A 1,100,335-nucleotide genomic window follows, 5' to 3' on the forward strand; every position below is an offset into this window, starting at 1 on the left:
ATCCCTCTCCACATTATCTCTCTCATCTCATCTCTCCAACGCTTGATAATTTTAAGGTACTCAGTCGAATACTTGCAAAATAATATGTAGGCAGAAGGAAAAACCACAAAAGACTAAATTAAATTTAGATTTTGAAAATACAGTGGCACATAGTAACCGAACATTTCCCTGAAAATATCAGAGAGGTTAGTATTTAATTATTGTAACAAAAACAAGCTATAATTTCACTTACAGTATACTGAAACAGAGTTCAGTAGGACACTATATAGCTTTTTAATTAATTGGATTAGTATCGTCCTTGCATGCAAGACTCATGGTCCCCTAAAGATCAAATACCAGTTTGGAATGCTAGAATGAAACAGCTGATGTAGTAAAATAATAGACAGAAGGTCAAAAGGTGATTCCAACACTTATGGTATTGAGACTGTCTTTAACACCAATATGAATGCATCAAAGCATGCATCGTTTATTGACTCCAAATCCAAGAGACAAAACAAATGATAAAAGCTTTTCTTATCTTGACAAAGTAAGTTACATACAGTAGCTAATGGACAGTTAATGGCCTTAGAATGATTAAGAGAAGGTTATGTTCTCTGCCTTTCCTCAACTACAGTCACCCGGAAGATACCAGTACAACATCAGTTTTAAAATCAACCTGTAAAGCTGGGTACACACTGACAGATATTTTGGCTGATACAGTAGCAAATGCAGGATTTCTAGAGGGGGGTTTCCAAATGCTTGATTTTAGAGCGAGTGTGACCAGACCATGAAGAGGGTATAATTATCACTTAACCAGCTTTAATATGCATCATACAAAGTGTATTGTGTGTCATAATTCCAGCATATATAGAGAACCAGTGATCACAATATGCCATTAAATGCAGCAGTAAGACCATACTGCCTGAGATTAATGTTTTTATTTCAGATGTGGGCAGCATTTCAGAGCATTGGAGCTAGTCTGGGCAGAAGAACCTATCACTGTCCTGGACATATATGTACATATTGGTCTCATCATGCACTAGATAGTGTATTATTATATGGTATTAATAATTAACTCTGTTGATGGTCTATAGCAGTGCTCACCTAACTGTGCATGTTTTCCATATCTCCTAGTTTGTGCACAGGTGTATTTTTACTGGCAGACACAAGAAATGCACAGGTGGTGCTAATTATTTCATTTGTGATACTAAGAAGCACATGATGTGGCCTGGGGAGGGGGGTTTCCAGGACACCGGAACTCCCCCTCCCACCCCTGCATTTGCCTATGGGCCAATGTATGTGCTGCCCGTCGGGCAGTGTGTACCCGCGATATGTCGGTGAACGTCAGCGTTCACCAACATATCGCATTGGCTGCGCTGCACAGCCGATGGACAGATATTTTTGCAGACATATCTGTCCAACGGCATGTGTGTACAGGCAGTTGGCAGACCGCCCGTACACACACAGCAGCAGCCGCGAGGAGGGGAGTGGGACATGCCCCCCGCCCGCTGGGACACGCCCCCTGGTTGCCGGGACCTGCGGGCAGGCACAGATGATGGTTGTTCTCTGTGTACAAACAACCATCATCTGCAGATATATATGTATAGTGTGTACCCACCTTTAGAAAGAAACTCACTAAGCATATTGAGCCATTTACAGGTGACATCGGTATCATCCCAAAAGGAAGAAACACTTTTGCAGAAGAAAACACCATCATCGAATTGCACTAGCTGATTTACAAAGAACAGTGGACACCACCAAGCAGTAGCACAGCAGCATAATTGAAAAAATAATAATAAAAAATTATATTATATATATATATATATATATATATACACACACATATACAGCATTAAATCTCTCTGACAGCCAGGTGATGAAATGTGCTAGCTGCTTGAAAGATTGAAAGAGAGATGCCAGGACCAGTGAGTATTGAGCATTGGGACCCCAGGAAGGAAGAAATACTTTCTCACATTTACTGGTGATTAAGTTAGTCAAATGCTTCAAAACAAGAATTATTTACCTAAGAAACTGAAGAAATATCATGCTTAACAGAACAAAGGTTTGGCAGAATGCCAAGGATATGGTGCCTGAATATACATTCACACACATGCTAGCTTTATAAAGAATGGAATTATGGAGCTCATTCAGACCCATTCGCAAGCGGGCACTTGCTCGTACGCGGCCGATGGTAAGCGACCATGCAAGCGCAAGCTTCGTTCTGTGCGTGCATGAACTACTCAGAGCGACCACAATCCGCTCTCTCACCCAGCAAAGACAGCCCAGTGTAATGAGTGACAGGAGAGGCCGATTGTGGGTGGTAACAGGGGCAGGACACTAATAACAGGAGAATGGAGGAGCGAGTGTTTAAATGCCGTTTTAGAGGCGTGCATAATTAACAGCCAGCATCATAGTACATGTCACCTGCCTGTTTTTTACACAGAAGTCCTCGCAGTGCAATCCCTTCCAATGGTCCTCAATGTACCAATGTTTTAATACATTTCCTGGAGATGATGTGCGCTAGTGGGCATCTCTACATACACTAATGGGCATCTATAGACACAAAGTTATCGCTCGCCAAGACAAAGTGGGCATGCTTATGCCTTTCCAAGTGAGCGCCTGCCATGCCATCACTTAGCCAAATTTGCATACGCTTGGGGCAAGCGATTGCATCTAGTGAGCAGCTCTGAATGAGCTCCTATGTTCCAAGTCACAATACAGTATAAATATGCACAGAAATCTATATCAAAGAGAATGAAGCACACTACAGTATCTGTGGGAATGGTCGGAGCCTTCCTGCTCCCACAGTGGGTGTAGGGAAAGACGTCACAACGTCTCTCTCCCATAGTGCCGAGTGCAAGAAGCTGTCGGTAGACAGCTGGTCCAGGAGCGGGGATTCCGGTAAGTACAGCGTTGTGTATGTGTCTGTGTGTCTTTATGTGTAAGGGGCACTACTACTGTGGGCATTGTATAGAGGGCACTACTACTGTGGACATTGTATAGAGGGCACTACTACTGTGAGAATTGTATAGGGGCACTACTACTGTAGGCATTGTATAAGGGGCACTACTACTGTGGGCATTTTATAGGGGGCACTACTACTGTGGACATTGTATAGGGGCACTAGTACTGTGGACATTGTTTAGGGGCACTACTACTTTGGGCATTGCAGCACTACTACTGTTGTCATTGTGTAAAAGGCACTACTACTCTAGGCATTATGTGTAAGGAGCACTACTACAGTGGGCATTATGTGTAAGGGGAACTACTACTATGCGCAATTATGTGTAAGGGGCACTACTACTTTGGGCATTGCATGTAAGGGGCACTACTACTGTGGACATTGAGTGTAATGGCCACTACTACCGTGGGTAATGCATTATGTGTATGAGGGGCACTACTGTGTGTCGTAAACTGAATAAGGGACATTACTATGTGGATGCAATGTGCTACTGTGTGGCATAATTTGAATTGAGGGTAGAATCGTGTGGCCATGCCCCTTTCTTGTGAGACCATGCCCCTTTTTTGGTATGCACCTTTGTTTGTAAAAATGGGCAGGAGGATGCAAATTTATAGTGTGCACCCTAGCACCAGCCCTGGCCTAACAGTAAGCTTTCTGGTCAGATACAGAGAGCCAAAAAGAATACAGAATTTTAAACCAAGACACCATCAATGTAATAGCTAGCAGAAGCCTTGGGCATGACTGGTCATGTAGTAACAGGAAGCTTGGTTTGCTATAAGTTTTTTGATTGACTTTCTGCACTTTATAATGAAAGTAGCGCTTGTCATGAATCTGGGTCTTAGCATTTCTGATAAGCTCAGACACTCCTTCATTGCTGTATCCAGGCCTATGCAAAAACATTCATTGGCAATTACCTGATGCACCTGAGCAGCTCAGCTGTGTGCTCACCTGGTCAGCTAGACCAATGGCTATTCACTGCCTACTAAATGGCTATAAACCAGTTCCTGTTAGCAATCCATTACCTGAACAACGTGTTCCTTCCCAGGATAGTTTTAGACTCCAGGTTTACTTCTTGTATACTGTGATTGTGTTCTCTGTGACTCTGGGTCTGATTCAGAGCCGGACGCTCTGACAGCTATGCGAGCGGCCAGGAGGCCATTCTAAAAGAAAAACAGACCGGCCCTGATTCAGAGCGAGTGCTCTGTCAGAGCGATTGGCTTTGAATCAGGGCCTCTATTCCCACCTCTGAATCAGGCCCTGAGTTCCTATCTACCAGTATTATATTGTTGGCCTTCACAGGTCACTAGATGAGGGGTCACCCAGTGGACCTAGGGCCTGATTCAGCAAAGATCGCAGTTGCAAAGACGCACACAATCGGTCAATTAATTCACATTGCACATGCGTATGCATTGCAGTGCGCCAACTAGCAATTGCGATGGGAAATGCATTTGCAGAGGCTACGCAGACCCCGAGAACAGTGATTGACAGGGAGTCCTGTTTGTTGGTGGTGACGCCTGGGTGGTCGGGTGAATGCAGGAGTGCCAGTGCGTTGGGACGGCGTTGCAGGGGCGTGCATAAATTAACCACTGCAATACCATACGCAGCCTAAGGCCTCATAGCGTGACCTGAAGTTAGCAATTCCTGAGTGAAGTCTGACCTATGTGCATTTGGGTCCAATGTTACTCGATGTTACAGATTATTTTGCTATGTTGCCCAAGTATACGGATGTGTGTAAGGGGAGGTGGGCATCCATATGGTAAGCGGTGATCGCAATGTGATTGCAAAAATTTGCATTTCACAGCTAATAATAGTAACTGCAGTGCGTGTGTTCTAGCAGAATAGCGATCCTTGCTGAATCACGCCCCTAGTCTGTTCACTCTAGTTCCAGTTCAATATCCATGCATATCACAAGTCTGTGGTTCCTACACTGTCACTAGTGTACTTGTACTCCTGGTTATACTCATGAGCAAGAGTTACATTAAGCCTCCTCATTTCATCAGCACCTTCGTTCAGTCCAAAGGTCCCGAACAGGATCTACAGAATACTCCAACCAAGACAGCGCCATGCTGCTGTGTCTGTTTTAGGTATAGCAATGCTGTGTCTGTTGTAATCCTGCTGTGTGTTCAGACTGATTTTGGTTATGAGCTGTACAATTGGGTCCTGGCTACTCTCTGGATTGTTGCATGCCCACTCCCCTGGCTCTGTCTATCCAATGGAACCTGCCTACTATAAACCATTGCTTTAACACAGTGTATAATTGGAAACTATCTTTTCAGACTACAGCATGCGAAAGGGACTATTCTATATTTTTTGTCCTATTCAAGTACCTGCAATCCTGTTCTCTTTTCAATATCAGTGATTGTCTTCACACAATATGTTGAGTGTTAGACTCTGTTCCAGAATATTCCTAAGTGCCTAATACCTGAGGTCAACCAAGTATTGGTGAGCAACTTCAGCTGTAAGGGAAAAGGAGGCTGTTTCAGGCAAAGAGAGATTCTAGAGGTTCAGCCATAGAATTTGGCATCTAGCATTGGTTAGTGGATCTCAGAGAGTTTAACCAACAGTTTTATACAAAGGCAACCAAGCTCGCAAATAGTGAGATGGTGAATGCCACGAAATACACATGTCAGAAACAAATACCAATGTGATTTAGAGGAATGTGATGTGATTTGCGATTTTGTTTGTATACCGTGAGACTGAAATGATTATAGCTGATGCTTTGACAAAGTCACTACCAAGATTGAAAAACTCCAAACAGGTATAGTTAAGTTATTAATAATTTTTTTTTTTTTTTTTTTTAAACATACAAAAGACAGGAAACTAGAAATTATGATGTTTGTTCCTGTAAGATTGTAAGTTTTGCTACTGGATATTGTCCTGAATTATCTGATGCGAACAGAAAAAATAAAGAAATATAGAACTGAGGACCTCATTCCGACCCGCTTGCTAGGATGTGATCGCTCGTAGCTGGCCGATAGTTGCAATCTGCACACTGAAGTGATCGCAGTGCTTGCAGCAGGGTATAGGCAACCTCAAGCGCTGCGATCGCATCCGATGGTGATCGATGTACCAACATTTTCATGCACTTCCAGGAGATGATGTGCGCAAGTGGGCGTCTTATGATTGACTGGTGGGCATCTGCATACACTACGTGATCGCATGCCAAGACATAGTGGGCGTTCTGGTGCCTTGCCGTGCGATCGCCTGCCTTGTTGGGCGTGCACTGGATTTGCATACGCAAACAGATCTAACGAGCGGGTCTGAATGAGCTCCTGAGTGTCTACTTTGTTCAAACATTTGAATTCTAAGTGTGGTGCAATGGATTTGCATTATATGCTAATTCTTCCTCCTGAACAAATATCCAAAAATACATAGTAGATGTCACAATGTACATGATGTTATTCATTTAATAAACTAGCTCTGTTAAGCTTTACAATACTCTACTGAAATACAGGAATCCTGTTTGAACATGTGCTGATATGAATAATAAGTATGATATTTAATCCAAATGTCCTGTATATGAATGACAGCTGTGAGACCATTAACTTTGGTCTATGTAAAAAACATGCTGTACCCATCTTAGTTCTACGTAATTGGACAACATTTATGAAAACTGGTAGACAGGAATAAAATGCTAAAACCAATATCAACCAATGTTTAATAGTTATTTTTGTTGCAGTTTAAAATTTTCATTAGTTACAGCAACATTTCCCGATGCAGCTGCTTTCATATACAGGTGTGCTGGGCCGCCATCAGGGGGGGACTGTCGGGACTAGAGTCCCATAGTCGGAAACTCGGGGGGCCCGCCCTCTCCTGCTACAAGCCCAGGGACACCCTCCCGCTCCACCACCTAACAAAGCCTGCGCCTAGTACCGCCGGTCACCCGCTACAATTATCTTGTTTGTGAATGACAGGCCCGACCCGGGGACCCACTCCTACCTGCACGATGCCCACTACTACCCCCGCTGCTGTACCGCACAATAGAAGTGACTCTTGAGTAGCTTCTCACCCAGCCACTCTCCCGCTCTGCCCATCCAGTACAAAAAAGATTTTCTTGTTAGCCAGTGTGACATGACATCATAACATCATACCACGCCACTGAATGAAAGAGGAGCCGCGATGTTTGCGGACTGAGGAGCAGCCAGAACAGGAGAAGACTGAGGAAACTAAGGTAAGTGTCTGGTGTTGTGGGGGGGCAGGGCTGTGGGGGGCCCTGCCTATTTTGGCAGTCCCGGACCCCATAATTTCTGTTGGCAGCCCTGCAGGTATGTCCCACAGTGATTGATTTATATTGGGGTTGTATTTGGGCATATTGAGGTCATAGGTAAATTCTGGACATACTGGGCAGGTCTGAGCATTATAAACCATTTATGTTTTCAACCTGGAATGATGGACAGCGTGCATTTGGACTCAATAGCATAGAAATAATAGGCATTTTATTATTACTATTTTAATAATGATACCACAAGGGTTACATAGTGCTGTACATAGTTTTGAAACATGCAACAATTTCCATGAGTACAGTCTAGTACAGACAAGCATGTAATATTACAAATATGCATAATTACCTAATGACAGTGCTTATATAATTCAGAAGACAAAACAAAAGAGAGGATTTTGCTCATGAGAGAACAGATTGGAAAGAAGCGAGGTGGGAGTAGGGGAGACCAGTAAGGAGAAGGTTGTAGTAGTCGTCAAGACTAGAAATTATCAGTGAATGGACAATAGTTTTAGTAGCATCCTGGTAGAGGAAGGGTCTGATGTTGCACTGCTGGATCTGACAGGATTGGGAAAGAGTTTGAATGTGGGGGGCAAAGGAGAGGGAGGGATCAAGAATGACTCCCAGGCAGCAGAGTTGGGGAACAAGGTATATAGTGATGATGTTGACAGTGATAGAGAAATTGGGAGGGTAGGAGACTCTAGGAGGAGGGCAAGCAAAGAGTGTGGTTTTAGCCATATTGAGTTTGAGAAAGCCCATGGACATCCAGCAGGAAATGGTGGAGAGGAAGCTGAAAACCAGAGATGAGAGGGGGGTTGAGAGGTCAGGATAGAAGAGGCAGAGTTTGGTGTTGTGGGCATAGAGGTGATATTTAAGGGCTCACTGATGAGTTCACCTAGGTAGGTGGTGTACAGGGAGAATAGCAGAGGACCAAGGACAGATCCCTGCAGGATTCCCACAGGAAGGATGGATTGAGGAATGTGAAACCAAAGGGTGAGACAGAGAAAGAGTGGTTGGTAAGGTAGAACGGGAACCAGGAGTGGATGATATCAGTGAGGCCAATTATCTGAAAGTTGCACAGTAGGAGAGAGTGGTCCATGGTGTTGATGACCACATAGATGTCCAGGTGGATGAAGAGTGGGAAATAGTCTCTGGATTTGGAAGTAAATTATTGGTGACTTTGGCAAGGGAAGTTTTGGTGGTATGGTGGGGGTGGAAGTCAGATTGGAGAGATTAAGTATAGAGTTGTCTGAAATGTAGGAGTTGATATGGTTGTATATAAGCCACTTAAGTATTTTGGAGGCAAACAGAGGAAGAAAAATTTTAAAGATCTTAAGAAATCACACTAAAATTAAGGATTTTAAACTGAGTATAAAATTACTCCAAAGTGTAATAAATACAAAAGGACACACATATTAAAATACACAAATAGTTTCAAGAAATAAGAAAGAGTAACACAGATTCTCTAACTTATGAAAGATGGGTTAGGTCTCTGCAGTGAAAGGAAGGTGGGCTTCCTGCTACTTTCTGTGAGGATAAAAATTAGGTCTCACACTCTTTCTCTTATCAGAAGGTCAAATTTCATATTGTAATTACACATAAAGTTTTGATAATCACAATATCTTTTGGTTGCTGCTGGGCAAAACCATGACAGTGAGGGAGAGGGCAGAACTGTTGGAAAAGAGGGTGAATTTGAAGTGGAGGAAAACCACCAAGATGTGAGAATTCCTCCAGTGGCGTTCGGTAGCACGTGAGAATTTTTGAAGGAACCAGGTAAGTTTGGAGTGCCATGGTTGGGGTTTAGAATAGCTCCGGAATACAAAACATTCTGAAGTTTGCCTCTTGCAGCTATAGCCAACTAGAGAACTCCCCCAGCAATGGCCGCTGTACATGCATGGTCAGTAGACTGACTGCTTATGCAGTCACTTCACTCTGAGAACATTGCAGTGCAATGTAATACATTCTGGCACTGATTGCATACTGCAATTATATCATGGGAGCTAATATCATGCCCAGATTGCTTTATGCGAATGATGATAAATGGGCCCAAGTTCAAAAGAGTGGCCAAGACAGTGGGTGGGGGAAGAGCTCCATTGAGAAAGACCAAAAGTGGAGGAGAGGGCAAGAAGTTTGATGGATGCTGGGTCAGTGGGGATGTCAATGGAGATGTTAAAGTCACCTAGGATGATGGAAGGGAGGTCAGAGGAGAGGTAGAGGGGAATTCAGGCAGCAAATATATTAAGGAATTGGGAAGTGGGGCAAGGGAGGATGGTAGATGACTGAGAATGGAGATGGATGGGCTAGAAGAAACAGGTAGAGTGGACTTCAAAAGAAAAGAAAGAAAGGGAGGGCTCTGAGGGATTACTTGAAATATACAATTGGGGGAAAGGAGGAAAACCAACCTTCTTCCTGTGCAGTCACCAAAGTGGGTAAAGGAGAGGCCCCCATAGGAGTGAGCAGCAGAGAAAGCAGTGACAGGGGAGGAAAGCCAAATTTTAGTAATTGCATGATGGCGAAGAGAGATTGAGACAAATAGGTCAAGTGGACAGAGGGCAGTTTGTTGCGAATGGATCTGGATTTCCAGAGGGCATAGAAGGAAGGAAAAGAGGAAATAAGGGAAATATAGATGAGATTGGCTGAGTTGCGAGTGTGAGGGGGTGGGCTGGATATGAGATGGAGATGAGGACAGGGGTTGCAGATGGAGGCAGGGAGACATGGTGGCTAACTAAAAGTGCGTATCCACTACATGAGAGTGGAACGGCTGTATGATTACAGTGGGTAATGTGCCCACACTGAACGATTTGTTGTTCAATGCAGGCACCCTCCCTCATCCCCTAACATGCACAACCTAACGATCTCATCAGGTTGGCCTGCATGTTCAGGCGATGACAAATGGTGACAACGCACATTGCTGGTCATTGCCAGCATAATTACTACACGATTAATGAACGATATCGATGATGTAATCTAATTTTTCTCAGGTAGTGTATAAGAGCCTTATGGGTGTAGAGGGTGGATGGATAGAAGGTGAGGGAGAGGCTTGGGTGTACCAGAATGGGATCAGGGGGGGGGGAGAAGTAAAGTATGAGTTCACAGATGGTAATACATTGTACAGTTAGTAGTGTGAAATAAAAAGTCAATAAATAATGGTAAGTCAGTAAATAATGCAGCAAAGAATGTTAAATAAATATAGTAGGTAATAGGATATGGCAGCACATAAAGCATTAAAAAGTGTTAAATATGGTGATAATTAGTGTTCAGCAGACAATGCAAATCAGGCACAGTCAGAAACTAGTAGATAACAGGGTTTTAGGTATGCGCTCACTCACACAGCAGGAGCAGTAGAGGAACCTTCTCTCTTTTTAAACAATGAATATATGAGGGGAGTTCCTGTGCTCAACCACGGTTTGGTGTTTAGGGAAAGTATGGGATGTTGATAGCATAAATGTAAATAAAATTGCAGCAAAAATATGTCACAACTAAGTTTACTTGCAAATTTAAAAAAACTTGAATGTACATTCAAATTACATTGTGAACCTGGGTGCGTGGCCAGAGCTCTAACAAGACTTCTTGGTGCCCTGTGCCAGAGAGAGCATTGGAGCCCCATCCATTTTTTACATAGGGACATAAGATAGTGCACCTGAAAAAGGGACATGGCTTAATGGGGAAAGGCCAAGGAAGGGATAGGGGAAGCCAGGAGATGCTGGGGATAAAAGAAGGAGAAGCTACAAGTGAGAATGATGATAAACAGGAAAATTGACAGGCCCAAACAGCGCCCCCTGCCCTGCGGTGTCCTGTGCCATGGCACAGGTCGCACCATCCTAGTTACGGCCCTGTGCGGGGCCATGATGATGTGAATCACATCATTGGCCCCCCGCTTCAGTTGTGTATGTGTAGGGGTGCGGGATATGCTGACCCCTCCTGGCTGTTCCAAGAGAGTAAGTATGATGCACACACATGGACACAGGCACAAACATCATCTCTGTAGTGTGATCAAATAAAACATGCAGAGCATTAACTATGATTTTCAACTAAATTCTCTGATAATTACAGAAATTAAAAATTATTATGACAGCAGGACAGCAGACTGATCTAAGTGAACCACATGCCTAAAAGCAAGGGGGTATTCAGCTGAATGTATCATTTAATTACTGTATACAGCTATCACTGCCAATGCTTTTAGACTGAATTGTGACTACAGATTTCTAAACACCAGTGACAGACTTACTGTTATTTAGTATCAGATCAAATTATCATTACAATGAAATGAGGGTCAGTATCGAGGTGACTTCTAAAATGTCTTGTCTGCTTAACTCCTTGACTGCCAAGTAGCTTGCTCTATAACAACCCAAGTGTCTCTGGCAATGAAGTGACATATTACTGAGGAACACATAACAAATAATCATTTCATATAATAAAACTCCCACCTCACATTCCTGCAGTCGGTCTGCAAAATCAAATTGACTTCTGATTGAAAAACGACATCAGAGCAGGCACTTGAATAGGTCATTATGACAGGCATCTAGATTTAAATCTCATGCATTTATTTAGAATGTCAGATGATAAAAATCAGCCGCCATTCAGCTCCACCAGTATCTACACCTTCCCTCCAGAAAACTCAGGCTGCTGTTTGCACGATATGAGTATATTATGTTTTTGCATGGTTTATGTTTAACTGTATATATAATGGAAAAAAAAAGGTTGTTATTTGTTTCGGTTTTGTTTGTAAGGCCACTTTTGTCGGATAGCAATTAACCCTGAAATGACCTTTGGTAAAATGGTTTGCATGAAAATTGAAAAGTACTCTTTACAATATATCATCCAGTCACCACTAGAGGGCAGTCTGTTGACTAGTGAACACAGACTGTTGAGTATAACAGCAGCAAGCAAGGTCCAGTGAAAATCTCAAAAGTACAGTATAGCACAGATACAACTTCTAATCTACCTAATTTATAATTATATCATTACATATCGCTGGACAGTGCTGGCTTAAAATATATGACTGTCTATTGAAGTAAATGGCAACACATCTGTGTAAACAGATTGAGCAGGGCTCAATAGCAATAGCATTGACCAATAATATAGTTATTGCAATATCTAAGGGTCGCCCTTTCATTCTCAGGATCGTGGACCTTTCTGCTGCTTTCAATAATGTTGATCACCCTCTTCTCTAGCATTGTCTGTTGGGGTCCAACTAGGCTCTGTTCTCTGTCCTCTTTTCTCACAGCACACTTTTTCATTTGGCAAACAAATTTGCTCACTCATTCAGATGCCAGTAGCATCTGTAGGCTAGCAACACCCAAATGTACCTTACCTCCACTGACCTCTCATCTTCTGTACTATCTTGTGCAACCAAATGTCTCTCTGCTATCTCATCCATATTGATGCCCCAACAATACCTAAAACTCAACATGTCTACAACTGATATTATCTTCTTCCCTCTTCTCACTGTCAATTGTTTTCTCATCCCACAATTGATCACTGTCACTGTGATCGGGTGACTGGACAGGCCAATTCTGAAAGCTAATTTCACTACAGTATCATATTACAATTGCATAAGTTTATGACCCTTGGGTCATGTAGCATTATATTGCTAGAACAGCCCATTTGCAGATGGATACACTGCTTTAATAAAGAGATGCACTAGATCAAGAATGATGTTCAGTTTTCCTGTGGAAATGAAATGTTGCTGTCCTTGTATCATGGGACACAACAGGGTTCGGAAGCATTTGTGCAATAACTATGTTCATGGATATACATGCCCATTAAAAAGCACTTTTGCATGTGCTCCGGTAGTAACAAGTCTGCATACTTACGTCAAACAATTGTGTACTGTAGTGAAATAGTCGAAATTTGCCATTACAAAGTTAGAAGTAAATTAGGTTTCCACTTGACTATAAAATGTTATTTTCCCAACAAATAATAGTTTCTTGGTAGGTCTTATTGAATGGGAAAATTACATGTTCCATATAAAATGTATTACATTTTGAAATATTAAAAATAAATAATAAAAAAACACAAATATAAGTAAAATATACACGATTTTGTTATTTTCCCCTTTGATAATCAAATGTGAATTTTCTTTCCTTCAGTAGTCCAGATCAGTGGAGGCTCCAGAATTGGGGATGCAGCACTGTCCAATATTCAAATAGGGGAGCCACACCAATTGCCTCCCCAAATTCTACCAAACATCACTGGCAGTTGGTGTGGCTCTCCTACTTGAATATTGGACTGTGCTGTAGCCTCACCTCTGGAGCCACCTGTCACATTTAGCATCATGGAGTTCCCTAATGAGGGGCTGGAAGTTGTGGTCCCGGGTCAATGAAGGAGTAAGGAGCGAGGGACCAGGATGTTCAGTCTCCTCATCCGCAAGCATTGGATGTTGGCGAGACCTGACCTAAGGTGCAGAGTCTAACCTGCCATGAGGTGTTCACCAGTGACCCCTCCAAGCTGGATATGGGTTACAGTTGCAACTGGCAAGCAGGTCACGGTCCCCAGGTCAGGGATCCGATGTGAATGGGAATAGTGAAAGACACACCACTTTGGCTCACTGGATATATAATCTCTGTACCACTAGTACAGAGTAAGCACAATAGAGATGTTTCCTGAAGAGGTGCTGTGGCAGACCAGAGAAGGAAATCCACTGAATTGAATGTTCTGCAGCTGACACTGGAGAATAAGGATATGCTGCTGACTCAAGGAGAAGGAGGATCTGTACTTGTACACCACTGTGCATGCCGAGTACACAGGAAAAGTTATTCTGGTGCACTGATGCACCAAAAGGTGGCACTTGGAGTTGTACAAAGACAAGGATATGACACTTGTAAATATTACTCAGGCATAGATGTTCTATCACACTGCTGCACAAGGATATGGCACTTTGCAAATAGCAAACAGGCAAAGATGTTTTATCACACTGCTGCACAAGGATATGGCACTTTGTAAATAGCAAACAAACACTGCTGCACAAAGATATGGCACTTTGTAAATAGCGAACAGGCAAAGATGTTCTATCACACTGCTGCACAAGGATATGGCACTTTGTAAATAGCAAACAGGCAAAAGATATTCTACTGCTGCACAAGAATATTGCAATTTGTAAATAGCAAACAAGCAAAGATGTTCTATCACACTGCTGCACAAAAGATATGGCACTTTGTAAATAGCAAACAGGCAAAGATGTTCTATCACACTGCTGCACAAGGATATGGCACTTTGTAAATAATCACTAGGCTCAGTACATAGGAGATGTACAGAGCATATACTGGAAATACCACTGGGAAGAATCTATGGAAGATTGCATGTGAAGCCTGGACGAAGCAAACACAAACAGCAACCATCTGGGAATAACAAAGTTGATCAGGCAATTTCCTGTTCACCTAGAGTCCTGTTTATACCCCCTGGCAGCTGTCTATTGGATGAGCAAGTCAGTTGAGAACTGACACAGCTACCACTGGATAAGGATACATCAGGTGATTCAGCCAAGATGGCTGCGCCCATGACCATCCCCACAGGAACTCTGATATGGAGGATTGTGTGACAGTCACCTGGGCCCCGGGGAGACTACTCAGCAAGATACCTACTGCTGCACCTGATGTCTCACTGCTCTCGCTAATGAGTGGAAGCCGCTGCTGCCGCTGCAGTAAGTAACAGCCAATCCCAGGCAGAATCCTGACACCACCTCTGGTCCAGTTGGAAATGTCAAGTAATGCCACATCCTGATATAATATATTCAAGACTCTTATTTAAGTACAGTAACTATTAGTTGGAGAGGTCAATACACAAATGGCCAACAAGAAGGGACTAGCTGTCCATCCTGATAATCATCATCATTATGTATTGTTGTACCTGTCCTTCTGCAATCACAAAAGACACGCTTTTTAACAGGTATATCTGAGTCTGTGTCCAGGCCAACTTGAGTCATGATTTTGTGAATATGCTCTCACAGTGCTATGACTGTACTCAGCCTTCGCTTGCTCTACCCATGTTGCCTTTCCAATTGTGTGTCAAAATTTGCCAAAAAATGTGTGCATACATATGTAAGGTTTGATATCATTTCCTAATAAGCATGGAGACCAGTGCATGGCATGGCATGGAGAACAATGTGTTGCCTATTAGACAAGTTGGCAATCTAAAAGTATGCCTGTGATGTCAGCAAACTAATTTGGGAGATCCTCCAGAGTCAACTGGTTCTTCTTTTTATTTTTTATTCAAATGGAAATTGTTGCCTCAAAAAAAATAAAAAAAGATTGTAGGTAAGTTTTTATTTTGCCCACTGCACTACAAAACATTGGAGGTTATCAATTGGGTTTTTAATGATGACACAATTATTTCTTATATAGCGATCATGAAGATAATGTCATTGCACTGGGCTGTTTCAGAAAGAGAGGAAGGTTTATTATATGAGGTGTTAATTTTCTAGTTTCTGGTTTGACTTTATTAAATTGGCTATTTGAAAACTGTTGCAGTTGCAGAAATACCAGCAGTTTCATTTGACTAAACAGCACTTTAGTAACCGCACATACAATTTTTAGAAACTCATGAAAACCTCTTGCGAATGTAAAGCTGTATGAAAAGTATACAGTCTATATAAGCATACATTGTGGATAGTTTGAAAACCAATATTAATGATGCAGTTGCTCATCTCTAGGGAATTGTTTCGAGTACTCTTCTAGCTCTGACAAAAGGTACCAGTACTAATATATACTGGCACTCAGTAAAAAGACACCAGTACTCACCTAAAGTAACAAGTTGATACAAGAATTACAGTAGCTTCCATATTCTGGACAGATGTCAGTACTAAGCATCATTGAGAACCATCAGAAAGATAGCATTGGTGTTATCGAACCCATAGTATTTAACCTAAAATAGCAGCACCTCAACATTTTTGTGGGGATTCCACTTCTTTGCAAGGATTTGTAACCCAGTGTTCCTTGTATTTAACTGTGCGCTTCACAAAGTTTAGCACTGCCCAGGCTAAGATTTCATAGATGATCTCATCGCTTTTAGGAAAGGATTTAGAGTGGGAGATTGTTATGAAGGAGACCTGGCAACATTTGCTCACAGTTTCAAGATTTTTGCACACCATTGAATTACTTTTTTGTGCAAGCCAGTGAAAGAGACTGAGGTTTGACAACTACTGTACTAGTCACATCAAAGCAAAGCTTTTGTAGCTAATTATGATATTAATTTTAGGGTTCTGCAAATAGAATATTAATGCAATGAAAAGGCCTTAATTGCAACAATATGAATACAGTATATGATAAACAGAACAATGAACAGTCTTGTAAAGACATTCATGCAGATTTAGGGTCTACCAATCATTTGTTTCTATTGATTGGCTGCTTAAGAAATGATTTATGGAAAACTGCTGCTAATTGGCTTCCTATCTATAAAATAGGCAGGCTTACCAACTGTAATCTCATATGTGTTGGGATGCTTTAGCGAGGGATCCATTGCATTGATAAAGTTTTAATTTTTTTTCTTCATCCGATTTGAATACATTGGGTCAAGGAAGAAGATCAATAAAGAACATCAAGAAGGTAAGTTTAGCTCCCACTATGCTACAGAAGATCTTGTGTACCTAATTTTTTTTAATTATTATTATTATTATTATTATACAGGAATATTAATCTAAACTATTACATAGGCAATATGATATTTTGGCTGCAATATTATTATTATTAGTTTAAGCGTATACATGGGTACATGGAACCACATTTATTTGTAACCCTGCTACCTACCAACTAGTGCTACCAGGATGGGACCAATGCTATTTACACCCTAGAGGTCCAGGACCAATGCTAAGTAGCACAGATCATACCGGAATGGGATGACTACAGTACATACGTACGTACGTACGTACGTACATACATACATACATACACATATATATAGGACTTTTTCAAAGGGTAATGCACCATTACCCTTTGAAAAACTCCTGTTTAGGATGAAATGCATCAAGGCATCCATCCACTGTTACCCAGGAGTACCTGCTGCTATGTATTCATGTCCCACCTTGCAGCAGGATGAGGAACCACCTACTTACCAACTTACCTGGCTTCCGGAATCATTGTATGAGATATGCATTGTTATCAAGTTTTTATTTTGTCAATTACAGAATATGTACGTGACTGATAATAACATATGGTGAAATGACAATGTCCAATTCACATAAACATACTTATTTCTATGTTTTGGAATGAGGCTTTATATCACATTACTTTATATTGAGCACTAAGGTGTCTGTTTAAATAACATTGCACTAGGGACACATCTTGTCACATCATGCCAGGAGACAAAACGCATTTGGGCATTGAAGTAGTGACATTGTAGAGTCTAGAAATGAGGCTTGGAATGCAGTGCAGACACCAGTGGTGCCAGATCTCATGGTAGGGAAAGAGAGTCCTTTGTTACTAGAGCACTGTTTGTGATATTTTATATATTACATGTTTTTTATATGAGTGTCCCATTTTTTAATAGTAAAGATGTGCTTTTTATGACATACTTCACCATTGTGCACCTCCATTTTTTCTACATTTATGGTAACATCTGTCTTGTGAAAAAGGCCAGGAAGAAGAGCTGCAAATATTTCTGGATGCCTCTCGGACTCTTCCTTCTTGTACATACTAAAAATCTGCACAATTTGGGACAACAATGTTTGTATATATATATATATATATATATATATATATCTGGAAAAAAGTTTAAGATTTGTCACGTCTTTGCATGCAATAGCCGATATGTAATTTATTTTATATGTTGCCCTTGTGGCGAATATTATGTTGGCCAGACAACTCTTTAAAAGAAGCGCATGGCCTTGCACAGATATGCTATTAGACTGGTCCTAGTTGAACAGATCTACCCATGGCAAAGCACTTTAAGGACAAGAAACACAGCTTATCGACATTGAAATATAAGACGATTGACTGTGTGCAGGAAGATAAGAGTGGAGGTGATAGAGCCAAGTTGCTGCTACAAAAAGGAAACCTGGTGGATTTATGATATGGATATGGTTAGCCCTAATGGGTTAAATGAACAACTATATTTCAATAGTTTTTTCTAAGAAGTATTTTTCTACTATATTTTTTCTAAATATCTGGTGTATATATTGCCTTATCATTCACGTTTACGTAATTATTTTGTGTACTGCAGTTACTGACAATTTGTAGATAAATATGTTTTTAACAACATTTTTATATTTTGATTCTCATAGATTGGGTGATGGGTTCTTTTTTTGAGCACTCCGTGTCCGTCAATTATTACCAGGCAACCAATGTCACTATTATTATTATTATTATTATTAACATTAACATTTATTTATATGGTGCCACAAGTGTTCCGCAGCATCTTACAAAGTACATAAACAAATTATTGACCAGTGACTTACAGAACAGTACAATACAGGACCAGGACATGAATAATATACATTGCTACATAAGCAACCATAACACCCAGATAAGCAACAGAGCATAAGCAACCAAGTATTAGGTGCCCTAGTGGTGAGTAAGAAGTAGATGAAACTAAAGTAGGGAGAAGCACAAGTGGGTAGAGGGACCTGCTCATAAGAGCTTACATTCTAAAAGGCAGGGGCAGACAAACAGGTTTGACACAGATGGGGTAGTCAGGGAGGAAGGAGCATGTAGCAGCAAGTTAGGATAAAAGCTGGAAGGCTTTGATGAAGTAGTGGGTTTTGAGAGCCCGTTTGAAGGATTGCAAAGAGGTGGAGAGTCTGATGGGGGAGTGGGTGAGAGTTCCAAAGGTGGGGAGCAGTGCCGGCAAAATCTTGGAGGTGGGAGTGGGAGGAAGTAATTAGTTGGCATTAAAGGTCGCATGCATTAGTTGAATGAAGAGAGCGTACAGGAGAGTGAAGGGAGATGAGATCAGAGATGTAAATGGGAGAAGATTGGGTGAGGGCTTTGTAAGCGAGCGTGAGAACCTTAAATTGGGTTCTGAAAGGGAAGGGGAGACAGTGGAGGGCTTGTAGGAGAGGGGAGGCAGATGTAGAGCATTTGGAGAGGAAGATAAGCCATGTAGCAGCATTAAGGACAGACTGGAGAGGAGAGAGATGTGATTTGGGGAAGCCAGATAGGAAGAGGTTACAATAGTCCAATCTTAAGATGACCAGTGAGTGTATGAGGGTTTTAGTAGCATCCTGGATGAGATAGGGTCTGAATATTTTTGAGATGGAAATGACAGGACTGCAAAAGGTTCTGGATATGTGGTTTGAAGGAGAGGGATGAGTCCAGGATAACTCCAAGACAGCACACTTTGGGGATTGATGAGATAGTTATGCCATCTATTGATAAAGAAATAGTGGTAAGTGAGGTTATGTGGGAGGGTGGGAAGATGATCAGCACTGTCTTAGATATATTAAGTTTAAGAAATCACTGGGACATCCAGGAAGAGATAGCAGCGAGACAGTTGGAGATACGAGTCAGAAGAGAGGGAGAGAGATCAGGGGAGGAAAGATAGATTTGACTATCATCAGCATAGAGATGATAATGGAGGTCAAAAGAGCTGATGAGTTCACCTAGAGAGGAAGTATAGAGGGAAAATAGGAGAGGTCCAAGAACAGAACCTTGGGGAACACCTACTGTAAGAGGCCATGGGGGAGAAGAGGAGTCATGAGAGGAAACCAAGAAAGATCAGTCAGAGAGGTAGGAGGACAGCCAAGAGAGGGCAGTGTCACGTAGACCAAGGGAGTGAAGGATATGATACTAGGGGTGCGATCAGACGCACTTGTGATGTATGAGGAAGCCGGGACCGGGAGATGGCATGGTCCTGTCGGAGCACTAGGTGAAGGTATGTAAGGTAAGACACTTTGTATATTCAGTTGTCCTGATAAAAATTTCCGTTGATAAATTGAAACGTTGACTGCATTGCCGGTGTTTACTAGTATTTTCTTATGAGAGATTGAAAAGCCTGAGAGTGTTGCCACCTGCTGATGTATACTATGTGATTTCCATTGGAGGGCACCCATGGTGTTGCATTGAATAGTTATTGAGAGTGCCGAGCAACTACATTATGGGTATATATATATATGTTAGAGATGAGTGGAATCCAAACCACTCCAAACATGGGAGATCCGAGTCCATGCAAGTTCGGGTGTTGCCGCTGACTCTGATCCCCCAGCAAGTCCGAACGTCATGTGAATGATATCGGATTCTCGCAAGACTTTTTTTCTATACAAGGTGCCGAGGCCCGTTCGCGGTGCCTTGTATAGAAAAATCATAGTAAGCACATGCACGCACACTGCACAGCCCTCTACTGATAGGCTAAGGGGGCATGCTGCACTATACTCTGCTGATGGTGGCTATGTGTAGGGGCACTGACAACACACTGTGCTATACTTTGCTGATGGTGGCTATGTACTGTATAGGGGCACTGACAGCACGCTGCACTATACTCTGCTGATGGTGGCTATGTATAGGGGCACTGTGACAGCATGCTGCACTATACTCTGCTGATGGTGGCTATGTATAGGGGCACTGTGACAGCATGCTGCACTATACTCTGCTGATGGTGGCTATGTATAGGGGCACTGACAGCATGCTGTGCTGTACTCTGCTGATGGCTATGTATAGGGGCACTGTGACAACATGCTGCGCTATACTCTGCTGATGGTGGCTATGTATAGGGGCACTGACAGCATGCTGTGCTGTACTCTGCTGGTAGTGGCTATGTATAGGGGCACTGAGCATGTTGATGTATGCTGCGCTATACTCTGCTGATTAAGTGGCTGTGTAAGGGGGCAATGACCGCACGCTGATGTATGCTGCGCTGTGCTCTGCTGATTAAAGTGGTTGTGTCCAAAGACTCCAGACTTACAAGTGGCTGTGTGTACAAAAAATTTTTTTAAATAAAAAGTCAAAAATGTAAAAAAAAAAACCTTCAAGAAAGTTAAAAGTTTAAAAAGTAAAAAAACAAAACAAAACTTTTTTTTTGGTGCTGTACCCCACGTGTATACAAGCACAATGACTCCTTTGGCCATACCCCACTGTGTATACAAGCACTGTGACTGCTTGGGCATAAGACCACTGTATATACAAGCACCAAGACTGCTAGGGCATAAGTCTACTGTGTACTGTGGTATACTGTGCATACAAGCACCGTAACCATCTTATGCTACCTTTCATTTCTGCCACTGCTGTGTGGCAATGTTTCATAGATGTGCTTTAAAAAACTGTGGTGTCTGTACGCTGCTCTGTCGCTTAGTATCCAGCCAGTGCACTTTGGCCAATAATGGTGAAAACAATATTGTGAGCTGTGAGGTGGTCTAAAATGACTGGAAATTACTGGAAATTAATGTTATTAAGGTTAATAAAACTCTAGGAACAAAAAAAATGCCAAATTTATGTGAATTTAGCTTTTTTGTACATTTTTGTAAAAAATCTAAATCCAAATCCAAAGCCAGTCACTGCAGTTTGGCAAATAAAAATCCAAATCCAAAGGCGGACGATGAATTAGAACCAAATCCGGCAAAAATAAGACCGGTGCACATCCCTAATATATGTATATATATATGCGCCACCTAGAGATGCTTTCTCACACAGCTATTTACAGTGTATTACCTTATGTTACATGTATTTATTTTCCCCTTTTTTAGATATATATTTAATTCAAGTCAAGATCATGATGATGACTGGATTTTCTAGTAGGCAACCTCATTAGGAAAAGCTTTAAACAAATAATTTATACACTTAGGGTTATTCTGAGTTTGCAGCAAAGCTAAAAAAAAAGCAAGTAACTTTGCACCTTGGAAAATGTAGTTGCGGTGCAGGTGCGGGAGATTTTAAATGCACTTCAAAAAAAAAAAAAAAAAAGCTGTCCAGCATTTGTGGGCGCTGTGCATAAACAGGCAGTATTTACCCTGCATGCAGAATAAGAAATGTATTTGTACCTCTTGCAAAGCGGTTTGTCCAAGTGCAAAGTTGCTTGCTTATTTTGCTTTGCCCCCAACTCAGCTTCTTTAAGGGTATCTTTATACTAAAGTGATGCGTGCTAACACATTATGCTGTGATTCACATATAGTAAATTAAACAGTATGTGCAACTCAATATACCTATGTAAATGTGCAATTTCAATTGCACACTTTGTACATTTACATATTCTTAAAATATATTATTGCATTGGCTATGCACTTTAATTACCAGTTTAAAAAAAAACATGCTGAAAGGGAGATAGCCGTTAGCTCAAGTCATTTAGCTAAAACAATCCAACGTCCTGTTTTCACAGCCAATTTAACAAGAAGATTCCAAAGAAAGAGCCTATGTAGTTCTTGCGGACTAGACTTAAAAAAGCTATAAGAGTCCAACCTGTACATGTTCTGGGTTTTCCATGCTTGGTTTAAGGCTGCCATAATATTCAGAGAAATATACAGATTTTATAAACCTTGTTTAAAACCCTCTCTGGGCTTGGTTCTCTAGGAGACCAGTTACATAACACTGCAAGTATGACTGTTTTTCCAGAGCAAATTTCATTACCGTTCAAGTTGCTGTTATGCCCTGTAATCTTGCTATCCTTGACTTCTACCGCACATTCACATTATGTCATTGTCAGAAAGTACGTTTCAAGCTTACTGCTTTTTCATGAGGAATTTCTCTTGAACTTTCAGGCCATACAACAAAACAAAATACAGTTCTACATTCTGGACCATCAAGCTTGCCTTAGGGTTATTTTTTGAAGCACTGCAATGCGTCAAGTTGGTCTTCATACCCAAGGATTAGTTAAAAGTACACATCATTTAAGTTATTTTTGACAGGAGCAAATGAGGGCACAATCCAATGTGGACTGATTCATTAACTGTATATTGGAATACAGAACTGGGGCAGCTGTATCATAACCGCTTGTTGGACACCTGCTGATCCAGAAGTAAAGAATCATATCATCTATTAATTAACTTTTGCCAGGCATCACGGGATCTGTGAAAGCTAATCCAGGGGGACTTTTATTCCATATCTATTTTACCACCTAATTCGATTCAGGTACACTAATACTGTATGTAACTTAATATTCTTTTAAGCTTTATTATATGTTTTACCTTATTTACTTACTTGCGGTATACAAAATCGGTTCTTATACATCCCACTGCACTTGAGTAATTTTCATTGTAAGTGTCTTACATTTTATAATACTGTATAATCCATTTTGTTTATGGTGCAATAAAATCTATGTAACATTCATGCTGATTTAGGTTTTTTAATTTTAATTTTTAAATATACTTTGTCTAAGTATTATTTAGCATACAACCAATGAATTCACAGAAGCCACATTGTATTGTGTAAAGTCCAAGTAGAACAACACAGATCTAGATGACATCAAACAATGAAGAAGTAATAAAAATACACTTTAAAAACTGTCTAATTACAGGTAAAGAGGGTTACAGTTAGGGTAACAGTAACCAACTATTGACAGTCAGAATGGAAGGTTGCCATTGGGCAGAGATGCCAAACTATACCAAGAGTTAAGTGGATGGAAGCTTTAAGAGCAGATTTGGATTGATTAGAGTATGGACATATGGAAGCCAGATTGAAGAGAAAAAGTGAACTCTACCCTTTTTGTCTATGGGCATTTCTGTCCAGTCCATGTAAAAGAGGAATGACAACCTGGACACCATTAGTGAGATACTAGGTACATCCAAGGAGACCCACTGTGGAAGAATAGTTTTCTTTGCTGATGCCGCTACATGTGCAAAAATGAGTTTAGTCCCATAAGGTAAACTACATTGGGAAGAAGAAGGATAAAAATTACACAGTGCCCATTGAGCTGTCAATTTAATCTAAACTCCCAGGTCTCATTGTATGTAATCATGAACAATTAGCCAAAATTGTTGCACTTTGGAGGACGACCATATACAGTGTATGAGGTCAGCCTTTGATTGTGGACATTTAAAACAATTGGAATCGGAGGAAGCACCAATAAGGAATCTCAATTTGGTAGTCAAGTAAGAACAGTGTAGGAGTTTATAGTGCATTTCTGTATAAAATGCAGAGACCAATAGGTAGTTTAATCTGACAATAGACGTCAATATATCTTGCAGGGACACATTCCGGATTATAGTATTCCATTTTGACATACCGCTTGTGAGGGTGTCTAAATTCAATTGGCGCAGTGTATGCTTAAAGTTATAAGTAAGGATGTGCGCAGTTCAACTTCCAACATGGCACATAAGAAAACATATGTTTTCATTAATCAAGAGGCCTGAGGAAGATGGAGTATATATGTAGTTGAAGGCAGGGAGAGGAAGGGTTGATTGGTAGTAAATTAAATTTTATTTTTGAAGCAAATTATGAAGGAGGAGGAGAGAGCATGGGTGAACAATATCTCCCATGTTTTGCCACAAAATCAACTTGGTAGTTCAGAATATTTTTAAAAATTAAGGGGCATGCAGGAGATGCTGTCTGTGGCCACAAACATTTCTGGACATTTTTGGCATTCAGCAACTGCATGTCAAAGATTGCAGCAGCTGTGACAGCTCATCTTCCAACATGGCACATCAGGAAACAAATGTTTTCATTATTCAAGAGACTGGAGTGAGTTGGAGTACATATGTAGTTGAAGGCAGGGAAAGGAAGATTTGATTAGTAGTAAATTTATTTAAGTTTTAGATTCTGAAGCAAATTTATGAGGGAGGAGGGGAGGCATTTACAAGAAATATTTATATCATTCAAATCAGTCTTTGCCCCAGAAGAATCCTTGAGAGCTATGCCTGCTGCTGCTGGGAGTGGATTTCCATCCCAGTAGGGGACCAGGAAGACTACTAGTAGTACTTTAAAAAACAATTGACTGTTAACAATCCTTTGCAAGGGGGAGCAAGTATGACAGCAGTCATCCAGTTGCACAGCGGATCACTGATGCCATAACATCTATTCTGGTATTATAAGTGCATCCAATATCCACCAATAATGCAGTGGGTTTTAGACAGTTAATTGAGGTCCTTTGTCCCCGCTAGCGAATCCCATCTAGATTCCACTTCACTAGAAAAGCAATTCCAAACCTGTACAGGGACATTAAAAAAACTTAATTAGTGGCCTCCAAAATGCTGTTGTATCCACTGTCCACTTAACCACAGATATGTGGACAAGTGGAACAGAGCAAATGCAAGATTTCATGACTGTAACAGCCCGATGGGTGGGTGTATTGCCTTCAGTGGCACCAACAGCAGCAGCAGAATCTAAGAAAAAGCAGCTCATTCAGAGGCAGGCTACTCTGTCTATAACTGTTTTCATTAAGAGGCATACCACTGACAACCTTTTAGAAAAACTCAGGGAAGTCTTTGCAAAATGGCTTACCCTGTTTGGACACTCCTTGGGATTTGTGATTTCTGACAACGCCACCAATATTGTGAGAGCATTACAGCTGGGTGAATTCCAACACGTCCCCTGTTTTGCTCACGCAATCAACTTTGTGGTACAAGTTTTTTTAAAAAATGACAGGGACGTGCAGGAGATGCTCTCTGTGGCACGAAAAATTTCTGGACATTTTCGCCATTCAGCATGTGCATGTCCTTTAGATGCTCCAGACTGGCAGCCTGTACAGTTGATTGGATAGTCCACAGGATGCTTCAGTCAGCACTACACTTACTAGTCCTCCAGGCCCCGCCTCCCTGCGTGATATAATGATGTCATGCACGCAATGTTAGGACATTTGATGTCAGGGGGAGGTTGAACCAGGTTACGGCACTGGATGTGAGGGAAAAATAATCTTGAATATTTCAAGGAGGAAGTAGACTCTAGGAAAGTAAAATAACTTAAACTTTCAGTCCGTGTCTCCCTGAAATATGTCAGTACTTCACTTTTTTGTAGTATTAACTAAAAAGCCTGAGGGCCTGATTCATTAAAAATTGCAACTGCAACAGTGCTCACAGTTGGCGGATTTTTGCGTGCTGCGCATGTGTATGCATCACAGGAATGGCACCACTGCATTCACACTGTGGTCAGAGACCATGCAGAGCCATCGCAGAGTGACTGACAGGCAGTGAGCATTTTTTGGGTGGTTGAAGAAACGCAGGCATGTCTGTCCGCTTGAACGCCTTTGTAAGGGCGTGCATAAATTAGACAGTGTGATTGCATACGCAGCTTGAGTACTTACTGTGTGCTATGAGGTTAGCAATTTCTAAGTAAGTTCAGGGCTGCTGTAATTCTGCATGAGGGACCGTTGGTACTCGATGTTACTTATGTTTGTGAAGGTTTGCAAAGGTATTATGGATGTGAGATAGCGGTAGTGGGAGGCAGTGGGCGTCTCTATGCTGGCTGTGCGACGGCATTGCGATTGCAATCATTAGCATATTTTCGCAGCAGACCTGCGTGCAATTACAGAGCTGCGATCGCAATAGCGATCCATGATGAATCAGGCCCTGAGATCAAATGAAAGTCTCTTAAAATTTGGAGTGGATGGTCTCACGAGGAGGTTTTTTATTTACATTTTAATACAGCTTAATTTGAAGAGATTACATATAGTTAATTATTGTTAATTAACAGTTTTCCATCAATATCCTGCAAGTGCCTATTCTCCTCCTTTATATTATCTTTCCTCCCAGGGGAAGACTGATTCCAAGATTTGCGCTAATGCAATCTCTTACGGATCACAGTTGCTAAAATATGCTAATGCCTTCCAAAGCTTAACCAAAGCTGCTGCCTTCTCATATCCGTCCGATGATGTACAACTGTGTAAACATCACTAACATCAATGCAAATAGTGCAGCCACGCAGCTTGTAAGTCAAGTCTGTCCTGCCTCAAACACTGCAGCTCTCCTGACACGCAGAGAGCTCTCATGCTGCGAAGTAGATCGCAATGGCTAATTTATGCACACCATGAAAAATGGAGTTTAAACAGTCCCAATACACCTGCATTTGTCTAACAACACCCCGTTATGTCCCAAACGCTGACTACCTGTCTCTCACTTTGCGTTTGAATCCTCTATGCGAGAGTGATTGTAATACAATGACTGCTTGTGCACAGTGTGGCATTCACAATCACTCGTTCTGCGTAAATATTGGCATTGCTAAGTCTCGGAATCAGGTCCTCTATTCATTCTACTTACAGGCGAAAAAGCCACTTGAAGAAGCCATCCAAGAAAATATTTCTTAATCTTTCATCTGCTCTTACACTACACTAGCTGTTGTAGAAATACTTTTTTTTTCTAAAGACTTGTATTGATTATAAATAGGCTGAACAAACTAGCAGTTAGAAAACACATCTACCAATCATATCTTAACATTTCAAACTGGTCAGCAATATCTCCAACATTTCAACAATTGACATATGTGTAGTTCACAACTCAGGGGTATATTTATCATTAGTGGCAATGCGCCCCGGAAATTATTTCAGTGCCAGTTTATCAAAATCATCTTGCCTGGGAAGTGGCTCCAATAAGAGCTTGTCATGGCAAGGAGTGAAAAGCAAAGTTATAGCTTACACTAGGTACTGGGCTCAGCACCAGACTTTTTCTCTTTGCTGGGTGCTCATTCTTGATGGGACTAGGCTCCCCTTCTGTGCTGGCGACTCTTGCTATCGGTGCTTCTCCAAGATGGAGGAGGTGCGTGGCTCTTGCTGAAATCTGAAGAGACAGCCATATAATTCCTAATATCTCTCTGGTGCCAATTTTTAATTAGAAACCCTATTTAAAACCCATCATGTGCACCTTCTGGTGCATAATGTTCTGCTTTACTACTCCATGTTCTAGACTTTGCTTGTTTTACTATTTATGAACCTCAGCATGTTATCCTGATTTATGCCTTCTTAACCATTTATGTATCTGAGTCTGAGCAGGTAGCGGCCGGTGACCTTGCAGGATTCAGCCCTGTGTGGAGGCACCGGCCGCACCACCCTCCTTATGGCTCTGGCCGTTCTGCACATGTGCAGAATGGGTCATGCACCTGCGCAGATTCCCGAACATTGGGAATCTGTTCAGCAGTGCACTAGCGTGCACTGCTGAATCAGCCCCTCTGACTGCTAATTATTTACAAATCTTCCTCCCATTCTGCCTGCAGTGTGAAAGCATACTGTAGTCCAAAAGTAATGGATTCTGCTGGGAACCCCCTAACAAAAGGTTCTACTCTAACATTTGATTTGTGTGGAAAAGTAGAAAAAAAAAAAAAAAGAAACTTAACTGGTACCAAAATCAGAATAGTGGATTTTCTACAGCTTTTTCACCTGCACAGATTTTGAAAAACTTCAGTGTCGAAAAAGATTTTGGACCCAAATTGTGTTGTGGTGACTACCATGATTCTGGGCAATTCTACACCTCCATCTGATAAAACTTTTGTGTCTCCTAATCTTCACTCAAACTCTTATTCTAGGCTCAAAACTACTGTTTTTCTAAGCATACAGGTGTTGATTAGACTTTTGAGAGAACATCCAGAATGTCACATTCCGGCCCTTAAACCCACTTTCTTACCTTTCCGGTGTCTGTGCTCACGCTGCACATCGCTCTCACCTGATGCTGAGGCCTGTCTGTGCTGCTCCTACCCCGTCCGCTCAGTGTCCTAGCACTGTGCATGGAGATGGCTCTCTGCAGCCCCTTGCTCACAGCGTGTCTTCCCAGCATGATGGCCACAAGTTGCATGCCAGAGTTCCCTCCTAAAATCAGTATGTGTGCAGCCATGTTGGACTCTGTCACCTGACTGTCTTCCTTCACTCAGAACACTGCTCCAAACCGAATTCATTATCAATGGTTCTAAACCGACCCACTACTGTAATTCATCATCATCGGTCCCAAAACTGATTCAGTACTGCAATTCATCATCATCTGTACCAAACTGACTCAGTACTGCAATTTATCATCAGTTCAAAACCAATCCAGTACTGCAATTCATCATTATTGGTCCTAAAACTACTGCAATTCATCATCATCATTCCCAGCCCAATCCAGTACTGCAATATATCAACATCAGTCTCAAATTGATCAAGTTCTTCAATTCATCAACATTGGTCTCAAACCGATTCACTTCTACAATTCATCAATATTGATCTCAATCGATCCATCTCTCAATCCAGCATCATTGGTCCCAATCCTATTCTGCCCATCTCAGTATTATATAACCAGTTCCCATTCCAACCTGCTGTTCAATTTACTTTACTTTACTGTCCCTGCCTTCGGGTCAATCATCCTCTACAGTTCATATTACTCCTCTTCAGCCTCCCACGTCTGTTCTGACCAACTCCTAAACTCAGACGTAACAGTGACATTTCTGGTGGCCTACATTATCTTATGATGTCAAAGACTGTTTCAGCCTGTGCTACCTATATCCAGCACATGACCCATCTATAGAAGCTTTTCTTTACAGCTACTTCCAATTCCAGACAAACCATGAAAATATGTACCCGTAGATTTCATTACTGATCTTCCTCTCTCCATTGGACAAACTTAAATTTAAGTTGTTTCTCCAAAATAGCACACTTAATACCCATCAAAGGATTGCCTACTGCCTCTACCTTAGCCTATGTCAACTGATGCCCACAAAAAAATTATTGTGGCTCTCAATTCACTTCTAAATTCTGAAGACCCATATACAAGAACATTGGGATTCAACCGCTTACAATCCTCAGTCCAATGCACAGTCTGAGAGGGTCAACCAATGGAAAAAGATCCATAGAATGTACATCTCTTTCAAACATGAACATTTTGTAAATTTACTTGATTGTTACAGAAATTGCCCATAAAACGACTATCATGAGTCTTCTACCATGATGTGTCCTTCATTGTATAAGAACTTCATGCACGGTTACCTGTTGAGTCTCTTACATAGGGGGAGATGTATCAAACTTCAGGGAGAGATAAAGTGGAGAGAGAAAACAAATAAGCTCCTAAGTGTCACTATACAGGCTGTGTTTGAAAAATTACAGTTAGGACGTGACTGGTTGGTTCTTTATTCATCGTCACTTTATCTCTCTCCATGCTTTGATAAATCTCACTCATAAAGAGTTCCAAAACTAAATCTTGGTTACAGAGGGGCTGATTATGAATCGGATGTTTATGCGGCCGCTATTCACTATGACCACAGCAATGAATGTATTTGCATATGCTAATGCAACAATCAGCCAAAGTAAAATCTGTGCTTATGAAAGTGATATCCTATCCCGCCCACTGTTCTAGCATCTGAAGATGCAACCATTGTCATCAGTATCAACACTTGCATCACCCCTATGGTGCAAGAGATCCATCTGAAACAGGCATCCCTTATCCATACACATGACTCAGAATTATATGGAGGTTTACATACACGCCCATGACACTCCCATGATACTCCCATCAGAGACAGTAAATGTGCGTATTGATACTCACTGACCAGTCGCCTATCAGAAATAAATACCAATTTTATAAACTCTCACCCTATTACATGTAGCCCACCATGTTTTATGATTCAGACACATGCGCAGTTGGCTCTAAATCAGGAGATGTGTCCATTTTCACAGATAAGTCTGTCTCAGAATCACTCCCAGAGTCTGGCTGTCATTGGGTCACTTCTGGTTGAAAGTACCAAGCATAAAATTGTACCCCCAGTTTATTGGATGCTTAATTGACCTTAATTATACTTAACAAGGTCAGAAGTGGTTTTCATCTCCTAATTGAAACCAGTAGTAATCAGTCTATTTTGTACCAGGACAAACACATTTTGTGCTAGAGAGGAGGTTCTAAAATGCTCAATACTATTTAGAGTTGTGATGGGTGCATAGCCAAGCTCAAATCTGAAATACAGTGTAAAGCTGTTCAGTTTGTGTGTACTTAACACCCCTTGCAGCAAAATATGGTTTACTTGGCTGCAATTCTGTGTACAACTATATGCAGGTAAGTGCCAAAACAGGAATCCTGATATCGGAGTCACAACAATAGCGCATACTTCCCTACGCTCCCAGAACCTGCTGGAGACTCCCCTCATCCCCGGAAGAGAAGACACTTCTCCCATATCCTGCCTACTTCCTAGTGAATGGTGAGAATCTTACAGGCAATCCAAGGCCCCGCCTGTAGGGGGTGGGGCCTAACAATGCTATTCTATCATAATAGTGCCATTTGGCCCCACCCCCTATTCAAATATGCGCTCCCTGTGGAAATTGTTTGGGAAATACTGGGCTAGACTAACATGCCTGGTCATCCCTTATAAGTTAATAAATATAAAAATGACCAATAAAATTGAATATTCAGTATATATGGAACACTCCCTCATATAGAAAAAGTCCATATGTTTCAAATTGCTATTAGTATTCAATGTTTTTCTGAAGTGCATACAAGTTTTGCACTGTAAAGAGAGCATACTTGCCTACTTTCAAAAAGAATTTCAGGGAGATTGTGAAATCAATACCTATGAGCGTGGTGGTAAAGTGGGCATGTACTGCTACATTTGGGGGGCGTGTCAGAATACTGACTTACATCCAAATGTAAACGAGCCCAAAAGCAGCTAGTAAGATCTATTTGGTGATGAAAACACACTGATACTTTTCAGATAATGCATGTAGCTATAGGGATAATTGTACCTTATAACCAATGCAGGGAAATTATACTAATGAGATAATTTGAATGTATATATCTCTGTTTTTTTTATATAACAGCTTCATTATGGGGGTATGGTACAATCAGGGAGACTGTTAGACTCTTCATGGAGACAGGGAGATTGCTACTATGTCAGGGAGTCTCCCTGACAATGAGGGAGAGTTGGCAAGTATGAAAGACAGTTTTCAAGGTACATTTTTGGTTCTACATAATGGGAACCCCATAATGGGATTTGAACCAGGATCTCTTACAAATCTCTGTAGTGCCTGTAATGTCTTAACCACAGAACTACACTTGTAGTACTCTGGTCTTTTTTCAACTCACAGTCACTATAAAATGTATTTTACGCTATTCTTTCCCAGCTTATTCCCCCTGGGGTGGGTTACTTTATTTTGCAATGAATCAGCACATTTTACACCATAGTTAATAGAATGTGACTGAAATTTGCATAGTGAGCAAAAGTCAAAGCACTGCCCTAAATTTATGTTTATGCTTCCGTTAGGCAGATATGTTTATGCTCATACAGTTATATCTGAAGGAATTGTTCAAACTAAAATTGAAGACAGATGATAAACCAAAGGAAACCAAGTCCCAGCTGCAACATCCCCTTACTGTAATGTCATGACATCGCATCACATGTTTGGGATCCGAGATTGGCACAGGGTGAATTATCGCCCTGCTACAGCCCTGTTTATAGGATATGGGTGAAGTAATTAGTCCTTGCATGTTGCTGTGCTGGGCTGTGGAGGGTCCAGTTTATTTTTATATTCCTTTATTTATTTATTTTGAATTATTTATATATGTTGATTTTATTTTTCCAGTTAATTTACAATGCATATACAGTATGCGCCGTATTTTCTAAAAATTGTTTTTAGGTTTGTTTCTTTTGTTATCTTTCCTAGGAGACTACCTAGGGTTTGCGGCAGTATTCTCATTATATGCGTGTATATTTTATGATGTTGGTTTATTATTACTGAACTATTTTTTACATTTTTTAAGTATTGGGAACACAACACACAGAGACTGGCCCTAGGCAGTACCTAGCACTTGTGTTCTGATCCACCACTGAGCAGGAAGGACAGGAGGGGGTAGATGGATCATAGGAGGGACATTTATTGCTTATATTTACCCTTTTTACCCTTAATCCCTATGCTGATATCAATCCAGGATCACATATTTAGATCCCAGGCACCCGTGATTACAGAATGATTTTGGGATTGTTTTCCCGGGTCCCACATATAATTTATAATATCTTACCAATGATTTAGTCTGAGCAACCTAATTTATTAGATATCTAGATATCATGGTAACTATCTGATTTCAATGATAACTTTCTAGTACTGGCAATTGGAAGTTATCCTTAACTAAAATAATCACTTGAATATCTTGCAGGCGCACTTTATATGAGAAATAACATTCCTAGGTCAGAGCCAGATTCAGAGGGGGGGGGGGGGGGGAAGACACCGAGGTTATATGCCCATGGTTTATTCTCTCTCGGGTACCCCAGATCGGGTGTTTTCATTGCTGTCAGCAGGGGCATAGCACCTAGCTCTGGGGCTGTCATTTATAAAGACATTAGCTGTGTATAAGGGCGGGCTGGGTTGAATATGAGACATGTGCTGGTGCCCCTGGCTGTCTTATAAGGTCTTAATGCGCCTCCCAAACCACTACTGGTGTCACTGACTGTCCTCTTGGTTCAATCTGGCTACTAGGGGTCAGGAATGTGCAGAACACCTGCATACCCACCAGGCCATACTACTGCTTCCTCTGTTATTCTGCAGTGCCACCAGGATGCAGGAAATAACATTGTGAAAGTACAGAACATAACATGTGGCAGCTACTGATGCAGACATGATGTGCCAGGCACAATTAGGCAGATAACCGGTGTTACGTACCCTCCTCCCCCTGCGCCCTCTTCCTCCATATTCTATGCTGGGTGCCTTCCTCCTCCACCCTATACTGTGCCATCCTCCTCCCTATGCTGTGCCCTCCAACCTTGCTACATATACATAATATGTATATATTTCTATTAAACTTGGGGGTAAATTTACTAAGAATCATGTTTGGCGACATTAAACTCAAACAGGTTCACACAAACATGCACAAGTTTTCCCAACAGAATTCGTTAATTTACTAAGAAGCGAGTTTACTCAAATCGTGTTTTCCGATGGTGTAATCGAGTTTTGTCGTGAAACTTTGGTACAAACTCGCACGAGTCCAATCTCGTGCGCAAATGTCCATTGTTTTTTTGATCACGTGCGAGGCGAAATACATATAATAACAGAATTGAGTTTTAAAAACATGCGTGAGAATGCATGCATTTTACTAGTAAAGTACTGTGATTGGTTGAATCAGTCACTTGTCATATACACACTGGCCAAGCATATGAAAACGCACCAAACAAACATATCTTTGAGGGTTTTGTTGGTAGGAGTTTGCAGAGGGACAGTGAGTAGCGTGTTTAGTGGTGTAGGAGAGTTTGGTGCTAGTGACTTCGATTGGTGTGTGGTAGTTTAGTGCTTAGTTGTTGTTTTGTCAGTTATCTGTTTGTCTTCATTGTGTGGTTATTTTGGTCATGTCAGTGTTTTGTGTGTGGTGTGTGTGTGTGTGGGTAGTAGGTGAGGAGGTTTTTGTTTGTTATTTCCTTTTCTGTGTTTTGTGTGTCTGTAGGGAGGTGATTAGGATTATGCCAGCCCTGGAGGAGAGGCAGGGAGAGAGTGAGGTGGATGAGGTTGCTGCTCAAGCAGCCCCATTGAGCAGTTCAGGCAGCAGTGATGAGGTGCTCAGGCAGAGGGGCAAGACAAAGATAGGGCGCAATGTCAAGTTCACTTGGGAGGAAACCATGGCCCTTGTTTAGGAAGTCATGAAATACCACCACCTACTGTTTGGACATAAGGCTGTAAGCACATTGGCACATCACAAGAATGCCATCTGGGTGTCGATTGTGAGTGCAATCAACGCTGAGGGGACCACTTGCCACATTCTGGATAATATTAAAAAGCACATCTCAGACATCAAACTTTGTGTGAAAGACAAGATGGCGACTGAGGCCCAAGCAGAAAGAGAAACTGGCAGAGGCTCACCCTACCAGGCAGACTACCTTGACTACGAGGAAGTAGTCAAGCCCATGATACAACCGGTCAGACCTCTCAATGTCCGGTATACAGATGCCCCAGGCGCACTGGTAAGTGGACACGTGATTCGTTCATATAATGTTTTATTTGTGGTCCCGATTTGTAGTTATGTCTACATTATTTTAAGTCAAAGTACTTTAAAGTGTTTGTTTTGCTGGTTCTGGGTAGGCTTTCACTGCATTTTTTTGGGGTGCACTATTTACTTTGCAATGTAATGCAGGTGTTTTATTTTTGTTTTTTCATGTCTCAATCTTTGCCATTTTTATTGTGGAACTACATATACCAGCATGGCAGTTACAGTATTTGAATGCCCTCATAGTAAAACTGTCCAGCTGATGTGGAACTACACATCCCAGCATGGTCTGTGTAGTTCCACATCAGCTGGAGTGGACCTTATTGGCCACCCCTGGATTTTCTTTGTTTATCTTCATTAAATGTAATTTTATGGAGTTTTCTAATAATGTATTATTTATTTATTTATTTATTTTGGGGGGGGGGGGTGTTTGGTTTTTGCTTATTTAAAAAAGGGGGGGTGTTAAACCTTTTACATACAGTATTTATCACTCATTATTTATATCCCCTGTTTTGCACGTCTGTAATTTCCTTAGTCAAACACATTAACTTAGGCTTTAAAAGCATATCACACTCCACTTGCTTTGTCCCTACACATCCCACTATGCCTTTATATAGTCTTGTAGTGAAAGCAATATTAAATTTGGTTCACTCATGTAGCGATATGTTGTTGGACAGCTGAAGGTACAATTATTAGACATATCTCCTTTTTGGATGTTTTGTGACTTACAGTATGTGAAGCTTGTGTGCTTGTGGTGTGCTTGCTATTGGTTAAGTTAGGCATTTCATGTATGCTTTAGAAATGGCTGAAAACATACATTCATGTGTTCTAATTTCCTATTTTAGCCACAGTCAAGTATACTAATGTACCTTTTTTCAAAGGCAATAATTTTTAAATGACGATTATTAAACCAAATGCGTATTTATTATAAAATGTTTTGTCATAAAGCAATAATATCAACCGTCAATTCCAAATTACAAACACACACTTAATAATGTAAATTTTGCATAAATCTTTCAACAGGCAAAAAACTGGCACAAAAAAAGAGAAAGCTCAGGCAACAGGAGGATTCGGATTTAGAAGAGGCCATTAAATAATTGCACAAAGTCTTTGCCCTTGCAGACAACAGTAAGAAGTCACATTGTAAAAGAGGTAATGTTTTGCTTTAAGGTCCATCCAGGCAACAGCAACCAGCATCAGGAAGAAGGCTACGTAGCCAAATGCAGGCCTCTAAGTATGATGCTGCAGGTAATTAATGCCTAACATTGTTGGCTGTGCATACCACAGTAAGAAGTACCAATGTTAAAAATGTCATGTTTTTCTTTAAGGTCCATCCACACCACAGCAGCCAGCACTGAATGTAAGCTAGTCCAGATGAGTGGAAGTTACAGATTTGGATGATGAAGGTAATTAAATTCAACCAATAGTCTTCTCCCTGCGTACAAGAAGAAACAGTACAACATATTTTTAATTAAAGTTTTGCTTTTTAGGCCCCTCCTTGGCTCAAGCACAAATGCAACCCACAACACACCTAGACCAAGGCACAGGTCAAACAATGTCTTCACTGAATCTGTCTGCTTGTCCAGAATCTCCACTTCTAGAAGTTGAGTTGGTAAAATCAGTTCACACACATTAGCATTACACACTACTACATTTAGTGAAGTATAAAAAAAAATGGATCATAGGACCATACTTTAAAAATTATATTTAATGGGTTGTACTGGAGTGTGGCCAGGACAACATCTTATGAAGCCATATTTATTTGAATGATTTTTATGTTTCCACATCAGACACAAATATAATGTTTGAAAATGAAGATAGACCCAGCTGTACCCAAAATAAATTAATGACAGGTAACATTTATTTATGTTATGGACTAAAAAAAAGCATTAAAGAAAAGAATGCTCATTTATGTACATATGGCTTTGTGACATTAGCATGTAACCTACTCTTGGTAAGCACATTTGTAAGTGATAGGATGACTTCATGAGGAGGTACTGTAGAAAATTTAAAATAGCCTCACAGCAACAGCAAACAAGCCAAAATACATGTACTGTTTTGACTTATTAGGACAATTTCACAAAGACCAGCAAAATCATCCATCTTTGGACATGGCCTCATACACAAAGTGGTTTATTTACTAAAGTGTGGGTTTATAGAAGTGAAGATGTTGTTCTTAGCTTAGATTCATATTCTAGCTGTTAGCGTGTAGAAGGTGCTAGATCAAACTATAATAGAATATGATTGTTTGTTAAGGTCAAAATCTCCTCTTTTAAAGTCCCGTCACTTTTGTACATAAACCCCAAAGTGTGGTTAAATCTTGGTGCTTGTGATTTTATAATGTCTGTGTTGTTCCACTTAATGCACACCCCTTGCCTCTAGATTTAGGTTTGAATTTTACAGAAAAGCAAGGCTAAAAAAGAACATTGTCAGCACAGTGATGCTTTAATTAAGATGAAACATTAAATTATGATTTGCAGTGCAAAATTTTGTCTAAAAGCATTGTGTATTATTCTTAATAATGTGTGATGCAAACAATACTTACCCAAATCTCTTTGTTAGGCTTGCATGACACACCTGCGTATCTGGTGGAAGACAGCAGCAATTTGGAACCTGCAGAGGCAGATGATGATGTGGTTACTCTGACAATGGTATCTGTGACTCCATCCATGCAAACTCAGCAAACAGAACATCATTCAACACCACGACTACAGACAACCCCTACTCCACCTCATCCTCCTCCTGGTCAGCCCGACCTGTCCTATTACCAAGCTATGTTAGAGTATCAGAAGCAGCAGCTCAAACTGCTGACCACGCTAGTTAGCCAAACATTCACACAGGCGTAATAGGTCCGTGTCTGGACAAACAGTACAACACACGAGTAGCCAACTGCCTTGAGCAAATTAGAGAGGGGAATAGTAGGTTCCAAACAACCCTTTTAATGATGCAGGAAAACAAAGAAAGATATCAGGTAGCTAACAACCATTTTCATGCAACTTTCTTGTATTTGCTGGAGAACCAGAACACTGCTCTACATGACATATATGCCACAATGATTAATTTTGGTACACAAATCTTAGGCCGCTTACCTGACCCAAACGTGAGCACTTCAGGAGTCAGCACATCCCAGACAAATACACCTTCAAGTACACCGCCAAGATGGACACCACACACTAGAGGTGGAATGCAAGTGGCTCAGGGTGGTGAAGTTCCACCTAGGGGTAGGTTTAAAAAAAACAGTTAGGCACAAACCAAATACATTATTTTATTGTGTGTAAGTTGGCCTTGTTGCTTCTAAAATTTTTTGGGCCCTAACCATGTAAATCACAAATTATGCAAAATACATCTGCTGTGCACAGCTTCAGACACTTTTAAGCAAGAATATAGCAAAAGGCCACCCAATTTATAAAGACATCGGAACCAAGACTTGAGCAGGCCAAATGTACGCTCTATCACAGATTGAGTGGACTTATGTGCACGATTATAATTATGTTCAGTAGGAGAATCCAGAAGTGACAATGGAGTCAGAAGCCAACCAAGACACTCATACCCAGCATCACCTGAAAAAAAACACAGTAAAAAATAAATAAAATATATATAAGCATGCAGATAATCAGTAAAGTGTCACTGACAAAAGGTACTGAACCAGCAACCATCCCTCAGGCATTTGTACGGCCTCAAATCAATCATGAAGGGATGATTGCCTGCAGATGAAGGCATCATGACATGAGCCAGGGGAGCCGAACTACAACACTCATGATTTTCATTTTTGCATCACAAACGACCTGCACATTTGTGGAATGGGAATGATGAATATTGAGGTAAATGTGCGTCCTGCCTCTAGGTGGTCTCAATTCAATGTGTGTGCAGTCAATGGCCCCCAAGACATTTGGCATGCCTGCCATGCTATAAAAAGCTACCCTGGCTGCATGCCACTGTGTCCATGGCTAGGGAAGCAGATGCAGGAATCCATTAGTGGTTGAAATGCCGCCAGTACCTGTGTAAGGTATCGTGAGAATGTGGACTGAGATATTCCTAGAACTCTAACAGTCACAGACTGAAAATTCCCAGTAGCCAGAAAGTGCAGCACAGCCAGAAGCTTATGCAGGCCTGAGGCAGAGTGGGAACATGGTGTGTCAGGGCCTAGGTCCAGTTTGACTTGGTCATACATATGTAATATGTTGGTACGGTTCAGCCAAAACATCTGTATGACCTCGCCATAGGCCAATGCGTTCAGGTTCAAATGCCTGCTCAGTTTCTTGCTCCTGGTTGTTTTCAGCCTGCTGGTTGAACCTCTGAAATTCCAGCCACATGAAGTTGCCAGCAGTGGAACAAAACTCAGCCATTTTAGCAGCACACAAAGCAATGCAGAAACTTTGGTACCTTTTTTATGCATCATCATTGTGTTCCCAGTAATTGCAAGTAGAAACACATGTGAACACTTGCAAACACATCCAAACTCACACAAGCACTCACCTCAGGAGGTCATCTATTGAAAAAGTCTATTTTGGGGTGAGTTTGGTCATTTCCCGTGCGAGTTTCAAAACTCGATTCTTGGTAAATTTGCGTGTTGTATTTCTTTCTATCAAAAGTGCTTGCGAGTTTGGGTGATTGTGTATTTGGTCGGGTTTTGTAAACTCATGCGAGTTTTGATGTCTGTTTCCTGCGAGTTCACATGTGTTTGCCCTTAGCAAATTTGCGAGTTGGAAAAACAGGCAAAACTCGTGTGAGATTGCAATCTCACCCAAACATGATTCTTAGTAAATTTACCCCTTGGAGTTATAGATCCAGCATCTGCACCTTAATGTACACGACACGCATAATGATAACCAGCACATGTGTCATGCACATTAGGTTCGGTTTTGGTACTAAATTTTTGTCATGTTTTGGTGTTTGTGTTGGCAAAACCACCTACAAATGCTTTAGTTTTTGATCTGGATTTCTTTAAAAATTTATGAAAACAGCTAAAATCATGTAATATGGAACAGTTTTTGTTCCTATAGTATTAACATTAATTTCCAGTCAATTTGACCACATCACAGCTCACAATATTGCTTTCACCACTATAGGCCAAAGGCTACAGTGAACTAAGGGCCTGATTCAGAGCCGTTCGCTATTTGCGGTCGTTCGTTTAAAAACAAGGGGTGGCTATTCAAATGATCCGTACGCACATTGCAGTCTGTTCACACCTCTAAGTCTGAACGAACGAGCAAAACATACGCTCGTTTATTTGTTAAAAACGCCCCCTGGCCGCACGCATCCTACGTCATGTCCGCTATTTATTAGATTAATCGAGTACATCGACCAGCGTATGAACTGCTCGCTATTCTTGTGGTTGGTGTTTGCTACCACAAATTTGCGTGCAGTTCTGGCTATAAAATAACCCAGTGACGTGGTCAATGACGCTGCTGTTTTAAATATACACACCCATAAAACGCCCGTTTTGACCTTTAAGCACGCCTGCGTTCGGATCTCCACTCCCCATTTTCAAGCACCTTCCCCTGTTACCACCCACATACGCCTCATTCTGTCACTCAAAATAGCAGGCACTCGCTATATAGCGTACAAACGATTTTCGGCCGCACTGACTGGTTCGCGCATGCGTACTAAAAAGCGTACGCATGCGCAGATGTGCAAACATCGCTCGGAACGAGCGTACTGCCGCTAACGAGCGGCTCTGAATGAGGGCCTAAGTGACAAACACATAACAGTTTAAAATGAATGTAGCACATCTAGGAGACATAGTGGCACTGCAGTGGCAGTCAGGATGGCAGTTTAATAAACGATACAAATTTATAGAATCCCTCTGGGGTACCATCTATATGACCCAATAGAGCACTTCCACGCTCTCAGCCAATTAGTGTTTCCCTATTCATGTCAATAGCAGTGACTGGTCATTTCAGGTTAGGCACTGTACAGAGAGTGCTGATCGTGTCTGTGGGGATCGGTGGTTAGGCTCACATTACAGACACATTTACATGCCACTCCTGCCCATAGTGTAAGCCATTTATTTTTTATCTAATAGGCTTTGATTAAACTTCAAATTTATCTTTAATAATGCGGAAACAACTCCCTATCTGTTGTATGCAAAAATAAATAATACATTTATTCAAATAGGCTCATTAAAGTGTTATCTATTCCTAAGCTGCAAAATACTACTTACTCTGCATTAGCCTCTGTGGCTGATTCTGAGTCGGACACAAAGTGATTAGCTACCTTATGCTAAGCAAGTTTTCATAGGGCTAATGCAATCCATGCAGCTTCATGTAGGAGGCCACTCCGCCCACTGATTTTCCATATATAGCCACATCATTAGTGTCAGCACTTGCACCAGCCTCATGCTAGGTGTAAGAGATCCCTCAGTAACAGGCCTCCCTTCTCTGTACCTCAGAATAGCATGAATCTTTATTGACACGCCCCTGAACACTCCCATGACAGTCTCACAAGACAAAACAGCTCTGAACGATTGCATCCCTCCACCCCTAAATGCCCATTTCATGGAAAGACGGATCTGGCAAAGATCCGGCTGACCCAGAATAGGACAAAGAAGATATGCACAAATGCTTACATTTGCATCTGGCATTCGCTGTATGCTAAATCTCGCTATTTGCATCTATGCATAGATTCATCCGACTAAAGGGTTGAAAGTTTTTAGAAGAGGAGATGTTGCCCATAGCAACCAATCAGATTCTACTTAACATTTAACTAGCACCCTCTAGAAGATAACTAGAATCTGATTGTTTGCTATGGGCTGTATTGGGAACTAAAAGTGGCCCTGGAAAAATTTGTGGAAGTGGTCTCACATGAGCGGCATTAAATCAACTGTAGGTGGAGCCAACACCAAAGTGTCACTATCCACACACCTTAAAAAGAGAGTGGCAGAGCACATACTACTCTGACCTCCTCACGAGTCTCCAGATGTAACTCAAACCACCCCACCTGATTCCAAATAACACACTTAACCCTCTGACCATCTCAACTGCTTCCACATACCATAACATGCCACTCTGACCACCCCACATGCTATAAAAAATGCCAGTCTGAGCTCAAATGCAGGAGCCCCCAATGCATCTTGAGATACACGTCTATCTGCAGTGCTGCACCTCTTAGTGCTTTCGGATGTTGACAGTCAAAATGTCGACAATGCAATTTTATCCAAACCTTTACCTAAAATGCACCCTAATGCCCACCCTAATTGCATTGTAACCCTAAATGAAGACTAACCCTAACTGCAGTCAAACCTAACAGCAGCCTAACCTTAAACTCAGCCTAATGCTAACATTAGCCCTACCCTAACTACAACCTAACCCAATCCTCACTACAGTCTAACCCTTACCATAGCCTAATCCTACCCTAACTGCAACCTAATCATAACCCTACCCCCACTATAGCCTAACTCTAACCACAGCCTAATCTTAACCCTACCTACAGCCTCACCTTAACTGCAGCCTTACTCTAACCGCAGCCTAATCCTAACCCTACCCTTACTAGAGCCTTACCCTAACCATAGCCTAAACCTAACCTAACTAAAGTATAACCCTAACTGCAGCCTAACCCTAACCGCAGCCTTACTCTAACCCTACCCCAACTACAGAATAACCTTAACTGCAGCGCAACACTAACCTCAGCAAAATCCTAACCCCACTCTAACTAAAGGATAACCCTAACTGCAGGCTAACCCTAACCGCAGACTAATCCTAACCATAATGTAACTGCAGCCTTGTTCTAATGACAGCCTAACCCTAACCTCAGCCTAATCTTAACCCTAAATTCATGTGTCGACATTCTGGCTGTCAACATTCACAATGATGACAATATATCAACGTTGACATTGTGAATGATGACATTATGAACATGTTGATATCCTGAACAGTATGGTGTTATCAACATGATGACTACATAACCTCCAGTATTCATTTTATTATAAAGGACCTCATTTATCAATGATTAATATTCTTGTTATCACTCATTACTAATCTTAAATGGTGGTCCAACCAATCAGCTCTTGTCATTTTTCAAAAACATGAGTTAGGAGCTGATTGGTTGGAGCACAATTTAAGATTAGTAATGAATGCTAAAAAGAATATCCCTTTTTGATAGATATGGCCCATTGTTACACTTATAATTTATTAATTATATGTTGTAACATGTACAGTATGTGACTTACCTTCAAGGTGGAGGAACAGGATTCACTGGTATGTTTCCCACCCAAGACGAGGCTGTGTCGGTGCCTATAAGGGGAGAGAGAGCAGAAGAAGGAAACTTGTGTGGGAGAAGGAGGGGCCAAGGAGTCTGCCGTGGATGGAAGGAGGTTGGAGCTGCAAGGGGAGTTAGAGCAGAAGAGGGCAACCTGTGTGGGGGAGGGGGGCCTGGATGGGGGAGGGGTTAGGTCTATGAAGGGAGAGAGAACAGAAGAAGGAAACCTGTGTGTGTGGGAGGGTTGGATCTGTGAGGACAGAGAGAGCAGAGCTGTGAGGGAAGAGAGAGCATAAGAATAGAACCTGTGTGGCGGAGGAGGGGTATTGGGGGTGCAGCGGATGGGGGAGGGGGTTGATGCTACAGCTGGCCATTTTGGGGCGGAGTCAATACGGCAAGCCCTGCCCCATATCCCCATGAATCGTGTCATTAATCACGTGGGGTGGAGCCTAACCAATTGAGGAGGTGCTGACCGGGTCCTTTTGCAACCTGCTGCTGATTAAGTGTAAGTGTACTGTTTTAGTGAGAGTGTGTGTGTGTGTGTGATATTGTGCATATGTGTTGGTGTGCATACTGTGTATGTATGTGTTATTGTGTATATATGTAATAGTGTGTGAGTGGTGTCTGTGTGGGGTTTTTGAAGGGGGGGTTAGGCTCAGCTCTGTGTGGCTTGAAGGCAGCCCCCACAGCTAAATTGCCCTGGGGTCCCCACAAGCCTTAATCCGGCCCTGATTGTACTAATTAATCACTTACCTGGCACAGTCAGATCAGATACGACCATACCAGACTGGACTTTCCCTGACATGGTCGTATCTTTCAGCAGCTGCCCATCTCAGAGGGACCTCCCGGTCCCTCTGCTCCCTTGATCCTACACCTGCGCCGATCACTGCTGGAAAAAGTGCTCATGCAGCCCGTGCCAGCGACCCCCTCACCCGGCGGCTGTAGAGGAGATGGAGCAGCCTCCGGGCAAAATCAGACTGACAGCCCCCGGTGCTCCAGGATGGAGCAGCAGCTGGGCAAAGCCTTACCCCTCAACCTTACCTCACTGTGGCTAGAGATAGCCCGGCTGCTGCATAGTGGACGGAGCATCACCGGGTAAACCCTCCTCCCCCGCCACTGTAGATATAGGCCCAGCAGCTGAAGAGACAGCACAGCTGCTGGGCAAATCCTCCTTTGTGGCACCCACTCTCTAGCCTCTCCCCAGCAGCACCCATACCCGACGGCTGCAGAGGGAAAGGAGCAGCCACTGGGCAAATCTACCTCTCCTGCTACAATATAGATAGCGGCAGCGTGGCATCTGAAGAGACAACGCGGCTGCCAGGCAAATCTTTCCCCCCCCCGTGGCAACCAAACTCTGGCAGCTGGAGAGGGAACGGAGCAGCCGCTGGGCAACTCCTCCTCTCCTGCTGCCATATAGATAGTGGCAGCCCAGCAGCTGAAGAGACAGCACAGTTTGTACTTGCTCTTTACAGCTGACTTTAAGACGGACCATCTTCATCTCTTTACCTTCACGGTCAGTTTCCCACTGAGCGTGGGTCTGCAGCATCTGGCGATACTTCTATTTTACTTCACAGAACTCTTCAGCCAGGGAAGTTTTCTCCAATTCACAATCTTTAAGTTTTACTTGTGTGGACACATTTTAAAAAGTCTTTTCCTTTTAACACCAGAGCCAGATCCACCACTTTCACGTGTGACCGCTCTGCATCACTCTGATATCTCTGGACACCTTCTTTCAACTCTTCCACTTCCTGCTGAAGTACCACACACTTTTGCTGCAATTCAACAATATCTTGCTGTAATATGTAATTTTTTGCTAGCAGCACATCATTCTCATCCTTTGTAATACATTGGAACATTTTAGCATCCTCAAGGCATTCAGACATCACTGCCAATTTGAGGTCTGTCTCTTTAAGAACTTCACATTTTTTTGTTTCTTCCTGCTCAAATGCCATTTTCAAAGAGTCCAATTCACTCCGTAATTTCTTTACAGTTTGTTCATGAACATTTCTCTCATCAGCTAATTGTTCCATTAAGTCATCAACCTCCCCAGCAAAATAAGCATTACCTTCATTCAAAGCTTTACGCATTCTGTCTAATTCTTCCAGGCTGATATAGCCCTCATTGGACGGACCTTGCACCATACACTGACCAGACACCGACATCTTTATTCTACTTTGAAAATGTCTCTTTCAACGGAATAACACTGTTTACCACATCAATTTGAAAGGATTCACCACAGAGGATTTCAAACAGCTTTAAATCTCTTCCATGTAACTGACTTTCTTCACCTTCAGACTGTAAACCCCAGCTCAGGTTTTCCATCTCTCTAGCTTGAGACAAACTTTGTAGCAGGCATTCTGCTTTTAAAATATTTTTTATTTCCCATAATTCTTGACACAAAATACACAGGAATAACTTGGTTTGGTTTTACTATATCACACTGTCTTCCAAAGCATTTTCAACACAGCAAAACATTTCTCTTCATGTGGCACTACAATTACCAGCATATATCCAGCAGTCTCAATAGCCTTTCAATAGAAATTTCTGATCCACACCACACTTGATTAGCCACACCTGACTTAACAAGCTTGTGGATTTCAACAGAACTTTAAACCACACAATTTCTTTTAACCGTTCCAATGCCAAGGAAGTGTACATTTCTCTTCACAGACAATATACTGTATTTGCACTTTTCACTTTTGCAAAACACTTGAATACTTTGTTTCTGGCAACTTTGCATCTCATAAGCAAAACAATTCTCCAGCAGCTTGTGTAACACTTATTTCTCTTCCTTTCCAAGGAAAAGATATACACTGCAGCATTAGTGCACATTTGCAGACAATTTATTTGTTTTACTCACCACCTTGATGCGCATTGCACTGTTGAGTCCACTATGCAGGTGCAGTAAACATCCATATTTCCATTTACTTACGTAGAATCTTGGTGCATAGAATCTCTAGCACCCGCATTCTCCACCATTATGTGATGTCTTGGGGTTTATTAGCTCGGCAGAGGGCAAATGGGTACAGTGTTTAGGTGCTTAATGAGAGTCCACACACAGCTTTCAGGTGAAATAAAAAGGTGATGCTTTACTGCCAGCATATGAAATCAGGAAACCAAAAATAACAAACAAACCTAGCCCCTGTTTGGGGTGACTAACTCACTTCTTCAACCCTCTCTATAAGGGAGCAGCTAGTCTGCAAACAAAAGTCCCAAGACAGCTTAGCCCTGCTTCCTGCAGCTTAACACAGGCTCCGGCCTGGTCTTTAGTTGGCTTACACAACTACACACACCTAGTCTGTCTCTATGCCTTCCCTGAATCCTCCAGGTTAGGCCTTGGCTTCCTCAGCCTGCAGCTCCACTGCCTTCTTGTCACAGTCTGAGAGTTTGTGGTCCCCCCCTTTCCTCCTGCAAGATTCAGACACCGGCCTCCTGGCCTCCCAATGGCTCGCTCAGCTTTACTGGGCTCTCTGACTGGTCTACCTCATCAGCCCACACCTGAGCTCTCTCCACCAGACAGCCCTTACACAACTTCCCAGACTCCTTTTCTTCTCTGTGTGGGCGGATCTCTCCTGCCCCACACAGAATCTGCTGCTCACCAGTGCCACCTCTGGTGATACTGCCACATGCCACAGTATATATATATATATATATATATATATTATTTTTTTTTTTAACAATGTCCTCTTTTCTTTTTTTTATATTGGCATTGAAGGCAATTTTGTTTTGATTACAGTGGCCCTGTATCGATCAAGACTCGATACAGGGTCTCCAATTAGGGATGGTATACTAGGGATGGCTTCTGACCATCGATGGTTTGCAAACTATTGATGGCCTATGACTGATCACAAGTTGCTGATGGCCATTGCTGATGGTCACCGATACTATACCATCAATGGAAACCCCAACCGATGTTAAGGAAACATCGGTGTCTGCAATCTAAAACAAGTGATGATTTTTATCAATGGTTGTCCCATCGATAAATAATCATCGATTGTTTGAACACGCAGTCACCAATGTTTCCTTAACATCGGTTGGGGATATCATCACTGGTGCAGCTGTCAATAACCATCACTACAGTATACCCTAAATTTTGCTATTTTTATGGTATACTGTGTTTAAAAAAATAAATAAATACAAAATAATAAAATCGTGTTGGATAAGTTTTAAAAAGATGTTCTTGACCTAATTCAATAATAAAAAAACCAGACAATTTTGGGGCGGTTTTTGGAAACAAAATTTGTCAGTTAAATGGTTAAGGATTTTAATTTAACCTGCCAGATCATAAAGAATATGCAAACTTGAAAAATTGTATTATCTTGTCTGCAGCTGATTAAAATTTTGTTGTATATCTTTAAGCAATCCATCTGGACATACATATCTTACTTTTTTTTTTTTTTTACTTCAAGTCTGTTCTAATTGAATGTCTTGACTTAATCATAATAATCTCCCATAGCATTTGCCTTGGCAATCTATCTAGGACCATTGATTTACTGCTATTGATCTGTGCAGCTGTTTCTGACCACTAATACTTCTTTGCAAAGTGACAGTAAGGCCATTATGTACATTATATAAGACTATTCTAGCAATCAACTGTTGTTAGCGACCCTTCATCTGTGACGAAACATATCAAAGACCCATTCAACATTCTTCTATTTCTTGTTTTTTGTGCTTTTGTTTCCCTTTAAATTACAAGACCTTTTATTTTGCTTTTAACTAAACGGTTTTCCATGTTATAGCTGTGAATATTTCAAATACTGTATAAATTTTGTGCCCTCACGCTTGTCTATGAAAGAAATTAACCTATTCTAATAGATATTCTAATTCACTCTGACTACAATACAAAATTGCCCACATAGAAATACTCTATTTATTGAAAAGAAGATTTTCATTAGGAATCATCTTTGCTTAAAATGTAGGATTTGACATTACAGTTACCTACAGTATTAGCCTGAAGTTGAACTAATACAATGCTGGCAGGAAAATGAGTGTTAATTCTTACCTCCTTACAGCAATTCTTATTTAGCAGCTTGTAAATAAATAAATATAAATATTCAAGAGTTATAGACAATCTCCTTATTTTTTGGAAGGGAGAGGAAAGGGAATTTCATGAATTGATAGTCTCATAATCAGAGTAATGTACCTATTAAATGTATGTTTAATATGGATAAAAAAAAAAATTCTTAGATGTCAAACTTACCGTTAATAATATTAATACCTCTTTATTCTCTAGGCCAACTGATAGAAATACGCTCTTGCATGCTCAAAGCTGTCATCAAAAGAGTCTAGTTAGGGGCCTCCCATTTTCACAAATGATTAGAGTGAAACGTATCGATAACGATATAGAGAAAGCTACCCAACAAATAGATGGATTGATTGAGCACTTCTCCTCTAGAGTATATAACCGGAGATTTTTGAAGGAAACTAAACTTGAAGTACTAGCAATGGATCGTAATAAACTTTTCTCTAAAAAGGAAGTAAGTACGTCGGTTAAACCCAAGTTCCCTTGGGTTAACAGGTACAATGCAGCTTCCCCACTAATTAATAAAATTGCAAAACAACTTTGGCCACTAATTGAGTCAGATGCAAATTTAAACCTATTGAATAATCAACTGATGCCATGCTATTCTTGAGGGCATAATCTGTGAGACATATTAGTAAAAACAGATGTCTCTAAAATGAGACAAATACGAATGGGTTCCAGTTTTATACCTAGGAAGTTGAGGTGTCTGAAATGCTGTTGTGTAACCTGACAATTTCTAATTCCAGGGGATTCCATTTCTCATCCGCATAGTGGCAAATTGCTTCATATAAAATTTAAATTAAATTGTAACTCATCCTTTGTAGTATATTAAATAATTTGCCCTTGTGGCTTGACCTATATAGGTAAAACTGAAAGAAAATTCAAAGAGCGAATGACAGCTCACAGATCCGCCATTCACAATCCTCTAACTACCGGCACGAGTGAACAGCTGGTGGCACGACCTTTTGCTGGGAAGACCATCCACTGACTAGTATACACTATAGGATGATTGACCACATCCCCCTGCTGATAAGAGGAGGGGATTGGACTAGAAAACTGCTCCAGTGTGAAACATGCTGGATAGCACGCCTTAATGTATTACATCCAAAGGGTTTAAACTAGAGATGTGTGTCAACCCCCATGTTTTGGTTTTGGATCTGGATTGTTTTTTGCCAAAACCTCAACTCCATGTTTTGTTTTCGTGGTTTGGTTTTGGATCTGGATTTTTGCTTAAAATATAACAAAAAAAACAGCTAAAATCACATAAAATTATTTTTTTTTGTTCCTACATTATTAATAACCTCAATAACATTTATTTTCACTCATTTTCAGTCAATTTTGACCACCTTACAGCTCACAATATTGATTTTTTCCATCTAGTTATAGAGCCAAAAGATTGCATCCAGCTTGCTGGCTCAAAACTGTGCAAAGATGATGGTTGGGATACCCTTGAAGATTGAAGAATTGATAGTTGATAGTTGGTGCAGCCCCTGGCTGTAAAATGTATAAATTAATTAAAAAACAATTCATTGGTGCAGCCCTGGGCTGAATAGTTAATAATAATTTAATTAAAAAAGTAAAATACAATTCATTGGGTGCAGCCCCTGGCTGAATAATTAATAAAAATAAATTCATTTGTGCAGCCCCTGGCTATAAAGATGATAATAAATTATTAAAAAACAATTCATTGGGTGCAGCCCCTGGCTGAATAATTAATAAAAAGAAATTCATTGGTGCAGCCCCTGGCTGTTGAATTGATAATAAATTAATATAAAACAATTCATTGGGTGTAGCCCCTTGCTGTAAAATTGATAATAAATTAAATAAAAAACAATTCATTGGGTGCAGCCCATGGCTGTAAAATTGATAATAAATTAATTAAAAAACAATTCAATGGGTGCAGCCCCTAGCTGAATAATTAATAAAAAGAAATTCATTGGTACAGCCCCTGGCTGTAAAATTGATAATAAATTAATTTAAAATTAAATCATTGATTCCTAAACCAACCATAACATTAATTTAAAATGTCAGGCAGCAATGCCCCAATCAGCACATAATGGAATGGAAAAAGGTGCAAGATGGAATAGCCCTTGGGCCCTCCCACCCACCCCTATGTTGTATACGAAACAGGACAGTTTAGCAAACCAATAATTTCAGTGACAAGGACTGCCAATTGTGGCTGAAATGATTGGTTTGTTTGGACCCCCATAAAACAAGCTGCCAATGTGCATTGGACGTGGAAATGAAAATTATCCCATACACAAACTGGCTTTACTTTGCAAGTTGTCATCATCCTTGTCCTTGTCATCCCCATCAGTGTGTACATACTCTCCTTCATACAATATTAATTTGTCCCCGCTGGAATCCATCATAGGCGCCTCTGTAATTTTTTTATGTAATTGTTGGAAGAGGTCTTCCTCGTGGAATTTGTAAATCATTTTGATGAACATAATTTTTTCCACATTTTGAGGAAGTAACCTCCAACGCCAATCACTGACAAGGTTGCCATCTGCACTGAAAACTCTTTTGGAGTACACACTGGAGGGTGGGCAACTTAAGTAATGCAAAGCCAGTTTGTGTATGGGACTTCAAATTTCCTCTTTTTCCAGCCAGTACTGAAAGGGACTGTCTGACATGCCTATTAGGATGTTATCTCTGAAATAAGTCCTCCACCATTCTGTGAATGGAGACCGTATCACACTTAGTCACAGTAGAAGACATGTCACTAGTAGGCAATTCTCTCAGGCCTGACCAGATGTCATTTTTTGGTGAACGATCTGCATGACCAGCAGGCATTCTGTAAGGAAAATTGAGTTTTTTCCTGGCAGCTGCAGAAACTGAAGGAGGAGATGATGACATTTCACGTGCGGCTGCAGCTGACAATTATTTTTACCAACAGCTCTTTGCACAGTTTTAGATTTGGGTCTGTTGGAAAAAACTCACAAGGTAGTACTATTATCCAGAATGGTCGCCAAAATATATTTTTCAGATTTCATTAGATTGATGACTCTTGGATCCTGGTGAAGTGAATCAAGGGCTTGATCCACCAGTCCAACATACTTTGCGCAATCGCTCTGTTTCACCTCCTCCTTCAGTTTCTCCAGCTGTTTTTGCAAAAGTCTGATGAGGGGAATGACCTGACTCAAGCTGGCAGTGTCTGAACTAACTTCACGTGTGGCAAGTTCAGAGGGTTTGAGAACCTTGCACAACATGGAAATTATTCTCCAATGACCTTGAGTAAGGTGCTTTCCCCCCCATGGCCTATGTTATTGGCCATTGTATAGCCCTGGATGGCCTTTTGCTGTTCCTCCATCTGCTGAAGCATATAGAGGGTAGAATTCCACTGAGTTACTACATCTTGCTTCAGTTGATGGAAGGGCAAATAAACTGTACCTGCTGGTCATGCAATCTTTGGCAAGCGGTTGCCGAATGTCTAAAATGTCCAGATATTTTGTGGGCCACCAAGAGCATCTCCTGCATGACCGTGTCAGTTTTAAAAAAACATTGCACCACCAAAATAATTGTGTGAGCAAAACATGGGATGTGTTGGAATTCACCCACATGTAATACTTTCACAATATTGGTGGTATTGTCCGAAATCACAAATCCCGAGGACAGTCCAAGTGGGGTAAGCCATTTAGAAATGATTTCCCTGAGTTTTTCTAAGAGGTTCTCAGCAGTATGCCTCTTAGTGAAACCAGTTATACAAAGAGTAGCCTGCCTCTGTATCAGCTGTCTTTTGGTATATGTTGCTGCTGCTGTTGCTGTTGTAGGCAATACACCTACCCAGTGGGCTATCACAGTCATGTAATCCTTAGTTTGCCCTGTCCCACTTGTCCACATATCAGTGGTCAAGTGGACAGTGGGTCCAACAGCATTTCTGAGGACATTAATAAGGATTTTTTTAATGTCCTTGTACAGACTTGGAATTACTGTTCTAGCGAAGTGGAATCTAGAAGGGATTTGGTAGCGAGGACACAGGACTTTAATTAACTGTTGAAAACCCACTGCAGTAATGGTGGATACTGGACGCGCATCTAATACCAGCATAGCTGTTATGGCATCAGTAATCTGCTGTGCAAATGGATGATTGCTGTCATACTTGTTTGCCCTTGCAAATGATTGTTTAACAGTTAATTGTTTACTGAGGATAAGCTACAAGTAGTCTTCCTCCTGGTCCCCTTCTGGGATGAAGATCCACTCACAGCAACAGCAGCAGCAACAGGCATAATCATCAAGGATCCTTCTGAGGAATCACGGATAGGAGAGGAGTCAATCATGCTTTGAATACCAACATTGGATGCAGCAGGACTACTCCCTATGATGAATGAGGATGTTGATGATGCAGGTGTTGGTGTTGGAGATTGAAGGCACTTGGATCTCACAGAGAGGGAGCAGGTAGGTGACGCTGGACTTGTTACGTTTTGAGTTTTGGAACTTGGCAACGTACACTTTGATATTTGATGAATGCGCTCCAAGTGATGTAACAAGGAGGAGGTTCCTAGGTGGTTTAGGTCCCTCCCTCTACTCACTCTTGCATGGCTTATCAACTGTTGTCCGGATCGGGGTGGAAATAATTCCACACGTGAGAAGTAGATTTTTTTGTCTTCTGTCCCGGCATGACAACAATGGGCTTTGGCTTTTTCAATCCATGGGCAACAGCTGTTGCCTTACTTATACAAAGGACATCCTTGGCATCAACATCCTCATCACCAATATCTTCATCATCAACATCCCCATCATCCTTAGCGCCTTCAACTACCAAAATATCCTCCACCTCCATGTGCAGTTCCACAGAAGCATCCTCAATGACTACGTCTGCAAGATGTTGACTGCCCTTCCCCACAATTACAGAGGGCACACAAATGTTCGAACTTGGAGGATCCTTCCGTACACTAGTATTTAGGTCTGGCTCACACATGGCAACCGCGGACACACTTGCACTCTCCTCGGGGATTTGTGATTTTGATTTCTCAGGGCACACAGTTGTTTTTCCAGAGGGCTATCAGAATTAGCAATCTTCCTAAAGAAAGGCCAAGGCCTTATCCTTTCCTTGCTACTTCATGTAGTGAAGGGTATATTGCCAATTTTTTGTTTATCTAAAGGTAAATTTTCTTAAATTTTTTTTTCTTAACTTCAGCACAAGTAGCTTTACCATATGGATGGTGTGACTTAAACCCTGGGGCATGGGCCTTCATTGAGGTCGAGAAAGTTGATGGCCTTGCACTGCTGGCAGCAGGCCAACATGTGGTTCTTGGCCTTGCTCTCCAGTCATGTGACTGCCTCCATATTTTCTGCGGTCTTGAAGCAGTATCAGAAGCACCAATAGTGTAGCCAAGGTGTGGTTACAAAATTCACACACATGCAGTCGTGCACACACACAAAATTATTAGACAAAAAAAAGACAATTGATTTTTATTTTTTTTCAGCTCCAGAACTTGAGCCCAGAGCACTGATTGATCATGACTGGAGACGGGCAGCATTAGGTTGTTACTTGCATTGCTGGCTGGATCTTGTACAGTTAAGCCTAACAAGCACACACACACACAGACAGTAAAAGATCACAAAAAAGACAAGTGATTTATATTTTTTTTTCAGCTCCAGAACTTGAGCCCAGAGCACCAATTGATCACGACTGGAGTCGGGCAGCACTACAGTAGGTTGCAACTTGCGTTGCTGGCTGGACCTTGTGTGGTTAAGCCTAACACGCACTCACACACACAGACAGTTAAAGATAAAAAAAAGACAATTGATTTTTATTTTTTTCAGCTCCAGAACTTGAGCCCAGAGCACAAATTGATCATGACTGGAGTCGGGCAGCACTAGGTTGTAACTTGCGTTGCTGGCTGGATCTTGTACAGTTAAGCCTAACAAGCACACAAACACACAGACAGTAAAAGATCACAAAAAAGACAAGTGATTTATATATTTTTTCAGCTCCAGAACTTGAGCCCAGAGCACCGATTGATCACGACTGGAGTCGGGCAGCACTACAGTAGGTTGCAACTTGCATTGCTGGCTGGATCTTGTGTGGTTAAGCCTAACACACACACAGACAGTAATAGATAAAAAAAGACAATTGATTTATATTTTTTTTCAGCTCCAGAACTTGAGCCCAGAGCACCGATTGATCACGACTGGAGTCGGGCAGCACTAGGTTGCAACTTGCATTGTTGGCTGGATCTTGTGCAGTTAAGCCTAACACACACACAAACAGTAAAAGATAAAAAAAGACAATTGATTTATATTTTTTTTCAGCTCCAGAACTTGAGCCCAGAGCACCGATTGATCACAAGAGGAGTCGGGCAGCACTACAGTAGGTTGCAACTTGCGTTGCTGGCTGGATCTTGTGTGGTTAAGCCTAACATGCCCTCACACACACAGACAGTTAAAGATAAAATAAAGACAATTGATTTTTATATTTTTTCAGCTCCAGAACTTGAGCCCAGAGCACCGATTGATCATGACTGGAGTTGGGCAGCACTAGGTTGCAACATGCATTGTTGGCTGGATCTTGTGCGGTTAAGCCTAACACACACACACAGACAGTAAAAGATAAAAAAAGACAATTGATTTTTATTTTTTTTCAGCTCCAGAACTTGAGCCCAGAGCACCTATTGATCACGACTGGAGTCAGACAGCACTAGGTTGCAACTTGCATTGTTGGCTGGATCTTGTGCAGTTAAGCCTAACACACACACAGACAGTAAAAGATTAAAAGAAAGACAATTGACTTATTTTTTTCAGCTCCAGAACTTGAGCCCAGAGCACCGATTGATCATGACTGGAGTCGGGAAGCACTAGTTTGCAACTTGCGTTGCTGGCTGGATCTTGTGCATTTAAGCCAAACACACACGCACACACACAGACAGTAAAAGATTTTAAAAAAGACAATTGATTTTAATTTTTTTTCAGTTCCAGAACTTGAGCCCACAGCACCGATTGATCACTACTGGAGTCGGACAGCACTAGGTTGCAACTTGCATTGTTGGCTGGATCTTGTGCGGTTAAGCCTAACACACACACACAGACAGTAAAAGATTTAAAAAAATACAATTGACTTTATTTTTTTTCAGCTCCAGAACTTGAGCCCAGAGCACTGATTGATCACGACTGGAGTCAGGCAGCACTAGTTTGCAACTTACGTTGCTGGCTGGATCTTGTGCGATTAAGCCAAACTCGCACGCAAACATACAGACAGTAAAAGATTTTAAAAAAGACAATTGATTTTTATTTTTTTTCAGCTCCAGAACTTGAGCCCAGAGCACCGATTGATCATGACTGGGGTCGTGCAGCACTAGGTTGCAACTTGCGTTGCTGGCTGGATCTTGTGCAATTAAGCCAAACACACACACACACACACAGACAGTAAAAGATTTTAAAAAAGACAATTGATTTTTATTTTTTTTCTGCTCCAGAACTTGAGCCCAGAGCACCGATTGATCATGACTGGAGTCGGGCAGCACTAGGTTGCAACTTGCGTTGCTGGCTGGATCTTGTGCGGTTAAGCCTAACACGCATGCACACACAGACAGTAAAAGGTAAAAAAAAAAACTATTGATATTTATTTTTTTCAGCTCCAGAACTTGAGCCCAGAGCACTGATTGATCATCATGTGAGTTGGGCAGCACTAGGTTGCAACTCGTGTTGCTGGCTGGATCTTATGCAGTTAAGCCTAACACACATGCTCACACAGACAGTAAAAGGTCAAAAAAAGACAATTGATTTTATTATTTTCCAGTCCAGAACTTGAGCCAAGAGCACCGATTGATCATGACTGGAGTCAGGCAGCACTAGGTTGCAACTTGCATTGCTGGCTGGATCTTGTACAGTTAAGCCAAACATGCACGCACACACACAGACAGTAAAAGATTAAAAAAAAGACAATTGATTTTTATTTTTTTTCAGTTCCAGAACTTGAGCCCAGAGCACCGATTGATCATGACTGGAGTCGGGAAGCACTAGTTTGCAACTTGCGTTGCTGGCTGGATCTTGTGCGATTAAGCCAAACACACATGCACACACACAGACAGTAAAAGATTTTAAAAAAGACAATTGATTTTTTTTTTTTTTCAGCTCCAGAACTTGATCCCAGAGCACTGATTGATCATCATTTGAGTCGGGCAGCACTAGGTTGCAACTTGTGTTGCTGGCTGGATCTCATGCAGTTAAGCATAACATGCACACACACACACACACACTCACACAGACAATAAAAGTTCAAAAAAAGACAATTGGTTTTATTATTTTCCAGTCCGGAACTTGAGCCAAGAGCACCGATTGATCATGACTGGAATCAGGCAGCACTAGGTTGCAACTTGCATTGTTGGCTGGATCCTGTGCAGTTAAGACTAACACACACACACAGACAGTAGAAGATAAAAAACAGACAATTGATTTTTATTTTTTTCAGCTCCAGAACTTGAGCCCACAGCATCGATTGATCACTACTGGAGTCGGACAGCACTAGGTTGCAACTTGCATTGTTGGCTGGATCTTGTGCGGTTAAGCCTAACACACACACAGATAGTAAAAGATTTAAAAAAATACAATTGACTTTTATTTTTTTCAGCTCCAGAACTTGAGCCCAAAGCACTGATTGATCACGACTGGAGTCAGGTACCACTAGTTTGCAACTTGCGTTACTGGCTGGATCTTGTGCGATTAAGCCAAACACGCACATAAACATACAGACAGTAAAAGATTTTAAAAAAGACAATTGATTTTTATTTTTTTTCAGCTCCAGAACCTGAGCCCAGAGCACCGATTGATCACGACTGGAGTCGGGCAGCACTAGGTTGCAACTTGCGTTGCTGGCTGGATCTTGTGCGGTTAAGCCTAACACGCACGCACACACACAGACAGTAAAAGATAAAAAAAGACAATTGTTTTTTAATTTTTTTTCAGCTCCAGAACTTGAGCCCAGAGCACCGATTGATCACAACTGGAGTTGGGCAGCACTAGGTTGCAACTTGCTTTGCTGGCTGGATCTTGTGCGGTTAAGCCTAACACGCACGCACACACACAGACAGTAAAAGGTCAAAAAAAGACAATTGATTTTTATTTTTTTTCAGCTCCAGAACTTGAGCCCAGAGCACTGATTGATCATCATTTGAGTCGGGCAGCACTAGGTTGCAACTTGTGTTGCTGGCTGGATCTCATGCAGTTAAGCCTAACATGCACACACACACACACACAGACAATAAAAGTTCAAAAAAAGACAATTGATTTTATTATTTTCCAGTCCAGAACTTGAGCCAAGAGCACCGATTGATCATGACTGGAATCAGGCAGAACTAGGTTGCAACTTGCATTGTTGGCTGGATCCTGTGCGGTTAAGCCTAACACACACACACAGACAGTAAAATATAAAAAAAGACAATTAATTTTTATTTTTTTCAGCTCCAGAACTTGAGCCCACAGCACCGATTGATCACTACTGGAGTCGGACAGCACTAGGTTGCAACTTGCATTGTTGGCTGGATCTTGTGCGGTTAAGCCTAACACACACACACAGACAGTAAAAGATTAAAAAAAATACAATTGACTTATTTTTTTTCAGCTCCAGAACTTGAGCCCAAAGCACTGATTGATCATGACTGGAGTCAGGCACCACTAGTTTGCAACTTGCGTTGCTGGCTGGATCTTGTGCGATTAAGCCAAACACGCACGCAAACATACAGACAGTAAAAGATTTTAAAAAAGACAATTGATTTTTATTTTTTTTCAGCTCCAGAACTTGAGCCCAGAGCACCGATTGATCATGACTGGAATCGTGCAGCACTAGGTTGCAACTTGCGTTGCTGGCTGGATCTTGTGCGGTTAAGCCTAACACGCAAGGACACACACAGACAGTAAAAGATCAAAAAAGACAATTGTTTTTTAATTTTTTTTCAGCTCCAGAACTTGAGCCCAGAGCACCGATTGATCACAACTGGAGTTGGGCAGCACTAGGTTGCAACTTGCTTTGCTGGCTGGATCTTGTGCGGTTAAGCCTAACACGCATGCACACACAGAAAAATATTACTCAAAAAGACACTTTTATTGTTTGGTTTTTTTAACTATTTTTTTTTAGTCCAGAACTTGGGCCCAGATGGACGCAGCAGAGCCCAGATGTATTCTGCACCAGCCAAGATGGACACAGCAGACAGCACAGCCCAGAATGGATCAGCAACACTAGCACAGGACACAGCAGAAAGCACAGCACCACCATCCAAGGACACAGCATACAGCACCAGCCCAGAATGGATCAGCAGCACAGCCGAGGACACAGCAGACATCACAGCACCACCAGCCCAGGACACAGGAAACAGCACCAACCCAGAATGGATCAGCAGTGCACCAGCCCAGGACACAGCAGACAGCACAACACCAAACAACACCAGCAACTCTCCCAACCCTACACTACCCACCCTCCCTGTTCAGTCTCCACAGCCAGAGTGAAATTGCATCCTCCATATATACTACACTGATCATAGAGACTTAAGCTCGCGAACCGCGAGACTTCTGACTCTATGGTTTTGCCTCGGTTTTGAGATCCGAGTCAGGCGGGAAACCCCAAGCCTGCTTGGATCTGACTCAGATCTGCTAAATTAGGGTGTGTTCGGATCTCTGAAATCCGAACTCGCTCATCTCTAGTTTAAATGAGTGCATTTCATTTGCTAGCTTCCTAGAATTACATTTGGTTTATTAACATCCCATTTTATGAATACCTCTTTAGTTGCTATAGCCTTAAATTAGTACCGCTAATCACGTAATTGTGTAAGTGTTAATTGACTTCTCTGAAAAGTGAGTGCCCCTTTTTTCAAGCTTAGGGGCTCCATATAAACTAGAGGGTATCAGAGTACAGTATATTGTTGGTGCTATATGTGTTTTTTTAGATCATTGGTGCAATGTATCTTGTAACTATGGTGATGGGGATGCATGATGGAGATACCCAGGACACATGTTGATCATGATGACATCATCCATAATCGCCGCTGGGCGGGTGTGCAGTTCCGTTCTCCCGGAAGACGGCTTCACGTGGTGTAGCTTATAAAAGGTATGTGTTTTTATTATTTATTGTATATCCTGATGATAGTTATCATTACTGAAACGTTGATAAGCAAAGCTTGCCTCTGATCAACTTATTACAATTGCCGTGAGTGCTGCACCTTCGCTGTTGTATACAACCCATGTTGTGAGGGCACTGGCAGCAGTTATTTAAAAATGACTGGAGTGCCAAACCTGGGAAAATTGTATAAATATATGATGCATTAAATTATATATATATATATATATATATATATTGTGACACAGTTGGGATAGGGGTCCCTCTCCGGGGGTAGATGGACTCCCTCTTTACACACAGCAGCCGTAGAAACAGGAGACAAGTCTGGGAATCTCATACAAACTGGTCGGCGACAGTTTTTATTGTGCCACACACAAAAGTATAAACAAAATATAAACATAGAAGAATATGAAGAGTGATATCTGCCAATAATTGCACTAAGAAAGCTGCTAAAGTATTAATCTCTGTCAGGGTTCAGCCTAGGATCGGCTATCTCTTACCTCCATGCCGGCTTCCCCTGACTTCCTGGTGGTCAGACACCTGGTGCAGTGAGGGGTGAGATGCTGAGTATTCTACCTTAGGTGCTTTTGCAGACTTCCATGGTCGGCTGTGTGTTTTGGGGATTGGAGTTCCCATCATGGGAGCCGCCATGACAGTTCCTCTCATGTGACAGTCCTCCTAACCAATGGTAGCATGGTCTCAGTCAGCTGATGCTGTGGTCCAATAATCTGCTACCCCTGGGTATAAATCCATCCCCAGAACTTCAGGAAGATGCTGTTCAACTTTGTTACTCCAAGTGCCTGTGTTACTTCCACTGTTGCTCTGTGCTAAATCCTTCAGCGTGTTGCTTCAGCCTGTTCACAGTTTTCCAGTTTCCTGTATTAGCTTCCATGCTAACCCTTACTCTGAGACTTTAGCTTTCTCACAGTACTTCAGTGTTTCATGTCCCTTCCCTGTGTGTCTTTGTATATGTGCTGCTAATTCTATTGCAGCTTTCCTGTGGCTATTACCCTGTGTCACTGAGGTGTCAGATTACCTGCTAGTACTAATTAGCTCACAGCTGGACCTCCAGCACTCTCCTAGTAATTGCCTTTGTCCAGTACCAGCAGTACTAGCTTCCTCAGTTTATTCCTGCCTTCCCTCTGTGTTTTACTATGTTTATCAGCTCCATAATCTGTTGCATTTCCTTTTACATTTTCCTGTGTTTCCAAGCTAGCCTGTGACTAGGATTACTACATGTGCCTGTGTCCACTTCTCTCTGTGTCTTGTTTGTGCAGTCAACACCTACATTTATAGCTTTCCAGTGCATGTTGGTGTTCTTTGCTCTGTGTCTTGTCTCTGCAAATCAGCTCTAAACATATGTAGCAATTCCCAATATATGCCTCTGTTTTTCTGTGCAATCAGCACTTGGATTTCTTAGTGATTCTCAGTACACTTTCCAGTATTCCTATGCTAGCCTGTGATTAGGATCCCTAAACAGCGTTTCAATATCTAAGCATCCAGTTTACCTCCTGTGCTCTAGCATTTGCTTCATTAAATATAGTTTCTGGTCTTCTGCCATTCCCAGGTACCTGTCCAGAGTGCCTCGACCTGCTCACTTGGTGCAGCGGAAAACCAAATCCCAATTGGAGGGGTCACTGGAGAAAACCACCAAGTGAGTTAGACTCCGCGCCTCTGGGCAGGTCGAGCCAAACCCTTGTTCGGCCACAACTAGGAGACCTAGTCCAGTCACTTCCCAGGTCACCCGAACCCCCCGGCTTACCGTCCTCCACAGAGGAACATTTGCATTGATCGTGACAATCTCCTTGATGTTATCCTCACCAAAAGTACATTAGTGCAAACAAATATTTGGAGAATACCACTCTGTGCTCACTTTAAAATATATTAATAATTACTTATCTTAATTGTGATGTCCTGATTTTTTGAACCTCAATTCCTTTTATAGTGGATGCTTTATATAGTAGATGTGAAGTATATACTCCAATGCTGATGAATATGTGGGGACATAAAGCATAAAACACAATCTAGTGCAGATGTATAAAAATCCACTCAAATATACCATAATTCAAAAAAGTTGATATACAGTATAAGGGTATATACAACGTAACCCAATTTTAAAATGTATGATCCATTCAGATATGTACTGTCTATATATATATATGGTGCACCATATCCCACTGGGTATAAATACCCATGGGGAGAGTTATAAGCATTCAAGCCTTGAGGAAGATCAGAGTACTGATTGAAACGTGTTGGCGGCATTGGTGTTAAGTGGTTATTCTGACCAGACCAGAGGAGGATGGTGCCAATTCCATCTGAAAGATTGGTGTATTACTGCGGGCAGTGAGACTACTCTTATATGCACTAAAAACCACTGGATTCTGGTAGGAAGCCACCTTCTCTTTTTCTGGAAGTATCAGCTGTGAAAAATTGCTACATTTATTTTAAAATTGTTGGGATTTTATTATCTGGACATATCTTTTTAAATGTTCCTGGTTTTGGAAAATTATCTCTTCTGTTTTAAGCGTGATTGTTTTTTCCATCTATTATGGATATATGGACAGTACATATCTGAATGGATCATACATACTAAAATTGTTACATTGTATATACCCTTATATATCACCTTTTTTGAATTATTGTATATTTGAGTGGATTTTTATACGTCTGCACTAGATTGTGTTTTATGCTTTATGTCCCCACATATTCACCAACATTGGAGTATATACTTCACATCTACTATATAAAGCATCCACTATAAAAGGAATTGAGGTTCAAAAAATGTGGACATCACAATTAAGATAAGTAATTATTATATTTCCTTTAGTGAAGTGAACACTGTGGCCTCTCTGTTCTAGGACACCGATGGGGATATGATTTGTTCTCATTTCTGGTACATAAAGCACATCTTGGATCTATATGACTTTTGTACTTTTCCCAGTTTTTAAGTGAGTTTTAATTGTCCCTACTTTAGTAGCTGTAAGGAATTGTTTGCAAATTCCTTTGATAGTGATAGAGTCACATCTGGTTAACTTGGTGAACCATTCCTCATTGCAGCTGAAATACCTTGTTGTAAATGAATTGCTATACCGTACCAACAATTTTTCCTGCAGCTATCTATAACACACAGTGCAGACTCATCTTTGTTGTTGCAGTTCTTGCTTTTTATAGGATTCACATTCTTTTGTCTGCCCTTAATTGCTTTGTGACCTATATTATGATAATCATAAGCTTTAAATTTAAATTTTCTGAATGTTTTAATCTTTTTATCTAATGCAGTTGTCTCAGCACTTAAATAAAGGACACACCTTCTTGAACCTGGAATATATTTACTCTGAAGGTGTCTGTTGTTAACTTTGCTGTGTTTGTCTTCAATTCCATAACCAGTAAGTCAAACTCAGGCATCAAGTTCTGCGGCATTGATGTAGCAATCTCCTCATCATCCACTTGCACTCCAACAGATGTTAGCTGCTGAGAGACATACATCATTTTGTCTATGTCACAACTCATACTCCTGGATTAATTAAATTTAGTGTTATACAATACACGTCTTAAATGTACAGTATCCTCCTCATAAGACCCTCTTCTTGATATGCTGCTTGCATGTCTTTTGCTGACTTTTTACCATGTATTATAGATCACACATGTTGTCTACACTTAAGCATATGGTCACATGGCTCTCTCTATATCATCTGGGCTTGAATCTGCATCTGGTTCTTCAGTGACCTTCCACAACCTATCACACTTTAATTGCATCTCCATTGCAAATTTCTACTTGTAGCTTGATAAACTCCATTATGGGTGTTGTTTCTTAATTTATGCTTCTTACAGACATAACTCTACAACTTCTGTACTTTAATCAGCATCACTGCTACTATACTGCTCTGGAAATACTCTTTACTGTCTTCACTCTGTGTTCCTATGCAGCTTCTGTGCACTGACTGGCGTCTTTGCTGACACACTGCACTGGAAACACTCTGTGCTATCCTCACTCTGTGTTCTTATGCAGACTACACAACACATGTGCCTAAAAATTAAAGACCTAGCTCTGTGGTGTGACGGTCATAGAGTGATTCACTCACTGAAATTGTCATCTCCTTGAACGACATCTGACATTAGGATGTACCTTGGACTTTATGAATGCACACCCATGTGTGTGTATGTACTATATACCATATACATATATATTCAACTGCAGCAAAGATGTACAGTATGAGAACGCATCTCTACATCTCTGGCTGGTGCTCTGTTCGGCTCCATCCAAAGTGTGTTACTGTGAATTAGGGATGTGCACCGACCCCCGTGTTTTGGTTTTGGATCTGTATCTCCTTGTGTTTCGGATATGGATTTGCTAAAACCGCCCCTTACACGCTTTTGTTTTGGTTTTGAATCAGTTTTTTTTCTAAAAAAAATCAAAACAGCTAAAATCACATAATTAGGGCCAATTTTTGTTCCTACAGTATTATTAACATCAATAACATTTATTTATAGTCATTTCCAGTCAATTTTGTCCACCTCAAAGCTCACAATATTAATCTTTTTCATCTAGTTTAGGGCCAAAAGTTTGCATCCAGCTAGCTGGCTGACTAAGCTAAGTGACAGCAGTGGGTTGCACTAACATGTGGCAGTTCAGTGTCCAACATGGCACAGAGTGGCATTGCAGTGGTAGATAGGATGACAGTTTAATAAACTGTACGACCCCGAGGAATTTTAAAAACCAAGATTGTTTTCCTTAACTAGGTCAGAGGCCTGACGGAATTGGAATATGTTTATGGACTGAAGACAGGGAAAAGATGGGGGGATTAATTAGCTTTTTATTTATTTATATTAATGTTTTGATTCTTAAAAAAAATTATGAGGGAAGATCAATCTAGGATCAAGTTCTTCAGTTCCTAAAAGACATCTTTGATCTGGAGTAGCTTTTTTAATTTTTTATACATCTAATAGAAATGAGGTGGCCTTGCTTGTGGAGATGCTGCTAGAACATACTGTAAACAGACATTTAGGCCCTCATTCAGAGCCGTACGCTCTGAGCAGAGCGCACGCTCTGAATGAGGGCCGGGCTCCATTTTAATGGAGCGTCCTCCTGGACGCTCGTATAGCTGTGGGTCACCACCCACAGGCTATACGAGCGTGCTTTGTGATGGGCGCGATGGTCGAGACCATCGCGACCATCGAAATTGCGAGCCGGAGCCTGCGGTTGAGGTTTTCAACCGCAAGCTCCGGAGTGATTTTGGCTCTATCAGAGCCAAAATCACTCCCACTGACATCACTAGTGATGTCAGTGGGCCGGCTTCTGACGGGAGGCGTTCCCGTGGGAACGCCCCCGTCAGGGAGGCACGCCCCCGGCACGCCCACCAAAGGGGGCGTGCTGTCAATCAACATTGACAGCATGCCCCCTTTGATCAGACACAACGAGCGAAGGACTTTCCTTCGCTCGTCGCGTCTGGCACATGCGCACGACGGAGCTCCCTCCGTCGTGCGCATGCTCAGTGCATAACATCGACCCACTTGCGAGCGGACAGCCGCTCGCGAGTGGGTCTGAATCAGGCCCTTAATTTGTACTCAGGGAGGTTGTTAGGGATAATGGGACCAAGACTTGCTGTTTACATCAGACGAAAACAGCCTGTAGTTCTCCAGCTGAACTAGAACTCCCAGCATCTGTGATGTTTGCTGGGCCTGCTGTAAGTTATTTGTCAACAACAGGTGGCATGCTTCAGGTTACCTCAGCCTGCTGTACGCACTGTATGTACCATGTAAATATATATGTATGTGACCGATACACAGAACTAATTTTTGGATTAAACGTATTTGCACTTTATTGCACACATCCTGGCAGGAAGATGCTCTGTGCTGCTGTTCATATTTGCCCACCCCATCAACTTGGTGGTTTAAAATTTTGTTTTAAAAATGAAAGGGGCATACAGGAGATACCGTCTGTGGCAATACAATTTCTGGACGTTCATAAACCATAAAATTAAAAATGTCAGGCAGCAATGCTCCAAACAGCACATAATGCAAAGAAAAGAGGTGCAAAATTTAATTGTTCTTGTCTGACCCCCACACTCTGAAATTACCGTTCTGTCTCCCAGCTCCCATGCCCCTCCAAGCTACTTGAGAGACTTGTCTACACCCGCCTCACACACTTTCTTAACTCGCACAACTTATTGGACCCACTTTAGTCCATCTTTCGTTCCCAACACTCCACAGAGACAGCACTGACTAAGGTAGTAAATGATCTGGTCACTGCCAAGGCTAAAGGCCATTACTCAATCCTAATTCTTATAGATCTCTCTGCTGCTTTTGATACTGTTGACCACTCTCTTCTCATACAAACTCTACAATCCCTAGGTCTTAAGGACACGGCTCTTTCTTGTTTCTCTTCCTACCTATCTGATCGCTCTTCTACTGTTTATTTTTCTGATTCTGCCTCCTCTTCGCTACCTCTATCAGTTGGAGTACCACAAGACTCTGTCTTAGGTCCTCTGTTATTCTCAATCTATACCTCCTCTCTTGGCAAACTAATCCACTCTTTTGGATTTCAGTGCCATCTGTATGCGGATGATACTCAAATCTAACTATCTTCCCCAGATTTATCACCATCTATATTGGTTCGTGTCACTGAATGTGTTTCTGCAATTTCATCTTGGATGTCATCTCGCCACCTGAAACTTAATATTTCTAAAACAGAATTAATTATATTTCCACCAGCCAATAACAGTTACCAACCTGATCTCTCTATCACTGTTGATAACTCGACAATCCACCCCGCCCCACAAGCTTGCTGCCTTGGTGTCATCCCTGACTCTGACCTGTCCTTTGTTCCTCACATTCAATCTGTCTGAAAATCATGTTCGATACATCTAAAAAACATGTCCAAAATTCGACCATATCTCACACAAGATGCTGCAAAAACTCTAATCCATGCACTTTTTATTTCCCGCATTGACTATTGCAATAGCCTCCTTACTGGTCTTCCCAAAAACAGGCTATTGCCATTGCAATCCATTAAGAATGCAGCTGCAAGGCTTATCTTCCTTGCCAAATGTTCATGGTCTGCTGCCCTGCTCTGTCAGTCCCTCCATTGGTTGCCGGTTTTCTACCGTATTCAATACAAAATACTTTTACTTACACATAAGGCTATTAACCAAACCACACCAACATACATCTCTTCACTCATCTCAAAATATCTCCCTACCCAACCTCTCCGCTCAGCACAAGATCTGCATCTCTCATCCCCATGCATTACTTGCTCCCATTCACGGTTACAGGATTTTCTTTGGGCTGCACCCACTCTATGGAATGCCTTACCATGCACAATAAGACTTTCCTCTAGTCTCCAATCCTTCAAGCGTTCCCTGAAAACTCACCTCTTCAGGCAAGCTTATCAGATTCCAGAACTGCCCTCATAACCTTCATAGCTTCCATATCTAATTACATCCCCTTTCACAGTCCACACACAACCTCATACATTGTCTTTCTCTCACATCCTCATGACATTTGGCTGACATTCTGGTGTGACTGGATCATGCAGCCCACGAAGAAACTGTGCATTCTGGCTGGACCAAAATGCAATATATAGCACCTATCCTTGTGTATCAATACATATTTCTCTATAGATTGTAAGCTTGCAAGTAGGGCCTTCCTACCTATATATCTGTCTGTTATTACCCAGTTTTGTTCGATTAATGTTTACAATTGTAAAGCGCAACGGAATATGCTGCACTATATAAGAAACTGTTAATAAATAAATAAATATTGCTGGCATTGTCAGAAATCACAAATCCAGAGGAGAGTCCAAGTGGGGAAAGCCATTTTGCAATGATTTCCCTGAGTTCTCACCGGTATGCCTCTTAGTGAAACCGGTGATACACTGAGTACCTGCCGTTGAATGAGATGGCATTTGTTAGATGCTGCTGTTGCTGTTTGCACTGTTGGAGGCAATACACATACCCAGTGGGCTTTCACAGTCATGTAATCTTTAGTTTGCCCTTTCCTGCTTGTCCACATATCTATGGTTAAGTGGACAGTTAGTACAACGGCATTTCGGAGGACACTAATAAGGGCCCTCATTCAGTGCCGTACGCTCTGAGCAGAGCGCACGCTCTGCATGAGGGCCGGGCTCCATTTTCATGGAGCGTCCTCCTGGACGCTCGTATAGCTGTGGGTCACCACCCACAGGCTATACGAGCATGCATTTTGATGGCCGCGATGGTCGTGACCATCGCGACCATCGAATTTGTGAGCCGGAGCCTGCGGTTGAGGTTTTCAACCGCAAGCTCCGGAGTGATTTTGGCTCTATCAGAGCCAAAATCACTCCCACTGACATCACTAGTGATGTCAGTGGGCCGGCTTCTGACGGGAGGCGTTCCCGTGGGAACGCCCCCGTCAGGGAGGCACGCCCCCGGCACGCCCACCAAAGGGGGCGTGCTGTCAATCAACATTGACAGCACGCCCCCTTTGATCGGACACAACGAGCGAAGGAAAGTCCTTCGCTCGTCGTGTCTGGCGCATGCGCACGACGGAGCTCCCTCCGTCGTGCGCATGCTCAGTGCAGACCATCGACCCACTTGCGAGCGGACAGCCGCTCGCGAGTGGGTCTGAATCAGGCCCAAGGTTTTTTTAATGTCTTTTTACAGACTGGGAATTGATGTTCTAGTGAATTGGAATCTAGAAGGGACATTGTAGGAGGACACAGGATCTCAATTAATTATCTAAAACCCACTGCATTAATGGCAGATACTGGATGCACATCTAATTCCAGCATAGCAGTTATGATGTCAGTAATTCGCTGTGCAACTGGGTGACTGCTGTCATGAACTATTATCCCCAACATTAAACGGGGTTGAATTTATTTGTATGATCTGGATTCCTAATTATGACATATGCAAGTTAGATGTCCTAACAAAGAACATCTTCAGTTATTGTTTTTTCATTTTTTTCTGTGCTTTTCCACATATATACATTTTTAATTTTTTCTGGTCATCACATATATGACAATACGTTCAAAATCTAGGCTGCTATCTGTATAGTTAATAAATGCCTTTAAGAATGAAGTGTATAAGAAGGATGACTGTTTAGTCTTAGGTAGATGTGTATTTTTAGCTTGCTATATATATATATATATATATATATATATATATATATATTATAATGGATAGTGTGTACTAATTGTGCGTTAGCCATATGTATGGTGATATTTTTACAGTTTTTATGAATTGTTTTTTCTGTTCATTTATTTATATATATATATATTTTTTTTTTTTCTCTGTTTTTCCTGTTTATTTTGATGTACTTCAATACATTTTTATATTGACTAGCGCCTGTTATATATATTCTTTGGTTGTGTGATATTAATTTAATTTAACTTTTATTTTTTTAACACTGGGAAAGAGCACCCCTGAATGATGCAGCCCCTTGATGAACAACACACACAGCACATCTTCTTTATGGACAACAAAGCACCCCTGCCGAGTGTGGACAGACCACCTGCAGAGTCACAAATACGTGGACAATAAACTACAGCTTTGTCACCAAACAATAATAGCGCAGCTAAGATGCTAACGCAAACACACAAAAAAAACAAAACAGAGAAAAAATACTTTTATTTTTTTTTACACTGGGGAAGATCACCTCTAATTGACAGAGCACCCCCGCTGGACAACACAGCACCCCTTTATGGGCTGCAGCCTTAGCCTGATGGACAGGACAACAACACAGCAGCAGCAACAGTTAATTGACAGGACAAGTGACACTGCAGCTGCAGCACCCACTGAAGGAAGCCCCCCTTTATATACTGCAGGCTAAGCCACTTTATGGACAACACAGCAGCAGCCTTCAGCCCAAGACCCCGACTAGACACACACACTGAGTGACTGACAGTGGCTGACTACACGTCTGCTAGCTTCTCTCTCCACAGCTGGAGTGAAAATGGCACAGATCGTGAGGACCTTTATATAATCCAAAACCTGCGAGAATCCAACAGTGGGAGGATGATACGTTTTGCCTTGTTTTCGGATCCGAGTCAGGCGGGAAAACCCGAGCCGGACTCGGATCTCGCTTCGGAAAACGAAGTTCGGGTAGGTCCGGTTCTTGGAGAACCAGACCCGCTCATCTCTACTGTGAATACGTCTGTACCAGTAACTACTACTACACTTCAATAACCCTGACACCTGGTTAAGCACCTGGACTGTTTAATGTATCTGGAAATCTGCTGCTATTGCTATTTGAAGTTGGGTACACACCACTGAGATCCTGGGCTGATCGGTATAAACTCTCCGGTAGGCCAAGCAGTTTGCATCCAGCTTGAGCCCCTGTGAGCCCCGTACCCACTGAGCTAGAAATAGCTCAATATCTACAGGCTTCTATGGGATCAGGAGGTCAGGCAGATAAATATTAATCAGCACATAAGATGCGACCTCCTGATCCAGACCATTGCAGGAGCATTTTAAGGCATTTATCGGCTAACACTCCTGCATACACACCTATACAATCATCGGCCCGATCACGCAATATAGAGGTGTGCATAACTGCATACCCAGTTTAACTCTTGCATACCATCACCAAATAGCATACACATATTAACAATGTACTGTATTTCCCTGCATTAACTAGACATAATCAATGATAGGTGTTTGCAATTAGCAAAAAGTAACTAGCAGTAAGTATTTTGTTTTGCAAACAACAAGAAATCTGTTGACTTTTAAACATTTTTGTATATTCAGTCTCTAATTACTTTTGTCTGTAGCAAATTGACCTCAGTTTACTGAACTGCTTATTATAGTACTGGACAGAAGAACATAATCATTTGTATACAATACAATACAATGCCCTCCTCCGCTGTTTGGGAAGGATTCTTGCCAGGTGAGCACAATTGGTAAAGTACCAGTTATTAAATATATTTTTCTATTTTTTTTAACTCATTTTTTTATCCAAAGGCCTGTATTCAATTTGGAGCGAAAAGCCGGAATCAGCTAAAAAGATGACGTAATTTCGCCAGGCGGAAAAGTATCGCCGTATTCAATTTGAAAGACTTTCCGCCTAGGCGGAAAGTCAATGCAATGTAATAGGTGAAAAAGTTTTGCCTATGAATAGCAGGCGGAAAGAAGTGCAGAATTGGGGTTTTGGGGTGCAACATTGCAGGAACCCCCGTGCAGCCTTCAGACAATCTTCCAAAGGTAAACTGCGTCAAAAATGTAAAAAAAACACTTAAGAACACCCGAATAAAATCACTTTCAATTTGGAGGCAAGAATAAAAATGTTGGGGGACAAAGTAAAAAATTAGCGAACTAGACTCTAGGGGGGTCCCCAAGTATGCCCCAAGTGTTTTTTTCATTACAGGTGCTTGCGGCAGGTGGATTTTTCATGATTTTTTAAACTTAACGTTAGCAACTTTAAAATATGCTGACCCCCATTTTCAAGTAGCCCAAATTTGCTGGGATTAGTTATTTTCTGCAAAAAAAACCTCCGGAATACTATTCTTCACCACTTATACAAAAACGCTATTTAGCAGCTATTGAGCCCGTTTAAAAACACCAAATACCTTCAGCAAGCCAAATCGGGGGTAACCATAGGGAACCCCCATGTCCGCTTGTTTCAGTTTCGCCGGGTCCCGTTTTCGCCTACTTTCAAAATGAATACTGGGATACGCGGGCACGCGCGCGATACTTTTCCGCATGCAAAACAGGTGAAGTAGACGGAAAGTCCGGGAGTCGAAAAAGTATCGTGGGTGCAAATCAAATTGAATACGGCTCTAAGTGTATTAATTATGGTTTAAGGTGTTTATTCAAAACCCAGTATGTCAATATATATATATATATATATATATATATATATATTTTTTTTTTTTTTTTTGTAGAAGGTGTATAGACCTGCACACTGGTTAAAGTCTTAGAAACGTATTGCACTGTTTGTGCAATAAATGTGTTTCAATGCAAAGTAAAGTCCATATAGTGCTAACACGTGTGACACTTTGATCCCTCTGGTGGAGGTGGCAGCAGTCTTCCCGGGTTCCTGAACGGCAATCAGGATAAATAGGATCTGGAGGTGGAATTGGGAAAAGGCATGCGCCTAATAGTGTAGTATTTAAAATACAATGTACGTGCTCAAAATATATTGTGCGTACCAAATAATAAATCTTTAAAGCTTATCTGTGATTCTTTCACTGGGATTCCATATGGTGGGGTAGGTATGGTCCTCCAAAATATCAGGAAAACCTTAATAGGAGAGGCTCCAACAGAGCCAGATAGAACACAAATATAGTGTAGTATTTCCTACCCTCCAACATGACCTGTACCATTAGGTACAAAGTGCTCTGTTCCTGGACTTCCCACCTAATGTATGATGGCAGTCACCTGTGTTGAGCTAGGTAATTGATGAGACAGGTGTTTCAACATAGGTGGCTGCAATCATAAATTAAGAGGAAGTCCAGGAGCAGAGCAATTTGTACCTAATGGAATGGGTCATGTTGGAGGGTCTGGTATTTTGTTTACAGTGTAGTATATATAAAATTGTAACAATGCTGTATTAAGATACAGAAAATGTTTTATTATCATGTGAATGCACTTCAATATAATATAAATCTTTTATTTTTATTATCGTCTGAATGCTGTACAAGTTATTTTCTGCATTCAGGCTTCTTTCCCTATAAGCCAAACAGCATGCATGTCATTATCCCAGCACTGATTGCAAGAATCCCATTGACCACAAGCAGCCTGTCTGCCTGTCTTGATGCTGTGATTAGTATATAATCAATCTTTAATCCAATCAGGGAACTCACTGGCTGCTACTGATAAAGGTCTCAGCAGGGAACTGATGAGGCCATGACCTATGAGTCTCAAGGGAGTACCTACAGAAGTAAGGTGCAGTTAGCCAACAGACAGATATAAGAGAAAGCAATTAAGAGTTTTTGAATAGAATTCTGATAAAAACAAGAGTTTCAAAGGTAAGAAATGCCTGATTTTTTTACAGACATTTTAGTGTTTTTGGACTGAAGCTTGGACAACAGTTGTTCAAGTGTATTTCCTCTTAATATCCAAACAATTGTACTACAAAAACGACCTACGGTAGGTGTATATTTAATAGTGTGGGTTTTTAGAATTGGAGATGATGCCCATAGCAACCAATCAGATTCTACTTAACATTAATATACAGTAGCACCTTCTAGAAGATAATAGCTAGAATCTGGTTGCTATGGGCAACATCTCCACTTCTAAAAACCCGCACTTCAGTAAATATACCCCTTAGGGCCTGAAGCAGAGAGAGAACTATGGGCCTGATTCAGAGCCGCTCGTAAGTGGCCGCTCATTCGTTCCGAGCGATGTTTGCCCAACTGCACATGCGTACGGATTTTAATACGCATGCGCGAACCAGTCAGTGCGGCCGAAAATTGTTTGTTCGCTAAATAACGAATGCCTGCTATTTTGAGTGACAGAAGGAGGCGTATGTGGGTGGTAACAGAGGAAGGTGCTTGAAAACGGGGAGTGGAGATCCGAACGCAGGCGTGCTTAAAGGTCAAAACGGGCGTTTTATGGGTGTGCATAATTAATACAGCATCGTCTTTGACCACGTCACTGGGTTATTTTATAGTCAGAACTGCTCGCAAGATTGTGGTAGGAAAAACCAACCACAAGAATAGCGAGCAGTTCATACGCTGGTCGATGTACTCGATTAATCTAATAAATAGCGGACATGATGTAGGATGCGAGCGGCCAGGGGGCGTAGTTATCCAAAAAACGACCGCAAGTTTTGTTCGCTCATTCAGACATGGAGGCGTCAACAGACCGCAAAGAGCGAACGGTTCATTTGAATAGCCACCCCTTTTCCTAATCGACCGTCCGCAAATAGCGTCCGGCTCTGAATCAGGCCCTATGATTGTTAATGAAACACATTTTGTGTGTTTTTACACTGCACATGCCCATAAAGAGACTCCACACAAATGCATGATTGCAGACCCACTGCATCTAGCACATAGAAATCCTTATGACCGAAACATAAAGGAACGTCTTCACCTAGACCAAATACAGTAAGAGGGGTATTCAATATGAAACGTTAACTTCACTGTCAAAGTTAACGTTTCATATCGGAGTTTTTACCTGCTTGAAAGTATCGGGCGCGCTCCCGTTTATACCCGTATTTAATATAAAATTAACGAAAACGGGAAACTCCGAAGTTGGATTTGCGTAAAGTTAAGAATTTTTCCTTAAAAAAATTGTAAGACCCCCCTAAAGTAGTAAAAACATGGGGGAACACTATGGGTACCCCCGTTTTAGCCTTTAATTGAAAGTCGGGGATTTAAATAGCGGCAGCAGGTGTTTTTTTCCAACATTAAGAAGTGATGCAGAAGAGCATTTAGGTTATTTTTTTCATTTTTTTAAGTGGTCCCATCAAATTTGGGGTACATGAACATGGGTACTAGCATATTTTGATGTCCCTAAAGTAAGTTTTTAAAAATTCTGCATTTGTGGTCCTGCCGCTATAATTCTATTCTAGAAAACACCTGCCGCATACTTGCAGAATAGCCCTGAACCTATTTCCCTATTGTTAAACAATTTTTTCCCATTTTTTTTTTCACCCCAATTTTTTAATTCATTTTTTGGGATGTCCCTATTTTTTTAAAAAACTTTTTTTGACACAGTTAATTTTTAAATGTCATTCCCAGGGGTTCAGGCTATTTTTTTTAACCCTGCACCCCTAAACCCCAATTCTGCACTTTTTTTCGACACCTATTCAATGGTGAAAAGTTATCCCCGTTTTTTGTCAAAGACTTTTCAAAACTGCGATAAGTCTTTGAAATTGAATACGGTGTAAAAGTCAAACCTGCGATAATGACGTCAAAAGTGCGATATTAACGCAAAAATGATGTTATCGCTCCCATATTGAATACTCCTGTAAGTGTTGCAATGTTCATGCAAATGCTGCTCATGTGGCCAATTACCAGATACATAAATATAAGGGGTTGAGGAATTTTCATCAGCTTCAGACTGGCGCAAATACATGATGATGATGACTAATAACATGACTCCCATCGATTCGCATTGGTTGTTTGCCAAATCACAGGCACAGCTGACAACACTGCTTTCATCAACCTTAACTATATGAGCTGATTATCCGATTACTTGTTTCTTGCAGATTTGGTAGCAACAGAGTGTTCTGGACAAATGTGGCCATTTGTATTCGCCAAAGGCGTCATCGCTCGCAAATGCAAAAACATCTCCAGGCAAAGCTCTGCCAAAGATATGAAAGTGTAAATTAGCATGTTATTTTATTTGTTCTTTTTAAAATATGAAAATTAAGACATCCTAGAGTAGTCAGGGACGTAGCAATTGGTGTGATGTGTGGTTTGACAGCAGACACCACTAGGAGCTGACTGGAAACTTTAAGCCTGGGAGGCAAAATCAAGTAGGGAAACGGATGTGATAAAAAAATGAGCTGGCATGGTTTACCTAAGGCAGTGGTTCTCAAACTCGGTCCTCAGGACCCCACACAGGTCACGTTTTGCAGGTCTCCTGGCAGGTCTACAGGTGTATTCATTACTCACTGGCACATTTTAAGAGATCCACAGGTGGAGTTAATTATTTCACTTGTGATTCTGTGAGGAGACCTGGAAAACATGCACTGTTTGGGGTCCTGAGGACCGAGTTTGAGAACCTGTGGCCTAAGGTATATGTGGTTTATACATCTTATGAACTGCATGAAAAACTGTTCTGTAAAAGAGCTATACGCAAATATACCTGTCGGGCCCATCTGACAAAGCAGAGACTATTCTAGTGACCTCTATTCAAATACAGCATTATAGTAACTGATATACAAAACAGAGAGCATTCTAATCAATGATATACAATACAGACAGCATTCTAATCAATGCTATTTAATACAGGCAGCATTCTAGTGACCAATATACAAAAGAGATTATTACAGTGATTTCTATACGCTGCTCCAACCTCTTGTATCACAACAGAGGCAAGGTGACTTTCAATGTTAATCAGACATCTTGGCAGGGGTGTGAAATTAAGTTAACAAGTTTTAGTAAACTGACGAGAGTCACATACAAAATATTTGGTATTCACAATATCTAATAAAAACATTATCACAGCCATTTATGTATTTGGCACACAAATTTACAACACTGCTGTAAAAATGACTACGATTTTAGCAGATATCATTTAAACAAATAACTCTGACTGTGCAGCATTTCTGAATTTTGTGGCACTTTACAAATAAACAATGATGATGAATTCTGTGATCAACTAGTAATATTGAATTAAACACTTGTCTATTGATTTTTTTTCTGGTTAAGAAAAACACATATTTATTTATAAGGGTAAACTTTCCACTCACATGCCAGAAAGGTAAAAAAAAGAAATGACAAATATTGTTTGTGCTTTTAAAATAGGGCTACAAACCTTTTTCAGTTAAGAATACTTCAGTTAATATAAATTTTAATAAAATGCCCTCTCACATTGCAGATTTGACTTAGCACTGAAGAAAGCACTTAAATGTTTCCCCCCAATATCACAAATGGCTGAATGTTATATTGGGGTAAAGACAGAGGCATATGAAGAGAGGATTATGTTACCTCTTTGTTACTGATATTCCTTCTCCCAGTTTTGTTTGGTTTTTGTTGTGTGGGAGTGTCAAATCAATACCATCTACCCGGGTGGGTCCAATGCGTACAGTTAGGAGAATTAAACACCATTGAGTGGGTTTGTGATGTGCATAAGTTTGTTTTGTTTCCCTGCCTGTTCTATATTCTGCCATAATATATATGTACTTGATTACTATTCATACTAAATTTTAATAAAATGTGACCAAAATAAATGACACATAATTTTTTTACATTATTTATTATACACTGTTTTTAAAGTTTTAAAATTCTACCTGATGCATGGAGTTCATGGGATGATCAGCCATTAGGGAGTTTATAAATGACACAATATCTAAATGTACAAATGTATTGAAGATTGGAGCTGTGTGGAATGACAAAGTAAATCCTGACAATTCTATTGCTGGAACCTGTCAGAGGTTGATTAATTTGTATTTACGACCTGGTGTCTGGGTCTGGTATTGCTGATGAAGCTATGTGCAGAAATCTTGGAGGTTTGACATAATTCCTGCACATGAACAGGTATGAAGAATGAACTAGGTAGGAGGAGAAGAAGAGCCTTGAATAGCTGCTAATAAACAAGATTACAAGAGGGCAATCAGATCGAAACTGGAACCAACTTTACTGGAGTCAGTACTGATAACTGGAAGGTGTTAGCTGTACTCCGTGCTGATACTGGAGGAACACTGACTGGACTCCAGGCTGGTACCAGAGAGATATTGGCTAGACTCCGGGCTGGTATAGGAGAGATGTTAACTGGACACCAGGCAGGTACTGGAGAGATACTGACTGACAGAATGCAGGTGCTGGAGCAGACAGAGGGAACAGCCTGCCACTGCCAGAATCGCATAAGATGGAGCTCCTGCAGCAGACGCAGCAAGACCCATGACTATCCTCAGATGGGAACCAGAGGCATCCCTCAGAAGTCCCAACAGCACCTGGAAAGGTAAGCAGCAAGGTCCTATTCTGGGGTCTCTAAAATGGGTTTGACAGTACCTTCCTCCTTTTATGAGGGGCCACCAGACACTTTTTTAAGTTTGTGAGGATATTTGCATGAAAGACTTGAATTAGACAAGGAGCATGAATGTCAATTGAATTAATCCAGACTATTTCTTCTGGGCCATACCCCTTCCAATCAATAAGGTACTGAAGATGTCTGTATCGACAGCGGGAGTCCAATATCTTCTCTACTTCAAATTCCACACCTTGTTGGATTTGTACACTAGTAGCTTTCGGAAGAACTGTCTGGAATTTGTTTAAGATCAATGGCTACAGGAGAGAAATATGAAAAGAATTAGGTATTAGAAGGAAGGTTTGTAGCTTAAACTTATAGGCCACTGGATTTAAAAAAAATTCTATTTGGAAAGGACCAATGAAACGTGGGGCAAACTTAATCGATGGCACTCTGAGTCTCATATTTCGAGTAGAAATCCATACCCAATCTCCAGGCCTGAAACTAGGAACTTTTCATCTCTTTTCATCCGCGGATCTCTTGTAACGTGCAGAAGATTTGATCAAGTAGGAGTGTACTATCTTCCAGATATTAGTGAAATGTTGTAGAGAAGCTTTGGCTATGAGTATATCAAATACTGGTAGCAATGGGAATTTCAGAATCTGAGGATGTTTACCATAGACTGTCAGAAAGGGAATGGAGCTTGTGGAGGTATGATAATGGTTGTTGTGAGCGAATTCCACAAAAAGCAAAAGTTCTATCCAGTCATCCTGAGAAGATGAAATGGACAAGCATAGGAAATTCTCTAGATCATGGTTAACCCTTTCTGTTTGACCATTGGTCTAGGGATGATATGCAGAAGAAAAGTTCAGTTTTACCTAAAGGGCTGAACAAAGGGTTCTCCAGAATTTTTACACAAATTGCACTCCTCTGTCTAAGATGATTTCAACAGGTAACCCATTCAGTCTATAAACCTCCTGGATAAAGAGGTGAGCAAGCCGAGCCATGGAGTATAGTCCAACTAGAGGGACAAAATGACCCATTTTTGAAAATTGGTCTACGATGACCCAAATGGTATTATGGCCCCGGGATGAAGGAAGGTCAGCAATGAAGTCCATAGATATGTGTCCAAGGATGCTGAGGAATAGCTAGAAGTTGAAGCTGCCTGAAAGATGCCTGTCAAAGACTTTGTGCTGGGCGCACTTAACACAAGAATAGACAAAGGCTTGAACATCTGATTTCATCGTGGACCATCAGTAAGACCATTCAATGAATTTGAGAGTCTTCCCAACTTCAGTAGGGCCAGAAAAGTAAGAGGCATGAGCTTACTGCAGCAGTTTCCTGCAGAGTTTGGGGGCTACAAATGTCTTCCCAGGATGGGGGTCTGATGATAATTTGATTTAGGCAAAAGATGTTGGATTCAGGATTGAGTGTGACTGAGCATTAGCAGGACCTAGATCTGAGTTCATAGAATGAGAGATCATGCCGGCTATACAATTCTGCAAGCCTGGGTGATAGGCAAGTTTAAAGTCAAATCTTGAAAAGAACATTGCCCATCAAGTTTTTGGATTAAGGCACTGGGTGGTTTTCAAATATAACAGGTTTTTATGATCTGCGTAGATGGTTATTGAATACTGAGCTCCCTCCAGTAAATAACACCACTCTTTCAAGGTAAGCTTTTTACGGCAAGTAATTCTTGGTCTCCTATGGAGTAATTTCCTTCAGCTGGAAGACGTTTTTGAGAAAAATAGCCACAGGGATGTAGTTTTCCATCATCAAATCATTGTGAAAGCAGTGCTTCAACATCTTCTGTTGAAGTGTCGACTTCTAGGATGAAAGGATGAGCTACATCCGGCTGCTTTAAACCTGGAGCAGAAATGAAGGCTTGTTTTAGGAGTTGGAAGGCGGAAGTGGCTTCTGTGGGCCAATGGGTAGGGTCTACACCCTTGCGAGTAATAGTTGTAATGAGTGCTTTCAAGGTGGAGAAGCCTGTAATGAACTTGCGATAATAGTTTGAGAATCCAAGGAATAATTGAATCGTCAACATGGTGATAGGAACTGATCAATCAAGAATGGCTTGTAATTTTCCTGGATCTATTTAAAGGCCTGGTTCCTGAAATAATATAACCAAGGAAAGGAATGTATGGAACCTCGAAGACACATTTCTCAAGTTTACAGTACAATTGATTGGACCACGGTCTGAATAGTACTTCTTTTACTTGTGAGCATTGACTCTCCAGATCTTGTGGAAAGTTTAAAATATTGTCCAATAGACAACAACACTTCTGTAAAGGAGGTCTTGAAATATCTCATTGACGAATTGTTTGAATATGTCCAGGGCATTGCAAAGACCAAAGGGTATAACTAAATACTCCTAGTGCCCATCCCTGGTGTTAAAAGCAGTCTTCCATTTGTCCCTGGCTCATATTCAAATTTAGTTGTATGCTCCTCTTAAGTTGAGTTTGATGAAAATAGAAGCACCTTTGACTCGGTCGAACAATTCTGTAATCAGAGGGAGAGGATAACTATTTCTAACTGTAATATCATTGAGTCCCTGATAGTCTATATATGGAAGAAGTTTACCATCTTTTTCTTCAAAAAGAAAAATCTGTCTCCAGCCAGAGACGTGGCAGGATGGATGAAACCCTTCTCCAAATTCTCCTTAATATATTCTGACATCACTTGAGTTTCAGACAGAGACAAGGGTTATGTGTGACCTCTAGGAGGAGTTTTCCCCAGAATTAAGTCAATGGGGCAATCCCATTCTCGATGAGGTGGTAAGGTATCAGCACCTGGTTTGCTGAAAATACCCTTGAACTGTTGGTAGGCTTCAGGCAGACCTAAGAGTGGGACGACACCTGAAGAGTGAAGAGGTACTACATGTTGTATTCAGTTCTTGAAACAAATTGGACTCCAGGATGTGATTTGTAAAGTCACCCAATCCACTTGGGAACTATGTTTGTGTAACCAAGGCAATCCGAGAATTACAATATAAAAGGCTTTGGGAATCACCAAGAATGATAAATCTTCAGAGTGGAGGGTACCGAGCATAAGTTTAAGTGTTATAGTGCGATATGTAACCACATATACAGAAAACAAGTGCTATCTATTGACAGTATATATAAAATTTATTACAACCAGTCATATAAAATATTAGCATAGAAAAGTGCATTAACATCCACAGAGAGATGCCAGACAAGGGACTTAAGATAGGCATCTGTATTTTGATGCCTATCTTAATTCAGATGCTGGAATCAGAAGGACAACAACCCAAAAGAGGTAAATCCGGGGTGACCCTAGCTTTCAGCCATGGGGGGGAGGGTTAAGTTTAGGTAGTGTAGCGGGGTTAGCATTAGGCTTTGGGAGGCAGGTTAGGGTTAGGTGCCCCTAAAGGGGAGGGTTTGGGTTAGGCACCACTGGGGGCGTAAGGGTTTGGCACTAAGGGGGGAGGGTTAGGTTTAGGCATGAAGGGGGGAGACTTAGTGCCTAAACCTAATGGCAGTGGCGGACTGGGCCAGGGAGCAGGGTGCCATATGCCCCCCGGGCTGGTACAATGCTAGTATTCCACAGCCGCCTGGCTGTGGGAGTACTGTAAGGCAGTCGCAGATGGGTCTTCAGCTCCGACGGGTAGCTGGCCAGCTACGCTTCTAGATAGAGCTGACTAGTTGCAGAGGCTAATCAAAAATGGCTGCCCCCATAGTAAGCTACAAAGAAATGCCACTGTCGACCAATGGGGAGCCAGGTCTCCTTTCCCAGGAACCCTGGTGGCTGAAAAGTGGAAAAAGGGGGCGGGGCTTACCGGAGAGTCTGTCAGTGAAGAGGAGCTAAATAAGAAGTTTGATGGCACCCAGGGAGGAGAGAGACAGAGAGGGCAGAGGTGAGGAGTGATCCAGAGTACAGGAGATCCTGTGCTACCTGTCTTTCCTACCCTTTTAGAAACCAGGTAATTGGAGGGTGGAGTTTATATACAGTGTATGTGTCTCTCAATCTCTCTCAACTATCCTATCTATTTATCTATCTGTCCATCTATCTCATATCTATCTCTCTATCTCATATCTATCTTATCTATCTATCTTATATCTATCTCATATCTGTCTCTCTATCTCATTATCTATCTAATATCTATCTATATCTAAGCTTGTATACAAATTATATCAGTGTGGCATAAACTTTACAAGGTAGGTTTTCATTCTTTATAATATTCATTGTCGGAATTCAAACAAGCGCGATGCTGAATAGCCCTGGGATTGAGCTCCTGGAGCTAGTCAATTCAGCACCCTGTTAAGTCAGAGAAAGCCTGTTCTCACAACTTAACCTGGGTGTTTAGTCATGAGAACTGGCATTCACCGACTAAAGTGTCGGCCGCGTGGCTGTTAGCATCGTGCTAAGCTGGCAAACAGCCGTGCGGCTGGCAGTTTTATTGGATTTCTCCTTGCATCCCCAGGGGGTGCGAAAAGAAATCCTTTTGCCCGACCAAACATCGTGTTGAATTGAATAGCTTCAGGGGCTCCCTCCCGGGGCTATTCAACATCGCTTTGAATTGAATTTCCCTGTGTGTGTGTGGACTCAATGTGTCTGTATGTATATTAGTGTTCAAACTAGGTACTTTTAGCAGGGCACTATGCCGTGCCCATTTTGTTAACTATGAAATGCACCCTGCCCGTTTTGTGATTGATGAGTTGTGCCCCGCTTTCTCTGGGTCAGATAAACACACTGTGGGATGGAGCTTTAGGGGAAGGCGTGACAAAGGGCCGGGCGCAGTTGCTCAACCCAGTCCCCAGGAGACGCACACAATAGATAGCATTTATTTATAACTCTTTGTCATAACAATTTTACCATCATATACTTAATTGGCTATTTAAACCACACACACATTACGGAAACCATTGTTGTCAAACCCATTTTTACATTGCATTCGCTAGTAGAAAAACTGGGCCACTTGCTTGCGTCTGCCCCCCAGGCTGAAAGTTGCCAGCCAGCCCCTGACTAACGGGGAGGGTTAGGTGTGAGGTGGGGAGAGGTTAGGCTAACAACCTACTTGCTAATGAGCACAAATAACAGCTATACAATTATTTTATTGTGTATATGCAATGCATATTGTTTTGTATTTTTATAAAAAAAACTATTTTTATAGCCATCAGATCCATTGTGAAGCTTTTATCTTGTAGAATGGATATGATTGAGTAGATGTTGTTTGATATCTATGAATGTTAATTTACTTTTCTATGCTAATATTTTATATGACTGGTTGTAATAAATTTTATATACACTGTGAATAGACAGTATGTCTTTTCTTTATATGTGGTAGAACATTCTTGACGAGGGTTAGCTCTTCATTTCTTATATAGCTGCAGTCCATTACAGACTGTAAACACATTGGATGTTAAAGAGTACTGGTGATACTAGTGCTCATTCTGTGAACATTCCGATGTGTAACCACTCCTTCGAATACCATCAACTGCCGTTAGAGTCACAGTACGAGTCAGGGCTTCAGTGGCTACTTGACACCTCTTTGAAAAAGTCTGCAGTAATGAAATGTCCTGCTGCTTCGGAGTCTAAGGGGTATATTTACTAAGATTCGAGATGGTCACAATTTTCAAAGTGATTTATCTCGCTGGTACTCACCAAAACTCAGGTGAGTCAATCACTTTTTTTACCAAATTTACCAACAGGCGATTTGAGGCTAAACGAGTTGGCGGATGGTGAAGCAGAATGAGATATCTCTCCCGAGTATCTCGTTTGGAAGCAGGAGATTACTCACCCGAGATTGCAGTGTTTTCTCTCTGAAAATCTCTCCCATGCTAGCAGCCTGCACATACCAGTGAGATATGTGTTAGCTGCTTATGTGTTAAGACTTGTTAAAAAGGGTTAAATTTTTTTTCTTTTTAAATGACGCAAGGTCCCCCCCAAAAGAATAGCCAGCCCTGGGCTTGCCAGCCTGTCCTGGTTCTTAAATTTACAAGGGAAAAAATGTGAAGGGTTCCACTGTAAATTTACGAACCAGCAACAGGCAGCAGAGACAGAGCTGGTTTTAAATATACTGAGAAAAAAAATGGTGTGAGGTTGGCTGGTTTTAAATATACAGTGAACCTCACGCCATTTTTTTTCTCCATATATTTAAAACCAGCTCTGCCCTGCTGCCTGTTGCTGGGTCGTAATTTACAGTGGAACTCTACACATTTCTTTCCCTGTAAATTAAGAACCAGGACAGGCTGGCAAGCCCGGGGCTGGTTAGTCTTTTGGGGGGGACCTCACGTAATTTTTTTTATTACATTAACCCTATTTTAACCATTTACAGAAATAAACATACACAAATCACAATGATTTGTGAATGTTTCTGACCATCTCACAGCTCAGGGGGTTGAGAGTTTGAAAAGTGATTTTGACAGAGTGTTTGCTCCTATCTCACCCGAGCTTGTCATCCTGATTCTTGGTAAATTTGAGAGATGTATGTTTTAGGTGAAAAGTACTTCCGATTTGGCCCAATGGTGATTTGATTCGAGATTGCTATCTCACCCGAGTTTTACGAGTGAGATGAGAGAAATCCCTCTCTAACTTACCCGACTTTGCCTTTAGTAAATTTGCAAGCAGGAAAAAAAATGAATAAATCACCCGAGATGGTCATCTCGACCTATCTCGATTCTTAGTAAATTTACCCTTAAGAGTGTAGCTGTGTAGCTATGTGCTTGTAGCTAAGAATGTGTTCTAAAAGGACAGTGATGGTGGATTCTGACTTTTAAGATTATTCAATTCCGACTCCTAACTTAACCTCTCTCATAAGCTAGAAGCAGGCGTTTCCTGGATGAAGAGGGCAAGACTTAACTAAATGTTTGGAGGATCCACAGTACATGGATTGATTTTTGCATAGGTTCTTCACCAGTTGGAGAAGAATTTAAACAAAAAGCTGTACGTGGCTTAACTTGATTGTACTTGCTTCTCTCTAAAGTGCATTCTCTATGCTGTAGATCTACCTTGTTACAAAGTAAGATCAAGTCATCCAATCTGATTGGCAAATCTCCGGGAGCTATTTTATCCTTGAATCTCTCTGAGAGTCTGCTCCAAAATGATGTTATTAGGGCATCTTCATTCCAGTTTAATTCAGATGCCAAAGTATGGAATTTTATAACATATTGACCAACTGTCTTGCTGCCTTGATGGAGATGTAGAAATTTCCTGAGGCTGATGTCATCCTTCCGGGCTCGTCAAAGATTCTCCGGAAGATAGAAATAAACTCAAGATAGTCTGAAAGAATTGGATCCTATTTTTACCAGAGAGGAGAGGCCCAATCAAAAGCTTGCCCAGTTAGGAGGGAGATGATATATGCCACTTGGTTCCTCGCTGTAGGGAAATTGGCAGCTTGGAATTTGAAGTGGATCTAGTATTGGTTCAAAAGCTTCAAAATTGCTTAGGGTTACCATTGAATTTAATGGGTGGTGAAAGCTGGAGTCGAGAAACTGGAGGCAACATGATGGAGAGTCAGGCATAGCAGAAGAAGATCCTGGCTGAGGATTAGATGGACCAGTTACCAATAGCATAGCTTGAATACTGTCCAGGTGCGCAGACATGTCATGGATTAACTGCATTTGCTATATTTGCCAGGACTCCTATCTTTCCAGAAGACTCAATATGTCCTGAGTGGAGCCAGCACCAGAACCCTGTCTACTTGCCAGGTCCATGTGGTCAGTGCAAACTGTCAGAGGTTGATTCATTTGTATTCACGACCTGGTGTCCGGGTGTGGTATTTCTGATGCAGCTATGTGCAGAAAACTTGGAGGTTTGATATAATTCATGTGTATGAACATGTATGGTTAAAAAATTAGGTAGGAGAAGAAGAGCCTCAAAAATCTGCTGGTAAGCAGGATTACAAGAGGGCAATCAGATCAGAACTACTGTAGGACCAGGTTTACTGGAGTCAGTACTGATAGCTGGAAGTCATTAGCTGAACTCTGCACTGATACCAGAGATATTCTGACTGGACTCCGGGCTGGTACTGGATAGATATTGGCTAGACTCCAGGCTGGTACCAGAGAGACATTGACTGAACCCCAAACTTGTACTGGAGAGATACTGACTGGACACTAGGCTGATACTGGAGAGGCGTTGACTAGACTCTGGGCCGGTGCTGGAAAGATGTTGATTAGAATCTGGGCTGGTATCGTAGAGATACTGACTGGACTCCATACTGGTACCCAAGAGACAGTAGCTGGCAATATTAGCTGAAAGACTTGTATTGGCGACAGGAACAGAGATTACACAAGGTTCACTCTGAGGAGCACAGAAACAGATCTCATGCAAACGGTTATGATTCTTGTTGCATTGGCAGCTTGTCTGTTTTGCTGGGAACACTCTTATAGGAGCTGCCCGCTGCTGATTGGCTAAAGTTCCAGGAAGAATCTGCCCAGTGGCTCTGCTGCTGTCAGCTGATGCAGCCAAACATGGCTGTGCCTATACTCCCAGCGCAGCGGGAGTCTGTACACGTGGGACACCAGACCTGCTAGCTGCAACAGAATGCATGTGCTGGTGCAGAGAGAGGGAACAGCCTGCCCTTAACTATCCTCCGACGGGAACCAGAAGCACCACAGAGAAGACCCAACAGCACCCAAACAGGTAAGCAGCAGGGGTCTGATTCTGGGGCCTCTAGCAGGGATTGTGACAGAACCCTGCACTGCTGTGGAATCACCTGTCCTGTCCACATACCACATACATGATGTGGGTGAAGACTTGTGAACGTATACAGTATATTATCTCTACAAACAATACAATTTGAAAAACTGTAGCGCACGTACCATTAACACCTTACTTTAAGCTCAGAAATGAAATATACAGAGCTGCTGCGAGATAAATGACAATGGTGGCAGATAGAAAATTGCCCCCTAGAGCACACTCGCTTTAGCAGATGAGAGCTTGAACTGACAGTGCAGCATTATACTGTCACTATATATTACTCATACAGTATGTGACAGTTTATAGACTTACTGGTCACAGTCAGCGGTGCAGTAGATTTCCTTACAAGAAGTAAGAGGTGTAGTATGGAGTCATGGTGTCCAAAGCAAGTGTATGCTAGGGTGCCCCCCTACTCCCCCTTCCATTTTTGGACCCTTGGTGGTACCATCTTTTATCTAATATTTTTCAGCATTCCCCCCTGCACACATTCCACCACTACACCAACAGGCACCCCTATGCACACCAACACATACTTGCCTATTTTTGAAAAAAGATTTCAGGGAGATTGTGAAAGCTAATGCGGGGATACACAGCTCTTTCTAAGAGGCGTGTTCTAAAATTGACTACGTCCAACTATAAATGAGCCCCAAAGCATTTAAAGTATGTAGTTCAGCACATTTAAACTAGAGATGTGAGCAGACCCCCATGTTTTGGTTTTGTTCTAAATCGTCATCGGATTTTGGTTTTGACAAAGCCACCTTCAAGTATTTTGCATTCAGTTTTGCTTTAAAAATGGATAAAACCAACTAAAATCCATTTAACTTGGGCCTGTTTTTGTCCCTGTAGTATTATTAACATCAATAACTTTAATTTTAGGTATTTGCAGTCAAGTTTCACCACCTCACAGCATCTGAAATCTCGTGGGAGAGACTTAAATGTAATCCAAAATATGTGAGATGCCATTTTTACATCCGAGTTATGAACTTGATGAGAAGACCCGAGTCAGGATTCGGTTCAACTCGGACTCCAAGTTCAGGTGTGTTCGGTTTTCAGCAACACTGAACTGCTCATTTCTAATATAATCACACATGCCCTGTAATGGAGCACACATCTCCATTAAATCAACACAATTCCTTGGGCACAGATTACCTGTAATTTATCACACAGCCACTTATATAGCGATCAGTGTGCTGGAGAGTGGTGCCCATTTTCTGTAACACACATCTTACTTATTCTCTCCGTTGTTTACTTCATGTTGGCTAGAGAATGACACCAAGCCTGGCCTCTGGGAGATTGCAAGACTCGTCAGGGAGATCACCACTATTTCAAAGTGTTTTGCTGATATTCAGGGAGATTTGGCAAGTATGCATAACAATATGAGTCTGACCTCTTCCTGCACAACAACATGAGCCTCACCACCCCCTGTACATAACAACAAAATGTCCCTGCTGCATAGCACACATGCCCATCTTCTGCACTTAAACATGTCACCCTTCTGCACAAGACACATGCCCCCCTCCTACACAACAACGCCCCCCTCATGCACACCACATGCCCTCCTTTTGCACAATAAAAAAATGCCCCCTCATGCACACAACACATTAACCCCTCCAGCACAACATGTCCCTCTCCTGCACACAAACATGCACCCTTTTACACACCAACATGTTCCTTATTGCACATCAACATGTCCCTCTTCTGCATACCAACATTCCCCCTCCTGCACACCGACATGCCCTCCTTCTGCACACCAAATATGCCCCCGCTACACACCATATTAGTCCCGACATTAAACTTTTTTACTTACCTGATTTTCCTGGCTGAAACACCAGCATCCCTCAGTGACATGACAAACATATATGCAGGAAGTCTTCTGATTGATTCTACATTAGTTTTCTTCCCCAGTGTTCTATTAAAAACTAGGGAGGGTCAAAATATGCATCCAGATGGCAACCTCAACTAGCTCTGGTGCCCACATCTCCACCTGCTCCCCCCCACACTAAGCCCCTGCTTGTAACCACTAAAGAGTAAAACTCAAGGTTAGGAAAGAGTGAGGAGGCTACATGGGAGTTAATACTGTATATACTTATTGGTCTTAAATGGACTAGCAAGGAATAATTTTGAGCACTTGCATGATTTGCTCGGTTTAATACAGTATGTTTAGTAAACATAATAAATGTACAATAAATGGATACAAACTTGTGTAATGAGAAGGTGCTATTGAGTCTATCATGACAAATTAAATTTTTTTGATACATTGATACCACCTTAATATTGATAACTTTGTCTTATTCCATGCTAGAATCAAATATCTAAGAACATAGAAAGAAAGAGTAGTCTATAAAATTATTTAATTTCTTGTATCCTTATATGTGCAGAAAATGTCACCACATTGGAGCCTCATGTATCTGAAATTTATGTTTATAATGCTATTACCAGACATACTGTAACCACAATTCATTCATGGTATTAAGACACATAAATCATTCACAATGTATATAAAGTAATTCCCCAAACCTCAACTTTACATCGCTGCCATTAATGTCTTATGTGTTCTGTGCTTTTATCTCTGTCTTAAAAATACCACACCAAAAATATAGACTTTTATGTTAATATGAGCAACTGGGGTTTTTCTGTAAGAAGTACTACAGTACATAATAGTTTTCTCCTTTGTGTTTGTGTTTCTGTTACTGTGTTCAGTATAAGGATTTTTTTTCAATTCCCTTTTGAGAGCTTTAAATTGATAACATTTGACAACACATATGGGGACAAGACCTGATACCATTGTTCAGGTGTAAAAAGAGATTATTCCAGTAATAGCATCTTTTTAAAGGTGTGAAGTCTATGCAAGAAAATTTTCTATGACATATTAGTAATTATTAATGTGCAAAATGTTGACATAATTAGGTGAGTAGGCTATAAGGTACATTTATCAAAGGTAATTTTTTCAGGCGGGCCTGTGATCACTTCATATTGTAGTTAGAGATGTGCGCGGACCATGGTGTTTTGGTTTTGGATCTGTATCTCCCCTGGTTTTGGATCTGGATTTGTTTTGGCAAAACCTCTCTTCCATGCTTTGTGTTTTGGTTTTGGATCTGGATTTTTTCTTAAAACTTCATAATAACAGCTAAAATCACATAAAATGGGCCTGTTTTTGTTCCTACAGTATTTTTAACCTTAATAACATTTATTTCTCCTTGTTGCCAGACAATTTTGATCACCTCATAGCTCACTATATTGTTTTCATCCAGTTTAAGCCCAAAGTTTGCACCAAGGTAGCTGGGTGACTAAGCTAAGCAGCAGCAGTGGGCAGCACAAACACGTGGTAGTTAAACTTCCAACATGGCACATCAGGAAGCAAATGTTTTTTATTATTCAAGAGAGGCCTGAGGGAGTTGGAGTATGTATGTAGTTGAAGGCAAAGACAGGAAGGGTTGATAGGTAGTAAATTTAATTTCATTTTTTGATTCCAAAGTAAATTTATGAGGGAGAAGGGGAGGGGAGGCATTTACAAAAAAATATTTTACTCATTCACATCAGTTCCTGCCCCAGAAATATCCTTGAGCGCCTTGCCTGCTGCTGCTGCTGGGAGTGGATTTTCTCATCACAAAAGGGGACCAGGAAGACTTCTAGTAGTGCTTTCCAAAACAATTGACTGTTAAATAATCCTTTGCAAAGCTTCCACATAAAAAAGCATTTCCCAATCTGTGCAGGGACATTAAAAAAACATAGTTAGTGGCCTACAAACTGCCACTTAACCAGCACAGATATGTGGACAAATGCAAGATTTAAGATTAAGCTGGGGTAAATTTAATTTACTAAAGTTAGAGTTTTTACAAGTGAGTTTTAGAAATGATGTTGCCCATAGCAACCAATCCAATTCTACTTAATATTGACATAGCACTTTCAAGAAGATCTTAGCTTGAATCTAATTGGTTGCTATGGGCAAGCAACATCACTTCTAAAACTCACTTCTACAAGCACTCACTTTAGTAAATGAAATTTACCCCTTAAGGTCTTACATTGTGTATTTCTTGAGAATCTTGCACCTGCTTCTGCTGCTAGGAGTGGATTTTCATCCCAGAAGGGGACCAGGAAAAGTGCTACTGTTTTCCAAAACAGTTGACTGTTAAAAAATCCTTTGCAAAGCCTCGACGTGAAAATCATTTCCCAACCTGTACAGGGACATTAAAAAAAACATAGTTATTTATTTATTATTTATTACCAGTTATTTATAAAGCGCACACATATTCTGCAGCACTTTATTTATCCATTCACATCACTCCCTGCTCCAGTGGAGTTTACAATCTATATTCCCTACCACATGCTCACATTTAATGGCCTAGTATAAATTACAGCTGTGCTCCCTGTTAGATTGGGGATTCATTGTTCACTTTAGTGGATGTGAGCTCCATTTTAGTCCATATCACCCCACCCCCTACACATCTTCTGACCTGGGCTACAGGAGGAGCAGCTGCGCTCTGGAATACAATTGCATGCAGTTGCCCCTTGACTCACTGAAATTCAGGTAAAGGGGCCATGGGTAGAGAGTAGGTACACTATAATCAGAGAATGCAGTTTAGCTGCTTTATTCCAAATTTTAAACCATATCCTCTATTTTCACCTTTTGAAAATGTTTATGCAGATCTCAGCTGAGGCATTTGTGATGTCATGGCTAATGCGCACACACACAGAAAAAAAAAACACCTTGATTGATTAGATTAATTGTTTTTGGCACTTTTGGCACTTGTTCAGGAGAGCACCCTGAATGAAGCAGCAGCCCCTTCATAAACAACACAGGCAGCAGCACTCCTGCACAGCTATGTTGCTGATAAGTGTGGCTAACGTGCACACACACACAGAAAAAAAAACAATTTTTTTTTTTCACATTGAGGATGAAGAGCACCCCTGATGGACAGAGCACCCCCTGGACAACACAGCAGCACCCTTATGGACTGCAGAGACACAGTAGCCACTGAAGTCCCCTCTTCTGTCTGCAGCACAGCTCCTAGTATATAGAGTAACACAGCCCTTATGGATAACAAGCACAGCACAGCAGCCAGTCCTAGTATGGATGGAGTGGACAACAGCCAGCCAGTCCCTATGCAGTATGAATGGACATTAAGCAGCCCGCCCCTGACAAGTGACAACAGTAGCCAGCCCCTTAAACACACAGCAACAGCACAGCTCCCTCCTTCCACCTCAGTCTCCACAGTCAGAATGAAAATGGTGGCGATCGTGGGACCTTTTATACAATCAAAAACCTGCAAGAATCCGACATGGGATGTTGACATTTGCCTCATTTTGGGATCTGAGTCAAGCAGGAAAACCCAAGCCGACTCGGATCTCGGCTCGGATTGCTAAATTCGGGTGGGTTTGGATCTCTGAGATCCGAACCCGCTCATCTCTAATTGCAGTACATTGCCGGTGATTTGGCGATATGCTGTAATGTAAAACCCCTAAATTGCATGCAGTTTACAGAAAACCTTCCATCACTTTTGATATTCCGAGGCCAGTTCTTAGGGATGCCTGGACCAATGTTTGTTAAGCAGCATTGGCCACCAAAATAATTTGCCCCATTAGTTTAGCCACTTAACTAGCATGGTCAGAAGGACTTTCTCTGTTATGGTCGCTTCCACGGTCGCATCTGATCCTCCATCCCCTAGGGATATAAATGGAAATCGTAACTAATTTCCTGCTCTTGTCTGGATCCCAGCAATGATGTTGTTAGTCTTTGACTACCGACATCACATGCTGGTTTTGTGCCCCAGAAAACACACAGGATGAAGTTTAATGCCACTGGTGGAAGAAGAAAGCTTCAAAAAAGACCTTTGGACACCAGGGGGAAGGGGGGTAGAATGTTGGGTTGAGGAACAATGTCACTAGGAGATCTCAGGAGGCAGTGCTGTAGCCATGGGGGGAGCAGGGAGAGTGACAGCTCCCCTTGCTGAAAAATTGGTTAAAGCAGCGCCTATGTAGTGCTGGGCACCACCGATTGGATCACTGCTCCCAAGCTTGGCTCCTCATCATTACCTGTACCCAGCTACCAGCAGCATCGCACACGTGATAATGACGCAGCCTGTCAGTGAGACAAACTGAGAAGAGAGAAAATAACAAAAAGGAAGCCAGAGGTAAGTTAATTAAAGTGGAGGGGAAACACAATACAGGATGTAAAGAGGACTGTGGAAATGTGCAGGGCAGTAATCAATATAGTGATGGGGGTGTGCAGGACATTATGGAAGACAGAGGTAGGGGTGTTCAGGACAGTATGGCACAAAGCAGTGGAGTGTAGGGGGCACCATTGAATATGGAGATTTTAGTGTGCAGGACAGTATGGAACATAGAGATGGGGTTTTGGGGGCAATATGGTGAGTGAAGGGTAATTCCGTGCTTGTGGTATGGGGCCTGTAGCACCTATCTTTCCATCTTTGCTCCCCTTCCTGCCAAAGCTGAATATGCCACTGACTGGAGGGTGTTGGTTAAAGCCATGGGGAGCAGATTTATTGCCACTTGGGGTTCTACTGTCCCAAGTGGGTTTGTGGCTAATGTTACAATTTGAACATGTGGACACTGGGTGGGGAGACACTAAACTTCCAAGATATATTTTTCACTAAATTATTTAAATATGTTTTTAATAAGATGTTCTTGACTTAACTAAATAAAAAATTAAATAAAAATGTTATATGTTGTTTTTGAAAATAGGTGGCTAACAAGTCCAAACTCTGCTCCATGTAGTTTAATAAATATTACATGTGCTTACTTTATTTTAATATTTATAATGAGTCCTCTGTATTTAAATACTTATAATATGTGCCCCATTTATTTTAAGATGTAGAATATGCTCCCCCTTTATTTTTATAACTATTTGCATCTTTATTATTATAAATAGTGTTTGAGATTTTAATTTTTATATATAGTATCAAAAAGCAAAATATATAAATAAATATGTAGCAATATCTTGCAAAATGTTGGGCTATTTATGTAAATAAAGTAAAATATATAATATCATATAGCTTATAATTGATAGTAGTTATCAAATGTCTATTAAATTGCCAGGAAAAAAAATATTAATTATACAGTATTTACATAAAAATCCCAGCTCTAAAAAATAAATAAAAATAAAACAATATATGATTCCACAGCCCCACCACTGAGAAGTATGGCTAACTGACAAAAAAAAAAAAACAGAGTTCTATGGCAAGAGTTTTGGCCGCACTCTACATAGAGACACCAAATGGGGGCATTTATCTGGTATATGTACTGGATTACTCAAAATTAAATATAGATATCCTGGGAAACAATATGAAGTTAACTAGAAAAGCGAGAAATAGCTGTTTGCTATTTTTTTATTTTTTATTTCAGCTAATTAAACTGAAGTTCATGCAGAGTTTACTCAAATCACAACTTCTGTGTGAATAACATGCACGCAATTCAAGTGCTATAAAACATTGCAGACCAGAGCAAGGCAACGTGTAGCTTCCAGCTGTTTCGGTGCTACAACAGGCCAGGAGGGCATAAGTGGGCTTGTAGAATAACAGCAACTGGAGAGACACATATCACCTTTATCTGTTATAGGCAATTATGAGGCCCAACTAATGTGAAACAACAGGAAAAAAAGATTAACCTGTCTTTACTGGAAAATAAAAACTGCTGTCTTTAATGGAAATGGCATGTCTTATTGTGTCCTTCTGACAAACCCATTCACTCACATTACCAAATGGTTCATTGGTCATTTTGCAGCAGATTACAGTTCTTCTAAACTCTCACGACAACCTAGACTTCATTTTATACAAAATCAATGAGATCTGTAAATGTGCATTGTTTCTCTGAGGAGGCTTCCTACTGGAAGCAAGCCAGTAAATAGGTTTCATTATACTTAGCAGAGTAGGGCAATCATTATTTGATTTTCTGCAAATTGTGTCTGTGGATTTCCTGTTTTTGTTCAGACACCAATAGATGCATTTTAAAACGTGTCGTTACTTAAACTTCAGAAAGTAAATCGTTCTAGTTGTTCTCTTCACTCTGTGCAAAACACCTAATTTTGATGTATTATAGTTAGAACTGCTTTACAATGATTAGTCAGATTAATATGTCTAGCTTACTTCTCTTAGTCTAACTTCAATGTCTCGTTAATTTTTTGTTGTGTTTAGTGTTTTACTGTCATTAAGTATTTTATGCTGTACATTATACCACTATATGTCAGCTAACATTTCCTTGGTGCTTAATACTAGATACATTCACAATGACAACAGTTACAGTATGTCTATGTTGAAATGTCCACATTGAACTTTTAGGCATCTGCAGAATGTCAACATGTTCACAATGTCGATATGTGAAATGTCAACATTTCTGCTTGGACAGGAGGGTTAGGGTTAGGCTGCGATGAAGGAGGGCTATGGTTAGGTTATGTAAGGGGGAGGGTTAGGCACTAGGAGTATGGTTAGGGTTATGCTATTTGAGGGGGGGTTAGGCACTATGGGGAGGGTTAGAGGTTAGTGATACTCATCGCTGGAAATGACGCAGGATCCGCTGAAAGTTATCATGACATCACTGCCGGATCTGGAAGACACCGCTGGAGCCGCTGCACCTGCTATATCAGGTAAGTTACAGCTAGACCTCCAGTAGCCTTTGTCAACATTCTGTTCATTTCAACATGTCATCAGTGTTGACATGATGAATGTCAACATGGTCAATGACAACAAACCCAAGCATGTCGACATTACAACCCTTCAAATTATCATGTTGACATGATGAATGTCAACATAATATACCACACCCCATAGTACAGACTCAAAATAGTAATACAGTTTTAGATGTGTCATTGACAATAGCAGTAAGGACAATGGACCTGATTCAGCAAGGAGAGAACGCACAGGAGAGAACGCACGCACTCAGCTGATGTTTTAGCTCTGCGCATGCGTATGCACCGCAGTGCGCGTGTGCAAACTAGCAATTGCGATGCGTAGTGCATGTGCAGAGGCAACACAGACCCAGAGAAAGTGAATGACAGGAAATGCCGTTTTGTGGGGGTGGACAGGTAAATGCAGGCGTGTCTCTGCGTTTGGATGGCGTTTTAGGGGCGTGCATAATTATTTATTTATTATTTCTTACCAGTTATTTATATAGCGCACACATATTCCGCAGCGCTTTACAGAGAATATTTGGCCAGGAACTTCAGTCCCTGCCCCAGTGGAGCTTACAATCTATATTCCCTATCACATGCACACACACATACACACTAGGGGTAATTTGTGTTGGGAGCTAATTAACCTACCAGTATATTTTTGGAGTGTGGGAGGAAACTGGAGTACCCAGAGAAAACCCACGCATGCACAGGGAGAATATACAAACTCCGCACAGGTAGGGCCGTGGTGAGAATCAAACCCATGACCTCAGTGCTGTGAGGCAGTAATGCTAACCATTACACCGTCTGTGCTGCCCTTGCAGCGACTGCCGTAGCCTTAGGTCTAGTTGCATGCAGGAAGCGGCACACATCCTGTGTGGAGTCAGGTCAACCAGTAATATGCTAATATGTTCAATGGTTCTCAATGTTACTGATGTTTCCTCTGTCTTGTGTGGTATAACAGAACGCACTTTTAAGGGAAGTGGGTGGTATAGTGTTTTGCTAGGTGTCTGCTTATTCTGTGTGCATATGCATTTATTAGCATACACTCTACATGTGTGTGCGTCTGCATCCGTGTGTTCCTTGCTGAATCAGGCCCAGTGTGCTCTCCAGATAATATGCCATTATCTGTACTAAAGAAAGTCACCTTTTTTGTGCTATAGAAACACACCTAGCTGACATATATCAAATGACCCATTTTTAATCTATGCAAACATGTCATCATTAAAGGCAAAATAGAATAGGAAGTCTCCACCATTCGCACCCTCTATTACTGAGGAGCCGTGTAAGTGTGTCCTCGCGTGGGGTGTGTTTCGGTGACAAGCTGGGGAGGGAGAAATTACAGCTGGCTACGTGCACCCTGCTGTTGCTGGCCGGACTAATCATAAGCTGTCATCCCTGCACAGTGCTGGAGCAGCAGGGAGATGGCCACTACTGTCCCCGAACAGAGGGAGGGAGGGGGGAGCAGGGAGATGACCGCTTTTTCCCCGAACAGAGGGAGGGGGAGCAGGGAGATGACCGCTTTTGCCCCCTGATGGAGGGGAACAGGGAGATGGCCGCTTCTGTCCTCGGACAGAGGTAGAGAGGGGGAGCAGGGAGATGGCCTTCTGCCCCCGGACACAGGTTCTAAAACTTTGTGTATTCACTATTCACACATAGCGAATGCGTAAGCATATATAAATTATAATAATCAATAATTTAATAGCCCCTCCCTAAAAGAACAGTCTAGATCTGCCCCTGCCAAGGAGGGGGTAATTGTACTGATTACTGGGGTCTTTTCTAAGAGTGCCCAGTTGCAATGCATATATAGTGAAACCTTGATTAGTATTGGGCCCATCCAGACTTAGAAGGAAGGGCATTGTTGCTGTAATGGTTAGAATTACTGTCTTACAGCACTGAGGTCCTGGGCTTGATTCACACAGCTATAACATTGTAGAATTTGTATATTCTCCCCATGCTCACGTGGGTTAGGAATTGATGTAAGTGGACAAAATATTCTCTAGAAAGTGCTGTGAAATACTGTATGTGTGCGCTCTATATATATATATATATATATATATATATATATATATATATATATATATAAATCTGATATTAAAAACATAATAAATTAGAGCGGAACACATATTCAAGAGCCTTCAGGCTGCTTTTACCAGGAAGATAAATTTAGCAAAGAGATCCAATGATGTTGTCTTCCACCCCTGCAAAAAATGCACCGTTGGCATAGGGCCTAGTGATGCAATCACAACTGCACTCACTCACTGATCGCAGTTGCTAAAATATGTTACAGCCAAGCATAGTGATGCCCACTTCTGCCTTCTCATATCCATCCGATCATGTACAACAGCATAAACATTGGTAATATCAATGCACAGCAGGCAGTCACGCAGCATTTAAGATAAGTCTGACCAGCCGAAGACACTGCAGCTATGCTGCACTAGAGAATGCAATGGCTAATTTTTATGCATGCCCACAAAACATTATTCAAACAGTCAGAAAGCCCTGCATTATTCTAACCACCCAACACCCATTATCTCCCCCAAACTCTGATTACCTGTCAGTCACTTTGCGAGTGGTTCCTGAATCAAGCCCATAGTCACTAAAACCTATGTCAATGATTTGCAGCTACAGTAGAAATCCCTTTTACAAGGAAATGCCTCCCATGTACATCACTAAATGTATTATCATACACTGATCTTCAATGTATGTGCATAAATAAAAAACAAATAATTGTATCATATTGTCACGTATAAAAATGTAAAATAATTACTTTTTTTCCAGTTCATACACCCCTAGAAAGTCTACCTAAAATTGTATATGTTTTTTCTTTTAGGATTAAGATACAAAATATATGTAGCGAAAGAATGAATGATTAGTTGAATTGTGTATTTTTTAAATATATATATTTTTTATAGAACTTGGTGTCCCAGTTACATTACATTTTAAACAAAAGCAAATGTTTTTAAAGACAATTTTGCTTCAAATTATTTGAGTAAGACTTTTGCCCAGTGATTTTCAAACTATGCACAATTATTTAGTTTAATTTTTTTTCTTTACTTTTTCATTTATATAATTATCTTACTTAAGGAAATCATAAAGAGTCAAAAATGTAATTTCTAATTCAAGGCATGAACACTTGTCTTAAAAATATTAATGGTGTTTTTCAATTACTGTACAGAGCTTACATTTTTATAATGTGTACTGCTTGTAGTTTATCTAAAATATTAAAATGTTATTAAAAAAAATGTTTATTTAAACAGTTTACTTATTTAAAATTATTCACAAATGTGAGTTGGAATGGAATACAAGTATTACTTTTTTAATAAAGTACTGCAAAAAAAAGTTTAAAGAGCTCGGGAAAGCAGTTTCAGACTTTTATTTTACTCTTTTATAAGTAATTGTACACCCAATCATATTATCTTTGTTTTATTACTTCAATTTCTTTTACAAAAAGACGTGAATTTCTCTCTCCCTGAATTTCTCTGATAAGGAATATATGAAAATGAATACAATGAGCCCATTGTTGCAAATTACTGTGCCGATAATGTTGTATGACATTAAGTTCAATGGTGTTATTTCCAAGAGAGAAGTTAGTTAAATTTAAATAAAAGATTGTTCATATAAGAGAGACCTTAAGTTACTACAGAATGAAAAAGGTTGAATTTATAAATATGTTAACAGAATCTCCTTTCATAATAAATTAGTTTGTCTTGCCTTGGAATAAGTAGAAAATATGTATGTTTAATTATAGTTAAAGTAACTCTATTAAAAAAATCTGAAAATTCATGGAGTCATTAAATATTGAATTATGAAAATATGAAACAAGCAATGTGATTTCTTATACACATAAATATATAATAATGCTGTACATACTGTATTTGTTCGTGTGTATATATTTAGATATAAAGATAATAATTAGAAAATAAATAGTGGTGAATAGCAATAAAAATAAAACATATAAAAATAGGTGAGACACCAGTTAGTATGTTGGGTATAAGGAATCAAACAGAACTGTACTTCCATTAAGAAGCACATGTTATTGTCTGTTCATGTCTTAATAAATGTACTGTATTCTATTTATGGATTTATTTAGTGTGCATACACACAAAAAATTCTTCCTCTCTCTATGTATTTTTTTTTACATTTTGTACTTATGACCCTAAGGCTTAGTGATTGGAGGCTGAGTACTATATGGGCATGGTAAATCAACTTTAGTATATAGTTATAACTGTCCAGAGAATGTCTTACATATATTTATTAATTCAAATACTACATTGTGTACTGTAACTAATTAGATTACTACTAACATCAACCTGACGCACATGCTACTGTTTTCTCCTGGTGTAAAAGAGACACATATGCTATCCATAATATTCACCACCTCTGCAAGCTGTGCTACATTGATCTTTTTTCAGTCCCATCTTGCATCTGCATTTTTTTTTATGGAAAATGGGCTCAACTGTACATAAAGTCCTAGGTATGTAACTTATTTTTATGGGTTTTTTTTATATTGTTATTCCTTATGTGATTGATGTGTTCCTGTACTGTATTTTGTTTCATGAGCCTAACTTGTTTTTGACTAGTCAAAGTTGATTTATAGTTGTCTACTGTATTTTGTTTGCACTATTATTAAAAAACTGTATAAATGTGTTCAAGTAACAACAAAAAAGCTTAAGTCAGTGGTTCCCAAACTGTGTGCCGTGGCACCCTGGGGTTGGTGGTCCAGCACCTCATCAAATTATTTATGGTCAAAGTAATGTAATTATGTGGACAAACAGAAGCTCAAACCTGTCCATCACCACATAACTGAACCTAAGTAAGACAGGTAAGCACAATTTACTTCACTTTACTATTTCACTTTACTTCACATTACTACTTTACTTAATTTTCTTCTGTTTTTCTCACAAACGAACTTAAACTTAGGGGTGTCATGAAAACAATGCTGATACTTTAGGGCACTGTGATTCAAAAAAGTTTGGGAACCACTGGCTTAAGTATGTATATACCGTTGGGAATGTATGTGCAGCCTATATGGTGAGCAGAGTACCTTTTTATCACTTTCAAATTATTTTTCTACTAATACTATTCTTTTTAGCATTTTAATTACACTTTTCACCTGTGTATCACCATTTAACACGTAGTAAGTGTTAATAAGAATAAAGCAAAAGCTAACACCTTAGCCTCTCACTGGGGTGGCTGGCCTTCACTGGCTTTTGGTGTTCCACACCAAGACTTTCACTAAGTATCAGGGACCTACAGAGATGTCATGAAGTGGACTGGAGGCTTAGCCATATTTTTGCAAATATATGCAACTGAGATCTCTGAATTATCTACCACCATGTAGTTTTTAAAATCTTATTGCTGATTTCATTATGATTGCTGGGAAATACCTTTAGCTGTTACTTGTATAGAATAACCCCTCCCTTTCATGCACCTGAGTGATATTACTGAAGTGATTGGGCAGCTACCAACATGTCTGAGCAGAGTACTGTACATACACACCAGCAGGTAAATTGTAGGCAATAACCACTCAGGTAGCTTAACCAGGCTTTGTAGTTTATTCTGAAGTAGTGGATGTACAGCTGTACTTACTGTTACAGATATCTGGTTCTGGATGGAGCGTACCCTATAGTGGCACAGGGGTGCTGACCGATCACCAGCCAGTTACTGTCCTCTCAGTATGGGTAAATGTGTAGGGTTCTAGAACAATGGGTCAAGGGATTAATGTCATGGGTCTCTGGAGCTAATATAAAAATGTTTGTCCTCTAACATGTCGCTCATGCACAACAGTGGCAACATGGTGCCACACATGCGCAGATACACTATCTGTGGACATATTGGAAATGGAGTGAAATATCCCCTGAGGAGTCATTTTGTTGGAGACTGCACAGTAGCTCACTCCACTACTAACATTCCCTCTCACTACAAACTTCTCCGTGTTACAAAACCTTGAAAATAAGCTTCCATTTTGGGAGGCTTGCCGATATTTGATCTAGCAGATGACATTTGTTGTGGTTAAACTCCCACACTGGTAGTTTCAAGTTCAGAGTTGTCTCCAGCTGCTGGCATGTCCAATGACACATACTTGCTCTGCACATCAAAAACTGGCTTTTCAGCACTTGTATTGTCTCTTTAAATACATTCCTTGGCTTGATAAACTTTGCTGGCGTTGGATTCCACAATCTGTAGCCTTTAATCTCATGACAATATCTGAGCATTATGCACTTTAATGACTTTACATCCAGCTTCTTTCCTTTGGTATATGGACATAAGCAGTGCTTCCAAATGTTCTCAGATTCATAAAACTTGGCTATACCACGAATCAATTGGTGTTATGTCTTTCAGGGCAACTGTTGTTCAACAGTTCTTTAAGTAGAATGCTGTGGACACAACTTCTGCCTAAAACTATTTATCTAAGTTTGCAGCCTTCAGCATACACCTTGCTTTCTCGACTAGTGTAAGGTTCGCTCGTTCACAAACTCCATTTTGCTTAGGACTATAAGCAATGGTCAACTGATGCTTTATTCCATATTTGAATTGTTCCACTTCTCTATGGAGTTGCTCTCCTCCATTATCAGATCTCAGAATTTTGAGTCTGTGACCTGTTTGGCTCTCTATGTGTCTCTTGTAATCTGCAATTTTCTGATTTTTCCTTTATGAAGTACAGTACATCCTTGTGAAGTCCTCAATAAATGTCAAGCATATCTATATCCATGAATAGACTTTACTTCCATTGGTCCACACACATTTGAATGTACTATTTCACTTATCTTAGTGAACCATTCCTCATTGCTGATGAAATGTCTTGCTGTACCTAAATCAAAATGCCATGAATCTTTCTGTGGTTATCTGTTACACTCAGAGCTGACTGATTTTTGTCATCATATTTCTGGCTCTGCACTGCATCTACTTTTCTCTGGTGGTAATAAATTGCCTTGTGACCTATCTATGCTTTGATATACAGGCAGGTAATTATCCATCATGCAATACTATCAGGGAGGCATCTGATTGGCTTCAAATTTGTTATGCAGCAGGACCACGACCCCAAACATACAGCCAATGTCATTAAAAGCTATCTTCAGCGTAAAGAAGAACAAGGAGTCCTGGAAGTGATGATATGGCCCCCACAGAGCCCTGATCTCAACATCGAGTCTGTCTGGGATAACATGAAAAGTCAGAAGGATTTGAGCAAGCCTACATCCACAGAAGATCTATGGTTAGTATTCCAAGATGTTTGGAACAACCTCCCTGCCAAGTTCCTTCAAAACCTGTGTGTAAGTGTACCTAGAAGAATTGATGCTGTTTTGAAGGCAAAGGGCAAAATTTACAATGCAGCGGGTTCTAAACCCCGGCAGTTTGGTGGTGGTTTGACAGCATTTTCTAAATAACAGCCCTGTTCTATTCTATTGTAAAATTTGTTTTGAAGGTGGTTTTACAGTGGTTTTGGCATTAGTAATCTGCGGATAGCAAAACTGCCACCAAACTGCCAGGGTTTAGAACCCGCCATTTAGTAAATTTTGCCCTAAGGGTGGTTACACCAAATATTTATTTGATTTAGATTTCTCTTCTGTTCGTTCACTTTGCATTCTGTTAATAGATAAAAAGAAACTATCAATACTTCTATTTTTTAAAGCATTCCTACTTTGCAGCATTTTTTCCACACCTACCTAAAACTTTTGCACAATACTGTGTGTGTGTGTGTGTATGTATGTGTGTGTATATATATATATATATATATATATATATATATATATATATTCATGAGAAATTACCTGATTAGTAACTGCTGTCAGTAAACTCCATCAGACACCGCCAGAGACACGTGCTGACAGCATCTAGCTACAGAGCCACCAGTGACATCACTCGGAAGCACCTGAACAGCCTCCCAATCAGATAGTACAACAGTATCCATGGTAACCCAGCATAAACAAATAAACTGCAGGGAAATCATGAATAAAAACAATAATTAAAAACATGCAAGAAATTATAGTCATGTTATGATACAATGGGTTATAATGACCTGAACACTTAATGAAGTAGTGGATTATGGTATCTTATTATCCTTATAAAAAGCACTGCAGACCTAGGTTTTCATTAAAACCCTTAGCTGCCAACATGTTTAATGAAAAATCCATCTACTCTCTAATTGGAGGAGCTTCTTATTCCTACTGCCACCTCTTAGATTGGCAGATACATAGTTTATTATTTTTGATTGAATGCTATCAACACTACTGTATGTTTGGCTAGAGCACAGTGGCGTGCTACCGGTTGGTCACTAAAGCCTGTAAATATAGCTATACGTATGGCCAATCGATGATTTGCGGTCCAGAGCTTTAGCTGACGTTGGGGTTCCAGGTCTGGAGGGTATGATCGGGTCACAGTCTTTAAGCATCAAGGTGTTCAGTACTGTGTGTGCCTGAAGTGTCTCTCTATCCTGAGTTCCCCTTTTAGATTATGGTCCAGGTCTTGCATCAGAGCTGTACCAGGGATATAGTTTCATTAGTTCTTCCATGGTTACATAAGACTCCGATTCCTGGCTTGGTTCCAAGGTCCAGACTGTCAGTACTATACTGTTTTGAGTTCAGGTTCTTCTGGTCACTGGAGTAGCTCTCTGGCCTGATTAGGTTAGAAGTTGCCCGGTGGCTTGGGTTTCTGTTCCAATTCTAGTATCCTTGCATTGCAGAAGTTAGCAGTTCCCATTACTTTCACTGCTGTGGATGGTAGTCATATTCCTGGAGGCTATACTATGTTCCAAACCAAACTTGTGACCTTTTGTGTGGAAGTATTGCACTCTGAAGTAATTTCCATCCTAGTGATTCCATAGTCTATGAGCCCAATTTGTCTTGGATATCCATGGTTACAATACCACAACCCACATCAACTGATCTTCACCCCATATTTATGCCTGGAGCCCCACAACGGAAGAGGTGGCATCAGAATTGCCTATTCCTTATAGACAATTTGGATATGTGTTCAGCAAACAGGCTGCAAAGACTTTACCATTACATCGACCTTGGGATTGTCCAATTGATTTAATTAAGGTAAAATTCCTCCTCGTGGAAGAGTCTATCCGTTCCTGAGACCCAAGCCATGGCGGATTATATTATAGCAAGCTTGGAACGTGGCTTTATTCGGCCCTCTTCATCTCCAGCCAGGGCAGGGTTCCTTTTTGTTAAAAATAAAGATGGCGGATTAAGATCTTGCATCGCTTATCGGTGCCTAAACCATATGATTATTAAGAACCGATATCCATTGCCGCTCATTACCGAATTATTCAATCATGTCAAGGGAGCCCCTCACAAAATTAGATCTTTGTGGGGCATATAACCTGATACGGATAAGAAAGGGTGATGAGTGGAAGACCACATTTAATGAATAATCTATGAACTTTTGTACAAGGCTCTTGTTGTGTATCTAGATGATATGCTTATTTGTTCTACAGATATTCAAACTCACCATTCCCACATGAAGGAGATTCTTAAGTGACCGACAAAATCAGTTGTATTGCAAGAGAGAAAAATGCACCTTTTGGGGTAATCAATTCCCTTCCTTGGCTACATCATATCTGGCAATGGACTCACCGTGAACCCCGAGAAAGTGCAGACCACCTTAAGGGACATTCAGCATTTCCTGGGATTCACCAATTATTACTAGAAATTAATTTGAGGTTATTCCACTGCAGTTGCACCCATCAAAATATTAACTCATAAAGGTGCCAAGCCAGCCAAATGGCCAATAGAGGCACAGCTATCCTTCCAACAAGTCAAACAAACTTTTATTTTAGCTCCTATTCTGAGACAACCTGAGATTGACAGCCGGTTCCTACTGGAAGTTGATGCCTCCTCTGTCGAAGTTGGAGCAGTTCTATCACAAAAGTATGATGATGATCGATGGCAGTGCTGCGGTGCAGGCAGTGTCCTCAGTGCAGGGTACCGTAGATGTCAGCAGTGCCAGCGGTGTCTTTAGTGCAGGTTTGCTGGCAGGGGTTGCTGATGGTGTCTTCAGTACGTGGAATGGCAGTGCTGTGGTGCTGGCAGTGTGCTCAGTGAAGGGTACCGGTGATGTCGGCAGTGCGGGGGTGCCAACTGTGTCTTTAGTGCAGGTTTGCTGGCTGTGTCGGCAGTGCAGGGGTTGCTGATGGTGTCCTCAGTACGTGGAATGGCAGTGCTGTGGTACTGACAGTGTCCTCAGTGAAGGGTACCGGCGATGTTGGCGGTGTGGGGATGCCAGTGGTGTCCTCAGTGCAGGTTTGCTGACTGTGTTGGCAGTGCAGGGGTCTTCTCAATGCAGGGTGTCGGTATTGTCAGCAGAGTGGGGATGCCAGTGGTGTCCTCAGTGCAGGTTTGCTGACTGTGTCTGCAGTGCAGGGGTGTTCTCAATGCAAGCTGCTGGTGATGTCGGCAGAGCAGGGGTGCCAGAGTGTGTCCTCAGTGCATGTGTGCTGACAGTGTCGGCAGTGCACCGGTGCTGGTGGTGTCCTCAGTGTGAGAGTGTTGGCAGTGTGGGAGTCACTGACGGTGTCCTCAGTACGTGGGGCAGCAGTGCAGGGGTGCCAGCAGTGTTGGCAGCGGTGGTGTCAGCAGCAGGGGATGCTGCCAGTGGGGGTGCCAGTGGTGTCAGGCAGCGGTGGGATGGTGGGTGCCATTTTCTTTTGCTTCCTGTGTGCATAATAAATGGACTTAATGCTGATTGGCTGAGAGTCATGACAGACAGCCCTCTCAGCCAATCAGCATTAAGCCTGCTCAAAACAAAACCTCGCAACCCGGGATCACAAGGTTTTACCTCGGGTGAGGGATCCGAGGCAGGCAGGGAGATCCAAGCTTGGCTCGGAACGCCCAGATCCCCGAAATTCAGGTGGGGTTGGTTCTTACATTTTGTAGAGCAAATAACTGGATAATTAAAAGCATATCTCTTTCCTGAATGAGGGTGATTAAAAGAATCACCCACCAACATGGGACTACAGGTCAAACACTCCAAACATCGGTAACATCCTGATCTCTGTGTTAAGAAATTTTGTTTTACTATTTTCTTTTTTAATGGGGGTATATCATATTTGACCAGTTGGTCCTTCAGATTAGATTCCCTCTTATAGCTTGGCATGATTTTAGAATTTAACAACAGTGGTAGATCTGTATCAGTATTGATTAGAGGCCAATATTGTTTAGCTTTCTTTACTACTAATCCCTACCTGGTGGTGAAAGTATTAACCCAAGGTATAGTAAGGGAAGGCAAATTTTTATTTTCATGTGGAACAAGAGTATCTTCACAGGGGGTTAGTAAGACATTTTGTTTGATAACATCTAACAATTTCTTGTTATATCCCCTAGTAACAATTTTGTTAACCATCTGTTCTAAATCTCTCTGTTTGTTGTTCATTACTAGTAATGCATATTACGCATAAAAATTTGGAATATGATAAACCCTTACGCAGTGGTAGTGGAATAAAACTATAATTTATAAGGATAGGATTTCTATTCATCGGTTTCACATAAATGGATGTCACCAAACCTCCTTCAATTAGACTTATATTAACATCTAAAAAAAATGAATAGTAAATCGTCTGATCTCATACAATAATTGTGCTGCATGCCCAGAGCTATTATGATTATCCAATATAGATTTTAAATCTGTTTAATTTTCCATCTAAATTATGAGCAGGTCATGTGTAAATTGCAAATATAATTTAAGATGATTTTGGATGAGGGGCACTGGAGCAAACAATTTTTGTTCTACCATATACATATAGGCATCGGTGAAGAATGGGGCCACATTGGACCCCATCGCTACACCAGCCTTCTTTAAGTAAAAATGGTTATCATACAGGAAGTAGTTTCTGGTTAGTACCAGTTCCAACAATAAAACAACTGATACTTGGTCCCTTATAAGCTACATTATCTGTAATCAAAGATTCAACTGCCAGCATACCATCTCTATGGGGGATACATGTGTACAAGCTGTTTATATGTATCTGTACTACACAACTACACAACGTGTTAGTAGTAAGATAACACAAAGATTACAATTTCAGAATTAGATTGGTAGTGTTCTTCAAGAAAGAAGGAATCATTTGTACACAAGGGTTAATGTAACTATCTAAATATATGGCTATTCTTTGAAACAATGACCCCTGGGCCGATACTATAGGGAGCAAGGGTGGATGGTCAAATTTTTATGCACTTTTGGCACCATATAAAAAATTGGTACAACCAAACATTCTACCATTAAGGCAGTTTGAACTTCTGAGGAAATGGTCCCCTCCAGGACTGCCTCAGTAAGTACTGCATCAAGTTCTGTTTTAAATATGGCAATGGGATCTTTGGACAATAATTCATAAACATTATAATCATAAAGTTGTTGCAAACATTCAGAATCATAAGCTGTAATGTCCTGAACAACCACTGCACCCTCCATGTTTGTGCTGCGTACAATAATAATCGTTCTACTTTTCAAAGATCTTAATGCCTTAGGCTGCATAAACTCTTATAGATATATCTGTCCAATCTTTCTGGTGGGAAGGAACATCTGGTAATCTATGGGAGCAAATAACAATAGAAATTTGCTCCCAAACACTGGAAAATGGACCAGATCTTCCTTCAGATTGGACAGATATAGCTATAGGTGTGTACGCAGCCTTACGTTCATCCTGGGATAAATTCTTACCAAATTTAGGAATGACGGCCTATTTTTTACCCTTTCTGCTCAATTGTGCATGTGAAAGTTTTAATGGAGGAATGAACTGTAGAAGGATCAAATTTAGACCATGGAAATAGTTTATATAGTTGTTCAGAAATAACCTCTCCCATTGGCTAAGATATCTTAGGCTGTATTTTGCCAATATATTCCTTTAAACATAAAGTCCGATCTAATTTAAAAGCATAAATTTTCCATTGAAAGGGATCATGTTGTTTTGTCGGAACATAAGAAAGACCATTGTATCATAGCATGACTATCATTTCTTGCATGGTTTTAGCTTTGTTTTTATTATATTCATGACTTCCAAGCAGTTTATTTGTTTATGCTGGGTTACTATGGATACTGTTGTACTATCTGATTGGAAGGCTGTTTGGGTGCTTCCAGATGATGTAATTGGATGCTCCGTAGATGGATGTTTGCACGTGTCTCCCTAGTGGCGTCTGATGGAGGTTACCGACAGTGCTTACTAATCGGGTAATTTCTCATTGTGTATAATCTGTGTTAATTCACTTGCTCTGTTTCCCTGGTGACGGGCTTACTCCCAAAACATAGGAAAATAAAGGCATTCTTTTAATATACAATATAAGTCTCTCAGTGCCACCAATATGTCACTAATTGGGTTACTGACCCTTCGAAGGCACGGTAGCATCAACAGCTACTCCACAGAAGTATTTTGTCCAGGAATGATGATGTTCGTCCATGCAAGATGACGTTTTGCCTCTTTCTGAGTTCCGTTTTTTTGGAGGGAAAAATCCGAACTCAACGTGCAAACTCGAACCTATCCGAGCCTGCGCATCCCTAATATATATATATATATATATATATATATATATTACAAAAAGATAAAAAACTGCGGCACTCCAAGTTTTTTAAAGGGTTTCAAATTGTGTTGGCATATACTGATGACGTTTCAGGGCCCTCACAGCCCTTTTCTCAAGGCAGCAAAATACAGCAAATATAAAGTACAATGGGGTATATTTACTAAAGTGAGAGTTTTTAGAAATGGAGATGTTGCCCATGGCAACCAATCAGATTCTACTTAACATTTAACTAGCACCTTCTAGAAGATAATAGCTAGAATCTGATTGGTTGCTATGGGCAACATCTCCACTTCTAAAAACTCTCACTTTAGTAAATATGCCCCAATATCTTTTTGTGTATACCTCTATACTGAAGGCACCCTGCATTTGACTGTTTTTTGCTAGTACCAGTCCACCCATACAATATTATATACTGTATATATGCTGTAGTCATATATAATATGATGTATAAACACTGTATACGTGTGTGTGTGTTTGTGTGTGTGTGTGTGTATATATATATATATACAATGTATTTTTTTTTTTATGTTTAAGACCAGCCTGCAACAAGGAAATCTGTTAGGACTCCCCAGCTAGGACAGCCCAAAAATATTTCCAGAGACAGAGACACTGAGGTAAATAAATCGCACTTTAGCACAGGTAATATCCAACATTTCAGAGCTTGACTTTATTGCTCCATCTTCTGGGTATAAATGGACATAACAGAGTACTTACATATATCACCTCCAGCATCACCATGTGAAACCGCGGCACCCGGCATCCGGAATAAGTGGCGTCCAAATCTGACGTCATCACCATGTTCCCGTCATATGGGTTACCACTACAAGCACATAAATATTTAAACATATCAGCACATAATACACAGCTACAAAAAATATATTAAACATATGTCAATCCAAATAAGATTAATAGCAGTATAATAACTGCAACACGATAATCTATTCTAAGACATGTCAAATGGACAATCTATAGCATATCATTCAAAGATGATCACATACATTTCGTAACTGAGCAGCATATTATAATGATCAAACAACGACCACCCACACATGTATACAGGCCAAGATACATAGTAAATGAATACATGAGTGTCAATCAATATACAGTCAGGTCCATAAATATTGGGACATTGACAGATTCTCATATTTTGGCCTCTATTCACCACCACAATGACTTTGAAATGAAACAAACAAGATGTGCTTTAACTGCAGACTTTCAGATTTAATTTGAGGGTAATTACATCCAAATTGGGTGAACGGTGTAGGAATTACAACGGTTTCAATATGTGCCTCCCACTTTTTAAGAGGCCAAAAGTAATGGGACTATCAACTCAAAAGCTATTTTATGGACAGGTGTGGGCTATTCCCTCATTATTTCATTATCAATTAAGCAGGTAAAAGGTCTGGAGTTGATTCTAGGTGTGACATTTGCATTTGGAATCAGTTGCTGTCGACTCTCAATATGAGATCAAAAGAGCTGTCACCACTATCAGTGAAGCAAGCCATCATTAGGCTGAAAAATCAAAACAAACCCATCAGAGAGATAGCAAAAACATTAGGTGTGGCCAAATAAACTGTTTGGAACATTCTTAAAAAGAAAGAACGCATCGGAGAGCTCAGCAACACCAAAAGACCCAGTAGACCATGGAAAACAACTGTGGTGGATGACAGAAGAATTATTTCCCTGGTGAAGAAAAACCCCTTCACAACAGTTGGCCAAATCAAGAACACTCTCCAGGAGTTAGGTGTATATGTGTCAAAGTCAACAATCAAGAAAAGACTTCACAAGAGTGAATATAGAGGGTTCACCACAAGATGCAAACCATTGGTGAGCCACAAAAACTGGAAGACCAGATTAGAGCTTGCCAAACAACATCTAAAAAAGCCATTACAGTTCTGGAACAACATCCCATGGACAGATGAGACAAAGATCAATTTGTACCAGAGTGATGGGAAGAGAATAGAAGGAAAGGAACTGCTCATGATCCAAAACATACCACCTCATCAGTGAAGCATGGTGGTGGTAGTGTTATGGCGTGGGCATGTATGGCGGCCAATGGAACTGGTTCCTTGTATTTATTGATGATGTGTCTGCTGACAAAAGCAGCAGAATGAATTCTGAAGTGTTTCGGGCAATATTATATGCTCATATTCAGTCAAATGCTTCAGAACTCATTGGACGGTGCTTCACAGTGGAATGTTATGCAATGACCAAGTCAATCCCCTGACCTGAATCCGATTGAGCATGCAATTCACTTGATGAAAACAAAACTGAAAGGAAAATGCCCCAAGAACAAGCAGGAACTGAAGACATTTGCAGTAGAGGCCTGGCAGAGCATCACCAGGGATGAAACCAAGCGTCTGGTGATGTCTATGCATTCCAGACTTCAGGCTGTAATTGCCTACAAAGGATTTGCAACAAAGTATTAAAAAGTGAAAGTTAGATTTAGGATTGTTTAGTTTGTCCCATCACTTTTGGCCCCTTAAAAAGTGTGAGGCACATATAGAAACCGTTGTAATTCCTACACCATTCACCTGATTTGGATGTAATTACCCTCAAATTAAATCTGAAAGTCTGCAGTTAAATCACATCTTGTTTGTTTAATTTCAAAGCCATTGTGGTGGTGAATAGAGGCCAAAATATGAAAATTCTGTCAATGTCCCAATATTTATGGACCTGACTGTATATATAGCACCTGCAAACATATGTGCCTAGCTACGAGGTATTTACATCACTCCAGCACTTTCAGTACACAAACATAAACCCATGTGTATACATCTTAGCCAAAACAATACAGCCCCATGGTCTCGTTTAACCCCGGGGTGCCATAGTATCAAGCCTGAAAATCCAGCATGATTCACATTGAAGGAGCTTCAACGATCTATTGCCTCTTCTATTGGATTTGGGGATGTGATCTATTATAATATATTTCATGGCTGAGATATTATGCCCAGCTTGAAGGAAATGGCGTGCTATCGGCTGGTCGCTGCTCCCACTACCGAGAGCGGCCCTAATAGCCTATCCTATGTAGGGCCATACGTTCTCTCAAAGTTCTATCGGTTTTACCAACATAAGCCAGTCCACATGGGCAAGTCATAATGTATAGGATAAAATATGTAGTACACGATACCCTGTGATGTAACTTTTCCATATGTCAAAAAATTTACCAACTCTACTTGTTCTCTTTTTATGTGTGATTTCCATTTTGTACAATTTAGGGTCTATTTACTAAGCCTTGGATGGATATAAAGTGAACAAAGATAACAAACCAGCCAACCAGCTCCTAACTGTCATATTTTAAACACAGCCTGTGACATGGCAGTTAGGAGTTGATTCTCTGGTACTTTATCTCTGTTCACTTTATCTCCATCCAAGGTTTACTAAATAGACCCCTTAGCATTCTGTCTGTAGAGATTTTTGGTATTAAATATAAATGAAGATGGCGATGGTTATGACCTGCCCATTTGCTAATTATAAAAATAATTAATATAATAATACTTTAATCTCAATGTGCCCATACATTTAAATCAAATTATTATGGAATTTATGGAAACAACATCAAAATGAATGGGCAAATGAGCTTGTACGTTCATCTCACTGATTTGAATTAATCTTGAGTGTTTGGAACCATTGAAAACATTTTGGTGATTTTTTTTTCAAAATGTAATTATAAAAAAGATTTTTCATAGTTTCATCTGTTCTATTCTTTGGCAGTGACTGATTCTTTTTGGGGAAATGTAGAACTAGAAAACTGATGCTCCATACATTGTTTTCTCTTTATTAGGTTGTTGATTAGAAACTCAACCTGTAAATCGCTTAAAAAAAAATAGTAATTTTCACTTTTTCTTAAAATATATTTTTTTACCTCAACACAGAAGCATTTATTTTTAAATTAACTTACTGTTGCATTGTATTACTCTAAAAATAACCACAATCTCTGCAGAAGCTTTAGACACTATAGGGAATGATTCAGGGTTGGGAGCAAAGCAAAAAAAAGCAAATAACTGTGCACCTTAGCAAATCCATATTGCATGGCAGGTGGGTCATATTTAAAGGGGTTGACAGAGTCTGACGCAAAGTGGCTGTGTTTACATGAAGCCACTGAACCCAGATTTACTACTTCCGCGTGCGAGGATATGTGTGGCTTGAAGCGGGAGGCCCCTCCTCCTGGGTTTCCATCCGCATCTCCAGGCATCATCATCAATATCGGTACTTGCACCAGCCCCATGTTAGGTGCATGAGATCCATCTGATACAGACTTCCCTTCTCCATACGCATGATTTATAATCACACGGAGCTCAAGCCACATGCTCATGACACTCCACCAAGTCAGAACAGTTTAGTGCGATCACATTTTTGCTGCCCAATTCTCGCCCGAATCGGTCATTTCACAGAAAGACAGATCCTGCCAGGAGACGTCTGATTCAGATTGGGACAGAGAAACACAAAAAAAACAATTTAAATGTATTTGCACCCCTTGCATGGTTTGTCCAGAAGTAAAGTTACTGGGTGTTTTTCTTTGCTCATAAATCAGAATCAGCCCCTATTCTAAGTTTTCTAAGTCCATGAAAGGCTCCAAGTCCATGAAGGGCTTGGTATAATTGACTCTGACTTAATTACATTCTATTAAGGACACCTCCATATTCCTGAAATACATTTCATTCCTCTACAATACAAAAAAGAAAACTTCATGGTCCTCGTTTTTTCTCCTCTTTCAGATGGAGCAACAGTGTTAATCATTTCATATTATGGTTCCTTCTGCCCTTTAAGTGAGAGATGAGCAGATCGATTTTGCTGAAAACCAAACACACCCAAACTTTGGAGTCCTAGTTCGGATCATTTTGGAGTTCTGAGTCGAACCATGTCCAAACTTGTGTCTTCTCAACAAATGCAGAACTCAGATCTAAAAAGTAGATCTTTTGTGTTTTGGATTGCATGTAAGTCCCGTCCTCATGATTTCAGGTGCTGTGAGGTGGTCAAAATTGACTGGAAATTAGTCTTATTGATCTTATTAGTACTACGGGAACAAAAACAGGTCCAAGTTACAGTACATGATTGTAGCTGTTTTTATCAATATTTAAAGAAATCAAATATCAAAACCAAAACACTTGAGGGTGGTTTTGTCAAGACCAAAACACAGCAATTATTTAGAACCAGAACCAAAACATGGGGGGGTCTGTGCACATCTCTACTTTAACATTGAATTAACGTTTTTCATAAATATAGAATCCAAATTCACCTAATAATTCAGTTTATGGAATTATTTACTATATTGACCCAATAGTGTAATTTTTCCCTCACTTGATTTGCAAATCATATTCCTGATAAAACAGAATATGTAGTTTTGGAAAGATGTCTTAAGAATATAAATCATTGGTTCTAAAAAAAAAATTTCACTTTTCTCCTTTTTTTGCTGAATCAATAAAACAGATATCGTTATTACAACTCTTTGAGAATTGTGGTACATGTAAATTGGATTTAAAGCTTCTGCTAAAGGAATATATTTTCCTCATATTCTAAGTGAGGTCTACAGTATCTATGCTATACAGAAGTGTCTTATGGTGGGTGCACACTAGAACGATCGTCAATCTTGCCCCGGACCATGCAAGATTGCCAGTACACACTAGGAAGATTTAACAAACATTAGAGCGGTCACTTGTTCCATTCTGCAGTAACTACACAGCCCCACATGTGATATTGTTTGATTGCCTATGCTGGACAACCAATCACACTATCACACATGTGACAAGTGCTCAAACACACTGTAGAATATGCCCGATTTTGTCTTTCTTATTTACCAAAATCGGGCAAATTGGGTCCACTATACTGCAAGTGTGTACCCAGCATTATGCTTTAAAGACTAATAGGGGTATTCAATATGGGAGCGAAAACATTGTTTTTGCGTTAATATCGTACCTATGACGTCATTATCGTAGGTTTTACTTTTACACCGTATTCAATTTCAAAGACTTATCGCAGGTTCGAAAAGTCTTTGATAAAAAACAGGGATAACTTTTCACCATTGAATAGGTGTCAAAAAAAAGTACAGAAATGGGGTTTAGGGGTGCAGGCTTAAAAAAAATAGCCTGCACCCAAGGGAATGACATTTAAAAAAGAACTGTGTCAAAAAAAAAAATAGGGACACCCCAAAAAATTTATTTAAAAAATGGGGTGAAAAAAAAAATGGGAAAAAATTGTTTAACAATAGGGAAATAGGTTCAGGGCTATTCTGCAAGTATGCGGCAGGTGTTTTCTAGAATAGATTTATAGCGGCAGGTGCACAATTGCAGAATTTTTAAAAACTTACTTTAGGGACTTAAAAATATACTAGTATCCATTTTCATGTACCCCAAATTTGATGGGACCACTTAAAAAAACAAAAAAAATAACCTAAGTGCTCTTCTGCAACACTTCTTCAATGTCGGGAAAAAAACACCTGCTACGGCTATTTAAATCCCCGACTTTCATTTAAAGGCTAAAACGGGGGTACCCATAGTGATCCCCCATGTTTTTACAACTTTAGGGGGGTCCTACAATTTTTTTAAGGAAAAATTCATAACTTTACGCAAATCCAACTTCGCAGGCTCCTGTTTTCGTTAATTTCATATTGAATACGGGGATAAGCGGGCGCGCGCCCAATACTTTAACGCAGGTAAAAGCACCGGTATGAAACATAAACTTCGACAGCGAAGTTTACGTTTCATATTGAATTCCCCTCTAAGTACATGGACTGGCCTATAATTAACTTAGGCAAATAGGTGAGCAAGACAGACTTTCTCAAGTACAGTACAGGTGTCATCTACACTTCCAAAGTTTACTACTGTAAATGAATTGATGGCTGACAACTTCTTTTTCACTCCAAATGTCTGGAATATCAGATATGCTTGTTTTGCTGAAAAATAAGTTCTCTTTTTAACCTGCCAGTTTTAGTTGAACCTGAAGCATTGCGAAATGTGATTTATAGCTAGAGTAATATAATAACAGACAAAAATATTTTAATTTATTAATGAAGTCTACTCTTCTAGAAAAAAAGATTGAATAGTCAATTGAACAACAGTTCACTAAAATACATTAACATCAGGTCAACTACTTTGCATTTCAAACAATATGTGCACATTTCCATGGAGGGTAATATAAAACTGTATTTTTTCAGAGCAGCCAGTGCATCTTTATCTTAAAATTCCAAATGGTTCAACAATGGAAAATTGTTAAGAACTAGACAATTATTTTTCAGCATCAATTGATTAATGACTTAGTCATGACACAGAGAAAGTATAGAACAAAGGAATCCATTATAATAATGCATAGGCATAAACCATCTTCATTAATTGGGTCTTTTAGCATTAGTTTCCCCATAAAAGAAAATATGCTATGAAGAAGACGGACAGATATTAACTTTAACTGCATCTTAAGATTTGTATAATGAAAGTGAAGGCTAAATATAGAGTCTGCACTCAATTTAAAATTTTTTTTGCATGCCTGGGTGGCAGCGCCAGTTCTATGGGATGCTGACAAATAAATTGTCAACTTTACTTAAAAATATGGCATATTTTATGTAGTAATTAAGAGACAGGGATAATTCAGCTATAACCCCACAATGATAAAGGTCCTTCATTCTTCTGTGGATTAACATATATTTATAGAGCAACTGAAAAATATCTCTGCTTTCAAAATTAGCCTGAAGTATTAAATAATTGTTCTGTGTGTTAATCTTTAGTTAATCAGACAATTTATGAAGTTTTGACTCAATTCTATAGCTATAGGTGATATGAAACATTGCAGTCGCAAATTATTAAGAGATAACACTTAGAAGGAGATCTAGGAAAGGTCAAAATTTTAAATCGCCCAACATTGCCCCAAAAAATGTAATTGATTCATCACCTAAACTATACAAGCTATTAAAATGTATATACTTTCAAATCAGTTGATTTTGAGAGATTTAACTCTGCTTAAGTAAAACCAATTGGCAATACTTCCCTGTTACACATGTTCTAGTTGTAGTTGCACAAGTTCCACATTTACATAAAGTCAGTGACTGCAAAGGCTTTGTGGGGCTTAAAGTTCCACAATGGTATATAGTCTTTTCTTTTTTTTTACTTACAAAAATTAATTATTTATTTATTTACTTAACTGGGAATTTTCAAGAAATTAAATAAATGAAAAATTTTAATTATAGTATTGTTTGTTTTTCCTTTTTTTAAAATAACTTTGATAATCTAAAATCAGTGAAATTATTATGGGAGATTTCCATGACAATTTCCCTTCAATAGATTTCCCCTGTTCTAAAAATGTACAAAATAATGACTTCTGTGACTGTGAGATCATAGCCTGATTCTGAGTTGCATGCAATGTTATTTGCGCAAATGGGCGATGTCTTCCAGCTGCGCATGCATCTAAGTCACTAGAAAATCACACAGCATGCATCCAGGTGTGTGTATGTCCAGAGGTTAGGTAGTGATTGGGACATGCGGTCTCAAATATATTTGGGTGTTCCTGAGCAGTGACTGGGAGGTGGCTATTCAGATGCACTGAGATCCACTGTCTGATGGGTGTATTCTGGGAATGTCAGGGGCATAACACATAACTTCTTGTAAACTCAGATGCTTAATTGCTTACATTTGAACCCATACTCTGATGGAGATTCTGCACGGGCAGGTGCTAGTTTTTACAGTGTGTCCATTTGTACCACTGAAAGATGCACCAAGCCGGATTGTTGTTTCTCTAAGATGTACAATGTGGTCATCTTAGTCCTTACATAAGCAGATGCATGCTTGTACACCAGGTTAAGGGCGACTATGGTAAAAGACGCTAAAGTGGTTGCCACAGCATGCAACCCATGAAATGGGATGTAGTCGGCATCCCGGCGCACACAATGCCGGTGGTCAACAGCAGTCAGAATCCCAGCTCCAGAATCCTGAAGGCTGCGATCCTGACAGTAAGTATTTTGGTTAGGGTTAGGCACTAGAGGGAGGGTTAGAGTTAGGTTGCGGGAGGGAGGATTAGGGTCAGGCTGCATGGTGGCGATTAGGCTCAGGCTGCAAGAGGGGAGGGTTAGGGTTAGGCTGCAAGAGGGGAGGGTTAGGCTGCGGGAAAGGTGAGTTAGAGTTAGGTTTATTACCAGCATGTGTCAGGATTTCCACCGTCGGGATTACGCTGCTGAGATTCTGACCACCGGCATTGTGTGCGCCGGGTTTGCGTACCCCATGTACCGTATGTTGTATTTTATTTTATTTTTTTTGGGCAGGCGTTTAATAAACTTGAGATTTACATGGCAAATTGTCATTAATAGATTAGGTGAATTTCAATTTTCCCTGAACATCAATAAATATTAGGAGTCATTTTATTGCATAGTACTGCAAACATTGTAGATCTCATAGTAATCTACTGTATATAACACTATTTTCAGAACTCTCCTTGTAAAATGAGCAATGTGCCGCGTTTAGTTGTACAACCACTTGTTATATTGAGCCTTTACTCCAGGATGACACTTACTGTACCACAATTCTTGACAAAGCATTTGTATGGTACATATCTAAGTTTGTGCACCAAGTGAGACTGTATGCAGCAGAAAATTAGCAGTTTCTGTTTTTATTGCTGTTACTCCAATATTAAAATGGACAATCTATTCTTTATAGTAAAATAATAATAATTCTTTCAGTAAAATAATAATAATAATAATAATAATAATGTATGCTATTTATTCCAGAAATGCTTACTATTAGTTACATTGTGCCCTTTGTTTTATAGGTCTTCAATCCATGCTAATTTGGCAGTCTTAGTGTAGGTTGGCATTATGTGAAAAGCAGTCAGACAGCAAAGCTATGGACGATATTATAGGAAACATTCACTGTAGGAGCTCAGTTTAGATTGGTCCGTAGAAATATCTTTTGCGTCACCACAAAGTAAGTACAGTAGATTGGGCTAATGAAACCTGCTAATTAACAACTGACAGGCAGGGTTGTCATTTTATATTATGTTTCACAGACATGAGAATACATTAGTCTGGTCCACGGTGCTGCCAAGCAGAAATTCTTCTGGATGCCATTCTAAATACAACTGCACATTTTCCAAGAAATATATGACCTTTGGCTGAGTGATCAGTTAGGAGCTGATGCTGATACAAAGTTTTGCAATGGATCTTGGGATTAGTAGTGCTGCGCGTGTTCTGTGGGTGTGAATGGGGGGTGTGGTATAAAAAGTTGACATTCAGAATGTGGACTTTCAGAATGTCGACACCAGAATATTGACAGTCAGAATGACGACATGGACTTTATGTCGACAACCAATAGTTGACATTCAAAAATGTCAACATGGTTAAAATGTTGACATGTTCATAATGTCATAATTTAACATGTTGACAACATAATGTCAAAATACAGTTTCTTTCTTATTTTAGCCTAACCCTAAACCTCACCCTAAACTTAACCCTAACTCCAACCCCAACCCTAAATCGAACCATAAGACTAACCCTAAACCTAACTCCAATCCCAACCATAAGACTAACCCTAACTGCAACCCCAACCCTTAATCTAATCGCAACAGTAACCCTAACCTTAAAAATAGCAAATAAATTATATATCGAAATTCTGGTGTTGACAAGTTATATGTTGACATTATGAATATTTTAAAATGTCAACATACTGGCGGTCAACTTAAAGTTATTTAGACATTCTGAATGTTGACATTCTGACTGGATCCCATAAATGGGACATCACACAAAGACTAAGGGCCATATTCAATTAGATGCAAAAAGTCACGTTTGGCGAAAAGCATTTGTATGTGCAAACTTTTTGCGCATAAGTGCATATCGCATTATCCAATTACCAGAGTGTTTGCTCGTGCATAAACTCCATAGACAGTAACCAGCAAAAAGTTTTCCATTTCAGAGCTAAAATGTGCAAAATCCCTATTTTTGGTTAAAAATGTGGGAACTTGGTTCAGAACCCTTTGGACACCCCCGCAATGACTAATTAGGCAAATATCATTTTTAAATTATTGTAGCTTAACTACCCCCAATAATGACATGTCATTTTTGGAAAGAAAAAGTAAAAAGTGTTGGAAAATGGGTTTAAAGTACCGGGTCAGGTATTTGGGGGGCTGTATGACTGGGACAGGTGTTTGTAGGATTGCAGGTGGCTGCAGCAGGTGTATTTTTAACATCTTTTAAAACTGCACTTTATAGATACAAAAATATACTAGCACACATTTTAAAGTATCCCCAAATTAACTACAGCAATTATTTTTTCCCAAAAAAATTGCTTTTTAAAATTTGTCTACACTTTTGCAAATATGCATATAACACCCATTTAACTCACTTTAAGAACTCAAAATACTTTTATTAGGGCTTTTAATGCACTTCTAAATTGATTTCCAGTGTCAATTAGGCTTTTTATGGGGTACAGACTGATTTCCCCAAAATGTGCTGTACTTTTTGCTAGTTTTGCCATGCACGATTATTGCACATATGCATTTGTGCGTGTTTTGTAATTGGATAGCATGAAAAGCAGGAGCGCACATTGCGAAAAAATGCGAAAAGATCGCATCAAAAGTGGCGAATAGGGCGAAAACTTCGTCGACGATAAGTTTTGGTTTTATCGCGACTAATTGAATACTGCCCTATGGTGATTAGAGGTGTGTATGCAGAATTGTGCAGATTGTACCACAATCCCTATATTCATAGATATGAAGCAAGTTCTTATTGTCACACTAAAATTGTAGCTATGTGTGTGCGTGTGGGTGGGCATTACTAATAAAGACACTTCAGTGACAAACAGCGAGTAACCTAAATATTTTACATGCTCTCTTTTTCTATTTCCAAGATTCAGTAAATTACATTTTAATTTCCTTGAATAAGATTCACTTTTCTATTATTTCTAGTTGTTAGCACTTCAGGAAAACCTCATGGGTAAGTAAAATTGTGGTCAGCTAATCACTAATGATTTCGGCTTACTGCCTAAAATAGAGGTTGACAAGTAGGACTTTGGGGAATGCTATCAATTAGAGGTGACTATTGAAAGGGAAACCTTTGCTGGTATCTTGTGGTCATTTAAAGGACGAGACTCCAGTCAGTGTTCCAACTGAAAAAAAAATTGCAGACTCATTTTAAAAGTATTCAATGATGGAATATACCACTGTCACATGAGGAAAAGCATAACTGAATATGAAGGTCACCATTACAGTTATGTGGAAAATATATAGGACTACGAAATGTTTAAAATTTGCTTATTTGTCAAAGGCAAATCCAGACACAGGCAGAAATATAAAAACATATGGAGTATCTTTGTACATAAGTGGTTCTCTTTTGTGAGCTCTTTTTAATGTAGGGTAGTTTACAACTATCTATAGTAAAAGAAGAACTCTCTCTCCTCCTTCATTTGGAATCTGACGTTAAGGGGTAGATTTACTAAAGTGGTTTGTTAAAGTTGTCAATCAGTGGTTTTGAGCAATAGTTTTAAAACGGCAGTAAGATTAAATGCAGAGGCGTCACTAGTGTTGGTGTCACCCGGTGCTATAACTCATGGTGACACCCCCCTCCACCAAAAAAATAAAATAAAATTGATGCGCAGCTCCTCAACCTCTCCCCAAATACCAGTCCAGCAGACACATTTACACAATGCCCCCAGTAGTGGTGTCCCATATGTAGTGCCCACAGTAGTGGTGCCCCTTATGCAGTGCCCCTATGCAATGTCCACAGTGGTAATGCCCCCTAATAGTGCCCCCAGCGGTAGTGGTAATGCCCCTTATAGTAGTGCCCTCTATAGTATTAGTGCCCCCTATAGTAGTGACCCCAGTATTAATGCCCTTAGTAGAAATGCCCCTAGTAGTAATGCCCCCATTAGTAGTGCCCCTAGTAGTAATGCCTTCAGTAGTAATGCCCCCTGTAGTAGTGCCATCATAAGTAATGCTCCCTGTAGTAGTGCCCCCATTAGTAATGCCCCCTAATAGTGCCCACAATGGAAGTGGTAATGCCCCCTATAATATTACCCCCAGAAGTAATGACCCCTATTGTATTGCATAGAGTGTAACAGTGACTGCCAGATAATGCAGAGAGCGTCATGGTAACCGCCAGATAATGCAGAGAGCGTCATGGTAACCGCCGGATAATGCAGAGAGCATCGTAGTAACCGCCAAATAATACAGAGAGCATAGTAGTAACCGCCAGATAATACAGAGGGCATCATAGTAACCGCCAGATAATGCAGAGAGCGTCATGGTAACCGCCAGATAATACAGAGAGCATTGTAGTAACCGCCAGATAATACAGAGCATTGTAGTAACCGCCAAATAATTCAGAGAGCATCGTAGTAACCGCCAGATAATACAGAGAGCATCGTAGTAACCGCCAGATAATACAGAGAGCATCGTAGTAACCGCCAGATAATACAGAGAGCATCGTAGTAACCGCCAGATAATACAGAGAGCATCGTAGTAACCGCCAGATAATACAGAGGGCATCGTAGTAACCGCCAGATAATGCAGAGAGCGTCATGGTAACCGCCAGATAATGCATAGAGCGTCATGGTAACCGCCGGATAATGCAGAGAGCATCGTAGTAACCGCCAAATAATACAGAGAGCATTGCAGTAACCGCCAGATAATACAGAGAGCATCGTAGTAACTGCCAGATAATACAGAGGGCATCGTAGTAACCGCCAGATAATGCAGAGAGCGTCATGGTAACCGCCAGATAATGCATAGAGCGTCATGGTAACCGCCAGATAATGCAGAGAGCATCGTAGTAACCGCCAAATAATACAGAGAGCATTGTAGTAACCGCCAGATAATACAGAGAGCATTGTAGTAACCGCCAGATAATACAGAGAGCATCGTAGTAACCGCCAGATAATGCATCGTTGTAACCGCCAGATAATACAGAGGGCATCGTAGTAACCGCCAGATAATGCAGAGAGCGTCATGGTAACCGCCAGATAATACAGAGAGCATAGTAGTAACCGCCAGATAATACAGAGAGCATCGTAGTAACCGCCAGATAATACAGAGAGCATCGTAGTAACCGCCAGATAATACAGAGAGCATCGCAGTAACCGCCAGATAATACAGAGAGCATCGTAGTAACCGCCAGATAATACAGAGAGCATCGTAGTAACCGCCAGATAATACAGAGAGCATCGTAGTAACCGCCAGATAATACAGAGAGCATCGTAGTAACCGCCAGATAATGCAGAGAGCGTCATGGTAACCGCCAGATAATGCATAGAGCGTCATGGTAACCGCCGGATAATGCAGAGAGCATTGTAGTAACCGCCAAATAATACAGAGAGCATTGTAGTAACCGCCAGATAATACAGAGAGCATTGTAGTAACCGCCAGATAATACAGAGAGCATCGTAGTAACCGCCAGATAATGCATCGTAGTAACCGCCAGATAATACAGAGGGCATCGTAGTAACCGCCAGATAATGCAGAGAGCGTCATGGTAACCGCCAGATAATACAGTGAGCATTGTAGTAACCGCCAGATAATACAGAGAGCATCGTAGTAACCGCCAGATAATACAGAGAGCATCGCAGTAACCGCCAGATAATACAGAGAGCATCGCAGTAACCGCCAGATAATACAGAGAGCATCGCAGTAACCGCCAGATAATACAGAGAGCATCGCAGTAACCGCCAGATAATACAGAGAGCATCGTAGTAACCGCCAGATAATACAGAGAGCATCGTAGTAACCGCCAGATAATACAGAGACCATCATTGACCCACATATAACCCATAACATGAATACACCCCTTATACACACAGAAACACAGTGAGTATACCCATGCACATACATTAATACACCATCCCCAGCATAGACACTCTCTCCTCACTGAATTAGTTACTTCCCATTACACCTACTGTATACATTAGACCATAGTCACTGTGCTGGCTGCTGCTGCACTGCATGCTGTCTCCCAGCTCCTTCTCATCCTCTCTGACTGGGAGGTCAGAGGGTCACGCTGGGAAGAAGCAGGGACAGTGTACAAACTACTTGTCAGTATTCAAGTTTAATCAACAGTATTTTAATACACTTGTAAACTGGCAAATGTTTTGTAGACTGTCCCTGCCTGCTCCCAGTGTGATGATCTGTAAGGCAGGGAGCTGATTCACTGAAGAGAGGAGGAGCTGGAGCTCAGCTGCCATCCACCCCAGCGGCGGCTTCAGTCAGGCTGATCGTCTTTACACTGACAGCAGGTAATCAGCCCCCTGCCTCTAGCGCTCCCCCCCCCCCCACATGTAGGGGACTGTATGAAGAGCACAGCCGCACTTGCCACTTACTGTATAGTAGGCTGCCGCTGGCTGTCTCAGTGTGACAGGCGCAGCGGTAGCCGGCAGAATTAAAAGCTGTCTCAGCAGCTGCTGCAGGGAGAGCGCCTCTCCAGCCTGGCGTCTCCCTGCAGTGCAGGCTCTGCTGAGCGGGGGGCGGGGATGAGTCAGATTTTGGTGTCACCCCCTTGGAGGGTGACACTCGGTGCGGCCCGCACCCACCGCACCCCCCTTGTGACGCCACTGATTAAATGTCATACCAGGCTTGTGAAGTATTTCTTCCTATTGTCATTTTAAAACTAGTGGTCAAAGTTGCCAATGATTATGCTGTAATTGAATCTAAAATAAAAATAATGTGTGAGTAATAAGGGGCTGGTGCAGAGTTGGCAGAAAATGCTCTGTAAAATGTAGGTGCAATATGCATTCCCTAAAACAGCTGTAACTGAGGGGCCTATTCATCAGCACTAAAATAACAGTTTTAAGGACATTTTCCTTAATTACCATTATTTTTTAACACAGGAGATATCAGTGATATCTCCTGTGTTAAGTCCGTCTGCGTTCATTTTCACACTTCCAATACATTAGTATGGGGATGTAGAAATTAGGCTATTTGTCAAATTTCAAAAATTATGAATTTTCGGAATTTGATAGTGTTACTATACGCCACTCTCAGGTGGCGTATAGCATCTGTTACTCACCTGCTTTCAGCTGGGCAGGACCTCCTTGGCTCCCTCCGACACTCCCTTGTCCCTCCTCCGGCTCCGGCTGCTGCTCCGACTGTGTTCTCCTGGCAGAACACAGTAAAGTTTTTTTTTTTTTAAATATAATAAATAAATAAAAGGCCCTGATGATGATGTATTAAAGTATCGAAATGTTGGTGTTATCTACCTGTCATAAGGTGTTTTTTTTTGTTCGAGTGCCGCTGAGTACAGTATTGCTGTTACATTTGGGGCTCCAGATTGGGGCAACCTACAGAAGGCACCGACAATTGTGTTTGTTGCAATGTATATATATATATATATATATATATTTGTGATAGGAACACTGGTAAAGTGGTCAGTGGTAGATACATTTGTCCTAGGTTTTTGACCTATGTGTTCTAAAAAAAACCCAGGAGAAAAGTCTGCAGTGAAGCAGATTTGAGTGTCGGCTTTTTGATGAGCCGGTTTGGGTCTTGGGGGTGTGGATGTGAGGAGAGGGAGGGCTTCATCCACAGGCCACTCCAGGTTTTGGCCTTTTTGGCCTGTTAGCAGGCTCATTAGGGTCTGCACCTGGAACTGGCTGATATAGGCTGTGTGTGATTGTAAGCTAGTGTCTCATACCTGGGAGAGCAAGGAGACTGGCTGGCTCAGAGACACTTGGTGAAAACTACCTGTAAGTCTTGTGCATACGCTTGCGTTGATGGTGGAGGCAGTAGGCCCCACTATTTCTTTAGAGAGGGAACCTCTTGTCTAGTTAGCGCCCAGACGGGCTAGAGTTTACTTTTATGTTTTGTTTTCCTTTTATGTTGCACAATAAAGACTGGTACCGACCAGCTAGTATGAGACACCAGACTGGTTTACTATTTTTCCGGCTGCTGTGTGTGTGAAGAGGGAGTCCATCTACCTCAGGAGAGGGACCCCGTGTTACAATATATATATATATATATTTTTTTAACTTTACTGTTTTCTCCTCTTCAGATGGGAGGTCGGGGTCCATGGAAGAAGTGGCCAGGTAGGTTGGGGACAGGGAGGTGAGCGGAGGGATGTGTTGGGGGTAAAACAGAATTACCACAGCTGTAGGCAGTGCTCTGGTAATTAGGTAAAACTTCATGAGAGTTGCAAACCTAATTACCTCCATCGATTTTTTTTAGTTATGATAAATAGTCCCCTGAGTGTGTATGCAATACTGCAGCTATAGCAAGATATGGGCAACACAGCAATAGTAGCATATGTGCCCAGCTTACACCATGAATGCATCATACACACGTATGCTCGGTATGCAGTCAGGAAGCCGATGGTCGAAATGCTGACCGCCAGCTTCCCAACTGTGCAATCCTGACAGGGGTCTAATGATAGGCATCACATTCCTAATGCCTATCATTATCCCTATGCTTGGAGTCTGACATCCTGCATACTGAAGGAGGTAAGCCGGGCGGCGGGCACAGAGAGCCGCGGGCAGGAGAGGGTTAGGTTAGGGGTTCCTGGGGGGACTTAAGGTTAGGCACCTCCCCGGATGGGTTAGGGTTAGGCTAGGGGAAGGGGGGTTAGTATTAGGCACCCCCAGGGGGAGGTTAGGGTTAGGCACCCCTCGTGATCCACCTTTGCAGATGAAATCTGCATACCCACTTTCTGGGTATGTGCTGAGAACTGCTGACTTATCTCCATATACATGTAGCATATTCTTATACAGATGCTGTCATGCCTGAGGGTTGGGTTTGGTCAGAACAGGCATGGGAGGCTGAAGAGGAGACTTGGGAGGCTTGAATAAATCTGGGCGGCTTGAGCCTGGACTTCCTCATGTACTAATGTGAGGAGGTAGAGGAACTGCAGTGGATGATTGGCCTGAAGGAGAGGGCAGGAATGGAATGTCTTTATTATACAGCAGGTTGGAATGAGGATTGAAGATGATGATATCAGACTGGGACCGATGATGCGAACTGATGATGAGCTAAATAGAATAGAATTGGAGTTGATGATACTGAATAGATGAGTATCGGCTTGGGACAGATGATACTGGATTGATGAGAAGGATCGGTTTGAGGTATCGGATGGGACCTATGTTTGGAGATATTGGATGGGGCCGATGTTTGGAGATATTGGTTGGGACCGATGTTGGTTGGTAAGAACAAGTCTCAGTGGAATAACCAGACTGAAGTACAGATGGAATTGTAGACTTGAGTAACCTGACTTGGAATTGGAATCACACAGACTGGTACAGAGAACCTGGGAGTTCAGCACAGAGCTGTAACTTCAGCAGAAGCGACGTTGTACTGGCAATGGAAGCCAGTCAGGAAATGGAATTTATAGGGGTGGATCCTCAGGGATTGGATTCTGCAATCAGCTGGTCTGGAATCAGCGTTCTGAATGGAGGGAGAGTGTCAGGTGACTGAGTCCAATATGGCTGCGCCCATAATGTGGTTTTGGAGGGAACTCTAGCATGCAGCTTGTGTACTATCATGCTGAGGAGACACGCTGTGAGCAAGGAGCTGCTGGGAGCCATCTCCATGCTCAGAGACAGAACACCAAGCGGACTGGGCAGAAACAGCACAGAGAGACCTCAGTACCACCCGGGAGAGATGTGCAGCGTGAGCGGACTTCTGTGCTATTCGGGAGGGATGTACAGCATGAGCAGACCTCAGCGCTAAGCGGGACAGACACCGGAGAGGTAAAAGATAGTTTTTCAAGTCCACAGCATTATAGATGCTCCTCAGTTACCAACCTAGCTATTTAACAACCACTCAGACTTACAACCAACGCTTCGACCAGCTAGAATCCATAGTACAATGACTAAAATGTTAATCTGAATGTCTTGTTTTATAACTTTAGTTGTACTGTACAGTATGTAAGAGTTATGCAAAGCAAAACAAAGTTACAGCATGAAGTTTGAGTTACCTTTTAGACCTTTTCTTTATTCAGAATAAATACAATGATTTCCTGTATTAAGTATATTAGCAACCAATTAATTTTGCGACCTACAGTAGTTGTAGATATGGAACTCGGGGCCTGATTCAGAGCCGGACACTATTTGCGCTCGCTCGTTCAGAAAAAGGGGGCGGATATTTTAATAGAGCTCGCTCTTTGCGGTCTGTTGACGCCTCTATGTCTGAGCGAGCGAACGAAATATGCGCTCGCTATTTTGAAAGACGCCCCCTGGCCGTTCGCATCATACGTCATCTCTGCTATTTATTAGATTAATCGAGTACATCGAAAGGTGTCTGAACTGCTCGCAGTGCTTGTGGTAGGATTTTCCTACCGCAATCATGCGAAAAAGTTCAGGCTAAGAAACAACCAAGTGACGTGGCCGATGACGCTGCTTTGTTAATTATGCACACCCTTAAAACGCCCGTTTTGACTGTTTGGCACGCCTGCGTTCGGATCTCCACTCCCCGTTTTCAAGCACCTTCCCCTGTTACCACCCACAAACGCCTCATCCTGTCACTCAAATTAGCAGGCACTCGCTATTTTGCGAACACAAGATTTCCGACCGCACTGACTGGTTGGCACATGCGCATTACGACCCATACGCATGCGCAGATGTGTGAACCTCGCTTGGAGCGAATGAGCGGCGGCTTCCGGGCGGCTCTGAATCAGGCCCTCGGTCGTTAAGTGAGGAGCATATGTATTCATGGTATAATTGGTGCTACTTTTGTGAAGTGGATTACTACTAGGGACATGTCAAAGACAAACAGAGATTGATCTAAATATTTTGCTTGATATCTTTCTCCATTACTAAAATATGGTAAATGGACTTTGTTTATTTTTTTAAGGATTCTCATTCTCCTGTTATGTGTAGTATCTGGCATTATAGGAAATGTTTCCAATTATCTGCAATTATTGAAAGGAAACTCTTTTCTGGCCCTGAAATTGCTATAAATATTGAGTAACAAATAAAAGCTGCTTAATGCTTTCTGAAAGTAAGAATTTCCAATAGTTATGTATTGATGTACTCATTGTGTGAGTATATTAAGTGGTCTATTCATCATCACTTGATTTCTACAAAAGTAGGTGAAAAGTAAGATTTTAACCTATTTTTGTAGAAATTAGGGGGTAAATTTGCTAAGAATCAAGTCTGATTGAGTTTATTGTTTAAACTTTATTTGCATCACCAAAATTCGGGTGATTTGATGCTTCTGAAACTCTCAAATTTACTAAGAAGCATTAGCTGAGATCAAGCTGACCGATGGTGAAGCAGATCGAGATCTCTAACCCGAGTTGCAAGTTTAAAACAAGAGTACTCACCCGAGTTTGCAGTGTCTTCTCTCAGCCAAACTCTCCCGAACAAGAGGCCTGTACATATCAGTGAGATATGTGAAGGCTGCTTGTGTGTTATACCTGTCAAAAAAGGGTTAAATGTAAAAATAAAATGACGTAGAGTCCCCCCCATATGCATAACCAGCCCCGGACTGCTCAACCAGTCCTGGTTCCTAAAAGTAAGGGGATAAAAACAAGTAGGGTTCCCACGTATTTAAGGAACCAACACTGCACTGCTGAGCCTTTCCTGGTTTTAAAAATAGGGGGAAAAAATGTGTAGGGGTCCCCCTATTTTTAAAAACCGCACCGGATTCAAATTTGGCCGGGGTGTAATGCCACAGCCAGGGAACCCTTTCACTGAGTCTCCCTGGCCAAAGCATTATCACCCCAAGCCAGTCAGCCCAAGCCGGAGATCTTAGTGGAGGTAGGGACCCCTCAATAAAGGGGTACCCCCTCTCCCGAGCACCCCAGGCTTAGGCTGAAGCCCGGATCTCTTCCCCGCACCCTTGGGCTGTGGGTACGTGGGTAATAGTAGTGAAAATAGATATAAACTATTGATTTTTACTGTGGAACTAAAGGTGCCAGCGTGCCTGACCTTTGGCACTAGTGGAACTACAAGTGCCAGCAGGTGGCCGACACCCGTTCCCCAGCTGTAAAAAAAATAGTGAAAAGACCACAAAACACAAACCGTAGTAAGTACAATATTATTACATACACCTACCTACAACACTCACATTTAATTATCTGCTGCCAGAGGTTCTGTTCACTTCTCCAAGTAGTAATCCAATGGGTGTACCTATAAAAAAATCCTATACTCCCCTAAGTCCTTGCGCTAGTCTCCGTAGCATCCCCGGGTCTTGGCAAGACAAAAAAACAAGTGTACCCATGCCATGTTTGCATGTATAGGTATATGTACACGCGGAATGCCAGAACACGAGAGTCTTGTGAAATTCACATGCCCCACCAGCCAATCAGCGGCCGCTCTACATGTTGCGGCTGCTGATTTGCTGTGTCCGACGTGCTGTAGACTGACTGGTATGTGTGAATGTGTTTTTGTCACAATTTTTTTATAGTGGGGGTACGGGTGCTGTCCGTCTGCAGGTACTTATAGTTCCACAAGTGCCAAAAGGCAGGCATGCTGGCACCTGTAGTTCCACAGTAAAAAACAATAGTTTATATCTATTTTCACTACCATTACACCCGTACCCACAGTGCACAGGGAGCAGGGAAGAGAACCGGGCTTCAACCTAAGCCTGGGATGCTCAGGAGAGGGGGGACCCCTTTATTCACTGATATCTCCAGCTTGGGCTGACCAGCTTGGGGTGATAATGCTTTGGACGGGGAGACATGGTGAAAGGGTTTCCTGGCTGTGGCATTACACCTCGGCCGGATTTGAGTCCGGTACTGGTTATAAAAATAGGTGGACCCCTATCCATTTTTCCCCCTATTTTTAAAACCAAGACAGACTCAGCAGCCCAGTGCTGGTTCCTAAACTACAGGGGAATCCTACTAGTTTATTTCCCTGTATTTTTAGGAACCAGGACTGGCAGAGCAGTCCGGGGCTGGTTATGCTTTTTTTGGGGGGGACCATATATCATTTTTTTTTAATAAATCTTTAGATAAGGTTTACATGCAAAAACCTACACTGATCTGTGAATGTTTTTGCCAAACTCGCAGTTTAGGTGGTGGTCTATTTGAAACTTCAATTTAGCTGCGAGTTTGCTACAGTTACTCCTGAGATTGTAATCTCGAATCTAAAATTTTTACTTCAGTAAATTTGTCAGTTGAAAAAAATGCCTAAACTCACCCGATATTGCAATCTCGACCAAACTCGAATCTTAGTAAATTTATCCCTAAGTGTCAGGGAATTTCATCATTCATGTAACGCAGGAGATATCACTGATATCTTCTGGTTACAATTGTGCTCCGATATTTCCACAGTCCCCATACTTTAGTATGGTGATGTGGGGATTATGTAATTCATAAGTTACGAAAAAGCATTTTTTTGGGAACTTGACAGTGATACTCTACACCATCCTGAGATGGCGTACAGCACCTGGTACAGCAAAGGGATCTGAAAAAATATTCCCCTGCTCTGTCCTTTTACTTTAATAAAGCTCTCTCCCTGCTCCACGGGCAGTCCTACTGTGAGCCAAGTCCAAGGGAGAGGGCACAGCAGTGGCGGTGGGGGACTGACGGTGTGGAGCTACACAGTGTCAGCGGGGATCACAGATTCCTGCGGCAGCTGCTGCACTGCAGCAGCAGGCAGGCAGGGAATAGGCAGTGGGGTTGGGTGGGGGCAAGCAGGGGGAGCAAGCATGCGAGCAGGCAGAGGGGAGGAGTGCTGGACTCCTCCATCTTCTCTCCTGCTGCTTCACTGTCTCTTCGCAACCTGTCTTCAAGCTGCACATGTGCTGCTGCCTCTCTGCAGATCTCAGGGGCACACCAGCCTGTGATCAGGAATTACTCTCTGCTGGAGACAGCTCTGATTAGGCCCTGCTTCTCTTAAATTACAGCCAGCCTTGCACTCTGTGCCCTTATACTGTCTAAACATCAGTACACAGACTGTTTCCCAGCTTCCAAGCTGCACCAGTGCACAGATTGTCTCCTGGCTTCCAAGCCACACCAGTGCACAGACTGTTTCTCGGCTCCCAAGCCACTATATCGGCCTCCGGCCACCACAGGCACTCCGACCTCATGCTCGGCACCTTGTCGCACCAACAGCTCCTAAGCCACATCATCGGCTCCCAAGCCTCAACATCGGCCTCCGGCCACTCTACTGGCTCACCAGCCACACCGCACCAATAGCTCTTAAGCTGCATCATCGGCTCCCAAACCACAACATTGGGCCCCAGCAACTTCACTGGCTCTCCAGCCACACCATCGGCACCTTGCTGCACCAATGGCTCTTAAGCAGCATCATAGCCTCCCAAGCTGCAACATCGGTCTCCAGCCACTCTACTGGCTCTCCAGCCACATCATCGGCACCTTGCCACACCATCGGCTCCTTAGCTGGACCATCAACTCCTTTGCCGCACCATCAGCTTCCTAGCTGTATCATCGGCGTTCAGCCGCACCATTAGTGTTCAGCCGCACCGTTTGTACTTTGGACTATTCTTTTATATGTTCTTGCATTTTTTTGTGACAGTAAAGTCACTTACTTTGATTTAACCCTACGTCTCCTGGTTGTCTCTCTCCTTAAGGTATTCTGGTCGTCTGGACCCCCAGACAACTGTAACATTATAACTGGCCACATGGGAGAGGTCAATAGTCACTGTATCATGGAGAAGGCGCAGAACCCAGCGCAGGTCCTGGCTGTGCAGATCCAAATCCTGACCCAAAAGGTCCAAGAATTATTCCTCTGAGTAGAAAATGCCCACACCTCGGCCGCCTCTTCTAACATCAGAGAGCCTAAGGTTAATCTGCCAGACCGATTTCGGGTGATCAGAATCAATTTCTGAATTTCAAAGAGAGCTGCAAGTTATACTTTAGGCTCCGGCCGCTCTCCTCGGAGTCAGAGACACAACGGGTCAGGATCATAATCTCCCTGCTCCAGGGCGACCCTCAGACCTGAGCCTTCAATCTGCAGCCTTGCCATGTGGCATTACAGATGGTCGGGGCCTTCTTTCAAGCACTCGGCCTCTTATATAATGACCCGGATAAGGCTGCACTGGCCGAGTCCAAGCTGCACCTCCATATGCCAAGGCCAACGGGCGGTGGAAGATTATTCATCTGAGTTAGCAGGGACCTAGCATTTGACTGCACCAGGCAACAGGCATAATCTAAAGTAAATCCTATTTATATTGTTAGTGCAGTTTATTTGGGGTGAGCGTTTGGGCATGGGGCCCCCTAAGCTGTTCTGGCTGGACCTCTTCAGGGCATCACCATTTAATACACATAGACACTTGGTATATCACCTTTATGTTTGTTTATTATTCATGTATTTTTCACACATATTTTACATTTATTATTATTTTAACACTTATTAGCTACTTTTACACACCTGATACTTTAACACTTCACTGTCACCTCATGTGATGCCCTGGGGAGGTCTTTGGCTGAGATGTCTTTTGGGGTGCCCTGCATCCCAGATGTAAATCCCAGAGTGTTAGGGACCAACTCAATGAGGTGACCTTGACACTGGTGGGCAGGCCCGTATCATTGGCCATTGATATGCTAACTACCTTTGAAATTATATTTAATAAATATAAATGTGAACAGTAATGATCGCATAGTGCATCTGCAACTTTTTTTTGTATGTTACTTTAAAATATCAGCATGATGCGACTTTTCATTACTATTAGGGTGTGCAGTCTAGAGCCCCTCCCTATACTCTATATTATGTATATTTATACACACATCTGAAGTTTGAGATTGCTCCAGGCTAGATTTGCACCCCAACCCCTCATACAGTATATGTTTTTAAGCAGGGACCTAGCATTTGACTGCACCAGGCAACAGGCATAATCTAAAGTAAGTCCTATTTATATTGTTACTGTGTCAGTTTATTTGGGGTGAGCGTTTGGGAGTGCGGCCTCCTGAGCTGTTCTGGCTGGACCTCTTCAGAGCATCACCATTTAATACACATAGACACTTGGTATATCACCTTTATGTTTGTTTATTATTCATGTATTTTTTCACACATATTTTACCTTTATTATTATTTTAACACTTATTAGCTACTTTTACACATCTGATATTTTAACACTTCACTGTCACCCTTTTTTTTGTGTGATGCTCTGGGGAGGTGTTTGGCTGAGCTGTCTTTTGGGGTGCCCTGCGCCCCAGATGTGAACCCCAGAGTGTTAGGGACCTGCTCAATGAGGTGACCTTGACGCTGGTGGGCAGGCCCGTGTCATTGGCCATTGATATGCTAACTACCTCTTAAATTATATATAATAAAATTAAAAGCAAGATCATACAAATCTGTCTGTGTGAATTAACCCCCCCTCCATTCCCTGGAAAAGCCAGTCCAACTAGCAGTACTCAGGCTTGAGGATGCGGGAATGCAGTGTGCATATGGCCCAGATGACCCCACCCCTGGTACCAGAAGGCAAATACTTCTGTTGACTTTGGGAGTTCTGGCATACATATCTTGATTTTAAAGGGCTGCTTTTTCCAACTTGCCAACCTATTTCATACACCTCCACCAGGATTTTTTATGGGTCAGCTAAGAATGGTAAATTCTAAGCTATTCTGACCATTTAAAGACATTCGGGACCATTGTATTCTCCCATATGGTCCAACTGTATACAGCACTCATGGTCGTAAAAGCCATCAATTTTCCCAAGCACAAAGACTTACAGTCCAATTATTATGTTGTCTTACAGCTATATTTGCGCATTTGTGATACTTCCCAATGACTTTATAGTACACTATGGGCCAAATGTAATAGGGCGCGAGTTTGTAGAAAATGCAAGTTTAGCTCTAAACTCAAATTTTTTACTCGCTTGCAAATGTAATAGGGTGCGACTTTAGTAAAACTCGCATTTTCCGGCCTCTACTATAACTCGTAAAAAAGCATCTCGCATCCAGATGTTTTCCCATTCACAAGATAGAACTCGGGCAATGTAATTGAGTGCGAGTGCTTCACTCGCACATTTTACTGCCTGTGGAATCACAAAAACAATAGACCAGCTTCAGGATAGCGAGTTTATCCTGAGCAGGTCAGAGTAACACGGAAGCATGCACATATCCATTAGATAATTGCACGTTACTGTGTGTACATATAAAAAAACATTTGTAATAAAAAAAATTACGCGCACACCCTTCCCCCCCCCCAAGCATAACCAGCCCCTGGCTCTGCATGGCCTGTGCTGGCATTTAAGATGCAGGGGACAAATTGCGTAGGGGGTCACGTGTATTTTAAGTACCAGCACAAGGGCTTTTCTGAGCCGGTCCTGGTTGTGGAAATACGGGGGACAAATTGAGTAGGGGTCCCCTGTATTTTCCATAACTAGCACTGGACACTTTCTAGCGGGGGAGTAATGCCACTGCCAAGGGAACCCTTTCACGGGGTCCTTCGCCCAAAGCATTACCCCTAACCGCTAGTCAGCCCAGGCCAGGAATCTCTGGGGAGATGGGGACCCCCCCCAATAAAGGGGTCCCCCTCTCCAGGGCACCCCAGGCCTGGGCTGATAGCCTGGGGCTATCCCCGGCACCCCTGGGTGTCGGATTGATAGTTGATAGTGTGATAGAGTTTACATATATTATATATTCGCACACATTCGCATAATGTAGTCTCCTCGAGCTCAAAAGTTTGCAGGCTATTACATTTGTGAGTCCTGGCACCAACTCGCACCTTCAAAAAATGTGAGAAGGTACAGTACAGGTTGGATTTTAACTAAAATTAGCAACCTATTACATTTGGCCCTATATATTATACTTACTGTGTTGATGTAAGTATAGAGACTCCTTGTTACACATTTTATTATGTCTTTTGAAGTGGTATGTTAATGCATCTCATATGATCCACATCCTGATTCTTATCAGAGTTTATTCGAATTTGAATAATATTTGCTATATCAGGAGCTATTTTAGAGTGATTGTCTACCTTTTTTTTTACTTAATTTCACGTCAGGATTTTCTCATGTAAACTTGTAAGATAATATGGTGCAATGCCATAGGTAATAACATATGTGTATCCTACTTATTTGTTCTAGAAATGTTTGTTTTTATTCACTTACTGTTTTTTACTGACTTGATCTTTCTAAAGTCACTGGATCAAGAGAATCAATCACAAGGACAAGACAGATTAAGCAGAGTTCTAATCTAAAATAAATATTACTTCAACCATCAAAGTTTTGAGGAAAGAATTGAAAAGGTTTTTTTGTTTTTTTGTTTCACTTCAACAAATCGAGACTAGTGTCTGGATGACAGGTTCACTGTAATATATAGTATGTTTGCTGGTAATTTATGAGACACAAACAGTTTTGACCCAGCTGTGTGCCACAATTTCCAGCTAGTTTGTGCAGCTAGATTTACCTTGAAGTGCATGGGTTTAAAAACAAAATGGAGGCATGTACCTAAATGTAAAATGAGGAATGTTCTTTGCAAGTTTTGAGGAGTAGGAGCACTACTGTTTCTGCTTTTGTGGAGCATTGCAATAACAAGACTTCACTGTCCAGAGTGAGAAAGTGAACACCCCCATGGGGGTGATGCGGTTGGGGGAGACATGTAGGGGATGCCAACTCCAAGAGCTGACCGGTGTCTTTCCCCACCTTATGTGCCCGACCCAAACTCCCCTCCATTGTTTCTTTCATCTCTGACTGTCCTTTTCCCTTCCCTTGTTTCTCTTTTAGCTCTGTCCCCACCCCTAATTTAATTTAGCTCCCCCTCACCCTACTTTTTATTTAATCCTCTGTCTCTTATCTCTCTTTTATTCGTGTCCTCCTCCTCCCCATCTCTTTTATCTCTGCTCCCCTACTCCCATGGGTAGGGGGATCATAGGTGAAATGGCCAACAGTAGAAAGGCAGTGGGTGGCAGGTGAGAATGAGTTGGAGGGAGTGCCAGCAATGGCTGTGGCTAGCAGGAAGCCATTGAGAGTTGTGGGGAGAGTGGGGGATGGGTGTAGGGCCTTCCTTCAGCTCTGTTATAAACAGCTGCCAGACACACACCTTTCAATATATAGAATATATATATATATATATATATTACATTACAGTACAGTTGACATTTCAGTCAAGGACTGACATTCCGCAGGACAGATCCAACACCAAAGGGAAGGATAACAAAAACGTACACTCTAGTGTGACTCCTAATATACCAGTATCAATCAATCAAATAAACCACATGTGATACCACCATGACATCATCATCCATGTTATCACCTGATCCATTCTGCTAAACTTAACATCTGTAGTTGTGTAACAATGGGCCAGGTATCGTGTAAAACACAAAAAACGAATTTACTAGTAATTCCTACCCCGAATTAGATTATCTAATCTCACGGCTGCCGCAGAGGGGATCCACTTCCGATTTGTGGTCCACCATGAAAGTGCGCACTAATCGGTGCTGGGGCTGGCAATTAATAACAAGTCAAACTATTAACAATATTGAGGGCTAATTACATTCTTTATTAAGGGCTGGCAGCTTTTTTTTACCCTCAATAAAGAAGGATGTTAATAGTTTATGGCCGTGAGATTAGACATTCTAATTCAGGGGTAGGAATGGTATGCAGTCGGGAAGCCGGCGGACCTAATCCCGACAGATGGCTTTCCGACTTCTTAATCCCGGTTAGGGTTAAAAGACAGGCATCTAAATCTAGACGCCTGTCATTTTACCGATGACGGGAGACCGGCACCCAGCATCCTGATCGATGGGACGCCAGGCGCCAAGCGTGGATAGCTGCGGGGGTAGAGGGTTAGGTTTAGGGTTCCCGGGGGGGGGACTTAGGGTTAGGCAGCCCCCCAGGAGGTTAGGTTTATGCTAGGGAAAGGGGAGGTTAGCTTTAGGTACCCCCGGGGGGGGACTTAAGGTTAGGCACCCCCCCGGGGGACTTAGGTGTATGCGGCGGGGAAGGGGGGGGGTTAGGTTTAGGCACTTAGAAGGGGGATTAGGGTTAGGCACTTAGGGGGGAAGTTAGGGTTAGACACCCCTAAGGGAAGGTTAGGGTTAGGGGGTAGAATAGGTTAGTGAATACTTACCTGAGGACAATCGTGATTTTCATCCTTGTCGGGCTGCAGCTGTCGGGATTTCAACCGCCGGGCATGGGTCCGGCGGTAAATCATACCGATTCCATAGGAATCCCTAGTATGTTTGTATACTGTGTCTTTTCTGATTTTTCCAGTAATTTGACCAGTACCTTCTGAGAGCAGAGAATAGGTAAGTCCCTAGTAGTGATGTAGGTGCCGGGATGTAGTTATGAGACCGGCGTCCACAAGGCCGCCGGTCTCAATACCGACATCGCCTATCTTAATCCTGAAGTCGTAACGCCGAAGGACTCTAGCCCAAACAAGGTAAGTCTGGGGCGCCCTTTGCGTTAGCCACAGGGGGGGAGGGTTAGGTTTAGGGAGCGTAGTGGGGTTAGGTTTTTGGGGGGAGGTTAGGGTTAGGCACCCCTAGGGGGGTGAGTTAGGGTTAGGCACCCCTGGGGGGGTTTGGGTTAGGCACTAAGGGGGGAGGGTTAGGTTTAGGCATGAAGGGGTGAAACTTAGGTTTAGGCACTAATGGGGAGGGTTAGGGTGCGGGGTGGGGAGCAGTGGTGTATCTATAATGGGTGCAGTGTGTGCGGGGCACACGGGCCCCCGGGTCCAGGGGGGCCCCGCACCGCACACACTGCACCCATATTTTTTTTAAACTGACCTGTCCGAGGTCCCGAGTCGGGTGTCACTGCTGCTCAGAACATCAGAAAAATGGCCGCCGCCGCCATTTTCCGGTGTTCTGCACATGCGCAGTAGACTCCGGGCACACTCTAGTGCCCGGAGTCTACTAATGCTCCAGTGGCTGGCCAGCCGCGTCAGTTGGCTGCCAACCACCAGGGAGAGAGGAGGGGGCCCCGCATGAGGAGTGCACACGGGCCCCCTCCTCTCTTAAAACACCCCTGGTAGGGAGGATTGGGGTTAGGCTACAAAAAGGGAAAGTTAGGGTTTAGGGGGGAAGGGGGGAGGGTAAGTCTACTTACCCGACCCCTGTCGGGATACCACTCATTGGGATGCCGCTGTAGGTATTCTGACAGGAGGCATCCCGACAGCCAGCATTACATACCCATTCTGTAGGTACCTAAGGTGTGCCAGTTCCAAGGTATTTTGTGGCATGTACTTCATAAATGATCTGTCCTGAGAGCTGTAACGAAAAACTCTTGGATCAGCTATTTCAATGTCATAAAAAGCAAAACAATGAGAAAAGTGGACAGAATTTTTTTTTTTTTAGAAAATATTTTTTTTATGAATGTTCTGTTCTTATTTTAATGAACTGCAGTTTCAACAATGCTCCTGACAAGCCCCTTTCATGGATAATAAATGGTGTCAAGAAGAAAATGCAGAGTATGACATTAAAGCAAATTATACTTTATTGATTTCATGTAAGATTGATGGCAGAATATGCGTCTAATACAGTATGTACCTAATGAAAATACTCCATCCCTTCCTTTTTTTTTTTATTTCAAAATAGTCATTTGAAAGTGAAAAGTAAAAGCATTAAAAGGGTGCGTGTTGTAGATAATTATACATTGGTTTGCAACAACTTTAAACCAATATTTATTATTTTTCAGTTACTATAATACAGTGACAGATATTACAATGGATGGATAAAGTGGTAGTGTGGAGACAAAATACTGTAGCTTTCCAAGAATAAACAGGCCTGTTTTTACCGGATTGGTGGTAGACATAAGGGAACATTCTGTACATAGAGAATCTGACTTCACAAGAAATTCGCAGAAATTGCAGGAAAAAATATAACATTTCAGGATCACATTCCCTTTGTCAGATAGACAATGTAAACACAACCAAATACTCTTTTTATACAGACCTTCTTGCAATCGTGTATATAACGGGTCTGAGATGAACTGGGCTGTAACGAATGTATTCATGCAGGCTATGCACAGTTGTACATTTGCGTAATTACTCTTGTTATCAGATGGGTCTTTTGCACCGAATATAGGACTGGTGCATGTGTGCACTGATTAATCTTATAAAGACAGGTATCAAACCAAACATATGGAGAGAGATTCTCCTGCTGCAGAGATGCAAATATAAGATTTTAATTCCATGCATGCAATGCAGGAGAAATTGCAACTACTTATGTAAAACCCTGCATTAGCCCTTATTTTCCCAATCTGTCTATCCAAAATGCTTCTGTTTAATAACAATATTTTTCAAATTGCTTCCTCTGGGTGCCAAGTTAACCTCTTCTTCTGTCTGCCAACACACCTGTGACATACACCTACTGGTAAAAAATACACATGTAGACAAAAGTGATTAGACACTAACAGCAAATAGATCAACAAGATTTTATTGACTTCAGTACTTTGTAGGTCCACCATGTGCAGTGATTACTGCAGACACCCTACTTGGCAAACTGTCCACAAGTTCATGGATAATAAGTTCCTGGTATGTTTTGTTAAGTACAGTGACCAACTGTGACATTGAAGAAGGTCGAGTCGGCCTAGAACACACCTGTCACTCCAATTCATCCCAATGGGGTTAAGAGCTGGAATCTGAGCTGGACAGTTCTTTTGGGTTGCTGAATTATCTGTATACCAGTCCAATGTCGCCCTGGAAACATGACAGGTGGCATTGTCGTCCTGATAAAAACACTCTTTGTTTGCATAGAACTGGCACAATATATCTTTATACTTCTCATTTTATACCTTCATGAATGAGTGTCTGCTGCAGGAGCACTTTATTTCGCTTGCACAAGGGAGTGCAATCACTTTTGTCTGTATAGTGTATCTTCTAACTGGTCTTTCATAGTTCTTACCTTTGTTTTCTGCACTGAAAGTTCTAAACTTAAATGTATTTTCTGGAAGCCTTGTTTTTATAGCTCTTGCTTTTTGGTCCACAAAATCATATCTACATGGACATTCCAAAAAGGATATTACTGCTTTACTATCACATGTAGCATATACTTTTAATTGTACTGGCTTACACTGTGACCTTGATGAAACAAATGTACTATTAATTATAATATAGAAATGTCCACAAGATACATCTGCCTCGATCAAAGCATTCGTGATATTAGGACCTCTCTCCTCTCTTGTATGAGAACAAGAACATGTCTGAAAATAGTTTATCTTATACCATGTCTTAGGTCAATATTGCCTAGTATTTATGCCTGGCTTTTTAAATACTTACCAGTCTTCATTACTAACTAATTGTATACTAAGCACACATTTTGTCATCTTATTTGGTATTAACAAAGATTCTCTGGGTACATTACTAACATCATCTTTTAAATTCAACATCAATAAACATATGCTTTTGTACCAATGAATTCATGTTTTCATCCCTCCTCTCAAATTTGCATCATCCTTGATGCCCTAATAAATTTGACTTTGGTACTGTAATTCGCTCGTGTCCACTAGTGGGTGAAAACCATTAAATCCTAGCATATTGGTATTATCTGTACCTTAATGCTATAACTCTATCTGATTATCACCTATGAAAAGAAACCAGTACATACTGTACAGGAAATTATTAGTCAGACTAGCTAATGTCCCTTGTGTCACCTGAGTTTTTTCCACTTCAATAATACCCGCTTACCATACTTAATACCTTGCTCATGAGGGATTGATGTGTTCAGATTATATACATTAATATTACATAACAAGTCATGTCCATCTTGCTGTTCAATGTCGTTCAACTTCATGAGAAAGTCTTGTGTATCTGTAAGCCAGGTAGACATTTTCTAAGCAATGGCCTGTACATAACAGTCAATAAACATAGCCAAAGGCTAAAGTAATGAATTAGGTCCCAACACAATCAGATGTCCTTAAAGGATCATGTAGATTATTATGAATCTCTGGCACAAGCTATAAGATAGGCATTATTGGTTCATCATTGGTTAGAAAATCCCTTTGTGGTTTGGTAATTATTGCCTCCAATAGAGCAAGCTCAATATCAATCATCAATCATTTTATTTAAACTCAGTTGGATCTCTTGATAATTTACAAAACATAGAGCATCTATACTAAGCTGTTTTTTCATCTCTGCTATATACTTTTCCTTATCCATGGCTGTTGTAGCTCCATTTTATTTTAATAATCATAATGATAAAGTTTCAAGTGAGTGGTTTGCAATAGGGGGATGGGTGTATGTGTGTGTGAGTGGGGATAGATGAAAATCCCTCTTGGCCCTTATTTACCCAAGCTACCCACATTATCTTTGAGAATCACATGTTATATCATTAGAATAATATTTTCAATTTTATCTGTGACACAGGCACATTCATAATGATGCTTACATTACATGTAACTTTGGTTTTAACATTCTGTGTTACAGAACGCAGCCTGCTCACCATGAGCATGCTGCTGTTTCCAAGTCCAGCGACTGTGCACCCTCCTCCTTGGCCAGTGATGTCTTGCCGGTACACATTCCACCTGCAGTTCCATGTGGCTGGGATTCTCAACTGGAAGTTTTTGCCTCACAGTTTAAAGCTTGAATCTTGCTCTGATCTGACTCTTGGGGGTAAATATAATAGGTTGCAGCTTTGAGGCATCGGTAAGCCCGTGCGAGACTGCCCGATATTTTAAAGTAGCAGTCTTTTAGTAGGCAAAACCAGGTTGATTTTACCTATTAAAAGACTGCTACTTTAAAACATCAAGCAGTCTCGCATGGCACTAACCGATGTCTCAAAGCCTATTACATTTACCCACTAGACTGGATTTTGAACCTGCCTTTGTCTGTGCCCCTTTTTGGATGGTCTGCTGCTGGATACTGGTGAACTGAATTTGGAATGGACTTTGACTACTGCCACTGTTTGCTCCCTTAACTATTTTTTGCTGGATACCAGTGCATTGAACTCGGACTGGATTGTGACCTCCGCCTTTGCCTGTTCATTCAAAACCTTAAAGAATTTCCCATGTAATGGACCCTGGCCTGTTTCCATCTATCAACTGAGTTTGCTATGAAAACATCTAACAAATGAGCAACATCCTATTCAATTATCTGGTTGCTCACTGCTGCTGCCATAGATTTCTGACCATCTGCCATGGGGTTCTTTCTAAACTGTTATTTAAGTATTTAGGGGTCTATTTACTAAGCAGTGTTAGGAGACAGAGTGAAAAGTGATAATAAAGTGATAAGGTGCCAGCCAATCAGCTCCCAACTGCCATCTCACAGGCTGTGTTTGAAAAATGATCGTTGGGAGCTGATTGGATGGCACCTTATCACTTACTTATAACTTTTCACTCTGTCTCCCAACACTGCTTAGTAAATAGACCCCTTAATCATATATTAATCTGACAGCCTGCTTTATTTGTCAGGATGGCAGACAATATTCACAGTAACAAAATCAATTATTCTTGGTAATCCCTAGCACTAATCTAACATAGTGCAAATGGCATTCAGATCAGCAAACTGATTTGGCACCGATCGCCCTGCCCACAGAAAACTGTACCATTTAAACCCTAAGCTCCTCCCACAGCTCTAGTCTGATTGACAGGTGTCAAACCAATGTTTTCCTCCATCTGTGTATGCCAACAGCCAAACTGTCATAACTGTGCATTTGTCTTTTATATAAAAACCTATATACAGTATGTACCCTTAAATTGGTAACACACCATGGAGACAGCAAGGTGTCAGATGATCTCTGTAAGATAAATGAGGTAAGTCTTTTAATTTGCCATTTAACAATTAAATTAAGTTATTGCATTCCACTTGGAAGTTAAAAAAGTTTTAAGTATATGTTGTCACAAAGTGTAAGCCTTCATTGAACCAGTCTTTCCTTCTCAGAAAGCACTCATGGGATAATATCTATCATTAAATGTGGTACCTCCTCATCATCCTTCTCTTCATCGTGCTAACTTACGTAAAAAATTTAGCAGGGCTTAAAGCAGTCCTGGAGAGGTGGTGGAACTCCTCTCCCATACTGACCCCTCCCCCTGTTAGGCGGAGCAACTCTGAGATGGTGTCTTGACATTGCCAGAGGCTCAAATAGGTTTAATGTAGCTGACAGCAAATAAAAAAAATGTTGCCCCTTGGAAGTTGCTCTTTTAAAATTCTAACTGTATAACTTACATTGGTACTGAAATACCCATTGTTATTCAGAATGCATATAGGAGATCATGTGGTACAGAATCCAGCAGTATCATACCTTTGTTCTCTGCCCTGAGTTTCGGGTTTTGATTCCAGTGCCTAGGTTGTGCACTGTAGTTAGGGTTCCATGATGATTCTGCCTCCTTGGTTGCTCGTTCTGAGTTCCCCATTCTTGACACTGGTTCTGAGTTCTGTATTTCTCAATTCCAGGTTTGGGGCTATGCAGTTCTGAGTCTCTAGCAGTGCTCATCTGAGTTCCCAGTAGTTGGTTTCAGTCTTGAGTCAATTTCACTAGGTACCAGGGCTGAGTTCCATATGATCGATTCCAGTTCTGTATCTTGGTTCAGATTCAAGGGGTAAATTTAATAGACTGTGGCTATGAGACATTGGTGAGTTCTGTGTGAGACTGCCTGATGTTTTAAAGTAGCAGTCTTTTAGTAGGCAAAACAAGTTGATTTTGCCTACTAAAAGACTGCAACCTTAACACATTGGTCAGTCTTGCACGGGACTCATGGATGTCTGAAAGCCGCAGCTTATTACATTTACCCCAAGCCTGAGTTATCGTCTCATACTGCCAACTAGCCAAGGACACTCTAGCATATCTATTCTACCCAATCCTACTCAATGAGCAGGCATCTTATTAAGTTTACCAGTTTCACCCACACTCCTACTTCAGCTGGTATCAAAAAGATCTCAAACCATTGGTTCCCATGACACCACCCCCTGTGTCTCTCCAATGCGTCTCTTCAGTGTCAGCCCCCTGCATCTCTTCAGCACCATCTTCCTGCATCTCTGCATCTCACCCCCCTGGATAGGAATTGGGCAGTTACTGTGCACACACATGGAATAGGTCCATCTCTTTAGAGTTGTGGGCATGTAGGCCAACTTCTGTTTTCATTCTATGTCATGCTTACAGAGGTGGGAAACCTGTCTCTGACTAATCTTTTGCACCCAGTATGGAATGGGTGTAAGTCCTGATACTAATAATGACAGCTGTAGGCGCATGTGGAAAAAGAGTGGGTGGACCGACCAACCATCCACATGAAGACAGATGGATAATCAGCATAGACAGATACTCGTATTAGCATAAGGTAGCAATCACACTGCTGTACTCGAAAGGAAAGGCAGATGTGCTTAACTTTGAATCATTTAAATGTCTTAAGTTTACCCCACAAGATTTTGTCCTTCATTTTAAGAAACATAGGGTTGAGTTGGTCAGTGTAGTAAAGGGCATATTTATAGAAAAAATTGTAAAATAATGTGAAAACATTATTTTAGTGTCAGAGAAATTTATGAACGGTCAATTGGAGAATTTGTAAACTTCTCCTCCAAGCCATTAAATTCAAATTTTTGTGGTAAGCAGATAGCATTTCCCATATTTGTAATGGAAAATGTGGTATGTTCAAATCTAATAAAGTAAAATGTGAAAAAATACCAGGATAAACTGTTCAATGATAATAATAAATAATGAGATTGCATTATGCAGGCTTCCCCCCATTTCACCCACTCCGGCTTAGCCTTTCCTGCCTATGGACAGGTAAATCAGAGCCCTGAGTAGGCTTCTGTGATCAGCCTGTGTGTCTAAATAGACCACACACTGATCACAGTGAAAACATAAATACAATAAAAAATTACCTATATTCAGTGAACAGTGATCTGGTAAGTGCCTCGGTAACCCATGTGATCGCTGTTCCCCGGTCATCTGATCTGTAAACTGAGATCTACAATGTCCAGTTGGCATCATCACTTTACTGCAGGGATCAGAAGAATATATATATATATATATATATATATATATATATATATATCAAAAGAAGACATCTTCAGTAGACCGTCAGAACAAAGGAATCTTTAACATATCTAAACATCATTTAAGCAAACCAGAACTTTCATTGCTTAGCAAAGGCTTGAATTTTGCCCCTACCAGCAACATGAACAAGTTTGACACTTTTATTGACTTAAACAAATATGTACGTCATTTAACTATAAAGAGACATTTTTTAAGGAAGGAGTCAGCACCTATGAGGAATTTTAATGAATCCCTCTCAAAATCTGGGTTAAAAGGGAAATCCACTTAATACCCTTTAGAGTCCAAGGGAAACTATATAAGTGTATTCTATGAGACGGTGAAATAAGAACTATGTGTAAACGATATGAGCAACATAAAGAAACAAAATCTAAATAATAGAGAGAAGGAAGCCTTGAAGAATCTTAAGGCCAATAGGGAGATAGTAATAAAACCTGCTGATAAAGGGGGATGGTTGGTTATTATGGATTACGATTATTATCACAAAGAAGCATGTAGATTATTGGATGATGGGAACTCGTATGTAAAATTGGAGCTAGATCCAATTAATAACAACATTTTTGGTACATGGCTTACATAATAATATCATCAGTAAAGAGGAGTTCCAATTCCTGATGAATACCAACCCTCGAACCCCTATTTTTTATTTCTTGCTGAACATACATAAATAATTGACGGAACCTCCAGGTAGGCTGATCATAGGAGGTATAGACTCACTTACCTCAAATTTATCAAAATTTGTTGATCTCTTCCTTCAGAAATATGTGAATAAATTGGAATCTTACCTTAAGGACACTACTAATATTTTACAATGCCTAGAGGGAATACAGTGGAAACAGATGTATAACTGGGCAACCATAGATGTGCAATCCCTTTATATATGTATAGAGCATACAAAAGGCATTAATGCAGCAAGAGAGTTCCTCGAGTTGGATGGCTCTATGGATGTTTTACTTAAGGAGTTCATATGTGATCTTATGTGTTTTATACTTAACCATAATTATTTGAAATTTTTTAATCAATTTTATCGACAAATATGCGGTATGGCAATGGGTACCACATTTGCCCCAAGATTTACAAACTTGTTTATGGGATGCTGGGAAAATTGTTATGTCTATACTAACAACCCATTCAAGACCAACCTCATTTTATATAAAAGGTATATTGATGACATTTTGATTACATGGGAAGGTACAGAGGAAAATTTTAACCAATTTTTAACGCATATCTCAAATAATAACATGAACTTGAAATTTACATCTAATTTTAACACTTTTAAAGTTGAATTTTTGGATTTGGTATTATCATCAGTGGGAGATAGAATATGCACTAATAACTTTATTAAAACTGTTGATGCGAATAGTTATTTGCACTTCAAAAGCTGCCATTTTTATAAATGGAAGAGGAATATCCCCTACTCCCAATTCCACAGAATTAGACGCAATTGCAGTGATATAAAGGTATGCGAAGAACAACTTGAAGTATATGCAGACCGATTCAGAGAGAAGAAATACCCTGAAGCTATTTTAACAACTGCACTTCAAAAAACAAAATCTTTGGACAGACAACATTCAATGGTCATGAGGGACAAAACAGGAAAGCATTTAATAAAAATTGGAATATCCTCTTGATGGACCCAATACTGAAAAGATATATTATAACATCTCAACCACAAATTGTTTACATGAAGTAAAAAAATTTAAAAGATTTATTAGCACCAAGCATGTTGCAAGAAAAGGAAACAATAAAAGTGTCAAAAATGCTCCAATGCAATGGCAGCTACAAATGTGGCCACTGCAATATTTGTAAATTTGTCCATCCTAAGAGAAAAACCTTCATGAATTTAGAGGGATCTAAAGAGTTTAATATAAAAACCTTCATGAATTGTAACTCTATTTCTGTTATTTACTTATTGGAATGTACCTGTGGACTCAAATACATGGGTAAAACCAAGAGACCACTAAAACTAAGGATCCAGGAACACATCCGCAATATACGTAATAAAATAGAGGGACATGCTGTTTCAAAACATTTTTCCCTAGTTCATAACTCCAATCCAGAAGACATCACGTTCAAAGCTATTGAACATGTAACACTAGGAGAACGAGGAGGAAATCTTGGAAATTTACTTTCAAGGCGTGAGATGTATTGGCTATTTGAATTGGACACATTGGCACCGAAAGGATTCAACGAAAGTTATGAGATTGCACCTTTCTTATGATGGTATTCTCCCACCTACTAAATATACCTCATTACCAATCCACTATGGGCTATGGTGGATTGATGTGGAGGGCCTGATCAGTACCCTGGAGGGTGACTTCTTGGAGAAGTTCAGGTATAGTAGTTTTATTGGATATAGTCACCACTTTTGATTGCAGCCATACCACTGGGTATATGCCCAATTCCACTCGATCTTGGAAGCGAAGCTCCTGTGGGCCTGGTTAGTACTAGGATGGGTGATCCCCTAGGAATACCAGGTGCTGCAAAATTATGTTTGGGTGACAATCCTTTAATGGGAGTATGAGTGATGGAGCCTAAAAGAATACACGAGAAAACACACGAAAAAGCATACAAACTTGAAAGAACTTCAGAAAATTGAGAAGCATTGAATATGGAGTCAGCGGAAACTTATAAACACATCTGGAGTACTATAAAGAAATTTTAAATGTCTACAACAAGAATTAGTATCTGAAAAGATTATTGGAGTTAGATCTGTGAATAAACACGAACTTTGTTGCACATGTGTAATCAAAACTAGGAGTCTTTGGGAAATCCCTTCTGATTTTTGATTTTTTGATTTTTCCCCAAAAAATCCTTTTTTTTTAATTTTTGAGAATGTGAATCCTGTTGCTCTTTAATTGGGCTAAAGTAACTAATCACTATATGAGATCGTGGCTTGAATCCTATACCATGAATTCTAAATTGAATAATATGTGGTCCTGAATATTTCCCTATAAGGTAATACATTATGGAATCTAATGTACGCTTTTTCTTTAAGTCATAGATTGCGGCAAAACATCAAAGGCTTCACGCCAGCAATACCCAAGAAGCTGGATAATGCTATTCATGTTCCCATGGAAACGAACAATCTGGTTGCGGAGGTACAGTGACACGAAGGGCGGAAGTAACTATACACCCATTTCATGGACTGGCAGGAGAAGGGCGGAGGTGACGGACGACAGAGGGTCCACGTGACAAGGAAAGGACACAGCCTTGAGGGCGGATGTGACGTGTCCGGCTTACCCCGGCTCCTGGAAGAAGCGGCAACGCACTGGATGTGATGTAACCACTAAGGGCGGAAGTCCTAAGCGGCCAAGCGGATGTTCCCTTTCATAACGGAATGTTTTCATTATTGCTGACTTTTTGATAATTTAAAACAAAGATCTGATATAACAGTTTAACTATATATTATAGTGGTAATGCGTTCATATTACGCTTAACAGATTTTGAGTAATATAATGATATCAGGTGAACAGGAAATGATGCGGCCTCCTAATCTCTGATGAACCTTTATGGGGGTATAAATAAGAACATGACCCACCACACTAGTATCCCCTTGATGAAGTCCCCAGGACGAAACGTGTTGGTAGAGAGCTTGCCTTGCCTTCTGAACCTATGAATGTGTTACACCATATCCACCTTGTTAAGATAAGCTATTTATTTATTTAACTTTTAAAAAAGAATTCTTTCTTTTTAAAGTGAATGACATATGCTTAGTTTTAGACCTTTTCCTTCTCTGATTTTATCCTTCTATCTAAAAAGGGGTCTTTTTTATGTGTATGCTATATGTTTTTATTTTTTATTTTTTATAACTGTGTATTTTGCATCTATTAAATTGTTAAATTATTTATTCATAAGCACTAGCACTTTCATTTTTTAACAACAGTATTGGTTTGAATATATATATGATTTTTGCACTTTTATAAACCAGTCGCTCTATAGTCAACTCATTGTTCTACACATTTTCTAATACCTTTACCAGTATTCATTATTGACATTGAGCAGACGCCCATATAAAGTGGACTTGGTTTACATAAATTTTACACGGTTTGTTATATGGTATATCACTTATAAATTATTGTATTTATTGCTGGCACCGTTCCCACCTATTTTTTTCATATATATATATATATATATATATATATATATATATATATATGTTTGGGCTAATCTCAAAAACCACTGGATAGATTTTGATGCAGTTTTCACTATTCTATAGAGCATTTCTCGTGAAAGGTTTAGATCATGGGTCTTCAACCTTTGGCCCTCCAGCTGCTCTGGAACTACAGAGCCCAGGATGCCCTGCCACAGTTTTAGCATGCTGTTATATCAAAACAGTGGCAGGGCATGCTGGGATGTGTAGTTCCACAGCAGCTGGAGGGCCAAAGGTTGAATACCCCTCGTTTATATGTATGAAACATTAATGTAGTGTATGACAAAAGGAATCTGAGCAATGAGATTTTAGTGAAGCAAGTCAATGAAAGAAACAACTGTCCCTGGTAGGCGTCTGTCTCTTTGTTTGGGCTTAACTCGAGAACCACTAGATGGATTTTGATGCAGTTTTCACTATCCTATAGACCATTAATTGAGGAAGGATTAGGTGCATGAAATATTAATGTACAAATGGAGCTGAGCAGTGATGATTTTAGCGAAGCAAGTCAATGAAAAAATGGTCCCTGCTAAGCGTCTGTCTGCTTATTCAGGCTAATTTCGAGACCCACTGGACAGATTTTTATGCAGTTTTCACTATTTTGTAGAGCATTTGTCGAGGAAGATTGAGGTGTATAAAACATTAAAGTTGACAAAAGGGAGACGAGCACATGCAATTTTAGTGAAGCAAGTCAATGCAAAAACGGACGTTCGAGCACTTTCTTGGCTTAGGCTGCCTAAACTGTTAAAGATATATCACAGCGATGGACTTTATTTTATACCATGTAGAGATTTATACATGTTATCTGGTTTCTCCAGAAAAATGTATGTAAGCCCTGTATACTGATATACAATGTCAGTTTTGCCTTTTTCTATGCTTCCTCTTTCATTTATTTGAAAAATTATTCTTTTAATTTCAAACTAGTCCTATTTCTGGTAAAAGTCTGCTTTGGCATGACAATAAATAAAGGACAGAGACAGACTCTTAAGTGGCTGGAGTTGACCTAAAGGTGGGTACATATTAGACGATATGTCGCCTGATCCTGTGGGACGGGTGAACATATCGTCCAATGTGTACCCACCATGTCAGCCCATTTTCGCTCCCGCAGGTCATCCATCAGGGTCATTTCCGTTGGCCTGCATGTAGGGCTGATGAAATGACCCAGCTGCCGTCGCCAAGCAGGTGAATGGAGTCAGTGCCGAGATATCGGTTGGTCAGGCACAGGATCATGTAATGTTACAGGCCGCCCATCTGCTGTCGCATCGCTAGGTACATACATTGGTAAGTGTGTACCCACTTAAGTGAAAACTATTTTGCTCATGGACAACTTTTGCGTGTCACATCAAAACTAAAACTTTTTCTGTTGACATCAGTAGGAAAAACAACTAATTTTGTCTACAAGGCAATCTTCTAAGACCTCGGTTAAAAAAGACTATCGCCGTAAATTCAAAATTGCTCCTGTGTGAAGCTGGGCTAAGTTGATAGCATAGCTGCTCTTACAGTAGTTTATAGGTAGGTAATGTAGGACAGAATGTGGCATGTGAGGATCTAATTGGGAACCAATGGATAATTAATATATTGTACAGTACTGTACTGTATGTGCTAGTTTTTTTAAACACTGTAGTTAAGTTGCATACTTGGTTTCCACGGTTACATTCTAACACAACAGTATTAACTGTAAAGCTCTTGCTCTGCTTCAGTACAGCTGAACAAGCCTTAAAATATCGTTCTGCTACAGCACAACAATTTTATTGCTATGACCCCCGGAGTCTTACAAAATACAGTAGAACCGTAATTGTCAATTCTTTCTATGCAATGTGTTACAGCTGACAGAGGTCAGTATTAGCTACATGACCTTTGGCTGGTGCTCAAATAGGTAATATTTCTTTTCTAGTTCAGTGGATAAAATGTTAAATAAAATCAATGCTACCCATGCTTTGGTGAAAACACAAAACAAAAACTAAGTCCTATTTTACTATAACTTATGTTAAAAATAAGTTGGTAAAATATTTTCTAGATTCACATTTTCTAGCATGCTCTGACAGATGCTAAAGCCTTTAAAAATGTATGCTAATATTCAGAAATATTCATAATATCCTCCTTATTAACACCTATTTTGCATTTAAACAAGATATTGTAACTTGCCAGCTTTCACAAAGTGGTTGTAAGGTGGTTTTCTCTCACATTAGTCTCTAAAATTCAGCAATTTAAGAGCCAAAGGACTGTTATGTATTAACAGTGAATATCACTGAGAGTTTAGGGATGTGAGCACCAGATGCATAATGGAAATGCATCCACTCAATGCTTACGCTAGCAAGACAGCGAGTCATCACATGATGTAGAGGGAGGAACGATGACAATAGTCTTTATCTATATAATTGTAAATTATGCAAATGGAAATGGAAAGACCCAAAATGTTTCTAGAGACCAAAACAATGAAAAACATAGTGTAGAAACTTCAGATAGGAATATTATCATGTGATATACTGTACTTAATGCATATAGGATCTGATTCAGAGGTGGACACAGTGTCGATATTTGCGCAGTTGTGCAATATTTGCTACCGTGTATGTGTGAAAAGACTAGGAAACACTTACTGCGCATGTGCAAACCTAGATTTGTTGTGTCATACGCAGTTTTGTACAACATTGCTATGACTAGAGACGCCATCTGCGATTCATGGGCGTTTCATGGTGAAGACTGGGAGGTGATGAAGTGGGAGTGTCATAGGCGAGAATCGGCATATGGCTGCGATCTCTTTCACAGCACCACAGCCAAAGTACCATATTATAAAAACTTAAAAGGAAGACTGTGTGCTAGCCAAGGGCTGCTCGAGGAGTTCAATGTTCTTGCCGATAGTGTAACGATGATGGAGTTGTCAGTTTTTTGCATTGCTCAGATATGCAAAGTGGGTGTTGCACGGTTTGCTTCGTCTAGTGCACAAATGGCATTTGCATATTTTTACAAATGTGAATCTGTAAGAAATCGCATACACCAATGAATAGTATCCACCTCTAAATCAAGACCATAGACTGGTGTTGATATACTGTATCAGGAAGTTCCCTAGATACGAAAATCCAAAAAGTCCCAAGATTAACACCACAGAAACCCAGGTGACTTCTTTGTTACTAAGGTGTTAAACTTGGGACTACATGGTAGTAAAGCAAAAAGTTTCTAGTGGGGTGTACTGAGGCTTGCGGCTGATACCAATAAGGGAAGAGTGCATGTGCTGAAGCTAGAGATATTGATTAAAACTCTTTGATGGAATGCCAAACCATTGTCGAAGTTCCAAAATTCAATAAGACACCAAAAAAGGATAGTATGGAGATATAAAGCTGATAGGATCCGCAGCAAGTTCTACCCAGCACTCTCTAATATGGCAGTTTACATGGGCTTGGACCACTTGAATAAGGTGGACAGCTAAGTAATATCTCTGGAAATTACTGTAGGTAAACACACACCTTCATGGTCTTCTATTAAACCAGATGAATTTCAAGATGTGAAGCTGAGGTTTGTCTAGAACAGAGACAGAACATGAACTGGAAAGCTCTGGAGAAAAAACAAAATATAGAAAGGATGTTCATTATGATATCATTAACACAAACCATCCAAGATATATGCTGATCATTCAATTTCGTCAAGGTTCTCTATGTAACCTGGCACACTTTATCTTCACTGGCTAAACAATGTACACTCTTAATTACTGTTTGTTAGTCTTCTTTGTATTCTCTCTTTAAGTGCCTCCTCCCAAACCTTAATCTTCTACAGTCTCTGTGGAGTGGACTTGGGAACTCCCCTAGATGGTAAGTATCTTTGACTTTATCTATATACAATAGGTAGCGCACTGTTGTTTTAATAAACAGACACACACACACAATTGTATGACAAAGTTATTGTTCAGTATCACTCCTTCCGGCTTGAACACAGGTTTCACTTCTTTGTATTAACCATGTAACTGGAAAATATTTTTTTTCCATAAACCACTCAGAAATTGTCTTTTTTATGATTGAATTAGATCAAGAAGATCTATTTAAAACTTATTCAACATGATTTTATGAGAAAAAAATATTTATTGTACACTGTAGTGATGGCTATCAATGGCTGTACCATCAATGGCTGATGATTTGAAACCATCTCAAGTTCTGTATGAGATCGATTTTTCGGATGCATTGGAAAAATCAGTAGTCATGATGATCGGAACTAACTAGGGAAAAGAGGTAGGGATGCAATCAGTGGGCTGTCCATCGATGGCCACCATGTATGGTTTCATCAGTGATTGCCATCAATGGAAATGAAACCATCTATGGAGAACCATCGTTGGTATGCACTCCTCGATGGCCATTATTGCTGGTAGGCACGGTGGCCCGCGGGCCAATCAGAGTAGGGGAAGAGGCTTAGCGGGCTGCCAGAGGTAGGGCTAGGTTCCGTGCCAATGGAAATAGAAAAAAATCTGGTCCTAGTCTGCTATTGATGGCAGAGAACCTTTGGATCTCTGCCATCAATGGCAATAGCATCTGCCATCGGTAGTTAATCATTGATGTTTATCTATCAATGGTCGATGTCCATTCCCAAGAAAGATACACCACTATATTTATTCACAGAGGAGACAGGCAGGGATTCCCCAGTGGCTGCTGCACTCTATAGGCGTTGAGGATGCACACTGAGGAGTCTGACTGGATGAATTTCCCCGGCGCCTGCTGCACTCTATAGCTTCCAGGGATACACACTGGGGACTGGTTGGATTTCCCTGGCAGCTGCTCCTCTGTAGCCGGCATGTATACAAATGGAGGGGATGCGCGTGTGAGTTCTTCTATCCAGCAGCTGCTTCTTTCTGCAGCCACCAGGTATACAGAGGGAGGGGAGGCGTGATGTGAGTTCTTTTACCTGGCGGCTGCTTCTCTCTGCAGCCACCGGGCATACAGTGAGGGGACAGCCTGGATTTGCCAGCGGCTGCTTCGCTCTGCAGCCACCCGGTGAGGGGTGTCACTGGGCTTGTAATCACTGCAACCAGCAGTGATCAGCAAACCCAGAGATGCAGAGGGGCCGGGAAATCCCTGTGAGATGGGCGGCTGCTGGAATATTATTTACCAGCAGCCACACACTGGGCTTTTCTGACTGGTCGCATCAGATGCAACCATGTCAGGGAAAGCCCAGCCTGGTGTGATCGCATATGATACGACCATGCCAGGCAAGTGGTTAAAGAACTTTAGCATATAATACACTATACGACTATAAACTTTCATTTAAGAATCCAGAGAATAATTGTCACTTATTATTAATATTGTAAATAAGTTAACACAGATCGATTAACATCCTTTACAGGTTAAATATCTGCTTAACCAGTTGTGCTCTTCAGGACATAAATTATCACAACACTGAATGTAAATATAAATTACTTTAAAGCTTTAAAGTAATAATACATTTTTCTACATCAGTAAATAGATATCCCCATTAATAGTCTTTATGCATGGCCATACTACAGTGATGCACTTATGAGATGGTTGATATAGTGTAGTGTGTAGAAATTCCTTTCATTGCTTGCTGTAATAGAAGTCACACAGGGAATTTTTATCCCATATAACACTATTGCACTAAGAGTTGCCCCAACTTTACAAGCTTTTATCTTTTACACTAATATTTGTTCATTCCTAAAAGGATGGTATGAACTGGAAGCCTGTTCTTGACTGACTCTCTCTCTCTCTCTCTCTCTCTCTCTCTCTCCCTCCCTCATTTAGCAGCAGTCACTATCCCTTCAATAAACTATCTGTTCAAGTATGAATCTGAGCTGTCACTCATATATCTATTCTTATCTGACTGGTTATATATCATTCTTTCCCGTTCCCTCAACTATCTTATATGCAAAACTTTCTTTACTGGAATGACATCTATGTTAGGGTCTAAGTATGGACATGTAGTAGATATATAAGGATGGGAGTGATTATTGTAGTGTAAGGTTTCCAGGACTCAACAGACCTGTTCCCTGGTGGTTATAGCTAATTCAGGACCTGATTCAGACCCGCTCGTGAGCGTATAGCACTCGCATGTGGATCGATGGTGGGGTGCTGTGCGCATGCACAAGCCCCGGGGCGACAGAGAAATTCTCTCACTCCGGGACTCACTACAAAAGTGATGGCTGTTGATGTTGATCGACAGCTCGCCCCATTTTGTAGGCGGGGAGAGGGGGTGGCTACACAAATGGAGGCATTCCTGAAGGAACGCATGCCATTTGTGGGAGGCACCACTTACATCACCAGTGATGTCAGTGGAGAGCTTCCTGCTCTGTTGGAGCAGGAAGCTCTCTGGGGCTTGTGACAGATGAGACCCTACCACAAGGGTCTCGTCGCAAGCCCCGATGGTCGCGATGGTCGTGACCATCACCTGGCCATTTGCAAAAGCTGTGGGTGATCACCCACAGCTTAGTGAGCAGCCAGGAGGCCGCAAAAAAAACTCCTCTGATTCAGAGTGAGTGCTCTTCAAGAGCGTCCGGCTCTGAATCAGGCCCTTAGCTCCTTACTTCCACCCAGGTGCAGTGGTCAGACCTTTTCTTCCTGCAGCCTCTAGTCAGCTGTACAGTATGAGCTCCTTCTGAGGTTGGATGCCTCCCACTGGGGACTGGTCTCAGAACTAGTCCTCCTCTCTGCTGGATCCAGGGGCCAACCAAAAGCAATCACTGCCACCTGAGAAAGGGATATTACCGCATCTGTGAAGGGGACACACAGTGCTCCATCACAGAGGTGGTGTCTTCCAGCACTCTATGGCCGCTCTGTCACTAGCAGGTATGTCAGACTCCCCAGTATGGATGGAAATTGACAATTTATAGTTTACAACCAACGATGGTTAAACACCAATAGATGATGGTTTTGCACAGAAGTGCAAAAGTCTCAAAGAGTGACAATGGTAATTCAGCCAATCAGCTCCAAACTGTCATCTATTTGAAAAATATGAGTTGGGAGCTGAATGGCTGGAGCACCAGTTATCATATGCAACGAGTTTTAACACTTGTTGCATATGATAAAACTTGTTGATAAATGAGGCCCTAAAGGTAAAGCCGAAGAATGTCCTTGAGGAAGTGAAATAGTCATAACCATAAGGCACCAAAGAGATTGGCCTCAATTTGATATTTGAGATGTCTATGAGATGTTTGGTCCCAAGACAATATAATAGGAATAGAAGCCAAAAGTCGAAGCCAGTGAGCAACTCTAGTACCATAATTCTAGATTATTTGGGTCACGACATTAATTTGTTTCATGAAAATCTGAACTAGACAGGGTTCTATAATATGATGTCAGAGGCTCCAAAGAAATGGTCATCAGAAACATAAATAGCTCAGCCAATAGTCTGGCTGGCTCAGTGTCCTGTTACATGGACACTATATTCCTGCATTCATTATCCATATCAGTGAACTTAGTGGATTTTGGACATATTTCACTCTTGATATACTTTATGTCACTTTTAAAATGTGTTTTTATTGTATAAATACGTTCAGATATTTTATTTTTACATATGGTTCACATGGTTATTTTTTAAAAAATTATCATATAATTATCTGTCCAGTCCTGCTATTGGCCGGTCTGTGTAAAGTAAGGGAGCAAATGAGGGGACTGGAGATGTGTACAGTTAGTGAGACAGGGTGAAGAAGGTGGAATTGTTTGAAGCCAGGGAGATTGTCATAGAGATGGGGACATATCTGTATACTGTAGTAGAATATTGATGCTGGTTAGGTCTAAGAAGGTTCCATAACTTAGTTCTGGTCTAGATAAATTAGAATTAGCACCACTTTATAAAAACTATCCTAATTCCCTCAGAGATCTTGGGGTCTATTTACTAAAGGTACATTTTTGAGTCGATTTTTATGTTGATTTTAATCTACTGAAATCAAGTCAAATTGACTCTATGACTCACTGGCCAAATCTCTCATTTACTAATATTCGATTTTCAATTCAATTTAAAAATCAAATGCGATGTACTGGAGGTCGATTTTCAAGAGTGTAAAAATGGTCGATTTGGAATGTGTTCTTACAAAATAACCTACAAAATCACCTACAAAATTGACTAACACTTCCCCACAGTATGTACTATTATTGGCCAAAACATACCACATGCACTGTAAGCCACAGAAATTCGTGACACACACCCAAGCAAATTGAAATGGTGTTTTGTGGAGAGATAGGAGGGAGGAGTGTTTAGTAGGAGAGTGGGTATTTCATATAGGTACTTAAAAAGTTTTTTCTTTGAGTTTGAATTTCTGTATTGTTTTTGTCAATTTGAAGTTTGTGTTATTTTTCATCTTGTTTAATTTTTTCTGTAGTCTTTGTGTTTTCGGGTTGGGTACAGGATGCCGGTGCTCGGGATCCCGGTGGTCAGAATCCCGACGTCGGCATCCCGACAGAGTTAAGCTACTGACACCTGTCAGTCGGTGTCCTAAACTACCCCTCTTCCTACCCCTAACCCTCCCTCCCTGGTGCCTAAACCTAACCTCCCCTCTAGTGCCTAAACTTAACCTCCCCCCTAGTTCCTAAACTTAACCTCCCCCTCCCTGCACTCTAAACCTAACCCTCCTCCCTTAGTGTCTACCCCTATCCCCTAACCCTCCCCCTAACCCTGCTACTTACTTTCGGGATGCCGACATATGTCGGGATTCTGGCGCAGGAATTCTGAGTGTCGGAATACCCAAGGTCGGTTTTATGACCGCATCCCAGTGTTTCTGTGTGTGTGTCAACGGAGTGTGTGTGTCCCCAACTCCCACCATCTCCTCCCCTGCCCACTCCTCCCAAATTTCGCCACCCTCCCCTGACCTGCTCATCCCTATTTCCCCTCCCTCTCCTACTCCCCAAATCCAAATAACCCCTCCCTCCCCTGTGATACCCATGCACATTCCCACACCCTCCCCTGATGCACCCACTCCTGAATCCAACCCCTCCCCTTTATCCCCCCCGGACATTTTGCCACCTCCTTCGCCCATCCACTGGCCCACTTCGTAGGAAGAGGATCTGGGCCAACCTGGCCCTGAACCTGCAGGTATTTTGTATTTTATGTTTGCAATTATTGTGTTAAAATGTGCCCTATATGCATACACTGTGGTATCCCTGCTTACAATCTAAGGGCAGTCCATTTTTTTTCTTTTTTTTTCTTTTGTGTGGTATTTGTTCAAAAATTTGGCCCCAAATTGAATCTTTAATTTTTATTTTTAAAGTTGTTTTATTATTTATTTTTATAGTTTTTGGGAGTTTGTTTTCCTAAATTTTGGCCAAATTTATTCATGTTTCAAAACAAAATAAACTTTACAATAACCACATATGCCAGAGCCAAATACAAGTTTCATTGTGCATTTTTAAATTTCTACACTAAAATCAATATACTGTACAAATGGTGTAAGGATTATTTAAGATCCCAAAGTGATTGTTCAAACCACTATTCTCATGTTCATGTTTTTATTTTTATTTTTTGGTGCCAATTGGTAAGTTAGGCAAATTTATGTTACCACTATAGTTTAGCACCAAAATTAGCATGGTATGTAAACTTTATTTAAGTGTAAATCATACTGTTTTTCTTGTATGTTTTTTTTGAAAACTTCACATTTAATTAAAGCTCATATTTGTCTTTCTACAGACCCAAGGAGGCGGGATCAAGCCATTTTGGGCCAGATAATGGCGATGAGAGGACATTTGGTCCAGCTGCTGGTCGCAATGGACCATTTACTTTTGTTCTTGAGAGATTAATTTATTATGTTATTTTATTTTGTTAATAAAAGCTGTTTCTTTAAACAAATCTCATTTATTGACTCCAAAATTAGCTCACAAGGTCAATCATTTTAGTTGTTTTTTTGGGTAAACATTTGGGTTTATGGAATTTGCATATGAAAATGCAAACAATGTGGCATACTAAATTTTTGGAGTAAGTATTTTTAAAAATTTTAACTTTAAAAAAAGAGTGGTTTCCAAGACTTTAAAGACATATTTGGACATTCCAATAATTTGGCCAATTGACATTAACTCCATAATGTTTTTCTAAAATTCCCTTATGTAATTATTTAATTATTTCAAAAATATCCATGCAACTCCCAAAATAGGTAAAAAATACGAAAAAAGGTAGGCCCAACTATGCAAACATGTTGTTAATTGTTATGTTGTTTTTAAAATTGTTTGTAAAAAAAAAATTATAAAAAAACACTTGTAAATTAAGTTAAAATGTACTGTCCATTTGCTGGTTTTTCATGTAAAAAAAAATGAATAATTTTAAAATTTATTTATTATACAATATCTCACAATAAAAACCAAATACACACAATGATTGGAAACAAAAAATCAAGAACTGGTTGAAGATGGTGCATGCCAACATGTTGTCCAAAAATCAGGTAAGAAACACATTTGTCCAGGTGTAAAGGTCATTTGTGAGTCATTAATGTCACAGGCGAGCATTTTCAGGAAGTAAGAAGGTTGTTGTTTGGATTTTTGCACAAAAAAAAATAGGTTAAAATTCGAAACATAGGATAGTAAACACACATAATTTTCAGTCTTCACAATGTCAACAAATGTAAAACCAAGGAAATTCAATTACCTGAAAAAGCGGGAAACAACCTCATCACGTATGGCCCCCCTGACACTCTCCTCCGACCAACCTTGGGGGGGCCATCCTCAGGCAAGGCATCCTCTGGCTGCATTGGGACACCACTCCTTATGGCGATGTTGTGAAATATCCCACACAGGACCACAATTTTGGAAACCATAGCCGACAAATACATGAGGTTGCCACCAGAGCGGTGGAGGCATCGAAATCGGCCTTTTAAAGGGCCAATACAATGCTCCACCACCTGCCTGGTGGCAGTAAGTGCAGAATTATATTGAGTTTGAGGCTCTGGTGTGGGAACCAAATAAGGAGTGAGCATCCAGGGTGTGTAAGGGTAACCACTGTCTCCTGTGAAAATAAAAAAACATTCAGTACCATTTCTAAGTCAACAGTGTTTGGTTTAAAAATTAGGGGTACCACTTACCCAGAAGCCACGCGTCACCAGCTTGTAGGTTGTTTAATATGTGCCAAAGCCCTGATTTCCGGATGACAAATGAATCATGTGCACTTCCTGGAAATTTGGCTTTCAGGGACAGGATCCGGAGGGAGGCATCACATACCACCATTACATTCATTGAATGGAAATGCTTGCGGTTCCTAAATATGGCCTCCAGTGCTGCTGGAGGCTGAAGTGGTATGTGAGTGCCGTCCACAACCCCTATGATGTGTGGGAAGCCTGCAATTTTGAAAAATTTCTGCTTCACCACATTAATGGAACCCATATCAAATTGCATATTAATAAAATGATGGAGGTGCTTAAAGAGTGCATCCATTACCGCCCTCAGGATCCTTGAAAAGGAGGATTGGGAAATGCCTGCAACGATCCCCACTGTGGTCTGGAAGGATCCTGAGGCGCAAAAATGTAACACCGACATTAACTGCGTAAATGGTGGTATTGCTGTTGGATTGTTAATTTGCCTTTCAAGATCACTCTCTATTAATGAAAGAGTGTCTAGGATGATTTGGGGTGGTAGGCGATACTGCCGTAAAACCACATAATCAGGCATCCCAAAAAGGGTGACACGTGTTCTAAATATCTGGAGCCTTGCACGCCTACGATGCCTACACCTAGGAGCATGTTCTGGTTGGTCGGGGTCGTGGACCATCGCCACTATAATTCTCCCAAAATCAATCTGAAATGTTAGACAATGTAGTTTATTTTTACAACATTTAAAAAAAAGAAAATATACTTATCTTTTTTACACATTAAGACAAATCTTACAGGGTTAGGCAGTGACATCTTGAAGTAAAACCTACGAATTAGATTTAACAAAAAAAAAAGAAAATTACCACAAAATAAAGACAGGCTAAGGCAAAGATATAAAGAATGCATGCACTACACAGATGTTGTTAGTGTATGATTTTATTCTAATAATCCAATGTACGCTAACACCACAGACAGGAGCTGTACAAAATCTATGCAATAGAGGATACAAAATACCGGTAAATGGTACACTAACGCCACAGACAGGAGCTGTGCAAAATATACGCAATAGAGGATACAAAATACCGCTAAATGGTACGCTAATGCCACAGACAGGAGATGTGCAAAATATACACAATAGAGGATACAAAATACTGCTAAATGGTACACTAATGCCACAAACAGGAGATGTGCAAAATATACTCAATAGAGGATACAAAATACCGCTAAATGGTACGCTAACACCACAGACAGGAGATGTGCAAAATATACGCAAGACATTTCGCATTTTTGATGGTCAAATAATAATTTGGGCCAAAAAAAAATGCATAGTGAGACCCCTTAAAAAAACAGGGTCTAATGTATGTCAATAAACACTTACCGTACAAAGACAATCCCGAAAATTGAAATGCAGTCCACAAGACGAAAGGAAATACATTTAAAGAAAAAAAAAAAAAACATTTTACAAATAAAAAACAAAAAAATTAAAACAACCCAAAAAGTGACCCACCAAACTTACCTCAACACCAAAAAAAAAAGACTTACTAAAAAAACGCAAAGATGCGAAAAAAAAGACCAGTCGACAACTCGCACCGAATCCAAACAACTTCACAAACCACAACTCCGCACCTATAACAACCTCCAACCACTTCAATCAACCCCTCCTGAAACAAGGCCACAAAAAAGCCTTAAATAGACCTAACTTTCCCGCTCAAATCAATGACGCACAATTGATGCGCCCGTATAATGCACACGCATCTATAAAAACGTCATGAGAGGCCACAATGGGTCTGCTGAATTCAAGGGTTTAATCATGTCCACTGAACAGCAGCAAAGCCAAAATCCAGGACCAAACAGTAAGTAGCTCCAAATGTAAAGTTACCACACAAAAAAAAAAATAAACAATAATTATTGTTTTATTTTTTGTAAGGTGTTGAGACTGACAATGAAGAGGCTGCGGGGTCTAGTACCCAGGCCAGGGCCAAACAAAAAAGGCAGCCACAATTCACAAGAAAGGAGATGGAGGCTTTGGTGCAAAAGTGCGTGGATAACCTGGCACAGGGACCCCGAAATATGGGTGCAAGCCAGAGATGGAAACTGTGGGAGGAAATAGCCAGTGCTGTCAATGGTGTTGGTGATTTTGTCCGTTCAACCAAAGAAGTCAAACGCCGGTACGTAAATGCTGTAACCTATTTCCACAATTCTAAAAACTTAGTTAAAAAACTAAACATACATTTTTAAACAACAGATGGAGCGACTTCAAATATCAGCTCAAACCAAAACTGGCTGATAGGGCTAGGCATGCAGGGGGCACAGGTGGTGGGCCAACCCCTGTGTCATTGGAGTTAACCGATTTGGAGGAACTGGCACAGGGGTGTGTGCAGGAAGAGGAGGTGTTTGGCGTGTCCAACATGGACACAGACATGCCAGACTTTGCGGCTCCACATGTTGCTGCAGGTAATTTAGTTAAAAATGTTGGAACAACTTGTTTAAATACAAAGACAAATGTACTAATATTTTTATGATCTCTCTTTTTCACACAGGCACAGAAGAGGACGAGTCTGCTCCAGAACTAAGGTTTGGGCGCAGTAGATCTGCTGGCTCCGCAGGGGAGGAAGCAGTATTTCCGGCTGGGGACCCTGTGGCGGACAGTCCAGGGCCTTCCCCCTCGCAGGCAGTGTCCCTTCTCACAGATCTCAATGATAAAATGGATAAAACCACCGAGATTCTGATGAGGATGGACGCCAATCTGCTACGGGTGGCAGACGCCCTGGAGGAAAACGCTGCGGCCAATGTCAGAATAGCTAATTCCCTGGAGCAGCTCATCCGCCTGCGCATGTTGGAGCCGGCTTCCCTTCCTGCCAGAACATCAGGGCCCTCCACCTCTGGAGCAACATCGGCCATCCCTCCAAATGTGCCTAGCCCTATGCCTAGCCCAGAGGAAATACCAGCTACCTCCTCTGCCCAGGCACGCCGTACAACCAGACAGACAAAATCATGCTCCCTCCAACATCAAGCCAAGCGGGGGAGAAGGCTGGCTAATTTCCCCAAATTCCATCTCTGTGTTTGCCCATATTTTTGCTACACCAAACCTCCCTCTCCTTTCTTGTGAATTGTTTTTTTTTTTACATTAATTTATTTTTGGGATGTAAAATAAAATAACAAATTGGCTGAAAAAAAAGCAACATTTGTAAAAAATGTCAATATTTAATTTTGGAAAAATAGAAATCCATTCATGTCAAAATCATGAGCAAATGGCTAAAAGGGACTGGAACAAACATACTTAAATACATAACAAAGGTCAAATACTTAAAAAAATGTTTCCATCCAAAAAACATAAGGTAACAGGTAGGTAAACAATAACACAAGCAAAGCAATTAGTAGCTGATTGTCTTTCTGTATTGTCACCAAAATTTTACCAAAAATTTTACCTTTCAAAAAAATGTGTTGGGCTTTTAAAAAAAAAAAAAAAAAACTGACAACAACATGCGTACGGAATAGAGCCAAAAAATAACATTATTACCTTTATTTTAAAATGTATTTTGTGTTTGCTGTGATTACAAAACACAAACAAATAGGAACACAACATGCGTTCCAAATTTAGCTAATAAATCATGTCCATTGAAAATCACCTTCTCGCAAGTGATCCAATTATTAGGTGATTGGTCTTGTGCCTTGTAAAGGAGAATAGCAAAACATCGATTCGCTAAGGGAGCTACGAAGAGACCATCGTCTTTGCGAGATCCAATACCCTACCACAAGCTGAACGAGCAGTCATAATGGAAACTGGATCACACAGTGACGTCTCCAAAATAGCATCCAAATTGGACGTTCGCACAAGATAATATATGTACGCCCAAAAAACGCCTTGCCACGCCTGCGTTTTCTCATGTCCACCTCCGTTACCGCCCATAAACGGAACATTCTGTCAATCAAATGACATAGGTCACTTCCTGTTCGCTGTGTATATGAGCGAACGAAAAATGACCGCAATGATCCGGCCGCACATGCGCAATGAGAACCGGACGCATGCGTGGTTGATAACAATCGAATGCGTACGAGCGAACGGCTGATTGCGTCCGGCTCTGAATCAGGCCCTAAGTTCCTAACAATAGAATGGTGTTTAGACACTAAAATCACTAGTTTTTTAATAGTCTATTTATTTTGGGAGTGTTCTGTAAATTTTGTAGTCAATTTTAAGTCAATTTTTAATAAGAATGTTAGCAAATGAGAGAATCCTGTAGTGGTCTATGTGAAAGTATCGATGTTTGGTTGATGGTCGATTTTGGTCGGGATTTGGTTTTATAGTGAATTTTATTGTCGATGTTGCCTTAAATGCCCTTTTTGCAAATCACACAGAACATCACCTACAGTTTAAAATACACTAAAAAGCCAAAATCGACCTTTAGTAAATATACCCCATTATGTTACGGGCAGTGTTGCACCATTATAATGACAAACCTAATTGCAACGGAATGGGTATGATATGCCGGTGCATGAGATGCCGGCGGTTCAAATACCGATGCCAGAATCTCGATTGTGCAGAATCATGACAGGGGCCGATAAGTACCCTAACCCTCCCCCTCTCCCCCCCTAATCCTCCTTTGGTGTTGCTTATCCCAAACCCATCCCCTGTGGTGCCTAAACCTAACCTCCCCCCGATGGTGCCAAACCCTAACCCCCCTTCCCGCACCTTAAACCAAACCCTCCCAGGGTGGTGCCTAACCCTAACCCCCTCTCCCCACAGCCTAACCCAAACCTTCCCCTAACCCACCTGGGAAGTCCCTAATGCTAACCCCCCCATCCCCGGGCTAAGGCTAGTATACTTACCTTAGGGATGTTGACGTTCGGAATGACGACGTTGGTATCTTGATCCTTTCGGGATTGCGGCGTCGGCTTCCTGTCGGGCGTTGGGATTTCAGTGTCGGTGTACCGACATCTGTTATCCCGTCCACCAGCATCGTTACCGCATCCATTTGCAACAATATCCACCTCTCACTGTAATATTTTTCCAAGATTCAATGAGACAATAGTGTGACATACTAAATTAGAATCATTGTCATCGTGCCTTTGATGTTTTAGAAAAAAATAGAACACAATGTTACAATGATCCTTCAAGCAATATTTAACGCTACATTCTACACTTTATTGAGCAGGCTACTCTGTAACAATCACACATAACTAAACTGTTAATTCTCTCTCTCTGTGATCTATACACAGTAGAATGACAGGTACAATTATATAATTAAAATGGCATTTGTGACACTGAGCCTCAATACGGTAATATGTTTTAGGTTATATAAGTGGCTATAAGAATGGTTTATGAAACTGCATCAACTATGCTCTTTTTCAAGGACATTAACATGACTCTTTTCTGACATTTCTCTTAAAAATAATAAACTGCAAAATCTATTGATCAGAAGTAATGAAATATCAACAAAGTACAAGCCGGCTGCTTGGAACCTCTTTTGTTATGGCCATGTGCAAATGCTAAAATTAATCTGTAAACCAATATGTAGAGCTCAGGCAAAGATCATAAAGGCTTTGGGGTTTAGAATATAATTGCAGACACTTAATTTAAATGCCAGTACAAAATTGCAGGAGAGAACTGAGTTTGCAAAGAAATAAAAGATCAATAAGTTCAGCTTTCTTCATTGAATGTTTGTAATGATTCAGAAGAAATGGGAGAACATAAAAAAGCACTATATAATAATGCAGAAAAGCTACAATTGTATTATTGGCTTTTTCTAATATTTTTTTGTGCTCGATTTTAATCAAAAACAGGCTTTAGAAAAGCCCCTAGCCTTCACAGACAATGAAACTGCTTTAGAATGGGGAATGCAAAATGATGGAATCTGTATGATCACTAGAAATAAATGGGATATAACTGTGAGATGCCCCATGTAGACCCTGATCAGACAAATTTAATTTATTGGCCTCTACATGCCCTCCTTCGACTTTTACTAATACATTTCTCTGTCCTACTTCCTTCTTTTTCAGCCATGTCTTTACATGAGCAGGCAGAGTTGTTTATTTGTTTTTGTATTTTTAAGCTGAAGCAGATTTGATTGGAAGTTGGTTTGCCAAATGTCTTTTTTATGCTTTCGCACTGCACATGCTCTGGAGCCAGTCAAACATATTCAAGAGTGATGCAGTGTTGTAAGTAATTCAGGGCTTGATTCAGAGGCGGATTCTTACACGGCGTGATTGCATCTTTGTGCTAATGGTGCATGTTATGGGATTCATACAGAGATGCCTACCGACTGTGATTAAATCCATCACTTTGCATAATAAGTTACACCATCGCCACTATCAGACATTAGAGCAGCCTTATGGTTGTTCAGAATGTCTGTTGGAACACGGACACCAGCAAAGCCAGATTAAGGCTTGTGGGGGTCCAGGGGCAACTAAGTTGTGGGGGCTCCAATCAATACAGTTGCCACAGGCCCATGCTGTGAATACTATGCCCCTTACCTTGTCTCCGGACTTTCCATTGAATGGCAAGGTCGCAGAATACTACATCATGACCGCGACACTTCTCTGAACCAACTCCTGGCAGCATAGTGGACTTGATCTAGTACACTGCCAGGGACAAACAGGATTTTGAGGTGGGGGATAGAGAGAGAGAAAAAAAGAGAGAGGAGGGAGACAGAGAGGGAGGAAGAGAGAGAGGGGCAAGATAAAGTGAGAGAGAGAGGAAGGAAGGGATAGGAAGGAGAGAGAGAGATAGAAAGGGTGAGAGGGAAACAGAGAAGGAGAGGGAGGGAAACAGAGCGCGAGATAGAGGGAGAGAGGGAGGAAGAGGAAGAGAGACAAGGAGGGAGAGGGAGGGAGGCAGGGGGAGAGAGGGGAAGGTAGTAGGGGACAGAGAGGAGAGAGGGAGGAGAGAGAGAAGGAAAAAGAGAGAGGGAGAGGAAGAGAGAAGAAGAAAGAGAAGGAAGAGAGGAGAAGAAAGATGAGAGAGAGTAAGGGATGGAGAGGGAGAGAGAGACAAAGGGTGATAGAGAAGGCGAGAGAAAGAGAGAGAGAAAGAAAGAGAGAGGAAGGAAGACAGAGAGCGAGGGAGGGAGAAAGAGAGAGGGAGGGAGATAGGGAAACAAAAAAAGATGGGGGAGGGAAAGGGCGGGAGAAAGACAGTGAGAGGGAGGGGAGAGAGAAAGGGAGGGAGAGAGAGAGAGACAGAGAGAGAGAAAGGGAATGAGAGAGTGCAAACACACTACCTGTTGTAGCGTCAGGTTTCTGATGGGGCAGACACTTTATGGCCTTAGGCCCCACCCCTACTCATACACCAGCAAATCGTAGCATTACGTCAGCGAGGGGGCAGGACTTCAGTCATCATCCGTCACGGTCCAGCAGTGAATGTGCTGTGATGCTGCCATGAGGGAGCCGACCATAGAGAGTCCAGAGTGGTCTGGCCACCTTGCAGTCACTGCCCATCACTTTTCCGCCACATTTCTGACACCCTCGTAATATGGTAATGAAAAATTACCACTTGCATTTATGAAGGTTGGGCAGGGCCAGATTAAGCCTTCAGGGGGTCCTCCTCTCAGGCAGCACATAGGCCGATTCTGCTTGTGTCCAGCCTCCGCAGCCAGCAGCAGATCTCTCAGAAGCAGCACAGTGGCACTTTCAGGTCCAGTAGCAAAAACTGCAGGGAGTCCCCACCAGTCGTCAGGTGGGGTGCTATACCTGACACTGCGAACTACAAGTGGAGCTCCTCCTCCACATTGTGTGTGTATACTGTGTGTGAGGTTAGCCCCACTCTTCCACCGCAGCAAAGGGGTTAAATTAAACACCTAACTTATCTACAGTTGCTGGTCAAATGCACTCTTGAGTAGAATGTATATAACCTTACTTATTTGAATTGGGTAAAATTCCTTCTGTCTTATTATTTGGAGAGAAGGTTTGATAATGTAGCATTAGCCATTGTAGCCTATAGGCTAAATTTTCACAATGTTCCCTCTCTGGTAACTAACGTTTGCACCTGCACAGTCCATTGATAAAGTCAGGTAGAAATCTGGACGTAAAGTGATAGTGTAAGCTTTACTATTTACTCTTCACCAGGATGGGCCCTTATTGGAGCCACTGTTCTGGAAAGAAATTCTTAATAAATTGCCATGAAAAATAATATCTGATGCAACAATAAGAAATGATAGGGGGGGAAATTGTGTGGGATGATAAATCAGCACCTTAGAGAGATTGCAAAAAATCATATCTGATGCATTGATAAGAAATTATAGTCATTGGGGGGTATATTTACTAAAGTGCAGGCTGTTAAAAGTTGAGTTGTTGCCAATAGCAGCCAATCAGATTCTAGCTATTATCTTGTAGAAGGTGCTAGATAAATGATAAGCAGAAATAGGTTGCTATTGGCAACAACTACACGTCTAAAAACCTGCACTTTAGTAAATATAACGCACGGAGAGATTGCAAAAAATTAAACCAATTGAACTGCCATTATATCAGTGTTTCAGTGAGTCATTGATAAATACTGTAGTTTCACAATTTTTGTTTAGCCCCAAAAATTAATATCTTCACTGCCTGTATTAGATATAGTGTATGTACTTTAATATGCTGAAAATATACAATTTGCTTGCACTTCTAAAATAGAAAAAAAAATTATCCAGTAATTAGCAACTCATTAGAATGTTCTACCTGGTGTAATAACTTTTGAACTCAGTAGCATATCTTATACCTAAGCTTGGTGGATCAGCTGTCTTTTATAGCACTCAATCAAATTATGAGAAAATTATAAAAAATCTTCTTGTTTTTAAGTTTTCTCCCAATCTGACTGGTTGTTAAGAAGCAAACACAGATTTTCCAAGTTTCAAGCCTTTGCTTATCCAAGAAAGAAACTTCACAGAAATCACTGTTTTTCAAATAATGTTTTTTTTTTTATTGTTTTGAAAAAAGACATGACGCAAAACAGAAAACAATATGTTTTTTTAGTTTACATCAAACTTTGATCATTATTTTCAACTGAAACAAAGGTGAGCAGAAAACATTGCCATCAGTTGAAAAAAAACATTGCTGAGACTGGAAGAGTTAATATGAATTATTCAGTGCGCAGTCTAGATGACTAATGATTTGGTGCATGAATAACACAAAGGACAGAAAATGATATGTGGTTTATGTAAGTAAGACGATAGGTGGTAGTGTTCCCATACAAAAATGTTTATTATTTTGAATTATTTGTCTTAAAAAGAGGAGTAGCTTCTATTCTTGCTGTACAATTCTCTTTTTTCTTGCAGGGATTTAGTAAATATGTAAATATACTGCAGGTGCCTTTTGCAGGAAATATATTTATTGCTAATAGGACCACACCCTTTATCTTTGTTAAGTAAACTATGGGCCTGATTCAGATCCGGTCGCAAACGCTGTGCGCTCGCAACTGGGTCGATGGTTGGCCAGTGCGCACTCGTGAGCCCCGGTTTTTGCGCTCGCTCTGGGACTCACTACAAAAGGGGCGGCTGTCGATGGTGATCGACAGCTCGACCCCTTTTGTAGGCGTGCCCGGGGGGTGGCTTCACAAACGGAGGCGTTCCCAAGCGAACGCCTGCCGTTTGTGGGCGGCCTCACTGACATCACCAGTGATGTAAGTGAGAGAGCTTCCGGCTCTGTTAGAGCCGAAGATCTCTGGGGCTTGCGGCCACGAGACCCTACCACAAGGGTCTCGCTGCAAACCCGATAGTCGCGATGGTCTTGACCATCGCGACCATCATCACGGCCGCTCGCATAAGCTGTGGGTGGTAAACCACAGCTATGCGAGCGGCCAAGAGGCCGCAACTTAAAAACCAAGCGGCCCCCCTGATTCACAGCGAGCGCTCGCTTTTTTTCTGAATCAGGCCCTATGTGTGGATCACGACCCTGAGGGGATTTTATCTCAATCCCCTGATTGTCAGATAGATATTGGTACTCACCTCACCTGGGGTCACAGAATAATGCAATACTGACACTTTGGGGTCCATCTCAAAAACATTTTTTTTTAGAATTATTGATGTAAACAATAATCTTATACAGTATGTATTTGCTGGGGAAGGTAAGCAATACTTCAACCAGGCCCTTTCACACTGCACAGTAACCTGGGTTGCTGCACGTTTATATGCAATATTAAGAGAATAAGAGAATAAACATTCAAGAAAGCTATATGGGGGAAATGTAATTGCCTGAGACTTGTAGGCATCAGCGAGAGTCCAGTAAGTCTGCCTAATGTTTTAAAGTGGCAAGCATTTAAAATGCAAAACAAGGTTGGTTTTTAGCTTTTAAATGATTGACACTTTAAAACATCAAACAGACTCGCCGGAATTACGGCAATGCCGGTATGTCACAGGCTATTACGTTTTCCACCTATATCTTGTATTATTGTCTTGTAATGAATAAATCTCAAATTATCACAATTATATAGATTTTAGAAAACAAGGTTCCAAAGTGTTTATTTTCTTACTTCTTATTTATATAAGTATTCAAATCCTGTATGTGAAAATATTCACATATCAAACAATACCACCAAAGGCAAATTCTTTCATTCAGACTGCTAAAAGGCAGACATACAGAAAACAGGTTATTTAAAAAAAATCCTTTTAATGTGTATTACCTGTAATGTAATTCCATACCAGCTTCAGGAATTATGTTGATTAGGGATGTCCATCAAGCATCGATGGTTAATAACCATTGATGGTTTGCTAACGATGGTTTTGTCACTAATGGAACAGATCCGATGGCTCTCCACCGTCAATGGCAGTCTGTCATTTTTATCTGACACAGGAGACATTGAGATTAGTCCTATCCTCTGTTGCACCACTACACCCTGCCCCCCATACCTGACTGCTTGATCTGGGGATGCGATGTACAATCCCATGCAGCTTTATGCGGGTGGGGGAGAGGGTGCCGGCATATCGGGCTCTCGGGCTGCAGATCACTCCGTGTGTGGGGACTGCCCTATATGTCGGTGATCGGATCGGCCGTCACGTCGCAAGGTGCATATAGCATGTATGTAAGACTATTTCAGTTCTCCAGTCACTGTGACATTATAGAACGCATCGTAAAATACCATTCATTACCCCACTAATTATATTTACTCATTATATATTTATATATCCATGAATTGTGACATTGTTACTAGCAATATTTATTGTTGTTTTTATGTAATCTTTAATAGGTTTTCTAGACACTGAATAAATTGTTTATTTATAAATATTTTAAAGCCATGTTGCTGTTTCAAGTCACTCTCCTATATTGTTTAAGTATTTTTAGTTCATATGAGCATTGTGCAAACCCTGTGATTCTTTGCGTTAATGTGTGTTAATGGAAACAATGGGCTGAATTTATCAAGCAGTGATTTCTGAAAATCGCAGATTTTTTGGGTGATTTTAAAGTTGCTATTTTCATTGCAATCTGCTGCAAATTTTTGCCACAGAACCACTATTTTCAATTGCTGCAAATTTCACATCCTGATTTGTTCCTTTAACAAAAGTACAAAGCATTGGATTCATTAGCCTACTGTTACACTGACCACAGGTTAGCCTACACCCCAAAATAAAAAACTCCCCAAAAAGAGGTTGTTTTGACAGACATGCTATCTTGCCAGTCATCCTGTACCAAAAAAAATGAAAATATCTGTGAACCCCATTATGTGTACAAAAAAAAAGTGCAATCTTAGAAGTAAAAATAATAACTGTGCCCCTTTCATGTAAACATAAATATTAATTTGGAGACATTCTCGCTCTGCCCTCTTCCGTAAGACATGACGCCTCCTGCTGCATTACCATATTACCACTATTGCAGCTGCTAACATGTTAGCAGCTGTGATAGCATATCCATCCACCCGCAGCTGAATTACCACCTCTGTTCTGCAGTGATTTCTGAAACTCAAATGGTTTTGGAAGCTATACTGATTTCTGTCTGCTCCTGATATACCCCATTCCAAACAGCTATCCAGGTTATAGGCAAGGACAATGTAAAAAAATGAAGATGGCAGGAGTACTTAAGGGTCCAGTCTTTAACCCGGGCAATGCTGGGTATCCCAGCTAGTACTAAATAGAGCCCTAAAAGTTTTGTTTTAAAAATGATTGCACACATTGGCCCCCACATTAAAAAAACGCACACATATTGGGCCCCACAGGAAAAAAAACATATTGGCTACCACAGGAAAACAAAACACACACAATGGCTCCCACAGGAAAAAAAGAAAAGACATTGGCCCCAATGGAAAAAAATAAAATACATTGGTACCCACAGAAAAACAAATAAAATTGGCCCCCACCGAAAAAAAATGCACACATTAACTGCCCCAGCCCTCCATAGAAGACTTAAAGCAACAAGAAGAGGGTAAATCCACACTAGTAGTGTTTTTGAGGTAGTTGAAAAAGAAAGATTTTTATAGATATTAAATCATTAACAACCAACATTTAGGTTTATCACTGAGGCAATCCTGGATAACTCTTGGTTGGTGGTGCACCCATAGGATTTGTGCTGTACACATGAAAAAAGGTATCTTTTACTTGGGGCAAAAGAAAAGGGATAGACAAATTTAGCCTATGCTGGGGCACTCTTAAGGAAAATAATAAATGATGATAGCAGTAGAATATTGTTATGATTGGTGATAATAATATAAGACTTAACTTTTATTAAAGAACCTTAAAATAATGATATTCTAAAGACAGAATACTAAATACAAAACGAAAATTTATTATACATTAATAACATATGAAATGTTAGAATGAGTTAAAAAATGAGTCCACTCTGAAACAGATAATTAGTTAGAGTGATCACAAATGAGATGAAGATCAATCATGGAGATGTACCAGATGTGGATCAAATAACCCACATACAGAACACATGATAGTCAATCTCTTCAAAGTGGTGGTAATAATTACAAGTGATCACAAATTTAAACTAAATCTAAAACTAAGACAGGGTCAATCACAATAGGGTATCAAACTAGAATTTTGAGAAAATCAGTAGACCCAATAAGGATAAATATCAGCAATAACAATGATTACAAAAGACAATATCAATAATTGCAATAATTACAAGAATCAATAATTACCAATACATGGTTTAGTGACTCATTTAGTCAAAAAAGGTGACTTATGGCGAAAATAAATATTATTTCTCTGATACAGCACCCTTATTCCCAAGTCATAGATACAATGATCATAAATAATTTAGGGATATACAACACACTAATACACACACTGTTCAACAAATAGAAGTCAGAGTGAAATAATGGCTAATCAGCATATCAAATGATTATATGACCATCAGTAGTATCTGGTGTTGTATGTACACCAAACTCCCCATAATGTCAAGGGAGAGATGAAAACTAAAAGGGAGTGTGTGGGTGAGCAGTTATTATTGCTAGGGACCTGGGAAGAAAGTAAAGCCTGGGATTAAATAGCGCACGCTCACTTCTGCTTTTGCCTGTCTAAATCAAATAGGGGATGAGAGAGTGGGTGGTACGTAAGTCCCAAGGGAAAGGAAAAGACAACGCTTCTGCTTTGAGAGGCCAGGGGCGGTGGGAGGCCAGGGCCGACCCGCCGGGAACCCCCGGATTGGTCTTGGACTGATAAATGCACGCATCCCTGGGGGTCAGCGAAGACTTACCTGGCCTGTTGGTTTGCTTAAGAAGATGAGAGAAGGGAGTTACCAGTCCCTCCCTGCACTAGAGCTGTGGGCAGCGCCAATAGTCCAGCATGGGCTGAAATCTCAGGGCAGACTCCAGAGCACTGTGCGGTCAGGACGTGGGTGTCTGCTCGGCCTGTGATGTCACGCCATCACATCACCGTAGATCATGGCCCGGGCTACGTCTGAGCAGCCCAGATGAGCCCAGCTGGTTAGAACTGGTGGTACAGATGGCACTGCTTTTACTGCCAGCACCGCCAGTCTTGATCAGTCTTTGGACCCGGTAGCGGCCGCACTGAAACTAGAGCCGGCCCTCCTCTTCGGTGCCTCCCTGACAGCTGGCACAAAGTGACCAATGCTTCTATTGCCTCTATGAGTTCAATTTCTTAAATGAAGAGACCAACTTTGGAGGTGATATATGACCAATCCACCTAAACACTGTGTCAATTTGATATATCCAAAAGTTGGTAGTTACAGTATGACATTAGATAACATACATTGATACTAATATTCTGCATAGGTCTTTCCTAGCCATTATAAGATATAGTATTGTCTCAGACTTGTACAGGGTGTGATATGTATTACTGCTGGGCGCATGGCCGGCGGTTTTTCCCGACAGCGGCTGCCCGACAATGGAGGAAATCCCGATCGTCCTAAAGGTAAGTATTTACTAACCTAACCCCCCTAACCCTCCTTAGGGGTGCCTAACCCTAACCTCCCCCCTGTGCCTAACCCTAACCCCCCCTCTAAGTGCCTAAACCTAACCCCCCCTTCCCCGCTGCCTAAACCTAAGTCCCCCGGGGGGGTGCCTAACCCTAAGTCCCCCCCCGGGAGCCCTAAACCTAACCCGCCCCCCCCCACGGCTGTCCGCTGCGGCACCCGGCATCCGCTCGATCAGGATGCCGGGCGCCGGTCTCCCGACGTCGGGCAAATTACAGGCGTCTACATTTAGACACCTGTCATTTGTCCCTAGTCGGGATAAAGCAGTCTGGAAGCCAGCGGTCGTAAAGTTGTGCCACATCTGTGTAATAACCACTCTGCACTCCACCAGTTCAATAATATACTGCTGCCCTATAACATATTCTACCCCATTATTACTGTATGTACACTAGGGGTGTGCACCAGCCACTTTTCGTGTTTTGTGTTTTGGTTTTGGATCTGGATCTTTCTTCGTGTTTTGGATCTGGATTGGTTTTGCCAAAACCACCCTTGCGTGTTTTGGGTTCTGGGTTTTGTGTTTTGGATCTGTATTTTTTTTTAAAAAAGCATAAAAACAGCTAAAATAACAGAATTTGTGGGTTTTTCTGATTATTCACCTCAATAACCTTAATTTCCACTCATTTCCAGTCTATTCTGAACACCTCACACCTCACAATAGTGTTTTTATGTCCAAAAGGTTGCACCGAGGTAGCTGGATGACTATGCTAAGCGACACGAGTGGGCGGCACAAACACATGTCCCATCTAGGAGTGACACTGCAGTGGCAGACAGGATGGCAGTTTGAAAAACTAGGCCGCAAACAGTACATAATGCAAAGAAAAAAAAGAGGTGCAAGATGGAATTGTCCTTGGGCCCTCCCACCCACCCTTATGTTGTATAAACAGGACATGCACACTTTAACAAACCAATCATTTCAGCGCCAGGTTCTGCCACACGACTGTGGCTGAAATGATTGGTTCATTTGGGCCCCCACAAAACAAGCTGGCAATTAATCTGTCCCTGCACAAACTGGCTCTACGTAGGCAAGATGTCGTCCTCATCCTCCTCATTCACCGATTCCTCACCCTCTTCAGTGTTGTGTACATCCTCATCCTCACAGAGTATTAATTCATCCCCGCTGGAATCCACCACCACAGGTCCCTCTGTACGTTATGGAGGCTGGTCTCCCTGGAAGAGTTGATAATTCATTTTTATGAACATCATCTTCTCCACATTTTGTGGAAGCAACCTCCTACGCCTTTCGCTGACAAGGTTCCTGGCTGCACTAAACACTCTTTCGGAGTACACACTGGAGGGGGGGCAACTCAGGTAAAATAGAGCCAGTTTGTACAGGGGCCTCCAAATTGCCTCTTTTTCCTGCCAGTACATGTATGGACTGTCTGACATGCCTACTTGGATGCTGTCACCGATGTAATCCTTTATCTGACAGACGCACACTTGTCGCTGCTGCTTTGAGGATGCAGGTGCGGCTACAGCCCACATAATTCACAAAGACAGAAAAAAAAGAAGAATTTTTTTATTGTTTGTGGAGCACACTTTGAGGGTTACACCACCCTTTAACAGACAGACGCACGCTTGTCGCTGCTGCTTTGAGGATGCAGGTGCAGCTACAGCCCACACATTTCACAAAGACAGAAAAAAAAGAAGAATTTTTTTATTGTTTGTGGAGCGCACTTTGAGGGTTACACCACCCTTTAACAGACAGACGCAAGCTTGTCGCTGCTGCTTTGAGGATGCAGGTGCGGCTACAGCCCACACATTTCACAAAGACAGAAAAAAAGAAGAATTTTTTTGTTTGTGGAGCGCACTTTGAGGGTTACACCACCCTTTAACAGATGGACGCACGCTTGTCGCTGCTGCTTTGAGGATGCAGGTGCGGCTGCAGCTCACACATTTCACAAAGACAGGAAAAAAAAGATTTTTTTTGTTGGTTGTGGAGCGCACTTTGAGGGTTACACCACCCTTTAACAGACGGACGCACGCTTGTCGCTGCTGCTTTGAGGATGCAGGTGTGGCTACAGCCCACACATTTCACAAAGAGAAAAAAAAAGAATTTTTTTATTGTTTGTGGAGCGCACTTTGAGGGTTACACCACCCTTTAACAGACATACGCACGCTTGTCGCTGCTGCTTTGAGGATGCAGGTGCGACTACAGCCCACACATTTCACAAAGACAGAAAAAAAAAGAATAATTTTTTTATTGTTTGTGGAGCGCACTTTGAGGGTTACACCACCCTTTAACAGACAGATGCATGCTTGTCGCTGCTGCTTTGAGGACAGTATCATATGCAGTGACAGTAGACTTGTCAGAAATTGTTGGCACGTCCTTCAGTCCGGACCAGATGTCCAAACCGGCCCTTGGCTTATGACACAGGCGCACGCTTGGCGCTGCTACTGTGTTGATGCACATGTGGCTACATCGCACACAAGTCACAAACACAGAAAAAAAATGTTTTTTATTTTTTGGAGCACTTTGGGGGTTACACCACCCTTTAACAGACTTATGGCACACAGGCGCACGCTTGGCGCTGCTCCTTTGTTGATGCACGTGCAGCCACAGTGCACACAATTCACAAACACAGAAAATATTTTTTTATTTGGTTTGGAGTGCACTTTGGGGTTTACAGTACCCTTTAACGGACAAGCCAGGTGGCCCTTTACTTATGACACAGGTGCACGCTTGGCGCTACTTTGTTGATGCACGTGCGGCTACTGCACACACAATTCACAAACACAAAAATATATTTTTTTTTGGAGTACAATTTGGGGGTTACAGCACCCTTTAATGGACAAGCCAGCCGGCCCTTTACTTATGGGACACAGGCGCACGCTTGGCACTGCTCCTTTGTTGATGCATGTGCAGCCACAGTGCACACAATTCACAAAAAAAATATATATTTTTTTATTTTGTTTGGAGTGCCCTTTGGGGGTTACAGCACCTTTTAATGGACAAGCCAGCCAGCCCTTTACTTATGGGACACAGGCGCATGCTTGGCGCTGTTCCTTTGTTGATGCACGTGCAGCCACAGTGCACACAATTCACAAACACAGAAAATATTTTTTTATTTGGTATGGAGTGCACTTTGGGGGTTACAGCACCCTTTAACAGTCAAGCCAGCCGGCCCTTTACTTATGACACGGGCGCACGCTTGGCGCTAGTTTGTTGATGCACGTGCGGCTACTGCACACACAATTCACAAACACAAAAATATTTTTTATTTTCAGTGCAATTTGGGCATTACAGCACCCTTTTTTGGACAAGCCAGTCGGCCCTTTACTTATGGGACAGAGGCGCACGCTTGGCGCTGCTCCTTTGTTGATGCACGTGCAGCCACAGTGCACACAATTCACAAACACAAAAAAATATATTTTTTAATTTTTTTTGGAGTGCAACTTTTAGGGTTACAGCACCCGTTAATGGTCAAGCCAGCTGGCCCTTTACCTATGACACAAGCGCACGCTTGGCGCTACTTTGTTGATGCACGTGCGGCTACTGCACACACAATTCACAAACACAAAAAAATATATTTTTTTATTTTCTTTGGAGTGCCCTTTGGGGGTTACAGCACCCTTTAACGGACAAGCCAGCCGGCCCTTTACTTATGGGACACAGGCGCACGCTTGGCGCTGCTCCTTTGTTGATGCACGTGCAGCCACAGTGCACACAATCCACAAACACAGAAAATATTTTTTTATTTTGTTTGGAGTGCCCTTTGGGGGTTACAGCACCCTTTAACGGACAAGCCAGCCGGCCCTTTACTTATGGGACACAGGCGCACGCTTGGCACTGCTCCTTTGTTGATGCACGTGCAGCCACAGTGCACACAATTCACAAACACAGAAAATATTTTTTTATTTGGTTTGGAGTGCACTTTGGGGGTTACAGCACCCTTTAACGGTCAAGCCAGCCGGCCCTTTACTTATGACACAGGCGCATGCTTGGTGCTACTTTGTTGATGCACGTGCGGCTGCTGCGCACACAATTCACAAACACAGAAAAAATATTTATTTTTTTGCACTTGGGGGGAGCACCCCTGATGGACAGAGCACCCTGTGGACAACACTACAGCGCCCCTTTAGGACTGGGACACTGCACAAGACTTTGGAGTGGACACAGCCCCTATGGACAACTGACTGCACAACACAGTCCAGACAGCCCCTATGGACTTTTGAGGAGTGGACACAGCCCCTATGGACAACAGCAGCACAGCACAACACAGCCAGCCCCTATGGACTTTGGAGGAGTGGACACAGCCCCTATGGACAACAGCAGCACAGCACAACACAGCCAGCCCCTATGGACTTTGGAGGAGTGGACACAGGCCCTATGGACAACAGCAGCACAGCACAACACTACACTACACTACACAGCCCAGCCAGCCCTAACTCCCACACTCCCTCTTCACTGTCCACAGCTGAGTGAGAAAATGGCGCCGACGTGGGTACCTTATATAGAATCCAAAACCCGCGAGACCCGGAAGGCGGGATGATAACGTTTTGCCTCGATTTCAGATCCGAGTCAGGCGGGAAAAGTTGAGCCTGACTCGGATCGGCCTCGGATCGGGGGGGCTCGGGGGGGTTTGGATATCAGAAATCCGAACCCGCTCGCCCCTAATGTACACCATTTAAATATACAGTCTTCATTATATCCCTCCTTGTCATCAATTGTTGTCTGTCACATCTTTTGATTGAGTTCAAACTGCCATTTACATGGATTTGTTTTTCTCATTGTCTTTAGAAAAACAACTGTTGCTGCCCATAGACTAGCTAAATCTAATTCGCCAGGTGCCTTAGACAAGCAGCAAACTTACAGTACGTGGTGTCTGGAAGCAAAGCCCTCAGCAAGTAAGCGGAGATTGTCAAACTTGCTGCTGCTGCATGTTGCTGCTAAATGTCAAAGTGCCACTCTCTTTCCATGTGTATCGTATATTAATTGTGATGTTGCCAAGGGTCTCTAAAAAAACAGCAAGGTGATCACAAAGACCTCTTTTTCTGTCTTTCCTAATACCGTTGCTACAGTAACCTCCACAAAGATTTATTTTTTGACTGAAGCGTGAAGTGCCCCATTATTTCTGCAACAATTTGTAATATCCAGCGAAGAGACAAAAACCATACACCTAGCTCCACAGAACTGTACAACATAGACAGATACAAGTATAAGAAGTGAATTAAATGTTTAAATGTCAAACTTAAGTAAAAAAAAGTGTATTTCTCCTTTACAACTTTATAGCCCTCCCTGCCTCTATCAGGTCTTTTATTGCCTATTTGTATTTTCCATCGGCCAAATACAGCACTGATTGTGCAGCCTCCCCTAAAAAAATTACCATAGGCAGTATGCATCAAGCATCGTATTTTGGATGCGATGCATTCCGCCACTGATCGCATGCATATCGGCGTTAGCTATCATTTTCAGTGTGGGGACGTCCAGGTTTATTACCCAGAAGTCCCTCTGGTGTCCGTCTGCACATGCGTGACATGCCGGCCAGCACATGCGTGAACCACGGGGGACCATGGGAGGGATCCCTCTCGGAGAAAATGCTGAAAAGAAGCCCATAGACTTCTATTAGGCAACGGCATTTGTAGCGGGACAAAGCTTTCCGCAGTTTGGTGCTGGTGCATATACGAAAATGCGGCCACATTTTTGCCTTCTATGCATTCCACCCATGAGGATATCTGCTATATATGTGCCCACACACCCTTTTCTAAGCCACACCCACTATGACATTACAGTAATGTATGCCATTTTTTATATACACATTTAAATTTATTTTGGTAGAGTCACCATGTCGACATTCAGAATATCAACACAATAATGTCGACATTGTATGAATGTCGATATTCAGAATGAGAATATGTACAGAATGTTGATGCTCACATTGTCAATACTTACATAATGTCGACGTTGTCAGAATGTTGACAGATGGAATTTCGTCACATTTATTTATTACCGGTTATTTATATAGTGCACACATATTACGCAGCGATTTACAGAGAATGTTCAGCCATTCACATCAGACACATGATTTGAGAGTTAGGGTTAGGCATCAATTAGGGACAGGGGTGTCGGAATGATTTTATGTTGAGGGGGCAACATAAAATCATTCCGGCGTGCCCCCCCAATAATAGACCCAATAATAATAAATATCCCCCAAAGGCTCAAATGTAGCAGGTAATAAGCAACATTCCTCACCTTATATAGTAACAACAGGCAGAACTGATCTCAGTACAGGAGGTGTGGAGATTGGGCACTAGATAAACCCTACAGATGATACAGTGTGACAATCTCTCCTTTCTCCACACAAGCACTCGCCGCCTGCAGCCTCTGCACGTCCATTTCCCGCTGCTGTGTGATTTATATACCAAGCAAAATAATGGCAGCTGATGGTGTTAATCATAGATGGCTTCCCGTGGAAGGTTTCTTGCCATCAATGGAAAACCGTTGATGGACTTCCGTGCATACAGCCGGATGTTGGAAGCATGGCCACAGGAGGGGCGTAGTCACAGACAGGGGCCCCCCTTCCTCTCTATTCTCCTCTCCCTTCCTTTGTCTCTCACTCCACCCTCTCGTCCCCCCTGTTCTGACACCAATGAATAGGGATAGAGTTAGGCTGCATTAGTGTTAGGTTAGTGTTCAGCTGCAAATACATTTTGGGTTAGGTTTAGAGTGAGTTCTAAGGCTAAATCCCATTTTCTACATGCCAACTGTTGACATACACATTGCAAACATTCAAGCAATGTCGTCATTATGTCAGTGTTGACAGCATGAATGTAAACATTCTTAATGCTGATATAATATACCACACCCATTATATATTGCCGCAATAAAAACAAAAACATTTCTTCCTGGGCTATTAAATATTGTATCATTGCTGGGAGATGATAAGAGCCCATCCTGATGATGAGTAAGAAGTAAAGTGACCGCATATACAATCACTTTACTTCTGGGTTCGGACTTGGCAACTTGTGCATATGGGCACAATATATTTGAGATGGGATTTGGGTTCAGTTACAGCCCAATGGAGAGTGATCAAAAGATTCCTCTCAGATCAGGCAACTCCAAAGAGGTCTTCAGATTATGTTACAGTACTTTATGCAGACAAGCTCCAAAAGCAATTGCTATTCAGAGCATGTTAAATTGCCTTACTGCAATATTCCCATACATTGTATTGAGATACAGATATATTGAGATTTGTGTGTCAAATGTGGGAGATATCAGCATTAAATAATGTGATAGCTGTTGTTTCTGTATTATATATGGGGCCAAAGAGCTTTATAAAGTCCCATAGAGTGTTACAACTCTTGTATGGTAAAAATCTGGCACTTTGGGCAAATGCCATATAGGCCGATTGTCTGATGGGCCAGCTCAATCGGCAGTGGTGTAATTTTTAGCAGAGTATCTGTAGGTGTATGGGGAATCCAGAACCTTAGAACATGAGACTGATGGGCCCATAACCTATTAGCAGAGTATCAGTAGGTGTATGTGGATCTGGAGCCTATTAACTTGAGAATACAGCGCCCATAACCTATTAGCATAAAATGTTTAACAGTCTGATATGCAGCAGTGATGCTGGATGTAGTAGTCCTCCAGAAAATGTACCCACCAGGATGGAACACACTTGGTCAAAGCGTATATGATATTGAGTGTGTTGCGGTATAGCGTAACCAAATATTAGGTAGGGATGTGTGCTAACGTGTTGGTATCTCCTTGTGTTTTGGATCTGGATTTGGTTTTACCAAAACCGCCCCTTGCATGTTTTGGTTTTGCTTTTGGATTTGTATTTTTTCTAAAAAAAAATCATAAAAAACAGCTAAAATCATATCATTTGGGCCTGTTTTTGTTCCTATAGTATTATTAACCTCAATAACATTTATTTATAGTCATTTCCAGTCAATTTTGACCACCTCACAGCTCACAATGTTGATTTTTTTTCATCTAGCTTAAGGCAAGAATGTTGCATCCAGCTAGCTGGCTGACTAAGCTAAATGACAGCAGTGGGTGGAACTAACATGTGGCAGTTCAGCTGCCAACATGGCACAGAGTGGCATTGCAGTGGTAGACAGGATGGCAGTTTAATAAACTATACAACCCCTAGGAATTTTAAAAACCAAGAATGTTTTCCTTAACTAGGTCAGAGGCCTGACGGAGTTGGAATATGTTTATGGACTGAAGACAAGGAAAGGATGGAAGGATTGATTAGTTTTTAATTTATTTGCCCATTGTCATGCTTGGGTACAAGACAAAAAAATCCACTTCTTACATGTGGAATTATTTCTACCCAAATTCGGACAACAATTGTCAAGTCATCTGTACCCTTTGTAAAGCCAGAGTAAGTAGAGGTAAGAACCTTAACCATCTAGGAATCTCCTCTCTGTTACATCATCTGCAGCACATCCATCCAAAAAGCTTTTGTGTTTTGTGTTGACTCATCTGTATCACCAGTGGGTCTTTTGGGAAAGTTTATTTTTTTCTCGGCAGATGCACTTGTTGGAGAAACTGAAGGAGAAGCCATCGCTGCATCACATGCCATACTATATACTATAGCATTAGTGTTCCTGGGCTGGGAATATGCCTCCTCCCCCATCTCAGGTTAATTATTTCCATACGGTGTTTAAGCTCCATACATTGGTTCTATGGATCACTTGGAACAAAGATCTAAAATGGATGGATTTTTAGCCATTTGATAGAAAGTGTTGAAACTTATACCCTTCATTGTGGGGCTCGGCCTCTGGTGAGGCTGAGGAGGATGACCTATACTCGCAGCGAGGGGCAAAATAAAATCTAAACTAACAAACTAACTTACTGGGCTTGTTTTGAGCCTTCCACTGGATGGATTTGGATGAAAACTTCACAGAGTGGTAACATTGGATTCCAGAATACATACTGGGGGGATGAGGTCCCGGTCGGATCTCGTGTTAGTGTATGCTGGGCAGAAGTTTGACCCAGGGAGCCCTTTCTGGGCCTCCCACTGGATGGATTTGGATGAAAACTTAACAGAGAGGTGGCATTTGGTCTGGGATGCCTGCCATTTGATCTGGGATGCCTAAGTTAATAACTTGAAGATTAAGTCCCAGTCAGGCCTCCCGTTGGTGTACGCTGGGAAGAATTTTGACCCAGAGAGCCTTCTCTGGGCCTTCCAAATGGATTTGATTAAAAACTTCACAGAAGGGTGGCAATTGATCTGGGATACCTAACTTAATAACTTGAAGATTTAAATAAATGCGAAACGAGGGTTACTTAAGCTAGTAAATTATATCTGTCACCTCCCCTGTGTTGGTGAGATATATTTTACACCCTGTACTGTTACAACTTTAACATTGCTACCATGTTTGGCAGCTATATGTCGGGAGAAACTGTGGGTCCTACTACCTTTGATCATATTCCTTTTGTGTACAAGGAACCTAACATTAAGGCTCTTCTCCTGACATATTGCTTACCACAGGTACATGTAATTAGGTATGTAAGATAGGATGACTGACAGCTAATGTAGTTATCACTCTTAAAAACTGTCTCTAAAGCAGAAGAAATAAAATATTACTACTTTTGTGTAGTAGCTAAGGAGTCTAATATGAAGATCCACTTAGATTCTAGTTGGTGTAATCTTTTAGATCTGACTCCACCATGTAATGACAAGCGAACTTGGGGCCTGATTCAGACCCACTCACGAGCGGCTGTCCGCTCGCAAGTGGGTCAATGTTATGGACTGAGCATGCGCACGACGGAGCGAGCTCCGTCGTGCGCATGCGCCAGACGCGACGAGCGAAGGAAAGTCCTTCGCTCGTTCTGTCCGATCAAAGGGGGCGTGTTGTCAATGTTGATTGACAGCACGCCCCCTTTGGTGGGCGTGCCGGGGGCATGCCTCCCTGACGGGGGCGTTCCCACGGGAACGCCTGCCGTCAGAAGCCGGCCCACTGACATCACTAGTGATGTCAGTGGGAGTGATTTTGGCTCTGATAGAGCCAAAATCACTCCGGAGCTTGCGGTTGAAAACCTCAACCGCAGGCTCCGGCTCGCAAATTCGATGGTAGCGATGGTCTCGACCATCGCGACCATCACAATGCACGCTCATATAGCCTGTGGGTGGTGACCCACAGCTATACGAGCGTCCAGGAGGATGCTCCATGAAAATGGAGCCCGGCCCTCATTCAGAGCGTGCACTCTGCTCAGAGCGTACGGCTCTGAATGAGGGCCTTGGTCTATTATGCAGTATGTTAAAGTAGCCACACAATATCATTGAGCAAAATGCCTAGCGACTGGCTGTTCACCAGGTTCACTGACTGTTCACTAATCCCTGATTGAATTGCAGCTCTGAGGACAGATCTATGTAGCATCATACTGTATGTTCTTTAATTTGTCTCTAAGTCTTGCCTATGTAGTGTAATCCACATGGGCAAGACAGGAGATAGATCACAGATTTGGTGCAACAAGAGACAGAGCAAGTGATTTTATACTTTTTACCTGTGTAAGGATGAAAAGAGTATCACCAGCTATCAGGTAACGGCAAGCTAGGCTACCTATGCACTTTAAGCATCCTTTCCTAGACTTCAAAAAATTTTATTTATTTTTTTTGTTTCCAGAAGTAAGCCCTGTAGCATCAATTTTTAAAACATACTGTAGGGGCAAATTCAATTGGAGGCGAGAATAGCAAAACCCCCAAACCCGCTGAGTTTTCCTGCAGGTGCGGGATTTTTGCTATTCAATTAGAAGCAGGGTTTTTGATTTTGTGAGTGCTGGGAGGTTTTTTTTTTTGCTCACCTCCAGAGCATGACCAATTTTTCCTAAAATCCACAATTTTAGGAAGAAAGGTCGGGAACTGCTCTGGGACCCCAGCAGCACCCCTCCTGATGACTAATTAAGCAATTGGTAGTTTCCAATTATCTTAATTAGTCCTTAATTACTTACCTTCTGCAGTGCTGTATTCTGCATCCAGCGTCGGGTCTGCAGCAGCGGTGAGTATGCAGTGTGTGTCAGTGTTTGTTAGTGTTTGTAAGTGTGTATGAGTGAATGTGTGTGTGTGTGTGACCCCCGGTGTGCGTGTGTGTTCCCAAGTGAATGTTTTCCCCCCGTAATGGGTGCTGAGAGAACTATGACTCCCAGCAGCCCTTGTGTCTCCCTGCAGCTGCTGGAGCCTACCAGCAGCCCCTGGGACTCCCAGCACCCCCATCCACAGTGGGAAGATGGAGGGGAGGCCACTGGGAGCCACGGAGACCACCGCAGACCTCGGGGCAGGTAAGTGTGATTTTTTTTTTCTTAGATTTTTTTTTACGAGAGCTGAAAACCCTGTGACCACTTTTTTTATTGGATACCATGGGTATCAGGAGCACACATACTCGCAGTAATACAAAATTGGGCACGAGGGGTGCAAGGTTTTTTCCTCGCTAAACCTCATGCTCAATTGAATATGCCCCATAATCTTTAATGTTTCTGCTAGAAGTATAGCTGGGCATGATAGTCTTTTGTAAAAGAGGAAGATTATGGTCAGTATTAACAATAAGCCAGAGTTGTTTGGCTATTTTGGGCGTGTGCTGGCTTTTAGTAATAAATTGGTTGAACCATGGTATAGATGATATGTTACTTATAACTGGTTTAAGAGTATCTTGTCTGGGTAGGTCAAGTACCTTTTTTTGGCTAACTCAAGTGTCCTTTGTGGGTAGCCTGTAAGTACAAACCTTTCTAGCATGGAATTCAGTTGAGCTTCTATTTCTATAGGGTCACTAGTAAATCTATGCACCCGTAGAAATTGGGAATATGGTAAGCCTTTAAGTAATGGTCTAGGATGCAAACTATTATGTCTGAGGATTGTGTTTTACGGTCAGTAAGTTTAAAATAACGAGAAGTTTTTAGTTGGTTATCTTGTATATTTAGAGAAACATCATGGAAGTTAATGCTAGTCTCACTGATGGCTCACTGATGAATTTCACTAGGCTTGTGGTGGCATTATCTTTGTCAATAATGTCATAAAAGGAGGATTTAGTGACTGTCCATAAAATCAATAGGTCATCTACATACCGCAAAAAGACAAAAAATTTTATTCTTAATGGATTGATCTTTAAAGAAAAGATCTTGTTCAACTGTGTACATGTAGACATTGGGGTATGATGGGGCCACACAGGACCCCATCGCACATCCTGTCTTTTGTAGGAAATAATTTCCATCATATAAAAAATAGTTATGAGAAACTGTAAATTCCAATAACGTAAGAAACAGGTTTACATCAGAAACCTTGTACAAAGGAGTATCTATGATCAGATGTTTAACCGCTGGTAGTCCACCGTCATGCAGAATGCAAGTATAGAGACTTGTGACATCAGAACTAAGAAGAAAACATGGTACTGTCAATTCTTCAATAGATGTCAAAAGCAACAATAAAGTAGTAGTGTATTTTAAATGAGTTAAGGTGCCCTGTATGCATGGTTGCAGAAATGCATCAAGATAAACTGCAATAGGTTGGCACAGAGACCAACAGGCAGAGATAATCATTCTGTCCGGGGGTCTCTGTGTATTCGTATGTATTTTGGGTACTGTATTAAAACAACGGTGACCGGATTATCTACAGTAAGACCTTTACTTGTTTTTGAGTCCACTTCTCTTTTTTAAAAATTGATAGTGGATCATTCTGGTGTGCATTACTGTACAGTATATGTAATATGGTCAGATTTTATATATGTTGATATATATATATATGTATATATATATATATATATAGTGAACAGTGGATTTGATAACCAGTGCCAACAGTGCTTAAAATCAATATAATATAAGAATAACCTTTATGTTCAATAAGGTATCATGTGCAGGATATTTAAAGTGTCAGTGCTATAAATGTGTCTATATTCTAATAATGCTGATGAAGATATAAATGCCTTCAAGTGAGAAGCAAGCCAAGTGTTTAAAGTGCATCAAGTGCCTGTGCAATAAAGTGTGTCCAAAATGAGGTTACTAGTGTCAAAGAAGGGGTTAAAACCTTCGAATAAAATGTTTAATGTATCACATAAATCAGCTGATGTGGGTGCATGTAAACAAGCTATGCAAATTTAAAATGACTTTCTAGCTCATCTATTAGGTACCAACAACAATGCAAGACATTGAAAAGTTAAAAGTACATTTATTTTAACTAATTTCATATAAAGACAAAAACAAATCAAAGCAAAATATTTTAAAAATACTGGCAGCCCAATTTGTATAATCAAAGCATATTTGCTGAGGACAAGTTGCTTATCTCAATCAGAGTATGAGGTAGGTTGATGAAAGGTAAGATCATGGAGCTCTATATGTATACAGTATATATATGTCTATATATATATGTCTATATATATATATATATATATATATACATGAGGGTGGTACAATAAGTAAATAAGGAAGGTGGGATTCCACCGAAAACAGCTGTCGGGTAGAAGGGGGTATCTGCTTTTATACCAAGCCTCCCCTTGGACATGATGAGTATCATGATAATCCACTGTTTTGTTGTCATACTTGCTGTGAACAATATGCTGCTATTTTTTTCAATATAAGCACTTTTTGAAACTTTTATTTGGTGGTGTGCTGGTCTCTTTTTGGCTGCTTTGAGTGAGCCTGGAAGCTGGATGATCATATTACTTATATGTGATTGCAGCACCCAATTGCAATTTAAAATGTTTGTGGTTTTTCTTCTGATATATATATATATATACAGTATATATATATATATATATATATATATATATATATATATATATATATATATATATATATATATATATATATATATATGAGGGTGGTACAATAAGTAAATAAGTAAGGTAACAAGACCTCTCACATGTGTAATGTTCTCTATTTCATTCTAATTTCCCTCCAGGCCAGAGCAGGTAGACCACTGCTTTCCCTGGCGGCAATTAGACTGCACCTCATATCAGTCATACTGTCCCAAAATCAGTAATAATATGGCGGGGCTAGCGGAAACATTGAAGTGCGGAGTGTGACCAGATTTCTGCATCTAAAGGGCACATCACTTAATCAGCAATATCACTAACTGAAATGCGTTAGTCCTCCTGAAACAGACCTTCAATGCGGCACAAATAATCATCTGTGGTGGGCATGCTTGGCCAGCCAGATCACTACTCATCTTAAACGTCTGTGCTACCGTTATCAAAGGCCATGCACCAAACCCAAACTTGTTTCTATTACATGACGTTATCACCGTACACCTCAACAAGTTGCCAATGAATTTCAGGTGCTGATGTGGTCTTTAGACACAGAGATCTGGTCACACTATGAACTGTACTGGAAGCTCAGTCTAATAGCTAATTATGATTTTCTTTCTTTTCTTTTTTCAAAAAATAATCCTATATTTAGAATATCTGTCAAATTTTAATGTAAAATTGTTGTTGTATTACATTCTATTAGTGCTAAATTACTTCTTTTCTTTTGAAAACACTGAGGGACATATTCAATTTGGAGCGAAAAGCCGTTCTCGGCGACATTTTTTTGGCAGATGACGTAATTTTCACCAATTTCACTTATCCCCGTATTCAATTTGTCCAACTTTTCGCCGGTGCAAAAAGTCTATGCATTGGGACCAGCGAAAAAGTATCATCTATGAATAGGTGGCAAGAACAAGTGAAGAATTGGGGTTTTGGGGTGCAGACTTCTAAAAACCACTCTGCACCACTTGGACAGGCCCCCAAAGGTATTCTGTGTCCAAAATTTTTTTAAAAGTACCACAGGACACCCCAAAAAAGATACTTTCATTTAGGGGGTGAATAAAAAGAGTTGGGGAACAAACTTTTAAACTAGTGAAATAGACTCAGGCGGGGGTCCCCAAGTATGCCCCAGGTGTTTTTTTTATTGCAGCTGGTTGTGACAGGTGGTTTTTTTCACGATTTTTAAAACTTCACATTAGCCACTTTAAAATATGCTTACACCCCATTTCATATACCCCAAATTTGATGGAACTAGTTATTTTGGCAAAAAAAAGTTGCTAAATGCTATTCTCCACCACTCTCCCAAAGACAGTAAATAGCTCCTATTGAGACCATTTAAAGACCCCAAATACCTTTAGCAGGGCTATTCTGGGGTACCCATAATGAGCCCACATGTCAGAGCATTTTTTGGGGAATATCAGGCTGATTTCCCCAAAAATGACAGCACTTTTCGCTTATTTTGTTATCGCCGGCTCCCGTTTTCGCTGTTTTGGAATTGAAATCGGGGATAAGCGGGGATGAGCACAATGACTTTTCGATGGGAAAACCTCCAATGACAGCGAAAAGTCCGGCAATGGACTTTTCGCTCCAAATTGAATATGCCCCTGAATGTGTTAGTCTTTAATACTTAAAAATGTATTCTAACACCTTGCTTACCACTCACACATACAGTTGCTTACTTTGTTATTTATTAGAGACCCTGCATAAACCACAAAAATATTGTATTTATAAAAAATGACCTAAAGCAAATTAAATCTTTATCTTTAAATAAACTAAGGAAACTAAATTTTATTACCGTTAATTTACAGATAATAAAGATTTATTACAATCTTCTTATTTATTGAGTGATTCAAATAATGCTGCAGGAAGTGTCCTTTTTTCCTGAACTGCAGATCCCAATCTTAATTTTAAGTCATGAAGTTTTTTTAAAATTATTTAACAAGGAAATAGATTTTCTGTTTAGCTTAGTGTCACTAATGCGTGCAGTAGAATGTTTCTTCGATGTGTTGAGAAAACATTATTTTGCTTCAACCTGAGATTCCTTTTGTTGAACAAATCATTTGTGTCAAAAAGCTGGAAAGAGGGAACTAAATTATCAGGACCAAGGACAGGTGCAAACAGGTGGTTTGATTCGGAGGATGCTTGAGCACATATGGTTACATCAAATGACTGATGTACTAATGAAATCATCTGTGCTCAGGGATGGATATCTTTAAAACCTGGACTGTTATGGTGATTTTAGTTTAGGAAATACTTCTGTTAACACAGGGGCAGCTTTTGAAAGGAAGGGGCTTGTGTACTCTCCAGATGGACCCCCCTTACGCCAGGGCATGTGCAGTTTAGACTTTGGAACTATGCTAGAGCCTACTGCGCATACATATATCTTTGGGAAAATGGCACTGACGCCATTTTCCCAGTGATTTCCTTATCGCGCATGTGCATATTTCTGGGAGAATTGCATCAGTGCCATTATATATGAGATTTCTTATGAGGTAGCCACAAAATGAGTACAGTATATTCAATGGGTACATGGTGTGTGATGAGCCCCTCCCCCACACCTTTATAGACTCAGCTTCAGCTTCTAGCTACAGTATCATGACTAATATGTTCCATATTGAGCCTGTGTCCTCTCTACAAAACTTCTCTATCTGGTTGTTTAAAAAAAAAACAGAACATAAATCTATCGGTTTAAACCTACCCATATGTACTTACCTAAACCAGCGGTGTGGCACACATCTTTGACATTGACACATTAAGTATTTTCACAATAATAATGAAGTATGGATACTAATCAAAAACAAGGACGGGCATTAAATAATGGTGACATCTCAAATTTGTCCACCAGTTATAAAGTTGACTGTAAAACACCTTGGGGGAAATGTATGAAGGGGCGGCTAATGGATGGTAAATGTCAGGACCTGCTTCACCCATTATCGTGGTGAAGCAAGTCCAAACACCGCCCGCATATATTATAATTTGTTTTGCCAAAGATGGAGAGTGTTAATTCACCTGTCCGTATAAATGCGCACTCCATCTTTCGGCTGTGTGATTGGCGCTTGCATACATTCTGCCCATGCACCAATTATTTTCTCCCAGCGGCATGTGGGACTTTGTTAAATAGAAAAAACTTTATTGTTGTTTGTATGCACAATCCTTGGCTGTCGGAACCAGCAGTCAGGGACAGTGCTGTGTGAATGTGGCAATGACAGCTGCAGCTGTTGAAATTGAAAGCTGTAGTTGTCGGAATGGTCAGTGCCACTGAAGGTTCATACATTGCCATACCAGATCAGCACCCTATCTAGGCATAGGTGCACACAGATAGCGCCTCTATCATTCTGATCACTTCCAAGCATTACTACATACAAGGAAGCTGTAACTGTGACACTTAATGTGCCCAGTTACTGAAATTACAGGTAACCCCACATCATACATCTCCTCCTTTGTTCTACAGATGTGTCCTTTCTTACTGTTGCTTCAGTCGTACTACAGTAACTAGCCCCTCTTGGCATGCCAGGTCTGTGAGACATGGCCACACCAAGCATCTTTTTCACTCAAAATGTGCATCTTATTTGCATAAATAAAACACATAGAAGCAACAAAACTGCATTGCTAGAGTACACTGATCAGTGGGGTGTGCAAAAATTGTACATCTGTGTGCGACCTGAGTCTCATTCTAGAAAGGGCTCCGATGTGAGCGGCAAGTTCAACTGTGCTTCATCTGTGAATTTGTAAGTGTGTAAAACAAACTCCTGTGTGGTTTAAGTTGCAGCCTAACATCTTTGGTACACTGCGAACGGCTTTTCACTGCATCCGTGATGCGAATACCCCTTGTAGCATCTCAGTCGCGCTGGGCATCTCGCGCCATATGGCATATGAATGCCCTGTAAGTGAGGATTAATCTGTATACTGCATGTGTTAGAAAGTTTCTACAAGTCCATCATAGGGCATGCTATGGAAATTTGTTCTGGCAGTGGTTTTAGTTTTGCATTGAAAGTATTGCTTTACTTTTACATCTGAAAGGACTAATAATCTATATATACAACTTGATTCCGCACAAGATCAAATAGAACAAAATTTATATAATAGATCCCAACATATTAGCTGTTTTGACACAATACATATAGTATAGCTCTTGGTTGGTGGTGCTCCCAAATTTTAAGTATCTAAACTTTTTATTTTTCTAGTCTTGCCAGAAAGCAAGGAGAAGACAAAAAAAAGTATTTTGGGGCACACTTAAACATAGTAATTCAAACAATATGATGAGTATATTTATTAAAACACAAATTTTATTGGATACTACCCCTTTAAAATATTCCCGTGTTCAAACAGGGAGTATATAAAAAAAAAAAAAATATATATATATATATATATACAGTCAGGTCCATAAATATTGGGACATTGACAGAATTTTCAGATTTTTGTCTCTATTCACCACCACAATGGTTTTCGAAATGAAACAAACAAGATGTGCTTTAACTGCAGACTTTCAGATTTAATTTGAGGGTAATTACATCCAAATCGGGTGAACGGTGTAGGAATTACAACAGTTTCAATATGTGCCTCCCACTTTTTAAGGGGCCAAAAGTAATGGGACTATCAACTCAAAAGCTATTTCATGGACAGGTGTGGGCTATTCCCTCGTTATTTCATTATCAATTAAGCAGGTAAAAGGTCTGGAGTTGATTCTAGGTGTGACATTTGCATTTGGAATCAGTTGCTGTCAACTCTCAATATGAGATCCAAAGAGCTGTCACTATCAGTGAAGCAAGCCATCATTAGGCTGAAAAATCAAAACAAACCCATCAGAGAGATAGCAAAAACATTAGGTGTGGCCAAATCAACTGTTTGGAACATTCTTAAAAAGAAAGAATGCACCGGAGAGCTCAGCAACACCAAAAGACCCGGAAGACCACGGAAAACAACTGTGGTGGATGACAAAATAATTATTTCCCTGGTGAAGAAAAACCCCTTCACAACAGTTGGCCAAATCAAAAACACTCTCCAGGAGGTAGATGTATATGTGTCAAAGTCAACAATCAAGAGAAGACTTCACAAGAGTAAATATAGAGGGCTCACCACAAGATGCAAACCATTGGTGAGCCACAAAAACAGGAAGACCAGATTAGAGTTTGCCAAACAACATCTAAAAAAGCCATTACAGTTCTGGAACAACATCCTATTGACAGATGAGACAAAGATCAACTTGTACCAGAGTGATGGGAGGAGAAGAGAAGGAAAGGAACTGCTCATGATCCAAAACATACCACCTCATCAGTGAAGCATGGTGGTGGTAGTGTCATGGCGTGGGCATGTATGGCTGCCAATGGAACTGGTTCCCTTGTATTTATTGATGATGTGACTGCTGACAAAAGCAGCAGAATGAATTCTGAAGTGTTTCGGGCAATATTATATGCTTATATTCAGTCAAATGCTTCAGAACTCATTGGACAGCGCTTCACAGTGCAGATGGACAATGACCCGAAGCATACTGCAAAAGCAACCAAAGAGTTTTTTAAGGCTACAAAGTGGAATGTTATGCAATGGCCCAGTCAATCCCCTGACCTGAATCCGATTGAGCATGCATTTCACTTGAGGAAGACAAAACTGAAGGGAAAATGCCCCAAGAACAAGCAGGAACTGCAGACATTTGCAGTAGAGGCCTGGCCAGGGATCATCAGGGATGAAACCCAGTGTCTGGTGATGTCTATGCGTTCCAGACTTCAGGCTGTAATTGCAAGCAATGGATTTGCAACAAAGTATTAAAAAGTGAAAGTTAGATTTTGGATTGTTTAGTTTGTCCCATTACTTTTGCCCCTTAAAAAGTGGGAGGCACATATAGAAACCGTTGTAATTCCAACACCGTTCACCTGATGTAATTACCCTCAAATTAAATCTGAAAGTCTGCAGTTAAAGCACATCTTGTTGGTTTCATTTCAAAGCCATTGTGGTGGTGGTGAATAGAGGCCAAAATATGAAAATTCTGTCAATGTCCCAATATTTATGGACCTGACTGTATATATATACAGTATATATAATTAAAACAAGTATTAAATATCGAGGGTTATGCAAAATATCAATTAATATCAATTAAATTCCCTTCTAATACCCAAAATAGTCTGGGTTATATGTATTCAAATAGGCTATTTGCAGTAGGTGTGCAGGCGACAAAAATAAGTCATGAATGTTCATTCTAAGACTTATCATCTATGCTCTACCTAAAAAGGGAAATCTCAAAACTCCAGTCAGAGTACCTCCTTCAATAATTCTATTTGGTGTTCATCCACTATATCTCATGTACAATTATCCATGAAAAAAGGGGAGTGAATTAATATCAATCAATATGAAAAAAAAAAGGAATTAAGTAATAAGCATCAAGTGATGTCACTCCTCTTAGGTACCGTGATTCGGATACATTAATGTGCAAAACATATATAAATATAGGACAGAGTATATTCTACACTCTTGGTATGACAAATGTCTTAGCTCCTAGAAATGAAAAACCAGATACAAACTGCTTGGATACAATTCTAGACACTCTCCCATCTGACTGCAAATCAGGCTTGCCGATATTTAGCTCCCTCCTTCCGGGAGGGAGCTGTCGGGCTTGCATGGCTGGGGGTGTGATGCAGTCAAAGGGGGCGGGGCCCGGCAGGTGACATAACATTGGGGGCGGAGCATGGGGGCGTGGTAGCGCGATCGCGTCATCGTGGCTCCGCCCCCTCTTCACAATGCCGTGATTAATGGCATTCTGCAGCCGGGGGCGGAGCCACGATGACGCGATTCAGCGCGAATCGCGTCACCGGCCCCCCTGCTGCCGGGGGTTTTCTCTTATAAGCGCGGGGGTGCGGACACATCGCCGGGGGCTGGGAGGATTGCCTGCCTTCCCGGGAGGTCGGGAGCGGCACCCGATTTTCGGGAGGCTCCCAACCAAATCGGGAGGGAAGGCAAGTATGCTGCAGATGCAATAATCTAGCAATACAAGTTTTCTTATATCAATGAGCTAATGATAAAGTTTACAAAGATATAAAATATTCACATAAGATATTTAGAATGGAAGCTCTCACGAGCAGGGCCCTCTACCCTCTTGTGCTTCTCCTTACTTATACCGTCATCTACTCCTCATTCGGGCACCTAACACCTGGTTGCTTACGCCCTGTTGCTTATTTCAGTGTTATGATCACTAATGCAGCAATGTATATAAACCTTGTCCTTGTCCTGCATTGTAATATACTGTAAGTCACATGTGGATTTTTCACTTATTTGTCTATGTACTTTGTAAGGAGCTGCGGAACACTTGTGGCGCCATATAAATATAGGATGATAATAATAATAATAATAATAATAATAATAATAATAATAATAATAATAATAATAATAATGATAATAATAATTCTGGAGGATGTAAGTAGAAGATTTTTATTTACAAATTTTTTAATGATCACCTGATTTCCTATCTGCAATTCCACTATGATGCAATGCATGAAATGCTGCTATTTTACACAATAATACTCTGCTGCACACAGAAGTGTAAATAAAATGTATAAAATGTTATCTGTCAAGGTATGAAAACTTTACATCCATGTCTGCAAGTCCTGTTAGCAGCATCATAGTGTAGGAAAACCAGTTAGTGGTCATTTCATAAATGCCCAGAAATGCCCAGAAAATGTGGCCTGCTTTCTCTCAGTATAGTAAATTTAATTCATCCCATCTACTCATGTCATCTGATTTCATGCCCTTGACATTTTGGCAGTATACCTCATGTTGAATTTATGAAGCAAATAATTTTCAACGACACTATAATCCTGATCCTTGTTTTTTTGGACTCTCTGCCTAAACATTCACGGCTTTGCTTTTTATACTTTTGGCACTTTCTTCAGGTCTCATAATAGCCCCACTGTTTGCCTTTCTGCCTGCTACACTCCAAAGCCTGCGCCTGTTCATACAATAGGATTACGTATATATTGGCAACTACTGGTTCCAGGTGTTTTAACAATTTCCAAGTACAGTGTCCTGTGAATATTTATGCTGATGGTTACTGAGAGAGAACTGGGATAATGACCAGCAATCTGAAGGACTAGGCTTTTCTTTTCTTTTCTTCTTGTCTTGTTTTATATTGGGAGATTTATCAAAGCTTGGAGAGAGATAAAGTGGAGAGAGATAAAGTACTAACAAATCAGCTCCTAACTATAATTTTTCAAATACAGCATGTAGAATGACAGCTTTCCAAGCTTTGATAAGTCCCCATAATCTTTCATCAATCTTTTTCAGCAAGGCCAGCAAACATTATTGGTTAGTATGAGGTTTCTCTCCCTCCTTTCTCTATCACCCACCCCTTTATTCATGTTGGACACTCCTGCGCTACCTTCCTCCAGCACTATCCAGTTAGGAAAAAGACGGCGGTCGCAAGGTCCTGCTGGGACTCCACTAAGAGGTCTGACAACTGGCATGCATAGTATCTCAGCATGTCTTTACTCCCCAGTGTCCATGGGGACAGGTCGGACTAGGAGACTCTCACTTCCAAAGAGCCCTACAGTGCCCTGCTGTATGCCGACAAGTACACCTTACCACCACCTTTGTACATTAGAGCACCAGTGCTACCATCCACCAGTGGCAGAACCGCGGTCACGGTCTGTGCACTGTAAAACCCAAGCAACACCCTGAGCTTCAGGCTGCCATAAAACGGGATGCAGTTAAAATGCCAGCAGTCAAAATCCCGGCACCGGAATCCTGACCCGCGGCCAGAATGCCAGCGTCAGAATCCCAACATGACTTGAGATGGTGACGCCGGAATCCCGACAGCCGGCATCCCAAACGTAACTATAGCGCGGCAGCTTAGGTTTAGGCCGCGGGGGGGAAGGGTTAGGTTTAGTTACCACCGGGGGAGTTAGGGTTAGGCTGCAGGGGGGAGGGTTAGGGATAGGCTGCGGGCAGGGGGGGTTAGGTTTAGGCTTCATCAGGGGGGGTTAGGGTTAGGCACTAAGGGTGTAGGGTTAGGTTTAGGCACTAACGGTGAGTTGTTAGGGTGAGGCTGCGGGGGGGTAGCATTAGAGTTAGGATGCAGGAAGGGAGGGTTAGGTGGTGTAGGGGGGAGGGTTAGGATACTGAGCATCGGGATGCCGCTGTCGGTCTTCTGACTGCCGGCATCACGACTGCTGGTCTCCCGTACGTATTCCCCACAAACAGTGTATTACATCTATGGCTGTTACACCTGTGTAATTGCCTGTGTCACATGCTACTTGTTGTTCTACCAGATATATAATAAATCTAAGAACTGGTTAAGCAGACCAGGTATGGACTAACCACAACCACCAGCAACTACTGCGTTATACTTAATCAACATCACTCACACTCTGGTCAGTTATATTACTTTGGTGTTTAATTCATCTGAAGAACTACTGCTCCCAGCAAATTTAGCATGTGCATAATTGTGACAGTTTACACTATCACCATCATCTCTGCTAATAATTCATTTGTATAAAAGTAGAGGGCCATTATATGCCAAGTAATAAGTAATATCGTATTGGCTGGAAGTTGTAACCAGTATGTGACACAGTCATCGTTACCAACACATAAAACAGCTCATTAAACATTACATAATTTCTAACAGCTGAAGACAATTTGCAAGAATGAATTGCTGTTTGGCAGGGAAATATTTATTTTTTATGTTCTAATGAATGCATACAGAGAATTGACGCTATTACCCCGCACCAACACGATATATTCCACTGGACATAAACCAAATATAAGTCTATTATATTCTAAATAAGCACTTGACTATTATGGCATAGGGCGCCGCAGGGCAGGGGCCGCTGTTCGGCAGCGCCTGTGAATTTTCTGTTTAGAATCATTCTCACGTGTACAGTAACTTCCTCTTCTTTTATCCCCGACATCTCCTGGCCGCCCCTATATCCTTCCTGGCCGACTCCCCCTCCATCTGGCCCTCTCCCCAAGCACCTTCAGTCACATCCTCCTTTGTTTAATTTATCATGTAAGGTATCTGACTGCAATATGAGAGGTGATAAGTTTGAGTTCAAGAACGGAGAGGGCCCGTGTGAAGCCTCCATGTGGCCCCCTCATCTCTGGCAGCTCAGTGGACTCTAGCTTGATGTCAGAGTCTACTGCGCATGCACAATTCTCTGGGAAATGGTATGCCTTATTCCCGGGACATCTCTAATGCACATGCACAAATCACCAGGAAAATGGCCACTGTGCCATTTTCCCTGTGATTTTTGCTGCTCTGCAGCTCCAGGCAACCGGCAGATGCAGAACTCCAGAGACTGCAGAGATGTAAGTATAACTATATATGGGTGCAGGGTGTGCGGAGTGGGCCACTCTGGAACCAGGGGCCTATATGCACCCTACACCAGGCTTGCCTACCCTCCCAATTTGGCAGGGAGCCTCCTGATTTTCAGGTGCCACTCCCGGCCCCCCGGAAAGGCAGGCAAGCCTCCTGCAGCCAGCTACCCTCCCGACCTCCCCCCCAGAATAAACTAAAAAATCCCGCAGCGGGGGGCCAGTGACGCGATTCGTGCTGAATCGCATCATCATGGCCCCGTCCCCTGCTTCACAGTGCTGAAAATAATGGCATTGTGAAGAGGGGGCGGGGCCACGATGACGCAATCACGTGGCCCCGACCCTGGATCCGCCCCAAATGTGACGTCATGGCAGGGCACACACCCCGCTGTTAGCCGACAATCAGCTCCCTCGCGAAAGGAGGGAACTGATTGTCGGCAAGTATGCCCTTCACCCTACACCCTGCACCCATTATAAATATGCCATTGGTCAAGGCTATGACAGTTTTGAGAAATGTGTGTGTTAAATAAAGAAGGTTGTAACTGAAGGTGCAAATATACTCCCATACCAAAGGTCAAATTAGCCCCCAGGGGTACAAGGGAAATTCCTGGTGAGCCCCAATCCCTCCTCAAATGTCAGGTCCAGACCTTGCACTCATATTATACATTGTTACTCTATTAGAGGGTCAGTTACCTGGTAGACCAAGAACACTGATGAACATGAGTGCCTGGTTTGTTTCTATAGAAACTACACCAAGATCTGCACCTAGAATATCATACATCCAGGTGCTATTTGGCACCGCTTCACCACAATAATGGGCAAATCAGGGCCAGGCATTTAACGATTGTTAGCCACCTGAACATACATCTACCCCCAAGTGTACGGATGGGGCAATCCGAACACAGAGAGGTGTGCAAGTCAATATATGTAATAATATATGCAATTAGTTCCATGCACACTATAGGGTAAATGTAATAACCTGTAGGCATCGACGAGTTCCCAGTGAATCTGTCCGATGTTTTAAAGGAACAATAATTTAAAAGGCAAAACCATGTGAGAGCAATTATGGTCGATTTACATTAACTCTGTATCAGCTCCACAGTGTCAAACACTGTCCAACCCATTCTGTGCTTTTAAGTACAATATGTTGAGTCCTATCTTTTTAGAGTCATCCCAATTTTAACCTCTTGATGCTAACTGCACCACCATTTAATCGTCATGATTATGTAGCCTACAGGGAAATATTTTAATAAAATACCATTAATTATAGAATCATAGGAATAGAATGGAGTCCATGAGAACAGTTCATTTGGAGGGTTTTATTTTGGATCACACAATTTCATTAAACACGTATAAAATCCCTTGACAGAACCTGATCCCTTCTCGTGATATCGAAGGTCAGTAAAGTAATATAAACAGTGGACACTTGTTTCTCAGTCTTCCTGCAAATTAAAGTTTCATGGAAGTGCAATGAAATTTATAGCGGAGGTCAAGGCATTGGAAATATATTGGGTTGAGGCAGCTCTTCTGACAAGAGACTGATGATTTAAGCATAATAATTTATTACTTGATCTCTTGGAAACATATTAATAAATATAATTAAAGCTGAACATTACTAATATTTGTGCTTACATTATTTTGTTATATTCAGTGTCATTCAATCTTTGCCATACAGTAACTAAATATGTTTTATATGTCTTCTGTCTGTGGTGTTGATTTGTCAGAAGAAGGTTTTTCAGTTAAACGTCTTTACAATACTTTTAAGATTGTATTTTATCAGTGGACAGTACATATAATACTGGTAATTTATATATAATAGTTTTTCTAACTTGGATTGTTTTAATTTTTATTTTAAGAGTAATTTTTGGTGTATTTTCTCATGTGTCATATGTCCATATAGAATACACAGGCAGTGTCTATCTAATCTATATAATCTATCTATCTATCTATCTATCTATCTATCTATCTATCTATCTATCTATCGCATGATCTTTTTAAGACTGCTTTTCATTTATGTATGTATGTATGTATGTATATACAGCAAGCTGAAAGACAAAACGTACTGTAGCTTAAGAGACTTTCTTACATCAGGGCAGAGCTAATATCACTGAGAAAACGATGACATCATACTTGGACAATCCAAGTAATTCATTATTTGATATGTTAAGTGCAGTAATGATAATATTTTTAGTAATAATAATGATAATAATAAAGTAGTTATAAGTAACTTTCCCTCATAGACCTGATAAGTAATTTTCCCTCATACACCTGTTACTGTAATTTGGGTGCCTAAGCAATACAGATTTAGGAAAACAAGCTGAATATCTGAAACAACTGCAGTTGCAAAAAACAGAATTTATGTGACAGTTTTATAGTTATATTTTTCTGTACTTCTGTACTTAGCAATAAGATAAGTAGTGTGATAAAATAAAGATACAGTCAGGTCCATAAATATTGGGACATTGACAGAATTTTCATATTTTGGCCTCTATTCACCACCACAATGGCTTTGAAATAAAACAAACAAGATGTGATTTAACTGCAGACTTTCAGATTAATTTGAGGGTAATTACATCCAAATCAGGTGAACGGTGTAGGAATTACAACAGTTTCTATATGTGCCTCCCACTTTTTAAGGGGCCAAAAGTAATGGGACAAACTAAAAAATCCTAAATCTAACTTTCACTTTTTAATACTTTGTTGCAAATCCTTTGCAGGCAATTACAGCCTGAAGTCTGGAACGCATAGACATCACCAGATGCTGGGTTTCATCCCTGGCGATGCTCTGCCAGGCTTCTACTGCAAATGTCTTCAGTTCCTGCTTGTTCTTGGGGCATTTTCCCTTCAGTTTTGTCTTCATCAAGTGAAATGCATGCTCAATCGGATTCAGGTCAGGGGATTGACTTGGCCATTGCATAACATTCCACTTTTTAGCCTTAAAAAACTCTTTGGTTGCTTTTGCAGTATGCTTCGGGTCATTGTCCATCTGCACTGTGAAGCGCCGTCCAATGAGTTCTGAAGCATTTGAATCAATATGAGCATATAATATTGCCCGAAACACTTCAGAATTCATTCTGCTGCTTTTGTCAGCAGTCACATCATCAATAAATACAAGGGAACCAGTTCCATTGGCAGCCATACATGCCCACGCCATGACACTACCACCACCATGCTTCACTGACGAGGTGGTATGTTTTGGATCATGAGCAATTCCTTTCCTTCTCTTCTCTTCCCATCACTCTGGTTCAAGTTGATCTTTGTCTCATCTGTCCATAGGATGTTGTTCCAGAACTGTAATGGCTTTTTTAGATGTTGTTTGGCAAACTCTAATCTGGTCTTCCTGTTTTTGTGGCTCACCAATGGTTTGCATCTTGTGGTGAACCCTCTATATTCACTCTTGTGAAGTCTTCTCTTAATTGTTGACTTTGACACATATACATCTACCTCCTGGAGAGTGTTCTTGATTTGGCCAACTGTTGTGAAGGGGGTTTTCTTCACCAGGGAAAATAATTCTTCTGTCATCCACCACAGTTGTTTTCCGTGATCTTCCGGGTCTTTTGGAGTTGCTGAGCTCTCTGGTGCGTTCTTTCTTTTTAAGAATGTTCCAAACAGTTGATTTGGCCACACCTAATGTTTTTGCTATCTCTCTGATGGCTTTGTTTTGATTTTTCAGCCTAATGATGGCTTGCTTCACTGATAGTGACAGCTCTTTGGATCTCATATTGAGAGTTGACAGCAACTGATTCCAAATGCAAATGTCACACCTAGAATCAACTCCAGACCTTTTACCTGCTTAATTGATAATGAAATAACGAGGGAATAGCCCACACCTGTCCATGAAATAGCTTTTGAGTTGATAGTCCCATTACTTTTGGCCCCTTAAAAAGTGGGAGGCACATATTGAAACTGTTGTAATTCCTACACCGTTCACCCGATTTGGATGTAATTACCTCAAATTAAATCTGAAACTCTGCAGTTAAAGCACATCTTGTTTGTTTCATTTCAAAACCATTGTGGTGGTGAATAGAGGCCAAAATCTGAAAATTCTGTCAATGTCCCAATATTTATGGACCTGACTGTATAATTACAAAACAGTAACTATCTTATAGTTAAAAAAATATGTGTGTAAATATTGTTTCATTACATAACTGCATATGTAGTCCATCTAGTGTGACCTGCAAAAAAACCCTATAATAAACCTCTTAAAAGCCTGTAATTGCAATATAACTATATTAGAACATTGGCTCATGCAGCACAATTTTATAGGCAGTTTTTACTGTGGTGTCTGGCCCTAGGAATACCAAATCTTCTCCCCAGCATCTCCATACCTATTGGACATCATCAGTTCCATCATGTGTTGGAAAACCCACAGTTTGATCCTTTGATTTATAGCATAAAGAGCATATAGAAAAATCTTTGAGAACTTCCCTTAGTCTGTCCCATATACCCAATACATGTGGAAGCCATTACATGAGGGAAGCAGTTACTGCTGAAAGATGTTGGCATGGGAGGACATTACAGTAAATCATAACCAGGATGCATGAGTTGGGAGGTGGCACTTAGGCATAATAGCGATCAGGATCACCCCTACAACGAATTCACTTTTACATCTATTTAATAAATCACCATCTATATAAAATACTAAAGGAGATGTGTAATGTTCTTTAATGTTAAACTAATATTCAAATGGAATTTGTCAATTAGGTCAGATGGAGTTCCTCTTCCAGGTTGTTGTCATTCCTGAGATCCATCTCCCACTGACTGTGCTTCCCATGCTGCATCCTACAAAGCTCATGTATATGGACAGTGTATTATGAAAGGCTGCACCATATTGGATGATCATAGTAATACAAAACCTTTTAAGTCAGTGCATGGGGAACCTGGAAATCTACAGTATATGCAAAGACAGCAATTTGAGAAGAGGCACTAATTTTATCGGCAAGCGGACATGAGTAGTAATTATTGAGATAATGACGAATGTCCCTTTTAGTGTAAAATCTTCCCGAATAAATAAATACAAAAAAAAATTCAAACACAGTAATACATCATATTACATTACATTGTTTGCTTGGAGTGATGATTAAAATAAACACAATAAAGCAATAAAGAAAGTAACATGATGTTTTTATAGTATTAACATATATGTGATTTTGCTCATATCAGTTTACTGTATATAATGTAGATGACCAAAAAAAATGAAAGACAGTGATACAATACCGTAAATCCTTGACTTGGAAATTGTTTCTATGAATCTTCAGCCAGAACACCTAAATTACGATTCTCAAGTGCAAGGTTGGAGTTATCAAGTCATTCTTTATTTGGCTTGTGGATATTTGGCCTTCACTGTCATCCAGAACTTTAATTATCTGGAGAGGTGAATTAAATGTAACTCCTGAAAAAGTAATAATCCAACCTTCACATGTCAACAATTTCAATCAATAAAATTGTTGTGAAATGTGTGGAAAATAATGTACTGTAATTTATCAGTATACTAATTGTGTTATGTTTAACATACAAAACAATTGAAATGGCTTGTAATGTGAACTGGCTAAAGTAAAATAATATAACTTTAATCTGTTAATTTATATATTTCTAAAATAAATGTGTTTACTAGTGTCAAAGTAACAATCACAAATTAATTAACAAATTGTTTCATGAAAATATGACCGACAATCTAAGGGTTTTTTGAAAGACAATTAAAAAGTCATGAATTTAATCTACAGTATAGAATAAGCGAGAAAGTGTGTTTGTCCGTCTGTTTGTCCTTTATGCAAGGCCAATTTTGGACCTAGCTCCACCAAATTTGGCATGGTGGTGTAGTTTGACCAGGATTAGGTTTTTGCATAGGTTTGAACTTCATCAGGGCCACACACTGTCACACAATCCCTAAAAATGAAGTCACTTAAATTACACAGGTGTCGAGGCTGGCTCCAGTAGAAATTGGCAGTCTACCGAAAACCTGTGAGAAAGCTACAAAAGTATCCTTTTAACCTCAGTCTGAGCAAACTTGATGACTCATACAAGTTAATATGAAATCCAAAGACTCTGTGTTTGCATGCAAGAGCTTAACTAGAACTTTGTGGGCCACATAGCAAGATCTTAAAAGGGCCCTTCCCAGAGGTAAAAAAATACATATATTTGCCCCCACAGAGAGCCCATTCATGTTATGCCACACAGACCCTATTCAGGTTATGCCATATAGAGCCCATTTAGGTTATGCCACACAGTAGTACCCCCTACACATTATGCCATGCAGTAGTGCCTCTTATACCTTATTCCACACAGTAATGCCCCTTGCATTACACAGTAATGCCCCTTACATATTATACCACACATTAATGCCCTTTACAGATTATGCCACATAGTAGTAGTGCCCCATATAATTTTTCTACATAATAGTAGTGCCCCTTACACATTTTGCCCCCCCAGCAACTCACCTCCCCATATCCCTTCAGCAGCCTCTCGTCTCCCCCTGTGTGCCATCAGCAGCCAGTAGGTGTGGATTTGGGGCTGGATTGCTAATTACAGCTGGCGTACCAGCAGGCAGCAGCAGACAGACAGCACCAGCATCATTTGAATCTGGTGCTGGTTGTGAGTCAATCGGCGCTCATAGACAGGCAGCCAATTAGGAGTCGCCACTGCTGATTGACTGCTGGTCTGCGAGCTCTGATTGCCTCACGACCGGTGGTGCTGTCTCTACATGACTACCTGCCAGTGTGCCAGCTGTAATCAGCAGGCGGGATGGCACAAATTCAACATCGCTGACACCCAGGCCCCTTTTGACGGCCCGGACTGGCCCACCTTGTATGCGTGACTGGGTGCACGGGGAGCAGGGGGTCACAGAGGCAGCTTGGGCACCATAGCAGCCGCATCCTTTGCACCCACCCGTTAGCAAACAGTGGCGTACTTTTCAGAATCAATTGAATTGGGTTATATGCAAGGGCAATGTAAACAAATAAAGGCTGCAGGTGTACTTCAGAGTCCAGTCTTCAACCTGGGCAATGCCGGGTATTCCAGCTAGTATATAACATATGATCTTTAAAAAATTTACTTAACCTATTTTAAAATATTTGAAAACATTCTATGTACTATATTCACAGACACATATAGTAAAGAATTGTTAATCAATCAATGAACCAATGCCATTTAAGTTGTTTTAAAGAATGCACTTGCAAATATTACTATATTTCTGAACAGTTTAAAAACAATAGAAAGAAAATATAAAATTTATATTTCTAATATGTAGATTCAAAAATATGTTTATTTCTCCAGCTAAAATATATATATTTTTAATTATTAAAAAAATAAATAAAACTGGCAGTGATGCAAGGAATTGGTCAGTATTAAAACACCTCATACCCAATGATATGATCATTCTGGAACTTTTTCAAAGTATTGTATAGTATATTTTAAGACTCTTAATATTTATACTCCTTTCCAGTAATCAGTAAACACATGAAGTGTATTTCTCCTGGCTACTTTATAACAATATAAAATATTTCATGCTCATATAAATATAAAACACACAGTATATACTAAACAATCTCTTGTGCTCTGCAAATAATTAGCCATCCTCCTACAAATAATTATCTTAGAGATGTTCTCTCATCTCAACACTTATAACAAACATTTACTCTAAGGGGTAAATTTACTAAGATTCGAGATGCTCCCGATTTTCAAAGTGATTTATCTCGCTGGTACTTGCCAAAACTCGGGTGATTTAATCCCTTTTTTTTAACCAAATTTACAAACAGGCAATTTGAGGCTAAACGAGTTGGCCGATGGTGAAGCAGAACACGATATCTCTCCCGAGTATCTCGTTTTGCAGGAGATTACTCACCCGAGATTGCAGTGTTTTCTCTCTGCAAATCTCTCCCGAGCTAACAGCCTGCACATATCAGTGAGATATGTTTTGGCTGCTTGTGTGTTAAGACTTTTTAAAAATGCTTAAATGTTTTTTTTTTTAAATTACGTGAGGTCCCCCCCAAAAGACTAACCAGCCCCGGGCTTGCCAGCCTGTCGTGGTTCTTAAATTTACAGGGAAAAAATTGTGTAGGGTTCCACTGTAAATTTCCGAACCAGCAACATGCAGCAGGGACAGAGCTGGTTTAAAATATACAGAGAAAAAATTATTATAACATACATTCACACTCACTATCACACTCACTATCACACATACTCACCTTGTATCCGAAGTAATCCATAGGGGTACCTATAAAAAAAACCATACTCACCTCTCCTATGCGTAGGTCACGTCATCTTCTCCAAGTAGGCATCCAAAGGGTTAAAATAAAAAAACGAGTACCTGAATCCAAACCGGACCGAGCAAAGCTATGTGTTTCCACATAGCTTTACTCCACGTTAATGACCGGGGCACACGTGGGCCCCGTCATTGAAGGAGCCGCCAGCCAATCAGCGGGCATCTCCGTCGGAGCAGCTCGCTAATTGGCTGTGTGCAGTCAGCGTGTCTCCCCATAGACTTCTATGGGGAGAATTCTCCATTGAAGTCTATGCTGGGAACCGCGACATTGTATCTACTGCTGTAACCACAAGGGTGATCTCAATTAACCTTGTGGTTACAGCAGTAGATACAATGTCGCGGTTCCCAGCATAGACTTCAATGGAGAATTCTCGCCGTAGAAGTCTATGGGGAGACACGCTGACCGCACATAGCCATGCTCCGATGGAGATGCTCGCTGATTGGCAGGCGGCTCCTTCAATGACGGGGCCCATGTGTGCCCCGGTCATTCACACGGAGTAAAACTATGTGGAAACACATAGATTTGCTCGGCCCGGTTTGGATTCGGGTACTCTTTCTTCTTTTTTAACCCTTTGGATGCCTACTTGGAGAAGAGCGCATGACCTATCCATAGCAGAGGTGAGTATGGATTTTTTTTATAGGTACCCCTATGGATTACTTTGGATACAAGGTGAGTATGTGTGATAGTGAGTGTGATAGTGAGTGTAAGTGTGCATGTATGTTATAATAATATTTTACTGTCACGGTGTATGTTGTGTTTATTACGTATTGCTTTGGTCGTGGAACTACAAGTGCCAGCGGGCCCGTAATGTCCCGCATGCTGGTATTTGTGGTTCTCCAAATACCAGCATGTGGCGGGAGGCTTGCTGGTACGTGTTGTTCCACAACTAAAGACAATATTTAACCCTTTCTTTTACACTACATGTACACTATCAACCCGGCACCCACCGCCCTAGGATGCTGGGGATAGCCCCAGGCTATCAGCCTAGGCCAGGGGTGCCCTGGAGATGGTGACCTCTTTATTGGGGGGGTCCCCAACTCCCCAGGGATCCCTGGCCTGGGCTGACTAACGGTCAGGGCTTATGCTGCGGCTGGGGGGCCCAGTGAAAGGGCACCGCTGGCTGTGGCATCAGTCCCCCATTAGAAAGGGTCCAGGGCTGGTTTTAAATATACGGGGAACCTCACATAATTTTTTTTCTCCGTATATTTAAAACTAGCTCTGTCCCTGCTGCCTGTTGCTGGTTCGCAATTTACAGTGGAACTCTACACATTTTTTTCCCTGTAAATTAAGAACCAGGACAGGCTGGCAAGCCCGGGGCTGGTTAGTCTTTTTGGGGAGGGGACCTCACTTCATTTTTTTAAAGTAAATTAACTCTATTTTTACCATTTACAGAAATAAACATACACAAATCACAATGATTTGTGTATGTTTCTGACCATCTCGCAGCTCAGGGGGTTGAGAGTTTGAAAAGTGATTTTGACAGAGAGTTTGCCCCTATCTCACCCGAACTTGTCATCCCGATTCTTGGTAAAATTGAGAGATGTATGTTTTAGGTGAAAAGTACTTCCGATTTGGCCCAATGGTGATTTGATTCGAGATTGCTATCTCACCCGAGTTTTACGAGTGAGATGATTGAAATCTCTCTCTAACTCACCTGACTTTACCTTTAGTAAATTTGCAAGCAGGAAAAAAATGAATAAGTCACCCGAGATGGTCATCTCAACCTATCTCAATTCTTAGTAAATTTACCACTTAGTGTTTTTGGTTGCTAGTTCCCTGATGTAAAGCTGATTTATAAGCTACTAGTGGAGAGCTAGATCCATCTTGAGATGCCTCCAACTGAGTATATGGGCATAAATTTAATGTGCAGCTATTTAGAACTTAGGGCCTGATTCATTAAGGATTGCTATTGCGATTGCAGCTCTGTAATCGCACCCCGGTCTGCTGTGAAAATATGCTGATTGCTATCGCAATATCGTCGCACTGCCGCACTGCAAGCACAGAGATGCCCACTACCTCCCACTACCACTATCTCACATCCGTAATACCTTGCAAACCTCCATAAACATCGGTAACATTGAGTACCATCGGGCCCTCTTTCACAATTATAGCAGCCCTGACCTTACTTAGAAATGACTAAGCTTGTTGCACACAGTAAGTACTCAAGCTGCGTATGCAATCGCACTGGCTAATTTATGCACGCCCATGCAATGGCGTTCAAACGGACAGACACACCTGCATTTCTCTGACCACCCCCCATTACCACCCAAAAAAATTCTCACTGCCTGTCAATCACTCTGCGATGGTCTGCTTGTTCGCAGTGCGATCACAGTGGTGCCTTCACTCATGCGCACTGTGATGAATATGCATGCGCAGTTTGCAACAATCGGCCAACTGCAAACGTTGTTACAGTTCCGATCCTTAATGAATTAGGCCCTTGGTTTTCTGATGTGGGAAACTCCATTTAACTCCTTACGAGCCACTATAATGCTAATTAGGTATGATATAAAGTGAAAACGAAACCAAATCAGGTTATGCTGCAATGTAAGAAATATGTACAGAAGTAAAACAAACCAGTAGCATACCTCCCAATGGGAAAAATACCGGCGCCAAAATCCCAATAGCGTCAGGATCCCGGCACCAGAATCCCGACTGTTGGCATCCCGAATGTAAGTATCAAGTGTTAGGGGGAGGGTTATGGTGCGGGGTTAGGCATTAGGGGGAGTATTAGGCAATAAGGGGGAGGGTTAAGTTTAAGGTGTGGGGAGGGGGAGGTTAGGTTTAGGCACAAGGGGGGGAGATTAGGTTTAGGCACCATAGAGGGAGTTTTAGGCACTGGGGAGGGAGGGTTAGGGTAGGGGTAAGGGTTAGTCTTACCTTCTTTTCTTATGGGTGTCGAAATTCTGACTGTCGGAATACTGTTGTAGGTATTCAGACCAGCGGCATCCCGACCGCCAGGATCTCACCCTGTCCCCTCCCAACATTAGGAGGTGAGGAGCGGAACTTTTAATGCTTGCCTTCGACATGCAAACAAAAACGGACCATGGCCTCATGGCATGGAAATATGGTCTTGTGCCAAACCCCCATTTTTTGACACATTGGGGGTATGCCCAGTGTATCTGGAGCTGCTGGGAAGTCCCTCTCACTAATATTTAGATACTCATGCATTCAACACTGAACTACTATGCAGGGCAGCAGATAAGAGAAAGTGATTCCCAACCCTTCACCCCTGCAAGACAATGTTTCCATTGAGTGAGGCTGTGAGTCAGTGACAGAAAAGTGGGCCTGTCCCACCAAAATCATGAAGATTGGGAGCTCTGCATTAGAACAGTTAGATGCCAGGCCACTAATAAGTCAGTTCACATCACAAGGTACACATACAGTGGAAAAACATAAGAATTGGTAGGGCATGTGCCACATGAGAGACACCGGTACTGGAGTTAGAATACCCATTGGGTACTCTGGGTGGTATCTGGATAGAAGTTTGACAATTAATAGGTCAACAGTCAATAGGTCAACACCTGATGTAGACATGCAATAGGTTGACAGAGACAAAAGTTGACAGTGCAAAAGGTTGACAGGGTTAAAAGGGTGACAGGTTCAAATGGTCAACACACAATTGGTCGACAAGAAATTGGTTGACACATGCTTTTTCTAAATTTTTAAGGTATGGGGTTATGGTTAGAGAGAGGGTTAGAGTTAGGAACTTGGGGGAGGGTTACCGTTAGGCTGCCATAGGGGACGGTTAGGGTTAGGCACTAAACAGAGGGTTAGGCTAGAGTTAGGTTTCAGCACTAGGAGGAGGGTTAGGGTTAGGCACCAGGAGAAGGGTTAGGGTTAGGCACTAGGGAAAGGGTTTGGGTTAGGGTTAGGATTAAATTACAAAAACAAATGTGTTGACAATTTTGTGTTGACCATTTGTGTAATGACCTTTTCAACCTGTCAATCATTTAATCGTATCAACCTATTGCACTGTTGACCTATTGTAAGTTGTACATGTCGACCTTTTGTCCCTGTCGACCTATTGAATGTTGACCATATGGTGTCGACCTATTGACTGTCAACCTTTTAATTGTCGATCTTTTATATTGCATCCCCCTAGGTGGCCCGCTAGCTTCAATGGCCCCACTGGGAAAGGAGGGGTGGCAAGATGGTGTTGGAGCTATGCAGTAAATATTATTGCATGCATAGCTTCTACACACAGAAAGCGGTAGGGGAGGTCCCTGCAGCTAATACACACTGAGTCAATCCCATGAGACTCAGTAAAAAGGGTCAGAAAAGCTCAAAGCTGAGCTCTGATTCTAGGAGTTCAGTACATGCTTCTCTGAATCCTGGAGATCAGCAGTCTCATGGGAAAGATCTCATCTGAGGTTAAGTGATAGAGTTCTTCCCTAGAGTGCACATGGACCTCCTGTCAGTACTGGCAAATCCCTATAAAAAACTTGAATAGTACTAAGCAGGATAATAAATGCAAATGCAGTGACATACTTTACTTCAATTGTGTAAAATAACAGATGATAAGTGGAGGGGTCTGATGGCATGTGAAGGGTGTTTTGACATGTGTGTGGGGTAATTTTGCATGTGGGGTGCCAAATGGCATGTTGAGGAGGTATGATGACATGTAAAGCAATTTGGGGAGGGCTGATTGGCATGTGGGAGTTTAGCATGTATGTGAGGGGGCTGATGGCATTTGGGGGGTTTGATTGCATGTTTTCATCTGATGGACATGTAATGGCAAACTGGCCCTTACATGTCCATTGTAAGAGACACACATGATATTTGTTTGCATGTCATGGGAATGTCTAATGGCATGTAAAGTTTGTGTTGAGATGTCTGATGGCATGTAAAAGGAATGTGGGGGGTCTAATGGGTATGTAATGTATCTCATGGTATGTGAAGGGGTCTGATGACAAGTGGGTAGATGAACTGTGGTTGTGGGGAAGTCTCTGATGGGCATATGAAAGATCTGAGGGCTTTTATTTCTCACCAGCTCTATAGTTCCTTCCACAGCAATTGTGAACGATCATTTCCATTAAAGTTAAGAGTTATACTATTTGGACACTGAACACTGAGGTAAGAGCTATACTGATAATTTTTTTGGACATTTTGACATGTTAGGAGATCTGGTGGGCATGTGGGAAGATGTGGGGTGGTCTGTAGGCATGGTCGTAACTAGGGGTGTAAGCGACCAGTGCAGCTGCATAGAGTTCAGGCCTCTGTGGGCAGCACCATGGCTGCCCTATCGCCCTGGCTGCTGGCTAGCAGGGTACCTGGAACGGCACCCTGCAACATGGATCATTACTTTGGTACCACCGGAGCATCTGTTAGATGCTCCAGACAGGCACCCTGCAGTCTGTGCAGCTGATCAGAACATCCTCAGGATGCTCCAGTTAGCGCTGCACTTACCGATGCTGCCTGCCCCGCCACCTTCATGTAATGTAATGATTTTACAGTTAGAAGTAGCAGAGTATAGTGGCAATGGACCATCCATTCTTTTGGTAACAGCAGTAACAGGTAGAAAAACTGGGGTCATGCAGGAGCTATGTACTACATATAGCACTGTGGTGCTCGAACACAGTGATAAGATGGCACTGCATAAGCACAAAGGCATCCCTAGTGGCCAACTTGGTAAAGGATGTTGAGTAGCTTCACTAAGCAGGAGATGAAGACAGTGCTGGAGCGCACTCCTCTCCAACAATAGTACTATTCACAGATGTTTAGCCCTAGATCAATTTAAGATACATGAGTGCCAGAAGGGCTGTAAGCTTCTATTATAGGCTATAAACATATGACATTTGTTGATCCTTGATAATTGACTTCTTTAAGGTTTGTGCACTGTGATTATTATGACACACTAAGAGGTGGAGGCAAATTGTTTGGTGAATATAGATCACTTCACTCATTGATTTGCAAATTGCTGAAATTCAGCTGTATCGAAGAAGCAGCCAAATCATTTAATCTATCTCCATTCCCAGGGAGGAAATGTTCTGCCATTGATGTTAGGCTGCAGTTAATTCAGTACTAAATTTATTAGCATTTACTTTAATCTGTTTAATAGTATACAATGCTTCACTACAATATTTAAAGAAATAAAATGTCAAACATTGTCAGAAATATAATTGTATTTGTAAAATGTCAATGATTATTATGTAATTATTTACTAGTTACTTTTACAATGATTTACATATTTTTTTAATTGAATTATGTAAAATCATTTCAGATGTTTACATTGATATCGGTACGTTAGTGTATATACTAAAATGCACATATATGCTACATGTTTAATCATCTCAGAAACAGGGATGGAATTGCTGGAATTGTACAGGGAGTTAAATGAATGAAACATTTCCTTGAGCCAACATGTAGTAATTTTGACAGGGATGGAGCAGAAGATTAGATTTTTTTTTTAAGCGACAAACACAACAATGATAAATAAAAATATCAGATTGTGTTCACATAGCTCTGATTTTCCATTAGAAAAATTGGTTAAATAACATATGAGCCCTAAAAGGCCAGTGTTTTTTTTTTCCTTATGTCACAATATAGATTAATCTGTAGACCTTATGTTGACTAGCGGTGGTGAAATCATTCTACATCCCTGAGGACACAACAAACACTATGAAAGAGCATAAAGGTATGAGAAACACTACAGGCTAGTCTAAGCAAATAATTCAGTCACTATTGATTGAAAAGAATGGGGAATATATCCTAATGACGTGCCTGCATTTATCTCTGGATCAATATTTAATTTTCACCCGTAAAAAAAAAATTGACCCAAAATAATGCTACATATACAAATAAATTTAAACATATTTGCCAAGTTGACAAAGAAGCTTTAAAAAAGTAAATACAATTTTAAAAAGTTATAGAAACGTTAAATCAAAACGTCTACACTATTGACAGCGTGTGTGCAACTGTGCATACTGACAGTTAAAGTTAGTAAATATTTGAGATTTTTGGTATCTTAGTTAATTGTCTATTTCTTGGTAATAATGGTAGTTAGAGACAGTAGTATTGGGAAGGTAGTAGTACTAAGGAGTCGGGAAGAAGAAAGGGCAGGGAATGCAAAGGTACAGTGGGAAGTGGAAAAAGGCTTTAGGGGACAACATTAGGTTTCCTAAGAGTAGTATCCAAACACATGTACAGGAGTAGAGTAGTGCATCATACTAAAACGGGTGTAGGGGCCTAGAACTGCCAATGCTGCATATGTTTGTATGCAGGTACACTATATATCCATATGGATATTTTAGTGAATATAAATTGTACTATTAGTTACTTCTGGAGTAGCAGAACGGGTATAGAAGAGTGCGTATTGATGCAATTGCAACAGAGGTAGACCAGGATTGTTACGCATATATTCCTGACAGGAGGCGAATGTATGGCGCTTATTGGAGGGCTGGTGCAACAATGCAGATTTATCTAGCTGATTGTGATTGACTGATTGTGGATTTAACCCCTTTTTCTGGTAGAATATTATTAATTAGTGTCACTGTTATATGAAGCTACATCCGATTTCATTTAATTGATCATTTCCATTTGGATTGTAGCAGGTAATAAGATTTCCATTTGATTTTTAAAGGGGAAAACAATAGTTGTTTGTATTTAATTCTAGTTTATATGGTAAATGCAAATTTTGCATTTAATAATAACATTGTCTATACATTTCTCTCTTTATGTAAATGGCAACTCATTGCATTATTGCATTGCTGTGTTGGCTACAAATGGGATAATGCAAAATATACTTTTTTATTATAACTTTAATTTAAAAATCTGTATCCTGATGCTATCTCTATACTCAAATGCCAACTATGGGAGTGTGCAGTAAAATAAGCAATTGCTGTTGTGTTGTGCCGCTGTTATAAATGTTCCCCCCAGCAAATCACCACCATTACTCTGATTTGAAAGACTAATTATGCCATTTATCCACCACAATACTCAAAATGGGTTAGACTTTCCCACAATGGTGCAGTGACCTGCACACAAGGTACAGTGTTATCGAGCAAATCTTTGTAATTCTTGTAGTGATGGTCATTTAAGGCTGTTCCATTTGTACATCAGGAACTGCATGTTTCAACATATGTGAATTTACTAAATCTAATCTGTGTTGCCTTCAAATGTATACAATTAATTGAATCTTAATTTCATATAAAAAAGGGTACTGCCATTTCCTAGTCCCCCTTGTTTATATTAGGATCTGCTCTTGTTTGCCAGTTTTATAGATCAGCCTTAGACCCAGCACTTTATATTCAAGGTTCACAGCTGAAAATAAATTGTCACCACCACACTTACCCAGTTACCCAGTTATTACTGTTCATCGAAGATAACCTAGCTTATGTTGTTAGTATCATAAAGATACCAAAATTCCATTAATTATTTTATTATGTTTCTATTCTTATATTTTAATTGTATTTTTCCTTTGTTCCCAGCATATATTCCTTCCACCACACCCCACCTCCTGTAGACCAGGCATTGGGTGCTCACCTCCCTATGGGATGCTGTCCAGCATTTACACCTTCCAAATATACAAGTTACATTATTATTTTGATCAATGCTAGATGTCTGAATATCCCAGAAAAACAGTCTCATTTATTGTATACAATACACATATAGAAGGGACTGTATATATAGCATTCATTCAAGAGACATATTTTACAAGGAATGCACCTCAGCTCGCTCCATAATTGCCAGCTCTATCTAGCTTTCTTTTTTTTAATATATGTGCGCAACTGACAACTACAGGCCCTCTAGGTGAAGGTGGAGGCTTCTTAGTGAAGCGCAAAGCCTTCAAATAAATATTCATTATTGTCAAACTTTATGCAACATATCAGGGTCAGCCACCATAATTGTCACATTAGTACACCATGTGACATGTACTGGAATGATTTTTCTCACCATTAGGACTAGATAAGACATTTAAGGCCTCCCCCATTGGGTAAACAAATTGGACTAGCTGGGTTATTCATAACAAATTTTAAGACTTTCAAAGATTTATTAACCCCTTTTCTTAATAGCATTAACTAAAGTTTCTGACAGAATGCATTTTTCTATATAATCATTAAAAGCCTATATTTCTGTTGACTAAGGAAGGAAAGTTCTCATCAAAATGTTTCAGCTACCACCCGAACTCCCTATTGAACATAGACGCAGAGTTATTTGCTATACTCAACTTACGGCACTGCTCCCCGATCTAATTCATTCATAGCCACCAGGTAGGGTTTATGTCCAGGAGAGGAGCATGTGGTGACACTACCAACAATCTAACTATTTTGAATCAGTTCACAAAGTCTGAGAACTCTTCCATCATAAAATCCTCTCTGTATACAAATCCACCTCATTTAAGAACAGGTTAAATTTCCTTGGCCCACTACATATTTTGAATGCTATCCTATGTCCTGCCTGACTTTTGTACTATGTATTGAGGCCTTGGCCAAGGCAGACACCAAAAATATAGATATCAGTGACTTTCACCAAGGTGATAAGGAAATCAAATTATCATATTTTTCTGAGTACCTTATACACATAATAAAAGACCACAGCTGATTTAATGGCTAAGTTTAAAAGGTTTCCCCTCCAATTTTAAAATGAGTAACTCAAAATCAGTAGCCATATACATCTTGCTCCCAGAGATGGTGGTCAGTGGCTTTCAGATGGCATTTCCTTTTAATTGGCATTTGAATTCATTCCTTTTTTGACTGTGATTCACAAATACTTATACATATGGGCCCCGCTACAATTCAAATGACTAGGGTGAATCTACATAAAAAAACATGAATAAGATTCTATAGATCATTCAAACTGTCCCAATAAAGTTTTCTGCAAAATTCATAGTAGACTTAGAGATTTACAAAATGTGATTAAGGATTTCCTCTGGTGAGGGGAGCAGTAGAAAACCAACATTCAAGCATGATATGCTCTATAGGTACAAACATCTAAGTGGTCTACAGCTACTCCTACTCCTGAGCTATTACTAGAAGATAGAATCTTTGGGGTATGTTTATTAAAGGTCAATTTTAATCGATTTTTTATATAGTTTTTAAATATTAGTAAATGTGTGACTTAGCCCTAGAAATACAACATCTATGTTGATCGATATTGAACAATTGTAATTTTAAATTGATTAAAATCGATTAAATGCATCCTTTAGTAAATATACGCCTTTGGATTGGTCCAGAAGGAATAATTTTAAACAATTGGTATTTGTACAAAAATTAGCCTGGAAGAACTAATAAATATATATGGTTTCAGAACGTGGCTCATCTTACAAATAAACTAAATTTTGAAATTTAATTTCTGCCCTGACCTATATCGACTCAGAAGACTGACTTTTCTCTTGAGCTGCAATCTCATTTGTTTGATTGAATAAAGCAAGAGCGCAGAGACTCAGCCAGCTGGTGTATGATAAAGCCATATGCTTGTTCTTGAAACTTTAAGACAGGTTTTTACTGATAACCGCTGAGATGCGGGATATACTCAATTATGGCACTTCCGTAACAAAGGTGTTATGGTGATGGTGATACTGTAGTTAAACTGCTGTCTCTCTTTTCTATTATTTAAAACTTCATTATAGAAGATAGATTTGTACACAAAACCAGCTTCAGAGAGACTTGGAAAGTTCTCAGCATCACAGTGGTTGACTCATAGTTCAAAATACTAGTCTAGGTGTTAAAAGTGACAATGAATCTCATGCTGTAGTGGCCTGCACTTGGCAACACGTGTATGGTCATGGCATGCTAACATAATTTCAGTTCAGTTGTTAGGGAACCTCCAATAGTGTTCTCTTATCCAGGATTCTCATCTCTCCCAGGTTGTAGTGGTGCTTAGCTGATTGACTATGCTCAGTCTATTGATTCAGGCAAGTTTAAATGGCTTGCCTGGGGGTTAACACATGACATGATAATTCCCGCTTTGGTGTAAAGACCCGTGCTCCTTAGATATACTTGCAAGTATACTTCAAAGACCTTTGCTGATCCAGTTTCATATATGTTTTTGTATACCCTGGATAAATTATTAATCTGTGTCAAAACTTATTATTGTTATCCATTTAGCAATGTTTTCTGTTTTCTTCTCCTTTTGTCCATGCTTTATCTGCATTAATGTATATCTTATCTAAACGGCTTAGACATGCTTGATATCAACATGCCCCTGCATAGTCTAGAATTATAAGCCCCCTACCCCCTTTTCCTTATGTGTTTCCCTTTGTCTCCCCTTAGCTACCCCCAACCATGAGACAATAGTTATTTTTTCTATTCATTGTATTTTGTAAAAATGTGTTATCTAAATTCAACTCTCATAGAATTCTGATTACACAGTATAGGAGCAATCTCAATGTGATGAATCCACTAGAATTCAAATCTTTGCTCTGCCTGTGATGTTTGTAGTTAATATAGTCTGCGTTCTTCCATTTCTATATTGTATTTATGATATACCTGTACTCTAATCTGCTCTGTTCTTTGTTTATTACATCTATGAGATTGTTTTGACATAGAGTTATCTCTTATATTTTGTCACTGTATAAGTTGACAAACACTTAATAAAAATGATACTGAAAAAAAAGTAGTGTCATTACTTAGCACTATCATGATGAAATCTTCTTCTTATACAGCATATCTATACAATACATGACAAAAAGACAATATTAACACAACATAGTGTAGTATTTTGAATACTTAAGATCACCTCTGTGTGTAACAAACAAAGGTAAAGAAAAGTCCCACTTTAAAATGATAATTCTTCACCAACTTTCCCCTTTGTGAGGAATCTTACAGGACAATAGATATAGATGGGCTCATCAGGAATTCTTTTGTGATGGTCTATAAAGGTATGTGTAGGCGCTGCACCTCTTCAACAAATTTCCCTGCACCAAGACACCCCTTTGTGTGGATTGTTACTAAGGGGCCTATTCATCATCACTTAATTTTTACAAAAGCAGGTGAAACTGAACATTTTCACCTGCAATTGTAAAAATTAAGTGATTGGGCCATTCATCAAGAAGGTAAAGCAGGAGATATCACAGTGGAATGGCCCGCTGTCCCCATACACTAGTATGGGGACAGAATTCATCAAGCTCCGAAAATACAATATTTCCGAACTTGACTGCGGTAGCATTTACCATCTTCAGATGACGACTGCTCCCACTTGTGTATGGCAACCCGCACCTTCCCATAGGGAAGGAAGTCCTGGTTGCCAAAAGGGATCCTTTTGTATCCCTCTGCCCCTGTCCGGCTCCTTCCGCCAGACGTCGGGGCTCTTGTGGGCATGCGTAACCTGTAGGTCACGCATGCACACTCCCATCACTGCTCCAAAAGAAGCAGTGAAAAGATTCACTGCTCCGAAAAGGAACAGTGAAGCCGCTCGCGGGGACCTGTCACCATGACGGAACAATGATGAATTGTTCCGGATTCCGCAGCGAGTTAGTATAACATCATCAATGGGCCCCTTAATATTAGATGAGTATGAGCTCATCAAAGATTCTTTAATGTCAGTCTCCTAGTAGTGGTAACTCTTTCAATGGAATCACTCTTTTTTCCTCAAATGGTTCCCCAAAAGGTGAGAATAAAAAAATAATACAGTGTAACTCCACTGGCATTTATTCATAAAAATACACTTACTATAAGTGAATGCTCTGTCTTTCTCCCCATCCTGTAGACGCAATGGTAGATTACTGTATTTAGGATTCCAATTATGTAATATTCTGAAACCTCTATTTCTTGTTCTAGAGGTCTTAACTCTTCTTTTTAGGATTATGGGGTCTGACAATTATTATAATTTTAAGTTGCTGTTGCCCCACTCATGGCCATGATTATTAAAGGGGCTGATCCCTCTGCTGGCCTAAAGAAGCTAATAGAGCTTTTCTGAAATGAAATGATGCCTTTAGCTTTGCACCAGTCCTTTATAATCCTGTGTTGGATGAATTCTGATCTGCCTTTTTAACATATATGTCTATTATTCCATCAACTAAAATGGTGGTAGGCATTACTAGAGTTGTATCTGTTAATAGAAGTTTGGAGACAATTTTAAAATTATGAAGTACAATACAGTGGCACTAAGCTATAAATATGTCAAATCAGTGTTGATATTAAAAAATAAGGAATGATAATCACCTGAGAAAAATACCTCTGTCCCTTAGAATAGATCTCAACAAAGGATTTCAATAAACTAAATGGTGATGTTCTTTATACCCAATTGGCAATTTGTCCCATGCTGATGCCTATAGGTAAAACAAAAGCATGTACCCCCTATTTCCTTGTGGCTAAATAGCATCAGGATAAAGGAAATACAGCAAAATAAGATTGATCATGCGGACCTTGTAAATAAAAAGGTAGCTTTAATAATACAAATGCACTCACAATTTTACAATATAATAAAGTATATAAATAATCCACAGCCTGGTCATCATATGGATATTGGTATGCCTCCTCTGGGTCCCAAAAGATGGTGCAAGGGTGCACCAACCTGGAATAAGTGCTCACCCCTGGAAGACACCAAGGTGTCCAAAACTGCCCACAGAGAGTCCACACAATTAGCTCAATGCATTTCTGGCACTCCTGGGTTCTTCTTCAGAAGCAAGTGTGGAAATAAAGCATAGAGATCCCTTTATATTCCCGCAGTTCAAAGATTACCCAGAAGTTTCAAATTACTACTTTAAACATACAGAATTCTGCATCAGCGCGTATTTCCCAGTTAAACTGAAAGTCACTGAATCCTGTCCACACTGGTGTTCCACGCTGTCTGTGCATGTTTGGAAGCAAGATGGCGACCATATCCACATTGGTACATTCCATTATGCGTTCCACTGTTTCTCCAAACAATATGGCTGCCATGCATTCCGGATGCATTCCATTACATTTAACAGTTGGAATTGTGGTTTAAACCTCCAAAAGCACACAATATCCAGATGGTCCTCTGATTTACCTATCGATGAAGGGGGATTCTCAATATCCACAAAAAAAGTGTCCATAAATAACAACCTAAAAAAAAGGGAAAGTAGTATCAATGTGTAAATGGAACATATAAATAAATAGCTGTCTGGGTGAAATTTAAAACAATAAATTAATTAATTAATGAATCCATGAATAAATAAGCATAAATCCAGCAATACATAGACAGATGAATGGTCAGAGACAGGCACATTCAGAGATTCCAGCAGGTCAGTTGTAATTTAAGAAAAGCTGTTCTGGTGGAAGCCCATAAATTGAAAACTATATAGTTTGGTGTTTGTCCCTTGGGAAGAATGTTAAATAATGTATTAAAGCATGTCAGGTGTGTGCACTTAATAAAAGTTACATAGGTCAGTCTTTGGGACTCTAAGGCCATTATCTTTCTCTACTAAACCTTGGTATCATATTTTGATGGATTTCATAGTAGATTAGCGATCATCTAAGGAATGCAATAACACATGGGTGGTTGTAGATAGATTTAACAAGATGGGTCACTTTATTCCTTTACCAAACCCAAGGTGTGAGCTACTCTATTTGTTCAACATATTTTCAGACTGTATAAGGTTCCATCCAATATAGTTCTCTGTTTATTGCACAGTTTTGGTAATCATATTGTATTATGTCTGGGCTTGATTTGAGTTTATAATCAGCATCCTCCACAGATTAATGGACAGACATAAATGGTTAATCAATATTAAGAGCAGTACCTTAGATGTTACATTTCTCACTTGCATGATAATTGGGCTGGATCACTTCCTTGGGCAGAGTTTGCATGTAATAACCCACTCAGGCCTCTGCATTATTTTGTATCTAGTGTCATAAGCCTAGGGCTACATATTTTCTTTTTTTACATCTTAATTTTTATTGGGTGGTCTACACCTCCTCTGGAATCCTCAGCCTGAGCTGACTAGTGTGGTGTGAGAATGCTTTTGCCAGGGGATCCCATGAAGCGGTCCCTTGGCTGCAGCATTACACCCCAGCTAGTGGAGCCCGGTGCTGGTTATAAAAATATACGGGACCCCACTGCATTTTTTCCCTGTATTTTTACAAACAGCGTCTCGGCCAAGAGCCCAGTGCTGGTTCATGAAATATGGGAGACCCCTATGTGTTTTTGTCTCCTGTATGTTGTGAACCAGAGCCAGCTCAAAGAAGGGGGGACTCCACACTTTTGAAATTATGTTAACACTTTCTTAACAGTATAGAAACATGCAGCCTGCAAATATCTTACTGATATTTGCAGGCTGCATGTTCTTGTGTGTTTGACTGAAAGGATCACAGGGAACACGGGTAGGAAATGCGATGACATACACCATCCAAAATCATGATTCAGCGAAACACGATTCTTGGTAAATATGAGTGTTTCAGCTGACAAAAGTCACCTGTGTTCCTGTCATCCTGTACGTGTTTAAACTCAGACAATCTCGGACCAGGCACTGTTCTTAGTAAATTTACCTCCTAGAATCTCTCAATTATGTCCCAGTTATGACCTTTTAAAATAGCCGTCTGTTACGTGCAGTTTTTTATGATGCTAGCTTCCTATCTTTGCTAGACTTGGCATGATGCATCCAAGCCTGGGCTCCTCTCCCTACCCTCCCTTTAGCTTACCCCCCTTTTCCCTTCCTTCTTTATCAATTCCTGAACACTGAATATTATATTATTTTATTTGTTATTCTTGTTTCATAGTTCATACAAAATTGATGCTCACTAAAACAGCAAGGGTTCAGACCATTTTTATTGTATTTCTTGTCCAGTGTTGTTGTAAGATATATACTCATATATATAAAGTACAATAGTATTTTAATGTATGAACCTACATATGAGGTTAAAAGTACTGATGCATTCCAACTGAGTTTATTTTAATCACAAAGTACATAATTACAGTAAATACTGTATATATTTTAAAGAAATAGTACAAGGAAGTACTAACAAATACACAAACAAATTCACATAAATTGTAAGAAACATGTCTATGTTTTGTAAACTTAGCATTTAGCAGCAAAGTTTACAAGCATGGCAGTGTACTTTTGTGAACTCTAAATATCATATTAAAAATTTTAGTACTGTAGCAACTATTCAATATTAACAAAACGCATTCATTTCATTCTAGATTCTTGTGTTTTCTAGCTAAATGTTCAGATAACTTTTGTCAATCCCAGTTTTAAAAATTTTTGTCAATCCCAGTTTTAAGATGACTTTATAATTTTTGGAGTACTCTTAAAATTACTTTAGATGTTTGGGAATAATTATAAATTAGCTGGGATACCTGGCATTGCCCGGGTTGAAGAATGGACCTTGAAGTACATCTGCAGCCTTAATTTTCTACATTGCCCTCACTTATAACCCCATTCCATTGATCCTGAAAAGGACCCCACTGTTTGCTAACATGGTTTTAGCCCTTAAAAGGACCTATGTATCCATTTATATGTGCTTAGAGAAAATTAGTAACAGTCAGTGCAGGTGCAGTGTGACAGTTGATTCTCTGACTCACTGCTCTTCCATTGGAGCTCTAACTGCCCCCCAGTGGTACATATCAGTCTGTTCCTTCAGACCAGTGCAGTTTTAGGCACTGGAAGACATCCAGAGTGAACTTGCTTAAACCAAAATTTCAAATCAGAGACTCCATGGCCTACTTTGTGGGCACCATGTAGACCTCCTTGGCCCTGACGAACTTCAAACATAGCCAAAAACCTAATCTTGGTGAAACTACCCCTTCATGCCAAATTTGGTGGAGGAACAAAACTCTGGCCATGCTTAAACAACAAACAGACAGATACACACTTTCTCGCTTATTATATAGATATGACGTTTAAGCATTTTTATTAAAAAGTAAGACTATTAGCATCATAGTTTAGGCACTTGGCTTAGTTGTAATGTTGGATCGCAGAAGACTTACTAGGGGTTTGAGGTCCTAGTCGGACCTCAAGTTGGTGTACACTGGGCAGAACTCTGACCAGGGGAGCCTGTTCTGGGCCTTCCACTGGATGAATATGTTTGAAAAATTCACAGAGGGGTGGCAATTGGTCTGGGATGCCTAATGGAGTGGTTGGGGTCCCGGTTGGACCTTACGGCAGAGTGCACTGTGACCCAGGGAGCCTGTTCTGGGCCTTCCTCTGGATGGCTCAGAATAAGCCATGGACAGCCTCTGGATGGCTGGGCATTTTAGCTAGTATGTGTGTATATATATTAGGGGTGAGCGGGTTCGGAGTTCTGAAATCCGAACCCCCCCGAGCCCCCCTGATCCGAGGCCGATCCGAGTCAGGCTCGACTTTTCCCGCCTGACTCGGATATGAAATCATGGCAAAACGTCATCATCCTGCCTTCCGGGTCTCGCGGGTTTTGGATCCTATATAAGGTACCTGCGTCGGCGCCATTTTCTCACTCGGCTGTGGACAGTGAAGAGGGAGGGTGGGAGTTTGGGCTGGCTGGGCTGTGTAGTGTAGTGTAGTGTTGTAGTGTAATGTAGTGCAGTGTAGTGTTGTGCTGTGCTGTGCTGTGCTGTGCTGCTGTTGTCCATAGGGGCTGTGTCCACTACTTCAAAGTCCATAGGGGCTGGCTGGACTATGTTGTGCAGTCAGTTGTCCATAGGGGCTGTGTCCACTCCAAAATCCTGTGCAGTGTCCCAGTCCTAAAGGGGTGCTGTAGTGTTGTCCAGGGGGTGCTCTGTCCGTCAGGGGTGCTCCCCCAAGTGCTAAAATTTTTTTTATTTTTTCTGTGTTTGTGAATTGTGTGCACTGTGGCTGCACTTGAATCAACAAAGGAGCAGCACCAAGCGTGCGCCTGTGTCCCATAAGTAAAAGGCCGGCTGGCTTGTCCGTTAAAGGGTGCTGTAACCCCCAAAGGGCACTCCAAACGAAATAAAAATATATATTTTTTTGTGTTTGTGAATTGTGTGCGCAGTAGCCGCACGTCCATCAACAAAGTAGTGCCAAGCGTGCGCCTGTGTCCCATAAATAAAGGGCCGGCTGGATTGACCGCTAAAGGGTGCTGTAACCCCCAAAGGGCACTCCAAACAAAATAAAAAAATATATTTTTTTGTGTTTGCGAATTGTGTGCGCAGTAGCCGCACATGCATCAACAAAGTAGTGCCAAGCGTGCGCCTGTGTCCCATAAGTAAAAGGCCGGCAGGCTAGTCTGTTAAAGGGTGCTGTAACCCCCAAAGGGCACTCCAAACAAAATAAAAATATATATTTTTTTGTGTTTGTGAATTGTGTGCGCAGTAGATGCACGTGCATCAACAAAGTAGTGCCAAGCGTGCGCCTGTGTCATAAGTAAAGGGCCGGCTGGCTTGTCCGTTAAAGGGTGCTGTAACCCCCAAAGTACACTCCAAACAAAATAAAAATATATTTTCTGTGTTTGTGAATTGTGTGCGCAGTAGCCGCACGTGCATCAACAAAGGAGCAGCGCCAAGCGTGCGCCTGTGTCCCATAAGTAAAGAGCCGGCTGGCTCATTTCTTAAAGGGTGGTGTAACCCACAAAGTGCACTACTCTCCAGCAAAAATAAAAAAATATTTTCTGTGTTTGTGTGTGCCTTAGCCGCACGTATATATCAATATAACATAAATGGAGGACCAAACTTTCTCCGATAAAAATAAAATAGGGAAAGATCAAGAACCACTTCCTCCTAGTGCTGTTGCTGCTGCTGGGAGTTGTTCATCATCCCAGAGAGGAAGTAGGAACACCACTACTTTTACTAAACAATTGACCCTCCAACAGTCCTTAGCGAGGAGGATGAAGTACGACAGCAGTCATCCTGAAGCAAAACGTATAACTGAGGCCTTGACTGCTATGTTGGTGTTAGATGTGCGTCCGGTATCCGCCATTAGTGCAGTGGGATTTAGATAATTGATGGAGGTAGTGTGTCCCCGGTTCCAAATCCCGTCTAGATTCCACCTGCATCCTCAAAGCAGCAGCGACAAGCGTGCGTCTGTCTGTTAAAGGGTGATGTAACCCTCAAAGTGCGCTCCACAAACAATAAAAAAATTCTTCTTTTTTTTCTCTTTGTGAAATGTGTGTGCTGTAGCCGCACCTGCATCCTTAAAGCAGCAGCGACAAGCGTGCGTCTGTCTGTTAAAGGGTGGTGTAACCCTCAAAGTGCGCTCCACAAACAATAAAAAAATTCTTCTTTTTTTTCCTGTCTTTGTGAATTGTGTGGGCTGTAGCCGCACTTGCATCCTCAAAGCAGTAGCGACAAGCGTGCGTCTGTCTGTTAAAGGGTGGTGTAACCCTCAAAGTGCTCCAAAAAATAAAAAACTAGTTTTTTATGTGTTTGTGACTTGTGTGCGATGTAGCCGCACATGCACCAACACAGTAGCAGCGCCAAGCGTGCGCCTGTGTCATAAGTCAAGGGCCGGTTTGGACATCTGGTCCGGACTGAAGGACGTGCCAACAATTTCTGACAAGTCTACTGTCACTGCATATGATACTGTCCTCAAAGCAGCAGCGACAAGCGTGCGTCTGTCTGTTAAAGGGTGGTGTAACCCTCAAAGTGCGCTCCACAAACAATAAAAAAATTCTTCTTTTTTTTTCTGTCTTTGTGAAATGTGTGGGCTGTAGCCGCACCTGCATCCTTAAAGCAGCAGCGACAAGCGTGCGTCTGTCTGTTAAAGGGTGGTGTAACCCTCAAAGTGTGCTCCACAAACAATAAAAAAATTCTTCTTTTTTTTTCTGTCTTTGTGAAATGTGTGGGCTGTAGCTGCACCTGCATCCTTAAAGCAGCAGCGACAAGCGTGCGTCTGTCTGTTAAAGGGTGGTGTAACCCTCAAAGTGCGCTCCACAAACAATAAAAAAATTCTTCTTTTTTTTCTGTCTTTGTGAAATGTGTGGGCTGTAGCCGCACCTGCATCCTTAAAGCAGCAGCGACAAGCGTGTGTCTGTCTGTTAAAGGGTGGTGTAACCCTCAAAGTGCGCTCCACAAACAATAAAAAAATTCTTCTTTTTTTTTCTGTCTTTGTGAAATGTGTGGGCTGTAGCCGCACCTGCATCCTTAAAGCAGCAGTGACAAGTGTGCGTCTGTCTGTTAAAGGGTGGTGTAACCCTCAAAGTGCGCTCCACAAACAATAAAAAAATTCTTCTTTTTTTTCCTGTCTTTGTGAATTGTGTGGGCTGTAGCCGCACCTGCATCCTCAAAGCAGCAGCGACAAGCGTGCGTCTGTCTGTTAAAGGATTACATCGGTGACAGCATCCAAGTAGGCATGTCAGACAGTCCGTACATGTACTGGCAGGAAAAAGAGGCAATTTGGAGGCCCCTGTACAAACTGGCTCTATTTTACCTGAGTTGCCCCCCCTCCAGTGTGCACTCCGAAAGAGTGTTTAGTGCAGCCGGGAACCTTGTCAGCAAAAGGCGTAGGAGGTTGCTTCCACAAAATGTGGAGAAGATGATGTTCATAAAAATTAATTATCAACTTTTCCAGGGAGACCAGCCTCCAGAACGTACAGAGGGACCTGTGGTGGTGGATTCCAGCGGGGACGAATCAATACTCTGTGAGGATGAGGATGTACACAACACTGAAGAGGGTGAGGAATCGGTGAATGAGGAGGATGAGGACGACATCTTGCCTCCGTAGAGCCAGTTTGTGCAGGGCCAGATTAATTGCCAGCTTGTTTTGTGGGGGCCCAAACGAACCAATCATTTCAGCCACAGTCATGTGGCAGACCCTGGCGCTGAAATGATTGGTTTGTTAAAGTGTGCATGTCTTGTTTATACAACATAAGGGTCGGTGGGAGCGCCCAAGGACAATTCCATCTTGCACCTCTTTTTTTTCTTTGCATTATGTACTGTTTGGGGCCTAGTTTTTCAAACTGCCATCCTGTCTGCCACTGCAGTATCACTCCTAGATGGGCCACGTGTTTGTGCCACCCACTCGTGTCGCGTAGCATAGTCATCCATCTACCTCGGTGCAACCTTTTGGACATAAAAACACTATTGTGAGGTGTGAGGTGTTCAGAATAATCTGGAAATGAGTGGAAATTAAGGTTTTTGAGGTTAATAATAGCATAGGAGCAGAAAAATCAACACATTCTGTGATTTTAGCTGTTTTTATGCTTTTTTAAAAAAAAATACAGATCCAAAACACAAAACCCAGAACCCAAAACACGGAAGGGTGGTTTTGGCAAAACCAATCCAGATCCAAAACACGAAGAAAGATCCAGATCCAAAACCAAAACACAAAACACGAAAAGTGGCCAGTGCACACCCTTAACATATATATATATATATATATATATATATATATATATATTCCACAGTATCCTGCACTCACAACAATAAAATATTCAACGTTGGGGTGCTTCCAAGGATCAAATGATATTGATCCCAAACATAGTCCTGTATTTCCACCAAAGGAAGGAGGCACTCGCCACTTCAAATGTGTATAAAAGAAATGTTTTTATTCATAAACTTTAGATTTTGATTGGATGTATCCACATCTGGTCGACGTTTCGGTTCCACATTGAACCTTTTTCAAGACCACATCCAAACACTGATAATAACAATTCATTCAAAGACACAGTCTCAATTATCCATGGCGCTGTGAGTGATACCCATAGTTTAACACAACCCCTCCTGGTCCTAAACCTAGTCACTCAGGGCTGCTCCTGCCTGCGGTACAGCGTCCATTCAATGTGCCGCTTGCCCGTTCGCCATCGGGTGCATGCTGCTCCATATATATATATATGTGTGTGTGTGTGTGTGTGTGTATATGTGTGCTCGAAATAGAGCCATTTTGAGAGAGAGAATATAGTGTAGTGTTTCCTTTTTATAAATACAATAATTATTTATAGATGTGCGTACCATAAAGACTCTTGTACAATAGCATATAAGTATGTGTTCCTGGTCACTCCTCCAAACTCCCTTGGTACCCCAGGTGCTTCCACATATGTCAGTGATAGGCTTTAGACCAAAAAAAGAAAGAAAGTACCACTACTGATACCACTACTGATGATGGGTCATTTTTTGGTCTAAAGCCCATCACTGACATATGTGGAAGCACCTGAGGTACCAAGGGAGTTTGGAGGAGTGACCAGGAACACATACTTTTATGCTATTGTACAAGAGTCTTTATGGTACGCACATCTATAAATATTATTTTATTTATAAAAAGGAAATACTACACTATATTCTCTCTCTCGCATCCGGCTCTATTTTGAGCCCTCTTCATTAAGGTCTCCCAGTTACCGGAATCCCGGGTCTATTCCATCACCTGGATCCACCAGGCAAAGTCCCAGATAAGCCTTAAAGATTTTTTATTTGGTATGCACATTACTGTTCTTGAACATGGGCACAAATATTTATAATTTATCACACTATTAGGCGCATGCCCTTTCCACCCCTTTTTCAGATCACATCCATCCGATTGCCATACGGTTATACGGAAAGGACTGCTACCTCCTCATCCTAGAAGGATTTACGTGTTGTTTGGATATAAACTCCACTTTAAAGATACCTGCATCACACTGGGGTGACTACATTGTGCGCTATCCTGGAACCACAACTTCCCATATATATATATATATATATATATATATATATACATACTGTGCTGAGAGCTGCAGCTTACCTCTCAGCCCACGTTGGCATACAAGACCCTGGTCACACATACACGGGGAGACCATCATGTCACTCTCAGAGTCTAAAAGAGATAGACTCGCAAGATGATGTCATCATCTCGCGAGACCACAGTAGCTCCTCCGCAGCTGCGCCAGCGGCTGTGTGGCGGAGGAGGAAGGAAGGATCATACTACAGTCCAGTCATCGGTACTCGTCCACTGATGACTGGAACGGAAAAACCCCTATCCACCCCACGCAGCAGCCCAACAGCAGTGCAGCAGTGGCCCTAGTGCTGCACAATTGTAGCAGCCCGAGGGGCAGATGGCACCCTGCCCCCTGGCCCAGTCCACCCCTGGGTTGTAGAAAATTTTATGTAAGGGGGGTCCTTACTAAGTTCAATATATATTACTCTCACATTTCCTACTATCTAGGATGCAAGATGACAGTGTAAGTGTTTCACTGTTTGATTCAATATTAACTACAGTTGTCATTTTAAGAAAGCAAAGTAGGTGTGACACTGCATACCCCTACCCATAAACCTTACCCTCCCTCCCCACACCCTATACCTAACCTCTTCCCTAGTGCTTAAACCTAACCCTCCCTGCCTAGTGCCTAACCCTAACCTCCTCCCCCCTGGTGCCCAACCCTAACCCTCACCCAAGTGGCTAACCATAACCCCTAATCCTACCCCTAACCCCACTACTTACCGTCATCCCTACTTCAGGATGCTGGCGAAGGGATTCTCACCCTTGTTGGTATACCTGCTCTGGCATTCTGAGAGCTGAAATCCCGCAAGCCCAGATAAAAACTGCATCCCTGCTTCAAAACAATCACACACATGTACAAATGTCGCAAATCCAAGTGGTCTGTGTAAACCGGCCGAGTCGCCCGGTGTTGACATGTAGTTAAATGGTTAAACAGTAAAAGCTGTCTCATAACTGTGTGTGCATGACTCATCAGTCTGAATAAACATCACGGGCTAAATGTAATAGGGTGATAGTTTAGAAAATGTGAGAGTTTAGCAGTAAATCCAATGGGAAGCCATCTCCAGTCACAGTGTAGCAGTCATCATATTGACTGTAGTTTATCTTCTATCACCTGTATCCTGTTATCTTCAATAAATCCTACTCTTGGTTGGAGTCAACTTGTGGACTAACCTCCTGTAGGCATCTACCAATACCCGGGACTTTGTGCACAAAGAGGGGCTATTTGGCGCAACGGAAACTATGGTGTATGAGTACACTTCTGTAACTACAGTTGTCATTTTATGACTTTGCAAAATATCCTACTCTTATCCAAAACATTTATTGGAGTTTTTGTAGAATATGTGCTAATTTTCAACCTGTATTTTATAAACCCATAATCTTGCAAACTCTTGATGTACAAGAACAGTTTATCAAATTGTGCTCAAACAGTAAAGAGCTTGCTGAATAGCAGTTGAAAGCAATACATCTATTTCATACCACTGGGGTATCACTCTGTGGGGTCTATTTACTAAGCGGTGTTAGGAGACAGAGTGAAAAGTGATAAGAAAGTGATAAGGTGCCAGCCAATCAACTCCCAACTGTCATCTCACAGGCTTTGTTTGAAAAATGACAGTTGGGAGCTGATTGGCTGGCACCTTATCACTTTCTTATGACTTTTCACTCTGTTTTCTAACACTGCTTAGTAAATAGACCCCTGTATCTTTACAACAAAGAAGTATGAATTATCATTACATAAATTGCTGTGTAGCGGAGAATGGCCAGCTCAACTTCCATACATGTCTGGGTGCAGTGACTGCCACTGAAATAGTTAGAGGCAATTTCAAATTGTTCTGATGTATCAATTGGAAACTGACATTACCATACAGGAATGTAGATCCCCTTTTTAACCTTTTGCTTTCAATTTCTAGAAAGCCAAATTAGCCAATACACTTTATATTGGAAACAGCTGAGCAACCTTTTCTTGATTCCACCTATAATAATAAAGTAACTGAATTAATCAATTGAATTAACTTTATCAGTGATGTTAGTTCAGAAAATTGTATGGACATTTCATCCCTCCTCCTCCTCCTCCAGAGAATCAACCAATCAGTATATTATCTAATTAGTTTGCTTAGCTCTGCCGATACTGATGTTCTACTCACACAAGGACAAGATCTGTTTTAAAAAAAAAAAAGGCAGTTCTTCATTAAGAGTAATTATCGATTGTGTATAAAAATCTTTTTCTTTTTCAATCGATTGCAGATTGCAGAATTGCCACAATCGATTGAAAAAGGGAAATATTTTTATACACAATCGATTGCAAATTGCACGATTGCTGCAATCAATTTCTGATGCATGGGGGCCTTTAGTTATAATATATAAAGAAAGCTTTGTCCTAATAATTATGCATGGCACAAATCTGTGCTGTTTTTATTTTTTAACGGCAGTTATTATGCAGATATATGCTATCTTCAGTTACGTCTGTAGTATCCATTGCATATATACTCACAGGCTCTTAATAAACTCACACCAAAAAATATTTTATACAATTGTAATATGCTGTAGGTTGAACTTAAAACTTACTACCAAAAAGAAAATGAAAGGAAGAATGAATCACTACATAAATAAAAATAGATTGCATCATGAATGTGCACTAAAGATATTCTTAGCGATACTATAGTGAAAAATGTTAGAAATGGAAATAATGATAACAGAATCTATAAAGTAAATTGGAAGCAGTGATAGTAAAGCTGGGTACACACTTGTTGACTGCAGTGTCTCCTGCCCTCTTATCTAAGGGGGGCTGAAGCTGCTGCTGGCTAGCCTGGCCGGCTGGGTTCCCGGTTCTTACACAATAGATCTGGCTTGCCCGGACCAGTGCATGAGCGGCGGTGGCACCGCGCATGCACATAACACTGGCTTCTGGGGACTGCATTGTCTGCAGCCCCAATAAGCCATGTAGGGCTGCCCGAAAGGCAGAGCAGCGGCTTCCACTGATCACAGCCCGGACTGGCAGTCCCAGAGAGAGGAGACACCTCCCCCTGGGGCTGCCTGTCCTGTACGTGACTGGCAGTTGCTGCTTCCAATGGGAAGCCACCTCCAGTCCATACTTGCCGACTATTTATTTCTCCTCCCCGGGAGGAGGGGCAGGACATGAGGGTCCGCATCATTAAGCCCCGCCCCCTCATGGCAAATAGCAAATAGGGGGCGGAGACAAATTATGTGAGCCCCGCTCCCTACACGGGGACCCGCAATAGGAAGTGGGCAGGAATGCGGGAGAAATGCCTACTCCACTGGGGGTGCTTGGGGTTACCTGAAGTATCGGGAACCTCCCGCGACTTCCAGGAGAGTAGACATGTATGCTCCAGTCACAGTGTAGCCACTAGTGCAGTCACAGACTGCACTGGCTCACTGAAGTGGCTGATTTTACTGGGGGGGGTAAAAACCGCCACTGCTTGTAGATATATCGTTAGTTCATACGTCAAATGATATATCGCGAGTGTATCGGCGGGTGTGCACACCTTATATGTTTGTGAACAACGTTGTTTACAGGCATAACAGGTTGGTCCTGCAACACAGCCAATGCCGATATAGCATCCAGATATATCAGTACGTCTGGCTGTGTGTACTGGCTACCCACTGACCTCCCATACACTGGCAGGAGGAACCGCCGACACTGACACTGATATCACAACTGAGTGCCCAGTTGTGGTGTCTAACCAGACAAATCGAGCAGCCAATTGGCAAGTGTGTGTAATTTACCAAATTGTCACTGGGGCAGCACTACGGCCGGTCGGCTGCTGGGTCGCTTAAGTGTGTACCCAACTTAACAAAACATGGGTAGAGTGTTTTATCAAATGACCAGCAGAGGAAACAGGATGTGAGATAAGAAACAAAATAAAACAAAGATAAGTAATATGTTCAAAGGGCCTTCACTACGGATTGCTATTCTGCTTATTCGCACGTAATGCAGTTGCTAATATTAGTGGTGATTTTTAAATATTTGCATTTGCATTGTGATCGCAGCCTGGCATAAGGACGCCCACTTCCGCTTACTCACATCCGTATACTTGGCCAACATAGAGAAACAATCGGTAACATCGAGTAACATCGGACCCATATGCACAGTTAATGAAGCCCAGACCTCACTCAGGAATTGCTTACTTCAGCGCAGTCCTCAGGTGGCGTCTGGTTTCGCAGTGGCTAATTTATGCACGCCCATGCAATGGCATTGAAAGCACTGGCACGCCAGCGTTTACCCTACCACCCCCAGTCACCACCCACAAACGGCACTTCTCGTCTGCCATGCAGGGTCGGATTAAGGGGAGGGCGATAGGGGTGGTCGTCCCGGGGTCCCCACACACAGAGCGGCTCCCATCTTTAGAGCACGCAGGGGGGTGGATTCTTAGTAGCTAGAAACCCACCCTGACGGAATAAATTCCCCCCTGCTACTACCATGGCCGAAGGGGCGGAGCCAATACGACAAGCCCCACCCTCAAATGACCTGCGAATCACGGAATTGCACCTTGAGGGGGCGGAGCCTAAGGATGTGAGCAGCACCTGCATAAAAAGTAAGTGTGTATATGTACTGTTTAATGGTGTATATACAGTATGTGTATGTACGTGTTATTTTATATACAGTATGTGTTAGTGTGTGTATACTGTGTGTGTATTTGTTAGTGTGTGTGTTTATGTATGTTTATGTGTGTGTATACTGTATATGTGTTAGTGTGTATGTATGTGTTTATGTGTGTGCATACTGTATGTGTGTATGTGTGTGTATACTGTATATGTGTGTATATGTGTTAGTGTGTATGTATGTGATTGTGTGTATACTGTATATGTATGTTAGTGTGTATTTTATATATATTATATACATTTGCTACATATATATTATATATAGATATGTGTGTGAGTGTGTTTAATACACACGTGTATAAATAATAATAATAAAAAAAATATATATATATATTTATATGTAAGCCCCCCCCCCCAGAAAATCCTGTATTTGCCCCTGCCCACACAGGGTCGGGGTGACCATGCAGAGAGCTGGTGTCCCCTGTTCCCGGATGGGGGCTGAGCTGCCGCTGATCTGTGAGACCGGCTCCTGAGTCCCCTCATCAGCATCACGTGACACATCCTATCCGTGACGCTGATCACTGATATGGGGCCTCAGTAGCCACTCTGCGCTCTATGCAGCAGCGCTGACTGTGCTGCTGCATTCACAACACAGAGCCAGAAGATAAGGAATTCAGGGAGGGTGAGGGTAGGCTTCGTGTGGCGGGGAGGGAGGGTAGGCTCTGTGTGGCTTGGTGGTGGCCCCCACAACTTAGTTGCCCCAGGGCCCCCACAAGCCTTAATCTGGTCCTGCTGCCATGAGTCTGCATAGTCAGTGCCATCGCAGTTCCGATGGCAGCGTCTGGCTCGCACACGTGCACTGCAATGCAAACGCATCCACAGTGCGAATTAATCAACCGATTGCGTGCGTATAAGCAACAGTGGGCCTGATTCAAAGCCGGATGCTCTGAACGAGCGCCCGCTCTGAATCAGGGCGTGTTTTTTTTAATTGCGAAGCGGCCTTTTGGACACTCGCATAGCTGTGGGTTACCACCCACAGCTTATGTGAGCGTCCATGATGATGGTCGCGATGGTCAAGACCATCGCGAGCATCGGGCTTGCGACGAGACCCTGCGGTAGGGTCTCGCTGCCGCAAGCCCTGGAGTGATTTTGGCTCTATCAGAGTCAAAATCACTCCCACCGACATTACTAGTGATGTCAGTGGGGCCGGACCCAGACGGTAGGCGTTCCCATGGAAACGTCTCCGTCTGGGAAGCCACGCCCCCGGCACGCCCACCAAAGGGTGTGTGCTGTCACTCACCATCGACAGCACGCCCCCTTTGGTGCGAGACCTGGAGTGACGGCTTCCCCGTCGCTCGCCGGGTCTCGTGCATGCGCACAACGGAGTTCCCTCCGTCGTGCGCATGCGCACTTGGCACCATCGACCCGCTTGCGAGCGTACAGCGCTCGCGAGCGGGTCTGAATGAGACCCAGTGTTCCTTGCAGAATCAGGCCCAAAGTATCCAAAAAAAAAATATTTTCTTCTAGTCAAACAAAATACAAGGGGGGAACAATAGAAAATAGGAAAATAAGGCAAGGTAAAAATGTGTATATGCTAGTGTGAAACAAGTAGTGCAAAGTGAAAATGCAGAGGTAAAAAATATTTCCTTATGCAAATCCACTAATATCTGATGTTTTATTTATTGAGGACTTCTGCATATAGTATGCTCAATTTAAAACTCCAAAAGGCCCCTCTGAGACAGAGTTTTCAGAAGCTGTCAACACCATGAGATATGTGTTTAATGTGTTCTATAGCTGTGACTGTGAGACACAGTGGATTAGCATTATGATAGTCATTAAATGCCTGGATGCAAAATGGAAAAAATATATAACAGCGATATAGATCAACTGACAGTTTATATATTAATAATAAAGTATTTTCGGGATATTTATATAACATTTATTTATACATATTATGACATACAATAAAAAGCACGTGCATTGAATCACATAAAAAAATCCAAATATACATATATAAAAAATAAAAATTAATTATTTGATTGTTAAAACCAATTGAATGGCCTCAACAGGAATTTTTGCTTGTACATCGTCTTTGATGTTATTCTTTAATTAGCTAATGAAGATAGATAATCCCAGAAGGACTTCTATTAGCCGCTGGAGAGGCAATAAACTATGTATATAAAGTCATTCACTTGAGGCTAGCCATAAAGAAGTGGATGTGAGTACTCACTGTTAGATGTTACTTGTAGCTGAACATGGAGCCTGGCATTGCTGCTGATTGCTGCTGATCCCCTGGTGGGTATAGTGGCCATGGCCAGGTTGCATATTTAACTGTTACAAGTCGCCAGCACGTCTTGTTACCTTCTTGTGCTCCGAATGCCTATCCTTCCCCGGCTCGTCAGCCACTTGTTCTAAACCCTGCTCCTACACTATGTACACGCTGTACTGGGATGGCACTTGCTGTTGCTGTGAGACTGGAACGTCGGAATGTGGCACGTGATACCAGATAATGTTTCCTCCTCACCTGTGGGATTCATTAACCCTGCGTCAGGCGCATCTCTGGGACTCCCAGGTTCAGACGCAGTGCACCTGACAGGCGCCTGTTATAAAATCGTCATTAGCACACATTAACTCAATTCTAACGCTCTTAAAGTGATCAGTGACCTTCATTAGGATGTACAAAGAGAGAATATATGGAAATCTGATTCACAAAATCACATTATTAACCTTAAAGCAAGTAAAACAAAAAATACTAAATTTTAAGAGGCGCAGTGTGCCGAAGAGGCCACCCTGGACAAACCTACATATTTCCGCAAAATACCTTTGTAATTTTCATTCATAAAATGAGCAAAATACACAAAATTGTGAGAAAATAAAAAGAAATACGTACCTTCAAAAATCGGACGGGTTCGGGCGCAAGAGGCCAGGAAGGTCACTACTGCACTCCACGCAGGCGGCGGGAAAACTGACTAGGTGGGTTTCAAACAGCACCTAGAGATAGGAAAGTACTAGGAGGGGCAGGCCCTTGCACCCCCTTGTGGCAGAGAGGTGAGCAAGAACAGCTTTGTCAGCTACGCCTGATGCAGGGTTAATCACTTAACGCAGCAGGTGGTAGACACTCTACCTAGCTCCCGGCGCTAATCAATTAATATGTAGAAAATTGGCACATGTCGAACCAGCAACATATGTGGGAAGACATGTGTCAGACTTCAGAAATGCAAAATTTTAACAAAGGAGAAAAACACACTGCACTTCGTAAGCGCAGTGTGTTTCTCTCCTTTGTTTAAATTCATTCATCACTTACCTTTCTACAGTACCATTGGTCCTTCATGTTTCTTAAGCCTGCTGGTTCATTGCCGGTTGCCTGCTGGTTCATACCTACGTGTCCTTCCGGTTCCTGCCAGTGGAGTTCTTGCTCGTTACATCTGTGTCTCCTGTTTGTTGCATCTCAGCCTGTTCCATCTCGGCTCACCAGCTGCACCTCGGCTGTCATAGCTGCACCTCAGCCTGCTAGGCCGCATCTCAGCTAGTACCATCTCGGCTCACCAGCCGCACCTTGGCTGTCATAGCCGCACCTCTGTCAGCAAGGCCGCATCTCAGCTTGTACTATTTTGGCTCACTAGCCATGCCATAGCTGTCATAGCCACACCTTGGCCCGCAAGGCTGCATCTCAGCTTGTATCATCCCGGCTCACTAGCCGCACCTCAGCTATCATAGCCACACCACGGCCCGCAAGGCTGCATCTCAACCTGTGCTATCTCAGCCCACCAGCCACATCTCGGCTGTCATAGATACATCTCGACATTCCTAGACCTTGCACTACTTTCTAGTGCAACCTAGTTGCCTGCACCTTGGTGTCACTACTTCTCCAATCCATAAACAGTTGCATTACAAGCTGAGGCCTTAGGATAACTGTGTAAGCCTCTACTATGCCGAGTATAAGACCAGGGGGCCGCCTATGTACCAGTGAATGCATCGTGTTCTAAAGGAACAGCGGGTGGTTGCTATTGGCAGAAGACCTCATCTGTAGTGGTTTTAGGGGTCTTAAACTGTGATTTCTAAGTGACCGTAACATTAACTGAACAGAGAACAAATAACCTGGTTGTCTTAATTAAAGATGTACGGTTCAGTTTTCCTGAAAACCAAACACACCCGAACTTTGTAGTTCCAAGTCGAAACAAATCCCGGCACAGGTCTGCCATAAGTTCAGAACTCGGAGTTAACAATGGAATATCGAGTTTTGGAATGCATGTAAACAGGTCCAAATTGAATGAATGAATGAATGAGAATGCAATTTTATTATAATCAACAATTCACATGCATGAACAGTTAGAGAAAAACTTTACATGTGCAATCAACAAAGTCATAGAAAGCATAAAAAAACTAACATTATCCTCTAAAAAAGACGTACTTCAAGAACAATAAGTGCAATTTAACTTATTTATTGCTGTCGGAAAGAAACTACGAACTACGTCTCAGTCGACTAGTGCGACTTAGAATTGATCTATATCGTTTACGTGATGGCAACATAACAGAACACTTCATGATTCGGAAGAAATCTCCTAATATACTTTGTACTTTGGTAAAAATGCTTTTTTCTCGTAAACCTCATGAATATTGGGTAAGCATAAACCAATCACTTTACATGCTGTCTTAACAACCCTTTCAAGCGATTTGCGGTCCTAGCTGTGCATTTAACCAAACCACACCCCAATCCTGTACGTTAGAACACTCTTTTTAATACAAGAGTAGAAATTCACAAAAATTTCCATACACATTCCTGAAGCCCACATTTTCCGTAAAAATAATCACTGCTAGACCTTCTTGACGAACAACCACTGCTGGGCCTTCTTGACCACACCTTTCATATGAAGGCTCCAAGACAAGTCACTAGTAATATTTATAACTAAAAATGTTAGAGAATCCACTACCTCAACATTTTGTCCATTCACAACTAACGGGCAATGTTCCTGCATTTTTACGATTTTCTAAAATCCACTATGATTTCTTTTGGAGTTTTATTTCACGTTCAAACTCAAGTGACTATCATAGCTCCATTTTTCCAGTCTACAAACCTCAAATCTATATTCGGTCTCGTCATTCTCCCTAATTTTACCAATAATGGCAATATCCTCTGCAATTTGATTATGTGTACAGACTCCGAACCTGAAACACAATCATGAGTGAAAAGAGAATATAACAAGCGACTCAACACACATCCTTGCGGAACCCTTGTACTTATCACAATTACACTCTATAGAATAGCCTGTTCAATAAAAAAATCTAGAACCAATTTGCAGACAAAGCTGTCCAAACCTAGATTTGTCTATTTAGTCACTAAAGACATTAGTACAACGGTGTTGAATGTGAAACTATAATCCACGAAAAGGATTCTTACATAGGAATCCTTATTTTCCAGATGTGATAGAATTTGATGAGACAAAGTTAATTAGACCTAAATGCAAACTGACATGAGTCTAGGTTGTCTGGCAGACATGCCTTTATGTGAACCATCACTAATATCTCAAAGGATTTCATAAGAAGCAATGTCAAGGCAACTGGCCGATAGTCGTTCCGCTCACAAGCACCAAAATATATTTTGGCATTGGAAAAATCTCTGTAAGCTTAAAACTCAATGGCACAATGCATTAAGCAAGTGAGTAGTTAACAATTACAGTAAAGATTCCTGCCAATTGCTGAGAACAGTCCTTGAGCATCCTCCTCTGAATTCCATCTGGGCCAGGGGCCTTACCTGACTTTGTTCTAGACACTGTCCAACAGACAATTCATCCAGCACCAAGGGCCCTTTGTCCTCTGAGTTTTCTGCCCATATTTGTGTGGAATCAATATTTCTATGAAAACGGTTCTAAAAAGTATTTAGTATTTCCCCAAAGAAACTATCTACTTGGTTTAAACAACTCTTATTGCTTTTTAATCAATAATATCCTGAATGCTTCTCCAGATGCTTCTAGCACCCTGGTCACTCACAAACTTACTCTCTAACATAGAAGTGTATAATCTCTTTGCCTGAGCAATGCCTTTTTGTAGGGTCAGCTTAGCAACCTTAAAAGTGGAGTTATCATGTGATTTAAATGCCCTATCCCTCTCAGCTGGAGATTCTCTAACTCTGGAGTGATTTCACATTGGCAACAAATAAGCTAGGAAGTGAGGGTCTACAGCAGGGATGGGGAACCTTTTTTCTGCCAAGGGCCATTTTGATATATATAACATTATTTTCGGGCCCGGTTTAGGCCATGCCTCCTCCATGTGACATCACATGGGGGTGGGGCCACAATCACCGGTGATTACAGCAATGCCCGGAGCATACTGAGGATGCTCCAGGGAGCTGTAAGGGCAGCAGTGTGACTGTCTGAAGCATCCTAAGGATGCTCCAGGTGGCACTGCTGCATAGATTCTGGCTGCAGTGTGCCATTCTAGGCACCCTGCTAGCCAAATGAGCCTAGCAGAAAAAAGCTCTGAGGGCCAGAGCAAATGATACCGAGCGCCTTATAAGGCCCCCAGGTAGGAGGTTCCCCATCCCTTGTCTACAGGGACACAATTAGAGTCTAACCCTGATACCTGCTCTTTTATCCCTCTTCTGCTTCCTCTCTCTCCATGGATTATGCTTCCATACTGATTTGCAGGTTCTCCAAACCCACCCCGTTCTTCCAGCATCTCCATCCCTCCTGTCCAGGCTCCAGCCCCACTGACTCCAACCAGCCAGTAAGCCACTGATCATGTTGCCTCTCTATCACACATTGCTGTGGGATCCACCAGCAGCCCTCTGACCATGAAATTCTTCACAATCCTATGAGCCACAAGACCTAGCATCACACAGGCCCTGGGGCCTACCAACATCGTCGTCTCCGACTCGTCTCACATTCATGACCATAGCCACACAAATGGCATGGGTAATGAAGCACCCTCCATGGTCTCCGCGCCATCACAGCTGCACCAGGTCCTGTGCCCACCCGAGCACCCCGGGCATGCCAGGAATCCAGCACCCGTATCTTGGCCACAGCCCCGCAAGTGGCTCCACTGCCCGCCAGTAGGTCTTGGACCTTCAACAAGTCCACCTGGTACTACACCATACTGCTGCCACCCTCACAGAATAGGGCTCCCAGGACTCCCAATAGCAGCCTCCAGGTAAAATAAATGTTAGCTTTCCTAGCTCTCCAGAGCTATGTTACATGATTTTAGCTGTTATTATCAATTTTAAATAAATACAAAACCGAATTCGAACCTAAACACTTGAGGGTGGTTTTGCCAAAATCAAGACCAAAACACATCTCTGGTCTTAATGATGTATCTGAACTTGGAGCCTGACAGAAACAATCTCTCTTGGCTCTGTGACACTGTTCCAAAGCAGGTATAACAACCACGGCTTAGGTGCAGGTCTGACAAACATGATGCTGGAAGCTCCAGCGTCTTCACAGTCCTGTGTCCTTCCAGCTCAGCATAGAGTGTAGTTATGAACAGTGGTGTAACTAAGGGGGGTCGACCAGTGCATGTGCCCTTAGCACCGTAGGACCGATGGTGCGGGTGGGCACCGCCGGACATGGTCCGACCCGCAGTGTGTGCGGTCAGCGCTACACTTTTACACAAGACAGGCGCTAGGCTTCCCTGTGCCCAGCACCGGTCCTGTGCTGCACAGCCAAGCCCCTTCCCCCTGAGTGCTTACCCAATAGCGCCAGGAGGAGGGTGGGAGGCAGGCTCAGGCTGTGCTAACACACACATCACCACCAGCACTGGTGGCGATGTGTGTGTTAACCAGCAGCCAATGAGAGTGAGATGACTCTCATTGGCTGCTGCTGCTATTGCACACACATCACCGCTGAGCCGCAGCGATGTGTGCGTGAATCAGCAGCCAATGAGAGTCAGATGACTCTCATTGGCTGCTGCTGCTATTGCACACACATCACCGCTGAGCCGCAGCGATGTGTGCGTGAATCAGCAGCCAATGAGAGTCACACAGACTCTCATTGACTGCTGCAGCGCCCACGCAAGAGCCGGGCTGGAGTTCACTCATGAGCTCCGCCTTCCAGCTCATGCAGTGGGTAATGGGAGAGACGTCATGACACTATTACTGGGGGGGCTACTACTGGGGGCACTGCATCAGGAGGGGGAACCTCTACTGGGGACTACTACTGGGGGGAAACTACTACTGGGGGCACTATATAAGGGGCTTACTACTAGGGGACCACTACTGGGGTCACTAACTAGGGAGGACCACTACAGGGGGCCCTGTATAGGGGCACTGGATAGGGGGGATCACTGCTGGGGGCCTGCATAAGGGGGACCCATACTGGGGGCACTGAATAAGGGGAACTAATGAGGGGCTGCATAAGGGGGGACCACTACTGGGGGTACTGTATAAGGGGCACTACTATGGGCCTGCATAAGAGGGACCACAGCTGGGGACATTGCATACTGGGGGTACTGTATAAGGGGCACTACTGGGGTTAAGGTGCATATGGAATGGAATGTTCAGAGTGACGATAAAGGGGTGTGTCATGTTGACACGCCCCATTTTTAAGTGACCATGCCCATTTTTCACTTCCACGCGCACATAGTAGAAGGGGGGGCTCTATTTTTACATTTGCCCTGGGCTCCAAATACCCTAGTTACGCCACTGGTTATGAAGAATATCAATTGGAATGATACTCATGATAAAATCGGCTGCAATAATGTTGGGATATAAGCGTTCTTTCTAAGGGTACCAATAAAGGCCAATTGTTGGGATATAAGTGTCCTTTCTAAGGGTACAGAATAGTGTCCTAATGGAATGAATTGAAGACTTAACGCGTTTCTCTGTGGGCGAAATTTCCACAGAGGTTCATCTCCTATTGATTGACATGAATGTTCTTGGTGCTTTTATTCTCAATACTAATTATCTCTTTAGATTCAACTGTATTGTGGGTCTGTAACAAATTAAACATGTCTAAAAAGTAATCAAGCTTGTTACAACATTCAAATTATTCCATCACGTCAAAAAAGTGTTAAATTACAATAACAATTATTATTATTATTATTATTATTATTATTATTATTATTATTATTATTATTATCCTTTATTTATATGGCACCACAAGGGTTCCGCAGCGCCTTACAAAGTACAAAAACAAATGAGCACACAAGACAACAGTTATTAACAGTACAAATAATGCAGGACAAGTACATGATTTATAAACAATGCTGCATAACACCTAAATAAGCAGCAGGGTGTCAGTAAGCAAGTTTTAGGTGCCATTGTAAATGAAAGTAAAAGTAAGGCAAGTAGAAGCACATGAGGGAAGAGGGCCCTGCTCGAGAGAGCTTACATTCTACGGTGAGGATATGGGAAAGATTTCTGGACTGCACACCCTGAATATATATATAATGGGAGGTGTTACCTGATGAGACAAATTGCAGGCACAAAAACAGACAAATCTCAGGTGCACAACTCCAAATTATTAATAATATATAAATGCAATACAATTTTGCAATCAATAGAGGTTTTTAGCATAATCTTGGCCAAGGTTATGGGCCTACCCACCATATCCAGGTAACCTCTGTAGGGTAGGTCCCTAACATACTACGATTCAAATCCAGAGCGTAGGACACCCCCAAACTAGCCCAGCTAAGCCACCCCAGGGCACCGCCATAGTAAGAAAAGTGCAGTGTGAAAGAGATAGTTAGGAGCAGCTACTGCTGCATATAAAGAATGAAAATAAAAAGTGAGGTACATATATAATAAACAAACAGTGAAGGGTTAAAATGTATAAAAGAAAAATGTGTTATAATGCGGTGCCCTGAAACAGATCAACAAAGGCAATCCAGGGGTCAGACAAACAGGGGTGACACAGATGGGCTAGATAGTGAAGAAGGAGCATAGAGTAGTGGGTTAGGATGAGTGCTGGAAAGCATTGAGGAAGAAATGGGTCTTGAGAGCCCATTTGAAGATTAAGAGCCTGGCAGCCAAGTGATGGAGGAATTTTGTACGAAGGCCAGGGAGACAAAAAAAGGCAGCTACTCGAAGAAGTTGGAAGAGGCAAATGTCATTAGTGTTGAATGGAAAAAATTAGATGGAGGGTTCAGAAGGTAAGACTTGGTAGGAGTGACCCAAGGATAGCAGGAACCCAAGACCACCACCCTGGAAACCTCCAGGCCAGGGTGTGTGAGAGAATGTGAGGCCCCCAAAGGAGATAGCTGCAGGAGCAGTGGTGTCAGATGGAGATGGGTAAATCCAGGGTTTTGTGATGGCAAGGAGAATCAAGGCATTGCAGATGAAGCGCTCATGAATGGAGACCAGTTTATTATAGACAAAACTGGCTTTCCAGAGGGAACTGGCGAGAGGGACAGAGTTAAGAGGCGAGAGGAGAATGAGATTATTAGGGTTGATGTAGTGTGGAGGTGATATTGATCTAGAGCAGGGGGATAAGGAGTGTGTGGTTATGTGGCTGGCTTCTGAATGATGAAGGGTGACAGCAGGTGGTGGGTAAGGTGGAGGTGTAATGTGGGTGTTGGCAAAAGGTGTGTCCAGGTTATAATGAAAGCTGGAGGCTGAGTTGCAGGGTTTCCAGAAGCTCAGAAGATCCTTTACAATTTTTCCAAGTTATAGAGAGTTCTTTTAAAATGTCGTCCTCCTGTCTTCCTCCTGCTAGAAAATCAGTGTATTCCAGACAGCATTGGTATTTCTATAATAGATGCCTGGTGCAAATAGATGTTTACCTAAAAAAATCAGAAGTATTCCAGACAGCATTGGTATTTCTATAATAGATGTCTGGTGCAAATAGATGTTTACCTAGAAAATCAGTGTATTCCAGACAGCATTGGTATATCTATAATAGATGTCTGGTGCAAATAGATGTTTACCTAGAAAATCAGTGTATTCCAGACAGCATTGGTATATCTATAATAGATGCATGGTGCAACTAGATGTTTACCTAGAAAATCAGTGTATTCCAGACAGCATTGGTATTTCTATAATAGATGCCTGGTGCAAATAGATGTTTACCTAGAAAATCAGTGTATTCCAGACAGCATTGGTATTTCTATAATAGATGCCTGGTGCAAATAGATGTTTACCTGCAACAAAAGAATGGGAAAATCCATCAAATCATCATCCCTCACTGATCACAGAGGATATAGCTAATAAGGACTCCTGACTAACTCTTTAAGTTATGCTGTACATGTAGTTCCACTTAGAAAAAAAACACTTTGAAATAAAGACTTGTACAAGCCAGCAACCTTGTAACCAATCATAAACAACAAAGGAATAACAATAAAGATTACAAAACAATACAAGTCAAAACATATAAACAATTATATTTACTTACATTTACTAAAGGTTGCTTTTGGTTCTAAATCTAAACCAAAACCGACCAACAACGATGGTTATCGCCGTCGTGTTTGTGTCTAAAATAATCTGTATTTCAGTCAGTCTTTTTTTCCCCGCTCTAAGTTTTCATTTTTTAGTTCAAAACTGTACAAACACAACTATAAACCTGTCCAAACAGAAGCAATGCACAGGTCAGTGTGATCTGTGCAGGTTTCAAAAGGTTAAAATGCTTAGAAACAGTTAAAATAAAAAAAATGCATTGGGTCCCTCCCTAAATCAGTAACCAGCCCTGGACATCTCAGCCTAGGGTGGTACTGGAAAAATGGCTTGGACTTCCTCCAGCATCTGGCTGAACTTAGTTCTCTGTCAATCAGTGCTTCCCCCATTGATTCCTATGAGAGTGACCAGCAATAACCTGTAATTACACAAGCCAGCACTGTACAAGTGTACAGTGCCGTATGTAGGGATTGGATTTTCAGTTTTTCATTTTCTGAAGACGGATGGACTACTACATGAAGTGAAGAGGATCTGATCCAAGAGTTTGGAGAATATGTTATTGTTTTGTTTTCTTTGTTTGTTTTTTTGACACTAAAGGACGTGCGAGTAGTGTCTTTATTATAATATGTTCTTTACAGGTGGACTACAAGTGCCAGCAGGCCCTTAATGTCTGGACATGCTGGCACTTGTTGTTCCACTATCCCGGGACGGCTTGCTGCTATCTTTAGTCTTCCTGTTAAAATCAATATTTGTATTATTTTTTACACATTAAAAGCACACCAAACACCACCAGGAGTGTGGAGAATAGCCCAGAGATGGTTGATTATAGGAAGGAGGGACCCCATTTTATTTTTGAGGTCCCAATTTCACAAGGATTTACAGCTCTGGGCTGACGAGTTTGGAGTGGTTAATGTTATGTCAGGGGACCCACTCTGTGTGTCTCTACCTGCTATAGCCTTATCCCCCTGTTGGATTCAGCCCTATGCTGAGTTTTGGAAAATAGGGCCACCCTATTTTCATTTTTCCCCCTCTATTTTCCAGTACCATCCCAGCCTGAGAAGTCCAGGGCTGGTTCCTGATTTAAGGGTAGACTCCACAATTTATTTTTCAATTTTAACCTTTTATTTACCCTAATGAAGCCTGCGCAGATCATAGTGATGTCCAGTGCTTCTCCAAAACTCAGCTGCCACAGACATATCTATTATTTGGTTGGGTTTGCCATTGTTTTCAGAAAAAAAAGAGATTTGCCCCCCAGCACACTGCAGCAAAAACAATACTTAAATCCTACATGATAATAGCAATTCAGAGGTATTAGTTACATACATTTGCAAATATATGAATAAGCGCCAGGCCAATCGTCAAGGCTCCTCTATACTGGCATCCCTAGCATTAAGGGGTTCACGTCCGAGAAGCAAGGCACCCCAAAAAAATTCCAACCAAGGGCCATCCCCAGGGCATCACACGAAAAAGGAAAAAGGTGATAGTGAAGTATAAAGAAAAGATGTGGAAGTATAAATCAATAAGTGTTAATGAAATGGGAAAGAATTAAAATGACACAAATAATATACAAACAAATAGAGAAGTGATAAAGGTATTCTATGTGAATTAAGTGGTGATGCCATGAGAAAGGCCCAGTCAGAACCCCCCCGGGGGCCCCACTCCCAAATGCTCACCCCAAAATAATTATTGCTACATAATGGTAGCATCCACTCTGGGTCATATAATTACAATTGATGTACTGCATGATAACAGTACATATAAAAGCTGAGCGCTAACTTACCTTGGAGGTACCCCAAAAAACCTCCACATGGCACTATAAGCATCAGCACATCCTCCTAATGCTGACTGCCTTCATGCCTCTCCAAACTTGCAAAAAAAATGGTAGTTGCTCAGATCAGCTTAATTGCATAACACAGGTGCTTGTAAAGGGCGGGGTTTACACTGCCATTGTTTTGCCATCAGGTTTCAGTTGGTTTTAAACCGCCCGTTAGTAAATTTCTGGTTTCTATAGTATTCTATGTAAAAGTATTGAATGTTGGTCCAATGTTCTAAAGTATTTTAAAGTCAATTTTTAGTTGGTTTTCATCAGTTTTGCATTTAGTAAATGGCCTGTTTGGTCGGTTTGCAAAACCGATGGAAAATCACCCAAAAACCTAAAATGAGCTTATAGTAAATATACCCCTTAGAGGCATATCCAATTAGCTTCGGGGTTTACCCTGTGGATAATTGACAGCCTGAACCTATTCAATTAGGTCCTGTATCCCCATGTATAATGCTGATTTTTCCTCAGGAGCTACGAGAAAAAATATGCTTTAAATGCAGCCTACAAGGTTTCACAACCGGGGAAACTCATAGATTCCTGCATTTTGCAGAATCTATGGGTTCCCATGTGTTATCCCAGGGATTATTATGCTAGGGAAATTCTGAATAATTGAATAACTCTGGCCTATAAACCCAGAGCTTTTCCCCACATGGTACACCCTACATCTAATTGAAAATGTCCCTTAGTATGTTAGATTCTTAGTGGGGAATTCAATTGTTTGTGCCCACACAGATTTCAGCTCACACTGCCCTGTGGTGATTAACAGAATCAGCCAAAAAAAATCCTAGTGTGCCTATCCAGGACTTTCCAGGACTTTAAATGGGTTTAGCCTCTTTCTATTACAGAAAATGTCATTTTTTTCAGAATGCATTATAAAATCTGCAGGTGAGGAATATTATGTTTTATCTTCATTATTTATCCCTTAGAGTTATTCTTTTTCCATTCAACATAATGTGCACATTTATAATGTAGATATTAATGATATTCAACGACTTCTGGTAAATCCTAGTGACAATCTTGTTTTCTTGTACAAATAGAGTCAAATTAAGATAATTGATGATGGTGGTACTATATGTGTGTGTAATCCACCACCATACATGTAGGTCAACTTAAATTTGCTGTTTGCATAACTAGGAGTGAATCCAGTTCCCATGGCCGTACCCCACACCTGTAAGTAAAAACAAGAATAAAAAATAAATAAATTGTGAGACAGTATAAAGTGAATAGACTGTCAAATAAATATTTTCTCTTTTTGGGTCATAGTCATATCATGACTCAATAATCCCATTTTCATGAGGAATACTTTAATATAAGGTTTTAATACCAAACTAAGAGAGACATAATTGTCTTTCCAGGAGATATTTGAAAGGTCTCACACTAGGGTATATTTACTAAAGTGCTGGTTTTTAGAAATGAAGTTGTTGTCCATAGCAAGCAGTCAGATTCTACTTATCATTTATTTAGCATCTTCTAGAAGATAATAGCTAGAATCTGATTGGATTCTATGGGCAACAACTCCACTTCTAAGAACCTGCACTTTAGTAAATATACCCCTAAGTATCTAACATGAGTTTATAGTGACATTAAGTATCTATATGTAATATAATTGTTTATATGTTTTTGACTTTTATTATTTTTTTTATTTTTTATTATTCCTTTGATATTTATGAATGTTATTGTATTTTGACACTTTTTCTTCATAATGGAATAGTTTGATTTTGTAACAGGCCTCATACTTTTTAACCATGCCTTAATTTGGTGCAGACCCACCATACTTCTGAATCTAACTGTTTCAGTGTGCCAGAGCCAGGAGCTTACTTTCTGGGTCCAGCAGCACTGGTCTCTCTGGGCTGGCATGTCCCCACTGTGACTTGGTCTCTGGCACTGAAGCCTCACTGGCATGCAGGCAGACAGTCCCTCCTCCCTGCTGGTCTTCCCCACTGTGCAGTGCAGGCAGTTGTGGCACTAGGTACGCATGCACTAGTCTGTTTAAAATTTAAAGGGGAAATGGGCACCGAGTGTGACGTCACGTTCGGCACCAACATTCAAATCTCCTCCCTATAAAGACAAGTGCCAGAGTATTAGGTCTCAATATATCCTATTAACCTGTTCCTGACCTCAACAATTCCTTTAATCACTTTGCTTGATACTATGTAGTTATTGCTACACTGCTGCACATCTCCCATTTCTTGTGCATCCTCCTATCCTGTGTCTACCAGCTTCATACTAGAGAACCCAGACAGAGGACCATGACCTGCATGTCAGGTTCCACAAAACCCAAATTTCATTGCAGGGGTCCCCAGTGAAAACCACCAGCATGTTAGACTCAGCGCCTCTGTTTTCTTTGTGTTAGCCAGTCCCACAAGTATGGGTCATCCACACTATCCTTGAGTTGAGGACACTAGTGAGATAATTACTATTGGGAATAAAAGTACATGGAGCACCCATTCAATCCATAGGAGACTGACCTTTGATGAAATTGCACCCGCTAAGAAACACATTAACATATTCAATATACTCCATCAGAATGCTATTCTTTGCCCTTAGAAATGATGCTTATATACCAACAACTGTCACTGTCATCAGTATCATTTGCAAGAGAGACTTCTTTCTAACTACATTCTATGCTGAGCCAGAAGAACACAGAGCGGCGAGAGCTTGTTCCTGTCAGGCTACAAGATTAGATGCATATTAAAACATCCAGGATATTGGTTCTCTGTTCATTTAAATATAAATCATGGTCAGGGATCAGTGGCAATCAGCTGTATGAGCCAGCTTCTGTCAGGCTCCATGTTTGGCTATAAGTAACATCTAACAGTGAGTACTCACATCCACTTTTTTATGGCTAACCTCAAGTGAATCACCTTATGGGATTATCTACCCTCATTACTTTATTAAAAAGTAACATCAAAGATGATATTGAAGCGCAAATTCCTGTGGAGGCCATTAAATTGGTTTTAACATTCCTATCATTTATTTTTATATATGTGGAAAACAATATGTGATTAAATGCATTTGCTTTTTGATTATATGTCATAGTATGTATAAATAAATGTTATTTAATATACGCAAAAGCCTTATTAATATAAACTGTCAATTGATCCATAGCGCTGGTATATATTTTTTCCTTTATGTATCCTATTTTAGCCGGTAGCAGCCAACTTTAAGCAGCTGTTTACTATATTGCTCAGCGCCTGTTAAACTTTTTGTGTTATTAAGTTTCTTAGGGATCTATTTATTAAGCTTTTTTAGGAGATAAAGTGAATAGCCTGTAACATGACGGTTAGGAGCTAATTGGCTGGTACCTTATCACCGTTCACTTTATCTCCTAACAAAGCTTAGTAAATAGACCATTTAAAACACTATGGGGCTTATGTAATAGGTTGCAAGCTGTATCCGATGAAACTTCCCATATTTTTAAAGCGGCAATCATTTTAAAGGCAAAATCAGGCTGGTTTTGCCTTTAAAATGATTGCCGCTTTAAAAAAATGGGAAGACTCGCTGGAGTTCCCGCAGCAGCTGCAGCTTGCAACCTAGTACATAATATCCTATATGTAATTAGTCTATTGAGGATATTGCTCCCATGCTCCATGAACCTAATCTTGAGTGATCTAGTTGTTCTGCCAATATACTGCAAATAGGTCACAACTCTCACAGGGATGGTATGGATGCTGTGCATACAAATAAGATTGGTGTGGACCCAAAACAGAGGCCCAGAGTCTAACTTATTTGCGGCCCTTACCAGGGATCCCCCAATAGGGTTTGGGCTTTGCTGTGCCTGATACGCAGGTTGCGGCCCTCTGTCTTCGTTCTTATGTACAGGGCTGTGGAATCTGGAGGAACTGAAGGCAGACAGTAAACTAGGTGATATGAGGCGTACTGGAGCGTGGTTGACAGAAATGGGTCAGAACTAGATGGGCAGTGCGGTACCAGGGGACTGATAGAATTAGGTCAGAAGAAAACTAATATGGGAACTAGGAAGTCACAAGAAGTAGTACCAAAGGAGCAGGCAAGGAGAATCATCAGAGGGACCAAATCAGAACACTGGTAAGTACAGTACACTGGGAGTACCAGCAGAACAGCCGCTAGAGATCACATAGTGAGCCTGATACTCTGTCATTGAATAGTATTCAGAAACCTTCTTTAATAGGGGGGGCTCGCATCTCCATGGGAGTCACAGCCGCCTGTAGACAGATCCGCCCCTCAGCAGCAGTTGCCAGAGAGCAAAGGAGATGCTGACAGTTCCCTCTGGAGAAGGACCACTGGCAGGGAGAGAAAACGTCACCGTTGGGGGTGCAGACCCCCATCCGCCCGTAACAGAGCTACCAATGAATCTGCAGCGCTGGACTTGGTAAGAAGGATCTGGGTTCCAGTGCAATGTGACAAAATGGCAGTATCATTGCAAAATGTAAATCACATATGATATATCACAGTCTAAAAACTCTGGGAAAGTAAAACTTTCCTGAAAAACCTTGCAATGTTTTTCATGTATTGACCATACGCACATAAGTGGTGCATTAAGATCTGTTGCAACAAAAGTTTCCATGTGGTTTATTGGAAAACCATACAGTACATTTAATTTGTTGGTTATTCCATTTTCTCTTGGTTTCAGTATGGTAGGTGCTTAGAGGTTCTTTACATTTTTTGTTTCTTTTAAAAAACAATATTAGATCTATGTTTACAATTGGCTACATTGTATTGAATTTTTATAATAGTTTTAATAATTCATTAGTGTGCAGACTACACTGAGAGGGCTTTAATTAGCTAAATGGACTACACACAGAAGCATTCAAAAAGTTCAACTAGATTGGATGAAACACATTAGCTGACCTAGAAGCAATCAGAGAACAGGCAGGTGGATGCTATATTCTCACTAGGTTTAATGGAACAAAGTTATTTTCCAAAGTACTGAGGAGCTTTCTTGCTGGGACTCATGAATAGGCACGTGCAGACATTGGGCTGACCCAGGTACTGGGGGGCATGGCCACTTAGGGGATGTGTGTTGTGCCTCCCATAAACTCTGGTACCAATACAGAGGCTCAGGTCCTGGTATTTTGTAGCCACACCCCACGCACACACACCACTTGGAGCCCGAGCCCGAGCTCATGAGCTGTGTCACATTATTCTTGGAATTTCACAATTGAAGAGCTTACACAGAAACTGAAGTGATAATAATAATAATAATCATTTTATTTATATAGCGCTTTTCTCCCATAGGACTCAAAGTCGTTTTACAGACATCAGAAAACATTGTACATTGTACAAGGATTTGGTGTTGCAAAAAAATAGAAAACCACACTGAGATAATTAAATCAACCGAAACCTGGAGAGCACAATAAGCATATTGCGGGGTTGGTGCAGACATTTTGGGAAAATAACTTCCATGGGATATATATTCCACCCACAAAGGTACCAAATGAGGCAGCCATCTTGGGCGCACTACTTAGGATTACCCTGGGTGGGATAGGTTACGGCTAGAAGAGATCACACAAAATGGGTGGTTGCAAAATCCTGATGATAGGAGTAGGGTCCCAACATAAAAGTCAGGCCCATGTATTTTTCATCCCATCCACGAGTGTACCAGGTGAGGCAGCCATGGTGGGCGCACTACGAAGGTTGCACTGTGGGTGATAAACCATACAAGGACCCAAGGAATATACTGGCAAACTGACACATCTGTGGCAGTATGATATACCCTTTGTGAATAGATCCACATGAAGTACATCCTGCCCATGGAGGATGCACTTCAGTATAACATACAGTGGGGTGGAAGTACATTTTACAAAACAGGGAATAGTAAATACAGCAAACAGTGCTGCAGTTTGGGCATGAGATTTACGGGTGACTGAAACATTTGAAATATGAAATGCACTGAATTAATAGATCCACATGTTTGTTCATCCTGCCCAAGAATAAATCAACAGAGGCAGCTATCTGGGGCGCACTGCGTAGGTTACATCTGGCAGGGTGTGCAAGTAGCAGAAGTATAACGTCCAGGTGGAGAAAAAAAAAGAATAAATGGTGACCGCATTTTAAGTTAAAACCATGTTAAACTTAATCAGAAATTAAAAAATGATAGAGTGATCTGCAAAAAGCCACAGAGTTTCCTTCGCTTGAGTGTGTGGGTTTGTCGCATTCAGCAGTTTGTGGAGTTCGATTTGGCTGCAGCATGAGACAGCAACCGAACCCAGTCTCAGGGGAGTGTAAATGAAGGTGGAGTGGCAGCATTCCTGTGTGTTCATGAAATTGTTTAAATTTTGGTTAGAAAGTAGTCAAAAGTCGAAATCCACTTCAAACTCCGGTTCTAATTCCATGCTTCAGATGACATGCTTAAGATGCAGGCTATAATAATGGCAGGCCATGCCTGTGTGTGCAGGCTTTAAAATGAGTCCCTTTTGCAGGAGAGGCTAGGTCAGCTGGTACAGTGGGAGGGAATGTTTGAGCAGTTTGTTCAACAAGCTAATTAATGGTGGGGGAAGATGCAGCCTCACAGTTGAAAAACAAACTTTCAAAACAGACTATTCTTTCAGTGAAAGGCATCAGATATGGAAGATGGCATTAGTTTACCTGGAAAGAGATGAAAGATGGTATTAAAACTAGGGATGAGCGGGTTCGGTTCCCTGAGAACCGAACCCACCCGAACTTCGGGGATCCGGGGCGATCCGAGCCCAAGCTCGGATCTCCCTGTCTGCCCCGGATCCCTCTCCCGAGGCAAAACCTCGAGATCTGCTGTCGGATCTCGAGGTTTTGCCTCGAGCGGCCATTTAAAAAAAAATGCCTTTGCCTTTAATGGGCAAAGTGCTGATTGGCTGACAGAGCCGTCTGTCACGGCTCTCAGCCAATCAGCATTATGGTGCTCATTTGCATGTAGCACGGACTCGTGAGATCCGTGCTACATGCATCTGTGTGATTGACAGTGACACAGAGCACAGATGGGTCAGTGAGACCCGTCTGTGCTGCTGTGTATTTCAATGACACAGATGCACGCATGGACCAGGAGATCCGTGCTACTTGCATCTGTGTCATTGACACAGAGCACTAACGGGTCCGTGAGACCCGTCTGTGCTGCTGTGGTAAATAAAAAAAAAAAAACCTGTGTAAAAAGAGAAAAAAATGGCGTGCCCCCCCCCCAAAAAAAGAGCAACCAGCCCCGGGCATTAGTGACCCAGTGCTGGGTGTGCTTAAATACAGGGGACAAACGACATAGGGGTCCCCTGTACTTAAACACAACCAGCACCGGGCTAGTCAGAACCAGAGCTGGTTGCCAAAATACGGGGGACAAACGACGTAGGGGTCCCCCGTATTCTGCGCAACCAGCTCTGGGCTCTGATCCGGTCCTGGTTCTGGAAATACAGGGGAAAAAAATGAGTAGGGTTCCCCTGTATGTTCCAGAACCAGCACTGGACTTTTTCTAGCGGGGGGCTGATGCCACAGCCAGGGGAGCCCTTTCACCGGGCCCCCCAGCCGCAGCATCAGCCCTGACCGCTAGTCAGCCCAGGCCGGGGATCCCTGGAGAGCTGGGGACCCCCCCAATAAAGGGGTCACCCTCTCCAGGGCACCCCAGGCCCAGGCTGATAGCCCGGGGCTATCCCCGCCACCCCTGGTGGCGGTGGGTGGCGGGTTGATTGTGTGGTGTGGTGTAAATAAAGAATATCAAACATTGTCTTTACAAGTAGAACTGCAAGTCCCAGCAAGCCTGCCCCGCATGCTGGTACTTGGAGAACCACAAGTACCAGCATGCAGGGCATTAAGGGCCCACTAGTACCTGTAGTTCACCTGTAAAAAAATGTTTAAAAAAAACACAGGACACACACACCGTGACAGTATAAGTTTATTAAACATACATACACACACACACACACACACACACACATGTACACATACTCACCTATGTAACCCTGTAGCATCGGTCCACTTGTCCGGTAAAGTATCCATAGGGGACCTGTGAAAAAAAACATACTCACCATCTCCTATGCGAGGTTCTGTCCTCTTCGTTCCAAAGTAGGCATCCCCGGACTTGGCAAAAAAAAAAAAACGAAAACGCGATCCACGAACTTAGTACCGTTCTATAGAACGGTACTTCCCGAATGAGAGCTTAGCGGCGGGGTATCACCATGGAAACCCCGCTGCTAAGCGTTCATTGGCTGAGAGAGGCCATCTCCCGTCTCTCAGCCAATGAACGGCTCCCTCCATTGTAGTCAATGCTGGGAGCCGCAAGGTTATTAAAGTTTACCCTGCGGTTCCCACCATTGACTACAATGGAGGGAGCCGTTCATTGGCTGAGAGACGGGAGATGACCTCTCTCAGCCAATGAACGCTTAGCAGCGGGGTTTCCATGGTGATACCCCGCCGCTAAGCTCTCATTCGGGAAGTACCGTTCTATAGAACGGTACTAAGTTCGTGGATCGCGTTTTCGTTTTTTTTTTTTGCCAAGTCCGGGGATGCCTACTTTGGAACGAAGAGGACAGAACCTCGCATAGGAGATGGTGAGTATGTTTTTTTTCACAGGTCCCCTAGGGATACTTTACCGGACAAGTGGACCGATGCTACAGGTTACATAGGTGAGTATGTGTACATGTGTGTGTGTGTATGTATGTTTAATAAACTTATACTGTCACGGTGTGTGTGTCCTGTGTTTTTTTAAACATTTTTTTTACAGGTGAACTACAGGTACTAGTGGGCCCTTAATGCCCTGCATGCTGGTACTTGTGGTTCTCCAAGTACCAGCATGCGGGGCAGGCTAGCTGGGACTTGCAGTTCTACTTGTAAAGACAATGTTTGATATTCTTTATTTACACCACACCACACAATCAACCCGCCACCCACCGCCACCAGGGGTGGCGGGGATAGCCCCGGGCTATCAGCCTGGGCCTGGGGTGCCCTGGAGAGGGTGACCCCTTTATTGGGGGGGTCCCCAGCTCTCCAGGGATCCCCGGCCTGGGCTGACTAGCGGTCAGGGTTGATGCTGCGGCTGGGGGGCCCGGTGAAAGGGCTCCCCTGGCTGTGGCATCAGCCCCCCGCTAGAAAAAGTCCAGTGCTGGTTCTGGAACATACAGGGGAACCCTACTCATTTTTTGTCCCCTATATTTCCAGAACCAGGACCGGATCAGAGCCCAGAGCTGGTTGCGCAGAATACAGGGGACCCCTACGTCGTTTGTCCCCCGTATTTTGGCAACCAGCGCTGGTTCTGACTAGCCCGGTGCTGGTTGTGCTTAAGTACAGGGGACCCCTACGTCGTTTGTCCCCTGTATTTAAGCACACCCAGCACTGGGTTACTAATGCCCGGGGCTGGTTGCTCTTTTTTGGGGGGGTGCACGCCATTTTTTTCTTTTTTTACACAGGTTTTTTTTTTTTTTTTTACCACAGCAGCACAGACGGGTCTCACGGACCTGTCATTGCTCTGTGCCAATCACACAGATGCATGTAGCACGGATCTCCCGGGTTCGTGCTACATGCAAATGGGCACCATAACGCTGATTGGCTTCCTGTCTGCCACTGCAGTGCCACTCCTAGATGGGCCACGTGTTTGTGCCGCCCCCTTGTGTCGCTTAGCATAGTCATCCAGCTTCCTCGGTACAACCTTTTGGCCTAAAAACAATATTGTGAGGTGTGAGGTGTTCAGAATAGAGTGGAAATGAGTGGAAATTAATGTTATTGGGGTTATTAATAGCGTAGGAACAAAAAAAGGCCCATTTATGTGATTTTAGCGTTTTTTTTTTATTTTTTAAGAAAAAATCCAGATCCAAAACACAAAACCCAGAACCCAAAACACGGAAGGGTGGTTTTGGCAAAACCAATCCAGATCCAAAACACGAAGAAAGATCCAGATCCAAAACCAAAACACAAAACACGAAAAGTGTCCGGTGCACACCCCTAATTAAAACTCAGCTCCGGTTCTAACTCCATGCTTCAGATGACATGCTTAAGATGCAGGCTATAATAATGACAGGCCAAGCCTGTGTGTGATAATACAGTACTTCACTGCAGCAAACACAGGAACAGAATTGTAGTACAACAGTCAGAAGAATGCAATAGTAGTGTATTTCAGTGCATAGACAGCAATGGCCAGAGGCAGAACAAAGCACAGTGAAACTGTAGGCATTAAGGTTGAACATAATAGGAGAGATAAAGAACATATTCCACCTAACCCATGCACTGAACTGAGTTATAAAAAGAGCTGCAACAGAGACTCTGTGTTCTTTGCTCTGTGTCACGAAGGTTGTAGCTGGCCTAGGACTTTGTGGATTTTGCCACTCCCATAGACAACACTTCCTACCAGTCTGCCATCAGTGGACTTTACACAGCGGTGAAGGTCCAGTGAAAGATTTGCAGCCTAAGCATGTGATCCATCGGGAACCACCCATAGGTCAGTGGACCTAGTGGACCTCACAGATGGTGAGGGCAGACTATTAAGTTGGACCCTACCATTCTAGTTGAGGGTACAGATTGTCACGCTTTGGCCCTTAATAACCACTTTCTTACTTCTCTGGTGTCTGACCAGGCTGGCGCTGAGGTTCGCTCATGCTACACATTGCTCCCAGCTGGTGCTGAGGTCTGTCTGTGCTGCTCCTGCCCCGTCCGCTCAGTGTCCTGTCACTGAGCATGGAGATGGCTCTCCACAGCCCTTTGCTCACAGCGTGTCTTCCCAGCATGAAGGCACACAAGTGGACTCTGTCACCTGACACATTTCCACCACTCAGAGCGCTGCTCCCAGACTAGCTGATCACAGCATCTAATACCTGGGGATCTTCCCCTATAAATTCCATTTCCTGACTGGCCTCTGTTGCCAGAACAATGTCAATTTTTGCTGAAGTAATAGCTATGTACTGAGCTACCAGTTACTCTGGATCTGAAGGGTCCCAGTCCATTGTATTTAGTTTCTAAATCTGGTAAACAAGTCTTCTATACCATCTTGCACGCCAGTCTGGTTTCACCACTGAGACTAAATTACTAAAGTGAGATTTTTTAGAAGTGAGTTTTAGAAGTGATGTTATATACAGTTATACTGCCTGCGCTAGTTTGCGTAATTCTATAGGTGCCTAATATGACAATCAATATGTATATGTAGATCTAATAATTCTAAGCACACAGGGATAATAGTTAGGTGGTTTTAATGGATCCAGTAAATACTGCAACAAATCAATTGAGAAGTCACAGTGCTCTCTAATTTGAAGAGTAATGTACGCAGGATATGGTACAGGGAAGTGTATAGAAGTATATGCTCAAATGAATGTAGAAAAAATGGGGGGATAAAATAGTGAACAGTGTCCTTTAAATATAGGAGAAAATAAAATAATATATAGTGCAGACGGAATTAATGTCCTGGAGGGGTAGCACTCTGGAGGGACGGCGTCCCGTGCCCTCCAGTCCGACAACTTGACCTTCTTCTTGCTGTCGATGTTAATCCTTGTGTGAAAGGTTCTTTCAGGTACACAGTCTCTCCGCCTCCGTTGTAGTGTGTGCCAAGTTACACGCTCTCTATAGACCCATTGATTCACCAGATGCGGCGAAACCACCAGAACCATGATCACAGTAGATCACATGGTCGCTGGCTATTGATCGCCCCGGCCGACCGCTCTACCCACTGGATGGTGGGGAGACTAGGTCCGTACAGAGGCAGTTATGGTGTGTGCCATGTGCACATTTCCTGGATACTCTGGTTTGCCTTTCGCTTCCTGAATTGAGCGAATCCTCGCAGGATCTCAGGGAACAGCTATTCTTGTTAGTGCTTACTCCGGTAAGCGTTCCTATGTCAGAGTGTGTTCCAACGATGGATTGAATGTTGTCCAACGCGTTGCAGCCTTTCAGCCTTCCTCGGGGACGTGAATGATGGATGTGTTTTAATCAGGTTTAAATAGGCTTCTTGTGAGACATGGTTAGCATAGGAGTTGTCATGGAAACTGGGTGTGGTTCGAATTGGTTTCCTGTCTGACATGGTTTGCATAATGGTTGTCAAGGAAACCAGATGTAATTGATTGAAGGAAGGTTTGTCTCTCCATTCCTTTTGTATTTCAGTTGTTTGTTGTCACATAATTATGGTATTAAATGTGAAATGGGTGGCATTTGCACATCACATATTTTATGTGGCACACTAGTGTGGATATCAATCTGTACCTCTTTCTCCTTTACTTAGCTTCATCATGTCGTGTGTTTAATAATGACTATGGTGATTTGATGGTTTACTCTGTATTTATTAGTGCTGTGTTGTGATTGTATAAAGCACATATTCTGTATTATATTCATTATACAGAGGATCTTTTTGTAGATATTGACTCTTCTTTTGGTTTTTTTTTGTCCACTACAATATTTAGTGGATGAACCCTGTTATTTAGGAATTGTCAGTGGCTAATAATGGCTTTGACTTCATTATCTATATTTAGTCTAACTGGGGTCTGTGTTTTGAGGGTGAAGATCCACTTCAATTCTTCCTTGTCTAAAACTAGGTCAAAGTTGCCCCCCTCCAGTTCCTGAATACATGTTTTATGTCTATGATGCTTAGTCCTGATGGGTTTTTGTCATGTTTGAGTCGGAAATGGTTGGATAAACTGTGGGATTCTAGGCCTCTGCGAATGTTACGCACATAAAAAAAAATGGTAGTTGCTCAATCAGCTTAATGACATACTGCAGGTGCTTGTTAAGGGCGGGGTTTACACTGAGCTATAGAAAAAAGGAATTTGCCCTCCAGCACACTGCAGATAAATCAAAAATACTTGAATCCTACATAATAATAGAAATTCAGAGGTATTGGTTACATACATTTGTAAATATATGAATAAGCGCTGGGCCAACGTCAAGGCTCCTCTATACCAGCATCCCTAACATTAAGGGGTTCATGTCCAAGAAGCAAGGCACCCCAAAAAATTCCAGCCAAGGACCATCCCCAGGGCATCACACGAAAAGGGGAAAAAAGGTGATAGTGAAGTGTAAAGAATAGATGTGTAAAGATAAATCAATAAGTTTTAATAAAATGTAAAAGAATTAAAATGACATAAATAATATACAAACGATTAGAGAAGTGAAAAAATATTCTATGTGAATTAAGTAGTGATGCCATGAGAAAGGTCCAGCCAGAACAACCCCGGGGGCCCCAGTCCCAAACGCTCACCCCAAAATAATTATTGCTACATAATAGTAGCACCCACTCTGGGTCATATAATTCCAAATTGGTGTACTGCATGATAACAGTACATGTATGAACTGAGAGCTAACTAACCTTGGAGGTACCCCAAAAAACCTCCACATGGCACTATAAGGATCAGCACCTCCTCCTAATGCTGACTCCCTTCATGCCTCCAAACTGCAAGCAAAAAATATGGTAGTTGCTCAAATAACTTAATGACATACTGCAGGTGCTTGTAAAGGGCGGGGTTTACACTGAGCTACAGAAAAAAGGAATTTGCCCTCCAGCACACTGCAGATAAATCAAAAATACTTGAATCCTACATAATAATAGAAATTCAGAGGTATTGGTTACATACATTTGCAAATATATGAATAAGCGCTGGGCCAACGTCAAGGCTCCTCTATACCAGCGTCCCTAACATTAAGGGGTTCACATCCAAGAAGCAAGGCACCCCAAAAAATTCCAGCCAAGGACCATCCCCAGGGCATCACACGAAAAGGGGAAAAATGTTACGCACATGTTCTGCAGTTCTGATTTTAAGTGGTCTTTTTGTTCTCCCTACATATTGAAGGCCACAGGTGCATTTTTCTAAGTAAATGACCCCTGTGCTTGCACATGTGATGTGTTCCCTAACTGTGAATTCTTTGTTGGTTTGTTTAGATATGAATGTTTTGATTCTTTTGGTTGTAGGTGTGCATGTGTGGCATGTGTGACAGTTACCGCAGTGGAAGAAACCCCCTCCTATTGGTAAATCCATAATGGTCCTTTGTTTTGATTCTTTTGGCGGTATGTGATTTTTGTTTAGTGTCCTGTTCAGGTCTGGTGCTTTTCTGAAAATGAGTTCTGGTCTGTTTGGCAGAATTTCTGACAGTTTATCACCCTGTAATAGAATGTGCCAGTGTCTGGCGAGTATCTTGCGTAAAATATCTGAGTGTCTGCTGTATTGTGTTAATAAAAAGGTTTTGTATTTTTCATTGGTAGTTGTTGGTTTTGATTTTGGTTGTAGCAATGTCTCTCTGTCTGTCAATCTGGCATTTTCCTATGCCTCCTCTACTAACTTGGTGTGGTATTTTTTCTCATTGAATTGTTTTCTCTTTTTTCTCTTTCTGTTGTGAATATCAGTCCTCTATTGTTTTTGATGTGGGTCAGGAAAGTTTCGAGTGAGTTGACGTCCCCCTTCCAGATGAATATGACATCATCTATGTAGCAGCGCCAGAGCACTAGATTTGTGTTGTGCTCCCGCATGTTCCAGATGTTGTCATTCTCCCAGCTACTCTTGAACAGATTTGCGTAGCTTGGCGCAAATATAGTCCCCATAGCGGTGCCCCTGGTCTGGCAAAAAAAACAGTTGTTAAACCATACATAGTTATGTTGTAATATGAACTTAATACCTTTGACTATGAAATCTACTTGGTCTATGTGTATGTTTTTGTCACTGTTAAGTATATCTGCAATTGCTTGTATGCCTTGTGTAAGATCTATTACTGTGTAGAGTGATGTCACGTCACTAGTGCAAAGCCTCCAACCCTGTTCCCATGTGGTCTGTTTCAATGTTCTCAGTATGTCTGCTATGTCTTGTATGTATGACTTCTGTTGTTTCACGTATGGTTGTAGGAAAATGTCTATATATTGTGATAGATTGGTGGTAAGTGAGTTAATCCCTGATATGATAGATCTCCCTGGAGATTTCTGTTGATTTTTGTGGATTTTGGGTAAGGAGTAAAAAACGGGTATTACTGGATTTGTGTTATTTAGGAATTGGTGTTCTGATTTTTTTAGGATTCCCCTGTCGTGGCATGCATCTATACGGTTTTTCAATTTTGATTGATAGTATTGTGTTGGGTCTTTGTCTAGGATCTGGTATGTATTCTTGTCACCTAGAATTATGTTGCATTCCTCCAAATAATCTTGTTTGTCAAGAAGTACAATCCACCCCTTGTCAGCAGGTTTGATTACCAGGTTTGTGTTTTTCTGTAACTCTTTTAATGCATTTTTTCTGCTCTGGTGAAATTGTGCATTGATTCTTTGTCTGGTTTATGTTCTCCAAATCTTTGATTACTAGTTTCTCAAATGTGTCTATAAATGGTCCCCTAAGGTGTTGTGGGTAGAATTTCGAGGTTGGTTTAAGGTTGGAGTGCTTGAATTCAGATGTTTTGTCTTCTGGTCTGTAATCTAATCTATTTGTGTCCTTCCTATCAACACGTTTATTAGGAAACTTACACTACAAAAATACTACAAGGACACAAATAGATTAGATGGAGCCCACTGGCACATACATACAGCGGGTTGCAACACAAGATATCACTAAAACAGTCTTATCAAGTAATGCATAGTTCCACAGCATGGCACATCTGTGAAAGAGCTCCAATATTAACTTATCTCAGTGGCATCATGCAAGGGCCAGAAGATTTAGATTTTAAATAGCTCAAAACATAAACAAAGAGACATGGTTGTAATAGGAGCTACAACAGGATATAACACCTAGCAGAGTCTCTTGTTACAGACAATGTGGATGTGTGGGGGTTTGAGCTGGTGCAATGCATGATGGGAGGAGGTATATAAATTGAAGCAGCCAAAAACAGCTCCTCTCTCTCTGCCATTCCCATCCAAGACACAGACACACACCTGGCTCACTGGACTCCTCTGACTAATCAAGGGACTCTGTCCTCTAGAATAACTTGTCTTCTATAATAACTCTATTGCCTAAACTTTCCTTTCCTGCCTATCTATAATAGCTAACACTCACACTAGATAAGACAATGAATCTTAAATCCTCTCTCTCTCTCTTTGTACATGCTCACATGCTATCAGGCCTTGCCATGAGGTTTCACCCCACATACATAGCAACACAAAGACACAAGGACGACCTCCTGGCTACCATGCCATGAGGCTCTAACACATAGCACACTCTCTCTCTATACTCACACATGTATTTTCACATAATCACATCCATACACACATAATTGTTTTCTATGATAGATTGCCCTCCACAATTTATCTATAGACTAGTAGTCTCGCCGGATATGCAGGGGGAACAATTTACCCTTAATTATAGTATCAACCCTACACACACGCATGTACACTTCTCACATACTTCCAGCCATGTGCTTTCTTATAACACTTCTCACACTACTTCCGGCCATGTGCTTTCTTATAACACATTCTTATACACACGTACACAGAGGATAGCAAAATATATATAACACATGCATACAGTTTCCTTACATACACACATACATATAAACATATATACATATATTTGCATGAACACCAAAGTTATATACTAGTGAAAGATTAAATCGAATCTGCATTGAAGTTTATTTAGCAACTGCATAGGGTTAATTCATTACTGGGATTAAAGTTAGAAAATCACTTCTGAGGTTATGTACTGTACTGCATACTATATTATCCTTTGTATTATTCATATGTAAACCATCTATTATCTTGCAATTCTCATTTATGGAGTAAAATACTTTTTATATCATGTTTATGGTGTATAGATAACTGAGTATGATTTCAAGGTTTAATTAATATGCAATGATACATTATGGGTAAGATATGCAGGGGACTTGATAGACTTGTCAAGGGATATTTGGGTGGCATTGGCCTGGTAATAGCTTGCATGTTTAGCTCACATGGAGCTTTGGTTGTTATGCATAACATAACAATGGCAACTCTCAGTCTGGGTGTTTTATGGTAAAGGACGGAAAAAGTAAAAAGACTGTATGGAAGATGAATAAAGTAATCTAGGTTGTCACAGATGTAGCAATATCAGACAGAGAAAATAGATTAAAGAGGAAAATATTGTGTCATATTCCTATAATTAATTATAATCGTCACTATTGATGAAGAGAAGATTTTGTGTAACTATGAGACCCTCAGAGAGGAGTGGAGGTTGCGCAGAAAATGGAAAAACACACTCTAACAACATCCTTTGTAAGTGATATGCAGGGGCCAATGCAGAGTTGAATGAAAGTCACTTTTGATGACAGAACTTGCATACTGTATGTTTGCACTATGCATGCTCTGTAGGGGAGCACACACAGACGTCTACAGGTGAATCAGAGTTGTATTCAACTCAGGTGCATCCCTACTTTCGGCTGAAGAGGTGTAACTGAGTGAGTATGGCACAAATATAAGACTGTTTTCAGGAAGATTTCTTGCATAAATGATAAGGCTGGTGCAAATGCGCAGTGATAATGATGTTGGCTATGAAACCAAGTGTATAGTATGGATGGGTACTGTATGGTCAAATAAATACATCATATTTTCTCCATGCATACAATGTGGGTGTAGTTATGGCCAAATTCTGTTTAACTCAGCATTGGCTCCATTTGGTGAGCGTAGTTACTGTAGCCATATATTTTTCCGTCATCACTAAAGAAATGAAGCGCCAAAATAGAAGTGAACAAGAAACAAGAGTTGAGGCGAAGCTGAGGACAGGGATCAGAATAGAATAGGGGAAGCCATAGAGGGGGCATTGGGCGGGGCTAGAGGGGGCATAGAGGGGGCTGGGCCACTGGGGGCGGAGATTGACGTGACGCGGTTCTGTTGTCCTAGTATTAAATATCAGAATATTACAATTGCAAAAAATCTTTGTATTACTTTTAAACTTAAAAGCTTGTAATTGTTAAAAAAAAATTAAAAATGCACCTATTATACAGTATGTAAAACTATATTACATGCACGCAGAATGTTTATACTACAATACAAAGAACGCAGATAGTATGCACTATAAATACTGACCCATGAACGATGTTTCTTTTCCTCTTGTGGTCGGGAATAATAAACTGTTCTCCTCATCTGACCAGTCTGACAGAGCAGGTGAACTCCTTGATGGCTGCAAAAGAGAAAAAGATGAGATGATGGCTTTAGATCAATAGCATTACATATGCAGCTACTGTGTAAGTTTCGTGATCTTCAACTCTTGTTCCAACAGTCTTCGCTGCCTATTAAAAACCACAAGCTGATATGTAGGAAACACTTTGATATATCAATGCTGAGGCACAATTTTAAAATAGGATTATTGTCAGTTTAATCTGTGTTTTCCTTCGCAGACTAAATATAGAGTTAGCTGAGTCACAAGTAAGTGACATGTTATTCTTTGCATCATTATTTTAATGCTTATTTCTTAATTTGTAATTCCCAAAGGATGTCTTTCTTGCAAACAGGTTCTCACATCTATACCTTGTATTACAATTACAATGCAGTCAAATTATTATTAGTTCTAGAGATCCTCTCCCCCTTTGTGTCTCAGAATTGTGTCACTGTAGGACTTTCTGTAGCTGCTGCTCATCATGCTATCTGCTAGTAATCCTTTCACCTCCATAGTGTGCCTAATTGCATTCAGTACAAGATAAAGCTGCAGTAGTACAACTGTCACACTAATAACTTTATAAGTTAATAGATGTAATTGCACTCCACTTATTTTTGGTGAAAATATTCAAAGTGCTATAAATGAGTTAAGTAAGTATGAGATATTATTTTGTTAGACCATAACAAATAAATAAAACTTTTACAGTCACGTGCTAATAGCACTAAAGGGTTCATAGTGTGGCCAATTCACAAATTAACATTTACTTACTAATCTCATTAACTACTAGCAAAAGTAGTTTTCATATTTCCTAAGAAATAACATTTATTTTCTGATCTAAATGAACTCTGCATAAGATGCATGTATCATCATAATCTAGTGTTCATTCTAGCACCCTTCACTTTTCACAACCGGTGCAGTTCCTCTTCCCTGCCTGAGGTGTCGCTCTCTGTTCTGGTGCTTCTAGCACACTCTGGTCTATATCTCAGCAGTTTGTTGCATCAGCGGAGTGTGCTAGAAGCACCAGAACTGAGCGTGACACCCCAGGCAGGAAAGAGGAACTGCACTGGTTGTGACAAGTGCAGGGTGCTAGAATGAATGTTAATAATCTATTCCCATATATGCTTTAGTGGACATCCTATTACAATCATATAGATAGTACATAATAATTTCATTCAAGCCTTTTACACAAAGATTTTGCTATACAACTAGATAACCATATACTGTATGCTTCAATGCATCATACAGATAATGGTACTTACTGTATATCTGGAAAAATTACAAGCAGATGTACTCAACGTAAATGGATAACACGCCTGCACTCCATTTTTTCACATCTTTGTTGGTGTCTCTGTGGCAGTGAAGGAACTCTGTTACACATTTGGTAGTGCTGCCCCAAAATCACTGCCCTATGAGTGGAGATACACTGCCTCTTTCCAGCTATCATCAGCATTCAGATGCCAACTCACTTTCATATTCCATTGGGCCTATTCTAAACCCCCCCAAACATGTACACTCTTTGCTCTCTACTACTAGAATCTTGCACATATATATAACATACCTTCAAATATATATGATTTGAAGTAAGGGACTCATTGCCAGAAAAAGAGGTGTGGCCTTGTGGGGAAGAGGAAGTGGTTTAATTTCCATCACTCTGAGGCACGCCCAGTACTCCCAGATATGCTGGACTGCCCTCAGGCTATCCCTGGATGATGTGCGCATACAGAGCATCGGTAAGAGCGCTCCCCCCAACTCCCTCCTCAGTAGGTGGGATCGCAGGATAGTCCCAAAAAGCGTGACTGACCTGCCAAAGATGTTCTCTGCATTATATGGCAATCACTGATGTTCTCTGTAATGTAAGGTGGTCACTGATGCTCTATATGTATTACAGGTATATTGCAGTTACTGATGCTATCTGTATTATTATTATTTTTCAGTTACTGATGCTCTATATATTATACTGCAGCTGCTGATGTTCTCTACATTAAATGGGAGTCACTGTGCTGCTCTTTGTCTTATATGGTGCTTACTTATACTGGGCCTGATTCAGAGGTGGACGCAGTAGCACCTGTAGCTGCGTCTACTGGTGGTCGCTTGTCTGCGACTTCATGCAAATGCCACTACAAAGTCCTTTCCTTTTGTTCATCCGTGCATCCAAATGTGCAAGGATGTCCACTTACAGCATTCGTACACGTAGTAATACTGATTGGTGCATCCTTAGACCACCACCTTAGACAGGTGCAGTTTCTCTGTCCCTGTATGGCCTCCTATATGAGCAGTCAAGTATTTGTGCATGCAACTGTTTTCACCAACACACCATGGACCATCTCTGTATGTACACTAAGACACCTCTGTGTCAAAACCCAGGAATGCCCTCTACATTTTCAATACACTTCACCCTGCTTGTACCTGTTATTAGAACTGCACAGACACAATCGGGATTCATCCACAGTGCAACTTAGATGCATGTGCAGTAGCAGAAAATCGCTCCACCTTATCCAACATTGGCATTGCATACACTACTGGTTCATGTCATATCTGTATTATTACTGCATATGGCAGTCACTGATGCTCTTGTATTATATGACAGCCATTGATGCTTTCTGCATTATATGGTGATCACTGATGGTTCTTTGCATAATATGGCAAATATTGATGTTCTCTGTAATGTATGGCAGTCACTGATGCTACTAGTATTATATGGTGGTCATTCATGCTCTCTGTATTATATGGCTGTCATTATGATGCTCTCTGAATATTATGGTGGTCACTGCTATGTGCCCTGCATTATATGGAGGACACTGCAATGTTCTTTGCATTGTATGTTGGTCACTGCATGCTCTATGTATTTGCAGTATATGAGCAGGGCAATTTTGTGACCTTTTATGACCCCATCCCCTTGACATATGATGTTGTGAAGTTGATCAGAGATGGTGAGACTACTGGCACCAGGATGTACAGGACTGCCTGGTACATCCTTAGGACACTTCAGATGGCTCTACAGGCTGAAAGGCACATGCCTTGAGTTTCAACCCTGCAAGTCAAATGCAGGTGCCATGGGACAGTGATTGTAATGCCCCCAGGGCCCTGCAATCTGGGTGACGGCATTACTCATATGCACCAAATTATGGAGGTAGTGTAATGTAAGTAGTGATACATTTCAAAAGTGAAGACACCCCATAACTGCTGAATAAATACAGCAGGTACAGGCAATTTTAAGTAACAGGACTAAACATGTATTTTGTCCTCTAAAATTCCCATTATTACTTACAATATTCAGATGTCATATTATTCTATAACACTAGCCTTTCCAGAGGAGACACACTGACAAAGCTCACAGTCGGCCAGACAGAAAAGGCAGGATGGCAGCAGGGTAAGAAACACCACAACACCTATGCAGCAGAACAGCAAAGGGGATATAGGACCTCAATCAGAGTCTGTCATAAGCGGCCGCTCGGTCGTACTACCTAATGACCGCAAAACTGAAAAAAGAAGCGATCGCACGGCCGGTCGGTCGTAACCAAAGTGACATGAACAATGCACCTCCTCTAGCTAACGAGTGATAGCTGCTAGCGATCGAGTCAATCGTTCTCAGTCATTGTCAGTCGCTGTATGTTAATTTTCTTCTGATGGTTGCGGCCGCTTGTGTTGTGTGCAAATTACTCCAAAAATTACCAAAAAAAACGCATAGAATAAGCCATCCCCCTGAAATATATTTATTCTTATTATTCGCTAATGCAAACGCAGCTGAATCAATTACATGCCAATTAGCAATGTGATTAGCTACAACAAACGATTATTAGCTGCTTGCATTGTGTGGCTCAAAATAGAAACATCACTCCGAACATCAGTAACATTCGATAGTATTGATTGTACTCTGGGGCTTGAGAGAGCATGTACCCAACCTTAAGCTGTACGATCAGCCAGGCCTCGAACCTGCTCGCAGAGTGACGTTTTACTACTTCCGGCCTTCAATGTCGGTTGTGCAGGTAATGATTTATGCCCCTAAAACGCCCTGAAAACGGTGAGGAACGCCTGCGTTTTCAGACCACCACCCCCGTCACCACCCACAAACGGCCTTTCATGTCAATCAACTCTCGGAAGCCACTTCCTGCTCATAAGCCATACGATTGACAGCATTTTGGATCGCAAGGTCTCGTACGCACATGCGCACAACTAACCGTATGCATGCGTGGTTTGGAAACATCGGATGCGTACGACTGAGCAGCCGCTTACGACCGACTCTGAATGAGGTCCATAGTGCCCAGATGGGTTAGATAGATGTACTTAATGGTCCAGATGACACTGAGGGGGTGCGGATATGAATAGAAAAAATTAGAAAATATACACACTGTCTGAGGTAACAAACAAACAGAGGTAACAAACTGTAGAGAAAACAGAGAGAGAGACTCAAATAAACACTTAGGGGTAAATTTACTAAAGTGAGAGTTTGTAGAAGTCGAGATGTTGCCCATAGCAACCAATCAGATTCTAGCTATTATCTTCTAGATGGTTAAATGTAAAGTAGAATCTGATAGGTTGCTATGGGCAACATCTACACTTCTAAAAACTCTCACTTTAGTAAATATACCACTCAGAGGCAATAAATAAGAAAAGAGGGGATATAACAAAGAAGAGAAGAGACAGAGAAAAGTGAGGGAAGAGTGAGGCAGGAGACAGAAGGAGCAAAAAAAAGAGGAAGGGGAGAGTGAGAGAGAGAAAGGGGGACGGGAGACAGAGAGAGACTGAATGAGAGAGGGAAAAGATATGGGGGAGAGAAATGCAGAGATGGGGGAAAAACAACACTGCAATGACAGGTACTTGCTAGCAACCCGACAAATCATGGGTCCAAAATATTAGTCTATCTTCATTACTAATTAAAATACATTTCATCTATATATAACTCCATAAACTATTACTATCATACCCTATATTGTTAATTATCCTCACTATTCCTTGTTCCACCTATTGATTCCTAAAAGTCACTATTTAGCGCTGCAAGTCGCTTAAGAAAGAATTGCTTTCCAGTCCAATCGTGTGGTTCCAAAGCACAAAAAGTTATTTATGTAAAAGGGATAACATGATATAAGAGTTAACAATTAGAGTAAAAAGCAATGAAAATAGTACAGCCCGATACATACGCGTGCGCACTGGTCCCAGTATACAGTCATCAATCCAGAAGTCTGCGGTCGCAAGAAGATGTGTGTACATTGAGGTCAGGACACAGCCTACATACCTTACAGGTTTCAGAGTTAACAAAGGGACAAATTGACAGGTTTTCATTGGTTCTTGCTTCTGGTCAATCTGGTCATTGGTCAGTTCATACGGTGTCATCAGGGGTATGGCTCAATATTCCAACAGTCACATTGTGTAGCTTCCCGCCGAAGAACTGGTTAAAACTGTCTACAACACTGCATACTAGTAATAACATTCTATTCAATAATTCCCTATCATCCATAACTAGTGGACGAATGATGCGACTTCTTTGCCGATAGAAACGGATGTCTGCAAATAAACAGGGATTTAGTATGATACCAAACATGACATATCCACTGTATTCTGAACCTTAGATCTCTTTTAAGTACATATTACATCATAATTATTAGCTAACAAATACCTTTAATAACTCTGGGTATTAACTATAATGTGTGGGAACCATTTTATATTTATGCGTTCGCATATGTGCGTCTGTGTGTATGTATGTGAATCTACATATGAGCATCTATGTGTATGTATGTGAATACGCATATGAGCGTCCGTGTGTATATATATATATATATTTATATATATATATATATATATATATGTGCGTTATGTGCATCAGCGTATGTGTGTTGTGAATATGCATTTTAGCGCATCGGATTGCACCAACGCAAAGTATCGTCCTAGTAATACGTCATCAGACCATAGATGACTTTATCTTCAGATAATAATTGTAAAGCGATCAAATCCAATTCTTTGACTTTGACACACCATTATTCATGTGGTCTGGGGGAAGCCATGAAATATTGGATGTACTGTATGGGGTGAATAGTCTTGCTGGAAAAAAAACGGAAGAGCTTTGCATTTGCTTGCTTTCTTATCTATGTCGGTGTATGCAGGACATTGATGTGTATATTATAAGGGTGTGTATCCAGACAAGAAGGGGATATAGAAGATTCATTTAACAACTGTTAAGTCAAAAGAAGTCCTACCTTCAGAAAAGTTAAATCTTTTTTTGTCTGTTTCCAGGACCTATCTTCCTCTAATCCTTCTCCACCTCACACCCCATCTTGTAATACTGGATAACCTACCTTTTACTCCTTTTCTCTCACCACTGGCAATGAAGCCTGTTTACTACTCTAGTCGTCCTCAGCCTCTACCCGCCCCATTGACCCCATTCCCTCTCACTCCCTTTGCTCTCTGTCTATCTTGATGCTTACTCTCACTTGCTAACCTCTTTAATCTCTCTCCATTGGTTCTTTTCATTCCACATTCAAACATGCCCTCATCTCTTTCATTTTTAAAAACAAACATATTTTGATTGTGACTCACTTTGAAACTATATCCCCATCTCTGTTCTCCCTTTCTCCACCATCTCTTAGAGCAGCATGTCTTTCACCAACTTTCCAACTTTCTTTCATTTAACTCCCTCCTTAACCCAATCTGGCTTCTACTCCCTTTATTACATTTAAACTGCCCTTACCAAGGTAATTAAAGACTTTCTCACTGCTTATGTTGGTTTTCCCCTTGGTCCTTATTCCCACCCATCTTACTATTTCTATTGCTATCACTTTCCTCTTTCCTGTCCTCTTACTATTTCTACTTGTGTCACTCTTGGCTACTCTCTATTCTTCAGCCCTCACATTCTCTCTATATCTACTGTAAATCCTGCCACTTCTATCTCTACAATATCCCCGAATTCAGATACTTCCTGACTCTGAAGACTACTTATTCACGCCCTCATCATTTTTTCCTTGGATTACGTAACCTCTTACTCTTTCTCTTTCCTGCGTCTCCCCTCTTAAATTTGACCTCAATGCTGTTTCCCATCTCATTATTCTGATTCAAGCTCTACTCTCCTTCAACTCCTTCACTAGCTCCTGTTTTCATACAGAATCTAGTTTAAGCTCCTTACCCTCACCTTCAAATCATTCAGTCACTCCATCCACCCCCCCCACACACACACACCCCCACCCCCACCCCCCTTACAGGTCTGACCTCATCTTTCCACTCTTCAAAAGTTCTGACGTGATGATCTGACAGGAAACACACTGTGTTACAGGTTTAAGTGAGAGAATCACAGATGCAGCTCATAGCTGCTAATCAGGCAATAAACCCAGGGCTGCAGGATAATGGACTAACCAAGGGTCTAGACTGCCTGGAAGGCATCACAGGGAAGATCAGCACCACTGGTAGGATTTGGTACTGCAACTGATTGTGACAGTACCCCCTCCCTAAAGAACAGATTCCAGATGCTCTCTGAATTATTTCTTCTTATTCTTCCCCCTTTTTCCCTTCTTCCAAGAACCTTTAGATCGCACTAGCTCTAAGGCATCACAGGGAAGAGCAGCATCACCGGTAGGAAGTGGTACTGCAACCGATTGTGACACATAATAATAATAATAATATACTGTATGTACCAAATTAACCTCTTTGCTGCTAAGGACGAGCCATACTGTAGCGCTGATTCAGAGTTGCATGCAGTTCATACAGCACAAAAAGGTACAGAAGGGAGTGCTAAATAAAGAATTACAAATTCATTTAATATGGCATAATTAACAAAACATACATTACATCTTAAATACAATATTAAAACCACTTAAAATGGCCAGAGATATAATTACCAAATCTAAATAAGGGATATATATAAGGAAAAGCAAATATCCTCCACAGCAGTGTATCTTTGGATGTTGCTGCTGTACAAACATATGTAAAAGCAGCAAGAGGTGTCTGTAGTAGAAAGACGCCCACTGCATGCTTTTGTGATCTGCTGCTTCATCTGAAGATGCATCATCAGATTATATGCGTGAACATCGATCATCTGAGTAACTCTCAGGTTACCAGTGATGTGTGGTCAGGTGAGGTAGTTGAGACAGAGCTTCTCCTGTCATACTTAGGTATTCTCCAGAGTTTCAACTACAAAAAATATAAGAAAATTTTAAATAAAATATTATAAATATCAAATATTATAAATATCTTCTTTGTATTATTCTGATAATTTTTATAATCAAAATTCTGGAGTAAAAAGTGTATGGCAGGTGAGGCACTGCCTCCCCTGTCTACCTTTTCCGCACATCCCTGATCAAAATTCACAATTCACCAAATTTCCGGCACTATATACTGCTGCACCTTTGTATAATGCCCACATGAACCCTCGGGTTCATATACTGTATGTATGTGTACAGGGGCGTTTCTAGAGAGGAGGGGGCCCGTGTGCAGTGTCCGACACGGGCCCCCTCCTCTCTGCCCGGTGGCTGGCAGCGCACTAAGCTGTGCTCGGCCAGCGCCGGAGTTATAGACTCTGGGCACTAGGGTGTGTCCAGAGTCTATAGTGTCTGCACATGTCACCGGGAAAATGGCCACGGCGACCATTTTCCCTGTACTGCGCATGCGCAAACAACGGGAAAATGACCGCTGCGACCATTTTCCAGTCATTTTACAGCACCAGACCCCCGCGCCGACATACAGAGAGGTAATTAATATTATGGGTGAAGGGTGTGCGATGCGGGGCCCCCCTGGATCCAGGGGCTCGTGTTCCCCGCACACCCTGCACCCATTATAGATACGTCCCTGTATGTGTAAATCTGGCTCTGATACTAGGCCAGTACCTCCTCAACCATTTACCTCACCGCACGTCACTGCAGTTTACTCAGGAAGGTTCTGTATTTTCCGTATCTCCCCAACCACAACACCATGAAATATTAGAGACCCTTCATTTGATTCTGCGTCACGGTACACAACCACTATCAGCGACACCCCCATGACATTCCCATAACACAGACCATCTCCGTGTGCCCGCCTAGCCACCTCCCAGCCATGGCCAGGAATGCACAATATATTTTCAAAATATTTCTGTGACAGTGCATCTGCCGCGCATCTCAATCGCAACTGCGACTCTGTGTGCACGCAATTTGGATGCATGTGCAGAAGAATAAATCACTCCATTGTGTGCGACATCGCCGCTATATCCAACTCAGAATCAGGCCTTATGTCTGGCAATCATACTGATCCCAATGCAGGAATATCATGGAGTCCAGAATGGGGGAAATCTTCCCCAACTTGGCATCCAAAAATTAAGGGGCACCCACTTTTTCAATGATGGGGCCCCTTACTTGTTTATTGTTCTGTAATCATCTGTGATCACCAAGCAATGTTACCCAGCATTACGGAAAACATACATTTTCTATATATGGGCTGGAGCTTCACTGGAGGCACTGTGTTCCCTCTTGCACCCAATATTGCAGATGTACATGTGGGGGGACCCACATTTAAAAGAGTCTCCTCTTTCAAATTATGAAGCAGTCATTGTCTCGTGAACAGGGAGGGCAGCCATATTTGATATGCCTTGATTTGATATACACATGATTAGCATTTAAATCAAGGCCACATAAGTTTGCAAAAAAATAAATAAAAATGTATTATTTTCAAATGTCGACTTTTTTGTGAAATCCAAGACATAGATTCCTACTGGTTGCATATTTTGAATGGAGAATTAATACAGAAGCAGGAACCACAAGGTATTTATTTGTGGCATTTTAAAAAACTAAAAATCACATTTGTTTGTGGTTTACTTTCTTGAAATTTCAATAAAAACACACTTTTTTTAATTAAACTTTATTTGACGTGTGAAAATGAGCAAATAGAAAATGTTATTTTCTTAGAATACAAAGTTTTGTGTAAAAAAACAAGGTACAATTTGTGTACATACTGCATAAAAAAATCATTGATATTGATGTTGGAATGTGATAAACACAATGTGGAAAAATGACCTTATCACAGTAGTGAGAAAACTCACAGCAGCGAAGGGGTCAAAATATATATAGTCGCGTTTTCAATGAGAATATATCCAGGCAGCCTGTGGCCTCTTAAAATTCTGAGACTGGTGAAAATCTACTGTCAGTCTCACAATGATTGAGAAGAACCTAAACATGTCCCATCTTGACGAAACAAAGAGGAGAACCACTTTACTCTTTAATGATACCATGCATGCCAGTCTATGTTAGTTTGTTTTTTAATTTTTGTGGGGGGGTTTTGGGGGGGATATTTTGTTTTATATTTACAAATAATTAGTCTTACATTATACTCTTTTGCCACATTTAACTCTTGGGAAGACCCCATTTACTGTACCTGCACAAGTGAAAGAAATACAAAGCAAGTTACCTGGAGCACTCCCTGCTGCCCAATATCGGCAGATTCTAGGACCTAATACTATTAATTATGATAATCATTACTTCTTTCTCATATTGAATAGGTCTAATATACTGCATATGCCTGGGTTGTGGAGTGGAGTGTGAAAAAGTCATATCTCACATGGAAAGAACATTCAGACCTGTCTAAATTTTGGAAAAATTTACATTCAGTCACCACAAATTTTGCAGGAAAATGTCTTGTGATGTGATGGAACCAAGCTTTAACTTTTTGGCCTGAATCTAAAAGCTATATTTGATGCAGGGACAATGAAGCTCATCACCCAAAAATACCCACCCAGCTATGAGGAAACATGGCAGCAGAATCATTATTCAGATAGGACAGGGGTTCTAGTTAGGATGGAGGGTATAGTAAATAGCTCCAAATATCAAGATAATTTGAAAACCTGATGGCCTCTGTCAGAAAGCTGAAGATGAAGAGGAATTTCTCCCTCCAACATGATAAAGATCCAAAGCACAATCCAAATCAACCAAGGAATGGCTTTAGGCTTCAGCAAAAGAAGACAAAGTTTTGAAATGGCCTAGGCTAGTGTTTTCCAAAGTGGTCCTAAAGGTTTAGGTTTTAAGGATATTCATGCATTACAGGTGATTAAATTAGTATATCAATCACACTGATTTACAAAGCATGGATATCATTAAAACCTAGACTATTAGGGTGCCTTAAGGATCAAATTTGGAAAACCGTGGTCTATTTAGAGCCTGGACATGGATCACATTGAAAATCTGTAGAATTGTCTGAAATAATAATAATAATAATAATAATAATAATAATAGTAATTATTATTATTATTATTATTATTATTATTATTATTTAACACTATTATCACAATAGGACTCAAAGTTATTTACATTTAAAAAACATACCATACAAAATAAAATTAACATAAGTATTAATTGACTACATAAAAAAAGTATTTGGGTTGTATTTTATTTGTTAAGAAATGAAAGGGGCATTAAGGGGCTTGAAAAAACAGGGAAGGCTTGAGTCTTTTTTGAAGGTTTCAATAGTGAAGGCCTCTCAAACCCTGCAAAAATTCACTGCTATAGTAAAAGCAAAAGGTGCTTGCACAAAGTATTAGTTAGAGGTGTGAACACAGAGATATGGTGGGCGCTTATATGAAGGTAGTGTGGCCACACTATGTGGGGATGAAACCACACCACATTGTGAATTTTGGACCACTTTGTGGCAGTTTGGTGCTCAAGGAGCATAGCAATGCCATATTGGGGGTATGGATGCACCTCTCTAGCAGGCCCTAACCCTCAGGAAGACCTAGCCACAGTAGTCTTGCAGTCCCACCCCCTTCCCTCACTGTGCCCCTGGGTTTGCACACTTATGCAATCAGACAGGGTCTAAACTAGAGGTGTGCGAATAGTGCCATTGTCCAGGGTGCAGGGCCCTGGGGGCGGCACTATAGTTGGCCAATTTGGCTGCATTTGGCTTGCAGAGTGCCTGTGGTCCTGCCCCATAAGTGTGACGTCATGATGTCAAGGATTCGGGGGGTGAGTCTGGCACAGAGCGACATATGTAGTGCCCTGATTTGGCCTTGCAGTCAATGTTTCTATTACGCTTTGTTTAGTTTATTTACAAAAATTGTCTGTTGGTTTTTAACTTGCATTTTATTGGTTGCAAGGTCACATTAAATGATTGGCAAAGAAAAGTCTGACATGATTTATCTGGCTTCCAGCATTTGTATCACATAAACCTGCAATTTCAATAAAGGTGTGTAGACTTTTTATAGCTTTAGTAGTCAATTCTTAGTTACCATGTAATATTCCCATTTCTAGATGTCTTTGGTATAACGTTTAAGTACATATTTTCTGTTCCAAAGCTAAAATACATTTACTTTTCCATAGCATTTACAGGCAGAAAATAAAATGTATATGGTCACTCCACATATTGCTGTATTAGCTGCAAAAATGTTGTTGTTCTGATCAAGCACAAAATACTTGAACAGAGATCCATAAAACATGCAGTATTTGTTCACATTATAATACATATAGTAATTTCTAACACAACATACATAACCCTTTGTTCAAATTATATGTACTGTACCGTAATAATTACAGTGTGTAGCAAAATATGTACACGTGTAGCTCAGGCATCACGGTGAAAAGATTTATTTTATTTGTGGTTTAGATTATGAGCATGTTATTCCTTCAAAAACAAATGAATAGAAAAGCTTTGTCCTTTACAGTGCAGATAAATACTCTGAAATAACAAAATAAAGAAGTTTTCGGTTTTCCCCATTAAAGATGGTTTTAGCTCCTCCCTCTCCTTTATTATGGCATTTCCTCACTTGTGACTCCTGCAATTTGGACAATTCACGAAGGCCTTGCTAATTACTGGGGACCACTGCTGGCTATGATTCACAATCATTTTTGAGCGCCAATCCTCATAGGAAAAGTACCATAGCCAACCAATAAGCAAGTGTCTCATTTGTAACCATGCATTGGTTCATCCAGTGATCTAAGATAATTACTGTTAAGATCCACATCTCCCAGTTCTAAGAATCTTAACCCTGCTTAACTGGCCAAATAATACTAAACATTAAGTGCTATTATTGGGTATCTGTGCTTAGACTGTGCTTAGACAATTATATAAATAACTGCAAAATAGTATACTTTGGAATGTATTTTTACAGACTACTGCTGGAATTTCTCACAAACACATTAACTATTATATTTGCTGTGGCATCGCAATCGCAACTTTAAAATCTATCATTCCTAAACTCATGGGCGTTCGAGAAAGATACATTATGACAGAATTGCCATATCTAATCTGTTACTGCAGGTTTTGGAGAAAAAAATGGTTAAGATATTATTTATAATATTTAATAATTCTTTAACTATTCAGAATCCCGATTCCTGAAGGTAAGTAGCCTAGACCTAACCCCCAACCCTCTCTCTAACTCTAACCCACCTTTCCTGAAGCCTAATCCTCACTCCCGCAGCCTAACAATAACCCTCCCCCCAGCTTAACCTTAAATGCCCCCCTCCCCCACAGCCTAACATGAACCCTCCCCCTAGTGCTTAACCCTGACCCCTAAACCTAACCCTTCCCATAACTGTAATGCTTACCATGCCAGCAGTCGGGATTCTGGTGATGGGATTCCGACTGCTGTTAGGATTCCGGCACAGGTATTCCGAGCTCCGGCATCCTGACCACCGAGATAACAAGAACCAGCTTTTATTTGCAATGTGTGGCTAAGGGCTCTTATTAGCAAAGAAATCTTTAGTAAAATAATGTGTTTCCGCATTATTTCATTATTTCCACTATTAAGCAAAGGGTTAACAGAGGCGATAACGCAATTATCTACACCGTTAATACCCATCTCGCAGAGTATCACACTATAGAGAGCAAACTATTGCTCTGTATACCGCTTTAACATTTTTTTGCTATTCATCTACCATAAAAACATTAAAATATTCCATAAACATTGACTTTATATGCCGCCATCTCAGAATGGCGCTATATGAAGAAAATCCTTAACTGTCACAAAAACTGCAAGGACAAAATTTAATTTTCCCGCCAGTCCCTGCGGGATCTTGAAACTCCACCCCAGTCTCCTTCCTGCAGTGCGGCCAGAATTGATTAAAACTGGCCGTGTACATACTGTAAGCTTTATATTAGTCTAGATAGATAGATAGATAGATAGATAGATAGATAGATAGATAGATAGATAGAGATAAAACCACATAAATATAAATATATATAGACTAATATAAAGCCTATGTACACGGACCTCTGCACATACTTGCCGCTGGCCACACTGCAGGGAAGGAGCATACATGCCTACCCTCCCGGTTTTCGTGGGAGGCTCCCGATTTTTCGGGTAACCCCCCGCACCCCTGGAAGGGTAGGCATTTCTCCCACATTCTGCCCACTTCCTAGTGAAGTGGGCAGAATGAGGAGAATACCCGCGGCGATCGCGGGTCTCCGTGAAGGGGGTGGGGCTTAAGATGTGATTCTGCATGAATCACAGCATTTGGCCCCGCCCCCTACGTAAATTTTTCCCAATTGCGGCAGTTTTACCGCGAGGGAGCGGGGCTTAATGACGCGCATCGGTAGGCCCCGCCCCCATCGGCCCCCTGCTGCTTCTCTTACCTGGGCTTCTCCCGGGAAGAGATGATAAAAGGTAGGTAAGTATGGGAAGGAGACTGTATTCACACTGACATGTAAGTGCATAACCAGCTAGAAGTGGGAGCATGTACAGGCCAAGAAAAAGGAAGGTTTTGTTTTCAGACTTCTGAAAACAATGCCACCGGGAACGTCACAGGGACAGAGGTTGTGTTGAAGTTTAATAGTTTAATGCTATATAGCAGGGATAAAAAATTATATAATAAAAATGATCGTGTCGATGTGGCCCGAAATATTCGGGACAACATCGGCACTAATGCTGTATAGCACCCTAAGGGCTCTATTCAGCAACAGTGACGATGTTGCCCAAAATATTATTGGGCAACATCATCACGATTTCTTATCAATTTAAAATTTTTATGGCTGCTATTCAGCAATATTTGATGCAAAGACAGCGTCATGCACTCGGTTACAGTCTCCGTCCCTGCTTTGAGGTGACCTCAGAGGCGTAAGTTCATCTCCAGCCTGTCCAAATTGATTGACATGTGTACACAGGCTTTATATTAGTCTGTATACATGTATATGTATGTGCTTATATATTAAACATTTATATTTAAATGTTAAATATAATAGTACATAAATATAAATGTGTACAGGATAATATAAAGCCTGTGTACACATGTCAATCAATTTCGGTAGGTTTAACATGCTCTAAAGTAACTTAACGGTAAGCGGTCACCACAAACGGAAACGGAACGGAGACTGAGTTACAAGATGCTGCAGGGACTTATGGGAGAATTTCCCTCTTTTTCAGGAAATGTAATGTATTTTCTTCATATAACGCCATTCAGAGATGGCGTTATAAAAAGTAAAGATTTTTTGAGTAATTTAATGCTTTTTGCTTTGCTGAATAGCAAAAAGTGTTAAAGCACTGTAGAGATCAATGGCTGATCCCTACAGTGGGTACTCTGCAAGATGGGAATTAATGGAGAAGAGAATTGCATTATTGCTGAATAGATCCCTAAGCATAAAAATATTAGATTAACTAAATATTTGTATATAAGCAATTTACTGACTTCAACTAGAAGCTTTCCACTTCAGGAGACATCCAGTATGTATTACAGATTATGTCTTAGAGCTGCACTGGAATTTAAGGGTTTTCAATAATTGTGAGCTTTTGAAATTGTGCAAATGAATTTGAATCCTGATTAAGATTTAAATAAAAATAAGGCTTCATCATTCAGGCCCCTTCAAACTTTATTTACAGTTTGTTCTCTTATTTGTCAAAATGTTTTGTAACATGATTCCATACTCAGTACATGTTCCACTATAAGAGATCACTGAACACAATATGAGACACAATGGCGACATTATCATCACAATATTAAATTGCTTAAAATTGTACTGTGCTAACCTACTATTACATAATGTATATGACAAATTCCAAAACCCTGGCTCTATCTTTAAAATCTAGGGAAATCCATGAAAGCGTGTGTGTGTGTGTGTGTGTGTGTATATATATATATATATATATATATATATAAACTTGAGAGAAAGGTGGCACTCATATCAAACAGAACATATTAACTGCTGAGGTGTCTACCCAAAAAGTGGAATCCACAGACCCCACCGATTAAATAGATTGAAAAAGAGGGAGCACTCACCAGGCTTTAAAAGGAATTATTCAAGTTTTTAATCTAATCATAGCATGGCTCGACGTTTCGGTCACAGTACATGACCTTCCTCAAGAGACACAGCATAAGTGTATAAACGAACACAGGAACTACCAGGTAGGATCAAGAGAGGATCTATCTCTGGATCCTACCTGGTAGTTGCTGTGTTCGTTTATACACTTATGCTGTGTCTCTTGAGGAAGGTCATGTACTGTGACCGAAACGTCGAGCCATGCTAAGATTAGATTAAAAACTTGAATAATTCCTTTTAAGGCCTGGTGAGTGCTCCCTCTTTTTCAATCTATACATATATATATATATATATATATATATATATATATATATATATATATATACATGTACACATAATATATGGTTTATATGTATGTTTATGAACGTATATGTATATATATATATATATATATATATATGCACACAAACACATTACATATTTATATCCACACACATATATATATCATATATATATAGTTAGAAAGTGTGTGTGTTTATAAATTGTTCCTATATGTGTAGTAATGTCCATACAGAAAATATAGTGTTTGCAGGAGTCGTGCATGATATAACATAAACAGACAGTAAAAAGCAAGTTCCATGGATGTGATCTCCTGTCTCTATCACAGACAAAGCATGTCACATACCGTACGCACATTAACCCATTCTGCAACACCATGCAGGTGATTTGTGTTTGCATGTTCATGATTGCATGTGTACTACTTTGTGTGTGCAGTAATGATAAGGACAGCCCCATCTTCCAGCCAGACACAATTTTATGTTTATAATGAAAGATAAAAGCATTTTTTCTTTTATTAAGAAATAAGCCAACAACTAGTTAATAAAAACTCTTTGCCCTGGGAAATAGTTGCAGGCAAGGTCCACAGATACGTTCTGTCCATGTTGTTTAATGCATGAGGCAGAGAGATGCATTCTGTAGCATTCATTCTTACAGATCCCCCCATACACACTGGCAGTACTGTACATTTATAGCCCCCACAGCGCATCTCCTGCCTTCCCTGCTATCAGCTCCTAAGCATATCCGTCAGCCCAAATGGGAGCTGAATGTGCAGGCTGACAGGGGATACAGACTGAGTACTGACTGCTGGTGCTGATGTCAGAGCCAGGAGACAGCTCTCATTGGATCCAATTAGACTTTGCTATAGCAAGTAGGCAGGCTCCCTGCATGATTGGCTTCAAAGTGGCTGGTGCCAAACGACTAGCAGAGGTGCAAAAAGTGGATTGGGAGCATTTGCAGCCCAGCTAAGAGGCAGGCAGCATTACTGTGAGCTGATCCAGCAGCCTGTGCCCTGCCACGCAGAGCACCAAGCATGCAAAGAAGATAAAAGACACTTAACACAGCTAATAGCAAGTGACTACATGCCAGAACAAAATCCAGCAGGATAAAGCACAGCAGCTACAGAGGTATACAAAGCAGGCAGAGAAATCTCATTAGCAGAGGCAAATTGGTTACTACTCTGCAAACATTGCACTCTGCTACACTACATCCATGGCATCAGTCCTGGGAAGCAGCAGGGCATCGGGATGTCCAAGTAACCAACTCAAATTCAAGTCTAAAAGGAGAAGGAGGAGACCTAAGAGGAAAGGTAAGACTCATCAGCTCGTTTGTAGGGGTTACTGCTGTACCTGTGTTTTGTGTGTAATAGCTGACCCTCTTTACCCCCGCTGCTCTTGCACTTTGTAGAGGATGTGGCAGGAGTGAGGAGTGATTTGTAGAGATCAGTGTCCTACAACGTGTTCCTCAGTAGCCTCATTCCCTCCCCGATGAGAATCATTAGCCTGTCTGCAGCTTGCTTTCTTCTTGTCACAGACACTTAGCACATGATCTCTGCCAGTTCTACACAGCAGTAAGTGGAGGAGAAGACATGCTTCATGCTTGTAACATGCAAACTCTGCCTGTCCTTAGCAATATACATTTATGACCAGGCTTACTGGGCAAAGTGTGGGATCTATACATCCCACAGCCAACTAAAACTTCTATAAACAGAGATATTTTTATCCTATATCAGCAGCATTGTCTGCTTTATGTACATTATAATCCTGCCATCAAGCAGCTATAGCCAAACAAATTATAACAGAATACTGTAAAGCTAGTGGCATCAGCTAAAGTGACAGAACAACAGTCTCTGATTGATATTTGAACTTTCCTGTAGCATAAAGTATCCTTCTGGTAACTTAACTCTACTAAGGACACAAACATAGCAACATAATATTTATATGGAGGTAAAGCATACTGTCCAATGATAAAATAGATGCAATGTGATAGAACATAAAAGTTTCAAATGTAAATAGTCTAGTCTGTCACATCAGACTACTTGATATAGTGTGAAATGGGTCCACAGGTAACCAGTGTAAAGGCCCCAAAGTGAAGATTTTAACTTTTTTAAGGTTTATCTTCAATGTATGGAGCTGGAATATATTTTCCTATGCATGTGCTAAACAGATACCTTTTTTTAAGGATTTGAGATGCAGAAGGAACTTGTGAAAATGTATAATTTAGCACGTTTGATTGCTTTATTGCATAGCAAATTGTTATAAATAAACAGGTGTGATTGTCAGTAAGATCTTTTTCTAAAGAATCTGCCTAAAAATTATACATATCTCAGCAGGATAATAGGGTGATATAACATTTTGGATGGCCAGATTTTTGTTAAACTTTTTTAGTCATGCTGATCCAACTTAACGTGCACTTTGTAATAAATAATGTATTCTAGGGACCAAATTTACATCAAGACTTAACAACGTGCAATATAAAAGGCAAACTATTACTAAAACACCCTCTACAATCCAGTTAAACACTTATAAATGCACTCTATCAATTGATCTATTATAACAAAGTCAAGAATCTCAACAGTTCTTCATTACTTCATTCTCAGCTCATCTAACTCAGAAATAGTAAATCATTTATTTCTGCTAACATAATTTGATTGTTTTTCACACCAATTAGTTGTTCTGTTTGTTTCTGCACCAGCAAGAAAGCCAGCTTGCTTAAAAGGTAGAGCTCCTTTGAAGTACTGAGAAATTCAAACATTTTAGGGAAAAAAACAACATATTTGCTAAAAAAATAAAATAAAAATAGAACAAACTGGGAAAAAAAATTAGAATATGCATAAATGTAATTTTTCTAAAGATGAATCATACACCATACGTACTATTAGCAGATATTTATTGGAACCATGAATGAAAGGTTTTTTTTTAGTAAAAATTTATAAATCACGACTCATTTTAAAAACCTTCAACGGACATGATTACGAGACCTATTGTACTAGATATTCTGAGCCTTCAAGTACTCCGAGGTCTTCCCGCTAGATCTGTAATTCCTAATTAAATGAAGCGGTTTCAACTGCTACCCTCATCAGGTGTAAACATCTTCTATGTAATTTAAATGAAAAGCTATTTTAATTTACATAAAATATACGCACAATAATATATGTAAGAATATGTAAGAGTTTGTTTTTTGTTTTGTTTTTTTGCATAGTGCGCACTAATTGAAAAGTTGCAGCCGTATAAAAATGGCAGATTTTATTTAAGGAATGGCAATGTACCGCAATAAGTATGACTGTCTTGAGTGATGCAATAATGACTTTCAGCTTTCCATAATAATATTTTGTTCTGAAAACAAAAAAATAAGTAAAATAGTGCAATAATAAATAAACATAAATTTTTGCCTAATTTTAGTGAAATGCAAAACAGGATGGGCCAGTTGGTCTTTATCTACCTTCACCATACTATGTTTGAAGTGCCATAGTTGTGTAAAGAATAAATGAAATATAGTATTTTATAATACGTATTTCTTTGTCCATATTGTATAAACAGTTACTATCCACTGCTCCGCAAAACATATTTTTATGTATGTAGTAGTTTTAGCTGTTGTTTAAAATAAATAAGTCAATGGGTGATTTGTACATGTTTTTTGAATAAGATCAATAGATAGACATTGCTATTTCGTGCAAAATTCAAGAATTAAAAATATGTATATAAATTATTTTCTGATCATTTCATGTGTTGAACATTTAGCTGTTGAAATTTAAATTCCCGTGTGCACTGTGGTGTGGAGTTCTGGCTGATTATACCACTCTATGGTAACATATTGTAGTCAAATCACTGTTTCATAAACCCATATGTTTCTGAATTAAATTCCAAGGAAAAAGTATGGCACTCATATGTCTGCAGACTTAAGTGTAAATATCCCTCAGAATGTCAACATCTACATGTGCTGTATTCCTTGTCAGAGCTGTCACTAACTTAGCCAGTATGGGGACTTGACAGCTCTAACAATAAAATAATGGCCATACTATTAGGAAAGTTGTTCCATTACTGCTGTCACCGCTGTGTCTTCAAACAACGGTTTTCCAGTCCTCTAACTTTTGTTTTTGTAGAAGAGTAGAGTGACTGCTGTCGCTGTAGTATACGATACACACACTGCAGCTTTTGATTCAAGGGTATTTGCTCGCAGATTTAAAGTGTATACATTTAAGTCAATGGTAATTCAAAAGGGCTGTTGTGTTGGGCCATAGTTTATTAATACAATAAAAAGAGTTTAAGGTCATTATATTAAATTTTTTAAAACTATGTCACTGTATTATTTTGTGCACCGACCAGCAATTTTCTATGAAATAAGGATTTGGAAGAGCAGTTTTTTTACATTTTAACAATGATCTGCCAAATTCTAACTGTGCCTATATGGTATTTTGCCAGCGGTCTAATGTTAAGACGGCATAGATGCACGTCTATGGTAGAATAAATTAAATTGTATCAGAAGCCTAAACATATACAAACATGTTCGTGTAAATATATACATACATATTTGGTTCTAAATTATGTGTCTTTGTAATTGCAAGAACATTCTCCAAAAGTACGTATGTGCATGATACTGTTACAAAGTATATAACACAAGTGTATGTATATTGTTATATATAACACATGTAGTGCTTCATACACACCTAAATTATATACAGTAAGTGCCTACATAATAGCTAACACCGCATGCATTTTGTCTATTAACCTTAGCTCTCTCTGTCCTCCAGAAATTTTATGTAACTGAAACTATACAACTATACAGGGCTTTTTGCTAAGAATAAATTTCTGAAAAAAAGATGGATGTGCAAAAGGCCCCATTTTTGAAACTGGATACATATTCAATTAAATACGTGGCTTAATATATTTTCCAACATTGACACACATTTGGTTGCCTTTTTCATTTTAATGTAAAGTGATATTATGAAAAAGAACAGTGGTGTAAATACTTCTATAGCCTATTATTTTCTTGTGTGCGTCTATGCAGATGTATTGTTGCAGATGTAATCAGTGACCTATAATGAAGTGCCGGTATGATCCAGAGCCCAAGTTAATCAAAGGTTTGCACTAGCTAGTGATTGTCATGAGATTCAATGGGCTGCTTTGCACAATGTCACATGTCCTTTATCACAAAATCCATAGTGTGATACACAATTGACAGTCATAGGGATGGTCAGTATTTAGTTTCCAGACAGTTCAGCATACTAATTAGCCAGGTCATTATTTAACTGTCTAAAGAGCTGATTTCAGCTGTCTAATGCAACCTCTTTTTTCTATATAGAAATATCGCTTAAAGCCATTTTACAAGCACTTTAAACGCTCAAATGTAAACTATAGAATAATTGTTTATAAATAATGACCAAAGTAAATTCTGCACAAATAAATAATAAATAAATAAATAAAGGAAAAGATTATTTTTTTTTCCCACATTTTGAACACAATCTCACTGAAGGTCGGGACCTATTTTCCCACAATACCCTTTTCCATCAGACAGTATTACAGACTCAGACACAAGTTGGTAAATGTATTATATTAACAGCTGTATAATACATATAATGTATCAACATTTTGTTTTAATATCATATTATTTTGACAGCAAATACTTCACAGCTGATGAAGCACATTGCATTGGCATATGTTATGCTGAAGATAAACCAAATATTTTCTATCGACTATTAATACTTTGAAAGGTTTTTTTTTTTTAATTTTTAGTTTATCAACTTACTTTCTTAGAAAGAGAAAATGGACATCAATGATATGAGAAGTCAGCACATAAGGCACTTTAGCAATATGGACCGCAAAACTTAAGAAGGCAAAACAGGATGAATTATGAATTCTTAGGTTTAAAACAGTGTATTTGGCTAAAGCTTATTGTGTTTAAATGGATTGCTATATGTTTCTGGTCATGCTTTCATGATCTGAAGTGACTAACTTACATTTCAATTGCCAACATAAAACAAACATTGCTTGTTCTTGAAAAAAACAAACCATAAGGAGTTACAGTACAGTATAGCCAAGCATGCAACCAGAAAAGTTGTGCAGACAAACTTCATAAAACAAAATCAAACATAAAACCAGCCACAACAAAGATGACAATAGTGGAAATAAGATTTTTATAATTTCCTGTTACCCAGTCTATAGCTCTCATCAAAAGGACAGTTGGCTTGGCCTCGGGGAAGGGGGACATGACCTCATGGCAGGTCCCCTGTTTTCATCACTCTGGGGGTGTTCCCAACATTCCTGAGCAGCTGGGCGGCCCCAGGCTCTCCTCCCCACACTCATCTATTCAGTAGTCACTCACTGCTCTTCTGTGCAGAGCAGCGGTGATTGCATACTTCCCTAACCTTCCACCCATCTGCGAGACATTGAAGCCTGCTGGTGGGACAGTGTACAAAAAGTGGGACTATCCCACTGAAATATCTGTTATGTGTCATACACTATTAAATGATTCTGACAAGTTCACTGTCTGCTTTTTGTGCTAATCTGTTTTTTAATTTTTTTATTATTATTATTATTATTATCTTACTTTTTTTAATACTATTTTAAAAGAATTATAATTTTCTCATTGACGTAGGGTGTGCCTGCTGAGCAGCAGACACATTTACTTTTGAAAAAAGAACAGCATGGCTGTACACATTGTTTAAAACATTTTCTATCAAAGTATAAAATGAGATAGGCAGTAGAGCGATCATATAAACATAGCCCTGTATGGTGTACGGTTATCCCTTGTGGCTGCCAAACAAAACGGAATGTGATAGATGTGCTTTAGAATTTTTATAATTTTTTTTTCAACATAGTTGCATTTTAATGTTATTTTGTGTTATATGTACAGCAAGCTGTAGGTTATTTGTATTATAAAATCTGTCATAAAATAATAAATAGATCATATTTAGTGAAAACCAAAAAATACTAAAAATATATAAATATAATATAATAGAGAATATAAATGCAATGTAATACAAAACAGGTAATAATAAATATTATGAATTAAATTTAATAAAAGAACAGACAGTGTGGTTAAAAGAGTGGATTATGTGGATTGAAAAAGTAAGATTATTTCAGTATGAAATCACATAACATTGAGGCTGGAGATAAAAGGACTAGTCTAGTTTTTCCATCTCCCAACTCTGCCAAAGCAATAAATGGGTTTGTTTCATTGCAACTGTGTTTCTCAGACCAAACTGTTTACTATGACAGGTTTGTGTCATGTCTCAAGATGTGCACCTCTTATCTTGTCTGCTGACAGCTCAAGAGGCAGGGCTGGATTTGGTGATAAAATTAAATCGATTAATCCTTTATCCACCATCCAATTTCTAGTGATCCGTGTAATGACAGCAATTTAAGATTGCATCAAGGGCATTAGCACTGATGGTTGAACCTAAATTTGGAATTTAAATGCGGGATTCGAGAATGCAAATCTAAATAGTACAAGCTTTTCCATGTAAAACAGACACTGCCTCCTCTCAGTCCACCCTGCAGTTAGTTTTTAATTTCAACTGCTTAACCTTTCCCACATATCATTATGCAGAATCATATGGTGTAGACAGACTGTAGGGTTCAGGCACAGCTATCATTGACTTTATAACAAGGTAACTTTTTAATAACACAGTGCCTAGATTATGTCTCACACTCTATTATAGGAAATAAATTGTATACCACGATGTAGCAGTTCTTCTCTACATTCCTGTTTTATAGTACATTGAATATCTTGTCTATTTAATTCATATTTGCAATCATATGAAATTGTGTTTTGAACCATTGATTAGATTAGACACTGTACACTGAGAAACATTGATAATTAGGTTTTGTTTTCTAATTATTTCTTTAATATTTTCATATATGATGATGCAATGTTATGAATACAATGGCTCAGATAATGTGTTCTTGCTGAATGTAGCTTAAAATAGATATATATTTGTATACACACTATACATAGATAAAATCTAGTTTGCTCATTGTATCAGTACTTATCCACTGATCTACTTATTGTACCTTAATATATAATTTAGAAGATATTTATCACAGAAAGGTAATAAACTCTAAGGTGATGTAATATTTGTATTGTAAAATGACATGTTATTCCTTATATAGAGGGAGGCCATAATTAACCTTCCCCTATACAGAGTCAACTGTAGTTTGATCTAACAACCAGAATGTTACTAGATTTGGGGAGCAGGATTCAGCTTAAAAAAATTAGCGCAAAAAGTTGCCTATAGGGGAAATATGGCGCTGTACAATGTGAAAACAGAGTGAAAATTGTCAGACAAATGTTTTATTGCTGTGTTATCATCAGAGCCGTAACTAGACTTTTTGGTGCCCTGTGCCAGAGAGAGCATTGGCGCCCCCCATTTTTTCAAATAGGGACCTGAAAAAAGTACACCTGAAAAAAGGCCATGGCCTCATGGGGAAGGGCCAGGGAAGAAATGGGGGAGGCCATGAGATGCTGGGGATAAAAGAAGGGGATGCTACAAGTGAGAGTTGATAATAAACAGGAGAATTGACAGGCCCAAACAGCACCCCCAGCCCTGCAGTGACCTGTGCCATGGCATTGGTCGCACCACACTAGTTACGGCCCTGGTTATCATTAGTGTAGCACAGTAAAGGTATTTGTTCATTACAGTTTAGTCTGTCCAAAGGCAACTTTTTGCACTTTATTTTTGCGGAATATAAATATAAGCAACAAGATTAGACAGGGTTTTCTGTTAGACTGGCATAAGTGCTGGGGGGGAGTCCTAGCTGACACCACTCCAGCCCTCTTAGAAGTACCAGCCATACCACCCCAGTGCGTCCCACCTTAGCAGGCGAAGGTGAAGGCGGAATCCACTGCTCCTCATACACACTCATACAGTGCTTGGCTGTAACACTGACATTGAGGAGCATTAGTCAAAAGTTTCACATGTGAGAATCTGCTGACCGCTTCTCCTCATACTTGCCTATGCTCCCAGAAGGTGCGGGAGACTCCCGAACTTGAGGGCACTCCCTCGTACCTCCAGAAGAGAAGTGGACCTCTTGCATCCTACCCACTTCCTGGCGAAGTGGGTACTATGGGGGGATAACGCTGGTAAATGGGGAGAAAGTAGGGAAAGATATGTCGTGTTTCTATGAAAATCATTTCATATTGGCCACACCCCCTCTCAATCGACTGCCATTTGCGGCATTCCCCATGAGCGTCATTTCACACCTCCAGTCAGCTGCAAATCTCCTCTGGGCTTCTCCTGGATGAGAGAGCGCAAAAGTAGATAAGTATGCTTCTCCTTCATGACAAAGGCTGGCAGTGTGGGGTTGACACAGGGGTGGTGGTGGTGGGTTGCATTTTTTCACATGCAGTGCTTTAGGCATCCCCTAAGAATTGTTGCCCTAAGCAGTTGCCTAGGTGCGCCAAATGGCAGAACTGGTCCTGTGTAACTAGTGTATTCAAGCGATTTGGTGAGTTTATTACCAATGGTTTTGTCATTTTACAAGCAGTTATATGATTTCTAGGAAACTAAGTACTCTGTGCTAAATACTGTACTTAAAAAAATAGTATTGCCATTTCAACAGCAGAAAACATGAGAATCCATCCTGCTACTTTACAGGATCAGTGTCCAATGAGTGGCCAGATCACTGCCTGGATGGCTTGAATAAGTTAATGTGTTTGGAAGATGACTGCACACAGACCAACAGCAATCACCTTCCGACTGGTTCATCATGGTCACTTATAGGCAGCACATTCTGCGATACTGATATTGACTGCAATAACACAGCCGCCACGCCAACAAAAGAGAAGACATCGCTAATCGCCATTTACTGTATTACAATACCAACTACTTTATACAAATTTATACATTTACTTATATTTAATATATGTTACATACAGGTCATGCCTATGGCTTACAAATGCTCTAATATTACCAAGGCAGTCTGGATTTTTGACGCTGGTATCTTGTTACAGTACCTGCATTATAACTGCCCTAATACTCATGCACCCAGATGAAAACGCATTAGTGGTAATAAAGTCAGTTTTTTTAATGCATTTAGCACCCCTAAAGAGGCCTGTAGTTACATTTATAACTCAAGTAAATTTCACATTATATAGCTGCTCTCAGCGTGTGTATTTTAAACACTTTGCATGAGCAAATATGAATTATATTCATCACACAGAATAAAAGAAGTGGCACGGTACAGCTGATTAAAAATGAAAGCAAAGAAGCTTCTGGAACCATAAATTTCTAGGTACAAAACTTTAAAACCTAGGACTGCCCCTGGAAAATAGGGACAACTTGCCATGTTTGTTACTGTACAATAGATTATTGGGATCACTTTGGGAACAGAAAACTAGATAATGCCATAAATCTAATATTTTCATCATGAATATTGCTTAAGCATTTAATATTTACTATATTATCATTTGAATATTTTTTGTTGTTTCGATGTTGTTTATTATTGTTATTATTATTATTATTATTATTATTATTATTAGTAGTAGTAGTATTATTATTATTATTAGTAGTAGTAGTAGTAGTAGTAGTAGTAGTATTAGTAGTAGTAGTAGTAGTAGTAGTAGTATTATTATTATTATTATTAGTAGTAGTAGTAGTAGTAGTAGTAGTAGTAGTATTATTAGTAGTAGTAGTAGTAGTAGTAGTAGTATTATTATTAGTAGTAGTAGTAGTAGTAGTAGTAGTATTATTATTATTATTATTATTAGTAGTAGTAGTAGTAGTAGTAGTAGTAGTAGTATTATTAGTAGTAGTAGTAGTAGTATTATTATTATTAGTAGTAGTAGTAGTAGTAGTAGTAGTATTAGTAGTAGTAGTAGTAGTAGTAGTATTATTATTATTAGTAGTAGTAGTAGTAGTAGTAGTATTATTAGTAGTAGTAGTAGTAGTAGTAGTAGTATTATTAGTAGTAGTAGTAGTAGTAGTAGTAGTATTATTATTATTATTATTAGTAGTAGTAGTAGTAGTAGTAGTAGTATTATTATTAGTAGTAGTAGTAGTAGTAGTAGTAGTAGTAGTAGTAGTAGTAGTAGTAGTAGTAGTATTACTTGACTGGAAATTTACCCTTGTTTAAATGTGTTTGCTTTTTATTTGTGAATTTTTCATATACATGATGTTATCATTTTCACTATATTGTCACTTCATTGTTATTTTGAAGTGGCAGAACATATGTCTGTTGCATGTATAGACTATATATATTTAGAAATACTTGGCTGTCACAGAAATCCTAACTATACACAGAACTTCGTGACTCTAGCATGGAAGGGTGTCAGCGACACAAGCAGTCACCTGCTGCAGTTAAAATGGCCTCCAGAAATTTGAGACTCCAGAGGTCATTATTTGTTACACAGGTGAAAAGAGTTTGTCTTTCTACTACATGGTTTCACAGAACCGGAGTTTGAGATTCATAGTTCTCTTTGTTGCAAAGTACAGGCTGACTCAGATATTATACTAAGCTTAATAAAGGAATTATTATCTGCATTTTAAAAAATATGTGTATTTGTCTACTTGCTTTTTAAATGCCTTTTATTATTCACGGTTATGGTTTCGCATTCATTTGTGATTATGATTGGTATAAATATATGAACCATCTATTACACATCCAAATACTTTTCCCTACATGTTTTACTGCAGATATTTTTGAATTCAGTTTTCACAAGATAACTTCCACATCATTGGAAAACATAGATGTCTGATTTCAAAACTAAGCACAGAAAAAGAAAACCCACAAGTGTATTTTGATTTTTGGCCTCTTTTACTTTAAATAACAAGTAAGATTCACTGACAAAGTGTTGCTTATTCACACAGTGTTAGATGTGACTGGTTGCTAGTTAATGATATTTTTTTAATTTTTTTTCTCAGAAAAAAATGTAAATTACCGTATGCAACACATTCATACAAGCACATACTCAACGATGCTTCAGTGCCATCTGCAGTTCCAATTACTACTTCTGCGCTTGCTCTACAGGTCTGCTCCTGCCATATGCTCTCCACCAGGGCACCTGATCTGTCACATGTCATCTACGAAAGCACTTTTCTCCCTCAAAGCTCTCTCTCTTCTCCACCAAGATCTCTCACACTTACCAAATCATCTCACTTGCCATCACGTTCATTATTATGTTCTCTCTCCTTCACTTTCATTTCTCTCTCTTTTTCTCTCTATCTCCTTTATCCAATCTCTCTGTTCTCTTCCATCTTTCTCTTTGGACTTCCATAAATTTGCTCTCTATTCTCTCCCAGCTGTGGCATACCAAAATCGCAGAGTCCCGGTTCTAACAGTCCTTAAACATATACCATACTCATATATTAGTCTCATACTACTGATGATTAGATTCTAACTAGGTGTATAATCCCAAACACAACGTTACTGTGATTTATTATGTACTAATATTTTGCGCAATCGGTACCTTATCTGTAATCTGTCTACTAAAGCAAGCCAATAGTTCAAAAATACATTATTTAAACTATTAGCAGAAGAATCTATATAAAAAGGTCACCATGAAATCAAACTGATAATTAAATGTATTATATGTTCAGCCACTACAGTGAAGTACCTTGCAGTTTGAAAAGATTAATAGTGTTTGTTTGCTCACCCCATAATTTTCTACATTCTAAGTATTGTCACTGGTTAATAGTGAATTGATAGCCTACATTATTATTATTATTATTATTATTATTATTATTATTATTATTATTATTAATAATAATAATAATAATATCCTTTATTTATAAGGGTTCTGTAGTGCCATACAAGAGGATCAAATTGACAACAGGATATATAAGTGCAGTATATAAATTTACATAGATACATGATGACAGTGAGCAGTTAGCAGGGGCATAGCTAGACCTTACCAAAAATTGCATGCTGGTGGAGGGGGGCTAATTTGCGTGGCCCATAGCAGTGCTGTTAGCAGTTTCTCTCCTCACTGATGTTGCTGAGGAGAGTCGCATGAGTTGAGGATGGGGCTGATTAGTCTGAAGCATACTTGCCTACTCTCCTGGGACTGCCGGGCGCCTCCCTGGTTTGGGGGGTGATGGCACGGGGGGCAGGGCCGCGATGACGGAGAGGGCTGCCAGAATGTCGGTAAGTATGGTCTGACAGGCCTGCAGCACTGATGATCCCTGCAGCAAACTGCTTCTTAGTCACAAGCTAAAGTGTGTCTGTGACTAAGAAGCAGTTTGATCAGCGACGCCCAAGGTCAGGCAACATCCAGTACTCTCTCAACGAGCCCCACACACCCAAAGTGGGTGCATGGGAAGGCGGGCCCTGGAAGTGCTGCGGAGCCATAGCAATCGCACCCCTTGCACCCACGGTAGCTATGCCCCTGACAGCATGATTATAGTATGTAGTGAAAGCAAAGGGAAGAGTACTCTCCTCATACAAGCTTACAGTCTGTAGGGGTGGCCACAATCTATTAAGACAGATGTGATTTTAAAGTGATAAAGTGGAGTGAGATAAACTACCATCCAATCAGCTCCTGTCATTTTTCAAACACAGGGCCTGATTCAGAGCCGGACGCTCTGACAGAGCACTCGCTCTGAATCAGGGCCGTCCCTCTGTTTTTTTAGAGCGGCCTCCTGGCCGCTCGCATAGCTGTGGGTGACCACCCACAGCTATAGCGAGTGGCCAGGAAGATGGTCGCGAAGGTCAAGACCATCGGGCATGTGACGAGACCCTTGTGGTAGGGTCTCGTTGCCGCAAGCCCAAGAGTGCTTTCGGCTCAAACAGAGCCGAATGCACTCCCACTGACATCACTTGTGATGTCAGTGGGGCCGGCCCCAGACGGTAGGCGTTCCCATGGGAACGCCTCTGTCTGGGCAGCCTCGCCCTCAGCACGCCCACCAAAGGGGGCATGCTGTCACTCAACATCGACAGCACGCCCCCTTTGGTACGAGACCTGGAGCGACGGCTTGGCTGTCGCTCTACGGGTCTCGCGCATGTGCACGACGGAGCCGGCTCCATCGTACACATGCGCACTGGGCCACCATCGACCCGCTTGCCTCGCGAGCGGGTCTGAATCAGGCTGTAACATGGCAGTGAGAAGCTGATTTGCTGTTACTTTATCTCTCTCTACTTTATCACTCTTCAAGGCTTAGTACATCTCCCTCAGAAAAACTGCTATATTATAAGTGATGTCACTGGTTTCTAGTGAATTGATAGGCTACATTTTCAGTGATGTCACTGGCTTCTACTAAAATCGAAGGCTACACTCTTAGTGATGTCACTGGCTCCTGGTAAAATCATATGCTACACTCTTAAGGTGCGTACACACTAGGCGATCAGGAAAGACAGTACGATTACGACATCGTAATCGTACCGTCGTTCCTGATCCCCTGTAGTGTCTGCACTGAACGATCAGTCGTTCAGTGCAGGCACTGTCCATCATTCCTGAACATGCCAATCTGTCGTTATCGTCAGATTGTGCTGCATGTTCAGGCGATGGACAATGTCAGAAATGACCAGCGGGAGTGCGCATCGCTGGTCGTTTCCGACATAAAAGTGCACGATTTGTGCACGATTACTGAGCGACTGCATGATTACGATGTCGTAATCGTGCAGTCGCTCAGTAATATCGCCCAGTGTGTGCCCACCATTAGTGATGGCACTGACTCCTGGTAAAATCGTAGGCTACACTCTTAGTGATGGCACTGGCTCCTGGTAAAATCATAGGCTACACTCTTAATGATTTCTCTGTCTCCTGGTAAAATCATAGGCTACAATCTCATCCTCATGACTAATGGTTCATCCAACAAAGGGATAAAATGAGCTCTACCTCAAATCAGAAAACTCCTACTCCCAATCTTTTTAAATCATGCCTTATTTGGTCATTCCTGTATTATGTTATACACATTTTAGTAAAAACTAGCAACCTTTTTCTGACCTAGCACAATTGTGTGTAGCATCAAGCTAAAGTACTCTTCATATAGTCCTATTTTAGCTAGATGCTATACAGGGCCTGTTTATATTATTTGAGATAAGTGAGACTGTGTGATTGCATATTCTGACTTGCTGTTTGATAGGATGTACTGTGATATATATACAGTACATTTTGGTTGTCAGCGATATTGGTTGTGGCATTATTGTTATATATCAGTCATATACTGCTAGTAAAACATTTGGTTTATTATGATGTGCTTTCTGGACGGATGTAATCATATTTTTATTTCTGTATATTTTATATGTTTTATTAAAACTTGTGAATGGCATGTCATTAAACAGATTGGAATTACTATGTCCAAAAAATGTGTTTTCTATGTACAATCACAAGATACCCAGTAGCGGCAATTTTAGGTGTGATGGAAATTATACTACATACTGTACAGTAATCCCTGATTGTTTTTGGTACATATACTGTATTATACCCTGGTAAATTAAATTTTTATTCATACCCCTGATGGTCACTAATCCAGTTACACAATAAAACATGTTGGGTAGGTATATGTTTATGATGCCGGTGGTGACAATGCCGCCCACCGGCATCTAGACTACAGAATCCCGGCGAGGGTTAACTAACCTACACTGGGAGACCGGCACCCGGCATCCCGATCGAAGGGATGCTGGGCGCCGAGTGCGGACAGCTGCAGGGGAGGAGGGTTAGGCTTAGGGTTCCCGGGGGGACTTAGGGTTAGGCACCCCCCCGGGAGGTTAGGTTTAGGCTAGGGGGAGGGAGGGTTAGGGTTAGGCACCCACGGGGGAAGGTTAGGGTTAGGCACCCCCCCGGAGGACTTAGGTTTAGGCGGCAGGGAAAGGGGGGGTTAGGTTTAGGCACAGAGGGGGGCTAAGGGTTAGGCACAAGGAGGGGAGTTTAGGGTTAGGCTCCTTAAGGACAGTTAGGGTTAGGGGGTAGAGTTAGGTTAGTAAGTACTTACCTTCTAGACGATCGTACCAAATCCGTTGGGTATTGTGTGGTGATTGGCTACCTCCTTAATCAGAAAAGTGCATAAATGTATTTCATCTCGTACATTTATCATATTGTCTATGATCTTGGACACCTTTTTTGATGATGCCTCCCGTGATTAGGGCACGCCCCCTTCACCTGGGCCTGGCCGGGCTCTACACCCCTGCTCCTCCCACATATTGAATAAGAGGTATTTTGCACAAGGTAGAGAGCAGAGACTAATGAAAAACAACTATATCAGGGAAAAATGCTTTGCATGTCCAAACTCCACTATTACTCCATTTTCTTCCTTTGAACAAAGTTCTGCTGTATGATTTTATAGCTGTGGAGATGCTGAAATGAATGTTTAATTGCTAACCATTAAATGGCTTGAAATAACATTTAGTGAAATGAGATATGTAGGCAATCAGAGAATACTATCCATCTAAGAAAACTGCAATAGGGAAAAAAAATGCTCCTTCCACCCAACTGTCTGGAGTAGATAGCAAAGTGCAGTGTGCAGGCTTCGTACAATGACACATTTTAACAAAAATCAGCTGCTAATGAAGCACTTAAGGGGAAACTCGAGATAGACTGAAAATTCCTATTCAAGTCAGTGGGGTGTTTTCAGCCAATTATAGTGGTGCAATCAGTCGCTTCAGACTATACTTAATCCACCCCCTCCCCTATCAAGAAGGTTATCCATTAAGCTGCAATGGCACAGATAAGGCCATTTTACACGGAGCTTCTGATTGACTAAAGTGTGACTGGAGCATGATGTGCACTATCACAGTTTATTAAATGACATAGCTTAATAAATAACTATATAGTGCCCTTACTTAGTATGCTATTATGTTGAATTTGATGGTATTGAAGGCCACCTACTTCACTGTCATTGTATGTTAATAAGGAATGAGTTAAGTGATACAGTGCAAATTACAACTGGTTCAGTACATATAGATTTTGTTAAATTCAAATAAGAAATAAAATAAAAAATAGTTCAGCAACAAGAGGCCTTCGATATTAGGTACCCTTGCATAGTACTGTCTTTATTAATACCTATCAGATTCCATATTTGTAGTAGTACAGTTTGGAAAATGAAAGCAAACATCTAGTTGGCTACTTTGTATTACTGTACCTATAACCATTTCTCACTCTATTACCTGATATTGAAACTAATTTAATTTATTGTTTATATCTTATTCATTTGCATAGATGTATAACATCTTTACCTTACGCAGGAGGAATTTATACAATTTGTCAAACATAAAGGTATCTGTATAGGAGCAGCTGTAAACTACCATCCTGAGGCAAAAGTGGTTACGTTCTAAGCCCGCAATACCTGACACTTCACACTTGCAACATGTACTGGCACAATTTTAAATATAATTAACACAAATCTATTTAAAGCAGTGCTTCTAGTATAATAAAGACACTTAAATAAAACAGATAAACAGGATTTTAACAAACATTGTTGGCATCTATGCCTGTTGTAGTTTATCTAATATAATGCAACTCTACGGCATCTAAAACAAACATAGCAGCATTAATATGAGGTTCAGATGAGCTCTGTCCATCTTTTTCATTCAGATCCATCCATAATATATGCTATATGAGATCCCAGTGGTTTGAGAGCTGCAGAATAAGAGCATACCATTTTATAGGCTGCTAAATGGATAACAACTATATCAAGTAATTGGTTACATGAAGTATCTTCACTGGTGCTGGATTACAAAGTAGAACGTATTTAAAGAGCTACTCTAAAAGCATTCACCAATATACTGTATATGGAACAATATACTGTATGTAAAAGTTCCAGGAAATTATCAGAAGTGAAGATACTTCAGGATAAGTTCTGATCATGGGGGAAGATATTTTCCCCACACAAAGGAGCGATTGAATTGCTTTTTGGGTGACGATAATTAATGGGCGCCCGACTGAGCGATTAAATTGTTTTGGGTGCCAATTAATTATCGCGCTTGTTGTGCCCAAAAGCACTGGGTTTTGCCGCGCAAAGCATCTAAACCCATCTAAACTAATGGGAGGATCAGCGACCCATGTTCACCATGGGCAATAAGCACTACGTGTCGCCCTCTATCCACCTAAATTACACATCCTGGGTTGAGGAACACAAAGAGAAAGCAAAACAGTTAGTGAGACAATGAGACTGAGCTAGACAATAGCTGTGTGGAACTAGCTTGCTTTATGATTACAGTACAAAACATATATTGTTGTAATATAATTTATTGTATGATTATATTTTATTTTGATTATTGCTCACTAACAATTATACTATATGTGTACTAAATTTGCTTTCTTAAATAGCTACGCTATAATGGCTTATTTAGGCCAATTTTTAGCTAAATATTTGTATAATGTTTCCGTTCACAATGAGTGCTGAACTATTGTCGTGTTTCCACCTTTCCCCAATTACTGCTATTAATTTCATGGAACATTAGAGGCAGTCGTTCTCATCTGTGGTACCAGCTGTCTGGTGCATGGTAAGACTTAAAGCCCATTGTACACTGACATTTTATGCCCCTTTATAGGACTGCGCTATGCTCAGCTGAATGGTTTTTAAAACATGCTTGTCTGGAAGGCAGCGGGAACTCAGGTTAGTGTACTGCTGCTGGGGGCTCAGCATTGGCTAAGAAGAGAAGGACTAAACTTAGGATGCTGCAAGCTTTAAGTTATATGTTTTTATCAATTCATCAATTAAACATATTGCTTTATAAAAACTGCATTGCAGGACTTACTGTATATGTGAGAAGTATTTGAGAAAAAGACTATAAGTAGATTATTTACTACTGTATGCACCACTTTTGCAGTTTCGTACGTTTTCCGGCAAGATTGCATCCTGCTGATTTACTAAGGCCTAAACTGATAGAAAACCGCAGTGAATACTTACTATAGAAAAAATTTTAAACATTGGTGTACCACATACTTGCCTACCCTCCCGATTCGGCCGAGAGCCTCCCGAAAATCTGGTACCGCTCCCGGCCCCCTCGGAAGTCAGGCAAGCCTCCCGGCGGCCACCAACCTGACTGATCCCCCCCCCCCCCCGCAGTAACAGTAGAAATCCCTGCAGCAGGTGGGGCTGGGGGGTGGTGACGCGATTTGCGCTGAATCGCGTAATCATGGCCCCGCCCCCTGCTTCACAATGCCCCCAATGTTGCATCATTGCAGCGACATGCCCCCTTTTTGCCGCAACACGCCCCACCGCCATGGAAGCCGGACAGCTCCCTCCTGGAAGGAGGGAGCTGAAAGTCAGCATGTATGGTGTACAAATGATGTTCTGACCATTAGTAGTATAGAAACCCCAAATTTACTAAGCGGCAGCTTTAGATAGCACTGAAAAATCACAAACAAACCGACCCAAATAAATGACCTCCCTCAGGCAGATATGTTTGTAGAAAGGATCAGTGAATGCATTTGTGTTAATAATTGCAAAATTGTAAAAAAAAAAAAAACAGTATGGGATCCCCCTAATTGCTAACCAGTCCTTGGCTTTTAAGCTGAAAGTCCGGTATTGAAAAAGTCAGTGGGGACAAAGATTTTTTTAAATGTGTTGTTGTATATACTATGTGTTTTTTTTTATATTTCCTTTACCTCAGGTGCCAGAATGCCCTGGCAGCCCTAAATAATTGGGCATGACAGGGCTTGCTGGGATCTATAGTTCCCCAGCAAAGGACAACATTAATAATACTATTAATAACTATTTATTACCTCTGAACCCACTGTCCTGGGGTACTGACAAGGGCCCTAGTGCTATTGACAATAGGGCTGACTGTACCCATGAAGTGGGGCTTGCACTTTTTTTGAGGGCCTGACACCCTTGGGGAAACCAGCCCTAGTGCCAACTTTCCTAGGGTTGGTGGAAGCACTGTGAGTCTCCCCTCTATGCTTTCACCAGCCCTGACTGGTCAAGCCTAGTGCTAGTTAGTGAAAAATTAGGTTAGTGAAATGATAGACAGCAGGCAAACTGCCGACATAGATTGTGCAAATAAGGTGAAAAGATTCTTAGAGCAAGTGGTATGTCTAGGTGGTAACTTATGTGAGGATAATAAAAAGGGGTGTAGACAATGCAATATAAAAAAACACATTTATATTAAAACAATCAATTAAAATACATATGTATAAATTCTTAATATTCAATAATGTGCATATAGAAAGGACATTGATGTTTTATCATCCTGTTAGGTAGCATGAATAAAATAGGCCCTGTCTGACCGCCGAGATCCTGAGCGCCATCATCCTGTATCCAACCCTCTATATAGTGCCAGCGTATAGTTAACGCTGTGGTTCTCTGCTGGGTCATGTTGACGCCCTCCAGGGCCATAGAAAGCAGCGACGGGCCTGGGTATTGTTTGCGCGCCTGGCATAATCAGGGTGGCATGAGCACAGAGGCGTCACTAGGGTTGGTGTCACCCGGTGTTGTAGCTCATGGTGTCACCCCCCACCCCCCCACATGGGCCTTGTATCACACCACACGGAATCCTTAGTGCTGTTTTTGTACTATCACTAAATATATGTTAAATCAATGGGCAGCAAGAGTTTCCATTTGCAGATGGACAAACACTCGCATTACCTCTATGGAATGCCCCTTATTCAATCCCCCCAGTAGTAGTGCCCCTTATGCAATGCTCTCTGTAGATGTGCCCAATATGCAATGCCCCCTGTAGTAGTGCCCCTTTATGCAATGCCCTCTGTAGATGTGCCCAATATGCAATGCCCCCTGTATTAGAGCCCCATATGCTGTACCCCCAGTAGTGCCCCTTACACAGTTCCCCCAGTAGCGCCCATTATACTTTACCACCAGTAGCACTCCTTATGCAGTGCCCCAGTAGTGCCCCTTATTCAGTGGGCCCAGCAATGCCCCTGATGCCGTGCCCCAGTAATGCCCCTTATGTTGTGCCCCCAGTAGTGCCCCTTATACAGCATCCCCAGTAGTGCATCTTATACATTTCCTCTTATACAGTGCCCCCAGAAGTGCACCTTATACTGTGCCCCCAGTAGCGCCTCTAATGCAGTGCCCCCAGCAATACCCCTTATGCTGTGCCCCCAGTAGCGCCTCTTATGCAGTGCCCCAGCAATGCCCCTTAAGCAGTGCCCCCAGAAATGCCCCTTCAGCTGTGCCCCCAGTAGCACCTCTTATGCAGTGCCCCTTAAGCTGTGCCTGGTGTGCCCCCAGTGGTGCCCTTATACAGTGCCCCCAGCAATGCCCATGAAGCTATGCCCCCAGTAGTTCCCTTATACAGTGCCCCCAGTATTGCATCTCTTATGCAGTGCCCCTAGCAATGCCCCTTAAGCTGTGCCCCCAGTAGCGCCTCTTATGCAGTGCCTGGTGTGCTCCCAGTAGTGCCTTTACACAGTGCCCCCAGCACTGTCCCTTAAGCTGTGCTTCCAGCGCCCCTTATGCAGTGGCCCCGGTCCCCAGTAATCCCCCTTATGCTGTGCCCCCCCTGTGCAGTGAGTCAGTACTTACCTCTGGGTGTGTCCGGGTGGGGTGCTCACTTGTCTTGAGTCCTTCTTCTGTTCTTGACACGCAGCACGCTCAGAGGCACCTAGTCCCTCCTCCTTCTCCCCACAGGCTGAGCGGCTCCCAGAAGAACAAGCGGAGCCGGCATGCGCGATGACGTCATCACGGCCGGCATCCAGAACCACACACAGGCACAGAGAGATTCTCTGTGCCTGTGTGTGGCTCTGGACGCCGGCCGCGGTGAGAGAATGTGCAGCTCACCCCGGCAGCGGCACACAGAGCAGAGAGGACCAGCGTGCGGCAGGACGGACCTGCATACACATTAAAAAGTGTCTCCTCCGGCTCCAGCAGCATGGTCGGCGGTGGTGCCGTGGGTGTGCGGCCCGCGGGTGTGACATGCTGCTCTTCTTGGTGTCACCCCCTTGAAGGGTGACACCCAGTGCGGGCCGCACCCCCCGCACCCCCCTAGTGACGCCACTGCATGAGCACACCCCCTACCAAAAACATATATGAATAAAATACTATGTGCTGTACCACGAAGACAGGGGCAGATCGAGTGTGGGGGCAATCAGTGCTATCACTCACCCTTACTTCAGCATCTTACCTTGCTTCGGCAAATGGGTCCCTCCTCATCGGCGCCATATTCCCAGTGATATTCAGGAAGATGGCGAATAATACTAAAAAAATAATCATAACACGAACTTCAACAATGGCTTTGGTCCGGAATAGGTTTGTGAACGCTATTTTATAACCCGTTCACTAGACCATATTTTATTCTCAATTACAATTGCTTTCACTTTTTCAAGCATTTATGAACGACCTTATCAGCAGTAATCCATTTTTATCCAGTAATGCTGGCTATCAGAAAAGGGTCAATTAAGGATGCTTTGGGCAGAGATGTCTTCTAAGTCTCTCCTTGAATCTGAGTTAGGTCATGCAGTATTTGAGGGCTGGCAACCTGTAGCCCAGGGAAAAATCTCATTTAAGTAGCGCAGGAATTGTACAAGCCCTATCTCTGCAAACCAAGGTGACTGTGGGACAATAGAACACTTCACGCTAGACCCAATCACGCCTGTCCATCATGTCCAACACTCATAACCTGTCATGTATACAAAATACAATTGCAATTGAGAATTGCATTTTCCTTGTACAATTGCTTCACGACAAATTATGAACTAAATATTACATCTGCTTGTTTGTTTTAGTCTTCTTGTAATATTAGATTATATGATATAAAATATGCATTATGAGATCATTTGAAGTTATTCTATAATTATGTTGTTTTTGCATTTATAGTATACATTTGTTTTGTAATTACACATGCTATAAGTTTCAACTAATAATAAATTGTAGTATATATTGCAAGACTCACTCAATTATAGAATCTATTCGTATGCATATTGTGGATTCTAAGCAAGCACCACATAGCACCGTGCCCCAATATAGTGTATATGAGAGGTATGACACACCCCACCCCAACCCAAGTCCACCTTTTACTATAGGGCATATTTATTAATTATGAGGAATTGGTCCTGATAATTATAATTTCATATCGCCACTTATCACGGCAATAAGAACCTAAGGGGTATATTTACTAAAGGTCAATTTTAATCTATTACAAACATATCTAAATCGATCAAATCAATGTTGTCTATCAGGGGCTAAATCACACGTTTAATAACAGTCAATTTTTATTTTGGTTTTTCAAGTGTTAATAAATGTGTGATTTAGCTCCAGAAAACACAACATCGATGTTGATTGATTTGAAATCGATCAAATTTGACCTTTAGTAAATACACCCTTTAGGATCTTCTGAATACTGGGATGGGGGCTCATTCCTGGGATGTGTAAGAAATATGTCCCTATACAGGTATGTCTTATGAATTATAATCAAAATGAAAAGCAAAATATCTGTAATGAAATTAAAAGTATTTACCTTTAAATTCACACATCATCCAATACAATTGATTTAAATATTTTGGATTTACCTAAACTGGATTTTGTTTTATTTTGTGTCTTCTACATAGTACAGCTAAAGGGAAGCATCAAATTATAGATACTGAAAAGTATTAACATGGTTACGAGTACATTATAGATATCTGCCATCTCCTACTTTGTAATTATTATATTTTATTTACAGTGTACTAGAATATCAACAATCATATATTGCAGTACTTCAGCATGTTTACTCCAAAGATTTGGATTGCACCCATGACCCTAGAACTGTGCAGCAGATATGCTAACCATTATACAAAATACTATTGAGAAGGGATTTAATTTCTAAGTGAATGTTCCCTTGATGATTCTTCATTCCTGTACTATGAGCAAAATTATTGTAGTGCAGTGTTTCCCAACCTCGGTCCTCAAGGCACACTAACAGTCCTGGTTTTAGTTCTATCCATGCTTTAGCACAGATGGTTAAATCAAAATAACTGATGTACTAATTAAGACACCTGTGCTCAAGTATGGCTATTAAAACCTGGACCGTTATACCCCTTTTACACAAAAATCCCGGGTCCGACCCGGGAATTTGAACACTGGTCAATCCCGGGTCGAACACAGCTTCAGACCCCGTCTACACTGCAACTTGACCTGGGTTGTTCCCTGGTTTGCCCCGTTTACACTGAACCCGGGTAATTCCTGCTTTTCCCTATAGCAATGTCATTCAAAATTTACTTTTTTAAGGGCTGACAAAGTTGAGGTCACAAAAGGAAACAAAAGGGAGGGGTGGGGACCTCTCACAGCATTGCAGCAATGATGGCAGACGGAGCACATGTGTGTATTCCTGATTCCCTCACTGTTTGCAGCTTCTGCTGATTTCAGCTACAGAGAATTGTATGCAGCTTCTTATGCTGTGCCACCTTGTGCAGGGTTGTGGCTGCTGGTCAGGCTGTGGTGCAGGCTGCAGTTCTGGCTGTGGCATGCAATGTCTGCCTGCTTTTATGGCTGCTGGTCAGGACGCTGTGGTGAAGGGGGTTAGGCAGGCTAGCGATGGCTGCATGTGCTGTCTCTCTCTGCAGGACACTGACAAATGACATCATCTGCCAGCGCCCCAGAAGCTCCAATCAGCATCTTTCGGAGCTATTTACACTATCGCATGACCCAGGACCAACCCGTTGTCAACCCTGATCTCAACCCATGTAGGATTGCCGGGTAAATCAGGGCTATTTTTTTAGGAGCTGTTCACAGTGAGGCCCGACCCGGATCGACCCGGCATTAACCCGGGTTATTCAGTTGGTGTAAAAGAGGTACTAGAGTGCCTTGAGGACCATAGTTGGGAACCTCTGCTGTAGTATCTCCAGATTCTATTTTGCATAGTTGGTAAAATGTTTAAAAAAAAAAACTAAATTTATCATCCGTTCAACAATATCTGATGTTATTTAGTTTAGTGATAAAATAAGGAAGAAAAGAAAGTGGACACTCCCGTAGAATGTTTTTAGTCGTAAGTAAAAAAAAAAAAAAAAAACACAAACAGGGTGTCAGGGAACTTGGGAAGCAAAAGAAGCAACAAGGATTTAAAGAACTGTTCTGATCAGGGTACAGTACAAGTCAAAGTCTAATTTTAAGTGACTCTGCTCTGGTTTCCGTTTCCTCCCATAGTCCAAAAACATAGGCAGTGATGTCAATAAATATACAATGAATTGTACAGTGCTGTGTAATATGTTTCTACTATATAAATAATACTAATATTTTATGGTCTGAAACAACATTCCTGTGAATACAGCTTCATCAGAAATTAGTGACATCGTTGATGAGGCACTTTACATTGTGCCTCACGCCTCAGTTTAATCACTAGTTCTTATTAAATTGATATGCATTCATACATTCTCATGAATATTGCACTATTGTAAGAGATGAATGTGCTATAATGTTTGCGCCATGGAATATGACACTGCTATGGGTTTTGTTGCATTTAGGGCCTGATACAGAGTTGTATACTAATGCCGTCACTGCTGCGCTTTGTACGTAGCTGCACTGCGAAAATATGCAACTACTGCAGCCATCGGGAGATGTTTTGAGTCACCCACCTGCAGCTTTGATTGTTGTAGTCCTGAGTGACTCAACAATGGGCGTGGGAATTGTGTTACATGCTCCCGAAACACATGCGTTCTTTACCGCAACTCCCCGTTACCCTCCCCCAAACATTTCCTGTCAATCACACTGCAAATAAATAGCTGTTTTGAGCAACTACGGTAGTGTACCTTGACACCATGCATGGTCCACTGATAACTGCTCAGTTCTGTAAACATCAGAATACCGTACAACCCTGAATCAATCCCTTATAATGCTTCTCCATAGCATTAAGTGAAACCATGGTTGTCAGTTTACAGTATTGCACCAGTAAAAAGTTAGATCACGTGTGACCCTTTTATTTCAGACATCCACAGCACGCTATTTAGAGGACTGATCATTTTTTTCTGTCCGATATTTTTAGCTTAATTTAAAAGGTTATTAATTTGCACTTTGACAAGTACACATAGGGTCATTGTAATACACTAAGAAGAATACATCTGCCAGTGGATTGCATTGCGGATTAAACTGATTGAATGCAGAAAGTAGACATTGCCCATCGCCAAGCAGGTTGAGCCGATTTTCAAATGAGCAGCATGTAAAAACATCTGTAATCAAAATGAACTGAAGAACAACAATTTAAGTCTAGCTGGATGTATGAAGGGATGTTGTCTAGGTTGACTATTGACAGGGATAATGCAAAGATTTCAGAGCAGCAGCTTGTCTCATACACTTTCCCCAATAATGCAGATTGAATTACTTTGCCTAATAATGCAGATTGAATTATAATACAGTTTATGCTCTATGCATGCATATTAATCAGATAAAAGCCAGACAATTACTTTGATAGGTTTCTGTTTTTTTCAGCAGGTGCAGATTGTTTGGGGATTAGACCAACATGGAATTTATAAAATAAAATCATATAATCCATAACAGACAGATTACGTGATGTACAAAAGTGAGAATATAAACAGATTCTCTGTAGTTTGTTGGTCTAAATTCAATTTGAATCATGGATGAAACAAGACACTTAAAAAAAATATATAGTTCCCTACAAATATTACTGCGCTATATAGAAATAATATTTGTTTCAGCCAGCACTGTTCACAAGTTACATATGCACCATAGATATAGCTCGGGTATATACAGTATGTTTTTCCTGATAAAGTATAAATGTGTGAATGTTTAATTTAATTAAATGGGTTTGGTTGAACAGATTAGTTTGTCACCTAATATATTTTGATTTTCCATTTGGAAATGTTGGCAGGTATGGAAAGTTTGTAAATTATGTAATTATGTAACTTATAGGCGAGAATTCAATTAGATGCGAGTTTGCAAAAGGCATTAAACTCGCACACTTCACCTTAAATTCGCACACTTCACCTTCATGCGCGCACCTGGCATACGCACAATTCAATTAGAAATGCCAAATTGCACTTCTCGCAGCAAGAGTGGGCAAATTTTGTCTAAAAGGCGAACAGGGAAAAATTCATTAAAAAAGTGGGGAGAACTTCCTGGACCATAAAAAAGTGACAACTTCGTTAGCAGAATCATATAGAAGACTGTAATACCCCGTTAACACCACAGCTAAAATCTGGGTTATTGCCGTGTTAACCCGGAATGCTGCTAGGTGTAGAAGGGTGAATGGGTTGGATTCCGGGTCAAGTGACGCGGCAATCCAACCCAGGTAATTTGCAGGGTTCAACACGGAAATGACCTGTGTAACCCTGCAGTGTAAACAGGTAACCAGGGTTGTCCAACCCTGGTCCCGTATACAGGATGGAGAGTTCTGGATTTTCTGGAGCTTGGAGATGATGTCATCTCTAAACGCCAGCAGACCATTTCCACTGGACCCGTGTGCAGTGTGAACGGTGCTGAGCTGGGAATAACCCGGTTTGGCGCCATGATCTGAAGGAGATCTGTCCCATGTCTGACCCGGTTTGGAACCTTGCTCTAAACACTGGGTCAAATTCGGGAGTTTAGTGTAAAAGAGGTATAAGTGGGCATAATGAAAGTTCTGTACACTTTTAAAAAGTGTCAAATGGCTGATTTGTGCATTAAAAAAAAGTAAATTAATGTAAAAAGCTGTAGCATTTCATGTAATTATAAAGGAATTAAATGGAAAATGCAAAAAAAAAAGTAGAAAAAAGATGCTTTGGGGTAATTTGAGGTGACTTAAAAACATTTTAAAAAATTAAACAATTATTGTTGTTGAAATAAATACTTTTATTAAATTTGGGGTGCATTATTTAGCTAAAAAGCTTATTATGTACTTGTACCTTCTCAATGTTTCTTGACTTATCTACCTAAAGATAAGGAAAAATGAATCAATATATGCTACGACCCTACAGAAAATCACTGCAAACCCCTCAGGGCCACAACTAAATTTATCCAACCTTGCAGAAAATGTTCATGTGTTAATACTAGATAAAACAAAATCTGTAATACTTTATGCCCACAGAACAAAATCGATAAAAGTTCAATATTGCCAGCTGCATTTATTAACTTTAGGAAAACGAATAAAAGGATATTCTGAGTTTTTACTAACTTATATAATGAGACAATTAAATAGTTAAATTTACTTCACTGTTCTTGCTAGGTTTTAATTGTTATTTCAAGTGACCAAATAATAAATTGGAAAACGACCTCAATATGTGGTGCTACACTAACACGCAAACATGCAGAAGAGAGAGAGGGCACTATTAGGTATTTCAAAATGGCTATTACTGTAGCTAAATATGACTCTTGGTACAGTGTGAATTTACCCTGAGAATCATAGCCGGCTCATGAAGTCTCAAGAGTAGAAAATGGTTCAATTTAAATCTGATTCACTAAACTAAATGTCTATCAGTGCATTAATGGAGATGAAATGTGTGTGGCAATTGAGAAGTTAATGAAAATCATTAGTCCTGTGAAAGGAGCTTTCTAATTTGTGGCAACATCTCCTGATCAACTGTAGCACTCTCTCAGGTTTAGGACACAGTGTCCTCCACCAAACACTGAGCAGGGAAAGGTTATTAACAATGAATGGAGTCCGTTCTCCTGGGAGAGTTGCAGATAAAATGACCAAGGAAAGAAATAGCACAACTTCTCAAATTAGCATAATTAGTAATTATCTCTTAATAGCCCCACTTGGCTTTGGAGATTTGGCTCTTGAAATTTTCGCTTAAAGTTCAGTCAGGAAAAACAAATTTCACGCTGAAATGTCTCAATAACACAGCTGAGCTGCCGAGGTAATCACCTAATTTAGGTAAAGTAGAGGTAAATAAACATGTGGATAGGCATGATCTCTGTGTATAGGTGCATTAAAAATATTTATTTGCAAGCATATCTGAAGGCACTAGGCTCACAGTGTAACATATCATAACACAGGAATAGCAGAGACGTCAGCTAACTTCAGTGCTGGATTTAGCATAAGGAACAGTAAGCTTGTGCCTAGGAGCAGCTGAGGTTATGAGGTAATGCTATCAATGTATAGAGCATATGGCAAAGTGTTTTTTTTCAACAGCTAAGAAAAATGAAAGGAAGAAGGAAAATAAATCAACTGATTTAAGTTTAACTGGGTAGCGGATAGCACCAATACAGTCTGCTCTGTGACGGAACTAATATAAGTGGACTGCTCTGCGTGAAAGAGGTATGGTTATTGGATAAGGGGAGGATTGTGCTATTATAGGCTTAAACAAGGCTTCAGTTATGCATATAAAATCATGTGCAATATATAAAGTCACATAAGTTGATGCTGTGCATTACTAACATGTTTACAACTGTTTATGAAGGCCATATCTTATTCATGTAAAGAGGCAAAATGGCTTCATGTAATGTAAGCAATGGCATCATACTTATGCTTTCAACACAGTAATGCAGTTGTTCTTGAGTTCAGGCTCAATGGGGCCTTCAGATTAGATAGAAACAGATTGGCTATAGGTTTCACTGGGAATTTTCCAGAATTGATCTATGGCTCAGGAGGCTGCTTGTTTATTTTCTGATCCGCACCCTGGTGTTGGTTGACCACGGTACTTTAGGGCCGGATCTGTCTTATCAATGGCCAGCCTCAGTGGAGATATGCTTTCGGATGGCTGGTCACTTCCCAGGGACCAGCCACTTTAGGTCCTAAAGCTGGCCACACACTAGACCAACTTACATCCAACCAGCCAACTTGTTGATTGGTTGGAATGAAAATCTGGTAATGTATGGGAGTAAATGATGATCAGCAATTTGTTCCTAAATGCCAGAAAACAGATGAAAATAGTTGTTCAGACAAGTTTGTTAAATGTTTGATCTAAACTATTTGTTCAAACAACAGTTTTGGTCCATTTTCCAGTGTTTGGGAGCAATTTGCTGATTGTATACCTTACCAGATTTTCATTCCAACCAATCAACTAGTTGGCTGGTTGGACAGATAATCTTTAGATGTGTGGCCAGCTTTAGCCCAGGTTGATCCATGACTCCTCTAATGTCATGGCATGGCCTGCTCATCATTCCAGTACCAGGTGACTGGTAGTTAGGCACCTAGGTTTACAGGCCACAAACACTCAAGCCCAGTGGCCTCCCATACTAGTCACCACACAGACAGGATACAAACTTTACCATGTTATGTCATCCAGAGATGGCAGGCTAAAAATCTATCATACTGTATACTATACCTAGAATGTCTGTCCACCTGTGGTGGGACCACAAGATCCCATCACACTTTGTCATCTGAATGTGCTGGGACTGCAGCTGTAGAGACCCTCTAGTCAAATGCTGAAGTTACAAACAATAAGGTATAGCACTCAGCCTTATTTGTAGATGGTGTGTGGTTTGATTAATTATATAACTTTCTGGGAGTAATCCTTCTGATCACACAAAGGACAGAATATACCTATATATAATATCCAAAATCAAATCCAATGATGATGTCATATACACGGAAATTAAAGCAATAACTTTACTTGTTAAAAATGACACAAATTAAGCAATACATATAACAGTTGTGGAGTCTTATCACAAATATAGATAAATTGATGTGGTACTAATGATTGGTACGATATGCATGAATGACACTTCTAGTCCAAGAGTTATCGACTCTGGCTTGTAAGATAATCAAATCTGACTGCTTGTTGTGATATAATGTCAGGTGCTACAGTCTGACAGATTATGACATAAAATAGGGAACACTGGATCAAGTCCTGAATAATTTGCGGCGTCCCACTTGACTGTGAGTGAGTGATATTGTGAAGAATTGATTGGACGTGGAGAACGTCTCAACTGGATGATTTGTACAAAAGAAAAGAAAAAACTTTTTGGTGCCTGGGATTGTCTTCTTAGCAGTGGGGAGCTGGGGTACTGTGACAGTCACGAGGGTCTCTTAGCTGACCTTCCTGCCCTTCGGACGGGACACCCAGATATGTGTCTGCTCCCAGACGCACACCGGGACCTGTGCTAGGAGGGGGCTGGTCAGTGCCTGGAGAGGGAATGTTCCAGCTGGGGCTCGATGGAAGCTGCAACCGGGCACCCTCTCTAAGGGAGACTCACCTCTTAGCTGTGGATCAGACGTCCGCTCCTCTCTCCTGCCGTCCGTATGTTGCTAGTTCTTCTTCCTGGGTTTCGGTTGTTGCCGAGTCGTCACGTCACGTGATCACGGCTGTAATCCTGAGTAGATTCTGCTGTGGAATGTAAGCAATCCAGTGCTCCTTGTGGTTTAGGAATTGTATGCTATAATTGCCCCAACGCGTTTCAGCCTATAGTGGCCTTCTTCTTGGAGGTAGTGTGCTGAGGTTACACTGCATCCAAACAGGTTCAAGTTACATGGTTTTAGTTGTTTAGATAAAACATTTTTTAAAGAAATCCAAAACTGAAACCGAACCAAAACACTTAGAAGGTTAATGTACTGTATTGCTATCACTGGAGTGCTCAATGTACTGTGTGGCTGTCACTGGGATGCTCAATCTAGTGTGGTGGTCAGTGAGATGCTCCACAAACTTTATGACTGCTGCTGATATGCTCACTGTCACTGAGATGCTCTCAGTATTGTGTGGTGCTCACATGGATGCTGTCCTTGTCTAGATTTGTGTTAGGATGGCCTCTATTTGATTTGGTTGCACCTACATGAGGCCACTCTTAGTTTCCAATATGCCCTTTGTTAGAAGATATGTTACTAAATATTTCCATGATATACAGTATTATTATATCAGATATACTTTGTGTTTTTATCCAATGCTTTTATATCATTAATGCAAAGTTCTTCAAATGGATACAAAACAGCTCAGCTTTCCACTGTGTATTAGACACAATTGTAAACATTGTGCATAATTTTTATATACTGATATATGTTGGTGATGGATAGAATTGCCTAACGTTCTTTTATGATACCTTTGTGTCTTGAGGGTCTGTTCATGTAGCAGTGAAAAGTCCTTTATCAGTGATAAAAGGGTATTTCACTGCTTTCTCCTATTCATAGAAGGGGTCAACGTGGAGAAACCTAAGATTTCTCCAGCGGTGCCCCTGGTAAGTGTGGCTATTGCTTCCCCATATACTACTATGGGGAGAGTGACTCATAGAAGCAAAGAAAGCTCTGCTTTGTGTTTTGCTTCTAAGAAAAAAAATCTTCATCTCAGGATAGCGTTAAGAGCTTCCTGAGAAGAGTAGGGAAGACTCCTGTCTCCCCGCCCCCTCCCTGCTCTCCCCGCCCACTTCACTGACAGCCAATCACAGGGGCCAGTGAAAAAGGGGAGGGAGGAAAACGCTGTTTTTTCTCCCTGTGTGACCAGGGACACTATAATGAAAGGTGTCCAGACGGTTTAGTGAATATACTGCTGCCTGCCTGGTGCCCCCAAGGCCGCCCACTCTACCCCTACCCCCATCGCCGTGCTTGGTGTATAGATTAATGAAGTGACCCAGCATATGCTGGGTCACTTCACACTGCTGTCCCAGCTGCCTCCATGGCCGGCCCCCAACCCCCCTGCTGCCCCTACCCCTACCTACCCCCCCCACACACACACACCACAAAGATGACCTGGAGCATGTGCAGAAGAAGGGAACAGAAAAGAACAGTCACTGAAAAAAAAGAGAAAACTGGACAACTGGGATTTACCGCATCTCTTCTCCAAACAGGTAAGTATACATGAATTGCTATTTATCTAAGCTATAGATTATATCAAACTGATTCACCACCACACATCTACTTGAATAGACCCCTTAATATTATTTTGTTACCACAGGTTGAGTCTCCCATATCCCAATATTCCGAAATACGGAATAATTTAGGCATGACTGGGATAATGAAACCTTTGATTTCTGATGGTTCAATGTACACAAACTTTGTCTAAGGCACAAATGATTAAACATTTTGTATAAAATTACCTGCAGACTGTGTGCATAAGGTGTACATGAAACATAAATGAATTTCATTTCTGTACACAAACTTTGTTTGAGCCACAAAATTATTGAAAATATTGTTTAAAATGACCTGCAGGCTGTGTGTATAAGGTATATATAACACATAAATGCATTCTGTGTGTATAGTTGTGTCCCATTCTCAATATATCTCATTATGGTATGCAAATATTCCAAAATACGGAATATTCAATTATCCAAAATACCCCTGGTCCCAAGCATTTTGGATATGGGCGACTCAACCTGTATTACAGGAAGTTGAATGTAATCTATACATGTGCATGTTGTAACTAGTCTTTCTCCAAATGTCATTTATATTTATTTGTGCTTCCTGATCAGACTTTTCATTGAAATTCTGCCTTAGCTTTCTCTTTTAGACAAATCTTGATCTAAAATATTCAAATACTAAGAGAAAACTTGTTTCATCATCCTGGGGGAAGGCGAACTCCACCATACAGAAACAAATTTAATCACATAGGTTTATATTCCCATTGGGAAATAATTATTTTTTATATTTGCATGAAACTTCCATTTCTATAGGCTTACATTTATCAAGTATATATTTTTAAAAACAAAAAACTTTACTATTATACAGTATAGGATAATGAATCTATGCACAAACATATTCTACATCCCTTAATGCTCTGTGTCAAGCACTATAGAATAAATGTTACAACATATAAATAAGAGGGATGTAATCAGCATCCCGATGGTCAGGATGCTGGTGGCCAGAATCCCAGCGCTGGATGCCTGACAGTATTCTGAATTCCGGCTCCAGAATCCTGACCTTTGACATCCCGATGGTGACTATTAGGGTTAGGGTTAAATTTAGCGTTAGGGGTTAGGTTTGGGCACGAGGATGAGAGTCAGGGTTAGGCTAATGGGGGGAGAGTTAGGGTTAGGCTGCAGGAATCATGGGTTATGGTTGTGAGTCAGGGTTACTTACCAAATTCTGACAGGATTCTGACTGTCGGGATGCCGATGTCGGTACTTTGACCGTCGGCATCCTGAACGCAGGGATCCAATACCCAACTTTAAATAAGCAGTCCTTTAAAATCTTGCTAAAACTTCATATGAGTAACAATATATATGTATAATTGCTACCCAATGAGCTCAAGAAGGACTCCAGTAGAGGAGGCTAGTGTAAATATTGCAGTGGGAAAGAGTAATCAGAAGTACAGGAAATATAGCAAAGGAAATTGAGCAACCTGATAGGCAAGTGTAGCATTACATATGTAGCACTGGTGTATGCTGAGCAAGGGCTTTGCATGAGATAAGCTTGTAGTCAGACAGTCCTGTGTTTGATACACATGTGGGCAAGATAATATTAGAGCAAGGTTAGGCAAAGTCATGCTCAAGGTCCGGTTCAAAGGGTCTGGTGCTAAGATTCTTTACTATAAGGAGTTTGATAAAATTCCGGTCTGGTGGACTTGTACACAGGCTAAATGATTGTGAAGGAGTGGGCAGAGGCAAGGTCAGGTATCACAAACTGGTTTGCTACACAGTAGTAAGCAGATAGAATGAGCAGGCACAGAGGGAAATCAAAAGTTGTAGTCAAAGATGGTATGCAAAGAATAGCAGGGTGGTGTACAGTAATGAGACAAATACCACTGGCAGTCACCTAGCACTGACTGCTTTATAGCACTAAGGGGTGGGAATCCAAGGCCAAAAAGGACTGCTGGCAATCTGTGCCTACACAGTCTAAATGCATTAATGCCAGAGACTCATGCAGGGCACATTTTTCTCCTCTCAGCCTGCAGGTAAGTTTTCTAAGAGCAAATGAACCTTATCGATGTACTAGTCCCTCATAGCAGGCCAGAGTAACAGGAAAAGATACACTGGGGCTTCATAGCAGGCCAGAGCAACAGGAAAAGATGCACTGGGGCCTCATAGCAGGCCAGAGCAACAGGAAAAGATGCACTGGGGCCTCATAGCAGGCCAGAGCAACAGGAAAAGATGCACTGGGGCCTCATAGCAGGCCAGAGCAACAGGAAAAGATGCACTGGGGCCTCAAAATTCGGATCGCACATCCTGAAGAATATGCCATTTGCTTACCATAAAAATATATATACACATGCATCTTTAATTATGAAGTTGAAAATGAAGACACCCATTACACTTGAATTGTTCTCAATATAAAATTATTATTGATTATTAAGGTTTTATGCTTAATAAATGGGTCGAGGAGTCTCCAAACCCACTCAAATAGTAATAGGATTTTATATCTCCAAATACAATTAATGCAGGTGTTATAGATTTTCATAAATTATATTCAGAAAGGTGGGACTAACCAGAGAAAATCAGGACATATATGTTTAGGAACAAATTTCTACCTGTAACAGAATTTCTCCAGCCCTGATACAGTCAGATAGAGTCAGTTTAGACTACCCGGACAATATAAAGAAGCATATTGCTGGGACCCTTTAAACTGCCTCATCCTTATGTATAAAGGAACTTTTACTTTAGGTTTAGTGGACTTTTAAAGGGCAAACCACATCTTTCTGAAGTTCCATCCACCAATTAGTAGAATTGCAATTGTTTCATGGCAGTGGAGACAATAGTCTTTGCCAGCCTCTAACGCCACATGACTGACAGCAGGAATGCAAACAGTGCTGCCTGGGATTGTCACTCAGAAGCTGAATGAAGAAGTCACTTGTAGAGCGCTTTATGTTGAAGAAAGGCCCCATATCTGACAGTAGCACTTTATGTAAAGAAATTCCCATGTCTGACAGTACCAGAGATACTTTCTTTAAATTATATTGTACGGTAAAGACAGTCAAGAAACCTTAAGGATTCATTATAAATCCTTAATGTACCGCTCAAAGTCCATGGCTGATATTTTAGAACAAGCAACACGCCCGGATTACCCACTAAAACATTTATGTACAAATAAAGCAAACTTTCCTTATACATAGTGTTTTACATGAAAGCAGTTTTTTTTTTTATGTTTTTGTCATATATTGATGTATTCCACGTCGTGCTAAGAACTCAATTGACATATTATGCTTGAGTACTGTACTGCATCACTTCATTGTTGTTTTTGTATAATGAAAATGTATTATACGTGTTCATAAATCATGCTAGCATACACATTTCTTAAAAAAGGTAGTATAATCAAACAATAACATGGAACATAATTGAACGTTTTTATTTTATTGTTTCAATATATAATGCATCTTTCTCATTAGTTTTATAGTTTTTTATGTCCACATTATGTATTTTTCTACTGTTCTCTACCTTTCTTATCCTGCAGATGTCACTGCTGCATTTGCTGGCTGTGGAAAACACTTGGTCGACGGTTAAAGGCACACATCCACTAGACGATTAAATTGAGCGATTGAACGATAACGATATCGTTATCGTTCAATCGTTCGCTAATCGTTCGCAAATCGTTTGAAAATCGTTAAGAAAAATGTCTAAACCGTCCAGCGATGCGCGCTCCCGCTGGTCGTTTAGACATTTATCATCGGACAAATATGTTGTACAACCTAACGATAACATCAGGTTCAACATGTTTGCAGATGATTGATGTGCCTACACTGAATGACTGCTCGTTCAGTGTAGGCACATCACAGACTGACAAACGACTGCACGATTACAATGTCGTAATAGTGCAGAAGTTTGCCTGTCTTCTAGTGGATGTGTGCCTTAAGTCTTTCAAAATGCAGCAATGGAAGCTATAACAATTGCAGAAAGTACAATGAAAATTAAAGTGTTTTGGAAACTTGTTGATAACTTTTGAATGATGCATTACACAGTGACCCTTGTTTCAGTTAGCAGGGATAGCATAACAACACGTGATTTTATATTATTCCAGTAATACAATCCCTTTTATATATTTTTTGTTAGTTTGTGCCATCAGCTTCTGTCCACATTTCAATGCTGCCTTGAATTTTTAAGCATAAAAGTTACTGATTGGTGATTTTTACAATTTCCAACATAACATTGGACTGATGATTCATGAAACCATTGAAAATCTCCTGTCAGAAATACAATTTAGGAGTAGAGACAATCAGAAAAGTCCTCCTTTTGTTCCTAGAATATAGACTGACTTTCTTGCAATGAAGTAGACAAAGGTTTCAAACTGCTGTTAAAACTATCGAAATCCATAAGCTTATCATGTACATTCTTTCATTCCATAGAATGAGGAGACAGCAAAAAGGCTAAAGAGAAATGTGATTGAGCAATTTGCAACTGAATACTTTTCATACCTATATTAAGAGATACAGTTCTTTTTAAACTTCAAAAATCAAATGAAACCAGAACCAGTGTAGGGAATACTCTAGATCAAAAGGAGTGGATGGCACAGAAATGTATGCAGATTAGAGGACTGTTTGACGAAATTGACAGAAGGATAACAAAGAACGGTGAAGTGTAGTTACTGAGCAGAAGAAAGATAGATCAAATTTACATAGACAAATGTTTCCATATATTGCATCATGCGGGTTTATTTTGGCTGCTATGTTATTAAATTAGATGTATATTTAAGTAATAATTTATAAACAGTAAACCATCACCACACATCAATTATTGCAACAAACTTTAGTCTGGAGCTACAGTATGTTTAGTTATTCACTGCATCAGGTTTGAATGTTTTACACACATGATAAGTATCAATTTATCTTCATGTGTAAAAATGGGCAGAGCGACACAAACCTTGTGTGACTGTTTATTAGCATGGATGAAGGTGTTTAGACGGCAAGTCGAATCTTCAAATGAGCAGTCTGTCATTTTTTTTTTCAACTGCAATTGTTGTGATTGCTAAAAATAAAACTGCAAATGTCATCTGAAAAGTTTCCATTTGGTAGAGTGTTGGATTTAATACATAATCAGTAATAAACGGAAATATTTTTATTACCTTGTGTACTGTAGACCTGATTAGTATTTGCTGCTACTACAAATGACCTTATTGATATGTCCAGACAAATGTTTTGTTCCTCTTTTTAGGAGTATGTTGTTCCTCTTTTTAAAAACATTATAGGATTCTTTTCCCTCAAACTGTTTTTGGGCATGAGGAAGCAATCCTCATTTTCCAACATGTAACTGGAGTAATTTGCTCAGTGCCAATCATCCCTCAGGCAACCTAGGCTCCCACCAATGGCAGCCAAGAGGCAGAGATAAATGAGATGGTAGCCCAAATCCAGGGCTGGATTAAGGGCAGGGCGACAGAGGCGGTCGTCCCGGGGCCCCCACACATAGGGGGCCCCCACACACTGCCCGGCCACATCCCCATAATAAACCTTTTTTTTAAATCTTTTAATGGTGCAGCAGCCCGTAATTAAGCCCCACCCTCCCGTGATTTGGCTCCACCCCCATTTCAAACTGACCAGACACGCATGTTCCTGCTTCCTTTATCAGCTCCTTTCTTCTCTGCCCACACACAAAGCCGCCGGGTCCGGGACCTTCTTTCTCTGCTCTGGTCAGTTGGCTCAGTGAGCACGAGCAGCACACTGCAGCCAGAAGGTAGGGGGTGCCTAGGTGCTGGTAGTGTAGGAGGAGCGTCTGGGTGCTGTTAGTGCAGCACCTAGTGCTTGGGTGTTGGTAGTATAGTAGGGGGGTGTCTGGGTGCTGGTAGTGTAGTAGGGGGGTGTCTGTGTGTTTTAGTGTAGTAGGGGGGTGCCTGTGTGTTTTTAGTGTTGTAGGGGGTGTCTGTATGTTTTTAGTGTAGAAGGGGGTGTCTGGGTGCTGGTAGTGTAGTAGGGGGGTGCCTGGGTGCTGGTAGTTTAGTAGGGGGGTGTCTGTGTGTTTTTAGTGTAGGAGTGGGGTGTCTGGGTGCTGGTAGTTTAGTAGGCGAGTGTCTGTCTGTTTTCAGTGTAGTAGGGGGGTGTCTGTGTGTTTTAAGTGTAGGAGGGGGGTGTCTGGATGTTGGTAGTGTAGGAGGGGGGTTTCTGGGTGTTGGTAGTGTAGGAGAGGGGTGTCTGGGTGCTGGTAGTGTAGTAGGGGGTGTCTGTGTGTTTTTAGTGTAGGAGGGGGGTGTCTGGGTGTTGATCGCGTAGGAGAGGGGTGCCTGGATGTTGGTAGTGTAGGAGGGGGTGTCTGGGTGATGGTAGTGTATGAGAAGAATGTCTGGTTGTTGATGGGGGAATATCTGAGTGCTGTTGGGGTGATGATAGTAAATTAAGGGGTACGTCTGGGTGCTGCTATGGTTTTGGTAGTGAATAAGGGGTTGTCTGGGTGCAGCAGATGTATTAGTAGTATATGACGGTGGGTGCTGTAGGGGTGCTGATAGTGAATGATGAGGGTTGTGTCTGGATTGTGTGTTGGTGATGAATGTAAAAGGGTGATTGGGTGCTGCTGGGGTGTTTGGGTGTCGTTGGTGCATGACAGAGGAGGGAAGTAATTGGTGAATGAGGGGAGTGTCTGGGTATATATGTGTGTTAAAATATATATATATATATACAGTATATATATATAGAGAGAGAGAGAGAGAGAGAGAGAGAATATGGAATACTCGGCACTCTAGCATAAATGTAAACAATGAGGCGCTGGGTGCCTTCCCTTGTGGAAGAATGCAAAATGAAAAATTTTAAATAAATTTGAAACGTTGAACTGAAGGAAAGCGGGACCTCCGATTGATTGACCCCACGTACAGCTGCGAGTGCCACCCATTTTTCTTGTACTATATATATATATATATATATATATATATATACACATATATGTGTGTTAAAAAATATATGCGTGTGTGTGTATTATTTATATATATATACTCAGGGCCGGATTAACAATGGGGCGGGTGGAGTTACAGCTCCAGGCCTCCCATTGAAAATAGGCCCATAGGAAACTGACAGCCGTGCAGACAGGAAAAAAAACATTTTTTTTTCCCAGTCACAACCAACAGCCCAGCTCACTCACCTCCTGGCCGACCGAATCTTAGCCCTCACACCCCCTTGGTCCTCCTCTCCTCTCTGCTGGTGGACACACACACATGCCGGCTGAAGCCCCGCCCACCTCGGACCTGCTGAAGCTCCGCCCCTAGTCACCCGAAGCTCCACCCCCTGGCCATCTTGCTCTAAAGCATTGTGAATGCAGTAGCCTAGCACATGAGGGAAGGCAGCCCTGAGCACAGCATGATGAACTTTCAGCACAGCAGGTGAGTGTAATTCTGGATCCCTGTGTACTTATGTTGTTTCCATATCTATCTATCTATCTAGTTAGTTAATCAAGTAGTGGACCAGCACTCAATCTCCTCCTATTGTAAAGTGCCCAGGTGACCTCCTCTATATAAGCAACTACAAAGGTAAATAACAGGAAACTTTGGAAGTTATGTGTGACATACTTTCAATACAAGTGATTTATGAGACCAGGAGTACCGCCTGTTATTTACCTTTAAAATATATATATATATATATATATATATATATATATATATATATATATAGGACCGTACGGAGGGTGGTGCGGCCGGTGCCTCCGCACAGGGCAGAATCCTGCAAAGTCATCGGCCTCTTCCTGCTGGGCTCCGGAGGTCTGCAGGAAGTGACCTCCTGGAGTGCTAAGCGACAGAGCAGCACAACTCTAAAGAAATCCCTGCCCTCCACCCGACGGCCGGGTGAAAAGGCATGCACATATGGGAAGTAGGCGGCGGTGGGGGGAGTGAGAGGGGCGGCAGTACAGCACAGAGCACACTGCCGTCCTGCTACGGCACTGTGTGTGTATATAATATATTATATATATATATATATATATACATACACACACACACACACAATTGGTAGGCTGCCACTCCTGTGCAAAGTATTGTGCCATGGTGCCTGGTGTCCTCCTAATTACCTTTTGCCTGTGAAGGGAGTGGACCATGTAGCAGTCGAATGGGCTGCACTCAGGTCGGCTAGTATATAACACTAAAATTCGGTATCAAAATTGCAGAACCTGCACTCATTCTCTCTGTAATCCCTCACGAAAGTATGAAAACAGGTTCTGAAATATTTAAAATGTAAATGGATTTTAGTGTGCTTTATACAAGCTGTTCAGAGTGCTGTCCGTTCGACTGCTATATTATATATATATACACACACACACACAGTAAGCGGCCTGGCAGATTACTGGTCCTGTCCCCTAAATTCATGATGTCATGTCATCGCACAGGGGGGCAGGAGTGTCATCACCTGGAAGTGTAAAGTGCAGCACTGCCGAGAGTGCCCTGAGGATGCTGCACAGACTGCAGGGTGTCTGTCTGAGCAGCACTGCATCAGCGATACTGGCAGCAGGATGCTGTTCCAAGCAACCTGTTTGCCAGTGTCAAGGGCGACGGTGCTACAAACAGTGCACACCTCTAGATTGGCACTGTATACAGTCAGAAACGGTGGCACTCACTTTCGCCATGATTGAGACATCAAAGGTCTATGATCAACATTTCAGTCCTCTGTGGACTTTTACCAAGAACCCTCCAGAGGACTGAAACATTGATCGGGCCAATAATTAGTGTATATGCAGGAGGGCTAGCCAATAAACATCTTCAAATGCTCCTGCAATGGTCAGATAGCGTGTTCTGCACACACTATCTCGTTCCCGGAATGGTATTTAAATGCCGGCAGCTGTTTAGCCAGTTCAAATACCGACTGCGGGTGCCCGACAGGATGAAGATCCCAACTAAGGCAGGTAAGTACTATTATCCTCCCCTGTCCCCGCCCCCTAACCCTCCCTTAGGAGTGCCTAACCATAAAACTCCCGGGGTGGCAGCGGCACGCAATAGCGGCACGCAATAGGCCCTTCATGAATTTCAGCTCCAGGCCCATGTGGACATTAATCTGGCACTGTATATACTGTATATATAATTTAAACTTTTCTTGATAGGGGTTTGTTGCCCAGGGGCCCCCACAGACCTTTATCCGGCCCTGCCTAAATTAATGTCTTTCCTATGCCCTCCCCCCCCATATTAGTGTTGTTTTTAGAATTTCATTGAATTAATGGAGGATATTTGATCAGATTAGTATGAAACCCCATGATTTGTGTTTTTTGTGATTAGGATACATTGGGGCATATGTATAAAGCTCTAGAAAGTGATAAAGTGGAGAGTGATAAACGACCAACCAATCAGCTCCTAACTGCCATTTTTCAAACTAAGGGGCCTATTCATCAACACTAAATGGCCCAGTGACTGGGCCATTCATCATCAGGAGTCTGAAAAAGACCCCCTAATATTCAGCAAACTTGGAAAAATGAAAGTTTTTGGAGTTTGCTTCCGAAGAACAAGCACCATTTTCAGATGTGTTTGTTCTCGGATTCCTGCTCCTTCCTATGGGAAGGAGTTCCGGGGATGCGCAGAGGGATCCGAGCAGATCCCTCCGCTGCCTCCTCACTACCTCCCCTGCGGCTGTGCGCATTCGTGACCTCGGGTCACACATGCGTAGCCGGGTCAACGGGGAGTAGGTAAGCAATGCAGCTACATCTTTGTGCGAGCAGAAATCCGAATTAAGTGCCGGCTGTGATGCTGCTTTCCGGCTTAGCGTGTCACTAACAGTCTCACACCCAGCACTTTAGTCGGAGAGTGCTGGTTACCATGAGCAAATACCCAGCTTATAATGCGGTAACCGCCATTCTCCAGCTTAAGTGGTTCTACTTGGACTTAGCGCACTGAATTGAATAGCTCCAGGAATTGAATTGAATAGCTAATGGCCCGGCAAACGATGGGTCCAAAATACTAGTATATCCTATTTGTGTTTGTTCTAGAAGTGCCTATTTCATTTAATTTTTGTTTTAATGCCCTGTCCCTTCCTGATGCCATTGCAGGACTAATTTCACAGCTTTCTGTTTTTAATAAGATATTTTCCATATTAAGGTCTAAAGCTGCCCATATATTTTTCTTAACTTTCACTTCACAATCTTCTTTTTATACAAAAGTGTCACATATACAGTACATAGCTATATAATAAGTCAGAAAGTGTGTGTGTTTGTGTGTGTGTGTGTGTGTCCTTTATGCACGGCCAGAGTTTTGTACCTGGCTTCACCAAATTTGGCATGGTGGTGTAGTTTGATCAGGAATAGGTTTTTGGCTATGTTTGAAGTTTGCCAGAGCCATGGAGGTCTAGATGGTGCCCATGAAGTGAGTTGTAGAGTCTCTGTTTTGAAATTTTTGTTTAAGCAAGTTCGCTCAGAATCTTTTCCAGCGCCTAAAACTGCACCGATCTGAAGGCACAGGCTGATATGTACCAGTGGGGAGCAGGCAAAGCTCCAACAGAAGAGCAGTGAGTCAGGGGATCTACTGTCACACTGCACCTGCACTGACAGTTACTTATTTCCTCAAAGCACATTTTCATATGCCATGGTCTGTATATTATCCAACTGAATTTCTAAACTGTCAGGAATCACCAGGGATGTCTCTGCACAAACTATTTTTGAAGGTCGGTGCACCAATCATGCTGCTTAAAATCCTGGACACTGCAAAGCTTTGCAAAGGTAAAAGACTTTGCATAAAAACCTCTCAAAACCCATGTCATTCAAGCAACTATAATAACAGGATGTGGTACAGGAGAGGATATGTTCATTCCTCGCATCACACTCATACCAACAGATTACAATTTCCAATCTTTCTTTCTTTTGCTATGACCATCAACCAAGGTCAATATTTGAAGGTAGCAAACTTTATTTATACCTCAGTGTTGAGGTAACAGTGTCTAAATACTCTATATAAATGGATAGATGGGTCCTTTTCAGGCTAAAACCATGTTAGCAAACAGTGGGATCCTTTTCAGGATCAATGGAATGGGGTTATAGGTGAGGATAATGTAAAATATTGAAGGCTGCAGATGTACTTCAAGGTCTATTCTTCAACCCGGGCAATGCTGGGTATCCCAGCTAGTAATACATATTTGCATACCACTGTCTCTTTAATACTCACTTAACTGATATTTTTGTCATGAAAATTGTATTTCTTTTTATTTATAGTAAAGGTAAAAAAAAAAGAAAAAAATATTTTTAAAGACCACCATTCAGATTTTATTCCTAAAACAACAAATGTATTGAGCTTTTCTTTCAAAAGAACAGTGAGTTACAGAAACCCACATACAGAAATTATAATACATGCTTTGATGACTATTATTAGCATACTCCTTAGCTACTTTATCCCCATGTTTGCATGATCCAAATTCTGATTTCCAAATATGGAACAAAGCTAAAACGAGATCATATTACTAACAAATAATGTAGGTTTATGCCGTTCCCGACTCCCTCACACTGAGTCCTAGCTATCACAGTTTAGCATAGTGTATCATGGTACTTTATGTGTAATAAGCAGCTGAAAATTAGCCCACTAGAGGGAAATCCACAATTCTTGACAAGCCTTTTCCTGAGGGTGATTGATAGGTTTCTCTTCAGCTTCTCTTTCCTTCTCTCCCTCTCACTCTTTTTATAAATGTAATGAATTCAAGTGTTCCTTTATAACAAGAACGCAGAGAAAAATTCTTGCAGGCGTCGGAAGACACAGATCCGCTTTGTGTTGTGCTGAGATTAATTCTCTTCATAGAGCAACCCTGACATGGTAGAGGATTAAAATAATTAACAATTGTAGTTTAAATCTTTTAGAGAAAAGGATAAGGGTAATGTTAAGAATGAATGAAAAATGATATAAATGTTAAAATGCCTGAGGGTAAATATCGTTAAATGTCAACATCTCTATTTATTAAGACCGGTTAAAATGCTGCAAATTCCCTCAGTGGTCAGTTATCTGGCTCAGTTGTAGCAGAGTATTATGGTTCTTAAGGCGATGCCACCTAATTTAAACACCAGAGAGCAGAGTTCAGTGTCATAACAAGATCAGCTGCTCTTCCTAAAACCAGAGAAATGGCTAACGGTATGTTAATTGTTACATTGCAAGTATGCTGGAGGCTATATCTCTGTGTTCATAGTGTAGCTGTCCCATTTTATAACGAGCAGAGGACAACAGTAAAGTAATAGGCAAGACACACTGGCCCAGTTAGTAAAGAATAGGTGTTCAAATTTAAATCTTTAAATTCTTTGATTGTATTTCCTATTGGCTCATGTTTATCTTGTTGATGCTGCACTGCTTAAAAAACACAATTTATAGAAGTTGTGTTAAAATAAAAATCTACACTGATAAAAGATATTGTATATTCAGTGTTAATGAGTTTTACATGTGTTTCATATATTATAATAAGTGTTATCATCATTGGAAACACTTTTGTTATTGTAATATTTAAAACTATATGGACAGTTATTGGTTTAAAGTGCAGTTTCTTGCTTCACACAGCCCTGATGAAGTTTCTGCCACTTAAGTGAGCCAGTTGCAGTCCGTAACTGCACTGGGTACACTGTGACTGACAGTGGCTTCCCATTGGAAGTGCTGCCAGTCATACATAGTGTAGGCAGCCCCAGGAGGAGGCACTTTCTCACCCTGGCACTGCAAGACGAGCTGTGATTAGCAGAAATCGGCTTCCAGTAGAAGCTGCTGCTCTGCCTTTCGGGCAGCCCTACATGGCTTCTAGGGGCCCTTCGGGCAGCCCTACATGGCTTTTAGGGGCTGCAGCCGATGCAGTCCCTAGAAGCCGGTATTATGCGCATGCACAGCGTGCATATCCATTGTGTAGGCCGGCCAGACCAGCAGTGGCAGCCCCCCTCTGGCAAGAGGGTAGGAGCCTTTGCTGGAGGCAACCAATCATACTCTACCATTACTCATTCACAACCAATCATATACCACCCTCACTACCATGTTTTTGTCAAACTTATTTTGGTCTGATCACTGTCAAATTTGGTGGTTAGCCTATACTGCAAGGAGAGTATGCAACATAGAATCAAACATTGAGAGTAGTTGTAAAGCTACAGTACCAGATGTTTAGTTGGCAGTCTGTGGCTAAAGTCATTTTATTAACTCATTTGAAGGTACACATCTTCTTTTGGCAGAAAGTATTTTTTCTTACATATTGTCAGTTCTTTTAAATTTATTCATAGTTGCTGACACATTAAAAATGGCCATCGAGACATACAGAAGGGCAGGCGCGGGAAGGGGGCATAAGAGGCATTGCGCAGTAAATGGCATCATGGCAGTCTCACTCCTTGCTTATCAGTGCCGTATATCAGGTTATTGCGAGGCAGAGGTTGGGATGGGGCCACGATAAGGCAATTCACTGCAAATCACGTCAGCAAGCCCACTTCATTGGGGAAGAGAATGGATTCTGGCCTACTATTGCGGGAATGACATATACTACTTGTGATGCACAACATAAATGGCTGCTAAAATAATAAGTAAAAAAAATCAGTATACAGTAACCAAATATACTCCGGGAATCATGTATTATGTGCAATTGCTCTGTTTTCCACTCAAGTACTTTCTTAAGTACTGTCTATCAATACGTCTATGGAGAAATACTGTACTTTATTAAAGCAACTGAACAATGGTTCTGCTGTTGAGCTGCTTGTTGGACTTTCATATTATGATTAAACCAGAGAGATGAGACAAAGGGTTCATGTCATAGTTGTCAGCTCTCCCGGAAGGTCTGGTAGAGTTTCATATTTGGGGTGGATCTACTGGCCTCCCGACAGAGTTGGCCAATAACCCAGTGATGCCCACTTCCCAACTAAAGGAGCTGACACAATTAGCATCGAATTGCATCATCCTAGTCTCTTGCAATGAATAGTGGCTTTAACCATTGGTGGACGGAGCCAAAATGCTATGTAGCGCCACCTCTGCTGTAAAATGGCCCAAATTGCTTCTTTAAACAACAGGGGTGGCAGCAGGATGATGAGAATTCGGAGGCCATGCCCCCCACACATTGGATTGGGTTGCCTGTTCTGGAACTTTCCTGGAGGAGGGTAAATGAAAGAAGGCAAGTATGGTCCATGTGCCATTCTGAGTTTTTTTTAGTTTAACAGTTTTGCACTTTAAGTCATATTGCTTTCCCATGCACACTTTTATATGTCTAGCCATAGGTGTCTTTATAATGAGTGCAAGATGTGCGGGGTACACGGGCCCCTGGGTCCAGGGGGGCCCACACCACACACCATGCACCCATAGGTAATAATACTTACTTCTCCGCTGATTCCCGAAGTGCTGCTCCGCAGCGCCGGACTAGCGCTGCAGAGCAGCAAACGCTCACTGGGAAAATGGCAGCGGCCATTTTTCCAGTGATCTGCACATGCGCAGAAAAGATGTCTACGGGAAAGTAGGCACGGGCGCCATTTTCCCGGAGACCCGTGCATCCGCAATGTAGATTCTGGCATGAAGCCAGAATCTACAGTGCTCAGTGCCGCACTGAGCCACTGAGAGAGAGGAGGGGGCCCAAACGGAGGCTGCACACGGGCCCCCTCCTCTCTTGATTCGCCCCTGTGTCTAGCATTTTGTTTTCCCACAATCCACCAAAAGCGTCTTACTGCATATCCAAGTCTAATCATCTGAAAGTCCAACCTCTTGCTCTCTGACAAAGTTATTGCAGCTAAATAGTTACCTGAAAGGTTGTAGCTTTGCTTTTGGTTGTTTAAATATCAAAATTGCAAAGCCATCATTTGTTAATATGGTTTTCTGCACCTACTTAGTTGTATATACAGCACAACATACATTGACTTATTTTTTTAACACTGTCATTAAAAAATATGTACAGTTTGTACTTTGTACATAATCTTTAGAAGTACAAAGTTGATTCTAATTTTGTTATCTATTTTGCTAATTATCTCATTTTAACTGTCTTCTCATTAAAGCTGCATCAATTATTTATATTATTTCCTTATTCTCAATAGCATGATACATTTTACTTAGCTGCAGGCAACTGGTAGTTAGGATTATCTTTAATGATCTGATAGTGTTGTTTATAGCCTAGTTTGCAGAAGCCATCTACATGAATAAAAGGTATGCAAGACACAATGGCCCTGATTTTTGAGTTGTACGCTGTTGCATTCGCAGCTGCATTCGGACTCGCAATTTATGTGTGAAAATATGCTTATGCCTGCTAAAAGACTCCCCATCTCTAATAATGTGTGATCGACTGAGCAAATGCTGCTACTTCCCTTATCTGTGTTGTGTGCAGATCCCCCGTGGGTTGAGAACACAGCACCATTGACGCAACATCGGCCAAACATCAACTCCCCAAGTAAGTCCTGGGCTGTGCAAATTCCAGGTCAACTTTCTTGGCCTCTGAGAGTATGGTTCTGCGATTGGGAATGCACCTGTAATTGCAGACACACCCATGGAACGCCCATAACATTCCCACAGTCTGGCTGCCCACGGTCTGGTCTCCCTTTACATGCGTATTGGTGTGGGGGGCAGGAGCAGAGTTGGATTCCAGCGGTTACTCTGTACCCTCTTTGGTCATCTTCCCAGTGAGCCTGATGTCACAGAGTGAGCCTAATGATTAATAACTGCATGGCGATATATTTCACCCAGCCTGACTACTGTACCTACTCAGAAGTTAGGATAATGTAAAAGCATATGTGTTTTTAAGCACTAGGACATATATAATAGCATAAATAAATAAGCATATACAAAATACCAAACAAGCCAACATTAGAAAATGCAGAACATATAATGAAATAAAAAATATATATATTTTGCTTCTTTTTGTCAGCTTCCTTGTGGTAGCCGTGACATGGTGGAACATCCAGACACTATATCAGTGGATGAAAATAAACAACTATAATTTAATCGAATCACAATATATACATAAAAATAAAGTGCAATGTTTAAGTTTGTCAGGTAATTTCAGGTATATAGATGACCGTGGTGTCGTTCAGGGAGCGCACCCTAGCATGCTAAGCTTAGCTTCAAAATGCTTACAGATGCCCAGGTTTGCCGACAATCTGGCTGCCTCTTCCAGGAGGAGGCAGCCAGATTGTCAAAGCATAGAGCGTGTTGTGAATTTGGAGGAGGGACGGAGGGTGGGACTGCGTGATCGCATCATTGCGGCCACGCCCATGCTACAAAATGCAGAGATTACAGGCATTATCAAGCTGGGGCAACGATGATGCGATTCAGCCCGAATCACGTTGTCGGTTCCCCTCGGCAGCCAATCACAGCAAGCGGCGGGGGGGGAGCGAATGGCAAGGGGCTGTGTTGGCGCCGGCCAAGAGACTTGTCGGCTTACCAGGGGTCTAGGAACACCAACCAATTTTCGGGAGGCTCCCAACCAGAGTAGACAAGTATGTACTGTAGATGCCTTACAACTACAAGTTAACCTACTGCTTCCATTCAGCACCGGATTAAAGTTTGTGGGGGCCCTAGGGTAACTAAATTGTGGGGGACCCACAATCCACACAGAGCCTACCTCCTTCCTCATCCTCCTCCAAAGCCACACGGAGCCTACTGCTCCATCCTCGGCGGCCAGGGGCATATTTAAGTTTTTCTGGGGGTTTTGTATACACACTAACATATACAGTATAAACACAATAACACATATATTCACACAAACACATTTATACACATATATACACACTAACATACATACACATGTAAACACACTATAACATTACACATAAATAGTTACACTTTTGATTCAGCACTTGCTAATGGGCATCAATAGGCCCCGTCCCCTCACAACGTAATGCCGCTATTCACTGGAAATTGGGGGTGGGGCTTGCTGTGTTGGCACCCCCCCTCCCCTCCTCACTGTAGCCAGCCAGGAGTAGGAACCTAGGAGGAAATCGTTTTGTCAGGAGGTGTTTCTAGGTGTTCAGAACCCCCCCCTGCATGCGCTAGTGGCCCGCAGCTGATTACTCTCCTGACCTGAGGGAGCCGCTCTGCGCTGTATTCAGCAGCACTGGTCATGCTGCTGCATACATTAGAACTCAGAGCCGCGGCAGCTGAGCCCCCACTCGAGAACATGTGTCACTGGACCTGTGTGGGGGCCCCTCTGCATGTGGGGTCCCAGGGATGACCACCCCTGTTGTCCCCCCCTTAATCCGTCCCTATATCCATTTAATTAACTTCATACTGTTGGTCTGATGTTACAACAAGATTTGATGGTTACTTTACAAAAACAAAGTGCAGCCCCCTTGAAGAAGAAAGGACAACATGTGAAGTCCTTGGCGTTTGGGAGAAGTGATGGCCGGATGTGTCGCCATTTCTTATCATTGCAGAATCATATTTCATAACTTCTGAAAGGTCAGAAGCAGGACAGGCCCAGCCAAGATATTGGACTTACTAAACACAGCCCTGGGAAATAAAGCCACACTACTTTAGGTTTGCTACACGATCTGTCACCTTCTAAAATGAAGAGTATATTCAAGATGCTGCCACAATTATAACATTTACTAGTCCATAGTATTATTTGGGCAGTGCAACATTATTCGAGGTAGACAGTGCAATTTATGCTCCAAGTGACGGACATTTAGATGCATAATCGTCTAATTTATTCTTAATCCATCTTTTGTAAGAGCTCAGGACTTATGTGGGGAAGGATTGGAGCAGAATTCCAGCCATGTCACTGGACTCTTGGGTTATGGTACATTATTTGTGCCTAATATGCTTCCTTAATATACAGTAATTCATTTTCAAAGATATTTAACATTCTTCTTTTCTATAGTCATTTTATTTCAAGGTAGTACAGAAAACCTATGCCTTTTCTTTAACTGAGCTAAGTACAAATAATGAATTCATTCTCCTTAAGTACAGAAAAGGGTGGTAATTATGGGAAATGCTTTACATTTAAGCTAGATTTTCAAGCCATTATGTTGTTTTTTAGTGGAGCAAAGAGATAGGTTGAGCTTCAAGAAGCTGTGAAAAATCTGGCAAGACTCATATTTCTCTTTTTTCTTCTTTCACACCAAATTACACATTAGCTATAATTTCTTTGCAAACTATGAAATACCATTCTTTAACAGTCAAAATAAATTAGAAAACCTAATAGACCCTATAAGTCCCACTTTCTTTATCCAATAAAAGTAGGTGAATGTTTTATGCTTTCATATTAGTGTCATTCATTTCAGTGCAACTAATGGAAACTAGCAGCTGGCTAAACATCAGCAGAGAACAATATCCCGATAAGCGATGAGAAAAGAGAAAAAAAAGTGGAGTTAAATTGCAAAAATAAATTGCCAAGTCTCTGGAAAGTGTTTTATACCAATACCTATACAACATTTATTTTATTATAGTACCCTGTCCACTAATAAATATAGAAATTATCTAGTCAGAAAGCTGCAGGACCATGCAATGCCATGGGCATGTAAATTCACTCAGCAGCCAAACAGTTGATTTATTAACTTAAAATGAAAATAAAATAATGCTTACATAAAAAAACAGGGCACATATATTAAATGAAACAAACTTTGATGAGCAAACAATATAGATTATTATATAGATGACTTTAATCATCTAAATAATAATTGAGAATGGCATGTCCTGAGACGGATATTAGTCTCCCCTCCCTGCCAATGGCTGTCACTGCTGTAATGGACAGGGGCAGGCTTAGGTGACCAATCATACAGTATGTCTGGTCCATATTACTATCGAGAATACCCTCACCCAGGGGCGCCGAGAGGGGGGAGGCGGGTACAAATTACCCGGGCCCGGGCTACTTGAGGGGCCCGGCGGGGGCCCGGGTCCGACGCAGCCCCCCCTCACTCACAGCAGCCCAGCACACAGCATGTGCTGAGCTGCAGTGGGAGACTTCTCTTGGCTGTTGAGCAGCAGCCAGAGCAGTCTCCTATGCCTGTGGGGGGGAGCGATCACACTGATCGCGCCCCCCCTGGCTTTGCGCCGGGCTGAGGGGGCTCAGAGCGCCCCCCTCACCAGCGCGCAGTGCCGCTTCGCGGTGCTGAAAATCTTTTTATTTATTTAGTTTTTTCCTAAGGGGGTGTGGCCACGCCTCTCCCTATTAGGCCACGCCCCCTATTACCCGGGCCTGCCGTGGCTCTTGGCGGGCCTGCCCACACCACCTCACAATATTTATTTCAATTGGACAAGACTCAGCAGCAGTGGAGCATAACTGACTGGAGAGTGCTTCCCAGGGTAAGTGCCCTCCTTGGCTTCCAAGTCCCCCAGCCAGTCATGATAAATATTGCAATGCAGAGAGGGATATCCATTCCCTTTAACTTTAAGCTTTGGTAAAAAGCTTTTCCAGGGATTTTTGCTATGTGTTGCAGGTCTGGTGTCCCATATTTTTAATCTGTAGCTGTGAGGCATGTAATTCAAACTGCTTTCATTATTAGGCTTTTTAGGCGGCTCTTATTCAAAGAACTATTTGTTCCATCATGCCCTGCTCAAGCAGATATTTCTTGCAGGCATTAATCAATCAAAAGGGCTAGAAAGAGACAATAGCTCGAGATTTTCTTAAGGCACTGAAGAAATACCTAGAGAATTGGGAACTGTTAAAAGCCATATGCATTACAGAGAGTCTCAGTGAAATAGAGGAGCGGTGCAATCAGGCAAAAGGTATATAAGGCTTTGCTCGACTTATAGTAATAATTAGAGATGTGCATCGGACCATTTTTGTTGGCTTTGGTCTTCGTCGGACGGTTTTAGTTTTGCCAAAACGGTGTGACTGGTTTTGGATTTATTTCCAAAAATTGGCTTAAAAAAAAAGCTGAAATCACATTTAGCCTTTTTTTGTTCCTAGAGTATTATTTACCTTAAAACCATTAATTTCCAGTAATTTCCAGTCAATTTTCAACACATCACAGCTCACAATATTATTTTCAATATTTTACTTTGCATCTGGGTGAAAGCTGTCATACTTGCTTCCCCTTGCAAAGGATTGTTTCACAGTCAGTTGTTATTTTAAAAAAAATAGTAGTCTTCTTGTCCCCTTCTGAAATGAAGATCCATCCCCAGCAGCAGCAGCAGGCCTAGCGCTAAAGGATTCTTCTGAAGAATCCTGGACAGGGAAGGAGTCACCTAGTCTTAACAAATTGGATGCAGGACTACCTCCGATCATTACTGTGGATATTGAGGATGAAGGTGTTGGCGGTAGAGATTGTAGATACTGGGATCTAGTTGAACTTGAGAGAAGGTATCTAGCTGATGCTGGATTGCTGGTTATTTTTTTAAGCACCAGTTTCTGATGTTGTCAAAAACTTTTCATGAGTTTGCTGTAAATGATGAACAGGGAGGAAGTTCTTAGATGGTTAACATCCCTACCTCTACTTATTGTGGTTTTACAAACACTAAAGATGGCTTGACAATTGTTTTCAGAATTTGGGTAAAAATAATTCCACACATATGGGGTGCATTTGCTGGTTCTATGCTCAGCCATGACAATGGCCTTCCTCTTATCATGACCAAGAGCTGCTTCCACTGGTGCCTGACTTACACACACAAAATACTCATCCTCAACATCCTTATTAGCGCCGGTATCAGCAACACAAATATCCTCTTGCACTTCCTCTGTGGCATCCTCAGTTTCTATGTCATCAGCTATATTTGTGCTGCTCATCCCCACATTTGCAGAGGGAGCAGAAATGGTGGAAGGTGGCTTCTCTGTGAGTACAACAGTATCAGAAAGGTCAGGCTCACACATCGCACTCTTGGACACACTAATCCTCAGGGATTTGTGAAATTTCTATTTCTGAACACACTTTCTGTTCTACTGCCTTAGTGGTTTTCATTTTTTCTGACACTTGCAGAACCACCACATAATTACAAGTAAGTCCTATTTATATTGTTAGTATCAGTTTATTTGGTGTGAGCGTTTGGGTGTGGGGCCCCCTGAGCTGTTCCGGCTGGACCTCTCCAGGGCATCACCATTTAATACATATAGGGCCTGATTCAGAGCCGGACGCAATTAGCGCTCGCTCGTCCTGAAAATAGGGGTGGCTATTCAAATGAACCGTTCGCTGTTTGCGGTCTGTTCACGCCTCTAGGTCTGAATGAGCGAACAAAACTTGTGGTCGTTTTTTTTTAAAATACGCCCCCTGACCGCTCGCATCCTATGTCATGTCCGCTATTTATTAGATTAATCGAGTACATCGACCAGGGTATGAACTGCTCGCTATTCTTGTGGTTGGTTTTTGCTACCACAATTTTGCGAGCAGTTCTGGCTATAAAATAACCCAGTGACGTGGTCAATGACGCTGCTGTATTAATTATGCACACCCTTAAAACGCCCGTTTTGACCTTTAAGCACGCCTGCGTTCTGATCTCCACTCCCCGTTTTCAAGCACCTTCCCCTGTTACTACCCACATACGCCTCATTCTGTCACTCAAAATAGCAGGCATTCGCTATTTTGCGAGCACATGAATTTCGGCTGCACTGACTGGTTCGCGCATGCGTATTACGATCCGTACGCATGCGCAGTTGGGCAAACATCGCTCGGAGCGAACGAGCAGCCATTTGCGTCCGGCTCTGAATCAGGCCCATAGTCACTTTGTATATCACTTTCATGTTTGTTTATTATTTATGTATTTTTTCACACATATTTTACCCTTATCATTATTATAACACTTGTTAATTACTTTACACACCTGATACTTTAACACTTCACTGTCACCCTTTTCTTCGTTTGATGCCCTGGGGAGGTCTTTGGCTGAGCTGACTTTTGGGGTGCCCTGCGTCCCAGATGTGAACTCCAGAGTGTTAAGGACCTGCTCAATGAGGTGACCTTGACGCAGGTGGGCAGGCCCGTATCAGTGGCCATTGATATGCAAACTACCTCTGAAATTCTATATTATAAATTTAAATGTATACAGTAATGATCGCATAGTGCATCTGCAACTCTGTTTTTTGTATATGTCACTTTGAAATCTCAGCATGATGGCACCTTTCATTACTATTAGGGTGTGCAGTCTAGAGCCCCTCTTTAGAACCACCACTCATAAATAAAGGCCAAGGCCTCAGTCTTTCCTTGCCACTGCGAGTGGTGAATGGCATGTTGCCAATTTTATGTTTTTCTGCATCACACTTTCCCTAAATAATTAGATGTGTTTTTTTCTTTAGCACTGTATATTGTTTTTTATTTTAGATGCCCTGACCCTCTATGCCCTTGAGCATCGGCTTTAGTAGATGACGTTGAAGGACTAGCGTCGTCATCATGACTTGTGGCAGCAGCTACAACAACAGTATTTGGTTGTTCTTTAACTTGAACATTATCCATTTTTCAATTCACAGATCACTGAGTGGCTTATATATGCACGTGAACAAAGCGCACCAAACAGTACAATTATTTAATTTATTTTTTTTATATCACAGATCTATTCTTGTGTGGATTGGAGCCACAGGGCTTGCCTTATATATGCACATGAACAAAGTGCACCAAACAGTACAAACAATACAATTATTTAATTTATTTTTTTGATGTCGTAGCTCTATTCCTGCATGGACTGGAGCCACAGAGCTTGTCTTATATTTACACATGAACAAAGCACACCAAACAACACAATTATTTAATAAATTTTTTTATAGCGCAGCTCTATTCCTGCATGGACTGGAGCCACAGGGCTTGCTCTATATATGCACGTGAGCAAAGCGCACCAAACAGTACAAACAATACAATTATTTAATATATGCTAATTGATGTCGCAGGTGCAACTCTATTCAAACTGCATGGAGTGGAGTCATAGAACTTATAAATGCATGTGAATGTATCACTGATGGACACAGCACAGCCAATATAGCAGAGTACAGCACAGCATACAGCAGCGTGCACCCCCTATACACATTGACTAAGCAGCACAGCCACTATTGACTTGTGAGTCTATACAGCAGAGTACAGCACATCTTACAGAAGCGTGCTTCACTAGGCAACACAGCCACTTGTGAATCTGGACACAGCACAACCTATACAGCAGAGTTTAAGCGCAGCATACAGAAGCGTGCCTGACAAGGAGATGGCACTGAGTCCTGTCCACGGTGCCTTATATAGAATCCAAAACCTGCGAGAATCTGATGCCGCAAAGATGACGTTTTGCCACAAAGTGGAATCCGAGTCAGACGGAAAGACCCAAGCTGCCGCTCGGATTGACTCGGATTCCTGATGTTTGGGCAGGTTCGGATTCCAATGAAATCCGAACCGCTCATCTACTGTATAGTAATACTACTATTTGATTAAGGAATGTGTTGTTTCTTAATCACTAAATTGCTAAATGTTTTTGTTAATGCATTAGTTCCATCAAAATTACAATGTATTGGCGAAGTCTTCTGCTTACTGATGAGCTGTATGAGCAAACTCCCCATGTTTAATTCTTCAAATCATTTTGAATCACTTAAACAGGCCAAATTAAGACACATTACACATTTCTAAAGCTGTTTGGGGTGATATTTTTGAAAGCACCTGAGAATTCCTGTCAGTGCAAGGACAGAATTTTGCATTCTTCTTGATAACATACATATTCAAATAGTATCACCTAAATTTATTTCTGTATGGAAATATTTTCACTTTTTTCTAAATGCTACAAAATATCATTTTATAATGATCCAACATGTACTCAACAGTTAGCTAACCTTTAAAATATTATTTTGTCCACCTAGTCCCATGTGTCATAAACTTTTCCAGCACAATAAGAAGAAATCATTTAAATTGAATATTTATTTTCCTAAATTGCAAATTCCTGATTAACCAGATTAACAAGGTCAGTGTTACTGCAATTGTCAGCCAAGTAGTAGTATGGTCTAAGCCACTTAAGGAAACCACTTAAAGTGGGAATGGGATTGAAATGGGGTTCAACCTAACCTTCCCTTGTCCCTCTGCCTAACACTAACCCTCCCTTAGTGGTGCCTAACCCTAACCTCCCCCCTAGTGCCTAACCCTAACCTACCCCCGGGGGTGCCTAACACTAACCCCCCCTTACCGCTCCCTAAACCTAACCCTCCTGGGGGAGTGCCTAACCCTAACCTTTCCATGGGGGTGCCTAACCCTAACCCTCCCCCCTAGGGGTGCCTAACCATAATCTTCCCCCAAAACCTAACCCTGCTAGACTCCCTAATCCTAACCCCTCCCCCCCCCGCATCTATTGCTAAGGGCGCCCTGGATTTACCTTCTTTCGGGATGTTGTCCTTGGCGTTTCATCATCAGGATTATGATAGGCGTCGGTATTTCGACATCCATCATAACTCCCTAGTCAGCATTCCGCTGTCAGGATTGTGACCGGCGGCATTGCAGCTGCTGGTCACGTGACTACATCCCCTTAAAGTGTACACGTTGTCTTTTACACACTTGTAGAGGCTGCCATTTGGGGCTGAATCAATAATTATGTAAATTAAGTAAATTGTCTAGGAATTAGCAGCTATTCTGAGAAATAATATGCTGACTGATAAATATATAGTCTTGGTTTTCTCTCTTTAAATAAAGTGGTACATTTAAAAATACCAGCTTTGTTTCCAGGAAAAGCAGTTATAAAGCACAGATTTCCAATGTGACATCAAGTTTACTCAAGACTGACAGTATATGTACTAATATGTTGTGCATGAAGTCCAAGTATGAAAGAAAAATGTAATCTGAATGCCACATCAACATTTTGACATAAGTACGTCAAGAAGCCATCAAGCAAGGACAGTCTGGTAGAGTTGACAAACACAATTTATTTTCCATGGGAATATGCTTATTACTAAAGGACTGTGTCGGAAGAGAGCTGGTCATAGCTTGCAACAGTAGATCTAGATTTAGTGAGGTTATTTTATTTTTGTAATTTTTATATAAATAGCAGTTCAATCAGTTCATACTGGCAATCATCTTTTATAGTTTACAATAACTATTTAGGCACAGTGGAGCTTGCAATCTAATCTCCCTTTCACACAAACGCACAACCACCAGTCCTCCCTCATCTAGCATCCATACAACATGTAGCATGAGTAGCTAGTCGCATCTTATATGCATGCATAAAGACGCATTGTAACATATTCAGTCGCAGCACAGTGTACTGAGATGCCGAAGAGTGTAATACTGGTTTCCGTCCACCAGATGTCACTTTTGATAATTGTCATTGTGCATGCGTGAAATCACTACAGTATACCAAGCACTGACAGGTGTGTTAATTAGCAGACTACTGTATAATGTAAACAGATCCACCACTGTATATAGTACAGTAAACCACTGGATCATTAGTGCACAGGGAGGTTTTCCTCCATAAAAGTTGCACATGCAGTGTTTATTAAAATTAGATGTTCTCATGATGAGACTTGTACTCTGACACATCCTCTAAAAGCTTACAATACAGTATATTTTTGCTTGCAATAATGGCGTAGACAGCAGTCTTATTCAAAGTGCGAGCGTCTCACACTGCAAAAGCCCCTATGCACTAACAGTGAGAATAATCAGGGCCATCAGAAAGGGAGGTGTGCAACACCTGTCTAGTTGGCTTCTGTGGCTATGTTGAATGCCTTCAACTTCGATTCCTGTTGAGGACAGGGATTTTGAAGAATAATTTTTAATTTGTTTTTGTTATAAATATTATATTATATAACAGTATATTTTTAAAATGTTAATTTTAGATTGCTCTGCAATTTCAGATTGCTCTGCAAGTGAATTATTGACATTCAATAATCAATTAAAACAAAGTTTATGCACTCTGACGCACATCACTGCAAAATAAAATGACAGTAAGTACAGTACTGTATATTAGTGTATTACTACGTAGCGGCAGTTCTAGAAAAAAAATACAGTATGCAAATGTTGCAGCTGCAAATAAGTCCCTGCGACTGTGAGTCGCAAACTGTATTTTACCTGACTTTTCTGTGTAAAAGTTGCAAATGTGGCTGCTAATATGTTGCACGTGCAGTCTTTAATAAAAAGAGATATTTTCATGATGAGATTCTAACTCTTGTTAAATACTGACATATCCACTAACAGCGCACAGTATGGTATTGCTTTCAATAATGTCGCAGACATCGGCCTTATTCAAGTCCCGAGCTTCTCACACTGCACAAGCCACTATGCAATAACAGTGCGATAACACAGGACCATCAGAAAAGGAGGTGTGCAGCATCTCAATAGTTGGCTTCTATGGTTAAATGGGTATGCAGTCGGACAGCCGGTGGACCTAATCCCGACAGCCGGCTTCCCGACTTTCATATCCCGGCAAGGGTCTAAAGACAGGTGTCGATATGCCGACACCTGTCATTAGACATACGCCTGGAGCCTGACGCCCGGCATCCCGATAGAAAGGACGCCGGGCACTGAGCGCAGATAGCCGCTGGGGGGGAGGGTTAGGTTTAGGGTTCCCAGGGGGGACTTAGGGATAGGCTCCCCCCCCGGGAGGTTAGGTTTAGGCTAGGGGAAAGGGGGGGTTAGCGTTAGGCACCCCCGGGGGGACTTAGGGTTAGGCACCCCCCAGGGGACTTAGGTTTAGGCGGCGGGGAAGGGTGTTTAGGTTTAGGCACTTAGAGGGGGATTAGGTTTAGGCACTGGGGGGAAGGTTAGGGTTAGGAACCCCTAAGGGAGGGTTAGGGGGTAGAAATAGGTTAGTATATACTTACCTTTGACGATCGGGATTTCCTCCTCTGCCAGGATGCCTCTGTCAGGATCCCAACTGCTGGGAATGGGTCCGGTGGTAAATCATACCGATTCCGTTAAATGGTATGTTGAATGCTTGGCATGGACTTAACCTGGCATTAGATTGAAGAATAATTTAGATGTTGTTATCAATATTTTACAATTATTAATTATATTATATTGCTTGTTCATGCGAAAAAGTAGCAAGACCGACTGTGACTCTGTCACACACGCAGTGTTTAATAAGGTGACATTTTAGTGATGGGACTTATACTCAACTTGACTGTATCCACAGTATAGCGCTAACCGAATGGCAGTTCCTATGTGGTTTACTGCACCTTAGCCATGATTAGTGCGAGTGAATGTGTATTAAACTATTAACACATTTGGTCTGTGTGTCATGTCAATTTGTTCAATATTTCCTTTACAGTGGTAGTAGAGGTGCCAGCAGGCCCTGAGGTCCCGGAATGTCGGCACTTGCAGATCACCAAGTGCCGACGTGCCAGGACCGGCTTGCAGGGACCAATAATCTCACTGTAATGGACAATATATATTCTATTTTTACACAATTAACCCGCACCCAAAGACACCAGTGGTACGGGGAAGCTCTGGGCTATCAGCCTGGAGTATACTTAGGAGGCGGGACCCCTTGATTGGGGGGGGGTCCCACTTTCAGAGGAATTGCCGTCCTGGGCTGACTAGTTGGGAGACTAATGCTCTGGCTGGGGGACCCCATGAAACATGTTCCCATGCTGTAGCATTACCCCTTATCCCCCCCCCCACACACACACACACACACTGCTAGTAAGAGCCCGGTGCTGGTTGATGGAAATACGGGGGAATCCTACGCATTTTGTTCCCATTTACCTCAATCAGGACTGGCTCAAGAGGGTGAGAAGGCTGTTCAAACACCTGTTAAAATGTACAATCTCCACCCCTTGCAGCTCATTTAAATATTGCATTACTGCATTTTCCCAAAATTTGGCAATAAACACTTCCATCCACCCAGCTCCTTCCATTAGAAGAAAGTACATTTTGCAGCACCACAGTTGTCGCCAACGTGACGTGCTAAGCCATGCATAAATAGCCATAATCACACAGTACAAAATGACACAAAATGGACACAATTGCTTGTGCACTGATCCTCTACATTTAATCATAATGTACTGTTACGGTGTGTGAAAGATGAGAGTCAGTCAATCCCAAAATCAAGACTATCCCTACAGGATCCACAATTGAAGGGGAGGTATAAACTGGTTTGACTGCAAAATTCAGTACAGTAAAATCAACTTTAAAAAAAATAAAATATAAGACAACTACTTCCCATGATGCTGAGCTCCACCAATATTTATTAGTATAAAACTTTAAACATTATAAGGTGAAGGCATGTTAAAGAAAAAAAGTCAGCCTGCAATGTTATTACCCTGTGTCTAAATGGTTTATATACTTGGCTGTTTTAAACATTGATTCCTGCTATGTGTGTAATTGCAGGAATGGTGTACTGCAATGCTCCATAAAGTTTAGTGAAGGACATAATATGATTGATACGTAGACAGAGGATTTTTTAAATGCATCGTTCAGCCGCATCATGAAAACGAGTGTGATTTGTATTGTGAGACTTCACGGCTTCTTTTATTATGCTGAGTATTACTTAAGTTTTTATATAGTTTGCACAAGATATCTAAAACAGATAAGTACAACTACAATTACATATATTGAAAAAGTCTACATATAATCTATCTTAATATGCAGGCGTTTCACTGAGCCAACATGAATCCCTTCTCAGCACAATGTGTATTTATTGCTTATACTGTACAAGCTGAAATTTCTTCTAGACAAGTAACTACTTTATGCTGCTAAGGGTAGGCAGCTCGCAGGTCTGAAGGGCGTTTTTTTTTTTTTCAGACCACTCACAGCTTTAGCGAGCAGCCAGGTGACGGTCGCGACCATCGGGACTTGCGACGAGACCCTTGTGGTAGGGTCTTGTCCGCCGCAAGCCCCAATTCCTTCGGGAACGCCTCCGTTTGGCCAGCCACCACCCCGACCCGCCTACCAAATGGGGCGAGCTGTCGATCAACATCGATAGCCGTCCCTTTTGGATGCAAGCGCCGGAGCGAGTGATTTCTCGCTTGCTCCGGGGCTCGTGCGTGCGCACTGCCCAGCCATCGACCCGTTTTTGAGCGCATAGCGCTTGCGAGTGGGTCTGATTCAGGCCCTAAGTGCAATCAGGTACAATCAGGTTATAAAGGGCAGATTATTTTCCATATCTTAGATACCAATGAGTCCGGATGAGGGAAACCATAGCGAAATTCTACGCAAGTAAAGTTTTGAATTTTTGTTGTGGCGTGAAGGTCTGATGATACAATCTACAGGCTGATTCGCTTTGTTGTGTTCCTACCCTATTAATAATCACACTGGCAACAACTCCACTTCTAAAAACCCACACTTTAGTAAATACACCCCATACAGTGTATTGTAACCTATGTTAGATAGTCTTTCTAAACTTTGAAATGCTAATACTGTAACTTTTTTGAATATGGTGTACGTCTTATTTAACGCTAATGTTCTTCTAAGCAAATGAGGAGAAGCAAAGTTTCTGTTTTTTAACAAACAAAACAGATTTGTTTTTATGGCTGAACACTCTGCTGTAGAAAAAATAAGGATCTCATGATTCAATTTTTTTATCTTCACAATGAGTTGTCCTTGAATACATATATTAAAGTATTACAATTTCCAGGGACCTAATAAGGAGGTCATCCAGACAGTGATGATGAGCATGTCTGCATAGCTCCAGAAGAAGCCTGATATATAGCCAGAGCAGGCTCCTAGTATTCATCAGGTATTTGTTGAAAGTGGTGTGTCCCCACAGGAGAGATATGGTATGAGGGGTTGTAGTCATGCGGCCGCCGGTCACAATCCCGACAGCAGAATGCTGACTAGGCATTTATGATAGGCGTTAAAATACTGACGCCTATCATAATCCCAACTCCGGAATGTTGAGGACAACATCCCGACCGAAGGTAAGTCCAGGGCGCCCTTTTTCGGTAGCCGCGTGGGGGGGGTTAGGATTAGGGAGTCTAGCGGGGTTAGGTTTGGGAGGGGAGATTAAGGTTAGGTACCCATAGGGGGAGGGTCAGGGTTAGGCACCCCCATGGAGAGGTTAGGGTTAGGCACCCACCGAGAGGGTTAGGTTTAGGGAGCGGTAAGGGGGGGTCAGGCTTAGGCACCCCCGGGGAGAGGTCAGGGTTAGGCACCCACCGGGAGGGTTAGGTTTAGAAAGCGGTAAGGGGGGGTCAGGCTTAGGCACCCCCGGGGAGAGGTTAGGGTTAGGCAACACTAAGGGAAGGTTAGGGGGTGGACAGGGGAGGTTAGGGTACTTACCTGCCTCTGTCGGGATCTTCATCCTGTTGGGCATCCGCCGCCGTTATTTCAATCCCATTTCATTATGAGGACTATGTGAATGTTGCAGGTGCTTAATAATCAATTGCAAAATTTGGAGGTTTCCAGCATAACGCATGTGTGGAGAGCCCTCATTCTGGAACTATAATTTCAAGCAGGGCTTTACTGAGTATGCCCCCAAACATGCCCATAAAAGTAGTACATGGATCTTGGAGAAAACTGATTGATATCAATCACATCTCTGCACCCCCTTCATTGTCAATACTTCTGCTGCAAGCTGCTATGATGCCGCCTTCATGAACAACAGTTGCTTGATGAAGACTATGGTTGGGGATTGCAGATGGTTATAAGAGGCTACTAGAAGGAACTCAAGTTCTCATGCACTTAGGCATAGGCCTACAAGTCTTATTGTTTAGACCATACTTGCTGACTTTGCTGCCCCCTCCTCCGGGCAGCCAGGTCAGCATCGAGGGGGCATGACGGCCACAAAAGAGGGCTGTGCAGGGGGTGTGGTGGCATGATCAAGCCATTGTGGCCCCGCCAACCACTATACAGTGCTGAGAAAATAGGCATTGTATACTGGGGGTTGTCCAGGGATGATGCAATTTAGTGCGAATCGCGTCCCCCCCTCCTTCAGAACGCCCATTTGTGCTCTGTAAGTGGGTGGATGGCCTTGCGGGGGGTGTGTGTTTGCAAGTGGGTGAAGGGGGGGTGCAGGTGAGTGGAGGGGAGTGCTGGAGACTTGCCTGCTTTTCCGGGAAGCCAAGAGCGCTACCCGATTTTCGGGAGCCTCCTAGCCAATCCAGGAGAGTAGGCGTGTATGGTTTAGGCTTAAGGTGGGGCCTAGAGAGATAAAGTAATATTCAGTAGTAACTAAACTAAATAGAAAACATGTATTAAATGTAAAAAAAATATTTATAAAAAAAAATGTTAAAAAAAAACCCTACTGTATATACATACTTGTGAGATAACTGCCTCAGCAATGTGTGCGTTGGATTGATTTATTTTGCAGGAGTCCTGCACAGAGTAGATTAACACGTATTAATGTGTGCAAGTCTATTTGTAGCTGTAATAATGCACATCCTATTATGTGCAGTACTATAGCCGTCATTATTATACAGGGAATGTATTCACTTTACAAGCCATTAGTATTGATTTCTTAAAAGTCTAGTTTGCAGTGAGTGGGGGATTTTTCCTAATGGTATAAATGCTAGCATGGTGATGGACAATGAAAGGAGGACACTTACATATATACAGTACATTTAAAGGTGATTTCTCATTGAAACTTCTCTTTGTATTTTAATTGGTGTGTAAACATAAATGTACAATAAAACAGTGGGTTATTTCTTTACTAAAACTTAATCTGAATATATGTTACTATAATTAGCATTGCATGCATCTACATTTGTAAATTTACCAGACAGCCATGTAAATACATGTTAAATAACTGCTCAGTAAAAACCACAGGCAAGTTCAATAGGATAATTACTGTATTGGGAAGTTTGGGAGCTGGGTATTTTGCACCAGGTGGAACGGTCTTGTTGAGGGGTCTGCATGTGTGATATATGTGTGTTGACATTTCATTGCAGATCTGATAACCCTGAAGAGTTACAAAAACATCTGTATAATAAGGTGATTGCTACATTATGATTAGGTACTTATGTGCTCATTAGTTTGCATGCTACATATGTCCATATATCTTAGAGTGTTTTTCTTCCATCGCTTGTCTATTATTCCTATATGATGCATGATTATAGATGACAGAGCTCAGAATAGCAGTAAGTGCTTCTTCAGATGCCTCATACTTGATGCAGGTAATGAAGACTGAAAAAGAAGTAATTGACTAGGTTGTAGAGAGGCAACAAGGGGATTTTCTTACTGGCCAATTATCTTTCACCCTATGAATGTGATACGCTTGTGCAATATTCCACTATTAACCTTGGCAGAATTGTACTTTTTGTCAGGAACATTACATGAAAAAAAGCTTTTGGATTTTTTCATAAATTAACTTTTTATTTTTCATGGTGCTACAGGCAAATCTGATAGACAAAGTATGTTAGACACAGTTCAAACTGTGTGATTATTAATGAACTTGGTGCTAGTAATCTTCTTCTTTATTTATTTTGCAGTTTGATACCTACCAATCTAAGACGGCCATACACCAGACCAACTTTCCTCCAACCATCCAACTACTTAGTTGGTTGGAATTAAAATCTGGTAATGCATGGGAGCAAATGACAATCAGCAATTTGCTCCCAAACACCAGACAGGGCAGCACAGATTGTGTAATGGTTAGCATTATTGCCTCACAGCAATGAGGTCATGGGTTCGATACCCACTATGGCCCTACCTGTATGGAGTTTGTATATTCTCCCTGTGCTTGCGTGGGTTTCCTCCGGGTGCTCCGGGCTTCCTCCCATACTCTAAAAATATATTCGTAGGTTAATTGGCTCCCAACAAAATTACCCCTAGTGTGTATGTGTGTGAGCATGTGATAGGGAATATAGATTGTAAGCTCCACTAGGGCAGAGACGGATGTGAATGGCCAAATATTCTCTGCAAAGTGCCTGCAGAATATGTGTGCGTTATATAAATAACTGGTAATAATAATAATAATAATAATAATAATAATAGTCTAGAACCAGTCCTGTGTGGAACTACATTTCCCAGAATGTTCTTGCAGTTTATAGATACACAGCAACTGGTGGCTTGGACACAATGATATTTTTAATTATTCCTGGCATTTTAAAGAAAGACACTTGGCAAAAAATTGTAAATGATGAAACATTAAAAACATTATATATGCAGTTTACAAAATGTTTGTCCTTACATATTTAATCTGGCATGGTAGTAATATTTTGCTGTTTCAATAGTCTGTGGTGCAATTTTTTACATTGTTTGTCTCCCAGTCATATTGTAAAAGAAAATGACCTTTTCAAGTCACTGAGCCCAGGAGGAGCTGGATAATAAACTTCAGTTCCCTAGATGGTCCTTTGCTGTCATAATGAAGGAAGTTTATGGTAAGAGAGTGACTGAAACAAGCATGTTTGGAAGTCTACGGTAATTATCTCCTATCTGTGCAAAAGACATAAAGTATTGTTTACTGAATGTGAAGGAGCGTAACAGAGGATCCCAGAGGAAGTGAGAGACTTGCCTGATAAAATGCTTCTATTTATATGAATAGTAAAAGACTCTGCTATTAGTTTTCCATATATTGTTGTTAAGATTTAATTATTCTGATTCAGTCTTTTTCAGTTGATACTATATTTATAAAGTGCATATTTTTATGTATACTAGCTACAGTATATTAATCTACTACTGTTGCTATTGTATACTTGCTTATTTTATTATGTGCTTATATTAACACTTGTTTTTAATAGTAACCCTGCAGTTTTATGGGTTTAAACTTAGATCTCAGCTGTAATAACAGTTACCAAAGTATTAAACTATTTCTCATTGTTGAACAATCAGTGCCTTAGCATAGGCTAGGCTCCTAGATTGCTGATGTGACTCCCAACCTACCAGATTGTTAATATGCACGTGTGCACTTGATGATGATGACACAAGCCATGAGATTACGTGAGTCCAGGCTAGCACAGGTGTACCATGAGCATGATTCAGGTTGGATCACAACTGCAATTATGCACGCTATCGGCCGATTGTTGCATTCTGCGCATGCACATGCATCGCAGTGCACATGCTCGAACCAGCCACTGTTACCGAGACTGTGATCGCAGTGACTACGCAGACCCGTTGCACAGTGATTATCAGGAAGTTCCATTTGTGGGAGGTGATGGGGGGAGGGTCTGCGAAACGCAGGCGTGCCAGGGCGTTTGAATGCTGTTGCAGGGGCGTGCATAACTTATCCACTGCGATGGCATTAGCAGCTTGAGCTCTCATTGCGTACCGGAAGGTTAGCAATTTCTGAATAAGGTCTGACCCTGTGCAAGTGGTTCTCCGATTGTACTCAATGTTACCGATGTTTTCACAGTCTGGCAATGTATTACGTATGTGTGTAAGGTAAGGTGGGAGTCATTATGTAGTGCTGCAATGGCATAGTGATCGCAATGGTTTAGCATATCATCGCAGTCAGACTGGGTACGTAATCGCAGCCACGATCGCAGTTGCAATCTAACCTGAATCAGGCCCAATGTACACAGAGGCAGAACTCCCAGAGGCAAAGGAGTAATTGGACTCCGAGTGCCAGGTTTCAGGGGGGCACCAGAGAACCTTCCCAGCAACAGGAGGAGGGTAAAAGAAACACACAGATAAATTCATCTATAACTGCTGCCTGTGCCCTGCTGATTATTGCAGTAGTGCAGGCAATGGTTATGGATAGATCTATCTGTGGGCTCTCGGGAATCACTGTGTCTTGTCTTCAGGCATAAATGGCCGGTGCAGTAAAGTATTTTTGTTTATTGCGAGTTGCAATAAACAAAAAAAAAACTTTTTTGCACCAACCACCGCCGGTGCCTGAAAATTTGCAATCTGTCATGTGTGACATCACCACCAAAAGGCAGAAGAGCTGCAGCACAAAGAGGTGCAGGCATATTCAGAAGACCCAGGAGAAGGATAGTGTCTGTGAGCTGGAGTCAGGGGGATGTGGGGGCAGGAGTTGGAAAGACACTGCTAGGCTGGCTGAAGAGACAGAAGGGGGCTGGAGAGACACAGGGGGCTGGAGAGACAGAAGGTGGCTGGCTGGAGAGACTGGGGGGAGGCTGGAGAGACAAAATGGGGCTGGCTGGAAAAACACTATGGGGCTGGATAGATAGAAGGGGTCTGACTGGAGAGACACTGAGGGGAGGCTGGAGAGACAGATTGGGGTTGGCTGGAAACACATGGGAGGCTGGAGAATCAGAAAAAGGCTGGCTGGAGAGACAATGGGGGCACTGGAGAGACAAGTGAGCCAACTGGAAAGACACTGGGGTGGGGCTGGAGAGACAGAAGGGTGCTGGCTGGAGCTGAGAGACACTGGGGTGGCTGCAGAGATTAAATGGAGATGGTTGGAGCTTGAGAAACACTGGGGGCTAGAGAGATACTGTGGGTTGGGGGCATTGTCTATTTTGCCTCAGAGCACTTGGCGTGAACCAGGGGCTGGCTGGCAACTTTTAGCCTGGGGGGCAAATGCATGCAGGCGGCCCTGACAGAGGAGTAGCGTGTAGCCAGGGTGCCCGAAGAACATGCGTGCTACGGCACCGCCCCCCCTCAAGTGTTTCAGGGAGGAGGCGGGTCCATATGGGATTAATGTAAGGTAAAAATAAAGATTAGGGGCAGCCCCCTGTCACAGTGCCCATATGCAGTGCCCCGTGTGCCACAGGAGAGAACACCCTTATGCAGGCCTCCAGTAGTGCCCCCAGTAGTGATCGCCCCTATGCAGTGCCCCTTGTGCCCCTAGTGGTAAGCCCCTTATATAGTGCCCCCAGTAGTGGTCCCCCCTGTGCAGTGCCCCTTGTGCCCCAGTAGTAAGCCCCTTATATAGTGCCCCCAACAGTGGTACCCCCTATGCAGTGCCCCTTATATAGTGCCCCCAGTAGCAGTCCACCCCCCATGCAGTGCCCCAAATAGTGGTAGCCCTTATGCAATGCCCCTTAAATAGTGGCCCCAGTTGTAGTCTCCCCCTATGCAGTACCCCCAGTATTTCCCTTTATATAGAGCCCCCAGCAGTGGTCCCTCGATGCAGTGCCCCCAGTGGTAGTCCCCTCCCCCTATGTAGTGCCCCTAGTAGTAGTCCCCTCCCACCTATGCAGTGCCCCTAGTAGTAGTCCCCTCCCATTGTAGTGCCCCTAGTAGTAGTCCCCCCCTTGTAGTGCCCCTAGTAGTAGTCCCCCCCTTGTAGTGCCCCCAGTAGTAGTAGTCCCCCCTTGTAGTGCCCCCAGTAGTAGTAGTACCCCCTTGTAGTGCCCCCAGTAGTAGTAGTACCCCCTTGTAGTGCCCCCAGTAGTAGTAGTCCCCCCCTTGTAGTGGCCCCCAGTATTAGTCCCCCCCTTGTAGTGCCCCCAGTAGTAGTAGTCCTCCCCCTTTGTAGTGCCCCAGTAGTAGTATCCCTCCCCCTTTGTAGTGCCCCCAGTAGTAGTAGTCCCCCCCTTTGTAGTGCCCCCAGTAGTAGTCCTCCCTTGTAGTGCCCCCAGTAGTAGTAGTCTTCCCCCCTTGTAGTGCCCCCAGTAGTAATCCCCCCCTGGTAGTGCCCCCAGTAGTCCCCCCCAGTAGAGAGAGACTTAATAAAAAATAAAAAAAACACTTACCTGAAACTCCCGCTCCTGGTCCCGACGCTTCTACCGGCTCCTCTAGCCGCTTTGCATTATGGGAGAGACGTCGTCATGACGACGTCTCTCCTATTACCCACTGTGGGAGCCGGAAGATGGCTCCCGCAGTGGGAGCAGCAGCAGCCGATGAGAGTCTGACAGACTCTCAGCGGCTGCTGATTACAGCAAACACACAACTGCCGTCTCCGGCGGCTGTGTGTTTGTGCTGTGTAGCACTGACCGAACTCCGTCCAGTCAGCGCTACACACGCGGTGCAGTCTGTGTCACAGTGACAAAGACTGCCCGCGGCCCGCATGACGCTGCGGCCCGGGGGGCACATGGCACTCTGCCCCCCGGTCCAGCCCGCCACTGGCGTGAACTTATACCCCTGTATGTACATATATCAGAGAATACCGCGAGTAATGAGGATCAGCAGAAGGCTGTAATGACATTTTAATTGCACTTTAATTTATTGAGTTAGTTATTTATTTTAAATAATTTATTTGAAGTCCAAAATGTAGTTGTTAAAATTTGAGATATTTTTGATAGTTAGGGACCAGTAGATTTTACTTATGAGATTCACTGGCTCAATGGAGGTGTATACGTCACCCTCAATGAGCCAGTACATATGTGCCCTGGCTTCACTGGCCCTGGCAGTGACTTCCCATTGGAAGCACTCCCTGCTAATCACACACGGGACAAGCAGTCCCAGTGGGAGGTGTTTTCTCCCCTTGGGACTGGCAATCTGGGCTGTTATTAACAGAAAGAGTGCTTCTAATAGGAAGCCACTCCTCTGAGTCTCTCACAGCCAGTGCAATCTGTAGAAGCTGGTGCTCTGGTCCCACCGCTGCTTGTGTGCATGCGCCAGTCCTGGGTCCTGCCAGATACATCGCGCAGGCTCCAGGACAGTCTCAGGACTGCAGCATGGGCAGGCCTCCTTACCCAAGAGGCTAGGAGCTGCTGCTGTTAGGGACTATTTATGAAACCCTACAGTTTGCCTAATGCAAGGACTGTGAAATACTGGCAACATAGTTGATCCCACCATTGGGATAGTCATACGGTTAGTACTTTATCTCTCTGCAAGGTTTGATAAATATTCACCTAAAAATGCTAAAAATGTAGTTACACAATGGAAACAAATTACAGTCAGTGGCCGGATAGTGCAGATAATAGTTACCAAAGTAGCTTGAATCATGTAAAAAGTGAAGAGTAGTAGAAGAAAATAGGAATATTCTTCTTCTTCTTCTTCTTCTTCTTCTTCTTCTTCTTCTTCTTCTTCTTATTATTATTATTATTATTATTATTATTATTATTATTATTATGACATTACTTACCATAAACCATATGTGCAGGCATCCTCTTCCCCAGCTGAACATTATTTGTGTAAAACAAGTGTGTTCTGAGGTGTAAAGTCACTTTTACAACAATATTGCAGAAGTTTTAGGGAATTTTACCATGTGCAACCAATCACACGCAGCCATCATCATCATCATCATCATCATCATCATCATCATCATCATCAGTGTTACACTTACACCAAGGTGAGAGCAGCCATAACATAACGCCACTTGAGTGACACTTTATGTGCATGCACCCACACCAGGTCCTTACTGCACTTTGGCCACATCGTCACACCCACTGCCCACGTAGGGACACACATTCCAGTCCCGGTGCCCCATTTGTACACTGTCACACTGCAATCATACAACTGAAACAGATGCAAATTTAGAAACATTTTGCATGTGCGTTAAATTTTATTTTTAAAAAGCTGCAGTTTTCATTTACGTCTAACTAAGGCCTTTTGGATGCAGTGTTCATTACAATGTTTAAATAGTATATATAGTGTGGATGAATGGTGTTTACACCACTGTCTGTCTGCCCCTCTCCTTTAGACTGTAAGCTCTCACGAGCAGGGCCCTCGTCCCTCATGTGCTTTGCCTCCCCTTGCTTATACTATCATTTACTCCTAACTCCCCAATTGACACCTAACACTTGGTTGCTGACACCCTGCTGCTTGTGCTATGCAGCAATGTTTATAAACCATGTCCTTGTCCTGCATTGTATTGTACTGCTAATAACTGTTTTTCATGTGTGCTCATTTATGTACTGTGTAAGGCGCTGCGGAGCCTTTGTGGTGCCATATAAATAAAGGCTAATAATAAAATAATAATACAATGGTGTAAAATGGTTGCATGGTGTTGATTGGTAGAGCTGCCTTCTGTTTATTTGATTTATAACTGCCTTCTCAATTTTATATCTGAGTTTAATACTAATTTTGGATTATTTTATAGGCCCAATCTTGTGGTTTCGCTCTATTATGTTTTGTGGCTTTGGGTATGATTGTACAACAATAAATATAACAATGTTATTGTTGTGTTAATTAATATTGGGTCCAGGGTAGTGGCATCTGTGTAGCAATAATAAGTAATAAAAAATACTTTACTAGTGGTTAAATATTTGACATTTGTTCCCAGTGATTATTCTAAGAATAACATAGCTTTCATAAAACAAACCCAGCTTATTGTTCGTCTAGAAAATTCAGAAGTAACTGTGAAACAGTTACATTACACAGGGTAATTGCAAAATGTAATTGAATAGAGAATTATTTAAATAAAAACAAAATGCTACATGTCCTGCAAATGAAAAAGAAAGTGATACTGTACAACTCAGAGCTATGGTTGAACATAAATATATTTGTATAGTATGTTGATACATGATTCCCTTTATCTGGTGTATGAAAGACCCACACACAAAAGGTTAAATCTTCCAAATGGAGCCCTAGGGCTACTCGTAACAATGCCCATTGCAATTTATAAAGCAGGTGTTCAAATGATTTGGTCTTTTATCGTAACGCAGATTTACAGTGCATTAGGCAATCCATTTTTCAATTTAGTGTACTGCCTCTGATAAATTAACAGATGTCGATTGATTTTTTTCCCTTTAGACCCCTATTTACACCTGACAGCAAGTGCTTTATAGCTGAACGGTTATTTGAAGTTATAAACATTATAATTAGCAATTTTTTAATTAGGCTGACAATTAACAGGGGATTTGCAGAGCTGCTAATTTGACATGTCATACTCTCCACACTGTTTATGTTAACCAATACTTGAGTGAATTCAATTGAACAGAACCACAGTGTCTACAAAGCGATTCTCAGTAGAGCGTGCTTGGTCCACTTGTCTGCTATTATGATACGTTATGCTGACAACCAAAGCTTCACCTCATTTGTAATACGATAACTATTGTGGTACTTGAGGCTCACACGGCAGAACAAGATTTTAGTTAGAAGTAAATACTTCCTAAGGTACTCATGTCTCTTTGTACTGGAAAGATGAATGTTGCATGTGAAGGAGCTACCTCTAAAAGTCTGATGTTTAATATTTCCATTTTAGAAATATCTTTATAATATTGGTTTACCAATACAGCTCATTCTGTCTTACTCTGTACATTACCTGGTCTTCCACTGTGTAATACCAATCTGAAAACTTTCCATAGAAAACTGTATTTAATTATGCTTCAAATTTGCAGACCTACTGTAATAAGAGGAATTTAATGGAACTGATCAAGTATGGTGATACAGGAGAATTATGTCATGACATTAACAAAAGATGTATAGAAAACAGGGACATAGCCAGAACTTTGTGGGCCCCAAAGCAACATTCTAAAGGGGCTTCTGCACCACTATTTCTAGAGAGACACCTTACTCCACAGCTGTGGTGCATTTTATGACCCATAGTAGTGCCTATATTATTTTTATGAATGATAGTAGTGCCCTAGTTAATATTATGTCCCATAGTAGTGCTGTGCCATAACAGAGCTCTGTGCCGCCCTGTGCCGCCCCCTAAAATATGTGACATCATGATGTCATGCCTAGGGACTTGCTCCGATAAGCAGAGCATAGCCTGGAGCGTCATGTTATGGGCAGCTCCACAGGCTGAAGGGTGCCTGTTCAGAGTGTTCCTTGGATGCTCCAGGCGGCTCTGTAGTAGCGCCACTGGCTACAGGGTACCATTGCAGGCACTCTGCAAGCTACCTGCAGGTGCCTTGGGGCACTGCCAGTGCCGCCCACAAGGCACTAGGCTCTGTGTCGTGGCACTGCTTGCACACACCTAGTTAGGACCCCATAGTAGTGACCTACTGTAATTTATATTATACCACACAGTGCCCACAGTTCATATTATACTAGACTGTTGTGTCTCCGGTTAATGTTATAAACAGAAAACCAGTGCATACAGTATTGTGTCACACTGAAAGCCTCCAATTCATATTATGCCACATTGTATTGCCTCTAATTCATATTTTGCCACATTGTATGGCCCAAGTTCATATTATGCCATATTATAGTCCTCCATTTCCTACTATGCAACACTACAGTACCCCCAGTTCCTACTGTCCCACATTACAGTGCTCTTTGCTTTATATTATGCCACATTACAGTGCTCCCAAGTCATATTATCTCACATTATAGTGTCTCCAGTTAATAGTATACCACATCAAAGTGCCATCCAGGTCATATGCCACACTACAGTACCTCCAGGTCATATTTCTATAGATTGTAAGCTTGCGAGCAGGGTCTTCCTACCTATATATGTCTGTTATTACCCAGTTTTGTTCTATTAATGTTTACAATTGTAAAGCGCAACGGAATATGCTGCGCTATATAAGAAACTGTTAATGAATAAATAAGTAAATAAATAAATATTATGCCACACTATGGTTCCCCAATTCAGATTATGCAACATTACAGTGCTCCCAGAACATTCTAACATCAACTACACACACCCCTTACCAGTAAACAATCCACTATACGGGAAGCCGACGGACGGAATCCCAACCGCCGACTTCCCGACTGTCTAATCCCAGCAAGGGTTAAATGACAGACGTTGAGATCCCGGCGCCTGTCATTTTAACTACGCCAGGAGCCCAACACCCAGCTTACTGATCAAAGGAGGTAAGCCGGACACCGGGCGCGGACGGCTGCTGGGGGGGAGGGTTAGGTTAACGGCTCCCAAGGGGGACTTAGGGTTAGGCACCCCCCTTGGGAGTGTTAGGTTTAGGCTAGGGGAAGGGGGGTTAGGGTTAGGCACCCCCGGGGGAAGGTGAGGGTTGGGCACCCCCCCGGAGATTTAGGTTTAGGCTGAGGGTGGAAGGGGGAGTTAGGTATAGGCACTTAAAGAGGGGTTAGGGTTAGGCACTTGGGGGGGTTAGGGTTAGGCACCCCTAAGGGAGGGTTAGGGGGGAGGTTAGGTTAGTTTATATTTACCTTTAGAGCAGTTGGGAACCTCTTCCGGGCTTCTGCTGTCGGGGTCCCCACTATACACCCCCTCTTACCATTATAACATCCACTGTACGCACCCCTTCACATTATAGCATTCATTACACACACCCCTTACCAGTAAACCATCCACTATACACCCCCTCTTACCATTATAACATCCACTACACACACCCCTTAACATTATAGCATCCACTACACACACCCTTTACCAGAAAACCATCCCTTATACACCCCCTCTTACCATTATAACATCCACTACATACACCCATTAACATTATAGCATCCACTACACACATCCCTTACCAGTAAACCATTCACTATACACCCCCTCTTACCATTATAACATCCACTACACACACCCATTAACATTATAGCATCCACTACACACATCCCTTACCAGTAAACCATTCACTATACACCCCCTCTTACCATTATAATATCCACTACACACACCCCTTAACATTATAGCATCCATTACATACACCCTTACCAGTAAACCATCCACTTTACACTCCCTCTTACCATTGTAACATCCACTACACACACCCCTTAACATTATAGCATCCACTACACACACCACTCACTCAAAATGGAATGTCACCCCACTAGGCGGCATTATCATACATAGAATTCTGGTAAGAGATTAAGGGAGGTATTCAATTACAGACGAAAAGTCAGAGGTCGGACTTTTCGCCATCATCGCTGCTTTTTCTCGGATAAAGTATAGGGCGCATGCCCGTTTTATCCCAGTATTCAATTAGCAACTGGCGAAAACAGGACCTGGCGGAAAGGTAAGTATTGAAAAGTCCATAAAATTTTCTGGAAATTTTCCTCTCACCCCCCTAAAGATGTGCTGACATGGGGCATCACTATGGGTACCCCCGATTTGGGCTGCTAAAGGTAGTTGGGGTTTTTAATAGCCACGGCAGGTGCATAAATGCGGCTTTAGAAGAACGGGTGAAGAATAGCACTTAGTTTTTTGGGGGGGAAAAAATAATTTGTCCCATCAAATTTGGGGTACATAAAAATGGATGTAAGCATATTTTTAAGTCCCTAAAGTTATTTTTTTAAATTCTTCAAAAATGCACCTGCTGCTACCACCTGCATTCTAGAAAACACCTGCCGCATACTTGGGAACCCCCCCTGAATCAATTTCACTAGTTTAAAACTTTGTTCCCCAATCTTTTTTTTTTTCACCTTCAAAATTAAAGTACATTTTTTGGGGTGTCCTGAGGATTTTTTAATTTTTTTGTGACACAGATTAGTTTTAGGGGACCCTCCCAGGGCTGCAGGCTATTTTTTTAATCCTGAACCCCTAAACCCCAATTCTGCACTTTTTTTTTGCCATGTGTTATATGGAGAAAAGTTATCCCCATTTTTTAACAAAGACTTTTCGCATCGGCGAAAAGTCTTTGAAATTGAATATGGGGATAATTGAAATAGGCGAAAATAACATCATCTGGACTTTTCACCCCATATTTTATATGGCCCTAAATCCAGGTCACCTTAGGTCACCTTATTTGCTGATAGCTTGCCTACTGGCAGCTTTTAAATCTTACACAACAATCCGACATCTGCAGGGCCTTCAATGCTGAGAAGATTGCAGGCTCCAGTGAGGGTAAAGACAGGGGAGGAGGGACTAGTACCAACCAGCTCCTACCGGAGGCAGATACTTCCTAATGCAGGAAATGACACTTTGAGCGGAGATCTTCTCTACATTGTCCCTTTCTGGGACAGTCTAATGGGGGGCATCCACTTAACGTTATACAAACGACAGCACGATTGCAACATTGCAATCGTGCTGTCGTTTGTATAGCTTGTTCAGTCCCGGCACATCCCTCATCCCCGCACATGCAGAACCTAACGAGATCATCAGGTTGACCTGCATGTATTGGTGATGTCGGATGTCGGAAGCGACCCGCGGGCACGCGCATCGCGGGTCGCTTCCGTCCCAAACATCCCCAATGCATGCGCGATTTGCAAGCGATTGCACAATAACGACATCGTTATCGTGCAATCACTTGCTTAAATCACTTAGTGGATACCCCCTATTAATCTCCAGGTCAATCCCCAACCCACAGCACACTTCACAAAGGATTTAATCAAAGACAAGTTTACACTCCAACAGTTCCTGAGCTCACCGATTAGCTCAGCTGTGCCTATGGGGGTGAAACAGGAGCAAGGGAGATGTGTGGAAGTTTACTGATAGGGAGATACAGATTTCTACCTATATAAGTGCTAACTATGTCCCTCTATACAGGCCAGACCCAACAATTCCAGGATCTTGGTAGACAACTACAGTATATGACCTGGGTTCAGGGTCCCTAAGCCTGTGAGCCCTATAGCAGATGCACACCATGCCCATGTGGTTAATGTGGAAATTTTTGGGGATATTTACCCATATGCAGAGCTATAGATATCTTCCAATGCACCACACCTATGCGGGCACCTAGTTTGCTACTAGTCATCATCATCATTACTGCACACTTGCATGGTTCTAAATAGTTAGAGAGATACTCTTCAAACAGGCCTATTATTTGCTTACGTCCAACTCTGCATTGTCCACAGTTGACATGCCCTCACTGAACTTTGCCTGTGTAAGAACCCCCGAATTGCAGACCAGTTTTGCCTCTTTAATGGTAAGTGTAGATGCAATTGAAATGTGCACAACTCTGCCCATACTTGTATGCGCTCATTTCCAAAGCATGTACAGTGCAATTTCATGCAAGAGATATCTCGCGATTCAGTGTTATGTTCAACTCCCATGTGTGTAGAACAGGATCAGCAATTGTTTACTTGTTTACTTGATAGACAGATAGATAGACAGATAGATAGATAGATAGATAGATAGATAGATAGATAGATAGATAGATAGTATTTTTACACCTACAGTAGCCAACTGAAGTTTTTTGGTTGGGGTCTTAGGGGGTCTAGTAAATTATGGTGGATTGTCTGCTTTGTCGTGTGAGTTTTTCATGTTGAGCCTTGAATAGATAGTGAATTGATAAAGATTACTTGCTTCTTTTAGCCCACTGCCTTTTTAGCCATATGTTCACCTGTTCCTGGTGTCTTTTGTTAGTTTTCTTGTTTATTAAAAGTTTATTTCATATAATGTAACATGAATAAGTTAATTTGTAAATACTTTAAATTTATATATATATAGCGTTAGAAAGGTGAATTGGGCTGCACGCCAATAAAGAGGCTTTATTTATAGGGTATTTACATAAAGCCTTTTATTGAGTGTCGTCCCATTTTACTTTTTCACTGATGAGGAACACTGTAAGTAATTTTCAATTGTTACCTCCATTACTTATTAAATTAAAATGTACAGTCATTGTTTCGTAATTCACAGTGTAAAGGAAGATAGGAACTTGCCCCAGTTTTTTACTACAGGAACTCAAATTCTTACAAGCTATCATATAAGATTGTAATGGGAACACCAATAATTAGAAGTGTAGTGATATTATTCCCCTGAGACCCACAGATAATATATCAGACCTTGTTTTACATGTCCTATATCCTCAGGTGAAATCTTTTTCCTAACACAGATAGAATCCAATTAATAGTCTGAGATACTAGCTCAAGCATCCAGAAACGGAAATAACACTGATAGTTTGAGTACCTGGAAGAATTAAGCATTGATTGGATACATTTAGAATGTTTAGCCTGCAGCAAAAGGCAAAATAGTATTATTCACTGATGCTAAACTAATTATGTGAAAAAAAAATAATATATATAGAGTAAGCGGTAAATTTACTAAGATTCGAGTTTGGTCGAGATTTGTTTTTTTTAATCTCGATTTGCATCGTCGAATCTCGGGTGAGTTTCCTGTTTTTCATCTTGCAAATTTACTAAGAAGTGAGTTTAGCTGAAAGTGAGTTTTCCAATGATGATGCAGATCGAGATATGTCCCCCGAATTGCAAGTTAAAATGAGATTACTCACCCGAGATTGCAGTGTTTTCTCACTGCAAAACTTTCCCGAGCTAGCAGCCTGCACATATGAGTGAGATATGTGCAGGCTGCTTGTCTGTTATACCTGTAAAAGAAAGGTAAATTTTTTTTTATAATGACGTAGGGTCACCCCCCAAAGCATAACCAGCCGCGGACTGGTCAGCCAGTCCTGGTTCCGAAAATTATGGGGAACAAAACGAGTAGGGTTCCACCATAATTTAGGAACCATCACCAGGCTGCAGGGCCAGTGCTAGTTTTAAATATAGGGGGAAAAAATTGCATAGGGGTCCCCCTATATTTAAAATCAGCACCAGACCCAAACTGACCGGGGTGTAATGCCAAATGCCACAGCCAGGAGACCCTATTACCGGGTCTCCATGGCCAAAGCATTAACACCCCAAGCCAGTCAGGCCAGGCCGGGGATCTCAGGGGAGGTGAGGACCCCCCAAGAAGGGGTCCCCACTCTCCCAAAACCCCAGGCTTGGTCTGAAGCCCGGGGCTCTTCCCCGCACCCCTGGGGCAGTGGGTACAGGGGTAATAAAGTGTAAAATAGAAGAAAATTATTGTATTTTACAGCGGAACTACAGGTGCCAGCATGCCTGCCCTTTGGCACTTGTGCCAGATGTTCACGTCCACTTGTCCGATGTAGAAATCCATTTGGAGTACCTGAAAAAAAGACCCTATACTCACTTCCATCCTCGCGCTGGGCTCCATAGCATCCAGGGAGGTCTTTGCAAAAAAAACAAACCGGCACCCGATCCATATACTTACCATTAGCGGTGTATGTGTGTGACCACATATACCGCTAACCAACTCCCGACTGTTTAGTGAGAACTGTCAGGAACTGCCAGCCAATCAGCAGCCGCTAATTGTAGAGCGGATGCTGATTGGCTCCGGCTCCTGACTCACTGACCAGCCCACGTGGGAACTGTCAGAATCAGCATCCGCTCTACAGTTAGGCTGGTGGCTCCTGACAGTTCTCACTGATCAATCAGGAGCCGGTTAGCTGTGTATGTGTTCACACACATACACCGCTAATGGTAAGTATATGGATCGGGTGCCGGTTTGTTTTTTTGCAAAGACCTCCCTGGATGCTACGGAGCCCAGCGCGAGGATGGAAGTGAGTATAGGGTCTTTTTTTCAGGTACTCCAAATGGATTTCTACATCGGACAAGTGGACGTGAACATCTGGCACAAGTGCCAAAGGGCAGGCATGCTGGCACCTGTAGTTCCGCTGTAAAATAGATGGGACAAGTGGACGTGAACATCTGGCAGTAGGTAAGTATGTGTGAATGGGATAGGTAGGTATGTAATAAAATTTTACTATATACGGTAGTTCTACAAGTGCCAAAGGGCAGGCATGCTGGCACCTGTAGTTCCACTGTAAAATACAATAGTTTACTACTATTTAACACTTTATTAACCCCGTACCCACAGCCCAGGGGTGCGGTGAAGAGCCCTGGGCTTCAGACAAAGCCTGGGGTTTTGGGAGAGGGGGGACCCCTTCTTGGGGGGTCCCCACCTCCCCTGAGGTCCTCGGCTTGGCCTGACCAGCTTGGGATGTTAATGCTTTGGCCATGGAGCCCTGGTGATAGGGTCTCCTGGCTGTGGCATTACACCCCCGTCAGTTTGGGTCCCGTGCTGGTTTAAATATAAGGGAAACCCTACGCAATTTTTTCCCCCCTATATTGAGAAACCAGGATAGGCCCTGCAGCCTGGTGCTGGTTCCTAAATTATGGTGTAACCCTACTAGTTTTGTTTCCCGTAATTTTCTGAACCAGGACTGGCTGACCAGTCCGGGGCCGGTTATGCTTTTGGGGGAAGATCCTACATCATTTTTTTTTTTTTAAATAACCCTATTTTTGATATTTACAGGCAGAAACATACACAAATCACACTGATCTGTGTATGTTTCTGGCAAAATCGCAGCTCCGGAGGTGAGTGTTTAAAACTTCAATTTGGCAGAGAGTTTCCTGTCATCTCACTCGAGATTGTCATTCCGCTTCTTGGTAAATTTGGAAACTGTATCTTTTAGGTGAAAAGTACTTCCGAGTTTGCCCGATGGTGATAAGATTGGAATTTGCGATCTCACCAGAGTTTTACGAATGAGAAGAGAGAACTCTCTCCCAAACTCACCAGAGTTGCCGTTTGTAAATTTGCGAGATGACAAACATGCCTAAACTCACCTGAGATTGTTATCTCAATCAGTCTCGATTCTTAGTAAATTTACCCCTAAGAGAGAGCACAGGAGAGAGAGAGAGAGAGAGAGAGAGAGAGAGAGAGAGAGGGAGAGAGAGAGAGAACTATAGGACTGGCTATGGGCGGCACTACGGTTCTTAGCATGGCATGTCACATGAACTCCAACATTTCAGAGTGCATCCTGCTCTTTTATCAAGGTAACACCCTCAAGTGTTTTGGTTTCAATTCAGTTTTGGTTTTGCATTTCTGTAATATTGATAAAAAAACAGCTAAAATCATGTAATTTAGACCTGTTTACATGCAATCCTAAACCACAGATTTGTTTTTTTAAATCCAACTTCCGTGCTCACAGCAGTCCCGAGCTGGGACTCGGTTTATATAGTATATATATACTCACTGACTCATCAATGCCCAGCCCAAGCCCCTGGACCTAGATACATGAAATTCGGGAAGTAAATTCCTTCCACGACCTAAGCACCCACTAAGCAGGAATTTTTTGAAATTCAACTCCTAAGGGGCTGAAAAAGGGTAAAATGTTTCCTCTCGATAGAGGGGATTGGGTGACAAAGCAACATGCCCTAAGAGCTGTGGGACTGTAAGCTCATTGGGACGAGAGGCAGCTCCAGAGGTGGGGCTACAACACAGTCCAATATTCAAATAGGGGAGCCACACCAACTGCCACGGATATTTGCTAGCATTTGGGGGGGTGGTTGGTATGGCTCCCCTATTTGAATATGCAGCTACACCTCTGTAGTCGCCACTGCTAAGGACTTAACACTTTGACTAGGTTTTTTCTTTTTAGAAAAAGTTAAGTTAAAATGGAATGAAGGAAATGGAAATAGTAAATATCTAAGGCCTACCCGGTTAAAAACAGGCATTTATATATATATATCTTGGATAAAATTATACAATTATCCTGTGTCTTATTTATATTAATATTTTAAGATAATTATGTAGAGCATGTAACAGAGACAAGCTAACAGAACTGAAAGTGCTGACAATTTTAATTTCAGTATATAGATTAAACAGTGTAACTTTGATGGCTTATTTGCGTTGTGCCAAAAGAGGTGCCTTGTTTTAGTTAATTGACACATCAAAAGTATGTAAGTAACACTAACACAGGCTTCACGTGTCAATTAAATGGATTGGAAAGTCACACTATTATACTGCTAAATAAATGAGGAATAAGCTATCTGGAATGCTGTGTTGTGTACAGTATGTCTGAAATGTTTGTTTCTGTTTGCAGGAGAAATTACATGGGATCATTTACATAATATAATGATTATGTGGTTATTTGAAATACAGAACTTTTCTCCTGGTTGCACACTGCAGTCTGTGTTACGATTACAAATATGATACACATATACAAATAAGTTGGTTTTAACAAAAAAGGTAGTAGTGTCCTCTGTCTTATTTTCATTTACACCCATCCTTGCCAGATTTTAACAGTCATTAGCTCTGCCCAACGGGATGTAGTCACCATTCAAAATGTCAACAGTCTTAATGTCGACACAAGAATGTTGACAGGTATTATATTAACATTGCTGCAATATCAACATCTGCGGAGTGTCGACATGTTCACAAGCCAATCACAACTCGCGGACCAGTAGCCAAAGAAGCAGTTGCAGTGAGCCAATCGCAGCTCGTCGCATCATATCTCTGCTCGTGGCATCTGACGTCAGGCACCACAGAGCGAAGCCTTCAGTGCAGCAGCGGTCAATAGAAAATAACATCGCTTGAAAAGCTCCGGAGGCCACGGAAGAGATGTCCTGGCCAGCGGTGCTGCAGGTGGTGTTGACACAAAGAGCTAAATGAAGCTTCCCACTACAGCCTCTACCAGCTTACCAGTAGACAGCCTTGGCCACCAATAATTTACCCCCCTCCCTAGAACACCAGGTGTCGGGAATTAGACCTATGGGAGCAATCAGGCCTCAGGCCTGTGGAGCATGTTAGTTGGACAGATTGCCCGTGCCACAAGTAAAAGTGACTCTTGGTATTAGACCCAGGTCACTTTATGTGCCCTAAGGTAAGCAGGCATTAGCTTGTGCCCCTGGTGAGTGGCTGGGTATTAGGCCCAGTCCACTGTTTAGTAACAGATAGGTAAGGGAGGCCTTTCTGTGTGGCGTAACATGAATAAGGGGCTCTACTGTTTAGCGTAACATGCATAAGGGATACTACTGTGTGGTGTAAAGTTAATAAGGGGTAAATATTTAATTAATTGTTTTTCAGACCCACATTTTTGATCCTAATATCACTGAATGGCATTTTTTTCTAAGACTCACCTGTCCTGACATCTGGGCCAGTGCTAGAGTGTTCGACGCCCCCCTGCAAACTATAAATTTGTACCCTTCTACAAATATGTATTCTTGACCTGTATCTTTACAATGTTTCATATTTATTTATGTATTAACATTTTATTATATAGTGCAGTATAATCTGTTGCGCTTTGCAAATGGAAACAACATGAATAGAACAACACTGTGTAGTAACAGACAAACATAAAGGGCCCTCTTACCTATAAACATTAAAAAGAACAATGTTGAAATTAAGTGTTGTCCTTTTGGAATTAATAAAAGTGTGTTACTTTTACTTCTAGTGAAGCCCGTTTGTGGTGTTAATAAAACCTGATGTGAGAGTACTACACAAAGTGAGCTCTATTTCACTTAATTGCTGGTAAATCTGACTATTACCCCCAGATATAAACTGTCCTCAAAATGGGTACATATCTATGGGTGAATTTAATCACTTGCTCATTGCATTAAAACTGAGAAAGAGGCAAAGAAAGGAGTCTGTGCCCTCCTAGGAGCATGAACACGAAAGTCAGATTATACATTAGGCAACCTAGGCTCCTGCATAGGGCCAGTGGGCACTGAAGGGCCAGGATTACTGTGCCACATTTTTCTGTGTGTTTTTTTTTTTAAATTAACCGGGAAAAGGGGTCCCAACCAGTATCTTGCCTAGGGGTGTGGGCTCTGTGAACTTTACAGCTGAATTGCACATATGGTGATAAGAAGCATTTCTTTCATTTCTGGCTCCCTGATCATAGCACTAGCTCTACTGGATCTATGAAAATAGGATCTAAAAGAAGCATCTCTATTAGTTGTAATAGTGCTGGCAGAACTCAATGTTGAAATTAAGCTCTCCCCATATTTAATATAAGAATGACAAGAAAATAATTAAATAAAAAAAGGAAAAATAATAGACAACACATAATTACTCCAGAGGCCGGTCAGAGCAGATTTTAGGTAAATTAATGTGCATGTACTTGATGTGTATAAATATCTAGAGGCACAATTTAGAAAAAAGTATATTTATTTTTCAACGAATTTTGTCTTTTTCCCGACATATAATTAATAATATAATTTTTCCTGAGGTCAAGGATTTTATAGATGATGTATTAGGTGATTTTAAGGTGAGAACTTTTATATTTAGTGGATAGTGAATTTAAAAATATAACTAATTTTGCTCAATCAGGTCAGGTTTTTTTGCTGTCTCAAGTTTAAAAAAGTTCACATTTCGTAAATAAATTATATAATAGTTTGGAAATTATAATGTTTATTGTTTCAAAGCAGACTTACATTTGCATCAAATGTACAGTATATATATGAAATGGTACACAAATACTGTTATTCTGGAAGAAAGCAACTTTTCAGAGACTTTTGTGTGTGCTTTGCATCTGGAACATCTATATAACCTGTACATTTGATGTGAAAGTAAGTCTGCTTTGAAACAATAAACATTATAATTTGCAAACTATTATATGATTTATTTACGAAATAAGAACTTTTTTTAACTTGAGAGAGCAAAAAAACCTGACCTGATTGAGCAAAATTAGTTATATTTTTATATTCACCATCCACTAAATATAAAAGTTCTCACCTATAAAATCACCTATAAGATCACCTATAAAATTCTTGACCTCAGGAAAAAAAATTTAGAACACAGACCAGTGCAATTAATAACATTGTTCCTCAATACAGTGATTGCATTTGATTTATTGCTGGTAAATTTATGGTTTTTCTAGTCTCCCCCCACCCCCCACACACACCATTTTTATATGTGGAAATGCCTATGAGACAGTCATAAATACTGATTCGTACCCTTAGAACAGATGGTGAAGCTGAGATTTACACTTTTTTAACCAGAAGACTGCTCGAAGCAAGTACTTCCAGATTTTACTGTACTTTTTATATATTTTGTTTGTAGTGCTGACTGTGGACTCATTTCATAAACCACCATGTCAGTCCATGAATAACAATTGAGCTAATTCCTGTAATGTACCTGCTTTATGGCCGCTCAAACAATAATCCAACTAAAAGTAAAACAGAACAAAGACTAAAATGTTCTTAGAATAGTCAAGAAATAATAAGACTGCTGTCATACTGTACCTTTGTTCTATTACATCTTTATTAGTAATCATTTATATGTTTATTCTGCATCTCCTAATGGAGACCAAGTTGGAGGAGCTCCTGATTCCTGTGATTACTGCGTGATTCATTCTTCTTGTTAAGAGATGGTGCAGCCTTATTGCAGAACTAGAAGCGGACAGAGAAACACGTGCGTCACACTCTAATTGGGAAATCTATTTATTTTGAGCTGTTTATTTAAGCACAGGAGGATTCCTAATGGAGCTATCAGCCGTCGTTCATTGGCTAATAGTTTAATTAGGCCCATCTGGTGGAGGCTGTGGAGAGAAGTGTCCCAGCTCTGATATTGGCAGGAAGGTAATTTTTCATCCCGTGGCCCAGAGACTGGCATGCTAGAGCATGTACAACTAACAGAAGCTTTGCAATCTGTCTCACAAGAGAATAGCTTGAAGCTAGTGGAGACTTCTGTGTCATTCACCTTGGCATACCAAGGAGAAAGGGTCTATTTTATAATCTCCTTCACATGACCTCACCAAAAGAAACCTTTGGACAGGTATTCAAAGTAAAGTAAATCTTGCTTGCGCCAGTCAAACCTAATAAAATGAAACGCTTTCCCCAAAAACTATTTAAATGGTAATAATATGTTATATTGGAGACTGATAGGGAACATGGCCATTTAAAAAATATGTTCCGGTTTAAAAGAAAAAAAAAACTTACAGTTGAAAGTCTATTTTCACAGTGAAATATCTTTCTGCCTAAGCAAATTGCAATATCTTTTACATAAATGAAGGTTAAATATGCTTCATATATCTGTATTGCTTATAAAAATTCAGCTGCTGTATCGAGGGAGCGATTCGTCACAGTAAAGTGTTCTCTGAAGATTTGCAAGGACTGCACATTTTGCTTCTCATGTTAGGTTCGGATCTTGTTTCCACTCTGTTTGTATGGCAAAAAGAAACCTCTGTTATGTTACCAAATTGTTCTTTGTACTTTTGTTTTTATGTGTTGCAATACTTCACACTTTTGTCACTGGCCATACCCCACTAAACAAACAAAAAATGGCAGCTGCTCAATCAATCTAGCAGCACTAATCAGGTGCATGAAAGGGAGGGGTCATACTAAGTAGAAAAAGGAGGGGGGTTTAACCCCTATTGTTCCTCAGCACACTGAATAGTACCTGCAACAATATATGAAGACTATATGGTCATAGAAATCAGAGATATTAGTTGCATGCATTTGCAAATACATGGGAAGCTGCTAGGCCACGTCACGGCTTCTCTGTCTCTAGCAGTCCCTAACACTAAGGGGTTCACATCCGGGGCGCAGTGCACCCCGAAAAACATCCAGCCCAGGACCCCCCCAGGGCATCACACGAAAAATGGAAAAAGAGTGACAGTGCAGTGTAAAGTATAGCTGTGTAAGACTAATTAATGAGTGTTGGAAAAAGGGGTTAAAATATATGTGAATTATTACATGAAAAAAATACAACATAATATGTGATGTAAAAAGCAACTATGTGTATTAAGAGGTGATGCCATGAGGGGGCCCAGCCAGACCAGCCCCGTGGGTCTTACGCCCGAACGCTCACCCCAAATGTAAAATATACCAATTATAAGGCCTCATGATAAAGGCACATATAAATTTTGTCAAATATAAGGCCTCCTGATAAAGGCACATCATAAATGCATCCACATTGAGAGCCAGCTTATCTGGGAGTCACCCCTGGGAACTCCAACTAGCACTACTCGAACCAGCATGCCCTACTAATGCTGGCTCCTTCATGCCACTCCTACCAAACAAACAAAAAATGGCAGCTGCTCAATCAATCTAGCAGCACTAATCAGGTGCATGAAAGGGAGGGGTCATACTAAGTAGAAAAAGGAGGGGGGTTTAACCCCCTATTGTTCCTCAGCACACTGAATAGTACCTGCAACAATATATGAAGACTATATGGTCATAGAAATCAGAGATATTAGTTGCATGTATTTGCAAATACATGGGAAGCTGCTAGGCCACGTCACGGCTTCTATGGCACATATAAATCTTGTCAAATGTAGGGCCTCCTGATAAAGGCACATATATAAATGCATCCACATTGAGAGCCAGCTTACCTGGGAGTCACCCCTGGGAACTCCAACTAGCATACCCCACTAAAAAGACACAAGTACTCCCTTTATATAATTTACATCTCAAAATAAATTAGATGTGCGCTGACACCCGTGTTTTGGTTTTGGCAAAACCACCCTCAAGTGTTTTGGTTCAGTTTCAGTTTTGGTTTTGGATTTCTTTAAAAATGCTATAAAAAACAGCTAAAATCATTTGATTTCGCACTGTTTACAAGCAATCCAAAACCTTAGATTTGGTTTTTAAATCTGAGTTCCGAGCTTACAGCAGTTCCGAGTAGGGACTCGGTCCTACTCGGAACCCCAAAGTATGAGTGTGTTCAATTTTCAGGAAAACCAGACCGCTCATCTCTATAATAAACTCCCTATCAACGAACAGTTTTTCACATAGGCCCCCTTAAATACGTATCTACTAGAACTTGTCTAATAAATAAAACACATGACAACTGGAGTTGGTGTTCAGAAATATGGTCACATTTTTTTTACAAATTGATTTTGATTTGGGTCAAATGAATTATATAGTATAAACTTCATACACATTATACACAATATAGACCTTCTGTGTCTAGACAGTGTTATTAATAAATAATACAGTTGAATTTCATTTACCATGTAAAAGGCAATTAAAAACACAAGAGAATGCAAAACAAGAGCATTCATTCCAAATCAATACAAACATCCATTGTATTCCCTTTAAAAGATCATATGGGACTCTGCTTTCATGCTGTGGACCAAATGCCAATATCAATGTAATAATGCATACAGAATGCAGCAGTCACATTACAATACTAATAGTATCAGTGGGTGGGATTCAGACACACTCAAAATTCCATACAACTAATGCTGGGGATTGTGCGTGTGCATGTTGAAACAGGTGCCGCCCAATAATTTTATGCCGGCTGCCATAACAATCATCAGTATTCTCGGCACTTGCACCAGCCCCATGCTAGGAGCAAGAAACAGGCTTCTCTTCCACTACGCATTTATCAGAATCGCACAGAGCTTGTGATACAAGCTCAGGACACTCCCATGAAACTCCCACAAGTCAGACAGTTATGTGTCTAATGGCATTGTCATCACCCATTTCACGCCCTGAAAGGCCCAATTTCATGGAAAGACAGATCCGGTTAAGTTCCGTCCGACTCAGAAAAGAACGGACATACGCAGAGATGTGCTGCGCTGTATTCAAAGACTCGCCGTTTGTTTGTATCACAAATATACACTCATAGTTAGGGAGAAAATTCATTAACAAGTGGCACTATTTTATTTAATATGACACGGCTGTTGATTTTTACATTTCTGATAATAAACTGTCACTAAAAAGACATAACACAATGTATAACTGAATCGCTGTCTGCTCTCATTTTACATCACATGTCTTTTGAATGTAATGTGTGAACATAAACACATGTATTTTATTGCTTTATAAACTTCCCCATTCCAGAACCTTAGCCCATTTCTTTTACAATACAGTTGCTGACCAAACTAAAGCTCGGGGAAAAAATATAACACTGTATTTTGCAAATGTAGCAGATATAATCCATGAATGACATTTGCGGACTTTTACTGTCCTCAAAGGACATAACACAGCTTAGCACAAAATCTAAGGCAATCAGTCAATAAATCAGCCACTTCAAGAGCTGTCACAAATTTGCTCCAAATAAAGCAGTTTTTAATCGCTGCTAAAATCTAACTAATCAGAAAATGAATTCTAATTTATCAGTATCACATCTTACTAGAACTTTGAAGATAAAATAGAAATAAATTACTATTGTACTGCAACCTTGAACCCAATGATACTGCATATAAATACAGAGAATAGGGTTATGTGTAAAAATAGCAAATGCAGAGTAGTGTTAGCTCAAGGGTAATGACGAGACTTACACGATTATGTAATTCTTCAGGGTGCATTTAGAAAGAGGCTAATATTCATGCAAAATGAGTGTTCTGGGTTACCCTCTCCTCCATCATAGTCAGTAGACCCCCCTATTCCTTGTTAGGAAGTATAGTCCCTTGTTTAAAATAAAAGCTTTGGACTTCATAATCCAAAGTTATTGTATCTATTTATCAAAGGTAGAAAAGCCCTTTCTCCAGGGAAAACATTTGTTTCGTCCAGAGATAGAGCTTTTTTTCCCCTCTCTATCTTACAAGGGGAAACTATTGTCAGTAACCCTTAGCCAGGGCCTTAGCTAGGGTAGTGCGTTCGGTGCCATCGCACAGGGCACCACAGGTCAGGGGGCGCTGTTTGGGCCTGTCAAATTTATGTTTATTATCATTGTCACTTGTAGCTTCCTCTTATATCATCCCCAGCATCTCCTGGCCTCCCCTATCTCTTCCCTGGCCCTTCCCCATGAGGCCATTCCCCTTTATTGGGTGACTTATGTCCCTTTAAAAAATGAGGGGGGCACCAATGCTCTTTCTGGCACAGGGCACCAAAAAGTCTAGCTACGGCTCTGCCCTCAGCGGTGATAAGATACCATGGATTTCTCATGGGGAATACTATATAACAAGGATTGCTGCAATACCTCTGCTCACAGATGAATTACCTATCTGGCAACCCAGGCAAATGCCAGAAGGGCTGATGAGCCAGCAGTCCTGCTGACTGAAGGACTGGCCAAGCAGCTCTGCATCCCGGCTCTCTGTTTTGCCAGCATGCTGAGATGGGCATGACACATCCCTTTTCTTGTGCGTGCGTCATAAGCATCGGGACTGATTCTTGGCCCCAGTCTATCCTTGTCTCTGCTGCGATAGCAGAGGATCAACTGAAAAATTTCTTGTTTATTTAAGAAAAGTATTAATTTCCAACTTTGAATGCTTTTAAAAATATTACGTATTAGTTTTTTTATCTATAAATAATTCTTTTTAATGTCATTTTATTGTCATTTGCGTGGGCTTATAGTTCAACTGTATATGCATGAAACGAGTATCCAGGTCACACATGGGTAAATGTTCTGTGTCGCTGATGAAGCAGTAAGTTTCGTAACTATCGTGCCTCAGCAAAATATTGGTAACATTATGGTGTTAGATTGTTTTCATTTGCTGTGATAAAAGACAATAGAAATCCAGCCCTATTGCCATGTCTTGAGTAACTTGGCTCATATGAGAGAGTTGCCCTTTACCTTTAAAACCAACATAGATGTAGCATTTACAGATATCTGTAAATTTATATAAAATGTACGTAAATGCCATTCTAAGTTTATTGAAATGTTATTTGAACTCCAAGTGTAGCTGTCCTACTTACCATGGTGCCCATTACCTTGTGAGATGGACATATGTTTATCATACTTGCCAACTTTAAAGTGCTCCTCTCTGGAAAAAGCCTGGAGAGGAGATCCAGCGGACCACTCTGGGGGTAGGATTGGGCTCTCACATCGTTAGTCCCTTCCCCCATCATGACAAAATGCTGTGAAGCGAGTCTGTGATTTGCATCATTTTAGCCCCGCTCCCTCCATACAAATTTGCTATTCCTGGTAATTATTTCCTCATCCTGCCCTCTTCACTAGGAAGAGGGCAGGATGCGGGAGATCCACCCACTCTTCCAGGGGTGCGGGGGACTACCCGAAAAATCGTGAGGTTCCCGTACCTTCCGGGAGATTAAATAATTATGATGTTTATGCGGTCACAGCCTATCAGTTCAATAGAAACTAATGATGTCACTATTATGAAACTGATTAATATGCTGAAAATTGGTTGCTCCCACCCAATGGCTACCACACTTTCTGGGTAAGAGGTACACTTTAATCCCTGTGCACTGTTACCATGGGAAACCTTAGGCAGACTGAAGCAGTTGTCAGTATTGAGTTTACACAAATTGCAGTGATCAAATTTTAAATATGACACTTTCGCAGGGATCATACGAGTTAGCCATTTCTATATTGTGTCATTAATAAGGTCACAATAGTTTTTACCTCTTAAAGCAGGATAATTTATCTTGCAATAATCAACAGTATATACGTGCCTAGAGGAAGCAAAGGCAGAATCATGGATGCTCTTCTACATCTGTGGGGGGTCTATGATGATCATGTGGATACTCTATAACAGTGGATCCTAAATCCAGTACTCAAAAACCCCTGCAGGTCATGTTTTGAGGATTTCTGTCTGTGGAAGCAGGAGGGATGATTATTGGCCCAGCAAAATAGATTAACTCACCTGTGCTTGATTAAAGAAATTCACAAAACATGACCTGTTGGGGGTTCTTGAGGACTGGAGTTGGGAACCCCTACTCTATAAGGAATCGGTATGAAATACCACTGGCCGACAGAAGCAGAGTTCCCGGCAGCGGAAGCCCGACAGTGCTGGAAATCCCGATCGTCCCTAAGGTAAGTATAAACTAACCTAACCCCCTAACCCTAACCCTCCTTAGGGGTGCCTAACCCTAACCTCCCCCCAAATGCCTAACCCTAATCCCCCCTCTAAGTGCCTAACCCTACCCCCCCTTCCCCGATGCCTAAACCTAAATCCCCGGGGGGGTGCCTAACCCTGAGTCCCCCCGGGGGTGCCTAACCCTAACCCTCCCTCCCCCTAGCCTAACCCTAACCCTCCCGGGGGGGCCTAACCCTAAGTCCCCCCCAGGTGCCCTAAACCTAACCCTCCCCGCCCGCGGCTGTCTCCCGGCATCGGGAAAATGTCAGGCATCTATATCTAGACACTCGGCATTTCACCTTCACCGGGATATGACAGTCGGGAAGCCGGCTGTCGGTATTAAGGCAGCCGGTTTCCTGATTGCATCCCCTCTATAACATATGTGCCTAAATTTGGTGTATTTTCCCAGAAGATCAGTCCACTTTCCGACATCCAGCTCACTTCCCTAGTGAAGTGGGTTGGGACAGTGCATTATGACCCCAATCGCACGGCCATACCCCCTGCACTGACCTTCCCTCCATGATCTCTTGAAAGGCAGGTAAAAAATGTCACCAAGTATGCTTTATAGAACATGCCCATTGGTCTGGTGGGGGATGTTCCTACAGGCATCAGTAACATACTTTCTCTGCATGATTCAGAATTTATTCCAACATCTTTCAGGCTAATCTTTTAAAATTCCAGAGGGTGTAAATAAACTGAAACATAATAATTTAAGCCTGTTAAAAAGCATGTTTGTTTTTTTACAATCACTAATGATTTTATTTTCTTATTTATCCTTTGAGCATTTTGAAATTCTTTTCGTAACATCACTGAATCACAGAACAAAGGCATCACCTGCCCTCCTTCTAGAAATCCACCGTACTGATGCACATATTCTATGCTAGTGACTTTTCTATTGTGCTGCATGGATTTAGCATTCAGACCTGTAGAATAGATCTTAAACCAGCGAAGCTCTGACCTCTTTCCCTCGGGCCCTTACAGTCACTCTTCATTTTGAGAACTAACCAAATATTTTCAAACACTTTAGTTTACATATGAATAAAATAGGTCACTGCTCTCTTTTCATTGCATCTTCCATATATTCTATACAGTAATTTTGCTTGAAGTTCTGTATTCCTCATGCCTAATAAATCTTTATAGAGTAGAACTGGTCGTCCTAGACATTTTTAATGCTCAGTAACTTCAGTGCAGTTAATGTGGAATAAAAACTTGTCAAGTGTTGAATAATCTGTACTTTAAATGTATGACAAACAGCGACATTCATTTTCCCAAGTATCCTGCACACGGCTGTAAGGAGTGTAGGAGCTTTCCATTTCACTGTGAGCAGATGTACCCTAAATCTGTAATCATGCATCGTAAGAACTCACGCTGGCCAAGGCAACACCCCCTCCTTCTCCATTGTATGGTAGTTAGTAAACTAACAAATTACGATATTTATAAGAAAAAAAGTAAGCACATTCAGAGTAATGCTGGGCATACACTGGCAGATAAAATGCCTGTCCGACAGACATGTTACGTGACAGTCTCTAACCTAACAGATATCTTGGCCATACACTGTGAGATACGTTAGTGTATGGCCACGATATCTGACTTCGTTCCCTAGGCAGAAGACATTTCCCCGTTCCTTTGAGCATTATTTCCAGTAACTGCAGTGAAGAGGATCCATTTGTCTGCATTGGAATTAACTTGACTTTGAGACCATCGCTAATTCAGGATCCCTCCAAGGTTACATTACTAGCCGGTAAAACCATATATATAGCTGGACTATTGGTTCCCTAAAGACTTCTGTGCTATACAAATGAACTGCCTAAACTGGTGCCTACAGGTTTTTTTATTTATATCTTTTATATCTTTTACTGATTACACTATCTACATCGATGTATGAATTATGTAATAATTTATGAACCTAGTAATTTGTGTGCCTACATACAGTTGCTATACTGTTTTTATGTTTAGTATATGTCATAAAATCACACAGAACTTTACTATCATCATTCAGCGCTGCTTATTGTTTATTATTTACTGTTGTTTAGGAGACTGACTATAGTTATCCCTTAATTTCCCCGTTCCTCCCCTGTGAAGGACTAAGGGAAATGTCCATCAGCCGGCAGCAGCAGTGTATACACTGCCCCATGTGGCTGGCTTGTACAAAATTATTGCACCAGACGAACATGCTGGACCATTCGGTATTTTATGCTGCTCCTGAGCTGTCCTAAGCAAACCAGAGACTATCCTAATGACCTCTATATAATATTGTACCTAGAGAATTATAGCAACCTTTGTACAATACAGTGAGAATCCACATATAGGAAGCAATGTCCATAATTATCAGGTCCTAGGGTCAATAATTATGTAGATTGCTAATAATAATCAGACCCCAGATATCCCCCCCTCCTTCCCTAAATTACAATCGTACACCATATCTGATAGCCCCCTCTTATTTTATTCTTATCTAGCAACGCCCCCTCAATTATAATCATGTCCCAGAACTGTCTTTCCTCCGTCCACAATTAGAATGATGCCTCAGGACTGCCCCCCCCCTCTTCCAACAATTATAATCATGTCCCAGAACTGTCCTTCCTCCGTCCACAATTAGAATGATGTCTCAGGACTGCCCCCCCCCTCTTCCCACAATTATAATCATGTCCCAGAACTGCTCCCTCCTGCCACAATTAAAATGATTCCTGAAAAACTGCTCTCACCCTCATCTCACAATTATATTCATGACCAGAACTGCCACCTCCTTTCACCAACAATTATAATCATGTCTCCAAACTGTACCCCGCTTCCCACAGTTATAATCATGACCAGAACTGCCCCTACTTCATTCAGAACTGTCCCCTTCATCACACAATTCTAATCATGACCAGAACTGCCCCCTCCTCCCACATATAGAGCCATGTCCCATAACTGCCACCCTCTATAAAGGATCTATTTGCAATGTGACCTCAGATCTATGGGGACAGCCCTGTACACTTAGCTTTACTCCTACTGCCGTTCCCTCTAACTTCATCTCTCTCCCAGCCTGTTTGCAGTTTCTTCTGATTGGTGGATATCTTCAGCCATCCACCAATCAGTGCTTGGATATGCCCACAAAAATGATTGGTGGATGGCCAGTGTCATCCACCAGTTAGCAATTCCATCATTGCGGGGGTACATAAAATGCATGAAGGGCTGCAAATGTTCATCAAGCAATGCAACATAGTGGTTACTGTTCAACGACGTGTTAAGGTGGACCAGCAGACCCAACCCATGCCACGTGAACACACCCCACACCATTATGGAACCACCACCGTCCAGCCCGAAACAACTGGAACCATGACCATACTACATGTTGCCAGTCCTCCAGGGTCCAATTAGCAGTGTCACATGTCCAGTGTCATAGTGTTAACAGAGACACTCTGGTGGGTCTTCTACTGCCATATCCCATGGAAGCCAAAGAACATTGCACTTATCTGCTGGATATGCATCTGGTAACCCTGCATTGAATGTGGATGTGATTTGAGCCAGTGTTGCTAGTCTGTTACCCTGGGCAATTCTGGCCAGACACCGCTGGTCACGATCATTAAACACCCTTGGTCGGCCACCGCTCTGTCAATGGTGGGTGGTAATGCCTTTCATGAGGTATTCCCGGTACACACATGACACCGTAGATCGAGGAATGTTAAATGACCACACATCTTCAGAAATGGAATGTCACACCCACTATCATGCCTCATTCAAACTCTGATAATTCACTTCGCCTTGCGTTGAGAAGCCTAACCAGTGTTCAAACCATCTCACAAGATGTCAGATTACATTTGATGCAGGTCTGGGCATTTCCAAGATGTCACAGTATGATGATGCCACCCACCGTTACCTTTACATACTCCTATCCCATGACATTTGGCACTTCAGTGTATACACACACGCACACATAATAGGTGTACAGGTACTGACCAACACCCAGTTCTTATGGTAGCCAATGACAATTATGAGCAATATTCTATAGACACTCCTCACTCTATACATGAGTGGCAGCTCCTAACCAAAAACATGTGATGGTGATTCACATATACAAAGATTTACAGTGCAGAGGGAAAGAAATTAATTTTTAGTTCTGCCCTATAAAAGGTTAAGTTAAAATAAATATCCTTATCTTATTCTTGTCTCTTCACGAGCGGGTCGACGGTGTGCTTTGCACACGCATGGTTGCCGCACTGTGCGTGCACAAGCCCCGGAGCGAGAGAGAAATTCTCTCGCTCCGTGGCTCACTACAAAAGGGGCGGCTGTCAATGTTGATCGACAGCTCGCCCCATTTTGTTGGCGTGGCGCGGGGATGGCTTCACAAATGGAGGTGTTCCCTTATGAACGCCTGCCGTTTGTGGGCGGCCCCACTGACATCACCAGTGATGTCAGTGGGAGAGCTTCCGGCTCTATTAGAGCCAGAAGCTCTCTGGGGCTTGTGGCCACGAGACCCTACCACAAGGGTCTCGTCACAAGCCCTGATGGTCGCGATGGTCTTGACCATCGCGACCATCATCCTGGCCTCTCACAATAGCTGTGGGTGGTCATCCACAGCTATGCGAGCTGCCAGGAGGCCGCACAAAAGAAAAAAAAACACCCTGATTCAGAGCGAGCGCTCTTTCAGCGTCCGGCTCTGAATCAGGACCACTGTCTGTTAAGAACACTCAGTCTGTCATTTTAAATAATGTATGGTTGCAGGAACATGAAAATCAGGGATCATTTATTTTATTAAGGTAAAATAACAAACTGACCATAGCATTTTACAATTAGAACAAAGTCTATACTATTTGCCTATTACCCTCATTATGAAGCTGTTATATTAAAAAAAAAATAGATATATACATTCAAACGGGATCATTAGTATAATTTACCAGGCTCAATAGGGCTGATTCAGGCAATGCTGAACGCAGATTCCCAATTATCTGGAATCTGCGCATGCACCCCATTTTCCTAGAGTGGCAAGGCCAGGGGCTTTGTACGCAGATGCAGTTTCCTGGCCTCACAAGACAGCAAGCCTGCATTAGCTGAGGCTCACTCAGCTGGCTGGTGGCCCGGCGACGTCCACCATCACAACATTCCCAGCCTGCGACCTCGATCAAACAGTGCTGGACATGCAAATGCATCAGCGGGTGTCATGGGGGTTCAAATCCCAACACCGGAAGCCCGATGGAGTGAAATCCTGACAGGGGCGTTAAGTACCATAACCCTCCCCCTCTCCCCTCCCCAACCCAAGCCCTCCCTTGGTGGTGCCTAACCTCCCCGGGGGTTGCCTAACCCTAACCTCAACCCGGTGGTGCCTAACCCTAACCTCTACTTCCCGCACCCTAATCCTAACCCTCCCCAGGGAGTGCCTACCCTAACCCCCCTCCCCGTAGCCTAACCCTCCACAGGGGTGCATAACCCTAATCTCCCCCCAGGGGTGCCTAAACCTAAAGCGCACCAAACAGTACAAACAATAGAAAAATATCTTTATTTTTCACTTCGTAGCTCAACTCAAGGGGTATTATTTTATTATGTACGTGAATAGTAACTTTATTTTACATTAATTACTTTTTTAAAAAACATTTTCTACTTTATTTGCAAATGACAGTCACAATACACAATGTAGTGCTGCTTGTGAACAGCCACTTTAGATGGGCACAGGGCAGCCAATTTACAGCAGAGTACAGAGCAGCATACAGAAGCCTGCCTCTGTGCACACTGACTATACAGAGCACAGCCAGTTTATATGAGTCTGGAGTCTGGATACAGCTCAGCCAATTTACAGCAGAGTACAGAGCAGCATACAGCAGCGTACCCCTATACACATTGACTGTACAGAGCACAGCTTGTGAGTCGGGACACAGCACAGCCAATACAGCGCCTCATATAGCAACATCCCTCTATACACACTGACTATACAGAGCACAGCTTTTTGTGAGTTGGGAGTCTGGACACAGCACAGTCAATACAGCAGAGTACAGCGCAACATACACCAGCGTTCCGCTATACACCTTGACTATACACAGCACAGCCACTTGTGAGTCTGGAGTCGGGACACAGCACAGCCAATACAGCAGAGTACAATGCAGCATACAACAGCGTGCCTGACAATGAAATTGCACCAAGTCCCCGCCACGACACCCCAAAACCTGCGAGAATCTAATGCCGGGAGGATGATGTTTTGGCCACAAAGTGGAATCGAAGTCTTCTGGGCAGACCCGAGCGACCGCTCGGATTGATTCTGACACCGGAATTTTGGGCGCATTTGGATTACAGGTAATCCGAACCGCTCATCTCTAGTAACAATATAGTTAACATCATATACAATGGTTTAGCACATATTCAAAACATAGTCAAAATGTCAACATTGACAATATAAGCATGTCTATATTTTGAGTGTTGATATTTTGACCTAATCAAAACATAGATTTCGACGCCTGTCATTAGTACCCTGCCGGGATTTGACAGTGGGGAAGCCAGCGGTTGGCATTTCGACTGTCGGCTTCCTGACTGCATCCCGGTCAGTGACGTAGTTGGGCAGATCAGTTTTTGACAATTTTGTCCCAATTTGTTTCCTGCAATGTTGGGAGGTATGTACTGCACTTGTGTTGCAGAAGACCATTCTGGTAGATGTTTTGTGGCTTTGGGGCCTATTCATTAAACTTAAAAATTCTCTGGAGATAATTAGCTTTAGAACTCTCATGGAGTTCTAGCTATTTATAGGTGGAATTCATCATTCCACCTCTCCATAAGTATCTATTCCGAAAAGCTGTCATTTTTGCGATGACAGCTTTTCGGGAAATAGATACTTTTCCCTGCCTACACTACCTTATCGCGTCTGGATACAGTGCTGCGCATGCGCTGTTACATCTGTAAAACCAGCGCATGCGCAGCACTGCCTACAGATGGGTTAAGTTTGTGTACCCCCCCGACTTCCCCCCACCCCCCTCCCCCCTCCGCTCACCTCCCCCTCCCGACTTACCTGTCCACGCAGCAGCCACCGGCTCCGTCCTGCTGGTCTGTCAAGTGGTTTCCCAGCAGACCACATGACAGATTAGAAAAAAAAACGTTTTGTTTTTTTTCTTTTTCTAAACTTTCTTGTGCTCTGCTGGGGAGCACACATGTCCGACCAGCCTCCGGAGCCTGAGGACGGAGCAGAGCGCCGGAAGGACTCGTCGGGGGACCTGCACACGCGGATACAGGTAAGTTTCACCTGCTATTCGCCACCTCACAGTGGCGAATAGTAACTGCATCAAATTCCGAAAATTGATAATTTTCGGAATTTTATGAATACCACAATTTCCACATCCCCATACTAATGTATGGGGAGTGTGGAAATTAACGCAGGGGAACTTAGCAAGGAGATATCTGTGATATCTCCTGTGCTAAGTGGCTACATGAATACCAAAATAACGTTATTTAAGGAAAATGTCCTTAAAAATGTTATTTTAGTGTTGATGAATAGGCCCCTTTGTCTGATAATGTGTTGTTTATTAATTAACTTTAATTTATTTTATAATTAAAATTCAAAAAGATATGCCAAAGTTTTCCATGTTTATCTGAAGTAAAAATAAAATAAAACTTATTATTTTCTTTTCTTTGCATCAATTCTTGTCAATCCATAGCTTCATACAGCAATTACTGCACTGTAAAGAGGTGTCTCAAAAGTTCTAATAAAAACAAAAATCACTAAAATATTAATATTTTCCAGGTATTCTCACTCCATTCTGGAGCAGTTGCAGGTACCGGTATAGGTTAATCATGTAAGAAATGTTTATATTATGTATGAAGCAAATTATTATAGCAATGTTTGTTCCATACATGTATTCTTTTAGCTTTGTTGCAGTCTTGGACAAAGGGCAATTTGTCCGCTAATATTTCAGACCAACACCATACTGAAGAGCTTGACATCATTAATTTTGATATGATTATCTCTTTTGGTATTCCTGGATCTAGTAAAATGTGATAGCTGGTTAATGTGCAGACACAGTGGAAATTTATTAGAGACTCCAAAATTTGAAAGAGTTCTCCCAGAATCCTGCCACACTGCATTTCAATTAATAGTGATCCTAAAATGACTACCTCCACTATACGTAGGCAAAGAAAGCACTTCAGTATTATACAGAAGGCACAGGAATAGCTTTAGTAGGGATTTAAATTGCAGGTGATAAACCACTGTCGTGTGAAACGTTTTCACTTATTGTGAAAAGTTTTCACTTTTCGGGAAAAGTGGTTATCGGCCAATTCAATTACAGGTTAGCACAAAATAATTATCCATAAGATTTAGGGCCATATTCAATTTGGCTGCGAAAAGTCGGAATCATTTTCGCATGTTTGAATTATCCCCGTATTCAATTTCAAAGACTTTTCACCGGTGCGAAAAGTCTTTTAAAAAACGGGGACAAGTTTTCACCATGTTTTACATGGCGAAAAAAAAGTGCAGAATTGGGGTTTAGAGGTGCAGGCTTAAAAAAATAACCTGCACCCCTTGGAATACCCACTAAAAATGACCTGTGTCAAAAAAAGTTTTAAAAAAATAGGGACACCCCAAAAAAATGTATTTAGTTTTGCGGTTAAAAAAGATAAATGGGGAACACGTTTTTAAATAACGAAATTAATTCAGGGTTCCTAAGTATGCAGCAGGTGTTTAAAAGAATGCGGGTGGTAGCGACAGTTGCATTTTTGAAGAATTTTCAAAATGCACTTTAGGGACTTAAAAAATATGCTTACCCCTATTTTCATGTACCCCAAATTTGATAGGAATAGTTATTTTTACAAAAAAAAAATCTAAGTGCTATTCTTCACCACTTCTTCTTAGCCGCAAATATGCATCTGCCGCGGCTTTTACAAACCCCGACTTCCTTCAGCAGGCAAAAATGGGGTTACCCATAGTGATCCCCCATGTCTGGACATCTTTAGGGGGGTCCCAGGCACATTTCCCGAAAATTCCCGTTTTTCTTTCCGTAGATCCAATTTCGCCGGTCTCGTTTTCGCTCCTTTTAAATTGAATACGGAGATAAGCGGGCACGCGCTCGATACTTTATCCCCACACTCTTACCTCCGATGTGGAGCGAAAAGTCCAGCACGGACTTTTTGTTTTTGCTCCCATATTGAATATGGCCCATAATGTAATTTTTTTTTCACAACCTCCTGAGCTGGTGCAAAATTGGGGAATATACCAATTTTAGGGTAAAAATGTTGAGACTTGGTTCAGAACCTTTCCTAATTATTAATTAGCTATTAGAATGTTTTAATTATCTTATGAGATTTCTTTTTTGAGGTAAAAATGTGCAAAATGCAGGAAAATTGATTCATTGATGTGGGACAGGTAGATGGGAGTTCTTTATGAATGAGAAAGGTGTTTTAAAGATTGCAGGTTGGTGTTAGTGGTCTTTTTAAAGATTTTTTAAAAGTGGCTTAAATTATACGCAGAAAAACTCTTGCTTATGACAGCCATTTGACACAATTTAAGAACCCCAGATACTTTTATTATGGCCACTAAAAGACTTCTATACTGTTATGTCTGTTTTTGGTGTACAGCTAGATTTCCCAATATTCAAATATACTTAACACTTGTAAACCAACAAGAATTATTGTGTGACACACTTAACACCAATTTTCTAATTGGATTGCACGATAACTTAACACCCGCATACAGGCATTAACTGACTATATCTGTGATAAATTAACACCTGTGAAAACGGATCACTGTCGTAACTACCATAGGTGCAAGGGGTGCAGCTGCTATGGGGCCCAGAACTTAGGGGGGCCCATCTTCCTTGTCAAAGTTACATATGTTATATACAGGGGTAGAACTGCGTTCCGTCACTTCTATTTGGAGACGGAACCAGTTTTGCCTCCTCCGACCCACCTTAGCTCGTTGCCACAGGAAGGCTCCATTGGCCAGGTGCCCGCTGAGATTTTGTTACCAGCGGGTGCCCGGCTCCCCCCCCCGCAGCGGCAGCCGGAAGCAGGAGCTCACTCATGAGCTCCAGCTTCCGGCTCCGCTCCCTCCCAAGGGCACTATGGGAGAGACATCATGATGTCTCTCCCATAGTTCAGAGGACTCAGAGCAGCCAGCAGACCGGAGGCACGCTTAAGGTAAGTATTGGTTTTTTTTTGTTTTTTTTTGTGTAAGTGGCACTATAGGGGGCATAACTTCTGGGGGCACTACTACTGGGGGCACTACTACTGGGGGCATTACTACTGGTGGAATTACTACAGGAGGCATTACCATTGGGGCACTACTGTAGGGGGCATTACTGCAAGGGGCACCACTCCTGGGGGCACTGCATAAGAGGCACTACCACTACTGTGGGCTCTGCATAAAGGGCAACACTACTAGGGGCACTGAATAAGGGGCACCACTACTGGGGGAACTGCATAAGGGGCACTACCACTACTGTGGGCTCTGCATAAAGGGCACCACTACTGGGGGCACTGAATAAGGGGCACCACTACTGGGGTCACTGCATAAGGGGAGCCAATACTGGGATCACTGAATAAGGGACACTACCACTGTGGGCACTGCATAAGGGGCACTACCACTACTTTAGGCACTGCATAAGGGGTACCACTACTGGGGGCACTGCATAAGGGGCACCACTATTGGGGGCACTGAATAAGGGGCACTATCACTGTGGGCACTGCATAAGGGGCACTACCACTACTGGGGGCACTGCATAAGGGGCACCACTACTGAGGGCATTACATAAAGGTCACTACCACCACTGGGGCCACTGCATAAGGGGCACTACCACTACTGGGTGCGCTACATAATGGGCACCACTACTGGGGACACTGCATAAGGGGCACCACTACTGGGGCACCACTACAATGGGCATTGCATTTGTATAAGGGGCACTACTGCTGTGAGCATTATGTGCAAGGGGCACTACTGCTGTAGGCATTGTATAAGGGGCACTACTTCTGTGGGCATTGTGCATAAAGGACACAAATGTGGGCATTTTGTAAAAGGGACACTACTATGTGGTGTAATATGAAGGCGTGAATCAAGATTGTGCTATTGTGTGGTGTAATTTGAATAGGGAACACTATTGTGTGACCACAGCCCTCTGAGACCATGTCCCATTTTTTCAATAACTGCCGAGGGAGGAGGTGAGTTCCACCACTTCTCTAGGACCACTTTAAGCAAAGGTTATATAAATGTTTCACCATTAGGTGGTACATAGGGGCCCTTACAAACTTTTGCTATGGGGCTTTCAAATACCCTGCCCCTTAGTATGATGCATGTAATATTCTTATAGGCCAACGATATTCTGTGTTGAGGTCTAGATAAGTATTGTCATACTTCACTTCATTTTAAAAATATGTCACTGTAACTCTTCTAAAGATCTAATTTTTATCAATTTATTTCAAATGACGCGTATATTTTAATATTGTCGAAATGCGCAATGTACGCATAGTAGGCAATCCATTATCTGCTTCAAAGAGAACATTGTATGTCAGCATTTTGCTAGATGTGGGAAGAAAAACAGATTCCAGTCCCTATTCATTCATAGTAAGACAATAGTATATAATTAACTGGGAATGCAGTTTGTAAGATCTCATGCGTGTAGGTGGAATCAATTTTAGAACATAATTCCATGGTGTTGAGGAAGGTGTATATTGATCCTCTTGGATGGTTAGTGCATTTTATATTGTTGCACAAGGAAATAAAACTGAAATAGCCTGACAGGCTGAGAGTCGGTGAAAGTAATGTTCTGCTTTCTGCTGTTGAGGGTGTTTGAAACTTTCATTACCAGTGGAATTTATTTGCTGCTATCAGTCTTCAAGTCACAATAAGCACAAAATTCCTGCAAGCAACCTAAATAAATTATCTGTTTTTTATTTATATAGTTATATTTTTTGGTCTAGACTAGACTGAGATACCGCACATTTTAATAGTGCTTATGGTTTATTGGTTGTGTGCAAGAAAAAATATAATTTGAGTTACAGTACCTATTTTATATAGTGAAGTGAATATTAGTTTGATCAATACATTGTTTTAAAATTCATTTTTCCTTCTATTTTGTCTCGTTACTACAAAATTTGTAGCCATACAAACTTGAAACTGTGAACTTTTCATTTTAGTGGACAGATTTTACTGTTGTAGCTACTGAGCTAACAGTGGGGTAAGTAATAGAGAAGAGACAGAAACATTTATTTATTTATTTATTTATTTATTTATTTATTTATTACCAGTTATTGATATAGTGCACACATAGGGCCTGATTCAGAGCCGCTCGTAAGCGGACGCTCGTTCGTTCCGAGCGATGTTTGCACAACTGCACATGCGTACGGATCGTAATACGCATGCGCAATCCAGTCAATGCGGCCGAAAATCATTTGTTCGCTAAATAGCGAATGCCTGCTATTTTGAGTGACAGGAGGAGGCGTATGTGGGTGGTAACAGGGGAAGGTGCTTGAAAACGGGGAGTGGAGATCCTAACGCAGGCGTGCTTAAAGGTCAAAACGGGCGTTTTAAGGGTGTGTATAATTAATACAGCAGCGTCATTGACCACGTCACTGGGTTATTTTATACTCAGAACTGCTCGCAAGATTGCGGTAGGAAAAACCAACCACAAGAATAGCGAGCAGTTCATACGCTGGTCGATGTACTCGATTAATCTAATAAATACCGGACATGACGTAGGATGCGAGCGGCCAGGGGGCGTATTTTTCAAAAAAACGACCGCAAGTTTTGTTCGCACGTTCAGACCTAGAGGCGTGAACAGACCGCAAAGAGCGAATGGTTCATTGGAATAGCCACCCCTTTGTACTGAACGAGCGAGCGCAAATAGATTCCGGCTCTGAATAAGGTCCATATTCCGCAGCGCTTCACAGAGAATATCTTACCATGCACATCTGTCCCTGCCCCAGTGGAGCTTACAATCTGTATTCCCTATCACATGCTCACAAACATACACACTATGGTAAATTTTGAGCCAATTAACCTACCAGTATATTTTTGGACTGTGGGAGGAAACTGGAGCACCCAGAGGAAACCCACAGTTAGAATATACAAACTCTGCACAGTTAGGGCCCGTAATGGGAATCGAACCCATGACCTCAGTGCTGTGAGGCAGTAACGCTACACCAAATATGATATTACGTATATATGAAACTTTCAACAAAAACAGAACTTGAAGATGTTTACAAAATGTGTTGGAGTTATGCAAATCTCTAGCGATACTGATTAAATGATAGTCAGTACATTATTAGAATAATTTAGAAAAAAAGGCCCATGCAATAAGGAAACTACAGCATGTTAGATTATACTTGCACACATGTCTGAGAGACTACCATATTTTGTGGAGTAATCCCAGACTCACAGGAGAGTAGGCTACCCTCCCAGATCCTGCTACACCTGCTTCTGAAGTGGGTGATGGCCTTGATGCCACAAACTGAATCGAATTGCATATTTATTGCCCTGCCCCATTAATTGTGTTGTACAACATACCCCCATACATTCATACTTGTTGTGTAAAGCATTTGTACTGCCACAAAGTTTTTCCAAAGCCGCCTGCTTTATTTTATGTGTTCAATGCCAGTCAAAAGCATTGAGGTCATTGGAGCATCCTCCACTGATGTCCCAGATGGAAAGATACAAGTACTGGTTAACTACCACAAGGGAAAAGTGTTCATCTACATTTTACTTTGAAGCGCATTGGTATGACGGCTTATAGAAGGAGCAGAATGAAATATACTTGATCAGGACATTCCTTGTTAAGGTATAGACAAGGTGCATGAATGTGTCTCTTTATGCACCTCTGTGAAAAAATGGGATTTTCTTTTGTGGAACAAGATCATTTTAATACAATTGAAGTGGTAGATTTTAGAACTCTGTTAAATATCATAAAAGATTGCATAATATCAATGCAATATATCTGAAAGTTAAAGGGTTATTCATGGACACTCAGCCCTCCTGTGATGCAGAGCAAAAAGTTGGGTCCCCAGCGACACGCTTGCCTGGTGCGGAACAGTAAAACAAAATCAAATCCATCAAAAATACTGATGGTGCATGCGCAATAGTAAATATGTCTCCAGGACTGGTGGCAACCATTTTATTGGTGGGATGCTGCTCCAGCCCAGAGTTCCATGCAGTGCAGAGGTTAAGGAAGTCCCTGCTGCACGCAGAGGGGTAAAGACAGGGCAAAGTTCATCAGCTGAAGTTGAAGAGAAACTTTAAAGACAGACGGCAGAGGAGACAGACGGCAGAGGTATCAGGAGCCCACACTAGGGTTTTGCAGCTGGAAAACCTCTGTCCACAGTCTAAGATGAGATTATGCCCTCTGTGACAGCCAGCCCTGCCACTACTTTCCTTCTGATCAGTGCTGACCAGAGTTCAGTAAGATACCAGGAGATGGGTAATGAGGGGAAGAGGTTGAGAATGGGAGCTCGGCTATTGGGGAATGAAGGGAAGAAGACAGGAAGATAGCTGCTTTTCTTCCCTAACAAGGCTCATTGTGCCATCATGAGATGACGAGAGAGTAGAAACAGAAACCTAAGCTTTCCATTCTTATCTGAATTGCAGCAGGCTGTTTTCCCATATATGGGATAACGGATTGCTGGGTATTAATTAATAAGGAGGGGCTCCTAAAGTGAAAGAAGGAATCTAGCCATTTGCTAAACCCAGATACTCCAAATGAACCATAGTTCCACAGCAAGTGGAGGCCTGCTTATTGCCAACCCCGCTCTAAAGTGACAAACGAAATAAACTAGAATTAGCACTTCTGTATAATAAAATCCGTGGAACACTGGGAATAACAGCCATGTACAGCAGCCACCCAGCTCCGGCTAGGGGTATCGACAGTTACTCATATTTTACGTGGTACTGCACTTTTAAGTGTCTTGATACTTACACACAGTGGAGAGGGACTCGAGGACTATTAGTGACACAGTAAATCAATTAAATTGTAGCTGGGAACACTACTGAGATACAGTATGTGACTGCCTCAGTTATGTGTAGATGTCAGCTACACTTTAGGAACACAACCACCAAAATACAAACTTAAGTTACAACTAGAAATAAAACTGTTTAAAATGTTGCAGTAGGATAAATATTTTAACTCATTTGTTTAAACAAAATACCTAAGGGTACGGTCATTTCTGCCATTCTGTCACACACACTGGAAAACAACAAACAATGATCATTTGTTACACTGTGAATTAGAAAACTAGAAGTGGAACCTCAGGATTGCAAACACCTTGATGCATACTGTAGGTCACAATATGATGTGCGCTTATTTAACTTTTCATGTACGCAAATATAATAAACAAGAGCACAGATGATTGGATTAGAACAAGCTGCAATGGGAAAGATAAGGGATTTTCTTAGAAGTGTTCTTTGTACACATCAACCAAGGAAAATGTCATTGAGGTTCATTGCTCACTTTGGAAACTGGTAATTAACATGATGGAAATCAGAATGGAAAAAATGGATCGATTTGAACCACGTGCCATGCACAGAGAAATGAATGATGCCTCTGTAAATAAAATTAATTATTTTACTGATTTAACCATTTTGTAGACTGAACAAATGTCAAAGCAAAAAAACTCCATCAATATCTTTTACATGCGAAACACATGAACCCTGGGGGGCTGGAAATGCTATTAATGCTTGCTGGCCTCTGTCAGATACAATAAGCCTAACAGATCATCTGATTAATAAGGGACATATATCAAAAACACATACAACTGTACAGAGTAATAACCAGTGCTGTTTAAATGCAATCACTCTGCAATCAGTGCAACCCTACAATTAGCATTTAGTATAGGCATCCCTAATTAATCTCTAGCTCTGGTAACCTGGATTTGGGCAGCATCACACTGGGGTGCGGAGGAACCACCTGTAAATACTCAGTAGGGTCATAAATAAAATAGTATTTTTGTACAAATGAGGAAAAACATCTTTTTTAAAAGTAGATGTGCAGGGACGTATAATATGGATATATTTATTTAATGTGTTTGTGGGCAGTCTCTGAAAACCAGTCTTGTCGCCCGGCCCTCGTGTAACCTTCTCTTAGCAGTACCAGCTGCTTTTATACCTCTAACTGTGTGTGACCTAATCTACCTAACCTCTCACATGCTGCACTGGTCCCTAGACAGCCATGTTGGTTAACAACTATGGGATCTATGTACTAAGGGCCTGATTCAGAGCCGCTCGTAAGCGGCCGCTCGTTCGCTCCAAGCGATGTTTGCCCAACTGCGCATGCGTACGGATCGTTATACGCATGCGCGAACCAGTCAGTGTGCGGCCGAAATTCATGTGCTCGCAAAATAGCGAATGCCTAATAATTTGAGTGACAGAAAGAGGCGTATGTGGGTGGTAACAGGGGAAGGTGCTTGAAAACGGGGAGTGGAGATCCGATTGCAGGCGTGCTTAAAGTTCAAAATGGGCGTTTTATGGGTGTGCATAATTAAAACAGCAGCGTCATTGTGCACGTCACTGGGTTATTTTATAGTCGGAACTGCTCGCAAAATTGTACTCGATTAATCTAATAAATAGCGGACATGACGTAGGATGCGAGCGGCCAGGGGGCGTAGTTTCCCAAAAAACGACCGCAAGTTTTGTTCGCTCGTTCAGACCTAGAGGCATGAACAGACTGCAAAGAGCGAACGGTTCATTTGAATAGCCACCCGTTTTTTTTGAACGAACGACCGCAAATAGCCACCGGCTCTGAATCAGGCCCTAAGCCTTGGAGAGAGAGAAAGTGGATGGGGATGAAGTACCAACCAATCAGCTCCTGTCATTTGTAAAGTGACAGTAAAGAGCTGATAGGTTGGTACTTTATCTCCATCCACTTTATCTCTCTGCAGGGCTTAGTACATAGACCCCTATGTCTATATATAACTGAAGTAGCAAACTGAGTATTGGGCTATTTCAGATTCGCATGCTGCTGCGACCACTTAAGCTTTATTTTCATAATGGCTCCTGTAACTTTATGCTAATGCTAGTATCAACACTCCCCTGGTCAGGGGCGTTTCTAGAGAGGAGAGGGCCCGTGTGCAGTCTCTGACACGGGCCCCCTCCTCTCTGCCCGGCGGCCGGCAGCGCACTGAGCTGTGCGTGGCCAGTGCCGGAGTTATAGACTCTGGGCACTAGAGTGTGCCCAGAGTCTATAGTGTATGCACAGGTCACCGGGAAAATGGCCACGGGGGCCATTTTCCCTGTACTGCGCATGCGCAAATGATGGGAAAATGGCAGCCGCGGCCATTTTCCAGTAATTTTACAGCGCCGGATCTCTGCGCCGTCGTGGGACTCCGGAGAGGTAAGTAATATTATGGGTGCAGGGAGTGCGGTGCCGGGTCCCCCTGGACCCAGGGACCCATGTTCCCCTCACACAATGCACCCATTATAGATACGCCCCTGCCCCTGGTGTATAAGTGTGTGTCCGAATGAGCAAGTACTGGAACTCTCATTTTCTGCGTCTCTAGATGCAGCAGCCCCGCTTATAGCATCTTTAAAGGTTACCATCAGATGCACCATCGAAACGTGTACCTGCCCTCTGCTTGTTCAGATTTTAGGTCCGCATATAGCCTCCAATGTAAGAGATTAAGCACCTGAGTTTACAACCACTTCTGTGGCACACTCGCAACCAGGGCCTGACTGACTATCTGGCACTTCTGGGAAATACCAGAAGGGCAGATAGCCTTTTTGGCTGATCCAGCCTGGAAGCCTGTCTTAGTAGCTCTGTTCGACTGGCATACAACGAGACTCGGGGCATGCCACAAGGCCATGGCCTAGTGACTAGGGCCTAGTCACTAGGGGATGGCCTCGTGGCAATCGGGCACCCCCTGAGGCATGGTCACAACCCTTTTCCATGAGCACACAGAGGGATACTGGGGCTGTTCTACAACCCACAATACTCCCACACACGCCCATAAGACGGTACCTCCCCGTGCGTCTATATAGACATCTCCCAGTCACCGCCCAGGAATACTGAACACATTTCCATTAAATTTCTGAGACCGTGCATTTCACTCTCAAGTGCGTCTGTGTGCGTACACACTGAGGGATACAAGCGCTGGGTGACTTTTTAGCAACTTAGATGCATGCGCAGTTGTAAAACATCTTCCATTTGCAAGAATATTGACATTGCGTGTGACTCAGAATCAGGACCTCTGTAAGAAAGAGTGTTGCTAAGAGCAAAGACCACTACTAGCCTAGTTCTAGTGGCTGACCAACTGATCTCACTGGTGACCATTACAGGAATAAATTTTCCCTGTCAGCATGGATTGGGTTAACGTTTTCCGATCTGAGCTCCAGTCTGCAAATGAGTTTTGGCTGCGGCTTGCTGCGCAAAAATTAAAAATAAGGAATCTGCCCAACTACACACCTAATATGACACTGGATAAAAAACATTATATTTCCAGATAGAGGATAAATAACATTTACACCTTATTGAAAAAAAAAATGTTTTTTTTGTTTCATTTTTTTAGTCTGTCTGCTCTAAGTGGTACAGAATTGCAAAGTACAGTTCATCATACTTGTGAATTTGCATTTTTATGGACTTTCAATTGATATAAGATTAGAAACAGAATGTTAGTGACTGATTTACTTCTTCACATATCGTTCTCTGTGGAATTTTCGTTTGACTTGACAATGGGTAATGTTACACTCTCAAAAATGCTTTTTCTGCTGTTTGGAAATTGCCTCAAATATCAAATTTACAGCACAGCACTTATTATTAATGAGGTAATAAGCAGCAGCAGGCCTCGGGCATTACTCACCTTTGTATACTTTTCTATCATTATAATTGAACTCATTGGCTTTTTGTTCATCTGTTTGGACAGCTAGATTGATGACTGTGCCGCTGCAGAATGTCATTTCTTCACATTAAATGTTGCGTATGAAAAATAACAGCAACGTTATAGGCACGGGACAATGTCCTGATAACAATATGCTTGTGGGGGGAATAAAACAGTGATTGTAAACTGGGTAACATTTAAAAAGTTCTTTATTATACCAATATGGAATGTTATATAAAATACTGTAAGATATTGGGATTCGTAGGTTAGTGCACTGAAATGTAAGAAACAATTTTACTTTAATTTATGTTGCTGTTATTTAGAGTATTTTATAGTCAATCCTCTGAAAAAGGCTTATAGTCAATCCTCTGAAAAAGGCATATTTACATATCAGAGATGTTTATTATGAGAGCAGGGCTACAAATATCAGAGGTGTCTGTTGCAGTCCTTCTGCATAATAGCCAATAGTTCTGCTGTGAAAATATGTTACTGTTTGCAACTGCTCACTCGGCATAGAGACGCCCACTACCGCTTTTGCACATCCATAAGACATCGCAATTCTGCGTATACCTCGGTAACATCAAGAAACAACGGACCCTCACGCAGAATTACAGCAGGTCTGACCTGTCTCAGAAATTGCAACGCTCGTCGCACGCAGTGAGTACTCAAGCTACGAATGCCGTCGCAGTGGCTAATTTATGCATGCCCAGGAAACGGCGTTCAAACGGACAGGCACACCTGCTTTTCTCCAACCACTCCCCCATCACCATCCCCAAAAGCTGACATCCCGTCCCTCACTCTGCGATGGCATATCTGCGTACGTGATCGCAATACTCTCCGGTGCACGTGCACTGTAGTGCATCTGCATGCGCAGTAGGCACCATCGGCCGATCTGCGTATGCTGTTGCAGTTACGATCCATGATGAATCAGACTTGCTATCAGTAATAGTGCAGCAGTGGTAAAACCGCATCAATAAAACACATGTAAGTTTTCATGAATTTTTACTAATTTTCTGAAGGCATATGTGCGAAAAAGCCCCAAATTCCTGGGCTTCTGGAGCCGAGCCATAGCTCTGATCCAGTACATCTCAGTTTTACAAACAGCTAATCAGGGAATCGGTAAAACCCACTGTTTTCATCATAGAGCATAAACTTTCAACCTTAGTGATCTTGTTCTTCTGCAGGTTGAATATTATATGTTGTGGTTCCTGTCATCAAATTACCAGGTGCCCATTTCTCTTCAAGTTTTCCTCTCCGTCAACCTCCTACTCCTCTAGGCCTGTAAAAGTTCCCATTGATGAAAAATTCCATTTCTACAACTATAATCATCAACTGTCCGCTCAGTGTTGATCCTCTACTGTACAAGACAAACCTAAACTGACAGCTTTACGAGCAGCAGCACATTAATGTGTCTATGCCTGTGATATCCTGTGGCACCACAAGCGTGTGGCGATTTTGTTCCTCTCTCTGCCCAGAGCATTAGTTGAATGTTATGTTGATAGATGCAGGTGGTTAAAAATAGTGGAGGTTTTTTTTTTCTTTTTCTGTGTATGGTACAAGCAAGTGAATAATTTTGTGTTGTAAGCAGAATGCCAAGGGACAGTGAAAACCGTATGGTAATAGCTGTGGTACAATGACAGAGTGCTGCAACTAGAGCAGTAAATCAAATACAGAGCTACATACTATTGCGGCTAATGTGATTTCAGCTAGGGAAACAAAACAGGTGTATTTGCTCTGCGTGTTGTCTTTCAAAATATGTGCATTGTTCATGGAAAAGCCTGAGGTCTCAAATATTCATTTGTTTCTCTTAGAAAAGTGGCACAAAGTTTTAATTCAACAATGGATACACATAGACAGTGTAGCTAGGTGCAATCAGTCCCATGCATATTTGCCATCACTGCCAGTGGGAGATGCAAGCTGTGGGGAGCAGCATGGTACCAAGCATGGTGTACATGCTGCTCGATGCTGCAATTGTACTATTCAATAGCAGGGGGTGTGGCCACAGTGACGTGATTCACTACCATTCATACCATCAAGCCTCAGGCAGCCCACTTGAAAGGGAAGCGGGCAGGATCCGGGAGGATTGTTTACTACATATTTGCACACTTTATATATATTCTCTCTCCGGTAGAATGAGAGGCGATGCAGCTGGCTACTAGAGGAGGGGGGGGGGCAGGCTCTCGTGTCATTTTACCCATGCACCCACCCTACAGAACTGCGATCCCTGGTATTATCTCCCCCAATCTACCCGCTTCACAAAGAAGTGGGTGGAATATGAAATTTCCGGGTGTGCGGGGGACTACCCGAAAAATCAGGAGCATCACGCACCTTCTGAGGGAGTAATCAAGTATGTTTTACTGCCAGGATAGTCTGAAGAGGCCAACCAAAATTATGGAGTGTCCCAAACATTTCGGGGTAGTAGGCAAGAATGACGATGTGGGATGGGTGGTCCCTCCATTGCCAGGTCACCTCTATACCTTTTTGCGATTTTGATCATACTAATCTATGCACCTGAGGAAGGACTCACGCCTGATGACAGTAACATATAATAAGGTTTTGAATCCAAACACAAAAAATAAACACAACATGACAGTTGATTACCGTAGTGAAGACCCAAAAGTTCAATGTCATTACCCACCATATGCCAACTTGTAAACCAAGAGGCTTGTTCCCCATACGGAAATATGAAATATTAGACAAATATCATTGTGTATTATCAGATGTTATTAAAATAATAAAATGCTGTATTACCCTAAGTTACCTCTGACTTTTTGCAGTAATTGCAGACAAATGTTTCTGGCAATTTTATATTCATACAGTTTTACTAATGATGCCTTGGATTCTTCTGCCAGGCATTTAAAATGTAATTAACTTTTGTACTGTATTCTATGAGACAGCAAAGTGGGAACTGAAAAACCAGTTGCTAACCCATCGCTTTGGGCAGTGACCTGTGAACTGGTACATAAATATGTAGAAATATAATATGTATTTAAAGGTAATTCAGGGCACACTGCATTGATGAGGTGATTATATGAGCAATTTTCTTCAAACTAATCACATAATAGGTATATGTGATGTATCCATAAACTTTTTTTTTTACTTATAATTGTTTAAACTAAGCATATAAATTGTGCCCGCTCTTGCAGGGAAGGGAAGGCAATGTTCGGTCACCTCAGAAGGCATATGACCCTGGTACGGCCAGAGCTATAAGCAAAATAAGTGAAATTGTATCATCTATCAATGCAATGGGTAGTGCTGTATTAGCTTTGTAAAACGAGTCTACATATAGACAATGTATTGAGAAATTCAAAAATGCTAACTAAAATAGGATCAAAAGCAGCTTTTGAAGACTGCAAATACAATTGGAGATAAAATAGATAAAAGAATAAGGGGCCGATTTAGAGTTGCCAGCACGAAAATAAATGTGATATTTACCCATATAAGGAATAAGAGGCATTTATATGGCTGTAGCCCCCTACGCAGCTTGCTGAAATACCGTCATTACTATCAGAACGCATTTGCACCAACAATCAGAGCTGGATTAAGGCTTTAGAGGGCCCAAGGAGTTTCCGACTGGGGGGCCCTAAAGAGCATCAGATGAGACACGGGGATTGTGTTCTGGTGCACAAGTCTTTGGTGCGCACATGCAAATGGGGCATGGCCCCCCATTCAGGGGCAGAACTATGGGAGACAATGGAGGCGCCTGCCGCCGGGCTCCAGCTCTGAAGGGGCACCTCCTCCATTGTCCACAACATATTCACCCCACTTAGGGCTGTAACTATGTACCTGGAGTGTACCATCATGGCCGCCCAATACATAGCACCCCTTCCAGGCACCTGAGAAGCCACCATACACTAGTGGAGAGCTCCATGTCAGATCATCAGCTGCTGCCTTCATCTATCTATAGCCTGTCTGCATGCGAATTGCTACATTACAGTGTCAGCGGCTGTGACAGGGGGGGGTCACCAAATTATAACTTGACTCCGGGCATCTGGGATGAATTTACGCCACTGCCCCCATTTCATGTCACAGTAATTATTTATGTAAAGGACAGCTATTCCAATAAGAGCTGTCCTTTGTGATGTGAGGACTTCCGTATTTATGACACTTCCGTATTTATGACCCGAGAGTCCTACTGCACATGTGCGGCCGTGGGGGACACTGGGAGGGATCCTATTGGATCTCTTTTGAGGAGTTATGCGGAAAGAAGCCCATTGGTTTTTATAGGCATCAGAAGGTGTTGCCTATCGCGTACAAGCTCTGGTAAGTTTTGCTTTCCGGAGCTTGATACATATGGGGAATACGATCAAACATGCAAAAACAGTAGTTTTCAGAGTTTTGACCACATTTTGCTGGTAGTACATATTGCCAATAGTCACACACATATAGCCTGTCAGCACTGCTAATTAGGACCCCACACTTATACTGGACATTGGACTTGGTAATTATTTGGCTTGGACTATTAATGCAGCATTTAAGCACTGATACTCTTGGATTTCAACTTAGCCCCTGGATGCACAGTTGCTCAAAGTTGCATTTGCTTAGCAAAATTCATATAGCATGCAACTGTGCATCAGTCCCTAGGGGGTCTATTTATCAATTAGGGTGCTTACCAAAGTGATATAATAATCTTTTATTTAACACAGTTACATCATTAGCCACGGCAGGCCATTTCCATGAGTTTTGTGTAGCGTTACTCCGCAGGACTTAGTAGAGGCAACTATTAAGGTATGTGTGCAGGGTGTGCTGTGTGGGCCCCCCCTCGACCCAGGGGCCCATGTGCAGCGCACACCCTGCACCCATTATAAATACGCCCCTGGATGCACAGTTGCTCAAAGTTGCATTTGCTTAGCAAAATTCATATAGCATGCAACTGTGCATCAGTCCCTAGGGGGTCTATTTATCAATTAGGGTGCTTACCAAAGTGATATAATAATCTTTTATTTAACACAGTTACATCATCAGGGCAGCTAAGCCATGCTCAACTCCCTGGTAATACTGCCCAGTGCCGGGTCTTAAAAGAGGCAGCTCAATGTATTACAAAATACTGAGTCATTTCCCAGCTTTGTGTGATAGTGGAACTTCAGTAAGTGGCTGCTGTTTGTGTACAGATTTATCTTTTAGTAAAAAAAATGAAATACATGTAATCAGCTTTCAAAGTCCATTTTCTTTTAAACATGATGCATTTTGTAGTGAATAGGTTGCTGGGCAGGCAAAGGCCCTGATTCAGAGCCGGACGCTCTGACCAGAGCGCTCGCTCTGAATCAGGGCCCACCTCCATTAAAATGGAGCGTCCTCCTGGACGCTCGTATAGCTGTGGGTCACCACCCACAGCATATACGAGCGTCCAACAAGATGGACTTGCGAGAGAAAACCTGTGGTCGGGTTTCTCAACCGCAAGGCCAGGAGTGATTTTGGCTCTATCAGAGCCAAATTCAGTCCTACTGACATCACTAGTGATGTCAGTGGGGCCGGCTTCAGACGGTAGGCGTTCCCATAGGAACGCCTCCGTCTGGCAGGCACGCCCCCGGAACGCCCACCAAAGGGGGCGTGCTGTCAATCAACATCGACAGCACGCCCCCTTTGGTGCGAGACCCCGAGCGATGGAAACTCCTTCGCTCGCCGGGTCTCGCGCATGCGCACGACAGAGCTCCCTCCGTCGTGCGCATGCGCAGTGGGGACCATCGACCCACTTGTGAGCGGACTGCCGCTCGCGAGTGGGTCTGTATGACCCCCAAAGTGTGGAAGGCATTACATGTTCCTGTGCTGGTATTGACAACCGGTATTTGTAGGGACAGATTAAGGTCTGTGGGGGCCCCTGGGCAACAGACTTGTGGGGGCCCACAGGACCAAAAAAAAAAAAATCTGCCGCCCACAGAAATAAAACTACTTTTATGGCAGCCCGAGCCAGCACCACACTAATAAATTCCAGGCAGTGCAGCCTCCATTCTGCTCCTTAATCCTTTTCTTCATCCTCTCCACACAGCAGTGGCGGCAGCGGCGACAGTCTGGAGTCCAGCTAAGGAGGCGGCAGCAGTATTCCATCTCGGGCTCCCCCAGTCCCCCCACTCCCAGTCAAAGTGCAGTGTTGCTTAAGTATACAAAAAAAACCAAGCGCCACAAAGGGGTGTGAATCAGTAGTTAGAAAAAAAAAATGACAAATGTGTAAAAAGCTGCCCTCCACCTGGGAGTAAGCCACCACTCCCAATAGGCACAATACAATGCCAAAGAACTGCAGAAAAAGATATAGGTGGAATGGCTCTAGATACACATTATAGCATGGAGACAATTTAATAATAATGAATGGTTTTATAAAATGCAAAAAATCATTGGACAGTGCTAGTTAAGCAAAAAATATATATAATAATAATAAACACATATACAAATAAAACAGTGTCTCTGCGACAATAAGTAAGTCAAGGAAAAGATATCTTGTAACAACTGCAACAATATAGACACAATGTTACATAACTGTATAAATGTCCATATGAATGAAGGATACCTCAGAAAAATTGTATGAATGTTAGTACCGATAAACAGTCATAAATAGACAAAAATTGGTGGGGTACCCTGAAATAATAACTGTCAGATGGTCTGGATTATAAGTTGACCACTCTTGAAAATAGTAGCTCATGTATAATGTGCTCACCTCTCGGTCACGGTGTGTAGTTACTCCAGGAATGGATGCGATACCAGCCTAGAGGGAGAAAAAGGCTGGCTCGCGGCTGGAGGTGCCGAGGGCTTGATGAAAGTGCTGATGCACATGCAGAAGCGCTGGTGTATGCTGTGATGGTCCCAAGATGCGGCAGTGAGTATTCGCCGGCGGTAGACAGCCGGACTCAGCAGTAAAGAAACTCTCTCCGGCGGTGGACAGCCGGGCTCCCCGCAGTCTATGACTCTCTCCAGAGAGATGTGAGCAGCGTGTGGAATGAGCTCACAGTCCTACGCCACAGTCAGTAGTCCAATCCTGTAAGGGCGCATCCAGAGCTAGAGGGGGGGGGAAATCCGGGCAGCGCGTATGATCGCTGGCTGGATGTGTCGGGTGTTAGTGAAATACTGGAGCAGTTGAATAAAAAAGGGACTGCGCAGCTTCCTGTGTGACCTCTGAAATCACGCCCGCACAGCTACACATAGCCTGCACAGAATGCGCTGCATCTTCACCGCCGAGGGCCGGCAGCACGTTCTAAGCAAAGTGCTTAACGCTGCCCAGCCAAACCGCGCAATGCGCAGTTCAATCCCGACAGTTTTGGCCTAAGATCCCGGGATCCCCCCGATCCCGGATTGGCCTCCATTGTAGTAGGGGAGTGTGTCAGTGTGTGGGGGTCCTCTATGTGTGGGGGCCCCGGGACGACCACCCATCTGCCCTGCCTATAATCTGGCCCTGGGTATTTGCCACCACAGCACACACTTATGGGATGTGATAATGCATGCAGGGGCGTGCCGCCGTTTCCCATGGGGACATGCCTTGTACTTCTGAGGAACTAGGCTCCAAAAAAACCCTCCCTCTTCCATTAAAGATACTTGAATTGCTACTCACTCCAGCTCCTGCTTACCATGGCCCCTCACATCTGGGTAGTATTGCCTAAACCTCAATAGTTGGGAGCCATGTGTCTTGGGGGTCTATTTACTAAGCCTTAGATGGAGATAAAGTTGATGGAGATAAGGTGCCAGTCAACCAGCTCCCAACTGTCATTTTTCAAACACAGCCTGTGACATGACAGTTAGGAGCTGATTGGCTGGTGCCTTATCTCCGTCGACTTTATCTCCATCTAAGGCTTAGTAAATAGACCCCTTGGTGTTGAGCAGTCCTACTTAATTTCCTTGCCTTTCCATATGGTTAACAGCATTTATATAGCCTCTCTGCCATGTGGAGCAGCACTTCCATCAGAGATGGTCATTTTCAGTATATAATATTGATGCCAAATAAGTCGCTATTCTAACCATTGTTTGCAAATATTCATCTATACATATGCTGATAACTAACCACTGTATTTCATTTCCTTTTGGCTTGAGGCTGAGTGCATTTGCATAGACAAGCAGATGTATCTGGCATACTATACATAAAGTTTTTTTAATTCCCTTTGCATTTAAATTAAGGAGACAAAAGTGTGACACCCATAATACAAACAACAAAACTGTTGAGATAGTTTCATTACTTTTCAGTAGTTTGGCATTACATGTAACAGCTGCACTTAGTGATAGGTTGAGTGTAATACTGAACATTTTGGACCCTGTATGTATAATTTTAAATAAGTTATTATCAGCGGCGGCTGCTGCTTTGGATGATTGGGGAGTCTGTAATGGTGCGCTTGCGCACACAGTAGTAAGCCAGTTGACTTCTACGGCCTGCATCAGCTGTATCCACTAGAAGCTGAAAGAGCTGCCATAATAGCAGGGAAGAGGCTGCTATCGCAGTCCAGACTAGCAGTAGGGGGACTGCCTGACCGGCTGTGATTAGCAGGGAGCATTTCATGGAAAGCCACTGCCACTGCTAGCCAGACCCTGTGTGTGGCAGATTTTACGGGTGGGTGTGGGTGTGGGGGTTGTTGTAGCTGCAGCCTGCAGACCACAAACCTCTAAACCAGTCAGAGAGAAATACACTGATTTTTTTTGTACAAACAAGGAACCCTCTAGTGACCTAAATCCAATTTAGAAAGAATTTCAGTGATGACTATACAGATATAATTCTATTATCTAATATACAATACAGAGATCATTCTGTTATCTAATATACAATACATAGATCATTCTGTTATCTAATGTGCAACACAGTAAAAGTATTTTTAGTAATCGATATACAATACATATGTCTATCCAGAATGATGATTTCCAAGAGCAGTTAAAGCTGCAGTGGGTGACAGGAACTTGATACCTCTATATCAGTCACATAAAATATAAGAGATTGGTGGATACCATTGTTAAATGGGGAGATAGGGGAGAAATTCTGAACACATTCCAAGTAATAAGTGGCCGCAGTGGTAATGTCACATGTGTAATTATTTACCAACAAATAACAAGATGGCTCCTGGCAGTGTTGCTTAAATCCTGCAGTAATAGTAGAACAGCCTCTCGGGAATTGTGGGTTCTTCATTAGTTTCAGTATACTCGTATGTATCATAAAATAAAGTCCCTTTGTTCCTATATATTTTCCTCCCTAAAAGCATTAAAAAAAAAACCTCAGGCAGCACAAATGCTATTGTATAACTAAAATATGCTATTAGTAAAAGCTTGTTTTGTTCTTATACAGATTGATCATTTATTTTTTCATTTACATGTTTTATGTCATTTAGAATTTCATTTATTCTTCTTAACAATAACAGCATTTTATCTAACTTGTGTTATACACTTTAAATGCCAGCTTAACCTCCGCTTATTAATTTAAAGTAGCAATTGCTCTCTAAAGTATTGCTTTAAAATTAATTTGCACAGTAAAGTGTTTCTTCCAAATGAAAGTTACAGTATAGCCGTGGTTACACTACTTCTCTCCAAATTGTACAAATCCTCTGCTCTAATCTAATTAGGGTGAAATGTGGAGATCCCCCTCAGGTGAACTCATTGCTAAGGAGTGGGAGAGTACTATGCAATAATTCTGAATGCTTAAAATGTGATCATCTATTTTAGCATGATAAAACAAGCTCCTTGAAGCCAATTAACCTAAACATTCAGGAGCCACCTATGTGGAACAAAACACTTGTGCACTACAGTACAATTATTTACTTTGCTAACTGAATTACGGGTATAAAATTGGTATTCATAATTAATTTTTTTCTATAGTACTGAATATAATCTGGGTCATTGCTGGAACACGTCATCTGATACGTGCCGTCTCGTGAAACAAAGTCACTCCCCCCAGCACACATGGGCATTCCAGGAGTAATATAAATTTAAAGGAACTCACCAAACAAAATACAGTCTTTGTGTCCTGTGGGTAAATTTACTAAAGTTCGATTTTGTTTTCTGTTTGATTTTGGTTTGATTTTGGTTTGATTTTTTTATGAAAGGATTTACTAAAGGCAAATTCGAATGTCAAATCGAACAGAAAAAGAAATTAGAAATTAAATAGAATTTCTGAAAAATATTGATGTTTTCACATAGAGGACAATAGGATCCCTTCATTTACTAACATTCGATTTGTAATTCGAATGAAAAACTAACTCAAACTCAAACTGTAAATCCCCAAATAAATAGAACTTCATACATTAGTGTTCAGCATGAGCAGTTCGATTTGACACAGATACATGCATACATCAGTGAGATGCATGCATGTATCTTCCTGTAAAAATGGAAATAGTAAATGTTTAAAAAATGTTGTGGGGTCCCCCCTAAATAGACAATCAGCCCTGGACTTTTCATACCCAGTCCTGGTTGTGTAAGTACAGGGAAAAAATTTAGTAGGGTTCTCCCTGTACTTAGCACAACCAGCACTGGGCTCTGATCCGTTCTGGTTCTGGAATTACAGGGGAAATAAGTGTAGGGTTCCCCTGTAATTTCCACAACCAGCACCAGATGCTTTCTAGCTGGGGGGTTAATGCCACACAGCCAGGGGAGCCTTTCACCATGCCCCCCAGCCGAAGCATCAGCCCTGACCGCTAGTCTGCCAAGGCCAGGGATCCCTGGGGAGGGGTCCTCCTCTCCAGGGCACCCCTGGCCTAGGCTGATAGCCCAAGGCTATACCCGCCACCCCTGGGCGGTGGGTTGGTAGTTTAAGTGTAGTGTAAAGAAAAGATAAGTGTAAACATTGTCTTTACAGTAGAACTGCAGGTCCCAGCAAACCTCCCCTGCATGCTGGTATTTCTAGAACCACTGGTACCTGTAGTTCACCTGTAAAGAAATGTTTAAAAAAACACAATACACACACATACCGTGATAGTAAAGTTTTAATACATACATACACACTCACACATACTCATCTACATTACCTGGACTGGTCCACTTCTCCCTATAGGCATCCATGGTCTTGGAAAAACAAAACGAGTACCGCGAACCACGCAACAGGTAACAACCACGATGGTTGTTACCTCCCAAATGAAGAGCTCAGATGTGGCTTCTGCCTTGTAGAGCCATATCTGAGCATTCATTGGCTGAGAGAGGTCAGCCTCCGCCTCTCTCAGCCAATGAATGGCCTCCTCCATTGAAGTCAATAGAGAGCCGCAGAGTTACAAAAGTTTATTCTGCGGTTCCCACCAGCCTCGGTCAGGGGTGCCCTGGAGAAGGGGACCCCTTTATTGGGGGGTCCCCAACTCCCCTGGGATCCCTGGCCTGGGCTGACTAGCGGTCAGGGCTGATGCTTCGGCTGGGGGGCCCGGTGAAAGGGCTCCCCTGGCTTTTGCATCAGTCCCCTGCTAGAAAAGGTCTGGTGCTGGTTGTGGAAATTACAGGGGAACCCTATGCTTTTTTCCCCCTGTAATTCTAGAACCAGGACCCGATCAAAGCCCAGTGCTGATTGTGCTAAGTACAGGGGGTAGTTAGGAGCTGATTGGTTGGTACTTTATCTCTTTCCACTTTATCTCTCTCCAAGTGAATAGACCCCAATATCTTGAAGATGCGATTGGCAGCATTATCATGCACCCTGCCTTACCTCACCATGTTGTGTGATTCTGCAATACAGGTAGTCATGGACTGCCATCTGCATTTACCTTTTGAACCTTCCCTCTGGGATCTCTCCTGGAGAGGATATCCCAAAAGTAGGCAAGTATGACTAATGTGCATTTTGTCATTTACAATCTTCAAAAGTTTCAATCACTTGAAGCACGGTGAATTTTCTGCATCACCAGTATAAATAATTTACGTACAATAACAACAGCTCATACCTCCCACTTTATATTACTCATGATTTCATCATTCCTTATATAAACAGTAACAGGGCAACGTGGTTAACAGATGGAAGCATGTCTCACTAGTTGCACATTTACAATCCCTGTTGCAGCTAAAATAAGCCATGCTGTAAATGGGTGAGCAATTGCTTATAACACAGAAGTCATTTTTATCTAGAATTTCACACTAAAATTTTCAGCCAAAGAAAATCAAGTAAAGTTTTATTTGTGTGTTGAAGACTTTGCATATATTTTACAACATGGGTTTGGTAGATCAGTGATAATTCTGTAGCCTTTTAAGTCAATGGATCTGACTTATTTGTAGACAGTATCTGTTTAAACAACAAGTTCTCGTGTCAGTGTCCAAAGAAACGCAGCATGTTGGAAGTTGCTTCATTGAAACTTTCTGCAGGCCACATCCTTGGTCTCACTTATTACTGCAGTCCTAATAGGAGCTTCAGATTGGTCCTATGCAGACTAATGGTGCATACACACGGTCAGATTTGATGAACGATTGAACGATTTTTACAATGATTTGAACATATTCATCAACGATGAACGATTGAACGACTTCTGACAGTATTAAAATGAATGAAATTGTCAAAATCTGACAGCAAACACAGTCGATGTCAGAGATCGTTCGTCGAGGCATTCCCTAAATGTCAAAGTTATGAACGATTGAACAATTTTTACAATCGTTATCGTTCATATCTGACAAGAAATCTGACCGTGTGTGTGTATGCACCATAACAAGAAAGGTGAGAGGCGATGGGGAGGACTTCTGAAAGCATGTGTCTGTGTCATTGTTATTTGTGTGTCATTGTGTTTATGTGCATCGGTCTATGTTAATTTGAATATGTGTTAAGTAACACATTTTTATAAAATCAATACTTGTCTATTATAAATATAGCTCTTGCGCTGCTGGGTATCTCAATGTTGACATGGATGTTATGTTTACGTTGACATAATGTTAACATTGCCAGAATGCTGACATTATGAATGTCAACAGTCACTATGTCAACATGGTGTAGTTGATGAATATAAGCCCTAAATCTACGCTAACTGTAGCCTAACCCTAACCCCAACATGAGCTGTCAACATTTTGCACGTAGACATTTTGACTAAATACAGTACCCTTAGTAATCTATTGGCTTGAGAACGATGGATGCTGTATATTGGTTTTTATTACTGTGCAACGGTGATGGAAAAGAGTAATGTAGCTATAAGATGATAAGTGGAACTTAATGGTTACATACAAAAACAAATAGAATAATGTCATCATAACAGTATAGTGTAATATCAATAGACAAACACAATCAAATAAGATGAGGTAATGCTTGAATATGATGACAATAGCATGTGCAAAACAATAGAACAATTAAAATGCACATGCAATATTAGAAGAATGTAGCAATATAAAGACAATATAAATGCAGCATGAACAAGACAGTGTGGTTAACCCATTTAGCATGGTAGTGCATCTGCCTAATGAAAAAGAGAATGAGGCCATATAGCAGTATCATGTCACTTTGAGGCTGGATAGCAGAATGAGGCCATATACAGTACAGCAGTATCATGTCACTTTGAGGCTGGATAGCAGAATGAGGCCATATACAGTACAGCAGTATCATGTCACTTTGAGGCCGGATAGCCGAATGAGGCCATATACAGCAGTATCATGTCACTTTGAGGCCAGATAGCAGAATGAGGCCATATAGCAGTATTATGTCACATTAAGACCTTAAGGAATTGATACATCGTAGTAATAATAAACACACTTTTTACTTTCTAATTACCTATAGAATGGAATAGGAGGGAGCCCGTGTGCATTCTCTTTCCGGGCTTCCCTCCTCTCTTTCCGGTGGCCGCCGCACCAGTAGACTCTAAGCACTAGAGTGTGCCCAGAGTCTACAGCACATGCACAGGTCACCGGGTAATGGCGCCTTGGCCATTTTCCCAGTGTTTTCCCTACTGTGGATGCGGCGGCCATTTTCCAGGCTCTTTTGAAAGCGCTTATACCGGTGCGGACATGGGACTCAGTGTGAGTGGTAAGTATTAAAAATATGGCTGCAGGGTGTGCAGTGTGGGCCCCATCTGGACCCAGGGGCCCGTATTCCCCACACACCCTGCACCCTGCACCCAGTATAGAACTGCCCCTGACCTATAGATATGTATCCAGCATCAATGAGCATGTGTTAATAATGAAGATGGGGGCAATGAAGAACGTAGTCCTTATATTGTGTTGGTATGAGGAGAGTTCCTGTAGTTCTGTGTTGTATGTTCAGTACTGTATGTGTAGCGGTGGCTACTAGAAAACTCCTTTGGGGGGTCGATAAGTGTGTGTATGCACAATTTGCGCATACACACAAATAAAACAAACCAGCTTCCAGGGACTGCATTGGCCAAAACCATTGGAAATCAGGTAAGGCTTGCTGAATAATAATGGAGTCACTTCTCATGGAAGAGCTTTTTGCTAATCGCAGTGTGGATTGATAGTCCCAGGAGGAATAAAAAACACTCCCTTGGACTGCCTGTCTGGCAAGTGATTAGCAGAAAGAGCTTCCAATGTGAAGCCACTGCCACTACACTCAGTGATTAGCAGAAAGAGCTTCCAATGTGAAGCCACTGCCACTACACTCAGTGATTAGCAGAAAGAGCTACCAATATGAAGCCACTACCACTACACTCAGTGATTAGCAGAAAGAGCTTCCAATGTGAAGCCACTGCCACTACACTCAGTGATTAGCAGAAAGAGCTTCCAATGTGAAGCCACTGCCACTACACTCAGTGATTAGCAGAAAGAGCTACCAATATGAAGCCACTACCACTACACTCAGTGATTAGCAGAAAGAGCTACCAATATGAAGCCACTGCCACTACACTCAGTAATTAGCAGAAAGAGCTACCAATATGAAGCCACTGCCACTACACTCAGTAATAATTAGCAGAAAGAGATACCAATATGAAGTCACTGCCACTACACTCAGTAATTAGCAGAAAGAACTACCAATATGAAGCCACTGCCACTACACTCATGAATTAGCAGAAAGAACTACCAATATGAAGCCACTGCCACTACACTCAGTAATTAGCAGAAAGAGCTACCAATGTGAAACCACTGCCACTACACTCAGAGATTAGCAGAAAGAGCTACCAATATGAAGCCACTGCCACTACACTCAGTAATTAGCAGAAAGAACTACCAATATGAAGCCACTGCCACTACACTCAGTAATTAGCAGAAAGAGCTACCAATATGAAGCCACTGCCACTACACTCAGTAATTAGCAGAAAGAGCTACCAATATGAAGCCACTGCCACTACACTCAGTAATAATTAGCAGAAAGAGATACCAATATGAAGTCACTGCCACTACACTCAGTAATAAGCAGAAAGAGCTACCAATATGAAGCCACTGCCACTACACTCAGTAATAATTAGCAGAAAGAGATACCAATATGAAGCCACTGCCACTACACTCAGTAATTAGCAGAAAGAGCTACCAATATGAAGCCACTGCCACTACACTCAGTAATTAGCAGAAAGAGCTACCAATGTGAAGCCACTGCCACTACACTCAGAGATCAGCAGAAAGAGCTACCAATATGAAGCCACTGCCACTACACTCAGTAATTAGCAGAAAGAACTACCAATATGAAGCCACTGCCACTACACTCAGTAATTAGCAGAAAGAGCTACCAATATGAAGCCACTGCCACTACACTCAGTAATTAGCAGAAAGAGCTTCCAATGTGAAGCCACTGCCACTACACTCAGTAATTAGCAGAAAGAAATACCAATATGAAGCCACTGCCACTACACTCAGTAATTAGCAGAAAGAGCTTCCAATGTGAAGCCATTGCCACTACACTCAGTGATTAGCAGAAAGAGCTTCCAATGTGAAGCCACTGCCACTACACTCAGTGATTTGCAGAAAGAGCTACCAATATGAAGTCACTGCCACTACTCTCAGTAATTAGCAGAAAGAGCTACCAATGTGAAGCCACTGCCACTACACTCAGTGATTTGCAGAAAGAGCTACCAATATGAAGTCACTGCCACTACACTCAGTGGGGCGATGAAATTCAATGCAAATTGAATAGTGCCAGGAGCGAGCTCCCGGAGCTAATCAATTCAGTGCGCTGTTTGGGCGGGCTAAGGATATAAGGGGATTTAAGGGGATGCGAGGAGAAATCTGACCAAATTATCTTTGGTCAGAGAATGCCGGTTAACGCACCTTAACACCCTAGTTAAGGCGCGATAATCGGCATTCTCTGACCACACAGCGCACTGAATTGAATAGCTCCGAGAGCTCGCTCTCGGCACTATTCAATTTGCATTGAATTGAATCGCCCCCAGTAAGAAAGAGCTACCAATTTGAATCCACTGCCACTGCACTCAGTAAGAAAGAGCTACCAATCTGAAGCCACTGCCACTGCTCTCAGTGAGAAAGAGCTACCAATATGAAGCCACTGCCACTGCACTCAGTGAGAAAGAGCTACCAATCTGAAGCCACTGCCACTGCTCTCAGTGAGAAAGAGCTACCAATATGAAGCCACTGCCACTGCACTCAGTGAGAAAGAGCTACCAATCTGAAGCCACTGCCACTGCTCTCAGTGAGAAAGAGCTACCAATATGAAGCCACTGCCACTGCACTCAGTAAGAAAGAGCTACCAATATGAAGCCACTGCCACTACACTCAGTGATTAGCAGAAAGAACTACCAATATTAAGCCACTGCCACTACACTCAGTTATTAGCAGAAAGAGCTACCAACATGAAGCCACTGCAACTATACTCAGTAATTAGCAGAAAGAGCTACCAATATGAAGCCATTGCCACTACACTCAGTAATTAGCAGAAAGAGCTACCAATATGAAGCCATTGCCACTACACTCAGTAATTAGCAGAAAAAATACCAATATGAAGCCACTGCCACTACACTCAGTGATTAGCAGAAAGATATACCAATATGAAGTAACTGACACTACTCTCAGTAATTAGCAGAAAGAGCTACCAATATGAAGCCACTGCCACTACACTCAGTAATTAGCAGAAAGAGCTACCAATATGAAGCCACTGCCACTACACTCAGTAATTAGCAGAAAGAGCTACCAATATGAAGCCACTGCCACTACACTCAGTAATTAGCAGAAAGAGCTACCAATATGAAGCCACTGCCACTACACTCAGTAATTAGCAGAAAGAGCTACCAATATGAATCCACTGCCACTACACTCAGTAATTAGCTGAAAGAGCTACCAATATGAAGCCACTGCCACTACACTCAATGATTAGCAGAAAGAGCTACCAATATGAAGCCACTGCCACTACACTCAGTAATTAGCAAAAAGAAATACCAATATGAAGTCACTGCCACTACACTCAGTGAATAGCAGAAAGAAATACCAATATGAAGCCACTGCCACTACACTCAGTAATTAGCAGAAAGAAATATCAATATGAAGCCACTGCCACTACACTTAGTGATTAGCAGAAAGAAATACCAATATGAAGCCACTGCCACTACACTCAGTAATAATTAGCAGAAAGAGATACCAATATGAAGCCACTGCCACTACACTCAGGGCCTGATTCAGAGCCGGACGCTCTTTAAGAGCGCTCGCTCTGAATCAGGGCATTTTTTTTTTTGTTGCGGCCTCCTGCCGCTCGCTAAGCTGTGGGTGACCACCCACAGCTTTTGCGGGCAGCCAGGTGATGGTCGCGATGGTCGCATCCATCACATCCATCGAGGCTTGCGACGAGACCCTTGTTTGTGGTAGGGTCTCATCCATCGCAAGCCCCAAAGAGCTTCCTGCTCTGTCAGTGGTGCCTCCCACAAATGGCAGACATTCCTTCGGGAACGCCTCTGTTTGTGTAGCCACCCCCCCGCCCAGCCTATAAAACGGGGCGAGCTGTCGATCAACATCAACAGCTGCTCCTTTTGTAGTGAGTCTCGGAGCAAAAGAATTTCTCTCTTGCTCCGGGGCTTGCACATGCACGCGGCGCGTGCCGCGCATGCGCAGTACTCCACCATCGACCCGCTTGCGAGCACTATGCGCTCGCGGGTGGGTCTGAATCAGGCCCTCAGTGATTAGCAGAATGAACTACCAATGTGAAGCCACTGCCAGTGCATTCACTTGGAGTGGCGGATTTTACTGGGAAGGTTTACTGGGAGAGTTGCAGCTCTGTGGCACATGGGAAAAAACCATCACTGATGAAGTGTGGTTCAGCACAACATCAAACATGGATACATATAGTGAATATGGGCAGTGCAGTCCTTAAGCAAAAAAAACACAGTTAGTGGATGAAAGTGAAGTAGTCCCAGCAGTGTATGGCAATGCAATACCTCTGTCTCAGACAACCTATCAACAGGCAAACAGCTCTGTGTATGGTGTAGTGCAGTATTAGGCCTATTCTTCACATATGCAGCAAACACTGGGCCTGATTCATTACCGATCACAACTGCGATTACGCACGCAGACCCATCGCAGAGTGATTGACAGGAAGTGAACATTTGGAGGTGGTCTGTGAAATGCAGGCGTGCCAGTGCGTTTGAACACCATTACAGGGGCGTGCATAAATTAGACACTGCGATGCCTTACGCAGCTTGGGCTTTCACTGTGTGGGCTGAGGTTAGTAAGTTTCTGAATAAGCTAAGTGTGCAAGTTATATAGACACACACCAGTGGATGACTCAAACTTTGAAGAGTCCAGTTTTTAAACAAAGTTGTTGGTTTATTGAAAGACAACAGGTACAGCCGTACTCACTGTTACGTGTACACCATTGGAGCGAAGCTTAAGCAGAACAAGGTACTATACAGTTGGTGAGTGCATGCTGCTTTGCAGGTAGTGGTGCTGGATGCTGGAACAGCTATAAAACAGGTATTAATCAGGTCTCTCATATGGAGCTAAATAGAAGACTACTGTCTCCTACCATGTTACTCGCACACAGTATGTACTAAGAAGTTGGCTGCAGTCACATGTGCAGGAGCACATCAGGTTGTATGCTTGCTAACCTGACTGTGACTAACCTAACTGTGGCTGAGTTTTCCTCCTCTACCACTCTCCTGCATATTAACTCCTCTAACTGCCATTCTCTCATGAAGATGCCCAATTTTAGTGCCACTAAATTGTAGGGTTTAGCACCAAAAGCTGTAATACAGTAAACTGGCCCGAATTTATTGGCAGATTCTATAGGCATACCTCCCAACTTTCTCCCCCGGGGAGTCGGGACTTGCTTCCGAAAAGTGGGCATGGCCTGATCGTAAAGGGGGCATGTCCTTGTGGCACACCCTTGTATACATCACTAAGGGACGTGCCCAGCATCTCCGAGATACTGGGCTGCCCCCGGGCTTCCCCCCCTTGCTGTGAATAGATGCGCACAGCATATATTCTCGCTCTTTATACATGCTGCTCTGCATAGCAGAGCAGCGGTGTATGCTTCCCCCAACTTCCCCCCCAACCACGGGACACTGTGGACTGCGGGCGGGACAGCAGGACAGTCCCAGGAAAACGGGACTGTCTCCCTGATTGCTGGACATTTGAGAGGTATGCTATAGATAACTTAACCAGGTCTTTGGTTTATTCCCAGGGACAAGTCCTTCCTCTATGGAGGGCGGAGCAGAAGATGTGCAGTATGGTCGCGCATGCTTAGTAGTGCACAAGTGTCGGAGGTCGCACCTCTGGCAGTCCGGGATCCTAATGCCACTGGAAAAGGAGACAGTCTAGGGAGCTCTCCCTTAACACTATTGCCAATTACTCCACCCACCTTGTCAATAATCTCCTGTGACCTGGAAAATGAGAACTGTGCAGGGTCCTGAGGACCGGCTTTGAGAACCACTGCATTTTACCATATCATCCTGATATGCAACTCTATACCGATTGGATTAATGTCAATACCCAGCCAGTGTAACACTGAAAACTGACTTTTTCTAAGGTTTGACCGCATTCTCCATATGTATTAAGCTCTGGAAAGTTTTGCTTGTACCTGATAGAACCCTACGAGCTCCCTTTTGAGGCATTCTCTGAAAGGGATCCAATAAGATCCTTCGCAGGGTCCCCCGCAGCTTGTGCAGGCCGAGGTGCCAGCAGCACTTGTTCCAAGGAGTAGGCTCTGCAGCCGTGGCTATTCTGCTGCATGCAGCAGCACAGTCAGTGCTGCTGCATCAACTTCCTAAGAGGGAGAGGGGGCCACCAGCTTCACAGTAGCGCATGACCCCCGACACACTTAGTCCCCCCCTTACACTGCCCGCATTGGGGACGGAACCAATACGACAAGCCCCGTCATGGGGGTGGGGCCTAATGAATCGAGGAGGTGCCCAGGTCCGTCAAGTCAGTGTAAGTATGTATGTGTACTGCTTTAGTGTGTGTATATATAAATTAGGGGTGAGCGGGTTCGGTTTTACTCGGATTTACTCGGATCTTTAAACGGCATTTTATTGACTATCGCCTATCATGTGTTTTGGATAGCCAATATAATAAATCCGAATTTGCGGTAAAGTGGCGATAAGAACCGAGTAAATCCGAGTAAAACTGAGCCTGCTCATCCCTAATATAAATGTGTTATTGTGTATATGTGTAAGTGAGTATACTGTGTATGTGTCAGTGTGTGTATATGTGTTAGTGTGGGTATGCTATTTATGTGTATGTGTGAGTGTTTGCTCCTGTCTTCATGTGGCCTGGGGGGGGGTTCTGTCCCCATGTGGGGCTTTTGGGGATAGGCTCGGCTCGGCTCTGTTCTGTGTGGCTTGAAGGGGGCCCCCACAAGCCTTAATCCGGTCTTGCTCCCAGGTCGTAGACTCGGAGGTCCTCACTCTGCAAAGGCCAGCTCTTATCAGTAGAACTATCCTTTATGGTTTTAATCACAGTTGTACATGCATACACATTTAATAAATGCACTGCTTTACATCCCGTCCTGAACCATGTAACCCAGTATAAATACTGTACCACCATGGTGGATAGAAAAAATTAAGAAAAATGTATCAAATACCGCAGTGAAAAAAATAATTTCTACATTTTAATCTTACTCTGAGCCACTGTTATAGTTCCAGAGTCTGTGTCTTTTCTTAATTTGCCTGTTTAAACAAGCAAATGCAAATGAACCCAAGAATGGCTGGTGCTCTTGCCACTGCCAGTCAATATGGCTGGCAGCAACACTTAGCTGATTCACTAATATTTTCATGGTGAATAGTGATGGTAATTGATTTTCTATTGTGTGGTAAGAGGCGATAAAAGAGCTATGTTATCACAGCTTTCTAATAAATAGGAGCCATAGGGCATTATTCAGAGGTGGATGCTATGCCAATGTTTGTGCAGTTGGCTAATGTTTTATGGATTGGGCATGGGTCTGCACGTGTGTCACGATACTTTACCGGCAGCGGATCGTAGTGAGTTTTTGGACTCAGTTATTGACAGTAAGTGTGCATTTATGGGAGGCAACGGGTGGCAAGCCCAACACGGGCGAGTTGTTATTATCTTGTGGGTATGTCACTGCCAGCGACTTCATCTTTGTACGCCTTTTCACTGGCCCTGACGGCTTACTTTTAACAGGCATTCTTGGAAGCCATGGGGCTGCTCAGAAGTTCGATAGTGCAACTGATGGTTTGTCTTTGTACGCAAGCGGCGGATTAGAGACGCAGATGGTGGGCATCTCTGTGCAAATTACAGCGGCATTAGCATGAATTCTCATTACCACTGCATACAAGACACAGCCGCGACCGGATTAGCGACCACCTCTGTATCAGGCCAATAGTCACTGAATAAGGAGCACAGTAAGTTGCTCTGACATATTGGAGGTGAGGATGGCATTGGAACTTTGGTCATAAGCAGAACAAAGGAAAAGAAACAGTCCTGGACGTAAACGCAATACAAATGAGTTCAATATATTGTATATAATATGTAAATCTAAAGCTGCGTTTCCACTTGCTGATTAAACAGAGCGATTGAATGATTATGACATCGTAATCATTCAATCGGTCATTAATCATCCATGAATTGGTCATGAAAATGTCGAAAACAATCAGCGATGCGCGCTCCCACTGGTCGTTTTCGACTTCAATCATAGCCTGAACATGCCAGTCAATGTGCCAATAATGACAGATTGGGCATGCTCGGGGATGAGGGAGGGTACTTGCACTGAACAACATGTCGTTCAGTGTGGGCACCTACAGGATGAGGAACGATTGTACGATTAAGATGTCGAAATCGTACTGTCGTTACCCCATCGCCTAATGGATACGCACCTTAAATCCTATTCAATATTTGACTCAAACTCGATCAAGTAATGCAGCTATGCAGTTATCTTTTATTTTATTCAGCTACCTGGCATAAGGCAGGAGTACAGTACATAATGAACTACTAAACACCACCACTCAACATGTAGAAATTAATTTAGTGCCAGCAAGACTTAACAATGATTTTTTTGTTACCTTATTTATTTCTCCAGTGTTACAAATTGTGTGCGGTATATTCATTCTCACAGCTTTCTTTGAGGCAATAACTAGAAATATCATTTGAAAATATTTTGAATGCATCCCTTAGAGTCACACAACAATAATTAACAGTGGAGCAATAGCCTAGCAGTGAGCTGCTGCTAATAACACAGCCCAGCAATGACTGAAAGCAATTAATCATGAGTTCTACCCACTGAGTTAAGTATTTTCTACACAGTAATCCCATGGAGGTGGTTTGGTTTACTTGGTGTTAAAAAATCTATTTTTATAAACTAAAAGCAAAGTGGGCAAAAGGTATTTAAACGCATATTCTGTGTGATCTCTCGCAATGCATGAAGTGGATATTCAGTTTAGTAGTCTCCATGTGGTATAGTGTGGCTGAAAATACTTTTTTATTACAGAATTTGGCACGGTGCGGTAAAGCCCAGCCTTTTGAACGGGTGTCCGCAAGCTGCCTGGCATTCCTCCTGTAATGAAAGATGAACATAACAGGTTTCACACACATATCAATTCGTCCTCAGATTCACAGCCAGCAAAGATTTGAAGCATGACTTCAGCTGCCGAAAGCCTGAGATTCATTTTATATAACTGTTTTTTTTTTATTTTTTTATTATTTCTCTTTTTTGTTGTGAAAGATCTTTGTGATTAAGTGGAGGACATAAACTGTGTTAGTGTCACATGACTTCCCAATTATTTTTATACAAATTAATTACCTGGAGTTTCTCCTTGTAACACTTAGGGTTGTATTCAATTTGGAGCGAAAAGACGTTTTCGGCAAAACTTTTTTGCAGATGACGTCATTTTCGCCAATTCCACTTATCCCAATATTCAATTTGTCCGACTTTTCGCCGGTGCGAAAAGTGTGCGCCTTGTAACAAGCGGAAAAGATTTGCCAATGGATACCCGGTGGAAAAAAGTGCAGGACTGGGGTTTTGGGGTGCAAAATTGTGGCAACCCCCCTCAACCCTTTTTACACCCCCTTGATGCTAATTGCTTCAAAAAATGCTAAAAAAAACCCCTCAAAGAACACCCCAAAAAAGCACTTTGAAAAAGTGGGTCAAAAAAGTTCAGTGGGGATACAAATTCAAAAACTAGCGAAATAGCCTTTGGGGGAATCTGCGAGCATGGGGGATGTGTTTTTTGGATTGCAGGTGTTTGCTGAAGGTGCATTTTTGGCACTTTTTAATGCTTGACTTTACCAACTTGCACCCATTTTCATGTACCCCAAACTTGGTGGGACTACTTATTGTCCCCCCAAAAAAGTGGCTAAATGCTATTCTTCACCACTGTCCCAAAGATGCTAAATAGCGCCCATTGAGACCATTCAAAGACCCCAAATACCTTCAGCAGGGCTAATCGGCGATATCCATAGTGAACCCCCATGTCAGAGTATCTTTTGGGGGGTGTCAGGCTGATTTCCCCAAAAACTACTGGACTTTTCGCAGAATTGAACACGGGGATAATTGGGGATGCGCGTGATAAGTTTTCACCGGCAAAACCTCAGATGATGGCGAAAAGTCCGGCAATGGACTTTTCACTCCAAACTGATTATGGCACTTAAATGCTATCACCAGCCATTGCCAGATTGGCCTAGTGTCAAAAAATAAAAAGTGTTTATTTCCCAAAAAGTGGGGATCAATTAAATTGCAAGCTAAAATATGCTATTCTTCACCACTGTCCCAAAGACGCTAAATAGCGCCTATTGAGACCATTCAAAGACACCAAATACCTTCAGCAGGGCTGATCGGGGATACCCATAGTGAACCCCCATGTCAGAGCATCTTTTGGGGGGGTGTCAGGCTGATTTCCCCAAAAACGACAGGACATGGTATATGGTATTCAAAACTCACGCTGTGTTAAAAAGCAGCTTGAGTTAAATTATATAAACAGTGTTAACAGATACAAGCACAATGTATACTGTAATATGTACTGTAGCAATAACATAAACTGCAATAGATATCAATTACTCTCAAAAGAGCTTAAACATTGTTGCAATCAGCAACCTGATTTATTTTGTTTTACTCTTTTTTATTTTTCTTAGTTCTGTTTTGATATATAGCTGTGTTGCAGTGTCAGAGAAAGTGAGTGCTATTTTGAGCCTGTTGGCCTTTTGCTTTAGGCAAAGGAGCGGGTTCCTATTTGCTGCATGCTGGGAGGTAATTAGTCAATGAGAAACACGAATATACTGTAGGTGGAATGTCCCTTAAGGATAGTGGCAAACTTTAACCAGATAGTGTGATCACCAAATTGCCATCACACTGAAGTAATAAATACTTACATGTGACAGAAATCTGGTACTTACACTACTTACATAAGGAGGAAACAACCACTGGTTTCCTGTGCTGGTATATGTTGGGCGCACAAAATTAATTATTAAATATACATGAGCATCCAATTGATAGAGATTTTACCTGCTCATACAAATTTTTAAATAAAGCCTATCTCCAAAACATTCTGTGACCAGTCACTGGCTCACATTCTGTTGGGAGGGGAATTATCATTTTAAGGAACTTTCCAGCAAATTGTCTTACAGTGTACAGATTTGACTTCTAATCTTTACCTCCCAATGGCAAATGAAGGATTTTCACAAGGTAGTAGTCCACATTTTCATTCACTAAATTATTCTGTGGAGAACATTTATAAAAAGGGAAAAGATGCACAAGGAAAAGGGATTTACCCAACAGGCATCAGTGTAAATGGGTGTTTTGCTAGAGATATGGCTCAATATTGTGACACCATAGATATCAAATAGGTTAGTTTGTAAGATGGGGGAACATTCAGAGGAGACAAAGCAGCTGCTGAAGTCTTTCACTCTTTTCCCATGGTTTCCATATTAGGAGAGAATTATTTCCATCATGGAGGAGACAGAGAGTGACAGACAGCTTGGCATACTTGTATTGCAGAAATCCACTTTGTCCACTGATGTCACAGCAACTTAAGTGACTGAAGAATCATCATTTTCACTTGACTGAGAACATTCGGACATAGGTTTAGCAGAAGCTGCAACTGTCTGTAATGGGTGGGGAGGTAACAATTTACATTTATCAGAGGTGATGTAGAATGCCTTCATATAACTATTGGTTCTATAGGGTTGAGATTAGCATAATGTTATATGAATTTGATAATGTACTTGAAGATGAGACTTCCCTCTTTAAAATAATGTGTAGCTTTCTATATAGCCTCTCCTAGGCTGACTCTAATACTTTTAATGGTGCTGACCCCTATCATAACACCGTTATAGCAGGACCTATATTCGATTCTGGTAGTAAACATTTAAATGCTTGATAGTATAAACCTTAGGCAACATCACAACTAAGAAATCAATAATTTTTTCTACTGAATTTCCCTTTGTTCGCCCAGGTGTTGCCAATGTAAGTTCAGATGAGAAAACTTCCTGAAGATTGATGATAAAACTTAAGATGTTTGACATTGTGATTTATGTGTATGGAAGCTATTGTCCTCTTGCAAACAGGAAGTCAGGTATGCCTAGAAAGAATGCTTCCACATTAATCACGTCCTCATGTCAAATATTTTTAGTTGATGAGTTCCTGGAACTTTTTATGCATAATCAGTTTAATGGTCCTTTAAATAATGTACCCTGACTAAAGATGAGCAAACCACTTCAGCTTGATTTGGAATTTGTCACATTCTGCCTTTTTCTGTGGATCTCGACATCCACCTACAAATAAAATTGCAGGATCTGCTCTCACGGGGGAATATTTAATGGATGTAGTCAGCATTGCTAACAGTTTGAAAGTCTTTATTTTAAACAACATGTTCTATACTGTGACTGTAGCACCCTGACACCTACCTCTGGAGATACTCTTACCACCGAGGTCTAACCATCCAAGAAAACATTGGGTGTTTGTTTTATATACAAATGATGCATATGCACTAATGTAACAAGAAAGCTGATCTACATGCCAACACAGGTACTAGGGCTGTACAGCCACAGTTGTCTAATCTATGTATGCCATGTAAACTATTTAAATAGACACTTTAGTTACTTTTGTTTTCTCTGCTGCACATTTCTTGGTTGCATACATCACAGATGAGTTATATTTAAAATATAATCCTCACTGATTAGGATTAGAACTGTTTCCCAGTCTCCATCCTCGGCACTAAAGAGGCAGTATGATTTACCGTATAATCGCTCCTGTGTATATGTTCCCAATAACTAGTGTCCTACTACACTTGGTATACTTGAGTGGACAGTCTTTGCACACACCTGTCATGGTGCCTTCTGGAGTGGACATCCCAAGGTGGCTACGGAACCTCAGCTTCCCCTTCTGGTGCCAGTGGGGGCGGAGTCATCACAGGACGTGTGGGACCCTGGCTTCCAAAGACCCTCTTAATAAAAAAAATGGTTTTGCCCTTGTTTAGCTTAGAGATTTTTGGAGTTTACCTAGACACAACGCTGTAGGCATGTCACACAGAAGTTCCCCTTACACATAGATTACTTTTGGGTGTCACTTCCACGCAAGAGAGTATTTCATAACAATTGTCAAAATAGGTAACAAAATTAATAAAATGTTATATTTTATTTAAAACAACTTTAATTATCAGTGGTTATTCAACAAATAATAAAATATTGCAAATACATTATGTGAAATTAGAATTGGTAGCTGAAATGTTCAAGTAAACTAGATATATAGTTTATCTACATGCCATCTGCTCAATAAACATGATTTTTTTTCCAATTTACTGAATATAATAATGCAATATATCTCCGCATTCCCTCCCCTTCACATTTACCTCGATAAGCAAGACCACAACAATTTCAATTAAAGTCTCATCACATATATACCTATGATGGACATTTAGTCATACGGATATAATTTTCAGTTACGAAAAGTAATTTTATTTCCAGCTGAATAAGCTCCCCGCAGTAATAACAGTGAAGCATTGGTATTACTTTGCTTCCCTCCCATGATGTGCGCTATGTAAAAGGTCATATTTATAATAGTTTCACATTCAGTAATAATCAATTTGATAAGCTTTGAAAAATAAACTACTTGAATCTATAAGGGGTTTAGTCGCTCCATGGTTACACAGTATGTTTGGGAGGTCATTTGCAACCACGCAGATTTCTAAAATCCTATCTAAGTTATCAGTTGATTGAAGCTGCAGTTTGTCTACATCAATATGATTTTTTTTCTTAGGTTGGTCTTTAAAAAATGCTTTCTTCCATTTAATATTATTAGCTGTATTGCAAGTGTGACAGTGCTGTCCTGCAATTTATTTTAAATATTTTGGTCATTATTAATCCCATTATTATTAAATGTATTAACTCGCTCCTGGGCAAATTTAAAAAAAAAAAAAGAAAAACTAAAAATCTGTGATTCGATTGACAAATGTTTTATTTATACTTTAAATGAAACAAAATTTGAAGGTGTTGTTTCCAAGTGCAGTTTACAAGGCAAGCATCTGGCTTTAGCAGATACAGGGATCAACCAGCTGTCATAGTGCGATCAATTATTAACAACTGTTTCTACTACAGCTCAGAACCCAATTGCTGTCCAAATTCTTACATTAGTGTAAGGCTTACAGAAGATATGCACTCATTTTATTTTCCTGTTGTTCATAATAATATAATGGATCATTTTTTATATTCCCTTAAGGTTTAAAAATATAGTTTATCTTCAGTACAAAGTATTAACTACGTAACAGTACTGAGCAGCAAGATAGTTGCAACAAAGTAAAAACTAGGAATGGGACCTGCCAAGTTTTAATGCTGTGATACAAACTGACACGTCATCTAAAATCTTAGGGGTCAATTTAATTACCCGCAAGTTCCCGTTGTGCCATAAGTACAGCTATATGCCTCCAGACTCGCAGATTTTTCTTTGCAGCCCCAAAGGGTGAGTTTCTGTGCCTTTGGCTCTGTTTCCACATCGTTACAATAGAATCTCACAGCTAAGTGAATAAACTCTTTAAACTCACAAGTGGGTAGTGTAGACATTTAATATATGCATATTTTTCCATTAGGAGGAGATGTAAAGTTTCTGCTGTAAGTGATACATTGTACATAATCAGATTATGGATATCATTTATCTATTACATTCTTTAAAGTGAAAGGTACAGTAGAATCTGATTGCTTACACCTCTACTTGTCCTCTTGAGAAGGTTTGATAAATCTCTCCTAAATGACTGGTCAGTAATTGTCTCACACAATGACAATGTGACTAGTTCTGGGTACTAGAGGAGATGGTTGAGAACCTGATCAAATATTACTAATACTAAACCCCCTTCAATTGTAAATTATGTTTCTACAAGCAATTCCTTACCTAACTGTGCTTACAATTGGGGCTTTGAATAGCTTACCTTTCAATTTAGCTCACCACAGTTAATGATGTCTTATTATTGAAATTATTTGGATTGTTCTTTTGAAGCTCTTCCTCTGGCAATGACACTAAACTGCCTTCACTCGTTACACAATTGTGAATCATTTTGATGTGTTTTAATGAAACTGTATTATCCTTTTTTTTTATAAAGTAATTTAACACATAAGATCTAACATTAACATCTAATAAAATGCCAACTACAATGAGAAAGGCTCTGACTAATAACAAGAGACATAAAAACTACAGATATAAAATTGGAAATACAATCCTTCTTTAGCCACCTTTCACTCCCCATCCTTCCTTACTTTACAAAGCTTTATATACTTTAACGTGAAACTCCTGTAAAATGTATCCTGGATTTGGTGAGATTCAAGGGCACCTGGATATATTTCATAGAACATTTTTATTTTCATTGTTAACTTGTGTATTATTAATTATAATGCTTAATGAACCTATAATTCAGTCTCAGTTCCTCATGTGACAGGAGGTGCGTTACAGCACATTCTAATGTAAGTAATGCTCTCTGGGGGTGGGTTGATTAAATGGCAGCTATGCATCTTTTTTTTTGCCACTAGTAGGAGAACCGAATGATTGTTTGTTTATAGATGGGAATGAACACCAGGTCACCAGACCTGGTGCAAGAAGTTAATGTTTGGCTGCACTCACCTTCGTTGACTGGTTAGTTGGCTGCAGCACCCTGGTGGGGCTGTGTAACCACCCTACCAGCTGGGTAGTCCAGATAGAAGGTTGAGAGGTTCTCTTTGTTTGTCTTGAAATTGGGTATATATGCACCTTGGGCACTGTTTTGGTTGCGTATTGTGCATTACTAGATTGTGCTGATGCTGGCCATCCTTTCTTTGTCATAACATAACTTTATATTCTTCTTTTGTTTACAATTTAATAAAAATAGCTGACATAATTAATTAATTAAAATCTTTGTGTCCATGTCTTTATTTATTTATAGTTACAGTTATGTATAGTTATGTTAAGTGATGTACACACATGACACCCTCAGTTGATAGACTGTTTATACTTCGGTACAGGTACACATTGATAATGATGATACCCAGTGCCGGATTAACAACAGGGCAGCCAGGGTGATTGCCCAGGGTCCCCAACACACATCTGTATAACCAGTGTGAGGGTTCTTTGGCATATGTGAACCGGGGTTTCTGTGTGGCATAATGCAAACTGGGGGCCCCAATTATATTTGGGATGCTGAGTATTTATACATAGTTGAGCTGGGGTCCCCACAAATCTTAATCTGCCCCTGATGATGGATATGAAACCTAGCATACAGACAGATAGATAGTGGTCCAGCCGCAAGATGCGCACAACTCTGCATACAGCAGTATTAAGCATTTAGTTTATGTACATAATGCAGGAGCAATTACAGTTGACTTGCATACAACTCTGTATTGGACTGTTACAGATTGCAAGCAATAATTTAGATAACTTGTTAAAACTGTATGTTGTGGGGAAAAGTCCACATGTGACCTTACTTTTAAGTTGATGTACTACTGAAAGAGAAAGCAAACCAGAGAAATGGAACATTGACAACAAAATCAGCCATTTACAGGCACTTCCTATTGAAGAAAGCAAATGGTTAACACCAGGAAGAGACAATACCTACTGTGACCAGCAGGTCCCTGTGCAATCATCAGTGGAACTAGCTATTATCGTCAATTTGATAGCTTGAAAATGAACTCATTAGTGGTCTTTTATCAGTGGAAAAAAAGTCTATTAAATCCGGATGTGTGAAGAAGCAGGATTCAAACTCATTTTCATCCCACTTGTGACCTGAACAAATCACAGAAATGCTTTTGAAGGAACCCAGGTCAGGCTTGACTGAAAAAAGACAGATTCTCCACATGAAACCTAAACTGTGACTTCTTTCCCCGTAAGGATGCAGATACAGCTCATTTTAATTTAAAATTAGTTGACTTGCTGGTTCCTCTTTGTTCCCACTGACTCATGTTGCAATTCTTGGCTACTTTACCTTTTTCTTAGTGAAATAGCCTTATTCTTAGTTATTAGTATGTCATTGTGTCTTTGACATGATTTCGACCTGACTGATAGATGCAATATGTTTTAACAACGGGCTGTAACAATGAACTTGAGCAGATGTTTGCTCTGTGATGTAATATACTGTATTTTAGGTTTTAGGTTGATACATGTGTCCCCAATGATCTTCACTTTGAAAACCAAACTATGCAACTTAATTTTAATTCATTTAATACATTTGTTTCGGTTATAATAATAATTACAAAACACAAATACAGAAACATAATAAATTACAGATATGTTTCAATTAATATGGACTGAATATATTTTCTATATTACATGATTATATTGTTGGTGGCTGATGTGCAGGATATTTCTCCTGGGTTGAGTACGGGATGACAGCGGTTGGCCAGCATCCCGACAGGGTTAGGATACCTTCTGATTAAGCGTGCACCTGTTTTACCTTCTGATAAAGAAAATACCTGTTGCTTCTAAGCTTCTCTACACAAGAGTGTCACCTCTGCCACAGGCTGACAGCTCACAGCATCTCCTATGATGTCACAGTGTAGAATCAAGCTTCATCACTGCATCATGTGCTATGTGACTGTGGTTGCCATGGTAGCCCATGACAATGTACAACATAATAAATCATTAATGCAGACTAAAGAAAAAAATCAAGGGAAAATGGTAAATACCAGCTTTCTTTTAATAGCCAGCAACAGTGTGTTATGGTTAAAAAAAAACACCTTATATTTCCATGGCACTGCTGCTTTACAATATTTAAGTATAATAAAATTCACTTAAGGAAATCTTGAAATAAAAATAGGTAGTAATAATTGCCGCCACTATGTAGAATGGAAGGTATATTATGGCATAGTTGGTGAATAATGACCTGGCACAGATCCATGCACAAAAATCTCCAGGGACATATGATCAGAAACCTTGGACTGTCTCCGGGAATTAGTGACAGGTGACAATTACAGTGATACACTGGGTGTATGGGAGTATTAGAGATGAATGGGATGCCCTGAACTAATAAATATTGTACAAATAATGCACTTACCTAGCACTTAGAGCAACAAGGAAGGGAAGCAGGGCTCTTCTGCTGATAAACTGATAAACAGTGAAAATGGATTGGGCCTCATGATAGTCCTCTGTCCCTGTGATTACATTCTATTTGACAGAAGGATGGGGCGTGACTGTGGCACACTGGAGGGGAGATGGGCTCACCTGCATTGGTAATAAAAAAAATGCAAATCTTTATACCACATGCAGTGCAGACACCTACCTCCATGTGCAGCAGTGTCACACCTCCCAACCACACTGCAAACCCAGATAAACATCCTGATCACAGACAGTAGTCCAAAATCAGGGGCTGACCTGCCAATATGGGGACCCTGAAAATATATGTATTTGTAATCTGGCCCCCTCCCACCCCTAACAAAGTCTAGGGGGTAAGTGTAATAGAGTTTGTGTATCTAAAAAATGTTATTTTTTTGCAATATACGTGCGAGTTTGCATTCGACCAATGTAATAGACTATGAGAACATGCAAACTTGCATTAAACTCGCATAAACCCTTTTTGCATCGGGCAAACATGCCATTCAGATATTTTCTATGTTAAAAATACAACTCTCCAGATGTAATAGGTTGTGAGTTGTAAAGTCGCACAGAACTTGCAGACACAAACTCACAAAACAATAGACTGATTCCAGAAGGTCAAGTTCATGGGTGTAACTACCATAGTTGCAAGGGGTATAGCTGCTATGGGGCCCAGAGCTGAGGGGGGCCCATCTTCCATGGCAAAGTTATATGTTATACATTGCGTGGTACATAGGGGCCCTTACAAACTTTTGCTATGGGGCCTTCAAATACCTAGTTACGCCCCTGCTCAAAACCTTGTTTGTTTATGTAGCATTTACATTTTTGGCAAATTTTGAGTGTCTACAAAAAAGTGAAATAACAGTATTTGCGGATGGTAAGAGATTTCTCAAATTTTTGATGAAGGAAAGATTTAGAATGTTTCAAATTGTCACAATGTGCCAATATCTCTACAGATAACTTGTGACTATTAACTTACAACATTTTATTGATTTATTTTTTTATTTTTGAGGGGCTTTCATGTATTATTTTTAAATACATATGTTTTTAATGTATGGGCATTGAGAGATATTTATGAAAGTGAAAGTGCAGCCATGCAATGCACATTAACTTTAGACGTCATGCATTTATTTTTAAACAAATTTGCCTGTGTATCCAGGATGTGCAGGGATTTGTGTGAGATAATGTCAGTGGGGTGACCTAGTGGTGTTATGCGGGGGGTGCGGGCTGCACCGGGTGACACCATCCGAGGGGTAACACCAAAATAGCAGAGCTGCTCTGCTATTATGGTGTCACCCATTTGGATGGTGTCACCAAGCAGTGGTGATAGATGACCCTCACATGCACGTGTCCTTCACACTCTACCCAGATAGGCTGGGGGTATGGTCAGGACCCCAAAACATCATACAACTGGGGACATGGCTTTGCAAACATGAGGCCACTCCCCATTATGCACGTGCACAGATAACACATACAGGGGTGTCAGGCTGAATGGGCACATTGGATGTCACCAACCCCAGTGATGCCGCTAGAGTGACCTCTTGCCCCACAGGGCTAAATAATTTAGCATTTTCTGGTGGGAGGAAGCTGGGAGTGTCTGGGCAGTCCATGATGAATGCAAGATTGTTGAAATTCTTATTATTAGTTTTGCACCTACATTTGCAGGTTGAACTTGAAATGAGATATGAAGGACAGAGAAGGCATATTTAAGAAGACGCTCTCTGTTTAGGGCCATAATTTATTTATTTTCTCTACATAAAGGCATTGCAAAGATAGTGGAAAGTTAAACCAGACCTTGACACATATTTTTACTACCGTAGTTTACTTAGGAAAGCATATTTCTAGGCACTTTTGACTCATGTAATGAAAGTGCACTGACACATGTAAAAACTCATTGACCACTCACTGTCATGATCAGTTTGAGACATGAATGAGGCTAAACCAAGTATTTTAGGAGAATGGTGTAAAATGTCCTAAAGGAGAGTAGTATACCGGACTGTAAAGGTGCACACATGTAACGATTTTGTAACCAACGATTTTCTGTCAGATTTTCTGTCAGATTTTCCCTTGAAAAAGTGAGCGATTTTTTGAAGTGTAATGAACGATTTTTTGAACGGTGAACGGATAATGGCCCTCATTCAGAGGTGGTCGGAGGATGCAAGCGGTCGCTCAGAAACTGGGTGGCCGCTTTCATCCTGACCGGCCGCCTCTGTTTCGGTCGTTAGGCTGTGGGTTTACACCCACAGCTCTAGCGACCGCTAGGGTGATGGTCGCGATGGTCATAGACCATCGCGACCATCGGGGCTTACGACGAGACCCTAGGGTAGTGTCTCACTTTGGGCTGCCACCCCCCCCCGGCCCGCCTTCCAAACGGGGCGAGCTGCCAATCAACATCGACAGCTCGCCCCCTTTGGAAAGAGACCCGCTACGACCGGCGCTGTCGGTCGTAGCAGGTCTCATGCATGCGCACGAAGGAGCCGGCTCCCCCAAACATTGAGGCGGCCGTGCGTTCATAGACCGTACGGCCACCTCTGAATGAAGCCCAATGTTCCTTCCCTTAATGAAAATTGTAATGTTGGACAGTCTGAAATGGACGATGAACGATATCTACAAACTACAAATGGGAGTGCGCATTTGTGATTATCGTTCATCGTTACAACTCATAAACTGAACAAGTTTTTTGAACGATTTAAATATAATGACGTTGTTATCGACAAATCGTTCAAAAAATCGTTATAAGAGGTCAGTCTCATGGTCTGGAAAGAATTAAGGGTATTTTTTAGAAAAAAAAAAGTGCTGGAGTGCGCATTTAATTAATTACCATTATTTTTTTATATACTTAAATGCTTTTTGGGATTCTTTCCACTTTATTTTCAAACAATTTACTGAATCCATAAAATATACCAGTTTATCAGGATTATTTTAGCTATTATTTTTCTTAGTACTTAGCACCTGCATTTTTTGTTCGTCATAAAATATTCCTCTACTTTTATTCTGTTTAGAGGGATACAAAAATAGTCTAATAAGGACTGCTGCATGTATTGCATAACTGCAACTTTACAAATTACATCAAATCATAGATGCCGACATTCTGGCTGCCCCTTCCCAGAGGGGGCAGCCAGATCGGCAAAATCAGGGGAGTGGCTGGCGTTTGTGGGCGGAATGGGGGCGTGGCCACGTGATTGCGTCATTTTGATCTCGCCCCCCGCTACACAATGCGCGATTTCCAACATTGTGCAGCAGGGGGCGGGGCTAAAAATGACACGATTCAGCGTGATACAATCGTTGGGGGGGACAGGAGGCTTGCCTGCCTTTTCGGGGGGAATGTACAGTGTGTGAGTAAAGAATGAAACTCCTCTATGTACCCTAATGTCCAATCGGGACTGCGATTGCAGTGACTACGCAGACTCATTGCAGAGTGATTGACAGGAAGTGCCGTTTGTGGGTGCTGACGGGGAGGTGGTCGGTGAAACAGACGTTCGCACGCTATTGCAGGGGACAATTAGCCACTGCAATACCGTCCGCAGCTTGAGGTCTCATAGCGTGCGTGGAAGTTAGTAATTTCTGAGGAAGGTCACAGCTTGTGCATCTATGTGTGAGGCTGTGATGGTACTCTATTGTACCGATGGTTTCACAGTTTCGCTAAACATTATGGATGTGTGCTAAGTAAAGTAGGCGACCTTGTGTAGTGCTGTGAAGAAATAGCGATCGCAATGGATTAGCATACTTTCTACTTCAGGGTCCATAGGGTATCCACAGGATACCTTGGGGTATAGGTGTGACGTCAGTCGCAGGGCACCAAAGAGTTAAGCTTTCAGCCTCCCAGGATGCACTAGGTCCCCCTCCTATACCCCGCCCCCGGGCCAAGGCACCTCAGTTTAGTTTGGTGCCCGGCCGGAGTCGGGTGCACCTGTTGGAGTGGGGGCTAGAAGAGCCCCTGAAGCTTTTTCTTCATGCAGCTGTGGCTGCACATCTGGATGAACAGCATGGACAGTCAGTCCTGACGTCCATGCTGTCTTCCCTACACCCCGCCGGTACCAGAACGCCGGTACTGATCCGGGGATGCTGGTGGGCGTCTGGGGTCACAGCTAGCGGTGACCCCAGATGCTCCGGACCATGGCCGGATTCAAGGGGGACAGAGGTAAGCAGCGGGGTCCCGCGGTGGGTCCCCGCTGATCACATGGTCCTAAGTCCCCAGGCAGGGGGCTCCCTGGGGACTGGCTGCAGCGTGGAGCCAGGCGACCAACCTGCGCTTCCACTACCCCCTGGGACAGCGGACCGCAGCAGAGCGGTAGCGCTGCGGCGTCCCAGGGGTTAAATGCATGCCAGGGGAGCGCGCCTTCCCTGTCTCACAGCCGGCGCCTCCCCCGCTGCACACAGCCCTCTCTGCACTGTGCTGACTGGTCCTGTGTCAGCGCTCCTCCCCCAGGCCAGCTTCTCTCTGCTCCTCGGCGGCCATCTTCTCCAGAACGCATGGTGAACGCTGCTGGAAGTCTGGAAGGAAGCATCGTGGTCTGGGTCCCCCCGCATACCTCTCCTCCGCTGTGGTCAGGTCTGTGTATGCAGCGCTGTGTCCTACCAGGCCCTGTGTCTGTGTAGTTGAGTGATCAGCGCTGTTAGTGCAGGAATTGTTATTTCTCTGCATTGTATGTGACTGTGCTAGCGCTGCCTGTAACTATTCTTCTCTAAACTGTCAGCTTTATTACTGTCCCTGTTCTTTCTGCTAAAGCCCTTGCGGTGCGGTGCTGCAGGGTGGTCTCTCGCCTATTTAATACTTAATTGGTGAGAGAGGTCACATACGTGGTGCCATCATGTCTGAAAGTGATTTTCCCCTCCGGCTACAGTGTACCACGTGCAAAGTACCGTTAGCGGAGGGGGAGGGTAGCGCGGAGGGCCTTTGCCGGCAGTGTTTGTCCATGGCGCGGCCTATTACGGTTACAGCACCGGTACAGGAGCCGCCCTGGGCTTGTTTCGCTCAGGCGTTAACAGCTTTAGTGGGCCAGTTAGCTCCGCAGCCCGCGTTTACTCCGATGGGTTTGTCCCAGCAGTCTGTGGTGTCGTCACCCATGCAGGGGTTCCCACGACAATTGGTGGTACCCCACAGTCTCCCTATTAAGGGGAGTCTGTGATGCGGCCTCATAAAAGGCCGGTGGCGTCTCTGTCCGCTCCTTAGAGGATGACGAAGGGACGTCTGATGATGGGGAGATTCTGGATCCTTACGATCAGGAACCTTTCCATACTAAGGACGCTGATGCTAAGTCCAAAGTATATATTCCTGGACTTATTCGGGCGGTCCGCACAGCCTTGGTGATTGAGGACGAAGTTCCCCCAGCGGCTAAATCTAAGTATGCCTTTTTCAAAGATGTGAAGGGCGATGCCACAGTCTTTCCTCTTTCGGGTCAGTTGGTGGACCATTTAGAGGAGGCGTGGAAACAACCTGGCAAAAGATACCAGCCGCAGAGACGCCTGGCGGTGGCTTATCCGTTCGCGGATAATTATTTTGCTAAGTGTGAATCCCCTCCACAGGTGGATTCTCACGTGACCCGTCTTGTCCGTAGTGCCACATTGCCGATGCCATCCATGTCCTCCCTTAAGGATGCTACGGACCGCAAGGTAGAAATCTGCCTGAAGTCCGCTTATTCCCTTGCAGGGGGGGCAGCACGGCCGGCTATGGCCATTTGCTGGGTTGCCAGAGCGATGGAGCGCTGGGCGGATTCATTAGAGGCTTCTTTTGAATCCGACTGTCCGGCCGAACAAGCGGAGTTGTTTGGCAATCTCCGTGATTCGGCCACCTACATCAACGAGGCGGCTCTAGACATTAGTACTCTGGTGTCTAGAATTTCTTCAGCAGCGGTAGCTGCTCGTCGCACCTTGTGGCTGCGATCCTGGAAGGCGGACGCAGATCCAAGAAAGGTCTGGAAGCGTTGCCGTTTACCGGAGAAGTTCTCTTCGGTCCGGATCTGGATAAGATTGTGGCCACGCTGGCGGCAGCCAAATCTGCTTGTCTCCCGTCGGCCGCTGCTCCTTCTGGTTCTGGACCATTGTCCTTTCGGTCATCTAGGGCCCAGGGCAGGCCCAAACCACAGTCGTTTCCTCGACAGGCTGGCCCTAAGAAATCGGTCAAGCCCCAGAAACAGGCATGGAGTACCAGACGTCCGGCCCCCAAGCCAGATGACAAGCCTGCGGCCTGACGGTCCGGGTCTCCCCTTGGGGGATCCCAGGGTGGGAGGCCGCCTGCTGCAGTTCTCCCGGTGTTGGTCGTTCACTACGACAGACACTTGGGTTCTGGAGGTGGTCTCTCACGGGTACGCCCTCTCCTTCCGGCACAGATCCCCGGCTCGATTCTTCACCACGGGTCTACCATCAGACCGGAACAAGGCTACGGAGCTGCGGAAGGTATTGCACACTATGCTCCAGGCTGGAGTTATAGTGCCTGTTCCATTCTCCCAGAGGGGCCAGGGTTTCTATTCAAATCTATTTTTGGTACAGAAACCCAATGGGTCATATCGTCCGATTCTCAACCTCAAAGCACTCAACAAGTCTTTGCGGGTCCCGAAGTTTCGGATGGAGACCCTACGGTCCATCATTCTGGCGCTGGAACCTGGGGACTACATGGTGTCATTGGACATACAGGACGCTATGGCGGTCATGGCGGCTTCTCTGCGGCTGCAAGGAGTCCGCATGTTGCCGTACTTGGACGACCTGTTATTGGTGGCAGGATCTCCAGAGCTCCTGTTACACCACTTGGACCTGACCATTGCACTGCTGCAACGGCACGGCTGGCTAATCAACTGGCAGAAGTCCACTCTAATCCCGTCTCGGAGGATTCTGCATCTTGGAGCCTTATTGGACTCGGGACAGCAAAGGATCTTCGTGACGGAGGACAAGATCTCTGCTTTACAGTCAAGGGTGCGCAGTTGTCTGCACAGCCGCCGGGTGTCCTTACACTCGGCGATGAGGTTACTGGGCTCCATGGTGTCGGTGTTCGACATGGTGGAATACGCCCAGTTTCACTCCAGACCTCTGCAGCACCTGATCCTGTCCAAGTGGAACGGGCTGACTCAGTCTCTGAAGTCCCAGACGATTGTGCTCACCCAGGAGGTTCGCCTGTCCCTTACGTGGTGGTTACAGACGACCCACCTCAACAAGGGACGTCCGTTCTGGGTTCCAAATTGGGTCCTGTTGACAACGGACGCCAGTCTTCGGGGCTGGGGAGCAGTTTCGGGTCCACACTTGTTCCAGGGCAGGTGGACGCCGACAGAAGCGGAGCTTCCAATAAATATCTTGGAACTCCGTGCGGTCTTCAATGCTCTCCAGCAGGCACAGCGGTTTCTCCAGGGTCGCCCGGTGCAGGTCCAGTCGGACAACGCTACCACCGTGGCCTACATAAACAGGCAAGGAGGAACTCGCAGTCGGGCGGCTCTCGTAGAGGTCTCTCGGATCCTGGTTTGGGCGGAGCGCAATCTTCCGGCCATATCAGCGGTCTTCATCCCGGGAGTGCTCAATTGGGAGGCGGACTTTCTAAGTCGCCAGGACGTTCATCCGGGGGAATGGTCCCTGCACCCGGACGTTTTTCAACTACTGGTGGACAGGTGGGGTCTTCCAGAAATCGACCTCATGGCGTCCCGGCACAACAACAAGTTGCCGGTGTACGGGTCTCGCACAAGAGACGAAGGGGCGTGGACGTTCCGGTTCGCATACCTGTTCCCTCCGGTCTCCCTTCTTCCACGGGTAATCCGGAAATTCAAACAGGAAGGAGGGACGCTCCTGTTGATAGCTCCCGCGTGGCCCAGACGGCACTGGTTCTCAGACCTTCAGGGTCTGTCCGTGGACAGTCCTCTGCGGTTGCCGCTACGACCGGACCTTCTGTCTCAGGGTCCTTGTCTTCACCCGGACCTGACTCGGCTGTCTTTGGCGGCGTGGCTGTTGAGACGGCCATGCTGAGGTCCTGGGGGTTTTCCAGCTCTGTGGTGCGTACCATGTTACGAGCTCAGAAACCGTCTTCCGCGAGGATATACCATCGCTTGTGGCATACGTTCTTCCAGTGGTGTCGACCGAGAGGTTATGCACCGCGGGAGTTTCGTCTGTCTCGGATTCTCGCCTTCCTGCAAGCGGGACTAGATCATGGGCTTCGCCTTGCTTCTTTGAAGGTACAGGTTTCGGCCCTATCTGTCTGGTTTCACCGTAGGATTGCTACAATCCCGGATGTGCGCACCTTTATGCAAGGTGTTCTCCGTATTCAGCCGCCCTTTGTTCCACCTGTGGCGCCTTGGGATTTGGCTGTGGTCCTGAGGGCTCTCCAAGGACCGCCGTTTGAACCACTGGGCTCAGTGGATATTAAATGGCTAACAGCTAAGACTGTTTTCCTTCTGGCCGTTGCTTCAGCCAGACGTGTTTCTGAGTTAGGGGCTCTTTCTTGTAGACCCCCTTTCTTGGTTTTTCATGGGAACAGGGCAGTGCTCCGCACTCGGCCCGAGTTTCTTCCCAAAGTTGTTTCCCAGTTTCATGTTAACGAGGAAATAGTTGTTCCGGCCTTTAACTCACCGGGTCTTTCCGTGGGTGAGGCCTCTTTGGATGTTGTGCGGGCCTTAAGGACTTATGTTGACCGCACTTCTTTGTTTAGGAAGTCGGACGCTTTGTTGTCCTCTATGGCTTCTGTAAAAAGGGTTGGCCTGCTTCAAAGCAAACTTTGGCAGCCTGGATCCGTATGGCTATTTCTGAAGCTTATCTTCATGAAGGCCTACCGGTCCCTCCTTCTCTGAAGGCTCATTCCACTAGGTCTGTGGGTCCTTCGTGGGCAGCTCGACGTGGTGCCTCGGCAGTTCAGATCTGCAAGGCTGCTACGTGGTCTTCTGTCCATACCTTCGTGAGGTATTACAGGTTTGACACCTTCGCCTCTCAGGATGCTTCCTTCGGGCGGCGGATTCTCCTTTCTGCACAGGAGCGTCCCCACCCTTAAAGGATACTGCTTTGGGACATCCCCAAGGTATCCTGTGGATACCCTATGGACCCTGAAGTAGAAAATATGAGATATGGTAAGAACTTACCCTTGTTATCTCTATTTCTACGAAGTCCATAGGGTTCCACAGGACTCCCGCCCTGTCGCACCTGTGCTGCAGATGGGCTTTGGTCTGGTCACCGGTTTTCCGTCTCCCTCTGGTGAGAATGTGATTCTTGTATGTGTCCAGATCTTTGTTCTCTCTCTTCCTTCTCCTCCTCCGGCCTATGGCTTGGTAACTAACTGAGGTGCCTTGGCCCGGGGGCGGGGTATAGGAGGGGGACCTAGTGCATCCTGGGAGGCTGAAAGCTTAACTCTTTGGTGCCCTGCGACTGACGTCACACCTATACCCCAAGGTATCCTGTGGAACCCTATGGACTTCGTAGAAATAGAGATAACAAGGGTAAGTTCTTACCATATCTCATATTATTGCAGTTGAACTGCATGCATAATTGCAATTGCATTCGCAGTTGCGTATGGTAGTGAATCAGGCCCATAATGTACAGTATACAGTATGATAGAATGGGAATCTGAATCAAATCCCAACAAACCATTACTCAATTTCCTTTAGGTCATGCCCTTTTCTGGGGGGAGGCAATCGGGAAGCCGACTGTCTAAATACCGGCAGTCGGCTTCCCGACTGTCTTATCCCGGCAAGGGTGAAATGCCGGGTGTCTAGATGTAGACACCCGCATTTCCCCGATGCCGGGAGACCGGCGCCCGGCATCCCGATCGTAGGGATGCCGGGCGCCGCGAGCGGGCAGCCGTGGGGGGGAGGGTTAGGTTTAGGGCTCCCGGGGGGGACTTAGGGTTAGGCACCCCCCCGGGAGGGTTAGGGTTAGGCTAGAGGTAGGGAGGGTTAGGGTTAGGCACCCCCGGGGGGGACTTAGGTTTAGGCAGCGGGGAAGGGGGTGGTTAGGGTTAGGCACTTAGAGGGGGGATTAGGGTTAGGCACTTGGGGGGGAAGTTAGGGTTAGGCACCCCTAAGGAGGGTTAGGGTTAGGGGGGTTAGGTTAGGTTAGTAAATACTTACCTATCCACGATCGGGATTTCCAGCTCTGTCGGGCTTCCGCTGCGTCACACTCTGCTCCTGTCGGGCTGCCGCTGACGGGAATCGGCCGGCGGTATTTCATACCAATTCCTTTCTGGGCCATCAACGAAGACAGTACAGCCAAAATGAGGAGATTCTGACTGGTGTCTGGACTTCGGCGCCAGCATTCTAAGCACCGGCATCCCACACTACATCCCGCGCTCCGCAAGAGATACGCCATCTAAAAGCCATATCCGGAGATCTCCACTAGTGAAAATTTGTGTAACGTAAAAATGTATAGTTTAGAAAATTGAAGGAAACATCTGATTGTTTCATTGTTTGCTATAAGCAACAACACCTGTCTCCTTTACAATAGTTTATATTGATGTTCCTAAACATGTCTATTTTTTCCAGCTAGTCTAATAAAAACTCCTAAGGCTACAAATCTGCATAGTGGGGAATAGCACAATCTTTGTCATGACATTCGTTCTGTTCTGTTTTCAGAAGTTTTCAGTTATTTATCAGAATGAAATGCCCACAGTGAACATTTTCTCTAAAATAACACAACTTCCATGCTGGTAGCGCTGCCTTCTAAAATTTAGTTCACATATGCATTTTATAGGAAGGGAAGCGTGGTCACCTAGCCCTTTCGGTAGGAAGCTGTCATTTTGAATTCACGTATGCAGTGTACTTAGGATGCCGGTAGCAAAACAGAATAGCCTTGCAGCTAACCCAGTCCAGCTAGATTAAAGCAAACCAGTCTATTCTGAAATGTCAACCATCATTATAGATATAAAAAAGTCTGAAACATAAAACATATCTGCCCTGCTCAAGCTTTTGATGCATATGTCTATTTATAAGGAGTTGTGTGTAAACATTAAGCTTCTATGCTGTTTTGTGTTACAAATAATTGATGGGTAATGTCTGGGATGAAAAATGCAAATGCATACAGTATATGTGTTATATGTGTTCTTTTAAATATTAATGTAATATAAGGTGTATTTTTGCATGGACTGTCAAATGTCCTCTGCCACTATATTATACAAAGCAGTATAAAAAAGCAGCACTGCTGAGAATGTAAACATATAATTGCCAGTAATAAAATATATGTCAGCGTTGTCCCTGTAAACGTTATACTTTACTGATCTTTTCTTCTTTATTGTTGTCCTAACTGGCATTGGACATTAATAAAGTATAATAAAGTTAATTTTATTTATGTGGGTCCAAATACAATGTTATACTATTAAACAGTGCAGTAACAGGGCACTTGTGATCCCTGCTGCCTGGTTTACCCCATTAAGACATCACAGAAAAGGAGGCAAGGAGTGGTAAGCTAGGCCCCTAGTGAGTCCAGGGGAAGCACAGGGTGACTATCCAGGCAGCAGGTGCCCATAAAGGCATGCCACATATTAGAGACAGATGCTGTTACTGAGTGCTAACCATGGTTGTGCCTAGCCATACTATTGCTTGTGATGGCATGTGAAATTGTTCCCCTCTAACCTCTTGCACAAATTAACATTAGTTGGGTAAAGAGCACTAGAAGGTGTCACTTTCAGCATTATTTCATGTGGCAAAATTGTAGAACCTGCAAATTTAGGGATGGCATGGGTTATGTATAGGGATGTGCGCCGACCCCAGTGTTTTGGTTTTGATTTTGGTTTTGGATCTGGATTTTTTAAATAAAAAATAGATAAAAGTTTTAAAAACAGCTAAAATCATGTAATTTATGCAATCCAAAACCCAAAATTCGTATTTAAAATTCGAATTGCGAACAGAAAAAAGATCAGAACCGCGACCCGGATTTACCCGGATCTCCTCAGGAGATTAGAACCGCGACTCGGATTTAGCCGGATTCTCGAAATTTGTGTGGATTACAGATTTCTAGAGAGCCGGACATCTCTATGTATAATGTTAGGGAGGACAAGTTGGCCAGGAACCCAGATTTTGCTGAACAATATGTTCATATTTATATATGGATCCATACCATAAGCTGTAAAATAAGTGGAATGCATTATCATAATAGATTGATTTCATAACAGTGTTAAAATGTTTGTGTATATTATAGTGATGAATGTTTATGACACTGTTAAATCTGAAAATTTTAAATATTTTCAGTGCTGTACTGAAGACTTTGAGATTTATTGAAACTCTTTTTCCCTGATAGGGTCTTCTGATGGTAAAATCAATGCCTGATTTAGAAAGACAGTCCCATGGAGATGTACATCTTGTATCCCTTAGGTAACATACAGGGGCTCAGGGAGTCAGTATGACTATCAGAAATGTAAAGTAACTGACACTATGCATACATGACGTGAGATACTCCCATTTTCCAGCATACTGTGATCATGACGTTCACTGACTGCTACCTTCATCTTTCCAGACCAGCAGTGTTAATGGTTGAGGTGAACACCACCTGTAAATAATTAAATGTGTGTACTAATTTCTGATCTCTTTTATGCTCTGTAACTCCACCAAAGTAGTTGTTTCCCTTAAAAATAAAGAAACACGTTATTCTATGTTTCTATTTTTTTTAAATATTTAAAATGTATTTGTACTTTATTTAAGCTCCAAAATGATAACTATGTTCTTGCACTTTTCTGTAAGATATCAGACTATTTGAACAGAATAAGGGGTATATTTACTAAAGTGCAAGTTTTTAGAGGTGGAGATGTTGCCCATAGCAACCAATCAGATTCTAGCTATTATTTTCTAGAAGGTGCTAGATACATGTTAAGTAGAATCTGATTGGTTGCTATGGGCAACATCTCCACTTCTAAAAACCTGCATTTTAGTAACTATACCCCTAAGAGTGATGAAATGAGGAAATGCCCCTCATGGACAATTCCCACTGGCTGAGGCACAATTGGTTAATGAGTCTGATCAATCTCATATTTATAAACATTAAAATGTATATGCATATGTATGTATATATACTGTATATTTATGTATATATCGTAGACTTGCATCTGCTTATGCCTGGAGTAATGACACGGGGGCAGGCGATATTAAGCAGAGTACAATGAGGACATGTACACATAACTGTGGGCCTAATTCAGCAAGGAACTCAGTTGCTTATATGCATGCAATTGACCGATTAATTCGCACTGTGCATGCACATGCATCACAGTGCGCGTGCGCGAACCAGATGCTGAGTTCGGGACTGCGATCGCAGAGGCTACGCAGACCCATGGCAGAGTGATTGGCAGGAAGTGCCTTTTGTGGGTGGTGACGGGGGTGGTCGGGCAAACGCAGGCGTGCCAGTGCGTCTCAACGCTGTTGCAAGGGCGTGCATAAATTAGCTACTGCGATACCAGATGCAGCCTGAGGCCTCAAAGCGTCACTGAAGTTAGCAATTCCTGAGTGAGGTCTGACCTGCATTAACTGTGCGTATGGGTCCGATGTTACTCAATGTTACCAATTGTTTCGCTATGTTGGCCAAGTATACGGATGTGAGTAAGGGGAAGTGGGCGGCCTTATGTCAGGCAATGCGAATGCAAACATTTTCATATCACCACTGATATTAGCAGCTGCGTTGCATACGTATAAGCAGAGTAGCGATCCTTGGCCCTGTAGCATAACATAAATGGACACATTCAGTGGCGGCTCCAGAGGTGAGGCTGCAGCGTGGTCCAAAATTCAAATAGGGGAACCACACCAACTGCCAGTGAGTCCCAGCCATCTATGTTTGGCAGCGTGTGAAATGGCAGTTGGTGTGGTTCCCCTATTTGAATTTTGGACTGCGCTGCAACCCCACCTCTGGAGCCACCACTGGACACGTCCCCAGATATGGCTTATAGATGGTGTATATCTTGCGGGTACTGGAGTGGTGGTAAAATTATACACTATGATAATTAGCATTGCAGCTATGTTATATAAAGTGGCCATGTATTAGCATTACTTAATTGACATTCCATTTGAACTACTGCAGAAAATAAGAGTCTCAAATTATTTTAAAGGAGTAAACAACACATTTGGAGGTGTTTTTATTTAATTACATTTTAAATTAACTGTGAAAACAATATTATCTCTTCTGTATATGTCATTTCATTACATTATATGGGATGCGGTTTATAGACCGGCGGACTAAATGCCACCGGTCTATATCCCAACAGGAGAAGCCCAACGGGGGACTTAAGATAGGCGTTGAAATACAGATGCCTATCTTAATCCCGACCAGGATTGCCTACCCTCCTGATTTGGGCGGGAGCCTCCCGATAATCGGGTGCAGCTCCCGCCCCCCCGGAAAGGCAGGCAAGCCTCCCGGCGGCCGCCGATCCCCCGACATCCCCCCGCAATTTACACCTGCGAGGGCAGCCAGTGACGCGATTTGCGTCATTTTGGCCCCGCCCCCTGCCTCACAATGCCTGTATTATCGCCATTGTGTAGCGGGGGCGGGGCCAAAATGACGCGATCGTGTGACCCCGCCCCTGTGACGCCTACAAATGCCAGGCACCCGTCCCGACACGCCCCCTTTTTTGGCCACGCACCACCCCAGGACTTTTAGGGTTAGGCACCCCTAAGGGAGGGTTAGGGGGGAAAGAGGGGAGGGTTAGGGTACTTACAAGCCGGCGTCGGGTTCTCCTACTGTAGGGCTGCTCTGGTCGGGATTTGAACTGATCCCCACTATATTGTGTACAAATGGGATCATGTATTTTTAGCATTTGACAAAACTGGCATCATAGTGGATGCTATTACTATTGTTTGTAGGAACTAATAGGACATTTACGGGTCTATTAATGAGATTATTTATATAGAACTCTGCATCATACTTTAAAGAGCTTCAATAAAGGAGAAAAGAATGAGGTACCCGTGTTTCAAAGAGATCCTGCCTCTCCTAAACTGCATGGAAGACACAATATTTTTGTAACCTATTTGCTTTAATTTAAACTGCCAGTGTCAAAATAGTCCCACTATGGCCTCTATAGACTATGATATTTTTTTAAATATAACAATGCAGCAGAAATGTATATGTTCTCTTGAATGTCAGTCTAAGCAACAAGTAAAGTCCTGCGTGACACATACAGTATTCTTACAAAAGCAGCATACAGGTAACAGTTCATTTATATTTTGGCAATGGTTCCCTCTCAGTTGTGTTATTGCTACAGAGGCGATCAGCACGTTTAAAAAGAATATTTGTGCCTATTTGGCAAAAAAGAGTTAACCTGATTGGGCAGACTGCCATGCCCTGGCATGTACCGCTGTGCCTCCACTGTTACACTATAATAGCTACCTGACACACAGTTCCTCCCCACTCATTCTGAATCAATATGGATTATGCACATGAAACAATGAAAATACTGAGGTGCAGGACTGTATTTTTTTTAAAGATATTTTTACAGAACCTCTGACAATTACAGTATCACATTAATCACGCAACTGTAATTAATTGCTGCATTCTGTTAAATCTACATAGTCTGGACATTTCATCCTTGGTAGTAAGTAGTAACAAAAGTGTTTTTATGATGTAGAGACAAGTGTAGTGTACTCTCTTGTCTTTTATTGGATGTTAGAACAGCTCTTGGCAGCCTGGACGTTGTGTGAGACTTGGGTGTAAAGGGCCCCTTGTGAAACTAAAGTTAGGGCCATGTAAGATCATGTAAGTCAAATGTTAAGAATAATAATTAGCCCTAAACTGATATCGTAATTTACTCAGTGCAGCGCATGTTGTATATGTGTTGGTTTTACTGCAATTATACTGCATTTCCCTTTGATTAAAAAATGTAATTTCCATACCACCATCCTACATGCAGTCTAGGTTTAAGTTCCTGCCCTACAATAAGGTATTTCTAGATTCAGACATATTATAATTATAGAATCCTGCTTGTACAGGTTGAGTCTCCCATATCCAAAATACTTGGCATCAGGGGTATTTTGGATATCGGAATATTTTCCGTATTTTGGAATATGGGCATACCATAGTGAAATAAATGGGTCCCCAATATACACACAGAATGCATTTATGTTTTATATACATCTTATACACACAGCCTGCAGGTCATTTTATACAATATTTTCAAAAATTTTGTGGCTCAAACAAAGTTTGTGTACATACATGAAATTAATTTATGTTTCATATACACCTTATATACACACAGCCTGAAGGTAATTTTATACAATATTTCAATAATGTGCATTAAACTAAATTTGTGTACACTGAACCATCAAAAAGCAAATGTGTCACTATCTCAGTCATGCTAAAAAAAATTCTGTATTTCAGAATATTTAGATATGGGAGACTCAACCTGTACTGTGGCTCTAGGAGGTAGAAATTCCAAGGGGCCAAGCTAAACTGAATCTTCATGGGTAATATTTGGAAACTTAATGAAAGTCATGAAAATCAAATTACTCTGACATATATATTTATATACTGATATAATCTGCAGGGGCACCTACCTAATGAGCAGGTATGAAAACATACGAGTATGTAACAAGATATACTATATGATCTTAACATGATCTTAACAGTGTGTATGATTATAATTTTTTTCTACTATACTGTATATTAAATAGCACCTTTCATTAAATGAAAGTATAATTTTACTAACCTAAAAAATGTGAAATCTGCGCCTAATTTCTTCAGTTAGTTGATGATGCATGGCCCCAATGAAAATCAATGAGACATTTGGACGTTGTCACGAACCAAAGTGTCATGGTTAAGGCTACAAAAGCTTAGATTATAACTCTCCACATATCTCCTAAATGAAGATAGCTACTGTATTTGTGCATGGCCAGTGGATGAGGCTGGGGAACAAGGTATCTGGGTTCATAGTGAAAAGACTCCAAGAAGACACTACTACGAGCTTCCCAAAGCAATGATTGCTCAATGTGGATGGTTTAATTTAGAGAAGGAGTTGCCCCGAGATAGACTCCTGGAGAAGGCAGGTTTTAAGATGGCAGGACAGACAACATGTGGAAGTGAGGCTTATAAAGAAAGGAGCAAGGTCAGTAAAAGCAAGAATAAAAAAATAAAAATTTCAGCCCCATGGCTCCCCAAGGCTTTACCAGAACAGCAACAGACCGGACAATGTTACTGCAAATGTTTTTATAGTTCATGTTTGAAGCATACCTGTCACCTGTACATAGTGAAAGCATTCATTTTGGAAACTGTTCAATAGAAGCCTACGCCTCATGACACTTAGGGGCATATGTATCAAAGTTTGATGTGAGATAAAATTGTGAGCTATATATCACCAACCAATTAGCAGGCTGTGTTTAAGAAATGATAGTTTGGAGATGATTGGTTGGTGATATATATTTCACAATTTTATCTCACCTCAAGCTTTGATACATATATCCCTTAGTCATGAAGTTCTTCAGTGATGTCACTGGTTCCTAACTATTTAAAATACAATATTCTCATAAATATTGGTTTTAGTCCACAAAGAAATGGCTGCCTACTCTACGTTTAGGTTATCTGTGAACTGAGTATTTTTTTTTGTTTATCCAGGCTCCTGTATATAGTTGGATCACATATAAATATATGTAGCTTAACAGTAATTTTACATTAGTGTCACATGGGCACTTTCTGCTTCCAGTCAGTGTAAGCACCAAGTTTCTGTCACACTACTACAGATACTTTCCATGATTCATAGGCATATAGTAGCCTCAATAGTGTTTACACCATCTATATATAAGATACACGCAGAGTTCCAGTGGCAGTTGTCCTCTGTCAACAGAAAAGGCCTATTTGACACCTTGGGGTTCCGCCAAAAATTTAGGATACGTTACGTTTTTATCTTTAAAAACATATTCCATAAGAGAAGGAACAAGTGCAGGTAATATACACGTGGACACAATTAATATCATTTAAAATATGTATGTTCCATGGCGGGCCTGCGGCTACCAAATAAAGATCCATTGATATAAAATAACACATTGTCACAAAGTTGACAGATTGTGATTCTGGCAGATATACAGCAATAAGGAAACTGTCTGAAATTTCTTTCAATGCTCTTTTTGATAAACTCTGAGTCACAGTATCACTCAAGGGCATTAATGTAAAGTCTGTTTGACTGATACTTTATTTATTATTTAATGATGAATTCCAGACTCTCAGATGTTCATTTGATAGAAAATATGGTCCTTTCTCACAAACGGAAAAGCTGCTTAATTAAAGAAATCAGATATAGTAGCACTTTCATTCTGGGACATATAGTGACTTCTTGGTTCCCTGCACACATCCTGTATACTATTAGCAAATTACCATGTAACTGAGTGTATTCCATACGTATGCATATATATATATATATATATATATATATATATATACAGTACCAGTCAAAAGTTTGGACACACCTTATCATTCAATGGTTTTTGTGTATTTAAATTATTTTCAACATAGTAGATTAATACTGAAGACATCAAAACTATGGAAGAACACATATGGAATTATGTTGTAAACAAAAATGTGTTAAACAAATCAAAATATGTTTTATATTTTAGATTCCTCAAAGTAGCCCCCTTTGCTTGGATGACACCTTTGCACCCTCTTGGCATTCTCTCAGTCAGCTTCATGAGGTAGTCTCCTGGAATGGTTTTCCAACAGTCTTGAAGGAGTTCCCAGAGATGATGAGCACTTTTTTGGCTGCTTTTCAACTCATCCCAAACCAGCTCAATTGGGTATAGGTTGGGTGATTGTGGAGGCCAGGTCATCTGATGCAGTACTCCATCACTTTCCTTCTTGGTCAAGTAGCCCTTACATAGCCTGGAGGTGTGTTGGGGTCATTGTCTTGTTGAAAACAAATGATGGTCTCAGTAAGCACAAACCAGATAGGATGGCATGGCGCTGCAGAATTCTGTGGTAGCCATGCTGGTTAAGTGTGCCTTGAATTTTTAATAAATCACCAACAGTGTCACCAGCAAAGCACCCCCACACCATCACACCTCCTCCTCCATGCTTCATAGTGGGAACCACACATGCAGAAACCATCCACTCACCTTCTCTGCGTCTCACAAAGACACGGCGGTTGGAACCAAAAATCTCAAATTTGGACTCATCAGACCAAAGTACAGATTTCCACTGGTCTAATGTCAATTCCTTGTGTTTCTTGGCCCGAACAATTCTCTTCTTCTTGTTGTTCATCCTCAGTAGTGGCTTCTTCACAGCAATACGACCATGAAGGCCTGATTCAGGTAGTCTCCTCTGAACAGTTGTTGTTGAGATTTGTCTGCTACTTGAACTCTGTGAAGACTTTATGTGGTCTCTAATCTGAGGTGCTTTTAAGTAGCGGTTTCTGAGGCTGGTAACTCTAATGAACTTATGTTCTACAGCAGAGGTACCTCTTGGTCTTTGTTTCCTGGGGCAGTCCTCATGAGAGCCAGTTTCATCATAGCATTTGATGTTTTTTTGCCACTGAATGTGAAAATACATTCAAAGTTCTTGAAATTTTCCATATCGACTGACCTTCATGTCTTAAAGTAATGATGGACTGTCATTTCTCTTTACTGAGTTGAGTGGTTGGTGCCATAATATGGATTACAACAGTAGTCAAATAGTGGTGTCCACTGTGTACTAACCTTACCTCTCCACAACACAACTGATGGTCTCAAACACATTAAGAAGGCAAGTAATTCCACAGATTGAGAGTGCCCACACACATAGCGATCTGCACATGATCCCACGATGTGTGCGATTTCCCCTGAACTCTCCCCCGGCAGCTCCCCGGCAGTCCTACACACGATTTGGAGTAAAAAGCATCCAATCTGACTAAAGATCTATCTTGCATCTTAACATTTTTTTTTTCCAGTGCATTGTGTCCCAGATTGTCAGATCTGCTCTACTGCACGGCAGATCTCATGATGCGATGTGCGACCAGCGGGGACGCGCATGCCCCACATGTGATTTGCACGAAAGTAGAGCAGCATTCGGTGATCTGTGGTCTGACAGTGTGTCTGGTGCCGATATTTATCGAAGACTTTGTGCACAGTATGGAGAAAGTGTTTTGTCACAAAGAAGTGTCTATGAATGGATAGAGAAGTTCAAAGAAGGTCGCACAAGTGTCAACCATGAAGAAGGAGCTGGACGCCCGTCCACGTCCACGACTGATGAGAACATTGAGCGTGCACGTGAACAGATTCTGTTGGATAGACAAGTGACAGTGGATTATGTTACAAATCATTTGCAAATCAGCCACGATTCACGTCTGATGAAGAGGTGAAGACAGCAGTGCATTCGTGGCTCACAGTTCAGCCTAAAACACTTTTTAATGAAGGAATACGAAAGCTTGTTGACAGATGGACAAAGTGTATTGAAAAGCAGGGAGATATGTAAAAAAATAATGTATTTGTCTTTTCTGAAAGTTGATTAAAATAAATTCTACGGCCAGAGTGTGGATCATTTTTGACTCACCCTCGTATATATGGGATACGTTCAGGATGCCGATGCTGGAATCCTGACACTGGCATCCCGACCGCCTGGATCCTGAAGGTAAGTACCGGGGTTAGTTTGAGGGTTAGGGGTTAGGCACTAAGGGCTCTATTTATTAACATTATTTTAATAAAATAAAGTGAAAAGGGGTGTTTTCACTCCCTTTTCACATTTTAGTAACACCTATAGTTATTTCAGGGCAATTGGAGTAGAATTCGTAAAATTCTACTCCAACCCCTAAGTTTCACTTATATTTAGTAAGCAGATCACATTTCCCATAATTGTGATGGGAAATGTGATCCGACCAAAGTTACTAAAAATAAATTGTGAAAAAATACTGGGGAAAGCCCTGTGATAATAACACCACCTGGATGTGGCATTATCCAGGGTCTCCCCCGGTTACCGGGCTCCTACTCTGCTCTAAAAGGCAAAGCAGAGCCCGGAGCCGGTCCCAGTGATCAGCTGTGTGGTCTAAACAGACCACAAGCTGATCTCTGCTAAAAAAAAAAAAAAAAAGTAAAAAAAAAAATTACTTACCTGACTCCATGGACCGGTGATCAGGGCTCTGGTGATGTTCTCCCTCCGGTCAGCTGGTCTCCCATGGTGCACTAGGGCCTGGTCATCAGGTGATTGGGTCCCAGTGCAGTATGGGATATCAGCTGACCGGACGCATGTAAGACATCACCGGAGCACTGATTACTGCAGGTAAGTGCTATTAAGGGAGGGGGGGCTCGGGGGGGCGCGATTGTGGGGGGCGGGGCTTAGCTCTGGGGGGTAGCAGCGGCGGCTGGACGGCGCATGCGCGGGCACTTTGTCACTGTATTTTTTGCGAAAATACCTTGACTAGTGTGCGGAGGGGTTTCGCAGGGGCAGAGCTTTATCGCAAGCTCTGTCCCTGCACAGGATTTGTAGTAAATCCCTGTGATATTGCCTGAATTCACAATGCGAATTCAGTCGATAATATCACACTACAATCTGCATTACAAATGCAGATTGTAGTAAATAGAGCCCAAAGGGGGGAGAGTTAGGTTTAGGGTGCAGTAAGTAGGAGGTTAGGTTTAGGTACTTAGGGGGAGGTTCGGTGTAGGCACCGGGGAGGGAGGGTTAGGGGTAGGGTTGGGGGTTAGGATAGCATACTTACTTACAGTACAGCCGTCGGGATGGTAACCTGGTCGGGACGCCGGCATCGTGATTCTGACCGCCGGGATCCTGTACACACAAAAAGAAAAAACAGTATTTCTACTGATGGAGCGCTAAAAAATGGGTAGAAATTATAAATATATAAGCAGCTGTAAATGTGAGGATGGTCAGTCCTCAAAGGATAGAGTATACAAACAAACAAAGATAAACAGCGCTCTAAAGTATATATTTAAAAAATGTAATAGATATGGTAGAATCACATTCATGGATTTAAAACAGTAAATGAATATACACACTAGTTACTCAGTCCTGATCATTGAGATGGCGAATCAGTGTCCATATAAATGGAAGTAATGGTAAATTATATGATCCAGCAGAATATTTACCCAGTCCAATATCCACAGCGGTGTGGGATCCGTGTAATAATTGCAGATGTATTTAATGCAATAGGTTTCACAGACCGCAAATTGTGTGTATGGCTTCTTGGGACAGGTCCGGTGTCCAAATATAGCAGGGTCCAATTAGCGATTGCAGCGATTCGCACAATGGGGTCCCCAGGGCACTGGTCCAAAGAAAGTCTGGAATCATCAACACTTCAATAGGCAATAAATTCCAAGGAGCTCGTCTCTGGGTCAGGAGGAGTATTGCAGTGTGTAGTAGCCAATTTTCTAACGCGTTTCGCTGTGCTAAGGTCACAGCTTTAACAAAGGTATGGGTATTATGGCTAAAAAAGCTATTTATGCTTATAATCCAAGAGCGCTGTTTATCTTTGTTTGTTTGTATCCTGTACACAACCCATATATATATATATATATATATATATGTATATAGTGTTCTATATGTATATATAGAACACTCTTTAAAGTTTAATATATTCTACATTCCCTTTTTATAAATATTGTATTATAATTTTCAAACATGAGATCCCATGCATTAGGTTATACATTTCAATTGCTAAAAACATTAATGACGTCGATGTTTATATAAAAATCTAACTAGGCACAAGTAATTCAGTATTATCTACAATATATTTCTACTCTTCAACTAGGACACAACATGCTTGGGAACCCCTACCTCCCTGTCTCCATATCACAGAATAGCTTTCTCCCTGCTTTTATGATGTAATCTGGAGACCAGAAAGAAAGCACAGTAGCACCTATAGCAGCACCATTTGTTTTCCTGAACAACTGCAGCAGTGGAGATCACTACTGTTCTGTAACTTTAGTAAATGTTGATCGGCTGGTTGATTTCAGTGAAGGAATATGAGCCAATAACAGAACTAGTTGAGTGAGGAGGGAGGTCACTGCTGGGCTAGGTATGGTCAAATGCAGCTCACGCTGTTTACTGATTATTGTGTGAGTCCAAATATATATACTTTACATTACCAAACCCCCCATCCATTATCTCAATATCTCCCACCTTGACTACTGAAACCGTTTACTATCTACGACTCTCCTACTCTCTACTAACTTGCTCTCACACTTCCTCCTGTGTTGCTTACTTATGGAACACATTGCCCCACATGACTCTCCAACCTTCAATCTTTCAAGCAAAACTCACTACATTACACCAGTTCCAGTCACATGATCAGTCCGAGCCTCGCTATCCCTGATTGTCTCCGCATTGCTCTCTCCCTCTAGACTGTAAGGACTGTAGTGTTCTCTCTACTCTTTGACTCACACTGTATTCACTTAGTCAGTCTTGTCTATACCTGTCCTGTTTTTTATGTGTAATTGTTTTCTGTATAATTTGTAACTCTGGGCCTGAATCACTACGGATCGCTATTCTGCTTATACGCACGCAACGCAGTTACTAATATCAACGGTGACATGTAAATGTTTGCATTCTCATTGCGATCGCAGCCTAACATAAGGACGCCCACTTCCCCTTACTCACATCCGTATACTTGGGCAACATAGAGAAACAATCTGTAACATCGAATAACATCAGACCCATACGCACAGTTAATGAAGCCCACACCTTACTCAGGAATTGCTTATGTAAGCGCACGCTATGAGTCCTCAGGCGGCGTCTGGTATCGCAGTGGCCAATTTATACACACCCCTGCAACGACGTTGAAACGCACTGGCACGTCTGCGTTCGCCCGAACACCCCCCGTCACCACCCACAAACGGCACTTCCTGTCAATCACTTTGCCATGGGTCTGCGTATCCTCTGTGATCGCAGTCCCTATCACAGTGACTGGCTCGAGCATACGCACTGCGACGCATGCGCAGTGCATATTAATCATCCTATTGCATGCATATAAACAACTGCATTCCTTGCTGAATCAGGCCCACTGTCCGATTGCTGCAGAGTTTTGTGGCAACGCACAAATAAGCAGTGATTATAATACTGTTAATTAATATGGGGTGTACGCTGTGTACTGGTCATCATATGATTGTTGTTTAGTTGCTAGCCTATAGGTTATGGCATATCTGCCACTGCCAGTAAATAACCCTCAGGTTATTGTCCCTATTGAGTCACAACATTGTCGTACAAGATAAATTTTGTTTTTGATGCATAGCAACTTCAGGATAAATCAGCGCTGACAGAATACAGACTGATAAAAGTGAACAGTTTCATTGGTCGTTTTGCTCATAATAATCTTGTTTCAGTCTCATCTTGTTCCATCTCCCATCTTTATGGAGCTGCTTTTTTAATATATCTATTGCAGCTGGAGTGGCTGGCACAATGATCCCTCCGGAGCCCTTCCTGAATTTTGCTGTGTGGATTGGTTGATATTTTATGCTGTGATACAGCTGACAGATTGCTCTGAGCCCCTAGAACAGACACTAAAGGCATTACCTACATAACTTAGCCAGGCACATTCTACTTGGAGGCTCTTGATCTGCAATTTTAAAGTTCACAACAAAACAACCAGAAATCACTTGATATTTATACATGCAGGTGCCGTCTTCAGACCTTTGCCCTCGGCGACTGTATGTGGTTCTGTGTTTGACTGTTCATGGATGTCTCTGTAATGTGACGCTATGTTGTGTTGTTGAAAATCTGCTCTTAACCCTCTGACTATACTTGATTTCCAAACCACAAATGGAATTATAATACCAAAGCAACAATCCTTTGTTTAATTATAGTATCCTATTTTATACAGTGTATTAACAGATAAATACTATATTATAATCTAGAATATTTTGGTTATTCCTAATCAGTTATTTATATAGCGCACACATATTCTGCAGCACTTTACAGAGAATATATGGCCATTCACATAAGTCCTAGCCACCGGCGGATCCGGGGGGGGGGGGGGGATCAGGCGATCGCGCCCCGTACACATAGCCCCGTTTGCTAAAAATCCTGCCCACTTAATGACACGACTAGTGTCACTGTCTGCCGGCCGGGCTTAGCTTAGCTGCTGGTGCTGCTGCCTGACAACAGTGCAGCTGTGCAGGCGGCCGCAGCGCAGCACCAGCGTGTGGGTCTATTATGTGACACTGTGTCACTGACACAGTCAGTCACAAGTTGTGTCCGGTCTGGCAGGACCACTGGCGGCGCAGTGGGGGTGGGTGGGCGTTTCCGTCTGAGGTAATAATCTCTTCCGCGGCTGGCTACCCCCTGTCCTCCTTTGATGCGCAAGGTCAGAGAAGTGATCTCTGACATGCGCAGTGGACGCTAGGAATCCATCGAGGTGGACGCCATTTTGATGATACTGGGCTGTGTGGGCTGACAATGTGGTCGAGCCTTCTGCCTGTCACGTTTTCAGAAGAGAGAGTGCTGTGACTCGATTTTTGTGGAGAATATCAGTGTGGTTTGGGGGGTCTGGTGCAGATGTGGGGCTGGGGGGAGCCTTTTTTCGACAAATTTTTATTGGGGGGGTGATCTGGTCCTGCCTGTCACTTTTACAGAAGAGTGCTGTCAGTGTCAGACCCTCCAACATGACCCCTTCCATCTGGTACAAAATGCTCTGCTCCTGGACTTCCTTCTTAATTGATGATTGCAGACACCTGTGTTGAAACACCTGTCTCATCTATTACCTAGTTTAACACAGCCACTTTCCTGAGGCAGTGCAATACCGTGCTACTCTGAATTAGGCCCATAGATTGTAAGCTACACTGGGCTAGGACCAGTGGCGGATCTAGACTTTACTTGTAGGGTGGGTGGCTTAAGAATTAATAACGACTCCTCCACTCTCTATTCATTACAAAGGCTCCCCCCAGCCCATCAAGTGCACCAGACCCTCTCCCCCAAACACAGACTACCTAGCCTCCAACATGACCCCTTCCATCCAGTACAACATGCTCTGCTCCTGGACTTCCTTCTTAATTGATGATTGCAGACACCTGTGTTGAAACACCTGTCTCATCTATTACCTAGTTTAACACAGGTGTCTGCACCCTACCCCCAGGTGTGCCTCTGTCCAATTCCCTCCCCAAGTGTGCTTCTGACCCCTCCTGCCTAAGTTCCTCCACCCTCATCCCTTACCAAGTCTGCCTCTGCCCCCCATGTGTGTATCTAACACCCCCTCTCCATATGTGCCTGTGACCACAACTCCTCCCCCCATCCCTAAATTTGACTCAGCTGGTGGGTGATGATCAGAAATAGTATATTTCAACTGAGGCAAGACCATGGTCAATGCCAAATAATTAAACCTAAAGATGACAGGTAAGCACAAATTTTTTTGAAATCATTTGAACTTTTTCTAACTTACCATCGTCTATAACCCTGCTAATGCCAACACTAACCCCTTACACATAGATATACTCATGCATTCAACCAACCAGGGCGTGTTTATATCAGAGGGCAACTGCAACTGCACACCCATAAGTGGTACATCTGTCTTATAAAATGGACCCTATTGTGCTTGCCTAGCAGATTTGTATACAAAGCTTTAATGAGCTACAATTTCTTCACCTTCAGTTTGCACAGAGCAATACTTAAGTAAAAAAAAACCTCAAACAAATCTGTAATTGCTTTCAAGTAAACAGTATACTAATGTACTATCTGTATATGTGTTTTATGCTGTGACAGCCTGGGCATAGTACTTTGAGGCTGCCAGTTGGCCAGGCAGTTGAACACTGCCAGTCACATATATGCAGTGTCCAACTGTGCTGTTAGGATGCTGGAAATCTGATTGGTGGATGGCTCCACACACAGATTGGAGGACCAGTCAGGGTGCATAATTTGATTGGGCCTGATTTATTAAGGGAGGGGATCTTTCAGATTTTGCTTATGATTTTTAATGAGAGAGGGAAGATCAGATTTCAGATCTAATTTTTAATAAGGGAGCCAGGGGGTAATGTTGGATAAAACTTATAGGGCTTCATTTATCAACGAGTTTTATCACTCATAACGAGTGCTGCATATGATAAATGGTGCTCCAGCCAATCAGCTCCCAACTGTCATTTTAAAACAGATGAGCTGATTGGCTGGGGCACCATTTATAAGAGAGAGGGAGATTTGGTGATGACCATGACGCTGTGTTTGCCCCCAGTCTGAAAGTTGCCAGCCAGCCTCTGAGCACACTACTTTTGAACACCTGTTTTGTATATATTCTTTCAAGTTTTTTCAAGACTTTGTACATTGTAAATGTCACTCTTCCTTTCTGCATATGTTTTATCTCAGATTGGAGGGCACTGTGGGTATTATTATGGAGAACTTGTGGATTCTACAGGTTTGATCATTTCCTGTTGCACAATTTAAAGATCTGCCTAAATAAATTATGTAGGTGGATGAGACAAAGAATGAGAAGATATTTTGTTCTCTACCTTATTTGTTGCTATGGATATGTTGTACCTAGTATCTCTAAAGCTGGAATGTATAATGTAAGATCACAAGATGAGAAACAAATCACCTTGCACAAACATGTATTTTGCCAAAATTAACTCTATTACTGAACTGCCTGCCTTTGAATCACTCCATGAATCCACCCCAAGATAAACTGTAAAGGATAATTCCACCCAAAAATGTATTTTAACTGCCATCCTCTCACCCATACCATTATTACTGTGGGAGCCAGAATTAACTGGTAATTAGCCTCCTTATAATACTGTATCTCTGCTATTAATCAACATTACACCTACAGTATATATGCTGCTTTAGTACATCTCTGCAGCTAGCATACCGGATTTGTCATTCAAGATGGAGATACTATATATACGGCCAGGATTTTATTATGCGGAATAATATATAAATACTATTGCATTTTATGTCAGCTTTGATTTGTATGTAATATTTTACTTTTTTTTGATGTTAGTCATTAATTAAATACTCATTCATTTTTATAAGTGTCTTGATTGTTTGATTCTGCCATGTCAAGTTTTCTATTATAAAGAGCACAGTGCCAGTCTCAGTTATATTACCCATGTTTTGTGCTTGTCTCCCACTGACAACCATCAAAAAGGATATGCAAATAGCTGTGTTCTTTCCTATTACTTTCCTAATAGCTGACTAACACAGTTATTTCTCTGTACAGCCAAAACTGTGTTTGAATTTTCCCAGGCCAGGGAAACATTACTGGAGCATCAGTATCGGTGAGTGCTCCTGAGCCTCAGGCATTCTTGTCCCTGGAAACCACAGTTCTGCTATCGAAAATTGGGAAAGGTATAGAGAGCAGAGGAGACAAGTGGCTTTAGTATACCTCTCAACTGTCCCAATTTTGCTGGAACAGTCACGTTTCAACATCTCAGAAGGAACTGGGGGCCTGATTCAGAGCCACTCGCAAAAAGCGTGCACTCGCTCTGAATCAGGTCGTGTGTTTTTTTTTTTTTATTGCGCCCTCTTGGCCGCTCGCATAGCTGTGGGTTACCACCCACAGCTTATGCGAATGGCCATGATGATGGTCGCGATGGTCAAGACCATCGCGACCATCGGGCTTGCGACGAGACCCTTGCGGTAGGATCTCGTTGCCGCAAGCCCCAGTGGACTTCCTGCACTATTAGAGCAGGAAGTCCACCTACTGACATCACTAGTGATGTCAGTAGAGCCACGCACAAACGGAGGCATTCCTGCAGGAACGCCTCCGTTTGCTCAGCCACCCCCCGCCCCGCCTTCCAAACGGGGCAGCTGTCAATCATCAACAGAAGCCCCTTTTGGATGCGAGTGCCGGAGCGCGTGCTTTTTGCGCTCGCTCCGGGGCTCGTGCATGCGTAGTGCGCTTGCCGCGCGTGCGCACTGAGCCACCATTGACCCGCTTGCGAGCACATAGCGCTTGCGAGCGGGTCTGAATCAGGCCCAGGGTTCACCCCATAAAGAGTGGAGCTTCACCCAAAAATAAGCATTCCAGGACGGATCTTGCATGTTGTAGTTGGATTAGACAAAGGGATTATTTTGTGGTGATTTTTGTATATGCCTAAATGTTGGTAGGTATGGATAAAGCTTGGTTCTACAAAGAGATGAGTTGTGCTAAAGAGTACTACCATGTCATACAGTTGCCACAATTATAGAATACAGTATCTCCCAAATGAGCCACTGTAGGTGTGATAGTGCGGATGTAAGGAGATTGTCCAGCCATCCCGTGTAAGAGAACATTTTCCTGATTTGAAACAGATGGGAGATATTTACCATATATACCAGCAGCAGTTGTGTGCAGCTAGGTGTTGTTAGCTACTCTGTACAGGTGATTCATCCTTGTCCCATGAGCCCACAGGAATAATATCAGATGTAAAGGGCAAGGTCAGCGCTAGTATCCTTAGCAATGCAGCAATTCCAGCCTCTAGCAACAGATGTGCTGCACCTTTGCTTCTATAGCTTCCCAGTGTGCTGCTAACGTTTTCTTTCTCTCTGGCAGTCTTGACCAGTCTCATATTCGTTTACTGACACATGAGACTGATCTGCTCTCATCGCAGGACCATAGCAGCATTTGCGGCTTTCTCCCCTCAAAAGTGGCAACCTTCTCAAGTATTGTACTGCATCCCACCCCTGATGATTTTTTTTTCTTAGTAGGCAGGACATGGGGGCGGCTTATTCTGGCCCTCAGAGTGATAGCCAAGAATCACAGTCCCAGCCATCCAATGACACTGAGACACAACCGCTGACAGCTCCACATGTAATCTGTTGGCTTCTTATACCCCATGTCAGTGAACAATGCTCCATGTGGGGGTGCTGAAGGGGCATTAAAAACATTGTATGAGTGACATATTTTTCATTCAGTGGCTGACCATTGATGCCATAGGGGACCTCCTAGATTCAGCCAGTGGTAACCCTGCCTGCTTGCCACAACATAACACTTTCTTTAGTGGCAAATGTGTAGGATACTGCAATAGTAATATAATATAAGGCATGATTACAATCCTTACCGAGATGGAGACACAGTACACAAAATAGTAATTGAATTTATTGCACAGATTTTAATTTATACATCAAATAATATATGTGAAGTGTTCAGTAAAGATCGGTTTGTCTTTTCTATGTTTCTTGAAAAGCCTGTTTTTATATCAAAGATTGTTTGTGCTGTATTCTGTACCATATGCTCTTCGGGAATTGATTATTCATAAAGAGAATTTTAATGAGATTAATCTAATCACTGTTAATTTTCTCTTTTCAAGAGACTGGAAATTTCTTCATTTGGCATTATTCATTTTACATCATAACAGAAAAAAAATATGTTTCAAGGGTTTTCTTCAGATTGTAGCAGTCGCCTGTGGTTTTGCAGGCTGTCTATTATCATATTCATATTATTATTATTATTAATATAATTATTAATACTAGCAGTAGTAGTTGTGTTATTATTACTATTATGATGATGATGATTCTTCTTCTTATTTTTATTATTATTAATACTAGCAGTAGTAGTTGTGTTATTACTATTATGATGATGATGATTCTTCTTCTTATTTTTATTATTATTAATACTAGCAGTAGTAGTTGTGTTATTACTATTATGATGATGATGACAATTCTTCTTCTTCTTCTTATTATTATTATTATTATTATTATTAATAATAATAATGCTAGCAGTAGTAGTGTTATTATTGCTATTATGATGATGACAATTCTTATTATTATTAATACTAGCAGTAGTAGTGTTATTATTACTATCATGATGATGACAAGTCTTCTTCTTCTAATTATTATTATTATTAATACTAGCAGTAGTAGTTGTGTTATTATTACTATTATGATGATGATGATTCTTCTTCTAATTATTATTATTATTAATACTAGCAGTAGTAGTTGTGTTATTATTACTATTATGATGATAATTCTTCTTCTTCTTCTTCTTCTTATTATTATTATTATTAATAATAATACTAGCAGTAGTAGTTGTGTTATTATTACTATTATGATGATGATAATTCTTCTTATTTTTATTATTATTAATAATAGCTGTAGTAGTTGTTATTATTACTATTATGATGATGATGATGATGATAATGATGACAATTCTTCTTATTATTATTATTAATACCAGCAGTAGTAGTGTTATTATTACTATTATGATGATGATGACACTTCGTAGTAGTAGTAGTAGTAGTAGCTGTAGTGTTATTATTACTATTATGATGATGATGACAATTCTTCTTTTTTTTCTTCTTCTTCTTTTTCTTCTTCTTCTTCTTCTTCTTCTTCTTCTTCTTCTTCTTATTATTATTATTATTATTAATACTAGCAGTAGTAGTTGTGTTATTATTACTATTATGATGATGATGACAATTCCTCTTATTATTATTAATACCAGCAGTAGTAGTGTTATTATTACTATTATGATGATGATGACACTTCTTCTTCATGGTAATAGTAGTAGTAGTAGTAGTGTTATTATTACTATTATGATGATGACAATTCTTGTTCTTCTGTTTCTTCTTATTATTGTTATTAATAATAATACTAGCAGTAATATTTGTGTTATTATTACTGTGATATTATTATATTATTATTATTATTATTATTATTATTATTATTATTATTATCATGATCAGTTTAAAGAAGTCTAGTTTTGGTCAGGTATTTTAAGCTTATTTTCCACTTTAACCAGTAAGTGGTCTACTTATCATGTGTGCATCCTTGTGTGCTTATCACAGCAATACAGAGGCAGTTTGTCTGCAATTTATCAATCCTTTATCAATCAAGCCTTACAAGCAATTGAGATTAGTACTGGAAGTATCCAACAAATTCTTCCCAGCTTCCCTGGTCCCCAATTACAAGGTATAGATGACGCCATTTCAAGATGGCATTAGCTATCAAATAAAAGGTATTAGTTCTCTCCTCAGGCAGAATTTCCATAGATTCTTCCACCGCCACCCCATGTATTCTGGTTGTAGCTGCCAGTACCAAGGTAGTATTAACCAATGGCTGTGCCCCTAGCTTTGAGGTATTTCGTGCCCCTTCCGGCCCTTTGATCTTTCACCCCACCACAGGTTCTGTATGTTGAGTGGGTCTGGTACCTTGAGTGGAAAATGAGCAACAGTATGGTCTTATACAGCATGGCCAAAAGATGAAATTGAGCAGAGTGTTTGGTATCTAAGGCATTAATGGAGTGATTCAGTATAGAGTGAGTTTCTGTTTATTAGATTTCTAAAAATGAACACACAGTGCTCCAGACAATCCCAATAAAATGTACAATAAATTATCAATATTGTCCAGTGCGGGAATACTGTTGTGAGAGAGATTGTTGGTGAGGTAAGCTGGCTCCTTTAGGGTGTTCCACTGTCCATATTCCAAATATGTAGTGATATCTCCCTGTGGTGCCTCTGCAGTGTAGCTTCTACTGATAGTGAAGTCACACACTGGGAATGGGATGTGTAAGATGACTCTTGTTAGGGGGGCTGTCCCCATATGGTGTGCACACCATACATCTCCATCACACTGAAGGTGGTTGTCATGGTTTTGGATGTTCTTGTGGGTGTGTGTCATGGCGGCATCTCGCACTATGTACTTACCAGTAGGCTGCTGCGTCTGTGCTGGTATGAGCACTCCGAATCTTTAATCCAGTTGCCTCCACTCCTATGCTGGGGTATCCTTAATCTGCACTCGGTGGTGGTTCTCTAGTGGGCAGCTAGAATTCCTGCAATTCCTGTGGAATCTATTGTCCCTGTGTGTGCTGAGGTCTGGATTAGAGAGAACTTCCTCCAGGTAGCAGTGGTGACAGCAGCTGCGATGGTGGTGGTCACGTGTCCTCTAATGGAGGTATAACAGCTTTACCAGCTCTATCTAGGAAATGCTTACATACTGTATAAACAATGACCACCGTGGTAGAAGGACTTCAGTGGTATAAGTACAGCTGCAATTGTTCTGTTATAGCGATCTCAAGATGGCAATAAGAGGATATATTCAATTTAATAAAATATTTAGTGAAAGCATTATTTTTTTCAAATTGGAATACTAACAATAATTGTTTTATATATGTATAATAAGTGGAACTAAAAGCCCAAAGCAGGGCTACGGCACATATGTGAGCCCCTAAGAATAGCCTGGCAAACTATCATCAGTATCATTCATGTGTTACAACCAGTGGTGGCTCCAGAGGTGGGGCTGCAGCTCAGTCCAAAATTCAAATAGGGGAGCCACACCAACTACCCTTTCAAACCCTGCCAAACATCACCGGCCGGGACTCACTGGCAGTTGGTGTGGCTCCCCTAATTGAATTTTAGCATGCGCTGCAGCCTCACCATTGGAGCCTCCACTGGTTACAACAATTATTTCTTGTTGATAGGAGGGTTTTCCATTGCTGTGATGAGCAACAATAGAAGACAATCCCTATTGACAGTTTTTAACAAATTGACCTGTATTTACCTTACCCATTAATACTACAATGCTGATATATAATCAATCGGAGCCAAAAATGTTATCATGTCTATGTATAAAATATTGTTTATTAAGATACATTGCTTTTTCCCCTGATATGCTGTTCCTTTAAAAATATAAAATATGATCTATTTGCCATATCCAATCTAGTATGTGTACAGCTTAGCAGCTGTATAATCGTGCAGGAAATTCCCACACAAATCCAATTACTCGTCCTTGTAACTGTCATCAACAATTTTGTTGGCCTTAAACTGGAATTCTCGAGACTATTGGATCACTTTTACATAAATAATAAGCTATTCTCAGGAAACATATGTTAGAATGTCATGCTACTCATAGAAAACACAATTTGTAGATCATTGTGTGCCATAGCAATCCTGCACTATGTTCTGAAATTGCATATTTTTTGACTGCATTCCTTTGCGTAAATGAGCACTTAATGAATTCAAAAGACAATAATTTATGTTGTGATTTCACTGAACAATTATGCAATTCACAAATAACCATCCGCTAAATAAATTCTCAAACAAACATCAACTTTGAAAGAGCCTCTTCACAGCACTAAAAACACAGCATCTGTTATTGTAATTGTAGTAACTTAGCTGTATTTGAAAGCTTTGAGTGCGTGTGAAAATAAAAAAGAAAAACATCTATAAATATACAGTAAAAGGGATCAAAATCCATTGAATATGTGAATTTAAAATAAAACTATACTTGGAGATAGAATAATTACAGGTTTACACTGTTATATTTATGACATAATACCAAAATAAAATTGCTTTGCTCTGGGCTTGCAAAGAGAACTGGGCGCACGCATACTGTATGTAGCTATGCAGATTTGCGTCAATCTGACAATTAAGAACTCTTGTCAATGAATTGTCAGGATAAGGGATGACGAAGAACGTAGTTGCCCTGTGCTTACACAATTGGGAACATATGCAGACCATCACAGATGCCTGTAAAATCCATATGTTGCGGGTACCGGAAGGCAGGAGCAAATACATACAGATAATGGTGGCACACAGCAGCACTTCTAACAGCTCCCGATTGGCTGTTTGCAGATTCACCAATGAAGCTGATAGTTTCCTTTGTGTATTTATTTTGTGTATTTTTTTTATTCATTTTGTACCTGCTTTTTTCAAGATATTTTGTTTATTTTATTTACACCTAAAAGCGAATGCATATATTGCTGTCATGACAACTGGTGTAAACCTAAATTGAGAAAGGAATTTCATTAGTTTAATAAATAAACCCCTTTGTATTTGCTGTTTTCTATATATTTAATTGTGCGTTGTACTCTATATCATTTTTTTATGTTCACTTGCCTATAAAACTTTATTTACAGTAGTTTTCATACATGGTCATTGTAACACAATAAACTCCAACCTACTCTGAACTCTAGAACCAGACCTTGATATCTAAATGTTTTATTTCTTTACCAGTTCTTCATTTTTTTCATTTGTAGCCTTTGTTTTTAATTTGAATCAATAGTAGAGTTGGATATGCTTATTTGTAAGTGTTTTTATTATTTCACAATGAGACATTTTACGATTACATTTTATGATTATAGTAAAGCTACCCTGTTGTGATAAAAGGCACTTTGTAAAAGAAATGACTACTGCACACTGCATTTGTGTGACTGCTCTATGACTTCTGGGTCATATAATCTACTCAGTTTATCACTTTTTTATGCACTCGGTTACTGCATAATGAAAATGAAATGCAAAGCTATGGTTATGCTGCGTATTCCTACAAATAAGGCGATTTGACTTGCAAGTAGCTTATCATGAGGAACGCTAACATGCTGATTACAGAGCATAATCAAGTTTAGCTTTACTACCTTTGTTTTAAATTATGTGTTAAAAGATTTCATCAAAATGTTCCTGCTCCTGCTGTAACTGTAGACCTTTTGGATTTACATATGCAAATGCTTTTTCTTAAAGGGGAAGTATATTATTTTTCTATATGTTATCACACGCCGTCTTACCATTCTTGTGAGTGCGCTGTAATCAGGGTACTGCCAGTGGTACAACCGCTATAGTGCCCAGAGATGTGGGGTGCCCGGCAGTGCTGGATTGCCCCCAGCACCCCTTCGAGCTCCCCACTCTGCTATGGGGGAAATAAAGTGAAGGCTTCTGCAGAGTGCTGTGGATGGTCAGAATTAAGCAGAGCATGGTGCCTGGGAGTGGCATTGCCAGGCCTTTGTCAATTTTTTCTAGGATGCCGCCAGCAATGTCCACTTTCGCATATGGCTATATTTAATTCCAATGGATGCTGCCTCCATACTGCCGAACTGTTCCACTTTTGATAGAATAGTCTATATTTTGTAGGACTGCTCCAACTACCCACAACTGTGAGGTCTGTACCAGCTCAAGTGAGAAGGTAGGGGAGGTATTTTGCTGCAATAGTAATACATTTATACTTGCCTATCCTCCAGGAACAGCTTGCAGACTCCAGAATATTGAGTAGCTTTCCCAGATGCCCTAAAAAGTGGACAAGTCTTCTGGAGGCCGCCCACTGCTTACTATTTCCAGAGTGAAGTGGACGGTCCGGACAATGGTGATGCAATTCATGAAAAGATGGCAGGTATAAATAAAAGGCTTTTTTCTTGTAAAACTTCCTGCAGGAAGTGTGGCCATTTTAGAAGAAGATGGGCGCAGGGTCCTTTAATAAGACTGCTGACAGGAAGTTCGCTATGTGAAATATATTTTTTTGTGATAACAACTTTATCACAAACACCTTCAGCTCTGATAAGCCTTTGGAAGTTTTACATTTTATATATGTTGTTATAAAAACTTGCATATTAAATTTATTGGTCCCTTAAAACGTGTCCTCGTTTTATAATTAAGTCGTTTTCACAGTATCAACACAGTGGGTAGTGCAGATTTACTATATAATTTAGGGCAAATAACCAGACGTTGTCTATATTAGGAGCAACTATTATGTTCTCTGTAGAACCCATTATTCAATAAACGCCTGTTCAAAAACAATGGCTGTAATTGAGCATAAGGCCAACGTCACTTTACATTAGCATAACACTGCATTTCTTCAAACAAATAAATAACAATATGACACTAATTAAGTGCTGGCATCACTCCCATCCTGACCTTGAGAAGGGAATTGCTGCCTAGGAAAACACATTTTTATGTACAAAAGTTGTACTTTGTATGTTTGTTTTTCTTTTTCACATGTTGTCGTTGAAAGGAAGATGAAAAAAAAGATATCATATAAGGACCATTTGCAAAACTCTCTAACAGAAAATGTCTTGTAAAGTAATTTGAGAAAAAATCAAATATTAACGGGCTCCTTTCTAACCCTGTTTGCGTGATTAACAATGATTTGTAAAACACCTACAGTAGAGGTAAAAGGGGGCTTTGGAATTAGTTTCCATCTTGTGGGATAATGGTCAGTGGGTGATAACTTATGGGGGAGGTAGTTGAAAACCCAACAGCCGGGATCAGGCGCTCACAATGCCGCTTCCGGAATACCGACATCAGTCGTGATGGCAAGTAGTGGGGTTAGGGTTAGGCACTAGGGGTGATGGTTAGGCACTAGTGGGGAGGGTTGGGCACTAGAGGGGAGGGTCAGGTTTAGACACTAGGAGGGAGGTTAGGATTAGGGTGCAGGGAGGGTTAGGGGTAGGAAACTTACAGACAGGTGTCGGTATCCTAACTCTGTCGGGTTGGAAGCGTCGGGATTCTGACCACCAGGATCCTGAGCGCCAGCATCCCGTACCCAACCCCTGATGGGGGATAACATCCTAGGGCATTAGCTAACATAAATTGTAAGGAGACACAAGAGATGGCTTGTAACCTGGACCAAAGTAAGAAGTCACAACACGAGAATAGTTAGATCATGGTAAGTGATAGTAACATGCCAAATTGAAGCAGATAGTCATGCTAGAGTCAATTCCAGGAGTTAAATGGCATATAAACAGGACACAGACACACTAAAGGAAAACACGAATGAAGCAAGAATAAAAGGCTTATGGTGATGGATCTATCACCCAACCATTACTTGGCAACTGAGTTCCTTGCATCAGCTTGTTCTTTGGCTTAACAGTCACCTTTCCTCTTAGAGCTGACATCAGGTACTTGGATGACTTAAAAATGACAGTGACATAGCCAGGAGAGGGCGATATGGGAAGCCAGTGTCACAAAAGCTAGATAGAGTCTAGACAATAGGACAGGGAAACAGGACGCACTGTACAAACAGGCTAAGACAAGGGTGCAAGGAACATGACTACAGACTAAAACAAAGACAAGGGGCTAAATGAAATGACCTCCGAGTTTCCTAAGCTGCGGGCATTTATGCAAGTCTCCCCATTGTATTAAAGTGGCAATCATTTTAAAGGCTAAACCACCTTGGTTTAGCCTTTAAATTGATTGGTTTAACCTTTTAAATAATTGCCACTTTAGATTTTAAAATGATTGCCACTTTAAAAAAACAGGGAGACTCGCATAAATCCCCGCAGCATTGGAAACACCGAGGCTATTACATTTAGCCCAAGAACTGAAACTGAGATAAAGATGCAACAGATTCAGATCCAGGAATAAAATACAGACCTTATATGAACTGGGTGCTTGCTGGGAACTCATTGCAGCTGGGCTTGTTAGGGTACAAAATACAGGAACACAATGAAGAGAAAACACACAAAAAGCAACATGCCAACATCTTGGTTCTCTAATATATCCACCTTGAGGGTCTGATTCAGAGATGTACGCAAAGTCGCAAACCCATCGCCGATATTTTAGGGTCTGCTCATGTGCACAGCCTCACAAATATCAGTTTACAGATGCAGTTTTTGCGTGTAATACATTATGAACATTTACAAATACTTGATTAAGACAAGATGAATGGATCCTTAAAACAATGTTTTTTTAGTGCATTGAGTTGTAAACATGTTTACCAGGAGAATAGCAGTCTGTAAGTATATCCGAAACACATTTCTCCCATTCCCTGAGGACACAAAGTGAATAGCTACTATGTTTCATTTTAGCATTAAATAATGATAGCTACAACATACAGGACATAATCATCTGTAAAAACAGTTCCTTTGATTCATTTTTATTGTGAATCCTATTTGTTGCCAAGTGAATATATTAATTTGATTTAACAATACTAATTAAAGTCTAGGAGTCAGCACTCAACTGGCTGCTTGTGCTTTTTTTATTTCATTTCATCACTGATTAAAATGTTAATGAAAAACAAAACAGCCATAACTTTGTTATGCGTATTTCACAAAACAAAATATGCTCAGTATGCCCAACACGTTCCAAAAGAAATCTCCCTTATCCTCCAATGAAACTTACTCTCATTAAGTAGGCTGACGGGTCTTACTTGAAAGTAAAATACACAAAAGCTGGTGTATATTTAATTTATTAAAAATATCTAGTTTTTATGAAACAGCCATACATGTACTGACACATATACATGACATGTAGCCAGGCACAGAGATGCAAACAGAACATGTACACTGGTACAGACAAAGAAATAGGGTATGTAGACAGGTCTGAGCACAGAAACAGGACATGCAGCCAGGCATGGACACAGACTAAGGACATGTAGCCGGATCAGACATGGAAACAGGACATGTACACTGGTACCCACATAGAAATAGGATATGTAGAGAGGCGTGGAGACAGAAGATGACATTCAGCCAGGCACAGACACAGGACATATACCAAGGATCAGACATGGAAACTTGCTTTCATTAAGTAGGCTGACGGTTCTTACTTGGAAATGAAAAACAGAAATTCAGGTGTATATGTTATTTATTAAAAAAAAAAAAAAAAATTTTTATGAAACAGCCATACATGTACTGACACATATACAAGACATGTAGCCAGACACAGACATGGAAACAGGGCATGAACACTAGTACAGACACAGAAATAGGATATGTTCTGTAGACAGGCATGGACACAAAATCAAGACATGCAGCCTGGCACGGACACAGAAACAGGACAAACAGCCAGGATCAGACACAGAAACAGGACATGTACACTGGTAAAGACACACAAATTTGATATATGGAAGGGTGTGGACACAAATAGCACATGCAGCCAGGGACGGATACAGAAACAGGACATACAGCAAGCATGAGACACTGAAACGGGATATGTACTATACACAGGGCCGGATTAAGGCTTGTGGGGGCCCCAGGGCAACTAAATTGTGGGGGCCCCCGGGACCCACCAGGCAGTGATGGCTGCGCATGTGAAGTTAGCAGTACCGCGCATGCGCAGAAGCCCCCGCAGCACTCCGAGCACATTGCAGGGATGGAGCCCCTGTCCCTGCGTGTGCCGGTTGTTATTCTACAGGTATGATCGCATCTTGCAGTGCGATCATGGGCGGTAATGTCATGCCCAGATCATAGTGCAAATGCGATAATTAATAAATTGGCCCCCATGGTCTAGTATGCTGCCAGGGGCAAATGCAGAATTTTGAGTGGGGGGGGTGAGAGAAAGAGAAGGGAGTAGGATGAAGGTGGATAGAAAGGGAGAGACAGTGGAGAGAAAGAGAGAGGGAGGGACAAGGAGGGAGAAAGGGAGAGAGTGAGACAGATGGAAGGGAGAGCAAGATAGAGAAGAGAGAGAGAGAACAGGGAGAGAGACAGAGAGGAAGTGAGAAAGAGAGAGAGAGAGGCAATGGCTAATTAAATACGCCCCAGAGAGAGAAGTCATGAGTGACAAGGTGAGAGAGAGAGAGGAAAGGACAGAGTATACACACACACTGTACCTGCTGCAGGATCAGATCAGGCAGGCAGAGCTCTTCTGAATGATGTGGGTCCCATCATTAGGCTCCGCCCCCTGCCCATTCACCGGCGAATCGCGGCAACGTGGGGGCGGGGCTTCCATCGTCCTGCACGATCAGTGACAGAGTCAGTGTGCTCAGCTGTCACTGCTGCCGGCTGGAACCGGCCACAGAGTGTCCAGACTCCAGAGTGGCCCGGAATGCTGGCGGCAGTGTGGGGGCCCCCAATGTGTGGGGGCCCCTGGACGACCGCCCGATCCGCCCTGCCTATAATCCGGCCCTGACTATACATGGGTCAGTCACAGAAATAGGTTATGTAGACAGGTGTGGTCACATAAAAAGGACATGGAGTCAGAATCAGACATGTAAACAGGTCATGTACACCGGTCAGAAATATGATATGTAGACAGGTGTGGACACAAAGAGGACATGCAGCCAGGGACGGACACAGAATAAGACATGCAGCCAGGATCAGACACGGAAACAGGACATGTACATGGGTCAGTCACAGAAATAGGATATGTACACAGGTGTGGACACAAAGAGGATATGCAGCCAGGGATGGACACAGAAACAGGACATATAGCCCTATGCAAGTTACACACTAGAGTATTGATTTAGAGTTGATTTAAAGTTGAATGTAATGCAGCTATCTTAAGTGATTCCCAATGTTAAATAATACTAATAATACATAAGTAAAATACATAATTATCAACATTTCCTCTGATATTATTATTAACATTTATATGTATAGTGACACTATACTGTGGACCATTTACAATGGATAATCATGACTTTCATTGCTACATAAACTTCCCGATCGCAGCGCCCGGTTTGCGCACGCACATTGCGATGCATAGGCATGTACAGAACGCAAACAGCGGCCAGGTGCATGCGAATTTGCGGCTTCGTTACTTGCTGGTTAAGACCCTAAGACACATATTTGGTACAAAACTGTGTGGCAAGACACATGGGGTAGCTTGACTGCAAAATCCATGAAGTGCCAAACGGGGCTATTTCATGATAGATGGTCACATCTGCATTATAATCAGGGGTCAATTTGAGGGACCCTTTTCTGTTAGAGAAAACGAAGAAATACAGGTTTAGTCTCCCATATCCAAATATTCTGAAATACAGAATATTCCGTTATCCAAAATTCCCCTGGTCCCAAGCATTTTGGATATGGGAGACTCAACCTGTACATACTTTGGTTATCACCAGAGGCACGTGTTCTTCATCACACAGTTGACTTGAATGAACAAGGATTCCTCAGGACCATTGTCTATATTCACTGAACTAGAGGATGTAGCTCATCTGGATAGTTTTCAGGGCTAATGATGCCACAGTGTTCTTAGCCTCCGGTGAATAATTCTATAGGGTGAAGATAAGTATATGGTGCTAGTTAGAGATTTGTTAAGCCTGCAGCAAACATCTATTATTTCTATCAATTTGTGAAAGTGTGAATTAAATCTTTTTCTTATAAAATGTTCTGATATACTGTAACTAAAAATGGCTCCGGTGGCTTTGCTTTAAGGTATATTGATTTTTTTTTAAATTTATTATGGATTATTGTATATTTTAAACTAGTCAAGAAACCATTTATTCCAGCAACTTCATTGACTCTGCACTAAAATAGTAATTGTTCCCTCGGCATGTTAGTAGTCCTCTATTTACCACTGCACGCTCACTTATTTTATTAGACAATACAGGTATTTAGCAGAGAAAAATGGTGCTAAAATCAAAATGAGAATGATTATATGCTTTCCTACAGCATTTGCCTAATTCACATTTATGGAAAATACGACATGCACACATCACTCCTTATCTATATTAGATTTATATAAATCCAGGAGGACTGTGGGGGAAATGCAATCTGTGTGTGTAATCATCGTTCAACACAATGATTGCGTTCCATATGATTCTGTCATATACAGTAGCTGAAACACTGAATGGCCAGTTCTGACCAATTTGGCCACCCCTGTATATGTGTACCGAAAGTTCCTGATATTGCATCTAGATAGAGCGTACGTCAACAGGTTCTACACTGGCTTTGTCTATGCTTATTGCGTAGTGCTTTGTGCACTGTTCATTTAGCAAAAAATCAATAAATAACACAACTTATTTTAATAATCTGCCATGAGCACCAGCAACCTGACAACTAGGAGACCACAAAGGGTTGTTACTATAATGCCCAATCCTTTAGCTCTACTGAAGGAACTTGATGTTAATACTGTAGCATTTCTGTGAATGTGCTTTTGCTCATTTAGTAAACAACCTCTTATTTTTTATTCTTTTTTGCCAGAAAATTGTACAATTTTTAGAAAGGCAGATTCACATGTTGCTAAAATCAGTATCAGTGAAAGCAAAATGTCAAATCGGTTAGACATAAGAAGCATATGCCAGTGGTATGACTAGTGATGGTAACAGATGGTAACATATGCCCATGGTATGACTAGTGGTGTCCTACACAGCGGGCTATGAAGTATTTGTGCGGATGCCAATGCACAGATCCAGAAGTATCACAAAGATAGCAAAATACACAGCACGTTGGCATGTCAGAGATACATATGCTGTTATAGTCAGCTCATAATTATAATAAATGATGGTGATAATCATTATATTGGGGATTATGCACTTATTTGCACATAAAAAGTAACCAAGGCACCCAGTGACTGAAGACTACAGGCTACAGACTGCACAGTGCATTATACTGGTTACATTTCATTTATATTCTGTACACTGGTTTTACTATGTGTAAGATAGACTATTTTATCTTCTGTTTCTTAGAGTAATTATTCATCGCACACAAAAAAACATTTATGTTTAAAAATACGGTTTATTAGATGGCACACTTATTAAATACTGTAAGTTTTTTAAGTTCTTCACATGAGTGTCTCAGTATTTCTTATTTTTCTTTGGCGTTCCCATTAATGCAAATGAATGTACAGATGGAAAGTACAAATTTAATCAAATGGTGCAACCTATATCACACAGCTATCGGGGCTATTTCCAGATATTCTGCTGCCTGAGACAACTATTCAGATTTATCCTTTTACTCTCTTATAAAAACTATAATTGCTGCAAACAAATATTGCACGTTTAAGCATTATTAGATCCACCAATTGCCCTTCTTAAATTAATTCCCATTATTTTGCTCTGCCCCAAACCTTCCTGCCTGTGCCAGTTGCCTCATATTGCCTCATTGGCACATTACTGGCCGCAGTCAAAAACACATTGAATGTACAGTATGTGAATGAGAATTGATCATACACATTAGGCGACCTAGGCTTCCATCCAAGCTATAAGGGCAACTTATTTTTTGGGATCCAATTCATATCCTGAATGTCTGTACACCTGACCTTTGGCTTGTATTCCGACTCTACCCTATTTTGTGTTTTAATGTCCTTGCAGAGCAAAATATATGTTATGATTTTTCTTTTACCATAAAAGAGTGATGCAACACAACTAGTGGAGACATTTATAGCAATCACACTGAAAATAGTAATAAAATTTGAGGAAACAGTTTAATTCAAATTCCAAGAAAAAAATATATGTTTCCTGTGTTGTGCTCTTCTTGCCATAGTCCAAAAAGGGGTAATAATTCCTGCCCATTATTACTGGGAACTCATTGTAGTTGTGTAAAAAGTGATTCTTTGTGGTGTTTACAAGGGTGTTCTCTAGTGCTCTTTGCAGGTAATGGCCCAATGTGATCCTTGGTCTGTAATGTTTAACCCGAAAACGTTTCACTGCTACCATTCTGATTCCTCAGTGAGCGGATGTTCTTGTACTGGGGTCTTTGTTTCTTTTTTATACTCTTCTATTACTTAATCTTTTATTGTCAGGCCTTACCATGAGAAACATTGCTATTATCCAGTTTATTCATAAAAGTTATTTAAGCCCCCTGAAGACACTTACGGTTTAGCTGTATAAAGTGATTTTACAGCTCTTAGAGTTCCTTTTGGGTTTTTGTGCGAACATTGATGTCACCTTTGTTTGTAAATATATGTAAAATAACCCACTCCTGAACCCCCCAGTCCCCTGCGCACCCCCCCCCACACACACACACACACACTCACCATATGTGTGGTTGATGGGTCCATAACTTGACAATAATAATAATACTAATAATAGTTGAGGTGACAGGTCCTTTAATGCTTCTACCTATCTTGCAATTCTCCTAGTGTTATGGTATGGTCTATGTAGGAAATAGAGACATCACTTCCAGTTTGTTGTTACAGTTTATTTACACCATACCTGGGTAGGTGCATCAATTGGTTTGCAGGGAGAAAATCATGGTCATTCTTGTTCTAATAACTGATATCCCAGAATAAGTTCCACAGGCCTACAGTATGCCTGTGTTTAGTCCATGTGGAGCTATTGTGTATAATCTGAGGTTCCATTTGTCCTGGCGGGTATTTCTGTATGTCACTTTTTTCATCTTGGATGTTAGATTACGTAGGTGATGTGGTATCACTGTGAGAGTTTGTACTTTTGTATGTTAATTATGTTTTCTTGCATCATAGTTCAGAGTGGTCTTGCTGTTCTTCCATTGTATCTACATTGGTGGTCTTGTAAGTATTTAGCTATATATTTATAGCATACTTGTCTACTGTCATGGCATGTATTGGATACTCCCAAATTTCAGTTCTCATTGCACTCCCTGGAGAGTAGACCAACCTCACAGCTAGTTGATGGTCCAGGGTCTAGGTGACTAGATTTCGGCAAATAGCGGCATCATGGTCCTGCCCTTCCGGTCCTCTAACCTTTTCCTCCCCCTCTGAGATCATCTGGAGTGCACCAACAAAAAGTCACCAAGTATGATTTATAGGTAGTGTATGTTATAATGTTCATCTTGCAGGCTTTACAATCATTGCAACCATAGTATAGCTTACAGTATTTTCTCAGTTTCTTTGTTTTGTGCTCTCATTGTGGCTTTAAGGGAGTTAGCTAGCAGTTGTATTCCTATATCATTTGCCTTTAAATAGGTGAGCCATGGTCTGTTTTTAATTTTAAGAATGTTGAACTTGATATATTATTATTATTATTATTATTATTATTATTATTATTATTATTATTATTATTATTTTTGCTCAAATGACGTATCTGCCCTGCTGGAAGTTGTAGTTCCACTATTCAATTGCTATGTTAGTGTGTTTGTCTACTATCACTGTATGAAGTTTAGAAAGATATCTAGTTGTAATACATTCCAGTATCAGTCACTCATTTGTATTACTGGGATTGTATCCAGAGCTGTAAATGTTTAATATAATTCAAGAAATCTGCCAGAAAATGTAGATGCTTCACAGATATATCAGATCTAATATGGTCGAAGTGTAAGAAAATATTAAAGCTTATGTCATCTCACTGTTGTTGCAATGAGAACATATTTGCAATTATTTGTCGGGAGCAAATAGTACAATTGATCGTTACAGCATAAATTTGCTGTAGCTCAAGGATTGCAGGATACAAGAAGCGTCTGCTTCCTCGATTTAGAGATGCAGCCAGTTCATATTGCTTGCTGCTGGCTATGGATTATAAATAGAGAACTCATCGTCTCAGGAAGAGGCAGGGATACAAGCTACACTATAATAACAGAACAAATATAGAAAAACAATATAATGGGTAGATACAGTAATATGAATTCTTTTATTATAGAAGTCACAAATAAAAAAAGAGTATAATAAAGAGCACATAAAAAAGACATAAATAATATAACATTTTTCTTGATGTTACACAATGGTTCAGTGATTAAGAAGTAATATCTTCCACTGTTATTCTGCTGTGTAGTGTATTACACAATAAAGCAAATGCCAGCAGTGCCCTTTTTCCTCATTGTCTGTGTGTTATTACCCAGCTGTTTTATTACTGGTGCTAAATAAGTAAATGTTAAAAAAAAGAAATGAATGAATGAAGATACTGTTGTTGGTGTGAGCCTGTGAGGACACAAGTAGAGGATTCTGGTGGCTGGCTGACTATTGTATGGCACACAAACCATACTCGCCTTATAATGCTACTATAGTAATGTGGGACTGTTAGAGCATACAGGAGGGATACTTAGAGATATGATAAAGTTTAGGTAGTGTGTGATGTGTTGGAGCAATACAGTAAATTCCCATTTTTTCCTAATATCACACATGCTACATGGGCCCACTGGAGGATGAGGATCTTGTGCTTATCACAAAGACTGCATTAGCTATAGCTAAGCCCTAAATAGCATGCTCCATTTATTTCTATGGTAAATAACTGTATTTAGAATTGAAAAAAGTAATCAAGCTAGTCCATACTGATCATAGTATAACATGCATTGTTGGCAACATTAAATGGTCCACTCTGGGAGATTGTGTATTGTGCAAGAGAAAGTCAGGCCAATGATAATGCAGCTCGCAACTTCATTGTGGAATTAGTAGGATCTGAGTTTTCTTTTGTGAGTGTGTGTGAGAACTCCTTGAATATCAGGAGGGTAGGGAAGTATAATATTGTGCTCTAAGTCATAGCAACCAATCAGACACTTACTTTTATTTTCTAGCTTACTAGACAGATAAAAGCTGTTTGATAGATTTGGGTCAGTGCAACTGTTGCCCTTAAATGCAACTACAGTGAGTAATAGAGTACATTCATGCTTTACGCAAAACTGCCAGCAGGTTGGCTTAAAAAAAGTAAACAAACAAAAAAAACAGCTCCCATTGGCTACTACAGCAAGGGCAGTCCCTGTAGTCCAAAAGAATAAAGCTTAGTTATACATAATATTTACACATAGCATATGTGTTTGTTTTGTTACTTTTATATTAAAGTATAATATTTCTGTTATATTATTCCTGTTCATTACTGTACAGGTTTCCTTCTCTGAAGCCTACATGGCGCATGTTCAGTGCCTTCTTTAATCTTGCTTTTCCCCAGAAACCTGTAATGTATTGCCCCTGGCTACGTAAATTTTCTCATTGCTTGAAAAGGGTACTGGTACCATGGTGCATGTTACGGACTGTGGGTTTACTCTCCTATGATTAAAAAAAAAATCTTTCCCTACATATTGCATTTTAATAGAACTGCCAACGCAGCAATTTGCTTTGCCTGAAGCAAAAGTGGCTTCTTAATTGTTCTCGACTAAACAAACAGCATTACCAAAATGATCTATGTCTGATAAAAATATACTCTACTGTATGTATAGGTGTGTAGAGCCTTGCCAGTGTATACAGCTGAGCTCACAGTATACCTTTATTTTAACAAATAAAATAGCGATTGACATATATTAGAGAGCTGCAATGAACCTACAAAATGTAATTTTACTGGTAATGGATATAAGATCTGTTATTGATTAATGTTCTAAATGAGTAATTTTAATCCAATCCAACAAGCCAACAATGTGTAATCTAGCAGAACAAGGCAGTGAGGTGTGAAACCTGCTTCTCTTGTGTTCCATGATGCTGCTGCAAGTAATGGATAATACACAGTGAGACATTGACTCCAGTAAACCAGAGAACTGTTTTTTTTCTTATTCCCTATAGTCCCGACCTTTCACATATCAGTCTCTCGCAGTCTCCTACATCCAAATCAGAAGTGTCATGTACTTTAAGCTACGGCTATATTTAATTTGCTTGGTAACAAAGAATTTCTTGAGATTTATTTTCTCCCATCTGAAGCCAGCAAGTTTGCAGTTTTACTGATGGGGCGTTTTTCTCATTTCCTCTGCAATGTGAAAGGGCAGGCTCTTTCATTGTCTAGAATGATAGAGATTTTATTTTATTATTCTATATGAATATATCCGTTTACACTGTCGGAAAACTTACATACTTTACACCCCGGAGACTTTAGGAAGTATTGACACAGAGCCTCATATTGCACTACATTAACAGAGACACTAAACCATTAACAGAGGCATTAAACTATGAATAGGGAGTAAAATACATTGTGGAGGACTTGGATTTGTGAAACATCTTGTACCAAGTAGGGCAGAATTACGGGAATGGAGGGCCGTACATCTTTCATCACCTCAGTCAGCATGAAAAAAAACATGATTATTATTAACTTGTGTCAGGATACATTGACAGTATTTAAATTATGGAACTTGGAGGACATTGAGGTCTCTGTGGTCGTAGAGACATGAAGGGGGGCAGTTAAATGATTAGCTCATCAAATTTTATTTTTATTTTATTAATGCTAAAAATGACAACAATGTAGATAAATAAAATGCTATAGGAATAATAGTTACACTTATAAGATGAATTTAGCATAGCCTTTAAAAAGGTATTCGGTTTTGATGAGCACTATAGATAATAGAAACAACACCCTAATTGTAGAGAAGATAGTTTAACATTTAAACTTAAAATAAAAACAGATAAAATAGGTGTGCATTGATCCATTCAGGGAAGAGGAAGCAAGCGTCACAGCTGACAGAACATTCGGTATACTTGTTGGATCTGTCATAAAGCATACTACAGTGGGTTCTGGATAAAAGGTCGACAGTAAAAAAAAGTCGACACCAGATTGTCAACAGCCAATAGGTCGGCAGGTACAATAGGTCGATAGGTACAAAAGGACGACACACAAAAAGTCGAAATGGGATTAGGTCGACAGGTACAAAAGATGTTCAAAAGGTTGACATAGGAATGGTCAACACAAAAATGGTTGACACATGTTTTTTGGGTTTTTTTGGAGTTTTTTTTGGGTTAGGCACTTACCAGAGGGTTAGGGGTACACACGAGGAAAGATCGTTAGGGTTAGGCACTTACCCTGACAGTTAGGGTTTGGCACTTACCCTGACAGTTAGGGTTAGCCTCTAGGAGGGATGGTTAGGATTAGGCACTTACCCTGGCAGTTAGGGTTAGGCACTAGGAGGGATGGTGAGGGTTAGGCACCAAGGGAACGGTTAGAGGCAATTCTTCATAATAATTTCAAGAAAAAGTTTATTGCTAAGTAGATACATCTAAGCAGGTCAGATATGGTACAGGCTTAGTGGACATTGGTGTACCCCATCCCCCATCATGAAAATGCTCACCTTTATTGAATATTAACTTATGAAGCCACACAAATAAGAAAATATAAAGAAAATTCTATTCTACAGGCCAAATCTCTAAAGCCTAGGTCTGTCCCTCTAAATTAGATACAGTAGGCAGCTGTTCTGGCATTGCCCTGCACTATTGGTATAACCTCCACACACTTACAGTATTTTAAATTTGGTTAATTCCCATCGTTGTTTTTTTTTTTTTTTTGGTTGGTTCCTCTGCTCATTTTTCTTTTCTGAACAGCTCTCAACCTCTGTCACTCATATGCGAGTATAACAACAAGCGCAGGGCAGACAGATTCTACAGGACATAAGTCTTGGAAAAAACATTGTGGCTATAACTAGGGTGCTATAAATGTACTAGCGATAACTATATCTCTCATTATGGGGGAGATGTACTAAGCTCTGGAAAGTGATAAATTGGAGAATGATAAACTACCAACCACTCAGTTCCTAACTGTCATATTACAGGCTATGTTTGAAAAATTACAGTTAGGAGCTGTGGTTGGCAGTTTATTGGTTGGTAGTTTATCACTCTCCAATTTATCACTTTCCAGAGCTTAGTACATCTGCCCCTAATAGCACTATATAAATGACATTGAACGCATTCAGTACAGAAATATTATTGTAAATGAAACCTTTTTGAACATGAATTTCTCTGCTCCAGTCATGAGAAGCATTCTTTTAAAAATAAAGTATGTAGGAAAATAAAGAAAATAGCAAAGTGTACATTTGTACAACATGTGAAGTAAAGTGAATAAATAACAGAATACATTAAATACACCATTATAATATTAGATTGTAGAAAATGAAATTTATATCTACTATATTCTGAATCTGTGTTAGTGTGTGCATGAAATAGGATTCCTGGGTTTTGTGATAGGCTGAACCTGCGATTGGTTGCTATGGCAACTAACACTAATGACCTTGAACTGCCCGTTGCCCCTAGCAACTCAATCTTTATATATAAAAACAGTTTATCCATTCTTACTTTCCCAATGTCAGCTGCTTATCATAATTAAACCATCTTTCTATCTGAGCATTAACTAGGTGCTAATCGCTTGTGTAACTTCCGTATCAGGCTCCAGCCTGACTGTGTATTTGATTTTTTTCTTAAATACAGGAATTCATGTAGGGAACGCATAGCAAACGTGGGAATTGCTGAAGGAGGACAAGCTGTTGCTATTTAGTGGAACATTTACGTGTGCCATTTATGTACTGATAATCAGATTGTGTGTGCCTCAGGGAGGCATAAATAAGATGATCTTTGCTCCTGTACCACACTTTATAGCGTAATATATTCTGCTTTTCTTATAAATAATACATTGTGTCAATGATGGCAAACCCCGAGAGTGCAGGAACTTAATTGTGTCAGGCTTGTGTCAGTGTTTGAAAAATGACAGTTAGGAGCTGGTTGGTTGGTACTTTATTACTTTCCATTTTATCACTCTCCAAATCTTAGTGCATCTCCCCCAGTTTCACGCAAGACTATCCCACAGCGAGTTTTGGAACATGTGCTCAGCTAGGCGAGTTAAATCATACTTAAGACATAATAGGGCTGTAGGGTATACTCATGCTAATTTCTATAGCTGTGAAAAGTTTTTCATATTTATTAATTTGTTTAAAAGGACATGATAGAATATCTATAAACAATGTATTTAGGGAACTCCTATCTAAGAACATGCGGCTTTAACGCCCATCATTTATCGCAGCTTATCTCAGTGATAAGATCATCAAACTCGTGCTGAGCAAGCAGCATAGAGATACAGTCCACAGAAGTGTCTGCTATTCAGGCCAGGTGTGGTAAGGGTTAACCTAATTCTTTGCCCGGCCAGTCTGAGAGATATGCACAGGAGTGACCCGGCTAGGCGGCTCACACATTAGCAGTGGAACTGTAAGTCGTCACAAGGCTCAATTTAGTGCAAAGAAAAAAAAGGTTCATCCTGAAATGGCAGAAACAGAAAACATATTGTGGTCACACTTACAGATGTGTCCACTCCACATACAGGACCTCATTCAGAGTCGGTCGTTGCGGCCGCACGGTCGTACGCCACCGATGTTCGCTAAACTGAGCATGCGTAAAGTTCACAATGCGCGTGCCAAACTAGCTGCTACGCTCAGAAATTTCTCTCTCCTTGAACACAGCCAGGTCGGTAGTTTGAGTTACAGAATGAGGCGTTTGTGGGTGGTAACAGGGGAAGGTGCTTGAAAACGGGGGAGTGGAGATCCGAACGCAGGCGTGCCTAATTATGCGAACGGCGTTTTATGGGAGTGCATAATTAACAAAGTAGTGTCATGGCACACATGACATGGGTGGTTTGTACACTGACCTGATCGTAGTGCTTAAGAGAGGGTAATGTCAACTTTAAGCTCTACGACCAGTTCCGATGGTTACCGATGGTCTCGATTAATCCTTATATGGCCGGAGATGACGTGTAATGCGTACGAGAAGCGGGCGCATTTTTTGTCTTACGGCCGCATCCTCCCCTTGGTCAGCCAACTACCGATCCGATCTTAAGGACGCAACCTGCGAGTGCATCATTTGCATATCCAGCCCCTTTTCCCTTACGACCGTGCGGCCGCAACGACCGACTCTGAATGAGGTCCACAGTACTTTGCAAAAGTTTTAGACAGGTTTTAGTAAGAAGTGTTATTAGTTTATTTTTTATCAATTAACAAAATGCAAAGTGAATGAACAGAAAACATCAATTCTTCTAGGTACACTTGCACACATTTTTGAAGGAACTCGGCAGGGAGGTTGTTCTAAACATCTTGGAGAACTAACCACAGATCTTTTGCAGCTGGCCCCCGTCTTCACACGGATCTTTAATAGATCTTTGGAATTGTGTGTAGTTCCCTACTGTTTTAAGTGTTCCACTATCTTTCCTATACCTAAGAAATCTGCCATTTCGGGTTTAAATGACTACAGACCAATCACTCGGACGAATAGGTCAGTTGAGGATGCTGTCAATATGGGGCTGCATCATATTTTAGAACACCTTGACCTGCCTGGTACCTATGTGGGGGTCCTGTTCGTAGTTTTCAGTTCAGCGTTCAATACGATTGTCCCAGGGATATTGTACTCCAAAATGTTGAATTTGGGGGTTCCAGGATCTACTTGTGAATGGATTGTAGATTTCTTGACAGATAGGAAGCAGTATGTGAAAGTAGAGGAGGTCACTGCAAGTGTGCATAGGTTCAGCACAGGGGCCCCCCAAGGGTGTGTCCTTTCCCCCATGCTTTTCTCTTTGTATACCAATGACTGCATTGCTGGTGAGCAATCCGTGAAATCTTTTAAATTTGCGAATGACACCACTGTTATTTGTTTGATAAAGGATGGGAACGAGTCCGCATATAGAAGAGAGGTGGACCAGTTGGCCCTGTGGTGCTGCAGGAACAATTATGAGTTGAATCCGCTTAAAACAGTAGAGATGGTTGTGGTCTTTAGGAGGTGTTCAGCTCCTGTGTCCCCCCTTAAGATAGCTGGCAATGTTGTATCAATGGTGGACTCATTTAAGTTTTGGGGTCTCCTATTTCACGAGACCTTAAGTAGGGGCCCAATATTGATGCCATTGTCAAAAAAGCTCAGCAAAGATTATTTTTTTGCGGCATCTTAAAAAATGTAATCTCTCAAGAGAGTTGCTGATTCTTTTTTATTATGCTATAATCGAGTCTGTGTTATGTTCTTCAGTTATAGCCTGGTTTGGTTCAGCAAGTGAAAGAGGTAGGCTTAGGCTCCAAGGATTGTGAAAACAGTGGAAAGGATTATTGGGGTAGCTCTCCCCTCCATTCAGGAGTTGTACTTGTCTAGGGTGAGGACGCAGGCAAGTAATATCGTAAGGGATCAGTCACATCCAGGCAGGGGCGTTTTAAGAGAGGAGGGGGCCCTTGTGCATTCCTTGTGCGGGGCCCCCTCCACTCTCCCTGGTGGCTGGTAGCTGACTGACGTGGCTGGCCAGCCACCGGTGCATTAGTAGACTCCGTGCACTAGAGTGTGCCCGGAGTCTACTGCGCATGCGCAGATCGCCGGAAAAATGGCCGCAGCAGCCATTTTTCCAGTGTTCTGAGCAGCAGTGACACCTGACGCAGGACCTCGGACAGGTAAGTTTAAAAAAAATATGGGTGCAGTGTGTGCAGTGCGGGGCCCCCCTGGACCCGGAGACCCATGTGCCCCACACACACTGCACCCATTATAGATACGCCACTGCATCCAGGTTGTTCCCTGTTCCAACTGCTTCCGTCAGGCAGGCTCTATAGAGCGCTGCCTGTGAAAACCTCTAGACAGCGTAATAGTTTTTTTCCGCAGGCCATTCGTGTGTTAAACAATTGACAGAGGGGGTCTGTCTAGTCTAGTAGTATTGTTTTAAAATAGGATACAATTCTTTTATTGTCTGTTATTATATATGTATTGTCGTATGTATTGTGATTGGAATGTGAGCTGTTCATTTATGTGAGTTTCTGGCGCTCAGTAAACCGGAGTTACATTTCCGTTATACTGCTGTATACTTGACCAATAAAGTGATTCTGATTCTGATATGCGGCATGCCTGTATTTTGTGTGTGACTGCGGCTGTATCTACCTGCGAAATGCTATGTTACAGTGTCACAGCCGCTGACACTGTAACGTAGCATTTTGCATGCAGATATAACCGCAGTCGCACATAGAATACAGGCATGACCAATATCATTTTAATCAGCATAAGCTGGTTGTGCGTCCTATTCACATTGCTTTGCAAATAAGACGTGTGTTAAGGGAAAGAGTCACACGAAAAGATGCTCGGTGCTATCAAGTTTCACGGCACTCACGTGTTATGTGTAACGCGACTTGTAGCGCACGGAGAATAGTTATATGTGGACACATCTGTATACTTCCACAATGCTCGCTAAATAGACTTCTCGCAGCCCTATAGTCAAAGAAAACGTATATTATGAATATGCTCCATAAGGTCTCTTGTGGGTTGTTGTAAGTATATTCAAAATGTCTTCCATCCCTAGTTTTTGCTGATTTCTTTAAACTCCTTTCGGCTGATGTCATCCTAAATGTCAACATTAGGTAAATAGAGGAAAAAACATATCTACAATAAAGACATGGAGACATACTGGCGGCGATATTGTTCGTTTTATTTAATTATTTATTAAAGGAGGGTGAAGAAAGCATAGCCCTACACACAGTATCACCATCTTGCCCAAATAATCCAATAAAAGGCTTAGATGGGACAAACTGCCAGCCCATCGCCAACAAGGTATCTCTCCTGCCAATGACACACAGAAAGGCTCACTGGGACTATAGAAGAATCAGGTTAAATCTTTGTGTTGCAAAAAAAGCCACTACACAATCAGACCATATAAAGGGGGCACTTCAATTGTTAAAAGTTTGTAAGGGCCCCTATGTACCACCCAAAGGAGAAAAATGTATATAACACATGTAACGTCGACAAGGAATATGGCCCCCCTCAGCTCTGTTCCCCATAACAACAGCACCCTTGCACCTATGGTAGTTACACCCAAATGTTAACCCTTGCTCCTAAATGTATTCTGACACAGCCTAGCAATTTAAATTCCACCAGGTATAAAAAATGCCTTCTGTCTTCATTCTCTGTATAAGTTACAGTAAGTGGTCATATGACTTGCATTCAGCATATTCAGTGTCTTGCACTTTCTGAAAAAGCATACAGTACTTTATCATATAAGTATCAATGACAGTGCTCCATAATATTATATCGGATTTTACTTGGGCCAGCACTTCTATTGCATTTATTCTTCAAAGCTGGGAACATGCAGATCTTCAGCAAATTGAGTGAAGTTTAAACAGTCTGTAGCCAACCAGAGTATTAAAAGGTTAACAACACAGAGAGCCAAATCCTGCATGTCTATGAGGGGTATTCAATATGAAACGTTAACTTCACTGTCGAAGTTAACATTTCATATCGGAGTTTTTACCTGCGTTAAAGTATCGGGCGCGCGCCCGCTTATCCCCGTATTCAATATAAAATTAACGAAAACGGGAGCCTCCGGAGTTGGATTTGCGTAAAGTTACGAATTTTTCCTTAAAAAAATTGTAAGACACCCCTAAAGTTGTATAAACATGGGGGATCACTATGGGTACCCCCGTTTTAGCCTTTAAATGAAAGTCGAGGATTTAAATAGCCGCAGCAGGTGTTTTTTCCCGACATTGAAGAAGTGTTGCAGAAGAGCACTTAGGGTTTTTTTTTTCATTTTTTTAAGTGGTCCCATCAAATTTGGGGTACATGAAAATGGGTACTAGCATATTTTGATGTCCCTAAAGTAAGTTTTTAAAAATTCTGCATTTGTGCACCTGCCGCTATAAATCTATTCTAGAAAACACCTGCCGCATACTTGCAGAATAGCCCTGAACCTATTTCCCTATTGCTTAACAATTTTTTCCCATTTTTTTTTTTCACCCCAATTTTTTTATACATTTTTTGGGGTGTCCCTATTTTTTTTTTTATTTTTTTTGACACAGTTCTTTTTTAAATGTCATTCCCAGGGGTGCAGGCTATTTTTTTTAAGCCTGCACCCCTAAACCCCAATTCTGCACTTTTTTTCGACACCTATTCAATGGTGAAAAGTTATCACCGTTTTTTATCAAAGACTTTTCAAAACTGCGATAAGTCTTTGAAATTTAATATGGTGTAAAACTAAAACCTGCGATAATGACATCATAAGTGCGATATTAACGCAAAAACGATGTTATCGCTCCCATATTGAATACCCCTGTATGAGTAGGCAAATTGGAGATGGAGGGGCTTGGGCAGCAGTTAGTTAAACTGTGTACCTAAATGTTAACAATGACAATAGGGGTTCCTATCACACAATTTTGTTGTGATGTGAAATGCATCTCTACAAGAAACATATAGGTCCATACAGCTCATTATTTTTCTATTTCTTTTTTAACTAACTGGAAAGTCTTGCAGTCCTCTTGTTTACTGAATCACTTGCAGATAAACATACTGTTTGCATGCTAATTGTTTCTAAAACTTTTTTTTTGTCAGTGATATATGAGTCATTGTCAGATCAGTTAGGAGTTAACCAGGTCAATATTATAATGGGATGTAATAAAGGTTGTGACTCTAATCAATTTGGGCAGACAGAAAATAAACATGATTAGCACTATTCACAGGACTGAAAGCATTCTCAATGAATGTCTTCCTGCGCACTGCAGCACAAATATTGACAGTTCAATATATCTCCCCATAATCTGCACAATTATCTTCTACAGCACAAAATAAATAATTAAATGTGGTGCTAGAGGACCCTAAGCGAGGCCAATATTTTAGCAAAAGATTTAGAGCCTAATTTAGAATTGCATTTAAGTTCTTTTGAGCCATGTAAAAATGTGACATGAATCTTGACACACTACATATGTGTGTGCAACTTGCGCTCGTATTTTCAGTTTAGTATATGCACTAATTTGCCCCCACTTACCCTTGGGGTAAGTTCAATGCAGTAGAGGCGTGGTCACGCAAGAAAACCACATTCCTTAGAGATGGTCTCAGTTTTAACATATACATATCTTTAATATATATAATTTAAGATTCATATCCTGGCCCATTCCCAGAGCTGTATTAAGGGGATGGGTGCAGGGGGTAGGTGCCTAAGTCCCCACCTCTCCTGGGCCCCCTAAGCCTTTACAAGATTGCTGTGCAAGCTGGAAAAATAGAAATGTAGAGGGATGGTGGTTCAAGCAGGCAGACACAGTGGCAATGCCAGGCAAGCAGCATGGGATTGAGAAGGGGAGGAGCTGCTGCAGACAGTGTGCCCAGAGTGATGAAGACTAGTCACCCACTAAGAAGAAGTAGTCATTCACTAAGGTAAGAGTGAGGTGGGACACTACATTGCCTGTCTGTATGTGTATGACTGTATGTATGTATGTGTATAAATGTTTGACTGTATGTATGTATGTACAGTATGTGTGTGACTGCACATATGCATATACTGTATATACATCTCTAATATATATATATATATATATATATATATATTGAAGAAAAGAGATGGATGACACTCCGTTGTACAATCAATAAATCAAACCACTCAGCAGTAGGTAGTCAACGTTTCAGAGGCTTTACCTCTTTTATCAAGACATCATGATGTCTTGATAAAAGAGAATATGGGGAGAATATTAGTGTGGATCGGCAGGTCTGTGCATTGGATCGGGGCCTAATGACGCGATTCTGTGAAACATGCATCATTGCGGCATATTGCTGCGAGGGGACGGGTTTTGGGCACAATCCGGCTGGCCCCGCCCTCAACTCCGCCCACCTGCTGAAGCCCGGGGAGGAGAATTTATAAGTCGGCAAGTATGGTATGTATGCATTTCATCCAACTTTCTAGTTACGGGAGTTTGGCACAGGGGGGGCACGACATAGCAGACTTGCCTACCTTTAGGCTGTCCCTTCCAGGAGGGGACAGCCTGGACCACGCTCTTTACACATCAGGTGGGCGGAGCGGGGGGCGTGGCGGCTCAAAACATCATCGTGGCCCCGCCCCCCGCTGTGCAGAGCCCGTAATACAGACACTGTACTGCGGGGGGCGGGGCTTCGATGACGCGTTTTAACGCAAATCGCGTCATCTGATCCCCCGGGCTGCATACTATGTGGCCGCCAACGGGGGGGTGCGGGATGACTGCGGCTGGTTCCGGGAGACTTGCCTGCCTTCCCGGGAGGTCGGGAGCGGCACCCGATTTTCGGGAGGCTCCCGACCAAATCGGGAGGGTAGGCAAGTATGCGACATAGGTGGGAGTGGCGCGGAAGCATGATCATGTCATCATGGCCTCATCCCCGGTACACAATGCCAGCATTGTATAGAGCAGAGCATGACATTGATGTGAATCAGTGTGAATCGCATTATTGGATGCCTAGACCATCCAGCACTCAGATAGTGGGTGCGCTGGCCAGCGGGCAGATCTGGGGGACTTGGAAACTTGTTCAGGCGGCCGTGATCGCCACCCAAGATTTTGAAGCCTCCAAGCTGTTTTGGGAGAGTAGGCAAGTCTGCTGCATTTGGCTATAATGGTGTGAATAGATCCTTAGCGCAAAGTATATTGCAACCCAGGGATGGCAAAAAATGCGGTTACCCTATACTGTATATCCGCAGGGATAGAGTTAATAGACAATGATTATTGTTCCTCAGGCGCTATATATAATACTCAATATGATATAATTGATCTAAAAATTATTTTATTGGGAACATATATGAATATTAAAACTAATAAAATAAAAAAATGCATAAAACTAATAGCAGCGATGAACAAAATGCATAAAAAGCACATATAGGAGTTCCAATAGGACGTGCAATAAGCATATTTACTGTATGAAATAAAGTGCAAATGCAAATAGATTGAACATATATAAGTTATAGCAGCAAAAACAAGGAATTGATACCATGGAACATGTATGTACATAAGATCTGGTAAGACATTCAATAAGCACTTTCAATGTGAACAGTTTAAAGTGCAAGCAGAAATGGAGAGTTCAAACACAGTATAGGTGTTGGAGCCACAGGTGAAAATAATGCAAGGCACCTCTGGAGTGCCCTGCATAGGTTCCAAAAACCCACTCCAATACGGTAAGTTCTTAACCAAATAGTCTAGGCACAGTTCAATTGGCCTGTGCCTAGACCATTTGGAAAGGAACTAATTCATACATGCTGACATTTTTGTTCCAAGGGGGCATAGTGTGAAGTGGGTGACGATTTCCGGGCTTGTATGATTCAGGAGGAATTGTGTCATCAAGCTGCCCAGGCTGGCCACTTCACTCGGGACAGTGGGTGGCCTATGGTAGACTTGCCTACCTTGTCTGGGAGATTCGGGAGTCTCCCAAATGCCCTGTTAGAGTAGGAAGGTATGCTCTAATTGTAATGGGTTCCCCACATTTATCTGACAGCCAAGAGTGAGATATAAGCTCCCCACCATTTCCTATCTCCATCATAATAATTTATAACCCGGTGGTCAGAAATGTTAAAATATGGGGTGCATTACTGAGTTAACTCCATGATGTTCCTTCAGGGAAGTATCTGCTTTTACCAAGATGGCCGCAGCTTGATCATCTGCACATGCACAGTGCCATCTTGTCACTGTGTTAGAGTGCCACAGTGGAACATGGATGTGTTCCACTTAGCTCCAGAGAGACCTTGCAATATACCTATATTATATACCTGCAGAGGTATAACAACAAGAAAAAGGTTCAGCAGGAAATAAACATTAAGGGGTCTATTTACTAAGCAGTGTCATGGCCCCTCCCAATACCAGCCAATCAGCTCACAACTGTCAGTTTTCAAACACAGCCTGTGCGATGACAGTTGGGAGCTGATTGGCTGGCACCTTATAACAGACATCACTTTTCACACTGTCTCATAAAACTGCTTAGTAAATAGACCCCTAAATAATGTTGCTTCATTTATTTTGGAGCTTGTGGGTGAGATCAGAGCTCTTTTAGAGTCACCTATCTATTTCAATATTATTATTATCTACTAACAATGCATCTTGAAATTGGTTACCTTACTCAATGGCGGCATGCGTGAAAAGGGGACGTGGACTCATTGGGAAGGGCCATGACATCGGAACTCCCCCCCTCCATGTCACTGAGGAGCAGATATTTTGGTGTCACCCCTCGGAGGGTGCAACCGAGTGCTGTCCACACCCCGCACCCCCTAATGATGCCACTGACCTTACTCTTCTAAACTAGTTTGTCCCAAAATTCTAAGTCAAGAATAGTGAGTTTAAGTCTCTGAAAGAGCCTCCCACTATTGTTAGCATTACCACTTTATGTTACCTAGGGCTGCACACATCTGAATCAAGTCCATCCTTATGTTAATCAAATGTATTTATTGATGAAATTACTAGTTCAGGCAATTCAAGCAAGAAACTTAGAATATTGCACCTACTGTATTGCTTATACAGCGGAGGCAGACATTTTGTGCGCTAAACCAATCTTAATCAGAAAGCAATGTTTCCAGGGGCGTATCTATAATGGGTGCTGGGTGTGCGGTGCACACGGGCCCCTGGGTCCAGGGGGGGCCCACCCCACACACCCTGACTGATGTTCCCAGGAAATGCACATTTGCAGTAGATTCTGGGACTAAGCCAGAATCTACTGCTCTCGCCGGCTGCCGCAACATCGTTAGAGAGAGATGGGGGCCCACACTGAGTCTTCACATGGGCCCCCTCCTCTCTTAAAATGCCCATGTATCCATTCACTAGCAATCAGGAACACCAAAGAGAAATGAAGAAAAAAACATCTAAAATCAATAACTAGTCAGTGATGTAGCGATAACACTGGTCCCATATTAACTGACATACTGCCAGGGGCGTATCTATAATGGGTGCAGGGTGTGCGGGGAACATGGGCCCCTGGGTCCAGGGGAGCCCCGCACCGCACACCCTGCACCCATAATATTACTTACCTCTCCGGAGTCCCAAGTCGGCGCTGGCGTCCATTTTCCCGGTGACCTGTGCATACACTATAGACTCTGGGCACACTCTAGTGCCCAGAGTCTATAACTCCAGCGCTGGCCGCACACCGCTCAGTGCGCTACCGGCCGCCGGAGGGAGAGGAGGGGGCCTGTGTTGGAGACTGTACACGGCCCCCCTCCTCTCTAGAAACGCCCCTGCATACTGCATTCTCATGAACATTGGTTTGGCCCATAAAACACCTGCCTTTACTTTATGTACACTTTAATATTGACACCAAAGTGTGGAACTGTGTGCAGCATTTTACTCATTCTGATGATACTCTGGGACCTATTCATCATCACTAATGGGATCTTTACACATGCAGAATCGCTAGTCTCCACATGTTTTATGTAACGGACCCATTCATTATAAAGCTACCTAATATTCAGAAAAATCCCAAAATTGAGTTTGCTCCTGAGACTCATTGCCATCAACGCACATTACGACCTTTTGCTGTGCACATACATGTGTGACCTCAAGTCACACATGCACAGTCTGCCGGGGAATCTCCGATAAGTAACACTGCTACTTCTGTAGCAGTGTTACTGATAACAGGGACAGGTGATTTTCAGAGCAGCTGTCCACACCCACTAGAGCAATATTTAATTGCTACAGTAATTGCGTATCCACCGCTGCAACTCGTAGCGAGTTGGATGCTATTATCGGGGGCTGGATGGCCCCTGATGATGAATATGCCCCACTGTGAGTATAGTTAATGCATTTATCAAATGATCAATAATCCCTTCTAAATATACTCATAGACTCAGTGCATGCTATTGCACATGCTGCTTAGCTGTGATAAATGACTGTAGATCACATTAAGCAGACATCACAAGACCCCACAGGCAAGTTAGTGAGACCTCAATATTAAAAGGCTTTTTATTTTAGTTTTTTTTGCAATCATAGAGTTCCTGGATGTAATTACAGTCTCATCACTTCCACAATCTATGTATGCCTCATTTATTCAAATGTAATATGGATGCATATATTGCCTCCATAAATGGCTATGAAAGGTTACATTCTATTTATCTTAAATTAGTATTTTAAATGACCTGCCAATTCCCCCCTAATTATCTCTTTACTCAGCAACAATTTTCTTTCTCACTTCACACAGATATTTTGTAATTGGGCTACTGTTGGTAATTTTTACCTGAAGAATTATCGTAATATAGATATTCAAACTGTTATCATTCAAGCCTCTATATTGTTTCTTAGTGCAATGGCTTGTTCCAATCCTCTGGTACTGCTTATGTTTAGCGACAGAGTACTAATAATGACCCCCTTTGGGGATTTTACAAGTGCTTGTTGGTCATTGCTGAGGTGTAATCAATAACTCTGCCAGCGAGGCTTTTAATGTTGTGTTTCCTCTTGGAATTAAATGAACACTATTATTACTGATTTTTGATGGAGTCTCCTTACTAGCAAAAGTCACCCCTCATGAGAATATTTCCAGCAATATTGATCTTCCAAGGAATGTAATAGAGGAAAAACAAATAACACAAAGAGTATATGTCAAAGACTTTGAAGATAGAATATCTTCTAAAACTAAGACAGGAGTACTGTTTGGTAATAATACTCATTGAATACTTTCGCTAGATACTTCATGTGTGTTTATTACATATTGTCACTTTTTTAAACTTATTGCTGATTTACAAATAATGCTTTAGAAGCATTCGGAGAGCTGACATTCACTCTGAGCGGTATTCACAAACTGTCTCTTTTTGTCTCTTTTAGAGAATTCCAAAAATCTACTTACAAACATGATATTTTGAGTTATTAGCACAGTTTTGCAAATTGTGTTTGCTATTTAAACAATATATTCTATTTTTATTATTATCAACATATATTTTTAAACAGTAGATTCAGAAATATTAGTTATTTTAAGTCTTGTAAACTGGACTGTGTGGCATATTTTACTCATGTGATTATATACTGTAACACAAGCAGTGGCACTGACATTTGCCCCAGATGGTTATAACAATAACAATTGAATTGCTCCATTGGGTGCCCGGCACTACCAGCCGTCGTCAAAAACAATTGAATTGAGTGAGAGACAGTCATTGTGCGCTTACTTGTATGTGTTGTTCAATAGTAAAATGAGGGTGACAAGCAAGTAATTATCAATATATTACACCGGTCAACAAAAAAAAAACATTTTCTTTTTAGTCTTTTTTTTAATTACTATTTTTTGATTCTCTATATCAAACAATAACTAAAACCTTCATTTATTTTTTAAAAACTTTGCTTTTGTCCCTGTTACAATGATCAATAAATATTAAAAAATTTTGAATAACCATATAAGGAGAAGCGTGTTTTAGTAAGTAAGGGATGGGACGTGAAGGCGGAAAGCAAGTGGTATTCTGACCCTCATTACACATAAACAGTGTGTAACTATTCAGATAGCTAAACCATGTCCATCTCTCAATGCACATACGATGAGATTTGTGGAACTGTAAACCTTTTATTAATACAGACTGTAATGATTGTCTATATAATATAGCTGTAGTTCTGCAGAATAGATCACTGTACATGTAACAAATAATAGAATAAAAAGTGCACGGTAAGAAGATATAAGTCTCTGGGGTAGAGGAGACTTAACACAGCCTGTCAGCAACTCATAACTGAGTAGTAACAAAAAAAGAGGATCTAACCCTTTGACCTGTCACATGGCAAAAGGCAGCTAAGCATAGACAAACAAATGCAGATCTGCACAGAACAGAGTAGACTTAACTAACAGAGTGCAGAACATTAACTTGTCACATGAGATCACTAACAAGACAATATGATAATTGTGTGACACTTGGTCCAAAAATTGCCTCAAGAAGTTGTTACCACGATGAAGACTCATTTTGCTATATTTGAGGCAAACTTATCAAAACAAGAAATAAAAAATTTGCTTTGACTATGAATTTAAAGCTTTTTGAAGCCTGTGAAGCTTATTAAATACTGGCCACCTCATTTCTCATGTAACAACTCCAAAAACAATTTAGAAGGTAAGTAGACACAATACATTTTTTAAGCCAATTTATATATTTTTAATATTTTTTCATTGCTTATGATAGCTTTTTTATTTTTAGCCTGGTCTCGGGGAGAACATTTTTTTATGAGGTTTGCAGTGCCAAGAATATGGAGGGAACCCACTGATCATGTTCAAGATTGCTATTTTTGTATAGTTAACCCAAGTAAGCATGGGGCTGGTAAAAATGCCAAAAAGATTTTTTATCCAGATTTACCTTCAACGCCTGCCCCAGTGCTCCATAGTGAAAATTTTCCTGTACCTTCTCATCCAGAGCTGAAGGATTCCCAAGTGCCTGCATCACAAACTTCTAGTAGTAGCTATGACAGCGAAGACTTCATGGTCAAATCAGTAAGTTGTGAACCACACCTCATTAACTCAAAAGAGCTAAATTACTTAGTTAGAGATCTGAACCTTCCCAAAAGTAAAGCAGAAATCCTAGCTTCTCAGTTGAAACAGTGGAATTTGCTTGAAACAAATGTTAAAATAAGTGCTCAAAGAAAGCGTTATGAAGCATTGTCTTGCTTTTTCACTAAAGAAGATGGACTTTGCTATTGCAATGATGTGAAGGGCTTGTTTGAAGAAATCGGAATCTCATGCATTCCTTCTGACTGACGTCTTTTCATAGACAGTTCTACAAAAAGCTTAATAGCTGTCCTTCACAATGGAAATACATTTCCATCTCTTCCTTTGGCTCATTCCGTAATGCTCAAAGAAAATTACGAGAGTGTGAAAATGGTGCTTGAGAGTTTAAAGTATAAAGAGTACACCTGGCCAGTGATAGGGGATTTTAAGATGGTTGGCTTTCTGATGGGAATGCAAGGCGTGTTATACTAAATATCCTTGCTACCTTTTTTAATGGGACAGTAGAGCAGACACAGCGCATTACCAACAGAACTCATGGCCTAAGCGGACTGAGTTCCAGGTAGGAAAACATAATGTTAAATGGGAATTGTGAAGCCTAAACACATATTGAAGCCTCCATTGCATATGAAATTAGGCCTTATGAAGCAATTCGTAAAGGCTCTTCGTCAAGATTCTGAAGCTTTTCAATATTTAAAGAATTTTTTTCCTAAGTGGTCCGAAGCCAAAGTTAAAGCCAGTACTTTCGTCAGACCACAAATAAAGAAAATAACGGGCAGTGACAAATTTCCACAGCTACTCAACACTCATGAAAGACAGGCCTGGGACAGCCTTAAAGCAGTGGTTCACGGTTTTCTCAGAAACAACAAAGCTAAGAATTACAAAGAGCTTATTTCAACTATGCTTGATAACTTTAAAGTCATGGGTTGCAGAATGTCCCTTAAAGTGCATATGTTACATGCTCACATGGACCAATTTAAAGATAACATGGGTGCCTATTCGGAAGAGCAAGGTGAACATTTTCATCAAGATGTGATGGACTTTGAATGTCGTGAGCAGGGGCAATACAATGAGAGTATGATGGGGGATTATATTTGGGGGCTAATTCGAGAAAGTCCATAAAATCACAGAAGAAATACGAAAAATATTCATTTCTAAATTTTTTTAATATATTTTCTTATAGAAGTTGTTTGTTTTTTAAAAAAGTTGGTAAATAAAAGTAATTAAAATCCATAACAAAAGTTTGTTTGATTTTTGTATACAATAAAGGTATGAAAATAGGGAAATTTTCTTATAATCCATAATTTCATTCTGATAAAAAAGCAAACTTTTTCAGGTAAAACTATTTTTTCTTTAAATAGTAATGTTGAAGAAATAAAAATCAGATATGCAGAACCCAGACACAAAATTTGTGTTGACCGGTGTTATCCGAATTCCAATATTGAGAGTGGTGGACCAAATTCAAGCAAATCATACAGCGCTTTGCAGCCACTCTCCTTCTTACCTGTCAGCAGCCCAACACATGCTGCTGTGTGCTGGGCTGCAGTGGTAGAGCAGGGAGTCTGCTGACACTGAGCAGCAGCAGTCTCCTCTTCACTGCTTGTGGGGGGAGCGATCACAATGATCCAGCCCCCCCCCCCCGGATTTGTGCCGGGCTGAGGGGCTCAGAAATCGGGTTTTTTACTTTATTATTTCTAAGGGGGCGTCCCACGATTAGACCATGCAGCCCACTTATTAATGGGGTCCGGGCTGTCTCTATATGTAATAAAATAACACTTCTGGACTTAAGCTTTAAATATTATATAGCAAATCAAACCAAAATGGCTTTTTTTTTCTTATCTTACCTACACCACCCACCAAAAAACTGTTTTTTTTACTTCCAGTAAGTATGTTGCTTTTCTCAATTTTTGTATCTATCTATCTATCTATCTATCTATCTGTGTCTGTATATATATATATATATATATATATATATAGTATATATATTCTATAAATAGACCCTAATACCAGAAGCACCCGAAGAGAGGGCTAGAGGCCTCTCATAGTGTAATATATTTTAATGTATATTTCTTAACATAAAAATACGCTTACATAAGGAAAGTTTCTGAATGCAGTATCACCCACTTTGGCAATATGTTTATATCATTGGTACTAGCAGTTCAGCCATTAAATGTTCAGACCACGAAGACTATTTCATCAGTTGCTAAAATTCTGACAATCCAGACTTCTAGAATTTTTTTTTTAAGTTTTGCTAGAAAAGCCTTTGCTGTCAAACTGTTATTTTATGTAACAGTTACAAATTCACTAAATTGTACAGTTCCTTATGTTAAAACCATTTAGCATTCTTAAAGAATAGCTGTTAAAATGTTTTTAATACAGTAAGTTGACTAAAATGGTATTGAAATGGCTATTACAGAATCAACATTTATCACTACGAAACCTTTGCTAAAGTTAAAATGACAAGAAAAATGATAGCTTGTCCCTACAAGGACCTTTCCAGAGGTACTTTCTTTTATTAACAAGAGGTGGAAGACTGTCAAGAACACTCAATGAACAGCATTATAGTTTTGCTTTCCTAGTAGTAAAGGAAATAGAAGTGTGTTAAGAAAAGATATAACATATTTATAACTATAGTGTATTTATCTTAAAAGAGTGGTAAAGCATGTAAACTGTATATATTGTGCTGATTATATGTTTATCCTATATAACGTATATCTGCTCTTATGCTATATATATTTTATACATGTAGTAATACCACAATAGAAATATTGCAGACTCAAAACAGATGAGAACATGAAAACTGTAAATAGACAACACTAGTAAAATAATAGGGCTGTAATTTATTTATAGTATTCAGTATATAGAAAATATAAAAAATGCATCAAATTCAGGATTTTGTTTGGGATTCCGATAACTGACAAGGGTTTTGTTGTTTTAAAGAAATGGTCATGAATCCTTGAGTTTCGTCAACCAAATCAGACTCCTCAAAGAACCTCACGGTTTACCCCATTCCCGTCTCCTGCTCCGCTTTGACAGGCAGAGCAGAGGCGGAAGTCGGCCCCTTGTGATCAGCTCTAAATTGACCACAAACTGATTACTGTAAAAAAAAAAAAAATTTAAAAACAAAAAAATCAAATACTTACATACCTGAAGCTGGGGATCGGATCTGCTGATCGGTGAGCTCTTCTCCTCTGGTCAGCTGATCGCTGGGGCTCCTGCACTGTGAACCCGGTTAGCTGTACGCTGTACACCAGGATCTCAGTTTACAGCACACACAGGATGACTAGCTAATCGGAGGAGAGAGCTCAATGGATCACCGAGGTAAGTGTCAGCTTAGTGGAGGAGAGGGGGGGTCGCGGGAAAAGGGTAGAGGTAGCCGGTGGCGATGCATGTGCAGACACCTTCTCATTGTATTTTTTTGCGAAAAGAGGATTTACAGGGACAGAGCTTTATCGCACACTCTGTCCCTACATGCGGATGTTAGTACAGCCAAGTGATATTTCCTAACTTCGCAATGCGAATGTAGTCAGAAATATCACACTACTGTACAACCACGTTTTAAATATGGATTATAATCATTATAGTAAATAAGGGCCTTAGGGGCCTATTCATGATGTTCATGATGATAATTAACAGGGTGTAGTATGTATTACCGCCGGACGCATGTCCAGCGGTTCAAAACCCAACAACGGCAGCCCGGCAAGGGTGAAAATCCTGATTGGCCCTTTAGGTAAGTACTACTAAGCTAATTCCCCCCCCTAACCCTAACCTCCCCCACAAGTGCCTAACCCTAATCCCCCCTCTAAGTGCCTAAACCTAACCCCCCCTTCCCCGCCGCCTAAACCTAAGTCCCCTGGGGGGTCCGTAACCCTAACCTCCCCCCGGGGGTGCCTAACCCTAACCCCCCCTTCCCCTAACCTAACCCTAACCTCCCGGGGGGGTGCCTAACCCTAAGTCCCCCCAGGAGCCCTAAACCTAACCCTCGCCTGGCATCACTTCGATCGGGATGCCGGGAGTCGGTCTTCCGGCGTCTGGTTAATGACAGGCATCTAGATTTAGATGCCTGTTATTAGTACCACACCGGGATTAGAACGTCTGGAAGCTGGCGGTCGGGATTTAGACCGTCGGCTTCCAAACTACATCCCAATTAACAACATAACTCGCCTGTTGGAGCAGTGATGGGACTGCACATGCACGACCAACAGGTTATGCATGCGCACAAATGCCCTGACGACTGGCGGAAGGAGCCGGACAGGGACGGAGGGATCCGAAATGATCCCTCATAGCAACTCGGACCTCCTTCCTATAAGGAAGGAGCGGGTAGCGATCTTGGAGCAGGAGCATTCATGATCTGAAGATGGCGAATGCTCCTGTAGTCAAGCTCCGAAAATATTAGATTCGAAGGTTGATGAATTCTGTCCCCATACTAGTGTATGGGGACAGCGGGCTATTCTGCAAAAGGAAGGTAAGTAGAAGATATCTGTGATATCTGCTGCTTTACCTTCTTGATGAATGGCCCGATTACTTAATTTTTACAATTGGAGGTGAAAATGTAAATTTAAGCCCTGCTTTTGTGAAAATTAAGTGAGTTACAGTAACAGCTCAATTTAAATATATGATTTTACCATTCAGGCAATACCCACTTTTAATTTGCTAATTATTCTTCAGAATCTTTTACAACACAGATGTGATGCCTTAATACAATTTATATTATGATAACATTATTTCAGTACTTTATCATTTTAACATAATTATTTATTTTAATACAGGCAATTATTATTATTATTATTATTAGTTATTAATAAAAGCAAAAAAGCAGAAAGTATGAGTTGTAGAAATTGTGGAAAGTAGGGGACACAACACAGAGAACTAATCAGTCTTGAGATATAAGGGTCTATTTATCAAGCAATGAAAAGTGTGGAAAAGTGGGCCAGTGGAGAAGTTGCCCATAGCAACCAATCAGCTCCTATTGTACCTATTATTTTATAGACTGTACTTGATAAATGCTACTTCAAAGCTGACTGATTGCTACTTCTCCACTGGTTCACTTCTCCACACTTTTCATTGGTTGATAAATAGACCCCATTATATGATGTGGACACCAGCCAAGACATAAGTGATATATTGATAGGAATGTCCCATCAATATATCACTTATGTCCTATGTAAGACTAGAGATGTGCATGGACCCTTGTATTTTCGTTTTGGTTCTAATTCATCATTGTGTTCTGGCTTTGGCAAAACCACCCTCAAGTAATCGGTTCAGACTGGGATTTCGTTCAGTTTTGGATTCCTTAAAAATCAATAATAAATTGATAAAACCAGCTAAAATCATGTAATTTGGACATATTTACATGCAATCCAAAACCCAAGTTTGGTGTTTAAATCTGAGTTTCGAGTTGACAGCAGACCCAAGCCAGGACTTGGTTCCACTCGGAACCCCAAACTGATTCCGTACTGCAACTCTATTCAACTCTGAACCTCTAAGTTCAGATGTGCTCGGATTTCAGGAAAACTAAACCGCACATTTCTAAGTAAAACCCCAACAGGTTTTTTTAAAGACTCAGAAGTTGCAATTTCTAAATCCTAAAATATCTATATAGCAAACAAATCTTTTTATCCTCATGGCTATAGAAGAAGTCTTTTGTCCCAAAGGAACATACTGTACTGTGTAAAGAAATATTAGCCAGCCTGTTAATTTCACTCATAATAGTAACTGTTCTAAACAATGACACAAAATAAGATTTATATCAAATGTGCTCAGTGCATTTGTGTTAATATAATTAAAAAAAGAAAAATTTCATTTTTGCAAATTCTTAAATGAATGTACTGTGTAGACAGCTTAAATCCTGCGCGTGTCATCATCATTTTCAGCTTATGACATTTCCATCTTCTCAATCAGTGATCCTATTAGTTACTAATGCTTAGCTAAAAACAATCCACTTCTCTAACTGGTGTAACACAGAGATAAGAAATGTTTTGACTTTATAGTTAAACTGATGTCTGGGCAAATTGTTGCTGTTAAAATACAGCAGCCAGAAGTGGATCGTATTATTTTACACTATGAGAAGTATTACTAGTCCATGTGTGGTTGAGTATTCAAAATGGCTGGTATATGAGCGCCAATATTTTGTGAGCTCTAACATCAGTTTTGAGCACCTCTAATGCTTGTCGTGCCTTTTAATGCCTTCATTAAAATAAAATATAATAATAAGAAAAAACAGAATTTGAGTAATCATTCCATATATTATTCCAAGAAGAAGAACAAAAAAAATTGTGGCTTTTATTTGTTTTATGTGTGACCTAACCCTAACCTAAAGATGCCAATTAATTAGTACTTATGTGCAAACGAAAACTACAATTTTCAGCTGTGAAGTGCACATATCCACCTATTACAGTAGGCTCAACTTGGGTAATGCAGGGAATAACTAGCAGTGTTGCGGGTCACAATGTGCTGTTCCTGAATGGCACAACGCAGCAGAACTGATAACTGAATTGCCAAAAGGATCTAGGTTGGAAAATTCTATATCCTAACATATGTCTAATTGTTTATCAAATAAACTCTAGAAGAATGTACAATATATAACATTTCCTCTACCACTTCTGTAGGGTACTCATTCAAGAGGAGCAGGAATTATGCAGCCCTCTGTCGGCATTGCATCCCATACCCAATGTTATAGGGTTGAAACTGCACTGCATAAATATTTCATATACTGTACTGTATGTAATCAGGGGCGCTGAGAGGAGGGGGCAGGTACTAATTACTCGCCTGGGCTTGTTGGAGGGGCCCGATGTGGCCCCCCTCCATCTTACCTGTGAGCAGCCCAGCACATGCTGCTGTGTGCTGGGCTAGCAGTAGTAGAGCAGGGAGACTGCAGCCACTGAACAGCAGCAGTCTCCTCTTCTCTGCCTGTGGGGGGGAGGGATCACAATATTGTGAGTGCTTTAATCACTATTTCAGCAATGTATATAAGTCGTGTCCTTGTCCTGCACTGTAATGTACTGTAAGTAACTTGTTTCTTGTTCCCCTATTAGTTATATGTACTATGTAAGGCGCTGCGGAACACTTGTGGCGCCATATAAATAAAGGATAATAATAATAATAATCCCGCCCCCCCCCCCCCCCTGGATTTGTGCCGGGCTGAGGGGCTCAGAAGTAGGGTTTTTACTTTTATTGTTTCTCAGGGGGCATCCCACGAATAGCCCATCATAGTAATATGGTCCGGGCTGGCTCTATATGGACCTATATGTAATATAATAACACTTGTGGACTTAAGCTTTAACTATAATATAGCAAATCAAACCAAATGGCTTTTTTTTCTCTTATCTTACCTACACCACCCACCTAAAAACTGTTTTTTTCACTGCCAGTAAGTATGTTGCATTTCTCAATGGTTAATATTCTTACCCAAAAACTGGTATATTTTAAGCAGTCGGTGGTGCCCAGGGACCCAGCAAACATTGATATATTATATCCATGCCATCATTCATTGGCCTATATTTCTCTTTCTCAACATGTGTAATTATTTTTAGTAGCAGAACTAAAAAGAGCAAGGCCATACTACAGGGTACATTTCTGCACTAGTTTTGACATATGGTTTTACTGAAACCAAAAGCATGATACAAGATTACATAAATCACTCTCCAGCACTTTTGATATAGAATTAATGGTAGCTGAATCAAAAGGAAAGCACAGTGGATGGTAACTAATCTCCACCATATATTACATGTAACAAAATATTAGCATAAGAAACAATACCTCGGAGCAATAAGCTATAATTAGTTGCCGCTCTCGTTTTTATCTCTTGATATAACAAGAGCTATTAGAATTAGACATGGTAAATCATCTCGATCGTAATGAGTCATGCATACATTTCAGAGCTGTAGCCTACAAATGGGAGATTAATTAAAGATATACAAATAGTGGAAGTTACTTGATATAGGTCTAATCCACAATGTGTTTTTCTGTGCAGTAAAAAACTGTATACAACCAATAACATATAAATAATGAAATACTCACATATAGGCAATTTTACTGAGCATCTTAAATAGTTGCTATGTGAATAACTTTTTGTCATGTTTTTGTTATGTGCATATGTATTAGTAATTGTACAGACATGTAGTCTTGGTGCTTGACTTTGTATTTGTAAGCCTGTGATAAAGCTAATTTTCATAATCAAATTAAACTTTTCACGCAGTTGCTGTTTTTATCACAGTTTATGGATCCCGCCTCAATGATATAATCAATGTTTTAGAGTTGCTAGTATTTGTTGTATTTATAATTATGTTTTTAAACATTAAGGTGTTAGCCTGCTCAACCCAGCACTTGCCAGAACCCTTATATACCTAAAATAAAGACATAGGAGAAAAAGCTTTATTCAGGAATTGGTATAAGGTATGGTGGCAAAGAAAGAATGGCGAGAACTAAGAAAAGCTAACTCAACCACAAAACCAAAAAAGGGATTGGTTGGAGGACAACTGCCAGCCCATCGCCAATTGCTCAAAGCTTAGATTGCGGCTAACTGCCAGCCCATCACTAACAACTCAGGGCTTAGGCGGGCCATACATCTGGTGGTAGGGTGTTCTTACAAATATTGGATAACTGACAAGATAGTATGCGTTCCTTATCCCTGAACGGGAATATTTATGACCAAAAATCCTGCTGTCTCTTATGGAAAAGGGTCTTTGGATAGTCCCAGGGAATATGTGGCTCCTAAAAAGTTTATCTCGTGGTATCTGTAGGATGGGTGTTCTTACAGTGTGCTTGATGGTACCGTAAACTTCCTTATTCGCCTCTCCACCTCAAATACAATACATTAGCACAGTATCAGGGATCTTTGTTGAACACGATAATGCAGGTATGTAACAATTGGCTTGTACTTACCCCATATAATATGTTGCGCCTGCTGGTTTTTCTTGTCCCAGTACTCTTGCAGATGTTTATGAGGGGATTAGGTTGGTGAGAAATTCTGCTGCACAATGTATAATGATACAAAATGATACAAAATGCTAAGCGACACGAGTGGGCAGCACAAACACGTGGCCCACCTATGAGTGACACTGCAGTGGCAGACAGGATGGCAGTTTGAAAAACTAGGCCCCAAACAGTACATAATGCAAAGAAAAAAAAGAGGTGCAAGATGGAATTGTCCTTGGGCCCTCCCACCCACCCTTATGTTGTATAAACAGGACATGCACACTTTAACAAACCAATAATTTCAGCGCCAGGGTCTGACACACGACTGCGGCTGAAATGATTGGTTCATTTGGGCCCCCACAAAACAAGCTGCCAATTAATCTGTCCCTGCACAAACTGGCTCTATGGAGTCAAGATGTCGTCCTCATCCTCCTCATCCACCGATTCCACACCCTCTTCAGTGTTGTGTACATCCTCATCCTCACAGAGTATTAATTCGTCCCCGCTGGAATCCACCACCACAGGTCCCTCTGTACGTTTTGGAGGCTGGTCTCCCTGGAAGAGTTGATAATTCATTTTTATGAACATCATCTTCTCCACATTTTGTGGATGCAACCTCCTACGCCTTTCGCTGACAAGGTTCCCGGCTGCACTAAACACTCTTTCGGAGTACACACTGGAGGGGGGGCAACACAGGTAAAATAGAGCCAGTTTGTACAGGGGCCTCCAAATTGCCTCTTTTTCCTGCCAGTACAGGTACGCACTGTCTGCCATGCCTACTTAGATGCTGTCACCGATGTAATCCTTTATCTGACAGACGCATGCTGCTTTGAGGATGCAGGTGTGACTACTGCGCATACATTTCACACACAAAAACAGAAAAAAAGAAGATTATTTATTTTGGTTGGAGCGCACTTTGGGGGTTACACCACCCTTTAACAGACAGACGCACACTTGTTGCTGCTGCTTTGAGGATGCAGGTGCGGCTACAGCCCACACAATTCACAAAGACAGAAAAAAACAAAACATTTTTTATTTTTTTGGAGTGCACTTTGGGGGTTACACCACCCTTTAACGGACAAGCCATCCGGCCCTTTACTTATGACACAGGCGCACACTTGGCGCTGCTCTTTTGTTGATGCACGTGCAGCCACAGTGCACACAATTCACAAACACAGAAAATAATTCCTCCACCATTCTGTCAGTGGTGACAGTATCATATGCAGTGACAGTAGACATGTCAGAAATTGACATTGTTGGCACGTCCTTCAGTCCGGACCAGATATCCAAACCGGCCCTTGACTTATGACACAGGCGCACTCTTGGCGCTGCTGCTGTGTTGATGCATGTGCGGCTACTGCGCATAAATTTCGCACACAAACACAGAAAAAAAAGAATTGTTTATTTTTGTGGAGTGCACTTTGGGGGTTACACCACCCTTTAACAGACTTATGGGACACAGGCGCATGCTTGGCGCTGCTCCTTTGTTGATGCACGTGCAGCCATAGTGCACACAATTCACAAACACAGAAAATATTTTTTTATTTTGTTTGGAGTGCACATTGGGGGTTACAACACCCTTTAACAAACGAGCCAGCTGGCCCTTTACTTATGACACAGGCGCATGCTTGGCGCTACTTTGTTGATGCACGTGCGGCCACAGTGCACACAATTCACAAACACAGAAAATTATTTTTTATTTTGTTTGGAGTGCACTTTGGGGGTTCAGCAACCTTTAATGAACAAGCCAGCCGGCCCTTTACTTATGGGACACAGGCGCACGCTTGGCGCTGCTCCTTTGTTGATGCACGTGCAGCCACAGTGCACACAATTCACAAACACAGAAAATGTTTTTTTATTTTGTTTGGAGTGCACTTTGGGGGTTACAGCACCCTTTAACGGTCAAGGCAGCTGGCCCTTTACTTATGACACAGGCGCACGCTTGACGCTACTTTGTTGATGCACGTGCGGCTACTGTGCACACAATTCACAAACACAAAAAAATATTTTTTAAAATTTTTTTTGGAGTGCACTTTGGGGGTTACAGCACTCTTTAACGGACAAGCCAGCCGGCCCTTTACTTATGGGACACAGGCGCACGCTTTGTTGATGCACGTGCAGCCACAGTGCACACAATTCACAAACACAGAAAATAATTTTTTATTTTGTTTGGAGTGTACTTTGGGGGTTACAGCACCCTTTAGTGGTCAAGCCAGCCGGCCCTTTAATTATGACACAGGTGCACGCTTCACGCTACTTTGTTGATGCACGTGCGGCTACTGTGCACACAATTCACAAACACAAAAAAATATATTTTTAACATTTTTTTGGAGTGCACTTTGGGGGTTACAGCACCATTTAACAGACGAGCCAGCGCCCTTTACTTATGACACAGGCGCACGGTTGGTGTTACTTTGTTGATGCACGTGCGGCTATTGCGCACACAATTCACAAGCACAGAAAAAAAATGTTTTTTGGAGTGCACTTTGGGGGAGCACTTCTGATGCACAGATCACCCCCTGGACAACACTACAGCACCCCTCTAGGACTACAGCCTTTATGGGACACTGCACAACACAGTCCAGCCAGCCCCTATAGACTTTGGAGTGGACACAGCCCCTATGACTGCAACTGACTGCACAACACAGCCCAGCCAGCCTCTATGACAGCAGCACAACACAGCCCAGCCAGCCCCTATGGACAACAGCAGCACAACACAGCCCAGTCAACCCCTATGGACTGAGTGGTCACAGCCTCTATGGACAACAGCAGCACAACACAGCCCAGCCAGCCCTAGCTCCCACCCTCCCTCTTCACTGTCCACAGCCACAGTGAGAAATGGCGCCGATGCGGGGACCTTTTATAGAATCCAAAACCCACGAGATCCGGAAGGCGGGATGATGACGTTTTGCCTCGATTTCAGATCCGAGTCAGGCGGGAAAAGTCGAGCCTGACTCGAATCGGGGGGGCTCGGGGGGGTTCGGATTTCAGAAATCCGAACCCGCTCATCCCTAAAATATTCCTGTTCAGGGATAAGGAACGCATACTATCTTGTCAGTTATCTAATATTTGTAAGAACGCCCTACCTACAGATTTAAATTCAGGACTTTATGTTAATTACAACAGCAGGACATTGTGCAGTTTAAACATCAATCAAGTTACGCTTTTATTTAAAATTTATCTCAAATTCACTAATTAACACATTAATATTGCCCCAGAGCGCACCACTATTATTCCATTAATCATTTACTTAGAGAGGTCGGGATACCTCTACTAGTGGAGCAGCTAGGGACAATCCCTAGATAGGACCAAGAGCGCTGTAAATCCCTACCTTAACATACATCTGGTGGGCCAATCCCCGATTCCCCAGTGTTGATCTGATCCCCCGATTGGAGGACTCCAATGATCAGCAATTTCTTGGGGGAACTGCAAAATGCTACATTAAAAATCCGAGACTTGTCGATTCCGATATTTTTGGATCTAAATCTGCAAGTCGAAGTTGTCCAACATGTTGGATTTTGCTGATCAGGCATCAGCAGAATGGTGAATTGGCCTGATAGATGGCCAGCTTTAGATGTGGGCCAACTGCCTGCTCATCACTAAGAAGTCAAGGTCCATCACCATCAACTCAAGGTATCCATCTCCTTTCCCAATAGCACAAAAAGGCCCACCTGGCCCGGTGATGTTGGTGACCCTAGTAAGGTAAGATAAAACCATGCCTAAGCCATGTAATGGTGAAGAGAGCACCTCCAGGACTACCCCCAGATGACCACTGTTGCCGCACTCGTAGTAAAGCTGACAAATAAAATGGGTGGGAGGGAGGAATTTCAAAAGGAAGAAGAGGTAAAAACTTTATCCACACACATAGATAAATTCTAACCCACATCCCTAACTCCACCCCAAACAAAATACCTACTATAAAATTTGCCCAGCAACCCCCTTTCACTGCTAGAATGTCGAATACTGACCCAGCCTCATGGTGTGATCTATGCCATGCATTTAAAAAAGTTTTACTTATCTTCTGCAATTGTCAGCATGTTGGCAGCCTCCTGAATACTCCTCCAGTCATGGTGTTCAGTCAACATAGGTTGCAAAGGTGCGTTACAGGAGACACACACTCACTGCGAAAGGATTTCTAGGTGCCCTGCCCTTATGTGGCTACAGACTCTTATTGTGCTTGTCTAAGCATCATATGACTATTGCAGTAGGGATCTAGAATAAATATTTTAATAGAATAATACAGAGGAAATGTACAGAAGTGGCCTCTTGACTTCAGCGCTGAACAGTGCTGATCAGTAAGATCACACACATGTATGATTTATGTACAGACAATTCAGGCAATTCAGAGTAGTATGATAGGAGCATCGGTGACTGCCGGCATTCCAGATTCGAGATCACCATCGGGTAGTCATCAGCTTTCTCAGTAAACCTCAGCTTACTCAGAATGAACGGCGGAGACCCTGGTCACGCCCTCATTTTGTAGAATGCTACCGATCACCGACCCCCAACTGCAGCAGCATGTCAATCATGTTGGAGCTCAGGGGAACTGTGAGCGATCTTTCAGAGGGAGACCTGCACATGCACAGCACATATCCTTTGCATGCGCAGGTCTCTCACAATCTATGTTATATGCAAACCATTGGGTTTGCGTACAACACTGATTCAGGTCCGCAAAGAAGTATTCAGTCAGTACATACACAATGACTTCTATAATAATAACATTCCTCTCTGACATTGCTTACTAACATTTACAACATCACAGCATAACATTTATATGGTTATAGACACTTTAGTGGCAATTTGTGGCTCTTATGTGTTTAGGGACATCGTCAAGTACAACATGAATATATGATGACATTTTGGGCAGACATTAATGTAACCTTTCTCATTATCTCATAATATATTAACACCATTCTCTCCTGCAGCCTCTATAACACCATCTCTTGTATGCAAGCATTTGTAGAAAAGTATACAAATATACAGTATAATATGGGTTTAGTTGAGCTAGGATTCATAAACACAATTATCCTTCTTCAGGCTTTGTTCTTAAATTGCTCAGTTTCCTCAATCAACCTTCAAACTGCATCATTAGCAAATGTTTCCCCAAAATGATACCATAAAAATTCAAAGTTGTAACCAAATACCCTTTTTCCTTTAATATACTGTGCCAGCTTCTGATCATTGTCTCTCAAAAGTGTTTATGCAAGCCAGCTATGCACAGTGGCAGGCACAGTTACACAGAACAGTCATTTAAATCAGCTATAAGAGTAATAATAAAAACAATGACACATAACACTAAATTTAATGCTCCTGATACACTGAATAAACTACTGCAAATATTCCTGGTGTCATGTCTACTATTGTGGTCTGCTTAGACTTGGCTTTCACCTGCGGATCCATGGTAGCATTAATAGTAAATAATTATATTAAGCCACTGTACTGTTTTGCATTTACAGGCATATTTACAATTTATTGGGAATTGGTCTGAACAACTATAATTAATTATCTACGCTTATTGCTGCTGTAAAGAATTAAGTATCACCACAATCTTCAGAGGGTTGGGTACGGGGTGCCGACGCTCGGGATACCGGCAGTTAGAATCCCGATGCCGGTATCCCGACAAGGTTAGGATACCGACATCTGTCGGTCAGTATCCTAACTTTCCCCCTCTCTCTACCACTCCCTCCCCACTGCCTAAACCTAACCTCCCCCTCTAGTGCCTAAATCTAACCCCACCTGCACCCTAAACTATTATCTCTATTCGATCTCTGGGTGCTGTTTGGTATGTGGGTATGTTTTAGGGTGGGTGCACACCTGAACGACCAGCAATCGTGTCGATGTTTAGGGCGATTTGTCTTCACCCTGGACATCACATGATTGCCGATACCTACTACACGATTTAATGAATGACGGTTCCGTCCTTCATTAATATGTATGGTGCCGCATGATATATTGTGCAATTGGCCCTGCAGCATGGCCAATCACACAATATCGCATGCAACCTCGGGAGCGTTCAAGTCGGGCATACACACTCCACGATATGTCCGATTTGTCATTCCGATTTGGCTAATCAGGCCGATATCGTGCAGGTGTGTACCCAGCCTTAGAGCATCAAACCAAGAAGAGTAACATCTGGAAGCCCCTTGTGGATAAAGATACCGTGACAAACTATCATACAAGTTTGGGTACCATACACATCATTTATTTAGCCTGTGAGGAGCATGTATTAAGTGAAAATAATATTACACCATTTTATTTGCATAATACAGACATATTATGTACATATTATTAAACATGCAATCATGGGTTGAGTTAGGATTGCATTATATCTATAACTAGTATACTATACAGGTGGAAATCATTGTGAGGTGGGTTTATGGGGTGATATGTTAGAGTTAGAGCAGGGTAGTATATTAACAATTAAGGGGTCAATGGAGGCAATTATATGTAAATCTGAACCTGTTTATTGTTATGCATTCAAGGTGACTATAAAAATTTATTTTTCTTTATTTCCATTAAGTAGAGGTTTGCGGCATATGTCTTTATTTAAACGATGAAATACTTACATTATTATACCAAAATGCTGAGTAAAAGATCATTACTATACAATATTGTTTGTAACTCTATAACCAGTCAAATTATACTTTCATGTTTTTTTTACACTTTCAGAATGGTTGCCACTCAGTTACTACCAAGGGCAGTGATTATGTTTTAATGAAACTTAATTACATTTTGGACAGTATAATTATGTACAGTAGTGCTGTGTACATAGTTGCGTGATTGCTTTTTTCAAACAATTTCTGGTGGTAAATTATTTGCTGGCTTAAAGTATAGTTTTCTTTCGTAAGTGGGCTTCTGATGCTTGCAAAATACATCTAATAACTGTAGGGAAACAATAGTACTCGCCGTCACCCACGATCCAGTGGATATTTGGTGGGACAGCTTTCTCACTCTACATATGCTGTGCAGATTTATTGGATTGCTATGGTTCACATACCATTGGTGTTTCAGTCTGATTACCTGATTGTGATGGTTATTATATAAAGTTTGGCAGTTCCAGTGCTTCTCCAACCATTAATTTCGTAAAGGTGTTGTTTAGGTACCGAGAAAGAGCAATGGTATATATAGTGAACACTGTGTAATGTAGGTCAAACAGTCATCCAACGCATAACATGCTCACCAATTTATGTAAGGAATTTTGCCTTGAATAATAATGCACTGATACCTGCTAGTGGTAGCAATGTGCAATGTTGTCTCCTGGATTTCCAGCTGTTGTAGTTCTCAGAAGATATATGGAATACAATGGAAGAAAAACATTCTGTTGTCCTTTGTCAAGAATGGACCCACCAGATTAGGACCCATTGGTCCATACTCACCCGTTGTCAGACGTATGTTAGTTTTGGACATTAATTTGAACCCCAATGTCCTTTGGTGTCTTTGATGTATGTTATAAGGATACCCTCATGTTTGTGCCTACTGAGAGGATTACTCTATACCAGTGGTTCTCAAACTCGGTCCTCAGGACCCCACACAGTTCACATTTTCCACATTTTCCATCCACAGATGGAGATAATTATTTCACTTGCGATTCTGTGAAAAGACCTGGAAAATATGCACTGTTTGGGATCCTGAGGACCGAGGTTGAGAAATATATATATTTTAATGAAAGATCTAAGTTTTTTACATGGCATAACTTGAATTACATGCAACTTAATAAATAACCTGTTTAGCACACTGATTGTGTTATAAATGAGGGAGTACTGAAAAGATTCTACGTAATCCTCTAAGCAAGCAATTTTCTCCCCTCAAACGTGAGGTTATCCCTGTAACGTACATTAAAGACACTGAAGGACATCGGGGTTCAAATAATTTCCAAAGCGAACACATACGTCTGATTATGGAGCAAATTAGTCCTTATATGGTGGCTACATTCTTGACAACAAAGAATACAATGTTTTTCTTCCATTGTATTCCATATATCTTCTGAGAACTACAACAGCTAGAAAAATCCTGGAGACAATGTTACACTAGCAACCACCAGCGGATATTGGTGCAATATTATCACATCAATCAATTGGTGAGCATATTATGTGTTGGATGACTATTTAACCTACATTCAGGGCTGGCAACAGACATCATGGGGCCCCGGTACACCCATTTTTTTAGGGGTCCCCCATCCCCAGGGCCCTGGCAGGTACACTTCAGCCGCTTGAGAGTCTGCCTTACCTATTTGTGGTTTCTCTGGGGAACGTCTGAGCTCCCACAGAGTCCCTCCTTGCCCCCACAGTGTCCCTCCATGCCCCCATCGTGTCCCTCCATGCCCCACAGTGTCCCTCCATGCCCCCACAGTGTCCCTCCTTGTCCTCACAGTGTCCCTCCATGCCCTCATAGTGTCCCTCCATGACCCCATACTTACCTTATTCTATGTCTGCCTGCCATGGCCTGCGGCTCTTCTGTTTGGGTGTCTTTCTGTGGTGCGCTACGCCGCAACAAACAAAAAAACTTTATTGCACTGCTCACTGCCTGTGCAATTCAGCTGCTCCCTGCCGGATGGAGCCCGAACCGCTGCCTGCGTTGCTGCCTCAGTGATAAGCAGGGGCCCCATACATGTCTGCACCCTGCTGATCACTGCAGTAGCAGTGGAGGCAGCGGTTACACTCCAGGGCCCCTAGGTACTAGGGTCCCGGTATCGTTGTACCCCTAGGCCCCCTCTTGCCGGGCCTGCCTACATTGCATTGTGTACACTCTGTATACCATTTCTCTTTCTTGATACCGAAACAACATTTTTCTATACGGTATTAACATTTTATGGAACTTTATTAGTTGAAATTGACTTTCCTAGGTTTATGTATCAAGCAGTGAAAAGCATGGAGAAGTGGACCAGTGGAGAAGTTGCCCTTAGCAATCAATCACCTTTGAAGTAGCATTTGTCAAGTATAGTCTGTAAAATAATAGGTAGGAGCTGATTGGTTGCTGTGTGCAACTTCACCACTTGTCCATTTCTCCATGCTTTTCTCTGCTTGATATGTAAACCCCTTTGTGTGGATTTCATTTTATACAGTAGCTACATGATTGTGATGGTTGCCACCATCTTTTGCTCCTGTTCCAATGAATTTAACCAATATTTCCTCAATGTTATCGGAACACTGTCTCAGCGGCACCCTGGATTCTGGGAGAGCTTGGTTTGTGAGCATTTGCACTTTGGTAGAAAATAATAATCCACAATATTCAGACTGTTTGTACAATCTGTGTTAGTTTAAACATGCAAATCCTCCCAGGCTGAAACAATCTTTTATCTATATAAACTGAACCTCTGTTCAGCTGTTCAGCATTCATAATTCTAAATAAGTATCACAGTTTTACTACACGTGTTGTGACAAACATGGTCTTAATTGAATCAGTTCCCTTTTCATCTTCTGGGCTGGGGGCGTACAGAAGAAACTCTCATTTAATTGCACAGTCCATAATTCACCGCTTAGTGACATGACAGGTGTCTGGGTTTAGTTCATCTCTCCGTGGGATTTTTGGTGGCTCTCTCTAGGGAAGTCGCTAGGACATCTGTCACTGAGACTAGGAGTTGGATACGCAGCAGGGGTCAACTTGTCAGACAAGATAATAAATAGATAATAAATTCATGAAGCACTGTATAACCATGATTGTATTACTCTATCAATAATAATTCTATCCATAGCTTCTAACACTAAGTCCAGCTAACTTTAAATGGTATTCATCTATGAAATGTTCTAAGAAAAAAATATTGCAATAAGAAATAATGTAGATGATGATGCAGATTTTTCTTTTTTATTATTTTGCTTAGGGGAAAATTATCAATTTTGCACATTTTACACATTTTGCGCCAGTGCATTTATCCCATTTACCAGATCATCTATATTATAATGAGCATATGCAAATATTGCAGCAGTACTGCATTCGTACAAAAGTCCTATTGTAACAAGAGGGCGAAGATTATCCTCAGAGACATTGTATGGCTCAGAGGCTATTGTAAAACTGCCATCCAGGAGAGTAATGTAGTTTGCCCTTCATAAACTCTGCAAATCACTGTGAATGTCACCCCTTTTCACACCCAACCTCAATCTGTCTGCTGAGAATTTTTGTTCCAAAGTGTGTCTGTAATAGTCTGGGCTAAATAGCATTTTCAGTCAACTTCGTATTTTTTCTCCAAAGATGCAGTGTTAAAAAAAAGACACAGTGATTTTTAAGAAAATTGTGTCGTTGGTCTTTTCTAACACGAGGGATTGCACAGTGTCTTAAATGTTAAATGGTGTCTGGGAAACTTAACCCCTTGAAAATGAAATGTATTTCTGATTAATCAGGACATCTGCTCATATAATAACAAGGTGCAATTTGCACAGACTTGTTGTTAACCATAGCAACCAATTTATTTGCATTCATGTACTAAACTGCTCTGTAATATGGTCAGAAACTTATTGCCGGCTACAGGTTACTGCACCCAGCATGATTCATAATAAATTACTCTTTTTAACCCTTGCATGATGGTTTTTATATATGTATGGTAAAATATATATATTTTTTGTTAGTATTCATGTTTATACATAATTTATATTTTGTCTTACAGGATACAGAAATGAAAATGGGAGTTGTACACAAAAAGGTAAGTTTCATAAATCACTTTTTCCTGTTAATTGTTCACATCTAAATGTAATTTTCACAGCAATATTCCACACTGCAATGACTATTTCATAATCACACCTTTTGTCTGGCACTGTTATCTTTTATGCATATGTAATTAGGCAGACTGACTCATTAGCTGGCAATGACACACAGTTGCTTTAAAGACATTTTTGCCACCTAATTCTTACATACCGGGACCTCCCCAGTCTTTAAAAATCTGTGGCCATTTATTTTATCACTGGCAATACAGTACAGTATATTTTCTTGTTAAATATTATGGGCATAACGTACGAGATGCAGTTGGCTACCGTGTGGCCAAGATGCCAGAGGTCAGGATACCAGCTCTGGAATCCAGACAGTAGTTAGAATCCCAACTCCAGAAACCCGGCTGCTGACATCCAGACAGTCAGTACTAGGGTTAGAGGTTAGGTCTAGGGTTAGGCACTAGGGGGGTTAGGCTGCGGTAAAGGAGGGTTAGGATTAGGCTACGGGAAAGGTGGGTTAGGGGGAGGGTTAGGGGTTAACATTAGGATACTTACCTATTCCTATTGGGATTCTGTCGGGATGTCGCTGACCGTATTCTGACCACCGACATCTTGACCACCGGGATTCCTTACCCAACCCTAACGTACAGTACATATTATTATTTTCTTTACAGTATTTAAAATAACTAAATTATATTTAGAACAAGTGTTCATATCATGTGTTCCAGCTGTTCATTCTCATTTACGTACCAACCTTGGTAATTGTTTGTTTCTCATTTCTCCGACCTACACAGATCAAGGAGTAATATGGTTACCCAAGTATTAATCAGGGCCCACAGTTATTAATTAAAGTGTACTTAACGTAACATCCCACTTAGATTATTTTTTAAATAGAAAGTTAACTTTATTTTAAACATGTGTAACCCTGGTTAGGGTTACGGAGATAATTCATATATACAATTGAAACAGGTATATATTTTCATTCATCTATTTACAGCAAAATGCCATTTATGAGGTAAATGTTAAATATACTGTAGGGATAGATGTGATGTGATGTAAATATAAGTAAATATGTGGAAATGTATGTACCCTGTGCATGTTAGATATCTATGATGTCAGTGGACTTTGGTGCTTCATGCTGCAGATATACATTTCACAGACATTGGTGATAGTTGCAGAAGGGGGCGGAGTAATATAGATGGGAGTGAATCGGTTCCTGTCAGGAAAAGGGATCCGGTGAGAGAGAGGACATATAACAGCTGTTAGCAGCAGTTGAAGGGCAGTCTCCTGATCCCTCCCTCCAGTGCCTGCCCTCCTGTGACCCGGGCAGCCAGTGAGCAGCGATATGCTGCCGGGCACAGGGGGGCAGAGCCGGAGAGGGAGCCCAGCCGGAGCTGGGGAAGAAGGTGGGACAGTGGCACCCACCCTGTCTTGCCGATGATGCCAGAGAGGTGGCGTTGCGGGAGTTGGACCCGCACCGATCTGGGTGATCCCTGGTGAAAGGAGGCGGCTGGCTCAGACAGCAGGCCAATGGTCGCAGTGGGACTGCCAGCGTCATGGAGCAGGCAAATCAGCCTGAATTCAGGCTGACTGCAGAGGCTGAAGCAAGCAGCAGCTCCCACTACAAAGGACAGCCTGGAGGCTGTGTCTTTATACCGCAGGGCTGTGTGTACAAATACAAGCACCACACTCACAATAATCACCAGCTGCCCTTCAAACATTGCTCAAAGGCTTAATTTCTGCCTAATCATATAACAGACTTACTAGCAAGCTGAGGCAGCAAAGAGGAAGGAGAAGACATTGGTGGTAAATGTGAAGTGAAATGATACAGTATTGTATTGTGGTTACGCATTATCTATACACCACACTATATATTCTATCACTGGGTTTTCCCTGGTAAGCCCTTTTGACATTTAAAATAATTAACCTGGGTGGAGGCACTGACATTGGGGATGTACACCACTTAGAGGAATGCTAAGGGTGGGTACATTAGGAGTAACACAGGTGTTAGTAACCTGGTGACCCTTTAATGGTAAAAAGGGGGGTTACACATGCATCTTATAGTCATCTTTACTAGCTGTCCTCCTACAAATCATAAATTCCTTTTTAAAATGTCTTTAGAGTGGAGACCAGTATGGCTGCCAGTCACACACACAGACCAGCATCTCTCAGCATGTCTTGTCATGGTGAAACATCGGCTGGGAGGAAAGAGGGAATTTTACATTGCACAGGGCAGCTAGGGCTCAGAGGGGCATTCCAAAGCCTCTCTGGTCATTACAGCATGTGCCATCTGACTCTGGTTGAAATGATATTCACTTAATACCATGCAAAACTATAAATATTTATTAGCATCCTAAAGAAACAAACTAAGGAAAATTGTCAGCTTTGTCACTGCCACAGTTGTTCACCGAGTCATATTGGAAATGGGTAAGGGCTTCTATTATTATTATTATCCTTTATTTGTATGGCGGCACAAGGGTTCCGCAGCGCCTTACAAAGTACAGAAACAAATGAGCACACAAGACAACAGTTATTAACAGTACAGACAATGCAGGACAAGTACATGATTTATAAACGATGCTGCATAACACCTAAATAAGCAGCAGGGTGTCAGTAAGCAGTTTTAGGTGCCATTGTAATTTAAAGTAAAAGTAAGGCAAGAAGAAGCATGTGAGGAAAGAGGGCCCTGCTCGTGAGAGCTTACATTCTGAGGGGAGGGTCAGACAGGGGTGACACAGATGGGCTAAATAGTGAGGAAGGAGCATAGAGTAGGGGATTAGGATGAGCGCTGGAAAGCAATGAGGAAGAAATGGGTCTTGAGGGCCCATTTGAAGATTAAGAGCCAGGAAGCCAAGTGATGGAGGAATTTTGCAGGAGCAGTGGTGTCAGAGGGGTAAATCCAGGGTTTGGTGATGGCAAGGAGAATCAAGGCATGCAGATGAAGTGCTCATGAACGGAGACCAGTTTATTATAGACAAAACTGGCTTTCCAGAGGGAACAGGAGAGAGGGACAGAGTTAAGAGGCGAGAGGAGAATGAGATTATTAGGGTTGATGTAGTGTGGAGGTGATATTGATCTAGAGAAGGGGGATAAGGAGTGTGGGGTTATGTGGCTGGCTTCTGAATGAGGTAGGGTGACAGCAGGTGGTGAGTTAGGTGGAGGTTTAGTGTGGCGTGGGGGGGAAAGTATAGGTAACTTGGAGAAAAGAGAGGGTGCAGATTTTAGTGGTGGTGCAGCAGGACCATGGTGAAAGAGAAGTGAATAATACTGGAGTTGTGGGAGATGCAGTGGAGAGACTTAAATGTGATGAAGAGAGACAGAGGAGGGGGAGAATGTAGAGGGGACTATGGATGGAGAAAAGAGGTGAAAACTGGTGGTAGAGGAGAAAATAATGTAGCAGCTGAGTGAGGGAGGAGTAGAAGAAAAGAGACATCGTGTAGATGAGGCAGTTGGGGGGGAAAAAGTCAGTAGTAGTAATGAGTGTGAGATGAGGGAGCAGTACAGGATAAAGGTCAAAATCAGATAAAAGGAAGAACAGTGCTGGAAGATGTAAAGGCACAACTACAATAGTATATTATAACCAAAAAAAGGAGTATAGAGCTGTTAAAGTAGCAAGACTTGAGAATTAGTATAAAGTATTAATATATAACAACAAAAAAGGTATAGGTGTGAAACAATGGTAGATACTACAGTGGTATAAAGATAAATTGACAGTGGTATTGGAATGATTTAAACAATGTAGAGAAGAAACACAAACATACAAGTATTAGATGTTCAGTAAGCAGGTAGTTGCTTGCAATGCTGAAGCAGGGTGTTGGCAAAAAGTGTGCCCAGGTTATAATGGAAGCTGGTTGCTGAGTAGCAGGGTTTCCAGAAGCTCAGAAGATCCTTTGTTTTTTTTGTTTATATTGCCAGGAAGAGGAGGCCCACTCATGATTCTTGCACATGGGTCCCACCATTAATTAATTCACCCCTGCTTATGAGTATACACGTCAGCTGTGTGCAACTACTGCGTAAGCATCACTCAAGTGGACCATTCTTGCCAACATTTCCTTTCTCCCCTCTGAAGGGGCGTATCAACGACGTGGGGGCCTGCATTTAGCAGCCCCTTACTCTGAGCTGTGAACCCAACATCTTTCCTTGCTCCGGCAAGCAGGTCCTCTTTGTTTTTATCTTCCCAGTGATATTTGGGAAGATGGCGGATGCGCACAAGAGAGCAGAGGCTCTGGCACAATGCCCGGACCCACAGACCAATGTGCACTGCACACCAGGCACCCATTATATATACGCTTATGCCTCTCTGGGAGAAGCCCAGAGAGAAGATACATTGATCACGCTGGGGGCAGAACCGTCTCTTCAAGTCATATTGGCTCTGCCCCATACTTACGGATCTGCGATTCCTGGTATTCTCTCCCAATCCTGCCAACTTCACTAAGGAAGTGGGTGGGATGCAGTGGATTCACCCACTCTTCCGGGGGTCTGGGGAACTACACAAAAAATCGTGAGTCTCCCTGACCTCCTGGGAGAGTAGATAAGTATGAGGTGGTCCCATAACAATTGCACCCCTAACACCGTTGATAGTTACACCGCTGGAAATTTGTACTTTTGCAAATATACATATATTTCCCCTATTTTGTTATCTGTGCCACGTTCTGTCATCAGGAAGAACTAACTATACAATGATTACACCAGTAAACACCAGAATGTGACTAGTGTAAAGTGGAGATGCCTGTATGTGTGTTTTCCTGTGGGAATCAAGACATAAATGTCATTAACAACTTGAAAGACATAGAAAAATGAACACATTTTAAAACAGGTGCCCAGTCATTATGAATTCATTTGGTGTTCATTGTAATAACATTAATCATGATTAATTCATTTTCTACTAATGTACCAAAGGCTCGCTCTTGAACAGAATTTTGAGTTTCCAATTTTCATCTAATTTTAGCCGTGACAAAAGATGGCAAAATAACATTTGCCTGCTCATTTATTTTTTAAAAGAAACATATTGTAAAAAAAAAAAAAAAAAAAAAAGAAAAGAAAAAAAAAGAAGAAGACAGACACGTTCTGCATTTCACCCAAGCAGTCCTATCTGTTTAATGTATGTAGGAGTTGTGGGGTCAGCAGGTTTTCTACCCAATGAAATAAATGGACTAACTAATGTGTGACATATCAAACCTCCCAACATATAAAAGTTTTAATGCGGGACGCTGCGAGCATCTGAATAGGGGCGGGGTCTTTTTGGAAAGAAGGCGTGGTCTTGTGGAAGTAAAACAGCTAGGATATAGTATAGTACAGTATAGAATAGTGCAGGGAAAGGGTTGCGGAATGTGTCAGCCCCCTACTCCTGGGCAGGGCAGTGATCTTTCCTGGGTACTGCTCCTGGTTTCTCCTTGCCCTGGCTGAGTTTAGCAGCTGCAAGCTGTGAACTGTTAGTGGAGCAGAGAAAAAAGGAGCACAGCACTTAGGGCCCCATTTATCAACAAGACATAACACCTTTAGCCAGGGTCGGTTTAAGTGAGGAGGGGGGCCATATGCAGTCTCCATGTGGGTCCCTCCTCTCCAGCAGTGCAATAGACTCTGTCTTTGTGCAAAGTCTACTGCACATGTGCAGGTCTCTGGGAACATGGTGCCCGCACTGTGTTTCTGAATACATCTCTAGTGCGCATGGGCAAATCACCTGGAAAATGGGCACAGCATAATTTTCCCAGTGATTCCAGGCTGCAGCACCAGCCTTTATGGGACTCCGGAGAGGTAAGTACAGGGCCATAACTAGGGGTGTGCGACCGGTGCCGCCACACAGAATGCAGGGCTCTGTGGATGGCACCATTGCTGCCCCACAGACCTGAACCCACTGTTCTCTTCTGCTGGCACAATCTATGTTGCTGGGCGCCCACTGCAATGCATGTTACAGTAGCGGTGTGCCCGGCTCCTCACAACTCCACCTCCTGGCTCCCTTTGTAACCACATCACAGCAGCAGACATGCTGATATAACTAGTGAGCATGGCCCCTTGTGTTTTGTAGTTACAGCTCTGGGTAAGTATAATAATTAAACGGGTGTAGGGTGTGCAGTGTGGACCCAGCACCATACTTACCTACTCTCCTGGACGTTGCGGAAGGCTCACAAATTTTTGGGTACCCCTCGCACCCCCGTGAGAGTGTCCCAGTTTCCCACTTCCTAGTGATGTGGGCAGGATGGAGACATCATTGCTGTGAATCGCAGCTCCGTATGGGGAGGCATGTCTAAATTATGTGAAACTGTGTCATGTAGCGTTACCTTCTCCTTGCGGTCTCATGATTCGCAGCAGTAATGTCATGGGTGCTCGGCCCCCACCTCCTGAAGTGGCCAAATGCATCTCCTCTACCTGCTTTTCCCAGAGAAGACATATTAAAACTCGGCAAGTATGCCCTGCACTGATTATAGATACGCCAATGCCTTTAAGACTTGCTAAAGGGGTTATGTCCTCCTTTTAATATTTAACAAACAACAGTTTTGTAACTCCCTGGCCTCCTGGGAGAGTAACAGTATCACTTACGCCATCTATAGATGGTGAGAGTGATACTGTCCCCATTGCCAACAATGGGGACAATGCAACAGCCTTTCTGGCTTCAGAGAAGCCTTCCAGGCACTGCCGGGACCCCGCTGGGTATCATGCGCATGCACACTTGGCATGAAGGTGAAGTCTATTGGACGAAACACGTTTAGCTTTCCCAGACTACATTTCTCTTAAAAGATAAGACTCTAAATAGCTTATTTTTTCACCTTCATGACATTCATTATTGTGTGCAATTTTTTATTGATTTTTAATTTCTGCTGTTTGCTGTTAGTGTTATTATGTTGCAATACTGTACTTCTTATTCAGTCTTTTCCTGTGCTATATTTTTTTATTTAATTGTCTATTTATTTATTTTTTAAACTGTGACTATATGCTATTGTATTGTCTGAATTGTTTTTAATAAATTGGATGTTATATATTTTTGAAACACAGTTTTCAGTCATATATTAATGTGGTTTGGACACCTATGGTCGCTCTTTACCCTGTTCTTTCTTAATTATTGATTGCAAAGGTGACTTAGCATTGCCTATTTTACTTAGGAGTGAGCTGATGAATTTTGTGACATACTGTATAGGGAGTGTCAATAAGGACAAAGGCCCTGATTCATAGCCGGACGCTCTGACAGAGCGCTCGCTCTGAATCAGGGCCGTCCTTCTCTTTTTTTAGAGCGGCCTCCTGGTCGCTCGCATAGTTGTGGGTGTAGCAAGCGGCTATAGCAAGCGGCCAGGAAGATGGTCGCGATGGTCAAGACCATCGCGACCATCGGGCTTGCGACGAGACCCTTGCGGTAGGGTCTCGTTGCCGCAAGCCCAAGAGTGCTTTTGGCTGACAGAGCCAAAAGCACTCCCACTGACATCACTTGTGATGTCAGTGGGGCCGGCCCTAGACTGTAGTCATTCCCATGGGAACGCCTCTGTCTGGGCAGCCACGCCCCCGGCCTTCCCACTAAAGGGGGCGTGCTGTCACTCAACATTGACAGCACGCCCCCTTAGTTGCGAGACCCGGAGCGACGGCTTGCCCGTCACTATCCGGGTCTCGTGCATGCGCACGACGGAGCCGGTTCCATCGTGCGCATGCGCACTGGGCCAACATCGACCCGCTTGCGAGCACTCAGCACTCGCGAGCAGGTCTGAATCAGGTCCTAAGTCTCTAATTTATTGTGTGTTAAAATGGCTGCCATACCTTGGTACTGTCTGAATCCTCTATACTAATATATTTATATAGATAGCCATAGATATACATAGATATTTAGATATCTATAGATATATACATTTCTATAGATATGTAGTTGTTTGCTTAGGACAGGAGTGGCCAAAGCATCAATCGTGATCGACCGGTTGACTGTGGACACGTAACTGGTCGATCGCAGAGGATGTTCAGCAGCAGTCAATAAGAATCAGGCTGATTCTTATTGGCTGCTACGCTGAAGTCACTGATGGTTGCGCAGCTGTCATGTATCAGCAGCAGACAATAAGAATCAGGCTAATTCTTAATGTCTTGGTGTGCACTGAAGCGCAGCTTCCAGTACCTGCAATGCCTGGTCCGGGAGAGTCGGAGACACCAGCGCAGTTCCAGGGGGTGAGTGCATGTATGTGTAGTAGTGCACACAGCCTCCTCTCTGCCCATCAGATCAGTTCCAGTCCTGGTGATGTGTGCCCGCTGCCACACCTCTCCTACCACTTTACCTGTTATGTGTGTAGAGGGGTAAGTGTAGGGATTGGGGGACTCTTTGTAATATGTGAGTAATATGTGGGAATAGTGATGTGTGCAGAAGGGGTCAGTGCCCATAATGCAGTTTTAGAGGGCAATTGTACTGGGGGAACTTTGTGCATCCGTTCCCTGCCTGACCAGGATAAGTGGTTAACACCTATTCCCTGTCTGCCCTGGCTGGGTGGTTAACACCTATTCCCTGTATGCCATGGCCGGGTGGTTAGCATCCATTCCCTGTATGCCCTGGCTGGGAGTTAGCACCCAGTCCTTGTGCTAACCTGGCCGGGTGGTTAGCACCTATTCCATTAATGCCCTGGCTGGGTGGTTAACACCCATTTCCTGTCTGCCCTGGCTGGGTAGTTAGCACCCTTCCCTGTCTGCCATGGTTGGGTGGTTAGCACCTATTTCCTATCTGCCCTGGCTTGGTGGTAAGCACCCATTCCCTGTCTGCGCTGGCTGGGTTGTTAGAACCCATTCCCTTTCTGCCCTGGCTGGGTGGTTAGCACCCTTCCCTGTCTGCCATGGCTGGGTGGTTAGCACCTATTTCCTATCTGCCCTGGCTGGGTGGTAAGCAACCATTCCCCGTCTGCGCTGGCTGGGTTGTTAGAACCCATTCCCTGTCTGCCCTGGCTGGGTGGTAAGCACCAATTCCCTGTCTGCCCTGGCATATCTCCCAACTGCAGTTGTCCCGATTTTGTCAGGACATTCGTCCCAATTTTGTCAGGACAGCCCCTTACTTGCTGCAGGGCCATTCCCCTGTTAGGGTGTGCCACGCCCCCTTTTAGATTGCAAAACTTTGGAGTAAATCATCAATTGCTTAGGTTAGTGTAACCCATGTTCTGAACTTTTACCCTTTAGGTAGTATAATTGACTAGATCATCTTAACCTGTGTATAATTTAACCTGTACCCTTATATTTTGGTAATGGCACTGCTTCTGGTGTTCTTCTTTTTATGAGTAATTGACACATGTACAGCACCCAATCAGACATTTGATTTAATTTATCTGATTTGTACTTGACTCATCAAGGCTAAGGGGTATATATTTACGAGGTGGCAGCTTTTACAAGCCACCCCTTCTAGGAGGGTTTGAGCTGAAAATCTAAAACGGCACAAATAATAATTGCAGTCTGGCATGTTGTACAGTTAATATTAGTGCTGCTTTAAATTCTACGGTATATATTTATAATCCTGAATGAATAATATGAATGTACTGGAGCATCCTGGGTTTTTATTGGAGCAGGGTGATCTATCAAAAAGGAAGAATTTAGTGAGGGCACGTGCACATATTACATGTTTTTGCCCCTTAGCTCAGCTTTGCCGTCCCAGCTCTCTGCACCCAAAGCAAAACTCCAAAGTCCCAACTTCCTCTACATCTCTTTATACATATATAAGTTACAAGTCATCAAGTAAAATAAGGAGTTACCACTTCCAGTAATTAAAGAGCAGTAATTAAAAAAGAAGATAAGAGCATGAACCCAGGAACAGCTTGGTACCACTGCAATCATGCCATTCTAGGCCCCAGTCTAATGTAGGTCTTATTTGCAGTTACCATTGTGCCCCACAGGGTATGTAAAGGGTGTCCATGTCTTTGTCTGATGTTTACCATGTATATTTCATGTTTTACAGCATGTGTATTTTGTATTTGTAATAATTTTCTTCCATGCCATAGGCATTGCTGCTGCTGATGAGTTGGTATAGATCATTGATGTCTAGCCACTATAGCTTGATGCAGTCATTGTAGGTGCACCCCCGCCCCCACCCCCACCCCCAGACAAAAACACTGCCCATTATAAAAAGCAATAAATACAAGTAATTTGTCAATGCGCAGGCAACTGCAGGCCCATGTGGACAGGACGACAGGTCATTTAGCAACCAGCAAAATTCAGCACAAAGTATCAAAACACATAACAAATTGCTTTCTGAATGCAAAAATGTCCCAGCTTTAAGGTCTAAACTTATTTGCATTCGGCAAATTATTGGAAGGGTGACCTTGTGATTTAAACATGCAGAATACACTGAAAGTGGAATTAAGATCATCTGGACCATATTATTGCTATAACTCAAGCCCTGGAGCCAATATTTACGGTAATTAGGAGTTACTCCGCTGCAGCTCGGTAACGGATATACTCACTTAGAACACATAGTGAATACTAATTATATCATGAGAATGGGTTGCATGACTTACATAGAAATACTGAATATTGATGCCAGGCAAAGCTCAACGGTCTCATCTATTTTACCCTCTCAGTTTAATACTTATTTATATTGTGTATTTATCCCAAAAATGTTCACATTTTTTATGGGTTTTTTCAAACTATAAATAGCAAGTTTATTCCAGGAAGCTTGTTTCTTACCAAATGTCCTAAAATTATCCACCTGGTTTTTATTACAAAATATACTCACCCAACTAGAGGAATTTGTTTGCTTTATTCTACAAATATAATAATTTGGAGAAATGTGGAGGTGAGCCCCTTAAGCCGTGGCACAATGTGGTTCAGCTATAGACACACAATATATTTATGTTTTTACTTTTAATATTATTATTTACTACTATACTGCCTTTCACATATGAGTCCATACTAGTCTCTTCTTTGATTTAAACAAACATCTTACTCTTCACTATTACCTACAGTAATCTGCTATGAGAGGAATGGATGGGGTTAACTTTTCTCCACTAACCTGGTGAGGGTAAGCTCATCAAAATTCTTCTGACAAGCTTCTATTTTTTGTGAACCACTGCAGGCCAAGCAGCCATGCTTATAATGGCACTGTTCACCTCTCTTACACTGATTTTCATTAAATGCACTTTGTCCTGCATGTTTGCCTAGACTAGAGCCTTGAATACATCAAAGGCACCCATAAATCCATATCTTTGCAACCACGTGTATTGCCTTCTTCCACAGTCTAAATGCTTCATGATAATAGCATTTATATGCTTAACCCTAATACCCTAACTCCCTAACACTAACCCCTAACTCTAATACCGTAGCTCTAATAATCAAATAGCCTTTACCCCTGACTCTAACAAACCCCTAAACCTAATATCCCGTTCATGTTATGAATGCTACACCATTGTTTTATTGTATATTGGTAATAAATTGTGCTTCACTATATGCATATATTTTTTATTCTATTTTTCTGGGGAACTTCGCTGGAGATGCGAGAGGAGATACATCCCTATGAATAGATACTATCCCATGCTTATTTATTGACCATTGAAGGACTCTGCTGAGACAGACATGTCTGGTTTTATTTTTGACTAAGCGCAGGTTATATGATTTCTACACCTTTCTTTGCATTTTATTCTGTTTATGATGAAGGTGTTGGAGTACCTTCCATATATCTCACTGACTTGCTGCTGGTCTTCACCTTTGCGCACTTATCCACCCTTCCTAGTGTTAGAACCCATACATCCATATCTTTGCAACCACATGGCACAACTGGGTGTATTGCCTTCCACTGTCTAAATGCTTCATGATAATAGCATTTATATGCTTAACCCTTATACTAACTCCCTAACACTAACCCCTAACTCTAATACCCTAGCACTAATAACCAAATAGCCTTTACCCCTGACTCTAACAAACCCCTAAACCTAGTATCCTAACTCCCTAGCACCAACCCCTAACTTTAATACCCTAACACTAATACCCCAACAACTCTTACCCCTAACAACCTACCTTAATCCCGACCCTAACCAAGCCCCTAACCCATTCCTAACCCTAAAAGGGCAGATTAGATGGGCCACATAGTTATCTGCCGTCAAATTCTATATTTCTATGTTTTTTGTAAATAATGCAGAATATATGTCTATGTTTCTATGTATATTTCTTTCTATGTAAATAATGCAGAATATATGTCTATGTTTCTATGTATATTTCTATGTTTCTATGTAAATAATGCAGAATATTTTTCTGATTCCTTCTCGCCAATAATACTAGCCATTGTCGAAAATATAGTCAATTAGCAAAAATGTTAAGTACCTTAATTTTGGGCCATTCTTCCCCTCTGTTCCAATCTGAATTTTCAACTGTGTGTGCGTGTGGACAGCAATGAGGGTAGAGATGTAGGAGAAGGCAGAGTAATTTAGTACTTTGTAAATGAGAATCAGGAGTTTGAAGTAGATTCAGAGGGGGACTGGGAGCCAACAAAGCAGACTGGGGAGGGATATGCAGAGTGGCTAAAAAGGAAATGAGATGGGCAGCATTGTTCATGACAGATTGAAGTGGAGAAAGGTGATTAGGGTAAGGCCAAAGAGGAGGAGGTTACAATATGAAAGGTTTTCTACAAAAAAGTAGTACAGTCTTCTATTAAAATATATATAATTATTAATGTGTTGTCACCAGGTAGCTTAAACGGGTTGGGTATGGTTTGTCGGCGGTCGGGATGTCGCTGGTCAGAATACCGACAGCAGCACCCCCGACAGTCACAATCCCAACACCCATCAGGAGACAAGGTGTCTAACCCTTACCCCTACCCTAACCCTCCCTCCCCAATGCCTAAACCTAACCTCCCCCTAGTGCCTACCCCTAACCTCCCCGCACCCTAAACCTAACACTCCCTCCCCAGTGCCTAAACCTAACCTTCGCCCTAGTGCCTAAACATAACCCCCCCTAGTGCCTAAGCCTAACCTCACCTTCCCCTCCCCGCACCCTAAACTTAACATTCCATCCCCAGTGCTAAGCCTAACCTACCACCCTAGTGCCTAAGCCTAAACCCCTCCTCCCCACTCCCTAAACCTAACACTCCCTCCCCAGTGCCTAAACCTAACCTCCCCCTCCCCGCATCCTGATCCAAACCCTCCCTCCCCTGTTCCTAAGCCTAACCCTCCCCATAGTGCATAACCCTAACCCCTAACCCTCCCCTAACTGGCGATACTTACCTTCGGGATGCCACCAGTTGGGATACTGGTGCCGGGATCCTGACGCTGTTGGTATTTTGGCGCCGGTATTTAGACCATCGGCATCTCGCATGCCGGGATGCCGACTACATCACACTTAAACATCTTTCTGAACCTTTCAATTGTTTAAATACTTTTTGGTATAAAATTTCCAAATTATTTGTAGTAACAGGTGTAAAAATGACGCATGCGTTTTTCCAGAAAACAGCACAACTGTACTATTTCCACACATTTTGGTGGTTGTCAGATTGCTCTGTTCATCCAAACAAAAAAATCTTCGATCTGTTCTCACACTGGTTTCAACTATATGGTTATCAAGTATGCTCAGTTTATACCCAATGGGCAGCATAGTTGGTGTAAAGGTTAGAATTACTGCCTCACAGCACTGAGGCCTTGGGTTTGATTCCCACCACAACCCTAATTGTGTGAAGTTTCAAGTTTGTATGTTTTCCCCGTACTTACTTGGGTTTCCTCTCATAATTCAAAAATATACTGTTACAGATGTGTCCTGCTACATCTTTGCTAATAGCGCGGTATTCTGGCCTCCCTGCAGCGACATGTCAGTATGGGTTATGGCAGATACTGCGCGTTATGTCGTGGCATGGCATACTGTATGCCACCAAATACTACAGGTCATGCAATACACAGTTTAACCGCTGGGTGGCATATGCTCCATGGATGAAATCTACAGTACTGAATACTATACTGTAGCAGTGCACGGTAATCCGTGAGAGGCTGGCCAATCACGATCAGGCAGTGTAAAGTCACTCCTCGTGCTTGAAATGATAACTTTGTGTCAATACTACAGTAAATCGCTGTAGACATTACTGTATATTTTACTTACTGTATTACGGGCCACTCATACTGTATACTGTCACTACATGGTGTATAGATGTCTGGTCATAAAGACAGAACATTTCAAGTTCAATACTTTTAAAGTACTCTGCTCAACTTTATGCATTGCTCATACCTCATATTCCTCATACCTTCATCTCCATATTATGACATCCAGCTTCATTATACGATAAACCGCTATTGATATTGTACTGTACTGTACACATTCCCTGCTGTAAAGTCGCACACGTCACATTACATACATGACAGGTGCCGGTCTCAATATAGCTGGCATGTGTGGGTGAGTGGTAAAGATGAGCACCTTGCAGAGTGGGCATCCCGGGTTCAAGACCTGTGGGGAGTATGGTATTTTGGACATCAATATTTTCTTTCTTCCTTTTTTTTTTAATAAATCTTCACTACAGGATTAAAAATAAATCACCTTGTGTGTGAATTCTGTCATTTATAAAAATACATACAGGTATTTGTGTTGGTCAGAAGACGATCTGTGTTGGCCAGAAGACGCACACCCAGCATTAAATAAAGACAGAGCAATTGAAGTTCAATATTCTCTACTGAACTCAATACATTACTCTCAACTTCCCACCACCTGGCATTTCTGCTATACAGTAAACATTGTATTGTAAACATTAGAGGGTCATACGTATGATGCTTGGGAAGTTTTTCATAAAGCTTGTCAGGTTCAATAGTTTTAAAATACAGTACTCTGCACTTCCTTCCTACCTGTGTTTGGCCACCAAAGTCCCTTCACCACCTCCCACCACCATCACTCATTACTATTCAACCCCACAGAGCTTTACAGCAGGGAATGTGTACAATACTGTATAATGTCAATAAAATGCAGCTTGCCAGGTGGTGGGAAGTTGAGAATATTGAACTTCAATTGCTATGTCTTTATTAAATGCTGGGTGTGCGTCTTCTGACCAACACAGATACCAGTATGTATTTTTATAAATGACAAAATTCACACACCAAGTGATTTATTTTTAATCCTGTAGTGAAGATTCAAAAGAAAAAAAATAGGAAAAAAATACAGATGTCCATTGTTCATTCATGACAAAGCACAGTCAAGTACTACTGGATAGTGTAATGAAAGACAGGTTCCATCAGCCAATCAGCAGACAACGCTAAAAAAGTTTTTATGGCTGTTTCACGCATGCGCTGTGCAGTTTAAGAAAAGCGACATCTGGTGGACAGAAAGTTGTATTACACACTCTGGGTTTTCCAGCGCTTCAGTATGTTACATTGCGCCTTACTGTAGCATGCTGCAAGATACATCTCCATGGAATGGTGCGACTAGCATGGCGCACTACATGGCGTATGGAGCAAAGATGTAGCATGACACATCTGTAGGTTAATTGGCTCCTGACCAAAACAATAAAAGAGTGTACATGTGGTAGGAAATATAGATTGTAAACTCTTCTGGGGCAGGGATTAATGTTAATGCCCAAATATTCTCTGTAAAGTGCTGTGGAATATGTGCGCTATAGAAATAACTGTTAATCAATAAATAAATAAATAAAAATGATAATATCAAGTACAAAAAAAACACATTCCCAATTTTTTTTAAATATATCTTCCAGTTTAGCTTTAAAGTTTTAAGTTTATATTTCTCCCTTAACCTTATGCTTAAAAAAACTAGTTTTTTTTATTACTTATTAGTAGCAAAGTAAAGCAGTTATTTCCTGAGCTTAATTATAGTAAATGTAAAACTTTTTTTTTTTTATCTATTAAACTCTTGAAAACTCTTTCATCCTATTTTATTAAACTGGAACCCCTTTCCTTTAGTCTGAAATCATGACCCCCCTCCACCCACTTTTAATAAATATAGATTCAAATGATAAATTTGTAAAATAGCAAAATTTTGCACTATTTTACTGAAGCAGAAAATTAATGAAACAATATAAATCCTTAAATATTATACTAACACAAAAATAATTATCTGTTTACTTATATTTTAGTTTGCAGATCATTCTGTCAAGTTTTTTTTTTTTTTTTTTTTAATATCCTGATTCTTTCCCTGGTTCAATTTTGAATAGCTGGGAGAAGCAACGCATGAGTCATTCTGCCCAGTTCACCTCTGCTAATTATAGAATCACCTGTTCTTGTGCTCTTGTGCTCTGTTATATCTATTTAATGTGTTGCTACTTCAAGAGTTACTATGGAAACCGGCAAAGAATAATAATGTGAGATATAGGTAGTGCCTATCCAGCAGAACACCTGCCATCATGTGGTGAGGATAAAATGCTCAAAATACAAAATGCAATTGCTTCCAGTACTGGTCCTAAATTAAGAAACCCGGCAATGCACAGTTCAGCAAATAACTTTAAGGTGGTATGTCTGCACAGTGAGAAACTACTGATGTAGTACTGCACAGGTTCTCAAACTCGGTCCTCAGGACCCCAAACAGTGCATATTTTGCAGATATCATCACAGAATCACAAGTGATATAATTAGCTCCACCTTTTGATCTTTTAAAATGTGTCAGTGAGTAATGAGTACACCTGTGCACCTGCTAGGTGATCTGGAAAACGTGACCTGTGCGTGGTCCTGAGGACCGAGATTGAGAACCACTGTAGTACTGTATACCAGGTAGACTTCAGTCCTCATAACTAATCTATAAACGAGTGACTTGCCCTCAACCCTGGTTATAGCAGTAGGTGCAGAAGGGCCTGGTTGCCAGTAGGTGCTGAAAGGTGTTTTTTTTTTTCATTCTCAACATGTATACCAAACTTTATTAACTTTTGTTAAAGATATATAGTTAGTACAAAAGGAATAACAAAAATGTCTGAGGTTTGTCTGATGTTGGGATGAATTGTGTAGAAGTAAGAGAACTCTAAATAAAAGTGTAAAAGGCAGTACTATACTGAAAATGATGTTTTGGGACACCATAGATCAAACTAGTGGTTTGCAACTTCTGATGTGAGATGATGGGTGAAGCGGTTGCTCCCTTTGTGGTCTTAGCACATGAATGCATATACATAGTTATGATTTGCAAGTGGAGAAGACTCATTTTCCTCCTTGCAGAAAGACTTGATTTTTTTTTTAACAATCTTGTTTCTTTATTGAATCATTTCACAAACATTATAAATTGTACAATCCGAAGCAGAGATTATTAACCAGGTAAACATGCTAAACAGCAAGTTAAAGGGACAAAGGCAGTTAAAACAAAGCACAATTTATGTATAAATGTGAAAAACAAAACTAATATCATTTGAGCAGGCTGCAATACCATTTCAAAATAAATTCCATACTAAAGAAGTAAAGGGTTGAGCTCCCGACTGGTAGGCCAGAGATACCTTGAGAACAGTAAAACACAGAAAAGAAAAACGGTAAAACACAGAAAATTTGTGAATAATAAGAACTCAAGGTGGGAGAGAGAGTCATGTCCCCAGAGCTCATCAGTTTAACTTTCTATGGAATGCATTTCACAGCTTTGCACTTTTAAGCCAATGTAGTACATTTATACACACATACAGAAACACACACATACAGAGATACACACACTGAACATATGTATTAATAACATCAGATCCAATTTCTCTCACTATTTTAAGCAGTGCTCGAAATGGGAATTTAGAAGGGAGGGTATGGAAATTTGAATAGAATGGGCGAGGACTGGGGGCATCCTCAGGCCCCCTAGTAGCTTTTGGGATTTTAATAATATAAGATTAATCCCCGGTCCCTGGCAGGTACAGGTTAATTGGTTAAGATTCTTCCTTACCTACAGTACATGTGATTTTTCTGTAATGGGGAACCTCTGAAGAAATGTTTCTCCCTGGGTAGATGGTGACTTCAGTCAGTATTCACTATTCATGTAGGCAGGGCCGGCTCTTAGGGTGTTCGACCAGTGCGGTCGAACAGGGGCGCCACCCATAGAGACAGTACAGTGGTGCCACCCAGTGGGACAGTACTATCCCGTTGTTCTACCCATGGGCCGAAGTCAGGGCTGGGTCTACGGTGTTTGACAAGTGCAGTCGAACAGGGGCACCACCCATAGAGGGTGCACCCCTCCCCAACATCCCGATTTCAGCAGGACAGTACTAACCCGCTGTTCCACCTGTGGCCTGAATTGGCCCGCGGGTGGTCAAATTGGGAGGTTGGGGACCCCCACCACCGCAGCTGTGCGGCAGCGCCGGACCCCGGAGTCTGAATGGCTGCTGCGCACATGCACACGGCATCCATTCCGTGACGGGAGAGGGTTGGAGGAAACCCAGCTAGTGAGGTTCCCCCCATCCTGACATTATTTGGAGGCATGCCATGTTGGGGTCGCACTGTAAAGAGCCGGCACAGGGTGCTCCAACCCCTCCAGCCGGCCCTGGCCGAAGTGTCCCGCAGGTGGTCTGGTCAGGAGATTGGGCAGCCCCACCGCCGCATCTGTGTAGCGGTGCCGGACCCCAGACTAGTTGAATGGATGCTGCGTGCATACATGCGGCATCCATTCAGTGCCGGAAGAGGACTGGGGAAACCCAGCTAGTGACAAAGTGCTGGGCTCGCCCCCAGCCTGATGTTACACAGGAGGCATGCCCCCAAATTAGATCGCTTAGGGGGCATGTCCTATGGTAATTAGGTCATGCCCCCATTTCCGGTTGAGCACGACTAGTGGGCGCTTAAGAGGAATCTGGCAGAGGGCGTGGTTACCACTGGAGCTGGCCCTGCATGTAGGAGATCACATGGTCCAGAATATGCCTGTTTGCATAGCAATAAAGTAGGGATGTGCAGGCTCGGATAGGTTCGAGTTTGCACGTGGAGTTCGGATTTTTCCCTCCAAAAAAACGGAACTCAGAACGAGGCAAAACGTCATCTTACATGGACGAACATCATCATTCCTGGTCTTTTGTCCAGGAATGATGATGTTCGTCCATGTAAGATGACGTTTTGCCTCGTTCTGAGTTCCGTTTTTTTGGAGGGAAAAATCCGAACTCCACGTGCAAACTCGAACCTATCCGAGCCTGCACATCCCTACAATAAAGTCAATGTCACCATCATGTAGCAGAGGTTCAACCGTATAATACATAGTAGCAGGAGTTTTGGTGCAAGGCAAAGTATGAACATCACTGATCAAACAATTTTTAAACTGTATTTGCTAATGTGGTACCATTTGTATCAGTAATGTTTTTTAGAATTGGTGCCTTAAAGATGATTACTGTTCCTGAGTCTTATCCTTCTAATCCTCCCAGTTGTGTATAATCTCCAGCACATACTCATAGTTTTCTCCAGCTGCAGCCACCCAATGTCACTACAGCCCCCCCAGCATCTCTCCAGCCACCCCTCAGTGTCTCTCCAGCTCCAGGCAGCCCCCCATCTGTCTCCCCAGGCCCTTAGTGTCTCTTCAGCCCCCAGTGTGTCTCTAACTCCAGCCAGCCCCCTTTTGTCCCTCCAGTTTCCCAGTGTCTCTCCAGTTGCAGCCCCAATGTCTCACCAAACTCCCAGAGTCTCTCCAGCTTCAGCCCCCTTCCCTCTCTCCAGCAAAGCTCCAAATTTCACGTCAGATGCAGATCCCCAATGTCACTCCAGCTGCAGCCCCCAGTGTCTCTCCAGACCCCCAGTGTTTCTCTTGCTCCCTTCTGTCTCTCCAGCAAAGTCCCCCAGTGTCTCTCCTGCTCCAGACAGCTCCCTTCTATCTCTCCACTCCCCTTCTGTCTCTCCAGCCCCCAGAGTCTCTCCACCTCCAGCCCTCACATCCTTCTGGCTCTTGCCCACTGACATTTACCATCTTCTTCTGTGTCTTCTGGTTACTCCTCATCCTCCCTGGGCCATGGCTCCTCTGCCTTTCATTGGTGCAGCACAGCATGATGTCATAATTTCACGCTTGCTGGCCCGCTATAAATGAAAAAAAATTAATTGCACTAGCCACTGATGCATGATGGTACAGAGGCTGCTGGATCCAGTACATGCCTGCCCCCGTATTAGGAGGTGGAGGCTGGAAGTGGAGGTATGTCATACCACTGTATACCACCCCACTTCAAGCACTGGTTTTAAGACATAAATAAGCCTAAACCAATAGTAATTTATGAAAGAAGTGAAGCATTAAATTAATAAATTGGTAGTAGAATCGACTACATTTTTAATATTTTCATCAAGATCATTAGTAGACAAACCTGCAAACTTGTGTTAAAAGCATTTTTAGTGACAATATATTGTTTTATGACCTTAATGGTGAGGCTATTGAACACTCTATGTAAAGGTTGTTGCTAGTGGATGTTTCAGGACTTTTGGAGCATCTTCCCATTCTGCATGATAATGCAATATGCTAGGCTCCTCTGGGTCTGGCCTGTGCCGATTACTCCGTCTAATGCCCATTAAGCACAGTTCACTGTTCAACATTATCTATACTAATATAATAAGAATGTTGTGTTAGTCTGTTTGTCTGACACAGTGACATTGGTGTGAGTGGTGGATGAAGGCGCTGCTGCCACCAGTCTGTATAGCGCTGCTGGTCACGTCGGCCACTCCCACAACAGGGCCCCTATGCAAAACAATACAACTAGAACACCTCAAATAAAAACATTGTGGCAGAAGCAATTTCATAGTGAAAAAAGTTGCCAGCAACAACTAGTATTAAAATTAAATCTAGCTGCAAAGTCCATACATAAATGACTAATATTATAGATATAAAAGGATAATCTAATGGAGACATAATTGGAGAAAAAACAATAATAAAACAATGTACAGTAAAATGAGCCCTGTTGCCACAGATCACAGCAGACTACTATGGAAGATAGTGAAGGAGTATCAGCTTCAGCCTGTCGGAATCAGGAAGATGAGTCTGTACACTACAGAATCGGATCTCAGAGTACTATCCTGAAATGACAAGGACGTAAATGTAATAGCCTGCGACTTGTAGGTATCAGCGATTTCCCGACGAGTGTGGCCCATGTCTGCATGTCGCTATTACAATTACCCCATGATGTTTTGAATGCAAGCTGCAAAAATAACCTTTTCACTGCTTGATACATTTTTGAAAAAAATGTGTAGACATCGGAAAAATCACAGATTTCTCCAGTGTTAAATAAGCAGAAGTGATAAGTAAGCCTTTTCTCCAGTAAAACTGATGTTTATGCTGGAATTTTGGCTTATCACTGCTTGACAAAGAGAGCCCAATCTCAGCTCTGAAATGCAGGTGGCTGTAGGGATCAGAGCCTTGTGACCATATATGAAAATAACACTTTCTGTTCCCACATGTTGCACAAAAATTAACAGGAAATATATTTCTGCATTTGGGTTTCTTTTATGAATACATCACCTACATCAAGCCATTAAAACAATAGAAACCACAATATGGGAGCAAGTCCTAAGAGAAGACAAATGACCAGCAGTTCAAAAAGTTGTTTGTCGCTGATATGTCAAAATATTATGTAATGCCTATACCATACAGTATATTACGTAAATATTGATACCATATACGCCTGGTGGTTTATAAGCGGGCAATATTGAAAAGTCTATCAATAGCAACTACTGAATGCAGCATATCTTTGTAAATTTGTTACATTTTGTTTCATTTGTGGCAGAAATCTTCATAGCCTCTCAAAGTATGGCTGGCAAGTATGTCTGTACTGGAAATGTTTTTTCAGAGTGGTATGAGAAAAAATCCATTGTAAAGTTGATAAAGTCTGAAAAACATTTATTTTTAATAAACTTGTACAGCATTTACAACAACCGGTGCTGTGCACAGTGCCTATGGGAGTGTGACCATGAAGAAGGGGTGGACCAATAGGTGTCTGCAAGCACAGAGCAGGGGTAATTGGAAGTGCCGTTAGAAAATTTAGCATTTTCAATTGAGTTTTGTTTTAGGGTTTTGGAATTGTGCAGATACCTTGAAATACTGTATGTATTTTTGTTTGTGTAGCATATGTATGGTTATCTATAAAATACGGTAGCATGTACCACGCTGCGGATTATGTTGCCTCTTTATAAGTAACAAAAATATGTAATACAGTAGAGCAATTTATTAAACATGTCCAGCTGCATAACTGGGACAGAACTAATGTAAAAATAAACCCAATTCATCACAAAATGATAAATCCCACTGGAACCAATTTTTTAATCATAGATCAACCTGGTGCATTTTGATAAATAGCTCTCTCTGTATAACCTGAGCCCTTAATAGCTTAAAGTGTCAACTCCTTGAAGAAAAATTAGACATAACATGGAAGTTTTATTAATGTTTTCTGAGTTGTGGAGACTTCATTAGTATTATTATTATTATTTACATTTTTTTTTTTAACAGTAGCAGTAGTATTGCTATTTGTTATTATAATGAAGATAATGATTATTATTGTTATTAGTAGTATTAGTAGTATTAGTAGTTGTAGTAGTAGTGGTAGTAGTAGTAGTAGTAGTAGTAGTAGTAGTAGTAGTAGTAGTAGTAGTACAGGTTGAGTCTCCCATATCCAAATATTACGAAATACAGAATATTCCGAAATACGGAAGTATTTTGGCATGACTGAGATAATGAAACCTTTGATATTTGATGGTTCAATGTGCACAAACTTTGTCTAAGGCACAAATTATTAAAAATATTGTATAAAATTGCCTTCAGGCTGTGTGTATAAGGTGTATATGAAACATAAATGAATTTCATTTCTGTACACAAACTTTGCTTGAGCCACAAAATTATTGAAAATATTGTATAAAATTACCTGCAGGCTGTGTGTATAAGGTGTATAGAAAACATAAATGCATTATGTGTATATATTTGGGTCCCATTCCCAAGATATTTCATTATGATATGCAAATATTCCAAAATACAGAATATTCCGTTATCCAAAATACCCCTGGTGGCAAGCATTTTGGATATGGGAGACTCAACCTGTAGTAGCAGACGTAGTAGTAGTATCAGTAGTAATAGTAAAAATAATAGCAGCATTTCTTGCTTGCTTTTAAAATGTATAAATGTAGTCTTGATTTTAATAATAAATTAACTTTATTAAAGGTCTTGTTTTAAACAGTAAAACCTAATATTCAAAACATACTAGCATTATTCAAAAATAGTTATTCAAAACTTTCAAACTTTCATGATTAAAGGTTTTTGAACTTCCTATATGATATTTATTTTTTAAAACTAGATCAACCAGATGTAAATTATTATTAGCTTAAAGTGATAAGTCCCCCAAAAAATATATTCTATGGCGGCATAGTTAATTTGAGGAAAGTTCCAATAATAATTATATATTATTATTATTATTATTATTATTATTATTACAGTATATATGTTGGGGTTTAAATTAGGTTAATTTAATCTTAAAGGGCCATGAAACCTAAATTTGAAGAGGTACTAGTGACATTAATAGTTTTACATATAGTATTCAAAGGTTTGAGGACCTTATCAGAAATAAAGATATTTGATCTTTACTTTGAAGATGCAATACTCTCAAAAACAAATAAGGTTTGTTTCTTTAGTATTATTTACTCTAGTTTTCCATAAAATAAAAAAACAATAGAAATATATATACATTTTAAAATATTTGTCTGAATTTGAACCTGCCGCACATTGGTAATAATTTTGCCCTTCAAGCCGCAGAATTTTCTGTTTTGTGATATAGAGGGGGAAATTCCACACTGCTGATGCGCAGCAATTTGAGAATCCCTAAATTGCATGCGATTTAGAGAAAAGTAGCTGTGTGTTACAAAGGGTATGCAGTCATATTTTCAAAAGAAAATCTAGACAATCATATAGTCGACACCAAATTGTCAACTGTCATGTTCAAAATGTAGACACTAAAAATGTCGACATGGTCATTAGGTCAACAGTTAAAATGTAGACATATTCAAAATGTCAATAATGAAAACAAAATGTCATCAACCAAAATTTAGGTACAGTCATTACAGTATGTCAACAACCAAAATGTCAACAAGTTACAAAACAAACTAATAAGTAGTAAGACAATGTAATAATGTTGACAAGTCATAATGTACACTCAATCATAATGTCACCATTCAGAATGTCGACATATTAAAAAAGTAAAAACTTTGACAGACATAGGAGGGGAATTCAATTAGCCCCCATAAATTATCGGGGTGAAAAAGGGAGGTAGCCTCGGGCTTTATCACCCGAGCCAATTCAATTAGGCTCCCTTTTTCACATGATAGCTGTTTAGCGCTTGTTAAATTAATGGGTTACTGGGTGTTAACACTGGTTATCTAGTGTTAACACACAGAATCCGTATAAAGTATGCGGATTCGTGCGTTAATAAGCTGTTATCACCCCATAACTGAAGGGTTAATTTCTTTTCGGGTCCCGGGAGAACCAAAAAGAAATCCCCAATAAGCGGGGCTAATTGAATAGGTACCGGTATCCACTTAGCACTCGTTAACTTAATGGGGCTAATTGAATTCCCCATATATTGGTGATAAAGAGATCAGATAACATTCAGCAAGCAGAAACCAAATATTTACAGGGACATTATTTTTACTTTTTCTTGCAGTGCCAATTCTCCACCACAAAACAATTCCAAAAGGAACACTGACATTTAGGGGGATTCAGTTCGCTGCAGAATATACCCCGTAGCTAATTGATAGCGCCGAGCAGGGAATAGCTGTTCAATTAATTGGCCTTTTCCCAGTGTCATAAATACTGGGCTAACGCAAGATAACCCATTGATTCCACATAACATGCGGAATCAATGTGTTTCCCTAGGCGTTAAAATGCAGAATCTGTATATTAACATGAATTTTTCCTGTGAGGAAAAATCCTGGATCGCATGGCCGGCGTTTCAAATCCAGACAGCAAAAGCCCGGCAGAGGTGAAGATCCAGACTGCGCTAAAGGTAAGTATAAAGTAACCTAACCCCCCCTAACCCTCCCTCAGGGGTGCCTAACCCTAACCTGTACCCCCTAGTTTCTAAACCTAACCCCCCCTTTCCCGCAGCCTAAACCTAAGTCTCCCGGGCGGTACCTAACCCTAACCTCCCCCCGGGGGTACCTAACCCTAACCCCCATTTCCCCATGCCTAACCCTAACCCTCTTGGGGGTGCTGCCTAACCCTAAGTCCCCCCCCGGGAGCCCCTAACGTAACCCTCCCCCCCCCGCAGCTGTCCGCGCCCGGCGCCCGGCTTCCCTTCGATTGGGATGCCGGGCTCCCGGCATAGGTAAAATGACAGGCGTCGGGATCTCGACGCCTGTCATTTAACCCTTCCCGGGATTAGACAGTCGGGAAGCTGGCAGTCGGGATTCCATCCGTCGGCTTCCCAACTGCTTCCCGAAAAATCCTGCTTCTGGTAAGTAGCTTGTGCGATTTCATGTTCAATATCTGGCTATAATCATATATATTATTCTTTCTCTAGCTCTCTTGCTTTCTCTCTCTTTCTCTCTCTCTCTTGCTTTCCATGAACATTAGTTTGCAAACTTAATGTTGTGAGAGCCATGTTGCTGAGATCTTTCTTCCTGAGCTAGTTCAGGAAGGAGTGAGAACCAGACCAGACGAACCAGTCTCATTGTTCTATCCCTTTAACATGAATGTGTCTACAGAGTGGGGTGAGTCCTGCTACTATAATAGCATAAAAGAACCATAGCTCATATACCCTCATGTATTGATCGCCACCAGTGCTTATAATGGCTATATCATTTGCAATGTGTAGGCTAAGCAAACAGTAATGCTTAGTATGTGTTCTGCCTTCATATTTTCCTTTCTCTAAGAAAGCCTTGTTCTAGGTTCCAAGCAATGAAAAGCATAGAAGCTTCTACTGTTCAGATTAAATCCGAACTGTCTGTTAAACCTCTAATTATCATCTTGCCTTGTGGGTAAAATGGTACCGTTCAATTATTGTTTTTGTTCGCCTGTCAGCTGCAAAAAAACATATTAATTATCACTGCTTTTCAAACCAGCACAAGGAACCACAATCCTGTAAATTGCTTTCTAAATGCAGTCACTGAAGACCTAATACCTTTCTGCCGAGTGCCAAAACTGCATAATACTACAGCGAATGCAAATAGTTTTTAATGTAGTTATGTCAATTATTTATTTTTTCTTTATGTAGTTTTGTTAAAACCTCTTTCTTTGTCATTGTCTGTTTTCACTTGTGTACTTTTAACATGTGGGTATATTATAAAAACCCTACTTCATTAAGTTGACTTCTAATGCAAAAAAGGCAGAAAACCACAAACCTTAACGCCTAATACTCAGCTATGGAGTGGAGGCTGCTTCAGTGAGGCACAACAGATTATGTCAATGACTGTAAATTTGATCTACAATCTTAGCACTGGAAATGTAAATATTGTACAGACTAATAAACAGATCTGGAGCAGGACTAATAAACAGAAATGCTAACAGACTACCTCAAACTTGTGACTGAAGCAATATCAAATGTATTGAAATTTGTTTGGCATGTATTTCATAACTGTTGAGATGTTAACTCAAATCCTAAATTGAGGTCAAAATTTGCAACTTGCAGATACAAAATGTTACTTACAATACTCAATTTCCACCTTTTCTTTTAACATATAGCCTTTGTGAGGAAACCAGAGTAAATGGAGAAAACACATATAAATAAGTAGAGAACATACAAACTACACACATATATAGCCCAGTTTGGATTCACGCTCATTACCTCAGCATTGTGTGACAGCATAGCTAGCCACCATGTTGCACAAGTTTGAACCTATTAGCCTTGGTGGAATTTTGCAGGAATTTGTTAGTCTATACGTAAAGATTTTATTCTTAATTTAAATTATTTAGAACAGTGGTTCTCTAATTTGGCCCTCAAGGTACCTTAAAGGGGGGCATCCATTACACGATTTTAGCAGGCGATTGAACGATAACGACGTCGCTATCATTCAATCGTTTAAAAATCGTTATTAAATCGTGCAGTTTGGTCGTTAACGATCAACGATGCGCGCTCCCGCTGGTCTTTTGATCGTCTCGTCAGTTGACCGAACATGCAGGTCAATTTCACTTGATCTATTAAAGATCATTTGCAAATCGTTCAGACTGAAAGATAAAATTTCCCGTCATAGGCAAACGCAGGGGGGTTTCCGTCTGCCTGGAAACCCCCCTGCCCAGCACACACCATGACCACAATAGAAATAGTAATATAATAGAATGTTACTAGTGCTGCATGTTTTTCTTAGTATCACAAATGAAATGATTAGCACCAACTGTGGATCTTTTAAAATGTGTCAGGTAGTAATAAATATACCTGTGCACCGACTAGGAGATGTGGAAAACATGCACTGTTAGGGGTGCACTGCTATAGACCATCAATAGGGTTAATAATTAAAACTGTATAATTATACACTATCCAGTACATAAGGAGACCAATATGTACATATATGTCCAGGGCAGTACTAAGTTCTTCTGCTGCTCACCCAGACTCCCGGGCTTGCTCCAACGCTCTCTAATGGTGCCCACATCTGAAAAATACATTCTGCTCAGACAGGATGGATGTACTGCCGCATCTAATGGCTTACTGTGATCCTGTATATGCTGGAATTATGCAACACAATATACTTTGTATGTAACATATTAAAGCTGGATACGTGCTATGGACAGGCCACACTCACTCTAAAACCAAGCATTTGGAAACCCCCCTCTAGAAATCCTGTGTTTGCCACTGCCCGTTAACAGTCCAGGTTTTAAAGATATCTATGCTTATGCACAGACGGTATAATCAAACTGAATAAGGCATTATTTAATTTACCTGTGCTTAAGCATGGATATCTTTAAAACCTGGACTGTTATGGTACTTTGAGGACAGATGGGTCTATTTACTAAGCCTTGGATGGAGATAAAGTGAATGGAGATACAGTCCCAATCAATCAGTTTCTAACTGTCATTTTTCAAACACAGCCTGTGTTATGGCAGTTAGGAGCTGATTGGCTGGTACTTTATCTCTGTTCACTTTATCTCCATCCAAGGCTTAGTAAATAGACTCCAGAGTTTGAACCACTGATTTAGAACCTGTTTAAGAACCATTGTGAAACAATTCACATACCCTCTACCATTAAACAGCTTTGGCAAATAAGCATATCAGCCCATATTTGTGTCCATCATTCACTGAATGGCTTGCAGTTTGTCACTCTGTTGGCACCAATACTGACTCAGTGCAGTATGTTAGAATGTGATTATGATGACTACGTATGATATTAAAATAAGGGCTGGGGGTCTGACTGAGGTTGGATGTCCCATTTTAATTTATTATGGCTATTCCGACCCACTAAAAATCCCAGACACACTAACCATTCAGACAAGTTTCACCTTTGCCCGATTTCCCAATAGGGACTGCTACTGTAACGTGCATTTGTCTTCAGTGGTAGAGGTTAGCTCTGCTCCTATTTTAAATTTGTATGTTGTTGTATAAATAACTAAATATTACATATGGTGCCGCTCTCCTGGAAAAAAGGCCCAAATGAAATTATGGATCTTGGATGTTTATTTGCAGGTATGTCTTAAGCCGGGTACACACTAGAAAAAATGTGTATACACACTTGCCGATGCCGGCAACGACGAACGATGGCGTGGGGGAGCTAACGATATCCCCAGATTGGACTGCATGTACTGTACAGACGACTGGGGATATTGTTAACGACCGCGGGAGCATGCATCATTCATCATAAGTGCATACACACTGGACGATATGAAGGATATATTGTTCAAAGATATCGTTATTGTTCATAACGTTCAAATAAATAGTCCAGTGTGTACGGGGCTTTACATAATGTACTGATATCTTCTTACCAGTTAGCTGATGGGACAGGGCAGTAACAGCTCTCTAAGGGGTATATTTACTAAAGTGCGGAAGTGGAATTGTTGCCCATAGCAACCAATCAGATTCTATGTAACATTTATCTAGCACCTTCTAAAAGATAATAGCTAGAATCTGATTGGTTGCTATGGGCAACATCACCACTTCTATAAACCTGCACTATCGTAAATATACCCCTAAGTAGTGATGAGCAGGATATACCTCACAATGTCCCCAGCAGTAAGAACAAACTTCCTATTTGTCAGGATGTCGAAATAGTGTCTCAGAAACGGGACTGCCTCATCTGAAGATATATGAGACATTATAAAAAAGGGAGATTGTGGACTGCATATAACTCCTTAAACAGTGGGGCCATGGCAAATCTACTGTACTCAGGCCCGATGCATGAGTTCTTTGTGCCACACTGGTTGTCGTATTCACTTTGCACCACCCCTGCCCCCTTACCTTGTGTGCAGTGGGGACAGGACTTCATCTTCTGTTCTGAACGAGCTCCGGGGGTTGTGACATCATAGCCCATCGCCACACCTCCAACTCATTACAAACATGGAGAAGCAGTGGTCGGCATCTTCGCAGTTAAAAAGCTGCCAGCTGCTGCCCCTTTATGTCAGTGTGGGGGGGGGGGGCATCACAATTATGATCAAGAAGACACTGAATGAGTGACATTATGTCACTTATTCCATGTTTTAGGCATCCCCTACACCCTGGCATATGAGACAGCCACATAGGTTTTCTAAGTGATAGCGTTGGCCCTGGCTTTACTTCAGCAGATCGTATAATATGCCCTGCTATACGTGGCAATACTATTCAGTAACTTTTTATTACTTAATGCATTATTTACCTAAGTCTTCTATATTGCAACAGTTCCTATATTTAAATGAACATAAGTGAAATCACGGTAAAGTATTGGCTTTCTCTATATAGTGTACAGCAGGGGTTCCCTACCACGGTCCTCAAGGCACACTAACAGTCCAGGTTTTGGGGATAGCCATACTTCAGCACAAGTGACTTAATTAGTACCACAGTTATATTGATTTATCCTTCTGTGCACAATCATGGATATCACTAAAACCAGGACTGTTAGTGTGCCTTGAGGACCGAGGTTGGGAATCACTGGTGTACAGCAATTGCATTTTATGTACTTAAAATGTGTTTTGTTTTTTTAAATTGATTACTAATTTTAAGGAGATTTTATTTGTATTTTCTTTTGTACAAACCCCTCTATGCCAATGAAAAGTTTAAATAAATGAACATATACTGTACATTTACAAATCAAGATACAGTAATTTTATTTCAGGGTACATAACACTATGATGCCAACATGCCATTTGAGCAGTATAGAAATAAACTAGTGGTACAAGTATCTATAGGGAGTATTGAATCACTCTTGTTATGGAGGAAAGAGAGTGCAGGTAGGTATTACACAGTATCTCAAACATATTATAGGTACAGCAAATATCTACAGACCTTGAAACACAATGCAAGCATCTGCTACTTACATGGCAATGCCCATTTGCGATTTATTGGGAACTTGAGGTTAAAATTGCTCTTTAAATAAGCTAAGTTGTTATTTTAAAATATGTTGCCCATTTTGACCTGTCCTTATGGACTGACAGATGATATTGCAACATATATTGACTGGAAAGAGACCATAAGGGTCAGGCACAAGTACTCCTGGTGAAGCCAGCCATTGCAGTGGGAGGCAGTCACAGCTCATTAGCAGGCTTGCAGGTAGTGGCATTTTAGATTTGTTCCAGGTCCTTTGTAAAGGTTCCTTGACAGCTTGAGTTATGTTGACAGCCTCTCCTCAAAGGGAAAGAGGGTGTCATTCAGCATGCTGTAGAGATGAAGCATGTTTTTCACTGTCACCTTCCACATAGAATAAATGAATGGCCTAGAATCTTGCCATCAGCGACATTCCCTTCTGGGGGAAAAATGGAAGACTCAAGTTTGATGTTGTAAATCACTGTAATTTGTTACAATTTCCAAAGACAAATATGACAGGGTGGAATTACTTTTCAGAGCCTAGACAGTCATTTTCAGAAGCTATAAAGTGCCAGTATAAATCTAAGGATGAGATACATTTAATATGAAGACTCTGCACAATATCATCTTAGTATTTTGTGTTTACAAAGACTACTAGTTACGAGTCTTTGATGTAATGATGAGTTAATATGTGTCGGCAACATATAAAATGCTATGATGATACAGCGATATTATCTCCTGACGGGGAGACAGTGATTCTAAATTGCTAGCTCTTGTGATGCAGTGTGCGTATCATGCAGCCCACATTTCTGTTAACTTATACCACATTACCCCTCTGGGGTGGGGGGAGCCTCAAGATACAAGACAGTGTTATAGTGTTACCTCTTGGTATTTCAAGCCAATACCCATGTTACATTATTTGTAAGGAGAAGAAATAAATAATATGTTGACATAAAGTAGACTTGCAAACTGTATGTCTTGCATCTATGTGTAAGATACAAGGGTGTCTATTCATCACCTTTTCTTACAGCCCCCTATCAGCTCTGTAACAGGGAGGCAGTGCGCCCTTTAAACCCATTACATCATGACCACCACCCCAGAGAAGTAAAGTACTGCCTGGAGCATCCTAAAGATGCTCTGGGCAGCTCTACAGGCTGCGGGGTGCCTACCTAGAGCATGTTTTACAGTAGCACCACTGGCTGCAGGGTGCCATTCCATTTACTCTGCAAGCCACATGCAGGCAGGGCCGGTGCTACCATTAGGCAGCATTAGGCAGCTGCCTAAGGGTGCAAACACCTGAGGGGGTAGCACTGAATCTTCTGGCATAATAATAAGGATGTCTCTCAAAGAGACTTTCAGTTGAATGTAGATTCCCATACTAGTGTATGGAGATGGTGGGTAACATCGGGACAGCAAGGTAAGCAGGAGTTATCAGTGGTATCTCCTGTGTTACCTACAGATATGTCATCTTGCATCTTTGCTGTGTATGTGGCAAATCGCACCATGCATGGCACGAGGCGTGCGCCCGCGAGGGGATATGTGCACTGCGTTTGCATCCGCCACTCCATAGGAGTGCATGGTGTGATTGCAATGCATGCCGTAGCGTACCGTAGCGTACGTTGCTGCGAGTAAACGCATGGCGCAATGCGTGTGCATGTTTGTAGCGGTATCTGCAAGGATGTAAGAGGACATATCTGTATGTAATTGAAATAGTTCCGATGCTTTAATTTGATGGGAAATATAATATATTCCCTTAAAATAATAGATGAGGAATAGCCCCCAAGGTGACAGGATATTTTCTTTAAATGCTAAATCGTTTGCTTGGAACTAGTAAAACACTTACCATATGTTCAAGCTTTATGATTGTCAGTGTTCCACTAAAGCTTCTCTTTCTATGGCAAATGTGATTTCCCAGTACTAGCAGTAAACTAAAGGCAGTCTGAAAATATTGTTTCAAATGATCCCTACACAATAAATATTATAGTACAACTTGTACATTTAACCAATATTCTATATTACAGTATGAAGGTGTACTTCTATGTACAGATGTCTCCTCATACATCTAGCCTCAGTACACCACGCAGTGCGACTTGCCTGGCATGTGTGAGCCACCATGTCCCATGACACTTTGCTAGCTCCGGGTATCTATTTCCAATCTTTTCCCCCCAAAATGGGTCTAAGTCGCAATATAATCTGACTAGGACGCACCAACAGACTGTGCTGATTAATTTGATATGTGACACTTGTATATCTCTGTGCACCTGAGTCTGTATATGAAGCACAACAGAACTGGGAATGATAAAAGCTGTGTCCGCTACATTGTAGCACTTTGTATACAGATTCAGAGACTCAGTTGCACTCAGATATACAATATCACATATCAAATTAATCTTTGGTGAAAACAGACACCCGACGCTAACAAAGTCTCACGGGACCTGGTGCGCCCAGAGAGGCTTTTAAGTGTGACTTCAGCAAAGATGTATAAAGACCCATCTGTAGGATTGTCTTTATACATTAGTTTATTAAGATTCGAGTTTGGTCGAGTTAGCATTCTCTGGAGAGTTTGGGCATTTTTTTCCACTCGCAAATATACTAATGTCCAACTCGGAAGAGAAATCTCCTTTGCTACAGGAAAATTCTGGAGAGTTAGCAAACTCTCTTCACTTCACCATCGGCCAAACTCGAGTGACTTTTCACTAGTGAAGATAGGATTTGGGAATTTACAAAGATGAGTTTCTAAACTCTCATGAGAACAGACAAAACTCCTGTCCAAATTTGTGAAATCAATTCACCTGCCTGTGAAGTTCAACAGAAACATACATAGATCAGTGTGATCCATGTATGGTATGTTTCTGCCTGTAAATAGTAAATGAACGGTTCATTTTTTTTTTTAAATGACGTGGTGCCCCCCTCCCAAATGCATAACCAGCCCTGGGCTGCACCGGGTCTCCCTGGCCAAAGCATTAACACCCCAAGCCGGTCAGCCCAAGCCAGGGATCTCAGGGGAAGTGGGGACCACCCCAAGAAGGTGTCCCCCCTCTCCCAAAACCCCAGGCTTAGGCTGAAACCAGGGCTCTTCCCCGCACCCCTGGGCTGTGAGTATGGGGGTAATAATGGTGTATATAGTTCAAAACTATTGTATTTTATAGTGGAACTACAGGTGCCAGCATGCCTGCACTTTGGAACTTGCGGAACTACAAGTGCCAGCAGGCAGCCGGTACCTGTACTCCCACTGTAAAATAAATAGTTAAATAATGACAGTACACACACGCCGTATACAGTATAACTTTAATACATACACCTATCCCACTCACACATACTTACCTGCTGCCAGCTGTTCACGTCCAATTCTCCATGTAGAATCCAATGGGAGTACCTGGAATAAAGATCTGTATTTCCTACAGGCCGCTAGCCAATTGGGGCCGCTTTACATTGGCTACACGTTTTATTCCCAGTAATTTTAGGAACCAGGACTGGATGAGCAGCTCGGGGCTGGTTATGCTTTTGGGGGGGGGGGGCCCTACATAATTTCTAAAAAAGATTTAACTCGTTTTTTATAGGTACAACACAAGCAGTCTTCACATATCTCACTGATATGTGCAGGCTTCTTGCTCGGGAGAGTTAGGCAGAGAGTAGACACTGCAATCTCGGGTGAGTAATCTCATCTAAACTTGCCACTCAGGGGAGAAATCTCGATCTGCTTCACTCTCAGCTAAACTCACTTCTTAGTAAATTTAAGAGCTTAAAAACGGTAAATTCACCCGAGTTTCAGCGATGAAAATCGAGTTTACAAAAAAAACAAACTCGACGAAATTCAAATCTTAGTAAAATTACCCCTCCATACTTGCCGACAATCTGGCTGCTCCTTCCGGGAGGGAGCAGCCAGATCGGCAGAACAGGGGGCGTGGTCGGAAAAAGGGGGCATGTCCAAAGGAGCTGAGGTCGGTTTGTGGGTGTGACAGGGCGGGGCCACGCGATCGTGTCATTTTAGCCCCGCCCCTGCTACACAATGTAGAAAAAAGGCATTGCGAAGCAGGGGGCGGGGCCAAAATGACACGAATCACGTCAGCGCCCCCCCGCTGCGCGGGTTATTCAGGTAAACGGGAGGGGGGGGTCGGGGGATCGGCGGCAGGCGGGAGGCTTGCCTGCCTTTCGGGGGGGGCGGGAGCTGCACCCGTTTATCGAGAGGCTCCCGTCCGAATCGGGAGGGTAGGCAACCCTGCCCCTAATAGTCTAAGCTATTTATCACTTATATATTTCATTATTTTCAGTTTTTATCAAGTTGTGGTATACATTTATAATGTATGAAATTAAATAATGTTGCACAGAATTCCAAAATCACTGTTTGCTATCCCCGGCACATTGAGAAAAAAAACACAACAATGTTTATCTACATCTCCGATATTTTTAGATCTGCGCAGGTGCAGTCCCGCACTGTGGGCCTGATTCAGAGCCGGATGCTATTTGCGCTCGCTCGTTCAGAAAAAGGGGCCGGCTATTTAAATTGAGCGCTCGCTCTTTGCGGTTTGTTGACGCCTCTATGTCTGAGCGAGCGAACGAAACATGCGCTCGCTATTTTGTAAAGACGCCCCCTGCCTGCTCGCATCATACATCATCTCCGCTATTTATTATATTAATCGAGTACATCGAAAGGCGTCAGAACTGTTCGCAGTGCTTGTGGTTGGATTTTCCTACCACAATCATGCGAACAGTTCAGGCTAAGAAACAACCAAGTGATGTGGTCGATGACGCTGCTTTCTTAATTATGCACACCCTTAAAATGCCCATTTTGACCATTTGGCACGCCTGCGTTCGGATCTCCACACTCCGTTTTCAAGCACCTTCCCCTGTTACCACCCACAAACGCCTCATCCTGTCACTCAAATTAGCAGGCACTCGCAATTTTGCGAACACAGGTTTTCCGACCGCACTGACTGGTTGGCGCATGCGCATTACGACCCATACGCATGCGCAGATGTGCGAACATTGCTCGGAGCGAACGAGCGGCCGCTTACGAGCGGCTCTGAATCAGGCCCTGTGTATGTGCAGATCTGGGGCTGCAATGTCGCTCGCAGTGCCCCAAACACCACAGCATAAATGATATTCTGCAAGTGTTTGGGGGAAGTGACAAGGCTGCAGCAGGAATCATTACAGAGAACAGGGATGTCCCAGCTGCATGATTTAACCGGACATCTTGAGTAAACTGAGGGTTTCTCAGATGTCCGATAGTCAAGCAGTTCAGCCGATGCTGTGTCCTCAGATGCAACAGCCGATCACAGAAGCTGGCAGTGGGCATCTTTTTATCCCAGACGTCATTTGCAGCTTTTGCATGTTTTAGCACAGTCACTGCGTACAAAGACACATCGGTTAGCTACATCCATCTCTGAATCAGCCCATTGCTCAGTAGATTTCCAGTAAGAAACTAGTAATGCTCTACAAGGTCCGATGTGTAAAGAGAGAAGTTGTTGCTATTGAATGAAAGTCAAAATGCTCTCTTCCTGTCTGCTAATAAGACGCCGCTTGCTATTGTGTTTAACATTCACTACGAATTGCATGTACAAGGAATTCAGCTCATGAACAAATTCCTATTGATTTGTAAGGGCTATAAAACACAGCGGCTTGTCAAGGTCTTTGGTAGCAATAATGAATTCTGCTACTGACAGTATAGACAGTTTAACTTATTCCTTTGCCTTTTGCATTTTCTCACTTGTGTTTGTGTGGCTAACAGCATGGCTAATATTGTATTAATCATATTGAGGAAGCACCTTGAGAGGGGACATTAATCTAACGCAGTAAAATGTCAGTGACCTGTCCCTAAAAAAACCTTTTAGTAGAGGATAGCAATCAATACAAGGGAGGAGACAGGTGAATCCTGCAATCTGATGTGGCATAAGAAGAAACTGATCTATATGTATGTATATATACATATATATATACATATATAATATATATATATATATATATATATATATACACACTAAGACCATCTGAATTATCATGAAAAGGACAAACATAAACACTGTAATGAACAAAACATTGATACTTCTGCTGGGAGTGCCATTGTTAAAGATGTATTGTTGCTTCTTCCTGTTATATATTGTTTACTTTTGAGCTGAGATAAATTATCCATTTAAAAGATTTGGGTGCTGATTCTGAGTCGGGCGCACTGCCAATATTGAGCACAGTGGAATAATTTTTTCATTCGTCTATGTTGCGTTGTCAATGGCATATAGAGTCTGTCTGCCCAGAGTGGCAATTGAGATGGCTTAAGAAATGCTTAGAAAATTTATTGCTCGTTTGTGACTAAGCGGACACTCAAATATGGTCCACCTTATGGGCGCGATAGTGGTTGTGTACATATATGCAGAATCATTCACATAGGACTCCATATTCAGACGGATAATCTGCACCTGCCATAGGGCTGGTGCAAGGGTCAATGGTGCGTCTAAAGACACACAGAGCGATATTTCTTCGACTAAAGCTGCCCATCCACTAGCAGACCTCAAGACGACTGCACGATTAGGACATTGTATTCGTGCAGTCGTTTGTCAGTCTGTGATGAGCCTGCACTGAACGAGCAGTCATTCAGTGCAGGCTCATCAGTCATCTGCAAACATGCTGAACCTGACGTTATTGTCAGGTTGTCCAGCAAGTTTGCCCGATGATAGATGTCTAAACAACCAGCGGTAGCATGCATCGCTGGTCGTTTTAGACATCTTTTAAACAATCTGCAAACGATTTTTGAATGACTATCGAACGATCACGATATCGTTCAATCGCTCAATTTAATCGCCTAGTGGATGGGCACCTTAAGGACAGTGGGCCTCTCAGTCCTTGCACATTTATAAGCACGGATGTAAACCAGGAAAGGGATTGTAGCGGTATTAGCATAGAGTCGCAGACTTGTGACCAGCAAAAGACACTGCGTCTGATACAGAATACGCCCCATATTGTCACTCATCTGATGGAAGTGTTCGGAAAACATTTATAAACCCCTCTGACCCAATCTCGCTTCCATATCACATTTGCGTAGATTGCCACTGGCAGTAAGGGAGGTGCTGGAGGAAAAGGAGATCAATAGTGTCAAATGTCACGGAAGCAGACATTAGTCATCAGTAGAACGGAACTGAAGCACGATCAGTAGTAGATGAGACAATGCATAATGCTAATATACACTCCTGATCTAACAACAAACACATTTTGTATATTGTAAAAAATGGTCTCCACTAATATGATAATATCACAGATTCTACATTAGTGGAATTTGAGGTTAACAGTACATTGTGGTACGCGTTTTAATATACAGTATAATGAGACTTCTGTATTTGAGTTTTTGGCAGACTGTTTATGTGTTTCTTATAGACATTTCCAGGAGAATTCTTCTAGATAATCTTCATTTGAAGGCTACTGAAAGATTTGTATTCCTTGGAATCAAATTTTCAGAAATGTAGCTTAACTATAGCACGCCAGTGGGGGTTTTCCATTAACGTGCAGTCTGCTTATTCATGTTAGTGGTTGCCAAAGGGACAGCAGCTAGAATGTCTGGAGAGGCAGTGACGAAGGACTGAAGAGCAGCAAAAGCTGAGAAAATAAAAAGAACTGACAAATAAGAACGTCAGTAATATAAGAAGAGTCTGCTTTTATTATAAGTGCACCTATCTCCTATACAGAGTTGTGTCATGCAATCTGTGAACTGATACAATTGTAGATAAAAAGAAGAACTCCTTTGCTGGGGCACACTTAGTAAAGAATTAGTTAAAATAGAATTTTTAATAATGTATAAGATAAAATATGTTCCAGACATTGAAAATCCTTAAACAGATATGTACAAAATAAACATATTTTTTTTCTAAAAATTGTAATAGTAGAGCTCAATCTTGGGACAGTGGCTACAAGGATACAAGAAATGATCTGTGAATATGGAGATTATGTTATTACAATACATAATTACTCTTTATTTCTGTTGGACTCTCATTGTGGGACAAACCCACATACCCTTCCTGCAAGAGCTGAGATTATCAGGAATCGTTTGGGTGTCTCATCTATACCACAGGAGATCCAACCCTATTATTTTCCATCCTAGTCCTTCACCTCACTGTGCTCTCACTGCCTTGTGCACTACTGTTACAGCATACAGGGAAGTAGTAGAAACAGGAGGGTGATCCTACAGACCTTGAATCCATTTTTCCTTTCTTTTTCTACTTGCTTACTAACGGTTACAAAACACTACCTTGATTGAACATCTGTGTCCCCGTCTGTGTCCCGTATTCAGATACGTTCTTGTTTAAAATTTGCATGATTTTTGTTTATAATAACCAATTTCTTTGTAGGTACTCAATTGATAATTTTTGTAGTATTGTGATATGTTAGGAGTCTATTACAATAATCAATACACTCACAATTTCATTTTGTGTCACTGATATCAAGCACCTACAGTAGGAGACTGTCTTAAAATATAATTCGCCATTTACTACAAAATACTTACCCTATCTATCTATCTATCTATCTATCTATCTATCTATCTATCTATCTATCTATCTATCTATCTATCTACAGTTTTGTTCTATCAATGTTGACAATTGTAAAGCGCAATGGAATATGCTGCGCTATATAAGAAACTGTTAATAATAATAATAATAATAATAATAATAATAATATATCTATCTATATGTCTCTATATATCTATCTATCTACACCTATATGTCTATCTATATGTCTATATCTATCTATCTATCTATCTAAACTATATGTAAAACAATATAAATAAATATTTTTTATTTGTAATATAATCTCCATATACACAGATAATTTATTGTATCCACGGTCCCAAGATGGAGCTGTACCATTACAATTAAAATATATATATGTTTGTTTTGTATTGCCGGACAGCTGAATATCAATTGCCTGCCATGGATAATTGGTGAATCATGGCAATAGGATGTTTTCTATCGCTGCAGTAAGTATCGCCATTTTTTAATAAACATACCCTAAGTGTGATGTCATTGTTCCTTGGTCAACTTAGTCTTTGTTTTCCCCACATAATTAATGGCTTTGCTGTGATGAACAATCTGGTGCAAGAAAAACATTGGTGGAAAAATCTAACTATATATTTTAAAACAGCAATTTAATAATTGTAAAAATCAGTGGTGGCTACATTAAAATATATCATTTAATGACATGTAAATCACCCATGTATGTACTGTATTTAATGAAAAATATACATTTGCAAAGAATTTCTTTTTATTAGTTTTATTTTAATAAAAGAGTTGTATTTCATTAAAACCTAAACAGCATATAAATGTACTCATCTAACAAGCGCTGGCAATTGTCATCATTATTATCTGCTGCAGAGAGTCATTAGTTAGCTCTTGGCAGGTTAACTTTGAGCAATTGTTGTTATATTGATTTCAGAATCCGCATGAAGTATCCAACCACTTCAGACTAGGCTAATTAGTGGGGAAAAAATAAAGTGACAATAAAACTTCTTGTTTTGGCCTTGAATCAATGTCTATGGTGTAAATCTCACACTTGTTGCATTGTATGTCACTTTCCCGTATTAGTCACCAAGTGGCATTTACACTGCGGAGTCTATTGAAAAAAAGAATTGGCAAATTAAATTGAACATCTGGTTTAACTAATATTAAGTATCAGATAAAATGATACTTCTATAGAACAGTTTTATTCTGAATTCTGGAAAGAGAGATGTGGGGGTAGAAAATCTAAACATTAAGGGTAATGTCACATAGGAAACTAAAATAATACTGGCACCACATACTATACAGTACCTGTTTTAAATAGTGGTGTAATATCTAAAATCACAAACTGACCCACACATGGCTGATAAAAAAAATAAGACCCGCTGGCCTGTAAGATAGGTTTTGCTGCAAACATTTGTGGTGCCTTATAAATAACGGCACATGGCACACTTTCAGAGGAGCCTAATCCAATAAGGGATGTGCCTAGTGCTACAGATGGCAGTCTGGTTCTCATATTTTTCCTAGTGGTTCCAGGTTCTCTTCCATTTGCAGCACCAGTGATATCATGACATTATGACCCAGACTGTGAGGAGGAGCTGTGAAGGGCAGTAGAACAGACGGAGAAAGGTAGAAGTAAAATTAGAACAAAATAATAAATTGAAAAGAAGACTTGACAAGACAGTGCCAAAGGGTTTGGAGAGAGGGTGGGGTCACTTGGTGAAATGCCCTGTGCACCACAATGACCAGATTAGAGATGTCCGCGGACCCCCTTGTTTTGGTTTTGGATTCGGATTCATCTTCGTTTTTGGTTTTGAAAAACCACCCTCATGTGTTTTGGTTTTGGATTTGTATGTAAAAAAAAAAAACAGCTAAGATCATGTAATGTTTACATGCAATCCAAAACCAGAGTTCAGGTTTTAAATCAGAGTTCAGAACTGACTGCAGAACCAAACTGGGACTCGACTCGACGGAATTCGACTCGGAACCCCAAAGTGATTCCAAATTCGGTTCGACTTGGAACCCCTGAATTCGGTTGTTGTCGATTCTCTGGGAACCGGACCTGCACATCTTCAGACCAGGTACAGCATTGATCCTATCAGTGACACAATTAGATTGAAATCTGGAATTTGCTGGGTCTGTGTCTTTTTTTTTTTCAACTTTAATACTTATGTAAATGTGTAACATCAGGTCTTATGTTTAGTACAGACATGCATTTAATTTTCCCCTGTACTAGACCTTATGCACATACATAATCAATATTCCATATTCCACTGAGAGCTACAAAGAGTTAACTGTATAAAACATATTTTCCAAATGGAAGCTGGCAGGAGTGTAACGCTTCATTAACACTTAATTGACAACAAATACGCACCAGGAAAATAGTGACATATATGCATTATTTTTGTCATACAATGCATTTCATTTATATTGTTCACTAACAAGAAAATAAATATCTTTCATTTAAAAAGTCTCAGGAAACCTACAGTACTTGGAACAATGAGACTTTTAGCAGTCTTCTTTTCCTTTGTGTCATTGGCTATATTTTTATCTGTTGTTACTAGGGAGTCTAGTCATGAAAGCTTGGAGAGAGATTAAATTGTGAGAGATAAAGTACCAACCAATCAGCTCCTGACATTTTTTCAAACACAGCCTGTACAATGACAGTTAGGAGCCAATTGGTTGGCACTTTATCTCTCACAATTTTATCTCTCTCCAAGCTGTCATGAATAGCTCCCTAGAAATGAGCAGTTTGGTTATGCTGAAAACCGAACACACCCGAACTTAGGGTTCGCGAGTCAAACCGAGTCCAGGTTCAGATCACTTTGTGGTTCCAAGTAGAATCGAGTCCCAACTCAGTTCTCCTTGCCAAGTTCAGAACTCGGATGTAAAAAAATGGATCTTGCTTTCAAGTCCCTCCCTTGTGATTTCAGGTGCTTTTCAGGTGGTAATTGACTGGAATTGGCCGGAAATTAATGTTATTTATTTTAATAATACTATAGGAAAAAAACAGGTCGAAGTTACTCGTACATGACTTTAGCTGATTTTATAAATTTTTAAAGAAATCCAAAGACGAAAACGAACCAAAACACTTGATGGTGGTTTTGCCAAGATCAACACAGGATGATGATTTAGAACCAAAACCAAAACATGGGGGCTGGGCACATCTCTACTTGTTTCACTCCAAGGACCTATTTATGAAAAAGTTCTTAAAAATAAATCCTGTGAAAAAATAAGTTTTGCTGGATTATGGTAGAATTAAGGACCAGACCTATTTATTACTATTGTAACAGAGCATCTACTAAAGTTTCCATCCCTACCATTGCCACCATATATTTTTAAGGGGACACTTCTCCCCTCCCTCCTTTCAGTCTTATTTCCATGTGCATGCGCTTTCTGATGCCCATGTATGCACAATACTTTATTTAGGCTTGAATACAACCTGGTAGTGTATAGTGTTAGCTATCACTATATTGTAGACAGCATACTCTATATTATTGTAGACTGTTGGATCTCTGTGCAATTGGAGAGTTATTGCACACAGCACATGTGCAGATGCAAATTTACCCATTTTTGTGTATGTCCATCCTATTTTGAGTTTGGTGGAACTTGGCCAGATCTTTCATTCTGTGAAATAGGGGCATGGACTGGGTGGTGACAATGCGATCGCACATAACTGCCCTGACTTATGGGAGTGTCAAGTGTGTGTATCAAAATCTCTGTGCAAAAGTTGTGCATACGTGGAAGGGAAGCATATCCTCTGTTAGATCTCTAGCACCTTGCATGGGGCTGGTGATACATCAATGGGCTGCACAGATTTATGCTTGTAGATGTAGGAACCCCCGCATTACCCCTATGGATTCATGTATTAGCATAAAGCAGTAAGAAAGGCTTTCCAGGCTGCCTGCACCTATAGCCACTTTGCATGTTGCTCATGATCAACCCCTTTGTCGGAACAATCTCTTATGAAATGTGCTGGCCATTATGAGATTATTAATAAATTGGGCTGAAGTATAATCTCTTATAACTGCGAATATAAGGAGCCGCTGGCTCCTCCTCTCTTTCCACCTCCTTGTCTCCCCAGCACCCAGAGCTTTCACTTACCTCCTTTAGATTATCGGTGAGCTCCTCGGTGACCTGGACATCTGATCGCTGTGCCCTGGTCATCTGATGCAGTAAACTGAGGATGCAGCACAGCATTTCAGTTTACAGATCAGATGACCAGGCCACAGCGATCAGATGTCCAGGTTACCGAGTCGATCACCAATCTGGGTGCAGGTAAGTGTTTTTTTCTTCTAATTTTTTCATTTGATTTCACTGTGATTAGCGCCACGGTCTATCAGACACACATGGCTGATCACTGAAGCCTCCTCTGGGCACGGTTTTCCTAGCCAGCAGGCAGGGAAGGCTGAGTTAGAGTAGATGAGACAGGGGGGGGGGGACCCTGCTTAATGCCATCTCGTGGTGGCATTTTTATCACAGGGTTCCCCCCCTGGTATTTTTTCACAATTCTCTTTAGTATATATGAACTTTGCAGCATATCGCATTTCCCACAAGTATGAAAAACTTTCCTTATATATGAACTGTTGCTGTGTGGCTGTGCCTGGGTGCAAGTTTGCAAACCTACGTGTGACTATTATGTCACCCAAGAGCACACAATAGCACAACTGACAAAACAAAATAATTAAACACAGTACAAAGATAAATTAAAAAATATGAATGCAATTAATAACTTAAGCTGTAAATGAACAGAAAAAAACAGCAAAACAGAAAATAACAGGAAACTCTACATGTGCTATAATGTAGATTAATGAATACATAATTATATTTAGATCGTTCCTTTTGGGGCAATATCATTGGTGTTTTGCATGTAAATTTTTGCCAAGATGAAGCTTTCATCATGTCAGTTTGTTCTGTGCTCAGCATGTTACTTGTTATTTGAGGTACTAACATTTGATGTTGAGCAAAAGAGATTGATGTCGCTTCATATCCAGTTCATACAATTGATGAAAACCAGCTCTATTAGGTCAGTGAAGCTAAGATGCATTTAACTATTCTATCGATCTCAGTAACGGTTCTTCCCTGTCCCTTCACTCAACTTCTCAACTCATCAAATGACTGCTTTCTGCAAATGGAGCACACATGTAATCTATTATCAAATGAGCACTTACAGTGATAAAATGGCTTCTTACAATTCTTTCCCACTTATAATATTTTCATTAGGTAATGTCTTGTATCTTTCTTTTGTTATACTGTAGAATAACTATATTCACTTCCCAAGTCTTGGACTGAAGCTGAGTTGAAGACAATTGCACCAACTTGCAGGCATAAGGGGCATGATCAGCGCCACACACAATCTGCATGGAACGACAATGGGCCTGATTCAGAGCCAGACGCTATTTGGGGACGGTCGTTCCAAAAAAGGGGCCGGCTATTTAAATTGAGCGCTCGCTCTTTGCGGTTTGTTGACACCTCTATGTCTGAGTGAGCGAACGAAAAAAGCGCTCGCTATTTTGTAAAGACGCCCTTTTGCCGTTCGCATCACACGTCATCTCTGGTATTTATTAGATTAATCGGGAACATCGAAAGGCATCTGAACTGCTCGCAGTGCTTGTGGTAGCTTTTTCTTACCGCTATCACTGCGAGCAATTCAGGCTAAAAGACAACCAAGTGACGTGGTCGATGACGCTCCTTTACTAATTGTGCACTCCCATTAAACCCATTGACCGTTTGGCACGCCTGCGTTCGGATCTCCACTCCCCTGTTTTCAAGCACCTTCCCCTGTTACCACCCACAAACGGTACATTCTGTCAATCAAATTAGCAGCCCCTCGCTGTTTTGCGAGCGCACGATTTCCGACCACAATAACTGGTTTGCGCATGCGCATTGCAACCCATACGCATGCACAGTTGTGTGAACATCGCTCACAGCGAACGAGCGGCTCTGAATCAGGCCCAATGTTCACATACTGTAGTTGAGCAATTTTTTGCTACTGTTCATGTGCAAAATTTCTGGAAACCACACAAAGGTGCTGTTGTGATAGATTCAGTTGGTATCAGGAAGGTGGCTGAATAGTGATGGGCATTCCTGGGTGATGACTGGGTGGTGGATAGTAGTGCACGCAAAAATATTTGCGTATTATGGGAGTGTTGAGTGCATATTTATGCAAGCGACTGCGTTCCCAGATGCATAGGAGATCATGGTCTGTCAGAGAAATGCACCTGCCATAGGTCTGGTGCAAGTTTTGGTGGCGAATAAAAATGGATGCCCCAATCTGTATTTCTTTTCCAGTATCATTTCCATACAATTCTGTTATTTTTCACTGAATGCTGACAGAGCTGGGGCAACAGCTCTCAGAAAGCAGACTACACTTTACAAATATTATGTCATTTGTAAAGTCTAATGCTCGGTACACACTGGCCGACATATCGGCCGTTCAACTGAACGACCGATATATTGTGTGTGTGTGTCGTCCAGTTTGTACAGACGATATATCTGTGAATGACGTTGTTCACAGACATATCACGTTGGCTGTGCAGCACAACTGATGGAAGATATATCTGCACATCATGCTGTGTGTACGGGCGGTCAGACGACACTTGGTGCATAGGCCGCCAGGGAGGAGGGGAGGCGCGATGTGACCCCTGGCCAGGGCCGGATTGATGGCCACATGGGCCTGGAGCTGAAAATAACCAAAGGGCCTATTATGAGAAGCAGAGGAGGCGTGACCAGTGCTGTGCGGGTGCGTCCAGTGCCAAGTGGGCGTGTACCCCCTATACTCTCTGCTCCAATGTCTACCTAAATATGTAAAAGGAAAAAAATCCTTCATTTTGTGAGGTAAATAGAAATACAATTTTACTACTTATGATTTATGGCTGACTGTGTGGAGAGCATTTGGCCAGTCAACATCATGTTGTCATGACAATGGGCCTATATTTATGTGGAGGCCTGGAGCTGTTGTTAATCTGGCCCTGCCCCTGGCCAACAGGACCTCCTGCCAGGTGGCAGTGATGATTGTCCAGTGTGTATGAACAACCATCATCTGCAGATATACATATCTTTCAGGTGTGTACCCAGCTTAACATTACTATCAGAATGACTATTGCTTGAGAAGCTGTACTGGATGAACAGAAAAGGTGATGCTGTCTCTTAGGTTGTCACTGCTGTACTTTTCTCTTTGTTGTAATAGTGTATTGTACTCTCTTGTTAAACATCCGTGTTGTGTTGTGTTGTGTTATGTACTGGTCACAATTATCGTTTGATACTTGAACAGAAAAGCATAATAATAATAATCATAATAATAATAATATTAGATAGTCAAGTAAGGACTATTCTATAATATTTTTTCAATGTACTGTATATTACTGATGGAATTCACATTACACTACAATAATAAAAGATAATCAATGGCTGCCATTTCTGTTGGTTATTTTGTGGGAAAACTACAGAAGTACAAGCCTGTGATTATTCTAATTCCTTTAGAGATGTAATTAACAATAATGTTGTACCATGGTACCAAACAACCTCTCCTTGTCTTTGCGAAAATAACAAAATTTATTTGACAGCACAGAGGGATTTTATTACAGGCAAACAGTCAACCAGTTTTACAAATCTGTAGGAACACAGTGTTTTGACTAAATGACATTTAGCTGTGTTGTAGCTCTAATCAAAAAGAAAACAGTAGCAGATCACTGCTTAAACCTCCGTCCCAGGGTGAGTATCATTTTCAATATACTGTAAAAATCCTTTGAAGTGTTTGCGTCTGGGCTGCCCTGGAGGATTTAAATGGAATTAGTTAATAGCGACACCACATTGAACTAAATTTATTGGTTATGAGCTCCTGTGATCGCAGTAAAAAAAATAAAATTAAAGAAATCCCCATAAGAACGCTTCATCATTCTGGTAATGGCATAATTCCTGACAGTGAGGTAATAAAAGTATATTGTGGCCCCCCGGTGTAACATGTTTACCAGCAAAGTCAAAAAGATTGATCATTCTGTTTTAGAACTTCAACCAAGTGTTAGGATTCTGTACAACTCCAACTTGGCCGACAAAGGTAAGATACACTGACTACAATTAAAAACCCTTTAGAATCAACAATTCCTGCTGCTCAGTTATTAAATTGTCATTGGGTTGAAACAGAAACAGAATATCATTTAATGGATACAATAAATCCTGTTTTTTCTTTCCATTCTAACTCTGCCCTTCTCATTTCCTTTGCTATCGGTAACGTTTTATCACATATCTTTCTCTCTAAAGTCTCTCTTTTATTGCATGTACGTAGTTAACATTTACAAAACAAGACATTTTGGGGACGATACAGAGTTGAACGCTAGTCAGCTGTAATTATGGGTTGGGTACGAAATGCTAGCACTCGGGATCTTGATGGTCAGAATCCCAATGCCGGCATCCCGACAGGGTTAGGATACCGACACCTGTCTTTCAATATTCTAACTCTCCCCCTCTCCATACCCCTACCCCTCCCTCCCCCATGCCTCTCCCGTAGTGCCTAACTCTAACCCGCCCTAGTCTCAAATCCTAATCCCTAACCCCAGTGCTTACCAGAGGCGTAACTAAGTTCTTTGGAGCCCAGGGCAAGTTGAAGAATGGCACCCCCCCACACAGAACAGAATATATATGCATGCCTTCGGCGCGCAGCAAAAATGGGCACACATACCGAAGGGGCATGGTCACTGAACATGGAGCATGCTAACATGACACGCCATCAATTTCTCATCACTCTGGGAAAATTCCTTTCCATTCCATAAGCACCTTACCTATATGGTAGTTTCTCACAATGTGGAACCTCTGAAGAAATGTATCCTCCCTGGGAAGACGACGTCTTCAGTCAGTGTTCACTATTCATGTAGATCACATCCGGAAGATGCCTGTTTGTGTAGTAATATTAACAAGGTCATCAATATACAACAACGGTTCAACCATACTCATTCCCCTTGTCTAACTTCCTTCCCCCTACATCCCTCAGCCACACCTTCTCCCCCTGCATCGTCTCTAAGCACACCATCACCTCCCCACTGCACTGTCAGCACACCATCACCTCCACACTGCACTGTCTCTTTGCACACCATCACCTCCCCCTGTGTCATCTCTCAGCACACCATCACCTCCCTCTGTGTCATCTCTCAGCCACACCATCACCTCCCCCGCGTAGTCTATCAGCGCACCATCACCTCCCCACCACGTTGTCTCTCAGCACACTTTCGCCTCCCCCTCTACATCGTCTCTCAGCACACCGTCACCTCCCCCCTGTGTTGTCTCTCAGCACACCATCACCTCCCTCTGTGTCATCTCTCAGCCACACCATCACCTCCTCCCGTGTAGTCTATCAGCGCACCATCACCTCCCCACCATGTTGTCTCTCAGCACACTTTCGCCTCCCCCTCTACATCATCTCTCAGCCACACCATCACCTCGCCCCCTGCATCGTCTCACAGCATACCATCACCCCCCGTGTCGTCTCAGCACACCATCACCTCCCCACCACGTTGTCTATCTACCACACCATCAACTCCCCCCTGCATAGTCTCTCAGCACACTATCATCTCCCCCCCACATCGTCTCTCAGTACAGCACACTGACACAGATACACACAAACAGATACACAAACACTGACACATACTCACACACTGACACATACACACACACACACTGTCAAAGCCTACACAGACACACACATGTCTTTCACGCAAATGCAGCAAGCCAAATAAATACAATGCTGCTGGCCCCCCGTCAGTCCGGCCCCTCTCCACACTTTCCCGTGGCAGTCCCCCCCCTGGGGCAGTCCGTTCTCTCCCCCTCTGCAGCAGTCCGGCCCCCTCTTCGTGCCCCACTCGACCCCCCCTACTTATGCCACTGGTGCTTACCGTTGGGATTCTGGCACCATAATTACCAATCTACCTGTATTTATATTTATACGTAACTCTGCGACCGCAGCACCCCTTCCCATAGGCTTGATTTCATAGCCATTATTATCAGTACGATCTTGCACAAGCTCTGTCAATTGTGCAAGTGGTATATCTAATATCAGGCATATTTATGCATACATACAACTCGGCATAGCTGCAGTTCTGTGTACATGACCATGCCACACACTTAGCCTATGCAAGATCACCCCTTTACCATCCATTTATGCCACTTCAGCCACAAGTGGATATGCAACACTGTTTCGCCATTACTTGCCTACACTCACTTCTGGCACATGCACAGTGTGAAAACACACAAGATCCATCAGCAAAACTAACTAGTGTTCAAACTTTTCATAGATGTAGCACTAATAAAGTTAGGAAGACCCTTCCCAGTTTATAGACTTAGGGGCCTATTCATTATCCTTAAAAGTAGGTGAACACATTTTCACCTACTTTTGTAAACCTTAAGTAGTATTCCCATTTATTAAGCAGGTCACTGACATCTCCAGCTTATCTGTTATCCCCGAAATGGAACGTGGTCTCCACCATACACTAGTATGGGGACCTTTTTATTTCACAATTTACCAAACTCTTAAAATATATAATTTTCGGAATTTGATTGCGAGACCGGACGCTATCCTCAGTTGGCACCCGTTCTCTATCCGCTATCCCCTGTTGCTTCCAGACTCGACATTGCTAATTTTCAGTGATACAGAAGTAGCAGTGATAGATAATGGGGGGATAGCTAATCTTCGGATCAGTTTTAGTAGCCACCGTTTCTACTTGCAGCATGTCGGATACTAAAGTAGTACTGCCGAATGAGGGATTAAAACAGGGGCACTTTGGACAAGTACACTAGTGTAAACTGCGGCACCAATAACATTTTGACAAGCAATAGAACAGTGATACAACAGTATTGTGGAGATACGATATGGATAGCACAGTCTGCAGAAGCATTTGCCAGATGCTAGACCAGATTGTACTCCCAGTAACTCTCCATTTTATGCTTATTTATTTTTTTTACCACGTCTCAGAAGCACCAACTGAAAAATCCCTCCCCTTCACTAGCATGGCATCACCTAGAGTCCCTCCCCCACACTGGAAACATTGCATTAGACTCTTTTTCTTTGCTATCTCTAAGCACTGATCTCAACAAGTACATACAAGGCTTGATCATGTCCCAAGCATATGATGGATCCATATACTACACTATTGTCTGTAATAGTGAGAACTAGAGCGGTAACATGGCTTCACGGCACCCTGTTCCGGCCACATCCCCCCAACCACATGACATCATGCCGAGTGGGCAGGACCACCAGTGCCAGTAAGTAGTGTATTGAAGGACACAATCCTAAATATCCAAATCAGCACTGGTGAATTATCTCTTTGACCGCACATAGGGCCTGATTCAGAGCCGAACGCTGTGACCAGAGCGCTCGCTCTGAATCAGTGCCCTCCTCCATGAAAATGGAGCGGCCCCCTGGCCGCTCGCATAGCTGTGGGTGACCACCCACAGCATATGCGAGCGGCCAAAAAGATGGTCGCGATGGTCTTGACCATCGAGACCATCGGGCTTGCGACGGAGACCCTGCGGTAGGATCTCGCTGCCGCAAGCCCTGGAGTGATTTTGGCTCTATCAGAGCCAAAATCACTCCCACTGACATCACTAGTGATGTCAGTGGGGCCGGCTTCAGACCAAAGGGGGCATGCTGTCAATCAACATCGACAGCACGCCCCCTTTGGTGCGAGACCCGGAGCGATGGAGAACCCGTCGCTCGCCAGGTCTCGTGCATGCGCACGACGGAGCTCCCTCCGTCGTGCGCATGCGCAGTGGGGGAGCATCGACCTGCTTGCGAGCATCCTGCGCTCGCGAGCGGGTCTGAATAACCCCCATAGTATGACCGTTAGCATACAGCGTCCCACCAGAACATTTTTCTTAAAATATGCGTCTTGTTCACACTCAGGCAACACAAGTACAAAGTAAGGGTACACTGAATACTGACGCTGACTTTTATGTACTTTTGTGTGCAACTTAGGGCCTGATTCAGAGATAGACGCTAATGCGATTGCAGCTGAGATTTCATACGCAACGCAGATGCTAAAATATGCTAATGATTGCCAAAGCGCAGCCGGCATAAAGACTCCTACTACTGTCTTCTTTCATGCGTACGACATTGCTTACCTGAGTAAATATCGGTAACATGTCGACGCACATCGAAAATCCATATTTCCCTTGGCTGCTCTCTCCTGATGCGCAGAGGGCTGCATAGGAGATCGCAAGGGCTAATTTATTCATGTCCATGTAACGGTGTTTAAACGCTAAGACACACTTGCATTTTTCTGACCACCCTCTGTTACCACCCACAAACGCTATCCACCTGTCACTCATTTTGCGATGGATTCCTATATGCATCCGTAATCGCAATGCGAATTCTGCACATGCACAGTGTGGCTTATACAGATGCGTGATGGCAAACAATAGCTCAATCTGTGTACGTAATCGCCATTGTGTTCATCTCTGAATCAGGCCCTTAGTCGCTAATCTGGATAAAAAGGCAGAGTTCCAACATGAGCGTCCCACCCTATGCCATGCATCTCATATGTTTATGCTTAATCTCTGGCTTTATACCAATTTTTTTTTTTTTTAAAGTACTAATCTAGTGTGCCTGGTACACTGAAAGCATGAAAGCAACTATTATATGCTACGATGTGTATAAAATGCAAAATTCAGGAAAACTTTGTTACCCATGACGGAGTTTGTAATGATGCGTACACACGGGACGATCGACAACGATAACGATATTGTTGTACGATTTTCCGGGTGTGCTGGATGTTCGATATCAACAATCGGGGGTCCCGATATCAACCAGGTTGGCCTGCATGCACAGGCGATGGTCGATATCATTATCGTCCATACGTGCCTGTGCATCGCAGGTTGTTGCCCATCGAACAATGCACAATATGAACGATAACGATATGATCGATATCGTTATCGTTCATATCGTCCATTTTAATCGTACCGTGTGTGTACGCACCATAAGTCGTGCCAAGTGTTTTGCACCATATAGTGCAAAAACCCTAGGTAAATGAAGACACATTTCTAAATTAATATTGTTGCCCACTTGTGGGTAGTCCCCTCTCTTTCCATAGTACCTTTTATAAGTGTGATGCTCAAATTGGCTACATACTGTATTGTTCCTTGAACGGCTCGTACAAAAGGGTTAAAAATTCACCAGAACTTCACAAATGTAAGAAAATGAAGCTACATCTGAGAAAGTCCATCTCCGAGCCTGATATATGATGTCTGAGCCAGTTTTACCATGTCGAAGCGGTTCATATATTATTGAGCTGGTTCACACATGTATGTACATTTTAACATATTTTTATGAACTTCAAACCTTGAATGTGAATGATGAACTTCAGACACTGTAGTGTTCACAGTTAGTACACTACTGTGTTCTAACTGTGAACACTACAGTTAGAACAGTTTTTAATTTTTTTAAAATATTATTTTAATAGTGCTTAAAAATATAAATATATAAAAATACTAATTCTAACATAAATGTTGAATTCAATATGTTGAATTCAACTGACTTCAGTGCGAACGTGAAAACCAAACTGCGAATGGTCAGCACAAGCTGCAAATTTCTAAATGCAAATGACTTTCACCCAGCATCGTATTGAGTTGCTGCCCCTTCCCTCCTCTGCTCCCTCCCCCTGAGCTTACATATTTCCTCTACTGCTGGGAGGGAGGCTGGGCTTTTCCTGCGCCCTCCGGATACAGTGGCGCTCCGGGCGACGGACCGGCTTGCCCATGCCTTGAGCCTCTACTGGTTACCTTTATAGAATAACTAATGTCTATATTTTACTGACTCTGGGCCTGATTCAGAGCCGCTCGTAAGCGGCCGTTCGTTCGCTCCGAGCGATGTTTGCCCAACTGCGCATGCGTACGGATCGTTATACGCATGCGCGAACCAGTCAGTGCGGCCGAAAATCGTTTGTTCGCTAAATAGCGAATGCCTGCTATTTTGAGTGACAGAATGAGGCGTATGTGGGTGGTAACAGGGGAAGGTGCTTGAAAACGGGGAGTGGAGATCCAAACGCAGACGTGCTTAAAGGTCAAAACTAGGGGTGTGCACCGGCCACTTTTCGTGTTTTGTGTTTTGGTTTTGGATCTGGATCTTTCTTCGTGTTTTGGATCTGGATTGGTTTTGCCAAAACCACCCTTCCGTGTTTTGGGTTCTGGGTTTTGTGTTTTGGATCTGTATTTTTTTGAAAAAAAGCATAAAAACAGCTAAAATCACAGAATTTGTAGGTTTTTCTGCTCCTATGCTATTATTAACCTCAATAACCTTAATTTCCACTCATTTCCAGTCTATTCTGAACACCTCACACCTCACAATAGTGTTTTTATGTCCAAAAGGTTGCACCGAGGTAGCTGGATGACTATGCTAAGCGACACGAGTGGGCGGCACAAACACGTGACCCATCTAGGAGTGACACTGCAGTGGCAGACAGGATGGCAGTTAGAAAAACTAGGCCCCAAACTGTACATAATGCAAAGAAAAAAAGAGGTGCAAGATGGAATTGTCCTTGGGCCCTCCCACCCACCCTTATGTTGTATAAACAGGACATGCACACTTTAACAAATCAATCATTTCAGCGCCAGGGTCTGCCACACAACTGTGGCTGAAATGATTGGTTCGTTTGGGCCCCCACAAAACAAGCTGGCAATTAATGTGTCCCTGCACAAACTGGCTCTACGGAGGCAAGATGTCATCCTCATCCTCCTCATCCACCGATTCCTCACCCTCTTCAGTGTGTACATCCTCATCCTCACAAAGTATTAACTCGTCCCCACTTGAATCCACCACCACAGGTCCCTCTGTACGTTCTGGAGGCTGGTCTCCCTGGAAGAGCTGATAATTCATTTTGATGAACATCATCTTCTCCACATTCTGTGGAAGCAACCTCCTACGCCTTTCGCTGACAAGGTTCCCGGCTGCACTAAACACTCTTTCGGAGTACACACTGGAGGGGGGGCAACTCAGGTAAAATAGAGCCAGTTTGTACAGGGGCCTCCAAATTGCCTCTTTTTCCTGCCAGTACAGGTATGGACTGTCTGACATGCCTACTTGGATGCTGTCACCGATGTAATCCTCCACCATTCTGTCAATGGTGACAGTATCATATGCAGTGACAGTAGACATGTCAGAAATTGTTGCCAGGTCCTTCAGTCCGGACCAGATGTCCAAACTTGGTCCTGCCTGCCCTGCATCACCGCCAGCGGGTTGCTTAGGATACCTAAGTTTTTTCCTGGCAGCCCCAGTTGCGGGAGAAAATGAAGAAGGAGCCGTTGACGTGTCACGTTCCGCTTCAGCTGACAGTGTGTTCACCAGCAGGTCTTTGCACCTCTGCAGGCTTGTGTCGGCCGGAAAGAGAGACACCACATAGGCTTTAAACCTAGGATCGAGCACGGTGGCCAAAATGTAGTGGTCTGATTTCAACAGATTGACCACCCTGGAATCCTGGCAAAGCGAATGAAGGGCTTCATCCACAAGTCCCACATGCCGAGCGGAATCGCTCCGTCTTAGCTCCTCCTTCACTTTCTCCAGCTGCTTCTGCAAAAGCCTGATGAGGGGAATGACCTGACTCAAGCTGGCAGTGTCTGAACTGACTTCACGTGTGGCAAGTTCGAAGGGCTGAAGAACCTTGCACAACACGGAAATCATTCTCCACTGCGCTTGAGTCAGGTGCATACCCCCTCCTTTGCCTATGTCATAGGTGGATGTATAGGCTTGTATGGCCTTTTGCTGCTCCTCCATCCTCTGAAGCATATAGAGGGTTGAGTTCCACCGCGTCACAACCTCTTGCTTCAGGTGATGGCGGGGCAGGTTCAAGAGTGTTTGCTGGCGCTCCAGTCTTCGGCACGCAGTCGCTGAATGGCGAAAGTGGCCAGAAATTTTTCGGGCCACCCAAAGCGTCTCCTGCACGCCCCTGTCGCTTTTCAGAAAATTCTGCACCACCAAGTTTATTGTGTGAGCAAAACATGGGACGTGCTGGAATTTGCCCAGATGTAATGCCCGCACAATATTGGTGGCGTTGTCAGATATCACAAATCCCCAGGAGAGTCTAAGTGGGGTAAGCCACTGGGCGATGATTTCCCTCAGTTTCTCTAAGAGGTTGTCGGCGGTGTGCCTCTTACTGAAACCGGTGATACACAGCGTAGCCTGCCTTGTAACGAGCTGGCGTTTCTGAGATGCTGCTACTGGTGACGCTGCTGCTGTTGCTGCGTAAGGTGATACATCTACCCAGTGGGCTGTCACAGTCATATAGTCCTTAGTCTGCCCTGTTCCACTTGTCCACATGTCCGTGGTTAAGTGGACATTGTGTACAACGGCATTTTTCAGGACACTGAGGACACTTTTTCTGACGTTTCTGTACAGTCTCGGTATCGCCTGCCTAGTGAAGTGGAATCTAGACGGGATTTGGAACCGGGGACACACTACCTCCATCAATTGTCTAAATCCCACTGCACTAATGGCGGATACCGGACGCACGTCTAACACCAACATAGCAGTCAAGGCCTCAGTTATACGTTTTGCTTCAGGATGACTGCTGTCGTACTTCATCCTCCTCGCTAAGGACTGTTGGAGGGTCAATTGTTTAGTAAAAGTAGTGGTGTTCCTACTTCCTCTCTGGGATGATGAACGACTCCCAGCAGCAGCAACAGCAGCAGCGGCAGCAGTAGGCGTAGCAATGCAGGATCCTCCAGAGGAATCCCGGATAGGAGAGTCAGTCATGCCAGTGACATGGCCTGCAGGACTACTTCCGATCCTGACTAAGGAGGAAATTGACGAGGAGGGAGTTGACGGTGTGGTTTGCAGGCGCTTGGATACAACAGGACAACGGGATTTAGGTGTCCCTGGACTGCTTACGGTCTTAGCCAAAGTTTCTGAACTTGACAGTAACTTTTTATGAACGCGCTGCAGGTGCCGTATAAGGGAGGATGTTCCTAGGTGGTTGACGTCCCTACCCCTACTTATTTCACCTTTACATATGGTACATATGGCAAGACAGTTGTTGTCCGGATTTGGATAGAAATATTGCCAGACCAAAGAGGTGGAATGTTTGGTCTTCTGCCCAGGCATGACCGTGATGGGCTTTTTCATCCCACGGACAACAACTGTCTCCCCCGGAGCCTGATTTAAACAAACCACATCACCATCAGAATCCTCCTCGCCAACTTCCTCCTCAGCGCCAGCTACACCAGTATCCTCATCCTGTTGTACTTCAACAGTGACATCTTCAATTTGCATATCAGCAAGTGGACTGTGGGTGCTCCTTTCAGCACTTGCAGGGGGCGTGCAAATGGTGGAAAGAGCCACCTCTTCCCGTCCAGTGCTGGGAAGGTCAGGCATCGCAACCACCACCACACTTGGACTCTCCTTGGGGATTTGTGATATCTTCTTAGAAAGCACAGTTCTTCGCTGTGCTTTTGCCAGCTTAACTCTTTTGATTTTTTTAGTGGGAGGAGGGCTTCCATCGTCATGTGAAGCTGAACCACTAGTCATGAACATACTAGGGATCGACCTTAGCCGTTCCTTGCCACTCCGTGTCGTAAATGGCATATTGGCAAGTTTACGTTTCTCTTCAGCTGATTTAAATGTCTTTTTCAAGGTCATTTTCCTGAACTTTGCCATTTGGGATTGTATGTGCCCTCTACTATGACATTGGGCATCGGCCTTGGCAGACGACGTTGATGGCATGTTATCGTCTATGTCATGACTAGTGGCAGCAGCTTCAGCACTAGGAGGAAGTGGTTCTTGATCTTTCTCTATTTTATTTTTATCGGAGAAAGTTTGGTCCTCCATTTATGTTATATCGATTTGATATATACGTGCGGCTAAACCCAGAAAATAATTTTTTTTTTGGTTTGGACTGGAGTGTACTTTGGGGGTTACAGCACCCTTTAACGGTCAAGCCAGCCGGCCCTTTACTTATGACACAGGCGCACTCTTGGCACTACTTTGTTGATGCACGTGCAGCTACTGCGCACACAATTCACAAACACAGAAAATAATTTTTTTTTTGGTTTGGACTGGAGTGTACTTTCGGGGGTTACAGCACCCTTAACGGTCAAGCCAGCCGGCCCTTTACTTATGACACAGGCGCACGCTTGGCACTACTTTGTTGATGCACGTGCGGCTACTGCGCACACAATTCACAAACACAGAAAATAATTTATTTTTTGGTTTGGACTGGAGTGTACTTTCGGGGGTTACAGCACCCTTAACGGTCAAGCCAGCCGGCCCTTTACTTATGACACAGGCGCACGCTTGGCACTACTTTGTTGATGCACGTGCGGCTACTGCGCACACAATTCACAAACACAGAAAATAATTTTTTTTTTGGTTTGGACTGGAGTGTACTTTCGGGGGTTACAGCACCCTTAACGGTCAAGCCAGCCGGCCCTTTACTTATGACACAGGCGCACGCTTGGCACTACTTTGTTGATGCACGTGCGGCTACTGCGCACACAATTCACAAACACAGAAAATAATTTTTTTTTGGTTTGGACTGGAGTGTACTTTCGGGGGTTACAGCACCCTTAACGGTCAAGCCAGCCGGCCCTTTACTTATGACACAGGCGCACGCTTGGCACTACTTTGTTGATGCACGTGCGGCTACTGCGCACACAATTCACAAACACAGAAAATAATTTTTTTTTTGGTTTGGACTGGAGTGTACTTTCGGGGGTTACAGCACCCTTAACGGTCAAGCCAGCCGGCCCTTTACTTATGACACAGGCGCACGCTTGGCACTACTTTGTTGATGCACGTGCGGCTACTGCGCACACAATTCACAAACACAGAAAATAATTTTTTTTTGGTTTGGACTGGAGTGTACTTTCGGGGGTTACAGCACCCTTTAACGGTCAAGCCAGCCGGCCCTTTACTTATGACACAGGCGCACGCTTGGCACTACTTTGTTGATGCACGTGCGGCTACTGCGCACACAATTCACAAACACAGAAAATAATTTTTTTTTGGTTTGGACTGGAGTGTACTTTCGGGGGTTACAGCACCCTTTAACGGTCAAGCCAGCCGGCCCTTTACTTATGACACAGGCGCACGCTTGGCACTACTTTGTTGATGCACGTGCGGCTACTGCGCACACAATTCACAAACACAGAAAATAAATTTTTTTTTGGTTTGGACTGGAGTGTACTTTTGGGGGTTACAGCACCCTTAACGGTCAAGCCAGCCGGCCCTTTACTTATGACACAGGCGCACGCTTGGCACTACTTTGTTGATGCACGTGCGGCTACTGCGCACACAATTCACAAACACAGAAAATAAATTTTTTTTGGTTTGGACTGGAGTGTACTTTCGGGGGTTACAGCACCCTTTAACGGTCAAGCCAGCCGGCCCTTTACTTATGACACAGGCGCACGCTTGGCACTACTTTGTTGATGCACGTGCGGCTACTGCGCACACAATTCACAAACACAGAAAATAATTTTTTTTTGGTTTGGACTGGAGTGTACTTTCGGGGGTTACAGCACCCTTTAACGGTCAAGCCAGCCGGCCCTTTACTTATGACACAGGCGCACGCTTGGCACTACTTTGTTGATGCACGTGCGGCTACTGCGCACACAATTCACAAACACAGAAAATAATTTTTTTTTAGGTTTGGACTGGAGTGTACTTTCGGGGGTTACAGCACCCTTAACGGTCAAGCCAGCCGGCCCTTTACTTATGACACAGATGCACGTGCGGCTACTGCGCACACAATTCACAAACACAGAAAATAATTTTTTTTTTGGTTTGGACTGGAGTGTACTTTCGGGGGTTACAGCACCCTTTAACGGTCAAGCCAGCCGGCCCTTTACTTATGACACAGGCGCACGCTTGGCACTACTTTGTTGATGCACGTGCGGCTACTGCGCACACAATTCACAAACACAGAAAATAATTTTTTTTTAGGTTTGGACTGGAGTGTACTTTCGGGGGTTACAGCACCCTTAACGGTCAAGCCAGCCGGCCCTTTACTTATGACACAGGCGCACGTTTGGCACTACTTTGTTGATGCACGTGCGGCTACTGCGCACACAATTCACAAACACAGAAAATAATTTTTTTTTTGGTTTGGACTGGAGTGTACTTTCGGGGGTTACAGCACCCTTAACGGTCAAGCCAGCCGGCCCTTTACTTATGACACAGGCGCACGCTTGGCACTACTTTGTTGATGCACGTGCGGCTACTGCGCACACAATTCACAAACACAGAAAATAATTTTTTTTTTGGTTTGGACTGGAGTGTACTTTCGGGGGTTACAGCACCCTTAACGGTCAAGCCAGCCGGCCCTTTACTTATGACACAGGCGCACGCTTGGCACTACTTTGTTGATGCACGTGCGGCTACTGCGCACACAATTCACAAACACAGAAAATAATTTTTTTTTTGGTTTGGACTGGAGTGTACTTTCGGGGGTTACAGCACCCTTAACGGTCAAGCCAGCCGGCCCTTTACTTATGACACAGGCGCACGCTTGGCACTACTTTGTTGATGCACGTGCGGCTACTGCGCACACAATTCACAAACACAGAAAATAATTTTTTTTTGGTTTGGACTGGAGTGTACTTTCGGGGGTTACAGCACCCTTTAACGGTCAAGCCAGCCGGCCCTTTACTTATGACACAGGCGCACGCTTGGCACTACTTTGTTGATGCACGTGCGGCTACTGCGCACACAATTCACAAACACAGAAAATATATTATTTTTTTAGCACTTGGGGGGAGCACCCCTGATGGACAGAGCACCCCCTGGACAACACTACAGCACCCCTTTAGGACTGGGACACTGCACAGGACTTTGGAGTGGACACAGCCCCTATGGAGAACTGACTGCACAACACAGTCCAGCCAGCCCCTATGGACTTTGAAGTAGTGGACACAGCCCCTATTAACAACAGCAGCACAGCACAACACAGCCAGCCCCTATGGACTTTGAAGTAGTGGACAACAGCAGCACTACACTACACTACACTACACAGCACTAACTCCCACCCTCCCTCTTCACTGTCCACAGCCGAGTGAGAAAATGGCGCCGACGCGGGTACCTTATATAGGATCCAAAACCCGCGAGACTCGGAAGGCGGGATGATGACGTTTTGCCTCGATTTCAGATCCGAGTCAGGCGGGAAAAGTCGAGCCTGACTCGGATCGGACTCGGATCGGGGGGGCTCGGGGGGGTTCGGATTTCAGAAATCCGAACCCGCTCACCCCTAGTCAAAACGGGCGTTTTAAGGGTGTGCATAATTAATACAGCAGCGTCATTGACCACGTCACTGGGTTATTTTATAGCCAGAACTGCTCGCAAAATTGTGGTAGCAAAAACCAACCACAAGAATAGCGAGCAATTCATACCCTGGTCGATGTACTCGATTAATCTAATAAATAGCGGACATGACGTAGGATGCGAGCGGCCAGGGGGCGTATTTTTTTTAAAAACGACCGCAAGTTTTGTTCGCTCGTTCAGACATAGAGGCGTGAACAGACCGCAAAGAGCGAACGGTTCATCTGAATAGCCACCCCTATTTTCTGAACGAGAGAGCGCAAATAGCGTCCGGCTCTGAATCAGGCCCTCTTTCCAGAAAAAATAAATTAGAATTTAAATCCTCTTCCCCTTTAAGACACCATTGTGAATCTACATTCAGCTGTAAATACTTTGGTAAATGGGATACCAAATGCCTGTATAGTTTTGCAGCAGCGACATTGTTCTCTACTTAAACAAGGCACCTCTGCATTTCTACAGACGTTCTTGACTTGCAGATGACAGAGGTCAGCAACTATTCTAATACATTACAAGAACTAAACAGCACAAGTCACCAGCTCAAGATAGTAAATGAATTTGAGCAAGAAAAGGGACACAGTGAACCACAAAATAAATGAATCATTGATTTGAAGCTTGTTCAGTCAGACTGGAGAAGCATAGTGAGACAGATAAGGGTAAATGGATCTCAGGTTAAAGAGACTGGGCTGTCAACACGTCAAGCATTTTTCCACTCAAGACAATAGATGGTGATGAAATTTTCTCGATTTGTGATAAATACACGCAGTGACCAGAGCTCTCTCCCCAGGAAACACAGGGAGAAGAAACAAGATATGTATATGTATAGCGAGGGGGAGAAATGCACAGGAAATATTGTTTCTGGGCTGGACAAAAAAGTGGTGATAAAGGGAGAAGAGGAGGGGAAGAATGAAATAAGATGGACACAGTCATTTTGAAAACACAGCACAAAATGACATGATAAGAAAAGCAATGTCTACATATCTGCTGTAAGCAGTGTATACGCATTAGGCGCAGTAACTTATGGAACATAAACAGGCAGTGTTGTGCCATCCTGCAGCCGATAGAACTTTAGAATGTTTTGGTAATCTCAGCCAGTTTAGTTTTATGCCCCTTTTTCAACAAGTTATAGATGAGTGGATTTTGTATGTTCTCTCTGTGTTTGTGACGATTTCCCCTGGGTGTTTCATGTTCCTTGCACAGTCCAGAAATACTGTATACTGCTAGGTCCAGGGGTATATTAAGTGAGGGGGAGTCCCATGTGCAGTCTCTGTCTGGGTCCCCTCCTCTCTAGCTGGCGGCACAAGGGAACAGACTCTTGCACATGAGCTACAGTATTCAGTTATTCATGCTACACTGCCAGTGCGGGATTATGTTGAGGTAAGTGTTAAGGAAAATTGGTGCATGGTATGCAGTGTGGGCCCCCCTGGATACAGGGGCCAGTGTGCAATGCACAGCCTGAACCTATTATAGATATGCCATTGGTAGGTCATTTGAGTGCTGAATAAAATGGACCCTCCTTTGTGGGGATTTGTAAGAATTGTTAACAGTTGCACTGTTGACAGTCATAATGTCGACAGTGGAATGTCAACTGCAATGCCGACGTGGTAGGCATGGCAGCATATATTCAGGATACAGAAGACCGACAGTGGCATCCCGATGCTCAAAATCCTGATAGGGGCTCAGTAAATATCCTAACCCTCCCCCCTTCACCCCCTAACTCTAACCCTTCCTGCATCCTAACCCTAAAACCCGGATATTTAAAGACAGCAGTCACTAAAATAACCTGGTAAACACACTTCTTCGGCCTATAGGCTGCTAGCTAGTACCTCACACCAGGGATGTGCAGTCTGGTAGACAGGGGAGGCAGAGCTTCCTATGTCATACTCCTGAGATTTGATATAAAAATTATTAGAATAATACAAAGAAGATATTTATAATTAATTTATAAACATCTTCTTTGTCTATTGTAATCATTTTTATAGTTAACACTCACCAGCTTTGTGGAGCTCCCTGGAACTGCAGGGAGACGAGGGATGGGCAGCAACAGCTCAGCCTCGCATCTGTATAGTCAGACACTGCTTGCAGAGCTGGGGGTGGGGCCACAACACAGGCAGTAAGCTGCAAAGAAAGAGAGCTAATAGAGGAATGTCTCTGAGTATGGGGTGCGTGCCTTGAGCACTGATGAACACCTTGGATGTGTGATGAGACCAGGAAGTGTAGTGCAGTCTTTAGAGATCAGAGCACAGTGAACAGCAGCAAGAGAAGAAGACATAGTGATGCAGGTAGGAGAATCAATGGACACTGAAGCTTAGTATAGTGAGGGGAGCATTACAGTGAGTAGGGGGTGAGACAGGCTACCAGCACTCAGACCCATCTCCATGTGTGCCTCCCCAGCCATTGACCTCACTGCATGTCACTGCCTCACACTGCTATTTTTATTTGAAGGGTAAGAACCAAACTCTTAAAGGGGGCCTGCTCAACCTGGATTAATTTTGCTCAGGCTTATTCAGCCCTATGCACCAATTCAAGTCCAACAGCAATTCCCTTGTTGATAGTAGTGGTGTAATAGTGTAATAAATATTCACAAAGCGCATGCTTGCAAATAGCGGTCGATTGAGCCCATACAATACAGTGAAGTAAGAACAAATTATAAAATGATAGAAAACTGCAAGAAAAGATATTAGCCATACATTAACACCTGTATCATTGATAACCGAAACCAAAACAATAACATTGAGGAAAAATATAGATAGTAACTAAAAATGACACTGCAGTAAAGAATACCATTGTTTCCAATTGTAGATCACATACTGTACAATACAAACAGATGCCACAAACATTTCCAGTAAAAGTTATATAAGACAGCACCATCCTTGAGGCCTACTTACAAAGCAATTGCTTTTAATTAAAATACAAATTGCCATAGTGAGTGCAGAATGAGTTAGTTGTTGAAGCCATAAGGGAAAAATATTATGTCAGCCCTGTATCAGCATTGTAGACAAAATTATATTAAAAAATAACATTCCAATAATGCCCTAAAGTGTCAAACTACTGATATTTCCTAAAATGATCTAATAATACGTAGCCCAGAAACTTACTGCACTTGCTCAGGGTTCACAATTGAAGTATCTATTCTGAGTTAATATTGTGGTTGCTGAACAAAAATGAACGAATGCTGCCTTGATAACAACCCCATTGTATCCATTTACTCCTCTTTTGAAGATTAGTCTGCCTAATAATATTGATTGTGCACAGTTCGTATTTTAAAATACAGATGTGTCCTCATACACCTAGCCTCGATACATATACAGCGCGAGACGCCTGGTGCCAGTGAGCTGAGTAGTATAGCCAGGGTTGGACTGGTCCACAGGGGTACAGGGGAAATCCTCAGTGGGCCCAACTGCCCGTGGGCCCACGCCCCTCTTCTAATTGTCAGGTTTCAGACCTCAAATTATAGATTGTTACTCTATTAGACGGTCAGATACCTGGAGGAGCAGGGCCACCGATCAACATGGGGGCTTAGTTCCCTTCTATAGAAACTACAATAAGATTTGTCTAATGGTTAGCCAAGCATCTGGTGGCTGGCCACACCCTCTCTGGTGGATGGCCACATCCCTCTGGTGGATGACCACACTCCTTAAGCATGGGCCCCTACCACTGATTCCCCTGGTGGGCCCTTCATGCCCCATTCTGACACTGAGTATAGCATAGCAACTTTTTCTTTACATTTTCATCTTATTCGCACCACAGACATATTTATTATATCTGGTGTCAGACAATCCTCCCATTCTGCTATTATGTAATATACTTCTAATTACCACATTTATTATGGTGGGTGGACATTCTGGGGTGGGGGATGAGGAGCAAAATCTTTTGACTTGTTTGTTTTTCTAGCTTTCTAATATGGACCATTACTATTCATAACCATGCCCTTGCCTGTAATGTCATTTCATTGTATACATACCTCCCAACTGTCCCACGGCAGGCCAGAGTGTCCCACAGGATGGAGGGAGTTGGGATGAACCAGGAGCAGCAGGAGAGCAGATGCTAAGCATATGCACACATCATCTGTTCAGTGTGTGGGGAGAGCCTGGGGGCAGCCCAGCGTTTGCAGGAAAGCTGGGCATGCCCTCAGTGAGATTGAAATATGGGTGGGCCACAAGGTCACACCCCTTTCCCCGCAAGGCCACGCCCCCTTTTGGGCCCACGTGCAGAGTCCCATTTAGAAGTTACAAATGTTGGGAGGTATGTTGTATATACATTGTATGTAATTTTTGGAGGTTCGAATGCAATCCTCATATGCATGAAGCTCCGGAAAGCTAAACTTTCTAGCTCTTGATCCCAATGGGCAATGCCATCTATAGATGGTGTTGCCTAATAGAAGCCTATGGGCTTCTTACCTGAGATTTCCCTGAGAAAGATCCAATAGGATCCCTCTCACCGCAAAGGAAAAAAAAAGTTACAGTCATGCCGGTTACATTCGGGGGCGTGGCCTAATCATGTGAGACATGGCCACACCCCCTTGGGGAAGAAACATGTCAAAATAATTGTGCATAACTGCATGCTGGAGGGAAGGGGGGGCAGAGGAGACTGCTGCTGCTACTCAGTGGTAGCAGCCTCCATAGGCTCACTGCAGTCCAGCAGGGATGCTAACAGGTAAGACTCTTAAGAGGGGGCAGCAGCAGACAACATGCCCGGGACTGGGTAATTAGTTCCCACTCCTCCCCCCCTCAGCGTCCCAGCCCATGACGCTCCAATAAAAGCTAATTTAACCACTGCACAGTTTTATATCCGATTTTTGCAATTATAGTATGTGTTTTAATTATTTAAGAAACAAATAAAATGATCTGTATTTAACTGATGTTAATAAAAGCCCTCTATTAAATATTTATAAAGGAAACCTTATGTTTACTAACAAATATTCCCTGTAATGTATTCCCCTTGGATCAGGAATTAGGCATATGATTCTGTATGCACACTCCCTGAATCACCCGGCACATTGCACACTATCCTTGCCTCAGAGTTTGGTGTTCTGCCAAGCTGACAAAATAACATTTAACTAGGTTTTAATCTATTGTACAGGTTATTGTCCCCTTGAGAGCTGTTACCGTCCTTCGATAACATTAATGAAAAAGAGGGGTTATATTCATTTACAAGCAAGGTTCTGGTACCATCATCATGATGTTATTAGTAATCAAACACAGAAACATCAATTATCGTGTCTGGTAAATGCTGAGTTATCAGTAAACATTTGTAGAAGCAGAATAAACAATGTGCTTAAAATAGCAGATTAAAGAAATTCCTGTGCAAATATGATGAGGCGATTCTGTTCAGTACCGTCAGATAATAGCGATTTATGGAAAAGGATAAAAACCTATTCTACTTGCAAAGTATAACGTAAAAATTGAAACTGTGTCTTATTTGGTATTAAGCTATAATTGCACATATGTATCTTTTTATTGCTGAGAGCATTCATGTTGATAAAATCATCTTCTGTTCAAAAAAGTAAGACCTGTTTAATGTGTTTAAATATGTGGGTCTGTAGCTTCGTAGGGACCAAAACATAATCTCAGCTCATTGCTACTTTAGTCTGTTTCACAACTGGGATTGTTCTTTTAATAGCACACCTCCCATATGTACCCACTTTGGCGGCACAATCCCGATATATAGATCTTGAATGGGACAGATTTTCATGCAACAGTGCTAGTATCTGGGCAGGGTTAGGTTGGGTTTTGGCAGTTTCGGGCAGTGGCGGATCCAAGGTGGGAAAGGATCAGGGTGATGTCCCCCCTTCCCCCTGTAACACTTCTCCCCTGACCACAACTGCTGGCCGGGGTATAGCAACACAGCAGCACATCGGGCAGGGAGTGCCTGGAGTTTCCCCAGCCCAGCAAACAGCAACGTGTGCTGGGCTGGGGAGAGAAACTGCTGCCGCTGATCAGCAGCAGTCTCTGCTCTCTTCCTGCGTGATGTGCCACTAGCTGCTATACAGCTGTAGTGTACAGGGGAGAACTGTTATGGGGGGGCGATCACCGTGATATTACACCCCATGGACCTACCACTGCTTCAGGGCCGGGCCTTACTTTGACCTGTTTTTTGTGTGTTTATATGTTGGGTGTAGGTATGTCCATCAATAGGTTAAACCATCTGGAGGTAACCATCGATGGGTTGGGTTTTTTCACATATGCAAAGGAATGGTGGATTGCAGCCTCAGAAGCGTAGTACTGAAAATGGATGGGATTTTGCCATCGGACCTCACCCATTGATGGTAAACTATTTACCATCGGGAAGAAATAATCGATGACTGCTAACCATCAATGGTCGATGGCCTTCCCTATTTGGGTGGTATGCAATAACAAGACTTAATTTACGGCCTGCATTGAAATGATGCTAAATGCATGGTTTTCAATTGTCTGTGCTGAAAGATAACTCCAACAACTAATAAGATATATAAGTGTGTAGTATATATATGATAAATGGTAGAACACTGCCATCAACTATCAGACTAGGGTTCTTGTATATGGTATTCCTGCTGCTTGTTAGCAATTCATGGTAATTCAGTAACAGTTATAATTTCCTGCTGCAGGAGACAGGAGGGTTTATCATTTCATTGCTCTCACACTGTATTGAAAATACTGATTGGACGATGTGGCTGCTATGCAAACAGTGGTCATGACACAAGGCCTGATTCAGAGGTGGACGCAGTGTCGATGTTTGAGCACTTGATTGATTATTTGATACTGTGCATGCACAATAAGTCCTGGAAACCCCTATGGCGCATGCGTACCACTGAGTGTAGGCAGAGATCGCTGTTGCCTTTGCGATCACTCCCATTTGAGCTTGCGGTGGAAAGCCATGGACATTCCTGGGAGGTGACTGGGAGGCGGCTTAAAGTGAACGCAGGAAAAGGCCATCTCATGGGTGTGTTATGGGAGTGCCACGGGCGTCTCAGTGAATGCAGCTGCGTTCTTAAATGCAGAGCCACAGCCACGGAGGCCATGATTAGAGAAAGTTCAGAAGGAGACACTGTGCCAGCCATAGGGCATTGTAAGTGTCGATGGTGATTGTGATGGTAGAGTGTTTGAGTCCACTGGTGGAGATGCACTGCCCACAGACATTGCAAGAGGGCGTTTCAGGACTTGCACTGTCCGTCACAAGCTAGTACACAAAGGGAAGGCTGAGACTAGCATTTGCATATGACAGCAGCTGTGAATGTGAAAGAAATCACAGCCTCGCATGCATTAGCACCCACCATTGTATCAGGCCCTCAATTCTGAGTTTCAATGTTCTTGAGAACACGAGAATGTGGTCATTACTAATTCCCAAGGGTGAGAATCTCACTGGAAAACAGTCCCCTGCTTATAACTTATTTGTGGGGAGAGGATATTATGTTTTATGTGTGGATGGAGTTTTCTTTACGTTACTCTGTCATTGCTTAGATCCCAAACTAGGGATGTAGTTATGCGGCCACCGGTCTCAATCCCGACAAAGAAATCCAGGCAAGGGATTTAACATAGATGTTAAATACTGATGCCGGAACCCCGAGAGGACGCTGGAACGATCGTCCTCAGCCGGGGTAAGTATACTCTTAGCTGGGAATGGGGGGGTTAGTTTTAGGGACCCCCTGGGGGGACTTAGGGTTAGGCACCCCCACAGGGAAGGTTAGGGGGTTAGGGTTAGGCCAGGGGATGGGTGGGGTAGATTTAGGCACTAGGGGGGGGAGGTTAGGGTTAGGCACCCCCCCGGGAGGGTTTGGTTTAGGGTGCGGGGAGGGGGGTTAGGTTTAGGCACCCCTGAAGGAGGGTTAGGGGGGGAGGGGGAGGGATAGTGGACTTACCTTCGCAGTCGGGATTTGAACCGCCGGGCTGGAGTCTGGCGGTCATTCATACTGATTCCCCCAAACTACTATAGTTGATGACTGTATTTATTAAATTTTTATTTTTGTTAGTTTTCTTCCTGTAGAGCATAAACACAGTTGTACACATCGTGTGATATCATCCCCTGGATGAACTGAGAGGGGATTTTAAACTAAATTTGTAGAAGGATACAAGTGCATCAAAGATACAGTCATCCAATCAATTGACAATAGAGCTCAATGGAGTTCAGATGTGTCCTACCTGGACTATATTGTTTAGTTTTCAATCTTAATAACAGAAAGGGAAGCTCTGTAAAATGAATACTTGCATAAATTCACAATGCAACATATATTTTCTAAGAAACAAAAATTGTGCTATGGACCCTTAAAAGCAAGAATATTTTGAAACTGTCAACTAACATAAAGCCAACCTAATAATGATGTCCCCAGATGTGTCCAAAAGAAGCCCAGAATACAGAACTTTACTCTTGAGTAAATATTTATTAAGCAGAGGGCCTGATTCAGAGCCGGACGCTGAATCAGGGCGTTTTTTGTTTTTTTTGGTGCGTCCTCCTGGACGCTCGCATAGCTGTGGGTTACCACCCACAGCTTATGCGAGCGTCCATGATGATGGTCGCGATGGTCAAGACCATCGCGACCATCGGGCTTGCAATGAGACCCTGCGGTAGGGTCTCGCTGCCGCAAGCCCTGGAGTGATTTTGGCTCTATCAGAGCCAAAATCACTCCCACTGACATCACTAGTGATGTCAGTGGGGCCGGACCCAGACGGTAGGTGTTCCCATGGGATCGCCTCCGTCTGGGCAGCCACGCCCCGGCACGCCCACCAAAGGGGGCGTGCTGTCACTCACCATCGACAGCACGCCCCCTTTGGTGCGAGACCCCGAGTGATGGCTTCCCCGTCGCTCGCCTGGTCTCGCGCATGCGCACGACGGAGCAGCCTCCGTCGTGTTCATGCGCATTTGGGTACCATCGACCCGCTTGCGAGCGTCCTGCACTCGCGAGCGGGTCTGAATGACACCCAGAGTACGGTTGTCTTTTTCTCCTAATTACCAATAGATTACACTGTGCATTAAGATGTCTTTATTTTAATAGCTTATATTATATTTATAAAAATATTCAATCCTTAAAGTAAAATTAACTTTATATGCAGATAACCAAAGCTAAATTCAGATGCCTTTCTCAGGTCTGCGGTATGTATCTCCCCTTCTGGCGAGTAATAATAATTTCTTTTAAAATAAATAAATAAATAAATAAGTTACATATATAATATACATATATTTATATATATATATATATATATAAATATATATATATATATATACATACATACAGTATATATACAGGATGGGTACGGGATGTTGGCGCTCGGGATCTCGGTGGTCAGAACCCTGATGGCGGCATCCCGACAGGGTTAGGATACTAACACCTGTCGGTTGGTATCCTAACCCTCTCCTCTACCTACCCTAACCCTCCCTCCCCGGTGCCTGAATCTAACCTCCTCCCCTTGTGCCTAAACCTAACTTCCCCCTCCCCGCACACTGAACCTTACCCTCCCACTTAGTGCCTAACCCTAACTCTCCCCCTAGTGCCTAACCCTAATGCTAACTAGGGATGTGCAGGCTCGGATAGGTTCGAGTTTGCACGTGGAGTTCGGATTTTTCCCTCCAAAAAAACGGAACTCAGAACGAGGCAAAACGTCATCTTACATGGACGAACATCATCATTCCTGGTCTTTTGTCCAGGAATGATGATGTTCGTCCATGTAAGATGACGTTTTGCCTCGTTCTGAGTTCCGTTTTTTTGGAGGGAAAAATCCGAACTCCACGTGCAAACTCGAACCTATCCGAGCCTGCACATCCCTAATGCTAACCCACCTCCCTAACCCTGCTACTTACCTTTGGAATTCCGGCGGTCAGGATGCCAGTGGCGGGATTCTGACAGGAGTTGGTGTTCTAGCACCGGCATTCTTACTGCCGGAATCCTAGAGGTTGAGATATTGACCGCATCCCATATATACACAGTTTCCCACCAAATTTGGGTGTATTACTGCCCAAAAAGGTTTTGCCCTGGCAGGATCGGACTGGTCCACAGGGGAACCCCCGGTGGGACCCACTACCTGAGGTCCCAACTATCCTCTAGGGGTCAGGTGGTCCCAGAATGTGCACTCAAATTATACATTGTCACTCTATAAGATGAGAACACAGGGCCTGACTCATTACGGATCGCTATTGCAATCGCAGCTGCGATTACGCACGCAGGTCTGCTGCGAAAATATGCTAATGAATGCAAAGCCATCGCACAGCCAGCACAGAGACGATTACTACCGCTATCTCACATCCGTAATACCTTACAGCCCTACGTATACATCAGGAACATCGAGTAACATCGGCCCCTCACTCACAGTTACAGCAGATATGACCTTATTCAGAAATTGCTCAAGTACTCAAAGTACTCAGGCTGCGTATTCCGTCGCAGTGGCTAATTTATACACGCCCATGTAACAGCGTTCAAATGGACAGGCACGTCTGCATTTCTCCTACCACTCCCCCGTTACCACTCCAAACGCTGATGTCCCATCCCTCTGTCTACGGTGGCTTTGTATCTGCGTAAGTGATCTCAGGGCCTAATTCAGACCCGCTCGTGAGTGCTGAGTGCTCGCAAGCAGGTCGATGGTGCCCTAGTGCGCATGCGCACGACGGAGGGAGCTCCGTCATGTGCATGCGCTAGACCCGCATAGCGACAGCCAAGCTGTCACTATGGGTCTTGCACCAAAGGGGGCGTGCTGTCGATGGTGAGGACAGCATGCCCCCTTTGGTGGGCGTGCCGGGGGCATTGCTGCCCAGACGGAGGTGTTCCCATGGGAACGCCTACCGTCTGGGGCCGGCCCCACTGACATCACTAGTGATGTCAGTGGGAGTGCTTTTGGCTGTCGCTATGGGTCTGTCGCTATGGGTCTTTTGGCTGTCGCTATGGGTCTCGCACCAAAGGGGGCGTGTTGTCGATGGTGAGGACAGCATGCCCCCTTTGGTGGGCGTGCCGGGGGCGTTGCTGCCCAGATGGAGGCGTTCCCTTGGGAACGCCTACCGTCTGGGGCCGGCCCCACTGACATCACTAGTGATGTCAGTGGGAGTGCTTTTGGCTCTGATAGAGCCAAAAGCACTCCTGGGCTTGCAGCAGCGAGACACTACCGCAGGGTCTCGTCGCAAGCCCGATGGTCGCGATGGTCTTGACCATCGCGACCATCTTTTTGGCCGCTCGCATAAGCTGTGGGTGGTCACCCACAGCTATGCGAGCGGCCAGGAGGCCGCTCCATTTTAAGCTAGGCCGGCCCTGATTCAGAGCGAGCGCTCTGGCCAGAGCGTCCGGCTCTGAATCAGGCCCTCAGTGCGATCACACTGCTAACTCAGGCACGCTCATGGCAGTGCATACACATGCGCAATAAGCACCATCAGCCGATCTGTGTACGCTGTTGCAGTTGCGATCCATAATGAATCAGGCCCACAGTACAAAACATAGAGACTAGACTGGGAGAGTGGGAGCCAGGGCCGGATTAAGGCTTGTGGGGGCCCAGGGTTAATTAAGTTGTGGGGGCCCCCACCAAGACACACGGATCCTACCCCTACCCCCACCCACCTGATTATTTACCTTCTGGCTGGGTGTCGTGAATGCAGCATCACAGTCAGCGCTGCTACATAGAGCGCAGAATGGTGCTGAAGCCCGACATCAGTGATCAGCGTCACGGACATGATGTGTCATGTGACGCTGATGAGGGGACTCGGGAGCCAATCTGCACTCTATGTGGCAGTGCTGACTGTGCTGTTGCATTCAGAACACAGAGCCGTGGCAGCTCAGCCCCCATCTGGGAACAGATGCCATATATATACGTGTGTGTTAAACACACGCACACACACACATATATATATGTAGCAAATTTATATATTATATATAACATACACACTTACACAGACATATACAGTATACACACATACATACACACTAATACATGTACATACACAATATACACACACATACACATTAACACATACATACACATATACACACTAACATATACACAGTATACATACACTAACATACTGTATATACAATAACACACACATATACACATAAACACTAACATACACATATATACTGTGAGAGAAGCACTGCAGAAGTCTGTGATGGCATATATGTGTGTCCCAGATTCCTTTCATATGTGTTTTAAAGAAAAAAAAACAGGAAAAGTCTGTTATGCCAAACAGACCAGACGAGTCGGCTTTTGGTAAAAGCCGGATAAAGGGTCCTGGGGGTGTGGATGTGAGAAGAGAAGGGAGGGCTCCATCCACAGGCAATTCCAGGTGTTGGGCCTTTCAGTCTGAGAGCAGGCTGATTAGTAGTTGCACCTGGAAGTGGCTCAAATAAGCTGTGTTAGGTTTTGGTTGAGTGTCTCACATATCCTGGTTAGAACAGACACTGAGGTTTGTTCAGAGACACTGTGATATTTGAAAGTGCTGTGTTTGTGGTAAGGCAGTAGGCCCTGCCACTTGTAGAGAGGGAATAACCTACATAGTTAGTGCCCAGACGGGTTAGGATTTATTTTTATGTTTTGTTTCTTTTGTGATTTACATTGCACAATAAAAACTGGTTCCGACCAGCTTGCACGGAAACCCTGGACTGGTGTGCTGTTTCCTGGCTGCTGTGTGTAAGGATAAGGAGGTGTCCATCTACCCCAGGAGAGGGACCCCCTACCCCGACTATATCACAATAAACAATAAAACAGTACACATACACTTGCATTTTTATGCAGCAGCTGCAGGTTGCTAATGGGGGTGGGAATCTCACATCATTAGTCCCCACCCCCTCAACCCATAATGCAGCTATTAGCGGTTGATGTGGGGACGGGGCTTGCCATATTGTCTCTGCCCCCGTCAGCCACTGTGGTGGGGGATTGGTCCATCAGGGGGAGTTGCTAGGTACTCAGAACCCCCCCTGCATGTTCTGGTGGTGGGTGCCTCTCTGTGTGTGGGGACCCCAGGGCGACCGTCCCTGTCAACCCTCCCTTAATCCGGCCCTGGTGGGAGCAATACAAAACATGTAGATGGGGGCAGGTGCACAATAGAAAAATAGAAACGTAGGTGTATACTACAGGACATACAGATGAGGGGTGGGGAAGGGCACAATACAGGACATAGGGCCTGATTCAGAGCCACTCGTAAGCGGCAGTTCGTTCGCTCCGAGCGATGTTTGGCCAACTGCGCATGCGTACGGATCGTTATACGCATGCGCGAACCAGTCAGTGCGGTCGAAATTCATGCGCTCGCAAAATAGCGAATGCCTGCTAATTTGAGTGACAGAATGAGGCGTATGTGGGTGGTAACAGGGGAAGGTGCTTGAAAACGGGGAGTGGAAATCAGAACGCAGGCGTGCTTAAAGGTCAAAACGGGAGTTTTATGGGTGTGCATAATTAAAACAGCAGCGTCATTAACCACGTCACTGGGTTATTTTATAGCCAGAACTGCTCGCAAAATTGTGGTAGCAAAAACCGACCACAAGAATAGCGAGCAGTTCATACCCTGTTCGATGTACTCGATTAATCTAATAAATAGCGGACATGACGTAGGATGCGAGCGGCCAGGGGGCGTAGTTTCCCAAAAAACGACCGCAAGTTTTGTTCGCTCGTTCAGACCTAGAGGCGTGAACAGACCGCAAACAGCGAACGGTTCATTTGAATAGCCACCCCTATTTTCAGGACGAGCGAGCGCTAATTGCGTCCGGCTCTGAATGAGGGCCATAGTTTTCTAAAGGGTTAGAGAACACAGTGCAGATGAAACAGATAAGTGGGCCACAATACAGAATATACAGATGGGGGGAGTACAATATACGTAGACCAGGGGCACAATATTAAACATACAGATGAGGAGAGCACAAAACAGAACAGATGGAGGATCTGATGATAGGACTTATAATAAGGACATGAGAAACACTTGGCCTTTGGGGAACTATTTACCCCCTCATGTTAAAAGCTGGCTATGCCACTGGGTCTGACCCTATTAAATACACTGAACATGTATAATGAGTTGGGAAAACCTCTAAACCTGTAGAAATCATTCCACTGTTGAAGACCTCTCACCAACTTGAAAACTTTATTAGATATTTAAGTGAAGCAGAAAGACAGCATCACATTATAAAGTAACGTAATTACTAGTCAGTATTTCTGATGTGTTATGGACCACTGATGAAGATTTATTATTTCGGCAGATTGGAATATGATATTCTGTCTTCACAAAGAATGTTAATTTGTCTCAACTCTGAACAATGTAATAACTTTTCAAATAGTGGTTTTCAATTTAACAGTAGCTAGATTATAATCATCAGGGTCTATTTCATAAGTGCAGCTTTACACAGACACAAATAATTGATTTGTCTATTATAGATCAAATACAATGTTGGAGGGGATTAATGTTTGAAAATTCTCTCAACAATTGCAACATAAATAAAAGTGAGTAATCCTTGCTGTAATTTGATAATCAGCAGTGATTGTAAAACAGAATATATTTATGATAGGGTTGATTTTGAAGTATATACATTTATTAATATTTCAAAGGCTCATTTAAGAATCACAAAAGTGAAAAATCGCACCACAAATTCTTATTTTCCTGAGGGGCCTGGCGGGGTCCCAGGTCCAACGCCGCCCCCCCCTCCCTCACAGCAGCCCAGCACACAGCGTGTGCTGAGCTGCAGTGGGAGACTGCTGTGGCTGCTGAGTAGCAGCCACAGCAGTCTCCTATGCCTATGGGGGGGAGCGACCACACTGATCGTGCTCCCCCTGGCTTTGCAACGGGCTGAGGGGGCTCAGAGCACCCCCCTCGCCAGCGCGCAGTGCTGAACTTTTTTTTTTCTCCGAAGGGGGCGTGACCACGCCTCCCGCGATTAGGCCATGCCCCCTGTTACCCGGGCCCGCTGTGGCTCTTGGCGGGCCTGCATATTATATATATATATATATATATATATATATATATATATATATATATATATATATAAAGAAATGAAGATTACAGTGCCACTTTTAATGTAGACCCTCACTTGATTAGAGTTTTGAATAAATTTATATCTAGTGAAAATTTACTTACGATCCAAACATATATGTGCAAGTCAAACTTAGGTATTTTTACAGCACCCCCCAATACAATAATATGGGTGTCAGCTCAACCAGAGAACCTGTAGCAGTGGCACTCTGCTACACACAAAAAATTGCAATAAGAAGACTGGAGCAGAGCGCCTGATGTGCCAGTATACCTTTAACTCTATACAGATATAACAAAGTGCTTAGTGATAAGTAGAATTAAAATAAATTATATTATAAACATTTTATTAAAAAAAAATTGTCATAAAATATTAAAAACTAAATTCATATAATTCTGTGTAATAAGTGCAATAAAAAATAAGGTTTAAAAATAAGATATATATTTATTTAGAACAACAAGACTGTCCCCAAACTCATCAGGACAGTATATAAAAAACAAACACATAAAAAGAATAAAAAAATAAAAAAATGTATAGGAGTAGCTTATCTGATCACAGCAATGCTAAGTTCATGAAAGGAGAAGATATAGGAGCCTCCAACGCGTTCCGTCCTGTCCTTGGACTTCTTCAAGGATACAAGAGCTCCTGTGGGGTATCTGATATTTATACCCCCTTCATGAGGACAAACAAGCAGAGATTCCACTCAATTATGACAGCACTTCCTGTTTAGACCACCATGTGTTGTTAAATTATACGTAAACTTGCTAGTTTATAAGGTGGACCAATCCCTTTCTGGGTTAAATATATATAAATGAATAGTTACTTGTAATATTATTTTTATAAATAGTTCAAAAAGCTATAGAATTGGCTCCCACGATCGAGCCCCGGTCTGATGTCACTTCCAACCATCTCCGTGTCCTGCGCTCATCACTTCAGCCCACTCTGCCACAATGCGCGTCACTTCCGCCGATGTGGATAAGATACTCATGCTTTTTGGCAAGGTGCCAATGTTGCTGTCCATTTCTTCTTCCAGGAGTCACCTACTTCCACCCTTGGGACACATCAGAGGACATCTAAGTGCTCCACATTGCGCCTGTGCTTGCGGCCATCTTGTTACTCCTATTAATAAATGCATTAGTAGCCATCTTGGTACACCCGCGGACATCTATCTTTGCTGTTAATCCGAGCAAAAAAATGGAGAATAATAATAGGTAATAAATCATTCTCATAAATTCCTGGCGGAAGTAATGGACGGCAATATCGGCACCTAGCCAAAAATCGTGAGCATCCTATCCACATCGGCGGAAGTGATGCGCACTGTGGCAGAGTGGGCTGAAGTGATGAGCGCAGGACACGGAGATGGGCAGAAGTGACGTCAGACCGGGGCTCGATCGTGAGAGCCAATTCTATAGCTTTTTGAAGTATTTATAAACATAATATTACAAGTGACTATTAATATATATATTTAACCCAGAAAGGGATTGGTCCACCTTATAAACTAGTAAGTTTACGTATATTTTAACAACACATGGTGGTCTAAACAGGAAGTGCTGTCATAATTGAGTGGAATCTCTGCTTGTTTGTCCTCATGAAGGGGGTATAAATATCAGATACGACACAGGAGCTCTTGTATGCCTTTAAGAAGTCCAAGGAAAGGAGAAAACGCGTTGAGGTCTAATATATCTTCTCCTTTCATGAACTTACCATTGTTGTGATCAGATAAGCTAATCCTATACATTTTTCAATTTTTTTATTCTTTTTATATGTTTGTTTTTTATATACTGTCCTGATGAGTTTGGGGACAGTCTTGTTGTTCTAAATAAATATATATCTTATTTTTAAACCTTATTCTTTTATTGCACTTATTACACAGAATTATATGAATTCCGTTTTTAATACTTTACGAAAAAAACATTTTATAAAATATTTATAATATATTTTATCAGTTATTTAATTGTCTTTTAGCACCAAGGTTTGATATATATACATGAATATTGTATGCATCTTGTGAGGCTATACTGAGCACTTTTGCACTTTCTATTTATCACTTTGTTAAATCTGTACAGAGTTAAAGGTATACTGGCACATCAGGCGCTCTGCTCCAGGCTTCTTATTGCAATATATATCTCTATATATCTCTCTCTCTCTATATATATATATATATATATAGATATATATATATATATATATGTAGATATATATATATAGTGATGAGTGTGGTTGCCTCTCACCTGAATCAGGATCAGCCACCTCCAAGGGAGACTAAAGCAAATCCTGTACAGTCTGCAGCAGCAGTGGAGGTTTGGCACTTCGGGTTTTCTGGGTTGCACAGGTCCAGCTGGAAGCCTTCAATGCATAACAGGAAGGGTTTAAAACCCTCATCCACTCAGTGCTCTGGGCACTGACACCGAATAGCGTCCAGCGAGTAGGACAGAGTCTCGTTAGTGCCTGGGACTTTTCTGAACTAGCTGTGCTAAGGAGCATAGCAGATTGTGCTTGCATCTTGCCTAAGCAGACTGAACACTAGCACTTTGGTGCTGGGTCATTTACTTACACCTGCATGTTTAAATACTGTGCCTCTTTGTCCAGGCATCTGTCTGTGTATGTTAAAGTGCAGTGTATGTTACAATTAAAAGGCATTGTCTTACCGTGAACCTATATATATATATATATATATATATATATATGTAGTATGTGTAGTTAAATCAAGCGCCTGGTGTGTTGCCTAACAATAATAAAGTGAAACATAAAAATCTTTGTGAAAATAAAGTCCCGGAAGGACGAAACGCGTTGGGAAGCTGTCTTTTCTTGCCTCATGAACTTTCAACACTTTTTTTCACAGAATCAGATAAGCGTTGTTTTTAGAAAAAAATCTTTTATATTAATTTTAAGAATTATTATTGTCTCTGTGTTTTTATGTCTGAATTCTAAGCATGTAAATAGTACATATTTATTATATATCTTTTAAACTTGAGATATTTATTGTATGAACTAAATCAGATATTGACTTTACATTGTTGCACAGCACTTTATAGCAATGTTTTCACAATACAGTTATCATTGCTGCTAATATTGTGTGCAGGTCCACTGAGAAATTTTATGTTTGTTATATGTTTAAAATAAGTTGTTTATAAACATCACTTGTGTAAAGAAACACTTACTGCATCCTTGCTATATTTGCACATATACAATAATTTATTTTCACAAAGATTTTTATGTTTCACTTTATTATTGTTAGGCAACACACCAGGCGCTTGATTTAACTACACATACTACATGTTTTTCTGAGGGCATCTAACCCATTGTCCTATATCAGTTGTATCAGCTGACACCCTGTATTCTTTAGGGAGTGTGGTTGCTTTATATAAATATTTCATGTTTTAAATATTACTACGTAGAGAAGAGTTGTGACAGGTTGGCGCAATCACCATACTGTAACATATATATATATATATATATATACCCCCGAAGACCGGAGCAAGGTATGCTATTTCTGGTACTGGAGTGCCAGGGCTGAAACTGGGATATATATATATATATTATATATATATATAGTGCACATATATGGAGAACACTCTGTATAAATCCTGCATTTGATTTGCCCCTGATTCATTAAATAAATGTAATGTTCAAAATATGTCCACCATGCCCTCTGACTTCTCTGAGGCAGGTTTCCATGTTAGGAGGGAGGTGCTTCTCTATCTAAACAAGCATCTAGTGACAGCAGGTAGGCAGGCTCCAGCCCCCTGTTGCTTCTCCCCCACCTATCTAGTTATACCTACCCCCTTCTCTTATCTGTCCTCTTCTGTCCCATCACTGGGGAGTGCCGTAGGTTTATATATAATGTTTATTATACATACATCCTGTGGGAGGTTCCCTTGTCATAGTAGATGGGCATGTACAGTTTTATCAAAGTGTACATACTACACTATTGCAGAGTTGAGCTGAGATTTAAATATGGTCCTAGTGCATTATGTATATATAATATTGTTAGGCACAACATGTTCTGTGAGTGCCACTGCAGTGGTTATGGCTGAGCAATATCTCTTACCTTCATGGTTCACATGTGAAATTTTCAATTTTGGAATTTAGTGATCTCTCAAGTTGCTTCCAGCCTGTTTATTTGCTGGTGACTTGAGCTGACATGTAAAAGCAACTATAAATAATTGAATTTTGCTAAACTTTTATAAAATAATGTTACGCCTCTCTGCAAAACAGTGAACCTTAGTGCTGCTGAAAATCTAATAAGTTTGCAAAGTGTTTTTCATATATAAAGGTGCAGACATATTTGCATGAAAGTTTTCAGATTTTATCAAACTATTGCTATTTGAAATGTCGAAAGTGTGGCAACACTGAATGCACACACAAATTGGTTTGAGCAGGACACAGCTTTTAATCAAATGAAATGCCATGCAATTAACATGCTGTGTATCCAGCCAGACAACACATCTTCATCACTCTATCCATATCTGGTTGAAGTTACCATCTCTGGATCTCTGCTGTAGCTGGTGACTAGCTACCATCAGACGGGTTGAGTACAGGTTGCCAGTGCTCAGGATCCCGGCGCTCACCATCCTGCCCCGGAATCCTGACTAGGCGAGAATCCCTACACCTGGAGGAAAGTCTCCTAACACTAACTCTGACCCAACCCTTATACCTAACCCTCCTCCCCACAGCCTAAACCTAACCCTCCACCTCGCAGCCTAACCTTAACCCTCTCCTCTGCAGCCTAACCCTAACCCTTCCCCTAGTGCCTAACCCTAACAACTACTCCTAAACCTAACTCTCCCACTAACCCTAATACTTACCGTCGGGATGTCAGCGGTCAGGTTGCTGATGCCAGGATTCTGACTGGTGTCAGGATTCCGGCGCCAGCATTCTGAGTACCGGCATCCTGACCGCCGGGATGCCAACTACATCCCCATCAGATACAACACTTTCCTATACTAAAAGTGTTATGATTAAAAAAAAAGTGACAACTATACTACGCCTCTTCCAAAAAGGGAGCTTGACCACATCACGTGAGGGATGTGTCTAGTGCTTCTGAAGTGCTAGGTGAGCACCAACATACCTCCCCCCCAAAACACTCCTGAAACACAGTAATGAATTGACATGTACACCAGAGTGCACTTACTTTGGGAATGTCTTGCCAAAATTGTCACAGTTGCAAAGTATTGAAACCCATAAATATCTGCCACCTATACAAGCGCTCTCACCTCCGGGTTCATGCTCTTAAGAGGCCCCCACTCTACTCTATTTAAAGATTAAAGCAGGTATCTCAGGGGAGAGCAGGGGCTTCGGAGGTGGAGGTGACACAGCATAGTCAGAGCTCCTTCAACTCCAGGCTCCATAGTGCCTCCTGCACCTATGATAGTTGCCACCCACAATCATCATTTTCCTATTTCGTATTTATTACACTGTGTCACATTGCTCCAAGAGAGAACCATCTGTGAGGGACAAAGCTAAATTCAATGGGATGGAGAATAGTGAATTATGAGGGACAAAAGCTGAAGTAAAACTGATTGAAGCACCAGTAGAAAAATTAAAACCCATCTTTGCTCATGCAAACATTGATAGGAGTGAGAACAATATAAAGGTTGCATACAGGTGGCCTGACCTATAGAAAAGTGATGATTTCAGTAAGTGACATTGAATTATAGATGGCCATTGACCATCGATGGTTAGCAACTATTGATGGTTTGCCATCGATGGTTGATTCTTTTGCCATCAACCATTTTCACCATCAATGGAAGAGACAGAGCATTGTTTTTTTAATGTGCAGGGGGGCATGCCAGTGTCATAACATTGCACTGCAGAGACCCATAGTTACATTTGTATAGGGGCCTGGCAATGCCACTCTAACCTCCCTAGCCTCTTGCTCTGCACTCAAGAGAACAGAAGAGGGGCCTCTTGTAAATATGTATGGTCTGTTGAATTGAACCACATTGGCAAATGCTAAGAAGAGGCGTCCACTAAGCTCTTTTGGGAGGGTAGTAATGGTAGCATCAGACGGGGACTTTGCCAGGCACTCTACCTCAAGATCTATAGTGGTTGCATGTGATGTAGATCCACCACTGTACACTACACTACCACCACTCACAGTACAGAGACCAGACTGTGCTACATTATAGCATCATACACTAACTTCCACATTATCCTACAACCTAAACTACCCTGCCAATCCTCACAGAATACATATACTCATTCTACTCATTCTTCACTGACAACTACACTACATTGCCACACTGCACAATACTATACTATGTTACTACCTCGCAACACTAATGACCAAAACAGTCCATACTCCCACTAAGTGTTGCCACATAAGTTACGCTACCACCCTATAAAATATGGATATATATGTTCTTATGGGACCTATACATTACTGACGCATACACTATGCTACAAACCACTCTCAGCTAAGTAGCTGTTTAATCACTACTATGACAGAAATAAAAATGATACACCAATACGATATTCGTTCTAATTTGTAACCTTCCTTTTTGAGATTAAGATTTTTCCTCGAGCAACAACCAGGCACTTTAACTTAAAGAAATGAGTGGTTATCTCCTTTAAGTCTTAAGAGTGATAAGTTGTGATCTTGGCTGAGTGAGCATTTTCCTTTTAATACAGGAGTCAATAGAGACGGTTGTCCTCATGTAAATGAAGGCATTGGTAAACGGCAGTATGTGCAATCTTCAAGCGGGCAAATGAGCACTCACTTCATGCTGTAAAAATTATTGCATCAGTGATGAAAAGCGTTTTGAAAGCAAGTCTTGATTGGAATATCAGACAGTTTACCTATCACTTCTCAGCATGATACTTTTCAAACAAATTTCTTGGGATTTTATTCCTTTTCAACTGAATGCAAGTAATATAGCCTGCACAGGAGAGATAATATTGTTGTGGGAAATATCCAGTGGATTAATGTTTTTCTTCTGAAGCAAGCAGGAAATTGTGTCTCACTTTGCGCTTGTGAGCTTACTGTGCTTACGTCACGGTAAGAGTGACTTGTAAACCAACAAGTAACAGGTGCGATAAAAAAATAAACAAATTAACAAAAAGTAATCGAAGAGTTCAAAGTGGAGTTATCTCTCCGCCGAATCATTCACTTGAAAAATAAAATAAAAATATGCTTTGGACTAGACATCAATACATCGGAACTTTAGATAAAAGTTCACATGGACAATCCATTTATCAGGGATTAGTTTTTATAGTGATTTTGCCTAGATAAGTTTTAAGGTTAAGCTGTTTTTGCTGATATTTTTCTGTGCGGATTTATCAGAAGGCCCCTACACACTAGACGATATTTTGAACGATTAGGCCTATTCTGACTCATCGGAACGACAAATCATTCAGTGTGTACGCACTATGCGTGCTCCCGCATCGTGGTTTGGTCGTGTGTTAGATTGCACAGTGTGTATGTACTAGATCACAGGTTCTCAAACTCGGTCTTCAGGACCCCAAACAGCGCATGTTTTCCAGGTCTCCTCACAGAATCGCAAGTGAAATAATTAGCCTCACCTGTGGACCTTTTAAAATGCGTCAGTGAGTAATGAATTCACCTGTGTAGCTGTATGGTGACCAGCAAAACGTGAACTGTGTGGGGTCCCGAGGACCGAGTTTGAGAACCACTGTACTAGATCGTTTGCCCGGGAGTTCAGAGGAAATCGTTGACGACATCGCATCATTTGCAAGTCGTCTAATGTTTTCAGAAGATTAATTGTGATGTTTTATCGTTATTTTGTAAATATGCACAATAACAACAGTTAAAATTATGCAAGTGATTTCAAGTTCTTAACACTGAATTATTTTTCATTCACTTTTATTTATAAAACATAAAAGACATAGGGCCTGATTCAGACCCACTCGCGAGCGGCTGTCCGCTCGCAAGTGGGTCGATGGTCTGCACTACGCATGCGCACGACGGAGGGAGCTCCGTCGTGCGCATGTGCGAGACGCGACGAGCGAAGGACTTTCCTTCGCTCGTTGTGTCTGATCAAAGGGGGCGTGCTGTCGATGTTGATTGACAGCACGCCCCCTTTGGTGGGCGTACCGGGGGCGTGCCTCCCAGACGGGGGCGTTCCCGAGGGAACGCCTACCGTCAGAAGCCGGCCCCACTGACATCACTAGTGATGTCAGTGGGAGTGATTTTGGCTCTGATAGAGCCAAAATCACTCCTGGCCTTGCGGTTGAGAAACTCAACCGCAGGCTTCTGCTCGCAGTGGCGATGGTCGCGATGGTCAAGACCATCGCGACCATCACCCTGCACGCTCGTATATGCTGTGGGTGGTGACCCACAGCTATACGAGCGTCCAGGAGGACGCTCCATATTTATGGAGGTGGGCCCTGATTCAGAGCGAGTGCTCTGGTTAGAGCGCCCGGCTCTGAATCAGGGCCATAATTTGCAGCTTTGTCCAGGGATGAGATATAATAAATAAATATTCTTTAAAGTACATGAGCATAATGTAAAAGAAATGGAGTGAGGGATTTAATTTTATTTAAAACACTCCAGTATATATGGCAGAGCTAAACAACTGTGGAATAAAACAAATAAATATGGCATAATACCCCTCACGCTGTGCAATATTAAGATATCAGAAGTCACAGCTGCATTTCACCACTGTATAAAAGCAAGAACTTGCAGGAAGAGGCGCAGTGATGTCAGAGGTTCAAAAGAATACGGATACCATTGTCAGCTGTTCATACCTGTACTCATTCACACTGGTTAAAATACCAGATTGTTTTGTCTATGTACTAAGCCTTGGAGAGAGATAAAGTGGATGGATATAAAGTACCAACCAATCAGCTAACTGTCATTTTTCAAATGCAGCCTGTAAAGTGACAGTTTGGAGCTGATTGATTGGTACTTTATCTCCATCCACTTTATCTATCTCTAATGCTTAGTACAGTGATTCCCAACCTCGGTCCTCAAGGCACACTAACAGTCCTGGTTTTAGTGATATCCATGCTTGAGCACAAATGGTTAAATCAAAATAACTGAAGTACCAATTAAGTCACCTGTGCTCAAGTATGGCTAGCCTTAAAACCTGGACTGTTAGTGTGCCTTGAGGACCATGGTTGGGAACCCCTGGCTTAGTACATGGACCCCTGAGATATAAGAACATAACTGCTTTGATAGCAGTGTGGGGATGGCCATGGTGATGTACCAGACTTACCTGGTCCCCATCAGCCTACGTAACAGGGCTAATTCCACCTTCAACCAAATATTTAACCAACTTTACCTGAATTATGTGGATCCCACTCCTGGGGACAGACTTCCTCTGAGCTGTTGGGCTCCCTGTTGTCTCTTTGTCACAAAACTTCATGTCACCTTCCAACGCAGCTAGTCATTGCACAACAACTTTCAAAGATTATTGCGTCAACTATGAGCAGCAGGATAATGATATGACGAAAGGGGAGCCACTCGGAAAGTAGGTTCTGTGATTAAATTGTTGAATTTTTCAGTAACAGTTACCATGATATGTGACTAATGAATAAAAATAGTATCCAATATAAAAAAAAAACACAGTTGTGATTTGTTTTTACAAACCATTAATTTAAAAAATAAAAATATTTTGCATCAACATCAACATTTGGCGCACACAGATCTGAAATATTCATGGGAAGAGATAAATCCATAAAAGCATATTATGCCTGGGATAGAATCATAGTTTGTAGTCACTGGCGACACGCCCAGGCAGCAGGAAATGAGAGTTTAAATGCTCAGTGACAGAGCCATCCTTCATTAAGTCTCTGTCTGTGAGACACTAAGCTTTTGCGAGTCAGAGGGAAAAATGGATGTTTTCCTAGCATTCATACATGGGGTGCACTGCTTTGTATTGTTAATGTGAAAGATCAATATCAAATGGAATAGCATTTGATTCACTTGGTATTCAGAAAAGTGAACATTTAAAGCTTACTAGAGTGCACCTGCCACCGGGGACATTTGCCCCCCCTTCCGCTAGCTGAGGTAGTTGTGCCATGTGCAACAATTGTAACATACACAATAAACAGATTGCCAATCAAGCAGCATATAAATAAACATAACATATATATTGTCCAGCTGTTATTCAGTGTCGGAAGCACCACCCACTGGATCCAACAGTCCTTTAATCCTCTCCACAAATTCCAAACCAATCAGACCCATGTAGTGCACTTGCGTGTAGAACCCTTGCTGCAGGTTACAGCAGGATATTTAACCCTATCTGCCCCTATTCCTGGGGAATGAGTTATGTTCGGGACATCAGAACGTGGCAAAGTGTCCCCTCTGCCAATATATATATATATATATATATATATATATTAGGGATGTGCAGGCTCGCATAGGTTCAAGTTTGCACGCCGAGTTCGGATTTTTCCCTCCAAAAAACGGGACTCAGAAGGAGGCAAAATGTCATCTTGCATGGACAAACATCATTATTCCTGGACTTTTGTCCAGGAATGATGATGTTTGACCATGCAAGATGGTCAAAATATGGAACGAGGGCACTCACCAAATGATAAAGAAGGTTCTCCTTTAATATTAATATAGAACATCCAGGTGCCAATAATGCCATAAATCAACGTCTCGGTCCCAGGGGAACCTTCGTCAGGATGGCCAACAATGCAACACAATAAAAACAGCACAAGAAACATCCAGGTACATACATTGCTATATTAATATTAAAGAAGAATCTTTATCTTTTGGTGAGTGCCCTCGTTCCATATATTGGATACATTTGTTTATAATTTGGTGGTTGCTGTGGCACTCACTGAGGTGCATCCTGCTTGTTTGCAATTATAGATGGATGTGAATGCAGAACTTTGTTCTATATATATATATATATATATATATATATATAAAGGAACTAATATCGGCACTACACCTCAAATTTTGTTTCCGTCGTTCTTATGTCTCAGTAGAAATATTTTCTTCCTCTCATGCACCTCCTCAATTCTCCAATGGGACCGTTGTTGTATGGTCCTCGATAGTTATGAAATACAAAAGGTGAGAATACACGCATCTTCTGGTGTAATATTGTGAGGAGTGAATGTGGTAAATGTAAAGGCCCCTACACATGGAACAATATAGCTGACAATCCGACGCAGCTATATCGTTCCGTGTGTATGCATGATATCGTGCAATGAGCGCTCCTATGGGGTCGGATATCGTCAGATATCGTCTTTAAAATACATGATGCTTGACCGGGTGCCACCCTTGAGAAGAGGTGGTGACCGTGGACTGATTCTCCTGAGGAAGGAGGACAGGTGGATACACAGACTTGATACGGTATTGCCTAAAGGACTCAACAAATACAATCATCTTAACATCTTCTTGGGTTAAATATCTAACAAGAGTGATTAGGGTCTTTGAGATTTTTTGTCCACCAACAGTTGCATATATAGGAAACTCTTTTGAGTCTCTTAGCTTTTGATTTTTTCTGTGAATATTTTGTGATTTTTTTGTGAATTGTTTGTTGTTCTTTATTAAGATCATCAATTAATATGTTTAATTAGTTTTTGGTCTAGTTAATGTATACCATTATCCTACCCTAGGTAATTTCTGTGATTTTTTTATGCACATTACGTATGTCCACATTTTTTTGAATATTTTAAAGCTCTTTTTACTACACTCACACAGTGTTGTGGAGCCTCCCATCTATCCCAGCTAATGCGATAGTCAATTCTTATAATGTCATACACTTTATGTGTGAGTGATGCCTTTGAATATACATAGCTAGCTCTGTTAATATTTTTTATAGATAGTTTGTACTTTGTGCTGACACGATTACTATAGATCTGAGGTTTTGAGGTGAAAAACACCTGACTTCCAGTGCGTGGGGTGGAACGCAAACCAGAAGTGCCGTGATTTTTGCTGTGATTTTGCTGTTTGTAGTGTAAAAACATGTTTTTACACTTCTGATGGATTGCTATGAAGTACCGATAGCGCTGGGATGCCTCTCTAAGGTTAACCAATAGGTAGGCTGGTTTGTTATTATGTATTTTGATGAGGATTGATTTCAACCCACTTGGCTGGGGGTGTGGCTAGCAATTATGTATGGGGGTACTTAGGGAGGCTTAACACACTGTGGTTACTCTCGCTAACCGAAACGTCGACTTGTGACGACTTGTACTATGTAGTAAAGAATAAATAAGCCTTTAACTCTTTTGAAAAAGTCCCTGGTGAGTGCACCTTATTTACTACTGTGGATATATCTTGATCTTACCTTGGAGGAAACATTGGGGAAGCACCCCAGGCAGCTGTACATCTTTATTCGTCTGTGCCAACTGACTCCTTGGACTATATATATATATATATATATATATACACACTGTATATACATACAGTCAGGTGCATAAATATTGGGACTGACATAATTTTCATATCTTAGCCTCTATTCACCACCACAATGGCTTTGAAATGAAACAAGCAAGATGTGCTTTAACTGCAGACTTTCAGATTTAATTTGAGGGTAATTTATCCAAATCAGGTGAACGGTGTAGGCATTACAACGGTTTCTACATGTGCCTCCCACTTTTTAAGGGGCCAAAAGTAATGGGATAAACTAAACAATCCTAAATCTAACTTTCACTCTTTAATACTTTGTTGCAAATCCTTTGCAGGCAATTACAGCCTGAAGTCTGGAACGCATAGACATCACCAGATGCTGGGTTTCATCCCTGGTGATGCTCTGCCAGGCCTCTACTGCAAATGTCTTCAGTTCCTGCTTGTTCTTGGGGCATTTTCCCTTCAGTTTTGTCTTCATCAAGTGAAATGCATGCTCAATCAGATTTAGGTCAGGGGATTGACTTGGCCATTGCATAACATTCCACTTTTTAGCCTTAAAAAACTCTTTGGTTGCTTTTGCAGTATGCTTCGGGTCATTGTCCATCTGCACTGTGAACCGTCCAATGAGTTCTGAAGCATTTGACTGAATATAAGCATATAATATTGCCCGAAACACTTCAGAATTAATTCTGCTGCTTTTGTCAGCAGTCACATCATCAATAAATACAAGGGAACCAGTTCCATTGGCAGCCATACATACCCACGCCATGACACTACCACCACCATGCTTCACTGATGAGGTGGTATGTTTTGGATCATGAGCAGTTCCTTTCCTTCTCCATACTCTTCTCTTATATATATATATATATATATATAAAATAAAAGGCACTCACCAATAGCAGCAGAAAAATGGAGATATTTATTCAGACTGCCAAAACTTCATACTGTGACTATATATACATACAAGTAGCAAACCGCACACACCTCCTGTAAAAAATTATGGATGTCAGGTCAAATCATCTAAAATAAGCACCTAAATGAATACATCAAAGACCTACTTTTAGTTATGACGGCTTTTTTGATACCACATTGTGCTGGTCTCCTGAAGTACGTCTTTGATGGATTTCTTTAGGTGATTATTATATATATATATATATTATATATGTATACTGTATGTGTGTCTATCATACTTACAGACTTTCCTAACATCCTCTTTGGGAACAGCCCAGAGAGGAGACACTGCTTTCAGGTTTTTTTGGGGGGCGGGGCCAGACTGTAGGCATCATTAGGCCCTGCCCCTTTTACTGGAAAAGCGATTTGCGGGTCTGATTAGTGTCATTTAGCCCACCCCCTACCCACGGAGCCACAAATTCCCCGTAAAATCTCCCCATTCTGCCCACTTCACTAGGAAGTGGACAGGATGCGGGATATCTGCCTACTCTTTCGGGGGTGCGGGGGGCTACTTGAAAGATTATGAGCCTCCCACGACTTCCAGGAGAGTAGACAAGTATGATGTCTATATAAATACAAATAAAAACAGGGGGTGCTATACCATGTGTTATATTATAAATGTACTTGTAAAAATTCAAATTATGAATAAAAATTTCCTTTTGAAACAGTCTCCAGTCTAGAGTGATTAAAACAAGTTAATTCAGCTTGAGTCCTCACTGGTATCCCAATGGTGGGGGTTGGTGGATCCCATACAATCTGATATCAAAAATATTTTTTTCTTGATAAAATTACACACAAGCTTTAAAATTTACCTATAGCATAAAAGACAGTGTCAGTGAATCTAATGTTGCTAATAAGGGAGATGGGGATGCGGTCATAATGCCGACGGCCTGGAAGCCGTGTGACTAAATTCTGTAGCGGGACTAAAGACAGGCGTCGAAATCCCGACGCCCGTCTAGATCCTGATGTTAGGTTTAGGCACCAATGGGTGGGAGGTTAGTGTTAGGCACTACTAAGGGAGGGTTAGAGAGGGAAAGGGGAGGGTTACGGTACTTACCAGCCCCAGTCGGGAACTTCAGCGTTTGGAATTGCGGTATCGGTATTTAATCAGACGGCTTCCCGACCATCTGCATTTCATACCCAACCCAAGAGATGGCACTGATTCCTGGCTGCATCCTAACGGGTGTAAGCTCATGGCAGGATCCACTCAATTAGCACATGGAAAATGTCACTCAATACCCCTGTCACATGTCTTTCCATATGCTGATTGAGTGGATCCTGCCTTGAGCTCACACATTGGATTCTCTGACATTGTCTTTTATGCTGTAAGCAAAAAGTAAAGCTTGTATATATTTATTTTTCGGTGATTCGGGGGAGGGATATACTTCAGATTGCATGGGATTCCTTTATATATAAAGCAACCAGTAATGTGCTTGGGACGGATAATAATGTCCCCATGGCTCTTTCTTCTATCAGCCAGGGTGTCTTCTTTTCCAAGGTCCACTGCACACTTGGTGTAAAACACCTAGTCTCACGAAAAAAGAGACCCTATTCCTGGTTGTCTCTCGCAGAACAGTTCCACCTCCTGCCCTCTTGACTGAGAGACAGGCTGGAAGCCAATCAGAAGTCTGGAGCAGGACTGTTGCTGTCCCTACAGATTCCACTATAGAGTGCTTACCCATTGCCATACAGCGTTCAACTTCACCCTCCACTGGCTGCAGCAGCAAATGGATCTACTCCACCAGGTATAGGGCTGGTGCAAATGCATGCTGATAATGATGACAGCAACTTTCACAAGTGGATGAATAGGGGCTGTATGGCCACATAGGCGTGGGAAGCTCTCTCAATACAGACAGAGATCCGCATATGTTTCCAAGCACACAATGCAACTGCATCTGCTGGCGACTTGCGCACAACTCTAAATCAGGCCCAGAGTGTGGGTTATTTATGAAAACAGTGTGTATGTGCTATAATATATAATTAGCTAAAACAGAATAAAGCATCCCATGTCTCATCGGCTGCCAGATCCTGGTATGTTGTGACTTGTGGCTTGACAGCAACTGCAAATTGTCTATAGATGTTTGGTCAAATTGGATGAGATTTGTGAATTCAGAACCCAAGTCCAAGAAACTGATTATATTCCAGCTCCATTGCAGCCTGGTAGTGAAGTTGGAACTACACATACAGATGTGTCCTCTGACATCCTTGCCGATCACGCTACAAACGTGTGCACGCATCGCGCCATGCGGTTATCCACAGCACCGTACGCTGAAGTACACTATGGAGTGCACTGCGATCGCACCATGCAATCCTATGGAGTCGCGGGTGCAAACTCAGTATGTGTATCCACTACCTGGCGCATGCCTCACGCCATGCGTGGCGTGATTTGCTGTATACACAGCGTAGATGTAGCAGGTCACAGCTGTACAAATGGAATGGAATGGAAATGTACCGCGTTTTCCACCATGTCCAGTAGTGATCCTCTCAATGATCAGGGATCACACTGCACTATCGCACCAATTGCTCAATGTTAGCTGCAATATCCCAGCATCTTAAGGTAACTGTAGAGGAATCAAATGCATCCTTTATTGGATTACACTTCCTTACATATAGTAGACACTGTTTAAGCCGAAACAATTGTAACAAATCACACACCTTTAATTACACTGCTTTAAGATGTAAGTTATTTAGAGTGTGTTTCCACTTAGATGGATATTCATGATAAGATTAGCCAACTATCGCATAATAGATGCACAAGTGAAATTTCCATTTGTATCTTAGCAACTGTTAGCTTGATTAAGCAAACATTTAGCTAGATCTATGAAAAATAAATCCTATTTTGGTATATGTTCTCTTGCTATAATGGTTTTCAGTAGACGCATATGGATAGTTCTTGCAGTTGCTATGACAACACCACATTCAGGGGTCTATGGGCTCAATTCAGACCCACTCGCTAGATGCGTTCGCACGCAGCAAAAGTATGCAAATCCGCGATCGCACGGCAAAGCAATAGCACGCCTACTATGTCTTAGCGTGCGATCGCGGTGTGTATGCAGACGCCCACCAGCCTGTCATAAGATGCCCACTTATTCCATGTCATGTCCAGGAAGCAACCATCGGTAACATCGAGTTGCGTCTTAATTATGCACGTCTCTGAAACGGCGTTAAGAGGCTCAGGCACGCCTGCTTTCACACCTCCACTCCTCCGTTTTCATAAACCATCCCGTCACCACCCACAAACGACTTGTCCTGTCACTCTAGCTAGCGAGCTGTCTATGCGCAGCAAGTGAACTCTTCCCGATCGCATGGACTAGTTTGCGTAAGCGCACTGCGATGCATGCGCAGATTGCAAACATCGGCAGGCTGCATGCGAACGCAGCCTAGCGAGCGGGTCTGAATCAGGCCCAATGTACTAAGCCTTGGAGAGAGATAAAGTGGATGGAGATAAAGTATCAACCAATCAGCTGCTAACTGTCACTTTACATGCTGTGTTTGAAAAATAACAGTTAGGAGCTGATTGGTTGGTACTTTATCTCTCTCTCCTAGGCTTAGTACATAAACCGACTTAGATGAATAAAAATATTAATTAAAATATTAAATAAGAATAGGCCAGGTCAAGCTATGGAAAGTTTTTATATAAAAAAAAACAAACATTGTATTCAAGTGCAAAATATGCACAGCCAGAACCACAGGACATATTTGGCACATGTGGGTTGGCAAGTAAGATGGGTAATTTCCCACAGGCAAGTCCCTCATCATCTTTGGAAAGACTGTTGAACTGTGAGCGTCAGCCATTAATATTAGTCAGGTCCAGTCTTGCTTAGACTGCAGTGCAAATCTAGTTGTATGGCAGCAATGCCTGCCTATTGGACAAAGTAGTAATGAATTAAAGCCGTAGGTTGTTGTTTATCCAAACACTTTCATCTTATTGCTGTTCCTTCCGGAGTGCAGCAATCACTACTCCCAGTAATGGGCCTCCATTCTCTGCCCTAATCGTCATAGTCTGTGCACATTTACATTTTGTCAGTACAAGTGTATGAACAGACATTCCATTAAGCCTAATATTAGCTAAAAATTGTGAATTGTGGCAATATTCCCAAATGCAAAACTTGTTGTTTTTTTTTTTAAATGAATAAATCAAAAAAACTGTTTTGATTCCTGGAAATAAAATGTTTATTTGTATTTTATAACACAAAAAACAATTCACATTTTTCAAAAAGCAAGTTCAATAAAATAATGTACTTGATCTATTCAACATTTGTAATGCAATGGCTGGGCTTGATGATATGATACCAGTTTCCCAATGTCTGGTTTAAAGTTAGAGTAGCTGTTTTTGCTCTTATAATGAATGAGTAACAGGTATTGTATCACTTTACCCACTGTCACAGGGGAGTGTTACATTAGATTGTTATACCCCTTTTACACTGACATGAAAATCCCGGGTTTTTGCATGTGAATGGGCGTCAACCCGGGATTTTCGTCAATGGAAACGGATCAACACGGTCCAGTGACCCGGAGATCAGCTTGCCGGGTTGGGCATGGGTCGTTCACGTATCACCATGCAGTGTAAATGGCGCAACTTGGGTCACGATGACCTGGGTCGTGACGCATGCTACCTGATTGTCCGGATTCAGTGGCGCTTGAAGATTACATCGTCTCCAAGCGTCCACTGCAACGCCGGAAGACCCGGGTCACTGCAGACCTGGGTTCGGTGTGAATGCCGCCGACCCAGGTCAGTTCCGCAGTATAAAGGGGTCATGTCCCGGGTCTGATCTGGGTTGGAAACTTTGATGCAAAAGGGGTATTAGTCACATCTCAGTACAAATGATGGTATTTACAGGACCCACCAGTCCCCTTTCTTGATTCCCAACACTTACTGAATCAGTGCAGCAATGTATAGAACTTTCAGATAATAGTCAATGGGCGATTATGTGTTGAGTACAAAATAAACAGTCTGGAAGGATAAAATATATGTATATAGTTTATTTGCAGCAACAACTGACACGTTTTCTTTAAAGTATTGGTCACATTAAGGTTAGATTAACAGGAACAAGCATACAATAGTACAGAATCCCATCTGTTCATGTAATTAATGCCGTCAAACAAACAAAATGACAAGATTTTAATAAAATTAATTTTCACTTAATATTTTCTCAGCATCTGAAACTGTGATGTTGTGGGTATAAATAACTGGAGTAGATAAACTACTAACATGATTACCTAACAATTCATGTTGCTTTATAACAGAAAGTTGTTTCTCTTTTAAAGTTTCAACCTGGGCAGCTTTAGCAGGTTTTGTTGGGTTCAGGAAATGTTATTAAGCATTGTGGCTTATTTGCAAATTGCTACATTGTGAGTAGTGGTCCTATTTTATAGAGCAAAAGTCTGGGTATTACTGAGCTAAATACCACATCTGACATAACTCTTGTTTATTATACTGAACTACTGTTACGTCTTTAGTCTACTTAAAAAGTGACATAATTGTAGTATCTCATATTATTGTAGAGTAGAGGGACATAGAGTCTGATTCAGAGGTTTACGCTATGCTGATGTTTTCGCAGTTGAGTGATAATCGTCAATCTGCGAATGCGCCAAGGTACAGTACCATAGGATTGACAGTCAGGGACCATTTCGGGGAGGTAACAGGAAAGAACACAGGCATATCATGACCGTGTTGGGGGCATGTCTCACCCTGCGACTGTGAGCAAGTAATATGTCTACGGTGTCTCAATTCCTACTGCTATACTGCAAGACCATAGGCTCAGGACTGCGACAACTGAGTGATCTGGGGACGATGCTTGGTCTTTGTATGCAGAAGCTTGGATTAGCAAAGCTGCAGAAGGGCGTCTCAATACATCTCCTAGCAGCTGCGACATTTGCCTATGTTCGCATAGTAGCTGCATACACATATGTAGCAGCGGTAGCATTAGCGTACAACTTTGAATCAGGCCAGAAGATCTAGATGAACCAACCTATGTAGAATCAACCCAGTGCACCATCCCCACTGAAACCAGGAAGCACACCAGCCAAACCGGAGGGATATTATAACCTGCTGTGTGTGGGAGTGTTTGGATAAGAAGTTGGGAGAAGGCAGAGCCGCAGAGGGCCTGATTCAGAGATGGGCGCAGCTGCACCCTCGAGTATATGCAGATGCTAGTATCAGTCCTTCTCCTGGTCTACAAGCATGCGTCTAAATGTGCATGGACTGAGGTGCCCACTTTCAGCATCTCTGCAAGTTGTAGTACTGCAGGTAATTCTTTAGAAGCCACCATTGGTGTACCATCACTCACGCTGTCAACACTTGCACCAGGCCTACAGCAGGTGCAAGTTCTCTGTCTAACCATGGTGTTCTATGGCTGTGGGTCGCGGAACGCAGTTGCTTTCACTGACAAGTCTGTGTCTCTCCCATAACATTCCCATGAGACAGATTTTTTTCATGTTCACTTCTAGTCACCTCCCAGGAACACCCATCAATTATCCACCCCATTTCTGACACTGTCTGTCCTGATTGTAACATCTTCTTGCTGCGTACACTCTCTTTCACGCATACGCTGTAGGAGATCTTGAAATTTCCATCCATACACAGTTGCTAAAAATTGCTCAACTACCGGAACATTGCATTGCATGCAGATTACATGCGACTCGGAATTAGACGCTGAGTATTATCATTTGCATAGTATCTTTTCTCAGCTTTCTCAGCTTTTTTTCTATGGTATGCTTATTTTTCTATAAGTTCTATTCTTTTTATTTTATTGTGGTTAATTTTTTATACTTTCTTCTGTAGCAGTCCACTGTACTTGCATTTTTGGAGATGTGTAGTCTCTCTTATGTTTTTGGAAGTCTCTCAAATCTAGGTCCCTATCTACCCTGCCATATTTTGCTGCTGATAGCAGGGGATCAATTTCAGGGTAAGGGATACTTAATATTTGCGGATATCCCCCGAAAGTGGGTGTTTTGAGGAATATCCCGGTAATGTTACTTGATCTATAGGCCTCTATAGCTGGGCATCCACTATACAGTTATCTGTCAGATATCTGTCCAATCTGGCTACTTGGAATGAAAACCTGGTTATGTATGGGAGAATGACAGTTGACCATTTGGTCTTAAACACTGGAAACGGACAAAAAACAATTGTTCAAATTCGTGTGTTTTAACCAATTTGTCTGAACGACCATTTTTGTCTGTTTTCCAACGTTTGTGAGCAAATGGTAGATTGCTGTTTGCTCCCATATATTACCCGGTTTTCATTGCAACCAACCAGATTGGACAGATAACCGATAGATAATTGTATAGTGTATGCTCAGCATTAGAAGTAAACAGAGTGTCTCGTCTTGAACATTATAAGATAAACTTTGTTTAGTCCAAATTTAGAACATTGATGTTTTCACTTCTTAGGGCATATTTACAAATTATTTAGTTTTAGATCCGATAATTAGAATCTCTTATTTTCGCTATTTGCAGCAATAACAAATTAACATTCGCTCGCATGTAGTAAAAGCCACACGCAGGGAGAGGGGCTCCAAAAGGGGCTCCTCCCTGCGATGTGCAAAGAAGTGAAATGATCACAAAAAGCAATAATTTCACTTCTATATCGTGAGCCAGGGCCCTTCTGCACATATGCGGCCAGCTCACCATGCATGTTTGGCGGCCACTGTGGAACCATATCTCTGTAATTTTTACTATAGGGTATCCCCCAAAAATGGGTATTTTCGGGCAATATCCTGCCAATATTACTAGGCTCCATAGAAGCAAACAGAGTCTCATCTGGGCTCGCTGACTGGGAAAGTGTAATTATCTTCTCACAAATTTTTACTTTTCCATAAACTTTGGGCCTGATTTATCTCTTATGGATCGCAGTTGCTAAAACATGCTAATGCCTTCCAAAGCTTAGCTGAGCATAGAGACTCCCACTGTGCCTTTTATTATTATTATCATCCTTTATTTACATGGTGCCGCAGTGCCACACAAAGTACATAAACAAATGAGCAAAATACAAAAACAGCGACTTACAGTAGAAAACAGTGCAGGACAAGGACATTGTTTATAAACATTGCTGCCATAGCGAAAATAACACTAAAAAAAGCAGCAGGGCGTCAGCAACCAAGTGTGAGGTGCCCATGTGAAGAGTTTGGAGTAGACAATCGTATGAGTGAGGGAAGGCAAAGCATGTGAGGGAAGAGGGCCCTGCTCGTGAGAGCTTACATTCTAAATGGGAGGGGCAGACAGACGGGTGACACAGATGGGGAGTACAGTGAGGAAGAAGCATGGAGCAGCAGGTTAGGCTGAAAGCCTTCACATATCCTTACATCGATGTGCAACAGCATTAACATCGGTATCATCGATGCATATTGGCCAGTCACGCAGCATGAAGGCAAGTCTGACCAGCCGCAGACACTGCAGCTCTCCTGATACGCAGAGAGCTCTAGTGCTGTGAAGGAGTTTGCAATAGCATGCCCATGAAACTGCATTTAAATGGTCAGACACGTCTGCGTTTTCTAACCATCCCCCCCCATTACTACCACCAGACACTGACTACCTGTCACTCACTTTGTGTGAGAGTAATCGCAATGCATCACTTCACATGCACATTTGCAAACAATCGCTGCATCTGCAAAAATATTGGCTCCGCATAAATCTCTGAATCAGGCCCTCTGTGTTTACTGTAGTGATGACCATCAATGGTTTTTAACTATCGTCAGAAAATCATCACTGTACAAGTGCTGCGCTGTAGGGATGCACATTGACAGCCAGGCATCAAATGATTGCCTGGCTTCCGACATTAAATTGCATCATAACCATTGATAGTCATACAATGTGCATTTGCAAAAAACAGCCAGAGATCATGTACACATACGATGTGCTGCGGACACCACTTCCAGGTGTTTCCGCAAATGAATTCAAACAGTCACGATCAGATGGACATCGGAAGCAGCATCCGATGGCTAGCAACGATCGTGAACCCACTTTTCGATTGAAAAAGTATTTTCTTGAAATTGGAAAAATTTATCATTGCTAATCCTAACCATCGATTTACGCTGTCCTTCCCTTCTGCACAAACTTTTCCAACATCAAGGCACCGCCATCAAAGGCAAAATCACTTTCCATCAATGGTTGCAAATCCATTGATGGTCAATGGCTATTCCTAGTTTACTGTATTCTCAATCTCACAGTGATGCAAAATGCCACTCTTTACCCCACACAGCATGTTTGTCACGGAGAAGTGACTATATATATATATATATATATATATATATATATATATACATATATACATATATATATACACATACAGTCAGGTGCATAAATATTGGGACATTGACAGAATTTTCATATTTTGGCCTCTATTCACCACCACAACCACGACCATGGCTTTGAAATGAAACAAACAAGATGTGCTTTAACTGCAGACTTTCAGATTTAATTTGAGGGTAATTACATCCAAATCAGGTGAACGGTGTAGGAATTACAACGGTTTCTATATGTGCCTCCCACTTTTTAAGGGGACAAACGTAATGGGACTATCAACTCAAAAGCTATTTCATGGACAGGTGTGGGCTATTCCCTCATTATTTAATTATCAATTAAGCAGGTAAAAGGTCTGGAGTTGATTCTAGGTGTGACAAATTACTGGCACAGTCAACCTCAGATTCCGGACTCCTGTGTCCACGTAAGATACTTGAATATTTACTCCATTGATCCACATAATTTATCTCACGGCTTTGATGGCTATCTGCCACTTCATTAAGGCATAGATCTCTTGGATTTTCTTGTGCTCCCAAGTTTTGAGCCTTGAAAATATAATGAACAATTTCAACATGTTCCATCAGCACAGGTTGAAGTTCACTCTACACAGAGGTCTTTATTTTCCAATTCACTTTAGCTGGACTACTTGCTTCAAGCTTTATCATGTGAGACCACTCCACTTCCTCATAGACAAATCCAGCAGCACTGCAAATTACATCCTGCTTGCATGAAGGCATTGTTTCACATACATGAGTATGATTTTTTACGAGACTCCCAGAATTAACTTTCTCCAAGGTTCTGCTTTGCCCTGCAATACTGTGTGATTGAGTCACCTTCTCACCACACTGAACACTTGGCAACAAGAGAGTCTCATCCTTTGAAGCCATCACTATCTCCATAGACTTCTGTACATCCTGTACATCCTTCACAGGTCATGCGATCACCATCTGTATACGTCAAATCTTTATTATCAACTTTGCGTTGTGCGCATGCACGAGACCCGGCTAGCAACGGGCGCTCCGTCGCTCCGGGTCTCGCACCAAAGGTGGCGAGCTGTCGATGGAGATTGACAGCTCATCCCCTTTGGTAGGCGTGGCCAGTGGGGTGGCTTCACAAACGGAGGCGTTCTCAAGCGAACGCCTACCGTTTGTGGGCAGCCCCACTGACATCACGAGTGACATCACCGGCCTCCTGGCCCCCAATGGCTCGCTCAGCTTCACTGGGCTCTCTGCCGCCACAACCCCACATGGACTGTTTCCCACAGCAGGCTGACTGGTTTGCCTTCACATCAGCCCACACCTGAGCTCTATCCACAAGGCAGCAATTAGGCATCGTCCCACAATGCTTTTCTAGTCTGTGTGGGTGGATCTCCCCTGCCCCACACAAAATCTGCTGCTCACCAGTGCCACCTCTGGTGATACTGCCACAATATATATATATATATATTCCATAGACAAAAAACCTTACGGTTTCACATGTCCCATTAAGGCTGCTTAGACATGATCTGAAAATTCACAAAACCTATTGATTTTCTGGCACTCAAACTTCAAAAAGCAATGAAATTACGATTATTAAGGCTGACGCCTTAATGGACATGTTCTTTGCGCAATACAGATATGGTATGTCATCACACCCTGTGGTTAACTGCACATTCAGAACTCTCACAGAATGAGATTGCTGTCACTCACAAAATGGTGGAGCTGCTAATTCACAGAATTGTGTGCTCATTGGAATACACACATGCAGTCTATGCAACTGAGGTCAAAGCAGAAAATAGAGCTGTGCAGATGGGATAAAAGTGGCGTGGACGGGGGGATGAGACACAGCAGTGTGGATAGATGAGACACAAAGGGAGTTGGGGACCCCCCATTAAAGGGGCTATCCCCAGCACCCCTGGGCGGTGGGTGCTGGGTTGATTTGTGTTGTGTATGAATATATAAATATTGTCTTTTGCAGTAGAACTACAGGTCCCAACAGGCATACCCCACATACTGGCACTTGGAGAACAAGAAGTACCAGCAGGTGGGGCACTAAGGGGCACCCTGAAAAAGAAATATTAAAATAAAACAGACAGACACCTTTTTTTTTAAATATTTTATTTAGCGGGACCTTCACCTGGGGGGCGGCAGCCTTAAGCTCTTCTACATGGCTGCCGCTCCCTTAGGACTTCTATGGCATCTTCACCTGGAGGGCGACAGACTTTAGAGCTCTTTTTCCTGGCCGTCGCCCCCATCCAGGGCTTCCGTGGCATCTTCTGTCTTCGGCAGCTCTTCTCTGCTGCCTCCCCGCCGCTGACTGAGTGCTCGGCAACTCGCGCTGGCAGTATTTATGCCAGCCGAGGAGGCAGGGCGATGAAGTCGCGAGCCGTGATGGGCTCGCGGCGGCCATCTTTGAATTTCAAAACATTTTTGAAAAGGGCACGCTCGCTTCTCTCCATCGAAGTCAGTGGTGAGAACAGCTCATTGGCTGAGAGGCAGAAGGCTCGCCTCTCTCAGCCAATGAGCGCTCCACACCGGGATTTCTGTACTGAAATCCCGGACGGAGCTGTTATTCGGGTAGTAGTGTTCTTAGAGAATACTACTATTGTGTGAGGGTCTGGGTATCTCGTTTTTTTTTTTTTTCCAAGACCCTGGATTGTGTGAAGAGGACAACGTTTTTAGTACACTGGTCCTGAAGATAAGGTCCAAGGAGACCTTGAAATGTCGACATACTTGATGTGTCATGTGATTTCTTAATACACATTGCCTTTTGTCATCATTGGAGTGCCGCTTTATTCTTTCTCCAGGGGGCTTATCATGCTCCTTAAAGGAAATACCTGGTCTATGTACTCATTAAAGGAAGGCACCCAGCAATAGCACCATTTTTTTGGCTAGTGCCAAACCATAAGCTGTGTGTGTGTATGTATATATATATATAGTCTCTGGGCCCAATTCTATTAGATGCGAGTTGGGTCTTGTGTGCCGTTCTCACTGTGAATTACATTTCCAAACCAATACCAAACTCATTGATTTTTCAGGGGAAATTTGCATATTTTTGTGCATATTCCCGAGAGCAGGGGAAAAAGTAGGCAAAATCTTTATTTCAAGGTAAATATGTTGGGAAACAGTGCAGAACCTCTGGAACACCCTTGCTAATGAATAATCATGCATTTGAAGGGTTTAAATAGTAAAATTTTAAATGTCAGTTTTCATGTGAATTTCTGTAAAAATCTCAATAATTGGCTAAATGATGTGGGACAGGTATGTGCAGGTGTAAATTATATGGGACAGGTATGTGCAGGAGTAAATTATGTAGGACAGGTATGTGGAGGTGTTAATGATGTGGGACAGGTATGAGAAGTTGTAAATGATATGGGACAGGTATGCGGAGGTGTAAATAATGTTGTACAGGTGTGTTAGCAGGAGTAAATGATGTAGGCCAGGTATGTGGAGGTGTAAATTATGTGGGACAGGTATGTGGAGGTGTATATGATGTGGGACAGGTATGTGCAGGAGTAAATGATGTGGGGTATGTGGAGGTGTAAATGATGTGGGACAGGTATGTGGAGGTGTAAATGATGTGGGACAGGTATGTGGAGGTGTAAATGATGTAGGACAGGTATGCGGAGGTATAAATGATGTGGTACAGGTACATGGAGGTGTAAATGATGTGGGACAGCTATGTGGAGGTGTATATGATGTGGGACAGGTATGTGCAGGAGTAAATGATGTGGGGTATGTGGAGGTGTAAATGATGTGGGACAGGTATGTGGAGGTGTAAATGATGTGGGACAGGTATGTGGAGGTGTATATGATGTGGGACAGGTATGAGAAGTTGTAAATGATATGGGACAGGTATGCAGAGGTGTAAATAATGTTGTACAGGTGTGTTAGCAGGAGTAAATGATGTAGGCCAGGTATGTGGAGGTGTAAATTATGTGGGACAGGTATGTGGAGGTGTATATGATGTGGGACTGGTATATGCAGGAGTAAATGATGTGGGGTATGTGGAGGTGTAAATGATGTGGGACAGGTATGTGGAGGTGTAAATGATGTGGAACAGGTATGTGGAGGTGTAAATGATGTAGGACAGGTATGTGGAGGTGTAAATGATGTGGGACAGGTACATGGAGGTGTAAATGATGTGGGACAGCTATGTGGAGGTGTATATGATGTGGGACAGGTATGTGCAGGAGTAAATGATGTGGGGTATGTGGAGGTGTAAATGATGTGGGACAGGTATGTGGAGGTGTAAATGATGTGGGACAGGTATGTGGAGGTGTATATGATGTGGGACAGGTATGAGAAGTTGTAAATTATATGGGACAGGTATGCGGAGGTGTAAATAATGTTGTACAGGTGTGTTAGTAGGAGTAAATGATGTAGGCCAGGTATGTGGAGGTGTAACTTATCTGGGACAGGTATGTGGAGGTGTATATGATGTGGGACAGGTATGTGGAGGTGTAAATGATGTGGGACAGGTATGTGGAGGTGTAAATTATGTGGGACAGGTATGTGGGGGTGTAAATGATGTGGGACAGGTATGTGGAGGTGTAAATTATGTGGGACAGGTATGTGGAGGTGTAAATGATGTAGGACAGGTATGTGGGGGTGTAAATTATGTGGGACAGGTATGTGTAGGTGTAAATTATGTGGGACAGGTATGTGGAGGTGTAAATGATGTAGGACAGGTATGTGGAGGTGTAAATGATGTGGGACAGGTACATGGAGGTGTAAATGATGTGGGACAGCTATGTGGAGGTGTATATGATGTGGGACAGGTATGTTCAGGAGTAAATTATGTGGGGTATGTGGAGGTGTAAATGATGTGGGACAGGTATCTGGAGGTGTAAATGATGTGGGACAGGTATGTGGAAGTGTTTATGATGTGGGGTATGTGGAGGTGTAAATGATGTGGGACTGGTATGTGGAGGTGTAAATGATGTAGGACAGGTATGTGGAGGTGTAAATGATGTGGGACAGGTATGTGGAGGTGTAAATGATGTGGGACAGGTACATGGAGGTGTAAATGATGTGGGACAGGTATGTGGAGGTGTAAATGATGTGGGACAGGTATGTGGAGGTGTAAATGATGTGGGACAGGTATGTGGGGGTGTAAATGATGTGAGACAGGTATGTGGAGGTGTAAATGATGTGAGACAGGTATGTGGATGAGGTGGTATAAATGTGGTTAAGTGACATGATGAGGGGATAGGGATAAGTACCATGTGCCCTTCTTTGGGTGAAAATCAATGCTGATGGTTAATAGTCTTGTCATTCATGTTGGAGATCCAATGGTTGTCCACCATTGATGGTAAGTTAATTGATTACTGGTGGCAAACAATTGATGGTTGCTTGCCATGTATGGTTTATGGCCATCTCTACTTCTTGGTATCTGGGGATATTTTGCCTAGCACAAATATGAAGCAAACATCTTGTCATGCCTACTACTGTATGCCTCAAGTTTAACACCTCTTATATGCACACTAGACCTGCACAGAATTGATAAGCATTGGTGGTAAGTGAGGGAGAGGCAGCTGAGCCTCCTAACAGGTTGAGGCATAAATAAACTGGTGGGGAAATGGTCGTAATGGAAGTAACTTGGTGAAGGCCTAATGCCTCTACCTAGTTGGCTGCCTGGGTCTAATGCCTAGTGCCTGTACTCTTCTGGTAAGGCTGTGGACCTAAAGACCAAACTAAAATGCTTTGCCTAGTGCCCAAAATGTGTGGTCTGAAGATACCTAGGAGCTTTGGTGACTGTGGCAGGCTTGTAGGGGCTTGTTGGTGGTACAGTTGTTCCCCCTGTTGTTAAAACCACTAAACTAATTATAACAATAAATCAATATGTTATTGTGTTAAAGTTCCAAGTTATACAATCTGTTCCCAAAACTAGCTGAATGGATGATATTTTGTATTGTGGAAAATACAAGTAGGGAATTTGAAAATGTAAATATCATTGTGCTATAATAGTATATGTCCAACTGATAAATATCTTCCTATTGTGTCTCATCACGGTCATTTATCACATAGTCATATAGTTGAAAGTTTTGGAGCTATGACAGATATCCCCAACATAGAGCTATCTCCTACATTTATGTACATTAGATAATGTAAATAATGCAATGGGATGATTAGATGTTGCTTAGGTTAAGAGTCACATATGTGAGACTAATTGTATTAAAGACCTTTCTTTTATTTTTAAGCAACAGCTTGTATACATACCCAGCCAGACGTCCCCATCTAATCCTTAATAAGCAATATCATTTAACACAGTGTGTATGCTACTTTACTAGCGTGTTTCTTTTCCTGCTTTTGAGCTTATCCATTCATTTATATAAATTTGTTTTCCTCACCCCAAATAACTGATATGTTCATTTTCCTGAGCAACAATCAGTATACAAACTCCATTTATAGCAGTTAATGAACAAGTTGAATTCAGAGGAACTTGTTAATTTTTTATGCTTAGGGTGATAAACTTCACAAAGCTGATAATAATACATGACTGTATTCACTTACACTGTGAGATGCTTAACATTTGGAAATTAAGATTCCATGGTTTGGTCAAATGGTCACTAAAATGAGAAGGGTTAACAAGATGCAAAATCCATTCTCCTGAATTGAAATCACTTTTTTTGCATATTATCCTTGGTGTATATATTAAAAGGCTCCCAATAACTGCCAAAACATGGGGAGATCCGACTTCTCAGTCCAAAAGGAGAGTGTAGCCAAGTTGGACAGATAGGGAAGTTTAGTGCTCGGGTGCACACTAAAATATCAAAGTCCAGAGCCAGTTAGATTGTAGTCTTTTATCAGGATTGGGAATTATTTTGGGAACAGGAAACACAACAATTTGGAGTAGTTCCAAATTACTGAATGCATGGTTAGTTTAATTCTTTTACTGCTATGCCCTCTACCTGGGTCTCCCAGCAATAGATCTGCACTGCTTGTAGCTGTGTCACCTTACACACTCTTACAATCCTTGGCAGACCGGCAGCCACTCTTAGGGCTCTATTTATTAACATTATTTTTACTAAAAATAAAGTGAAAAAGGGTGTTTTCACACCCTTTTCACATTATTTTGGTATCACCTACAGTTACTAAAGGGCAATTGTAGTAGAATTCGTAAAATTCTACTACAACCCCTAAGTATCACTTATTTTTAGTAAGCAGATCGCATTTTCCATAATTGTAATGGGAAATGTGATCCGACCAGAGTTACTAAAAATAAATTGTAAAAAAATACTGGGGAAAGCCCTGTGATAATAACACCACCTGGAGGTGGCGTTATCCAGGGTCTCCCCCAGTTACCGGGCTCCTACTCTGCTCTAAAAGGCAGAGCAGAGCCCGGAGCCGGTCCCAGTGATCAGTTGTGTGGTCTAAACAGACCACACGCTGATACACTGCAAAAAAATAAAGTAGTCAAAAACAAATTTACTTACCTGACTCCAGGGATCGGTGGTCGGGGCTCCGGTGCTGACTCCCCTCCAGTCAGCTGGTCCCCCATGCTGCACTGCGGCCCGGTCATCAGGTGATCGGGTCCCAGTGAAGTATGGGATATCAGTTTACCTGGAGGCATGGAAGACATCACTGGAGCACCGATGACTGCAGGTAAGTGCTATTAAGGGAGGGAGTGTCAGGGCGGGGCTTAGCCCCAGGGGGTAGCAGCGGCAGCCGGTCATCGCATGCGCGGGACACTAGTCATGGTAATTCTTTGCGAAAATATCGTGACTAGAGTGCGGAGGGGATTCGCAGAGACAGAGCTTTCTCGCAAGCTCTGTCCCTGCAAGGGATTTGTAGTAAATCCCTGTGATATTGCCTGAATTCGCAATGCGAAGTCAGTCGGTAATATCACACTACAATCTGCATTACAAATGCGGATTGTAGTAAATAGAGCCCTTATTGTGAATCGGGAGAAGAATGAGACAAACCAGTTGCAGGTGCATTCACACTTCTATATTGGTCGGGTGGTTGGCGATCTGGTCTCCTGATTTTTCAGCAAGTTTAAAAATCTTTTGACAAGAACAGATTATCGGATGAAACCAGAGTATGTTGTATCTGGTTGGAGGGGTCATGTTGGGGATTCAATTTTTCATTTTATACTTAATAACTCTAACGACACAGTATTTATGTTTATTTAGTGTTAAAATGTAAGTATACAACCGCCAGACTATCTTCCACATTTAAATAATAGTGTTAAAATGAATGTTTGGCTCTATTTTAACATGTTCATAGGCTGAGTTGTCTGCTTATCACTGTAGTGTGTACCGCTCTGGCACTGAAAAGGTTGAGTGAGAAGACAGCACATAATTCCTAGCAGGTGTCATGTTTTAAATGCCTGGCAAAAAGAATATGGAAACATATGTACCTTAACAAATAGGATTCCTTACACCTGCATCTGGTTGCTAACAAGCAGCTGTTGACTATTTGTATCTCTGCGGGTTTGAATATTTCACTTGGAGAACTTAAAGTCAGTAGAGGCAAAGAAATAAATATTTAGTTAGATAAATCGATCTATCTCTTTTCTTACTCATTAGTGGCAGAACTTGTAGAGACGATTTATCAACTGCTGCAGTATATTCTTTTTTAATTTGAATGCTGAAAATGAATAGCATTTCACCATATTGTAATGTGTTGAGGGATAAAAAAGAAATAAAGGTACAGTAGTAAAAAGAATAAATAACAATAACGTAATAAAGATGATATTAAAGATATAGGGGTCTATGTACTAAACCTTGGAGAGAGATAAAGTGGATGGCAATAAAGCACCAACCAATCAGCTCCTAACTGTCAGTTTTAAACACAGCCTGTAAACTGACAGTTAGCAGCTGATTGATTGGTCCTTTATCTCCATCCACTTTCTCTCTCTTCAAGGCTTAGAACATAGACTTCATGGTGGCAATATAGAGTTAAAAACATTCATCTCACTGGACTTTTCAGAATATTTTTGACCATGTAATGCAGTCAGAATTCTGATTGCAAGTCAGACTGAAATTATGCATGCTACAGTAGAAAGATTTTCTATTGAATCCAGTTTAGAACCACCACACCCTTTATTCATTTAAAACTTAGTATGTTTCTCCTAAATTCCTGCCATGTATAGAGGCTGATTCTGAGTCTCATGCTGTTGCGACCATTTTAGCGTTTTTTGCCGTAGTTGTGTCTGTGACTTTATGCTAATGCTAGTATCAGCTCTTCCAATGGTGTACATGGACTGAGACGCCAACTTTGTGTGTCTTTAGACGCAACAATCCCGCTCAGTGAATCTGTAAACGTTATCATTGGAGGCACCATAAAAATTAGAACCAGCCCCATGCTAGGTACAGGTATAACCCTAATGCTATGCCTAACTCTAACCCTAATACTTGCCGTCGGGATGTCAGTGGTCGGGATTCTGGAGCTGGGATTTCGACTGCTGTCAGGATTCCAGTGCCCGTATTCTGACCGTCTGTATCCTGACTGTAGGGATGCCGATTACATCCCTTTTAGTACATTTTAGAGAAATGGTAATAACCCCTTTTTTTGGCAAAATATGCCAGAAAAAGTGGTCAATCCCACTTGATACGAGTACATGTACGGCTTTGTGTTCTGATTGGAATACAAGATAAGAAATGCCATCTAAAAATAATACTTGCACTGGAAGTATTGATTTCCATACCTTCATGTTGTTCACATGGCTGGTAGCATATACAGTAAATACTGATTCCCAAATGGAACAGAGAAGAAAAACTATAAGCAAATAAAAACAAAACACATAGGAAATTTGCGTTGATATTCAAGCAGATATCATGTATTTCATCTTACTGTCATGTAGGCTGGTGTATGTACTTCACATGTGTTTTTAGCATGTTGTCTGAAAAACCCTGGATGCTGTACATTGCTTCAACCTTAGGGTTTTTCCACATCTTTTGACCCTGGGACAAATTTTACTTGTAATTAAGTCCTAAATAAATAGTAAAGAAAAAAATATTAATAATAATAATAATAATAACAACCCTATGTGGGATGTCCAGTTTTGTACTTAATGCAATGTATAGAGAGACACCTTTTTTTATTGTTTTGTTTCCCCCATCAGACTCTCCACCTCTCTGCAATCCTTCAAATGGGCTTTCAAGACCCATCCAAACCTTCCAGCTCTCATCCTAACTTGCTGATACATGCTCCTTCCTCCCTGTCTACCCCACCTGTTTCACACCTGTTTGTCTGCCCCTCCCCTTTAGAATGTAAGCTACTGCGAGCAGGGCCCTCTACTCTCTTGTGCTTCTCCTTACTTTATTTTCATCTACTTCTTACTCCCAACTAGAGCACCTAACACTTGGTTGCTTATACTCTGTTGGTTATTAGGGTGTTATGGACACCAAAGTAGCAATGTGTATTATCCATGCCCTTGTTCTGCATTGCATTGTATTGTATTGTAGTGTAAGTCATTTTTTTAGTTTATGGACTTTGTAAGGCGCTGCGGAACATTTGTGGCGCTATATAAATAAACAATAATAATAATAATGACATTTGTTTTCAAATTTAATTTCAAGGATAATCTTTAAACTCATGTACACCCTCTGAGAAGTTATAAGTATTGGCAAAGATAGATAGATATAACATAATTCATTTCATTTCAACAGGGATATATCTGTCTGCTTTGCTATTAGCAATTGACTTCCTGCCTGAACTAACGTTGGTTCAGAATCATATTCTTGATTGATCTCTAGCAATACTTTCTATCTGTTATTGATCTGATTCCCAAGTTAATTCAGTCAGAAAGTCATGGATAGACACATGAGAAATAAGTACAGGTGATGTTCCCAGTTTTACACATTACTATACAAGAGAAGTCAATAGTTACTCCCATGCAAGGGTTCTGCCATTTTTGTAGTTTGACGACTAATCTGTTTTATTGGAGTGTATTGATGATATATCATTTTTATGTTGCCTTAGTGGAGAAATCATCATGGCGGCACCCACAAATTTTGTATGTAAATACAGGGAGATAAAACCAAAACTGAATATGATTAGGGTATATTGTCTTCTTAATAAATAATAAATTGCATGCTACGGTATTGCCATGGAATTGGCACAAATACCAATGCTATATTACATTTATCAGGTTGTTCTTTTTAAATATATACAATAAATATAAACTTTAAAAGACAACACGTGTGTGTGTGTGTGTGTGTATATATATATATATATATATATATATATATATATATAGTATATAAGTCTGCTTTCCATTGAATGTACAATACGATCTTTGCTGCAAGTGACAGCTGTTTGTGAGATAGTGAATTACAGTATGATACATAGAATGAGCCCAGAACTACTGTTTAAGGTGAATACATCTGATGGCCCTGACATTCTCACTTGGCTGACAGTTCTCAGTGACATGAAATGGAGTAGATAAAACATTGGTTGTCAGAGAGTGTCAGAAGTTTTAATAATTGCCTAGTTCTGCAGAAGGAACATTTCATGTAAGTACTCTTCTCATTTAGCACAGGGAAAGTGCGGAACTGATCTCCTCTGTGTGATAGCTGTGCACTTTTCTTTTAGTGTATGCTGTAAGATGTCCCTGAATTTTGGATTTATCAGTTGGACCCTTGTTGGAATTCCTGAGTCAATCTGTATTTAAATGCAGTAACTGGGACTCAGCTGCCACTTCCTCTGTTATCCTTTATGGTATCGCCAAAGACTATTTTCTATTTCTAGCAGCTACTGTAAAAATCAGCTATTGCCTGGTTCACAGTGCTTCCTTGTACATTACATGTCTATTCTCCAAAGACAAGTTAAACTCAGTGCATATCAGTACAAACACATTGACTAGGTTCTAATACCGTCACCACAATTCCTAACATACCATGATGCTGAGCTGGCTGCTTATGCATCCAAACATAAAGCTCTCAAAAGCGGTATGTAAAAGTAGAATAATGATGTCCATAGGCATTGCTAGATGGGAATCGGTATGTAATACTGGCTGTCGGGTGCCTCCTGTCAAAATACCAATAGCGGCATCCCGATGGTTGGTATCCCGACAGGGGTCGGGTAAGTATACCCTCCCCGCTTCTCCCCCTAACCCTCCCTTCTTGTAGCCTAACCCTAACCCTCCCCACCGCGCACCCTGACCTTCCCCGTTAGTGCCTAAACCTAACCCATCCCCCTTAGTGCCTAACCCTAAACCCCTCCAATGGTGCCTAACCTTAAACCTCCCCCTAGGGGTGCCTAACCTTAAACATCCCCCCTAGAGGTGCCTAACCGTAACATCCTGCGCAAAACCTAATGCTAACCCTGCTACGCTACCTAAACCTAACTCTGCCCCGTCGCGGCTAACGCTAGGGCACCACGGGCTTACCTTGTTCTGGCAGCCATCCTTCTGTGTTTCAGCGTCGAGATTAAGATAGGCGTCGTTATTTCGACACCTATTTTAAGTCCCTTGTCGGGCCTCCCCTGACGGAATTGAGACCAGCGGCATCGCGGTCACCAGTCTCATAACTACATTGGGCTAGATGTATCCAGATCCACACCAATAGCATGTACGCCAGGTGTATGCCAGTCAAACATACACCCAAATATACTTAAATACAAAAAATGTCTATAATACAAAAGAAAAAATATATTTCTACTTGCATATGAAGAAAAATAGCAAATAAAACTATTTTAAAGCACACACACAAAATTAATATATCTATATACACATACACACTATATATATATATATATATATATATATATATATATATATATATAGTGAAGAGAGCAACCATCAGGGGTGAATTTGCAATCAGTCAGTCAGAAGCGGCTAGCTAGTGCTGGTAACTGTCTTCATCGTTAGTGTGTATTTGCACAAGCTGTCAGGCACCCTCAATTGGTAGAAAACTGACAGTTGAACGTGTGTCACAGATTCATGTCTATAGTGTGCCCTGCCTATGTTAGGGGTCTATTTACTAAACAGTGTTATCATTGGAGGGAGGTAGAGAGTAATGCTTGGAGGAAGAGAGGGGAGGCTGCTGGACTCCCTGAACCTGAACCTTCCTTAGCCCATCATACAGCAGCATGGTGCTGAGCTGGGGAGAGAGACTGCCGCAGTCTCCTCTCTCTCCCTGCCCAATGTGCTACTGACTAAGTAGTACCTGCTCCCCCCTTCCAGTGTCGGACTGGGGCATGAAGAGCTCACCAGGGAAATGCAACAGAAGGGGCCCACTGAAGGGGCGTGACCAGCCATTATATAGGTGTGGTCATCAACTGGAGGGGTGTGGGCAGAGATAACTTTAGGAAACTAAAGATGAAAAAAATATGAATGGAGGCCAGGTTGTTGCATCGAACATTACAGAATGTGTACAACAATGGGGGAGAGGGAATTGAGTAATTGTGGCCAGATTACTGGCAACCAGGAATAGGATCAGGGATAGTAGGAACAGTAAAGGATCCAGGGGGAGGTGTGTTGGGGGGCAATCACGGACCCTTCTCCCGGCAGAGTAGTGCCCATGCAGCAGGACTTGGATTTTTTCTTAGCAACCAGGTATATTAAACTGAAGCATTTCACCCTAAGTGCCGACAAAAACAGCAGAGCCCGGCAGCGGAAGCCCGACAGCGCTGGAAATCCCGATTGTCGCTAAGGTAAGCATAAACTAATCTAACCTAACCCCCCTAACCCTCCTTACGGGTGCCTAACCCTAACCTCCCCCCCAAGTGCCTAACCCTAATCCCCCCTTCCCCGCTGCCTAAACCTAAGTCCCCCAGGGGGGGTGCTTAACTCTAAGTCCCCTCCGGGGGTGCCTAACCGTAACCCTCCCTCCCCCTAGCCTAACCCTAACCCTCCCGTGGGGGTGCCTAACCCTAAGTCCCCCCCGGGTGCCCTAAACCTAACCCTCCCCCCCACGGCTGTCCGCTCGCGGCGCCCAGCATCCCTTCGCTCGGGATGCCGGGTACCGGTCTCCCGGCGTCGGGGAAATGACAGGCGTCTAGATATAGATGCCGGTCATTTATCCCACGGCGGGATAAAGCAGTCGGGAAGCTTTCCTCCCCAGACCTCACACCTCAGTGGAGCGGGACATCATTGCTGGTTCTGGTTCTGGGTGGGTGTGCAGAAATTAGTCAACTGCTCAAAGACAAGTGTACAAACAAATAACCACATGCCTGCACAGGTATCCACATGCCCGTATAGACAGGGTGCAAGTAAGCCCATGCCCACACTTGCACGAGCACACTGCACAAGTAAACACAACACACTACCGCCCTATTCTAGTCTGAGAATCAATATATAAGGGATGTGAACGGTGACACTTTTCCTCTTTAAATACAGTAAACCAGTAGAAAGTGTAATTTGTTACAAAATACAGATTTCTTTAAATGCAGGTAGATTGGACATTTTATTTTACTTTTCCAATTTCTGATATGCCAGGGTTGCCATGTGCATGAAATAACTGCTCCAGCAGGACGGCATAGTCTTAATGACTGAGTGCTGTTAAGGCGCACACACACGTAACCTCAGCACACATCTGCGCACACAGAGTCCCAAGCACTCATGCACACTGACAGAGATCCAACACACATGCACACCCGCAGAGTACCTGCACTCATGTATACCCACAGAGTCCCATTACACCCAAAGTCCCGGCACACATCACGCAGTCTCCTGGCACACGCACAAACACACATGCAGTCTCAGCGCACACACGCCATGCAGTCTCAGCACACACACAAACACACATGCAGTTAGCACACACACCCCATGCAGTCTCAGCAAACACACATAAACAACCATGCAGTCTCAGAACACATACCCCATGCAGTCTCAGCACACACACATAACCACACATGCAGTCTCAGCACACACACCCCATGCAGTCTCAGCAAACACACATGCAGTCTCAGCAAACACACATGCAGTCTCAGCACACACACCCCATGCAGTCTCAGCAAACACACATGCAGTCTCAGCAAACACACATGCAGTCTCAGCACACACACACCCCATGCAGTCTCAGCAAACACACATGCAGTCTCAGCAAACACACATGCAGTCTCAGCACACACACATGCAGTCTCAGCACATACACCCCATGCAGTCTCAGCAAACACACATGCAGTCTCAGCACACACACCCCATGCAGTCTCAGAAAACACACATGCAGTCTCAGCACACACACCCCATGCAGTCTCAGCAAACACACACCAGTAAAGAAGTTAGCAATGGTCCGGCAGCTTAATGAGGAGATCACACTTACTTGAATTACTGTAGTCTGACTCTGGCAGCAGCTCTGTCGGGTCTCTGAGTGCAGGGGATGGAGGAGGCCAGATGGGAGGAGCCTGCTGTATACACTGAGAGAGAGGAGTGCACCTGCCTATGCTTGTTGCTTGCCGAGTTTGTTGTATGCCGCTGGTCACTCCCTGCTCCTGCCGACAACAACACCCAGCAACCTTTGTATCATCCATGATCCATCAAAGGGAAGTTCCGCAGGGGTTTGTTGGAAACGTAGTCCCTTCCACCTCGGTGACTGACCACAATGAGTCAGACGGAACCTGCCGCTTGCAGTAGCAACTGCAGCCGGCTATAGTAAGGTAATAGTAAATGGTGGCGGAGGGGACCTAGGCTAAGCCCCGCCCTCCTTTAATAGTGGGCGTGTCTAGAATCAGCGGGGCCCACCGGGGATTTCCCCGGCTCCCCGCTGGGCCAGTCCGAAGCTGCCCCCTTCTCGGCACACCTGGGCAAGTTTAATATAATCTTGTATCTCAACTTTTATTGTGGATCATTTTGTGTAGCAATGAGCTTAAATAATGGTGATACACATCAGTTCAGCAATATGTCAGACTCAATGCATACACACAAGTACATGTTTGTGTGTGCTCTTCTTTCCTTATGAAAATTCAGAGCGCAAATGATTTCACCACTAAATGAGCCACTATATATATATGTGTGTATGTATATATATATATATATATATATATATATACTTCCACACTAGATAGTACATCGATCAGCCATAGCATTAAAACCACTGACATGTGAAGTGAATAACATTGATTATCTCGTTTACATGTCACCTGTCAAAGGGTGGGATATATTACACAGTAAATTATCACAGTTCTTAAAGTTGATGTGTTGGAAGCAGTAAAAATGAGCAAGTGCAAAGATCTAAGTGACTTTGACATGGATAAATTGTGATGGCTAGAGGACTGGGCCAGAGCATCCCCAAAACTGCAGGTCTTGTGGGGTGTTCCCGATATGCAATGGTTAGTACCTACCAAATGTGCTCCAAGGAAGGACAACAGGTGAACCGGCAACAGGGTCATGGGCGCTCAAGGCTCTTGGATGTGCATGGGGAGTGAAGGCTAGCCTGTCTGCTCCAATCCCACAGAAGAGCTACTGAACACGAATTGCTGAAAAAAACTAATGTTGGCTGTGATAGAAAGGTGTCAGGAAACACACTGCATTGCAGCTTGCTCCATATGGGGCTGTGTAGCTGCAGACCAGTAGGAGTGTCCAAGTCGGAGTGTCCCCTGTCTACCGACGGTGATCGATGTACAAGACATCTTCCTCTAACTGGAAGAAAAGTATTCCCTGAGGGGAAAAAAGCTTTGCAAAATGTCTGTCACATCTAGTTTCCTGTAAGACAAACAGTTCTAGACAAGAAGTAACATTTTCTATGAGGCTTAGTTTAGCTGACCCTGACAGAATGTCTTTTACCTGACACCTAAATGTAGAGCATTACAAACATGTATATCAAATCCTATTGAACATCTGTGCCAGAGAGCAAGGCCACATATGATGCATATTGATTGAGAAGATTATAATGGTTACTGTGTCTGATAAGAAAGAAATTACTTTTCAACCTCTGAGTTCTGACCCTCATGTGACATTATAGAGAATAAAGAGTTATTTAGAATGAAATTAAAGATATAATATTGTTATATGCAGTATCTAAAAATAAAATTCATGCTAATAATCAGAAAAGTACAAAAATATATAGAGACAGTGTCCCACAGAGCATACAATGTCATCTCTGATTCAGCAGGCACAGGAGAAGTGTAATGACTTGCACAAGGTCATGAGGTGCTGACATGAGAATGGAGCCAGCCTCCTATGGGTCACCCGAGTCATCACATTCTGGGTATAGAATCAGCTGGACTAATCCATCCTATGAGGAGATGAATGTCAGCCTTGTATACATTTATTTTTTAAAAATTCTAGATATCACATCTTAAAAAAAATTGTCTTGAATATTTGATTTACATTTTGTTTTTGATTGATTTTGTTAATTTTCTTTAATTTAGTACATATCTCGTTTTAGTCATAAAATACGATATAGAAAGTAATACAGAAATTCTTGCATAGTGTTAGTACTCATATACAAATTTCTCCAGGTCAGTCCTCTTTTATCTACCTATACCATTGAAGTCACAATGTGTATTTTCCAACAATTCAGACATTGTACCACAAAACAGAGGCTCACAGGCCCTGTATATATAGTCAGAACACACAATACAGCATGGTGAAATCCACCCACAGTTAGTCTTGTAACCCAATCAGACCATCTATCCCAAAAGTAATTACAACTCACATTCCACAGGAACTGGTCATTTACTTTCATCCTTTGATACATTTATCACACAGTGACAAATATCTATGTAGGATAACCAGCAATAATATTTGCTTTGGTCTTCCTGCAATAATCATGAAAAAGCAAACACTTCTCTCCCCCAGAAGTGCACACACACAGGAGAGATAGTCTTAGGCCATTTCACCCTCTTCACACCACACAGAAACCTTCCAACCAGGTCTAATCTGGAATGCTGTGCTGGCAGTTGTCTACACGCTGTGGTCTTTTCCTCTGGGCTGGGCTGTTCTGGTGCAGTTGATGTAGACTGTGATCCAGAAACTTGACTCCGGGCGATGGCATCAGCAAACGTGGTAAAGATTCCATCACCAAGATCATTCCCCAGGACCACATCGGTTGGAATGCCATCCATGACGGCAACATCCCTCACTCTGGGCCACCTCCCCAGTCCAGGTAAACTCTCGACACAGGTACCTCTCGCTCCATTCTGCCTGCCACGGTCACTTTGGTAGTGCAACCTGGCAGTACTGCAGCAGGATCAATAAGGTAGGGGCTCACAACAGTGATTGAGGCCCCAGAGTCTCTTAATCCTTGTCCATGCAGGGGCCCCACTTGGACCATCTGCAGGTGCTGCCACATATTTTGGGGTGGCCCCTTGGCCATGCAGGTGACTCTCTCTGTAGAGTTCACCTGACTCTCCCCACACTCCATTGGACTGACTGGAGTAGGAAGTGTCTCTTTGGGCTCACCTCACCGGGTCAGGCAAGCAAGCCGGGCTAAAGCACTTGGATTTGGGGCATGAGTCTGGGGTGCTTGGGGTGTGGGACAGTTCATCCTCAGATGTCTGATTTTCCCACAGTCATAACACTTCTTGTCCAGTCGGGGCCCCGGTGGTCTCTGATGATTTGCAGGGACAGGGCGGGGCGATTGCTGGCCAAGAGCACCCGGGTTCGAGGATGCCCGCTTTGGGGGGTGATGAGCAGAAGAGGGCTGTTCCCCTGGTTGTACAGCCCATTGGGGTCGGCTGCTAGTCGGGCGCTTCTGCCCTTGTGGCCGAATTGCCACATACTTGTCTGCTAACTGGGCCGCCATCAGTGTGGCCGGCGGCCGACCACACGTGATTACAATGGCAGCCAAGGCATTGAGGGGATTAACCCTCATGCTATTGCGCCATTTTTAAAAGGACAGTGTAAAAGCACACTGCACATGGTTTACATGGTTTATAATAAACTGTATTAAAGTATATATGTATTTCTGTAATGCACTGCAGCTGATCTGCAATGCATTAGTGCATGAAGCAACGTATATTTAATAGGCTATGCACTATATGGTTTAAATGTATATTTGTAGAGAAAATGCACTTATAAGGATTGTATAAGTTGTTTTGTTTTAGAAGGCTGTAACATTTAAGTCAAATGGTTATGAGACACTCTCACCTCCTGACATAGGAAGTGATATGTTAATTGTCCTGACCTATGCTAGTGGTCAGACCCATTGTGTAGCAAAGCTTTCTTTGAAGTGCATTCCAGATTAGACCTGGCTGGAAGGTTTCTGTGTGGTGTGAAGAGGGTGAAATGGCCTGAGACTATCTCCTGTGTGTGTGCACGTCTGGGGGAGAGAAGTGTTTGTTTTTTCATGTTTATTGCAGGAAGACCAAAGCGAATATTATTGCTGGTTATCCTACATAGATATTTTGTCACTGTGTGATAAATGTATCAAAGGACGAAAGTAAATGACCAGTTCCTGTGGAATGTGAGTTGTAATTACTTTTGGGATAGATGGTCTGATTGGGTTACAAGACCAACTGTGGGTGGATTTCTCCATGCTGTATTATGTGTTCTGACTGTGAGCCTCTGTTTTGTGGTACAACCCTGTAACTTCTTTGAGGAGAAGAATTGCTAGATAAGATTTCTTGTATGCGATGTACCCCTTCATCCGGAAGGACGAGTCTTCTTCAAGACTTTGAGCAATAAACATCTTGCCTGATTTCAATTGTATCTCAATCCTGCGACCATCAGAATTGCGCCAAACGCTATTCCGTTCTCCGGCTGTTCTGGGTAAGAGCTCCGTGTCTCCAAGTTCAAACCCTCTGCCAAGCTACTGTGCAGACCTGGTCCATTGCGAGGGATCAGGAGGAATCAGCCGACACCATTCAGGGAGTGTGGCCGCAGCTAGTCAAACGCATATGCAGCAGAAGCAGTTCCAGGTGCCGAGGTAGGAGCCTGAGGGTAACGTAAAAAGCGGTTCCAAACGCCGATGGTAGAGTTTGGTGGTTGCAGCATTGTTACACGCCCACAGTGCAGTGGGCGGAGTCAGTGACAGGGGGTCACTGACTGTGAGTGGGAGCCCAAAAGTGCTAACCCGTGACCAGTGACGGCCTAGGTGAAAGGCGTCCGGTCACAGTACTGTACCTCTATTTTGCCAATTGTTTACCAAGTATCTAGAAGTTTCTCTATCACATGATGCATACCCCTAGCTTTAATGTACCACTTGATCCAACTCTCTCACTTCAGTCAGCCTTCTAGGATATAAGTTGTCATGAGCAGGATACTCTTTATATTCCGTCTCATTTATGTCTACTATCCGTCTTTCTTGTATGCCCCTTGTTATGTCTGATGCTGAATTTTTCTGCATTTGATGCAATTTGTTCTGTGAATTGCATACATTTATTTAGTATTCTCTCAATTTTGCCTAAATACCTGTTATTTTGCTTCCTATATTATGTATGTCAGATGCTCATGAATTTGTGCCACCATAGGAATAAACAGTGATGATAATGATGACTTTTTTTGTTCCGTACATATAACATACAATCCATCTCACACCTCGTTACTGTATAAAATCAAAAATAGGTTAAATAAAGTAAACAGTTAAAGAGCCTGAGGGTAACGTAAAAAGCGGTTCCAATGCCGATGGTAAAGTTTGGTGGTGGCAGCAACGTTACACGCCCATGGCACAGTGGGTGGAGTCAGTGACAGATGGTCACTGACGGTGAGTGGGAGTCCAAAAGTGCTAACCCGTGACCAGTGACGGTCTAGGCAAAAAGCGTCCGGTCACATTTTGCACAATGGCATGAGGGTTAATCCCCTCAATGCCTTGGCATTGAGGGTTAATCCCCTCAATGCCTTGGCAGCCTCCAGCCACAAGTACATAGTAGTAGAGCAAATTGTTAAGGCATTTAGGGCTCTATTTACTACAATCCGCATTGGTAATGCAGATTGTAGTGTGATATTACCGACTGAGGGCCTGATTCAGAGCCGGACGCTCTGACAAGAGCGCTCGCTCTGAATCAGGGCCCTCCTACCTAAAATTGGAGCGGCCTCCTGGCCGCTCGCATAGCTGTGGGTGACCACCCACAGCTTATGCGAGCGGCCAAAAAGATGGTCGCGATAGTCAAGACCATCGCGACCATCGGCTTGCGACGAGACCCTGCGGTAGGGTCTCGCTTCCGCAAGCCCAGCAGTGCTTTTGGCTCTATCAGAGCCAAAAGCACTCCCACTGACATCACTAGTGATGTCACTAGTGATGTCAGTCGGGCCGGCCCCAGACGGTAGGCGTTCCCATGGGAATGCCTCCGTCTGGGCAGCAACGCCCCCGGCACGCCCACCAAAGGGGGTGTGCTGTCACTCACCATCGACAGCACGCCCCTTTTGGTGCGAGACCCATAGCGGCGGCTTGGCCGTCGCTATGCGGGTCTCGCGCATGCGCATGACGGAGCTCGCTCCGTCGTGCGCATGCGCACTAGGGCACCATCGACCCGCTTGCGAGTGCTCAGCGCTCGTGAGCGGGTCTGAATCAGGCCCTGAATTCGCATTGCAAATTCAGGCAATATCACAGGGATTTACTACAAATCCCTTGCAGGGACAGAGCTTGCGAGAAAGCTCTGTCCCTGCGAATCCCCTCCGCACACTAGTCACTGTATTTTTGCAAAAAAATACCATGAACAGTGCCCCGCGCATGCGCTGACCGACCGTCGCTGCTACCCCCCCGGCGCTAAGCCCTGCCCCTGTCATTAAGCTCCACCCCCAACAATCGCGCACCCCCCCTCTCCCTTAATTACACTTACCTGCATGATCCGGGCTCCGGTGATTTCTTCCATGTCCTCCGGTCAGGTGATATCCCATACTGCACTGGGACCCGATCACCTGATGACCGGGCTGCAGTGCAGCATGGGAGACCAACTGACTGGAGGGAGGACATCACCCAGAGCCCCAACCACCGGTCCCTGGAGTCAGGTAAGTACTTTTTTTTTTTACTTTTTTCTTTTCTTTTTTTTACAGTGAATCAGCGTGTGGTCTGTTTAGACCACACTGCTGATTACTGGGGCCGACTCCTGGCTCTGTTCTCCCCGTTAGAGCAGGGCAGGAGTCCGGTAACCGGGGGAGACCCTGGATAACGCCACCTCCAGGTGGCGTTATTATCACAGGGCTTTCCCCGGTATTTTTTTACAATTTATTTTTAGTAACTTTGGTCGGATCACATTTCCCATTACAATTATGGGAAATGCGATCTGCTTACTAAAAATAAGTCATACTTAGGGGTTGGAGTAGAATTTTATGAATTCTACTCCAATTGCCCTATAGTAAATGTAGGTGAAACTAAAATAATGTAAAAAGGGTGTGAAAACACCCTTTTTTGCTTTATTTTAGTAAAAATAATGTTAATAAATAGAGCCCTTAGAGCATTGCGGAATATGTGTGTGCACTTTGTGTCACTCCTGACTGGCTTCACTGGGCATGCGCAATACTGTACTTTGAAACTCCATATGCCATAGCATAGTGTGACTAGTAGGGCTCTACATGACGTATGCAATGCTGCACACCACTTTCTTGAGCACACAGTGCATCAGCCTAGAGCTGATGCACTGTGTCCAACTCCCACCCGGCTCCACTGTGCATGCACCGGAGAGCCCATGTGCAGTCCCTAGAGCCAGCAGCCATCACAGTGCCGATGTGCCAACAGTGCTGCAAGTGTGCGGCTTAAAATGCACAGTTTGTAATCCAGGGAACCCTCTGTGACTCAGACCCCTCTACTAGTTTCTAAGACATGAAATCACTATAGTATCTAAGTCTGGGACAACGCCAACAGTGCCTACAGTGCTGCAAGTGTGCGGCTTAAAACGCACAGTCAGTTTGTAATACAGAGACTAATCTTTCAAACAGAGCCCACTACTAGTTTCTAAGTCATTAAATCACTATAGTATCTAAGTCTGGATGCACTGTGTGTGACTCCTGACCGGTTCCACTGGGCATGTGCAGTACTATAAGACTCCATATGCCAGAGCATAGCATGACTAGCAGGGCGCTACATGGCGTATGCAGCACAGCACACCACTTTTTTGAGCACACAGCGCATCAGCCTAGAGCTGATGCACTGTGTCCTCCTGACTGGCTCCACTGGGCATGTGCCAGAGATTCCATGTGCAATCCCCGGAGCTGGCAGCCACCAAAGCGCCGACGTGCCGACAGTGCCACAAATGTACAGCTTAAGATGCAGAGTCAGTTTGTAATACAGAGACCCATCTTTCAAACGGAGCCCACTACTAGTTTCTAAGTCATGAAATCACTATAGTATCTAAGTCTGGGATGCACTGTGTGTGACCCCCGACTGGCTCCACTGGGCATGCGCAGTACTATAAGACTCCAGTAAGTCATAAAATCTGTACAGTACAGTGTATGAGCACTGCAGCTGGGACAGTGCTGAACATGCCGACAGTGGCACAAGTATGCAGAATAAAACGCACAGTCAGTTTCGCTACCCAGACATCACTACTACAATAGATTCTCTGCAATACTCTACTCTATAGTATGTGATTGGCCCGCCTGTCACAGTTTACTGTTCTATTATACTGTATTCTGTAGTGCCTTAACGTAGTTTTAATCAGTGGAGCACTTGCCACCCAGTGCTGAAGCTGTGTATTGTATTCCATGGATGTTGTCAAGTCTCACTGCGCCTTAACACGCCACACCACGCTACTCTCATGCCATGAATTACAGGGCTATATGGTGCACTATGAGCAACAAACTAGCTGGGCTCATCTGTATGAACACGTAATGATGGGCCATGGCTCCAATATGAAGGTGACATGGCTATGATCCTAGGTTATGCCTTGTACTTATGACTCACTAGGCTACCCCTTAGCCACCTCACTTCCCCTCCAGACAACAATTCATTGCTGTGCAGAGCACCCCTGGCAGGAGATTCCAACCAACTTTCCCACATTGGGACAGACATTTCTGTGGATAGAACGGTGGCAGAGGTGTCACTGGGGTTGGTGTCATCCAGTGCGCCTAATCACCCTTTTGCCCCCTCACCAGTGGTCTCCATGCACAAGCTAAAGGAATGTCCCTTGATGAATGTGGTTTTGGGGCGTGACCTTATATTACATACCTGTTTTTTACACATTGGGGGCTTGCCCAGTGCTCCAGGAACTCCTGGGCCTCACTTAGCCTCTCCGGACACAGGGTTATGTGGAATGGATGATGCACACATGCACGTGTTTTCCATCACCGCTATTCAACACTCGGTGACACAATCCAAGGGAGTGACAACAAAATAGGAGAGTAGCTCTGCTATTTTGGTATCACCCCCTCGGATGGTGTCACCCAGTGTGGCCCGCACCTCCCGCGCCCCTTAGTGATGTCACTGGATGGTGGGACAGAATACTTAAATCAGGTCTTCCCCTCCTAAATTAGGACAGTTCTGTGTTATGATAAATGTACAGGATATTTTTTTAAATGGAGCAGCACCTCCTACCAATATCATGTAGCCTAACATATCTAACAACATAAAACTATTGAACATGTTATGCATGCAATTCTCTTAAGGAGATAACTGCACCTATATACAAACTAATAAGCGAAGGCTATCTTATGTACTATTAAACCAGGTGCACCACAATTGGAACTGGGCTAAAATAAGATTTTCAAGTAACATATCTCCAGTGGTAAAAACTGGACAATATATGTGTACAGCATACACGGGAGTCCTTGTCAAAGCACTAGAATTCACACCAAGTGGTATATTTACTAAATTGTGAGTTTTTAGAAGTGAAGATGTTGCCTATAGCAACCAATCAGATTATAGCTATTATCTTCTAGAAGGCGCTAGATAACTGTTAAGTAGAATCTAATTCATAGGCAAACGCAGGGGGGGTTACTATCTGCCTGGAAACTCCCCTCCCCAGCACACACCATGACCACAATATAAATAGTAATATAATACAATGTTACTATTGCTGCATGTTCTTCTCAGTATCACAAATGAAATAATTAGCACCACCTGTGGATCTTTGAAAATGTGTCAGCCAGTAATAAATATACCTCTGCACCAACTAGGAGATGTGGAAAACATGCACTGTTAGGGGTGCACTTGTCTAGACCATCAATAGGGTTAATAATTAATACTGTATAATAATACACTATCCAGTACATAAGGAGACCAATATGTACATATATGTCCAGGGCAGTGCTAGGTTCTTCTGCTGCTCCCTCAGACTCCCGGACTTGTTCCAATGCTCTGGAATGATGCCCACATCTAAAAAAAACCAATCTGCTCAGACAGGATGGACCTACTGCCGCATCTAATGGCTTATTGTGGACGCTGGTCCTGTATATGCTGGAATTATGAAACACAATATACTTTGTATGTAACATATTATTAAAAGCTGGATAAGTGCTAATTATACCCTCTTCATGGACTGGCCACACTCGCTCTAAAATCAAGCATTTGGAAACCCCCCTCTAGAAATGCTGCGTTTGCCACTGTAATTGGTTGTTATGGGCAACATCTCCACTTCTAAAAACCCGCTCTTTCGTAAATACACCCCCCATAGTCACTTAGCAGTTCATGTTTTAAAAGATGATGATTTATTGAAAAAAAATGTAAACACTATGAAATTACTGGGAAGAATTATAAAAATATTTGTGTTGAAGAGTTATGTGAAAAGGCGCAGGTTTTGTGAGGAACGCTGATTCGGGAGGTTTGAGTTATTTTATTTTATTTATTTTTAACTTGCAAAGAATTTTCTGTGTCTTATAATTGATCACCCTGAAATGTCAGCCTGTGCAGGAAATCTACCATTGCCATTCCTTTGAACAGCTGGTAGTTTTGCAAGGAACTCCCTAGTGGCTAGCAGTCGCAATTTGTAAGTAGCCTTGTCTTCAGACATTTCAGGGCAACCAAAATGCAGACAGGATGACAGATAGCCCCCTCAATAGATACTGACAAACAAATTAGTGGAATGATGCTTTTGCTAGCATACCAGATGTGTTGAGTTCTATCATATGGAACAGGCAGGGAAAAACTGTCCGGGTCCCATCTGTGCGTTTTGTAATCACTGATGCACTAGTTGTGGGACTGCAGGCATGACAAACATTTTCTCTGTATTTACATGTACAATAAATGAACAGTCTTGGGGCACGACCTGCTTAAATTTATCAAACATTGCAGCAAATGCTTTGAATTTCCGATGATTTTATGGTGTCTGATTACCTGTTAGAACAATGTGCGTAATTAGCCGTGCACACAAGCCTCCTGTAATAGTTATGTTTTTCTGCAGCGTTCTTAATGCAGAACATATTGGACAAGACAGGTATCCTACCTATGAAACAGTTGTAGATATGTATGTAAATGAGTTGTACTAAGCCATTTCTCAGGCTATACTAATATACAGTAATGTCAGAAATGATTTGCATAAGGAATGATAACAGTAAGATGACTTAAGGTAAGCTCATTTATTTTTTAGATAAGGATGACTGCCTCTGTATGGGTATAGTAGTGCAGTGTCGTCACCCTTAACCCCTTTGGGTATTGCGCTCCAACCATCCATAGCAAGAGGGAGTTGGAGGTGCTATCACCTGTATTTCAAACTAACAGTGTGGAGCTAGGTTGTGACATCACAGCCCTGCGCGCCACTACCAGCCAATCATTGACATTGAGGAGCGGCAGCCTGCAGCTTCACATAAAAGATGTCAATATTTAGGTTGGCCATCAAAGGGTCCACCATCTGGGTTTTACATTAATGGCAGGAAATATTTGACAGTGAACCATTGATGGTTTGCACCAGTGATGACTATCACTATCACAGTGCAGGCAGCAGGCAGGGAAGTGGGACACATGGGCGTTGGGCCAATAGGGGAAGGAGGCGGGGCTATGCAGATGCATAGATGAATGGAACTAAGTTCCATACCCCCTGTGTCGGGAGAAATTAAAACATTGGCTCCCTGCCTGCCAGTGATAGGAACCCTAATGGCTATTGATGGTCAATGGCCATCCCTAGTCATCATGACAAGTAGGGGCATTATGAAAGCATTAAAAACACCAGCTGAAATTGTCACTTTTTCATTGCTTTTGGGACCCCCTATACTCAGACACCCTAAGGGCCGATTCCGAGTTGCATGCTATGTCGGACGCAGTTTAGTGATTTTTTTTCTTACTGCGCGTGCATCTAAGTCACGCCATGCATGCAGCCCGATGGTGTTGCAGTAGATATTTCAAACGCACGCACAAAGAAGTGTTCTGAAAGTGTATTGGGGATTTCTTGGCTGTGACTCTGTGTCACTGAAATAGTTGCATACTAGGACGCTTGATCGCACACATTGGAGTGCTGTCATGGAATGTTTGTGTTTTTCTATCATCAGTTTACAAAAGTTGCCGATAAGTGATGCGCAGTTTCTCATTATTTTCGTTTTTTCTTTCACTATCATATTAGATTCATACTGACTTTTCACAAAGTGAAACTTTAGGGCCCTTGGAAAATTGACAGAAGTGGCACAAACCTGTTTGCCTGAATTTATGCTTTAATGTGACACAGAGTGATACCTGTCTGCATGACCTCTCTCTTACATAACAAAGAGTTCTGGGTCAGTCAGTTGGCTGAAATTCACTGAAGGAAGTGCAGTCTTTGTACTATTATTAATACAGAGCAGGTTGGTTTTTAGTATAGTTAGTTGGACACAGAACCTGTCACTGTGTGATCATTATTTAATGGCACTGCGGGAACTCATTGTGTGATGAGATCTCTCACCATGTGACACATGTAATACAGTTCCAAAATACAGATCAGAAAGTGGGACCTTGCAAGATGAGAGGTTAGAGTTCAGATCAATGATTTTCCAACTTTTATTGAATTAAAATGACATACAAGTTACTGTACCTTCTCCTGATGTAGATACATACTCTTTATTATGCATATAGTTAGACATCAAAATAATATATATATATATATATATATATATATATATATACACTATATATATATATAATTATATATATATATATATACACATTTTTATATATAAAAATAAATTGTATTGTTTGACTATTTATATTTATGAAAAACGCAAAGGAAATTGACAGCCCTAACCCATAGTTTTAAATAATTTAACTAATACTGTATGTAAGAAAAACACTTAATTAGATCAATAAAATAAAGAAAAAATTACTGTAATATTTTCAACAAAATGCTGTATGTAAGGTCATAGGCAATGATAACACTACTCATTATACAATAGTTTAATATATTTATTTTATTTCTTTCAAATTAATTTAGTACTGAAATGTAATTACTGTAAGTAATTAAACTCATGTTAAATGTCAGGGAATCAGACAAATTGGGACAATGGTATTGAGAAAAAACTTGAAAAGTTCAAATATTTGAGATATTGACTTTGACTGTAACCTAATAAAACATTTTCATATTTTTCATTAACTGCAACCACTGGCTCTCGGAGGAGAGATGTACTCCATTCTTTACTGCTCGTCAGTGCTTTTTAAAGAAATGTGCCGAATTTCATAAGAAATGTGAAGACCTTCAGGCGGGAAAGGAAACAAACAGCAAACTTACTACCTACAGTATGTAGTATATGTGGTGCTGGAACCAGGGAACTAGACTTGCCTCCAGTATTAAACTTTACAGTATGTTCTTCAAAGTTTCAAATAACGGACACAATAATTCAACACTAGTCTTCTCCATGCTGTCTGTGCAATTTATTCTTCAGGAAGACTTAAGGCGCGTATCCACTTAGCGAGATTTGGAGGCGATTGAACGATAATGACGTAATTATCGTTAAATCGCGTGCAAATCGTGCATGCATTGGGCACATTTAAGTTGGAAACAACCAGCGATGCGCATGCCCGAAGGACGTTTCCGACATCTATCATCGCTCGTACATGCTGGTCACGATCACGTCAGATTCAGCATGTACGGGGATGATGGATGTGCCTACACTGAACGACTGAACGTTCAGTCTAGGTACATGACAGACGGAGAAACGACAGCATGATTACAATGTCGCAATCGTGCTCTCGTTTCTCCGTCTATAAGTGGATACGCACCTTTTTTTTTTTCTTTTTTTTACAGTGTATCAGCGTGTGGTCTGTTTAGACCACACAGCTGATCACTGGGGCCGGCTCCGGGCTCTGCTCTGCCAATTAGAGTAGAGCAGGAGTCCGGTAACCGGGGAAGACCCTGGATAATGTGGCGTTATTATCACAGGGCTTTCCCCGGTATTTTTTCACAATTTATTTTTAGTAACTTTGACCAGATCACATTTCCCATTACAATTATGGAAAATGCGATCTGCTTACTAAAAATAAGTGATAATTAGGGCTTGGAGTAGAATTTTACGAATTCTACTCCAATTGCCCTTTAGTAACTTTAGGTGATACTAAAGTAATGTGAAAAGGGTGTGAAAACACCCTTTTTCACTTTATTTTAGTAAAAATAATGTTAATAAATAGAGCCCTTTGGGCTCCATTTACTAGAATAAGCATTTTGAATGCAGATTGTAGTGCGACATTACCGACTGAATTCACATTGCGAATTCAGGCAATATCACAGGGATTTACTAAAAATCTCTTGCAGGGACAGAGTTTGTAATAAAGCTCTGTCCCTGCGAATCCCCTCCGCACACTTATCACAGTATTTTCGCAAAAAATACCATGACAAGTGCCGACGCATGCGCCGACCGTCGATAAGCCCCGCCCCTGACTCTAAACAACGCCCCCCGCAATTTACATGAGTGAGGAGCGTTCCTGGATGGTGACTGGGGTTGGCTAAAAGACGCACAGACATGATGCATCTTATGTGAGTGTCGGAGGCATGTCGCGGGAAGCGGTTGCATACAAAGGCGCTGAGCAGTTCACATAGGAGGCCATTCGGTTTATTTATCAAGCAGTGAAAACCTTAGTGAAGCGGAGCAGTGGAGAAGTTGCCCATGGCAACCAATCAGCTTTGAGGTAACATTTATTAAGTACAGCCTATAAAATAATATGTTGGAGCTTATTGGTTGCCATGGGCAACTTCTCCACTGGTCTGCTTCACTAAGTTTTTCACTGCTTGATAAATAAACCGCTCAGACTAAGGGGTCTATTTACTAAGCAGTGTTAGGAGACAGAGTGAAAAGTGATTAGGTGCCAGCCAATCAGCTCCCAACTGTCATTTTTCAAACACAGTCTGTGAGACGACAGTTGGGTGCTGATTGGCTGGCACCTTATCACTTTTCACTCTGTCTCCAAACACTGCTTAGTAAATAGACCCCTCAGAAGCTGCACCTGCCTTAGGAAAGGTGCAAATTTCGATGGTGCGTCCTTACACATTTGGACACACAGGGAAGGACTGTATAGCGGCATTAGCAGACACAACTGTGGCAACAGAAGCAGCCCCGGCCACGTCTACATCCGACTCAGAACCAGGCCCTCTGTCTCTCCATATGCACATATAATTTATCCTTGAATTAACAGTCAATATGTCGACAAACTATATGTGGGAGAATGCAGATGACATTATGCCGACACAGTTGTGATGTTAGCCAAAGCATTTTAACTGTGTCAGCATTATAACTTTAAACATGATCGTAAAGCATCATGTTTAAAGTTATAATAATAACACAGTTAAAATGTTTTAACTAACATTACATCCGTGTCAGTATAATGCCGTCTGTATTCTCCCATCCACATATTGATTGTTGACAAACTGACTAATTCCCCTTGCCGTAGGACTTGAACACCCTTAAATCAGGTTCTTCCAGGCAGACGCATCTGCAAATATTCATTGTCAATTTTGGCTGCAATTTGTATTATTAACACATCAACCTTTGCATCTGCCTTATTGTACTTTGGCCATGTCTACACACTCCATACAACCCATACTTGCCGACTTTAGATACAGTCAGGTGCATAAATATTGGGACATTGACAGTATTTTCATATTTTGGCCTCTATTCACCACCACAATGGCTTTGAAATGAAACAAACAAGATGTGCTTTGACTGCAGACTTTCAGATTTAATTTGAGGGTAATTACATCCAAATCAGGTGAACGGTGTAGGAATTACAACGGTTTCTATATGTGACTCCCACTTTTTAAGGAGCCAAAAGTAATGGGACTATCAACTCAAAGCTATTTCATGGACAGGTGTGGGCTATTCCCTCATTATTTCATTATCAATTAAGCAGGTAAAAGGTCTGGAGTTGATTCTAGGTGTGACATTTGCATTTGGAATCAGAGAGATAGCAAAAACATTAGGTGTGGCCAAATCAACTGTTTGGAACATTCTTAAAAAGAAAGAACGCACCGGAGAGCTCAGCAACACCAAAAGACCCGGAAGATCACGGAAAACAACTGTGGTGGATGACAGAAGAATTATTTCCCTGGTGAAGAAAAACCCCTTCACAACAGTTGGCCAAATCAAGAACACTCTCCTGGAGGTAGGTGTATATGTGTCAAAGTCAACAATCAAGAGAAGACTTCACAAGAGCGAATATAGAGGGTTCACCACAAGATGTAAACCATTTGTGAGCCACAAAAACAGGAAGACCAGATTAGAGTTTGCCAAACAACATCTAAAAAAGCCATTACAGTTCTGGAACAACATCCTATGGACAGATGAGACAAAGATCAACTTGTACCAGAGTGATGGGAAGAGAAGAGTATGGAGAAGGAAAGGAACTGCTCATGATCCAAAACATACCACCTCATCAGTGAAGCATGGTGGTGGTAGTGTCATGGTGTGGGCATGTATGGCTGCCAATGGAACTGGTTCCTTTGTATTTATTGATGATGTGACTGCTGACAAAAGCAGCAGAATGAATTCTGAAATGTTTCGGGCAATATTATATGCTCATATTCAGTCAAATGCTTCAGAACTCATTGGACGGCGCTTCACAGTGCAGATGGATAATGACCCGAAGCATACTGCAAAAGCAACCAAAGAGTTTTTTAAGGCTAAAAGTGGAATGTTATGCAATGGCCAAGTCAATCCCCTGACCTGAATCCGATTGAGCATGCATTTCACTTGATGAAGACAAAACCAAAGGGAAAATGCCCCAAGAACAAGCAGGAACTGAAGACATTTGCAGTAGAGGCCTGGCAGAGCATCACCAGGGATGAAACCCAGCGTCTGGTGATGTCTATGCGTTCCAGACTTCAGGCTGTAATTGCCTACAAAGGATTTGCAACAAAGTATTAAAAAGTGAAAGTTAGATTTAGGATTGTTTAGTTTGTCCCATTACTTTTGGCCCCTTAAAAAGTGGGAGGCACATATAAAAACCGTTGTAATTCCTACACCGTTCACCTGATTTGGATGTAATTACCCTCAAATTAAATCTGAAAGTTTGCAGTTAAAGCACATCTTGTTTGTTTCATTTGAAAGCTATTGTGGTGGTGACTAGAGGCCAAAATATGAAAATTCTGTCAATGTTCCAATATTTATGCACCTGACTGTATATCCTCTCCGGGAGTAGCCCAGAGATGAGATGCGGGTCGGTGGTGATGGGGGTGGGGCCAGACTATCCGTGTCATTAGGCCCCGTCTCCTTGCTACAAAATGGCTCATTCTTATTAGATTCCTCCCCCATATAATATCTGTAAAAACTCTCCACCATATTACAGATAGACTTCCCCAGGCCCCTTATCATATGTATTATTGCTCCCTGCCCCTATCTTTGACTGCTGGTTGTCATCTCTCATTGACAAACTTTTTGCAGCCTGCCATGCCTCATTTCAATCCCCATCGTACATTATTCTTTCCCCTCTTATGCTATAGCTCCAGCCCTACCCCACCCTTACAATTCTCATTTTCCCTGCCACTCTGCCCCACCATCACACATACAGGACACACATCTTACCAGAACATACCACTATCCAGTTCTGTCTGGGAATCTGCACCTACTGCTGTTGTGCATTCCACTGTATCATTACTACACATCAGCTATTTAACGTATATATTATTTAGCTCACGTGCACACAGAATTTTCTTTTTCATGAATGACAATAATGGTTTTACTTATACTTTATTAAATGAGCCGTAAACATTGCACTGAAACATTCATTTAACTATTCTACAATTCTAGACAACTGTACGAGAGTTTACTGTTTGATAAAATTAGTAGTCATTTATTTTTTTTGCCATCTCAACATATGTTTTTATATAGAGATATATTGCACTATATGTTTTTGTAACTTCAAAATCTAAATTGATTGCAGTTTGCAATATGCCAAATGTTCTCATTATAAAGTATCTGTTAAATTGTTAGAAAACAAAACTCTTTATTTTGAAGTATAGCTGCAATATGTTGCTCGTGTTCTCTAAGTCATGCTTTTCTGAACACAGACGCCATCTTACTGAATGAACACTGCCGAAATGATATGGAAATCTAGTGAATAGTGATGCTCACACACTACGGGGTCAATCCAATTAGTCACGATCTACTCGTGGGTGGAGTCATGGCGGCAACAGCCACACTTTATTACACTTACCTAATTGGGTCATGATGCCGCTGTCAGTATTCTGACTGTTAGCATCTCGACCACCGTGATCCCATACCCAACCCACTCCTATGGGCGGAATGTATCAAGCATTGCAATTTGAATGCAATACATCACGGCACTAATTGCACACTGGTGTTAATAATGCAGGTATACATGTGCAGTTGCAATAAAAATTGAAAAGAGCTTTCCTTTACCATAACAGGACTTTAGGGTTTATGACCCGGGAGTACTTCTGTGCATACAAGGCTGACACGGGAATGCTCCCTCTAGGAGAGTGCTCTGAAAAGAAGACCATAAGCTTCTGTTAGGCAACGCCATCTATAGATGGTGTTGCCTATCGGGTACAAGCTCTGAAAAGTTTCGCTTTCCAGAGCTTTGTACATATGGGAAATGCAGTCAGATCCCCAAAAACTGAATTTTTCAGAACTTTGACCGCTTTTCAGCAGTAATACATACTGCTCACAGTCTACTATATTTTGTTCACCTATTTTTATATATTTGGGATGTGATAAGAGGATGGAGTCATAAAGAACTGCGAGGAAAACGTCTGGGAGGTGGCAATGGGAGATACTTCAAAATTGTCTGGAGGGGCTAAATATGTAACTACAAACCCTACAGTTTTGAGATTGATCATTATGACAGCTACCACTGCATAGAGGGGGTGCAGTAGGTGTTACCGCCGACCACCTGGCCGGCAGTTCAAATCCCAACAGCAGAAGCCCGGCAGAGGTGAAGATCACGAACGCTAAATAAGGTAAGTACTGCTAACCCATACTCCCTACCCTAACCCTGACTGTCCCTTAGGGGTGCCTAACCCTAACCTAACCCCAAGTGCCTAACCCTAACCCCCATCTAAGTGCCTAATCCTAATCTCCCCTTCCCGCAGCCTAACCCTAAATCTCCTGGGGGGTGCCTAACCCTAACCTCCCCCCGGGGGTGCCTAACCCTTACCCCCCCTTCACCTAGCCTAGCCTAGCCCTAATTCCCCCTGGGAGCCCTAAAACCTAATGCTCCCCCCCGCGGCTGTCCGTGCCCGGCTTACCTTCGTTCGGTATGGCAAGCGTCGGTCTTCCGGTGTAGGTCTAATAACAGGCATTGAGTTTTCGATGGCTGTCTTTAGTACCTTGCCGGGATTTGACAGTCGGGAAGCCAGCGCTCGGGATTTAAACCATCGGCTTCCTGACTACATCCCCATAGAGGCTGGCCCTGTAGTGATGTGTTCATGGGTAGATATGTAGATGTGGATGAAAACTGTAAGTCCTTCACACATGATGCCATTGTAACATAAGTATTTTCATTTCCAGTGTTTAGTTCTGCTCTTAAACATACTTATATAATTGAAGTAAAGGTTCATGCTGTTGTTTCATGTTTTGGTTCTGTTATATTGAGGATCATTCAGCCTTGAAGGAATTTTCTGTGTGCAAAAATATTTTTATGCCATTTGCTTGATGTTAGAGTGTGTTGAGAGATTCCTCCCTTTGGGCCAAAGAGCAGAGCTTTCGTAAACTCTGATCTGAAGCTGTGAATCATTGTGTGTTCTAAAATTCAGGACCTAATGACTATCTCAAGTGTAATACTTTAAACTAACAAGCACTTGCTTAACATTAAAACTTGTATGATGAAAAGAATCCTACATCTTCAATAGACAGTGTGTGCATTTCCACCAGACGGGAAATATTTGAAGTTAGATAACAAGGACTGTTTTGGGGTGTAATGAGACACTAAGCAAAGGTCACTTCACAAAGTTACATGAAGTTGCATGAATTTTAATTTAAAACCAGCGAGAATTAATGATACACTACAGTACTGTATGTTATATTTTGTATTATACCATATGAAGAGAAAAAGAGTAGTTTTATCTTAATTTTAGATAAAACTGGGGACATTTTTAAAATGATAGTCTTGTTTTAGACTTGTTTGTACTACAGTAATTTACACTCATAAAATACACCCTTAAATGAACATGTTTAAGCCCAGGGGTTGGAAAACGCATCCAGCTGTACATCTGTAGCCTATGCGCCAGGTTTTCATCAGACGCACATGCACCCAAATACAGATGCACACCAGGTCATAAGCACCAGAAGAGATCTTTTACATTTATTTTGATAGCTAAAATTGCATTTTCTATTAAGGTTTATATAATACAACAAACATAATATTCCTACTCATGTACAAGTGAAAGTAAAAAAAAATTATATTTTGTAGAATGTACACACAAAAACATATAATATACAGTACATGCCTCCCACCTGTCCTGCTTTTGGTGGCACAGTCTCGCTTTTCAGGTGTGGGGGAGAGTTGGGGGAGAGCACTCTCACCACTGCTCTGCTCAATACTGACAGAGGCATCCCGACAGGGTAAGGTAATCATGCCAACCCTAACCCTCCATCCCCGCAGTCTAACCCTAACTCTCCCCTCCCGCAGCCAAACCTTAACCCTCCCCCTCCCATAGCCTACCCCACAAAAATATAATAAAGATACTAATATCTGTACTACATCCAGATAGTGACACACATGGACTTTCTCCGCCTGATAGATATGAGCCACTGGTACCCAAATATACAGTACGTGGAGCACAGAGCGCACCAGTGCACCCTAATTGTTGCCAGCTTGTCGGCTGCTGTGAGTTCCATTTAACACTGAATTTATTAACATTTGCAATAATATTGCAGTGTCTATAAAATGATAATAAAAAGTGGTAGAAAAGATGTTTAGAACACAGTACCAGGCACTCCGACAGTCAAAAGGTTTTGACACTTTGGAGTTTATGTATCAAGCAGTGAAAAGTGTGGAGAAGTGGACCTTTGGAGAAGTTGCCCTTAGCAGCCAATCAGCTCCTACCTATCATTTTATAGACTGATAAATGTTACTTCAAAGTTGATTGGTTGCTATAGGCAACTTCTCCATTGGTCCACTTCTCCACACTTTTCACTGCTTGATACATAAACCTCTTTGTTGGTTCTAATTTTTGGAACAAAGTATATACTGTGGCATCGCCAATGAAAACTTTCACAGGAGAAATATAAATACTCAATTCAAACTATGTTTAATCTGTGCTTAAGACCAGGAAACTCATGAAGAGCAGAATAAACACATTATGAATTGAGTGTTTAATAAGCTTCTTATTGAAGAGTGCCGTGTAAACTTTGTCATTGTAGTTACTCAACTCTAGACATTAGGGATTCCATATGATTGCTGCCATTTTCTGTTTGCTCTCTGCATGTATTGAACAAGGAACTTCTGTTTGGCTTTGTATTGTCAGTCACCTACAGCACCAGCAACCACAGGGTTACATTTATCACCAGCGTTTAGAGCAGAGGAACTGATCGTCTTCCCCCAGTGTGTGCCTTAAGGCTAATATTTGCTCCCAGGACACCGGTTGTTGAATATAAAAAAAATTATCATTCTAAAGGTGACTTTAAATAATTAATGGTACTTGCTGATAAAGACGCCGCATTATCTAGATTCCTTTTAATTCAGTGTACTGGGATTATTGATGACTGTTACACATTCAGTGCACACAGTACTTTCATACACTAGTGAAGGTCAGTGTGAATAAAGGAGAAGATAATTATCTTCTAAGAGAATATTAAATTACACAGCCAGCTCAAAATATGACTTTATTTAGAATTAAAAATGGCAGGATGTGAAGAGGTGGCTTTTATAATGAAGCTAGGTAGTTTACTGAGAGATAAGTGATGGTGGGCTAAAGAAGGGGAGTGGTCAAGTGTACAATTACATTGTCCCTAAATGAGTAGAGGGCCCTCTCATTTAAATTATATAATTATTTTTAATTATAGCCATCTTTCATGTATTAAAAAAAATAATAATAATATGCATCTCACACTAATGTGATGTGACAGAACATGTAGTTGTGAGGTATCACTTAAACACCCACCCCTAGATAATATGCTGTGGGCACAAATTATTACTTTACATGTGATTCTGATGACAGTCATTTCATGGCCAATGAGATCCTACTGAAATTAGGCCATTTTAGAAAAGGGCATAGGGGCCAGTGTCATTTTAAATAAAGTTAATTTTAAAAAAGAGGAGTTGTTGGGGTGACAGTTGGAGCTGTGGAGAGAGGAGAGCTGATGGATGCCATTGAGCAGCATGAAACAGGTAAAGAGATAAGAGCTGAGAGGGGGAGACTGCAACAAGCAGACGGGCAGAGACTTGTGGTTCCAAGCAGAGAGTCTGAAGTGAGAGCTGTACTTACATTTTGGAGGGGAAGTAACATCCTGATTCAATATATACCTAGTTGTGTATTATGTTAGGTCTATGTCAATATCCAGTTTTTTATGTATTCTATGTATATAGAATTTGTTTTAAACAAACATTCTTTAGTTTTATAGGGGATGTAGTTTAAACAGTGGTTGAGATGCCGAGCCGGAATCACGACATCAGTCAAAATCCTGGCAGCAGCATCCCAACCACCGGCAACCCGACCGCTGGCATACTGACCGCCAGCACCCTGACCATCGGCATCCTGACTGTAAGTAGGGGGGGGTTAGGTTTAGGCCCTGGGGGGGAGGTTAGGTGAAGGCTGCAGGTGGGAGGGTTAGGTTTAGGGGTAGGGTTATGATACTTAACCGACAGGTGTCGGTATCCTAACCCTGTCGGGATGCTGGCGTTGGGATTCTGGCCGCCGGGATCCCGAGCGCCAGCATCCCATATCCAACCCATTTTATAGTGATAGGTAATTAGTGATAAAGTTACCAGTAACTGTGAGACTACATTTTGACGTATTGTGAATTTAATATACATGTAAATCTAATTTCATCTTTTACAACCATCTTGTTGCCCCATTCCTGTTCTCACCTGGGCTCAGTTAAATTAAATTTTCCTTTCTTGTGTATGCTAGCCTGGTTGTGCATTTACTGTGTCTGGGGGTAGAACCCTTGCCTCTTTGCTGGGATGTTGTCTGAGTTGGAAGTTGCCTCCAAGCAAAGATCTTTGGATGGCAGTGTGTGGGGTAATTCACAGATTCACAGATAAAGACCCACCAATTGACAACCCCCCTCTCTTTTTGGCTTAACATTGTATTTGGATAAAAGCACAATCAATTTTTAACTGTATATTATATTTGAACACCAATATTTGGTAGTAGATACAGTGGGTACAGAGGATGTGGGCTCAGCAAATGAACCACTTGGTGGTCAGGCTAGATGGTGCAAGATGCATGAGGATTAAAGAATTGCATTTAGAGATGAGCCAAGTTTTAAAAACTGTTCTGTGGGATATGTGCCTTTTGCCATCTGAGTTTGGCCAAACCGACCGCACAGCAGAATAATATGAATGTTGTTGACCTAGCACTATTCAAAGACTATAAATTCAGCAAAATATATATTTACACATATAGGGGGAAATGGGTATGCGTTCGGCATCCCAGTGGTCTGGATGCCGATGCTCCTATTACCGGCGCCGAAATCCCGACGCCAGTCAGAAGCCTGGTGCCGTCATCCTGACTGACATAAAACCAAAGGTACGTATCGGGGTGTTAGGGGGGGTTAGAGTTAGGGTGCGGGGTTAGGCACTAGGGGGAGGGTTAGGCACTAAGGGTGGAGGGTTAGGCACCGGTGAGGGGTAGGTTAGGTTCAGGCACTAGGGGGAGAGTTTAGGGATAGGCACCAAAGAAAGATGCCTTTTGCCATCTGAATTTGGCCAAACCGACCGCACAGCAGAATAATATGAATGTTGTTGACCTAGCACTATTCAAAGACTATAAATTCAGCAAAATATATATTTACACATATAGGGGGAAATGGGTATGCGTTTGGCATCCCAGTGGTCTGGATGCCGACGCTCCTATTACCGGCGCCGAAATCCCGGGCCGGTCAGAAGCCTGGTGCCGTCATCCTGACTGACATAAAACCAAAGGTACATATCGGGGTGTTAGGGGGGCTTAGAGTTAGGGTGCGGGGTTAGGCACTAGGGGGAGGGTTAGGCACTAAGGGGGGAGGGTTAGGGTTAGGCACCGGGAAGGGGTAGGTTAGGTTCAGGCACTAGGGGGAGAGTTTAGGGATAGGCACCAAAGAGGGGGGTAGGGTTAGGGTAGGGATAGGGGAAGGGTTAGCATACTGACCAACAAGTGTTGGTATGTTAACCCTTTCAAGATGCCGGCATCAGGATTCTAACAGCCTGGGTCCCGAGCGCCGGCATCTCATACCGATTTCAGGGAAATGTATAAAACTTTCTAAATAGGACAAATGAAGAAGTTTCCTATAGCAAGCTATCAGATTCTAGCTATCATTTTATAGATTGCATTAGCTAAATGATATCTGTAAGCTGATTGGTTCCTATACAAAATTTCTACATTTGTCTTCTTTAGAAGATTTGATCCATCTCCCCAATAGTGCGAAATTGCAAAACAAAAGCGGAGCTCAGTTTTTGTATCACCGCAAGTCTCCCCTTATTCTTTAGGACCTGTTCTGCTGTAAGTCTTGATTATTTTGAATTAAGTCATCCACTATTGTCACTAGCGTCAAAAGTTTACACTGGCCAGCAGTGATAGTGTGCAATTGTGAATTTTGGGCCTGATTCAGACCCACTCACGAGCGCTGAGCACTCGCAAGCGGGTCGATGTTGGCCCAGTGCGCATGCGCACGAGGGAGCCGGCTCCATCATGGGCATGTGCGAGACCCGGATAGCAACGGCCAAGCAGTCGCTCCAGGTCTTGCTACAAAGGGGGCATGCTGTCGATGGTGAGTGACAGCACGCCCCCTTTGGTGGGCGTGCCGGGGGCGTGGCTGCCCAGACGGAGGCGTTCCCATGGGAACGCCTACTGTCTGGGGCCGGCCCCACTGACATCCCAAGTGATGTCAGTGGGAGTGCTTTCGGCTCTGAAAGCACTCCAGGGCTTGCGGCAACGAGACCCTACCACAAGGGTCTCGTCGCAAGCCCGATGGTCGCAATGGTCTTGACCATCGTGACCATCTTTTTGGCTGCTCGCTATAGCTGTTGGTGGTCACCCACAGCTATGCGAGCGGCCAGGGGGCCGCTCTAAAATACCAGAGGGTCGGCCCTGATTCAGAGCGAGCGCTCTGTCAGAGCGTCCGGCTCTGGATCAGGGCCTTTGTTCACACATGTGCACAGTGAGGGCTGAGGTATCCTAGTGTATGAAGGTCCTATTCATGAAGTAGAGACTTCCAGTTGTGCAGTTATTAGCTCAACGCGTTTCTGTGTGGAAAGGTTCCACACCTTCCTCAGAAACAGTTATAGGAGTGGAGTTCCCATTTTCTGCATTGAACACCGCGGATTGAATAATGCGAGGATGCCTTGCCAAATGAGGTCTGTACAGATCCCCCTTGGACTGTTGTTATAATTATCTCCCCCACATACTGGATATTAAATCGGAAATGTTATACAGTTCATACACCTTAACAGCTACTGGTGTACTACAATTAAGGACTTGTGGACTATTATGTATTATATTGGTGGATTGGACAATTGTTAAATCAGGGAAATAAAACACAGAATCTGTGAATCTTTTTTGGTGATTGTTGATGTTTGGGCCCCATAAATTCACACCCACTGGTAATAATATTGATCTTTTTATTTTGTTAAATTTTTACTTTTAAGCTAGTGAAGGTGGTTTGCAAGTGCTAAATCACTTCTTGTCTTAATAAGTATTGCGATATAAACAAATGTGTTACTGATCATCTGTATTTCTGTGTGTCTGAGCAGACACCTCTTGCCAAATTATCAGTTGCTACTAATTAAAACATTTCAAGTTTAGAAAGGAGATACATTTGTGATTCTGCCTTTTTAAAACAAAACAAAAAACCACAGGAAACACACACCCTTCTTTCTCTTAGTAAACATTGTTACATAAAAGGTGTCGTTTTCATCACAACATTTGAAATCAATTACAGCTACAGCTAGAAAAGAACACTGTCGGTGCGTGTGTGGAACAGGATGTGTGCGCTCTGCTGACTGAAGACTTTTTTTTTGCAAGATAAAAGCGCATGAGGAGTTTGAGCAGTAATATGAATAAAATAGTAGACAAAATGTTCTTGCCACCGTAATCAGGGCTGTGATAAGAACAATGACAGTGCCAGCTGCAAATCAGTATGCGAAATCACCCAGGAGCTTGTCCGTGAGCTTGCCATCGTGGCAGCTGCTAATGAGGGAAGACACTGTTATGCAATATTTAGTGGCCCTGTTTAAATTAGCATGCATAATCCAAAGCAAATGTGTAAGTGATTCACTAGGAAAAAATGTAAGACAGTACTTGGTTCCTGTTTGACATTATTAAAACACCCATTGCTACATGCAACTATTTGTAACAGATTATAATCTGAGGCCTAGGAATGTGCAGTATACTGGAAGCACGTGCTGCTACCATTTCTTATCTATTTTATTATTTTGGATTAAGGGCTTTAGGGCCTAATTCAGCAGTGCAGAACGGGTCTGCGAGCCTGCATGTAAACTGGCAGCAGACTGTTAGTGATTGACAGTCTGCTGCCGTTTGTGGGCATGGGAGGGGACGGCGATGGCCTCCGTTTTCTGAAAGAGAGGCATGGCGCCGCCATTGGGGGGAGGGAAGAGACCACGATCTCCATCGGCTTCCGGAGATTTCCTAGCCTCTTCCTCACAGCTGCGATGACGGGCTATGTGACCCCATGGGTCACCTTAGACTGCCGATGGTCCGCAGAGTAGCCGATGCTGGGTTGGACAACGCAGCACGGATACGTAATGCAGCAGGAGGAGTGATAACTCCTGTGTATTACCATATCAGCACAGATGGAATAGCTAAGCTGCTTGCGAGCAGCATAGCTATTCCGTCTGAAGCTGAATCAGGGCCTTAGTATGTGGATACTGTTTAACTCTTTCATACTTTAAGACCATGGATAGAGAAAAGATCTGCAAATTGGAACATTTATAATGGATAGGAAAGAGCATAGCGGAACATTCTGTTGGACTGGGGCTGGGCCTATGAGCACTTTTCTCTGCTTTTCTTTGATAGTGTTATCGGAATAATGAATACACGACAGGTGAGCTTTTGGTTTCAGGACTTTACAATTTTATTGTGTGGCTGATAAGAAGTAATATGCCCCTCACGGCCTTTCATTTAAGAAAGTTAAATTTCTGCATCACAGAAGAAGGGTCCCTCAGGTGAGGTGTCCACTATACACAGACCCATGGTAGGATGCGCTTCTTAAGGATATTTGCGAAAAGTGTGAAAAGCACTAGATTGTAAGTCATCCTGCCATTTATTTTCACATTTGCAATTCATTTGCCTACATCTTGTTTTCCTCAATGACTAGTCTGCAGGGCAATGTTTTGCCTTAGAGACCAACAATAATTTGGTAATAATAATAATAATAATAATAATAGTAATAATAATGATGATAAAATTAGTAATATTATTATTATTATTATATATAAAAAAATCAACATCATTGATTACCTCTTAGCAGTACCATTAATTTGGTTGTCAGTCTTAAAGTATGTAACTAGTTAAAAGAGCAACCCAAGCTGTGAATGGTTAATAGCACACGTTGCTTCAAGTAACCAGAAGTAGGAAGGAACATTTGAGCACACTGGTATCACCACCAACAGGGGCTGGCTGGCAACTTTCAGCCTGGGGAGCAACACAAGCAAGTAGCCCAGGCTTTCTATATAAAAAAACAACAACAACCTGTGAATATATAAATAGATAGATAGATAGATAGATAGATAGATAGATAGATAGATAGAACATGCAGATAAATGGGCACTCTCAATGCAAAAAAAAGAAATATTTGATTTTGCTCACATGTTCAGAAGTCCATAGTCGCCGTTTCGGTCCAGCAGGACCTTTGTCAAGACACAAGGCATCCAAACAGCACAACCACCACAGAAAGAGATAAGCCCATAGTCACCCAGGACTAGCCTATATACCACTCCCAATCAGTAATCACAAACACATGTGGCTAACCAATTAAGCAGTATTTGGGTCATCATACATCCAGCGGAAGTTAGAATGACTAATGTACCAACAGCTACTAGGGAAATTGTGCTCACCATGAGCAAATAATCCCATTCCATTCGTATACATATCAACAGTCCAATCTCAGGTTAACACCTTAATTGTAGCATACAAAAACCATAGTGCGTTCCATGCTCTGGAACGCATAACGACCGGAAGTTTCACCCAACTTCCGGCACCAGTTGTAGCCAGCCACAGCGGTGTGAGAGAGAGAGTGTCCCAGTATGTCACGTGGGACATAAACTCGGGCCAGGATTCATGTGATACACATCCAACAACTTCCGGTTCACCAGTGTGACTAAGTCCCGGACACAGTACCATGGTCACGGAGGTAGCTTGCGTTCCACAGTAATGGAACGCATACATGTAGGATGTGTATTACAAGGGAGGGCCCATAACCTGGCCCAGAGAGGTATCAATTACAATAAAAAGATCTATAGAAAACAGAAAAAAGATAGCAAACATAGTAAAAACAGTGAATCCAAAAAATAATATAATACACATACTGATAATAAGATAAAGACTACAAATATTAAACGAAAATAAAATAAACATTGTATGCATAAAATATATACAAAAATATATACAATATTAGACTAAACACATAGATCAATTACTCAATTAAAGCAAATTTATTTACACACTCTATGTCATCACTAACATAATATAAACCTAGAGCATATACTAAACTCATCTAACAGTGCTGCTGTAACACTACAGCATCACATATCCATCAGGTATATGGGGCCTATTCATCAACACTAAAATAAAGTTTTTAAGGACATTTTCCTTAATTAACGTTATTTTAGTATTCATGAAGTATCTTAACGCAAGAGATATCACTGATATCTCCTGGTTAAGTCCCCCTGCGTTAATTTCCACACTCCCCATACATTAGTATGGGGATATGAAAATTATGGTATTCATCAAATTCCGAAAATTATGTATTTTCGGAATTTGATGGTGTTACCATACGCAACTGTGAGGTGGCGTACAGTAGGTAACACTTACCTGCTTTCAGTTGGGCAGGTCCCCCAGCGTCTTCCTCCGTCACTCTGTTCCCTCCTCTGGCTCCTGTGGCTGCTCTGACAGTGTGTTCTCCCAGCAGAACACAATAAAGTTTAGAAAAAAAAGTTGTTTTTTTTTAACTAAACTGTACTGTGTTCTGCCAGGAGAACACGTGTCAGCATAGCAGACTGAGCCGGAGGCTGCTGCGCGGGCAGGTAAGTGCAGGACGGGGGGGAGTTGAGCTGAGGGGGGAGGAGGGGACACAGAAAATGACCGCAGCTATAGGCAGTACTGCGCATGTGCTGGTTTTATAGATGTAGCCGCGCATGCGCAGCACGGATTCCAGCTGCGGTAAGGTAGTGTGGAGAGGGATAACTATATATTTCCTGAAAAGCTGTCATTGCAAAAATGACAGCTTTTCGGAATAGATAGTTATGGAGAGGAGGAATGATGAATTCCTCCGGTAATTAGGTAGAACTCCATGCGAGTTCTAAACCTAATTACCTCCAGAGAAAGTTTAGGTATGATGAATAGGCCCCTAAGTGTTTAAACCCCCAAAAAATGGTATTGCCAGCCCTTGGATTCACAAGCTCCTTACTGAGGAAATGTGAGGCACGTTGGATCTTCCACCTGGACACTGTTGCTCCTCGTGGACTTAACGAATACTTACCTGATAATATTTTATTGAAATAATTTGAAGACATTTTATACTTTATTTTTATATTTTGCTTTATTTTTCATCAGTTCTGGGCTCGTGGGACCATATATGGGGTGGAGGAAGGGGATTCGTAGGGGGGAGGTGGAAAATGTGTAAGGGAGGAAGGTGATATGTAGAGGGAGAATAGATGTGGCAGGGAAGAGATAGGATTGATGGGAAAGGTGGAGCTAAGAAGGGAATAATAGAAGAGACAGGAAAAGGAGGGACATTGACAGAAGGATGGAGAGGAGAGTTAGGGGAGGAAGAAGACGAGGGGGCAGGTGAGACAAGAGAGTGTCAAGGTGATTTGTAGGGGGAAGAGATGGAACAGTAGTGAGACAAGAGCAGACAGGCAGAGGTGATACAGAAAAGTGAAAGGGCTGCAGTGTTAGATTATGGGTAAAAGGGAAATCATGGACAAAATGGTGCAGAGGGGTCTAATTATTAAACTTAAGACAGACTTTTGGTAAGCATTAGAGGTGGCGAAAGCCTTACACATTCTTTCACTATAATTCACTATGAAGAAAAGTGCAGAGAAGAATTTTAGTTTCTTTGTGGGTTTTAATGGACACACACATACACATGTGCACTCAACATATGTGTGCTTAATCCAGAGGTGGGGGGGGACGGGAGAGAGAGAGAGATAGAAAAATACACTGTCACTTACAACACATAGCTGACTGTCACTGATGATGCAGGCAGTGTCACTCAGGGTCCTCTCTTGTACTTCTTCTGTCTCATGGGTGGAGAGTGTAGTAAGTGCCAGGCCCAGTGGTGCTGCTGCAGTTGCTGCTTGTGCCCGGTTACTTTTTCACTCACCTCCTCCTGCTCCTCCTAGGTGATCGTGGTGGTAGAGACTAGTGCAGCTTCTAAAAGTTGCGTGATTACAGAGGGGTGGCCGCAGTAGTCAATTTTGGCTTGGGGACGCTGTGCAGTGCTCCAGAAAATCTCATGGATCCTCTGAACCTTTTCGCGCTGGGTCCGGTCACTAGTTTGTGACGTCGGAAGCCCGGCAATTAGCTGCGTCAGAGAGGAGGAGCTTAAGCGGAGGGGAGGAAACAGGAGGGGTCACCTTCCTCTGCTACGGCTGGACAGTCTCGTCCTGCTGCAGTGTTTAGTTACAGCCCGCGGCCGGCCGCAGCATATGAGTCAGCCAGACTCATTATTAGTAACGCACGTCAATGCCACTGCAGGCCACTTCAGTGCCCCACTGATGCTGCTCTCAATTTAGGATTAAAAAAGTGTCAGAAACGTCCCCCCATGGATCCACCACTGCTCCCGGGTGCCTAACACAACTGACGGCCCCATAACAGTAAAACCGCACCGGCCCGGGGGGCAGATGGCACCCTGCCCCCCCGGACTAGCCCGCCTCTGACCACCAAGTATATGATTTAGAGTAGTGGGCAACCTGCCCTGTGTTATTTGCAGGGGCTTCCTCTCACCTCACAGCAGCCCAGCACACAGCAGCCGCCTCTGGGGGGGAGTGATCACACTGATCACACCCCCTGGCTTTTCCCCCGGGCTAAGGGGTTCACAGTGGCCCCCTCCCCAGCACGCAGCGTTGCTAAATTATTTTTTTTTCTTTTTTAATCCTAAGGGGGCGTGGCCACGTCTCCTGCAATTAGGCCACGTCCCCTTCCCCCGGGCATGGCTCTCAACGCCACTGGTTATTTCTACAGTTTGATATTAACTGTAAGTACCTGGTTTTCAGAGAGATAGGAAACCTATTGTGTTGCGGAACTACCAGTCTCAGCAAGCCTATATACTGTATCTTCCTAAAAATGCAGTCAATCCTCCAAAAGCAGCTATTTTGGGAAGATTGACATAATTTTCAGTATGAGAGCCATTACTAATATATATATATATATATATATATATATATATATACTATATCAGATATCCAAGATATCTACTGCAGTCCCCCACTGAGTCTTTACTATTGCAAAAGCAGTTCCCCTGGCTTTCTATTAGGACTGCGTAAAATGCCCTTTTACCAAACTCCAACAAGCTTAGCAGCAGGTTTTCTGCTTGCTGGAGCTCTTGTAGTACATATACTAATCACAGGGTGAATGTTCATATGGTGTCAAACCATGTATCACCATGTGCTCTGGTAAATCTGTGTACAATATTTAAAAGGAAACAGAAAACATACTGTAGAATAAGCCTGCTGGTGGCATGTTGGCTTATGAATAGTTGTAGCAGTTGTGAATATTTAGGGGCCTATTCATCATTATATAAATATCACTAGTGATAATTATATTTTAAACTCCTTGCTAGTCTAAAGCTGAGGAGTTCATGAGGATTTCCTCACACTGCACTTATGCACCTGCCAGGGGCGTTTCTAGAGAGGAGGGGGCTCGTGTGCAGTCTCCGACACGGGCCCCCTCCACTCCGCCCGGCGGCCGACAATGCACTGAGCTGTGCGCGGCCAATGGCGGAGTTATAGACTCTGGGCAGTAGAGTGTGCCCAGACTCTATATTGTATGCACAGGTCACTGGGAAAATGGCCGCCGTGGCCATATTCCAGATGTTTTACAGTGCCGTACCCCCGCACCGACGTGGGACTCCGGAGAGGTAAGTCATATTATGGGTGCAGGGTGTGCGGTGCGGGGGCCCCCTGGACCCAGGGGCCCATGTTCCCCGCACACACTGCACCCATTATAGATATGCCCATGGCACCTGCTCAGAAATGCAGTGTTCCCCACCACCACCACCACCGCCGGTGTCTGTCCATCTGCTAACCACACCACTGTCTGTAATCACCTTACACACACCCCCACACCACTGCCAGTGTCTGTCCCAGCCACCCCCCAATACACACAACCGTACCGCTGTTTGTAGTCCAAGCTCACCCCAGCTCCGCTGCATGAAAATCTGCAGGCGTGCAGAGGAGGACTTGCTTGGGGAGGCTGAAGAGATACCAGTGACTGCCCAGAGCCGCCAGGAGTTAAGGAGACACAGCTGGGGGGATCTGAAAATATCTGTCTGCTGCACAAGCTGCCATGTAAACGGCAGCTTATGAAACTATTGGGGGCTGTACGCCATCTCAGATTGTGGTACAGTAACTCGCAACGCAAGTTCCAAAAAAAAATACTTTTTCGGAACTTGATGAATTACATAATTTCTACATCCCCGTAATAAAGTATGGGGACTGCGGAAATTATCGGGGGAGAATTGTAGCCAGGAGATATCAAGGGATGCAATCGGGAAGCCGGCTGACATTATACCGACAGCCGGCTTCCCGACTGTCATATCCCGGCGAGGGTGAAATGACCGGCGTCTAGATATAGACGCCGCTCATTTCACTGACGCCAGGAGAACGGTGCCCAGCATCCCGATTGAAGGGATGCCGGGCACCACGAGCAGACAGCTGCAGGGGGGGGTTAGGTTTAGGGCTCCCAGGGGGGACTTAGGGTTAGGCACCCCCCGGGAGGTTAGGGTTAGGCTACGGAGAGGGAGGGTTAGGTACCCCCGGGGGGAGGTTAGGGTTAGGCAACCCCCCCGGGGGACTTAGGTTTAGGCAGTGTGGAAGGGGGGGTTAGGTTTAGGAACTTAGAGGAGGGATTAGGGTTAGGCACTTGGGGGGGAGGTTAGGGTTAGGCACCCTTAAGGGAGGGTTAGGGTTAGGGGGGTAGGTTAGGTTAATTCATACTTACTTGGGGACGATCAGGATTTCCAGCGCTGTCGGGCTGCCGCTGCCGGGATCTGTTCCACTGTCTGCCTGACGCTGCCGGGAATCGAACTGCTGGCCATGCGGCCGGCGGTATTACATACCGATTCCGATATCAATAGTATATCCTGTGCTACATGCTTAATAAATGGCCCTGAACCTTAATTTTTATAAAATTATAGGAATATGCACATTTTCACCCACTTTTGTAAAAATTAAGAGATGATGAATTGACCCCTAAGAGAGATTTGTTCATTTTTAAAGTAACTACTTACAATATGTTGTAGAATCTTAGCAAATGTAGCCTATGAACATACTGTCACATCATATTTTTCAGTATAGTGTAAACACTGACCTTAACAGAGATTATTTGTGTATTCTAATGATCTTCAGCACATAAAATATAATGGTTTACTCTGCGTATATGATCAAGCTGGTGCCTCTGTTAGACTATAAGATACTTAATAATGCCCCTGTGACCAATTGTCCATTCTTATCTGGAAGCTCTCCCATGTACAGTGACAATAAAGCACATAATGTATGATGATGCCCAGTAATTATAGTTAATGTCATTTTCATGTTCATTATTTTATGATTAGATTTTTTTTTACCACAACTTGAACCATGCTATAAGTTTCTCCTTCATTTGATTTGTAAATTTGGAGTTTTAAACAGAAAAGTGTAATGACTTCTAAATATTGCTCAACAAGTGAAACACATGGGGCCTAATGTAATAGGGTGAGAGTTTAGAAAATGTGAGTTTAGCAGTAAGCTCTCATATTATTACATTGGTCAAGTTTTATCTCCAAAATGGGAAAACACCTGGATGACAGTTTAAATCGTGAGAGTTTTTTTAGTCTAAAAACATGCGAGTTTCCAGGTTATCAGACTCTAGTACATTGGCCGAGTTTAAAAAGTCTGAGAGTTTACTGCAAAACTCACATTTTCTGTGTACCAGCTAAGAATAAACTGCTGCCTACATGTCTGTTAGTTGTAGGCTTATAAAAAGATTAGGATAATTCTTTACCTGCAGTTGCTCCCGGGTCTTAAGTAAAGACTCACTCCTACTCATTAACAAAATTCTGCTGAGAGCTTGGGGCCTGATTCAGAGATGGACAATATTGTACAGCCGAATGGAAGTAGCTGTGCAATACCGTCCAACAAATATAGTAATGCAGCAAGAGGTGCCTGTAGGAAACAGACATTGGGCAATGTACCTGCTCAGCTGGGGTCAGGAAGTCTACGTTAGAATATGCAGGCCCTGGCCCAGTGACAAATGCAGGATTTCTAAAGGGGGGTTTCCAAATGCTTGATTTTACAGTGAGTGTGTCCATGAAGAGGACAGAATCAGCACATATCCAGCTTTGATATGCATCATACAAAGTATTTTGTGTTGCATAATTCCAGCATATACAGGACCAGCGATCACAGTATGCCATTAGATACGGCAGTAGGTCCATCCTGTCGGAGCAGACTGTTTTTTTTCAGATGTGGGCATCATTCCAGAGCATTGGAGCAAGTCCAGGAGTCTGGGTGAGCAGCAGAAGAACCAAGCACTGCCCTGGACATATATGTACATATTGGTCTCCTTATGTACTGGATAGTGTATTATTATTTATACAGTATTAATAATTAACCTTATTAATGGTATATAGCAGTGCACCCCTAACAGTGCATGTTTTCCACATCTCCTAGTTGGTGCGCAGGTATATTTCTTACTGGCTGACGCATTTTAAAAGATCCACAGGTGTTGCTAATCATTTCATTTGTGATACTGAGAAGAACATGCAGCACTAGTAACATTGTATTATATTACTATTTCTGTTGTGGTCATGGTGTGTGCTGGGGAGGGGGGTTTCCAGGCAGACGGAAACCCCCCCCTGCATTTGCCTATGCTGGCTCCAGCAGTCCCAGAAACCAGGGGGGACATGCCCCCATTTAAAAAAAAACGCAGACCAACCATACAACCACTGTGTTTCCAAACTTTCGTAAGCATGTCTTTCATGCTGCAGCTTTGGGGGCACATTGTGCGAGAAAGCAGGACCCGTTCTGCACATGCGCAGACCCCCAACAATTCTAGATGTGTGCAAACCATTGGGTTTCCCTGCATCTCTGAATCAGTCCCTTGGTCTTTTATATGTGCATTAACCTGTTTCCATATGTTTTCCTGAATATCAATTTTTTGTCTTATTATTAGGCTATTGTTTCCAAATACTGTTCTCTTAATATCTTCAAACTTGTACCATCATATTTCTGATAGATATTTTTTGGGGAACAGAGAGTTATTTTCTTGATGATTTCTATCTATGAGGTACTGAATGGGTATAGTTATGAAGCAGTACTAATATTAAGTGCATAACACACCAGGCATGCACTTAATATTAGCGGTGAGAAGCTTCAGCTTGCATTTCACTTCAATACTCTCCAGAATATTCCAGAAAAGTAGTCTGGACCCAAAAGATGAGCCCAGCTTTGGACCAGACTGAAAATTGTAAACATTTAACTTTTTGTTAGATCATCCGAAAAACTTTTTGAAGTTGGCCGTCAGAGAACCTCAAACGATAGCATTTCTACTTACACTACACATGAAAAATACTGCACCTAGCCTCTAGCAAAATGTCGTTTTTCATTGTATTAACAATACAGATGCATGTACAGTAATATATGTATTTATGCTAAGAAGAATATACAGGTCTATTGTAGGGGTGAGCGGGTTCGGATTTCTGAAATCCGAACCCCCCCGAGCCCCCCCGATCCGAGTCCGATCCGAGTCAGGCTCGACTTTTCCCGCCTGACTCGGATCTGACATCGAGGCAAAACGTCATCATCCCGCCTTCCGAGTCTCGCGGGTTTTGGATCCTATATAAGGTACCCGCGTCGGCGCCATTTTCTCACTCGGCTGTGGACAGTGAAGAGGGAGGGTGGGAGTTAGTGCTGTGTAGTGTAGTGTAGTGTAGTGCTGCTGTTGTCCACTACTTCAAAGTCCATAGGGGCTGGCTGTGTTGTGCTGTGCTGCTGTTGTTAATAGGGGCTGTGTCCACTACTTCAAAGTCCATAGGGGCTGGCTGGACTGTGTTGTGCAGTCAGTTCTCCATAGGGGCTGTGTCCACTCCAAAGTCCTGTGCAGTGTCCCAGTCCTAAAGGGGTGCTGTAGTGTTGTCCAGGGGGTGCTCTGTCCATCAGGGGTGCTCCCCCCAAGTGCTAAAAAAATAATATATTTTCTGTGTTTGTGAATTGTGTGCGCAGTAGCCGCACGTGCATCAACAAAGTAGTGCCAAGCGTGCGCCTGTGTCATAAGTAAAGGGCCGGCTGGCTTGACCGTTAAAGGGTGCTGTAACCCCCAAAGTACACTCCAGTCCAAACCAAAAAAAAATTATTTTCTGTGTTTGTGAATTGTGTGCGCAGTAGCCGCACGTGCATCAACAAAGTAGTGCCAAGAGTGCGCCTGTGTCATAAGTAAAGGGCCGGCTGGCTTGACCGTTAAAGGGTGCTGTAACCCACAAAGTACACTCCAGTCCAAACCAAAAAAAAAATTATTTTCTGTGTTTAGCCGCACGTATATATCAAATCGATATAACATAAATGGAGGACCAAACTTTCTCCGATAAAAATAAAATAGAGAAAGATCAAGAACCACTTCCTCCTAGTGCTGAAGCTGCTGCCACTAGTCATGACATAGACGATAACATGCCATCAACGTCGTCTGCCAAGGCCGATGCCCAATGTCATAGTAGAGGGCACATACAATCCCAAATGGCAAAGTTCAGGAAAATGACCTTGAAAAAGACATTTAAATCAGCTGAAGAGAAACGTAAACTTGCCAATATGCCATTTACGACACGGAGTGGCAAGGAACGGCTAAGGTCGATCCCTAGTATGTTCATGACTAGTGGTTCAGCTTCACATGACGATGGAAGCACTCCTCCCACTAAAAAAATCAAAAGAGTTAAGCTGGCAAAAGCACAGCGAAGAACTGTGCTTTCTAAGAAGATATCACAAATCCCCAAGGAGAGTCCAAGTGTGGTGGTGGTTGCGATGCCTGACCTTCCCAGCACTGGACGGGAAGAGGTGGCTCTTTCCACCATTTGCACGCCCCCTGCAAGTGCTGAAAGGAGCACCCACAGTCCACTTGCTGATATGCAAATTGAAGATGTCACTGTTGAAGTACAACAGGATGAGGATACTGGTGTAGCTGGCGCTGAGGAGGAAGTTGGCGAGGAGGATTCTGATGGTGATGTGGTTTGTTTAAATCAGGCTCCGGGGGAGACAGTTGTTGTCCGTGGGATGAAAAAGCCCATCACGGTCATGCCTGGGCAGAAGACCAAACATTCCACCTCTTTGGTCTGGCAATATTTCTATCCAAATCCGGACAACAACTGTCTTGCCATATGTACCATATGTAAAGGTGAAATAAGTAGGGGTAGGGACGTCAACCACCTAGGAACATCCTCCCTTATACGGCACCTGCAGCGCGTTCATAAAAAGTTACTGTCAAGTTCAGAAACTTTGGCTCAGACCGTAAGCAGTCCAGGGACACCTAAATCCCGTTGTCCTGTTGTATCCAAGCGCCTGCAAACCACACCGTCAACTCCCTCCTCGTCAATTTCCTCCTTAGTCAGGATCGGAAGTAGTCCTGCAGGCCATATCACTGGCATGACTGACTCTCCTATCCGGGATTCCTCCGGAGGATCCTGCATTGCTACGCCTACTGCTGCCGCTGCTGCTGTTGCTGCTGCTGCTGGGAGTCGTTCATCATCCCAGAGAGGAAGTAGGAACACCACTACTTTTACTAAACAATTGACCCTCCAACAGTCCTTAGCGAGGAGGATGAAGTACGACAGCAGTCATCCTGAAGCAAAACGTATAACTGAGGCCTTGACTGCTATGTTGGTGTTAGACGTGCGTCCGGTATCCGCCATTAGTGCAGTGGGATTTAGACAATTGATGGAGGTAGTGTGTCCCCGGTTCCAAATCCCGTCTAGATTCCACTTCACTAGGCAGGCGATACCGAGACTGTACAGAAACGTCAGAAAAAGTGTCCTCAGTGTCCTGAAAAATGCCGTTGTACACAATGTCCACTTAACCACGGACATGTGGACAAGTGGAACAGGGCAGACTAAGGACTATATGACTGTGACAGCCCACTGGGTAGATGTATCACCTTACGCAGCAACAGCAGCAGCGTCACCAGTAGCAGCATCTCAGAAACGCCAGCTCGTTACAAGGCAGGCTACGCTGTGTATCACCGGTTTCAGTAAGAGGCACACCGCCGACAACCTCTTAGAGAAACTGAGGGAAATCATCGCCCAGTGGCTTACCCCACTTAGACTCTCCTGGGGATTTGTGATATCTGACAACGCCACCAATATTGTGCGGGCATTACATCTGGGCAAATTCCAGCACGTCCCATGTTTTGCTCACACAATAAACTTGGTGGTGCAGAATTTTCTGAAAAGCGACAGGGGCGTGCAGGAGACGCTTTGGGTGGCCCGAAAAATTTCTGGCCACTTTCGCCATTCAGCGACTGCGTGCTGAAGACTGGAGCGCCAGCAAACACTCTTGAACCTGCCCCGCCATCACCTGAAGCAAGAGGTTGTGACGCGGTGGAACTCAACCCTCTATATGCTTCAGAGGATGGAGGAGCAGCAAAAGGCCATACAAGCCTATACATCCACCTATGACATAGGCAAAGGAGGGGGTATGCACCTGACTCAAGCGCAGTGGAGAATGATTTCCGTGTTGTGCAAGGTTCTTCAGCCCTTCGAACTTGCCACACGTGAAGTCAGTTCAGACACTGCCAGCTTGAGTCAGGTCATTCCCCTCATCAGGCTTTTGCAGAAGCAGCTGGAGAAAGTGAAGGAGGAGCTAAGACGGAGCGATTCCGCTCGGCATGTGGGACTTGTGGATGAAGCCCTTCATTCGCTTTGCCAGGATTCCAGGGTGGTCAATCTGTTGAAATCAGACCACTACATTTTGGCCACCGTGCTCGATCCTAGGTTTAAAGCCTATGTGGTGTCTCTCTTTCCGGCCGACACAAGCCTGCAGAGGTGCAAAGACCTGCTGGTGAACACACTGTCAGCTGAAGCGGAACGTGACACGTCAACGGCTCCTTCTTCATTTTCTCCCGCAACTGGGGCTGCCAGGAAAAAACTTAGGTATCCTAAGCAACCCGCTGGCGGTGATGCAGGGCAGGCAGGACCAAGTTTGGACATCTGGTCCGGACTGAAGGACCTGGCAACAATTTCTGACATGTCTACTGTCACTGCATATGATACTGTCACCATTGACAGAATGGTGGAGGATTACATCGGTGACAGCATCCAAGTAGGCATGTCAGACAGTCCATACCTGTACTGGCAGGAAAAAGAGGCAATTTGGAGGCCCCTGTACAAACTGGCTCTATTTTACCTGAGTTGCCCCCCCTCCAGTGTGTACTCCGAAAGAGTGTTTAGTGCAGCCGGGAACCTTGTCAGCGAAAGGCGTAGGAGGTTGCTTCCACAGAATGTGGAGAAGATGATGTTCATCAAAATGAATTATCAGCTCTTCCAGGGAGACCAGCCTCCAGAACGTACAGAGGGACCTGTGGTGGTGGATTCAAGTGGGGACGAGTTAATACTTTGTGAGGATGAGGATGTACACACTGAAGAGGGTGAGGAATCGGTGGATGAGGAGGATGAGGATGACATCTTGCCTCCGTAGAGCCAGTTTGTGCAGGGACACATTAATTGCCAGCTTGTTTTGTGGGGGCCCAAACGAACCAATCATTTCAGCCACAGTTGTGTGGCAGACCCTGGCGCTGAAATGATTGATTTGTTAAAGTGTGCATGTCCTGTTTATACAACATAAGGGTGGGTGGGAGGGCCCAAGGACAATTCCATCTTGCACCTCTTTTTTTCTTTGCATTATGTACAGTTTGGGGCCTAGTTTTTCTAACTGCCATCCTGTCTGCCACTGCAGTGTCACTCCTAGATGGGTCACGTGTTTGTGCCGCCCACTCGTGTCGCTTAGCATAGTCATCCAGCTACCTCGGTGCAACCTTTTGGACATAAAAACACTATTGTGAGGTGTGAGGTGTTCAGAATAGACTGGAAATGAGTGGAAATTAAGGTTATTGAGGTTAATAATAGCATAGGAGCAGAAAAACCTACAAATTCTGTGATTTTAGCTGTTTTTATGCTTTTTTTCAAAAAAATACAGATCCAAAACACAAAACCCAGAACCCAAAACACGGAAGGGTGGTTTTGGCAAAACCAATCCAGATCCAAAACACGAAGAAAGATCCAGATCCAAAACCAAAACACAAAACACGAAAAGTGGCCGGTGCACACCCCTAGTCTATTGTCTACCTGACTGTCCAAACACGTCTGCTCACAAAACTTAATTTTCTCTTTCACAAAAGGCAGCATGCAAGCAATTTTTTTTCTTATCAAGTCAGACAGTATAGAAGCTCACTGACAAGATTGCAAAACAATAAATGTGCAATAAATATAATTTGAGCAGCAACTGGAGGGAATAGTGAATTTTATTATCACTACTCAAAGACATATTGGTTGAAACAGGCAGACACGAAAATATTGTATTGGATGGGATTATGCACCTCTCATCCTTATGATCTGGAAAACAGAGGAGACTCATAAAATTAAATTCTTTATAATCTGTGTTTTCGACACAGAACAGAAACAGATCACTTGGAAAATTCATTTTATGCTGTTATCCTTAGAAAGGCTCACATAAACCCATAATAAGTCTGGGTATTGCATTTTTACTTGTCTGCAGGCTGTGCGTTAAGAGAACAGAATATTGTTGAAACTAAATTAAGTCGTTTTTGATCTAATTCGACCAGGCTCAACAAGATTTCGGATTGATTTTAGTAAAACCTAATAGAGAGGCGCGTACATACAGGATTTTCTCTTGTAAAGCAGCCAGTCAATGCATTGTACCTTATTACTCACTGTGATGTTTTGAAGATGCAATAATAAAAAAAAAAAACTAATATTTCACAAACATAATGGGTTTTCATTTTGGAAATAGCCTTTTATTTGAAAGGAGCTGAGTGGGCCATTATGGATGTAAGTAGGAAGTACAGCTGCTAAGGCAAGCCATTATAAATGCCTGTTTACATTTATATTATTAAGCAAGTATAAAATTCCATCATATTTCCTTCAATGCAGCCGCATAATACAGCAGATCAGGAGGGAAAAAAACAATAATGTGAATTGCTTATGGCTCTTTATTCTTCTATTATAATTTTCTTACATTTACACATTTATGCTAAAGTACTTGTTCCTTTTCATGTTTAAAAGTGGAGCAACAATCCCATTTTCCAGCTAAAGGGAAATGACAGCTGAGATACACAAAGCTTTCATATAAAAAATTATTTTGTAACATTCATAAATATATATAGAACTTGCACAAAGAACTTGGATTTTCTTCATACATTTATTTTAAGGATGTAATTTTTTTCTTGTTGAGTGGGTTTGGGTACTAAACTTTCCTCTGCAAAGAGCATGTTACCTCTTGTCTCATCAGTGCCTGTCTGACATCCTCGCACAGTGCTGAATGTATTGGCTGTTATGTCTGGATAATCATTGGTTGCAACTACAAAGTGATAGTATCGCTTTAATCAGAGGAGTCCCAGTTCTGCTAACAATGACATATTTTATGGAGTTCCCCTTTATAAAGGCACGATACACAGCAGTCTGTAAAGAAAATAAAATCTAGACATATATTACAGGTTCTTTTGTATTTAGGCTCATGTTTTCAGAGACATTCTTGATGTGGTGACCCATTAAATTCATGAGAGGTGCTGAAATGATTTTACTGATGTATCTGAAATTGGGAAAATCAACCTTTGTACATACGCTGCAGAAACTGCTTAAGCTCTTTCAGATAGGTAAGGCCTAGTTCTTGGTTGTAATGTGCATGTGAGACCCAGTTAAAGTATTATTTGGGAACCCATGGTTTTATGAGATTAGAAATATAAAGTTTTAGACTCTTGGCTTTTGTTAGAACAAGATGGAGTCTGTGGGGGAAATGTTCTAAAGATAGATTTTGCCGGCGGTTAGTATTCCACAGACCAATGTCAGCGGTTTTGACCTCCAAACTACTGGATTTCCTATTTAGCAGTTTGGAGGATGTTTTGAAAAGTTTCAATTATCTAACAGATTAGTGGAATCCGCTGGCAATGTGAAGGAAACCTTACGAGTTGCAAAGATGGCTCTCCCCATATAGTATTAAAATATATTTGAAGAATAACATAAAAAACATGATAATATAATGACCTTTTATATATTATTAATAAATGTATTAATACATAGTATTCTCCATTTATAATAAAAAAAAATACATTGTATGGCTCCTCTATATATGTAATTTAAAATATAAATCGTTCAACCTTTAATTCTATTTATTACTTAATAGTGTGGCTCTTTCCTAATAAAATATTGATAGTGTCCTCCATGTTTTATTTAATATTTTTATAGCTCTGTGGTGCAATAGAAGTCTCATATTATGTACCTTCCTTTTTTCCCAACTTGTTCTCCCCTGAATCTATTGGGATTCTGGTGTAGATTTTGTTAATGGTTAGGTTGTCCATGTCATAAAGATCCAGCCAATCAGGAACAGACTCTCATCCATCAGAAAAATGGCAGGAAAGAGGGCGGTTTTAACACTAAGTTTCCCACTTAGTTTCCATTAATAGCCTAGCTGCATTAAATCACACATTAATTCTGTGATTGCAAATGGTCATTTCGATTATGTAACAACCTTGAATAGCTAGCCTGTTCCAAGAAAAATTCCTTATCAAACCTGAAGTATTGGCTGGAATGTCATGACAAAAGTAAAGATGGTCCAGCAACTTTTTCCAACCAAACTGCATCTTCTATCTGTGTGTGTGGTTACAGTAACTAACCCAATCAAAACCTAATTAGAATTAGAGATGGATGCCCTTGTGTTTTGATTTTGGCAAAAACCACCCAAATGTTATGGTTTTGGCAAAACCACACTCAAGTTTTTGGTTCAGATTCCGTTTTGGATTTCTTTAAAACTGGACCTGTTTACATGCAATTCAAAACACGAGATTCAGTTCTTAAATCCGAGTTCTGAACTTACAACTGACTTGAGCAGGGACTCGGTTCTACCCAGAACCATAAAAGTGATCTGAGCTGGGACTCGATTCAACTTTTTGGAATGATGACTTAACAACTGTATTTAAGAAGTTTTCCCAGTGTGTTCACCGTCATATTCGTTTTACCCTTCATTTACCCACTATTTTATTGGAATGAAAGACACAAGTGGTATGTAACCCAAAAGTTTGTTGCAGTCAGTTCTCACATTTGGAAAGTACAAGTTTTCTAAATACAGAGCAGCCTGATTTACATTGAATATGTTTCTTGCAAAGTGTCAACTATGATGAGCAATTATCACTATTCTATTGTGTAACTGGCAATATATTAATTATCAACAATTCTAAGGGACACAAAGAAGCTTGTGAATAGCAATTACAATTTAAGATGTAAAGAGATTCTGTTAAACATAACTAATTCCATTTTGGCAAATCGTCAGTGGCCATCTGCCTAATTGTTGTTGTTCATTTAAAATGATCTATTTCCGACAGAATTAGTAATGGCGCACATTAAGAGAAATGCAAATCAGCTATAGTTTGAAATTAGTTCAATGCCTGTCAATGTTAAGTACCGTCTGTTTTCTTTGTTAGCTTACATCAAATCCATATGTATATTGTCATTAAAGAACATGCTGCACGTAGGGCATCCTTTCTACTATAACTGTAATATCCTCGTGACATGAAATTAGTTCTATGGTTTCCACCCTTTATGGGTTTTTTTACTAAATGCCAAACATCAGTTATAAACATGTTTAGTTTGCACTTATATTTTATTGAGTTTGAAAACTTTAAAGAATTTTGTTTTCTAAAACTTTTTTTATTTGTGACTATTCAACCAACAGATATATATATATATATATATATATATATATGGAAGCAGAGCAAATTTCCAATGCAGGGTACTATATAGCCAAACCGTCTTTTCACAGGGGATATAATTACGATGCCGGTGGTCGAAGTGCCGACAACCGCCTTCCCGACTGTGAAATCCCTGCATGGGACTAATGGTAGGGGTCTAAATACCGACCAACGCCTATCATCAGCCCCACACCGAAATCCCAATGCCCGGAATACCAGTCGAAGGTTAGCCGGGCGTCAGGAGCCTTTAGCCGCGAGGGGAGGGTTAGGATTAGGGACTCCCGGGGGGACTTAGGGTTAGGCACCCCCCCAGGGGGGTTAGGCTTAGGCTAGGGGACGGGGGGGTTAGGGTCAGGCACCACCAGTGTGAAGTTAGGTTTAGGCACCCCCCCGGGAGGGTTAGGTTTAGGGTGCGGGAAGCGGGGGTTAGGTTTAGGCACCCCTGGGGGGAGGTTAATGTTTGGCACTAGGGGGGGAGGTTATGGCTAGGCACCCCTAAGGAAGGGAGAGGGGAGGAGAGGGGAGGGTTAGGGGTGTTACTTACCTCAGTCGGGATCTTCAGCTGCCGCCCTTCCAACATCAGTATTTCATCCGCCTGGCTTAGGTCCGGCGGTGATTCATACCGATTGCTTTCACAGATCTCCAACTTTAGCTGTAACTTGCTCGGGATGCAGAAGTTATAATGAATACTACAATCAAACATTGTGGGCCTAATTCAGGCCCATTATGTTCTGAGTCTGTGCCTAGCATAGGGGAATGTTAATGCTGGGCTTAGTTTACGTTATTCCTCTGTGCCAACTAGGAACAAACTTAGGTTCTGATTCTAAGTTGGATGAATCTCTGTGCACAGATGCAAACGGCGAGGGTTTGCACACAGCATGTGCACAGATGAAGGTTTACACATTTTTGCATATGTCTGTTCTATTCTTAGTTGGACAGAACTTGGCCAGATCTTTCTGTCTGTGAAGTTGTGAGTTTCGGGGTGGGAACTGGATGGCAACAATACATGACTTGTGGGAGTGCCATGGAATTTTCGTGATCTTGTATCCGTGCTCCATGAGATATACGGGAAGGGAGGCCTGTTTCTGACATATCTCTTGCATCTAGCATGAAGCTGGTGCAAGTGCTGATACAAATTATGACGGTTGCGGTGGTTGTCATAAAATCAGTGGGCAGCACGGCTTCCTGCTAGCAGACGCATGGACCCTCGCATTAGCTGAATGGGATCTTGCATATGCGTAAGGTAGTAAATCAGGCTTCAGCAGCTTCCAACAAATACAGCCACTTTGTGTGTGACTCAGAATCAGCCCTTTGCGTTTTAGCTGCCATAAATTTAGAAATTTTCAGACCTGACCATGCCGCTGATGGCATAATATTCTGCACCTATTGATATCACATACGCCAAAAAGCATTTTGTGCCATTCATTGCAATAAGTTTTACTACACAGAACTACTTAGGCTGTATTATTACTAGTTGTTTTTAGATTTTTGGTGTTTATGGATCTTGCAAGCAATAAATTGGCCACAACCCCCTACAGCTATAGAGGCAGATTCACTTAGACGCGAGCTTGTAGCAGTACCCAGGGCTATTCAACTGCAGCCTGCAAGCTGCACATACTGGAGATTTCAGTTCGCACCCCTTCTGAATTGTGACTAAAAAGCCATGGTAAGTAGGGCTTTCTCTGCCCTTACTGTGGCCGCCGTAAGTGTGTTGTTCCACAGCTCAGGGCACTTAACCTGGAATCTATGGGTTAATACTTACTAGACATGGGCCTACCGTATGAGGAAATGGGCTTATGATTAAATAGCTCTGGGCATTAAAGCTTGAGGCTATAAGCCTGCAGTAACCACTGCGACAATCTGAATCTGCCCTATAAGATGTTAGATTTCCATCAGTTTCTTTAAACAAAATATCAAAAACAACATGAAATAAACAGAGACATGTTGTGTTCCAATATTAGTATCTAATGGATTTTGTGCAGGTACAACATTCATAGTACTTTTACAGTAAGGGTGCTAACAGTTTTAACCAAAATGTTTTGGATTCTATAAGGCAGTATGCCCAGGGGTACAGAGAGGAGGAATATAGATACACAATACAGGGTCTGTACCTTTCTGGTGGCCCAGCAGGGGTACAGGCTTGTCAGGGAGGTGAAGGCACACTCCCATTATGGCGTAACCATTTCCCCCTCACGTTCATGATAGTGCAGGAATTACACAGGGCTTTGGTACTCGCAATGGGCTATTATTTTGAAATAGTTAAATACACAAGGGGACACCTGCAAATTTTAAACAATTTAGAAGCTAAAGTTAAATCAGCAATAAATTATAAAGCAAAACAAACCTGGTTTTGCCTTTAATTTATTGCTGCTTAACATGCAACTTTAATTCTTTAACACAAAGACTCCCAGGGGCCTGAAAGTTGCAGTTTGTTATATTTGCCCCAAGTTCTTGTTGTAGATAAACACTTTTTCACTTTTATTTATTTTCTGTATGTTTTTTTGGCCGACAATTTGCCGTTATTAACATACAGCATGATAGCTATCCTGCAAATAATTGCAAGACATAAACTATATCTACTGTATACATTTTGGTGTTCACTTTACAGGAAACAAAAATACTTTTTAGAAAATAGACATAATTTCCCTTTAAGAAAAGAGTTCAATACAAAATACAATGGAAAAGCTCTTCCAGTGTTATTTTTTTACAAATTTGCACATGATAAATTCAAGTCCAAGCAAGACAGGTGTAATAATTCAAACAATATGCGTATGTGAAGCACTTGATACATTTTATTGCAGATTCACATTCTATTGCAACAAGAGGCTCCTTTCTATTTTTTTTCCTGCTCATCCTCTTCCTAGCAGCTAATCCTTCATCGCAGAGACGGTTTTATCTGATTAATCAGTCATCCCTCGTCTCATGATAGTGTGAGTGAAGGAGTTATGACTATCAACGTCTTGCGGCACTTCAGGCCTCAAATCATTCTGCGCCAACCAGAATTCATCCTAGAGACAACACATTTATTAGATAAAAGATGCTGACTTACATTTTAGGGCATGCACAGTGTAAATGCCATCAGTTATACATTTATACATATGTCACTGCTAATTATTTATGGGTAAATAGCAGTGTTTTGACAACAAATCATTTAATTTTATTTTCTAATGCTACAACTCCAATTTCATTGTTCCTTTCCCAGTAAAATCTTTGTTCAGCAAATAATATCAATGTTGAGGCCATTAAACATAACGATTCAATGCCATATTGATGAGCTATAAACAGTTCATTATGAACTCCCATGATTGTAATATGAATAGGATCTTGCTGGACTCATTTGCTCTGAGTTAAATAGAGTTGCACATGCAAATAGAGGTGCCCAGAATCCCCCTAATCAGAAATACTGTATAAAGTATGATGCAAGGCAGTAACACTACATTGTGACGTGTGTTGTATGTATGTGTACATAGAATAATACTTTTTGTTAGTGAATGCTAAAATCCACCATCTTAAAATCATATGGTTACCCCAAAGTTACATGTAGAAAGCTCTATGTTTTAGAAAAAATAAATAAACACATGACTAAGAGACAGGGGAATGTCTGGGCCAATTATAGACAAATGGGATCACTTTGCCGAAATATTGATGGGGTTCTTTACTTTACAGCTAGTTTCTCAGTACAATTATTATTAGTCTTTGTTTACCATCGGTAGTCTCATTACATGCCACAATGCAGCTGATATTGCACATTGTTTTTCTATTTACACCACTCATCCAATGGAATTAGATAAGAGATGTGATGATGTACAAAAAATATCCTTGTGCAACAGATAACAATTACAAGTTTATTTTGATGCCTCATGGAGGCTGCATTGCTATGTGTTTGCTAAACTAAAGCTCACTGCATATAGTATGTTTATGCACCAGCTTTCTTCTCCAGCTTTGTTTTAGATAATACAGGGGCTTATAGTAGAGATGAGAAGTTCGGTTTTTGAGAAAAATGAACACACCCGAACTTAGGGGTTTCTGAGTCAGACCGAGACCAAGTTCAGAATCACTTTGGGATCGCCAAGAGTCCTGAATCGGGTCTTCTCCCAATTCAGAACTCGGATTTAAAAAGTGGATCTCACGTATTTTGGATTGCTTTTAAGTCCCTCCATTGTGATTTCAGGTGCTGTGAGGTGACCAACATTGACTGGAAATTAATGTTGCTGATTTTAATATCAGTATAGGAATAAAAACAGGTCCAAGTTACATGATTTTAGCTGTTTTTATAAATGTTTAAAGAAATCCAAAACCAAATCTGAACCAAAACATTTGAGGGTGGTTTTAGCAAAACTAAAACCTTTGATGGTGGTTTTGGCATAACCAAAACACAGCGTATATCTCTATTTATAGAATGAGCAGGCTTATTAGTGGGTTTAAGCAATTTTCTTCTTTTTTGGCATATGCAATACATGGAGTTGTTTCTCCTGTATTAGGTTTTAGATTATATTTTTGTTATCTAATTGATACCTAATATCAAATTATTTTTATTTTCATTCATAGTAACTGTGAGCTAATCTGTACTTAATATTAAGGTTCATATTAATTATGTTAACTATTGGGGGCTGAGCGGCCCACAATAATGACTATTCAAACTCGCAGCGAGCGCTGGAGCAATTCATCCACAAAATATTATTCGCTGCTACTCGTAGCAGTGAAAATTAGCCAGCAGTGCTAGTGCACCTGCATGAACTAGGGTTCACTCCAGCGCACAAAGACCTGGTGTCTGGCAGAAAGAGCTAAACGGTAGAGGAGGGAAGGAGCTCCCTGGCAGTCCCGGCTGCACGATTTGGTACTTTTTTCACACACGATCTGCATACGATTACGATGGATAATATGGGCTGCACATCTGATCATACCATACGATTGAACAGCGGTGGGAGCACGCATCTGATCTTATCCTACCTAAATACAACATGATTTCCACACAATTCATCGTACGACGTGTCTAAAATCATGCAATCGGCCCGGAATCGCACTAGTGTATGGCCAGCATTGGTGTCTTGTAGGATTAAATTTAAGAAGCTATGAAAAAAATTTGGTGTAAGCTATGTTCTTCTGTTAATACAATAGAAGCCCGACACTTATTCATCAGAGACCAAACCTTGCTTATGTGTGCATACACTGTTGTTGTATACTTATTTGTACCCTTCTATTTTAGTCTTTGTGTTTGTAACTATATGAAAGTTATTGTGTTTTTCCAACTTAATAGAATTGCTCAAGCAATATATTTTGGTACACAAATGAAGCTCTGTAATAGGGTTATAAATTTGGAATAATAAAGATATAAGAAAGTTCCTTATTATGGCTTGCTTTTCTTGTTATCTATCATATCATTTCTGCAGGAACCTATAAAAATCATTTGTAAGAATCATGATATTCAATATATAAGGTTTCTGTAAATGGGAACCAGCAGCTGTATATCCTGGAGAGTAAATATAAATGATTTAATGATATTCTGTGCATAATGAGTTATTGTGATGGAAATCAAAGCATATCTTTAAAAGTTGAAAGGAGAGCTACACTACTGGCATATAAACTACGCAATATAAGACAATATACGGTATACACGACAAAACAACTGAGCAACTGAAACCGCAGATATTAGAAATCCTGAAACAGCTCTGTGTCCCAATAACTTATTATGTTGTATAGGCAGTAAATACTCCATGTCCTAAATAACTTATCATTAGGTGTTACAGGCAGTAACACTACATGTCCCAATAACTTTTATTATTAGATGGTACAAGAAGTAACACTCCATGGGTGGGATGTACTAAGCATCACATCCATGATGCAGCACATCCCCGTCTTCGGGTACATACCGTGGTTCATTACCACGGTATGTACCAAGAATATCGCAAAGAACAGCTCGTCCGATAAGAGATGTCCTTTGCGATAGCTCTGGACAGAGGGACTCCTGGGTTTAACACCCAGAAGTCCCTCTGGCGTTCTTCTGTGCATGCACAGAAGGCCGCCGGCTGCGGGGGGTGATGGGAGGGGTCCAATCGGATCTCTCCCAAGGAGGAGCATCCCGATAAGAAGCCCATAGGCTTCTATTGGGTAACGCTACCTGAAGGCAGCATTACCTATCAGGCCGGTGCTTAGAACATTTGGGGAATGCGGTAAAACCCCTGAAAACTGCATTTCCGGGGGGTTTACTGCATTTTCTCGTTCAGTGCATCTCGCCCCTAATGAACTTATCATTATGTGGTACAGGCAGTAATACTCCATGTCCTAAATATTGTATCATTATGTGGTACAGGCAGTAAATACTCCATATCCTAAATAACGTATCATTAGGTGGTACAGGCAGTAACACTACATGCCCCAATAATTTATTATTTGATGGTACAAGCCGTAAAACTCCATGTCCTAAATAATTTATCATCAGGTGGCACAGGTAGTAACACTACGGACGTGATTCTGATTTGGGAATAAAGTAAGATAGAGCCAGTAAACAGATACCAAAAATAGCAGTGTCTAGAACTTAATTTAAAACCCATTATTCATTCTCTGACCTTACCCAATCCCCCATATACCTGGAGTGTCCTAAATTTATCTCCCGTCCTAGCAGGAGCATGGGGTTTCTCTGCCTACTTCATTAAGTGCTTTGGACAGCAGTTTCAAACAGTCAGTATAATGTGAATGTCTTTACTTGGTGCCTTTTGTTCAGCTAATGTACAACATTAAACACTTTAAAGACACATTGTAACTGAAAATGATGAACAGTGTGTAAAACTGCACTTAGCAAAATAGTTTCCTGACCATCGGAATGTACCAATGGATAGAGTTTAAGACTTGGACTACTAAATATCCTAGAAAACAGGTTAATAATATAATATGAAAGTCTAAAAGAGATGACTGCGTACAAAGTAAAATAGTAAACTTACCTGTATAGTATTCTAACCAATGTTTCCTTTTCTTCTAGAAAAAATTAGTATGCTGTCAACTTTCATTGTACCGTTCAAGTTTATAAATCCTGGGTCGAGCAGTATGGACGATGAAGATAATTTAAGTAAGCTATCAAAATTATAGTTATTGTTTAACCACTTAACTGACGGATTTTTTTTCCAAAAACCGCTCCGAAATTGTGTTGTTTTTTTATGGTTGAATTAGGTCAAGAACATCTTTTTGAAACTTTTCCAACACAATTTTATAAAGTCAAATATTTTTTTAAACACTGTATACCATAAAAATAGCCAATTTTTATGGTATACTGTAGTGATGGCCATTGACAGCTGTACCATCGATGGCCGATGGGTTCATCCATCAATCGAAACCATCGATTGGTTGAGACCACAGCCACCAATGTTTTCTTAACATCAGTTGGGGGGCTGCCATCATTGGTGCAGCAATGTTGGCCGTCAGCGAAGGCAAAATCACTTGTCATAGACTGTCGATGGTTTGCAATGTATACTGTATACAAGTATACCATCACTAGTCGGAGGCACCTTATATATATATATATATATATGTATATATATATATATATATATATATAGAGAGAGAGAGAGAGATATGTGTGTGTGTAGTTATATAATATATATATATATATATATATATATCCATATATCTATTTCCACTACCCGATCACTGTGGCTAGCAGTGATTGGGACAGGGGCGGAGCTTGAATAGAAGGGAGGGAGGGTGTATGGTGACACACATGGAGGACTGGCAGCTGGGAGAAGGAGGAGGAGGGGGGAGATGGCCGGGCCCAAGGCAACAGCTCTCAGCCAGGGAGGAGGAGGTGCGCCGGGGAGCGGGCTCTTAGAACCAACAGCTGCTGCACCGCTGCACCGGGAAGAGTAGGGAGGTGGCCGGGCACAAGGCAGCAGCCCTCAGCCAGGGAGGAGGAGCAGGAGGTGGGAACACAGAAACAGCAGCTGCCGTACCAGCCCGGGGACGCAGCAGTACAGTAGAGGAGAAGGTCAGGTACATAGCATCAGGTAGCCAGGTTGGCTGCTTGGGAGGAACAGCAGAAGCCGCGGCAAACAGGAGCCGTGGCTACTGCTTACAACCACATGGAGGAGGGTCATGCAGGCTGCCTGATCACTGCTGGCCACAGTGATTGAGATACAATGGAGCCTGCAGCCACCTGGCAGGGGGGTGCCGGCGGATGCCTGATCACTGTGGCCAGCAGTGATCGGGATACACTGGAGAGGCAGCCACGGATGCAGAGGGACCAGCAGGTCCCTCTGATGTAGGCGTCAACAGGAAGATTAGCTTCCCGCAGCCGCCTAGTGGGCATTTCTGACTGGTCGTACCAGATACAACCATGTCAAGTAAAGCCCAGTCTGGTATGGTCTTATCTGATACGACTGTGCCAGGCAAGTGGTTAAATTGCATTAATAAAAGTGTGAATGTTTTATATTCTTATTTCAGTGTTTTCTTAATATCTGTTTATTTAACTGTTAAATAACATCTTTACAATGTTACATAGATTTGCTTATGGTGGATGGCTCTCCTGGGAAATGTTGAGGTGTGTAGCCTATAACTGAAGATGGCACATTGTGGAGCTTGGTAACTTAGACATTTTATCAGCCTTTGGGGGCTGATATTGGAATTGGAAATTGGCAAACTGCAATTAACTCCAACATCCTGGGGATGCTTACATTTTTACAGGTGTCCTACATTTTGGGGGGATTTTCCACAAAATGTATTTCATAAATATGCCCATTATGCCCTATGGGTTTGATTCAGAATTGGGTGCTAAGCAGAAAAATAGAGTAATATTGCTCCTGGACAAAGCATGATTGAATGGTGCAAATACATTTATTTTTATCCATGCAGAAAAGATAATGCCTGCTTTTGCATGTAGCCCACAAATACTAGGCACAGTGGTGTATCTATAATGGGTGCAGGCCCACACTGCATATCCTGCACCCATGTATATAAACTCACACATCCAGAGTCCCGCATTGGCAATGCAGAAATCACTAAGGTTTGTGCATGCACAGTAGAGAAGTCACCAGGAACAGGGTGCAGGCACCATGTTCCCGAAGACCTGCACATGCACAGTTGTGACTCTGGCACAGTGCCAATATATAATCACAAGTGTGCCACATGAGAGGAGAGTGCGTGCAGAGAGAAAGCACATGGGTCCCCTCCTCCCTTGAACCACCCCTGACTAGGCAGCTATATTTTTACAATGCAATATAGATCACAACTACAAGATGCCCCTGTCAACTCTAAATCTCTTTGCACATTTCAAATCTGCCCCACCTGAAGTGGAACATGGTTTTGCCACCCAGGGTTATTCTCTTACCCTATTGCTGCTGACCTTCATGGATGGACAACAGTTTATTGAACCACTTAAACCCACTAAGAATTGTACTATCTATAAAAGTGCTATTACAGGTTGAGTCTCCCATATCCAAAATGCTTGGGACCAGGGGTATTTTGGATATCGATATATTCCGTATTTTGGAATAATTGCATACCATATTGAAATGTTTTAGGAATAGGGCCCAAATCTAAACACAGAATGCATTTATGAATCATATACACCTTATACACACAGCCTGAAGGTAATTTTATACAATATTTTCAATAATTTTGTGGCTCAAACAGTTTGTGTACATACATGAAATTCATTTATGTTTCATATAAGCCTTATACACACAGCCTATAGGTCATTTTATACTTTATTTTTAATAATTGTGTGCCTTAATAAAGTTTGTGTACATTGAACCATCAAAAATCAACAGTTTCACTATCTCAGTCATGCTAAAAATATTCCGTATTTCGGAATATTTGGATATGGGAGACTCAACCTGTAGTAAGATTCACATGTGTACATATGAGAATTTTGGGAACTTGTCTAATTTACAGATATTTGAAACACTGGATGTTACCACTTAAGAAGCATTTTTTTATGTATTTTAGATTTTCAATTTCAAAACAGAATACATTGCATTGCAGAGAGCAATATAAAGACTAAAAAGAATGATAACAGAGGGCAATAGCATGCAGGCATCTATGATTTGTCAAGCAATATACATGAAGTGCAAAATATCGGATCCCAAGTTCTGTAATTTATTGGTCTTTACTGTGGGCTCTATAATATTTTTTAGGAGCCTCACATGTGGCCCTTAGACCCAAAAGGAGACCACATGGATAATGGGATCAGTATATCATCATGAAGTATTAGCTCAGCTCAAACAGTAGTTAGCCGACATCTCTTCCGATCACAGACACCAGTCAGAATGAATGAGCTGCAGCTTTATTGTTACTACAGTGGGAAACATTCTTCATTCACTCTACTTTATTTCCCAAACAATGTCCAGAAACGTATGCTCGTACCTGAGACTGAATAGAGCTCACTGTGTTAACAAGAGATTTTTGAACATAGTAGATATTATTAAGTGTTAGAATAAGAGGTCATCCAACGCATCTCTCTAATGCACTTGCATTTCCTGCCATTAGACCACCTGATGGCATACCACTAGAGAAAAGTATAGAGAAGAAAAGGATTTATTTGTAATTCTTGTGTCAAGTTTTATAATAGCGTGCAGTCATTTATGGCTGTTTTGAATTGTGTGCATGCTGGCAATGTCAGAAATGTTATGTACAGTGTAGGCACAGTTTAGAAAATAGTCCATACTTACTGCTAATGAAATGCTAGCTGCTGTAAATTACTTGACAGATTGTAAAAAGTTGTCTTAAACTATGTTTAGTTAATTTGCAGTATTACCTGCAATGCAACATACTGCAAGTCAATCTTTTTATAAAACCACCTTCATCACAGTGACAATTTTAGCCTGTGGTTTAAGCAGGCAGTATCAGAAATACCAACAATAGAATTAAAAAGAATCTGGTAATCGATGGTGAACTGGGAAATGAAGGGCCATCCAGGGAATTCAGTGGTAGAGGCCCAACCTTTAGTTGTGGCCAGCCACCGGAAGGGGTGTAGCCAGTCACCACAGAGGGACTTGGTCAACCATTAGAGAGGACATGCAAAGAATAGGGCCCCTTTATAAAGAGGGGACAGGGGTGTGTTGGTACCGTTTCCATAAAAACAAAACAAGCACCCAAGATCATCCCCTAGAGGAGGGGGTGGGGCCCTTAGGCAGTGGGGCCCACTTTGGATTCCCCCTGTACCCCTGTGGGCCAATCCAACCCTGCTGGTAATCCTGATCAGGTCACCTGCATGACGACCACTCAATTCTCCCCTAGTTCACCCTGTCCATGCCCCAATTTATTAAGGCCTGGCCCTGCCCAGCCACCTTCAGGCACCACAAATTGGGACTATATGGGGGTATACTGTACCAACAAATGCTTACAGGGCTGCATTTTTATATACACCAACTAGGATCATGGCTGTGGTGTTCAGGGGACAGTTTTTTGTTTATATCATTTATTTTATTTACCTTTAGCAAGCACTTTTCCCCTGTAACATAATGGAGAAGGTGTAGAAAAGAGCAACATGAGCTTGTCTGTTGACAGTACATAATTGGGAGTATATTTACTTACAATACCCACGAGCCTGCAGTACTAGAAAATTACAGCACATAGCATTGTTAAAAATTAGCTCATTGGTCAACCGGTAACACAGCATTGAAGTCAATGGTTGGTACTAACCAGGTACTCTCTGTGTCGTCGAAGGGGCCCTGGTAGTCAGCAATGTTGATATGGTGCCAGCCCGTCTTCACTGGAAGGCAGGCATGGAGCGACAACACCGCCAGTCATGAGGCAATCAGAACTCACGGACTGGCAGCCAATCAGCAGTGGCAGCTCCTGATTGGCTGCCGATGCGCAAGCTCCGTTTGACTTGCGACCGGTGCAAGATTCAATTTGTGCTGGCACTGTCTGTCCATGTCTGCCTCTGCCTGCTGGTGCTCCGGCTGTTATTGGCTGGTGGCTTTGCCCCAAATACACACCTGCTGATGGCACACAGGTGTAGACGAGAGGCTGCCAGAGGGACATGGGGAGGTAAGTTACTGGGGAGGGCATAATATATAAGGGGCACTACTACTGTGTTGCATAATGTTTATAAGGGGTACTACTGTGTGGCATAACCTGAATGGGGTCTGTGTGGCATAACATGAATGGGCTCTGTGTGGGGGCAAATTTCTTTCTTTCTTTTTTTTACCTCTGTTGGGCCCTTTTAAGATCTTGCTATGTGGCATCAAGTTTGCTCAGACTGAGGTTAAAAGTATACTTTTTCACAGGTATTTGCAGACTGACAATTTCCACTGAAGCAAGCCTTAGAACATGTGTAATTTAAGATGTTCCCAATTTTAGCAATTGTGTGACAGTGTGTGGCCCTGACAAACTTCAAACCTAGGCAAAAACCTAATCCTGCTCAAACTACACCACCATGTCAAATGTGATGGAGCTAGGTCCAAAACTCTGGCTGTGCATAAAGGACAAAAAGACGAACAGACACACTTTCTTGCTTATTATATAGATTGTTTGTCATTTACAGTAAACTGTAACCCAGATGATGTATTCTAGAAAAATAATAATTCTATGAAACTACTTAGGAAATGGCTCAAAGACTGACAGAATTATCTGTACATCATTTCTTATTTATTGTACACTGCTTATGTCTATTTCAGAATCACATTCTGAATAATAAAAAGTTCAAGCCCAATAGCAAAATAACTGTAAAAGTTCAAGAATGGAGTTCTAAATGCACATAATACTGTAGTGTACAATATGTACAATGTAACTCAAGAAACAACTTACCCGCTTTTTCCCATTCCTTTCTCAGGTAGCTCCATGACAGCTTACCGAAAGTACCTGCCTGTTCTCATGCTATGTTGTATAGGAGGATTAAGATAAAAATCTGACCCACAATCAGATTTATATATTAAAAAAATATATATATTTTGGCAGATGCATTTAATTGTCTTGTTTATGCTAGAGGCTGGGCTGCCCACTCAGAATAGATAAGATAGAGGCAGATATTTGCTGCTAAACTGCCTTTTTATGCCTTGTGCGGGCCAGGCAGCGTTTACTCTCATGAGTGAGATGAGGAACTTCCACTACAAATGCGTGTGCTCTCCAGGAACCATGCTGTTAGTTTGAGACACTGTATAGGTACAAGAATGCCTTCATTTGGGGGTGACATGGAGAGAACAGAAGGGCAGCACTCTTTGAGCAAGTGGTGTACAATTGTCTCACCTCCTTTCTCTCCACCCACTACCTCCTAAACTCTCTCCAATTTTGTTTTTGGTCTCTTCTTTCCGCCAAAACTGCCCTCACCAAGATCTCAGCCAAATCCAAAGTTCAGTTCTTTTGACATGCTTTTGACACCATTAACCAATACCTTCTCTACAAACCTTCCACTCAATTGGGCTTCACGACTCAGCTCTGTCCTGGTTTGCCTCCTACTTGTTACATTGGTCTTTCTCTGTTTATACACCCACTTTTAACTCCCTCCCCTTCCTGTCGGGGCCTCCATGGTTTTGTCTATGGCTCTCTTCTCCCTCTACAGGTCTTCCCTTGGCAGATTATCAGTTCCTTTGAACTTTGCTACCACCTCTTTGCTGATGATACATAAATTTAGCTCCATTAACTGGACCGCTCTACAAATGTTCTCTCCTGTGTTATCTTCTGTCAGTCAGAAATCTCATTATAGATGGCATAATACTTCCAGAAACTAAATATCTCAAAAATGTAACTCATCTCCTTTCTCCAGGCCAAGGCACTTCTCCCACCCTCTGTTGGTGACATCTCACTTTCCTCTGTACCCCAAGTTCACTGTCTATGTGTCACCTCTGAATCTGCTCTTTCTTTGTTTCCCCATATACTGTACAGGACTAGATGTATTAAGCAGTGTAATGAATGGAGAAGTGAACAAGTGGAGAAGTTGCCTATAGCAACCAGTCAGCTTTGAGGTAACATTTCAAGTGTATTCTAGAAGCTGATTGGTTGTAACTTGTCCACTCTTTACACTGCTTGATACATGTCCCCCAAAGTCCCTTTCACAATCCTGCAACAGCCAACTCCGCAATATTTCCAGAATCTGGCCTTTTCTCATCCTGGAGGCTACTATAACTCTCATTCTTGTCCTCATTATTTCCCACCCTGATTACCATAATCTGTTCTTTTCTGGCCTTCCTAACTCTCTCCAGTCTATCCTTAACTCTGCTGTCCACCTCATTTTCCTCTCTCAACACTCTACCACTACTGCCTTACTTTGCCTTTCACTCCAATGGCTTCCTATACCTCAGAATCAAATGCAAATGTCTCTCTCTCCTTCTGTGAGAGATGTATCAAAGCTTTTGAAGGGTAGAGGAGTGGACAAGTGGAGACATTGCCCAGAGCAACCAATCAGCTTCTAGCTAACATTTATCAAGTACATTCTATAAAATCCCCCACTGATTTATCAAGCTCTCATTGCTCCTCCCGACATCTCCAGTGACATTCATTCACATACTCCCTCCCCCCTACTGCCCTCTTTGCTCTGCTAATGATTGCTGCCTCACCTCCTCCTTGGTCACCACTTACCACACTCACATTTAATCTTTCTTCTGTGCCACTCCTAACCTCAGAAATGCCCACCCTCACTCCATTACACCTTCATCCAGTTTCCCAGCCTTCAAGTGGTCCCTTAAAACTCATGTTTTCAATCTGGCACAGCACCCCCTTCTCCTAACTCTGCTGTCTCAGCCCTCCTTTTCTCTCTTCTACCCATCAAATCCACCAGTATGTGCTTGTATGAGTGGGACCTTCTTCCCTTTTTCTTCTGTACATAATTATGCTAACTGTATGCTGTAATTATGTATCTATGTGAATCTATATATTGCCTGTATTTGTCTGCACCTATGTATCTTGCTGCCTATTTTCCTCTCGGACAGTGCTATGGAACCTTTGTGGTATCTTATAAATATCTGATAAAACTAATAATCATAAACATATGAAAATGGTGGTTTTCCTCTGTTTGTTCCCATTCTATTATAGCATATAAATTACATTTGCAATCTTCAAATCACTGCATATTAAATGTGCAGAAAACTTTGCAAGACCATGTGTTTCTAAATGTCAAAATGGGCATTAAATGGGGCAAAATCAATATAAGGGGCCATGACACAGGTAGAATAAATATTGGTGGCCATAATATGAAGCAAGTCAAAACATGGGGGCAAGTCAATATAGAAGGTGTGACATGATTTGGGATGAAACAAAAAAGGGTGAGCCATGATATCAGTACAATCATTTGCTGCCTAATATGGCGTAGAATGAATATGGTGTGTGGGTATCAATATATGTCCCACTATATGTCACAAGGAGGAGGTTGTGGGGGCACAATGTCTGAAAAAGAGAGTTTTTATGCACTTTTTGTCATATATAAGTCCCTAAAATGCTTTCTATATTTTATATAAGCCATTACTATGTTACTCTGTATACTCTATTTTTTATACTACAAAGTTTTTGGGATTGTATGGTGGTGACTAGGATGTAGTCTGTATTTTATGGAGATCACAAGTATGTTCTCTGCATTGGCCTCACCACCATTGTGCCTAGGGCTAACAGTGTGCTAACCTCGCCTGCTTTTTTGTTGACCCCATCTACAGTAGATCTGGTCCTGTGATCATTAGGCCACTTCCACCATTTTTTTCCGGATGCACTTTCAGCTCTCTATGCACTCCTGGCAGAAGGTGCCGGATAATTAAATGAGTTGCCATACTATAGTTATTAAGGCTAACAAATCCAGTATAGGTAATTTGCAAACACCATTAAAATATATATATCCAATCGCAACAATTTACGCAAATAAAACATTTAAAACTTTAGATATGATATGATATTACTAAGCATATAAGGCTTATGTATAAAAAATAAGTATTTCAAATAAAATATATCTCAATGTAGGCTTCAACTGCATCATTTAATCTAAATCATGTAAAAAGAATAAAATTACTCTCAGAATGCAGAAAGATTTCTGGGGCTGGTTTGAAGTGAAGTGATTTATTAAAGCTGTCAAATAATTTCCTATTTTATGAAATCTCTTTATATTATTTTACTGAAATGCGACAGTAAGACTCTCTGAATTGAGATCCCAATAAGCATTTCATATCAGGCCCCAGACAGTGGAACATTGGTCTAGTAATCCCTTTCCCTGATCTGGTTGGTGTGGTGCGCTAGTAATGGTCTAGAAAAGCAGGCTGCTGCAATCTTTTCAGTGGCTTATTTTAGATTTTGTATTATTATTTTTCATTTTTTTTTATTAAGTGAATGATTCTTTCTTGCAATAATGACAGATACATCAGGCATTTCAAATGACATCATCTGTCAAGTTTAAGCTGGTACAATACATATTGGAGCTTAAGGATGTGTCATTTAATTCTAGGAAGGACATTTTCACGATATGTGTATGGACAGGGTTTATTTAAAATTGCAATAAGGCTGCATGGTAATAGTTCTCCATGTTATCTATACTTAAAACACTACTACTTTAAAGAGGTTTTTTAGTGCTTTGTGGTGATGATGATGATGATTATGATTATTGTTAATAACCAAAGGTCGCTGTGCACCTAGTAAAGCCAATTAAAATAAGGTGGCTAAATTATTAACTTTACAGGAGATGTTGTAAATGGTTCCCATCATATGTTGGAAGTCATGCATTTTCCCATTTTATCATATTGGCAAAGACTTGGGACAATACAAATGGACAGATGTTGTGTATGAATATTGTTATTGCTTCTGTAAGTTTAAAGAAAGTGTGAGAATTGTCTGTTTAAACAGCCCCTTTCATTGTGCCCACAACAATATAGAGGTGTGAGATCGGGTGAATATAGGGGTCTTTAAGATGAATCTGTCCCAAACATAGGGCCTGATTCTGATTTGGGAATAGAGTAAGAAATAGCAACTAACTGTGTACCTGGACAAACTATGTTGCAATGCAAGGGGTGTAAATAAATAAATTGTTTTGCAAGTGGAATAAATGCTGGCTGCTTTTGCATGTAGCCCTCAAGCAGCTATATTGTTAGACTGCAATTTAGATGTCAGTTTGGACACACCCCTCCCAAATTAAAATCTTTCTAAACAGTGTAAATCTTCCTCACCTGCAGTGCAGCATGGATTTACCAAGGTACTCAATTACTTGCACTTTCTTACTATGGGCCTGATTCAGAGCCGGACGCTCTGACCAGAGCGCTCGCTCTGAATCAGGGCCCTCCTACCTAAACTTGGAGCGGCCTCTTGGAAGCTCACATAGCTGTGGGTTACCACCCACAGCTTATGCGAGCGTCCATGATGATGGTCGCGATGGTCAAGACCATCGCGACCATCGGGCTTGCGATGAGACCCTGCGGTAGGGTCTCGGTGACCGCAAGCCCTGGAGTGATTTTGGCTCTATCAGAGCCAAAATCACTCCCACTGACATCACTAGTGATGTCAGTGGGGCCGGCCCCAGACAGTAGGCGTTCCCATGGGAACGCCTCCGTCTGGCAGCCACGCCCCCGGCACGCCCACCAAAGGGGGCGTGCTGTCACTCACCATCGACAGCACGCCCCCTTTAGTGCGAGACCCATAACGACGGCTACTCCATCGTTATTCGGGTCTCGCGCATGTGCACGACGGAGCTCCCTCCGTCGTGCACATGCGCACTAGGGCACCATCGACCCACTTGCCAGCGCTCGCAAGCGGGTCTGAATCAGGCCCTCTATTCCCAATTCTGAATTAGGCCATAGATGCCTACCCTCCCGATTACTGCGGGAAACTCCCGGGTCACTGTGGAGTCTCCCGCTGCCCCGCAAAGTTAAATAAATTCCTTGGATTCCTCAGTCCCCCATCAGGAAACTGGACTGCACATGGGATGGGGGCGGGGGCTGACGCAGAATAACAGCCAGCAGGCAGTGGAAGGGAGGAGAGTGTCCCAGCCAGAAAGCAGTCACAAGCCTGTGTATGCATCATTACGGTAAGGATAGGAGGGGGGTGTCCCCGCCTGTGACAGCTCCTCCTTCGGGTCCCAGTGCGGGGCCAGCTTCCTGTGTAGCGTTTCTTATGATCATCCTCGGTGCACCTGACAGTGACATTGCTGCTGCTCGCCTATCACACCGGCCGGCGGCCCTGCCCCCGGACACACATGCACCTCCAAGTCCAAGCATTCATCATAAAACTGGAGCCAGACAGACCCCACCTGCAGCTGCACTCCCTCTTTCAGCGCTACCAGGGCAGAGAGCGAGAGAGAGGTGACTGGGACATGCGCAGGGCTGTGGTGTATGTGTGACAGAGAGGTGGCTGGGGTATAAATGTGTGAGAGGTAGGTGCATGGGGGCAGAGATGGGGTATATATGTGAGTGGGAGGTGGCTGGGGCAGCACTGCAGCAGCATATATGTGTGAGGGTAGGTGGCTGGGATATATGTGTGAGAATGATCTTACACAATAAAAAACAAAAAACACCTCTACGCAATAGACAGACAGCAGCTCCTCGCAATAAACCCCGGAGTATCACCCGACACACAAATAATCACATAATATAATCAAACAATTGGAGCTTAGAGTAGAGCACTTATTTTCTGGATCAATCCTTGGAAATGTTCACCGGGGAATTTATGATGAAATATCCCTTGGATCGTATGGAATAATCCAGATAAAAATACTTCAATCCCCTGCCATAATTCTCAGTGTCCTCCGTGGTGTAAATCATAGAGGGAAAAAACAAAACAACCAATGTGTAGATTTGTTTGGTCCCAGAGGGAGTTCTAAGATGATAAGAATCCACTATATCCCGTATTTACAACTCGCTAGTGGAGTGTGAGTTATGTATCCTGGAAAGTAAATTCTCCTCTGTATGTGCACCGTCTATTTTTCTCAAGATAGAGAAATGGAAAAAAAAATCATAGGGGCTATACCCCACTCACTTAGCAGTAAATAAAATCAAGTATATCAGGGTTTCTATGTGTACATGCATACTGTACTCACGTATAGGAAGGTGATGTAATTGTATCAAGGTATCTTTGATGTATCAGTCTCCCATATCAAAGGACAAATGGATGTCCACCAAAGTTCAATATTACAAGGTAACATCAGATCTTATACACTCTTTAACTTTCTGGATAAGAAAAAAAATGTGCATGTACCTTAGCTGGGTTTCAGTATAGATGCCAATCTTAACTCCATAAAGACCCTCAGGGTTGAAATTAGTCGGTTTGTGTTTTTTTACCTTTATGGAGTTAAGATTGGCGACTGAGTGGGGTACGCCCCCTATGATTCTTTATTCCATTTCTCTATCTTGGCTGGGGGAAACTGAGAAAAATAGACGGTGCACACACAGAGGAGAATTTACTTTCCAGGATACATAACTCACACTCCACTAGCAAGTTGTAAATACGGGATATAGTGGATTCTTTTCATCTTAGAACTCCCTCTGGGACCAAACAAATCTACACATTGGTTGGTTTACTTTTTCCCTCTATTATTTACACCACGGAGGACACTGAGAATTTCTGGCAGGGGATAGAATAATTTTTATCTGGATTATTCCATACGATCCAAGGGACATTTCATTATAAATTCCCTGGTGAACATTTCCAAGGATTGATTCGGAAGATAAGTGCTCTGCTCTAAACACCAATTGTTTGATTATAATGTGTGAGAATGAGGTGGCTGGAGCAGGGCTGGGTATATGTGTGAGAGGGAGGAGGCTGGAGCTGGGCTGGGTATATGTGTGAGAGGGAGGAGGCTGGAGCTGGGCTGGGTATATGTGTGAGAGGGAGGAGGCTGGAGCTGGGCTGGGTATATGTGTGAGAGGGAGGAGGCTGGAACTGGGTATATGTGTGAGAGGGAGGAGGCTGGAGCTGGGCTGGGTATATGTGTGAGAGGGAGGAGGCTGGAGCTGGGCTGGGTATATGTGTGAGAGGGAGGAGGCTGGAGCTGGATATATGTGTGAGGGAGGAGGCTGGAGCTGGGCTGGGTATATGTGTGAGAGGGAGGAGACTGGAGCTGGGCTGGGTATATGTGTGAGAGGGAGGAGGCTGGAGCTGGGTATATGTGTGATAGGGAGGAGGCTGGAGCTGGGCATATGTGTGAGAGGGAGGTGGCTGGGGCAGGGCTGGGTATATGTGTGAGAGGGAGGTGGCTGGGGAAGGGCTGGGGTATATATGTGAGGGGTAGGTGGCTGGGGCAGGGCTGGGTATATGTCTGAGAGGGAGATGGGTGTGACAGGGCTGGGGTATATATGTGAGAATGAAATGGCTGGGACAGGGCTGGGGTATATATGTGAGAATGAGATGGCTGGGACAGGGCTGATGTATATATGTGAGAGTGAGGTGACTGGGGCAGGGCTGGGGTATATATGTGAGAGGGAAGTGGCTGGGGCAGGAGCATATATGTGTGAGCGGTAGGTGAATGTGGCAGGGCTGGGGTTAATGTGTGTGAGAGGAAGGTGACTGGGGGGTGGGATGCAGACATGACTGTGATCCAGGCCAAGAAGGTGGAGTCGCATGTCAGGCAGCAGCTGTCCGGGCTGTTGGAGCTGGTGGCCTGGTGCAGAGAGGACGGGCTGCCGAGGCCCTGCACATGGAACTGGACCAGCTAGCGAGCACCGCGGCTGTGTTTGCTTTTGACCCAATTGTTACAGAGAGCAGCCCTGGTACGGAGAGTGATAGTGAGGAGGCAGTTAAGAGCAGGAGTTCCCAGTCTCAGGATGAGTGTCTGTGATTCTACCTGCAGCAGCTCTACAGGCCGGCACTACCCCTGTGTGTATAGGCTGGCACTGCCCTCTGTGTGCCCAAACAGGGAAGGTTTTAAAAATATTTTGTCAGAGGACTCATTTTGGTTGAGACAATCGGTGTCACATACTGGGGCTGATTCTGACTCGTACACAGTGTCAGTGATCACGTAAATTAGCAATTTTTTTTGTGACTGCACATGCAACCCATACACGAACCCCAACTGGCAGCATGCTGCACTTAGTACTCTAGTTTTCTCCTTCCGCTGCAGGACACACCCCTGAGTGGCGATAGATATGCCCATAGGTGTCTCTAGACATGCCCTTTGGGTGGAGCATGACACACCCCCTTAACAGCTCGCCATGTAGTGCTTTGTACTACCGGTTGTAGTCTCCCTGAAACTAGTTTTCAAATGTAGGCTAGTATGAGTTAAGCCCATATTGCGCAATAATGCCATGGAGACATAAGCAGCATGTAGTTTCACCTGTACTATGAAACACCTGTTCCACTAAAAACAGCCAGTGAGCTTCCTGCTCTATTATAGCAGGAAGCTCAACTACTGACATCACGAGTGATGTCAGTAGGGCCGCCCTCAAATGGCAGGCGTTCCTTCGGGAATGCCTCCGTTTGGCCAGCCACCCCCCCTCCCCGTCTACAAAACGGGGCGAGCTGTCGATCAACATCGATAGCCACCCCGTTTTGTTGTGAGCCCCGGAGCGAGTGATTTCGCGCTCGTGCGTGCGCAGTGACTGCCCGGCATATGCGCAACAAGCGGGTCTGAATCAGGCCCTGACTATCTTTCAAATTGATAATGATGATCAATGACCTTAGGTGTGGAAGGCCAGGGAAGAAAGGATGGTTGGTGAACAGTAACTTTTGGTTCACTTACCCTGTATTAGTGCCAATAACCACCTTCCATGTGCAATGTTTTTAAGATTATTATATTTATCCAATTGTGTGTGAATAAATGTCACTAAAACTCCCAACAAGAACAATGGGTCTTCATTAAAGATGTGCGGGTACGGATCTCTGAAATCCAAACACACTCAAATTTAGGGGTTCAGAGTAGAACCGGGTCAAGGTTCGGATTCACTTTTGTGTCCCAGTTGGAACCGAGCCAAAGTTCAGATCTATTGCTGGTTCAGATTTAGAAAGCAAACCCTGGTTTTGGATTCGGACGTTTTGGCTGTTTTTATCGTTTTTTATTTTACTTTTATCCGAGTCCAAAACCAAAACACATGAGGGTGGTTTTGCAAAACCAAAAATCGCGAAAATGAATCCAGATCCAAAACCAAAACGGAGGTCCGCGTACATATCTAGCCTCCATTTATAATCCCCAAAGTCTTCTAAGACTGGTCATGTCTTAAAAATACAGATCAAAGATAGGGAAATGATCAGGATACATTTTTTTCTTAATGAAGATAGGGCTGATTCTGAGGTGGGAGTAAAGCAAAAGTAACTGTACATCTGGAAAAACTATGCTGCAATGTAAGGGGTGTAAATACATTTAATTATTTATTTTGCATGCAGAGCAAATACTGGCTGCTTTTGCATGTAGCCCACAAATGCTGGACAGCTTTATTTTTTACACTGGAATTTAGGGCCTGATTCAGACCCACTCGCGAGCGGCTGTCCACTCGCAAGTGGGTCGATGTTCTTCACTGAGCATGCGCACGACGGAGGGAGCTCCGTCGTGCGCATGCGCCAGACGCGACGAGCGAAGGAAAGTCCTTCGCTCGTTGTGTCTGATCAAAGGGGGCGTGCTGTCGATGTTGACAGCACGCCCCCTTTGGTGGGCGTGCCTCCCTGACGGGGGTGTTCCTACGGGAACGCCTCCCGTCAGAAGCCGGCCCACTGACATCACTAGTGATGTCAGTGGGAGTGATTTTGGCTCTGATAGAGCCAAAATCACTCCGGAGCTTGCGGTTGAAAACCTCAAAAGCAGGCTCCGGCTCGCAGTTTCGATGGTCGCGATGGTCAAGACCATCGCGGCCATCAAAATGCACGCTCGTATAGGCTGTGGGTGGTGACCCTCAGCTATACGAGCGTCCAGGAGGACGCTCCATTTTCATGGAGGGCGGCCCTCATTCAGAGCGTACGCTCTGCTCAGAGCGTACGGCTCTGAATGAGGGCCTTAGATTTGAGTTTTGACCAGTCCCTTTCAAATTACAATCTATCTGCACATTTTAAATCTGTCTCACCTGCAGTGCAACGTGGGTTTGACAAAGTGCACATTTACTTGCTCTTAAACCTGCTATGATGGGGGTGTCCCTTATGTCAATTACATAATTAATAACACTGTCATGTATATAAATTTCTTAAAATAAACACACGGACACAAATAGGGAATATTTAAATAGGCGTTGGGTTTAGCTCTAGGGGCCTGATTCAGAGCCGGACACTCTGACAAGAGTGCTCGCTCTGAATCAGGGCCCTCCTACCCAAACCCACCTGATGTCAGCTTTGCCAAAGTAGAAAAAGTTAAGCTTGTTATAGCTTGGCAAACGAACCCAAATTGCAGTCCCGTTGATAATGATGACATTTAGGTTAATAATTAGGCCCCTAAGGGTCTTATTTATAAATTATCTGGTTTTAGACTCAATAGTTATAATTTTTAATCGCAGCTATTTGTGGCAACAAGAAATTATTGTTCGCCCGAATTGATCAAAATACACCTGCAGGGATAGGGGCTCCGAAAAGAGCCTGTTCCTGCGACGTGGATTAAGTTTAATGATTGCTAAGTCATAAGAGGGGAAAAATCTTCCAAAACCTTGTAATTTATTTACATCACACTACCATCTTCTGTCACTATGGACATAATGATAGGGGTAGATTGATCAGTCTAATGCCGGGTACACACTAGACGATATGTTGTCCAATCCGGCTGGATCGGACAACATATCGGGCACATCATCTAGTGTGTACCCCCAATGTCACGGACGATGCACGCTATCGCACATCGTCAGTGACATCGCCCATCAGACCTGCATGCAGGTTTGACGGGCGACATGTTGCTGAATGCAGCATGGCCCCCACTCTTGCGCCATCGTTCCCAACAATAGCAAGTGTATATGCACATGCTGATGCCGGCATCCCGTCAGGACGCATCGCTTATGAGGTCGGTACACACTGGACATCGTCTACTGTGTACCGGCCCTTTATAGCCAATATTCTTCCCAACCTCTCACCTTTTTCACAAACTCCCTGCTTGTTTCAGTTAATGAACAGAGTATTTGTATATGGTTTCTGACTCTGTCAGAGTTTTCTAGCAAGTATCATAGGTTCATTAAGGTAACTGGGTACAGAAACTGTAACTTCAGCTTCAGTATATTTTTATACCTACTCACAAACTGTTAAATTAGGTTGATCTAATGCGATAAGAACCCACAAGCATTAAAAAGTCCCAAAGATGCAAAGCTTACGACTTCAGTTATAAATACATCCCTGGTACATAGAAAAAGGTTGTTGTCAGAGAGAGTTTGCTTAAAAGGAATTGTCCATCCTTGATTGAGCTTGTCACCTATTGATGTAAAAATTTGAACACATTACTTATCCAAAAACAGATCTAGACTGGTGGAATGTTTGTAAAATATGGGAAGCAGACAAGAGCTAAACAGGGCCATGCCTAATCATGACACATCACTGTTTACCAGCAGTAGAAAGAAAGATTTATATTGTAATGTTTAATAATTATTAAGATCCTGTATTGCTAATTTATACATGTTTTCTAAAGGTTTGAAGAAAAGGGGCCAGAGGGTAGAAAGTTACTCGGGAGTGTAGTCCAGCCCAAGTTAAACATCACACAGATGGAGTACCGATTACCAGTCTAGCTTTATACGTGAGCATTAAATGCAGAGGAACATAAATAACTAGGTTTAACAAAGTGTGCAGGTGAAAGTATCTTCCAATGTTGTCCCAAGTTACATTGTAATGTACATAGTTGTACTGGTATACTCAAAGAATATTGCATGTGACGGGAGTGGTACACAGACCCAATCCATGGGCGAACATAAATAACTAGGTTTAACAAAGTGTGCAGGTGAAAGTATCTTCCAATGTTGTCCCAAGTTACATTGTAATGTACATAGTTGTACTGGTATACTCATAGAATATTGCATGTGACGGGAGTGGTACACAGACCCAATCCATGGGTTATGTACAGACAGTCATGGGCGTATCTATAATATGTGTAGGGTACACATGGGCCCCTGAATCCAGAGGTGCCCACACAGGACACTCTGTACCAATAGCCTATATACCTTCCTCTCAGCCAACGTTGCTGGAATCACCAGGAAAACACTGCTGTGCATGTGCAATAAAGACATTGCTGGGAAATGGTGCCAGTGCAATATTTACCAGAGATATGCACATGCGCAGTAGACTCTGGCACAGTGCCAGGGTCTACATGGCACATTCACCAGCAAGAGGGGGAGGCATGCACAGGGACAGCACATGGGGTCCCTCATTTCTTAAACCACCCCTGTAGACAATATCAGCTGTTAGTTGAATCTTTAGGAAACAGATAATATTTTCCTGTTTTATATTAAGGTATGGGGGACATTAGATCTATTGAACTTGTTATGCAAAGCAATAAGTAACATTCTGTCACTATCAATACCTCATAAGAAAAATATAACAAGACTTTATCCTAGGGCCTGTGGACTGCAGAGCAGTGATTCTACCACGTGAGACACTGTGGGTCCAGTCTGTTTAGGCTCCTTTTAAGTAAGACTTAAACATAATGTATATGCCTGCCCTCCACCCACTTCCTGGCTACAACCAATCCCATGCCTGATTATTGTGATGTGTAATCTAGTCTAGCTGCACCTGTTAACCTGGCTATCCTGTTTTGACCTTTTTAACTTTGAACCTTGAGTTTGTCTGACTTCCATTCCAGTTCTGAATTCCCTGGCTGTGTTCCTGATCTTGTCACTGGAACAACTATTGGCCACCAGCAACAGATTACTAACTTCTTATCTTATACTGAGCATGGATCCATCCCTGATTTTACATAGTTGCAGCCTCTGTACTATCCGCGACACATACCAAGACAAAAAATTATATCACCACTACTCACAGCAAAAGTAAATATGATAAGCTACCAATTTCCACACTGAATGTATTTCTATTTCCTTAAAAAAATTTAAAAAATAATATTATTTATTAAAAAAACATTTCTACTGCCATTCCCTACCCTGTATAATTCTCTATGCTAAAAATTATCTTCAAAGTGGCCTGTATAATAACAAAGGGCAGGACTCAATTTCTCCATAGGGTGCAATTGTTTTAATTACATATTCTACCTGGAATACTGCAGAACTCTTTAAATAAAAAATTATTATTTTTATTATCATAAGAAAAAAGTAATTAAATACGTTAAATGACTTCTAATAAGCAGAAGTGCATTTCTAATCTTTAAAATAAATATTTTGTTAATTTTTATTACATTATAGTATATGTCCTACATCTTCGTTCATCAAAAGAGAAAAAACTAAAATCTATATAATTTATAGAAATATATTTTATATATGTCTAGCACCCAAAAAAAGGCTAGGCAGAGTATCAAAATAAATTAGGTTGCATTAGAGGTTGGGCATTACATTTTCACATCACAAACATGTAAAGGTAATTTGACAAATAATGGTATATTCAAAATTGTATTTCTCCCAACCTAGTGCCTTAAATATGTTTTTTTTTTTTTTTTGTATTTAACCAGATTATTTTGATTATTCCTTAAATCAATATTCAGATATGAGACCTGTACATTTTAAAAAGTGTATTTTATTACAGAAAAGAAGAAGTTTCAACTGTTTTAAAGTAGAATAACCTTCAGGAAAAACAATATTATCTCTTCAAATGTAGCATGGAGAATCGGATGACTGGTTTTTCTGAGCCCTTTCGACCTAGAGACATAGGCATTGTCATTATTAGTGATGCATTATCGTTCCGAGGACGGCGAGCATGATGATCGCACAAGCCCATTTAACTCTTCCGTGCATGATAACGCATCACCATACTGTAGAAAATGAGATATGCTCTATGAGTTTGAGAGATAATGAAAGATGGAATATATTGCGGAGTGCTAGGTATGTAACGTACACCTAGTAACTGCTGTCTGTCACATACTCTGGCTTCCATATAACATTTCTTCATAGAAGTGTTAGTTTTCTTATTTTCACTTGTCTCGTAATGTTAATAGCTTGCAGTAGTGGTAATTTGACAATTAAAAATGTCAACCTTAAGGACATAATCTATTTTTGACTTGGCAATAATATAATGTTATACTGTGACACTTGCAAATGTGAAAACACATTTGCTGAATATTGAACATATTTAAAAAAAAAAAAAAACAGTGTGATTGGAGGGCATCTTTGATCTATACACCTTGTTGAGGGGGCATCTTGAATGGGGAAGTAAAAGAAGAACTGAACAAGAAAATAAAGATGTATATATTACTCTATTTACGTATATGAAATAAACTAAAGACCGCTGACAACTGAATTTTCACTTGACACCAAACACGCAATTCCCCTTAATACCTATAAATGGACAATTTTTACATAATAAATATGTTACAAGTGTTAAACATTACACTATAGCTTACGTCAGTTCTTTCACTCGTATTTCTTATTACTTCTTTCCAACTTTGCAATAAATGTATTAGGGGTGTGCACCGGCCACTTTTCGTGTTTTGATTTTGGATCTGGCTCTTTCTTTGTGTTTTGGATCTGGATTTAAAAAAAAACAAAACATAGAAACAGCTAAAATAGAATTTGTGGGTTTTTCTGCTCCTATGCTATTATTAACCTCAATAACCTACATTTCTACTCATTTCCAGTCTATTCTGAACACCTCACATTAGTGTTTTTATGTCCAAAATGTTGCACCGAGGTAGCTGGATGACTATGCTAAGCGACACAAGCGGGCGGCACAAACACGTGGCCCATCTAGGAGTGACACTGCAGTGGCAGACAGGATGGCAGTTTGAACAACTAGGCCCCAAACAGTACATAATGCAAAGAAAAAAAAGAGGTGCAAGATGGAATTGTCCTTGGGCCCTCCCACCCACCCTTATGTTGTATAAACAGGATATGCACACTTTAACAAACCAATCATTTCAGCGCCAGGGTCTGCCACACGACTGTGGCTGAAATGATTGGTTCGTTTGGGCCCCCACAAAACATGCTGGCAATTAATCTGTCCCTGCACAAACTGGCTCTATGGAGGCAAGATGTCGTCCTCATCCTCCTCATCCACCGATTCCTCACCCTCTTCAGTGTTGTGTATATCCTCATCCTCACAGAGTATTAATTTGTCCCCGCTGGAATCCACCACCACAGGTCCCTCTGTACGTTCTGGAGGCTGGTCTCCCTGGAAGAGTTGATAATTCATTTTGATGAACATCATCTTCTCCACATTTTGTGGAAGCAACCTCCTACGCCTTTCGCTGACAAGGTTCCCGGCTGCACTAAAAACTCTTTCGGAGTACACACTGGAGGGGGGGCAACTCAAGTAAAATAGAGCCAGTTTGTACAGGGGCCTCCAAATTGCCTCTTTTTCCTGCCAGTACAGGTACGGACTGTCTGACATGCCTACTTGGATGTTGTCACCGATGTAATCCTCCACCATTCTGTCAATGGTGACAGTATCATATGCAGTGACAGTAGACAAGTCAGAAATTGTTGCCAAGTCCTTCAGTCCGGACCAGATGTCCAAACTTGGTCCTGCCTGCCCTGCATCACCGCCAGCGGGTTGCTTAGGATACCTAAGTTTTTTCCTGGCAGCCCCAGTTGCGGGAGAAAATGAAGAAGGAGCTGTTGACGTGTCATGTTCCGCTTCAGCTGACAGTGTTTTCACCAGCAGGCCTTTGCACCTCTGCAGGCTTGCGTCGGCCGGAAAGAGAGACACCAAATGGGCTTTAAACCTAGGATTGAGCACGTTGGCCAATATGTAATGGTCTGATTTCAACTGATTGACCACCCTGGAATCCTGGCAAAGCGAATGAAGGGCTTCATCCACAAGTCCTACATGCCGAGAGAAATCGCTCCGTCTTAGCTCCTCCTTCACTTTCTCCAGTTGCTTCTGCAAAAGCCTGATGAGGGGAATGACCTGACTCAAGCTGGCAGTGTCTGAACCGACTTCACGTGTGGCAAGTTCGAAGGGCTGGAGAACCTTGCACAACACGGAAATCATTCTCCACTGTGCTTGAGTCAGGTGCATACCCTCTCCTTTGCCTATGTATAGGCTTGAATGGCCTTTTGCTGCTCCTCCATCCCCTGAAGCATATAGAGGGTTGAGTTCCACTGCGTCACAACCTCTTGCTTCAGGTGATGGCGGGGCAGGTTCAAGAGTGTTTGCTGGCGATCCAGTCTTCGACACGCAGTCGCTGAATGGTGAAAGTGGGCAGAAATTTTTCGGGCCACCCAAAGCGTCTCTTGCACACCCCTGTCGCTTTTCAGAAAATTCTGCACCATCAAATTTATTGTGTGAGCAAAACATGGGACATGCTGGAATTTGCCCAGATGTAATGCCCGCACAATATTGGTGGCGTTGTCAGATATCACAAATCCCCAGGAGAGTCTAAGTGGGGTAAGCCACTGGGCGATGATTTCCCTCAGTTTCTCTAAGATGTTGTCATCGGTGTGCCTCTTACTGAAACCGGTGATACACAGCGTAGCCTGCCTTGGAACAAGCTGACATTTCTGAGATGCTGCTACTGGTGACGCTGCTGTTGTTGCTGCATAAGGTGATACATCTACCCAGTGGGCTGTCACAGTCATATAGTCCTTAGTCTGCCCTGTTCCACTTGTCCACATTTCTGTGGTTAAGTGGACATTGGGTACAACTGCATTTTTCAGGACACTGAGGACACTTTTTCTGACGTTTCTGTAGAGTCTCGGTATCGCCTGCCTAGTGAAGTGGAATCTAGACGGGATTTGGAACCAGGGACACACTTGTCAATTGTCTAAATCCCACTGCACTAATGGCGGATACCAGACGCACGTCTAACACCAACAAAGCAGTCAAGGCCTCAGTTATACGTTTTGCTTCAGGATGACTGCTGTCGTACTTCATCCTCCTCGCTAAGAACTGTTGGAGGGTCAATTGTTTAGTAAAAGTAGTGGTGTTCCTACTTCCTCTCTGGGATGATGAACGACTCCCAGCAGCAGCAACAGCAGCAGCGGCAGCAGTAGGCGTAGCAATGCAGGATTCTCCGGAGGAATCCCGGATAGGAGAGTCAGTCATGCCAGTGACATGGCCTGCAGGACTACTTCTGATCCTGACTAAGTAGGAAATTGACGAGGAGGGAGTTGACGGTGTGGTTTGCAGGCGCTTGGATACAACAGGACGAAGGGATTTAGGTGTCCCTGGACTGCTTTCGGTCTTAGCCAAAGTTTCTGAACTTGACAGTAACTTTTTATGAACCCGCTGCAGGTGACGTATAAGGGAGAATGTTCCTAGGTGGTTAACGTCCCTACCCCTACTTATTTCACCATTACATATGGTACATATGGCAAGGCAGTTGTTGTCTGGATTTGGATAGAAATATTGGCAGACCAAAGAGGTGGAATGTTTGGTCTTCTGCCCAGGCATGACCGTGATGGACTTTTTCATCCCACGGACAACAACTGTCTCCCCCGGATCCTGATTTAAACAAACCACATCACCATCAGAATCCTCCTCGCCAACTTCCTCCTCAGTGCCAGCTACACCAGTATCCTCATCCTGTAGTACTTCAACAGTGACATCTTCAATTTGCATATCAGCAAGTGGACTGTGGGTGCATCTTTTAGCACTTGCAGAGGGCGTGCAAATGGTGGAAAGAGCCACCTCTTCCCGTCCAGCGCTGGGAAGGTCAGGCATCGCAACCACCACCACACTTGGACTCTCCTTGGGGATTTGTGATATCTTCTTAGAACGCTCAGTTCTTCGCTGTGCTTTTGCCAGCTTAACTCGTTTGATTTTTGTAGCGGGAGGAGGGCTTCCATCATCATGTGAAGCTGAACCACTAGTCATGAACATAGGGAAAGACCTTAGCCGTTCCTTGCCACTCCGTGTCGTAAATGGCATATTGGCAAGTATACGTTTCTCCTCAGATGATTTAAATGTTTTTTTTAAGGTCATTTTCCTGAACTTTGTCTTTTGGGATTGTATATGCCCTCTACTATGACATTGGGCATCGGCCTTGGCAGACGACGTTGATGGCATGTTATTGTCTATGTCATGACTAGTGGCAGCAGCTTCAGCACTATGAGGAAGTGGTTCTTGATCTTTCCCTATTTTATTTTTATCGGAGAAAGTTTGGTCCTCCATTTATGTTATATTGATATATATACGTGCGGCTAAGGCACACACAAACACAGAAAATAATTTTTTATTTTTGTTGGAGACTAGTGCACTTTGTGGGTTACACCACCCTTTAACAAATGAGCCAGCCGGGTCTTTACTTATGGGACACAGGCGAACGCTTGGCGCTGCTCCTTTGTTGATGCACGTGCAGCTACAGTGCACACAGGGCCTAATTCAGACCCGCAAGCGGGTCGATGTTGGCTCCGTCGTGCGCATGCGCGAGAACCGAATAATGACGGCCAAGCCGTCGTTATGGGTCTCGCACCAAAAGGGGCATGCTGTTGATGGTGATTGACAGCATGCCCCATTTGGTGGGCATGCCAGGGGCGTGGCTGCCCAGACAGAGGCGTTCCCATGGGAACGCCTACCATCTGGGCCGGCCCCACTGACATCACTAGCGATGTCAGTGGGAGTGCTTTTGGCTCTGATAGAGCCAAAAGCTCTCCAGGGCTTGCGGCAACGAGACACTACCACAAGGGTCTTGTCGCAAGCCCGATGGTCAGGATGGTCTTGACCATCGCGACCATCATTTTGGCCGCTCGCTATAGCTGTGGGTGGTAACCCACAGCTATGCGAGCAGCCAGGAGGCCGCTCTTATATTCAGAGGGACAGCCCTGATTCAGAGCGAGCGCTCTGTCAGGGCATCCGGCTCTGAATCAGGGCCACAATTCACAAGGACAGAAAAAAAAGAACTTTTTATTTTTTGTGGAGCGCACTTTGAGGGTTACACCACCCTTTAACAGGCAGACGCACGCTTGGCGCTGCTGCTTTGAGGATGCACGTACAGTGCACACAATTCACAACACAGAAAAGAAGAATTTTTTATTTTTGTTGGATTGCACTTTGGGGGTTACACCACACTTTAGCGGACAGACGCACGCTTGGCGCTGCTGCTTTGAGGATGCACGTACAATGCACACAATTCACAATACAGAAGAAAATGTTTTATTTTTCTTGTAGTGCACTTTGGGGGTTACACCACCCTTTAACGGACAGACGCACGCTAAGGCGGCTCCGTCGTGCGTATGCATGAGACCTGGATAGCGACGGGCAAGCCGTCGCTCCTGGTCTCGCTACAAAGGGGGCGTGCTGTCGATGTTAAGTGACAACATGCCCCCTTAGGTGGGCATGCCGGGGGCGTGGCTGTCCAGACAGAGGCGTTCCCATGGGAACGCCTACCATCTGGGACCGGCCCCACTGACTTCACAAGTGATGTCAGTGGGAGTGCTCTCGGCTCTGACAGAGCCGAAAGCACTCTAGGGCTTGCGGCAATGAGACCCTACCACAAGGGTCTCGTCGCAAGCCCGATGGGCTCGATGGTCTTGACCATTGCGACCATCTTCCTGGCCGCTCGCTATAGCTGTGGGTGGTCACCCACATCTATATGAGCAGCCAGGAGGCCGCTCTAAAAATTAAGAGGGACGGCCCTGATTCAGAGCGAGCACTCTGTCAGAGCCTCCGGCTCTGAATCAGGGCCACAATTCACAAACACAAAAAAATATATATATATTTTTTTTTGGAGTGCACTTTGGGGGTTACAGCACCATTTAATGGTCAAGCCAGCCGGCCCTTTACTTATGGGACACAGGCGCACGCTTGGCGCTGCATCTTTGTTGATGCACGTGCAGCCACAGTGCACAAAATTCACAAACACAGAAAATAATTTTTTATTTTGTTTGGAGTGCACTTTGGGGGTTACACCACCCTTTAACAGATGAGCCAGCCGGCCCTTTACTTATGACACAGGTGCACTCTTGGCGCTGCTCCTTTGTTGATGCACGTGCAGCCACAGTGCAGACAATTCACAAACACAGAAAATTATTTTTTATTTTGTTTGGAGTGCACTTTGGGTGTTAAAGCACCCTTTAATGGTCAAGCCAGCCGGCCCTTTACTTATGACACAGGCGCATGCTTGGCGTTACTTTGTTGATGCACGTGCGGCTACTTTGCACACAATTCACAAACACAAAAAGAAAATAACAATTTTTATTTGGAGTGTACTTTGGGGGAGCACCCCTGATGCACAGATCATCCCCTGGACAACACTACAGCACTCTAGGCTACAGCCTTTATGGGACTCTGCACAACACAGTCCAGCCAGCCCCTATAGACTTTGGAGTGGACACAGCCCCTATGGACAACTGACTGCACAATACAGCCCTGCCAGTCCCTATGACAGCAGCACAACACAGCCCAGCCAGCCCCTATGGACTGAATGGACACAGCCCCTATGGACAACAGCAGCACAACACAGCCCAGCCAGCCCTAGCTCCCACCCTCCCTCTTCACTGTCCACAGCCGGAGTGAGAAATGGCGCCGACATGGGGACCTTTTATAGAATCCAAAACCCGTGAGATCCGGAAGGCGAGATGCTGACGTTTTGCCTCGATTTCAGGCGGGAAAAGTCGAAAAAGTCGAGCCTGACTCGGATACGATTCGGATCGGGGGGGCTTGGGGGGGTTCGGATTTCATATATGTATATAAACTGCACTCAGAATCTTCCTGCACACTAGTCCCAGTTCAATGCAACATACTGAAGATAAAACAAGCCCCAAGGAAGATTGCCACCTACTAAACAAGTGCTAAAGAAACAGTTGGCTTAGAACTATATGAACAAATCACTGTAACACTTACACAGCGCATATTATTCCTTAATTTTATGTACCTAAATGTTGGATGATGGTATATTCAGTTAAGGTTGAGGTTGGTCGGAACAGGCGTGAAAGGCTGAAGAAGAGACTATTGTTGTGAGGATGTAGAGGAAATGCAGTAGAATATGGGACCGAAGGCGAGGACAGGAATGGAATGTCTTTATTATACAGCAGGTTAGAATGAGAATTGAAGATGATGATATCGGACTGGGACCGATGATGTGGAAGTGATGATGAGTTGAATAGAATAGAATTGGTTTAGGACCAATTATGCTGAATTGATGAGTAGGATTGGTTTGAGACCGATGATGCTGAATTGATGAGTAGGGTCAGTTTGGAACCAATGTTTGCAGATATTGGATGGTACAGATGTTTGGAGATATCAGATGGGACAGATGTTTGGAGATATCGGATGGGACCGATGTTTGGAGATGTCGGCTGGAACTGATGGAGGTAGGTAGAAGCAAGTCTCAGTGGAAAACCAGACTGGAGTACTAGATGGAATAGGAGACTTGTATAACCAGACTTGGAACTGGAATGGTACGGACTGGAACCGTTCAGATACAGTGTACCTTGGTGCTCAGCACAGAGTTGTAACTTCAGAAGCGATGTTGTACTGGCAATGGTAGTCAGTCTGGAAATTGAATTTATAGGGGTGGATCCCCAGTAATTGGATGGTGTGATCAGCTGGTCTGGGAGCAGCTCTCTGAGTGGAGGAAGAGCGTCAGATGACTGAGTCCAACATGGCTGCTCCCATACTATGGTTTTGGAGGGAACTCTGGCATGCAGCCTGAGCAACACCATGCTGAGGAAACCTGCTGTGAGCAAGGGGCTGTGGGAAGCCATCTCCACACTCAGAGACAGAACACTGAGCGGACTTGGCAAGAACAGCACAGACAGACCTCAGTATAGGCCAGGAACGATGTGTAGTGTGAGCGGACCTCTGTGCTATCCGGGACAGACACTGGAGAGGTAAAAAGGTAGTTTTTAGAGTCAGGAGTGTGACAGTTATCATTGCTATTCATTGCAATTTGAGGTGGAGCTTTGGGGTAATTTACCAGTGATCCCCAGCCTAGTAAGATGCTGCCCCAGCAAACAGAACTCAGTATATCAATAACTTTTGCTTTCACCATAGTGCCGGTTTCAGACATTGCTGTGCATAGAAAATCTTTGCAAAATTGAGGGAAAGCAGGCTAACGCCATGTAAGATGTATGCTTTTTGGAGATTGTTATAGCCTCATATCGCCATCCCCAGAGAGAGCTATAGGGACAGCAGTAGTTAGTGAAAGATATCAGTGATGTCTTCAGCATTATTGAACTAATACGAAAATTACTTAATTTTGCCCTAATCCTGCAAAACCTGACATTTCTGCACAATTTATGGTTTAATAGATAGATCCTTTAAAGATGTGTTATGTAGGAAAAAGCTTTAACTAGGATATTATTCTCAAAGTTATGAAACAGCCAATTTTACTTTTTCAAATGAAAAAAAATGCTTAGAAATTGGAAAGAAATCAAATGTATAGATGTAACTTAATAGTACATTTCCCTGAATTAGTGTCACATACGTACAGTATGTAATATAAACACCTATAAACTTATAAAGTAGCCTCTCCTAAAATTAAAATGTTCTTGTTCTAAGGAGACGCTGTTTAATCGACCCACATTCCCACTTTCTATCACCTCTTACTTGACTCTCTAGGACTTCTTATATTGCAAAAATGATTAATGGGTGTATAATGGTTCCATAATACACCACTATGGGTTCCTAATCACCAGGCCCAAAGGCACATAGCTTTCCTTCATCCCTCAACCTCTACTGTAATTCCCAGAAACATAGTGTGGGAGGGCCAAACATTGCTTGGCTATGATCATAAGCAATAGGGAGTTAATGGTTAAGTAGATTTCTGCTTTTCCATCTATGCTGTATATTTGGGTCACCTGTGCAGCATATATCACACAGATTAATGAATGTGCTATCCTTAGGGGAATCTGCTGGTCCACCTGGTCTAACTGAAATTACATATGTTTGCAAACTCGAACAAACAGTCCAGGACAGACAGAACTGTGGTACTCACTGTACATTGGACTTACTGTATCATTGGCGACTGACAAGCAATGACCCACTGTAGCATTGCTTGGAATATTTGTTACATTTCTTCCACTACAACAGCAAACATTGAGATAAACTCTTTTTGTACCTTAGAAATTACTTTTCACTCCCATATATATCAAATAGAAAATATAAAACTTCATGAGAATATATTAGTTATTTCTACATAGAGAATCTTATATCTCTAGTCCTGTGTATAATATAACTAATACCCCTTTCAGACTTAACCACTTAACTGATGATTTCTTCCCGCAAAAACGGTTAGAAATTGGCGGGTCCGCAGGAGAGTCCGGGGAGCCAGAGGAGATCTGTTTGGCACATGTGTAGAATAGATTTCCTTTTCTAAACATAGCAGGGTGGCGCGGTCAGTAGCGGATTTACCGCTAGGCACCCCAGGTGGCCGCTTAGGGCCCGGCGGGTCCCAGGGGGCCCGCCAACAGGTGCATTGATTGACGTGCATTTCTTATTTACGTTGAAACCTGAGCTCCGACAAAAATGTCTGAGCGCTGGGCTGGCTGAGTCCCGGGAAACTGTCAGTTATGACAGCTGCCGGGTGCAAGCTCCAGTGCAACGCACTCCTGCATCCTCCTCTCACATTATGTGCCTTGTGTATGTGACCCATCATGATGCACGTGCGTATGACATCACACACACAGTGAGAGGAGCCAGGACACGTGCAGAGGAGTGAGCTGCTGTCTGCTGATCCCTGCCGTGGTATGTGGCTCTAGTGCCTGCCTGGAGTCTGCAGTGTTTCAGTGTTTGATGTAAAGTACCAGCCGCAGGGGGAGGAGGGGGCATACACTATCACACTGTCTAAGTCTTGCCCTGAGGATTGCTTCAAATGGGGTGGGGGACGAAGACCCAGCTCATGTGTGAAAGGTGCGACCCCGGTCACGCCTTAAACAAATTGATTGGCTGGGGACAGTGGCGCTTGGAGATGGTCTCATCTCCAAGTGCCTACTGAATCCTGAGACCCGGGTCTCTGCAAGACCTGGGTCCCATGTTAAGGGTAATGACCTGGAAATAAACCGGGTCGACCCCCTAAGCTTGAAAGTGGTATCCCAGCTTCAACCCGTGCTCGTTGTCCCAGGTCCAAGCCGGGTTGAAGCTGGGTATGTCTGAAAGTTGTATAACCGGTGAGTTGTGACGTCAGCACTAGTGACTTAAATGTGTATTCGGCAAAGTAACCCTTTCACTACCCAGGTTCTGAGCAGTTCATCATATCTGTGTCTTCACTGACAGCTGATAAAGACAGGTATATACCAAAGGCTTTCAGCATCGGGGTCTGGCTTTTGTCACAGATTGCCAATGTGATCTGGAGAGTCAATATAAATATTTAAAAAGTTATATATCTTTATTGTGTAGTCTGTGACTATTATGAGCTGTAATTTGTTCCTACTGTACCTTGGCCCTTGCAAAATAGCTGTTACAAGGTTGTATATTCATTTATAGCAGGTCTGATGTTACAGTACCTGATTTTAAAATCTGAAGCTAGACAGTGGAGTGTATTTCAAATTATATAAATCCTAGGGCTATATGCTTCATCACGCCTTGCTCCAGGTTCACTGTGCAGCCAAACACTCGTCAGTCCAGCAAAGGCAGTGTCAATCAGGAGTCCTTGCCTGTCTGAGCCACCATCAAGAGCTGTGAACTATTAAACTAGAGGTATGACAAAAAAAGGTGGAAATTAGATCTTTGGCTGTGATCTTTGGATCACGTTATTCTTCTGTGTGTGTTTGTGTAACTGAATACTGCATTCCACTACAGATACTTTTATTAGTAACAAAAATAAAATAATGGGAATCTAATAACATACAGTATGAAAACTAATCAGTTTGCTGTCATGTTTATTGCCCTTGTGAATATGTCTTTTATTAGCTCAACTTGCTATTTAAGCTATATTTTAAAAATACAATAAATCAGTGTTACACTTAATTATGTGGCAGCGCAGAAAAGAAGAGCAATTACTGGAAAATTCATATCAATACAAATACAGAAGAAATAGCTTAATATTAACATAATGGAAAATATTCTACTGACATGGAAATTCTATTCCAAATCTCCTGCACGTCTTCTGCCATTTCGCAGAGCAAATCAATTTATGGTGAAGAACCATAACTAAATAATTGTTTGGAGTGAGGTGCATATTTTTAGGAGATTATCAGCCTCAGCAGAAAACAATAATGACATAGAATATGTATTTAGTCATGTTTACACTGGGGATCATTATGAATGCTGGAAATGCAGAGATTATACTGGACAAGAGTTTGGACATAATGGGGCTGAAGCAGAGGTGAACCCATGCAGGTTTGTGGAGAGCATATACAGCATAACTTCACATTGCACATGCTCAGAAATAGGCACACACTGATGCTGGCCATGCAGAAATGTATTTCGATCACATCTACACTTACAATTGAAGAGACAGGACTGGGTTGCAAGGGGCAACCCTCACGTAGTCACAGTTGAATGAGGGTGTGTTCACACAATTGCAGGATATGCGGACCTGGAAGTAAGAGGATATACAGAAGCATACTTTGGCACGGGATGTAGTCAGGAAGCCGGCGGTCTAAATGCCGACCACCGGCTTCCCGACTGTCTAATCCCGGCAAGGTACTACTGACAGGCATCAAAATCCCGACGCCTGTCATTAGACCTACGCTGGGAGCCCGACGCCCGGCATACAGAACGAAGGTAAGCCGGGTGCAGACAGCCGCGGGGGGGAGGGTTAGGTTTTAGGGCTCCCGGGGAGACTTAGGGTCAGACACCCCCCCCCCCGGGAGGGTTAGGATTAGGCTAGGGGAAAGGGGGTTAGGGTTAGGCACCCCTGCTGGAGATTAAGGTCTAGGCTGCGGGGAAGGGGGATTAGGTTTAGGCACTTAGAGGGGGGGTTAGGGTTAGGCACTAGGGGAGAGGATAGGGTTAGGCACCCCTAAGGGAGGGTTAGGGTAGGGAGTAGGGTTAGCAGCACTTAGCGATCGGGATTTTCACCCCTGCCGGGCTTCCGCTGTCGGGATTTGAACCCATGCAGCCGGCGGTAATACCTATTACACCCTTTGGCACCTAGTATAGGACAGATGCATGTAGGCACTGATGATGATGATAATGATGTACTGATTATGACCACGTGTACTAAACTAAATATGCTGCCAATGCACCTTGATGTGCGTACACTCTACATACGAGCGAATAGACAAATTTTTTCCATGCTTATTTCTTTTCAGCAACGCATGCCCCATTTTTATCCAATTCTGCATCAATGTGCATCATTTTGCGCTACTGTCCCTCCCTGTTTTGTGTTTTTAGCAGTAACTGGTATGATGAAGTCAATTGCCACAGCCAAAACACCTTTTTAGACCTTGGTGGATCTATTTGTCTTGTTGTCTTCTATAGTAGAACCATCTTAGTATGATCAGATAGAGCAGTCCTAATGCAAGCAAAGATATGTGAATTTAAATGAGCCCTGTTTGTCAAATCCACAGTTCAAATGAATAGAGGGGTCCTCCAAATGTGACACTAAGTAGGACCTTGAGGTGATGGTTCTACTTTCGATGATGTGCATTAAGTAAAAGAGCAAATACTGGGGGTCATTCAGACCTGCTCGTGAGCGGCAGTACGCTCGCAAGCGGGTCGATGTTCCCCCACTGCGCATGCGCACGACGGAGGGAGCTCCGTCGTGCGCATGCGCGAGACCCGGCGAGCGATGGGCTCTCCATCGCTCCGGGTCTCGCACCAAAGGGGGCGTGCTGTCGATGTTGATTGACAGCACGCCCCCTTTGGTGGGCGTGCCAGGGGCATGCCTGCCAGACGGAGGCGTTCCCATGGGAACGCCTACCGTCTCAAGCCGGCCCCACTGACATCACTAGTGATGTCAGTGGGAGTGATTTGGGCTCTGATAGAGCCAAAATCACTCCAGGGCTTGTGGCAGCGAGACCCTACCGCAGGGTCTCCGTCGCAAGCCCGATGGTCGCGATGGTCAAGACCATCGCGACCATCATCATGGACGCTCGCATATGCTGTGGGTGGTCACCCACAGCTATGCGAACGTCCATGAGGACGCTCCAAAAAAAGGTAGGAGTGCCCTGATTCAGAGCGAGCGCTCTGGTCAGAGCGTTCAACTTTGAATCAGGCCCACTGTTCAAAGTGTGGCCCTGATTCAGAGCGAGCGCTCTGGTCAGAGCGTTCAGCTTTGAATCAGGCCCACTGTACAAAGTGTCTGCAGAGCCAGGCCATGAAAATGCTGATCATTTGACTGCCCTATATATGTGCAGTAAATAGGTAAATGCTATGTGTGCAGACCATATTTTTCTATTTCCAAATGACAGCTTTGTGCATTACAATGTGGTCATGTTACTATGGGCTCTATTTATTAACATTATTTTTACTAAAATAAAGTGAAAAAGGGTGTTTTCACACCCTTTTCACATTATTTTAGTATCACCTATAGTTATTACAGGGCAATTGGAGTAGAATTTGTAAAATTCTACTCCAACCCCTAAGCATCAATCATTTTTAGTAAGCAGATCGCATTTCCCATAATTGTAATGGGAAATGTGATCCGACCAAAGAAACTAAAAATAAATTGTAAAAAAATACCGGGGAAAGCCCTGTGATAATAATTATAATATAATATAATATCCAGGGTCTCCCCCGGTTACCAAACTCCTATTCTGCTCTAAAAGGCAGAGCAGAGCCCGGAGCCGGTCCCAGTGATCAGCTGTGTGGTCTAAACAGACCGCAAGCTGATACACTGCAAAAAAAAAAAAACCTAGCCAAAAAAAAAATTAACGGGACCGGTGGTCGGGGCTCTGGTGATGACTCCCCTCTGGTCAGCTGGTCTCCCATGCTGCACTGTGGCCCGGTCATCAGGTGATCGGGCCCCAGTGCAGTATGGGATATCAGCTGACCGGAGGCATGGAAGACATCACTGGAGCACCGATGACTGCAGGTAAGTGCTATTAAGGGAGGGGGGTCGCGGGTGGGGTCGCAGGGGGTCAGCGATTGCGCGGGTTGGGGCTTAGCACTGGGGATGGGCTTAGCACCTGGGGGGGTAGCAGCGTGGGCCAGTCGGCGCATGCGTGGGGCACTAGTCACTGTCACAATGCTGATTGTACTAAATAGAGCCCTATGTAACAATTGTGGTGTCTCATATCTCCCCCATGGCATCTTTATTCTGAACCAACAAACAAATAATTCAGTTTACAGCACAGTCAAGAATTGTGCTGAACATAGGAATCAATGATCACTCCGCCACCAAAAAGTGCATGCATGTTTTAGCCATGCTGGGACAGTACTATGGGCATAACACATATTGTGACATGCCTTTACAGACAATGCCTTCATACAGGGGCGTAACTAGGTATTTGAAGGCCCCATAGCAAAAGTTTGTCACCCATTGGTGAACAATGTCTATAGCACATGTAACGTTGACAAGGAAGATGAGCCCCCTCAGCTGTGGGCCCCATAGCATGTGCACCCCTCGCACCTATGGTAGTTACGCCCATGTCTTCCGAGTAATAGGTTCCCTAAACTATTATTCAGGTTTGGTGCAGGATGTCAACGCTTGGGATCCCCGCGGTCAGAATCCCGACACCAGCATCCCAACAGGGTTAGAATACTGACACCTGTCAGTCGGTATCCTGACTCTCCCCCTCTCCCTGCCCTAATCTTCTCTCCATGGTGCCTGAACCTAACCTCCCACCTAGTGCCTAAACCTAACCTCTCTCTCCTTCCCTGCACCCTAAACCTAACCCTCCCCTTCCCCGAACTCTAAACCTAACCCTCCCCCTTAGTGCCTAGATCTAACCCTCCCACTAGTGCCTAACCCTTAACCCTAATGCTAACCCTCCCCCTAACCCCGCTGCTTACGGGATGCCGGCACCGGGATTTTGACAGGTGTCGGGATTCTGGCGCAAACATTCTGAGCACCGGAACCCCAGTGGTCAGGATTATTACCACATCCCCTATTATTCCTGTTAGATAATTTTGAGAGAAAAAAATTATTGCAATGTAAACTTATTTTATAAATTGCGATTTTTAACACTTTGACAGTTATTTTGTTGAACATTTTAAGTACAATTATTTAGCAGTATTCTGTATCTAATAACCTTATAGCTGTAACCTTCTTGTTTTCTATTTCGCAAGTTGATTTTGGAACCTGAAATTTTCAAAATTTGTGGAATCCATAACCAGCTTGACTCTTTCAAAAATGAGCAGGCTGTTTCAATTTATCAGTTAAGGTGCCTACACACTAGACGATGTGCTCACGATGTGATATTGTGAGCTATTTCCCTTGAACTCTCACTGGCAACTCCCCGACACTCCAGGACACGATATGGTGCTGAAAAGGGTCCAATCTGCTATTGTACACAAATTATATCTATTGCACAAAATCGTGTAAGAGACTGGCAAATCTTGCCTACAGTAGGCAAGATCTGAAGATGCGATGTACTCCCAGCGGGTACGCGTATCGGCATCCTGATCGTGAGTGGACACTCACAATTTGGACATATTTTACACGATTTGTTGTTCCGATGGGTCCAAATCGGGCAAATCAGGTAAAATAACGTCTAGTGTGTAGGCACCTTTATAGTTTTTCTTATACATTTATTAAGGAAGACACTGACAGATGAATTTGAGATTTAAAAATGTTTTGTTTTTTTCCAGAAGACATTCTCATATAAAACCACAATTGTCCGTAATAGTCTCTGAAGCAAGCTGTTTTACTGGGTTTTCATTGTGCTCCTGAAATCTGTAATGACAACAAGGATTTGTCTTTTTAAACACGTAGAATATGGGCTAAAGCTTAAAACAAGATAAAAGAGTATCAGAAACAGAATAGCAAAGGAGTGCACATTTGTAGAAAATATAAAGCATCATACACTATTATTAATATAACTGGAGTTGCTGATCTATTTAGTTTATCCAATTACCATTCATGGTTTAGAGAAATATTTTTCTTTTCCCAGGTTAATAATTGTGCAGCAGCCTTATTTGGAGATTTGTTTATCTTCTACAAAATATTTGAAATAATGAATTGGCATGTTACCATCTAATTATGTTACAATAATATAATTAATTTTGTTTGCTTATGCTTGTATACATGAATGATATAAGGGGTGATTCGGAAACAGGGAAAGCATCGGACGCAAGCTCTCAATGTTTTCCCCACGCGCAGTGAATCTCGGGTCCTGATGGTTACCATCTGGGGTAACATAAATGGAAATCCATGCAATTTTGATGGGAGCTTCTAGGTGATAACTGGGGGAGGGAGGCTAACGGGCGGGGGCCTGTTGTGGAGGTGTTGGTGTCAGCAACTTTGTCTAAAGATGCAGTTTCACTTACATATGGCAGCCATGGTCCCTCGGACATTCTGCATGTGACACTGGGTGGTGCAATGTCTGATGGTGTGGAAGATGGTCCCCTGATAGTGCTACTTTGTATACACATGATATCGGATTCATGCTGCTGCCAGTGGGTGTCCCAATAGGACACCCATCGTCTGTGTAAATACCATGAAGATGTAGCCACTACCCCAACTGTGTCCACCACTGAATCACCCCATAATGTCTACTCTAGGAAGTGTTAGTAGTAATCCACATTAAGCAGGACTATTTAGCACTAAAATATGCAGCTAAAAGTTTATCTGATGATTTCTAAATAGTATTTATTTCATGGCACTAATGTACAGTATTTTCCTCTTCTGCATACTGTAGGTACAAGCAGCACAGAGGTCAAAGAGAACCGAGATGTCGGAAATAGAGAGGACCTTGCTTTATCTTCTGACAGACCAAAAGTTGGGCCAGCCAATATGAAACGAAAGAGGCCGCTGGAGGAAGGTAATAGCGGCCATTTCTGCAAACTACAGATTATACTAAAGAAACTTTCATGGTCAGTAACTCCAAAAAACGCTCTTGTCCAGCTTCATGAACTAAAACCAGATTTACAATACAGAATAGTTTCCCAAACTGGTCCAGTGCACGCCCCGGTGTTCTCAGTAGCAGTGGAAGTAAATGGACTGACATTTGAGGGCAGTGGACCTACAAAAAAGAAAGCAAAAATGAGGGCAGCTGAGTTGGCTCTAAAATCATTTGTCCAGTTTCCAAATGCTTGTCAGGCTCATTTTGCAATGGGAAACTGCATCAACCCATCAACCGACTTCACGTCCGACCAGGCAGACTTCCCAGACACTCTGTTCAAAGAGTTTGAACCATCTACACACAGCGATCACTTCTCAGGCTATAGCCCAGTTAATAATGAATTGCTTTCCAGTGCATATCGACATGGGAGATTAGTCTGTCACACGTTGGATTTAATGGGCCATACAAAACAAAACAAGCGCAAGATGGCATCCCCAGCTGAGAGTGAGAAGAACCCAGTGGTGATGCTAAATGAGCTGAGACCTGGGCTGAGGTACGTCTGCCTTTCGGAGACTGTGGAGAAACAACATATCAAACGTTTTGTGATGGCAATGAGAGTAGATGGGAGGACATTTGAAGGTTCAGGACGTAGCAAGAAACTGGCCAAAGCCCAGGCAGCTCAGGCTGCACTGCAGACTCTCTTTAATATTCAGCTAACCAGTCACATACCCAACAGGAGTAAATGTAACCATTTGCCGCAGGTAAGGGTTCATGACTTAATAGAAATATGTTGTTTAAAAAAAAAATGTTTTCCCTTTCTCTACAAGACAGGATACAAATTGCATTTTTGTTATGTTTAGCATTCTTGACTTTATAATGTAGTATAATCATAAGTGATAGGACAGCAACATCCATTTCACACTTGCCAACTCTCTCCTGAAATGTGTCGGAGACTCCTGAATTTCTGTGAGCTCTCCCAGACCTCCCTGGGAAGTCCGGGGGGCTTGAAGATGTGATTTGTGGTTAATTACATCAATAGTACTAATACTGCTGCATGATCCCATGATTTGTGACATTGCACAGCTGGGGACATGAAAGCAATATTGCCATATATCCCTCCCCCCATTACCCCTATCTATCTATCTATCTATCTATCTATCTATCTATCTATCTATCTATCTATCTATCTCTCTATCCATCCATCTATCTATCTATCTATCTCTCTAGCAGAGAAAAAGCTGTGATAGAGAGGGGTGGGATAGAGATGTTAGAGGCGTGTGTCTCAAATCTAAATTGCAGTGTAAAAATAAAGCTTTCTAGCATTTGTGGGTTACATACAAAAGCAGCCAGTATTTACTGGAGATGTGCGCCGACCCCCGTGTTTTGGTTTTGGTTTTGGATCTGGATCTCCCCTGGTTTTTGATCTGGATTGGTTTTGCCAAAACCTCACCTCTGTGTTTTGTTTTCGTGTTTTGGTTTTAGATCTGGATTTTTTTCTTAAAAAATAAAAAAAACAGCTAAAATCACATAAAATGTGCCTTTTTTTGTTCCTACAGTATTAATAACCTCAATAACATTTATTCCACTTTTTTCCAGTCAATTTTGGTTACCTCACAGCTCACAATATTGATTTTTTTTTTCATCTAGTTAAAGGGCCAAAAGGTTGCATCCAGCTTGCTGGCTCAAAACTGATTGATATAATTATTAATAGAGTTGAGGACTGTGCAAAGGTGATGGTTGGGATACCCTTGAGGATTGAAGGCACGTGCCTTCATACTGGACAAGGAAGTTGACGGCCTTGCATTATCATGATGACTGCTGGCGGCAGCTACAACATGTGGTTCTTGGCCTTGCTCTCCTGTCATGTGACAGCCCTCCATATTTTCTGCGGTCTTGAAGCAGTGTAATAAGCACCAATAGTGTAGCCAAGGTGCGGTTACAAAATTCACAAACGTGCAGTCGTGCGCACACAGAAAAAAAATATACAAAAGACACTATTTTTTTTTTTCTCGGGTCCAGAACTTGGGCCCAGAGTACGTATTGGTGACGACTGGAGTCGGGCAGCACTAGGTTGCGTTGCTGTATCTTGTGTGGCTAAGCCTAACACGCACACACTCACAGAAAATAAATAGACAAAAGACAAGATTTTTTTAAAAAAATTTCAGCTCCAGAACTTGGGCCCAGAGCACAGATTGATGACGACTGGAGTCGGGCAGCACTAGCTTGTGTTGCCGACTTGATAGATCTTGTGCGGCTAAGCCTAACACGCACAGACAATTATTAGAAAAAAAAGACAATTTTTTTTTTCTGCTCCAGAACTTTGGGCCCAGAGAACAGATTGATGACGATTGGAGTCGGGCAGCACTACCTTGCGTTGCTGACTTGCTGTATTTTGTGCGGTTAAGCCTAACACGCACACAGACAAAATATATTACACAAAAAAATACACTTTATTTGGGTCCAGAACTTGGGCCCAGATGGATGCAGCAGACAGCACCAGCCCAGATGGATCAGCAACAGCCCAGATGGACACAGCAGACAGCACAGCACAACACCAGCCCAGAATGGATCATCAGCACCAGCCCAGGACACAGCAGACAGAACAGGACACAGCAGACAGAACAGCACATCACCTCTCCCTAGCCCTACACTACCCACCCTCCCTGTTCAGTCTCCACAGCCGGAGTGAAATGGCGCCTGCCGCGTCCCTTATATATAGAGATGAAAGCTCGCGAGCCGCGAGATTTCATCTCTATGGTTTTGCCTTGATTTAAGAGATCCGATTCGCCGGGAACATCAGACCCCGCTTGGATCCGACTCGGATTCCCTTAGTTCGGATGGGTTAGGATCTCTTAGATCCGAACCCGCTCATCTCTAGTATTTACCCCACATGCAAAAATTATATAAATTTGCACCCTTTGCATTGCAAAATAGGGCGGTATTCAATTAGATTCGCAATGCGATAAAGTTTTGCATGCCAGACTTTTCCACTACATCGCGTATTCTAGCCGCCGAAACTTATCGTGCGCGTACCCGCTATTCCAAAAGACGTGAAAATGGCGAGACGCGAAGTCAGAACAGGCGAAAAGTGGTATCAGAATCTGGGAAATCAACCTGTAGTGCCCGATTAGTCCTAATAAAACTGTTTGGGGTACTTAAGTTCGCACAATTGCCTCTAATTAGCGTCTTTGCACAAGTGGTGAAGAATGTAATAAAGCAGTATTTTTGGAGTAAATAAGTAGTCCTGGTAAATTTGGGTACCTGAAAATGGGTGCAAGCATCTTATAATGTCCCTCATAAAAGCACCTGCAATCCCAAAAACACTTCACCCCTTCTTACAGCACCCCCAGAAACTTTTTTCGCTAGATTGAGACCTTGTCCCCCCACTTTGTGCTTTTTCACCCCCAAATTCAAAGTACTTTTTTGGGGTGTTCTTACGTTTATTCCTGGAATTTTTTGATGCAGTTGTCCTTTGGGGGCTGTCCCAAGGATTCTGAGTGGTTTCCCCACCTTTGCACCCCAAAATAAAAAATGTGCACTTCTTTTCTCCTGCTATTCAGAGGCAAATCTTTTTCGCCTATTACATTGCATTGACTTTCCGCATATGCGAGAAGCGGATGGAATTGAATACGGAGAAAAGTTTCCGATAGGTGAAAAGACGCAATCAGCGATACTTTTTCGCGGATCTGGGCTTTTCACTTCTACTTGAATACGGCCCATAGTTTGTTCCAGATACAAAGTTACATTTTTTTTGCTCTCAACTCAGAATCCGCCCCTCACACAAATGTACAAATGTTGCACAACCAGCAATGCAGTTCTGTAGCTCCTAGTTGAGGCTATTTAGCGTGACTGGAGCCACAGTAAAAAAGGATATCTATCTATCTATCTATCTATCTATCTATCTATCTATCTATCTATCTATCTATCTACAGTACTAGCACTGAAATGAACCTGGTTCTGTGATGTCCATGTCTGGGCAACAGATAATTTGAGAATCCAGAACACTCAGGCTATTAGGGACAAACTAGGATAAACTGCCCCTCTTTTGTAAATTACAGTTCTGTATATTAGCTGCAGTATTTAGGACAAGATGATGCAGATTATATCACCTGTGACTACTGAGGATAAGTGACAGCTAAGTAGGAGAAATTTGGGGAGAAAAAAACAGACTTAAATACTTATAGTGTGCAGATGTATATATATATATATATATATATATATATATATATACATATACACACACAGTATGACAGTCAGAACATTGTAAACATTTTAGCGGGTTAATTTAGTGTATTTGTTATAGCCCAAACCAATTATGCCATGACCTATTGCTACACATTAGTAGTTATGATTAGCCGGATTTACACCAGTTTGCTAGCACAGATACACATGTGCTCATTTGGCATGACTCTGATGCATGCACCTGCTTGCACCTTGAGTGGCAAAATGCAGGAAGAAAGGAGCATTTTTATATAGACTATGTAATTGTAAACAGATTGGCACATATATATGCATTTAATAGCCTGTAGTTTGCGAGCGACTTACGGCTGGTGTAAATACATACATTGCATTGTTCCTGCCCATTTACTAGCAAGTTTCTTTTAATAATTATTATTATTATTATTATTATTATATGAGAATGACCTTATTTTATGGCTGTGATCTTTTACGTAATTGTACTCAAACTCAGCATTGCATAATTGTTTTTGGTGTGTGAAGGGGTATTGGCTAGCTAAATTCATAGGATAGTGGTTTACATTCTAGAGCTCACCCATCTATACCCCCACTTGGGAAACTGTGTTGTACAATGTGCTCTAGAGTTCAATTTCTTACCCTACAGTACAAAGGATACAGTCAGTGGTGCAAGTACATATTCTGTCTTACTGGTACACTGTGTGTGCATCAGGGGGTGTGGCCTCATGTCACAGGGGCGAGTCCACATGCTACGGGAACTGTTGGGCTGCCCCAGGTCACTCATGGCCTGGGATCTGTCTCGCTGCAGTGACTCGCTCAGCAGCACAGCTGTAATGCGGTAGAGGTACAGTGAATTGGCTACTAATGTCTTAATAGTATGCTGTACCGGCCCGTACTACTTTACTCCCACCACTGGACACAGTATGCTCTGGATTGAAAACATTGCTGCAATAAGCATTTGTGATTAATCACTGTGAGATGAGTTTTTAACCATTGGTAGCATAGCAAAAGAGGTCAGAGTGGTTGTAAGTTCTATTAGGGCGTTTCAGGGCAGAAACTGGACAGAGCCAAAGTGATCACATGGAACCACAAAGCATTTGTGTGAGTGTCAGGGGAAGGAAAGACTGTTTCTGACGGATCTCTTGCACCTAGCATGGGGCTGGTGCATGTGCAGATACTGATGCCGACAGTTGTGGCTGCTTGTGTAAAATCAGTGGGCGGACTGGATTCATTTGTACACTCATGATCCCCAACATTAGTGTAACAGATACTTGTATTAGCATAAAGTAGTAAATCTTGTTTCCCCATATACAGGCACATAATCGGCTATTTGTTCTGTTATTTATAGTCCAAGAGCAGAACATTTCCATCTTTTTAATTCTACGTTTAAAGTTCATAAAAATCACTCTTAAGAAATGATCACTGTACTAAGTATTTACTGATGTGTCAGTGTACATGTGGGCTTGCTAAATGCTTTGAATGTTGATGAGTAAAAAGAGGGCATAAGATCTCATTTCATCAGCTCGTAATATGCAGACGTGATTTAGAGTTTGATTTACAAGCAGTTTTTAATTAAGAACTTGAGTGTAAAAGATGGTGGCGGAAACCAATGTGTGCCAGAGGAACCCATTTGGATTCTAAATTTAGATTTAACTGTAACTGTGCCATAACAGTCAGACGAGATGGGTGATAAGATAGTAAGAGAAAGATGGTACTGTCTTCTGCACCTAAGTCTTTGAAGGTGCATACACACATCGATTTTTTGAACGATTTAACGATAACGACGTCGTTATCGTTCAGTCGTTCAAAAAATTGTTCAATCATTCAAGTGCACTCCCATTTGTAGTTTGTAGTTTGTAGTTCATCGTCCATTTCAGACTGTCCAACTTAACGGAAGGAAAATTTTTCATTCATCGTTGAAAAAAATTGTTAAAAAATTTTCAAGGGAAAAACTGGACGAAAATCGTTAATTAACAAAATCGTTACGTGTGTATGCAGCATTACAGTTGAAAGCAAAAACTCCTGTGATTTGCCTGATTAAACTTCTGCCCACCTGAAAATTTGGAATAAGATAGAAAATTCACCAAAATAAATGAAGTTTATAGAAAACATGATTGTGACTCAAACTGACACTAATTATTATTCTCTAAGAGAATACAGTAAGCATGCCAATACCATATATTTTATAAATACCCTGTTTAACCTGCTAGAAATAAGAGCCAATAACTGTACTCCATAATTTGTGCTTCCTTCAATCTCTATATATACAGTCACTTTTGCAGGTATAAATACTATATATTAGGCACTAAAGAATGGAAACATTCTAATATATGTTTAAAATATTGAAAGTTCTGTGCTTAATTTACAATCAAGCATTTCATGTTATAATTCTGTTTTTCTGTAAGGCTAATGCTTTATAAGACCGTGAAATTCAGTTATTCCTAATAAAAAATTCAATGGCCATTTATAGGCAAATGCAGAATACACTGGGCCTTAATCGGAGCTCTATGCGATTGTGAATGCAATCGATCTCGACATTTTAAGCAAACTGCACATGCCTTGCAGTCAGAATAAATTAGTTCATTTATGAGGGATTCAGAGCCATACGCATCTCAGTCGCTCCTCATTTATGGCCGCATGGGCGTTGCTGGGTGGCAGTGGGGTGGAGAAGCGGTGAATGTTGTAGGGCATATAGACAGAATTGTAGTCTATTTACAGATGATTGTACAGTATGTAGCGATCTGTCCAATTCCAGTTGGATCTCCTGCACCAAGAATGGGGTTGGTGTAAGTGCAGATAATAGATAGGACGGCTGCTCTCAAAATCAGAGGGCTGTGGCTAGTGTGGTCACATAAATACAGTTGACTCACAATACAGGAAGATGTTCATATGAATTTCTGATTGCTGGATGGCCAGTCATTTGTGGGATTCCAAATCAGGCTCACTTTGACCTTAAGCCCTTCCCATACCTTCCAACAGGGTATAGTCCCACTTCTGTTGTCAAATCCCCTTCTGTTTTTTTCCCAGTCTTGTCCCTCTTTTTAGTCTGATTTGTCTATATTTGTATAAAGAAACCCATCCATTGCAGGGGTGGAACTACCAGCACTGCAGCAGGTGATCCGCAAAATGGCTCCTGGGGGCAAAGGGGCCCACTGTTGCCCAGATCAGCAATGCGTTTTTCCCTGGCCCACCCGACCATTTTTGAGCACTTTCAAATGACTGGCCAAGCGTGGGATTTTGGTAGGCCCCACTGCTTGAGGAACCTGCCCCTTACCTTAGAGCGGGCCTGACCTCTTGTGTGCAGCCGCATCAGTTTGCCATCTGAGCTGGACTGATAGGGGAGTCCTGTCACCTATCAGCACCGATGATCATAGCCACGTACTGCCTCTAATTCACAGACAACTGTGAATTATTTCTGATTCACAGCTGTCTATGAATTAGAGGCAGCTCATGCCGGTAAGACTGATGCTGTTAGAGCCTGCCTGACCAAGGGCCAAATTGAGGAAAGCACAGGGAGCCCCCTCTCTCAGACAGAGCAGAGACCAATGTGTTCCTGCCCCCACCAAGGTACATCTCCCCTTTCCTGCACCATGCAAGACTGTGTGCTTGTACCCCTTGCACCCACTGCCTCTCCATGTCACCAACTACCTCTCCCTGTCACCCTCTGTCTCTCCCTGTTACCCACTGCTGTGTGACATATTATGAACTTGGGGTGGGTTGGAGGATGTGCATCAAAAGCATATTTTTCATCTGGGCTCACTCTCACAGGTTCAGCCACGGATCCATTGGCACATACACATGGTCCCAACTTGTAAATTATTAAGTGTTCTAGTGTTTTGTGGCATTTCTTCTCTCTATAGTATCTTTTTAGCTTTATGTTAATTTGTATCTAATAGTTTGTAGAGGTTTGTTTATTTGTCTATGGTTGGGGATGGGATCCCGACACCCAGGATGCCGACGGTCATACTACCACAGCGGCAACCTGACAGTCAGAATCCCAACAGATTTCTACCCTAACCCTCCTGCCCCACAGCCTAATCCTAACCCTCCCACCCCGCAGCCTAATCCTAATCTTCCCCTCCTGCAGCCTAATCCTAATCTTCCCCTCCTGCAGCCTAACCCTTACCTTAACCGCTGGCTATATTGTGACCTTCAGCATCCTGACTATTTGGATGCTGACAACATCCCATTTCTACAAATGAAAGAAAAATTAAGTCTCATTGAATTTGTAACATATCTGAAGTTACATGTTTTAGCCATTTGTACTGTTGGGTGGTATATTTAGTAATATACACATGTAGTCATGGGTGTTTTTGTAATTGCTTGACTGCCATTTTTATCCCAAATAGTCAATATTTTTGCAACATGTGCTATTTTATGAAGCCAAGGCTAGGATAGCAAAGTGACTCTTTCAATAAAACTATGTGTTTATATATTAAGTGTTTAGATGTTTAAAACGTGAATGCTAATACCAGTGATTTATATTTCCATGCACATATTCAACCTCTAGTTCCATGTAGTAAGAGCTTGCTTTGTGGGTCTATTAAATACCAGCATGTTATATTGTAGCAGTACAAAACAATTCGCAGCTGATATCTTAAAGTGCAAAACCTGCAGAGTTTAAAAAGTAACACCAAACGTTTGATTGTAACATCAATTACCGGAGGAACCTCCATTGCAGTAACCACTTGCCTGGCATAGTCACATTTTTCCGACCACACCAGGCAGTGCTTTATCTGATCTGGTGGCAGTATTTCGGCCAGTCAGATAAACAGCATGTGCAGTTGCAGGAAGAGAATCCGGTCCCTCTGTTTGCCTGCACGGTTGTTGCTAGATCCAAGTTGAAGAAAGGACCTCTGATATCACCACCACGTGACCACTACAGCAGGGCCGGGCAGCTACCTGTGTTACTAACCACGTGGGCATAGAGGGGGACTATAAACCTGTGGCGAGCGAAGCCACTGTGCCTGAAGTGCGGGAAGCGAAGTGAGCCCGCTAGGGGACACTTTTGGCCCCCCGTTTTGAACCTTGCCCCTCCGCCTTTTGTTGCCAATCATGTGGTTGTGACGTCAGAGGCCCGGAAAAGCACGTAGTTCTAGACCTAACCTTGCCTGCACCCTCCTCCAGTGTCTGCTGTGCTGCTGATCACTGCTGATTGGTCAGCACAACAGGACCCCTCACCCGGTGGCTGCTGAAATTAGCAGCCACTGGGAAATGGGATATTAAACTCCCCCCAACCACCTCCCTGGTGCCTGACGCCGCTGTGAAATGGAAAGCTGCAATGTTTTTCCGATGTACCTGATGTTCCAATGGTGGTAGGGGCGGATTGGGCTAGAAAACCAGCCAAGGAAATTTGTGGAAGCAACCCTAATGTAGAAGGGGTCTGTTGATGGGGGCGGGATACTCCCTTCTCGTAGGGCCTGATTCTGAGTTGGATGAAGTTGCAGCCTTCCTTGGCAGCAGTTGTGTCTGCAATCTTAAATAGATTTAAGAAAAAAATACATATAAATTGAGGCTAAGTTAGGATGCAAACTAGGAAATGTAACCTATAGCCTGCTATATTTTTTGTGATCTAACTTTTGATTTTTATTAGCAAATTCTCCAAAATGGCACTGTCTTAGACAAAAAGCACTAGTTATCCTTTGAGCTAGGATAAAGCTTGTTAAATACTCTTTTATCACCATCATTAAGTAGAAAAAGGCAGTGATGATTAAGCAAACATAGCATCAAATAGAAGGGAATATTAAATTTTTTCCTGATTTTATTGTGTTTGTAGCAAATGACATTCATTCCATGCAATGCCATAAGTAATTTTTCTTTACTTCAGATAACAGCACAATAGATGACAATTGCTGGGATCCAGGGCTAGTTTAATAAACGGGCAAGAAAAATTGTATTTGCTCAAGGCTTTTAGGACAGATAATCTTCTTTAGACTGGAAAAAAATTCATGTCTTTTTAGGAAATTTTGATACACCATATTTTTGATCACGAGGGGCCAATATACAGTCAGGTGCATAAATATTGGGACATTGACAGAATTTTCATATTTTGGCCTCTATTCACCACCACAATGGCTTTGAAATGAAACAAACAAGATGTGCTTTAACTGCAGACTTTCAGATTTAATTTGAGGGTAATTACATTAAAAACAGGTGAACAGTGTAGGAATTACAATGGTTTGTATATGTGCCTCCCACTTTTTAAGGGGCCAAAAGTAATGGGACAAACTAAACAATCCTAAATCTAACTTTCACTTTTTAATGCTTTGTTGCAAATCCTTTGCAGGCAATTACAGCCTGAAGTCTGGAACGCATAGACATCACCAGACGCTGGGTTTCATCCCTGGTGATGCTCTGCCAGGCCTCTACTGCAAATGTCTTCAGTTCCTGCTTGTTCTTGGGGCATTTTCCCTTCAGTTTTGTCTTCATCAAGTGAAATGCATGCTCAATCGGATTCAGGTCAGGGGATTGACTTGGCCATTGCATAACATTCCACTTTTTAGCCTTAAAAAACTCTTTGGTTGCTCTTGCAGTATGCTTCGGGTCATTGTCCATCTGCACTGTGAAGCGCTGTCCAATGAGTTCTGAAGCATTTGACTGAATATGAGCATATAATATTGCCCGAAACACTTCAGAATTCATTCTGCTGCTTTTGTCAGCAGTCACATCATCAATAAATACAAGGGAACCAGTTCCATTGGCAGCCATACATGCCCACGCCATGACACTATCACCACCATGCTTCACTGATGAGGTAGTATGTTTTGCATCATGAGCAGTTCCTTTCCTTCTCCATACTCTTCTCTTCCCATCACTCTGGTACAAGTTGATCTTTGTCTCATCTGTCCATAGGATGTTGTTCCAGAACTGTAGTGGCTTTTTTAGATGTTGTTTGGCAAACTCTAATCTGGTCTTCCTGTTTTTGTGGATCACCAATGGTTTACATCTTGTGGTGAACCCTCTATATTCACTCCTGTGAAGTCTTCTCTTGATTGTTGACTTTGACACATATACACCTACCTCCTGGAGAGTGTTCTTGATTTGGCCAACTGTTGTGAAGGGGTTTTTCTTCACCAGGGAAATAATTATTCTGTCATCCACCACAGTTGTTTTCCGTGATCTTTTGGTGTTGCTGAGCTCTCCGGTGCATTTCTTCTTTTTAAGAATGTTCCAAACAGTTGATTTGGCCACACCTAATGTTTTTGCTATCTCTATGATGGGTTTGTTTTGATATTTCAGTCTAATGATGGCTTGCTTCACTGATAGTGACAGCTCTTTGGATCTCATATTGAGAGTCAACAGCAAATGATTCCAAATGCAAATGTCACAACTATAATCAACTCCAGACCTTTTACCTGCTTAATTGATAATGAAATAATGAGGGAATAGCCCACACCTGTCCATGAAATAGCTTTTGAGTTGATAGTCCCATTACTTTTGGCCCCTTAAAAAGTGGGAGGCACATACAGAAACCATTGTAATTCCTACACCGTTCACCTGATTTGGATGTAATTACCCTCAAATTAAATCTGAAAGTATGCAGTTAAAGCACATCTTGTTTGTTTCATTTCAAAGCCATTGTGGTGGTGAATAGAGGCCAAAATGTGAAAATTATGTCAATGTCCCAATATTTATGCACCTGACTGTATATGGCCACTTACTTTAGGTCTGGTAACTGGATCACATGCAAGTGTGTTTGTGGAGTTGGCAGCTGATAAATATTGGCTAACCGCAATCATCTGCCAATCAGATTTTGGGGCATGTGATTTTGAACAAACCACTAACTTTTGGAGCCATACATGCTCTTATGCCCTAAAATGTGTCAGTATTAGTCACTTACTAAATAATGTAGTTGTGGAAAACTAAATGTATTATTATTATTATTATTATTAATAATAATAATAATAATAATAATAAATACACTTTTCTTAGCTCAATGAGACAAATGTTATTTTTTTTTTAAAAATGTATCCCTATAGTAAAATATCACATGTCCTGAACTGCATTTTTATGTGGAGTAAATAAATAATAAGTTTAATATTATACAGCACATAACAAGCCCTTGAATCACATTAGGACAAAATATTGCAAAATGTCATGAGACATTGATGCCTTAATGCATTAATTTAAAAGCAAATAAGCATTGGCTTTCATTAATTTATTCCCTCCTTGTGCTGTTTTCTGAATATTTAGAAGTTCAGTTAATCCCCTGAAATTCCTATAATCTTGTTTTCCATTATTAAAAACACTGGGTGATTCATAGTATTATTCCAGACTTGAGAAGGAAGAATAGAATAAACATTTGTGTTTGGATCTGAATTGACACTTTTATGTAGCCAAACATACATTGTTACTCAGTTACATTTTTTTACTTAGAAAATACAAGTAAAAATGTTAGTAGCATTCAATATACAGAAATTTCTGTATAGTATACTTGTGTGTGTGTATATTTGTAATCGGTATGAGATACCGCCAGCCGCTGCCTAAACCTAAGTTCCCCGGGGGTGCCTAACCCTAACCCTCCCTTCCCCTAGCCTAACCCTCCCGGGGGGTGCCTCACCCTAAATCCCCCCCGGGAGCCCTAAACCTAACCTTCCCCCCCCCACGGCTTTCCGCTCGCGGCGCCCGGCATCCCTTCGATCGGGATGCCGGGCGCCTGTCTCTCAGCATCGGGGAAATGTCAGTCGTCTACATCTAGATGCCCGGCATTTCACCCTCGCCGGGATATGACAGTCGGGAAGCCGGCTGACGGTATTAAGGCAGCCGGCTTCCCGATTGTATACCATATATTTATTTCTTTAAAGTTGCTTTGACACTGTATGCCTGTATCTGTCTTTGCATTTCTACTGTGTAGATCTTTTTGCTGCCTATTGTTTTGTTAGGTCCTTCTGTTAGAGCAAAGGCCTGATTCAGAGTTGTACGCTGCTAACCGTTGTTTAACTTCAATGGAAGTTACAAATACATTAAGGCTTCCACACATGCACAAACACCGCACAAACACGGGACAAACACGGCACGGTCAACATGTTACAGCCGTGATAACCATTGACTAGGATGGCTGTCATCCACGGTTTCAGTTTTCAAGATTGAAAACAGATTCAAACACACGGCAATAACATTACACACTGCACAAAGCCATTGTGTGTGAAAGGGACGGATCCACAGGAAAAAAAATTACTTTTTGTTTCTGTCTGGACAAAACTGTTGTGTGTGAAATAGCAAGAAGCCATCTGGTGTAAATAGACCCCATGCTTGTGTTACCCACTGCTGCGTCCAAGGATACAGCCATCGTATCACTTGCGAGACCATCGGTCAGGAGGGCAGGAAATCTGCATTGAGAACATCACTGCAGCAGTAAACTCTGGGCACTAGTCTGTGCCAAGAGTCTACTGCGCATGCGCAGGTCACTGGGAAAATGGCACAGCCGCCATTGTCCCGGTGATTTCCCTAGTGCGCATGCACAAAAGGCCAGAAAAATGGCTGCGGTGGACATTTTTCAGGTGTTTTGTCCAGCGCTACGGCACAATGCAGGACTTTGGGGGGGTTAGTATTAAAACATAGGAGTGCAGGGTGTGTTGTGTGGGCCTCCCCCAGACCCAGGGGCCCATGTGCACACCCTGCACCCATTATAAATACATCCCTGTACTGTAGATTTTTAATGGTGTCAAATTTCAGATTTTTTTTTTCTAAATGCAAAGAAATTATTACAAAAATTATCTCAAACAAATTAAATGAAAAATACTAAAAATTTTGGGGTACTTTGAGGGCTATTTGAAAAATTGTAAAAAAATATTAAAATAAATAATTATTTTTCAATTAAAAAATACTGCAATTACATTTGGGGTGCCTAAACTAATGAAAAAGTTGATTTTGTTATAATTTGAGGCCTTTTTTCAACATGTAATTAGTGGACTAATTAAGCTAATTGGCTAATTAGTCATTAGGGGAGGGTGTTCAAGGGGTTCAGCGCGGTATCCCGACATTTCAACCTTAAAATACAGATGTTCCTTTCCATTTCACACCCTCAGGGAGGTGCGAATTGAAAAATGCAAATTCACTCTGACTGGTTCAGTGCGAGTTGCTAATTGGATTGCAAAATTAATTCGTTATGCAGATTCGAAGCGAAAACAGCACCTCGCACCTCGCAATTCGCACCTAATTGGATTGACCCCATTACTCTTTTTCTGCAACAGTCTGCCTACTTTGTTACATCCTTCAACAATATTTGCACATGAGTGCATTTCTTTCCTGTGCTTGCATAGAAGCTAGCTGTGTGACTTGGCTCATACAAGAAGATCTAGCAGCTTACATTATTTATGTTGGTTATATATATATATATATATACGGATATGCCGCTGGTTCACTCCACAAAACAAACACCTCTAACTTATATTTAATTTCCTTGTCTCCTTTAGGTTGTAAGCTCTAGTAAGCAGGGCCCTGCAACATTCTGTTCAGGGATGTTCGGTCAGGGTATGCAGGGGAGGCAGAGCCGCTCCTGTCATACTCCCACCCCTATCATACTCCCTGTCATTCTCCAGAGTTTTGATATAAAAACTGTATTTATACATGTGTGCCTCTCCAGCATTGACCTCACCTCACGTCACAATTCATTCTTTACCTCTGTATTGTTAATCATGATATGAGTGCTTTAAAAGATAAAGATAATCCAAGTAATAATAGTGTTAGAAAAACGCCATCACATTCTACATTTTTTTTTTATAATATTGCAGTGGAAACTCAGTGTAACACTGAAAGGTATTTTAAGTTTTATAATATATGAAATTGTATCGCAAAGAGTAGTGGTGAAGAGGATGATGAAAGTTTCGATGATAGACTGTTTGTAAAAAGTATTCATTGCTTAATAATGTACTCAGTACTCAAACAGGATGGAACTGATAGAGTGACAGAATATAATATAGATCAGTGTAACTACACCCCAAGCCAAGGAGATGAAGATTAGCCAAGTCTATAGATGCAGTAATATATCTTCCAGTGGTAATGACAATCACATGGTAACCCTTTATCAGAAATGGCCCAGATATATTATAATCGGTTATTTAGATTGTACCGATCATATTACACAATACTGCCCAGAGAATATGTAACTATTCACACCTGTCTAATTTCTTTTTGGACTGTGAGAAAAAACAGAGCACCCAGGACCCCTTGATTCCTGCACTGAGGCGGCAGTGCTAACCACTGTGCCATTGGACCACCTATATAGAGAGTATTATGGGTTTCTTGATCATAATCATGGATATGTATTTAGTCCCTAGTTATTTCACAAACTATTGTAATTGATTAAATACTGTTATTACTTCCAAATTCTCATGTGGCCTGTACCAAAAAAAGAAGGTGTACAGTACTATCAGCCCGCTGGCTAAAGTATATCTCTAAAGTCAGTTGCAGCACTTGTTAAATAAGACAGGGAGCTTTTTATTATCCCTCAATGAAGAATATTGATATCATTCTGACGTGTCGTTTTTCATTTAGGAAACACCAAGGTGACCCTCTCTGGCTTTGACCAGCTTACAGATTGTTTTTCCTAATCTTCTTCTAATATTAATCCATCTCACTCAACACAAACATAATTTCAACAGCTAGAGAGCACATGCATTAATTAATGTTCCTGGAGCAAATTAGAAAAATGGGACCATGGAAGTTAAATTGGGTAAAAAAAAAAAAAAAGTAAAGGGTGTCAAAAATGACCTTAGTTGTGCTTGGTAATACTTACAGTACAGTACCTCCCACTGTTCCAGGCAAGTATTCAGAAATATGTCCATGAACAGTGTAAGTGTTATACACAAGCTGCAAAAGTGTTGTGGCTTTAATAAAAAGGTAAATGCAAAGAGAGTTTGTTTTCCACCTTTGCTTGTACAGTACAGAGAGCTACTTTTAATAATACTGGTCAATATTCACATAATAGTTTTATATTTTCCCTATCACCCACTGACTTGGAACAACTATTGCAAATGACTGCGCTGATATGAATCCAATCCAAACACATATATAAAAAGGTCAGAGTGATAGAATGAAAACAATATTTAATAACTTATGAAAATTAATATTACATAAAAATATTGAATGCATAAACATCTAAAAGGCAATAAAGTAGCAGCTATTCGTTATCATCATATACTATGTAAGGCTGGGTACACACGAAACAAATATATCTGCAGTTCAAGTGATCTGCAGATATATCTGCAGATGATGGTTGTTCATACACACTTAACAACCATCAACTGTGTTCAGTGTGTAGGAGGGGTTGGGTCCCGCTGGCCAGCCCCTCCCCGCGGCTGCCGCTGCATGTGTACGGGAGGTCTGCAGACCGCCCGTACACACTTGTCGATAGACAGATATGTCTGCAGATATATCTGTCCATCGGCTGTGCAGCACAGCCAATGCAATATGTCTGTGAACGACGTCATTCACAGATATATCGTGGGTACACACCCGCCGACGGGCAGCAGATATGTTGGCCGATCAATTGATCGCCCAATATATCTTTCAGTGTATACCCAGCTTAACATCCAAAAATTGTAACACAAATATATTGCAAATCACAAATCGCAACAATTGTTGCAAAGGTGTACATGCTGTAGTGGCCACATTTCCTGGCCAGCCACACCTTTGCTGAGATACACCCAACAGAGCTCGCAACACACTAGGACACAGGTTTTCAAACTCGGTCCTCAGGACCCCAAACAGTGCATGTTTTCCAGGTCTCCTCACAGAATCACAAGTGAAATAATTAGCTCCATCTGCGGATTTTTTAATCTGTGTCAGTGAGTAATGAATACACCTGTGCACCTGCTGGGTGACCTGGAAAACATGACCTGTGTGGGGGGACCCGAGGACTGAGTTTGAGAACCACTGCACTAGGAGATACATTTATTAAAGTGTAAGTTTTTAGAAGTGAAGTTGTTGCTCATAGCAACCAATCAGAATCTAGCTATTATCTTCTAGACGTTCTAGATAAATGATAAGTACTGTAGAATCTGATTGGTTGCTATGGGCAACAACTCAACTTCTAAAAACCCACACTTTAGTACTAGGAATCTATTCCTGGAGAGCTCACAAAGGAGACAGGATGGATGTAGCAAACTGGATAACCATGAGATTTGTGTTCTGCAGTAGAACAAAACTGTCCTGTCTTTGTGTGAATTGTCCAGGATACTGAGGCATATTACTGATTAAACTGGGGTTATATTGAATATCCTCCACAGACAACAAAGAACAGTACTTGCAGATGCAACTATGATGATGAACAAGTCAGATGCATGAACCTGCTGTCAAACAAGACACTGTAACATATACTGTATATTATTGGTTGTCTTCTCTATTGTGGCTGACAGTTAGATTGAGTCTTGTGTTGTAAACTTTCCAATGATCTTATTGGAAATACATTGCTGTATCCTTGCACATTTACAGTGATCTGATTGGTTGCAGTTTGGTTTAGTCCTGTAAAACTGTATTTGCTCTGATTCACTATTGGTTGGGTTGCAGCCCTGTGAGTGATCTAGTACTGTAATCCAATTTGAAGGTGCCTGCACACAGATACCACTGGGTAAAAGGGTGCTACATACAGTAAGGCACTTACAAATCTGTGAAACATTCTCCTTTAAGTTTCTAAGGCATATATTGCATCCTACCCATTTAGGAAAATGCACAATAAACATTGGTAAAAATGTATTTTCTTTCCTAAATCAAGTTTTAGAATATATAAGTTATGGCCAGTACCTTGCTCATACATATATGCTTGTCATTCCCTATGGTCCATGTGACTGAACTGAAAATTATTATTTTTTAAATATTTTTTTATTATAATTTCGCCCTGGGTTATCAGAAAGAATTGTGTGGAATGCGATGCGTTGAGTGGACTTTGCTATATTTTGCTCCTGTAGAAATGAGGAAGACTGGGTATAACAGCAGGATAACTGGGAGAGGGAGCAGCATTTCGTACAGCAAATGTGTGGAAATAAGAATCAGCATATACACACATAAGGAGGTTGGTGGCCAATGGCCAACAAAGCAATAAAATGTCGTCTATTGTGTTTGTCCATCAAAGCATTACGTAGCTTGGTCTTAGTCATCTGACAGCAATCCCTTCTGAATTACATTGTAGCAACATATAATGGCGCAATTAATTATTCTGTACAGTTGTATGGCTGGAACAGATGCATATACAACACATGGCCAATGATGCAATTAAGAGCTTTTAATTCCATTTTAAGTGTTCAAGAGATGCTGCTGTTATCCTGATTGCACAGAACTTGAAATCATCTTTTTATGCCAGTACATACTGTATACAAAGGCATGACACTTCTCCTCTATCCAATAAAAATGGGTGCCCTCCACAGGAATGGAATACAAACGGCAACAGTGGCAGCAGCAATACCCCAATAAACACAAGTAGAATCAGGTTTGTAGAAACCTACAGGGTTTACTTCAACGTTTCAATCAAATAATGAAAATCTATTTGATTGAAATGTTGAAGTAAACCCTGTAGGTTTCTACAAACCTGATACTACTAGTGTTTATTGGGGGAGTGCCGCTGCCACTGTTGCCGTATATATATATGTGTGTATGTGTGTGTGTAAATAAATATATATATATATATATATATATATATGAGGTTTGGAAAGAACATGCGCCTAATAGTGTAGTAATTTCAAAACGGTTTTAGCACATGCTCAAATATAAATGTGCGTACCAGAAAATAAAACTTTATCGCTTATATGTGGTTCTTTTGCTGGGACCTCATATGGTGGGGTACACTCAGAACTGCAAGGTAACCAGGAACCTTAAATAAGATCGGCTCGCATCGAACAAAAAATACACACATATAGGGCCTGATTCAGAGCTTGACGCTCTGACCAGAGCGCTCCCTATGAATCAGGGCCCTCCTCCATTAAAATGGAGCGTCCTCCTGGACGCTCGTATAGCTGTGGGTCACCACCCACAGCATATACGAGCGTCCAAAAAGATGGTCGCGATGGTCTTGACCATCGCGACCATCGGACTTGCGATGGAGACCCTGCGGTAGGGTCTCCCAGCCACAAGCCCTGGAATGATTTTGGCTCTATCAGAGCCAAAATCACTCCCACTGACATCACTAGTGATGTCAGTGGGGCCGGCTTCAGACGGTAGGCGTTCCCATGGGAACGCCTCCGTCTGGCCGCCACGCCCCCGGCACGCCCACCAAAGGGGGCGTGCTGTCAATCAACATCGACAGCACGCCCCCTTTGGTGCGAGACCCGGAGCGACAGCTTGGCTGTCGCAGTCCAGGTCTCGCGCATGCGCACGACGGAGCTCCCTCCATCGTTTGCATGCGCAGTGGGGAACATCGACCCACTTGTGAGCGCACTGCCGCTTGCGAGTGGGTCTGAATTACCCCCATAGTGTAGTATTTTACGTCCAAGTAAAGTGGTGTGATAAGTAAACAAGAATGCGTACCAGAATGTCACTTGAATCACTGCATAAAGTACTATGTATCTAATATCCCATAATAGCCCCAATGGTTCGTATATAGATGGAGTAGGTCAGCTTTAAATAAGCAGAGAATGACCCTTACTCAGAGAAGTTACATCAAAAAAGGGGTTTTTAATGACACTTAGTACATAGGGATACAGGGTACACAAAAGGTAAAAAAAACATATAAATAAGATAATGGAGTGCTTATCTGTGAATAATCAGCAGTATGGAGAGGGGCTGGAACAGGGGTCCCAACGCATTTCGTCTGGATAGACTTCCTCAGGGGTTCTGGTGGACCACTTGGGTTGCCCTTTTTATACTGTACCTAATAAGGTACTGAATAGCGCCAAAAATGGTGTCTAGCGCCGTTCTGCGCATGCGCAGTTGCCCACGGCCATCTTGTGTGATGCCATGCATGATATACTACAACTCCCAAGATGCCACGCGGCATGCCTCGCGCATGCGCAGATCGTGGCGGCCAATAGACAGTGCCTGACACGATTGCGCTGACACACTGAGATGGTACAGAGATCTTTTATGTAGGGGATGAACTCTGCATAGCGGGACCATATAACAAACATAACCACCGCTGTCAATGCACACACAGACAGCGGCGGCTATTTTATTGGTTCCTTCAAAAAATAAAATGATCAGCGGCCATTTTGTTGGTGGCAGTAGCCCTATAATGAGACATATAGTGGCCATTTTGTTGGTTTCTCATTATGTATCTGAGAATCGACATATAAAATCGACTGTGTTATTAAATAATATGAATGATAAGAAGACCATATAACATAGATAAAATACAATATGAGTAAAAAATTGCCCCTTAAAATTAATAAAAATTTAAAAAAATCAGGGACTACAAATACTTTATATTGATAATAAAAAAGGATCTAAAATATGCATCAATACTAAGAGGATGATTAAAAGTATAAGGCTGGACGGTACTTGAGAATCATATAACCATAAAATCCACAGTATATGTTTAAAAGAAACCATAAAATGCAGCATAATAATAATCTAAAAATATCACAGAACAATAAAAAATTCAAAAAAAGGGTGCAATTTCATAGCTATCATTAAGACCCTGAGGTAATAGGGTATTCAGCTCAAAGATCCAAAACATCTCTCTTTGGGACAGCCTATTAGCTAGATCGCCACCTCTTGGACCCAATTTAACCTGTTCAATACCTCTAAACAGTAGTTTTTCAGGATTAGCATTATGATGTGACTTAAAATGTCTGGACACAGAATGGCTCTCAATTTTGTTCTTTATATTTCTGACGTGCTCCTGTATTCTGAATTTAAGGTTTCTTTTAGTTTTGCCCACATATTTAAGGCCACATGGCCGAAGCATGAAGATCCCGACTGGGGCAGGTAAGCACCCTAACCCTCCCTTCTCTTAGTGGTGCCTAAGCCTCACCCCTCCTCCCTGCACCCTAAACCTAACCCTCCTGGGGGAGTGCTTAACTCTAACCTCCCCCGGTGGTGCCTAATCCAAACCCCCCCTCCCCCTAGCCTAACCCTAACCCTCCCCAGGGGGGTGCCTAACCCTAAGTCCCTCGTGGGTGCCTAAACCTAACCTTCCCTCCCCCCGCTTACCTTTGTTCAGGATGCCGGCCATCGAGATTTCGGCATCTGGCCAAAGATAGGCATCGGGATTTAGACGCCTATCTTTAGTACCAGGTCAGGCTTCCAGTGTCAGGATTCCGTCAGCCGGCATTCTCTACGCTGGTAAATAGATATTATGGTGAAAATATTGACTTGTATCCTTAGCTTGTAAAAGAGGTCAAATTGTATTTTAAATAGCCTGGGGCTTCTGTCTTTTTATTCCTAAATGTCAAACTATTACTGCATCTCAGGATTAATGGTAATAGGTGTCTATAAAATCTGTGTGTTCTGTATGTTAGTTCCAGCTCCTCCATTGCTATTATGCCATTATACTCTAGGATTATGTGAACACAGAGCTGAATAGACAAAGTGCAGAAAAGGGCTTACCAATAATCCAGGTGTAATTGTTAGTATCCAGCCTGGAACATGCTCATCTACACAGTGTGCGCCTTTATGAGGGAGTAATATCAAATGTCTTCCAACTACAGTAAGGAATGATTTGTTATAACTATCAGGCTAGGGGTATTGCGCTATCTTCATCCATCACACAGTAGTCAGGCAGTAACACAAAGTGGACTGCTTTGCTGTTAATAGACAGTGTTTAATGGTCCACAGAGTTTGGATTGTCTAGTTGTCAACTGTCCCTAATTTACAGTGATTTGTCCCTGGAAATATTTTCTTGGTGCTGTCAATGTTCCCGTTTGTGACTATCTAAGGACTGTTTAGTACACTACAATTCCTATTATTATGTGTATTGGATACAAGTGTTGGGGTCTGTAAGTATGTCCTTCTAGACTTGTTCTGTGAACTTAGCCCAAAGGATGCCTAGCAACTACGCAGTAACATAGCACAGCCCCAAAGAAATAGCAGCTCGTCTACCTGCTGTATCTTGGGCTGCAAGCTTAAATGTTTTGATCAAAATATGAACAAACGGCCCATGCTTTCATTTGCTAGATACACACAGTTCTGCAGTATATTATTGTTAGCGTTGATAGCAAAAGTCTGTTTTGTATACATATATGGCAGCAAATCTGCCTGCCTCAGTCATCCGAAGTAAGGGCCTGATTCAGAGCCGAACGCTCTGACCAAAGCGCTCGCTCTGAATCAGTGCCCTCCTCCATGAAAATGGAGCGGCCTCCTGGCCGCTCGCATAGCTGTGGGTGACAACCCACAGCATATGCGAGCGTCCATGATGATGGTTGCGATGGTCTTGACCATCACGACCATCGGGCTTGCGACGGAGACCCTGCATAGTGTTCCCTCTAGCTCCGGCGGGAGGCAGGGCGCCGGAGCTAGAGAGGGCATGTCCGTGCGCGCGCCGAAGGCGCGCGAGCGCCCGAGAAGGGAGCGTGGTCATCGGAAAAGGGGGCGTGTCTATAAGACGCGTCCCCTTTTCATCACTCTTGGGGGCGTGCCTGGCACTTACGGACACGCCAGGCAGCCCCCAAGCCCAGCAGACAGGGAGAATAGATGCCGGGCGCATGCGCCTGGCGTCTATTCTCCGGCGGTGACCGGGTCACCGCATGTTTCTCCACCCGCGGGACACTTCGTCCCGCGGGTGAGAACGGCTCCCGCAGGCTGTGAGGGCAGGGCGCTTTTTGCCCTCCTCCTGGAGGGCAGGGTGCTTTTTGCCCTCCAGAAGGAGGGCAGGGTGCCGCGCCCCGCTAAAAGCCTAGCGGGAATGCTACCTGCGGTAGGGTCTCGCTGCCGCAAGCCCAGGAGTGATTTTGGCTCTATCAGAGCCAAAATCACTCCCACTGACATCACTAGTGATGTCAGTGGGGCCGGCTTCAGTCGGTAGGCGTTCCCATGGGAACGTCTCCGTCTGGCAGGCACGCCCCCGGCACGCCCACCAAAGGGGGCGTGCTGTCAATCAACATCGACAGCACGCCCCCTTTGGTGCGAGACCCGAAGCGATGGAGAGCCCGTCGCTCGCCGGGTCTCGCGCATGCGCACGACGGAGCTCCCTCGCGCATGCGCAGTGGGGGAACATCGACCCGCTTGCGAGCGTCCTGCGCTCGCGAGCGGGTCTGAATGGCCCCCTAAGAAATATTAATATTGTATCTAGTTAATAGTTTTCTAACTTTTAACCTTTATTCTTATTTAAGATGAGTGTTGGGGCTCCGGGGTTTGTTTTTTGTCCTGTTACCCAGAATGTTAATATACTATTAACTTCTCCACTTTATTGTGCATCTCCTGTAATGCATTACATATTTGACTGACAATTATCGCTCTACAGTGATCCAGTATTACTTCGGACCCCCTTGTTCTTATGCTGACCCTTTTTAGATAAGCAAAGTTCTTTCTTATAAAATGTAAAATTTCAATGAAAATTCCTGTATTAAAAAAAACCCCAAAAAACAATGCTCCATTCTCCCAACATAAAACCTAGTTGCTGTTTTTGACAGTCATGATGTCAAAAACAGATGATGCTCAAAAATTATTGTATTGGCAGAAAGGCAGCAGATGGGGTTAAATGGCTCTGCCCTTTCCATTGTCGCGCGCTGTACTTTCCAGGCCCTTGTAATAGAATTCTATTACCTGCTACACCCACAAACAAATACAAATATATAACAGTATATAGCAGGATTGTAAAAGGCCATCAAATTCTTAATGAACCGGAAGACTCATGGAAATTGATTCTTTCTTTTATTACAATATATGACACATTAAATATTTTCTTTCAAAAGCAAAGAGAAGACTTCATGTCTGTTGGATCCACAGATGGTGGCTGCAGCCGATATGCTAAGACGAGATATTATACCTTCTGGCAAACAAAGAAATCACATTTTTCTCCTGATAAACTAGAACAATAAAATATATGTCCTGTTAGAAACACATCTCCTGTTATATAGGAGCATCTTATGACTGGTCTCAAAATCTTAGGCAATTGGATTTCTCTCTGGATTAAAAGCACCTCCAGTTATCCCAATCTTTATTAGAGAACATATCATATGATTTCATCCTTAGTACCTTCTCAAGGAGGAGGCAGCCTGTTTTATTCCTTTTAGTCCAGATTTACTAAATAGAGTGCAAGCCCTGCAGCACAATTTGCATGCTGCTTTAATCGCGTTGATGTAAAAAACAAGTTACAGTAAGTATATGAAGCTTGAAAAAATTCTCTCTAAATTATTTATCCATATGCATTATTTAAAATAATGAAGTTAATGAATTACAAAACTAGTGGTTATGCAGAGACAGGTAACAGAAATTATGATCTGAAAAATAAAATTTATAAATTTGACAGTGATGTTTTTAAAAAATAGAAACCCCAGGAGGGAGGGAGTAGAGGTTTTGCAATTCCAGGAATTAGACAGACTCGGTCAAACAACCACTTCTGCTGTTTTCCTGAACTTCTGTTGTGTCATTACACTGAATGATCTTTCATAATTACCTGCTTAACATTACATATAATAATCCTGCTCAGCAGAGTGAAGAAGGCTGGAGAAATAGAGGAATGGAGAAACTGGCAGTAGTTAAGCAGTATATATTTTACAGAGCGCAGGTCTGCATTGTTGCCTTTCTGTGAACCCTCCCATAGATTTCGGCTTGAGACATACTGTGCAAATTCACTAGAGTTGCATTTCCTCATTTGTTACTAGTATTCAACTCCTTATGAAGCCAGTAATTATTCAAATAGACTTTCTGCAGAAAGAATACTGAGACACTCTTTCAAATTCAACAATGCAAAGAAATAGCTGTGCATGTGTGACCAATGGTGCCCTCTAGTGAGCATAAAAGTAAAAGCAATGTTTTATAGTGAATGAAACCTTGAAATCACAATGCTTTGGGATTTTATTTTTTATTATTATTATTATTTTTTTGGTCATTTTTCCTAATTTTAAGCAAATGTAAACTGGAAATTAAAATGGTGTGCACATTTAGTGCAAGAAACCTACAAGGTAGAATTGTACAAATGCAGGTCTCTAAACTGATCAAAATTCAAGGGGTAATCAGCCAAAATAATTTGATTTAAAGCACAGGTGCTAGACATGCAGAAAAACACATTTTGGTCTCAGAACTCTGAATTAAGGCAGTTTGACCTCGGAACCCTGAACTCACCCGATTTGATATCAGACAGATATGAGAGACACTGCTGAGGTTTAATTTCCTGAAATATTCTTAATATTGATAATAATCATATTTAGTCTAATTTAATATATTCTTGTTGTTGAAAAGGAAACTTATAATATAGCATATGAATCTGTTAAATTTGTTGGAACTGTAATGAATATTTTTTTTAAATGTAGCAATTTTAAATAAATGTAACAAAATAATATAGTAGGAACAAATTTAAAACGCAGGGATCACTAATTGATATGTGACACCCATACTAAGGGGTCAAACCTATTATGTGCAAAGGGTGCGAGATGCTGTTGCAATGGCGTTAAAAGGGCGGCAACGGACTGGCACCTCGCACCCTTCGCGGCCTTCTCTGAGCCCAGATTTGCTGAACTTTGCTCAGAGCACTACGGGGCTGTGAGCAAAATTCAGCGAATCCGGGCTGCAGTAAAGTGCAGCCGTTGCTGGCTAATAGGATTGACCCCTAAATGATTTGCGCAAAAATTCTTGAAATTCTGAAGCACAGTATTTTTTCTCATTCCTAGGGGTAAATTTACTAAGGTGAGAGTTTTTAGAAGTATACATGTTGCCCATAGCAACCAATCAGATCCTAGCTATTATCTTCTAGAAGGTGCTAGTTAAATGTTAAGTAGAATCTGATTGGTTGCTGTGGGCAACATCTCCACTTCTAAAAACTCTCACTTTAGTAAATTTACCCCCTAATCTCAGATCATGTCTGAGGGCTTGTTCATTTATATGTGATAGAAAAAAGGTTAATACTGTCACTTTTAACGTGTTTTGGTGATGATTTTAGGTGCATTGTCTATGGTCTCATGTGTTGCACTGTTAACCAATACAATCTATTGTACTGACAGCACTCATTAATGCATGGGAAATAGGTTGTGCCGTGTTCTAAATGATTTACTATTTTTTATTTGAGTGCACTTTTTATGAACTCATGTACAATAAACAAATAGGTGTGAATGGGTCATTTAACATTCATGTATTCAGCTGTAGAATATTCTGTACTTATTAAAGGGACACATAAAATGTGTGTAACTTAAATTACATTATACATTTATGGTGGATACAGTAGATACTTATTTTCTAGCCATAAATTGTTATTGTTCTTGTTGTTTTAATAAATGTTCCTACATGGAAGAGCAGATCGCACAGGTGACTGTCCCACGGACGCACAATGTGTAACCAGCTTTACTTTAAACAGCTTTTCCATGTTTATTTTGCAGTACCTCACATAAATCAAAGCTGCACTAAGCTCAGAAGTATTTGTACAGTACACTGGTAAAATCTCCAATGTGCTTGCTAATAAGGAGTTAAGTTATACCACTGTGCCTCACTCCATGGTATTTACCAGTCAGGAGCAGCGCTCTATGCTCTGTGCTCTCCGAGAGCAATCGGCGGTGGTCACAAAACACTTATTTTTGATTTGGTTCAAAGATCCCTAACAGTAAACAGCACTGAGGTGTTACATGAAGTCTTATCGCACAAATAGGACCTAAGCCAATGTATTCCCAAACTGCATCTTCTGATTATGAAGACCTGTGGTTCTGACTGTATAATGGAAACATTAAATCATCTGATGGATCAGATAACACAGGGGGAAATGTGTCCGTTTATATGACAGATTCTTATCCTTTTCTTCTATCCAAGACCCAGACTTTGTCTGTGAATCAGCAATGGTTTACTTTATAATGACAATGTGGTTTAATGTCTATTTTGCCATTAATGACTATAAGGAGTGATACATTTAGGATTAAAAATAATCATTTAAAATATTTTTTCATCTCCAGGATTTAGGGACGCATCTACTTTCACACTCACAACATCTTGAATTTAATGTACCTCGCCCAATAAAAAAAGATATGTATTTTTTATGAGGGCATTAGTGTACCCAGCTTGAATTTTTGCCAAGTATAAAACAATTCACCAATGGGACAAAACAGTGGCACAGTAGAGAGCATTGTGGCCTCATAGTGCTTCGGTACATTGGCTCAATTCCAATCATGGCCCCTTTTGTGTAGAGTTTGTACTTTCTCCTAATCTTTGTGTTGGTTTCTTTTGGGTGTTCTGGGTTAATATTGCAAAAGCATACTGATAGGTTAATTGGTCTCATAAAATGGTCCCATACAGTAGGTTGTGTGTGTGAGAGGCAGTGATGTTAGAATGTAAGCTCCACCGGTGCTGTTGTGCATCATTACATGTTCTTTGTACAATGCTGCTTCATATGCTTTGTTTTATAAAAATAAACGTAATTAAATCAATGACAGTAAATATGATAACATTTCTGCAAAAAATACCCACATTGGGCCAAATGTAGTAGCCTGCAATGTGATGTTCGCGGTGATCATCAGCATAGATCCTGCACTAGCAGTAAAACAATATTATATATAAATATGTAAGTGCTGGTAATGGCAAAATAGGGAGATGGATAGCATGGGGCGAAAATCCCACTACCAGCATTAGACCTAGCCAGCCATGGCTGGTGGCACTATAGCAAGGAAACATACTGTCATAGTGACAAACCATTCCTAGGCCCGCTTGAATGTTTGCAACTTGCAATGCTTCCAACCATTTTGTATACAATTGGCTTGCTCCTAGCCGTCCTCATCATGGCACTGATGCACCTACTCTATACTTGGTGCAAAAGATATGGAAAAGGCATATCAGTGCAGATGCGATAGAAATGTGCACAATTCTACATCTCTTTTATTGGTGTTCAATTAGTTCTACAGCAAACGCAATTTACACACATGCAAGATATCTTCAGCAAACAGGCTTACAGTCACCTCCGCGTCATCCACATAATGCCTTCAACATAGTATTGCGAACCTTTAAACACTGTTTTAGTTGCAATCATTTACAAAGCGTTGATTTCAGGTACATTTACTTCTACATTTCTCTTTTTTATTTCAACCAGAACTATACACAGTTATACACAGACCCTTTTCCGTCCTGACATCTAATTTTTATTGCTTATGTAATTTTATTGATTAAATCTCTTTTTCTATGGCTTATATTTCATATATATATATATATATATATATATATATATATATATATATTCTCCACTTCAGCTGAGATTTAGGCATTGAGTTTATTGTGGCACAGGCTTAAGGATTTTCATAATGTGTATGATAAGCTTCATGAATTTAGAAAGCAATTCCATTAGTCGATTAAATTAAATAAGGCAGACGATCAAAGACTGTTTATTTATATATTCTCATAAACTGTGCATGAATTTACTTTTGTTTTTTTTTACTTTTAAAGTTCATAATATTTGCAAAAGACATCTGATTTATATATTGTAGTTGTTCATCTTTTTGATAAATTCTTTTTAACTCCAGATAAACAAGTATTTTCATCCTTACCGTTTACTTCTATTTTAAAATAACAAGTGTCTAGCAGTTCATAAAATTAACATAAATGAACAAAATGAGCATGTTACATACAGCTGTATGGCTATATACAGTCAGGTGCATAAATATTGGGACATTGACAGAATTTTCATATTTTGGCCTCTATTCACCACCACAAATGGCTTTGAAATGAAACAAACAAGATGTGCTTTAACTGCAGACTTTCAGATTTAATTTGAGGGTAATTACATCCAAATCAGGTGAACGGTGTAGGAATTACAACAATTTCTATATGTGCCTCCCACTTTTTAAGGGGCTAAAAGTAATGGGACAAATGAAACAATCCTAAAACTTTCACTTTTTAATACTTTGTTGCAAATCCTTTGCAGGCAATTACAGCCTGAAGTCTGGAATGCATAGACATCACCAGACGCTGGGTTTCATCCCTGGTGATGCTCTGCCAAGCCTCTACTGCAAATGTCTTCAGCTCCTGCCTGATCTTGGGGCATTTTCCCTTCAGTTTTGTCTTCATCAAGTGAAATGCATGCTTAATCAGATTCAGGTCAGGGGATTGACTTGGCCATTGCATAACATTCCACTTTTTAGCCTTAAAAAACTCTTTGGTTGCTTTTGCAGTATGCTTCGGGTCATTGTCCATGCACTGTGAAGCACCGTCCAATGAGTTCTGAAGCATTTGACCGAATATGAGCATATAATATTGCCCAAAACACTTCAGAATTCATTCTGCTGCTTTTGTCAGTAGTCACATCATCAATAAATAGAAGGGAACCAGTTCCATTGGCAGCCATACACGCCCACGCCATGACACTACCACCATCATGCTTTACTGATGAGGTGGCATGTTTTGGATCATGAGCTGTTCCTTTCCTTCTCCATACTCTTCTCTTCACATCACTCTGGTACAAGTTGATCTTTGTCTCATCTGTCCATAGGATGTTGTTCCAGAACTGTATTGGCTTTTTTAGATGTTGTTTGGCAAACTCTAATCTGGTCTTCCTGTTTTTGTGGCTCACCAATGGTTTACATCTTGTGGTGAACCCTCTATATTCACTCTTGTGAAGTCTTCTCTTGATTGTTGACTTTGACACATGTACACCTACCTCCTGGAGAGTGTTCTTGATTTGGTCAACTGTTGTGAAGGGGTTTTTCTTCACCAGGGAAATAATTCTTCTGTCATCCACCACAGTTGTCTTCCGGGTCTTTTGGTGTTGCTGATCTCTCCGGTGCGTTCATTTTTTTTAAGAATGTTCCAAACAGTTGATTTGGCCACACCTAATGTTTTTGCTATCTCTCTGATGGGTTTGTTTTGATTTTTTAGCCTAATGATGGCTTGCTTCACTGATAGTGACAGCTCTTTGGATCTCATATTGAGAGTCGACAGCAACTGATTCCAAATGCAAATGTCACACTTAGAATCAACTCCAGACCTTTTACCTGCTTAATTGATAATGAAATAATGAGGGAATAGCCCACACCTGTCCATGAAATAGCTTTTGAGTTGAGAGTCCCATTACTTATGGCCCCTTAAAAAGTGTGAGGCACATATAGAAACCGTTGTAATTCCTACACCGTTCACCTGATTTGGATGTAATTACCCTCAAATTAAATCTGAAAGTCTGCAGTTAAAGCACATCTTGTTTGTTTCATTTCAAAGCCATTGTGGTGGTGAATAGAGGTCAAAATATGAAAATTCTGTCAATGTCCCAATATTTATGCACCTTACTGTATATATATCCTTACGATGGGGCTGCGTACCCCGAAGGCACCGCAGCAAATATACCTTAAGGGGACCGGAGTGCCGGGTATCACAGTCTTATATATATATATATGTAGTACAGTATATACTTTATAACAATACTAATTCAGCTTGGGGTAGACCTCAAATACAAAACAGAGATCTATGATCTGCGATGCATGAGTGATGAGTGGGTATTGATTTAATAATTACACCAGATGGGTCTACAAACTGTATGTATTTGCATTTTACATGTGTCCAACTTGCGTTGTGCTGCTAGAGTGTATTTTAAAAATGTTCTATTTTCAGTATGTATGTTGTGCATCTACTTAGTAGAAAACATAAATTATACAGTTATATTTATATTTAACTTCCTGTTTTGACTCAGTTGCAAATTTTAAAAATGCATATTGTAAAAGTATAGCAAATCCAGTTTTTACACATTACAAACTTATGTGAGTGTGTCTGTAGCCTTAATATAAATTCATAGCGAGTCAATTTATAATATATAAAAGTTTTAAATACAGATTATGGGGCTGATTTAGAATTTGACTATACTTGCTGACTTTTGAAGAACACCCTCTGGGAGAGTACTGGAAGGGGCAGCCATGTCTGAGATGCAGTGGAGTTACAGTATGGTGCTGCAATTGAGTCAAAATGTATCTAATTGTTCAAACCAGTGAGTCGTGGCATTGTACAGCATGTGGCAGGACCACAGCGATGTGATTCACATTGATTTGGGAAGTTGTCAGCATGCAGGTGACTGGCCCACTCTTGTGAGAGTCCGGGAGAGCCATTTCCGACACTCATAGACATTGCAGGAGGGTTGGAAAGTATGAGTTGGTATCTGCCGTAAATTGGGCCTTTTTCCTACTAATATGCAGTAAAAGAGGGGTGAAGTTAGAGTATTTAATAAGTTACACTTGTCTTTCCCCCCGTCCTATGCCTGGAGTAGCTGTTCATGTGCGTGCAAGCATAATTGAGGCATAGTATGAGTGCGCACACATAGGAGTAACTTGTGCCATGAAGATGTTTTCTATTCAGAATAGGCTGCATCTCTACATACTTGTAACGAGACATGTGCTTTCTAGATACTCAAGCCCTGATGTAATGATACCTGCTGTGTATGATAATTGTCATTCATGTGTTATAATAAATAAAATGGTGTGCCACCCATAGGAAAACATCACTCATAACCTGTGATGGAGTTGTGCAGCAGCTGTGACTAGTGCTGTGTGGGTGTGACCAGTGTCATGTGGGCATGTACACCACTACACTATTAGCCCCACTGTCTCTCTAAATATGTAAAAGTAGAAAAATTGCATCCCTTTGTGAGGAAATTAGAAATAGAGTTTTAATATTTATGACTTATGGCTGACCGTGTGGCTATCTGGACAGCTGGTCATTATCATTCTGTCTTGATGATGGGTCTATTTTTATGTGAAGGCTACAGTCCCATCTGCCCCATTGTAAACCTGGCCCTACAGAGGAGAGAACACATGTGTTCACTCAAGTTGTTTGGGCAGGGTGCTGACCGTTGAGGAGCGTACATTTGAATTTTGAAGGACAACATTTTTGATGTGTCGTTATAACTGATGTATACTGTACATCAGTAACATAACATTGGAATCGGTATGGGATGCTGGCAGTCGGGATCCCGGCTGTCAGAATCCCGACACTGGCATCCTGACAGGGCTAGCATACCAACACTTTTTGTTCGGTGTGCTAACCTTCCCCCTTTCCCTCCCTACCTTAAACCTAACCCTCCCTCTTTGGTGCCTAACCCTAACCCTACCCCCTAGTACGGGAGAGAGTAGCCAGATTGGCATTGCAGGGGGCATGGCCAGAATAGGGGCATGGCCTGATAGAGTTTGTGGGTAGAGTGAGGGCGTGGCCACACGATTGCGTCACTTGGCCCCGCCCCTGATACACAATGCCGGTAATCTCGGGGGACGGGGCCAAAATGATGCGATTCGGTGTGGATCGCGTCATCAGCCTCCCCCGCTGCGGGGCTTTCTCTTAAAACCGCAGGGAGGGCCGGATGGGTTGGCAGCAGCTGGGACACTTGCCTGCCTTTCCGGGGGGATGGTTTTCAGGAGGCTCCGGGCCAAATCGGGAAGGTAGGCAAGTGTGCTCATATCTTAAGTGCTAACACTACCTTTAACAGTCCTATATAACTTGTAGCTCGGCTCCCATAATTGCTCTGTGCAGAATATAAGCAAACTCAATGGGATATGTCTGTTATCTCCTTGTCTGCTGCATGTCATATTTCAGACCTGATCATGCTGCAAATGATGCCATAAACTGCCCCAAATAATGTAACTCTCACTCTTTGCCACAAAACCATTCCCTTATGCATTGTGAAAAAAGTATCACCATCCAATAAGATGGACAGGTGATTAATGTGAGAATATAAAATGATAATGAGGTAGAGATCAGGGACAATGGCAACTGTACTGAATGGTGAGCTCTACAATAGACTTACTAGCATCACAGTAAAATTAAGGTAACATCCCATAGAAGGGCAATTTTCATACATTCATCTCTTACATCAGACATATACAAAGACAAAATATAAAAGTGTTATTCTCACCAGGGTGCTATCTGCATGGGGTTTGTATGTTATCAATGTACTAAAATAATATGGGAGGTGCCGTGGTCAGTTATAAATAATAAATTACACACAAAAAAATATCTACTTTTGTGTAATCTATACTAATATACTGTAATAAGAACGTTGTGTCTGTCTGTTTGATCCAAGTTGGTGCAAAAACTACTGAACCGAGTTTCATGAATACTGGTTCATTTTGTAGTGAAAACTCCTATAAATAACCTGCATTTTGTTTTATTTTGATCCATTGAGTTAAAGCTGAGCAATAACAAAAACAAAGTTTATTAACATCAACAATGCAAGATACAGGTGTGGCACCATGCGCGCGGCTGGTAAGGGGTTCACTTGAATAGGATAGGCTACACAGCAGTCTGTGCACAGGGCTCTCGGTGACATTGGTGTGAGTGGTGGGTGAAGGCGCTGCTGCCACCAGTCAGTGTAGGACTGCTGGTCACGTGGGCCATTCCTGCAACAGAGGGCCTGATTCAGAGCCGGACGCTATTTGCGCTCACTCGTTCAGAAAAAGGGGCCGGCTATTTAAATTGAGCGCTCGCTCTTTACGGTCTCTTGACGCCTCTATGTCTGAGCGAGCGAACGAAACATGTGCTTGCTATTTTGTAAAGACGCCCCCTGGCCGCTCGCATCCTACGTCATCTCCGCTATTTATTTGATTAATCGAGTACATCGAAAGGCGTCTGAACTGCTCGCAGTGCTTGTGGTAGGATTTTCCTACCGCAATCATGCGAACAGTTCAGGCTAAGAAACAACCAAGTGACGTGGTCGATGACGCTGCTTTGTTAATTATGCACACCCTTAAAACGCCCGTTTTGACCGTTTGGCACGCCTGCGTTCGGATCTCCACTCCCCGTTTTCAAGCACCTTCCCCTGTTACCACCCACAAACGCCTCATCCTGTCACTCAAATTAGCAGGCACTCGCTATTTTGCGAGCGCTCGATTTCCGACCGCACTGACTGCATGCGCATTACGACCCATACGCATGCGCAGATGTGCGAACATCGATCGGAGCGAACGAGCGGCCGCTCACGAGCAGCTCTGAATCAGGCCCAGAGCCTCTATGCAAAGTAATACACCTAAAAAAACAAATATGTTGGCAGAAGCGATTTCATCATGGGCGAAGCAAAGCGCAACAGCTAATCTTTTAAACATACTTGCCTACTTTTGAAAGCATTTCAGGGAGATTGTGAAAGCAACAACTATAAGCGCGGCGGTAAAGTGGGCGTGTACTACTACATCTGAGAGGTGTGTCATAAAATTCACTTACATCCAAATGTAAATGAGCCCCAAAGCAGTTAGTAAGATTTACTTGTTGATGAAAACACACTGATACTTTCTGGGATTGCTCATGTATTGTGTTTTACAAGGAGTTCTATATACAGTAGATGGTCAGGGGAAACCTAGCCATAGGGGTCATTGGGGCAGATGTATGAAGGTCTGGAAAGTGATAAAGTGCAGAGTGATAAATGACCAGCCACTCAGCTCCCAACTGTCATGTTACAGGCTGTGTTTGAAAAATTGCAGGTGGGAGCTGATTGGTTGGTCGTTTATCACTCTGCCCCAATTGTGCCTTATAAACAATGCAGGGAAATGGCACTGTTGAACCCATTTCAATATATATATATATATATATATATAATTATATATATATATATATATATACTATATATATATATATATTAATTTTTTTTTCAAGTATATAACAACTACATAATGGGGGTAAGGGGAGATTACTAAACTCATGTAGTATGGATGTTGAGTCTGCAAATGTTGGAAAAGGTATATATAACACATGAATTTATCAGAACCAACGTAATGATCTATATGTCAATCCATATTAGATGATCGTATGTCGTTGTGCTCTCAAAGTTTTTGTGCAGTACACAGGAATATTAATTTGCATAAAGGGCAAAAAGAGGACAAAAGATAGGTTTTCGGGGCACTGTTGAAGTAATAATTTACAAATATTACAGTGATCATGTAGTCAAATAAGTATACAGAAAAAACAACTGATAAAATATAACTTTTACTTATAGCTATTAAAAAGGAGTGATGAAAGAAATATGTTCACTCCTATCATGCCAGGATAATGATTAAAAGAATATAATTGTGGCGAATCACTTCAAAATTGCTTCAATGCAAAAAGACTTGCTTGGCGAAAATATCTGATGCTTACCCTCGTTAATACATAAATCAGTCCCAAGGACCTATAGGGATAATCACACACACACAACTGAATTATATGTCCGAAGGCAAAATTTTATGCTTAGATGAGAACCAGTTGGGCAACAAAATGTACAAAATTATGTGGTATAGCCAGAGTACATACTTTTCATAAATGACAGGATCTAAGCAAAAAATACATATAAAATAAATATTTTGTCCCATATTAAGATAATTGCATTTGTTATTCTCCTGCCCTGTATGCAAATTAATATTCCAGATTACTAAACTCTTCAGGGAGTCAGGGAGATTGCTACTATTTCATGGAGTTGGCAAGTATGCTTTTAAATACATGAAGACAAAATAAAATAATAAAACGAGTTCTGTTGCAGAGGTAAATCTGTACATACTGTACATTAAATAGATAAATAGATTCTATTAAGTTTAACATTAAACAAGAAGTTTACAAAGTGCTCTGTATCAAAATAATAGCCTTAGATTTGGTACAAGCATTTTACTTTACTCAAATAAATTATTTAGTCAGATAGATTGATAGAGTGTAATACAAAAGAGTTCACGACAAATCATTTATGCATAATGCATTGCTAAAAGGACATCTTAGCCATCATTATAAAATGAATACTTAGTGTTGACAGATTGATGACCAGACGTGGATTAAATTGTTCAACCTCTTTGTTGCATTTGCACTGTGGCCAAAATACATATTGTAAATTAACTATCCTGATTCCTGGCCCTGCATAGACTGTTTTATTCCTTATATTTAATTGATTAATTCATTACCTCTCACATAGAGCTACCATGGCATAGCTCACTCAAGAAAACTGCAGTGCAAACTAAAATGAAGAACCATACGGCAACCGTCTGCTACTGCTATATGTTTTATTTTATCTATTTTATACACTCAGTCACACAGTTTAGTGTTGTTTATTGTGCTATTTTAGGCAACAAACTAATTTTAATTGCAATCTGTTATATATTTTTTGTTCCATTATAGATTCACTTACTATTCAATGCAATTATCTTCTGGTGTCAAAGTACAGGTCTTGATGATTTCCCTGCTTATATATATATATATATATATATATATATATATATATATATACTCCGCTAAAGTAGCCTCACCCTAACCCGCCCCCTAGTGTCTAACCCTAACCCTCCCCCAACCCTAAGTCTCCCCCAAACCTTAATACTTATCTCTGCAATCTGTCTGGATTTTGACAGTCGAGATGCCGCTGTCTGTATTGTGACCATCAGAATCCTGTCAGGATGCCAACTACATCCTTATGTATTGTGTTACACTAATGATAACACAGCAATAAAACATTTGTTTGGTGTTATAAATAAATATAAATGGAAAATATATGTGACAAGCAGCACTCTCCTATCCAAAGAAATTGGAGTGATGCAGATGCCCTCCGATACACCACATTCCCGCAGTAAGGTCAGTATAACACACAAGTGGCGGCGGCACTGTATGCAAAGAAGAAGTTGTTACGGAGGGTTTTATCGAAAGTTTTATTGTACAAAAATGTTTGATGAAAATTGAAAAACTGGTTAAAAATCTCTGCAAGTTCTTCTTTGCATCGAGTGCTGCCGAGAATCGGCCCTGGTCTAGCACATCATTTCAGTGAGTGAGGACACACCTGTAGGATTCAAGCTGTTTAACAAAGCTAGATTACTATATGATATAAACATGAACATAACCAGTGACCATGCAATTGATATCCTAGATTTAAAAGAAAAAAAAAACATTTGCCCCTGCCCCAATGGGCATTGCCTTCTCGCCCTAGAGTGGTAGCCCTTTGTATTATTAGCAGATGCAGAGCCATTTTATTTTATGACACACATTAAATGATGGATGGATGGATGGATGGATGGATGGATGGATGGATGGATGGATGGATGGATGGATGGATGCATGGATGGATGGATGGATGGATACAGTTTTTAAACTATTTAAAAAAAAATAGCTTTCAAAGACTTCAGTCAAGAAAAAAAAGATTCTGCTCTCAAATCCTGAATATTTTACAGTACATTTTGTTTTTCTTTGTTACAAAAAAATATCCAGACCTCCTAAAATGACAGAGGATTACAGCGGCACCTTTTCCAGCAACATGTTGCATGCGAATGAGCATTATAATACACTTTATATGTCACTCGCTTTTACCAGCACTTCCAAGGAGAATAATTTAACAAAGCTGCACTAACGCTGCTGTCTGCTGTGTTCTGGCAAATATTTCTTTCAAGTGGTAATTCAAAAACAACCTTACTGGGAATATCTGACACAGGAAAGAGAAAGTAGCCAATTCGGAGTCCCAAGGTGCCTCTGCACAGATGAAAACTGTGAAATCCTCTTGTAATTATTTCGACAAGAGAAGAGCCGTCGTAACAAACTGCTAGTGACCCCGGCAAAAGAGAAATCTCCTGGGCCAGTGTAAGTCAGGATGAATCACACAACAGGCCAAAAAACATGTGGTAGTAATACATATTGCACCCAGATCTGACCCGGCTGATGCCGTCTTTTGTGGCGTGGGTGACTCTGATGTACAGGTCAGGCTTCTACGCACCTTGAAATGAAAACAAAATGACAGTCCTTGTCTAAGGGATTGTAGTAGTATAGTGACAGGGACACACTGATGACTTACAGGAAAGTTAACAGAAAATAATGTTTATTGAATATATAGAGATGCTTGTGACTGAAAAAAGTCCTATTTTGTGAAGGTTTAGTAGAGCCAGTTTTTGTTTTTAACTTTGTATAATTGTACATAGTATGGTAACATTATTTCAAGTGTAGACATTTTTATATTTTTTTCCCCCAATTTACACCCATATTTTTCTTTGTAATTGTAATTGTTTTACCTCCTTCTTTAGTCCAATGCACAGTAATGGACAGGAGTTTGGAAAGTGATTTGTTAAAAAGGGAAGATAGAATAGAATTAGAGAAGGGTGAATCCGTGCAGCTAAATTTCAGAATATTATGCTTGCTGATTCAGCAGAGGACGGAATTGCAAAGTCGCACACAAGCCGCTGTGAATTCTGTCCTTGCACAGACGCAAATGCAGCAGCGGCTGTCAGACACCACCAGCTGCATTTGCGTCTGTGCAAGGACAGCACTGCTAGGATAACCATCGCGACCATCGGTCAGCTTCAGCTTACGCAGGCTGGCCATCTTTGCGAGGCCAGGAAGCTATGTCCGTGGAGCAGATCCTGGCCTTTCCGCTCCCGGAAAATAGAGGTCACACGCCCCCGTTTCCGTGAATTCCGGCCGTCCCCGCCCCTGCAATTCCCCGTAAATGCCTTTTCCTATCTGCATAGCAGGGGCTGCGTGCGATCACGCAGGACCCGTTCTGCAAATACGCAGAACAGGTCTTGCGCACGCGCAGACTACAGATATTCGGTAATCTTCGTTCAGCATTGCAATGATGAATCAGGCCCCAAGTTCTAAATCAACTCAGATTCACCCAAAATTTGACAAATAATTTATACCCCTAGAGAATCAGGATGCAAATCAGCTAGTAACAAAAACTTTTCAAAACCTACAGCCTTATAAACATACTTGCCTACCCTCCCGATTTGGTCGGGAGCCTCCCGAAAATCGGGAGCCGCTCCCGACCTCCCGGGAAGGCAGGCAAGCCTCCCGGGCACCAGCGACCCGTCCGCCCCCCCCTGCACTCACCATAAAAATCCTGGCAGCGGAGGGGCCAGTGACACGATTCGTGCTGAATCGCGTCATCACGGCCCCGCCCCCTGCCTCACAATGCCTTTAAAAATGGCATTGTGAAGAGGGGCGGAGCCGCGATGACGCGATTGCGTTGCCACACCCCCATGCTCCGCCCCAAAATGTTCATCATCATCGGGCCCAGCCCCCTTTTCGCTGCTACCCGCCCCCCGCCGAGAAAGCCCGACAGCTCCCTCCCGGAAGGAGGGAGTGAAATGTCGGCATGTATGCTTATAAAAAGAGCCCCTCTGGTACTTACAGTATTCCTTCCAAATATTTCTATATTTAGACGCCTATCATTAGTCCCATGCCGGGATTTCAGTGTCGGGAAGCCGGCGGTCGGCATTTCGACCGTCGGCTTCCTAACTACATCCCGGTACATAGCAGCATTGCCTGATCTGTCTATTTGTATTTTATTTTACGTCCAGTTTGTTATCCCTATTCTCTGTAATGTCAGTACAGTAATACAATGCCTGCATTCCCCACTGGTGTATGTTTTGTGAAGCCCCAAATAATGCAAAAAAACCCTGTTTTATTCTGCACTTGTACAATTTGCTATTTAACCCCATTCCATGCTGAGGCTTTTCTAACCATTATGCTGAGCCCATTTTGGCACTTTATCGTGCTGGTCACATTTCAACATAAATATCTACCCAAAATGCCCAAAAAGTGTTTTTCCTTTTAATTAAAATTGCAGAAATGGTAATGAAAAAACAAATGTGTTTATTTATTTATTTCTTATTTATTGCATAGTAGTTTATGCTTTAGTATCAATCCATCTTTCCAAAACAGCAAAATGCAGGTTTGAAAACTTCAGTTTTCATAACAAAATCTGCACTTGAAAATCATAATTAATTTTTTTCCTGAATGAAATAGATAAACCATTTAGGAATAATATGGTAGCCCAGCAATGCATTCCATTTTTAAAACTAGACCACCTACCACATGAAAGGATTATGCCCTTGTATGTGTAGCAGGGGCAGACATGCAGGAGACATTGGAAGGCGGTCGCCTCCATGCACAAGCCCTGAAGGGGGCACACTGATCTCCTCCATTGCTCTGGGTTCTGCTTTATTTGCCTCGGAGCAGGAATAAGCAAGGGGCCCAGGTAGCATGTGCCTCAGCCCTCTATCTCCCAGGGCCCCACCCTAGTTCAGTCTCTTGGGACAGATCTCCAGCAAGGAAACCACCCCAATGTACATAAAAGGGGCAGGGCAGAGCCTGGGAGTGCATGGGCCCTCCCTTCTTTGGAGGGCCCATGTGTGGAATCTGCTTTCTCTGCTGTTGCTGTGGCAGCAGGAAATAGTAAGAACGGAAGACCCTGATCAGCAACGGGTAGTGTTTGTGTGCTGGGGTGTTGGTAGTTAATTGGGGGAGGAGTGTGTGTCCGGGTACTGTGGCTGGGGTGTTGGAAAGGCAGTGAATGCAGGGTGGGAGAGTTTGTGGGTTCTACTGGGGTGTTGGCAGTGAAAGTAAGTGAAAGAGTGTGTGTGGGTGCTGCTGGGGTGTCAGTAGTGAATGCAGGGCGGAGGGTGTGTGTCTGGGTGCTGCTGGCGTGTTGAAAGTGAATGTGAGGGAAGGAGGGTATGTACAGTAACTGGTTGTTTCTGGGGTGTTGGTAGTGAATGTGGTTTAGGGGCAGTGTGTGTGAGTTCTGCTGGGACTGGGTGTTGAGAGTGAATGCGAACAAAGGGGCGCCAACAATTATTTCGCCTCCGGGATCCTGATATGAACTTATGTGATCAAAGATACTGGTTTATGATTAAACATCTAACCCCTCATAGAACAACCCTCAAACTCAGTTGGTCATTTAAACCCTTAGGTTTGACAGTGTACAGAGTATATATCTTATGCACTTGTTTTCTTGTAGCCTGATGACGGGCAAATAAAGCCCGAAACGTTGCAGCATTTTATGTCTGGATTGATTTTCATTTAGGCCGCCGAGTGCCGCACTTGGAAGAGTATATATATATATGTATATATATATATATATGTATGCATACATATATACAGATGCACTCAGTTACATTGTGGCTGAACACACCATGCGATTCCCCGCGAGTGCATACGCTATAGTACGCTATGGTGCGCACTGCGATCACACCATGCATTCCTATGGAGTCGCGTACACAGTATGCGGGCACTCGGCAAGGATATAGTGGGGCATATCTGTATATATATACTGTATATAGGTAGGATTCATTCTTAGCACTGAAGGGGTCGAGCGTACCCAAGTAATACATTTACATTAAAGACCCCGGAGACTTTGGGCGGGCCCAGGTGCTGTGAGGGCTAGTGAAGGGGGCGTAGCTATACATTAATACATTACAGTGGCCGGGGAACAAACAAATGTGATAGTTATACATATTTCGTCAGAGATGATGCTGTCTTTTGTTGCATTTTTAACCCTGATGCAATGGTCAGATTTCTACGCATCTTGAAGAGAAAATAAAATAACAGGGATTATAGACGTATAGTGGCAGGGACACTGATGGCTTATGGAAAATAATGTTTATTGAATATCGGAGCTTTGATCTTGGCATCACATGGGGGTTAGTGGTTTCGCTTCCACTGCACTCCCGGGTCCCGCCAGAGACCAGGGCCTGGGTAATCTGTACCCGCTTCATCCCTCTAGACGAGCCTGCTTACATTTTAACTAGTGTTTTTTTCAATGCACTGACAGGCACCAAAGTACTACTTTTGGCTTGCGTTTATGACTATCACCAATCTGTGTGTCTGTTCCCTCTACATTAAGTACCTATTGTAATTCAAGTTTATTGTATTGGCTGTCACTTACTTTATAAAGAATGACAACTTGTGTGAATAAAAGCCAAAACTATGGTATTGTAGGTATGAGTTACACACATTAGATTATGGACTGTGTAGCCCATGTTGGCTGATCAGATGATAATAAATCTCGTTTGTCCCCTTCATCTAATCTTCACATACAGCAGAATCGTGTGTGACTGAATGGAGTTGGACTTTCTCAACTCTATTTAGTCACATATTTGCAGACACTGAGGACAATATAAGTAAACCTAAATAATTAATAACATTTGTGGATCACTACATAAATAAAAAAATATGTAAAATATTCATAAGTACATATATTATGTAACCCATGAGTCCCTTTGCATAAAATCAATAAGTGAATTTAATATTAATGGCCCGGAAAACAAAGCTCTCACAGTGTTGATTCCTATTATTAGAAGGTGTTTGTGTAATAAGTAATAGGAACAACCAGGGATATGTTCAGTATCACGACAAAGGCGATGCCAGTGCTTAGAAGAATACCGGCGTCGGAATCCCAACACCTGTCAGAATCCTGGCATCCTGATCTGCCGGCATCCCAAAGATAAGTAGCAGGGTTGGAGGGTGCGTTAGGGGTTGGGGATAGGCACTAGAGGGAGGGTTAGGGTTAGGCGCTAGGGGAGGAGGATTAGGTTTAGGGTGCGGGGAGGGGGATGTTAGGTTTAGGCACTAGGTAGAGGTTAGGTTCAGGCACCAGGAAGGGAGGGATAGGATACCTACCTATAAGTGTCGGTATCCTAACCCTGTTGGGATGCCGGCATCAGTGCCAGATTAAGGTCCACATGTGCCTGGAGCTGAAATTTATGAAGGGCCTATTGTGCGTCACCGCAGGGGAGTTTCATAAGCGCTGTGGTGATGTGACTAGTGATGTGTGGGCAGGGGCGTATCTATAATGGGTGCAGGGTGTGCAGGGCACACGGGCCCCCGAGTCCAGGGGGGCCCACACCGCACACTGAATGAATCTCCATGGAGGGCATATGTGACATCTACCTTCAACCACTTTATAGTGGAGCTATAACAATAAAAACAATTGTGAGTGAGAACTGTATGGTCTACCTTTCCTTTACATTAATAAGATAAGAAAAAAATCCAAATTAGTTCACTGATTTTGGCATATTTCTATAAGCATCCATCCCACATCCCTAACTACTGCAGTAAATTAATAAATAAATAGAAGGCACACAGTACTGCGCTTATGGATTGACAGCTGCTCATTTAATTCTGGTATAAAGTATTGATGTTTATGAGCACTATAAAGGAATTAAATAAATTAGTGGCACCTGTAAAGAAAATAAATTTGTTAAAACACATTATTTATAGCTCCTTTATGAGGATGTTTGAGGTGAGGTCCGGTTTAACACGTTTGTAATGCCGCACTGTATAAGTCCAAAACTGTCCCTACCTTGCCCTCATATGGATGGTTACAGCGGGACAGGTCCGGGTAGTGGTGTTGCGTTGGTGGAGAGCAGCCTGGCCTTGGCTCTCTCTCCATGTGCCGCCGGCATCTGGCCGAGTGCGGCCGCTAGGGATGACGTCAGCGGGACAGTGCGAGTAGTGTGAACGGCTTCTTTTGAGGGTGAGCTGATGCCGGATACCAAACACCTGAATGCCTGAGGCATATATATATATCTCAGAGAGCATCACAGGGACTGCCATATAATATAGAGTGCAATACACTGCCATATATTACAGAGGGCATGCCATATAATACAGAGAACATCGCGGTGAGTGCTGTATAACACAGAGAGCATCGCAGTGAGTGCCCTATAACACAGAGAGCATCGCAGTGAGTGCCCTATAACACAGAGAGCATCGCAGTGAGTGCCCTATAACACAGAGAGCATCGCAGTGAGTGCCCTATAACACAGAGAGCATCGCAGTGAGTGCCGCATAATACAGAAAGCATCGCAGTGAGTGCCGTAGAAAACAGAGAGCATCGCAGTGAGTGCCGTATAACACAGAGAGCATCGCAGTGAGTGCCGTATAACACAGAAAGCATCGCAGTGAGTGCCGTATAACACAGAGAGCATCGCAGTGTGTGCCGTATAATACAGAGAGCATCGCAGTGAGTGCCGTATAACACAGAGAGCATCGCAGTGAGTGCCGTATAACACAGAGAGCATCGCAGTGAGTGCCGTATAACACAGAGAGCATCGCAGTGAGTGCCGTATAACACAGAGAGCATCGCAGTGAGTGCCGTATAATACAGAGAGCATCGCAGTGAGTGCCATATAATAGAGAGCATCGCAGTGAGTGCCATATAATAGAGAGAGCATCGCAGTGTGTGCCGTATAACACAGAGAGCATCGCAGTGAGTGCCGTATAACACTGAGAGCATCGCAGTGTGTGCCGTATAATACAGAGAGCATCGCAGTGAGTGCCGTATATAACACAGAGAGCATCGCAGTGAGTGCCGTATAACACAGAGAGCATCGCAGTGTGTGCCGTATAACACAGAGAGCATCGCAGTGAGTGCCGTATAACACAGAGAGCATCGCAGTGAGTGCCGTATAACACAGAGCATCGCAGTGAGTGCCGTATAATACAGAGCATCGCAGTGAGTGCCGTATAATACAGAGAGCATTGCAGTGAGTGCCGTATAATAGAGAGCATCGCAGTGAGTGCCGTATAACACAGAGAGCATCGCAGTGAGTGCCGTATAACACAGAGAGCATTGCAGTGAGTGCCGTATAACACAGAGAGCATCGCAGTGAGTGCCGTATAATACAGAGAGCATCGCAGTGAGTGCCGTATAACACAGAGAGCATCGCAGTGAGTGCCGTATAACACAGAGCATTGCAGTGAGTGCCGTATAACACAGAGAGCATCGCAGTGAGTGCCGTATAATACAGAGAGCATCGCAGTGAGTGCCGTATAATACAGAGAGCATCGCAGTGTGTGCCGTATAACACAGAGAGCATCGCAGTGAGTGCCGTATAACACAGAGAGCATCGCAGTGAGTGCCGTATAACACAGAGAGCATCGCAGTGTGTGCCGTATAATACAGAGAGCATCGCAGTGAGTGCCGTATAACACAGAGAGCATCGCAGTGTGTACCGTATAATACAGAGAGCATCGCAGTGAGTGCCGTATAACACAGAGAGCATCGCAGTGAGTGCCGTATAATACAGAGAGCATCGCAGTGTGTGCCGTATAACACAGAGAGCATCGCAGTGTGTGCCGTATAACACAGAGCATTGCAGTGAGTGCCGTATAATACAGAGAGCATCGCAGTGAGTGCCGTATAACACAGAGAGCATCGCAGTGAGTGCCGTATAATACAGAGAGCATTGCAGTGAGTGCCGTATAATACAGAGAGTATCGCAGTGAGTGCCGTATAACACAGAGAGCATCGCAGTGAGTGCCGTATAACACAGAGAGCATCGCAGTGAGTGCCGTATAATACAGAGAGCATTGCAGTGAGTGCCGTATAACACAGAGAGCATCGCAGTGAGTGCCGTATAACACAGAGAGCATCGCAGTGAGTGCCGTATAATACAGAGAGCATCGCAGTGAGTGCCATATAATACAGAGAGCATCGCAGTGAGTGCCGTATAATACAGAGAGCATCGCAGTGAGTGCCATATAATAGAGAGCATCGCAGTGTGTGCCATATAATAGAGAGAGCATCGTAGTGTGTGCCGTATAATACAGAGAGCATCGCAGTGAGTGCCGTATAATACAGAGCATCGCAGTGAGTGCCGTATAATAGAGAGAGCATCGCAGTGAGTGCCATATAATAGAGAGAGCATTGCAGTGTGTACTATATAATACAGAGAGAGCATTAAGTGACTGCCATGTAAAGAGTAGTGAGTGCCATATAATACTGAGCATCATATAGACGATCAGTGCCCACCATAAAGTATAATACACTAAGCATCCAAGTGGCCACCATATACTACAAAGAACACTGCAATAGTGCCATATAATACAGAGAACTCCAAAGACCACCACAACATACAGGGGACATCACACCCACCGAATATGGCCCCTGAAATGGGATAAATTAGATAGCAAGCTGCTGGCAGATGTATGGGCCTGATCATGGTCAGACGGTATTGGGCAGCTGCAAGGAAGCTGCTGTGCAACACTGTATAGCAAATACTTGTATACTGCCGTAGGCGTCTACAGGAAGCAGACGCCTCCTGACGCCTCCTGACAGCATGACGCCTCCTGACAGCATGAGCAATCCGGCACTCAAAGTCTGATGCACAAGACGATCTATATTAGCATAGAACCCAACGTTTCAGAGCCTCCAGGCTCTTTTTTCAAGGTTCACAAAGTATACATATAATATATACACACACACTATATACATATATATATATATAGTTACACACATGCATATACATACATACACACACATTTACACATACAAACACACTATATACATACATATACACACAAACATACACACACTATATACATACATATATATACACACATACATACACATACATAGATAAACACATACATACACACTATATACATACATATATACATATACACACATACATACACACATACATACATACATACATACATACACACACAGATAAACACATACATAGGTGGCAGGCATTACACTGACCTGGTTATGCATGCTGTTTTTCAGCTGGTGACAGGTGCCTTCCCTCCTGTGCAAGGCAGCTCAGCCTCTGCGCTCCACCTCAACCTCATAATTTCCAGGGCCAGCTGTATCAGCCCAGTTGCAGAGGAAGGCGGGGGAGCTTTAGATGACCCGGGGAGTCGGGACCGGAGCTTCTGGTCACCTGGGGGACACAACTATGGTGGGCGACCCAGGCCGGGTTGGTTAAGCAGGACCTGGGGGCGGAGCTTCGGGAGCATGGGGGCGGAGTTTTGAACTGCACAGAGAGAGTATTTGGAAAGCCAGGGGCGGTGCTTGTCTATCCGGGGGCGCAGCTTTGGACGGCAGAGGGGGGGGGAGGGTGTGAATGGTCCGGACTTGTATCCTAGTTCACTGTCTGCAATACAGACAGTCATGTTGTCAGGATTCAGTGCAGTGCAGACAGTGTTTACCGGGATTTTTATTTTCCCTGTCAGTACTGTCTGCAGTGGATCCTGTGGGCCTATTTCCATAGTGGGCTTGGAGCTGCAGCTCCACCCGCCCCATTATTAATCCGGCCCTGGCCGGCATAAGGATCCCGAGCGCCGGCATCCCGTACCCATTCCCAACCAGTCCCCAACACTAGGCCCAGCTCATGACTAGATAATGTACAGGTGTCTGATGAGGCTTAGACACAGTTACAATAAGTGGAAAACACCATAGAATATAATGCTGATACACTGCAGAGCACTATATAAACTATTAGGTTTATATAGATATTTTATTTATAGGAGGCTACCTCTATTGATAAAACTGCTTAACACCTCTTGTTTATATCCAGCATCACAAGGGGATTTCTTTGTGTTTTCTGAGGACAACATGCCCAGGTCTAGTAGTGCCAGCAGTATGTGGATAGCCACGAGGAGACAGGCGTACTGTGATGTGACAATAATGAAACTAGATGCAGCTGCCATTCAACAGACTGTCAGACACATATTAAGAATAAAAATAAATTGACTGTCCCATTAATAGTGGCCGAGAAGCATAATTCCTTCAGTCCCACCCACTCACATCATACTGTGATGTCATGTCTGATGTATCATAGGTTATATAATCAAATCATCATTGTCCCCAAACGATTTGGTGGGGCATGTTGGTGCTTTTAAAAAATGTTTTTTTAAAGCAGTGCACTGCACACTTGCCAACTTTGAAATCTTCCCCTCTGGGTGAGTTCCCGGAGGGGAGTTGCAGCTGATCACTTGGAGGGTGGGACTTGGAGGGTCATTGTCATGGGCAAGATACGAGAGGATGACTTACTCTTTCAGAAGTCCACCAGATACTCCAGGTTATTTTTTCCGGCAAAATGCAGTGTGCATGGGGAAGGTTTTTGTGTACAGTATTTATATAAAATTGTACTTTTATACAACAAAGGAAGGGACAACAAAATCGACCCAAAGGTTTTGTCCTTGTGTGATAGGGAATTTTGGATGTAAGATCTACTGGAGCAGGATGATTGCATATTCATAGCGCAGCGCTACATAACATGATTGACGCTATATAAAATATACTAATAATAAATTAAATATAAATAATAGTGCAGGTCCTGCATCTCTTTGACCTCAGGTCATACTTAGGTGACCTTGCCATGAATCTATGCCTGAATACATATAATGTCATAAACATTTGATAAACACTATTTCCAAACAAGATTATTATCCATTGAATCTGGTCCAATATAGAGCCATCTGTTCAGCATCAGGCTATTCATGATGTTTTATTAAATAATATTGATCACATTTCAAATGCAAGCAGCAACAGTTTATCAAACAAGGTTTGATAACTGAGTCCCCCCCAGCAACAGCTGGAGCAGGTAATTGAAACATAATTGTGCCCTTAAGTTAATCAATACCCAAGGGTGATTCATATTCATTTAGTACTCTACATTAAAATCAGTTCTTATTTCCTATACAAAAATGGCCCCAAACAGGACGTAAATCATCTTCAATAATAACTTTCACAGACATATACACAAATCTCCAGTTTAAAATGTCCTTTTGACCTGATGAGCTTCAGTATTCAACTGGAACCGACTGTATTATTAGATAGCGAGAAAAAGCCTGATGTGCATTGCATTAAATTGAAAACCTAAATCTCAGTCTAAAAATGCTGATCTCATTGAATTTCAACAACTCCACCAATCGTATGGAAATGGCTGATTTTACACAGGTCGGATACGCAAAACATACTTAAGGAACCACAATGAGATGTAAATACAGTCAATGGACTCACATCACTGCAGTTAGAAGTGTGCCTTCCTGGTATTTATTAATTTATTATCAAGATTTTAATGTTACTTTAGGCATAGCCTGTCTTCATGTTAAATACACACGCATATGTATATATACATATGTGTATGATATATATATACAATACATATGTGTATAAAATATAATAAAAATGCATACATGTACAGATATAAGTTTGCTAAATTATACAACTAATAAATCTCAATGGTACTATCACATTCAATTTCCAGAAATATATTTACAATTATATGAACCAATTATCACAATTGGCTAGTTTTTATAGCATATGTGCCTGTGATATTGACTTCCCATTCAGCATTTAAATATGTAATTTATTTTTGACATTTTTATAAACCTTATTAGTTTACTACATTTGTTGATTAAGAGATTTTTTTCAACATACCTATTAGGTCTTGTGATCTAAACTGGCCAAATACTATAGTAAGTGTGTGAATAGTCATTTTGAGACTAATTCGATTTAGACCTTTCTTCACAAATTAAAACACTTCAAAATAAAATTTAGCATATTTAAAAGTTAGTTTAAGTCAAGAATGTTTGTGTCACTTACACATTTTGTATGTTTCTCATACACTATAGAGACATATTTATATTTTAGTGAACGTCTAATTGCTTGATTTATTAGTTAGTCATATATGAGCTTTAATCTAATGATGCTTAGATGTGTGTAGACTATAATTAATACATATGCATAGATAGAGCTTAAATAACAAGAAAAGGAATAATTGGAACATTATAAACAAAGTAAACATAATAGTATAAATACAAGTCGGTAGACTAGGGAGAATCAGTGAAATGTGTCAAGGAGACTCTGCACTGCACAATGTGGAAAATCAATTATATGGATTCATGAATATTACTTTACACTTACTAGTCATGGTGACAGACTCATGTTGTGATAGCTGATGGGATCCACGTAAATAAACTTTTTTTTTTTCTTAAATTAATCACTGAACAGTGTTAAATAGACTCTCAATCATTAAAAACAAATCTTTCTCTCAAACACTGGAGATATGATGTCCTTCTGGTAATACTATCATGTCTTGAGCTTAGAAGGTGCCCACATCACAAGTAGGGAACTTCTGGTCATGGCCCCCTGTCAGGGAACCAATCACACAGAGACTCAACTGATCCTTCCCAGGAGAGTTTAATGATTACTCCCCGGCAGCAGCGTTTGGAGCAGACTTAACTTTATTGTTTTGGTAAAGGTTGCAGGCTCACCCTGCAACCGCCATTGCTTCTGAGGTGGCAATTTTCACTTTGCCTCCACCCCTCCAGATTGTTTACTCTTCCTAAAACCTTTTGCTCATACTACCAGACACTACCTGGTAAAAGCAGTGACGGCAGGTGGTTTGCGCCACACTGCTCTATCTCCTGCAATTTTTCCATGAGCATGAAGTGACTGCGGATGCAGTATTTTTATGTTTATGCCCGGGGAAATATTGTAATATGTTTCAGGTAGCTTTAACGGTGGAACATGCCATTGGCGATGTCATTAGTAGATAAATAATTTGTAGGCTGCAATTTAATGCATATTGGTCCAACCTTCAGAATGGCTGCCTCCACTGGCTGGAGTTAAAGCTGTACACCACTGTTGCATGCCATTCATTACATATAGCCCAAAGTATACCTCCCATCAATTGCTAAACTCGGAATTGAGACAAGGGCATATGGCTGCGGAGTGATGGGGATGTGGTTATTTCATAATAGGTATGACCATTTCCACTGTGTGTTACCATGCCCTGTGGGAGGGTTGAGGTGTTCAGTGCTTTTGATTTGTTAGGCTGCATCTCCAGCTACAAAGACACCATTTTGTTGCAACAATGCAGCAAGGAAAACATCCCAAACCAATTCGGGACGAATACCCCAATCATAGGTTGGGGGGACACCCCACTCATATCAGGACTTTATAGCTGAATTTGGGACAGATGAGAGGTATGATCACTGCCTTAAAAACTCTCTTAAACAAATTAGATCTTTTCATCTCAGGTTGAGCATTTTCCTAGCAAATGGATAATGGCTGAATACTGGTTATTATGGGCCTGTCAATATGATATCTGGCTTCCTGATTATTCATAGAAATGTATAAATAACAAAATCTTCCAAGGCCTATAAACCCTTTCTTCTTAATTGCTCGGCAATATTTTTTTTACTCATGGTACCAAGAAATCATAACATAAAAAGCTTTAATTTCTATGCAAAATAGATTTGATGATTGAGGTATAATTAAAATGGTAATTATAGCCCTCACACTCTATATTTGACTTAAAAAAATAGGTTATGCTGGGAAGAAAGCTATTTAAGGAAACTGTTTGAAATGAATATATTCAAGGCATATTAAATCCTTTTAGAATCCAGTTATTGATTTTTACATGCTTTCATGTGTAGTCTAAAACATTTTCTTCATTTATTTCAGTCGATGGGAATAATGCAAAATCATTGGGACGTGAAAAGCCCAAATGAGTGCAATATTCTGGATGGTGATATTTAATACGATAAATATTTGTAATGTCGGTAGAAATCGTTATGAGATGACTAATTATAGAGGCCTCCTGAGTTCAGTAAGGTTACAAAAAGCTGTGTTTGGCTGGCACGCAGCTGAAATTTTTTAGGGGATATGTCACCACCTCACTCTGTAGGTGTAAAAATGACATTTTGCTTCTGATCCTTTACTGACTATTTAGACTTGTGAAGAAAAAAAAGAATCACCTACAGCCATACATCAAATGTCATGTGCAGCAGCGCAGTGGAACCATATCAATATTTCATGATGTATGGCTTGCTCGGAGGTTTCAGAAACAGTGACCGTGCCAAAAATGACACCAAGTATGCTTTGCGCTTACTCAACCATGATGTGAGCCTAGAGCAGCAGAAAATAGATGAGGATAGTGTGTACATTTGCAAAAGTATTATTATTAGTAGACCTCTGAAACTGCATTGTGATGGCATGTACAGTACTTGCAGGTTATTTGCTATTGCTGTTGTTCATATTTAGAGTCTACATGAGATTTAGCTTTTGACTGCATATTGCTGTAGATAAGTTGTTAAAACATGTAAGTACATATCATTCTTTTTAAAATTTAGATAAGCAAAAACGATTAAGCTATAACCCTACACACAGATCCGCCCAGAAATGACAGTTTTTTAGAGAATACCCACCCACTTTGTGTAAGCGCAATCATTTTAGTCGCCCTTTACACAATTATTTACATTAATGCTCTTTTTTATGTGATTTCTAATACAGCAAGGGCCCCTTCCTCCGGGCAGCTGGGAGCACCACCTGATTTTCAGGAGCCTCCCAGCCATTCCGGTAGAGTAGGCAAGTGTGCAGCAATTGCTGGACAGCTCTATTCTTACACTGCAGTTTACATTTCAGTTCGGACACGGCATTCTCATATCTAAATTTTTCTGTACCTATTACATCTGCCCCACCTGCAGTGCAGCATGGTTACTTGTTCTATCTTACTCTATTCGCAACTTAGGCCTCAAATGAGTTAATGACACTGGCGGATTTTAACTTCCCACTCTCTGCGATTACAGTAAGGCAGTTGCGTGTTTGTAAGACTAACTGACTCTAAAGGTTCATACACACGTAACGATTTTGTAACCAACGATTTTCTGTCAGATTATCTGTCAGATATTCTGTCAGACTTTCGCCTTGAAAAAGTGAACGATTTTTGAAGTGTAATGAACGATTTTTACAACTATGAACGAAAAATGTTCCTTCCCTTAATGAAAATCGTTATGTTGGACAGTCTGAAATGGACGATGAATGATAACTACAAACTACAAACAGGAGCGCGCTTGGACGATTATCGTTCATCGTTATAACTCAGAAACTGAACGATTTTTTGAATGATTGAATGATAACGACGTAGTTAATGACAAATCGTTCAAAAAATCGTTACGTGTGTATGCACCTTAAGCCTGCTTTATGCAACGTGGCTCCTGCAAGGAGCGGTACTCTTCTCATTAAGGTGGTTTATTTATTTTGTTTTTCTAAACCATTTGGATTCCATGCTTGAAAGCAAGAGGACCCTCACTGGATATAGGTGAGAAACAATGTGGAGAACAATGTGGATTTGTTGGTGTGTTTGGAATACGTATGGCTGAAAATTTAAATATCACTACATTGTACAACCTACTATATACCTGTAAACGGGTTGGGTATGGGATGCCGGCTGTCAGAATACCGACAGCGGCATCCCGACAGTCACAATCCCGGCACTGAGAGCTATGTTCCTTACACCTAACTATTACCTCTACCCTAACCCTAACCTTCCCTACCTGGTGCCTGAACCTAACCCCCCCCCCACTAGTGCCTAAACCTTACCTCCTCCTCACCGCATCCTAAACATGACCCTCCCCCTTAGTGCCTAACCCTCCCCCTAGAGCCTAACCCCTAACCATAAACCTAACCCCCAATATTTCCCTTCGGAATGTCGGCGGTTGGGATTCCGTAGCCAGGATCCCGGCGCTGTCGGGATTCCGGTGCCAGTATTTAGACCGGCAGGCATCCCGTCTGCTAGGATGCTGACTACATCCTAGCAGTAAGCAGCTATAGCTATTTTGGTATGGGGGCTTGACTATGGTGCTCTGGGAGCTTGACCACATCATAGTTAACGTGGACATGCCTTATTCAAAGTTTTTTCCTTAATAAAACTATTTATATGGTGTTTTAAGGAAATATGTTCTAATCTACTGCAAACTGATCGTCCTGATCATGGGACAATGGTACAGTTCTCTGAAACTTATGACTGTTCTGCGGAAATTGAGACAACTGGGGGTTATGCTACTACTAAACCCTTCAGTTAGGTGGCATTACGCAATAAAGTTACATTAGCAGTGGCAGCTTTTACCAGGGGGCTGCAGGGCAGCAGACCCCCTATGGGAAGCCACATTTTTTTTAAGACAATCCCTTTTTTTTCCGCCAGCCTTATCTGACTTCTAGGGGCTGCAACCAATACCAAACAACCAGTTTGTTTTTTTGTGTGCCTAAATCATCCCCAAATATTTATTTGACATAAACCATATTTGCGCAGTGCGTTTACAACTCTCCTTCTATCTGGCTGCTGTGGTTTTGGAATTGGCACCTACATTTCTCCAGTCTGTCCTATTCATTCTCTGTACAGGACTGAGGATCACAGTCTTCCAGATCTGTTTGGTTTCTTTGAGCATGTTTGCAAGGCTATTGGAATTGCACAGATAATTCTAATGACTGCATTCACATACAGTAACACTGTTTTTATACTTTATTCCTCATTTATTTTTAGTATTTGCTTCACCTTCTGCTATTTTGTATCCCCTTTCCCCTGTCGTAATGTACACATTTACTGAGGGGTAATTAGGACATTTGGGACAGTTGGTGCATAGCTAACTGCAAAAAAAGTATTGTAAATGTGAAAAGATGTGCTAATGCCAACATGAATCATATATGCTAATGACCATTTAGTAACTTACCTCATTATTTTACCACTCCCAATCAGTTTCCAGTTTTCCAGTTACCTTACTATTCTAAGTGTAAAGTTACTAAGATTCATGTTGGTCCTAGATTGCAATCTTTGGTGTGTTTTAGGCATTTTTTTACTCGCAAATTTACTAAAGACAAACTGGGGTGAGATGCCTCTCTTTTCACTGAAAACTCGGGTGAGATTGCAAACTCGAAAAAACTCACCATCGCCAAACTCGGAAGTACTTTTCACGAATAAGATACAACTTGGGAATTTACTAATAAATGAGATTACAATCTCGGGTGTAATTGTAGCAAACTCGCAGCTACTGTACCTTATCTAAAGTGTTTATATTTTTTAAAAAATTAAGTAGGGCCCCCCCCCCCCAATAAAAAGGCATAACCAGTCCAGACTGCTCAGCCAGACCTGGTTCCTAAAACTACGTAGGAAAAATAATACGTAGGGTTCCCCCTTTTTTTTAAAACAGCAACGGACTCAAATCGGCCGAGGTTTAATGCCACAGCCAGGGGATCCTATCACCGGGTCTCCCCGGCTAAAGCATTATCACCCCAAGCCGGTAAGCCCAAGCCAGGGATCTCAGGGGAGATGGGGACCCCCCCCAAATAAAGGGGTCACCTCTCCCAAGCATCCCAGGCTCAGTCTGAAGCCCAGGGCTTTTCCCCGCACCCCTGGAGCTGTGGGTGTGGGGGTAATAGCGGTGTAAAAAAAAATAGAAACTATTGTTTTTTTACCGTGAAACTACAGTTGCCAGCTTGCCTGCCCCTTGGCACTTGTGGAACTACAGGCACCAGTACCCCTGCTGTAAAAAAAATAGTTAAAAAAACCACAACACACACAAACCGTAGTAAGTACAAGTTTATTACATACACCTACCACACTCATACATACTTACCTGCTGCCAGATATTCTGTACCCTTGTCATGTAGAAATCCAATTAGAGTACCTGTTAAAAAAAACTATACTCACCTAAGTTCTTGTACTGGTCTCCTCCATAGCATCCCTGGGTCTGCAAAAAAACAATCCGGACCCGGACTATAAACGGACATTAGCGATGTATGTGTGTGTGACCACATACATCACTACCCGGCTACTGACTGACTGACCAGCCCACGTGGGAATTGTCAGGAGCTGGAGCCAATCAGCGGACGCTCTACAGTTAGCTCTTGCTTACCTTTCTCTCACGATTTGGCCCGTTGTCCCCATACACTAGTTTGAGGACCTAAATTCATCAAGCTCCGAAAATATAATATTTTCGGAGCTTGACTGTAGGAACTTTCTTCATCTTCATATGGCATTTGCTCCTGCGGAATGAGTATGTAATGCTGGCTGTGGGTATGCCTTCTGTCAGAATACCGACAGCGGCATCCTGATGGTTGGTATCCCGAAAAAGGGTTGGCTTAGTATACTTACCCTTCCCCCCTAACCCTCCCTTCTTGTAGCCTGACCCTAACCCACCCCGTTAGTTCCTAAACCTAACCCTTCCCCCTTCATGCCTAAACCTAACCCTCCCCCCTTAGTGCCTAACTCTAACCGCCTCCAGTGGTGCCTAACTCTAACCCTCCCCGCTAGGGGTGCCTAAACCTAACCTGTCCCCCCAAAAAAGCTAGCCATAAGCCTGCTAAGCTCTCTAAACCTAACCCTCCCCCCGTGGCTAACGCTAAGGGTGCCCCGGACTTACATCATTCATGCTGGCGTCCTTTGGCATTCCGGCAATGGGATTAAGATAGGCGTTGGTATTTCAACGGCTATCTTAAGTCCCTTATCAGGATTAAGCTGTCGGCATTGAGACCGGCGGCATTGGAGGCGCCGGACTCATAATTACATCCCGTTCCTGCAACCCGAGAGAGGAATCCTTTCGGATCCCTCTGCCCCTGTCTGACTCCTTCCACCAGATGCCAAAGCTTTTGTAGTTCATGCAGGCGCACTAGCACTGCTGAGTCTGACTTGGCAGTGCTAAGTTTCACTGCTCAGCAAGGAGCAGTGAAAAGATTCGGGGAGACAACTGATTTTTGGATCAGCTGTCTCCACACTGGAGCAATGATGAATTGCTCTGGCGCTCACTGCGAGTTCAAATGTTAATTTTCAGGGTCCTCTCGGACCCAGATAATTAACATATTGAATAGAACTTATGTGTTAGACTTATGTATTGTAATGTATTATAATATTATTCAGACACATCATAGCAGATATCTTGGATGTGGGACATACCATGGAATCGGTTCGATTCCTGGCAGCGCCTGGCAGACAACAGCAGAGTTCCCGGCAGCGGAAGCCCGATCGTGGATAGGTAAGTACTAGCTAACCTAACCCCCTAACCCTAACCCTCCTTACGGGTGCCTAACCCTAACCTCCCCCCCCAAGTGCCTAACCCTAAGTCCCCCCCGGGGGTGCCTAACCCTAACCCTCCCTCACCCTAGCCTAACCCTAACCCTCCCGGGGGTGTGCCTAACCCTAAGTCCCCCCCGGGTGCCCTAAACCTTACCCTCCCCCCCCGCGGCTGTCCGCTCACGGCGTCAGAGAAATGTCAGGCGTCTACATCTAGATGCCCGGCATTTCATCCCTCGATTGTATACCCATACCATCACCCATATATGGGGCTGACGCAGAGATTAATGCAAGTCTGTATGCAGAGTGTAACTTTAGCATTTTTGCTCTTGCATGCTCCAGAAGGCAATTGTACACAACTATGGATGATGAAAAATCATGCACAACCTGAACATGCAACTGTGGGGAAGAAGTGGGGAATGGAGTGGCACTTATTGAGCTTATTTGCCATCCCAGCAGGGCCGCCATCAGGGGGGACTGCCAGGACTAGAGGCCTGGGCCTGGATGGGCTAGGTGAGACCATGAGTGTGAGCGGCAGCAGCGTGCCTGGAGCAGGAGTCACAGTCCGGCAACCAGCCAGCAGGGAGAGGCTGAGCCGGGAAGAAAGCAGCCGGAGGGAGAGGGAGGAGCAGCAGCTGCAGTGGTAGACGCTATCTACAGCCGCTGCCACAGACGGGCAGGATCAGGAGAGGCTGCGGGGATCCCACTTCCCATCCAGATATTAGTATGGTGGAGACAGACGAGGTAGAGACTCCTGCTCTCCCAACCTCACTTTGCTCTCCCACCCTCACCCTGATCTCCCACCCTCACCTCCCACTTTTGCCTTGCTCTCCTACTATCACCCTGCTCTCACATCCTGACCCTGCTCTCACACTCTCACCCTGCTCTCTAACTCTTACCTCTATATTATAGATTGACATGTTAACACCCACCCCCACAGCCCAAACTTTGATAATTGTTTTTTAAATTGGTTTACGCAACAATTGATACCCCACCTTTTCTATAGCTCCACCCACATTATCCACAGCAACACCCACCTCTGACAAACAGCCCCCCAACCCAAGAGGAGGGGCCCTGCATATTTTGTCAGTCCCGGGCCCCACAATCTCTGATGGCAGCCATGCATCCCAGCATCCTTATTGCCCACATAATGATATGACATCATACCACCTGCCTTCCAAAATGTGCATTATAGCTCTTGCGCCAACTGGCAGATCGGCAAATGTAGAAGGGTCACTCTTTCCCAGTACTCTATAATAAATAATTTGACATTAAATTAAATTTTTATACTGTATTAATAAATAACTGATAAATGAGCGCATTGCAAATAAATTATAGACTCCATATAGCACTGTTACATTTATCCTCATATGAGTTTCTGTTTCATCTATCCACAAGAATATTATGGGCCTGATTCAGAGCCGCTCGTAAGCGGCCGCTCGTTCGCTCCGAGCGATGGTCGCACATCTGCGCATGCGTATGGGTTGTAATACGCATGCGCGAACCAGTCAGTGCGGTCGGAAATCGTGTGCTCGCAAAATAGCGAATGCCTGCTAATTTGAGTGACAGGATAAGGCGTTTGTGGGTGGTAACAGGGGAAGGTGCTTGAAAACGGGGAGTGGAGATCCGAACGCAGGCGTGCAAAAGGTCAAAACGGGCGTTTTAAGGGTGTGCATAATTAACAAAGCAGCGTCATTGCCCACGTCACTTGGTTGTCTTTTAGTCTGAACTGCTCGCATGGTTGCGGTAGGAAAATGCTACCACAAGAATAGCGAGCAGTTCATACGCCGTTCGATGTACTCGATTAATCAAATAAATAGCGGAGATGACGTATGATGCGAGCGGCCAGGGGGCGTTTTTTTCAAAATAGCGAGCGCATGTTTTGTTCGCTCGTTCAGACATAGAGGCGTCAACAGACCGCAAAGAGCGAGCGCTTAATTTAAATATCCGGCCCCTTTTTCAGAACGACCGTCCGCAAATAGTGTCCGGCTCTGAATCAGGCCCTATGTGCGTTCCAGCAATATAGCAGTAAAACATGTCTGCCTAAATGAAGCATGGTCAAAGTCCTCCATATGGCAAGTTATACAACTCATGGTACCTGTGATCTAGTATTCATACGTCTCCACCACTGGCAACCAGCAGTCTCGAGAAGGTTTTTTTAATTATTGATAGTATGCAGACATTACTCCTCCAGCAATTTTGCAGAGCACATCGACTTAAAATAGCGTTTAGTGTTCTAAAAATTTATCCTAATGCAATGTACGCTAAGAGTCCTGCGTTTGCAAGAATATGCTTTAATGCTTTTTTGTGCTGTGAAAAGCATCAGTCCAACAGGTATAATTTGATTTTTTTTTGAGTGTTTACTCCTGAAGACTTTTAATGCAAGCGATTTTCAGACAGTACCACTTTCTTTGTGCATTTAGCACAACTGAGAGACAAAGATATGTTGCCACTTAGAGAGGCTTCAGTGGGTAAAGTCTGCTATACAGGCTGCAAAGCCATCTGGACTTACTGCTGAAAAGGTTGGACATGGTTATAGGCAAGATTTTATCGCTTCAGAAACAGAAAAAAAAAAAAACTTTTGCACACGGCTGCATCTTCCAAGGTTGATGCTGAGATTAGTATATTTTGTACTTTCTGTTTTGCTCCTGCAAAAAAAAATGACAAGTGATGGAAAAGCAACAAGAAATGGAGATATATATCTGTGGTGAGGGCTTAGCCAGTAATAGCTAAGCACAAACAAAAAATAAATTACTTTTAGTTTAATCGGATAGTAGTGGACAGACCTCCGTGCTGTGGTCGGTGTGGAATTTCTGAACTAATATATAAATGTTATTATAGCAAATAATGATCTATTTTAGTTAACAGAAAAAATTGGAGAAAATATGAAGTTAAAGTGGTACAATATTATTTTTAGATCGGTTTAATAAAGTTTGCAACTGTTTTTATTTTCAGGGCTGTGCGATATGCTAGCAAACAGATTCGTATTTTGAAAGTTTGCAGATGATGCTGGACTACCACCTGTACTTGTTTATATATATATATATATATACACAGGTCGAGTCTCCCATATCCAAATATTCCGAAATACGGAATATTCCGAATTACGGAATAATTTTGCCATGACTGAGATAATAAAACCTTTGATTTTTGATGGTTCAATGTACACAAACTTTGTCTAAGGCACAAATTATTAACAATATGGTATAAAATTACCTTCAGGCTGTGTGTATAGGGTGTAAATGAAAAATACATTTATTTCATGTATGTACACAAACTTTGCTTGAGCCACAAAATTATTGAAAATATTGTATAAAATGAGCTGCAGGCTGTGTGTACATGGTATATATAACACATAAATGCATTCTGTGTGTATATTGGGGTCCCATTCCCAAGATATTTCATTATGATATGCAAATATTCCAAAATACGGAATAATCCATTATCCAAAATACCCCTGGTCCCAAGCATTTTGGATATGGGAGACTCAACCTGTAAATATATATATATATATAATATATACATATATATATATATATATATATATATATATATATATATATAATTATATGTGTCTGTGTTAAAGTTCAGAACATGCGGCCCCTTGGGTTAGCATAACTAAACTGCTTCAGGATGTCAGTAAACTCAGAATTTTAAGAAAACCAATTTAACACTTAGGGCCGAATCCAATTAGCCGCGAAAAGTGCAGTTTGGAGAAACTTTTTTGCGGATTTGCGCTTTTCGCTTCTTTTCAAAGTATCTCCGTATTCAATTCCCCGGATTTTTTGCCTAAGTGAAAACTCCATAGGCAAACGCAGGCAAAAAAGTTTGACCAGCAAAAGGCAGGAGAAAAAAAGTGCAAAATCCATATTTTGGGGTAAAAATGTGAGGACTTGGTTCAGAACCCTTTGGACGCCCCCCCAATGACTAATTAGTCAAAATATATAAAAAAAATATCTTAATTCACCCCAAAAAAGACATGTCAGTTTTTGGGGCAAAAAATTAAAAAAGTGTTTGAAAATGGGTAAAAAGTGGGGGGCCTGATATTTTGGGGGCTATATGGATGAGACAGGTGTTTTTGAGATTGCAGGAGGCTGCAGCAGGTGTATTTTTGAAATTTTTAAAATCTTCATTTTAGATACATCATGATATACTAGTACCCATTTTCATGTACCCCAAATTTAACCGCTGTACTTATTTTCCTGAAAAAACATTGCTTTCTATCATTTGTCCACACATATGCAAATATGCATGTAACAGCCCATTGTAACATAATAAGTTCACTAAATACTTTCATTATGGCTACTACTACAATTCTATAATGATTCCCAGGGTCACTGAAGCTTTTATGGGGTACAGACTGATTTTCCCCCCAAAAAGATGTCCTTTTTGCTAGTTTTGCTTTGTAAAACATTCGCCTATCTGCATTTTCACCTGTTTAACAATTGAATAGGGTGAAAAGTGAGGACGGGCATGGAGAAAACATTGCGTCAAAACAGGGGAATGAGGCGAATTCAATCCGCTTTTCGCCAGATGGCACTTTTCGCGGCTAATTGAATTTAGCCCCTAGGGGTATACTTACTAAAATGTTGGGTGTTGAGAGCCATACCTGGCCAGGGGTAGGGAGCATGGCCTAATCACAGGAGGTGTGGTCACCCCCCCTTAGGATAGAAAAAATTATTTTTGCAGTGCCGCGAGCAGTCTCCCACTGCAGCCCAGCACACAGCAGCGTGTGCTAGGCTGCTGTGAGGTAAGAGAGTGGGGGGGGGTGCCAGGCCCCTGCAACATGCCAGGCCCCTACATCAAGCCTGGGTAGTCAGTACCCACCCCTCTCGGCGCCCCTGATAATTTATCTACCTTTCCGCTGCCGAACACAAACCGGAAGCTGTCTGCTGTGGCTGCCGGGCACTTCTCTTCTGAGTGCCTTTAGCTGGGTCGGGGCTCACGATTATACACTGCTTGGACAGCGGCCGTGGATCTTGTTAGCTGTGGCCTCTGTCTTTGTACTCCTTCTTACCTGGTCTAAGGTCTCAGGCCTGTGTCTGTTTGTCCTCCCGTCATTCAGCAGACAGAGAGGCACCCATCGCCTTCCCTGGAGTGGGCAGCATAGACGGCCGATGATCTTGGCTCCGCCCCTGCTCACAATACTGGTAATCTCAGTATTGCAAAGCAGAACAACGATGACGTGATTGCGTCATCACGGCCCCAGGCCCGCCCTCCTCAGCCAAGTCCCGCCTCCATCTGCCCCTAGATTCACACCTCTGTGGAACCCTGCATTCAACAAGCCTTGTTGTAATAGGATCATACATCTCCACAGGAGTTACATTATACATTGCATTACTACAGGAACTTTGTATCAGTTTTATACAGTCTGGGATATGTAAATTGATTCACTTGATACTCTACATCAAAACTAGAAAACACATGGCATGTGTGGAACCACAAGGACCAGCATGCCCTCACAGTCATCTGGCAGAAAATGCTTTCATACGTCCAGAACAGCTGTAAAGCAGCCGTTTTTCTAAATCTGCTTTAGATGATGACCTTGTAATGTAATTTTCATTCAAACAGAATTATTAGTTCAGATAGATGACTGTGCTGTATCTTTCCAAATACCTGACCCCTCCTCATCCGTTATCATTTCCTCCCTCAGCGTGCTCATAAATCCTCATTGGTACAGCTGACTGCTTGAAGAAAATTCTGTAGATTTTGTGTATCAGCCGACTGGAATATGACCATAATTCACACTTTACTGCAGGAAGGGTTTATTTTTATGCTTTCACAATACTGTTTTATTACACACTCATCTCACTTACTACAATGAAGTGTACAATTATAGTTATCCTGAAATTTTATTTTGCTGTATATTATATACAATTCAATATTATAAGGAAACTACATATAATTCAATATTATAATTAGACTACATCGGGCCTGATGCAGAGTTCTCCTGCTCAATGCTCCTACATTGTAAGCATGGGAAAAAATGCATATAGTCGTCCACATGGAGAATTATACACATCGTGCTGTGCATCCTAGCCCTACAATGTCTGTATGCCTCCTCCTCATAATCATTATTATCAGTGTACACTTGCACCTACTCCTACTGTGTATACAAATAGCTGCAATAGATACATCTGGAAACAGAAATATTTATGCTCCCATCCAGCTCTTCATAGCCTACAGTTGTGTCAAAATGCTCTCACATGAGAACGCCCCATTGCAACCTAGTTATGCCTCTTCAGTTGTAAGTGTAGATGTGATTGAAATGCATATAACTCTGTGTCTCCTGTACTTGTGCATGTGTCACATGGGCCTGTGCACATTTCCAGGGAATGCGCAGGGCAAAAACACACAAGATACGCTCTGCCTACAGGTGTACATTCAAACCTTCTATCATGCAATTCAACTTTGCCAGAGTGGTGATTCTCAGCTACTTAGCGCTACTAGCTGGAGGCAGAACGGCTGAAGTTACTGCTCCGCCAGATCAAAGTAGAGCCTAATGTACATGTGTGACCCAGCTTGCCAGCTCATGGATGCACAGCGGATTAAAATCCCAGACACAGAGCCTCATTTAGGGCCCCATTTTCAAACGAAAAATAACCCCTTTAGCGCTCGCTAAAGGGGTTATGCCAGGTTTCTGTATTTAGAAAACAGCAGTAATCTTAGATTACCTCTGTTTTTACAGCATCGCTCTCGCCATCTTTTAGATGGCGAGAGCGATGCAGGCCCCATTGCCGGCAAACGAGAACCAGCGGTGCCTTTACGGCTTCAGCGAAGCCTTCCAGGCACTGCAGGGTCTCCGTGTCATGCACATGCGCAGACGGACTGTCGCGCATGCGCATAACACTGGAGAACCGTCGCTGGCAGCATAAGGCTGCCAGCAGCCCAGCGGAGGTCCTCGCCGAGGACCTGAACTTCGCGGGAGGGGTAAGTATTACTAATACCAGTGGAATTTTCGTTTGTATCACAGTGATACTAAACAAAAATTCCCGCTGGTATTTCGTTTCATTCGTAACTGGGGCCCTTAGTAAGGAGTTTTATCACCAAAACAAGTGATAAATTTCACTGTGTATGATAATCGTGCTCCAGCCAATCAGCTCCCAACTATCAACTGTTAGAAAAATGACAGTTGGGAGCTGATTGGCTGGAGCACCATTTATCATACACAGTGAAATGTATCACTCGTTTTGGTGATAAAACTTGTTACTAAATGGGGGCTTAGGGGTCTATTTACTAAACAGTATTAGGAGACAGAGTGAAAAGTGATAAGTCTGTGATAAGGTGCCAGCCAATCAGCTCTCAACTGTCATTTGTCAAACACAGCCTGTGAGATGGCAGTTAGGAGCTGATTGGCTGTCTCCTAACATTGCTTAGTAAATAGACCCCTTAGTCTTCTATGTCAGTTTTGATTTAAAAAACATATTCTGTAATTAGTTTCAGCCAATATGCTTTATTTAAAGGAAGCATTATTTTCACTATCTCCATCCTGTCTATAGTGATAAGAGGGTTGTGGTGATGCATGTACCACTGCAGTCCTTTTTTAGGAGGCTTCCACGTGCTTTGTGTGCGGAAGCAATCATCAGAGGTAGCTGGCAAAGGCTGTTGCTAGTGACACGCAGGGAAAGTTAGGATGCCGGCACCAAAATTCAGACACTTGACAGAGTCCCAGCACTGGCATCCTGACCGCTGGCATCCCGAAGGTAAGTAATGGGGAGACAGTGAGGGTTAGGGTAGGCTTAGACATTCGGGGCAGGGTATGGGTTAGGCACTACAGGGGAGGTTTAGGGTAAAGCATTAGGCAGGGAGGGTTATGGTTAGGCACTAGGCAGGGAGGTTAGGTTCAGGGTGCAGGGAGGGAGGGGTAGGGGAAGGATTAGGATACCTACCGACAGATGTTGATATTCTAACCCTGTTGGGATGCCAGCGTTGGGATTTGCCCGTCGGGACCCCGTGCGCCAGCATCCCATATCCGACCCGTTTTTCATAGAGAAAAATACAGTCCTAAATACCTGTGTGATAATAACCTGTGTGATAACTACCTAAATACCTGTGATAATAAGTGAAGTTAAATCTGGTTGCAGCAGCTGCATCATTAGACCTAACAAGCATCAACTATTTTATTTTTATGTATTGGAATTATTCAATTTTTTTTATATAAAAATGTATAGTTTTGTTTATGTTCACTGTTTTGCTATGTGGATTGTGATACTCCACTATGCTGTTGTCTGCAGAGAGATTTTTGTCAGCATCTATCCTGGGCACTCACGTTAAATATCATAAACTGGAGTAGGGAGAAGCAAGTTGGCAAAATCGGAAATATAATCTAAACTTTAAATTGTGTTTCTAATAAATTGCAAACTTCAGTTAAATTAAATGGTTCATTAAATTCATATTTTTAAGACAGCATTCCTTCAACAGCTGTAAAATGGGTGTATTTTATTGCCTTGGTCAAAGAAACAGAAGGTCTGAATTCCTTGGGCAAAAAGAAGTTTTCTAAGAAGTACCGCTCATCACAAAGTCTTGCCAGATAATTTGAAACCTGAGGAGAGACCCAACACTTGAATAGTATGAAAAGCAGATTGCCATATGCCCCTACAAATCAAGTATCAGGCCATTAGCATTGCTACAGCGGGAAATCCACAACTATTAGGCTAAAAGACAGCATGAACCCTGACAGGAATAAAAAAAAGAAATCCAATATGTCTGTAATGACTACTTAAATTGTGCCCTTAGCATCCAGAAAAGAACTTCTCTGCATATTGCCTTTTGGAAATTATGAACAGCCCAGAAACCTTTTTATTCAAACCCAGGATTTGTTTTATATAATTAATAGCTCATCATGATATTCTTTATGCTGCATGCAATTCATATATGCTTACTGCATATGTATATGTATATATATATATATATATTCTATACTTAGACTTCTATAGAAAGTCTATACACCCATTGCTCCACGGTTGCTGCTATTTCCTAGTTGGAGAAAGGACCTCTCTGACGTATCCACCACATGACCGCTGCAGGAGGCTGAACCGCTCCTGCGTTACCATCCACTAGGGCATAGAGTGGGAATAAATATTTGTGGCGAGCATAGCGAATCCGCGAGGGGACACTTGTGGTGTGACGTCACAGGTCCATCTGCACTGTATAGTCTAGTCCTCCTAACCATTGCTCCACTGTGTACTTCTTATGCGCGCCAAAGGGGTCGTGAACTTGTGTCACCAGCATCTCCTGACTCCCAGCACAGCGTCACCACTGCTCATAGCTGCCAGAACAGGGGGAGGCAGCTCGCCCCCCCCCCCAACATTTGAGAAACACACCAATCAGAGGCAGAACACACTGGTTCCTGCTTGAGTCTGACTCTGAAGTTCTGAACCTGCACTGCGGATGCACAATTGATCCCTCCCCTTGACTGAGACCCCGAATCTCTGCCCCCTCCTATTCTCTACCCTGTCTGTCACTACACTGTTGGTGGCCAAGGCCCCGCCCCCTCACCTGGCTCCTCCACCCTCAACTCCTCCCTGTCTGACTATTCTAATCAACTAAAAGGGGGTTTAGAGATATTTCTATGCAGAGAGCATAGAAGTATATCCAAAAAAAGACAAAAAAGCCTAGGGTGGGGCACCCTTGAGAAAAACAATATAAGTAATATAAACAATCTGAAAGTGATATGGTGAAACAGATTAAAACTTAACGTTTATTCTTACCTAAAATAAGACTCTCTCTTAGCAGTAATTGCAATGTATCGCAAATAACAAATGACACAATAAGCACCCACAAAGGGTGTTTGAGAGAGATGAAAGAGTAATTGTTAACCAGGACCAAAAAACAATTAATAAAAACCTTGTATATGATGCAATCAATGGTTGCAAAGACAATTGATATGTAATATATATATATATATGTTGTAATCACTGTCAATATACAGGAAGAATTAACTTGGTGTGAGTAGATATTCAAGTAAATGAGCAACCAGATGCATATAATCTTAACAAGGTAATATGGGCGAATATATAAGAAGGACCTCAAATCTCTAGTTCTCAAATGAAAGTTCACAGATAAACTAGACAGACCACCTTAAAGATTTAAGTACAATTGTAATGATTCAATACATCTTAATAGGGGAACCTAGATAAGTGTAAGTACCCTCAATTGTATGCAGCCTGGTGAGCTACTTTTAGCAAAATCAAAAATACAGGTAAGATAATGTAGTTGAGAAAACCCATTCAATAGTTCTTGTTCATCATATAGGACAAATGACACATATAACCACCTTTTTAAACAGTGCTAGGGTTCTAAATGTGGGTTTTATGACATATACCACGTCGAGATAATATGGGGTAAATTAAAATTACACACAAGTTATAGGCACAATAAAGGTGAGTAATTATGAAGTGTCAATAAACATATTGAGTCAGCATACACATGAAGAGTCTCTGTCACCTGATTAAAGAATAGGGTTAATGAAATCACATAAGGTCCCAGCAATGACTTTACTAGTTTAGGTGTACTGTATCGTAATTCTGCATTCATTTATGTATGACATCAAGAAAATCACAATCATAATTGGTTATTATATGAGGATATCAAATGCCTAAACCAGAGATGGTAATGAAAAAAGTAAGGTCTGGAATAAATGGACGCAGCGTCACTTCTGCTATCCCCTCTCTGGATCAAACAGGGAATGAGAGAGTGACAGCAGCGTATATGCCAGATGAAACAACAGACAGCGCTTCTGCTGTCTGAGATAATAGCTGCGTCTCTTCCCTGATACCAATTGGCATTGCAGGGGGAGTCAAGCGCTAGGGACTCAGATGAGAGAGCACTTATAGAGCAATAGAAAGATACCTGTAGGTAAAGTCTTATTCTGTAGGGCTGCAGTAAGGTGCGTATGAGGTCCTTGCTGCTATGAGCACTGGAACGGACGCGCGTTTCGCCGGGAAGCCTTGGTCACCTGATCACCAGGAAATGCTACTGCTTACTGCTAGATAAGGAGCTGATGTCCAATCAGCAAGCATAATATGCGAGTGACTGCTAATGCAGTCTATGAGCACAGGCTATGAGCTAGCCAATCAATCTCTGCCCATGTGCTCAAACATGTGTTCAGCCTGAAAGATTAGCATATGTAAACAAACAATGAGTCATCGCTCTCTCAATGTGTAGAGACTACTGTGCATACAGGAAAGAATGCACAGTGCTACGGATGGACAGATTTGGCTGGAAACAAAGTGTATTAGATACAACAACACAATTAGCTAAAAGTATAGACCAAGGAAGTATAAATATGAGCAAACTATTAGATGAGGAATTAATGTTCAATCAGCGAGCTTGGTATGAGAGTAACTGCAGAAGCAGCATATAAGCACAGGCTATGAGCTAGCCAATCATTCTCTATCCATGGGTTCCAACATGTGTTCAGGCTGAAGGAATTAGCATATGTAAACAGACAGTAAGTTATCACTTTCATTTTGTGCAGAAACTACTTTGCATCCTGGAAAAAATTTGCAATGCTGCAGATAGACGGATTAGGCTAGAAATAAAATAAATTAAATAAATATGACAAATAAAAATTAAAAAAATATGTAAAAATATATTTGGAAATAATGACCAATAAATTGTAAGTATAGACAAATCTTAATAATATATAAAAATTAAGATAAAATAGTGAAGAGAGGTATGAAGACACAAAGAAAAAAATATTCTTTGTATTATAAGAATATATATATAATTTAAATAGGAAAATGAAAAAAATAATAACCAATAAAGTGATGTTTAATGATTAAATAGTGAGAAAAGATAACAATGGAGTAAATTGCTAAAGGAATACTGAGCAAGTAGTACCAGACAAGTCGAAGAGACCTGAGAGGTACAATATAAAAATTATAAACTTAAATCATTGATTACGAAATAATGCAATCAAATACACAAAAGAGGAATATATAGTACATGTAAATGTGAAAACAGTGAAATAGGAGGATAAAACACAAAAGCTGAGATGTGTAGGGAAAGGAGGATCCAATAATTGATAAAAGTGTGTGTGCATCATGTGTATGGTGAAATCAAGAAAAATCGTCAAAAGATGAGTATATGTAGGTGAGTGAAAATAGATGGTGAAAATGTAAGGGAAATATGTTATTAAAAGTGCCCGAACAATGGATGAATTGATGTGTGAATGTAAAAAATGTCTATTGGTGGAAAAAAGAAGGAAGAGAAGAAAAAAAAAAAGGGGGGGGGGAAAGGGTATGAAAGTGATGTGAAGCTGGGATAAGTTAAGATGAGAGTAAGACAAAAAAGGAGAAGACATGTCATATTATTAATGTAGAAGATAGGGAGGGGAGGGGGAATTATTCTGTCAGGAAGATGCTGTAATTGATATTTTCATTTAGGCCTCCTGGTATCAAAGTCCCCAGGCGAAAAATCCATTCGCTTTCTTTCTTTTGTAAGATTTTATTCAGATCACCCCCTCTCAATCCAAGTTTGATTCGTTCCAAACAGAAAAACCTAAGATCTTGTGTACGTCCAGAGTGTTTGTGGTAAAAGTGTCTAGCCACAGTAGTAAGTTGTTTCATTTTTGAAATATCAGTTCCTGCATTACGTATATTACCCAGATGTTCAAGGGTCCTGATTTTAATCATTCTCGAGGTCATGCCTATGTATTTCTTTTCACAGGGACATACAATACAGTAGATAACATTGATAGTTCTACAATTGAAGAACTCATGGATTTTGATCTTTTAACCAAATCTGTTATGGCTTCAACATTTGTTATGTGTGAGCATGTTTTGCAGTTGCCACAAGGATGGCTACCCCTAGAAGTGGAAGTATGAATGGGATTGTTAGTAAGGTGGCTCCTAACCAAACAATCGTTGAGGTTGGGTGCTCTCCGCCAACTCATCTTAACCTTATCTTCCAAGTTGGCAGCTAAGTCACTGTCTGATAAAAGAATGTGCCAATGTTTTTGTAAGACTTCTTTAGCCTCTTTCCAGCTGTTGCAAAAATCACCGATAAATCTAATTGTATTAGTTCTCTCCTTCTGGGGTTTGGTACCAAAAATCAAAGTTTCTCTAGAAGTTCTTGAGACATCATTCTGGGCTTTTTTGATTAGTCTTTTACTATACCCCCTGTCAAGCAATCTAGATGTAAGTTCCTTGCCCTGAGCCTCAAAAGAGTCATCATCTGAGCAGTTCCGTTTTAATCTGAGAAATTCACCTTTTGGAATGTTGTTGATAGTGGGAGGAAAATGTGAGCTGCTGTTATGTAGTAAACTGTTAGTTGAAGTCTCTTTTCTGTAGATCTCTGTACAAATTTTGGAGTTTGTTCCCCGGAATATCCTGAGATCTAAACAGGCGATACTCATGCTGCTGCTATTGCATGAAAGTTTAAGGTTGATGGTGTTGTTATTAAGATGTTCAACAAATTTGTCAAGTTCTTCATGGGAGCCATCCCATATCATTATGATGTCATCAATATAGCGCATCCAACTTACAATATGTTGGGTATAGGCGTCATTGTCATCATGAAAGACATGATCTCTTTCCCACCAACCTAGAAAGAGATTGGCATAAGTGGGTGCACATGCTGCACCCATCGCTATTCCTCTTGTCTGTATATGGAACTGGTTGTTGAAGGTAAAGTAATTATAATGCAGAACAACGTCCAAAAGTTCCATAAGGAAGTCTTGGAAGTCTCCCACATCTTCCAAGCTCGCTGTTTGAACATTAATTCCTCATCTAATAGTTTGCTCATATTTATACTTCCTTGGTCTATACTTTTAGCTAATTGTGTTGTTGTATCTAATATACTTTGTTTCCAGCCAAATCTGTCCATCCGTAGCACTGTGCATTCTTTCCTGTATGCACAGTAGTCTCTACACATTGAGAGAGCGATGACTCATTGTTTGTTTACATATGCTAATCTTTCAGGCTGAACACATGTTTGAGCACATGGGCAGAGATTGATTGGCTAGCTCATAGCCTGTGCTCATAGACTGCATTAGCAGTCACTCGCATATTATGCTTGCTGATTGGACATCAGCTCCTTATCTAACAGTAAGCAGTAGCATTTCCTGGTGATCAGGTGACCAAGCCTTCCCAGCGAAACGCGCTTCCGTTCCAGTGCTCATAGCAGCAAGGACCTCATATGCACCTTACTGCAGCCCTACAGAATAAGACTTTACCTACAGGTATCTTTCTATCGCTCTATAAGTGCTCTCTCATCTGAGTCCCTAGCGCTTGACTCAATGCCAACTGGTATCAGGGGAGAGACGCAGCTATTATCTCAGACAGCATAAGCGCTGTCTGTTGTTTCATCTGGCATATACGCTGCTGTCACTCTCTCATTCCCTATTTTATCCAGAGAGGGGATAGCAGAAGTGACGCTGCGTCCATTTATTCCAGACCTTACTTTTTTCATTACCATCTCTGGTTTAGGCATTTGATATCCTCATATAATAACCAATTATGATTGTGATTCTTTTTATGTCATACATAAATGAATGCAGAATTACGATACAGTACACCTAAACTAGTAAAGTAATTGCTGGGACCTTATGTGATTTCATTAACCCTATTCTTTAATCAGGTGACAGAGACTCTTCATTTGTATGCAGACTCAATGTGTTTATTGACACTTCATAATTACTCTCCTTTATTGTGCCTATAACTTGTGTGTAATTTTAATTTACCCCATATTATCTCGACGTGGTATATGTCATAAAACCCACATTTAGAACCCTAGCACTGTTTAAAAAGGTGGTTATATGTGTCATTTGTCCTATATGATGAACAAGAACTATTGAATGGGTTTTCTCAACTACATTATCTTACCTGTATTTTTGATTTTGCTAATAGTAGCTCACCAGGCTGCATACAATTGAGGGTACTTACACTTATCTAGGTTCCCCTATTAAGATGTATTGAATCATTACAATTGTACTCAAATCTTTAAGATGGTCTGTCTAGTTTCTCTGTGAACTTTCATTTGAGAACTAGAGATTTGAGGTCCTTCTTATATATTCGCCCATATTACCTTGTTAAGATTATATGCATCTGGTTGCTCAGTTACTTGAATATCTACTCACACCAAGTTCATTCTTCCTGTATATTGACAGTGATTACAACATATATATTACATATCAATTGTCTTTGCAACCATTGATTGCATCATATACAAGGTTTTTATTAATTGTTTTTTGGTCCTGGTTAACAATTACTCTTTCATCTCTCTCATACACCCTTTGTGGGTGCTTATTGTGTCATTTGTTATTTGCGATACATTGCAATTACTGCTAAGAGAGAGTCTTATTTTAGGTAAGAATAAACGTTAAGTTTTAATTTATTTCACCATATCACTTTCATATTGTTTATATTACTTATATTGTTTTTCTCAAGGGTGCCCCACCCTAGGCTTTTTTGTCTTTTTTTGGATATACTTCTATGCTCTCTGCATAGAAATATCTCTAAACCCCCTTTTATGTGTTTTATACAAACTGTGTGAGTGCACCACCAACGTGGAGTCATCCTGCATATTGATAATCATTATTCTAAAACTATATTGAACTTGTGCAGACTTGTACTTTATACTTATTCTAATCAACTCCCTCCTGTCCCTGCCCAAGACCTTGTCCCTTACCTAAGTCGCTACCTCTTCTCCTGTCTATCCTTTCTCCTTTATGGTTTTCCTGTACCCTGGAGATCCGAATGTAGGGACCTCCCTATGGACAGTTAAGTGCCAGTGGTTGTTTAGAAATTGTTTTAATGCTATCTAGGTGGGGGTGATATACATATGCAATGGGGAGGGAGGGTTGTATTTGTTTTTTTTCTTGGGAGGGTGTTTTAATACTGTCTCTGCTGGGGGTAGTGTATTAATGTGTGCATGGGGGCTGGTTTTATTGTGCTTTTTATTTGTTTTTTTATGCTGGGCAGCTCTGAACCCCTGCAGCACTTGCTCAGATGCTGCCCGGCTGCCCCGGCCCCTTGCTGTGTGGCTGGGCAGCCCCAGCCCCTGGCTACCCATGCCGGCCTGCCCCATTGACCAACTCAATCCAGGTATTCCGGGAATCCCGGGATTGAACGATTTTCAATCCCAAATCCGGATTGAAAAAATGCCCTGGAATTGGCAACCCTACTCTGTATTAAATTGCTCTAAGTGCGAAGTTCTAGGTTTTATATGGGACTCACTGCAATGCTCTAAGTTATATGTCGGTTATTGCAATGTTTAACAAGGATAACCGGCACCGTGTGCTGCACAGTGATCTTACACTGACTGGGGGATAGAGGTGTTGCAGCACACTGTATCCGTGCCAGGCTCATTGTGACAGTACATGTGTGAAGGTCTGATTCTGCACCCATACCTGGTGCCTGGACGCTCAGCTCTACCCCATGCTGCTGCCCAGAGCCGTAACTAGACTTTTTGGTGCCCTGTGCCAGAAAGAGCATTGGCGCCCCCTCATTTTTCAAAGGGACATAATGCACCCAAAAAAGGGCCATGGCTTCATGGGGAAGGGCCAGGGAAGAGATAGGAGAGGCCAGGAGATGCTGGGGATGTAATAAGAGGAAGCTACAAGCAAGAATGATAATAAACAGAAATTTGACAGGCCCAAACAGCGCCCCATGATCTGTGGTGCCCTGTGCGATGGCACCGGCCACACTACCCTAGCTACGGCCCTGCTGTTGCCTGTATGGTGTATATAGAGTGAGATGTTACATTTGCAGCTGCACCACAATGTTACGTCTGCGGGTTACTCCAGCTGTGCCTGAGGGACGTCATTCAGCCATTAGGGACACCAAGATTAAATTATATCTTGGCCCCTCAAAAATGGTGTGGAGACCCTGCCGCTGCTTAATGACGCCATCGGAGGGGGTGACACCTTGATTATAGAGCAGCTCGGATGGTGTCACCTGGTGCGGCCTGCTGCCCCCCTTGTGACTCCACTGGAATTAGAAATTATTTTAGGCAGCAAATACATACTTAGGGCCTGATTCCTGATTCTGCATTACTAGCTGTATTTGTAGGCAGCCTCAGAAGCCTGATTTACTTCTTTATGCTCATGGGAATCCATGCAGTTCGTGTGTGTGCAAGTAGTAACCCCTGAACCTGGCAGCACTCCCTGTACCTGGTAAGTCACCACTAGACCACCAGGGACGTTTTGTTGCTATTCTAATTATGTCAACATTTCCTCAGTGTCGACATGCTGCATATTAACATTACGACTATTTACATTTTTATGTCGCCATTATGAATATTGACAAAATATACCACACCCATTGCAGCTATCACATTTACTTTTTATTCCACATTTATCTTTATTTAATATTCGAAAGAATAACAGGACTGTATCTACCCACCAATACACAGCCTTCCTGCTTGTTTTCAGCCTGGCTGCTCAGGCAAACCACCATTTTTATTATTATTATTATTATTATCCTATATTTATATAACTCCGCCAATTTGACGTCAGTATTATCAGTCCCCATTGGAATTTACAGTCTAAATTCCATGATACATAAGTACACGCACACACTAGTGTAAATTTTCTCAGAATACAATTGACCTCATTTTAAAAGATCCACACATGGAGCTAATTATTTCACTTTGATTCTGTGAGCAGACCTGGAAAACCTGAACTTTTTGGGGTCCTGAGGACCGAGTTTGAGAACCAGTGTCTTAAGGTTTGCCTCCTGCTGATCTGCCCTTCCTCAGCTCCTACACTGAACCCCATTAAATTAAGCTATAGACTGGTAGATCGTAGTGGATGGTAGTTGCATAGGTGCAATTTTAAAGACTTTTTCAGCTCAGGTAGTGGTCACCCCCTGCACCCCTTGGTTATACCACTGTTGCCACACATAACAGAAAGGTGCATTCACTGCGTTTGGCAATAAACCCATTTTGCATGTGCATATTTCACTTCAGTGGGGAAGTACATTCCTAGTTAATCTAATAAATCTGGGTAGGTTCCCCCACAATAGGCTGAGGCACTTTGATTTCTGTGAAATCTGTATCAAAGTGAATGCCTGGATCATCTTGCCATTTTTTAAAGAAAAAACAATGCATATTATCAAGCCACTCTTGTACAACATTCTTTTTCTTCAGCAGTTCTGTAGGAAGATACAGTTTATGTAGGTGGTAAGCCATTGCCTACACAGTCTGGGTTATTCGCAGCAAAGCATGTTATATTCTTCAGGGAACACTAGTGATGGCCTATTGTCCATTATGCTCGGCACCTCAGGAGAGCCAACGTCAACCATTAGCAGCACAGTGGGCCCACATATGCAGTCAGCAACAGCACCTGGAGGCTTTGATATCTAGTTATGGAAAGGGGCTCAAAAAGCAAATTATTTTTCCCCAGCATCGATCAATTGTCGTCCATTCAATTTTCACATGAATCCTTTTAAACAGAATGCCAGAAAATGATGAGTAATTTTTATTCTTAAACAGATTAAATACATTGTGTAGGGATGTCTGTAACATGAATTTATTGTGTCTTTTTTGGCACTATAGACAAAGCAATATCATTCACCATCAGCCATTCCCGAGAGCAGGTCGCTTTATAGAGCTTTTATGTAGTTAACGAAAACCCATTTGCGCCATTAGTATCTTCTCTAGTAGAGCAGCTTGACACCTGAGGCTTGGCCTAGAGCGGTGACAGGGAGGTGACCCAAATACGCTGCATCATTATGCTGAACTATTCAGAACTGCAGCCAATCTTATATGTTATATATCCCTGTAGAGATATGCTTGTTGGTTAGTGTTCTGTAGGAAAATGTCCATCTGGTTATCGGTTGCCAGTTGCAGTGATGACCATATAGTATTGATGTGGATGGAATTCATTGCCAAGCATTAAATCCAAAACATTGCCTCCATTTAGTTCAGGTATATGAACCCTTCCTGACTCACTGCCTGTTGGCATGTTGCGGGACATTTTTATACTAATGCACAGGGAACTGTGCAAAATAAAGGTAGTTCTAAAATCCATGTTACAATTAGCAAACAGCCCGATATGGGAAACAGTCGGGAAGCCGATGGACGGAAACCCGACCGCCGGCTACCCGACTGTATAATCCCGGCTAGGGTTAAATGACAGGCATCGAAATCCCGACGCCTGTCATTTTCCCCACGCGTGGAGACCGACACCCGGCTTACCGATTGAAGGTAAGCCGGGCGACGGGCGCGGACAGCTGTGGGGGGGAATGTTAGGTTTAGGGTTCACGGTGGGGACTTAGAGTTAGGCACCCCCCCGGGATGTTAGGGTTAGGCACCCCCCCCGGGGGACTTAGGTTTACGTGGCGGGGTGGAGGGGGGGTTAGGTTTAGGCACTTAGAGGAGGGATTTGGGTTAGGCACTTAGGGGGGAAGTTAGGGTTAGGCACCCCTAAGGGAGGGTTAGGGGGTAGAATAGGTTAGTAAGTACTTACCTGGGGACGATCGGGATTTTCACCCGTGACGGGCTGCCGCTGTCGGCGGTAATTCATACTGACTGCTATAGGTGACAACACTTTTTAAATAGTCAACTGTGCCTTTTTTTTTTTTAAATTACACTGCGTTTAAGGTACTTTACAAATCTCATTAGATGTGCATCAGTTTACATTTTGATGTTAATGTGCTGTGCTTGGATGGTCCACTTAGAGCACACCATGATGCTTGCCTACTGTTCTCTCCATCCGCAGACTAGAAATGCACCCCGGTGTGGGGAGGCAGAAAGGTCTACAGACGAGAAAATATTTTTTTTCTCCTTTTCTGCAAACTAATTGTATCCACTTACTTTTTGTCTCATTTTTATTTTCATTTGTCAGACATGTATCAAAAATAGGTATAACCAGTTTCTTAGAAGCATATGTTATTCACTTTACTTAACTGCCTATCTTTTGTGCTGGAGATCTGTGAACAGACTAGGAAATGACCTGAAGACGCAGTTCATGGTATAAAGTGTTTAGGCAAATTTCACTATGAAGTCTGACTCACCTCAATTCACCTATGCTCTCCTGGGGGGTTTTGTACACAAGCGCTAGTGTCCCCACCAATTGTCTTGGAAGCTGCTGGGCACAGAGTGGTCCAGACTCAGGAAATAGGTAGTATAGAATTAGGGTTTCGTGTCCAGCGCTAACCTTATAAGTAAATGAGTGTGCGATCAAGTATATCTTACAGATGTACATGAAACAAAATATGTTAAAAAATGGATGTTTAATGTCAATATTGAAAAAGGAGTCACAATGCTCCTGTTAAAAAGGTAAATGTCCATAAACCACAATGATGTTCTGTTGTTGATCCTGGCTCTTATTAGGTAGGTAAGAAGGCTCCTTTAGGGTGCCTCTTTCGGTATGGCACAACTGTGTGTCTACGTGTCCCCATGCTCTTGCCACTGGGTGTTTATTGCAGTGAGTAGGGCGTGATAATGTGATTGGCCCACACACTTTTGGTGGTGAACCACATGATTAAGTCCGCCCACCTTGTGACAGAAAAATGCTCTTTGGAGATTTGCTTGCTTTATCAACAGTGCATGAGCTCAACCCTAATTTGTAAGGCAACTATAGATAATTGCTAAGGAGATTAAAGTCAATGGAAAGTGACAGTTTAAAGACAGGTTAAGATGTAAATGGCACTGTTATATTTTAATGCCTTCCATGCATTACCATGAATGCATCCCTAATAAAAAGTAATTCTGCATTTAAGTAGCATAAATATTGAGTCAATTTGTACAAATGAAGAAAAAGGGTGGTGTCGTACAGGCACTTGGAATGCTTACCCTCATACTACTTTAATAGCTCCATGTTGACACATTGAAGTGAAAGGGGTATACTAATTCCCTGTCACACTGGTGTAATAATGCTGAGAAAACAAACACTAATGACCTGTCAGCATGAAGTAACTGGAACACTATGAATAATGGTGCTTTTCTTCTGCAGCAGGTCCATGTTAGAAAGCAGGTGCTTCCGGGGCCAGCTCTAACATTAGTAGAAGTTAGTAGATTGCCTTGACCACCAGTGGTTAGGAGGCAGCTACATCACTGTAATGAGTGACATAATGTCTATTATCCGGTGATTTTAAAGCCCCAGAGGTGCCCCACACAGAACATCAGTCATTGATATGATGGAGCAGCAGCTGAAGCTCTTTTATGTCAGTGATACATGGGAGTGTGGCGCTTGGCTGTGATGTCACCAGAGGCTGGCGCTGCAGAGCCATAAAAATCAGAGGGAAAATGGTGGTGGGCCATTTTCCCGGTTAGTCGCACATGCGCAAAAAAAGATGTCCCCAGGAATAAGGCGCGGGTGCCATTTTCCCTGAGACCTGCGCATGTGCAGCAGATTCTGGCATTAAGCCAGCTACTGCTCTGCCAGAGAGGAGGGGGCCCAAACTGAGGCTGCACACGGGCCCCCTCCTCTCTTAAAACATCCCTGTCTCCCCCTAAGCAGGTAGAATCTATTGTGAGCTTCACATAAATACACTAAGTATATTGGTGGATTCATAACATGGTAATGCTGCCAGTGGTAGAGCAGTAACCCTATTAAGTGCAGACTCAGCTTTTTGACCTGTATCATTTGTCATATTGTGGTCACTGTCCTTCAGTTGCTGCATTGGAGTGGAATGGTAATACTTTTCTTTATAAGAGAACTGTAGTAAGTATGTGGTAGTATTAAGAATACAGAGGGTCTATTTGGCGCGCCGACAGCAAAGGTGTATGAGGCACATTTGTATGTGTGTGAATATTGCTGTACCATGGTACTAATACCTGTACCTTATTTATCGCTCCAATTTTAAAGACCCATAGGGATTTTAAGAAACACATATTTAAATGAGGTATTGACATTTTTTTTTATATTTATTTGGGTCTTCTTGCAACAGAAGCTATTGGTGGTCCAGATACAAATTAGCCATTCTGTTTTATGCGCAAGGTGATCTACACTGTAATACAAAAACAACATTACTGCCGAATAAAAATATGTCAGTAACAGTAACCTGGTAAATACTTTCAAATAAGACACTGTCGCAAAATCACATTTCTTTAGTAGCTTTCCTGTAGTGTTTGCTCCTACCGATATGCAAATCTAACCTTTCAGATATTTTATCCAATAAACCCAGAGGCCATAGTTGCATAAAAATGTTTACTAAAAGGCTTTCTGTTGTATAATCTATTGATTTAATATATTTTTGACTTGAGTAGAATACTAGTATTACCCAAAAGGCTATGATGAAAATCTCAGCATATACTTATATAATAAAATAACTAGAATCAAAGCTAGAGGCAATAGGCACACACATTTTAAGTGTGTATTTGGTGACTATTGCGTGAATGTAATGGAGTAGGCATTTTCACAACTAAATTCTGGTGATTTTGCCCTCCAAAACGCTCTATGTAACAACTGTCGATTTAGAAGATAAAAAAGCAAACTGCCAGCGATGTGTTTAAAACCCACTTATCAATGGTGACTTGGGCTAGAGCACAGGTTCACAAATTCAGTCCTCAGGACCCCAAACAGTGCATGTTTTCCGGGTCTCCTCACAGAATCACAAGTGAAATAATTAGCTCCACCTGTGGATATTTGTGTCAGCGAGAAATGACTACACCTGTGCAGTTGCTGGGTGACCAGGAAAACGTGAACTGTGTGGGGTCCTGAGGAGCGAGCTTGAGAACCACTGGGCTAGAGCATCAAGTTTGAAAACACAACAACAAAGAAACACAGATGATCAATGAGTGAAAATGAAGCTAGATAACAGGCAGACAGCCAATCTGGGCCCTTGTCTTATCTCCAAGATAAGACATAGGACCTGATTCAGACTCGCTCGTTCGCGGCCGATATTTCCAATCTGCGCATGCGTATGCATCCCAATGCGCTTGCGTTAACCACTGCGAGTGGTCTGGAAGGGCTCACTCGCCTAGCATAGACAGCCCATCTGAATGAGTGACAGGAGAGGCTGTTTGTGGGCACTACTAAAGGGGGAGTGGAGGTGCGAACGCAGGTGTGCCTGAGTGTTGCAACGTCATTTCAGAGGCGTGCATAATTAAAAGGCAGCATCATAGTTCACGTCACTTGGTGGAATTTCACACTGAAGTGCTCGCAGTGCTTGCGGCAGTTTATAGTCAACCTTAAGTGCTGCGATCGCATTCGATGGTGCTCGATGTACCATTGTTTTTAGGCACTTCCAGGAGATGTCATACACAAGTGGGCGTTTTAAGAATGGATGGTGGGCGTTTACATACACGAAGTGATCGCACGCCAAGACATAGTGGGCATGCTTATGTCTTGCCTTGCGATCGCTTGCCTTGCTGGGTGTGTGCCAGATTTGCATAAGCTAGAAGCGAGCGATCGCATCTAGCGAGTGGGTCTGAATCAGGTCCATAGCCCACAAGGGCCTCCCGAGCTCCTGAGCGTCCATCCACAAGCTGTTTATTAATTACTCCTGTCCCAATACTGAAATGCATACTGACAAATCAAATGTGTAGTTTTTTTATTTGATATATAGACTAAAGATAATTTTGCTTATAACAACAAATCTATAAGGATAATTATTGTAAACCCGCATCATAAGTTTATCAAAACATTGAAACTTACTTTTAAATATATTTGTACATGACACAATTATGCATAGAATTTTAATTCAGGTAGTAAAATGTATCTTCCACTATTTATTAATTATAATATTTCTCAAAGAAGAATGACTAGCAGTGTATATATGGAGCTTCAGGCTTTGTAGAGACTTTTGGCAGTTTGTACTTTACCCCAAGAACCTTTGACATTTTTGGACTCACTGCCCCAGGTATCCTGAGATTGCTCACACATAGACCTGTTACTGTCTCAGCTGACTCCAGGCAGCTATCATTATGTTTCTGATGAAGTGTATCATACATATAATTTTAGTCTAGCCTTGATATTATGCTCCTAATTTGTACAGTATGCCTCCAAATTCTGCAAGCTCTGACTATTCACAGCCTACGTAGCAGGCATTTGGCAGCTACAAGTGCTACAGGCATTCAGTAAACAGCCATGATGAAGAGTTTCTCTCTTTAAAACATTTGTAAGATGATTTTTTTTTTTAAATAATAAAGACCTAGAGGAAAATATATTGTGTTCCTTCTACAGCTTATTTATTTATCTCCCCCACTGACCTTTTCAGCTTTGAGTGCCTATTACTTATCTTCTTTTGTCTGAAGGCTGTATGTTCATTGCAAATTAAAGATTGAAATGAATTTGTTTGGTTTATTTTTTTAATAGGGTTCAAGGTAATAATAATATCCTAAGTAAATAAATATTGAGGGCCAAATTCAATTAAAGGCGAAAAGCCGCATTCGGTGAAAAGTTTTCATCGATTTGCATTTTTTGCTTGTTTTCAAAGTATCTCCGTATTCAATTCCCGGGAGTTTTCACCTAGGCGAAACCTCTATAGGCAAAAACAGGCGGAAAAGTTTCTCCAGGAAAAGGCAAGAGAAAAGAAGGGCAAAATACATATTTTGGGGTACAAATGTGGGGACATGGTTCAGAAAACTTTGGACTAAGAAAACTAATGACTAAGTCAAAAAAATTTTCTTAATTCACCCCAAAAAAGACATGTCATTTTTGGGGCGAAAATTTAGAAATTGGGTAAAAAGTAGTGGGCCAGGTATTTGGGGGGCTATAAGGTTGAGATAGGTGTTTTTAAGATTGCACGAAGCTACAGCAGGTGTATTTTTTAGATTTTGTATATCTTCACTTTAGAGACACCAAAATATACTAGTACCCCAAATTTATCTGCAGTACTTTTTTTTTGTCAAAAAACATTGCATTATATAATTTTTTTACACTTACCATTTGACTCATTTTAAGACCACTAAATACTTTTATTAGGGCTATTAATACTTTTCTATATTGATTTCCAGGTTCGGTGAGGCTTTTTTTGGGGTGCAGACTGATTTCCCCAAAATATGCTGTTCTTTTCGCTAGTTTCGTTATTAAATACATTCACCTATTCGCGTTTTCGCCTGTTTTGGAATTGAATACAGAGATAGATTGGGATGCATATGTCGACCACCCCCGCGTCCAACAAGCAAATGAGGCGAAATCATAGCGCTTTTCGATGTCCTCTGATTTTCGCGGCTAATTGAATTTGCCCCTTAGTTGGATATATAATTGTGATATTGCAATATTCAGGTAATGAATTACTATATTTTTAAAACACTTACTGAAGTACCCGTAGTTGCCCAGGCTTAAATCTTTAACTTATTAAGTTTTATTATGTAATGTTGTCCAAATCCATCCAGTAGAAGGCCCAGAACAGGCTCCTTGGGTCAAAGTTCTGCCCGGTGCACTCCATCGTGAGGTCTGACCGGGACCCCAACCACTCCATTAGGCATCCCACACTAATTGCCACCCCTCTGTGAAGTTTTCATCCAAGTTTTCATTCATCCAGTGGAAGGCCCTGAACAGGCTCCCTGGGTCAAAGTTCTGCCCAGCGTACACCAACGGGAGATCTGACCGGGATCTCAACCCCCTACTATGTCTTCTGGAATCCTATGTTACCACTCTGTGAAGTTTTTGTCCAAATCAATCCAGTGGAAGGCTCAGAACAGACTCCCCGGGTCAAAGTTCTACCCAGCTTACACCAATGGGAGATCCGACAGGGACCCTAACCCCTCTAAAACAGGCCAGGATCCAAATGGACCACCTCACGTTGGTTTCATTCCAATTGGTGCAGGGGTGTCCGAATGCATAACTGGACAGACAGATAAACAAACAAACAGACCAATGCATTTTATATATAAGATCATTTTTATAGATGGTTATAGTGGATTTAAGCAACATTTGGCTCTCCAAGTGTTATGCATATCTCTCAACATTGAACAATCAGGACTTTTGAAGCCATTCTCCCAATGGGATGTAGTCAGCATCCTGACAATCAGGATGCCAATGGTTACAATACCGACAGTGGCATCCCGACTGTCAGAATCCCAACAGATTGCGGAGGTAAGTATTAGGGTCTAGGGGAGACACGGTTAGGGGGAGGGTTAAGGTTAGGCACTAGAGGGAGGTTTAGGGTTAGGCTGCAGGAGGGGAGGGTTAGACTGCTGGACAGGAGGGTTAGGGTTAGGCTGCGGAACTGGAGAGTTAGGGTTAGACTGTGGGAGGGGTGCGTAGGGGTTATAATACTTACAGAACTCTATCGGGATTCTGACTGTTGGGATGACCCTGTCGGTATTCTGACTGTCGGCATTCTCACAGTCGCGATCCCATAGCCAACCCCTCCCAAAACATATTAAGCACAAACTAGATTACTAGATTTGATAGTCTCAAAGTCCAATCTCACTTTCTTATGGACATTACATGGAAATACTTTTTCGATAGACAGAGATATTTGACATAGCTTTATATACATAAGAATGTTCTCTTGTCAAGGGAAATGTATTCAAGTTGACAAGCCTGTTTGTGCCATCCAATCAAAGAAAACCAATAACTAAACTATCTCGGCTGGTTTGACCTCAAAATTTAAAGTGCCACTAATAATAAGTGCAAAACACATTTGCATTTAATATTAATGGCACTTTATATTTCAAGGTGAAAACCACCACTTCATAAATATACCCCCTGGACACATTCTAAATCTCATTGTGTAGGCAGCACAGATGGTATAATGTTTAGCATTGCTGCCTCACAAGTTTAGTTCCCACCACGACCCTAGCTATATGAAGATTGTGTATTCTCCCTGTGCTTGCGTGGGTTTCCTCCAGATACTTCGGTTTCCTCCAACATTCCAAAAATATACAGTACTGGTAGGTTAATTGGCTACTGACATACAATTTCCCTAGTGTGTGTGTGTAGGGGATATAGATTATAAACTCCACTGGGGCAGGTACCAGGGACGGCACAATGCAGTAAGCATTGCAGGGGGCACCAGGATGGAGAGGGGCTTTATCCACTCCGCTGCAATGGCGTTTTCTTTTTTGTAGCTTTCTCTTCTTTGAGACCTTGTATCTTCTCTCTGAATCTGACCACACATCTCTCCCTTTCGCTGCCAAACCACCTCCCTGTCAGTCACATTCTCCTTAATTTAACACATTTCCAGTGGTACCTCTAATCCAGTGGCTCTCAAGCTTGGTCCTCAGGACCCCACACAATTCATGGTTTCCAGGTCACCCATCAGGAGCACAGGTCCACGTGTAAGGTGTCTGACTACAATATAAAGGTGCCCACACACATAGCGATCTGCACACGATCAGCCGATGTGTACGATTTCCCTTGAAACTCTCCCCGGCAGCTCTGCACACGATCTCCACATGATCTGCAGACGATTTGGTGTCCAATCTTCATACGATCTCTCCTGTATCCAGACTTTCACAGTGTATCGGGTCCCAGATTGTCAGATCTGACCTACTGCAGCAGGGACGCACATCGCATCGTGATCGCAAGTGGGGACTCACGATTCACTCAGGATTTGGCCATATTTTACACGATCTGTCGTTTCAATGTGTCGGAATCGGCCAGATCGGGTAAAATATTGCTGTGCAGGGCCAGATTAACAATGAGGCGGATGGAGCTACAGCTCCAGGCCTCCACATAAAAATAGGCTCATCATCATGGAAGGATGATAATGACCAGCTGCCTAGCTGGCCACACAGTTGCCATAAATCATAAGTATTAAACAATGATTTCTAGGTTACTCACAAAATTATGATTTTTTTGTATTTAGGTAGACAGTGTGGCTGTACACACCCACTTGGCTCTTGCCACACCCACAGAGCATTGGTCACAGCTACCTTGCTTCTTACATTAGGCCCTTGAACATTTTCAGCTCCAGGCCCATGTGGCCCTTAATCTGGCCCTGTTGCTATGTGTGTGGGCAGCTTAAGTGTTCATGGGTTCTAATTCTGGGTATGACAGAGGGCTGTCTATTTTTCTTTAGTCAATATAGGTGTTATATAAATGTGCATATATAGCTCCTATGGGCAGGGTCCTCCTTCCTACTGTCTCACAGCCAGGGGCATATCTATAATGGGAGCAAGGTGTGCGGTGCAGGGGGACCCACACCACACACCCTGCACCCATATAGTTTCATACTTACCCGTCCGTCGTCACCAGCGTGATGCTCCGCAGCATTGGGCCGGCATTGCAGAGCAGCAAAAATCACTGAGAAGATAACGGTGGCCATTTTCCCGGGGACTCTGCATATGCGCAGTACTGCTGTCCCTGGGAAAACGGCACGGGCACCATTTTCCCGGAGACCCGTGCATGCGCTCTAGATTCTGGCACTAAGCTAGAATCTACTGCTGCACCACCCGCCGCGGCACCGCACGAGAGAGCAGGGAGCCCGCATTGAGTCTGCACAAGAGCCCCCTCCTCTCTTAAAATGCCCCTGCTAACAGCCCTCTTCTCGAGCACTGTATTATAATGTAATGTTCTGTGTACCCTATACTGTCCTACTATTGACATATGTACGGCGCTGTGGACTTCTGGAGCCTTATAAATAAAATATAATAATAATAAATAATGTCCTTTGCAGTCAATGCTCTGGTATCTACAATGGCACTGACCTAAAGAAAACTTTGTTATTGATTATGTCATTGAAAACATGAGCCATTTATGGAAAATGGTAGCGCTGCCTGTAACGACTAATCAGAATCTCACTTTTATTCCTAGCGAAGTACAGAAAATAAAAGTAAACTTATGGTTGGATACTACTGGCAATGCCACTTTTTCTCTTTGCTCCAGTTTACCTAATTGTTCCCAATTGCAGTTTCAAGTCAGCTGTAATTCACACACATTTGTGTTTGTGTTCTAGGACTTTGCAGATTCCATATATCAGCTGGCAATACAAAAATTCCAGGAGCTTACAGAGAACTTCTCAGTGTGCACACGTCACAAAGCCCTAGCAGCCATCGTTATGACCAGAGGTAAGGTTATTTACAAAGGTCTTTTTTTACCACTGTGAATTCACTCAGGTCAGAACAGTAACATATCTTCATATTGCTTCTGGTTTACTAGTTCTAGCAATATGAAGTTAAATCATTCCTATTCACACCTTCCAGGCAATTTTTCTAATATAAAGAGATTTTACAGCAGGACAAAATGTGTTCACTTGTTATTGACATAATGATGCAGCGGCAGCGAGTTCATGAATCACATTCATTTTTATTTAGTTATCACACTGTAATGCAACATCATACACAGAATATTTCAGGCATGGATTCCCTGGGCAGCTGAGCTTACACTATAGTTTTCGGTGCCCAGGACACATTAACACAAAGTAATTTGTACAAGCTCACAAGGAACTGGCATTGTAATTGGGATCTCCAGCAAGTTTCTTAATGTTGTTTTAATGTAGTCAGTGCCCTTAAAGCTATACTAGTAATATATTTTACTAACGTGCATGTGAGATTCTCTGGGGTCTAGTTACTAAGCAGTGTTAGGAGACAGAGTGAAGAGTGATAAGTCTTTGATTAGGTGCCAGCCAATCAGTTCCCAACTGTCATTTTTCAAACACAGCCTGTGAGATGGCAGTTGGGAGCTGATTGGCTGGCACCTTATTACTTTCTTATCACTTTTCACTCTGTCTCATAACACTGTTTAGTAACTAGTCCCCTCTGTCTCTGCTTCTCACAGCACCAGCTGAGAACCAGTAGGGGAATTTCACAAGTCCTCCAGCTCACAGGCAGGGTCACTTCATTAACATCAGACAGAGTGGCAGTGGGGGAGGGGAAAGGGGGGGTGACAGAGTGGTGGGGGTGGCGGGTGGAGGGGGAGGGGGTAACAGGTCAGAGGGGGTTAGGACAGAGCTTCACCAGGGGCACAGTGGCTGGCCACAGAGGCAGCTGGGGCACCGGGCAGTCAGCTGTCTGACCCGGCATATGTTTTGTCAATGTACTAATATATGCTCTCAGGGCACAGGGTCACACAGGGAGCTGGGGCAGAGTTTCTCTCTCCTTGGGCCCGTGTTTGGATAGCTGTCAGTGACGGAGGTGGGGAGAGCAGGGAGAAGGCATGGAGACAGGAGTCTTCCCTGCTCTTCTGCCCTCAGGAAGCTCTTTACACTATCCTGAGATGGCATATTTTTTCTTAGAAGTGAAACAGAAAGCTAAGAAAAGCTGAGCTTTCCATGCTTCTATGAATCGCTCTCCCCATACTACTGTACGGGGAAGCGATATCTACACTGGTCAGGGCCAGTGTAGATATTGTTCTGAGATTTATTCACGGTAACCCCTTCTGTGAATAGGAGGTGGCAGTGAAAAGCCCTGTTATCACTGATAGAGGGCTTTTCACTGCTCGATGAATAGACCCCTTTGTACTTGCCCCCATCCCCTCATAGCACCTCAGCTCACAACTCCCTTCCACCATTATTATAAGATCGTCAGATTATTGATTTGGCAGTTCTGTGTGACAGAGACAGCAGTGCTCTAAGAAAATGGCGGGAAATATTTTCCTAGGTGGTAATGCAGCATTAACCACTGAGCTACTTCGTTCTGACAGATTGTAAAATTGGAGACTATGCTTATGAGTCTTTTAGATGTAAAAGGATAATATGTTAAATGTTCTGAAGTATGGGGATAGCATGCTAACACCACTCACTGCACCACTGTGCTGCTCTGACTATTGATGGGTTTGATATACTCACATAAAAAGTTGTTGTTTTATATATTTGTGCTGTTTGTTGCAGTTGTGTCAAAAAATACCTACTGTACCATTTTATATAATAACATTGCACCCCAGCATCTGTTTGTACATTAAGACGAGAGTGTACTCTATCTATCTATCTATCTATCTATCTATCTATCTATCTATCCTGTATATATGCCGATGGATAGATAGAAAGACAGAAAGAATTCAGCAAGAAAATGGTGTTTGTTCTATTTTATTTTATTTTCCTACAATTTTGTAACTATGATTTACCACTTCCATCAGAACACCCTGACAATATCAGAATTGAATTTCACAGGGCATGGGAATATAATAAATGCCATCCATTTCCACTTAATGTTGATTTACAATGTTTCTCGCTTTAACAACCATAAAATGCTCCTCAGTACTGCTAGTAATGTCGGTGATGCAGTGTATTGTAATAAATGTTTGCTGGGTAAAGTAAAAGTAATGCATATTGATTATGGGACTGATTTGTAATTTATAGGTTACTTTCTGAACTTATAGGATCTCTAATAGGATTGTACAAGAAAGCTAATAGATGTCCAGCATACTGTACGTTGTACCCCTGCAACCTCACTTCCTTACATTTACTGTACATTTATGAGAGACATGAAAAGGTGAAAATTTAAGGCAAATGTGAGACCTGATAGATATGCATATAGTACTTATAAACATGACACATTGGGGTAAATTTACTAAGAATCGAGTTTGGTCGAGTTTTGTTTGTTTTTTTATCTCGATTTGCATCGCCGAATCTTGGGTGATTTTCCCGTTTTTCTTCTCTGAAATGTACTCTTAAGTGAGTTTAGGTGAAAGTGAGTTTTCCGATGAAGCAGATCGAGATATCTCCCCCGAGTAGCAAGTTTAGATGACTTTACTCACCTAAGATTGCAGGGTTTCCCCTTGCAAAACTTTCCCGAGCTAGCAGCCTGCACATATCAGTGAGATATGTGAAGGCTGCTTGTGTGTTGTACCTGTAAAAAATGGGTTAAATGTTTTAAAAAAAAATGACATAGGGTCCCTCCCAAATGCATAACCAGCCCCGCACTGGTCAGCCAGTCCTGGTTCCAAAAATTATGGGGAACAAAACAAGTAGGTTTCCGGGGTGTAATGCCACAGCCAGGAGACCCTATCACCAGGGCTCCATGGCCAAAGCATTAACACCCCAAGCCATTCAGGCCAAGCCGGGGATCTCAGGGAAGGTGGGGAACCCCCAAGAAGGGGTCCCCCCTTTCCCGAAACCCCAGGCTTGGTCTGAAGCCTGGGCTGTGGGTATGGGGGTAATAAAGTGTTACATAGTAGTAAACTATTGTATTTTACAGTGGAACTACAGGTGCCAGCATGCCTGCCCTTTGGCACTTGGCGAACTACAAGTGCCAGCAGGCAGCCGGCACCCGTACCTTCACTGTAAAATAAATAAATAACCTGTCCGGGGCTGGTTATGCTTTTGGGGTTGGACCCTACGTCATTTTTAAAAAAAAAATTAACCCTATTTTTAATGTTTACAGGCAGAAACATACACAAATCACACTGATCTGTGGATGTTTCTGGCAAACTCGCAGCTCCGGAGGTGAGTGTTTAAAACTTCAATGTGGCAGAGAGTTTGCTGTCATCTCGATTCTTGGTAAATTTGCAAGCTGTATATTTTAGGTAAAAAGTACTTCCGAGTTTGCCCGATGGTGATAAGATTCGAGTTTGCGATCTCACCCGAGTTTTAGGACTGAAAAGAGAAAACTCTCTTTCAAACTCACCAGAGTTTGACTTTAGTAAATTTGCGAGATGAAAAACATGCCTAAACTCACCAGAGATTGTCATCTCGATCAGACTCGATTCTTAGTAAATTTATCCCATTAAGTTCTATTTGACAAAAATGCTACATAGATACAATTATTAGTGTACCTGAAGCTAATGGTTTTGCTTCTGATTTCCAACGAAAGCAGACTTCATAGGAATCCCGGAGCAGAGAAATGTGGGGAGTTATGTGTTTAGCGACAAAAAGTACGTTCCTTGACAAAACCTTTTAGTGAAACGTACGTCGGCGCTATAACAAGCTGACCTTGGGCACTATTCCTGTAAATGACTGTTGAAATATAAAAATGTTGTTATGTGAATTACACCGTTTATTTTAGATGTGATACTAAGTTACCAAAGGTACCTGAGACGCGGCTACAGCACGCTCGGGTCCACGAGGTAATACTCTCATACCAGCGGTACTAATATGCTGATCACGAATGCACAGTTTGGGAAGTTCGAATACTAATTCTGGATATTACTCCTATGAATGAGTGTCGGCGATCATATACTGATCTTGGGCATTGTTTCTACCATTGATTACTAATGTTTAAAAGTTATGTGTATCACATTATTAAAACGATACTTAATTACTTAGTGTATCTGAGACGCGGCTACAGCACGCTGGGATCCGCGAGTTATTAAGTTCACACCAGCAGTACCAAATATGTTGAGCATGAGTGCAACCCTCCATTAGGTTACAGCTTAGGAGACCAATATTAACCTTGGACACTACTTTTATCAATGAGTGTTATATGCATCTGAGATGTGGTCAGGGCCGAAACTAGGATTTTTGTCACCAGGGGCAAGACAGTAATTTGGCGCCCCCATGTAATTCCCCCTGCAGTAGTGCCCATATTGTAATGCCCCCATAGTAATACCCATATGTTAATACCCCCATAGTAATGCCCCTGTAGTGCCCACCATACAGTAATGCCCCTGTAGTGCCCATGCTCCCATATTAATGCCCCTGTAGTGCCCATGCTTTCATAGTAATGCCCCTGTAGTGCCCATGCTCTCATAGTAATGCCCCTGTATTGCCCATGCCCCATAGTAATATCCCTGTAGTGCCCTTACAGTAATGCCCCTGTAGTGCTTATGCCCCCACAGTAATGCCCCTGTGATAATGCCCCTGTAGTGCCCATGCCCCAATAGTAATGCCCCTGTAGTGCTCATGCCCCATTAGTAATGCCCCTTATTGCCTATGACCCCATAGTAATGCCCCTGTGGTAATGCCCCTGCCCCCATAATAATGCCCCTGTAGTGCAGCTTATTAAAAAAAAAAATACTTACCTTGAACCCCGCTCCTGCATCCAGCGTCGCGTCCGGTCCGCCGGCTGCTCCTTGGAACTATGGGGGAGATGTCATGACGTCTCCCCCATAGCGCCCGTGGGGAGAGCCGGAAGCTGGAGTTCGGGAGAGAACTCCAGCCTCCGGCTCCGGCTACACCGCGTCGCTGCAGAGAAGGAGCCGGGCGCCCGCTGGTAATAAATATTATCAGCGGACGTCCGGCTTGGAGCCTCTCTGCAGCGCCGGGCTGGAGGTCACTGGCACCAGGTACAGCGGCTCACCCGGTGCACGTGCACCTCCAGCCCCCCCCTAGTTGACGTGGTTACAGTAAGTTCGGGACCACGTGCACTTAATTATCCGCAGCGGCATCATAATGCAGGCATAGTTCTGTATGGAGGTACAGCTTGACAGGCTGTTTCAAACATAGGTCCACATTATACAGAGCTGTGTTAGTGGCCAATATATACAGATGCCATTATCGGAGTGACATCAATTTAGATATAATATATATTCATTGTCAATACTTGTAGTGTGCAAACAACACAATTGTAGTAGACTTATTTGGTTTGGTTTCTTTTTTACATTGCCATGTGGTGATGATCATATTATGACAAGTAAGGTGACGCTGTGATTAGAACAATTATGTAACCACTTTATGATACATTAACACAGTGAAAGCTTATCAATTTATTTATAAGACTAAGTAGTGTCCTAAAAATCGATTTTCAACAGTCATACTAATTAAAAGAGGCATGAATACTCTGAATACAATATAATTATTTATACATAGGATTTATAGTTGCTCTAAGTGTCAACTTATTTATTTTATTCACATTTTTCTCAACTTTCGTCACAAATTTGTTTCTATCTTTTGATTTTATTGATATTTCACTATATTAAGGTCTTAATAATACTAATAAAGGTTATATTTTATTTATAATACAGTACTCTTTTGTGCGCCAACATAGGACATTCTTTTCCTTCCCCTCTTGTGGAATTTGTGTGTTACAATTATTAGTGTACCTGAAGCTAATGGTTTTGCTTCCAATTTCCAACTAAAGCAGACTTCATAGGAATCCCGGAGCAGAGAAATGTGGGGAGTTATGTGTTTAGCGACAAAAAGTACGTTGCTTACTTAAATTTACCTGCAAGGTCATGGCATGTGAATCAAATTTTAATTTCTCTACAGATCTTAGTAACTATGTTGACATCTCAAGCATATCGAATGATGAGCTAACAGAAAAATCCAAGAATAACTATGCAGGATATGTTATCTCTATGTTAGCATCTTGCTCCAGTTATGTACTGACTAATCATCATATGTATTCCTGTTGCTCAAACTAGAGCAGAACTTCAGCTGGCATTAACCCTCTGTAACTGGAAGAAATAGCAGCGAATTAATTTGTACTTCTCTGTGTTGAGAATATAGAATGGTGCGTCCATAAAACATTACATGATCCTGGGCACTTAGGTTTGTATAGGCAGAAGAAATCGCTCACTAAGAGCACCTGTAAGAGGAGCCTTGGCACTTAAATGTGGACTTTCAACAGGGGTTACTACATCTGCGCTGTCACTACAGTGGTTATAGGCAACGGGATGGGAAATAGCACATTATCTCCGCATGGGGAATGTTTTACTGCAATCTTTGCACATCTATCTCCAGAACTGCAGGAGGTGCTGCCAACCAAACCAGCTCAATCAGAGCACTACGGACACAACTTTGCTATATCTGGCATTATTTGAAGGTATTGGCCCATACACAAAGCTTTGTAAAGACAAGATTAACTAGCCAACAGGTTTTATGAATTAAAACGGGAATTTGCACATTTAAAAAAAAAATCTCCCAACTGTAAATTAAAATATTTGCAAATTATTATTCATTCATTTTCTGCTGTCTCCTGATGGGAAAATCAACCAAACATACAGTATATTAAAGTTGTTTCTGACCTATCTACTATTTTCCCAATATAATTTTTTTTTACCTTTTTACTTTGCTGTAATTTTTTATTAGTGGGACTTTTGACAATCCTTTTTGATCATCTTTGAATGCCCCTTATGCAATATCCCCTGTAGTAGTGCCCATTATGCAGTGCTTCCTGTAGTAGTGCCCCTTATGCAGTTCCTCCAGAAGTAGTGCCCCTTATGCAATGCCTCCTGTAGTTGTGCCCCTTATGCAGTGCCCCCTGTAGTTGTGCCCCTTATGCAGTGCCCCCTGTAGTTGTGCCCCCAGTACTTACCTCTTTGTATTGCCGGCTCCATGCTGTCAGGGCTCCCTCTCCTGCTGTCGCTGCCACTGATTGGATCCAACTAGATCCAGCAGGAGCGCAGGCTCCTTACATCGCGGGTGATGTCACCCGCACACTGCATCACTGGGAACACTGGCCTCTGAAGTGATCAAAGGCTTTTTTAGCCTCTGATTGCTCCAGAGGCCAGCGTTCACAGTTGCAGTGGGGGTCTGCGGGGACCGTTGTACTGTCGAGCTGCATCAAAACAACAAAAGAGCTGCATGCTGCTAGAAAGCCACGGGTTGGCCACCACTGAACAAGGGGATAAATATGCTTCACATTTTTAAACCTTTTTGCAATTCTTCACAATTGTTGTAATTGCCAACAAATATAGGCCCTCATTCAGAGCCGTACGCTCTGAGCAGAGCGCACGCTCTGAATGAGGGCCGCCCTCCATAAAAATGGAGCGTCCTCCTGGACGCACGTATAGCTGTGGGTCACCACCCACAGCCTATACGAGCGTGCAGTTTGATGGCCGCGATGGTCGTGACCATCGCGACCATCGAAACTGCGAGCCGGAGCCTGCGGTTGAGGTTTTCAACCGCAAGGCCCGGAGTGATTTTGGCTCTATCAGAGCCAAAATCACTCCCACTGACATCACTAGTGATGTCAGTGGGCCGGCTTCTGACGGTAGGCGTTCCCTTGGGAACGCCCCCGTCAGGGAGGCACGCCCCCAGCACGCCCACCAAAGGGGGCGTGCTGTCAATCAACATCGACAGCACGCCCCCTTTGATCAGACACAACGAGTGAAGGACTTTCCTTCGCTCGTCGCGTCTGGCGCATGCGCACGACGGAGCTCCCTCCGTCGTGCGCATGATCAGTGCAGACCTTCGACCCACTTGCGAGCGGACAGCCGCTCGCGAGTGGGTCTGAATCAGGCCCATAATGTTAGGACACACTTCTGCCATTAAAGCTGTGTTTTGTTAGGGAGTAGCACTACCACCTTTTACGAAGTGGTAGTTCAGCTTTAAATCGCGATTAAATATTGACTGTATTTTAACTAAATCATTAATTCTTAGGGGGCTATTTATCAAACCTTGCAGAGAGATAAAATGGAGAGAGATAAAGTGCCAACCAAACAGCTCCTGTCATTTTACAGATTAAATTTGAATAATGACAGTTGGGAGCTGATTGGTTGGCACTCTACCTCTCTCCACGTTATCTCTCTGCAAGGTTTGATAAATAGTCCCCTAAGAATTAATGATTAAATTAAAATACAGTCAGTATTTAATCGCGTTTTAAAGCTGAACTACCACTTCTTCTATCTCTCTCAATTTTATATCTCTCCAAATTTGATAAATTCCCCTTAAGTCACTTTGGAATTAGAACATATTCATATACTGTATATACATGTTCCTGATGTTATCGACTGCAATATTTTATTATTGGTGCTTTGCGAAACAAGTATCCCCATGAATAAACAAACATACAGTATATGTAAAAATGTAAAAAAATAATAGCACAATGTAATAATCAACACCTATATAGAATGTCTTAGGGTCTCAGGGTTATCAGCCATAATACAGTAGACAACCTCCAGAGAGCTACCTCTGCCACATATTATAGTACTATTAATATGGACCTGACATTAGCTGGATTACCCCAGCCTCACCCCGATATATATGTACCCTGTGCCGATGCTTCTCTTGTCCTGGGCTGTTCCGTCTCCCGTTGCTACAGTGAGGATTACAGTGTGACTCACTCACTGTGACTGACTGATTGACTGTCTGTACTAGTGCTGTTCTGCCCATGCTACTGTACATTCCTGCTTACTTCTAGCTGTTATCACTGTTTGTCTGTCTGCAGCCGATGAGATCTGACACTCTACAGCTGAGTACACACCTATACAATCATACTTCAGATGTGATGGTTATTATTATTAAACCTTATTATTATTAACAGTTACTTATATAGTGCCAGCATATTCTGTTGCCATTTACAAATGGGAAGAAACAGTAATAAAATAAGACTGGGTAATAAAAGACAGGCGCAGAGGTAAAAGCACCCTGCTCACAAGATTACAATCTATAGGGAAATAGTTGTTGATACACAAGGATAGGTGCTACCTATTGCATAATGGTCCAGCCAGATTGCAGAGGTTCTTGGTGGGTTGTTTCATCCAGTCACACAGGAATGTTGGCCAAGGTTCAGGTGAATGTGAAAGTGAAGAAATAGAAAATATGTAAGTGTTAAGTGTGGACTGTATAGTGTACTTACAGTTCCACTTGTGATATAAAGCCAAGATGTGCATGCTACGTACACACCATTACAACCTTCCATGCGATCAGCAATCCTGATCTCACAATACCATCTGCTGAAAAGCTTGTGACTCTATACACACTCTACAGTTATCAGGCTACGCTGCTGCCAAAGCATTGGACAGAATGGTTGGTAGTTTGTAGACACTTCCTGATTTTCCTGACATAGGACCATCCTGTATGATGAATTTTAAGAAAAACCTAATATCAGATCTTCAGATGCTACCTGTTTTCTAGTGATAAAACATGATTTTAGGAGCGTACACACTCTTCAAATATCTAAAGAACAGGTCGGGATTGCAAGATCAGCCCGATAATTGTATAGGTGTATACCCAACTTAGGATTTACTAAATGAGGTGAAATATCCCATTTAAACTGGCATGAGACTTGACAGGATAACTGTTAGCAGTTTGTATAATAGTAATAAGTTGCTTTGATATTAAAAACTTTTAAAACATTTGATAATGAACCTTTTATGGGCATAAATATGTATGTCATTTGGTTTGAACCACTGGACCTTTGAGAAGTGCTCTCCAGTGTTCCATTCTAATTAGTTACCCCCAGCTCCCACTGCTCAATACTCTAGGGGAAGGCCCACATGCTTTTCATGCCAGGCTTGTAGCCTCTGAGTGGATAGGCATACTTGTTTATGCAGCCCACAAGAGCCCTTTGCTCACCAGCCTAGAGTTGGATTTTACTTCAGCAGAAGGATCCCACACTCGAGGCCTCGCTATGGAAACCAGTATGGGTTGTCTAGCACTATGGCTAGTCAATGACTTGGGGAGCATCTGTGGTGCCTTCAGGGAATTTAAAGAGAATTCGAAGACAATAAGTGGTGTTCTTCATCTCTAAAACCTATATGTGTGTGTGTATATATATATATATATAAAAAAAAAATATATATATATATATATACACACATACAATATATATGTTATTATTATCCTTTATTTATATGGCACCACAAGGGTTCCACAGCACCTTACAATGTACATAGAAAACAGTGACTAAACGTTGCAGGACAAGGACGTAGTTTATAAACATTGCTTCAATCGTGGTTATAATACTCAAATAAGCAGCAGGGCGTCAAAAAAAAACAATTTAGGTGCCGTAGTAGGGAGTATAGATGAAACTCGGTTTAGTAGTGATTGTGCCACCCTGGAACAAACAGACAGACACAATGATATATATATATATATATATATATATATATATATATATTAGTCCCAATAGTCCGCACTCACATACCAACAAAATTCAGCAAAGGGGCGCACTAAGGTAACAGGCAGTCCCTGTACCAATAGAAAAAGTTATGGTCACTTGGGCCAAAAGAGGGCACTCACCAGTATAAGTAAAATGAAGGCTTTATTGATTCAACAGGTGTATCATAAGTCGACGTTTCGACCCCTGAGGGTCATTGTCAAGACAGTCCAAAAAGGCATCAGCACAGCATGCAGTCAATAGGTTCACTGTCTTAGCCTCCCAGTCTCCCTACTATAATTGAATAATAAGCAATTGAGTACTAAACAGGAAGGAAATGCCATATAAGGGTGAAGCATATGGACCCTAGTATGTAGTATCTAGTTGAACAATAAGCAATAGAATACTAGACAGGAAGGAACTGCCAAATAAGGGCAATGCATATAAACCCTAATAGGTGATAGCTGATAGAATAATAGACAATTAAATACTAGACAGGAAGGAAATGCCATATATGGGCGATGCACATAAACTATGATAGGTAGTACCACTTTGAATAATAGACAATTAAATACTAAACAGGAAATGCCATATAAGAGCAGTGCATATAAACCAGTAAATGTAAACTTTTAATAATACTGCATGAAAATCTACAGGTCACACTCAAACACTGTTCCAAAGTGATGACCGACAAAGTTAACAGAAAAAAAGCAAATATATACTCTGCTATGGACACAAATGGTATATTGGAGCATAAATACAAGTGATGGTAAAGTCGGACGGCAACACTAAGGTATAATAATGGTAACCACAGCAGTCCACCTATGGAGAGATGTGACACTAAAGGGAGCCCAGGAGGGACCAATCACCATAGCCAATCAAGGTGATTAGAAGACAGTAATAACAACAGAAGTGTAGGCAAGACAGCCTACATAGTACATATATGAAAAATAATAAACTGTGTCTGTACTTCTCAGTGTACTAAGCAGACTGGCGAGCAAAATAATCAAAAATAGGAAAAATGGTGAAAAAATAAAAAAATGGTAAACGTCCAATATTGAGGAAACAAATGTGGAATAAAACCATGAACCAAAGAGACCTCAATTAGATCAGTATTACTGCAAGAAGACACTGAGTGTGTTATTTTCATTTAGTCCACGTGGTGCCACCGTATCGAGCTTATGGATCCATCGTGCTTCCAATTTCTTCAATGATAAATCACGATCCCCACCCCTAGGTGGTTTAGGTACGTGGTCAATTACCATGCAGCGCATTGTGGCAACCAGATATCCCATTTAGAGAAAGTGTTTAGCCACAGATTTATCTGTGACCCCTGTCTCTAAGGCAGTTCTAATGCCTTTTTGGACTGTCTTGACAATGACCCACAGGGGTCGAAACATCGACTTATGATACACCTGTGGAATCAATAATGTCTTCATTTTACTTATACTGGTGAATGCCCTCTTTTGACCCAAGTGACCATAACTTTTTTTTTATATATATATATATATATATATATATATATGTATATGTGGTGTCCGTTAGTCTACTTTTAGGATGATTGTTTTTATCAATTCCCCTACTTAAAATATCTGAATTATTTTCTATACGTACATCCATCTTCAGTCTATCTCAATTCGTCCTATCAAGTGGCTAGAACTACCTATTAATTTCCTCTTACTAATTTACCACTAATTGTCTCCTTAGTTTGAAATATTAATAGGCTTTCAGTGCATTACAGCTCATTACAATTAGCCTCTTATTAAGAATGCATTTACTGGGCTGCAAAATTAAAAGAAACAATACAGAATGCCAGTACCTCACTTACTACGCACATTGCATTGCCAAATTCCATCTCCCTCCCTCAAGCAAGCATCACATTATCATTGTGAACAAGACAAGGGAGACATTTAAACACTATTTTCCTATCTGCCTTGATCGATCTTGACAGTTTAAATGCGTCCAGCTAGTCTTTATCACCTTGCCTTCTTTTCAAAGTGTGGCATTGAAATGTCCGCTGTAATCATTGCAGGGTGGGGGAGACATCTGAGTAGATATTTTTCTGTGCCTTGCATTAGATTATTTCGGCAGCTCCTTTGTATTGCTGACAATCACACTAGTATAAAAACCACGCGGCTAGTATTTTATTTCAATGTATGTAAAGTGACATGAGGGATAGCAGCAGGGACACATGGCGCCTGGAATTATTGAATAAAGGTTTCGTGCTGAGATAAAAAAACTAAAAATATATAGTTTTGTGCCCAATGAGTATGGTGGTTTTATACTGTGTCACCCTAATGCCGTGATCATCAGGACATGAAGATTTAGGGGGATTTTTTAACTGTGAATTTTGTTTTTGCCAGGGATTATTAAGCAAATGCTTACTACAGCTATTGTCATGATGATACTGCTGCCAATATGAGATTACAGTTTGGACACTGCAATTTATATACTAAAACAAGGGGTATGGTATATATGGATATATGATATAATCCATTTTTGCAATATATACACTTGCATGCAAACATTTGCACAACCTTAGTTAAATTACATATTTCACTCTATTTCTAAGTGAAAAGGTGTTCAAGCTATGCAGAATTGCGCTATTATTATTGCTATTTATTTGCTGAATTTAACAGACTGAACATTTTTTATTTATTTTAAAAAGTAAATGCAGAACATGCAGAAATATGGACACCCATCTAGTTTATCCATTAATACTTTAAGGCCTCAAAACATGAATGACTCAATACTGCCTCTGCTATATAAGTCTATCCCCTTTCTACGCTACATTACGATCGGCAAAAAATTAAAAAGTATAAATATATATATAAAAAGTATTTATATAAAAATACATATATAAAAATACATATATAAATATTAAACAGCATAGCATCAGTAGCCAGTATTCCATGACACTGTCCCATGCCACCTTGCTGCTGCTATTCTGTTACCATGTGCCAGTTTTATGGTTCCTGGCAGGTAAAAGGTTCTGTGTTGTGGTGATGTGATGAGAAATGGGTAGAGGGTGTCCTGTTCGTTGTGAGCGGTGTACTTAGAACTTACTTCATGCTATCCTCCAAAGATACTTTATTTATCATTTAAGTTCTAAAACTACTGTAGATTTGTTTTTGCCCTCAAGAAATTTTTATACATTCTACGTTTGGAATCCAGTTTCCACTCATGTTTTCTAAAGGGAGTTGGGATTTACTAATATGGTCTTTGGAACCACCAGTTTTTATAAAGCAGTCCTGAAACTAAGGGTAATGTGTTGCCTATTATTTTAGGGTCTGAGCACCCTCATACATATATACTCCAAATAGTGTTTAATTGAGAATTAGCACATAAGATTAAGACTGGCAGTGAAGGCTATATTATATGGGAGATATGTGAATTTTTGGACAAAGACAGAAAGAAAGGCACTCAATGCCAAAATAAAGTGCTTCAACATTAAATAAGGTAGGAAACACCATGCAAACTTGCAAAGTATTATATTTTTGTCTCTTAATATTTAAATTAATCAAATAAACAACGAAATCTGAAGCAAATAGAAATAGTGTACTTTTATAGGTCACATGTCACCATAAGCTATTTTTCTGACACAAAATGATATAGAAAATCAGGGAAACTTGTTTGCTATTCATTTCACACATTACATCCTGTTATTGACTTCTTACATTATTGATCCCATTTAATCAGTTTCCACCTGTGGTTGTCCAGTCATCTCCCACATTATCTTGCTCACGTCCAGTCACTGGCCTGTAAAGTACCTCACTGCAACCCCTTTAATTTAGGTTCAATCATATCACACCATTGTTCAATATACTTATGTTGCTAAGTTTAAGTTGCAAGAGTAGCAAAAACTGTAATAGTATATTCATTATGCTGAATTATAATGTACAGTATAAAGGGCAACTGAAAGAGAACAACTCTTCTATAATTTCCATGTTCGCACTGTCTTCACCTTCTTGGACACATCTTGAGAACGTATGTCAGAATGGGTGAGAATGTTCTGTGAATGTGGTTCACACACAAAAACATCAGGTCTGGGGAGAAATGTGCATCATCTGGTCATAGGTGAGAAAACATCCAAATGTTTTCACACTTCTATTTTGACATGTTTGATGCTGGAATCTCTTAAACTCTCTAAGAGTAAGTAAAGATGTTTTCAAATTAACTCTTTTAGTTTAGAGGCTTCTAGCCTGCATGCCACTGTCATCACAAAATGAAAGGTATTGCCAATGGACAATAACCTTATCTTTTCACTAGTTTATTATATACATATATGAGAACTGAATGAAACGTACAGTATAAATTTTCTGTCTGAACTTCCAGTAGGTGTTTAATATAAGACACAGTGAAACAAGCAGCGTACCATAGCTTTCATAGTGATTATACTGTATTATGTGTGCCATTTGCTGTACCTCAAATCCCTCATTACTGTCACATGACTCTGCTACGGAGTACATTGAGAACATATGAAGTCTCCATACGTGTGGGTAATATCTACTAATAAAAAAATGAAAAAAGAGAAAACAATCTTTGGCACTTCTGGAAGTCCCACAGAATATATATACTATGTTATAAGGAAAACTTCCCTTAAGTACCGTGTCGTCCAACAAGTCACATTCACATGTGAAGTCCACTTTTTCTTAATCCGAGTTTTTTGTATATATCTACAATGATCACAGTAATATTCTCTATTTTTCCAGATATAATCCAACAATTGTGTCTTCTCAAGGTTGATACCCAAAAGAAAAAAGAATGGATATATGGTATAAAACATTCAAAAATATGCAAAGTTATTTATTCACAAAAAGATCCCATATAATAAAAACAATGACGTACATAAAATCAATTAATGCAGTAGCACTGATAGCAACCAGAATAAAAATGATTGTGCGGAACCGTACCGTTATAGCTCCTGTAAAAGGATCAAAGAAATGCTCTCAAATGTGGGAATACCGGAATTTCCCCCTTGTGCCAAGGTCATTCACAGGAACATTTACCCACAAATCCATCTCCAAATTTATGGCAGGATACCAAATGAATTCCAACAAAGCGTGCAACAGGAGGAAGAGCTTTTAAAACTTGAAACATGTTGGCGGCAAAACTGTTATGACTTGTATCCATCCAATATAAATGCTTTGTTTGCTTCAGGAAAATACACCAGTGCTGCTGCTTAGCTCCTTGATCATGTGATTCAGGGGCTGAACCTCTAGTTTTTAAGGGCTCCCTTACTTGTACAACTGTGCTGATTATTTCATTTGACCCAGTGTGCTCATCTTGTGTTACTGTGATATTTGGATTATGCTTTTGTCTCCTTCCCTGACCTTGACCTATTACTGAACTTACACTTGTATACTCCCTGCTGTGATCTTGGCTTATTTATAGGACCTTGCACCCTGCCTTGACCTTGGAATGCTTATTGTATCTTGTCTTTCCCACTGCCTACCCCTGACCTCCCATTGTTACTGGATTTTCAGTGCATAACTCTTGGCTCCTGTATCTTGCCTGTCTATATCCAGACTCTGATGTGATGAGCACTTTTCCATCTGTTTGCCACAACTATATTCCAACCACTCCAACTACTCTGCAATACCCAAATTCCTAGATATAATAACTCCATACTATTTGGAGATGGAGACCTGGTGTTATCCGAGTACCTGTGAGCATATAGTGCTCTACTTGAAGGCGGCTTACTATTTATAAAGATCTCACAAAGCAGTTCTAGTTATCTGTGTATGTTAACTGGCATTGCCCTAACACCACTAAAGCATCTAGTTAACAAGTACATGATTCTGGCATCACATTTCCAATGTTATACTATTATAATTGCCAAAACCCAGAGCAAAATTTTGCTAGGGCCATGTGCTGTCCTGAGCAGATGTGGGGCTTCAGGAGAATCAGCTGGCATTGTCGACCCCCTCACCTCCGGGCCTTGTTGCAGCCATACAGTCTGCAGGGGTTATCGTTTGGCTACTGGATGTACTATTGTGTGAATGATGTATATGCACAGTCTATATTCACTGTGTTCTCATACAGTACGTTACACAATTGGGAAAGGGAAAGGAAATGCGGGGAATTGAAGGGAAGAGAAGAAAATGGAAGGAATTGGAATAATATTAAATGTTAGGAAACAAAAAATGTACATGTAAATGGGTGAAGCCAGTGAAAAAGAGTTTGGTGCTAGTAATTAGATAGGTAGAGCCTCCCTTCTATGGTTTATGTACCCAATTTTAAAAGCAGCACTTTGAGTACATAATTGATTAAAATCTTTTATCATCCAATATACAAATGTCACACAAAATCTTCATAGAGTGCTATATTACAATTACTAATTTATAATTATAACAAGTACTAAGCAATATAATCATCACCATAATAATAACTCTTACACTGAATCAATGTGTCATTCAGATCATATGAGACTAGTTTGTGCTACCCCTAAATGAATAAATAGTCACGTTTGTATGGTTAGGTCATCAGCTGTTCTCACCCATTGTACAATACACTGTAGATGATCATTGTGTGCCCAGCTTACTTTCTCTTACAATTTATCTAAGTTTTTACCTTTCCTCTGCTGCATTGAATCTCTTATTCACTGTTGATGATAGACCATTACAAGCAAGGTTAAGATGACACATGATATGCTTCCAGCATTTATCTTTGTCAGTGTTGTTCCAAAGGGCTCTATTTACTACAATCTGCATTTGTAATGCAGATTGTAGTTTGATATTACCGACTGAATTCGCATTGTGAATTCAGGCAATATCACAGGGATTTACTACAAATCCCTTGCAGGGACAGAGCTTGCGAGAAAGCTCTGTCCCTGCGAATCCTCTCCGCACACTAGTAACGGTATTTTCGCGAAAAAATACCGTGACAAGTGCCCCGCGCATGCGCCGACTGACCGCCACTGCAACCCCCCCATGCTAAGCTCCGCACCATCGCTAAGCCCCGCCCCTGTGATCGCAGACCCCCCTCTCCCCCTGTGACCCCCCTCTCCCTTAATTACACTTACCTGCATGATCCGGGCTCCGGTGATGTCCTCCATATCCTCCGGTCAGCTAACATCCCATGTTGCACTGGGACCCTGTCAGGTGACGACCGGGCCGCAGTGCAGCATGGGAGACCAGCTGACCGGAGGGAGGACATCACCGGGGCCCCGAACTCCGGTCCCTGGAGTAAGGTAAGTTTTTTTACTTTTTTTTTTACTTTTTTTTACAGTGAATCAGCATGTGGTCTGTTTAGATCACACAGCTGATTACTGGGGCCGGCTTCGGGCTCTGCTCTCCTTGTCAGAGCGGAGCAGGAGTCCGGTAACCAGGGAAGACCCTGGATAATACCACCTCCAGGTGGCGTTATTATCACAGGGCTTTCTCCGGTATTTTTTCACAATTTATTTTTAGTAACTTTGGTGAGATCACATTTCCCATTACAATTATGGGAAATGCGATCTGCTTACTAATAATAAGTGATACTTAGGGGTTGGAGTAGAATTTTACGAATTCTACTCCAATTGCCCTTTAGTAACTGTAGGTGATACCAAAATAATGTGAAAAGGGTGTGAAAACACCCTTTTTCACTTTATTTTAGTAAAAATAATGTTAATAAATAGAGCCCAAAGACTGACCACTGGCACATACAGTGCATTCATACACTCAGCTAAGGCAGATGGACACTAGTACTCACAGTGACTAAAAGCAATTCTCAGAGTGTTCTTTATATATTATCTACAGTAAACTACAGTTTTGGATAAGCCACACTCACAATAAATACTTATTTGCCCACCTTTAAAAGCAAAATAATTTTCTCTTAAAATCCCTGCCATAGGGGGTGTGGCCTGACTATCTCCATGGCCGGACGTGCTTTGCTGTAGCTCCTGCAAGCATTTATATAGGAGCTGTTCCTGGCTACTGAGAGCAACCTGCCCTGATTGCCTGCCTGCCTGAGGGTGTCCGCTGTGTCCCTACTCTGTCCCCTGGGCCCCCTGAAGTCTGGGTGTGCTCCAGCGATCTGCGGCCTACTTACCAGCCTGAAGCCACGGCCCCGTGACGTCATCGCCACGGCTGCCGTTTGCTTATCTCTCCAGAGGACACGTTACCATTGGCTTCCAGTCCCCCTTGCTGATCCGCTGAACCTGTCCTCACCCTCTCAAGTGCTGCTGATTGGCAGGTCTGTGGTATATCTCCCTGGGAAAGGGCAGGCGCCATTTTGGGGCTGAGCTCCTCATCTCTACTGCACTTACATGCTGGCCTTCTGATTTACCTCTATCTCTCTACCACACAGTTTGCATGGCTCTCAGCCCTCATTATCATACCCCTGTTCGGGGTTGAATATTCAGCTTCTCAGTTCTCTTCTCCCTGCAGAGTAATAACACCCTCTGCTGCCATGTTTTCTTAGTGATATTTGTCACCCACCTCCATGAGACCTCCGCAGTCCATGTTTACCTGATATTGCAATTACCACAGCAGAAACCACTTACCTTTTTACTGTTGTTTGTATCTACATTCTGAAGTAGCCATTATGCCCGCCAAACAGGGCAAGCTGTCCACTCTAGCACCTCCAATCAATTTTGTATCGCAGAAAACCTTGACCTTTCTACTGATGCTCCCCTTACAGTCCACACTCTTCATCAAATGCTTCAGTCATTCTGAACGGACCTCACCTCCGATTTTCAAGTCTCTATTACACAACTTACTGGTGAAGTGACGGGTATCGGTGATCGCACCAACAATTTGGAAACTAAAATACAAGAATTAGTGTCCTCTCACAATGACCTTCTTACCTCCCATAATTCGGTCCTGATGGAGCTGGCCACTGTTAAGGACAAATTGGAGGATTTGGAGGATAGATCCAGGAGAAACAATGTTAAAACCAGTGCTGATCTCCAGAACATTGCTTTGAACATCTTCCACAAATTATTGCCCACTGCACAGGTCCGATATTTGCTGATCGATCGTATCCATCGCCTACCTAATCCCCGCTCAGCTCCGGCAGGTTCTCCCAGAGATGTCCTCTTGTGGCTTCACTTCTTTCATATCAAAGAGGATATACTAAGAGCTGCACGTGAGACGGAGGATACAGACGTTCTCAATAATCTTCAACTATTCCCTGACTTTCGGTCCACACCATCAATAAACGTAGAACTTTCCAACCTCTCACAAAAGTACTTCGGGATAACGATATCCAATACAGATGGGGTTTCCTGGTAAAGCGCTTGGTGTGGAAGGACGACTCCACATTTGTTATCTCCTCTGTGGAAGCTGGTGCCAAATTGCTGACAGAATGGGAAATTTCTGTCTCTATCCCCTCATCCTCCCAAGGTCCCCCTCTCCAATCAGACTGGTCTTGAGTGGGATGAAACTGTATTGATTTGTCCCTTTGGATTCCTCCAGTGTTTTTTGGACTTTTATTGGCTAAATTTGGATCTGTTCTACATTGAGCCATTACGAGCTATTTCAGTACTTTTCAGCTATTTGTTACAGAAAAGGTCCTCCCTCAAGAGCATCGTCTCTCTCAATATATCTTGCTCTGGACCTTCTTTGTGGACGTTCTCTATTGCACTTATTAGTTCCGAGTGCCTCCAGGGTGAGGTTTGTTGTATCCTTGCAACCCATGTTTAATGTGTTACTTACATTAAGTGGTTTCACTATTTTAGTACTATAGCTATTTCTCCCTCTCCTACCTTTTTCTTTGCTATGACATGTATTGAGATTATTTCTTTATATTCTGGTTAGGGAGGATTGGTAAATGTTATTTACTGTTTTATGTTTATAATATGTTCTATAATAGGTCTCATGGGAATGATGTGCCCCCCCCACATGTTAACCATTTTGCCATATTGTTCCTTTACGGCAACTACTGTGGCCCGATATACTGGGCCTTTTGGGTTTTCTGTCTTTTTCCTGAGTTTTTGTTTCTTATTTTTCTCTTTTTTCTTTATCTCTATGTGTTATTTATTTTTATTTTTTTGTGTGACATGTACATCTAGGACATCCTCATTTTTCTATTGTTTTAGTATGCCCAATGGTTAAAGTCCTTACGCTAAATGTCAAAAGACTTAACTCTCCACATAAGAGGCACCTGGGCTTCTCTCTATGCCCCTAATTCCCCTCAGGTCCCTTTTTTATGAGAAACTTTTGAAGAAATCTCTAAGGTTAGTCAAGGAGCACTTATATTGCTATTTAATTTAGTCCTTGACCCCAAAATAGATATATCCTCTCCCCGGTGCCATCCTCTCCTCGTGACATAGGCCCCTCATTGGCCTTTAAGGAACTATTAGCGGAGTACGATTTGTATGATGCCTGGCACACCATCTACCGGACGAGAGGGATTATACTTTTTTTTCCCCAGTTCATAATAGTTATTCTAGAAAAGATCTTGTTCTTTTAGGATAAAATAATTCTTCAATCTAGTAAAAGGGTTAAAATCCTCCCTATTACTTGGTCTGACCGTGCACCTGTTTTGTGGATTTGGGATATAGGCCGTCATTTTTCTCCCACCCGCACCTGGCATTTTCCTGAGTACCAATTAAAAGATCCTGAGACTCTGAAGGCTATTTCTGATTTTCTCATGCTATATACACAGGCTAATTCTCCTGATGATACCCCTGTCTTCACATATTGGTGTGCCTTAAAAGCGGTTCTTCGTGGTACCTCCATTCAGAAGGGAGCTCAACTTAAGGCTCGCTCTCGTGAATTACAGACTGGTTTGGAATCTACCCTACGGTCTTTGGAGTCCCAGAATCAGCTCCATCCTACTAGAGCATTGCGCAACAATTCCAAAAGGTGCAATTACAGCTTCAAAAACTTTCGCGCATGCAAGCAGCTTTTACTCGTCTCCGCCATAAATTTTATGCGGACGGTAATAAAGCCTCTCGTCTTCTGGCACGTAAGCTTCGTGGGCGTCAAGCTCGTAATAGAATTAAATGTATCCTAACACCCTCTGGTTCTAAGGGCCTCATTCAGAGGCGGTCGGAGGATGCAAGCGGTCGCTCAGAAACTGGGCGGCCACTTGCATCCTGCCTGCCCACCTCTGTTGCAGTCATTAGGCTGTGGGTTAACACCCACAGCTCTAACGACCGCTTGGGTGATGGTCCATCGCGACCATCGGGGCTTACGACGAGACCCTAGGGTAGGGTCTCACTTGTCGTAAGCCCCGGAGAGCTTCTGGCTCTGTCTGAGCAGGAAGCTCTCCACTGACATTGCTAGTGATGTCAGTGGGGCCTCCCCCAAATGGCAGGTGTTCTCATAGGAACGCCTCCGTTTGGGCTGCCACCCCCCGGCCCGCCTTCCAAATGGGGCGAGCTGTCAATCAACATCGAAAGATCGACCCCTTTGGAAAGAGACCCGCTACGACCAGCGCTGTTGGTCGTAGCGGCTCTCACGCATGCGCACGAGGGAGCCATCTCCTAAATGTCTTAATCCCCCGGATATTGCTAATCTATTTTTGGACCATTAAGCAAAATTATATAATTTACGTGATGATCCCTCAATTCCTCAACCCTCGGCTGCTGTCATCTCCTCCTTTCTAGATGATTTATTTTTTCCCTCTCTAGATGTGGATAGCCTGACATCCCTGAATGCCTCCTGGTCTTTGGAGGAAATTCAGTTAGTAATTCAACAATTACCCAAGGGTAAGGCCCCCGGTACTGACGGTTTTTCAAATTTTTTTTATTCCGTATTTACTGAGGTCATTTCCCCGATTCTCCTAAATTTGTTTACAGAAGCTTCTGATATTGGTTCTTTTCCACCCGAAATGGTAGAGGCACAAATTGTTACCATTCCGAAACCTGGTAAAGACCCCTCTGAGTGTAAAAATTATAGAACCACTGCACTTCTTTACACGGATGTGAAAATCTTTGCTAGGTTGATAGCTAATCATTTGAATCCTTTGCTTCCACAATTGATACATCCTGACCAGGTGGGTTTTGTTCTTGGACGTCAGGCTCCCGATAATACCCAAAGGGTTCTAGATTTGGTTGAATAGGTGTCGTACAATAAATTACAATTCCTCTTTCTCTCTTTTGAAAAGGCGTTCGATCGGCTCCACTGGGACTACATGCGCCAGGTATTGTACAACTATGGATTCCAGGGTGACATTTTCCGATCCATTAATGCCCTTTATTCTGGCCCTTCAGCTCGTGTTTTTAGTAACAGGTTTCTTTCCTCAACCTTTTCAATCTCTAATGGCACCAGACAGGGGTGTCCCCTTTCCCCATTGATATTTGTGTTGGCCAAAGAACCCCTTGCCCAAAAAATCTATCAATCATCTGAGTTCCCAGGGCTTTCCATTTATGACACCTCTCATAAATTATGTCTGTTCGCAGATGATGTTTTGTTGTCTGTAATCGACCCAGAGATCTCGTTGTTACCTCTCCACGCTATTTTAGACAGCTACAGTGCAGCTTCCTATTACAAATTGAACGCTACGAAAACTGAAGCTTTACCCATTAATATTCCACCTTTGTCTCTACGTTCCTTAAAGGGATGCTTTCCTTTTATCTGGAAGTATTCTTCCCTATCCTATTTGGGAATTTATATCCCGTCCTCTATTAATGCTGTTTTTAATTAAAATTATGTTCCCCTCCTGACCCAATTGTCTTCTTTGGCCACTGCTTGGATGAATCACGAGATCTCCTGGTCGAGCCGAATAGCGGCATTTAAGATGATGCTGTTGCCTAAATTGATGTATTTATTTTGTGCAATTCCGTATGCTATCCCTTGTAAATTACTGCATCAGATGCACCGTTTGATGCTTTCTTATGTGTGGAAGGGTAAAGCCCCTAGAATGGCTTATAGTCATATGGTTCGATCTAAACCGCAAAGAGGCTTCAATCTCCCTGATCTGACCAGATATCATGAGGCAGCTCTTCTCTCTCAAATATGCGATTGGTTTCTTCCCCCTTCTGTCATACCTTGGGTAGACCTAGAACACGTTCTTCTTTGACGATTCCCCCTCCCTGATCTCCTCTGGCTGCCCCAACAACTTCAACCACAACTTTCCCTATTTCCTAAACCAGTCCTTGATACTTTAAAAGTTTGGGATCTTAACCTCCCGGCTCATTTTGATTTCACTCTGCCCACTAGAACCGTTTCCCTTCAGGCATTGGACAAAGTATTGCCCAGTCTTAATACGTCCTACTGGATGTGTCTGGGTATTGAGGGTCTCATTCAGACCCGCTCGCGAGCGCAGGATGCTTGCAAGCGGGTCGATGGTACCCAAATGCGCATGCGCACGACGGAGGGAGCTCCGTCGTGCGCATGCGCGAGACCCGGATAGCGACAGCCAAGCTGTCGCTCCGGGTCTCGCACCAAAGGGGGCATGCTGTTGATGGTGATTGACAGCACGCCCCCTTTGGTGGGCGTGCCGGGGCGCGGCTGCCAGACGGAGGCGTTCCCATGGGAACGACTACCGTCTGGGGCCAGCCCCACTGACATCACTAGTGACGTCAGTGGGAGTGATTTTGGCTCTGATAGAGCCAAAATCACTCCAGGGCTTGCGGCAGCAAGACCCTATCACAGGGTCTCGTCGCAAGCCCGATGGTCGCGATGGTCTTGACCATCGCAACCATCATCATGGACGCTCGCATAAGCTGTGGGTGGTAACCCACAGCTATGCGAGTGTCCAAAAGGCCGCTCCAAATTTAAATAGGACGGCCCTGATTCAGAGCGAGCGCTCTGGTCAGAGCGTCCGGCTCTGAATCAGGGCCTGAGTCCCTAGCAGATTTTTTTCCCCATCCTCTATTTAATCATAGATAGACCTCTGTGCTAAGTATCCATTAGGCCCCTCAGCCTGGTTTTACTATCACCAACTTACACATTGGCATGCACTGATGAATACAGGTCCCACTGTATTCCAGACTCCACTATGCCAAATTTTGAGTAAACTCACTAAACCCTCCTCTAGTGGTGCTATATCTTATTGGTACTCCCTATTGTCTCCTACAGCTTTGATGGTTAAATCCCCTGCCCAACTCCGGTGGGAAATAGATCTCCAACGTACCTTCACTTTCTCACAATGGGAGATTATTCATCTTTCTTATTTCTCATTATCTAACTGTACTAACTATATTGAAATGTACGTAAAACTTTTAAATAGATTATATTTGACCCCTTCTAAGTTACATAAAATAAGGCCCATAGTCTGAAAGTTCTGTTGGCGTTTCTGCCACTCTGAAGGTTCTATCTTCCATGTTTTCTGGGACTGTCCTTTTCTACGCCCCTTCTGGGAAGAAGTTTTTACCCTCATTTATGATGTTCTGGGTCTCACCCTAACTCTGGACCCCTCCCTCGCCCTTTTCCACTGGTACCCTGATTGTGTCCCTAAATCTGACCGTTATGTTCTCGGTCATATTCTGATATCTGCTAAGGCTACTATAGCTCAACACTGGAAATCCCCTTCCCCTCCCCCATTTGCCAAAGTTATAACAAAAACACAATTCCATTTTGAAATGGAGACGAGAGAGGTTGATTATTCTATGGCCACTACATCCCATTGTGAAATGGCACCCATGGCACCTATATGTTACAGATGGAAAGGGTGCACCCCTATCCCTACCTTCTCTAAGTCCTTCTCCTTTTGATTTGAATGAGTTCCCACAGGCGGACCTAGAAATTTAGCTTATTGATTATTTCTGCATTTATGGTTTTAATTTTTTGTCTAATGTCTATGGATGTACTGTCACCCTCCCCCCATTATATATATATATATATATATATATATATATAGCAAAGGAACGGACCGGCACTCTGCTAGACTGCAAGCAAATTGCTCCTGTGCCAGCTACATAAATGCATAAACGTACCAGGAGAAAGCGGCACTAGGAGTCTGTCAAAAAAATTTTTAATTGTGATCCTTCACAATATCAAAGCCAACGTTTCGGGGCTATGTGCACCCCTTTGTCAAGGTAAAGAAAGAACAGAAACCTGAAAAGTTCTTATCTTATATCCCCAAAGAAGCCCGCCGAAGTGCTCGAGCTCAGACGCCGCCCGGGACCCCACGTGACACCGGAGTCCAGCTCTGGTGACGTAGTCGCGTTGCGTAACCCTGGTAACCTAGGCAACCGGAATGCTAGCGCGAGAACGTGGCAGGTCGTCTTGGCAACGAAATACAAAAGAAGAAAGACACCTACGTGACACCGCTGTATCGGTTAAGATACAAAACAAGAAAGTTGAAAGTTAAAAAGTAGAGGGTCCATTGAATGTTACTATGGAGCAAAGTAATTGTGTGTTTGAATACAGATATCCACTATCACACCATAGGCCAGTGTTGGAGACCAAAACTGTGTGCAGAAGGGTATGAAAACTTACGGGCACATGACAGCAATCGAAAATAAAGGCAAAAACATATTGCAAACAAAATATAAGTCATGCACACATGCACAAAGATAAGTTTGGACATGGGCACATGGATCTTACATAATTAAGTGCAACACAAAAATGTCGTGTGCACTAAAAATACAAAAAGAAGGGAACAGGGAAAAAAAAAAAACATTTTTGTGTTGCACTTAATTTTGTACGATCCATGTGCACAATTAAATCTTTTTTGACAGACTCCTAGTGCCGCTTTCTCCTGGTACGTTTATATATATATATATATATATATATATATATATATATAATTTTTATTTTTTTAATTTTTTTTTTAACATATGTTTTCCCTTTTCTCTTTTCTGTACCCCCGTAATTATTCTGCAATATATTCAAGAAAATTGACTCGCTTTCAGATGTTTAAGTTTATACAAAAGAATAAAACCTATACCACTGCAGTTGGTTTTGTAGGATTGTCTGCAATGACCAGGTAGGACCCAAGTGCATAACATAGCACAAACTAGATCTTTACACACAAGGGTAATATTTATTATAATATTTAGCAGTTCAGCAGGGAGGAGGTTAATACAGTAATCAGTCTATATATTCTGTCTATAATAACCGTACATATAATCAGATCTGTGTACGGCACAGTTATTTTTACCTGCCACTTTGTAATTTCCACCTGAACTATTCCATTTAAATAGTTTCCATGGGGTCTGACATGAAAATGGTAGAGAACCTGCAGATTTTTTTTACTCACTCACTTCTCAAAACCCGAATGAATAAATAATTTATTTAGGATTGTTATTGTGATTATTATCACTTTTATTTTACTTACCTCCCAACTTCCTGAAAAGGGAACTAGGAATACTTCTATGTATTGATTCTCACTCCCCTTTCCCCCCAGGTCATGCCATTCTACCATTATCCCCCCCGCTTATCATGTAATCCTGTATTTATTATCCCCCAGATCATGCCATTCTACCTTTATTCCCCCCTGTATCATGTCCTCCTGTATTTATTATCCCCCAGATCATGCCATTCTACCATTATCCCACCCTGTATCATGTCCTCCTGTATTTATTTTCCCCCAGATCATGCCATTCTACCATTATTCCCCCTTGAATCATCATGTCCTCCTGTATTTATTATGCCCCAGATCATGACATCCTACCATTATTCCCCCCTGTATCATGTCCTCCTGCATTTATTATCCCCCAGAACATGCCGTTCTACCATTATTCCCCCCGTGTCATGTCCTCCTATATTTATTATCCCCCAGATCATGACATTCTACCACTATTCCCCCGGTATCATGTTCTCCTGTATTTTTTCAGATCATGTCATTCTACCTTTATTCCCCCCTGTATCATGTCCTCCTGTTTTTATTATTCCCCAGATCATGTCATTCTACCATTATTCCCCCCTGTATCATGTCCTCCTGTTTTTATTATTCCCCAGATCATGTAATTCTACCATTATTCCCCCCTGTATAATGTCCTCCTGTATTTATTATCCCCCAGATCATGTCATTCTACCATTATTCCCCCCCGTATCATGTCCTCCTGTTTTTATTATTCCCCAGATCATGTCATTCTACCATTATTCCCCCCTGTATAATGTCCTCCTGTATTTATTATCCCCCAGATCATGCCATTCTACCATTATTCCCCCTGTATCATGTCCTCCTGTATTTATTATCCCCCAGATCATGTCATTCTACCATTATTCCCCCCTGTATCATGTCCTCCTGTATTTATTATCCCCCAGATCATGCCATTCTACCATTATTCTCCCTGTATCATGTCCTCCTGTTTTTATTATTCCCCAGATCATGTCATTCTACCATTATTCCCCCCTGTATCATGTCCTCCTGTATTTATTATCCCCCAGATCATGTCATTCTACCATTATTCCCCCCTGTATCATGTCCTCCTCTATTTATTATCCCCCAGATCATGCCATTCTACCATTATTCCCCCCTGTATCATGTCCTCCTGTATTTATTATCCCCCAGATCATGCCATTCTACCATTATTCCCCCTGTATCATGTCCTCCTGTATTTATTATCCCCCAGATCATGTCATTCTACCATTATTCCCCCCTGTATCATGTCCTCCTGTATTTATTATCCCCCAGATCATGCCATTCTACCATTACCCCCCTGTATCATGTCCTCCTGTATTTATTATCTCCCAGATCATGCCATTCTACCATTATTCCCCCCTGTATCATGTCCTCCTGTTTTTATTATTCCCCAGATCATGCCATTCTACCATTATTCCCCCCTGTATCATGTCCTCCTGTATTTATTATCCCCCAGATCATGCCATTCTACCATTTTTCCCCCCTGTATCATGTCCTCCTGTTTTTATTATTCCCCAGATCATGCCATTCTACCATTATTCCCCCCTGTATCATGTCCTCCTGTATTTATTATCCCCCAGATCATGCCATTCTACCATTATTCCCCCCTGTATCATGTCCTCCTGTATTTATTAACCCACAGATCATGTCACTCTACCCTTATTCCCCCCTGTATTATGTCCTCCTGTATTTATTATCCCCCAGATCATGACATCCTACCATTATTGCCCCCTGCATTATGTCCTCCTGTATTATCCCCCAGATCATTGCGTTCTACCATTATTCCCCCCCCCCCGTATCATGTCCTCCTGTATTTATTATCCCCCAAATCATGTAATTCTATCTTTATTGTCCTGTGTATCCTGTCCCCCATTGTGTTTTTAGGGAGTGGGTGCTAGCATCATTCAGCCAGTGCTGCTTTCCTGGCTTCTGTGCTTGTTGCTAGGCACCTTCTTGTAGCTGTACCCCTCTCCAAAATCTTCTCTTTACTAACTCTAACATGCAACCAAAAGACATCATATAGATCTGTGGGAAGTGGACAGAAAAAGAAAGAACAGAGACTGTGCTGTGCCATTGCATAACTGGGATGCATCTAAACTAGGGGTGTGCACCGGCCCCTTTTCGTGTTTTGTGTTTTGGTTTTGGATCTGGATCTTTCTTCGTGTTCTGGATCTGGATTGGTTTTGCCAAAACCACCCTTCCGTGTTTTGGGTTCTGGGTTTTGTGTTTTGGATATGTTTTTTTTTTTAAAAAAGCATAAAAACAGCTAAAATCACAGAATGTGTTGGTTTTTCTGCTCCTATGCTATTATTAACCTCAATAACCTTAATTTCCACTAATTTCCAGTCTACTCTGAACACCTCACACCTCACAATAGTGTTTTTATGTTCAAAAGGTTGCACCGAGGTAGCTGGATGACTATGCTAAGCAACACGAGTGGGCGGCACAAACACGTGACCCATCTAGGAGTGACACTGCAGTGGCAGACAGGATGGCAGTTTGAAAAACTAGGCCCCAAACTGTACATAATGCAAAGAAAAAAAAAGGTGCAAGATGGAATTGTCCTTGGGCCCTCCCACCCACCCTTATGTTGTATAAACAGGACATGCACACTTTAACAAACCAATCATTTCAGCGCCAGGGTCTGCCACACGACTGTGGCTGAAATGACTGGTTCGTTTGGGCCCCCACAAAACAAGCTGGCAATTAATCTGTCCCTGCACAAACTGGCTCTACGGAGGCAAGATGTCGTCCTCATCCTCCTCATCCACCGATTCCTCACCCTCTTCAGTGTTGTGTACATCCTCATCCTCACAGAGTATTAACTCGTCCCCACTGGAATCCACCACCACAGGTCCCTCTGTACGTTCTGGAGGCTGGTCTCCCTGGAAGAGTTGATCATTCATTTTGATGAACATCATCTTCTCCACATTTTGTGGAAGCAACCTCCTACGCCTTTCGCTGACAAGGTTCCCGGCTGCACTAAACACTCTTTCGGAGTACACACTGGAGGGGGGGCATCTCAGGTAAAATAGAGCCAGTTTGTACAGGGGCCTCCAAATTGCCTCTTTTTCCTGCCAGTACAGGTACGGACTGTCTGACATGCCTACTTGGATGCTGTCACCGATGTAATCCTCCACCATTCTGTCAATGGTGACAGTATCATATGTAGTGACAGTAGACATGTCAGAAATTGTTGCCAGGTCCTTCAGTCCGGACCAGATGTCCAAACTTGGTCCTGCCTGCCCTGCATCACCGCCAGCAGGTTGCTTAGGATAGCTACGTTTTTTCCTGGCAGCCCCAGTTGCGGGAGAAAATGAAGAAGGAGCTGTTGACGTGTCACGTTCCGCTTCAGCTGACAGTGTGTTCACCAGCAGGTCTTTGCACCTCTGCAGGCTTGTGTCGGCCGGAAAGAGAGACACCACATAGGCTTTAAACCTAGGATCGAGCACGGTGGCCAAAATGTAGTGGTCTGATTTCAACAGATTGACCACCCTGGAATCCTGGCAAAGCGAATGAAGGGCTTCATCCACAAGTCCCACATGCTGAGCGGAATCGCTCCATCTTAGCTCCTCCTTCACTTTCTCCAGCTGCTTCTGCAAAAGCCTGATGAGGGGAATGACCTGACTCAAGCTGGCAGTGTCTGAACTGACTTCACGTGTGGCAAGTTCGAAGGGCTGGAGAACCTTGCACAACACGGAAATCATTCTCCACTGCGCTTGAGTCAGGTGCATACCCCCTCCTTTGCCTATGTCATAGGTGGATGTATAGGCTTGTATGGCCTTTTGCTGCTCCTCCATCCTCTGAAGCATATAGAGGGTTGAGTTCCACCGTGTCACAACCTCTTGCTTCAGGTGATGGCGGGGCAGGTTCAAGAGTGTTTGCTGGCGCTCCAGTCTTCGGCACGCAGTCGCTGAATGGCGAAAGTGGCCAGAAATTTTTCGGACCACCCAAAGCGTCTCCTGCACGCCCCTGTCGCTTTTCAGAAAATTTTGCACCACCAAGTTTATTTTGTGAGCAAAACATGGGACGTGCTGGAATTTGCCCAGATGTAATGCCCGCACAATATTGGTGGCGTTGTCAGATATCACAAATCCCCAGGAGAGTCTAAGTGGGGTAAGCCACTGGGCGATGATTTCCCTCAGTTTCTCTAAGAGGTTGTCAGCAGTGTGCCTCTCACTGAAACTGGTGATACACAGCGTAGCCTGCCTTGGAACGAGCTGGCGTTTCTGAGATGCTGCTACTGGTGACGCTGCTGCTGTTGCTGCGTAAGATGATACATCTACCCAGTGGGTAGCGTGATTTAAACAAACCACATCACCATCAGAATCCTCCTCGCCAACTTCCTCCTCAGCGCCAGCTACACCAGTATCCTCATCCTGTTGTACTTCAACAGTGACATCTTCAATTTGCATATCAGCAAGTGGACTGTGGGTGCTCCTTTCAGCACTTGCAGGGGGCGTGCAAATGGTGGAAAGAGCCACCTCTTCCCGTCCAGTGCTGGGAAGGTCAGGCATCGCAACCGCCACCACACTTGGACTCTCCTTGGGGATTTGTGATATCTTCTTAGAACGCACAGTTCTTCGCTGTGCTTTTGCCAGCTTAACTCTTTTGATTTTTTTAGTGGGAGGAGGGCTTCCATCGTCATATGAAGCTGAACCACTAGTCATTAACATAGGGAAAGACCTTAGCCGTTCCTTGCCACTCCGTGTCATAAATGGCATATTGGCAAGTTTACGTTTCTCTTCAGATGATTTAAATGTTTTTTTTAAGGTCATTTTCCTGAACTTTGTCATCTGGGATTGTATGTGGCTTCTACTATGACATTGGGCATCGGCCTTGGCAGACGACGTTGATGGCATGTTATCGTCTATGTCATGACTAGTGGCAGCAGCTTCAGCACTAGGAGGAAGTGGTTCTTGATCTTTCTCTATATTATTTTTATCGGAGAAAGTTTGGTCCTCCATTTATGTTATATCGATTTGATATATACGTGCGGCTAAGGCGCACACAAACACAGAAAATATTTTTTTATTTTTGCTGGAGCGTAGTGCACTTTGTGGGTTACACCACCCTTTAAGAAATGAGCCAGCCGGCCCTTTACTAATGGGACACAGGCGCACGCTTGGCGCTGCTCCTTTGTTGATGCACGTGCGGCTACTGTGCACACAATTCACAAACACAGAAAATATTTTTTTATTTGGTTTGGAGTGTACTTTGGGGGTTACAGCACCCTTTAACGGTCAAGCCAGCCGGCCCTTTACTTATGACACAGGCGCACGCTTGGCACTACTTTGTTGATGCACGTGCGGCTACTGCGCACACAATTCACAAACAGAAAATATTTTTTTATTTGGTTTGGAGTGTACTTTGGGGGTTACAGCACCCTTTAACGGTCAAGCCAGCCGGCCCTTTACTTATGACACAGGCGCACGCTTGGCACTACTTTGTTGATGCACGTGCAGCTACTGCGCACACAATTCACAAACACAGAAAAAATATGTATTTTTTTAGCACTTGGGGGGAGCACCCCTGACGAACAGAGCACCCCCTGGACAACACTACAGCACCCCTTTAGGACTGGGACACTGCACAGGACTTTGGAGTGGACACCTGACTGCACAACACAGTCCAGCCAGCCCCTATGGACTTTGAAGTAGTGGACACAGCCCCTATGGACAACAGCAGCACAGCACAACACAGCCAGCCCCTATGGACTTTGAAGTAGTGGACACAGCCCCTATGGACAACAGCAGCACAGCGCAGCGCAGCGCAGCGCAGCGCAGCACAGCACAGCACAACACTACTCTGCACTACACTACACTACATTACACAGCCCAGCCAGCCCTAACTCCCACCCTCCCTCTTCACTGTCCACAGCTGAGTGAGAAAATGGGACCGACGCGGGTACCTTATATAGGATCCAAAACCCGCGAGACCCGGAAGGCGGGATGATGAAGTTTTGCCTCGATTTCAGATCCGAGTCAGGCGGGAAAAGTCGAGCCTGACTCGGATCGGCCTCGGATCGGGGGGGCTCGCAAAGGGGTTCGGATTTCAGAAATCCGAACCCGCTCACCCCTAATCTAAACGGTTTTACCTGACAACATGTACGGATAAGGATTGGAGGAATTTTGTCTCTTTATTTTAAGCCCTGTTTTTGTATCACTTTCATTTCTTACTATTATATATAGCCCTGATATTTGATCTCTCCTGATAACAAGCTTGTACTGTAAATCAAGGACCTTGCTTTGCTTATTTTATTATTCAATGACTACCATCCCCTATGCAACCAGGGGAGTGTAGGGTTTCAGAAACTTTCAGTTTCTACAGGGCTCAGAAGTGAGGGGAGTCTGTCTAGTCTGGATTGGTCTCCCTGACCCCCTACTGCCTTCCCGAGGATCCATACTACTCTCACTAGAACACAGTGAAAACCTCTTCTGTCCATTGGCCAGTCCACACATGCTCAGAAGAGGCAAAGCTGGGGACCCAGAACGCTGGAAGTCTGGGAAGACACATGAATGGAAATTCATTCTGTGCTGCTATCCTATGAGATACCGTATTCCATCATGCAGAAACATTTAATCCCAGGTCTGATGCTGATATAAAGCCCACTGAGCTTATCACTGTTTAGTTCAGTGGTTCCCAAACTTTGCACCGCAGCACCCTGGGGTGCCTCGGGAAACTTGCATGGGTGCCTCAGGTTGGTGGTTCAACACCAAATAAAATTCTTTATGGTCACTGTGATGTAAATATGTGCACAAATAGAAGCACAAACCTATCCTCCACTATATAACCAAACCTAAGGATGACAGGTAAGCACAATTTACATCACTGTACTACTTCACTACATTTTTTTCAGAATTTCTCAATATCAAACTTTTGGCTTAGGGGTGCCGTGAAAACAATACTGATGCACTAGGGTGCCGTGATTCAAAAAAGTTTGGGAACCTCTGGTTTAGTTTTATCTTTTGTTTTATGTTAAGAAATTTAGCTAATTTTAAAACTGCCTTTTCGACTGAAGTTTTGACATTTAGAAAAGATGAGTAGGAGGATGGAGACTGCTGATTTACACACAGTTTGGGACATATGTATCAAAGCTTGATGTGAGATAAAATTGTGAGATATATATCACCAACCAATCAGCTTATAACTTACATTTTGCAGGCTGTGTTTAAAAAATGTAAGTTAGAAGCTGATTGGTTGGTGATATATATCTCACAATTTTTTCTCACATCAAGCTTTGATACATATGCCCCTTAGGCCGTAAACTGTGAGTTTTGTAACATTTTTTTCCCCTGCACACAATTTTATGTCTTACTATAAATTGCCAGTGAGCTTCCTATTGAATTACAAATTAATAAAATTGTAACAAGGTTCACATTGTTAAACGGTTGTGCAATTTACTTGACACGACTCTGAATGCAAAAGTTAAATGTATCAGTGCTTCAAGTGCAGAGGACACAGGATTTAGACTTGTTGGGCAATTCATTCATTCAGCTCTCCATTGAGTTCTAGAAATATATTGTTACTACAGCGATTGATGCCAATTGAAATGCAGGTGACTACTCTAAGGCTACATCTACAGCTGTAAATCTGTGCCCTTGATTTTCTGTGTCACATACTACTTGTAATCCAATGAGACAGGCAGTCATATATCCACAGCAATGTATCCATGTAATTTAATGATTCTAGGAAGCAACAAGGCTGAAGGAACTAGAAGCTTCTGTCTTTCTTGAAGGGTGTCGGGTGATGTGCAGTTCATACAGGGGTAGTTATAGTAAGGGCGCCAGTCTCAATGGTATACCAAATACATTGAGTATTTTGGACATTATTTGTGAATACAAAGCTGCTCATGTCAGATGTATTAGTAGTCTAAATGTTATATTTTAATGTCAAATATTATGATATAAATACAGGAATTTCAAGTTCACCATTCTATCCTTGATTTTAAGTGCTACATCCCATTTTGCAAAGAATACCCAGTACAGTAAATGTGAATCCTGCACTAGTACAGCCAACAAATTACATAGAGCCCTGCATTGCCACCTGGTGGTCCTCAGAAAAAGTGTTATTGTTCCTTCACATCTAATGATGAGTGAAATTGTCAAAACAGTTCCGCAAAATATTTACCTTTCTCTGCATTTGGCCAACAGATTGCCCTTAAGTCTTCCCAGGTGGTACCACAAATACCACACAGCCTAATGATTTGACTTTCATATTCTCAGATATACAGTATATACAGTATATCTATTACAATACAGTATATCTATTACAGTACAGTATATGTACAGTATATGTAGATTACATTACGGATTTCAACAATTGTATAATAGAACTTCACAGTTCTGCAAAACATTCTATTCTGCTGTAAAACTAATTTGTGTGAATATCCACTGCAATTTTGCTTAATCTTTCTTGCATTTGAGTCAATAAAGAGGTAACACTTAACACACTAGTTGTTATGTATGTATTTTCATAACAACTAGTGCAAAGTTTTTATGGGTTCCAAAAGGGCTTTAAGTTCATACCATGTGTTTTGAGACAAGTTAATGGTTACCCCTCTGCGCATTCACCATCAACACCCCAGTAGCACCCAACCCCCAACCCAACCTCTTCTTCTGTCTGTGTCCTATCGCCTTTGTTCGAAACGGCACCTCTGTGGAAGTGTGATGTCGGTGACTGCTAGGACCAGGGTTCAAGTAGCAGGGGCAATGTAGGAGATTAGGGTGCCCCATTCAGGGATGGTGCCAGGAGACAACCACCTCCATTGTCTCTGGTACATTTGCCACTGGGTCTACATCAACTCTTATGGTTTCAAGTGGTATTGTAATATATGCAGGCAGTAAACAAGGCAGCGCAAGTTATTAGTGTACAGTACATATTGGCACAAGACTTGCAAAAATAAATAACCAGCCAGAGCAGTTGTCATTAACGATTGCTCAGTCCCGAACACGTGGTAAATGAAGGTAGCAGCAAAATCTCCTCCACATATTAGATGTTCTAAAAAAAAAATCACTGAATCTTTCTTCTACAACACTTTTGTAAATTTAGAAGCGATCTTAGAACATCTATTGTTGTCAAAAAATAAATAAATCTAAGTCATATATTCCTGTAACAAATCAAGCATTGAGTAATATGATAAATAAGTTAAAGCTTATCAGACACATAACTGTAAAATCAACAATATGCTAGCAGATGTAATACAGTATATAAACATAATTCATTGTTTCATATCTGGAGCACTTCGGCAATCGCTCAGAGTCTGAATGAATTTAGAACACAGATAAATCGTGACCACAGGCCCCTGTGTTATCCAGAGTTCTGTAACGCTGCTGCTTTTCTGTTGTCTGATGGTTATTATGTACCAATATCATGTTTTATTCAAGCTGGTATTATTTACAAAATGGACCATATTCTAAAAATAGCCTATTAAGAAAGGATCACCTACTTAGAAATGAGCTTGATTAGTGTGCCGCTCAGAATCAGGCCCAGTGAAAGTAGTGACTAAACTCCTCTAACCCACTGTCTGTTCTTTGTCATAGAATAGCAGATGAAAATAAAACTTTTCACCCGTTCAGTTTATTTAAACTGTAATAATGAATACAATATTCATGTATTAGGAACATAACAGATAAATAACAGTGTAATGCTGTCTGCTTCAAGGAATCCTAGAAAAAGCCACAGCCGGCTGGGGGGAAAGAGGTATACGTGCCCAGGTGATGGAAGGAGGGGGCACCAGCGGGGAAGCATGATTGGGTAGCACAGGAGGGGATAAAATGAAGGGTGATGATCAATCATGACCATTCAGATCAGCAGCGGCGCTGTCCTGGTATTGTGCAGACTCTTTGTGGTAAATTTGCTAAGAATCGTATTTGACTTCTATTGCTAATCAAAATCACGGATTTACTAAGCATCATATTTGACTGTCTATTTAGATCTGATGGAGATACTCATCGGTTTCTGGCATGTGCAATTTCAGTCAGATTGCCCCCTTTACGATAGACACTGCAGCCAAATAGAAATATGAATCTGCTGACAGTTGGCAGCAGTTTAAAAGCACTGCACAGATCAGTATGACCTGTGCAGTGCTTTGGACAAACCCGCCACTCAGAGGTAGGTCTATTGATTTCTTCTTGTCTGATGCGAATTTGGTGTTATTTGGATTGTGTTTGACAACATGATTTTTAGTAAATCAGTGATTTCTATTCTTTTCTTTGTAAACCATACGATGTTTGGTCCGATGGACTAATGAAGTCTGTTGACGTCTAAAGTCGTGTTTGACATGCGATTTCAATGCAAGTTTGCCAAGCCAGGGGGATGTCTCAGAAAAAAAGCCCAATTCGACCAAACATGATTCTTAATAAATTTACCCCTTTATGTCTGTTGACACACTGATTGCACACACTATGCAGGAAGGAGGGTGTTGGGGCTGGGGCGAGGAGTGAGGCAGGGCCAGGCAATGTTATGCAGGAGAGGATCCGCTGCACTGCACAATGGCTGGCTCAAGGGCCGTTGAACCAGTGCAGACGAACAGGAGCACCACCCCATTGGGGGCGCAGTGCAGACTGCAGTGTCCCTTATACGGCTGCTCCACCTCTTCCCTCCCCACAGCACTTCTAAGCCTATCTTTTCCCACCCCACAGCCATACTCTGCCTGCTTTCTCTCACCCCACAGCCATACTCTGCCCACCTTCTCCCACCCCACAGTCATACTCTGCCCACCTTCTCCCACCACACAGCCGTACTCTGCCCACCTTATCCCATCCCACAGCCATACTCTGCCTGCCTTTTCTCTCCCCACAGCCATTATCTGCCCACTTTCTCTCACTCCACAGCCCACTGTCTGCTATCTTCCTTCCCACAGTCAATAATATCTGCCTGCCTTCTCTCACCCAACAGCCCTTCTAAGTCTACTGCCCACCCTCTACTGTCCCACAGCTATTATTTGCCCGCGCTCTCCCTCACCACAGCCACTGTGATCTGCTCTCTCCCTTCCCACAGCCACCGTGACCTGCTCTCTCCCTCCCCACAGCCACCGTGACCTGCTCTCTCCCTCCCAACAGCCCCCGTACCTGCTCTCTCCCTCCCCACAGCCATGACCTGCTCTCTCCCTCCCCACAGCCACTGTGACCTGCTCTCTCCCTCCCCACAGCCACTGTGACCTGATCTCTCCCTCCCCACAGCCACTGTGACCTGGTCTCTCCCTCCCCAAAGCCCTTCTCAGCCCGCTGCCCACCTCCACCATCCCAAAGCCATAATTTGCCCACTGTCTCCCACCCCACAGCCACTGTGACATGCTCTCTCCCTCCCCACAGCCACCGTGATCTGCTCTCTCCCCCCCCACAGCCACTGTGACCTGGACTCTCCCTCCCCACAGCCCTTCTCAGCCCGCTCTCACATCCACCATCCCACAGCCATTATTCTCCCACCTTCACTTGACACACAGCCCCCGTGACCTGCTCTCTCTCTGTCGGGATCCTCCCAGGGTGAAGTGGTTGCTGATGGTGAAGAACTATTGTCCAGACACCTGTCAGTAAGTACCCTTACACTGCAGGATACTACAACAATCCCTCTTACAGAGGGAGCCCTCACCGTATCTACTTTTATAACACATGGCACAAATGTGTTCTCTCTCACTACAGTTTGACTCCCCATGGGATATTAGTGCAGAGAGGGTATAAAAGGTCCTCTCCCCAATCAGAGCCGGAGTCAACATTCCCCTTGGGATGTAGTCAGGATGCTGACTGTCACAATACCGACAGCAGTATTCCAACGGTCAGATACACTCCGGCTGTAATTATTAGGGTTAGGGGGAGGCATAGGTTTAGGGCAGGAGTTAGAGTTAGTCACTAGGGGGAGGGGTGGGTTAGAGTTAGGCTGCGGGATGGATCTGTTAGGGTAAGACAGAGAGGTAGGGTAAGGATTAGAATACTTACCTAAATCTGTTGGTATTCTGACCGCTGTAATCCTGACCACCGGGATCCCATACTCAACTCATACTCTTGGCATTAGATTTAGAAGCTTCCAATTAACAGGAGTATAACAATACATCATAATTTAATAGTCACACCATCAAAATGGGAATAATACAATAAATAAGTGTGAAACAAAACATCATGCATCCAATCAGCATATGAATGAGAAAACAAGAGAATGATAAATTCAGATTTCATGACTTTAGTTAACTTTTTTATCTTTATATACTTTCCTAATGAATAGCTTTTATTCTAAATATGTGCCAGATTGCCTTTCTTTTAAGTGTGTGCATGCCTTTCCGAATTTGCAATGATTATTGCTTTGTATAACTGCTCCTCTGACCAATAATTTGTTGAAAAAAATGGAATGAACATCAACTGAGCACAAAGCAATATAGGAAATACAATAACATTGGAAATATACTAGTATATAATTATAAATCCAGCAGATTAAAGTGGTGGATAAAGTTTCTCACTATCAATTCATTACAATGTACAGGGTTCAATCCAATTTTGTATACTTGTTTTGCTTTGGTAAACTATGTTATATTACTTGATAAAATTAATAAAATATTATTTAAAAAAGAGCATATAATACATCTTAGATCAGAAATGTTGAGAAAATTATATTTAATTGACTAATATATTTCTTCTCTCAGAAATTTCATCATAAGTCTGCTCCCATCTCTAAATGTACAATAGAAACATGCTCGTACTTACTGTAGACAGTAAAAAAAACATACATCTACAAATATCAAATATAGGGATATATCTCTTACTTAATTTACACAATGTTTTAATGAAACACTATTAAAGTCCTATTAGAGAAGAATCAACCTGGGGACAATATATGGGATAAATCTCCACTACTGTAATTTATCAAGTTATTAGGGGTTGGAATCCCCAGGATGTCAACTATATCCCGTTATGAGAAGTTACCAAGCAGCTCAGTGACAATATAGTCATGATGCCATAGACAAAAAAAATTGTCTACAAAATTCTGATTTATAGTGCATTACCTACTGTAAATTATCTGGATATTAGAAGTTACTGAACAATTCCATGAGCATAGTGCTTTTATACAGGTCACAGAAAGCCGAGGTGGCTTCATATCTCTTTAATACTGTAGTTTAGTGTAGGGAGTGCAGTATTCCTTATAATACTCACATTTACCAAATGAACCCTGAACTGATGACATATACAGGGCAATTTGGCATTTAGTGGCACTTCAAATGTGTGTGATGAGTTTCTGAGTGTGTTTGTGTGTACCTGGGATATTGCGTACTAGTAGTGAGTGGCAGTGCTGAGTGTGAGATGTTATTTGGGTCTCTCATGCTGGTAACCCTTACAATCAAATTATGTACTGGACCATTAAACATGGACATAGTGCCTTCAGAACCACAGGCTCTCAAAGAGGAGAGGTGTTTGGGAAAATGGCAATTGTTTGTCACAAGAAACAATTCATATCACAATTTGTGGACTTTCTCACTAAGGGCTCTATTTACTACAATCCGCATTTGTAATGCAGATTGTAGTGTGATATTATCGACTGAATTTGCATTGCGAATTCAGGAAATATCACTGGGATTTACTACAAATCCCTTGCAGGGACAGAGCTTGCAATAAAGCTCTGTCCCTGCGAATCCCCTCCGGAGCCTTAATATGGTATTTTCGCAAAAAATACCGTGACAAAGTGCCCGCGCATGCGCTGACTGGCCGCCGCTGCTAAACTCCGGCACTAAGCCCCATCCCCGTCGTTAAGCCCTGCCCACCGAGATCGTGGACCTCCCCGTGACCCCCCCTCCCTTAATAGCACTTACCTGCAGTCATCGGTGCTCCAGTGATGTCTTCGGTGCCTCCGGTCAGCTGATAACCCATACTGCACTGGGACCCGATCACCTGATGACCGGGCCGCAGTGCACCATGGGAGACCAGCTGACCGGAGCGAGAACATCACCGGAGCCCCGACCACTGGTCCCTGAAGTCAAGTAAGTAATTTTTACTTTTTACTTTTTTTTTTTTTCCCAGCAGAGATCAGCTTGCGGTCTGTTTAGACCACACAGCTGATCACTGGGACCGACTCCCGGCTCTGCTCTGCCTTTTAGAGCAGAGTAGGAGCCCGGTAACTGGGGGAGACCCTGGATAACGCCACCTCCAGGTGGCGTTATTATCACAGGGCTTTTCCTGGTATTTTTTTAACAATTTATTTTTAGTAACTTTGGTTGGATCACATTTCCCATTACAATTATGGGAAATGCGATCTGCTTACTAAAAATAAGTGATACTTAGGGGTTGGAGTAGAATTTTACGAATTCTACTGCAATTGCCCTGTAATAACTATAGGTGATACTAAAATAATGTGAAAAGGGTGTAAAAACACCCTTTTTCACTTTATTTGAGTAAAAATATTGTTAATAAATAGAGCCCTAGGGGGTCTATACAGCAATGATTTTTTTACATAAAAAAATGCGGAAATGATAATTTCCTCATTTTTTATGTAAATCCACTATTCAGCAATGGGTTAATGAAGAAGATAATGCAATTATCTTCTCCACTAGTTACCATCTCACAGAGTACTGCACTGTAGGGATCAGCCATTGATCTCTACAGCCATGGCCAAAAGTTTTGAGAATGACATAAGTTTTTCACAAAGTTTTCTGCTTCAGTGTTTTTAGACCTTTTTGTCAGATGTTACTATGGTATACTGAAGTAAAATTACAAGCATTGCATAAGTGTCAAAGGCTTTTATTGACAATTACATTAAGTTTATGCAATATTTGCAGTGTTGACCCTTCTATTTCAAGACCTCTGCAATTCGCCCTGGCATGCTGTGAATCAAATTCTGGGCCACATGCTGACTGATGGCCACCCATTTTTGCCTAATCAATGCTTGGAGTTTGCCAGAATTTGTGGGTTTTTGTTTGTCCACCCGCCTCTTGAGGATTGATTACAAGTTCTCAATGGGATTAAGGTCTGGGGAGTTTCCTGGCCATGGACCCAAAATTTCAATGTTTTGTTCCCCGAGCCACTTAGTTATCACTTTTGCCTTATGGTGCTCCATCATACTGGAAAAGGCATTGTTCATCACCAAACTGGTCTTGGATGGTTGGGAGAAGTTGCTCTTGGAGGATGTTTTGGTACCATTCTTTATTCATGGATGTGTTCTTAGGCAAAATTGTGAGTGATCCCACTCCCTTGGCTGAGAAGCAACCCCACACATTAATGGTCTCAGGATGCTTAACTGTTGGCATGACACAAAACTGATGGTAGCGCTCACCTTTCCTTCTCCGGACAAGCGTTTTTCCAGATGCCCCAAACAATCTGAAAGGGGATTCATCAGAGAAAATAACTTTACCCCAGTCCTCAGCTGTCCAATCCCTGTACCTTTGCAGAATATCAGTCTGCCCCTGATGTTTTCCCTGGAGAGTAGTGGCTTCTTTGCTGCCCTTCTTGACACCAGGCCATCCTGCAAAAGTCTTTGTTCTGTGTCATGCCAACAGTAAAGCATCCTGAGACCATTCATGTGTGGGGTTGCTTCTCAGCCAAGGGAGTGGGATCACTCACAATTTTGCCTAAGGACAGAGCCATGAATAAAGAATGGTACCAAAACATCCTCCAAGAGCAACTTCTCCCAACCATCCAAGAACAGGTTGATGATGAACTATGCCTTTTCCAGCATGATGAAGCACCTTGTCATAAGGCAAAAGTGATAACTAAGTGGCTCGGGGAACAAAACATCAAAATTTTTAGTCCATGGCCCAGGAAACTCCCCAGACCTTAATCCCATTGAGAACTTGTGGTCAATCCTCAAGAGGCGGGTGGACAAACAAAAACTAACAAATACTGACAAACTACAAGCTTTGATTAGGCAAGAATGGGCTGCCATCAGTCAGTATGTGGCCCAGAAGTTGATTGACAGCATGCCAGGGCGAATTGCAGAGGTCTTGAAAAAGAAGGGTCAACACTGCAAATATCGACTCTTTGCATAAACTTAATGTAAATGTCAATAAAATCATTTGACACTTATGAAATGCTTGTAATTTTACTTCAGTATACCATAGTAACATCTGACAAAAAGGCCGTGGCTGCACAGTGCTTTAACGCTTATTGCTATTCAGCAAAGCAAAAAGCATTAAATTACTCGAAAAATCTTTTCTTTCATATAATGCCATCTCAGAATGGCTTTATATGAAGAAAATACATTAAATTCTCTGAAAACTGCAGGGACAGAGGGAAATTTTCCCATAAGTCCCTGCAGCATCTTGTAACACCGCCCAGTCTCTGTTCCTGCTTTGCGATGACCGCGGACAGGTAAGTCACTCTAGAGCAGAGTTTTTCAAACACTGTGCCGTGGCACACTAGAGCGCCGCGAGCGGTTGTCAAGTGTGCAGCGGCGGTCAGCTCAGCACACTTGTAGTGTGTTTTATTCCTGAGGGGGCCAATGTAGTGTGTTTTATTTCTGTGGTGGCCAATGTAGTGTGTTTTATTCCTGAGGGGGCCAATGTAGTGTGTTTTATTCCTGAGGGGGCCAATGTAGTGTGTTTTATTCCTGAGGAGGCCAATGTAGTGTGTTTTATTCCTGAGGAGGCCTATGTAGTGTGTTTTATTCCTGAGGGGGCCAATGTAGTGTGTTTTATTTCTGTGGTGGCCAATGTAGTGTGTTTTATTCCTGTGGAGGCCAATATGTGTGTATATTTTTATGTGGGAGCCAATGTTTATGTTTTTTCATTGGTCACCCACACCGCATGGCCGGATGGTGTGCCTTGGCAATTTTAAAATCTTGTGTAGTGTGCCTCGAGGTGAAGAGGTTGAAAATCACTGCTCTAGAGCATGTTAAAACTGCCGAAATTGATTGACATGTGTGCACCTGCTTTATCTTAGCCTGTATACATTTATATTTATGTGCTATTATATTTAACATTTATATATAAATGTTAACTATAATAGCACATAAATATACATGTATACAGAGTATAAAGCCTGTGTACACATGTCAATCACTTTGGACAGGCTGCATTTGGACTTACCCGTCGGCGGTCACCGCAAAGCAGGGATGGAGACTGTCCCCGAGCGCATGACTGAGCATGCGCAGAAGCAGAAACACAAGGGATTGTATTCAGAAACTGATAACAATGCCTTCTATAACATCGCAGGGACAACGAGTTACCGCAATCACTGTCCCTGCTCAAAATAATGCTGAATAGCTAACATAAATGTAAAAAATGTATAAGAAATCGTGACGATGTTGGTCGATAATATTCTGGGCAATATCATCACTATTGCTGAATAGGCCCCTAGCTGACTGCTTTTATACATATCACAGAAATCCAAGGTGTCTTCTAATATACCTTAATATTTTCCAAAAAGGGGGGGAAATCGGGTGCTGTATCTTATAATACACAAGTTTAAACTGTAAAGTGAAGACCTCATGATTCACTTCCTCTAAGGGATAGCACCAGAAATCTCCATTTATGTGGATATTTTTTACAGTAGTTTGTACAAATGACAACATCACTTGTGAATTGTACAGATAATATATTCAGAAGTCAATAATATAAAATATATTACCATCACTTGTGTAATAAATACATTCATACGTTTTCTAAATGTGATTCTTTTTCTACAAAATAAAGAGCATCAGGATTGTTCCAATTTATATTTTAGCCAGCACAATGACATTACCTGAAGCAAATCTCAAAGGTATCATTATGCAAAATGTTCTTGTATTGTCTTTAAGGGTTAAGCTTCAGGGTAACTTTAATTATGCAACAGTACAAGTTTGTCTTTGCAATGCAAAGAGTTATTGAGTGTTTTATGCTAAGAACACCGCTATAGGGCTAGTCAAGCATTGGACCTTGTACGTGGCCTCTCACTCAGATCTCCATGTAACTAGTAAAAACACAGGAAAGGAAACAGAGACAAAGAGAATTATATATATGTATATACATGCTGAAATCAGTTTATGCGGCAGCTTTATTCCAATGATGACATTTCTGTCTGACCATTGTTTCGTCTTATAACCCTTTTCCACTTAAGTACCAAGCTCTGGCCTGAGATTTGGAACACAGTTTCAAACCAGGTCAGACCTGGGACAGACCCCTTTTACACTGCATTGCCAATCCGGGTTGTTCCTCTATCGGCGCTTTTCACACTACACATGGCTGCAGTGCTGGTACTTGGAGATGACATTGTCACCTTGTGCCGGAATGCAGATCTCCCCGTGCTGTAAACAGCAGTGACATGCAGTGAGGTAAATGGCTGGGGAGGCACAGGCTAGTATCAGATCCAGATTTACAGATACATATATGAACTTGAGGGTTCATGTGGGCATTAAACAAAGGTGCAGCAGTATATAGTGCTAGAAATATGGTGTCTTTTGATCAGGGATGTGCGGAAAAGGTAGAGAGGAGAGGCTGTGCCTCACCTGCCATACACTTTTTATTCCAGAGCTTTGACTATAAAAATATTAGAATAATACAAGAAGATATTTATAATATTTTCTTAAAAATGTTCTTATAATTTTTATGGTTAAAACTCTAGAGTTTTAACTCTAAGTATGACAGGAAAGCCTCTTCTAACCTGCCTCACCTGACCGCACATTACTGGTAAACAGGTCCGATCCGGGTTACCCGTTTACACTGATCCTTACACGGGTCTTTCCTGGGAAAAGCCCTGCTCGCCAGCATTACTGGCTTCCCGGGTTACCGGACCTGGGTGGAGCCGTTTCCACTGCCAAAAATACCGGGTTGATGCAAGTTCACGTGTAATAACCCGGCATTTTCAGGTCAGTGGAAAAGGGATATTAGACTAATTTTGTTTTCCCTAGGAGAATTGATGAAAACTATATTTAAATATGATATGGAAAAATATATAGTCTATTTTAGGAAATAAAATATATAGATATACAGTATATTCCTGTAGAAGTATAATACTGATTCCTCTGTATCTTATAGCCTTGAACCAGGGAATGGGCAGAAAATGATTTATCTGAGATTTCTGTGCCGGCTAAAGTGGAAAAGAACTGAAACTGATTTCTAGATTTTATTTAGTGCTTCCAGTGATAGGTACATTTATAACGACTCTGTAACCATCAGCAGTGGCTTTAGCTGCCCATAAACAACCTGCTCGTTTTTCCCCCTCGGTGGGAGATGTTTATTGCCTCATATAGTATGTGCGCTCCAAGGATGTAGTTATTGATTGAACAAGAAAATTTTGTCAGGGGCCTTTTATCTAACAACTATGAGATGTAAGCACAGATTTTAAAGCCATTGTATTATCTATGGAAACGCCCGTCTTTAGCTTATGGCGATGTTGTCCTCTTTCCACCATGGCTGGGTCCTGCAGCCAGGGGTCTAACATTGCTGTTTTGTCAGTTTCTTGCTGAAAGAGCGATGGTTTCAGTGCTGCGTCTGCTTCAGTGTTTTTCACAGTGAGAGTTCATGTTTTTTCTTAATAGTAGTACTAGAACCGGGTCCCGTAATAGCTATACAGACTAAGGTATTAGAACAAGTGCATTGCTGAATGCATTGCAGCTATACTGAATTTACTGCAGGTACTTAAAATATAGAAAATAACAGTTAAGTGCATGGGTACTGTACCATGATCATTCTCTCCGTTACCACCACTCCCCATCATATTGATCTTAGTTATATTGTCCCTCTTTAATAATCAAATGTTCTGTGTGTAAGTGTCCATGCTGTGTTGAATTAAAAATTAAAAAAGGTTTCCAGATAGAGCTTGATCTGGGCGTACGCGACTCAGTGTCTTCATCTATCCTTCTTCGTTCTCCACCCCTTTCCTGCTCCCTTCCTTAACCATTTCTTTTTGTTCCCCTGTTCTCTAAAATTAAAATTGATACTTAAGTTCTATATTAATACAGTTTGTATTGAAAAACACAACCAACAAGATTAATATGCATACATTGTTTTCTTTTTGAATGCTCATATATGTATGTTATTCAAGTTGTTCTATGATAATTCAGATGTCATAATGAGGTCTTTATATGTTCGTCTGTCAGTTAGCATCAAATATTAGGTGAACAAATAGAATGTGATGCGATTATTTCTCCATTTTCTATATGTAACATTAATTTTATACTTCTGTAATTGTCTGTTCAATTTATACCATATTTCAGATGCATTTACAAAAATCTGTAATTCATATTTGATATCTACTGTAAAATGTTTATTGTGATCTCAATAAAAACATTTTGGAAGAAAAAGAAGGTTTCCAAGGAATTTGGATAAATGCACATTTGTTTTTTTTAAAGAAAAGCTTTTTCTCACACAGTGCTGCATGTGTCTGTGTTACAGGTTTAGACCTAAGGCAAGCACAGGTCATTGCTCTGTCATCTGGCACCAAATGTATCAACGGAGAGCACCTTAATGACCAAGGACTGGTGGTCAATGACTGCCATGCAGAGGTCGTGGTGAGAAGAGCTTTCATCCACTTCCTTTACACTCAGCTAGAGCTACATCTAAGGTAAACTGAAATCTACTGACTATGAAAGACATTACACCATCTGCTGTGGGACAAATCTGCCCTCTAGATGTCTGATTCTCACTTCTTTCAAGCCGTTTATTTAGTCTGTGATACTGAGTGACCAATATACAGAGGAAATAAGCAAAACAATTTAATACAACTTTCATCCTTCAATGTTGTGTCCATAAAAGCAGATTTCCTTTCATGAAGAATTAGATTAGTGCCAGTCGAAGGACACTTTTAGATATTTGTTTACATAATTCATGAAAAACTTAAAACTTAACCAACTGGAGCTAAATCGCTTGATAGGAAGCTAGATTTGCCATCTCCCATGGTGACCAGATCTAGGCTCTGTACTCAGGATGTCCTTGTGTTAAAGCTATTACAAACTTAAAAACAGTGAAATAATTCACTATCGCTAGACAGTAACCAATAAACATACCTCCCAACTTTTTGGTCCACAGAAGAGGGACAGTTTGTACGTCCGAAAAGGGTTCGGGGCTTTGAGGTAAATGGCCGGGCATCAGGAAGACGAGGCGGAACCTCGTGGCTTCCCCCGTTTACATCACTATGGGGGCGTGTCTTGCATTTTGGGTTTAAGTGCAGTGGGAAACAATATACTGTACTATAAGTTTATAGTTTCACTAAATCTTTTAGTCCAGATACATTGATAATAATGGACATTCTGAGTTATGGTTGACTGATCAGTAAACTAACGTTTTACAATTTATTTCACATTATTTCCTTTAATTATTTAAATGCATTAATTAGTATTGTTATTTAATTAAGCTAATTATAATATGATTTTTTTTCACTGCCTTGTTTTTGGCCAAGAGAACGTCCCACAACAAAGATTAATAACCAATATGTAAATGTATTGCCGGCCTGTGTCAATGTCACTAGAGTAGATCTATAGATTAGTAAGGAGACTACTGGCATACTATAGAGGCTAACAATAGAAAGAACATTGCCCAATATGTCCTTAACATGTATTCATTTTAGAAGAGGTGTTCTCCAGACTCAAAAATATTTGCCAAAATATTTGTCAAAATAAATCTATAATTCTATAGTAAATAAACAAAGCTTAGCCCAGAGGTTCCCAAATGCAGTCCTCATGGCACCCCAACAGTTCAGGTTCTAGCAATATCCATGGCTGAGTACAGATGGTTAAATCAAATTGACCGAGGTACTAATGAAGTCACCTGTGGTCAAGTATGAATATCCTTAAAACCTGGACTGTTAGGGTGCCTTGACTGAGTTTGGGAACTCTGAATTATCCTATGAACAAGACCTATTAATTCTAGATGGAAAATATTGGCTTATCTTGCAAAAGAATTGAGATACATGAGAGCTCTAATCATTGATGGTGTGTACCATATGCAGATATTAGACACTGCACTTCTCCGTATAAACAATTATGTTGTAATTAACTGCTAAATATTTACCTTCAGTATATTAGATTACAGTAAACTGAGTTGGCATACGTACTAAATATCACAGCCAGTATACCAGTGGCAGAACTATGGGAGACAATGGAGGCACCTGCCACCGGGCTCCAGCTCTGAAGGGGCACCTCCTCCATTGTCCACAACATATTCACCCCACTTAGGGCTGTAACTATGTACCCCGGGTGTACCGTCATGGCGGCCCAATGCATGGCGCCTCTTCCCGACACCTGAGAAGCTACCATACACTAGTGGAGGGCTCCATGTCAGACCATCATCTGCAGCCTTCATCTATCTATAGCCTGTCAGCATGCGAATTGCTACATTACAGTGACAGTGGCTGTGACGGGGGGGCTCCAATTTATAACTTGCCTCTGGGCGTCTGGGATGAACTTACGCCACTGCAGTATACAATACATTTGTTATGAGAAGAAGTTCATCTGCCTCCTTTACATTCGACTGGAGAAACATCTAAGGTAAATAGAAATCTACTGACGACAAGACTTGTAGTAAAAAGAGTTTATTACTTCACACATATATAAATACACCTGTATCAGCACAAGTTATTTAAGTCTTCCCAGTTCATCTCCCAGTTTCCCCCATTTTCCTAGACCAGGGGTATTCATTCTGCAGCCCTCCAGCTACATTGAAGTATGAACTGCCGGTTTCAGTATGCCCTAATAGCAAAACTGTGGCATGGCATGCTGGGATATGCAGTTCAACAGCAGTTGTAGGGCCACATGTTGATTACCCCTGCCCTAGACTGTCACAGCCACCCCCACTGGTTTATTTTCCTTTATACTCATTCCAAAGCCTTCAGTCCCTTAAAGCAGTCTATAAGCTACTATTACCATAAAGCCAGAGGCGGGCTGGGCCGGGCTGGTACAATTTTAGCGTTATGGGGCCGCCAGTTGCATTCGGCACCCGGGAGACATGCAGAGGATGCTCCCAGGCAGCTCAGTTTGTGTAACAAGGATATTCAGTGCTGCCGTCCTTGAAGCCCTTGTAACAAACTGAGCGGCCGGGGAGCGTCCTCTGCATATCTTCCAGGCCGCCAGACATTGGATTAGTGGCCACTCAGCCCTACCCCGATGGCACCTGCTCCACCTCCTGGGGCTCCCTTTCCCCCTGGCACCACTTACTGCTGGCCTGTCCGTCTCACATCAGCCGGCCGCTCACATGATTTTGCGTTCCACTTGGGAACACAATCCGGAAACTGGCGTCTGCTCCGGATAGCGGGCACTTCTGGGTGCCAGACGGAGATGGCGGGGACTGCTTCAGCAGCGGCCGAGCAGCCAAACACTAACGGTAGGATTGAGCATATTTCGGAGTGGTAGCTGCTAGAGCCCCCTGTCCGAACTTGTAACCTCACCTGGTAACTGTGCGTCTCTCTGGGAGGGCAGATTGTTGCTCCCATCACCTCCCACCTGACTGCCTCACACCCTGCTCACTGCCTACTATTTATTCATCCACACTGCCTTTAAGTGTGTATGTATATATATATATATATATATATATATATATATATATATGTGTGTGTGTGTGTGTCCATTGAAACCCACAAGGAAACAGAAAGGCTTCTCTGCACTTTTCTTCATAGAAAATTATAGTGAAACAATGTGTAAGGCTTTCTCCACCTCTAACGCTTGATAAAAGTCTGTTTTAAGTTTAATAATTAGACCCCTTTGCACCATTTTTTGACCATGATTTTTCTGTTACCCATAATCTAACACTGCAGCACTTTCACTTTCCTGCATCACCTCTGCCTGTCTCACTACCGTTCCATCTCTTCCCCCTGCAAATCACCTTGACACTCTCTTGTCCCACCTGCCCCCTCGACTTCCTCCTCCTCTTACTCTCCTCTCTATCCTTCTGTCAATGTCCCTCCTTTTCCTGTCTCCTCTTTATCCCCTTCTTACTTCCTCCTTTCCCGTCAATCCTATCTCTTCCCTGCCACATCTATTCCCCCTCTACATGTCTGCCCTCCTCCCTTACACATTTTCCACGTCCCCCCTACAAATCCCCTTCCTCCACCCCACACATGCTCCCACCTTCCCACTACAAATCCACCCTCTTCCTGTAACACATCCTCTCCCATTATTTTTCTTTGAAAGCGGGGGCCACTTGCTTGTGTTGCCCCCCCAGGCTGAAAGTTGCCAGCCAGCCACTGCATAAAGCGATGACCTTTCTTTGATCGTATTTCTTTAAACATTTGTTTTGCAATAATATACACTTTTTTATTTTTAAATAAGAGGTAACATTAGAAACTGATAAACAGGTATTATATTGTGACATTGATTGAACAGTCTTAGCTTTGGCAGGCTACTCTCTTTTTCAGTGTGGAAATACTCTGTTGTATATAAATGAGACAAACTAATAAAACATAGCTAATATTGCAATGCAGTTTACTGATCCAAGTCTATTGATAATGGGACAACCTCTCACAGAAGTGTGGCATGGTATAGTGAGCTACTATACGTCAATTTAATTATCACTCTATTTAAAAATGCGATGGAGGAGACATATGCTTATACATTTGGTAAACAGGTATTACATGATGACACAGCTTCTTTGCTGCACCCTCATTACTATAGTACAGCGCATTTATATACCCACTGTAATGCAACTTATGTTTGTTATACATTCCCATTGTAAATGGCTGGCCTGGTAATCCTGAAGTCAAACTATCTAATACATATCTCAGTTAATTATTATTTTGTAGATAATACCTTGGATTTTTAAAATGCATTCATTCATTAATAAGGAAACATCTTTTCAACCTTGGTAAATGTGTAGTATAGTCATCCATAAATAAAATATATAATTGTATTATTTCTGGTCCCATTTCTGGCCACCTGCAGCTTATCTTCCCTTTCATATCTGAGATGTAATTAGAAATGTTTGCACCGTAAGGTGCCCATACATCTGCGACGGATTGTGACGATGCAGGGATGCAATCGGAAATTTCCGATCAGCCATCGGGAATTTCCCAACGTCCACCATCGATGTTCTGCGATCCGTCGCCGGATCACAGACATTTGTCATGTTAAATGTCAGCAATTTGACGATCGCGATAATTTTTTGATCGCGATCGTTAAATCGGGAAAATCCAACATGTTGGACTTCTGCGATCCTGCAATGCCGGGCTGCAGCATCACGGGATCGCGGCAATCCATCGCTGATGGATGGGCCCCATTAGGCACAAGGCATTTTGCAATTACTACTCCATCCCCTTTTTCAGAATTACAATACATTGTAAAGTGTGTACCCAGCTTTAGTTACACCTCTGCAGCCTATTAAGTCATTAAAACCTAAGCAGCTACTGTAAATATGGTAGACATGTCCCTGTTTCATTGGTGTACTGTAAATGTGTCTATTACATCTCTTTACAGCAAGCAGAGCAGTGACTGGGAGAGGTCTATTTTCATCCGCTTAAAAGAAGGAGGTTTCCGGCTAAAGGATAACATTTTATTCCATGTATATGTCAGTACGTCGCCATGTGGAGATGCTCGGATTAACTCTCCCTACGAGATCACATCTGACTGTAAGATTCACTTTCTTATCCATAAACCTGAATTTCTACTTTTCATTTACGAACCATTTATGGAGAGGGTATTCAGCCATTTAGTTGTTGATATTAGGGATGTCGACACCCGAATGTCGACATTCATAATGTCAACACTGGTGTAATATCGGCATTAGCAAAATGTGGACATTGTGACTGTTGACAGCTAGAATATCGACATCCGACTTTAGGGTTAAGGTTGGGTAATGTTTAGCCTAAAAATTAACGGGAAATCCAATTGTCAACATTCACAATGTCAACATGTCAGTGTCAAGATTTCACATGTTGATATTATGTACATGTTGACATTCAGAATATGTCAACATTATACTGTCAACATTCTAAATGTCAACAAAATATACCACACCCATGGAGAGAATTGATACAAATGCAATGTATTGTTTGTAATCCCTGGATGCCCACAAACTTTAAATATAACCTTCTTCACTACTTCTTAATTCATTCATTTTTTTCCTTATTACTCCTTTAATTCTGATTATTTTAGTCCCTTCTCTGTGTTACACAACTCATGTTTTTCAGACTTAATTAAACTACAAAATATTCTCACGAGGATTAATAGCCAAACTGTAAAGCGGTAGTAAGTGAATATTCTTTATCTTGCTCACTATTCCCTTTAAAGTTTAGGCTATTATTCATCTTTTTTTTGTGGAGGTGGGAGGTAGATGTTCATAATTTGCACTGTTTGACATAAAGCGCTGAATAAAATTAATAAATTGCAAGAATAAAAGGAGATATTCTTTTGAGACATTGTAAAACTGAAAATTTAGCGACATTAAGTTTATTATTAAGCATATATGGTAAAAGTGCTAATTAGAATATTATTATAATATAGTTGCATACTGATTTGTAGCTTAAACACATGCAATGAAACAGAGGAAATTGTTTTCAGAGATTGAAATGATGTGGTAATTACAATAACAACAGTACAATTTACAGTAGCTTACACAATTTTCATGACTCATTTCTTACTTTCAAAATGAGGTATTATTCAGATGATCATTCACAGGCCATATGAACAAAGGACTTAGGGGAGGAAACCAATTTCTGTCCCTAATACTTACAGAATAATGGACAGCACAGTACAAGGTGACATTTTTAGCTGTTGCCTTGATTTCCGCTGTTTATTTGGCATTAAAGACGTATCATAAATCTTGTTTCTCTTCACAGTGCAGTAGCGAGAGAATTTATTTTCTTTAGTATTTTATTGTCTTTAACACTACTTATATTACTAAATAAAATACCAAATTGAGTGTATTGCATTGTGTATAAAATAAGAAAATGTCTACACAGTATTTATAATTGTGACAAAAATATATTTTTTTCAAAGAACAAAAAAGGGAAAACAAATATGGTGTGTGTGTTTGTGTGTAAATATATTTATTCACTTAAATATAATATGTGAATATGATTCTATGAGGATTAGAGGTGTATGATAATTTACATATCACGCATAATTGTATATGAGTATCTGGCCCTGATTCAGAGCAGGATGCTCTGACCAGAGCGCTCGCTCTGAATCAGGGCCGTCCTATTTAAATGTGGAGCGGCCTTTTGGACGCTCGCATAACTGTGACCATCGGGCTTGCGACGAGACCCTGCGGTAGGGTCTCGTGGCCACAAGCCCTGGAGTGCTTTTGGCTCTATCAGAGCCAAAATCACTCCCACTGACATCACTAGTGATGTCAGTGGGGCCGGACCCAGACGGTAGGCGTTCCCATGGGAACGCCTCCGTCTGGCAGCCACGCCCCTGGCACGCCCACCAAAGGGGGCGTGCTGTCAGTCACCATCGACAGCACGCCCTCTTTGATGCGAGACCCGGAGCGACAGCTTGACTGTCGCTGTCCGGGTCTCGCGCATGCGCACGATGGAGCTCCCTCCGTCGTGCGCATGCGCATTGGGGTAACATCGACCCGCTTGCGAGCGTCCTGCGCTCGCAAGCGGGTCTGAATGAGACCCTCTGTTCGGTGCTGCCGTGCCCCAGGGTTCTGCAAAATCAAGACCCAGGAATAGTTCTCCTAAAGTTAGTGCATAGGTACAAACATATATATGTAGTATTCACAGTTTGTACATGTGATATCTGACACACAGCAGGACACCGACATGTGTTTTGCTGTGGCTTTTACAAGGTTATCCACGGATCAGGCACAGACACTCATATGCAATTATGCCTGATATGTAAATATTGTTCCAGGGCTCTAGGTACGCTGTGTGACAACGGCTGGTGGGTCAGAGTCAGACAGACTCCCTAAGTTTCAGCCACCTCTGGAGCAGCATATGCTGGTGATCCACCATTTGTTATGATGCAAAATCAGTGGTCGCCGGCAGGTGGCTTTCTGTACAACATGGTCCCTGGGATAAGAGATCAGACAGGTGACCAGAGACAGGTATCTTGGGTCCCAGCTCACTGTCCAGCAACAGTGGCTGGAGAACCGTTGCTTGCTACAGCACAGGCTAGGATTATCAGGCATGAGCCTTCCTATCCCCTATTGCAGGTGTTAGCAGGGCTCCCGGGACAGAGCCATTCAACGCTGCAGCAGCAGTGGGTGACTGGTGGTCACACTCCTTTTTCTCTGTGAACCACATAAGTGCTGCATGCTATAGATGGAGGAGCCCCTTCAGGGCTTAGTGCCTGGAGGCAGGCGCCTCCATTGTCTCTGGGAGTTACACCCCTACAATTTATGAATAAAATATATTCACCATTGAAAAAATAGTTCTTAGCTTATTAAAATGTAAATTTTAAACTTCACTGTTAGATCAAGTAATTACCTGATCCAATAATAACATAGATGTAACTATGGACTACTTATAGTTAAAGATCATATATGGTCAAACACTAGTTTCATCATCAGGGGGCATTTGTGGGACCTATAGCAACATTTTGTAAGGGTCCCATTGTACAGGGAGACCTATTCTCATCTCCTCTGGATTACTGAAGCTCCCTCTACTGATCTGACAGTATGTTCTGCCCTCACTATAATCTTCCTTGATTAAAATTTGACAGACTTCATAACTACTCCGACTTTTCAATAATCCAATCTAGCTGTGAAGATCTGAAGAATGGTGTTTATTGTAGAAGAAGTTGGTAAAACTGTGGCACAAACAAAACAATTACAATATGCTATTGATATAATGCAATGCAAACATAAAAAATAACATAAGTGAACTGTGAGCAGAACAGTATGCATCTCTTTTCTGCGACCATCTGAGAAACTAAGATGGATGCCCCAGCAGTACTCTACCCAGGGTTCATTGAGAACTAAGGGCCTGGTTCAGAGATGTACGTTCATCTGATGATGAACATACATCTCTAATGTTTCCAGGTCTGCGCTTGCATAGGACCCGTTCTGCGCATGTGTAGAACGGGTCCTGCGATTACGCACACAAACCCCCCCAAGCCGCAGCATGACTAACATGCTGTGGTATTTTTGGGGCTGGAGCGGGGCTGAGGCTGGGCACCATTCCTGGAAATGGGAGCATGTTGCCTCCATTTTCCTGGAGGGACGAGGCCAGGGTCTGTGTTGACGGACGCAGATTCCTGGCCTCTGAAGTGGCCAGCACCCAGTCAGGCTGCAGGATGCTTCAGCTCCCACAGCCTGTCTAAAGGAGCAACCATCATAATCACCGGTCTTGATGGTTGCGATGGTGCTCACAAATGCAGCAAGAGGGAGTCTGACACCTCCTTCTGTAATTGCATTAAGACGTATGTAATTGCACAGCCGCTTGTGTGCAGCTCTGCAATTCCATCCATCTCTGAATGAGGCCCTAACTACGGAGGCCAGAGTAGGTCAGTTAAACTGATGGAGCTTACACAAAAATAAATGCATATAACAAATATAAATGCTAAAGGCATAACACAGTGGCAGCTGTTATAGGGAGCATAAGGAAATTGTTAGTCAATCGCAGCCGATTTACCTGCAGATGTGTCATGCTACAAACATGCGCACGCATCATGCCATGTGATTACCTGTAGCAGCATACGCTATGGTGCACACTGCAGTCGCACCATGCATTCCTATGGCAGAGCGGGTGTAAACACAATACGCGTATCCACTCACGGGCACACGCCTCGAGCTATGCGTGGCGCGATTTACTGTGTACGCAGCAAAGATGTAGCGGGACACATCTGTATCTGTCTTTAGTGAATGAACAAATAAATAACAAATATATTTTTCTCATAGTAAACAGGTGCAAGCACATAGTAAGGAAATTTCGAGGCCATTTGCGAACAAAGATAGAGTCTGGCGAAGGAACGTTCCCAGTTAGAACTCGGCCTGCAGTGCAAACATGGGATGGAGTTTTATCAGGAGAGCAGCTCATCACAATGTCCTGTACAGACAAAATTACCAGGTAACTATTTGGTTCAAATTCTCACTGAAGTATTATTTGCAAAAAGAGCAGCAATAATACCAAAAGGAAGGACCCGATTTGGTTCATCATGTCTTCATAAATGTTGGTTAAAGAAGCAAATCATTAGTCTGCTGAGTACTTGATTTCTAATCTAAAACTTCTGTCAAATTGTAGTAATTAAGAACTTGCAACATAAATTTAAAAACAGTACAATATATAAAAAACAGACTCTTGATGGCTGATCGGGGTCAATTGTTTCATCTAGTTGACCCATTTTATTTTTTAACAATTTATTCTCAGGATACACAAAGTAGAATAAAAAATTGGTAAACCATGTGGCACAAATGATGAACGCTGTTAGCTGTACCTACAGAATGGCCACTCATATGAGCCCATGGTGAATATCGCTGATGTACAAAGTGGTGAAGAATCTCTCAATAATCATGTCAGGGATATAAAAATCAAATGAAAAGAACAATAGTGTATGACTGATTCACACCTCACATTCAGGGGTTCAGTCCTGTGGAAGGGTGATATAGTCAGTTACGGCTCATGCGATCTGTGGATGGTGTACAGTTCGTTCTTGGGTTCTCTTCAGTTCAGAGACAAAGTAATTTCCAGTCCTGCTCAGGAATGTTTGAGTCCTATCTAAGAACACTGATTCCTATTGTCAGATCTATATATATGCTTTGACATGTGTTACAAATGCATGTTAAGTGTTATTCAATCCCTAATAGGTTGGTTACTCTTATTCCTTCATTGTACAGTTCTGTGATATGCAGTATCCTGTAGCCTAGACATTATAATACTTCTAACTAGCTTCATACAGTGCCATCCTAATTCCTACCTCTTTCCTGGTGTACCTCGTCACCCTGCGATGTCCTGTAGGTTGGTGGACTGTGGACAATGGTTTGCAGAGCCACAAGAGTATTGGTGCCACAAGGAATGTGTGCAGTTCCTATTAGTTTAAAGTTTAAACCATGTTCTTGCCAATTTGTTAAAAGAGCCATCAAGGTTCCAAAGGAGAATTTACAAGAGGACTTGGCGTTCTACTTAACTATTCAGTAGGTTACACACACTACAGAGTGTGTGAATACTATGTAAAGATAAATGTATATATTTACAGTACATGTACAGGGTGTTTCACTCACTATTGGCCCCAAAGATTTTCTTATAACTTTTAAAGTAATTGACGTTATTTAATGAAATGTGACACAGACATACCTTAGTCTATGAGAAACATGAGGAAGTCATAGTAATTGTTGAAAGTGTTCGCCATTAGCATCCAGGCCAGATGTTCAAGCATGCGCAAAGTGAAGGCCAGCTGTTCACCACCCTAGTCAGCAGTGCAGTCCAAATTCAAATAGGGGAGCCATTGAGGATGTATACTGTAGCCTTCAGCTCTCTCGATTTTGCCTGGACATTACCAATCTACACCATTCCATGGATAAGGGCTTTTGTTCCATTCCAGGACTTTTGGTAGATGTACTCAGCTATTGGTTGTGTCTTTAGTGTCTCGTGCACACACAAAGAACAAGTGTTTATATGGAAGGGAAAGGCCATCTTAAAGTTGGGTAGTATGACAATATGAACTAAAGTCTACTCCTTCTGTAGTGTTTATTGTCTTTATTTGTCCTCCATTTTAAATATGTAATGATCTTTTTTTTTTTTAAAAAGGCCATTGTTGTAACTTTAATGGCTACTCTGTGTCTGTATTTTTAATTTGTTTCATGCAACCTAATTAATTATGAAAGTAACTTATTACAGTGGAAATGAAGATCTGTAGTAATATTTAATAAAACTGTGTAGCCAGGTTAACAGACATAAGTTCATGAAAGACTTTTGCAGAAAGTCTTGAAGATAAAGGAACAAAAACCTTACAGGCTTAACTTATGTTCAGCCTTCCCTGATTGCATTAGACAGCTATGATCGTACCAGATACATCACATGGAGATCGTGGTCCAGTTTCTACCTCCCAGTGATTTCCACCAACTCCATGTCACACTGGTTAAAACCTGATGGATGCTAGTAGATTAGTACATTGCCTGTAGCAGATCTGCCCTGCACCATGGAACGTCACATCAAATAGCACAAAATTTCAGTTCACTCTTTATTATTTACTCCTACATTTAAAAATACACTTTTACATACTGTTTATTTCCATGGATAGATATAATTCATGCAATGTTATTTTGATCTGGATAGATATTAACTTTTTTCAAAAATTATTTTGAAATATACATTACTTGCTTACCAAATCTTGTGCATTGTGGGCCTGTTGCAGATTGACTACTGTGCCAGTTTTTGTAACGTAAATTGTATGATATCACTCTGCATATGCCCAAAACAGTGGGTACACACATTTGGGCCCATGCAGATTTGCATCATTCTGCCACCTATGCCTGGATCAATGGTATCAAGCGAGAAGGGGGTCATTCTAACATGCAGTAAGGGATAGTGCATTAGTCAACACATGCAGATTAGGGTATGGACCCATATATGCCTAAGAAAGCTGCATTATTTGCAGGTAGTCAGTGGCAGGTGCCAATCAACGGATGTTAATGATTGTCACTGGTACAGGGTGTTTCACTCGCTATTGGCCCCAAAGTAATTGACGTAATTTAGTGAAATTTGACAGGCAGAAATGCCACAGCCAGGGGACCCTTTCATCGGGTCCCCTGGCCAAAACATTAACACTCCACATTAGTCATCCCAGTCCAGGGATCCCATAGGAGATGGAGACCCCCCAATAAAGGGGTCCCCCCTCACCTGAGCACCCCAGGCCTGGGCTGAAGCCAGAGGCTCTTCCCTGCACCCCTGGCCGGTAGGTGCAAGGGTAATAGTGATCATAATATAACTGGCTACTATTGTTTTTTAAAGTGGGACTACAGGTGCCAGCGTGCCTGCCCTTCGGCACTTGTGGAACTACAAGTGCTAGGAGGCGGTCAGCCTCGGTAACCCCACTGTAAAAAAATGTAGTACAAAAAAGACAGGACACACGCACCGTAGAAAGTATAAGTTTATTACACCCAAACACACACATACATACTCACCTTGTCCTCGGTGATCGGTTCCCGACCTCCTGGCGCAGCTTGGTTCTCTTCTCCAGTAGAGTCCCGGCCATACAAAAATATCAAATCGACCACGGACAGTAAAGAGATGTATGTGTTTCCACATACAACTCTTTCCTGGCAAATGATGGAAACCTTGTGGGCTCCATCACTTGCCTGGCAGCCAGCCAATCAGAGGCTGTGAGCCGTTTGGCTATTGATTGATACTGTAGTCCCACTGTAAAAAACAATAATATACATTCTATTATTATCACTATTACCCCTGCACCCACCTGTCAGTGGTGCAGGGAAGAGCACCAGGCTTCAGCTCAGGCCTGGGGTGCTCAGGAGAGGTGGGACCCCTTTATTGGGGGGGGTTCCCACCTCCCCTGGTATCCCCGGCCTAGACCGGCTCACATAGCTCAGTGCTTATTCATAAAATACGGGGGACTTCTACATATTTTGTCCCCCATATTTTTAGAACCAGGACTGGCTCATGGAGCCCGGGGCTGGTTATGGTCTAGGGGGTAGTCCCATGTCATTTGTTTTCAATTTTTTTTTTTTTTTTTTATAGACAGAATACACACATGCAGTCTGCACGGATCTCACTGACATGTGCAGGCTGCATGTTCGGGGAACTCGGGGAGAAACACGATCACATACACCATCAAAAAAGATGATTCCGCTTTGGTAAATTTGAGTGTCTCAGCTGTCAAAAATCTCCCATTTTTCAGCGATGCTTTGAGTGTTTCAATTCGGACCAGAAACGATTATTAGTGAATTTACCCCGTAGAGTTCATTTATCTAATAACAGTGCTGCCGTGCAGCGTCTGGGCAGTATGTGTCCAGATTTATGCCAGTCTTGCTCCTTTACCTTGGATAATGAGCAGGGGCGCCGAGAGGGGGGAGAGCGGGTCCTAATTACCCAGGCACGGGTTTGCTGGAGGGGCCCGGTGTGGGCCCAGGTCCGGCACCGCTCCCCCTCCCTCTTACGTCACAGCAGCCCAGCACACACTGCTGTGTGCTGGGCTGCACTGGGAGACTGCTCGTGGCTGCGTAGCCATGCCGCCCGTGATTAGGTCACGCCCCCTGTCACCTGGGCCCGGCGCGGCTGTCGGCAGCCCTGATAATGAGAGCAGTACAATTATAAGCCATTTAGATTTGTCTTCTACAAGTAACAAGCCTTACTCTAAGTAATTGCAGAAAATAATCAGTTTTGCTGTAAAGTCCCCCAAACGTTTGTCCTGAGTGCCAATCATTTATCTTTTCTGCAATAGCGATTATTGCCTACAGAGTGACATAGAGAACATTCCTAAAAGAGTACAGTCAGTTGTGTCAGAATATTTCAATGGCCCAGCCTGGTGTAATGTTGCCCAGCTTGCTCATATTATAGACAGCTAAGCATGGCCTGAGCAGTACAACTTCTATATGATTAACTTTCCTGGCAGGTGTAAATGGCAGAGCTTATAATATGGAGCCAGTTCCAGATTGTATTGTTAACAGCTGTGGAACTGTTCAGCTGCCTTTGTGCTGGATGCTATAAATGCAGGTCTTCCCTTTCAATTAGCATCTTGCTGTATGGTATATTAAGTCTACATAACTATATATCATTTTGAGACTTGCGTTATAAAAGAGAATGTGATGACTAGACTTAAATGACATTTTCTCAATCCTATAGCTATGCTCAGGTTCTATAAATTTTACAGATAACCATATATATTTATTATGGCACAATAATACATTAAAATATATGTTTAAATTATTCTTTGCTATACTTTCTTAGACTCGCGACATACCTGGCTTTAGCGTTCTGACCTTGCAGTTGCTGGTGTCTGGTTTTGAACATGAAGTGCCACTAAGACGTCAATCATTATAATTCTAATGTGTGTCAATTTTCACACTCTGTTTTCCCGCTGCCGTCCTTTAATAAACCTATCTAGTTCCCTGACCTAATAATATGTATTTGTGCCCCATAGTGTGATTTGTCTTTACAGAAGAGCCGTATTTGTCGCTTGTTCTTGAAGGTGGTTATGATGCCATTTCACCCGTCTCATCTGTGCCATTTCTATGATTGACAAATTGGGGGAAAATATTTACTTACGGTTTATCTATATTGAGAACTGGACAAGGGATTTTGTCTCTGTAAATAGTGCTGTAATATCAAGTGTTTGAACAAAAGAGAGAGGTATTTCTCACTCAGTTCTTGCTGTGGAGATTTTCCAGTTAACATTAACGCACATTTTTACTTATTGGTTTAGATTTAAAATAAGCTTTTGGACTTGTGATTCAGCACTAGCCAGTTGTACTTTTTGTAAAAAAAAATTTTTTAAAATTTTTCTTTATTGGAGTTACTTATAACAATAACAAGTGAACATTAAAACATAAAAGCAAGGTTGGCAGTCCAATAGGGAGGGCTAAACCGCAAAGTTAGTTCAACCATAAAGGGACAGGTCAGCATTATATACTGTATATTACATAATTACATGAGGAGAACAAAACAAATTAACGGTATCATAGATTAACAAATACTATTGTGTTAAAAAAATATATATCCCGTCCATTTAAGAAGGAATGAGGAGATCAACAGAGAAAGAATCGGGTGTTAGAGGTTTATAAAATAATTGGTGGACCCTCTAATTCAGGGGTTCCCAATAGGGGTGAGCGGGTTCGAATTTCTGAAATCCGAGCCCCCCCAATCCGAGGCCGAACCGAGTTAGGCTCGACTTTTCTCGCCTGACTCGGATCTGAAATCAAGGCAAAACGTCATCATCCCGCCTTCTGGGTCTCGCGGGTTTTGGATCCTATATAAGGTACCCGCGTCGGCGCCATTTTCTCACTCGACTGTGGACAGTGAAGAGGGAGAGTGGGAGTTAGGGCTGTCTGGGCTGTGTAGTGTAGTGTAGTGCAGTTTAGTGTTGTGTTGTGCTGTGCTGTGCTGCGCTGTGCTGCTGTTGTCCATATGGGCTGTGTCCACTCCTTCAAAGTCCATAGGGGCTGGCTGGACTGTGTTGTGCAGTCAGTTGTCCATAGGGGCTGTGTCCACTCCAAAGTCCTGTGCAGTGTCCCAGTCCTAAAAGGGTGCTGTAGTGTTGTCCAGGGGGTGCTCTGTCCATCAGCGGTGCTCCCCCCAAGTGCAAAAAATATATATATTTTTTCTGTGTTTGTGAATTGTGTGCACTGTGGCTGCATGTGCATCAACAAAGGAGCAGCGCCAAGCGTGCGCCTGTGTCCCATTAGTAAAGGGCCGGCTGGCTTGTCCGTTAAAGGGTGCTGTAACCCCCAAAGTACACTCCAAACAAAAAAAATATATATTTTCTGTGTTTGTGAATTGTATGCACTGTGGCTGCACGTGCATCAACAAAGGAGCAGCGCCAAGCGTGTGCCTGTGTCCCATAAGTAAAGGGCCGGCTGGCTTGTCCGTTAAAGGGTGCTGTAACCCCCAAAGGGCACTCCAAACAAAATAAAAAAATATTTTCTGTGTTTGTGAATTGTGTGCGCAGTAGCCACACGTCCATCAACAAAGTAGTGCCAAGTGTGCGCCTGTGTCCCATAAATAAAGGGCCGGCTGGCTTGTCCGTTAAAGGGTGCTGTAACCCCCAAAGGGCACTCCAAACAAAATAAAAAAATATTTTCTGTGTTTGTGAATTGTGTGCACTGTGGCTGCACGTGCATCAACAAAGGAGCAGCGCCAGGCGTGCGCCTGTGTCCCATAAGTAAAGGGCCGGCTGGCTCATTTCTTAAAGGGTGGTGTAACCCACAAAGTGCACTACTCTCCAACAAAAATAAAAAATTATTTTCTGTGTTTGTGTGCGCCTTAGCTGCACGTATATATCAATATAACATAAATGGAGGATCAAACTTTCTCTGATAAAAATAAAATAGGGAAAGATCAAGAACCACTTCCTCCTAGTGCTGTTGCTGCTGCTGGGAGTTGTTCATCATCCCAGAGAGGAAGTAGGAACACCACTACTTTTACTAAACAATTGACCCTCCAACAGTCCTTAGCGAGAAGGATGAAGTACGACAGCAGTCATCCTGAAGCAAAACGTATAACTGAGGCCTTGACTGCTATGTTGGTGTTAGACGTGCGTCCAGTATCCGCCATTAGTGCAGTGGGATTTAGACAATTGATGGAGGTAGTGTGTCCCCGGTTCCAAATCCCGTCTAGATTCCACCTGCATCCTCAAAGCAGCAGCGACAAGCGTGCGTCTGTCTGTTAAAGGGTGGTGTAACCCTCAAAGTGCGCTCCACAAACAATAAAAAAATTCTCCTTTTTTTTTCTGTCTTTGTGAATTGTGTGGGCTGTAGCCACACCTGCATCCTCAAAGCAGCAGCGACAAGCGTGCATCTGTCTGTTAAAGGGTGGTGTAACCCTCAAAGTGTGCTCCACAAACAATAAAAAAATTATTCTTTTTTTTTCTCTCTTTGTGAATTGTGTGGGCTGTAGCCGCACCTGCTTCCTCAAAGCAGCAGCGACAAGCGTGCGTCTGTCTGTTAAAGGGTGGTGTAACCCTCAAAGTGCGCTCCACAAACAATAAAAAAATTCTTCTTTTTTTTCTGTCTTTGTGAATTGTGTGGGCTGTAGCCGCACCTGCATCCTCAAAGCAGCAGCGACAACCGTGGATCTGTCTGTTAAAGGGTGGTGTAACCCTCAAAGTGTGCTCCACAAACAATAAAAAAATTATTCTTTTTTTTTCTCTCTTTGTGAATTGTGTGGGCTGTAGCCGCACCAGCTTCCTCAAAGCAGCAGCGACAAGTGTGCGTCTGTCTGTTAAAGGGTGGTGTAACCCTCAAAGTGCGCTCCACAAACAATAAAAAATTCTTTTTTTTCTGTCTTTGTGAATTGTGTGCACTGTAGCTGCACGTGCATCAACAAAGGAGCAGCGCCAAGCGTGCGCCTGTGTCCCATAAGTCTGTTAAAAGGTGGTGTAACCCCCAAAGTGCTCCAAAAAATAAAAAACAAATTTTTTTCTGTGTTTGTGACTTGTGTGCAATGTAGCCGCACGTGCATCAACACAGTAGCAGCGCCAAGCGTGCGCCTGTGTCATAAGTCAAGGGCCGGTTTGGACATCTGGTCCGGACTGAAGGACGTGCCAACAATTTCTGACAAGTCTACTGTCACTGCATATGATACTGTCCTCAAAGCAGCAGCGACAAGCGTGCGTCTGTCTGTTAAAGGGTGGTGTTACCCCCAAAGTGCGCTCAAACAAACAATAAAAAAATTCTTTTTTTTTCTGTCTTTGTGAATTGTGTGGGCTGTAGCCGCACCTGCATCCTCAAAGCAGCAGCGACAAGCGTACATCTGTCTGTTAAAGGATTACATCAGTGACAGCATCCATGTAGGCATGTCAGACAGTCCGTACCTGTACTGGCAGGAAAAAGAGGCAATTTGGAGGCCCTTGTAGAAACTGGCTCTATTTTACCTGAGTTGCCCCCTCCAGTGTGTACTCCGAAAGAGTGTTTAGTGCAGCCGGGAACCTTGTCAGCGAAAGGCGTAGGAGGTTGCTTTCACAAAATGTGGAGAAGATGATGTTCATAAAATGAATTATCAACTCTTCCAGGGAGACCAGCCTCCAGAATGTACAGAGGGACCTGTGGTGGTGGATTCCAGCGGGGACGAATTAATACTTTGTGAGGATGAGGATGTACACAACACTGAAGAGGAATCAGCGGATGAGGAGGATGAGGACGACATCTTGCCTCCGTAGAGCCAGTTTGTGCAGGGACACATTAATTGCCAGCTTGTTTTGTGGGGGCCCAAACGAACCAATCATTTCAGCCACAGTCATGTGGCAGACCCTGGCGCTGAAATGATTGGTTTGTTAAAGTGTGCATGTCCTGTTTATACAACATAAGGGTGGGTGGGAGGGCCCAAGGACAATTCCATCTTGCACCTCTTTTTTTTCTTTCCTAGTTTTTCAAACTGCCATCCTGTCTGCCACTACAGTGTCACTCCTAGATGGGCCACGTGTTTGTGCCGCCCACTCATGTCGCTTAGCATAGTCATCCAGCTACCTCGGTGCAACCTTTTGGACATAAAAACACTATTGTGAGGTGTGAGGTGTTCAGAATAGACTGGAAATGAGTGGAAATTAAGGTTATTGAGGTTAATAATAGCATAGGAGCAGAAAAACCCACAAATTCTGTGATTTTAGCTGTTTTTATGCTTTTTTTAAAAAAAAAATACAGATCCAAAACACAAAACCCAGAACCCAAAACACGGAAGGGTGGTTTTGGCAAAACCAATCCAGATCCAAAACACGAAGAAAGATCCAGATCCAAAACCAAAACACAAAACACGAAAAGTGGCCGGTGCACACCCCTAGTTCCCAACCACGGTCCTCAAGGCACACTAACAGCCCAGGTTTTAGGGATAGCCATACTTGAGCACAAGTGACTTAATTAGTACCTCAGTTATTTTGATTTAACCATTTATGCACAATCGTGGATATAACTAAAACCAGGACTGTTAGTGTGCCTTGAGGACCGAGGTTGGGAATCACTGCTCTAAATACACCTGCATTTTATACCAAAGTGCAAAGCAGAAACATTTCCAAATATGTTCCGTAATTTAGATCAATTGGGTATTATTAAAACTTTCCCATGTGTTAAATAAATGTTCAGTACAGACTTCTTTATGAAGTGTAGGCTCCAGCCAGTCCATCCTCATAATATTAACAACTTCCCCTGGGGCAGACTTAAAGTGATTAGGTTCCACATTTATTATTTATTTACCCATTAAAAGTTATTTATGTAGCACATATATATTTTGCTGCGCTTTACAGAGAATATTTGGGCATTCACATCAGTCCCTGCCTCAATGGTGCTTAGAGTCTACATACTCTACCACATGCACTTACAAACACTAGGGATCATTTTTGAGAGGAGCCAATTAACAATGACCTCATTTGGAGTATCCAAGGACTCACAGCCAGAGGGTTCCAGCCCTTGCAGCATGGATAGGGTTCTGTTTTGGCAGCATTGCGCACAAACCTGCCAGAAAGAAAATAAAGGTAAGTGACACCAACATGTGGAACACTGCAAGAAAACGGGGTGACAACGATCTTCAGCCCACAGACCTCATTCATCCCGTCCCACCACTTGTGCAAAGACACAGCGGAAGTGGGATGTAGAGTATGCACAAGCTAATGCTGGCCATACACGCTACAATTATCGGGACGATCCGCCCGATATCGGCGGATCGCCTCAATAATTGTAGCGTGTGGGGGCGACCGAGGGTTAAATATTGCTCGGTCGGGCATGCTTGTCCAGCATACCCGTCCCATGCGATATTTCACGGTAAACTGTCGGCCGCATCGGGCAGTGTATGCCCAGCGCAGCCGACAGACAGACATTTCCTGTGTTCCTTCCTACGGAAGGAACAGGGAAATGTCTCCTCCCCCGGGGGCGGAGCGCAGATGTCTGCTGAATACACTGTGAGAGAAATATGCCGGCGACTTCTGCGGCTGGTAGCCGGCCAGATAAAATGTCTGTCGGTCTGACAAGCATTGTATCTGGTAGTGTATGCCCAGCATAAGCATGCAGCGTTACCAACCTGCCCATGTTGTTTAATAAATAACTGGTTATATATAAATAATAAATACTGTGAGGAGACTACCTCATGAAGCTGATTGAGAGAATGCCAAGAGTGTGCAAAGCTGTCATCAAAGCAAAATGGGGCTACTTTGAGGAATCTAAAATATAAAACATATTTTGATTTGTTTAACACTTCCTTGTCTACAACATAATTCCATATGTGTTCTTTCATAGTTTTGATGTCTTCAGTATTAATCTACTATATTGAAAATAATTTAAATAAACAAAAACCATTGAATGAGAAGGTGTGTCCAAACTTTTGACTAGTACTGTATGTGTATATATATATATATATATATATATATATAACTTTAATACATACTATTTGTTCTATGTTAGTTTGTACGAGTCTGTTTAAATTTAATAAAGTGTTACATTTTAATAGTTTATAAATTAATAGTGTGCCCCACTAGTGAAGTACTTTTCTTTGTGTTCCTTTTGCTGTAATACCCACTTCAGGGAGCAGCTATCAATTTTACCTGTCACATACAATGAAGGCAGCCATTTTGTTAAACAAACCAATATTCAGCCAATATCAGTTAGATTCAAAAAGCAATGTGATTAGTTCCTAGTGAAGTTGATGAGTGCACATTACACTAATTCTCCATTACACTCACTTTATATTACTGTATATCCCACTGCAAGTACAGCATATCATTTTACAGAGAAAGAGATAAAAATATAAGCCAGATGCATTATTTAAGGTGGAAAAAATATTGGCCAGCATCTAATATGTAACATTCGTCTGCAGCCATAATTGTTCATTTGGTATTTTGAAAAGGTGAGTATTTAATGATATTCCTTTCTTTCCAAATATTACATTACTTGCAGGAATTGACTAACGGAGATATGCAAATCTGATAGTCTAAAGTAAATGTTTCATAAAATCAATGACTGTTTAAATTGTGGGACTAAATTGTTTGTATATAAATATTACCTTTTATATTCCATTTGAGTTTTATGTAGATGAACACATTACTTTAATGACCTGTATTTGCAGAGTGAGAGAAGAAGATTCTCTAGAAATTCTCAGCAGCCAGATGGCTGCCTTTTCTAGCATGAGATTAAAAGATGTTTCTAATTCACAGTTCTGCTTCTGAGGCAAATTAATATAGCAAGCTAAATTGCTTGTGTTTTAGAATAAAATTTAAAGGGTCCTTTTTTTTGTAAAGTGCTCAGTGTCACAGGTTCCTCAAGCAGATTGCTTCTCAGGTACCCTGCGCCTGTTTTAAACATTTGGTAATTAATGGGAAGTATTCCGTGGTAATTGACTGCTTCGGGAAAAGGAAAATATAATGACTCCTGATTAATCATGAACAGAGATTCATTGCATAGAGGCAGAACAATAATTGCCCTAACAATCGGGAAATGCTAATTAATGAACAGAACGACAGTGTTAGAAATTAGCTGCAAAATGTCCATTTTAAAAAAGTGATTATGTGTTCCTGTGTTGAGATAAATTCTCTGTTTCTCCTAAAAATAAAAATTAAGACAGCCAAGGATCTGGCCGAAAACAAAGTTACATTGCAAAATGTTTTGATAAGCTTAGTGTAGAATTCAGAATGATGGATACTAGGGGCATATTCAATTGAGTGCGAGAATAGCAAAAAAACAGCACATGCGAGGTTTTTCCTGCAGGTGCTGGTTGTTGCTATTCAATTAGGTGCTTTATTTTTTCTTTTTTTACACACCGGTAGGTTTAAATTATCGCACCTCCCGAGCAAGTGTAAAATCATTAATTTTAGGAAAGATCAGCGGGACTTGCTCTGGCGCCCCGGCGGAACACCCCTTGTGGACTAATTAAGCAATTATAAGTTTTCCAATTAGCTTAATTAGTCTGTAAGTGCTCACCTTCTGAAGTGCAGTCTTCTTCATCCAGCGTCGGGTCCCGGACTTCTGCAGCAGCGGTGAGTATGTCAGTATGTGTGAGTGTGTATGAGTGAGTATGAGTGAGTGTGTGTGTGTGACCCCCGGTCTATGTGTGTACCCCCCCAGTGTCAATGTGGCTCCCCGGAATGAGCGCTGGGAGAACTACATCTCCCAGCAGCCCCTGGAACCTCCCAGCAGCCCCCTCTCCAGTGAGAAGATAGAGGGGAGGCCACCGGGAGCCACAAAGACCACCGTAGACCCCAGGGCAGGTAATTGAAGACATTCTTTTTTTTTTACGCGACACAGGGATTTCAGATTTGAAAACCCCGCGACCACTTTTTTTATTGGATACCGTGGGTATCGGGAGCACGCATACCCGCGGTATTCCAAAATTGGGTGGGAAGTTTTTTCCACACTAAACCTCGCGCCCGATTGAATATGACCCTAGGAGTCTCATTCAGAGGTGGAAGCAGGGGTGTATCTAAAATGGGTGCAGGGTGTGTGGAGCATACGGGCCCCTGCACCGAAAAATTACTTGGAAAATGGCGCAGTAGAGATATCGCCGGGAAAATGGTGGGACTGCCCAGAGTCTACTGCTGCGACGCTGAGCTCAGTGCACTGCTGGCCGCCGGAGAGAGGAGGGGGCCTCGGACGGAGACTGCACACGGACCCCCTCCTCTTTTAAAACACCCCTGGGTGGACGCTGTTGGTCTTGTGTCTGTTGCCGGAGTCATGGATGAGATAATATGCAAATGCTAGTTTCAGTCCTTCCCCTGATGTACATGCGTGCGTCTAAATGTGCAAGGACTGAGACACCCACTTTCAGCGTCTCTGCACTCTATATTACCGCCAATGATTCTTTAGACGCAACCATTGGTGCATCGCGAACTGTCGACACTTGCACCAGCCCTATGGCATGTGCACTTTCTCCGTCTGACTTCCGTGAGGGAGCAGCCGGATCGGCAGAATGGGAGGCGTGGCTGGGACAAGGGGGGAGTGGCCGGATGAGTGATGGGCATTTGTGGGCATGGTGGGGGTGGGGCCATGCAATCATATTATTTTGGCCCCGCCCCTGCTACACAATGTTGTTAATACAGACATTGTGGAGCAGGGGGCGGGGAAAAAATGACGTAATTCAGTGTGAAGCTGTGGGGTTTAACTATTAATCGTGGGGCGGGGTCGGGGGGGTCGGCGGCTAACGGGAGGCTTGCCTGCCTTTCCGAGGGGGCCTGGATCTGCACCCGATTTTTGGGAGGTTCCCAGTTAAATCGGGAGGGTAGGCAAGCCTGGCTCAATGGCTGCGGCTGTGCGTTTGGGAATGCAGCCGCTTTCACTGACACGTCTGTGACACTTCCATGCGATAAACCATTTTTGTGTTCACTTCTAGCCACCTCCCAGGAATGCCCATCACTTTGCAACCCCATTTCTTATACCATCTGTGTCCTGATCGCAACAGTGTCTTTGTGTGTATACTCTGTGTAACGCATACACCATAGGGGTTATCTGAAGTATACGTTTACAGAATTTTATTATGTTAACATCAGCATTGCACAAAATTACGTACGCCATTGAATCAGGCCCTAGGAATCATTTGCAGTGGACAGTGCTAGACAATAATAATCATGAAGTTTGTGCTGGAATGCTACAATCTCTTTACCAGCTTGTATTTTGTTTTGAGTTGCTGGTCTGTAAAGCTGGGTACACACTGATAGATATATCGCCTGCTCCAGTGAACTGGCAACATATCTATAGTGCATCGCCGGGTGTGTACAGCGGATATGTCTGTGAATGTCCTCGTTCACAGACATATCCAATCTGCTGTGCATCTTTCAGATATATAGGTCATCTGTTGGTGTGAACAGACGACCTGCCAATCGCCCATTCATATGCTGCCGGGACCAGACGGTGGTTGACAGCTGAACTTGGAGGGCGATTTCAATGCCCACCCATTTCAGCTGTCCAATCCGTGCAGTGCACCCATACAAGGTGATGCACTCAGCATTTACCATCTTTGCTATTGATTTGGTAGTGCTTGCTTTATTATCTGCAGCACATTCTTGTGGGGTTTTTTTTTTTTTTTTTAAGGATTGCATAATTTCTTTCAAGAGTATTCCGTGCAGCTGCAATCTCATTCTCCTTATCCCCAACAATCAATATGTCATCACTATCATCATTACTAGGTTCTAACATCTCATTGCAAGAAATATAAGAACCAATTTTCGGACAAGATCATTCATTGTTTCCATTGTCGCTGGTGGCATACAATGTAACAGCAGTTATATTATCGTTATCATGACGTCAAGCGGCAGCCGATATATGTGGCGGAGTGCAATAGCACTATATGCTGAGGAATGGGGAGAATGTCAGCATTGGAACTAACAACTGTGAAGAAAATTACAAATTATAAAGTGATATATATTATTACCTCTTTGAATATATGTATTCAAATGTACTGTAAGTAAATTCCATCAGCCCATTGTAGCCCCTCAATATCAATATATATATAACTATAATTTCAAGAATCAAATCCTTCCATTAGCTGGTGAGAATTGGGAAATTGTACATTTTCCACTGCCAATGGTAACAGTTTTTTTTTTAAATCACTGATATGTCTGATTTGTTTAAACCAATAACAACAGTATATATATATATATATATAACTTTTTGCAACTGTTGTTGGTGCCGCTGAGTTTGTGTCACTATATACAGGACACTATGGCCCTCATTCAGAGCCGCTCGCTATTTGTGGTCGTTCGTTCTAAAACAAGGGGTGGCTATTCAAATGAACCGTTCGCTAATTGCGGTCTGTTCACACCTCTAAGTCGAGCGAGCAAAACTTGCGGTTGTAATTTTGAAAAATACGCCCCCTTGCCGCTCGCACCATACGTCATGTCCGCTATTTATTAGATTAATCAAGTACATCGTTCAGCGTATGAACTGCTCGCTATTCTTGTGGCTGGTTTTTTCAACCGCTACTTTGCGAGCAGTTCTGAGTAAAAAAAACACCAAGTGACGTGGTCAATGACGCTGCTGTATTAATTATGCCCTCCCTTAAAACGCCCATTTTGACCTTTAAGCACGCCTGCGTTCGAATTCCACACCCCCGTTTTCAAGCACCTTCCCCTGTTACCACCCACATACGCCTCCTTCTGTCACTCAAAATAGCAGGCATTCGCTATATAGCGAACAAACGATTTTCGGCCGCACTGACTGGTTCACGCATGCGTATTAAAATCCGTACGCATGCGCAGATGTGCGAACATCGGTCAGAACGAACGAGCGGCCGCTTACGAGCGGCTCTGAATCAGGGCCTATATCATTATTTTCCTTCTCATTACACTCATCAAGGCTAAATGGATTTATGCTACAACAGCTTAAAGTACCAGCATATCAGCTGCATCCTTTTGTGTATGATTCTTCCATTTTTATTGATTACTTTTTTTATGACACTCTTTTTAGGTCAGGGGCGGTATTCAATTAGTTTCGCATGCCGGACTTTTTGTCTACATCATGTATTTTGGCCGCGGAAACTTAGCGTGCGTTTCCCCACTATACGCCTGTTCGATTCCAAAAGACACGAAAACGGCGACGCGCGAAGTCAAAACAGGCGGAAAGTGGTGTCAGAATCAGGGAAATCAGTGTGAACCCCCCAAAAAGATGCAGAAACATTGGGGACTAATGTAGTAGTGGCCGAATAGCCCTAATAAAACTGTTTGGGGTACTTAAGTTGGTACAGTAGTTTCTAATTAGCGTCTTTGCATAAGTGGTGAAGAATGGCATAAAGCAGTATTTTTGGGTGAAAAAAAGTACCGTATTTGCCGGCGTATAAGATGACTTTTTTGCGCTGAATAACATGCCTCCAAGTGGGGAGGTCGTCTTATACGCCGGGTGCACTTCATTTGGGATAGACATAGCTGCCATAGTGGCCTTCCGATACTCGCCCGGTGCCCATAGTGGCCTCCCAATGCCCGCCCACCTCATTCTACATACCATCCAGTATCGCGTGGTATCCAGTGCGGCCGCGGCGGGTCATCAGTACAATACAGCATAGAAAATGTCCAGCAGTCAAACCCCTTTGGGTAACAGCTTAGAAAACAAACAGCATGGTAGCTCCCATAGGTTTATTGTTCCATTCAGCTTTAGTGAATTAGCCTCTGGCATTTACTATTGGCTGGTATAATACAGGATGGGGAGGGGTCTTAGCCACCCTCACACTATTTATGAACATTCCTTTGAGAGCTCAGCAAGGTCTGACGAAGGGGGCGTGTCCCCAGAAACATGTTACCTATCCCGTGGTTTTGCTGATCCAATGTTTATACTCTTGATGTGCCTGTCATACTCCTTAATAAACTTGCACTGTTTTATGTTTATACAAGAAAAAATACTGGAGCCGCACTGAAAAAAATCCTACAAAATTGGTTAGTTTAATATCTCTTAGGTATACCTAGAATAGACTTAACATAAAATTTCTCCGAGAGGATTAAGACCTAAAGTTTTTCCGGCTTTCCAATTATCAAGTGAGAATCTCAAGAAAGAGTGGGAATCATGTCTGCATAAATGCTCCCAGGATCTAATGCAGATTTTGGTCAAACATAATCATTTAGTGTTGGAGGAATGTGAAAAGGAGATTGAGCAGCTCGGCAAAAATTTAGAGCAATGGGAAAATGATACTCACTTCCAACATACTTTTGAGAAAACCAAACAGGATTTAACAACATATGAACAAACTATAATTGATCGCAAGAAAAATAAATTTGCAAGGGATAAAAGGGATCTTTCAACCGGAAAAGTTTTTAAGTGGAGTAAAATCCACCTCAGGAGAGAATCGCCAATCAATCCAGGATCATACACATCATCAGAGGCTGAATCTTCTGGAACGGAGGATAATCCTGAGCATCCTGATTTCAGTTCTCACTCATCCAATCGTAGAGGAGGTTCTATCACCAATATTATTCCTCATTTTTAAGGGGACCCTCGTGGAGCCAAGGGCAGACAACGACAACCCAGAGGAAGACAAGGAGGAGCCGCAAGAAGCGGAAGGGATCGACATCAGTGGGAATCTCCATCACCCCCGAGATATTTCACAAGAAAAACACGGGGCTATTAAATCAGGAACCACTCTCTCATACATCAGCGATCTCTACCTCTAATTCACAACTTAAAATTATTAATCTTTCTACACATACTCTTACCTCTGCACAGCATTCAGTACTAAGCAAAGGCCTGTCTTTTTCTCCCACCCAGAATTTCCATCGTTTTAACTGGGAAAAAGACCTTCGGCTCTTTAGCAGGAAATTGTTACTGAGTAAGATGTTTGCTGAGAAAAAAGAATCAGTAGAGATGGATACGACACCACTATCCTCTCAGGATAGAATTATACCTAGATCTGAGGTTCACGAGGTGAATGACCCTTCCACATTAACTGGAATGGAAATTGAGGCTCTAATGGCATTACATGATCTTGCAGAGGAATCAGGGAGCTTTGGACAGAATATGTGGGATCCTACCCACAGACCACTCGTTAAGAAAAAATCTATATTTTTTCCACAGGATAACCTATGCCCTGAAGTCAAGATCTTTACAAAGATGGTCTCTAAGGAATTTGATGACATTTATTTAAAAACCAAATTGAGACATAAATATCCTTCAAATATGAGTAATTTGGAGAGAAAGGCATTAAAAGAAATTGGCAAGTGGGATGATATTCTCATAAAACCCTCTGATAAGGGTGGAAATGTAGTAATTTGGCCTAGAGAGATGTATATTATCGAGGCAAACAGACAACTTGAATCGTCAGATTGCTATCAAAAAATGATATTCAATCCTATTGAGGATTATAAAACCCTATATCATAGTATCATTGATCAAGCACTTAGAGATCAAGTAATATCTGTACAAGAACATGCCTATTTACAAATAAAACATCTCAAGATTCCAACATACTACATGTTGCCAAAAGTACACAAGAATACTGACACTCCACCAGGGAGACCGATACTATCTGGAAAAGGAAGCTTAACAGAGAGGGCTAGTACCTTTTTGGATATACATCTACGACATCATGTAACAAGTCTGCCCTCTTATGTCCAGGACACTACTGATGTACTACGCAAAATTAATGACATCAAATTAGAGAAAGACCAATATCTTGTCACATTAGATGTTGAAGCTCTATATACGAGCATATCCCATGATATAGTAATTAAGGCAGTACATTATTTTATGTCAATGGAGGGTTTGGCAGACTTTCATGGTTTCCTTTTGAAACTATTAAAATTTGTATTATATCATAATCTCTTTACTTTCAATGACAAACTGTACCTGCAGACTAGAGGAACTGCAATGGGGGCAGCATGTGCCCCCACCTATGCAAACATTTTTCTAGGCTGGTGGGAGAAGGAATGTGTCTTCCATGAGGATAATGATGATTTTTCATCACACATTATTACATGGATAAGATACATAGACGACATACTGTTGATTTGGGAAGGAGATGTTCAATTACTATTATTGTTCATTGCAACCTTGAACAATAATGATTTCAATATTGTCCTTACACATGAAATCAGCCAACAGAAAATACCATTCCTAGACCTTATGATATATGTCAACAATGACGGTATGATCGCCACAGACTTGTACAGGAAAATTACTGCTACAAACAGCCTACTCCACCAAATGAGCTCCCATTTTCCTCCAACGGTGGACAATATACCAAAGGGTGAATTCTTGCGGTTACGCAGGAATTGCTCAGATGATGCCCACTTCAAACAACAAAGTAAAGATCTTGCATTGAGACTTCATGAAAGGGGCTATAGTAACACTGCCATCAAAACAGCCCAAAGAGGAATGTCAAATACCAACAGGAATGATTTGATTTTTTGTAATAAAGAGAAAAAAGATAAGAATGGCAAAATTAGATTCATTGCCAACTTCTGTAGAGAATGGAAGGAATTGCAAGGAGCCATCCAGAAACACTGGCCAATCTTACTAGCAGACAACCATTTGGCATCAGTATTGGAAAAATGAGTGAATATGGGTTGGAGAAGATCAAAAAACCTCAAGGGTCAATTAGTGCATAGTCACTACTTGAAGTCAACTCCGAAAAAATCCACTACATCAGGCACTTTTCCATGCGGGACATGCAAGATTTGCAATCATATTTCAGACATCAATACGATCAAGGATAGATTTGATATTGATATTAAAATCAAGGACTACTTTAACTGTAGGACTGAGGGACTCATCTATTGTATAATGTGTACCTGTAATAAAAGGTACGTAGGAATGACTACCAGATCATTAAAACAATGCATACTTGAACATATTGGTACAATACGCAATGCAGCAACAGATCTACAGAAAATGAAAAAACTAACTACCGTGGCTCGACACTTCTTTTATCATCACCAAAAGTCTTATAAAGATCTTAGAGTATGTGGACTAGAGAAAGTGAAGTTGGGCATACGTGGTGGAGATATCACCAATGCCCTATTGAGGAAGGAGAGTGAGTGGACCTTTAGGTTAGGGGCAGTTGCTCCTGCAGGCATGAATGAATACATTAATTTTGGTGCTTTTTTACCAACTTGAAGATACCCTCTCTTATATATTATGTTCATTGCTTTTTATTCATAACAAACTAGCATTCTTTATCCCTAGCTGTTTTCGTCATTATTAAGCTCTTATTTTTTCACGTATAATTTTCAGTTAATGTTAATTTTTTTGACACTTGTACTATACTTTCTGTATTTTGTATCACCCCATGCTTAGCACATTCATCAATTTCCTCATCTTATACTAATGTATGCTAATAATTGCACATCAGATATATTCATATATATCCATTGTCACTGCACTAACCACAATACTACACTTCATTATATTTTTTCTATATTTTTTCCATATTTTTTCCAATTTGTCACATTACTATTCTATATGATTGTACCATCACCTTAACACTACATATCATTAATTACTTTCACATTGTTTTTCATATCACTAATTATTTCTCATATCACACTATTCATCATCCTTAATCATAGGTGTATGTAGATATTGTGTGGATACTATGGGGTTCTTTCTAATATAACTGTGTACTTCTATACACATTATAACCAACTGTATCTATTTATGCCCCATCACAAATACATATACTTTCTTTACATTATGTGTTCTTAATACAATATTCTGTCTAGGATATTATCACTGATCGAGAGTAGTGTATCTTCTTTTCACTGTCCATTTTCGGATCTGTAGCATCAGTGACTTATGTTTTCGAACTGCATCTTTTCACTTTGCAATGCCTATTGGTAACAAAGTGGAGCGTTCAACATGGCAAATATGTTTGCAGCATCCTCTACTCTTCTTCTGTCAACATACAGGTCTCTCGTTGCTCATTAATCATCAATTCCATTGGTATATGATTACTCGAAGCATGATTTCCTGAATCATATGTTGACTTAATTTTTAACTTTTTCTCATTCTCACACTGTATTCTTGTCCAATTTTAAGGGCACTCTCATCATAGATTTTCAGGAAAGATGCCTGCAATGGTTATTATCAGGCATTTTTCAGCTGATACAATGTGACAGCAGATGCCTTACTTACTTATTCCTATCCCTTGGTGCTTTGTGGGTACGCTCACATGTCTTTCTCTGCTGAGGTATGAAGACATGCTGTAGCTACTCACACAGCACACTAATTAGGGAGTGGACTATTCTTTCTTATTCTTTCTATTTAGTTTAATTGTAACCGTGTGGTATTTCACAACCACCCTTGAGGACCTTGAACAGATATTAAATAACCATGTGTATTTCTTGTATTTTGTAAATAGTCATTTTTTGTGGTATTCTAAGATACTACATATGGCAATGATTATATAAGAAAAACTTTTTTTCATCTTTGTATTGCTATATGCACACAAATATATTTTTTTAAAATTTTTTTGCATATATCGTGTGGTTGCTATTAAGTATGTTCATATGTCAATAAATTATATAAGGCAATAAACAATTTTTGTTCATTTAATTAAGTTAATAACTATGTAAGACTATGGCTCTCTTCTCCCTCCCCCTTTTCTCTTTTTTTTCCCTTCCTCCCTCCTCCACCCAGACTCTAAATTCCAGCTGACATATGCAATATTATATGCTATAGATGTATTAATGCTGAATTTGCCCCCCCAGTGGTACTGGTTATCATCCTTTGTAATGGCTTATGCCATGAAACTGTTAATCATTGTGGATAGTCGGTTGCTATATATTGCCCGTTATTAGCTTTTTTTATTAGCTAATGCAGGTTTTTATCATATAATATACCTGGCCGATTTCCAGCCCTCTTATTGGTTTTCATGTATGTCCATTGTAGACTATCCCAATAAAATGGACAGAGGGATCTCTGATATGGATGAACTATGGCCTTTTTGCATTCATCTGTTTCATTATTTTGTTTTTGCATATATCACATGTTATAGACACATGAATGCCAGATTTGCTTCTATAGTGGTATCAATCATTATCCTTTTTGATAATCCATGTTATGAAACTATTATTACTAGGATTAATCGGTTACTGCTTATTGACGTTTTTTAGCCTTTTTAATTGGCTAATACAGATGTCTATCATGTAATACACCTTGCCGATTTTCTAGCTCTCTGATTGGATAATATGTATGTCCATCATGGATTGATCCAATGTAATGAATAGAAGGATTCTCGATGTTGATAGGCCACAGTGTTTAGCATTCATTGAAAGAGATGCTGTGATTGGCTACTAATGAGTTTAAGAGGACTGACCCACAGTCAATAGATACAGGGTTGGAACTGTGAGCAAGCCTACCAGCGGCGAAACGCACGTCAGACTGACATTTCCGGGTCACGTGATGCGCACACGTGACTCCGGGTCTCCAGCCACACATAGCGGCATGTACCAGCAGTATTCCCGGCACCACTGACTACTAATCAGGACAACACGCTGATCAGGTAAGTGGCGCATACCCCCTGCACTGCCTAGCGCAACAGGGCAGACGGCCACCTAACCTGACAGCTTACTGATTCATTCTACAGACACTTGCTGGATTACCTCTATACCCTCATATGGCTTTCTAATTTGCAGCATTTAGAGCTCATTTTTTTTAGAGGAACTAGTGATTCATATGCCTATATACCTTCAGGGTATACTTACAATTTGTGAATATTATCACACTTATATTTATCAATGAGGTTTATCCTGACTTTTTTTCAGTGCTGTATGTATGTAACTGCTAAGTGTGAGATGAAAAACATGTGACATGTATTGAACTTTATTTAATCATCTCACTGGAGGAATACTTATTTAATAACAATTTGTCTGAATTATTTCTTAGTACATGCGGGCTTATCATTATGTGTATGATCATCTCCTATGTATATCAAGGAATTATCCCATTAGGAGAGTAATATTAGCATTAATAGTGATCGCCCTTCTGTGACATGCCCTAAACTGTGTATTTATCATCATATTGTGGCAATAGGCATATACTATTAATCATTTAGACTATCTCGCCTGGCTTTTTTATATATCCACAGTGGAGGTAGATCTCCTTGGATTCACTTATATATGTATTATATGTTTCCTTGTTTGTCAATGTACATTTATAATATTATTCTGTGGGAACGTAGATTTTAGTAACTAATTCCCGTTTGAAGGAGTTTGTTTGTGAGCATAGGCATAGACATTTACTCATACCATCTCAGTATTTGATTGCCTGGCCTTTCACAATCAATAGTGGAGGTATATATCTCCTTGGATTTATTTATATACGTCTAGGAGTTAATTAGTATAGTATCCTTAATTGTGGCTTAAGGCGCATTTTGTATCTATATTATTTCATTACCATCTTACCTAGTTTTATTTACTATCCACAGTGGAGAGTGTTTCTCCATTTGATTGATGTATATGTGTATTGTATGTCTTTGTACTTGTTAGTTGCTCAATTTTTTACTATTGCATTTAATAAAAGTTAATTTTTAACGACCAATCTCTATACCTATAGTGTGCCCCCACCAAGAGTCCTTTTTCTCTTTCTTCTCTGGTTTAACTGTTTTATGTTTACTGGATATGTTTGATAACATACAGCCTTGTGACAGTTTTCCTGCATGTCATAAGCATTCGAATATAAATTAACATGTTGAAATCAAATCTGATGTTCTTTTACGTTTTATTTGGTGTGTGGAAGGTGTGCGGAAGAGGGGGTAGTCTTATACGGCGAGTATATAACAAACTCTATATTTTGAGTGGAAATGTTGGGGGTCGTCTTATATGCCCAGTCGACTTATACGCCGGCAAATACGGTAGTTCTGTTAGATTTGGGGTAACTGAAAATGGGTGCTAGCATCTTTTAATGTTTGTAAAGTGAAGTTTTAATAAAAGGGAAATTCCTCCCCCTTTTGAGAGCACCCCCAGAACCTTATTTCGCTAGTTTTTTAATTTGTCCGCCCACTTTGTGCTGTTTCGCCCCCAAATTCAAGGTATTTTTTTGGGTGTTCTTAATTTTTGGGGTGTTCTTAAGTTTTTTTCAGGAATTTTTTACACAGTTGTCCATTGGGGGCTGTCCCAAGGGTTCTGAGTGGTTTCCCCACCTTTGCACGCTAAAACAAAAATGTTGCACTTCTTTTCTAGTGGTATTCAGAGGAGAATATATTTCGCCTATTACATTGCAATGACTTTCCGCGTATGCGAAAAGCGGATGGAATTGAATAAGTATCCGACAGACGAAAAGACGCAATCGGCGATACTTTTTCTCGGATCTCAGCTTTTCGCGTCTAATTGAATACAGCCCTAGGTATTTATATTGAATATTAGTCAAACAAAAAAGGATATATTGAAAGTGGGCACTGAAACAGTGAATAATGACTAAAATCATGCAACTACTCATTTTAAAATTGTTAGAATTAAAAAACAAAAACACAAGGACCCAGTTTTTCTGGTAAGAGGCTGATTCACAGTATCTAAAGATCTCTCTTTACGAACGCAAAAGGTGAGTGTTTGCAAACAGCGCATGTTCTTAAGTGACTTTTCACATTTTTGCTTATGTCTGTCCTTCGGACACAACTTGGCCGGATCTGTCTTTCTGTGTAATAGGGCATTTTGGGGCGGGAATTGGGTGGTGGCCAAAGAATCACACAGAACCACCCTGACTTGTGAGAGTGTCATGGCCGTGTATCAAAAGCTCGGTGTGATTCTGTCATGCATATGGAGAAGGGACGGATCTCTTGCACCTAGCAAGGACCTGATGCAAGCGCAGATACTAGTGATGATGACGGCGGCTGGCGTAAAATCAATGGGGGCAGTGGTTTCCACTTGCACACACAATCCCCTGCATTAGTTGATGGAGTCTGTCATTAGCATAAAGCAGTAAAACAGGCTTCCGAGTCTGCCTGCAACTACAGCCACTTCGTGCACCTCAGAATCATCCACTAAGTGGCATATGAATCTGGCGAGGTTTTCACTGTCATCGCTGGTTTTCTATGCGGAAAAGTATCACGCGCGTCTCCGCTTATCCCCGTATGCAATTAGAAATTGGCGAACACGGCACCCGGCGAAACGCAAACAGGCAAAAAGTGCTGTCAGATTTGGGGAAATCAGCCTGACACCCCCCAAAAGATACACTAACATTGGGGATCATTGTAGATGCCCCCAAATAGCCCTGCTGAAGCTATTTGGGGTACTTAAATGCTCTCATTAGCTGCTAAATTGCATCTTTGCACAAGTGGTGAAGAATAACATATACCATTTTTTTTTTGTGTGACAATAACTAGTCCCAGCAAATTTGGGGTACATGAAAATGGGTGCAAGCATGGTTAAAAATCGCAAAACTGAGGTGTTTGAAAACGTGAAAAACGCACCTTCAGCAAGCACCTGCAATAAAAAAAAACCTCCACCATACTTGCAGACCCCCCCCCCCAAAATCTATTTTGCTAGTTTTTAAGCTTGTAACCAACTTTGTACTTTTTCACCACTGTTTTCAAAGTAATTTTTTGGGGTGTTCTTTAAAAATGTTTAGGAATTTTTTGACGCAGGTTACCTTTGACGCATGGTGTTTTCCCCACCTTTGCACCCCAAAAACGCAATTCTACACTTTTTTTCGACTGCTATTCATAAGCGAAACATTTTTGCTGGGTTCATTGCATTGAGTTTTCGTGCGGGCGAAAAGTCTCCACAATTGAAAACGGGGATAAGTTTCCACTGGCGAAATGACTTTTTCCCCAGAAACGGCTTTTCGCACCTAATTGAATACAGCCCAAAGTGGGTTATCCACTGAATGTGGGGCAAAAAATGTATAATTAGTATAATAATATCTTCTGGCACTCTAAATCATTATCAAAGTTGTATGATTGATAACTGCTGCACAACTGGGTTGCAGATGTAATGGAGTCCTGAGCTGGTGCAGATCTACACTGTAGTAGCCTTACACAAGGTACTTATGTAGTCATTATATCGAAATTGTGGATGTCGACAGTCACAATGTCAACATTACAGGGTTAGTTTTAGGGTCAGGGTTAGCTTACAGAAAGGGTTTAGGGTTAGGGGTGTTTTAAGAGAGGAGTGGCCCGTGTGCAGCCTCTGTTTGGGCCCCCTCCTATCTGTCAGCGCAGTAGATTCTGGCTTCATGTCAGAATTTACTGTGTATGCTCAGGTCTCTGGGAAAATGGCGCCCGCGCCCTTTTCCCGGGGATATATTTTCTGTGCATGCGTGATTTACCAGGAAAATGGCCGCCACCATTTTCCCTGTGATTTTTTGCTGCTCAGCAGCACTGGTCCAGCTCTGCAGATCAGGACACCAGAATCTGCGGAAAGGTAAGTATTACTAAGTATGGGTGCAGGGTGTGCGGTGTGGGTCCCCCTGTACACCACACACCCTGCACCCTATATAAATACACCCCTGTTTAGGGTAGGAATAGGGCTCTAACAGTAGAACATTTTTTGGTCAATATGACAACTATCTACATGTACAATGTCAACATTATGACAATGTCGACATGATCAAATCGGCGACACATCAAATGTCAACATAACATACATGCCGAAATTCTGGATGTTGACATTCAGACCCATGACTAAATTCTAGTGTCGACATTCAGAATGTCGACATTTTGTACCACACACTGCACACAATCTAAGGCACAGTGATGAATGACACCCCTTTATAAATTTGTAAAAGGCAATTACTAAAAGCAACAAGATGGAGCAAGTTTCAAACAGAAATAATAAAAGATATTGGCCAGCAGGCTACAGTACTACAGTAGCTAGAGGTCCACAAAAAATAATATTTCCAGTAGTAGTAATATTATAGCCTGAATCAAAATAAACTGGTTTCCAGCTGCTATACAGTTGAGCTAGTGCTGTATTTGGTATGCTGACCAGAGCTGTTGCAGTACTTACAATATGCTGAGAACCTGGCACTGCACACACCCTGTCAGAAAAAGACAGTGAGGAATGAGGAGTCTGACCACTAGCAACTAGCAAGTGCAACAAACCACGGACATTCTTTTAAGTTTGTGAGATACTTTTTCCAGTAAGACCGGGCAATTCTCACAGTGATCAATAGGTGTGTTCACTGCACTAGCCAATAGGCAAGAAATAAATAGCCAGAAACAGAGGTAACATTAATTCTGATACAGGTGCAGTACACCAAATCAACTTCAATAGCATTTTATAACTGATTGAATTATAGTTACTATATTTATTGGTCTTGCAATGCTATTGATTCACTGTAATAGTCCATTTCTATCCCTACTTCCAGCATAATAAGTTGACTGTTGTCCCCCCAACTTTTTTATAGACTATACCAGTGGTTACAAAACTGGATGCCATGGCACCCTGGAGTGTCTCGGGGCACTTGCAATTTTGCTTCAGGTTGGTGGTCCAGTACCAAAATCAAATTATTTATGGTCAATGTGAAAGGAAAAACCAGTACTGAGATGTGGGATGTGATAACTGGGCCCTTAGTATAGGATGCTGATAAATGGGTACTTGGTATAAGCAGCAGTATCATTCTGTAACAGTAATACATTTGCCACATAAAATGCTTAATTTAGTAAACTGAGCAAAATTTTGCTTAAAACAGTATAGTATATATTTACATTAATAAATAAGTACATAAATGAACTTGCAAAAGCCAAACATCCTGAATCCCTTAACACTAATACCACATTATTGCTCAAAATCCTATGTAATATGTCAGTGTTTACTGTAGTTCCTGGATAATCTACTGTAGGCTAGGTTTAGGCACTCTAACTCTCCTGCTGTCAAGGAACTATATGTCGCAGTATTCCCTAGGAATCTTGGCACTTATAACAGTAGCAGTTGGAGAAGCATATGTTGTCTACCTCTGCAATAAGAAATACATAAAATCCCTTATATTCCAATCATCACCTGATTCTGCACTCTCCTAACCAGTGTCATTTCTTTATTTTGTTCAGATGGAATATCCTGGGGTTACAAGGAGCTTTACTCAGTCACTTCATCGAACCTATCTATGTACACAGCATTATAGTTGGCAGTCTGCACCACACAGGCCACCTTTCCAGGGTAATGAGCCACAGAATAGAAGATATTGGTAACTTGCCAGCCCCGTACCGGCATAATCATCCTCTGCTAAGTGGTAAGCAAATACCTTTCTTACAGGCAAATAATCACATTCTCTTAAGGTGTTGTATAACATGGTAATTGTGTCAAGGTACTGTAATGTGGTAACAAGCCCATCTTACATCATGTGTTATGTATAGAAGACCTCCCAAATGTCCTTACGCAAATGTTGTGTAAGTCACAGTCCTTTGGATTTAATATATGTACCTAATTCCAAGCATGCATTTCCAATTAATACACATAATTAGTATGTCTAGGGTGCCAGAGCTTATTATACTGAACAACTATACCTTCTGAGACTAGGCAGACTTGATCATATCAGACTAATGTGTGCTACATTTTAAATATAGCACAATGTGCAATGCTTTTCCTGCTTACTGTCTGTATCTGTTTATTTGTCCCTGACACTTGGAATTGGCAAAGACTGATTCAATTAGGTTTATCAAATGAAATGTATTTAGTTTTTGAGAAATAATTGCCCTTATGCCTGATAATTGCTCTTGAGCACTGTATGCCGGGATATTAATACTAACTGAAATTGGTTTCTTTTGGTAAGCACTATGGGAAGAATCGATCATTTCAGAAAAATGAGGACATATTATCTGCATTGTGTTTCTTGTGACTGAGACACATACCAGCCTGCATGGTAACTTAGCTTACTCATGAATAAAGACTGGCTTCACAATGCTTTCCAAAATAATCAAAGACCTGCCATTGCCTACTGTATTTAAATAAGATCTCTTATACTAGTCCAAGATCGTTACATAAGTGTCCTTGATAAAATTATTTTAATTACATGACAATCATCTCGATGAGTGGAGCTCAAGCCTTGGTGTTCAGGGAACCAACCATACTGTAATATCTACTCTGGACCGTATATTCTTTAGTATCTGTACGCAGTAGGCTCCAAGCATAATCAGAATATTTAGACAGAATGGGATCTATCAACCAATGCTTGGAAACTAGGGTTTTCGAGATAAGGAATTATCCATAATTTGGTGAACAATAACTAAATTTGATGAAAAAGTACTCATGTTTTTCCTCTCACTGCCTCTACATTCCCCCCAGCATTAAATTGTTTAGCAGTGCTCCTCACAGTGAACTCCAGAAGGTGTTGTTATGTGATCATTTCTATTTGTTTGACATTATTTCCAAACCTTATGCGCAAAAGATTCCATTCCTGTATTCCCTGCACTAATAATGGTGCCACTGGGCTTGTATGGTCTGCGCCTGTTTGATAATAAAAAACGCATTTGTTTATTATGGAAATTTGTAATTTTTGTTGCTTTTTAAATATATTTGCTCTAAAAAAATATTTATTTCACATTGTGCTTCGGGGTATCAAATATTTCTTAGTAATGTTTATACACTGAATAATGACCAACTGTTGAACAATTTGCACGTTCTACTGTACATGTATTGTAGCTGTAATTACTGAACAAGACACACCCAAGTAGTTATAGTTAAATGTATTCTTTCCATGTGAAATTATATGTATTTATAGCCATCTTTCTGAAGCCATTATGGCCATAATTACTGCATCTTTACTCTGTTTAAACCAATTAACCCCCTGGAGCTTTCCCCAACTAATGTGAAGAGAGTATAGTCATATCCAGATCATTACAGATAAATTGCTAAAATACATTCAGATAAAATAAATATAAGTATTTAATATATTGTGCTGTACTTTGTGCAGGGATATTGTGTGCAGCTAAATTTTGCATTAATACATTTAGCATTCATATTATATTCTACAGTGTATAATAGTGACTGAGTTAGATCTATTCTCTATGAATTATATGGTTATATTGTGTGCCCAATGTTTGCATTGTTTTGTGTGTTTGCCTATGGGTATAGCTTTTATTTTACTACTTTCATGTACTTTGCCATCTAGCTCCTGGCGATTTTAACTGGCACTCCTTATACTTATGTGGACAACTGTTATTCGCTAATGAAATATGTGGACACTCCCACACCCTCCAAAGCCACGGTGGCCTATTTATTGGCCAGAGAAAAGCACTGTCTCTTGTGAAAAGTTTTTCTCCTGGAATAAGGCTACTCCTTATTTATCACAGGTTATTGCTGGCAATAGTCCCCACTCAGTGAAGAGATCTACGGGTTTCTCCAATGAAAGCTTTCCCATGGAAGATTATTTAAGAATGTACCTTCTTCTGTTACATTAGTATGGCAATAACAAAGGTTATTCAATGAAAAAATGCTCTATTTATTTAAAAAAAGACTATTTTCATGTGACCATAGCTGGGTCATATATTCGCAAATTGGCTCATATTGGCTAGGTGAAGACATAAGTTCATTCCTACCGTTGCTGGCACCACTGACTATTGCTCAGCTTCCCCAGCATTGTTTTAGTGGTAACAAACAGCAAAATACAGGGTTTTGGGTTTGCAACCTTCTGAGCTACTGCATATGTGCAGCCAGCATACACATGAGCAGGGCTAGCGCGAGGCCATAAGCATTGCAGAAGGGTGCCGGGCTGGAGAGGCTCTGCTGTGCTGGCTGGCTAGTCACTGTTGCTGCCCTTGTCAAACTGTATGATAAGCAGGAAGCTATACCTATCCCTTTGGTCCACCCTACCCTGATCTGTGCTCGCTGGCAACAAAAACCTCCTCTCTTCCTCTCTTCCTATTACTTTATTTAGTGAAGCTTAGCCTTCTTATATGCCAATTTATATCATATACAAGTAGAACTAGGAAGACTATGGGCCTGATTCAGACTTGGGAATAGAGTGAGATATCTCTCTCAACTGTGAACCTGAACAAATCATATTGCAATGCAAGGGGTGTAAATACATTTTAAGTCTGCCCCACATGCAGTGCAGCATGGTTTCACCAAGATGGTCAGTTGAGAGAGAGATCTCACTCTATTCCCAAGTCTGAATCAGGCCCTATATAATTTTTTTTATTTTTTTATATATATATATTTTTTCATATATAATAGATACTATATGCTAATCACCATCTACATAATTTACAATCAGAATGGATTATTTGTAAAAATAATTTGCATACTGTACAAATTATTTTACATATAATCCATTCTGGTTGTAAATTATGTAATGTATGCACTAACTGCACCTTAAAGATTCAACAAATGGGGATGAGCATATAGTAACTGTCATAAATAAAAATAATTAAAAAAAATAAAAATTATATATTCTCCCAAGTCCTAATATTGTATGATATATACTACCCCTAAAATGTGTATATTATTTTCTTTAACTACCTTCCTTGTGTGGAATAGCTACATATGTCTGCTGTTAAATACTCTTGGGGACGGTGGTGGTTCCAGTATATGTGTATGTTTTGCGCTAACTGCCTGCACCATTGATCTTAAAGATACAATGAATGGTGACTAGCATATAGTAACTATTATAAATGAAAAATTTAATTTAAATAAAAAATATATAGTCTCCCTAATCTTAATAGAGACACTCCAAGAGTACATATTTGTAGGAGGGCGTAAATTTATAGTTTGCATCGGCCTTGCGCATGAGCATTAATTACCAGAGATGGGTCTGTTGCCCACCTGTCCCCAAAAAAATTTGCAAATGCAGCTCATACACTACAATCATCTAAAGATGAGGTTAGCTGATTAGGTCAAGCTCCAAAAAGCCCTATAGAATGGGGACTGCATTTGCGATCATAAATAATAAAAAGATATCTCTGCAGTACCCTATTGCTAAATGGCATTGATGCTTAAAAATATAGCAATTCACAGAGTACAGCTGCTTTCGGAGGATTGACCACATTTTTGGGCCTGCTAATATGACCTCATACAGTTGCCATTGTTGACTGAATCATTATCTGTCATTTCAGTTGTTTTGAGAATACTGTACTATATGGCCAACTGTTTTGAATGATCCAACTGTATTTCTTATCGTGGCCCATTGATGTGTCAAAACCAGGTTTAATAAATTAGATAAACCATGAAACATCCTATTGTCTCATGTGTAGCTACTCCCTTAGTGCAAGATAATCACTTAACTTTAAAAATAAATAATGACAAGGAGACATATATATGGGGAAAAGAAAAGGTCAGCTTTATTTATTCTAAAGTAACTATGAGAAAGGGAAAAGAGGATAGATAAAGTAGGGTGGCAAAGAAAGAATGGCCTCACTAAGTAATATCATCATCTGCACTAACTCCTTCTACAACTAGATAGGAGGCCCACTGCCAATCCATCATCCCAACTCAAGGTATCCATCTCCCAAGCCAATGACACACAAGGCCCACCTGGAACGGTGATGCCGCTGACACCAGTAGGGTTAAATCAGCTTAATCCATATATTGGTTGGACTTGCGAGAGCACCCCAAGCTCTAAAAGGCAGACAGCAACTGCTACCATTTTTTCCAGCCACTAAAAAGCTGACACCAAACCAAACAAACTAAGGGATGGCAGGTGGCAAATTCTCCATCAGAAGAGGTAAATTTAAGATGGAGTTTAACACTGCTCCACAAAATATCCCTGTTCTTCCAATCAACTAATGGCTGACCATGGCAAGAAGCTCACCTACAACAATCTTACACTCAACAATGTACCAGGAGTAGCCCCTTACATACTAGGGGGCCCATTTATCATTTTATATTTGTGGCTTTATCCCCAAATACACCATTTTTTGGGGGTTAACTGTAAATATTACATTTCCCCCAGATGTATGAAGGAGTGACCATAGCAGGTCTCCAATACCTGCTGCGATCCCTCCATTCCATTCCTGTAGGCAGCTGCATCCTCCATAGGTTTCTATGGGGTATGCGATGCTCCAAATTTACCAACTCCCGGATTGTGATACATTCCAGAGATTGGCCCCCACAGCTAACGCCATCTAAAGATGGCGTTAGCTGCTGTAGCCTCTATGCTACACATTGCATAATTAGCCGGGAGAGGGTTCCCCCGGAACCCTACCCGGCATTAGCGGGTGCACATGTGCAGTCAGCGGGACTTTGCATGCTCAGCAGCCCTGTCTCTGCATATGCCGGATGATACATCCCAGCGATATGATCGCATTTTGCAATGCGAACATGGGCAGTAATGTCATGTCTAGTTCGCATAGCAAATGCGATCATTAATAATGGGCCTGTAAGGGTTTAATCTGTGATAGCATTCCCGGCATGCGCCCGGCATCTATTCTCCCTGTCTGCAGCGCTTGGGAGCTGCCCGGCGTGTCCATAAGTGCCGGGCACGCCCCCAAGTATGACGAAAAAGGGGACGCGTCTTATAGACACGCCCCTTTTATGGTCACGCCCCCTTTTCGGACGCGGGCGCCTTCGACATGCGCACAAAGTTGCGCCCTGCCTGCCGCCGGACCTAGAGTGAACACTATGTGACATGCATATGAAATGCATTCTGTTTTCCTTCTCTGTACATACGGCTGTAACCATTCCAGTGATTGAAGTGGAAAGTTCTAAGTGACAGTGTGGAAAATTTAAGTAAATGGTATTTGATAGTATTTCACTTGAACCTGTAGTAGCAGTGGCGATATCCCATGCTGCTGTATGGCAATCTACTTCGACCATTGAACACTTCTCAGATTCAGGCTGCAGTTAGGCAGAAGAAAGCTCTTGCTGTAGGTTTATGCTGGAGTGCACTAGTATGATAAATTGCAGTGGAAGAACAGTATATATGACTGAGGTACGCCATGATAGGTAATGCTTTTCACCTCAGGGTCTTGGTAAATAGACCACTAATAATAATAATAATACACAATAATATAGCTTTTAGGTATGTCTAGGGACTTATTTTGGGACATGGTAGCAAATCCAGGTTTGACATGCATTGTTGTGTCATACAGGCTAATGGGACCCATTGAGGCATGGGAATAAATGATTTATCCTTTAGTAATTTACATGGCCAGTTTGATCCTTCATATGCTGGCAGCAGAGTCTAAAGACATTTATAAATCATGCTGGACATGCTGCCAAGACTCTTCTATTTTAAAGCTTAAGCAATTTTCAGTAATTGATGTGAGTACTGTAATTACTGGGCACGTAGTCACCTCGGATTACGCCCACATCTTCACACTATATTGAGTTATTCTCACTATATTGAGTCATTACTTTGCAAGTAGAATTTAGTTGATATACTCCATCAGATTGGGATGAGAAATGTATTTGCATGGTAATAAATAGTAGAAAATATCAACTTTCTAGTTAAATTCATCTGTTTTATGTTAATATAAAACTTTAACCTAGATAGCCCTAGTTTTATTTTTATTTTGTATTTTATTCACGAGTGAGATTTCATATCTGTGGGGAATTTTCATCATTTTATTCAGCGAGAATTCAGCATGACAGGGTCTACAGGGAGAAGATGTTGCCTAATCTGTTTTATTCTGTTTATCTCGTGTGCGTGCAAAGTGTCTGTTAATTCAGTTCACATTTACTTTCTGTATTCCTGATTGATTTCTCTGCATCTGTATTTAATCTGTGTCCTGTGGCTATGAATTCTCCCTGTATCTGGAGGAAGAACAGCGATTGTGGGGGCTGTCACAGTGTAACGCTCAGTCCAGCAAGCATCCTGCTCATCACATCCCAGCAGCGGGTTCCAAATGCAGACATAACTGGTTTGTTTTCTGTGTTGCGCTTACATTTTTATTTCTGGGTCATTTACTGCAGATTACCGGTTCATAGACTGCAAAAAAAAAAAATCTTTGCAGCTGCCTAATGTTTTTGGAATGAAGAAATGAAATCTGATTCACTAGAGCAGACTTTATCATCTATAATGGTAAATTGGTAATCATAGCTTTATGATTAAAAAGTAACATCAGATTGGTAAATAATCACAGATACAGTAAAGTTCACTTCATTAGTTGATATATTTATTACAGACAGCTGAAATAGTATTAATGTAAAGCCGGCCATACACGGTGCGATATAGTAGCCGATACGATATATTGGCACGATATAGCTGCTACGTCGTACCGTGTATGGGCATGATATCATCCCGAGCACTCTCCCGTGGGGTCGGACATTGCATCCACAGATCTTACGGAAACTCCACTCAATCTGGGGATGCGATGTACGACCCCATGTTGTGCTATGCGAGTGAGGGAGGAAGGTGTTGGCATATCGGGCGGTCGGCTACCACTTCGCTCTGTGTGTGGGGACCGCCCGATATGTACGGCTTCGGATCGGCCGTCGCCATACATGGTGCATATCGCATCATGTATGGGCCGCATAAGATGGATATGTAAATCGTAACATAGCCAAACCAGCTTTTAGCTACAGTTGCTGCCCTCCACCACTAACACTACATGTGCATGGAATTTCCCTGCTAAACAGCCAAATCAAAATATGAAGGACCACTGATGCTCCTATAAATATTAACTATATGTATCTATATATGTTTGTATAATGATTACAATATGCATGTAGTATGTATGTACAGAAAATATGAACTTTTAAAGAAAACACTAGTTAACTGTGACCAAGGGGTTTATAGTTTATTATCACCGCTTATCACAGCAATAGGAAATGAATTATAGTTACAATTTTACAAGACGTCTGACCATGCCAGAGATAACTGACTGTCCTGATGAACAGTTTATTTGCCTGTAAAGTCTTTAACCACTTGGTTCCTTCATGGCCCAGCCAACATTCACTGTAGTATGTATGGGCAGCTCACGTTGCATAGAAAAGCTGGGTACGCACCATACAATGTATCGTACAATATATAGTCCTGGCGCAGATTAGAACAATATATCTTACACATCGTATATTGTGTACATCTGATCCATCATTCCTGGCCGTCGTCCATTGAATCGTTCCATCTGCTGTGCTGCAGATCAGATGGGACAATTCAGTGAATGACGCGGATTAGTTACATGCATCATGTAACGATACACATGTCGCCATTGTTTGGTGGATAGTGCAGCCTGTAAATCACAAGCAATACATCATTACATCACTCGCCACATCGCTGGGTATACACAGCTTTACTGTAATTGGCAGGCAGTTACTAAGCTGTGATACTCCAGAGAAGCTGCACTACTGTAGTTATGATTCCTATGAAGCTGCTGCCAATGGTAAGTGATACAGAACACCATTCTATGATTATGGCGTTAAGTGTAATAGACAAGTGGCGAAAAGATTTGCTTGTTATCACTGGTCAAATGGCGGAAACTATGTGAATGCTGTAGAAATCTGTGATGTTTGCAGCATTAACACTTTGATTCTGTAAATTGTGTGGAGTGTCAACTGAGGCCTGATTCAGCAAGGAACGCAGATGCTAATACACACGCAATCAGCCGATTGTTGCGTACTGCGCATGCATATGCATCGCAGTGCTCGTGTGAAAAGTGGCCATTGCGATCGGACATGCTACGCAGACCCATCACAGAATGATTGACAGGAAGTGACGTTTGTGGGTGGTGACCGGGGGGTAGTCGGCCGAATGCAGGCGTGCCAGTACATTTGAACGCCGTTACAGGGGCGTGCATAAATTAGCCACTGCGATGCCCTACGCAGCCTGAGGCCTGATAGCGTGCGTAGAAGTTAGAATTTCTGAGTAAAGTCAGGGCTTGTACAAGTGTGCATGAGGCTGTGATGGTACTCGATTGTACCAATGTTTTCGCAGTCTTGCTAAACATTACGGATGTGTGTAAGGTAATGTGAGCGTCCTTATGTAGTGCAGCGGCTGCATTGCGATCGCAATGCATTAGCATACTGTTGACTTTGAACTGCATGCATAATCGCTATTGCATTCGCAGATGCGTTCCGTAGTGTATCAGGCCCTGAGTTTTTATCAGTTGTTACCAGCTACCATTGCTTGGTAAGTATACTTTTATTTCTAAATCCAGTCCTGGTAATGGGAGGCAGCGAATTATGGGAGTGTATGTTGGCTAAAGGATTAGAGGTCACAGTTCACAGAAGGATACTATGCTAAAGAGTGGGTAATGGGAAACATGGATGTGACTTGTTAGTTCTCCTACATGACACAACTAAACAGAATGTAGTACTCCGGATCCCTCTGCCATGCAGCAGTGATATGTGTCATGGGCTGCTATGCCGCTCCCTGTTTTGTTATGTCCTTAAGAAGAAAATCTCTGCCTGTGGGAGAAATAGATAAATATCACATTAATTTGTGGACCCTTCATTAGCATCCGTGGCCTTGTCTAGGCTATTTGATTTGATGGTGAGCGGTGTTACTTGATTTTTCCACTTACATGGCTGTTAAATAAAGAAAGCTGCTATCATAACAAGCTTAATAATGTGTCACTGACTGTGCTTTCCTTATAATTAGCAAGCTTCAGAGATGAGATTGAAATCTGCATAAACACTTCATTTCAGTCATCTGCATCATAGTGTTTAGGAATCGCTATCACTCCAAGGACATTATTTACAGTGTCACCTCTTAGTTATTCTGCGATTGCATTTACTAAACTTTACTGGTATTTTGCAGTTGTGCAAAGTCTTTAGCAAACTAATGTGCAACAAAACATTCTTATTAAACTGACACAAACTTAAATCAAGTTTAGCATGAATAGTTAACCAGGCACACAGTACAAATACTAAGGTCTTATTTATCAATTACAGTCAGGTGCATAAATATTGGGACATTGACAGAATTTTCATATTTTGGCCTCTATTCACCACCACAATGTCTTTGAAATGGAACAAACAAGATGTGCTTTAACTGCAGACTTTCAGATTTAATTTGAGGTTAATTACATCCAAATCAGGTGAACGGTGTAGGAATTACAACGGTTTCTATATGTGCCTCCCACTTTTTAATAGGCCAAAAGTAATGGGACAAACTGAACAATCCTAAATATAACTTTCACTTTTTAATACTTTGTTGCAAATCCTTTGCAAGCAATTACAGCCTGAAGTCTGGAACGCATAGACATCACCAGACGCTGGGTTTCATCCCTGGTGATGCTCTGCCAGGCCTCTACTGCAAATGTCTTCAGTTCCTGCTTGTTCTTGGGGCATTTTCCCTTCAGTTTTGTCTTCATCAAGTGAAATGCATGCTCAATCGGATTCAGGTCAGGGGATTGACTTGGCCATTGCATAACATTCCACTTTTTAGCCTTAAAAAACTCTTTGGTTGCTTTTGCAGTATGCTTCGGGTCATTGTCCATCTGCACTGTGAAGCGCCGTCCAATGAGTTCTGAAGCATTTGACTGAATATGAGCATATAATATTGCCCGAAACACTTCAGAATTCACTCTGCTGCTATTGTCAGCAGTCACATCATCAATAAATACAAGGGAACCAGTTCCATTGACAGCCATACATGCCCACGCCATGACACTACCACCACCATGCTTCACTGATGAGGTGGTATGTGTTGGATCATGAGCAGTTCCTTTCCTTCTCCATACTCTTCTCTTACCATCACTCTGGTACAAGTTGATCTTTGTCTCATCTGTCCATAGGATGTTGTTCCAGAATTGTAATGGCTTTTTTAGATGTTGTTTGGCAAACTCTAATCTGGTCTTCCTATTTTTGTGGCTCACCAATGGTTTACATCTTGTGGTGAACCCTCTATATTTACTCTTGTGAAGTCTTCTCTTGATTGTTGACTTTGACACATATACACCTACCTCCTGGAGAGTGTTCTTGATTTGGCCAACTGTTGTGAAGGGTTTTTTCTTCACCAGGGAAATAATTCTTCTGTCATCCATCACAGTTGTTTTCCGTGGTCTTCCGGGTCTTTTGGTGTTGGCTGTCCGGTGTGTTCTTTTTTTTTAAGAATATTCCAAACAGTTGATTTGGCCACACCTAATGTTTTTGCTATCTCTCTGATGGGTTTGTATTGATTTTTCAGCCTAATGACGGCTTGCTTCACTGATAGTGACAGCTCTTTGGATCTCATATTGAGAGTCGACAGCAACTGATTCCAAATGCAAATGTCACACCTAGAATCAACTCCAGACCTTTAACCTGCTTAATTGATAATGAAATAACGAGGGAATAGCCCACACCTGTCCATGAAATAGCTTTTGAGTTGATAGTCCCATTACTTTTGGCCCCTTAAAAAGTGGGAGGCACATATAAAAACCGTTGTAATTCCTACACCGTTCACCTGATTTGGATGTAATTACCCTCAAATTAAATCTGAAAGTCTGCAGTTAAAGCACATCTTGTTTGTTTCATTTCAAAGCCATTGTGGTGGTGAATAGAGGCCAAAATATGAAAATTCTGTCAATGTCCCAATATTTATGCACCTGACTTTATATTTGTAGGGATACCTGCAAATATTAAGTATCACCCCAATGTACCATGGAGAGACCGCAGCAGATATCTGCATATCTCCATTTTTGACAGCAGTTGCAGAGCTTATCGGCCCATTCTCCTGCTGTTTTTGCCCTTCATTAAAGTTGCAGACAGATCATTATTATTGTGCCATTGGAACTATGCATCTTCATTAGCATGTAAGTGCTCACGAGCAGGGCCCTCCTCATGGGCATAACTACCATTGGTGTACGGGGTGCCGCTGCTATGGAGCCCAGAGCTGAGGGGCGCCCATCTTCCATGTCAAAGTTACATGTATTATATACATTTTTCACAATTGTGTGTACATAGGGGACCTTACAAACTTTTGCTATGGGCCTTCAAATACCTAGTTATGCTCCTAGCCCTCCTTAGGGGCAGGTCTATACAGTTCATTTAGGGGGGATGCTTTAATGATAATAACTAGGACTCCTCCTCTTTCTTATCCTATAACCTTCCCTTTTGGTATTGGTGTTAGCACACCTTAATGAAATTGTGCACAGGTGCATTGAAAGCTCTTGGTGTGAATTCCCATTTAACTCAAAACACACTGATTACATACACATATATATATATATATATATATATACATACAAACATACAGATATATACAGTACATATATATATATATATATATATATATACAGGGCTCAACAAATCCCGGGTGCCAGGTTGCCATGGCGACTATATTTTGTTGTCTGGCGACCAGATTTTTCAAGGATGGAGGATCCGAGGAAGCAGTTCCCCAGATTGTGGTTGTGCAGGGTATAGACAGGATTATAGGCGGGGCGGCACCCCCGGGGCCCCCACCCCTTGTCCCCGACACTTACTCTAAAAACCTGGAGTACAGTGTTTAGCTGTTTCAGCTCCGGTCCTTGGTCTCCCCGGCGGCTCAGCTGTTATTACCAGTTACCGCGGCCGCTGAGGTGCTGTCAGTCTCGCGAGATTTGACTCTCGCGGAGTTGCCGCCCTGCCTATAATCCTGTCTATACCATGCACAGCCGGAATCTGGGGCCAGTGGCGGATCCAGGGGGGGGCGATAAGGGCGATCGCCCGCAGTACACACAACCCTGAAAGCCCCGCATACTTTGAGAGTGTCAGCCGTGAAGCCGCACAGGCCTGCAGCGCAGCATCAGCGTGATTATTGACAGACTCTGGGCTGGCTGAGCGGCGCGGCGCACGGGCTGAGTATGTCTCTTCCGCGGCTGGACCCACCTGTCCTCTTAGCGCAGTGAGGACGCTGAGGATACATTGAGGTGGGCACCATCTTGAGCAGCGGAGCAGGCTGGACTGTGTGGGCTGGTTGTGACGGTGATAAACGCAGCCTTCTGCCTGTCACTTTTTTTGCAGACTGCTGTAAATAAGTCATTGTGGAGCATATCGTTAAGGGTCTGGGGGGATTGGAGCTCTGAGGGGCATTGAAGGGGCTTGTGTTGTGGTCTATACAAGGTTTCATATATTTTAGTTGGGGCGATGGTCTGGCTTCTAAAGTTTTAAGCTGGCTCTTCGATTTTTGAAAAATTTGTCAAGCCCTGTATATATGTATGTATGTGTATATATATATATATATATATATATATATCATATGTGTGTGTGTACATATATATATATATATATATATATATATATTTATATGTGTGTGTATGTATGTATGTGTGTGTATGTATGAATGTATGTATGGGATCGGTATGAAATACCGCTGGATGCATGTCCCTACCCCCCCCCTAACCCTGAACCTCCCTTAGGGGTGCCCACCCCTAACCTCCCACCCAAGTGCCTAACCCTAACCCCCCCTGTAAGTGCCTAACCAACCCTTCTCCGCAGCCTAAACCTAAGTCTCCCGGGGGGGTGCCTAACCCTAACCCCCCCTTAACCCAGCCTAACCCTCCCGGGAGGGTGCCTAACCCTAAGTCCCCCCGGGAGCCCCTAACCTAACACCCCCCGGGCTATCTGCACCCGCCGCCCGGCTTACCTTCATTCGGTATGCCAGGCGTCGGGCACCCGGCGTAGGGATAATGATAGGCGTCAGGATTTCAACGCCTATCATTAGACCCCTGCCAGGATTAGACAGTCAGGAATTTGAACTGTCGGCTTCCTGGCTGCATCCCGTATTTATGTGTGTGTGTGTGTGTGTGTGTATGTATGCATGCAGAGTTGCAGTGTGTTTTTTTCTACAGAGTGCCGCCTGTGTAGAGAATATGTTCAGGCTGTCTCAGCTGTGAGACTCACTGTGGAGGGCACCCGGTGTATTTACCTGCAGATCTCACGAGTGTCGGATCATGGCTGTTTGTATGTGTATATATATATTAGGGGTGAGCGGGTTCGGATTTCTGAAATCCGAACCCCCCCGAGCCCCCCCGATCCGAGGCCGATCCGAGTCAGGCTCGACTTTTCCCGCCTGACTCGGATCTGAAATCGAGGCAAAATGTCATCATCCCGCCTTCCGGGTCTCGCGGGTTTTGGATTCTATATAAGGTACCCGCGTCGGCTGTGGACAGTGAAGAGGGAGGGTAGGAGTTAGGGCTGGCTGAGCTGTGTAGTGTAGTGCAGTGTAGTGTTGTGCTGTGCTGTGCTGTGCTGCGCTGTGCTGCTGTTGTCCATAGGGGCTGTGTCCACTCTTCCAAAGTCCATAGGGGCTGGCTGTGTTGTGCTGTGCTGCTGTTGTCCATAGGGGCTGTGTCCACTCCTCCAAAGTCCATAGGGGCTGGTTGTACTGTGTTGTGCAGTCAGTTGTCCTTATGGGCTATGTCCACTCCAAAGTCCTGTGCAGTGTCCCAGTCCTAAAGGGGTGCTGTAGTGTTGTCCAGGGGGTGCTCTGTCCATCAGGGGTGCTCCCCCCAAGTGCAAAAAAATAAATATTTTTTCTGTGTTTGTGAATTGTGTGCGCAGTAGCCACACGTGCATCAACAAAGTAGTGCCAAGCGTGCGCCTGTGTCATAAGTAAAGGGCCGGCTGGCTTGACCATTAAAGGGTGCTGTAACCCCCAAAGTGCACTCCAAACCAAATAAAAAAATATTTTCTGTGTTTGTGAATTGTGTGCACTGTGGCTGCACGTGCATCAACAAAGGAGCAGCGCCAAGCGTGCGCCTGTGTCCCATAGGTAAAGGGCCGGCTGGCTTGACCATTAAAGAGTGCTGTAACCCCCAAAGTGCACTCCAAAAAAAAAAATATATATTTTTTTTGTGTTTGTGAATTGTGTGCGCAGTAGCCGCACGTGCATCAACAAAGTAGCGCCAAGTGTGCGCCTGTGTCATAGGTGAAGGGCCGGCTGGCTTGACTGTTAAAGGGTGCTGTAACCCCCAAAGTGCACTCCAAAAAAAAAAATATATATATTTTTTTGTGTTTGTGAATTGTGTGCGCAGTAGCCGCACGTGCATCAACAAAGTAGCGCCAAGCGTGTGCCTGTGTCATAGCTAAAGGGCCGGCTGGCTTGACCGTTAAAGGGTGCTGTAACCCCCAAAGGGCACTCCAAAAAAAAAAATATTTATATTTTTTTGTGTTTGTGAATTGTGTGCTCAGTAGCCGCACGTGCATCAGCAAAGTAGCGCCAAGCATGCGCCTGTGTCATAGGTAAAGGGCCGGCTGGCTTGACCGTTAAAGGGTGCTGTAACCCGCAAAGTGCACTCCAAACAAAATAAAAAAATATTTTCTGTGTTTGTGAATTGTGTGCACTGTGGCTGCACGTGCATCAACAAAGGAGCAGCGCCAAGCGTGCGCCTGTGTCCCATAAGTCTGTTAAAGGGTGGTGTAACCCCCAAAGTGCTCCAAAAAATAAAAAACAATTTTTTTCTGTGTTTGTGACTTGTGTGCGATGTAGCCACACGTGCATCAACACAGTAGCAGCGCTAAGCGTGTGCCTGTGTCATAAGTCAAGGGCACATCTGGTCCGGACTGAAGGATGTGCCAACAATTTCTGACAAGTCTACTGTCACTGCATATGATACTGTGCGACAAGCGTGCGTCTGTCTGTTAAACGGTGGTGTAACACTCAAAGTGCGCTCCACAAACAATAAAAAAATTCTTCTTTTTTTTTTCTATCTTTGTGAAATGTGTGGGCTGTAGCCGCACCTGCATCCTCAAAGCAGCAGTGACAAGCGTGCATCTGTCTGTTAATGGGTGGTATAACCCCCAAAGTGCGCTCCAACCAAAATAAAATAATCTTTTTTTCTGTGTTTGTGTGTGAAATGTATGCGCAGTAGTGGCACCTGCATCCTCAAAGCAGCAGCGACAAGCGTGCGTCTGTCTGTTAAAGTATTACATCGTTGACAGCATCCAAGTAGTCATGTCAGACAGTCCGTACATGTACTGGCAGGAAAAAGAGGCAATTTGGAGGCCCCTGTACAAACTGGCTATATTTTACCTGAGTTGCCCCCCCTCCAGTGTGTACTCCGAAAGAGTGTTTAGTGCAGCCGGGAACCTTGTCAGCGAAAGGCGTAGGAGGTTGCTTCCACAAAATGTGGAGAAGATGATGTTCATAAAAATGAATTATCAACTGTTCCAGGGAGACCAGCCTCCATAACATACAGAGGGACCTGTGGTGGTGGATTCCAGCGGGGACAAATTAATACTCTGTGAGGATGAGGATGTACACAACACTGAAGAGGGTGAGGAATCGGTGAATGAGGAGGATGAGGACGACATCTTGCCTCCATAGAGCCAGTTTGTGCAGGGACAGATTAATTGCCAGCTTGTTTTGTGGGGGCCCAAACGAACCAATCATTTCAGCCACCGTCGTGTGGCAGACCCTGGCGCTGAAATGATCGGTTTGTTAAAGTGTGCATGTCCTGTTTATACAACATAAGGGTGGGTAGGAGGGCCCAAGGACAATTCCATCTTGCACCTCTTTTTTTTCTTTGCATTATGTACTGTTTGCGGCCTAGTTTTTCAAACTGCCATCCTGTCTGCCACTGCAGTGTTACTCCTAGATGGGCCACGTGTTTGTGCCGCCCACTCGTGTCGCTTAGCATAGTCATCCAGCTACCTCGGTGCAACCTTTTGGACATAAAAACATTTGTGAGGTGTGAGGTGTTCAGAATAGACTGGAAATGAGTGGAAATTAAGGTTATTGAGGTTAATACTGTGCATAGGAGCAGAAAAACCCACAAATTCTGTGATTTTAGCTGTTTTCATGCTTTTTTGAAAAAAAATACAGATCCAATACCCAGAACCCAAAACACGGAAGGGTGGTTTTGGCAAAACCAATCCAGATCCAAAACATGAAGAAAGATCCAGATCCAAAACCAAAACACAAAACACGAAAAGTGGCCGGTGCACACCCCTAAAATATATATATATATATATATATATATATATATACAAACAATTTACTGATGGGGCGCTTCTTATTGTAACAATTATAACATACAATACACTCCCTCTTAAGATGTATATCTTCTATTTTCTTTAAGAAGACAATTTCACTGTATGTTCCTATTTGGATTTCAATTCAAATCGGTTAGTCCAGAAGATGAGCTTGCTTTAAATCCTCCTTGAGGTTCTAAAAGAAGATACCCTCGTACCAAAAAACACCCAGACAATTGGCCCAAGGCCAGTATTAATATACAGATAAAAATACAATTTTTAAAATGATCATATTTTTTCTTTATTAAAAAAATCACCAATACAATATATACACTTTTCTTACATATCAATAATATTGGACACCCACCGATCTTTTATAGAAGGATATTTGATCACCTTCCAATCGGAAAAAATTGTTTAAGTGTAGTATCCACCTTTCATTTAAAACCCGACGCGTTTCGTCTCTTTATGAGACTTCCTCAGGGGTAAATCTCAAATAACACACTTGTACTCAATATGGTACCAAAAACTTGTTGTATGGTTATCTGAATCAGAAGTTGTAGAACCTCATAATTGTAATACATATGTCTATATCCGTTGTTTATAGTTGACCATCTAGTAGTTGGTTCGAATAAACATGAAAACTGTGCATGTGCTTGTGCTTCGCAATCAGCTACTGCAATGATTGTAGTAGCTGGATTGAGAAGCACAAGCACATGCACAGTTTTCATGTTTATTCGAACCAACTACTAGAGGGTCAACTATAAACAACGGATATAGACATATGTATTACAATTATGAGGTTCTACAACTTCTGATTCAGATAACCATACAACAAGTTTTTGGTACCATATTGAGTACAAGTGTGTTATTTGAGATTTACCCCTGAGGAAGTCTCATAAAGAGACGAAACGCGTCGGGTTTTAAATGAAAGGTGGACACTACACTTAAACAATTTTTTCCAATTGGAAGGTGATCAAATATCCTTCTATAAAAGATCGGTGGGTGTCCAATATTATTGATATGTAAGAAAAGTGTATATATTGTATTGGTGATTTTTTTAATAAAGAAAAAATATGATCATTTTAAAAATTGTATTTTTATCTGTATATTAATACTGGCCTTGGGCCAATTGTCTGGGTGTTTTTTGGTACGAGGGTATCTTCTTTTAGAACCTCAAGGAGGATTTAAAGCAAGCTCATTTTCTGGACTAACCGATTTGAATTGAAATCCAAATAGGAACATACAGTGAAATTGTCTTCTTAAAGAAAATAGAAGATATACATCTTAAGAGGGAGTGTATTGTATGTTATAATTGTTACAATAAGAAGCGCCCCATCAGTAAATTGTTTGTTTATTTGTGAATTAGTCCTTCTAACAGAGGACTTACTGAAGGGTGCTGCTGTTATTTATTGGTATATTTTGAGAGCGCAGTTTAGGATTTTTTGTGTAAAAATATATATATATATATATATATTTCCCCCTCAACTCCAGTTGTTGGTGCCACTGATACCAGAGGGGTACTCATACCAGAGGGAGGATTATGAGCTGGGACGTCACCTAAGCTGGTGGGATAGAGACGTTATAATTAAGGGAGGTGGAGACACTCTCGCTCATGGATCCATGGCCTTGATTCAGAGCCGGACGCTCTGAAGGAGCGCTCGCTCTGAATCAGGGTGTTTTTTTTTTTTTTTTGGGAGCGGCCTCCTGGACACTCGCATAGCTGTGGGTGACCACCCAAAGCTATTGTGAGCGGCCAGGATGATGGTCACGATGGTCAAGACCTTGTGGTAGGGTCTCGTGGCTGTAAGTCCCAGAGAGCTTCTGGCTCTAATAGAGCCAGAAGCTATCCCATTGACATTACTGGTGATGTCAGTGGGGCTGCCCACAAACGGCAGGCGGTCGCATGGGAACGCCTCCGTTTGTGAAGCCACCTCCAAAATGGTGCAAGCTGTCGATCAAAATCGACATCCGCCCCCTTTTGGTGCGAGACCTGGAGCGACGGAGTGCCCATCGCTAGCCGGGTCTCGCGCATGCACACGCCGGCTTTCGCATGCGCAGTGGCCTAACATCGACCTGCTCGCGCTTGAGAGTGGGTCTGAATCAGGCCCCATATGTGTAGCCACTAATTACGGTTAATTACCGCAGAGTTGCTTCCTGCCTGGCCCAGGAGCCGCTGTCACGCGACTCATGTCGCGCTAACCTTATGCAATTCCGAATCCTGTGTAACCTAACTAGGGGTTGACATCGATGGTCAATGTTTGCCGACCATCGATGTTTTTCTTCCGATGTTAGTGTTTTTACCATTCAATGGCAGCATTCTGATGTTTGCTGCTGTCGAAGGTAATCATTCGATGGTGGCTTCTTTTCTTTTATTCCTAAAAGCTATTCCTCCCCTAGCTGCTGTGTGCTGTGGGCCTAATTCAGACCCACTCACGAGCGCTGAGCACTCGCAAGCGGGTCGATGGTGCCCTAATGCGCATGCGCACGACGGAGGGAGCTCCGTCGTGCGCATGCGCAAGACCCGCATAGCGACAGCCAAGCTGTCGCTATGGGTCTCGCACCAAAGGGGGCGTGCTGTCGATGGTGACTGACAGCACGCCCCCTTTGGTGGGCGTGCCGGGGCGTTGCTGCCCAGACGGAGGCGTTCCCATGGGAACGCCTTCCGCCTGGAGCCGGCCCCACTGACATCACTAGTGATGTCAGTGGGAGTGCTTTTGGCTCTGATAGAGCCAAAAGCACTCCTGGGCTTGCGGCAGCGAGACCCTACCGCAGGGTCTCGTCGCAAGCACGATGGTCGCGATGGTCTTGACCATCGCAACCATCTTTTTGGCCACTCTCATAAGCTGTGGGTGGCCCTGTTTCTTTGCCTCTGATAAACTTCCTGGTTCATGCTTCTGGGATCGTTGGAGGCTGTCTCTCACTGCCTCAGACCTGGCCCTCAGGCCCCCCTCCCTCCTTGCTAGCTCTGATTGGCTCTCTGAGACAGTGAGAGCCAATCAGTGTGCAGCCTGGCCCTGCAGCAGCAGTCACTCACAGACAGACACAGAATGACAGCTAGCAACATTTACACCTGCAGAGATGGGGAGTGATTTCTCTGCTGGTGCTCTAAGAGGTTGCTTTTCTTTGTGTTTTAAGTATATTTAATACATGTTTTTAGACTTCAGTTTTTAGTTGCTTTAAGTGCCCACAGCAGTAGCAGCAGCGTGGCAGTGACAGTGCTTCTCATTCTCCTCCTCATCCTCTGCCTGCCTGGCTGAGCTTTTTTTCTTTTGTTGCTTCGTGTCCGAGCCCGTCACCCAACCCCACCCCTTTACTATTCATATGAATAGTTTTTACCATTTTATTCTTTTGATGTGATGGTTAGTTACCATTGCATTGAAAGTTTCAATGGTGGAAGCACTGCCATCATATGATGGTGGGCTTCCGATGTCCATCCCTAGACCTAACTAGAGAGCAGGCATCTGGAGCAAGCAGTGCATTCAGCATTGTGCCCAGACACAGATAGGAGCCAGAGGGTGGAGGAGATGCGGAGCGGGAGGTGGGACCATCAACCAGCAGCACTGACTCTGTGGTTGCGAGTCTCGCGATTTCCACCTAGACTTTGAGGCTGCGCACTGTCTTGGGCAGTGTTTCGGCACTGTGTTAAGGGGGGGCGATCGCTTAAATATTTGAGAAGTGGAACTGTTATAATACAGTGTTGACTTTCATTAACTTTTCCCAATTATTTTGATTTTTGCATAAAAAAGAAGACAATTGCATTTATACAGCGTAAAGATAGGAATCATAACTATATTATATGCTACAGTTCAGCCATATATTAACTGTAGTTATATCTGCTACATTTTGTATACAAAGTAATGGTGATGGTTATTATGAGTGGATACATTGTCTGCCGCCCACTAGGTGAAGACATCGAAGCCCTGGCGGGTTGGCGCCTGCCAGGCGAAGATGCTGAAGCCCTAGCGGGTTGGCGCCCACCAGGCGAAGACGCCGAAGCCCTAGCGGGTTGGTGCCCACCATGTGAAGACACCAGAAATCCTAGTGGGAGGCAGCCATGAAAAAGAGCTAACACAGGCTGCCACCCAGTAGGTGAAACCGCCAAAGCCTTGGCGGGTTGGCGCCCACCAGGGCTAAAATGCTGGAAGTTCTAGTGGGAGGCAGCCATGAAAAAGATCTGACACAGGCTGCTGCCCACTAGGTGAAGACGTCGAAGCCCTGGCGGGCTGGCACACACCAGGCAAAGACACCAGAAGTCCTAGTGGGAGGCAGCCACAAAAAATAGCTAACACAGGCTGCCACCCACTAGGCGAAGACACCAAAGCCCTGGCAGGTTGGCACCCGCAAGGCAAAGACACCAGGAGTCCTAGTGGGAGGCAGCCATGAAAAAGAGCTGACTCAGGCTGCCGCCCACTAGGTGAAGACGCCAAATCCCTAGTGTGTTGGTGCCCAACAGGCGAAGACGCCGAAGCCCTGGCGAAGACGCCATAAGTCCTAGTGGGCGGCAGCCATCAAAAAGAGCTGACACAGGTTGTCGCCCACTAGGTGAAGACGTCGAAGCCCTGGCGGGTTGGTGCCCATCAGGTGAAGACGCCGAAGCCCTGGCGGGTTGGCACCCGCCAGACGAAGACAACAGAAGTCCTAGTGGGAGGCAGCCACAAAAAAGAGCTGACACAGGCTGCTGCCCACTAGGCGAAGGCGATAAAGCCCTGGCAAGTTGGTGGCCGCCAGGCAAATATGCCGAAGCCCTGGTGGGTTGGCGTCCGCCAGGTGAAAACACTGAAGCCCTGGCGGGTGGGCGCCCACCAGGTGAATACGCCAAAGCCCTGGTAGGTTTGCATCCACCAGGCAAAAACACTGAAGCCCTAGCGGATTGGCGCCCACCAGGTGAAGTCACCAAAGCCCTGGTGGGTTGGCACCCACCAGGCGAAGGGGCCTAAGCCCAGGGGTGTTGGCGGCCACGTAAAAGAGCATAAAGGCCGCCGTCCCCCAGGTGAATACCTGTAAAATAAAATATTACAATATTAAAGTGTGTTGTGTTATTTTAATATTTTTTTTACAGGTGGACTACAGGTGGCAGGGGCCCTAATGCCCAGCATGCTGGTACTTGTGGTTTTCCATGTACCAGCATGCACGGAGGCATGCTGGGACCTATAGTTCACCTGCAAAAATAAAATATTCTTTAAAATGCACCACATCACACAATCAAACTGGCACCTACCACCAAAGGGTGCTGGGGATAGCCCCAGGCTATCAGCCTAGGCCTGGGGTGCCCTGAGGTGCCCTGAGGAGGGGGACCCCTTAATTGGGGAGGTCCCCAGCTCCTCAGGGATCCCCGTCCTCGACTGACTAGCAGTCAGGGTTGATGCTGTGGCTGGGGGGCCCGGTGAAAGGGCTCCCCTGGCTGTGGCATCAGCCCCCCATTAGAAATAGTCCAGTGCTGGTCCTGGAGAATACAGAGGGACCGTACTCTTTTTTTTTTTTTCCCCTGTATTTTCAGAAGCAGATCAGAGCCCAGTACCGGTTGCACAACTTACGGGGGAACCCTACGTCATTTGTCCCTCGTATTTTGGCAACCAGGGCTAGTTCTGACTAGCCCGATGCTGGTTGTGCTTAAATACGGAGGAACCCTATGTCATTTGTCCCCTGCATTTAAGCACAACCAGGACTGGCTGCCTGTGTTTAAAAAACACTGTAAAAAAAATGGAGTGGCCGTGCCCCCCAAAAAACAACCAGCACCGGGCTTTGGAGACCCAGTACTGGTTGTGCTAAATACAGGGGACAAACGACGTAGGAGTCCCCCATATTAAGCACAGCCAGCACCAGGCTTTTCAGAACCTGTCCTCTAGGGGGCGGGGCTACGCTTTTTTTTTTTACACATTAAATTTTGCCACATGCGTAGATGGATCTCACTGCTGCCCCTCTGTCGCCCACTGATGCCCCCTTTGCACTGCACCACTGCCACTGCTCTGCACCACCACTGCTGCCGCTACCCCACACGCCTACAGCCTTCTCGCACTCTGCACCTCCCAAACCAACCTCCTGTGCGCTGTTCCCTCTTCCACCTGCGTACCATTTTGTTGCCCTTCTTCCCTGCAGGTGGCCCTGTTTGCTCATCCAAACCCTGATAGTTAATACATTTTAAAAAAGCTATGAAATTCCATAGAGAAAAAACCTTACGGTTTCACATGTCCCATTAAGGCTGCTTAGACATGATCTGGAAATTCACAAAACCTATTGATTTTCTGCCACTCAAACTTCAAAAAGCAATGAAATTACGATCATTATGGCTGACACCTTAATGGACTTGTTCCTTGCGCAATACAGATATGGTATGCCATCACATCCTGTGGTTAACTGCAGATTCAGCACTCTCACAGAATGAGATTGCTGTCACTCACAAAATGCTAACTCTACCATTTTGTGAGTGACAGTAATCTCATTCTGTGAGAGTGCTGAATCTGCAGTTAACCACAGGGTGTGATGGCATACCATATCTGTTTTGCGCAAGGAACACGTCCATTAAGGTGTCAGCCTTAATGATCATAATTTCATTGCTTTTTGAAGTTTGAGTGGCAGAAAATCAGTAGGTTTTGTGAATTTTCAGATCATGTCTAAGCAGCCTTAATGGGACATGTGAAACCGTAAGGTTTTTTGTCTATGGAATATATTATATAAGTGAAGCAGTGAGTTGATCTGTTTCTGAGTACTAAACAGCTGCAGCAATTGAGTAGAGCTCTTTTGAAGTTTGAAGACACTGTTTGTCTCTCAAAGCCCTGCTGCTTCCTATGGGAAGATGTCCCAGGTTTTGAAGAGGAATCCATTCGTTTGACTACCTCCACCGGACATCAAGCTCTTTGTGTGCATGTGTGAACCCACTTAAAAAAGTTGACACTGTATATGTCGACACCAAATGGTCGACAGGAACAAAAGGTCGACAGGTACAAAAGGTCGACAGGTACAAAAGGTTGACAGGTACAAAAGGTCGACAGGGTCAAATGATCGACATGGGTATGGTGTACATTTTTTTTTCTAATCCTAATCTACATCCTAACCCTCCCCTTGGTGCCTAACCCTAACCATCCCTAGTAGTGCCTAACCATTGGAGTAAGTGCCTAACCTTAACAGTCCTTCCTAGTGCCCAACCCTAACCATCTCTCATAGTGCCTAACCCTCCAGTAAGTGCCAAACCCTAACCCTTAAAAACAGAGGTGTCAACCACTTTTGTGTTGACAATTCCCATGTTGACCTTTTGTACCTGTCAATATTTTATACCCGTTGACCTAAACCCATGTCAACCTTTTGTATGTCTACCATTTATACCTGTCCACCTATTGTGCATGTCGACCTATTGACTGTCGACATCTGGTGTCGACCTATTGCTTGTTGACCTTTTTACTGTCGACTTTTCATCCAGAACTCATACTGATTCATTCAGTGCTGATTTGACTTCCCTTTCCTATGACTCACTTCCCTGTCAAGAAATAGTGAGTCCCCAAACTTTGCTTTGTAGATCATGTCCTACCTAGTTTGTCAGTTATATTTTCTGTGCTGTCCAACAATATGCCAGTGTACATTTATTGATCTGTCATGTTTTACTGTTACTCTGTGCTGTGTGGCGTCCTAAAAATAAAAGTTAATAACATCTTCAGCACTTTGATCAGCAGAAAGAGATCAACTAAATATTAAAAATAGGGATTATTTTTAATTGTGTGTTAAGAGTTTCCAGATCAGGGATTTGTGTAAAACACCCTCCCCTCTACATTACTCATGATTTAAGTTAAAGTCAGTAGCATCTGATGTTTTAATGCAGGTTATACTTCTGATCTAGATTTATTTAACAGGCCTTATCTTGACCTGTCACGTTCTTTATAAACTGACATTAGTCAGTGGCTTTGATATACAGTATTGCAAGATAGCTCTCACACTTATTCGATCCTGCTCTGAAACTAGTAAATTCATGAAGAGAGATCAATCACACAGTGTAGCATTTGAGATCGCAGCACAGGGATCAGGGCTGAAGACCCAGTTTCACTGCAAGTTACCTCATCATTATCAATACAGCACCAGCACTATCAGAACATACTGTATAAGAAAATTAGGAGCCATTCTTTTTAAAATTCTTGCAGGTGAGATGTGTGACACAAAGGCCATTGTGAAATAGGGGAAGACAAGTTGCTAACAAGAGCCATGTGGTATATTTACTAAAGATTGGATTTTCAAAACCACTGAATGATGGATTTAAAAGAGCTCTCAAAACAAGCCTAATTTTGTGTCCATTATTATTGCTAATGCCCTTTTAACAACTTAACCAAAAAAGTCCCTTAAAGTGTATTTTTTTATAATCAAATTTCATAAATATTAGTTATTTAAACCTGTTTCAGTATTTTTTTTAAACAAATATGAATTTTTGTTAATACAATTATACTGAATAAAGATTATATAGCTATTATTTATTAAATTTGATAATAAAAAAATCTATAATTTTGAGGACACTATAACAGAGCTCAATAATGAATAGTTTGCATGTTATATACATATTCTATTTCATAGAATATTTCAATAATATTTAAAATACATTTTATTAGATTTAATTAGGGGGATTAGTCTGGGCGGCCTGTTGGTGCAAGTTGGTCTGTCATAGTCTGATATTCCCCAATGTTTTATCTTTATTTCTATCCTTTTTTATCTATATATGTGTCCTTTTAAAGGTATTTTTGTATTAATAAAATGTATTTTAAATATTATTGAAATTTTCTATGAAATAGAATATGTATATAACATGCAACCCATTAATTATTGAGCTATGTTATAGTGATAGTGTTGGAATTAAATATTTCACCCAAAATGTCCTCTTACATATAAAGTGGTCTGTTATATTCATAAAAGTGTTTTTAAAAATAATTTTGGTTTAATATGACTTTCTTCTACTTGAGATACTGTATTTTGAGGATCAGCATTTCTGCAACGTTTTGCGAAACTTACCTGTAAATTCAATATATAAATTTAATGAAATTTTGATGAGTTTCTTCGGGAGATATGTCTCTTAGAATATGGCGCCGGTCTTGTGATCGAGAGCCTGGTGATGTGAGTGAGTTGTATGTTGTATTTTTTGTTGTAAATGTATTTATTATGCTCCTTATATCAATGCACATTCAATGTTTATTTTATATGTGATTATTATATGTGTATATCACCGCTTGTATACTGGCAAATTAAGCCTAATGGGTATAAAAGGGTGACATGTTTGAGGTTAAGACCCACCCCAAGACAAGTACAACTTTGTGACGAAATGCATTGAGCGTGCCTTATCAAACGGAGGACACGTTGACGCCATAGGTCCATCCAGGAAGTGTAAGTGAGCTGAGGCTGGAAGAACTGATCTGCCTGCTGTCTTCCAGTAGCAGCAGTGCGGCAGCAGCAGCAGTCTCCTTTCCTCTGCCTGTGGGGAGGAGCAATCACACTGATCACGCCCCCCCAAAATTTGTGCCGAGCTGATTGGCTCACAGCACCCCCCTCCCCAGCGTGCAGCACCACGAATAGGTTTAAAAAAAAAATGATAAGGGAGTGTGAACATACTTCTCACAATTAGCCATGCCCCTAGTCAGCCATGGGATACGGGCTGGCTCTTAACGGCCCTGGATACAGGAGGGAAAAATACAAGTTGAATGGCATGACCTATGGGATAATAAATACAGAGGGACATGATACAGAGGGGATAAAGATAGAATGGAGTGATCTGGGGGATAATAAATAGAGTGGGACATGATAAAGGGGGAATAAAGGTAGAATGCCATGATCTGAGGGATTATAATTACAGGGAGACTCTGGGAGGGATCCTAGTGGATGCCTCTCGGGGGGAACACTCTGAAAAGAAACCCAAAGGGTTTAAGCAACGTTGCCTAGCAGGACCAAGCGAAGATTAGCTTCCAGCAGCCGCCAGTGGCCGTTTCTGATATGGTGCCATGAGATGTGACCATTTCAGGTAAAGTCAGCTTGCAAAGAGAAAGATATGACAATAAACAAAAAACATGGGTTTATGGTGGGAGGATTAGCATGACTGAGGAACAGTCAAGACACTGAGCTGTACTTGTATTTTTGTTTGGTGAATGTTAGCCATGACTAAGCCATTGTCCATAACCAGTAAATACAATATATTTAATTTAAAATGCCATGACATTTCTACTTTAAAATAAGTAATACATCCCATTTACAAATGTATGGTAAATTACACTATTGGCCTGAGTTGGGAGCAATGAAAAAAATAACTATGTTACTAGGGTTGAAATGCTGACCTGGTCCTTTCTCACTGCACAGTAACGCGTGTTGCAGCATGTTCACGTGGAATAACTGTGAAAAGGGTATTATATTTGAATTTGGACATGCATCTCCCAAAATAGATTTTACATCTGCCCCCTGCAGTGCAACATGGTTATGCCAAGGTGCAAAGTAACTTGCTCTTTTTTGATTTGCTCCCAACTCAGAAACAGTCCCTATATGTATGCAATATTTGCATACAAGTCTTGTAAACAAAAGAAAAGACATTACAGTTCCAGCAGATGCATGAAGTTTAACCTACGTGTTAATCAAAAACTTCTGATGCTATCATATGTCTGTATATATATATACCATGCAGCATATAATACTGTAAAGTGAATTAGAATTCATTTCTTTTGAACATAAGAAAAGTGATTATGACTTTAATCGCCTGCCTCATATGCCATTCCTGGAGCTCACCTGAACGTTGACAGACGAAAAATACAGCAGTGCGTCCGAGGGATTTATCTATGGAAATATTTTCATCTTAAAAATGTCAGTGCAGAACTAGATTAATTTTGCAGAACAGGAGTAAAGCTTTGATAAATCCCCTGCAAGATGTCTCCTGCATAAATTAGACTGGGTCACAAAAAATGGAATGGCAGGTACACTGTTCCCATCCCCTGCCAATAGCGTTCAGATCTTTCTATGAGTTCATCTTTAAATTAGATCAATCATAAAAATGTATACCATATTTTCATATGTTATTAAATAATCAACAACTCAATTTCCAAAGCTATTTACATAAACCATATTTTTTTATTGGCTTTATAGAAATATATTTCTCAACAGGAAGCAACTATCTATTTTATTTGCAGCCTAGAGCCTATTTCTCTGCTCTTTCTAGAAAAACCATGCAAACACAACAGAAAGGGCCAGGAACTCACATTTACATTATAATGGATGATATCACCAGGGTGTACACATAGATAGATGTATCGCTTTGTTTGGGTAGAAGTCATCTGGTTAATATATGAAGTTATGTAGTAATCACTTCTAAATATATTTATTACAATAATTTGAATTTCCTATATAATATATGGTTGCTGAAGCGCAATTGTTATTTTCTGTGCTTATTGTTTTTTTGCTTATTGTTTTTTTAACATCCTATTGTATCCAACCTTCACTTTCTGTTTGACTGGGATGTCTTCCAGGGGATGGGAATAGAACAACCTGTAGCCAATCAGATCATTGGAATGATCATGTGCTTATCTTGTGGAAAACCGTAATCTGTCCACTTCTGCATACCTCCCAACTAGAGATGTGCGCGGACCCCATGTTTTGGTTTTGGCAGAACCACCCTCAAGTGTCATGGTTCGGATTCAGTTTTGGATTCCTTCAAAATCGATAAAACAATTATAAAAGAAATCTATAAAAACTGCTAAAATTATGTAATTTTGTCCTGTTTACATACAATTCACAACCTAAGTTCGGTTTTTAAATCTAAGTTCCAAACTGACAGCAGATACGAGTCGGGACTCAGGGCCTGATTCAGAGCCGCTCGCTCTGAATCAGGACGTGTTTTTATTAGAGATGAGCGGTTCGGATTCTGTGGAATCCGAACCGCTCCGAACATTGGGGATCCGAGTCCACCCGAACCCTGTTCGGGTGTTCACCGCCTGACTCGGATCCCCGTTCGGGGCCGAACGGCGGCCGCCTGATGTCGGATTCTCACTAGAGAATCCGACATCAGGTCTCCTCGCGTGTAGGGCAGAGCGCAGTGATAGCGCTCTGCCCTACACAGACACAGACACACAGCCGCCAGCGGCAGCTGTGTGTTTGTTACAGCAGCCAATGAGAGTCACACAGACTCTCATTGGCTGCTGCACGGAGGGAGCCGGCTGGAGCTCACACATGAGCTCCGTCTTCCGGCTCCCTCCTCAGCGTGTGACAGAGCGGACGGCGCGAGAGCGGGGATACAGGTAAGTTTTATTTTTTTTATTTTTTTACTTGTCAAAGGTCCGAGGGCGCTACTGGGGGGGGGGGGTCTGCACTACTGGGGGGGGGGGCTATACTACTGGGGGGGGCCATACTACAGAGGGGCCTGCTACTGGGGGGGCTATACTACTGGGGGGGGGTCTGCACTACTGGGGGGGGTCTGCTACTGGGGGAGGCAATACTACTGGGGGGGCCATACTACAGAGGGGCCTGCTACTGGGGGGGGCTATACTACTGGGGGGGGGTCTGCTACTGGGGGGGCCATACTACTGGGGGGGATCTGCACTATTGGGGGGCCATACTACAGAGGGGCCTGCTACTGGGGGGGGCTATACTACTGGGGGGGTCTGCACTACTGGGGGGGGTCTGCTACTGGGCAGGGCTATACTACTGGGGGGGCCATACTACAGAGGGGCCTGCTACTGGGGGGGGCTATACTACTGGGGGGGGTCTGCTACTGGGGGGGCCATACTACTGAGGGGCCTGCTACTGGGGGGGGCCATACTACTGGGGGGGCCTACTACAGGGGGGGCCATACTACAGGGGGGGCCCATACTACAGGGGGGCTACTACTGGAGCAGCCTACTACTGGGGGGGCCTGCTACTGGGGCAGCCTACTACTGGGGGAGCCATACTACTGGGGGGGCATACTACTGGGTGGCATGCTAATGGGGGGCATACTACTGGGGGGGCCTGCTAATGGGGGACATACTACTGGGGGGGCCTGCTAATGGGGGGCATACTACTGGGGAGCATTCAACTGGGGGCACTGCATAGTGGACGGTACTACTAAGGGGACTGCATAGGGGGCACCACTGCTGGGGGACATTGTGTAAGGGACACCGCTACTGTGGGCATTGTGTAAAAGGGTCACTACTGTGGGCATTGTGTAAAAGGGGCACTACTGTGTGTCGTAACATAAATAAGAGACACTACTTTATGGTGTAATGTGAATCAGGCCCTATGTGCGGTGTAATGCTAATAAGATTGTGCACTGTGACTCCTAGGGCCGTAGCCCACTTTGTAAACAAGTACTGTGACTCTGCTGGCCGTACCCCACTGGGTGGGTGCACTACTTTTCATTTCTGCCACTGCTGTGTGGCAATGTGTCATAGATGTGCTTTATACTGTGGTGTCTGTGTCGTTGTGCCGCTGCTTTGTCGCTTAGTAACCAGTCAGCTCACTGCAACCTTTGGCCAATAATGTTGAAAACAATATTATAAGCTGTGATATGGTCTAAATTGACTGGAAATTAATGTTATTGAGGTTAATAATACTCTAGGAAGAAAAAAAAGACCAATTTATGTGATTTTAGCTTTTTTTGTCAATTTTTGTAAAAAAATCCAAATCCAAATCCAAAGCCAGTCACCGCAGTTTGGCAAATCCAAATCCAAATCCAAAGCCGGACGACGAATTAGAACCAAATCCAAATCCAAATCCGGCAAAAATGGTCCGGCGCACATCCCTAGTTTTTATTAGAGATGAGCGGTTCGGATTCTGTGGAATCCGAACCGCTCCGAACATTGGGGATCCGAGTCCACCCGAACCCTGTTCGGGTGTTCACCGCCTGACTCGGATCCCCGTTCGGGGCCGAACGGCGGCCGCCTGATGTCGGATTCTCACTAGAGAATCCGACATCAGGTCTCCTCGCGTGTAGGGCAGAGCGCAGTGATAGCGCTCTGCCCTACACAGACACAGACACACAGCCGCCAGCGGCAGCTGTGTGTTTGTTACAGCAGCCAATGAGAGTCACACAGACTCTCATTGGCTGCTGCACGGAGGGAGCCGGCTGGAGCTCACACATGAGCTCCGTCTTCCGGCTCCCTCCTCAGCGTGTGACAGAGCGGACGGCGCTGGAGCGGGGATACAGGTAAGTTTTATTTTTTTAATTTTTTTACTTGTCAAAGGTCCGGGGGCACTACTGGGGGGGGGGGTCTGCACTACTGGGGGGGTCTGCTACTGGGGGGGCTATACTACTGGGGGGGCCATACTACAGAGGGGCCTGCTACTGGGGGGGCTATACTACAGGGGGGGGGGTCTGCACTACTGGGGGGGGTCTGCTACTGGGGGAGGCAATACTACTGGGGGGGCCATACTACAGAGGGGCCTGCTACTGGGGGGGGCTATACTACTGGGGGGGGGTCTGCTACTGGGGGGGCCATACTACTGGGGGGGATCTGCACTATTGGGGGGCCATACTACAGAGGGGCCTGCTACTGGGGGGGGGCTATACTACTGGGGGGGTCTGCACTACTGGGGGGGGTCTGCTACTGGGCAGGGCTATACTACTGGGGGGGCCATACTACAGAGGGGCCTGCTACTGGGGGGGGCTATACTACTGGGGGGGGTCTGCTACTGGGGGGGCCATACTACTGAGGGGCCTGCTACTGGGGGGGGCCATACTACTGGGGGGGCCTACTACAGGGGGGGCCATACTACAGGGGGGGCCCATACTACAGGGGGGGGCTACTACTGGAGCAGCCTACTACTGGGGGGGCCTGCTACTGGGGCAGCCTACTACTGGGGGAGCCATACTACTGGGGGGGCATACTACTGGGTGGCATGCTAATGGGGGGCATACTACTGGGGGGGCCTGCTAATGGGGGACATACTACTGGGGGGGCCTGCTAATGGGGGGCATACTACTGGGGAGCATTCAACTGGGGGCACTGCATAGTGGACCGTACTACTAAGGGGACTGCATAGGGGGCACCACTGCTGGGGGACATTGTGTAAGGGACACCGCTACTGTGGGCATTGTGTAAAAGGGTCACTACTGTGGGCATTGTGTAAAAGGGGCACTACTGTGTGTCGTAACATAAATAAGAGACACTACTTTATGGTGTAATGTGAATCAGGCCCTATGTGCGGTGTAATGCTAATAAGATTGTGCACTGTGACTCCTAGGGCCGTAGCCCACTTTGTAAACAAGTACTGTGACTCTGCTGGCCGTACCCCACTGGGTGGGTGCACTACTTTTCATTTCTGCCACTGCTGTGTGGCAATGTGTCATAGATGTGCTTTATACTGTGGTGTCTGTGTCGTTGTGCCGCTGCTTTGTCGCTTAGTAACCAGTCAGCTCACTGCAACCTTTGGCCAATAATGTTGAAAACAATATTATAAGCTGTGATATGGTCTAAATTGACTGGAAATTAATGTTATTGAGGTTAATAATACTCTAGGAAGAAAAAAAAGACCAATTTATGTGATTTTAGCTTTTTTTGTCAATTTTTGTAAAAAAATCCAAATCCAAATCCAAATCCAAAGCCAGTCACCGCAGTTTGGCAAATCCAAATCCAAATCCAAAGCCGGACGACGAATTAGAACCAAATCCAAATCCAAATCCGGCAAAAATGGTCCGGCGCACATCCCTAGTTTTTATTCGTTTTTTTTCTCCAGCCCACTCGCAAAGCTGTGGGTGACCACCCACAGCTTGTGCGAGCGACCTGGAGTCTGTCGCGATTATCGCGACCATCAGGCTTGCGACGAGACCCTGTGGTAAGGTCTCAGCTCCCGCAAGCCCGAGTGGACTTCCTGCTCTAATAGAGCAGGAAGTCCACTTCTGACATCACTAGTGATGTCAGTAGGGCCGCCCACAAATGCCAGGCGTTCCCCCCCTCCCCGCCTACAAAACGGGGCGAGCCCACCATCGACAGCCACCCACTCACCATCGACAGCCACCCCGTCTTGTGGCGAGACCCGTAGCGACGGAGCTGCCGTCGCTGGACGGGTCTCGCGCATGTGCACACCGGAGGCGGCGCATGCGCAGTGGCGGACCATCGACCCGCTTGCAAGTGCTGTGCGCTTGCGAGCAGGTTCTGAATCTGCAACTCAATTAGACTCGGAACCCCTAGGTTCAGGTGTGTTCGTATTTCAGGAAAACTAAACTGCACATCTCTACTACCAACCGTCCCAGTTTCAGTGGGACAGTCCCGATATCAGTAGGACAGTCCTAATTTCAACAGAACTGTACAGCATCCGGCACATGATTTACGGTATTTATTTAGACTGCCATATGCAATGGGGACACCACTGCGTGCAGTGAAATAAAACATGTTATGCCAAGACTGCCAACTGGAAACGTGGCATGCTCACAATGAAATGATCTCGGAATCGTAAAGGCAATTCAATTAAAAGAGATGGCTGAATTTGAAAGAGTCTGGACAGTTTCCCTGACAAGCTGCTGCCGATCCTTCTTCGTAGCCTATAGAGGACACAGGAATATCTCCAATGTAGCACTACCCTATTTATCTGCAAAGTGCGCTTTCGTCCTCATCGGCACAAATCTAATTACCCCCATAGATCATTAGTAAGTGTCAATTTAACTGACCTAGCACTCTGATGTTAATAGCTCTGGCCACTTATGAATCAGAGTACTGAAAGAGCCAAGCTCTCTGATTGGTTGATGGGCCATGCTATTCACCAGACTGGCAAGACTGCTTTAATAGTTATGGCCAGTACTTACACTAGAGCCTAATAGAATAGCATGCTAAGAGCTCTGGCCTAGGTTTGCTGAATAACTATGTATATGTACCCTAGATATAATTACTATCTCCACCATAGGTATGTACATTTGCATTGCATAATACAGCTTAGATCTGCCTAGCCTTCAGGAGCTTGGGAGTCTGCGACTACACTGATATTTAGCGTAGGATTTTCCACACACCATCATATTGCCTGTTGAATTAATGAGGGAAGCCTTTTCCTGGTATAAAATCAAGAAGAGAATAAAAACGTCTGTATAATACAACGTGCATCTATACTTTCCTATACAACTCACAGGGTCTTGTGTGGCCTGATGTTATTCATGAGACCAAGCATGGAACCTGGTCTCTGGTTCTGGCTGACTTACCTACCTACTACCTGCTCCATGTCATGGGCACTATCAGTATCATGATGCAGGAGGAGGTGCTAGGTGGTGGTCAGTAAATGGCTCTATTTTTACCTGCTTATTCCTACATCCAGTGTTAAAAGCAGACTAGTGATAGGAGGTGCAGGGAATGATAAGAGATACAATTGTAGGTTAAAGATCAATCACAGGAATTTACTGTAAAATGTCATAGTTTTTTCGTTACACACTGCCCCTTACAATTTAGCAGAAACACCCCTAGCAATGTATAGCAATTACCAGCACATAAGCTGTACATCACAAGACTAATGTATATTTCACAATAAAACTGATTTTGAAACTACTGTACATGTATGCACTAAGGGCCTGATTCAGTACGGATCGCAACTGCGATTACAATAGCGGTTACACACCCAGTCTCACTGCAGTCATATGCTAATCCTCTGCGATCGCTATGCCGTCACAGCACAACATAAGGATGCCCACCTTACACACATCCGTAATACTTAGCAAGACTGCGAAACCATCGGTAACATCGAGTACCATCGCAGCTTCACGCACACTTGCACAAGGTCTGACCTTACTCAGGAATTGCTAACCTTCCAGTGTATGAAGGGAGAGCTCAGGCTGTGTATGGCATCGCAGTGGCTATTTTATGCATGCCCCTGCATTGGCGTTCAAATGCACTGGCACACCCGCCTTTCGCCGGCCACCCCCTTCCGTCACCACCCACAAACGGTACTTCCTGTCAATAACTCTGCGATGGATCTGCGTAGCGACCCATGTGAAGTGTTCATGCACGCCACTGCGATGCATACGCATGCGCAGTAAGCGACAATCTGCCGATTGCGTGCGTAATCACAGTTGCGATCCTTGCTGAATCAGGCTCTAAGTTACTACTTTGCTGTACTAAATTTTCAGTGGATTATGTTAAAAAGAATATTAAACGGTGCATGTTTTTCTCACATATAATGAAAAGCACGATTTCTGCACATCAGCCATGTCTTGAAATCCATCTAATAATAATTGTCAGATTTCTATTAAACCTACACCAAGTACAGCACCATGGAAACAGCATACAACCACCCTCATGTGCAGCTGACATACATTTTGTTATAATATGTAGATGGGAACATTTGTATTGCCATTATTAAGCTGCATTTTATATTAATATCTTGTAAAATGCCAGCAAAACATGCAGTGTCTGTCGGACAGCGCTGTTCATTAAGTAACGATGTGATCGAAAATGTCACCCTACCAGATTGAATAAAGCTCTCGTCATCACAATTCCCGATTCAGCTCAGATCATATCTGATTCACGAAGGGAAATTTGACAGCAATTATTGAACTTTTGAAAGATAAGTTCATATCTTCAGTTAAACAGTGCAAATGTAAAAAGAAATGATACAGAATACTTAGCATTTTAATTGCCAGTCTCAGCGATTGAATCTTATGCTATAATTTCCTTTTGCCATTAGCCAGTGGGGATTCAAGACGTGATAGGACCTTAATTCACACATGCTGCTTGGGCCCTGCTCCAGCTTACTCCTGGGGTTAGAGGACCACTAACTAACTATACTGTATAATATATTATCCAATACTAAGAGCCATCTTGAAACATTCCCAATTTTATCATTATAGAATGTAGTTTGCTTAATGCAGACAAATGTCTTTTTAGGTTTCTAGATGTTTCTAGTTGTGTGGTGCAGTACTTGGAACATCTGATAGTGTTTTATCATATATTTACATGATCAGAGAGTGCACCAGTCATCTACAGCCATTTTGTGTGATAAATAAATAACATACTTGTCTATTCTCCTGGAGTGTCCAGTGTGCTCATGAATTAGGGTGAGATTGATGTCTTGGCTTCCTGGGAGAGCAGGCACTTGAAGCAGAAGGGAGCATACTGTACCTGCCAAAATATTTTGCCTCTGCCATTTCATGATACGAGCAGCATCACTGAGTCACCACTCTGGTGGTTCATACCACTCTGTGTTGTCCATTGACTGGTTAACCTTTGTTGATCAATGGTTTTTAACCATCGGGGAGAAACCACTTATGGTTCAGGTCTGCACATCCACAAATAAACGTAGACTGCAACTATGCATGTGCAATGCAGAAAAGCAATGGGCTTTTAGCATTGGACCTCCCTTATCAATGGTAGATCTATCAAACATCAAGAGGAAACTATTGATGGTTGCTAACTATCAGTCGTTGATGGTCAACCTAACATCACATCCACATCTCCCACGTGAAGTATTAAAAGTTTGCAATTTTATTTACTCCACTGAGAACTATGATTCTCCATACTCAAGGATATTTACAGTATTCTTCATCATCATCATCATCATCATCATAATATACTGTCTGACAGCATTTAAGATTTTTTTTGTTTCTTGTACGTATTGATTAGGATGTATTAGGTGTTTAGCTGTATAACATTGATATATTATAACATATAATATTAAATAAATTGGTATATAATTATGAAGGGATGGGTATGGGATGCCGGCCCTCAGGATCCCGGCAGTCAAAATCCCGCTGCCGGCATCCCGACAGGGTTTGGATACCCACACCTGTCTCTAGGTAGCCTAACCCTCCCCCTCTCCCTACCCTAACCCTCACTCCCCAGTGCCTGAACCTAACCTCCCCCTCCACACACTCTGGGCCTGATTCAAAGCGGGTTGATGTTGCCAAAGTGCGCATGCGCACGATGGAGGCAGCTCCGTCGTGCACATGCACGAGACCCGAATAACGACGGCCAAGCCGTCGTTATGGGTCTTGCAACAAAAGGGGCGTGCTGTCGATGGTGATTGACAGCACGCCCCCTTTTGGTGGGCGTGCGGATGGCGTGGCCGCCCAGGCGGAGGCGTTCCCATGGGAACGCCTACTGTCTGGGGCCGGCCCCACTGACATCACTAGCGATGTCAGTGGGAGTGCTTTTGGTTCTGATAGAGCCAAAAGCACTCCAGGGCTTGCGGCAGCGAGACCCTACTGCAAGGGTCTCGTCGCAAGCCCGATGGTCGTGATGGTCTTGACCATCGCGACCATCATTTTGGCCGCTCGCTATAGCTGTGGGTGGTCACCCACAGCTATGCGAGCGGCCAGGAGGCCGCTCCAAAAAGGAGGAGGGACGGCCCTGATTCAGAGCGAGCGCTCTGTCAGAGTGTCCCGCTCTGAATCAGGGCCACTAAACCTAACCCTCCACCCCAAGTGCCAACTTACATTTGGGGTGCCAGCGGCTGGGATGCCGGCTCTGGGATTCTGACAGGTGTCGGGATTCCACCGCCGGTATTCTGAGCGCCGGCATCCCCTGTGCCTGGATTCTGAAAGTAAACCATTTATTAAACATAACCACAACTCTTTAATGAAATTTTTTGAGTGTGTATGTCTCTGATTGCAGTACTGTGTTAGTTTGTTCTTTATGAAGAACAGATAAGAATCAAGCAAATTTAAGGAAATGCAACATAGGAACTAGGAATCACAGAGTCATTAATATTAGTCAGAGCTTTATGAATACTGGTCATTTGGTCCCTCAGTTATATCATAGTTTTTGGTGGATTGGAACTCAGGAGTATACCAAACCTACACAATGGCTGAGTCCACTGGGTGCAGGCAACATATGAACTTTTAGTAAACTAATGCCAAGTTACCATATTAAGACTGCAACAATATTTGTGCCTTAGTGATGTCAGTAGTTGGTAACGACTTCATAAATTAAATTCTCATGCATGTTGATTTATATAGTAGTTGCCAACTGTCCCTTATCAATAGTCCCAGACAAATAATCATCCATATTTTTCAGTATGTGTCAACTTATTATTACAAACCACATTCACTATATAATTATAAGATTTGACTTTCTAAGATAATATTTATTGAAGTGGAATATTTAAACAAAAATAAAATGCTTAATAACCAAGTTTAGTTAACATCTAATGATGGGAATGGTATTATATCTAAGATACAGCTAATAACATGCTTAGGTTCACCTGCAAAACAGCAGAATACCTCTGAAAATTATTTGAAAGTGTTGGCACCCATGTTAGCTCAGTGGACAAAATAGCTGCCTCTACCGTGTTAATGCTACGGAGATACCTGTGAACTGTGGTACAACCAATAAAAATCATGAAGACGTTAGTAAAATTGGGTGGGACCATGGATCAGTAGTAATTTCATGGCCCTCGGTGCCCCAGTAATGTCTAGTCTTATAGTGATAGTGAATACATACTTCATTTACTTTGTATATATATATAATTCTATTACACTATGACTCTTGTTTTTGTCTTCGGCAGGAGTAAGCAACGCTGAAGCTCGCCAGCCAGGGAAATCTCCAAACAATAATGTCAATTGGATCATGGGCAGCTCGGATCTAGAGGTTATTAATGCTACAACAGGAAAGAGAAGCTGCGGCAATCCCTCTAGGCTCTGCAAGCACTTACTATATGTCCGATGGACGAGGCTATATGGAAAGGTATTGTGTAATTTCATGCTTCTTTATTTCAGTATTGTTTATGTAAGAGTTTGTGTCACCCTTAGGGTCTCCATAATTTTTCAAGACACCCCTAATAATTACCAAGCAAAATAATTACCAAGCAGTCCACTTTTTTAAGTAGTTGGATCAAATTAAGTATTTAAAAAAGAAAGAGAAATAATAAATAGGAAAACTGCTATTCATACCCATTGCCCGCTCCATCTCTCTCCTATAGCCCCCTCCGTCTCTCTCCCATTGCCTCCTGCATGTCTCTCCATTTTCCCCTTCCTGTCTCTCCTTCTGCCCGCTCCATGTCTCTCCATTTGCTCCCTCCATGTCTCTCCATTTGCCCCTCCATGTATCTCCCTTTGCCCCTCCATGTCTCTTCTTTTGCCCCCTCCACGTCTCTCTCTTTGCCTCCTCCATATCTCTTCATTTTCCCCTCCATGTCTCTCTTTGCCACCTCCACGTCTCTCCATTTGCCCCTCTATATCTCTCCATTTGTCCCCTCCATTGTCCACTCCATTGTCTCTCCATTTTCCTCCTCCATGTGTCTCCATTTGCCCCTCCATGTCTCTCCCTTTGCCCCCTCCACGTCTCTCTTTGCCTCCTCCATATCTCCTCATTTGCCCCTCCATGTCTCTCTTTGCCACCTCCACGTCTCTCCATTTGCCCCTCTATATCTCTCCATTTGTCCCCTCCATTGTCTCTCCATTTGCCTCCTCCATGTGTCTCTATTTGCCCCCTTCATGTCTCTTCATTTGTCTCTTCATTCCCCCCCCCCCCTTACTTACCTTTAGTTGTGATCGTCAGCGCTATTCTGCATCATCGCTCCTCAGGGTGAGAGTTTAGAAAATTTGAGAGTTTTCTCAGACTTTTTAAACTCGGCCAATGTAATAGAGTCCGAGAACAGGCAAACTCGCTTGTTTTTAGACTCAAAAAAATCTCACGATTTAAACTCTCATCCAGATGTTGTCCCATTTTGAAGATAAACTCAACCAATGTGAGGGTTTACTGCTAATCTCTATCATATTTTCTAAACTCTCACCCTATTACATTTGGCCCTTCCTGTCTGATCTCCTACCACCCACTGCATTGTAGAACCTCATTCAGCAACAAGAAGCATCAGTATTCACTGCCTGTTTCTCTGCAGTGACAGCTCCCCCCCCCCTCGCCCCAGGGAGCCGGAGCGCACAGTTTGTGAATCACTGCTAAATGCCCATGTCACTGAGCAGGTTTAATGGAAATCTGTAGTTACAATATTACCAATTCACATTACTTATATTAACCTTGAAATTAACTATCTTAAGTTTGTCATTTTACAAACCACTAGTGACTAGTAGTGTGTATTAGATCAGTGTTTCTCAAACCTGGTCCTCATGGAACCCTAACAGTGCCTGTTTTCCAGTTCATCTGCTGGGGCACAGGTGTTTTTTTTTCTTTTAATTAACTAACCTAATAGATTTACAGGTGGTACGACTTATACCTGAAATATGCAATGTTAAGGTTCCATGAGGGCCTTTTTATGTTATTCTATATTTTGCAAATCATTGTAATAGAAGAGTGTGGTATGACATGTCAACATTCCGAATGTAAAAATGAATTTTGTTGACACCATTATGTCGACATGGACTGAATGGCATCATTCACAATGTTGACACTAGCATAATATTGACATTTTCATTATGTTGACATGAATTTAACCTAACTCTAACCCTATTTGCAACCTAAGCCTGACCCTAACCCTATTTGCAGTCTATCCCTAACCCTAATTTCATGTGTCAACATTCATAATGCCAACATTTTGAACTTGTTGCCTTTTTGTCAGTGTCGACATTGTGAATGCTGATGTGTTAAATGTCAACATTATAAACATGTCGACATTCTGGCTGCATATGTCCACATTTTGAATGTCGCCATTCTGAATGTAGACATTCTAACTACATCATACTGTAATAAATGCTCTTTGCGGGTGTGGTATATTTTGTCATTCATCATGTCGACATTGACAATGTCGTCATGGACGTAACATCAACATGCAGCTTGTTGACATTGACCACATCTACATTCATTATGTCAACACTGATGAAATGTTGACAAAATGTCCCTGGGGGTTTAGTGGTGACGTACCGGGTATGGCGGGTCAAGCGGCAGTAGCATTGTCTTCCGGGTCTAGCAGTGATATCCTGAAACTTATGGCGGATTCTGTGGTGCTTCCCCTCCTGTAGCCTAACCCTAACCCTGCCCCTAGTGCCTAACACTAACTTTCCCTCCCGTAGCCTAACTCTAACCCTCCCCCTAGTGCCTGACCCTAACTTCCCCTTCTGTAGCCTAACCCTCCCCCTAGTGCCCAACCCTCTTCTCCTGTAGCCTAACCCTCCCCCTAGTGCCTGACCCTAACTTTCCCTTCTGTAGCCTAATCCTAAATCTCCCCCTTGTGCCCAACCCTCTTCTCCTCCTGTAGCCTAACCCTCCCCCTAGTGCCTGACTGTAACTTCCCCTCCTGTAGCCTAACCCTCCTGCTAGGGCCTAACCCTAACTTTCCCTTCTGTAGCCTAATCCTAAATCTCCCCCTTGTGCCCAACCCTCTTCTCCTCCTGTAGCCTAACCCTCCCCCTAGTGCCTGACTGTAACTTCCCCTCCTGTAGCCTAACCCTCCTGCTAGGGCCTAACCCTAACTTCCTCTCCTGTAGCTTAACCCTAAATCTCCCCCTTGTGCCCAAGCCTAACCAATATCCTCCACTGCCGCAGCCTAGCCCAAACTCTCCCCCTAGTGCCTAACCCTAACCCTCCGGTACCTGCAGAATGTCATCATTTAACATGTTGACATTGTGAACATTCTGTAGACATTCTGCAAATGCTGACATGTTCAATATCAACATTATCGACATAACTGTTGACATTATGATGTCAACATTATTACTACATCCCGCTCTTTGCAGTATATACCAAAATGCAATTTTCAATATTTATCTTGTAATATAATAATAGTGACCAAAGCAGAGTTTTTCCTGCAATGCTGTAACACCCGCTGGTACTTATCACAGAGAGACATAAATAACACTAATGTGTACTACCGACAAACACATTTTACACACTGTTAACTAGACCACATTTTACAATCCTATACTCCGATATTTATGAGCATTTTAAGGTTGGCAATTAGATACTAGTCAGTGAAAGAGCTAATTGAATTTCTAAATAAAAGCTTTCTTCATTACTCCCAACGACTTCAGTTATCACTACCAATATTGACAAAATAATTAATTTTACTTTAGCTGCAAAGGAAGTATTGACAGTAGAGATTCCTTCCCCTCATTACTTGATATAATATATTATTTGACGCACTTGTCAATGAAATCCTTGTAGAGATAGAGAATGTATAGTGTAGAAAAATATATTCTCTGCTGGAATTAAGCGAATAAAGAACAGGGTATAGAAGTGAAAACACCTACACTGCTTTGTTTTATTGCTATACCTTTGTGTTATGTCACTGTGATTCTTAATAAAAGTTACATTTATTAGTCCTTTTGGGGATCCGCAGTACAGTAAAGAAGTGTCCTGGTCCATCCAGTTATTAGTCATACGAATGTTCCATGCACCAAGCATTGTTGGAATGTATTTTTATTTTCCTCACTAAGGATTGGATTCATAAGGCTGCAATCCCCTGTACTGCGCTGTTTCAACACTTTAAAGCATTTGTCAGCCAGCAACACACAATCCCCCCGCAGTGCAGAGGATCAAAGCCTAATGAAGTTTGGCTTATGAACCTTTTAACAGCTGTGTTCTGCCTGGAGACGTGTGTTTGCTGTATCCCCTTTACAGGTCTCGACATTTGTCAGGTAAAGAGCAGCCAGGGTCTCAAGGCTTACAAGGATTTTTGCTTTATTAAAAAAAAGTGTGTATTAGCATTTGTGCAGTGTATGTATATAATATATATATATATATATATATATATATATATATATATATATATATATATATATATATATATATATATATATCCTTATGGATTTCCAAGTCAGAAAATGTATTTGATGCGGTCTTTTAGTTTGCACTACAACCTGACTATTTGTCTATGGAGCCATGCTGCAAACAATTAAGGGGGATGGGGGCAAATAGCCAATACTAAGGGTTATCTACAAAACTTCCAACAGGTGGTTACAGCATTACACATATACTTTTTTGTGCAATTTAGTCTATTTGATAACTGTGCGCATAAACGATGCATGCCTAGTTTCATGTTTTTGGATGCACCTCTGTACAAATGCTTTACACCAGGAGCATAAAACTACCTCATTGGACCTCAAAGCAAAATTTTGGGGAAGGGGTGGGGTGCTTAATGTTGCAGTCCATACTCTGGCTGTGGCCCCAACTCTGCTCTTCTGGGAATAGGAGCCTGCATATGTATAGTGAAGAACTATTTTGGATTGACCTCCAGTGAAAGTAAACATAGCTTTGATTAAGTGTTCTCTACTCAGATAAATTGAAGAGCAATTGTGTGTAGGTGACATGTCCATTATATCATAATCAGAGCAGTATTTTTATTAAATATATTAAAATGTTCAACCATCTTTAAATTTACACATTTAAAAAAGTATTTTGTTTATTGTTCTTTACTAGGGTTAAGTGTTTATTACAGAAAATTACATTGAACTGTTGTTTATTCCTTGTTTTGATGTTTTTCTCCGCACAGTTGAGCACACGGACTCCAAGTCAAGAAGAAGTTCCCTCAATGTACTGTGATGCAAAAATGGTGGATCCTACATACCAGTCTGTGAAGCAACAGCTTTTTAAAGCCTTTCAGAAAGCAGGCCTAGGCACATGGGTGAAAAAGCCTCCAGAGCAAGATCAATTTTTACTAACTGTGTAACTTCCAGATGCACCTTTATCCTTTTATCTGGATTCTTGTGGGACAATACAAACTGGCAGAATTTTTATGCCTCCTGTGCAAACTTTGTTATCAATAAACCCTATTGGATTATTTTTTTAATGCAGTAATTACACAATATGGATAAAGGACATGTTGTATGTGTTTGCTCCTTCATGGCTAGCAGGAAGTTGATGTGTCGGGTTAGTCTTGTCCATCTTTAAGGTAGTAAACATTATAAGCAGGGCTGTATTTATAGGTGCCCCATTCCCCCCACCATTTTGAGTGGAGTTACCAGAACATACCTTGAAGTTAGACTGTAAATGGGTTGGGCTATTGCCAAAGTGGTCATAATTATAACCAAGATTGGTGGCATTTTAAGACAAATGAAAAGCACTATTTTACAGTATATGAATGATGCCAGTGAGTCCTGAAAATTGGTTTGACTAGTACAGTGGCAGAAACATCCTTAATACAGGTGCCTATAGGCATGTATCCAATGTGCCTAGTTATAAATCCAGCCTTGTTGCTAAGCGTACTTCTATATAAAGGTCCCCTAGGGTAGATATGTAGTATTGGACCTTGTGTCTAAATTTACTTATGTCAAAATAGCTCCCAGTTATAGTTTCTAATCTTGTAACAGGGTTAATATTGGTCAGAGAGGGGGACATGAGAATTCATGCTGAAAACAAAGAACAATGATAGAGATTACTTTGTCCCTGGTAGGTAAAATTTGACTTTCATTATAATACTTAGAAATATCCATTTGAGGACTTTGCATTTAATTACAGTGTTGGGTTAGCCTAGAAATTCAAATTCTTCTAGAAACCTAAAGAATTTTCATGTCACTCCCTCATGACGTCTTACTGTATCCCAGGTACTGTTTATCCATTTCATTATTTTGTTTCGTTGGGGAGAAATTGTTAGCCAGTCTTTTCTTGGTCCTTACATTGTTCTGTGGCATTCCAGGTGCGATATACTGTATGTTACTTTATCATGTGTTGTATGTTTATGTTCCATGGAACTTCACCCCTAAAGGTGCCCACACATATAGCGATATTTTACACGATCTGGCCGATTCTGACACATTGGAACGACAGATCGTGTAAAATATGGCCAAATCGTGAGGAAATCGTGAGTCCCCACTCACGATCACGATGCGATGCGCGTCCCCGCTGGTCGCACATCGCATCTTCAGATCTGCCGTGCAGTAGGGCAGATCTGACAATCTAGGACACAATGCATTGTAAAAAGTCTGACTGCAGGAGAGATCGTTTGAAGATTGGACACCAAATCGTGTGGAGATTGTGTGCATATCGTGTGGAGATCGTGTGCAGAGCTGCCGGGGAGAGTTTCAAGGAAAATCGTACACAATCGTACACATCGGCTGATCGTGAGCACATCGGTATATGTGTGGGCACCTTAACAGTTTTTTCTATCATTTATATATCATGTGTACTTTGATTGGAAAACCAAGAGCTGATAGGTTCATGATCACGTTATTTTCACTAGCCCTGAAATTGAAGTAACTAGATGACTAATGATATCCCAAATCACCACAAGTATTACCATTATAAACAAAAGAAGTATATTGTATTAATAAAAGTCCAAAGTAGAAAAAAAACATTTGTCTGGGATATAATGTTTTTGTCCATTTAGTAAATGGCATTTTCATTATTCATGGGCTAACGCCTAATCCTGTATATGTATAGGTTTTTATGCCAAGAATTTAAAACATATTAAATGTATGGAAGAAGCTTACATATTGCACCGTATAACTTATAGCGGGCTTTCATAGAACTTTAGTTATACTTTATTGTCAACATATTATTTGATTTTTGCATACAAAGAATACAAACACTTTATTTTAAAAATAGTAGTTTGAGTTAACTATAAAATGTTCAGCATAGAGTAGCAATTTGCAGCTCCTGCAAAGAGAATCTACTTTTTGTTTGTAGAAAATGGTCAATATCATCTGCTAAACTGCACCTGTTGTGTATACCAAGCGGAGTCAGCCATTTTGTAAGATGATCAAATATATATGAGAATGTATCACTTCATTAGGGACCAACAATTAAGGCAACTATTAGGCTACAGTCTTATGAATATGTTGTGAGCCATTGTGTGCCCAAGTAATACCAGATAATGCCTTAGGGCAGTGATTCCCAAAATGGTTCTCCAGCTGGGTGCCCTGGCATTCTTGTGTGTCGCAGGGCACGTGCAGGGGTGCCACGGGTTTGTGGTCCAGTACAAAATCCAATTATTTATATTTAGTGTGAGAGGCAAAACCAGTGCTGGTGGCAGCCAATCATAAAATACGGTGACAAACAGAAGAGCAACCCTGTCCACCACCACGTAGCTAAATCTAAGGAAGACAGATACTGTAAGCGCAATTTACTTAATTTAATAATTTTTGCTGAATTTCTCAACAAGAAACTTTTGGCCTAGGTTTGTCGTGAAAAAAATGCTGATACTCTAGGGCACCGTGATTCAAGAAAGTTTGAGAACCGCTGCCTTAGGGAACTAGGAAGTTACAGTCTGATGGTTTGAGATAACAAAATGGCTGCCTCTGCTGTTCGTACACTATAGCTAGCAAAGGTTTGTGGAGACTTTGTCACAGAATGATTTTCACATATATCTTTCATAATATTTTCATTTCTTGGCTGGACATTTTATAGATCTTTATTACTGTGGTTAACTCATACCCTGAAATCAGCTTACACATGTTCTAATAAATAGAAGTGGAATTAAGATAACAAGACAATATCTTCTTTAAAGCAAAACAAGACTTTGTCTCTGCTTCAAACCCTTTGTAGTAGCAGTATGAATGGCTGACATACTGTCAGTTATAAATTAGTAGGGTCATTGTAAAATAGTAGGCTACTCAGGGGGAAAGAGATAAGGCGACATTAATCCTTTAATCTGCCCATCCATTCTTGTTTGGATTTTCTGTTGCAGTTCATATTTACCTGCAAGACAAATTGCCCATTTCTGCTGTCTCATGCGGAGTGCTCACTTCTCTGCTTAGATAGCATCTTGCTGCATTTGTCTTCCCCCTTCAGGAGAACAAAGCAAGCGTTCCTGGAAGAAATATCTGCACCACTCAGCATTCTTAAGAGGCTGTATATAAAATTGTAGAAATACATTTGCAGCTGCAGTTTTTTTGTTCCTTTTTCCATATACTGGGCTGTATTTAGAGTTTTAGGTTGTTCCTCTTGAATGAATATCCCTAAATTAGTTGTGCACTTCATATATGTATCCAATACTATTTCTCTCACCAGGGGGGTTTATGATACAGAATGTTATAAACTATTATTAGATTATTGGGCTGAATTTTCGTAAATCTCAGTTTCTGCTCTTAAACTGTGAACTGCATTAGCTCATACTGGAAACATAATTAAAGAGGACCTGGTGACCACTAATTTCATTGCTCTGCTACATACATAGGTCCATCTTGGGGTGCAGGGTGTGCGATGCTTATGGGCCCAAACTGCACACCCTACCCACATTACTACTACCTTGTCCTGCTGCTGTCCGCGCCATTGTTCTGATGATGTATTCAGAAATATGTCACCGGCATAGGGCAGGGGGCCCATGGACATCTGCACAGGGGCCCCCACCAGTCTTAAAAAGCCCATAAGTAGATAGTTCATTGTGCAGTACTTTGTAGTTAGCAAAACAATGACTTTGCATAATATTTATATGTAAGGGTTTTCTAGCATAGAACATAAAATAAATGTATGGAAGCTAACATATGTGACTATTATAGTGTTTTTTCATATAACTTTAGTTTTACTTTATTGCCCAAATAATATTTAAGATAGCCTAACAGCGATAAATTTAAGCTTGCTGATCTGGAAATGAATGAGAAAAGAGCTTAATTTAACGACTTCCCAATTCATTAAAGGACAAAAAAGTCCAATTGCCGGAGCAACAAGTATTAGTTAAAAAATGTTTATCCATACATTCCCGGGAGGTGCAGGAGACTCATGATTTTACAAGAAGTCCCCCTGTACCCCCGGGAGAATGGGTGGATCTCACACATCCTGCCCACTTCCTGGGGGACAGGGCTAAAATTAAGTGAATTGCATCATGCTAGACCTGCCCCCTCCCCACAAATTTGCGGTTCACAGCATTTTGCCGCAACAGGGATGGAGCCTAATGATGCAAAGAAAAACAGCCCACCACCAAAATGGTCAGCTGCATCTTGTCTCTGGGGTTGTCTCAGAGAGGAGCAACTAAATGTTGGCAATTATGATTTATCCTATACATCAAAGGGTAGTGCTATGGGCACTTAAATCATTTCTGAATTAACTTCACTGATTTCATCCTATTCCCAGAATTAGTTAAAGGATTAAAAATTAAAAAGGTGACAATACTGTGTATAACTGAGTATTATTATAAAAAAAAAACCACTGGCAGGAAAAGTGTCAACACCATATGCGTACACATATCTTCAGAGACAGGCCTGGTGATGTGCCAAGTTAACTCATTTAGCTCCAGTACAGTATTGCTCAACTGCCTCTTGCAATATTTGTTTGTTGTAAATTGCGGTGATAACATATTTTTAATCGGCTTGATAGGCAGCCACAGAGAAATATTCTTTTGACAGAGGAAAGGGCCTATTGATAAATCTGCTGTATTTGTTCCAAACAAGTGTAGTTAAAGGGATAAGAACAGCTTGTTAAACTAATAAGACACAAGAGCCAATGTATCAATGCAGTTTCGGGGAACATGCATTAAGTTTCCCCCATATATATGAATAGGGCACTGCATCAGATATCTCTAAAGACTTCTTGCTCTTACACGGGCTGATGGCTGCACATGCATATTAGTTTGGCTGGGTCCAGAATCAAGAATTAAAGTGATCGCATAAGACTTCTCAGTGACGGGCTTGTATTGGTGCCCATGCCCTTGTAAGATAATAATGAAAAAACAACGATAATTAATTGGCACAACATGCGACGATAAGAGGTTACATTTATGGAGGAAAAATCGTAAACATTGTTACATCGGCCCTACCAGCACAACATGCTTACATTTAAACCTTATCTAAATGGTGCAAGAATTGTTAAAAAATATCTTAGAAAGACTCTAATGTGAGAACTGCACCATATCAAGGTGGAGAAAGTAAAAATCTTCATACGATTGAGTGGATATTTTGTTGTATTCACATTAAATTGGTAAGAATTAGTTCTCAGACTTATTAGGCTATTTGGAGCACATGACAAATGTAATACCAACTGGTAGAACACGGCGGTGAAGTGTTGGAAATCTGTGTATATTTTTCACATTACGCTCCACATTTTCCTCAAACCCATACATTTCTCCTGACATTCAGTTCTATTCAAACTTCATTAAACTCACCCAATTTAGAATAGCTCCTCAATCAACTATACATGCTCACTCTGTATAAATATACAAGTGACGCTATTCTCATCTATTATAGAAATACTGTACTTCTTTTGAAGAGACAAGAACTCATACAATAACTTTCTATAAATCATTACAAAGGATAACAGGAAGCAGACTACAGTAATTTGAGATGTGGGGTAAAGTTTGAAATGACCTGGGTACCTGTTACTGACCCTAAAAGCATGATTCAATGCATTTTGTCTTGAGATAAAGGTGCTGACATTTGGTGGAATTTGGGGGTGAAAGTTGACACAAACCAAAATATAGGGGTAGATTTACTAAAACATCTAAATGAAAAGGTGCAAGTGTAGCAACCAATCAAATGATAGCTTTCTTTTATGCAGTACATTCCATTTAATAATAGCTGGGATCTGATTGGTTGTTATGTTCAACACCTTAATTTTTCCTTTTTAGAAGACATAGTAATTGTACCTCATCATCTCAAATCAGTCTGTTAAATTTAGCCCATTATCTGCTGTCAATGGAATTTGTACACTCAGAATCTACTGGAACTATTGGTAGTATTCTATGAGATGCTGTGCACCAGATTATTTCTTGTCGGGTGTTATAACTGTTTGAATAATGGATCATTTGTATCTTAGAAATATTATCTGCAAATATTCTAGTTTAGGACAATACTGACCACAAAATATGTACAAAAAGGAAGCATGATTTAATGGCAATACTGTATAATCTAATGTACATTTGTAAGATTTGTAAAAATAAATAAATTGAATTTACGAGAGGTGGATTTGCTGCTTGTTCCAGTAAATTACACTGCTATCTTATAAGTGAATGTTTCTGTTCAGTAAATAAAAATAACAGTGAACGATCAAATCACTGAGTTCTCTTTGTTTACTTGAAGTGTTTTGATTTATGTTACAGCTTTAATTTGTAACCAAAGTGAATGCTTCTGTTATAGTCAACAAGTCTGGATATGTTTAAATCTTATGGGTACAGAAATCACAAATAGGGTAGGTACATACGTTGCATCCACTGTACACCCAAGGCAAACTTTACTGGCTGTTCTTTGAGCCTGCTATGTACTGCTGCGAGCAAAAAGAAAATTCTGATTGGCTGCAAGTTGTTCTACACCGTCCACCTCCGTACTGGTGATACATGGGCTGCAGGAGATGTAGAATGATAAGATAATATCGGTGTTCTGCACCATAGAAATACCAGTATCACATATTTCCCATTACTTGTATGTCTCTCATGAGGGACATCTACAATAAATATTCAACAGTTCAATTACACAGTACTATCAAAATTGAATTATTGTTATTGGTTAACCACAGGTGAAAAGAGTATTTTATAGAGCAATAAGCAAGGGTACCACTTGCCAAAGACTGTTAAGCAGTTGTGAAATGAGAAGAATTTTATGTGTGTTCACCATAAGTCAAGATGAGACTAGTTTACTCAACAAAGGTCTGACGTATTCTTTGTTAAATTTAATTTAGCATATCTGCACATCTGAATCTAGCATCAGTGTACAAAATTCTATGGAAAACCTTAAAAAGTATCCTTGCAAAATAAAGGCTAAATATGTTGCTATGGGAAGCTTTAGTAAATCTACCCATAAAATCTTACATTGAAACTGAATAGAGAAAAAAGAAAATTGCCCTCCAGCACACTGCAGATAAATCAAAAATACTAGAATCCTACATGATAATAGAAATTCAGAGGTATTGGTTTACATACATTTGCAAATATATGAATAAGCACTGGGCCAACGTCAAGGCTCCAGCGTCCCTAACATTAAGGGGTTCACGTCCGAGAAGCAAGGCACCCCAAAAAATTCCAGCCAAGGACCATCCCCAGGGCATCACACGAAAAGGGGAAAAAAGGTGATAGTGAAGTGTAAAAGGCTAGGATGTGTAAAGATAAATCAATAGGTGTTAATGAAATGTAAAAGAATTAAAATGACATAAATAATATACAAACGAATAGAGAAGTGAAAAAATATTCTATGTGAATTAAGTGGTGATGCCATGAGAAAGGTCCAGCCAGAACAAGCCCGGGGGCACCACTCCCAAATGCTCACCCCAAAATAATTATTGCTACATAATAGTAGCACCCACTCTGGGTCATATAATTACAAATTGATGTACTGCATGATAACAGTACATGTATGAACTGAGATAAACTGAATAGAAAAAAAATAATGCTAAATCTGAATAAAGAAATAAGAGAAGAATTAATTATCAGTATCTAATGTTGATATTAGTTTAAAAAACATTCTGTATTAAAAATAAAATAAAAAATGTGTACACAAGTGAAAGCACTCATTGGGACTGCCCCATGGTTACATTGCTCTTTCACATTTTTACCTGGAGATACTGCTGGTTTGCCTCATTCATGTTTGAAATGACTCCTGACAGTAACAGGACATTGGGCAGCAGTTATTTCAAATGACATATAGTTTAATTTCCTTTTATACAAAATGTTATTTAGCTGATGCATATTATGCATATTGGGTTCTGTGTGGCCCCAGATAGAGAGATTAACAGAGAAGATTACCGTAATATATTTTTAAAATAAAATTAAGAATGAACTTTTTACACTTTAATTAAGTAAGACTGCCTTTCATTACCAAGATAAAAAGTAGAAATTGCATTTTGAAAGACAGGACAACAGTTTGATTGCATAAGGTTCAGCTAGATACAAGTGTTGTACTGATAATAACAGATGATAAGTACAATATTCTTCACAGACTGAGATAGAGCAAAGCGTAATACATGAAGTAAAAATACTAATCATAGGCCCATTAAACCACATCTGCTCTGGAACATCTATATAATAATTGTGAATGGCTGTCATATTGCTCAGTGGGAGCCCCCAAAAGGGCTCCCACTGGTGGCAATGGATACAAGATCAGCGTCTCTCATCCACACCCATCACCTGCTCACATTCAAGGTTATCAGGATGCACACACTCTGTGGAATACTCTCCCATGCACAATAAAACTTTTCTCTAATCTCTAAACCTTCAAGCATTCCCTGAAAACTCACCTCTTCAGACAAGCTCAGATCCACCCACATAAGGTATCCTACCCAAATACAGTCCTTCTATACTGTCCACACATAACTTTACATATTTTCTTATTCTCCACTTTCACATTCTGATGACCTTAAGCCAACATTCCTGTGTGTCTGGATCATACAGCCCACCAAGAACATCTGCAATCTGGCTGGACCTATATGCAATAGGTAGCACCTAACCTAGTGTATCAATGCTTATTTTCTTATAGATTGTAAGCTTGCGAGCAGGGCCCTCTTACCTCTGTGTTTGTCTGTTATTACCCAGTATTGTCCTATTACTCTGTGTTTTCAATTGTAAAGCACAATGGAATATGCTGGCACCATAAAAATAACCGATAATGAATAAAATTGTCAGAAAAATAAAACAAAAATATATTTAATAACTTGTGAAAGAAAAGTGAGTGGGTGATGTAGTTATATCTCTGGACATTTTCAATTCCTGTTTAATTTCCCTTCAATTCTTATATATACCCTTATGTTTCCAGAACATTAATCTTATCTTGGCACCCTATTGGACATATTTTGTTACATCACTAATAACAAAACTTCTTTATCAGCGAATATGTCAAATATTTCCCTTTATTTATCATAGACCTTGGACTCAGATCATTTGACCACAGCACATCATGCTCCCATGTACACGGACATGACCATAATCGCTCAGAAAACCATTGCCAAGAACGGCCTCTGCCGTACTCCCGATTCAAGCTCAGTAATTAGTAACCACCTCCCTCTCTGCACCATAGCTCCTATAACTCACTGGTGACTGTTCACTATGGGTTTTCCTCCCAGTTCTTGGTGGATTCACAAGGTGAATATTTAGACAGGATGTTCCTGATGTAAATATTTACAGCAGTAGTGGTCTTTCTGGTATTTGATAAAGTTACTCTTAATCCCCTATTACGTATCAATAATGTTCAGTTCACTCCCAGACCTTTTATTAAGTAAGACCCATACATCAGTTCTGAAATGCTTATAATTGTAGATACCTTTCCTGGGGTATTTTGTACCTCTTTTATATTCACTCATTATTGGTAATCACTTTTCACCTTACACTTTAACTAGAGTTGACACCTGTTTGGGATTAACCCGGAAGGTCAGGAAATCAGGACATCTGTCCAGAGTCTGGAATCTTAGCAAGCCTGGATGTGCAGCATTTAGAAATCTTAACTTACAAATCAGCTGGCCCCCTCTGTGATGCATTACAGAGCTTGGTCCCGGTAGCTAACGCCATGTCTCACATTCTCCACCACAGGAAAAATATAAAACATTTATCCCCCCACAGGAAAAAGAATAAAACACATTGGCCCCCACAGAAAAAATACACACATTGTCCCTGATAGGAAAATAAAACACACAAATTGTCACCCACAGCAGAAAAACACACACATCGTCCCCCACAGAAATTTAAAAAACACTTTGGCTCTCACAGGAAAAAAACACATACATTGGACCCCACAGAAATGTAAAAAACACTTTGGCTCTCACAGGAAAAAAACACATACATTGGACCCCACAGAAAGATATAAAACACATTGGCCCTCACAAGAAAAAAAGCACAAACATTGGCCCTCACAGGATAAAAACGCATACAGTGGCCCCCACAGGAAAATAACACACACATTTGCCCTCACAGAAAAATATAAAACACGTTGGCCCCCACTGAAAAAAAAATCACATTGTCCCCCACAGGTAAAAAAAATAAAGCACATTGTCCCCTACAGGAAAACTATAAAACACATTCTTCCTTACTGGAAAAATAATAAAAAAAGGAAAAAAAAACCACACAAATTGTCCCTCACGGCAAAAATAACACACACATTGGACCTCCACAGGAAAAAAACACACACATTTGTGCCCACAGGAAAAAAAAGCATTGTGCCCTGCAGAAAAATAAACAGATACTGGCCCCCACAGAAAAAAAAATTAAACACATTGGCCCCCACATAAAAGATATAAAACACTTTAGCCACCACAGAAAAAATATAAAACACATTGCCCCCCACAGAAAAAAACACACATTTGCCCCATGGAAAAAAAACAAACACATTGGCCCCTACAGGAAAAAAAAAGCACACAGATTGGCCCCCACAGGAAAAAACACATACACTGGCCACCACAGGAAAAAAAACACACACATTTGCCCCCCACTGGAAAAAAAACACATTGGCCCCCACATAAAAAAATAACCACCTTGATCCCAACAGAAAAAAATAGAACACACTGGCCCCCACAGGAAAAAATAAAACACATTGGCTCCCACAGAAAAATAATAAAACATGTTAATTTTGCCCGCCCCCACAGAATACTTACCTGACCTGTCAGTAGCAGAGGAGACAGAAGAGTTCCCAGTCCCTCAGTCATGGGTGGCACCTGTACCCAGCAGTGACAGAGCACTGTGCAGGCAGGACTGCAAACAGCTGCATGACCGATGAAGTCACGCATTTGAGCCGGCTGGAAGAGTCCAGTACTTCCCGTGCCCGAAGTTAGAACTGTGCGGATACTGGAGCAATGAAGGAGATGCCCTTTCAGGGATGGCATCTGCAGGCAGGTGCATCCACTGTCTCCAGTAGTTCCGCCCCTGCCATAGTAGTATATGAAGCTGCCTCTGATAACACCTAGGCCACCCTGGTATCGTGACTTCACGATCCTTCACTGCATGCCGATTGGCCAGAACAGGTAATGAACCTGAAGTTAGCACTGTGACCTTAATTGAAACATTTTTTTAATAACTTTCTTACAATTGCCATCCTTAGAGACCCATTAGTCCACTATCTTTCTTCATTAATGTGATGCTTTAGAACACCATTTTTATGCACATTTGTTTAAATAAGATTTGTGAATATTCATGATTAATATATTTAGACATGTTGTACTTTTATCATATGCTTTATTAAAAAATCAATGGATGACTAGGGGAGCCATGGCCGCCTGCACTTAGAGCCACAGCATGAACCAAAAGGGAGGGGGCAGAAGTTGGACGCCGGGAACTCTCCACTCACTGCTGCCGCCGCTGTCCGGGGCCCAAGTGCTGCCGGACCCGGTTAGTCACAACAATACAGTCTAGGGCAATAGTCAAAGCGCAATACAATAAAGATGCTGTTATTACTATGTTATTATTAGGGGTGTGCACCGGCCACTTTTCGTGTTTTGTGTTTTGGTTTTGGATCTGGATCTTTCTTCGTGTTTTGGATCTGGATTGGTTTTGCCAAAACCACCCTTCCGTGTTTTGGGTTCTGGGTTTTGTGTTTTGGATCTGTATTTTTTTGAAAAAAAGCATAAAAACAGCTAAAATCACAGAATTTGTAGGTTTTTCTGCTCCTATGCTATTATTAACCTCAATAACCTTAATTTCCACTCATTTCCAGTCTATTCTGAACACCTCACACCTCACAATAGTGTTTTTATGTCCAAAAGGTTGCACCGAGGTAGCTGGATGACTATGCTAAGCGACACGAGTGGGCGGCACAAACACGTGACCCATCTAGGAGTGACACTGCAGTGGCAGGCAGGATGGCAGTTAGAAAAACTAGGCCCCAAACTGTACATAATGCAAAGAAAAAAAGAGGTGCAAGATGGAATTGTCCTTGGGCCCTCCCACCCACCCTTATGTTGTATAAACAGGACATGCACACTTTAACAAATCAATCATTTCAGCACCAGGGTCTGCCACACAACTGTGGCTGAAATGATTGGTTCGTTTGGGCCCCCACAAAACAAGCTGGCAATTAATGTGTCCCTGCACAAACTGGCTCTACGGAGGCAAGATGTCATCCTCATCCTCCTCATCCACCGATTCCTCACCCTCTTCAGTGTGTACATCCTCATCCTCACAAAGTATTAACTCGTCCCCACTTGAATCCACCACCACAGGTCCCTCTGTACCTTCTGGAGGCTGGTCTCCCTGGAAGAGCTGATAATTCATTTTGATGAACATCATCTTCTCCACATTCTGTGGAAGCAACCTCCTATGCCTTTCGCTGACAAGGTTCCCGGCTGCACTAAACACTCTTTCGGAGTACACACTGGAGGGGGGGCAACTCAGGTAAAATAGAGCCAGTTTGTACAGGGGCCTCCAAATTGCCTCTTTTTCCTGCCAGTACAGGTATGGACTGTCTGACATGCCTACTTGGATGCTGTCACCGATGTAATCCTCCACCATTCTGTCAATGGTGACAGTATCATATGCAGTGACAGTAGACATGTCAGAAATTGTTGCCAGGTCCTTCAGTCCGGACCAGATGTCCAAACTTGGTCCTGCCTGCCCTGCATCACCGCCAGCGGGTTGCTTAGGATACCTAAGTTTTTTCCTGGCAGCCCCAGTTGCGGGAGAAAATGAAGAAGGAGCCGTTGACGTGTCACGTTCCGCTTCAGCTGACAGTGTGTTCACCAGCAGGTCTTTGCACCTCTGCAGGCTTGTGTCGGCCGGAAAGAGAGACACCACATAGGCTTTAAACCTAGGATCGAGCACGGTGGCCAAAATGTAGTGGTCTGATTTCAACAGATTGACCACCCTGGAATCCTGGCAAAGCGAATGAAGGGCTTCATCCACAAGTCCCACATGCCGAGCGGAATCGCTCCGTCTTAGCTCCTCCTTCACTTTCTCCAGCTGCTTCTGCAAAAGCCTGATGAGGGGAATGACCTGACTCAAGCTGGCAGTGTCTGAACTGACTTCACGTGTGGCAAGTTCGAAGGGCTGAAGAACCTTGCACAACACGGAAATCATTCTCCACTGCGCTTGAGTCAGGTGCATACCCCCTCCTTTGCCTATGTCATAGGTGGATGTATAGGCTTGTATGGCCTTTTGCTGCTCCTCCATCCTCTGAAGCATATAGAGGGTTGAGTTCCACCGCGTCACAACCTCTTGCTTCAGGTGATGGCGGGGCAGGTTCAAGAGTGTTTGCTGGCGCTCCAGTCTTCGGCACGCAGTCGCTGAATGGCGAAAGTGGCCAGAAATTTTTCGGGCCACCCAAAGCGTCTCCTGCACGCCCCTGTCGCTTTTCAGAAAATTCTGCACCACCAAGTTTATTGTGTGAGCAAAACATGGGACGTGCTGGAATTTGCCCAGATGTAATGCCCGCACAATATTGGTGGCGTTGTCAGATATCACAAATCCCCAGGAGAGTCTAAGTGGGGTAAGCCACTGGGCGATGATTTCCCTCAGTTTCTCTAAGAGGTTGTCGGCGGTGTGCCTCTTACTGAAACCGGTGATACACAGCGTAGCCTGCCTTGTAACGAGCTGGCGTTTCTGAGATGCTGCTACTGGTGACGCTGCTGCTGTTGCTGCGTAAGGTGATACATCTACCCAGTGGGCTGTCACAGTCATATAGTCCTTAGTCTGCCCTGTTCCACTTGTCCACATGTCCGTGGTTAAGTGGACATTGTGTACAACGGCATTTTTCAGGACACTGAGGACACTTTTTCTGACGTTTCTGTACAGTCTCGGTATCGCCTGCCTAGTGAAGTGGAATCTAGACGGGATTTGGAACCGGGGACACACTACCTCCATCAATTGTCTAAATCCCACTGCACTAATGGCGGATACCGGACGCACGTCTAACACCAACATAGCAGTCAAGGCCTCAGTTATACGTTTTGCTTCAGGATGACTGCTGTCGTACTTCATCCTCCTCGCTAAGGACTGTTGGAGGGTCAATTGTTTAGTAAAAGTAGTGGTGTTCCTACTTCCTCTCTGGGATGATGAACGACTCCCAGCAGCAGCAGCAACAGCAGCAGCGGCAGCAGTAGGCGTAGCAATGCAGGATCCTCCGGAGGAATCCCGGATAGGAGAGTCAGTCATGCCAGTGATATGGCCTGCAGGACTACTTCCGATCCTGACTAAGGAGGAAATTGACGAGGAGGGAGTTGACGGTGTGGTTTGCAGGCGCTTGGATACAACAGGACAACGGGATTTAGGTGTCCCTGGACTGCTTACGGTCTGAGCCAAAGTTTCTGAACTTGACAGTAACTTTTTATGAACGCGCTGCAGGTGCCGTATAAGGGAGGATGTTCCTAGGTGGTTGACGTCCCTACCCCTACTTATTTCACCTTTACATATGGTACATATGGCAAGACAGTTGTTGTCCGGATTTGGATAGAAATATTGCCAGACCAAAGAGGTGGAATGTTTGGTCTTCTGCCCAGGCATGACCGTGATGGGCTTTTTCATCCCACGGACAACAACTGTCTCCCCCGGAGCCTGATTTAAACAAACCACATCACCATCAGAATCCTCCTCGCCAACTTCCTCCTCAGCGCCAGCTACACCAGTATCCTCATCCTGTTGTACTTCAACAGTGACATCTTCAATTTGCATATCAGCAAGTGGACTGTGGGTGCTCCTTTCAGCACTTGCAGGGGGCGTGCAAATGGTGGAAAGAGCCACCTCTTCCCGTCCAGTGCTGGGAAGGTCAGGCATCGCAACCACCACCACACTTGGACTCTCTTTGGGGATTTGTGATATCTTCTTAGAAAGCACAGTTCTTCGCTGTGCTTTTGCCAGCTTAACTCTTTTGATTTTTTTAGTGGGAGGAGTGCTTCCATCGTCATGTGAAGCTGAACCACTAGTCATGAACATACTAGGGATCGACCTTAGCCGTTCCTTGCCACTCCGTGTCGTAAATGGCATATTGGCAAGTTTACGTTTCTCTTCAGCTGATTTAAATGTCTTTTTCAAGGTCATTTTCCTGAACTTTGCCATTTGGGATTGTATGTGCCCTCTACTATGACATTGGGCATCGGCCTTGGCAGACGACGTTGATGGCATGTTATCGTCTATGTCATGACTAGTGGCAGCAGCTTCAGCACTAGGAGGAAGTGGTTCTTGATCTTTCTCTATTTTATTTTTATCGGAGAAAGTTTGGTCCTCCATTTATGTTATATCGATTTGATATATACGTGCGGCTAAACACAGAAAATAAATTTTTTTTTGGTTCGGACTGGAGTGTACTTTGTGGGTTACAGCACCCTTTAACGGTCAAGCCAGCCGGCCCTTTACTTATGACACAGGCGCACTCTTGGCACTACTTTGTTGATGCACGTGCGGCTACTGCGCACACAATTCACAAACACAGAAAATAATTTTTTTTTGGTTTGGACTGGAGTGTACTTTGGGGGTTACAGCACCCTTTAACGGTCAAGCCAGCCGGCCCTTTACTTATGACACAGGCGCACGCTTGGCACTACTTTGTTGATGCACGTGCGGCTACTGCGCACACAATTCACAAACACAGAAAATAATTTTTTTTTTGGTTTGGACTGGAGTGTACTTTCGGGGGTTACAGCACCCTTAACGGTCAAGCCAGCCGGCCCTTTACTTATGACACAGGCGCACGCTTGGCACTACTTTGTTGATGCACGTGCGGCTACTGCGCACACAATTCACAAACACAGAAAATAATTTTTTTTTTGGTTTGGACTGGAGTGTACTTTCGGGAGTTACAGCACCCTTAACGGTCAAGCCAGCCGGCCCTTTACTTATGACACAGGCGCACGCTTGGCACTACTTTGTTGATGCACGTGCGGCTACTGCGCACACAATTCACAAACACAGAAAATAATTTTTTTTTGGTTTGGACTGGAGTGTACTTTCAGGGGTTACAGCACCCTTTAACGGTCAAGCCAGCCGGCCCTTTACTTATGACACAGGCGCACGCTTGGCACTACTTTGTTGATGCACGTGCGGCTACTGCGCACACAATTCACAAACACAGAAAATAATTTTTTTTTGGTTTGGACTGGAGTGTACTTTCGGGGGTTACAGCACCCTTTAACGGTCAAGCCAGCCGGCCCTTTACTTATGACACAGGCGCACTCTTGGCACTACTTTGTTGATGCACGTGCGGCTACTGCGCACACAATTCACAAACACAGAAAATAATTTTTTTTTAGGTTTGGACTGGAGTGTACTTTCGGGGGTTACAGCACCCTTAACGGTCAAGCCAGCCGGCCCTTTACTTATGACACAGGCGCACGCTTGGCACTACTTTGTTGATGCACGTGCGGCTACTGCGCACACAATTCACAAACACAGAAAATAATTTTTTTTTGGTTTGGACTGGAGTGTACTTTCGGGGGTTACAGCACCCTTTAACGGTCAAGCCAGCCGGCCCTTTACTTATGACACAGGCGCACGCTTGGCACTACTTTGTTGATGCACGTGCGGCTACTGCGCACACAATTCACAAACACAGAAAATAATTTTTTTTTAGGTTTGGACTGGAGTGTACTTTCGGGGGTTACAGCACCCTTAACGGTCAAGCCAGCCGGCCCTTTACTTATGACACAGGCGCACGCTTGGCACTACTTTGTTGATGCACGTGCGGCTACTGCGCACACAATTCACAAACACAGAAAATAATTTTTTTTTGGTTTGGACTGGAGTGTACTTTCGGGGGTTACAGCACCCTTTAACGGTCAAGCCAGCCGGCCCTTTACTTATGACACAGGCGCACGCTTGGCACTACTTTGTTGATGCACGTGCGGCTACTGCGCACACAATTCACAAACACAGAAAATAATTTTTTTTTAGGTTTGGACTGGAGTGTACTTTCGGGGGTTACAGCACCCTTAACGGTCAAGCCAGCCGGCCCTTTACTTATGACACAGGCGCACGCTTGGCACTACTTTGTTGATGCACGTGCGGCTACTGCGCACACAATTCACAAACACAGAAAATAATTTTTTTTTTGGTTTGGACTGGAGTGTACTTTCGGGGGTTACAGCACCCTTAACGGTCAAGCCAGCCGGCCCTTTACTTATGACACAGGCGCACGCTTGGCACTACTTTGTTGATGCACGTGCGGCTACTGCGCACACAATTCACAAACACAGAAAATAATTTTTTTTTTGGTTTGGACTGGAGTGTACTTTCGGGGGTTACAGCACCCTTAACGGTCAAGCCAGCCGGCCCTTTACTTATGACACAGGCGAACGCTTGACACTACTTTGTTGATGCACGTGCGGCTACTGCGCACACAATTCACAAACACAGAAAATAATTTTTTTTTGGTTTGGACTGGAGTGTACTTTCAGGGGTTACAGCACCCTTTAACGGTCAAGCCAGCCGGCCCTTTACTTATGACACAGGCGCACGCTTGGCACTACTTTGTTGATGCACGTGCGGCTACTGCGCACACAATTCACAAACACAGAAAATAATTTTTTTTTGGTTTGGACTGGAGTGTACTTTCGGGGGTTACAGCACCCTTTAACGGTCAAGCCAGCCGGCCCTTTACTTATGACACAGGGGCACTCTTGGCACTACTTTGTTGATGCACGTGCGGCTACTGCGCACACAATTCACAAACACAGAAAATAATTTTTTTTTAGGTTTGGACTGGAGTGTACTTTCGGGGGTTACAGCACCCTTAACGGTCAAGCCAGCCGGCCCTTTACTTATGACACAGGCGCACGCTTGGCACTACTTTGTTGATGCACGTGCGGCTACTGCGCACACAATTCACAAACACAGAAAATAATTTTTTTTTGGTTTGGACTGGAGTGTACTTTCGGGGGTTACAGCACCCTTTAACGGTCAAGCCAGCCGGCCCTTTACTTATGACACAGGCGCACGCTTGGCACTACTTTGTTGATGCACGTGCGGCTACTGCGCACACAATTCACAAACACAGAAAATAATTTTTTTTTAGGTTTGGACTGGAGTGTACTTTCGGGGGTTACAGCACCCTTAACGGTCAAGCCAGCCGGCCCTTTACTTATGACACAGGCGCACGCTTGGCACTACTTTGTTGATGCACGTGCGGCTACTGCGCACACAATTCACAAACACAGAAAATAATTTTTTTTTTGGTTTGGACTGGAGTGTACTTTCGGGGGTTACAGCACCCTTAACGGTCAAGCCAGCCGGCCCTTTACTTATGACACAGGCGCACGCTTGGCACTACTTTGTTGATGCACGTGCGGCTACTGCGCACACAATTCACAAACACAGAAAATATATTATTTTTTTAGCACTTGGGGGGAGCACCCCTGATGGACAGAGCACCCCCTGGACAACACTACAGCACCCCTTTAGGACTGGGACACTGCACAGGACTTTGGAACTGACTGCACAACACAGTCCAGCCAGCCCCTATGGACTTTGAAGTAGTGGACACAGCCCCTATTAACAACAGCAGCACAGCACAACACAGCCAGCCCCTATGGACTTTGAAGTAGTGGACAACAGCAGCACTACACTACACTACACTACACAGCACTAACTCCCACCCTCCCTCTTCACTGTCCACAGCCGAGTGAGAAAATGGCGCCGACGCGGGTACCTTATATAGGATCCAAAACCCGCGAGACTCGGAAGGCGGGATGATGACGTTTTGCCTCGATGTCAGATCCGAGTCAGGCGGGAAAAGTCGAGCCTGACTCGGATCGGACTCGGATCGGGGGGGCTCGGGGGGGTTCGGATTTCAGAAATCCGAACCCGCTCACCCCTAGTTATTATATTTAAAATGAGCTTTTAATTTTTATGGCATTCTGGTGATAATTTGTGTATACAGTATATGATTATCTGGGGTAGCACCCCCTGAAAGAAAGAATAGGAAAAAAGTTGAAATTGCCAAGTTTTTATAACAGTTCTGCTTTATTCTTAATGATACTCCATGGTTATTTTTTTTTTTTAGTTGCACTGTATATTGTTTTATTTTCTTAACTAGTTATGGAAACAGGAAAAATTGTGTGAAATAATTTCAGATATTAATAAAATAAGTGTGTGAACACTTATCCTGAGTATGAAAACTACTATAAATCTTTTATCAACTTAGCGGTACCTTCTGATTGCTGGCAGTTTTTTTCATAGAATAAAAATCACTATAAACAGTCAGGGGCAAATTTACTATGAATCGTGTCTGGCCTGAGATGGCCCAAGTTTAAACACGCACAGCCTCGCTGACACGGGAGACTTTTAACAGCTGACACACTCAAATTTGCCAAGAATCGTGTTTAGCTGAATTCGTGTTTTTTGATGGTGTATGTGATCGTGTTTTATCCCCTGTGTTCCCTGTGTTCCTCACAGACAAATACACACCCGAACATGCAGCCTGCACATACGTGTCAATTTTTTTGTTTTGCAGAGACCTTAGATGCCTAAACCAAGAAGTTGGTGAATAGGATTTTTTTATAGGTACCGCTATTGGATACTACTGGACAAGGAGACAGACCGGTGCTAGAGACAAGGTAGGCATGTAGTGTGAGTGAGTGTGAGTGAATCAGTGAGTGAATGTGCACTAAAAGACTAAATCCTACAAGTGTGTATGTCCTGTCTTTTGTTTAATATTTTTTTAACAGGAGGGTCAGCGGCACCTAGCAGGCCCTTAATGCCCCACATGCTGGCACCACTACCCTCCCTGTAAAAGACAATGAGCGGGATGTACTAAATGGAAAATGCGATAAAAATCCAGTTTTCTGGGTTTTACTGCATTTTCCATATTTTCTATTGGGTGGCCGCTGGGGCTCTGACGCAGAGGGTAACATTACCCTATAGAAGCATATGGGCTTCTACCGCATCACGCTGGTACGAGGGATCCAATTGGATCCCTCCCAGCATGCCCCGCTGCCGCCGTGTCACTCTGCGCTTGTGCAGATGGACTCCCGGGTCATAAACCTGGAAGTCCAGGGTGCAGCGTTGATCACAAAGGACAACTCTTATCGGAAGAGCTGGCATTTGCAGTACTGATCTCATATGTTAGTATATATGCGATCAGTAGGGATGCGATGTCTGGCAGGATATACCGCACAATGTTAGTACATCCCGCCCAATATTATTTTATTACAACATTATTTACCCCATGAACTCCTCACCTACTGGCCAAGGGTGCGGAGCGTAACCCCGGGCTTCAGCCCAGGCCTGTGATACTCAGAAGAGGGGGGACCCCTTTATTGGGGATGTCTCCACCTCCCCTTAGATCCCTGGCCTGGCCTGACTAGTTTGGGGTATTAATGCTTAGGCCATGGGACCCAGTGAAATGGTACCCTGACTGTGGCATTACACCCTGGCTAGTGGACCCCAATGCTGATAGTAAAAATATGGGGTCCCCCATGCCAGTTTCCCCTGTATTTTTCCTACCAGCATCATGAAATGCGGGGGACCCATACATTTTATGTCGCCCGTATTTTTTGAACCAGTGTTTGCTCAAAGAGTCCATTGCTGGTTATGCTCAGGGGGGGATTTTTTTTTAACCTTTTACGGATCACACTGATCTGTGTATGTTTCTACAGAACACGCTGCTCAGGAGGGGGTTCATTTTAAACTTCTATTTTGGACTGAGTTTGCTTAATTTACACCCGTGATTAAAATCACAATTCTTGGTAAATTCCTGTGTTGTATTCCTATCTATGGAATAGGAATGCTATTGAAATGCCGGTGGCGGATGCCCTTACATGATCAAGATCCTGACTGGGGCAGGTAAGTACCCTAACACTCCCCTGTCCCACCCACAACCCTCCCTTATGGGTAAATTTACTATTGGTAGATTTGCAGGTTGATTTGAGGAGAGATTTATCACTTCTCAAATTGACTCAGATCGAATGTTTGAAAACCAGTGATTTTGCTAAATTTACTAATATTCGATTTGAAGGTCAATTTGGCAAAAAAATTCGATTTCAGTTTTGAAGGGTGATTTCCAGTTCGATTTGACATGTTCATGTCCAAATCGTACAGCAAATCACCCTTCAAAACGAACTGCAAATGCCCAACACACGAACTGCTTCATGCTTTCACTTTCAGCATGAGCAGTTCGTTGTCACACAGATACATGCAGACATCAGTGAGATGCCTGCTTGTATCTGGCTGTAAAAGTGTGTAAATAGTAAAATAAAAAAAATAAAAAACGTGAGGTCCCCCCCTAAATCAGAACCAGCCCCGGACTGCTGAAACCCAGTTCTGGTTGGCTAAGTACAGGGAAAAAATTACATAGGGTCTCCCTGTACTTAGTACAACCAGCACCGGGCTATGGGAAGCAGGGCTGGTCCTGGATTTACAGGGAAAAAATTGCGTAGGGTTCCCCTGTAAGATCCAGAACCAGCCCTGGATCCTTTCTAACGGGGGACTGATGCCACAGCCAGGGGAGCCCTATTACCGGGCCACAGCCAGGGGATGCCTCAGCCAGGGGATGCCTCAGCCAGGGGAGCCCTATTACCGGGCCCCCCCAGCCGCAGCATCAGCACTGACCGTTAGCCAGCCCAGGCCAGGGATCCCTGGAGAGTTGGAGACCCCATCAAAAAAATGGGTCTCCCTCTCCAGGACACCCCTAGCCCAGGGTTATCCCTGCCACCCCTGGGCGGTGGGTGGCCGGTTGATTGTGTAGCTGTATAAAAATAGATAAAAATAAACATTGTCTTTCCAGTAGAACTGCGGGTCCCAGCAAGCCTCCCCCGCATGCTGATACTTGGAGAACAACAAGTACCAGCATGAGGAGCATTAAGGGCTCACTGGGACATGTAGTTCACCTGTAAAGAAATGTTGCAAGAAACACACACACCCCTTACAAAGTATAACTTTAATACATACATACATACACACTCACATGTACTCACCTATATTACCTCCAGTGGTCCCCTTCTCCAGTAGGCATCCATGGGTTAAAATAAGAAAACGAAAACCGGACCCTCGCACTAAGGATTTATCATTCTAACCAGAATGATTACTCCTTCCCGAATGAAGCGCACAGACGCGGCTTCCTCCTTTGAAGCTCTGTGTCTGTGCGTTCATTGGCTGAGAGGTCAGGCCCCATCTATCAGCCAATGAACAGCTCCCTCCATTGAAGTCAATGGTGGGAGCCGCAGGATAAACTTTAGTAACCCTGCGGAACCCACCATTGAGTACAATTTTTTCTAATTTTAATTCTTTATTTGCTTTTTACAGCCAGATACATGCAGGCATCTCACTGATGTCTGTATGTATCTGTGTCAATTCGACCTGCTCATGCTCAAATCAAAAGCATGAAGCAGGTCTATTATATTGGGGATTTGAAGTTTAATTTGAAGTCCGATTTTGAGCTCGATTTCAAATCGAATGATAGTAACTAAGGGTTTTGTGTGTTGGGCTATGTAAATGTACCAATGTTTTTCCGATGGTCGATTTGAGGGCGATTTGAGTCCAAATTTGATTCGAAGTCCGATTTTACATTCGATTTGGCCTTTAGTAAATACCCAAAAGCAAAATCGAATGAAAATCGCACCTCAAATCACGCAAAATGCCAACTCAACCTTTAGTAAATTTACCCCTTAGTGGTACCTAACCCTTACCCCCCACCACTATTGCCTAACACTAACCTACCTCCAGGGGTGCCTAACCCTAACCCCCCATTACCGTTCCATAAACTTAACCCTCCCAGGGAGGTGCCTAACCCTAACCTCTCCCTAGGGGTGCCTAACTCTAACCCTTCCCCCTAGGGGAACCTAACCCTAATCTCCCCCCCCAAACCTAACCTTAACCCCAGTGGCTAACGATAAAGACGCCCCAGACTTACCTTCGTTCAGGATGGCGTCCTCGGCATTCCGGCGTCAGGATTATGAAAGGCGTCGGTATTCCGATGCCTATCATAAATCCCTAGCCGGCATTCCGATGTCGGGATTGTGACATAACTACATCTGATTGAATATACTTGCGAGTTTGGCCGATGGCGTATTTATTTTTATTTGTGATTTCACCCGTGTTTTGCAGAGATAATCATGATTTTACACCCATGTTTGCCTTTAGTAAATTTCAGAGTTTTAAAAAATGCCCAAACACACCCGTGAATGCATTCTCAGACCAACATGATTCTTAGGGGCAGATTCAATTGGGCGCGAGGTTTAGCGAGGAATTGTGCCCAATTTTGGAATACCGCGGGTATGCGTGCTCGCAATACCCGCAGTATCCAATTAAATAGTGGTCGCGGAGTTTTCAGCTCTGAAAATCCCACGCCGTGTACAAAAAAAAAAAGCACTTACCTGCCCTGTGGTAGTCTTCATGGCTCCCGGTGGCCTCCCCTCTATCTTCTTAATGGAGAGGGGGCTGCTGGGAGGTGTCAGGGGCTGTTGGGAGGGGTAAGGGCTGCTGGGAGATGTAGTTCTCCCAGCGCCCATTCCGGGGGGGCACACTGTCACTGGGGGGTCACACACACTCATGCACACACACACTAACTCATACACACTTACAAACACCACACACCCTGACATACTCACCTTGCTACAGAAGAGCCATCTCCCGACTCTTGACGCCGCTGAAGGTGAGTAATTAAGGACTAATTAGCCTAATTGGAAGCTTCCAATTGCTTAATTAGTCCTAAGGGGGTGTGCCGCCAGGGTCCCAGAGCAAGTCCCACTGATTTTTCCTAAAATTAACGATTTTAGGAAACAAAATCACACTTGCTCTTGAGGTGCGAGGAAAAAAAACTCCCGATATTGGATAAAAATAAACCCTCGCACCTAATTGAATATCAAAAATCCTGCACCTGCAGGTGTGGGATTTTTGATAGTCTCACACCCAATTGAATATTCCCCTTAGTAACGTTACTCCTCATTCTGATACTTGTTTTTAGGTAATTGGTTGTCAATTGTTAGTATGTTGCCTTATCCTAACAAATCAAATTCTAATCTAATTACATCAGAATTCCTTTAGAGGAAAATAAATCATATTGGGCAGTAATTTACCTAGAAGCATGTGTGAGGTCATCAGCAGACTCAGAACTGAAACAGATCAAGTAGAAGTTAGAAAAGAAAGCAATCCAATTGCTCGGTCTGACACATACATGACAACATATCTGCATTTGTACATGTATGTATACAGCACCACTCCACTGTCTATTCTTAAGTGTTGCTGTAGAAAGGGCCATATCCAATTGGCTGTTTGGTTGGGCAGATTGGAGATTCGGATGAAATGTATGAAACCTTCTAAAGAGCGGAGAAGTGGGTAAGTGGAGAAATTGTCCATAGCAACTAATTAACTTCTAACTAGCACTTTATAGAATGTAATTAATAAATGCTATCTCAAAGCTGAAGGGTTGCTATGGGCAACGTCTCCACTTGTCTATTTTCCACTTTTAGAAGACTTAATACATATCCCCACTTGGTCTATGCCCATCAGGAGGCGATCCTTTGTGAATTATGGGTGTGAAAGTGTTTACAGACCTAAATATTACACCTTCTATAGCCAGGCCCGGCGACAGGGGGGGACTAGGGGCACAGCTGTGACAGGCCCCGAGGCTGGGCCCCACACAGCGGCGGAACTACTGGCGGTGCAGCCGGTGCCCATAGCCGCCTGCACCTGACAGCACCCACTGCTGCACTGCCACCAGTGTACCCTGGCAGGGCCGCCATCAGATTCTAGTCCCGGCAGCAGATCACATGCCGGCCGCTGGCCATTTACAGCTCGCGGATCGACAGCCACTCTTTACTGCATGGCCGGCGGTTCGATTCACGTCAGTGGCAGCCCGACAGGAGCAGAGTGCGACGCAGCGGAAGCCCGACAGCGCTGGAAATCCCGATCGTGGATAGGTAAGTGTCCACTAACCTAACCCCCCTAACCCTCCTTAGGGGTGCCTAACCCTAACTTCCCCCCCAAGTGCCTAACCCTAATCCCCCCTCTAAGTGCCTAACCCTAACCACCCCCTTCCCCGCTACCTAAACCTAAGTCCCCCAGGGGGATGCCAAACCCTAAGTCCCCCCCGGGGGTGCCTAACCCTAACCCTCCCTCCCCCTAGCCTAACCCTAACCCTCCCGGGGGGGTGCCTAACCCTAATTCCCCCCCGGGATCCCTAAACCTAACCCTCCACCCCCCCCCCACGGCTGTCCGCTCGCGGCGCCCGGCATCACTACGATCTCCCGGCATCGGGGAAATGCGGGCGTCTACATCTAGATGCCCGGCATTTCACCCATGCCGGGATAAGACAGTCGGGAAGCCGGCTGCCGGTATATAGGCAGTCAGCTTCCCGATTGCTTCCCGGAGAGACATCATGAGTAATGACGTCTCTCCCATGCAAAGCGGCCGGAGGAGCTGTTAGCGGCAGGACCAGGAGTTTCAGGTAAGTGATTTTTTTTTTTTTTTAATTCTTATTACGTCTCTCTCTACTGGGGGGGACTACCAGGGGGCGATTACTACAGGGGGCACTAAAAGGGGGGATTACCACTGGGGGAACTACCAGGGGGGGATTACTACAGGGGGCACTACCAGGGGGGGATTACTACAGGGGGCACTAAAAGGGGGTATTACCACAGGGGGTACTACCAGTGGGGGATTACTACAGGGGGCACTAAAAGGGGGGATTACCACTGGGGGTACTACCAGGGGGGATTACTACTGTGGGCGCTAAAAGGGAGGGATTACCACTGGGGGCACTACCAGGGGGGATTACTACTGGGGGCACTGAAAGGGAGGGATTACCACTGGGGGCACTACCAGGGGGGGATTACTACTGGGGGCACTACCAGGTGGGATTACTACTGGGGGCACAACCAGGAGGAATTACTACTGGGGGCACTACCAGCTGCTGCCATTTCCCACCCTAGGCTTATACTCGAGTCAATAAGTTTTCCCAGTTTTTTGTGGTAAAAGTAGGTACCTCGGCTTATATTCAGGTCGACTTATACTCGAGTATATACGATATATATATATATATATATATAGCAATAGTAGTGGATAGCACTCCAAGGACTTCATATTAAAAATGACAATAGCACAACGGCTAGATGATGCCAATGTTTCAGACGTTTACTGCATCTTTTTTCAAGGATCCACCGGAGGGACACTCGCGGGGGGCTGGCTACTGGAGGGACACTCGCAGGGGGCTGGCCACCGGAGGGAGACTCGCAGAGGGCTGGCCATCGGAGGGACACTCGCAAGGGGCTGGCCACTGCAGGGGCACTGATAGGGAGCTGGCATTGGGGATGGGGGGTCCCATGATTTCTGTTGCCGGCCCTGTCTATAGAAAGCATAATACATTAGATCACTGGATTAATAACATTATTAGTGTTCATAAAACCAAACTTATTAAGAGCCCCATTAGTTATTCAGTAGTTTCATTCCTAGTTGACACAGTGGTCAGCAAATCTATTTTATATGGAAAACAGGGTACTTTGTACTTCAATTCAGATAAAGACAAAACATGAAAGCTGCGCAGGTAACATAAAACCAGATAACGTCTTTGTAAATCTTCTTATGAGTACATTGCAGGAGCTCTGTGATTTGGGAAAACAAAACAGCAAGGTCTGAACGTTCCTGTTTCTGAACCAAACGCAAATGTATTTTTAATACTTAATTACATTAAGCCACACAGTGTTAACTAGGACAGAGATTAAGACGCAAGGGAACACATCAAAAAGCAAAGTAATGCATATACTGGTTTGTGCACAGTGTGCTACCATTCAATCAAAGTAGATTATTAGGTTAAATTACACTTTATAAAATGGTTACCACTGGAACAGGAGCTAAAAGACAGACCCTGCTGTGTTAAAAGACTTTACTGGTGGTGAATATTACACATTTGTTGGCTTTTTAACATACATTTATGGTACTACATCTCACAGGTGTTTTCATAATCAGTTCAGTTCTATAGCAAAATGTTACTTAGATATTCTGCAGAAAGCAATAAAACAGAAGAACATTTAGATTGTTAGATTTGTAAGAGTATTAGAGTAAAAGAGTATTATGTAAGAGCTACATTTATGAAATATTTTTATTTGATTTACCTGCACTACAGTCACAGAAGGGGCTGCAGTGTTCTATTCAAATAAAACTGGACCCCATCGCTTGCACGATTATGCTGCCAATTTTCGTTACTGTGTACCGTACTTTCATTATAATTTTCATGGTATATTACAGATTAAAGCAGTGCTATTTATATCTGCATGCATATGCAAAGCAAGATACCAAGCAGTATGATTTTAGAAATGTTAAAGTGCACCTGCCAATTACACAGTGGAGGAGAATGTAGCCTCTTAATACACATTAAGAAGATTTCTGTGTCCAGCATCTCATTACATTTCTGCATCGTGCAGTATGTTGTCCTAATGAGGTCCAAGCAAGTTTATTTATTAAGTTCCGGTGCTAACTTACACCAGATTGCATCTCTCACATAGGGAAAGGGGCTAGTAGAGGCGGAGTAACACATTCTGAGTAACGCATTCTGACCAATGTGCCTCAAAGATGACATCAGATGGAGAGACACAACGATGAATTACTGTATGTACTAAACTAAATGCAAAAATCATGCGATTTTTATTTTTATTGTGCATGCCTAAAAATAAAGATGGCCTCAATGTCCTCTTACTCACGTTAGTTAGTTATGTTGATATGTCCAATTGGTGTGGAACAATAGGCACCAGCGGAATGTGAAAAGGAAGTTAGTCCACACAGTTTCTCCTTAATCAGGTTTAGAGGTTTACTTAGGATAACAGCGGTTGTTAGCAGTAACAGTGGTAACAGAATGTAATATAGAGTAAGCGGTTATATCACCAGAGACAGTGGTGGCGGTAGAAATTATATCTGGGGTACTACTTGTATAAAGAACATGTGCTGCATGTCTATGCAGTATATCACACATATACAGAGACATTCTCTCTAAGACACATGCACAAGATGGCACAGGGTTGCACATGCTCAGTAAGGGTTTGCGGCAGCCACCTTGGTGAAGGTGGCTAATTGACTTCAATGCAGGAGCAGGAGATAGCGCTGGAGTGCACTCCTCTCTAACAACTTACTGTAAGCAGTAAATGAGGCTCCAACAAGTGGTAATTTGGACAAAGTAAATGTAATTGTGAGGTGGTCCATAAGTTGTTAGTAGGGAGAACTTTAAGATTCAGATACTAAAATGCTCTCCACATATTATTTATTTGTTAAAACAGTATAAATTCAACACAGTTTTACAATTATACATCTCATCCACTGAAACTATTTTTACTACTTCCCAACAATCATTTTACTTATTTGCAACTGTCAAAAGACTCCCTCCTATTGAATAAAACACACCAAACCCTGAAAGAAGGTAGGATACCATTTTTATTCCTGTGTTTATAAAATTGGCTCCATTTTGAATGTTCCATCGCCAAATATTCCTGTTTAGCACTCCATAGGCTTTACAAATTAGCCGCACCAAAACATAATCCTAATACACAGTTCACTATGGGTCTGATTCAAAGATGGACCCAGCTGCTGTGCGAAAATATGTAAAAGCAGCATGAGGCATCTGTAGTAGAAAAACACCCACTACATGCTTTTGCAATCTGCTGCTGCATCTGAAGACGCAGCATCGGATCACCTGCATGAATATCAGTTATCTGAGTAACCCTCAAGTTACTGAAGGATGGCTGCGTGTTTCACGCTTCCTTGGACAGAGAGGCCACTGGCTTCGGCTCACCCAGAAAATGGGGCCAATACTACCCAGATTCTGATATGCTCCTTGTCACCACCCTTTGGGCTTAGGAGGCACTATGACACAGGCCTGCACATGTGCAGATCGCCAAACATCAAAGGTGTACGTAAACCATCAGGATTGCGTATAACTTGGATTGAACTAAGATGCAAAATTGAGAAAAAAGTAGCACAATGGACGAAAAAGTACACAATCTAGGGCAAAAAGGCAAAAGACAAGCCCATGTGACCTGTGCCATGCACCATTATGCTTAATCTGCGACTTTATACAATTCCTTTACGACAAAAAAACTAATCCTAATTCCTAGTCCACTAAATGCAAACTAAAGGCCTAAATCAGGCACTACTGGGGGCACTGCATAAGAGGCGCTGTAAAAGAAGCACTACTGGGGCACTGTATAAGGGGCACTACTACAGGGGGCACTACTGGGGTGACTGTATAAGGGGCATTACTGGGGGCACTGCATAAGGAGCACTACTGTGGTGACTGTATAAGGGGCATTACTGGGGGCACTGCATAAGGGGCAGTACTACAGGGGGCACTGCATAAGGGGCACTACTATAGGGGGCATTTCATAAGGGGCACTACTAGGGGTATTGCATAAGGGGCACAACTACTGTGGGCACTGCATATGGGGCACTACTACAGGGGGTACTGCATAATGGGAACTACTACAGGGGGCATTGCATAATGGACACTACTACTGGGGGCATTAAGGTGCATATGGAATGGAAAGCAATGTTCCTAGAGTGACGAGAAATGGTATTGACGTGCCCCCATTATTCAGAGGCCACCTTTTTGGCACATGCGCCTTTGGTGGGTTAACTCAGTGGGAGAGCACCATTTTTCATCTTGCCCTGGGCGCCAAAGACCCAAGTTACACCACTGCATTTAAGAGTGGGAAGGTGGGAGAGCAGAGAGTATGAGTTTGCAGTAGTCCAATCGAGAGATGAATGACAAGGGCATGAATGACAAATTTTGTAGCCTCGAGGGATAGGAATGGTCTGATCCTGCAAATGTTGTAAAGATGAAAGTTCCATAATTGGGAGAATGTACAGTAGGGGTGGGGGTGAGGATGACTCCCAGGTGAGAAGCAGGTTTTCCAAAGGGGCTGTACAATGCTTGACTTCTTAACAAAGCAAAAATAACAAATATTTAGCATAATAATAATAATAATAGTATTAGGAAACAATAATGTAAATAAATGTAATAATGTATGTTAAATTAGGAATATATGACAAAATAATGAGACATAAATTAATCTGTAGATGAATGCACTCAAAACATTAGTAACCTCCTTTTATTAAATTCATAGTGACCATCTTAGCAAATGAATACAATAACTACAAAACTACTACAAAAAAATTTAATTAATGTTACAATTGGTCACCCAGTGATTCACATCACATAACAGCTAAAAACTGCATGGAATTAAAGTCACATAAAACACTACAACCAAAACATAAGTAAAAACAATACAGTAGAGCTAAAAAGTAAGAACACTACTGGTGACAACTTTGTTGAAGATAAAGTTCCTTAAAACATTGATTATCAAAAAAGAGTCTTTGAGGTACAGTATATTTAATGAAGGTCAATTTTAATCAATTTTGATTGACAAAGAACTAAGGATCATATAGGGTTGAGGTTACCAAAAGGTTAAAAAGGGCTAGACTAGATGGGCCAATTGGTTCTTATCTGCTGTCAAATTCTATATTTCTATGATATAAAATCGATCAATATAGATCTTGTGTTTCTGGGGATAAATCACACATTTACTAATATTTTCAAAAAGCAAATCAAAAATTGTCTGTTAGGAAATGGATGTTGATCAATTTTGATCCATTTTAAATCTATCTAAATTGATTAAAATCGACCTTTAGTAAATATCCCCCTTAGAGATAATTTATGTAACGTAAGGACTAACTTGGACATACACAAAGATTGTTCCTTCTTCTAACCCATAGAATTGTCATGGATTGAGTGGGTTGTAGAGTTTCTGGGTGATTGATCCCCAACTGTGCCACTGATGTATGGGAAAAGAGACTTCTTTTTTTGCTCTCTCAAGGCATTATGAAGAGTTAACCCTATGTTTTCTTGGAAGATTCAAATATACAAACTTGTACTGTGCATGTGCAACAAAAAACATAGACTTATGACTACACTTAAATGTTATACATTCCTTATGACTGGAGGACAGATTGAATACAGTTCAGGTAATTACAACCTAGGTAGACCTGGATGGTGATGCATATGCATCTGTTAGGAGCAATCTCTTGTGTGTGCTGAAGGGCTGTTGCAAAAGTATGCACTTACAGTATGATGATGTTCATATGCAGCACAAAGTACAATCAAGCAGCATTTGATTGGTTGATTTATTATTGCTTCATTGGTCATACCTATATGAATGGCATCTATTCGATGTACTTGTTTTCTTTGTATATGTACTCTTCAACAAAAAATATGTATAAATTTAGGTAATGATATAAATAGAAAATAATTTTATGTGGATCACTATCCAGTCTCTGTATACTTGCTTTAAGCACTCAAAAGATGTATCCATGTGTAGATTTTTAAAAATAACTATCAATCAATTAGTAAACAACATAAGCAAATTATATGCAATTTCATTTTATTCATCTTATTACATAATTATATTAAATTCCTGGACCAGTTTTACCAACAATTTGTGGTACCGCAATGGGTACATTCCTAGTGCCCAGTCAACTTATGGGTATCTGAAAAAGTGTATACATTTGTGATAATAATCTTTTTAAGCATTTTGTACTTCTCAATAAAATACACACAGATGATATTATTATAAGATGAAAAAGATAAGTTACTGATTTTAATAATTTTATTGAGTATATTAACAAAAATTACTTCAATTTAAAATTCACATTTATCCTGCAATAATCATAAATGTTTAGTTCTTAGACTTTGTTTTATAAGGAATTTGGAACAATATCTCTACAAAAATATATTAAATTTGTAAACTCCAATAGCTCCACTACGATAGCAAATATGTAACCAATTGGAAAAATAGCATACCCTATGCCCAGGTTCCTCGCATCAAACACAACCATAGTGATGATGCCACATGCAAGGAATAATTGAAACTGTGTGCTGACAGGTTCAAAGAAAGAAAATATCCTGAAAAAATGAGGACAACTACTGGAATTCCAAAAGAAAGAAGTACAATAAGGATTTGGTACCATTTATAACACAACTTATTTATATGGAAAATATTATTAAAAGAAATTTAAATAAGCATTGAGGCATTCTCAAAATAGACCCGGTCCTCACTGACATAATACTGACTAAACCCAAAGTGATTTTTAAAGAACTTAAAATATATACTGGCATCAAACATGCTAAAAAAACACTCCAAGAATTGCACTACAGAAACTAAGAAATGCCTAGCACCCCAGAATGCGGGTACTATAACATGGAAGTATTTTCATTCTAGCTGAAAGATTTTCTGGAATCATGATAATTTAATACAATTCAATATGAAACATTTCACCAACTCTAATACTGTACATGGTCAGTAATGTATTTATTGGAATGTAAATGTGGCCTCAAGTATGCAGCCAAAACTAAAATAAATGTAAAATTCATGATCCAAGAGCATGTTTGTAACAAAAATAAGGTTGAGAGTTATTCAGTCTCCAAACACTAGTTTACATAACAACTCTTACCCAGAACATTTTACTTTCAGGGCTACAAGAAAATGAATCTGCGAGTGCGGAGGAACCATAAGTGTAGCTATGTGAAAACTAAGAGATAGCACCTTTATTTAGGATACCACTTTCCATGAATTTCTGGATTAGCTCATTCTACATTTCCAATACACTACCCTTATTAATGTATAGACTTATGGTAGGCAAAATATAAGGGATACCAAATAGTATCTTTCAACTATATTTAATTATATACAAAGGGTCAGAAGAAATTGAAATTCAAAATTATTTTGAAAAGATTATTTCAACAAATTTTCATCTTGTATTGAATAATAGATACCATTTCTGCTAGATTGGGGCAATTTTTGTTATTTACTAATTGATATGCGATCTCATTACTGCAAAATAATCTCTTACTGTTATATATATATATATATATATATATATATATCACCAAAAGATTAGACAGTACTAAGGGTCTTTCAAATTGTCAAAACACAATAATCTATAAAAGACACTTTATAGATTATTGTGTCTTGACAAAGGTGTTTGCATACACTGAAATGTCGACCACGTTCTTATGAATATAAGTTTCTTTGCTTTTTGATAGCCCCTGAGTGCCGTCTAATCTTTTGGTGATGTATTTGGGGCGCACCCTATAGCTCCTCCAGGACCAGGACAATGGGACAATTCTGCTATTTGCTCAATTTAGCAAAGGCTCAAAGCTAGCCTGAGCCTAACAGGATTTCTAGAAAATAAACAAACACACGGGAGTGCCCATAGTGTATTATCTCAGTTATAGTAAAATCTCCTAAGTGCTTGCTAGAGCGTACCTGGATACTGTGGATCAATTACAAAAGGCATCCGTAGTGTAAAAGTAAAAATGCTATTTATTTTTCTAGAGCACTCACATTAGATAAAAAGCAAACAGGCTTATCTCAATCCATTGACCACTGAATTCAAGCTGTCGCAAACAATTCCAAAATGCTGAGAGCGATGTTGGCTGGGGCTCTGGACCTCAACAAACAGATCACTAATGGACAATCACGAGAGGCTTCTAACGCGTTTTGCCTAATAGACTTCATCATGGGTGTGGCCCCCACCTCTGACCTCACATTTAAATATTAAAGCTCAACATGAACACATATGTTGCTATTAACAGATTAACATCTATTAGATTCAAGTTGGCTTTACGTTTAGGTGCATTCAGTGTTTACAAAATATATAAATTCAGCTTCACAAAATACATACAGAAAATATCAACATAAACATTTACACATATTAAAAACACATTTTAATACAAATATATTATAACAACTGCATAATAACTTTTTAAGAAGGTAACAGTCCATTTCAATAATGACTTTTGTAGAAAATATAACTGTTCATTTCCATGACTGGATGTTTGCCCAATGTTGATCTCATATGGTGAATGCAAGTTGGTGTGAATCTAGATGTCACTCAAAATAAAATATTAGAAATGTAGAAAAACATAAATTGAAAAAAACAAAAACATAAATTGATGTAACATGAATATGTTCACAAATATAGCCATTTTATAATTTGTACCATCATATAAAATTTTGACCCACTATGTACACTAAATCCCAAAAATGTCTATCAGATATGAACCCTTGATCTTCAAAAAAAAAAAACACAGCCAAAAGTCGCATGGGGTGAAGTAATGTGATCGGGGTAGCCAAGATGTCTGAAAGTGGGTCTTCGGCTGCTAAATTCACACATCTTGACTGCCCTGGAACTGGACCAGGTGTCAGATCTGAAAGATAACATTAGACATCATATGTTGGGTATTTCACTTGACCTATTACGTTCAGCCCTAGAGAATGCTATTCTTCTAATATAAATATATATTTTCAGATAAATGGCCAGTGTATCCTCTTTGCTGGTTTTGGCCACTGCATTTAAAGGGCCAATAATATTAAATACAGATCCACAGTACTTATGTATTTAATAATATTGACTCTTTAAATCCAGTGATCTAAACCAGACACTGCAGCTTTGAAAAACATTGCATAATAAATTTTGACATAACAATGTTATGAAACCGTTTTTCTTCTGCTTATAACATTGAAAGTTAATTTGTCTAGGTTGACGCAAACTGCTTGCTTTAGATACCACAATTGACACTGCTATAAACAATACTGCTGTGTCTTGGAATTTTCACAACTATCTAATTTTGTCTTTTTATCCCCTCAGGTTGTTTTTGGGTTGGAAAAAGAACATATCTTTACAAGGACCAAGTGAAGATTTTTTTTTTAAAATAAATTTTGTAAAATATGCCTTTCCTTTTATAATAAAATAATATATATATATATATATATATATAAATAACAATTGCAATAGTTTAATTTTAAAAGGAAACAAATAGAAGGAGCACATTGTCATATAGTGAGCTTAAACAAAAGGACAGGATTCAGGACTGTGATTGTTATAGTATGTATACTAATTGTTCTTGAGTCATAAAGACTGAAACGTCGAACAAGACAGACACAGTTGTCAGAGTGATTCTTGTTCTACAAGACCCGTGAGTGCCACCTTCTTTAATTTGTTGTTATATATATATTTGTAAATATGGTTACTTAACAGCGTTGGTGTGTGTCTCTTTTGCATGGGAAATTTCATCAATATTACAATTACAAAAGAGGATGAGTGACTTAATGACGTGGCACATGTGGATTATGTAGAAATAAAAGACAATGATTGGTAAAAATAAGTGGGCATCTACTTTAAAAAATCAGGGGGAGAATTAGCCCATACCAATCAATCAGATTCTAGCTATGATTTATCAAGTACATTCTATAAAATGATAGCTAGGAGCTGATTGGTTATGCTATGGGCAACTTCCCCACCTTTAGAGGGGGTGATACATCTCCCCTTCAATGTTTAAAATATAAATGACATCAAATTGGTCAAAATTATACATTACTTATTAATATTGTCATAAATTAATTTCAAGTGGACCAGCGGACCCAACCCATGCCACGTGAGCACAGTCCACACCATTATGAAACCACCACCAGCCTGCACATTGCCTTGTTGACAATTGGGGTCCATGGTCCTATGATGTCTGCGACACACCCAAACCCAACCATCAGCCCAAATCAACTGGAACCAGACTCATTGGACCACACAACATGTTGCCAGTCCTCTAGGGTCCAATTAACAATGTCACAAGCCCAGCTGTTGTGCTCTGTCCGGTGTTGTAGTGTTAACAGGGGCATACTGGTTGGGCTATTGCTCCCATATCACATTGAAGTTAAAGAAAACTGCACTGACCTGCTGGATGTGTCTGGTACATCCTGCATTGCATGTGGATGTGATTTGAGCCAGTGTCGCTTGTCTGTACCACAGACAATTCTGTCCAGATGCTACTGGTTATGATCATTAAGCACTTGTGGTTGGCCACTGCTCTGTCCACTGCGGGTGGTAATGCCTCTTCCGTGAGGTATTCTCGGTACACATGTGACACAGTAGAGGAATGATGAATGTCTGTACAACATCGGAAATGGAATGTCCCATTCGTTGGACACCCACTATCATGCCTTTTCGAACTTGCCATGAGCCGCTTGCTAGTCAGTGTTCAAGCTGACTCACTAAATGTCAGATTACAACTGATACAGGTCTGGACATTTCATTCAGGGATTACAGTAGCTCATATTACCTGTAGTCATGCTATTCTCATTCTACTTGTTAAAATCGATAACAGCACTAAACTCATTATAGCAATATAAGTTACAGGATGGTTAATATTAGATTTAAACCAATGGTCTAATAATGCCTGGGTACGGTTTACGGCTTCACATAATTGAGAGACAACTATTTTATATGACAGCATAATCAACCCTAAAATACATATCAATCTTGTCACATGCAAGAATAGCAGCCTCTGCACTTACACACTGGGATAGAAGGACTCTCTGTGTGTGTCTCTCTCCAGTCCTGAGTGCTCTGATCAAGTTACACAGGTCCTGGACACACCCACCTGGTCTGCTGTGTATGGAGGAAAGAAGCACTCTCTCCCCCTGCTATCTCTACTCTGGTCGGGAAGAACCATCTGCAGCCTATGGCCCAGGCCTGGAAACCTGATGCTCCTGTGTCCCTTCAATGCACACTGTCCTGCTTGAAATATGGCTACCATTCTACTGCTGCCCAGGAGGGAGGGCGAGTGACATCAGTGCAGAGCCCCACTAACCAAAATAACTGGTCTCATACAACCAGTGGTGACAGGCCCACTCATCGTCTGGCCCACCCCCACTAAGGGACTGCACAGTGTAGTAGTGTGCTCTGACCAAGGGGAGGGGATTTGGGTCCCAGTGTTTTGGTTTTGGATCTATATTAGCTTCATGTTTTCGTTTTGCCAAAACCGCCCTCACAAGTTTTGGTTTTAAATCTGTATTTTATTTTAAAAAGTTATAAAATGCTAAAATCACATAATTTGGGCCTGTTTTTGTTCCTACAGTATTATTAACCTCAATAACATAATTTTCACATTTTATAATTTAAGGCCATAAAAGATTACATTGTCAGTAGCCAAGGATTCCTCACAAGGGTTGAAGGAGAAGCCAAGAAACGTAATAGTTGCAGTGCAGAGCAGCTAATTCCAAAGCAGCCTACTGACAAATATGATAAGGTAAAAAATGCTGGCCATACTACTGCCCCCCCCAATTGGGTATCACACCCCTCAAGTACATCTATGAGCACCAGAGAGTCTGAGTGTAAGGGATAATACACACAATAACATTTTTAATTTGATGAAAGAGAAATTTTAAAAAAACTGGCCACCAACTGCAACACACTGTGCAGATATTAAACACATCAGTATCACAGCCTGAATTTTTTAGAACACACAAAAAATTAGTAATTTATTAAATTATTAATTTTGATGAAAGACAAGTAAAAATAAAATGGCCAACAGCTGCAACACACTCAGCATGGAGACACAGTGCTTACATGTTCGTGAACAAAAAAATGCACTGGGGGACAGCGCACAGACTTAGTACAAACAACAACATAAGAAATTAATTTTTTTTAAAGACAAGTAAAAATAAAATGGCCACTAGCTGCAACACACTCAGCATGGAGTCACAGTGCTTCTATGTACATGACCAAAAATGCACTGGGGGCCAGTGCACAGACGCAGCAGAGCTGACACTGCATGCAGTCACAGAGCTTATATGTACGCAAACAAAAATGCATTGGGGGACAGCGCACAGATAGTACAAACAACAATAGAAAAAAAAATGTTCAACTTTTTTAATATGTACAGTAGGTGAACCAATGCACTGAGGGACAGCGCACATAGAATGTATAAACAAATAATTTTTTTACGTATTCATTTTTTTCTACTTTTTCCACAAATGACAACTGTGGAGTCACACTACTTATATCGCAGTGGAGCACCACTGTGTGACAGTTAGACTAGTAATAATTAGAGATCTGCACGAACCCCTGTGTTTTGGTTTTGGATCTCCCCTGGTTTTGGATCTGGATTGGTTTTGCCAAAACCTCACCTCCGTGTTTTGTTTTTTCGTGTTTTAGTTTTGGATCTGGATTTTTTCTTAAAAAAAAAAAAAAACAGCTAAAATCATATAAAATCGGCCTTTTTTGTTCCTACAGTATTAATAACCTAAATAACATTTATTTCCACTCATTTCCATTCAATTTTGACCACCTCACAGGTCACAATATTGATTTTTTGTTATTAAAGGGCCAAAAGGTTGCATCCAGCTTGCTGGCTCAAAACTGATTGATATAATTATTAATAGAGTTGAGGACTGTGCAAAGATGATGGTTGGGATACCCTTGAGGATTGAAGAATTGATAGTTGATACTAGTTGGTGCAGCCCCTGGCTGTAAAATTGATAATCAATAAATTTAAAAAACAATTAATTGGTGCAGCCCCAGACTGAATAATAATAATTTAATTAAAAAAGAAAAAAAAATTCATTGGGTGCAGCCCCTGGCTGAATAATTAATAATAATTTCATTAAAAAGTAAAAAACAATTCATTGGGTGCAGCTCATGGCTGAATAATTAATAATCAAAATAAATTTATTGGTGCAGCCCCTGGCTGAATAATTAATAATAATTTAATTAAAAAAGTAAAAAAACAATTAATTGAGTGCAGTCCCTGGCTGAATAATTAATAATTTAATTAAAAAGTAAAAAACAATTCATTGGGTGCAGCTCCTGGCTGAATAATATTAAAAAGAAATTCATTGGTGCAGCCCCTGGCTGAATAATTAATAATAATTTAATTAAAAAAGGAAAAAACTATTCATTGGGTGCAGCCCCTGGCTGAATAATTAATAATAAAAATAAATTAATTGGTGCAGCCCCTGGCTGTAAAATTGATAATAAATTAATTTAAAAACAAATAATTGGTTCCTAAACCAACCATAACATTAATTTAAAATGTCAGGCAGCAATGCACCAGGGACCAGCACATAATGGAAAGGAAAAAGGTGTAAGATGGAAAATTCCTTGGGCCCTCCCACCCACTCTTATGTTGTATGCGAAACAGGACATTCACAGTTTAATAAACCAATCATTTCAGCGACAAGGACTGCCAATTGTGGCTGAAATGATTGGTTTGTTTGGACACCCATGAAACAAGCTGCCAATGTGATATGGACATGGAAATGAACCCATACACAAACAGGCTTTACATTACTAGTTGTTGTCGTCCTCATCATCCCCATCAGTGTGTACATCCTCTTCTTCACACAATATTAATTCGTCCCCGCTGGAATCCACCATCGGCTCCTTTGTAATTTTTTGATGTAATTGTTGGTAGAGGTGGAATTTGTAATTCATTTTAATGAACATCATCTTTTCCACATTTTGAGGAAGTAACCTCCTACGCCAATCACTGACAAGGTTGCCAGCTGCACTGAAAACTCTTTCAGAGTACACACTGGAGGGTGGGCAACTTATGTAATGCAAAGCCAGTTTGTGTATGGGCCTCCAAATTCCCTCTTTTTCCTGCCAGTACTGAAAGGGACTGTCTGACATGCTTATTAGGATGTTATCTCTGAAATAGTCCTCCACCATTCTGTTAATGGAGACCGTATCACACGTAGTCATGGTAGAAGACATGTCACTAGTAGGCAGTTCTCTCAGGCCCGACCAGATGTCATTTTTTGGTGACTGATCTGCTTGACCAGCATGCATTCTGTGAGGAAAATTTAGTCTTTTCCTGGCAGCTGCAGAAACTGAAGGAGATGTTGACGTTTCACATGCGGCTGCAGCTGACATTTTTTTTACCAACATCTCTTTGCACAGTTTTAGATTTTGGTCTGTTGGAAAAAAACTCACAAGGTAGGACTTAAACCTAGGATCCAGAATGGTCGGCAAAATTTTTTTTTCAGATTTCAATAGATTGACGACTCTTGGATCCTGGTGAAGCGAATCAAGGGCTTGATCCACCAGTCCGACATACTTTGCGCAATCACTCTGTTTCACCTCCTCCTTCAGTTTCTCCAGCTGTTTTTGCAAAAGTCTGATGAGGGGAATGACCTGACTCAAGCTGGCAGTGTCTGAACTAACTTCACGTGTGGCAAGTTCAAAGGGTTTGAGAACCTTGCACAACATGGAAATTATTTTCCACTGCGCTTGAGTAAGGTGCATTCCCCCTCATAGTCCGTTGTATAGCCCTGGTTGGCCTTTTGCTGTTCCTCCATCTGCTGAAGCATATAGAGGGTAGAATTCCACTGAGTTACTACCTCTTGCTTCAGCTGAAGGCAGGGAAAATGTAACAGTACGTGCTGGTCATGCAATCTTCGACAAGCGGTTGCCGAATTTCTAAAATGTCCGGATATTTTGCGTGCCATGGAGAGCATCTCCTGCACTCTCCTGTCATTATTTAAAAAATGTTGCACCACCAAATTAATTGTGTGAACAAAACATGGGACTTGTTGGAATTCGCCTACGTATAATGCTCTCACAATATTGGTGGCATTGTCCGATATCACAAATTCCGAGGAGAGTCCAAGTGGGGTAAGCCATTTAGCAATGATTTCCCTGAGTTTTTCTAAGAGGTTCTCAGCGGTATGCCTCTTAGTGAAACCAGTTATGCAAAGAGTAGCCTGCCTCTGTATCAGCTGTCTTTTGGTAGATGTTGCTGCTGCTGTTGCTGTTGTAGGCAATACACCTACCCAGTGGGCTGTCACAGTCATGTAATCCTTAGTTTGCCCTGTCCCACTTGTCCACATATCAGTGGTCAAGTGGACAGTGGGTACAACGGCATTTCTGAGCACATTAATAAGGTTTTTTTTAATGTCCTTGTACAGACTTGGAATTGCTCTTCTAGCAAAGTGGAATCTAGAAGGGACCTGGTATTAGGACACAGGACTTCAATTAATTGTCGAAAACCCACTGCGTTAATGGCGGATACTGGACACACATCTAATACCAGCATAGCTGTTATGGCCTTAGTTTAATGTTCTGGTTTAGTTGTGGACCCGGGGTGGTGACAGGAGCAGATACAGAAGCAAATTTAAATAAAAAGGTAGAATCTTTGATGAGTGATTTAGCAGACATGGGAATGGCAAAAGCAAAAGTCCAGGTTTAGCACTAAAGTGCACTTGAAAACTGTAGTGAGGATAATGGGAGAATGTCCAGATAGTGGCAGATAAGAACAGTCCAGTATGCAGATTAGTGAGCTGAAAAAACACAGGCAGAGGTGATGAGTCCAGCTGGGAGTGAAATGGAGGCAAGGTGCAGGGTGTCAGCAGGCTCAGGCAGTCAGGCAGTAGAAAAGGTAGTGGAGGATGCAGGATAGTCCAGCGGGTTTTTGGAGCTGACAAGCAGGCTGGCAGGTAGCGTTTTCACAGGTAACAAGAGGTGACCACAGAGAACTCCCTCTCAGCTGGGCTGAGATACACGTTGCACTGGCAATGAAGGAAGGCTCTGAACCTTCCTAAATACCCCATGCCGCGCTATGACTGGCCGAGAGGAGCACATAACTCACCAAGCTTGGGCAGTTGAATCACATGGTCAGAAGACAAGATGGCGGCACCCATGCCAAATGGAATGGAAACACCGCCAGGCCCTACCAGCCCTGAGTGACAATGTGCCCACACAGAAACACGTGCAGCCAATGCCCCTCGCCAAACACCAGCGCCACCGCCAGACACCCCCCGCCATAGTGATCTCACAGGTAATACCCGACGACCACCATGTTGAGAAACCCTGGCCGTGACAGTACCCCTTCCTTTTGAGTGGCCTCAGGACACTCACCAGGCTTCTCCAGATGAGCAGAATGGAACTTCCTGATGAGTGCAGGAGCATGGACGTCTCGGGCATCGGTCCAATAGCGCTCCTCCAGACTGTAACCCCTCCAATCCAACAGGTATTGTAAACGACCTCTGCGAAGACAGGAATCCAGGACCTGGGAGACCTCAAATTTGACTTCTCTTTCCGTCTGGACTTGGGGAGAAGCAGGCAGAACTCTGTGGAATTTGTTCAGCACCAGGGGTTTGAGTAAGGAAATGTTAAAGGAATTGGGAATTTCAGATATGGGGGCAACTGTAGGCGATAAGCCACAGGATTAATGACTTCAATGAAGGTGAAGGGACCGATAAAACGTGGGGCAAACTTCATGGTACTCAAAGACGAAGGTTTCGGGTGGACAGCAAGACTTTGTCTCCAACGTGGTACCTTCCTACGCTTTTTTTCGGCCTGGATTTTATAACGGGAGGATGCCTTCAATAAGTCAGCATGCACCAGATGGCAGCAAAATCCCGCATCATATCTTCTATGGCTGGGACATCTAAGACAGGCAGGCTTTGAAATTCCAGAACATGGGGGTGAAGACCATAAACGATCTGAAATGGAGTTTGATTTGTTGAAGAGTGATAGGAGGCATTATATGCGAACTCGGCCCATGGCAGCAATGCAGCCCAATTATCTTGAGACGATGTCATAAAAATCCTCAGGAAGGTCTCTAGGTCTTGATTAACCCTCTCAGTGGAGCCATTGCTTTGCTGGTGGTAAGCCATGGAAAAATTTAATTTCACCTGAAGAACAGAACATAAGGCTCCCCAAAACTTTGCAGTAAACTGAACACCACGGTCAGACACTATCTCTACAGGAAGACCATGGAGACGGAATATGTGTTGAACGAACAGGTGAGCCAAGTCAGGGGCAGTAGACAGCTTCTTTAGGGGTATGTAATGGACCATCTTTGAAAATCGGTCTACTACAACCCAGATAGTAGTGAACCCTTGTGAGTTTGGCAGATCTGTGATGAAGTCCATAGAGAGATGTGTCCATGAATGTGATGGAGTGGGTAGTGGCAACAATTCACCAGCCAGGGCCTGTCGAGAAGATTTATGCTGGGCACAGGAGGAGCATGAAGAAATGAATTCTAATATGTCCGTTTTCATGGATGGCCACCAATAGTTTCTCTTTAAAAACTCCAAGGTCTTCCGGGTGCCAGAATGCCCTGTGAAGTGAGAGGAATGTGCCCAAGTGAGGAGCTTCTTCCTTAACTCTGGGGCCACGAGTGATTTCCCAGTAGGCGGCTGGACCTGTAAGGTGGCGAACACTCTTGACTCCAAGACAGGGGTATTGTGTTGATTCTCTAGTTTGTCGTCACAGAGGAGGGATCTAGATAGAGCATCTGCCTTTTGATTGAGTAACCCAGACCGGAAGGTCAGAGTGAACTTGAACCTGGCAAAAAATATTGCCCATCGGGCCAGACGAGGACTTACACATTGAAGATTCTTGAGGAAAAGAAGATTTTTATGGTCAGTAAACACAGTGAATGGAAACTTTGCTCCTTCCAGCAGATATCTCCATCTCTTTTAATGCCAACTTCACTGCCAGGAGTTCTTGTTCACCTATGGTGTAGTTTCTTTCGGCAGGCGAGAATTTCTTGGAGAAAAACCCACAGGGATGAACTCAATTGTCCTCATAATGCTGGGATAGGACTGCTCCCACAGCTTCCTATGATGCGTCCACTTCCAATAGGAAAGGCCTATCCAGATCTGGCTGTCAAAAGACTGGAGCAGAAATGAATGCTTGTTTTAGGAGCTGGAAGGCAGATTCTGCTTCAGGTGACCATAGGGCAGGATTGGCACCTTTATAGGTCAGGGCTGTAATGGGAGCCAGTAATGATGAGAATCCCTTGATGAAGCGTCTGTAGTAGTTGGTAAACCCCAACAATCTCTGGATGGCTTTCAAAAGTCTGTGGTCGGGTCCAATCCAAAATCGTCTGTACCTTCTTGGGATCCATTTCCAGACTGGAGCCAGAGATGACATAGCCAAGGAAAGGCACACTGGGTACACTGAAGACACATTTCTCCAACTTGCAGTAAAGGTGATTCTTTCTTAGACGAGTTAAAACTTCCTTTACATGTTCATGATGTTCCACTACAGAAGACAAAAAAATTAGTATATCGTTCAGGTAGACAACTGAAACGTATAACAGGTCCCGAAACATCTCATTAAAACTCTGAAAAACAGCAGGAGCATTACATAATCCAAAGGGCATAACCAGGTATTCGAAATGTCAATCCCTGGTATTAAAGGTGGCCTTTCATTCATCGCCAGCCCGAATACGGATGAGATTATAAGCCCCTCTTAGATCAAGCTTTAAAAATATGATGGAGCCCTTGACCCTGTCAAACAACTCTGTAATCAGGGGAAGTGGGTAACGATTCTTTACTGTTATGTCATTGAGACCCCGGTAATCTATACAAGGTCTCAGGCCACCATCCTTCTTGCCAACGAAAAAAACTCAGCTCCAGCAGGTGAGGTGGAAGGTTGAATAAAACCCTTTGCCAGGTTGTCCCGGATGTATTCGGACATGGCTTGCATCTCAGTCCAGGTTAACGGATAGGTACGACCACAAGGAGGTATCTTGTCAGGTATTAGATCGATCGGACAATCCCATTCTCTGTGGGGAGATAAGACATTTGCTTGTTGCTCAGAAAACACATCAGCAAACATCTGGTATTCCTTAGGAATGGCAGGTGATATTAAAGGAGCAGTCTTCCTTACAGGTCGTATTTTGGGAAGACAGGATTTCTGACAGTCTGAACCCCACGAAAGAATCTGCATGGAACACCAGTCTATCCTGGGATTATGCTGGCGTAACCAGGGTAGACCTAGGATGATTTCTTGAGAAGCCTCTGGTAGCACTAAGAACCTTAAAGACTCAGAATGAAGTGCTCCGATTCAGACTAGAACTGGTTGAGTCTCCTTGGTGACTATTCCAATAGTTAGAGGACGTCCATCTAACAGAGGTCAGGGAAATAGCTTGATTGAGAGGTGTACACGGAATCTGTAATTTATCGATCAAGCTGGAAGTCATGAAATTTCCGGCTGCTCCAGAGTCAAGAAGAGCAGTAACAAAGACAGGTTTAGGTTTGAGCTCTAAAGCTAAAGTAATTTTAAAATCTTTAGTAATTGAGGACGAGCTCATAACTCCTAACTTGATGTCCCTGGGGTCAGTTAGGATTTGGCATTTCCCAGTATACGGGGGCAAGAGACTACCAGGTGACCTGACTCTCCGCAGTACAGACAGAGGTTTTTTTGTAATCTTCTCAGACGTTCCTCTTTGGAGAGGTGGGTATAATTCACCTGCATTGGCTCTTCATCTGTAGAGGAAGGAATAGGACGGGCAGGAAAGGAAGGGGTGAATTACCTTTGCCGGTCAGTTCTGTGCTTTTCAGCCTGACGTTCTCTGAAGCGCAGGTCAATTTTATTACAAAGTGAAATCATGTTGTTTAAGTTAGTAGGAAGCTCCCGGGTGACCAGGTCATCTTTTAGTCGATCTGACAGGCCATGCCAAAAGGCTGAGGTGAGGGCTTCTTCATTCCATTTGAGTTCTGATACCAAAATTTGAAACTGCACGGCATATTGGCTGACGGGACGGATTCCTTGTCTCAGGGTCATGATGCTAGACGATGCTGATATAGTATGTCCAGGTTCATCAAAAATCCTCCTAAAAGATGACACAAAGCCTGCATAGTTATCCAGTAACGGATCTGAATGCCCCCAGAGTGGTGAAGCCCAATCCAAGGCTGGGCTTGACAGTAGAGAGACGATGTAAGCCACTTTGGTTTTTGCAGTTAAAAAGTTATCAGGCTGTAGAGTGAAGTGTATATCACACTGATTTAGGAATCCGCGATAGAGTTTAGGATTGCCATCAAACTTGCTTGGCATAGGGAGATGAAAGCGGGAGGCAACCTGCCTCCTGTATTCCCAGACGCTGAAGCAGATGTAGTTGCTGGTACTCCAGGGGTGGATAAGGAAGTTTGTAAATTATCCTGTCGCTTAGACATCTCTTGCAGAAATTGAGCCATTTGATGCCGCATAGTTTCCAGGTTTTCTAGACGACCAGAAATGCACTGGAATAAATCCACTCCAAGACTCCTGTTCCGTGGCCGGATCCATGAGTCCAGTGCAAACTGTAATGTTCTGGTTTAGTTGTGGACCCGGGACCCGGGGTGGTGACAGGAACAGATACAGAAGCGGATTTAAATAAAAAGGTAGAATCTTTAATGAGTGATTTAGCAGATATGGGAATGGCAAAAGCAAAAGTCCAGGTTTAGCACTAAAGTGCACTTGAAAACTGTAGTGAGGATAATGGGAGAATGTCCAGATAGTGGCAGATAAGAACAGTCCAGTATGCAGGTTATTGAGCTGAAAAAACACAGGCAGAGGTGATGAGTCCAGCTGGGAGTGAATTGGAGGCAAGGTGCAGGGTGTCAGCAGGCTCAGGCACTCAGGCAGGGGAAAAGGTAGTGGAGGATGTAGGATAGTCCAACGGGTTTTTGGAGCTGACAAGCAGGCTGGCAGGTAGCATTTTCACAGGTAACAAGAGGTGAGCACAGAGAACTCCCTCTCAGCTAGGCTGAGATACACGTTGCACTGGCAATGAAGGAAGGCTCTGAACCTTCCTAAATACCCCATGCCGTGCTATGACTGGCCAAGAGGAGCACATGAATCACCAAGATTGGGCAGTTGAATCACATGGTCAGAAGGCAAGATGGCGGCGCCCATGCCAAACGGAACGGAAACATCGCCAGGCCCTACCAGCCCTGAGTGACAATGTGCCCACACAGAAACATGCACAGCCAATGCCCCTCACCAAACACCAGCACCACCGCCAGACACCCCCCGCCATAGTGACCTCACAGGTAATACCCGACGACCACCATGCCGAGAAACCCTGGCCGTGACAGTTAGTAATCTGCTGTGCAAATGCGTGATTGCTGTCATACTTGTTTGCCCTCACAAACAATTGTTTGACAGTTAATTGTGTTTTAGAGGATATAATACAAGTAGTATTCCTCCTGGTCCCCCTCTGGGATGACGATCCACTGACAGCAACAGCAGCATCAACAGGCATAGTCATCAAGGATCCTTCTGAGGAATCACGGATAGGAGAGGAGTCAATCATGCTTCGAATAACAACATTGGATGCAGCAGGACTACTCCTGATGATGAATGAAGATGTTGATGATGCAGGTGTTGGTGTTGGAGATCGAAGGCACTTGGATCCTACAGAAAGGGAGCAGGTAGGTGACATTGGACTCGTTACATTTTGAGTTTTGGAACTTGGCGACAAACACTTTGATATTTGATGAATGCGCTCCAAGTGACGTAACAAGGAGGAGGTTCCTAGGTGGTTTAGGTCCCTCCCTCTACTCACTCTTGCTTGGCAATGGTCACATATGGCTTGACAACTGTTGCCCGGATCAGGGTGGAAATAATTCCACACGTGAGAAGTAATTTTTTTGTGTTTTGTCCTGGCATTACAACAATGGGCTTTGGCTTTTTCAATCCATGGGCAACAGCTGTTGCCTTATTTACACAAAGGACATCCTCTGCATCAACATCCTCATCACCGACATCTTCATCAACATTCTCATCATCCTTAGCATCTTCAACTACCAAAATATCCTCCTCCACCATGTGCAATTCCACAGAGGCACCCTCGATGACTATGTCTGCAAGATGTTGACTGCCATTTCCCACATTTACAGAGGGCACACAAATGTTGGAACTTGGAGGATCCTCCAGTATACTAGTATTTAGGTCTGGCTCACACATGGCAACCGCGGACACAATTGCACTCTCCCCGGGGATTTCTGATCTTGATTTCTCAGGGCACACAGTTGTTTTTTTTCCGAAGGGCTATCAGAAGAATCAGCAGTCTTCCTATAGAAAGGACAAGGCCTTATCCTTACCTTGCCACTTCGTTGTAGTGAAGGGCATATTGACAATTTTTTTTTTATCTAAAGGCAAATTTCCTTAAAATTTTTTTTATTAACTTCAGTAAAAGTAGCTTTACCATATCGATGGCGTGACTTAAGCCCTGGGGCATGGGCCTTCAAAGAGGACGAGGAAGTTGATGGCCTTGCACTGCTGGTGGCAGCTACAACATGTGGTTCTTGGATTTGCTCTCCTGTCATGTGACAGCCCTCCATATTTTCTGCGGTCTTGAAGCAGTGTCACAAGCAAAAATAGTGTAGCCAAGGTGCGGTTACAAAATTCACACACATGCAGTCGTGCGCACACAGAAAAAAAATTGACAAAAAAAAGACAAATGATTTTAATTTTTTTTATGCTCAAGAGCAGCCACTGGACAGTGAGTGGATGGACACAGCAGCAGCCTCTGGACACAGGAGTGGATGGACACAGCACAGCAGCAGCCACTGGAGGTGGAGAAGTTCAACACAGTATAGTAGCCACTGGACACAGGGAGTGGTTGGACACAGTAGCAGCCTCTGGCCACAGGAACTGGAGTGGACACAGCACAGCAGAAGCCATTGGAGGTGGAGAGTTTGGGCACAGTACAGCAGCCACTGGACACAGGAAGTGGATGGAGACAGCAGCAGCCTCTGTACACAGGGACTGGAGTGGACACAGCATAGCAGCAGCCACTGGATGTGGAGAGGATAGACACAGCACAGCAGACACTGGACACAGGGACTGGAGTGGACACAGTACAACAGCAGTGACCACTGGAGGTGGAGAGGCTGGATACTGCAGCAGAGCAGCCCATGGACACAGGGAGTGGTTGGACACAGTAGCAGTCACTGGACACAAGGACTGGAGTGAACGCACCACAGCACAGCAGCAGCCACTGAAGATGGAGAGGATGGACACAGCACAGCAGCCATAGGACACATTAGCATAGACTGGAGTCAGTGTGAAATGGCACCTGAATCACAGCAGGAGGAATTATATTGAATCCAAAATCTGTGAGAATCTGACTACGGGATGATGTTTTGCCTCGATTTGGAATCTGAGCAAGGTGGGAACACGCAACCAATTGAGGAGGTTTGGGTGGGCACAGATTTCAGAAAACCGAGCCCGCAATTCTCCAAAAACCCTCACAGATTTCAGGATATAAATAGATGCAGATTTAAGTTGGTTTTGTTTAGTCCTAATACTATAGGAGGTGTCAATAGTATGTATTGTGAGTTGGTAAATATGGACACAAATAAGCATTTATGCAAACTCATTCTCCCTAAATTTTATCCTCTAAAAAGTCAGACATGTTACATACAGGAGTATATGTGTATCCAACATAGTAAATACCTCACTGCTTATGTTCATTATGGGGGATCCATTCTTCTTAAGCATTTAGCAAATATTACACAGGCCCAGTAGGCACTGCTGCACCGCTCTGATAAATTCCTCACATGAGGCTGCTGCTGATCTCCTCCACAGGTCAGAGAAGCATGTTATGAGCTCCACCAACCAGAGATCAGCACATGCCTCTCCTACGTTTTGTGCTAGGTCTCATGGGACTTACTTAGCTCCCAGCAATAGGCCCTGTTCTGATGCCTATGGGGCCTTGAATGGGGCCTGCTCTCAAATGCATGACTTCATCTATCTCACCAAGAAGTGACTACAACCTCAAGTGGCTACAGATAACAGATCATGTAAAAGGTCATTATAAACTAATATCTATGGTCCTTGCCTGCAGTTGTGCTCAAGTGGTTGAGCTACAGGGACCCTAAAACAGCAGATCAGCGAGTGGAAATGATGGAGAGGTATGTGGCGGCCGAGGAACTATTGTACCTCACCTGTCCCTAGTCCCACAACTGTGATCTCCCGTGACTTCTGGTAAGACTGTTCCAGAGGAAAAGGGTGCTGAGCTGTGGAATGAACTTAAACATCCAGAGAGTGTAGGCTTGGAACCTGGAGATTACCAACTGTGCCAGGATGGTTCCAGCCTCGCATTAAACTTCATAAAAATAGGATCAGATGTTTTACATGTGGTGGCTTGGGCCATGTTGCGGCTAATTAAAAATAGGATCAGATGTTTTAGATGTGGTGGCTTGGGTCATGTTGCGGCTAATTGTCCACTTACCTCTGAACCTATGTAATGTGAAACTGCTTATGTAAATCATAAAGGGGTCTATTTATTAAGCGTTGCTAGTAGATAAAGTGAACAATGATAAGGTACCAGCCAATCAACTCCTAACTGCCATTTTTCAAACACAGCCTATGACATGGCAGTGAGGAGCTGATTGGCTGGTACCTTACTTCAGTTCACTTTATCTCCTAACACAGCTTAGTAAATAGACCCCAGAGTATCTTTCTAGCTCAGTTAGCCTGCACTGCAGACTGATAGGTTGAGACAGATAAACAAATGTGTATAATTACTATGGAAGGCAAGCAGGTGGAGGCTCTGTTAGGTTCTAGTAAAGTCGAGTTGGTGAACTCCTCAAAACATCATGGGAACACTGCTGGTGTAACCTGTATATACAGTTATGTTACTGCTGAAGTGAATATGGAAACACACTGTGGGGTTAGTTCCTAATTTGATGTTTGATGCTATTTTTGGGAGAGATTTTTCCCACTACTAGAACCTGTTGGAAACCCAATATGTTACAGGAGTAAATAACCCAGATCCATTTGATAATGCTACTGCTACAGTGGCAGTGGAAGTGTTAGCATGATTGGGTAGTTAGAGAATGACAAGAGTAGCAGTGGGAAGCAGAATGATGTTACTCCTACTGAAGTAGGAAACTTTGTTGAACCAGTTAGCTGTATGCCTGATATTGAAGTAAGAAAATATATTTTTGCCTCAGAACAGTTAAAAGATCCTACTCTGGTAAATGCTAGAGAGAATGTAAAAGTGATTGATGGAAACCTGATAACAGGTTGTTATACCCTGACGTGGCAGTGTGTCAAGATTTATTGTACCAAGTGTCCAAGAAAGGAAAATATATTGTGGAACAATTGATAGTTCCTTAGGCATATAGGTGAATGGTGTTAGATCTGTCTCATGGTCACATAACTGCAGGACATCTAGGTGCAGCAGTTTTTTTGGCCAAGGGTTCCATAAAGATGTATCTGAATACTGTGCATCCTATAAGAGTGCCAGTACCATGCTCCCAGGCCACATTATAGATGTTGGCTTGTCCAGTTACCCACTACTGAGGTCCCATTTGAGAGAATAGCTATGGATTTGGTTAGACCTCTAACAAAATTTGCCCAGGGTCATCAGTATATTTTAGTGGTAATGGATTAGTACATGTTTTTATCAGAGGAGGAATACCTAAAGAAATTAACTGATCAGGGTACCATATTTATATCATGAGTTGTACTGTCCAGCTAAGGTCCTCCATGTATCACCCTCAGGATGATGATTTAGTGGACAGATTTAACATAACTTTAAAGAATATGCTAAAGAAAGTGGTTGTTAAAGATGGGAAATATTTTAATTATTTGTTACCCTATTTATTGCTGGCCATTAGAGAGGTTCCACAATCTTCCACGGGATTCTCGCCTTTTGATTTGCTGTATCGGAGACACCCAAGGGGATTGCTGGATATTGTAAAAGAGACATGATAGGGGCAATCCAATCCTTATAAAACTGTTATTGTGCATGTTTCTCAGATGCAGGACGATTAACTGCAGTGATGCAGATAGTGAAACAGCACTTGGAACAGGTCCAACAGGCACAACAAAGGGTGTACAATCTCAATGTCCAATTACGCACCTTTGCTTCTCAGGACAGGAGTGCTTATTTTGGTTCCCACGGTAGAAAGTACATTTATGGCAAAGAGGCAAGGACCATTTGAAATCATAGAAAAAGTGGATAAGGTTAATTATAAAGTCTACTAGTCGGTGAAAAAAGAGTCAGAATACATCTAAAACGTAAATATAGCATTTTGGATGGATAGAGTAGCTCTGTCAGGCACCCGGATCCCTCCAGTAACTGCAGTACCTTTGGTTCCCAAAGTAACAATAGCAAAAACCCTCTCAACTATTCAACATCATAAGACTAAAGAATTTCTTGTGAGAAATAGAGCTTTATTTTCTGAAATACCTGGTAAAACAAGCATTAAACATGACAATCATTGAACCAGAGGTTAAGGTTAACCTAAAGCTCTATAGCAGTGGTTCTCAAACTCAGTCCTCAGGACCCCAAACAGTTCACGTTTTGCAGGTCACCTGGCAGGTGTACAGATGTAATCATTACTCACTGACACATTTTGAAAGATCCACAGGTGGAGCTAATTATTTCACTTGCGATTCTGTGAGACCTGGAAAACATGCACTCTTTGGGATCCTGAGGACCGAGTTTGAGAACCTGTGCTCTATATAATACCAGAAGTCCTAAATGAATCAGTGTCTAAAGAAACTAAAAAATTGAGTTAGATATAATTGAAGTCACATAGTGAATGGTCTGAAACCTGATGGAATATTATGTTTCTGCGATGATTTCTGTAAATTGAATAGTGTGTCTAAGTTTGATGCCTACTCAATGTCTTGTGTGGATGAACTGACTGAGGGACTGGGAACAGCTTGGTACATAACCACTCTAGACTTAAACAAAGGTTACTGGCAAGTGTCATTGACAGACAATGCAAAATAAAAGAAAGCTTTTTCTGCATCAGAAGGGCTATTACAATACAAGATGTTGCCTTTTGGGTTACATGGGGCACCCACCACCTTTCAGAGGATGATGGATAAAATTATAATACCACATAGACAGTATGCTGCTGCTAATCTTGATGATGTAGTCATTATAGTCTTGATTGACTGTCTCACTTACCAAGGGTACAAACAGTGTTGGACTGCATTCAAAAAAGGCAGGGTTGACAGCCAACCCAAAAAGTGTTGCTTAGGGATGGAAGAGGTGAAGTACCTTGGATACACCATACACTTGATAAAGCCCCAACTTAATAAAATTGACCCCTAAATAGATGAGAGATTTCTTGTGACTCATGGGTCATTACAGAAGGTTTATACCAAATTTTGCCGCCATTGCAGTCCTTTGACTGACCTTACCAAAGGTAAATAGTTATGATTAAGTGAAATCCTGAGGTAGAATAGGCTTTTCAGGCAATAAAGGTAGCACTCCAATGCTGCACGCATCCCTCCTGATCTCCCCATGCAATCTGCTTATCGACTCCAACTATACCTTACCAAACAAAGCAGCAAGATTACCTCTCAAATGGTCCTTGGCTGTGGCCCCCAAATCATGAGGCTTGGTGCAATTTTGCTGTACTCATTGTTTTTTTTTCTCTTAAGTTTAGACTAACCATTCCATAGATGTTAGATTACTGTGACCCTTGTATCCAGCCCATCTGTGTCACCCATGTTTGTCTGCCCCCTCCCCTTTAATATCTAAACTTCCACGAACAGGGCCATCTTCCATCATGTGCTTCTCCTTCACTTAATTATACTCTAATTTACAACAGCACCCAACCCTTGGTTACAGACACCATGCTGTATAAATCATGTATCTGTCCTGCATTGTTTGTACTGTGAATATCTATTTTCTTGTGTGCTTATTTGTTTATGTACTGTGTAAGGCGCTGCGGAACCCCTGTGGCGCCATATAAATAAAGGATAATAATAATAATAACTGTGCGCTCAACCAGTTTTGATGACACCTGGCCTCAGCACAGTGGTGAGAAAACCCTCAGCTGCAAAGAAGTTAAAGAGCTGCATGTGTGGCCTTCAACCTTCAAAATGGCTGCACATTAACTTTCATTTCAAGAAAAAATAAAAACAACCCTCAACTGTGAAGACATTAAAGAGCTGCATGTAACCTTCAAAATGACTGCAAATTAATTTTCATTTCAAGAATAAATAAAAACTCCTCCAAAAAAACCTTGACAGTCCCATATTACTCATCCTAAAATGCCTTCACATGCAACTCATTTGCCTCACTTGCCCAAAATTCCACCAAATGCCACTTAGACCTGCAATGTGCCACTAAATCTCCCCATGTGCCCTCAGGACTCATTTGACATAGAATGACCCCACAAGTCTGCAGATACTACATGTCGTCTAAAGTCCTCATCATGCTCCCTACTCAGGCCATCTTACATACCATACTCTCACATGCTACAGATCTCCCCATGTGCATACCACTCAGTCCTCACCACATGCCCCTCAGACTTTTACACATATCATTTAGGGGATGTAGTCAGCATCCCGGCGTGCCAACGGTCTAAATACTGGTGCTGGAATCCCGACAGGTTGCATACTACGTTCTTTTGGGATTTATTAAAGTTTTTTGCCAAATATATATACATATATATAACTCTACCTTCCTGCTCCTCCTGAAGAAATCCATAAGGGACGAAACAGACTTTTCATTTTTCTTTTTGAATTATATAGTCTCTCAAAACATTTTCTAGCAACAAAATTGGTGCTAGTCTGTGGCCAAGTTAAGTGTTTTTACTTTTTTAAGATATTTATTGTATTTTATGTGTCTGGTTTGATTAATAAATGTACACCCCTTTATTATATCTACAAGATGTAGAATTATAACTCTATATTTAGCCTATCAATAAGGGATTTACTGATATCTAATAGAGGGGGAGAAGTAATATAGACCAGACCAAGCCAACTTGAGCTCTAGTCATATCTTTTTATTATTTCTTTGCACTCACTTGTATTATATTCACAAAGAATTGCTTCAAGTCACAGAAACTTTTGAAATCCAAGCATTTATTTACGGCTCCTCTGTATCCATTGGGCAGGGGGGGCTTGGTGTGTTGAGTAGGTGAGGGGTCCTGCTTGTTTAGTTTGTATTGGACCCCACTAATGCTGATGGCAGCCCTGCCCATACCCAATCCTTCATTTAGTCCTCAATACATGCCGTTCACATGCCACTCACTTCTCACCCACTCCAGCATCTACAGGGGTAAGTGGGGAGCATGTGGAGCAGAAAACATTGCACTCACTCTTCCACCACCATTGTGTGCTGCATAACTTTCCTGCTTTGAAGAAACTCCTGAAAAGACAAAAAAAAATGTAATAATAAGCGCTCATAATATACTGAATCATATCTAAAGTTACTAAATGCAATTACAAGCCCTTTAAATTTTTCTTTCTGATATATCACTAAAGTATGCAAAATAAAAATATATTGTGACCTGTACTTTAATTATACAGAGTATAACAAATACTATAACCAACAAATGATTAAAATAAAACAACCATTGTGTGTTTGCATGCATATGTGCTGTCAATACAGAAAACTGTTTATTGTATAATCATTTCTACCTTTTGAGGCCTGTACTTGTCCAGGAAACAGGTCTGGAAGTTGAGAGGTTAATATTATAAGGACAATAAGAACCATAATTGCACTTCTTGCGAACACCATTATAGCTTTTATGTCCATGAACTGGACAACCTATAATCAGAGAAGTAACTTTTTATTCTTTTAAGTCCAACAGAAAAGACATTTAGCACATTTTATTCTTCATAGGTGAAAGATAGTCTGGGTTCCTGTCAAATGATGCTCTACTCCAAAGGCACCAAAGTATTTCTGTCTTGGCTCCTTCAATCACCTATTTAGCAGACCCAACTAATTACATGTAATTATGGTGAATGCATTTTTGTCCTCCTTAATAAAGCTGGAAAGTGTGTCTATTCACTCCAGTAGATGTGACTTTCATTATAGCCATTAACTCTTTCCAAACACGAAGAAAGGACAAGAGCCAGAGATTCTCATCATACACAGAGGCCTGGAGGTAATTATTTCGTAATAAAGTAAATATATATATATATATATATATATATATATATATTTATTTAGCAGTAATATCAGAGTAACATATTTACACCATGATACATGATAATTTAGGCTAAGTGGCACACATTACAGTACATTTCTAATGAGAGCATTTTTAGATAGGAGTCATTAGCGCAATTGCACAGATCAGATGCAAGGCACCTTATAATACATATTGATGTGCTGCTCTATGCCCCCCCCATTCCATTTACATCTGTATTTACTATAAATCTGCAGAAAGACTTCAGTATTCAGCTGGCAATTGATTGGGTGATTGACACACAGAACATAATGTTATAAACCCCTCCTCCCAGTTTTCTTTTCTGTGTTATGTACACCCCTTTGGTAGATGTCTTTTGGGTGAGGTTGTGTACTAGTGATGACCACGCAACAACTCTTTTCTTGCTGTCTATGTAAATATTAGCAGTGCCTCCACCTGAATCACCTGAATCTGTACAGCCCGCAGGGGAAATGAATGGGTCTTCCGGCCACCAAAGATGGGTTCTGGAAACCTCTGCCCAACACCACTAACATTTTATACCAGTATAAACCACACAATGTTTGTTGTCAAAATCACAATGGGATATTTATGTATTCTATATATAGAAAAACTGGTGGCAACCTTTAGACTATCAAACAAAAAACAGAGATTAGCACCAACAATTGTAGAAAAAAAGACTGTGGGCCTGATTCAGAGATGTTCACTAATGCTGCTGCAGCTGCAAATGTGTACGCAATGGCTGTAATAAAATATGCAAATGTCGCAGCTGCCGGGATTTGTATTGAGACGCTTCCCAGCACCTTCACAAATCCAAGTGATTGTGTACAAACACGCAGCTCGGCTGCAGATCAGTCGATTATCCATGGGAACTGAGACTCTAAAGCCATGTTTACTGCTTACAGGGTAGCAGACACAGGCTGTGACATGCCCCAAAAACATTTGCGACATGTCTGCGCTTGAGTGACCACCTCACTGTTGCCGCCCTCAAATGGTTCCTGTCTGTCAATCAATTTGCAAATGAATCCTCACTATGAGCAACTTCGGTAATAAAATTTGCCTGCGCAGAACACAGATAATCGCTCAGCTGTATAAACATCTGCTTTGTGTCCATCTCAGAAACAGGCCCAAGGACTCTGGGGCTGATTCAGACCCGCTCGCAAGCGCTATGCGCTTGCAAGTGGGTCAATGTTTTCCGCCTGCGCATGCGCCGCCTCCGGCGTCCGCATGCGCGGGACCCGGCCAGCAACTGGCGCTCCATCGCACCAAAACGGGGCGGCTGTTGATTGTGATTGACAGCTCGCCCCGTTTTGGAGGCGGGCAAGGAGGGTGACTACACAAATGGAGGCATTCCCGAAGGAACGCCTGCCATTTGTGGGAGGCACCACTGACATAACCACAAGGGTCTCGTCGCAAGCCCCGATGGTCGCGACCATCACCTGGCCGCTCGCAAAAGCTGTGGGTGGTCACCCACAGCTATGCGAGCAGCCAGGAGGCTGAAACAAAACAAAAGAAAAAACACCCTGATTCAGAGCGAGCGTTCTGAAAGAGCATCCGGCTCTGAATCAGGGCCTCTGTACAATGCACAATCACTTACAATTGCACAGTGATAGAATTTGAAATAAAATAATCTCAGCAATAGACAGAACATAGAAAAGTAGCAATAGATAGAACATAGAAATGTACACACTTGACAGGACAAAAGATTGATGTATGGCAGGATCAAAAATTTAGGGAGTCATTTTACCCTATATCAGGTTTTAACAGAGAGAACATACCTACTTTACAGATTGATATCATTCTGGTTGCCAATAGCAACATATGCTGATTACCATCAAGTCTCTACATAGAGTTTAAAACATCTACCTTTTTTCCTATGATATATTGGAAACAGTATGTGTTTAGATTGTTAATGTAACAATTAATTTCTTTTTCCATTCAATGTGCAATGTTTATATATGTTTTTAGAGTTGAACTGCAGTTAATTTTTTCATATGTTCAATAAAATAATAATTTTCACAGCCTATGTTTTTTATATAGTGATTAGCACAGACACCTTATTTGTATTTTTTTTGTTCCATTTTGAGGGTGATTTGCAGGTATCCCTCTGGTGTCAGCAGCAAGTCTCTATATTAGACAAAACCTGAGTGATTAGCGCACCAGTTTTCTTTCTCTTCAGTATCAAAAATCTCTATCAAATGAAAAAAATATTACAGTATAAAGTTCTGACATAGGGCCTGATTCAGACCTGCTCGCGAGCGCTCGCAAGCGGGTCGATGTTGGCCCAGTGCACATGCGCACGAGGGAGCCAGCTCCGTCGTGCACATGCGCGAGACCCTTAATAGCGACGGCTAAGCCGTCGCTATGGGTCTCGCTACAAAGGGGATGTGCTGTCGATGGTGAGTGACAGCACGCCCCCTTTGGAGGGCGTGCCGGGGGCGTGGCTGGCCAGACGGACGCGTTCCCATGGGAACACCTACCGTCTGGAGCCGGCCCCACTGACATCACAAGTGATGTCAGTGGGAGTGCTCTCAGCTCTGATAGAGCCGAAAACACTCCAGAGCTTGCGGCAGACGAGACCCTACCACAAGGGACTTGTCGCAAGCCCGATGGTCTTGACCATCGCGACCATCTTTTTGGCCGCTCGCTATAGCACAGCTGTGGTCACCCACAGCTGTGCGAGTGGCCAGGAGGCCGCTCAACAACAACAGAGGGACGGCCCTGATTAAGAGCGAGCGCTCTGTCAGAGCGTCCGGCTCTGAATCAGGGCCTCAGAGTTGTGCGCTATTGCTGCCACTGCTGCGTTTGTGAAAATGTGCAAATGTTGCAGACACCGGGAGAGGTAAAATGGACGGAGATAAAGTACCAACCAATCAGCTCCTGTCATTTTACAGGCAGTGTTTGAAAACTGGAAGGAGCTGATTGGTTGGTACTTTATCTCTATTCACTTTAGCTCTCTTCAGGACTTAGTACATAGACTCCAAAGACATAGTATTGATGATCATTCGCTTATCACAATCTTGAGTAAGTCTATTGTCCCGCAGATGTGGGGACTGAGACGCCACAGCCATATTCCTTGCGCATGGAGACGCAGACGCAGCGTGTAACACCCGCCGGAGCTGCAGAGCAGCAGAAATCACAGGGAAAATGTCCATTTTCCCCGAGACTTGCGCATACGCATTAAGCCAGATTCTACTGCGCTGCCAGAGAGAAGGGGGCCCACACGGAGGCTGCACACAGGCCCCTTCCTCTCTTAAAACACATCTGAATAAAACATTGATGTCTAGCATAGAATTTAGAACAATGACTATAATATACAATGTAGCTGCAGAATAAAAGACAAAAAATTAAGGAATAACACCTATAATCGAATAAATCCTTGTAGCAATCAATACACAATGCATTCCAATGAATCTCTTGACTCTAGAGAACACAATGCAATCCCTCTAAGAACAAGTTACTTATACCCCTTTTACACTGCCATCAAATAACCTGGGTTACTGCACATGAATGCGCTGCAACCCAGTTACTGCGCAGTGTGAAAGGGCCCAGTTGAAATAACCCAGGTCCAGCGATCCGGGATTTCAACCTGGGTAACGAGCAGGGTTGAACATGAGTTCATCCCAGCTCACGGTGCAGTATGAATGGGTAACCCGGGTCCCGTTCACTGCATAGGAAGAGCATTGTCTGCATAGCATCTGCTCTTCGGCAGCCACAGGCTGAGGCAGATCTGAACTGATCAGCTCCGTCAGCCTCCTGTCTCTGTCTCCTCTCTGCTACTGCAGGACCTCTATTTGGCACCAAAACTCCACCTTTTATCCCTTCTGGGGTGTAGTTTCCTGCCAAACATTTACTGCTCCTCCTCACATCTCTGGCTGCTGAGTTACTCCCAGACGAAGTGACAGGTCCTCTAGTAACCAGATGGAGGTCATCTTGAGGAAGCCCATACTGGAAACCAACATTTTGGATTGGTGTCCATTCGCCTATTGCTCCTGCAGTCCCCTGAACAATACATGCTAGGGCAACCATGGGGGCTATGCTGCTCCCAGTTCCTTTTTCTTCTCTGGTGCCAGAAGACTCAGTCCTGGACCATCTTCCATTTGGTATGCATTTACGATGCTGGCGGTCGCTATGCGACCGCCGGCATCTCCACTACAGAATCCCGGCGAGGGTTAGTTAACCTACGCTGGAAGACCAGCGCCTGGCATCCCGATCGAAGTGATGCCGGGCGCCGAGTGCGGACAGCCGCGGGGGGGAGGGTTAGGTTTTGGGTTCCGGGGGGGACTTAGGGTTAGGCACCCCCCCGGAGATTAGGTTTAGGCTAGGGGGAGGGAGGATTATGGTTAGGCACCCCCGGGGGGAACTTAGAGTTAGGCACCCCCCTTTATTATTTTTAATTAATATATTTGCCGCCATAATTTATTTCAATCATTTATGTGCCGTAATAATAATAAATAGTGGGTTCAAAAAATTTCTGTGAGTCTGGTTTCCAATGTCAGTTTTGTTCAGTCCGCAAATTACATTTCTGTTCAAGTCCTTCATTTTACACCTATTATTGGGTGTGTACTCTGCTTAGGGGTTCAGAGTTAATTGTACTGCAGCGTTACACCACTCATTTACAAGGTTCTAGCAGCAGTAGGAGCCTTTGTATCCATCTGAACCCCAGTACACACCCACACGGACCTTGTGACAGCAGTTGTAACATTGTAAGCAACTTTTGCTTGCTTCTATTAATAAATACACTTTGATTTAACTACTAAACAAACCTAATCTTTATTGCATTTCCTGTGAGTGGTGTCTCACAAATTAACTACATCTTTTGCAGCACTGGGATACAGATTCATCACAGGATTATATTTTCCATAATCTGACTACTACAGTGACCCAAGGCCAATTCTAACAATGATTATATTTGATCAATTTAACTTCACTTTATATGAATCAACCCCACTCACAAGTCTCACATTGGCTTTTAGAGGTTTTTTCTTTTTTAGAGAAACTTTTCCCATTTTCACCCATTTATAGATCTGGACTTCTCATATAGATATAGAGTTTGACAAATATTAATTAAAACAGTGTCGCGGACACAGTTCCAAGCTATTTCATTCTCTAACCGCTGTCTGTAACTTTGTCAAGGTCAGCACTCACTTAAGCCTGCAAGAGGTAGGTTTGACATAGAGTTAGAAAAAAAACAACAACCACCTGGTCTGTCTACAGAAATTATTACACTCGCTAGTATCTCTCTCATTCACCTGCATTTTTAACTTGATTTTTAATGTTGGTTTACAGCACAGCCAAGAAGAAGGTCTTCTGCAACACAATCTAGACCACTTGAGGAATGTTCTGGTAATGTCAAAAACAACAATTAATAAATTGCCTTCGTAGGGACACATTTTTTTCAAAAACATAAAATAAAAGTTTAATTAATGTGTACTAAACCACAGAGTAAAAAATAACAGAATTGGGGAGTATATAGTTACAATCCTTAGACGAAAAAGACATTCTTTTGAAATAAAGTTGATTTTTTTTTTATATTGTTTTTAAGAAGAGAAAATGTATTGTCTTTTGCAAACAATTTTGCCGAACATGGTTGTGATTTGAAAAACTGGGTGGTTGACCCTTTTTTCTTTTTTTGTGGCTTTAAAAATGTACTGAGAATAAAAAATATTGATAAAAAAACCATGTACCATGTGGCCCAGTAGACAAGGGATAAAGTTTAATGACTGATGAAAGAGGTGGCTGATGGTATGGTAAACCAAGGTGTAGGCATATAGAGATTACTTTAGATAAAAATCTAAGCACTTTTTGAGTTAATAAGATAATTTAAAATTCTGCCAATTTTTCACCCACAATAAAAAATAGGACCATCATCTGCATTGGCCCAGCACACCACTACTGAGGACATGTGGCAAGTGATGAGGAGCTGACCCTAACACAAATTTGCACATCTCCGGCTCCTGAACTGGATTCTGGTAAGGCACATCAAACCTATATTTGTTAAAAGAAACAGTTATTATTTTTTCATTCATATTAACTTCTCACAGTACTCATTGTTAATATACTAAGGTAATTTTTGGTTCCAAAAAAGAAAAATGAAGAGAACAAATTTAAACTAAAAAAAAAGATAGTTAATATACCTGTTTTGTTTTTATGTAGATTTTGATATATCACTATTGGAGGAGGGTTCCATGCCACAGCCGGTGCCACATGATGATGAGGAAGAGACCTTCACCTTGCATTTGGAGAAAATATCACCAACGCCTGAAGAATTCCCACAGGAACAGCCACAGAAATCAACACCACCTTCAAGGGAATGTAGTCAGGAAGTCGGCGATCGAAATGCCGACCGCCGGCTTCCCGACAGTGAAAACCCGGCATGGGACTAATGATAGGCATCTAAATACCGATGCCTATCATAAGCCCCATGCCAAAATCCCGGGGCCCGACATACCGAACGTCGGTAAGCAGGGTGTTGGGAGCTCATAACCACGGGGTGGGGGAAGGGGTTAGGTTTAGGGACTCCCAGGGGGACTTAGGGTTAGGCAACCCCCTGGGAGGGTTAGGGTTAGGCTAGGGGAAGGGGGGTTAGTGTCAGGCACCACTGGGGAAAGGTTAGGTTTAGGCAACCCCCCCAGGAGGGTTAGGTTAAGGGTGCGTGGAGGGGGGGTTAGGTTTAGGCACCCCTGGGGGAGGTTTGGATTAGGTACCCCTAGGGAGGGTTAAGGGGGAGAGGGAAGGGTTAGGGAGCTTGCTCACCTCAGTCCGGATCTTCATGTGCCGGCCTTCTGTATTTCATCCGCCGAGCTTAGGTCCGGTGGTAATTCATACCAATTCACCTGAAAGAAATAGGAATGAGGAAATATTCCAAGCCATCCAATCCTTTGAAGAAACCCAGGTGGAGTTTCTAAATCAACAAAGGGACCAAAACAAAACAATAGACACATTAGGAGACCAACTTCAGTCTTAGGTCAAATTAATAACAACATAGTGCAGCTGAGTACAGATATAGAAAACCAAAACCAAAACAACAATAGTAACCAGGCATTGCAAACAAATGCTATAAATCAGCTAACTGATGCAATTACAATAATAGACACTCAAATCTTGGTAAGGTTACCTAGACAAACAGGGTCAACTTTAGATAGCAGTACACCAACTGCAAGCACAACACCACCCTCACCACCAAGAAATTGCCTCCGAACATGTGGTGGCCTAAGCAGTAGACCTGCAGATCAGCCACTCCCTGCACCATATTCTAAAAGGAAAAAATAATTGAAGGTGTTAGTTCTGTTTATAGATTTGAGAAATGTTGTTTGCTTGCTTTGTTTTTTGTACAAACATTTGTATATTTCGACACTTGAGGTGCCCATCCACTTGCCGATAATACTAAGCGATTTCATGATTACGACCAGCAAGGCGCGTGCCCGCTGGTCGTTTCCAATATCTATCATCGCCTGAACATGACTGTCAATGTTCGGGGATGATTGATGTGCATACACCGAACGTCTGAACGTTCAGTGTATGCACTTTACCCCTAGGGAGATGACGGCACGATTACGATGTTGTAATCGTGCCGTCATCCCGCATCTACAAGTGGATGGGCACAATAACTCTTAAAAAATGGTTTATGTTATTTTGTAGGCCATGTGGGCTTTAATTTTTACTATTAAATAAAAAATATTTTTTGCCACAACTTTAATATACTGTATATATGCAAAAGATCAACCAAAGACATTTGCATGTTTGAAGGTGTACATTTTGAAATACATGATATTTAAAATCACTCAACATACAAAACGAATGATTATGTTTCTAGTTTACAAATACTGATTATGTTTTTGTTTTTTTGGAACATACAAAATTAAGCAATAACAAAAATGAATTTGTTACACTGAGTTATACATGCACACCTAGCTCAGTAATCTACATTTGTGTGTTTGATTTTAGAAAAACAAATATTTACAGTTGAAATAGTTGGGAATAAGTTTAGACCTAATTTGCCTATTTCTGTGCTCACATAGTCAGTAGTTGGTAACAAAACCTCTTCCTGCTTGCTGTCTATTGCTTAATCTTGGGGGAGTGGTTGATTTAAAGCAAGATTAGCTGCAGAGCACAATATCGGACACTTTTGCCGGATGATACAATAATATGCCTCCCGATTTATCTATACACCCGAATCTTGTTTTTAACAGGCCAAAGGTGCTTCTATCACAGATCAGGTGGCTATATGTGCCTCATTATATTTATACTCAGCAGGAGTTTGCGGATTTGACAATGGAGTCAGAAGCCAGGAATAACACCCATAGCCTAAATCACCTGTTGGGACAAAAAAATAAATTATAATTAGAACAATATAGTAACATTTATTATTAGCTACTTAATTAACACATACAAGAAACTTACCCAACAACCATCCCTCTGGCATTTGGTCCGCCTCAAATTTTGCACTGAGGGATGAATTGCTAAGGATATAGGCATCATGGCATGAACCAGGATTGCCAGTCACAACACTTATGATTCTGACTTTTTCATCACAGACCATCTGCACATTCATGGAATATGTATAATATCTGTAGGTATAGACATGTGCAGTATTGCTGGGTGGTCTCAGCCCAATGTGTGTGCAATCTATTGTTCCCAGAACATTAAGCATGTCTGAGAGACTATAGAAAGCTACCTTAAGCTTGTGCCAGTGTGGCTGGGAAAGCAGATGTAGTTATTGCAGAGAGGGATCATTGCCTGCATGACTTGGCCCAGGTGCCTACTAAAGGTAGGCTGTGAAATACCTAGCACTCCACCTGAAACTGACTGAAAGGAGCCAGGAGCAAAAAAATGCAAAGCACACAGCAGCTTGTGCAGGTCTGATACAGCATGTGACCATGCAATGTATGGCTCAAGTTGAGTCTTGATGAGGTCATGCAGTATCATGATGTTGGAACATGAGAGGCGGAACATCTGTATGACCTGATCAGCAGGCAAAGGATTGAGGTTTATCCGACAGTGAAAGAACCTAGGCCTGCGTAGGTTGCAGGGTACCTCATGAAGCTGCTGATGTTGCTCTAATTGATGCTCCTGGGTTCTCTCAGTCAGGTGGTGATTTGCATACTGCAGGTAGGTGCACAGCACAGCATAGCTTTGAGCAGCCATAATTCCTACAGCTAGACTGGCCCACATGCTTTTGGGAACTTTTCAAGGCATTACAATCAATTTGCAGCCAATTTAATGGTGTTTAGAAGCTCAAACCTACTGTCTCTTATTCTTCTAATTATTTTGGGATTTGAAGTTCGATTTGATGTTAGATTTGCGTTCGATTTGCAATCCAACGTTAGTAAATGACGGGATCCTATAGCTGTCTATGGGAAAACATCAATGTTTTTTAAAAATTCGACAATCGATTTGGGCTTTAGTAAATCCTCTCTAAGAAAATTGAACCAAAATCAAATGACAAATTGAATAGAAAACAAAATCAAAACTTTTTAAATATACACCCAGGAGGGAACCAGGAAAGGTACATAACGAAGCTCATTGAACTGTATCAGTATACCAATCAGACTTCTCATTTACCAGAACAACCATCACTTTCCCTCCATTCTCAACCATCTTTACCCCTGTCTCATTTGTTTGTTTTTTGTATGTTTTCTGTATGTTTTTTGTCTCTGTGTGTCAGCTATTGACTACAAAGGTATATATATATATATATATATATATATACTGCCTGTGTACCCCCTACACTAAAGGCATGGGGGTCCCCATAGTGTTTTTTTTACATCTTTTTGTTTGGCAGAGCTATCTCTATTTGATAGCAGAGGTTGTGGAACAACCTGAGGGTCTAGAAAGAGAGTATGGGGGGCCGGGGGCCGGGGGCAGTAGGCAAAGGTTTTGCCTAGGTTGCCGAGAAACCGCACACTGGCCCTGGATGAATTACAGATGATTTTTGTCCAAGGAGTTGTGCTGCTTACTGGAAATGTTTTCGCCATTGTAGAGCATATGTGTGGCCATACAGGGGATGCGTGCTGTATAGCAGACATACTGGCTTTCTGTGCAGGCTCTTTATGAGACCATTGCATATTCATTTTTACTGTGACAACTACACATGCATTGTAACCTAAATACTTATTTTTGCTCTTTGCTCCCATCCCAGCATGTTTAATAACTTGAAAAATATATGTGCCAAACTATTCAGCTTTGTACGTGTACGCTCTCCCATCATCACCCACTGCGGGAGCCGGAAGAGCCCTGCTCCGGCAGTGGGCACAAGACAAGCAGCCGATGAGAGTCTGTCTGACTCCCATCGGCTGCTAAAACAAACACACAGCTGCCGATGCTGGCGGCTGTGTGTTTGTTATACTAGTGTAGTGCGGACGGCACTTATTTGCGGTCCGCAATACCGCCCTGCCTGATTGACTAACAGATGCTAGAGGTCCAGTAGGACCTCTAGCATCTGTCTCCTCCTAGGCGGCGGCCATTTTTGGAGGGCCGTTTTCTGCAGATTCCATGCGGACGGCTAATCCGCATGGAATCTGCAGCCACCTCGCCCCACAAGCCCCCAAGCCACCGCGGGGTCTGCGGGGGCTGTAGTTACGCCACTGCTATGATGGAGCAGTATGGGACACCCCCAAACCAGTTGTGACACACCTGCATTTGTATCACCTCCAAACGCTCCCTGACTGCCAATCACATTGTGAATAAATACTCACTGCGAGCGGTAGGTAATGTACCTTTAGGCATGTACAGTGTAACTCTGACGTGTGCAAAACGGACCATAATTGCTCAGCTGACAATTTGTATTGTAGTTTCTGATACATACTTCCTTACTCTCCCGGGAACCTGCGGGAGGATCCAGATTTTTGGGGTGTCCCCCGCATTCCCAGAAGAATAGTTACTCTTCTTGCATCCCACCCACTTCAAAGAAAAGTAGGCAGAATGAGGAGAATACTACTGAGGAATCTGCGGTCCATGAGTAGGGGGCAGGGCCTAGTGATGCGGTTATGCGGACCCTAATGGCACTTCTCCCCAAAGCAAAAACTACAAAAGTAGGTAAGAGGCGCAAAGGCGTCACCAGGTATGATGACACCCAATGCACATTCTGGATACCCTCTGCTTGCCAGAGGCGCGTCCATCCATAAAGGATCATGGCCTAAATAAAGGGGCATGGCTTCGCAGGGGATCCTGATAATATCACTCCGGGGCAACCCAGCATCACTGGCGATGCTGGGCTGCCCCCGGAGACTGGGAAGTCTGCACTGTGGGCTCCTCTTCTACGACAGGAGCCGGGTGCTGCAGAATGTCACACTGTGTCTGTATTTTGGTGTCACCCCTTCCCAGTGGCATAACTAGGGTATTTGGAGCCCAGGGCAAATGTAAAAATGGAGCCCACCACCCAATAGGCACGTGCGGAAAAATGGGCATGGTCAAAAGGGGCATGGCCACTTAAAAATGGGGCGTGCCAACATGACATACATATCCCTTTCTCGTCACTTTGAACATTCCTTTCTATTCAATGTGCACCTTAACCCCAGTAGTGCCCCTTATACAGTCCCCCCTATGCAGTGCCCCCAGTAATGGTCCCTCTTACGCAGGCCCCCAGTAGTGCCCCTTATACAGTACCCCCAGTATGCAATGTCCCCAGTAGTGGTTCCTCTTATGCAGGCCCCCAGTAGTGCCCCTTGTACTGTACCCCCAGTATGCAATGTCCCCAGTAGTGATCCCTCTTATGCAGGCCCCCAATAGTGCCTCTTGTACAGTACCCCCAGTAGTGGTCCCCCTTATGCAGGCCCCTCAGTAGTGACCCTTATACAGTGCCCCCAGTAGTAATTCCCCTTATACAGTGCCCCATGTAGTGGTATGCAGTGCCCCCAATAGGGCCCCTTATATAGTGCCCCCAGTAGTGGTCCCCCTTATGCAGGCCTCCAGTAGTGGTCCCCCCCTATCCAGTGCCCCCTGTAGTGGTCCTCCATATTCAGTGCCCCCAGTGCAGCGTCCCTTGTGCCTTCAGTAGTAAGCCCCTTATATAGTGCCCCCAGTAGTACCCCTTATTTAGTGCTCCCAGTAGCAGTCCCCCCCAATGCAATGCCCCCCCAGTAGTAGCCCCCCCTATGCAGTTCCCCCAGTAGTGGTCCCTGATGGAGTGTCCCCAGTAGTGGTCCCCCCCAGTGGTGCCCCCAGTAGTAGTCCCCCCCATTAGTGCCCCCAGTAGAGGTTCTCCCCATTAGTGCCCCAGTAGAGGTCCCCTCCATTAGTGCCCCCAGTAGAGGTCCCCTCCATTAGTGCCCCCAGTATAGGTCCCCTCCAATAGTGCCAGCAGTATAAGTGCCCCAGTATAGGTCCCCTCCATTAGTGCTCCCAGTATAAGTGCCCCCAGTATAGGTCTCCTCCATTAGTGCCCCCAGTATAGGTCCCCTAAATTAGTGTCCCCAGTATAGTTCCCCTCCATTAATGTCCCCAGTATAAGTCCCCTCCATTAGTGCCCCCATTATTGTCCCCAGTATAAGTGCCCCCAGTATAAGTGCCCTCATTAGGGCCCCCAGTATAAGTGCCCCTATTAGTGCCCCCAGTATAAGTGCCCCCAGTATAGAACCCCCCCAACAAATACACACTGAAAATAAAACAATAAATAAAAGAAAAATACTTACCTGAATCCACGCTCCGGCTCCCGCAGCCATCCGCACGTCAGTCCTCCCGGGCTGGCGCACTCTGCATTATGGGAGAGACGTCATGACGTCTCTCCCATTACCCACTGCAGGATCCGGAAGGGAGCCGGCTCTTCCAGTGGGCAATGCAGCTGTCAATGAGAGTCTATCTGACTCTCATTGGCTGCTGTTTAACACACACATCACCGCCAGCGCTGGCGGCGATGCGTGTGCAGCAGCAGCAGCAGCCAATGAGAGTCTGTCTGACTCATTGGCTGCTGACTAACACACACATTGCTGCCGCGCTGGCGGCGATGTGCATGTTAGAAGGCACATCATGAGCCCACCTGCCACCCTCCCTCTGGCGCTATTGGGCAAGCGCTCAGAGGGAGGGAAGGGGCTCGGCTGTGCAGCACAGTACCGGCGCTGGGAAGCCTAGCGCCGGTCCTGTGTAAATGTATAGTGCTGACCGCATTCACTTCGGTTGGCACTACACTGGCTAACTAGGACGAGCCAGTACTGTGGCCGGCGGCGCCCCCCACCTGCCAGTCCCACGGTGCCCGGGGCACTTGTCCCGCTCGCCCTGCCCTAGTTACGCCACTGCCCCTTCCAAGGGTGACACCTGGTGTGAGGAGGGTTGTAGTGCATGTGGCAGAGCCGAGTGCCGGCAAAAGGGTCGTGGCCTCACGGACAGGGCGCGTGGCCTCGCAGCCAGAACCCCTGTTTTAATCACTCCAGGGGTCCAGGAGATGCGGGCTGCCGGCTTCCCCACTGTGTTAGAATCTGAGTACTGCACGTAATGCTACAGTTCAGCACCCGGACCCTGTCACTGAGGAGAAGTCGGCACTTTGGTGTCATCCCTCGGCAGGTGATACCTGGGCCCGCCCCGCACCGCCCTTGTGACGCCACTGGGCAAGTATGATATTTATGGGGAGATACAGTATGTCAGAGGAGTGTGACACATTTGCCTTCTGAGCCCAGAGCCCTGCTTGATTACACTATTTAGGATTTTGTTTTTTTTTAAATTGTGTTATAACAAATTACTGTAGAATTCATTACATATGTCCTTCTAAATGTAATACATTTATCCATATATACAAAGTAACAAAAGAATAAATGAAGTTACTGTATATCATCTACAGTGCTAGAAGGGGATAGACACTACCATAAGATGGGGGCATGTATATACAACTATGGGCCGTATTCAATTAGTTTTGCATCCGCGAAAAAGCTCCACCTGCCCAACTTTTCCCCTACATCGCGTGTTGTGGATGCATAAACTTATCGCCCGTGTCCCCCCTTTCCGCTGTATTCAATTCCTAAACAAACTAAAACTGCATGCGGCGAATGCAAAACAGACAGACAGTGCTGTCAGACTTGGGGAAATCAGACTGAACCGGCCAAAAAGATGCACTAACATTGGTGATCAATGTAGAAGTGTTCCAATAGCCCTAATAAACTAATTGGGGCACTGAAGTTGTTTAAAATCCTTGTTGTGAAGAATGGCATTAAGCAGTATTTTTTGGTGAAAATAAGTAGTCATGTCAAATTTGGGGTACTTGAAAATGGGTGCTACAGTAGAATATTTTAATGTCTCCAAAGTGAAGTTTTTGAAAAGTGAAAATCCTGCGTCATACAAGCACCTGCAATCCCAAAAACACTTGGCCCCTTCTTAGAGCACCACAGAAGCTTATTTCGCTAGTTTTTGAAGTTGTCCCCCCACTTTTGTTATTTTTTCCCCATATTTCAAAGGCGTTCCTGGAATTTTTTTTATTCTTTTTTGGGTGAATTGTCCATTGGGGGGTGTAACTAGGATTTTGACTGGTTTCCCAACATCTGCATCCCAAAATATAGATTTTACACTTTTTTTCACCTGCTATTCTGTGGAGAAAAAGTATCGCCTATTTCAGTGCCTTGACTTTTTCACATAGGCGAAAATGGAATGGAATTGAATACGGAGAAAGAGAAAAAGGCGAAATTTTGCAAAAAAACACGCGAAAACAGCTTTTTGATCCGAAATCAAATACGACCATAAATAGGTGAAATTTTGAGGGTTGTCATTGTTAAAAAAAGAGCTCTCCTTTAAATAAGGGATGCCTGTATATGATAAATCTTGAAATATTTCTGTATAGTACTGTGTTTATGATATTTCCGGAAAAAGACAATTTGCAATGGTAATGTGTTTTTTTTTATCCTGTTTACATTTTGCCTCCAACAACACAATGGATGAGATAGACTGTTTAGTATGTAGTAATTTAATGCATCTTACTCATTTTATTATGTGCTCAGATGTTTTCCCCTCCACCACATTTATCTTGTTCTCACTCAAACAATTCATCAGCAGAGGTATTGTTGCATGTTGTCTGCAGTTTATTTTTATAAGGAATTTCATTACTTTTGGTTGCAGTGGAATATTTTTGAAAGGTTTATTTTTATATCTCTCAGACTTAAAAGTACTGTATACGTCATTGAAAGGATTTATAAAATTGGTTCATCAACTCTTCATGTGCTCACTGGTATATAAATTATAGGTGGCTCTCTTAACTCATTCATAACTGGGGTTTGTTTACACTTTTCTAACCCTGGTTAAGGGTTAAAGGAAATACAGTATAAATACAATTATATATGAGGTGACATCATTTAAATAAATACATTTAAAAAGCCATATACAAAGTATGTATAATTCGTAAATGTACACTTCCCTGAGGTGGAATATGTTTGGTTCTATATTGGCAGTGTATATTGAAGTGGTTTGTGTGTACACAGGGCCGGCTCGAGGCACATTCGACCAGTGCAGTCGAACAGGGGTGCCACCCAATAGAGGGCACACCCCTCCCAACCATCCTGATTTTCAGTGGGACAGTCCCATTTTTCTGGCACTGCCCTACTGTTCTACCCGCGGGTCGAAGTGTCCCGCCAGTGGTCAGGAGCTTGGGAACCCCCACCGCCACAGCAGCACGGTGATGCCGGCCCTGGAGAAGAGGAATAGATCCCACGTACATGCGCACGGCATTAATTCAGTGCAGGGAGAGGGCTGGCGGCAACCCAGCTACTGAAGGAGTGCTGGGCTCGCCCCCAGCCTGACGTTAAATTGGAGGTGTGCTATACAGGCTCAACCCAATTAGTGTCATTTAGGGGCATGTCCTATGGTAATTAGGCCATGCCCCTTTTCGACCGCCGCAGGCAGGGTAAGGGGGCGTCAGAGTCCCTCTCTGCACAGAACGCGGTTCCTCCTCGAGCCGGCCCTGTGTGTACAGATACATGTACAATTTATGAGGTAAAACGTGTCCAACACAATGCACATAGTAGGCGGCACTTAGTGATTTCAGGCAGACAACAGCAGGTTACATCATCAACGTTTTGAATTTTAATACCTCGTCATCAGGATAAAATACGTGGCAAAATTTACTGATCACACCACGTGCACCGCTGGCTCCCTGGACCAGTGAAGGACACCCACCAATTACATCATCACCCTGCGCCCGTTGCCGTAGTTACAAGAACCATACAGAACCCCGTGAGAGATACATTACAAACACCCAATATAGTAACACAAACATATAAGCCTATACAAAATAGGCATATAAGCATAAAAACAGACACTTATGAATGGCAAATACATAAGTAAACACTAGATAATAGTAAAAAAAGATCCCATACATAGGGGGCATAATAATCTTTTATAATGCAATCCAATGCCTATAAACCTTCTGAATAGTAATAAATAATGCAACCCCTACTAGTCTAAGCAGAAACATTATTTCAGCCAGCAATAAAGTCTGATTAAATGTAATACATTCTCATAACATCCATGAGATGGCAGCTCCTAATCAATACACATTAATAGACAAGGGAGAATATTAAACAAAACAGTGTAACCTCAAAGTTTCATTTAAACCTCTGGGGAGGGGACATAGGGCCTGATTCAGCTTGGATTGCAGTTGCTAATACGCATGCAATTGGCCGATTGCTGCATTCTGCGCATGCATTAAAGTGTGCTAGCCGGTCACTGCTATCGGGACTGTGATCTCAGTGACTATGCAGAACCATGGCAGAGTGATTGACAGGAAGTGCCATTTGTGGGTGGTGATGGGGGGTGGTCGGTGAAACGCAGGCATGCCAGTGCGTTTAAACGCCTTTGCAGGGGCGTGCATAAATTAGCCAGTGCAATGACCTACGCAGCCTGAGGCCTCATAGTGTGCAATGAAGTTATCAATTTCTGAGTAAGGTCAGAGCTTGTGCAAGTGTGCGTGAGGCTGTGATGGTACTCAATTGTACCGATGGTTTTGCAGTCTTGCTAAACATTACGGATGTGTGGTAAGGTAAAGTGGGCATCCTTATGTTGTGCTGCGATCACAATGAATTAGCATACTATCTCAGTTGAACTGCTTGCATAATTGCTATTGCATTCGCAGTTGCGATCGGTAATGAATCAGGCCCATAGTCCCTAGTCTGTAAATTCATTGAGATTCACATCTCAATAATTTAGGTGAAAGATCTCCACCACGTACCGAAGGCAGGATATGATCAATAATCAAGTGCCTAAAAGTAGATACACCATGCCCTGCTGATAAGTGGTGTGCCACCGGCAGGTCACTTCGTCCACTTTCAATGGCCTGTTTAATAGAAGATCGATGTAGTGCTATACGTTCTTTTAAGGTCCTATCCGTCTTTGCTACGTAACTTAAATCACATATACATGTAAATAAGTACACAATGAATTTAGTTGTATAAGTGATATGGGGTATGTTTGCTAAGTGAGAGTTTTTAGAAGTGGAGATGTTGGCCATAGCAGCCAATACGAATCTTTCTATAATCTTCTAGAAGGTACTGGTTAAATGTTAAGTAGAATCTGATTGGTTGCTATGGGCAACATCTCCATCTCTAAAACATCTCACTTTAGTAATTATACCCCTATGTCTAATAAAATACCAGTTCCCATTATGGGGATGACAAAAAGTACTTCCACCCATAAGGGATCTACACATGAGACAATTCAAGCATTTAAAGCAGACATTTTTGGCAGATAAAAAATGTGTTTGTTCACTATGCTTCAAATGAAAACGAGTGACATCAGTTTTTATCAATCCCTAATTTTCTTCCTACGGGAATAACAAGGCATGCTTCCTACTTCCTTCAAATTATCCGTCTGAACAATGGGCCACAGTTGTTTGGTAGCCTGTCTGATCTCACCACTCACCACATTAAAATGGGGCCACCAATGGGAGTTTCTTAATAGTCGTCTTTTTTGCACTCTTGCAAAATAATTGCTCTCTAGGTATATACATTGCATAGTCCTTTGCTATCAATAAATTATGGTCATATCCTCTCTCTGAGAATTTTTAACACATAATATCCATGTGTCGCTCCACCTCACCTTCATCCTTATGTGGTACCCCCATAGTTATGGGGTCACCCCTTTAACTAGTTAGGGGCTATAGTTACCCTGCAAGCCCCTGTCAGTTTTTTTTATAAGTTTATACAGCACCATTGGCCCCATAGGCATGTATAGTGAGTTTTGACTGACCCTGCTCTCCCTGAACTCCACTGAGCATGTGCAAACAGGGAGGTAGGAAGTGACCCTTGGTCAGCAACCCATTTATGGAGGGAAAATCCTGCCCCATTGATTGGTAGCCTGGGTGTCCAGGCAGAGATCCCTGTAGGCAGCCTGTTGCTGGGGTCTCCCCTGTCCAATCATAGATGCCGGACTGACAGGGAGGAGAGTATGGAAGAGTTTATAAAATACCCTCTCCAGGACCGTTAGGGCTGCGTCAGGGAGGATTTGTCTGTGGAGTGCCCATAGTCTGGTCATACAATAGGGGAGAGTATTCCCCTACGTTACCCTGGATTACAAATATTGCACCTGGTGTGCTGTCTGCAAGGAGTTGCTGTGGAGTGCCCTTGGATCTGTAAAAATAGGGGTGCAGTATCCCCTATCTTTGCCCTGGATTACAATTACCAGACTTCACATTAACCCGGGAAGGCTACCTATCCAACCTCCCCGGAGAGGTGCTCTGATTCTGGATGTGAGGCCCTGGAGGAAGCTTGCCTCCAGACTTGCATAGAGGACGCTGCTTTTGAAGAAGCCCCCTGAATACGGGACTGCCTTCGTAAGTGCCTGTTACCGGAGGCGTCGCATGTGGAAGTCTGCGCATGTGCGCATGCTGGGAGAGAAGAGGCTCATCGCTCCATCATCATGGATGAAGCCCCAGCTGAGGAAAAGGTCCTGCCAGTGACGAAAACCCTGCTGGCACCTGTACGGGCAGAAGTAAAGACAGCCCCGGAGGAAGAGTGCTTCAGGATCCCCTCTGCTGCTGTGTTTGTTTGTCTGCCGGACAGAGCCCCTGTGGAAATAGATTTTGCACCTGTTGCCCCTTGTAAAATACCTGCCGGAGGTCTGCAGCTGGGAGCTCCGGTGCGGTGCCTAGCATTCTGGAGTTTCCCTGGACATCGTGAGGGGCTGAACAGCCACAGCCAGGGGTAAGAACATCCGACCTCCCTCTGCTTAGCTCTTGTCTCCTCTTTTCCCCTGAGTGCAGCTCTTGCCTTTTATAGTATCACCCAGCCAGGACACGCCCTCACCCTCTTCCCTTAGTGCCTTCTAGTGGTTCCCTTAATTTTTCCCTGAGAACAGGTTATCAATTAGGGTTTTCTACTTGTAGAGTTGAGCTGCCTCTGAGCAACTGTAGAAAGGGGCTCCCAGTTAGTTAGGGGTTCTGTCACTTTAGTAGAGGGTTGAGATAACTCAGTAGCTTATTTGCGAACATAGGGGGGAAGTAAGAGATAGGTCACCCCTCCAGTTCATACTGGGAGGGGACCTGACTTGTTTTACTGCATCCGCTCTGATGCAGTTCTGGGTGATGTACAATATGTCCTATGTTTATCTTTAAACTAAATGTAATGCCATTGATATGTATTTTCCTATGTTTACTGTTGGCCATTGGTGTTAATTAAATGATTAATAGTGGCCCGACGCGGCACGTCGTCTGTTATATTGTTTTGTATTGCAATGTATAGGGATGTAATGTATTTGTCATCAATGCAGTATTCTGTGAAAATATTTTATCCATGTGCTTAAATGCTGTTTTCTGCCTAATGTAGTATTGAAATGTAATTTGCTGGTAGCTGGTAAACTCTTAACCCTGTGTGACCTCAGTTGGCAAAAACTTCCTTGATAAGTGAATTGTGTATGTTTGTGCATAACCCTGCTTGGAGCTAATTATTCTGCATAAACTTTTAGCCGTTACAGCTGGAGAAGTACAAATACCAGCCTAACCTGCATGTGCATTGTAGTGCTTGGGCCATTTACTCTGCATAGACTGTTAGCCAGTACAGCTGGAGAACTACAAGTACCAGCCTAACCTGCATGTGCAATATTGTGCTGGGGCCATTTACTCTGAATAGACTGTTAGCCGTTACAGCTGGAGAACTACAAGTACCAGCCTAACTTGCATGTGCATTAGTGATAAGTACAAGTGTTCCAAAATAACCTTCTCTCTGGTTTGTGGTTATAGCTATTGTTTTGCCAACTGAGGTCGCCGGTAGAGGACATGGAGGTGTTGAGTAATCAGCTTGGTATTGAATTCTGCAAGATTTAATTCAGTACATTTCCTATTAATTGTAATTCATTTATTTGCAATAATAAAATTGCGTTGCACCTTCCTTTCTGACTGGTCACTGCGTCTGCAAAAGGAGAACATCAGGATTGCCTCTCTGTCACGGTGTGTTCTATCTTAGCTACGGGGAAAATCAGTCACTGAAACATTCCGAACACACCTGAACCTGGTGCTAGTGGTTGCAGCGCTGTACAAACTTTCAGAGCATCACACTTACATACACGTTTAACCCTAATGAATGGAAATAAGGGAGCCCATGCTTAAGAGATTTTGGATGGAAGCTGTTTACATGTAGAAATATATTTCTTTCACTGGGTTTATGGAACAAAGTTGTACTGATACGTCCATCCTCTGACTTCACCTGAACATCCAAAAAGTTGACCATAATAGGGTCAATGACATATGTTAATTTAATGGGACTACTATAAGCATTATAGTCACTGATAAATGAAACGGATTGGTCTTTAGTGCCCATCCATATCAGAAACAGGCCCGCACCCCCCCATATGCGCTGCTGCCACCATACTCCCAGTGCCTGCATCCACCTGGCCCCTCCCCCGGACCAGCCACATTACCATGAGCTCAGAGAAGCCAAGAGCAGTACATGCCTGAGCTGAGCGAGGAGGGGGGCTCATTGACAGAGGAAAATGTGTGTGTTTGCGTGGGGAGGGGGCTCATTGACAGAGAGGAATGTGTGGGGGAGCTCACTGACTGAAGGGAATGTGTGTGTGGGGAGGGGGGCTCACTGACTGAGGGGAATGTGTGTGTGTGGGGGGGAGGGAGGATCACTAACAGAGGGGAATTGTGTGTGTGAGGAGGAGGGCTCACTGACTGAGGGGAATGTGTGCGATAATGTGTTTGTGTTGCCCTGCCTATACTGTCAGTCCCGGGCCCCATGATTTCTGATGGCAGCCCTGCGCCTTGGTCCCAATTTTTTAATTTATTTTTTTGGTGGAGGAGGGTGGGGGGGTGTCACCGTGCATTACAGCACTGGGTGATAGCAACCCTAGTGATACCACTGCCCCCGGGGAGGGTTAGGGTTAGGCACCACCACGGGGAGGTTAGAGTTAGGCACCACCCCGGGATGGATAGGTTTAGGGTGCGGGAAGGGGGAGTTAGGGTTAGGCACCACCGGGGGAGAGTTAAGGGGGGAGAGGGGGATGGTTAGAGTACTTACTGGCCCATGTCGGGATATTCAAATTCTGGATACCGCTGTTGGTCTTCTGACCGCCGGCATTCCGTCCAGCGGTATAGCAAACTGATTTTGTATGAATGGGCCTAATTGGGAAAAACCCATATTAAACAATTTAGGCTTGCTGGTGTAAGCCCAATGACCTTCTCTATGTAATAATTGTGAGCAGTATGGTGAACAGTGTGTTGTCTTGGACAATACGTTACCACATTAAAATATTATACACAGATATTGATATTTACCAGGTTCTCTTGGATCCTTCCCAAGAAAAGCAGGAATATCATGCACAGGACAATCCTAAGGATCGGAATGATGTACAATAGGTGAGTATAATCAATTACAATGGACAATAAAACATAGAAAATAATTGCCCTCAATAAACCCCTTATGATGTTGTGTAATGAATCAGACACAAAATGGAACAGGCCAATCTATAGATTAAAGACGTTTGCTTTAATTGTGATTGTGTTCACAAGTTATCAATAAAACATCTATACTGATCATTAAGGGGGGCCTCCCCAAAACGGTATATAGATTTAGTCAGAATATAGAATAAATGATAATAAGTCTATATGTGATAAGTCCTCCTAAAGCTGATAGAATTGGCTCATGTTTATACCATGTATATTTTCCCAACACTATGGGGTGTATAAATATATAGGGTCCGAGTGCTAATAAAGTTATAGTTTCTGAAGTGTGGTGTAAACGGACTCCAGTATAATTGATGGTCTTGGAAACTTAATATATTAGGACTGGAGTGAGTCAATACAGACTGCGGCGTCCCTCTAGTCAGATCTTGTAACTTTGAGTGAAGGAATCCGATGCTTGGTTACCTGGGGATGAAACTTCCTGGGGCAAGGAGTAGGGGACCCGGAGGAAAGGTAACAAGTAAGTCTCACAGCTGTGTCATCCAGTGACCCAATGTGCTGACTGCACTAGTCTGAATGACCGGACCCGCACCGCCAGCGCATATGGGGATGAACTGCAGTCGCTTGGGGAGGAGAAGTGACGGTCTTGGCTTGGTGAGACCAGAGACCGCACTCCCCCTCCGTATAGAGACTTACCTCCTAAGCCCTCGACGGGTATCCGCTCTTGCCCCTTTGCCGGCTGGTGTTGATAGTAGTCTTCTGTCTTGCTGGTGGGCTGCTTCTGGATCATGTGTGCGTACTCGCGACTGTGGTTACAGCCAAATTCTGGGGATAATCAATAAGTCCTGGTAAAGAGGTTTTGACAGGGTAGGGTTGTCAGAGGAAATACATGTATGGCGTGCTTGCAACGTGTTTTGACCCTCTAGGGTTCTTCTTCTAGGCAATGTAGCATTAAGATTGTTCTGAAAGTAATGGCTATTAATATCTTCTGATAGGTTATTCCATGAGTGTTCTGATTGGAAGATGATTCCAGTCTTTGTGACTGGGTACAGGTTCTGTCAGTCAATATAAGGATCACTGTTGCTGAATTAATGTGTACATATAAACTGAGTTTGTTTTGATGCATAGTTTGATAAGTTCAGTTATGTACATAATAAATGGCATGTTAGCTATTACGTTTTGAGGCACTTAAAGATAGTGGAGCTCATTCAGAGTCGGTCGTGAGCGCTGAGCGCTCAAAACTGACTCAATGTTGCCCCACAGCGCATGCGCACGATGGAGCCAGCTCCGTCGTGCGCGAGACCCGGCTAATGACGGGCGCTCCGTCGTTAGGGGTCTCGAAGCAGACGGGGCGAGCTGTCGATGTTGAGTGACAGCTCGCCCCATTTGCTGGGCAGGCCGGGGGCGTGCCCGGCCAAACGGATTAGTTCCAGTCAGAACGCTTGCCATTTGGGGGCGGCCCCACTGACATCATTGCTGATGTCAGTGGGGAATTTCCTGCTCGAACAGAGCAGGAAGCTCCATGGGGCTTACAAGTGCCCAGACCCTACCCTAGGGTCTGGTCGTAAGCCCCGATGGTCGCGATTGTCTTGACTATCGCGACCATCACCCATGTCGGTCGTTAGAGCTGTGGGTGTTAACCCACAGCTTAACGATCGCTAAGGAGGCGGCCGTTCAGAATGCAAGCGGCCGCCCTGATTCAGAGCGACCGCTTGCATCTAACGACCACCTCTGAATGAGGCCCAGTGTCCTGTATATAACAGATATGCTGTATAATGGAGGGTGAGAGTCTCTGTACATAAATCTGTAACAGGTATAGTACTTATATGGCATATATTGTAGCATTTAATATAGCTTGTGCCAGGAGAAAATTAATTTCCAGATTAGTGGAAAAAATGAAGTATTGCTATATCTAACAGGCTAATAACGAGAAAAAATTTCCCATTATGGACATATGTGCTATCTTTAAACTACTACAATTTTAAAGTACTATAATTATAATTATAAAATCTATCTGTTGGAAATTAGGACTGGACTTAACTAATTGTCAAGGCTGATAAGATCAGTTATTATTATTGCTAGTCACAGACAATCGATCTTATTTTGTTGTCGCAGTTAAGGCCCCAGGAGTGAAGGGTCCCCATACTGATCATAATACGTAATTCTTCTCTGTTAATTTGTTTTATATAATCTCCCCCTCTCCAATTAGGTTTTACTTATTTGAGGGCAGTGAAATCAAGAACAGTAGGGTCTGATTTATGGTGGATTTTAAAGTGTATGGAAATGGGATGTTCCTCGCATTTTTTCCAGATGTTGTGTAGGGGTTTACTGATCCTAACTTTAAGTGGGCGGATAGTTCTTCCTACGTACTGGTTATGGCAGGGGCATTGTAGCAGGTAAATCACACCTTTACTATTGCATGTTAAATTATCTCGTATCTTAAACTTAGTATTGTTCACTGTGGATTGTATTGATTTTGTCGGAATAGTGCTTCTTTTTTTCATGGTGGTACAGGGCTGACAGTTCCCACAATAGAAAAACCTCCTTTACTTGCTTGTGTTTCCAGATATTGGTCAGCATGTTTTGTGTTTAATTTTACTTCTTAAGTCCGGTGCTTTACGGAGCACTACCCGAGGTTTGGGGGGCAAGGATGTGCCCAAAACTTCATTGCCTAAGAGTATGGGCCAGTGTTTGTTCACTAGTCTTTTGATTTGTTGCGCTTGGCTGTTATATTGTGTCACAAAATAAATGTTATTGTCAGTCTCTGAATCTGATGTTTCTTATTGTATTCTAAAAAGGGACTTCTGTCTAGTTCCTTTACAGCTTGTAATGCTGATCGCACTTTATTACTATTGTACTTTTTGTCTAACAGTTGTGATTTAAGTGTGTCACCTTGCTCTACATAATTGCTTAATTTGGGGCAATTACGCCTCACTCTCTTGAACTGCCCTGTGGGTATCCCATTGTCAAAGCTGGATAATCAGCTGAGACAGAATCTGTGCGATGCCATCTCGTGAATGGCGACAAGACTCCATCTTAGAAATAGATCACACAACGCCATTTTGTCAAAACCACAGAGTAAAACTCTTCCCCAGACACATACCGACAGTGTTTAACATACATAAAAAATGACTTATTAGCATTAGAACACTTTTTAGTAATCCTTCCAGAAATCATGCCCTGATGTACACAAAGCTCATTCTGGGGACAACCTTGCATAGAGAAATACCAAAACAACTAGAATAACAGCCTCCTGAGAAAAGTAAATAGAATAGACAATACACCAGAATACTGTGAGTGTTTTACATACAAATTGGGAATCCCTGTATATAGACAAGTATAGTTGTGGAAATTGTAATATAACCCAGACATTGATCTACACAATTGAATTTGTCTGAATCCTAAACAGGTTTTAGTCTCACTATCAGACAGAATGGCCCCAGCTTCACAGCTGGGGTCTCCACCTTGTTTGAGAAGTGAAGCTCACTGCCCATAACACATTTGCATTGCAGTTTGAAACTGTTAGTAAGGAATGAGATATGTGTATATATATATATATATATATATATATAAATACATATATATATATATATATATATATATATATATATGTTAAATCCATCAGAAATAGAATCTCATGCATAAACACCGAACATTACGCACAGTTGCACTGCTAACATGACGCACAGTAGCGAATGCACAATATCCTGCATGCGAACGCTGTTTATTAGTTGCATGCGTGCACATCTGCCCCAAATCAGATAAACCTAACTAGCATCTTTTCCCATATCCCTAATACTTACATAATGCACACTCACATAAAAGGTCCCATAGCTTTAAAGTATAAGATCCAAGTTTTATACATTTATTACAAATGCTGTGAAATAAAGACTATTTTGGTATCTAAGGATTAATACGTGATAAGTAAGCTGTGTTTGATATTATACTGATCCGCACTTTCTCAACAGCTTCCCGGTATCATCGGTGTGAAGATCGCAATATGCATTCTCAACTTATGGATCGTAGAGATATAAAGCACCAAAATGTATTTTGTGAAACCAACAGCCTAGATTTGCGTGCAGGGGAAATAGAGGAGGCAACAAGCTGTTAGAGGCTGTTCTGTGTCCATTTGAACCAACCTGTTAAATGCCCTGTAACAAATGCACCCGCACTGGGAACCAATGGGATCAGCAACAAACTCCTCTATTGTGTTGTCTGTTTCTGTGAGGGTAAAAATGTGTGTGTTGTGACCCCAGTCTGGAGTCTGATTGCTGATTGACGGAGGTTTCTTGCTGATGCCGGTATCTGGTCCAGAGCGCGTGCGTATGTATGACTGTATCTTGGGTCTGTATAATTCTTTGCACTAAATTGTACTTAGATCACAGCGTGTAACTGACTGTACTTTACTTGAATAATACTTTGTGCTTTGGAACCCATGTTCAAGATCTAAAGTCTTTATTTTACTGTATGACTGCGTACGCAAATAGCATAAATTTTAGAGGTTTATAGGCAGGGTTTAGAAGGTATAGGTAGGTGCGTATAGAGGTTGAAATCCAGTATCCTTACCATTCACCCAATTTGGATGGTGGCTGCTGGTTGCTAAGACATAGCTATTTACGTCTACTTGTTTACGGTATGTGTTGGTGTGGATATGGTTATTCTCAATAAAAATGTTTAAATCAAGGTATTCTATGTTGGTCTTGTTGTATTTTGTTGTGAAGGATAGGCTGTAGTTATTGCCATTAATGTATTGCATAAATGTTTTAAGGGAATCTTCATCTCCTCTCCAAATGAAAATGATGTTGTCTATATAACGTGCCCAGAGGACGAGGTCTGCGCCAAAGTTATGGTTGGACCAGATGTAATGGTCCTCCCAGAAGCTCATGAAGAGGTTCACGTAACTTGGCGCAAACCTCATCCCCATCGCTGTGCCAGTGGTCTGTAGATAAAACTGATCCTCAAACCATAGATAATTGCGTGACAGAATGAAACTAATGCTTTTGAGGATGAAATCAGATTGTGTGGTGGCCATCTTGGGGTCATGGTCTAAGTGATACTTTGTGCTTGTTAATCCTTGATTGTGTCTAATCACAGAGTAAAGGGACATGACATCACATGTAGCAAGCCAGAGGTCCAGGTTCCAAACTATTTGTGTTAGTTTATTAAGTATGCTGGTGGTGTCTTGAAGATATTATTTCTGTTCTCTTACATAGGGCTGCAGAAATGTATCTAAATACTAGGAAAGATCTGAAGTGAGTGTGTTTATCCCTGATACGATCGGTCTGCCTGGTGGGTTTGTATGGTCCTTGTGGACTTTTGGAAGATGATAAAATACTGGGATAATGGGATGTGTGGTGTTCAGCAAATCATATTCTTTGTTAGTGAGAATGCCTATTTGTAAACCTTCTTGGAGTAATTGGTGTAGTTCCTGTTGGTATTCTCTCGTTGGGTCTTTTTTCAGGAGTCGGTATATGGTACTATCTTGTAGGATTCTACTTGATTCTTTGATGTATTTGGTTCTATCTAAGATGACTATACCCCCTCCTTTGTCTGCCAGTTTAATGACTATATTTGTTGTAGTTTTGAGTTCTTCTAATGCTTTGCGTTCTGCTTTGGTTATGTAACTTTGTCTCTGTTTAGGTGTACTGTCAATGCGTTTCTCTAGATCTTTCACTAGCATGTTGGTAAATGTGGAGATGTGATTTCCTGTTGATTGTATTGGGTAAAATTTAGATGGGGGTTTGTGTTCAGTGTGTATGTAACTATCTTGCCTTGGGTGGAGTTGGGGTAGCGGTGTCTCCTGGAAGAAACATTTAAGAGTTAATTTTCTTGCAAATTTGTGAATATCTAAGTATGTGTTGAATTTGTCCGGATGTTTCGTGGGCGCAAATTTAAGCCCCTTGTCTAGAATAGAGATATGATCATCAGTCAGTATAAAACTGCTTAGGTTAAAAATCCCCTTGACTTTTTACCCTGATCTGGCCTTTCTGACACCATCTCCTCCCCTGCATCCTCTTCTAATTTTCTTTTTGTTTGTTTGGATGGGGGGTGCAATGGTAGGTCTGTATGTCCTAAAAAATGGTCTACAGATGGTTGGTCTGATTGGGTGGCTGGTGGTAATGGGTCGATGTTGTTATTACCTTGTGGGTCAGTGGTGTATTTCAGTTCAGATAACAAACTTATAAGTCTATAGTATGAGGCTAATAATAGTCCCTATATAATCTCAGGTTGGTGGTGTTCCCCTGGGTTAACAACAGTACAGATGCATACTCAAGAAGTGATTTTCAACAAAGAAAGGAAGAACCCTTGGTGTGGGCACAGCTTTATAATTCTTTTATTTGTATGTTCTAAAAGATAACTTTTAATAAATACAATTAAAATATTTGAAAAAGAGAGCAAAAAGAGCTTACGTTCTCAGCAAAAAAATTTATATGCTTAAAAATGAATATATAATTCCAATAGACTGAACATACATCTTCTTACTTTGATAATATTGTGACAGGGTGGTAATATTCATTCAATGAAGATCACAGTGTTAGTGAGATAAAACTTCAAAGCTTGGAGAAGGACATATGTCATGCCGACTCAAATTGTCCATCCATACCCGCTGATTTTTGTATGTTGTAGCTGCTTCTAATACGACACTGTTTCTATATGTAACTTCCAACAAACTTGTAATGGCTGCAATTAATGCTTTGAAGTGTTCATATGATCAGACAAAATTTCCTCATATGATCATCTCTAACATAATGATATGAAGACTACAGATATATAATCAGTATGACATAATTCATAATATTGAGGCCTTCCTCAGTATGTTTGCAGATTCACAGTAAACAGGTAGTTCTTATGCCCCTGCAAGGAAAAAACACACAATATTCCTTGTGTCCAATTTACATTTTTGTAACAAATAGTAATACCTCAATAATCCTGATTGGAATCTACTATTGAGACAAGGGTAAAAGTTTGTAACTCTTAAAGGTGCCTACACACTTGTCGATGTGCTCACAATCCCTTAATGTGTCTGATTTCCCCTTGAACTCTCCCCAGCAGCTCCCTGGCAGTTCTGCACACGATTTGGTGTTAAAAAACTATGCAATGTGACAAACGATCTATCGTGCCTCCTAACTATTCCAGTGCATCGTGACTGAGATTGGCAAATCTGCCCTAAAGCACGGCAGATCTAAAGATGCAATGTGCGACCTTTGGGGACGCGCATTGGCATCGTGATCGTGAGTGGAAACTCACGATTTGGGAATATTTTACACGATTTGTTGTCACGATTCATCAGAATCGGGCAAATTGTGTAAAAAATCACCAAGTGTGTAGGTACCTTAAGTCTTATTGTGCCCCAAAAACAATGAAAAAATTGTATCCATTGTGGTTGTTTGGTTATTATACAGTGTTTATATAGTCTGCCAGCTTGTAGTATTATTGTCAATGGAGTAAACTAATATTCAGTGAGACAGACGTCTCTGTACTCACTCGCATGTATCAGTGTCCCAATAGTAAAAGAAACAGTAGCTTTACAATACAAGAAACCTCAAAAGGCCCGCATACATCAGCAATTGATTGCAGCAATTCTGCAATTTGCAATCGATTGTGTATAAAAATCTTTCCCTTTTTAAATCGATTGTGGCAATTCTGCAATCTGCAATCGATTGAAAAGGGAAAGATTTTTATACACAATCGATTGCAAATTGCAGAATTGCTGCAATCAATTGCTGCTGTATGTGGGCCTTGACACTGCCTGTGTGCATGAAGTGCAGTGAACAGGCACTGTCTAGGGATGTAATGTGAGGGCTTACAAATAGAGGAAAGAAAAGTCAATTCTGACTTCTTGGATCCTTGTATACACCTCCAATTAAGAAAACACTATCACCTATGTATTTAACATGACTTTGTAGATGAAATTCAAGTAACTGAGAACATAATATTTATATTCTTACTTGTCACTAAAGTATACAAATTGGTACATATTCAAATCTATAATTTTATCTGAACAAAGTTTTACAATACAAGCGAATAAGAACTCCATGTTTTAGGTATACTGTATGCTGAAAGTCTATTTGTAATTCCTGTTAAAGGTAAGTAGCTGGTAACCAGGCCCGCCAAGAGCTGTGGCGGGCCCCGGTAATAGGGGGTGTGGCCTAATCGTGGGAGGCGTGGCCACGCCCCCTTGTCGAGAAAAAAAAATAAAAGATTTGCAGCGCCGCGAAGGGGGGGGCACCCTGAGCCCCCTCAGCCCGACGCAAAGCCAGGGGGGGCACGATCAGTGTGATCGCTCCCCCGCATAGGCATAGGAGACTGCTGTGGATGCTGCTCAGCAGCCATGAGCAGTCTCCAACTGCAGCTCAGCACACGCTGCATGCTGAGCTGCTGTGAGGGGGGGAGCGGCGCCGGACCCGGGCCCCCACTGGGCCCCTCAGGAAGCCCGGGCCCGGGTAATCTGTACCCGCCCCCCCCCTCTCGGCGCCCCTGCTGGTAACTATAATACAAGCCGTACCACTTAGCACTGTAAAGGTTCTGCGTTGTATAGGTAACTGTACTCCTTGTGAACCATAGTGAGCTGTATACTAGAAATTAAAATATAACTAGAATCCAATTAGAATGACTGACAGTATCTACATCTGTTTAAATTACTTTGTTAACATTTAAGTGTAACTAAAATGACAGTCACATTGCAGCTAAATAAAATCCAGAGCTAGGAGCTAGTGTTGAACTCTGATAGCCTCCTGCAGTTTATCTGTAACTAGCAGACTTATCTAGCAATCCTCTTACCACTGAAAGTAGTTAATTCAGTTGAAACTATTGTTTCATTTTGGTGCAAACACTACAGACAATATTTTCATTCATATAGAGGAGGACTATACCTTATTCCTTGGGTGATGCTCCAATTGATATATTGTATAAAATCCCTGCTATAGCTGTAAAATTCAGACTAGGAAATCCTGCTTCACTCCCCCTTATTTCTCCTATAGTGCAGAATATCTAGAAGTGGTTAGATGTTTCCTTTAAGGAGCCGTGTGTCTTCTACATTCCTCTCTATTATTATTAGTACTCCAATAGCTCTATAATATAATGTTTATTAAGTTCTGCAACCTAACTGTGGGTCTGATTCAGACCCGTTCGCTATGCAGCGTTCGCACGTAGCCTGCCGATGTTTGCAATCTGTGCATGCGTACAAGACGCAGTGCGAATGTGTGAACTAGTCCATGCGATCGGGAAGCGTTCGCACCTTGTACATAGACGCTCCACTAGAATGAGTGACAGGTCGTGCTGTTTGTGGGTGGTGACAGTGGGTGGTTGATGGTAACGGGGGTGTGGTGGTGCGAATACATGCGTGTCTGTGCGTCTGAACGCCGTTTCAGGTGCGTGCATAATTAAGACGCAGCATCAGCATACACGTCACATGGCTGAATTGCACACAGCAGCAACCACTCCGCTCACTCACAGCCACTATGCTGCACCGATTGGCTGCTGCTCCATCTAACAATGACAGCGGGACATTCCCCGTCATCAGCCCAATGCCTACAGACCTCAGTTGGACATAGGGACACAGGACCGCCACCCATTCTTCTTCTCTAGTACTTCGTTCCAGGGCAGCCGCAGGCGACTCCTCTGCCCATAGCCAAGGAGAGCTGGACCCGGCTGCCAAGCCCACCAGCTGCCTCATTGGCTTCACGCCCATGCTTACAGCAGCAAAGCTCATCTGCCACTTGGGACACAGGGGGGCAGGCACTTGAGGGAGGGAACACCAGAATGAGCGGTCAGCACTATTGCCACTCTATACTTTTAACCGATGCTGCATGTGGCCCTCACCTTCCTACCTGCAGCATGAGCAGGTAGGAAGCCTCGCCTGATGCCTCGCGCTGCTCTATACTTTAACATGGGGTCCTCTCACCTATAACTACAGCTCGTGCCATTTCTAGCACTTTCCAGAGTAACACAAGCTCTCCCTATCTCCTGCCTTTAGCATAAGCCCCAACTACCCTGTGTGTTTACTACTCCTGCTGTGGTTTTTACTAAGATCGATCATATATATATATATATATATATATATAGTATGACTGTCATTACATATACATAGCTCTTGTTGCTATACATATAAATTACTATACATTTTACCTCATAAAATAGCCATTTCATATATAAAAATCATGAATTACCATACACATATATTTTTCCTATAGATTATGTTGTTAATAAATGAATTATTGATAGATTACATCATATATGTATTTTTATTAATGCTACCTTTGTCTTTAACCCTTTATCCTGGTTACACTATTAAATCTATTTTTTACCAACACATTTACACAATCAACACGACACCCACTGGCCTGGGGTGCTGGGGATAACCCTGCACTAACAGCCCATGCCTGGGGTGCCCTGGAAAGAGGGAACCCCTTTATTGGAGGGGTCCCCACCTTCCATGGGATCCTCAGCCTAGGCTGACCAGCAGTCATGTATAATGCTTTGACCGTGGGACCCTGTTAAAGATTTACCCAGCTTTGGCATTACAATTCTGCTAGAAAGAGTCTGGTGCTGGTTATGGAAAATACTGGGGACCCCTACTCATTTTGTCCCCTGTATTTCCAGGACCAGCTCAGCAGAGCCTTGTGCTGGTTCATAAAATACAGGGGAACCCTACACATTTTTTCCCTGTATTTTGAAAACCAGGACAGGCTCAACAGAGCACAGTGCTGGTTCTTAAAATACAGGGGACCCCTATGCATTTTTTCCCCTGTATTTTATGAACCAGGACAGGCTCAACAGAGCCCGGGGCTGATTATGTTTGTAATATGGTAATGCTTAATATATACTGTGCAAGCTTGTTATGCTTGGTTATTCGTAGGTTCCAGTGGTACCTTCTTGCCCATGGTGCCCATGGTGACTGACAACCATTATGTGAAGTTTCTCTACCTTAACTGGCAGTAGCCAATGCCTGCCAACTTAGGGGTGTTAGTTTCGATCGGACAAGTTATCCCAAAGTTAACTATAACTCTATCATAGTAAAATCTCAAACATAAAATGAATTATCCTCACTGACATTTAAGAAACATAGGAAAAGTGCTGCTACTTTCTTCTCGACAAAAGAGCATGCTAGATTAATAATGTCTGGTGCCCCCTTGCTAATCATAGTCATCCAATTTCATGCCCCACTCTCCTCATTGTCATCCAATTTGGCCAGCATAATCCTGTGGAGACCTCCAACTGATGTGTTATATGGGACATAGGGCCTGATTCAGAGATGTACGCTAACACCACTGCAGCTGCGATACCATACACAGCTACTGTGCAAAAATGTGCAAATGGCGCTGACGCCAAGGAGTGTATGAAGATGCCCTCCTGTGGCTTTGCAAATCCAAGCATCTGAGTACAAAGATGCAGCATTGGTCGCAGATCCTTTTATTATCGGTCTTCTGAAACATAATTTTCAAGTCATTTATTGCATACAGGATCACAGACATAGGATGCGATACACCACCGGAATAGTAGCGTCACGCCTGCGTTCTTTGCCGCCACTCCCCGTTACCTCCACCAAACGATCCCTGAATGTCAATCACACTATAGTAAATAGTTACTGCGAGCAACAATGATCATTTACCTTGACGCATGCGCCGTGCGACTTAGATGCATTATAATATCGGCATTGCATCTCTGAATGAGGCCCATAGCCCTGACTGAAGTTGGTGACTTTCTAAATTCCTCCTTTAAACAGTAACTGTCTTCCTCCTATGCACATTCATAAACTATTTCTTATATCCGCACAGCTCACATTGGTTGTACAGCTGAACACACTTCAAGTGCATTCAATTTGCTTTCATTTACCACAGCCAATGGCAGTTGCCACATTTATTAAAGCTTCACAAAAACAAGCGGTGAGCACTGAAAAGAAATGGAACCGCAGCCATCTCTGTAACTAGTGTCAATTGCAGTAAACCAGGGCTATTGATTCATGGATCTTATTCATTGCAGCTGTCACTGACATTAGTTAGATGATGTGCCTGAGAAAGGTTTGAATTTAGGCAATATAGGTATCTTACCTAAATGTAGCATATTTTCTTTGCTATTATAGTGCAATTTGCCATAAAGTGCAGCTCCTAATATATCAGTAAATCTCATTAGCGCTCTCCAAACCTAAAGCATCTATACGTGTGTTCTATAGTAGCTAAATGACAACAAACACGTAGAGGTAAAGAGCTCATTGAACCTTCCTCTTTTCAAAATAGAAGCTTTTAACCTGTGTAATTCTCATGAGGGAAACCTGTGGAGCTCATTCATAAAGCTTAGAAACAGCTGAAGGACAGTGAGCGTACCTAGATTTCTGATGAATAGTATAGTTATGGAGAGCTGATAGCATTTTACACCACAATATGGAGGGAATCCAGCCGACCTGTCTGTTACAGCAGTAGAGCTATTCCACAATTACAGGTTCTCAGGACCCCAAACAGTACATGTTTTGCAGCTTTCCTCACAGAATCACAAGTGAAACAACTAGCTCCATCTGTGGATCTTTTAAAATGTGTTAATTAGTAATGAATACACCTGTGCACCTGCCGGGTGACCTGGAAAACGTGCAGTGTGTGGGGTCCTGAGGACCGACTTTGAGAACCACAGACGTAAAGTATTGGTGGATTTGTTGAGGAGAGCGCTCTGTGCTCTCCGCTCACTGCTGCTGCTGCTGCAAGCTGTCCCCTCACTCCTGCTGCACGCTGCCTGCCCACTGCTGCCCCCTCACTCCTGCTGCACGCTGCCTTCCCACTGCTGCCCCCTCACTCCTGCTGCACGCTGCCTGCCCACTGCTGCCCCCTCACTCCTGCTGCATGCTGCCTGCCCACTGCTGCCCCCTCCTGCTGCACACTGCCTGCCCACTGCTGCCCCCTCACTCCTGCTGCACGCTGCCTGCCCACTGCTGCCCCCTCACTCTTGCTGCACACTGCCTGCCCACTGCTGCCCCCTCGCTCCTGCTGCACGCTGCCTGCCCACTGCTGCCCCCTCACTCCTGCTGCACGCTACCTGCCCACTGCTGCCCCCTCACTCCTGCTGCACGCTGCCTGCCCACTGCTGCCCCCTCACTCCTGCTGCACGCTTCCTGCCCACTGCTGTCCACTCACTCCTGCTGCATGCTGCCTGCCCACTGCTGCCCCCTCACTCCTGCTGCACGCTGCCTGCCCACTGCTGCCCCTTCACTGCAGCTGCACGCTGCCTGCCCACTGCTGTCCCCTCACTGCTGCTGCACGCTGCCTGCCCACTGCTGCCCCCTCACTCCTGCTGCACGCTGCCTGCCCTCTGCTGCCCCCTCACTCCTGCTGCACGCTGCCTGCCCACTGCTGCCCCCTCACTCCTGCTGCACGCTGCCTGCCCACTGCTGCCCCCTCACTCCTGCTGCACGCTGCCTGCCCACTGCTGCCCCCTCACTCCTGCTGCACACTGCCTGCCCACTGCTGCCCCCTCACTCCTGCTGCACACTGCCTGCCCACTGCTGCCCCCTCACTCCTGCTGCACGCTACCTGCCCACTGCTGCCCCCTCACTCCTGCTGCACGCTGCATGCCCACTGCTGCCCCCTCACTCCTGCTGCACGCTTCCTGCCCACTGCTGCCCCCTCACTCCTGCTGCACGCTGCCTGCCCACTGCTGCCCCCTCACTCCTGCTGCATGCTGCCTGCCCACTGCTGCCCCCTCACTGCAGCTGCACGCTGCCTGCCCACTGCTGTCCCCTCACTGCTGCTGCATGCTGCCTGCCCACTGCTGCCCCCTCACTCCTGCTGCATGCTGCCTGCCCACTGCTGCCCCCTCACTCCTGCTGCATGTTGCCTGCCCACTGCTGCCCCCTCACTCCTGCTGCATGCTGCCTGCCCACTGCTGCCCCCTCACTCCTGCTGCACGCTGCCTGCCCACTGCTGTCCCCTCACTGCTGCTACAGGGTGTTTTCTCACTGTTGCTGCACACTGTCCACCCACTGTTGTCCTGTTCCCTCACTGCTGCTGCAGGCTGTCCCCTCTTTGCTGCTGCAGGCTGTCCCCTCTCTGCTGCTGTATGCTGTCCACCCACTGCTGCCCTCTCTCTGCTGCTGCTGTATGCTGTCCCTTCACTGCTGCTGTATGCTGTCCCCTTTCTGCTGCAGGCTGTCCCTTCACTGCTGCTGTATGCTGTCCCTTCACTGCTGCTGCAGGCTGTCCCTTCACTGCTGCTGTATGCTGTCCCCTCTCTGCTGCAGGCTGTCCCTTCACTGCTGCTGTATGCTGTCCCTTCACTGCTGCTTCCGGGTCCCCATAGTGATTAAGGTAAACTGACGTCACAGTGCAACCTCTGAATCAATGTGCTACTGCGCATATGAACCTTTACTGCGTGTCTTCCTCTTCCTCCTTCATAGGATTAGGATGTGCTCCTGAGTGTCTCCTTGAGGGAGACTGTGATACACCACAAAGCCTACCACTGCCATTGAGTCACCACCGCTAGGTACTGCATACATTCCACTGCCACCACTGAGTGTATGTGCAGGTGAGTGCTCCAGATACCGGCCACTACCTGGATTATCCCGTTCCTGGCTGGACCTATTACACTGTACGTTCCTGCATTTTGTACCTGCTGCATTTTGTACCGTGTTGACTTATGTGACATCCTGTGTTCTAGCTGATTAATAAACCAATCCCTGGTTAAGCTATTCATCGTGTTGACTGACCTCCATAACACACCACTGACCTCTATAGACACCATAGGTTCTGCCAATAGAACCTGCCTGGATATTCAGATTAGACACATTGGGGCTTTTTCTGAGTTGTACGCATCTCTTTTTAAATAGCAAATGCAAGTTTTACCATACAGAGCATGCGCAGAAGTAAACATATCCATTTGTATATATCTATGTCCGAGTCTAAAGGATCTCGGCTGGATCTGTCTTTGCCTGAAATGGACATTTTGCGGTGGGAACTGGATGGCAATAATACGATCGCACGGAGCTGTTCTGCCTTGTGGGCCTGTCATGGGGGTGTCATGGGAATGTCACAGTCTTATAGCTATGTTTCCATGCTATTCTGACGTGTGTATACAGAGAAGGGAAGCCTGTGTCAAAAGTATCTGTTATATCTAGCATAGGGCCTGTGCAATTGCTGTTACTAATGATGACGGTTGTGGCTGTGGATGGATACACAATGGGTGAAGCGGCTCCTGTATGGAGCCGCACAGATACACACATTGGCCCTATGGAAACTCATATTAGCATAAGGCAGTAAATCAGGCTGCCGCAACACACACAGTCATTTTGTAATGATTGATGGTAGCGCCAATGCACTTGTATCCGACCCACTTGACACAGAGAATATATAACAATATATTTATTATTATAATAATAAAGGCATTACTTCAATAATAACATCAATATATTAATCTTGAAATTACATATAAACATATTCTGCATGCAGAGGAAAAATTTCCAAAAATCACATATCTTAAAAGACCGTAAGGTAAGTAATCTGGTATTAAGTGGTTTTAAGCTTTGAATCGACTTTTCCTGCATGATCCAGCCTCTGCAGTGCTTCCAAGTCACAAAGTAGCAGGTGTATAAAACATTGCTTCACTGAAATAAGCATGAAAAGTATCCACTCGCAGTGATTCCTATTAATCTCATCTAGGACTCCAATATCTATTTGTAACTATCCTAAAGTTTCAATTATAATTGTGGCTCCTTATATAGTTCCACATAAACCAGGGTCAGCCAAATTCCAATATTGCAATGTTACCCCAATGCACCAGTGTCAGTGCGGGGGGACCCAGCCTGTGTATCATCCCTAGGACCTGTTGCAGTTGGTAGAGAATGGGGAGCTGTTGTGTCAGGTTCATATGCTCACTTGGTCCGTATGGTGTTAACTACACGCCAGGTCCCGCTGCTGTTGCTGTGGCCCGGGAGTCCGTATGAAGATCCCACTACTGTAGCTGCGGCCAGGAGATCCATGTGATACTTCAATGTGAGCTATGTCCCACCGCTGTGACCACAGTTAGGAGGCTGCTTCACATATAAACGGTCTGCTCACCTGGTGAATGTAGCTAACAGTAGATGCCAGGTTCCGACCAGAGCTAGGCTCCGGGTTCAGGATAGGGTAACCTAGTGGATAGTATCCAAGGAGCTGACTGCAGTGATGCAATTCACTGGCTGATGATAATCACGGGTGGAAAACAGACTTGGAAGCTATTCAACCCAATCTCCTGTGGATCAGCAGTACGAATCAGATCTCCATAGTTTTAAACCCGCAATCTCTCCACAATGTTCCTCTAGATAATGTTGAGGTATACTATGTGTTACTATCTTATTCAGAATGTTTCTCCGGTGTTCTAAGAACCGCTTTTTACGTGAGCGAGTGGTGCGGTCCACGTATTGTGACCCACATTTACACTGAAGTAAATAGATCACATATGGGGTCTCACAGTTTATAAATGTGGTTAATTGATGGGTGACATTCATTACTGTGGATTTAACAGATGTACTTTTATTTTGTATAAAATCCACATGTTATGCATCTGGTATGACCACAACAAAAGCTACCAACTACTTTTGGTCATGGCCATAAAGTTTCTTGTTCAGATATATACCTAAACATACTTGGCGCCAGATGGCTCTGCAAGTTTCTCGCTTTCCTTAATATAACGGTTGCTTGTTTGTTCAGACTATCCTTTAATAATGGATCTAATGTCAACAATGAATAGTTATACTTAATTATTTGTTTGAACTTATTTGCAGAACTATTGTACTTTGAAACAAACACCACTGAAGGATCTATACACATTTTTCTCTTCTTTATGTGTTTCTCGGAAAATTCTGCTGGCTCATCTTGCATGTCTATAAGGGTCTCCCTATTTAGTTTTCGTACTTTAGTCATGGCCTGTGTCAATAATTCCCTGGGATACCCCTTCTCTTCAAAGGGTCTACAAAGTCCTGAGGCCTGTTCCTCAAATTTCTGTACCGAGGAACAATTGCGTTTTAATCTATGCAATTGCCCTTGTGGTATGCTAGAAAGCCAATTTCTTTGATGGTTGCTGGAAAAATCAATGAATGTGTTAGCATCTACCTCTTTATTGTAAGTATAGGAAGTAATCTCACCCTCAACAATTTCTAATGTTATATCCAGAGAGTTAATGCGTTAAAAGTCCTAGTGAAGGTCAAATTAAAATAATTAGTGTTTAAGTGAACAACAAAGTTTAATATAGAGTGATCATCCCCATCCCAAATAAAAATAAAATTATCTATATATTGGCCATAGAGGACAAGGTGTGCCCCGAGGTCTGCCCCCCAAATGAGCATCTCCTCTGCTCTACCAATATAGAGGTTGGCGAAACTTGGGCAAACCTGCTCCCCATGGCCGTCCCAGTGCGCTGTAGATAGTGAGACCAATCAAAAATGAAATAATTGTGTTTTAGAATAATTTGTGAGGAAGCTCCTCTGCCTCCCCGAGATCCCACACTGCTGTGAGAAAATGGTCCACTGCTTCAATAGTACCAGAAAGGAGATCACATGATCTGCAATACTCTATAATGGAGCACTCTTATAGCCTATATGAGTATTGAAATAAAATATAACTTTTAATGTATCAAAAAGTCTAATTAAAATGGACTTACAAAATAAAAAGCCAAAGAGATCAAAGAATGGATAGGGGTGTGAGGGATTAACCCTCGTGGGGCAGTGAAATATGAGAAAGGTGATAAACTTAACATAAATATATAAAGAAAAATAATATATACAAATACATATAACACAAAGATAATATAAAATACACCCAGGAGAAATATATTCTAATAATGGTGTTGTCACTGCTTTCATGAAAAAAAGAGAAAATTAAGCTTTATTTTCTCTCTGATTATATTTTTAATAATATTGTTCACATTACTAAGTACTTAGAAGTTAGAACCAGTTGATAAGTAGAGGTAAAAAAGTCAGAGTATGAAAGACCTGTTTTGCACAGTTCTGCTGCTTCCCATCTTACCTAAGGCATAGGGTGGGGAGTGAGAGACATGTGTTCCACAGTAACCCTTGGAAACAATGGCCAGTAATGTATAGCTATTACAACCGTCTCTACTGATCAGTGTCTTGCACTGGAGTGCATAGGACAGTGAATGAGAAGACTACTGGGCTGTAGGTGGGAGACGGAAGGAGTATTATAGATAAATGATGCGTGTTCAAATACACATCCTCTGATGTCAATATCAACAAGTTACATGCCAGTACAGATATTCTTATAATCACAACGTAATAATCTTAGTCATCCACTATACAGTTATATTGTCAAGGATTATGCTGAGGTAGCTATTATTCAATCAAAAAATGCAAATGTGCATTATCTATAGCAGCAGGTATAGAGCAGCATAAAGTGTACAGTTCAAAGACAGTTGTTTAGCAGCAGTATCTGCATAAAGTGCATCATAAAGAAAAATCTCCTGGTAATACAGAAAAAATATATATGTAGTAAATATTCTCTGAAGGAAACAACACCTTGCTGTGGTAGCTGTTTCTCAATAATAAAGTGCAGTTGTGCATTACCTATAGCAGCAAGTAGGGAACAGCATAAAGTGCACAGTTCAAAGATAATCATTTAGCAGCAGTATTAGCATAAGGCCATCATAAAGAGAAATATCCTTGTAATGTAGAGAAAATGCATGTAGTATATATTCTCTAAAAGAAAAAACACATTGCATTGTCACACTGCTGTCTGTTTAAAAAACTGACAGATACTTATTGCAGTTAAATAACAGATGGAAGCATGGATGTATAACAACAATTAATCAAGGACATGTGTCCACATAAAACCTGGGTGTAGGGGTGTCCCACACTGCACAGTTGCGGGGCATCCTGGGGAGACCGATGCGCGTTTCGCCTGCGTGGCTTTATCACGGACAATCAGCTACTGTGAGACTTCCTATACCCGGTGATTTATCTGTAATAGACGGACCAATCGGGAGGTTCAGTGAGTTAACTGGCATTCGTCATAGCCAGTAAGTGTGCTCTACTTGGAGCTAATCTGAAACCAATCAGGTTAGGGGGCGGGACTGAGTTTGTGGCTGACAGGGGCTGCATCCAATAGCGATATATGAGTATAGAAGAAATCATTAGTGACAAGAGCAAAATTCATAATAGTGTTTTTGCTATGTAAATATATCATGTAAAATTCATATGTGAAAATAAAAAGAACAAAATAAAAAAAATATGAAAAAAAAAATATATATATATAAGATACAGGAGGAAAAAATAAATTTCTTAACGGAAGGTATTACATTTATTTTGAATAATAATTTCTTCTGGTACTCAGGCAAATATTATAAACAGATTAGAGGAACAGCCATGGGAACCCGATTTGCACCGTCGTACGCCAACCTGTTTATGGGTTATTGGGAAATGAACACTATTTGGAGTAACAATCCATATAGCCAGAATATCGCGTATTGGTATCGATATATAGACGACATCTGGTTTATTTGGGAAGGTGCTGAATCTCTTTTAGACGATTTTAAAGCATTTTTACAGGTTAATGATTTTAATATAGAATTAACGTATAATTCAAGCAAGGTAGAAGTGAATTTTTTAGATATTACTTTTTATGTTGATGAAAACCTTTTAAAGACAAAGAATTTTAGTACACAGACGGATTGTAATGCGTATATAGATACTAATAGTAACCATCATTTGAACTGGCTCAAGAACATTCCAAAAGGGCAAGTCAGACGTGTTCGCAGAAATTGCTCTGATGTTAAAGTATTCGAAGAACAAGTTAAGGTTTATAAGGAGAGATTTATCTCAAAGGTATATAAAGAGAATACACTCAATGAACATATACAGGAAATGATTGCTGTTAATAGAGAGGACCTGTTGAAATCCTCCGCCCACAAAGAGGAGGACAAAAAAGAATTTTCATTTCTGTTTATTACTTCATTTAATGCACAACACAAAGAGGTTGAAAAAATTGTTAGGAAGCATTGGAATCTACTTACTAGAGATCCTATTTTAAAACCTTTCATTCCCATGAAACCTAAATTTATATATAGGAGAGCACCTAACATCAAGAACAAAATTGTAAAGAGCGCGGTTCCACCAAAAAGAACAGGTAGAATTACAACTAAGGGTTTCCATCGCTGCGGCACCTGCATAGTATGCAGGACTTTTACTAAACAAGTCTCAAAAATAGAAGATTTTAAATCAACAAAAACAGGACATACCAATAAGATTACTGATTTTATATCCTGTAATAGTAAAAATTGTATTTACTTAATAGAATGCACATGCCATCTCCAATATATTGGACGAACAACTAGGTCTCTAAAAGATAGATGGGCGGAACATCTCAGAAACATTAAAAGAGGTTTTGAGAATCATTCTTTATCTTCCCATTTTAAAGAATACCATAATAAATCTATTAATGGTATTAAGTACATAATAGGTATAAAATCAGAAAGGGGTCATTGGAGAAAGAATAAAGATTATGAGAACTGTCTGGCAAAAACTGAGATGAAATGCATCTTCGATCTCAAGACCCTGCAACCGAATGGTTTAAATTCGGACTTTGAACTAAAATGTTTTTTATAAAAACAAGGGATATGTTTTTTAGTCATCTTTGTGTTTTAGTATATGTTTTATGCCTTCTTTTAATTAATTATTTATTGAGAATTAGTAGTGTTAATAGTGGAGAAGGAAGGAATAGGCCTTTTTATTGAAAAATGGTATTTATTTATTTGTATTTATTTATTGTGGATTTCGATAGAAGTTTGCTTCTGTCCGGCATGTATACTGTCACTGGAAGTGACGATTCAGAAGAATTGCTGTGGGTTAAACCTTTTTTGTGTGTTCCACATATTTGGGAACAGTCTTTTGTGAGCAGCCGGCTGTGGGGACTTTGATCGGCACGGACCAGAAGTGACAATAGCGGTCATGTGCAGAGTCCGCTTCCGGTTAAAGGAGCGCAATGTGTACACATGGGCAGTTTACAGCTGACCCGGAAGTGATTCAGTTGTGTTCCACAACCGGGGACCTCTCTCAGGGGCGGGGAAGGTATGGTCCTGCATGATGGAACGAAGGGGATGCCGGAAGTTACGCATGCGGGTCACCTCCGGACCGGAAGTACGGCCGGATGCGTTCCACAGCAAAATTGGATTATTTTTAGGGATTAACTCTGCCATATGGTTTTTTGTAAATATTTCTTAAAATGGCTAGTGCGATTAGGATCACTTTTATTGTTATGCATATTAGAATAAGTTTGTCAAATGTTTTTATGAAGAAGATTTGTAGTTGACCAATTGAGTACAGGGGGAGGGTACTTAAAGGACTTCAGAACATTAAGAAAATCACACCTTGAAAAAGACTCAATTATCAGAGTTGAAACGCGTTGGTGATATTTCATAAGGCGGCACGAGCAGAGGGTGACTGAGGACAACTGTATGCAGTTTCTTTAGAATTGCAGATTCCTGTGCCCAGGAGGTGTTCATTTCCATTACGTGCATTTAGGTGTTACGGCAGTACACCAACTTCATTCGGTACGCCTTGATTTTTATTATACATCCAGGATTTTTATTGCATTAAGATTGTGAACATGTTGTTTTGAATTAAAAACTGTAATACACTATGGTGGTTTTTTTCTCTTGTCTCTTTTTATATACATGAATTTATGCTGTAAGAGACTTTGAAAATCCACCGGATCACAGTGTGTTTGGCGTTCCATAGAAGATTCTTCAGTTTCAATTCTCCTCCCCTATTACAAAGGAATTGGAACTATTGAACATTTGTCTTATTTTTCCACAACTGTCTCACTTTTCCTTTGATATATGGGTCAGAATTTGTTGTCTTATATAACTGTTTTGGACAATTCATAACATCATTTCCTATTGTGACGTCTTATGATTGTCTGTGCTGCACAGACAATCATAAGATAACGCATACGATAAGGTGCCAATCGCACAGTGTGTACGGACAACCGGATGATCAGCCCTCTGTACACTGTACAGCGTATTCGATTTGACGATTCAACAAATCGTCAAATCTTATGCGAAATTGGACAGTGTGTACGCTCAATTTAGGAAGTTCTGCCTTCAAGGGAAATTGGATAGGAAATCAGAAAGATTACAAATCATTCAGGTGTGTACCCTGCCTAAGACGTAGAAATTCACCTTTTGGGAGATTGGCAACCATTGGAGGGAAGTGGCAGCTGGTCCGATGCAGAAGACTATTTGTGGCAGTCTTTTTTCTGTATAGATCTGTAGTGTTGGTGTTTCTCATTTCCCAAGTGAATCTTATATTGAATTGGTTGTCATTCAATTAATTCATGAAATCCAAAAATGTTTGTTTGCTGCCACTCCAAAGTACCAAAATGTCATCTATATATCCAAGCCATTGTTTGATGTGTTTAGTATATATGTCATTTTGATCTGCAAATACCACTTCTCTCTCCCACCAGCCCAGAAAGATGTTGGCCCCTTGTTTGTAGGAAAAAAATGTTTTGAAAGGTAAAATAGTTTCTATGCAGTATGAAGTGAAGTAGCTCCACTAAAAGGGTAGAGAAATCATCATCAACCCTCATGGCCAGGAAATATCTCACTGCTTTTATTCCTTCTTGATGTCTAATGGATGTGTACAAGGATTCCACATCAATGGAGATCAGAAAATGGTGATCTTCCATCTTAATACCATTTAATTTTTGGAGGACATCAGTTGTATCTTTCAGGTATGATGGGAGGGTAAGTACAAACTCCCTCAGATTGGTGTCTACAAAGTGGCTGGCTTGTTCAGCTTCAATACCATTGTCATGTGGGATATTAGTATATAACGCTGTCACGTCACAAGTTAGGATTTGGTAACTATCTTTCCAAGGGATCTCTTTAATCTTATTGAGAAACTGAGTAGTATCTCTCAGGTGGGATCTCAGGGAGGCAGCACAAGCTTGTAAATAATAATCTACAGTACATATGCAGACAAGGTTGATGTTAGTGAATCTATACCCAAAATAGTGGGACGCCCCAGTGGATCGGTGAGTGACTTGTATATTTTGGGCAAATGATAATAAACCGGTGTGACAGGGTGAGGTGTAAACAAAATTTCAAATTCCTTTCTGGATATCACATTGTCCTCCATCGCCTTATCCAAAAAATACCTTAGTTCATTCTGACAGGTTACCAAGGGATCCTGAGCTAGCAGTGTATAGAAGAAAACATCACCAAGTTGTTGAAGAGCTTTGGCAACATAGGTGTTCTGAATCCCCCTCCTTATCCGCTGGTTTGATGGTTATAAATTTGTCCTCAGAGAGATTTTTTTTTTATTCTAATTTATCTTAGGGGGTCAGGTTGTGGTAAGTTGGTTTAGAAGTCTTATTGCATAGTAATTTAAGCTGTGATAAACAATTTTTATAGAAGGAATCAATATATCCATTTTAATACTGTAGAGGGAAAAATTGAGACTTTTTAGTGAATAAACTCTTCTTATCTTTGCCCTCAGAGGTATTGATATCAAAGATGGGTATACTTATATAATCTTCACCCTCTGCCTCTATATCATTTTAACAAAGTAGTTCTGTCAGTTGTATTAGACTTTCCTGGTCCCCCTCATCAAGAATTGTTGGGGAACCTTACACCTCTTTATTTTTTTTATGTGTTAAATAGCATTTATGGCTAAGTGCCCGAACATAATGATTTAATTTGATGAAAAGTTCAAAAAAATTAGGGCTAGAGGATGTGCCATTTTGGGGCTTGTCGTAGCCTGCGTCAGTGATCCCATACGCAGATAAAGTGGTTCCGACGTCTCAAAGACCTTGTGGAAATGAACAGTTCAGTACTATCTCTAAATGGTCACTGGAAATCTTGTGAATTTTAAAGACAAGTCATTCTGCTAATTTGTATAAATGTAAAAATGACACTGACCACTGGAGATTGTGTGATGTAAAGCAAGGCAACGTCTCATTTGATGCTCTGAGGCTGTTATACTTATATCAGGCATATTAATATCAACTAACAACATGAGGAGACTGCCCTGAGGTTTCAAGATACACAATTTGTAACATCACTTTCAAACCATAAATGTGTAGAATAAAAAAACAGAAGGGATCCTATCCTCAATGTAACTATAGATGTGATTACTAATGTAACTAAAAGCATGCAAGGTACAAATCAAATATGCAACATGCACTCTTAAATAATTATTACGAAGCCTGCCGGCACTTTATGTCATTAACAATAACACAAATTTGAAACAAAAAATCATGTTAAAATACTTGTTACTCTTATGTGGAAATTGTTGTGTAACTTTGTTAATCATATAAGTGTGCTATTACAAACAGATCTTTACTGCAAACTAAATTTGTGAAAGAAAGAACCCATGCGACTCCTGAAAAGGGCAAACAAACATGGACTCCCAATATACAGATGGTTTAAAACAGAAAGTTTAATTTAACTCTTTCAACTTTGCAAAGCTTGAGTAGTTTGTACCAGGGAGAGCCCTGACATTTTCATATTTCTGTACTACTTTGGTTTCACCAGTAAATACTTTTTACATTTGCCGCAATATCCGTCCGGGTATAGCGGATAACTACATGCTTGTATATCACTGGCCTGTTCTCTGACTCATTGAGAGGGAAAGGTACCCATGTGTTGCAAGGGCCCCCCTGATATTCACTTTCCCGAGTGGCTTAAAGCGTGGACCACCAACGGAGGTTTCTGTAATCTAGCCAGCAAATCAAGCCCGGTTAAGGATACACTGTTTCAGTCTCCACCAGCGGAGATGTCTGTATTTAGCCGGAAGTGTACCTATTGCCTAGCCGGAGGTAAACGGCAGACGCGCCGTCAGTGTAATATCCTGTGCCTGGTTATCCTGTGAGGAGATCAATTCAACTAAATCGCAGTAGTTCAAATGTCCCGCTAACAGCGTTTCGTCACAGTACCATGTGACTTTTTCAAAGGTGCTGGAGAGGCTAATGGACACTCCTTATATCCTCGCTCCCACAGGTGACGCTTAATGAATGAATGCATGAAAAGCCAATTAAATAAAAAAACAATTGAATAAATAAAAACATTTGTTTCGATTCTAACACATCATAACCATCATAACACTTCTTAACTATTGTATCTCCTTGCTAAAAATAGTGATATATATTATCCTTTCAAAGAGATCTGCAACAATTTTGTCACTGTGTTTTTATTTGTTTGTTGTAGTTGATTTAATATGTGAATTACCGCCCTAGTACATTGTGAATGCTATGTAATATTCTTTCATCATTAGTAGGTTTTTTAAGGATTAATTAAATACATTTTAGTACTGATATATCTGTATTAGTACCTGATTACATAAGACAGCACCTATTACCAATTTCATTTTATTTTTTGCTACATTTACAATTTTGTAAGTTGCCTTTTGAATTTATCATCATCTATTAAGAGGGTTAACAATTGAGGGATGCGCAGACTTCTCTGTGTATATATAATTGTTGTAATTGCAAATTAACACATAATTGTATATAGTCTATGCTGCTACTGTACCTCTATCCCTTTAAGTATAGGTTCCCACCATTAGGTATTCAGCGCCGGGAGTGTTGCTATTTGACTACTTTGATTGGTGTAGCACTACAATTACCAGCATGTATCACAGTAACTGTCGCTTTAATTGTCTTTGCAAAAGGTATCTTGCTCTGCACCACAACCAACTCTGATGAGAGAGCTTAAAACACTTGTTTTCTTCAGCAGAAATACATCTAGGTTTTCCTCTATTAACATTTGGTTTTATTTACAAAAACTCATGAACAACTTTGTATTTTTCTTCCTCTCCAAAGAAAAAAGTGTTTATGATTGAACACACTAACACAACAGGGCTTTTGTCACTCAGCACCTGCCTGGGCTCCATGTAAGTGAGTCATTTTGTCTGCTGTAATCATCATAGTTTTGTGTAGATCTCAATTGCAAGCCAACTCTCCACCATAATGTGATGTTCTGGGATATTTTGCTGAGTGGTCAGTGGTGCAGTATCTGGATGCTCAAATAGGGGTCATAAGATTGTCCAGGTTAAAACAACAAAATTATGCTGTAATACAGTATTGTCAGCATACAGCAACAGAAAATAAAAAACCAACCTAGCTCCCATTCAGGGCATGACTTCAGCACTTGAGCCCTAACTATCAAGGGCGGTTACTCTGCGCACAACTTCACAAGAAAAATTCTCAATCCTTCCTGCTTTTAGCAGGTATGGCTCACTGGCCTACTGACCTCTGACCTCCCGGCTCACTGGCCTATCTTGGATGACACTGCCCCACCTTGGCTGTATCCTCTGGGCACCAGATAGGTGTGGTCACACCCCTTTTTAAACTTGTCCCAGTACAGATGGCTCAGTAATGCCACCTAGCTTCATTCTACCACAATATATATATACAGTGGTAGAATTATATATATATATATATATATATATATATATATATACAGTGTTGAACTAGGGGAGTGCAATTGGTGTTGCCACACAGAATGCAGGGCCCTGTGGGCAGCACCGTCGCTGACCAACGGCACCTGCATGTGGCTTGCAGGGTGCCTGGAATGACACACAGCAGTCATTGGCGCTACTGTATATGTACTTTGCAGTGAGTGAGAGTGACTAAGCATGTACCAGTTTCTTGAAGTCTTTGTTGAAGATTATAGTCACCAATGATTCCTCAAGGAAGGGAAGATCTATATGATTGATGCAGATCTACAAGGAACATTCCAATCCAACATAGGTAATGCTTAGAATGCAGTTAACCCAATGCTGCAAATAATACGCGTGCTCTGAAATTCATAACTATCAGATATTTGTTTAATTAATCTAAAGGTTCTGACTGCAAAGAACTTTCTGTGATATCCTGACAAAAAATATCCTAGTGGTAGAAACACCGCAAAATATGCAAACTTTCTTGTTACAATAGTCTATTGGGAATGGGTCTCCGTCAGCGGAGGCCTGACAGCGCTGGAAATCCCGATCGTGGATAGGTAAGTATCCACTAACCTATCCTAACCCCCCTAACCCTAACCCTCCTTAGGGTTGCCTAACCCTAACTTCCCCCCCAAGTGCCTAACCCTAACCCTCCCTCCCCCTAGCCTAACCCTAACCCTCCCGGGGGGGTGCCTAACCCTAAGTCTCCCCCGGGACCCTAAACCTAACCCTCCCCCCCGCGGCTGTCCGCTCGCGGTGCCCGGCATCACTACGATTGTGATGCCGGGCGCCGGTGTCCCTGCGTCGGGGAAATGCGGGCGTCTACATCTAGACGCCCGGCATTTCACCCTTGCCGGGATAAGACAGTCGGGAAGCCGTCTGCCGGTATATAGGTCCACCATCACATAACTGAACCTAAAGATGACAGTTAAGCACAATTTACTTAATACAATAATATTCGCTGAGTTTCACAATAACAACCTTTTGGCCTAGGGGTGCTTTGAAAACAATGTTGATACCCTAGGGCAGTGTTTCCCAAACTCATTCATCAGGGAGCACTAACACTGCATGTTTTCGAGGTCTCCTCACAGAATCAAAGTGAAATAATTAGCTCCACCTGTGGATCTTTTAAAATGTGTCAGCCAGTAATGACTACACCTGTGCACCAAGTAGGAAAAATTAAAACCATGCACTGTTAAGCTGGGTACACACCTAACAGATATATCTGCAGATCGAGTGATCTGCAGATGTTGCTTGTTCATACACACTGAATAACTATCATCTGTTTTCTGGCTGCGGGTCCTGCTGGTTGGGGGGCCTGTGCCCCCTTCTCCGTGGCCTCTACTACAAGTGCGTGCAAGTATGCAGATATATTGGACATCGGCTGTGCAGCACAGCCGATGAGATATGTCTGTGAACGACGTCGTTCACAGACATATGGTTTGTACACACTTGCTGACGGGCACAAGATATATTGGCCGATCAATTGATTGGCCAAAATATCTGCCAGTGTGTATCCAGCATTAGTGCTCCCTGAGGAATGAGTTTGGGAAACAATTCCCGAAAGGCGCCGTGTTTTAAGAAAGTTTGGGAACCACGTGTCTATGGGCCTGATTCATTAATTGCAGGTGAGCACAGGGTTACACAAGTAATCTGTACGCCTTGCTGCAGTCACTGTAGCTTGGAAGTGAGAACATTCTCCATATCAATCACTGCATTCCCAATCCAGCAATCAGCCAGTGACCGGAGTGCTGGGTCGGAGTCTCAATAAAAGTGCCACCATGAGCGGTATAATGGGGTGGATTGCAGCTAACATGCACTAATACTGGTGCAATTGTAAAAGTGAGCAAACATTTTTGCACCATACACCAATCAATTACATTGTATTTCCGGCAAAGTTTACGAAACAAACCAGACATCTGATTTGTTGCTATGGCTTACTTTATATTTACTTGCACGGTGACACTTGTACTGTGCTATTGAAACCATGAGTTGAACCATGTTCGTGTCATTGATCTGCACAAAGACACACTTGGAAGTGTATAGAGAATCTTAGTGCAGCACTTTGTATCTGACGACCCCTGAGTGCTACATTACACTACCCAGAAGTCATATTTACCTATTTTGCTCTATTTTCATGCTCATTAACCTGCATGGAATGTGGAAGCAATTAAAATTTAATTAATTTACAATATGCAAGTAAACATTTTGCCAACTTTTTTTAGTTTTTGCTTAATACGTTTTTAGGAGGCAGCAGCTGTCACACACGTTTATTCTGAACATTTAGAAAAAAGGATGCAAGTTGTCATTGTCTATCTCCGAGCTCATGTCCCTTGTGTACACAGCAGCAGAGTGTATCAGAACGCAGTATCTGTGTGTTGGGAATGTGCAGCTCACTGCTCCTGATAAGTGTCCTGGAAGTCATTACTAAGCACTCCAAATCACAGGATGATTTTAACAGCATCTATATTAATTGTCACGCCTTTTACCACGGCACAGCAATTAAATCCCATTAGCAGCTCATTAGAGTAAACAATGTTGTACTGCAGAAATACAGAACTGCTGCCTATACAGTCCTAGAGAGTCCCTAACACTTTAACAACTTCACTGCCATAGGAACAGAGTAAAGCAGTCTGGCATGTGTACAACTGAATTTTGGACCTCCCTTCTTTGGTTACTCATTGGACAGGAGATAGAGGAGAATGCTGTACACACAGCTGGAATGTAGGTATTTTAAGGATAGAGTTCACAAGGAAGGGGCAGTTGCAACACATCAATAGAGATTACTATGCTCTGTCCCATAGGAGGCTCATCATCTGTGTTTTCCTGCTGAAGTGAGGAACTCTAGAGGTCATTTGTGAAAGAAAATTGGCTGTCTTATCATGGGCAAATGCAGGGGTGGTTTCCGTCTGCCTGGAAACCCCCCCTCCCCAGCCCACACCATGACCACAATAGAAATAATAATATAATGGAATTTTGCTGCATGTTCTTCTCAGTATCATAAATGAAATAAATAGCACCACCTGTGGATCTTTTGACATGTATCAGCCAGTAATAAATAACCTGTGCACCAACTAGGGGATTTGGAAAACATGCACTATTAGGGATGCACTGCTATAGAGCCCAATATTTACATATATGTCCAGGGCAGTGCTAGGTTCTTCTGCTGCACCCCCAGACTGCCGAACTTGCTCCAATTATCTGAAATGGCGCTTACAACTAAAATAAAAACATTCAGCTCAGGCAGGATGGCCCTACTCCGCATTTATGGGTTACTGTGATCGCTGGTCATGTATATGCTGGAATTATGACACACAATACACTTTGTATGACACATATTAAAGATGGATAAGTGGTAATTATGCCCTCTTCATGGACTGGCCACACTCACTCTAAAATCAAGCATTTGGAAACCCCCCTCTAGAAATCCTGCGTTTGCCACTGCTTATAATGTAAGGTAGGTTAAAGCCAAGCCTCTAACTGTAACAGATTGCTCCAGGTGTGTTGCAGTGCAGGATTTGGTAGGTTACCCACTCTTGCTGCAGACACTGACCAGTTCTGGAGACATAGTAGACTCTTTAAAGGCCTGTATGGCTCTTCTGTGATTATCTTCTCTGAAAGCCAATATAGTTGTGGTAGGAGGACAGCAGGAGGACCCTAAATCAATGGAAAACAGACAGACCTATTTTAGGACAACTAGAACAACTGTAGACAGACTCTCCCTGGACCTATTGATTGGACATGGATTACTTCTGTTCATCTGGGCAAGACCTGAAATACCTTTGTTCTACTGAGCTGGACCTAGACCACCTGTTCCTCTGGTAGCTTTAACAGGACTCCTGACAGCTTGCTCTTTAGAAAAGACAGACTTGGCAATTTTCTCTGGTCGGATGACAGCTATCTCTAGCAATCTGGCAGCTCACCCTATACTCACTTTCAAACTTTCATGCTTCATTCTTCTAGCAGGTATAATGGCTTTGGCTGCATCTCAAACTTCTGCGGCTCCTCAGGTTATGGCACACAAACCCAGCAAGTTATCACCTATCTCCTTTCCTGATGCACTCCCTTGCTTCCCCTTCATCTTTAAGTTTCTCATTTTGCAGACTCTAAGATGATTTCATTTTGTCTTCCTTCTGTAGCTGTGTTGGATAGACCACTAATACCTACAGTATGGGTCCTATTCCCTGTCACTCTACCCCTCAGACCAGATCTTCCTACACAGGTGAGCACAGGAGTTACAAAATAATCACCTTTGATATTATAACAATTTTGCAAAACAAAAACCAAGAAGACGCATTAATCTATAATATCAAACAGCCATTTTCATAAGCTTTGTGTGTACTGTCTAAACGTTGTTCTTCTGAAAACTAGTATACCAATGATTTATTTATTTATTTATTTTATTTATTAACAGTTTCTTATATAGCACAGCAAATTCCGTTGCGCTTTACAATTTGAATCAACATTAACATTTTACTGGGTTGTACAAGACATACATACATGACATACGTAAAACACATACATAAGGGTAAGAGGGCCCTGATCATAAACTTATAATCTGTAGGGAAATAGGTGTTGATACACAAGGATAGGTGCTACATATTGCAAATTGGTCCAGCCCGATTGCAGATGTTCTTGGTGGGCTGTATGATCCAATCACACTGGAAAGTTGGCCTAGGGTTAGGAGGAAGTAAAATTGAAGAAGGAGAAGATGTGATGGGTGTTTACTATGAGAAGAGAGTTAGATAGGGATGCTATAAAAAGGTTAGGTGGGCGGTTCTGGAATCTGATAAGCTTGTCTGAAGAAGTGAGTTTTCAGAGAACGCTTGAATGTTTGGAAACTAGTGGAAAGTCTTATTGTGCGTGGTAAGGCATTCCACAGGGTTGGTGCAGCCTGAAAAAAGTCCTGTAACCGTGCATGGGAACAAGTAATGCGCGGGGATGAGAGACACAGATCTTGTGCAGAGCGGAGATGTCGGGTTCGAAGATATTTTGAGATAAGTGAAGAGATGTATGTTGGTGTGGTTTGGTTAATAGCTTTATGCGTGAGTGTAAGTATTTTAAATTGAATACGGTAGAAGACTGGCAGCCAATGGAGGGACTGACAGAGTGGATCAGCAGACACTGAACATTTGGTGAGAAAGATCAACCTCGCAGCTGCATTCAAAATGGATTGAAGTGGGGAGAGCCTGTTTTTGGGAAGACCAATAAGCAGACTATTGCAATAATCAATGCGGGAAATAATGAGTGTATGTATTAGAGTTTTTGCAGTGTCTTGCGTAAGATATGGTCGAATTTTGGATGTGTTTTTTAGATGTATGTAACAGGATTTAGAGACAGATTGAATGTGGGGAACAAAAGACAGTTCAGAGTCAAGGATGACACCTATGCAGCGAGCTTGTGGGGTGGGGTTGATTGTCGAGTTGTCAACAGTGATAGAGATATCAGGTTGGTAACTACAATTGGCTGGTGGCAATATAATTACTTCTGTTTTGGATATATTAAGTTTGAGGTGGCGAGATGACATCCAAGATGAAATGGCAGAGAGACAGTCAGTGACACGGACCAGCATGGATGGTGACAAATCTGGGGAGGATAAGTAAATTTGAGTATCGTCCGCATACAGATGATACTGAAAACCAAAGAGCTAATTAGTTTGCCAAGAGAGGTGGTATAGATTGAGAAAAGCAGAGGACCTAATACTGAGCCTTGTGGTACTCCCACTGATAGAGGTAGCGAAGTGGAGGTAGAATCAGAGAAGCAAACAGTGTAGGAGCAATTAGATAGGTAGGATGAGAACCAAGAAAGGGCTGTGTCTTGAAGACCTAGGGATTGTAGTGTTTCTATGAGAAGAGAGTGGTCAACAGTGTCAAAGCAGCAGAGAGATCTAGAAGAATTAGAAGTGAATAATGGCCTTTAGCCTTGGCAGTGACCAGATCATTTACTACCTTAGTCAGTGCTGTCTCTGTGGAGTTTTGGGAATGAAAGCCAGACTGAAGTGAGTCCAATAAGTTGTGGGTGTTAAGAAAGTGTGTGAGGCGAGTGTAGGCAAGTCTCTCCAGTAGCTTGGAGGGGCAAGGTAGCTGGGAGATAGGACGGTAATTTGAGAGAGTGTTAGGGTCAGAATTTAGTTTTTTCAAAATAGGAGTGATCACTGCATGCTTGAACAGTGATGGAAATATACCAGTAGAGAAAGAGAGATTACAGATTTTAGTTAAGTGTGGGATGAGCACAGGAGACAGAGCTTTACTGATTTGTGAGGGCATAGGATCAAGAGGAGAGGTAGTAGAGTAGGATGATGAGAAGAATGTAGATACTTTATCTTCATTAGTGGGGTCAAATGATGAGAACATGTTACTGGGTTCAGGTAGTGAATTGAACAAGTGCCTGGCTGAGGAAGTGCATACCATTTCATTTTGGATATTATCTATCTTGTTCTTGAAATAGGTAGCAAGATCTTGTGCACTGATAGTAGCAGGCAGGTTGGGTGACGGAGGGGTAAGTAGTGATTTAAATGTATTAAAAAGTTAGAGGCTTGGGCAGATATGACAGATTGGAAATATGTCTGTTTGGCATTATTCAGTGCGTTACGATAAGAGTGGTAGATAGTCTTATATGTGAGGAAGTCACTTGGAGTATGAGACTTTTGCCACTGACGTTCTACTTTACGTGAGAGTTTTTGTAGGCGTCTTGTGAATTTGGAATGCCACGGTTGATGTCTAAGTCTACGCGGAATGTGATAGGTTGCTGGAGCTACTTCATCAAGGGCTAGTTCTAGGGTCTGGTTCATGTGTGATACAGCAGTCTCAGGAGAAGTGAAATTAGAAATAGGTAAGAATGATTGCCGCAGAGAGGTGGATAGTTGTTCAAAATTAATAGCATTAATATCTCTGTGGGTTTTTGGAGGTTTGGTTGATTTGCTTGGCATTGAGGTTGACGTAATGGAGGAGAGTGTGCAGGCGATAAGGTTATGATCTGAGAGCGGGAAAGGAGAATTAGTGAAATCAGAAACTGAGCATAGTCTGGTAAATACAAGATCAAGGCAGTGGCCATCTTGATGACTAGAGGAGTCAGTCCATTGGGAGAGGCCAAGGGAGGATGTTAAGGAGAGAAGTTTGTAGGCATGAGGGGATTGTGGACTGTCAATGGGGATATTGAAATCACCCATGATGATGGTGGAGATGTCAGAGGATAGGAAGTGAGGGAGCCAGGCAGAAAAATGTTCCAGAAATTGATTGGGTGGTCCAGGTGGGCGATAGATAGCAGCAATGCGCAGTGAGAAAGGAGTGAAAGTCCTAATAGAATGTACTTCAAATGATGTAAATGTAAGGGACGGTACCTATTGAATAAATGTGTATGTAAAAGATTGGGACAGTAGTATTCCTACCCAACCTCCTTTACTATTACCAGGCCTGGAGGTGTGTGTGAAGTGTAGGCCACCATGTGAGAGTGCTGCAGGGGAGACAGTGTCTGTTTGCGTGAGCCATGTTTCTGTTAATGCCAGAAGATTGAGGTGATTTGAAATAAAGAGGTCAAGGATGGATGTTAGCTTGTTGCAGACAGAGCGTGCATTCCATAAGGCACATTTCAGTGTTTTGGAAGGTGATGGGAGGCACGTGATGTGTCTGAGATTAGCTGGATTTATATTGAGTTGTGAGTGGGGCAAGTGTGTAGGGCCTGGATTTGGTGATATGTCACCAGCTAATAGAAGTAGAAGGAGAGATATATAAATATAGTTGTGGGTTTTGTATGAAAGTTTTTTATGGCGACAGGTTGTGGATGTTATTGTCAATTTATAAAGATAATTAAATAGCTCATGTGTGTTCATAAGAGGGGAGTAGATTATTGAGGCTGCAATGTGCACCTAGGGGTGAGCTGCAGGGAGAGTGAAGGATGTAATAGCCCTAGAGAACATGCCATGGAGTGAAATAAGAATGAATAATATTTGGTACATGATGATTTAGAATACAAAATGCATATAGTTACATTTAGAAATTACCTGCTTCTTGATGTTGTTCAATGTTTGTTCAACTGTTTTTTAACTGTTCATTTTGGATACTTTGTGCATAAGATGCACAGCTCAAATTCGAGCACAGCTCTCTTAGATCTAACTAGTAAGATATACAGTGGCTGATTAACATAGGCTACATCTGAGACATGTCCAGCTGACCTAAGGTGTTAAGTTGCCTTGTATTTGACTATGTAAACAACAGCCCAGTATGCCATCATAATCTATGCTTCACTAACAACATCACAAACAAGGTAATGGCTATTGCAACAATTTAAGATATCACATACATTTAAATGAGTTGAATGCATAAAGTTCAGAGTATGAAGATTGCAAGAGGGTGGATGATCAGTCGTTTTAGGGATTACACGAAATACGGAGTAGGTCGGGATTGCACCCTATGAACAATAGCATCAGCTGCTCACATAGGGCTCTATTTACTACAATCCGCATTGGTAATGCAGATTGTAGTGTGATATTACCGAGTGAATTTGCATTGCGAATTCAGGCAATATCACAGGGATTTACTACAAATCCCTTGCAGGGACAGAGCTTGCGATAAAGCTCTGTCCCTGCTAATCCCCTTTGGAGCCTTATCATGGTATTTTCGCCAAAAATACCGTGATTAAGTGCCCGCGCATGCGCCGACCGATCGCCGCTGCTACCCCCCATCACTAAGCCCTGCCCCCGGCGCTAAGCCCCGCCCCCCGTGATCACGGACCCCCCCGCGACCCCCCCCCTCTCCCTTACTTACACTTACCTGCATGCTCCAGGTCTCCAGTGATGTTCTCCATTCCTCCGGGCAGGTGATCTCCCATACTGCACTGGGGCCCGATCACCTGATGACCAGGCAGCAGTGCACTATGGGAGACCAGCTGACCAGAGGGGAGTCATCACCGGAGGCCCGATCACTGGTCCCGGGAGTCAGGTAAGTAATTTTTTTTTTTTTTACAGTAATCAGCTTGCAGTCTGTTTAGACCACACAGCTGATTACAGGGACCGACTCCCGGCTCTGCTCTTGCCGTTAGAGCAGGGCAGGAGGCCGGTAACCGGGGGAGACCCTGGATAACGCCACCTCCAGGTGGCGTTATTATCACAGGGCTTTCCCCGGTATTTTTTTCACATTTATTTTTAGTAACTATGGTCAGATCACATTTCCCATTACAGTTATGGGAAATGCGATCTGCTTTACTAAAAATAAGTGATACTTAGGGCTTGGAGTAGAATTTTACGAATTCTACTCCAATTGCCCTGTAATAACTATAGGTGATACTAAAATAATGTGAAAAGGGTGTGAAAACACCCTTTTTCACATTATTTTAGTAAAAATAATGTTGATATATAGAGCCCAAATTCTCTAGCCAGAGATCTATTACTATTTCCCATATTCAAGTTTACTGGACATGGTAATGGACCATAATTTCTGCATGATCCATTGTTATTTATTTTACTTCTATTGCTAGAACTATTTTCCATCATTCCATATTCGGTTTCCAAGGTTTGTTAGATTCACTCATGGGCATATAAAATGCTCTTTTTAATTGTTTTATCTTTAACCAAGTGTTCCTAAGCTCACAGCCTGTGTGCAATTCTGTCTCACTTTCTTTCATTCCCCTGTACAAAATGAAGCCCATGAGAAAGGGATTTAGATAAGACTTCTGTTAAAACAGACAATTATTGAGGCTGATTACTTATTGTGAAAATAAGATATGTGTTTATGGGGTCTATTCAGCAACAGTGACGATGTTGCCCACAGTATTATCGGGCAACATCGTCACAAATAATTATCAATTGTCAAACTTTTAGTAAGCTATTAAGCAAGATTTTCAGCAGGGAGAGCAGTTGCGGTAACACGCTGTTCTGTTTTTTCCTCTGCACATGCTCAGTCATGCGCTCGGGAACAGTCTCCGTCCTGGCTTCCCAGTGACCGCGGAGGGGTAAGTACAGCTCCAGTCTGTCCAAATAGATTGACATGTGTATACAGGCTTTATACTAGTCTGTATACATGTATATTTATCTGCTTTTATATTTAAAATGTATATATAAATGTTAAATATAATAGCACATAAATATACATGTATACAGGCTAGTATAAAGCCTGTATACACATGTCAATCACTTTCGGCAGATTTAATAGGCTCTAATTGGCCTTACCTGCCGCCGATCACCGGAAAGCAGGCACGAAGACTGGGCGGGCTTACAAGATGCTGCAGGAACTTATGGGAAATATTCCCTCTGTCCCTGCAGTTTTCGGGAAATTTAAGGCATTTTCTTCATATAACATCATTCTGAAATGGCGTTATATAAAGTAATGATTTATCGAGTGATTTAACACTTTTTGCTATGCTCAATAGCAAAAAGCGTTAAAGCACTGTAGAGATCAATGGGTGACCCCTACTACAGTGCGGTACTCAATGAGATGGGAATTAGTGGAGAAGATAATTATGTTATCTTCTCCATTAACCCATTGCTGAATAGAAGATTTACACAAAAAATACGGAATTTGCCGGTGGTCGGGATTTTGCCCGTTGGCATCCTGCTACATCCCGCATGGGCTATGGGTGCAGAATGTCAGGGACTGCACTGTATTTTACCATTTAATCACATATGTTCACAATCACATCGCAATCACATATGTTCATCTGCCAGCAGTTTGCAATTCAATAACCACAAAAAGCCCATAATAATTTATTATTGCAGTACATAATGAGCCACATTTATGTTTATACACGTGACCTCATTGAGCATGGGGCCATTCCGCCCTGTGGCAGTAGGGTGGGGGCTGCTATGCAAATGCAGTCTAGGGGCACACAGTGGAGGAAACTGTTCTTTGGCCAGAACCAGTTAATGCAGACTGTAAATCACAAAGGTACTAGACATGAAGCACAGAGAGCCATTGGAAGGCTCTGGGGACTGAACATTAAGTTTTCCGCTGCCTAACCAAGCATACCTCTCTCTTACCCGCCAATGTATTATGTGGGAAAATTCCTTGTTGTGTGTATCTGCTAGAGTTTATACTGCTACCTATTTCCCTAAAGCAAGCATGGGAAGCCTATCTGACAATAATTATGGAGGTTCATATTCTGCCACAATCATCCTTTGCAGACAATATTCAGAGAAAAACATGCTTTTATTTATACGTCTTTACATATTTTTTATTTTTACAATGAAATGCCTATGTCAGAATTACCAGTTCCACTGCACAATCATCAGCCCTTGTGTATGCTGAGAAGGGCAGGGTGGGGGCCACTGGAGGAGGAATCAGAATTGCCGGTTCCTCCGCCAAACTTTGTTTTTGGCTCTGCAATGCTGTGTGCAGCTCCTGCTCACATAGAGACCATTAATCTCTATTTACAGACACAGGTGCAATACACAGGGAAAATGTAGACAGTGACTGTTCCATCGTCTTTGTTGGTCAGAAGTGTGCACTGCACTGATGTCTATCCACAGAGATAAGTGATCACTATGCGAGTGTCTGTCTCTCCTACATCTCCTCGCCATTTGCTTTCCTCCATTTCTCAATATAGAGATGCAGTATACTGTACTTGTCACATAGATCGCTTAGGTTGTTTAATTATCATGTTCCAGGAGAGTTGTGTAATGTTGTCACTATGTAAACATTAAACTTCACTTTTAAATGTTTCTGCCAGTTACAGATTTTCTGTTGGCTGGGATTACAGAAAAGACAATGCATATCAATCAGATGTTTTCTTGTGTGATTAATCTAATCACTCTGTGACAGCAGCTAATCAGGAGACTAAGCTGGGAGCTGTTACTCCCAACACTAAGCCTGTGCAAATAATACTAGAACTGTCCTAAATGCTCACTGAACAGGCATATTAGTATGGTATAAATCAGCGCCAGTATCTAGTCCAACATTGCTGAAGCGGATTTGAAGAGTTATTTAAGAGCTTGGTGCAAGTAACACAAGTGTGCTGAATGTCATAACACCCAATCAGATATCAGTCATATATGTCTACTTGCAATAAACTCATCAGCTGTACTGTGATATGCTGCAATAAATCTGTTCTGTAACATATTTGAAAGCTTGGATGCTTTTTACTATTATAACCTAGAGATGTTCTCCAGAAATCCGAATCCACCCGAATTTCGTGAATCCGGATAAATCCGAGTTGCGGTTCTGATCCCCTGAGGAGATCCGGATAAATCCGAGTTCTAGTATTTTTGCGGTTCGGAATTCGGATCTTAAATCCATATTTCGGGTTTTGGTTTACATAAATTACATGATTTTAGCTGTTTTGAAAAAACGTTTTAATTATTTATATTTTTTAAATCCAAAACGAAAACACGAAGATAAATCCAGAACCAACCCCTGAGTTTTGAATTTGGTTCTGGATTTATCTTCGTGTTTTCCAGAATAACAAAGGTAGATGATTCTTGTTTATAATAGAGATGTGAATCATCTACCTTTGCTTTTCCCTGTATGAAGCCTAAATCATAAAATGTATTTAACCACATATACTTCCACAATATGTGGAGACTAATGTGGAAATTGGTCTAGGTATATGGGGTAAATCTATCCATTTTACATTTTTTAAATAAAAAAGAAAAATAATAAATACATTTTACATAATTGTAAACTTTTTTTTTAACTTATATTATAAGATGATACACCTTCATTAGCACCTCCAAGGAAAGACTTGCTGATTTTTATATATATATATATATATATATATATATATATATATATAGTATATATATATAGTAGAAAGCACCCTTCGAAATCGGAGGATATCCGGCAGTGCCATCACCTCAGAACTGGCAGAAACCAGTGAGACCCAGGTACATCTACTGTTCAGAAAAGTCTGGCCAGAAGTGGTCTTCATGGATGAATTGCTGCCAAAAAGCCATACCTTCGACGTGGAAACAAGGCCAAGCGAATCAACTATGCACAAAAACATAAGAACTGGGGTGCAGAGAAATGGCAGTAGGTGCTCTGGACTGATGAGTCAAAAGTTTAAATATTTGTGTCTTTCATTTGATTTTCTCAACATTGGAAGTTTCTTTGTGCTTCTTCAAAAGAGCTCGAACAGCACATCTTGAAACCCCAGTCTTATTTGAAATATTTGCCTGGGAGAGACCTTGCTGATGCAGTATAACTACCTTGTGTCTTGTTGCTGTGCTCAGTCTTTCCATAGTGTATGACCTGTGACATAAAGCTGTCTTCCACAACCTCACCTTTATAGCAGAGTTTGGCTGTCTCCTACACAGCTGTTTCAATTAATGACTGTATTTCAACCTACATATGAAAATGATGATCATTATAATCTGTTTTTGTATGATTGGTTAATCATACACCTGACTACAATCCTACAATATCCCTGACTTTGTGCAAGTGTACACAGAAGAATTGATGCTGTTTTTAAGGCAAAGGGTGGTCACACCAAATATTTATTTGATTTAGATTTCTCTTCTGTTCATTCACTTTGCATTTTGTTAACTGATGAAAATAAACTATCAACACTTCTATTTTTGAAAGCATTCCTACCTTGCACCATTCTACCATAACCTACCTTGCACAGTATTGTGTGTGTGTATATACAGTCAGGTGCATAAATATTGGGACATTGACCGAATTTTCATATTTTGGCCTCTATTCACCACCACAATGGCTTTGAAATGAAACAAACAAGATGTGCTTTAACTGCAGACTTTCAGATTTCATTTGTGGGTAATTACATCCAAATCAGGTGAACGGTGTAGGAATTACAACGGTTTCTATATGTGCCTCCCACTTTTTAAGGGGCCAAAAGTAATGGGACAAACTAAACAATCCTAAATCTAACTTTCACTTTTTAATACTTTGTTGTAAATCCTTTGCAGGAAATTACAGCCTGAAGTCTGGAACGCATAGACATCACCAGACGCTGGGTTTTATCCCTGGTGATGCTCTGCCAGGCCTCTACTGCAAATGTCTTCAGTTCCTGCTTGTTCTTGGGGCATTTTCCCTTCAGTTTTGTCTTCATCAAGTGAAATGCATGCTCAATCAGATTCAGGTCAGGGGATTGACTTAGCCATTGCATAACATTCCACTTTTTAGCCTTAAAAAACTCTTTGGTTGCTTTTGCAGTATACTTCGGGTCATTGTCCATCTGCACTGTGAAGCACCATCCTATGAGTTCTGAAGCATTTGACTGAATATGAGCATATAATATTGCCCGAAACACTTCAGAATTCATTCTGCTGCTTTTGTCAGCAGTCACATCATCAATAAATACAAGGGAACCAGTTCCATTGGCAGCCATACATGCCCACGCCATGACACTACCACCACCATGCTTCACTGATGAGGTGGTATGTTTTGGATCATGAGCAATTCCTTTCCTTCTTCATACTCTTCTCTTCCCGTCACTCTGGTAGAAGTTGATCTTTGTCTCATCTGTCCATAGGATGTTGTTCCAGAACTGTAATGGCTTTTTTGATGTTGTTTGGCAAACTCTAATATGGTCTTCCTGTTTTTGTGGCTCACCAATGGTTTACATCTTGTGGTGAACCCTCTATATTCACTCTTGTGAAGTCTTCTCTTGATTGTTGACTTTGACACATATACACCTACCTCTGTGTTCTTGATTTGGCCAACTGTTGTGAATGGGTTTTTCTTCACCAGGGAAATAATTCTTCTGTCATCCACCACAGTTGTTTTCCGTGGTCTTCTGGGTCTTTTGGTGTTGCTGAGCTCTCCAGTGCGTTCTTTCTTTTTAAGAATGTTCCAAACAGTTGATTTGGCCACACCTAATGTTTTTGCTATCTCTCTGATGGGTTTGTTTTGATTTTTCAGCCTAATGATGGCTTGCTTCACTGATAGTGACAGCTCTTTGGATCTCATATTGAGAGTCGACAGCAACTGATTCCAAATGCAAATGTCACACCTAGAATCAACTCCAGACCTTTTACCTGCTTAATTGATAATGAAATAATGAGGGATTAGCCCACACCTGTCCATGAAATAGCTTTTAAGTTGAAAGTCCCATTACTTTTGGCCCCTTAAAAAGTGGGAGGCACATATAGAAACCATTGTAATTCCTACACCGTTCACCCGATTTGGATGTAATTACCCTCAAATTAAATCTGAAAGTCTGCAGTTAAAGCACATCTTGTTTGTTTCATTTCAAAGCCATTGTGATGGTGAAGAGAGGCCAAAATATGAAAATTCTGTCAATGTCCCAATATTTATGCACCTGACTGTGTGTGTGTATATTTATATATATATATATATATATATATTATATATATATATACACACAATGTGTTTTAATCCACAGCACTCAACCATCTGCGAATTTGCTGTGCCTGTGGTATGTGACAACACCATTTAAGAAAAAAAAATCACAACTGATCTGCACTCACCTAATTTTTACTCCAAACCTAATTTGGCAAGCCGGCCAACCGAATGTAAATAACTAAGTGTTCCTTTTGGTTTTCATACTTTGCCCATAGCGCCCGTGTATGATAAAAATGTAACCAACACAGGTGTGGCACAACATGGAGAAGGTTAGAAAGTAATTTGCTGTGATTTTAGGGTATATCATACATAAATTTGCAGGTCGCAAATCTTTCTTCACTTTAAGCATGAAAAAATAAAAAAAAAACTGTGGTAACGCTACATCTTCAATCTTGACACATCAACTACAACACAAATATATGCCTGTTATGTAGTAATCAATAGTATATGAACAACATGTCCTAGAGGCAACATTCCCTGTGAGGATGAAAAATGTATAATAAAATGTGTTCATTGTTGTGTAACTCTCATCATTCAGCCATAAAACAATGTTTAACACCAAAAGCTTTTGCAGCCTTTAAAAGTTACCAAGCAAACTTAATAAATAATTTAATGGAAATAACAGCTTTAAGAAGAACACAAAATGAAGTGTGGGGAAAAAATCTCAAGGAAATAATATGCAACAATTGGAAGACTGAAACAAATCAATGTCACTTGAGGGTCTATTTAGAAAAAAACAAAGGGAAAAGCGGCACAAAAAATAGCTGCTTTTTGCTTTTTTTTTATCTCCATATTTATATTTTTTAAGGCTCGGGACAGGTCTTGCTGTAAAGGATTGTCCTGGTAAATAGATTTTAAACATCTTTCGCATTTCCAAAAGATGTTTGCATGCTCTGAACATGCGCCATTCAGCAACAGTGACATCAGAACCAACGCTGATCGGCGAAGCGGCCGGGGGGGGGCAAAGAAGAGGGAGTCAGCTGGGGGACTGGGAGCCACTGTGAAAGCAGAGAAAAGCAAGGAGAGAGCTCATCTTCACTGCTTTCTCTGTTTCTAGTTAGAGGTAAGAAGGCGCATAGCGCCATCTAAAGATAGCGTTTATGTTTCTCAAACAAGATGAGAGAAGATTTGCTTCTCTCGTTTATATAAATATCATTCCTGCATAGCCCCCATTGTATCCAATGGGGGCTGCAGGAATGTGTAAGGAGAAGTGAAAAGCAAATAAATCAGTGATTTCTCCGCACTGTTCATGTAACTAATTACAGATAAAACAAAAGTATGGTTTCCTCCAGCTAAAATGCTAGAGAGAAAAGCCATATTTAGTTTATTAATTAGACCCCTTGGTCTTGTTCACCCTCCTTGGTGGGAATCCGGAAAATAACAAGTTAACGAGGAGATGTACTAAAACTTGAAAAGTGATAAAGTGTAGAGGGATAATGTACCAACCAATCAGCTCCTGTCACTTTACTGTGGTTGAAAAATGACAGCTAAGAGCTGATTGTTTGGTACTTTATCACTCTCCACTTTATCACTTCTCAAGGCTAAGTACATCTCCATTTAAGTGTTCGTAATCAAGGTGTAATATTCTGAGTATGGAGAACACAAATTCTGTCCTCTCAAATTAACATTTTTGATTTTGCTATCATTAAATAAAAAAAAGCTAAATGATTCAGAGCTGGGAGTGAAAATTACTAAGATCATCAAAAGTTTTCATACACACGTTTTTTTCCCCCTCAGAAATAGTTTGTGAAGATTGGCATATTTCAAAGAAAACAGCACTGGATCCATGACATACCAATTATAATAGGCTATAATGCCTTACAGGCACATAAATTATAAACCAACACATTTGAGAAGACTATTCAAATAGGACAAAATTGCATTGTTTATTTTTATCGTAAGATAAAGTTCTATAATGCCCTCTAGTGGTGTGGAATAATATTGCAGTAAGAACTGCTAGTTACTTGTAAATAGTTTTATCAGAGAGATTAAACTTGGAAAGAATTTTTTCTCTCTTTTATTATTGGCTTTTTTTTTTTATTTCCAAACCAGTGGGTTCCATAGTAAATCTAGCATATAGCACTTAAGTTTTGAATCTGTAACATTTAATGGGTGTTTCATAGGATTTCATAGACAGGATATAAACATATAAATCCAGGAACTGGTGTTCACATAAGAAGTGCACAACAGCCAGTGCACAGCGCAAAATCTGCCTCGGTGGCAGGCATAAGGACGCAGAGCAAGATGTCTGCATTTGCAGAGTAGCAGAATTTCAATCGCATTCCTTATATAAACCAGCTGTAGTACTTAATTCATTAGCATGGGGTGGATACATTTTATGAAGTTACGTCCATTATTCACATTACTTAATTAGCATGCAAGATTCCAATTTGATTTTAAAATAATAAACAATAGATAAGAAGGTATTTGTGTTTGATACCATTTTACATTGAAAATAAATGCAACTTATGTGTTTATCAATAAAAGTCTCTCATGTATGTGACACTTCATTACATTAATTATACTGTGGCCAAATTGGCTAATACAACTTTAATATTTACTGCCACATCTCTACACTACTGTGGCATGCATGTACACACACTTGCTGCACCTTACGTACGTATAGAGCAATTTCTGTGGTTATTAAGCTGGGCACATTTTGAGATTTTGCATCCAACTTGACATGCACAAGTACAGTAAGTAAAGAATAAAATGTGCTTAAAGTATAAAATGATAAAGCATGTTAAAATAATATATGATCATGTGTGTATCTCTCTCTCTCTCTCTCTCTATATATATATATATATATATATACTGTACATACAATACTGTGCAAATGTTTTAGGCAGGTGTGGAAAAAATGCTGCAATGTAAAAATGCTTTCAAAAATAGAAGTGTTAATAGTTTATTTTTAGCGATTAACAAAATGCAAAGTGAGTGAATAGAAGAGAAATCTAAATCAAATCAATATTTGGTGTGACCACCCTTTGCCTTCAAAACAGCATCACTTCTTCTAGGTACACTTGCACAAAGTCAGGGATTTTGTTAATTAATAAAAATAAACTATTTAGGGGTCTATTTACTAAGCAGTGTTAGGAGACAGAGTGAAAAGTGATAAGGTGTCAGCCAATCAGCTCCTAACTAGGCTGTGTTTGAAAAATGATAGTTGGGAGCTGATTGGCTGGCACCTTATCACTTTTCACTCTGTCTCCTAACACTGCTTAGCAAATAGACTAAAAAAAAGGTCTAGTTTTTGAATGCATTCTTACTTTGCAGCATTAGTTCCACACCTGCCTAAAACTTTTGCACAGTACTGTATATTGATATTCCAGTCATTTAATTAAAGTAGAAATTATATATTTTGAATACATTTTTAGAATTTATTTAATTTTTTTGTATTTTGTTTTTTATTAAGGTTTCACATAAACAAAAAATATACAGACAATGCATGTGTATTAAAACAAAACCGAATCGGTTAAAGAGTACAGTATGGTCGTATGCATGTTTTATTTAGTATAAAAAAAATAACAGCATGCTACAAACTAAACAATCCAAAACAGAGATAACAGATGAAGATGGGAATAAAGAGGAAGAGAGAGGAAAAAGTGGGTATATGGGGAAAAGAGCAGGGAGAGATCATTCAAACATAAGAGAAACAGTGTTCCCTATCAGAGGGTCATGGGTTAAGTAGTAAGGATGACATACAGTTCTTGAAATCATCCAAAGACTTGGACTCTAACCAGGGAAATCATATACTGGTAATGTCAGAAGATTTGTCTAGAGCAGAGCTTAAGATATCTTCCATAGACATAAAATAATCAATCTTATGGAACCAATCTTTGCGAGAGGGGGATATATCAGAATTCCACAGGATTGGAATAACGGAATGCGCCGCATTACTAAGGTGATGAAGTAGAAATTTTATATTTGGATACCAGGGTAAGGGAGTAGCAAAAAGAGGGGTTTGTAGGCACAGGGCAACCTAAGATTGTTGGGAAAAAGAAATAACATCAGAGCAAAAGGTTGATAAGCGGACAGTCCCACCAAATATGCCACAAAGATCCTAATTCTGAAGAACACCTCCAGTAGGAGTCAGAGATAGATGGGAACATGGCATGGAGCAGAGAGGGGAGTCTGTACCATCACATTAGATCAGGGGTCAGGGAACTTTTTTACCTTTTTTTTACCCTAAAATATATTTATATACATCGACGTTACCCCCTTGAATTGAAAGGAAAGAAATCATATAGTAGTGCCCCCATATAATGCCCTTGTAGTAGTGCCCCCATAGTTATGTCCCTGTAGTAGTGCCCCCATATAATGTCCCTGTAGTAGTGCCTCCATAGTGCCCTTGTAGTAGTGCCCCCATAGTTATGACCCTGTAGTAGTGCCCCCATATAATGCCCCTGTAGTTGTGCCTCCATATAGTGCCCCTGTAGTAGTGCCCCCATATAATGCCACTGTAGTAATGCCCCCATATAATGCCCCTGTAGTGCCGCTTGTACAAATAAACCACTTACCTTAATTCCCACTCCTGCATCCGCCGCTGTCCTGTCCGCCCGGCTGCTCCTCCTCCTCATAACGTCTCTCCCATAGTGTGCATGGAGAGAGCCGCAAGCTGGAGTGAGAACTCCAGCCTCCGGCTAACGCGGTGCTGCAGGGAAGGAGCCGGGCGCCCGCTGGTAATAACATCTCAGCGGCCGTCCGGCTTAGAGCCTCCCTGCGGCAGAGCCGGGCATGCATATGAATCATGATTCATATGCATGCCCGGCTGTCCATTCATTACCCCCAGGAATTAAATTTTTACCCCATGTGGGGTAATTTACCCCTGTTCCCTGACCACTGCATTAGATCTTATATTGTATTTCCTTTACAGTAGTACAGATAGATCTGGAATGGGCATTAATGAAAATATTCTGCCAAACCTGTTCAGAGAGGGAGAGGCCTAAATCTATTTCCCATGCCCTGGTCCAGGATGGGAGGGAGGACGCCTGCTGATAATAGAATTTGGTATAGGACAGATATTGTGTGTGAGACATACAGTTTCTCAAAAGAGGTAAGTTCCCTTGTAGCTAGGACTACTTTATTATCCGAGTTTAGGAAATGGCAAACCTGGATGAACTTCCAAAAATTGGAGTGAGGAATGTCCCATTTTTCTCGGATCTCTGAGAATTGTTTAATGTCTGAAGTGGAAACCAGTTGGTCGACTCTAAAGAGGCCCGCAGAGCTCCAAGGCGGGGAAATGTGATGGATTAACACCTGGCGGGAAGTTGGGATTGGCCAGAAATTAGGTGAAAGGACCGAAGTCCGAAGAGATAGAAGGAAGTTTCTCAAAGACTTCTAGATAGATAGCGTAGAGGATATTGTTGGATGAGGAGGAGAAAAAATTGGGAGAGAGGGTAGCCAAGTCACTATTTCGGGGTGTTGTTTCATGAAGCAGCCTCTAGGGTGACCCATTGCTTAATGTCTCTATTCCTAGTCTTTTCAAATATTCTATTTAGATGAATGGCATGATAGTAATACTTAATGTCTGGAAGTTGAAGGCCATGTGATTGTTTCGAACGTGACAATAAATCTCATTGAATTCTGGGCTGTTTCCAGGACCAAATGAACTGTCTAATCAGAAAAGTGAGTAAACGGAACCAAGACTCAAGCACTGTTATTGGTATAGTCTGGAGGACATAAATCAATTTGGGAAGCATGTTCATCTTGACCATGTTAATTTTCCCTAGCCAAGAAAGCTGCTTCAAATGCCAATGGCTATATTCCAAGTGAATTGACGAGAGAAGAGGGGAGAAGTTATTGTGACATATTTTTAGTGAGTTTATTCCCTAGATATGTAATGTTGGAGGACTGCCATGAGAATGGGAAGGCAGCTTGTAAGCCAGCTACTGCAGAGGAGATGTTCAGGGCCCTAGACTTTGATAAATTAATCTTGAAGTTGGACAAATCCCCAAACTTTGCAAATTCTACCATTAGATGCTCCAATGATAAAGTAAGGTGGGAAATGGTGGCTAACGAATCATCTGCAAATAGTTTATGCTCCACTTCACCCACATGAATGCCTGAGATATTTGAATTAGCTCTTATAGTTCTCGCCAGAGCTTCTATGCCAAGTACAAAGATTAACAGGGGTAAAGGGCAGCTCTGTGGGGTAGCAATTGTAAAAGAAAAGGCCTCTGACAGGGTGCCATTGACATTTATTCTTGCCGAAGGAGTCACATTTATGACTAAGATTCCATGTAAAGCAAGAGGACCCAGTCCCAGGTGGCTGAGCACACACCTCATAAACGGCCATCTTATCCTGTCAAATGCTTTTCAGAGTCAGTTGACCGGAGAATGATGGGTGAACTCATCTGTGATGCTAGATGAATAAGATTAAGGACTTTTCTAGTATTATCACATGCTTCTCGGCCTCTAACAAAACCTACCTGATCATTGTGGATTAACTGTGGGAGAAGGGGGTTTAGAATTTATAAGTACTGTATATAGTGCATGTACATGATTGTGTTACTTTAATCTATATTTTCCACCATTTAGAGCATTACGTGTTTTTTGTTAGTTTACTCTTTAAATAGAGGGGAACCACCACTAAGTACTTTTACTCTGAATGTGAGTTTGAATTTCCAGCATCATATAACGTGGGGTTCCCAAACTTGGTCCTGAAGACACACTAACTGACCAGGTTTTTAAGCTATCCATGCTTAAGCACAGTTGACCTAATTAGTACCTTAGTCAATTTGATTATACCATCTTTGCACAAACATGAATATCCTTAAAACCTCTTACAGTCCTGTCGGTTCCATCTCAAAAACATTTCCAAGATCAAACCCTATCTCACCCAGGATGCTACTAAAACCCTCATACACTCACTGGTCATCTCCAGCTTGTATTACCGTAACCTCCTCCTATCTGGCCTACCTGCTACCCACCTCTCTCCATTCCAATCTGTCGTCAATGCTGCTGATCGGCTCATCTTCCTCTCCAAACATTCTACATCTACCTCCCCTCTCCTACAAATCCTCCACTGGCTCCCCTTCCCTTTCAGAACCCAATTCAAGGTTCCCACGCTCGCTTACAAAGCCCTAACCCAATCGTCTCCCATTTACATCTCTGATCTCTTCTCCCTTCATTCTCCTGTCCGCCCTCTTTGATCAACTAATGCATGCCGCTTTTCATGCCAACTGATTATTTACTTTCCCGGCTCCAAGATTTTGCTCGTGCTGCTCTCCACCTTTGGAACTCTCTCCTTCCCATCAGACTCTCCACCTATCTACAATCATTCAAATGGGCTCTCAAGACCCACTACTTCATTAAAGCCTTCCAGCTCTCATCCTAACTTGCAGCTACATCTTCCTTCCTCCCCGCCTACCCCCATCTGTGTCACACCTGTTTGTCTATCCCACTCTTTTAGAATGTAAGCTCTTACAAGCAGGGCCCTCTACCCTCTTGTGCTTCTCCCTACTTTACTTTCATCTACTTCTTACTTCCCACTTGGGCATCTAACACTTGGTTGCTTATGCTCTGCTGCTTATGTGGGTGTTATAGTCGCTAATGTAGCAATGTATATTGTCCATGTCCTTGTCCTGCATTGCATTATTGTACTGTAATTTACTGGTCACCTATTTATGTACTTTGTAAAGCACTGTGGAACACTTGTGGTGTCATATAAATAAAGGATAATAATAATAATAATAATAATAATAATATGAGATGAGCGGTTCGGACCGAATTTAGAGGTACCAAGTAATACAGAGTCATGACTCAAATCTTTGCACCAGAATCAGACCTTGGAACAAGGCAAATATTAATTTTCACATAAATCTTGGATCTTGCAAGTTTTCAATCGCATTATCCAATCCCGAGGTTTAGTAGGGTAGTTTTCTGTGCTCTCTGTTTTTTTATCACATATAAGGGCACTGTGAGGAATATCATCAACCATTTGACATTTGTCCGTGTAGGCAGTCGCTGTCAGTAATTACAGATGACCATGTGCTTACTGCAGTCTGCAGTGATCTGTGGGTCTAATTCAGAGAAATGTATGTAAACTAGATGGTTTATATACATCTCCGATGGTGGAGCGCCTGGGTATATACGCAGGACCCATTCTGCGCACGTGCGGAACGAGTCCTGTGTGATCGCGTGCACGCCCCAAAGGCACAGCATGACTGACATGCTGCAGTGCAAGCGTGCAGGAGGGGGCCAGTATGAGTGAGCTTTAGAACAGTCGTCGTGATGTTGATCTGATGCTGCATCTTCAGACGCAGCACTCAAATCGCCAATGCTGACAGGAGGTGTCTTTTTCCTTCAGACACCTCCTGCAACATTAGCATATTTGCAAATTCCTGCTGTATCCAAAGCTCAGCAGCGATATGTCCTGCTTCCATCTCTGTCCGCTCTGATTATGTGTGATTCACTATCAGAGCGGCTGGGGAGCATCTGTCTCTCAGCTAGCTGCCCTAAGCATGGAGTGCACACTGCACACCCCATGCTCGAAGGCCTCTAGATTTAAGGGGCCCTGGGCAGCTGCACAATGTGCCCATACGTTAAGATGGCCCTGAATAGACACCACCTGCATGCATCTGTGATCTGAGTGTAGCATCAGTACAGTATATGCTGCCTTGGATCACCGACATGCCCCCCCCCTACTCCAGGAACGCAGCCCAGCTTCTTCCCCTCTCCAAATGGCTACAGCTTGTCCATCAGTGGGTACTGCAACTGTATTCGCAGGACACATTCTACACATGTGCAGAACAGATCCTGAGCATGCACAGATGCCCCACCATCAGATATGTACGTAAACCCTTTTACATATATTTGCAAACATATGTTAAGCCACCAAGCCACACCAAGGCAAAGGGCTAGTACTAGGAGGCTGGAAAGACAGGTGGCTTGAGTGATGGGCCAGCAGACTGGAAAGACAGGGGGCACTCAGGGGGCAGGATGATGTAAAGAAAGGGGGTAGGTGGCTGGGAGGACAGGGTGCAGGAGGCTGGTGATGGGGCAGGAGGCTGGAGTGAGAGAGGCAGGAGGCTGGTAAGACAGGGGGTTGGAGTGATGGGCCAGTAGACTGGAAAAACAGGGAGCTGGAGTGACAGGGGCCAGGAGGCTGGTGTGACAGGAGATTGGAGTGACAGGAGGCATGATGCTAGAGTAAAATGGGGCAGGAGGCTGGAGTGACATGGCAGAAGGCTGGAGTGACATGGGGCAGCAGGCTGGAAAGACAGGAAGCTGGAGTGACAGGGCAGGAGGATGCAGTAATACGGGGCAGGAGACTTAAATGACATAAGGCTGGCATGATGGGGCAAGAGGCTGGAAAGACAGGAGGCTGGAGTTGCACAGGGCAGGAGGCTGGAAAAAAAGAGGAGGCTGGACTGGCACAGGGCAGAAGGCTGGAATGAGAAAGGGGGCAGGAGGCTGAAGGGGACAGAGAGGGCAGGGAGTGACATAGTGGTCACAAATCTGGTTGAACCACTGATGTCTTGTTCCCGGTATTGAGAAACACAAGGAGGCACTAGTCCCCACAATATTATAACAATAGTTTATTGAGAAAATTATTTACTGACTATACTTAGCTTGGTATATTGATAGCATAATATTTAGTCTTATATTCCAGAGAGCCGCTGCCACTTGCTTCAGTGTCTGGAATGGGGTTGGTTTTCTTAATGTGGTCACACTGCAGTCTATTGTGCCAACAATGAGGCTGGCTGTTAACTTGCAAAAGGCAGCTTATATACCCTGCTCTCTGGAATAACTCCTGAATAAGCATTTAAATGGTACAAAGTTCAACTGTTGCCTCAATTACAGGCATAAGCAATAATATAATAAACTATTACAGGGTTAACGCTCAACGCTCGAGGGTCCCTATAGTAACCAAGCTAACCTGGTCGATATCGACCAAGTTTACCTGCATGCACGGGCAATGGTCGATATCGACCATCCGTGCTGGCGCATCATTTGAGGGGGCAAAAAAAGGTCGATTTAAATGATATGGTTATTATTTAAATCGACCAAGAAATCTGACCGTGTGTATGCACCATTAAGTAGACTATTGTCAAATTCTTTGACCAGAAAAGTCTTGTCTGGGCTTTTGGGCCTGATTCAGAGATGGACAGAAGCGGCAGTGCAATTCCATCCGTTCAAAATACAAATGCAGAAGGAGGCGTCAGACACCTCCTTTCTGCATTTGCGTAGTCGCAGCCTGGGATCACCATCAGAACAATCGCAACCATTGGTCGCAATTGTTGTCCCACCGGACAGGCTGCGGCAGCTGAAGCTTACCGCAGCCTGACCGGGTCCTGGTAGCTTGCAAGGCCAGGAAGTCTGAGGGCACCCACAATGTCCCTGGCCTCATTCCTCCAGGAAAATGGAGGCAACACGCCCCTGTTTCCAGGAACGCTACCCAGGAACACCCCTGCTACACCTCCTAAACGTGAGATGGAGGACTGCACATGCGCACTACATCTCCTGCGCATGCGCAGTCCTCCCACCATTGGAGATGTGCGCTAACCATCGGGTTAGCGTATATCTTTGAATCAGTCCTTTTGTCTTGAATCGGTCAAGTTCAAATTAAGCTTGTCAGCTGGAGTGGACTACATCTCCAAAATCCTTTATCGGGACAGGGGTACATCAATCCATTCCAACGCCTTATATGGATTGGGGGTATAACCTGTGGGAAGGAAAATAAATGGGGTTAACATCTCCATCTAATAGGGCATACATTGTTGCACAATTTCTCCCTTCAGGTTCTCAGTTTGCTGACCTGGAGGGAGCACACCCATACCTTCTCACCAGGTATAGAGCAATTGACCTCTTGCTGTATGTGTACAGTAGTGTGCACAATGATTATGCTATCTACTGGATATTTCCTCTTAAACTTTGTTTCAGTGTGTACATAGAGGGTAACACAAAACTCTCCTGTCTCATCCCAGTGTGGCAAGCTCATCCAGGAGGGGTCATATTTAATAAAACAATGCTTAGCCAGGAAAGAAACATTATTGCATTAGACAGTGGCGGAACTTTATCCCAGGTGCCCGGAGGCAAGATAAATGTTGGTGCCCCCCCAAATTAAAATGTACTACCCCCACATGCACCTATGCCAGCCCCAGCTGCCGCCGCCCCCCTATGCAGTTCCTTTTATACAATGCCCCCAGTAGTGGTCCCCCTATGCAGTGCCTGCCTATGTAGTGCCCCCCAGTAATGGTGCCCCCTGTAGTTGCCCCCAGTAGTGAGCCCCTGGTAGTTGCCCCCAGTAATGAGCCCCCAGTAGTTGCCCCCTGTAGTGATCCCCCTTTAGTTGCACCCAGTAGTGAGCCCCCAGTAGTTGCCCCATGTAGTGAGCCCCCTGTAGTTGCCCCCTGTAGTTGCCCCCAGTAGTGAGCCCCCAGTAGATGCCCCATGTAGTGAGCCCCCTGTAGTTGCCTTCAGTAGTGAGCCCTCTGTAGTGAGCCCCCAGTAGTTGCCCCATGTAGTGAGCCCCCTGTAGTGAGCACCCCCCCACATGCGCACACACACACACACACACACACAAAAACAAAACACTTACCTTTATCCCTGCTCCAGTGCTGCTGCCGTCCATCCCCGGCGTCCGCTCCTCGGCACTATGGGAGTGATGTCATGATGTCACTCCCATAGTGCACTGTGGGACCCGGAAGATGGAGGGAGCTCCATCCTCCAGCTGCCGCCGGGGGTTTGAATAGGAGCCAGGCACCCGCTGGTAACACACTCAGCGGGCGCCCAGCAAATGGAGGCCCTGCACCCTCCATAGTTACGCCAATGGAGGTAGAGCGCCGATCAGTGGCGCTCCTTCTCCATGCAGCTCCCAGGGACAATGGAGCCAGGTGCCCCCTTCAGGGCTGGCGCCCGGCAGCAAATGACTCCATTGTCTCCGGGACTTCCGCCACTGGCATTAGATACAGACTCTTGAGGGTCTTGCAGAAATCATCTCTTTCTGGTGAGACCATCCAGTCACTCACAGACATTCGTCAGGCCCTTAACATTCTCTTGTCTGATAAAATCAAATTACTGTATAAGTCTATGAGTGTTGTAAATTATACTTTCAGTGAGGTAATAGACTCAGCAACATGCTGACTAGGGCACTCAACAAGAGTCTACATTATTTCCCAGGTAAAGTCTGTGTCTGGGTCATTTTGCATCCTGTTCGATCACCAATTATGATTCTGTTGATGAATGCCAATAAAGGGGTCAGGTCAGAATATAGATAATCTAGGCCCTTTATACCACCCATTTGGCCCGTGTTAGGGTCAATAAGGACTTGTCGGAGTCTATCCTGATTATCAATGGCACTCGCCAGGAATGTCCCCTATTTCCCCTAGCTTTTGTCTTATGTATGAATGACAGGAGCACCAGGAGTGCATGCAGGTAAATGAGGGTACTTGCAGGTGACAAGAGTGCTTGCAGGACCACAAGTGTACTTGTATGTTAACCGGAGTGCTTGCAGGTGAGCACAGGAACAGAGCATATAGCATCTGAAGCCCAGAACCAGGGTGAATCCTCTTCCTAAGAAGTGAGTTGTCCTGGCAATGAGTGACTCACAGGGGCTGGTTTATATAGGGTGCTCTCCCTCTCCATTGATAGCAGTGGGCATGTGAGAGCAGCTCCTGAGATGTGGCTGGATTAGAGTGTTCACCTGACTGAATCCAACATGGCCACGTCCATGCAGTCAGAAAGTTTTGCAACAATGGAGATGCTGAACCTTAAGGATGCCGCCGGCAGCCTGGAGAACTGCTGGACAATATGACAGGATAAGTAACCCTCTCACATGCTTTCCTCCAATTTCCTTTCCCTACTCCACAAGCTTAGGATGGACTTCCAAATTGGTGCACTAGACCTCTTTCATGGACAGGGAGAATTGATGTGATCAAGATGAATGTGCTTCCATGGATACTGTATCTTCTGCAGACACTCCCCATTGTGCTACCACACTCCTGGTTTACAGAGCTGCAACATGTTATTATAGATTACATATGGATGGGTTGAAGGCCTCAATTTATGTGGTTCTCTATAGACAAACATTTAGGTGGCCTACAATTGCCTAACTTTCTTATTATCATGTTGTTATGCTTATGAGGGTCCTGCAGTGGCCTAGGATGGGAGATTGCAAGCAGTGGGTGGATATAGAAGTGATTTCTCCTCCAGATGTTGCTCCAGTTCTGCCTTGGCTCCCAGCCTACAACACGATATTCACTGGTGGGTCACACCTTTGCCTGTTGGTGTCATTAGCAAACTCAACCACTCCATTCACCTGAACTAACCCTTTGATTCCACTGTTTGGGAACCCAGCTTTCCCTCCAGAACTTTCTCTGCTTTCATTTTGGCTGTGGTGTCAGCAAAGGATTACATTTGCTAGCCAACTGCTGGAGTCCTCTGGAAACATGACTTTTGCATCCATCCAAGCCAAACCAGAAGTAGGGATATATCTCCAACTTAAGCATTTCCTATTGAGTTTGGTGGCCAATAGTGCAGTGAAACGCAGGCTTACTCCTTTCAAAACCATGTGCCTAGCTCAGTCACACTCACCACACCCCGTCTTACATCTATAAATTGCTTATTGATCACCTTTAATCAACTAGGACAGTGTTGGCTAACCTTGACACTCCAGCTGTTATGGAACTACATAACCCAGCATGCACTGCTACAGTTTTGCTATTAGGGCATGCTAAAACTGTGGCAGGGCATGCTGGGATATATAGTTCCACAACAGCTGGAGTGTCAAGGTTAGCCAACACTGAACTAGGACAACATTTACAAGTGACTGGGAGGAATATTTGAAGGGACTGGTAGGGGAAGATGACTGGCCAGATTTTAAGCAACACACTTCTAGCTCAGTTAATATGCTGGTGATTGAAATTTACTATTAAACCATGTCCCACTGGTAAAGAATGCTTCAGGCTGTTGACATCAATGTATCCCAACACCTGCTGGAGGTGCAACACACCTTTACACATTTGATGGGAGTATCCTGCCTGTCACGAATTCTGGAATAAGGTGATAGATACTGCTGTCATTATCCTCCAGGAAGATCTACCCTCTTGACCTAGTTTTTGGCTCTTGACACTATTACGTAGTGCTCTATAAGAAGTCCCTGTTACGTTACATTCTTAGTGCCTCTAAGGCAGTAAGCTCTGTCCACTGGCGATTCGCAACTGCACCTACCATGACTTAGTGGTGTATATGTTCATGGATGACCTTATCTTGCCCTTGGTCAGGGACCATGAAGATTTTATGTCAATTTGATACCCATTGCTCCTATTTAAAGAGTCTGAATATTACTGGTCATTCGGCTAACTGTGTTTGTCTCACCTGAACACACCAAGGAAGTGAATTGTGGGCTTCTTCTTACCTCTACATATCAGGCACACAAACCTCACTCCTTGGCAAATGTGTTTTCTCACCTCCCCTTTCCCACCCACTCCCCGCCTGTCTTTGTTTGTTTATGTTTGTTTTTTGTTCTGTCTGTTTTAATAACTAAATTTTAAATATGGTCCAATAAATGCTAATACTTTTTATGTAACAGTTTGTATTTTATGTGATTTAATAGTTTGAGGTGTCTGTATTATTGATGGCTTGTCAATTTTATTAATTGTTGGTTCCCAATAAATATAAATTGCATAAAAAAAGATAAAAAGTATTTTACATCATTCAGCACTCAATATGTGGAAAAAAACTCCGCCAAAATATTAGGTAGATGAACTATGAAATCATAGAATTCACTTTACTGGCAGGTCTATAGTTAATAATAATATTAATAACCTTGTGTCATAAGAATATAAAGAAGTTCTCAGTTAAAACACTTTTAATAAGCAAAACGAATACTAACAATAATGAGTCAGTGATTATTCAATGGTATTGTTACTAAAAACTTATCTATATAATAAGCGAGAAAGTCTCTGTCTGTCTGCACGGCCAGAGTTTTGTACCTACAGTAGCTCCACCAAATTTGGCATGGTGGTGTAGTTTGACCAGAATTAGGTTATTGGCTAGGTTTGAATTTCATCAGGGCCATGGAGGTCTACATGGTGCTCACCATGAAGGCCAGGAGTCTCCGATTTGAAATTTTGGCTTAGGCAAGTTTGGTCAGGATGTCTTCCAGTACCTAAAACTGCCCTAATCTGAAGGCTGATATGTACCAGTGGGGGGCAGGCAGAGCTCCAACGAAGAGCAATGAGGCAGAGGATCACCTGTCACACTGCACCTGCACTGACAGTTACTAATGTCCTCCAAGCACATTTTCATATGCCATGGCCTCCAATGTTGGTCTGCAATGTAATAAATGGAGGCTGGAGATGTACTTCAAGGCCCATTCATCAACCCGGGCAATTCTGGGTATCCCAGCTAGTTCATTATGAAGCAAGACAAGCCAGTCCTGAGTTAAGGTTATAAAACATTGATGCAATGTTCAATCAAGCTCTCATCTGCATCAGCTAGAGCTTCAAACTCCTGACAGAAGTAACACTTCCAGTCTTAGTAAAAACATATTATACGTGACACAGGCTATAATGCTGAATGGAATGTTTTTAGCAGACCGGCGGCCGGCAGACTAAATCCCGACAAGGGACAGAAGATAGGCATCGAAATACCAGCGCTTATCTTAATCCCGATGCCAGAACACAGAAGGATGGCTGCCCAAACAAGGTAAGTCCGGTGTGTCCTTAGTTTTAGCCACAGGGGAGTGGGGGTGCAGGGTTTGGGGTTAGGTTTAGGTTACATAGCAGGGTTAGTGTTAGGTTTTAGGGGGGTTAGGGTTAGGCACTAACAGGGAGAGTTAGGATGCGGGGTGGGAAGGGTTAGGGTTAGGCTACAAGAAGGGAGGGTTAAGGGAAGAAGGGGGAAGTGTAAGCATACTTACCCGACCCCTGTCGGGATACCAACCATTGGGATGCCGCTGTCGGTATTGTGACAGGAGGCATCCCGACAGCCGGCATTATATACCGTTTCCTGCTGAACAGTTGCAGATACTTGTGACAGAAATTAGCCCAGGATGGTGTCAAATCAAAAAGTTGCATATAACAGAATTAGTTCTATGGTAACAAGAAAAACTGGAGGCATTGTCTTTCTAGATGCTCCAGGGAAACAGGTAAACCATTCCCGTAGGGTTCTGTCCTGGGCCCCCTGCTATTTTCCCTGTACGCCTCTACACTAGGAGAACTCATCAGTTCCTTCGGCCACCAATACCACTTCTGTGCCTATGACACGCAACTATACCTCTCCTCTCCTGAACTCTCCCCTTCTGTCCTCTCTCAGGTATCCAGCTGCCTCTCCGCCATCTCTTCCTGGATGTCCAAGCACTCTCTGAAGCTCAACATGGACAAAACCGAACTCATAATTTTTCCCCCTAATAGAGTCTCCACTCCAACCAATCTCGCTATCGCTGTTGACATCACCATCATCTCCCCTGTCACCCAACTTCGCTGCTTGGGTGTCACCCTTGACTCCACCCTCTCCTTCACCCACCACATTCAATCTCTGGCTCAATCCTGGCAGTTCCAGCTATGCAATATCGCTCGCATTAGGCCTTTCCTCTCCCAGAATGCTACCAAACTGATTATTCAATCACTTATCATTTCTCAGCTCGACTACTGCGACCTTCTCCTCACTGGCCTTCCACGTTGCCATCTTGCTCCCCTCCAATCTCGATGCTGCAGCTAGACTTATCTTCCTCTCCCGTCATTCCACTTCCGCTGCTCCCCTCTGCAAAAACCTGCACTGGCTCCCATTCCACTACAGCAGGGATGGGGAACCTTTTTTCTGCCGAGGGCCATTTTGATATATATAACATTATTTGCTGGCCCGGACACAATCGCCAGTGATTACAGCAATGCCTGGCACATCCTGAGGATGCTCCGGGGAGCTGTGTGACCATCTGAAGCATCCTAAGGATGCTCCAGGCGGCACTGCTGCATAGATTCTGGCTGCAGGATGCCATTCTATGAACCCTGCTAGCCAGATGAGGCTAGCAGAAGAAAGCTCAGAGGGCCATACCAAATGATTCCGGGGGCCTTATACGACCCCGAGGTTCCCCATCCCTACACTAAAGAATCCTCTTCAAACTCCTCACCTTCATATACAAGGCCCTTTCTAACTCCACTGCTCCCTACAACTCCAATCTCATCTCCTTACATACTCCCTTCCGCCCACTGCGGTCTGCCAATGACTGATACCTCTCCTCCACCCTGGTTACTTCATCTCATGCTCATATCCAAGATTTTGCCCATACAGCCTCCCTTCACTGGAATGAGCTCCCTTGCTCGATCAGGCTCTCCCCAACCTTGCAGAGCTTCAAACGTGCACTGAAAATCCACCTGTTCATCAAAGCATACCCTTCCACCACATAACTGTGTCACCAGGTCGCTCTCCCTCCTGCCTCAGCCATCTCTAACTTGCCTACTTCCTGCACTCAGGTCCCCTTCTACACACTCATGCCTCGTGTCATCTGTCTGATTCCCCTCTACCCTAAATTGTAAGCTCCTTGGTGCATGGTTCTCCTCCCTACTGTCTCACAGCCCTCTTCTCAAGCACTTCAATGACAGCCTTCACCTTCCCAGCTGTATTGTTTATGGAGAATTGTGTTGCTATTTGTTACTTGTGCTCTGTTTATATTTTGGTTACTTTATTGTAAAGTAAGTTTCTGTGCACCCTGTATTGTATGTACGGCGCTGCGGACCACTTGTGGCGCCCTATAACTAAAATGTAATAAATAATACTAATAATAATAAAATTGCTTATACAATATAGTTTATACCTGTGTTGAGGTAGCAGTGTCTAATTCTATATATAAATGGATAGATATGTCCTTTTAAGGGCTAAAACCATGTTAGCACATAGTTAAGTCCTTTTCAAGATCAATGGAATGAGGTTATTGGCAGGGCTGGCGACAGAAATTATGGGGCCCTGTACACCCATTCTTTTAGGGGCCCCCCATTCCAGGGCCCTTGGCAGAAACAAGCCAGTTGCTTGAGTCTGCCCTCCCTGCACAGTGAAGAGATGGAGTGCTCATGGCATCTATTCATCCACTTGATTTTTCCCTACTCCCCCCAAAGCGGGACACTGCAGCCCGTGGGTGGGACGGCAGGACAGTACCTGAATAGCGGGACTGTCTCACCAGAAGTGGGACAGTTGGGAGGTATGACCCACACTTACCTTGTTCTATGTAAGCCTGCTGCAGTGTCTCTGCTTGTGTGTCTTTTCCTCAGCTCGCCATGCGCCAGATCCTCTCGTCTCTCAGTGCTGTCTTGACTCCATGGGCTACTTGATTTTCAAAGGACGTAACCTAAGCAGCATGGGGGCTGGTATTAGCTCCTTTGCATAAGCATATTTCTATCTATCTATATTTCTTTTTTTTTCTTTTTACACATAAGCTCCCCATCCCACACTGTGCTTCCATATCCTACTATGCTCTCTCATACCTCATCCCACAATGTGCTCTCCTATTCACCATTGTGATCCCCATCCCACACTATGCCCTCCCATCCCCCATCCCCCACTGTGTGCTCTCCCATCCCCCATCCCACACTGTGCTTTCCCATCCCCCCTCAGACTATGCTCTCCCATCCCCATCCCACACTGTGCTCTCACATCCCCCCTCTTACACTGCTCTCCCATCCCCTCAAACTGTGTCCTCCCATTCCCCCTCACACACTGTGCTCTCCCATCCACCAATGTGCTTACCAATCCTCTCCCACATTTTGTATCCCCCCACCTCCTCCCAGGCTGCACTTACCAGCTTACCAGCTTGAGCTTCCTGGGCAGCTACTGATGAGTCCTCCTTCTTGGTCCTGAGTCTGACTGCTGCAGTGCTGGGCAGGACTGGAGAGAAGCAGAGCACTGGGGGGCTGCCTAATGACTGCTTCTATCTATCAGCCAGTGAGGTTAGGAGACAGTTCCACTTACATCAGACTCCTCAGATCACTGGCTGAGAGATCGAGGAATCATCCAAGCTCCGGCAGTAGCCAGTAGTAGGTAGCCTCCATAGCCTCACACACAAGCTGCCCCCATTGCCTTACACACATACACGCAGCCTTCATAGCTTCTCAACTAGAAGTTATTTTAAAAACATTGTTTCATGATGGCCATTCAGATATTTATTTGTGAATTTGGCATTTAAAGATTTTTTTTAATTTTTTATTTTCAGTTTTAATATATGAATAATAGGCAACATTTTTTTTAATATGTTACTGTCTTTATATGATTTACTTAAATATTTAATTAGCTCTCTCTCCCTGAGTGTAGTAATATAAAATGATGTGTTGTTTATTTGTTTGAATCAGTGATAACCATATATTTTGTTGTTTTAAAATATGAAAATAGAAATAGTTAAAAAGGGTTAATCAGTAGTGCAAAAGTACAGATTAATCCTTTTTTGAGATGTCATTATTATTGGTGGGGTGGAACCGTTTTATCAGTGTCGCAGGCAGCCGATTCCTTCTGTGCTAAGCGTATATACTATGTTTTTACTTTTAATAAAAATAGAAATGTTCAGTACCTCATCAAAGGAGTACCTATTAACCCTTTAGGGTGCAAGTACCTGATGTGTTTATTTAGCTAAGCTGACATCTCCAGTGGTGTTTTGCTCTTTCCTAATTACCCGCTGAGCCTGTGTCCTGCCTCCCAGCATGGAGGTGTTTTATCAGGAGACATGCCTGCGGTCTGGAGCGTCCCCGATACCACATCTCAGCTTAAGATATTTCAAAACACTCCTGTAGAAATTCCTGCTGTTCCACAAAACTCAAACCGCTTTACTTTGTTTCTTGCAAGAAGCTTCTATCTTATCAGTTATTTTTGCCAAATAAAAGTAGAAAGAAGAAAAAAAGAGGAAGGGAACAACTGCTTTTTGCAAGTATGTCTTAAGAAAAGTATTAGACAATAACTTTTTTCCTTATGACTTTTGTATGCTTTGCAAAGATACTGGATATGTTGAACGATATCGTTATCATTCACTTTTATCATCTAGTGTGTATGCCCTATAAGAAATGAGGGCTTCATTCAGAGGCGGCCGTACGGTCTACGACCGCCTCGATGTTTGTCCAGTGCGCATGCGTACGAGGGAGCCGGCTCCTTCGTGCGCATGCGTGAGACCCGCTACGACTGACAGCACCGGTCGTAGCGGGTCTCTTTCCAAAGGGGGTGAGCTGTCGATGTTGATTGACAGCTTGCCCCATTTGGAAGGCGGGCTGGGGGGGTGGCAGCCCAAACGGAGGGGAACGCCTGCCGTTTGGGGGAGGCCCCACTGACATCACTAGTGATGTCAGTGGAGAGCTTCCGGCTCTGACAGAACCAGAAGCTCTCCGGGGCTTACGACAAGTGAGACACTACCCTAGGGTCTCGTCGTAAGCCCCGATGGTCGCGATGGTCTATGACCATCACGACCATCACCCTAGTGGTCGTTAGAGCTGTGGGTGTAAACCCACAGCCTTACGACCGAAACAGAGGCGGCCGGTCAGGATGCAAGCGGCCGCCCAGTTTCTGTCGTCACCTAAGGTTGGATGCTATTGTAAGGGCTCTTCAAGTAATCATCTCAATCTCAAATTCACCTAGTTATAGGCTAAATATAAATGTAATTTCACTGAAAATTCATGACATTCCCACAACACTTCCAGCTGCCACCACCCACTATTCTCATGGTCAGTAGGAACCTACGCTTACTCACAACTGCATACACTTCTCAGACTCTATGATATTGGTAGTAAAAATGTTAACAATTTACATGGTAAGACTAATAGAGTTAATTTCTTTGCAATTTAATATTCAACAAACGGTCTGGCTTCCTTTCTGGCTAGCAGGCTAATGAGATACAAAATTTTAATTTTCAAATATGAGCACAATGCTTGGTTACAAAATGATGTTAGAATATGACATACAATAAGTCACAAACACACAGTCGTACATAGGTGAGGCGTGTCCCTGACATTCGGATCTCTGCAGTCAGATCTCTTAATTCCACCAATTTAATATCATGACATTTTGGTGTTCTTCATTTCTGTAGATGTCATTTTCCTGACATCTCTTTCTTATTTTTACATTAAGGGGAGACCTTCCAAACAATCTGAAATTTCGCTAAAATGTCAGCACTAACTGATGATATTCTTTTATTCATAAGCAACCTGACCCTCTTGGTTCCGACCGTGATTGATGTTTTAACCCATTTTGGATCTTTTGCAGGATATAGGGTAAATTTCTATAAATCAGCTTTCCAGGGTTGGCGCATCCATGAAGTACCGGGGCATTTCTATTACCGCGCACCTTTCAGGTTTATATACAGTAGGGCTAATTTCACTCCCATGGTGAACATCTCATAAGGTGGTACACCTAGCAGATATATCTGCAGATTGAGTGATCTGCAGATATATCTGTAGATGATAGTCGTTTATGTACACTGAACAACCATCTTCTTCCAGGCAGCCGTGGGTCAGGGGGCAGATCAGCCCCCCTCCCCGCGGCTGCCACTGCATGTGTACGGGCAGTCGGCAGACCGCCTGTACACACTTGCCGATGGACAGATATGTCTGCAGACATATTGGGCCTCGGCTGTGCAGCATAGCCGATGCGATATGTCTGTGAACTACGTCGTTCACAGACATATCGCTGGTACACACTGGCCGACGGGTACCAGATATATTGGCCGATCAGTTGATCACCCAATATATCTGTCAGTGCGTAGTACCCAGCTGTAGATAGTTGGAAATTGCTACCTTTGTCACTATTAGGCCGCATGGCAGTGCTCTTCCCCAAGTTTTCATATATTATCCAAATGTTGCCTATAAGCCTTTCTAAAAAAAAAAAAATATATCAAATGTTCTTCTGAAAATTATTGACAAAATTTCTTTGGAATAGCAGGAAACGCCAAGTTGCGCTTGCGAAATTACAGCTCCCCCATAGTCATGTTTTTTTATTTTTAATTCTTTTTACTAAAACATTTGATAATCCTTTGTGAATTAGTTTTTCTCCAAAAAAAAGGTGTAAAATCTAACATTGCTGACAATGTTTGCCTGCTCAGTTATAAGGCTTTATGTAAATGGTTCAAGCAGAACTTTCCAGCTAAACATCACTAGAGCTGTGAATTAGGCCACTAAGCTGTTTAATAATTGGGGTCATTAGACCTTCTTTTCCTGGTGATTACATCACTGGGGTTTCCTCCAAATGCAAAAGTTTGTGTTCAGCTGCTCTTAACACTGATGTAGTAGGATCTGCTTTTAGTATAGTAAAAGCTAGTAAGCTTTTTCTAGTACAGGGAGAGCTCACTGCAGGGTTTAAATCAACTATGTACTTACCAATAGCCATATATGGTTAAATAACAGTACTCACCTTAATCTGTCCCCCTGGTGTCTATTAAAATGCCAGTTCCTTTCAGCAAGCTGTCCTAATGCCTCAGGATGTAATTATCAGTTTGTCATCCTGCTCCTTTGTACACCACTAGGCTACTCTTCATGCTGTGTATAAAGAGAATGGACAACAAAATGTAGCTCAAAGTGCCCCTGGATGTACCATCTTCCACACAGCAAGTGCTGAGAAGCTTTGTTATTTGAATGGCAATACAGTATGAGTGAGTTCTAACATTTTACTATGTACTGTCCACAGGTTCATTCTTTGTTTGCGGCAAAAATCTTTAAATTTTTTAAGTATTTCAATCTCACAAGGTACAAACAGCAACCATATGCAATTCCCCCTTCCGTTAACACTGTAAGCTCAATGAGCAGGGCCCTCCTCCCTCCTGTTCTCATTACCTACTTCTCTTGCACACCAACTACACTCTACACCTCCTCCTTGGGCTCTCCGCCCCCAGACTCCACTCCTTCGTTTTCGTTTCTTCTGATGACCTAGACCTTACACTTACACTGAATATTTCCATCGCACTCCTTGCATCAGTGGCTTTAAGAGTAGTAGTGTTATTTGTCTACTGCATTGTACTGTACTGTCTAATGGTTTTGCCCTCTGTAGGGCGCTGCAGAGCATTGATGGCACCCTATAAGTAAAAGTTATTATTAATAATTACCCACAAACACCAATAAGAGGCTGTGGTATATTTTGTAGACATTTATAATGTCAACATGATAATGATGACTTTGACCACACCGACATTCATCTTTCCTTTTGACACTGATGAAGTGTCGACATGACTAGATTGTAGACAAAACGTCCCTGGTGGTCTAGTGGTGACTTATCTGGTACAGAGGCTCCAGCAGTGACGTCATGTCGACTTCCAGCAGATCCTGTTGCAATTTCGGAAGTATTGCTAATCCTAACCCCTAACCATCTGCTGACATAGCCTAACCCTAACACCCCTTCCCTGCAGAATGTCGACATTTCACATGATGACATTCTGCAGATGCCGGCATGTTCGATGCTGGCATTTCAATAATGTAAATGTCGACATTATGACTACATGCCTAATAAGATAGTTTACTTTTATTAGTCTACCATACGCTGATTTGATCAATGCTACTATTTAACCTTATCTTTGTAGTTATTTTCCCTGTATAGTTGTATGTCGTCAGTGTACAGCACCACAGGAAATATAACCATATCACAAATATATGTATGCCAGGAGATTTCGCCATAATTCCCTCCTAACAGCAAACATTGTGTCCAAAATTAATTCAGTCCAGCTTATAATGTTCTTTTTTTATCAGGTGAGAATAATTATCGGCACTTCCCATTTCCTCTTTGCCTGAGGTACTCATCAAGCAGTTACTATAGCATCACTGTGCTAATGCGCCTGGTAAACAGATTGGAGATAAACAGATTATAGTCACAATTTGATCTATTTAAAGTGACAGGAAACACAAAGCTGCAGCCATTTCAACTAACTACTGTTCGGTATAGCTGACCGGCGTGTGAGACAATGGCTAAATTATTTGTGAGGATTTGTGAGGCAATGCCTAAATTATGTAGAACGTAGTAAAGCTGCTTAATTAAAAATAAATGGAGCATTGGCAATGGTCATGGGGACTTTCAGATTTCTGTAAGTAGAGCTGAATTTATGTATTTCAATATACATCAGACATGTCTGCCCACATGCTCCTGTGATAATGTAGTACTTGTTGTTTATGGCTTGCTCACTACTGTAGAGTAATTACAGATATTGTGGTGCATGCAGATGTATCCACATACTGTACATATTACTTATTTGCGTATTAAACAGTCCTTCTAGTCATGCTGTGTGTATTTTCTTGCAACTCTTTACCTTTAAATGTGTTTTATTCACAAATTATTCAACTGCGGGTGTATCTGCATGCAAAATGCTACGTTACAGTGTCACAGCCGCTGACAGGGCAAAATGGCATTTTGCATGCAGATATAACCGCAGTGGCACACAGAATATAGACATGCCATATATCATTTTACTCAGCAGAAACTGTTTGTGCATCCTATTCACACCACTTTGCAACTAAGATACATTTGAAGGTAAAGAGTCCCACAAAAAGAGGCTTGGCGCTACCGAGTCGCATTGCACTCACGCATTGTTTAACACGACTTGTAGAGTACGGAGGTAAGATGTATCTAGACACATCTGTCTGTGAAATATCTGATGTGATACTTAAAATGGAGCGTACACTTATTTTCATTGAACAAACTAGAGTAGCAAATCACATAACATAGGATTCTATTCATGTTAAACAGATGCACTTCATCAACAATTTTCCATATGTTCTTATTTGAAGTAAATTATTTTCACCTTCTATACATGGCCTATCTTTGGCAAGTTTGTGGGTAGGTCGCATATAAGGTACTTGCAAACACAGAAGTAGTATATTTTACTAAGACATATGACGTAATCTAGTGCTACGCAACATGGGCGTCTGAACAGGGGGGGCAAGGGGGCAGCTCGCCCCCCTTCCTCCCACACATTTCAGAGGAGCAGCGACCGCAGACTGTCTGGGGCTGTGCTTTATAGTAATAGGCTGCACAGCACCTGCACCGCATGGAGGAGGAGGTGTAATGTGCGGTCTTTAAGTTAAAAAACTGCACATTACACCCCCTCCTCTGTGCAGTGTAGGGGCCATGCAGCCTAATACTATAAAGTACATGCCCCTGACCTTCCGCACCCGTCACTTAGGTAAGAGGGAGGGGAGGTGGCACCTAAACAATTTTATGTTGACCCCCCCAAATAAAATCGTTCCGACGCCCCTGCTACCCAAGAAAGGAAGCAGTGCCCATTTAACGGCAAATAACCCCATCAACACGCTGAGTTAACAGTTATTCAATTGACCTATTTAGGTAAAAAATATAATGCCCATTGTTTAAGGGGGAAAAAAAAGAGTTATGGTAGACTTACCATTGATAACTCTTTTTCTTCGAAGTCCATAAGGTCCACAGGGATACCATGGGTAATGTGGTTGAAGAAATCCAGACACCAAACAGTTAAAGCTTTCAGCTACCAGGATGCCTCGGGTCTTCCCCCATATATACTCTGCCCCCAGCCATAGGTCTTCAGTTTTGTAAACAAGCCTCAAGGCAGGAGAAGGAAAGAGAGAAAGCAAGAACAATTGTACACCAGAAACACTCTCACACAAGATGAGGGAATCCGTGACCAAAAGAAAAAATACCAAATGTAGCCAGGTGCGTCAGGGTGGGTGCCCTGTGGACCCTATGGACCTCAAAGAAAAAGTGTAAGTCTACCATAACTCTTATTTTCTTCTTCAGGGTCCATAGGGATCCACAGGGATACCATGGGGATGTCCTAAAGCAGTTCCCCATAGGGTGGGGTACGCTCCTGAGCAGAAAGGAAAACTCATCGCCCAAAGGAAGCATCCTCAGAGGCAAAAGTATCAAAGGCATAGAAACTAAATGTGCGTATCCACTAGACCAGTGGTTCTCAAACTCGGTCCTCAGAACCCCACACAGGTCACGTTTTCCAGGTCACCCAGCAGGTACACAGGTGTATACGTTACTCACTGATACATTTTGAAATATCCACAGGTCGAGCAAATTATTTAACTTGTGATTCTGTGAGGAGACCTGGAAAACATGCACTGTTTGGGGTCCTGAGGACCGAGTTTGAGAACCTGTGCACTAGACAATAAAAATTAGTGATTGAACGATTACGACATCGTTATCGTTCAGTCGCTCATTAATTGTTCATAAATCGTGCAGTAAAATGTCGGAAACGACCAGCGATGCGCGCTCCCGCTGGTTGTTTTCAACGTCGCCTGAACATGCAGGCCATACTGCCTATATAGACAGGTTGTGCATTTTCGAGGATGAGGGAGGGTGCCTGCACTGAATGGCACATCGTTCAGTGTGTGGGCACATTATCCACTGCACAGGAAGAAGAACGATTGCACGATTACAATGTTGTAATCGTACAGTCGTTCCACTCTCGTGTAGTGGATATGCATCTTTAGAAAGGTGTGGACAGAAGACCACGTGGCTGCTTTGCACAATTGTTCAGCAGAGGCACCACGACTAAATGCCCATGATGGCTCTACAGGCAGAGTAGAATGTGCTGCCACCATGCTTAGGACAGGGAGATCAGCCTGTGTGTACACCTAAGAGATAGTCATACATAACCATCGAGCCAGGGTCTGCTTGTTAGCTGGCCATCCTCGTTTGTGAAAACCATAATATACAAAAAGAGCATCTGATTTTCTAACAGAGTTTGTACGCTTCACATATATACGAAGAACACAAACTACATCCAGGGAGGCTTCACCTACAGAGAGGTCTGGAGTCTGAAAAGCTGGAACTACAATTTCTTCATTCACATGAAAATGGGACACTACCTTAGGAAGGTAGCCCTCCCTTGTACGAAGAACAGCTCTATCCAGGTGAAAAATAAAAAAAGGGGAGTGACAAGAGAGCACTGTCAAATCAGAGACTCTGCATGCAGAAGAGATAGCGAGGAGAAAAAGTGTCTTTGCTGTCAACCATTTCAAGTCTACAGAGTCCAGTTCAAGTGGGGGAGCTCGTAGCCCCTTAAGATCCAAAGACAGATCCCCGGTGCTACCGGTGGGACAAAAGGAGGCTGAACTGGCAAAACTCCCTGAAATAAAAATCTAATATCTAGTAATGAAGCAATCTTTCTCTGGAAACAGACTGACAATGCAGAAACCTGCATTGTCAAAGTGGCCAGGCAGAGACCAAGGTCTAAACCAGCCTGCAGAAAAGCCAGTACCCGTGAAACCCTAAACACCTTAGGATCATACTTCCTGTTGAAACACCATTGACCAAAAGAATGCCAAACCCTGTAATAGATGTGGGCAGAGGTAGGCTTTCGTGCCCCAAGCATTGTTTGAATCACAGATCTGGAGAAACTTTTGGCTCTTAAAATGGAAGATTCAAGAACCACATCGTCAAAGCCAGATGAGGTAAGTCCGGATGCTGGCAGGGACCCTGCGTTAGCTGGTCCTCCTCTCCCTAGCTAGACCCTGGAGAAGAACCCTGGGCATCATCTGATTATTCTGATGATGCATCTGAATCCATATGCTGAGCAGACTGATAAAAAGATAACTTGCGTTTAGGCGCCTTAGTAATTACCAGTCAAATGTGCCATACTCCCTCCAGGAAGGATGTATAGGAGGTACAAACATGGCATGCTGTGGACACCCCATACAAGGAGGCAGCATTGGAGTAGCCATATGATCCACAAACTGCTTCATTACCTGAGACAAGGAGGATTCCCAAGATCTTGTTCAGAGGCAGGTAAACTGGACTGATGAGGTGGCTCTTTATAACAGACAATACACAAACCATCCTTTATAAATATCCAGAGGGGACAAACTGGCCAGACAGGATTTACATGAAACCAGCACAGGGTCCTCCACCTTCAGTTTCCTTTTTCCTTTGACATATACAAAATGAAAGGCAACAAATGCAATACTATGTGGCAGCCTTAACAACTACTAGTAAATGTGGAGCACCCAGAAAACACCCCCACCCCAAAGGGATGGAGAGAAAAAACAGTGATAGTTACAATCGACAAACAGTCACATACAATGCATAAGTAATATAGTTGCAATAGACTCTGAATCAACTACCTGACCTCTCCGTGCGTCCGGTTGTAGTCCAAAGTCCCAGCCTCGCTGCTAGCAAGCTCAGCCGTGAGCCGCCAAAATCACCAGCCCTGTTACTGGTGTTGCGGCCAGGCGGAGGCAGACAGAGTCTCAGTAAATGCGTCTTAATTCAGATGCTCAGTACTGCCGACCCAAAGACAGGCAATAAAATAAAACATAAAATAAAAGCTTAGTAGTCCCATTACAATGGTGCGTCTGAATCCTGCCACACCAAACAAACAACTGAAGGCCTGTACCTGGGGGCAGGGTATATATGGGAAATCACCCGAGGCATCCTGGGAGCTGAAAGCTTTAACTGTTTGGTGCCTGGATCTCTTCAACAACATTACCAATGGTATCCCTGTGGATCCATATGGACCCTGAAGAAGAAAAAACAAATTAAATTTTCACACAATTAGTATTAACCCCAGGAATATTCTCTATAATGTAAATAGCTTGATCTTCTAAGTATAGGTGTACCAAATATATGCACTTCATACAACTTTTGAATAACCTACATGGACAGAAATATAGGTACATACCATGATCATATATGGGTTCAGAAAGCCTATGGTGGAAATAAGGGAAGAATGGGTCTGTCTTGGATAGTAGAAAGAGATTGGTTATCTCCTGTGTTGGAAATGGAATCACAAGGATAGTTTAAACCATCAATTTTAAGATAAGACTCTTCAAACCCTTGGATAATCTGGGTTCTAACTCTGATAATTTTCACCTCGTTGTGTGTTTGCGCGGGAGCATAGATGTTAGGACACGTCACGTTCCGGGAGGGGAGTGCGGATAGCAGATATCCTTGTCTAGTTTGTCCATGGATTGGGTTTCCAGGGCTGGCCTCCCCCTTTTTTGCTGAGATACACGGCTTACCCTGGTTCTGTTAATATCGGACGGTGGTAGTGCCGGAATTAAGTAGTTTGTTTTGATGTCATTGGCTCCACGTACGCTGAGTATTTAGTTGGTGGCTTGTAAGGTTTTAACAAGGCTTCTTGGCTTATGAGGGCAAGGGTGGTTCACCATTCCATGCATACCTGTTATAATTGTTTGAAAGTGGTGCGACCAAAGTCGTTCCCGGAGCGTCCGCGTCTTCAGCTCGGTCTAGTGTTTTTTCTTATTTCACAAAGTTTCCTGGTCTGTCGGTCGAGAGCTTATGTTTTTTTATTAGCTTAGGTAAGGAGTGGTCAAGGGTGGAGCGCCTCATTCTAAGTAGGGATGTGCAGGCTCGGATAGGTTCGAGTTTGCACGTTGAGTTCGGATTTTTCCCTCCAAAAAAACAGAACTCAGAAAGAGGCAAAACGTCATCTTGCATGGACGAACATCATCCCATGATTGCCACAATTTTTTCTTCTTGGCTGTGGAGAGTGGAGAGGGAGGAGGGAGGGAGCTGAGGAGAATATTTATGTAGCTGGCGATAATAACAAGGATGATGAGGATGTTGATGATGATGAGGATGTTGATGATGATGAGGATGTTGATGCCAAGGATGTTTGCATAAAAACTGTAAATCAGGCAACAATTGTTGCCCATGGTGGGAAAAATCCCATTGTTGCCATGCCTGGGCAAAGGACCAAAAAATCCACTTCCATTGTGTGGAATTATTTCCACCCAAATCTGGACAACCTTTGCCAAGCCATTTGTAACCATTACCAAGTAACAGTGAGTAGAGGTAAGGACCTTAACCATCTTGGAACCTCCTCCCTGTTACGTCACATGCAGCGCATTCATCAAATTGGAAAGGGTTTTTCAAATTTGAAAACTTTGGGGACAAAAAAATGAACAACAATCAGTCCAGTGTCACCTAGCTGCTCCCTTCTATCTGGATTCAAGCACCTGCAATCTCTACCACCAGCACCTGCATCATCATCAACATCCTCATTCGTGATCGGAAGTAGTCCTGCATAAAATTTCATAAACATGACTGACTCCTCTCCTATCCGTGATTCCTCAGAAGGATTCTTGAGTGCTATGCCTGTTGCTGCTGCTGGGGGTGGATTTTTATCCCAGAAAGGGACCAAGAAAACTACTACTAGTAATTTAAAAATACAATTGACTATTAAACAGTCCTTTGATAGAGGAAGGAAGTATAACAGCTGTCACCCAGTTTCACAGCGGATGACTGACGCCATGACGGCTGTGCTAGATGGTGAAATAATAAAAATGAGGATGATAGTGTGAAGGAAGTTCAAAAGGAGAACGAGGGGGAAATTTGTGTCCTATCTGACGCTAATGTGGATGTTGATGATGAGGATGTGGTTTGTGTAAATCAGCCACCAGTGGCAGCAGTTCTTGCTCATGATAAAAAGAAAGCCGGAAAAGCCACATCTTGGGTGTGGAATTATTTTAATCTTAATTCTGACAACAGTTGTGAAGGCATCTGTTCCATTTCTAAAGCCAAAGTTACCAGAGGAAGGGACGTTAACCATCTAGGCACCTCCTCCCTGTTATGTCATTTGCAGCGAGTTCATGCAATTTGTTTAACAAAATTCTAACAATTTGTAAATAATAACAAGCAGTCCAGTATCAGATACCAGCAGATTGGACCAGCACATGCAATTTCTACCACCAACACCCTCATCATCAACCTCCTCCTTAATAATTGAAGGTAGTCCTTCCAAAAAATGTTTTGTGGGGGCCCAAACAAACCAAGGAGTTCAGCCACGAAAGTGTCAGTCCTACTCGCTAAAGTGCTTGGTTTGTTAAACTGTGCATGTTCTTTTTAATATCCCACATAAGAGTGGGTGGGAGGGACATCTCTAATGTAAAGGATTCTCAGCTACTGGCAACCATTTTATGGTGATATTTAGTCTTGCATCCATAATCTCTGAATAGATCCAGCTTTATTTTAAGCGACTTTGGAAATCAACTACAAATATGTATTTTGGATTACATCTTCCAATAAGGTCCTGAACAGCAGAATATTTAGAAATGGAATCTGAATAACATCTTTAGGTAAGGACTCTATAACAAATTTTTACCTATCACCCTTACCACTTAAGAAACTTTTTTTTAATTATATCTGAAGTTTTTAAATTAGAAACAATGGATAAAGCAAATCATACATGTGATATGTCCCTGCATGATGAGCTGAAACGGAGTGATTTCGCTAAGTATGTCGGACTTGTAGATCAAGCCGTTCATTCGCTTCGACGGGATCCAAGGGTCATTAATCTCTTGAAATCAGATCACTATATTTTGGAGACCATACTTGATCCTAGGTTTAAGTCATACTTTGTGTCTTTCTTTCCGATGGACATAAATCTGAAAAGATGCAAAGAGCTGGTGGTGAAAAAATTGTCAGCTCAAGTGGAACATGACATGGCAGCATCTCCTCCTTCAGTTTCTACTACTGCCAGGAAAAAACTAAATTTTCCTAAGAGACCCACTGCTGGTGGTTATGCAGATCAGTCAGCAAAACCTCATGACATCAGGTTGGGTCTGAAAGAACTGGCTACAATGAGTGACATGTCTACCGTGACTTTGTCTGATACGGTCAGAGAATGGTGGATGATTATTTTAGGGATCACATCCAAACAGGCATGTCACTCATTCCCTTTCACTACTGGCAGGAAAAAGAGGCAATTTGGAGTCCCTTACACAAGCTGGCTTTGCTGTACTTAAGTTGCCCACCCTCCAGTGTGTACTCTGAAAGAGTTTTCAGCGCAGCCGGGAACCTTGTCAGTGATCGTCATAGGAGGTTACTTCCCCAAAATGTGGAAAAGATGATGTTCAGCAAAATGAATTACAAATTCCATGAGGAAGACCTTTACCAGCACTTACATCCAAAAAATACAGAAGCGTCTGTAATGGTGGATTCCAGCGGGGACAAATTAATATTGTGTGAAGAAGAGGATGATGCACACACTGATGGGGATGACATTTACGATGCTGACATCTAATCTAATGTATTGTAAAGCCAGTTTGTGTATGGGATCATTGCCACCAAAGCCCACTGCGCATTGACAGCTTGTTTTGTGGGGGGTCCAAACAAACCAATCATTTCAGCCACAAGTGGCAGTCCCTGTCGCTGAAGTGATTTATTTGTTAAACTGTGAATGTCCTGTTTCATATATACAACATAGGGGTGGGTTGGAGGGCCGAAGGACAATTCCATCTTGTACCTTTTTCCTTTCTATTATGTGCTATTTGGGGCATTGCTGCCTAACATTTTTAATGTTATGGTTTATGAATGTCCAGAAATTGTAATGGCCACAGACAGCATCTCCTGCATGCCCCTTTCATTTTTTTTTTAAAGAAAATTGTGAACCAACTGCTGCTTGTTGTGTCAACCCGGTGGCACAAGTCGCACAACAGTGACATTCAACCAAGGGTTCTCAGCCTTTAAGGCTGCTACACCGCCCAAATTCCACATCCTGCTTCACGGCCCAAAGGCCACCTGTCATCACTCCTCACTAGCCCTGAAGGCTCTAACGGCCACAACTTGCCAAGAGTTCCTATCAACTATCAATTCTTCAATTCTCAAGGGGTACCCCAACCATCATCTTTGCACAGTCCTCAACTCTATTTATAACTCAGTTTTGAGTCAGCTAGCTGGATGCAACCTTTTGGCCCTAAACTAGATGAAAAAAATCAATATGAGCTGTGAGGTGGTCAAAATTGACTGGAAACGAGTGGAAATAAATGTTATTGAGGTTAATACTGTAGGAACAAAAACAGGCCCATGTTATGTGATTTTAGCTGGTTTTATGATTTTTTTTAAAGAAAAAAATAGAGATCCAAAACTGAAAAACAAAACACGGTGGTGAGGTTTTGCAAAACCAATCCAGATCTAAAACCAAGGGAGATTCAGATCCAAAACCAAAACACGGGTGTCGGTGCACATCTCTACTAGAGATGTGCGGGTTCGGTTTTATTCGGTTCTTATCGCAAGTTCGGATTTCTCTTATTGGCTATCCAAACATGTGACAGTCGGATAGCCAATATGATGCCATTTTTGAGATCTGGACGTATCCGAGTAAATCCGAGTAAAAATGAAACGCACATCTCTAATCTCTAGTACTAACTAAAGATGTGCACTGACCCCCATTTTTTTGGTTTTGGATCTGGATCTCCCCTGGTTTTAGATCTGGATGGGTTTTTGCCAAAACCTCACCTCCGTTTTTGTTTTTCGGATTTGGTTTTGGATCTGGATTTTTTCTTAAAAAATCATAAAAACAGCTAAAATCACATAAAATGGGCCTTTTTTGTACCTACAGTATTATCAATCTCAATAACATTTATTTCCACCTGTTTCCAGTCAATTTTGACCACCTCACAGCTCACAATACTGATTTTTTCATCTAGGGCCAAAAGGTTGCATCCAGCTAGCTGGCTCAAAACTGAGTGATAAATAGAGTTGAGGACTGTGCAAAGAGGATGGTTGGGGTACCCCTTGAGGATCGAAGAATTTATAATTGGTGCAGCCAGCCCCTGGAGGAAGAATTAATAATTGGTGCAGCCACTGGCTGAAGAATTGATAATTGGTGGTGCAGCCCTGGCTGAAGAATTTATAATTGGTGGTGCAGCCCCTGACTGAAGAATTGATAATTGGTGGTGCAGCCCCTGGCTGAAGAATTGATAATTTGTGGTGCAGCCTCTGGCTGAAGAATTGATAATTGGTGGTGCAGCCCCTGGCTGAAGAATTGATAATTGGTGGAGCAGCCCCTGGCTGAAGAATTGATAATTGGTGGTGCAGCCCCTGGCTGAAGAATTGATAATTGGTGGTGCAGCCCCTGGCTGAAGAATTGATAATTGGTGGTGCAGCCCCTGGCTGAAGAATTAATAATTGGTGGTGCAGACTCTGGCTGAAGAATTGATAATTGGTGGTGCAGCCCCTGGCTGAAGAATTTATAATTGGTGGTGCAGCCCCTGGCTAAAGAATTAATAATTGGTAGTGCAGCCCCTGGCTGAAGAATTAATAATTGGTGGTGCAGCCTCTGGCTGAAGAATTGATAATTGGTGGTGCAGCCTCTGGCTGAAGAATTTATAATTGGTGGTGCAGCCCCTGGCTAAAGAATTAATAATTGGTAGTGCAGCCCCTGGCTGAAGAATTAATAATTGGTAGTGCAGCCCCTGGCTGAAGAATTGATAATTGGTGGTGCAGCCTCTGGCTGAAGAATTGATAATTGGTGGTGCAGCATTTTTCACCACCAGCTCTTTGCATCTTTTCAGATTTATGTCCATCGGAAAGAAAGACACAAAGTATGACTTAAATCTAGGATGGTCGTCAAAATATAGTGATCTAATTTCAAGAGATTGACGACCCTTGGATCCTGTTGAAGCAAATTAATGGCTTGAGCTACAAGTCCCACATACTTAGCAGAATCACTCTGTTTCAGCTCCTCCTTCAGTTTCTCCAGCTGCTTTTGCAAAAGTCTGATTAGGGGAATGACCTGACTCAAGCTGGCAGCGTCTGAACTAACGTCATGTGTGGCACGATCAAAGGGTTTGAGAACCATGCACAACACGGAAATTATTCTCCACTGCGCTTGACTAAGGTGCATTCCTGCTCCTCTCCCTATGTCATAGGCTGCAGTGAAGCCTTGGATGGCTTTTTTCTGCTCCTCCATCCGCTGAAGCATATAGATGGTAGAATTCCACCTAGTTACTACCTCTTGCTTCAGCTGATGGCAGGGCAAATTCAACAGTTGTTGCTGGTGCTGCAATCTTCGACACGCAGTTGCTGAATGTCGAAAATGCCCAGAAATTTTTCGGGCCACCGAGAGCATCTCCTGCATGCCCCTGTCATTTTTTTTTAAATGTTGTACCACCAGATTCATTGTGTGAGCAAAACACGGGATGTGATTGAATTCGCCCACATTTAATGCTCTCACAATATTGCTGGCATTGTTAGAAATCACAAATCCCGAGTGGGGTAACCCATTTTACAATGATTTCCCTGAGTTTCTCTAATTGGTTCTCAGCGGTATGCCTCTTACTGAAACTGGTGATACACAGAGTAGCCTGCCTCTGAATGAGCTGGCGTTTGTTAGCTGCTGCTGTTTACACTGATGGAGGAAATACACCAACCCAGTGGGCTGTCACAGTCATGTAATCTTTGGTTTGCCCTGTCCCACTTGTCCACACATCTGTGGTTAAGTGGACAGTGGGCACAAAGGCAATTCGGAGGACATTAATAAGGTTTTTTTTTTAATGCCCTTGTACAGATTGGGACATGCTATTCTAGAGAAATGGAATCTAGAAGGCACATTGTAGCGGGGACACAGGATCTCCATTAACTGGGTAAAAGCCACTGCATTAATGGCAGACATTGGACGCACATCTAATACCAGCATAGATGTTATGGCATCAGTAATCCGCTGTGCAACTGGATGTTTGCTGTCATACTTGTTTGCCAATGCAATGGAATGTGTGATAGTAGTTCAAGTACAACCAAACAATTGACTAAGAGTAGTTTTCTCCCTGGTCCCCTTCTGGGATGAATATCCAGTCATAGCAACAGCAGCAGCAGGTGCAACACTCAAGGATCCTTTTGAGGAGCAACGGATAGGAGAGCAGTCAGTCCTTATGATATTGGATGTAGGACTAGTTCTGATCACGAATGAGGATGTTATTGATGATGCAGGTGTTGATGGTGGATATTGCAGGTGCTTGGATCCAGATAGAAGAGAGCAGCTTGGTGACACTGGACTGATTGTTGTTTTACTTTTTTGTCCCCAAAGTTTCAATACCCTTTCCGATTTGATGAATGCAATGCAAGTGACGTAACAGGGAGGAGGTTCCAAGATGGTTACGGTCCTTACCTCTACTCACTGTTACTTTGCAACGGTCACAAATGGTTTGGAAAAAGTTGTCCGGATTTGGGTGGAAATAATTTCACACATGAGAAGTGGATTTTTTTGTCCTTTGCCCAGGCATGCCAACAATGGGATTTTTCCCACCATGGGCAACAACAAACCTTGCCTGATTTACAGTTTTTACACAAACATCCTCGTCATCAACATCCTTATTGTTATTGCCACTGTCGAAGCTGAATAATTGGCTAAGACAAGTTCAGGTTAAAATGTAATCGCGGCGACGCCATCTTGCGACTGTCCGCAAGACGCCATCTTGAAAATGAGATCGCAAGATGCCATTTTGCGAATGGCCGCCTAAGCGCCATTTTAGATAAACTCACATTTTAGTACATGTGGCGATAATACTAATAGGACCATGCGTTTGCATCTTTCACCATTTCTCATACACACATTAATACACACAATTGCGCTGTTAACTAGACGCATATTAGCGAATGCATAGGACTTTGTATGAAACCACTGTTTTATTAGCTTTATGCGCATGCATCTGCCCCAAGTTAACTAGCGTCCTTATTTCAAACCCTGAATACCCACACATTACATATTCACACATAAGGTTCAATAAGCTCTAAAGTATATGATTTAAGTTGGTTCAGTTAGTTTAAATGCTGATAAATAAAGATATTTGATAACTAAGGTATTATACATGCTAAACAAGTCATGTTTGGAGTTGTACTGATGCGTATCCTTTTTACAGTATTCTGGTGTTATCGGTGGGCAGATCGCATCATGCATTCCCGAGTTATGGATCGCAGAGCCTACAAGCAACAAAATGTATATTTTAGAAACAACTGTTAGGATGATACGGGAGGCGTGAAGAGGAAGACCCCCAGCTGTTAGAGGCAGGGAGAGTCTGTTTGAACCAGCCTGTTAAATGTGTTGTAACAGATGCTTCACCCCTGGGAACCAATGATATCAGCAACAGACTTCCCTATTGTCCTGTTTATTCTGTGGGTATAAATATGAGTGCACGAACGCTGGTTCAGAGTCTTCGTGCTGAATGCTGAATGACGAGGGGTCTCTTGCTGATGCCTATCTCTGGGTCCGGAAGCGCCTGCGTATGTATACTGTACTTGGGGTCTGTATAATTTCCTCTTGCGCCTAAATTGTGTTTCTCTCTCTCTGTGTGCCTCTCTCTCTCTGTGTGCCTCTCTCTCTTTGTGTGCCTCTCTCTCTGTGTCTCTCTCTCTCTCTGTGTCTCTCTCTCTGTCTGTGTATCTCTGTATTTCTCTGTGTGTGTCTCTCTCTCTCTCTGTGTCTCTCTGTGTGTGTGTGTCTCTCTCTCTCTCTCTCTGTGTGTCTCTCTCTCTGTGTCTCTCTCTCTCTCTGTGTGTCTGTGTCTCTTTCTCTGTGTCTCTCTGTGTGTCTCTTTCTCTGTGTCTCTGTGTCTCTCATTGTATTTTGAAGTTTAATCTTGCATATGTATATCAACTGTACCTTGTGACTTTATGATTTATTTGCGCTTATTGTACACAGATCATAGCATGTAACTGGCTGTACTTTTACTTGAATAATACTTTGTGCTTCGGAACCACATGTTCTGAGTCTGGAGTCTCTATTTATTGTATGACTGCGTACGCAAATTAGCGTCATCCTTAGAGGTTTATAGTAAGGGTTTTAGAAGGTACAGGCAGGGGTATATAGAGGTTCATTTCAATATCGTCACCAACTACATAAATATCCTCCTCATTCTCCTTGTGCAATTCCACAGAAGCATCCTCTATTTCTACGTCAGAAGAAGGCACACAAATGGTGGAAGGAGGATCCTCTTCAAGTACAGTATTACCAGAAAGGTCAGGCTCACACATGGCAACAGCGGACACACTTGGACTCTCCTCAGGGATTTGTGATTTTTCAGAGCACACAGTTGGTTCAGGTGTCTTACTTGCCTTAACAATTTTTTTTTGTACCTCTCCTACAAGCAGATGGGCTTAAATCATCACTAGAACCACCAGCCATAAATAATAAAGGACAAGGCCTTATCCTTTCCTTGCCAATTAGTGCCAATGTAGTGAATGCCAATTTTTTGTTTCTCTAAAGCTGACTTAGCTTTAATTTTTTTTTGCTTTAATAGGGTAAAAGTTGATTTTTTTAGCCTGACTTAAGCCCTGGTACATCGGCCTTCATAGATTACGTTAATGGCCTTGCATTGTCATCATGACTGCTGCCGGCAGCTACAAGACTGGTATGTGGATCTTGCTCTCCGGTCATGTGACTGTCCTCCACCTCCATACCCACTATGCACAGAAGCAGCCCTTGATAGACAGCACCCCTGCACACCTATGACAGGTGTGGCTGACATGCCACACAAAAAGAATTTTTTTTTTTGACACTGGGGTGGACCCCTGAAAAGAGGCAGCAGCACCTTAACAGACAGCAGCACAGCACCCCTGCGCAGCTACGCCAATGACAGTGACAGCCAGGTGTGGCTAACACACACACAAAAAAAACAGCCCCTTGATAGACAGCAGCACAGCACCCCTGCACACCTACGCCAATGACAGATGTGGCTAACACACCCCCTCAAAAGTTTTTTTTTTTTTTTTTAACACTGGGGTGAACCCCTGAAAAGAGGCAGCAGCCCCTTAACAGACAGCAGCACAGCACCCCCTGCACTGATGACAAGTGTAACTAACACTAATTATTTTATTTTCTTTCACACTGGGGGTGGGTGAAGAGCAGCCCTGAAGGACAGAGCACCCCCTGGACAACATAGAACTACAGCCGGCCAGCCCCTATGGCCATGACAAAAGCCAGGCAGCCCCTCTATAGACAACAGCCAGCCCTTATGGGCAACAGTAGCCAGCCCCTATGCACAGCGTCAGCGTGGAATTAACAATAACAACACAGCTCCCTCCCACTTCACTCTCCACAGCCAGAATGAAAAATGGTGGCGAATCACGGGACCTTTATAGAATACAAAACCCGTGAGAAACCGACAGCAGGATGATGATGTTTTGCCTAGTTTTCAGATCCGAGTCAGGTGGGAAAATGCGAGCCGACTCGGATCTGCCTTGGATTCCTGTAGTTCAGGTGGGTTCGGTTCTCAGGGAACCGAACCCGCATATCTCTAGTACTAACCACTGCACCCACAAGACTTGTCATTTTGGAGATGCTCTCAGTCATCTAGCCATCACAATTTGGCCTGTCAAAGTCACTCAGATCCTTACACTAGCCCATTTTTCCAGCTTCCACTTGCTGTCTAATTTATCCCATTCCTTGACAGGTGCCATCATAATCTATGTTATTTACTTCACCTGTCAGTGATTTTAATGTTATGACTGATGGGCAGGGGTGTATTTCCCGCTATGTATCAAAGGCACCCGCCTAGGGCCCGGCGAGTCCCAGGGGGCCCTTGGCCAGGGCTGTATGGAGGCTATTTCCAGCGGAACGCTAACTCCGCAAAAAGTGTCAGAGGGTGCACAGCGTGCTGCGCTGGCTGACTGAAGACTACGGCGGGTGGCAGCTGTCTAATCACTGCGCTAACGGCAACCTGCTGGGTACCGGCTCCAGGACCAGGGGCTCATTCTAGCTCTGCTGTGTGTTGGGCATGTGATGTATAGGCGGCGGTGTGACGTCATATGCCACGGTGTCCCACCTACACACATAGTGCAAATGCAGCCACTGACTAATCACTGAAGCTGCTGCTGTGTGCCGGTGCCACAGCAGGCTGACGCTAAAGGCAAGTGAGGGAGCGGATCACTGGTCACAATGGAGCTCCTCCTGCAACCTTTCCTGCAGTTCTGTAAGGTGAGGTGAGGTCACTCAGTTTTCAGGGAGGGGTGGGGGCAATGAATTAATGTATGTTTTATATTTTTCCTGTGGGGGCAATGAATTAATGTATGTTTTATATTTTTCCTGTGGGGGCAATGAATTAATGTATGTTTTATATTTTTCTTTTGGGGGCAATTAATTAATGTATGTTTTATATATTTTTTCCTTTGGCGGACAATGTGTGCATATTTTTTTTTCTGTGGCGGACAATGGGCCTTATTCAGCAGTGGTCGATAGGCACCGGACCAGTACTGCGCATGTGCAATATGAGTCCTGCATGTTCGCACGCAATCTGGCAACAGATTGTCAGTCATTGACAGTCTGCTGCTGTTTATGGGCGGGAGGGGGCAGAGAAGGCCTCCAATTCCCCACGAGTCACTTAGCCAGCTGATGTTATTGCAGATTATCTGATGCCGTGTCCTTGGATGCAGCTTGGATAAGTAATGCATGCAGGAAGCATGATGCTTCCTGCTGCATTACCATAATTGCAAGGACGGAATTGCAAAGCTACTTGCATGCAGCTTTAAACTTCCATCCTGTGGTGAATCAGACCCAATGTTTGTTTTTCTGTGGAGAACAATGTGTGTGTGTTTTTTTCCTGAGGCAGATAATGGGCCTGAATCACTACAGATCGCAATATTGCATTCACACGCAGTTTCACTGCGATAGTATGCAAATCCATTGCAATCGCTATGCCACCACAGCAGTACATAAGTACGGCCACTTTACCTTACACACATCCATAATGTTTAGCAAGACTGCAAAACCATCAGTAACATTGAGTACCATTGTAGCCTCAAGCACACTTGCACAAGCTCTGACCTTACTCAGAAATTGCTAACTTCATTGCACGCTTTCAGGCCTTAGGCTGCGTACGCCATTGCAGTGGCTAATGTATGCACGCCCATGCAATGGCTTTCAAACTCACTTGCACGCCTGCGTTTCTCCGACCACCCCCCTGTCACCACCCCCAAACAGCACTTCCTGGCAATCACTCTGTGATTGGTCTGCGTAGCCACTGTGATTGCAGTCCCGGTCACAGTGGCCGGTTTGCGCATGCGTACTGCGATGCGGATGCAGAACGCATCAATCGGCTGATTGCGAGCGTATAAGCAATTGCATTCCTTGCTGATTCAGCCCCAATGTGTGTATATTTTTTTTCCCGAGGTGGACAATATGTCTCAAATTGTTTGTGGGAGGGGGGCCCCAAACCGGTATCTTGCCTAGGGCCCAATAATGTCTAAATCTGGCTCTGCTGATGGGTGTATATATGCACTCAGTGGCCACATTATTGGGTAAACATGAACACCTTGTTAATGCAAATATCTAGCAGCAAGTAAGTACATAAAGCATGCAGATATAATCAAAAGGTTAAGTTCTTGTTAAGATAAACATTAGTATGGGAAGTAATGTGATCTAAGTCATTTTGTGGAATGAGTGCTTGTGACTGACGGAGTGGTATAAGTACCTCAGTAAATGCTGATCTCTTGGGATTACTTTGTACAACAGTCTCTAGAGTTTACATAGAATGATGTACAGAATTACAAACCTCCCATGAGCAGCAATTCTGTGGGCAAAAACGCCCTGTTAATGAGAAAGGTCAGAGGAGGATTATAATGGGTCCACTCCTATCATCTAATAAGGCTGCATACACACCTATAGATATATCTGTCCAATCTGTCTGGTGGGAAGGAAAATCTGGTCCGTTTTCAAGTGTTTGGGATCAAATTTCCATTGTTATTTGCTCCCAGATTTTCTTTCTCACTAGACAGATTGGACATATATATCTACAGTGCATCCGGAAAGTATTCACAACGTTTCACTTTTTCCACATTTGTTATGTTACAGCCTTATTCCAAAATGGAAAAACACATTGTACCCCATAATGACAAAGTGTAAAACATTTTTTTTTTGCGATTTTTGCAAATTTAATAAAAAAATAAATAAAATAATACTAAGAAATCACATGTACATAAGTATTCACAACCTTTGCTCAATACTTTGTTGATGCACCTTTGGCATTAATTACAGCCTCAAGTCTTTTTGAATGTGATGCCACAAGCTTGGCACACCTATCTTTGGGCAGTTTCGCCAATTCCTCTTTGCAGCAGCTCTCAAGCTCCATCAGGTTGGATGGGAAGCGTCGGTGCACGGCCATTTCCAAATATCTCCAGAGATGTTCAATCGGATTCAAGCCTGGGTTCTGGCTGGGCCACTCAAGGACATTCACAGAGTAGTCCTGAAGCCACTCCTTTGATATCTTGGCTGTGTGCTTAGGGTCGTTGTCCTGCTGAAAGATGAGCCATCACCCCAGTCTCAGGTCAAGAGCGCTCTGGAGTAGGTTTTCATGCAGGATGTCTCTGTATATTGCTGCATTCATCTTCCCTCTATCCTGACTAGTCTCCCAGTTCCTGCCACTGAAAAACATCCCCACAGCATGATGCTGCCACCACCATGCTTCACTGTAGGCATGGTATTGGCCTGGTGATGAGCGGTGCCTGGTTTGCTCCAAACATAACGCCTGGCATTCATGCCAAAGAGTTCAATCTTTGTCTCATCAGACCAGAGAGTTCTTCAGGTGCAAGGAGTGGGTTCCGTCTGGCCACTCTAATATACAGGCCTGATTGGTGGATTGCTGCAGAGATGGTTGTCCTTCTGGAAGGTTCTCCTCTCTCCATAGCGGAATGCTGTAGCTCTGACAGAGTGACAATTGGGTTCTTGGTCACCTCGTGGAGTAGGGCACTTCTCCCCCAATCACTCAGTTTAGAGGACCGGCCAACTCTAGAAAGAGTCCTGGTAGTTCCGAACTTCTTCCATTTATGGATGATGGAGGCCACTGTGCTCATTGGGACCTTCAAAGCAGCAGATATTTTCCTGTATCCTTCCCCAGATTTGTGCCTCGGGGCAATCCTGTCTCAGAGGTCTACAGACAATTCCTTGGACTTCATGCTTGGTTTGTGCTCTGACATGCACTGTCAAGTGTGGGATCTTATCTAGACAGGTGTATGCCTTTCAAAATCATGTCCAATCAACTGAATTTACCACAAGTGGACTCCAATTAAGCTGTAGGAACATCTGAAGAATGATCAGTGGAAACAGGATGCACCTGAGCTCAAATCTCAAAAAAACTTTTTACACGTTGTCATTATGGGGTATTGTGTGTAGAATTTTGAAGACAAAAATGAATTTATTCCATTTCGGAATAAGGCTGCAACATAACAAAATGTGGAAAAAGTGAAGCGTTGTGAATACTTTCCGGATACACTGTATATGTGTGTACGCAACCTAAGCATTGGAAATCGAGGTGAGTGGGGACGCTCTCACCAATACTGGCCATCTGAAGATTGGAAAATGTTCCCTGTTTTGATGAAGCTCAATTTTTGATACAACATGAATATATGTCAACAGTTTGGGGCAATGTTTCCTTGGCAAATATTAGGTCCCTTAATACCAATTGAGCATTATTTAAATGCCACAGCATACCTAACTATTGTTACTGACCATGTACATCCCTTTATAGCCACAGGATAACGTGCCATGATGTTACAAAGCACACATCACTTCAAACTGGTTCCACAAATATCACAATGAGTTCATTGTATTCCAATGGCTTCCGCAGTGGCCACATCTTAATCCAAAAGAACACCTTTGGGATGTAGTGGAACAAGATATTTGATACATGAATTTGCAGCTGACAAATTTGCAGCAACTGCATGATACGGTCATGTCAGCATTGTCAGTACCAGCAGTCTTATACCCCTTTCACACTACAAGCAATAACCCGGGGTATTGCATGTGAACGTGCAGCAACCCAGATTACTGTGCAGTGTGAAAGGACCAGATTGAAATAAGCCGTGTCGAGCGATTCGGCATTTCAACACAGGTTCAACCCAGCTTGCGATGCAGCGTGGACGGGTAACCCGGGTCGAGGAGACCCGGGTCCCGTTTATAAGCACAGGAAGAGCCGGTGCTTGGAGATGATCGCATCTCCAAACGCTGGCTCAGCACGTGATGGCAGTAACGTAATCGACCCGGGTCGTGCCACCAGTCTGAAAGGGGTCTCAACCGGGTCACACCTGGGATTGGCACGTGAACAAAATCCCGAGTTCGACCCAGCATACCGATGTTAATAGGTTATTAGCCATCACTGGCCTACCTCCAACACTCATCATATTACTAATGATAGACTTCTCATTTATAATCTTTAACAGAACCCAGCAGAGTTCAGTTTTATTCTAGAGATAACATAACATCTCTATAAGGTGTTATCATTAAACCTGCTCAGTGAATTTTTACAGTGCCTGAGTATCAGTTGTGTCTTCATAGATGTTTCTGCTTCAGAACTATACTTTCCAGTATAATTTGCTTCCAGTGTTGTTTCAACTTCGGTGTTTGGTCTGCTTGACAGCAGTACATTAATAACCGCATTTCCATCTACAGTGTAAACAGCAAGTATCCTGTGGCTTTCACGGTGGGAACCAACTACACTGGGCTGCGACCTGAGTTCTCAATGAGTAATGTCCATATCCTCTTGCGGAGATCCCTGGTGAAGTCCGGTGGGGGTCTTCACCTGTTTGCATTTATGATCTTTGTGCTTGTGTGTACTTTGATACATTCGCTATCTGGTTTTAAGCTACAGGTTTATTGCATCTACTCCACGTATCTCATTGCACGCTACGTGCTGTTACCACAGTGTTAACACATCCGTGCCTCTCACTGAACGCTACGCGCTCTTCCCACAGTGCCAATACATCGGTGCCTCTCATTGCACACTACACTCTGTTCAAACAGTGCCAACACATTTGCATATCTCATTGGCAGCTATGCACTGCTCCCACAGTGCCAACACATCCGTGCCTCTAATTGCATGCTACCCAGTGTTCAAACTGTGCCAACACCTTAATGTATCACATTCCACGCTATGTGCTGCTCCCACAGTGGCAACACATCCGTGCCTCTCATTGCACACTAGGCACTGTTCAAACAGTGCCAACATCTTAGTGTATCTCATTGCACGCCACTCTCTGTTCCAATAGTGCCAACACTTCCGTGTACCTTACTACATGCTCAGCACTGTACAAACAGTGGCAACACATCCGTGCCTTTCAACGTATGCTACGAGTGGTACAAACAGTGCCAACGCATCCGTGCACCTTGTTGCACACTATCAAACTCCAACACTTTGGATACTCAGCTGTACTGTACCTACGGTTTGTGCTTCCTGTGTTAACCACCTCAGGTTATCCCATGTCTACCATCTCACAGAGTATCACAGCTATACTGTCTTCAGTGAGTTCCCATGTAGACACAAAATCTGAAAGCATCACAAGCATGAACCAGAATCCCTAAGGAAAAAGCCATGCATACTGTAGCTGAGGGATTACAGTGACTTGTCCTGCCTATTACTGTACAAGCTGGTCACTGCACAGCTCATTTAATGGACAACAATCTACTCGTAAAGTCCTCTTTTTCTTTTAGAACTACATTCATCTGCTCCTATTACATTGCTGTCCTATCTCTTTGTTCTCTTCGTTACTCACAATGCTATTTCCTCATGCACACGCCACTCACACTTTCCCTGGGATAGTTTAGCGTTCCAGAGATAATGAATAATGCCAACATAGTAAAACACTAATAAATTTGGTCACCCATATGAGAGGCCACATAGACAAAGGTCTCGATTCAGAAATGGGTGCAATGTTGATGTTACGTAGCCAAGTGATTATTTGTACATATATCATATGAGTCGTACTGCACATGCGTTTGGTGTCATTACCGATGATGCTCGTAATGAGGATTTATTTGCAAAGTGATTGACAGGCAGGAACTGTTTGTGGGTGGCGGGGAGGGGACTCCAACGCAGGCCTGTCGCAACCATTTTCGGGGCATGTTTCAGCCTGATTACAATCCTGCATGCAGTAAGAAATATGGCTCCGCCGTCTCCGTTCCGGCAAGGATCTGATGCTGTATCTTTGTACACAGTCATTTGGATTTGTGAAGCTGGCGGTGGGCGTCTCAATGCATCTCCCAGCTGCTGTGACTTTTGCATAGCTTTGCAGTGCGGTTGTATACACATTCGCAGCAGCAGCAGTGGCATTAGTCACCATCGCTGAATCAGGCCCTTGCCACAGAGCGACTGAATTTGCTTGCATATTGTCAGTTTAAGGTATATTTCCAACATTAGTAAATGGCTCATCAAATGACTAGAACAAATGATAAATGAAAGTGTAATCCCTCCTAACTGCGTGGAATTGCTCATGCAGTCGCAGGGTGATAATACCATTCATAACCAATTTCTGCTATTCTGCCCAAATTATATTTCCCATATGAATTTCAGTTGTACAGTAAAATTGCTCTGGAAAAGTGAATACATCCATACTGAGGACTAATTATTCTACAATAGCCCAAAAATACGTAGTAAGTACAAACAGCTCCGTTACTGTGCTAGGAAAACCACTGCACACTGAAATACATGTGTATTATTATTATTATAATACCATTACTACTGTGACTCTTTAATGTACGGTTAGATTTCATCATGCAAGTTAGGGAAACAAGGTTACGGGGTAATTGGGCTGCCGGTCACCCGACAGGAAATTGCTGCTAATGGCTCCCATCCTGGAATGTGCAAACGGGTGAATTTAGCTGCTTCTAATGTCATTTCTTTTTCATCATTTGAATCTATTCTCACTAGTGCCCAGTACACTGGTCTGATTACAGTATATGCTTCCCTGCTGCGTTCTAACCTTGACAAAAGCAGGATTGTGAACCTAAAATATATTCTTACTACATTTCTCAAGTCTCAGACTGAGTAACCTTGTGGAGGTTACAAGGGGAGAAAGAGAAAAAAAATATCACTTCAGTTGTCTCTTACGTCTCATTAAGCCATTCACAACTCCCAGCAATTTTTAGCTGGAGATAAAATCAGCAATATTAGTTTTAAAAGAGATCTAGATTTGCAGAGCTGAAGCCTCTCTGTAAGATTGAGGGGGAAATATGATAATACTACAGATGTCTGATATGCATGTCCCATCTCCTCCCCAACCCCAGCATAAGCTCTTGATGAGAAAATTAAGACAATGCTGCTTCATTTTGTATCCTTGATATCTCTGATAAACTGACAAAGCTGTTTCAGAAAACTGTGATTGAAAATATCTTAAACCTTTTATATGAATGTATACAATACATACGAGTAACCGATGACATGTAACAAGTATGACTCTGTCCGGCGTATACTATAAAACATACATGCCAAAGAAAAAAAAAATTTAATTTACAAATTCAAGCTCTATATTTTATAATCTATAACATTTATATTTTAGGAGCATATCTATCAAGCTGATTTTTACATGAAATTATGCAGAAACTGCACTTTCTGCATCATTTTATGTATTGATGCTATGTACTAATAGCACAATGCAGGAGATTTCACAGAAATCTTTGGCAAAGTGCTAATTAACACTTCTGATCAGAGTCCCCATTATTGTCAATGGGGACTACGATCTGACCCCCATGTAGCCTGGTAGTTTACACCATCTTCATATAGTGTAAACTGCTTTTTTCAATCTCTCTCCTGCAGCCCCTGGCCAGCTCCGGAAGCCAACACTGTGTACATGCGCAGCGTCACCTTCATCGGGGATTTAACTTGCGGGGACAGCGGTTACCGCAATCGCTGTCCCTGTGAGTTCCCTTTGGTACATATCAGGGATATTTTCATTAAAAATGAAAATATTCCCAGCGAGATGGATATAAAATAATTGTGGCAGTGCAACGATTATTAGTATAGACCCCTTATACCCCTTTCAGACAGAGAAAACAACCCGGTAATTTCCCGGCTCTAGCCGGGTTGACCTGGGTTTTTTTTGTCTGAAAGAATCAATCCGGGTTCAAATTCCCAGGACTTCGACCCAGGTATTTACTTGGGGTTTTTCCCAGGTCCTAGATGGGTTGCCGGCTTGTCTGAAATGCTCTGACCCAGGTTTTGCAACTCCGGTCACAGTAAACAGCGCTTATTGGCTGAGATTACGGGGCACTGGCTGATTGGCCGAGGGGGCGGGGCAGTGGCGCTGGCGTTACAATTGTGATGCAGAAAAACAGAGAGAGAGAGGCATGGCGCACTGGAAAGAGGAGATTTGCCAGAAGTTTAGCTCTTCTCCTCTTCTGCCAGGTAGCACAGTGTAAGCATCTGCATCAGGCTCTCATTTGCTGTGTAAATAAAACCGCAAAAAAACAGCAATAACTCAGGAACTCCAGGCTACTCAGTAGTAACTCGTTGGCGATGGTTAATGCAATGAAGTGAGCAGACACCACCCACTACCCACTTTTTATGACCTCATCTCTTTGTGCCGTAAAAGCAGTCCATTTATTATGACAGTATATTGCAGGGCTGACCAGGGTTCGGTGTGAAAGGGGTCGACCCGGGAATTACCCGGGTCTAATGTGCTGTGTGAAAGGGGGTTAGGAGCAAATTCCCGGGTCCTTCCCAGGTTGAAAATATGGAAAAAAAAATGGGTTTTAGAGATTTTTCTGTCTGAAAGGGGTATAAGATTGTTAAATCTAATTACACGTCAATCACTGAAGCAATTGCTCTATTTATTATGCTTTTGCAGTGCACTGGATGTATCAGAAATACCCTTTTATTTCCCTAGAACACACCAAGTCCATTAAAACATGAATGTCTAATCTACTAGGGCCGCTGTAGATGAAAGACTCTGGAGCACTGTATGACACACACACAAAGAAAGAATACAAAGCAATGATGTAATGTACAGAGGTCTAGTACAAAGTAGTTTGCACCACACAAATTAAGAATACAGTTGGAAAAAAAGAATAAAAGATCATGCTAGATTACATCTGTAACCTTTCTGACTGGGACTCAAATTATATGAAGTAGCAGAACTAAACTGCAGGTCACTGTTGGATACGCCAGTGATTCCCAAACTCAGTCCTCAAGGCACCCTAACAGTCCAGATTTTCAGGATATCTATAATTAGAGACACAGAAACAGACAAATCTCATGTGCACAACTCCAAATTATTAATGATATATAATATATAAATGCAATAAAATTTTGCAATCAATAGAGGTTTTTAGCATAATCATGGCCAAGCTTATGGGCCTACCCATCAATATCCAGGTAACCTCTTTCGGGTAGGTCCCTAACATACCAAGGTTCAAATCCAGAGCGCAGGACCCCCCAAAAAATGCCCCAGCCAAGCTGCCCCAGGGCACCAGCATAGTAAGAAAAGTGCAGTGTAAAGAGATAGTTAAGAGCAGCTACAGCTGCATATAAGGAATGAAAATAAAAAAAGGTGAAGTACATATATATTAAACACACAGTGAAGGGTTAAAATGTGTTATAATGGAAAATGTGTATATAGAGTCAGGTTGTGCAGCCCAGAAATCTTTCCCATATCTATATTTAGACACAGGTGACTTAATTAGAACAAAGGGGGAGGGGGCTTGGACTGCACGCTCCCAACCGGGCCATGTGTTACTATGTATGTATGCCCCTCCCAACCAGGCCATGTGTAACTATGTAAATAGCCCCCCCCCCCCCAACCGGGCCGTGTGTTACTATGTATGTATGCCCCCAACCGGGCCATGTGTTACTATGTGTGTATACCCCCCCAACCGGGTTATGTGTTACTATGCATGTATAGTACTATCCCCAAACCCCTATGGACAATAGATCCCCAAGTGGCACTTGTCTCTATGACCTCTCCCTAAAGCAGACTGAAGTGGAACATGTTAGGGGGCACTGATGATCAGTCCCCCAGTTGCAGATGATCTCTTCATTCGCAGAGATATACAAAGTTTTAGGATGTTTAAAAATATTAGTTTAGATATTTATTATTAACTCTATTAACCTCCTGTTATAGTTATTATTTTTCACACTCTTTCCCCACCCGTTTGGTCTTTGCATGACTTCCATGAGAAGAGCTGCTGAGGTCAGTAGGAAACATACTGTATGCTTTATCAGGATGCAGGTGTCTGGGAACATTCCAGGATTTTGTTGAGTCGACGTTCACTGTCATTGTAGGCTCCATTAATGAAGTTCTGCAATGTGCTGGTGGTTTTCCATGATGCTTTCTGTCTGGTTTCATACCCAGAAGAGGTAAAGGGATTCTTATTATCAGCCTCAGCTAAAAATAGTTTACCTAATGTGTGAGGAAACAGTGGTACTAACTAAAGGGGGTGAGGTAATCCATGCAGACGCACGGTAAGTCCAAATATTCATGTCACAGCCAGTGGTGCCCATGTGGATTGTGTATATATAATTTGAACGTAGCAAAGGCAAGATGGCGGGTTAATGTGAGTGTTAATGATATATGTTTAGGCGCGATGGTATGCAACATGCGTCTCAGTGGTGTATGGGCAGGGTGTAGAGTGTGTGAGGGTATTTTTTTTTCTTCTTTTAAATTAAAGCGCACGCCAGGCCTGATTCAGAGTTATACGCTAATGCTCACACAGCTGCCATTTTTGGAGCTGTGGGATACGTGAAAATATGCTAATGCAGCAGGGGCCGCGACTTGAGACACCCACTGGAGCCATCGCTGCTGTCCACATCTACGTACGCAGCATAGAACACAGATCATGCAAACATCAACTTCCTGAGTGAGTTTATGGTCACTCAGAATAGCCGCTGTAACGGAGACATGTTTCCTGCATATGGGAGCACAGACGCTAGAATGTGACATCCCCAAAAACGGTCAAGACACGTCTGAGACTTTAGCTGACACTCCCTTTGCCTACCCCAAATGCTCCTTGCCGGTCAATCACACATTGCAGAAAAAGATTTGCCACGTGTGACTACAGTAAGGTACTTTGATGCATGTGTAGTGCAACTTAGACGCAGTGGCAAAAGATCGCTCCATTTGCAAAGGCATTGCATACAGCTCTCCAATCGGGACCACCATGCATATTTAGTCCCCTGTATATTTCATATTTGCTATGTCTCTCACTTTCCTCTCCCAAGGTCTCTCTCCTCTAAAACCAACCATGTCTCTCATAGCTTGCTTATGTCATAATATGGACTGGCAAATCTTCCCTGTCATAATATGCACAGACACACCCTACCTACGTCACAATATGTCCAGACTTATCTTCCCTACGTCACAATATGTCCAGACCCACCTTTTCCACCTCACTATATGCACAGAGCCATCTTCCAGAAGTCACAATATGCACACAGCCATCTTCCAGAAGTCACAATATGCACAGAGCCAGCTTCCAGAAGTCACAATATGCAGACACACATTGCCTATATCATAATATAGAGACACCGTCCCAATGTTCTTATATACTGTACATATGCACATTATCTATGCCACAATATAGATATACATCCCCTTTGTCATAATATACAGACACACCCTCATTATGTCATAATATGCACAGATACTACTTGCCTATGTCATAATATACAGAGACATACATTCCATAATATACAGATGTGCCCAGCTAGTTTGTTGCTCATTGCACGCAATTCAGGCCTCCTGTATCGCACCATGGAATGTTATGTGATGGCTGTAATGTGGCGTACCATGGTATTCTACAACAAAAGAATAAGCCACTAGGTGGCAAGTGCTACACTGATAAAGTGTGTACTGCGGTGGGATGTTGAGAGAAATGCGTTCAGTTCAGTAGAGTTCTTTAAAATAACTGAACTTCAGTTTCTCTGTCATTATGTAATGCTTAGTGTGCGCTTTCTGGTCAATGTAAGCTACTGTACGACTGCTTTATTTGGACTCTATACAGTAATATGCATCTACTGTCGGGTCACTTTTAGGGACAGGGACTTTGCAGCACAGTAAGAGATGAGTCCACATACATCTATCCTCCCTGCGCTACAAGTTGCTCCACACATAGCGCAGGAGTGCTGTGCGACTCGGTAGTGCCGAGCGCCTTTTATGCATCTATTTACCTTAAAATGCATTTTATTAGCACAAGCAGCTTCTGCTGATTAAAATGATATGCAGCATGCCTATGTTCTATGAGCCAGTACGGGTGTATCTGCAAGCAAATCACTACGTTAAAGTGTTACAGTCACTGTTAGTGTAACATAATGCTTCGCGTGCAGATACACCTGCACTGGCTCACATGCTGCATATCATTTTAATCAGCAGAAGCTGCTCATGCTATATATTCGATTCGCTGTATGATTCAGATGCATTTGAATGGAAAAAGTCGTATAACAGACAGTCGCGCTACAGAGTCATGGCATGGCGCGACTAGAAGGCCTGTTTAACGTGCAAGGAGGCTGGATGTGAGGACCCATATGTATTTGTATAAAATAACAGAATTCACATACACACCACCAAGTGATTTATTTTTAATCTAGTAGTGAAGATTTAAATAAAGAAAAAAAAACCTCCCATTCCATGATTCGAACCCCGGACCCCCGAGGTGCTAGGTGCAAACCACTAGCCCACACATTCTAGCCATGTTGAGAGCTGCACCTGTTGTGTATGTGATGTGAAGTGTGCAAATTAAAGCAGGCAATGTGTGCAATGTCAATAACGGGCTCAGCATGTGGCAGCATTGAATAGAAGCAAATGATGGTGGGGGTGGTGGTGAGCCATACATTGAGCTCAGTGAAGTTGAATAGTAATGTGTGATGGTGGGGGGAGGTGGTGAAGGAACTTGGGTGGCCATACACAGAGAGGAAGGGAGATGTGCAAAGTAGTGTATTTTAAAAAGTATTGAACCGGACATGATCTCTCTTTATGAAAAACTTGCCCCCTGTTATGTGTACAGTACAATGTCTACTGTGTAGCAGAAATGCCAAGTGGTGGGATGTCGAGAGAAAGGTTTTGAGTCTAAGGTCACAGGAGTGCTGTGTGACTCGGTAGCGCTGAGCGTCTTTTATGTGTCTTCTTACCCTAAAATGCATCTTATTAGCACAAGCAGCTTCTGCGGATTAAAATGATATGCAGCATGCCTATATTCTGTGAGCCAGTACGGGTGCATCTGCAAGCAAATCACTGTGTTAAAGTGTTACAGTCGCTGTTAGTGTAATGTAGAGTTTTGCGTGCAGATACACCTGCACTGGCTCACAGAACACAGACATGCTGCATATCATTTTAATCAGCAGAAGCTGCTCGTGGTATTAATTCAATTCGTTGTGTGATTCAGACACAGTTGAAGGTAAAAAAGTCGCATAAAAGATGCTCGCGCCCAGGGGTGTATCTAGAGGTCCGAGCGCCCATGGCAAAGTAATGGAAAGGTGCCCCCTCCCCCCATATTTTCTGTATAAATACACTCTGTACTTAAAACCTCTCCCTAGCCAGCCCCCATCTCTCACCTGCCAGTTACAGTAACACTACACCCTGTGCACATACTCAGGCTGTCACCTGTAACACTATACCGTCACACTCACACTACACCCTGTCACATACTCACACTCAGCCTGTCACATACCTCTGGGGTCCCGGCCTGTGTGTCCCGCTGTCAGCCCGCACAGGAGCAGCCGGCAGGTACCCTCCCACATCCTCTGCTCCCCAGTGCCCGGCAACATGTGTGAGAGTCAGCCATGGGGCCAGGTGTCCCGCTGTCAGCCTGCACAGGAGCAGCTGGCAGGTACCCTCCAACATCCGCTCCCGGGTGCCCAGCAGCATGTGGGAGCGAAGATGATCCGGGGACAGGGAGGAGGCTGGGGGAGGATGGGCGGGGAGGTGCTGGGGCAGGTGAGGAGGTGCCTGGAAGTAGGGGGTGGGTGACTCCCTTACTCCCCAGCGGCTGCCAGGCCCTGGACGGACAGTAGCAGGATAAATATACTACAGTATGACGTACCTGGGACTCCCCGGCAGTCCTGTCTTTATTCTACCCCCTGACCATGGGTGGTACTGCCGGATGCCGCCCCCCCTCGGCTGGCGCTCCTGGCGAGTGCCATCCTGGCCAATGGATAGCTACGCCCCTGCTCGTGCTACCGAGTCATGCCTTATTAGTACAGCACATGTAAACACATTCATCATGTCTCAGTGAAAGCTGTGCATGCCTGTGACACCTGTCTGAGCCCATGAGACAAATATATATATATATATATATATAGAGAGATTTTTTTTTTTTTTTTTTTTTAACAGTACAGGACTCACACACATACTGTACTGTTATTATGTAATACATTATTACATTCTTCTACAGCCCTGATTCCATCACAAAAATGCTGTACTATAGTGTACCGAATCACACCTTCTGTCAATCATTGGGTGGTGATACAGAAAATGCATTGGAAATCTGACACATGTGCTGTGTAGTTTAGGAAAAGTGACACCTGGTGGACAAAAAGTTGTATTACATGTAGTGCTACGCTTTAAGAAACGTTCTGTGCGGCTATACTCAAGACAACTGTGTGGCGCGAGATGCATGGTGCGCTACATGGCTGTATGGCGCAACAAACTAGCTGGGCACATCTGTACACAGACTAATAACTGTGTGTGACATGAGTGATACGCACTGTATATAAGTGACTCGCGCCACACATCGTTATGCTTAATCTGCTACTTTAAATTTCTTACTTTAGACCAATTCCTTTGCAACAAAAAATACTGATACTAAATTCAATACTTCGTACACTATTAGCAAATAAAGATGGAAAATTCAAGAAAAAGTATGGTAAATCTAGGTGTAAAAAAAAAAGGCATAAGACAGAGGTCCAATAAAGGAAACACCAGACGAAAACATGCACCTTGGAAGAGGGGAGCTCCCGCAGTGCATGAGCGGGACTCCACAGCAGCGTAGCAAATAGAATCGCCATCCAGACTGGACTCTCCACAAACTACACTCACAGGTACTTCCCACTCTGTTGTACGTTTATTGGTCGTGATCAGAAATGTAATCCTGCAGTGCTTTTTTGCATCTCTTTACTATTTTCATCACTGCATAAAGTGATGCTCTGCTCACCTTCTATAGAATGCTTATAGTACATGGTAGACAGCAGAATATCTCTCTGGTAATATACAGTGTAACTTGTTATTTTATTCCTATAATATGCATCTTTGCTCCTATTTAAGGGTACTCTCATTGACAGGATTACCTACCATATGTGACACCCTGCATTCGCTTCGGTATACGGTCAACAGCAGATAACCCCTCTACTTATTCCCACCACAGTGTAGAGGCGGTATTCTCACATCTTGTTCACTGCCTATTGGCACACAATATGCAGCAGCTATCTACGGGATGCAGTCAGGAAGCAGATGGTCGAAACGACGACCGCCGGCTTCCAGACTGTGCAATCGAGACAAGAGACTAATGACAGGCGTAGAAATCCCAATGGCTGTCATAACTACGCCGGGAGCCCGACGCCCGGCATACCGAACGAAGGTACGCCGGGCGCAGAGGGCCGCGGGGGGTTAGGTTAAGGGCTCCTGGGGGGGACTTAGGGTTAGGCCACCCCCGCGGGAGAGTTAGGCTATGGGAACGGGGGGCTAGGCACCCCTGGGGGGAGGTTAGGGTTAGGCACCCCCCCGGGAAACTTAGGTGTAGGCTGCAGGGAAGGAGGGGTTAGGTTTAGGTACTTACAGGGGGGGGTTAGGCACCCCTAAGGGTGGGTTAGGGGAGAGAATAGGGTTAGTAATACTTAAACTCACCTCTCTGGATCTTCTTTTGACGGTCTTCCGGCATCGGGATTTGAATCCGCGCCCGGCGGTATTTCATACCGATCACCTATCTACGTCACCTGTAGGGTTGTCATTCTAAAACTGCTCTCTGGGAGACCTTTATTTTGATACTTCTAATCAGCTCATTACTATTGATACTGGTGTTGCTACACTTTTACAATGATAATTTTTTGGGGCTACTTTGTATAAACTACATTCAGAAAACTAGGCTGTATTCTGGAACAAGACTGGTTTAACCTGTGTGTTGCTCCATAAGCAATCTCCTTTTTGAGAATCTAAAATTTTACTTTGTGGAGCACTTTCTTTTTTTTTTTTTTTTTATAAACAAGCAAATTTACGTGTAAACTTGTATTGCTAACCAGCACTATTGTGTATTGTACACATTATGTTTAAGAATTTATGTGAATAAATATTTATGGACTACTGTGACTGCCGGATTAGTAAAGCATATTAAGTTGTATGGCGCAGCTAAATCGCAAAATCCGTTGCGCATCAAACACGACTATTTGGTGGGATTTGAGGACAGGTGTATGTTATGTTAATAAAATGAACGAATAAGCGGTCATGAATCAAACGGACTCTCAGGTACAGCAACCTGGATCAGATGGGTCGTGACGGTGCACACCTCAGTCACTTACCAACAAATACACAATTTCACTGTCACCACGAAAGATGCTTCAGAGTCTGTGTCTCCAAACAATTAAGATTTCGCACTCAATTACACATAGGTATGTCCTTACAGGTTCAATAAGAAGCACAGAGAATATGCTAGATTACAGGTGTTTAATCTGAAAAATGTTTCCAAGGCTTAGTTACAAAAATGATTAATACACTGACATACAGATTAACATGCAAACAATTTCAGAAATAAACGACAGAGGCCTTAGGACTTTGGTTGTGGGGGGTTTTCACAAATAAGAGATCTTGGTGCATCCACAGCACTTTGGCTGCTCCCCAATGAATGGACATTGATTGCTGGGTGGCATTTCTTCTTATGGCCATCCAACTCTTTGTTTCTACTTAAGCAAATTATCCCTGTTAGGCTAGCAGGGCCTAAGATCAATAGAGGACCCCTTGGGTCTTCCAATAAAGTTACCAAGCCAAACTAACAGGGTCCTTCTCAATGATATGTGACTGAATTCCATATGGTCGGAAACATTTAAGATTCAGTGGTCTGCAAAGTTATATAATTGTTCTGAGGAATGTACACCAGTTGTTGACTACACAACGTTCATCACCCTTGCAAACTCATAATCTGTGGACAAAGCAATAGGTGAGATCTCTTCCTGGTTTACACACACCCCCTGTTGTGAAGAGTACACACATTCTGATTACAGCCCTGAGGTGTAAAGGCCAAATCTTGCACCTTAGTTCAGGCCTGGCCAACCTGTGGCTCCAGCTGTTGTGAAACTACAAGTCCCAGCATGCCCTGCCACAGTTTGGCTAATAGGCAATGCTAAAACTCTGGCAGGGCAAGCTGGGATGTGTAGTTTCGCAACAGCTGAAGAGCCACAGGTTGGCCAGGCCTGGCTTAGTTCAATGACTGGGACTAATAATTACATACTTGCAATCTACATACCTTTCGAAAATAGGATATTTTCCATACAGAATATACATTGACACAACATACAGTTTGCACAATCCTGTGTTTTGGGATCAGATAATGGGAATGATTGTAACATAAGCTTTAGAACTTCATTACCTTGTTGTTTTTGCATACTGTTATACTTTGCTGTGATTGACTGATATTGTAAGAGCAGCGACCATGATCGGTTTACGCAAGAACAAAACATTCGCCAACACTCATGGAGTTCCACAGATGTATCTATTTATTTTACAAATGTAACCAAAATGTTATCACATCAAAATGAAGCACAGCACAGTGAATTAAAATGGGACAGTGCATACAAATAAATGTGCCATTTACATATTTTCTTAAAGAAACAAAAATATATGCCATTTACTGTATATTAGCAATGTTTGTATACATTACAGAGAGCAAATAGCTACATTCCTACGGTCTTCACTGACCATGGTCTGTAGAACTACATTTATCAAATAAAATAAAAAACAAGCAACTTTTCTGGACTTGGCTATACTGATAATGTTGCAGCAAAACTGGGCAATAATCCCTTATTGAGCACACTAAAGGTAATGGAAACTAACCAATGATAAGGAAATCAATTGCATCTGCTGGTCAGTGGAGAGGGCTATTGTGGTGCGCCAACACATGTAAAATAGGCAGGCTCTTCACACTCTAACCACTGGTGGACATTTGATGGAAATTTTTTTTTTTTTTAAAGGGCGTTACAAACCAACTGCTTGAGCATTACATGTGTATAGTTTTCACAGACCATTATACAATCCATTAGAAAGTACAAAATAAGCCGTGTCACTCAGGTAGACAGGTCCTGTAACTGTACAGAAGCCAGTGGACAAATGCAAAAAGTACTTTTTACTTTTGACAAAAACAGAAATGAAGACGGAAGAAAAAATAAAAATCTCTTACATACAGCAAAAGTTACAGTTTCTAGGTTACAGAATAAATATATTGAATCTATAAAGTAGGGTTTACTTTATCCGAGGAAGGATGGAAAAATGGATACCACAATTTATTCTGCATAAACAGGATATCTTCTTTAAAGTTCAATACCATTCTGTTGTGTGCTACATACACCAAGAAAATGCAGTAAGTATGAAACATTTTGCATATAGCATTGTTACATACCAATGATTATTTGAGATTGGTCCAGATTGCATACCAAAAGGCAGTAGTGGCGCTATTAATATAATTGCTACAGTTATAGGCTTACCCCTTGATAGTTCTCTAGTAGTGAGCATTTACATGTGCATACACTATAGACACAAATCAAAGTACGGCTTTGAAAAAAACAAAACAATTCAGTTTGGATTGGAAACTGGTTAATTGATAGAATGTAAAGAGCTTGAACTAATAATCACAAGAATAAAATATTTGTCAAACTGTCAGTAGAAGTCGTAATTTCACACCCATATGGGTAATAACATCTATTCTGGTATATGCTATGAGCTGACAAGGGGATGTAGTTTACCTTTTCACCATTTCTATTCTGTTGTGCAAAAACTAAAGCTCGAACCAGTTTACATTTCAAAAACTGAAGAATCAACACATGAAACACAAATTGCTTACACTGCACACAATCTTGGTTACTTAATTTGTATAAGTGAATATATTGTAAACCTACTTCAAAGCAGGAATTTATGTACTGAATATTTAAACAAACACATTTCACCTATAACATTACTTATACCGCCCCACTGATAGCTGAACTGTAGTTCATATTACAGGCCCCTGGAACTTCAAGTTCAATATAAACCAAACACATCCACAGTTTTGCCATATAACACATCATGAAACGTGGCTACAGTGAAGCTACCATATGTAGTACAGTCACTGGTCATTTCAAGCAGATTAAAAAGAAAGTGCTAATAAAGCTATATTTTTACATTAAATAAAGCCTACCTATTAATTAGTAAATTGTATACAAAAAAATAAATGTGGTAATGATGCACTAAACCTGGTCAGCACGCTGTACGTTTTATCCTTTAGAAAAGCAGACTTTGCTTTGGAGCGCTGTGTTTCTCTATCTTGCATCACTGTGGTTCAGTGAAAGTCACTTTGCAAGGTTAGCAAACAACTCTCCAAACTCACAGAACGTATCTCTACAGAATACACACTGGTGGATTTCAACACAGGATCAAGGCCAACATTACAGCAAGCTCCACCGGCATACTCAATTTGTAACTTCAGTTTGAATCAATAGAACAAGAAAACCTAAAGATGTAAGGCCAGGTACACATTAACTGACCGGTAATCTTGCCGATGGGTTAGGGCGATTACCCTTCGCCCTGGACCATGCAAGATTGCCGATACACACTAGAAGATCTAACAAAAGACGGAATGATCACTCGCTTCGTCCTTCATTAATATGCACTGCACCGCATGCGATATTGTGCTATTGGCTGTGCTTACGACATGCGGGAGCGCACAATCGCAGGTACACAACAGATGGTGTGCTGATATATTGTTCCGATCTGCTTCGAATCGGTATATCGAACGATATATCATCTAATGTGGACCCAGCCTAAGCGCTTTCTGTAATAGAGGGTTATAATTGTTTAATCTCATTTTAATATATCTGCAGTGGAAAGAAAAAAAAAAATTACCAGTGCAATATACCTTAATATTTTATACATTTCAATTTCGGTGTTTGGTTGTCATTGAAAGGCACATATGGACTATTTGGTCCATTAAATTTTTCCAGCTTCTCCAAAAATTCTAATCTCTCTGAATTATACTGTTCTATCAAACATAAAAAAAATTAAATTCCAGCACGAATACAAAGCACTTTATCTCAACGTATAGTTACGCTTTACCTAGTCACCCAGCCAACCACTTGCCTATCTAAACCTGAAAAACTTTTCTTAACTTAAATAAAGTAGAGAAAAAAACAATTTTACACTTGAACTCCTGGACCAGTTTTAATCCTCAAAGTTATGAAAATTGACAAAACATTTCCTTTTAAATGTCAGACAGGTAAGCAACATACTGTAATCCTATGGTAACTATCTTAGCTACAATAAACCTTCACCTATCTCAAGGAAAAAGTTGATCACTAACAATATGTATAATTACAATGTTTTTTATTTTAAATAGCTTAAAGAAAACCATCGGCATATAATGGTATATATGGCATTTAATCTTAGGTTTTAGAATTGAGAAACTACATCTGTGAAAAATGCATGAAATAATAGATGGGACATGATATAAATAATTTATTGATCACTCTACAATGACTTTAAATATATCAGGATGGCAGAGATCTAATTTGGGAACAGAAGTTACCAGAAAACACATTTATGTGTTGTGTATATCGGCCCACATTTACCCTGGATAAATAAATTATAAACTTGTATAAATTTTAAACGATGGATTCCTTTACATTTAAAAATCAATTTAAATAAGAATATGGAGTTATATGTTCATTCTCCTCTCTAGGATGCTCTCTTTTGTAAGATCATGTAACATATAAATGGAGGCCTCAATATTGTTCAGGCTACATTAAAATACATAAACATGCAACATGTCAGCTCACTAGAAATTTATATCAGAGGCAGTGTGGTTGCTAGATCCTAGCAAAAAGGCTGCATGTCAGAACTTTGGTTCAGAGCACAAAATGGCTGCCTCTTATATGCAGAGGAACAAATATGCTGTAATCCAACACCAGTGAAACATTTCATGACAGAAAATGCAATGGAGACACTTGTAGGCAACACGTTTATATTTCCAATTACAGAGTTTAATCACTTCTCTTTAAGACAAGTTATATAACATACACACACATAATGCAATTGAGCTGGCACTACTGTGCTACAGACTGTGAAATACTTGTGCCTGGTGCCCTCCATTTACCCGCTGCTGTGGGGAGGTTGATTCAAGCATACATGTGGGGCGGCTCTCAGGACAATGAGGATAATACACAGGACCCTAAGGTTAAATTTGAGGTCTTGTGTATTATTATTCTCATCATTCTGAATGCTCCACCACACATTGTGTGTGTGTATATATCACGCACACACATGCACATATATATTTCTGTATTTGTCTTTGAAAAATGAAAAAACAAACAAAAAAAAAAAACATGTAAGGGAATTATGGTGTAGATGTAACTTGTTTTACAGGTTACCACTAAAATTATACTATGGTATAACTATAGAACACAACCAGGATTTACAGGACTGCTTTCTCTCAATTACCCAGTAACAATGGTCACCTTTGCAAGAAGTGTGTGTAAAGTGAACCTACATGCTGCACACCAAGAGCCATGTTGTAAACTCAACCATTATTACAAACTCAGGAACTAGAAATGCCATTGGGTTCCTACTGAAAGGATAGGCTGCATTAAAAAATAAGATGGATTTAGAGTCCACAACTTCCACTGCCTCCTAAGAGTTCACAATGGGTCCTCTTCTAGAGTCCTCTTTAATACATCATTACAGTCACTAATGAACACCAGTATAAAAGGAATATATCACTAAGCGCCACCACAAAGGAGAACACCAATATATAAAAGGGTCACGTATGTCTGCACAAATAAATACAAAATTCTTCTATTTCTGTATGTAATGCTAGATGCATAAAAATCCAAAAGGTTCCACTTGTAGCCGGATGTGGTATGGGTACTTCTTATTCTCCCAATATTATGTATCCATATATGGAAAAAAAATGAAAAAAGGAGGGTCCAAAGATAGTGTGATACCGCAAATTTGATTCAACATAAAATCACAAAGTTTAAAAAAATACAGCATAAATAGTATAACATATGTATACCACAACACATTGAATCCACCAATAGTAAGTCAATCAAGGCATACAAAAAGAAGTGGGTGCATTAAAAAAAACACCTATACTCACATGACTGGAGTTCACACTTTATCAAGACTCCAGCAGTGAGTTGAAACGTGTTGGTGAAACTTATTCCCGGCTATCCATTCGTTTTAGGGACAGATTAAATATTTACCTGACTGCATGCTGATCTGGTTGCAGATTTCTGATCCTGGAAAGTGTGAACTCCAGTCATGTGAGTATAGGTGTATTTTTAATGCACCCACTTCTTTTGGTACGCCTTGATTGACTTACTATTGATGGATTCTATGTTTTGTGCCATACACATGTTATACTATATATGCTGTATTTTTGAAAACTTTGTGATTTTGTGTTGAATTAAATTTGCGGTATCACACTATCTTTGGACCTTCCTGTTTATTCCCACATATGGATACGTAATCTTGGGAGAATACGATGTACCTATACCTCACTCTGCTACAAGTTGAACTTTTTGGATTTTCATGCATCTAGGATTACATATAGAAATAGAAGATTTTTCACACCCTGTTGGGTGAACTTTTTGTCACTTATTATTTGGGCAGACACATACATATGTAACCCTTTTATACTGGTGTTCTCTTACTTTTGCAGTGGCGCTTAGCGATATATTCCTTTTATACTGTATTTATAGGATGTTCTCTAGGGACTCATTTTTATTACTATATAGCAGCAACCAAGTGAAGTGCATTGCTTCAAAGCTTTT

The 1,100,335-nt window shown here is 42.1% G+C and overlaps 1 protein-coding gene, 1 long non-coding RNA gene and 1 pseudogene across 2 annotated transcripts; 2 read left to right on the forward strand and 1 right to left on the reverse strand.

Annotated features, from left to right (window-relative positions):
- The first annotated feature begins 146,571 nt into the window (after positions 1–146,571).
- Positions 146,572–146,690, forward strand: LOC148535262 (5S ribosomal RNA; annotated as a pseudogene).
- Positions 146,691–281,474: 134,784 nt separating this feature from the next.
- ADARB2 (adenosine deaminase RNA specific B2 (inactive)) lies at positions 281,475–921,212 on the forward strand. The gene is made up of 11 exons (XM_088462717.1): positions 281,475–281,794; positions 505,262–505,297; positions 669,231–669,317; positions 705,757–706,661; positions 791,150–791,261; positions 838,306–838,474; positions 843,312–843,463; positions 847,684–847,852; positions 875,825–876,006; positions 913,926–914,104; positions 918,801–921,212. The coding sequence occupies exons 1-11, from the start codon at positions 281,698–281,700 to the stop codon at positions 918,975–918,977; spliced, it is 2,265 nt and encodes a 754-aa protein (XP_088318843.1). The 5' UTR covers positions 281,475–281,697; the 3' UTR covers positions 918,978–921,212.
- Positions 921,213–973,469: 52,257 nt separating this feature from the next.
- Positions 973,470–997,239, reverse strand: LOC148535264 (uncharacterized). Its single transcript, XR_015875747.1, has 3 exons — positions 997,008–997,239; positions 996,186–996,240; positions 973,470–973,725 (listed from the first exon to the last, which is right to left on the reverse strand). It is a non-coding gene; the product is annotated as an uncharacterized LOC148535264 (long non-coding RNA).
- Positions 997,240–1,100,335: the final 103,096 nt, after the last annotated feature.

The sequence above is a fragment of the Taudactylus pleione genome, unplaced genomic scaffold, assembly GCF_031769625.1.
Source record: "Taudactylus pleione unplaced genomic scaffold, aTauple2 ptg000053l, whole genome shotgun sequence".
NCBI lineage: Eukaryota > Metazoa > Chordata > Amphibia > Anura > Myobatrachidae > Taudactylus > Taudactylus pleione.

Bases quoted from the DNA above. Each gene is read 5' to 3' on its own strand.
- ADARB2 (XM_088462717.1), top strand. From the start codon at position 281,698: ATGGCATCAGTCCTGGGAAGCAGCAGGGCATCGGGATGTCCAAGTAAC. The intron at 281,795-505,261 runs GTAAGACTCATC...TTTGTCTTACAG, and splicing joins GAGGAGACCTAAGAGGAAAG to GATACAGAAATGAAAATGGG. The intron at 843,464-847,683 runs GTAAGATTCACT...TTTTTCTCATAG, and splicing joins CTACGAGATCACATCTGACT to TAAACAGGTGCAAGCACATA.